The sequence below is a fragment of the Bos taurus genome, chromosome 3 (genome assembly GCF_002263795.3).
Source record: "Bos taurus isolate L1 Dominette 01449 registration number 42190680 breed Hereford chromosome 3, ARS-UCD2.0, whole genome shotgun sequence".
In the NCBI taxonomy this organism is placed as follows: domain Eukaryota; kingdom Metazoa; phylum Chordata; class Mammalia; order Artiodactyla; family Bovidae; genus Bos; species Bos taurus.
In genome coordinates, this window is record NC_037330.1 from 81,082,348 (window position 1) to 82,227,485 (window position 1,145,138).

A 1,145,138-nucleotide genomic window follows, 5' to 3' on the forward strand; every position below is an offset into this window, starting at 1 on the left:
AAAGGTTGTTGAGATGCTTGAAGAAGTGGTGGTTGCTGAGAGGTCAGGTGAATACGGCACGTGAGGCAAAACTTCATAGCCCAATTTGTTCAACTTTTGAAGTACTGGTTGTACACCGTCATCAGAAGAACTGGGCTCATTCTGTTGACCGATACTGGCTTGTAGGTATTGCAGTTTTCAGCGCACCTCATCTATTTGCTGAGCGTACTTCTCAGACGTAACATTTTCGCTGGGATTCAGAAAGCTGTAGTGGACCAGACTGGCAGCAGACCACCAAACAGTAAACATGACCTTTTCTTGGTGCAAGTTTGGCTTTGGGAAGTGCTTTGGAGCTTCTTCTCGGCCCAACCACTGAGCTGGTCATCCGCCAGTTATTGTATAAAAAAACACTTTCTGTCACTCGTCACAACCTGTGCAAGAAATTGCTCATTGTTTTTATGTAGAATAAGAGAGAGCAATGCTTCAAAATGATGAGTTTTTTTTATTTTCACTCAGCTCATGAGGCACCCACTTAATATAGATTTTTTACCTTTCCAATTTGCTTCAAATGCTGAATGACTGAAGAATGGTCATTCATTCTATGACCCCTTGTTCATTATTTGTGGGAATGTAAATTATTGTAATCACTATAGAAAATAGTATGAAGCTTCCTCAAAAAAATAAAAACAGATCTGCAATGCTATCCTTAGATATGTATTTTAGAATACTGAATATATTAATCCAAAATAGTAAACATGTATCCCAATGTTTATAGCATTATTTACAATAGTCAAGTTATGGAAGCTAAGGGTCCATCAAAAGACGAATGGTTAAAGAAAAAGTGGTGTATATATACAATGGAATACTACTCAGCCGTAAAAAAGAATTTGAAATTTTGCTATTTGTACCAACATGGATGCATCTGGAGGGTATTATGCTGAATAAAATAAATAAGACAGAGAAAGACAAATATTGTATGTTATCACTTATTTGTGAAATCTAAAAAATAAAGCAAACTGAATATAACAAAACAGAAGCAGGTTCACAAATATAGGGAACAATCAGTGGGGAGAGGGTGGGGGAGGGACAAGACAGAGGTATGCAATTAAGAGATACAAACTACTGTATATAAAATAAATAAGCTACAAGGATATATTGCATAGGAGACGAAACATAGCCAACATTTTATGATAACTTTAAATGGAGTATAATCTATAAAATTGTAAATCCCTATGTTGTATACCTGAAATTAATATAATATTGTAAATCAATTACACTTCAATAAACAATATATAGGCAGGAGGATACAAAAGTATCACGTGTTATTAGAAATTATGTCTTTTAAGGTAATGGTTATAATGAAGTTTACATTTTCTCATAAGAATAATGTTTTAATTGGGAGTTAAGTTTCAGATAAATCCATGAACAATATGTCAAGGAAGCAAGGAAAGAACTTGATAAATCTAAATTGATTCAAAAGCGTTTATTTGTATTACAAATGGATACATTTCCATTGATGGTATTTATTTTTCAATGGTTCTAATGTAGCAAACATTATTATTAGTTAAAAGTTGAACCTATATGTTTTTTAAAAGCAATATGAATTGGACATTTTTAGCTATTAGTTTGCTTGAAGTCTCTGAATTTTGAGGATATTCTAGTAGCTTTGAAAAGTTCACTCTTATTCAGAGGCTATTTCCTGAAAGATTAAGATAATGATTTCTTTTTATACGAATTTCTCTATATGAACTTGCCGATAGCAAGAGAGGATTTCAAAATAATTTTGCCAACGTTATGTCAACTTTCAATTTGAGATGATTGTTTATATTAAGAGGCTTTTCAATCTCTAAATATTTGAGAACTCCACTGTGGATTTTGCGGGATCCTAGTGCTCACAATTGCCCTCAGGCAGGCTCTATGGTTTATGTTTTCATTTGTTTTTCTTCCTAGGCCCACCAATGAATATAAAAGGCAAACATGAAGAATAAAATAAGGCATTAAAAGATAAGGTCAGGAGCTGGCGGAAGAGGTAAAGCATTGACTTGCATGGCCAGAATTCTGTCCTTTTTGGGTTACAGATGAGTGGTATGTGGGAGAGGCTGAGTTTCCCTCCAGCTGATGATGAGACTCTGGATATTTCACACGTCCTCCTCTAAGAAATTCTGTACTTTTCTGAACCAGTGCCAGGGGCTCTACTCAGAGCTCTTAAAAAGTAAAGAGTAGTACAGACACTAATGAAATAAAATACGAGAATCCATGATTGTCCTGTATTCCAAATTTTACTTCTTTAGAAGCTATATATCCAAGTGTTATTGGTTTCTAGGTAATATGATATACAGTGACTTTATTTTCTTTTTGCTGATTTACATTTTCTAGTTTTTCTATAATAAATATTTAAGACATTTATGGAAATAAAAAGTGGGGAGAAGAATGCTGAATATAAAAAGTGAAAATCATTTGCATGTTTTCCCCTCTTTTCTTGATCTTGTTTTCTTAACCTTGTTTTCATCTTTTTTATATCCTTGCCACCAGACAATCTATAAACCAACTAAACCACAAGTAAAGATTCCAGGCTTTGTGCTAATACTTGCTTGGCTATTTACAGCTCTGAAATGAATGTAAGAAATTCAGGTTATTTTTCTTCACCATAGCATTAGTTGTTCAGTTGTGTCTGACTCTGCAACCCCATGGACTGTAGCCTGCCAGGCTCCTCTGTCCATGAAATTCTTCAGGCAAGAATACGGGAGTGGGTTGCCATTTCCTTCTCCAGGGGATCTTCCCGACCCAGTAATCAAATCCCAGTCTCCTGAATTGCAGGCTGATGTTTTATCAACTGAGCTATGAGGGAAGCCATGTTCTTTCTCATACTGAAAAATAATAACCAGCTTAAATGGTTATTATTATTACTCCTCCTCGATCAAACAGGAGTTTATAAATAAGCTATTCCACTTGATGGTGTCACTAAAAGCTGTTATATGAAGATTCTGATGAAGATTCTATTATCAGGGAAAATGTTTAAGGTATCCATGTTTGATTTTTAAAAGCAGTATAAAAATTACATGGGCAATAAATTTACATTTAAAAGAAAAGCCACTAGAAAGAAATATACCAATGTGTAAATAATTTTTATTTTTACAGTGCTACATGTAAAAGCACTACAGAAAGGCCAATTAGTAGGGGGTCAACCAACATTAGTTAAATTTCAATTTGGAATTTTACTTTTAAGGACTCTCTCATACAGAGATAATCCACAGTAGGAGAGGGGCAATTTATATGAAATGTATTCAGCAGACTCCTAAATGAATAAGAAATTGGAAATGAGCTAAATATTGAAAACTAGGTATGTGGTAAATAAAACAAATTTGATTACAAATATGAACCAATCTCTGTGATTTCAGATTAAGGCTAATGATAATTTACAAGAGATAAAAATAAGAGTTTAGGTGCTTTCTTTATGCCCCTTGCAATCTGTGAAAGCATCTACATGTATATTAACAATTTTAAAGAGTATCATTGAAGGAACATTTGTTGAAGACGTTCTAATTAAAGTGTACCGAAAGATGAGTCTGTCTTGCCTGTTGAGCAGTTTGTAACTACTAGGTAAATAAGGATAGTCGAAAGAAATTAAAAGTTTGTTTTTACTCTTTAGTCTTGGTGAGATTTTCAGAGTTCCCAGAATTTCTTTGATCTTCACAAAATTCTGGAATAACCACTAAAACATTTTTTACTAGGCTTTAGTATCTTAAAAAATTCCATTATAAGGGGTTTAATTATGAGATTTGGTGCCATAGTGTTTCAGTTATTGGTTCTGGATGTGGCGGCATGTGGCAAAGACTTAGGTAATATTCTTCCTTAAAGGCATCGTACTTTAAATATGCTTATCCTTTAAATTTATAAAATAAGTTGTATATGGTGATTTCCATTTGAAAAATGGGCATTTCCTTGTCTTAAGAGCAAAATGGACTTAACATTTTTTGTTATGAACCAAAGAAATGTTATAAATTTTTGTAACTGATTTAAATATTATCTCAAATTGGAAATATTTTCCCACAAACATTTATATTAACTTGTCAGCATAAAACTTGCCATAATTCTTTTAAAAACCCAAACTTTAACATCTCTATTTTTTTCTGATCCTCAAGGAAATGTTTTTGTGTATTTTGTAATGTAATCAGTGAATGCATTTGATTTGTGTTGTTTCATCTATTTACTCTTATATCAAAACATATTACCAAATGTGAATATTTCTCATATTTTAAAAAATCAACATTTTTAGCCATCTAAAGTATTAATTCTTTCTGAGGACTAAATGAATTATACATTTAATTGAAAACTCACCTCTTACATTTCAAAAAAATGCAGAGAAGGCATTTATTCTGAGAAATGTTTTTATAGAAAAATCTACATAATCAGGAGCATGTTCTCTCTCCAGGCAATCTCCTACTAATCTTGCTGCTTCAACTGTAAGTCCAGTTGAAAAAGATTCACTAATCTTTTTCTGCAGCTCTGATCTCTTTTTAGAATTCTAATCATGGATTCCAAGCTGCCTTCTAGACTTGTCCACTGAGATGTCATGATATAAATTTATTTTCTTGATTAATAAATAGATTCTGTTAACAAATACCTTTTTGCTCTTCAACATTTGTATTTTATATGTAACGGAAAGGGATTCTTTATTACTTTCATAGCAATACATTGTCTTCCCTAGAGGGGAGAAAAGAAGTCTTTTGAAGAGAGATTCTTAGCAAAATGTGCCTGAAAGTAACAAGTGGAGAGGCAGTGGGATTATCAAGAGGGGTTTGTTGCCTGGTGGTTCCTCCCAGTGAAGAATGTCAAGATCAACATCTTTCAGTTCAGAGTTAAGAATATGGTTCTTGAGGTGGTGACAGAAGGTGGCAGAAAGTGCAATTTGAACTTGGCATTTGTAGGGAGAATAGAAGGATAGAATGCTGAAGTTGAAGCTCCAATACTTTGGCCACCTGATGCAAACAGCTGACTCATTGGAAAAGACACTGATGCTGGGAAAGATTGAAGGCAGAAGAAGACGGTGAGAGAGGATGAGACGGTTAGATGACATCACTGATTCAATGGACATGAATTTGGGCACACCATGGAGGTGGTGAGGGACAGGGAGGCCTGACGTGCTGCGGTCCATGGGATCGCAGAGAGTTAGACATGATTTGGTGACTGAACAACAACAACAGAAGGACAGAAAAGAATAAGGAAAAGGATTTCCAGATTTCCCCTTTTTCTTACCAAAAGTGATCAGTTTCTTGAGATGGCATAAAAGATCTACTTTTACAGTCTTCTAGGATAAATTGAGGACACAGAGATAATGTAACATGTCCACTTAGGTCACATAAACCCAGGTTTGAAACCTACCAATGACACTTGCTAGCTGTGAGATCACGGGCAAATCATTGTTTCTCACTGAGCTTGTTTCTTCATCTGTAAAAGCAGGATCAAGTGAAATAATTCTCTGAGGCACAAACCTCAGGGCCTGACACACATTAGATTTTCAATTAAAAAAAAAAACAAAACTCTTCTCTATTGTCTTCTTCTAGAAAACTAAGCAGCTCCAGAGGAAAATTCCTATTGATATTGACAGTTGGCAGAAAAATTGTCAAAGGAAGTACTAGGACAATAATAAGAGAGCAACCAGTCTAGGTAACTGCCGAGAACAAAGCACATGAAGGATGTCCCACTGTGACAAATATGCCCTGAGAGATCACCTGTCATGTTTGACAATTTGGAGAGAAGAAGACTTAGTTCTGTCAGAGAATTTAGGGAAAATTAAGAGAAACTGGGTGCTGTTATTAAGAGACTCTTTAAGGCCTAAGTAGGTCTGAATAATAAAAACACTGAGTCATCATTTAACCACAAGTAGTGATATAACTATTTTAAAAGATGAAAGAAAAGGAAATGTGTCTTTTGTGGAGGTGAGAGATCTGAGGGTCTTCCACAGTAGGAAGTTGGTAGGTAATATTTAAAATGAAAAAAAGATTAAGAAATAGGACTTAGCATGTAATTAAGAAATGTGGAGGCAAACACTGGAAGAAATGGCTAAAATAGTTGGAAATGGTTGCTTCTGGGGAGGGGAAATTAGAGATGAAGTGGCAGGACAGGTAAGTCTTAATAATAAATGTAATGTCACTTGACTTGTTGAGCTATGTATTTGAATTACTTCAATTACAAAAGAAAAGAAAGAAAGAAAGAAAGAGAGAAATGTGTGTGCCTGCACTCTCTTCCCTCATGGATGATATGGTGTATATATATATATATATATACACTTATATATATGCAATTTTTATGTACTATATATATATATATACACACACACACACACACATGCATGTGTGCTGTTGCTTCAGTCGTGTCTGACTCTTTGTGACACCATGGACTGTGACCTGCCAGGCTCCTCTGTTTATGGGATTCTCCAGGCAAGAATACTGGAGTGGGTTTCCATGCCCTCCTCCAAGGTATCTTCCCAACTCAGGGACTGAACCCAAGTCTCCTGTGTCTTCTGCATTGTAGAGGGATTCTTTACTGCTGAGCCCATATATATATGGGCTTCCCTGGTGGCTCTGATGGTAAAGAATCTGCCTGCAATGTAGGAGACCCAGGTTCAACCCCCTGGGTCAGGAAAGATCCCCTGGAAAAGGGAATAGCTACCCACTCTAGTATTCTTAAGACAGAGGAACCTGGAGGGCTACAGTCCACGGGGTCGCAAAAAGATGCACACGACTGAGTAGCTAACACTCACTCAGTGCTTACATACAGTATATAGTATGTATATACTTTTAAAAATCCTTCATGGTCCCACCATGAGGGACAAAGTTACAAGTTCTTGAAAAATGGAAGTTCAGAAAGAAAGGGAGTAAATCGTAGGAAGAATTTAAATGAGTTACCAGAAATTAGATTGAAAGTTTTAGTTTGCTTTGATTACTAGAAGTCCAATCTGAGTTGCAGGGTGTTCTCACTCATGGTACAATTTTAAAGTGAACCCAGAAGAATTATGAAAGGAAATTGGTTTAGAATGCTGGAGCTGCAGCTACTAAGTTAGTTTTCACTGGGATCACCTCTCTTTCTTTTAAATGTACTTCCTATGGTGTTGGAGGACTTTCCAGCTTTTCCTTCTAATGCACCAGTTCCTTTGAACTCAGGTACTAGGATTTCCAAATATACATATCTCACTCAAAACCGGATACAGTATTTGGCACATGGATTGTAGTAAGAGAACATTCAGGAAAAGTAGTAGTGCACTGCTTCCTTATAAAAGTTTCCAAAATCTGTTTATAAATTCTTTGTAAAATATATATTTTTAATCTCATAATAGCATTTTCATATTACTTATGTTATTTCACCTTTTTTTCTCAAGTCTCTCTTTTCACATGTTGAGGTTTGCATTTGTTCCTTACATATTATTTGCTATGTCAGATAGTTATTTGTAACACTTTTATGTAATCTCTTTAAAAATTATTCTTTTGCTCATTCCACAAATACTGGTTGATGATCTATGTTGTGCTTGGTCCTGTACCAGAGCCTGATAACAGTGAAAAAAATACAAGATAGGCTCCAGCCATCTAAGAAAAGAGAGACTATTGTTTAAAAAGTCATACAAGTAATGTACAACTATGACTTGTGCTTAGAGAGTTTCAAGTGAGAATTGAAGGGAGTTCCTCTTGTATGTCCCAGGTTTGGGATTCTAGATCTACTATTTCTAGCTTAGAAAATTAAATTTTCAAAAAGCGTGTACACAGACTGGCTTTTAAAAATAAAGGCATAGCAGTGTTCTAGGAGGTCACAGATACTGGTATCCACATAGTTTTTAAAAATCTTTTCTATATTAATTCTTCTATTTATAGCCACTCAGTATGTAAAATGCAGCTGCCTGTGTATTCCTCCTAGTTGTAAATGACACAACAAAGTCTTAGCTTAATTAAAAGACTATAAAGAGAGGGAAAATCCCAGCTCCTTTCCCTTTTCTTCTGCTATCAATAGGATTAGGATATTTCTCCATCCAACTTTGCTTTCAGATGCCTATCACAGACATTCTCAGAACCACTAGTTAATGAGAGGTATTACCAAGTCAGGGGGAGGGAGAAAAAGGCTTATTTTCCAATTATGAATGTACTGATTCATTAACACTGACTTGAGCATTCATTTTAGATTGAGGTTGTCATGGACTTGCAATTTAACAATAGTGGAATGTGGATCTCTGTCATCTTTCATCAATCTTACATGAGATGCCATTTAAGAAACAGAGTAAAGGGGGTTGAAAAGGAGTAAAATGTTCCTTGCCAAAGTCAAAATTATATAAACTTGCTGAAGAACCCTAAGTTGTTTTACTCATCTTTGGCCAATCTCAAAATGTATGACAATAATGGCTTATTATACAGACTTTAAAGTAGACACTAAGAAATCCAAAATAGAAACATCATTACTCATCCAAAACCTACTTGAAGTCCATGGAAAAGTTAATGGTAATGTTAGAAAAAACATTAAGTACAAGAGGTTAAATATTTACTCATTTATTTTTTAATATTTATGAATGTACCAATATTTCTACAAGATACACCTTCTTAGAGATGCAGCACCAACCAAAAGTATAATCAATTTTAATAGAAAGCATCATATTACTTTAACTAATAGTATTGTTCAAGTCACCATCTCAAACTACTTTTCTTAACCTAAATGTGCTGTGGTTTTAGGATAATATTTTATACCTTTATTTGTCACATGAGCTGGAAGTAAGAACTCTGAGAGAAATACCAACAACCCCAGATATGCAGATGATGCCACTTTAATGGCAGAAAGAGAAGATGATTTAAAGAGCCTCTTGATGAAGATGAAAGAGGAGACTGAAAAAGCTGGCTTAAAACTCAACACTCAAAAAATATAGATCATGGCATCTAGTCCTGGTGGGGAAAATGTGGAAACAGTGTCAGATTTCATTTTCTTGGGCTCCAAAATCACTGTGGACAGTGACGGCAGCCACAAAATTAAGACTCTTGCTCTTTGGAAGAATAGCTATGACAAACCTAGACAGGGTATTAAAAAGTAGAGACATCACTTTGCCAACAAAGGTCCATCTAATCAAAGCTATGGTTTTTCCAGTGGGTCATGTATGGATGTGAGAATTGGCTTATAAAGAAAACTGAGCTCCAAAGAACTGATGCTTTTGAACAGTGGTGTTGGATAGGCTCTTGGACTTCAAGGAGATCAAACCAGTCATTCCTAAAGAAAACAAACCATGAATATTCATTGGAAGCACTGGAGCTGAAGCTGAACTTCCAATACTTTGACCACCTGATGCGAAGAGCTGACTCATTGGAAAAGACCCTAATGCTGGGAAAGATTGAAGGCAAGAGGAGAATGGGGTGACAGAAGATGAGATGGTTGGATGGCATCACTGACTCAATGGACATGAGTTTGAGCAAACTCTGGGATATGGTAATGGACAGGGAAGCCTGGCATGCTGTAGTTCATGGGGTCGCAAAGAGTCAAACATGATGAAGTGACTGAACAACAAAATTTGTCACATATCAGTGGCTCAGATAACACTTTCAAAATTTTTGTCCATATCCAGGCAATGGTTTCACTTTAATTTCTTCATATTTTTGTTTAAATTGATGAATTTTAACTTAGCCTATCCTGAGTGATGAAGTACATAATTTCATATTAGTAATTGTGTCAGTCAGTTCATTTCAGTCGCTCAGTTGTGTCCAACTCTTTGCGACCCCATGAACTGCAGCACACCAGGCCTCCCTGTCCATCACCAACTCCCGGAGTTCACACAAACTCATGTGCATTGAGTCGGTGATGCCATCCAGCCATCTCATCCTCTGTCGTCCCCTTCTCCTCCTGCCCCCCAATCCCTCCCAGCATCAGGGTCTTTTCCAATGAGTCAACTCTTCGCATGAGGTGGCCAAAGTATTGGAGTTTCAGCCTCAGCATCAGACCTTCCAATGAACACCCAGGACTGGTCTCCTTTAGGATGGACTGGTTGGACCTCCTTGTAGTCCAAGGGACTCTCAAGAGTCTTCTTTAACACCACAGTTCAAAAGCATCAATTGTTCAGCGCTCAGCTTTCTTCACAGTCTAACTCTCACATCCATACATGACCACTGGAAAAACCATAGCCTTGACTAGATGGACCTTTGTTGGCAAAGTAATGTCTCTGCTTCTGAATATGCTATCTAGGTTGGTCATAACTTTCCTTCCAAGGAGTAAGCGTCTTTTAATTTCATGGCTGCAATCACCATCTACAGTGATTTTGGAGCCCCCCAAAATAAAGTCTGACACTGTTTCTACTGTTTCCCCAACTATTTCCCATGAAGTGATGGGACCAGATGCCATGATCTTAGTTTTCTGAATGTTGAGATTTAAGCCAACTTTATCACTCTCCTCTTCTACTTTCATCAAGAGGCTTTTTAGTTCCTCTTCACTTTCTGCCATAAGGGTGGTGAACAGTATGAAAAGGCAAAATTATAGGATACTGAAAGAGGAACTCCCCAGGTTGGTAGGTGCCCAATATGCTACAGGAGATCAGTGGAGAAATAACTCCGGAAAGAATGAAGGGATGCAGCCAAAGCAAAAACAATACCCAGTTGTGGATGTGATTGGTGATAGAAGCAAGGTCTGATGCTGTAAAGAGCAATACTGCATAGGAACCTGGAATGTTAGGTCCATGAATCAAGGCAAATTGGAAGTGGTCAAACAGGAGATGGCAAGAGTGAACATTGACATTCTAGGAATCAGAGAACTAAAATGGACTGGAATGGATGAATTTAACTCAGATGACCATTATACCTACTACTGTGGGCAGGAATTCCTTAGAAGAAATGGAGTAGCCATCATGGTCAACAAAAGTCTCTGAAATGCAGTACTTGGATGCAATCTCAAAAATGACAGAATGATCTCTGTTCGTTTCCAAGGCAAACCATTCAATATCATGGTGATCCAAACCTATGCCCCAACCAGTAACACTAAAGAAGCTGAAGTCGAACTGTACTATGAAGACCTTTTAGAACTAACACCCAAAAAAGATGTCCTTTTCATTATAGGGGACTGGAATGCAAAAGTAGGAAGTCAAGAAACACCTGGAGTAACAGATAAATTTGGCCTTGGAATATGGAATGAAGCAGGGCAAAGGATAATAGAGTTTTGCCAAGAGAACACACTGGTCATAGCAAACACCCTCTTCCAAAAACACAAGAGAAGACTCACACATGGACATCACCAGATGGTCAACACCGAAATCAGATTGATTATATCCTTTGCAGTCAAAGATGGAGAAGCTCTATACAGTCAACAAAAACAAGACCGGGAGCTACTGTGGCTCAGATCATGAACTTCTTATTGCCAAATTCAGACTTAAATTGAAGAAAGTAGGGAAAACCACTAGACCATTCAGGTATGACCTAAATCAAATCCCTTATGATTATACAGTGGAAGTGAGAAATAGATTTAAGGGACTAGATCTGATAGACAGGGTGCCTGATGAACTATGGATGGAGGTTTGTGACATTCCTGTACAGGAGACAGGGATCAAGACCATCCCCATGGAAAAGAAATGCAAAAAAGCAAAATGGCTGTCTGGGGAGGCCTTACAAATAGCTGTGAAAAGAAGAGAGATGAAAGGCAAAAGAGAAAAGGAAAGCTATACCTATTTGAATTCAGAGTTCTGAAGAATAGCAAGGAGATATAAGAAAGCCTTCCTCAGTGATCAATGCAAAGAAATAGAGGAAAAGAACAGAATGGGAAAGACCAGAGATCTCTTCAAGAAAATTAGAGATACCAAGGGGACATTTCATGCAAAGATGGGCTCAATAAAGGACAGAAATGGTATGGACCTAACAGAAACAGAAGATTAAGAAGAGGTGGCAAGAATACACAGAGGAACTGTACAAAGAAGATCTTCATGACCCAGATAATCACGATGGTGTGATCACTGACCTAGAGCCAGACATCCTGGAATGTGAAGTCAAGTGGGCCTTAGAAATCATCACTATGAACAAAGCTAGTGGAGGTGATGGAATTCCAGTTGAGCTATTTCAAATCCTGGAAGATGATGCTGTGAAAGTGCTGCACTCAATATGCCAGCAAATTTGGAAAACTCAGCAGTGGCCACAGGACTGGAAAAGGTCAGTTTTCATTCCAATCCCAAAGAAAGGCAATGCTAAAGAATGTTCAAACTACTGCACAATTGCACTCATCTCACACGCTAGTAAAGTAATGCTCAAAATTCTTCAAGCCAGGCTTCAACAATACGTGAACCATGAACTTTCAGATGTTTAAGCTAGATTTAGAAAGGGCAGAGGAACCAGAGATCAAATTGCCAACATCTGCTGGATCATGGAAAAAAGCAAGAGAGTTCCAGAAAAACATCTATTTCTGCTTTATTGACTATGCCAAAGCCTTTGACCGTGTGGATCACAGTAAACTGTGGAAAATTCTGAAAGAGATGGGAATACCAGACCACCTGACCTGCCTCTTGAGAAACCTATACGCAGGTCAGGAAGCAACAGTTAGAACTGGACATGGAACAACAGACTGGTTCCAAATAGGAAAAGGAGTACATCAAGGCTGTATATTGTCATCCTGCTTATTTAACTTATATGCAGAGTATATCATGAGAAATGCTGGGCTGGAAGAAGCACAAGCTGGAATCAAGATTGCTGGGAGAATATCAATAACCTGAGTAATTGTATACCAGCCCTCAAATTTTGCATTTGAATTTCCCCAAATCCTTTAGTGATTGCAAAAGTACAAATACACAAAGTGAGAACCCCCAAAAAATGGCTAGGAGGAAGAGATTTTAGTAGCTGCATGGAGCTGGGGAGAAAGAGTTTAAAGTTCAAATTCTGCCAAGTTAGAAAGATTTATTAAACATCTTAGACTTTTCACGAATACCTCAGAAAAGCCATGTCTTATAAGTAAGCCCAGGACTAAGGACTCTACCTAGAACTGAATTCAAAATGAAAATAAATCCACTGTAACAAAACTTGAAACAAGTTTTCACTTATGATTAATACATTTCATGTGCGTGGTTACCAGAGGCAGAGTGGAGGGAGGAGGTATTGGAGCAAGGTGGTCAAAAGGTACAAATTTCTGGTAATAAGATAGACAAGTACAAGAGGTGTAATGTAGAACCAGATGATTATATTTAATACTGCTGTATGATATACAAGAAAGTTGTTAAGAGAGTAAATCATAAGAGTTCTCTTTCAAGAATAATTTTCCCCCCTTTCTTTATATTATATCTATATGAGATGATATTAACCTATTGTATTAATCATTTCACAATACATGTAAAGCAAACTATCATGATGTATGCCAACTTATCCAGTGATGTATGCCAATTTTTTCTCAATAAAACTGAAAAAAAAAAAGGTTAATGTGATGTACCAATAACTTAACTGTATGTTAGTACAAATTCAGCTGTCTTTCAAAAATACAGTATCTCTGTAATGTATCACCCACACTGTCCAGGATAAAATAAATTATTAGACACTTGAAGAAACAGGAACATATAAACAATCAATCAAAGAGAAAATGTACTCAAGACTTTTTCATTAGCATTGAGACTGGGATTTTAAAACAACTTTTATAAATATATTAATGGATAAAAAAGAAAAGATGAGAAAAACTGGTGAACAGACAGGGAATCCCCAAAAAGAAATGGAAACTATAAAATGACAAACTTGAAATTCTACAGCTGAAAATACAATATCAGAGAAGAAAAAATCACTGGATAGTATTTAAAAGATCAGATAATGCAGAAAAAGAACAAGCCAATTTAAAGACAAGTGAACAGGAATTTTCAAACTGAAAAAGAGAGGAAAAAAATAATTGAAAAAATTAGCCAAACTGCAGTGACTTGTGGGACAACAAGCTGACTGGATAATTGGAGTATCAGAAAAAAGGAGACAGTGTGGGGTAGAATTTTTTTCTTAAGCAGTGTGTTAAACATTTCCTTAACTTAGTGGAAATATTTCAATCCACAATTCCAAGTAGCTCAGAGAACTCTTAAAAGGAAAAATATGAAGAACACCACATCTATGCAAATGATAGTCCAATTGCTAAGACCAAAAGATAAAAAGAAAAATTTTTAAACAGAGAAAATATATAAGAATGATATTTTTATCAGAAAATAATGGAACTAAAATAAAACAGAATAACATCATTAAAGTGTTGAAATGAAAAGCTATCAACTTAGCATTCTATATCCAGTAAAAATATCCTTCAACAATGAAGAATAATAGAGATTTTTCAGATAAAAGAATGGTGAAAGGATTTATTTTATGCAGAAATTCTTGAAAAAACATATTAAAAGAAATTCTTGAGTCTGAAAGGAAATCGTGCCAGCTGGAAATATGAATCTATAGGAAGGACTTTGGAATAAATGGTAAATTTGTAGATACATATAGTTTACTATTTTTCTTCTCTTAGTTTCTCTAAGGATGATTTAACTTTTAAAGCAAAGATAATAATGGTGTATTATGAAAGTTTATAATATATAAAAGCAAAATATATAACAAAAAGTACACAAGCAATAATTGCACAGGAGGGGAAGTGAATGAGTTCATACTGTTGTAAGGTACATTATACAGGAAAAAATTTTATATGAATAGTTATAGTTAAAAAACTAACAAAGTAAAATAAAGATATTCAACCCAAAAAAAGATGGAAAGGAGGAATAATTGAAACAGAAAGAATGAATAAAAAACAAATAGCAAGACTGAAGTCCAACAATATCATTAATTTCATTAAATGCAAATAGATTAACATTTGAGTTATAGAGATTGTCAGTTCAGATAAAAACTCAAAACTCAGTAATGTTTATAAGAGATGAAGTTTAAACATAAAGACATGGATAATCTGAAAGTAAAATGATGAAAAAAGATATATCATGAAAAGGTTAAGCCCAAGAAAGCTAGTGTGGCTATGTTAATAACTGACAAAGCAGACTTCTAACTAAAAACTACTGGCAGAGATAAATAGAAATATTTTGTAATAATATAAAGGTAAATTCAGTTCTAAATATGTATATACTTTGTAATGGAGAGGGAAGCTATACACAGCAAAATATGTCAGAATATAAGGAAACTAGATAAAAAGTCATAATCATAGCTGAAGCTGTTAATACCCTCACCCCTCTCAGTTCAGTTTAGTTCAGTTCAGTCACTCTGTCGTGTCTGACTCTTTGCGACCCCATGAATTGCAGTACGCCAGGCCTCCCTGTTCATCACCAACTCCCGGAGTTCACCCAAACTCATGTCCATTGAGTTGGTGATGCTATCCAGCCATCTCATCCTCTGTCGTCCCCTTCTCCTCCTGCCCCCAATCCCTCCCAGCATCAGGGTCTTTTCCAATGAGTCAACTCTTCGCATGAGGTGGCCGAAGTACTGGAGTTTCAGCTTCAGCATCATTCCTTCCAAAGAACACCCAGGGCTGATCTCCTTAGGATGGACTGGTTGGACCTCCTTGCAGTCCAAGGGACTCTCAAGAGTTTTCTTCAACACCATAGTTCATCCCTCTCAATAACTGATAAAACAGGTAGTAGGAAAAAAATCAATAAGGGCTATGGTTAGACAACTAACATGACTTAACTGACTACTATAAATAAATAAATACTATAAATACTACTGCTATAAATTTGCAGTGTACACATTTTTTTCAAGTACACATGAAACATTTATCAAGACAGACCATATTTTCACCTATTTTTTAAAAACTCAGTAGATTTCAAGAATTAGATATCCTACAGAGTATATAGTTTAACCACAATAGAATTAAATTAGAAATTAATAATGAAAAATATTTAGAACATTCTATATATTTAGAAATTGTGTAAAACATTTCTAAATAAATCATGGGTCAAGAAAAACTCACAAAGAAAACAGAAAATCTTTGTAACTAAATGATAATCAAAACACAAGTTAAAAATTTTGTGGGATATAGCTAAAGATGTGATTAGAGGAAATTTTATAGCTCTACATGAATATCTTGAAAAAGAAGATAGATTTAAAAGCCATCATCTAAGATTTTCACATAAATGTTAGAAAAAGCCCAGCAGAATAAACACAAAGTACATAGAATAAGGAAATAGAAATGAGTGGAAATAAATGAGACAAGCAATAAAAAAGTAAAAAAATTAATAGAGTCAGTAGTTGATATTTTGAAGGATTAACAAAACGAATAAATCCTACTACCAATACTGGTGTATTAATATCTAGAGTGAAAAAGAATTCATAGCTTTAAAAATGAGGTGTCAGGCCCAAGGTGATGATAACAGGAAGACTGGAGCAGAAAGGTTGTCCCCTCCCAACTGCACAGTGACAGGTCTGAAGGTCAGTGGCGGTGGATGAGAGCTTTGCCCTGGTTCATATAGTTCTCCACTATGCCTTGCAACCCTGCTCGACCCACACCTGCAAAGGCAGTTGCCACGTTGAGGGAACCAGCTCAGAACATCTGCTTCCCTTCTTGTCTTCCACAAAGAAATTTTGCATCAGCTCATGGCCAACTGCTATAACAGAGTATGCATCATACTGAAATGGAGCAGGACCCTAAGGTCCTTGCCTCCACCTCCACCCCCCATATCCTCAGTCTGCCTTCTGTCTGTGGAAAAAATTTAGCCCAAGAATAAGTTTAACCAGAGAAATGAGAAAATGCAGAAAAAAAGGAAAACAGTCTCAAAGGAGGCCAAATAATAATAATGTACTCATTAAGCATAGTCAAGGACCTTTAGTTTTCTCTCAAGGGCTATAGATACTATCCTGAGCTATATCTTGTAATATATCTCATAGATACTGAAACCCCTACGAGGAGGAAGAAGTACATGATGACCAGATGGCCCATGATGACCATACCCATGATATAAGCTGCCACAATTCCAAGAACTGGCTTCAAAGAAATGGAAACAAATTGACTCTGGAAATGAACATTAACTGTACCTAAAACAACCAAGGTAACACTGGGCAGATCACTGATGACACATTTGAAGATGACTGTCAAGAGTTGACTATGCTGTTTCTGCATGTAGCCCTCTCCCTCTGTCTAGAAAGGCTCTTACTGATTGTCAGTGAGGAGGCAGGAAATCAGCCTCTGGACAAACATTGACCTTTTCCTGCCCCTGCCGCCCCCTCCGTTGTTGGCATCTGAAATAACGCAAACTTCCCTTTCTACCAAAAAAAGAATGAAAAAGAAGGAATAATTTCAGATCTTAAAAACATTAAAAGGAAATAATAAGAGAATACTGCAGCCATGAAATTAAAAGATGCCTGCTCCTTGGAAGAAAATCTATGACAAACCTAGACAGTGAATTAAAAAGTGAAGACATTGCTTTGCCAGCTAAAGTCTATACAGTCTAATCTATGGTTTTTCCAGTAGTCGTGTATGGATGTGAGTGTTGGAATAAAGGAAGCTGAGCACCAAAGAATTGATGCTTTTGAAGTGAGCTGGAGAAGACTCTTGAGAGTCCCTTGGACAGAAAGGTATCAAACCAATCAATCCTAAAGGAAATCAACCCTGAATATTCATTGGAAGGACTGCTGCTTAAGTTGAAACTCCAATACTATGGCCACCCGATGTGAATAACTAACTCACTGGGAAAAATCCCTGATGCTGGGAAAACTTGAGGGCGGGAGGAGAAAGGAGCAATAGAAGGTGAGATGGTGGGAAGGCATCACCAACTCAGTGGACATGAGTTTGAGCAAGCTCTGGGATATGGTGATGGACAGGAAGGCCTGGTGTGCTGCAGTCCATGGGGTCACAAAGAGTTGGACATGACTTAGCAACTGAACAACAACAACAACAACGTGGTAAATAATTAAAGCAATATGATATTGATGCAATGATAGATAACTGACCAGTAGAACAGAAGAGTCCATCAGCAGAGCCACAGTATGTGGTACCTACTTTATATAACAAATGAAATGCTACAGTGGAAAGGCATTTTTCTGCATAAACCAGCATTGAGTGAATTGGAGATGTATGTGGAAAAATTTTTACCTGGAAATGTGCCCAACACTACATTGGGCTATGTTAAAATTAACAGCATCTGTTCATCAAAATATCTTGAGTGAAAAAATAACCCAGATTAAGAGCAGATATTCGCAATACATGTATTTGACAAAGGACTCCTATCAAACCTACGTAATAAACTCCTACAAAGTAATAAGGAGAAATAATTCATTTAGGAAAAAAAAAAGGCAAAAACTTGAACAGTCACCTCATAAAGGAATGTAGAAAACTGGTCAATAAACATGAAAAAGTTCTCAACTTCATTAGTCTTTAGGAAAAAGCAAATTAAAACCACCATGAGATACCACTGCTCCCGTCTGAATGGCTAAAATTAAAAGGTTAGGAGAATTCCAAGTGTTGATGTGATTGTGGAATAACAGAACTCATATACTTACGTGAGTGAAAATGGATACAACTGTTTTTGCAATATCTCACCAAGCTGAATGCATGTATAGTCTATGGACCAGCAATTCTACTTCTGGGTATGTAACCAAAAATAAAGACATACTAGAACACATATAACATGTGTGCTTAGTCATGTCCTACTTTGTGACCCCATGGACTGTAGCCCACCAAGCTCCTCTGTCCATGGAACTTTTGAGGTGAGAACACTGGAGGGGACTGCCATTTTCTACTCTAAGGGCTCTTCCTGACCCAGGGAATGTACCTGCGTCTTTTGCATCTCCTGCATTTACACTGAATTCTTTACTACTGTGCTACATGGGAAGCCAAGAACATTTATAACAACACTATTTAAATGCCTATCTACAGAAGTATGGATAAATAAAGTGTGGTATAGCCACACAAAAGGATGCCACACATAGCAAAGAGAATAAAAACTCTGTGACAATACAGAACAGTACGGAGGAATCCCACAAACAGAATGTTGGCCAAAAGAAGTCACAAAAGGGCACACATTGTCTTTACAATGCTTGATTTTATTTACCTGAAGTACAAAAAGACCAAAAGTCATCTAGGCTGTTAGAAATCAGGACAGTGGTTACCCTGGGGGAGGAGTAGTGATTGAAAGGAAGCCCAAAGGGGTTTTCTGGCATGTTAGAGATTGATGTGTCCTGGGTACATGAATACGCTCAACTTGTGAAGGTGTGTCAAGCTACACACTTATGAGAGATACACTTTCCGTAAGTATATTATATTTTAATAACAAGTTTAAAAATAATCTTTTTCTTCTCTTCTCTTATATCCTCAACTGGAAGAACTATAAACTGCTTTTATTGAATGAACTGTCACTGGATAGATGCAAACAGACAGCAGCATTTTTCTCTCTCTCCTGTTGCTTGGTTTACACCCTCCCTGGATGACATAAATATTGGGCAGTTCCCATGGCTTTTCCAGTCATGCTTAGATAATGAATAAATAGTCCCTTTGTTTTGGCATTAAAAAAGTCCACTCTTGCCTCATAATCCCATAAGACTTCAGCCTGGTCCAGGATAACCATCGAAACTTCAAACTTTTATCCAATATAAAGTTTCTCCCTTCCTGCAGCAGAGTCCTGACCGGGGCCTGGAAGCCCACAGAGGAGGCAGAACATTCCTGTTTGGCTTCTTCGTGGGTTCCCAGCCCCTCCTTCAGCTCACTCACTACCGGCTTGCCTAAACCCTTAGAGTTGGGCCAAGGCAGAGGGGATTAGAGGAAATGGCACTGGTCTGTGGGGCCAGAGCAGCTGTGGTGACCTATCCTGGATGCTGGCTCTCATGAAGTGCTTTTGTGGGTTCTCCAGAGAGTGTCCCAGTGAGACCTCAGATGGCAGTCTCGCCAGCATACACAATGCTTGTCCCCTGGAAGCTGCTGATGAGCTGATTCCTGTGATCAGCCCTGTGATTTCAAACACCCTACACAGACCCTCTCTGTTGGGACCCTTTCCCCAACTGGGGAATCTTCTTGAGTATGTCCTGTTTTGAGAAGACTCCGTATCAGTTCCTTCTCATAGAACCTACATCTTTCCTTCCAGGAAAACATGAACCTCCGTCCTGCTGTTTGCGGAACTGCAGCTTGCTCCCAACACATTCTCCTCTCTTCTGTCTGCTGATGGCAGTTGTTCACCATTAAATGACCAGAGTAGGTTAAGGCACACGTCCTCACATTCACCAAACTGCTCATTTATTTTATTTTTTGGTTGAAATGGGTCTTCATTCCGGTGTGTGGGCTTTCTCTAGTTGCAGCCCAAGGGGCTACTCTAGTTGTGGTGCGTAGGCTTCTTATTGTGGTGGCTTCTCTTGTTGCGGAGCTCGGGCTCTAGGGTGCAGGCTTCAGTATTTGTGGAGCACAGGCTTAGCTGCTCCTCAGCTTGTGGAATCCTCCTGGACCAGGGATTGAACTCATGTTCCTTGCATTGGCAGGCAGATTCCCAACCACTGGATCACCAGGCAAGGTCCCCCCACAAACTTCTGATGTGCTCTTAGAACCCCTCCACTTGGCTTGAGGTGAAGGACAGCAACTCCTTTGTTCCCCAACACCTTTTTTTTCTACCTGGAGGACCAGTGAGAGGGTAATACATAGGACACTGATCATTCTCTCCAAAGAAATCTCCCAGTCTGCTCCTAGGCACATCATCCCTTCTATACCTTGACATGGGTCTCCTCCCAGCATGCCCTGTGTAAGTGGTCCTGCATCTTGCTCTAGGGCAGTGGCGTCACAGTGAGGAATTTGGCACCTATTGGGCTCTCAAAGTGAGACAGCAAAGTCTCATGTAACATCGTCTTGCATAATTAATCTCCTTCCTCTTCTCATCTATCATAGTTCTTCCTCTGTTGGCTTTTGTCAGTTTCAACCTTGTATTCCAGTTATTGATGTGCATATCAAATTCCCCCTTCCTGACTATAGGTTTTTGGAGAATAGGGGTCAAGTCTGACTTGACTTTGTATCTCCCACAAAACCTTGTGCAGTGTTGGTACACAGATGGGGCTTAATACAAATCCAGGGAATGAATGGTAAATAATTAGAGCTGCCCTCTACAGGACTGGTCACTCAGGGCAGGCATCAACCTGACCTTTTGTTAAATATCCTGGTATTTCCTGATTCTGCGCTGTGTGTTCAGTCGTGTTTGACTCTTTGTTAGCCCATGGACCATAGCCCACCAGGCTCATCTGTCCATGGAGCTCTCCAGGCAAGAATACTGCAGTGGGTTGCCATTTCCTTCTCTAATTTCCTTCTTCTGATTCTGTAGCCAATGTTTAAAACTCAATCATTTGCTATTTACTCAAAAAATATTTTTTGAGAATTCATTATATGCCAGACACTGGGTAAATGATTAGAAAGAAAACAGACATAGCCTCTACCCTTTTGGAGTTTAGAATTGAACTGGTGTGAGTTTGACATTGAGAGATGAGTAATCTTTGGCTAAGTGGATAAGAAGAAGAAGAGCCAATCCCTGCAGGGAAATGACTGCCAAGTACTCTTGACTCAGAAGTGAGAATGTGTGGATGTATCCAGAGAGAGGGGGTAGATGTGCCAAGTTGTAACAGAGCAGCCTGCAGCAAGCACATGGTCCAGGCTAAAAGATCAGTGTTCGTGTGAAGGGTAAAGTGATTCTGAGGAACAGACAGGCTTGAGTGGACAAGAACAAGTGTCCTTGAGGGTGGCTCTGGAATCTGGTTTACTCTGGAAGTCATATTCCTTAAAAATATGATTTACAACCTCCTGTAAATCTTTTGTAAACATACTCATTCCAATGAGTATGAAAATGCAAATAAGCACCGTGGTATCTTTCTGAAGTTTGTGATGGTATCTGTCTCTCAATTGATAAAGAGCCTTGCCAATTTTCTAAGATATTTAGATGTTTTTGCTTCACAATGTCACTGAAAGAGGGGCTTGTAATCTCCTCTCAACTCCCCACCCCTCTCCACTCATGTACATGTTCATATATACTTCCTCCAAGAAACTGACACTATTTGGCTACTCTGAAGTCAGGTGCTTATTTATCTTTCATTAAACTGATTGACAAGGAATTTGAAAAGTGACCTTGGGGAAAGAATATGGGTTGTCCCAACTGAAACTTTAGCAAAACCATGCCAAGTTTGCCTGAGGGAACAAAAGAGTTCTGCAAAACAAGCTGAGTTGGGCACATTTTCTCACCATGAGAATATCATGCACAGTCATCTCAGCAGCAAAACTCAAAGCCACATGAACCAAGTGTGTGGTCGGGAATATTAACAATGCATTTTAATTTGAAGGCACTTCTGCCTGTAGGGCTTTGGGCACTTAAACAGAAAAAATAACTAAAAACAAAAGAAAATCAAGTAAAATGACAGGGCAATGATAATCTCTGGTCTATAAGCAGAGAACTGCCATGACTCCTAATAACATGTGAATTAGCAAGGTTTATGAAGTGTAACAGATAAAAGATATGAAGAATATAGAAGGAAAAAGTATGTATAATGCCATTGTTTATTGGTATAAAATGACTCTAAGATACCCACAGACTGAACCTATATAACTTGCAAACCACAGGGAACTCAAACCTGCCCAAACACTAACACTGAATCTTAGCTCTCAAGGTGTACTCCATCTGTGGCTTGATTGATCTTTTATGTGGCAGGAGAAAGCCTTCCAATATTTTATGATCCTGGCAAGCATCGGTAGTCAGGGTTACTATAGCTGAGGATCAAGGACAAGGGCTAGAATAAACTTCTACAGGGAAGCTGGAAAGGATGCATAGGGAAATAGAAGCAAGAGGCCACTAGTAGCTCCCTGTAAGTGGCTAGGAATGGGGGCATATTATTAGGACAAGAAGTGGAGTTATCCCAAAATACAGTGCAGGATCTAAGTCCAACAGCCAGAAAGAGAATGGATTTTTGGAATTAACAGCAATCACCAGAGGCCAAGGCACAGAGTCCAGTGGAGATATCAAGTCATAAAGGTTGAAAGCCAAAGGAGGCAAGTGAGCACATGAGGGGTAGAGGCCAGGAACAAGGTTGGGTTGCAGTTGTCTTGGGAGACCAAGTGGGGAAGCCAGCAGGGAGGTCTGTGATTGCTCAGAGTGGTCAGATAAAAAAACTCTGTGGCAAGGAACATCTCTTTCAGAGGACTGTGACAGAGCTCTTCCAGCTGACTGATGAAAAATCAACACCAGATGGCTCAAAAAGAGAGGCTTCTCTTGGATTTGCTGTTTTTTCCTACCTTAGGAGGAAGAAAGTTGAGCGATAAAGCAATGTTTCCTCTTTAACAAGGTTTCAAGTCTATTTCATGGAACACATCTGGTAAGATGCTCAGCAACAAAGTACTCCATGGTCACATACATTTGGAAAAATGCCAGATATTATCTTATTTATGTTTTACAAGGTACATTAATATATTAAAGGTTCTGAAAAGTCCTGTAGTAAAGAGACTTGTTTAACTTCTGTTATCCTTGTTTAATGCAGTATTTCTCAAAATTGCTTGATTATGGAACCCTTTTCTTACATAACACATCTTAATTTCCCAAGGTACCCTTATTATGAGCAGTGTGCTTTGAGAAATACTTTTCTAGAACTTTGTTACATTTGTCCTGTGGACTCAATTATAATGACAAAATCCACCTTGATTCAATGCCAAGGAGATCATAGAAAACACTCGCCTTCATAGTACAAATGAATTAACGCCAGGTGTGGACACAATGCTTTCCAGAGAAGGTCTTTTTATTTATTTAAGTATCTATTTCCAAAAAGGACTTGAAATGGTGTGTGTGTTGTGTATTGTCCTCTGAGCCTGGAGAGAGATGGCCAGGATAATTATTCAGTCACACTGACTTCTATTTCTGAAGTGTGAATGACATGAACAGTCATGATAAACCAGGCAACAGGTACGGAGTACTCTAAAGGTAACTATGTCATTCTTCAAGTCTGGCCATTAGGGGTTAGGGTAATGAGGCAACATAATGGTGACTCATATACAAGTAGATAGAATTTCTGCCGGCAAATCCATCAGATTCAGCATCTGAGACAGGAAATCATACTTGTGGTGTTATTGAAAACAACTGGTGAAGAGCTTGGTTGTTGTGATGGGGCTAGGTATGAAACAGTCCTTAAAGCCTTTTGCAGATGGAACTGACCTCAACACACAATGTTTAAGTCAATCAAAGGGGTCAGCATGGGATCTTGGCTAGGCTTTGGGTAGGTTGGCATGTATTACATTCTTCCACAACTTTTCAATAATAGCATTTTCTGCTCAAAGCAGATAACTTACACTGATACAGAGGGCCACAGGCCCCTTCCTTCTCCTGCTTCTGCAGAGAGAAGATCTACTTGGTGAACAAAGACCAGAAGCAATATGATATTTTTCCTGACCTACCTCTTCCTCAAGATCAAGGTCATAGCCTTAGTGTGCATGCTAAGTATCTTCAGTCATGTCTGACTCCTTGTGACCCCGTGGACTGTAGCCTGCCAGGCTTCTTGGTCCATGAGATTTCCCAGGGAAGAATACCGGAATGGGTTGCCATTTCCTCCTCCAGGAGATCTTCCCAACCCAGGGATGGAACCCGCATCTCTCGTGTCTCTTGCACCGGCAGGCGGGTTCTTTACCACTAGCACCACCTGGGAAACCCAACTTAGCATGAGTGTGCCTTTTCCAGTGAGGTTCCAGGGTGGGCCTGAGAGCAAGATAGCTAATGACCTTGCTCAAGTCTGACTGAAGATCGAGCTTTCGCATTGTGATAGAACAAGATTTGGTTACTTCCAATTCCCTTTCTGGAGCTTTATAATTCCAATTATATTTAACCAGAAGTGGATTTTTTTGTAACGCTACTGCAGGTTGTAAAGGATTTACTCTTTAGTATAGAAGTAAAGGTAGAAAGGGATTAAGAGACGTGGAGGAGAGAGAAGTTCTAACTTCTCTAACTGGAGTTTCAGGAGGATAGAATAAAGAGAATGTGGAAGAAGCAATCGTTTAGGAGATAATGGTTAAAAGTTTCCAGAACTTAAAATTAAAAAAAAACACAACTGATTTTCAGATTTGGAAATCCAAAAAGATCCTGCTGCTGCTGCTGCTGCTAAGTCGCTTCAGTCGTGTCTGACTCTGTGCGACCCCAGAGACGGCAGCCCACCAGGCTCCTCCATCTCTTGGATTCTCCAGGCAAGAACACTGGAGTGGGTTGCCATTTCCTTCTCCAATGCATGAAAGTGAAAAGTGAAAGTGAAGTCACTCAGTCGTGTCCTACCCTTAGCAACCCCATGGACTGCAGCCTACCAGGTTCCTCCGTCCATGGGATTTTCTAGGCAAAAGTACTGGAGTGGGGTGCCATTGCCTTCTCCGCCAAAAAGATCCTAGGCAAAAATTAAAAGAAATTCTCTTATAGATGTAAATCTTAGTGAAACTACAAAGCATCAAAGGCAAGGGAAAGACTTGCAAACAAGTAGAGAGTCAAGACTTTCTACAAGACATCTCAAATAAACTAATGGAGTAATTTTTGTACAACAATGAAAACTAGAAGACAATGAACGGTATCTTTAAAGTGCTGAGTGAAAATAATTGTCAACCAACAATGAAATACATGGTGAAATGATCTTTCAAGGGAAGAGGGAAAGAATAACAAATGCATGCTACAAAAAACCAAGATAACAGAATTTACCACCAATAGATTCAGGTAAAAGTAATCCAAAGTGGAAAGTCTCACATGCAGAAAGGAATTACCCAGAAAGATTTCCATTAAAATGTAGGTAAATCTAAACAAATATCGACTGTATAAAACAATAGCATTTATTTTGTCAAGTTAAAAAATACAAGCCAAATACTGGACAATAATAACATATAATTCGAGAAGTTTGATTAGATCTGAAGCACTAGAGTCTTTGTTTTGGGGAACAAATAGAAAGATACTGATCAACATTTAATTTTTTAAAGGATGCATGTTAAAATACCTGGGGTAACTACTAAAAAAATGGACATGGAAAATATAACTTTAAAACTAATAGAAGACAAAAGAAAAAACGGTGGTGGGGATAAGCTAGCAAGAGGTTAATCACAGTATAAGAGGCATTTACATTTTTTAAAAAGATATTTCAAATAAAATCCAGATCACTATGAGGAATTCTCTGCCGTCATTTCTTCCAGATTTCCTCTGGTTCCTACTTTCGTCATCCTGCATTCATCAGCAGCATCCCAAAGAGAAGATGACTCAGAGGCAGGACATTAAAAGGACCATGGAACTATGGAAGGTCTAAGGATGGGAGGGTGAGGGAAGGGATGCAAGGAGAAAGTCTATTCTGATGGAAGGGTTGGTCACATGCTATGATCTAAGAAAACACCAGTGTAATCACAGGTTCAAAGACATGGGACAGAGATTTCCTAAGACTGAAATGGCCTGAGAAAGTGTTTCAGTGAAACTGGGATCTGTAGTGGTGAGAAAAATCAAGTTAATGCTGAAAATAGCTACCTGACCCATTGAACAAAATAAACTCTAGCACCAGCACTGCAGGGAGGTGGCATGGATTAAGTAGATTTCCCCTTTATGTTTCCATTTAACTTTTCATTTTTTGCCAAGAAAGAGCCTATTCTATGTATAAAACCTCACTAGGCAAAACATCGGAAAAGGCAATGGCACCCTACTCCAGTACTCTTGCCTGGAAAGTCCCATGGACGGAGGAGCCTGGTAGGTTGCAGTCCATGGGGTCACTAAGAGTCAGATACGACTGAGCGACTTCACTTTCACTTTTCACTTTCATGCATTGGAGAAGAAAATGGCTACCCACTCCAGTATTCTTGCCTGGAGAATCCCAGGACGGGGGAGCCTCGTGGGCTGCCATCTATGGGGTCGCACGGGGTCGGACACGACTGAAGCGACTAAGCAGCAGCAGCAGCAGGCACAACATTCCCATGATCATTTGACATAGCCTCTGCTCTTTTGAGGTGAGAAGATTCACATACATAGAGGAAGATAAGAGAGTGAAGGAAAGGTATTAATAGAAAAGAAACGAGGTAGTTGGGATGGGCACAAATATTGAGTACAAGTTGCAGGTGGAACTGATCAGCTGCAAGTGTGCAAAACTGACCACTGATGTTGACATTTTTAAAAACTGTGGTCTAGCAAATTTAGAGTCAAAGATTGTAAAGATGCATCAATTACGCGCGCACACACACACACACACGCATTACAGAGATCTCTGTAGGGTAACAGAACTTCTAGCTTCTGCGATAACCATGCAGCGGACATTTGTCATTCTTTTTGGCCTCCTATTGTCTGAACCTCCTTCCTATGTTTGCGAATTTCTCACACTATAAGGCATAGCCCATATGCTCCAAATCACTGTTTGAACCTGTGATTACACCTATGTGTTCTTAGATCATAGCATGTGACCAATCCTTCAGTCAGAAGAGACTTTCTCCCTGGATCCCTTCCCTCAGGCTCCCTCCCTTAGACCTTCCTTAGTTCCTTGGTCATTTTAATGCCTGCTCCTTTGCACCAGAATCCTGCCTCCTCCGATGTCCTGCCTCTGAGTCATCTTCTCTTTGGGATACTGCTGATGAATACAGGAAGATGATGAAACCCCATATGCGATACACATTAGGATCGCAAACATTTTTCCCCAGCCTCCATTGTAGTTAGAGCCTTGGTCACTAACTGGGCTCTGCCAAACAGATTATTGAGTTGAAGGCCGGCGATGTGAAGATGTGGTGTCTGTCCAGAATCCATTCAGACAGCAGCAGTGGCCACGGGGCAGTGGGCATGGCCAAGGCAGTGAGAATGGGGTCCAGGGTGGTAACTGAGCAGTGGAGGCTCTGCAGGGAGCAGCGATGACGTGGCGGAGGCTGTCATGCAGTAGGTGCAGCTTTCCAGAGGCAGTGGGAGCAGTGGTTCTGGTGGTCCTAGTGTTGAGTGTCTAGTGATGCTGGCAGCGCCAGCTGTGGCATTGAGTGCCCAGAGGTAGCGGCAGTTTTGCATTGTGATTTGGGCATTATAACCTCCAAACTGGGTTCTCTAACTTTCTGGAAGACACTGCAAGCTATTCAATATCCTTTTCTGCTTAAATTAGCTTAGGTATGTTTCTGTTATTTAATGATCCTGCTTGATGCATAAAGCAAGGTCTGTGTCTTTAAAAAAAGGTGAGTAAAAAAAATAAAAAAGGTGAGTATAATTCCATAAGATACCACTCCTGTGCACCAAGCCAGTAAAACCTCGAAGTTAATTTTTTACTTATTCAGTAAATATTAATCGGTCTCTACTTTGTGCCAGACATTGTGGTAGACACTCTGGATACAGCAGGGACCAACACAGACATTGTCCTTGTCACTGTGGAACTTCAGCTTAGCGGAAAATACAGATATCACATAAATGATGAAACAGGGAGTGACAGAGTTCTATAAAATTGTAACTCACAGTTATGTGCTATGGGAAGCCTGACAGATCGGGAAGCTTAACCTAGTTTCAGGCCCCAGAAAGAGCAGACAGTGAGACATGAATGATTCGTAGGAGTTAGCAAGGTAAAGGAAAGTAGAATGAGAGAAGGCATTTCAGATCTGGGAACAACGTGTTTCAAGACCCAGAGGTGAGGGACACAGTGGGAATTCGGAGAATCCAAAAGAACTCTTATATAAGTAGAGGAGAGAAAGTGAAGAGGAGGAAAACTGAAAGAAGATGTCGAAGAAATTAGTGAAAGTTTATGAAGGGCTTTGTAAACCATGAGAATTAGATTTCTGAGACCCTCCATTCACTGCATAACTGCCATAATTTGTATTCAGAGGAGTCCAAAGAAAATTTAGAAGACAACTAAGTTTCTAAATATGGGCTCCCCAGGTGGCTCAGTGGTAAAGAATCCTCCTGATAATGCAAGAAGCACAAGAGATGTGGGTTTGATCCCTGGATTGAAAGATCTCCTGGAGAAAGTAATGGCAATCTACTCCAGTAGTCTTGCCTGGGAAATCCCATGGACAGAAGAGACTGGTGGGCTACAGTCCATGGGGTCCCAAAGAGTCAGACACAACTGAACACACACATATGTTTCTAAATAGATTATTTTGTTTTGTGGGTTGAACTGTGTTCCCCTTCTGCACCATCCTCCCTGACACCTGCCAGATTCTTATATTAACATCCTAACCTCCAGTACATCAGAATGTGACTGTATTTGGAGACAGCACCTTTAAAAAGAATTAGGGTAAAATGAGATCATTTGGGCGGGCCCTAATCCAATGTGACTGGAATATTTATTTATAAGGAGAGGGAATTGAAACACAGATAACACACAGACAAGAGAAGGCCACGTGAGGACACAGCAAGAGGGTGGCCATCTGCCAACAAAGGAGAGAGGCCTCAGTAGGAGCCAACCCTGGTGACACCTTGATCTTAGACTTCTAGCATCCAGAACTGTCAGAAAATAAACTTTTGTTGTCTAGTTCACCCAGTCTGTGGTATTTTCTTAGAGTAGTCCTAACTAAAATTAACACATTTTGCAACCCTAATGGAGGTACTAGTTTTGAAAATCAGAGGTTTTGAATTGTAAGATCTGGGATTTTTGAAAGAGAAAAGATGTCCACATGCTCCGAGCCTGGTTTTAAAAATCCAGAGAAAAATTGTATAAGAATTAGAACATAAATTTAATACCATAAAGGAAGATGCTAGATTTTTAAAGATAATAACTATATCCCTGAGACAAAACAAATGTGTAGGAGGCAGCATTACAAGCCAGAATCAAGATTACTGGGAGGAAAACAACAACCTCAGATAATGCAGATGATGATATTCTAGTGGCAGAAAGCAAAAAGGAGCTAAAGAGCCTCTCGATGAAGGTGAAAGAGGAGAGTGAAAAAGTTGGCTTAACATGTAGAACTCAACATTCAAAAAACTAAGATTGTGACATCTGGTCCTATCACTTCATGGCAAATAGAAGGCGGAAAGGTGGAAGCAGTAATCGATTTTCTCTTTGGGGGCTCCAAAATCACTGCGGATGGTGACTGCCGCCATGAAATTACAAATGCTTGCTTCTTGGAAGGAAAGTTATGACAAGCCCAGACAGCAAATGAAAAAGCAAAGACAACTTTGCCAACAAAAGTCTGCATAGTCAAAGCTATTGTTTTTCCAGTAGTCATGTACGGATGTGAAAGTTGGACCATAAAGAAGCTGAACACCGAAGAACTGATGCTTTTGAATTGTGGTGCTGGAGAAGACTCTTGAGAGTCTGTTGGATAGCAAGGTGATCAAATCAGTCAATCCTAAGGGAAATCAACCTGATTACACATTGGAAGGACTGATGCTGAAGCTGAAGCTTCAATACTTTGGCCACCTGATGCAAAGAACTGACTCATTGGAAAAGACGTCGATGCTGGGAAAGGTTGAAGGCAGAAGGAAAAGAAGGTGGCAGAGGATGAGATGGTTGGATGGCATCACCAATTCAATGGACATGAACTTGGGAGAAGTCTGGGACATGGTAAGGGACAGGGCAGCTGGTGTGCTGCAGTCCTTGGGGTTGCAAAGAGTCAGACATGACTTGGCAACTGAACAACGATGACAACAGGAGGCAGTATAGATTAAACAGGAGACAGATGTCACAAACTGTCTTAGAGAACAGTTCTTGTGCTCCTATTCTGCTCTGGGCCACTGGAAACCCCAGAGATATTTGAGAGTAGTTCAGTAAACAGGGAAACTAATCTTCACCTCCTAGCATGTTTGAAAAAGTCAGCTAAGCACTAGAGCAGCAGGGGCTGAGTGAAGCAGCTCTGCAGATGGGTCTAAGGGCAGTTTCATAAGCACACAATGTGAAATGTGGATCAGCTCTGTGCTGATGGAAGGGGTGTGGATCTTTCTAAAAGGGGCCAATAGACTCAAAGGACCCTTGGGAGTGGGATAAAGAGTACAAGGACCTGCCAGTTGGAGGCCATGGTAACACAAAGATAATCTTATCAGATGCAGGTGGAAATAAGGACCAAAAAATGCTAGGGAAGAGATGCACCTTACCAGATACCAGCAGAGGACAAAGGGTGCCTATGGACTAGCTACCTCCCCATATTAGGGCAACCAGACAAATGTAAGGCCTTCCAAACAGGGAGGAAAAAGGGATAAAACAGAAAAGCAACACTGAAGGAAGAAATGGTTTGATTCAAAGTCAAAATTACACATTGAAATATATAAAATAAAGGAGATTTGCACAGATTGCAGAAGACTACAATCACTTATTTTAAGGATGTGACTTAATGGGAATGACTTCAACCCCATTTAGTTCTTTCACAGAGCCAATTAAATGATCAGCAATAGCTCTTTTCCATGCAGGAAGAACATGATATATATTGAGTAGCCATAGAAAGTTTTGAGAAACTGATTTGGTTGGATTAAACTATTACTTGTTACAAATACCTTGTATTTAGAAAGACAAATGTAAAAAATATTGATGCAATAGCCTTGAAAGTTCTCAGTAGCCCTGAATTTATATTTCAAGTTTTTTCGACATGGATGTCTCTTTAAAAAGTATGATTTATGTTCATCTTAAAAAAAAAAAATATATATATATATATGTGTATGTATGGTTGTGCTGGGTCTTCATTGCTGTACGCATGCTTTCTCTACTTGTGGACAGTGGGGGCTGCTTTCTAGTTACAGTGCGTGGGCTTCTCATTGTGGAGGCTTCTCTTGTCGTGGAGCACAGGCTGTAGGGTGCATGGGCTTCAGTAGTTTCTCAGTAGTTGCCGCTGACTGGCTCCAGAGCACAGGCTCAGTAGTTGTGGTGCATGGGCCTAGGTTGCCCTGTCACATGTGGGATCTTCCCAGACCAAGGACTGAATCAGTATCCCTTGCACCTCAAGGTGGATTCTCAACCACTAGAATACCAGGGGAGTCCCGACATGGATATATGACTGCAAAACAATGTAGGAAGTTTTTCTGTGAGTTTATCTATTATTGATTCCTAGAACACAATATCCTAGAAACACAGAACTACACTGGGGAGTCTGGAAACAAAAATCTCCTCAATGCATTGTAAAAGTCCAGTATGATAACAGCTAAGAACTAAAAGGTAAAGAAGTTGAAACTCCCTTGGCACTTCAGTGGTTAAGATTCCACTACAGGAATGGGTGGGTTCCATGCCTGGCAGGGGAACTGATACCCTCCCTGCATGCTGCACTGCATGGCCAAAAAGTAGGAAAATAAAAAAGAGGCGAGGTGGTAATTTAAACATTGTGATGAATTGGTAAGTTTGGACTTGGTCAAATTTTACAAAGCAATTTCAGTTAAGTTGCTGACTTGTAGCAAATACTGGAAGTGAGTTTCTTACTAATAGTTCTTCAGTGATTGCTCAAAAGTCTCTTCTCATTTCAGGATTACAGAATTGGCATGATTTTGTTTAAAATATTATGAACACTTAGGCTCTCCTTTGGAGAAGGCAATGGCAACCCACTCCAGTACTCTTGCCTGGAAAAATCCCAAGGACAAAGGAGCCTGGTAGGCTGCTGTCCATGGGGTCACTAAGAGTTGGACACGACTGAGCGACTTCACTTTCACTTTTCCCTTTCATGCATTGGAGAAGGAAATGGCAACCCACTCCAGTGTTCTTGCCTGGAGAATCCCAGGGACGGGAAGCCTGGTGGGCTGCCGTCTATGGGGTCGCACAGAGTCGGACACGACTGAAGCAACTTAGCAGCAGCAGCAGCAGGCTCTGTTTTCTTTGGCCACAAAGGCATATCTCAGTCTTTCAAGTGTATTTGTGTCCAGAAAAGGACACTTGTTTCTTGGGAGGGACACAGACCACTATCAGGGTTTTGGGCTCAGATCTCTCTACTGGGTTTACTGGTATAGTCAACACCCTGTACAGCTTTCCACGGTGACTCTGTTTTGGGGGAATTTTGTTGATACTTTGAGTGATTTGGCAAACTAAGGAGACAAAGACCTCACAGATTCCTAATGGTGTGGATCACTTTCATCCCAGAGGCTTGTGATGGACAGTCCCCAATAATCCCCAATTCTTGATATTCATAAATTTATGTAGACTCTCCTTGCACTGAATAGGGCTGACTTTGTAACTAAGAAACTATTACAGGAATAACAGACTTCTAAGCCTAGGCCATAAAAGACATTGTAACTTCTTTCTTGCTCTCCTGGACCACACTCTCACACTGGGGGAAGTAACTTGTCATGTCTTGGGGCCTCTTATAAAGCTCTGAAAAGGACTCCTACCAACAGTCCTGTGAGTGAGTCATCTGACAGAAGAACTTTTAGCCCCAGTCAAGCCTTCAGATGATTTCAGCTGTGACCTACATTTTGATTCACCCTCAGGAGATTTCTGAAGCCAGAAATACCGTTAAGCCACTTACCAAAGGCCTGACCCACAGAAACTATATAACTGATAAATGCTTATTGTAAGCTGCTAAGTTTTGGGGTATTGCACAGTAATAGATAAATAATACAGTGCTTTTAGTATCTTATCTTTTACCTTTAGTAAAAGTCTGAGACCTACACGAGCTTGTGTTTGTGGTACTTTGGGGCAACTGAGGAATTACAATCATTTACAGTGTGGGTTTAAGTGGGCTTATGAGAGAAGGACAAAAGCAGTAATGGAGAATGTCAGAAGTAGTCAACAGTGGAAAGAGGGCCGTAGAGCACATTGGCAGGGAGACATGAACACCTTCGAAAAATTCAGGTTCAGGAGAACTTCCCCTATTATATAGAATGGAGACTTTCACATCTTATTTGGATTTTTAAGAGTATTGAAATTATTCTTTTCATAAAAGAGAGCAGTTATCTTTGGTATATAAGATTAACTCCAAAACTTAGTAGCTTAAAGCAAAAACAATTTATTGTGCCTCAAAAGTCTGTGATTGACTAGAATCTTCTACTGTTTTTGCCTGGGCTCACTCATGCAACTGTGGTCATCTGACAATTCAGCTGGGGTGAATTGGTCTAACATGGCCTCATGCACATGCCTAGGGCCTCATCTAGGATGGTTGGAATAACTAGGATTTCTGGGACTGTATCTTCATATGTTTTTACATCTTGGATTTCTTTTTTAAAAAAAAGTAATTTATTTTTATTCAAAGGATAATTGCTTTACAATATTGTGTTGGCTTCTGCCATACATCAACATGACTCAGCCATAGAAACCTTCCTCCCACTTCACATCACAGCATGCCTGTCTAGGGTTCCAAGAGAATAAGCCTGGAAATCTCAATATATGGCTTCTGTTGCATCCCATTGGTCAATGCCAGCCAGAAGTCAGGCTCAAATAGCAAGGATGGGAGACAGACTCCATTTCCTGATGAGAAGATTGGCAAAGAATTTGTGGTTCAATTTAAACCCACTCCAGTGATGATGATCACTTCTTAAAAATTCAAGCACAACAGAGGAGTAAAAGAAAGCCTGAAAAATTTCACCATCCATAAATAAATAATGTTAACATTTGATGAACACCATTAGGAGTGTGTCTATATGTAAGATAATGAACAGATGGAATGATGGACAGATGAACAGTGGATAGCCAGAAAGTAATAACCCCTAAGAGGTGAGAATCACTTATTTTTATACCTACACATTAACTTTAAACAAGATAGATTCACTACTTGTTAAGAAAGATGAGGAAATAAGCTTTCTTATAATTCTTCCCATCTCTCTTTCTTCACTTATAGAGTTATTCTGATTTGGTCAGTCTATATATTTACTCGAGAGTCCCTTGGACTGCAAGGAGATCCAACCAGTCTATTCTAAAGGAAATCAGTCCTGGGTGTTCATTAGAAGGACTGATGCTGAAGCTGAAACTCCAATACTTTGGCCACCTCATGCGAAGAGTTGACTCATTGGAAAAGACTCTGATGCTGGGAGGGATTGGGGGCAGGAGAAGAAGGGGATGACAGAGGATGAGATGGCTGGATGGCATCACCGACTCGATGGACATGAGTTTGGGTAAACTCTGGGAGTTGGTGATAGACAGGGAGGCCTGGTGTGCTGTGATTCATGGGGTCGCAAAGAGTCGGACACGACTGAGCGACTGAACTGAACTGACTGATCATTATGATCCCAATTATTCTTATGTTGGATCTTCTTTATCTTTCACATCTATCATCTTGTTACCTTAATCTCTTTGCCTTTTTCTTCTGCATTTATGTTAACTGAAGCTTTTTACTATTACATTGATTTTCTTTTTACTGTTTCTATTTAGAGTCTGAAATGGTTACTTTGGTTTCCTAATCTTGTTCACATAGGTTTGCATCTCATTTATTTTTCCTTATTTGTGTGTTATGTTGCCAATGAGCTCTTCCTTTATTGAATTGAGAACTTTATTTAATACTTTTCTGGCATAAAGCACTCATAAGACATATTCTTATGTTGTTTATATTATTTTTTAATGAATGCTACATTATTTTTTCTTTTTCTTGATATATCTTTTTCTTCTTAATTTAATCTTTTTTTTTTTTGGTAACATTACATGTTTACATATTTACCACACCCTTCCTTTCTATTTGTTCTGTGTCACCTTTTCCGTCTTCTCTGATGTCCCTTTGCTTTCATTTCTCTGAGCCGTAGTTTAAGGACGAGGTGTTGCTCTCTATCCTGTTTGCTAGGGCCAAAGGACTGAGGAGAACAGGAGTACTAGATTTTAGTGAAGACTAAAGCCTCTCTGTGGTATCTCAGCATTCCTTTTCTTCGGGAATGCCATTAATTATCCTGTAGTAGGGCCCCTCTTTTCTCTGCCAGAGATGCATCTATTTTTGGTGCCCTTTGGCTCAATTCCTCAAAGTTAGCATCGTCTCTGAAAGATAAAATCCTGATGGACTTGCCCAACCTATTAAGGACCCAATGTAATATTAAGATAGCGAAAGGAGAATAATATAAACCTCTATTTTGGAAGGATAATATGAAATAAAAAATAAAATGTCCCTCTTCAAGAATAAAATGTCTTAACTAAAGGAAAGCTCTGTAGCAAATCACATGAAAAATATTTGTAAAGGCACTATAATAAAATACCTTTGCTGCACTGATAAGAAAGCTCAAGAATATAGACTATTTAATATCCAAGTTGCTAAACAACTCAAATGCTGACTAGTCAGATCAAGGTAAAACTCTAAAGTAAGATTAAAATTGACTGTGCTTTTACTTTCATCACAAGTAAAAAAGACTCTCCATTGATTTTCTTGATATTCAATAAAAAGTGATAAGGGCTTTTGTTGACAAGTTATTTTTCCATTGATCTTCTCATTACTCAAATGACATGTAATCCTTTAGTCTCAATGTTTGAGTAGACTTCAATATTTTGAAATGTTTTAATAATTGTATGAAATCATAAAATATGGCTGGTGAAAAGGTAATGATGGTTCACAATATATATACATAATTACTAATTTCAGACATAAATAAACTTGTAATGAATTCACCATACTTTGCTCTGCTTACTCTTTTTTCTGTAGTTCTCTGAGTCTTTTTGTTTTCAAACTCTATAATAATCATAGAGCATCTCCTTGTGTTGAGACATAATTCTCTGTTATAATTCTCACCTCAGCTGATTTTCTTGGATAGTGGTTTACAACAAGTTTGTGAAAAGTGTTTTGACAATTTCTTAACCTAACCCCAAAGTTAAGCCTAGATGGATCAAAATAGATGTAATGTTTGAAGAGAGAGAGAATGTCACATAAAAGATAACTTTGATTCTTCTACAATTAACTGATGCTGTGTGTTGTGTTAAATACACACTATCCTACCACAGGTTAAACTCTAGGCTGAAACTAAACTGATCTCTTTTGCTGCAAAATGAGTCAGAATCTATTATTTGAGAAAAAAAGAAATACATAGCTGATATCCGTCATGGAATAATTTTGTGTCAACAAATAAACTCACCTGTACGTGAGATAATTGAGTCATGTGAAATTTGTTCTCTCATAAAATATATGCGTATTCTCATAGAAATGGATTTTTAATCAAATTAAATTGTGTCTGAATAAGTACAGTCGGTGTGTGAATTCCCCACCTCATCCTTTTTCTGTGAAGTGAAGACAGTGACGGCTTGGTGTCAGTTACCCGGGGTTTGTGTTCCTGCTAGGAAGTTATGAGTAGTATTATATCTTGGACAAACTACTAACCTCTTTTAAGTGTTAGTGTTCTCTATTTTAAGATGGGATGTAGTGTGAAATAAAAAGGGAATATGTATAATTAAAATGCCTGAAACAATTTGTAATGGTGATTACTAATATACTAAGTGTTTTTAATTTCTAACACATTTTGAAGATCCAGGTAATGATTAGAATTTGACTAGACTCGGAGGGCTTCCCTGGGGGTTCAGTTGGTAAAGACTCTGCCTGCAATGCAGGAGACCCAGGTTTAACCCCTGAGTCAGGAAGATCTCCTGGAGGAGGAAATAGCAACCCACTCCAATATTCTTGCCTGGAGAACTCCATGGATAGAGGAGCCTGGGGGGGTGCAGTACATGGGGTCACAAAGACTCAGAAATGACTAACACTTTCACTTTCATCCTAATGGATGTGGGGTGTATCTCTATCTCATTATAGACTACACATATAAAAATATAAGTATATACACACACACATATATAAATATATACACATATAAATAGTCTACACATACAAATAAGTCACGGACTCTGCCTCAGTGAGTATACTATCTGAGAGGTAAGGAAAGGAATCCCCTGGAGGTCCAGTGGTTAGGACTCTACACTTCCACTGCAGGTGGTCAGATTTGATCCCTGGTTGGGGAACTAAGATCTTGCAAGGCACATGGTGCAGCCAAAACAAAACAAAAAAGTGAAAAAAAAAAAAAAAAAAGAAAAGGCAAGGGAACAGTGATGACTAACAGGCAAGAGAGCATGTGACTCTCAATTAAAAATATATCAAACTTGTCTACCTGAATCAGCGGCCTCTACCTTTGACTAAAAATTCTGCCTAAAGTAATAAGGATTCTCTTTTCTATGAATGATTCACATAATGATAAAAGATTGCTAGAGATGACAGAATAGTAATACAGAAAGGTGAGCACAAAGAACAAATATGGATGGCCTTGTGTGTGGTAGAAAATGCCTAAGTTTTGACATCAACTGAATGAATCTCGACTTCACTCTTTACAGAATACATTTGTGAGAGTCGGGGCAAATGGAATTCTCTTTAGAATGCAGCTTTCTAAAATAAAAACCACTCAAGTTTTATTAATGCTTATTATGTGCCAAGAACAGTGATGAGAATTTTCCATACATTAAAAAAAAAAAAAGAACAGCTGCTCTATTTGGAAAGTACTATGATTTTCTTTATAACTGAGAAAACTGAGGTGCAGGAAGGTTAAGTAACTTGCCTAAGATCACACAGCCAGTAAATACTTTCACTGTTATTTTCATGGAAACGGCATGACTCTGGAATCTGTGCTCCTAATCCAAATAATAAAAACTTAAACATTTCTTTCCCTCTAAATTTCTTTTTTCTAAATAAAGTTAAAATGCAATTGACTCAAGGATTTTAATAGCAAAACTATTTGGAGAATTTTATTGACTAAATTTGGGTCAACAACCATTCGGTCTAAACAGTAGAATATTCAAATAGAGCTCCTTCTCCAGACTTTTGTCCTCTTTAAACTTGAAACCACATTGTCAGGTTGGGATCTCAGCATAGGAAACTTTGCCCTCAGGTACTTTAAACAATGATATGTTGTAGTTATGCTCATCTGTATTCTCCTAGGCACTAAATTAGTCCCATAGGAAAAACTTACTTTCTTTTTAAGGTTATTGAATTACTCACTAGCTCCATGGCACAAAAAAGGCCTGATACCCAGGTGACTTTCCAGTCATTTATTATTATTTTGCTCACCATTAATAAAATGTTTCCTCATAGACAGTATTTCAATAATCTTCAGAAAAGTCTCATTGATGTGGTAATGTTAACATTGTCCTTATTTTCAAATGAGGAAACTGAGGACCATGGGAGGTGTGTTACAGAGATGATTAGAAACAGTCCCTCCCCAAGGAAATTTACATTTCATGAAAATATCTGTGTTATCACTAGACTTTGAGTCAAGCTCTCTGCTTGCTCCTGCCATGACCCCTCACCAGTGATGGTCGTATTCAGTGATAATGGAAGTACAGTTACATCTGTGACACCTTATTTGATAGCTTTTCCTTAAATGGGCAGGGAGTGTGTGCTGGTGGTATTTAGTCACTAAGTCGTGTCTGACTCTCTGTGACGACTCTCTGTGACCCCATGGACTGGGTACCCTGCCAGGCTCCTCTCTCTGTCCATGGATTTTCCAGGCAAAAATACTGGAGTGGGTTGCCATTTCCTTCTCCAGGGGATCTTCCTGACCCAGGGATTGAATCTGAAGGGAATGGGTTAAGTGATGCAGACTCCCACATGTGTCTACAACCAAAACAACAACAAAAAGGACATTTAGATGAGAAAGTAGGGAAAGTGAGTTAAGAAATTAATGAGGAAAAATAATTCAAACTATTCAACTCCCTGTAGGCCAAGTAGAAAAGGCAGTGGGTCAAACTATTTTCATCTTCAATTGGTTGTTCAGGACTTTTTATAGACAGCTAAAGTCTCATGAAAACATAAAATGAGTTTATTACACTTTTTTCAGTCTATCAGACTTCCTTCAGGCTCTAGGCACATGCTAATGATTGGGGTAAAACCGAGTTTGAATGGAGTTCCTGCTAAACAAATGAATGGTGGAGACTGGAAAGTTACATGAAAGACAGCCAACTCTTCTGCAAAACCACACCACAATACACAAAGCCACAATGGTAACAATTGCATGCATCTGGGAAGAAGGTATAAACTAGCATGTTATGAGGAAATCAAGGGGGCTGGAGAAAGGGAGGAGGGTCACAGATGAAAAGAACTCAAAGGATGGAAGCAGAACCCTAAAAGAAACCAAAGAAAAAATAAAAGCAAATTCTAAACAGCTCCCCTTACAAATGACTTTCATATGCATGGTAAGACGTGAACTGAAAGAAAACAAATACCAAGAGATATAATAGACACATTATGTAACAAGGATTACTAAGGAGAGGCTAAAACCAGAAACAGATTTGGAATAATTTGGAGATGGAAAGTTTATATAAGAGAGAGACACAACAGGCTAGGGGGAATTATGCCAACATGGGTCAAGGAGGATATTGTGTCTGAAGGGAGAAAGAATGTCACATAATAAATAAGTTGGCAGTGGGACAAAATATATTTGGATGGAAATAAAAGATAAAAGGAATATAGAACTAATCATAGGAAATTACGATAGACCATCTGGGTCAGATAAAAAAAGGCAGCTCAGAATGTTTATGCAGATAAGGATGCCCAAGAAAAACAGGGTATGGTCTGGGATGGCTGATCTGGGATTGTAATACGACAGAGCGATGTGCTGGTTACATTCCTGAAGAAGACCATGGATTTGATTACAGCCCAGTTTTTGCATATTATTTGGAAGCCAAAAACCTATAAAACAGTGAATAGACAAGGATCCAGAATGATTTGGGACAGCCTATCACTCAACAGTTATCTATCCCTTCATTTGTAATGTTTTGTAGTGTCCGTGAAGACTTGATGACCTTACCTTTCTTGTCACCCCACCACTCTGGAGATCTACTATAATGTGACACTGTCTTTATGAACACCTTTCTTTGGGAAAGCATCCTTTGCTTTGGGAAAGCAATGCCAAAGACTGCTCAAACTACCACACAATTGCACTCATCTCACATGCTAATAAAGGAATGCTCAAAATTCTCCAAGTTAGGCTTCAGCAATACGTGAACCATGAACTTCCAGATGTTCAAGCTGGTTTTAGAAAAGGCAGAGGAACCAGAGATCAAATTGTCAACATCCGCTGGATCATGGAAAAAGCAAGAGAGTTCCAGAAAAACATCTATTTCTGCTTTATTGACTACGCCAAAGCCTTTGACTGTGTGGATCACAATAAACTGTGGAAAATCCTGAAAGAGATGGGAATACCAGACCACCTGACCTGCCTCTTAAGAAACCTGTATGCATGTCAGGAAGCAACAGTTAGAACGGGACATGGAACAACAGACTGGTTCCAAATAGGAAAAGGAGTACATCAAGGCTGTATATTGTCACCCTGTTTATTTAACTTGTATGCAGAGTACATCATGAGAAACACTGGGCTGGAAGAAGCACAAGCTGGAATCCAGATTGCTGGGAGAAATATCAATAACCTCAGATATGCAGATGATACCACCCTTATGGGAGAAAGTGAAGAGGAACTAAAAAGCCTCTTGATGAAAGTGAAAGAGGAGAGTGAAAAAGTTGGTTTAAAGCTCAACGTTCAGAAAATGAAGATCATGGCATTTGGTCCCATCACTTCATGGGAAATAGATAGGGAAACAGTGGAAACAGTGTCAGACTTTATTTTGGGGGGCTCCAAAATCACTGTAGATGGTGATTGCAGCCATGAAATTAAAAGACGCTTACTCCTTGGAAGGAAAGTTATGACCAACCTAGATAGCATATTCAAAAGCAGAGACATTACTTTGCCAACAAAGGTCCGTCTAGTCAAGGCTATGGTTTTTCCTGTGGTCATGTATGGATGTGAGAGTTGGACTGTGAAGAAGGCTGAGCGCTGAAGAATTGATGCTTTTGAACTGTGGTGTTGGAGAGGACTCTTGAGAGTCCCTTGGACTGCAAGGAGATCCAACCAGTCCATTCTACAGGAGATAAGTCCTGGGTATTCTTTGGAAGGACTGATGCTGAGGCTGAAACTCCAATACCTTGGCCACCTCATGGGAAGAGCTGACTCATTGGAAAAGACCCTGATGTTGGGAGAGATTGGGGGGCAGGAGGAGAGGGGACGACAGAGGATGAGATGGCTGGATGGCATCACCGACTCGATGCACATTCAGTTCAGTTCAGTCGCTCAGTCGTGTCTGACTCTTTGTGACCCCATGAATCGCAGCATGCCAGGCCTCCCTGTCCATCAACAACTCCCGGAGTTCACTCAGACTCACGTCCATCGAGTCAGTGATGTCATCCAGCCATCTCATCCTCTGTTGTCCCCTTCTCGTCCTGCCCCCAATCCCTCCCAGCATCACAGTCTTTTCCAATGAGTCAACTCTTCACATGAGGTGGCCAAAGTACTGGAGTTTCAGCTTCAGCATCATTCCCTCCAAAGAAATCCCAGGGCTGATCTCCTTCAGAATGGACTGGTTGGATCTTCTTGCAGTCCAAGGGACTCTCAAGAGTCTTCTCCAACACCACACTTCAAAAGCATCAATTCTTCAGCGCTCAGCCTTCTTCACAATCCAACTCTCACATCCATACATGACTACAGGAAAAACCATAGCCTTCACTAGACGGACCTTTGTTGGCAAAGTAATGTCTCTGCTTTTCAATATGCTATCTAGGTTGGACATAACTTTCCTTCCAAGGAGTAAGCGTCTTTTAATTTCATGGTTGCAGTCACCATCTGCAGTAATTTTGGAGCCCAAAAAAGTAAAGTCTGACATTGTTTCCACTGTTTCCCCATCTATTTCCCATGAAGTGATGGGACCAGATGCCATGATCTTTGTTTTCTGAATACTGAGCTTTAAGCCAACTTTTTCACTCTCCACTTTCACTTTCATCAAGAGGCTTTTTATAAAAGTTCACATAAATTTGGGTAAACTCCAGGAGTTGGTGATGGACAGGGAGGCCTGGAAAGCTGCAATTCATGGGGTCCCAAAGAGTCAGACAGGGCTGAGCGACTGAACTGAACTGAACTTATGAATACCCTGCCCAGATCAGTCTCCTCTCAAACTTCCTGCTGTGGCTACACTTGTCCCAAGCTATTCAGGTCCAGTTCCTAAATTCATGCAGCTGAGTACCCTCATAAAAACGTAACTAGCCTATCCAAGTAGACTCTGACCATTTGTTCAGTCAGAGGGCTTTGGCCTGGGCATTGTAACCAGGCATCCCTGGAGAATAGAAACACAAAAAAGAGCCAACAGCTGGAATTCCAGCCCACTCACCCTCGAACCCTCTAACTGAAGTAACAACAGCATCCAGGAAATTGCGTTGCTTTGTGTGCTGTGATGATCCTGTTGACTTCCTGATGATATGGCCAAAATTTTAAGGACTCTAACAGCAAGGTTGAGAGATATATTTCACTTCATTCTGGGCTCCAAAGCCTATTCTCTGACAGCACATATTATGCTGTGTTATAGGTGAATATGGCTGCTTCCCACAATGTACTTGAAATTCCTGAGGTCAGAGACTGAATCTCTCATGTTCCACTTGCAGAAATTAGCATTCTGTCTAGTAATTCTGAGTGCTCACTTATCATGTAAAATGAATGAAATGATAAGGAGTGACTCAAAGGAATTAATCTGTAAGTAAAAGGTTTTAGGCAGTTGTACTGGCCTATGGAGGTAATTTGCCAAAGCACTGGCTGGGTAGATAAGGATAAGAAAGGATGGTACCTACCTGGTGTCTTTAAGTTTGTTCCTCAATCTGGAATTCTCTGCTCACATGAAGACCAGCCTTGGAAATACCTTTCTGATCTAAGAATTAAAAGTTCAGTTTATAAAGACTGGAAAGCTCAGTGATCCCAACATAGATGCTTCTTATGTATTTTTCTCATCACTTACATACAAATGTCAACTTACTTATAAATCTACTCCTTTGGGTCCCTAGCAATACCTAATCATCTTGCCTAGAACTCTATAGAAAATTTACATCTTGTAGAAAGTTAGTGTATATTTACAATATCTCAGCTTTGTTAACAACATGTTGTAGCCTAGTAGCTCCCAAAAGTTTCATCAGGAGCACCAGAGGAATGTAAAAAATAGAAAAGGGACTTCCCTGATGGTCCAGTGGCTAAGACTCCTCTCTCCCACTGCAGGGGGTCTGGGTTCGATCCCTGGTAATGGCAGTAGATCCCACATGCTGCCAACCTTAGAGTCTACATGCTGCAACTAATACCTGGCACAGTCAAATCAATCAATCAATATTTTTTTAAAAAAGGAAAAAAAACAAAAACAAAAACAAAATCCCCAGATTCCTGGTTCCAGGCCTGGCCTCAAACTCCCTATATGAGGTTATAAAAGAATCTGCATTTTCAATCCCCAAATGTTTATAAAACATAACTTGATTTGGGAATTACATCTTTGACCAAATGCATTTATTAAACAAATAAAAAGTCAATTAGTTGGTTTAAAAATATCCCTGGTTATTAATAACTTCTATACCATTTTTAGAGACACCAAAAAAAATCACTGATGATAGGTAGAGTTTTAGTTTAGAGCAAGATACAATAACCTCTGTTCACTGAAACCTTCACCCTTGAAGGAGTAGTGAGACTAATTAGTAGCTATAGTTCTTTTAAATGATAATTTTGTCTCTTATGTGGGCAATTACCGAATGAAATTCATTAATATTTAGCTATATCTTCATTCATCCTGAATAATGATAATGACCTATTAGCTCATTTTTCAGTAGCGCCTATGGGTAGGGAGGATGTGCATAGGACAGTACATGGAACAAATTACACTCAATAGTAACTGTCAATTTTTTATGCTGTCTGCTTACAGGATCTCTGAATGTGACTAGGCTGTGAATGAGCCAAGAGAGAAATGGAGGAAACAGAGGCACTGCATCAAGTTTCAGGGATGTTCAGAAAGGAGAAGATTATGGCCAACTTTGGAGTAGTTCTGCCTGAGACCAATTGCCCGCCACTGAGAAACCTTCACTGTATTTTATGAGTAAATAGCTGTGGTACAGAAAGGGAGGGGGCATTAAAAAAAAGGATTTAAAAATCTACAACTTTAAGGAGCTTTCTGTTTCTTCAGAAGGATAGTTATTAGCCATAATTTAAGGTAAAATGCAGTTGCTGGTATAGTAGAGGTTGGGACTGACATATACACACTTCATACTATGTATAACACATAACTAATGAGAACCTACTGTAGTACAGGGAACTCCACTTTGGTGGAGTGGTGAACTAGGCGAGAAGGAAATACAAAAAAGAGGGGATATATGTATACACATAGCTGATTCACTTTGTTGTACAGTAGAGATTAACACAACATTTTAAAGTAACTATACTTCAACTAAATTTTAAAAATCCAACCAACCAACCAAAAAAAGACAAAACAGCAGCAACAACAAAAAGCAAAAGTATCCCCAAAAGATGAAATTAGCTTAAAACCATAAAAAAATAATAATGACATAGACTTGATCCAGCAGATATTAAAACATATTATGAAATTATAGCAATTCACTATGTGTGATGCAGGTGCAAAAGTCAGACAGATAGAACAGAAAGAGAAAGCCCAGAAAAAGACTCTATCTGATATAATCATTTAACAGTGAAGGAGAGAAAGTAAATCAGTGGTGAAGGGACAGTGTACTCAACAAATAGTTCATAAAACATTACAAAGAAAATTTGGATCAAAAGAAATTAGATCCTTCTCTCATATCACCACTAAAATAAAGTTATTACAAATGTTATAAGACTATGGTGAGATGGATATGGTTTTATACAGCTCTTAGGGCAATAAACTAGACCAATGTTTTGAAATTTTGAAAAAAGTTATTAAATGTCTAAATTCTGAATCAGTATCTAAAGTTAAGTATATGGATAGAAAGCTGTTGTACTATACACATGAGTATACTCAGCCTTTGAATACATTTGATCAGTTCTAATGAGTGGTGAACTGAACTATTTACTGATAAAGAGAAATAATGTAAGCATGTATATGGATTGAAAAGAGGTAGATAACGGTATGAACAGCAAAGAATATGTAAAAAAAAAAAAAAAAGTATGAATGTTCGTCAATCATGCTCTTTGAACCCATGGACTGTAGCCTGCCAGGTTCCTCTGTCCATGGGATTCTCCAGGCAAGAATACTGGAGTGAGTTGCCATTTCCTCTCAAAGAGATCTTCCAAACCAATGGATTGAACCTAAGTCTCCTGCATTTCAGGCAGATTCTTTACTATTTGAGCTACAAGGGATAATGACACATTTACTTTTAGATACACATAGACACATACACATAGATATATATACACACACACACATGTTTTTTCTCTATACACTCATGTTTAAGAATACAATTTTTTGTAAAATGTTTATTACAGCTTTATTTTTTAAAATAATGGAACTGGAAAAATAGTAGTTAATTGGAAGATTATTAAGTAAATTATATCACAAATTATGTTACTTTTTTTTAACTTGACCTAATCGACATTTTTTGATAGAGCACTTTACCAAAGAACATCAGAGTAAACATTTTCAAACATGCCACATCCATCAAAATAAATCATACATTGAGCTGTGAAATGAGTCAATAAATTTTAAAAGATTCAAATATGTAGTATATTCTCTGACAACAGTAGAACTAACATAGAAATTAACAAGAGAGAGCTATCTGGGAAATCCCCAAATATTTGCACATTAAACAATGCACTTCTACTAAATAAGTATGTTGAAGAACGAATCACCAAAGAACTTCAATTGAATGAAAATGAGACCATCAAAAATATCAAGATTTGTAAGATTTAGCCCAAACTGAACCTAGATAACAAATTATGTCACTTTAATGTAATGGAATAGAATGCATTTGTTAAAAATATATTTGTTGGAAGTTTTTATTTTTATTTTTTGGTAGTTTCTTCATCTTTCATATGTTAGAGCAAAAAGTAGGGAGCTATTCATTTCAACTATGTTAATACACAGAAAAAGGATTGGAAATGTATATTTCCAAAATATATATTCCAAAGTGTTACTTTTGTTATTTTAGGATAATCATAGTATGGATAGGTTCCTCCCTTTTAGTGTATTTCCTTTCCGAGTTTTCCACAATTGGTGCATTTTAGAGTAGATTCTTGACATGCACAGAAGACATATCCTAAAACAATAGCTAGCCTTTAAAATGCAAAGAACTTCTCTTTCTTAGACTTCTTTAGTTTCTCTTTATTGCTATCATTAGCACTATCAGTTAGCTTTCTTCTCTCAAAGAATGTTTCTGTTGTGTCCCCAGAGTTACTATATACTTGATAATGAGAAGAGAACACAAAAGCTGCATTGAGCTCTGGATTATGGGTGGTCTGCTAGCAGTAATAGCAGTAAGAAGTAAACTCTCCTCTATGTTTTCTAAAAATCCCATTCTAAGACACCCAATTAATAAAAGTAATAAAAATAATAGTGTTCTTTGATATGGACAACTGATATTCTCTGATTCTCATAAAAAGAGTGAATAAATGCATCTTTAGAAAGAGTCGCTATTTTTCTTGATCAAAGTTAAGGTCATGTTGGCCAAGCAAGCCCTCCAAATAAATTGCAGACCCTAAGCACCTCTGAGAGTAAAATTTGGGATTTTGCTAGGCTTACTCACTAAGCCATTTTGGTCTCACACCATCTTCAAATCACTCATGCTTAAAATTCACATCAGAGCAAAATGACCAACTACCAGGTCACAGAACCTGGGTATTTTTCTTAAATGAACAAACTCAAGAACAATGAAGTATCAAATGCCAAGACTATGTTAAAAATGGAGAGTGAGGGCAAGCTGTAGAAACAAAGAAAGAGATTGATTTGATGTGGAATGGAGGAAGTGTGATTTTCAATAAGTATTCACAGGTGCCAAAGGCCATTGTCTTTATTTCTCTATGAAAGTAACTATATCCTCAGTCTCCCTCACCTTGTGCTCTACAGATTCCTTCATCTGATGATAAAACTTTCAATATTATCAACTCAAGGTGTATATTTTCTATTGTTATGTTAAAAATCACCACGAAGTTAGCAGCTTAAATCACCACACCTTTATTATCTCACAGTGTATGTGGGTCAGAAGTCTGGACATGGCTTAGCTGAGTCCTTAGCAGGCTATAGTCCAGGTTAGCCACAGCTTGGTTCTCATCTGGAGACTCAATTGGTGATGCATCTCCTTAGGTTGGTGGCAGAATTAATTTTCTTGCAGTTGTAAGGCTGAGAATTTAAGTTGTAAATCATGACTTTAACTCTTTGTTCTTATTCAGACAATAAATTTAGTCTAGAGCTTTAATAATGGAAGTTCTGGAGGATAAAGAATTACTAAGAGGACAAAAACATGAGTCAATATATAAACATATCATCTCAATTTATAGTGGTTGACAATGACTTACTGAAGTTACTAATTCTGTAGGTGTTAAAGAGATGGGTATGATTTCAATACCTTATTTTCTCTGCTTACTTTAACTTATTTTTCTTCATAGGACTTATTACTGCTTGATAAACTTGTATTATTTCTTTATTGTTTCTCTCTCCTAGTAAGGTGTAATATATTATAGGCTCCATCCTCCAGTGTCTATAATAATGCCTGCTGTGTAAGTTCTCAATAAATGGATATTTAATAAATGAATAGATGTGCAATGAAAGATAAAATATATTCAAAGGGCAAAAAATATTATAAATAAAGACAGATAAAACCACAGGAAGACTGTTTTACTAAGAACTGAAATCAGTGTAATTTCTCTCTGTGTTAAACAAAGCGTGAACCATGTATACTTCCTAGCTCCTATGTTAGACAGTACTAGGATCAAGAGAATAACTTGGCTACCTGTTCTGGAAAGTACTTGCTTCTGCAGTATAAAACTGTGAACTAACTAACGTTATTACTTTAAGGCCCTCCTCTCATTGTGGATTGGAATTTAAAGCTTTTATATTAAAAAGCCTGCCCAATCCCAACTAGCTTCCTATCTTAAAAGACTTTTTAAAATCACCTCATCCAGCTCTGAAAGCTTATAATGCTCTTCTATAACTTCCCCTCTGACATGTTACCAGGACTCTAGCAAGTGTTCACTCTTCGCAGAGTAAGTCTAATAAACTTAGTTTTGCTTCATCAAAGTTGTCCACTGATGGTCTTTTTCAAGAGGTAGCATGTGACTCTTGAATTAGTAACTTTCGAGAGGTAGCAACTGAGGGGGAAGCAGAATGTAACTGGAGCACACCTCAGGGTGGGAGGTAGTGTCTGGTTCTAGTGGTAAGAAGCAGATAACTGGAAAAAATTTGTTGGGGTCTGTATTAATAAAAGTCAAGAAAACAGAAACCTCTGTAGCTATTTCAAATAGAAGAAATTTAACATGGGGAATTGGTTACATGGGTAATGGATTGGTAGAGGAAGACAGAGAAAATGCAAAGGGAATGGCTAGTAATGTACAGTTTAAGTAAATACATGAAGCAACTATGATCACTATGGCTCGTGACAAAAAGATGAAGATGATGTCACCAGAACCCAGATGTGTAGAGTAGTAGGGCTCTGTGGCTATGCTGGAACCACAGAGAAGAGGCTTCCTGGCCGATGTTGCTACTATGGAGAATGGAGGATTGCCTGAGGGATACAGCCACTTCCAGAGAAGGTTTTAGAAGCAGAGCAGGAGGGAAAATAACTTTTCCATTTTCTTGCTTTCTATATCCGGCCAGTGACGCCTACTAGAAGAAAAATAACAAGAAGCCAGCTGTCAAAGAATCCTGGGAAAAGTAGTATGCAGACCCTCAGGTTCAGAATTACAGAGCTGAATAGAGAAAAACAGATGTGGGCTGAAAGATGACAGGTGAACTAGGCACAGGACCAAACAGAAATGTAGATAAGGAACGTGGATTTTTAGAGAGGTTATAAGGATCTGTAATAAGTGTAATTATATGAACAAAGTATTGGGAAATAAGTAGGCTAGCTTTCTTAGTCCTACATGAAACTACTCCACCCCATTCCACTCAACCCACCAAGCTGTGAGCTTTCCTCTTTCTCTACACACCTGTATTGGAGAGAAGGTAGCTTTCTCCTCGGAGAAGGCAATGGCACCCCACTCCAGTACTCTTGCCTGGAAAATCCCATGGATGGAGGAGCCTGGTAGGCTGCAGTCCATGGGGTCACTGAGGGTCACACTCGACTGAGTGACTTCACTTTCACTTTTCACTTTCATGCATTGGAGAAGGAAATGGCAACCCACTCCAGTGTTCTTGCCTGGAGAATCCCAGGGACAGGGGAGCCTGGTGGCTGCCATCTATGGGGTCGCACAGAGTCGGACACGACTGAAGTGACTTAGTAGTAGTAGCTTTCTCCTTCCTACCCCTATAACTCTCTCTGTGGTTAGAGGAGAAACCACAGGACTAGGAATAAGAAATTTTATGACACCACTACTCATTGTCAGTGAATGTTAGAGAGATTTGTTAGAAAGATTTGTAACGGAATTTAGGACAGGGGTGGTGGGGGGGGAAATACATCATTTTTAGCATACTAATGGCCAGAATTATTCTTTCACAAGATGTAAGATCAGATATAAGATATAATATTGGGATGCACCTCTTAATTCTGCCTTGAGTGTTATTACCAAAATTCTGGGATTAAGTGACTCTCTTTCCCTTTGTTCCTGGAAGGGCAGGAAGTTATTATAATGAATCACCTTGTTGACTTTTCTGGTCTCCACCTGTGGTTTTTTTTTTTTTTTCAGAGAAATTATTTACTGTTTTTTAAAATATGTATATACATTCCAGGAGGATAGCATTATAACTTGACATCTATATACACTATATGGCAATCATCACCACTAGTCTTGTTACCACCCATTACCATACAGTTGAGCCCTTTCATCCATTTAGCTTACCTTTTGTTAGATATATGATTTACAAATACCTTCTCCTACTCAGTAGGCTGCCTTTTATTCTGATAATGGTTTCCTCCACTGTGAAAAAGCATTTTGGTTTGATGTTGTTCCATTTATTTTTGGTTTCATTTCCCTGTGTTTTGATTCAAATCCAAAAAATATTACTAAGACTGATGCAAATGAGAATACTGCCTAGGTTTTCTTTTAGGAATTCAGTGGTTTCAGGTCTTACATTCAACTCTAATCCATTTTGAGTTACTTTTTTGTATGGTATAAGATAGTAGTCTAGTTTCATTCTTTTGTATGAGGCTGTCCAGTTTTCCCAACACTGTCTATTGAAGACACTATCCTTTCTCATAAACAAGATTGCCAAACCTCTGTCCAGGCTCACCAATAAGAAAAGAGAAAACTCAAATAAATAAATAAGAAATGAAAGTGGAGACATACCAACTGATACTGCAAAAATACAAAAAAGCGTAAAGAAATACTATGATCCATTATATGCCAGCAAATTCAACAACCTAGAAGAAATGGACAAGTTTCTAGAAACATACAGCCCACCAAGACTGAATCAAGAAGAAATAGATAATTTGAATAGACCAATTACTAGAAGTGAAATAGAAAGTATAATTTAGAAATTCTCTATTAACAAAAGTTCAGGACCAGATGGCTTCAAAGGTGAAGTCTACCAAACATACAAAGAAGAACTTCTACCAATTCTCCTCAAACTCTTCCAAAAATTTGAAGAGGAGGGAATACTCCCCAAAACATTCTATGAAGCCACCATCACCCTAATACAAAACCAAAGAGACCACCCAAAAAACATTATAGGCCAATGTCATTGATGAATATAGATGTAAAAATTCTCAACAAAATATTAACAAACTGAATCCAACAACACATAATAAAGATTATACACCATGACTATATGGGATTCATCCCAAGTTCACAAGGATAGTGGATCTAAAATACGAACCTATCTACGAAACAGCATCATGAACATAGAGAACAAACTGGTGGTTGCCAAGGGGGAAGGCCTTAGGGGAGCGATGTAGTGGGATGTTAGGTTTAGCAGATGTAAGCTTTCATATATAGAATGAATAAACAATAAAATCTTACTGTATAACCCAGAGAACTATATTCCATATCCTATGATAAACAATAATGGAAAAGAATGTATTAAAAAAGAATGTACATATATACAGAGTCTTAACTACTCAGTTTAGTTCAGTTCAGTTGCTCAGTCTCATAACCTATTTTGCAGCTCTACTCAGTTTGGTATAGATTCTGAACTTTCTTGGTGCTCTTAAATTCCCCAGTACACTGATGAAATGAGTTCTCAGAATGAAAACAACTAGAATGTGGATAAAATGTGACTGATCTTCTATTTGGGCTCACTGAACATTGTTGTTGCTGTTGTTTAGTTGGCTCAGTTGTGTCTGACACTTTATGACCACATGGACTGTATAGCCCACCAGGTTCCTCTGTCAATGGGATTTCCCAGGCAAGAATCCTGGAGTAGCTTATAATTTTTCTCTCCAGCAGATCTTCCAGGCCCAGGATCAAACCTGCGTCTCCTGTATCAGCAGGCAGATTCTTTACCAATGAGCCACCTGGGAAGCCCTCCTTGAACATTAAGGTATAGTGATCAGAGCCAACCCTTGAGACAAAACACAATATATGGCAGCATTGTGGGTGGAAGCCCAGCTCTGCACTGACTAGTTGTGTGTTCTCAGGCAAGTCAGGATCAATTCTCTCCTCTGCAAAACACACCTAATAATATTTGTCTCCAGAGGTCATTTTGAGGAATAAATGAGTCAACATGGGCAATGGACAGTCCAAAAATACTAACCCCTTGCATTGTCCTGACCAATTAAATATTGTAATTGTTACTAAAAAATGTATTTGGTGGTTTACGTGTATTTTTCTCTTGGACAAAGTGCCTGATGGGTTCCGAAAGCAGCTGTCATCAAGTCTCAACCTGTTTGACATGAATGTTTAAAGATGCCTTATTTGGCTCCTGCTAACCTCCTCCAGTACATTTCCAGTGGGTGGCAAAGATGGCAAATAATACACTTTAATCCCTCTTATTTGAGGGGCAACGCCTTGTCATGGCACATTGGACTTGACATGTGGGTACACGGAAGGAGATTAGGGTGACTTGAACTCTCTCTAAAACTGTAACATCACTTAACTCTCTAAGGAACAGAATCTTGTTTGAATGGTGTTGAGTTCTGTTTTGTTCACCTGCACTGGGAGAACAGAATGATACACATTCCTCAGTTTTCTCAGACTCAGGCTGCCTAAAGATGAAACATGGGACTTTTCTCAATGATATCTACTTGCCTGCAATTTTTAAAAAAACTTTTCTACAGGCCCAGATCTGCAATTTCTTACTTTTTTTTTTCCTTCTCGCAAGGAATGATCAAGCTTAAAATGAACAGTAACTGAACTGTTCATTTGTCCTAAATCTACCTTCCTCTGATAGTCTCATTAAATTGTAATTTTAGACTCGGAGAGGACTCAGCCTGAGACCCAGAGGTTAACTGCTTTTGCCTCTTATCTTTCCACTACCCTGGTCTCCCCACTTCTGTCTAGTGCTCTTTGCACTTCACCCACTACAAACAGAAAGTATTTAGAGGAAGCTCTACTGATGAAGACCCACTCCAGTGTTCTTCCCTGGAGAATCCCAGGGGCAGGGGAGCCTGGTGGGCTGCCGTCTATGGGGTCGCAGAGAGTCAGACACGACTGAAGCGATTTAGCAGCAGCAGCTACTGATGAAGAGACTGATGCACCAGAGTTCTCCTTCTGAAAATCAAAGCAAGAGGTGACTTCTCATTACCACCATTGACAACCACACCACCCTCAACCCCATCATTTCTCTCTTTTTCTTTAATGGAAAGTTTAAAAAAATTTTCTTTTTGGCTGTGCCATGTGGCATGTGACTGCAGCCATTAAATGAAAAGATGCTTGCTCCTTGGAGGAAAAACTATGACAAACCTAGACAGTGTATTAAAAAAGCAAAGACTCCACTTTTCTGACAAAGGCCTGTATAGTCAAAGCTATGCTTTCTCTAGTACGAATGTGAAAATTGGACCATAAAGAATGTTGAACACCAAAGAACTGATGCTTTCAAATTTTCATACAGAAGCCAGAGGAACATTAAAATGTCAGTTAAATCATGGCACTGTTGAGTTTAAAACCCTGTAATGACTCTCTATTTCATTCAGAGTAAAAGCCCAAATTTCTGCAGTGACCAACGGACCCTACATATTCTCCTCGCCTTCCTTAACATACATTTTGTTCCAGATATGATGGTGTCTTTGCTGTTCCTTGAACAGTATGCTCCCAGTGCACTGAAACTCTTTCCTGTATTTGTTGGTTCATTCCTGTTGCTCCTATAAGCTTTACACAGCTATTACCTCCCTGAGACCTGCACTGACCACCAGTTTTAAAAGTTGCAAACGTATCCCCAGCACTGCCCCACTTTCTTTCTCTCCATGGCACTTGTCGCCACTGTTTCTGTTTCTAGTGAATTCTCTCTTCCTAGATGTAGATAGCTGCCTCTCCCTCTGTCCTCCCATGGGCTTTCCTGGGAGTTTGGACATGGCGTGGGTGGGAGGACAGAGCATGTAAGATGACTAATCCTATTGGATCAGGTCCTACCCTTTTAACTTTTTTACTTCTTAGAGGGCCCATCTCCAAATTCAGCCACACTGGTAGTTGGGGATTCAATATATGAATTTGGAGGGGGCGGGGGGCAGTACACCAGAATCAGGGCATGGATTTTTGTCTGTTCTGTTCACTGGCTACAAAAGTTCTTGTTACATAGTAGGTACTCAAAAATAATTGTCCAGTGAAGGAATAAAATACCTAGCCCATAGGTGGTAGACAGCCTCTAAAATGGTTCCTGGTATCCACACCCTGGTGTAATCCCCTCTCCTTAGGTTATACCTAGCAACTCCCTTCTCGGAGAAGGCAATGGCACCCCACTCCAGTACTCTTGCCTGGAAAATCCCATGGACGGAGGAGCCTGGAAGGCTGCAGTCCATGGGGTCGCTAGGAGTCAGACACGACTGAGCGACTTCACTTTCACTTTTCACTTTCATGCACTGGAGAAGGAAATGGCAACCCACTCCAGTGTTCTTGCCTGGAGAATCCCAGGGACGGGGGAGCCTGGTGAGCTGCCGTCTGTGGGGTCACACAGAGTCAGACAGGACTGAAGCGACTTAGCAGCAGCAGCAGCAACTCCCTTCTAGTGCATAAAAAAGTTACAGAATGTCACTTCCTAGATTATGAAAGGACTCTGGCTTCTAGCTCTGTCCTCTCTTTCTCTCTCATTTGCTGATTCTGATAGAAACTAGTTGCCATGTGTGTGCCATGGAGAGGCCCACATGTCAAGGAACTGAGGGAAGCCTGCAAAAAACTTAATCTTGCTGACAACCACAAAATTGGAAGAGCATGGAAGATCTTCCCTCAGTCAAATTGATTCAAACCCATAGAAACTATGAAATAATGTTTGCTATTTTAAGCTATAAGTTATGGGGTAAATTTTTTATGCAGCAAAGCCTAACTTATGTACCTAATAATACAGGAATGATGACCATGTCTAAAGAAACCTGAACACTTTATCTGGGAATGATCATTTGAAAGTCGAGCTGTCCTTATAGTTTGGTACCATTCAATTGCTACAGGCCTGTTGTTCAGTCGCCAAGCCATGTTTGACTCTTTATGACCCCTTGGACTGCAGCACACCAGGCTTCCCTATCCCTCACTATCTCCCAGAGTTTACCCAAATTCATGTCCACTGAATCATTGATGCCATCCAACCATCTCATCCTCTGCCACCCTCTTCTCCTCCTGCCCTCAATCTTTCCCAGCATCAGGGTCTTTGCCAATGAGTTGGCTGTTTGTATCAGGTGGCCAAAGAATTGGAGCTTCAACTTCAGCACCAGTCCTTCTAATGAGTATTCAGGGTTGATTTCCTTTAAGATTGACTAGTTTGATGCTCTTGCTGTTCAAGGGACTCTCAAGAATCTTCTCCAAGCACCACAATTCGAAAGCATCAATTCTTTGGCACACTGCTTTCTTTATTGTCCAGCTCTCACATCCGTACATGACTAACGGAAAGACCATAGCCTTAACTATACAGACCTAGTCAGCAAAGTGATGTCTTTGCTTTTTAACATACCGTCTAGGTTTGTCATAGCGTTCCTGCTGAGAAGCAATCGTCTTCCCATTTCATGGCTGCAGTCACTATCCACAGTGATTTTAGAGCCCAAGAATAGAAAATCTGTCACTGCTTATACCTTTCCCCCTTCTATTTGTCATGAAGTGATGGGACTGAATGTCATGATCTTAGTTTTTTTAATATTGAATTTTAAGCTGGCTTTTTCACTCTCCTCCTTCACCCTCATCAAAAGGCTGTTTAGTTCCTCTGTGCTTTCTGCCATTAGAGTAGTATCATCTCCATATCTGAGGTTGTTCATATTTCTCCCAGCAATCTTGATTCCAGCTTATAACTCATCCAGCCAGGCACTTTTCATGACAAGCTCTGTATTTAAGTTAAATAAACAGAGTGACAATAAACAGCCTTGTCATACTCCTTTCTCAATCCCGAACCAGTCTGTTGTTCCATACAAGGTTATAACTGTCGCTTTTTAACCCATATACAGATTTCTCAGGACACAGGTAAGATGGTCTGCTATTCCCATCTCTTTAAGTGTTTTGCACAGTTTGTTATGGTCCACACAGTCAAAGGCTTTAGCGTAGTCAATAAAACAGAGAGAGATGTTCTTCTGGAATTCCCTTGCTTTCTCTATGGTCCAGCGAATGTTGGTAATTTGATCTCTGGTTCCTCTGCCTTTTCTAAACCCACCTTGAACATTTGGAAATTCTTGGTTCATGTATTGCTGAAGCCTGGCTTGGAGGATTTTGAGCATAACCTTATTAGCATGGGAGATGAGTGCAATTGTCCAGTAATTTGAAAATTCCTGAGTACTGGTCTTCTTCAGAATTAGGATGAAGATTGACCTTTTCCAGTCTTGTGACCACTGCTGGATTTTCCAAATTTGTTGGCATATTGAGTGCAGCACATAAATAGCATCATCTTTTAGGATTTTGAATAGCCCTGGCAATACAGGTGCTTTTTTCTTCCCATAGCACCCAGCTTGTAGGATCTCAGGTCCCCCACCAGGGACTGAATCTGGGGCCCTGCAGTGAAAGCACTGAGTCCTAACCACTGGACCACTGGGGAATTCTCTTCAGGAACTTCCTGTCTATATTCAAGGCTCTAAAGTAGGAGTTAGCAAACTGTGGCCCACAGGCCAGCTGTCTGCTTTTGTAAATAAAATTTTATGGATCACAGACATACTTATTTACTTCATAGATTGTCTACTCCTACATTTGTAGAATTGAGTAGTGGTGATAGGGATCATCTGGCCAGCAAGCCTCAAATTTTTACTATCTAGCCCTTTAAGAAAAAGTTTGTGTACTCAGAGACAAAGACTAATAAAGAGATCTTGATATCTCTGTCTGTAATGCTTTCTAAGAAGTATACCTTTTGCTCTCTTTTCCCCAATCTTTAAAAGCCCAGTAAGAGGGTCAAATACCTCCCACCTATACATGGAGGCAGGACTACTGAGTGGTTTAGAGCAGCAATCTTTACATTTTTTGGTGATAATCCACAGTAAGAAGTCAATTTTATATCACGACCAAGGATACCAGGTACATATACATGTGTGTGTATATATACACACACACAAACATATACATATAATTTTTAAAATGTATCATAAACCAATACTTATCCTTCATATAAGATATCTTCTGCTATTTTCTATTTTATTTCATGTTACTGCAAGGTGCTGGATTCTCCCACTAAATTGATCTTCCTAATGGGACTGCTGAATGGATGGGACTTCCTGGATGACCATCCTTGGTCAGGGTTTGGTGTGATGTCAGGACAACCTGCCTTCTCATCTCAGCTCTGACTCTCACCAGCTGTGGAATCTTGGAGGCAGAGGCCCTGATGCTCTGAGCCTCACTCTTCTCACTGGCAAATGGGAGAGTTACCTATCTTGGGGATCGCTGTGAGGGTGAACATGAGAAAGTCCATGTAAAGTGCTATGCCCTTGGCACATGGTAATACTTTCATAAAAATAACAACAAATCAACAAATGCCCTTGTCCCAGTTGCGTATTACATTACTTTCGTGTCCTTCCAACTTTGTTGAGCAATAGAGTAAACCTCCAAAGGGACTCCTAACAGAGGACTGACAAAGTCTATGGAATCATTGTTCCTTTTCTGAGACTCAGAAATGAGTTATGTTGGCAAACCAAAAGATTCTGTACCAACTGACGTGAAATGCCTGCAGCCCTATAAACAGTGATCCTTTGCCAACTGGATTTAAGGAAACTCCCTTTTATTCAATCCCACAGCCATTATATTTGCTAAGCATTGAATTCCGCAGTAAGGTAAGTGTGCAACTCAAAAAGCAAACCACATGTAGATTATCCCAGGTAGAAAAAAAACAGTATTTCTCCTTACCCATCCTCTTTTAGGAAGGAAGATCTGGTCTTACTGTTCAAAGTCTTTCACATCTTTTTCCCAAGTTGCTTCTTATTCTCTCTCAGTGCCTCAGACCGCTGCTTTGTTTACATCTTAAAGGCTACTTCTCTCAAGAGAAGATTATAGGCACATTTTAGGAGGCAGGTGAGCCTGAATAAGAGCTTCCGTGCTAGATAAGTGGTAAAGAACCTGCCTGCCAATTCAGGAGACATGAGTTTGATTCCCAGGTCAGGAAGATCCCCTGGAGAAGGAAATGGCAACCAACTCCAGTATCCTTGTCTGGGAAATCCCATGGATAGAGGAGCCTGGCAGGCTACAGTCCACGGGGTCACGAAAGAGTCGGACATGACTTGGCAACTAAACAACAGCAACAAGCCTGAATAAAACAGAATTACGTTCAGAGTCTACTTTGCCCTGTTGTAGTCTCTCCCCCCATGACCTTCAACCCCAGTCCTTTAAATGAAGCTATGATCTTGGTTTCAAATCCCCAAGGGTACCCTGAGAAAGCTTTATTAGGTTAGGGTTAAGCCTAATGTTAATTGTTGCACTAATTTTCATTCTGAATTACAGGGATCATAAACCCCAAATGGAGTTCAAAAGGAAAGGCTGGAGAAACAATCAGCTAAAGCTCATTTGCTGCCAAACTGACTTTACTCCCTTACTTCACCATCAGTCCTCCCACTTTAGACTCTCTGGAGCTGGTGCAACAACAGCCTGGCACCTCTGCTTTCTCAGGAGCAACCTCACAGCCAGCCAGACCCCTCTCCTTCGTGACGTCTTATCCAATTCCCCGAGTCGATCCAAGTCCCATCCCAACAAATCATTTCGTTACCACACCCTCTAGCCTAGAGAGGGAGAAGGTTTTTGAGAAAGTGAATTGTTTCTGAAGAACTTTCTAGCTGTGAAAATTCCTAGCTGTGGACTAGAATGTGTAGGGAGGGAGATGGGTGCCCCTCTAGGGACTGCTGCTCTTATTGTGAAACCCTCATTCTTTCCTCACCACCTAGTGGGACAGTTTCAAGAATCCCACAGTTTGAAGGTTTGTGGAAGGATCTTTGTTTTCCTCTTCTTTATCCCCTGTCCTCTTCCTGGAATAGGAGGAGGAACAGTAATATTCTGCTGTCTGTCCCTAGCTGTTCCCTTGTGAGTCTGTTTTCCCAGGCATAAGTGATCCACTCCAGAGATTCTTCTGTGTCCTTGCTGGGTTCCAGGACATTGTTAAATCATGCAAAGCTTACATGATACAGAAGAAGACTTATCTGTCAGCCACTGAGTGACCTTGGGCTGGTCACCTTACCTTCATGGGCCTCATAATGTAAGATGACAGATTAATTAGCTTAGGTAGGGAATCACTAGCAACTCCAGTTACTTGGTAGTGGCTGCTGGGAGACTTGTGTAGAAAACATCGGTGGGGCCACATTTAGGCTTGATAATTGATTAGTGATATCTGCCACAGATGGGAGGTGAGGGAGAGTTGCCTCTCCAATCATAGCAGCCATCTTTAAACTAAATGCTCTACTAATTATTCTCCATTTTTGATTCCTTTGATTCTAGATTCTGTTACTGAGATCTATCTCAGTTTAAGCTACATGTTTTAAGTGTTTGCCTCTGTGCCAATGAAATGAGGAGAAGGTACAGAAAAAATTTATCTTCTCACCCTTTAAGTAATAAAGACCCAGAAATCTGATCTGCTTCTCTTTGAACCACAACTCTTTAATTAGCTGCAGAAACTGGAGAAGATGGATTCTTTTGTTAGACACAGCCATTGTTTTCCTTGTCCTAAAATGGAGAAAACAACACTTAGATCCTTTTCATGCACCAGGCCATTATGGACAAAATTCTGACTTAATTAGTGAACTTTGAATATTAATTTAGTAAGACTGAAATTAGAGAACAATTTAAAGATTCTCATTTTGAACTGAGTACAAAGGAAAAATTAAAATTAAAGTAATATATTTCTGTAGCTTTTTGAAATCATGAAAAATAATAGTAAGACAGACCATGGAAACTTTTCAGCTTCAATGACATGTGTGCCTGAGAAGAGTAGTTGAGAGGGCTGAACACCTAAATAGAAATAAAATAAACACCCACCTACAGAAAGCAGTAGAAAAAAGGGTAAACATCTATTTGATAGTTAACATACATGTTATTCATGAATGACTAATGTTCAAAAATGTGGAATACGAGAGCATAATTGCCATAAAACTATTCAGAACAAGAGTTAATCTTGAGTTAATTTTGGTCTGGTGGTTTGAAGACACTCCAAAATTTTACAGTGCTGTGGATCCATCAAGTCAAACACCAGTGATCCCTACCCTGTAACAGAGGTCTTGGTGTTTGCCCTGAATCTTCCCTGACTTCGTATCTTGATGTACTTTGGAGAAATAAGGGGCATTTTGCTTGTCATTTTTCAAAAAAGTATCATGCAGAAAGAGGAAAAATTTTTACTGATTTGAAGTTATGTAGAAACAAACTGTGGAAAATTCTTAAAGAGATGGGAATACCAGACCACCTGACCTGCCTCCTGAGAAATCTGTATGCAGGTCAAGAAGCAAAAGTTGCAACTGGACATGGAACAACAGACTGGTTCCAAATCGGGAAAGGAATACATCAAGGCTGTATATTGTCACCCTGCTTATTCAACTTATATGCAGAGTACATCATGAGAAATGTTGGACTGAATGAAGTGCAAGCTGGAATTAAGATTTCTGGGAGAAATATCAATAACCTCAGATATGCAGATGACACCACACTTATGGCAGAAAGTGAAGAACTAAAAAGCCTCTTGATGAAAGTGAAAGAGGAGAGTGAAAAAGTTGGTTTAAAACTCAACATTCAGAAAACTAAGGTCATGGCATCTCCCATCACTTCATGGGAAATAGATGGGGAAACAGTGGAAACAGTGAGAGACTTTATATTTTTGGGCTCCAAAATCACTAGAGATGGTGACTGCAGCCATGAAATTAAAAGATGCTTGCTCCTTGGAAGAAAAGTTATGACCGACCTAGACAGCATATTAAAAAACAGAGACATTACTTTGCCAACAAAGGTCCATCTAGTCAAAGCTATTGTTTTTCCCGTAGTCATGTATGGATGTGAGAGTTGGACTGTAAAGAAAGCTGAGTGCTGAAGAATTGATGCTTTTGAACTGTGGTGTTGGAGAAGACTCTTGAGAGTCCTTTGGACAGCAAGGAGAGCCAACCAGTCCATCTTAAGGAAAATCAGATCTGAATATTCATTGGAAGGACAGATGCTGAAGCTGAAACTCCGATGCTTTGGCCAACTTATGCGAGGAACTGACTCATTGGAAAAGACCCTGATGCTGGGAAAGATTGAAGGCAGGAGGAGAAAGGGACGACAGAGGATGAGATGGTTGGATGACATCATTAACCCAATGGACATGAGTTTGAGTAAGCTCCTGTAGTTGGGGATGGACATGGAAGGCTGGTGTGCTGCAGCCAATGGGGTTGCGAAGAGTCAGACACGACTAAACAACTGAACTGAACTGATTCCTTATAACAGGTTTACTGTAACTTTTATTAATAGAATATCCACATTTTCAATTTAATTTTTTCAGGGAGTGTCCTTTATAAAAATCTATCATTGTGATGTAGAGGTGCATCACATCCAAACAATAAATGCATATTACATTGCCATGATGTGAACAAGATGTTTGTCCCATATCCCCTCACTAAAAAATGACCCACAAAGACATGAATGTTCTCTAGGTGTGTACTGTAGGTTCAGAGAATGGAGCAGAATTAGCTTTACAGGGCCTGGAAGATGGGATCTTTCCCTGATGGGCTCTTTGTCACATAATTCATGGTCTACTTGCATTGACATCTTTAGCCTGAACCATTCTCTGAGTTCTAGAACTTCTTATCTACTCCATGATGATTTAACATAATTTTATATTATTGGTATTATTTGGGCCAGAAAGTTTGTTTGGGTTTTTCCATAAGCTGTTATAGAAAAACCCAAACTTTCTAGCCAACCCAATATTGTGGAGCCTAGTACATGTCATCCCAGGGACAGGGGAGCCTGGGGAGTCGTCTATGGGGTCGCACAGAGTCGGACACGACTAAAGTGACTTAGCAGCAGCAGCAGCACATGTCAAGAATTAGGGGTGCCAAAATAAATAAGATAATGGATGAGATGGACATATAATTAGACAAGCAAACAAGCTGGTAAGAGGGAGGTAAACATACAGTATGGTAGGCAGCACAGAGGAGGGGTGGCCAATCTGTGTAGACTCCGCGTAATGTAACTATGTCTCAACTTGAATTCATTAATTCTGTCCCTATGGGGTCGCTAAGAGAGCGACTTCACTTTCACTTTTCACTGTCATGCTTTGGAGAAGGAAATGGCAACCCATTCCAGTGTTCTTGCCTGGAGAATCCCAGGGGCGTGGGAGTCTGGTGGGCTGATGTCTATAGAGTCGCACAGAGTTGGACATGACTCAAGTGACTTAGCAGCAGCAGCAGCAGCCAGTCATACTTTAAGAAACTAAAAGCCATTGACATGCAAACTATGGAGACCTGATAAGATCTGTGAGAACCCAAGTTCCTTCAAAGCAACCCATTATTATAAAGTCCCTGCAGGTGCCTCAGAAGGCCAGATGAAGAGGGAAAACTATGGAATAAGTTCAGAAAAACTGTAACTTTAGTTCTGACTCTGCCTGTAATCGTATAACCTAAGGCAAGTTACTTCACCTGTTTTTCTGTAAAATTACAACTTGGAAGGGAAAAAACGGGGCTTGGTCACCTAGGAAATAAAAGTATCTGAGGCAGACATTGGCAGTACTCAACCACTGTTTAGGAGAGGACCTTCACCAAAGGGCATCTGGGAGATAGTCTCTAGACTTGTGATACATCAGCTTCCACTATCTCGGTGGTTCACAGCCTTGGCTGTACTTTAAAATCGCCCAGACAGTTTTTGAAGCTATACCTATGTTCAGGGTGAAACCAGAACAGTTAAACTCTCCAGGGCTTACAGCAGTGAGCACTGAATACTTGACTTGTGACATCATGTTCACCAAGCAATCTTTTCTGATTAATATTTGGCTACCTACAAATATTTAACAGGGAGGAAAATGTGCTGGTCAAAATGGCTTTGGATATTTTTGGCCGTGTGGCATTTATAAATCTCACTGTGTATAAATCTCATGAACTGGCCTTTTTTTTTTTTCCTCTGTATCCATCCTGTGAATGGAGTTAATGTCAACTTCTGAGAACAGGCCTGCTGTCATTGTGGGAACACTTCACATGTCTAAGCTGGCAAATCTGTGGCCAGAGGCTGGCTCTTCCTGGAGATCACAGGAAGCTGATGAATGCCAAACAGGCCCCTCGGGAGGTGGGGGCTGCTACCTGTTCCCACGAGAAAAGCGTGTGTGTCCGTGAATTGCTTCATGTGTGGGCAAAGCTAGTGAATGTGTGCTGCCCTTCCCATACCTTCGGGCACCGTTTCCCTTTTTATTCTTCTTTCTTATATAAATAACTAATCTTTTCTTTTAAAAAGAGAAGACCTGGACTATTTAATCTGTAAGATTGCCCTCCAGCAATCATCATCTATGATTGGCTTTAGTATTTCTAAAGAGTATTCTCAACCACTCCTCTAAAGAATCTGATTTTCTGCAGAAGTTCCTAGTCATTTTATGATCCTCTTTGTAAATATTATATTTTTTAAAAAGGGCTTCCCTGGTAGCTCAGCGGGCAAAGCATCTGCCTGCAATGCAGGAGACCCTGCTTTGATTCCTGGGTTGGGAAGATCTGCTGGAGAAGGGATAGGCTACCCACTCCAGTATTCTTGGGCTTCCCTGGTGGCTCAGCTGATAAAGAATCCACCTGCAATGAGGGAGACCTGAGTTAGACCCCTGGGTTGGGAAGATCCCATGGAGAAGGGAAAGGTTACCCACTCCAGTATTCTTGCCTGGAGAATTCCATGGACTGAACAGTCCATGGCTTTACAAAGAGTCGAACATGACTGAGTGACTTTCACTTTTCATCTTTTTAAAAAGGAATACACTACCTTGTTCTCAACCTGGGCACTCAGCATCCCGCCTGGTCACAACAGAACTCATTAAATGCAGTTAAATTAATTTTGCAAAGGCATAATTCACATAATTGCCAAGGATAGATATATATGTGGAAATTGTTTCTCAAGATAAAATTCAAACATCTCAGTATTATCAGAATTTGTCCTTGTCCTAGAGGGACAATAGCCTGAGCAGGTTTTCCCTTCTAGATGATAAAGCTATCTTTTTAGGAAAAAACTATGGTAAAATAGACACACCACACCTTTTAAGTCATTTTCAAGGATTCTGTTCAATGGCATTAAGCACATTCACACTGTTTTGCAGTCATCACCACCAAAGCTCTTCACATTTTTCACCTTCCTGAACAGAAACTTTACACCCAATAACTTCCCTTTCCCGTGTTTCCACAGCCCCTGGCAATCGTCATTCTACTTTCTGTCTTTATGAATTTCACTAATTTAGGTCCTCATATAAGAGGAATCATACACTATTTGCCCTTTTGTGACTGGCTTATTTCACTTCACATAATGTCCTTAAGTTTCATCCATGTTGCAGCATTTGTCAGAATTCCCTTCCTGTTTAGAGCCAAGTAATAAATATTCTTGTGTGTGTGTGTGTACATATCACATACTGTTTATTCATTCACCCATCAAAGGACATCTCAGTTGTTCCTACCCAATTTGGTCACTGTGAATAACGCTATATGAACATGGGTGTAAAAATTGTTTGCCTTCGTTCCTTTTGGATGCAGACTCAGAAGTAGAATTGCTGATCGTATGGTAATTATATATTTAATTTTTTCAGAAACTACTGTATGGTTTTCCACAGTGGCTGCATCATTTTACATCCCCACCAGCAAAGCACAGGGTTCCAATCTCTCCACTTGCTTGCCAACAATTGTTATTTCCTGTTTTCTGGTCATAGCCATTTAAATAGGTGTGAAGCACTACCTTCTATTGGTTTGATTTGTGTTTTCCCTCCTGGTTAATAATGTAGAGCATCTTTTCATATGCTTGTTGGCCATCTGGATATCTTCTTTGGAGAAATGTCTATTCAAGTCCTTTGCCCATTTTTAAATCAAGCTATTTCATTTTTTGCTATTAAGTTGTAGAAGTTCTTTGTATAGTCTAGATATCAATCCCTTATCAGATATATGATTTGTAAATGTGTTTTCCCATTCTTGTGAGCAAGTTTTTCACTCTGTTGATAGTGTTCTTTGAGGCACAGTTTTTAATTTTGATGAAATACAATTTATCTATTTTTTTCTTGTTGTTACCTGTGCTTGGTGTCATATTTAAGTAATTATTGCCAAATCCAAGATTATGAAGATTTTTCCTTACATTTTCTTCTTAAAAGATAGATAATTGATCTTGGCCAGGTTTCTAGATAGTTCTTTAAGCGCAAGCTTTTATTTGATATTTATAACAATTGGTATCCATGACTGTTAGGTGGGGCTCATCCTGGACTCCAGACTTTACTCCTACCAGATACAAGATTACACAAGTTTTTCATGTCTGGATACCTTAGTGGTGTTGGTTCTCAGTTTTGGATGTTTTTGCTGTTAAAATGGCAAGGCTTTCAAAGATCCCTGATTAGTTTTGCAGAGGGAAGTATGCACTATTACTACCTTTTCATGTCCTGTATTTCACACACTCCCTTTAGCACAAGCTTTGCCTGCCACACATCACAGAACATAATGTGAGTTACGAGTCCCCAGCTGAAAACTGGAGTGTGTAACTGCATCACGGTCCATTTCCAACCTGTAGATCCAATCTCCAAAGAGGCAACTGAAAAATGTCCCTATGGATTTCAATATAATATAGTGTTGATATTTTTTCCTCTTAGAGCTTACAGCAACTAAAGATTACATTGAAACTTTAAAGGAAGAGAGCAGTAAGAAATGGGCAGACAGTTCCCCAACAGGTTTCTGACAGGACTTGGACTTAATTATTTCACAGTGACAGTAATGTAACCGAAGGAGGGGAGAGGGAAATCATTAAGTACAGATTTGAAGACCTTGGGGATGATACTACATGTAGGTAGTTTTAAAACTGACTTATGCCTATCACTCCGTTCCTTGGCAACATTGTTACCTAGATTATAAGTAATACCAATGAAATGTTAATAAATACTGGAGTGCCAGCTCATCTGGCAAAAAGGTGTCAGTTTAGTTGGGGCTTATCTGCATAACAAAAACTGCAAAATGATTAACTCATATGACATCTTTTCTGTTCCTTCTGATTAAAAAAATTGTTTTATTATAGCACTAACTATATTTTAAGGAGTAAAAAATGATGGTTGGATTGATTAATTCTGAATACTGGATTTGTGACATAGCATATAGTGTTACAAAATGACAGCTACTTGTGTATGTATCTGTGTGAGTTTCTTGAGTTGTGAACCCTTTTTTTCATTCATCTTTATACGGCAGGACCTGGCATACAGTAAACACAAAATCAACTTACTTATTCAACAGGCTTTTTTTTTTTTTTTTTTTTGAGGCCCACTATATACCAGATGCTAATACGGAGATATTTATCCTGGAGAAGCTATAGTTAGTAAGAGTGACAAGCATCTATTATCGATCAACAATAAAAATACAGTTGCAGTCATAAATGTTAAAATAATGAGCTGGTGTTGATGAATATAAGCATTAGAATGTGCAGTGGCTAGTGCAGATTAGTTTACAATTCTTTGTGTTTGGAGATACAAGTGCCAGGTAGAAGTCAGATCTGTGTCTTCCCACTGGCAAACCAAGTTAGAAAGCTCACTGTGTCCTCTCCCTGAAAGAATTCCAGGAGGAAAGGCCCATGAACAGTTGGGCTTTGCAGTTTATGTGAAAGCCTTGCAGGCTGTGGGAAACGCTCAGGGAAGTCTCATCCTGACCTCTCAGATCTCCCCACAGTGGCTGAGGGATTGTGATGAGGTCTCCAGCTCCAGGAGTTTGCTTTGAAAAGTTTTGCTCTCTGCTCTCCTGCCAGCTTGCAAGCTGGAGATGTCTCCTGCTGAAAATAGAAGCAGGATAAAGAGATGGGAAAGCAGAAGGTAGAAAGGGGCTGAAGGGGAGTTACTCCTAAGGGACCCAAGATAGAAAGAGAGGGAGGAACTGAGAGCAGGAAGGAGGCACTCCCTTTGATTTGCGGTGTCCTTTCTCTGCTAGGAATTCCCATGCGCTGCTACTGATATCTCCTTTAATCATCCCCACGACATTGTGAAGGTATCCACTATTATTTCCAATTTCACACAGACAATCATTCATTCATTAAATATTCATCCTCCTCTCTGTGAGATAGTGAAGGACAGGAGAGACTGGTCTGCCGCAGTCCATGGAGTTGCAAACGACTCAGTGATCGAGCAACAACAATTTCTCTGTGAGGCCCTGTGGGCGGGAGGCCAGGAGACACTGTGTAGGTTCTATTAGGGGAAACCGAGGCCCGGGGAGGCAGGTATGGAGCTCAGGGCTGCTGCTTCGTAGCGAGTTTTTCACATCGGGCCAGGTTGGCACTGGAGTAGTCCACTGGTGTGATTGGACAGCCTCCTCAACCGGTTCAGGCTAGGGGGTCACCAGGATGGCGGAAGTGGCAGGGTACTGACTTCACTCCCATCTACCAGGCTGTGCTGCTGGCTAGGGGCAGGCCCAGGCGCCATGCAGGGAAGAATTTCTCTCCTACTTGTGAAATTACTCTGATTGAAGCCAGGGAGATTTACAACCTACTGAGATCTGGAGCTTGAATATCCAAGGAGGGGCATATGAATAAGAACGGAAGTCCAACAGATTCTGTGAAATTTTATGATTTCATTTTCATTTCAAAGCTTTGAGAAGGGTTGGGTGGAGGAGAGGGCAGCAGTCCTCGGGAAGGCCCCTCCCCCGCTATCCAGCCGCAGGAAGTGAGCCCCGGGGGGGGGGGGGGGGGGGCTGGACCCAGAGAGAGGGGTGGGAGAGGTGTGACCCCCCGGGTTTTCTTTTGGAATCTGAATTGAAAAGACAAAACAAAATTGAACCCAACAGTTCTCGCCACTGTTGTTCCTAGAGTATTTGGCCATTGCTCTCCAGTTGGGATCAAAATACTGTACTTTTGAGTATTATACACTTAAGCTTTTTTTTTTTTTTTTAATAGTCGCTAAATCCTGTCTGACTCTTTGCAACCCCGTGAACTACAGCACGCGAGGCTTCCCTGTCCTTCACTCCCTTCTGGAGTTTGCTCAAACTTCTGTCCATTGAGTCAGTGATGCCATTCAACCATCTCATCCTCTATCGTCCCTCCTCCTCTTGCCCTCAATCTTTCCCAGCATCAGGGTCTTTACAGTGAGTTGGCACTGTACTTGTATTAAAAATGAGTAGGCAGAGGCATAGGTAGAGAGGGTGGTAAAAAGGAATTAATAAAGAGCTGTGGGTGAATATGATAGGGGTTGAGAATGGGCTCCAAGATGAGATAGATCCAATTCTGATACTTCTATAAAAGTTAGAACCTGTTTCCCATCGTAATGGGAATAATAATTCCCACCACAGAGGGTGTTTCATATATTTAAATGTCTCTCTTTTGCTTGCCATTCTCTAAAACAAATTAGACCATGCCACTCATGCTTAAAGCTCTCAAACATTCCCTCATTATACTTGGGATTAAAAAAAAATGTTAAAAAGCTTAACAAGCCCTGACACCAATACAAATCACATGGATTCTCAGCAGTCTACCCATCACATGCTGCTTTTCTTTTCATAAAATTATCATTACTTGTGGATTATACAGGTGTTCTCTTAGTTATTGTTTGCCTCTCCTATGGAAGTACAGTCTCTCAGAGAACAGGGATTGCTGCTAATTTTGTTCTTTAATCCACCATATAATCACATGATACCTGGAACTTAAGTTCAAGAAATATGTTTTGAACAACTTAATGAATGGATGAATGAAATGTGTCTGATACACAGTAAGCTGTCAATAAATGGCAGCATTTTCTATCCCTATTGTTAGTGGTAATGAGAAGTGGGGAAGGTGGACCTCCTATACATGAAACAGCTGGAGTGTTAAGCAGCTTTACTGTTCAAAAGTGCTTTTGCAAGCAGTGTCTCATCGTCATCCTCACACCAATCTTAACAGGGAGGCAGGCCAGGTGTCCTAATCCACATTTACCAACAAGGAAACTGAACTATAGAAAAAAATGTTCAGCTTCCAAGTCCCATAGCCAGCTAAGCAAGATCAAAGTGCTGATGCTCAAATGTTCCTGTTTATGTGGCCAGAAGGAACCCCAGAGCCACCTTCAGCACAATGCCAGGCAGAGCAATCACCCATCTCTGGGCCTTCCTTCTGATCTGGGGGAGAAGAGAGGTGTGGCCTTCAAGGTGACAGGGGATATTTAAGACTTAAGGAACTATCCTTCTAGCCACCTTCTCTGTAAAAATGTTTAAAAAAAAAAAAAACCCAAACACAGTAAAGCAGAAATGCCAAATGCTGCCTGACAGTGTTCAAACTCCAGAGCCTCTGCCTAGAGACAGCTCAGAAGGACACACAGACACTTACATTGTCAACAGAGGCAGCAGGTGAGCAGAGGTGGATGAAGACTTCCTGAAGTGGGATTGGAGTTGTGAAGCAAAGCCCTCTGCCCTGAGCCCCCAGATCCTCCCAGTCCATCGTCTGGGACCCTTTACAGTCCCCCTCCTCTTGAAGGCACCATCATTCGGTGGTTGTGTTACTGTTCTATGGCTGCTATAGCAAATCACCACAAACCTGGAGGCCTAAAATAACACATTTGTTCCTGCTCGGTTCTGGAGGGAAGAGGTCCATAATCTGTTGAGATCAAAGTGTTGGCAGGGCTGTGCTCCCTCTTGGAGGCTTTAAGAGAAAAATCTCTTCCTTGCCTCTTCTAGGTTCCAAGGGCTACATTCCTTGGGCTGTAGCCACATCACCCCAGTTTCTGCCTCTGTGATCATAGTAACTTCTTTTCTGCAGTCAAATCTCCCTCTGACTCTCTCTTATAAAGACACTTGACTCTGTTTAGAACCCACCTAGATAATCCAGTGTAGTCTTCTCCTCTCAAGATCCTTAACTTAATCACAGCTACAAAGTTCCTTTTTCCATATAAGGTCATATTCACAGGTTCTAGAAGTTAGGATTTTTTGATCTTTGGGGAGAATTTTAGGTTAAAACAATACATTGGAAATCACTTTCTTAGCTAGGTTCCTCATTTGACAAGTGAAAAAACTGATGCCCAGAGAGGAGAAAGTCCAAAGTCACAGGACAGGTCCAGAAAATGCTGTATTTAAGAAGTTGGGCCTTGGTATCTATCTATCTAATGGAATATTACTCAGCCATAAAAAAGAATAAAATACTGCCATTTGCAGCAACATGGATGGAACTAGGTAAGATCACACTAAATGAAGTTAGTCAGAGAAAGACAAATTTTCTATGATATTACTTATATGTGGAATCTAAAAAAACAATACAATGAATCTCTACAGAAAACAAACTCACAGACATAGAAAGCAAACTTATGGTTACCAAAGGGGAAAGAGGGTAGGGGAAGGCTGAATTAGAAGTACGGGATTAACAGATACAAACTACTGTACATAAAATAAATACTCAATAAGGATTTTCTGTATAACACAGAAAACAACATTCAATATTTTATAATAACATAATGTAAAATATTGGAAAATAATATATATATACACATACATAACTGAATCATTTTGGTGTACACCTGAAACTAAGTATTATAAATCAGCTATACTTTAACTTTTTAATTAAATAAAAAGAAGGTGGGCTTTTCTCTATACCATACAATTGTGATTCTAGAAAAGCCATTTTAAAAGGAGGATTGGGAATAGCCTGATGTATACATCATATTATCCATTCATTTTGAAATTCTGTTTTATTTTTGAAGAGAGGTTGGACATTCCACTACTTACCCAGCATGCTCTCTGAAAATTTCCAAAGACAGGAAGATGTGTTAACCTATTTTTTCCCTGTGGTGGGTAATTAGTCTGGGCTCTTGAAATCCTATACAATGGCCTACTTTGGAGAAGCAGCTAAAAGCAGCTCTACCTCAAACCTATTCCCTGATTTTCACAGTGTGAGTACATGTGTGTGGGCACCCACACAAATATGGAGGAAATGACGAGTCACATAGAAAGTCACTGCTGTGTGTGCAGACAGAGCCCACCAGCTGGGAGGCAGCCAAGACGGAGGAAACGCAGAGCACCTGCAAGGCACCCCTCCCAGTGTAATCACAGCTACATGTATATGCACAGCTCACAGGCCACACCAGAAACCCACTCCCTACACGCAGGCTTGGCAGGAATTCCCAGTTCTGTGGAAGAAAAGGCCCTGAAATGTCTGTCCTGTCTTTATCATCGTCCATGTCACCACAGCCGTCCCTGTCCTAGATCTCACCCCCAGCTGCACCCTCCCCATAAGAGCCGTAAAACCAACCAGACAGGAAGCCCTGCCTCTCCTCTTTCCTCAGGCATTTTGCCCAAGACCTCCTCCTCCTCTTTTATTTACCAGCCTGTCATCCTCATTTTTCTTGATTTTATATCCAGCCTCTTGATACCTGATTTTCGTCCTTTCTTGGCTTATGTCTTAGTTTGAGTTTTTCCAGAAGGAGAGTTAAGCCTGTAGTTTAGGTGAGAGATGCAGGTGTCTTTGGTAGGAAGGGAAGACAGACAGCAAAGTGTGCCTGCTGAAGTTACACAATAAGGTAACTGGATCATTGTCCTGCAGGGTTGCTCTGGGAAACAGTGCAAACCACATACCTCCCCAAGGAGAGAGGGAGCTGCAGTATTTATACACCAGTTCCAGATAGTCTTAGGTGAGGGCTATTTCTGGGGGCTGAGAATTTCCCAGAGCTCTTGTCTGCCTTTCACAGGCACATTGCAGCTTTACATGATGCTGGGAAACGAAGCCCTCAGGCACAGGGATGCAGATGCTGGCAGTTGGAAGGTGCAGGGTTTGGGAGATCTGGATGGGCACTGATAGTGTCTGCCACAGGTTGCCAGGTTTGGCTCCTTCCTCAGCTTTCTATTCCAGACTCAAGACAGTCCCATCACACAGCTTCTTTGATATTTTAGAACTTGGAAATGAAGAGGCAGAGTGAGTGTTAGTTCTCTGCTTCTGAGGAGCACTATCTCCTAATGTTTGAATAAACCCAGGCTGCTATGGGAAAAAGGAGGCCAGCACACTAAGAGAAATAAACCCGAGCGGAGGAGAGTCTTCTGTTGGGTTCTAACCCACGATTCCAGTTGCCTTGAGATCCAGCTAAGTCCCCCTCTCTGAGCCTTTCAGGAATTCGCCTCTTCTGCTTAAGCTATTAGAGTTGGGTTTTTTCCAAACTCAGATAAATTCTGACTAATGTACTCCTGAATGGTTGTGAATTGCTCTCCCCTGCCACTATCCACAAATAATAACAAAATGGTGATAATAATAAATATTGTACTGCTACTATGTGTCAGATATTTTCTAGACACTTGGGTATAAAGGGGGAAGTGATTATTTTTTTCTTATGAACAGAATTTGCCTGCCCATGACCCTAGATTATCTTTCTTGGTTTTCTTTATCTTCTCTAATAGCCCTTCTTTGAGCACCCATACTCGCTGGACTATGTGTTCCGTATGCCCCGTTCCTACCCAGCCCTTGATGGGGGCTCTGTCTTTAAGATATATTTCTTTTCTCAGCCAGTGTGAAATAACTGGTGCCCTCCCACTACATTTCTCTATTAAAAAAATAATTTCCATGGTACTTCTGAAATTTAATTTCTTTTAGCAAAGAGAATAGACATCCATTTTAAAAAAAAGTTGAAAAAATGTCATGTGTGGTAGTCAGGAGCCTTTCAGTTTCAAAAGGAGGATTTATTGACTCCTATAGGAAAATTATTAAGAGTAGTCAGCCTCAGGTATAGCTAGATCTAGGATTTTAAGCAATGCCATTAATACTTAGTGCTGGCATGTCTCTCTGTTTTCCTTGGTGCTAGCCTCATTCTTCAAGTGAGCATTAGCCAGAGGATAACCTCTTTCTTCATGCCCGGCAGTTTTAGGATGACATCCTATAGGCAAAATCCTAATGCTAATGCTTATTAGCTTTCATTGGCCAGGTCTTGTACCAGCTCCTTGACTTATCACTGTGGCCAAAAGCATGTGGTCCTCTTATTGATCATGCCTGGGTAATGTGACCATATTTGAATTCACAGGGAAGAGTTAGTTTTCCATGACCCACGTAGCCTGGCTTTGAGAAGTGAGTCTCTAATGGAAAACAGGAAAACTCTTTCCAGAGAAGTGGAATGGATGCAGGGCCCACAGAAATATTATACTGTGCAAATACCTAGCTGAGAGAACACTTTCGTACATGTGATTTTCAGGCACATTTTCTGCCAGTCAATAACGAACTGTAACGTTTAACCACAAATCCATAAGTTCTCCGTTTTTCTGGAGAAAAAGTATAAAGAGAGCAAAAAGATAGAAGGACCTGAAGTATGGTGAGAGTTTCCTGGTGTTAAGGAGAAAGAAGCATTTATAAAAGGGTGGCAAGGATGCTCAGATGTAATTCAAAGACAGAAGGATTATGTCTTAGCTGGTTCTATTTTCCTTCAACTTGGTAGGTGATATGAGTGGTACTCAAAATATCTTGCATGTGTATGTGTATCTGCTGGCTTTGTATAAAGGAGCTTTTCCTCTTGGCCCTTTTAATTGGAAGACTGCTCTCAAACACATTTGGCAAGATTCCATGGGATGAACAAGTTAAGTCAGGGAGAGAGGGGGAACTTGGAGAGGCACTCTGCTCTTAGCATCAGGAGACCTGAGTAGCTTTGGATAGCCATTATCATTCTGCATTTTCCAGAGTTTGAAATTTTCATTATAGATTCTTGCTACTTGCCCAGAAGCACTATTGTATTAACTTTCTGTTTAATAATTCAGTTTGATCAAAGTATGGATTGTTTGTGGGAGGGAGACTAGCTGAGACTTCAAGCAACTCAAGATTCATTAAATCCTGGAGCAGGTCACTATGCAGATGTCAGGAGAAATTGTCTGCCTGAGATCAGAAGACTTACCGTCCACAAAATAATGGCTAGCATTTACTGAGGCCTTACTAAGAGCTTACTAAATGAATATTAACTCATGTAATCCTCATGACAATTCTGCATGCTGGATTCTATTAGCACCACTATTTTACAAATAACAAAACTAAGAATCCACAAATAAACAACTTTCCTAGGCTTGCGGAATGAGTAAAGTGGCAGAGTCGGGATTAGAACTCAACCTGTCTGCCTCCAAAGTCCACAATTCTGTCCTCCAGAATCAGCCTTGGCAGACTTTACCTTTGGAAGGCATATGCAGCATATCTAGTTCTACCTCTCATGAGCACAGGTACTTCTGATGGAGAAACCGCCATCCAACCTTACTACTTGAATCCCTCCAGTGATGGGGTACTCATTACTTGTCAAGGGTGCCATTTAGATTGTTGATTAGCTATAATGATTTTTTTAAATTTATTTTTAATTGAAGGATAATTACTTTATAACATTGTGTTGGCTTCTGCCATGCATCAACATGAATCAGCTTTAGAGATGCATATGTCCCCTCTGTCTTGAACCTCCTTCCCACCTCCCACCCCATCCCACCCCTCTTGGTTGTCACAGAGCACTGAGTTTGGGTTCTCTGCATCATACAGCAAATTCCCACTGGCTATCTATTTTACACATGGTAATTATATATTTCAATGCTGCTCTCTCAATTCGTCGCACCATCTCCTTTCTCTACTGTGTCCACAAGTCTGTTCTGTCTGTGTTTCCTATGCTGTGCTATAACGATTAAGTTGCTTTTTCTTTCCCCTAAACTAAACTCCAACTACCCTCACTGTAGCTCTCATTCTTGATATGAGTGAGGATTGCCCTGTACCAAACAAGTATTATGGGCCTGGTTCTGAGCTAAGCATTCTCTTAAGCATACTCTCAACTACAAGTACAGGAGGAGACTCAGAGAAACTTGCCCAGCATCACGCAGATTAGAATCCTAGTCTGACTCCAAAATTATCCCCAAGGAAACAAATGTCTGCCAGGAGCAGAATCTTTGCCTTTGAAGTATTTTATTTGGTTACAATTCAGCTTTACTTACTGAGCCATAGTCTTGGTTTGGGGGCTTGGGGTGGGGGATACCAGGCTTTGAGGACTCACGCACAGATGTATGTGAGACAGAATGAGTACTTCCCAGGAATTCCCCATCTAAAAAATCACATAGATGAATATGTCTGTGGTCTGAGGCCCAGCTAGGATCTAACTTCACAGAGAGGATGCCTTCAGCTGGGGTCAGATGGAGCAGCTGAGAGAACCCTGTCTACTGACCGTCTCCTCTATGGATATACCATGGGCTGACCACAGGTATCTCCAAAGTGTTTTCTTCTGTTTCCTCCAAAGCCTTTTTTATCAGAATGCTTGTGCTCTGGGAGGAGGAGCTCTCCATGAAGATCTGCTTCTGGCCTCAGTGCTGAAGGGTGGGAAAAGACCTGAATGGACAAGCTGAAGCAAGCACTGGGAGGGGCCAGTGCTGACTGCCTGGGGCATGGCAGAAAGCTGCCAGCAGCTAACATTTGAAGATAGTTATCGCTACTTTTCTATAATCCAGTACTGTGTTCTCCAAACCAAAAGCCACTGCAAGCTTCCTGATGCCCTTAAGCAGGGTTAGTCACTTAGCATTCTGTACACACCCTGCTCTCTGGCTCACTTCAGCACATTGTATTATAATTGTGCTTACATTCCGTTCTCCTTCTCTAGAATGCCAGCTCCCAAGACTAGTCCTACCTAAAAATCTCTGCCCCACGTTGGAACATCACCCGAAAAGTGCTTGGCCAGGTACTTATCACACCACACATTTCACTTATTTTTTTATCCATTGTCTTTCTCTCCTCCAATTGAAATACAAGATCTTTGAGTACAGGCACTTTATCTGTTTCACACAGAAATGTGTCCTCAGCACCTAGGACAGTACCCAGTAAAGTGTCGATTCTTGGTATTTGATAGGTGAATGACCTTCCCTGACTGAGAGTGGAGGGGAACAGGGTGGGGGTGGGGCAAGAATCAGAAAAGGGCTTGGTTCACCCAGGTACCAGATGCTGGTTAGGTTCTGCTGCTGCTACTGCTGCTAAGTCGCTTCAGTCGTGTCCGACTCTGTGCGACCCCAGAGACGGCAGCCCACCAGGCTCCGCCGTCCCTGGGATTCTCCAGGCAAGAACACTGGAGTGGGTTGCCATTTCCTTCTCTAGTGTATGAAAGTGAAAAGTGAAAGTGAAGTCGCTCAGTCGTGTCCGACTCTTCGCACCCCATGGACTGCAGCCTACCAGGCTCCTCCGTCCATGGGATTCTTCAGGCAAGAGTACTGGAGTGGGTTGCCATTGCCTTCTCCAGGTTAGGTTCTAGTATCCTTTATTACTAGTAACCTTTATTGGGTTAGAATGTGAGTCATCTTCCTTCTTATTGTCATTTTAAAGGTATCTGTTTAACAGTGTTTGAAACAATAACCTACTAGTTTGATGAAACAATGAATTAGAAAATAGACCATAAGTACAATGCTGAACGGAGAAGGCAATGGCACCCCACTCCAGTACTCTTGCCTGGAAAATCCCACGGACGGAGGAGCCTGGTAGGCTGCAGTCCATGGGATCGCTAAGAGTCAGACACGACTGAACGATTTCACTTTCACTTTTCACTTTCATGCACTAGAGAAGGAAATGGCAACCCACTCCAGTGTTCTTGCCTGGAGAATCCCAGGGACAGTGGAGCCTGAGGGGCTGCCGTCTATGGGGTCACACAGAGTCGGACACGACTGAAGCGACTTAGCAGCAGCAGCAGCACAATGCTGAAAAATTTTAAATACTGCCCATTAAGAAAACCCACATCACTGTATATGTTAACAGGACGTTAAATGAGACTGCTTCTGTTTTCTTGAGAGTTGGAAAACCAGAAGGCAAAGAACACCTATATATCCTAAAGAAGCGCTAGAAAGTTGTGCCTGACATGCTAAAGAGGTTTCTCCTAGAACTAGTTTATACCCCAGGCTGTAGGAAGGGTGATTTTGGAGAAAATTGTGGACATGCTAATTTTCTTCTTTCCCTTTACTTTGTGCCATGTGAAGAGAGGTTTGTGAGAATCATTCGGACAGGTTGACATATGTTCCCTGGAATTTTGAGGACCCAGTGACTCTCAAGGGAGAAATCTAAATGCTATTGCATGTGATTGAGTAAAATGCAGAAAGGGCTGTCCTTATTGCCTATGGCCAGTCAAGTGGACCAGATAAAGGCCTCATGGAAGGCCAGCTGGGGATCATCTTAAATTGGACCTTTCCCAAAGAAACTACCTGAAGTGATGACATGACTGGCACAGGGAGGTGGACTACCCTATGACCAGCTGGAAGAGGCGATGCCTGTCCCAGGAGAAATTTAGGAAGGAGGTCCACTTGCAATCCCACTCCTGGGCATATATCTGGAGAAAAACATGATCTGAAAGGATACATGCACCCCAATGTTCATTGAGCACTGTTTACAACAGCCAAGATGTGGAAGCAACCTAAATGTCCATTGACAGAGGAATGGATAAAGAATGTGTGCATATATACAGTGGAATATTATTTAGGCATTAAAAAGAATGAAATAATGCCATTGGCAGCAAGATGACTGGAACTAGAGAGTGTCATACTGAGTGAAATAAGTCAGACAGAGAAGGGGAAATATTGTATGGCATCCCTTATATGTGGAATCTAAACAGAAATAATATAAATGAACTTACTTGCAAAACAGAAATAGACTCACAGTCTTAGAAAATGAACTTTTGGTTGCTGGGGGAGGCATAGTTAGGGACTTTGGGAAGGTCATGTACTATTGCTATACGTAAAATGGATAACCAACAAGGACCTATTGTATGGCATATGGAACTCTGTTCAATGTTATGTGCCAGCCAGGATGAGAGCAGGGTTTAGGGGAGAATTGGATACATGTGTATGGCTGATTCCCTTCACTCTCCACCTGAAACTACCACAACATTGTTAATTGGTTGTATCCCAAGACAAAACAAAAAGTTTAAAGTTTTGAAATAGAAAAGAAAGAAAAGGAGGTTTAGCAAGGAATCTCCAAGGGACCTGTTAAAGTGCCCACAGGAGAAGAAGCCAGCAATTGTGCCTCTGGTGGATAAAGAGAGTCCAAAGCTAGGGCACAACTGTATTAGTAAAGTAAGACTCTTCTTATCCTTAACTTCTTTCTTCCTTCTTTCTGAGCCTTGGGGAGCCCGAAGCAGCCACCAAGTGGAGGGGGAGGAAGTAGAGTGAGGGGAGAAGGAAGCAGCAGCTTTGCCCCCATCTCCTGAGCCAATACTTTAAAGTTCTGTGCCAATCATTCTGCTGTGACTTCCCTTAGTGGCCAGAATTCGGAGCCGGAAGGGGCCTTCCACTTATGTGAATGCTTGTTAAGCACTACTCAACCTAGGAGGTCTTCAGTTGCAAGCAAGATGAAATCTAACTCAAGCCAATTTAACATTACATGGTACTTACAGGCCCACACAATTGAAAAACTTATATGGAGGACCACTCAGTGGTAAAAAAACCCACCTGCCATTGTAGGAGACATAAGAACCATGGGTTCCATCGCTGGGTCAGGAAGATTCCCTGGAGAAGAAAATGGCAACCCACTCCAGTATTCTTGCCTGGAGAATCCCCATAGACAGAGGAAGCTAGAGGGCTATGGTCTATAGGGTCGCAAAGAGTAGGACATGACTGAAGTGACTTAGCACACGAAGGCTACTAGGTATGGTTTGTTCAGAGCTTTGGTTTCAGTTCACTGTATCTTCCTCAGCTCTGGACTGGTCTTCATCCTCAAGCTTCCCTCATGGTATGAAGATGGCTGCAGGCATCTCCTGGAGCAATGTGTCTCCTTATCCACGGCCTGGGGAGAGATATACTTTTACGAATAATCAAAGACAAACCCAAGCTTCTCTCTGTTTGGAACAAGTTAGGCCCCATGTCTATTCCTGAACAAGAGTAGCTCCAAGGACCATGAGATGACTCTGGTGGCTTGGACCACTGGAGCTGGATGGGGTTAAATCCTTCCAAATAGCATGGCTGCAACACCTTGGGGGTATGTGTGGAATGGATGCTGTGGAGGCAAACACCTGTTCAGTATAGTAGGGTATTGAACTCAATCCTTCCTAGTGGCAGGTCCCTTCTGATCTAGCAGTAACAAGGGAAAATCCTCAGGGTCAAGTTGTGAAATCCCTTGTCAAGCTGGAGGTACCTGTTGAGAAAGACCAAGTGTACTTCCCAATGGTTTGCTCTTAAGAACATACAAACCTCATGAATTCATAAGAAAAGACTACCTCCTCCCAGACTATGCAAGGAGTCAGGCAGTTTTTCCCCTAAAGCTTGCAGGGTTACACAAGAGGAGGCTCACTGAAGTCTAAAGGGTCTCATACAGTTACCACATCATCTAAAGGGTTTCTTATGGCTAATGCTAGCCTGGAACTGCTGACCACAGGGCATGTATCCTTGGGTCCTGGGACTCGGTCACCCCAATGCTAAGGTGGCAGCAGGGAAAATTCCAGCTTGAACTCATTTCCTGAAATTTCCTTTGGCACACAATAGAGAAAAAGAGAGTCATCTTTTCAACTTGGGGCAATAATCCATCTCATATAATTACATTAAGATGGCTTCTCAAACGCTCTGTTCCCACCATCTCTTTGAAATGCATTACAGATATGAGACTAGAAGAAAGCTGAGTGCTGTCTGCAAAGAGCTTGTAAAAAGTTTCCGTTGTTATAAATGCAGAAAGGAAATATGCTAGACATTAGCTTTATGTCACAGTCCAGCTCTTCTAAGAATGGTCTCCTTATAAAGAACTCTCACTCATCACAGACCACACTTTTATACTCTTCCCTTCTCTGAGAAATTTCTGCTGAAGTCAATAATCGTATCTTAGGTTGATGACTTTCCCTGGAAAACTTTCCTGCTCAGGATTCATTCTTGATGTTACTAAAGTGGCCATGCATCTAAGTTTCTCTAGGACAGGTTATCCACGTTCTAGTTTAGCATTTATCTCAGACAAAAACATCCTGATTTTGACAACAAATTTTGTGGTCATTCTAGTGGTTATCCACTTGGTTTATGCTGCAAAGCATACTGGGAGATGGAGAAAAAGATGGAAACAGATGGGGCCAACCATAATATATCACTGCAATTTCTAGTATTTACTATGTGTCAGGTCCTGTATTAAGTGCTTCATGAGTTTATATCCCATTTAATCCTCATAACGACCCTTCAAAGGCAGCAGTACTACTATGCTTATATGAAAAAACAGAAGTAAAATTAAACAAATGGCTCCAGCAACTTGGCCTGGTTATTAAATGGAAGCAATGGAATTCAAACTCAGACTCCAGAACTAGAGATTTTAATTACTATATAACATTGATGCTGAGGTTAACAACCAGAAAGCATAGCAGTCCTTCTGCTAGACACAGTCTAGGGTCCAAATGACGGTGCACACCAATGCTGGGATCAGTTATCTGTATCACTGAAGACGCTTTTATCTTTGGGCAGCAGAAAAATCCAACTCAAAATGGTTTAAGCTGTATTAGCTCACAAAGGAGAAGCCCTGAGGCAGGGAGGCTTCAAGCTGGGTGGGTGAGAGTTTCGGTGGCCTTGGTGAGGACCCAGTGGACTCTTATGTCCACAGCATTTGGCTTCACCACAGGCTGGGGTCCCTCTTCGTTGTACGGTTGCTGCACTAGCAGTCAAGGGTACACGCTTCCTTGTTTTCACCCAGTAGGAAAGAGAGGGTGGCTTCCTGTGATGTTTAAGATGGAAAAAATATTTTTCCCAAAACACCCAGTTAGTATCTCATTGCTCAAAATGGCTTAGACCTGCACCTCCTTAGACCAGTCACTGGCAAGGAGGTTACTCTTACACGTTTAGAATGGAGTGGAATGGCCTTAGGGGCCTCAATTGCAGTGTCTACTAACACAACCAAGGCAGAACTGGGAACCCAGAGGCGGGAAATTCTGGGCAGTATTAACCTTTGGAGCCCTGGTTCTGGAGTTAATGATATGGGCTTAACACCCCATTTTTTCACTTTCCAGCAAAAACTTGAGCAATTTTCTTCACCTGTCTAAACTTCGATTTTCTCCACTGTAAAAAGAGGATCAATAATAGTATCTGCTACATTGGATTGCTCTGAGGATTACATTAAACTATTTAAAATAGGTAAGAGCAGGGAGCTCAATGCTTGATCCATAGTAGGCTTTTATGAAACATAAATTCCATCCCCCTTTATGGTAGACTAGTATAAAAGACCATCTCAACCCCTACCACACCCCAGACTCTATAGGGTATATGTATATAGTACAATTTTTATATAACACTGATATTTCTGCCTTTTATTTAGATCTGTTTTTTCTGTTGAGAATCTTGGTAACCCCACTTCCTGTGGATATATGAGGAGACATATTGTATATTAGTCTTAAGAGCTGGTTTAAGACTAAATATTAAAAAAAAACGAAGATCATGGCATCCAGCCCCATTACTGCATGGCAAATAGAAGGGGAAAAGATGGAAGTAGTGACAGATTTCCTCTTCTTGGGCTCCAAAGTCACTGCAGACAGTGACTGCAGTCATGAAATCAGATGATTGCTTCTTGGCAAGAAAACAATGACAAACTAGACAGGGTGTTGAAAAGCAGAGACATTACTCTGCCAACAAAGATCCATATATTCAAGCCTATGGCCTTCCCAGTGGTCACGTATGGTTGTAAGAGCTGAACCATAAAGAAGACAGAATGTCAAAGAATTGATGCCTTTGAACTATGGTGCTGGAGAAGACTCCTGAAAGTCCCTTGGACAGCAAGGAGATCAAGCCAGTCAATCTTAAAGGAGATCAACCTTGAATATTCACTGGAAGAACTGATGCTAAGCTGAAGCTCCAGTAATTTGGTCATTTGACGTGAACAGATGACTCATTGGAAAAGTCCCTGATACTGGGAAAGATTGAGGGCAGAAAGAGAAGAGAGGATCAGAGGATGAGCTGGCTGGATGGCATCACTGACGCAATGAGTATGAACCTGGGCAGACTCTGGGAGATGGTGAGGGACAGGGAGGCCTGACATGCTACAGTCCATGGGGTCACAAAGAGTTGGACACTACTGAGTGATTGAAAAACAATAACATCAATATCCTATATAATCTTAGGGTACAGACAGAGTGTGTCCAAGTCTTTGCCACCCAATGGACTGTAGCCTGCTAGGCTTCTCTGTCCATGGAATTTTCCAGGCAAGAATCCTGGAGTGAGGATCCAGGATCCTCCAGGGCATTTTCTGCATCTAGGGCTCAAACTTGCATCTCTTGCATTTCCTGCATTGGCAGGCAGATTCTTTACCACTAGCGCCACCTGGAAAGTCCCAAGAGACAAAACATGGCACAAGAAATCAGAACAAAGAAGCCAGGGCTTAAAGCAATTAGGAAGATAAGAAATGAGAGTAGTTGATTCTCTTTGGTTCTTATTCTCCAGGATCTGGATGTCAAAGAGTTTAGAAGTGGTGAGGGAGACAGGTGGTTTCTGCTCCAAGGAGCATTCTGAGAGCTGAGCAGCTGTGTTGTAGGGGACCTTAAGTATGATGAATAGACCATGTGTTTTAAGCCAGGCTATAAGGCTGGCTATATGCCAGTCTCTGTTTTGATTTCTCTTTTATTCTTACCAATCACAAGGAAAAGTGGGCTTGAATGTGCCAGTCTTTGCTAGTGAGACTTATGGGACAACTCCTACCTGGGCCCACATTTGAGCTGCAGTATCAAAGGAGCAACAGTACCCAATGTAGTCAATGTGGTGATGGCAGTGGTATTTAATAGAAAAATCTCAGAAGGAAAGAAGATTTTCCAACAGTGGGTAGTCTCCTCTACCTTTATGGAGAGTCTTCTTACATCACCAATCTTGGAGACACCAAGATATTAATAAGGAATCAGAAGTGAAGTGAAAGTCACTCAGTTGTGTCCAACTCCTTGCAACCCCATGGACTATACAGTTCATGGAACTCTGTAGACCAGAATACTGAAGTGGGTATTTTTCCCTTCTCCAGGGGATCTTCCCAACCCAGGGATTGAACACCCAGGTGTCCCACATTGCAGGCAGATTCTTTACCAGCTGAGCCACAAGGGAAGCCCAAGAACACTGGAGTGGGTTACCTAATCCCTTCTCCAGCAGATCTTCCTGACCCAGGGATAAAATTGGAGTCTCCTGCACTACAGGCAGATTCTTTACCAACTGAGCTATCAGAGAAGCCCAGTGAAAGTTGCTCAATTATGTCTGACTCTTTGTGACGCCATGGACTGTATAGTCCATGGAATTCTCCAGGCCAGAACTAGAGTGGGTAGCCTTTCCCTTCTCCAGGGGATCTTCCCAACCCAGGGATCGAACCCAGGTCTCCCACATTGCAGGCAGATTCTTTACCAGCTGAGCCACAAGGGAAGAATATAAGAATCAGAGGGGTCTCTTATTTGTGATTAACAGTCTCTTTGTTAGAGCAGGCCCATGGCTGGAGAGTTCAGTATCCAGCAGGACATGAGCCAGAGAGCAGAGCTTGAGAAAATGGGCTAACGGTCAGTTTAGGACTCTAGTTCTAGGGGGCAGATGGTACACAAGCCACAAACCAGAGGGGAGAGGCACAGATCATTGGAAGTGGCAGATAGGATGAGGGGAAGGCTTCAACGCAACAGCTTCATTCAGAACATTCTAGAAAACCATTTGCCAATTCCAGACTCTACCTTCTAGTGAGAACAGGCTGATGGCTCCCCTCCACAGTCAGTGAAAGCTACATGAGTTTCCTCCCTCCAACTCCTCCTTCTTAGTGTACTGAGAAGCTACATTTCAAAGGTGATATGGGGCATTAGTTTTCTGAGACATGGAGCCTCTGAGAACTATGAAGATATCTCTGGGATTGAGAATAGAGGGGGATAAAGTTGGGAAGACAAACAAATAGGCAGATTTCAGGGATTCATCACCTTGACCCCAGGAAGTTCCACTTTCCGCTGTTTTGATGAGTGCCTTGAAGAGATTCTGGCACAAAATAGGTACTCAGTAAATCAGTGAATTCATGTTTCAGATATTGCAGCTCTCTGTAGATTTTCATTTGATGAAAGGATTCCACCAACAAAACTGTAAGCATGAAAGTTACTGCTTTAGAATATTTTTAGAAGATGCCTGTCCCATATAAGAAGGAATAAAGACTTGTTTGCAGGGATGGCTCTCCACTTAGGCTCAAAAGCCAACTTGGTTTTGAGTTTTAAAAGAAGTCATCAGATATACAGATGGTCAATAGGCACATGAAAAGATGCTCAACATCACTAATTATTAGAGAAATGTAAATCAGAGCTACAGTGAGGTACCACCTCACATCAGTCAGATGGCTATCATCTACAAATAACAAATGTCTGAGAGGGTGTGGAGAAAGGGAACCTTCCTATACTGTTGGTGGGAATGTAAATTGATGCAATCACTATGGAAAACAGTATGGTGTTTCCACAAGAAACTGAAAATAGAGTTGCCATATGATTCAGCAATCCTACTCCTGGGCATATTTACAGAGAAATCTCTAATATGAAAAGATACATGCATCCCAATATTCATAGCTTTACTAGTTACAATAGGCAAGACATGGAAGCAACCTAAATGTCCATCAACAGATGAATGGATAAAGAAGATGTGGTATATATATACAAGGGAATACTACTGAACCATCCAAAGAACTAAATAATGCCGTCTGCAACAATGTGAATGGATATAAAGCTTATAATACTAAGTGAAGCAAGTTAGAGAAAGACAAATACTATTAATATGAAAAAAATTAAAAAGTGAAAATGTTAGTTGCTCAGTCATGTCCAACTGTTTGCAACCCCATGGACTAGCCTACCAGGCTCCTCTGTCCATGGAATTCTCCAGGCAAGAATACTAGCGTGAGGAGCCATTCCCTTCTCCAGGGGATCTTCCTGACCCAGGTCTCCTGCATTACAGACAGACTCGTTCCCATCTGAGTCACCAGGGAAGCCCTACTATTAATTTATGATATCACATATGTGGAGTCTAACACATGACGCAAATGAACTTATCTATGAAACAGAGACAGATGCACAGGCCCAGAAAACACATTTGTGCTTGCCAAAGGGGAAGTAGGGTGGAGGAGGGATGGATTGAGTATTTGGGATTACCAGATGCAAGCTATTACATATAGAATGGATAAACAACACGGTCCTACTGTATAGCACAGGGAATTATATTTGATATCCTATAATAATCCATAATGGAAAAGAATTGCCCTTTCTAGACTGTGATGACAGCTGGATAAGAGCATGTTACCAGAGGGAGTGATTGGCATTCTTGGTATATTTTTTTATTTTTTGGAGAAACACAAGCTCTCTGATTGTTCCATAACAGTGTTCTTTATTTCCACAAAGGACACGAATAAAAATACATTTGAAGTGGCTGCTGTGAGCAAGGTACCTTCACACCTTATATGCCATGTGATCACACTAGAACCTTCAGAGGTGGCTATTATTATTCTCCTCATTTTTAAAATGAGGCACAGGAAGATAAAGTACCTTACCAGTGATCACACCAGGAGGCAAACACAGGACTGCACTCACATTTGCCTGACTCTAGTAGGCATACTCTTTTATATTGGTTTTCATGGTAGGAAGAGTGATTTTCAATATCTATGAGAGTAAATCATTTTTGAAGGGCTGCAGAGAACTGAGATCCATTAATAAAGCAGGTTACATATTCCTCTCCTCTAATAATATTTCATTAAATAAATTGGATACTTAACTGCTTATAGTGCTTAACGGTGAAGCCGGCCTGGAGGTACAGGGGAAATTGCTCATCTTTGTCCCCACTTATTCATTGGTAATTTTGTGGCAACATACCTGGGTCCAAACCCATGAGAAGATGTCAGGAGTGGGAGACAGGCAAGATTCCAGTGGCAGTAGAAGTTAAAAAAACACTTCTAAAATTTATATGGAACCACGAATGACCCTGAATAGATGAAGAAATCCTGAGAAAGGGGAACAAGGCAGGAGGCATCACACTTCCTAATTTCAAACTATACTATAAAGCTGTAGCCATCAACACAGTATGGTACTGATATAAAAGCAAATACACCAGTGGAACAGAATCAAGAGCCCAGAAATAAATTCAAGCACAGAGAGTCAATTAATATTTGATAGAGGAGTCAAGAATACTCACTGAAGAAATAGCAGTCTCTTCAATAAATTGTGCTGGGATGATTGGGGATATTCATTTTAAATAATGAAATTAAACCTCTATCTCAAGGTTTACAAAAATTGAAGTTGATGAAAATTTAAATGTAAGATCTAAAACCATGTAACTCCTAGAAAATAGCATAGGAATAAAGTTATTTGATGTGGGTCTTTGTAATGAATTTTTTGAAAATCTCACCTAAATCTCAAGCAACAGAAAATAAACATGTGGAACATCAAACTTAACAGCTTTTATACAGCAAAAGAAACCATTAACCAAGTGAAGATATTTGCAAGCCATAAAACTGATAAAGAAGTAAGTATTTGTTGCTCAGTTGTGTCTGACTCTTTGTGACCCCCATGGATTATAACCCACCAGGCTCCTCTATCCATGGGATTTTCCAGACAAGAATACTGGAGTGGGTTTCCATTTCCTTTTCCAGGGGATCTTCCCAACCCAGGGATCGAACCTGGGTCTCCCAAGTTGCAGGCAGATTCTTAACTGTCTGAGCCACCAGGGAAGCCCTAACTCTTTGATAAAGGGTTAATATCCAAAATGTATAAAGAATTCATACAACTCAGTAGCAAAAGGCCAAATTACCCAATTAAAAATGGCATGGAACAGAACAGACATTTTTCCAAAAAAAGATATTCAAAAGTTTAACAGGTATATGAAAAGATTCTCAACATCACTAATCATTAGGAAAACACAGATTAAATCCATAATAAGATACCATTTCATGTCTATCAGGATGGCCATCATCAAAAAGACAAGAGATAATAAATGCTAGCCTAGATGTAGAGAAAAAAGAAACTTGTGCACTGTTGGTGAGATTCTAAGTTGGTATGCTGCTGCTGCTGCTGCGTCGTTTCAGTCGTGTCCGACTCTGTGCGACCCCATAGACGGCGGCCCACCAGGCTCCCCCGTCCCTGGGATTCTCCAGGCAAGAACACCGGAGTGGGATGCCATTTCCTTCTCCAAGTTGGTATAGCCACTATGAAAAACAGTACAGAGATTTCTCAGAAAATTAAAAAAGAACTATCATATGATCCAATATATGAAGGAAATGAAAACACTGTGTTGAAATGATAGTGAACCCTCATGTTCATAGCAGCATTATTAACAATAGCCAATACATGGAACCAACTGAAGTGTCCATCAACGGAAGAATGGATAAATACTATATAATACAGACACACTGGAATATTATTCAGGCCTAAAAAGGTGAGGAAATCCTACCATTTTCACCAACATGGCTACACCTTGAAGACATTATGCTAAGTAAAATAAATTAGACAGAGAAAGACAAATATTGTATGAGTTCATGTATATGTAGAAACTGAAAAAAAAAAAAAATACCCCAAACTCATAAAGAGATCAGATACGTGGTCATCAGAGGTGGAGGGTAGGGGAGAAGTAATTGGAGAAAGCTGGTCAAAAGGTATAAATTTCTGGTTATAGGATAAACGAGTACTAGGAATGTAATGTGCACTGAGCTGACTATAACACTGCTATATCGTACAGTATAGGAAAGTTAAGAGAGTAAATTCTAAGAGTTCTCATCACAAGGAGAAATTTTTCTTTTCTTTTTATTTTATCTACATAAGATGATGGGTGTTAGCTGAACCTATCTTGATAATCATTTCACAATATATGTAAATCAAACCACTATGCTGTATACCTTTAACTTATACAGTAATGTTTGCCAACTATTTCTCAATAAAACCGGAATAAAAAATTACCCAGTTAGAGGAAACAGGATATTCTTGGATACTCTGTTAAAAACAGTTTTCAATGAGAATTCCAGAGCAGCCATAATGTTAAACAGATGTATAATTGTCCAGACTTAATGTAAGAAGGAACAGTCATTGTATATAATACAGAATACTTTGTCTTTATATTATTTTCCCCAGCAACATGGATGAACCTAGAGATTGTCATACTGAGTAAAGTCAGTCAGTCAGAGAAAGACAAATGTCATATAATATCACTTACCTGTGAAATCTAAAAAGAATGCTACAAATGAACTTATATATAAAACAGCAAGAGAGTCACAGATGTATAAAACAAACTAATGGTTACTGGCGAGAAGGAGGAGAGGGATAAATTGGGAGGTTGATATTAACATATACACACTACTATATATAAAATAGATAACTAGTAAGGATCTATTGGGAGAAGGCAATGGCAACCCACTCCAGTACTCTTGCCTGGAAAATCCCATGGATGGAGCAGCCTGGTGGGCTGCAGTCCATGGGGTTGCTAGGAGTAGGACACGACTGAGTGACTTCACTTTATTTTTTCACTTTCATGCATTGGAGAAGGAAATGGCAACCCACTCCACTGTTCTTGCCTGGAGAATCCCAGGGACGGGGGAGCCTGGTGGGCTGCCGTCTATGGGGTCGCACAGAGTCGGACACGACTGAAGCGACTTAGCAGCAGCAGCAGCAGCAAGGATCTATTGTATAGTACAAGGAAATCTATTCAATACTCTGTAATGACCTATCTGGGAAAAGAATCTAAAAAAGAATAAATATATGTATGTGTATATCTGATTCACTTTGCTACACACCTGAAACTAACACAATATTGTAAATCAATCATACTGAAATAAAAAATCTTAATAAAAGAATGTATCACAAAATATTTGTTCATTCTTTGTCAGTAATTGACATTTGGGTTAGTTCAAGTGTGGGGTATTCTGAACAAAAACTTTTGAATATTAAAAAATATTGCTTTCCCAATAAAAATATAGAGATTTAAAAAAACGAGTAGGGAGATAGGGAAACACATGGAACAGAAGAGCAAAAGCCAAGAAAATGGGCCACTGCCTCTGTTCCTTTGTCAAACATGAATGGCTGGCTCAGGAAATGCTGGATTTGAGGGCAGAGAGAGGGTTTTCTGCCTTCCGAGACTCTTGGTTTCCCACTGTTGAGTCAAATCCAGGGTGGACAGAGGAGATGACAGAGTTGAAATCCTAGCTCCCTTCAACCACGGATGTCCTTACACAAATTACTTAATTTGTCCAAACATCAGTTTTATCTTCTATAAAATAGGAACAATTCCTCTTACAGTTATTATTATATTATAGTTATTATGATGACTGCGAAGCTTACAGAATATAATAAATTAACATAAGGGCATAAAATAAGTATTCTGCGAGTAGTTTTCTTTCTCTTTCCTTCCTTACTTTGTCCCTCTGAGTACCCCTCCCTACCACAATACCCACTTGAAATTCTGATTATAAGGCTGCATCTAGCTCTATAATTTCAAGGTTTTAATTTCTAGAAAGCTGTCTGCAAGGGACCTTTCTGCTTGCCCTCAGGAATGTTCCACTCTATACACAGGAAGCAGTGATCAAAATTTGAGTCAGTGCAAACCCAGGAAATGTGGCAGAGAATCAAACCTAGAACTCCTTTAGATCAAAAAAAGGCATTGTGAAAGGGCCCGGGGGAGGGCTTTCATAAATGACTGGTGGAAGAACTGATCAAATGATAATAAGAACAGAGATTTATCTGGATCTCAATCAAATGCTGTCAGGACTCTTGCCTTCCATATTTCATTTCTGTTTTTTGGAATACTGAATTACCTTCCCCTACACATGGGTTTCCTTTGCTTGGTGGAAATCCTGGCTATAGTTTCCAAATTTCATAACTTGTGGCTTCTTCTTACCGTGTGGGAAAGACTGGTTCACTCTCTCTCATTCATGTCAACAATAAAAATAGGGACTTCCCTGGTGGTCCCGTAGCTAAGACTCTATGTTCCCAATACAGGGGGCCTGAGTTCGATCCCTGGTCAGGGAACTAGATCCCACCTGCCACAGCTAATAATTCATGTCCTGCAACTAACCCCACATTCCAGCAACTAAAACTCAGCACAGCCAAACAAATAAATAAATATTAAAAAAAAACATGGGGCTCAGGATGAATGATTTGCTTACCCTTGGTCTATTCAATTGTGACTTGAAATGGCATTTCCAAGAATGTGGTGACACTCACTCAAGATAAATGGATGGAATTCAGATAAGAGGATTTCCTGGGAAAAAGGGAATTTTGTTTCTAGACTAAAACAGAAGGGTGTCAGATAGATAAAGCAATAGATGTCTTCTATAGGAAGTATAAATTCCACCAACAGTGTGCTTGACTGATTACAGTCAAGCTAGAATATCTCAAACCAGGAAATGACTACACTCTACAGGTGAGATGTCCTACCATAATATTCCTGGGCTATCCCATGAATATAAGTTATCCCATGCATGATAAGTTACTTCAGCCGTGTCTGACTCTTTGTGACCCCACAGACTGTACCACGCCAGGCTCCTCTGTCCATGGGATTCTTTAGACTAGACAAGAATACTGGAGTGGATTGCCATACCCTCCTCCAGGGGATCTTCCTGATCCAGAGATCGAACTCATGTCTCCTGTGGCTCCTGCATTGGCAGGTGGATTCTTTACCACTAGCACCACCTTGGGCTATCCTATAGGTAAATCTAAATTCCTGGGGTGCAATGTTCTAGGAATGTGTGTTATTTCCATGGAGAGTGTTAGTCTAATTGAAGCGATGACTAAACTAGGCATCACTGAGACCTCCTACCCTGTGAAACACATGGTTTTCCCTCACCAAAGTTGAGGACCAAGGATGGTGAGCTGACCTGGGGCAGGGGAACTTGTTAGCTCATCAGTGGTCTGTAAATTCATTCATTCATCTATCCATCAGTTCAGCTCCCAGGAGGCCCTGTGGATGTCCACCAGGATCGGCACTGGCTGGCGCCGGCTCATGAGAGCTCCCAGGTGCGTCTCTTCCCAACTCCACGATCAGGGACATGACGCTGTAGCTTGGAATTTGCCACAGTGGGAGTGTTGACAACATGGAAATTGGCAAACTCTACACAAGTTACCTTCATTGCTGCACTCGCATTACCCAACAGAGTCTGGCACATAACAGCCTTGGCAAGTATTCGTACTTAGAATGTTTATATTTAATTATTGAATGATTTAACTGTTATCTGTAGATTACTCAGAGCTAACACCACAGGCTGTATGCTTATGTTCCAGGTATTATGTGAGGTACAATGGATACTCATCTTCTCATTTAATTCTCTAACAACCCTGTGAGGTACAACTACTATCCTCATTATACAGATAAGGATGCAGAGGCATAGAGAGGGCAAAGAAGATTTTGAAGGCCATGAGCAGGGATGAATGAGTACAGTGAACCATATCTTGTAGGCAACCAACAACCCAGACCAGTGGTGAATGATGAAGAAGCGGGTCACAGGACAGTGTGTGGCTCTGGTTCTGTGTGTGTGTGTGAATCTAGCTGGTCTGAGATTTCTTAAATTGGCAGCTCCAGGTAAGCCTGTCTGCCAGCACCTTGGGCAGGACCTTGGGCTGCCAGTTTTCTGAAGGGTCCAGATCCTCCCACCCTGGGGCTCTGTTACATTAGGATGCTGCTCATCAAAGAGTTGTTTTATTTTGGATACAGCTGCAAAGGCATTTGCCAGGGCTGGCCTGAGGCCTGGCAAGGGATTGTAAGTGGCCAGACTTGAAAGCTGAGAAAACCTCAAAAACCCAGTGGTTGGTAACCTCCTGAAACTGGCAGCTGCCAAGGACTTGGCAGCCAGGAAACCATCAGGTTGGGTCTGATGTGGGGCCCTAGCCCAGCAGAAGTCAGGAAAGGAGGCTTTCACCTCCGTTTCAGTAAATTCTCTCCCAGCAACCTGAGGCACTGCGGTCCTGACAATGCCCACATACCTGCCTTGTTTCCCTAGCCCAGCAAGAAGGCAGCTGAGCCTGACAAGATGGGCAGTGTCCTCACGGGCGCAGACGGCTATGTGTAGACCCAGACCACACAGGGCAATATGGGGGTGGGGTGCAGACAGGATGGCATTGTTCTGAGCCAGGGCAAGGGCGATGGCATCTGTCAGTGTGCTGTGCTGTGCTTAGTTGCTCTGCTGTGTCTGACTCTTTGTGACCCCATGGACTGTAGCCTGCCAGGCTCCTCTGTCCATGGGGATTCTCCAGGCAAGAATACTGGAGTGGGTTGCCATGCCCTCTTCCAGGGGATCTTTCCAACCCAGGTATCGAACCCAGGTCTCCTGCATTGCAGGCAAATTCTTTACCAGTTGAGTTAACAGGGAAGCCCGGCACAGGTTAAGCCTGAGTACAGATCTTACTAGCTGTGGGGTGACAGGCCCAGAACATAAGTCTCCAAGTCTCAGTCCCCCTTCCCCATGCCCCCACACTTATCTCCCAGTGTGACTGTGAAGGTACATGAAATAATACATCAGAACCACACAAGCTTTATTATTGTAAGAGATCAGTTTCCATCACAGATTAAGGTGTGGACTCTAATTTAGGAGGTCACAGACTCCTAGAGAGTAAGCATATGGTGGTGTCTTGAAAGTGGTTCATTCCAGCTTTCATATCTTACAGGAAAGGAAATTGAGGCCCAGAAAGGTTACACAACTTGTTAGATCAGCACTGCAGCTGGAATCTGGCAACCTGGGTTTTCTCACTGATCCGGGCATCATTCTCAATTGGTGATAAGGCCTTAGCCGGGTCTGAGCATTTGTAGGCTGTGTAGAGGGTGCTGGTTTTTTATTGGGGTCGGGTAGGGAGTCTAGCGACCATCACCAAGATGCAGCTCCCCATCCATCCACATTCCTGGTGACAGAAGGGGCTCAGTATACAGTATACTGGTTTAATTGAATCAATAACTGTACATGCCCCTCAGAGGATGCACAGGTTTCGGCACGAAACACAGCAATGCTTCCAACCCAAAGTTCCTGTTTTCTTTTACTTGGGCATGCCCCACAACTGAAGAAGGCAGCATGGAGAAATAGAAATGACACTAAGCTGGGCCCAGATGATCCAGGTTCAAACACTGGCTCTGTTACTGTCTAGCTGGTTGAAATTAACTAAGTCATTGACTTCCTCTGAGCATCAATCTGCAAAGTGAACAATAATCCCTGCCTTGCCTACTCTATAGGGAAGATTCCATGAGATTCCCTTATTCATAACCAGCACGATTGGCAACTAGTTTGTAGTGGGGACAAGCCTGGACTAGGGCCAGACTCCCTGGCTTCAAATCTAGTCAAATGCTTACCGACTAGCTGTGAGACCTTGGGCATTACTTGGTCTCTCTTGCCTCATTTTCCTCATCTGTAAAATGGGAATATTATTATCCCGTAAGATGATGACTGAAGACTACAAGAATTCATGTGATATGTTTAGAAAAGTACTCAAGAGTAAGTTTTCCATCAAATGCCAGCATTTTATGATTAGCTTAGAGGGTAAGTTTTTTCCAAACTAAATTCTCATGTGCCCTTATTTGCAGGAGTCTGTTGTTTCCCTCATGGGTCCTTCCTAACTTATACTCTCCCACTGATTCTCAGTCCATTGCCCAGTGAGTTCAGAATGTCCCCAGACCAACTGCTTCCAAATGCCCAGCAGAGACAAGAAACAAGAGAATCCCGTCAGGCCTCAGTGGCTCGTGCTTCTCACCCTCACCTTGCTGCCTGGTAGTACACTATCACTCAGATGCTCACTCGCCCTGGTGACATCTTTGCCACTGGGACCCTTGACAAATACCAGCAGCACCCCTTCTTTTGGCTCTCTCTCTATACTCTCTGATATCATACTTGCAACACTTCTCAAATCAGTACCTCTTGCTGGGAGGCTGGGTCCAAAGTTCTCCAACCTCAAGTCCACCTGGTGCCAGCTTGAGCTTTCCTGGTGAGAACACTCACTGCACCCTCCTACTGTGCTAACCTCCATCAGGCTCTCACTTCCATCCTCCACACTCTGTGATACTCAGGGATATAGGTTTGGGTTCATAGCAGCTTCCTTCCCCTCAACCCAGGAGCCAAAATCAGGCAGGGAGGGATGGCCTTGCTGTGTACTTCCCTGTGGCAATAAGTGCCTTCTCCCCTTACTTCTGCTAGGCCAAGAAGCTCCAGTGTCTCCTGTCAGAGCAAAGGTGACCTGCCCTGAGGTCATGCCTGGCGTGGTGGGTGAAATGGTAACCCATCCAACAAATACGCCCACCCAACATATATGTCTACCTGGGACCTGTGAATACGTCCTTATTTGGAAAGGGATCCTTATAACCATAATTAAGACTTATTTTGAAAAGACATCGCCCTATGTAGAGAAAAGGGAACCCTCTTACACTGTTGGTGGGAATGCAAACTAGTACAGCTACTATGGAGAACAGTGTGGAGATTCCTTAAAAAACTGGAACTAGAACTGCCTTATGATCCAGCAATCCCACTGCTGGGCATACACACTGAGGAAACCAGAAGGGAAAGAGACACGTGTACCCCAATGTTCATCGCACCACTGTTTATAATAGCCAGGACATGGAAGCAACCTAGATGTCCATCAGCAGATGAATGGATAAGAAAGCTATAGTGCATATACACAATGGAGTATTACTCAGCCATTAAAAAGAATTCATTTGAATCAGTTCTAATGAGATGGATGAAACTGGAGCCTATTATACAGAGTGAAGTAAGCCAGAAAGAAAAACACCAATATAGAATACTAACGCATATATATGGAATTTAGAAAGATGGTAACAATAACCCTGTATACGAGACAGCAAAAGAGACACTGATGTATAGAACAGTCTTATGGACTCTGTGGGAGAGGGAGAGGGTGGGAAGACTTGGGAGAATGGCATTGAAACATGTATAGTATCATGTATGAAACGAGTCGCCAGTCCAGGTTCGATGCACGATACTGGATGCTTGGGGCTGGTGCACTGGGACGACCCAGAGGGAAGGTAGGGGAGGGAGGAGGGAGGAGGGTTCAGGATGGGGAACACATGTATACCTGTGGCAGATTCATTTCGATATTTGGCAAAACCAATACAATATTGTAAAGTTTAAAAATAAAATAAAATTAAAATAAAATAAAATGGCTTTAAAAAATAAATAAAAAGCAGAAAAAAAAAAAAGAAAAGACATCAGCCTAGATTACCCGAGTGGACCCTAAATCCAATGACAAGTGTTTTATAGAAGACAGACCAGAGGAATATGCAGACACTTGGAGGTGGTGGTCATGTGAAGATGGAGGCAGAGACCGGAGCATTGCTGCTGCAAGCCGAGAAACACCTGGAACCCCTAGACGGTGGAAGAGGTGAGGATGATTTTCCTCTAGAGCCTCTGGAGAAATGGTGGTCATGTGGGCACCTTGATTTCAGATTTCCAGCCTCCAGAACTGTGAGAGAATAATTTCTGTTGCTTTAAGCCACCTAGTTTGCAATAATTTATTGCACTCACCCTAGGACACTAATACCTGGGGTCCACTCATGCTGAGAAAAGGCCACACCTTCCTACATCCTGTTCTGAGGACATTTATTAAAAGTCTGCTCCTCATGTGCTGGGGCTGGGCTGGGGACACTGGGAAAGGACAAAGCATGCCTTGTGAAGCACAGGGTGCCCTACACACAAATGTACAGCATTAGCTGCTCTGATGATTGATTTTATCGGATCTGACTCTTAAAGTTGGGTTGGGATTTTAAAAGTTGTCAGAGCTTAACCTTGAACTTCCCAAGTTCAGACAGTGATAATACCCAGCTTTAAATTAAGCCTTTTGTGCCAGGCACTGGTCTCTTTGGTTTACATATGTTATTTCACGTAACTCTCATAACAATCAGAGGTGCCTACCACTAAGATCCCTATGTAGAGATGAGAAATTCAAGTGCTGGGAAATCAGATATCTTGATGCAGATTCCACAGTAAGTAAGTGCAGGAACCAGGCATCAAAGCTGGGCCCGCTTCTCTAACCTTTGGCCCTCTGATCACGATGCCTCACCAGTCACTTAGCAAGAGCTTAGATATCAATATAGGAGCTAGGTGCTGGGGCCACAAAGATGAGTATAATGTATAGAATATAGTAGGAGAGATTAAAATGTTAACAAAGTATAGTAATAGGATTGTCCAAGTTCTGCTTGGAATAAAATTAAGAGATGAGTCTAGAAATTGGGAGAGACTGATGTGGGCAAGCATTAAGGAGTTTATTCTGTAGGTAGGGCTGGGCTACAGAAGGCTTTAGGCAGGGCTCTATAGGGTGCCCGGGGAAGGGGCCTTCAAGGAGAGGTGGGAGGAGAAAGCACAGAGAGAGACTTTTTGGACTTCACCTGATTTGGTTCATCAAGATGGTCAGGGGTTAATCGCTCTTCTCTTCCTCCCTGACCTGTTTGCTCATACTCCTTCACTCTGAGCCTACAGAACACATTGGACTTTCTAGGGTCCTTCTGGTCTCCTAGCAAGTCCGTAACTGATCAGCTTTACTTTGAGCCAGCTCCTGAATTCGAGTCTTTTCTAACTGACCTGGTCTCTCAAATAACATTCTCTTTTATGACTCCCTTTACAATTTCTTCAACCTGGACCAAATTAGCATTCTTTCCAGTCTCCCATTTCCTATTCTCTTCTAATTCCTTGTAACCGATTCTCAGCTGCTCTGCAGCTGCACATAAGAAGTCATGAAATAGTTCATTGATTTTTATTGCCCACCATTGATGTGCAGGGCTCTGAGCTACACACCACAGAGGATAAACAGATGTGGCTGTCTCCACCTGACTAGGACCTTATCTTCTTCTTGTGTTAGCGCAGCACCTGACTTTTGGAAGATGCTCCATATTTGTCAAATGAATGAAGAAATAGTTTCTGCCTTTTATAAGCTTGTAGTGTAGTTAGGCAGAGAGGTATAGTGATATCTTTCTCAGCTGACATCACTGGGGAATGAAAAACTCAAGATAAATGAATTTTCCAGGCAAATGAAGCATATTCCTTTGAATACCAAATTGTATTTATCTTAAACATTTTCGATGAGAAAATTTAACTTCCTTTCTTTTCTTCTTGTAGCATGTAGGATTCTTTATGTTGCCAGGATTATAATTAAAATTGGCTTCAACAACAAAGAAAGTGTTTTCTTATCTGAAAACCAGGGGTTACACTTTTAGGTGTGGCTTGATTCAGGGTGCAGACAACGTGATCAGTGTGCAGTTTTATTTTGTTTTTTTCCCTATCTCCATTTCTGGCCTCTGTCTCCTAAATGTTTGTTTCACTCTCAGATAGATTTTCTCTTTGAAGTACATGTGGGTGCCAGCAGCGCCCAGGGCTCCACACTTCCTTATTCATTCATTCCTTGTTCTTTATTCATATCAATCAGGAAGAGAAAAGCACCTCTTATAGAAGGAAGTTCGTCTCTCTCTAAAGACTCAGAAAATGTCTGTAACTCAGCTATATACTCATCTCTGAACCCATTTGTAGCCAGGAAATTGGAATATTGTGATTTCTTTGGGTCAATCAGGCCTACTCTTTGGGGTGGGATCAATCACATCCTGACACTGGGGTTGAGCAAGGGGAAGGCAATTCCCTCAAAGGACATCAGAGAAGTGGGAAATGGATGCTCAGAAGCAACCAGTCAATGTCTGCTATCTCCTACCCTTCTTTTCCTTCTCTTTCTTTCTCACCTTCTTTCCTTTTCTCTCCTACAGCAAATTTTGTGTCAAAGGCTACAAACATGAGAACATATTCCCTGTCCTTGAGGCCTTCAGGGCAGGGAATGACAAATGAGATCAATAATTATAGCAACAGATAAACATTAATAAGAGAGAGATGGGCACAGAGAGGAAGAAAGTGGGCAGTGTGGTTGGCCTGGGAAGGGCACAGCAGGGTCTCCAGACCAGTTGCAATTTGAGCTGATTTCATAGAGGTCACCAAAGAGTCAAGAAGAGACAGGGCATTCCTATCAGAGGAAACAGGAAATGCTAATGCAAACAGATGAAGGACTGAGGTGAACACAAAGTGGATCTGTGTGGCTTGAAGAGAAAAGAGGGAACTAAGATAGCCTGGGTGGTCTTTTGTCATTGTCATCCATTGAACTGGGCTTTATTTTTTTGGGCACCAAAATCACTGCAGATGGTGATTGCAGCCATGAAATTAAAAGATGCTTACTCCTTGGAAGGAAAGTTATGACCAACCTAGACAGCATATTAAAAAGCAGAGACATTACTTTGTCAGCAAAGGTCCATCTAGTCAAGGCTATGGTTTTTCCAGTGGTCATGTATGGATGAGAGAGTTGGACTATAAAGAAAGCTGAGCATCGAAGAATTGATGCTTTTGAACTGTGGTGTTGGAGAAGACTCTTGAGAGTCCCTTGGACTGCAAGGAGATCCAACCAGTCCATCCTAAAGGAGATCAGTCCTGGGTGTTCATTGGAAGGAGTGATGTTGAAGCTGAAACTCTAATACTTTGGCCACCTGATGAGAAGAGCTGACTCATCTGAGAAGACCCTGATGCTGGGAAAGATTGAGGGCAGGAGGAGAAGGGGATGACAGAGGATGAGATGGTTGGATGGCATCACCAACACAATAGACATGGGTTTGGGTGGACTCTGGCAGTTGGTGATGGACAGAGAGGCCTGGTGTGCTGCAGTTCATGGGGTCACAAAGAGTTGGACACAACTGAGCGACTGAACTGAACTGAACTGGGCATTGTCACATGTCACCTTATTTAATTCATAGCCCAATGCATTATGTGATGGGATAAACTTATTGACAGCCATCCCTTCTCTTCTGCCTGCTCACCATCCTTCTCCATTCCCTCTTCTCCTCATCTCAGGATAGAAAAGATAAACATGGCAGAGACAGATTTTTTTTAGGATAAAAGCAATGAGAATAGGAGGAAGATTACTCCTGAGGGACTGTTCTCTGTAGGAGACAGGACATGTCTGGACCATGTTATATGGGGGTGGCTGTGATGAGGAGAAATGGGATGTAGGTATAACTTGATTGAACAGAGAAAGACAGTGAGAAGTTTCTGTTAAAGTAGAGGGTAAGAGACCCCCAGGAGTCTGGACCTCTAGAGGAGAGGAGAAGGAAAGGGGTTTAACGCATTTTGTGGGTGAATTTCTGGGCCCTGTATTAGTTATTGACTACTGTGTACCTTAACAAATAACCTCAAAACTTAGTGCTTAGGGACTTCCTGGTGGCCCAGTGGTTACAAATCCACCTTCCAATGCAGGCGACACGAGTTCAATCCCTGGTTGGGGAACTAAGATCGCATATGCTGTGTGGCAACTAAGACCACACTCTGCAGATACTGAGCCTGCATGCTCTGGGGCCTTGAGCACCGCAGCTAGAGAGAAGCCCCCACTTGGCAACAAAAAGATCGCAGGAGTTACAACTGAGCCCTGAGGCAGCAAATACATAAGTATTTAAAAAAAGAATATCCTTTTTATATGCTGAAGCTGCAACTCCAATACTTTGGCCACCTGACGTGAAGAACTGACCCATTTGAAAAGACCCTGATGCTGGGAAAGATTGAAGGCAGGAGGAGAAGGGGACCACAGAGGATGAGATGGTTGGATGGCATCACTGACTCAATGGACATGGGTTTGGGTGGACTCTGGGAATTGGTGATGGACAAGGAGGCCTGGTGTGCTGCGGTTCACAGGGTCGCAAAGAGTCAGACAAGACTGAACGATTAAACTGAACTGATTGATGAACTTGTAGGTTGTTTCTGAACCTTGGCTATTGTAAACAGCACTACAATGAATATTGGGATTCTTGTGTCCCTTTGAACCATATTTTCTCCAAATATATGCCCAGGAGTGCATGATTATATGGTAGCTCTATTTTTAGTTTTTTAAGGAAACTCCATACTGTTCTCCCTTACTGGCTGCACGAATTTATGTTCCCACCAATAGTTTAAGAGAGTTCCCAAGAGCAACCAATTCTTGATGGCTACTGAACTAGGGTAATATTTTCCATTGGAAGGACTGATGCTCAAACTGAAGCTCCAATACTTTGGTCACCTGATGCAAACAGCGGACTCATTGGAAACGACCCTGATGCTGGGAAAAACTGAAGGCAGAGGAGAAGAGGGCAACAGAGGATGAGATAGTTAGGCATCATCGATTCAATGGACGTGAACTTGGGCAAACTCCAGGAGAGAGTGAGCGACAGGGAGGCCTGGAGTGCTGCAGTCCGTGGGGTTGTGAAGAGTCAGACATGACTGGGTGACTGAGCACCAACAAAACAGAAACAGACTCAGAAACTTAAGAGAATGAACTTACGGTTACCAGCAGGAAAGAGTGGGCAGGAAGGGAGAGATTTGGAGTTTGGGATTGACATGTTCACACTGCTATATTTAAAATAGATAACCAATAAAGGCTTACTGTATAGTACAGGGGACACAGCTCAATGTTCTATAATAACCTAAATGGGAAAATGATTTGAAAAAAATAGATACATTCATAAGTAATATTGAATCACTTTGCTGTATGCTGAAACTAACAACATTGTTAATCGACAATACTCCAATATAAAATGAAAATTATCTAAATTAAAAAAAAAAGGGTTGGCTGCTCTATCCCAAACCCATATTGCTTCTATGGGGTGAAACTAAAATGAGGAAAATGTCCTAAGAGGCTCTGCACTGACAGTTAACAGTTAAATAGTAAGTGGACTACAGACCTAAGTGTACCTTACCCTCTAGTTCAAACCCATCCTATTCTATCTATACTATTGTTTGTGTTTATTTTTCTTATTGTTTGTATTCATTTATTCAATGAATATTTACAAATATAAGAGCATAATAGTTACTTCATAATAGTTACTTCAAGGGAAGTAACTATTTCTTATTAATGCTGTCCCAACATCAAAAAACAATGATGAACATAGTAGGTAATCAATATGTATTTATCATTGCTTTATTAGTAACATTTCATTACCTATTAATGGTTATGAACAGGTAGGCAATGGCTGGTGGGAAGTATATTCTCAGGGTCTGTCAGGTAAACAAACTACTCTAGGTATTTCAGGTTGGAAAAGAATTTAATCTAGGGAGATAGAGGCCTACACAGCTATTGGAAGGGCTGGGGCAAGGATAGGGAAGGCTAGCGCTCACTGTCAAGGAATCTCTAAGTAAGTGTAGGAATTTGCACTTTCATGATCATGGCTGATCTTCAGGGGAACTTGCATTTGCTTACTATCATGCAATATTCTTTGAAGGGCTAAAAACTCAAGTGATGAGATAGCTAAAGTTTGAAAAAGAATTACTAGTCTTACCTTCAATAACATTAACTATTAGCAGTCATTGTTATCCATAGGGCTTCCCTGGTGGCTCAGAGGTTAAAGCGTCTGCCTGGAATGCAGGAGACCTGGGTTCAATCCCTGGGTTGGGAAGATGGCAGAGTCATTCTGATTATAGGTTTCAGAATTCTAAAAACCTAGGTGTGAGAAGGAAATGGCAACCCACTCCAGTGTTCTTGCCTGGAGAATCCCAGGGACGGGGGAGCCTGGTGGGCTGCCATCTCTGGGGTCACACAGAGTCGGACACGACTGAAGCGACTTAGCAGCAGCAGCAGGTGTGACTATCTGGTCTGTGACCTTGAGGAAGCTATTTAACTTTTCTACTTCTTAATTTCTCATCTGTAGGATGGGAATCATAGATTCTCTCTCATAGGCTGCTTGTGAAGATTAAATGAAGCTAAACATATAAAATACTCAGCAAAAGGCTGGGAATACTTAAGAAGTGGAAACTATTTGTATTCAATATTGTGTGTGTGTGTGTGTGAAGTTGCATATTTATCACCTGGGCAATTTAAAATTGCCATTTCCCTAACTACCCCTATTGTTTATTTCAGAGTGACATAAAAACTGGTGATCTCTTAACGACCACATTATAGACCACAGTTACCAAATAGAAAACACCAAGCCGTCTGTTGAGGAAAATGGAGGTCGCCCGATCTGAAGCCTTTTGGATCACTTCTTCCCCAGGTAGTTGGTTCATCTCTGTCATCATGGCAGGGGAGCCATACAGCAGGTGATTAAGTCATCCCATTTTAGACTCTTTTCTCAGGAATGCTCTCGGTCGGTACAGTCTGCATTTTGATTGGCACTTCTTCAGGTCGGACACGACTGAAGCGACTTAGCAGCAGAATGTCCTCACACCATTACCAGTTGTCAGATACTTTGAATATCAACCTCTAATTTCTACAAGCCCTGGCAGCACCAACCCAGCGCTCATAACAATACAGTCCCCTCTGGTTATGGTTCATGGTATCACTTCTTTAAAAATTGTTCTTCTAGAGATAGTTACTTTCAACAATGGGGTTCCAAATGTACAGCACTTTTGCACAGCAAGGCCGTAATCAATGTCCTTCCCATCCTTATAGATGATGGTCAACTATCCTCAACCAGCCTCACTTGCCCCATGGTTCACCCCAGGAATTCCAGACAGTCCAGTTCTCAATCTTATTGCTGAACCCCACCCAGCCATGAAAATAATGTGGTTTACGTAGGCCTTGTCATAATATTGCCATTTACCAAACAACTCAGGACACTGACTTCACAGGACACACCTGGTTACAAAGAGACATGGGATAAAGAAGAGAAGAGAGAAGAGTGGGAGATGTGAATTTGACATAGGGTCCAGAAGGCAATAGGGATGCCCCAGAGGCAGGAACTAGAATCAAAGACCAGAGCGGGAGGGGGCTGGCTGGCTCCAGGGGGAACACCCGACTGGAGCTGGCACACCCAGCATCTTGTCAATGGTCTCCCTTCGGTGGTGGTTAAACCAGAGGAAAGGAAATATAAGCAAGCACTAAGCATCTATAAAGGCTCTGAATGCTGACATCTGAATGACGACTATGGATTTAAATACTTTTTGTGCCAAATATTAGAAAGAGAAAATGTAAACAGTAAAACTTTTCTTCTGCTCCAGTTCCAGCCACAGAGGGTTCTATGGCTCCACTTATAACTAATAGATGAAGGGCAGAGACTGCGGGCTTTTTGGGGCCCTTTAAGTTACTCTAATTATTTGGGGAATTTAAAAAAATATTCTCAGCTATTAATCACAGATTAACTATTTCAACTGATTTTATGATGTTTCCCTTTGCTTATTCCACAGGAAACAGGCTCAGCCATTTGCTGTTCCTGCCTTTTCCTTTGGAGACAGGAGATGCATCTGGCACTTGTCAGGTGGGCTTGGAACATTGTGCTGCTCCAAGGAGAGCAGGGCTTCCCAGGTGGTGCTAGTGGTAAAGAATCTGCCTGCCAATGTAGAAGAGGCAGGTTCGAGGATCCCTCAGTCGGAAGATCCCCTGGAGGAGGGCATGGCAACCAACTTCAGTATTCTTGCCTGGGGAATCCCATGGACAGAGGAGCCTGGCAGGCTACAGTCCATGGAGTCGCAAAGAGTTGGACACAACTGAAGAGACAGCACACACCCAAGGAGAGCAGGGATTTCTGGCCATGCTTCTGATAGAGCTATATCTGGGTCATCAGCACCCCAAAGCCACCACTTTGTGTGTCCTTAGTTTTTGATATGGGTATTTTATCTTTTCTCAGTCTTCTGTAAAAAATGACTCAGCATTTGTAGATTTTCTGTTTCCTATTTCTATTAACAGATAAAACATCTATTTTAAAGAAATGTGTTTGGTATGTAAACTTACATTTAAATCAAGTTCACAAACTCTCTTTCATAGTCAGGCTACAACTCCTGACCCCAAATGAAAGTTGCAGAGCTTGGTGCTGTTAATCACAGCTCTGCCGCTTGTTAACTGTGTACTTCAGTTCTCTTGATTACTTCTGTCAAGCTCAGTTTCTTCTTCTGTCAGCATAGAATGTGCTTGTGATATGCCATGCTTAGTTGCTCAATCATGTCTAACTCTTTGCAACCCCATGGACTGTAGCCCGCCAGGCTCCTTTGTCCATGGGGATTCTCCAGGCAAGAATACTGGTATGGGCTGCCTTGCCTTCCTCCAGGGGATCTTCCCAACCCACGGATTGAACCCAGGTCTCCCACATTGCAGGTGGATTCTTTACTGACTGAGCCACCAGGGAAACCCAAGAATATTGGAGTGGGTAGCCTATCCCTTCTCCAGAGTATCTTCCTGACACAGGGATTGAACAGGGGTCTCCTGAATTGCAGACGGATTCTTTACAAGCATAGAATAACCACCCTTATTTCCTGGAGCTATTGTGAATATTGAATAGATCACATATAATGCACACAACATGGTATTGGGTACATTATGAATGCTCAGTACATAATTTTTGTCATCATTAATGAGTATCAGTCCCAAGGGCATATTGTCAGTGAAAGGCAGAGTCAAGATTTGACCCAGAATAAGGTTAAAAAGTCCTCTGCCCTTTCCACTCTAGAACTCTGCCTCTCAGCTGAATACGAGTCAATACGTGGTTATTCCATGACAGGACAAATAGGGAGATAGATAAACCATCAAAGAGAAAGGAGAAAAAAGTATGTGCTAAGTGGCCAAATAAGAACAGAATATACCCTGGTGGTCCAGTGGCTAAGACTCCATATTTCCAATGAAGGGGCCCCAGGTTTGATCCCTAGTTGGGGAGTTAGATCCCACATGCTGCAATCTGAGTTCTTATGCTGCAATCTGAGTTCTTATGCTGCAACAAAAAGATCCCACATGCTGCAACAAAGATTGAAGATCCTGCATGCCACAACTAAGACCCAGAACAGCCAAATAAATAAATATTAAAAAAAAAAAAAAGAGTAGAAGGAAGGAAGTACTGGAGGTGCAGAGATGAGGGAAGGCATCGGCTGAGTTTAAATTGAGATTTGACAAGCAGAGGAGGTTCATGAGGTCGCAAAGAGTCGGACAGGACTGAGCAACTGAACTGAACTGAAGCAGAGGAGGGAGAAGGGACTCTTGATTACATTTATTCTCTTGGTTGAATAACAGCCTGGAGTCAGATCTTCCTCTCAAACGACAAGTTCAGATTAATTTGAAATCCTGGCTTTATACCCATCAGCTGTGTGAACTTGGGGACACCACCATGATCTTGGTCTTGGTCTCCCACTGTGTGAATTAAAGGCCTTAGACTGTAAAGCTCCTCTCAGTGCCACTCAGTCCTGGGAGAATGCTCTGTTCTCAGGCGCCCAGGGCATTATGCGTAAGGACCTTGTTTTATTTGGGCTTGTTGATTTTAAGTAAGGGAAACTCATTCAAAATCAATTTAGAGGGAAGATGGGAAGGTGGTGGTGGGTGTAATACAAGAACATTGTATTTTGCCCAAGAGGACTTCAGTTTTACCCCAGAGGAGGAATGCATTCAGGCTTCATATCTGGAGATACCCAAAAGTAATTATCTCAGTCTCTCTTTCACCTTCTTTTTCGTCTCTTTTTCTTGTGACACATCTGCTCCTGTCTCTTCTCTTTGCAGACAAATTCTCTGCTTGCTCTTCAGCATATAAAGCCCTCCAATATGCAGCCCCCATCAAAATGTAAACCTTGGTTCCCCAGATTAGAGATTACATAGGTGCAGCTCCTACAGCCCAGTAACTCAGTTTGTGCCCAATTCCAAAATTTTGGGGCAGAAATCTGATTGGCTCAGCTATGGTCACATATCCTCCTTGGTCTTACCAGCTGCAAGTAATGATCCTACAATGAAGGACAGTCCCTTTCCTAGGCAGGGACATGGTAAGGGCAGGATGGGAAAGCCATTCTGGTACTCATCCTTTCTCATTGTAGTTTTTCCCACATGTGATCTCATTCAACCCTCTGGACAATTCTGAGCAATAAGTATTACTGTTATGCCCATTTTATGGCTGAGGAAAATGAGGCTAGCCCAAGGTCACATTGCTATTATGTGGTGGAATCAGGATTCAGATTTAAATAATCTGGCTTGAAATTTCAGCATCTAACTAAAGATTGCCAAGGATCCTTCTGGTCCTAATATTAACCAATCCAAAGAGATTAATATATCTATGTTTTCAAACACTCTGCTTCTTGGTAATTATTTCCATCTCCTTCCTAGTTTTTGTTTTGTATCATGATATGGCAAATAAGATGCTGCACTTTCAAAAACCCACAACACGTAAGGTCTCATTCTATTCAGGGAAAATATATTTCAAGTGAAAGCAGGAAGAGTAGAGAGAAACTGGGAATTTCACAATAAAAAGGGGAAGGCTATAAAATGCTGTCTGGCTGTGTTTTTAATGAGAAGCACTGGACCTTACTCTTTAGGCCATTTGAGAATCTAGCTGAGGTTTCCAGCATAATTTTAGTCACAGGTTGCTGCGGGCACCTGCATGAGTGGTCTTCTGTTGTTGAAATGTCAGGAATGCCTTTTATTTCTTTTACTGGCATAGGACATGCTTTTGGTGGACTTGCAAGTATTTGTGTACATCCTGACCTAAGCATTTAGCTTTCATCCCTGTGGAGCCATCCCCTAGGGAACTGATATCTTTCAGGAGGCCTTCTTGGAAGAATAGTAATAAACACACTATCACTTACTGATTACCATACAGTGCAATAGGTAGGTAGTAAACAATTTACATAATAAGATCCATTTAATTCTCTCAGCCGTTGTATGAAATAGGTAATAGATCTTCATTTTATAGACAGGGCCACTGAGGCTCAGAAAAATAAAGCAAGATCCCACAGTGGAATTGGCATTGACCCCAGAGCTGGGGTGGGGGCTGCAAAGTGCCTGCTCTTAACCATTGGATTCAGGGTCTCCTAAGCTTGGGTTACTCCTTGGAAGAAAAGTTACGACCAACCTAGATAACATATTGAAAAGCAGAGACATTAATTTGCCAACAAAGGTCCGTCTAGTCAAGGCTATGGTTTTTCCTGTGATCATGTATGGATGTGAGAGTTGGACTGTGAAGAAAGCTGAGCGCCAAAGAATTTATGCTTTTGAACTGTGGTGTCGGAGAAGACTCTTGAGAGTCCCTTGGACTGCAAGGAGATCCAACCAGTCCATCCTAAAGGAGATCAGTGCTGGGATTTCTTTGGAAGGAATGATGCTAAAGCTGAAACTCCAGTACTTTGGCCACCTCATGTGAAGGGTTGACTCATTGGAAAACTCTGATGCTGCGAGGGGTTGAGGGCAGGATGAGAAGGGGACGACAGAGGACAAGAAGGCTGGATGGCATCACTCACTCGATGGACGTGAGTCTGAGTGAACTCCAGGAGTTGGTGATGGACAGGGAGGCCTGGTGTGCTGTGATTCATGGAGTCGCAAAGAGTCGGACACAACTGAGTGACTGAACTGAACTGAATTGAACTGAAGCTTGGGTTGGATGCTGAGTGGCAGATGCTGTATATGAATCCAATTTTGCCTTATTTCAAAGCCTGTGCTTCAAAGAGAATGCTCTGCTTCTATATATTCGGGCTCTAAGTAATACATTAATTTTTAAATCTCCAATACCAAAAATATAATAATAATCATGATAACTCTGATACTCTGTCACCTCCATTGTCATTCAGTGTGTGTGTGTGTGTGTGTGTGTGTGTGTGTGTGTGTGTGTGTGTGTGAGTCGCTCAGCCATGTCTGACTCTTTGTGACCCCATAGCCTGTAGGTCACCAGGCTTCTCTGTCCATGAGATTCTCCAGGCAAGAATACTGGAGTGGGTTGCCATTCCCTTTTCTGGAGGATCTTGCCAACCCAGGGATCAAACCCAGGTCTCCTGCATTGCAGGCAGATTCCTTACCCTTTGAGCTGCCAGGGAAGCCCTCTGTTGTTTAAAACTTCTTTCAGTTGCCTCTCACCCCCACACTCACCATTTCCCTGCCTCCTGGGCATCCAGGTAATCTACCTTCCCATACCATGTTTGTGTGGCCACGCCACTGAATTCTGGCCAACATACATATTTTCTATTATTTCACACTTAGACTCACCTTAAATTAAGTGTTTTGGAAGTCTTAAGAAAGACTCTTACAGCCATATTCTCAATTTGTTCTTTGCTTTGAGCCATTTCTTACTTTGAAATTCTTTAGCTCTCTAGAGAGACTAAAAACGTGAAACTTTTATTTTCTCATCCAGCAAGTCCTAGTTTCTCTAAATTTCTTTCAAATTCTTTCTTGGAGAATTCCATGGACAGAAGAGCCTGGTGGGCTAGTCTGTGGGGTCACAAAGAGTTGGACACAACTAGTGACTAATATTTGTTGCAGCTGAGAGCACCCAACTTACACTTTCAATATCTATGTGGAGATCTCTTTAGTCAGATCTACTGATTAGTAATTTTCTATCTTTCAGGTAACTATAGGCAACACTTTGTCAATGGTTTTGCTGTGATGTAACGTGGGTTCATCCTTTTTCCAGCCTGCTATGCTCGTTCTTTCAATGGTTTTTCAGTCTCCACTAATGACGGGCTCATCATTTCCCCAGTTTTTCCTAACAGCCTCCTCCCCACATTTCCAGCTTCTCACTAGTCAGTTCCCCTACCTACGCCTGACCTTGTTTTAAGTTTTTGTTACAGCTACATCCCTCCTCCACTACCTATTAGCATCAGTTATCTTTCATAGTGTAACAAACCCAGAAAACATACTGGCTTTAAAAAAATAATGCTTTAAAAAAGTTCTTAAGATTCTGTTGCTGGGCAGAGTGATTTTTCTGACCTGGGCTGAAACTGGACTGGGGCTGGAGAATCAGAAGCCCAATCACAAATTTGATGATGAGCTGGAACAACGGGGCATGAGCATCATCCAGCATGCCAGCCCAGGCTTCTCCACATGGAGGCTGGGTTCCAAAAGCAGCAGCATCATACTAATTATCAGAGACATGCAAATCAAGCTACAATAAGGTATCACCTCACACCAGTCAGATGGCAATCATCAAAAAGTCTATAAAGAATAAATGCTAGAGAGGATGTAGAGAAAAGGGAACCCTCCTACACTGTTGGTGGGAATGTAAATTGGTACAACCACTATGGAGAACAGTATGGAGGTTCCTTAAAAAACTAAAAATAGAACCACCACATGGTCTAGCAATCCCACTCTTGGACATATATACAGAGAAAACCATAATTAGAAAACGTACATGCACCCTAGTGTTATTGAAGCACTATTTACAATAGCCAAGACATAGAAGCAACCTAAATGTCCATCAACAGAGGAATGGATAAAGAAGATACGATATATATACATATACAGACTGGAATATTACTTGGCCATAAAAAAGAACAAAACAATGCCGTTTACAGCAACATGGATGAACCTGGAGATTATCATACTAAGTGAAGTAAGACAGAGAAAGACAAATTTCATTATGATATCACTCATATGCGGAATCAATTTTTTAAAAGTGATACAAATGAACTTATTTACAAAGTAGAAACAGACTTACAGATGTTGAAAACATCTGTAGCATAGTTACCAAAGAGGAAATGTGGTGGGGAGGGATAAATCAGGATTTTGGGATTAACATATATACACAGGACTATCTATAAGATAGATAACCAAGAAGGACCTACTGTATGGCAGAGGGAACTATAGTCAATATTCTGTGATAACCTTTATGAGAAAAGAATTGAGAAAAGTGCCCTAGTTCAGCTCCATCAGCCAGGGATTCAACCTGAAGGGGTGAGTGGTGTTGGTGAGAAACTGAAGCAGCCTCTCATTTTTCTTGGACTGCCTGTTTATTTCAGGCTTATGATTCTCTTTTATACTTTTACAAAAGCATTAGGTCAGAGGTTTGATATTTTTAGTTCCCACAGACCCAGATTTATTTTTCTCCAAAAATCATTACTGCTACTGCTAAGTTGCTTCAGTCGTGTCCAACTCTGTGCGACCCTATAGACGGAAGCCCACCAGGCTCCCCCGTCCCTGGGATTCTCCAGGCAAGAACACTGGAGTGGGTTGCCATTTCCTTCTCCAATGCATAAAAGTGAAAAGTGAAAGTGAAGTCGCTCAGTCGTGTCCAACCCTCAGCGACCCCATGGACTGCAGGCTTCCAGGCTCCTCCATCCATGGGATTTTCCAGGCAAGAGTACTGGAGTGGGGTGTCATTGCCTTCTCCAAAAATCATTGTTGCCCCTCAAAAGGAGTTCCTTCCTCAGGAATTCTCTTATGTACTTTTTCTCATGTGTCCTTGTGTATACACTGTAACTCATACTAATGTCTGGGCTCCATACCGCATTCCTCAGTTTATTTCTTATCTTTCTAAGTCCTGTTTGCCCCTAGTATTCTAAGATCACTATTTCTTAGAAAGGGCTTCTAGCTAATAATATCTCTAAAGTCCCTAATTTCTATAAGCTATAGTAGAATATGCTAACATTACAGCAATCCTTAAATCTTTAGCTTCTAACTATTTAAATTATTCCTAAGCCCTAAATTCAGCAAACTCCTTTGCCATAAACAGTTTTCTCACAAATAGGCTTCAGATAGCAATCCCTCCCATGGCCTCAAGCCGTGGCCTGTGTGCTCATCCTGGAACACTTTTTTGTAAAAGTCCTTGAATAAATGTCAGTGATTAACTTTATGAATTAGTCTTTGAGCACAGCTGCAGAAGGCTTTCGGAGAAGGCAATGGCATACCACTCCAGTACTCTTGCCTAGAAAATCCCATGGATGGAGGAGCCTGGTAGGCTGCAGTCCATGGGGTCGCTACAAGTCGGACGTGACTGAGTGACTTCACTTTCACTTTTCACTTTCACACAATGGAGAAGGCAATGGCAACCCACTCCAGTGTTCTTGCCTGGAGAATCCCAGGGACGGCAGAGCCTGGTGGGCTGCCGTCTATGGGGTCTCACAGAGTCGGACACAACTGAAGCGACTTAGCAGCAGCAGCAGCAGCAGAAGGCTTTATGCCTTCTCATGCTCCTCTCAAAAACAATAAGCACCTTAATATTCTCTTCAGTCAACTCAGCCGAGGAAAGGAAAAAACAAGTCAGAATCACAAAGCCTAACTCCTTCATCCCGGGTCCATGCCTACGGAACAAAGGGAGGGGGTTTAGGGCCATGCTTCCATTTTGTCAGTAATGCCTAACGTGGCTCCCGACAAGAAAGAATCTGAAAAAGAATGAATATGTGTATGTGTATAACTGAATCACTTTTCTGCACACCCAAAACTAACACAACATTGTAAATCAACTACACTCAAAAAAAAAAAAAAAAAAAAAGCAGCAGAGAGCAAGCACTTTCCATTATCTGCAGTTTGTTTGTTAATTCCCAAATGGCCAAAACAAGTCATATAGCCAAACCCAGATTCAAGAAGTTCAGAAATGAAATTGATGGTAAGGTCTGCAAAATATGTGGCCATTCTAAAAGTGTATAATATAAGCATTGTTTTGTGGAACTTTTATTTCTTCCATGTTTGAGGGGATGCTGGTTGGCTAGTATGACAGATAATTTTATGTGTCAGCTTTACTGGGCCACAGAGTGGCCAGATATTTTGTTGAACAGTATTCTGGGTATGTCTGTGAGGCTGTGTCTGGATGAGATTAACATTTGAATGGCAAACTGAGTAAAGCAGATTGCCTTTCCCATCGTGGGTGGGTCTCATCCAATCAGTTGAAGATTTGAATAGAAAAAGAGGCTACAAGGCCACCTGCCCAATTGCCTTCATTATGGAACTTACATCATTGACTCTCCTGGGTCTCAGGCCTTCAGATTCAGACAGGAATTGCACTACCAGCTCTCAAGTACAGCCTCTGCAGATTTCCCCAAATCAGTCTTCATAAATGCATGAACCAATTTTTAATAATTAATAAATATCCTTATAAATATGAATGTATCCCATTGGTTCTGTTTCTCTGGAGGACATAGACTAATGCATCTAGTATTCCTGGAGTAGTGGCCTGGGTATAGGGAATCATTGCAACACCGATCAAGTGACTGTTATGCCCTAGTTACTATTCTAAGTGCTTCACTTCTATTAACTCATTTAATTATCAACCCTATAAAGTAGGCATTTTTAATTTATCCATTTATGTAAAAAATGAACTGGAGATACAGATAAGGTAAGTAATTTATCCAAGGACACACAGCCACCAGCTTGTGTTTACCTACTAGATGCTGGTAGCATCCCCCTCAGTTGTGACAACCAAAAACTCTTCCAGATATTACCAGATAATTCTGGAGGCAAAATTGTCCCAAACTGAGAACCAGCAGTGCAGAGGTTAAAAGGGTGAACACTGCAGCCTGACGAACCTGGATTCAAGTACGGACATTGACCCTCACTTAATTAGGTAGCCACATGAAAGTTGTTTTTAACATATTTGGTGCTCAGTATTCTCATTTTTAGAATGCAGGAGGCTTTAATATTCTTTTAGTGGGAGAGCCTCTGTGAGGAGACAGCTGGCTTCCTAGACTGAGGCAGGAGCCAGGCCTTTCTTGTCTCAATAAACAACATTTCTTCCCCCCCACCCCTGACTGGCCGGCCTGTTCCTTAAGCATGTTAGTGAGCTTGTCTTCAGGCCTGACCCCTCAAAGGCAACTAAGACTCTGAAAATTTGGTGACTGGCTTTTGCTGCTCCACATGCCTTTGTTTGCATCTTATTCCTCTCCCTGCTTCCCCTCCAGGAACTGGTGTTTGAGGTTCTGAAAATAGTAATTACTTATTAGTAAAGAAATCCAGAAAGCCTGAAGAACATAGAAATTCTTCACAATCCTAACACTCAGAAATAACCCCCACTCACTTTTTGGGTGAAAGTCTCTGAAGCCTCTTTCTCTCTGTCTCTCACACACACATGCTATAACTTAATGATCTCACCCTTGGAGCTGTTCTGTAAGCTGCTTTTTCATTTAATCACCTCTCCTGGACATGTTTTCACGTTGATCAACATGGACAGACCTGACTAGGCCCCCTCTTCTCCCTTCCTGATGGTTTTCCTGCTTCACCTGGATCATGTCTGCCATCCTAGCCCAGCCAGCCCACGGGCTTCCTTCCCCAGACATCAATAATTGAACAGAAGCCTCTGCAGAGTTGGGGCTGGGTACCATGGTGGCTGCCCATGGCCCAGAGCCTCTCTGCCCTCCTCAGCCACAGTCTTCCTGCTGAGGCTTTGGAAGGAGCAGCTGCTGGAGAAACCACACTGAAGGAAAGTGACAACAAATTTCTTTTGTTTCCTGGCTGGACTGATTGTCTCTTTCTTTCTTTACAGGATTCTTGGTTTTGTCTCTAATTATCTAGCACCTACAGCTTCAGAGCAAGGATGCAGCTGAGAGGAGGCTAAGCTTCACACAATTTGTCAAGGGAGTTTAGGATCTTTGGCACCAAAGACACTATACAAAAAGGAATTAATTCAGCTTTGAACATGTAGACTTTTGCAAAATGAGAGTTATGGCTTCTCAGGCAACAGAAATAGTGCCTATAGGTGGGCCTGCCATCAGCGTGCCCACAGGCATGTTTGTCCTGATGCATCCCTGACCCCCTCCTCAGTGAAAGTGAAAGTTGCTTAGTCATGTCTGACTCTTTGCGAACCCATGGACTATACAGTCCATGGAATTCTCCAGGGCAGAAGACTGGAGTAGGTAGACTTTCCTTTCTCCAGGGAATCTTGCCAACCCAGGGATCGAACCCATATCTCCCACATTGCATGAAGATTTGTTACCAGCTGCGCCAAAAGGGAAGCCCAAGAATATTGGAGTGGGTAGCCTCTCTGTTTTCCTGACCCAGGAATCAAACTGGGGTCTCTTGCTTTGCAGGCAGATTCTTTACCAAGTGGTCTATTAGGGAAAAAACAACAATCAAACCTTCTAAACATTTGCCTCATTTGGGAAGCATTGTCTTTCCTCTCAATTGGTCAATAGTGTGTATGCTTAGTTGCGTTTGACTCCTTGCGACCCCAGGGACTGTAGCTCACCAGACTCCTCTGTCCATGGGATTTTCCAGGCAAGAATACTGGAGTGGGTTGCCATTTCCTACTCCATGAGATCTTCCCAACCCAGGGACTGAACCCAGTTCTCCTGCTTCTCCTGCACTGGCAGGCAGATTCTTCACCCCTGGGCCACCTGGGAGGCCCGTCTTCTCTCAAGTTGGAGACAACAAATATGAAACATGGTTTCTCAACCTCTGCACCGTAGACATTTGGGCTGGATAATGCTTTGTTAGGAGGGACAGTTGCGTGCAGGGTAGGACACTTAGACGCAACCCAGGTGTCTACCCACTAGATGCTGGCAGCATCCCCTTCAGTTGTGACAACGAAAAACATTTCCTGATACTACCAGGTGTTCCTGGAGGCAAAATTGCCCCAGATTGAGAATCACTGGTGCAGAGGTGAAAGGGTGAGTATTGTAGCCTGGCCAACCTGGCTTCAAATCCTGGCATTGACCCTCACTTAACTAGATGCTATGCTATGCTATGCTACGTCACTTCAGTCATGTCCGACTCTGTGTGACCCCATAGACGGCAGCCCACCAGGCTCCCCTGTCCCTGGGATTCTCCAGGCAAGAACACTGGAGTGGGTTGCCATTTCCTTCTCCAATGCATGAAAATGAAAAGTCAAAGTGAAGTCGCTCAGTCGTGTCCGACTCTTCACGACCCCATGGACTGCAGCCTACCAGGCTCCTCCATCCACGGGATTTTCCAGGCAAGAGTACTGGAGTGGGGTGCCATTGCCTTCTCCACATTTAACTAGATAACCTCATGAAAATCATTTTTAGCATATTTGGTGCTTGGTCTTATCCTTAGGGTGTGAAAAACAACAGTACCTCCACTAGGAGTTAGTGAGATGGTCACATAATATGAAGGAAATACACTGGTTAATGAAGGGCTCGGTGAATTGTTTCTTCACAGTTATTCTTTAAGGTAGTTAATAGCAACAAACCCATTCTTCAGAAAAAAATGGAGACTAAGAGACATTGGGAAACTTCCTTGATTAATAAGTGACCTAGGCTATTAATTCCTAGAGCAAAAGGACATCTCAGGCATGCCTGGAATAGGCTACTAATACGCTGAGATTCCAGTTCCCTTAAACCAGGGGCAGCAAGCAGTCCGGGCAGCCCAAACTCATGAACTAGTTGACTTTGTTTACCCCGATGTGCTTCACAGATGCCATCATTTTCTCTGTGTGCCAAGCTTTACATGAAAGCACTTTTGTAATTTCAAGCCGTTATACAAATGAAAGCTGTTATTATACAGAATGTATCCCTGAGAGGATATAAAGGCCTAAGGGAGAAGGTTATGTACTCTGTAGGAGCTGGACATTATTGACCTTTAAAATGTCTTTCACCTCTAAGATTTTATGGAGCACATACCTTATGAATGAAGATGCTGAGAACCAGTGTTAATGGTGAGAAAAATAGGAAAGAATGTCTGAGCTAGTGCTGAGGAGCTAGGGAGGGGATAAGACCCTAGGGGGAAAAAAAAATGAAAGTGTTAGTCACTCAGTCATGTCCAACTCTTTGGGACCCCATGGACTATAGCCAGCCAGGCTCCACTGTCCATGGAATTCTCCACGCAAGAATACTGGAGTGAGTAGCCATTCCCTTCTCCAGGGAATCTTCCTGACCCCTGGGATTGAACCTGGGTCTTCTGCATTGCAGGCAGATTCTTTACTGTCTGAGCCACCAGGGAAGACCCTAGACATACAAGTAATCCAGGCAGATTGCATTGCATGGTTGAACTAGAAATTGCTTCCTCTCTGAGGGTAGCCTTCTCCTCTGCTCCATCCTGAACTTTCAGAATCAAGACTTAATGATGAGTGAATAGAAGGGTAAATAGATAACTGATAAGCAAGTAGAGGGCTTCCCAGGTGGCACGAGTGATAAAGAATCTGCCTGCCAATGCAGGAGACACAAGAGATGTGGGTTTGATCCTGGGTTGGGAAGATACCCTGGAGAAGGGCATGGCAACCCATTCCAGTATTCTTTCCTGGAGAATTCCATGGACAGAGGAGCCTGGCAGGCTAGCATCCATAGGGTCATAAAGAGTCAGACACAGCTGAAACAACTTATTACAGCACAGCACAAACAAGTAGAGCAAAATGTTAATGGTAGAATCTAGGTGGTGGGTGTTTGGGTGTTCACTGTAAAATTACTTCACTTTGCAGCATGTTTCAAATTTTTCATGCACTTGCTGTGCATGTGTGTATTCAGTCAGTTCGGTTGTGTCTGACTCTTTGTGACTCTATGGACTGTAGCCCACCAGGCCCCTCTGTCCAAGGATTTTCCAGGCAAGAATACTGGAGTAGGTTGCCATACCCTCACCCAAGGGATATTCCTGACTCAGGGATCAAATCTCCATCTCCTGAGCTGCAGGTGGGTTCTTTACCACTGTGCCACCTGGGAAGTAGTATTTATTCTCTGAAAGAATAAATGGAGTAAACAAGAGACACATCCGAAGGTCAGAGTTGCTGGCTGCAGATACAGCTGGGTTCAAGGCTTCCTCTTCTCATTCTGACCCATTGGAAGTCTCAGTAGAGAAAATGATACTGGTTGTGGCCACCCCCATTTCAGCACAGTGTCTGCGGTCCTGTGGCTTGGGGATGTCTAGGTAGGGATATGGGAAGGTGTAGACAGTGGCAAGACTCTCTGCGTCCACTCCCAAGGCTGCAGTTTGATTTCTGTGTCCTCTCATTTCTTCTTCCCCTGTCTGTCTCATACATGCAGAAGACCCTGGAAGAAGCAGCTGCCCTTGCCATGGTCCCCAGCTCTGGGGATCCTTCTTCACCTTTATCTGGGCTCTTCTTCACCTCTCACTTTATCTGTGGGCTCAAGACCCTCAGAGGCCCCACAGTGGCTTCTGACACTGCCAGTGAGAACAGTGAGATCTATTAGTAGTCCCCAGTTCCTGCTGGGGCTACCTATTACTCACTTCCCAAATATATTTACAGTTTACCATGAACCTAGCAGAGCAGATTTCTTTCCTTTGAACTTTAAACATTAAAATATCTTAAAAAGTTTTTTACTTTTTTAAAAAAATGTTTTTAAAGCAAAACATTACCTGTAACTCCTTCCTCTGTCCCCTTATTTTCCCATCAGACATAGTTATTGATTGGGGTCAGAGCCTTAGAATAGGTACAGGATTAGATTCTAGCTCTGCCAGCTACATGACCATGGCCAATCTGAGAGCCTCCACAAGCCTTATTTACCTCGCCTAACAGGTAACAATTCTGCTTAATGTTGTTGTGAAAATGAGAATATGATATGTGTAAAGGTTTCTTTGTGTGATGCCTGACACATGGTATGTTCTCAATTAATGGTAGCTATAAAATCCTGAAAGATGATGCTGTGAAAGTGCTGCACTCAATATGCCAGCAAATTTGGAAAACTCAGCAGTGGCCACAGGACTGGAAAAGGTCAGTTTTCATTCCAATCCCAAAGAAAGGCAATGCCAAAGAATGCTCAAACTACCGCACAATTGCATTCATCTCACATGCTAGTAAAGTAATGCTCAAAATTCTCCAAGCCAGGCTTTAGCAATATGTGAACCGTGAACTTCCAGATGTTCAAGCTGGTTTTAGAAAAGGCAGAGGAACCAGAGACCAAATTGCCAACATCGCTGGATCATTGAAAAAGCAAGAGAATTCCAGAAAAACATCTATTTCTGCTTTATTGACTATGCCAAAGCCTTTGACTGTGTGGATCACAATAAACTGTGGACAATTCTGAGAGATGGGAATACCAGACCACCTGACCTGCCTCTTGAGAAACCTGTATGCAGGTCAGGAAGGAACAGTTAGAACTGGACATGGAACAACAGACTGGTTCCAAATAGGAAAAGGAGTATGTCAAGGCTGTATATTGTCACCCTGCTTATTTAACTTATATGCAGAGTACATCATGAGAAATTCTGGGCTGGAAGAAGTACAAGCTGGAATCAAGATTGCTGGGAGAAATATCAATAACCTCAGATGTGCAGATGACACCACCCTTATGGCAGAAAATGAAAAGGAACTAAAAAGCCTCTTGATGAAAGTGAAAGTGGAGAGTGAAAAAGTTGGCTTAAAGCTCAACATTCAGAAAACGAAGATCATGGTATCGGGTCCCATCACTTCATGGGAAATAGATGGGGAAACAGTGGAAACAGTGTCAGACTTTATTTTTGGGGGGCTCTAAAATCACTGCAGATAGTGATTGCAACCATGAAATTAAAAGATGCTTACTCCTTGGAAGGAAAGTTATGACCAACCTAGATGGCATATTAAAAGCAGAGACATTACTTTGCCAACAAAGGTCCGTCTAGTCAAGGCTATGGTTTTTCCAGTGGTCCTGTATGGATGTGAGAGTTGGACGGTGAAGAAGGCTGAGCACCTAAGAACTGATGCTTTTGAACTGTGGTGTTGGAGAAGACTCTTGAGAGTCCCTTGGACTACAAGGAGATCCAACCAGTCCATCCTAAAGGAGATCAGTCCTGGGTGTTCATTGGAAGGACTGATGCTGAAACTGAAACTCCAATACTTTGGCCACCTCATGCGAAGAGTTGACTCATTGGAAAAGACCCTGATGCTGGGAGGGATTGGGGGCAGGAGGAGAAGGGGATGACAGAGGATGAGATGGCTGGATGGCATCACTGACTCGATGGACATGAGTTTGAGTGAAGTTGGTGATAGACAGGGAGTTGGTGATAGACAGGGAGGTCTGGCATGCTGCAATTCATGGGGTTGCAAAGAGTCAGACATGACTGTGCGACTGAACTGAATTGATTAATACTCTTGTCATTATTATATTTCCCTGTTACCTTTTAGCTCTTGTTTGTGTGCCAAGTCACTTCAGTTGTGTTTGACTCTTTGAGAATCTATGGATTGTAGCCTGCCAGGCTCCTCTGTCCATGGGATTCTCCAGGCAAGAATACTGGAGTGGGTTGCCATGCCCTCCTCCGGGGAATCTTCCTGACCCAGAAATCAAAACGGTGTCTCCTATGTCTTCTTTATTAGCCGGCAGATTCTTTACCACTAGTGCTCCCTGGGAAGTGTTAGCTCTTATTTAAGTGAGTAAGTAAGTGTTAGTTGCTCAGTCATGCTTGACTCTTTGCAACCTCATGGACTGCAGCCCACCAGGAGCCTGGTCCATGAGATTTTCCAGGGAAGGATACTGGAGTGGGTTGCCATTTCCTTCTCCCGGGGATCTTCCCGACCCAGGGATTAAACCTGGGTCTTCTGCACTGCAGGCAGATTCTTTACTGACTGAGCTACAAGGGAAGCCCATATTTACAGACATCCAAATGTTTATATTGTTGAAAAAATAGTTTACTTACTTATAGAATTTCTGACCAAATTTTTGACACCAAGAGGCACTGGTTACCTGGCTGCCAAGTACAAGGTTGGCATTATCAGTCTCTCAGGAGCTGATTTATAGTAATCAAATTCGTAGACAGCTGAAATAATCCAAGTGTCAATGTCTTAATTGAGAGAAATGTAACTGCCTTAATTTTTTTAAAGGAGAAATGAAGGGTTTAAGGTCTTTGCTAATAAATAATATAAGAGCTTACTTGATTTACATAGTGATGGGTTGGTTTAGGGGCTTCCCAGGTACCGCTAGTGGTAAAGAACCTGCCTGCCAATGCAGCAGGCATAAGAGATGTGCGTTTGATCCCTGGGTCAGGAACATCCCCTGGAGGAGGTCATGGCAACCCACTCCAGTATTCTTGCCTGGAGAATCTTATTTTGCCCACCAGGGCAGAGGAGCCTGGTAGGCTACAGTTGATAGCAGAGTTGGACACGACTAAAGCGGCTTAGCACGCATGCATACATAGGCTGATTTAACACGAAGTTGGATGGTAGATTTGCAGTTTAAGAAAACAAATTCTCTTTTCTATACCAAACATACTGGGGGTTAAATGAACAATAAGATATTTATAAGCTTTTGAGGTCAATCCATGTTTTACTGTTGGAGGTTACATTTCTGTGAGATTAAATAGAAACTCTGAATTGAATAGTCCCAGAAGAATTTCTAAAAATCTTAAATATCACAAGAAGCTTCTTGCTACTTCTCAATAACATAATAAAACTTAAAAAAATCTGTATCTAAATGTATTATTTTTATCTATTATTTATTATGTAGATAGCAGAGGCATATGATTAAAAACTCAAAAAGCATAACGGTGTAATAGTGAAGAGCTTCCCCACCCACATCCCACAGTCTCCTACTTCCCCTCCATAGGGAAAAGCACTATTGTTAGTTTCTTATCCTGTTCTTTAGAGGTATTTTATGCGTATGTGAGCAAATAGGATATGTTACAGTTAAATTGCCCTTTTCCCCACCTGTCTACACTCTTTGGTCCTTGTGCTTCTGAGGGCACAGAAATGTAAATGTTTTCATCCTTTCCTTATCTCATGAGGAAGGTAATGACTAGTCCAGTGCTTTGAAATGTCAAAGTCCTTATCAACAAGATTATTTCCTCTCAAAGACTTCTGATTAAATACCATTGTGCTTTATGGTTTACATTTTAATTTAATTCTAATGAAGGCTGAAACAAAGATTTTTAAGTTTATAATTTCTGTTTCCATACACTGAACAGTAACAACGAAAGCATAACAGTATTGTGCTAACTATCAGGAATAAAACACCGGAGAGTATGGATCAGAATGCTTCCAATGGGCATGATGAGGCAATTTTTCTCTGTAGATAGACCACTTAGGAACACAGACATATTCTAAAGTTTCGCAGTAAGAAAGCACAAGGAAATAATAAATAACTATGACTAGAGAAAAAGAAAAATTTCCCTGTAAAAAACAAAAACACAAAACAAAAAATGAGTAAGATCGATAGGGAAAAGACAAACATAGGAAGGAACTCCTTGGTGGTCCAGTGGCTAAGACTATGCACTCCCAATGCAGGGTCTCCAGTTCAATCACTGGCCAGGGAATTAGGTCCCATATGCCACCACTAAAGAAAGCCCACGTGCCACAGCTGAAAGATTCTGTGTGCCGCAATGAAGATTGAAGGTCCCACAAGCCACAGATAAGACCCAGCACAGCCAAATAAACAAACAAACAAATACATATGTATATATAATTTTAAAGGAAAACACAGGAAAAGTTTTTGAAAAATAAATGGTAGAAAAATGATTAAGATTCTAACACTACACAATGAACATTTGCATTCACACTCATGATTGCCCAACATATTATTGTGAATAACTTTTTTACAGTTGGGAAATTCCTAAGTTACGAGTCTAGCCCCCACAGTGTTGAAGTCAAAGCTCAAATTCCCAGGTTTCCTTGTAGCTAGATGTCAGATAGAGCAACATGACACTCTGATCTTGAAGAGAGCAAAGAAAAAAATCTTTCACAGAGCTTTCATTTTACTGATGCTAGGTCAAATTCCTAATAGAGAAGGAACAGTGATTGAGGATGTGCTGTCCTTAGAATCTAATTATTAGAGGGTATAATTCTTTTTTAAAAAACAGTATGGCTTACTTAATTCCAAATACTTCCTATATTATTTTTTTTATTATTAACACACACTATAAATATTTTACTTAAATACAGTTTTAATGATGGAATGTCATAAACTCTGGTGGATTGTTGGGGAAACCACATCTTGAGACAAGATGGAAGTAGCAGATTTCTGAAGATGGCCACAATATCTCCCATCCTTCATGCTATTGTACAAAGTGACCTTGCCATTGAGAGATTTCTCACTTTGAATCAGAGCTGGCCTTATGAGGCACTGACAGCCCATAGAATGCAGCAGACATAATTCTATATAATTTCTGAGGCTAAGTCAGAAAATGTTCCACACCTTCTACCTGATTTTCTTAGATCTCTCCTTCAAAGGGAAGCCAGCCACCTTGAAAAGAGCCAGACTACTGTATGATTTCTGTGCTGGAGAGATAACATGTAAACACACAATTAATAGACTCAGACAAGCCTACTCCTCCAGCTCTCCCAACTAAGACCCAGACATGTTAATGAAACAGTCTCAGACTCTCCAGTCTAGCCCATGTGCCAGCTGAGTACCACAGTCAAAGAACAGAAGAGTCATCTGACCAAGTTCAACTGAAATTCTTTGCCCACAGAATCCATATATACATATATAAAATCGTTAGTGTTTTAATCCTCTGAGTTTTGAAATAACTTATTCCACAGCAGTAGTAACTTGGACAAAGAGTTTTGGGGAACATTACAATTTAACAAAATAGTTAACTTGTGTCTTCCATGGGGAGGCACTGTATAAAGTTCTGGGGATTATAGCAAACAAGATTCCTATTTCAAGAAGCTTATAAATCACTTAGTGGAAGTCAACTTGCAAATAAATATAAACACAATCAAGTGCTTTAGGTGCTATGATAGCACTAGGTGTGGAATAATATTGGGGCCATAACATAGGAATGGAAAATGGTTATGTCACTCATGATTCTAGAGGTGTTGCTATCTGCTCTCTCTTCTGAGCCTTTGCTTTTGACCTGATATTGTTGACTAGAAATAGGAATAGCAGACATCCACGATTCATTCTTAATCTCAGAGTAAAAACCTTAAATATTATAGAGGGTAGTTTTTGCTGTATTTTGCAAATACTATATCAGATTAAGCCGAGACATCACTCTGCTGACAGAGGGCCATATAGTCAAGACTATGGTCTTCCTAGTGGTCATGCATGGTTGCGAGAGTTGGACTGTAAAGTAGGCGGAGTGCCAAAGAATTGACGCCTTCAAACTGTGGAGCTAGAGAAGACTTGTGAGACTCCCTTTGTCAGCAAGGAGATCAAACCAGTTAATCTTAAAGAAAATCAACCCTGAATACTCATTGGAAGGACTGATACTGAAGCTGAAGCTCCAGTATTTTGGTCACCTGATGCAAACAGTCAATTTATTGAAAAAGTCCCTGATGCTGGGAAAGATTGAGGGCAGAAGGATAAGAGGGAGTTAGAGGATGAGATGGCTAGATGGCATCACTGATGTAATGGACATGAATTTGGGCAAACTCTGGCAGATAGTGAGGGGCAGGGAAGCCTGGTGTGCTGCAATCCATGGGGTCACAAAAAGTTGGACACCACTGGGCAGGTGAACAACAACAACATATCAGATTAAGGCAATTCCCTTCTATTCTCCTATATATATACATACTTAATCTTTAATGGATATGAAATTTTATCGCATGCTTTTTAAAATTTATGGATACAATAGATTTCTTTCTTTACTCTGTTAATATAGTGAATTACATTGAATGATTCTCCATATTAAACTACCTTTGCAATCCTGGAATAAATAAAATTTGGTAATGATATATAAATTTTTAAATACATTGCTAGATTTGATTTGTTAATACTTAATATTTTTTTTTTTGTATTTATGTTCATGGAAGAGATTAGCCTGAATTTTCATCTTATAGTGTAATATTCTTGTCAGTCTGTCTCAAGGCTATGCTAGCATTAAAGATATCTATCTGTCTATGAGGGCTTGTGCAAGATTGATCTATTTCTTCTGAAATGATGAGAGAATTTACCAATGAAATCATGTAAGCCTGGAGATTTCCTTGTGGGAAAGTTCCTAATTACAAAATTAATTTCATTTTAAGGAAAAAGACTATTTGGGTTTTTTATTTGCTCTTCCATCAGTGTGCTAAGTTGTATGTTCAAACTTTTGTTCACTTTATTTATTTAAAAAATTATTTGAAATCTATAGATGGCTTATTTTATTTTGCTTTTTGGCCACACTATGCAGCATGTGTGATCTTAGTTCCCTAGCCAGGGATCACACCCATGCCACCTGCATTGTGAGTGCAGAGTCCCAACCCTTGGTTCACCAGGGAAGTCTCAGGTCACTTTATTTAAAATTTCAAATTTATTGGCCTCACATTACTTATAAAATTCTATTAGCTTTTTAAAGTCTGTTCCTCAAGTCCTTGTGTCTGAGTAGGGCCTGTCTTTCTTTTTGGTAAAGCTTTTACCACGTGCCATATGTCTTCTAAGATCTTTTCTACATTTCCCACATCTTTTGCTATCTATGCTTCAGTCTGAATATTTTCTGTCGACCTATATATTCCAAGTCACTTGACTTTCTTTAACTCTGTCTCATCTGCTCTTAAACCCATCCATTCCCAACCCAGGGCTTGAACCCAGGTCTCCTGAATTGTAGGCAGGATTCTGTACATCTGAGCCACCGGGGAAGTCCCACTGAGTTTTTAAATTTCACTTAATATATTTATCTGAACTAGAAAAGCCCTTTTATTTTTAAGATGGAACATATTTTGAAAATGAAAATTCATATCTTGTCATCAATTTCTCAGATCAAAATAATTAGCAATTTAAAAGTTTGTGCCTGTGAATAAATTATGGTTGAAAACTTCCCAAATGTAAATAAGGAAACAGATATTCAAGGAACAGGAAGCATAGAGGGTTCCAAACAAGATGAACTCAAACAGACCTACACCATGATATATTTTAATTAAAATGGCAAATTTAAAGATAAAGAGAGGATTCTAATGCAGCAAGAGAAAAGCAAAGAGTTAATTGCAAGGGAATCCTCATAAGGCTAACAGCTGATTTCTCTACAGAAATATTGCAGGCCAGAAGTGAAGACAAGATATATTCGAAGTCCTGAAAGGGAAAAGCCTGCAATCTAGGATACTCTACCCAGCAAGATCATTATTTAGAATAGAAGACAAGAAAAAGAATTTCCCAGACAAGGAAAAACTAAAAGAATACAGCAATATTAAGCATATTCTAAAGGAAATATATGAAAGGTCTTCTCTAAAAGGAGCAAGAATCTATAGGAAAGAGAAAATCACAGTTGAAAAGTAAATCACTTAAATAAGTCTCTGCAGGTAGAAAAAAATTAAAAAGAAATTTTTGTGATAGTGATAACTACAATGAATAGCAAAAGGATAAGCATGAAGCTATAAAAGAAGACATGAAAATCATTAAATGTTGGGGAGGAGAGTAAGAAAATACAAGAGTTTTTTCATAATGTGTTTAAGCCTATATGACTACCAGGCTAAAGTAAATAGATACATTAATGGGTTAACATACTTGAAAAACAGTTCAGTTCAGTTCAGTCGCTCAGTCGTGTCTGACTCTTTGCGACCCCATGAATTGCAGCACGCCAGGCCTCCCTGTCCATCACTAACTCCCAGAGTTCACCCAGACTCACGTCCATCAAGTCAGTGATGCCATCCAGCCATCTCATCCTCTGTCGTCCCCTTCTCCTCCTGCCCCCAATCCCTCCCAACATCATGGTCTTTTCCAATGAGTCAACTCTTCGCATGAGGTGGCCAAAGTACTGGAGTTTCAGTTTCAGCATCATTCCTTCCAAAGAAATCCCAGGGCTGATCTCCTTCCGAATGGACTGGTTGGATCTCTTTGCAGTCCAAGGGACTCTCAAGAGTCTTCTCCAACACCACAGTTCAAAAGCATCAATTCTTCGGTGCTCAGCCTTCTTCGCAGTCCAACTCTCACATCCATACATGACCACAGGAAAAACCATAGCCTTGACTAGACGAACCTTTGTTGGCAAAGTAATATCTCTGCTTTTGAATATGCTATCTAGTTTGGTCATAACTTTCCTTCCAAGGAGTAAGCGTCTTTTAATTTCATGGCTGCAATCACCATCTGCAGTGATTTTGGAGCCCAGAAAAATAAAGTCTGACACTGTTTCCACTGTTTCCCCATCTATTTTCCATGAAGTGGTGGGACCAGATGCCATGATCTTCGTTTTCTGAATGTTGAGCTTTAAGCCAAGTTTTTCACTCTCCACTTTCATCAAGAGGCTTTGTAGTTCCTCTTCACTTTCTGCCATAAGGGTGGTGTCATCTGCATATCTGAGGTTATTGATATTTCTCCCGGCAATCTTGATTCCAGCTTGTGCTTCTTCCAGCCCAGCATTTCTCATGATGTACTCTGCATAGAAGTTAAATAAGTAAGGTGACAATATACAGCCTTGACGTACTCATTTTCCTATTTGGAACCAGTCTGTTGTTCCACGTCCGGTTCTAACTGTTGCTTCTTGACCTGCATACAAATTTCAAGAGGCAGATCAGGTGATCTGATATTCCTATCCCTTTCAGAATTTTCCACAGTTTATTGGGATCCACACAGTCAAAGGCTATAGCATAGTCAATAAAGCAGAAATAGATGTTTTTCTGGAACTCTCTTGCTTTTTCCATGATCCAGAGGATATTGGCAATTTGATCTCTGGTTCCTCTGCCTTTTCTAAAACCAGCTTGAACATCTGGAAGTTCACGGTTCACATATTGCTGAAGCCTGGCTTGGAGAATTTTGAGCATTACTTTACTAGCGTGTGAGATGAGTACAATTGTGCGGTAGTTTGAGCATTCTTTGGCATTGCCTTTCTTTGGGATTGGAATGAAAACTGACCTTTTCCAGTCCTGTGGCCACTGCTGAGTTTTCCAAATTTGCTGGCATATTGAGTGCAGCACTTTCACAGCATCATCTTCCAGGATTTGAAATAGGTCAATTGGAATTCCATCACCTCCACTAGCTTTGTTCGTAGTGATGATTTCTAAGGCCCACTTGACTTCACATTCCAGGATGTCTGGCTCTAGGTGAGTGATCACACCATCGTGATTATCTGGGTTGTGAAGATCTTTTTGGTACAGTTCTTCTGTGTATTCTTGCCACCTCTTCTTAATGTCTTCTGCTTCTGTTAGGTCCATACCTTTTCTGTCCTTTATCGAGCCCATCTTTGCATGAAATGTTCCCTTGGTATTTCTCATTTTCTTGAAGAGATCTCTAGTCTTTCCCATTCTGTTGTTTTCCTCTATTTCTTTGCATTGATCACTGAAGAAGGCTTTCTTATCTCTTCTTGCTATTCTTTGGAACACTGCATTCAGATGCTTCTATCTTTCCGTTTCTCCTTTGCTTTTCGCGTCTCTGCTTTTCACAGCTATTTGTAAGGCCTCGCCAGACAGCCATTTTGCTTTTTTGCATTTCTTTTCCATGGGGATGGTCTTGATCCCTGTTTCCTGTACAATGTCATGAACCTCACTCCATAGTTCATCAGGCACCCTGTCTATCAGATCTAGGCCCTTAAATCTATTTCTCACTTCCACTGTCTAATCATAAGGGATTTGATTTAGGTCATACCTGAATGGTCTAGTGGTTTTCCCTACTTTCTTCAATTTAAGTCTGAATTTGGCAATAAGGAGTTCATGATCTGAGCCACAATCAGCTCCTGGTCTTGTTTTTGTTGACTGTATAGAGCTTCTCCATCTTTGGCTGCAAAGAATATAATCAGTTTGATTTTGGTGTTGACCATCTGGTGATGTCCATGTATAGAGTCTTCTTTTGTGTTGTTGGAAGAGGGTGTTTGTTATGACCAGTGCATTTTCTTGGCAAAACTCTATTAGTCTTTGCCCTGCTTCATTCCATATTCCAAGGCCAAATTTGCCTGTTACTCCAGGTGTTTCTTGACTTCCTATTTTTGCATTCCAGTCACCTATAATAAAAAGGACATCTTTTTTGGGTGTTAGTTCTAAAAGGTCTTGTAGGTCTTCATAGAACCGTTCAACTTCAGCTTCTTCAGCATTACTGGTTGGGGCATAGACTTGGATTGCTGTGATATTGAATGGTTTGCCTTGGAAACGAACAGAGATCATTCTGTCATTTTTGAGATTGCATCCAAGTACTGCATTTCAGACTCTTGTTGACCATGATGGCTACTCCATTTCTTCTGAGGGATTCCTGCCCGCAGTAGTAGATACAATGGTCATCTGAGTTAAATTCATCCATTCCAGTCCATTTTAGTTTGCTGATTCCTAGAAAGTCGACATTCACTCTTGCCATCTCTTGTTTGACCACTTCCAATTTGCCTTGACTCATGGACCTGACATTCCAGGTTCCTATGCAATATTGCTTTTTACAGCATCAGATCTTGCTTCTATCACCAGTCACATCCAGAGCTGGGTATTGTTTTTGCTTTGGCTCCATCCCTTCATTCTTTCTGGAGTTATTTCTCCACTGATCTCCAGTAGCATATTGGACACCAACTGATCTGGGGAGTTCCTCTTTCAGTATCCTATCATTTTGCCTTTTCATACTGTTCATGGGTTTCTCAAGGCAAGAATACTGAAGTGGTTTGCCATTCCCTTCTCCAGTGGACCACATCATACAATAGATTCACAAAAACCAAAAAGTATGCATAAAGCATAATATGAAAGAAAATCATCAAACCACAAAAGGAAAAACAGAAAGAAATAAAAAAAGAAGAAATACAAAATCAGTTGGGAAACAGGTTTAAAATGGCAATAAAAACACATGTCAATAATTTTGTTAAATGTCAATGGGATAAAAGCCCCAATAAAAAGACATAGAGTGGCAGATTGAACAACAACAAAAAAAGCCTACTGTATGCTGTCTAAAAGAGACTCATTTTAGGGTGAAGGACACTCACAGATTGGAAGTAGGGGATGAAAAGGGGTATTTCATGTAAAAGGAAATGACAAGAAAGTGGGGATTACAATACTCATATCAGACAAAATAGACTTTAAAACAAAGGCCACAAAGAAAGATAAAAACGGAAAATGAATAATGATAAAAATGAGCAATGCAAGAAGATATTATACTCTTTAACATGTATGTACCCAATATAGGAGCACCTAAATATATAAAACAAATACTAAGAGACATAAAGGAAGAAACTCATGAGAATAAAACAACAGTAGAAGAATTTAACACCTCACTCACATCAATGAACAGATCTTCCAGATGGAAAATCAATAAAGCAACAGAGATCTTAAATGATACAAGAGAACAATTAGAACCAATCGATTTTTTTTCAGGGCACTACATCCAAAAAGCCTAGAATACACTTTCTTTTCAAGCACACAGAACATTTTCTAGGATTGACCACATACCAGAACACAAAATAAAGCCTCAACAAATTCAAGAGGATAGATAGAAATCATTTTAAGCATCTTTTCTGATCACAATGGCTTGAAATTATAAGTCAACCAAAGGAAGAGAAATGAGAAAAGATAATGACGTAGAGGTTAAGCAACAGGCTATTAAAAAAAAAACAAAACAATGGGCCAACAGTGAAATCAAAGAGGAAATTTAAAAATTTCTTGAGAAAAATGACAACGAAAATACAACGACACAAAATCTATGAAATATAGCAAAAGCAGTTCTTAGAGGGAAGTTCTTAGTGATATAAGCCTTCCTTAAAAACTAAGAAATGTCTCAAATAAACAACCTAACCCACCACCTAAAAGAATTAGAGAAAGAAGAATGAACAAAGCCTAAAGTGAGAAGGAGGAAGAAAATAATAAAGTTCAGAGAGGAAATAAACAAAATTGACATTAATAAGCAATAGGGGAGAGAAATCAATAAAACAAGAGCTGGCTCTTTGAAAGGATAAACAAAATCAACAAATCTTTAGCCAGGTTCATCAAGAAGAAAAGAGAGAGGACCCAAATACAATAAAAATGAAAGAGGAGAAATCATAGCCAATAGAGTAGAAATACAAAAAGCCATTAGAGAACATTATGAACAATTATGTGCCCCAAAATTGGACAATGGCCATCCAAAAGGAATGGCCAAGTGTCTACAAAAATTGGTTGCTTTTCTTTACACTAACAATAAAATGGGGCTTCCCTGGTGACTCAGATGGTAAAGAATATGCCTGCAATGCAGGAGACCTGGGTTTGACCCCTGGGTTGGGAAGATCCCCCGGAGGAGGGAATGGCTATGCACTCCAGTATTATTAAGTAAAAAAAAAAAAAAAAATCCCTTTTGAAATCACATACAAAAAATACTTAGGAATAAACTTGAGCAAGGAGGTGAAAGACCTATATGTTGAGAACTATAAAACATTGATAAAGGAAACTGAAGATGATTCAAAGCAATGGAAAGACCCACATGCTCTTAAATTAGAAGAGTTAATATTATTAAATGGCCATACTAGCCAAAGCAATCTATAGATTTAATATGACCACTATCAAATTACCCATGACATTTTTTCACAGAACTGGAACAAGTAACTCCAAAATTTATATGGAACCATTAAAGACCCAGAATTTCCAAAGCAATCTTGAACAAGAACAAAGTTGGACGCATAAGCTTCTCAGACATCAGGCAATACTACAAAGCTACAGTAATCAAAACAGTGAGGTACTGGCAAATAAATAGACATCTGGATGAACAGAATTGAACAGAGAGCCCCAAAATAAATCTATACACCTAGTCAATTATTCTTTAACAATGGAGGCAAGAATATAAAGTGGAGAAAAGACAATCTCTTCAGCAAGTGGTGGTGGGAAAGCTTATAACTGCATGTAAATCAATGAGGTTATAATACACTCTCATGCCATACACAAAATTAAACTCAAAATGGCTTAGAACTTATAAATAAGATGTAACACCATAAAACTCCTACAAGAGCATAGTCAAAATATTCTCTGACATAAATCATACCAATGTTTTCTAGGGTCAGTCTCCTAAGGCAATAGATACAAAAGCAAAAAATTAAAAATGGGACCTAATTAAGCATAAACTTTTACACAGCAAAGGGAATCATAAACAAAAATGAAAAGACAAATTCCAGACCGGGAGAAAATATTTGCAAAGCAATATGATTGACAAGTGATTAATTTCCAAAACATACAAACAGCTCATACAACTCAATAATAAAAAGCCAAACAACCCAACCAAAAAATGGGCAGAAGACCTAAATAGGCATTTCTCCAAAGAAGACATACAGATGGTCAATAGGACATGAGAAGATGCTCAACATCACTAATTACTAGATAAATCAAATCAAAATACAAGGTACCACTTCATACTGGTCAGAATGGTCATCATTAAAAAGTCTGTAACAAATACTAGAGAAGGTGTGGAAAGAAGGGAATCCTCCTACACTGCTGGTGGTTATATACATTGCTATAGCCATTACAGAAAATAATAAGGAGGTTCCTTAAAAAACTTAAAATAGAGTTGCCATATGATCCAGTTATCCCATTCCTGGGCAAATATTCAGAGAAATCTCTCATTTGAAAAGAGTTCAATGTTCATACATGTGTGCTTAGTCACTCAGTTGTGTCCAGACTCTTTGTGACTCCATTAACTGTAGCCGGTCAGGCTCCTCTGTCCATGGGATTATCAGGCAAGAATACTGGAGTGGGCTGCCATTTCCTTCTTGATCAATGTTCATGGAAGCACTATTTATAACAACAAAGACATGGAAGCAACCTAAATGTCCATTGACAGATGAATGGATAAAGATATATGTGATATATATATATACACACACATATATATTTCTCAAAGTCAAATACATATATCAGTTCAGTTCAGTCAATCAGTTGTGTCTGACTCTGTGACACCATGAACTGCAGCACACCAGGCCTCCCTGTCCATCACCAACTCCCGGAGTTCACTAACCCATGTCCATTGAGTCAGTGATGCCATCCAACCATCTCATCCTCTGTTGTCCCCTTCTCCTCCTGCCCTCAATCTTTCCCAGCATCAGAGTCTTTTCAAATGAGTAAGCTCTTCTCATCAGGTGGCCAAAGTGTTGGCGTTTCAGCTTCAAAATCACTCCTTCCAATGAACACCCAGGACTGATATCCCTTAGGATGGACTGGTTGGATCTCCTGGCAGTCCAGAGGGCTCTCAAGAGTCTTCTCCAACATCACAGTTCAAAAGCATCAATTCTTCAGTGTGCAGCTTTCTTTATAGTCCAACTCTCACATGCATACATGACCACTGGAAAAACCATAGCCTTGACTAGACAGACCTTTGTTGGCAAAGTAATGTCTCTGCTTTTTAATATGCTGTCTAGGTTGGTCAAAACTTTCCTTCCAAGGAGCAAGCATCTTTTAATTTCATTGCTGCAATCACCATTTGTAATGATTTTGGAGCCCCCCAAAATAAAGTCAGCTACTGTTTCCCCATCTATTTGCCATGAAGTGATGGCGGTGGATGCCATGTTCTTAGTTTTCTGAATGTTGAGCTTTAAGCCAACTTTTTCACTCTGCTCTTTCACTTTCATCAAGAGGCTCTTTAGTTCTTCTTCACTTTCTGCCATAAGGGTGGTGTCATCTGCATATCTGAGGTTATTGATATTTTCCCTGGCAATCTTGATTCCAGCTTGTGCTTCTTCCAGCCCAGTGTTTCTCATGATGTACTCTGCATAGAAGTTAAATAAGCAGAGTGACAATATACAGCCTTGACATACTCCTTTTCCTATTTGGAACCAGTCTGTTGTTCCATGTCCAGTTCTAACTGTTCCTTCCTAACCTGCATGTAAGTTTCTCAATAGGCAGGTCAGGTGGTCTGGTATTCCCATCTCTTTCAGAATTTTCCACAGTTTATTGGGATCCACACAGTCAAAGGCTTTGGCATAGTCAATAAAGCAGAAATAGATGTTTTTCTGGAACTCTCTTGCTTTTTCCATGATCCAGATGTTAGCAATTTGATCTCTGGTTCCTCTGCCTTTTCTAAAACCAGCTTGAACATCTGGAAGTTCACGGTTCATATATTGCTGAAGCCTGGCTTGGAGAATTTTGAGCATTACTTTACTAGCATGTGAGATGAGTGCAATTGTGTGGTAGTTTGAGCCTTCTTTGGCATTGCCTTTCTTTGGGATTGGAATGAAAACTGACCATTTCCAGTCCTGTGGCCACTGCTGAGTTTTCCAAATTAGCTGGCATATTGAGTGCAGCACTTTCACAGCATCGTTTTTCAGGATTTGAAATAGCTCAACTGGAATTCCATCACCTCCACTAGCTTTGTTCATAGTGATGATTTCTAAGGCCCACTTGACTTCACATTCCAGGATGTCTGGCTCTAGGTGAGTGATCACACCACCGTGATTATCTGGGTCATGAAGATCTTTTTTGTACAGTTCTTCTGTGTATTCTTGCCACCTCTTCTTAATATCTTCTGCTTCTGTTAGGTCCATACCATTTCTGTCCTTTATCGAGCTCATCTTTGCATGAAATGCTCCCTTGGTATCTCTCATTTTCTTGAAGAGATCCCTAGTCTTTCCCATTCTATTGTTTTCCTCTATTTCTTTGCATTGATGGCCAAGGAAGGCTTTCTTATCTCTCCTTGCCATTCTTTGGAACTCTGCATTCAGATGTTTATATCTTTCCTTTTCTCCTTTGCTTTTCACTTCTCTTTTCACAGCTATTTGTAAGGCCTCCTCAGACAGCCATTTTGCCTTTTTGCATTACTTTTTCTTGGGGATGGTTTTGATCACTGCCTCCTGTACAATGTCATGAACCACCATCCATAGTTCATCAGGCACTCTGTCTATCAGATTTAGTTCCTTAAATCTATTTCTCACTTTCACTGTATAGGGGATTTGATTTAGGTCATACCTGAATGGTCTAGTGGTTTTCCCTACTTTCTTCAATTTAAATCTGAATTTGGCAATAAGGAGTTCATGATCTGAGCCACAGTCAGCTCCCAGTCTTGTCTTTGCTGACTGTATAGAGCTTCTACATCTTTGGCTGCAAAGAGTATAACCTGATTTCTCCGTCTTTGGCTGCAAGGAATATAATCTGATTTTGGTGTTGACCATCTGGTGATGTCCATGTGTAGAGTCTTCTCTTGTGTTGTTGGAAGAGGGTGTTTGCTATGACCAGTGCATTCTCTTGGCAAAACTCTATTAGCCTTTGCCCTGCTTCATTTTGTACTCCAAGGCCAAATTTGCCTGTTACTCCCAGTCTTTCTTCCTACTTTTGCACTCTAGTCCCCTATAATGAAAAGGAGATCTTTTTGGGGTGTTAATTCTAGAAGGTCTTGTAGGTCTTCATAGAACCATTCAATTTCATATATATACATATATACATATATATATATAATGGAATATTACTCTGACATAAGAACTGATGAATTAATGTCATTTGCACAACTTGGATAGACATAGAGATTATCATACTAAATGAAGTCAGAAAGAGAAAGACAAATGATATATGATATCACGTATTTGGAATCTAAAGTATGACACAAATGAACTCATTTAGAAATAGTAACATTTCCTTCTCTCTAGTATCTTGATCCCTCACATTCTAGCTGTCTCTCAATGGCTTCCTGCAGATATATATATATATTTTTTTTTTCCTTATTTTTGTTTTTCTTTTTTTAATCTAGATTTGTTACTTATCTGGTTGCTCTTCTGCTTTTTAATCTAAATTTTCTGCTTGTTTGTTTGTTCTGATATTACTTTCTCCATCACAGCCACAGGTAAGTTAATTTTAAATGTAGAAATACCCCAAATATAGGTATCATACATTTTCTCATGGAGTCATGTATTAGTTGTTTTATAATAAACCCTCAGTTATACACATAAAAACTGTACATTCTCAGGTTACTATAATAAACTTGGACATAACTACAGAGGCTCAGGAAACTAAGCCCCATAAATGGAAACTAAGATGGGAAGTCTATTGATGCTATAGCTTCAGAAATGACTGTTTTAATATGTGTCTTTTAAAAATTCACAAGGAAGAAATTTTTGAAAGAAAGAAAGTGTTAGTCACCCAGTCATGTCTGATTCTTTGTGACCCCATGGAACCTGCCAGGCTCCTCTGTCCATGGAATTCGCCAGGCAAAAATACTGGAGTGGGTTGCCATTTCTTTCTAGGGGATCTTCTTGACCCAGGGATTGAACTTGCGTCTCCTGCATTGCAGGCAGATTCTTTACCATCTGAGCCACCAGGGAAGCCCACCTAAATTAAATTTCTCACTTTGCAGAGCAATAAGTGATAGAAAGAAAATTAACTCACTGCCTGACATGTGTGACTGATAATGTTTATAAAATAAAGGAAATATGGAATTTAGAGAGATGGTAACAATAACCCAGTGTACGAGACAGCAAAAGAGACACTGATGTATAGAACAGTCTTATGGACTCTGTGGGACAGGGAGAGGGTGGGAAGATTTGGGAGAATGACATTGAAACACATAAAAGATCATGTAAGAAACGAGATGCCAGTCCAGGTTCGATGCACGATACTGGATGCTTGGGGCTAGTGCACTGGGACGACCCAGAGGGATGGTATGGGGAGGGAGGAGGGAGGAGGGTCCAGGATGGGGAACACATGTATACCTGTGGCGGATTCATTTTGATATTTGGCAAAACTAATACAATTATATAAAGTTTAAAAATAAAATTAAATTAAAAAAAATAAAATAAAGGAAAATGGGTTGAAACTGACAAGGTTGTAATGGGGATTCTGATACTAAAAAGTATCATGCTTGAGTTCTGCCAAAATACAAAATGATAAATTGATGAAAACTATGAAGATGTGGATTCTTTTGACTGAAGGGAGAAGCTACTTTGATCTTTCATGCAATGAAAAATTGTATAGAAAGATGATCATATTACTTTATGTAGGAGGTCATGCAACTGAAACTATTTCTCTCCACATCCATGAGGAAAAAGAAAAATGTCTAGATAGCAACCAGATGGTAAGGAAAATAGATTTAACAAGTTTCAGGTTTGCACTTAACTTAGAATATAGGTTCATTTGTTCTGACAGACCTAAAAGAGTATGCTTTAAATTATATAAATCAAGAGTCAGAAAACCACGGCCTTGGGGCCAAATCTGGCCCATTACCTGTCTTTATAAATAAAGTTTTATTAGAACATACCCACACTCATTTACTTATGAATCATCTAGGGCTGCTTTTGTGCTATGACAGCAGCATTTGTAGTCATGACACCAATCATGTGGCTTGCAAAGCCAAAATATTTACTGCATGATCCTTTACAAAAAAAAAACTTTACCAACACTGGGTACAGTCTTTTTTTTTTTTTTGGTATGTAAGCATATAAACAGTTTGTTGGCTCTTCTCTGTGAAGTTTTCTGGGCCTCGGAATCTTTCTACCTTGTCACTTGAGCTTCACTAAGTTGTTGATCCTGCCCAGAACAGTACAAAATGACCGACCGTAGGGTCTATCTCACAGCCATGGGGAGGCAGTCATGTGAGTTCTCGTCAACCTATATCTACGCATAAGTGAACTAGTCCTTCATTTACACAATAATCTTTTATTTTTTTAAAAAAGTTAATCTCCCTTCAGCATGTCCTGATTTTTAAAGTAGAAAAGCAATGTATTCTAGAATTATTTCCATTTAAGATTTTCTGTGCCTAAAGGGAAAACTTCAGTTATCTTGATACCTCTTTTCCCAAGCATGAGGGATAAATGAGCTATTTCAGTGTAGAAGCTGTATGGTGAAGTGGATGTTCTTTGAAGTCAGATAGATCAGACAGACTCTGTCCCTAACTAACTTGGGTAAGTTCTCTATCCCTCAGAGTCTCAGTTTCTTCACTGCAAAAATAGTTTGCTGAGCAAGTAGTTGTGAAGAGTAAATAGATATATATATATACTATGCTGACAACTAGTAGGTGCTCTATAGCTGTTGGCTTGTTCTTCTTTCTGCGGATTTTCCAGCTGTGTCAATAAAAGCTTGATTTTTAGAAGTGTTAAGGAGACTAAAAGCTCATCAGTTCTCTTCCATAGATATGTACCAGGCCCTACACATATTATTTATCTCTTATAACAACTTTGTGAAGTTAAGTCCCATTTATGTTGAAATAATTTGTGAAGAGCCTAGTAGGAACCACATATTCTTTCTCCAGATACTGATATTCAAGAGTCCTATGACCATTCTTGGGTAGTGGGGCATTTGAAGAACATCCTTTATATATTCTGCTTCTGAAGCCTACAGTTGAAGCCTTAAACTACAGTTCATAATTTAGCGTGACAGAATTCTTTTGTGTTAATAAGTTACTCAATAATTTATTTCCTAGTTTTCTCACTGTAAATCATGATAAACTATTGCAGTTTTAATGAGGTGGTAATATGTTTTCCCAAGAGAATCCTGCAGTGTTTTAACCATGTACCAAGCTTTTAAGGCACCATTGTCTCAAGAGTGAGTGCAGCTCAACAACAAAAAAATGCCACTTTCAAGGTCCAGTGACAGGAAGTTCACCAAAACACTTTCTATACAGTTGCGGTAGAATCTGGAGATTAAATTGATCAAAACTTGGAACAAAACAAATCTGAGGTTCTGGCATGAGATGAAATAATAGACTGTTTCCCTTCCCTGAAAACTACTGTCCACTATGGAAAAATTAAACAAATAAAAAAGAATCACTGATGCTTTCAGCACTAATGGTCTTAAATGCAGAAACTAACCCATTCAAGGTGCTTGATAATATTCATCTACTTTTTGAATTCCTTTGTTCATTTTAATGGGATTGATTTTGTTTTGATGTTCATGGTCCTTTAACATTTTGTTTAATCATGCAAGATGCTTCATACATTTTTAGAAGGAGGGAGAGCATTAATTCTAAACAGAAAGCCAAATAAACAAATGCATAAGACTTGTTTTCTCTAGAAACATCTGAGAACTGTTGTATATACTACTTAGACTTACCTTCCGATGCTCTAGGTGTTACATTATAAAATTTAGCAACAAGGAAAATAAGTGACCACCACACTGATTCAATTAAATAATCATTATTTATGCATTTACATAGTCAATATAAAACAAGATGCAACACATTATAAGGGCATAAAGATGGATAAATGCTTCTAGGATCTCACAGTAAAGACAAATGTATACACAAATAACATTGATATATAGAATTTCTTGAAAAGTGTTATTAGGACTCCCGGAGTTGGTGATGGACAGGGAGGCCTGGCGTGCTGCAGTTCACAGGGTCGCAAAGAGTCGGACATGACTGAATGATTGAAATGAACTGATAAACTTTAATTTGAATTATAATATTACCTCTTATAAAAGGCCTTTATGAATATTTTGTTCATTTGGATCTCACAAAAATTCCATGAAGTACATGAAGATTACTATCCCAGTTTTACAGATGAGGAAACTTGTGGTTCAGAGTTGTTAACTAGCACAAGTTCATATGGAAAATAGATAAGGAATGAGGCTTCAAGTCCTTCACTTGATTTACAGTATTATTCTACTTTTCTTATATAATACGAAAGGGCAGGACATCTTTAAATAATGTTAAGTCCAATAATATGTCAATTTGTCCTGTAGGTGAAGGCTGACCTGCCCACATCACAGGTAAATCCTTCCCTGGAATCCTAAGCCCTGGATGAAGTCCAAGCTCTTGGATCTAGTACAGGAGACCTCCATCACTGGTGGTTCTTGCTGGAGTCAGCCCATGGCTTGCCATTTTTGGCCTCGAACTCCAGGAACATCATTGCATGTATAGTTCTGCATGTCCTCTCTGTCGTTTCTTACCTCTACCCAAATTGTCTCCTCTACCAGCAATGGACTTTCTTCCCATTTACTCAGACAATCCCCTCTCATCTTTATGACTTGGCTACTTCACTTCCATTGGAAGCGTTCCAAACTCCATCAGAATCGATTAGGTTTTCATTCTCTGTGTTTCTATAATATTTTAAATTACATTTTCCTCATTTTATTATATTATGTTTATAAGCTTGTCTCCTTTATCGAACTAGGACAGGGAACTAGGTCTTATTTTCCTCTGGTTCCTGACACATAAGAATGTGCTTAATAAAGGAGGGATGTGTGAAGATGGATTCATCTAAAATGTAACTGTCCCTGACATAAGGTTCAGACAATATATGGCACGACTAGAAGCACCTTCTCTTATAGTTTTTACAGGATGAAATTGGTTGATGAGTGGAGAAGCCAGTCCCTGGTCAGCATCAGCCTATCCCCTGTGCTTTTCAGCCTAGATTAGAGGCTGTATTAAAAGCAGAGTATAGTAAATTTTTCCTAGTAAAGAGGAGAAAATAAGTATAGACAATCCCCAAATAGTCACATTATAAAAAGTTTAATTCAAAGATGTCTAATTCTCATATACACAATACTATGTATAAAAGAGATAATTAATGAAAACCTACTGAAGAGCACAGGAAACTCTACTCAGTTCTCTGTGGTGACTGAAACAGGAAGGAAATCCAAAAATGAGGGGATGCTTGTACATATATAGCTGATTCACTTTGCTGTACAGCAGAAACTAACACAACACTGTAAAGCAACTATACTCCAATAAAAATTAGAAAACAAACAAAAAAGATGTCTTATTCCTAGACGCAGAGGTACATGGAGCCCAAGAATATCTAGGCCAGTCCTAATGTGTGATGGACACATACACACACGCAGCTGAACTTGGCTACTAAACAAACAATGCATGTGACCAAGAGCATTCCTACTACTACATCTCTCTTCTCCTGTTGCTCTTCCACTCTCCCAGATGGCAGTCGTACTGACAGTATCTGGAGCCCTGAGCTTCTTCAAGCGGCACTGGGAACCAGCCATCCCAGCTAGCTCATCACTAGGCAACTCAGAGGGAACTCCTGGGGGTCATCTGCATGGCCGGCTTGTTAGTCTCTTCATAGACTTACCATGACCAAAACTAAACTCTCGATTTCCCACCAACCCCAAACCTGTTCCTCTGGCAATTGCCCCTATCTTAGGAAATGGCAATGATGTTCTGTTGTTCAGCCCCCTAATCCTGGGGGCATTCTTGATATACCTGGTTTTCTCATATCCTATATTCAAAGCATCAGCAAATCCTGTAAGCTCAACATTCAAAATTATCTGATCCTTCTGCTTGCCTCCCCTGTTACCACCCTGGGCTAAACTACCACCTCACTTCCCTTAGATTTTTGCATTGTCTCCTCACTCATCTCTTAGCTACCGCCCACCTTTGCCCCACCTTGCCTGGACGGTCTATTCACCACCCAGGAGCAAGGGCAATCCTTTAAAATATGCCTTGCCTTGGCTTGAAACACTCCAAAGATTTTCTTTTCATTTGGAGTTAAAACCAAAGGCTTTTACATGACACCTCTCCACCCGTCCCCCACATGCTCACTTGAGTCCAGCCATAGCTCCTTTTCACTGCTCTCAAAGAGACCAGGTGGGCTCCTGTCCTGGGGCTTTTGGTAGCACTTTCTGTGCTCTGAACCAGGAAGATTCTTCCCTTAGCAAAGGCTTGACTCAGTCCCTTATTTCATTCAGATGTCTGCTCAAGTATGAACAGGGCTTCTCTGTGCATGCTGTACTAAATTCTAACCCTCCTTCCCTCACTCCTTATTACCATTATACAGTTATTTTTCTCCACAACACTTATTGCCACCTGACCCATCATATATCCAGTATATATTTGTTATTACATATATTACCCTTTCTATCTCTAAAACAGTTAATCTTTGTATGGACAGAGACTTTGTGTTTTACACTCAAGTATCTCCAGGAGCTAAAATTGTTTCTGTCACATGGTAGGCATTTGTGTTGATTGAATGAATGAAGAGTCAATGAATGAACACCTCGCTTATCACACTAAAAAATTTAAAAGATTAGTAATACTTAGTGATGGTGAGATTATGGGATAATCACATTGTATTCTGTTGATGTAATAATAAATTGAGACAAACACTTTGGAGAGCTATTCAGCACTTGGAAATATCCATAAAAATAAAAGACAAATCTTCCTTTTGATCCAGCAATGCAATTTCTAGGAATCTCCCCCATAATAGTACTAGTTCAAAAAGATACATGGCCAACAATAGTTAAACAAATACTTTTTCACAGAATAAAATAAATCACAACGCACAGTATTAACTACAAATCTAAAAAGAAAAGATACAAATGAACTTATTTACAAAAGAGAAACAGACTCACAGACATAGCAAACAAACAGTTATTCAAGGGCTGCTGCTAAGTCATGTCAGTCGTGTCCGACTCTGTGCAACCCCATACGAGGCAGCCCACCAGGCTCTCCCGTCCCTGGGATTCTCCAGGCAAGAACACTGGAGTGGGTTGCCATTTCCTTCTCCGATGCATGAAAGTGAAAAGGGAAAGTGAAGTTGCTGAGTCTTGTCCGACTCTTAGCGACCCCATGAACTGCGGCCCACCAGGCTCCTCCGTCCATGGGATTTTCCAGGCAAGAGTGCTGGAGTGGGGTGCCATTGCAAGGGGGGATAAATCAGGAGTTTGGGATTAATATATACACTACTATTTATAAAATATATAATCAACAAGGATCTACTATATGGCTCAGAGGACTAAATATTTTATAATAGCCTATAAGGGAAAAGAATTTTAAAAAAGAGTATATATCCATGTGTGTTTGCATAACTGAATCACCGTGCTACACATGAAACTAATATGATGTTGTAAATCAACTATACTTTAATAAAAAAAGAATAAGATAAATCAAAGCAACTTAAATGCTCATTAATAAGGAATTGGTTGAATACATTTCTGTGCCTTGGAAAATAAATTTGAAGGTCAGCAGGCTGATCTATATGTTAAAACTCCCTGGGATGCATTGTTTAGGGGAAATACAGTAGGTTACAGAATTGTATGACTAGAAGGAGACTTCTTACTTTTTCAAAAGACATGATGCAGATTTACATGTGCACATGCTTACCGGCACCAGGCAGTGCCTAACAGGATGTCATCAAACTGGAGCAGTGATTTTCTCTGAGAGGAAGTGGGGAGGTAACTTTGCTCCCTGATTCAAGCACTTCTGTGCTATTTGAGTGTTTCCATCAATACCTACTTTATTTAAAAATTACTTTCAAATGCCATATTTCCCAGAAAGCTTAAAAGGGCAATGTAGATAGATATGAAGACTGGTTTGAATACTGACTCTGCAACTTACTAGCTTTGTGACTTTCAGCCACCAATGTGACCTCTCCAGAAATCAAACCTATTTTTTGACAAGGAAGCAGGGATCATATGACTCCCACCTGGTTGTGGGATGGGGGACCTTCTTGGACACTGAACCACAGTAAGAAGCAGTAGATAATGCAGTAGACAGGATTCAGGGAGAGGGTTAGCATAATGCTGCCGCATGTCATTGAAGGCTCCATAAAGCTCTTCCCCTTTTACCCAGAAGTCTTTAAGTTTGCAGCAGTTATTTTATCCATCCGGGCTTCCAATCAATGCTTTTACTTGGAAGATATTTATGTTTAGGATGCTGAAAAGCTTCCCTGACCCTCAGCAGATCCCCAAGGCATTCTAATACCACTTTCTCAAGTTAAGTGCTGAGACCTTGGACCCTTGATGTGAGAAACAATAAATAATAAGGACTGCAGCACTTGGCAAATATAAAGCTTTGTGCAAAGTTTTAGAAAGAACACTCAAGCACTCAGAATAAACACAAGAAACAGAATGTAATGCCCCTAGCGCTCTGTAAGCAGTAAACATTGTAAAATATAATGACATTTATGGAGTACTTATATGAAATACTAGGTAGCATGCTGCTGCTCCCTATAGTTGCATGCTATATACCTATGCTATAGTTGCTCAGTCATGTCTGATGTTTTGTGACCCCCATGGACTATAGCCCACCAAGCTCTTCTGTCCTTGAGATTTCCCAGACAAGAATACTGGAGTGGGTTGACTTTTCCTCCTCCAGGGGACCTTCCTGACTCAGGGACTGAATCTGCATATCCTGCATTGGCAGGCAGATTCTTTACCGCTGAGCTGGTAGGTAGCATGCTGCTGCTGCTGCTAAGTCGCTTCAGTCGTGTCCGACTCTGTGCGACCCCACAGACGGCAGCCCACCAGGCTCCCCCATCCCTTGAGATTCTCCAGGCAAGAATACTGGAGTGGGTTGCCATTTCCTTCTCCAATGCGTGAAAGTGAAAAGTGAAAGTGAAGTTGCTCAGTTGTGTCCGACTCTTCGCAACCCCATGGACTGCAGCTTACGAGGCTCCTCCGTCCATGGGATTCTCCAGGCAAGAGTACTGGAGTGGGGTGCCTGTGCCTTTGCCTTCTCTGGGTAGGTAGCATACTTGCTCACTAAATGTCACTAATAGGTTGCCTATTGCTATTTCCATTTTACAGTAAGATAACCCAGTATGTGTGGGTTCTAGCATCTTAGGGACAGAGCGGACAGTCCAACACAGGCTCTAATCCTCGAGCCCATACTTTGACCATCCTGCGGTTCTCCTATTAAATATGACTGCCCGTTCCTCACAAAGAGGCAGCCATGCCAGTGCTCACTTCTCCAAGTTTCAGAACAAGCCACACTCACCTGACCTTTGTCCATCTGACATCTTCCTTCTTTTCTGTAGAACCAAATGCTTCACAGTCCAGTTCAACTCTCATCCTTTTCAACAAATCTCCTTTGACCATAGTCCTTATAAGACCTCTGTTCACTCCTCACCCAGCCCTTCATTGCACCTCCCTTTGCCTTCTGTGGGCTTCGGCAGGCTGGAAGGATAGAATTCCTCTGTTTTCCTGGCATTCAGCACAATAGAAGGTGCTCAATGAGTAGTTCTTGAAGAAGGAAGTATTAGCTAACTTGGTATTCTTCAAATTTACCTGTTTATATAAATTACTTGGAGTAGTTGTTAGAAACACGTATTTCTGTGCCCTGCGCCAGGGCTTCTGAATTAGCAGCTCCGGGAGGTGGGTGGAACCAGGGAATCTAAACTCAAGAAGCAATTCAGGTGATTCTCATGATCAGGTATAGAAAGGCCTGGTCTAATTCAGCGGCTCATAACCAGGGTACACACCTGAACGTCCTTGGGAAGGTTTTCACCCCAGGGAAGCCCATTTTCATCTCAGCTCATCTCAGAGATTCTGAGTCATGAGGTCTAGAATATGTTTTTTAAAAGTTTCTCACCTGATTCCTATGTTTTCGTTTCCAACTCGTGCCTCAGTTAACAATCCATTTCTCATTGGGTTATGCGCTGGATTGTGCAACCTTCACCCTCCCACCCCAAAAGAGACTAAAATATTGATGGTAAGTTTCAAGACCTATACTTTTGAATCTAATACAATGCCAAGGACATAATGGTGTTCAATAGGAAATTGATTAGTAGAATTAAAATTTCTATTCCATTTCCTTACCCCTACTCCACTTCCCACCTAACTAGCTTTTGACCCTACCATGTATCCAAACCTATTCCTGGTTTAATTTACTTGTGTTTTTTCACTTGCCTGCATAGCTATCTCTCGACACTGGAATCCATAATAAGTAAGTGACTTAAAAATCTACCCTCATTAGGATTCTACATCCTTTCAGTGAGTACATTCTGATTTTTTCAGACCGTTGTCATGAACCCTGCATCACATTCAAAGCATGCCCTGGCTGCCAGTAAGCCTCTGCCTTGCCCTTAGTAATGACACATACACAACAAGATCGATTCTACTGTAAATGAACCCTAGGTCTCCCTGTGATAGGCCTGATTGGACACAGCGGAACTGCTCACAGCTAACTTCTCCCCAGCAGAACTGCGTGGGTGCCTAGAATTCTGATAGAACAACTATACACTTTCTTCTCTTCAGAACAATGCAAACACAACCTGGGGCATATTAACATCTATAAACACTCCCTAGTTTCTCTGGTTATTTCGGATGCAGGCTTTGAGCACAGAGCATGGAGCTAGTGAGCGTGAGAAATGGGAGAAGAGGAGGGTTAGTCTGTCTAGCACTTGAGGGCAGGGACTAGAACAGGATGCCCTGAAACGCTTGTCTTTGCGACCACCCGCGACAGGTCTAGAAAAGCGTAGAGATGTTTGATAAAACTGGGAAAGGGAAGCCGAAAACATAGATCACAGGTAGCACTTTTTCTGAGCACATAGGAATGAAGTAGGACACTTTCTAACCATTCAATTCACATCATGTCTAATTTCATGTTCTCCCTCAACCCAATAATTTTAATGTGCTGATACTTGTTACTCATTTGGTTTTTTTCGTCCTCTCCTTGGCCCTCTCAGACCCACTCTCATTTCTCTTCCTTGTCTCTAATATGCTTTAAACATGCTATTTTCCTTCGGGATTTGATTTATGACTCTTTCAGAAGATTCTTAAGAGTTCCTTGGACAACAAGGAGATCAAACCAGTAGGATATCAACCCTGAATATTCATTGGCAGGACTGGTGCTGAAGCTGAAGCTTCAATACTTTGGTCACTTGAGACAAAGGGTCGACTCATTGGAAAAGACCCTGATGCTGGGAAAGATTGAAGTCAAGGGGGAGAGGGGGATGACAAAGGATGAGATGGTTGGATGGCATCACTGACTCAATAGACAAGAGTTTGAACAAACTCCGGGAGATGGTAAAGGACAGGGAAGACTGACTTCCTGCAGACTAAAGTGCTGCAGTCCATGGGGTCACAAAGAGTCGGACATGAGTTAGTGACAGAACAACAAGTCTCCTTGGATATGAAATGTGTTGCAAAGAAGAAGAAGAAAAGGGAAAAGGCATCAACTTAGAATTCATCATTTGTCCCTTTCATAGTTGATATGTGTGTGAGAGACTAATTGATTCTATATTTTCCTTAAAGAGAATTGTGACTTCACTGTATTATGTAATTATATATGAGATTTGGACTTTTTTTTTTCTTTTACTTTCTTTGCTTTCCTTCCCTCCCTTTGCCTTCAGTTGCTCTGGATCATAATAAATGCTAAACAATCTGCCATTGTATACAATTTGCACACAAGCTGCCAAGCTGACTGCCAGTTTTAAGTCCTGATATGATCAAGAATGGTTGAGTTAAAAAGGCACTGAAAAACCGGTTTGCTACAAGAAACAGGAATTTATTAAAATCAGGCCTCCTCAAATGCTCTGGCTGTTAGGCTGGCGGCCTTCCAGATCAGCCCAGCTGGGAGAGGAGGAAGAGGCTGGCGGATTCGATCCCCCTGCCAGGCTGGGGGCACTGCAGGGGCAAGAGAGACAGCTGTCATTGTACAGATGAGAGAATCTCCCTGCAGCTTCTCCCAGGACAGCAGAACGATGGTTTCCTACTCTCTTTAATTCCCAGGTTTACTAGGGAGTGCTGTTTGTGGATTCTAGCTATCTGTGGGCTCCCAACTGATATTTTAACTTATCTCTGATCTACCAATATTTTTTCCCTAATAGACTAAAAATGTTACTAAGAACCTCATGAAGTCTTGGGTTCTAATCCCAACAGGGTTCTTTAACTTCAAATACCCGCCCCATGAATTGTGAGCTGAAATGAAATAACACCCAGAAACTGACAAGTATTGCTGTGTCTATCATCCCAGCAGGGGGCACCCAGGACCACTGTCCTCTCTTATTACCCATTGGTTTGGACACCACTTCTGTTCAGGTGGCTCAGATGGTAAAGCATCTGCCTGCAATGAGGGAGACCCGGATTTGATCCATGAGTCAGGAAGATCCCCTGGAGAAGGAAATGGCAACCCACTCCAGTACTCTTGCCTGGAAAATTCCATGGACAGAGGAGCCTGGTGAGCTACAGTCCATGGGGTCACAAAGAGTTGGACACAACTGAGCAACTTCACTTCACTTTCCGTTCAGGACCTAACGGCTTGAGAAGGCACCATCGTGGCTCACTAGTCTTTCTGCTGATGCTGTAATAGTGGCTAACATTTTCTAAAGGTGTACTTGGACCAGCAATTGTTCTACCAGTTTTAAAAATATTGACTCGTTGAATTCTCACTGACTCCCTCTGAAATTGAGGTCACAACAGATTAAGTCACTTGACTTAACCAGTGGTCAGATGGGAATCTGGGAGGTTTGGTTTCAGAGCAGGCACCCAAGGGCAGTGCCATAGGACCTGCGCTCTTTCTTGTTGAAGGAAGGAAGTTGTTAATGTATATATTTTCAGAAAGCAGTGCTGGGAGTTTGAGAAACAGATGAAAAGACAAATACTGAGGAACAATTAGGGGCAGAGGGAAGCAGGTCAGAATGTGTTTCTGGGGCAGGGAGCAAATGCATCTCTGGTCAGCCTCTCACTGGGAAGAAGCGTCTCAGGAGAGATGGGACAATGGTCTAGGGGCCCTAGTCTACTACATTTCCTCAGACCCTGTGTCTTCTCTTCCTCCCTAAGCTCCTGTTTAGTTTTAACTCCTGAATTTTCTGAACGGCATCTGGGTCTAATGTTCTTCCTTTCTCTTTCCACCACTTTCAACGCAGTAATTGTAGTTAGCATTTACTGAATGCAGCACTGTGAGAAGCACTTTATATATAGTTTAGTATTTGACTCCAACAGCAACTCTGTGAAATATGATGAGGGAGACGAAGCTCAAAGAGGTTAAGTGATTTTCCCAAGGTCATATCTCATAGCCCGTAGGTGGTGGAGCAGTTTTGAGTCAAGTCTGTCTACCTCCAGAACCCAGATTAATTCATTTGCAATCAGGTTAAAATGGATATGAAGTCTGCCACTAAAAAGTGAGACAAACTGTGGGGATTAGTAGCAACATCCCATCCCAAATTTCTTACCCCTCACCTCAGTAAATGCCCCCGTATCCCTCAGGCCATCCAGACCCCTGACCCCTCTCTCCTACAGTGTAATTCATCATCTACTCGCATCAATTCAGCCTCCTATGTAACCCTTGAATCCATCCAGTTTTGTCTTCTCTGCTTTCGTCTGGTCGCTATCACTTCTCACCTAGCCTGCAATTGTGCGCATGGTCCAACCCCTGTCTCTTTCTCTTGCCTCACTTTTGTTGCCTCTTGCCCATCTACTCTAAGAAACAGTTATAATTAAGTACTTTGAGGTCTTCTCAGGTGTTGTGTGCTGTTGCCTGTCTCATGCAGGTTACTAGAGAAACTGTTCTGTCTGCCCATGCCATTTCCTACAATTCTCCTCATTGCCTGGCTAACTTCACTAATTTTTCAGGGCTCAGCTTAGATGTTACTGCCTCTGAGAAGTTTAGCTTAGTTCCTCAAGTCTCAGTTTAGGGTCCTTGTAACACCAACCCAGCTTGAACTTCACTCATCAAACCATGTCCATTTATTCATACTCTCAATTATAAGCTCAGTGAGGGCAGGATTCATCACTAGCCCCAGCACTTAACTCAATATATATATGTTGAATGAATGAATATGCACATGAGTTTGAATATTTACATGTATTAGGGTTCTCTAGAGAAATAACCAATAGGATATACATAGGGAGAAATGCATTTATTATTTGAGCAATTGATTCATGTGATTATGGAGGCTGTCATGTCCCAAGATCTACAGGGTGAGTGAGCAAGCAGAAAATCCAAGAGAGCTGATGGTTTTGTTCCAGTTGAAGGCCAACAGGCTCAAGACCCAGGAAGAGCTGATATCTCAATTCAAGTCCATGTGTGTGGGAGAGCTCAGTTGCTTCAGTTGTGTCCAACTCTTTGCAGCCCCATGGACTATAGCCTGCCAGGGTCCTCTGTCCATGGAATTTTCCAGGCAAGAGTACTGGAGTGGGTTGCCATTTCCTTCTCCAGGAGATCTTCCCAACGCAGGGATCAAACCTGAGTCTGTTGCATCTCCTGCATTGGCGAGTGGATTCTTTACCATTAGCAACCCCTGGGAAGTCCTATAAGATAGGAATAATTCTCTTACTCATGGAGTGGTCAGCCTTTTTGAGCTATTCAGGTCTTCAACCGATTGGATAAGGCCCACCACACTGGGGCCCAAATGAATAATCAGACAGACCTCAACTAAGCTGGATGCTGTTGCAGGTACACATGACTGAGCCCCAAAGCTACCAGAAGAAATGAAAAGCTAAGTTCAACCCAAACTGCTAAAAACAAAAAATTGTGAAATAAAAAAAATGGCTGCTGGTTTGAACCACAGAGTTTTAAGGTAGTTTCTTATATAGTAAGCTAACTAATACACTATTTGATTCCTTCCTTTTGTAAGCAACAAATCAACAATCACACCCTTGCAGATGTCAGGATAGAAATAACGGGGATACCATCTGTATGCAAAAGTAGATAACTCTGGTCCATAGAAAGATTGTACTGATGACTCAATTTTAGGACAAATGGAATTAATTTTGGCAAAATTATAAGCTGTGAGCTGCTGTTTTAAACTGCAGAAATTCTTATTTTTCTTTAAATTCACTTCTCTATTTTTAAATTGGAATTGGGAGACAAACTGAATTTGGAAGACTGTATCTATTTTGATCTAAATTTCCTAAGCTTTTGGATGAAATTCAGACTTTTTTCCCATTCTCAAATCCTTTATTTTAAAAGTTGTTATGTTTATTTACTTATTTATTTTTGCCAGTGATAGGATATCTTTTAGATGCTCTGATCAAAACAAGACAGTACATCCCGAGTTTACTTCTGTGTAAGTAAAAGTTCACATCCATTTAGCTGTCTTGAGAATCTGAATATTCTTTAGATTTTCTATGATAAGATTCTCTTTTAATTTTAGGCCAAATTATATTCAATTCCAAATTAAAGATAAAGAAGAATTCCTGAGCTCTTCTGGTTCTCCCTTGTACAAATCAGATTTTTAAAAAATACACAACAATTTCTCAGGACTTACTTGATCACTGAAGGAATCAACTGAAGGCCTAAAGGCTGGAGAGCTTGGATACCTAAGTCTCAGAATGCTTTTATTTATAGAATGAAATCAGTTCTGCATGTCAAAGTCTTAAATGCTGAATCCTACCCTCCCCTACACCTCCATCAATTCCCCATCTCCAGGACACTGTAGTTTATACTGTTATTAGACAATTATCTAAGTTTTGTTTGATCTCGAGTACATTGTTCTTCCTGGGGGCATCAGAGTCTCTTCGAGTCTAGACTGCAGTTTATACTGGATGCTGACATGAAGCCATCTCTGTCTGGGGCCACCCTGGGTCTGACCATCCCTGACCGCTGCTGTGTGTGTTGCAGTGAGCCAAGTTCTAAGCATACCCTAGTTTATGAGACTTTGGTGGACTGTCGACATCACTGAAGCCTACAAATTCTGAAATACAGAATGGGCCTAATCATCCTATGATCCCTTCTTTCCAAGCTATTTTATGACTGAGAAGAAATTACTTCAAGGAAGATCTGATATTAGGACTCTTTATATCCTTGCTTTTATATGAAATGTTAAAAGTCTTTGTCCTAGGCCACGCAGGATATTTGGTTACCTAACCAAGATATAAATGCCTAGAATTTCTGCAGTCTCAATTGCCTGTCTCTTATTTGCTTCAAAGGGAGTCAATGTTTTTGTAAGAACAAAAGTATAAAAATAAAAAATACAACTTGAAATACAGAACCAACCATTTCCTTCCTTATCAATTCAAGCACTTTAAAATGTGGCAAAGGGTATTATAAACCAAGAACTGAATCAACCATAAATGAAAAAGTGAAGGTATAGATAAATTGTATTACTAACAGAACTGATGTTAAATTTGCCAGCAGTTTTATTTTCTAGCATTGAAGACACTAAGTCATCTTGAGGTAGCCCTTTGCTCTGGAACAGAAGTAGCAGCCAGCATCACTTCTCATTCTTTTCTGCCTCCCTTCTTTCTCTGTTAAAGACAGAGGAGAAGTCTGAGCTGCAGCAGCCATCTTGTAATCATGAAACTGAAAGTATGAAGACAAATGCCAAAACTGTAAAAATAGCACTGTGGAAATGTAGAAAAAGCTGGGTCTTAGATGGTATCATTGCACAACAAGCTGGACCACTGGCTTCAACTTTGAACCTTAGAATTCCTTGTTCTGTGAGAAAAGTGAACTCTATTTCTTTAATCCTCTGTTAGGTTTTCTGTTATTTGCATCTGAACAAAGGGAAACTTACTTCTGGTGGTAAAACAGTGTGAGAAATCAGTTATAATTTGAACATTTTTGGACATTAGAGTGGTACTGTCTTATTAATACCACTCGAGGGGCTTCCCTGGCAACTGAGACAGTAAAGCATCTACCTGTAATGCAGGAGACTTGGTTTCAATCCCTGGGATGGGTAGATCCCCTGGAGAAGGAAATGGCAACCCACTCTAGTATTCTGTCCTGGAGAATTCCAGGGACAGAGGAGCCTGGCAGGCCACAGTCTATGGGGTTGGCAAAAGAGTCGGACATGACTAAGTGACTAACACACACACACACACATCTATTAATAGCTCTCAATGATGACATAGACTAAGGTTTTAGACATTAATTATTATACATACACTTAAGCAGAACAATACCTTAATTATGTAGTTTGACCTCAACATGTATAACAACTTGTGAACACATCTATTATATATGATTTTCTTCGCTACAGGAAACATTTTTCTCTATCAATAATGCATTGTTACTGAAGTGACTTAGCACCGCAGTGCATTGTTAACATGAGCTAGTTGCTGAGACATGCAAAAAAGTCTCAGGAGATCAGATTGGATGTTGTCATTATATTTGCTGAAACAGAATTCAACTCATAAATATAATTATCCTTGGTCATTAGAGCGAACACTTTTCATTTGAATTCTGGTCTGCTCTCTAGAACTTAAGAGGGAAATGAAGGGTCTGAGGCAGGATTTGGACATTCAAGTCATGACAAAAAACAAAAGGGGCTGGAGTTGGTTAGTACAGATAGTAGATGACTATGGAGTATGGAACACTTAAAATTAGCCTTCACATCTATTAAGAGATATTGTTCAGAAAATGAGAGCCAGCTGTTCTCCAATTTTATGATGAAAACCCACTATGGAGTGGGCTTATATTTTTGCATCTGGAATTCAGAGAAGCCAAAAAGAACTCCCTCCTGAAAGGTAAATATTGATTATTCCTCCTGGAACTGAATATTTAGGTAAGATTTAGATCTTATTCTCTGGACATAGTGGGTTAAATTTAATTGAGTCTCAAACAAACAAACAAACAAACTCCTTATCGTATTTGTTAAGAAACAAAAAACGGATATGCATAAGATAGGGTCTCCCATGACACCTCCACAGGCAAAGCTGCTGAGCATTTATTCTTTGGGGACACCCAGGGTCTACAAGTAAGAAACAAGGAGGCAGAGGCCATCTAGGTGGGAGATAGGCCCTGAAGCCTTGTGGCTCTCTGCCAGCTGTTAGAGAACTCTTCCTTCCCTCAGGTAGGAAGTAAAGCAGCTCTCAGTGAATGCACTGGTGTCTGGAAGTCATTACACAAAACCCTGAGCTTTTCTAGTTCTCTTTGTACTCATTCTCATCTGTGTGGTACTGCCTGGAGGCATTGGTCAGAACTGATGATTTCTCCAGGATGGTTCTATGATTTTATCAGTGTACATGATTTGTAAGCTCTGGATTTCTTTCTTCTTAGTAAACCTTTCCTAGTACTGAGTAAACATCTTTCTAGGGAAGAAAAGCAAAATATTCTCACTCTTAAATTATGTTTGCCTGCTTTGCATACCTTTGAAGTGGAAGAAGATTGTATACCTGGCTTCCGGGAAAAAGGTCAGTGCACCTTGACTCCAGTACATAAACTAGCAGCTAACTGGCGCCATCTGGAGGGCAAGAGGAGTCTGAACACTAAAGTAAATTTCAAAAATTTAATATGACATATAGGCATATTTCAGAGATATGGCAGGTTCCAGATCACCACTATAAAGCAAATAATGCAATGCAGTGAGTCATATGAATTTTTTGGTTTCTCAGTGCATATAAAAGTTATGTTTATACTGTCGTCTCTTAAGTGTGCAATGTTTTAAAACATTATTATGTTTAAAAAATCATTATACATAACTTATTTTGAAATATATTATCATGGTAACTGAACTTATGATAATTACTTTGAAATGTATAGAAATACTGAATCACTATATTGGGTACCAGGAACTAATATAGCGGTATAAATCAGTTATACTAAACAAACACTCGCAGAAGAGACCAGATTTGTGGCCACCAGAGAAAGGGTGTGAGGGGAGGAGGAACTGGATGAAGATAGCCAAAAGGTACAAATTTCCAGTTATAAATAAGTACTGAGGATGAAATGTACAACATGATAAAGATAACACTGTATGATACGTATGAAAGTTGTTAAGAGAGTAAATCCTAAGAGTTCTCATCACAGGGAAAAGTTTTTACCTATTTCTTTAATTTTGTATCTGTATGATATGGTGGATGTTTATTAAACTTATTATGTTAATCATTTCATTACCTATGTAAGTCAAGTCACTATGCTATACACCTTAAACAGTATGACAATTATAATAAAACTAGAAGAAGCAAAATCTTTTTAAAAGAAAAAGCACCCAGAGATTAAAAAAAAAAAATTGGTTCTAAAATATACTAACCATCATCTGACAAAGCAGGGTTGCCAAAACCCATCAATTTGGTAAAAAAAATTGCAAAGTGTAATACAGCAAAGTACAATAAAATGAAGCATGCTTATGGATCGAAAAATTATAGAATTAATAGAATTTCCTGCTCCTTTTCTCCTCCCTTTCCTGAATGTGCCTGGGCCATTCACAAGGGAGGCTGGGGGAATCCATTCAGTTCAGTTCAGTCACTCAGTCGTGTCCGACTCTGTGACCCCATGGACTGCAGCACACCAGGCCTCCCTGCCCATCACCAACTCCCAGTTTACTCAGAGTCATGTCCTTTGAGTTGGTGATGCCATCCAACCATCTCATCCTCTGTCTTCCCCTTCTCTTCCTGCCTTCAATCTTTCTCAGCATCAGGGTCTTTTCAAATGAGTCAGCTCTTCGCATCAGGTGGCCAAAGTATTGGAGTTTCAGCATCAAAATCAGTCCTTCCAATGAACACCCAGGACTGATCTCCTTTAGGATGGACTGGTTGGATTTCCTTGTAGTCCAAGGGACTCTCAAGAGTCTTCTCCAACACCACAGTTCAAAACCAACAATTCTTCGGCTCTCAGCTTTCTTTATAGTCCAACTCTCACATTCACACATGACTACTGGAAAAACCATAGCCTTGACTAGATGGACCTTTGTTGGAAAAGTAATGTCTCTGCTTTTCAATATGCTATCTAGGTTGGTCATAACTTTCCTTCCAAGGAGTAAGCGTCTTTTAATTTCACGGCTGCAATCACCATCTGCAGTGATTCTGGAGCCCCTAAAATAAAGTCTGACACTGTTTCCACTGTTTCCCCATCTATTTCCCATGAAGTGATGGGACTGGATGCCATGATCTTAGGTTTCTGAATGTTGAGCTTTAAACCAACTTTTTCACTCTCCTCAAGAGGACACCAGATTTCTCTCTCCAAATCAGGTTCTACACTCAGTCGTGGGGCTTTATCACATACTGTGACACTCCCATTACCAGCTGATACCACTTGTCATGCCCTGTACTCATGTTTGAAATGAATCGTGGATTTGAAATGAATCGTGGAATTATATGGTCTCAAAGTGTCATCCTGTGATCACTTCCATCAGAATCACCTGGAGTATTTAATATAACTATAGATTTATGGGCTTCAGTTTAGGCTTTATGGATTTGATTTCTTTCATACCTTATTAGAACAATCAGTGGAAGCAAGTAAAGTTTATGTTTTCTTATTTATATGGTAGTTTAGTCACTAAGTTGTGTTCAACTCTTTGTAACCCCAGCTACAGCCCACCAGGCTCCTCTGTGGGAGGAGATTTCCCAGGCAAGAATACTGCAGTGGTTGCCAGAGCACTTATTATAGGTTGGCACTGTTCTGAGCACTTTAGAAATAATGTATCAATGCATGAGGACTTCTCAATAACCGTAGGAACCTAGATGCCATTATTATCCATCCCTAACTGATGAGAAAACCAAGATACTTGCCCAAGGTCCCATGGCTAGCAAGCACAGGATGATCCACCAAGGCATTCTGGCTCCAGAATCTGAGCTCCTGACTACTATCTCATGCTGCACTGCTTAGGTTAAATAATAGAAAATATTCTCCTTCGGATTTTTTTTTAAGCATTTCTACTTTGGCCTTGATATATTTTTAGTGTATTTTTCTATTTGTATCTAAAAGTAGAAAATATAAATAGAATTGTAGCCAAGTAATGAAAACATTCTGATATGTTAAGGAATGTTCTCACTGCCTTGAATATAGTGATAAGAAAGGCAGGGATCTGGGGGAGGGTGGGGTTGGGATAATCTGGGCAATTGGGATCGACATTTACACTATAGATACTATGTATAAAATAGGTAACTAATGAGAACGTACTGTATAGCACAGGGAACTCTATTCAGTGCTCTGTGGTGACCTAAAGTGAAAGTGAAAGTGAAGTCGCTCAGTCCTGTCCTTGACTCTTTGCAACCCCATGGACTGTAGCCTACCAGGCTTCTCCATCCATTGGATTTTCCAGGCAAGAATGCTGGAGTGGGGTGCCATTTCCTTAAGGGAAGGAAATTCAAAAACGATGGGACAGGTGTAAACATGTAACTGATTCACTCTGCTGAACAGCAGAAACTAACACAACATTGTAGAGAAACTACACTCCAATAAAAATAAATTTTTAAAAAGAATTACCTTATGAGCCAAAAAAAGTTAGAAAATAGTATGTACCATAATACCCTCTTACTAGAACTGCTGTAAAATAAACAGTTATTTATTATTGTGGATTATTATGAGATAATACATATAGCAAACTACTTAGCACAGTTAAAAAAGAGAGAAGATAGATATAAGGCACACAACCACAGAATTTACAGATATTAAAAGGACAATAAGGAAATATTATTAATTACTTCATACTAAAAAATTAGACCCCTTTGATGGAACGGATAAGCTACATGAAAGATGCAAACAAAAGTCACTCAAAAGGAAATGGATAAATAGCCATAAAGCTATTTTTAAAAAATTAATTCTAATTTAACGACATCCCAGAAAGAAAACTCCAAGCCAAAATGGCTACACTGGTGAATTATACAAAACATAAAGAAGAAATAACATGAATTCTGCAAAAACTCTTCCAGAAAATTAAAAAGAAGGGAATTCTTCCCAATTCACTCTATGAGACTAGCACTACTCTGATACCAAACCTAGACAAAGACATTTGAGGAAAACAATCGTTGATTTTCCTCATGAACATAGATATAAAAATTCTAAACAATACAATAGCAAATCAAATTAACAACATATAAAAGGATAACATACCATGATCAAGTGAAGTTCACCCTGGGAATGCAAAGTTGGTTTAATATTTTAAACAATAAATCAATGTAATTTACCATGTTAATAATCTAAAAAAATCATATTTTTATCTCAGTGCTAATGCTAAGTCACTCTTTGGCATGCTACAGACTATAGCCTGCCATGCTCCTCTGTCCATGGTATTCTCCAGGCTGGAATACTGGAGTGGGTTGCCATGCTCTCCTCCAGGGGATCTTCCCAACCCAGGGATCGAGCCCACATCTCTTTACATCTCCTACATTGGCAAATGGGTTCTTTACCACTAGTGCCACCTGGGAAGCCCAATAGACATAAGAATATCATCAGACAAAATTTAACTTCCATATTCTACACATGAACAATTGAAAATTAGAAAGAGTTTTAAGAGATATTACAGAAGATCCAAATAAAGGAGAATTCATAAGTGAGATGACTCAGTATAGTTAATGTCAATTCTTTCCAAATTGACCCATATATTCACTGCAATCCCAATAGAAATCTTCACGACTTTTTTTTTGTTGTTGTTGTAGAAATTGATAGGCTTCTCCTAAGATAATATAGAAATTATTTCTATATTTCTCATAGAGATATAAAGAATCTAGAATAGCCAAAACAATTTTGAAATAAACTAACAAAACTAGAGGGCTAATATTAACTTATTTTAAAACAAGAAATTAAAACAATAGTATAATCAAGGCAATATGGTATTGATGTAAAGATACACAGGTCAGTGGATCACAGAATCTAGAAATAGACCCATACATATATGGATAACTGCTTCTGACAAAGATCTACAATAATTCAGCCGAGAAAGGATAGTGTTTTGAACAAATGGAGAAAGAAAGAAAGGGAGGAATGAAGGAAGGAAGGAAAGGAGGTAGGGAGGGAAAAGAAGGAACACACACATAATTTTGATCCATTCCTTGTACCATATACAACTCAAAATGCCTCATAGAACCTAAATGTAAAACCTAAAGCTGTAAAATTTCTACAGAAAAATAATAAGAGAAAATCTTGTTACCTTGGTTTAGGCAAGAGTTTTTCAGACACAATACACAATCTATAAAAGAAACAAAACATATGTAGGACTTTATCAGAATTAAAAACTTCTGCTCTTTGAAGATTCTGTTAAGATAATGAAAAATCAAGTGGCAGACTAGTTACTTGTTGTAAATTATAAATCTGTAAGTCATTTATCTGATAAAGGACTTGTATCCAGAAAAAATAAAGAACCCTCAAAACTTAATAACAGGGAAAAAACAATGAAAAATGGATAAAAGATTTAAACAGATGCTTCATCAGAGAAGATAAAAGGATGGCAAATAAGCACATAATGCTGATCATCACAGTCTTCAGGGAAACGTAAATATAAACAATGATAAACCAATACACACCTTTTGGAATGGCTGACATTTGAAAGACTGAACATACCAAGTGTTGGACAGGAAGTAGAGGAACTAGAACTCTCATGCACTGCTGGTGGGAAACTGAAATAGCAAAATCCTTTTGAAAAATAGTTGGCCATTTCTTAAAAATGTAAATACCATATGATCTAGGCATTTCAATTCTAGGTATTTACCCAAGAGAAAATAAAGCATGTGTCCATTCAAGAATGTTTACATAAGTGTTTCTATCAGCTGTTTCAATCTTCTATTTCTGCTTGACAAATTTCCCCAAATTTTAGCAGCTGAAAAAACACATACACTCATTATCTCACAGTTTCCATGGGTCAGGAGTTCAGTCATGGCTTAGTAGGATGCTTAGGATCTCTAAACTGCATCCAAGGTATTGGCCACACTACACTCATTTCTGGAATTCAGGTTTTTTCCAGCTCACATGGTGACAGATTCAATTCCTTGTGGTTGTAGGGCCAAGGTCACGATTTTATTGCTGGATGTCACCCAGGGGCTATTCTTAACTCCTAGAAGCCATGAGCAGTTTCTGGCCATGTGAGCTTCTTGTACCATGACAGCTTACTTCCTGAAAGCCAGCAGGACAATCTCTCTCCAATCTCTCTCCAATCTGCTAAGATGGAGTCTTATATAACAAAACATAATTGGCAGAAGTGAGTATCCAATCACCTTTGTCATATTCTATTGGCTAGAAAAAGTCACAGGTTCTGTTTATGCTCAAGGAGAAGGGATTCTACAAGAGCATGACGCACTGTGTCATCTTAGGGTGAATCTACCACAGCAACTTTTATATTTGTAACAGTTTCCAGATTAAAACAACTCAAATACCCATCAACAGGTGAATGGATAAACAAGCCACAGTATTTCTATAGAGTGGAATACTACTTAGCACTAAAGATGAATGATAATATACAAAACATGACTCAATCTCAAAAACAATTGTGCTGAGTGAAAGAAGCTAGACAAAACAAGTACTTACAGTATGATTCCATTACATAAAACTCTGGAAAATTCATAATAATCTATAAGGACAGAAAGAAGATCAGGGATGGTCTGGGAATGAGAGTGAAGGGCAGGAAGTGTTGAGGCAGGAGAGAGACATTACAAAGAGGCAGGAGTTAAGTTTTGGGAATGACAGATATGTTTACAATCTTAATGGTAGCGATGATTACATGGCTGTATCATAAACAAAACGTTTCAAGCTGCATACGTTAAATAGTTCAATTAATTGTGTGTCAATCATACCTCACTGAAGCTGTTTTTGTTTTTTTAAACATAACATCTATTTTCAGAATCAACTTTGTTTGTATATTCCTGCTTGTTGAGGTCCTTTAATGGACTGGAACTTGGTGGTCCCAAGTCGACGATAAGAAAATAAAGGAGAGAAAGAGGCTGATATTCCTTGGTTTACACAGAAAGCCAATAAAGCCCCTGCACGGGGCTTGCCCTGTTCACGAAGGCCTCAGGCACCCTCTCAATGGGGTGAATGCGCAGAGCACCTTCTAGAGAGGGTCTTAGAAGCCTGAGCAGGAAAGTGAACTCAGAGAGCCTCTGCGCTCCAGGGGATCAAGCCTGAAAAAGAGAGAGAGAGAGAGAGAGACAGACAGACACGGGGACCAGAGCTCTGATGGAGCAAAGGTGTTTTAATCAACATGGTGTGCGCATATATACTGTCTTACAAAGTAGTTAGTCTCAGCAAAGATAAAGATTAAAATTCCAGACTTACAAAACATAGGCAATCCATATTAAAGACAGAGATTTGTAAACAATCACTTTTACCGTATGCTTCACAAGAAGGAAGAGGGTACTTATCACCATATAGAAACGCTAATGAAGGAAATGCCTGGATTCCTCAGTCCTGGGAGAGGCTTCACTCTCCCCTTAATTCCTGAATATTCAGGAATTAATAAGGAGCAGAGAATTCCTGACAGATCCAAAACAGCACACAGGAAGCCTCCTGTTAAATGCTTCCTGACACTGCTTGTTAACGAAAGCTTCCCTTTTCATCACTTGAGTTTTCCAAATTTACTTTTTAGCAGATTCTAAGACAATGCATTGCAGGTAGATTCTTTACCACCTGAGCTATCAGGGAAGCCCCCAGTGAAATAGTAGTCTTTTTTTTTTTTTTTTTTAAAGCCCGATTTACATATTTAGCTATTTGTTTTATATCCACTTTTTAGGAGTCTGTTCCAGTATAGGTCATTACAGAGTACTGAGTAGAGTTCTCTGTGCTAAACAGTAGGCCCTATCAGTTATCTTTTTTATGTGTGTATATGTCAGTCCCAATCTCCCAAATTCTCTCCTCGCTTTCCCCCTTTGGTAACCTTGTTTTCTATGCCTGTGACTCTATTTCTGTTTTGTAAATAGGTTAATTTGTACCTTATTTTTGTTTAAGATTTCACCTATAAGTGCTATCATATGATATTTTTCTTTCTCTGAAACAGCAGCTTTTGTTTGAGGTGGAAAGAATTGTGGCAGCTGTTGGACTGTGGGTCCTACATGATGAGATCTCCTAAAGTGGATTTCTGTCTGGTTAGCTTATACTTTGAAGATTTAGTGGGAGAGTCAGATGGGCAAACATACAACAATATAACTGCACACACCTACACACACTCTATGGAGAGTCTGGGCTGGGTATGCGGTGTGCAGAGAAGATTTTGTGGAGATGATTCCTGAATGAGTTTCAGGGGATAAAGAGGAGCTGATCAAGTGAGGACGGGAAAAGGCATTATGGGAAGAGAAAATAGCATAAGTAGAGGCAGGGAAACAGGAAAGAGCATGTTACACGTGGGAAAACAGGAGTTCAGGCACAAGGTGGGGAATTGCAGTGGATGAGGATGAAGAGGGTGGGTGAGGGCTGACGTGATGCACATGGTGATATGGACCTTATCTTTCAGGCAGAGATTCTCTGAAGAATTTTAGGTAGGTGAATGATGTTATCAAAAAAAACTATAATCTCATCTATGGATGAAAAGGCATTCAAAATATACAGTGACGGTGAGGAGAGGAATGAGTAGATGGATTTAAGACATTGAATGGACAATATGCTAAATATTGGGGATCAACAAGCCATAAATGAAAGAGTGAAGTCCATAGTAATCCCCAAGTTTTTATCTTGTGGTTATTCCTTAACTGAAAAAAGAAACATAAGAGGCAGGAGGTAGTCTGCTGGGGGTGAGATGAAGAGGAGGAAATGAGTTTAAGTTGGGCTTGTTGAGTTGAGTTTCAGGTACACTGGAAAGTTAAAGCAAAGGTCTTTTAAGGCACATATAAAAAAGTCAGAGAATAAGAATATACATGGGTGGTGCAACTCTCATAGTGGCAAGATGTTCAAGAAAAATGTGTAGAGAGCAGCACTGGGCTACAGCCCAAAAGAACCTTCCACCAAGAGCTAGGAGTAGAAGGAAAATGCATATTGAAGACCCAGAATGAATGGTCAGTGAAGGTAACTAAATTAACTATCCTGTTCTACTAACTAAAGTATCTATTACAAAAACTTGTTCTCTCCTCACTTCCCCCCACCACCCATTTTCACCCCCAGGTCTTCTGGTTGCAAGAAAGGAAAGTAACAAATGCAACTACTTTGCCCTAAAGAAAAGATTAGAAATAGACAGGATAAAATACTTATGAGACTGCTGATATCACAGAAACATTTTTGATTGACTGCCTTGTCCAGGACTTCTTGGTGACTGCTGTTTATCTGTTGACAATTCACATGTTTGTCCTCCTAGAGAACTACCAGAGAAGAGTCAGAGGCCCAGCCTCTGTTGTGACCATCAGCAAAATGCACCTTTGAGCTACATTCTGTAGTTTCACTGAGGTATGGGGTAGGCCATGCAATATGGCTCTTTTACTAGATGTAGAAAGAACTGTAATTGCTATGGAGCTGGATGGGGTTGTGAATTTGGCTCTGACTGTACTTTAGCACTGATAAAATGAGGAGAGATCTGAGACAGCTGCTGGAATTGTTTGGTTCTGGTTGGGGAGGATAACAAGATCCAGCACTACAATGTCGAGAACTTATTTTATAAACTACCACAGGTAGACTTGGAAATATCTACTAGCCAGGGAAGTGCCCAGACATCAAAGTACGTAGACAGAGCTTTTGTCTGTTTTCATAGCAACTAAAATCAGTTTCTCTAGAAATAAGGGAGAGACCTATTTAATACCTAGACCCAAGGTAGGATAGATGGATGGATAGACAGACAGATAGGTGGGCAGATAGGAAGACACACAATTTGTGGTGTTTGGGGGAGAACTGTGTTGTGTAGGTAGGTAACCTACAAACTAAGTCTCTTTTTAAAGCAAGGCTGAAACAAGGGTTTCACAGGTGGTGCTAGTGGTAAAGAACCTGCTTCCTAATGCAGGAGACATAAGAAACATGGTCAGGAAGATCCCCTGGAGGAGGAAATGGCAACCTACTCCAGTATTTTTGCCTGGAAAATCCCATGGACAGAGGAGCCTGGTGGGCTACAGTCCACAGGGTTGCAAAGAGTTGGACATGACTAAAGTGACTTAGCACTTAGCACATAAACATTAAAAAACACACAGAGAGAAAGGTGATCAATAATATCCAATATAGCCTAGAGGCCAGGTAAGATAAGGCATCTGTTGAATTTGGGAAATATGGAAGTTTTTGGTGATCGTAGTGAATTTTAACCTAGCATAAGACAGATTTTATTGTGCACTGCATGTAAACATGAACTAAAGAAATACAGAGAGTCTGTGACAGATTACTATCAGTAAGTCTGAGAAAATATGAATGACATAGTATTGAGGGAAGTGAAAATGCAGGGTCAGAGGTGGAGATGTAGTTTAGGAGAGATTTCAGTGTATTTTCAGGTTGGGGTAACAGCAAAAATAAAAAAAAAGAAGGGAAAGAATAAAGATGAGAATATAAGGGGATGGTTAGTTAAGGTCAAAGAGAAAAGACAGCATGTCCTTTAGGAGAAAACAGAACAGGAACACTGGTGAACTGGACAGATGACATCCTTTCCCTTGAATATGGAGGAAATAAGATGCTAAACCAGGCAGAAGGAGATAAATGTATAGATCCTGTGTGTGTGTGTTAGTCACTCAGTCATGTCAGGCTCCTTGCAACCCCATGGACTCCTCTGTAGCTCACCAGGCTTCTCTGTCCATGGAATTCCCCAGGCAAGAATACTGAAGTGGGTAGCCATTCCCTTCTCCAGGGGATCTTCCCAACCCAGGGATTGGACCTAGGTCTCCAACACTGCAGGCAAATTCTTTACCATCTGAGCCCATGGATCCTCTACTTGGGTTAATGTCCAGCCTCTGAAGCTCCTGAGTGCTCCTCTCCAATACTAGCCTCTTCCCTGATCCAAGTCCTGCCAGCAAAAATGTGTGTCTCTGGTCGTCTAACAACTCTGGATAAAATACCACTAATTGGAAAACCATAATGAATACTGCTGCTTGGCTAACCTGGGGTCAAACAATGAAAGAGAGCTCAAAAAAATCCAAAACAACATATTCACTGATTCACACTTAAATTTCTAATTTGTTCTTGCAGTGAGAGGATGAGACAAATTTGGAAAAAAAAAAAAAAAGGAAGCCAAGCTGTAAGAGTCTTCCAGAGTTGCTCCATGAAGCTGAGCTGTGGTTGAGGCTGTTCATTTTTTAAATCCTGGAGCTTAATCTTCCAAGGCATCTGTATCAAGGGAGTTGGTCCAGGCAACCAGATCATCCACTTCGTTTTCCCATGGCTCATTTATGCTAACTTCAACCGGCTTTCTCTTCCACCACTCCTTTTCTTTGTCCTTCTTTGTGACAGTATCTGTTTTAGTTTGTGAATCAGGAGAAGTTTGAACTAGAATGAGAAACACAAGAAACAGAAATTTAATAGACATGGCAGGAAAAACAGTAAGAGAAAGTGTCCCTGCATTTGTACCATAATGCCTAAGATCATCTAAGTGAATGCAAGTAACCTTTTTAAAGTTTCTAAATTTTACAATTGCAATGAACTTATTTTTCATAAATCATTCTTTTCATTTTGGTCGATCTTCTTATGCTCATATATTTACTGAGCCCTGCTAAGTGCCAGTAGGTGTAACAAGGGAAAGGTGTCCGTAGATGTGTGCACACGGATGGAATCACAGGCTCTAAGGGAAAACAGATGTGGGCTCTGAAAGACAAGAAGTTTGCTGAAGAGAGGGGGCAAAGGAGGGAGACGGGACTGCTTTAGATGGAGGACACAGCACAGACCACAGCACATAGGTATGAGAGAGAGAACTTGACGGGTTTTGAGGTAATCAGAGTTGATGCTTCGGTATTTACGCTCTGCCAGGTGCTATGCTAAGCATGTGCTACATGCAAAATATAATTTAACTTATACACAATGCTTATGATGGACAGGTATTATTATTTTTTTTTAATTTTATTTTATTTAACTTTAAGATGGACAGGTATTATTATCTTTACTTTAAGGATGAGACAATAGAAACTAAGTACCCTGCAGTAACCTGTCCAAGGACATTCAGCTTATAATAGTTAATCATTGGTCCACTGGATCCCAAATCACGGTGTTACAGTGTGTGGACAATTGAGTGGGGTTGGCTAGTTAGGCTGAGGCCAGGTTAGGAACACCTCATATATCACGCAAAGAAGTCTCATCTTTCTTGTATCCATCTCATAAACAGGGAAACAAATTGGTTACATTTTAAAAGAATATAGATACAGTATCTTTATTTCTCAATATTTCTACTCAGTGAGGGGAACTTGCTTTCCAGGGATGAACCCAAGTTGGTGCTATTTATGTCCCGCTACCCCTACAATCCCACTGTGTTCTCCTCTCTCTGTGTAACTGTTGCCACCTAATTCATTGCCCAGCACGTGGACCCCGACAAATTCTGTCTCATAATACTTCTGTGTTTATTTCCCCAGTAACAAATCGAATGAACCTTGTCATATTCATTGTCTTCTAGTTGTGCTGTAGGCAAGGATTATGAATGAATTGTTCTCTTGATTTCTTTGGTTATTGCAAAGATTTGCAGAGGATCTGAGTTTAGACAGCTACCTTTATTCTATAAGAAGCCTGATGTCACCAATGATTGAGTTTTTATTTTTATATTTTAACATTAATCTCTAGATTTCATTAATTTAGAACTAAATTCTCTTTTCCTTGAGAAAATCTTCTTTAGGAACATATCATTGATGGATTAACTATACTTTCTAGCCATGTTTGAGCTGTTCTGAGTTCATATGCTTTTGGTCACAAGAAATACTGTTCAAACCACTTTAAACAATAGAGAAGTGTCTCATCTCATAGAAGAGGAAGATCAGAGGAAGGGCAGGACTGAATGATACAGTGGCTCAACGATGTCATTTAGGACATTCTTTCCACAGCTTTGCTCTACCATCTCTGGCGTTGTCTTCATCTTCAGAGTCACAGTGAAGAGAGGTGTGGTCACTCTAGTACTCATATCAGACACAGCGATATCCAGAGGAAAAATGGAGGCTTTTCTCCAGGGTCTCGTTTTTAAAAGTAGGAAAACTACCCTTGCAAGCTCCTAGTTTATTTCCTCTCAGGCTGGTTTGTGAACCTTGCTCCTAAGCTAGTCACTGGCAAGGAAAATGAGATTACTATGATTGGCCAACAACAGTTGTTAAAGTGGAATGAATATTGGGAGTCAATGACCTTGATTATTTGCCCTCTTAGTTCCTACTCTGTTTTTTTTTTGTTTTTAAAAAAAAAAAAAAAAAAACCACACTCCCAGGAAGCATAAAAAGAAATTCTGGCTAGATTAGCAGAGCCTAATGCAAAACAAACATAAAAATGTTTCCTCGTGACACAGAAAAAGTAAATATTATTTTGAACTTTTTTCCTCCAGAAAATCTTAAGCATTATAAACCCCTCTGAGAAACCTTGGATTTACTGGTTGGAATGAACCAATAACTTTTGTTACTACATTAAAATAAGTTACAGAAGCACAAATTCTCATTACCTTATGGTTTGTATGCCTTTCTTGGGATGGATCTTGAAAACTCTGCTTCTTAAAATTTTTTCTAGTCTTAAAATAATTTTGTCCATGAAGAGACTAAATTTTGTTCTGGTTGGTGGGCTCTGGTTTATTGCCAGATGGTTCATTTCCATTCACTTCTGTATCAGCCTCAGTTTAATTAGAAAAGCAGAGCACTTATAATACAAGAATGAAAGGTTTAAGACATGAAACAGGGATTACACATGTGTGGAAAGACCTGGAACAGTGAAGTCTGGAAGGCCATAGCTGGAAGAACATCACTGCTTTAGGTCAGTCTGATGCATGGATATGAGTGGAAACACCAGGAGTGCAAGGGGAGCACAAGATGCTGCACACAGCTGACCACTCTACACGGGATAGACATTGTGGGCTCATGGAGGTTTCTATGAAGCCCTCACATCTGTAAAAGTGAGAGTGTGTGAAGAGTTGCATGAAACTGCTGTCTGAGAAAACTGCCATGTATGATACACACAGCTCCTCAAGAATTATGGCCTCCTCTTTATTCCCACCTCCAAAATTTGAGATAAATTTTTTTCACATTAGCAAATCATGATATGCTAACCCTTCTCTGCAAAAGGGAAGCACAGAGTTCATTTCTTTTCTAGCTGAGTCATATTTCCCTTTGGTATTCTGGATAAGCTCACTCTTGCTATATTATAAACAATCACAAGATCCCAGTGGCATATGACAGCAAGCATTTGTTTAGGTTACACATCTACAGGTCAGCTGAGTGTTGGCCTCTCTGAGTTGGGAATGGTTGGGAAGCTTGATTGGGAAGCTTGGTGACCAGAGGGCTAGTCCAGGCATGCTCTTGGGATGATGGAAGAGGTGAAAAAGAGCAAACCAAATTGCACAAATCCTTCCCAAACTCTGAGAACACCAGTTCAGTTGCTCAGTCGTGTCCGACTCTTTGCGACCCCATGAATCGCAGCACGCCAGGCCTCCCTGTCCATCATTAATTCCCAGAGTTTACCCACACTCATGTCCATCAAGTCGGTGATGCCATCTAGCCATCTCATCCTCTGTCGTCCCCTTCTCCTCCTGCCCTCAATCCCTCCCAGCATCAGAGTCTTTTCCAATGAGTCAACTCTTCGCGTGAGGTGGCCAAAGTACTGGAGTTTCAGCTTCAGCATCAGTCCTTCCAATGAACACCCAGGACTGATCTCCTTTAGGATGGACTGGTTGGATCTCCTAGCAGTCCAAGGGACTCTCAAGAGTTTTCTCCAACACCACAGTTCAAAAGCGTCAATTCTTCAGCGCTCAGCTTTCTTCACAGTCAAACTCTCAAATCCATACATGATCACTGGAAAAACCATAGCCCTGACTAGACAGACCTTTGTTGGCAAAGTAACATCTCTGCTTTTGAATATGCTATCTAGGTTGGTCATAACTTTTCTTCCAAGGAGTAAGCGTCTTTTAATTTCATGGCTGCAATCACCATCTGCAGTGATTCTGGAGCCCAGAAAAATAAAGTCTGACACTGTTTCCACTGTTTCCCCATCAATTTCCCATGAAGTGATGGGACCAGATGCCATGATCTTAGTTTTCTGAATGTTGCGCTTTAAGCCAACTTTTTCACTCTCCTCTTTCACTTTCATCAGGAGGCTTTTTAGTTCCTCTTCACTTTCTGCCATAAGGGTGGTGTCATCTGCATATCTGAGGTTGATATTTCTCCCAGCAATCTTGATTCCAGCTTGTGCTTCTTCCAGCCCAGTGTTTTTCTGAGCACATCACACCCCAGTAAAATGCCATTGGTTAAAGCAAGTAGTATGGCAAAGCTCAAAGTCAAGGGTCAAGGGAGTATATTTGGCCTGTGGTGGTAGAACAAGATAGGGAGTGAAAATTTCTGAACAATAATCTAATTGGTCACAACTTCTTAGGTTTAGTATCTTAGCAATAAGATTAGACACAAAAGAGAGTCTACCTCAATGTCAAAGTGGACATGGTTCAGCACTAAATTAAATGAAATTAAGTGAGTTTCTGGACATTCTTTAAAACATTCTCTCTCCCAGCTCACATTTCTTACTTTTTCTCATTCACCATGAGTTTATCCCCCCTTTCTCCAAAATCACAGGGCTGCTGAAACCATGACAACTCTACCCTATTCGATCATTCATTTGCTCATTTGTTTATGAGCTCTGAATGACTACTCCATGCCTCTCACTGTGCAGAGAGGTCAGCAGCCCCTTCCCTCAAGGAAGTCACCTTCTATTGAATGAGACTGGCCATAAAGAGACCATTATAACATGGCATGTGTGGTGGGCAGACTCTAAAGTGACTTGTTATGATCTCCACATTCAGGTGTTAACACCTTTGTGTAATCCCCTCCCTTTTGAGTGTGGGTAGGATTTGCTACTTGCTTCTAATCAATGAAATATGCCAAAGGTAATGGAATCTCATCTCCATGATCATGTCACATTACATAAGATTCTACCTTGCTATGGGACTTGTTCTAGAGACTCTCCTTGTTGGGTGGATGAAGCAGGAGGCTGTGTTAGGAAAGCCCACATGGCAATGAACTGCAGGCAGCCTTAAAAACATAGGAAAGCCTCCAGCATACAGCCAGCAAGAAAATCTTCAGTAGTAAAGACAAAAGGGAGTGAATTCTGTCAACAGTTCTGTGTATTCACCTCAGTGAGCTTACAACAAGCAGATTCCCCACTCGAGCCTCCAGATGAGAATGCAGCCCAGCTGATACCTGGATCACAGTCTAATGAGATCCCAACCAGAGGGTCCTGCTACACTGTGCCTTGTCTTTGAGCACACAGAAATTGAAATAAAAATATGTGTTGTTTTAAGCCAGTAAGTGTGGTAATTTGTTACATAGCAATAGAAAACTAACAGAGCATGATAAGGCACGATAGAAATGCTATGAGAGCCCACAGGGAAAGTTTCTTAGAGAAACCTGAGTTGAATCTCAAAGGATTAGGTACTAGAAAGGAAGGAAAAGGAAGCAATGGTCTTTGGGGGGTGGTATAAGAAAACGGTGCACCTCTCAAATTTTTTTGAAATGAAGACAGGAATAAATAACCATGACCTATTAAGTCAGTGTGGTGTTTATGGTATTAGTAAAACATCAATAAATGATATCGCTGGAAAGGCAGACAAATATTAGAGTATTAAGGACTTTGCCTTATCAAAGGGTAGACATTTTCTCCTGAAGGAAATGATAAACAAGAGGTTTTAGATATGCTAAAAACATAAGCAGATTTGAGCTGTAGAAAGCAGTTTGACAAAGCATGAACAGAAATTATTGTAATCATCAACTTAACCAGATAGATATGGAGCCTGGGAACAGAAAGTTAGAGACAGGGGAGTAGGACCTTGAAGAATCACTGATTGAAGGTTACTGCCTGTGCCTGGGAATTAGATGTGGTTGTGTTTCAAGGACAGGCAACAGCAAAAGCAGTAACTAATAGTTCATAAGACTTCCCAGTTCACAAAGAATTTTTACCTATGTGGAGTCATTTACTCACAAGAATCCTGTGAGGTAGGGAAGGATTTTGGAAACAAATACATATTGGACATTTTCCATGTACCCAGCACTAGCTGAGGATGAAGAAACTGAAGCTCAGAGGTTAAGAGGCTGTCCTAAATTACACAGACCTGCTGGCTCCACCCAAATTCTCTGACCCCAAACATTTTGCTTTTCCTTCTACAGTAGCTGATTTCCATGATAAATTACGAGCTCTCTCCTCTTGCTTAAGACCTGCCCCCAATCTGCTCCAAATGTTTCTTTGAAAAAACTTTAATTCTTAAAAAAAAAAAAAAATACCCAAAACATTTCAACTAACTTATTCCTTTCTTTTTAGCCATATTGCAGTTATCTCTAAATCTAAAATGAGCTCTAGGAGTCAGTTTAGTGTTTTACTTATTTTTGCTACTTTTATACATTTTGAAATTTAGCCTTGGATTTTCAAATTGTGTATTCACCTATTAAAGGCTACAAAAGCTTGAGAGTAAAACTAATCCATTTTTTTTTTTCAAAGTTCCAATTCTTATGTAAGTAGTTTACTGAATTTATTGTGTTAGTCAGAAAGAGTGAATAAAGCAACTTCAAAAGGAGAACAAAAGATTAGACCTCACATATTTCAACTTATTTGAATTAAACAAAAATTTAAATGCATTAATACGACTAGTATCTTAGTCCTAAAAACAAAGTAAAACAAATAGATCGAACTCAGTTTACTTGGAGGTATGCAGACATAACTTCTTCCAGTTTGATAATTGGCTTTCTGAGGCTTTATATTTTCTCTAGCAACCCGAGATATGGCAGCAATATACCTAGAATAACAAAAAGAAGAAGCTGTCACTTATGAATATAAATGGAAAGGCCAAACACAATTTCTAGAAAAATAACATTTAAAAAATAACTGTTAACTTTTGATGTCAATGTGTTGAATAAGTTGGTGAGTTTTTTTCCCCACTCTGTTTTCTGGAAGACTATGTATAAGGTTTGAGTGACCTATTCTTGAAACTTAGGTTAAAAAAGCCTATGAAAAACATCTGTACTTAGTTAAAAGAAGAAGAAAAAAATTGTCTAATTTCTATGAAGTTTGGGAGGTGTACATTACTTTTGAAAAAAATAAGGCCAACAAATCCGATGAACCCAAGGAGCAGAGCAATGAGTTTTGACTATGGTGCCATTCTGAGTATTGACTAATGCAGTGGTAAACTGAAATTACTCTGTATGTGTTATGCCGTGGAAAAGTATCTAGAAAAGTAAACAAATATGGTGTTAGAGTAATATTTTAAGAATAATAAAGACATCATTTGGTATAACAAAGGTATGTTAATTTCTTAGAGCAGCCATAATAAACTAGTACAAACATGGTGACCTAAAATAACAGACATTTAATTTCTCTTGGTTTTGGAGACTAAAGTCTACAAACAAGGTGTTGGCAGGACCAGGCTTCCCCCAAAGGCTTCAGGGAAGAATCCTTCTTTGCCTCTTCCTAGCTTCCGCTGGTTCCCAGCAATCCTTGAAAGAGCTGACTCATTTGAAAAGACCCGATGCTGGGAAAGATTGAAGGCGGGAGGACAAGGGGACGACAGAGGATGAGATAGTGGGATGGCATCACCGACTCAATGGACATAAGTTTGAGTAAACTCTGGGAGCTGGTGATGGACAGGGAGGCCTGGTGTGCTGCAGTCCATGGGGTCGGAAAGAGTCAGACATGGAAACTGAACTGAATTGAGCAACTGAACTGAGCTGATGAAACTCTAGGTTAATGGACAGTGATGGAGCTGGTGATGGACAGGGAGGCCTGGCGTGCTACAGTCCATGGAATCGGAAAGAGTCAGACATGACTTGAGCAACTGAACTGAACTGATGAAACTCTAGGTTAACAATTTCTTTTTAACACTTTAAAACTGGCATTCATTATCTTTTGGCTTGCAAGTTTTCTAAGAAGTTGTTATTGGTTGTTTTTATCTTTGTTCCTCTATATGCAGTGTGTATGTGTGTTTAACCTTCATTGCTTTTAAGATTTTCCTCTATCACATATAAAAATCTTATTTTTATATGTCTTGGAATGGTTTCTTTATTCTTCTGCTTCTTGGGATTTGTTGAGCTTCTTCGTCTCTGAGTTTGTATCTTTCATCAAATTTGGAAAATTTTCTGCCATAATTATTTCTTTGCATATTTTTTCTGTCAGTTTTTTTGGGATACACCAATTACATGTATCTTACACCACTTAATAATATCCCACAGAGCATTGGGACTTCAAATCTTTTTTTCTCATTATGCTTATGTTCAAGAGTGTTTATTGCTACATTTTCAAGTTCATTAGTCATTTTTTCTTCAGTATCTAATTTGCTTCTTTCCATATAGTTTGTATTTAAAGTATTTTATATTTGTTTTATCTCTGGATGTTCCCTTAGTCTTTTGTATATCTTCCATTACTTTTCCTTATATTCATGATTTTCTTCAGATCCTTGAGTATATTTCATAAGATGTATAAAAGCTGCATTAAGGTTCACACTTACTAATTCTATTATCTTTATCAGTTATGGATCTATTTATACTGATAGATTTCCTTTTGGCTATGAATTATATTTTCTTGCTTTTTTGTACAACTGATCATTTTTGATGGGATGATGGACAATGTAAATTTTATGTTGCCGCGTGCTGAATTTTGTTATTTTCCTTTATATATAGTTGTCCATTGCTGCGGCCTGAAGCTCAGTATCTTACAAATCAGTTTAGTACTTCAAGGTTTGTGTTTAGGCGTCCACAGGGGTGCAGAATAGCCTTTACTTAGAGACAAGCTCAGTCGGTAAAGCATCTGCCTGCTATGTGGGAGACCTGGGTTCAATTTCTGGATCAGGAAGTTCCCCTAGAGAAGGAAATGGCAACCCACTCCAGTATTCTTGCCTGGAGAATCCCATGGACAGAGGAGCCTGGCAGGCTACAGTGCATGGGATCGCAAGAGTCGGACATGACTTAGCCCTATCTTTTTTAATCTTTATAGCCCCATTCCTAATGTATGACCTTTCTGAAGCTTCCATCCAATGTCCTTTGAATTAAGAGTTCTAGCCACTCTAACTAGTAGGAATGCACACCATTTCTAGCTCTGTAAGTCTTGTATGAATTCCAAAACAAACAAAATCATTATAATCTTATTTTCCTCAAAGCAAACATGACTTCAGTTAGAGAACAGTATAACTTGATTTATACCTTTTCTCCCCCAGTGGTAAATCTTTGTCCTCAAAAATTATATAATATTAATATTTCCTCTTTCATTTAAACATTTGCCTTTATCTAACTGAAAATATAAATTATAAAAAAAATCTTGTCACAATTTTAAAATTAAAAATGCAATTAAAATGACTATAAGGGAAGGTGCAATAATTTATTAAGTTAAAAATAACCAAAAAAATCTAATGCTTGTTCTTATTAAATTCTTGTATCATTTTGGTGGCTCTGTAAACTGTTACACATTCTTGAGAAGTTGCTCTATGTACAAACAAGTGTCATAAAACTTATTACATCCTTCCATCTAGTAACCTGACTTTCAGTAACAAGCTCTAAGAAACTTCTTGGCCTCCTTTTTATCCTTCCCATCAGGTAAAATATACACTAATAAGCCTTTAGGGAACCACAGCTGTCTTCAGTCTTACCTTGCTCAGACCAAGGCATAAGCAAATTCATGCAACACATTTCTATGGCCTTGGGGAGTGGGGTAGGTTGTTGTAGGGGTAGGCAATGGCGACAGGGAAAGAGAGAAAAAGAAAAAGAGAGATCACTCTCTCAGAAGTGTTATATGTGGGAGCAGAACCAAAGAAATGATTCCCTTTTTGGCAGGAGGTGGGAGGTAGCCTAGGATGTTTCTGAATTGAAAGCCCTCTTTCTGAAGAAAGATGGAAGAGGAAGCAGCCTTAAGCCCTGACGCTGTCTATAATACAGGAAGATCCATCAGATTCTGTGCTGCAGCCAAAGATCCACAGTAAAATCTGGGGGCAACCTTTTGAGAGAAAAACTAATGAATCATATCCATAAGAGAGAAACAATAAAGAGTAAAAAAATTCATTAAAAAAAAAACAGCTGAGAGAACTGGGTGTGTTTATTGTGAAAAAGAGAAAACTTAAGAGGAGGAAAGAGAAAGACATTATGACTATTTCTGAGACTTAAAGGGCAAGTCCACAAAACAGAGGAGCCTTACCTGTGTTGCTTCGAAGGACAGTAGCAGTACTTTCTCATCTGCCACAACGTGCGTGCCTGCTAAATCTCTTCAGTCATGTCTGACTCTTTGCGATCCCATGGACTGTAGCCTGCCAGGCTCCTCTGTCCATGGGATTCTCCAGGCAAGAATACTGGAGTGGGTTGCCATGCCCTCCTCCAGGGCATCTTTCTGACCCAGGGATCGAACGTCTCTTTGGCACTCAGCCTTCTTTATGGTCCAGCTCTCATATCCATATACAACTATTGGAAAAACCATAGGTTTGACTATATGGACCTATGTTGGCAAAATGATGTCTCTGCTTTTTAATATGCTCTCTAGGTTTGCCATAGCTTTCCTTCCAAGGAGGAAGCATATTTTAAAATGGATTGTCATGTGTTATATCAAAATACCAATATAAAACTTCCTTATATTTGTAAAATATACTCTTAGTTGTACTGTATTTTAAATAAAGGAGTTAATATTCATTGTTTAATGAACAGTAAACATATCAAACATCTCTTACGTTTCCTTACTTGGCAGGCAGGTTCTTTACCACTAGGGCCACCTGGAAGCCCCTTCTGCCACAGCAGTCTCCCCTGAATCACGCTTTCTACCCACATCAAAAGCCAAGGTGCTTAGTGTCTGAGCTGATGCTCAATCTCATCAAATAAGGCATGCCTTGTAGCATCTGGTAGGTAGGCCTGGATTTGAATTTCGGCTCTGTCGTTCACTGAGTGTGTAACCTTAGCGAATTCGTTTTTTTCTTTTTTTCTGTTAAAATCCTCTTTATAATATGGAGGCAATTTCTCATTTTCTGTATGGCTTTGCAGACATATGTAAAAGTGCATAATAGGTGTTCAAGAAAAGTCTGTTAAATGAATGAAAGAAATTTGGAATAGCTGAATATCACAAGATGTTAGATTTAAGCTTGAAATAAGGAAGGTTAGAGCTACTTGAATGTTCCTGAAGTACTGAGCTTCCAGTCTCTAAAAATATCTAAGTAGACACTAAGTAAAATTATTTTTTAAAAGAATTTTTCTCCTCTAATTTTTTCCATGTCTTTATTTTAACAAGGACATTTGAAATACTCATTCTAATGCCATTTCTCTCTTAACCACAAGATGGCACTCAAGGTTTAATCTTTGGGGAATAAAAAAGTAATTCCTGCTTAAAAATGCCTTAAATATGTAATTATGTAAACCTACAAAAACAATGTTTAACTTCAATAATCCTGAAAGGATAACACAAGCATACATTAAGTTAACATATCCAGAATAGATACTTTCTATATAACTGGAGAAACTGGAATCAAACAGTTACATTAAAGGATGATCACATATTTTTGTGAGTTAAAACACACAGTCAAAAAACCAGACACTAAAGGAACTTAGAAACAATGAACATTAACCCCTTTATTTAAAATACAGTACAACTAAGAGTATATTTTACAAATATAAGAAAGTTTTATATTGGTATTTTGATATAACACATGACAATCCATTTTAAAATATGCTTCCTCCTTGGAAGGAAAGCTATGGCAAACCTAGAGAGCATATTAAAAAGCAGAGACATTATTTTGCCAACATAGGTCCGTATAGTCAAACCTATGTTTTTTCCAATAGTCGTATATGCACGTGAGAGCTGGACCATAAAGAAGGTTGAGTGTCAAAGAATTGATGTCTGAATTGTGGTGCAGGACAAAACTCTTGAGAGTCTCTTGGACTGCAAGGAGATCAAACTAATCAATTCTAAAGGAAATCAACTCTGAATATTCATTGGAAGGATTGATGCTGAAGCTGAAACTCCAGTACTTTGGCCATGTGATGCAAAGAGCTGACTCATTGGAAAAGACCCTGATGCTGGGAAATACTGAAGCAGGATGAGAAGGAAGTGACAGAGGATGAGATGGCCGGATGGCATCACTGACAATGGACATGAGTTTGAGCAAACTCCAGGGGATGGTGAACAGCCAGGAAGCCTGGTGTGCTGCAGTCCACCAGGTTGCAAGGAGTTGGACATGACTCAGCAACTGAACAACAGAAACAACAATCCATTTTTATTAAAGGGCTCCCCTGGTGGCTCAGAGGTAAGGAATCCTCCTGCAATGCAGGGGATGCAGGTTCGATCCCTAGGTTGGAAAGATCACCTGGAGTAGGAAATGGCAACCCACTCCAGTATTCTTGCTTGTAAAACTTCATGGATAGAGGAGCCTGATGGACTACAGTCCAGGGGGTCACAAAGAGTCGGACATGACTGAGTACGCATGCACAACCCGTTTTATACAGAAGAAAAAAGGAACTAACACTGTTTAATAATAGAATTAAAATCGATCCAAAACCACAAAACTTTTCCACAATAGCAGACTTGACTTATGTTAGTAATTGGGTAGGTAGTATTTTTACATGTACCTGAAAATTTTAAGCTTTTAATAAGCACATCTTTATAGGCAGATGGGAAATAAAGTTTCAGTTTTCAAAAACAGTATGTGTTTATCAATAACTTTGGGCAAGTTGGTTAATCTCTTTGTGCCTCATTTTTTCATTCAGTTCAGTTGAGTTCAGTTCAGTTGCTCAGTCGTGTCCGACTCTTTGCGACCCCATGAATCGCAGCACGCCGGGCCTCCCTGTCCATCACCAACTCCGGGAGTTCACCCAAACTCATGTCCATCAAGTCAGTGATGCCATCCAGCCATCTCATCCTCTGTTGTCCCCTTCTCCTCCTGCCCCCAATCCCTCCCAGCATCAGAGTCTTTTCCTGAGGTGGCCAAAGTATTGGAGTTTCAGCTTTAGCATCAGTCCTTCCAATGAACACCCAGGACTGATCTCCTTCAGGATGGACTGGTTGGATCTCCTTGAAGTCCAAGGGACTCTCAAGAGTCTTCTCAACACCACAGTTTAAAAGCATCAATTCTTCGGCTCTCTGCTTTCTTCACAGTCCAACTCTCACATCCATACATGATCACTGGAAAAACCACAGCCTTGACTGGACGGACCTTTGTTGGCAAAGTAATGTCTCTGCTTTTGAATATGCTATCTAGGTTGGCCATAACTTTCCTTCCAAGGGGTAAGCGTCTTTTAATTTCACAGCTACCTCTACATTTCCTCCACAATCCTGTCTAGAAACCCAGGAGTGACAATCCAGTTGAAGAGGGAAGCTAGGAACCTTGTCATGAGGCTGTGTCTGTATGACAAGGGAAGTGGTCTGACTTGGAGTGTAGGTTGATTTGCTGTGGCTTTGAAGGTGGCTGATGGATATTCTTGTGGGTTACACTTACAGGCGTGTGCTTATGCTTGGAGGTGTAACTGTCCGCCCCACAGTGTGGCCAGTGCTACATCAGGAAATGCAGAGAGAATGCATGGCATACAGTAGGTGTATCATGTTAGTTTCGGTTTCCTTTGTACTTCAGGTATGGACAAGGGCAATATTCTTTCCCGAAGTCACACCGAATGTAAAACTTCTCCAGAATTGCTAACTTTTATTAGATAACTTGCTGGCTGACAAAGCTTAGATGACTGCCATAGTTCCTTCCATGACCAGATAAGCAATCACTAGGTATAGAGTATGATGTAAAAGTCATGTTACATGTGCTTAAGTAAGGATAGTCAAAAGAAAAGCTTGCACTGCTTTCCTAGTTTGTAGCTTTCCTTTTCTCTGGAGAAAATAAATATGAACTACTGATTAGATTCTAGGTTCATATTCTCTCCCATGTCTTGGTAGATATAAAGCCTTTTCATGAATAGCCAAAAGTCCGGCAAGAAAGAAAAAAGACCTTAGAAATGAACACCAAACCAAATGATTGGTTCATGAATATTTATGAGCTGTTTATAATGACAGTGAGTTCCTATTAATACTAACTAAAAACATGTGTAAAACTTAAGAATTTGCATAAAATATTCATGACAGTCATTTATATTTCCAGTTTTCAATCACTGCTCTATGACTATACCCTTAAAATACCCCAAATATAACCATAATCAGTACATTAGAATGGGCCCCAACATTTTACTTGTCCTAAAATTAACTGCCTTCACATTTAATCCTTTTATTAAGTGGGAAAACAGGGTACGTATGTATCATTCAACTTACACGAATCAAGTGCCTACTAGTTGCCAGGTACCAGCCTAAGTGCAGAGAATACAAAGCTACAAAAGCAGTCCTGCCCCTATCATTCTGCATGAACAGATGAATTTCCCTACCACAGGCACCGAAAGAGACAGGGACAGAGCACTGCAGAAGGACAGGATGGGGGGACATGGGAGCCTGAAGCAGGGACTGTTCCACAAAACACACTTGAGTTGGATCTTCATGCCATCCTTGTGGGGCACTTTGCCAGCTGAAGAGATAACAGGACAGAGAAGGGAAAAGAACCATGGGTAGAGTGGGATTGAAATACATGTGGCCTTGACAGGTGTTGATTTTTGGTTTCTAGACTAAGAAAATTTCAACAATTTTACATGTTTCTATTTTTATTCTCTAAAAAGTTGGGGAACATGGGCTTTTGTCAGCCCCTCTCCTTGGGAACTAATATTTACTGAAGGTCCATATGCTAACACTATGTGGTTTTTATATATACGATCTCATTCAAGAGATCAAATGCAAAACCACTTTGCAAAGTAGGTAATATCTCATATAACAGATAAGGAGATAAGCTCAGAGAGGGTAAGAATTTGCCCAAGATCTGTCTGACACTATAGCCCACCCCCTTACCCCATGCTGCCCAGAAAGGAAGAGTTTGCATGTGACAGTTGATCTAGGGCCACAGCCAGGAAAAGATGAATAACAGTGAACCGCAAGTGGGGCGTACTTTACATGTACCAGATACTGTCTGAAGCGTTTACATGCACGTATCAGTATATTTAATCCTCACAATCTCCTTGGGAGGTGGGTAGAGTTATTACTGCCATTTAATAGATAAGGAAACTGAGGGACAAAGCAGTCAGATAACATGCCCGAGGTCACAGAATTGGTAACTGGCAGAGCCAGGATTCAGATGCAAAAAGTCTGGCTCCCATGTCCCTGCATTTAAGTGCCTCACGTCCCACCTTTTAACTCAAACCAAATCCTAACTTGAGACCCTGCTGGGAAAGATATCCCAGGCAGAAAGCACAAAGTGGTGAAAAGATCCTATGTTCCCAAACAATAGGGAAGAAAAAAAAAAAAATTTAGGGTAGCTTATGAATCAGTCTTGATTGATGGGGGGATGGGAAGACAGTAGGGAGAGGGCCACGAGGCAGAAGGGATAAGTCTTTTTCCTGAACTTTGCAGATGAAAGACTCTCAATTTGCATTTTCTGGGTTTTTTCAAAGGGGAAATTTCCTTGTGAGGAAAGCATTTTCAAATATTAAAACCATAGAGATGCATAAAGTATTATATTCCATGTACACATAGACCAACTACTCACTTGCATAAATTCCCAAAAATTTTACTTGAATTTCGTGAATTGACTACTTTATTATACCTTATATATTTTGATAAACAAGATTTTTATTAATTATTTTAAAAAACGGATTCTACCATACTTTATATTTTTGCATGCAATAAAATTATGTAGATAAATATATCTTTTAAACACTTTAAATATTGTTTAAATCAATGTTTTGTTATCATCTGATCTAAATATATTCTCATCAACCACCAGATGGCATAAGGTGTGAGAGTTTTATTCTGACAGGGTTACCATGCACATGATAATCTGACCTATAACTTCAAAATAATGTATTTTGGAAAATGTTCTAGCACTCCAACAGCTCACAATTATTTCAGCCATATGGGAGAAGTGGGTGGATAAGGTGAAAATGACATTGTCCTACTCCTTCTACATTTTGAGTTCTCTGGGACTGGCCTTACATAATGAATCAATAATCAAACAAATAAAACAAGGTAATTCTGTCAGAGGAAATTGAGAAGGAAGTCATGTCAAAGCAAAATTAACCTTATATTCTACGTAGGTTTCTTTAAGCGAAACTTGAAACATGCCTTCCAGAAAAAAACACAAAAACCATGCTCATACTTCTTCAACTTCTGCTCTGTAAAAACTTTTCTAATGCTTGCAATTTACTCTGAAAGCGGAAAAGTATCCATCTAATGCAAAAGCTTTTCTCCATTTTGGCTCGAAGGAAGGCTGATGCAGAAATTATCTGAAAAAAAGTCTCCAACTGAAAAACTCGATCTGAACTATGATATTAAAGGACAGGAAAGTCTATTTTAAGAGCCTTGGTTTCTACACAAATTAATAATAAGCACACTATTTTTATTAATCCTGTATTTTCACCTAGTAAAGAGGTCACAGTGCTAACAAGGAGCTAAAAAATGAAATAAATACAAAAAATAGGAACTGTAATTCCCCTAGCTTTGTGGTAGCACATTCACCGCATGCTTTGAAATAAACACATCAGAATAAATGATCACTGCAACACAGCCAGTACCACAGAATGGAGATGGAATCTGTGCTCTAACATGATGAAGCAAAAAACCTGCCTTTGGAAGTCACAAGACCAAAGCTGAGATTAAGGTCCCTTCCTTAATGTGGTCTAAAAGTAATTCCAAAAGATACTGTCACAATTTAACATTGTATTTAATTACATACTTCCTCATTAATTTAATATACTTGGTTCCTGAGTGAATAATCCTTCTGTGAAAGAAGAAAAGGTATTTGAAGCTATGAGAAAGATGAAATGCTAACTGGTGATCTATACAGATGAGAGAGTTGGACCATAAAGAAGGCTGAGCACTAAAGAATTAATGTTTTTGAATTGTGATGTTGGAGAAGTCTTCAGAGTCCCTTGGACTGCAAGGAGACCAAACCAATCAATTCTAAAGGAAATCAACCCTGAATATTCATTGGAAGGACTGATGCTGAAGCTGAAACTTCAATACTTTGGCCGCTTGATGAGAAGAACTGACTCACTGGAAAAGATCCTGATGCTGGGAAAGACTGAAGGCAAAAGGAGAAGCAGGTGGCAGAGGATGAGATGGTTAGATGGCATCACTGATTCAGTGGACATGAATTTGTGTAAACTCTGGGAGACAGTGGCGGACAGAGGAGCATGGTGTGCCGCAGTCCATGGAGTCACAAAGAGCTGGACATGACTTGGTGACTGAACAACAACGAGGATGGAAACAAGAAAATTAACAGGAAAAGTATTGTGAGATCCCTTCACGGTGGCTCAGGTCCTGTCTCTATCTTTGGAAGCCAGTAGATAGCAAAGATATTTCCCATCTGGGTTCATATGAAAGGATAAAATGATACTTAGTTTTGTTCAGGTTTTAAAGAAATTCAATGGGCTTCTTCTAATAGTTTAGTTAGTAGAAAGTGAATAATAGATATTTCAGGTGCACAGTAAAATATTCTAGACACTTAAAATTACTTACCTTAAACTCCATTCTTTAGTATGTCTTAGATCATCTTTCCTCCAATTATAATACTGTTTAATGAAATTCGGATCTTTAAGAACTGAAATTGGAACAATATAAAAAGGAGCTATGTATACATTCTTTAACAACTGTTCAAAGTTTAAAATAATTCATATCTTAAGTTGGTATATGGCAATAACACATACTATCATAGTTCAAGTCACATTACAATCCTCAGACACTTTCCAAATTCTTTTTACTTAAATTTCATGATATTGGATGTTGTTTGAATAATCAGATTGTAACTTTGTAACTTATACAAGCTCTTATACAAAGACCATGTAGATCACAACAAAATGTGGAAAATTCTTAAAGAGATGGGAATACCAGATCACTTTACCTGCTTCCTGCAAAACCTGTAAGCAGGTCAAGAAGCAACAGTTAGAACTGGACATAGAACAGCAGACTGGTTCCAAATTGGGAAAGGAGTACGTCAAAGCTGTATATTGTCATTCTGCTTATTTAACTTATATGCAGAGTACATCATGCGAACTGCCAGGCTGGATGAAGCACAAGCTGGAGTCAAGATTACCAGAAGAAATATCAATAACCTCAGATATGCAGATGACACCACCCTTATGGCAGAAAGTGAAGAGGAACTAAAGAACCTCTTGATGAAAGTGAAAGAGGAGAGTGAAAACTCCATATTCAAAAACTAAGATCATGGCATCCAGTCCCATCACTTCATGGCAAAAAGATGGGGAAACAATGGAAACAGTGACAGAATTTATTTTCTTGAGCTCCAAAATCACTGGAGATGGTGACTGCAGCCATGAAATTAAAAGACGCTTGCTCCTTGGAAAGAAAGCTATGACCAACCTAGACAGCATATTAAAAAGCAGACATTACTTTGCCAACAAAGGTCCATCTAGTCAAGGCTATGGTTTTCCCAGTAGTCATGTATGGATGTGAGAGCTGGACCATAAAGAAAGCTGAGCACCAAAGAATTGATGCTTTTGAATTGTGGTGTTGGAGAAGAAGTGTTGAGAGTGTTGGTGTTGAGAGTCCTTTGGATTGCAAGGAGATCAAACCAGTCCATCCTAAGGGAAATCAGTCCTGAATATTCATTGGAAGGACTAAAGCTAAAGCTGAAGCTCCAATACTTTGGCTACCTGATGCTAAGAACTGACTTACTGGAAAAGACCCTGATGCTGGGAAAGATTGAAGACAGAAGAAGAGGAGGAAGACAGAGGATGAGATGGTTGGATGGCATCACCCACTCGATGGACATAGTTTGAGCAACCTCTGGGAGCTGGTGATGGACAAGGAAGCCTGGCATGCTGTAGTCCATGGGGTCGCAAAGAACTGGACACGACTGAGCGACTGAACTGAACTGACTGAACTTATCATTATACTGACAATTGTTTATATATCACTTACAGAAATGAAGACAGTGTTAAAATAGCTTATAGAAACTGACATCATTGTTTAATAAAATTCTAATTCAGCACTTCAAGTGAAAAAAATAAAACCTTGGGAGTCTGATGTGACATTACAGATCATGATTTTCGATGAAGCAAAAATCTACAACAAATGATCATCCAGCCTCTAAATCCCTTGCCAATGACAGAAAATTCTCCTCTGTATTTTGAGACTGCCCATTCCACTGACAGTTATTTAGGTCACACGGTCCTTCCTTAATCTGAGGGCTTAATCTGAGTTTCCTCTGTTCATCCTTCTGACCCCCTCAGCAATACTGAGTAAATTTATCCCTCTCCCGTGGGCAGGATCCCTCCAATATTTGAAGATAGCTCTCAGGGCAGTCTTAGTTCCTTCAACTTTTTCTTAAATCATGATTTTCTAGAGACCTAACCATTCTCAGCCCAGCGGTGAACTTTGTTGATATTCCTATTAGAATTTTTATCCAGAACTGGCTCAGAATCTTGACTTCATACCAATAGCAAGATGCAGGTGGGATTGCTGTCTCCCTCAAAACAGACAGATCAATTTAGTTCAGATCTGCCTCGGCATTCTGGAAATCACATTACACCGTTGGCTCATATGTCTGTGGTTAATTATAAGCCTTATGCCTTCAATCAGTTTCACATAAAGTTATTGAAAACCTACTAAGCTTAAGCACTGGTAGTTTTTACATGAAATACTATTAAGCCAGATCATTCACACACACACATATATATCCTTCCTTATCTCCCTTGTCCTCCCCCTGGCTTTCTGCCTCTTCCTCCTCTCCTCCCCTTCCCTTCTCCCGTATCCCCCATCTCTTTTTCTCTCTCTTTCTTCTAATTGTCCTGGGTTTACAGCCCTGAACTATTTAACCAACCTGATGCTCCCTACCAGTCTTCTCCTTATCTGGAGCTTCCTTCTTAACAGTGATTAATTAATGCCTTCCAGTTTGATGAAATTTGTCATTGACACAAAAAACATTTAAACTTAGTCATTCTCCTTTTTTTCTATTAATGTTACATGATTTTCACCAGCAATGTTCCTATCTATACTTTAATGTATTTAATTCAAACACACATACATACATATTCTTATAGACTTTGTTGATATTCTTTTTCTTGTTATTTGGAATATATTCCTTCCTTCCTTCAAGTAAGCAAACCTGCACTCCCCAGAGTCCTTAGCAGGATTCATTATTACTTTTAGATGATTATAATAATTAACATTAATAGAATTCTTACTATGTATGGGGGTACTTGTAGATATGCAGTCTTACCATTATAATACCCACTTCACAGACAGACACGGAAAAGTTGAGAAATGTCTTCTCAAATGTACTGTTCATTACTCATTCATTACTATTTGAATGATGTACTCAGCATATAGGTTAAATAAACAGGGTGACCATATACAGCCTTGACGTACTCCTTTCCCAATTTGGAACCAGTCTATTGTTCCATGTCTGGCTCTAACTGTTGCTTCTTGACCTGCATACAGGTTTCGCAGGAGGCAGGTAAGGTGACCTGGTATTCCCATCTCTTTAAGAAATTTTCACAGTTTGTTGTGATCCACACAGTCAAAGACTTGAAACACACAAAAATTTTTTTTTGCCACACTAGCAGCTTATGGCATCTCAGTTCCCTGACCAGGGATTGAACCTGGACCTTAGCAGTGAAGCAGTAGATATTAAGAGAACAGAAGCAGAAGATATTAAGAAGAGTTAACAAGAATAAAAGAAGAACTACACAAAAAGGATCTTCATGACGTGGATAACCATGATGGTGTGATTACTCACCTAGAGCCAGACATCCTGAATTATGAAGTCAAATGGGCATTAAGAAGCATCACTATGAACAAAGCTAGTAGAGGTGATGGAATTCTAGTTGAGCTAATTCAAATCTTAAAAGATGATGCTATTAAAGTGCTGCATTCATTATCCCAGCATATTTGAAAAACTCAGCAATGGCCACAGGACTGGAAAAGATTAATTTTCATTCCAATCCCAAAGAAAGGCAATGCCAAAAAATGTTCAAATTACTGCACAATTGCACTCATTTCACATGCTAGCAAGATCATGCTCAAAATCCTCCAAGCTAGGCTTCAACGGTACATGAACGGTGAACTTCCAGATGTACAAGCTGGATTTAGAAAAGGCAGAGGGACCAGAGCTCAAATTGCCAACATCCACTAGGTTATAGAAAAACAAGAGAATTCCAGAAAAAACATCTACTGCTGCTTCATTGACTACTCCAAAGCCTTTGACTGTGTGTATCACAACAAACTGTGGAAAATTGTTAGAGATGGGAATACCAGATCACCTTATCTGTTTCCTGTGAAACTTGTATGCAGGTCAAGAACTGGACATGGAAGATCATGTGAAATGCCAGGCTGGATGAAGCACAAGTTGGAATCAAGATCACTGGGGGAGATATCAATAACCTCAGATATGCAGATGACACCACCCTATGGCAGAAAGCGAAGAGGAACTAAAGAGCCTCTTGATGAAAGTGAAAAAACTGGCTTAAAATTCAACATTCAAAAAAATAAGATCATGGCATCTGGTCCCATCACTTCATAGCAAATAGATGGGGAAACAATGGAAACAGTGACAGACTATTTTCTTGGGCTCCAAAATCACTGGAGATGGTGACTGCAGCCATGAAATTAAAAGACACTTGCTCATTGGAAGGAAAGCTATGACCAACCTAGACAGCATATTAAAAAGTACAGATATTACTTTGCTGACAAGAGTCTGTCTAGTCAAGGCTATGATTTTTCCAGTAGTCATGTGTGGATGTGAGAGTTGGACTATAAAGAAAGCTAAATGCTGGTGCACTGGGATGACCAAGAGGGAGGGTATGGGGAGGGAGGAGGGAGGAGGGTTCAGGATGGGGAACACAGGTATACCTGTGGCGGATTCATTTCGATATTTGGCAAAACTAATACAATATTGTAAAGTTTAAAAAAAAAAGAAATATTGGTAATATAGAAAAAAAAAAAAGCTAAATGCCAAACAATTGATGCTTTTGAACTGTGGTGTTGGAGAGGACGCTTGAGAGTCCCTTGGACTGCAAGGACATCAAACCAGTCCTGAATATTCTTTGGAAGGACTAAAGCTGAAGCTCCAATATTTTGGCTATCTGATGTGAAGAGCTGACTCACTGGAAAAGACCCTGATGCTGGGAAAGATTGAAGGCAGGAGAAGGGGACAACAGAAGATGAGATGGTTGAATGGCATCTCCCATTTGAAGGAAACGAGTTTGAGCAATCTCAGGGAGTCGGTGATGGACAGGGAATCCTGGTGTGCTGCAGTCCACGAGGTTGCAAAGTATTGCACACGAATGAGCAACTGAACTGAACTGAACCACTAGGCAACCAGGGAATTCACAAAATTTGATGTTTCCATTGAAGGATAATTCATGTCTTTCCTTAATTCTTTGGAATTGCCTTTCCTATGTTTTCTACTTGAGTACGTATGGCACTCTCTTCCTTATATATTATGAAATCCCAAATGGCATGGTCACCTTTTCTGAATATTCCCATTATTCTTATATTACAGACTCATTTTCTCCATTGCTTTGTCTACTATCTGAGAGAGGACAGAGGCCACCATATTTGTACAAACTTTTAACACAACATTGAAAAAACCAAGACCATGATATCAGTCCCATCAATTCATGGCAATAAATGGGGAAAAAATGGAAACAGTGACAGATTTTATTTTCTTGGGACATGGAATGTCAGGTCCATGAATCAAGGCAAAATGGAAGTGGTCAAACAGGAGATGGCAAGAGTGAATGTCAACATTCTAGGAATCAGCGAACTGAAATGGACTGGAATGGGTGAATTTAACTCAGATGACCATTGTATCTACTACTGCGGGCAGGAATCCCTTAGAAGAAATGGAGTAGCCATCATGGTCAACAAAAGAGTCCGAAATGCAGTACTTGGATGCAATCTCAAAAATGACAGAATGATCTCTGTTCGTTTCCAAGGCAAACCATTCAATATCACAGTAATCCAAGTCTATGCCCCAACCAGTAACGCTGAAGAAACCGAAGTTGAATGGTTCTATGAAGACCTACAAGACCTTTTAGAACTAACACCCAAAAAAGATGTCCTTTTCATTATAGTGGACTGGAGTGCAAAAGTAGGAAGTCAAGAAACACCTGGAGTAACAGGCAAATTTGGCTTTGGAACACGGAATGAAGCAGGATAAAGACTAATAGAGTTTTGCCAAGAAAATGCACTGGTCATAGCAAACACCCTCTTCCAACAACACAAGAGAAGACTATACGTGGACAGCACCAGATGGTCAACACCGAAATCAGACTGATTATATTCTTTGCAACCAAAGATGGAGAAGCTCTATACAGTCAGCAAAAACAAGACCAGGAGCTGACTGTGGCTCAGACCATGAACTCCTTATAGCCAAACTCAGACTTAAATTGAAGAAAGTAGGGAAAACCACTAGACCATTCAGGTATGACCTAAATCAAATCCCTTATGATTAGACAGTGGAAGTGAGAAATAGATTTAAGGGCCTAGATCTGATAGATAGAGTGCCTGATGAACTATGGAATGAGGTTCGTGACATTGTACAGGAGACAGGGATCAAGACCATCCCCATGGAAAAGAAATGCAAAAAAGCAAAATGGCTGTCTGGGGAGGCCTTACAAATAGCTATGAAAAGAAGAGAAGCAAAAGGCAGAGAAGAAAAGGAAAGATATGAGCATCTGAATGCAGAGTACCAAAGAATAGCAAGAAGAGATAAGAAAGCCTTCTTCAGTGATCAATGCAAAGAAATAGAGGAAAACAACAGAATGGGAAAGACTAGAGATCTCTTCAAGAAAATCAGAGATACTAAAGGAAACATTTCATGCAAAGATGGGCTCGATAAAGGACAGAAATGGTACGGACCTAACAGAAGCAGAAGATATTAAGAAGAGGTGGCAAGAATACACAGAAGAACTGTACAAAAAAGATCTTCACGACCCAGATAATCATGATGGTGTGATCACTGACCTAGAGCCAGACATCCTGGAATGTGAAGTCAAGTGGGCCTTAGAAAGCATCACTATGAACAAAGCTAGTGGAGGTGATAGAATTCCAGTTGAGCTATTCCAAATCCTGAAAGATGATGCTGTGAAAGTGCTGCACTCAATATGCCAGCAAATTTGGAAAACTCAGCAGTGGCCACAGGACTGGAAAAGGTCAGTTTTCATTCCAATCCCAAAGAAAGGCAATGCCAAAGAATGCTCAAACTACTGCACAATTGCACTCATCTCACACGCTAGTAAAGTAATGCTCAAAATTCTCCAAGCCAGGCTTCAGCAATATGTGAACTGTGACCTTCCTGATGTTCAAGCTGGTTTTAGAAAAGGCAGAGGAACCAGAGATCAAATTGCCAGCATCCACTGGATCATGGAAAAAGCAAGAGAGTTCCAGAAAAAGATTTATTTCTGCTTTATTGACTATGTCAAAGCCTTTGACTGTGTGGATCACAATAAACTGTGGAAAATTCTGAAAGAGATGGGAATACCAGACCACCTGATTTGCCTCTTGAAAAATTTGTATGCAAGTCAGGAAGCAACAGTTAGAACTGGACATGGAACAACAGACTGGTTCCAAATAGGAAAAGGAGTTCGTCAAGGCTGCATATTGTCACCCTGTTTATTTAACTTCTATGCAGAGTACATCATGAGAAACGCTGGACTGGAAGAAACACAAGCTGGGATAAAGATTGCTGGGAGAAATATCAATAACCTCAGATATTCAGATGATACCACCCTTATGGCAGAAAGTGAAGAGGAACTAAAAAGCCTCTTGATGAAGGTGAAAGTGAAAAAGTTGGCTTAAAGCTCAACATTCAGAAAATAAAGATCATGGCATTGGGTCCCATCACTTCATGGGAAATAGATGGGGAAACAGTGTCAGACTTTATTTTTCTGGGCTCCAAAATCACTGCAGATGGTGATGGCAGCCATGAAATTAAAAGATGCTTACTCCTTGGAAGGAAAGTTATGACCAACCTAGATAGCATATTCAAAAGCAGAGACATTACTTTGCCAACAAAGGCTTGTCTAGTCAAGGCTATGGTTTTTCCTGTAGTCATGTATGGATGTGAGAGTTGGACTGTGAAGAAGGCTGAGCGCCGAAGAATTGATGCTTTTGAACTGTGGTGTTGGAGAAGACTCTTGAAAGTCCCTTGGACTGCTAGGAGATCCAACGAGTCCATTCTGAAAGAGATCAGCCCTGGGATTTCTTTGGAAGGAATGATGCTAAAGCTGAAACTCCAGTTTTGGCCACCTCATGTGAAGAGTTGACTCACTGGAAAAGACTCTGATGCTGGGAGGGATTGGGGGCAAGAGGAGAAGGGGAAAACAGAGGATGAGATAGCTGGATGGCATCACTGACTCAATGGACATGAGTTTCAGTGAACTCTGGGAGTTGGTGATGGAAAGGGAGGCCTGGCGTGCTGCGATTCATGAGGTCGCAAAGAGCTGGACATGCCTGAGCGACTGATCTGATCTGTGGTGCTAAAGAAGACTCTTGAGAGTCTCTTGGACAGCAAGGAGATCAACCCAGTCAATCCTAAAGGAAATCCACCCTGAACATTCATTGGAAGAACTGTTGCTAAAGCTGAAGCTCCAATACTTTGGCTACCTGATATGAAGAGCTGACTCATTGGGAAAGACCCTGATGCTGGGTAAGATTGAAGTTAGGGGGAGAAGGGGGTGACAGAGGATGAGATGGTTGAATGGAATCACCGACTTGATAACATGAGTTTGAGCAAACTCCAGGAGATAGTGAAGGACAGGGAAGCCTGGCATGCTTGCAGTCCATGGGGTTGCAAAGAGTCACACATGACTGAGTGACTTAAAAAATTTTATTCTCATAGTTTTTTCACTCATTTGTCTCCTACCATCTAATGTTGCTGCTGCTGCTGCTAAGTCACTTCAGTCGTGTCTGACTCTGTGCGACCCCATAGACGGCAGCCCACCAGGCTCCCCCGTCCCTGGGACTCTCCAGGCAAGAATACTGGAGTGGGTGGCCATTTCCTTCTCCAATGCGTGAAAGTGAAAAGTGAAAGTGAAGTCACTCAGTCGAGTCTGACTCTGTGCGACCCCATGGACTGCAGCCCACCAGGATCCCCCGTCCATGGGATTCTCCAGGCAAGAGTGCTGGAGTGGGGTGCCATTGCCATCTAATGTTAAATGCCTCAAAAAGCTTATCATAATGCTTATCTTTTTGTCTTCAATACAACCTGCCGTCTAGACAGAGAATATGGTCAGTGGATGATGTTCAGAGGGGAATAATGAAGAAATGAGAACTGGTGAGATTTTGTCAGAAATTCTTCATTAAAATCTCCCATTGCTACCGGAACTTGACACTGTGGCAATTTTGTAATCTTTGGTAGAAAGCATCCTCTATTGCCTCCATAGTATAGTTCTTCCTGCCTTTACTTCTGAGGATTACAGGACATCACTTCTACTGTTTTCTTCCACGATACACCTATTGTCCAATATCTGTATAGGCTGATCTGAAAAATTTTTTTGCACTCTGGGACTGTCATGTCCAAAGAAATATATAAGCACTAACTTACCTTAGTAAGTTCTATTTTCACACGTACTACCTTATGCTAACCATAGAGGAACAACTTAGGATAGTATATTTTTGTCAATGAATAGAAATGAAAAATGAGATACAAAGAGTTAAATGATTAACCTAAATTCACTTAACTAGGAGTCTCTAATTTCTGACATCAGGCTTTTCCCATAAGGGCCTTTCCATTGCTTGAATATTGTAACCACCTGGGGAGCTGTAGAAACTACTCTCCCCGGGTCCTGCTCCCAAGACCCTACTATAATTGGTCTGGGGGTGCACCTTTAACACAGGAATTTTCACAAACTCCTCTGGGGATTCTAATGAGTGGTCAAGACTGAGACCACTGCACTGGAATTTGATGATACTGCCTCTTGCATCTAAATGTATTTTTGGAGATACCTGCCCTCATCGCTACTTCAAAGGCTCGAGGAATTAAAGTATCCCAAGGTGAAAGCAAGCATTCCCATGATGCTTCAGGCTGTTTGGTCTGTCTTGTTGACAGCAAACAAATGCCAGGAAGCCTCCGCTCACTATCGCAGGGTACACTGGTCTGAAGGAATTCTTTTCCTGTAACATAAACATTTCCTTATGGGGATCGGATTTTGTCATTAAGGTGATGTTGCCCACAACCAGATGTATTGGTTTGTTCTCTGCCAAACTTTTTATTTGCCATTTTATAGTGATGGACAGAGAACAGTGGATCATCAGTACATTTTCCCATGATTGTCTATGATTATGAATAAATAATTGTAATTATTGAAAATGTACCACACATACTTCAGGGTTTGAATTTAAATCTCAAGTTATAGAGAAAGAACAATTTTATATCATATTATGGAGGCAATGTAATATAAACAAAGAACAATGAATGTGGAATCAGAGGATTCGGTTCAGGTCTTTGGGCCCCAGCCTAACTGTACTATAAACAGTAGCCACACTTACTGAGCACTCACTGCACACTAGGCACTGTTAGGGAGTCTCAGTGTTATGAGGCATGTTCTGTGATTATTCTCATCTTACAGACGAGAGAACAGGGACACAGAGAGGTTAAGAAACTTACCCAAGGTCACACTACTAGTAAATTGCAGGGTCTTGGCAATATACATCCAGAATTTACACTGTTACCAATATCTCACATTCCATGTGTGATTTTAGGTAAATTACTTAGCTTCCCTTGGTCTTGGTTTTCTCATGTGTAAAACAGAGTAATAACAACGCCCAGCTCATTGGGTTCATATACAACTATGGATGACAGAAATTTGGTGTTCAGTAAATATTGGTTGATAAGTGAAAAAAGAACAATAATATTGAAATGATTAAAAAATACAGATTAAGAGATACAAACAACTAGGCACAAAATAAGCAAACTACAGAAATATACAACACAGGGAATTTAGCCAATAATTTATAATAACTATAAATGGAATATAACCTTTAAAAATTGTGACTATCATTGTATGCTTGAAACTTACATAATATTGTACATCAACTATATCTCAATTAAAAATGAACAAAAAAACACCAATAGGGCATATACTTTGTAAACTATATTATACAGTTACTCTGTATCACACAAGAATAAACTTACTATTTGTGGCACAAAGATATGCAATAGAGTTAAAACTTAAAATCATAATATAACCACTCATCACTACTCATAAAATAAAAAGCTCTTTAAAATATGCACAAGAGTTTAATAATCCTCCCAGTGATAAAAATATAACTGTAGAAATGAAGTTAATAGAAGTTTCTCTTTTATTCCTGAGTGGTTGAAGGAGCATTCTATAATCTGAAAGCTTCATCTTTATTATTGCCAGGAAATTAAGCCATTAAAAAGATAGTATTGGATCTTAGCCAGCTGAACTATGCAAAGACAAAATGGCCAGCAGAACATGTAAGGTTTACATTTAATTTTTTTTAATTAAGTGCTCGTTATTATTGAAGGAAAGCTTTTGAAACATTCTTATACAAATCTCTGTAGGAAAAAGAGACAGAGTGATTGTGAAATCTTGCACCAAGGGCTAGAATCAGTCTCAGAAATTCTTCTGGGCTAGAGGTAACCATTACCAGCTATTGCCTTCACAAAAAGGAATGAATTACATACTAGCTTAGTGACAGATGTAGAAACAGAACCAAATTAAATATTTTGGTGTCAAACTCTTTTGAAGAAGAAATTTCAGCCAGTGACACTGCATTATTTCTTCCATTTTAAAATTACTCTTTATTCTAAGAAATCATTTCCAATTTTCTTTAATTGGGCATGTGCTTCCATTATTTCCTTAGCAGCTTGGAGTTTTCTAGAGCCTCTATATATTTGTACGTTATTCCATAAAGCACCATCCTATAACAATCTGTTTGTTTTCTGGTTGAAGGAATTGGACACTGAATTGTTCCCTGAAGCATGGCAACTGCCTCTCGACATGTCTGTTAAGGGTTATCACCTCCTGGAACCCATCTGAGCTCCTCAGGGCCTCTTACATAACAAATACTCAAGATGCATTTGCTGAATTAACTAAGAAGCAGTCAATCAAAATCTTAGAAATGAAGTCAATGCTCATGTATTTTGGTACCAAAATCAATAAAACTCTTTTATGCTGATAGTGTTGCTAAAGACTATTTCTTAAAGTACCTTAAACAAATTATTTTTCTTAACCACTAATCCACGAATCAGTGAGGAAGATAATGTGTAATTACAAAATAAACTAATAACCAACATCCTGAAAGAGCAAGTAATTTCTTAGAAATAATTTGATCTCACATTTTTATATTTATTACGTTTAGTACTTCTTTTTGCTCTTGTGTGCTAAGTTGCTTCAGTCATGTCCAATTCTTTGTGACCCCATGGACTGTAGCCTGCCAGGCTCCTCTGTCCATAGGATTCTCCAGGCAAGAATACTGGAGTGGGTTACCATTTTCTCCTCCAGGGGATTTTCCCAACCCAGGGATCGAACCCACACCTCTTATGTCTCCTGCATTGGCAGGCGGGTTCTTTACCACTAGTGCCACCTGGGAAGTTCTTTTTGCTCTTATTTGTGCCTTGAAACTAGATATGATTTTTTGAGAGGTGATATTTTGTTCTCTTAAAACCAGACTATCACAAGGATGAGATGAAACATGATGAGATCACAAATTAAGGCAGTGGTCATAGAGGTGGAGTAGAGGGAAAACATTTGTAATGCTGCAGGAGATAAAATCACTAAGGCTTAATGAGGGAAATAAAGTGGACTAGGAAATGTACATGATTCTGGCTTGGCAAGTAAATGCAAGAATGGTGATCTACTACTGATCAAGAGAAATAATAAGGGATGGAGAAGTGGTTTGGGGGCAACATAATGAATTCATTTTGGGACATCTTAGATATGAAGTACCTTAGTGTCAGACTTTATTTTTTTGGGCTCCAAAATCACTGCAGATGGTGACTGCAGCCATGAAGTTAAAAGATGCTTACTCCTTGGAAAGAAAGTTATGACCAACCTAGATAGCATATTCAAAAGCAGAGACATTACTTTGTCAACAAAGGTCCGTCTAGTCAAGGCTATGGTTTTTCCAGTGGTCATGTATGGATGTGAGAGTTGGACTAAAGAAAGCTGAGCACTGAAGAATTGACGCTTTTGAACTGCGGTACTGGAGAAGACTCTTGAGAGTCCCTTGGACTGCAAGGAGATCCAACCAGTCCATTCTAAAGGAGATCAGTCCTGGGATTTCTTTGGAAGGACTGATGCTAAAGCTGAAACTCCAGTACTTTGGCCACCTCATGCGAAGAGTTGACTCATTGGAAAAGACTCTGGTGCTGGGAGGGATTGGGGGCAGGAGGAAAAGGGGACGACAGAGGATGAGATGGCTGGATGGCATCACCGACTCGATGGACATGAGTTTGGGTGAACTCCAGGAGTTGGTGATGGACAGGGAGGCCTGGCATGCTGCGATTCATGGGGTTGCAAAGAGTCGGACACAACTGAGCAACTGAACTGAACTGAACCTTATTACATAGCTGGAAATGTGCATTCGGAATTCAGAAGACAGTCTGGTTAGAGATGAGGCTTTAGGAATTATTGGCATGTGGGCTAATGAAAACCATAGTAATGGATGATGTCTCCCAGAGAGAGCTGGGCAGCAAATACTGAATGAAGAAGTTATTCCTAAGGAAAGAGGCAGAGGAGCACTTGGAAAGGTAAGAGGAAAACCATGGAGTCATAAGGAGAGCATAGCCAATATGAGTTCAAGTAAGATAAGGACTGAAAAAAGTAATCACTGAATCTGAGAATTCGGAAGTCATTGATAACTTTAGAATGTACCATTTCAGTTGGATAGCTTGAAAGTCACATGTGCAGACTGGATAACCTACTTTGATACAAATCAGAACATAGCACTCTAAAGATTAGGTTAAAAGGAACCAGAAAGTTGTCCAGCTCTCACATTGCATCTTTTCAGCTCTTACTATATGATGGTAACAGATGATCTTTCACTACACTGATATAATTGAGCAGCCCCAGGTTTTCTTGCTGTTCCTCTACTTAATAATATCTCTGGCTTTGGGGATAATTGTGTTTAGAATTAAAAAGTTTCCTCCTGCTCTGAAGGCTTCCTTCTGGGGTGAGGAAGTAAAGTAAATCTCAAAAAACTGAGAACTTTATCTTTTATTATTCCAACTGTCTATCCTTCCTTCTGGCTTTTGATCAGATTTTAGTCCAGGACTCTATACAAAAGAGGGACTAAATGAACAGTTATTGAATGATTAGTACACAGAACCAACAAAGAAGCTTATCACCCTCAAATTCCAAATATGTGTCAATTAGTCTTTGAAGGCAAGATAAGCTAAGAATGTTCAGAGATTAATATACCATCCCACTCCCCACAAAATAAGACACGGCTAGATCACCTTACATGGAGTTCTGTAATATTCTGTGGCTTTTGATGTGGCTATTCCAGACCATGTCTTGTAGTAATCACTAAATGAGACTGGTTTAATTGTTCTGAAAATACAAAATAAAATCGGGCAGTGAGTAGCATGCAAACTTGCTTTTCAAAATTATTTTATTAGATTGGACTCTTTCAGATATTTTGTTATAAGCCATTAGCGTGTGTGTGTGTGCGCTAAGTCACTTCAATTGTGTCTGGCTCTTCGCAACTCTATGGACTGTAACCTGCCAGGCTTCTCTGTCCGTGGGATTCTCCAGGCAAGAATATTGGAGTGGGCTGTCACACCCTCCTCCGTGGAACCTTCCGTACCCAGGAACTGAACCCACGCCTCTTTATGGGCACCACATGCCTGCACTGGCAGGTGGGCTCTTCACCACTAGTGCCACCTGGGGAGCCCCCACAAACCACTAGGCTGATCTGCAAATTCTAGCATGGTTATTTCTAACAAATTAATCTCACATAATTTTCCACTAGTACATGCAAATCACAAAAAAGATCTGGCCAAACCAGTTTTTAAGAATAAGTATAAACGTGCATCCGTGTGTATACTATAAAAAGAAAAAAATGTAGGTTTAAGATGACTGCCTTTCGTGACTAACAGTAAAAAGAACTTTAAATAAAGCATCACAGCTGTATATTTTATCTTTCTACAATAAACATCTTTCTTACATTTCTATGCCGAATTTTAGTAAAATCGCCTTTATTTCTTTTTTCTTATGAGGAGAAAAGAAACACCAGAATTGAGGTTAGTTTAATTTTTATACAGAAATCTGATTACTTCCAAAGAGGGAAAATAAACAACTCTTTTCTAATATTACTGCCAGCACATTTCCTTCCTCTGTGCTAATGTTACCAAATCCTAATGGAAGAGCAAAGACTGCTACAAAGTATTAAACAGGAATTATGAAACAGTGTCTTACTCTTAGACAACTGCATTTCCGATTTTTTTCCTACAAACATTTTGAATGCAGGGATTCTCAATACTCTATAAACAAAACACTACTTTCAGGTAATTTTTAGATGTGTGAAATCATCAATTAACTGGCTTAAATGGATGCTTAAACATCAAATGTAAAAGACCTTATGTCTGTTTTAAATTCCCAGCTCTGGAGGAAGAAGCAAATTTTCAGTTACAATAGGTTATTAACATTAATTTTTATAGGTAAATCATAGGTGCTTAAGTATTCGACTCAATTTTGAAAGTAATAGGGCAATACCTGAATGTACTAATTCATTCATTTATTTAAATAATAATTATGGACATCTAAAATTTAAGGCTAACATTTTTCAAGTGTGCTATTGCATCTGTAATCACACTTAAGTAGAAACCTGAAACTTGGTGAAGATAAATTAATCACTACTATTATTGCTTCCAGAGCTACACTTAGTGCTTTATACTACTAAATGATATACTAAACTAACATTAATTTGCCAACAAAATGTTTCAGCATTTGGCAACGGAGGTAACAAAATGAAAGACTGCATTATATCTCCTGCATGAGAAAGCTTGTGATCAATCTGCTGTCACAGATCATTTAGCAGACAACAATGACCCAAGAGGAAGGAAACTGTCAACATACTGTCTAGTGAAAAAAAATACACCATCTTCAGGCACAATCGTCTCCATTGTTTTCTGTCTGTTTGACGACGACCCATGACCCTCTCCCTTCCCAATGGTGTCCTGTTCAATTTCAAGCTCTTAGCCTTCAGGGGCTTTCTCTTCTTCCCCTAGAATAATTAAAAATATTACCCTAAAAGGTATAACTTTAGTATAGTGTGAATATACAAAACAGAATGCCTTGAACACTTGGGAATATCTGCACCTTCAACTCTATAAAGGAAATAACCCCTTAAAATAAGAGAACAATAATTATTTACTATTATTATTCAGATAAACTACTAATGGATAGATACAGCATAAAAATACCTGTGTTTATAGTTTCAACCAGTAATAGGAATTTATTGAGTATTATTTTTGGCACTAAGAATATGAAAAAGTAGAAGACATTATTTTAAACTGAACACCAGGGTTTATTATCCTGTTGGGAAAATAAGATATATACCTGAACTATTAAGTAGAATAGCTTTATAGATTAACATAATAAATGTCACATCATTTAACAGACATTTGGAGACTATAGTGAAAAACGTGTCTTTGGCAGTGGCAATAAGGAAGAAAGTTGGAGGAGGGAGCTGTGACTATTTTGGAGCCACTTGGGAAAGAGTCACTTGGATATAGACCTAGGACAAAGGAAGGAGGCATTTTGGGCCAGGGAAACAGTATTAACAATAGCTTAGATGGCAAGGAGTGTGGTGTGTTCATGCCTACATAGAGAGGATGCCAGGGGAAGAGGTGATAGTAACAAGATAACTGACCAGAGGGAAAAGTTCCAATTTCAGAAGAATTGGCATTTAATTAAGATAGGTGAAATGAGGCAATGATAGGTCTTCAAATTTAGGCAGAGAATGGATTAGAGTTGATTCAGTGATCTTGATTTATTAGGTGATAGAGAGTAATCAGAAGTTCTCAAATAAGGCAAGTAAACTAAGAAATCAATGTTTGAGCAAGAGTTTTCTCTAGCACTAGCATGCAGAGTAGATTATATGAGAGATTAAATGCAAGGGGACCAGTTAGGAAATGAATTCAGTAACTTAGGCAAGAGATCTTGAGAGCCAATACTAGGGTGGGAGCAAAGATTATGAAGGGGAGGAGATGAATTTATGAGAATGCTAAAGAACTGACTGAATCAGCTGCCTGATAGAGTGTGAAAAGTAAAGGAATTTGAGGGTCACATATTCTCCTAAAACCCAGAAGGCCAGTTATTTTTGCTATTAATAGAAAGTGTCTAGAGAAACTGAAGTAAAATATGAGTTTAATTTTAAACATGGGTTGTAGGTGATGACCTCTAGGAGTGTGATTGAGAAATTGGGACTGGAAATAAGAGATTTAGGTCAAATCAACATAAAAGTTGATAGATGACACCATTAGGGAAAACAAACTCCAAAAGAATAAGTGTTTAGAAAAGAAAGGGCAGAAACCAATTCACAGTTAAGGGCCGGGGGGCGGGGAGTGAAGGAAACCAAAAGGATCATTAAAGGAAGAGAATCATGGTAGCCCTATTTCATGCAAGCAACACCCCAGCCATTGCCAAAGCCTAATGACTAAATCCTTAAATATCTCTGGATAAGGAATGGAAAATGGTACAGCTTCTTTGTAAGATAGCATGGTAGTTTCTTACAAAACTAAACATACTCTTACCACACAATGCAGCAATAACACGCCTTGGTATTTACCCAAAGGAGCTGAAAACTTAGGTGCACACAGAATCTTATACACAGATGTTTAGAGCAGCTTTATTCATAATTGCTAAAATGTAGAAGCAACCAAGATGCCATCAATGGGTGAATGGATAAGTTAAGTGGTGTATATTCAGACAATGGAATATTATTCAGCACTAAAAAGAAATTAGCTAATAAGCCATGAGGACTTCTCTGATGGCTCACTGATAAAGAATCTGCTTGCCAGTGTAAAAGATACTGGTTTGATCCCTGGGTCAGAAAGATCTCCTGGAGAAGGAAGTGGCAATCCACTCCAGTATTCCTGTCTGGGAAATCCCATGGACAGAGGAGCCTGGCAGGCTACAGTCCTTGGGGTCGAAAAAGAGTCAGACACAACTAGCAACTACAACAACAACAACAACAACAAATAAACCATGAAGAGTCACGTAGTATCATGACTAAGAGCACAGGCTCTGGAATTAGCTGGCTTGGGTTAAAACACGGTAGCACCATTATTGATTAGCTGTGTGACTCTGAACAAGTTACCTAACCTCTTCACGTCTTCAGAGACAGAATTTTCTCCAGTGGTGGTTGTGAGCATTCAACGCAAGCACGCACGAAAAGAGTCAAGGAGGGGTTTAGCACCCCCAGCGCTCAGTGTCAGCTGGGCTCCTCATTGCCTTGGATAAGTGCCTCATCATTTTTCTCCTGCAAACTCCAGATAGCCTCCTAACTGTCGTTCTGCCTTGTGCTCCAGTCATATCTGATTGCTCTACCTTGGTCTCTCCCTATTCCAGGGTATTATGTCTCTGCTTGAAAGCCACAGTAGGTTATCTACTTCCATAGGATGACATCTAAAGACTTTTACATAGAATTCGAGGTGGTTCATCATCTGGCCATTTCCAATCTTTTCTCCCATCATTCATCCTCACATGCAGAGGCTCCATCACATAGAACTGTATCCTGACAATCCTAAGTGTACCACAATCTTACACATCCATGTCTGTACAAGCAGTTCTATTAGAGACTCTTTTGCCCCCTGTGCAAAGTCATACTCATTAAGATTCAGGTCCAGTTAAAAATAATATATACATGAAGGTTGTCACACTGGATACTGTGGTTGTCTCTTCAATAGCTGTTCCATTCTTCTCCCATTCCATACATGCCATGTGGTCTGCTGTGGGGACTGGATCTTACTCCAGCTCTAAATCAGGACTTCAATGATAACTGGTATAGGGACAGGAATCTGACCTAAATAGCTCCAATAATAGTACAATTTATTCTAGCTTACTAGTACGTCCTCGTCTCTGAGACTGTTGATACTCTTTGTTCTTCTTCAAGACTGCCTTGTTATTTTAAACCTTTTGCATTTCTAGATCCATTTTAGACCACCTTATCAATTGCCAGAAAAAAAAATAAGGCTGCTGAGATTTTGACTGAGAATGAACTGAATCTACAATTTGGGAAGATTTGATACTGTAATAATATTGAGTCTTTCCTAAGTGGTAAACATTGTATATCTCCATTTCTTTAGGTCTTGAAAAAAATCCTCCCATATATATTTTGTGATTTTCAGCATAAATGTCTTACTCATCTTTTGTTACATTTTGATGCTGTTGTAATGGTATTTTTAAAGTTTCATTTTTATGTTGATTGCTTATATATAAAAATAGTTAATTTGTGAATATTCATCTTCGAGCTAAGATCCTTGCTAGATTTACTTACTAATTTTCAAACTTTCAAATTTGTATATTCTTTTGGATTTCAGTATATATATAATTGTGTTATCTGTGAATACCAATGGTTTACTGTCTTCTTTCCAAATTTTATAACTTTTTTCTTCCCTCATTGCACTGGCTAGGACTCCAATACAATGTCAGATAGAAACGGTGATAATGTGGATACTTGCCTTGCTCCTAAACTCGGGAGAAAAGGATTAAACATTTCACATTTAAGTGTGAGGTTAGCTGTTAGATTTCTGTTCAATTCAGTTCAGTCACTCAGTCACGTCCGACACTTTGTGACACCAGGCTCCCCTGTCCATCACCAACTCATGGAGCTTACTCAGACTCATGTCCATCGAGTTGGTGATGCCATCCAACCACCTCACCCTCTGTCATCCCCTTCTCCTCCTGCCTTCAACCTTCAAAGTATCAGGGTGTTTTCCAATCAGTCAGTTCTTCGCATCAGGTGGCCAAAGTATTGAAGCTTCAGCTTCGGCATCAGTCCTTCCAATGAATATTCAGGACTGATTTCCTTTAAGATTAGCTGGTTTGATTTCTGTAGATTCCCTTTATTGAAATAAGGAAATTCTCTTCTATTCCTCAGTTTGGTGAAAATTTTTATCATGAACGAGTATTAATGATTTCTTCTAGATTAACAGATATAAGTCTATGTTTTTATTTTTCCTTTATTTGGTTAACTGAGTTACATGCATTGATTTTCAAATTTTAAACCAATGTGGCTTTCCTGAAACAAAACTCACTTAGTCATCATGTACTATCCCTTCTTTATATATCAGTGGGTTTAATTTGCTAATATTTTGGTTAGGACTTATACATTTCAGGTTTATGAGAATACTGACGTATAATTTTCCTTTCTTGTAATGAATTCTGATTTTAGAATCAGAGTTTGGAAGTTTGGTGACATATTCACTGTCTCTATTTACTGGAAGAGTTTGAATGCCTTTTTAAAAAAGATTTTATTTGAAGTAACTTTAGATTTAGAAGAGTTGTAAAGTTAGTTGAATACCTTTAAAATTAGCTTTGTTAAAGTATAATTTACATTCAATAAAATGTACAAGTGTTCAGAGCACAGATTGATAAGTTTTGATAAAAGCATGCCCCTGCAAAACCATAAGCCCAAACAAGTTACAGAATGTTTTCACTAGTCCTGAAAGTTCCCTACAGCTCCTTCCCAGTTAAGCTCCCTTGACACTTTGAGTTATCACTGATCCAGTTCTCTATCACCATAGATGAGTTTTGCCTGTCATAGACTTCATACAAATTGAACTCTACAGCATGTACTCTTTCATTACTGAGTTTTTTTTTCCCCCTCAACATAATGCCTGTATTATTCCATGTCATTGCATGTATCAACAATTTTATTGCTGAGAGTATTCAGCTTATAAATACAACACAATTTATTTATATATTCAACTGCTGAATATATAATATTGACTGTTGATGGAAATTTTAGTTGTTTTCAGTTTGGGATATTACAAATAATCTGCTATCAACATTTGTGTACAAGTCTTTTGTGAATATATACTTTTATTTCTTTTAGGTAAATACTTAGGAGTGGGTTAGAGGGCAGGTGAACCTTTGACATGACAAGAAACTGCCACACTGTGCTCTGAACTGGCTGTGGGCAGTCAACAGGCACAGAGACAGAGGAGCACTACAGTACAATCACGTCCTCATCAATAACTGGGATTGTTAGTTTAAGCCAGTCGTGTGATCTTCCAATCTCCCCCATCTTAGTATGTCACTGTGGTACCCATCCAGTTCAAACCACAATCTATTACTAATCCTTGATTCCACTTTCTCTCTTGCCCCAATAAGTCAAGCTAAAGCCTTGAATCCAACCATTTCATCCACTTATCTCCCACTCCACATTTATGCCCTTAGCCCTAGCCCAAACCACGCATCTTTCCCCTGGTCTACTAAAATAACCAAATAATTCTTTTTGTTTCCCCCTTAGATCCTTCACAGTTGATCCCCAGAAGGCAGTTAAAGTGGTCCTTTTAAAATGTAAATCTGATTACATCTTTCTCTTCTTAAAAGCTGTCCAGTTGTGTCCCAATTCCCACTGCAAGATTAATAAAATGCCAATTCCTTACCTAGTTTATAAAGCCCTATCTATATCTCTTACTCCACCCCTACCCATCCCTTCTTCCCCCTTGCTGTGTTCCAGCTGCAGTGGCCTTCTTTCTGATCCTCTAACACATTTGTGTGCATGCTCAGTCCCGACCAACTCTTGGCAACCCCATGGACTGTAGCCCACCAGGCTCCTCTGTCCACAGGATTCTTTAGGCAAGAATACTCAAATGGGTTGCCATTTCCTCCTCAGGGTATCTTCCTGACCCAGAGATTGAACTGGTGTCTGCACCTCCTGCATTGTCAGTGGATCCTTTACCACTTGAGACACCTAAGAAGCCCTCCAGCACACCTTGCTCACATCCAATACTCAATTAGTCAATACTCTAGGTATCCCCTCTGCCTAGAATCTCACTGTACTATAAGACATTATTCTCTCCCAACTTTTCACTTCTTTTTTTCCCTTTCAATGTCATAAATCTTGATTTTCCAAGAAAATACCAACTACAAGTTGATCTCACCATGGTTCTTGAGTCATTTCTGAATACAGTTCTAGTGAATTCTTTCTTCCAGGCTCCAGATTTTATAGTCCTGTGATCAGTGCTGGATCCTCATGGTGCTGTCTGGTTACCCTGCTGCCTGTCTGATGAGGGACTCAGCGCCCCAAAGAACCAAAGGGCCAAAGTTTCCTCCCTGTAACAGGGTCTCCCCTTCTTCCTGCTCCTGCCTGAGACAAATGCCACCATTGCTACTGGCTGGGCTTCATCTCAGTGCTGGGGGACAGACAAGGTCAATGCTCTTGCTGTCATGTTCCAATTAACCATTTCATCAGTTGTTCTGGGTCTTCTCATTCTGATCTTCTAACACTTCCAGGCACAGAGCCCCTTGGTATAACACTGTCTCACATTCTGGGGGAGAAGGCAATAGCAACCACTCCAGTACTCTTGCCTGGAAAATCCCACGGATGGAGGAGCCTGGTAGGCTGCGGTCCATGGGGTCGCTATGAGTCGGGCACGACTGAGCGATTTCACTTTCACTTTTCACTTTCATGCATTGGAGAAGGAAATGGCAACCCACTCCAGTGTTCTTGCCTGGAGAATCCCAGGGACGGGGGAGCCTGGTGGGCTGCCGTCTATGGGGTCGCACAGAGTTGGACATGACTGAAGCGAGTTAGCAGCAGCAGCAGCACATTCTGGGACAAAGTCCGGATCTGAGTGCTCCTTTTGATTTCAGTCTTTTGGGAACATTTTACTATTATTAATCCACTAAGAGGATCCTTGTTTTGGAGCATGTACAGTATAAAACCAAGATAGAATAAGTATTATTTCAGCACTAGTAAGTTGGCTATTTTCTACATCCGATTGACTATTAAAATTAGGCTGGGCAAGGGCCGTCATTCCGTGTCCGGGCTGGCGGCCGAGCCCGAGTGTCCGCGCTCAGGGCTGCTGGCCGCTAGCACCGCGCCCTCGCGGGCTGCGTGTCGCTGCTGCCCAGACGCTTTTTAAAAAAAATAAATAAATAAATAAAATTAGGCTGATGCAAATGTTAGAGAACCTAAAAGCTGCAGAACCTACACCTGTCCAAGTGTTCAAGGTCACACTGTCAGGTGGGCGGTCTCCCAAGTGTACAATGGCTTCAACCCTAACTCTCACCATTTCACTCCAAGACTTATTCTTTTCCTAAACTGCTTGGAGATTTGTGATCTATAATGGTCAGGCTATAATGTAGACAATGGTCTTTTTTTTCCTTTTCAGAAATAAAAAATAAAAGACTAGGCAATTAATATAGTTACATTCAATTTTAATTAAATAGTCTAGAAAGAACTCAAGATTTTCACATTCTTCCTGAAAAAGAATCATTTTTAAAAGGTATTGGAAGGGAAGATATATTTAAATGAAATAATTTTTCTAAGTCAAAAGATGAAAATACAATTATGATAGAAAATACAGTTTAAGCCAATAGTTCTTTTAGTGTATAAATTTGCATAGAACTGTATAAAGGAAAACTTACCTGTTAAGTTTATGTGGCTCTTTTGGTGACTCAGAACCATCATCTTTTGCTATAAAGAAAAATATGAAAAGATTCTGGTTTACTTAAGGGAGACTGAATGTATGTCCCTATGTGCATTCTTTCCAAGGCCCCAATAAGATGGTAAGAAAGGAATAAAAATACGGTGTATGGAGAAGGAAATGGCAACCCACTCCAGTATTCTTGCCTGGAGTATACCCATGGACAGAGGAGCCTGGCAGGCTAAAGTTCATGGGGTCGGGGAAAAAAAAAAAAAGGTGTAAAACCTCAAGAGCCAAAGAAAGATGGCAAGAAAAATGTTCAAGATAGAAATCAGATGTCAAGTGGTAACCATCTTAACAGGTCACAGAAATTTGAAACCTAATGACATGATGAGAGAAGGCCAATAAAAAGCAAGCAGATTTACACTTCAGAACTTGAGAAACAACTTAGGAATTGGAGGTACCAGATACCCCTGAAAGGTGAAATGTATACTGTGGATACCAAAGACATAGCCTTCATCCTGTGCAACCAGATGACCACCGCTGCCTAGGCAGGAGGGAAGATACCTTATTCTGGAGAGGCTGAGCCAGAGAGATTCAGGGGACAGCAGAACAAGAGTATGGTAAGGGACTGATGACAGAGAATAAATCAAATAGATCATATTGAATAAGCAATATTCCTTACTCTCTCTCCTTGTCCAGCTCCTAGAGTGCAAGTATAGTTAACCTTTCTCTCTTCAGGCATATGACTGGAGGATTCATCTCAGAATAAACAGTTAAGCCTAATTAATGGTAAGGTCAGATCCTCAATGACTAATCGATAATGAAACAAAACCATCAGCAAGTCTAGCCTGTATCCAAAATTTCCAGTCTTTTCAATGAATGATTGTCATTCATTATTTTCATTCATCATTCCATGAATGATTTTCACACAGTTAAAGATGCACAGTTAAAGATGGGTAGATAATTGAGTAAAGTCCTTATTATGAATGATAACAATGATAACAAATAAACAGGAAGAAAATAGAAACAAGAAACATACTTTTCTGGACGTTTTCCAGAATATAGAACAAAAAAAACAGAGAGAAGGATAATTGGAGAAAATAGATTTTTTAAAAAGTTTACATAACAGATCAGTAGATCCGACATCCAAATCTTTGGAGATTTAGAAGAGAGAACAGGGAAACTGGAGGGGAAGGGAATTATAAAAGAAATCAAATGAGAAAAATGTCCAAAACTAAAGAATTAGAGTTCGAGATTCAAACAGCCTATGAAATGCTCTACATGATGAATGAGGAGGTTAAAAAATGAAATTATATCAAGAAATATTATCAAGAAATTTCAGACCACTGGGAATAAAGAGAAGATTTTAAAAGCTTCCACTAAAAATAAATCACATGTGGAGAAGCAGACATCTGAATGAAAGCAGACTTCTTGAGGGTAATACTGGAAACTAGTCTTTACAATTCTGAAAGAAAACTATTTTCAAACTAAAGTGTAACCAAATTATGAACATATGAGAGTGGAGTGAATACATTTTTAGGCATGTAAAGTAAGGAAAGGTTTAGCGCCCCTGTCCTAGGAAGCTCCTGGCAGAAGTGTTTCAACAAAATGAAGGAGCAAACCAACCAGGAGGAAAAGGAGAGATCACGCAAGAGCTCCCATTCAGTAGGTGGGCAGAAAGGTCTTCCCAGGATTCCTGTGAGAGAACTGCCAGTTCAGAACTGGAAGAGGAGGATGAATGAGTGTCTAGCAAAGGTGTTTCCCAGGGGAAAAACCAAACTGAATACCAAAACAGTTTTGTCAGAAAGTTTGGGGGAAGAATAAATGGTAGATATTCTTCCAAAACACAAACCAAAATAAATCCAAAAAACAAAACCAAGGGAATAAAAATACAGGCCATTTGCCCAAGAAAAGAAAAGTCAGTCAGAGCTCATTTGTGAAAAATATTCACTAAGTCATATTAATGTAAATGAATGATACTAGGAGAACGGGGGAGAGAAAATGTGAGTGGAGATGGCACCATAAAATTTCAATCTTTATCTTTCAGAAGAAGCCCATGAGTCATATCTAAACTAAAAATCCTAGAATTTTAGTATTGAATACACTTAGAAATACAATGGTAATTCCAAAAGAAACAGCTAAATGTGTTGAAAGAGGTTGGTACCTTGTGGGAGGTGGGAGCACCTTTTAGTTATGGATGGTGGGGCTTATAAATCTGCTGTATTTCCTTAAAAACTGATTTGGATTATTTGTCCTTTAAAGCTATGAATAAATACTTCTTTGATAGAAAATAAATACTTAAGATTTTTAGTAAAACTGCTTTAAGACTTAGCTTAAAAGCTATTAGACTATCTGGTGCAATGAAGTACAAACAGGAAAAACGAGATTTGTAACCCCAGCAAACAGATCCACATACACTAACCCTGTTAAAGTCACAATTTTTACATTGCCTGACACCTGTAGATATCAGATCTATCTGTGATAATACTGTAATCATCAACAACAAAATTATGGTTGAATGATGGTGCTAAAGCTCATGTTCCTTAATTAGTAAGTTATACTACTGGACTAAATTCCTTTCTGCTGATATTCAGAAAGAATATTTTTCCAGAGGAAACGGAATTCTTATAGGAATACTCAACAACCAATACTCCCTTTGAAGAAAAAAAACACCTGAAATTCTGAGACATCATCTGCTTCAGCTATAGAAACAAGTTTCTTTAAAACTTGTTCTATTGTAATGAGGACTTTAAAAAGAACAGTGAACAAATTGAGAACTTAAACTGAAGAATCAAATGCTTATCACATCTTCCTCACTGTAAGCAGAATGGGATGTATTTGCACAATCATTTTTTTTAAAGTACTACATAATGTGAATTAGTAGTATAATCTCCCTAATATTGCTATAATTCTTCTCTATTCTTGTATTTTGACTGTCAGTAATTAAATTATAGTTTATTTAGATAAGAATCTGAAACTTAGTAGAATGACTCTCCTCTAACAAAAGCTAAAGGAATATGCCTAGCTAAGAGAAAAATTATTACCTTAGGTTTGGCTACTATTATTTATTTTTATATTCTTATACATTTTGTTTGAACCAAAGATTTTTTTTTAATTATATGAACTCTATGCTTTGAATAGGGCTTCCCAGTTGGCTCAGTGGTAAAGAATCCACCTGCCAATGCAGGAGACACAGGAGATGCCAGTTTGATCCCTGGGTTGGGAAGATCCCCTCCCCTGGAGGAGCAAATAGCTACCCACTTCAGTATTCTTGCCTGGGAATTCCCATGAACAGAGAAGTCTGGTGGGTTGTAGTCCACGGGGTTGTAAAGAATGGGGCACAACTGAGTGACTGAGTATGCACACATGCATCCTTTAAATGTCAAAATAAACATGATAACAAAAAACAATTTGACCATATTACCACACAGAAGTAAAAATTCACTGGGACAAACTGAAAAAAAAAGATGTATGAGCTTACAGTAGTTCCTCATTATTGGCAGGAGATACCCTCCAAGCCCCCCAGTGGTGCTTAAAAACATGGACAGTAGAATCCTTGCATCCCTGGGATAAAGCCCACTTGGTCATGGTGTATGATCTTCAATATCTGCAAATCAATCAATGTAATACACCACATTAACAAATTGAAAAATAAAAACCATATGATTATCTCAATAGATGCAGAGAAAGCCTGTGACAGAATTCAACATCCATTTATGATAAAAACTCTCCAGAAAGCAGGAATAGAAGGAACATACCTCAACATAATAAAAGCTATATATGGCAAACCCACAGTAAACATTATCCTCAATGGTGAAAAATTGAAAGCATTTCCTCTAAAGTCAGGAACAAGACAAGGGTGCCCACTTTCACCATTACTATTCAACATAGTTTTGGAAGTTTTGGCCACAGCAATCAGAGCAGAAAAAGAAATAAAAGGAATCCAAATTGGAAAAGAAGAAGTAAAACTCTCACTGTTTGCAGATGACATGATCCTCTACATAGAAAACCCTAAAGACTCCACCAGAAAATTACTAGAACTAATCAATGATTATAGTAAAGTTGCAGGATATAAAATCAACACACAGAAATATTCCTATACACTAATAATGAGAAAACAGAAAGAGAAATTAAGGAAACAATTCCATTCACCATTGCAATGAAAAGAATAAAATACTTAGGAATATATCTACCTAAAGAAACTAAAGACCTATATATAGAAAACTATAAAACACTGGTGAAAGAAATCAAAGAGGACACTAATAGATGGAGAAATATACCATGTTCATGGATTGGAAGAATCAATATAGTGAAAATGAGTATACTACTCAAAGCAATTTATAGATTCAATGCAACCCCTATCAAGCTACCAACGGTATTCTTCATAGAGCTAGAACAAATAATTTCACAATTGGTATGGAAATACAAAAAACCTCGAATAGCCAAAGCTATCTTGAGAAAGAAGAATGGAACTGGAGGAATCAACCTGCCTGACTTCAGACTCTACTACAAAGCCACAGTCATCAAGACAGTGATGGCACTGGCACAAAGACAGAAATATTGATCAATGGAACAAAATAGAAAGCCCAGAGATAAATCCACGCACATATGGACACCTTATCTTTCACAAAGGAGGCGAGAATATACAATGGATTAAAGACAATCTCTTTAACAAGTGGTGCTGGGAAAACTGGTCAACCACTTGTAAAAGAATGAAACTAGACCACTTTCTAATACCATACACAAAAATAAACTCAAAATGGATTAAAGATCTAAACGTAAGACCAGAAACTATAAAACTCCTAGAGGAGAACATAGGCAAAACACCCTCTGACATACATCACAGCAGGATCCTCTATGACCCACCTCCCAGAATACTGGAAATAAAAGCAAAAATAAACAAATGAGACCTAATTAAACTTAAAAGCTTCTGCACAACAAAGGAAACTATAAGCAAGGTGAAAAGACAGCCTTCAGAATGGGAGAAAATAATAGCAAATGAAGCAACAAACAACTAATCTCAAAAATAAATAAGCAACTCCTACAGCTCAATTCCAGAAAAATAAATGACCCAATCAAAAAATGGGCCAAAGAACTAAATAGACATTTCTCCAAAGAAGACATACAGATGGCTAACAAACACATGAAAAGATGCTCAGCATCACTCATTATCAGAGAAATGCAAATCAAAACCACTATGAGGTACCATTTCATGCCAGTCAGAATGGCTGCGATCCAAAAGTCTACAAGTAATAAATGCTGGAGAGGATGTGGAGAAAAGGGAACCCTCTTACACTGCTGGTGGGAAAGCAAACTAGTATAGCCACTATGGAGAACAGTGTGGAGATTCCTTAAAAAACTGGAAATAGAACTGCCTTATGATCCAGCAATCCCACTGCTGGGCATACACACTGAGAAAACCAGAATTGAAAGAGACACGTGTACCCCAATGTTCATCGCAGCACTGTTTATAATAGCCAGGACATGGAAGCAACCTAGATGTCCATCAGCAGATGAATGGATAAGAAAGCAGTGGTACATATACACAATGGAGTATTACTCAGCCATTAAAAAGAATACATTTGAATCAGTTCTAATGAGGTGGATGAAACTGGAGCCTATTATACAGAGTGAAGTAAGCCAGAAAGGAAAAACACCAATACAGTATACTAATGCATATATATGGAATTTAGAAAGATGGTAACAATAACCCTGTATACGAGACAGCAAAAGAGACACTGATGTATAGAACAGCCTTTTGGACTCTGTGGGAGAGGGAGAGGGTGAGATGATTTGGGAGAATGGCATTGAAATATGTATAATATCATATATGAAACGAGTCGCCAGTCCAGGTTCGATGCACAATACTGGATGCTTGGGGCTGGTGCCCTGGGACGACCTAGAGGGATGGTATGGGGAGGGAGGAGGGAGGAGGGTTCAGGATGGAGAACGCGTGAATGCCTGTGGCGGATTCATTTTGATATATGGCAGAACCAATACAATATTGTAAAGTTTAAGAAAAAAAAAACATGGACAGTATGAAACCCTATATACATTATGGTTTTTTCCCTATACATACATACATACTTATGATGAAGTTTAATTTGTAACTTAGGCACAGTAAGAGGCTAACAAGAATAGCTAATAATAAGACAGAACAATTGTAACAACATACTGCAAGAAAAGTTATGTGAATGTGGTCTCTTTCTCTCTCAAAATATCTCGGACAAGTTTAATATCGTGTTTCCATCTTAACTAAGCACTTATGCTTTCATATCTTTTGCAGTTTGAGGTATGACAGCAAAATTAGCATGGATTTCTTTCTCCTTCACAATTTCATGGGTAGAAGATTTGTTCTTACTGTAAATCTTAGCAACCTCAGATATGAGATTTTTTCTTACAAGTCAAGAACTTTCACTTAAAGGAACACTTTATGGCTTCTCTTGACATGTGTGAATGGCCAGCAGCACTACTCTTGTCCTTTGGGGTCATGATTAAGTAAGGGTCACTTGATCAGAAGCACTAAGATACCTCAGATATCAGACAGTTCATTTGATAACACAGATGGCTACTAAATGACTAATGGGTGAGAGATGCTGAACAAAGAGATGATTCACATGCTGGGCAGGATGAAGCTGGATGGCAAGAGACTTCATCACGCTACTCAGAATGATGCACAATTGAAAACTCATGAATCATTTATTTCTGGAATTTTCCATTTAATACTTTTAGATTGCAATTGACTACAGATGGCTAAAAATGGAAAGTGAAATGGTAGATAAGGGGGGACCACTATATATGAAATCCCTTTGTAACAGAAAGTCTCTAACTTACTCAGAATCTAGGAGGCAACACAGTTATTTTATACATTGTCTTCTTCCAGACCTCCAAGTTTTCATAAACAAATTGAAATATGACTTGGGAGGCACTTGAAAAATCCCCTTGTCCAACTCCTGACACTGGGCAAAATATTCTTTGACAACATCCCTGAAAATCAAGTCATTAAGCTCTGCCAAATGAACGAAAGCTATGAAAGCATACCTTTGGTGATGGGGAGATTACCACCTGTCAACACTGTCTTGCCCGTTCGTAAGTGACTTGAATGGTTAGAAAATCTTTCCTTGTGTTTGGTCGGCTGGGACCTGCTGGATGGACTTTCCCCTGAGGCATGCCGCAAATGCAACATCTAGGAAGATCAGCTAACCCAACTGACTGTAACTGACTGCCCAAACTGGAATGAAGGGAGTGAAGGGGGAATGAAGGGAGAACGGGACATGATTACCCCAGGACTGCTCCAGGCAGTTTGGTAAGTGTGAGCACACAAACTATAAGTAAGGGGGTCAGAGTCCAGGCCACAAGGAGAAGAGGCTGCCAAGACATGGGAAGGTCATTGGGATCTCCAAAAGTTGGGTTTGAGCTCACAGTTTGTGCATTCTTGTCAATCCACCAAGGCAAAGACCTAGCTCTTCAGGCACACATTAGATGGTAGGCAAACTTGGGGGGATGAGAGGCACTGGCATGTCTACATACCAAATGGGAGTCTTAGGCTTAGGATAACAAAATTAATTCCAGACCACTGATTATGAGAGGAAAAAAAAAAGTCCCTGGTGTATTCAAGGTATGTTCTGACACAAAATAGGGCAAAGCCTGTATATCATGGACATCAGTGGCTACAACCTACCAGTTCTAGGGAAGATATGACTGACTTGTAGCTTCAATGTTAGTCTGATATTAGTATACTGGAATAATGGAGAAGAATTTTCCCTTTTCTATAGGAAATCCCTTCAAATATTTGAAAGCGGATTTTACAACTGCCTTTTAGCTTTCCTTCCATTAGCTAAGTGTACAGTTTCTTCAGCACAGGAAATGTGAGGCTCCAAGTTAAGCATGCTTGGATGAGGGCACAACAAACCAGAGTCAGGAAAGCTATCATCTAACACATGCTTGGTAAATAATTATTATTAATAATTAATTATTATTCACATTAGGCTTCTGTTCAAAGAGTTTTCTGATAGTTTTTCATAGACTAACGTTCTGCCATGAAGTCAGGTCTCTTCTCTTCTGTACTTGGAAATTTAATTCTTTGATTCCAAATGGATGACTTTATGTTCATTGCATTAAATTGGAGGTTTTAATTGCATTACCCCATTGGAGGGGCAATGGGAATATCCAGGTTGGCTCTCTGGCCTTGTACCTTAGCTCTGTGTGGCCTTGGGCTAATCCTTTCATCTTGATCCTCAGCTTCCTCACTGAGGAAGAGGCTGAGGATCAGGCGGATAAATGCATGTGAAAGCACTTTGTAAATTATGAAGTAAAACCAGGATCCAAGTTTATGTGTTTTTTATTCATTCAATCTACAAATGTTTACTCAATACCTATAGCCAGACACTGCTACTGGGCATTGACAACATTGTTGTAGCCTAAAATTAATGCCTACAGAGATGATACAGTTAGCTGCCTCTTGAGTTTCTCATGTATGTAATTAATTATCTACTCCAGTTCTGTGTTATTTGAGAATGGGATGATAATTTCTTCTATGTACTTTCTGCTGCTGCTACTGCTACTTCTAACTCGCTTCAGTTGTGTCCAACTCTGTGCGACCCCATAGACGGCAGCCCACCAGGCTCCCCCGTCCCTGGGATTCTCCAGGCAAGAACACTGGAGTGGGTTGCCATTTCCTTCTCCAATGCATGAAAGTGAAAAGTGAAAGTGAAGTCGCTCAGTCCTGTCCAACTCTTAGTGACCCCATGGACTGCAGCCCACCACACTCCTCTGTCCATGGGATTTTCCAGGCAAGAGTACTGGAGTGGGGTGCCATCGCCTTCTCCAATGTACTTTCTAGACCTCTTTATTAGTATATTAAATGAATATGAGATCTGATTCTTGCAGTAAAGTAGTAGAGACCTTTTTTTCAAGTCATTAAAGTGAAAGTGGCTCAGTCGTGTCTGAATCTTTGCGACCCCATGGTCTATACAGTCCATTGAATTCTCCAGGCCAGAACACTGAAGTGAGTAGCTGTTCCCTCCTCCAGGGGATCTTCCCAACTCAGGGATCAAACCCAGGTCTCCTGCACTGCAGGCAGATTCTTTACCAGTTGAGCCATCAGGCAAGTCCAAGAATGCTAGAGTGGGGTAGACTATCCCTTCTCCAGTGGATCTTCCTGACCCAGGAACTGAACCAGGGTCTTCTGCATTGCAGGCAGATTTTTACCAGCTGAGCTACCAGGGAAGCCCAAGTCATTATAGGTAATTAATTCTCACTGGATGTTGTTTTTCTCAGAAATCCACATCGTACTATACAACCATCTAGTTTAGAGTGAACATGGTTTTTTGCACTTTATTTTCCACCATAACAGCTGCTTCTGCTTCATTACAGCAGTCTTTCCCTACGAAGCTGCAGAAAATCATTTTCTTCCTGGCACTAAAGGTACTCCTCCAGTCCTGCCGTGAGGGCAGGCAAGCTGAAAACTGTTCACTGTCTTGGATTTCCACATATTTCACCAACACACATAAAGCGAACAGTGAAAACCTGCCAAAGCACTATTTGCTTTGTCGCTCATTTGTTCAGTGATTTGGCAACCTGGACAGCTTTCCTGTCTGGGCTGATGGCAAAGCTGGAGGACTAAAAGGAATGAAGGGTGACACTGGCCTGAGAGAAAAGAAGAAAAGAAAAGGCCACCTTGTCTTCCAGTTTCTTCTCATCCTTCTCTTTCAGGCTAAAACCAAAATCTAATGCACAGAATCATTTATCATGAAAATTCTTTACAACCGGTTCTTAAATTACCATTCACCAGAATATGGATATAGCTTTGTATAGAATATTCTTGTGCAAGGGTAGTACTATGGGGCTTGATGAAAGATTAAGGGATACGTATCATTCATTTGCTCATTCCACAAACATTTCCTGAGTGGAGAGGATACAGCAAGGGAATGCTACAGATTCTGGTTGGTCAGAAATATGATCATCTTGAAGAAGTACCATTCCTCTGTGGACACACCAGCCTTAAAATTGTCAAGAGAATTCTGAAGAACTCCGTGACAATCATGACATATTTGAAGATACTGAAAAAGATGCCTGATCAATACTACATCAGATTCAGATGCTCTGTGGAAGAGCACTTGAACTTCATCACAAATTGTATGCATTTAATGGCAGGTCCCAGAAAGGGAAAGAAGAGGAGACCATAGACATCTAGTGAAGAGAAAAAGCACAAGAGAGATCCTTTTGGAAGAGTGAGCCTGAGCAGCAAGTCCTGCTGATAGGGGAGGTAACAATGCCAGTTACTGTGTGATGCTGTTGGGTACCGCTGAAAGGAAGGGCAGATTGTAAAGGAAAACGCTATGTCACCAGGAAACCCAACCCTTACCTGTGGCTAACCCCTCCGGGCAAGAGGAGCCAATAGCTTTGCTCTTCTCATTGTAGAGAAAGCAAAGGAGCAATGGAGGTGATGGAGTTAAGAGTTACGAAAGGGTTGTGGGTAAGAAGAGAGTGAAATGACCACGGGTATCAGAAAAGCATTGGTCAACAGAACAGAAAGACTGCAAAGCCTCAGTCATTTCCACATAGATTCTTTGAAGGAAAACCTAGAAGGGGACCTCTCTAGAAAAAAAAAATGCTGATGGTTTTCCTAACCAAGGGGAGAGGAGTCTCAGATTAGTAAGCTCTGGTGGTTACTGAGGGTAAAGTCTGAGAAATAGCTACTATAGATCAGAGAGTTAAAAACTGATGTCATATCTTTATGACACGGACACCATTTGTCCACATGACCATGACATTTAAAGATACTAAGCTTACAATTTTTGATAATTAAAAAAAAAAAAGGATCACACTAAACCAAATGGAAAAAGACAAATATGATACTGCTTATAATGTGGACTTTAAAAAAATGACAGAAATGAACCTATATACAATATAGCAATAGACCTACAGACATAGAAAACAAACTTGTGGTTACCAAAGGGGAAAGCAGGGGTAAATTAGGAGTTTGGGATTAACATATATACTCTACTATACATAAAATATATAATCAATAAGGACCTACTGTACAGCACAGGGAATTAAACTCAATATTTTATAATAACCTATAAGAGAAAAGAATCTGAAAAAACACATATATAAAATGATAAATATGTATGTATAACTGAATCATTTTGCTGTATACCTGAAACCAACACAACGTTGTAAGTCAACTATACTTCAATTAGAAAAAGAAAGGATTACACAGATGGATTTGACACAGGTACAACAGGAGAGCTCTTAGTATGATTTCATTACTGAAAATGGATACAGAAAATATTGTTGTATGCAAGTTACTTGCTAGATTATTTACTTGCTATGAATAATTAATAACTGGCAAATAACAATAAGTAGTCACTTCTTACATGGTAACGGCCGGTGGAAAAGTCGTAGAATTATTAGTCTGTACAGAGTTTCATCTTTCATCAGTATATGGGCTGCTTCCAAATTCACTGGATTTTCTAGCACTGGATTAGAAAGCATAACCTATAGGAAAACATAAAACACAGAATTTTTAAAGTGGCTTTTTCTTAGGGCAAAAAGACAAACCAGGACATACAAAATTCAAGAAGCATTTATAAATGCCTACAATGTGTCCACCTGGAGACAAAGACAAATGAGACATGGTCCTTGCTATCAAGACACTCATGATCTATCTTGGTTTTATACTGTACATTCATGAGCCAAACATTAGGATCAAAGCAAGTTACAAGTTCCTCCCTGTAAATTATTCCTTCCTATCACATAACTTTAAATTGATTTATGTGTAAAGGGAACTAAACATTAGGAAACACTGAAACATTTCATTAAAAAATAATTACATTTTAACATGAGATATTTAGATCATGAATAAACAAACACATGTATTAAAAGCTTGCATGCAATTCAATATCCCCACAGATTACTGAATGCTTAATTTGATATCACTAGTAGTTTTCTCTGCTGGGAAACATTGAAGGGAGAAAGAGAAGAGGGTGACAGAAGATGAGATGTTTGGATGGCATCACCGACTCAATGGACATGAATTTAGGCAAACTCCAGGAGATAGTGAGAGACAGGGAGGCCTGGTGTGCTATAGTCCATTGGGTTGGAAAGTGTCGGACATGACTTAGAGGTTGAACAACAAAAACAAGTAGTTTATTCAACATCCAAAAAATTAAGATCATGGCATGTACAGAGTTTCATCTTTCATCAGTATATGGGCTGCTTTCAAATTCACTGGATTTTCTAGCACTGGATTAGAAAGCATAACTATAGGAAAACATATAGAACATAGAATTTTTAAAGCAGCTTTTTTCTTAGGGCAAAAAGACAAACCAGTACATACAACATTCAAGAAGCATTTATTAAATGCCTACAATGTGTCCACCTGGAGACAAAGACAAATGAGACATTGTCCTTTCTCTCAAGACACTCATGGTCCCATCCTTCATGGTAAATAAAAGGGGAAAAAGTAGAAGCAGTAACGGATTTTATTTTCCTGGACTCCAAAATTACTGCAGTGACTGCAGCCATGGAATTAAAAGATGCTTGCTCCTTGGAAGAAAAGCTGTAACAAACCTAGGGAGCATATTAAAAAGCAAAGACATCACTTTGCCAACTAAGGTCCACATAGTCAAAGCTACGGTTTTTTCAGTAGTCATGTACAGATATGAAAGTTGGACCATAAAAAAGGCTGAGCACTGAAGAATTGATGTTTTTGAATTGTGGTGCTAGAGAAGACTCTTGAGAGTCCTTTGGGCTGCAAGGAGATCAAACCAGTCAATCCTAAAGGAAATCAACCCTAAATATTCATTAGAAGGACTGATGCTGAAACTGAAGCTCTAATACTTTGGCCACCTGATATGAAGAGCCGACCCATTGGAAAAGACCCTGATGCTGAGAAAGACTGAAGGCAAAAGGAGAAGAGGGTGGCAGAGGATGAGATGGTTGGATGACATCACTGACTCAATAGACATGAGTTTGAGCAAACTCTTGGAAGTAGTGAAGGTCATGCAAGTATGAATGCTGCAGTCCATGGGGTCACAAAAGGACATGACTTAGCAACTGAACAACCATAGTTTTCTACCACTGCTATAACAAATTACCACAAAATTAGCATCTAAATCAACACAAATTTATTCTCTCATATTTCTACAGGTAGGAAGCTGGGGTTGGTTGTACTGGCTTCTCTTCTCAAGACTGCACAAGCCTGAAATTAAGGTATCTGCTGGCTGGGCTCTTATTAGAGGTTCTGGGAAGAATGTGTCTCACAGTTCATTCAGGTTTTTGTTCCTGAATGCAAAACTCCTTCTGCAAAATTTAGTTCAGTTACTCGGTTGTATCCAACTCTTTGTGACCCCATGGACTGCAGCACGCCAAGCTTCCCTGTCCATCACCAACTCCCAGAGCTTGCTCAAACTCATATCCATTGAGTCAGTGATGCCATCCAACCATCTCATCCTCTGTCGTCCCTTTCTCCTCCTGCCTTCAATCTTTTCCAGCATCAGGGTCTTTTCAAATAAGTCAGTTCTTCACATCACGTGGCCAAAGTATTGGAGATTCAGCTTCAGCATGTCTTTCCAGTGAATATTCAGGACAGATTTCCTTTAGGGTGGACTGGTTGGATCTCTTTGCAGTCCAAGGGACTCTCAAGAGTCTTCTCCAATACCATAGTTTAAAAACATCAATTCTTCAGCACTCAGCTTTCTTTATAGTCCAACTCTCACATACATACATGGCTACTGGAAAAACCATAGATTTGACTACTTTGTTGGCAAAGTAATGTCTCTGCTTTTCAATATGCTATCTAGGTTGGTCATAGCTTTTCTTCCAAGGAGCAAGCATCTTTTAATTGCATGGTTGCAGTCACCATCTTCAGTGATTTTGGAGTCCCCCAAAATAAAGTCTGTCACTGTTTCCATTGTTTCCCCATCTGTTTGCCATGAAATGATGGGACTGGATGCCATAATCTTAGCTTTCTGAATGTTGAGTTTTAAACCAGCTTTTTCATTCTCCCCTTTCACTTTCATCAAGAGGCTCTTTAGTTTCTCTTTGTTTTCTGCCATAAGGGTGGTGTCATCTGTGTGTATGAGCTTATTGATCTTTCTCCCTGCAATCTTGATTACAGCTTGTGCTTCATCCATCCATTCATTCATTCATTTGCTTCATTCATTCAGCATTTCACACGATATACTCTATATATTTAAATAAGCAGGGTGACAATATACAACCTTGTCATACTCCTTTCCCTATTTCCCAGTCTGCTGTTCCATGTCCGGTTCTAACTGTTGCTTCCTGACCTGAATACAGATTTCTCAGGAAGCAAGTAAGGTGGTCTGGTATTCCCATCTCTTTCAGAATTTTCCACAGTTTGTTGTAATCCACACAAAGGCTTTGGCGTAGTCAATAAAGCAAAAGTAAAGGTTTTTCTGGAACTCTCTTGCTTTTTCGATAATCCAATGGATGTTGGCAATTTGATCTTTGGTTCCTCTGCCTTTTCTAATTCCAGCTTGAACATCTGGTAGTTCTCGGTTCATGCACTGCTGAAGCCTGGCTTGGAGAATCTGGAGCATTACTTTGCTAGCGTTTGAGATGAGTGCAATTGTGCGATAGTTTGAGCATTCTTTGGCATTGCCTTTCTTTGGGATTGGAATGAAAACTGACCTTTTCCACTCCTATGGTTGTCTGTTAGATAAATTCAGTTCCTGAATTCACTGTTTGTAGAACTGTTTCCTGTTTCTTTGCTGATGGTTAACTGGGGGCTGCCCTCAACCCTGAGACATCTCTTGCTGGTACTTACACTTGGACCTCTATGTCTCAGAGGCAAAAGTGTGAAAAAAAAAAAACCTTCTTTTGCTTGGACCTCTCCTACAATTTCCTTTCCTCCGACTTTACTCCATTTCTCTGAGAGACTCTTGTCTTCCTCTTCTATTGGTGAGGGCTCATGTGATTATTTTGGTCATTACCCTGCATAATTCAGGAAATCTTTCTATTTAAGGTGATCTGATTAGTAATGGTAATTCCTTCTGCAAAATTCCTTCACACCTAGATTAGAGTTTGACTGAGTAACCAGACAGTGGGAGTCTTGGGGACATCTTCAAAATTCTGCCTATAATACTATCTGCTCATCTGGATAACATAGGTGACCAGGAGGAACCAAAACATAGTAGTTCTGTTAGGTTATGATCCTATTTATCTGGAATCTCAAAATTAACACAAATTTGAAATATTTATTCAATAATTCAGTATGCTGAATGTTAGATTACAACAAACAAACTAGGTAATAAAATACAGCCAAAATAATTCCAACCAGAATCTAGATAATAAAACATAGCCAAAATAATTACAACCAGAATGTCTAAGTGTAGATACAGCTCAGAGTAGATTATTGTGGCTTAAGAGTCATGGAAATGATAGCAATCTTTCACTAATAAGACCAATAATCTGACAGCTGATATTTCAAAAGCAACAAGAATTTTCTTTTTTTTTCATATTTGGAAAACACACTGGGCTATATTTTCAAGAATACTGCAACTGCTTAAATGAGGATTTGATGTGGATTGCACTAGATCTTTCAAAGTGGGTGGGAAGCAGATGAAACTTTTCTTCAAGAGTAAGCTTTGCTCTTTGGTTGGAGAGAGAGGCTTACTCAGAGAGACACATTTGGTAGAGTTTATTCAATGGTCTTTGCATTCAGCACTATGCTTAAGAACTTGCATATAATATACACACAAGCTACATTAAATGATTTTTTTAAAGAATTGGAATGAAAGGAATAATTAACATATACAAATCAGATACCCTGCAGAAATAGTAAAAGTCCAGCTTCTAAAGTAGCCTTATGAAATAAGATAAAAAGCTATCCAGAGGATAAATAAATTTGAAGCATCAATAAACAACTATACCAGTTCAGTTCAGTCGCTTGGTGGCGTCAAACTCTTTGCAACCCCATGAACTGCAGCACGCCAGGCCTCCCTATCCATCATCAACTCCCGGAGTCCACCTAAACCCATGTCCATTGTGTTGGTTATGCCATCAAACCATCTCATCCTCTGTCATCCCCTTCTCCTCCTGCCCTCAATCTTTCCCAGCATCAGGGTCTTTTCCAATGAGTCAGCTCTCCGCAACAGGTGGCCAAAGTATTGGAGTGTCAGATTCAACATTAGTCCCTCCAGTGAACACCCAGGACCGATCTCCTTTAGGTTGGATCTCCTTGCAGTCCAAGGGATTCTCAAGAGTCTTCTCCAACACCACAGTTCAAAAGCATCAATTCTTCAGCGCTCAGCTTTCTTTATAGTCCAACTCTCACATCCATACATGAACATTGGAAAAACCGTAGCTTTGACTAGACGGACCTTTGTTGGCAAAGTAATATCTCTGCTTTTGAATATGCTGTCTAGGTTGGTCATAACTTTCCTTCCAAGGAGCAAGCGTCTTTTAATTTCATGGCTGCAGTCACCATCTGCAGTGATTTTGGAGCTCAGAAAAATAAAGTCAGCCACTGTTTCCCCATCTATTTGCCATGATGGGACCAGATGTCATGATCTTCATTTTCTGAATGTTGAGCTTTAAGCCAACTTTTTCACTCTCCTCTTTCACTTTCATCAAGAGGCTCTTTAATTCCTCTTCACTTTCTGCCATAAGGGTGGTGTCATCTGCATATCTGAGGTTATTGGTATTTCTCCCAGCAATCTTGATTCCAGCTTGTGCTTCTTCCAGCCCAGCATTTCTCACAATGTACTCTGCATGTAAGTTAAATAAGCAGGGACAAATACATCCTTGACAGACTCCTTTTCCTATTTGGAACCAGTCTGTTGTTCCATGTCCAGTTCTAACTATTGCTTCCTGACCTGCATACAGGTTTCTCAAGAGGCAGGTCAGGTGGTCTGGTATTCCCATCTCTTTCAGAATTTTCCCCACTTTATTGTGATCCACACAGTCAAAGGCTTTGACATAGTCAATAAAACAGAAATAGATGTTGTTTTGGAACTCTCTTGCTTTTCTGATGATCCAACAGATGTTGGCAATTTGATCTCTGGTTCCTCTGTCTTTTCTAAAACCAGCTTGAACATCTGGAAGTTCATGGTTCACGTATTGCTGAAGCCTGGCTTGGAGAATTTTGAGCATTACTTTACTAGTGTGTGAGATAAGTGCAATTATGTGGTAGTTTGAGCATTCTTTGGCATTGTCTTTCTTTGGGATTGGAATGAAAACTGACCTTTTCCAGTCCTGTGGCCACTGCTGAGTTTTCCACATTTGCTGGCATATTAAGTGCAACACTTTCAGAGCATTATCTTTTAGGATTTGAAATATCTCAACTGGAATTCCATCACCTCCACTAGCTTTGTTTGTAGTGACACTTCCTAAAGTCCACCTGACTTCACATTCCAGGATGTCCAGCTCTAGGTGAATGATCACACCTTCGTGATTATCTTGGTCATGAAGATCTTTTTTGTACAGTTCTTCTGTGTATTCTTGCTACCTCTTAATATCTTCTGCTTCTGTTAGGTCCATACCATTTCTGTCCTTTATTGAGCCCATCTTTGCATGAAATGTTCCCTTGGTATCTCTCATTTTCTTGAAGAGATCTCTAGTCTTTCCCATTCTATTGTTTTCCTCTATTTCTTTGCGCTGATCGCTGAGGAAGGCTTTCTTATCTCTCCTTGCTATTCTTCAGAACTCTGAATTCAAATGGGTATAGCTTTCCTTTTCTCCTTTGCCTTTCACCTCTTTTCTTTTCACAGCAATTTGTAAGGCCTCCTCAAGGAGGAGGCCTTTTTGCCTTTTTCCTTTTTTGCCATTTTGCCTTTTTCCATTTCTTTTTCTTGGGATGGTCTTGCTCCCTGTCTCCTGTACAATGTCATGAACCTCCGTCCATAGTTCTTCAGGCACTGTATCATATCTAGTCCCTTAAATCTAGTTCTCACTTCCACTGCATAAGGGATTTGATTTAGGTCATACCTGAATGGTCTAGTGGTTTTCCCTACTTTCTTCAATTTAAGTCTGAATTTGGCAATAAGGAGTTCACGATCTGAGCCACAATCAGCTCCTAGTATTGTTTTTGCTGACTGTATAGAGCTTCTCCATCTTTGGCTGCAAAGGATATTATCAATCTGATTTCGGTGTTGACCATCTGGTGATATCCAAGTGTAGAGTGTTCTCTTGTGTTGTTGGACGAGGGTGTTTGCTATGACCAGTGCGTTCTCTTGGCTGCTGCTGCTAAGTCGCTTCAGTCGTGTCCAACTCTGCATGACCCCATAGACAGCAGCCCACCAGGCTCCCCCATCCCTGGGATTCTCCAGGCAAGAACACTGGAGTGGGTTGCCATTTCCTTCTCCAATGCAGGAAAGTGAAAATGAAAGTGAAGTTCTCTTGGCAGAACTCTGTTAATCTTTGCCCTGTTCCATTCTGTACTCCAAGGTCAAACTTGCCTGTTACTCCAGGTGTCTCTCGACTTCCTACTTTTGCATTCCAGTCCCCTATCATGATACAGACATCTTTTTTGGGTGTTAGTTCTAGAAGATCTTGTAGGTCTTAATAGGACCATTCAACTTCAGCTTCTTCAGCATTACTGGTCGGGGCATAGATTTGGATTACTGTGATACTGAATGGTTTGCCTTGGAAACGAACAGAGATCATTCTGTCATTTTTGAGATTATATCCTAGTACTGCATTTCAGACTCTTTTATTGACTGTGATGGCTACTCCATTTCTTCTAAGGGACTCCTGCCCACAGTAGTAGATATAATTAATGGCCATCTGAGTTAAATTCACCCATTCCAGTCCATTTTAGTTTGCTGGTTCCTAGAACGTCAATGTTCAGTCTTGCATCTCCTGGTGACCACTTCCAATTTGCCTTGATTCATGGACCTAACATTCTAGGTTCCTATGCAATATTACTCTTTACAGCATTGAATCTTGCTTCTATCACCAGTCCCATCCACAACTGGGTACTGTTTTTGCTTTGGCTCCATCCCTTCATTCTTTCTGGAGTTATTTCTCCACTGATCTCCAGTAGCATATTGGGCACCTACTGACCTGGGGAGTTTATCTTTCAATGTCCTATCTTTTTTGCCTTGTCATACTGTTCACTGTACCAGTAAGTATATTTTATACTATCCAATTAGTTAAAGCCCATGAATTTGGAATTCCTTCTGTGGATGAGTGTTGATATTTACTTTTGCTTATATATGAAAGGACAAATTTTCAAAGAAATCAAGATCATAGAAATTTAGGAGCATATCATTAGCATATTTAGACTTGAAAATATTTTAAAAACCAGTTCAAGTACCAACCCCATGGAAAACAGTGTGATAATTATAATTGTGTATCACCTGTTATTCAAAAGGTTGTAATCAGAAAGTAATCTCAATTTAAATTATTAGTACTTAAATAAAATGAAAAACTCAGTCCCTCAGTTATAGGAGCCATATTCCAAGTGCTCAGTAGAACTAGAGACTAGGGGTTATATATTGAACAGCACAGATATTGAAAATTTCCATAAGTGCTTAAAGTTCTAGTGGGCAGCACTGAACTCCAAAGAGCTATTAAATAAGCCATTAAAATATTAATTGTAGCAACCTGGAAATTACTTGAGTGAAATGTTAAGTGATAAAGTAATAAGCTGTATAATTTGAACACATATACTATCATTGCAACTATGTAAAAACAGATTTGTTGCTTCAGTCATATTACTTAGTATCTACCACAGGAATTAGACTTGTTTCCTGACCTTCAGGGGCTTATAGTCTAATAGGGGAAGGCAGATAAGGAAACAGTATTTGCTTTATAGCATTATAGTTCTCTCACACACATTTACATAGGCAACACTTCACAAAGAAAGCCCCCCTCCGCATACCAAAGCCATTAATTTCACCTAGGAAAGGAAATCAGGAAAGGCATTTCAGAGGAGGCATCTTTTGACCTCTTAAAATGTGAGCAGCTGCTTGCCAAAAGGACGGAGAAAGAGGGAATAAAACGGGATGCTAGTCAGATGCAGAACTGGACTGAGCACTTCTTAAGGTCCAAGATTGATTTGGTTTGTAACTTTAGAGTTTAGAACTCTATAAATGCTTTTTAGCCTGAATTGAACCAAGCACTGTGAGTAAAAAAATAAATAAATAATAAAGATATAAATAAGAGCGGATGCCACGGTGTGTTTCGGAGGGTTAAGGCCAAGGTGTGAGAAGTAGATCATTTGTCAGGCAACAGAATTTGGCCTTGACCTTGTAGGGAATGTGGAACTGAAGATTTAAAACCAAAACACAAGAGAAAAGATCAGAAGAAAATGTTAATAACAACAGGGAAGGAATTTCTTTATGATTACCAGTGATTTTCTTTTCCTTTCTACTATCTTAAAAATGTTTTCTAATGTGGGCATATCTGTTTTATAAAACTATTTGAAAAATAAAAGCAACTGTGTAATCTACTGGCTTTTCACGATATATTAGGGAACACTTTGTTGTCACTTTTTATTACTGGTTAAAATTGAGAACAATAAAATATTAACCAGATTTTATTGAATTCTTTTCTTATACCACTCATGGTTCTAAGTACTTTACATGTATTTAGTCCATACATTTAGTCCTCACAAGCTCTATGAGTTAGCTACTAACAGCCCCACTTTACTGATGAAGAAATGGAGGGAATGATAAGTGGAGAAACCTGTTCCAAAAGTGCAAAGGTATTAAGTGGCAGAACCAAGAAGTGAAGCCAAGCCATCTAAACTCACAGTCCCCAATTTACCTTGATTAAATTATTCTGCAACTCAAGATGTTCACCATTTCATTCTGGTTTGCCCTCATGAGAACATTCACTTTTACTGTTTTTAAGGCTGTTTCTACTTAGGTGGAAGAGATAGGATGACTCAGTTTGAAAGAATCTGAAAGATCAACCACAAATCTCTGCACATCACGCTCACTTACTTCCTCAAAGTTTTTGCTCCAATCTCTCTTCCAGAGCATGGCCTGGCACCAGGTGTACATACGCTCAACACACAGTTGTAGAATGAATGAATGATTAAATTCAACACTGAATTTTTAAAAATATTAAATTTTACTCAGCATACTAAGATGACTAGAAAGCTAATGATAGTTTTATTTTTGAAAACAAGACATAAGAGAGATGGAATTTTTATTATAATTCTATGTTACTGAGAAAATTCAATTAAGCCAGAACACTTTATTCTCCAGGTATTTTAGATAATCAAAATTTAATACTTTATCTCCAAATATTATTAATGATGAGTAGATAGAATTTTACCATGGATAAAATCTGGTGGATAGAATCTCACTGGGCCAGATGTAAGTGGTCAAAGCAAGTGACGCTCAAATCATTCAACATCTCAGGATGAGAAAGGAGGCTCTTTGAGGGTCAGGAATAACATAAAACACACAACAGAGAAGCATGCTTCTAAATACCATAGATTTTGGATGCAAAGGATACATTCTATAAACAGGGTTCTACTGAGCAGAGGAGGAAATTCCTGGTTTAATTGTTCACTGGGTTTGATATGAAAACTTATCAAAGCAGGTCTCTAGTGCTGTCATAAAGGGTAAAGCTGACTATTTTACACTATAGTCACTTGTTCACCTCTCTGAGGAAGGCAAGGTTCATGAATGAAGAAAGATCTAAACGGCCTGTTCAACACTACAAAGTGACGTTAGGAGCCAAAAGCAAGCCTAAGAGTATATTTCCAGAATTGAAACCATCCAAACAATTCTTTTCTTCTTTTATAAAATACATATTGTTTGGTTGGAAAGGGCATAAGCTATCAATTTCACTTTAAAAATAATAGTTTTTATAGTTCAAGTTCCATTTTACAATTCTGATGTAGAAATATTGAGTCATATAAGCTTACTCAAATCCTTTAAATATTTAAATATACATTGTATATTTTCTTCCTTATACTTTGAATAATTGGGTAATTAAATGTATTAAAGACATCATTGGGCTTTCCTGGTGGCTCAGCAGTAAAGAATCCACCTGCCAACGTAGGAGACACAGGTTTGATCCCTGGGTCGGGAATATCCCCTGGAGAAGGAAATGGCAACCCACTCCAGTATTCTTGCCTGGGATATCTCATGGACAGAGGAGCCTGGCGGGCAACAGTCCATGGGTCCATGGGGGCTCTTTGGGGGGCGCCAAAAGAGTCTGATACAGCTGGGCAACTAAACAAAAACAACAAAGACAGCATTTTATTATTAATCTGTTCTTACCTGGAGGGTAAGTAAGATGCTGCTCAATGTATAGCTTCTATTCCATTTATGAGGGCTGTCCAAAAAATCTATACAGGGCTTGCCAGAATGTGGGTCTACTGTATTAAAATAACATATTAATATTTATACATAAAATTATCATTTAAAACTTATGAAGATCAACATATCATAGGCTAAGTTAGAAAACAAGTGACAAACTTTGCAATTAATGTGACAGTTGGTATAGACCAGGTGTTAGAGCATGGACTTCGGTGTCAGATACACATACATTTGACGGTTGACTCCTCCACTTATGAGCAACGGACACTGAGCAATGAACTACCTCTCCAGGTCTCATTTGCCTAGTATGTGAAATGGGAATATGATTGAAGTACCTACTTTCACTGAAAAGAGTCTAAAAAACAAAGTCCTTAATAAAGTACCTGGCATAGAGTAGATCCTCAAAAAATGATAGTTATCATTATTAAAAATACTTTTGTTAATGTACAAACAATTTTTATAAAAAAATAACAAAAATATTTATATCCAATGGAAAGATCTTGCAATCTTTAGGAAAGATCAGGGAAGAAAATGTTGAAAAGGTGAAAAGAGGGGTCTTTGGTTTGGGACATTGTATTTTTTTTTTTTCCAATGTATCCTTTATTCCATGACCAACCACTGTGTTGCATCCAGGCAACACCACACAAATAGGCAGTCAACCGCAACCCAGCTGTACAACAATCGGAGGCTTACAGTACATTTAAGGCTTTTAAATTTGGAAAAAGAAAAAAAAGGTTTTTAAATAAAACCAAAGAACTCTCAAACCCAAATCCCCAACCAACAGAAGTAGTGTAATAATTTTAAGCATCTTACATTTCTGTTGGTGCAACCCCAGTGTCAAAACCCAAATAACTCCTAAATTAAAAAGATTAGTTTTGTGAAATTTTAATTACATAAATTTTTCAAAGCATAAACTTGTCATTTTTTTGTCTTGGAAATGTTATAAAAAATTTAATAGCGAAACATAGGAATAAAAACATATTAACAAAATGTATTCAATCACTTACATTACAAACAAGGAACCTGCAGTCATTGCTGTGGCCTGATAGAAGAAAATTACTCAATAGGAATCTACGCACAAAGTGATTGCAAATATGTACAGTACTTTAAAAAAGCCTACAAAGAGGAAAGTTGGCTAGGTTCTTTGTTAGACCAACCAGACAATCCAAATATTAAAACTCTGTGGACTAGTGTAATAAATTTACACTTTAAAAAAGTTTCATTTTGTTTAAGAATATTCCAGTTATATTTATATGGTTCCAGTTGATGAAGCCAATCACCATAGTTCCAGTAAATTACCCTTTAATTGATTTGTTTGGGGGAAAAGATTGGCATGTCAATAAAAACGAAGGACTTTTCATCACAATGGTTTCCAGTTAAACTAATCACAGCTTCACAAATAGACTGAACCCATGAATCCAGTGGCTGAAAGAGAGCTGCAGGTCAAATACTGAGAACATGGGAGGAGAGAGGTTGAAAGTGAAAAAGTGAAGTCGCTCAGTCATGTCCGACTCTTCGCGACCCCGTGGACTGTAGCCCGCCAGGCTCCTCTGTCCATGGGATTCTCCAGGCAAGAATACTGGAGTGGGTTGCCATTTCCTTCTCCAGGGACATTGTATTTTGAAACTACAATAATAGGTTAACAGTGCAATGGACAAAAGATGTGAGTGAACAACGTGATAAAAGTATTTAGAAAAAAATTCTAGTTGGTATTAAAACTGTGGTAAGTGAAAACTGAAATTATGACTCAATAGTACAAAAGATGATCAAGAAACGATATGAAAAGTTTCAAGATCATTACTCATGGTCCTCCAGGGTTTGTTCTTCCTTTCTTCCATTTCTTCTCTCAAGCCTGATGCCTGCCTCCCCCCCACCCGTCGTGTGGTTTTAGATGCATACATAGTCGCCCACATTTTCCCAGCCTTTCCTCTAACAAGATGCGGCCATGTGACCAGTGTGACCAAGTCTTAACGGTGGGACATCAGCAGAAGTAAAGTGTGCACCTTTTGGATCCTATTTTCTTAAGGAAGCTGTTCTGCCCTCTTCTCTTTTTCTCTCCCCTTCCCACTGGCTGGAAATAGTGACAGAATAAATGTCTTAGGTCCAGAAATGGCACCCACAAGTTGAGGATGGTAAAACCTTTCTGCCAGCTTTGTTCTGTTATATGTACATTGGAAAGTCATTTGAAAAGGTTAGCCTATGTCCTAATACAGTCAATTAACTAAATTATTAATAGTATTTGGGAAAAAATGCACACACACACTTTTGTGTATGTAGTTATTGTGTTTTTAAAATTAATTACATTTTATTCTTCAAAGTATTTTTCATTTAATAAATTGTCAACACATTTTTCGACAAGTTTTTTCAAAAAATATTTGAACACCAACTCTATGCCAGGGAGTGAAGATTCTAGGGACATAACAATGACCAACGAGTAAAGTCTTCATATATCTTTCTTGTTATGTTTAAAAGCAATGTATATAGCTATAATACATTTTACTTAAAAATTCCTATATTTATGTACATTGTAGCTATTTATGGACATTTCCCTTTTCTGTATATCCAATACTGTTACTGGAAACAAATCTTTATTAATTATATATGAATAAGAATATTAAACATATTCTTTATATAGAACCTTAAAGTTTCCATCCCAAAGCTATTAGAATAAATGAATTCAGCAAAGCTGAAGGAAAAAAAATTAATATACAAAAATCTATTGTATTTCTATACACTAATGATGAAACAGTCCATCCTAAATAGTCAATGGAAGGACTAATGCTGAAGCTGAAGCTCCAACACTTTGGTAACCTGATACAAAGAGCCAACTCACTGAAAAAGATCTTGATGCTGGGAAAGACTGAGGGCAGGAGAAGTGGGTGGCAGAGTTTGAGATGGTTGGATGGCATCATCAACTCAGTGAATATGAGTTTGAGCAAACTCCAGGAGATAGTGAAAAACAGGGAAGCCTGGTGTGCTGAAGTCCAAGGGGTTGCAAAGAGTCAGACACAACTTAGCGATTGAACAACAATGATGAAATATCATAAAAAGAAAGTAAAAAAAAAAAAATTCCCATTTAAAATAGCATAAAAAACCCTAGAAGTAAATTTAGCCAAGGAGGTGAAAGACCAATGCCCTGAAAACTATAAAACACTGATGAAGGAAACTGAAGATGATTCAAAGAAATGGAACAATATCCCATATTCTTGGATTGGAAGAATTAATATTGTTAAAATGGCCATACTATTCAAAGCAATCAACAGATTTGATGCAACCCCTATCAAAATATCCTGAATATTTTTCACAGAACTAGAACAAATAATCCTTAAATTCATATGGAGCCACAGAGAAATCTTGAGAAAAAAGAATGAAGCTAGAGGTATAACCCTCTGAGAGTTTAGACTATGCTACAAAACTGCAGTTATCAAAACAACATGGTATTGCCATAAAAACAGACACATATATCAATGGAACAGAACAGAGAGCCCAGAAATAAGTCCATGCGCTTGTGGTCCATTCAACTATAACAAAGGTGGCAAGAATATACCATGGAGAAAAGACAGTTTCTTCAACAAGTGGTGATGGGAAAACTGGATAGCTGTATCAATAAGCCAAAACAATGAGATTAGAGCATTCCCTCAACCATATACAAATTAAATTCAAAACAGTTTAGAGACCTAAATGTAAGACCAGAAACCATAAAATTCCTAGAAGAAAACATACATGGAATACTCTTTGACATAAAATATAGCAATATTTTCTTGGCTCAAGTCTCCCAAGGCAAGCAAAAATAAACAAATGGGACCCAATTAAACTTAAAAGCTTTGCATAGCAAAGCAATTTCATTGACAAAATGAAAAGACAACCTATAGAATTGGAGAAAATATTTGCAAATGATGTTACCGACAAGGGGTTAATATCTAAAATATACAGTTTACACAATTAATATTAAACCCCCAAATCAACCAAAAGTGGGCAGAATACCTGAAAAGACATCTTTCCAAAGAAGACATACAAATATCATTCATGTTCAAAATTATATTTTGAAGAATGTTTAACACTGCAGGAATAAATGTATTATGTCATTTTAAATAAAAATATATGCATCTTTGTGTAATAACTCAACTATGGAGATAAAATACATACATGGAAGAAAGGAAATAAACCTCATTAAATGTTGAGAATAGTATCTGAGTTAGGATTCAGATGATAATTTTTTTCCTGCTTTTTAATATTTTCCCCAGTAAGTATGCTTACTTTATAATGTTAAAAATAAACATTATTGAACACTAATGAAGAATAACATTAATATGGACAGAATTTATGATAATAATTTATTTGTTCCTTACCATTTGGATGAAAAGGAATTGTTCTGAATTTCACAACTGGAGGGACAAAATTATACTCTGCTGTAAAATTTATTCTCAGTTGGAAGACTGCTCCTGTGATACAGAAATAAAAATTTTTACTAAAGTGTCACAGATTAACTGTAACCTAATATTGATGTTTATGCCTACAGTTTATCTTCCCCAATGTCCCTAGAGTTTTACTATAATAAGTAAATTGGATTAGAGGATGCCCAGACACCTCTAGATGGTATAATAGACTCCTCACAATCTAACCCAGTGTTTTCAGCCACATTCTCACCAACCCTTTTCATCCACTAACTCTGTCCTTCTAATACCAGCCTATTCACTGGGTTTCTCATATTTACTCTCTGCTCCAGAATCCTCTCTCTTCAGGTCTCGCTAAGCTGTTTAGTCTACCTGCCCTTCCTTCTGATTCTAAACCTGGTGAATCCTCAGACATTCTTCAGGACCCAACTCAAGTGTCACTTCCTTGGGAAGCTGTTCCTGACTCTCCAAGGTAAAATTAACTAATCACTGCCTCCTCAGTATTCCATTCAAAATTCATAACAGGACATGTTTTTATTTTATTGTAATTATCCACTTACATGCTTTTCTCCCCTATCTCACTAAGCAAATGTATCTTGTTAATCTGCAACTCTAAGAGGGCATGGTCATTAAAGTTTATGGTTGCCTAGTCTTCTTGAGAACTTGACTTATGGACATCTGTGGGAAAATCATAGAGGGGAAAAAAAAAAGAGACATAATTGTGGGATTTTTCTGTCAGTAAGCATTTTGTTAGTTATTCTCTGAATTCATGGAAGACTATTAGATGATATTCTCAGTTGATATGTTTTCCTATGTCTGCTTCGTAAAAACATGATAACATTAAGACTGGGCATAAAGAAAAATTCAAACCTGAAATTTCCATCCATGTTGACAAATGGCAAAAAATTAAGCCATACCATGAAAAAATTAACATGTGAAAACTTAAGGGATTCTAGAAAATTTGTACAGTGCAACCTTAAAGAAATTAGGCTAATAATATAAAGGCTTTAAAAAAAAATAAATTGGTTTTCAAAGCACAAACCATGCCAAATTGTATTCTGTAGACCTTCAATGTCAACATCCCATTGCATCATATCTTCACTTATAGGAAAGGCAGTAATACCCTAAACATCAAGAAAAATTAAAGCAGAAAAAAAGATTAAATATTTATTGCAGCTTGGGAAATCAGATATTAGGTTACAATGAATTCCAAAAGCTCTAAATTTTTCTTTTATTGATAAAAATTTTTGATTTGAGAAGGTGTTATATATTGTCTTATTACACAGAAGTTAAGGTAGATTCCAGAAAATACATGCAATAGTAAATTTTAAATAAATCATTAGTATGAAAATCACAAATGGGATGGGAAGGTCAAGAATGGAATATGTGACTTATGTAATTCTATAGGCAATTTAAGATTCAAATTCAAAAAGAAAGGAATAGTTGGAAAGCATGTATTTCTTCATAGCTTTAAAAAAAAACCCTACAGATGCTATATTAGGCATGAAGTAAGAAATTTTCATTAAGAAAAACTCAACTCTAAAATTATGCTCAAAAAAAAATAAAATAAAATAAAATTATGCCCATATATAAAAATAAAATTTTCCTACACTTGAGGCATTATTCCAATGGAGGAACAAGAATGCATTACTGTGCAAAACAATGAAGACCCAGCATAAACCAAAAATAATAAAATTTAAAAAATAAAATTATAAGGGAAAGACATTTAGGTGTTATATGTCACAGCAATTGGCAAAAAGTGCACTAGACAGGAAGAAACAGAACTCAAGACTTAAGAGCAAGAGATTTTGGAGTCAAAAAACCCTGTGATGGAATCTCGAGCTCAAATATTTACTGAAAGCTTTCTGAGGCTTAGGTTTCTGGTAGGTTAAAACAAAACACTACCTACTTATTTTACAATATTGTATTGGTAATTGAGGGGCTTCCCAGGTGGTACAGAGGTAAAGAATCCACCTGCCAGTGCAAGAGACCTCAGGTTACATCCCTGGGTGGGAAAGACCCCCTGGTGAAGGAAATGGCAACCCACTCCAGTATTCTTGCCTGGAAAAATCTCATGGACAGAGAAGCCCGGTGGGCTGCAGTGCATGGGGTTGCAAAGAGTCCGACACAACTTAGCCACTGAACATGCATGCACAATTGATAATTAGTGAATGCAACCCTGCACCTACTAGTTATTTTCTACCTGATAGACTGTTACATTCAGGGATTAAAGTCCATAAATACTCAGCATAGTGTGCTCAATACTATTAACTATTATTATGAAATACTAATAGTTATTATGAAACAGATTATTATACTGAAATAGTTTCATTAAACAAGTCTGTAGTGCAAATTAGATTTAACTAAATTATGCCCTGTGGAATAAACACAGATTAAACTGCTTTTAAAAACTCGTACCCCAAAAAACACACCCTTCATGTCTCCAATACTCACCTCATAATTGTTGTTCTTCAACTCTTGGAATTCTCTTTTTAGCAAGATGTAAGCTCTGCTGTACATGATAAGGCAAAAAAGCCTCTGATCCTGTCCCCTCACTACTAGGGTTCCCTCTGAGGCAAGTGTCTGAGGTTATGGGTCACTCTCCTATACCTAGTTAACTTGGTATAAATACTTGCTTTCTCGAGCTTCAGAATGCTGTATACTCCCAAGAGATGTGGACCTATGTTGGGCACGTAGCAGCGACTTTCTTTTCTCCTTTGACTCTTCTAAAGGAGGACTTCAGAAGGAAGACTTGAGCGCTTTCTCTACTGCGGTGTGTCCTTGCGGGGCCAGCCCACAGCCCAGCCTGAAGGTAAACGTGGATGAAACCCTGAGACTACTCGTGCTGCTTGTGCATGAAGTGGGCGTAAGAGGCGTTAAGTTTAGGGTGTGCTTAACCAGTCACCGTCTCCGCTTCACAGGTGTAACTGTGTGCGGGTTGGGCAAGAAGATGCAAATCGGTTGCCAAGCAACAAGACTAAACGGAACTGTAGAGGAGGTGGGCACTTGGCCGCTCCTCATCCAATCAGCGATGTGGGGTGGCCTCTGGAAACCTCCACAGCCAATCATCCAAAAGGTTCAGTTTGAAAGGCCAATGAGAAGCGTTGTTAAGGCCTCCTTGCCCACTCTATCTCCGCGCCCGGTGCGACTGCTACGTCCGTCCATTTTGTTGGCGTAGGGGGAAAAGTCAGAGGGTCTAGGGTTTAAGTCTAAGTCAGAGAGGACTTCACTAGAAGTCCTCAGAAATCATCTTTTCTTTTTCTTTGAATATGAGAAACTATCAGGTAATATATGACCGACAGTACTGGTCTGCGGTTGTTTATAATAACTTATATGGCACTTCTCTTGTGGCTCAGCTGGTAAAGAATCCGCCTGCAATTAGGAAGACCTGGGTTAGATCCTTGGGTTGGGAAGATACCCTGGAGAAGGGAGAGAGTACCTACTCCAGTATTGTGGCCTGGAGAATTCAATGGACTGTATAGTCCATGGGGTCACAAAGAGTTGGACAGGACTCTGCGACTTTCACTTTCATATGGCACTTCAGCGGTCATGATATGTTCACGTACATTATTATATCATCGAATCCTTCAGTTACTCTGGAAGAATGCTCTGCAACAGGACATTGCATCTCGTCAAAAATTCTCATGTCTTGCTGACTTTTGCCACTTTCTGTTCGTTCTATCTAGATATTTACCACGTTCATTTCATCCTTCTACCCCTCCATTTTTCCTTCACTCATCATTCAGATTTACCTTTGCCTACGAGTCCTTATGAAATCACCCAAGATTAGGCTCCTTTCTTGTGATCCTAGAGGACCATATATTTACCTCCTTGTTAGCGTTTATTGGGCTTCCTCGGTGGCTCAACGGTTAAAAAAGAAAAATCCATTTGCAATGCAGGGGCCGCAGGAGACATGGGTTTGATCATTGTGTTGGGAAGATCCCCTGGAGGAGGGCACGGAAATCCACTGGAGTATTCTTGCCTGGAAAATCCCATGGACAGAGGAGCCTGGCGGGCTACAGTCCATAGGGTCACAGAGTAGGACAAGACTGAAGAGACTTTAGCAGGCAGGCATAGCATTTATCAGGCTGTATCACAATTACCCATTGCTTTCTTCAGCCAACTGTGAGCCTCTTAAAGGTGCTAATTTGCCCATGTCAACTACAGAAGCTGGCATCTTTTCTCAGAGTACTTTTTCTTACTGTTTACTAATTTTGTGGAAAACAGGACATCAGTTTAATTAGTTCATTCATTTCACAGATATTCATTTTGCACTTCTCATGTGCTGTACAATTCAGATGAAGTGACTACCTTTTTGGCTCCAGTATTCAATAAATATACAAAACAAAAACAAGTGTACAGAGCAAAAATCATAATTTCAGATCACACATACTATAGACAATAAAACAGTAATGTAATAAAAAGTAGCTAAGGGTTAGAAATGGTCAGGGAAGTCCTCTGTCAGGAGTGGGCAGTGAGGTGATACATGATAGTTTGGACGAGAAGGAGCCAGTTATTTGAAATGTTGAGGGCAAAGAGTTCCAGGAAGAGGAAAAGACAATAGTTCTCAGTCAGGAAAAAGCTTGGCTTCAAATGGGAACTGGCAGGGCCTGAGAGAATATGATGGAGATGTGATTAGGTTGGAGCTCTACGTGTAGGGAAGTTTGGGTTTTATTTGAATAGAAGTGGGAATCATTGGGAGAAGGAAATGGCAACCCAGTCCAGTGTTCTTGCCTGGAGAATCCCAGGGACGGGGGAGCCTCGTGGGCTGCTGTCTATGGGGTCGCACAGAGTCGGACACGACTGAAGTGGCTTAGCGGTAGCAGCAGCAGGGCATCATTGAATGGCTTTAGGGATGAGAGTGTTATTCTCTACATTTACAAAATTACTCCAACTTCTTTGTGGAGAATGGATTGTAGGGGAGACCACTTAGCAGACTCCCATGATCATTTTCATGTCCAGGTAGGGTAGTTGAGAAATTTCCAACAATATCTTCACTTTACTAACATTTGATACAATAGAATGATTTGATTTTGTTTTATAAAACTGAATATTAAGGAATTTTTCTTATGAAAACATCAACTAGGACCTGAGATTGAATTTTGGTGGGACTCTCCTTCAAAGCCTGACAGATTTTTCCCTTGCATTTATGGAACACTGGCAACATATGGTGGGAGCAAATAAAGAGCTGCTTCCATGAGAAAGGAGTGGGAACCAATTAGGGAATTTTAACCAGGTTTCTTTGATGATACTATGGTCTTTCATTCTGCTTTAACAGGAGAAATCTGTGATAGTAAATGCAGACTCTCTGTATAAAATTTTGTTCTAGGAGAAATTCAGTTCAGTTCAGTGGCTCAGTCCTGTCTGTCTCTTTGCAGCCCCATGTACTACAGCACACCAGGCCTCCCTGTCCATCACCAACTCCTGGAGTTTACTCAGACTCACGTCCATTGAGTAAGTGATGCCGTCCAACCATCTCATCCTCTATCGTCCCCTTCTCCTCTCACCTTCAATCTTTGCAAGCATCAGGGTCTTTTCAAATAAGTCAGTTCTTCGTATCCAGTGGCCAAAATATTGGAGTTTCAGCTTCAGCATCAGTCCTTCCAATGAATATTCAGGACTGATCTCCGTTAGGATGGACTGGTTGGATCTCCTTGCAGTCCAAGGGACTCTCAAGAGTCTTCTTCAACACCACAGTTCAAAAGCATCAATTCTTCAGCTCTCAGCTTTCTTTACAGTCCAACTCTCACATCCATCAGTTCAGTTCAGTTCAGTCGCTCAGTTGTGTCCGACTGTTGCGAGCCCATGAATCGCAGCACGCCAGGCCTCCCTGTCCATCACCAACTCCCAGAGTTCACCCGAACTCATGTGCGTCGAGTTGGATCACATCCATACATGACTACTAAAAAACATAGCTTTGACTAGATGAACCTTTGTTGGCAAAGTAACGTCTCTGCTTTTTAATATGCTGTCTAGGTTGGCCATACTTTTCTTCCAAAGAGCAAACGTCCTTTAATTTCATGGGTGCAGTCACCATCTGCAGTGATTTTGGAGCCCAAAAAAATAAACTCTGTCACTGTTTCCCCATCTATTTGCCATGAAGTGATGGGACCAGATGCCACGATCTTAGTTTTCTGAATGTTGAGTTTTAAGCCAACTTTTTCACTCTTCTCTTTCACTTTCATCAAGAGGCTCTTTAGTTCTTCACTTTCTGCCATAAGGGTGGTGTCATCTGCACATCTGAGGTTATTGATATTTCTCCCTGCAATCTTGATTCCAGCTTGTGTTTCATCCAGTCCAGCATTTCTCATGATGTACTCTGCATATAAGTTAAATAACCATGGTGGCAATACACAACCTTGTGGTACTCCTTTCCCTATTTGGAACCAGACTTTTGTTCTGTGTCTAATTCTAACTGCTGCTTCTTGATCTGCATACAGATTTCTCAGGAGGCAAGTTAGGTAGGTGGTCTGGTATTCTCATCTCTTGAAGAATTTTTCATTTTGTTGTAATCCACACAGTCAAAGGCTTTGGTGTAGTCAACAAAGCAGAAATAGATGTTTTTCTGGAACTCTCTTGCTTTTTCAATGATCAGTGATTGAACATCTGGATTGAATATCCAGATTCAATATTCAACATCCAGCTTGAACATCTGGAAGTTCATGGTTCACGAACTGTTGAAGCCTGGCTTGGAGAATTTTGAGAATTACTTTGCTAGCGTGTGAGATGGGTGCAATTGTGCAGTAGCTTGAGCATTCTTTGGCATTGCTTTTCTTTGGGATTGGAATGAAAACTGACGTTTTCCAGTCCTGTGGCCACTAGTGAGTTTTCCAAATTAGCTGGCATACTCAGTGCAGCACTTTCACAGCATCATCTTTCAAGATTTGAAATAGCTCAACTGGAATTCCATCACCTCCACTAGTTTTGTTCAAAGTGATGCTTCATAAGACCCACTTGACTTCTCATTCCAAGATGTCTGGCTCTAGGTGAGTGATCACACCATCATGATTATTTGGTTCATGAAGATACTTTTTGTATAGTTCTTCTGTGTATTCTTGCTACCTCTTCTTAATATCTTCTGCTTCTGTTAGGTCCATACCATTTCTGTCCTTTATTGTGCCCATCTTTGCATGAAATGTTCCCTTGGTATCTCTAATTTTCTTGAAGTGATCTCTAGTCTTTCCCATTCTATTGTTTTCCTCTGTTTCTTTGCACTGATCACTGAGGAAGGCTTTCTTATCTCTCCTTGCTATTTTTTGGAACTCTGCACTCAAATGGGTATATCTTTCCTTTTCTCCTTTGCCTTTCACTTCTCGTCTTTTCATAGCTATTTATAAGGCATCCTCAGACAACCATTTTTCCTTTTTGCATTTCTTTTTCTTGGGGATGGTCTTGATCACTGCCTCCTGTACAATGTCATGAAACTCTGCCCATAGTTCTTCAGGCACTCTGTCTATCAGATCTAATCCCTTGAATCTATTTCTCACTTCCACTGTAGAATCATAAGGGATTTGATTTAGGTCATACATGAATGGTATAATGGTTTTCCCTACTTTATTCGATTTAAGTCTGAATTTGGCAATAAGGAGTTCATGATCTGAACCCTGTCACCTCCTGGTCTTATTTTTGCTGACTGTATAGAGCTTATCCATCTTTGGCTGCAAAGAATGTAGTCAATCTGATTTCAGTATTGACCATCTGGTGATGTCCATGTGTAGAGTCTTCTCTGGTGTTGTTGAAAGAGGGTAATTGCTATGACCAGTGCATTCTCTTAGCAAAACTCTATTAGCTTTTGCCCTGCTTCATTCTGTACCCCAAGGCTAAATTTGCCTGTTACTCCAGGTATTTCTTGACTTTCTACTTTGCATTCCAGTCCCCTGTCGTGAAAAGGACAACTATTTTGGGTGTTATTTCTAGAATGTAGGTCTTCATAGCACTGTTCAATTTAAGCTTCTTCAGGGTTACTGGTCGGGGCATAGACTTGGATTACTGCGATATTGAATGGTTTGCCTTGGAAACCAACAGAGATCATTGTCGTTTTTGAGATTGCATCCAAGTACTGCATTTCAGACTCTTGCTGACTATGATGGCTACTCCATTTCTTCTAAGGGATTCTTGCTCACAGTAGTAGATATAATGATCCTCTGAGTTAAATTCACCCATTCCAGTCTATTTTAGTTCGCTGATTCCTAAAATGTTGATGTTCACTCTTACCATCTCCTGTTTGACCACTTCCAATCTGCCTTGATTCATGGACCTAACATTCTAGGTTCCTATGCAATATTGCTCTTTACAACATTGGACTTTACTTCTGTCACCAGTCACATCCACAACTGGGTGTTGTTTTTGCTTTGGCTGTGTCTCTTCATTCTTTCTGGAGTGATTTCTCCACTGATATTCAGTAGCATATTAGGCACCTACTGACCTGGGGAGTTCATCTTTCAGTGTCCTATCTTTTCACCTTTTCATACTGTTCATGAAAGTTCTCAAGGCAAGAATACTGAAGTGGTTTGCCATTCCCTTCCCCAGTGGACAATATTTTGCCCACTAGGAGAAATTATGATAAAGTAGAAGATAAAATTAAAGCATTCTCTGTTTTGAATTTTTAGAAATTGAAATTTATATGGTACTTTAGTCTTGTGAGAATCAAATTTAGTGTATTCTCATGTGCTAAGTTGCTTCAGTTGTGTCACTCTTTGAGACCCTATGGACTGAAGCCTTCCAGACTCCTCTGTCCATGGGGATTCTCCAGGCAAGAATACTGGAGTGAGTTGCATGCCTTCCTCCATGGGATCTTACGAACCAGTGATCAAACCCAAATCTCCTGCATTGCAGAATGACTCTTTACCATTGAACCTCCAGGAAGCCCCCATATATTCTCACACCTCAAATCTATTGCTAACCTTACCCTCTCCTTGGGACATGAGACTAGTGCCCCCAGCTGCCTAGTTCTCACCAAGCTGTCCCAAAGACATTTCAAACTCAAAATGTCCAAAAATAAATTTGTTACCTTCCATTCTCTCAACCAGCCTTCTGTTCCATTTGTTTTACCCAGTTTCCCTAGCTGGAAACTTGAAGTTTGCTCTGACCCCACTTCCTCTTCATGACTCTAATTCAATCACATACTAAAACCAGCTGCTTTTCTAGCTTCTCAGACATATCACCAGTTCCTGAGTTCACAGCCTTGCCATCGGTTGCCAAAGCACAGAACGTCTTTATACTGCATTCTTTGTCTCCAGACCTGCCTTTTATAAAACTTAACAGTAATTTAAGCTAACATGTCATTATGTAATTCTTTGCTTAAAATACTTCAAGGACTCCCCTTCATCACTCTAGCTTATTCTGCCTCCATCTACAGAGTTTTTATGTAGATCAACTTCTTGGGGTGTGGGTAGGGTGGCTGAAATTGTGGACAATGTGTCTGTATATCTATGTGTATAAATCTGTGCATATAGACTTTTGTTAGAACAGGGACAATGAATTCATTAATTTAATAATAGCCTCCTGTGATGTAAAAAGCATAAGAAACCATACACTATAGTACAAAGAATTGAAAAGAGAAATGTTGCACTGCATTTCTTATGGTAGGCAGAATTGTAAGATAACCACCATATCTCCACCCCCTGCATAATCCTCAGGACTGTGAATATGATGCGTTTTTCTTCTGCGATTAAGTTGACTTTTGAGGCATAGTTGACTTTAAGAAAGGCAGATTATCCTCGGAGAGCCTGACCTAATTTGGTGAACCTTCAAATGGGACTGGGCTCTTCCCAAAGTCATTGAAAGCCTGAGAGGGACTCCATATGAGAGAGATCCTCAGCTGACTCTTTTGAAAATGGAAGGTGCCATATGGCCAGAAATGTGGGCAGCTTCTAGGACCTGAGAGTGGCTGCTGCCTGACAGCTAGTAAGAGAATCAGGGCCTCAGTCCTACAACCATAAGCAACTCAATTGTGGGAAAAACACACAAGCTTGGAAGAGGACCTGAACTTCAAATCAGAACACAATCAATACTCATTAGACCCTGAGCAGACAATTTAGTCATGCTGTACCCAGATTTGACCAAAAGGGCTATGGGCTAATAAATGAGGATTGTTTTAAGATATTGAGTCTGTGGGCTTCCCAGGAGGCACTAGTGGTAAAGAACTCGCCTGCCAGTGCATGAGATGCATAAGACATGGATTTAATCGCTGGGTCAAGAAGATCCTCTGGAATTGGAAAAGGCAATCCACTCAAGTATTCTTGCCTGGAAAATTCCATGGACAGAAGAGCCTGGCAGGCTACAGTCCATGGGGCTGCAAAGAGTTGGACACGACTGAGCAACTGAACATACATTAAGTCTGTAGTCTTTGTTTTGGAGCAACAGCTAACTTATACAGCTTATTACCCAACATGCATCGCTATTGACCAAAATGAGTTATATGGCAAAAGATCAGTCACTTATTGAACTAAGTTTATCTGATTTAGTGGAAAAAAACCAACTGATAGACATTAACATATGGCTTTAGACAATGTTAGGGGATAACATGGGTATGGCACCCTGAAAAATGAAGTGAACCATGCCTCATGCACAAGTTTTCATAATCCTAGGTGAGCAAGGCAACTGAGAGTCTATTTTATTAAACATTTGCAGAGTTAGAGGCCATCTCCAGCTTTAACAACGAAGAATTCCCTCCCTCCCTTTTAAAAAACAATTCTTTCCCTAAGGAGTGGAACAGATGTTTTCATTTTACTTAAACTAAAAGACTGTTTTCCTCATCCACCAGGAATATGTACCAGTACAAAGTGTTAACCTCATTTGGATTTGAACCCCCATCCTCAAGAGCAAAAGAAGGCTGAGGATCGCCAAATGTCAGCTCAGCTGTGAGAAGTGTTTTAAATCATATTTTGACGTACGTTACGCTGTTAACTAGAAAATGAAGTGCAGCACACATGCTTCTAGTAACTCTGGTTTCAAATCATATGATCCCTTCTTTGTCTTGAAGACCTTTTGATGTGCGTTCCCAATATTGAGTTTCTCTGCTTTTAATAATCTTATATTCCTTCCTCAATATAAATGTCATGAAAAATACTGAATGCTAATCTTCAAAGATCAAACAGGAAGAAAGAGGTAGGCAGCATAGCTCAGTGACTTGAATTCCTGAAATTTCTCATTTAAACATTTTTATTTTAGCTTATAAAAGCCTAGGCTCAAAGAAATGCTTGGTTTTCCTTTGTAAAGTTGAAGTTGCAGGCACTCCCAAATTTCAGAATTCTGTTAACTGTAAAATAATTAGGTCTCTCCTTGTCAAGGACCTGAGATGCAGGGATCTATTGGATCCCCTAACAGAAGGGGACTCAGAATCAATATATGCTGACCCTTATGTCATCTTCTTTGCTTTGGCCTGGGTGACTGAAAGTCCAGCTTTGCCTGGGTCTGGGGGAATTCCTGGGGAAAAGGACTTTCAAAGAGCTAAAACTGTCATAATCACTGGTAAGCTGGCACCATTGGTCATCCTAGCTTGGGCATCAAGAACTTTTGCAGGGTGGGAGTTGTATGGAAAGAAAGTGAAGTCACTGAGTCGTCTCTGACTCTTTGCAACCCCATGGGCTGGGGCCTATCAGGCTCCTCCATCCATGGGATTTTCCAGGCAAGAATACTGGAATGCATTGCCATTTCTTTCTCCAAGGGATCTTCCCGACCCAGGAATTGAACCTGGGTCTCCCGCATTGCAGGCAGACGCTTTACCGTCTGAGCCACCAGGGGAGTTGTATACACTGCTCTTTTTTGGAGGTTGGTGTTTAAAGGTTGGCTCAGTTTGTTTTTCATGCAGGCTGGTGCCCAAACCTTGTAATCAAAGTTCTGAAACATTGTAACCGACCACGACCTTAAAGAGCCTTTCCTGGACAGGCCTCCCTCCATATCCTCTGTTTTGGTGGTAGTTTAGTCACTAAGTCGTGTCTGACTCTTTGTGAACCCATGGACTGTAGCCTGCCAACCTCCTCTGTCCATGGGATTCTCCAGGCAAGAATACTGGAGTAGGTTGCCATTTCCTTCTCCAATATCCTCTGTTTTAGCTCCTCTCAGAAGTACCTAGATGATAGTATTTGATGCAAATTTCCTGAGTTGTTTTGCAGATGTGAACACCCCACCCCCACCCCAAAGGAGAAACTACTTGATGCCTATAAGCTCATAGCCCCAGGCCTCCTGGAGCCTAAAGACTGATAAAGTTAACCCCCATGACCCCACCCTGTTGCCTCACCATCAGCCAATCAGAGAACTGTGCACACACTGATCACTATCCTGCGACCCCTCACCCCCAACCTGCCCTTTAAAAATGCTTTGCTGAAACCCTTTGGGGAGCTTGAGGCTTCTCAGGGCATGAGCCGGTTCCTCTCTTTTCATGACCTTACAATAAACCTTTCTCTGCTCCAAACACCGATGTTCCAGTTTGTTTGGTCTCTTTGTGTGTAGTCGGATGCAGGAACTTGCATTAACAGCATAATCCCCAGAATCACATCAGGAGAGGATTTTAGGGTTGCCTATGATGGGGCATCCCTGGTGGTTTACCAGTGAAGAATCTGCCTGCCAGTGCAGGAGACACAGGAGATGCCGGTTTGATCCCTGGGTTTGGAAGATCCTCTGGGGAAGGAAATGGCAACCCATTCCAGTCTTCTTGCCTGGGAAATCCCATGGACAGAGGAGCCTGGTGTGTACAATCCATGGGGTTGCAAAAAGCCAGACACAACTTAGCGACTAAACAACAACGATGATGATGAAGGAATGCAGTGTCTGCCTGGGTTCTTTACTTGTACTGAAGTGTTTTAAGAAAATTATGTCTCCTTTGTTCCCAACATGGGAACACCAGTCACTGAGAGATAATGCAGTTTATAATATCTAAGTATGACTATGACTATTATGTGTGAGTGTGTGTGTGTGTGTGTGTGTGTGTGTGTAAGGGGAGGGTACTGGTTAAAGGATATAATTATTCTAGGTTTCTGTCACATATATATCTACAAAGAGGGATGAAGCATTTCATATACCTTCCCATAGTCTCTCAGTTGCCCCCAGGGGAGTTCCAGAATTTCAACATGGAAGGACCTTTGAGGTGGCAGTCGGCTTGGAGGGGGTGAAAGGGGTGACATATGGTTTAGGGATGGCTTAGGGATGTGTCCTGAAGCTGTTTTTACTTAGTGTGTGTTTATTAGGGGTGGTTTGAAGGGAGATGATGAAACTTATTGACAGGTTAAACCTACCCCCACTTCACTGGCACAGAACAGAGTGTTCTACATTATGGCATATGCATGAATAATTAAGTAGGATATTTGTGCTCTAAATATTTTGCCACATTAGAAAATAATGTATTCCTTTATGAAAATTGTTTAACACACATTGAATAGTGACAGCAACGTTGTCACTTTCTGAGCACCTCCTATGTGCCAGATACTTCTCATGTATGTGTATATGTTCTCATTAAATGCTTATATCAACTCAAAGACAGATATTAGAGAAAAAATATAAAATCGTATGCCGTGTGTGCTTAGCCGCTCAGTTGTGTCCGACCCCTTGTGATCCTGTGGACTATAGCCTGCCAGGTTCCTCTGTCCATGGGGATTCTCCAGGCAAAAATACTGGATTGGGTTGCCATGCCCACCTCCAGCGGATTTTTCCAAACCAGGGATCAAACCCAGGTCTCCCACAGCTGATTCTTTACCCTCAGAGCCACCAGGGAAGCCCAAGAATACTGGAGTGCGTAGCCTATCCCTTCTCCAGAGGATCTTCCCGACCCAGGAATCAAACCAGGGTCTGCTGCATTGCAGACGGATTCTTTACCATCTGAGACACCAGGGAAGCCATAGACTATGTTTTTGAGAACTCTTGTGTCAGGCGCTCTTCTCTGCAACTCATGTTCCTCACCTTCAATTCTGTGAAGTGGATACTTTCTCGGGTGAAGAAACAGCAGTTCAGTAACTTGTGTAAAGTCATATGATTACCAAAGAGTGAAGGGGAGGTTTAAGCCCAGGCAGTCTGACATCAGGACCTTTAATCTTAACCTCTATGCTACAGTTACACCATTTTGTGGATAAGGAAGTAGAGAGTGCCTTACTTATTCAAGGTCTTTCGGCTCATACGTGGGAGAAGTTGAGATGTACATGTGCCTGTTCTCTTCTCTTCATCCAGGGTCCATGAAGCGGGGGTGGGTGGACATACAGGGTTGGATTCTATGTCTGAGGAATGAATTTATAGATTGTAAGGTCACTTTTATGGCACATTCAGGGGTGGTCTTGAGAATTTAGGATTTTTAGAATCTCCCCAGACAATTGTCATAATGACAGGGTTTGGCAGCTATTACTCTATTGTGCAGCTGGGTAATGTTTCATTCCTGGTGCTATCTTTGGCTGATGAGTAGGTTATTTAGGGCAGTATGTCAAACCTAAGGCTAACTCTGAGCTCAGCTGGGAAGAGCACCAATTAGTGATTAGCTGCAAACACAGGAGACTAGTGCCCTGGGTTTGCTAAACGGACTGTGTGCCCTCAGGGCTTCCACGGGCTGGGCTGGTACTGGTGTTCCTAACTAGGATTTGCCCCCTTCCCTGGAAGAAGATCCTCCATCCCTGCCGCTGACTGTGATGCTGTGGCTAGTTGCGACTCTCAGTAGGTCAGGATTCATCATCCATGTCCTCTGATCAGGTTTGGGCTCAGAGTTGGTGTTGACCAAGAGGATGTGAGATGGGCACATAATATACAGCATGTCTGAGCACAAGTTTTCTGAATGTGTTTCAGTTCTGCCCCTTGCTCTTTTCCCTGTGCCATGACCACAGCACACAGTACACTGTTCTAATCCTACATCACAGGACACAGCCTAAATCTACATCATACACCACAGGACACAACCTTTACAGTACACTGTTCTAAATCTACATCACAGGACACAGACTCAATCTTAACCATTTGGCTGCCACAGCCAACAACGTGTGCCCTAGGACTGGGAAACTGCTCCGCTTTTCCATAAACAAGGCTGCATTCGACACTGGTGTCAACCAGGGCCATTACTCTGTACATTAGCCAGTGATCAGTGAACTGCTTCCCAGTTCTACATGGGACCTCCAGTCTCTGCTTGGGCTCTTTGGGCAGGCACCTTGGCCTGAGCTCTATTCAAAGCTAGAAAAGGGCATCTGAAGGAACATCTTTGGGTGCCATAAAATCGAACTGAACTGCCCGTATCTCTTGCTGTGGACACTTCTCTCACTTGATTAACCGCTGCTCCGGTCTCAATTGCCTCCATAGCTCTAGGAGCAGAGCATTGGGCTATTTATCAATTTTATTTCTGGCAATTCCTGCTGCCAGAAAATTGGGCCACATTTGCATTCATGCCATCCGGACAGGGTCTTTCCCAGCTTGGCCTCCCTTCAGGGTCTTCATGCTCCTAACACCTTTGGCCTGCCACTGCCCCTCTATTTCTCCCAAGCTAGCCACCATTGAGGTTATAGATGGGGTGCCCCAATCGGGTGCAAGAGTAGCAGTCAAGGATCCAGAAGTGGTGGATGAGGCATTGTTCAAAATGGCGTCTTTCATGCCACCAGTAAAATGCTTGTCATCTGGGTCTCGGATATTTGGGTTAAACATTGATTGTTTCACACCCAGTTCTCTCACAACTTGGGTCAACTCGGCATAGGTATACCATTTACTCACAGCATCTGGGAGCTCTCCCACGTTCACCCAAAGGGTGCGGATGGCGGCATTAATCCATTCCATCCAGGTGTGTGTTTGGTTAAGGACCCCCTGAATGAGTTGCCTAGTGTTCTGCAACCTTTGTCTTAACGAGGGGTGAGGGGTTAAAGATGCCAACCATGCTATGTTGTCCTTGAACAAATGATACCCTCCACCCCTGTGTCCCAGAGTCTCAAAAGCCATGCTGCCAAGGGTTCCCCTTGCTTTTGCTAAAATTGCTTACCCAACTCGACCAACTCCGCCTGAGTATACAGTTGATATGTCATGAGCTTAGTCACTTTGGGGGCCCCTTGAGGATGTCCCCCGGGGCCATGGACTGCTCATGTTCCACTTTCTGCTCTACAGTGGGCCTGCTAACAAGCGAGGACCCATGGTCTCATGATGTTCATTGTCACTGACCCTCATTACCTCATAGTTCCAGGCGCTGGGTTCCTCAAGGCCAGGCATCTCTTGCTTCAGCGTGTGCAGACGCTGCTCTAGCTCTTCCTTTGTCTCTGAAACTCGTGCACTTGTGCAGCATGATGGAGAGCACGATCCATATTGGCCTTCAAGGTAATCAAAGAAACCCACCCCACAGTGCCGGCAGCAGTACACGCCGCTTTGTTTGGCAAACGGGAACTCAGCCCCTGGAATGCCTCTTTAATCCTATCTGGTGACCCATCCACCACCTCCCAGTCTTCCACTGGCACCCATGCCCGGACGACCGTGGCCACCAGCTAACACGTGCTGTGTGGTGGCCCACTGGCCTCCTTCTTCCATTGAAGCCTCAGGCTCCCCTACCTGCTGGGTATCCTGCCGACGACACCAATTGTCTCGCTTCTCACACTGGCTTGCTGAACCCAGGGTGGGCAAGGCGTGAATGGGGAAGCTGGGAGAAAACTCCAGGAGCCCTCAGAACACCAGATATATTTATTGTCTAATGGCGGTGGAGCGGCAAAAGGGGTTTCTCAGGTGGGGCTTATGTTCAGTTTACAGAACAAAAGAGGCTCATGGCCAAGCGGGTACATCACGACACGCATGCACAGTGCTGTGTCATCTCAGCTGTTACATAAGGATATATTTGCAAAACGTGGGGTGAGAGAGCCTGCCCAGCGCCACCCTGGCTACTTTGCTCTTTCCCTACAGGGAGTTTCAGTTTCAGCTCCTTTCAAGTGATTTTAAGGGACAGTGACCCAAAAGAAACCTTTCAGGTAATTGTATTAGAATAGACCCCAGTGATAACTGGAGTTATCATCCTAATACTCAAGGACTACAGTGGCTTAGGAGGACTTGTCACCGAATGGAGCCTGATCTCCACTTATTTCTGATACAAGGGTCTCTAGGGCCAGGAAGAGCTTGAGCACTAATCTATGGCTTTGTGCTGTCAGTTCTGGTGTTTCACGTGTGTATTTGAATTTACATTTAATAACACAGGTCCATGAAGATTGTTTAGAACCACTTTGCTTCAAATTTAATATCCCCTCAATTATCTTTATTTCAGCATGTTGACCTCTTAAAATATTGACCTTCTAAAAAGTATAAGTACATAATATGCATGCATACTAAGTCACTTCAGTCTTGTCAACTCTTTGTGACCCCATGGACTGTAGTCTACCAGGCTCCTCTGTCCATGGGATTCTCCAGGCATGAATACTGGAGTGGGTTGCCATTTCCTCCTCCAGGGGATCTTCCTGAGCCTGGGATCGAACCCACAGCTCTTATGTCTCCTGCATTGGCGGGTGGATTCTTTACCACTACCACCTGGGAAGGCCTGTAAGTACACAATGCCCTATCCATTCTTAATGAGGGGCCTTTCTCCTAATTGAACCATTCTTGGATAAGAATAGCAAATAACCTGGTCACTTGGGTAAGGATCAGCATGATGTCAGGCCTGGTTAGTGAATGTCATAGTCCTTGTGTGAATAAGCAATTCATGGTGCCTAAGATTCAACTAGTCATAAATGTGTCAAATGACCTTCTTGTATGTCTCTGTGTTTTTAAGCCTTCCCAGTCTAATTTCCCAGAGGATTACATTGATGTTGGGTGCTTTGATGGTTTGTAAGGCTTTTCTTCCTCTGCATTAACAGGGTCCTAATACTCGACATTTATGGTAACAAATTTTGGGTGCAGTCATCTTTTGACTGCAAAATTTTCCTCTTATCTGTGTGCTCCTTTGCTCCTTCTGCTCCTCTTATATAGCATTTCTGCTTTGGTGTTTGAACTATTGGTTGAAAAAGATGCTGTATAAATTAAGAAGAGTCTGAAAGTCACCTCTTGCACCTCCCTTAGCTCTTCTTTTCGGTCCTCGCCCAGAGTTCTTGGGCTCTAAAGGCAGTGGGGAGCATAGTGGCACAGAAAAGTCCACAGGCCAGCCAGTGGGGACTGATAGATTGTAGATGGCAAAGGAACACAGCATAACCAGGCTCAGATGACTGCATCCAGCCAACTGGGTCAGGTTGTCATAGGAAGCTCAGGGGTGGCGGGGAGCCTCTGTAGTTGCTTCTGCTTGATGCTTACTTGGAGCTGGGCCTTCCATCCTTGCAAGAAAGACCAGCCTAACCTTGACCTCAAGTTGCAAAACAGAGGACAGTTACTTTAGTTGTGTTAATCATCAGTACAAGGAGCCAAAAAAAGGTACATTAAGAAACCAGCTCTTTTGAGCCTGTTCATATGAAAGAAAAAGATTTCAGTCACCATCCAACATTGTGGGCTTGAGTGAACTAGACAAGGAGTATATTTTTGGAAAAATCTAGGTACTGTTACTTCTCCATTCCAAGTGAACAACTACAGAAAAATATAATCAATTGTCAAATGCTTAATCCAAACATTTTTAGCTTTGAATTTTATGTTGATGCCTTTTATTATTTTTTAAAATTAGAGTATAGTTGCTTTACAATGTGTTAGTTTCTGCTGTATATCAAAGTGAATCTGTTACATGTATACATATATCTGTTCTTTTTGGGATTTCCTTCCCATTTAGGTCAGCACAGAACATTGAGTAGAGTTCCCTGTGCTATACAGTAGGTTCTCATTAGTTATCTATTTTATACATAGTGTATATATATCAATCCCAATCTCCCATTTTTTCCCATCCCTCTTTTCCCCCTTTGCTTTGCAAATAATAAGTTCATCTATACGATTTTTCTAGATTCCCACATGTAGGCATTAATATACAACATTTGGTTTTCTCTTTTGAATTTTTGCTGAAGCAAAACTTGACTACCTTTAAGGGGACTAAAGCATTTGAAATGCTATTAAATGTTTATATGCACATTACTGAGGATGTAATGAGCATCCTCCCACCTTCCACCCCTAGACTTCTAGGCTGGTTCTCTAATCCTCAATCTTTAGACAATAGAAGGGCTTGTTAAAGCACAATTTTGGGAACATGCCCCAGAATTTCTGATTCATTACTTTGAACTGGGGCCTGTCAATGTGCATTTCTAACAAGTTCCAAATCTGCTGGTCTGAGGACACTTTGAGAACCTTTGTGTTCGGTAACCATCTTTGAAGGTGTGTAGATAACAGAGCTCATCTTTAATTAGTACTGAGAGGTTTGTAGGAGGCATTATCTGAGGTAGTGCTGTGAGCCTGCAGATGTTGATAATTAGGGATTTAAGGGTAAGTCCCCCCATCCCAGAGTTGAAGGAATTGGGAATGGTGGGAGGGGAAGAGCCTGGAGACATAAGAAGGAAATGGGAGTGAAGGGCAGACTGAGGAATTCAACTGAGAGGGAAAAACCCAACCTGACACAGATCTCACTGACATGTGAAGTGATTGCTTTATTGAGTTTGATCGCTGAGGTGGTGACAAGAGCTATACCTAAAACATATGGATAAGGCCCTGAAGGTTTTATTGTATCCCCTTCTGTATTAAATAGCAGAAATGGACAAGTTCTTTGAACTTTCATAATGATACTCATTTTCTTTGACAGTGTGTATTAATCGCCAGATGGGGAGTTCTTTCTTTTGGGCAAATAAGGTCATAAAGATAAGCTGTGACAATGAAATGGCCACATTTCTTTTATTTTATCAATATGGTTGGAATCTAAGTTGAACACGATAAGATGTACTCAGCTTTTTCAGAGTTCTAAGATGAGTTTTGATGTCTCAGTTCATACGGAAACATCAAGGCAGAAAAAGATTCAACTTTAAAACCCAATTTTGACAATCCATTCAATTGTCAAGTAATTACTCAATATATTATTTTGATTTTAAAAATTTAAATCTTGCCATCTATAGGTGGGTGATATATGGTCATAAAAATCACTGGAATTCTTCCTTCCACTTGTGGTCACTAGCAAAAGAATGTTCAAGTCTATTATAACAGCTTACTTGAAAAAAAAAGCATTTCAATGAAATAGCAGTAAATAGAAATTATGATTCCTCTTTCTATGAAATGTCAAACATTAGGAGAAATAATATTAAAATTGCCAAATACCTCCATGATAGCAATATTCAGGAAATAGTTTATGGTAAACATTTTTAATAAACAGCAGCATAAAATAATCAGTGTTTAATATCTCTGGTGTGTGAAATACAAATGCATATATCCTCAATATAAAATAGGCTTCTTGTCATTACAATTTCATGCTTGTCTATTTGAAATGCCCATAATAACAAATCAAACATTAAGTAATACAGTGATTAAATGCATGCAGTGAAAATAAGGAAAGATAGGGCAAGATATCTGAGTAGTGCCATTATATATTCGAAAAAAAAATCTATGTCGAGTTAGAAACAAAGGAAACAAGGAAACAGACCAGATATAAAAATGCAGAGATATATTTCATTTCTGTGATACAAACCATAAACATAGTTTTGTGCAAAAAAGGGAAAAGATCTGAAAATAAAGTCATCTTACAAAATGTTGTCCACAAAGCGAAAGATATTTTTCAGTCTGTGAAAAAATACTATTTTAATACAAAAGGGACTGTGTTATGCAGTATCACAGTGCTTTATAAAATACATTATTACAAGTGGTTTTGAAATTTAGTTTGTTCACCTTAATGACTTCAGTAATTATAAAATGTTTAAAATAAATGTTATAGTTCTTTATAAAAAACTAACTTGAATTTATTTTTTACCCATAGTAATGTTTTTCCAGAGTAGATATTTTACTGGCTCATGGAATGCTAATTTCCCTTTAAGGGACTCCTAGAAAAACTCAGATTCACTGAAATTGTGTTTCCTTAAAATAATAAATATTCTTGGAAAACAATTGATTGTCATATGATATACAAAATTGTGGTTGAATCTTCATCATTAAACAGTTGCATAGCAACAAAAGGATACAAATATTCGCCTTTACCTAAAGTTAAAAAAATGTAACTGCTGAATCAGCTTATTTATGCCGTAAAATTGTATTATTTCCAAATAAATCTGAATATAGCCAATTTTTTATGTTCACAATACCTATAGGTCCATATTTGTTGTCTGAAGATTCATTGTTTGGGAAAATTGCCACACATTTTTGTAAACATATTTCTTTGAATTTGTTGTTTTACAAAATTGAAATGTCAATGTGCTTCTAATTATCCTACATTCTCTTTATCAAATATTATTGCCAGGAATTATTTTATATCCTGTAAGTCTCTTTGTAAGTCTCTTCAGCTGTAAAATTTAAAAAAAAATGAGACTTTGAGACGTTGTTCTTAGAATAAAGGAGTTTTTTTTTTTGTTTTTGTTTAACAAGAGAAACATCAATCATAGTATTCCTTTTTATACAGAACTTGAAACCCATAAGAACTCTAAGTTTGGCAAAAGATGTCTAGCAGGTCAGGCATGAGATGCACATTTGATACCTTCTTCTAACTAAGGCAAAAATGATCATTTTGCTTCTATTTACCAGCTTAAAAAATTCAGTTCATGGTAAATGTTTGCTGAGAACTCAGTACTTGGTTTTCAAAGATATGTAATATTTTGCAAATAGAATTTATAGTCTTTGGATTCCAACTAACTCTATGGATAAATTGTCATATAACTGTTGGTGTTGGAATAAAATCTGTGAACATTTCCAGATAAGAAAATAAAGTGTGAGAAACTTTAAATTAACTAGATATTGATAACAAAGAGTTCCTCCTGCCCCAGAGTCCACTGATGGTGTGCACTCCCATATCTTGGACAACTCATATGCAGGAGGAGGCAAGCACAGATGATCTGGTCTGTAGCCACACCTCTATTCTTCAATGTTATTGGTCCAGGGAAGCTTCTGTGAGGCTGTCCCCATGGGAACCCTGTTCCCTTCCCACGGATGCTGATCTAGGCCAAGAGGCCACTTTTCTGACTATGCTGCCTTTGGTGCCTCATTTCTAATGCAACACAGAGAACTATCAACCCACAATCAACTTCAGCATCCACATGTAGCCTTCTTATGATCTGATGCCCTAGTTATTTCAAGGGCTTGTGTAAACACACTGTGGAAAGGCCTTCATGATCAACAGAGGAGATTCACAGAGAAGCGTACTCTGCACCCTCCAAGAAGCCCCACTGTATAGAAGGCTTCAGAAACTTAACACTTGTCTTAGAAACTTACACTTGTCTTAGAAACTTATACTTGTTTTATGGCTCATTTCCATTTGGGATTTTAAATTTGGCCTAAAGTTTCCTCATTGATTCTGAACATCACTTCCACACAAACATGCACAGAATCTAAATTGAATCAATGTAATTCCTGAACATCTGTCCTGAAGAAAAGACAGCAGGTAGACAAATTCTACGGTATATACATTTTGGAGAGAGAACAGTCATGGTGACCAAAGGTGAATACATAAAGCACCATTTGACTTTCCTTTTTGGTTTGATACTTAATCATAAGGTCCTTTTCCTCTTCACTGGTTTACAGTGTTCAGTACTTGAAACCAGATGTCCCAATCCCAATGCCAGGGCATACACCCTGATGGAGTGTTGATCCCACAAAGTTTCTTTTCTGGCTGGTGTCTGCCCTGGTTGGTAAGACACAGTTAAACTTCACAGAAGATACTTGTTGCAGTGTCTGCTAAATGAGAACCTTACTTTAATAAAAATATTTGAATAGAAATATTTTCTACGACTTTCTAGTTTCTCCTGTATACCACATTTACAAAAGTCGTGCATTTTACAGTTCTGCAGAAATCATAGATTCGGTGTGTCCATGAATGTTGGGGTCTCCTAGCAAAGACGGTTGCTTTGAGTCTATTTTGTAGGGTTTTTGAGATTTGTTGCCAAAAACGGTGATACCCATCCCACTGGGATGATTTGGAATCGACATGTGTGGTAGTAAGGGAATATTTGCTTCCTGATTGGATCCTGATGAAGGCAAGCTGGTCACGTGACCAGTACTGGTTGACCCACTGGCACTGCTGGGGGACCGACTCTTGGGAGGTGGGCAGTGCTGAATCACTCTGGGAGGGCCTGCTGGCTGATAGTGGGCAGCTGGAAACGCAGCATATCCAGGAGGTATTGGGTATCCATTGATGGGGATGAATCGCTGGTTCTGAGGTATTGGTGGGCTGATGAAACCAGCAATCTGGCCCTGTGGTGTAATACCCTGGCTCGGGAACATATAATTGGGATATCTGGGATTACTGAGATTACTCACTGGGCTGGCACTAAGGGAGGTTGTCTGAGTGGTGGCATTTCCGCCGGAAGGAGTGGTAGAGCTGGTATGACTTGAGAGTCCCTCCCAGGACCGAAGTCGGACATGAATATCTTTAAATCTTGGTCTCCTGGAAGGAATCTCATTCCAACACTCTGTCATGAGGCTGTACATCCTGGGTGGGCAGTCTTCAGAGCATGGCAACAGCTGTCGTTTTCTCACCATTTCGATCACTTCCTGATTACTAAATCCATAATATGGCTGGAGTCCAAAACTGAAAATCTCCCATAAGACAACTCCAAAAGACCAGATATCTGAATCAGAAGAGAATTTGCCATACATGATGGCTTCAGGGGGCATCCAGCGAATGGGCAGCAAAGACTTACTCTGCACCCTGTAGTAATCAGCAGAATATATTTCTCTGGAAAGCCCAAGGTCTGAAATCTTCACGTGAAGTTGCTCTCCAATTAAAATATTGCGAGCTGCAAGATCCTTATGAACAAAGAAGTGACTAGACAGGTATTCCATGCCAGCTGCAATCTGAATTGCAATGTGTAGAAAATCTCCGTGATCCAGGCTGGATTTTACAGTCCCATCTTCATCACTACTGCAGCCAACATCCGAATGTGGGGACCGCATGATGAGGAACTCATGGAGATCTCCCTGATTCATGTACTCAAAAAGCATACACACAGGTTGTTCCTGAGTGACAGCCCCTAGAAGGCATACAATATTGGGATGGTGTAGTTCAGCCATCAGGGAGGCTTCCTGTTGAAATTCTGTCCATTGCTGGGGGTTGTTATAGTCTTTCAAGGTCTTTATAGCAACTAACTGAGCATGGTCCATGCCTGGGAGATAGAGATGGCCCTTATAGATCTTTCCAAAAGCACATTCACCCAATTCTTCCATAAAACGTACAGCGGAAAGAGGCAGCTCTTTAGCCTTGCTCTGTATGGAAAAGAAAAGAAAAAAATGTTGTTTAAAGCATTTCCTAAGGCAAGATATGCTGGCATCTGAAAGGAGGGATGGGTTATATCGAGAAAGGTTCTATATATCAAATTAAATACAACGTTGTACATCTAGAAGTCTTTAAAATTGTTGGCTGCAACTTAGCCATAGGCAAATTTCTGTCCATCATTCACCTATCCCTCCATCCACACCCCCTGCTCCTACAGTGCTTTATTGCTATTGCCTAGAATCTTCCTACTCAAAGGGTGGTTTTGGGAAAAACAATATCAGCACCACTTGAAGCTCATGATAAATGCAGATTCTTGGGCCCACCTTAGACCTACAGAATCAGGGTGTGCATTTAATAAGACCCCAGGTGATTTTGGTGAACACTGGAGTGTGAGAAGAAGTGCTGCAGAGGATACAGCCTTCATGCTTAGCCTGGCAGTTCAGAGTATCTGTGATTTGCTCTTACCCTTGCTACCCCTCTACATGATGGCATCATTTAGCTGAATAGGTTTCCTTATCATCCACATGCAAACACCATGCATGTTCTTGCCTTACACCGTTGTTCTTCCAATGCTGTCCTATTTTTAAGGTGTATATTGAGCTAAAAGCCAGAGAAACCAAAATAAAAGACTGTTCTGAGGTGCCCATAGTAGAGATGGGGAGGTTTGGAAGGGGCTCCTCTCTACTTTTCGAATCCTTGCTCTGAAACTCCCCCAACCACTCTGGTCTTTGCCTCTTCTACAATCCCTCTAGCTTTATAGTCCGAATGTCGCTACGTGCAGGACACAGTGAGGTAACTGGTTACTTGCATGATCTCTGCAGACTGATAGTTCAAGTTGAAATTCTGCCCTCTCTACTCACCAGCTGTGTGACCCTGGGTACAATATTGAACCACTCTGTGCTTCAATTCTCTCATCTATAAAATGGGATGATAATCATTGTACTTATCTTGTAGGGTTTTTGCAAATTTGCATGATGTCTGGAACATGACAAGGGCTGTTTAACTTTTAAATTATTATCTCGCTGTTGCTATTCTTTTAATGAAAGAAAAACAACATTTGTCCATTTTATATTTTGTCCTTTCAATCAGATTTCAATGTTTTGAAGGGAGCCATTGCCTTCAAACCGACTGATTATCTCTACAGCTTTGCAAGTGAATTATTTACTGATTGACCTTAAAACAGGAGAAAGCAACTAACACACAATGAAAATAAGTATTAAGTTGTGACATTTAATATTGAAAGTAAATGTCTATTATGTTATGTGTTTTTACTATTTTTGAAACTCACCTCCAATCTATCCTGAAGTTTAACCTAATTTGTTATGGAAAAAGTTTAAAAGCAATGTGTTTGTACATAAACTGGTTTTTTAAAATAATCCCTTTAAATGGACTTTAATCCTTATTTTTTAGAAAAATACTGCTGAGAGTATCCCAATTGAAGTTTACAATTCTGCAAATACATATGGAATTCAGAGCTCTGTGCACAGTTTAACAGTTTGGAAAATTAAGTATAAAATTTCTCCAATTCAAACTCTGCTAATCTAGAATTCATGATGATTAGCTCCGTTCTAGGCTGATATTTTCCAGGGCAAAATGCCCATTAACCTAATGATAAGTGTAAATAAACTTGCAGCAAGATACCCACTTAATTGAACACAACAGAACTGAGGGTTTCCCTCAGAAGTTTTCTTAATGATTTAAATGAATCCAATTTATGGGAAAGTCCCTTGAATGGCACGGAAGGTATTACTTTTGATCTAAACAGGATCCCCATGCTTTTGGTATTAGAGAAAGGTAACGGTGGGGTAATAAAGTACTTCTGAGGGAAACTGGGATGAGGAACTAAACTCAAGGAATATAAACTGATTAAGCTTCCCAGGTGGTGCTAGTAGTAAAAACCTGCCTGCCAGTGCAGGAGACACAGATGCAGGTTCAATCCTTGGGTTGGGAAGATCCCCTGAAGGAGGGCAGAGCAACCCACTCCAGTATTCTTGACTGGAGAACCCCACGGACAGAGGAGCCTGATGATCACAAAGAGTCAGACATGACTGAAACGACCTAGAATGCACATGCTCAATGAGGATTTAGGACTCCCCCACTGAAGCAAACCCATAGGCAGTGTGGGATAATTCAAACCATGTGACCTTTGGACTCATATCAACACAAATCTGAATTTGCACTTTGGATCTGCTGCTTTTCATTAATAATAGTTAATATTTATATAGCATTTACTATGCGCCAGACACTGTTCTAAGCACTTGACAAATATCCTGGTGGCTCAGATGGAAAAGAATCCATCTGTCATGCAGGAGATGTGCAGGGTTCCATCCCTGGGTTGGGAAGATCCCCTGGAGAAGGGAATGGCTACCCACTCCAATATTCTTGCCTGGAGTATCCCATGGACAGAGGAGCCTGGTGGTCTATGGTCCATGGAGTTGCAAAGAGTTGGACACAACTGAGCAACTAACATTACTACAACAATCCTGTGGGATAAGTCCTGTATTATAGGTGACTGAACTTGGGTGACTTAACTTCTCTAAAACTCTATTTCCACATCTATAAGATAATATAATATCTAGCCTCCATAATTACAGTAGGGATTAAATCCAACGATGTATGAAAGTAATTTCCACCTAATAAGTGGTCTTTAAATCAATTTTATTATCCATATTAGGGAAGTAATCCAAAAAGTTGAGTCAATGCAAATGATTTAGATCCATTTACAGCCTTAAATAGGGCTTCCCTGGTAGCTCAGTTGGTAAAGAATCTGCCGGCATGCAGGAGACCCTGGTTCAATTCCTGGGTTGGGAAGATCCCCTGGAGAAGGGATAGGCTATCCACTCTATTATTGTTGGGCTTTCCTGGTGGCTCAGATGGTAAAGAATCCACCTGCAATGTGGAAGACATGGGTTCAGTCCCTGGTTTGGGAAGATCCCCTGGAGGAGGGCATGGCAAGCCACTCCAGTATTCTTGCCTGGAGAAACTCCATGGATAGAGGAGCCTGGTGGGCCACAGTCCATTAGGTTGCAAAGAGTCGGACATGACTGAGCAACTAAGCACAGCACAGCCCAGCCTCAAATAGCTCTAGATAGCCATATATGTTTAAAAAAAAAAAAAAAAGGAATGTTTAAGTTTCTTGTTAATCTTTCTTTGTACTCCTGTAGTTTTTTTTTTTTTTTTTAATTCTTTAAAAATGACAGAGAGTCTGTCTTGGAACCTGCGGGTGGGTAAGAATTTGAGTGTCCTGTAGCTTTTTCCTCTGAGGATTCTGGAAGATGCAGATGGAGGCAGAGGGAGCAAAAAAACCCATGGGGAAGAGTAGATGGTGGCAGATGGGAAAGGAAGCAAGCAGGCCAAACTTATGTGGATGGGAAGAGAAGAGGAGGTGGACAGGACTTTGGCGCTGGCCTGACACATGGCCCCTGGGGCTTCATGGCTAAGAAGGCCGGCTGCATTCCCCTACACTGAGGTAAGCAAATTAGTTCTCTGGTATTCATCTATGGAAGAAGAACTTTTACTCTTGCCATTTTATAGACAGAGAAAGAGGCTTAGAAAATTATCAAGAATTTTTAAGAGAGCCAAAACTGCTGTCCTTGCGTGTATAAGGCCTTCTGTTGAAACCAGAGAAGCCCGCTGGCCAACAATCCCAGTTGGACACAGCATGCCTCTGTCAGCTCAGCCTGGGGCCTGACACCTTGTAGGGCTGTGAGGTCAGCTTTCGGTGTGTGGCCACTCTGTGGAATGATAATTGTTCTTTCTCCCTGTTCAGACGCATGAAAAAAGTTCGTTTTGACTCCAAGTGTGCCTTGTCATAATACCCAGTGGGCCAGAAGGCATATAGTCCATACCCTTCTCCAGCCGATAGAAGGAAGGAATAGTTCACAAGAGATAGTCATAACCAAATTTGGGGATTTGCTTTGGAAAGAAGCATGGAAAGTAAAACGACCAATTTCACAAAACCTTTTCTTGGAACACCTGTGCAGCAGCCGGTATAGAAATACCCAGGAAAAAAAAGAAAAAACAAAACCAAAAAGCTGCTCAGAGCTTGGTTTCAGGGGAACAATTTACACAGTGATTTGCATTTTTTAAATGCTCAAGTTATTTGGTACAAATGAGTTTTAACTATAGACTCATTTTCAAATTTTACATAAATCCTGAACTAGTTAAAAAATCATAAAAATCCTTAAAGAAGCAGTCAGTAGACTGTATGGTGACGGCAGGAAATTAGCTGTATTGTTGAGGAACAGATGGTTTACATTATACAAACCCTTTAGGCTAAACTTGTTTAGGTCTGGCATATTGTAAATTATATTTTAGTAATGAAAGTGAAATGACCTCTGCTTGACCTCAAGTGGGGTTTGTCTGTTTGAACCAATGTAGTGGAAAACTATGAAAGAAAATGAAGTCATAAAGTTTTGGCAGTTCAATTTTGGCTCATTTCAAGTTAAAGGGTTATAAATCTGTTTAGTTTTTGTTTGACAAGTATTTGTCATACAGGGATGTACAAAATGTAAAGAAGTGTAAAATACACATGAGGCACGATGCCAAAGTAAACCAAGTACAAAGGAAAGCTGGAATGAATAGGGTCCTGGGCTCCTATCTCTTTATCACTCCCTCCATTAGTTGAATGACAAGATGGGCTCCGTTTATTATATGCTGTAAGGCAATTAAGTACCTTAAAAGTGAAACAGGCTTTCAGTTTAAATGTTAACATTTTTACTTCTCAAAGTAAACACACATCTGCCTCAGTGTGGTTTAAAAAATTATATAATTTTGGCGGGGGAGAAAAATCAGAGTTGATGTAGAAGTTGATACATTATTGTAAAATCTGATTGTATTTCTTCCCCTTGAAATTTCTGAAGAGCAACTGTATTCAGGCTTCAATGAGCTCTGACCAGAAAGAAAATGAAGAGAGAACATTTTTTAGATGGTGAGTTGTTAGGTGTGAGTCCATATGAGTATTGTCCTGTCTAAACAGCTGCTACAGAGGCCAGGCTTCTCTCACCTGAGTGATGCATACTAAGTGAGGACATGTGCCCCTTTTACATCCATTAACTTGAAGTATGAAAGCAATGAACCATGGGTAGAGTTTTTTAAAAAACTGCAATTATGTAGATAGAAGATGGATAAGAGCGACAGACTCAGCAACTTTCTCTCTCTCCACCTTTGGGAAGTTACACCTTAGGTGATAATACACCTCTGGGTGACACAGCTTGCGACTAACCTGCTATTTCCTGCTCACTTTTCCTAAATGATTACCACAGGAAATGAGGTGAGGATTGTGTGATGGCCATCAACGTTGGCATGCAGCACTGATTCCGCTCTGTGACCTTTCACCTCTAACCTGAATGGGGCATGATTGATGGCTTTACTTTGAGTCCAGAGTGACGCAGACACAGAGATAGAAAGCAGAGCCCCAGGACGGTGGTGTGAACCAGAAGCCAGGGTGGTGCTCCGGGACAGGAAGGTAGCTTCAGCAGCAGGTGCTGGGAGAGGACTGACGTCCACGTTCTTGCAATGGACAAACCTCCTCCCACAGTCCTTGAGTCCCTTACACTGGTTCCTTTCCCATGCCTCATGCCCTACCACTGCTGCCCTTTCACAAATATCTTTCACTACACACACATGCCGATTCTAGCTGGATCAAGTATCTGCAGGAGAGGGAGGTCCCACAAGCGGCATTTGTCCTCAGCTCTCTTAGAGGAATAATGAAGCAGATCGTGGCCCTATTGGAATTGCAGGGGGAAGGGGGTGGTATTTGGGATAATAGGAGGATACGACCAGGTTTGCTTCTCTTTGGAGGCTTCTCTGAGAACTATATTCCTTGCAGACTTACTCTCTGAATCTCAAGTACTGACCAGCAGAGTCTACACCAGAGCAGGCACTGGAATCCCCCAGAGGGCTTGTTATAACACAGATTGCTAGGCCTCACTCCTAGAGTTTCTAATTCCGTAAGTCAGATTCTGCACTTCTGACAGGTTCCCAGGTGATGAGGATGCTCTGGGACTGGAATAAATGAGAGAACCACTGGAATAAATGGAATATGACTTTCAAAAAGAAAGGAAAGAAAAGAATATGCCTTCCTGGATCAGACAGTTCATGAGTGTCTGGTTCCTGCTCCTGGCATGATGAATGACTACAATCTCTCTGCAGAACCAATTTGAGCAATTTTGACTAATAGAGACAGAGACTGTAACACTCTGCTTTAGGAAGATGCTTTGGAAATGCCAGCAGAGAAAAATGTAAGAGCCATCAACTAGTGTTTTACTGGGTTATATTCTGCATGGCTCCTGTCTTAAGAGATTCAGGTTTTGAAATAGACATCACTTTATAGCTTGGGCCATGTCATCAGTTTATTCTATTTTCATGTGCAACCAATTGTATAGGATGTATTTTCATAGCTGGTTACCTCAGTCAACTGATACTATATATACTATATACCAAAGAGTATACACAGGGAATAGCATATGAGAAACCATTTAAGAATCACGAGGAGAGGGGACACAGTTCCTATTCTAGATGTTTGTAATCTGAGCTACCATGTACTGAATACTTGCCATGTGCCAGATGCTGAGATCATAATAATGGCTGCAAGTTGGGGCTGCGGGTGGAGTGTTTATGTGTCAGGCTATAAGTACTTTATACATATGAATTCCTTTCATATCACAATAACCCTATGAAATTGGTCACTATGACTATTATCCCCGTTTCACAGATGCAGAACCTGAAGAACGGCAGTTAAGTGACCACACAACTAGTATTTAGGTTGTAAGTTCAGACTCCAGGGTCTGTCTTCCTCATGACTACACTATACTCCCTCATGGGCTCTCTCACTGTTTAATGCATCAACTCATTTAACCCTCATCACAAACCCATGAGATACATACTATGATTTCTCCACTTTATGGATCAAGAAATTAAGGCCTTCGAAGTTAGGTAGCTTGCCTGTGGAAGCACAACTATTAAGTAGTAATGCCAAGATTCAGCTCCACCTATGTCTGGCTTCAAAGATGGAGCACTTTTCTGGGAAAAAGAGGGTAGTTTTCATTTGGAGCCTCAGAGGGCTCCACAATTTTAGAAGCATGAGTCCCACTGGTGTAAAAGTGGAATGTCAAGGTGTAATTAATTACTCTCTGGTTTCTGATGACCTAGACTTGGGCTGATCCTTTGTTGCTCACACTAGTTGACTGGGATAAGTGAATAAAACCATTCAACAGCAGCCTTTACCTGAGTTGGGCATAAGAGCCCTGGATAGCATACAAGATTGAGAGTTTTTAGTATCTGAGAGGAATTCATTTGACTCTAAAGCTGGTTTTCCTTTCCTGTGCATTTTACTGGTTCTTAGGTAAACAGTGGTAGAATTGTGAAACAACTGACCCCACTCATAAATGGAAATGATTACATTCTAAAGCTTAAAGGCCACAACCATTTGATTTGGAGAGGTTATGGACATTTTCAAAGACTACAGCCAAACTAAGTGCCTTCCGGCTTAAGCAATCAAATCCTGGAGGACATTCCAACCAATAGCTGGCCACATTTGCTCAGAGTTCAGCTACGCTTCTCTGGAAGTGATTTAACCTCAGAAACAGTTCTTTTCTCTATAATGTAACTTTCTGATAGTTTGAATGTTTGGTAGTGACCAGGGTTGATTCTGTGGTGGGGTTACTTTATAGTGTCAGTGGGAGAGGGTCAATTCTGCCTGTAAAGAGGTAGAACAGACGTCAGTAATTTGTATGTCTGCATGAGCCACGGTGGGCTTGTAACTTGGGCATGTGTATTTCAGCAGCCAGAAAATTAAGGAACACTGGGCTCCAGACCTGCTCACACCTGGGTTCGAGTTTTGGCTCTGCCACTCACCAGCTGAGTGACTTTGGGTAAAATCTTAATCTCAAGCCTCAGTTTTCTCACCTCCCAAAATCAGGCTCAAAAGGAAAGATATAAACATCTGAATGCAGAGTTCCAAAGAATAGCAAGAAGAGATAAGAAAGCCTTCTTCAGGGATCAATGCAAAGAAATAGAGGAAAACAACAGAATGGGAAAGACTAGGGATCTCTTAAAGAAAATCAGAGATACCAAAGGAATAGCATATGAGAAATAGCATATTTCATGCAAAGATGAGCTCGATAAAGGACAGAAATGGTATGGACCTAACAGAAGCAGAAGATATTAAGAAGAGATGGCAAGAATACACAGAAGAACTGTACAAAAAAGATCTTCACAACCCAGATAATCACGATGGTGTGATCACTGACCTAGAGCCAGACATCCTGGAATGTGAAGTCAAGTGGGCCTTAGAAAGCATCACTACGAACAGAGCTAGTGGAGGTGATGGAATTCCAGTTGAGCTATTCCAAATCCTGAAAGATGATGCTGTGAAAGTGCTGCAGTCAATATGCCAGCTAATTTGGAAAACTCAGCAGTGGCCACAGGACTGGAAAAGGTCAGTTTTCATTCCAATCCCAAAGAAAGGCAATGCCAAAGAATGCTCAAACTACCTCACAATTGCACTCATCTCACACCCTAGTAAAGTAATGCTCAAAATTCTCCAAGCCAGGCTTCAGCAATATGTGAACCGTGAACTTCCTGATGTTCAAGCTGGTTTTAGAAGAGGCAGAGGAATCAGAGATCAAATTGCCAACATCCGCTGGATCATGGAAAAAGCAAGAGAGTTCCAGAAAAACATCTATTTCTGCTTTATTGACTATGCCAAAGCCTTTGACTGTGTGGATCACAATAAACTGTGGAAAATTCTGAAAGAGATGGGAATACCAGACCACCTGATCTGCTTCTTGAGAAATTTGTATGCAGGTCAGCAAGCAACAGTTAGAACTGGACATGGAATAACAGACTGGTTCCAAATAGGAAAAGGAGTATGTCAAGGCTGTATACTGTCACCCTGTTTATTTAACTTCTATGCAGAGTACATCATGAGAAACGCTGGACTGGAAGAAACACAAACTGGAATCAAGGTTGCCGGGAGAAATATCAATAACCTCAAATATGCAGATGACACCACCCTTATGGCAGAAAGTGAAGAGGAACTAAAAAGCCTCTTGATGAAGGTGAAAGTCGAGAGTGAAAAAGTTGGCTTAAAGCTCAACATTCAGAAAACGAAGATCATGGCATCCGGTCCCATCACTTCATGGGAAACAGACGGGGAAACAGTGGAAACAGTGTCAGACTTTATTTTTCTGGGCTCCAAAATCACTGCAGATGGTGACTGCAGCCATGAAATTAAAAGACGCTTACTCCTTGGAAGGAAAGTTATGACCAACCTAGATAGCATGTTAAAAAGCAGAGACATTACTTTGCTAACAAAGGTTTGTCTAGTCAAGGCTATGGTTTTTCCTGTGGTCATGTATGGATGTGAGAGCTGGACTGTGAAGAAGGCTGAGCGCCGAAGAATTGATGCTTTTGAAGTGTGGTGTTGGAGAAGACTCTTGAGAGTCCCCTTGGACTGCAAGGAGATCCAACCAGTCCATTCGGAAGGAGATCAGCCCTGGGATTTCTTTGGAAGGAATGATGCTAAAGCTGAAACTCCAGGACTTTGGCCACCTCATGCGAAGAGTTGACTCATTGGAAAAGACTCATGCTGGGAGGGATTGGGGGCAGGAGGAGAAGGGGATGACAGAGCATGAGATGGCTGGATGGCATCACTGACTCGATGGACGTGAGTCTCAGTGAACTCTGGGAGTTGGTGATGGACAGGGAGGCCTGGCGTGCTGCGATTCATGGGGTCGCAAAGAGTTGGACACGACTGAGCGACTGATCTAATCTGATCAGAAGATTATTGTAAAGATTATATTGAGATAATGCAAATAAAGTACTTTAGCTTTTTCATAATATCCATTTATAATACTCATTCTTCCTAGAAGTAAAGCTTCTTCAGACATAGTTTAAAGCTGAGCTCTGAACTGGATGGCCCCCAGTCCTCATACCACCACAGGGTAGAGACTGTCCTGTCCATCCTGAGGGGTTTTATCCAGGGTGTGAACAGGATGTGGGGCAGAGGATTTATGCTCACTGGATGGGCCCAGGAATACCAGAGCTACCTAAAGAGTTATCACTATAATCTTTGCTCTGATCCCCTTGTCCCCAGTTAATGCTGTGGGCTGCTGAATCCTATATCTTCCTCCCCAGCCCGCAGAATCCTATACACAACATTTGGTAGTTGACTAAAAGGTTTGTGACTGTTCATATTCTCGCTGTAGCAAACAATAATAGTAAATTCTAGCTGTCGAGTACCTGTGAGGTGCCAGACACACTTATCTTGAAGTGTCAGAAACATCTCTTTTAGAGAAGATTGGTGGCTACTAGTGGTGGGGGGTGGGTGCAGGGAGGGGAGCTTTTTGGGTGGGAGGGACAAAACAGGTAAAGAGAGTCAAAGGGTACAAACTTCCAGTTATAAAATGTCATAGGGATGTAGAGCATGGTGAATATACTTCATAATACTGTACTGCACATTTGAAAGTTGCTAAGAGAGTAAATTTTAGAAGTTCTCATCATAAGAAAAAAGCTGTTGTAACTATGACAGATGTTAGCTAGGCCTGTTGTGGTGATCATTTTGCACTACTTAAAAATATCAAATCATTATGTTATATACCTGAAACTAATATCATGTGTGCCAATTATACCTCAATAAAAATAAATCTTAAAATCTCTTCTGAGCACTATTTGTATCCTTGTTTTATAAATGAGAAAACAGTGATCTCATGGCCAGTAAATAATGAAGCCGAGATTTATAATCATATCTCTTTGTCTCTAAATCCTTGATCTTTGAAGCATATCATACTACTTCCCAGAAATAAACCAAGAACAAATGTGGCTGGAAAGGTAAGTTTGGCCCAGAGAGTAAGGTAATTTAGGCCCAGAGAGACTCCTGGGTGCTGGGAGAAAGAACTTGATAACTTGAGATTAGGTCCTTCCAGATTGCTGAATCATGATGTCAACTGGGAGCTAAAGCAATGCCAGAGGATGAAATTAGCATGAGAGAAAGAAAGAGGAAAGAGAACTGACAAACGTCAGAGGAGGTGTTCCTTTAGGGAGTCAAAAGAACTGGTGAAGGAAACAGGAGGAGATAGGAGGAGAGCCAAGAGAAAAAGTATTTCAAGATGGTGGCTAAGAAGAATGCTCCAGAGAAATTAAGGAGGAAGAAGACTTAGGAAAGGTCATTGGATTAAATTACATCACTAGTGATTCCCCAGAGGCCATGTGAATAGCATGATGAGCTCAGAAGCCTTGGAGACAATGGCTTTAAAGAATGAGTGGAAAAGTTATTGAGGATGTTTTAGCAATAAGTGTAGTGACATTGGATAAGGACAGGGGTTCCCAAGGGTTCCCCCAACCACAACAGGGCTTTTTAGATGAAAGTATGTTGCTAGCAAAAGGGACTGGTCCAGGGAATATAATCAAGTGTCAGTCCATTCAGTAAAGCCTGAATACTTTGGCTGGAAAAGAAAAGGAGAGAGGAATAGTCTGGAAGTGAAGAAACAGAAATGAGGGTTAGGTGAGAAATAAAATACATGCACTGCAATGTTCACTGCAGCACTGTTTACAATAGCCAAGATACAGAAACAACAGAAATGTCCACTGACAGAGGGATGCAGAAAGAGGATCCTTTGTGTATACACACACACACATACACACACACACACACACACACACACACACACACACACAATGGAATACTACTCAGCCATTAAAAAGAATGAAACAATGCCACTTGCATCAACATCGATGGACCTAGAGATTGTCATCTAAATGAAGTAAGTCAGATAGAGAAGAAATATTGTATGACATCCCTTCTGTGTGGAATCTACAAGGAAATGATGCAAATGAATTTATAAAACAGAAAGAGACTCACAGAGAATGAATTGTGGTTGCTAGTGGGTGGGTGAGGGGAGAGGGGTAGTTAGGGAGTTTGGGATGTGTACACTGCTATATTTAAAATGGATAACCAACAAGGACCTACTGCACAGCACAGGGAACTCTGCTCAATGTTATGTGGCAGCGCAGATGAGAGAGGAGTTTGAGGAGAATGGATACATGTATATGCATGGCTGAGTCCCTTTGCTGTTCACCTGAAACTGTCCCAATATTATTAATTGGCTATATCCCAATATAAAATAAAAGTTTAAAAACTAAATAAAATAAAATACAGCCACCAGTTTTAGAAAGCTATAGGCAAACTTTGCTTTCCCCCAAATCTTCCTTATAATCAGCCAAGAGCTGCAGGAGTTTGACCCTGTAGCCCTCCCCCTAGTCTTCCTGGCTCCTCATTTTCAAACTCCTCCACCCCTTAACCTTTCTGTGGATCTAAATCCCACATAAATGGGTCACATAGGGAAAGACAGAACTGGGTTAACCCTGAGCTTGAGGGGGAGGCTCTCCCCTTCCTAACTCCCCAGGAGGTGAACTCCACAGCGTTCCTCCCCTAGGACACTACTCTGTGTTTCAGACATGACAGTTGGGGCAGGGTGGCAGGAGCTGGGGGGAGGCAAAGGGAAAGAAGCAGAGAGACGGGAAGTTAGGGTTTCCAGAATTCTTGGAGAAGTTTCATTTTCTGTAGCACTTAAAAAAAAAAAAATCCTGCTCAGATTGTAAAATGTGTAACGCAAGATAGAATAACCCTCCTTAGTTTCTGCATCACCAGAGTACTGTCAGAGGATTTTAAAGATGGAAAAGATAGGAGATGAACTTATCCAACAGAAAGGATTGAAATCTTTAGCCCAACAAAATAAAAGGAAAATAAACAAACGGTCCTTTGCATGAACACAGTTGACCTCTTTCTCTGAACAGCTGAGAAAATTGAGACACAGACAGGCAAACTGGCTTCTCAGGGTCACAGGGCAGTTAGTGATGGGGCCGGGGGAGCACCTCTATTTCCTGACTGTTCAAGGCTCAGAGTTAAGATGCCTCTCTGGTCCACTGGCTTCCTTTCCCCACATATCTGAAGGAGACTCATGCCTCATCAAATTTTTAACTTCCAACTTTCCCGGCCACCTCTCTGGGGACTCAAGCCAGGTCCCATCGCCAGTCTGTCTGGGCTGCCTATTGTCTCCTCTGTGGGTATGGATTTCTAATCTCCCAGAGAAGCCTCTTCTTAATACAAACACTCAGTGTGGGGGAGTGGGGGCAGGGGTGGGTAAAATCAGCTCAGCAAGTGGAGAGAGTGGAAAGAGATAGTTTAAAACCTGAAGGGCACATTCATGTGGATAAATAAGTATAAGGCCAGGGCCGACCAGCTTCCATCCTTCATTCTTTTCTCGTCCCGAGCCTTCAAATCTCCTTTTGATTTTATTCTGGTAGGGTGTTTGTTTTCAGGACTCTTTTCCCCTCTCTTTCTTATGCATGTCCCTTCTTTTTAGATTTTATAGGTACATGTAATATTTATGTGTCGGTGACCTTTCAAACCAGTTTTAGAGATCAACTGTTTACATTTAGGAATTTTCTTTAAGGTCGACAAAGTCCTTTGTGCTTTTTCCAGGAAAGGCACTCAGTAAGAACCAAAACAAACAGCTGAATAAGTCAAATTTGATTGGAGCCAAATCTCTTAGGAGAGAAAGAAAGAAAAAAAACCTTAGCATTTGTTTTTGTTGTTCCCTCTCCCTCCTCAACCCAGTCACATATGCTCGAGACATTCCTTCTTGCAGTCTGATTCAGAATTGCTGGTGAGGTGTTTAAGGCGAAACTCTACGCCTTGTGTTGGAAAAATCTTGACACTGGGAGATTTTGCAAGGCATGCTGAGGAAATGGTCCAGAAATGATGAAAACAATATTTTGCTTTACCAAGTCTCAGGAAAAAATGTATCCCAGCGTATGTTACATTTGTCTCCATGACCATGGAGGATGGAGGACTGTTATTTCTTTGGCCAAATTTCACATGTCCCTGGCAGGACTGGGGCTGTATAACTCAGGCTTACAACTGTTACCCAGGCCTCTCGGGAGGTCATTCACAAGCCAGGTGATCCCTGTGGTTAGCGTTCAGCGCAAACTGACAAATGGAGTTGCATTTAGTTGTTTGTCTGGCCGCCTACTCCCCCTTCACAGCATGATTTCTTCAGTTAAAAAGAAGAAATCATAGTGTCAGGCAAATTCAAGGGCTTTACCTAGAGCTGAAAAATCCTCTGCTGCTGCTGCTGCTGCTAAGTTGCATCAGTCGTGTCCGACTCTGTGTGACCCCATAGACTGCAGCCCACCAGGCTCCGCCGTCCCTGGGATTCTCCAGGCAAGAACACTGGAGTGGGTTGCCATTTCCTTCTCCAATGCGAAAAATACTCTAGTCATATTTTATCTCTTCCAGTTACTAGCTCTTTGACCTTCTGTAAGTTACTTAACTCATCTGCAGTCTCAGTTACCCTGGTTGTACAATAGTGATTATAATACCCCCCTTATGTGATGGGTGTGAGGATTAAAATGAGATAATGAATGTAAAAGTTCCTAGAATAATTTCTGAAAATTTGTATCGCTGAATGTATATTTGCTTTCTCTGTGACACCACAAGCTTTCTGAGATCTTTGTCTGAAAGATGATATAAATCCCAAACATCATGCATGTTGGACATGTTGCGCTGCAAAAGAAACCTCCGATAACAATGGAATTAAGCTGCAGACTGAGGCTGACCTACAAAACTGATGATTTCTCCAAATGGAAATGACTCTTTCTATGACTTCTGCAACAAGGAGCCCACCTCCCCAGGATGGTGGCTGCTGCTCAGTGACTACTGGAACCAAACTGATCTGGGCCTCACTTTCACCCAGAGTTCTGGTGTTTGTAAGGATTCTCAGCATTTCATAACAGAAATGACAGGGAAAGATTCTTATAGAACAAAGACTGTTGCATTACAAGTTTGAAGTCATGGGATATGTAAAAGGTCAACTAGGTATGCCTACATGAATGTGCACTAATATTAACCCTTCTATTTTCTTCTATTAATTGTAAGGATTAAGGGTGCTATGATGTAACACATTACAATATATGTAAATTGGCCAAAAGCAGCTAGGATATCAAGAGTTAAACCTCCGCCCACCCCCGACCCATTCCCCAGCCCACTGAGTGAACTCTGTGGTCTCCAGGGTCTGTGGGTTTTTTTCTGGTAAAAATTCACACTTAAGAGAACAGTGGTTTTGTTTGGGACAGAATGCTTAATGATGAATTTTTTAGCATTTAAGAAACCCCATAACCCTACCAACAAGTATGACTCTGCAATAGAAAAATATTTTAAGTCTTTTAAAATTAAAAACAAATATCCAACAGCAAAGCAAAGTAAGATCAAATGAGAGCTATGTGTCAGGCCCAATTATGCTACTTATTGGGTGAAAGGATTGATTTGAGTGTGAAGGCATTTTTTTTTCTCTAAAACTGTATAAAAAAATGATGCATCTTCTCTTTATGAGAGTCAAAAGAATAATATAGTCTCTAACCCACAGAGAAGATAAATATTTGCTGAATGAATGTTCCTATGGAGTGGGAACATGAAGAAAAAGCAGGCTTCTGTGGATGCAAGAATCCTAAATTATTTAAATGAAATCTCTTTCCCGAGAGGCCTGAGATTGAGGTGCTAGTTTTCCGGAGAGAAAGCCTCTGTTGTATTTCAGCCCCAAGATGTGATGTGTGTTCCATTTAAGGGAAGGGCCAGTGACCCTGGTTTCCTTGCCAGGACCTTGAGCAACCCAAATGTTGAAAGATGTGGAGGAAAAACTAAAAGGAAGTGGATTGATTTAGCATGAGAGAGGAGAGAGCTAAGGGCTATCATAAAACAGCATTCAAAGACTGTAAGAAGGACAAAACTTCTCTTAAAATATATGGAAACCAAAGAGAAGGGGATTTAGGTTAGGCACGAAATAGATTTTTAAACTGTGGTAAAAAACGTGTAACACAACTGACCATTTGAGTGTGCAGTACAGTAGTGTTAACACATGCACATTGTTGTGCAAATAAAAGGGTTTTTTGACAATAAAGTTAGTAAACAGTGTTCGATTTCTCTGTCTGTTCAGCTCTTTTCAGTTTAATTGGAAGAATATGGGATTTCCTTTTTGAAAATTTAGAAAAATAGCTCACACTCTGAGTCCTGCAGGGCTGGTAGAGATGATCTCATAAGTGTTCCTTCCATTGCAAACTCTATGCAAGGCAGGGAGGTGATCATCCAGCCCCAAAGTGGTCACACTGATGAAAGTATGCTCGAGCTGCCTGGGACAGTTAGAGATGCATGCTTATGCTGACAATGCACGCTAGTACTAATACAACTTCTGATTCTATATCATTTGATTTCTAAGCTCGGGAGGGTGGTAAGTTTTGCTTTAACTTGAAGTCTATAGAATAAGTGCAGCTCAGGACTGCTAGTTTTACCTTGGGTTTATACGCGTTCAACATTGACATCTCTACATTTTGACCTCTGACGTGTTTTGGTTGCCTCTGAACAGGTGGTGACGACGACTTCTGGTTATTGCGACAGACACAAATGAAGAAGAAGAGCAAAGCAATGGCCAGGGGGATGGCAACACTAGGCACCAGTATGTACAGGATTTCCATTTTATTCTTCTCCTTGGAATCCTTTGAATCTGGGTGTAGAAATGGAAAAGAGCAAAAGTTACAGTAGTTCAAATAACATAGATAATATTACATAGCAGAGCTTTAAAATGATCTCCTATTCTTCAATACACACAAACCTTCCGTGAGACAAAAGAACCCTTGCTTATTACAATTTGTTTCTATCAAACCTTCAATGTAATTTATTAAAGTTGAAAAGTTTAGAGTTCAAATGTTTAAAAATTGCAGAAGGACATTACGAAGACTTCGCATGTGTGTGGGTCACCTCTGTTTAGCAGCAGACCTGCATTTCTCCAACACCTTAAAAGTTAAACGCCACGTGGGTGGACTGTATACATCCAGGAGTGTTAATGTGGACTGCAGAGGTCTTCTTCCATTGGCCGCTAGCCCACAGCAACCACATGTAGCATTCCAGGAATCGTGCCCTTGTCTTGGCTGGCGTGGACACACAGGGCCAGTCCTGTATCTTCCAGAATCAACATCACCAAAGAATACTGGCCCCAGGGACCACAAAGCCCCTGGCCGGAGACTCTGAGGACCAGAAGTCAGGGCTAGCTCCATCTCTGCTGAGCTGTGTGACCCCGCACAAATCATTCACCTCTCTGGGTCTCGCTTTTTCTCAGCCACAGAAGTGAAGTATCTGTCTGTTTTGGATGGTGTCTACAATTCCCTCTCGCACAGCATCACTGTATAACTTGACACTGTTTTGAAAGCCAAGAATTCTTCTTAAAGAGTTTCATATGAACTCAATAATTATGAGTGGTAACCCTTTGAAGTATATTTTTGAAATCTGATACATCCACTGTTAGCATTGCTTGGAAAATAATGTAATATAAAAGAATATATATAAAATCATATGTACAGAAGGACACAAGGACACATATTTTTCTTTTTTTGGTTTGAGTCTGGCCGTTAAACTCAATGCCCTGAGTTTATGCTAAAATTAATGAATGACCTGACTGGTAGGACAAATGCAAGCATTATGAGACAGTAATTAGAGGGGCTGCATAATGATGCACCCTGATCACCAACACGTCATCAGCTGTATAGCTTTAAGAAAATCCAAAGTGTGAAAAGTCAGACTGACATAAAATTGAGAGTTGATTATTTACTTAAAAGAATCAACCATGCATCCATTCCCTCATCCTCCCATTTGCTCAGTTAGTCAATAAACAAAAGTTACTACTGGCAAGCACTCCACTAGGTACTGGGAAAATAAAATGAAATACAACATGTGCTTTGCTCTTAAGGAGTTCATGATCTGGTAAGGAAAACAGAGACAAGATAATTACAATATGCTATTGGAAATGCTACAAGGGAAATATGGATAGAGGGGTGGAGAGACCATAAAATCCCTTTAAATAGTAAGCTTCCTCAATACATGTAAGTGAGAATATACTATACATAGCTTTTACTTGCACACTTTATTTGGGAACCTGCAGTTCAGTGAGATATGGCAGTAATTAGTCACACTTTCCATAGAAACAGATTCAACATGAGAAGTTAGAAAGGGGCCCTAAAGCCTGTCATCTGTGTGTTAACCCTCAGGGGAGCTGGCAGAAGGGTGAAATCTGCTTACTGAATATAATAAAAGTTATAGTTTTAATATTTATTGAGTGTTTTCTATCAGCAGAAAATCATGTTAGCTGTTATTATTAATATGGGCCAAGTATTGTTCCAAGCACTTTTCATAACTCATTCATTTTATCCTCACCACCAACCCCATGGGATAGGCACCATCCTCATCCTTGCTTTTACAGATGAGGAAGCTGAGGGGCAGGGTGGTTAATTTACTTGCCCAAGGACATGTAGCCAGTAGTTCAACAGCTCGGATTCCTCTCCAGTTGGTCTTGCTTCACACCTCCTGCTCCAGTACTACACTAGATTGCCAGTCATTTGAGAGTGGCTGTTGTTTTGCACCTATTTTCCTGGGGTAGGTTTTCTCTTGTTTCATGGAAGTAGGAAGGAAGGAGGCCTGAAAGGTGGGGAATAACACTGAAGCTTTGCCAGGTATGATGCTTTTGAACTCTCCACTTGTACACTGTGGCAAGTGAGCATAAACCCAGGCATCTCTGAAGGTTGTTCTAATCATACTAGTCGTTGGGAACTGGGTTTTGGACGTTGTAGTGACGCCTATGTCTGCATGTCTGCGGGTGGGTGGACAGACTGAGGGAAAGGGATGGCTATATCTCTTTATCTATCTATCCATCCACTTTACACAACAAAGGAGATTATGTTTTAGAGTGAGAAATCTCTGAAGATGGACTTTTGCATTATCTGTGTAACCTTGAGTAGGCACGTGGCTTCTCTGAGCAAATTCATCTGCAAAATAGGTATATTTCAGAAAACTGTTATAAACCACAAGTGAAGAAACATGGAAAGTATCTATTCTAGTACCTGTTACAGCTCAATCACACAATGTTTACCCTCCACCTTTAGAGTAGGAAGATTCAGGGAATAAAAGCTTTGGGCTGGAAATTCTAAATAACAGTAAGCCAGAAACCTCTCTCTAACCTCAATTATTCAAGGGGGATAATAAAACCTGCTCTGCCAACCTTGTTTAGTTCATATGAGAGAGGATAGTCAGCAAAGAGTCTGGGAAAACTGAAAACTGCTGAGTAGTTATTCAATGCTGTTATTATTATTATTTGGAAAAGGAAATGGCAACCCACTCCTGTATTCTTGCCTGGAAAATCCCATGGACAGAGGAGCCTGGTGAGCTACAGTCCATGGAGTCGCAAGGAGTTGGACATGACTTGAGTGACTAACACTTTTATTATTATTGCTAATTTTTTTGGAGTATAATTTGCCTTATAATTTTTTGTTAATTTCTGCTGTAAAGCAATGGAACAGGATAGAAAGTCCAGAGATAAACCATTGCATCTATGATTGTTATTAACATTATAAAACACTTTCAAGTTTCTCAGGCCCCTAGGGGGGGAAGTGCCTCTTGTTATTCTTGGATTTTCAGTGAAATCATTTTGAGGGTAAGATTACAAAAGGAATGAGGTTAATTTAGCACGAATGTAAAGCTAGTCATTTTTCTGGCCACATTTTTAGCAACAAGAGAAACTAGAGCCCTCACCTGTCTGGCAAACAAAGGAATCTATTCTGTACTCACTCCGTATCAGATTATTCATGGAACGCCTTTGACTGTAAACGGGAGGTCTGGGACAAATCCCCGTGTAGGTCTGCTAGAGAACAAACTTCAAGAAGCTAAATCCTTTAAAAATTGTCAAACTTGGCTCCCTCTGATTACACTGGAGGATATGCAAACGAGGACAGTGTCTTCTTGCCAAGTGAAATAATCAAGCAGAACACTACGCGGTCATGTTGGAAGTGACAGAAAACAAATTCAGGCTCATTGTAAGTCTTACTGACTACACGCTTCCTTTCCCACACGGCTCTCTGCACTTGGCCAGAAGGGGAGTCACCGTCTGGCTCAAAAAACTTCATATAAAAACATTCCACAGAACAACTAACCTTACTCATGGAAAATTAGAAAACTAACATTTGCCCAACTTCTTTCTAATGTCCTAGCATTTTTATTCCTCATTTTAACCCCACACTTTGGATTATCTTGTTTTCTATTTTTTAAGTCTTTCTTGAACTTGTTACACTATTGCTTCTGTTTAATGTTTTGGCTTCTTGGCAGAGAGGCATGTGGGATCTTAGCTCCCCAACCAGGGGTTGAACCTGAATCCCTCACGTTGGAAGGCAAAGTCCTAACCACTGGACCAACAGGGAAGTCCAGGTTATCTTGATTTCACATACAGGGAAACTGAGGCTGAGAAAGGATAAATTTGCCAAAGCTTGAACTGTGGTGTTGGAGAAGACTCTTGAGAGTCCCTTGGACTGCAAGATTAAACCAGTCAATCCTAAAGGAAATCAACCCTGAATATTCATTGGAAGGACTGATGCTGTAGCTGAAGCTCCAATACTTTGGCCACCTGATGCAAAGAGCTGACTCATTAAAAAAGACCCTGATACTGGAAAAGATTGAAGGCAGGAAGAGAAGGGGTCGACAGAGGACAAGATGGTTGGACGGCATCACCAACTCAATGGACATGAGTTTGAACAAGCTCTGGGAGATGATGAAGAACAGGGAGGCCTGGCGTGCTACAGTCCATGGGGTCGCAAAGAGCTGGACACCACTGAGCGACTGAACAACAACACAGGAAGTGGTGGAGTCAGGGTTGGAATGTAAGTCTGTCTGTCTTCCATGCCTCTGTGCTTTTTAAATTATATGACTAATAAAAATTAAAACACTATATGGAATTGTTTTTCATCATTCTTGTTAAGATTCCAAGATTCCTTCTAAGTAAGGACTAATATCTAGTGGGAGTTATACTATTAAAAAGAATCACATAAGAACAATGGACATTATTCTTACTATTCATTTTAAAGGGTAATAGACACCTCAGAGGCACTGCAAAGAAAATTGGCTGAAAATTAGAATGGGGAAGATTTTTTAAAACTTTGGAATAACTGTTTAAAAGTTAAATGCACATATTAGTTACATCAAGTTAAATACTTGGGATTTTTGAAACCAACCATTTAGCCTGGACCACATGATTAATTTTCTTTTAAAAATCAACAATTTGGTATCACAGTTCACATCTGACATTCCTATTTTATTTTTACAATGATATTCAATACTTTGATTAGTAATTAAATATAATGGAGAAAATGCTTCTTTCTTCTCTTGGGGCTTACAGCAAGGCAAACACGATTTCTCATTCAAGAGGTACTTTTATGAAGTGAAACATCATCTGGGATATTACTTTGAGTTAAAAAAAGAAAGTACTCAGATCTTAAATCTGGCAAAGGTGGGAAGAAGTCTTACAGAACCTTAGAATTCAAAGGAAATTAAACAAGTTGAATTATGATCTTTTCTGAAAAAATTTAAAAAACCATAGAAAACAAACAGAGGTGCCACCATTTATTATTTGAAAACTACAAAATAAGTGGGCCTGTGGCAGATGGGGGCCTGCACTGGTAATATTTAAGGCATGTACCTGGAAATTGAAGCAGGAAAGGTGGCAAATAGGCCTTCAGTTGGCACACTGGGCCCAGCCACTCGCTCTCTTGACTTAATGATAGAAATACTAAGGAGATGATCTATTGCCTTATGTATTCTCAAATGAATTCTTTAAAAGACTCTGAATAGCCCATATACAGTGATTAACATTTTTCTCCTTGGAAAATGTTTTAACCACATTAAGTTAGGGGCAGTAACTCATTTGTGAGTACTTGAGAAAAACCTTAGTAACTGGAATCCACACAAGTTCACTAAAAGTTTCTTGAAATCTTGGGGCCTACATTTTCTACAAAAGGAAAGAGTTGGGCTAATCTTTTAAATTAAAAAATTTTTCTTAAAAATCATGGTAATAAAAAACATGTAAGAAAATTTACCATCCTAACCATTTGGAAGTGTACATTTCGATAGTGTAAAGTATATTCATACTATTGTACAGATCTCCAGATTTTTCCATTTTGCAAAACTGAAACTCTGTACTCATTGAACAATTCTCCATTTCCCCGTCCCCCCAGACCTTGGCAACCATTATTCTACCTTTTGTTTCTAGGAACTAGACTACTTTAGATATCTCATGTAAGTGGACTCATATGGTATTTGTCTTTCGGTTGGCTTGTTTCACTCGGAATAATGTCCTCAAGGTTTATCCATGTTGTTGCATGTGACAAGACTTTCTTCTTTCTCAAGGCTGAACCATGCTCCATTGTATGTAAGTACCACATTAAAATATTTTTTTTTTACCCATTCATCTACTGGTTGGCATTGACTTGCTTTCTGCTTTTGATGTATTGTGAATAGTGCTGCAATGAACATGGGTGTGTAAATATCTTTTTGAGATCTTGCTTTCAGTTCTTTTGGATATATACTCGATATACACTCAAAGTAGGATTGCTGGATCATACGGTTATTCTATTTTTAACTTTTTGAGGAATATCCATATGCTTTCTATAGTCGCTACTACAATATTTTGCCTTTCTACCTACAGTGTAAAATGGTCCTAATTTCTCCACATCTTTGCTAATATTTGCTATATTCTATTTTCTGATAGTGGCCATCTTAATGGATATGAGGCAAAATATCATTGTAGTTTTGATTTGCATTTCTTTAATTATTTTAATTATTAAGTAGAATAGGAAAGACTGGAGATCTCTTCAAGAAAATTGGAGATACCAAGGGAACATTTCATGCAAAGATGGGCTCGATAAAGGACAGCAATGGTATGGACCTAACAGAAGCAGAAGATATTAAGAAGAGCTGGCAAGAATACACAGAAGAACTGTACAAAAAAGATCTTCACGACCCAGATAATCATGATGGTGTGATCAATGACCTAGAGCCAGACATCCTGGAATGTGAAGTCAAGTGGGCCTTAGAAAGCATCACTACGAACAAAGCTAGTGGAAGTGATGGAATTCCAGTTGAGCTATTTCAAATCCTGAAAGATGATGCTATGAAAGTGCTGCACTCAATATGCCAGCAAATGTGGAAAACTCAGCAGTGGCCACAGGACTGGAAAAGGTCAGTTTTCATTCCAATCCCAAAGAAAGGCAATGCCAAAGAATGCTTAAACTACTGCACAATTGCACTCATCTCACACGCTAATAAAGTAATGCTCAAAATTCTCCAAGCCAGGCTTCAGCAATACATGAACCATGAACTTCCTGATGTTCAAGCTGGTTTTAGAAAAGTCAGAGTAACCAGAGATCAAATTGCCAACATCTGTTGGATCATCAGAAAAGCAAGAGAGTTCCAAAACAACATCTGTTTCTGCTTTATTGACTATGCCAAAGCTTTTGACTGTGTGGATCATAATAAACTGGAAAATTCTGAAAGAGATGGGAATACCAAACCACCTGACCCTCCTCTTGAGAAACCTATATGCAGGTCAGGAAGCAACAGTTAGAACTGGACATGGAACAACAGACTGGTTCCAAATAGGAAAAAGAGTACGTCAAGGCTGTATATTGTCACCCTGTTTATTTAACTTATATGCAGAGTACATCATGAGAAACGCTGGACTGGAAGAAGCACAAGTTGGAATCAAGATTGCCGGGAGAAATATCAATAACCTCGGATATGCAGATGACACACCACCCTTATGGCAGAAAGTGAAAAGGAACTAAAAAGCCTCTTGATAAAAGTGAAAGAGGAGAGTGAAAAAGTTGGCTTAAAGCTCAACATTCAGAAAATGAAGATCATGGCATCTGGTCCCATCACTTCATGGCAAACAGATGGGGAAACAGTGGAAACAGTGGCTGTCTTTAATTTTTGGGGCTCCAAAATCACTGCAGATGGTGATTGCAGCCATGAAATTAAAAGATGCTTACTCCTTGGAAGGAAAGTTATGACCAACCTAGATAGCATATTCAAAAGCAGAGACATTACTTTGCCAACAGAGGTCCATCTAATCAAGGCTATGGGTTTTCCTGTGGTCACGTATGGATGTGAGAGTTGGACTGTGAAGAAAGCTGAGTGCCGAAGAATTGATGCTTTTGGACTGTGGTGTTGGAGAAGACCCTTGAGAGTCCCTTGGACTGCAAGGAGATCCAACCAGTCCATTCTGAAGGAGATCAGGCCTGGGTGTTCATTGGAAGGACTGATGCTGAAGCTGAAACTCCAATACTTTGGGCACCTCATGCAAAGAGTTGACTCATTGGAAAAGACTCTGAAGCTGGGAGGGATTGTGGGCAGGAGGAGGGGACGACAGAGAATGAGATAGCTGGATGGCATCACTGACTCAATGGACATGAGTTTGAGTAAACTCTGGGAGTTGGTGATGGACAGGGAGGCCTGGCGTGCTGGGATTCATGGGGTCGCAAATAGTCGGACACGACTGAGCGACTGATCTGATCTGATCTGATCTGATGCTCTTTGGATCAAAGGGGGAAAACACCAAATGAAGGATGCAATAAAAGTCTTAAAATTTCAATAAGAGATGACACCAGATGTTCAAAACTAGTTCTGGTATACATACTTGTTCCTTACTAGCTTTTTATTTTCCCCCAATTTAAAGTAGTGGCTCACATTTAAGAAAAAAATGATTAAGAAAAAAAGATTCCAAAATTCAATAGGTTCTATAACATTAAATGTCTTTAATCTTTGATAGGATTATTTTGGAGTGATAGGACAAACATGTCTAAACTTTAGCAGAACATTTGATCAAGTGATTCATGATATCCTTATGGACAAAAGATGGAGGACTAGACAATAATATCAATAGACGGATTTGTTCTTCATCCATGGCTATACTCTAATAGTGTTAATCAGCAAACAACATCAAATTATAGAAGGCTATCCTTGAGAGGACCTGCCTGTTCAATACTGTCATCAACTACTTGATGATGACATGTTTATCAAACTTGAAATGGCCTGAATCTAAGAAAGATAATTAGTTGACTACAGAAATAAAATTTTAAAGGATGATACACAACAGGTTAGAATAATGACCCTCAAACCCACAGTGGAAATTTTATAATATGATAACTTGGAGTTAGGTTAAAGCCCTGCTTAGAGAAGTCCATGATTCAACAGATCTACTAAATAATTTTTGATATAACCAAACTAAAAACAAACAAACAAAAGAAGATTCATAAATTTTAGTGAAGACTTGAAGACTCAGTTGGATCCAGCAACAGCATGATGAAATTTCTGAAAAAAATTTTCAGAGCTGGCACATATAGCAATGAGACAGCCTTCATTGGCAGTACTGAGTCATCAAGAATCATGGTCCTCTTCTGGTCTGTTCTGGTTTAAAGATGTCAAAAATTGTTTCAACTCTAAGAGTCATGTTTTTTAAGAAGGATTCTGGAGGAGCAAGAACACTCAGAGAGGAGGATCGGTAAGGAAAGGTGGGAGGAGCTATATGCTCTTTGGATCAAAGGAGAAAAAAAACTGAATGAAGGATGCAATAAAAGTCTCAAAATTCAATAAAAGATGACACCAGATGTTAAAAACCAGTTATAGTATACACACTTGTTCCTTACTAGCTTTTTATTTCCCCCCAATTTAAAGTAGTGGCTCACATTTAAGGAAAAAAAAAAAAAATCAGGAGATTTCACATACAAGTTTTAGCTTCTGGCATACAAAGGCAGATTTGAACAGGGGGAGCCAGCACATAACTTTGGTTAAAGAGATAACCTTGTCTCTGCAGGTCTCTGGCATGTTCAAGCAGAGGTTGTTTGATTTCTATCTTCCTTTAAGATGCTCTGATTTTATAAACGGAGTTGATGTACCTTACTTAGACTCCCACTGAACTTTGGACTCTATTACGAAGCAACTGATTTAAAGCCAGTGATGAATACTTCCCCTAAGTGTCCCCAGCTCACCAGATCTAGTCTTGGTCATTTTCTATGCAGCTCTATGCTGAGGCTGATCTCTATGCCCAGGATTAATGGGACTCTGGCTTCCAGTTGGGTCCAGCTCTTGGGAGGCACTAGCATGATAAAAAGAACCCCAGGGCAAGAAGAGAGAGTACGGTTGGTGTGTTTATTCCTCTGGCTTCCTTCCTGCTGGGTTGCAGAGGCTTGCCTGCCTGCCTCTACCAAAGGCCACAGCACACGCTGGACAGCCCTCTCTTCCACCTCGGCTGTACTCTATGGGGAGGGGTAATCGACTCTCCAGGCCTAGAATGGTATTGCTTCACTCCTGTTAGCCCCAGGTCCTGCACCTTATTGGTTTACCCTAATCCTGCCAACACCTTTAAAAACCATATCTTTATAAAATTCTCCTTAGTCTATTTGCTTGTGCTTTTTATTTCCTGCCAGAATCTTGACTGATGCAAAGCCAGTAACAACAATTGCCATGGTGTTACAGCAGAGTTCTGTCACTCAAAGTTCAAAATGACAAGGAGCACTTCCTATCGGCATGGGGGTGGGCCCAAAGAGTTAAAGGCCTCCAAAGCTTATTGCTAGAGTAGCTGACACACTAGGTAAGTGACTCAATATATACTGGAGACAATAAAATAAAAAAAAAAAAATCCTTTTAGAGAAAATTATTTTATGTTGACACATGTTTGTGAAACATGACTCAGTTATAAGTTTTTGGTAACGATTGTTCTTTACTTTGCTGAAAATAGACAAAGACTGGAGACCAAAGTACATCTTGAAAATCTCTGGAGCACAAAAATAACTCTTCCGGAAAACTTCAAACTATACAAAGCAGTGCTCTATTCCTTCCTCTGCTCCCCCTCCCCAACATCCAATCCACAGTAATGTTCAATTTTGGTTTGAAGAAATGGCTGAAAGACAAATTGCCTTACAACAGGTCTTCTATGAAATATGGGAGAAGGCTGCTGACAGAGTGAGTTAAAAACTGCAGTGTTCGCAATCTGGAAAACATCTGCCTTGCCCCAAACTGTAAACCACCACGTTGGAGAAAATGGTTTGTGACAAAGCAGAACCCAGGGTGGGTGTTTGTAAGGTGATGGGACAAGTCAGGGCTATTCAGGCACAGAATTGGGCAACGTGCCCTTTGGCAAACCGGTGCAAGCCAAGGACTTAAAAGGAAATACAAAAGCAACAGGCCAGGTATGAAAACTCCATATGGAGCCAAATGGCTTACTACTTTTCTTATCAATGGGTACTCTTTGGTGAAGCTGGTTTAAGAGTAAAAACAATACCACTGTTTGGAAGCTCTGGTTCTTTGGTGGATGAAGAAACCTTTATTTACCAGTGATGCAAACACACTGGCCTGGATAGTAGAAGAATCAAGACTCATCAAGGTGGAAATAAAGGGCTGTTGCTGTTACTGTTGTTAAGTTGCTTCAGTCGTGTCCAACTCCGTGTGACCCCATAGACGGCTGCCCACCAGGCTTCCCCGTCCCTGAGATTCTCCAGGCAAGAATACTGGAGTGGGTTGCCATTTCCTTCTCCAAATAAAGGGCTATGGTTTGAACATGAAAACGTGAGTGTAATCAAGGTTCTGCCTCCTCACTACAATTCAAAAAAAGAAACAAATAGGAGATCTTAATTAGTTGAGAAGACAGAAAATATGGACCAAGGGAAATGGTCAGATCAATGCAAAAGGAGCTCCCAGAGAAATAGACATTTTTCACAATTTCCCTCTCAGAGCTGCACAAAACAGCAATGATAAGGGCTACAGTGAAACTGTGAGTTGGGAGGTGTGCCTAGGTGCCAGTTGGAAAGAACATAGGCAAATGTTTCTTTTTCGACTTCGTTTCCACCCAGTCCACAGTATTTGGCTTGGAAGGTGGCCACAGGGACTAGAGGTGAAAACGTAGCAAATGAAGGTTTGCAGGCAGGATCTCAGGGAAGATGGCCAACTCTGAGGACTGGGAACCCAGGGCTGCCAGGAAGGGAGGAGACTTAGGACTTAACGGGAAAAGGGCAAATGATGTGAGGCCTGGGTGGAGCTGCCAGGGGAACTAGTCCCTATCAGGCTGAGGCTAAGAACACCCTGAACACCCTGGTCTCAGAGTAGATGTCTTATGGCTGGGGGCTCCATTCCTGCATCTGCGCAGCTTCAAGTAAGAAAATCAAAGACATAGAGAGGGACTTCCCTGGTAACTTGGTGGATAAGAATCCACCTGCCAATGCAGGGGCTATGGGTTAGATCCCTAGTCCAGGAAGATTTCACATGCCATAGAGCAACTAAGTCCGTGTGCCACAACTACGGAAGCCCGTATATCTAGAGCCTGTGCTCAGCAACAAGAGAAGCCAGTGCAATGAGAAGCCCGTGTCCCACGATTAGAGAGTAGTCCCCAGCTCACCACAATTAGAGAAAAGCCCACACATTAACAAAGATCCAGCATGGACAAAAATAAATAAACAAACAAACAAAGATTAAGAAAAAAGATGACCTAGAGAGCTCATAAGGATCAAAGGGGAAAGGAAAACGATAAAGGAATGTTTATTCTTCTGAATAAGATAGAATTTGTTCTTTAAGTATCTGTAGTGTGGTGGACACAGGCTGGACCTTGAATCCTGCGGACCCAATCTTATCTTTAGTAAAAACAACATTGTCTCAGCTTTTCCATCAGTAAAATGGAGGTGATACCTTTAGCCTGTGGTTATTATGAGGGTTAACTCCACACATTTTATTAAGCATCAGCTAAGTCATAGGCCAGATGCTATTGTAAAGAACTTCACACAGTGTTCAACCAATAGCAAGTATTAGCACACACAGAAAAGCACATTACAGCACACAGGAACACGGGGAACTATAGTGTTTAAAGTGATTTGTATTTTCCCCCTCTGATTCTTCTACTAGATTGTAAGCTACAGGAGGGCACAGCTTGTTCATAAAATCTAAAGCATAGTAGAAGTTCAACATATATACATTGGTTTCAGTAAGTGAATGAATAAATAATAACTGTTCTAATTGCTGGATATCTGGGATAGGAAAGAAAAGACAGGGAAGATAAGAGCTCAAGTCTGGCGCAAACTTCTTTTGTTCTTTCCTCTTCTCCAGGCGCTGCCTGGGCTCATGCACACAGCCCTAGCTAAGCCAATTCCCAGAATTCACAACAGACATATTTGGTTGTGTTTAATTTTATGTTCTGTCTTAGAGTAAAAGTTCACAGATAAAACGATCTGGGGCACACTGTTCTCAAATGCCTTTATTCTAGAAACTATAACAAATGCTCACATTCTGCATTTAATTAGGTCTATACTTCTTTCAGCCTTACTTAGTTGAAATGAAAACAAAAGATATCAGTAGGAAAATGAGAAACCCCATGGAGATTTTGCAACCTCTTTAACTTTGACTTAACTAAAGAATGCAGGAACATTCCCATGAGATTCCATCCCCTTGGAGAGGAAGGAGGAAAAGGACTCATTGCAAATATGCCCCACAAGCTTACACCTCATTATAAGATACAAAGTTATTCTCCATATCTCTATCACCAATCTATCAATCCATCTATCTATCCATCCATCTACCCACCTACCTATTTATATACACAGACACACACATACATAAATCATAGAATTTACAAGACAGGCTATAGCTTTGAATCCTGGGTCCACTTCTTCTTAATCGTGTGGCCTTGGACAAGTCATCTAACTTCTCTAAGTCTCATTTTTCTCTTCCTGGGTAAAATAAAATGCAACTCATACAGTTATAGAGCTACTATACATGAGATAATGCTTTAAAAAGAAAAACTCTTCACATAGTGGTTCTTTGTAAGCAATCAATACATGGTAACTGCTGTTTAATATTGTTATTCTATAGTTTAAATTATATAATTTATACAGCATATACAATATACTATATTCTAGAGTCTAAATTGTGTAATTCTAATTCAGTCTCAGAGTTTCCCAAACCTGGCACTACTGGCGTTTTGGGCTGGATAATTCTTTGTGTGAGCTGTTCTGTGCATTCTGGGGTGTTCAGCAGCATCCCTGGCCTCTGCACGAGAGAAGCTAGTAGCATTCCCCCAGGCTTCCCTAGTGACTCAATGTCAAAGAAAGAATCTGCCTGCCAAAGCAGGAGGCACAGGTTCAATCCCTGGGTCAGGAAGATCCCCTGGAGAAGGAAAGGGCAACCCACTCCAGTATTCTCGCCTGGGAAATCCCATGGACGGAGGAGCCTGTTGGTGACATACAGTCCGTGGGGTCACAAAGAGTCAGACACAATTTAGTGACTGAACAGCAACAATAAAGCTTTCCCCAACCCCACTCAGTTGTGATGACCAAAATATCTCCAGATATTGCTAAATGTTCTCTGGAGGGCAAAACTTCCCCTGTTGGAGAACCACTGGTATGGAACAAAGAGTGAGTGGCCCCAGAGACAGGAGACCTGGTTTCTATTAACTCATTTATGTTCTTGGGTAAGTCCTACCACTTCCCTAGACCTTGGCTGTCTCATATGTTAAAATAGGGCAGGAAATTCCTACTTTATCTTTCATGATTTTTCTAAGGATGAAATGAGAAAAAAAGCAAATGCTCTAAAGAAATGTTATAAAAGTAGGATTCTGTATGATTACTTTGTTAGAGGTGGGCTATTGAGGGGCAATTACAAGAAGACTCATCTTAGAACAACAGCTGATGCCGACCTACTCTCTTCTGTAATTCATACCCTAGGGAGCCGCTAGCCTCTCAGCAGCTGTTTATTGATCACATGTCAAGGATTCCCTGTTCCTTTAATGGATGTATTTGTGGCTTGGCCTGAAGAATCCAAAAGGAACTGTTTTCTTTCAAAATGAAGTGAAAATGTTCTTTTAAAAAAATTATTATTATAAGTGGTGAAAACTGGCTTGTCATCTGTAGATTTACCTTTCATCCAAATTTCTCTCTCACGTGACTGGAATTAACCAGTCCTCAGAATTCTGCAGATTGATATTCAGAAAGCAATATCTTAGGGTTTCCTGAGATCATCACTGAACTGATTAATACTATAATAATATACTGAGAAGCACTGTGATGGATTTCTTCATTAGCAAGGGAACGTGTTTTGATGCCATATCATGTTATGGGAATCAGTGTACTGAAATCCAGAGAGCCTACTGTCATCCTTTTATTTATTTCTGAAAGATCTTTCAGTGGGAGATAGCAAAGTGTCTGGGAAAAGAACACGAACTTCGAGTTTGGTCGGAGCTATATGCAAGTAGACAAGGGTTCAAGGTCCAGTGCTATGAGTTATCTCATTTAGACATATACCTTGGTAGGATATGTTAATAACATCTGTCCCACAGTGTGGTGATGAATTTTAGATGGAGATGAAGACGGAAAGCACGAAGCACCATGCAGGCACATGGTAGAGAATATAGGTGGTCTTTCTCTCTCTGTCTAAGGTCTGAAAGACTGCTCAAGGCTTTCTTTCATGCCTCAGAGAGTGTTTTTGGTCTGATTCCCTAAAGAATGATGCTGAAATGAAAATCAATACTTTCTAGGTATCAGGTCTTGACTTAAACTAATTGTAATAAAGCTTGAACCCAATTATCAACAAACCTTCCAGCTCATGAGTAAATTATCTCCCTACTTCTTTTTTTATTTTTAAAAATTGTATTCCAGTATACTTGGTTTATAGTGTTGTGTTAATTTCTGCTGAGAGAAAGGGACTCAGTTAATACATGTGTCTCTTCTTTTCATTGGATACTGAACATAGTAACCTGTGCTATACAGTAGGACTTTGCTGTTTATCCAGCCAATATATACTAGTTTGTGTCCACTAATCCCAAACTCCCAATCCTTACCTCCTATCTCCCTGTCCCCCTTGGCTACCACATATCTGTTCCCTATGTCTGTGTATTTCCCTACTTCAGATGAGGATTGCAGTTGGAAATTCTGGGCCAAAAGTCACCCACAGGACAATGGTGTTCACCTGGAGTCAAGTAACAATGCATTTTTTTCCCTTAAAATAATTCATTTGGTTTCCTTAAGGACACAGATCAGTCTCCTAAGACAGCACAATGGAGTAGCAGGAAGATGAGTCAGACAGACTAGTGGAGTAACTCTGTTGTTGTCTGAGCCTCAGTTTCATCATGAGCAGTATGTGCTGTGCTCAGTCACTCAGTCGTGTCTGACTCTTTGCGACCCTATGGACCACAGACCGCCAGGCTGCTTTGTCCATGGGGATTCTCCAGGCAAGAATACAGGAGTGGGTCGCCATGCCCTCCTCCAGGGGATCTTCCCAACCCAGGGATCGAACCCAGGTTTCCCCCATTGCAGGCGGATTCTTTACCATCTGAGCCACCAGGGAAGGGTTAATAATACCATTCTCTGTCTCAGGGAGAGGGTGAGTATAAATAAAGCCTTGGAAACCCCAAGAATGATGCCTAGCACATGGGACGTGCTCAGTAATTGTTGCAATTATCCCTGGCTCTCTGGCAGATTTTCACACCTACCTGATGTAGGAGAAGGGATGGGGCAATTAAGTAAGTGATTATAACTCTCCTTTTCATGTTGAATATAGCATGTGGGAAAACCATAAATTTTAAGTGCTCATCATTTAAAAAATACAGAATAATTTTCTTTGAAGTTTCCAATGGTGGCTCTGGAAGAGTTAATGTCATAATTTGTTCTTTATGCTGCATATGAAGGCATTTTAAAGCCTAGTGGCTGGTCACCTCTTTTTCAAACTGAGCATATTGAACCATCCCTAAAACCATTTTGCAAGGGAAGACGATATGGCATAACAGATAACATGTAAGAAGGAAACTGTAGTATAATGGTTTCCCCAATTTTCATAACTGAGAATTCTTTCAATATTTTTGCTACTTTTCCCTAATGATTGCTGTAGTATATTTCAGCTTCCTATTCTTTGTTTCACAGCATTTGTGCTAACTTCTACTGTATCACACACACTGCATTGCGATTGTAATATGAATCACATTTTTTCCTTTTTCAGCCTCCCTACTCCACAACAGGCTCAAACAATATTTGCTGAAAACAAGCATTTCTCTATATGTGTAGTGAGTACATGGGTGCTCAGTCTCTTCAGTCGTGTCTGACTCTTTGAGACCCCATGGACTGTAGCCCACCAGGCTCCTCTGTCCATGGGACTCTCCAGGCAACCATACTGGAGTGGGTTGCCATGCCCTCCTCCAGGGGATCTTCTCTACTCAGGGGTCAAACCCAGGTCTCCTGCATTGCAGGCAGATTCATTACTGCTGAGCTACTGGGGAAGCCCTCGATATGTGTATATTACATACATACTAATTACAGTTAGTTCCTCTTTATATATATACTGACTACATAAAAATTACACAAGAAAATATTTATTAAACATTTACTATCTTCCAGATATCATAGAGTTTTTCAGTTAACAACTTACGTATTCTCTTAAGAAACCCTGAATGTAAATCGTTATTATTTCCATTTTACTGGAGTGGCTTTCCTATGACATCCTGATGCTCCCCCTAGGCCTGGGAAACTCAAGTGATGTTATTTATGAGAACTATAATCAGGAAGACAAATCATTAAAAAATCATCTGAAACTCCCAGTATCACCAACATTTTCATTCTCTCTCTTACCCTCCAAACATTTTCTAGAAAAAGGTACAAACTGATTCAGAAGTTTCATTTTCTTCCTATATTTCTGCAGTATAAAAGGATGAGGCAAAGGACACAGTTTATCCGCAGGTTGCCCTGGATCCCTGAGTACTGGCTATAGATTCATTCTCTCTTGTGGGTTTTCTCAAGGACACAGAAAAAACAGTTCTCTTTCTGCTTCCAATACACCTGTTGTGCTAAAAAAGGTACACTTGGACATGGACCATCGTGCATAACATTTCACTTCACGAATGACTGTGATAAGCTGCTTCTCCTGTACTTCCAGAGAGATGGTGCCTGTTATACCCACTAATACAACGGCAGCAGGAATAAAAGCAGTTTCTTCCTTGAGAGTGTGCTACTGCTAAGTCACTTCAGTTGTGTCCAACTCTGTGAGACCCCATAGATGGCAGCCCACCAGGCTCCCCTATCCCTGGGATTCTCCAGGCAAGAACACTGGAGTGGGTTGCCATTTCCTTCTCCAATGCATGAAAGTGAAAAGTGAAAGTGAAGTCGCTCAGTCGTGTCTGACTCTTAGCGACCCCATGGACTGCAGCCCACCAGGCTCCTCTGTCCATGGGATTTTCCAGGCAAGAGTACTGGAGTGGTAAATCTTTCACCTTTTACTAAAGATTTCTGTGGAGAGGAACAATTCTGAGTTTTTACTCAATTTTTTGAGGCCTTGCTTTTGCAAGGCTAAAAGAAAAAAAAAAAAAAAAGAGTACTGGAGTGGGATGCCATTGCCTTCTCCATGAGAGTGTGCTTTGGTATCCAAAAAGGTATTTTCTGCTCAGACAACAAAATTTATCCTAGAAACAGAGTTAGAGATCAAACAAACATTATCAACCTCCTTTGCCCCCTTATATGATTCTCCTAAGGGAAGGGGCATAGAGCTGGGATCTTTTAAAGCAGGGGTCCCCAATCTCTGGGATCTAATGCCTGATGCTCTGAGGAGAAGCTGATGTAATAAGAATTGAAATAAAGTGCACAATAAATGCAATGCCCTTGAATCATCCCCAAACCATCCCCTCATCACCTGGACTGTGGAAGAACTGTCTTCCACATAACTGGTCCCTGGTGCCAAAAAGGTTGAGGACCACTGTTTCAAAGTGACTGAAGCCATGGAAGACAGTGAGAGTATTTACCACATGCTGGGATGTCACACAGGTCAAACTTATAGTTTTCATCCAAGGTGAAGCACCAGGGCGCTTCCTTCTGATTCCCCGGGTTGCGGCAGTAGGAGTGTCCTCCATTCAGCTCTGGGAAGCGGAGGGCGGTGAAGGTGTGTGTGTGGGGATACTGGGAATTCCAGGGCTGGCACTGGCGCCCTGATTTGGTCACACTGACGGTGCCCCGGTAGTCCACGCCTGTGCTATTATAGCACTTGTGATCTGAAATACATGAAAGAAGAGCCCAAAGTGTGAGAAACAGAGACAGTGCCGGAGCTCCTGGCCAGCAGTTTCTGGAGGGAAGACGTGCAGTTACCCTCACGGCCGAGGCTTCCCTGCCGGTCGGGGCCACGTGGCAGTCTCCCGCATGCTGGGCTGGGACACAGAGCAGACCTTGCAGTGACACTGCTGGGAGGATTTAGAGAGTATGCTTGAGGAAGGAAACCAGTCTCCACAATTATTTTTATATGGAACACAGAAAAAAATCAGAACTGGGGCAGGATCCAGGGGCACAGGAGCAATCGCCTAGTGAATGGTGCAGGGACTGTTCTTTCCATTTCTGCTTGGTGACCTTAGACATGAGATAGATGGATAGGTCATGGGATAAAGAATGTAGCCCTCAGAAGATGTTCCTTAGCAGCAGTGCACTAGGGGTTTCCGACAGGAGTTTGGCCATTGCCGTGCTGATACACTGGACATCTTCAAGAAGCAGGTCCTACTAAATCTTCCTTCTGGGAGATGATGCTTGAAACCATGGCAAAAATGGATTAAGCTGAAATAAACTGAAATCTGGAGGGGTAATGATAAGATGAGAGTAATAATAGTAATAAAGATGGTATTGCTATTATATGTTAAGCATAGTTCTAAGCATTTTAGGTGCACTAACTTATTTAACTAATAAAAGAGTTAACTGCCAAAAGGAAATGAAAACATTACCAGTAAAGAATAATATAGATGGAGCGGAAATGCACAGAAAACAGTCTTTTGTTTGTTGGCAGTGAGAGGATGGAGGCAAACTCCCATATATAGATAGATAGATAGATAGTGGTATAATACAATATAATGCAATTTACCATTAATGTATTTAGAACATTCAAAATATTGTGCAACCTTAACTACTATCTCATCCTAGAACACATACATCATCCCCAAAGGAAACCCTATTTCATTAAGCAGTCATTCCACACTCTCCCCTAGTCCCTACACCTGGCAATCTGCTTTCTATCTCCATGGAATTGTCCACTCTGGATATTGTATATAAATGAACTCATACAATGGTGTCTGACTTCTTTCTATAACAGTCTTTTTAAGGTTCAGCCATATTATAGGATGTAACAGGATTTTACTTTTTTTTTTTTGGATAAATAATATCTCATTGCGGAAGATCCCTTGGAGGAGGGCCTGGCAAACTACTCCAGTATTCTTGCCTGGAGAATCCCACGGACAGAGGAGCCTGGCAGTCTACAGTCCACGGGGTCCCACAGAGTCAGACACGACTGAAATGACTTAGCATACAGCATGCAATATTTCGTTATGTGGATATGCCACAATATATTCATCTACTTACCCACTGATGGACATTTGGGTTGTTTACAACTTTTAGCTATGGTGAACAGAGCTATTATGAACCTTTCTGCACAAGTTTTTTTTTGAACACCCGTTTTTAATTCTTTTGGGCATATATCCAGGAGTGGCATTATTGGGACATACAGTAATTCTATTTTTAAGTCATTAAGGAACCAGAAGCCATATTTTAAAATTATCTTCCTCATGTAACTTTTTGAAGAATGGCACTGCATCTTACCCACTGGAAGCTCAGCCCCCACATGATATCTGGACCACTGGGAAGTAATCTGACTACCAACACAAAATTAATACTGAGGATCAAGGTCCAGTTTTCCTGGGGCTGCTGGCCCCTGAGGCAGCACAGAAGGTCAGGGGCTACCACCTACTTTTATTGATGGGATCCGCCATGGGAATTCCAATCCGGATACAGTTTGCAGCTTCGGGACTCTCGGGCTGAGGGAGATCTTCACAGTTTGGCAGTTTCAGCCTCATCAATATCATGGGATTTGATCTCGCAAAAATGTACTCTGTTTGACACAGGACATTTTCCAGGATTTCGCATTCATCGCGACACAAGTCCCGGGGCTTTGGGACCGACGAGGTTTCATCACAGTATGGGAAGGCGTAGTGGCACAGGGAAGGAATGGCGAACTGAGAACACTTATCAGATAAGTGACTGGAGGTGCCGATCATGGTGAAGGCAGCTGGAAAACAAACACAATTATTAACTCCCAGAGGCAGGGTTTATCTCCCCTGGTTATCCAGTCAACAGATATCAGATGTAAACACACATTGGAAGGAATCTGCTGTACTCAAACAGACAAGGCCAAGGGAAGGAGATTCATTTCAGATGTCTAAGCAGCTTACTTTCACTGGCTTGAAAAAAATAATTTTGACTACAAAGTTTAAAAAAACAGGATTAAGTTACATATGTACTGTTTCCTAATAAAAAGAATTAATTAGGTTAAAGTACAATATATTTTTCATTTTTACTACAAAGCAACAGAACTTTGTGTTTCTTCCGGTACTTTTTATTAGTTTTGTGAGGCTTCTAAAACTTTTGACAGCTGCAGGGCAGAACTTGCTTTATACAGTGGCTGAGCCCAATCACAGGATTTATTTAGTTCTGAGTCTTGCCTCTCAGTTCTTGGATGACCTTGGGTAACTGGTTTAATTTCCTTATAATTTGAAGACTTTTGATCCCATCTTCTGAACATGAGGCAACTCATTTGGAAGTTCTCAAAGAGCACAACTCAGTTGTCCAAGGTATATTGTAGAATATTAGTGGTTGCTCTGCCTAATCTCTTATCCCCATACCAGCCTTTGCACATGTCTACTGACAAGGAGCTTAGAATCACAAGGCAGCCTGTGAAGTTGTTGGTATACAGTTTCCCAAAGCATGTTCCTCAGAACATTAATTATGTAGAATGTTAAAAGTGTCTGAGAAACTGGGGTTCCATAGCTAAACAAGTTTGGAAAAGTGCTGGGTTAATCAAAGTTAAATGGATTTTTTTTAAAAAAGAAAAAACTGTAACACTTTCCAGTAAGCTGATATCCATTGAAAATGTCCAAGAGAAGATTACTATAAATGGGTGACCAAATATTTATATACTTATATCAGAATTTCCATTTATTTTTGTAAATACTTAGTAAAAAGTATGTTCAAGTGATTTTTTTATTAAGTTGAAAGGTATCTTTTATAGCTTCTCCCTACCAGTCTTGCTTCTCTGGAATTTTACGGACTTTCCTCTTGAAAGCCTGAGAGATTTGGCACCTGGCAAATACGTCTTCCTATAGTTGCCTCTTCAGGTTAAATAATTCCCCTGGCCGCCTCTTGGTTCCCTCAAATTCCTCTTGTGACATAGTTTCTGGGCCTTTGGCTATGTGTCTTGGGTCTGTTCTTGCCTCTCTTAAATCATAGGGTTGCCAGCTAAACTACAGGGCATCTGAATTCCAGGTCAACATTTGGGACATATACTGAAATATATCAGATGCAATGGGGTGTCTTATATTTTCAGTGCTAATGTTGGAAACCTTATTAGAATTTCAGAACAGCCACTTTAATGTATTTAATGCACAGGGCACCGAGGCATAATAACCACACTAATGGGGGAGACACAGGCCGCTGTGACCATCCGACAAGGTACACAGAATCGTGCGTAGCGGCCGACACTACCTACCTCGTATGTGCCAGGTCGTGCTTCAGCATTAGATTTCCATTAAAAAGATCCTTTCAATTCAGAAAAGTGGAGGGTAAATAGAGAAAGCTAGAGCAGGAATAGACCCATGGTCGTCTCGCCTCCTCACTCACTTCCCAGATGAAGAAAGAGATTTCCACGGAGAGAAAGATTTTCTCCAAAGTCACACTAATGGCAAATTGGGATTAATATCCAGAATTCTAACTCTAAATTCATCCGCTTTTAGTCAACACAATGTTATTTCCAAACAGTAAGCTCTGTGAGGGCAGAGACATACCTGGCTTATTCCCCACACCATCACATCGTCCATGCCCAGCCCAGGTCCTGGTATGCCAAAAGCACTCAATAATATTTATTGAGTGTTTGAATAAAAGTGAGACTTCTCAAAGCCTCCTTTTCCTCTAAGGGCAACCTTTAATAAATTATTCTAATGTAAATTTCAGAGCAGAGATTATATCTCTGGCTTCTTATGGCCCCGTTCCTAACCCCTATGCCTTGACTAATCCTTTGTCAAGAGAAGGGCTCAATAAAACTTCTGGGGAGAAAAACTGTTGTGCAAAGTATAAATGTAATTTCATTGCTACCAACCTGTGATCTGATTTTCTATTTCCCCCTGCATGTGCAAAGACTCCATGTAGACAGTGCGGTTGCCAATAAATCTTGCACAGGCAATCCCTCTGTACGGCTGACAGAATCCATCTTCTTCATACTCATCTCTGAAAACAGAGCACATACATAAGCTCGTGCAGGACACACACGCAGTTGGCGCTCACTGCGCGATGCCCCAGACAGTCACTAGGGGGCGTAGTCGGGCACAGTATCCTAAAGACTGGGTTAAAGAATCTGGCTTCCTCCTCAGTTTCATCCATCGCTTAAAACATCTGTTGGTCACGTTGGTCAAGTTTCCTTCACCTCTAGAAATATCATCCTGAAGCACAAAATCATCCTTAAATGTGGGAGAAAACACTTTTATTTTCGCAGCTGGTGGTGGGCTGGAGGATGATGTAGTTGTAAGAGTAAAGAGGAAATGAGTTGGAAATCTGGGCACATGTTCTACAGTTTTTTGTTTTTTAAACACAGATTATTTCTGTTTCATTTGCTACAAAGGGGTGGGTGCATCACCCCAAGACCTACTCGGACTGATATGTCAATTAGGAAGCTCCAAGTGGTGAGAAGCTGGGTGCTGCGGGAAGGAAAGCAGAGGGCAGTCCAGTTACATGGCTCCTGCTTGAGACCCATCACCCCCACACTGCAGAGAGTGTCCATGGCAAACCGCAGACTGGGCAATCTCAGATCAGTCACTTAGTCCCAGAAAATCCAGAGAAAATATCAATTGTTCTTGCTTTCATAAGTTGCTAAAACAAAACAAAATCTTAAAAAAAAAAAAATTGTTGCCTCAAGTTATAATAATAAAAGGGAGGGCACAGATTTTATTCTGAAGATAAAGTGAAAGTCGCTCAGTTGTGTCCGACTATTTTCGACCCCATGGACTTAGTCCATGGAATTCTCCAGGCCAGAATACTGGAGTGGGTAGCCTTTCCCTTCTCCAGGGGGTCTTCCCAACCCAGGGATCAAACCCAGGTCTCCCGCATTGCAGGCAGGTTCTTTACCAGTTCAGCCACAAGGGAAGCCTAAGAATACTGGAGTAGGTAGCCTATCCCTTCTCCAGCAGATCTTTCTGACCCAGGAATTGAACCAGGGTCTCCTGCATCACAGGCGGATTCTTTACCAACTGAGCTATGAGGGAAGCCCCATTCTGAAGAAGGGGATTCCAGAAAGTGGTGTGATTAGTGACTGTGGAGCAAATGGCTGGAGAGCCAAGGCTGGAGATTAGGACCCAAGATGGCAGGCTCAGCTTGAAAGGACAGAGGCCAAAATCTCCCACTCGGGCCTATGATAAGCCTAAGACACCAGAGTACAAGATATCAGTATGATTCTGAAAGGCAAACTACAGCCAAGCAGAAGGCTACCTGCCAGGCTTGTGGTCTGACTTCTGCCCTAGATGCTCCTCCTCTGTTAACCTGGCTGGAAGCAACATCTTGCCTGAAAGAAGTATCATTTTTTTTCTTCTTTGGTTTGTTCTAAGTTAAAATACTTTAGAGCAAAAGTCAGGAGAACAAATTCTCCTGCTGGATTTAACATTTGCTTATCCTTAGGTGTGATTCCCTGGTGGCTATGACAGTAGAGAATCTGCTTGCAGTACAGGAGACCTGGGTTCTATCCCTGAGTCGGGAAGATCCCCTGGAGGAGGAAATGGCAACCCACTCAGTATTCTTGCCTGGGAAATACCATGCACAGAGGAGCCTGGTGAGCTACAGTCTATGGGGTCACAAAGAGTGGGAGATCATTGAGCGACTAACACTTTCACTTTCTTATCCTTAGGCAACCTCTCAAATCCTCTGAGCTATGGTTTTCTTCTCTAAAAGATGAAGATAATAATTGACCTCCCAACCCTATAGGTCAAAGTCATGTTGCTGTTTGTTGTTTAGTTGCTAAGCCATGTCCCTTTGCATCCCCGTAGACTAGCCTGCCAGACTCCTTTGTGCATGGTATTTCCTAGGCAAAAATACTGGAGTGGTTTGCCATTTCCTTCCTCAGGGGATCTTTCTGACCCAGAGATAGAACCTGTGTCTCCTGCATTGGATTCTTTACTGCTGAACCAAAGTCATGAGGATCCTATCAAACTGTGTAAAAGCTTTAAAAAAGTGCTACACAGAGGTAACATATAATTATTATTAAAGTCCTTACAGTTACCGAGAGGGCTTCCCTAGTGACTTAGAATCTGCCAATCTAGTGACTTAGAATGCAGGAGACCCAGGTTTGATCCTAGGTTGGGAAGATCCCTTGGAGAAGGGAATGGCTACCCACTCCAGTATTCTTGCCTGGAGAATTCCATGGACAGAGGACAACAGCTACAGTTGTCCATGGAGTTGCAAAGAGTCAGACATGACTGAACGACTAACACTAGCAGGTACCGAAGAAGATATTTAAAAGATAGTTATTTGTTAAGCTTCTGCTTTGTAAACTCAACTGTGTTCATAGCTCTGGCCCTAGACACCCACACCTGAGGGTTCAGGGAGGGAGTCTAGAAAGCCTGGTAGAATAGGAAACCATGTGAAAAAAATCTGATCGAGCTGATCCTTAAAAGACACTCGTTTTCAGCTGCTTTGTACTCCCTACTCACTAAAACAGTCAAGTTAAAGGTGGAGATGGGAGCAGTATCTCTAGTACAGTCTCCCAAATAGTTTGTAGTTCAAAGCTCTTAGAAACGTAACCTTTAAGTACACATACAAATGAATATATCATACACCTGACATAAAGACATTGAAATTTTAACGTTGCAAAATCCTGCAAGCACTCCACATGTTTACTTTCATAAATCCTAGAGTAATGTTGAAGCCTTTTTGGCTTAAATTTTACTTGGGTTGTAAAATTAACCCCACTTTTATTGGGTAACTAATACCATAAACCTATGGGGAGAAAGAAGTTTCTTGATGACCCAGCCTTGGATCTTGAAAACTGGAGTCCTGAGGCCAGAAAGTACCCCACACCATCACCCCCCTGCTATTATAGATGATGCTATTCTATCCCTAGGCATTAGCAGAGTCCTGGATTTTTAAGGTGTCATTATGAGAACACTTCTTCCTCCCCCACATTAAACTCTCAAGGCCTCAATTTATATCTCTTGGGAGGACAAAACCCTGGAATTACCCCCAGATATAAATCCCTGACCTACTGGGAGTTCCCATATTTTATGTATGAGGCTTAGGCTAAACTTCTTACCACCTTTCCAATTCGAGATTCTGAAAAGACCCTTTGAATACTGTTTTTCAGAATAAAATGGAATGCAATTCTTTGGCTGCCTATTTCTTATCGAGGGCTTTAGATCTGCAGATGTATTACATTTTTTATTGTGCCCAGAATTCCTGATACTCTGACCAGTCCAGTCTCTTGGGGACAGATATAAAAAACCAAGCAAGCAAACAAACAAAAAGAGTATGCGATGTCACCTGCTCAGGAGTAGCTCTCAGTCCTGGCTGTGTATCCATCTCCTTAAGAAGCTTTCGCAAATTCCAATGTCCAAACCCCACCTTGGACCTATTAAATCACAGTCTCTGGGGATGCAGCTTAGGTATTCAAGCATTTTAAAAAGCTTTCAGGTGATTTGACTGTGGTCGAGAACCACAGCACTAGAAAAACAAACATGTATTAAGTGTCTGCCACTCTCTGTGCTGAGTACTACGATAAGTGCTTTCTTCAAAGTAGCCCCTTGTGGCGTTATTATCCTTATTTATCTGAGTGAGAGACTCAAGTTCAGAGAAGTTAAGTAACTGGCTCAGACTCACAAGGCCAGCATGTGGAGGAGCTAGGATTTAATCACAAAATTCAAGCTCAAGCTTGACTACCAGGCTATAATGTTCTGCTTTTCAATCCTACTTTAAAGTAAATCAGCCTAATAATAAATAAGAGGATTTATAATGAGCCTTTACTCTGTTTTAGGCATTGTTAAATTTCATTTACATACAAAGTCAATATTAAGTCATTTAATGCTGACAACAGTCTTATACAGAAGGTGAAGATGTAAGTGTTCCCATTTTACAGATGAGAAAGCTGTAGAGTCAGAAAGAACAAAAGAACTTGTCCACTGTGGCACAGTAAGCAGAAGAATTAGATTTGCCCCCAAACCTGTGCTTGTAACCTCGGTATGCAACTTCCCTCCGAATAGCTGCGTATGGGAGTTTTTCCACTGCTTACAGGGGCTCTCTACTGTGAAGATGTGTTCGTGTCTGCTGGACAGAGGAGCCTAGCGGGCTACAGTCCAAAGGGTCACAAAGAGTCAGACACAACTCAGTGACTGCACACACACACATGCACAGGTGGCGAAAAGGTTCTCTTTTAAAAGTCAAGTCACAATCTCCTTTCATCCTTCCCATTTTTCCTGCCAGCCGTGGCTGGAGGGGAACAAACACTCCTCCAACATTAATCAGCTTTATGCCTTTCTCCAGCTCACACTTCTTTCATCGCTGATGTCTTCCATGGTTAGCAAATTAAAAACATGAAGAAGCAAGGCCGTGAGAGTGCAAGGGCGCTTGCAGTGAGCATGCCTGAGGCTGCGTTCTAGGGAGAAGAGACACTAGGAGAAGGCAGATGGAATTCTGGCCATCCATCACAGTACCTGGCATCAACATGCGCCAGCCACCTCGCCGTGATGTCAAGAGGCTGGAATGCTTTGTGATGGGCACACATGATTCTCCTAAAGGTAATTTAGTTACTGGGTTGCCAGCCTCTACAACCTTCCAAATTCGCTGCCAGGTGATAGGGAAAAGCAAATACAGTTTGCCCGCCACCTCCAGGGTCTCCCCCTTTCCCAGAGCAAGGAGCTGATGAGGGGTGGTCACACAGGATTGAGAGTGATGGCAACCAATGTGGCAGCAGTAGGAGTATCCACCCAAGAAGCACCACAGACAAAGAATGGGAAACATGCTGCCCAAGGGAGTTTGACAGTGACTGTGGGAGTCAATGGTTACACACTGCTGGGTGAACTTCTTGGGTCTGGAATAAGGCTCTCAAGCGTTCTCCAAAAAAGAGGACAGTGCAGTGTATAATATGGGGCCAGGGAAGCCCAAGATGTAGTTTTTTGAGAAAGGGGAGCAGGAAAGGAAAAGAAAGGATGGGTGGGTGGGTGGGTGAGGTACGGGGACTGAAAGGATGCAGAACACCCCAAGTGGATGCCAAAATGGAGTTGTGCCGAGTCTGGACCATGAGACTCCCGCTGTGTGCTTAGTCCCTCAGTCGTGTCCAACTCTTTGCGACCCCACGGACTGCAGCCCACCAGGCTCCTCTGTCCACCGGGATTCTCCAGGCAAGAATATTGGAGTGGGTTGCCATACCCTCCTCCAGGGGATCTTCCCAATTCAGGGATTGAACTCAGGTCTCCCACCACTGCACATGGCAGGCAGATTCTTTACCCACTAAGCCACCAGAGAAGCCAGCTAGTGCTCTCTTTAGTGCTTCCAGTGGGGGACGGGGTTTCTGAAGGGTGCCTCAGTTTAAGGGAGAAAAGAGAGCAAACGCAACTGTTGTCTTATATGATTTCAAAAGAAACCCTTAATATGCATAGAGAAACTGTGGAAATCTGAAGGAAGTCTATACATTACTTAGTAGTGAGCATGCCTGTGCATGCTCAGTTATGTCTGACTCTTTTGAGACCCCCTGGGCTGTAGCCTTGGAGAAGGCAGTGGCACCCCACTCCAGTACTCTTGCCTGGAAAATCCCACGGACTGAGGAGCCTAGTAGGCTGCAGTCCATGGAGTCGCTAAAGAGTGAGCGACTTCACTTTCACTTTTCATTTTCATGCATTGGAGAAGGAAATGGCAACCCACTCCAGTGTTCTTGCCTGGAGAATCCCAGGGACGGGGGAGCCTGGTGGGCTGCCATCTATGGGGTTGCACAGAGTCGGACTGAAGCGACTTAGCAGCAGCAGCAGCAGCAGGGCTGTAGCCTGCCAGGCTCCTCTGTCCATAGAATTTCCCCGGCAAGAATACTAGAGTGAGTTGCCATTTCCTTCTCCAGGGGATCTTCCCAACCCAGGGAAGGAGCCTGTAATTTTTGCATTTTCTGGATCAGCAGGCAGATTCTTTACCACTGTGCCTCCTGGGAAGGTAAGTAGTAGCACACCAATGGTCATTTCTTACTTCTGATAATAGTACTATGTTGATGCAAGACATTAACATTAGGGGATAAGGGAATATGGAAATTCTGCACTACTTTTACAACTTTTATTAAACATAAATATTTCAAAATAAAAAGTAAAAGAAAAAAGACAGACTTACATACATATCTCCTTCCTGTTGAGCCTCCCTCCCCCCGCAGAAGGAGGGGATATAGGTATAACTGTGACTGATTTGAGTTGTTTTACAGCGGGGATCAGCACAGTATTGTAAAGTAATTATCCTCCAATTAAAACAAAAAAAAAGAAAGAGTTTTACAAGAAGGTGAGGAGATGCGAACCTCATTGTGTATAAATGAACAGGAGATGCTATGGTGTGAGGGTATCAGGAAGGCCTTCAGATGACCTCAATTATTCCTTAAAACAACTTTATAAGAATCCCTCTGGACCTATCCCTGGGTGGCTGAATTCTCATCATGAACAGTTCACTTATTTGTGATTGGCCTACTTCTAAATTCAAGTACTTCCAGGAGAAATGACCTACTTAGGAAGGGCTCAGTATTGATTGATTTTTATTAGCTGCTATGAGCACTTTCCTCTCTGTAGAAGGTTGTATACAAGGAGGGCAGGGCAATTGATGAGAGGTCCCTGTGTGAAGAAGAAGGCAATCTTCCTGACCTTGCACTTCAGTCCAGGGCTGGCTGAGGGCCGGTGAGATGACAGAGAAGGCAGGCCGGGAGGGAGGCGGGGGGGGAGTCTGGTTCATCAGTTACTAGTTACAAAGGTATCTTTTCAAAACACAGACTTGGAGCAGGTCATTTCCTGCCTAAAATTCATCCCAGTTTCCAACTCACCACAGTTACTGGCTGCAGTACACAAAGCCCTTCCCTAGTTCCTGCCCATTTTTCCAGCCTCATTCCCAGACTGATGAGCCTGTGAACCTGATGATACCAGCCATGCTGCTGTTGACCTTGCTCGTCTCAAAGCAGGGAATGCTCTTTGCTGCCCCACTGGCTTGGTCTATTCTCTTCCTGAGGCCTGGAGTGCTGTCCATCTGCTTTCTCACCTTGTGATCGCCTTTATTATCAGGTGCTCCCAACCCCTCCTTCCTGGGAAAGTCAGTCACTGCCTACCCCACACTCCCGCCCACCCAGCACCTTTACCACACCACTCCCACAGACTTCTGAATTCATATTATGTTTGTCTCTAAGGCAGGGACCATGTCCGGCTTGGCTTCACAACTCCAGGGCCTGGGACAGTGTACAATATCCAACTCAGCCAACAAGTGCTGAATGAGGGAGAGGGTGCTGCTGAGCTGTCCTCCCTGCTACTCCACTGTGCACAGACTGACCAGCAGAACTGTAATAGACCTGATAGATGCAGAGATGACCTAGCCTAGCTCATAGATATGACCCTCTCCATACCAGAATGATGCTTCAGACTGGAAACCACTTTCTTCTGCACCAGATTTTACAGTGGGGCATGGCAGGCCTTAGTCAGTTGAACAGATTCCTACTGATGAGTGAGGCCCTAAAATGTTCCCCTATGAGGTACTAAGACCAGTTAAAATGCATGTCTCTCCTTAGGGGGAAGAGAATAGACTTAAAGGCACTTTGCTAACTATAAAATCTTACTCAAAAGAATTTCAAACAAATACTTGTACACAAATGTGCATAGCAGCACTATTCAAAATAGCCTCAAAGTAGAAACAACCTCCAATGCTCATCAATAGATGAATGGATGGACAAAAGTGGTAGATACATATGGTGGAAAATTATTCAGCCATGAAAAAGGCACAAAGTACCAAAATATGCTACACTGTGGAAGAATCTTCAAAACATTATGATAAATGAAATTAACCAGATGAGAAAGGCCACAGAGTACATGATTCCATTTATATGAAATTTCCAGAATAAGTAAATCCATAAAGATAAAAAGCAGATTGATGGTTATCAGGAACAGGAGGAACGGAGGAATAGGGAATAACTACTCACTGGATGTAGAGTTTTACTTTGTTGTGATAAAAATGTTCTGGAATGAGAGATGGTGGTATATATATTAGCTGCTGTGGAATTGCTCACTTTTAAATGGTTAATTTTATGTGAATTTTATCTCAATTTTTTAATTTAAAAAACCTTATTTATACCCACAGGACAAAGCAGAGGGAACAACAGTTGGAATTTTAAGCCTCAGAACTGGGGAGAGATTTTGGGGATTGTTTTTAAGCAAACTCACTGGCCAAAAGTGCTGGCAATTTACACAGTCCCAGCAGGTTTCTTTGTTCTGATTCTCTTGGTTCTTCAACTGGAATGCCAGAGACAGTGCTCTGCAAGCCCATAGCTTGGCAGGCTCAGAAGGGACTGACTGCCTTGAGTGAAATCATCCAACACTTCTGAATTTACCCCACTTGGCACCTCTTAGAAGTCCTGTTTTGAGCCATGGAGATGAAATCCCTTCAAGATGCCTGTCCCCAGAGCCCTGAATCTTGGTCTGAACGAAATCCATCACACAGTTCAAGGAGATGTAGTATTCCTAATTATGCTCATTTAGCAAAGCGTGGTTTATTTTCTCTCATGTGGGAAGTAATTTCACTTTACCAATGCAAATATAACTGGTAAGCTGTATTTGTTTTCCCAAAGACCATCATGCTTCCCTGGTGGCTCAGATGGTAAAGAATCCACCTGAAATGTGGGAGACCTGGGTTTGATTCTGGGGTTGGGAAGATCCCCTGGAAAAGGGAAAGGTTACCCACTCCAGTATTCTTGTCTGGACAATTCCATGGACAGAGGAGCCTGGAAGGCTACAGTCCATGGGGCTGCGTGGCTCAGATGTAAAGAATCTGCCTGCACTGTGGGAGATCTGGTTTTGACCCCTGGGTTGGGAAGATCCCCTGGAGGAGGGAATGGCAACCCACTCTGGTCTGGAGAATTCTTGTCTGGAGAATCCCCATGGACAGAGGAGCCTGGTGGGGTACAGTCCATAGGGTCGCAAAGTCGGACACAACTGAGTGACTAAGCATGGCACAGCGCAAAGAGCATTATGACCAAAAGTGGATGGGAGGTACCCCTTTTTAAATCTGTAAATCAGGCCACATCTTAGCTAATCTGGTTAGAGCATAGCCACGGCAGATCCACACCCATGCTGCTTCCCAGGAAAGGCACTAGTAAGCTTGGGGCTGAGTGCAAAGCCTCCCATTTCAGAGGCTGGGTTCTCTCTAGGGAGGCAAAGTTAGATCTCTTAAAGGGGAAAAATCAGGTCTATCTTTTCATTAAAAGGGGGGGATACAAGATAAAATTAAGAATCGATGTAAGGGATGCAGAATTCTCCAATATGGATAAAAGCTCAGAGACACAGAAACTTGAAGAATAGAATATAATCTGACATGGTCTAAAAAAGTTGGTGTCTCTCCAAAATCACCTCCTTCCTTTTCCTGAGACAACTTTAAGCCTTGAGGCATCCTTGGTTAACAGCCAACCAGGAGGAGAGAAAATAATTTAAGTCATATAAGCTTTAACTGCAAATACCTCGGAAGAGACGGCCCTTGGAGAAGAGGCATCAGAATAAATATAAGTGGAGACGTGGAAAGTGCTGGCTGGAGTGAAGGAGAGAAGGTGGTCTTGGAAGGAGAGCTACTGGGGCCACTGAAGGTATGCTTTGCCTCAGGCTGGCTGTGGTGGAGAGATTAGAGGTTAAATATGGGATCCCAATGTTATCTACCACACTCTGTTTTTAAAGATCCATCTGAAAGTGGGCATCAAAGAGGGTAACGTGTTAACATACTTGACCTTTAAGATCAGCTTTCAAAGTGAGCCAATCAAGGCACGTCAGCCCAGAGGGGTGATGACTCACAGAGAAGACTTCATCCTACAAGGCTGAGAGTTCAGCCCACCCTAATAGCCCTTCTCTTACTGGGAATTCCTTTGTGAGCACGAGCAATTTCGAGGTGTCTGTGTCAAGTAACATGTGCTGTTGCCCACACCTGGACACTGATCATTGGTAACATTTATTTCCTTAGCAAAAGAGTCCCTTGCTCTTTCTCACACCACTCTTTTGCTTTAAAAAATTAAATAAAAAATTTTAAGTTTTTTTCCCCCCTTGGCCATGAACCATTAAAACAAACAGATGAATAACGCTCTGTCATAGTTTCCAGAGCAGTGCATAATAGTTACTTGTATCCAACTTAGAAATGGGAAGGTATTGGCTTTGCTTCATAGAGATGTTTAGAAATACAAGGGTTGCATTTCACTTTGGAGAAGGAGCAGAACTACCCAGGTTTGTATCTCACGAGTGTAATTTAAGGGAAAATTACATGTGTAATAGATTTTATTCCTATTTAAACACACATTTGAAACGATAAGACTATACAAGTACAGTATTTTTAAGAATATGGAAGGTCACTACTCAGAAGAATGAGTGACTTCTGCCCCCTCCTGATTACTGAGGTTTTCGTGGTGGGGCAGCCTTTCACCTTCTAAGAAGCTCTAGGGTATTTGACTTTTCCTCTAATGTTGTTGTTTAGTCTCTAAGTTGTGTCTGACTCTTTTGTGACCCCATGGACTATAGACCGCCAGGCTCCTCTGTGCATGGCACTTCCCAGGCAAGAATACTGGAGTGGGCTGTCATTTTCTTCTCAAAGCGATCTTCCCCACCCAGGGATCGAACCCATATCTCTTGCATTGGCAGGTAGGTTCCTTACCACTGAGCCACATGCGAAGCCCAGCTTAGGCTGGTGCTGGGAGGGCACAGATGGATTTTGGAGCCCCCAAGTTCTCACTAGAAACCTTTTGGATGTTCTTTGGCAGTTCTCCAAATATTAGGTATTCAAACTACACTCTAAATTTGCCTGTTGAGAATAACGGAAGTTCAGAATAATATGACATGCACACATAGCAATCCAGTCAGGTTTTTAACCACAATGTTTCTAAGATTGCTTTGAAATTTTTTTCATTTTCCTTTTATGCCTAAGACCATGGATTGCAAAAAAAAGAGAAGGTTTGTGGAAAGAGCGGTAAAGGGAACTTAGGGATTTCTTAGGAGGGTTTTGATTTCGTCTTACTACTCAGAAGTTGGGTGAAACTCAATCCCCCATTTTTGCTTTTGTTTTGTCTCAGCTTTGTTTCCCATTCCTTCTGCTGATGGCAGTTAGGAAAGAATACTAGCTTCCATAAAAAGCCATGGTGACTATAATGCCTCCCCCAAAACAACACCAAATAATGCAGTATAGAGGTGCTCATGGTCAAACATAAAAAAAATGTACACATTAAAAAAATGTAAAGAGGCAGAAATTCACATGAACATAAAGCTTGACTGGTGATGCACTAAATGGGAACATGGTAACTGAACAAGTGGTATCTGTTGGACAAGGGGTCTCTGGGACAGAGCTGTGAAATCCAGTGGGTTCCCTAAGGAGAAATGAGGAAAGAGGGTGGATTTGTGGCAGTGCTTTAACTAGAACGTGAAAGCGGAGAGCAGAGCGGTCTTATATCCTTGGTGTTGAGATACCAACAATATCCCTGTTCACCAGGACTTTACAGTTTATGGGGGAGAAACATGAAGGTGATAAACATCACCTTCATTCCCCTCTACGTCCTTCTCTCTTTCTCTCTTTTCCACCAAGTTTGTTGAAGCCTTGTGCTGAAAATAAAAGAAAAGGTATCTAACTGAGGCTGGGAAGGCTTCTGGAGGAGGTGATAGCTTCAAAGAGGAATAATTCAACAGATCATGGATTAAATGGTATGCCACCAAGATAAGTGGAGTTGAAATCAGTGAGACTTCATGGGACTAATGGTGGGGGCAGGACAGGCCCAAGAGGAGGGTCCTCAGCCGCAGCGTCTGGAGGAGTGATAAGGTTCAACACACCATTCGCTACTCTGTGGGCTCAGTCCTGCTCTCATACTCTGTTAAAGTCCTTTTAACATTATCTTATTTCAGTCTGCTACTTCAAAATTCTAATAATAAGAAAAAATGGGGAGGGGATGGATTTTATAGTGAAGACAGGGGATGTCAGAAAGTGATGTGATTAGTGACAGGAGAGCAAGTGGTGGAGCTGGAGAGTTAAGGCTGGGGATCAGGGCCTAAGATGGAAGGTTCAACTTGTTCATAACCTGCCACAAGGGCCATAAACCCAAGACACAGACTAGAGAATCTCCAGCTGTTTCATGGAGAGAGCTGAAGCTATGTCAGAGTTGGCAAAAAATGGTAAGGGGTCTGCTGGCAGAGCTGGTATGTATAGAAGGGGCCGGTGAACTCGGGGCAGGTACCAAGCCTGTAGCTGTCCCTTGAGCCTGTTTGTTATCTAGGGGAGTCATTCAGTTGGAACGAGCCCTTTCCAGCTTCTAGTCCAACCCCATCTAAAGCAGAAGAGCTAACAGCTGTGTGACTTGAAGAAGTTCACCAAGTAGCTGGCTGGGCTGAGTGCAGTGCTGGGTTAAGACCTGGACTTTGGAGACCCACAGAACTGGGCGCAGTCCTGGCAGCTGCCTTCCAGCTGTGTGTGGCTTTGTGTTAAGTATGTCATCTCCTCATCTATAAAACTAGTATATTAAATCAGATCATGTATACAAACTATTCATTCATGAGAGTTGTTTATGAAGTATAAGTTCTCTTTTTGCTTTATTTATTCTAGAAATAGGTATACAGATTTACCTACTACTTGCCAGGTACTATTGTAGACACTGGAGAAAAGAAAGCAGACAAAAAATAACCACCCTGGTAGTACTGATCTTAGCTTAGATTTCTGGCTGGAAGCTCTTTCTTCCACTCCCTTTTTTATGCACCTTGCGGTTCCTTCTCATGAGACCAAAGATTACTCATACATAAAATTATGCCTGTGTGTGAACTCTGGACATGTTTGGGACAGAAGTAGGGTCTGGCTTATGAATCAGAAAGGACATGACAGGGGCTAGCCTTTAAGAAGAGAAGTTTGATTAAACTACCCCTCCTTGGTCTGCTCCATGGACCCTGCCTCCTTTCTCTTGCCGGGAGTGGACCCTCTGTGCTCCATTCTAAGGTCCAACGACCATCAACTCAAGCACACGAACCTCATCCCTCTCACCTATCCATGGGTATTGCTCTGGCAATTGTCTCTTTTCTCAGCTCTATTGCCATTTCCTCCTATCTCTATTGGATTATTCCCATCAATACCCCAATGTGCTACAATATCGCCCACCTTAAACTCTCTGTGGCTCTGTTCAGGTACCAGCACATTTTCGTGCTCCTTTCTATAGGACTGCTCCTCTCAAGGATGCCTGCACCTGCTTTCCCCAGTTCCTACATTGGCTCTTAGACCCACCCCAATCAGGCCTTTGCCTTGACATTCCACTAAAAGAGCTCTTGTCGAGGTCAGTGGTCTCCATGATTAAATCCGATAGGTCGTCTTTAATGTTACTGACCTAGCAGCAGCATCTGACACAACTCATCACTCCTTGAAATACTTTTCACTCAGCTTCTAGACACTGTTCTCTGTTGGTTTTCCTTCTCCTTCTCTAGCTGTGCTTTCTTAGTCTCCTTTGCTAGTTCAAGATTTTAGTCACTGACAACCCTAGAGTTCAGCACTCAGACCTCTTCCTCATATTCTCTCTCTCTGCCTACCTGATCTTCCATCGCCCAAGCTTGAAATGGCCATTTCTGTATTGAGTACTGCCACACTCATATCTCCAGCTGAAATAACTCTCTGAACTTCAGCCTCCCTATCTCCCCTTGAGTATCTAAAAGGAATTCAAACTCCACATGTCTAAAATTGCAACTTTTATTTCCCTCCAAGACCATTCTGGAACTCTTCCTCCACCCCAGGAAATAACAATTCTTTCCTCCAACTACCCACAACAAAAATTATGACATTCTCCTCGATTTTACATTCTCTTACAACCATCTCCAAACCATCAGCCCATGCTTCTACCTCCTCCTTCAAAACCTATCCCAAACCTGCCTTTACTGCTGCCCTCTGGTTCAGGCCACCATTATCTCTGCATGAATTTTTTTTCGAGAATACTCACAACTGGTCTTCCTACTCCCACTCTTAGCCACCCTCCCCAGCCTGTTCTGTCTCCCTCTCAGCAGCTGGAGGAATCCTTGTAGGACCTAAGTCAGTTTATGTCTCTCTCCTGCTCAAATTCCTCCAGAGACTTCCCTTCACATGCTAAGGACACACAGGAGTCCTTACAATGCCCTTACATAGATTTCTGCTGCCCCTACTACTTCTCTGACCTCATGCCCACCACTGTCCTCTCGCCCTCATCTGATTATTACCTATTACATTTAGTATCATCAGACATATTCTGTATTGATACATTTAATTGTGTATATAAACACTTCCTGGGAACAGCAACTGTGGTCTGGTCACTTGTGGTATGTCCCCATTGCCTAGAACAGCACTGAGTGGCAAGTTGTTGACAGTGTCAACACAATAGATACAGACAAGCTTAATGAGTGAATTAAATCTCTCCCACTTAAAAAAAATACTTTAACTTCTGTGTGGTGGCAACAGAGAGGAACCTGAGTTCATCTCACAACCTGAAATTTACAATTTCTCCACTTCCCCACCCCAGCCACTCAACCTCCCCATGCACTTAGTTCTGCTGAATGGAAGACACAAAGAATGGAAGGAAGGGGAAATGGGCATCCTTTAAGAGGAGCAACAGTTTGACTGGAAAACTAAATTGGCTTCCAAAGCACTTCTTAAATTTGTCCCCTCTCCTCCTTCCAGAGGGCTTCCCTGATAGCTCAGTTGGTAAAGAATCTGCCTGCAATGCAGGAAACCCTGGTTCAATTTCTGGGTTGGAAGGATCCACTGGAGAAGGGATAGGCTACCCACTCCAGTATTCTTGGACTTCCCTTGTGGCTCAGCTGGTAAAGAATCCACCTGCAATGCAGGAGACCTCGGTTTGATCCCCCCTCTAGGCTCAGGCACCCACCACCCTTCAGCTGATGACTCCCCTAACTGGGAGACCAGCCTCTAATCTTCTGCTCTTCCAAATCCACCCTCCATGAAGCTGCCAAAGAGCATCTAAAATGGAAATCTGTGTCCTCCCTTTGGCTGGCAATTTTCATCAAGCACACTGCCATCCTCAGGTATACAATACTGGCTACTTCAATGTTAATGAGATTAGACATCCACAAACTTCTTAGCTAATTTCGTTTTCAAGTTAAAATGGTTCCCTCTTCTTTTTCTTCTTTCTTCCATTTACCTTCACAAGTTCTCAAGATTGTACTCTTTCTTCAACAGTATTCTCATCATCGAAGTGAATTGAGAAAAGAAGCATGACCTTTGACTTAAAGCTATGAGTATCATTTGTAACCATATCTAGGTGTTTATGAAAATAGTATATTGCCCCAAACCAGAAACAGCCAGCAAAAAGGCAGGGAGGCAGGATGGATGGTTTCTGTACAGGAACCATGTGCCAGAAACTCTCAAGTTGGCAGTATTTTCTAGTTGAAGAAACCAAGGTTCAGAGATTAAGTAAGTTTCTTGCCCAAAGCCTTAGGCTTCACTCTAAATTTCCTGCTGTTTCCACTATAAGAAATACTACAAAGTTAATACAAATATATGAAAATATGTGCACACAAGGTTGAATGAAAAAGAAACACCAAGCAGTATTTGCACAGATATGCTGCTATGTAAGGTGGTTATATGTATACAGACAAGGAAGGAGCTCAGATGGAAACAGTCACTCTTGATTTTATTGAACCATGTGTCCTCCAAATTGTCCCAGTGCTTAGCAATGAGATAGCCATTAGTTGAGAAACGTATTGAGAAATGTATTGAGGAAACAAGCTCAGGAAAAGGTGCTCAGCGGTGTGTATGCTTCTTGGACTTAGCAAAAGGGAGAGAATTTTGTAAACAGCAGTTGGTTTTCTGGAGGAGGAGAAGAAAGTGGCAAAGTTGAGGGAGATATTAGAGAGGAGGAAGATGAACAGAAAAGATTCCTCCCAGACAGTCTGGCTTGACACAGGGTCTCTCTATCCAGCAAAGAGTATTCTCACTTCCTAGAAATTGACAGGAAAAGTGCTGGCCAAGTAAGTTTCAAGTTTCTTTAGGGTATTAGCTAACAAGCAGGATGCTGGGACTGATCTTGGCACAGATGAGTGGAAAAGTCACTGGGCTGGAAATCAGAAGACCAGGGTCCTTGGTCCTGATTTGGCTGCCAACAAGCTTTATTTCTATGTAACCTTGGAGAGGTCACTCACCCTCGTTTGTCCTAAGTTATTCTATTTGTATAATATAGAAGTTGAGCCATCTGATATGCTGTTTCCAATTCTAACCTTTTAAGGCTATTCTAGTCTAAGCTCTCATCATGTCCCATCAAGATGACTGCAGTAACCTCCTAATGTGTTTCTTGACCTCCATTCTTGACCCTGTAAATTGATCTTTCACACCACTGCAGAATGAGCTACCTGATAGCTAGATCAGATCATCTCTTTCTTACAACTACAGTCACTCTCCACTGCATAAAGTTCCCTGGTGACAGTCCATTAATGTGTTAATAGCATATTAATAGAGTTCATACGACCCCTGAATGTCCAACCCATCCACCTCTCTAGTCCATCTCTTGTCATTGCCCTCCTCAAACCCCAGGCCCTGGTAATAAAGAACAGCTTGTAATTTCTGAAGGGGCTTCCTAGGTGGCTTAGTGGTAAAGAATCTGCCTGCCAAGGTAGGAGATGCAAGAGACTCGGGTTTGATCCCTGGGTCAGGAAGATCCCCTGGAGGAGGAAATGGCAACCCACTGTAGTATTCTTGCTTGGAAAATCCCATGAACAGAGGAGCCTGATGGGCTACAGTTCATGGGATCTTAAAGAGTTGGACACAGCTTAGTGACTGAGCACAACAACAATAACATACTTTCTGAACACACCACACTATTAGTGACATTCGTACCTTGGCTGTTTCCTTCCAAGAAATGCGTGCTTACCTTTCTCCACCTGGCTCACTGTCCTTCATCCTTTCAGTTCTAGTTCAGGCTTAGCTCTTTTAAGATGCTTTCCTGAAACCCATTGATTAGTCCATGAGCAGATTTGCTCTCTCCCACCTCCTGCACTTAACATTACACTATGATTCTTTGTTTTGAGCTGTGTGTTCCTCTACCAGGCAGAATGCTCTTGAAGTGCAGTGGCTGTTCTTATTTTTCTTTATGGTCTTGGAGTGAGATCCCCAACCTCACTCCTAGCTGATCCCAGTCCATTTAACCTGGTTCGCAGTAGGCGCCCAATAAATGTTTACGGAATTGCATGCTATGCTTCCTAGCTGTGGCTACAAAGACTTCCTTCAGCCTGCAACACCAGCAGCCTTCAGCAAGCCCTCCTTGGAACACAAGCCCAAAGGTGGACCACGGCAGGTTTCATCCCTATTTCTTAAGTGCTCTTAGTCAACTCCCCCAGAGTCCCGCCACCCCAAATTTGTGAGCTTCAGAGTTGGCAGGTCAAAGGCAGCCTCAGCATTCCCCACTCCCTCCCACCTTGTTTTCTCTAAGCAGAAACAAAAAGCCGTCCAAGTGCCAGAGATCCAGGTTGCTGTTCCACAGGACTTGCAGGACAGCATTATATCTGACTCCATGAGGGTATTATTTTAAGCATTACTAAACACCCCTAACCTATCAACTCCTGGCTTTGTAGTCATTTCCAGTTGGAATGTCTTTAGGCTGAAAAAAGACAGGTTTGTGAGAAGACATAAACATCTTTGGTGAGAGGTGACATATGTTTTCTCCTAGTGAAAGCAAGCCACTCCCGTAGACTCTGCAGTTTTTTGGACACTGCATAAAATATGTCTCTTAGGCAATTAATTTCCTGGCAGGCTTTGAGTGAAGCAATTACTCCATGTTTTTCTTTGTCATTGTTCGAAAGTTTAACAGTGCATCTATCTCCTTTATTCATGTCTGGAAGGCCAAAGACTACCTTGAAACCTCTGCGGCAAATGTATGTAAAAACACTTAGTGTTCACACGTTTGATTTAAATATTGACAAATTTTTTCATTAGTACATTAAACCCTCAGCTTTATTCATCTTAAATGCTTTCCAGGAGAGTGACTCCCCCATTAGCACGACTCCTAGTAACTCAATACAAACTTTGTAAGCGGGCTAACCACGGAACCTGGTAGTCTATTGTGCTCCTATTCTGCGGTGAGGCAGCTGTAACTGGTTATGAACCAGTGCTGGAAATAGTGTTTGGAGCTTTCTTGGCAGATTTCTTACATCGTTATTCAATATGAACTGCAAATCATATGCTCGTAGTTATGAAAATGTCAGGAAACTCCTAGTGTTCATGCTTTGTTTGACAAAGCTATTTTCGAGTCCTTTTGGAAGGCAGGGGCATCGAGCATTTGGGATGGAGAGGGAACAAGCGGCCCTGCCCCCACCTTCCCAGCAGTATTTGAGAAGTTGGTAATTCAGTGCTAGATGACAAGAGCTCAACTCTGCACTGAGAGACGGCCGTTTCGCAGAGTCTCAATTAGTCCAGGATGTGTGTCAGGGCTACTAGAGGTCTGAAAGGAAATGCAAGAAACTTGTTCACTTCTTGCTCAGTTTGGATCAACTGAGGAGCTTCAGATCAGGGTCAGCAAGTGTTTGACTCTTACTCATAGAGGCAGTGGAGCAATGCCCAGGGGACAGGAAGAGGAACAGAGAGCCTAGAGAGAAGGGACAGAGTGAGAGGGAAGGAAAGTCAAGGGTTTGGCAGAGAGAGGGAGGGAGAGAAAAGGGCAGGGGAGAGGACAAAAAGGAAATGTGAAAGAAATGCAAAATAGGAGATTAATATCACATCTCACACAAGGAACTACATTCTTAAGACCTTTCAACACAGAGAATAACTTCAGAGTCTTACCACATTCTTGTAAGATATGTAAGGGTACTCTTGATTTGAAAAAGCAAAGATTGTTGTGGAAATTTTGAAAAATAGAAGCACAAAGAAGAAAACTTAAATCACCAGACATCCAGGACCCACAGAAAATCACTCTTAACAAATATCTTTTATGCATACATATAGACACAGAAATGAATTCTTTTTAAAATGTGGAATTACATGAGACATAATTTCTTCTTTTGAATGGAATATGTATTTTCCTCATCATTATTCTTCTAAAATTGGTTTGTAGTGGTTGCAGTGAAACATTTTGGTTGTATCCAACTATTTGTTATTTACAAAAATGTTGAGGTGAATATCCTTGTGTATGGATCTTTATACACATCTATGATTATTTCCTAGGCTAAAAACAATGAGTGGAATTATTTTCTAGGTCGAAGGTATGCAGATCTTTTAGCTTTTTTACGTATATTTCCAAATAGTCCTCTATCATCTTGAGGTCATTTGATTCCTTATTTAAAGATGAAGAAAGGAAGGAAGGGATAGTAAACGATGCAGGTAAGCTTGAATTCAAGTATCCTAGTCCCTGATATATGCTCTTGGACTCTATAGGCTCCAAGCTGCACTGTCTCTCAGCTATGATGATGGATAATCAGCAGTAGTTCTAACGATTATTTCTACCATCAGTGTAGGACAGGGTCTATTTCTCTGCACTCGCTGCTAACAAGTACCTGCTAAGGTACCTACTAGGTATTATCCCTTTTTAAGCTCATATCTCATTTTTTATCCATAGTGAAGTTAAACATCCTTTTCATGTGCTTGCATGTTTGTGAAACATTTGTATTAGTTATGTAAACAATTTGCACATTTTATGCATCCTCTCTGTCTATTCTACTGTTGGTATCATTATTCTTATTAGATGAGGAGACTGAGGTTTTGAGAGACTGAACTACTTGTTCAAGATCATATAGTTAAGTGGCAAATTTGTGTTTTTAAGTTGGTTTCATGTCATGCCAGGCACAGTGTTCTTTTATAAATTCCAAGGATAATAATGTCATAAATCCAACAGAGGAAAACCAAATCCTCTGAATACCGCAGTAAATAAAATCAAGAAAATCCACAATAGTACAGGGAGGTGTAGAGCCCCTCAAGAGAAGTAGTGAATGTCTCTCTGGGCTTTAATTATAGCCACTGAATTGTGTGCTTAGAATATCTGCAGAGACATAGCAACAGCCTAAGAACCATGTTTATAATGTGCTTTATTTGGGTGAGCTCTTCCTTCTAGATTGGCAGACTTAATAAACCTGTAGGGAGAAATGTGAGGAGAGATGCTGAGGAAGGTGGTGGTGAGAGAAGGTGGTTCATATGGTGTATATGGGGATGGTGTATTGGCTGATGGTCTATTTCACTGGTCAGAGAGGGAGGGAAGGTAGCTACCAAAAAAGCTGATTGATGGTAAGGGCACTTAGGATTAGGAGTGCGCTCTCTGAAATGAGGGAGGTGCCGTCTTGCTTTCCTCTCTACTGCTCTCAGTTCACTTGGAGTTATCAGGCCTTACTCTGAACACCAGAGTTCAAAAGGGCTCTACATTGGTGAACAGAACTAAAATCATGTCATAAGACCAGTGGCTTAAGGGGCTAGACAACAGGGAAGCCTGAGAGGAGAAGACTTGAGGGAACATGACAACATTCTTCAGGTTCATCAAACACACTCTGCATCCTTTCTTAGACACGTGTGTTCTTCATCTTCCCTCCTCATTGCCTCATCTCCACCATCCTGGCACATGGTGCTCAGTCAGAGAACGTGTTTATTGACAGCCTACCGGGCGCCAGGCACCGTTCCCACCCCTGGGGGTCCAGCAGTGGGCAGAGCCCAGACCTTAAAGGAGCATATCTCCTCAGGGTATCCAGTACAGGCCTGCTGAGGATGGGCAGACACATAGATGAATGAGTCAGAGATTGTACTCATCAGAATGGAGAGCAGAGGAGGAATATTTGCACTGAGATGGTAAACGAATGATGATCTCTGAAGTGGCTGAAGACAACCAGGAACTTCCAGCGCCCTCAGAACTGAAGTCAGCGGTCTGAGAAGTAAAGGCCAACTAGTTCCCTCTTCTCCCTTCTTCCTCACATCACTAAATCTCATCTCCAATTAAAGATCCACCCAGGTAAACCATGTTGATGGTCCCCTGCTGCTTTTAGGATAAAGTGCAGATTCCTCAACCAGGTGCATAAGTTGTCTCACACACGGGAGCCCGTCTCTCTTTCTAGGCTTATCTTCTGCCATTCTGACAGAAAGAAGAGAATCAGATAGAAAAGTCCTGCTCGAGAGCAGCTAAGTGCACGCTACGGGATGCCCAGGAAAGCAGCCTTCAGTGAACGTTATTCATCCAACCAGCATCAGCTCAGCACCTGGCCGGCCAGGGTGTGACAGCAGATGTAGGTTCTAGTGCTCAAGGAGCCCACAGTTTAAAGAGGAGCCAACTGTGGGCGATGTCATACGGACTACTACCTGGCAGGGAGAAAATGTCAGGTGAGGAGGCAGCAGTAGCTCTATTCATTCACTCCACAGATACCCAGTTGTCTGCTACGTGCCCACAACTATTCTAGGTATCAGGGCTCAGTGGTGAACCAAGCACAGGGCAGGGGAGCAGCCTGCTTGGTGCAGCCAATACGGGGTTAAGGGTCTGTGGAGAATTTTCAAACAATCATAAAACCAACTCTCAATTTACTCTGCTGTTATTGCACACTGTGCTTGTGATTCAAACAATGACATATAAAATATTTCTCTCCACTGGGGAGGTGCTCCCACTGTCCTGCCCGTCGTAGAGCACTGCTGCAGCTACAGCAGTAAACGAAACCTCCCCCACCCCCTGCCCTCACGAAGCTGGCACTCCACTGGGGGAGGGTGGTGGCTCGTCCCTCCTGCAGCAGTAGAGCTGCCACGCCAGCTGGCCACTGGCTCGCCGAGCAGGAGACCTCAGCTAGAGGTGGTGTGAGACTACGCTCTGGCCGAAGGGATGCGAGCAGAGGTGAAGTGTACTAGCTCTGCATCAGGCTCTGAAGGAAGAAAGAAGTGACATGGGGCAGGGGGTGAGGACAGAAGGAAAGAAGGAAGAAGGGAAGGAAGGGAGGGAGAGGGAGGAAGAGAGGCATGAAGAAGGGAGGAAGAGAGGGCTGAGTCTTTACAGAATAAAAGAAAAAATGTGCTCCTGACCAGCATGTGACTGTGAAGATGCTGAGGAAGCCATCTAGGACAAGATGGATGCCACAGCTTGGGGCAGGCAGAGGAGCAATATAGGGGCTCAGGGTGAGCGTGGGGAACAGAGCTCCCCTTTTAGCTCTGAGCAGCCACCTTGGGACTGAGGAGAAATCAATTTCTGTCTTGTTTAAGCCACTGTATCTTTATCCACCTTTCTTTCTTCCTTACTTCCTTTGTTTCTTCTCATTTATTACACCAACCTAGACTGTAGTGGCTCAGAGGTTAAAGCGTCTGCCTGCAATGCAGGAGACTTGGGTTCGATCCCTGGGTCGGGAAGATCCCTGGAGAAGGAAATGGCAACCCACTCCAGTATTCTTGCCTGGAGAATCCCATGGATGGAGGAGCCTGGAGGGCTACAGTCCACAGGGTTGCAAAGAGTCGGACACGACTGAGCAAATTCAACCATTCAGCCAGACTGTATACTAACTACCACTGAGAGATACTATCGACAAAGAAAGGAAATACAGTTTGTCCAGTGATAACTTGTATGCAGAAAAATAAATCAGGGGTAGGAGAAAGTAAGGGCTGGCAGGGGGGAGAGGCTGCAATGTCTGTGTTGGGGTTAGATGCGTCCCAAGTCCCATGATCCAATACAATTGTCACTAGCCACTGGCACTTGAGTATGGCCAGCTGAAACATGTAAAATACACTCTGGGTTTCAAAGACTTACTACAAAAAATACATGTAAAATAACTCATTAATATTTTCATATTAATTACATGTTGAATGATAATATTTTAGCTCTACTGGGCTAAATAAAGCATATTGCTAAAATAATATGTTAAAATGTAAACATTAAAATTCATTTCACTGTTCTTACTTTTTAAAATGCAGCTCCTAGAAAATTTAAAATTACACATGTGGTTGGTGTCTGTGGCTCACATGGTACTTCTGCCTAATGGTGCTGCTTTACTTTCCCACTAGGTACTTCTCATGATCCTCCCACCAGTTCTCCCCTAAGCCTTCTGACTCCACTCTGTCACTGCCTCCCAGCTTTCCAGGGTCCTGGTCACAGGGGAGAGTCCTGATCTTTCGGTATTAGGATTTATCAAGAATTAGATGATTATTCAGTTGACTCTTTTAAGACCCAGGAAAGAGGCCCCTACATGTATGCAGAATACATACCTGCCTCACTGGAGAGCAGCTGAGAAGGACCAAAGGCTTGTTGCCTCTCAAAAAACACATGTGTGCATGCTAAGTCACTTTAGTCGTGTCCCACATGTGCGACCCTATGGACTGCAGCCTGCCAGGCTCCTCTGTCCATAGATTCTTCAGGCAAAAATATAGGAGTGGGTTGCCATGTCCCCCTCCAGGGGATCTTCCCGACCCAGGGATCAAACCTGTCTCTTATGTCTACCTGCATTGGCAGGAGCGTTCTTTACCACTAGTGCCACCTGGGAAGCCCCTCAAAAAACACCCTTTTCCAACTGAACCACCACAATACACAAACTTCCCTCATGGAAGGTTTGCCTTTAAGTTCAAAGCGTTTGCTTCTAGAAGGCCCTTGCTAAAGAAAGCTGCATTCAAAAAACTTGAATGCCATCATATCCGAGGGCAAAGGCTTTGGAGTCAGATGAACTAGGTTCACAACCTAGTTCTTCCCTTCTGCAGCCGAGCAGCCTTTGAATAACTACTGAGCCGTTTCATGCATCCGCTTAATCTCCAGAGTCAGGATACCATTCCCCACACCTCACACCATGGTTTCGCCTCTAACACACGTGCCGTGGATTGAGGCCAACTCATGGACGATAGACCCCAGGCCTCCACCCATCCCTTTTAAGAAGCTGTTCAGAATTAGGAAGAAGGATTAAAAAAACCAAAAAGCATGACTACAGGGGTATGAATCACCTTTGCTTCACTGCCTCATGGAAAAGTTCTGCCAACAGGGAGAGGGCTGGGAAAGGCAGTAAAAGGAGAACCACTTTCTCATTGAATGCACACGATAAAAGTCAAAATTCCCTTCATACACGTACAGTGTTCTACCTGGAGCTAAGGGGTCAGGACTATGCATGAAAAAATTAATTGAAGCAGTTCTTCATGAAGGAAGAAAAACAAGGCATCTTGGTGCATCCTGGGTGAAATGTCCTTTTCACACTGGCCCTCGGGTTACCTCAGCCAGAGATGGCCTGTCAAGGTGATGCTGGCTGACGCACGATGAAGTGTTTCATTAACACTGTCAAGGCATCACAGCATTTACAGGTCCAAATGCTGCACCTTCATGTGTTGCTCACACATAAATCCAACCTTATTCACAGAGCGGGGAGCCATTGAAATACCAGCAGCTTTCTGCCCAGAGTCACATAGGGGAGGAAGTGTTTGATGCTCACTCTCCCTGCAAAGTGCTGGGAGCTGGGTATTGTTAGCCCAAATTCTCTGAGGTTTAAAGAGGCTTCTCAATGTTTCTCTGATCCAGCAAGTGTCAGATGAGAGCTAGAATCAGTTTCAACTAATTATTTTTTAAAATATTTATTTATTTGGCTACTCTGGGTCATAGTTGCAGCATGTGGTATGTAGTTCCCTGATACCAGGAATTGAACCTGGGCCCCCTGCATAGGGAACGAGGAGTCTTAGTCACCAGACCACCAGGGAAGTCTCAGCTCCAGCTAATTCTTAACCTAGTTGCCATGTTCTACCAAAACAGAAAGCACAGAAGCATGATGTTGACTCATTATGCAATATTAAATCAGACGGAATTTTACTTTGAATGTTTTAATCATTTTTATCAAGAAAAATGCTAGGAAACCAATCTCTCTGGCTAGGACACAGACCTAAATATGCTGATGATTGGAAAAGCCTTGCAAAGGATTTGTGCATAGCACAGCTTAGGTGATATTCTGCAAAGAGTATGGAGGATGGAGGAAGGCAAACCTTTGAGCCTCCTCTAGTGATGTGGGGGCATTTTGAAAGCCTCTTGGAGTCTCACTTTGCTTATTAATGAAATGGGAAGCCTTACCGAAACCGCCTTCCTCCCCACCACCCATGGTCTGGATCTCAGGATTTTTGTATGACAAGGCATGTGAAAATGCTTTTGTGAGCTACAAAACCCTTCCTGAATGTACCAAACTAATCAATGGGTGCAGGGGATGACTTGGTGTGAGAAAAGGGCAAAGATTAGGGAGACTTTCCTTTATTATTTTGGAAAATGTGATTTTTATCATTTCTTCCCTTCCTCATTGGTTTGAGGACAGAAAATTATCCATTTTTAAAATCCAAACCAAATTTTAAATTGAATTTAAATATAACATTGCAAAGTGGATCCTATTTCCAAAGCATTTTCCATTCATCCTCTCGTTTGATTCTGAAGGTCACTCTATGAGGTGGATATTTAAAGATGAGGCATATGAGATTGAAGAGATTGAGTAGCTTCTGTCTGACCCTTGGCTACTAATTGGAAAGATGGGGACTTGATACCAAGTCGGTTGATGCCAAATCTAATGTCCTTTCCTCTTCATTCAGTTTCCTCTGAGCCCAAATTCCATTCTACCATCTCCTTCTATTCTCTGCCAAATATGTTTAGCAGAATATAATTTAACATCACTGATGAATCACTCATCTTCTTAGTTAATCAGGTGTCAGGTGAGGAGAATATTTACTTTCCAGCACTGTCCTTTATCTCAGAGAGTTCAAAAGACATGGCCTCTACTCTCAGGGAGCATGTAATCTTTCTAAACAGATAAGATATCAAATGTTGAAACAACTAGAGAGACAAGTGTGTTAAATCATATAGTACAGAACCTCGGTGTAATAGATTTAGTGCAGGAAAATGCCACAGGAAGCTGGGTGGTCAGGGAAGGCTTCTTAGAGGTGGTGCAACTTGAGTTTCCTCTAAAAGTCATGGCAGAACAGAGACCAGAGGCCAGATCCTGAGTCGTGGCCAAGTATTCTTCTTACTATGGAGATTGGCATGAAAAGGAAGAGTAGATCGTACTTTTTCTTTATATCTTACATTTAAAAGATATCTTACATTTAAATACACTCATGTGTTACTCGGTTGGGGGACATACACATGGCAAGCAGATAGTTTATCTGTAAATGTTTGTCATGTAAGAGGTTGATTTATATGTTAGTCAAAATCACTGTCACAGTATCAGTAAAATCAATTGACAGCAGTGCTCAAAATGACATACTGCTTTTGTGAAAGAGCTATACTCTCCGAGGTAATACTCATAAAAGAAAAAAAAAGGCATTCTTTCATGTGGCTTTCTCAAAAACGCAGCCTGGCAATCTAAAAGCCCATGCTGTAAAGCTGCCCTCTTTGAAACCTCTTTTATATCTACCATGTGCAGATCCACCAGGCATAACATTTAAAAAATTGTGACACAAAACACAAAATGGCTGCACCATCCTTTCAAGTTTGATACAGCCAGTTAAATATTCAGCATCGCTGCTCATAGAAACACTTTTTGATCTGAGGAGATATGAAACCCAGCCATCCCGCAGCTGGAATGTGAAGATTCTGCAGAAGAGCGTGGATTAACTTGAAAGTACAGGGCAAATGGGATGGCCTCGTTTCCTTAGTGACCGAGAGTTCACAAGAAACTCCCTATTTGTTTCAACACATTGTAAATCTGTGTCCCCAATGCCAAACTGTGTCTGGCACAGAATAAGTATGTAAGAAATAAATGTTGAATGAATGAAGAGATGCTTTCTTTGATGATTTTGTACTTTATAGCGCCTTGAGAGTCCTTGTTATAAACATCGTAATGTCAACCACTTGTAGGCACATGGACGGTTCAGCACTTTAGAAAGACGATCTTATTCTCACCATATAACAATCAAAAGAGGCAGATATTACTTCTCTTATTTAATAGACAGGAAACTGAGGCTTAGAGAAATGAAGCAGTTTGGCCAAGCTCACAGCCAGGCCCACATGATACCTAAGTGCATGATGCCAACCTTTGTTTACAAAGCCACTTACCCTTGATGCGTGCATCAGGGTAGGAACAGAAAGAGAGCCAAAGCAGAAAACAAAAGCAATATTATTAAAATCAGCCAACATTTATTAATATCAAGTATATATACTTTGTAAGAGATCATGTTCTGTCTCTTCTAATTATCACTACAACCCTAAGAGGTCAGTTCTATTTATCCTACATATAGATGAGTAATCCCTGGGTTGTGAAGATGCCCTGGAAGAGGGCATGGCAACTCACTACAGTATTCTTGCCTGGAGAATCCCATGGACAGAGGAGCCTGGAGGGCTATGGTCCATGGGGTCACAGAGTCAGATGTGACTGAAGCAAATTAGCTTGCATGCATGCACAGATGAGTAAAACGAGACTATTCACCTAGTAAGTAATGGAGCAAAGTCCCAGATATGAAACCATATGGTACTTAAAATTACTTTTCTTAAAAAAAATTCCCAACCATCTTATTTTTGCCTAATTTACCCCTACTCAACGAAAGTTGGACCGTAACAAAATAAAAGGCAAACAATTCTTTCTAAAATTTCTTTTTGTTTTTTTGCTGAAATGTTCCTGTGAATGGGGAGTTTATCACCTATCCAATGATGTCTTACTTGTGAAGAGAGGAGATGGATCAAGATAAAGACGGTTCATGGTCCCTGCCAGGAATTCCCAGGGCTGACACTCTGATCCTCTCATCGTTCATCACTTCTCAGTGGGACTGAAAGGCAGTTGATGCCCATTTGAATCTTGTCAATCAGAAAAGGCAACATGCCAGTCTTGTTAATGCCACCTTAAACCACCTCTCAGTTGATCTGTCAGCACTGTTGATAGCCCCGGTCCCTGTTGTACAGCAGAAATGTCTACCTAAGTTTGTCTCTCTCACCTTTTCTTTAAAGGAGCTGCAAGGCCATGGGGCCAGGCTTCCTTTTGGTACTAACCTTCCAAGGAAGCCAGCTTTGTGTTCACACCTGCCGGGGGCACATTTGCTCTCAATGGCTAGGCCCCTCCCCTCTTCAGTCACCCCTCTGGAAACCACTCTCTCTCCTTTTGGTTCTCAGCATTTCACAGGGAATATCCAATAGGTGCACACTGACTAACAAGTGGCCTATTGAGGATCTCTGCTGGTCTGACTCAGCTCTGTGCTAGTCATTTGCAAGTTGAGGACGGCCTCAAGCTGCTAAAACATGGTGACAAATGAGCAAGAAGCAGCTGACATTTCCTAGCACCATCTTCTGTTTCAGTCCTTAGGTTAAGCTTTTCTTCTCTCTCCTTCCAGTAGGTGAGACTCATGTTGGGCCCAAGTTCACAAGTCAGGGTCTTACATGTAGAAAGAATTAAAGGCATGCATGCTAGTTGCTCAGTCATGTTCAACTCTGCGACCCCATGGACTGTAGCTGGCCAGGTTCCTAAAGGCACAGATATGCAATTTCAGGGGAAGAGGAAGAGGATGGATTGGGTTCCCCATGCCAAGAGCTATGCCAAGCACCTTGAAATTTCCCTCTTTGAATCTGCATGTGTTCCCATGAGTCGGAGTGTTACTATCTTCATTTTATAGATGAATGGAGGAGGGTAAGGATGAGGAGAAATTTGTTAAATGTTCAAGCTGGATCTCCAATCCAGATCTGTCTAATTTCAAAACAGAAATCCTTGGATAGTTTTAGCTTCATGCTTTTCTTATTAGAGACTAAATCCTGGAACTCCCCAGGATAACCTGTACTTGGGTCTCCTCTGAAGTATACTCTTAGGAGCTTTATAAATAGGGGTTCTTAAAAGACATATGGAACTTGGGTGTGACATCCCAGGTACCAAGCTGGACACATGTGTGATTGTCTCCAGTGAAAGTTTTCCCCTCAAACTTCTCTTTTCTTTGTCCCTCATTTTCCCTGATGACATGGAGGAGAAAGTCATGATGAGGGGTTGATGTGTCTTCCAATTTAAAATATTAAGACCAGCTTGGAGACTTCCAACATCTTCACCTAGGATCTAGGTAAGATCCCAGAGCAGTACACAGGCAGGTTCTTTACCACTAGCACCACCTGGGAAGCCCTAGCATCACCACACTGACCTTTAATTTCTTTATCTGTAAAACGGGGCTGGTGACTCAACCACCTACCTTTTTAGTATACTGTGGAATTTCAGAAAGGTATATGTGGAAGCCCTCTGTCAACTGCAAAGGGCTAGATCCACTTTTACTAACAGATTCATTCTTTCAGTAAATATTAAGTATTTCTTCGTGAAAAGCACATTATCAGGCTATTTGGTGGATACAAATGAATAAAATACGATTTCTGTCCTTAAAGTATGTACAGTGTTGAAAATAAAATATGTATATGTGAATAACTATAACACAATGTAGTATAAAAAATATTCACCAGAATAAAGAGAAACATAAGATGCTATAGCAGAGTAAGCAAGGGGGCTTTAGGGAAAGGGAAGAAGCCAGCATACTTAAGAGCAATCTGGGAGATAAAATCTATGAAACTTGACAACTGTCTTATTAAATTATGCATTCTTTCATCCACTAAACGTTTAGCAGAGGCTTATTATGTGCTGGTTACCATGTAAGTTATTAATACTAGGCCAGCAAGGGAATATTTCATGCAAAGATGGGCTCAATAAAGGACAGAAATGGTATGGACCTAACAGAAGCAGAGGATATTAAGAAGAGGTGGAAAGAATACACAGAAGAACTGTATAAAAAAGATATTTACAACCAAGATAATCATAATGGTGTGATCACTCACCTAGAGCCAGACATCCTGGAATGTGAAGGCAAGTGGGCCTTAGGAAGCATAACTACGAACAAAGCTAGTGGAGGTGATGGAATTCCAGTTGAGCTATTTCAAATCCTGAAAAATAATGCTGTGAAAGTGTTGCACTCAATATGCCAGCAAATGTGGAAAACTCAGCAGTGGCCACAGGACTGGAAAAGGTTGTTTTCACTCCAATCCCAAAGAAAGGCAATGCCAAAGAATGCTCAAACTGCCGCACGATTGCACTCATCTCACATGCTAGTAAAGGGATGCTCAAAATTCTCCAAGCCAGGCTTCAGCAATATGTGAACCGTGAACTTCCAGATGTTTAAGCTGGATTTAGAAAAGGCAGAGGAACCAGAGATCAAATTACCAACATCAGCTGGATCATCAAAAAAGCAAGAGAGTTCCAGAAAAACATCTATTTCTGCTTTATTGACTATGCCAAAGACTTTTTGTGAATCACAATAAACTGTGGAAAATTCTGAAAGTTATGGGAATACCAGACCACCTGACCTGCCTCTTGAGAAATCTGTATGCAGGTCAGGAAGCAACAGTTAGAACTGGACATGGAACAACAGACTGGTTCCAAATAGGAAAAGGAGTACGTCATGGCTGTATATTGTCACCCTGCTTATTTAACTTATATGCAGAGTACATCGTGAGAAACGCTGGGCTGGAGGAAGCACAAGCTGGAATCAAGATTGCCAGGAGAAATATCAATAACCTCAGATAAGCAGATGACACCACCCTTATGGCAGAAAGTGAAGAGGAATTAAAAAGCCTCTTGATGAAGAAAGAGGAGAGTGAAATTTTGGCTTAAAGCTCAACATTCAGAAAACTAAGATCATGGCATCCGGTCCCATCACTTCATGGCAAATAGATGGAGAAACAGTGGAAACAGTGACTTTATTTTTATTAAAAAAAAAAAATACGCAAAGGCTGACTTTATTTTTTTGGGCTCCAAAATCACTGCAGATGGTGATTGCAGCCATGAAATTAAAAGATGCTTACTCCTTGGAAGGAAAGTTATGACCAACCTAGGCAGCATATTAAAAAGCAGAGACATTACTTTGCCAACAAAGGTCCGTCTAGTCAAGGCTATGGTTTTTCCAGTAGTCATGTATGGATGTGAGAGTTGGACTGTGAAGAAAGCTGAGTGCCGAAGAATTGATGCTTTTGAACTGTGGTGTTGGAGAAGACTCTTGAGAGTCCCTTGGACTGCAAGGAGATCCAACCAGTCCATCCTCCAAGCAAATCAGTCCTGGGTGTTCATTGGAAGGAGTGATGTTGAAGCTGAAACTCCAATACTTTGGCCACCTGATGCGAAGAGCTGACTCATTTGAAAAGACCCTGATGCTGGGAAAGATTGAGGGCAGGAGGAGAAGGGGACAACAGAAGATGAGATGGTTGGATGGCATCACCAACTCAATGAACATGGATTTGGGTAGACTCTGGCAGTTGGTGATGGATGGGGAGGCCTGGCGTGCTGCGGTTCATGGGGTCACAAAGAGTTGGACACAACTGAGTGACTGAGCTGAACTGAATCTACCAAGAAAGACCCATTTCTCAAAAGTTCATGGCTTTGGGACTTCCCCAGCAGACCAGTAAAGACTTTGTGCTTTCACTGCAGGGGGGCACAGGTTCAATTCCTGGTCAGGAACTAAGATCCCACATCCCCTGAGGTGTGGCCAAAAAGGGGGGTGGGGTGGGGAAAGAAAGTTTAAAAAAAAAAAAAAGCTCATGGCCTCTGAATGGAGAAGTCACAGATCGGGCCTCCACCCCACTGCCAAGCTCCTATTCATGCAGGACATTCACTGCTTTGTGATGGAACCCAAGCATCTGGGGTAGAATTCTTGGGAAGGCACATCATGTAAACAACACCATTTTCTGGGACTGTTGTTGCCAAGTTGACCAGGGTTTGGAAACATAAGGACTTTCTATTGATGAGCTTTGGGTAAACCACTGTAAAAAAGGGTTAAAAACCATCACATTTGAGTGGCCTGTTCCTTGTGGAAAAGGAACCCAGATCTAACACATGGTAACAAGGAAACAAAAATAACACAGGAAGATTTTGTTACTTTTAATCATATGTTTTTAGTCCACAGATTTTCTGTTAGAGGGTTCAAAGGATTTGATCAGCTTTTTCCTTCTACGTGGCACCTCATTTGTCACCAGTGTTTTACAGATGGAGGCACAGAAATGTAAAATGACTAGCCCAAAGGTATCATCTCTTACCCACTCCCAGGTCCACCCTGCAATGTGTCACTGTAGGGCCACTGACATGTTGCCATGGCATTGAGAGCATCACCAGCTTACAGAACATCTTCCTAAGGCTTTGAGAGAGACCAGGAGACAGTGGCCAGCATGTTGGGGACCCATGTTCCTGTGTGTTCTTGAGACATGTGTAAAGACTACTAAATCACTTTGCAATCAGTTTAGATTGTGGAAATAGGAATCTGGGGAAGCCAAATTTATTTTCAAGTCAACTGGATTAACACTAAAGTAATTTTCTTCATGTAAACCCAAGTTTAGGGTAATGCATGGGCTAAGTTTGGAGCAGGGGGCCAAGACACAGATTTCCTGAGTTGTAGAGCTCTTGTAGATCTCAGCAGATAACAAAGCTATTGTCTATGCAGAAATGGAAGCATCTTCAAATCCTGTCAGATGGCAGCACTGACAAAAATCACTACCAAATGTATTTTTACACTGATTTGCTTTCTTGAGTCTGGCTCTTAAAAACAAAACATTCTCTTACAGGAATTTAGTAAAAACACAAGAATGCTGCTCTGAAGGAAATCTCTAGGGAATGCCAGGGACTAACAACAGAGGATTTCTGACAGAAGAAAGAGATGAGGATTTGGAACAAGTTTCTGAATGGCATCATTGTCCTTTCTTTTCTTTTTTACCGCTCCGAGTTTCTTAGCACGCATTTTGGAGAAAAGGATTTGGATCAGAAACTCAGAAATTACCTGGACTTACAAAAATATGGTGTGAAAGTATATATATATATATATATATATATATATATATATATATATATATATATAAATGGTTTCAAGTTAAAGGTCTTTATCCCACTTCTCCTAACATATTGTTATCTACTCTTGGCCCCCTCCAATGCTTTGTTGTATTCTGTTTCCAAGATATATAAGCCTTCTGAAGAGCTTGTGAGAGTGCTAAATTTATTTGCTTTCATTTGTCATCTGGTAAAATAAGGGAGCTTAACTCTCAAAAGGAGATGAAAGCATATGTAGCCAATGAGTATGTGATTTTTCATAAGATATCCTTGAACTGTTAATATATTAAGTACCAACTTAGAGATCAAATCAGTCAATCCTAAAGGAAAACAATCCTGAATATTCATTGGAGGGACTGATGCTGAGGCTGAAACTTCAATACTTTGGCCACATGATGCAAAGAGTCAACTCTTTGCATGGGAAAGATTGAGGGCAGGAAGAGAAGGGGATGACAGATGATGAGATGGTTGGACGGCATCACTGACTCAATGGACATGAGTTTGAGCAAGCTCTGGGATATGGTCAAGGGCAGGGAAGTCTGGCTTGCTGCAGTCCATGGGGTCTGCAGTCCGACAAAAGTTGGACACAACTGAACGAATGAACAACAACAACCAACTTAGAAATTAAAAACAAAAATAACCCTTATTAGCTATTCTGTTTTTCAGGCAGGAATCATATAGAATAAAGAGAACAGGAATCACAAGATCTGAGTTCTAATCCCAGCTGTGATACTAGCTGTCTGTCCTTGAGGTGATTTGAAGTTAGACAGATTTGGATTATATTCCTAGCTCTACACCTGACAGAGTGTGTGACCTGGGGGAAGTTACTTGCTGTCTCTGACCTTCACTTTCCTCAGTGTCTAATGGAGGGAGCAGTACTTGCCGCTAGTAGTGTCTCTTCCCAGATTACCATGTATTTACGTACACAAAAATCTGGTTAGAGTTCACAATATATACTGTGGTTGTCTTTTAGAATGGGCATAGGAGGAGAGTGAGCTGCCTTCATGATCTTGGACATTAGAATGATCTACCCACTGATTCTAGTTCTACTTGCTCATTCACTCATTCCACAAATATTTAACTGTTTGTGGATGTTGTCCAGATGGAGAATGGACAGACAGTCCCCGGTGGAGCAGACATGAGCTCCGACGGGAGCCTGGGGAGAACCGAGGGGGGCACATGACCTTGTACTGGGGGCCTCATCGTGGCTTCCCAGAGAAAGTGAGGTCTAAACAGGGCTGAAGGGGGAAAAGCAGGAGTGAGAATACTCCAGGGGTGAAGAACAGAACATGCAGACAGCATTGAGTAAGAAAGCACTAAGAGTCTCAGTTCAGGATTAGTGTAGAGAGAGATTGCTGCTGCTAAGTCACTTCAGTCGTGTCCAACTCTGCATGACCCCATAGACGGCAGCCCACAGGCTCCTCTGTCCCTGGGATTCTCCAGGCAAGAATACTGGAGTGGGTTGCCATTTCCTTCTTCAATGCATGCATCCCTGCTAAATCACTTCAGTTGTGTTTGACTCTGTGTAACCCCATGGGCAGCAGCCCACCAGGCTCCTCTGTCCACGGAATTCTCCAGGCAAGAGTACTGGAGTGGGTTGCTATTTCCTTCTCCACTAGAGAGATTAGGGAGGGGCATTAGGGCTAGAAGAGGCTAGAGTGACAGAGGACAGAGCAAATTAGGAATGGCTTTCTAATTCAAGGAAAGGAGTCTGTACTTTATCCTGAGGGCAAAAGAAAAACATATGAAGACTCTCTAAAAAAACTTTTTTGGCCAGGCTTCACAGCATGTGGGATCTTAGTTCCCCGGCCAGGTATCAAACCCGTGCTCCCTGCAGTGGAATGTGGAGTCTTAACCACTGTACTGCCAGAGCAGTCCCTGCACACACAGGAAGATTTTAAACATGATCATTTTGCAGCTGAGAGTCACTTTAAGCTCTATAGTTCATGGCAACTGGCTTGATCTCCCTTCTCAACCCAAGGGCAACCTATAGAATGCAGGTCTGTAATGATTATGATCCCATAACAGAAGGGAACTAGGTGTCTTGGTATAATATGTCTCAAACATACAAGTGATAAGTAAGTGCTTATAATAATTACTTTCTGTGCTTAAAATTTTACAAAGTCTTCTGAGTCTTTGGCCCTGCCCAGCTCAAAGGCACTAACAATTTGCTCATTGTTGCCCATGTTCTAAATGCCATTCAGAGATATTATTTAGCAGATGGAAACATGTTTCAAGTATGTCCATGTGAGAGATCTGTAGGGTTATCTCTGGTCTGAGTTATATCTGCTTGAAGGCCAGAGTAAGACCTTGGATGTCAAAAGCCCCCAAAGACAACATATTCCTTGCCCATCCCACCCCATCATAGAATGAATGAATGAATGGGAGGGAGGGAGGGAGGAAAGGAATGCCAGCAAGTTCCACAAAGCTCTATTTTCTCCCATGATGACCACTGGAGTATTTTTAAAATATCACATTTTTCCCAATGATTCTCTTTAATGTCCTTGTACTGCCAGTTCCCTAAGGAATTACTTTGTCTATTGGTAAATCTGGGACCAGTGGCAGAGATTCTGGGTGGTAAGAAGTCTCCGTCTTTAGAAATTACTTTCATTCAACACCACGCATCCCCAAAGTTTAAACAGTCTACTCTCCAGTATAGGGTCAGTCTTAGTGACCATTATATGCCTGGGCTCTACTACAGTGCTTAGCACACAGTGGGTGCTGCAAAATATTGATTGTCACCTGAATGGAATATTCTAGTTTATTATATTTCCTAGCAGGAACTGAAAGTTTTGTAGAACGCTTTAGGTTGAATTTTTTTTTCTAAAACGTTTAAGTCTACTTTCTACTTGACTGTCACCTCCTTGAGGACAGGAAATAATGTCTCTTCATCAGTGTTGGGGCCCTTCCTGAACCTCTTATTCCTGCTTTAGCACAATGCATGGCATAAAGGGAAGAATGAAATCTGTCACTCTATCAATAATAGATTTTTCTTCTTGCTTTGGTAACAGTGCCATTGAATGTAACAGAATCATCCTTTGCTAGCTGTGAATCCTATAGAACCTATGACTGTGTTTCTGCATTGGCAGTAAGAATCAGATGTCATGCCAATACCAAATTTATCAACGGTACAACCATAGAACCCTGAATAAAGAAGTTAATCTCTTAGTGACATCATCTTATTATTTTAAGTGGGGATAGTATCTGCTATGCCTGTAAGATATTTTCAATAGCTTGAAGGAAATCCTGTGTGTGAAAATGCAGTATAAGCACTGTGTACAAAGTCATTAACATAGGAAATGGAGCTTAGGACATGAGTCAAAAAGATGTGTAGAGTCCAAACTTGGCCACTGCTCAGAATGTGTGATAACCCTAGATAAGTCACTTATACTCTCTGAACCTCATTTTCTTCACACCTAATTCCAGGTACAGCAGCCTCTTAGGACTTTCAGGACCAAAAGAAATAGAAAGTGTGAAAATACTGTGTAGACTGTAATGTAAGCTGTTTTTGAATCAATATTGCTCCTTGGAGCTGATCTACAGAGAGTAGGAGTTTCGGCTGTCTCTGTCCTGATAAAACTCAGAACAATTCTTGGTGCGGTGTTATTCAGACTGGGTGTCCCTAAGATGTACCTAAGAGGGTAAACTAAAGATGCAGACAGCCAAGAATACCCCTAGAGGTCTGATTCAAAAGGGATCCAGAAATGTGCGTTCTTAACAAGCTACGTGTAGACTTCCCACTAGACATTGAGAGAGATTAGGCTAGGGCTAGAGGAATTCTGCCAAACAGAGTTAAGGAAGAGAGGGACCCTGAGGTTCCTCTAAAGCAGGAGTTAATATCAGAATTAACTGTGGAGCTTCATCCACATTCCTGTGTCTTGGCCTCAGCCTTGGAGAGTCTGATCAGTAGGTCTGGAGTGGGTCCCAGATACCTGAGGCCCTTAAAAAAAATTAATCTCCCCTAGTTCTTCTAGATTTGGATTAGTAGGACTTCTAAACCTGCCTCTTGAGAAATCTGTATGCAGGTCAGGAAGCAACAGTTAGAAGTGGACATGGAACAACAGACTGGTTCCAAATAGGAAAAGCAGTATGTCAAGGCTGTATATTATCACCCTACTTATTTAACTTATATGCAGAGTACATCATGAGAAATGCTGGGCTGGAGGAAGCACAAGCTGGAATCAAGATTGCTGAGAGAAATATCAATAACCTCAGATGTGCAGATGATACCACCCTTATGGCAGAAAGTGAAGAAGAACTAAAGAGCCTCTTGATGAAAGTGAAAGAGGAAAGTGACTTAAAGCTCAACATTCAGAAAACTAAGACCATGGCATCTGGTCCCATCATTTCATGGCAAATAGATGGGGAAACAGTGGAAACAGTGACTGGCTTTATTTTTTTGGGCTTCAAAATCACTGCAGATGGTGATTGCAGCCATGAAATTAAAAGACGCTTACTCCTTGGAAGGAAAGTTATGACCAACCTAGACAGCATATTAAAAAGCAGAGACATTACTTTGCCAACAAAGGTCTGTCTAGTCAAGGCTATGGTTTTTCCAGTGGTCATGTATGGATGTGAGAGTTGGACTGTGAAGAAAGGTGAGCACTGAAGAATTGATGCTTTTGAACTGTGGTGTTGGAGAAGACTCTTGAGAGTCCCTTGGACTGCCAGGAGATCCAACCAGTCCATCCTAAAGGAGATCAGATTGTTCATTGGAAAGACTGATGTTGAAGCTGAAACTCCAATACTTTGGCCACCACATGCAAAGAGCTTACTCACTGAAAAAGACCATGATGTTGGGAAAGATTGAGGGCAGGAGGACAAGGGGATGACAGAGGATGAGATAGTTGGATGGCATCACCGACTCAATGGACATGGGTTTGGGTGGACTCCATGAGTTGGTGATGGACAGGGAGGCCTGGCATGCTCTGGTTCATGGGGTCATAGAGAGTTGGACACGACTGAGCAACTGAACTGAACTGAAACATTATTTTTAACAATTCCCCCAAGGGATACTCAGGATCCTGTAACAGTGACCCATATAACAGAAGCTTGTTGACACTAGTTGCCAAACCACTTCCTCCCATCCTTCTCTGTGCATAAACCCTAGGACACAGGACATCTCTTGGGGACTTCTTCTCCCTGATTCTTGGCTTCAAAACTGTCATTAGTGATCAATGCCACTAATTTCACTAATATTCACTGTTTTGTTTTAAAATGTGTGTGTGTGTGTTTGTGTGTGTATGTGTGTGGTGGGTACAGTGGAGGCTCGTGAAACATAACTTGTCCAGGCTCAGGAGCCCCATAGAAATCCCATTGCTGGCTTCTGCCCACATCACTTGTCTCTTCATCTTAGAAGTGGAGAGCTGCAAATAGGGAGTTATTTGAAATTTTGCTAGTCTGCATTGACCTCATGTTTTGTGATTTAGTACTTACAGCTAAAAAGTGATTCTGTGTGTGTGTGTGTGTGTGTGTGTGTGTGTGCTTGCTCAGTCATGTCCAACTCCTTGCAACCCCATGGACTGCAGGCTGCCAGGCTCCTCTGTCCATGGAATTTTCCAGGCAAGAATACTGGAGAGGATTGACAGAGGATTTTCTGCACCAGGGCATCTTCCCGACACAGGGATCAAACCCGCGTCTCTTGTGTCTCCTGCGTTGGCAGGTGAATTCTTTACCACTGAGCCATGCAGGAAGTCCCCCAAAAGTGATTAAAAAAGAAAAACAGAAAAACAGACACAAAAATGTGACACTCAAGTCAACCCCTCTCCCAATTTATACAACTGTATAATACAATGAAACGTCATTTATTTGCCATTAAAATGATTATGATTTAGCACAACGCCAAATTTTGGCCACCGATGTTGAATATTTATGGCTGGCTCCCTCAGGAAATAGAAGGGGCTACAGAAATGTGCTCTTTCTCTACCCTACCTCCACTTGATGAATGATTATTTTACTTGGTAATATAGTGAGACCAAATTAGCAAATACCTCAGAGGTGAGGCTCAGTACAATTACATTTTTAAATAAGGGTTATTGTAATCAGCTCTAAGTGCAGGGCTTAAAATAGAAATCTAAAAAGCAAACTGATGAAAAAAAATGATACCACTCAAGAACAGTATTTAATTTGCTGGCATTTTGAAATGTGTTTTGAAAATTTATTCACAAAGCCAGATTTTTTTTTAAAGACCTCTTGTTTCCTTATTTAAACTTGGGAAAATACAAAAGTGAAATATAATAGGCACCTTACAAAGATCATCTCAGTGATAAAACTGGAAGAGGAATTGGTTATGATGGCTCCATTGAGACCTGCTGGCACACACAGTGGCTCTCTAATCAACTAAACTAGTTATCAGTGCCCATAACAACTCTCACATCTGTTTAAGCCCTTGACAGAGGGCTTTGTGGTTGAGAGAGCCTAAGCCTTACAACCAGACATCTCAAGTTCAAATGTTGGCTGTGCTGTCTACTCATGGTATGTGCACAAGCAAACTACACAACCTCTCTGTGCTTCAACTCGATTTGTAAAGGTTATTCTAAAAATTAAATGAGGTAATGCATGTAAAGCCCTTAATATAATACCTGGTACGTAACATGCATGTAATAAAGGACTCTTCTGATTATTATTATCATTCTCACACAATCATTTCAACAACCACGTGAGAAAAGTATTATTGTTCCTATTTCAGATGAGAAAACTGAAATTCATTAGATAGCATGATCTGTCAATTGCACGCTCCTTCTCCATGGCAGGAAGGGACTCTGGGAAGATGGACTGATGCAGGGCAAAGCCTTCCAAACTTTTGGCACATGCACAAAAGTGAGAAGCAGAAAAAAATGGCACATCTAGAAAACAATAGAAGACAAAGTGGAACAAAGGACCACAATTCTGCACCAAGAATAGATTATCTAGGAGGGAATAAGACATATGGAACTATGTTGCCTAGCACAGCACTGGGCACAAAAATCTGTGATTTTCTTTTCTGACATATCAGCATCCTCCTTGCAAAGTCCCACCACACATGGTTTTCAGTAGAAATCATAATCATAATAAATTAAAACCTACCTATAGGAAGGCAGCTGGCTAGAGCAGAGATGACTGACCAGAGGAGATGAAACCTGACTCCTGTATTAACTAGTTTTAGGCTCTTGAGCAAGTTGCATCATCCCTCTCAGCCTCAGGTTCTTCATCTACAATATGGAGTTAATAACTCAGAGGATGTTGTAAGGAATGGTAGAAGGATTATATGAGATAATATGGGTAACTAATCCAGGGTTTCTCAACGTCAGTGCTATTGATGCTATGGGCTGGATAATTCTTGCGGGGGGCTGTCCTTTACATTGTAAGAGCTGGCAGCATCCCTTGCCTCCACCCACTAGAGTCCTGCAGCACCCCTCCAGTTGTGATAACCAAAAATGTCTCTAGACATTACCAAATGTCCCCCAGAGGGCAAAATCACCCCTGGTTGAGAACCACCAGCCTAGTCCAGCATCTGGTATATAATAGGTGCTCAATAAATGTGAATTTTCCCCTCCTTTTAGATGAAACCTCATATTTTTTTGGTGAGGTGAGGCCCAACTACTTTGGAATCTGTGTTAATTTAAATAATGGCAGGACCGAAAGTCCATACTTACAGTGTCCATAACAATCCAGAGGACATTGGTTTCACTTGTGAAACCATACTATTTATAAACATTCATGGGAAAGTCATTTACATTCAATTTTTGTACTAAGTACAAACAATTTTAAACATTTACCAAAGCTCAAACCCACATTTACTATCAACTATTTTCAAGCAAATTTAAACTGCTAACTCTACTTCAAAGAACTGAAATGGCAATATTTTTAGAAACAGCTTATTTTCTGACTGTCCTCTAAGGCAGACTAATCTTTCCTTTTAATAAGCAGGTTAATAAGGTTTTGTTTCATGCACATACCCAAAGTGGAAGATATTTTATAATTATCACATTGAGGTTTTCCAAGTTCTTACTGACTTTGAAAGCAAGGAATTCTTTTGCATAGCTAACCTAACATCTTCCTGCCGCCTTTTCAGCCTGTTTTCCATTGTTTAAGCTTCAGCGGAACATGAGACCAGCTGTTTGCGAGAAGAGCTTCATTCTTTTATACCTGGAGATTCTGTCATATCAGGCCTGGGCTAGGACTTCCATAGCTGTCAGTGGTTCTTAACACGGGCCAAGTTTGCACGGCAGGGGACAGACGGCAGTGACTGGAGATATTTTTGAGTTTTATTGCAACTGGGGGCCAAGGGCCTACTGGCATCTAGTGGATAGAGGCCAAAGATACTGATAAACAACCTATAATGCCCAACGTAGCACCCTGGAACAAAGAATTATCCAGCCCCGATGTCAGTAATGTCAAGGTTGAGAAATCCCATTCTTGACCATATCTCTTAGATGATTTTAGCAGATCAAAGTGAAAGTGAAGTTGCTCAGTCATGTCCAACTCTTTGCAACCCCATGAACTATAGCCAACCAGGCTCCTCCATCCATGGGATTTTCCAGGCAAGAATACTGGAGTGGGTTGCCATTTCCTTCTCCAGGGGATCTTCCCGACCCAGGGATCGAACCTGGGTCTCTCACATTGTAGGCAGACGCTTTACTGTCTGAGCCACCAGGGAAGTCCTTTTAGCAGATGAGCAATGAATAAACTGTTAGAAACAAAGTCAATCAAATCCTGCTTGTCTGGCTTTGAGATACATGTTGCCCTCTTCAGGACGCCTTTTCTAGTCTGATATCTGAAGCCCTTCTCTGGACAACCATGGCCTATGTAAGTCCCCCATCAGAGCACTGAGCACAATGCAGGCTGATGGTGGACATGTAATAAACGACAGCTGTGTAAATGCACAGCTATGGGATCCAACAATGGGTCCTTGAGTTCTTGGGGCTCTCGGAGTTCCCCAGACATCCCCTCTGGACACATCTAATGTAAGCTCCGAGGGCCTCGGGGGGCTGCTCCTGGAAGCACGAAGCGGGAGAGGGTGTGAAGGAGCTGGGTGTGCTCATGTCATTCTTCCTTGTCTACACCAGGAGCTGGAGTTTATTTTCCTTCTCCTCCTCACACTGACAGGAATATAGATTTGGTTTCATTTAGCATTTCACTTAATCGTCTGAAATGTAAAAACTGAACAAACAGATCTGATTCCACACTTTCCACGCTCCTTCTTGTGGTGCTGCTAAAGTAGAGCTGTTAAAACAAACAGGAGGAATGTGGGGGTCAGGGTTCTGCTACTTGAAGCCTAGTAGCCATTTATGCCTCAGTCTCATATTTTCCCCCAACCTTGCCCCAGGCCCATGCAGATTCTCAAGGGCAGTGTCTTCTCCTCCTCATTGCCTGGATTTTGGAGGTGCTGCAGTTATTAATGGGCTCCAGTTCTTTTTGTCTAATAACTATACAGCATACAGAAGTTTCCAACGGGCTGATAAAAAGATGACAGCTGTATTCAATCAACTTTAAGATTCTTTGCTACTTTTTGATTAGGCCAAGCATGCTTCTATCAAGAAGCCTTTACACTGGGTGTCTGCTTTGTCTGGAATACACTGCTTGCAAACAGACTAGCAGCTCACTCCTTCATTCATGCATTTGCCCAAAGGTCACCTTATCAGAAAGGCTTTTCCTAGCCAACGTAAATCAGGTAGCCACTCTCGACCACATCACTTATTTCCTCTACTTTCTATTTCTTCTTAAACAGCCATCCCTCCCTGGCCTCATTGGCTTCACCCTCAAGAATGTAAGCTCCATCTAACAATCAGTATAGCATTTTGACACAGAAGGTCCCTGTCCAGTGATGGAATGAAAAGATGAATGGATAAATGGACTCTCATTACATACCATGTTCACTGTTGTACAAACAAGAATACTAAAGATGATTAAAATGAAAGAAAAAAAAAGAACGTAAGCTCCATAAGAGACAGAGCAGAATCCCTGCCTATTTCTTTCACTGTTTTATCCTTAGTTCCTAGAACAGTCACTGGCTCATAGCAGGTGCTCAACAAATATCTGTGGATTATGAGAAAATCTCAGCCAGTTTTGGTCAGGAACTTGTACCAAGACCTCTTCTACCTCCTCCTCCCTTAACTCCACCAGCACATGAAGGGTTACTAAGTGCATTAGTTAAACCCTCTCAATCAGTTCCACACATTCCATCTGGTTATTACTTAATGTTGATCAAATCAGCCTAAGAGCTCCTGAAGACTCCTTGGGAAGCAGGCAGATTCATGGTGAAGAGACTCCCTATTCCCTGCACCCACCCCCACCCCCCAAGGCACCGACACACTCTCCAATTCCTCAGGCACAGAGTCCCTTGAAGTTCTGGTTTTCAGGTCTTTGTCATACTCTGGGCATAACTTAGAACTCTTTCCCATTTTTTGTACTCAGAGCAGCTGAACTGTTTTTCTCAGAATCATCATAGAATGTAAAAATAAAGGAGGATTTCTACCCATAAAACCGTAAAACACTCTCATGGTTTCATCTGTGACCCTGAACCTTTCTTTTTTTCCAACCCTCTTTTATTTTTGTAAAAGAATGCACTATGTGCAGGCATCTGGCTTGTAAAAATAAATACAGTGACTGGTTTTCCCAAATAACTTGGCCTAATCACCGAGTGCCCCTGAAAAGACTTGTCTCCTGAGATGTGGCAATCTTATGAAGCCATCTATTTCACGGTGCAGGCACAGAGAGGGCACCTACCTAGGTTGAATTACAGGCCCCAGGGTGTCTGGATTTTGACTCTGGACTAACTCTGGACTCCATAGAATTAGATGTTTTCTTGCGGAGGGTGGACCACTAGCTTCACGATACCCTTCCAACAGATTTGTTTTGAATTAGATATGTGTAGTCTTGATCACTTGAGGGCATGCACCAGCAGGGATTTTGATATGAGTCCAGCTTTATTTTACAACTGGACTTAAAAATAGAATGGATGTTTTTAGAGTATTTATTTATTAAAATTAAGTGAGGCTGATAAGAAATCATTGGTGAGCAACAACCTCTAAACCAACGTATCAGTATTTGGAGATATTATTGATAGACATTTTAAAAAATCACTTTTAATCATTTTCAAAAACCAAAAGAGTCTATTGAATTCAATTTAGTTCAAGATATGATTATTAAGTATCTATTGTGGTAACATTTAAAAAAGTTTTTCAGAAATCTTTTTCCAATTTTTAAAATATTCAGTTCACTAAATACCTAATTTATTTGCCACAATAAACCCATAAACTTCTTTTAGCAAAAATGAGCATGTGCTGCTTGAAATTTTTATCTTCATTACTTAATTCAGGGGAAAAACTATTAACCAATGTGTAAACTCTAAAACACTGGGCCAGCCAATTCATTTGTTTTTATCATTATTTCTCGATTTACGATCCACTAGAAAATACAAAGGGTTTCCCCGATGGCTCAGTGCTAAAAGAATCTGCCTGCAATTCAGCAGACACAGGAGACTTGGGTTTGATCCCTGGGTTGGGAAGATCCCCTGGAGGAGGAAATGACAACCTATTCCAGTATTCTTGGCCTGAAAAATCCCATGGACAGAGAAGTCTGGCAGGCTACAATCCAAAGAGTTGCACAGAGTCAGACATGACTGAGTGACTGAGCACACACACAGAGAAAATATAAACATTTTATTTCTGCTTTTATAGCTTTCAGCTAGAATGCAAACACTCTGGAGCAGAATGTACCTTCAGTGGCCTCTGATGAGTTCAGATGCTCAAATGAATTTCCCCACCCTTCTCATGCTACACTAACAATTATAACTATAATAGCCACAGACATCGACTGAGCACTTAGTAGCCATTAATGCCTACAGCGCTTGGACCATTGGCTTCCTAAGGGCCTAGCACTATGTGTTCCAACAAGCCAATGCACCAGAAGGACCACTGGGATTTAAGGCAGATCCCAGCACACAAGTGTGTGGGGCTTTGGCAAGGCACATAACCTCTCTGAGCTTTAGTTTCTTCATCCTTGGGAAGAGGGTAAAAGACCCCGCCTGCCTTATGGAGTTATCTGCAGTTATATACACTGTGAATGAAACATAGCTTAGTGCTGGAGGTGTGCTCTGATATTCAAGATCACAAGTTCATTCCTCAGCAAACTCACTGTATAATTCCAGAAGTGTATAAACCTCCTGTGAGCACAAGCTATGCCTCACTTCCTGATGTAGCCACAGCACTGGGGCCCCGCCTATAAACATTTCTTGATTAAGTGGATAATATATGTGAAAGTGCTTTAGGAACAGCAAAAAATCCTACAAGATTCCATTATTATTATTTATAACATTAATTCTCTTCCGTAACTTACTTCACCCAGAGCCCTAATGTTTATTTCTCATGGTTCTTGAGGAAATGATTTATTTATGACTAAAAGAAAATTATTCCAGGCTGATGAAGTCCTGAAGTCAAACAGGGTCTGCTTTAGCTCTGTAACAACCTTACAAAACTTGTGCTGCCCCATATACAGCTGGGATAAAAGAATCTCTGTGAACAGAGATCCCCTCTGGCTGGACTTGGCAGGATGGGAGCTGAAGAATCACGGAACCTGAGATGACATCCTCATGCACATGGAGGGGTGATCGCTGGGAAGAAACCTGAACAAGTTACCCAGAGAGTGATGACAAAGTCAGGCCTGCACCCAGCAAAGAGTTTTCACCTCTGGCTGGGCTGTTTTTGTTTTTGTTGAGTCCCAGTTTGTGGCACACAGCTCTCAGAGAATGCTGTCCTCTGGAGGAATGGGAGAAGTAAGACAGCATCATCTCTGTAAGAGAACTTGGGCTGAGAGACGGGTCAGAAACACTCCTTTTCTGTTTATCCCTGAGAGAGTGAAGACCTTGAGTTGCTTGACCTGTATAAACTGACCCATTCTTATACCATTTCAGAGGGAGTTTGTGAGGGTGCCATGACTGAGGGGTGTGAGCTGGCAGGGGGGCTGCCTCTGGACAGAGGTACAGCCCATTTAAAAACCCAAATGCTTGTGCTAATGGTCTTTCTCCCAGACCACGCCGCATGGACTTCACACGCACTATGCATACCTCTGGGTCCAGTTAATTGGCAGTTTTCAATTAATTTCAGCACTTCCTTGGGGCCTCCCCAAATTACCTGGAACAAATTTATAAGAGCTGAAGTTCTTCTAGAGCCAGTGAAATGTTGCTTTTTCGGCGCCCCCCCCACCAATTTTTTTTGGTGGGGGGAGATATGGAACATTTTTTAAAGTCTTTATTGAATTTGTTACAATATTGCTTCTGTTGTTTGTGTTCCGGTTTTTTGGCCATGAAGCATGTGGGATCTTAGCTTCTCAACCCGAGATTGAATCCACACTGGAAGGTCGCAACCACTGGACTGCCTGGGAAGTCCTGAGAAATGTGGCTTTGTGATAAGCACGTGACTGGGGCTGAGGGTTAAATATAAAAGACAGTGAGGTAGATGTTAAGCCTCGTAGATGAGTAGCAATTGTGTAAAGATTGAATGAGAATGTCAGTTCTTTCTGAAGATTTGTCCATCAATAGCAATTAGTAGTTAAGCTAAGATCATGGCATCTGGTCCCATCATTTCATGGCAAATAGATGGTTTAACAGTGGAAACAGTGTCAGACTTATTTTTTGGGGCTCCAAAATCACTGCAGATGGTGACTGCAGCCATGAAATTAAAAGACGCTTACTCCTTGGAAGGAAAGTTATGACCAACCTAGATAGCATATTCAAAAGCAGAGACATTACTTTGTCAACAAAGGTCTGTCTAGTCAAGGCTATGGATTTTCCAGTGGTCATGTATGGATGTGAGAGTTGGACTGTGAAGAAAGGTGAGCACCGAAGAATTGATGCTTTTGAACTGTGGTGTTGGAGAAGACTCTTGAGAGTCCCTTGGACTGCAAGGAGATCCAACCAGTCCATTCTAAAGGAGATCAGTCCTGGATGTTCACTGGAAGGACTGATATTGAAGCTGAAACTCCAATACTTTGGCCACCTCATGTGAAGAGTGGACTCATTGGAAAAGACTCTGATGCTGGGAGGGATTGGGGGCAGGAGAAGAAAGGGACGACAGAGGATGAGATGGCTGGATGGCATCACTGACGCGATGGACATGAGTTTGGGTGAACTCCGGGAGTTGGTGATGGACAGGGAGGCCTGGCTTGCTGCAATTCATGGGGTCTCAAAGAGTCGGACACAACTGAGTGACTGAACTGAACTGAAGTAGTCTTTACATCTTAAATGCTTCAAACTGTCCACCATGACTTAAGAGGTTTTAGAGCTTAAAGTTGCCAAGAGCTGGCTGTTGACAAGGACCATTTATCACTGAATAAGGACAGTTTGGAAATCTGGCTGATTCTGGCTTAACCAGATGCAGAAATGTATGCAATTCACTTCACTTCTCTATTTTTCTTGATAAAATGAGAATAATTGTACCCAGAGTAGAATAACTTTGTTGTAGTCAAGACATTGTTTTGAGGCTTAAAAAAGAAAAAGAAAAAGAAAACATGTGTTTGGAAAATACACAAATACAATTCTACCTGGACTTCCCTAGTGGCTCGGATGGTAAAGCGTCTACCTGCAATGCAGGAGACCCAGGTTCAATCCCTGGGTTGGGAAGATCCTCTGGAGAAGGAAATGGCAACCCACTCCAGTACTCTTGCCTGGAAAACCCCATGGACAGAGGAGTGTGGTAGGCTACAGTCCATGGGCTCACAAAGAGTCGGACACGACTGAGTGACTTCATTTTGTGGTAGACAGAATAACAGCTCCCAAAGATATTCATGTTCTAATCCCCAGGACCTTTGAATACATTAGGTTACAGGGCAAGGGAGAATTAAGGTTGCAGATGGAATTAAGATCAGTGCTCAGCTGACTTTAGAAGAAAGAAACTATCCTGGATTATCTGGGTGGGTCCAATGTAGTCATAAGCATCCTTTAAATGTATAAGAAGGAGGCAGAGAAGTCAGTGTTAGGGTAATAAAATGTAAGAAAGATTCTACTGCCTATTCCAGGGTTTGGCGATGCATGGGACCAGAAGCCAAGGAGGGCAGACAGCCTCTGAAAGCTGGAAAGGCAAAGAAATAGATTCTCCTTTACAGCCTCTAGAAGAAACCTTGATTTTCAGCCCAGTGAGACTTCAGACTTCTGACCTCCAGAACTGCAAGGCTGTTTAAGTCATCAATTTTGTGGACATTTGTTGTAGCAACAAGTAGGAAAATAAGTGAGCACATTAGGAAATGAATACACCACCCAAGTGTAAGACAATATTCTTGTCATTACTGTTGACATTGTCATCATCCTTGACATCATCAAGAATTTAGTTCAAATATGAGCCCGGGGATGAGGTTTCGAGTCAGATGTAAATTTGCCAAAATTCTCAGAAACTAAACCTGATGGCTATGTCATGAGGGAGTTGCAGAGGGAATGAATCTTTAAGAATGCTATCACATTGTTTCCATGCAAACACTGATAGCATTGTTCACACTATTTACTTATCTTACAAATCCTTTCTTGAGAATAAAGTACACTTCAGAGTGAATTGATTTTTAGCATATTATTCTTTAAGAGGTTTATTTGGAATATCTTTGCTAACATAGCTAAAGGATGTAAGCCTTAAATTTGGCTCTGCCAATTATAAGCTGTAAAATTTATGGCATATCACTTCACTTCTTTGGCCCTAGTCCCTCTTTTTGTAAAATATTCATGATTGAACTAAGATACTCTTTCTTAGATCTCTTCCAGGTTTAAGAATGTTGAGTCTAATTTCTATTTTATATAATGTGAGACCAAGACCTAACAGAGTAAGTTTTGTGCTTAATTTCCAGTAATTTAGACTTTTGTGGGATAAGCATTTAAAGCTGAAGTATAATATATATACAGAAAACCTGAACAAATCATAAATATAGAGCTTAGTGAATTTTTACAAAGCAAACACACCCACATAACTACCATCTAAATATAGATATAGAACATTGTATGCTTAGTTGCTCAGTTGCACCCAACTCTTTGTGACCCCATAGGCTTTTCCGTCCATGGGATTTTCCAGGCAGAATTCTGGAGTGCGTTTCCATTTCTTCCTCCAAGATATAGAACATTACAGAACCCAGAAACTTCCTGTATAGCTCTCTTAGTCATTCCCCACAGAAGTAGCCATTGTTCTGACTTCTATCACCTTATGTTAGTTTTTTATCTTTTTGAACTTCAGAGCAACTTAATTAAATAATTTATATTTCATTTTACTTGACTTTCTTGAAACCTATCTGTGGAAATCACCCGTGTTGATGCCCATAGCTGTAACTTGTTGCTTTTTGCTGCTAAAGCAGTATTTTTCTTTTTGTTGCTATCCAATATGCTATGACTGTATCATACCATAATTTATTTATTCTAATGTTCATGGAAAGTTAGGGTATTTTCATTTGAACACGATAATAACTTAGATTCTGCTTCTCAAATTAATCTGTTTATAAAATAGAAAGCAATTTACTCTACTTAATTTAGCTTTGTATTCCTGGCTTAATGATTTTGTACATACATATTTTACAAATTCTGGATAGGAGGGAGACCTCTCATCAAGTCAATAGGACCAGAGAAAGATCAACTTTCTCTGGATATTGTACCTTATCTGTGTGAAAAGGGGTTTTGCACACTGACATGTTTCTGTGTAGACAAAGAATGAAATAGCTGACTGTTGAAGCCTCTAATAATGTCAGCACAGGATGGCTTGTACGCACAATAAGCATGACTGCAATTGGAAGGTAGTCTGACCCACCTGAAGAATCTTCAGAACCCTGAATTTGATGATACAGGAGTGTTCTGTTTTGTGTAATAGCAACCACAGCTTAAAAAAGAAAAGACAGACTGTACTACATGGTGAAAAGGGTATCTCACTGAACTGAAGGACAGGAATAAAACCTAGGAGCAAGCCATCACAGGATGTCTCTCCATGTCTATCTCTGGTTCTCTTTTCAATGTTCAATATATTTGGGGAGTAAGCCTCTTGATCTTCTGTGCTGACTCTCTCCTGATCCTCATTCCTAGTTCGGTCCATTTAAGACCTGACTTGAATCAAACATGAAAATGATGGCTTCTGGAAGTCCCAATTTCTGGATGGTGTGAGGAGCAGGAGCAACAGGCAAAGTTCCTAGAGGAGAGGTGTAGTTGGCTAAGGTTTGGGAAAATAGTCTCCAAGTGCTTACAAAAGATATACAAACTTTGGAGAGGGACAGCTGGACAGTAGTTATTTAAGAAGAGCTACAAAGTATCTCATGAAATCAGAGTCCAGCTTTATTACCTAAAGTTGCCACTTTAAGAAAGGGCTTTATCCCCCACCAAGCCCTAGTCTGTATTCTTTATCCTGTGGTGTAGGAGAAAGAGCAGCTTTTGAAATTGGATGGGACTAGTTTTCCATCTAAGATCACCACTTCTGACTGAGTTTCATTGGACAAATGACTTAACCTCTTTCGGTCCATGTCCCGTATGTGTAAAATGTGAATAATAATAATGCCCAGCACATAAATTTGCTCTGAGAATTAAAGACAGATGTATAAATATCAAGCACACTGCGTGGTCCACAACTCTTTTTCCCTACTTTTTTCCAATGTTAAAAGTGAGGTGGCATAAGTTGAGGCAGTGGTAGGAACTGAGACGGGGAGGCTGAACGAGAATCAGAAGCTTTGCAATCTGACCCTGCATCTACAGCTGCGGGGTCTTCGACCAGCCATTAAAACTCACTGTGTCTCATTTTCTTGACAAACAAAAAAGGGGTTCAGGACAAGACTGTGTCAGTGAGGTTATAACTGTTTCTGGAAGTCAGAGGTTTCTCCGTAAGTAGGTGTTGCTGAGTGTCGGGGAGGGCAAATAGCAAGGGAAGTGAAGTTTGGTAGAATTCCCCTACTTCCATCCCTTTCTATTATCTGTTTTATAAATTGAAGTTTTGCATCAGCCTTGTTTGGGGGTGGGGAAAGTATGCTGCTTAAAAAATTTAAAAGCATCTTGAAAAACACCAGATGACATGCCCTCTGGAGTCTTTCCTGTTCTAAAACATGAGGCTCTGCTAAATGCCTTCCATTGTTGGAGCCCGGCTACCTCCATAGCCAGAAACAGCCTGGACATTTTCAGCAACCCATTAAGGTGTCTGTCCCGGGACAGTAGGAAAAACAAACCCTAAAAAGGGCCGTGGCTGAAACAGAGAGACTCATCCAACTTGTCCAGAAAACAAACCAAACGCACCCTCTCCAAATGCATTATTAATATAGTAGAGGACATGTCAGCAGGACCATAAAGATGTCTCTTTCAAAGTGGATCAGCAACCTGGGCTCTGCTTTGATGATGGCTTGTGATTTCCTGGTGAACAGAGGACAGCTCAAGAGCACAAAGCTGTCCTACGTGGTCATTCTTACCAAAACAGTTGGCCCCGGGTGGCAACTGTGAAAACATACATGTCTTTCATAGCTCCACCACTCACAGATGTGTCTACACAGAAGATATTCACAGGGGATAACAGGTCTGGCTTGTGTATTTTGTACTGTATTGAGCCAGGTAGAAAGTGGATGAAAAGGAGATTATTTTCATGATAAGAAATTCATTCTTAGAGCAACAGCCACACAAGGAAAAGAAAGCCTCCATTCTTTCTATGAATGAAGATCACAAGCAGATAATTTATATATTGAAATCAGATATGCCAAAAGGCACTTTAAAGATAATCTACTCCAGTAGTTTTCAAACTCTTTTGGAATAGATTACCAAGCAGAAGCTCAAAAATGTGATAGAGTTTAAAAAACAGTTTAACAAGAACATTTATTCTTTTTGGGGGGCCACATTGAGTGGTATGCAGAACTTCCCCAACCAGGGATTGAACCCATGTCCCCTGCATTGGCAGGTGGATTCTTAACCACTGGACCACCAAGGAAGTCCAAGAACATTTATTCTGATTGAAGTAGAGATGGGGGAGGAATAAGTCAGCCTATTCTTAGAACCATTTCCATCTCCCAGCATCCCTCTTGGGGCAGATCCTAAGGCAGCACCATGAATACTTGAGTGCTCCCAGGAACAGACTGAAAATCACTCACTAGTCCCACCTTACCCATTTACTGATGACAAAACCAGGCACAGAGAGGCCAAGTGACTTGCCCAGAATTCAGGGCATAATGAAAGCGAAGACCAGGGTTAAAGCCAGGCCTCCTGATGTCCAGCCCAAAGTTCTTGCCATTATAAAACATGGAGTCATTCTAACAGTTCACTTCTTAGAAGTCACATGATCAGATACCATTGGTTTATAAAGTCTCAATGAAGTTTTTTTTTTTTTTCCTTTGCTTGTCTAAAGGATATTTGGAAGGAAAGAAGGGAGAGAGCAGAGGAGGGAGGGAAGGGAGAATTAAATTTCAACATTAAAAGCATGCACAACTCCCCACCCTTTCTAGAGTCATACTCAAAACTGTGGATAAGTAATTTGAAAGGGGGGGGAATATGATATCAAAATGATTACAGGCTTACTAAATTCAATGACTTCAATGAGTCTTGAAGGAACTAAATGATCCAAGACCCCATTCCTCCATTGACTCATTCATCCAACTCATTAGACTCTTTAAGGAGATATTATTTGCTGCTGAGATATGGGAGTGAATGACGTCAGACCTCAAGAAACTAAGTTTTGAGGAGAAAAGGCATGGCTTGGTGCTACATCTTATGATGGGAATAGGTTGAGCAAAAGAAAGAGATGCAGAGGAAGGGAGAGAAGGACAGGGGACTGGAGAAGAGGAGAGGGGAGAATATTACAGTGGTCAGTGGTTGAGATGAAAAGGAAGAATACCAGGTAGGTAGGTAGGTGTGGGAGGACAGAACCTGAAAGAGTTTTTCCAGGGCACCCCCAGCCCAGAATGGGACATGTGCCCTGGATGATCAAAGACTGGAGACCAGCAGGCTGAGAGGATGCTCTTTGAGATCCTAGGACACAAAGGGATAAATCTGTGATGTTCTTTTCTTCCCCAGCAGCAACCTCATCTATAAAACGTGCTTAAAATATGCTGAATTTTAATACATTAAAAGGAGTTTACTTATCTTCTCACAGTCTATAAGGCTAGTATTTTGGTCTGTGTTCAGCTATCTAGGGGTGCTGATGCAAAGTGTGAAATAGCACAGCTCTAGTTTTGTTTGGTTGGCTGGACCCAATCTGTATTTTGAACTTTAGTGAGACCTTTTACAAACTTGTTTAGTGGCTAAGTCGTGTCTGACTCTTTAGTGATCCCATGAACTGGAGCCCACCAGGATCCTCTGTCCATGGGATTTCCCAGGCGAGAATACTGGAGTGGGTTGTCATTTCCTTCTCTAAGGGGATTGAACCTGGGTCTCCCGCATTGGCAGACAGGTTCTTTACTACTGAGCTACCTCGGAAGCTCCCACAAACTTATATCACTGTGCTAAAGTGCACCTGTCTGGAGTGTGGAGGAAGCACCCACAGTTCATTAATTTTTTAAGCATTTTTGGGTCAGAAGTGGCAACACCACATGTTTTGGGAGTGAACTGCATATTGCAATGGGTTTAGTGGTAAGACATGGGCTTCAGTGATCAATGTCCTCAGTGATCAATGCAAAGAAATAGAGGAAAACAATAGAATGGGAAAGATCAGAGATGTCTTCAAGAAAATTAGAGATACCAAGGGAACATTTCATGCAAAGATGGGCTCGATAAAGGACAGAAATGGTAGAGACCTAACAGAAGCAGAGGATATTAAGAAGAGGTGGAAAGAATATACAGAAGAACTATACAAAAAAGATCTTCACAACCCAGATAATCACAATGGTATGATCACTCACCTAGAGCCAGAAATCCTGGAATGTGAAGTCAAGTGGGTCTTAGGAAGCATCACTTTGAACAAAGCTAGTGGAGGTGATGGAATTCTAGTTGAGCTATTTCAAATCCTGAAAGATGATGCTATGAAAGTGCTGCACTCAATATGCCAGCAAATGTGGAAAACTCAGCAGTGGCCACAGGACTGGAAAAGGTAAATTTTCATTTCAATCCAAAAGAAAGGCAATGCCCCAAATGTTGAAACTACTGCACAATTGCACTCATCTCATATGCTAGCAAAGTAATGTTCAAAATTCTCCAAGCCAGGCTTCAACAGTTTGTGAACCGTGAACTTCCAGATGTTTAAGCTGGATTTAGAAAAGGCAGAGGAACCAGAGATCAAATTGCCAACATCCACTGGATCATCAAAAAAGCAAGAAAGTTCCAGAGAAACATCTATTTCTGCTTTGTTGACTATGCCAGAGCCTTTGACTGTGTGGATCACAATAAACTGTGGAAAATTCTGAAAGAGATGGGAATACCAGACCACCTGACCTGCCTCCCGATAAACCTGTATGCAGGTCAAGAAGCAACAGTTAGAAGTGGACATGGACAACAGACTGGTTCCAAATAGGAAAAGGAGTATGTCAAGGCTGTATATTGTCACCCTGCTTATTTAACTTATATGCAGAGTACATCATGAGAAACGCTGGACTAGATGAAGCACAAACTGGAATCAAGATTGCCAGGAGAAATATTAATAACCTCAGATATGCAGATGACACCACCCTTATGGCAGAAAGTGAAGAAGAACTAAAGAGCCTCTTGATGAAAGTGAAAGAGGAGAGTGAAAAAGTTGGCTTAAAGCTCAACATTCAGAAAACGAAGATCATGGCATCTGGTCCCATTACTTCACGGAAAATAGATGGGAAACAATGGAAACAGTGACTGACTTTATTTTTCTGGGCTCCAAAATCACTGCAGATGGTGACTGCACCCATGAAATTAAAGGATGCTTGCTCCTTGGAAGAAAAGGTATTACCAACCTAGATAGCATATTCAAAAGCAGAGACATTACTTTGCCAATAAAGGTCCATCTAGTCAAAGCTATGGTTTTTCCGGTAGTCATGTATGAATGTGAAAGTTGGACTGTAAAGAAAGCTGAATGCCAAAGAATTGATGCTTTTGAACTGTGGTGTTGGAGAAGACTCTTGAGAGTCCCTTGGACTGCAAGGAGATCCAACCAGTCCATCCTAAAGGAAATCAGACCTGAATATTCATTGGCAAGACTGATGCTGAAGCTGAGACTCCAATACTTTGGCCACCTGATATGAATAACTGATTCATTGGAAAAGACCCTGATGCTAGGAAAGATTGAAGGCAGGAGGAGAAGGGGATGAGAGAGAATGAGATGGTTGGATGGCATCATCGACTCGATGAACATGAGTCTGAGTAAAGTCTGGGAGCTGGTGACAGACAGGGAGGCCTGGTGTGCTGCAGTCCATGGGGTCGCAAAGAGTTGGACATGACTGAGTGACTGAAATGAACTAAATTGATGGGCTTCAGACTCAGACAGATTGCTATTCAAGTCCTAGCTGTCTCTAACCACCTACAGGATCTTTGAACAAGCATTTAATTTTACTGAGTCTCCGATTGGGGATGAGAAGAAATGTATAAGACTAACAGGGTTGCTTTGAAGATTGCTTGAATTAATACATAAAATGGCCATTATTATAATAGGCCCATATCAGTGTGAGAAGTTGAGATTAGAGTCCGTGCATAGAATTAAGCCACGCAGTCAGAAAAAAAAGATGCTCACCAGGGGAAATAGGGAAATGTTAACGATATTTGTGAGCTAGAGTATCCCTTCTACCACTCCCTCACCATTTTCTTGGCCTCGGAGTAAAACTTCACATTGATTTTCACTGAGGAAAACCACCCTAGCCATTTGCTTCACACCATAAAAACATATTTTTTCTTTCTTACTCTGTGTAGTCAAGTGCAAACAGAATCCAGATTTTAGTCTGTAACAATGGTCATATGGAGGAGGAACTGATTTCCTCTTAGAAAACACTTAATTCTAGAACACCGAGCTCTTGGGTCATTTCCTTGCACTCTGATGATATCATATCCCAACTTGCTTATTTGCTCATCTTTATTTGTTGCTCTATGTACATTTAACAGTTGGAAGTACTTATGTATTGACTAAACAGAGTATCAGAGAGTTTTTATACTATGGCAGCTTAGGGTTCTTGAAATATTTGACATAATTAACATTTCAATGAATCAGCTAAAGTTCACCCAAATGTGACTCCTGAGATCCTTTGCTCTTTTGAATAGATATTTATGAACATGGTTCTGTTTCTCTCCAAAGGCCTGTCATGTGACCCTCTCGGTATTCTTTGAATGACCCATGAGACATACCTAAATGTGGGATAAATGCAATTGATCTGGACATGGAGAACTCAATAGGCACTTCCTTTTCAATGTGCAAGAGAGTTGTTACATTTCCCTTGTTCCACTGTGAATATCAAATATTTTCTTCCCTCCAAAAACTGTAAGTTGTGGCCAGGTTTTCACATATTTTTTCCTCATTTATGAAAAGTCTAGATATAGACACAGAAATGTACCCTACTTATTGTTAACATTTTCAAAAAAGAAAAAAAAGTGAGCTTGATGTGTACATTCCAGTCTGTTTATTCTCTGGTTAATATCCCTCAACAGAGCCTGTCCATACTCACACTTTTTAACCAACTGGTTTGATTATTTAGCTATTATCAAGCCAGCTAAAATGGTAAGCACTCACTTGGGAAATAAAACAGTATAGCAAAGATGAAATGTATCAGAATTTTCAATATAATAATTTATGTTCATTTTCAGAGTAATCCTCCTGAAAAAGGCCAACAGTTGTATTTAGTCACCATGGAAATATATTTTAAAACATAGTTTAAAAATGTTCTTAAAAACCTGTATCCAGAACAAACTAGATATGTCATTTTTAAGCTCTGCTCTCAGTTCTACAGAAAACATTGTAGATTGGTTCTCTGACAAAATTTATATTCTGCAGCCTGTATTTCACCTCAAAGATTTCAAACTAGCCCTTAATGTCCTGAAGTGTACTGTCTTTTGCATTTGCATCCTCCTTATTTCATTTAAAGTAAGGCTTGCCTAAATGCTTTTCCCAACTACCAAGTTATAAGGATCACATTTCTCTGGGGCTGATCTTTCTAATCAGACCTGTATCACTCAGGTCTCTTGGTTGCAAATGACAGAATCATGACTTGAAAAAAAAGAAAAGTAGTTTAAAGTAGTTTAAGCACTAAAAGAATATTTACTGGCTCACTAGCCAATGTCTGGGAAAAGTGGGGGTGGAGTGGTTCAGGCAAGACTGGATCCAGGGAATCAGGTACTCCTATCAGTCTCTCATCTCAGCTTCCTGGTTTTATAGCCACAGCAAATCCCGATTTATACAGCAATAACATATCTAGAAACACAAGAGAGCTTTATTGTTAGGTCCATACTAGAAAAATTTTGTGGAAGGATGGAGATTTGTCTGACTTATATCATCTGCTCATCCTTGGACAAGTCTCTGTGCTCTGAGAGTTTAGCATTCTGGTGGCTATGCCCATAAGACTCATACAGTTGGGTGGAAGGGACCTATCTCCTCCAAAGTTAGAAGAGCTATTCATATTTGGGACACACAGAATAATACTAGATCATTCCCTTCTGAATCATTCCTTATAGTGTCTCACACCCAGTAATATTGAGAAGCAATAATTACAGTCATGTTCTTTTAAGGAGACTGAATTGAACTGTGTCTATATGAAAAGACCACGGGTTTTAAGCTGGGTGCACAAATTTTAATTTGTTATCTTAAAACCACAACTGGCAAAAATGCAGCTTGGCAAGGTCTCACTCTTCCAGCAAGGCCCAGTGAAAGCAGTAGCCTTTCATTAAATAAACACAAGCATTCACAGGAGACCCAGGGTCCTAGTTGCTGCTCTCTGACCATCCTCACCAATGGAGTCATTACCCACATGCAGGAACCAAACAAAACCCAGCTACACTTGTAACTCATTTGTTATCCAAATCTTCACATCCAGAAGTTATCAGTTACTTGTTGACAGACTGATTGATAAAAAGTTCCAAAAGGACTAGCATTCTTTTCTTTCAGGTTTTTTTGGTTTTGTTTTTATTTTAATAAATTCTGTCATGCAGCAGGTCTCTCCTCACTACATTTTTGTGCCTTTATGTCCAGACCCTGGAAACTGCAAGCAGTTTCAGGGAGCCCTGCTTTACATCATTACCGCTTATCACGAGACAATAATAAATACATTTCTGTGTAGATCGGAGAATGTAAATGAAGATTAAGCCCACATTACTTAAGGTGGAAACTATGCCATCAACTCTGAAAAGAAAGGGTCAGCCTCCACCTCGTGTCCGGGACCCCTGGTGGCTCCAGCTGGGTTCTGTCTCACAGCAGTTGGCTCATGCTTTGGCTTTGTCCCACCATCTTTTCTCCGAATGGATGCCAACTGCTAATGTACCATGGTGGTTCAGACCCCAATCCATCATGCTAATATTAATCTTTTTATTGAGTCAGTTATCACAAGCAGGTATGAACCTACCATTTCCTTCCTGACTTTGGCCAGTCTCTGATTTGTCACTTCTCTAAGAACACAGAGATTTCTTCATAAATTACTCTATTGAAAAAGGGTGCTGTTATGGGCTGCATGTTTGTGTCTACCCAAGATTCATATGTTGAAACTCTAACCTCTAGTGGGAGGTGCTGCTTTTGGGAGAGGATTAAAGTTAGATTAGATCATGAAGCTGTGACCCTCAGATGGGATTAGTGCCCTCTTTTTATAACCAGAAGAGGAGACTAGGGATATTCCTAGTTATGTGCACTCAATAAAAAGGTCACATAAAGACATAACCCTGGAGGAGGACGTGGCAACCCACTCCAGTCCATGGGGAATGCCATAGACAGAGGCGCCCTGGGGGCTACAGTCCATAGGATCACAGAGTCAGACACCACTGAAGCGACTCAGGCACACGGCATAAAGACATAGCCAGGAGGACAGACCTTACCAAGAACCCGATCGTGCTAGCACCCTGATCTTGGACTTCCAAACTTTACACCGTGAGATATAAGTTCCTGTTGCTTCAGTCACCCACTCCATTGCCTTCCATTAGAGCACCTGAACGTAGATGACATTTTAAGAGGATCACAAAATAGACAGTAGGGAAGGGAGCCAAGATACAAAATGATTTTTGTATCTGGATGAATGAATGTCTGGTAGCCTTAAAGTGACCCAAGTTTTAAATTCATCCTATTTTAAATTCTGCATATCATACAAAAGAGTGTTTTGACGTTTTCTCTGTTTCAGGTGGGCAAAGATTCTCTCATGGCTCAGGCAGGCCCTAGTACATGGTGGAAAGAAATTGGACTTCTGAGTCAGAGCAATACCAGCATCCCAGCTCTGCTTCTTACTGACAATGAAAACTTGAGCAACTTTCTTAGTCTCCATAAGCCACAATTTCCTCAGTTGAAAATGGTACATATAGCTGTTACAGCATTAATGAGACGGTGTAGGTATAATATTTAGCAAAGTTCAGTCATCGAAGTGGCAATAGTTAAGCCTGAAACAAACCTTAAATATTAACATGAGAACAACGAGGCTTTTCTGCAGCAGAGAACCAGCCAGATGCCCTTTATCTAGAGGGTTGTGCAGGATGGAGTGTGAAAAGGAGAAGCATTAGATAATAGTGCTGCCCTCAGGGGACTTATTGTCTAGCTGGAGGGAGCCAAAGGGAACACAAACACACACACACACACACACACACACACACAAACAAAATAGCAACAAAACAATACTCAAGAGCAAAATAAAGTATCAGATTACAGAGGATGACTGTGTATGTGAAAGTAGTTTAGAACAGAGGGTGGGTCTTGAAAGCTGGGATAATGGTTTCTAAAATATAGATCTGCAACGGCACAGATGCTGTCAGCTTTATCCATTTTCCTATCCACAGAATGTAGACCAGCTTCTGGCTCTCAATGGGTGGTCAATAAATGTCTACTGGAGTGAATAGACCAATGAATTGTTTGCATAATTAGTGGAAAAGCTCTGGTCTTGGAATACAAAGACTTGGTTGGGACCTGCTCAAAAACTCTGTACCACTAGAGAACTTTCTTAGCCTCTCTGAACCTCAGTTGCCTCATCTGTAAAATGGCTATCTAATCCCTGTCCACTGCATGGATTTGTTACACAGATAAATACACATTTTCTGTGAAAGGCACTGATCCACAGCAGGCACCTCAAAATTGGCCATAAAAATGTAATTGTAAGGAGGAATAGGGGAACTTCCTAGGTGGCTCAGTGGTAAAAAAAATCTGCCTGTCAATACAGGAGATGCAGATTCTATCCCTGGGTTGGGATGGTGCCCTGGAGAAGAATTAGCAATCCACTCCAGTATTCTTGTCTGGGAAATCCCATGGAGAGAGGAGCCTGGTGGGCTACACTCCATGGGGCATCAAAGAAAGAGTCGGATACGACTTAGCGACTGAGCACACGTGCAAGGAGGAACTGGAACCATAAGGATGGGGCACAAATTCAGGTAAGTGCAAAATAAGCAATTTTAATGCTGCATTTACCATGACGTCCTTTAACTTGGGCTCCAAGATCAGGAAGGGTGTCCATGGAATAACAGGATGGAAGGCTGTTTTTCTTTCCCTCCATGGTAACCAATGGCACATGCTTCGTTGCTGTTAACAAGATCAATAAACTTGCCACATTCAGAAATCGACAATTAACCCCTTTTACAACACTTAAAGTCATAGGCCTCTCTATTTTATATAGCCAAGCAGGCTGCTGAGCACATGGTTTTTATTATTGCCCTCCCCCTCTAAAAAGAGAAAAAAAAAATCTACTACTAATAATTTAACACCTTATAGAGCCTGTCCTTCTCTTAATGATTTTGCAGGGGAGTCCTGTGCATTGCAGCTGTCTTTGCAAGGGCCACCTCCAGGTCCATACTGCTTGGGGGAACTATATTATCTTTGGTCCGGCTTACCTTTCTAAATGTTTTATGGTTTACAGCTGTGGTGAAAAGCATTTTGGGGTCGGCAGAGATTTATTCCCCTTTTTAATGTTTTTACTAGGCTGAATAAACACATTCTCGAGGAATGAAACCTCTGGCCATGTTGGGAATATGGAAACCTGGGCTCCACTCCGTAATGGCAGCTCTTTCGTGATGGACGCTTGCTTATAACAATGGGTGCCATTGTCAGCTTTGAATAGGACAGCAGTCAGGAGCCCTAAGTGGGTTCCAGAGCACCCAGCCCATGAGCCCCCATGTTACAACACTACCTGAAGTTGCCTTCCTTGCTGCAGCGTCCCATTAACACCTGGACGAAAATGCTGTGTTTTAAGGGCTCTGGAGAGTCAGAGAAGTTGGGAATGCATAATCGATACTATTTCTTTGGCGCTTTAACATCCACCATGTGCTCATTTAAATACTTTTGGCAAAGGAGCCTAGATAAAGCAAGTCTTTTTTCCCAGATTCAAATGAACCCTTAATTTTTATGAGGTTTGTAAAACTTCAGCAAAACAATTTCTTTAAAAGGGAAAAGAAAGTATTTCCTTAAGCTTGCTCATTCCGTTGATTTTGGCTGAGACAGCTCACAGACTGACTTGTATACTATAAGAAATATTATTCATATAGTGATTTGGAGTTGGGTGGAATCAGAAAGTACTATAAATCTCTTCACATGACATTCCTGCAAACTCCGCCAGGCTGAGACTGAAACAGGCTTGGAAGCCAAGAGGCAGCACCTGCACAGCCCACTACGTGGCAAAAGCTGGCCCATCACTGGACCTTCTTAAGGTGTCTCCAAGCGCAGCTTCAGAGTCAGGCGAATAAAGAGCTTTGTCGTGTTGCAGGGCTTTGGGGGGTAATTAGCAAGCGTAAGTCATCCTTGCAGACACACCAGTTGGCAGCTTTTGAGAAACTGACATGCCTGGCTCATTTCTTTGTACTGCAGTTAGTACTTTTCATAAGAACAGTGTAAAGGCTTCTCCATGGACTGGCTCTTAGAGCCCATCTGGCTCATCATTCTAACAAGAGTTGCTACAGATGCTGATATTCAGATGATTTCAGGCTACTGTTCTGGGATCTGCTCTAAATGTACAGTCATGTTCTAAGATATTACAAGTTTGCAGATGTTAGATGATTGAAACAATTATTTCAATAGGAAAATTATTTTTGGGCTTCTCAGGTGGCTCAATGGTAAAGAATCCGCCTGCCAACGCAGGAGATTTATGTTCTATCCCTGGTCCAGGAAGATCCCCTGGAGAAGGAAATGGCAACCCACTTTAGTATTCTTGCCTGGGAAATCCATGGACAGAGGAGCCTGGTGGGCTACATACAGTCCATGGGGTCGCAGAGTCGGACACAACTGAGTGACTGAGCACGCATGCAGGTACTTTCATACTTAATAATAGTGACTTTTCCCCCTGCTTGCTCCTTGGAAGGAAATCTATGACAAACCTTGACAGCATATTAGAAAGCAAAGACATCAGTTTACCAACAAAGGTCAGTATAGTCAAAGCTGTGACAGAGGATGAGATGGCTGGATGGCATCACCGACTCGACGGACATGGGTTTGGGTGAACTCCAGGAGTTGGTGATGGACAGGGAGGCCTGGCATGCTGCAATTCATGGGTTGCAAAGAGTCAGACACGACTGAGCAACTGAACTGAACTGATAGTCCAGTAGTCATGCATAGATGTAAGAGTTAGACCATAATGAAGGCTAAGTGCTAAAGAATGAATGCTTTCAAACTGGAGAAGGCTCTTGAGAGTCCCTTGGACTGCAAGGAGATCAAACCAGTCAATCCTAAAGGAAATCAACCATGAATATTCATTGGAAACACTGATGCTGAAGCTCCAATACTTTGGCCACCTGATGTGAAGAGAAAAAGACCTTATGGTGGGGATGACTGAAGGCAACAGAAGAAGAGGGTGGCAGGGGATGAGATGGTTAGATAGCATCACCGACTCAATGGACCAGAGCAAACTCCGGGAGATAGTGAAGGACAGGGAAGCCTGGTGTGCTGCAGTCCATGGGGTTGCAAGGAGTAGGACACGACTAGGCGACTGGACAACAACAACAGGAATGTCAATAATAAAGGTTTCCTTTATAGCCAAAAGAGTTCAGGGACCAGGATAAAGCTATAAAGCTTAAATACTATGTATATCCAGACTGATGATATACAGCTTTTGCTCAGGAGACCAACACTTCTTGTTTGATCTTATCAGGTCTCACATAGAACATGGTGATTCTCTGTTATTCTCATCATCTTTATCATCCATTGTAATGATGAATAAATACAATACCATCCAAACACAGCAAATGTATCCCTACACACTAGCTCCTTTTCCTAAGCATGTTGATAATTACAGTAGTAGATCTCACAGTTTAAGATCCTTTCCCTGAACACTCAGGTTACCTCTTAGCTGGGAACACTCAAACTCTAAGAGAAATGTCAGTATTTATTTGTCCTTTCTTGCTAATTAGAGTCACAGTCCTTTGGTTCAGTATTTTTACAGACACCCAACTTCATGTATTTAAGGCACAAATTTCCTCTGGGAATTCCCTGGCGCTCCGGTGGTTAGGATCTCTAGTTGGGGAACTAAGATCCCACAGACAGTGTGGCACAGCCAGAAAGAAACAAAACAAAACAAAACAATTTCCTTCACCCTATCACATTTCTTAAGGGATAAATTATTGAGTTTGCACATTAGCTATTCCTGACCTTCCCCTCATCATTAAATAGTTTCTCAACCCATCCTCTTAATTTCAAAGGCTTTCCTGGTCATTTTAGTTACTGGAAAATATGAGTAAGAAGTTCCTCTTTCTCACCCATTATTCTCATCCTTCTCTGTGTCATTCCAACCATGTTCTTGTTCTTCCCTCCAAGTTCCAGGGAAGAGGTTTCTCTCTCCCTGTTGACATCTAACCACCTGGCCTGAGTAGCTTTTCTCTTCCCACTACCTCTAGGATTTTAACCCCACAATGGTTGTTTTTTCTCCTTAGCATCTTCAAAGATCTCTTCCAGAAATGGTCATCTTATTTCTCTCTTAGCCCAATTTCTCTCCTTTCATTCACAAACATTGTAAATCATTACCTCCAGCAGCTTTTCTTTCTCTTTCTTCCTTCCTTCTTTCCATCTTCCTTTTTTTCTTTCCTTCCTTCCTTTTGTCTTTCTTTTTATTTTGAGCACAACACAAAGCTTGGGGGATCCCAGTTCCTCCACCAGGGATTGAACCGAGGCCATGGCAGTGAAAGCCCAGAATCCTAACCACTAGACCATCAGGCATTCCCGGTGTTTATTGTTGATTACCGTACATAAGGCACCATTCTTTCCCTGAAGCAATCTCTCAATGTCAACCATAATTTCAGTCTCTAAATGTAAGATCTTAGACCCCATTCAGATTTTCCTTTGAAAAATTTGAACTGTTTATCGCCTACTCCCCAAAAGCTCTCTCTGTCCTCCATGGTTTCTACAATCTTGTGCTTACCTGGTTTCCCTTCTAAATCGCCAGTAACTTTCCTCCTCCCATAATGAATTTCCTTTCTCCTCTACCCCCTTCCAATGATGAGCGTCACTTAGGGCTCAAACCTTGGTCCTCCACTCCTCCCTCTGATTGTGATGTTGGGAAGGCCCTTGGAATTCAGTTCTCTCTCAATCCTGGTTGTCTTTAAGGCTCGTCCTGTTTTCCCTTCAACATATTTGCATGTGGATATACAACCACCACCTGAGTCAGTTCCAGTCTTCGGGAAGCAAATGCTAAGATGGAGTTAAAAGAACAAGAGATTTATTAGGGGCTGATGTTTGTGGATGAAAAGTGGGGAAAGAGTAAAATATAGTCCTAGAATCTGAGAAACGAGAAGGGGAAGGAAGGAGGACTGGGAAGGAAGAGAACCAGATGGAGGTGCAGCGGAGCCTGGGCCAGCCCAGTGGAGCGCCCCAGGGCACTGACTACCCATCAGAGGGGCCAATGTGGGACAGAAAGGCTCAGCTCTTTTATCCCTTTGGAGATTAGTCACTGGTTGATTCTGAGCTGCCTGGGGAGAGTGTGACCTGCTTGCCTGCTATGGCTGATCCCCAAGGTGCTGCAGCTGGAGGCTATCAGCTAAGTGCCTTTCTTACAGCAGGCTCTCTCTCAAAAGGAAATCTCAGACATAATCCATGCAAAACTAAGCTTTTCCTTCCTTATCTCCCACAATATATGCTTCCGTTTTAAAGGATCTCATCTCTGCTTTGGTATCAGCCTTCTTTCATCTTCCAAACTAGATAATGTCAAGTGATCTTTGGCTTTTCCAATACCCTTATCACTTATATGCAATTTGGAATATACTTCTTTTAAAATAGTTCTCAGCTCTATCATTCCATCTTTCTTTTCAATGCCACTATTTTAATCCATAAAAATTATTATTGTATACTGATTAAAGTTGCTTATTTTTTTCCCTGGCTTATCTTTCTCACTCACTCCTTAAACGTTGTGATTTCCCAGGATTCAGTCTTTAACTTTTGTCTCCTCTCACACAACAGGCTCATCCTAGATGATTTTATCCATTGATCAATCTCTACTGAAATGCCCATGACTCCAAAATTTTTATCTCCAGCCCCAGTTTTGTCCAGAACTAAATCAATGTTTCTCATACTCAAGTGTTATATACTCTGCTTTCAAAAGGAAAGAAAAAAAAAATGCATACCCTAGCATTATTCTATTAAATGTTATATATGTACTAACAAAAAACTAAGTATAAACTTTTGGTACTAGCTTGGTTTCCTTTCAGACTTTTTTCTTTACTTATTTTATATAGTTGAGATCTATGTGTGTTTATGTGAATGCTGTATCTTGTTTCTGCTTCTTGACATTAGAGCACAAGCATTTTCTTAGTCAATAAAACTCCTCACACATATTATTTTTTTCATTGGCACGTTTCATTCTGTAGATGTGTTGCAATGAATCTATCATGATGATGTCTAATGTTAAACAAAAAAGCAATAAATCACTCTGTATGTAAAGTCTCATCCAAATTAAAGAGTATTTTCTCAGAATGGAGTTCCAGAAATGGGAAGGTAGATATCTTCATTTCAGTGATAAGAAAATGTAGCTTCTAGGAATCTGAATGATTTCCCCAAGGCCATCCAGCCTGTAAAAGGTAAGGGGTGAAAACCAAAATATCAGCCCTGATTTGTTTCTGTTGGGCTCAGGCTACTCCTGTAGGGTCATGAAAGGATGCTGTCCTAGGATTCTTCAGTGGGTAGAAGGCCTGGAATCTACAAAGGGATAACTTATCATCTAATACCCTGAAAACTGTGGTGTGATTTGGGATTCAGATGTGTAGGTATAGGTAGCATGAGTTGTATGGGGCCTATCTGATAATTAGAAGATTAGGAGTGACCTAGTCAAGTATTATATTCTTAGTGTGTACTTGTGCTGAAGTCACATTTGCATCAGTATTAATGTCCTGGTCTTGTCTGGGCTTAGAAAATCGGCAGGGGTGCTTCATGGCTAAGCTCTAATACCCAGTCTTTTAAAAAGGATATGAGCCCTTAGTTAAAGTTAAGTGGTGCCATGCAGCTGTATCTGTAGCTTTTCCTCCATCCATACCCTTGGCACAGAGCTGTTGCCGTGAGGAGACATCCAATTCTGGTACCCGAAAGTTATGGCATCACTGCCTTTATTCAGGGAGAGATCTGTTTATTGTTTGGAGCCCCATCAAAAATGACTTTTCTAGCCAAAGAGAGCTAAAAATGTCCCTCTTATGGCTACAACATGAAGAAAGGAATGGGTGGAGTGTGCAGTTCACAGAGACAGAGCATTCAGCCATGCAACAATTCTTATATTAGAAAATAAAAGCAGGCATCTAGGGTTTTTACAGAATGTGATGAAAGCAAGTGATTTAGAAGATTTAAAAATAGACCAGGTTTTCTCAGCCTCAGCACTACTGACATTTTGAGCTGGGTAATTCTTTATTGTGGGGGCTGTTCCGTGCATTGTGGTGGTTTAGCAGCATTCCTGCACTCTACCCACGAGATGCCACGGGCACCCCTCTCCAGGCACGACAATCAAAACTGCCTCCGGACAATGTCCATGTCTTCTGAAGGTCAAGATCAGCCCTATTAAGAATCACGGAGATAGACTAATGGTTTCCAAAAAAGAAAGCAGCTGATCCTGATGGGGGCGGGGGGCGGCGGGAAGTGCAAATGAAAAGAAAGTTCTTTGACATGGAAGATGTACAAAGCATCTTTTGAGAATAGGACTTCAAACCAGATAAAAACAGGTCCTCCTTTAGTCACGCCAGGTAAGGGTCTTCTCTAGAGCGTGGTTTCTGCTAGTCTTGACAAAAATCCTACCGAAGTTAACAAAAATTCCAAGATTGTTTCTACAATGACTGAACTCCGTAAACCCTATTGAACATCACAATCAAAGTTTTCATGCTCAAAAAGCAGGACAACCTGCAAGAATGTTGAAACTGGCTACCCTCTATTTTAATATTTTACTTGTTACAGAACCATAAAATCTTAGTATTGAAAGGATTTAAGAGGCTGTTTAATTAAGCTTACCATATTTCCTGTGTAAGATCCTTGACAGATGATTAGAACCTTTCACAAGGTAGATTATTCCGTCATTGGAGAACACTGCCTACTTATCAGTTTTTATGTTGGAGCTACAATCTGCCTCTGAGTAATGACCATTTCTTGGCATAAATCCACTCCCTCATTTAGATGTCTGAAAGTAGATGCTGAAGTCACCTATGAAGTCTTTTCTACAGCATCTCTTCTCCACTCCACTCAACCATCCCAATACATTCAAGAGTTTTTCACATGCTATCAGCCATCTCCCCACCAGTCACTCTCTTCTTCCTCCTTTGAACACTGATTGCTTCTTCAAGATCCAGAGGGCTCTCATTAGCATCTTGTAATTGCATGTAACAATGACGCTGAACCCTCACTCCTGTCATCAAGGCCCTAACATACTCCTTTACTCCTCATCCCCCTCAGAAGACTTCTCTCTAACCTCACAGACAGAGCAGGCAGCAGACACATACAACTCTCAAGATCATGTCTTTTCCTCCTGCCTCCTCCTGTCTGTGTCCTCCCTCCCAGATTTATTCTCACAAACTTAGCTATGTCTTGAGGTCTCTTCTTATCTTTCCTCTAATCTGAGGAGGATGAAGACCTGTTTCCATTCATCATTCTTCCTATTCTGTTTTTCAGTTTTTCCCTCTCATTCTCCCCTTCTCACAGCCTACCTATAGGAGTAGACTCTCCATCTCAATCCAACCAACAAAGGCAGCCATTCCTCCCTGACTAGAGCACCACAGTACTGAGTCTCCTTCCTCCACATCTTAGTTCTGCTAAGAGCCATCCATATCTGAAGCCTTATCTCATTTACTTCTTACTTCACTACAATCAACACCCTTACATCTGAATACTCCCCGTATACTCTCTGTGCTCCACACATACCGGGGATCTAAAGGTCTCCAGACGGACCAATTTGTTTTCTGTGCCTGGAACAATCTCTCCCCTTGTCCAGTCAGCAATTTTTTAAGACCCTCAGAGGTCATCTGCTTTGCATGACCTTCCCTAAAGAGGTAGAAAGATCATCAGACCACCAGATAATCAGTTTTATAGGTGCGTTTAAAGAATTAAATAAAATAATATACACCAAGTGTTGGTGTAGTGATGGACACAGGACAAATGCTTGATAAATTGCAGTTATTATTATTCTTAGCCTCTTAGGCAGACTCCATTTCCTTTTCTCAGGGGGTCCCTTACCATCTCTAGAACATTACCTCGTGTTTGTCTAAGCAGGTGACAATTTCTCCACTAGTTCACAAATATAAGGGCAGGGACACAATTTTTTCACCTCTATGTCCCAAACACTGAGCATAATGCCTAGTACTTAGTAGGAATTCAATTAATATTTGATGAATGAGTGAATGACAATTCACCTGCATGAGTACAAGGAAATTATTATGTTTTACAATTAACAAGGGTATACCCGTTCTGTGCTGATGGTTCTGGCCTTTTCAACAGTGATATTACATTTCAAACCTCCAGTTTACATCCATGAAATCTGGAATGGGTTTGAATGCCAAAAACAGAGTCAGCATTCCCTGAGACTGGTTCCTCAGTAGGGAGAACCACCATGCCGGATCCTGGAGGCGGAATGAACTTTTGGTCCTGGCCGCTGCCGTCTGTCCTTGGTGGATCAGGTTAGCCGTAACAGCCAGCCTCTCTAGGTTCAACTGTGAGCCAGCCGCTGAAGGTGGAACAAAAGCAGTATTGATGCCACCCCTCAGAGCAGGCCCCTGGGCGAGGATCAGAGGACTTGCCTGTCAGCTTCTCTCTTCCCAGACACAGCATTCAGCTCCACCTCTGCCTTCAGGAACTGGGGTAATGTCAGCCACCAACACACAGGGAGAGAGGTATGTTATGCCAGGTGTGAAAGCGCTCAAAGGAATGCTGCCTGGTAGCTACCAAGTGGAGATGAATTTTAGTGGACATTTCATTCTCATCATGGTGTTGCTAATTGTTTTATTTAAGTAGCCAACGCCAGTCAGAGCGAAAAGGCTGTTTGCTAACTTTTTCACCACTGTAAGAATCCTTAAATTTTACATCCACCTTCCCCCTAAGACCTAAACTTTACATATTGTTGTCAAATATACATATTTACAGTTTTTACAGGAAAATACTTACATATTGAACCCTTACAGTGTGCCAGGTACTTTGTTGCTGTACTACTCTTTGCGTATTGTCTTTTATTCCTTATAGCAACCCTATGCGGAGAGTCTATTACTTTTTTTTATAAAGGAGAAAAATGAGGCTCAGATAGTTTAAGTAACTTGTTCAGGACCACATACCTTATAAAAGATCTTATTCGTAGTCAATCAATTTGTCCAAAGTCACACAGCTTTTTAAATAATCTCAATTAACTAACAGCTAATTCAGTTCAGTTCAGGTCAGTCGCTCAGTTGTGTCCGACTATTTGCGACCCCATGAATCACAGCACGCCAGGCCTCCCTGTCCATCACCATCTCCCGCAGTTCACTCAAACTCACGTCCATCAAGTGGGTGATGCCATCCGGCCATCTCATCCTCTATCGTCCCCTTCTCCTCTTGCCCCCAATCCCTCCCGGCATCAGGGTCTTTTCCAATGAGGCAACTCTTTGCATGAGGTGGCCAAAGTATTGGAGCTAATTAGGTAAAAGTAATTGTTCCCCTTATTTTTACTAAAATAAGCATCTTTGTAAACTTAAAAAATAATTAACCAAACTTATTAAAATATAACATATTCAGTAAATATATTAAAACACCACTGTCAATTAAATCCTCTAATTAGCATAATAAGAATGCAAATATTTTTTCATTTAGTTGATACAATTTGAAACAAATTTCTGGTATTAGTGATCCTGTACTGTTGAAAAATAAAATGATAATAATAATAATATGCAGTTATCAATGGGAGTTTTGAAATTTCACAAATAGTTCTTAGACTTTTACTATTTATCCCAAGTGTCTGTGGGGTCTGAGACTTCCAGGATGCTGTCACTACTCTAGAGAATTGTTCTCTCTTGCTTATCCTTTGAAAACTGTTTCTCAATGTACTGCATACATGCTGAATGCCATTTTTCTTCTTGGTGGACTTTTCTAAACTCAGGCAAAATTCTGTCCATTGTGAAGGCACGCAAAGGTCTTTCCTTTGACCTAAATGCTTATCTGGAGAAAACACAATTTTAGGATTTCCTCAAGCTATTTGCATGATCCCTGAAGGTACAGATCATAAAGATTTCAAAGGAATTTTAGGGCTTGGGGAAGAAATGCAAAGCTCACCTTTGCCCTTAGTTTTGTGTGTCCATCAGCCCAGGGATCTGTGGGCAGGGCTGACTGGTGACTCCAGGTGTAAGTAGAAGGGTCTGATTTCAAAGTACTTTAGGAAATTCTTACTGGGACCCAAATAAGGGGTTAAGGCTTTGATTTGCAACAGACAGACAGACTCAAATTGTTCTGCCACAGAGTCCATCTGCCTCCAAGAAACAAGACTCAGAGAGACCAGGGTAACAACTCCCAGCTAAAAGATGCCAGTATTCCTCTTGCTCTGTCAGCAAGAAGGACAGAGAAACTGAGCTGACACTCAGACCCAAAATAAAATCTGCTTAAAGATGAGGCATGGAATATCACACCACAGGGAATTCACTGATGGAAAAATAATGACAATCATAGCTTCTGGTGGCAGCCCATCAAGCCAGCATAATCCACAATTTATAAAAGGTCTTTGCTAACTTGGGTGTGACTTAACACTTTCTGAAAAGGTGTAGACAGAATCATAGTCTGAGCTTAAAGAAACAGTGAATCAGTAGATTGAGACCTAAACCTTTACAAAGAGCCACATGTGTTAAGGATGTGAAGTGCAACATTATTTAGAAATGACTGATTTTAGTCAGGAGAACATATACATTAGTGATGAGAGATAGGGAGATCAAGTCACTGTTCGGAAAATATTTAAGGTACAATGTTAAGTGTTTAAAAAATGAAAGCAATTGTACATACATGTCTATTGCAATCACATGCCATTGCATGGCTATTGCAATTGTGAAAGATAAATGGGGAAAATGATTCAAAGGTATTAATATCATTTACTGTGTATTATGTGCCAGGTGTGCAATAAAGCATCAATAATCTCATTTCATCCTTACCAAAAATTTCTATGAGGAAGCTTCTATCAACATACATTTTGATAGGATGAGAAAACAGGCTGAGAGAAGTTAAAGTAACTTGCCTAAGATTGCACTGTGGTTAACTGTCAGAAGCAGATACTTTTAACCCCTATTAGGAAGTTATGACTTTATTGCAGGAATGCATATATTGCTTATATGATACTATATACCTGCCTAAACTGGAAGCCCAAACAATGGCACCCCACTCCAGTATTTTGCCTAGAAAATCCCATGGATGGAGGAGCCTGGTGGGCTGCAGTCCATGGGTCGCTAGAGTAGGACGCGACTGAGCGATTTCACTTTCACTTTCCACTTTCATGCATTGGAGAAGGAAATGGCAACCCACTCCAGTGTTCTTGCCTGGAGAACCCCAGGGACGGGAAGCCTGGTGGGCTGCCGTTTATGGGGTCGCAGAGAGTCAGACACAACTAAAGTGATGCAGCAGCAGCAGCATCAAACAAGTGTGGATCTTCCCTACAACAGAACTATCTGGGTAAGTTCAGACTTTCCATCCTGCGATTCCAAGTCCTCTGGTATCTGCCCTCACTACATGTTAGAATCCACTTTTCTTTTCTTGCCCGCAAAGGATCTTGCTTCTGAGTTCTCCCAGGGCCTGCTGCAGGGCACCACATTTTCTGGGTCTCAACTAATCCTCTCTATCCTTTAGGACCTAGCTCAAGTTCAACCTCTGCCAGGAAGCCCACATACCCACACCAATTTCTGCCTCTCGACTTCCCACAGAACATATTTTCTGTAATTTAATTATGCTGCATAGTGTTCAATCCTTTAGTTGATATACCTAAGACTTGACTCTTTGAAGTTGGTGGTTCCTAAGAGTAAGATAACTTTATATATGCTTCTTTGCTATCCTTTCAGAATGCCTAGTATAGTACAAGCTCCTTTAATATTTGTATTACTCAGAATTCTTAGCTGCAAATAACAGAAAACTCCACCTGGAGAAGCTGAAAGCAAAAAAAAGTTAGGGTAGAGGGAAGAGGTGTTTATGGGCTCATGTAACTGACAAGTCCTGTGGCTTGGTGCATGGTTGAATTCTCCAAAACACCAACTTAGCTGGCTTGGGCATGTGGTCATTCTAGCTTGGGAATTGGACCAGCTCCATCCAGACTGAGAGTGGACATTAAACAGTATTCCCCAAAGGAATAGCAAGCTGCTCTTGTCAGAAAGGATGAATGGATACTGGGCAAGCAAGAACAACAAATGTCCCTTACCTTATTGTATCAAATTCCTGAGTCCTTTAATACCAATAATAATAACGGTTCTTCTCTGGTCAGGCACCAGACTGTAACCCCATTAGGAACTGCCAGGCAGCCACAGAGCTCTTATTAACCTGATCTCAACTGAAGTGAGCCAGGCCGAGGGGCAGAGCTACAAAGGAGAGCTTACAAATCTCTGACACAGCATTTTAATACCACAGGGGATTTTTTTCCTTTCCCACAAATTGTGTTAACCCTTCGGGAACAGGGGGGAAACCCCGTGTAGAGCTCATTAGTGGCTTTCCTTTAGAGCTCTTCAAAGAGGCCCTGTCATTTGCCAACGTGATTTTTCTTAATATTGTGCAGACGGCAGGCTAATCCATCTTCAAATGATCTAATTGACTCTAACTTTCTCTTAAGAAAGGCTGTGTGGAGTTGCAAAGTCTTAATTGTGGGGTGTATGCTGAATGTCTCCAAGATTACAGAGCCAAGCGCTCAAACCAAAGCTGGGGAATTTCCAGTGGAAACTTTCAGGGGAAGAAAATGAAAGGTGCAGCGTGGCAAACTGGGGAGCTTCATCACGTCCACTTCTGGGGCCTGAGTGTTCTTAAAACTGAAGAGATTCTCAACTTACTGCCTAAGAATTTCCACTCACGGAGGTTCCCCTCATGACATCAAAACCTCCTGCCTTCATTTATGATGGAGGAAATGGGGAAAATAAAGGGGCAGGCAGAGGAGTAGCTGGCATATTCTGGTTGGCTGCACAAGTATAAGGACCCCAAGTGGCCAATATTTCCTTAGAGGTTGCCCTGGCCTTCCGCTTTCTTAGCCCAGCAACCTTTACACATTTTGCAGTGGGCTTAATGAAATAAAACAGATTTACAGAGAGGAGGTGAACTAAACAGAGTGGGGGAAGGGAGGGAGGAGGAGGCTGGAGCTGGAGCCAGGAATTGCACGCTTCCTGTGGTGGAGGGAGGTGGACACACAGAGCAGGTGAGTTTGGTGCAGAGGCTCTTTTTAATTGAGTGCTCCTTTTAAATTCTGTGGACCTTACTCATCCGCAAATGAATAAGTAGTTGTTTATTCATCACAACTACTCTGTGGGGGTTCATTTGTTTTCTGAATTTAATCAGAGAGAACTGTGGCTCCCAGTTGAGTTCTTGGCTGCAGCTGGGGCCTGGCAGAGCTGGGACCCAGACTTCTGACTCCAAGGTGGACACCATTTGCTGAGCACCCTCCCACAAACATGCCAGGAGGGTTACTGCAGGGGGATGGATCAGAGTCACGTGCAGGTTGCCCCTCCTATCCCTTAAGGTTCCTGGCATGTGTAGGTATAGATATTCTAGCCCTCCCATTCTCTGGCAGGCCTGGGGGAACTATCATTTTTATTAGGATGAAGTAATATATTAACAGTAAAATGGTTTCTGTCAACATCAGGCCCTCAGGCCTTTGTTCTGCCCTCCCCCCAAAATATATTTATATTGGCCCCAGCGTGCAATATCCCACTTTCCATTTGCATTTGCAATCCCTTCTGTCTCATCTGGTAGACAATCTGCAGGAAATCAGGCGGTAAACCTAAGGCACTTTATTAATTCCACTTTCATGTCCCCTGGGATGCTGAAAATAGGGGCACAGTCAGGCTCCTGAACTGGAGCCCCTCTTCTCTAGAGATGTATCCATATTCCCCCACTTAATCCAGGGCCCCAAAAGGAGTCTCCCTGGGCCATCTATCTTTAACGACCCTAAAGAAGAAGCCACAGAAAGCAGACCCCTATTAACTGGAATAATAGCAAACTTCCATTGAGGGCTTATTACATGCCAGGCGCTGTGCAAAATGAGTCACACACATTATCACACTTAATCCGCACAATCCTTTGAGTAGATGCTGTTATGATCACCATTTTTACAGAAGAGAAAACCTCACAGGTTATTCTGCAGCCCCAGAAGTTTTATACTCTGAGCCAGGCTGCATTGGAGTGTCCATGACTCATTCATTTACTGTTCAGATATTAATCAAGTGCCAAGGGTAGAGAACACAAAGATGATTTTCCCACGAAAATCAGAGACATATCCATGTCCCTCTCCCAGTAGTCCCCACTCATCCCTGATGATGGAAAAATCTGGGTGAGGATGAGACTAATAATATGCTTTATCAAAGCCCAAGGTTTATGAGTACGTGCACAGGGGCTGTGAAGGTGGGATGGAAGAGGGGGCATGAGTTAAATACCAGCTCTGTCCTTAGGCAATTTTTGGTATTTTACATGTATTTTCTCATTTGATTTCATATGTTCTGTTTACTTCTATTTATTGAACATAAGCTATTATACTTGCCTCCTCTCCAGGCCATCTCAGATCTTAATTCTTTGCAACTTACCTACTCCCATCTTAGACTAAGTCACCAAACCACCTATTTTTTCCCCACTGGGACTAATACAACAGCCTCCTTCCTAGCCTTCTGGCTTCTGTTCATGCAGCCTCCACACAGCTGCCAGGGTTCTTGTCTATACATTAGAAAAGGACATTCCTTCAGCTAAAGCCTCCCCACGGCTTCCACCACTCTTGGCTTTAGATGCCCACATCACACCTGCTTATCTTTCCAACCTCATGCCACTCCTTCCAGCCCTGCTCACCCAGTTTCAGCCACCTTGGCCTACTTTCCATTCTGTGATTGTGCCAAACCCCCTCCCACTTCAGGAACTTTGCTTGAGTTGTTCTTTTGCTTAGAACAGTCTCTCTTCTCCCAGCTCTTCAAAAGGCTGGCTCATTTCCTTCTTCACATGTCAGTTCAAATGTCAACTCCTTGGGGAAAAACTTTTGCTCACCAAGCTATGAAAGCAGCCCCTTTCCTACCCCTACCCCCAAATTACACATTACCCAATATTCTTCCTATTTGTACCTGTATTTGTTGTCTGTGTTTGTTCTTTAGTGTCTTGATTCCCACTAGAATCAAGGTCCATAAGGGCAAAGAATTTGCCTGGTGCTGTCTGTCAATGCATTCCCAAAGCCTTGGCCTGGCACGCAGTGGTTGCCCCATTAATATTTGCTAAATTAGCAATATTAGCAAGGGAACCTTCCCAAAGACTCTGAGGTGGACACCTCCAACATTTTAATTTTGTAGTTTAAGAAACCAGCCTGGGATCCAAACCCAGGTCTGTACAGTTCCTATGCCAGGCCTCTTGTTTTATGCCAGGTATTCACCTAAGGCCATCAAAATACAAGGAAGATGCAGGCTACAGCATGGAGGAACCTTGAAAACATGCTTCAGTGAAAGAAGCCAGACACAAAAGACTATATCCTGCATGATTCCATTTATATAAAATGTCCAGAAGAGGCAAACTCAGGGAGACAGAAAGCAGATTAGCGGTTGTCAGAGGCTGAGGGCGGGGCTTGGGGGATGGGGAGTGACTGCTTAATGGGTACAGAGTTTCCCTTTGGGGTGATGAAAATGTTTTGCAATTATGTAGAAGTGATGACTGTACAACAATTGTAGCAGGGACTATACTAAGTGCCACCGAACTGTCCACCTAAAAATAGTTAGAGTGGTAAATTTTATGTTACATATATTTTGCCATCATTATCATTGTCATTGTTGTCATCATCATAAAAGCAAGGAAGATTCCCCAGAAGAGCCAGGTACCCATAGCCATTTGGAAGCTGAGCCAGGGACCCACTCACAGCCATGGTCCCCTCGCCCCTTGCTGGCTGCAGATGTGGGAGCTGCCTCCTCCCATTGTCCTGACCCTCTGCAGGATCCGCCTGCCAGCCTCGTGGACTGTTTCACAATTAACCCTAATCTAAAAGAATAACATTTTACTTTGCAACTTCACAGTGTTTCTCTATGTAATTTTCCCTCTCTCTTTAATCAGGATGATCACCCAAACAGTCATTTACGTATATAATTTTTTTTTTTTAACTCCAGGAGGAAACATAGCCTGTTGAATGTGGCTTTGAAATCCTGTCCAACTACCGCTCCGTTTTTGAATTTCTATTTTTAGCCCAACACAGAAAACCGATTCAAACAAATACTATTCTGCAGAAGGAGTGAGTTCTGTAGTATTTTTTACCAAGGAAAGTCTCTCTCAAACAAAATGGAGAGGGGATGTACTGAGGACTGGGGTGGAGCACTGTGCTGGAAGATGCCTCACATACCTGCCCAACACCAAAGCTAGAACATCGTCCAGTCTCCAAGTTTAACAGAATGCTTCTCATTTTGTCCCCAAGTATCAAATCTCCCTGTGCTCTAATCATTAGAGTGCTTTATCAGGGTTACAAATCTTGACTTAATTTATTTTTCCTGAATTCAATGAAATAGGCTGGACAACACTAGTGAGATGGTGCTTTCAGGAGTGTTTGGCATGAGGCCATGATGTGATTGTTCATTGTCCTTCTGGGTCAGAGTGGACTCCCTGAGGGGCCGTGGCTGCCTGGGTTCAGGTCACTGGCAAATGAATGAGCAGGTGGCACATCATCCAATTAGCACTTCAATAAAGGCCTACTAAGTGCCAGATACTGTGCTAAATGCATTATTTCATTTTAATGGAACAATTACTCAGCCCCTACTGTGCACTGGGAATAAAGCGTGAACAGGTGAGCAAGATTGCTGCCGCCACTGAGTTGATGATCTAATAGATTCTAGAGCTGTGCTGTCGAATATGGTGGCCACAAAACACATATGTCCACTGAACATTTATTTGGTAGCTAATTCATTGAGAAAATGATTTTTTTTTCAATTTTAGTTAATTTAAATTAAAAACTGAAGTAGTATAAAATACTTTTCTGCTAAAATCAACTTTATTGTTCTGGTAGGACTACATTTTACTTTAATTGCTGTATCACCTAAGATTTTACTATACTTCACATACCAAGCAAGCACATTGCTTCCAACTTTACATGTTAACACATCACCAATCTATAAGGTATAAATAGACTGATTTATATCACTGATTATAAATCACTGATTATATAATCACTGATTAAATTCAGTGATTCTTTTCTGTACACCAGGTAACATTGTTTTGTGCTTATTTGAGTATTTTATACATACAGCATGAATTATGGTGAAACCTATGTAAATCATATTTGGTAATTAAATTGAAATACTATTATTTTCATTATTACAGAGTCAGTTAACTTTTCTAGCTAAAAATAACTATGGATGAACTTTGAAATTTAAAATGATGGCACACTCAGTTCAGTTCAGTTGCTCAGTCATGTCTGACTTTGCGGTCTCATGGACTGCAGCCTGCCAGGCCTCCTTGTCCATCACCATATCCCGGAGCTTGCTCAAACTCATGTCCATAGAGTCTGTGATGCCATCCAACCATCTCATCCTCCATCATCCCCTTTTCCTCCTGCCTTCAAACTTTCCCACCATCAGGGCCTTTTCAAATGAGTCAGTTCTTCATATCATGTGGCCAAAGTTTTGGAGCTTCAGCTTCAGCATCAGTCCTTCCAATGAATATTCAGGACTGATTTCCTTTAGGATTGACTGGTTTGATCTACTTGCAGTCCAAGGGACTCTCAAGAATCTTCTCCAACACCACAGTTTAAAAGCATCAATTCTTTGGTGCTCAGCTTTCTTTATGGTCCAACTCACATCCATACATGACTACTAGAAAACCATAGCTCTGACTAGATGGACCAAAGGGCACACTGCTGCTGCTGCTGCTAAGTGGCTTCAGTCGTGTCCGACTCTGTACAACCCCACAGACGGCAGCCCACCAGGCTCCTCTGTCCCTGGGATTCACAGGCAAGAATACTAGAGTGGGTTGCCATTTCCTTTTCCAAAATGGCATACTACAGATGGAGAAATTAGAAGCAGTTTAGAAGAGAGTACTAAGATCAGAACAGTGATAGGAAAATGAGACTAGAATAAACTATGCTGCAAATTTCATGATGAATGTCAGTTGGGCAGAGTCAAACAAAAAGTTGTTTGTTTATTGTGCTGAGTTAAAGATTATAAAGTAGACAATATTGATGATGCATTTTCAGCAAATACACAGTGATTTTGATTTAAAAATTTGTCCCTATCAACAGTCAATGAAATGGGTCATCTGAAATCAGAGTTAAATGCTGTACAAATAAAGGTTTTGTTTTTTTTTTAAACACTTTAACCAAATCTGAATGTGTTACTTAGACCTAGTGTAAAACTGCTTTGAGATGGAAAGATGGTAATAGAAATTATTGTTTTAGTTATAGATAGACTGTAGAATGTAAAACTTCTTTAACAAAGTCAAAGACCAACTGATTCATAAGTTGAAAAATTGTACGAACTTATATTTTGTTTTAGATGAGATGAAAGTTACACAAGAAATTGGCCAATTAATACTTTGGGTGTATTTTACTTTAAATGACTTCCAAATTCACAAAGAAAATGTCAATTCATAGCGCATAAAATGGAACTCCTGGAGTAGATTTTAATCTTTTACATTCGTCAAATAATTTCACCTAGGTATGAAAAAATTAGTTTCTATCACAATGAATGGTATTCCAACTGTTAGGTCAAAAATCTAGACAGTGGAATCTTAAAACAAGACTGATAGTTTCTTTATTGCTTAGTTCTGTATAATACATATTGAAAATATTTGTGTTCAGTTTTATTAAGCAGACACTATGAAAGCGCCATGCATACAGTTATTAAAATTGTTTCATATATACATGCAAATGGAATCATTGCCAGTTTACAGAAATGGTGAAAGAAATCAAAGGTAATCAATGTCATGATCTTGTGTTCATTGCCAGTGCTTGTTGACAGAATTATGGAAGAGTTTAACAAAGATATACTTTGCTGTTGACTCTGACTACACATTTCCTTGAAATAGAATGAATGCTTGCCAAATACTCAATAATGAAAAACAAAAAGGAAAAATGGCAGAATGATTTATATTTTTCATTGATGTTGCAATGGATGTGAACATGTTAAACTTGCAGCTCCAAGGAAAGGAAAAGCGTACCGTAACCTAACTAGTCCAAGAGATGCAGATTCGATCCCTGGTTGGGGAAGATCCCCTGGGGTAGGAAATGGCAACCCACTCCTGTATTCTTGCTTAGAAAATACCACAACAGAGAAGCCTGGCAGGCTAGAGTCCATGGGGTTGCAAAGAGCTGGACATGACCGAATGACCATGTACACACGCAACCTAACTGGTCAGGTATGAGAATGCATGTTGTGAATGAGACTTCACAAAACAAATCAACAATCATGATTTTTATATATTTAACATGAATTGATATGCAGAAGATTTTAATTATAATTGACAGAGTTTTATAAATTTACTGTAAAAACTAGAAGAAAAATTAGAAGAATGCTTTGTTTGGTATTTATAAATTTCAGTTCAGTTCAGTTCAGTCGCTCAGTCGTGTCTGACTCTTTGTGACTCCATGAATTGCAGCATGCCAGGCCTCCCTGTCCATCACCAACTCCCGGAGTTCACTCAAACTCATGTCCATCGAGTCAGTGATGCCATCCAGCCATTGCATCCTCTGTTGTCCCCTTCTCCTCCTGCCCTCAATCCCTCCCAGCATCAGAGTCTTTTCCAATGAGTCAACTCTTCACATGAGGTGGCCAAAGTACTGGAGTTTCAGCTTTAGCATCAGTACTTCCAATGAACACCCAGGACTGATCTCCTTTAGAATGGACTGGTTGGATCTCCTTGCAGTCCAAGGGACTCTCAAGAGTCTTCTCCAACACCACACTTCAAAAGCATCCATTCTTTGGTGGTCAGCTTTCTTCACAGTCCAACTCTCACATCCATACATGACTACTGGAAAAACCATAGCCTTGACTAGATGGATCTTTGTTGGCAAAGTAACGTCTCTGCTTTTGAATATGCTATTTAGGTTGGTCATAACTTTCCTTCCAAGGAGTAAGCGTCTTTTAATTTCATGGCTGCAGTCACCATCTGCAGTGAATTTGGAGCCCAGAAAAATAAAGTCAGCCACTGCGTCCACTGTTTCCCCATCTATTTGCCATCAAGTGATGGGACCAGATGCCATGATCTTCGTTTTCTGAATGTTGAGCTTTAAGCCAACTTTTTCACTCTCCTCTTTCACTTTCATCAAGAGGCTCTTTAGTTCCTCTTCACTTTCTGCCATAAGGGTGGTGTCATCTGCATATCTGAGGTTATTGATATTTCTCTCAGCAATCTTGATTCCAGCTTGTGCTTCACCCAGTCCAGCGTTTCTCATGATGTACTCTGCATAGAAGTTAAATAAGCAGGGTGACAATATACAGCCTTGATGGACTCCTTTTCCTATTTGGAACCAGTCTGTTGTTCCATGTCCAATTGCTTCCTGACCTGCATACAGGTTTCTCAAGAGGCAGGTCAGGTGGTCTGGTATTCCCATCTCTTTCAGAATTTTCCATAGTTTATTGTGATCCACACAGTCAAAGGCTTTGGCATAGTCCGTAAAGCAGAAATAGGTGTTTTTCTGGAACTCTCTTGCTTTTTCGATGATCCAGTAGATGTTGGCAATTTGATCTCTGGTTCCTCTGCCTTTTCTAAAACTAGCTTCAATATCTAGAAGTTCACGGTTCACGTATTGCTGAAGCCTGGCTTGGAGAATTTTAAGCATTGCTTTACTAGCATGTGAGATGAGTGCAATTGTGCAATAGTTTGAGCATCCTTTGGCATTGCCCTTCTTTGGGATTGGAATGAAAACTGACCTTTTCCAGTCCTGTGGCCATTGCTAAGTTTTCCAAATTTGCTGGCATATTGCGTGCAGCACTTTCACAGCATTATCTTTCAGGATTTGAAATAGCTCAACTGGAATTCCATCACCCCCACTAGCTTTGTTTGTAGGGACACTTCCTATGGCCCATTTGACTTCACATTCCATGATGTCTGGCTCTAGGTGAGTTATCATACCATAGTGATTATCTGGGTCGTGAAGATCTTTTTTATACAGTTCTTCTGTGTATTCTTGCCACCTCTTCTTAATATCTTCTGCTTCTGTTAGGGTTAGGGTACTATTAAGTTCAAAATTGCGTATGTAACTTTCATTAAGTTTCTAGTGGGCAACATTGTTCCAGAGACATGGGTAAATATCACAGCACTCATCATATTATATTCTAAGGGCCTTGAGAAAAAGTGTGTTTTATGTGAGCATACAGAATGGTTACCCAGTACAATCTTAGAATACCTAGTAGAGTGTAGGGACATTAGAAATTGGTGGTGGTTCAGTGGGTAAAGAACCTGCCTGTAATGTAGGAGACACAGGAGAGGCAGGTTTGATCCCTGGGTCAGGAATATCCCCTGGAGGAAGAAATGGCAACCCACTCTGGTATTCTTGCCTGGAGAATCCCATGGACAGAGAAGCCTGCTGGGTTACAGTCCATGGCGTCACAAAGAGTCAGACATGACTGAGGTGACCGAGCATGCATGCATGCAAGGAAATACTAGACCATCTGTTGAAGTAACATATGTTGTGATAACTGAAATGATAGTTTTTCCATTATCTATAGAATATTTCCCATCCCAATGGCAAGCATTTGCATTTAGGTTACTTGACCATTGTCCAAGTTCTAGGAGGAGGTTCCTGACTTACACACTAAGCAAAATCAAGAGCATGGCCTGAATTGACCCCAGACTAATCTTCTAATGTTACCAATTGCTGGCAGTGACTATGGAATGCATTTACTAAAGATAAATATTTTGTAACCATGAGTTCAACTTGGTTAGGGCAGGATATATTGGCCTGTCAGCATCATTTAGTAATAATAATTGGATTTATGATTTGCACCTGGTTTCAGTGGAGTCTTGGGGTTTCATCAGTTGAGATGTGTCCTGTGGCTGGAATGTGTCTATGTGATCAGTTCACTAACAAATGGCCTCCAAGATGAGCTGACTTTGGACTTCTTGGTACCCAGATGTTTCACATGCAGGCCAGTGGAGGTTTGAGACCTGCTGACAAAGGGTATTCTCTGCAATCAGCTGTAAGACAAAGTTTGCACCTGAGATCTCTGGACCCCTTGCATTGATATCCATGTCTTACTGTTGCTGTACTGTATCCCTTGCCTGTAATAAAACTGTTCCATGAGGATAAACTAAGTATTGTGAGTCCCTTCAGCAGTTGAACACATTAGGTAACTAATGTAAGAGTTCAACAATGGATCTTCTCCCCCCAGAGGAGGCAAGTAGCTGACTAGCTAAAGCCTGAGCCCTGGAGTCTGTGTGTCTTGGATCAGGTCAAGGCTTCACCCTTTGCTAATAGAGTCTCTCTCTCTCTCTCTCTTTTTTAAAAAAAAATTATTTTAGTTGGTGGCTAATTACTTTACAATATTGTGGTGGTTTTTTCCATACATTGAAATGAATCAGCCATGGGTATACATGTGTCCCCCTGTCCTGAACCCCCTTTCCATCCCTCTGGGTTGTCCCAGTGCACTGGCTTTGAGTGCCCTGCTTTATGCATCAAACTTGGATTGGTCATCTATTTCACATATGGTAATACACGTGTTTCAATGCTATTCTCTCAAATCATCCCACCCTCACGTTTTCCAGAGTCCAAAAGTCTGTGTCTCTTTTGCTGTCTCGCATATAGGGTCATGGTTACCATCTCCCTAAATTCCATATATATGCATTAATATACTGTGTTTGTGTTTTTCTTTCTGATTTACTTCACTCTGTATAATAGGCTCCAGTTTCATCCACCTCATTAGAATTGACTCAAATGTGTTCTTTTCTACAGCTGAGTAATATTCCATTGTGTATATGTACCACAGCTTTCTTATCCATTCGTCTGCTGATGGAGATCTAGTGTGCTTTCATGTCCTAAGCTTTTGCAAACAGTGCTGCGATGAACATTGGGGTACACGTATCTCTTTCAATTCTGGTTTCCTCGGTGTGTATGCCCAGCAGTGGGATGGCTGGGTCGTATGGCAGTTCTATTTCCAATTTTTTAGAGAATCTCCATACTTTCCCCATAGTGGCTGTACTAGTTTGCACTCCCACCAACAGTGTAAGAGGGTTCCCTTTCCTCCACACCCTCTCCAGCATTTATTGTTTGTAGACTTTTTGATGGCAGCCATTCTGACTGACATGAGATGGTACCTCATTGTGGTTTTGATAATGAGTGATGTTGAGCATCTTTTCATATGTTTGTTAGCCATCTATATGTTTTCTTTGGAGAAATGTCTGTTTAGTTCTTTGCCCATTTTTTGATCAGGTTGTTTATTTTTCTGGTATTGAGCTGCATGAGCTGCTTGTATATTTTGGAGATTAATTCTTTGTCAGTTCATGTTTTGAAACCTAGTATGATGGTATAAGAAGGTGAGAGGTAATTAAGTCATAAGGGTGAAGCCCTCATAAATAGGTTTAGCGCCTTTATAAAAGGGACCCCAGAGAGCTCTCTTTCCCTCTTCCCACCATATGAAGATACAATGAGAAAACAGAAGTCTAAAATCTGGAAGAGAGTTCTTACAGGAACCCAACCATGATCTTGGACTTCCAGCCTCCAGAATTGTAAGAAACCAATTTCTGTTGTTCATAAAGCACTCAGTCTATAGTTTTTTGCTATAGCAGCCTGGACTGACTAAGACACGTCACTTAATCTGCCTGAGGAGTTAATGCTGCCTACCCTGAAGGATTCATGAGCCCGTCCTCATCGTGCAGGGCCCATGCCTGGCACAGAAGAGCACATAGTTCCTGTTCACCACGTTTAGCAAATTCTGTCTATAGAATCCCAAGAAGCAAATTTCTAGCAGCTTTCTGTCCTTGTTTTAGCCTCCAAGAGTTAATAAATATTGAGATCTAGACTGAGCACCTCTGAGCACTCTCTACACAGTTTGAAAGAACTAATTATGATAAGAAAGAACACAGACATGATCATCAATGTTTCTATTTTTCTAGTTAGGAAGGTAAAGTGCCAGGCTATGCTGTGAAAGCTACTGGATAGTTGTAAGATCAAAAGACATAAGAAAAATGTTCTGAAGATTACAGTCATACAGACATAAGAGGTCTTCTTATTCTTGTTCCTTTCTACAATCTCTCTTGGGAATTTTACCCCCTGTGAAACTCTGTCCATTGACTTAGATAAAATGACTATTGTGACTACCACTACAGTCCTGATCTCCGTCTCAGGTCCCAGTTCTACAATCTAAACTGTCTGCTGATGGTTTCACCTGAAGACCTGGCAGGAATAGCAGCTTTGAATGTGCTCTCTGTGACTCATAATTTCCTCCTACCTTGCCTCTACCCCAGCTTTCTAGTGGCATGGAAATCAATCTGGGGTATTAATTCAGGTGCTGTGTGGCCATGAATTCACTCCTCACCCTTCCCCTGCTTAGCTCAGCATCCACAAGGAGGCGGCCCCTGCAGGCTGTTAGTCACAGGCTTCCTGTGCCAGCTGACTTCTTGTAGAGTTCCCCTGATGGGAGGCGCTGGCTGGTGTTTAAAAGTAGGGAGGAGGGCAGAAGCCAAATTATTTCGCCCCTTCTTTCTGCCCTGGGTAATCAATGGGAGAACCTTCTCATGGCCTCAGTGCCCACAGGACAGGCTTGTCACCATCTCAGCCTCCACAGATGACCCTACACTTGGGTTCTGGTAAAACCACATCTTCTTTTTGCCCTGCCAGTCTAGGCATGGCTGTGGCTTCTACTTGTCACTGCACTTTGAGTAGCATCTCCCATGTTCTAGCATAGTCAAGATTATTCATAACATTTCATTTTTTGTGTTTGTTGTAAGATTCGGTTGTTTCTCTTGTAAAGCTGTGGGTGGTGGTGGTTTAGTCACTAAGTTGTGTCTGACTCTTGTGACCTCATGGACTGTAGCCCACCAGACTCCTCCGTCCATGGAATTTCCCAGGCAAGAATACTGAGTGAGTTGCCATGTCCTTCTCCTGGGGATATTACCAATCCAGGGATCGAACCGGGTCTCCCGCATCTCCAGGGTCTCTCTTTACCGACTGAGACACCAGGGAAGACTCTTATAAAACTGTATGAGTGCACAAATCAGTAATGAACCTCTATTCACAAGTCACACATGCAAAGTAGTGTCCTTATTTTCCTATAAGCCTTCAGGGCCTGCCAGTCAGACAACAAAACAAATTATTTTTAAATTTTTGTTTTGTTTTGGTCACATGGCCAGAATTAGTTCTCCAACCAGGAATGGAACCCATGTCCCCTGCAGTGGAATCACAGAGTCCCAATCACTGGACTGCCAGGGGATGGTTCTTTAAAAACATCTACATAAAGAGGGCTGTCTTCAATACCACCTCCTGCTGTGATCCCTTTGCTTAATTTCAAACAGAGGTACTCTACACTCAGGAGCCCCATAAAGAAATATGGAAGGAAAATGTTGCTCTATTTAACATGAGGTGAGCAGAACCTGCTACTGACCAGCAGAATGAATGGTTATTTCCTCTTCATCCAGAAGGGCACAAAACCACATAACTGCAGAACCTGGCAGTGGTGATGGGGAGGGTTGCTATGTGGTAGTTCTCTGCAAAATCACTCTCACTGATTGATCTAACTACATACCACCATGCTTGGAATGGGCAGGAGGGATGCACAGGACAGATAAAAGAGAACAACTAACCTCAAAGAAGAGAAAGGGAACCCAAGAGTAAATTACATGAAATTCAGAACTTGAAAAGATCTTAAAGGAAATAACAAATTGAGTCATAAACGTATGATATAGAAGAACTCTTAGATCACACTGAACTCAAGTTCTTCAGTTTGAAAATAAAGAAACTGAGGCCCAAAGAAGGTAAGCATCCTGTGTAGGGTCACTGGCTAGTGAATGGCACAGAAAGGACTAGAATCCTGACAAGTGCCTTTTCTCTAGACCCTTGCTTCTCAAAGTATGTGGACGAGCATCACCAGAGCCTGTACCTGCTGGGAGCCTGTTAGAAATGCAGAGCCTCAGGCTCCACCCCAGACCTACACCTTTGAATCTGCATTTTAGCAACAGCTCGGCTGACTTCTATGCAATTACAATTGAGAAGCAGTGCTCAAAATCACACTCTCATATCTCTGGGCTTTCTGTTCACTCAAAGCCAGAATTGGAGTAGAAATGTTCTCCATTTCTTGAAAAGTACTTGCTCTGAAACTTACAGTGAAAGCTTATATTAGGGCTCATAAATACTGGAAAGAAAAGTTTAAATGATGTTGAATGAGGGTTTTTGGATTGGCTTTGCCGTCTGGCACTCACTGTATGACTTAAAAACAGTTTCTAAGAACCAGAAGCCTGGAACACAGAAGGAACTTGATAAAAATGTGTTAAGCAAATAATAAAATTTTGTTATATGTGGAGAAAAGATTTCAGGACAGACGTTCAATTTAACACACATTCGATGAGCACCAACTTATGTGCTAGGTGCTGTGTTAGGTGTGGCGATATTTTATGACTAACACACAGACTGAGAACCTCATAGCACAACACGTGCTCCTCGAAAACAAGGACTTATCTTCCTTCTTCTCCTTTTAAATGTGCTCTGCACACACGACACACTTTGCCAATATTCACAAGTATAGTTCTAATTGGAAGCTTTCCACACCCTATTCATACAGTGGGAATTGCTGAGTGATGGAGGTGGATTGGGATGTAAGAGCTTGGCTTCTCAACCTTCTATACTTTTGGAACCATCTCCCAGTGGGGTTGGTAAATCCTTCTTATCTAATCTCTCCACATTCCCTCCCTCTGCCCCTTCTCTGCAGAGAACTGAGTCTCAAGGGGTTTGAAGAAGAGATGGAGGTCAGCTACTTCACTGGAGCTGTGGCCCCCTGTGTTCTGGGCCAGCTGCTGAGTGACTTACCCGTCTCCTCTCTACAGGGCACCTCCACCCCTGAACTGCCTGAGTAGCTGTGTTGAAAGTTATCCTTGAGTTTATCTTGAATTGAAAATTACATTATCACTTCCTGGGTTGGGCTAACGCCCAGCTACACTTCTTCACTGTGGCTGAGACTTGGAAGCAGATAAGAAAAGGAAAGAATTCATCAAAAGCTGGTCACTTTATCTTTCTGCAGAAAAGGGACTAAAGCCAAAGGCCAATGAGAGGAAAGGAAATAGAGACTTCAAGGTCTCTGGTTGGGGTTCACATCTAGATGTGTTGTCCAGAAGGACTCTAGCCGGAAAGAAGGCATAGCCTTTTTGCTAAAACAGCGATGATTATGATGGTAACATCAGTCAACATTATGAAGCTCCTGATGTGCGCCAGGCACAGTGCTACCCACATTATAGGCATCACCTTATATTTTACCTTTACAACAAGCCTATGAGATACTTTTTCTTAACCATGGTCTTTCTCAGACTGATTCTTCAGGAGACCTCATAAGATGAAAGAAAAGAAATATGACTTAAAATCACTGAACTTTAATTATCTACCAGGCCCCACGCCAGGACTTTTCATGTATCATAAGACAGTGGAATAGTTCAGTCAGTCAGTCAACAAATACTGTTTCATTCATTGGAGGCATACTTACTGAATTCTATGAGGTATTAAGTACTCCATATTCATAGTCTCATCACTGCCAATGAAAATTCTATAAGATAGGTACTATTATCGCCATCTCAAGTGAAAGTCACTCAGTGGTGTCCAATTCTTTGTGACCCCATGGACTATACAGTCCATGGAATTCTCCAGGCCAGAATACTGGAGTGGGTAGCCGTTCCCTCCTCCAGGGCATCTTCCCAACCCAGGCATTGAACCTAGGTCTCCCACATTGCAGACAGATTCTTTTCCAGCTGAGCCACAAGGGAAGTTAGATGTTGTCTTTCTCCCTCCCTTCCTCCCATCCCCCTATTCTCCTTTTTTTAAATGAATATTTACTGAATGTTGGCTATGTTCTAGGACTGGGATAGAATGATATATGAAGCAGATAATGCTCTGACCTCATGAAACTTATTTTGCAGACAAATAAAGGCATAAAAAATAAAATGTTAGGTGGTGACCATACTCTGATATCAACGAAGCATGTTATAGGATAGAAAGTGCCTGGGGCTACTTTAGATTCAGGGATTATTTCTGAGGAGGTGACATTTTAGGTGGGCACTAAATGACAAGAAAAGAGTAACTCATGCTAAGATCTCAGAACAAAGCCTTTCAAGCAGAGAGAACGGCTAGCTCAGGAATCCTATGGCCTGCAAAACAAGCCTGGAGAGTCCAAGGAACAGAACCTCTACCAGCGTGGCTGGAGTTGAATGATGGTGGTGGGAGGCCAGAGGGAGGCAGGGAGTCTTACACATCAGGGCAAAGAGTCAGAAATCTATTCCAAATGGGAAGTCCAGGGGAGTGAGGGGCCTAAGAGGGCAGAAAATATTTTTAAAAGCTCACTCTGGTTTCTGCAATGAGAAATTGCTTATAGGAGACAAGGGTGGAAGAAGGTAAAGCAGTGCTAAGGCGGTTACAGAATTTCAAATAGGAGAGTGGTAGAGAGGAGGGTCACAGGGGAGATGAAAAAGAGGAGGTGGAGGGTCAGAAGCACTTGCTGATGAAGTGAAAGGCCTGTTCTTTCAGGCCCCAGCACACTGGGTCAGCAGTTGGAGGGCAAAGATTAGTCTCTGTAGTTTCCACAGAGTTTGGCCAAAAGCTTGGCATTTCGTAGGTGATTGATAAGTATTTGTTGGACTGAACTGAGGCTTAGTATTTGCTGTACTGGATCTGTTTGCCTGTTAGAAATATACCAGGAGGTGTATTTCTCAAGAGATATACCAGGAGGCCTAGGCAAACGTGAGTGATGTAGTATTGGGACTCCCCAGTTCTCACAGGGTCCAATCCATCAATTTAATAATCCCTAAAGATTAAAACTGAAGAAGTTGAATATGAACTAGGTCCAGTTAAAGCCATTTAGCTTTTGTGAGCCTGTTAACTAATACAGGGATCAAAACATCTTCCCCGGAGAGCTGTTTTGGAACAGAGAGGTGATATATGTGAGAAGTCCCAACCATTGCCTTATTTGGGGGAAGAAATTCAACAAAGGGAAGCTGTCATCATATGGAACAATACTCTGGGGCCTCAGAGGCCTCCTAAGATAGTACCAAACCTGCAGTGTCTGTAGACATCAACAACATGCCCTGGTGGAGGTGGGGAATATGGAATGACAGACAAAGGACCTCTAAAAATCTGTACATCCATAAAAGCAGCAATACTGGGGAAAAAATGTGAAAATCATCCTTTTCAGAATTCTGGAAATTGGCCAAAGTCTTGCAACACTCTGAGAATTTATTCAAGAAAAGATCAGAGTCCTATGGAATTTCAACTTGCCCTATTCTCATCTGCCCCTCCTGAGTTTGGCAGTAACCTTGAAAACTGGCAGCTATGAAAGCCAGCAGCAGAGCGCTCACTGGAGGAGGCAAAGAGGGTTGCAGGGCCTCAAAATCCTGTCTGCAGAGAACTGGCATGATTTCACCTGTTGAGCAGGACTCTGGAAAAGCCCCATTCACAGGGCTTGATTTTTTTTTTTAATTGGACTTGGAGCTTCTGGGTGGGAAAAGCCTTAGCCCCAGGACATTTGTTTAAAAAAAAAAAAACAACAACCTCATAGTTGCCTGGGCTAACAGTATCAGCTGGGGAAAAACGGAGCCTGGCCAAAAAAAAGCTCAAAAGCTCTCAAAGGGAGGATCTAAGGAATGAGACAGTCATAGGCGACTTTGAAAACCTCTGACATACTTCTGAGGATGTGGAAGGATGCACTCACATGAGGTCATGTGAGGGGCTGTGTGCATACGTAGGAAAGATCCGAGAAAGCCTTAATCTCTCACTTCTGGCTAACTTTGAGGTCATGCTCAAGCAGGAAATGAAAGCAAAGATAGAATTATAAACTGGAGTGCTAAGGGGATTCCTCCAAAACATACATGGAACCCTTCAGCAAAGGGTGGGAGACTTACTGGTTTAAAGTAATTTCTGTCCAATTGTTAGCTGATCTCTGAGCTGAGCATAGACTCCAGTAGCATATATGATAGGGAATATAGACTATTTAGAATTATTCCAGAAAAGTCACTAAATAAACAGGAACAACAAAACACAGCAACATCAGAAAGGAAGTGATCTGATTTCTAGAATTACCACAATACATTAATTAAACTCTCAGTTTTCAAAAAATGGTAAGTTCTTTGAAAAGACTGACAAAATTGACAAATCTTTAGTTAGACTAGCTAGTTTTACCAAGAAAAAAAAAATACAAGTTACTAAAATCAGATATGAAAGAAGAAACATCACAACTGATATTATAGACATTTAAAAAATCATAAGGTAAACTCTTAACAACTATACATCAGCAACTTAGATAATCTAGACGAAATGGACAAATTCCTAAAAAGACACAAAACTTGACTCATAAACAGAAAGCCTGAAGAGATCTATAACAAGTGAAGAAGTTGGAATCACTAATTTTGAAACTTCCCACAAAGAACAGTTCAGGCCCAAATAGCTTTACTGGTGAATTTTAAACATTTTGAAACATTCAAAGAAGAATTTTCACAAACCCTTCCTCAAAAATAGAAAAGACTACTTCCCAAATCATTTTAAGAGGTCAGTATTATCCTGACATCAGAATTAAACAAAGACATTACACACAAAGAAAACTACAGAGCAATACCTTTTATAAACACAGATGCAAAACTCCCCCTCAAAAACACACACTAGTGAACTAAATTCAGCAACATATGTAAATCATCTGCCTGCAATGCAGGAGACCCGGGTTCAATTCCTGGGTCAGGAAGATCCCCTGGAGAAGGAAATGGCAACTTACTCCAGTATTCTTGCCTGGAGAATCCCATGGACAGAGGAGCCTGGTGGGCTACAGTCCATGGGGTCGCAAGAGCTGGACACAACTTGGCAACTAAACCACCACCACCAAAAAGGCATTATACATCATGACCAAGTGGAAATTATTTCAGGAATATAGTGAAAGCCTCTCAGTCATGTCCGACTCTGCGACTCCATCGACTATACAGTCCATGGAATTCTCCAGGCTAGAATACTAGAGTAGGTAGCCATTCTCTTCTCCAGGGGATCTTCCCAACCCAGGATCCAACCCAGGTATCCAACCCAGGTCTCTCACATTGCAGGTGGATTATTTACCAGCTGAGCCACAAGGGAAGCCCAAGAACAGTGAGGCGGATAGCCTATTGCTTCTCCAGCAGATCTTCCCGACCCAGGAATCGAACCCAGGTCTTCTGCATTGAAGGCAGATTCTTTATCAGCTCAGCTATCAGGTGAGCCCAGGAATTTTAAGCTTGGTTTAATATTAAAAATTAATCAACATAGTATACCACACTAACATATAATAAAGGACCAAAAAATCATGATCATCTCAATAGACACAGAAAAACATTTGACAAAATAAAATCCCATGGACAGAGGAGCCTAGAGGCTGCAGTCCATGGGGTCGCTAAGAGTCGGACACGACTGAGCGACTTCATTTTCACTTTTCACTTTCACGCATTGGAGAAGGAAATGGCAACCCACTCCAGTGTTCTTGCCTGGAGAATCCCAGGGACGGGGGAGCCTGGTGGGCTGCTGTCTATGGGGTCACACAGAGTCGGACACAACTGAAGTGACTTAGCAGCAGCAGAAGTAACACCCTTTTATAGTAAAAAATATTCAACAAAGTAGGAATAGGACAGAACTAAAGGGTATCTGCAAAAAAACAACTGCTAGCATCATAAAGTTTTTCCCTTAAGATCAGGGAAAAGACAATGTCTGTTCTCACTACTTCTATTTAACACTGTACAGAAGGCTCTAGACCAGAAATAAAAAGCACATATATTGAAAAGAAAGAAGTAAAGTGGTTTCTATTTGTAGATAACATGATCATATGATAGAAAATACTAAGGAATAGGAATGGGCAACCCATTCCATTATGCTTGCTTGGGAAATCCCATGGACAGAGGAGTCTGGCAGGCTACAGTCTATGGGGTCACAGGAGTCAAACATGACTTAACAACTAAACTACCAGCTACATATATACACACACATACATACATGCATATATTGAGCTTCCCTGGTGGCTCAGATGGTAAAGAATCCACCTGCAATGCAGCAGACCTGGGTTGGATCCCTGGAGAAGGGAACAGCTACCCACTGCAGTATTCTGGCCTGGAAAATTCCATGCACAGAGGAGCCTGGCAGGCCACAGTCCATGAGGTCACAGAGTTGGACACAACTGAGCGAATTTCATTCACACACATACATGCAGAGCTAATAAATGAGTTTAGCAAGGGTATAAAATTAAATTGGAGAAGGAAACAGCAAACTCACTCCAATATTCTTGCCTGGGAAATCACGTGGACTGAGAAGCCTGATAGGCTACTAGAGTCCTTGGGGTCGCAAAGAATTGGACATGACTTAGCAAAGACATAAAACTGACATACAAAAATCAGTTGTGTCTCTATAGAGTAGCAGTGAATAATCTGAAAATTAAGAAAACAACTTCATATACAATAGCAAGAAAAATAATAAAATATTTAGGAATAAATTTAACATAAAGGAGTAAAATTATACACTGAAACCTATGAAACATAATTGAAAGAAATTAAATAGAAAGACATCTCATATTCATGCACTGGAAGATTTAATGTTTGGATGGCAACACTCTCCAAGTTCATCGATAGAGCCAATGCGATTCATATAAAAAACCTGGCTGGCCTCTTGGCACAGATTAACAAGCTGCCCCTAAAATTCATATGGAAATAAAAGGAAACTCAGAATAGGTGAAAAAAAGTCTTTAAAAAGAAGAATAATTTTGGAGGATGGAATGATCAGCTTTATGCGTCAACTTGGCAAGGTATAGTTCCCAGTTTTTCAAACACTTGTCCAGTTGCAGCTGTGAAAATACTTTTTAGATGTGATTAACATCTGTAGTCAGCTAACTGTAGGAAATCATCCTCAATAAATGAGTGAGTTTGAGTCAATCAGTTGAAAGGCTTTTAGTGCAGAAGTAAGGTTTTCTTGATGAAGATGAAATTCTACCTGTGGACAGCAGCATGAGTACCTGGTGAGGAGTGCCCCTCCTGACACTCTATCCTGTGGATTTCAGACTTGGCTAGCTAGCCCACACAATCATGTAAGCCAATTCTTCAAAATAAATCTCTTCACTTATACATACTTATAATATTTTACTGGCTCTGTTTTTTTCAGTAGAACACTGACTGAAAGTGAAGACTCACATTTCCTGATTTCAAAACTTACTACAAACTACAGCAATCAAGACTGTGTGGGGACCCGGCCCGAGGAAACTCACATAGATGGGTGGAGCAGAATTGAGAGTCCAGAAACAAACACATACATTTATAGTTAATTGGTTCTTCACAGAGTGCCAAGACAATAGGTAAAGAATAGTCTTTTCCATACACTGTGTTGGGAAGACTGGATTTCCATGTGCGAAAGAATGAATCTGGATTTCCTACCTCACATCACAGGCAAAATTTAACTCAACATGGACCAAAAGCCTAAACAAAAGAACTAAAATTATAAAAGTAAGAAGGAAAGATAGGAGTAAACCTTTGTGACCTTGTTTCAGGCAATGGTTTCTCAAAGGCACAAATAGCCAACCAAAAAATAACAATAAATTGCACTTCATCAAAATGAAAAACCTTTTTGTTTCAAAGAACATTATTAAGAAAATGAATATTTTTCTCCCACAGAGTGGGAGAAAACACTTGCAAGTCATATATCTGATAAGAGTACAGTATCCAAAATATGTGAATAACTCTTAAAACTAAAGAATAAAAAGACACATACACACAAAACCAATTTAAAAATAGGCAAAGGATTCAAACAGACATTTCTCCAAAGAAGATGTACAAGTACCTAATGACCATATGAAAAGATGTTCAACATCATTAGGCATTAGGAAAATGCAAATTAAAATTACAATTGAACAAAATCACAACTTCACATCCACTAGGATGGTCATAATAATTAAAAATAAATGAAAGGAAAATAGGAGAAGTTGTAACCCTCATACATTCCTTACAGGAGTGTAAAATGGCACAGCCCCTTTGGGAAACAATTTTGTAGTTCCTCAAAAAGTTAAATACAGAATAACCATATATCCATGGAATTTCATTCCTAGGTAGACATTCAAGAAAACAGAAAACACACACCCCACAAAAACTTGTACATCAACAGTGCAGCATTATTCAGAATAAGTGAAGATGGCAGTAATACAAAAGTCCACCAATAAACGAATGGATAAAGAAAATGCGGAATACAATGGAATACTATTCAGCCATAAAAAGGATGAAGTCGCCACACATGCTATAATGTGGACAAAGCTTGAAACCATTATACTAAGTGAAAGAAGCCAGACACAAAAGGACAAATACCGTATGATTCTATTTACATGATATACCCAAAACAGGTAAATCCAAAGAGACAGAAAGTAGAGGAGAGGTTATCAGAGGAGAAGATTCTTTATGAAGTGATGAAAATGTTTTAAAATAAGGTAATAGTGAAAGTTATACAACACTGAATATACTAGAAACACTTTACAAAGGTGAATTTTATGGTATATGAAGTATATCTCAGTAAAACTGTTATTAAAAAAAGTAAAAAAAGAAGGCCCCTGTCCTTGGCCCACGTACCAAAAATACACAGAAAATAAAGTGAATGAGAGTAGAGTACACAGGGGATTCTCTGCTTCTACGGTTGTGCCACTGAGTGCTGGCTCAGTGACCCAAACCTTAAACATCCATGTCCATGATTTAACACTGCTCCGGTCCCAGGGATCGCTTCTCTGCATCTCTCATCCTTTATCTTTGAAACAGAAGACAACTGTGATTCTATCCTGTGAAGGTTTGTGTCATTGCCAGGGGGAGTGATGGACATGGCTTGGAGCATAGGAAAGCTTGCAGTGGCAAAAGCACTGCAGTAAGAGACAAATCAATCAACTTGTCAACTTCTTTTCAGTTTGAATACAATAGACTCTCATACAATAAACTATCATTCCAAATATAACCAAGCATTCATTTTCATGTATTTCAATTATTGCTTCTGAAAAGTTCTCACAAATAAGGGTAATATTTGCAAGAGTTTCACATGGTTGAGACAAATTTTTTAATATTAAGCATTATAAGTTGAATCATTTCTGCCCCCACGAAATTAACATGTTGAAGTCCTAATGTCCAGTAGCTCAGAACGTGGTCATATTTGGAAATAGGGTAACTCGATTACAGAGGTCAGTTGTTACCCTGTACCCGAGTTAAAACAGGGTCACTGGGATGGGCCCAAATACAATATGACCGGTATCTTTATGAAAGAGGAAATTTAGTGACGCACACAAAGGGAGAATGCTGTGAGAATATCAAAGCGGAAAATGGGGTGATGCATCTACAAGCCAAAGAATGTCAAAAGAATACACACTATTTGAAAATCCCATGGAAAACAACATAGGTATTCATTTTGCTGAAATGAAGGCAATAAAAGAAGTTTTAATGGAACTAATACATAACAATCTATGAATTACTTATAATATCTCTGGCTCATGAACAGAACATGTAGACATGAAGAAGAATCATTAAAGTGGTTAGTTTTGACAGTTCCTGGCTTCTAGTCATACAAATTTTGCATGTATTTTTAAATTTGGTCATTATGAAAGTATATTTGTCAACGTGGGAGGACAGAACAGATTTCACTGAACAGTTTGCTAGCTTGATTTACAACATTTAAATATGTAGACATGTGGTATGTGGGCCTCCACTTGCATTTACGCCCCAGGCTCCGATAATTGTTAGAGGCGGGCCAGGACCCAGCAATGACAGAAGAAAGCTAGCCCGCAGCTATGAACAGAAGCCAAACCAACGTTTCAAACTTGCTCTTACTACAACCTAAAATGCTATCCTGGAAGCTTCATGTGAAGACCTGATGCAGTCCCTAGGGGGAGTGGCAAGTGCCTCACATGCTTTGTCTTTCTGAGCCATAATCCCAAGGGCCCTACAAGCCTGTCCCCGTCTAGGGATGTGCTGTGGCCTCAACTGGTGCCCAGCCCTCGCCAGGTTACATACATCTAATACATCTCACTGCTCCAAACATCAGGGTGTGTCATGCACTTGCATTTGATTTCCTTGCAGTAACTCTTATGGTGCCACCTTCAAGCGACAAGAACACTCTTATAACCACACTTCACTCCTGCCTTGGGAAAAGACTGTGCGGTCTGACAAAAGGCTTTCAGAGCGCTCCTGTGTGGTGATATCCCCCATGGCTATTATTTTGTTGCATTCTGCCTGTCCCCTTGTAGGGAGGTTTGGCATCTTGTTGAGGATAGGGAAGGGGACTAGCATTCCATTTGGGAGTTAGTCTTATGAAGAGAGGAACTCTTGGAGATAGGGTAAGTGGTGGCAACTGAGAAAGGAGAAAAAAGCAGGCTCTACTGCCAGTTTCTACGGGAATGAAAGAAAAGGGTACCAAAATGCCAACCAGCAATGCCAAAATGGGGATGAAAACTGAGCTGCAGAAGGCCCTGTGGGATTTCCAACTTTGATTGTATTTTATTGTAGCTCCCTTCAAGCAAACATGGCAACTGTACAGTTCATGTTACCGCAGACTAACATGATAGATAAATGAACAGCTCACATAAAACAGAGTGCCTGACATCAAAGGATACTTTGAGCTATCACTGAGAATCTTTAAGGAACTTCAATAACCTTTCCATAGATATCAGCTCACAAAAGTGGTGTCCTATCTTTGTAAGAAGTTAAAAATCATGAGAAAATAGACTGGGTTCATCAGAAAGGCAGTAGCAAAGAAAGAATGAAAACTTCAAGAAGCAAAGACATAAAAAGGTTTAAAAATACTTTTGATACTAAAAAAAGGAACTCTGATACAAATACAACAGGTAGAAAATCAACAGCCCAGTGTTTAAAAACAAAGGCAGATTAGTGAACCACATTAATCAACCTAGGACAGAGATTATCAGCTGCATTTGAAACTCAGATTAACAGGAACAAACAAGGTACCAGAGTGGGAACCATTTTTACAGCCGGTAACAAAAGTTTTCATCTTTGTTTAAATAAGACTTCAAAAGGATTCCATGTATCAACAAATAAGCGAGTTCATTTAAAAAAAAGATTAACTTCAAGAAATGCAAGGCAGAGTGACCACACTTCTGACCTGCTTTAAGATCAATCAACATTTTCTACCTGGGTAAGTAGAATGCAATTAGCACATGAGTAATTTTAAAGACTTTTTAACAGTCCCCTTTAACTGGCTGATGAAATAGCAGAACAATGTGGCTGAAAGCCAGTGTTTATTTTTACCCATTACCTGTTTTATTAATGGGATTGTGGGCCATTGGACCTCCAGGCACACACAAATATATTAAAATATCCCACACTGTAATTAAGAGGCACAGAGGGGATTAGAGCAAATTAAGCGGTTGTTGTATTTGCCATTGGTTTAGTCTAGGTCAGGCATTTGGATGCTCTCATGGCAGAGCCCAGTGAGTTTTACTTAAGAAATCCACAGAATATGAAATACATTTTCTTGCAGAGCAAGGATTTTAATAAGCAGGTCATCCCCCACCCCTGCCCAAATAAAAATATACATAAAGAAAAATGACCCAAGTGAATGCTCCTAGAATGAAAGAAGAGATTCCCTCAAACAGAAAAGGAAAACTGTATTAACAATAGGGTCAGTGAAAGAAACTGGATTTTGAGACTCAAAATGAAACAAACATAACTCTCATCCAGACAGAGGGCTTTCTTTTCCTCGGCAAGTCAAAACTTCTGCCTCTGAGTTCTTTAAAGGGAGTAAGAATAAAGTGATCACCTAGCAGATGACCTGCTCAATAAGTAAAGCATCAGGAATGAAGTACAGACCCTTTGAGGCAAAGGCTACAGTATAGGTTCCTAAGCCAGCACTGTTTCACTTTTTGGTTTGATTTTACCAAATCCATTGTAACTAAATGTTAGTTTAATTTGAAAATAATACATGTAAGTAGATTCTTTGCTTTGATTGTTCAGAATCAACATTACCACAATTGAGATTACTGCCAGTGCTGCTCTCCTGTGAATCTTCATATCAAAGAAAAAGCAAAACGGAATGAGGGCAGGGCAAAATGGAATGAAATCTGGGAACACAGTGTTTTGACCCAAGCAGAGGACAAAACGGCCTTTGGCCTAGCAACCTCGGCAGAAACCCTTGAAAATGACACGAAAGAAGATGCAAGTACTTACGAAGATCCTGGACTTGCGGTGGGAGGGGGGCCTGAAGAAATGAAAGAAAAACAAAGAAAACAGTCAGCCTGGGTTATTGGAAGGTAAGCTTCAGTACAGTCAAACCATTACAATGTAAGGTTCTCAACCACCCCAAGGTGATATTTATTTTTCTGGAATTTATTATTTTGCTCCAGCTCCCCCAACCACCTCTGGAAAAAACATACGAATGAGATTATCCCACGGTTTAGAGCCTGAAAAATGCTAAGACCAGGGTTGAAAAATGAGTCAACAGAGTAGGCATTATTATGAGATGCAGGGAGTTTCAGTGGGAGGCTGAATGAGCACAAGGACATTGATGCAACCACAGGCAGGGGTCTTTGATACCAGCTGGATCAAAAAGGGGCACATGTGCTGGAAATCTTCCTAACTTCTCTGGACAAGAAACATCCTTGTTGAGAAGAATTCACTGGTGTGGTGATTTAGAATTGCAGCGGAGGTTAGACCGATTTGGACCCTGCTCTTGCTCTGCTGTTTACTGGCTAGGTGACCTTGAACGTGGTACTTAACTGCTGGTTTATTTATTTCTAAAATGGGTACAAGTGTTCCAGCTTCTGTGTTGCTGGACACACCCAGTACATGCTCATTTTTCCATCCCTCCTCACCCCTATGGAGGCTGAGAGTTAAAGGTCATCCCTGATAGGAAGCTGCTTACCGAACTTGACAAACAAGACTCCGGTGGTAGAAACCACCTTCTTGCCATTTGTCGCCACACACTGGAAGTAGCCTGTGTCTGTGGTGTCAAGGTTTCTAATCCGCAGTCGAGAGCCATAGTTGGTTGCCCGAAAGGAGATCCTCCGGGGCTCCTGGACCACAGGGGCATCATTTTTGAACCAGCGGATGGTGGGAGGCGGATTCCCCGAGACTTTGCAGTGCAGTTCAGCTGTCTGCCCCAGGGACGTGGTGATGTTATTCATCGGCTCATCGAGGGTCAGGTAAGAATCTGCGTACAGGGAGAAGCAGGCAGATGAGAGGGGCAGACCACCTCCAACAGACCCCAGTCACTTTGTGTGTCCCAGACCACAGAGAGACTTAACAGGAGCAGCATGGTGGAGACAGACGAGGCATAAAATTAGCCATTTATCGGGACCCACGACTACTAAAGAACCACCCACCGATCCTGCTGCTTGGAAGGAAATGTGTTACTAACTGTGGAATAAAACCCGGTTTTCAAATGATTGTGTAGTACCCATGGATAAATGGACTTTCCAGGCCAAGACAAAATGAACTTTTGTGTTTCAGAGTAATAAAAAAAACTACATGCTCTTTGTTATAAATGCAAATGATATAGTGAAGAAGAAAAAGAAGCAAAATTCACCTCAAATCTCCTCACCCCAAAATATATCCTTCGTAACATTCTGGCAAAGATCCTACCAGCTTGTCCACTTTTGATAAAAGAGAAAGCATGAAACGCTGGAAAAGTAGGAGCAATATAATGTCTACATGGCCCAAGATCAAGAAGGATGCTGAAGATCTTCCTGCCAGTGATGATATAACAAGGGTTATGAAGGCCAGGTTGCTAGCAGACAAAATGATGAAGGAATGAAACTATTTCCATAACGTTACCCATGTCAACTGCAACACATTATAAAAAATTATTTCATGCATTCAATTTTTAATTGAGATATAATTTACATTCTATGAAATGTATCAGTCTTAATTACACAGCTCCTCTAGTATCAACAAATGCATGTGCCTGTGTAACCAATGTCCCTATCAAGGTATAGAACAACAGAACATTATCAATATCCCAGAAAGTACCCCCAAGATCCTTAATAGTCAATCACTCCTCCTACTTACAACCCCTCCCCAATGCCAGGCAACTATAGCTCTGATTTCTACCATCAGAGATTAATTTGCCTGTTCTAGAATTCACATAAATGGAATCATACTGTTTTGCATTTGGCTTATTCTGAGATTTATTACATTAAACATTTTAATATTGAATAAATTTTAAGGTTATTCTTCAATAATATTTTAAATATAGTTATGGAATCCAGTTGCAGAGTAAATAATTGATTTAATTTTAAAAAACTAAGTACAACAAAGTTTAAAAATTGGTCAATTACTCAATACCATATATGGAGTTTCCTTTGACTTCATTTTTCTTGACCATTCATCCTTGGGTAGATCCCCTGCCTCAATACCTCCCATTGCCCTCTGTCCTTCCCTCACTAAAACCTGGGATGGCTTGCTAAGCAGCTGTCTTCACTGCTAGACAGTAAGCCCTTAGGAGCAGGCAGAATGTTTTGGTCATCACTGCATCCTCAGAGTATCCTACCATCTGGCAGCGTTATCCAGCAGCACTTTCTGCTATAATGGACATGTTCGGTAATCTGCATTGTCTAACTGGTAGCTAGTAGTCACAAGTCGACCTATTTAGCAGATGAAATATGACTATAGTGACTAAAGAACTGAGGTCTTTTTTTTTTTTTTAATGTGGACCATTTTTAAAGTCTTCATTGAATTTGTAACAAAATTGTTTCTGCTTTTTGCATTTTGGTTTTTTGACCATGAGGCAGGTGGGATCTTAGCTCCCTGACCAGGGATCGAACCTGAACGCCCTGCATGGAAGGCAAAGTCTTAACCACTTGAATGCAACAGAAGTACCAGGAACTGAATTTTAAAATATAAATTAAACAGCCACAAGTGCCTAACTGTATGGCAGCACAGGCAGAACACAGTAAATTTGTTGAATTTAATAGAATTTTATTGACAACTTGTTTTTGAGATATCTAACTGGCTAATTTATGCTAAAGCCTTTGACTGTGTGGATCACAATGAACTGTGGAATATTCTTAATGAGATGGGAATACCAGACCACATTACCTGCCTCCTGAGAGACCTGTACGCAGGACAAGAAGCAATAGTTACAACTCGACATGGAACAATGCACTGGTTCACAACTGGGAAAGAAGTACGTCAAGGCTGCATATTGTCACCCTGCTTATATAACATATATATAGAGTACAGCCTGCGAAATGCCCAGCTGGATGAAACACAAGCTGGAATCAAGACTGTCTGGGAGAAATATCAACAACCTCAGATATGCAGATAATAACACTTTAACGGCAGAAAGTGAAGAGGATCTAAAGAGTCTCTTCTTGAAGGTGAAAGAGGAGAGTGAAAAAGCTGGCTTAGAATTCAACATTCAAAAACCGAAGATCATGGCATCTGGTCCTATCTCTTCATGGCAAATAGATGGGGAAAATGTGGAAACAGTGTCAGATTTTGTTTTCTTGGGCTCCAAAATCACTGCAGATGGTGACTACAATCATGAAATTAAAAAATTATGACAAAACTAGACAGTGTATTAATAAAAAGCAGAGATATCACTTTGTTGACAAAGGTCCGTATAGTCAAAGCTATTGTTTTTCCAGTAGTCATGTATGGATATGAGAGTTGAACCATAAAGAAGGCTGAGCATTGAAGAACTGAAGCTTTCAAACTGTGGTGCTGGAGAAGACTCTTGAGAGTCCCATGGACTGCAAGGAGATCAAATCAGCCAATCCTAAAGGAAATCAACCCCGAATATTCATTGGAAGGACTGATGTTAAAGCTGAAGCTCTAACTCTTTGGCCACTTGATGTGAAGAGCTGACTCATTAGAAAAGACCCTGATGCTGGGAATGATTGAGAGCAAGAGGAGAAGAGGGCGACAGAGGGTGAGATGGTTGGATGGCATCATTGACTCAATAGGCATGACTTTGAGCAAGCTCTGGGATATGGTGATGGACAGGGAGGCCTGGCATGCTGCAGTTCATGGCATTGCAAAGAGTTGGACAAGAATTAGTGACTGAACAACAACAACTGGCTAATTTAACCACTCAGATGACTGTAAATGCTTTCATAAAGGCCAACAATAAATCATTCACTATTTGCTTTAATTTTCCACAAACAATTGGGTAGAGAGGTTATCAAAGTCTGGGCAGCTCCACAGGAATGAGTCATGCATGTGAATGGCATTTATCATGTGTTCCTAATGTGTGAGGTGTGGTCAGAGAGTAGAAACTAGTTTACAGGTGGTTTTCTGGAGCTACTGGAATGGCTTTGCAGTTCTATTGGGAACCTAAAGAGTGGATAACTATGCACTCTCTGTAGAAAAGAAACCCAGAAGTAGCCGTCACACAACAATGCCAATATAAGCATAGCTATTAATACTTCATTGGGCAGATTCTGGAATTTAATTGTGTTGGAATCCAGTGTCTGTCCCCTGGGTGACTTTGGGCAAGTTACTTAACTTTTTCTATACCTCAGTTTAACCAACTAAAAAACAGAAATAATAAAGAAGACTCTACCTGACAAAACTGTGAGAGGATTAAAATTAAATCGGGAGAGACTTGGAAGATATTTAAACTAGCTATGGCAAAGACGAAAGTGAAAGTGTTAGTCACTCAGTCACGTCCGACTCATCATGGACTGTAGCCTGCCAGGCTCCTCTGTCCATGAACTTCTTGAGGCAAGAATACTGGAGCAGGTTGCCATTCCCTTCTCCAGGGGATCTTTCTGACCCAGGGACTGAACCCCAGTCTCCCACATTTCAGGCAGATTCTTTACCATCTGAGCCACCAGGGAAGCCCCATGGCAAAAGGTAAGCACTCAAAAATGTTAACCAATGGTCTATTATTTTTATTTTTCTTAAATTACTTTTAAGATTTTTTTTAATGTGGACCACTTTTACAGTCTTTATTGAATTTGTTACAGTATTGCTTCTCTTTTGTTTTGTTTTTTTGGCCACAAGGCGTGTGAGAATGCAGCTCCACAAGCAGGGATGGAACCTGCACCCCCTGCAGTGGAAGACAAAGATTTAGCCACTGTACTGCCAGGGAAGTCCCTCTGCTATTTTTATAATAACTTCTGTATAATGCTTTTACCTTGTCTCCTGTTAGTCTCTAACAATCCCGCAAAGTAGGAAATGCACAGAAATCACAATGCCTGGCTGCAGATAAGGAGATGTCTCGGAGATTAGCTGGTTGGCCCTGTGGTCACACAGTAAGTTGTACATTATACCCCAAGCTTCCAACACTAACAGCTTTGGGTCCTCAGGCTCAGCCAAGCAGCTAGACAAAGTCCAACTGTGCCAGCTGGTTAGTTCAGTAGTAAGAACAAACACACTCTAAGTCCTGCCATATGCCAGGGGCTTTACCTTAATATTTACCTGTCCAATAACCCTGGAAATGAGGAGCTGTTATAGCCGCTCGACAATGAGGAGACACAGGACCACAGAGGCTAAGTGACTTGTCAAGGTCTGGTTCAGCTTTCCCTGGTTCCAAAACCTAGCACTTTCCACTCCATCAGATGGCTTTGGTAGCTTGAGCTCCACTGAGGAGTGGGGGTAGAATTCAAATTTCTTCCTTAAAGAAGAGCTAGCGTTTACACATTTCCATATACAGCCAGGGTTGTGATTTTCCCCTACCTCCAGCCAGGATTATCCGGTGAATGGGTCTAAGATTTTGGCACGTGTTCTGACTGGTGTTATGGTTTCCCTCCCAAAGCCAAGTACCTCACTTGACCTGATATGCCCTGCAGGCCCTTCTCTTTGAAGCTACATCCTGTTTCCTGTCTTTTCAGGAGCAAGCCTCCAGCTTTGAGTTGGAGGGGTGTCTTCAGTGGCAAGAGGTGTACCAGCTCCCAAGTACTCCCACAGCTTGGCTCTCCCTACCAGATTTCTACCTACTTTAAATATCAAAGCCAGCCAATATCAACCTCACTCCCCAGAGGCCAGAACAACAATTTTTGGGTGCCAAGCATCTCAGTGGTGAGACATCATCACTGAGGCATTTCATGACTGCTGAGTTTTAGTCAAGAAAAAAAAGCCATTTCTACTTTATTTCTTTGCCCCCGCCTCCCCCTCTCCCCGCCCCCCACCCACCCAGAGGCAGTTGCCTAAACTCCCAGCAAGCTTCTTGGCCCCCATAGCATAAAATGTAAAAGGGTGAACAGGAACTTAACAACTTCTTTTGCTCCCAAAGCCCAGTTACTTCGCATGATACAGTCACAGACACACAGTTCTTCAATTTTTTTCTTCTAGGAACGCAGATCAGCCCAGAGACAGAGAGTACTGTCGCTGGGTAGAGTATTTCAACCATTCTCTGAAAAGTGAAAGTGCTGATCACTCAGTCGTGTCCGACTCTTTGTGCCCATTAAGCTCCTCTGTCCATGGGATTCTCCAAGCAAACCCATCCTGACCCAGGAATCAAACGGGTCTCCTATATTATAATCAGCCTGAGCCATCAGGGAAGCCAGTATCCTCTGAAGCTGTACTCAAATTTATTGAAAACAATTTAGTATGGGCTGATCCAACTTCCAGATGTTCAAGCTGGTTTTAGAAAAGGCAGAGGAACCTGAGATCAAATTGCCAACATCCGCTGGATCATTGAAAAAGCTAGACAGTTCCAGAAAAATATCTATTTCTGCTTTATTGACTATGCCAAAGCCTTTGACTGTGTGGATCACAATAAACTGTGGAAAATTCTGAAAGAGATGGGAATACCAGACCACCTGACCTGCCTCTTGAGAAACCTGTTTGCAGGTCAGGAAGCAACAGTTAGAACTGGACATGGAACAACAGACTGGTTCCAAATAGGAAAAGGAGTACGTCAAGGCTGTATATTGTCACCCTGCTTATTTAACTTATATGCAGAGTACATCAAGAGAAATGCTGGACTGGAAGAAGCACAAGCTGGAATCAAGATTGCAGGGGGAAATATCAATAACCTCAGATGACACCACCCTTATGGCAGAAAGTGAAGAGGAACTAAAAAGCCTCTTGATGAAAGTGAAAGAGGAGAGTGAAAAAGTTGACTTAAAGCTCAACATTCAGAAAACGAAGATCATGGCATCTGGTCCCATCACTTCATGGGAAATAGATGGGGAAACAGTGGAAACAGTGTCAGACTTTATTTTCTGGGCTCCAAAATCACTACAGATGGTGACTGCAGCCATGAAATTAAAAGACGCTTACTCCTTGGAAGCAAAGTTATGACCAACCTAGATAGCATATTCAAAAGCAGAGACATTACTTTGCCAACAAAGGTCTGTCTAGTCAAGGCTATGGTTTTTCCAGTGGTCATGTATGGATGTGAGAGTTGGACTGTGAAGAAAGCTGAGCATCGAAGAAATGATGCTTTTGAACTGTGGTGTTGGAGAAGACTCTTGAGAGTCCCTTGGACTGCAAGGAGATCCAACCAGTCCATTCTGAAGGAGATCAGCCCTGGGATTTCTTTGGAAAGAATGATGCTAAAGCTGAAACTCCAATACTTTGGCCACCTCATGCGAAGAGTTAACTCATTGGAAAAGACTCTGATGCTGGGAGGGATTGGGGACAGGAGGAGAAGGGGTCGACAGAGGATGAGATGGCTGGATGGCATCACTGACTCGATGGACGTGAGTCTGAGTGAACTCTGGGAGTTGGTGATGGACAGGAAGGCCTGGCGTGCTGCAGTCATGGGGTCACAAAGAGTCAGACATGACTGAGCAACTGAACTGAACTGATCCACCAGATAAATCAACCCTCACAGGCTCTGAAACTGGAATGCCTACATTTACATCCTGGTTCTGATGCTTATCAGCTGTGTGACTTTGGGCAAGTTATTTAACCTCTCTGTGCTTCAAGTTTTGTTATCTGTGAAATTAGGACAATACTTTTATCATCCTCATAGGGTTATTGTGAGGATTAAATTAATTATACACAGTGTTTTGAACAGGGTCTGGCACACAGCAAGCAGCATATGAACGTTTCTGTTATTGTCAGGTTTTTTTTTTTTTCATTTTCTCACGAATAACTTGTACTTAAAAATGAGGGATGATTATCCATCAAACTGATTAGTTTCCTGGCTGAGTTCAGTCCTGAATTTACAGAACAGGAGATCTGAGAGGTAAGGCCACCTGCCTGAAGTCACATAACTAGCACATTGCTGGCAAGAATAGTTAATTTGTCTGTGCAGCTCTAAATCATATTTACCTAAAAACAAAAACAAGGGTTATAAGACATCTTGAAATCAGTGTAGTAGCTGGTTCAAGCAGCATGTTTCCAGGAAGAACAAAGGAAATGTAAACAAATCTTTGTGTTCACTTGACAAAGGAGCCTTGTCATAAACACAGGGAATTTCGTTTTAACTTTTTACTAATAAAGAATAATGTTCGGTTTATTTGCCATCTGTAGCTGCTCACTTAGTAAGTAAAACAAGCAAATGGTCTGGTCCTCAGTTTGGCAAAGACTGGAAGCATCAGAGCAACATTTGGCTGAAACAACACAAAAGCATTTTGTGACCGGAATAAAATAAAGTAAAAACCCATGTCTAAATCATTACTATCACCCGTGTTGTTAACAAGCCCCTGGCTGTAATCCATTATCTTCCCAGAACTAGCTGGATCCTCCTGGAGCAAGCTCATGGGCCACGCAAAGGGACCCAACTCTCTGGTCTACACTCAGCACTTGTGGCTACTGCAGGTTTTAGACTAGTCATTTCTTTCAGAGAACACTTGAGCCTCCCAGTGAAAGCAGCTCAGGGCAGAGGAAATCTGTAAATTGGGCCTGGTATCACTTCTGCTGCTAGCTAGCTGTCAGGCAGTCCCTCACCTCCCTGGCTTTGATGTCATGATCTACCACATGGGCTTGCAAGGTCTCTACCTCCTAGAATAGTGTCTGCTTCCATAAGGGCAGCTACAGAAGCATTCGATGGCAGTGTGGACTAAGAATGTCACCGGCCATAACAGTAAACAAAAGATGTGTGGCCATCAAGCCAACAGCCACTGCAGCCACCAACAGCACACTCTAAGGAGATTCAGGATGGAGATAAAAACAAAATACTGGCCCTAATAGTTAAGGCGCGTACCAAAGGAATACCTTCATTAAGCCCAGACTCTTACACCTTCTCATATACAGAAAAGCACTAAGTTCATTAACTTTATATATCTAATCTTTCTTTAATTAGCAGTAATCTTTTGATGTTCTCTTACTACCTGGTCTTTTTTGTTCATTTGGTTTTGGGGGACTTTTTAAAAATAAGTAATTGGATTTTATTTATTGTTTTGTTGTGCCATGTGGCATGTGGGACCTTAGTTCATCAACAGGGGATTAAACTTGCATCCTGTTTTGGAAGCACACGGTCTTAATCACTGGACCACCAGGGTAGTCCCATGGGCTTTTTTTGGTAAAGCTCCTATATATCCTGGCCCCTCCCATATCTCTTCAGAACTGTCCCCAGAGCTATCTAAGAGGCTGTATCCCAGGCTTAAGTCCTCAGTAAGTCAACCAAATAAAATATAATTCTCAATTTTTAGGGTGTTCATTTTTTTCAGTTGACAGCAGACAGCTGATACTGACTGAATTTGAATGCCAGACAAAGAAATTTGGCTTCTACATTTAAACCTGGCTATTAATACTGTTAAAAAAGAGAAAATAGGTCCAAAATGGAGTCACTTGAAGTGAGTCCATGTCACCAAACCGAGACTTAACACCTAACTTAATTACAGTTTTAACCTTTTCCAGGAGTAGACTTTTTTTATTTTTAAAAATTTTATTGGAGTAGGGTTGATTTAAAATGTGTTAGTTCCAGCTGTACAGCAAAGTGAATCAGCTATACATATATGTATCCACTCTTTTTTAGATTCCTTTCTCATATAGGCCATTACAGAGTATTGAGTAGAGTTCCTGATGCTATACAGTAGATCTTAATTAGTTATCTATTTTATTTATAGTATGTGTATATGTCAATCCCAATCTCCCAGTTTATCCGTTCCTCTTACCTGCTCTGGTAATCATGTTTGCTTTCTACATCTGTGACTCTTTCTCTTTTGTATAAGTTCATTTGCACCATTCTTTTTTAGATTCCATGTATAAGCAATATCATATGACATTTATCTTTCTCTGTCTGACTTGCTTCAGTCTCTAGGTCTCTAGGTCCATCCATGTTGCTGAAAAATGGCATTATTTTGTTATTTTTATGGCTGAGAATATTCCATTGTATATATGTACCACATCTTCTTGGTATCAGAATGGCCATCACCAAAAAAAATCTAGAAACAATAAGTATTGGAGACGGTATGGAGAAAAGGGAAGCTCCCCGTACACTGTGGGTGAGAATATAAATTGGAGTAGTCACTATGGAAAACAATATGGAGATTTCTTTAAAAAAATGAAAATAGAACTTTTAGGTTGTACATTTTTTTTAGTCTTTCATTCTTGGGCATATATCTGAGGAAAATCTTAATGCAAAAAGATACATACACCCCAGTGTTCAATGAAGCACTATTTAAATTGCCAAGACATGGAAGCAATCTAGAGCAACCATCAACAGGAGTGGATTCTTAAACCAGTCAGTCTGGAATTAGCTGGTCAGCACTAGTGAGGTAATGTGCCTGATAGACCTTTGCTGTCCCCTAAAGGAAAGCAACCTAGATAGCATATTGAAAAGCAGAGACATTACTTTGCCAACAAAGGTCTGTCTAGTCAAGACTATGGTTTTTCCAGTGGTCATATATGGATGTGAGAGTTGGACTGTGAAGAAAGCTGACCGCCAAAGAATTGATGCTTTTGACCTGTGGTGTTGGAGAAGACTCTTGAGAGTCCCTTGGACTGCAAGGAGATCCAACCAGTCCATTCTGAAGGAGATCAACTCTGGGATTTCTTTGGAAGGAATGATGCCGAAGCTGAAACTCCAGTACTTTGGCCACCTCATGCAAAGAGTTGACTCATTGAAAAAGACTCTGATGCTGGGAGGGATTGGGGGCAGGAGGAGAAGGGGACAACAGAGGATGGGATGGCTGGATGGCATCACTGACTCGATGGACGTGAGTCTGAGTGAACTCCGGGAGTTGGTGATGGACAGGGAGGCCTGGCGTGCTGCAATTCATGGGGTCGCAAAGAGTCAGACACAACTGAGTGACTGAACTGAACTGAAAGGAAAGTGACTTTGCAATAAACAATCTACTCTGCTAGGAACAACCTTGTCCTGCCCCTACCTGTAAAAGTCTTGCATTTTGCACAGTTCTTCAAAACTCCTTTCTGTCTGCTAGATGGGATGCTGCCAATTTATGAACTGTTGAATAAAGCCAATAAGATTTTAAAAATGTGTCCATTTCAATTTTGTTTTCTAACAAATATTTTTTTTAGTGGCTTGATTCAATATCTGTGACGGTATGTGTTTGAACTATAGAAGCTTTCTCATCCTTCTTTCCCTTCTTTTGTAGATGACAAAGGCTGAAACGGCAGAGTGGTGAGTGGGAGATAGGGCATAATCTGGTTTGAGAGAGAAAAAATTCCAATTCTGCTGACTCCACCTCTAGCTCTGTGCCTCTGAATGAACTATGTCTCCCAATGTGGTACTAGTAATAATGACCATGGTGACACTGATACAATAATAATGATGATAATAGCTAACATCTGAAGGGTACTTATTACCATGGCAGGCATTGTTACAAATCATTGTTATTGTTCTCATCTTACACATAAGATATCTAAGGCATGGGGATGGTAAAAAAAAAAAAAAAAAAAAGCCATCCACAGTGACAAAGCAAGAAGTAAGATTTAAAATAAATATCGATTCAGTGCAATCCCAACCTAAATCTTGGCAAGTTATTTTGTGGATATTGACATACTGATTCTAAAGTTTATATTAGAAGCAAAAGACCCAGAATAGCCAACATACTACTGTAGGAGAAGAACAAAGTTGGGGGACTGACATTACCCAACTTCAAGACTTGCTGTAAGGCTACAGTAATCAAGTCACTGTAGTATCAGTGAAAGAATAGACATTATACACCCATGAAAGAAAATAGAGACCAGAAATAGAGCCCAGTTGACTCCTATGTGTAGTTAACTGATCTTTGACAAAGAAGCAAAGTCACTACAAAGGAGCAAGGATAGTTTTTTCAACAAATAGTGCTGAAACAACTGGACATTCACAAGCAAAAAATGAATCTAGACACAGATCTTACACCATTCACAAAAATTAACTCAAAATGGATCATGGATCCAAACATAAAAAGCAAAATTACAACATTCCTGGAAGATAACATACAAGAAAACCCAGATGATCTGATCTTGAGTATGGAAATGACTTTTTAGATATGACAAAAAGGACATGATTTGTGAAATAAATAATTTATACATGAGACTTTATTAAAATTAAAAATGTCTGTTCTGCAAAAGACAATATCAACAGAATGAGAAGACAAGCCACAGATGAAGAAAACATTTGCAAAAGGCACATCTGATAAAATACTATTATCCAAAATATACAAAGAACTCTTAAAATGAGTGGTAAGAAAGCAACCCCAATAAAACATGGACCAAGATTTTTAAGGGGCGTCTCTGGTGGTTCAATCGGTTAAAGAATCCACCTGCAATGCACAAGACCCAGGTTCAATCTCTAGATTGGGAACATATCCTGGAGAATGAAATGGCAACCCACTCCAGTGTTCTTGCCTGGAAAATCCCATGGACAGAGGACATAGTAGCCTGGAGGGCTATTGTCCATGGGGTTGTAAGAGTTGGACATGACTTAGCAGCTCAACTACAACCACCACCAAGACTTTAAAAGACACCTCACCAAAGAAGAAAAAATGCAAAAAAGCATATGAAAAAATGTTCCACATAATATATCTTCAGGGAAATGGAAATTAAAACAAGAAGATATCACTGTACACCCTTTGTATGTCTGTCTGACTCTTTGTGACCCCACCGACTGTAGCCCGCCAAGTAGCTCCTCTGTCTATGAGATTTTCCCAGCAAGAACACTGGAATGGGTTGCCATTTCTTTCTCCAGGGGACCTTCCCAGCCCAGGGATCAAACTCAAGTTTCTTGCATCTCCTGCATTGGCAGGCAGATTCTTTATCAATGAGCCACCTGAGTTTGTCGCTAATTCTATTGTTGTTGATCTACTATGTGGCTTAAGAGCAGACAGCTGGATTCTCCCCTTGCTGCATTCAATCTGTTGTAATATATTGTTCTGGTTGAAATATATGAGGAAAAGCTGGCTTCATACAGTTGGAGAAGGGAGGTACTTTTACAACTTCTCAAATAATTTCAGTTCACTTCAGTTCAGTCGCTCAGTCATGTCTGACTCTTTGTGACCCCATGAATTGCAACATGCCAGGCCTCCCTGTCCATCACCAACTCCCAGAGTCCACCCAAACCCATGTCCATTGAGTCGGTGATGCCATCCAGCCATCTCATCCTCTGTCGTCCCCTTCCCTCCTGCCCTCAATCTTTCCTAGATCAGGGTCTTTTCAAATGAGTCAGCTCTTCGCATCAGGTGGCCAAAGTATAGGAGTTTCAGCTTCAGCATAAGTCCTTCCAATGAACACTCAGGACTGATCTCCTTTAGGATGGACTGGTTGGATCTTCTTGCAGTCCAAGGGACTCTCAAGAGTTCTCTCCAACACCACAGTTCAAAAGCATCAATTCTTTGGTGCTCAGCTTTCTTTATAGTCCAACTCTCACATCCATACATGATTACTGGAAAAACCATAACCTTGACTAGATGGACCTTTGTTGGCAAAGTAATGTCTCTGTTTTTTAATATGCTGTATAGGTTGGTCATAACTTTCCTTCCAGGGAGTAAGCGTCTTTTAATTTCATGGCTGCAATCACCATCTGCAGTGATTTTGGAGCCCCCCAAAATAAAGTCAGCCACTATTTCCACTGTTTCCCCATCTATTTCCCATGAAGTGATGGGACCACATGCCATGATCTTCCTTTTCTGAATGTTGAGCTTTAAGCCAACTTTTTCACTCTCCTCTTTCACTTTCATCAAGAGGCTCTTTAGTTCGTCTTCACTTTCTATCATAAGCGTGGTGTCATCTGCACATTCGAGGTTATTGATATTTCCCCCTGCAATCTTGATTCCAGCTTGTGCTTCTTCCAGCCCAGCATTTCTCATTATGTACTCTGCATATAAGTTAAATAAGGAGGGTGACAATATACAGCCTTGATGGACTCCTTTTCCTATTTGGAACCAGTCTGTTGTTCCATGTCCAGTTCTAACTGTTGCTTCTTGACCTGCATACAGGTTTCTAAAGAGGCAGGTCAGGTGGTCTGGTATTCCCATCTCTTTCAGAATTTTTCACAGTTTATTGTGATCCACACAGTCAAAGGCTTTGGCATAGTCAGTAAAGCAGAAATAGATGTTTTTCTGGAATTCTCTTGCTTTTTAGATGATCCAGCAGATGCTGGTAATTTGATCTCTGGTTCCTCTGCCTTTTCTAAATCCAGCTTGAACATCAGGAATTTCACAGTTCAGGTATTGCTGAAGCCTGGCTTGGAGAATTTTAAGCATCACGTTACTAATGTGTGAGATGAGTGCAATCATGTGGTAGTTTGAGCATTCGCATTGCCTTTCTTTGGGATTGGAATGGAAACTGACCTTTTCCAGTCCTGTGGCCACTGCTGAGTTTTCCAAATGTGCTGGCATATTGAGTGCAGCACTTTCACAGCATCATCTTTTAGGATTTGAAATAGCTCAGCTGGAATCTTATCCCCTCCACTAGCTTTGTTCGTAGTGATGCTTTCTAAGGCCCACTTGACTTCACATTCCAGGATGTCTGGCTCTAGGTGAGTGATCACACCATCGTGATTATCTGGATCATGAAGATCTTTTTTGTACAGTTCTTCTGTGTATTCTTGCCACCTCTTCTTAATATCTTCTGCTTCTGTTAGGTCCATCCCATTTCTGTCCTTTATTGAGCCCATCTTTGCATGAAATGTTCCCTGCTGCTGCTGCTGCTAAGTCGCTTCAGTCGTGTCCAACTCTGTGCGACCCCATAGACGGCAGCCCACCAGGTTCCCCCGTCCCTGGGATTCTCCAGGCAAGAATACTGGAGTGGGTTTCCATTTCCTTCTCCAATGCATGAAAGTGAAAAGTGAAAGTGAAGTCACTCAGTCGTGTCCGACTCTTCATGACCCCATGGACTGCAGCCCACCAGGCTCTTCTGTCCATGGGATTTTCCAAGCAAGAGTACTGGAGTGGGGTGCCATTGCCTTCTCCGAAATGTTCCCTAGGTATCTCTAATTTTCTTGAAGACATCTCTAGTCTTTCCCATTCTATTGTTTTCCTCTATTTCTTTACATTGATCACCGAGGAAGGTTTTCTTATCTCTCTTTGCTTTTCTTTGGAACTCTGCATTCAAATGGGTATAGCTTTCCTTTTCTCCTTTGCTTTTCACTTCCCTTCTTTTCACAGCTATTTGTAAGGCCTCCTCAGACAGCCATTTTGCTTTTTTTGCATTTCTTTTTCTTGGGGATGGCCTTGATTCCTGTCTCCTGTACAATGTCATGAACCTCTGTCTATAGTTCATCAGGCACTCTGTCTATCAGATCTAGTCCCTTAAATCTATTTCTCACTTCCACTGTAAAGTCATAGGGGGTTTGATTTATTATTTAGTATTGTACCAAAATTTGACACATGGTAGCTTTTTTTTTTTGACATGTTTTTAATTGAAGTATAGTTGAGTTACAATGGTTCAGGTATATAGCAAAGAGATTCAGTTATATATATTCGTTTTCAGTTTTTTCCATTTAGGTTATTACAAAATATTGAATATAGTGTGTTGTGCTTGTAGTAAGTCTGTGTTGTTTATCTATTTTATGTATAGTAATGTGTATATGTTAATACTAAACTTCTAATTTATCCCTCCTTCTTTTTGGTAACTATTAGTTTGTTTTCAGGGAGAAGGCAATGGCACCCCACTCCAGTACTCTGGCCTGGAAAATCCCATGGACGGAGGAGCCTGGTAGGCTGCAGTCCATGGGGTCATGAAGAGTGGGACACGACTGAGCGACTTCACTTTCACTTTTCACTTTCATGCATTGGAGAAGGAAATGGTAACCCACTCCAGTGTTCTTGCCTGGAGAATCCCAGGGACGGGGGAACCTGGTGGGCTGCCGTCTATGGGGTCGCACAGATTCAGACACGACTGAAGTGACTTAGCAGCAGCAGCAGTTTGTTTTCTATGTCTGTGAGTCTATTTGTTTCATAAATAAGTTCTTTTTTATTTTAGGTTCCACATACAAGTGATATCATATGATATTTGTCTTTCTTTCTTTGTCTTACTTCAGTATGATAATCTCTAGATTCATCCATGTTGCTGCAAATGGCATTGTTTCTTTCCTTTTTATGGATAAGTAATATTCCATTGTATGTATATACTACATCTTTATCCATTCACCTGTCAGTGGACATCTAAGTAGTTTCCATGTCTTGGCTACTGTAAATAGCACTGCTATGAATATTGAGGTACATGTGTCTTTCTGAATTAGAGTGTTCATTTTGTTTGAATATAGGCCCAGGAGTGGAACTGCTGGATTACATGGTAACTCTAGTTTATTAAGGAACCTTCATACTGTTTTCCATAGTGGCTGCACTATGGCATACTTTCCCGCCAACAGTGTAGAAGGGTTCCCTTTTCTCTACATCCTCTCCAGCAGACAAATTGGAGTTTCTTAAAGATTAGTTGTAATGTGAAATCTAAAACCATACCAATGAACTTTTCATAATCTGTTATATTAGAGTGGATTGATTTATCTTGCAAATTTAATAGATATTTTATTCACTTATGATTTTGCAACACCATGCATTGTTCATTTAGAAAACATTGGTCCTCTGAGTTATATAGATCTTCCAGATATGAACACATTTATCAAGTAATATAGAAACATCACATCTATTAATATCACCATCTATCTCATTAGTAAAAATTGCCAAGCTCAATGTAGTGGCTAAAATTTTTCCTAATTTTAAATTTTTGCTGGAAAGCTCAAATTTTATTATTGGCAACCAATACTATCTTCCAGTAGTCATGTATGGATGTGAGAGTTGGACCAGAAAGAAAGCTGAGCATTGAAGAATTGTTATTTTTGAAATGTGGTGTTGGAGAAGACTCTTGAGAGTTTCTTGGACTGTATGGAGATCAAGTCAGTCCATCCTAAAGGAAAACAGTCCTGACTATTCATTGGAAGGACTGATGCTGAAGCTGAAGCTCCAGTACTTTGGCCACCTGATGTGAAGAACTGACTCATTAGAAAAGACCCTGATGCTGGGAAAGACTGAAGGCAGGAGGAAAAAGGGATGACAGAGGATGAGATAGTTGGATAGCATCATCAATTCGATGGACATGAGTTTGAGCAAGCTCTGGGAGTTGATGATGGACAGGGAAGCCTGGCGTGCTGCAGTCCATGGGGTCACAAAGAGTCAAACACGACTGAGTGGCTGAACTGAACTGAATACTATCTTATGTTTCCTTCAAGTGTTAGACTTGTTTTGTTTATTGTCAAGAATAACTAATAGTTATTAGTTTCATTATCAATCATTCTTTCAAGTAATAAAATGCTTTTCTCTATGACAACCACAGTACTTCACCAGTCAGCACGAGTGCTAATGATTACTTCCCCTTTCACCATACAGAATATTAAAAAAGATATATACTTCATGGGTCAAGAATTAATAACTTTTGCTGTTTCATCAAAGATATTCTTAAGTATGATTGGCTTTCTTTTTTTAAATTGAAGTACAGATGATGTACAATATTATGTAAGTTGCAGGTATACAATACAGTGATTCACAATTTTGGCTTTTCTTTAAAAAAAAAAAAAAAACTACACATGTACGGTGGGAGAGAATACAGTACCTTCTAGTACAATTTGGTACAGTGTATTACCACTGTTTCAATTCATGCTAAGCCCCCAGAAATTTTACCTACTGTGATTTTTACACAATCAGGATGGGTAAGCTGCAGTTCAGTAAACTTGAAGACATATCCTAGACCTATCCCAGGTAATAAAAGGTAAAGCCAGAGTTTAGACTCTAAGCTTGGTGTTCTTTCCAGTCCACTTCACAGCTACCCTCTGCCGCTTTTCTGGGTCTTGAACCAGTGTGAGGCTCTCAGAATAAAATAGTTTAGTTTAGTTCCCTAATGCTATAAGCTAGGCTTGTATGGTCTGCTTTCTATTTCTGAATAAGCAGCTTGGGATTTGGGGGCAACCCTAAGTGATTTTGGGCTTCCCTGGTGGCTCAGAAGGTAAAGAATCCACCTTCAATACAGAAGACCTGGGTTTGATCCCTGGGTCGGGAAGATCCCCTGGAGAAGGGAATGACTACCCACTCTAGTATTCTTGCCTGGAGAATTCCATAGACAGAGGAACCTGGAGGGCTGCAGTCCATAGGGTCGCAAAGAGTTGGACACAACTGATTGACTAACACACAGGCACACACACTAAGTGATTTTGGTAGATCTGGGCAAAAGTTGGGGAATCTGAATTTAAAAAGGATATTTATATTTTTATAATATAAGCAAAGAAAATGACAGTATTCTTTCAGTGCCATCATTTCCTCCATTACCCACAGAAGGTGATGATCACAGCTAACATTTTTCTGAGCATTTACAAGGTGCCAGGTACCATTCTCAGCACCTTGTACATATTAACTTACTTAATCTTGAAAACAGTCCTGAGGTAGACCCTATTCTTACTTTTTTTTTTTTTTCTTCAGCGATAAGGAAACAAGATACAGAAAGGCTCAGTAATTACCAAGAGTCTTGCAGCTAGAAAGTGGCAGAGCCAGGACCCAAACCCAGACCTTTGGACACAAGAGACCATACTATTAGCCAATGTACCACTTCCCAATAATGCCAGACTATAGTCTTTCATTGTCTCGTATCACCCCTGATCAGGACTGTGGAAAATTGTTGCCCTTTTTATGAGTCCATCCAGAACGAGAAAATATCCACTAGTACTGAGAACAACTAATCACTACTAGTTACTTATGACGTAACTAGAAGTTATCATGGAGAAGGAGCTTTTTAAATAAACCACAGGCACCGTTCATCTTGATGCTTAATCAACTTAAAAAGCGAACTATGAGAAAAAAGAAGTTAGTTTATGAGCTCTCTGGGAACTGAGACTCTTATTTCCTCCTTTTTGTATTCCCCCCAGCACTCCATGTGTTATATGGTGAACTTCGTAGGCATTTAATAAATGCTGGTTGATTAAGTAAATGGAAAGCTCAAGTGTATTCCAGGCAAATGAGCTTTGGAGACACCCCATTTATTACTTACCCGCTTGACAATACGTCACATCCACAAATCCCTCCCAACATTTATTACTTAATTTTCAAAGTGCCCTCCCATTCTCCCTAGGGAGGGAGGCAGGGCCAAGAGTTATATTGCCATTTTGACAGGTGAGAGAAACCCAGATACAGAAAGTTTAACAGCCCTTTGCCATGGCAACCCAGTCAGCCAGCCAGGGAGCCAGTGACAATTAGGCTTAGGGCCTGGGTCTCAGTACCAAAGAGGCACATGCCAAATCCTAGCTCCCTACAGGACCGATACTTTTCAGAAGAGGAAGGAGGTTCCCAACATGAAATAAAATGCTTAGCTAAACATAAAGGAAGGCTGCCAAACACAGTTAGGTCATCACATTCGACTTTGAGAGAACATTCTGTTCATGCTATCAACCTGCACTCACTTTCAGCACACTTCACCATAAATATTTCTGACTCACTATCTCAGGAAATATTTTTTATCTTAATAAACTCAATGCAAAACATAATCTAAATCGGCTTGCACATTCTTGAGTCGGAGCCACAAGCTGCATTTAATAAAAATCAGTGGAAATAGCAAGGGACTTCTGAATAACCACAGTTCGTTATCTGACGAGGGGCTGCTGGGAAGTTCCCCACACAAGGGAAGCAGGAGGTCGGTAAGCTGAAGCTATGGAGAGAGCCCGAGACCACTGGATGACCCCACTTGCTGGATCTTAGTTTCCACTGAAGAGCCTCTTTGGAGGTGCTATTCATGATAATGAACTGCGGCATGGTAATAAAGAACGTGACTCTGAAGGTGGACTGCACGTCCCCGTGTCTGAGTACTTCCTCTCACCTGCTGTTGTTTAACCTCTCTGAGTCTCAGTTTCCCCAACTGTAAAATGGGGCTAATAACTTTTGTTACCCTAAAGTGTTGTGGGATTTAAATGAGATCATCCTTCTTTGGAACATGAAAAGCTTTCATTATAGGGGGCTAAAGCCAAAGATTCTCAACCCTCCGGAACATCACTATCGCCTGAGGAATAATAATAAAAGAAATTCCATGGCACCTGGGTCTCAGCCCTAGCAATTCACATTTAGTTGATCCTGGGTGGAGTCCACATTTATGCATTTTTTATATGCTACTCAAATGATTCTCCTCAGCAGTGAACGTAGAACACTTGGCTAGAGTAGTTACAGCTATCTGACTACTGATCCTTGCTGGGCTCCCTGCTAAGCCCTGTTTTTACGGATCAAAAGATCTCCAGAAAGATTCTCTACTATCGATACATCCCTCATTGTTCCAAAGAAAGCAGCCCTGAGCCACTAAACATGCTGCCTAAGGTCATGTTATTGATCAAGAGTGAAACCACAGCTCCAAACAAGACATCTGTCTTGAACTGGCCAGTCTTCAAACCTGTCTCCAGTCAAGTACAGAGATGACTCAATGAAGATAAACATTTTCTGGCTGAACCAGGCTGCTGAAGACCATGGGACATGATGGCTAAACAAAAACAAAAACAAAAAAAGTCCCCACAAACCCAACACTCTGGCCTAACACTCACTTTTTCTTAAAAGTTAAAGTACTAATGCTTCAGGCTGAGCTCAGGCTTGTGACCTCTGAGGGGGTTTAAAGAGTGTCTGTAGCTACAGTTAACCAGGTACCTTTAAAAAGCAAAAGCAGTAGGTGGGGGCATTATCTCAGAATAAAAAAGAGGAGTCTAAGTGAAATAAGTTAAACTTATAATAAACAAAAGGAGTATCCATAGCACCAAAGATAACAAGCAGTCAATGAAGGGGGAGGAAACTCACAGACATCAGAAATGGTTCTGCAAATGTGCACTTAGAGCAAACCTCCTATAAATCTGGACTAGGGAAAAGATGCCGTCTTTATAAGTCCTTCCTTAGGAAGCACAGAAAGAGCACCTAGCAATTCAAGAAAGTTTAAAAAAACTTTGCCACCACCAAGAGGTTTGTTTTAAAGAATAGGTCTTTTTTTTTACAAGTAGGCCAATTGTATGTAAATGGACTCTTAAAAACTCAGGAAAACTACTTTTTCCTCTGAAGTAGTTAAGATCTACAGAGAATGAATGGCTGGCCTCCAGCCTTGAGATGACTGTGTTCCGGCTATAATTAAAAAAGGTAGGAGGAGAGGGGAATAAACATATGTTGAACACTGATTCTATCAGGCCTTTACATACATTACTGTATTTTATCCTTTCCAGACCCCTGTCATTTCTACAGGTTTTTCTAGCCTCATCCTAAGGAAGACACCCACGGCTTACAGAGGTTTTAGCATAACTAGGTCAAGGCTGTCTGTGACTGGACTCTGTTGTATCCTGACTTCCTTCTGCCCCTACTCCCAACCTGCCCCATCTCAACTTACTGTTTTATACCCTAGTGTCACTGGGCTTCCCTGGTGGCTAATACGGTAAAGAATCTGCCTGCAATGCAGGAAATCCAGGTTCGATCCCTGGGTAGGGAAGATCCCCTGGAGAAGGAAATGGCTACCTGCTCCAGTAATCTTGCCTGGAGAATTTCATAGACAGAGGAGACTGACAAGCTACAGTCCACGGGGTCACAAAGAGCAACACACACACACATACACCCTAGTGTCACCAAGAACTTCTTCCATTAACACCTCACTTGAATCCATCTGGATGGTACCCCCTTGTCTGGCAAAGATGCTGTGGTCTTCACCTGCCCTTACTGTTACTCCTGGAGCAGGTTATCTGCTGAGATCACTGGCCACTGCTAACAGGGTTACTCTAGTGACTTTTTTCCTAGTTGTAGACTTCTGTGGATTTCGGTGATTTATTGGACCACCCGTTCTATTTTACCACAATGTCTGTCATTTTATCACTTGAGGGTATCGTTTTTACTTCACATTGATCCTGTGTGCATATTTTGTTCACATTTAGAAATAATAAGAACACTTTGAAATGATGAACAGAAACACACTTAACCATCAGGACAATGACTTGATTTTTGACATGACCAATCTCTTTGAACTGAAATTCACCAGGACACAAGGTTTCTGGCTTGGGGAATGGTCTCTGCTTCTTAGAGAAATATTCCTAATCTTGTTCCTGACTCCCTAGGTCTCTATCCATCCCAACTTTGAAATGGTCCAAAAAAATTTAACTACTCTGCTCCCACCCCAACCCCACCCCTGTTTTCAGCTGAATGCTAGGATGATAAATAAATTCATGGGCCAAAGAATTCTTCAGGTATAGGGTAGATCTACATTCAAAGACATTACTAGCAGCTTTTCCCCAATCCTACAAAATCAAACCAAGTAATACCAGCAAAACCATGAGCTGTATCTTGTTTCATTATAACATTGCTCTTATTGTTTAGTTGCTCAGTTGTGTCCGACTCTTTGTGACCCCATGGATGATACACCAGGCCCCTTTGTCCAAGGGATTTCCCAGGCAAGAATATTGGAGTGGGTTGCCATTTCCTCCTCCGGGGGATCTTCTCGACCCAGGGATCAAACCCATGTCCCTTGCATTGGCAGGCAGATTCTTTACTGCTGAGGGAAGCCCAAGGCTCTAACTTAGAAACAACAAAAAGCAAAGCTTTTGACTCCTGGACTCGGGCCCTGCATGCCACACTGAAACCTGAAAACTGCCTTATCTCCCTTTATGGTTGAACTATGAACCTTTGTAAAATGCTGACGGACCTTTGCTAGAGCAGCACAGGATGAGAGGGTCCACATAATGAACTTTAAAATGACTGGAGATAGTATCTAGAAGGCCAGGCCCGAGATACGTTTCTGGTTTGGACTGTGGCCAACACAAACAGAACACATCATAAGTCATCTCTGCGATTTCAATACCGTGGCTAAGAGACGCCTCAGCATCAGCAGGATGTGTGATGCTTGCTATGGAAGCCTGTAGATGCTTCTACATCAGGCACAAGCAACGGCTGTGCATTCAGCCCTGCTAGGGAGCTCTGTGTGAGGAAGAACCAAGCCATGTTAAGCACCTTCTGAGATCAAGTCCTTGTGTATGTTCACTGCACAGGCCTAATTCTGTAACAAGCAGTTTGGCCAGTCAAGAGAAATTCTCAAGCATTCAATGGTTCTAAGTGGAGCCTGAGTGGTTTTCCAAATAAAAGTTTGCCGTTCTGGCCAAGGAATTTCTCTTCCTATAGGGACCACACAGCTATACCTTCTCAGTCTCCTAAAGCCACATCTTGACTGAGCAGGACTCGAATCCCTTTCTGTGTCAATCCCAGTCTTCTAGCTCCACTCCATGAAGTCCAAAACCCCCATCTCAAGCTATCTCAGAAAATAAACTTCAGGGAACATGAAAGGGCACACAAAACATTCTTCTCCCATCTCTATTCACTGTCCAGGATTTGCACTTCAAATTTTGAAGGCATCTTTTGACCTGACCACATCTCAGGTCTCCTGTTAGCAGGGCAATGCATAAGGGAAGTTCTTGTCACCCAAATATTCTCTGTCCTGAATGGGATGGTTTTGCCCTTAAAGTTGGAACCAAATTCCTCAACAATTAGAGATTATTGGCTTCACTGCTTTTTCAAGAAACCAGAAAAGTACTAAGCCATCCAGAATGAAAACTGCAGTGGGTAATATTTTCTTAATATTAACTGCAAGCAGCAACAATCAAACACACAAGATTGAACATTGGGGGTTGAACCAGGCTCTTTTCAGTGTTACAAGCAACTTAAATCTAGCACAGGTTTGCTCTAAATAGATGCAGAAAATGCTTGATGACTAAATGAACCAAAGGACTTAGGTACCTGTGTTCCAAGATCTCTCCTGCTGGCTATAGAATCAAATAGAAAGAAACAATCGTGATCTGAGTATGTTCATGGTGACAGAGGGCCCCAGAAGGGGGGAACTTAACCTGCTTTCTGGGCCAGAGGAGTCACAGAAGGGCTTCCTAAGGAGATGACATTGAGTAGCAGGTAAGATTTTTTTAGAAAGGAAGAGATATGTCTTCTGTCCTTCTGGAGCCTCTTAAGATCCTGAAGGAAAGAAAAGGGATCTCACTTGAAAGTACAAGTCAGAGTGAGCATAAAAGTTAAGCATGTGGTCAAGAGAGTGAGTGTTGAAGGCATCAGGAGAGAGGGGAGGTGAGATTAATATGGGCTGGCTGGGGGGCTGTGTGGCAATGGCAGAGGGGTCCCACAGCCCCCTGCCTTTTGTCAGGCAGAATGTACAAGAGCCAGAGCAGAGTGGATGGGAGAGAAACCCCAGATTTCCTGTCCTCTTGCTGGGAATGTGCAGGCATTTAGAGGAGGGAAGGAGTCCAGAGAAGGAGAAAACAGAAGAAAAATAAGCAAACACTTATTAAACATCTGTGTAGGCACTGGGGCGGTACTTGTCCCATCTTTTCTGGACTTCACAGAGTACTGATGGAAAAGAAACTGATAAAAATAATCAAAAGGGGAAGATGCAAGAAAAAAATGTTTCTGCTTTGGAAGGGGTGAGCACATCTAGCCATATAAGTCAGGGAAGGCTTGAGAGAGGAGGGAGTCACACTCGAGCTGGGCCTTGATGGAGAGCAGAGGCTGGAAGCCAGAGAAAGCAAGGCTGCGGAGAGAGGGAGGGAGCGAGGGCACTGGGCAGGAGCCATACAGCTGTTGGGGACACGCAAGACATCAGCATTGATGCCCCCCCCCAACCCCAGCATGTCCCACACTCATCTGCTGCTACAGTGTAGTTCCTTCTGCTTCCTCACTTCCTGTGTTCCTTAGTGGGGTCATCACGGAGGCAGGAAGTTCCTCCTTCTGCAGGATTGCCCTGCACGTGACATGGTGTTTACCAACATAGGCCCTTGCCCAGTAAATGTCAGCTGCATCCCCGAATCATCAGGACAATGAAAAACAGCACCCACATATCCAACCACACTGAGAGTGCTTGAAACATCTTTACATCATGAACTTCATAACTATCATGTTAACAGATACCTCTCCAAGTCCCTCCTCCCCTGATACTCCTACAGCTCAGCTTAAGGGGAAAATCTGTGTTCAGAGCTGGGCTTCCTGAAGTATGAGCTGACCCAGCAGGGCAGGGAACATAAGTCAGTGAGGAGCTGGGATGGGGAGGGGGTGGTTTCCTGGGGTTCCAATTTTGTATCCCTATTTCTTCCTCCATAAATAGACACCACTCCAGTGTTCTTGCCTGGAGAGTCCCAGGGACAGGGAAGCCTGGTGGGCTGCTGTCTATGGGGTCACACAGAGTTGGACATGGCTGAAGTGACTTAGCAGCAGTAGCAGTAGCAGTAGCAGTGAGTGACTGTGACTAGGAGTGGCAAAGCAAATGGAAAGGATGTAACTGTCAGGGGGGCAGAAGCCAGAGGTTGCCAGGCAACCATGGCTCCCAACTCAAACGCAAGCTCCTTGAGGCCAGGGATAAATGCTGATTTCCTTTCACCTCTCCTATATGTGAAGAAGTAGAAGGCAGAGATACAGAAATGTCTGCAAATCCACTGACACTCTTCTCATTATACAGAGTGAAGTAAGCCAGAAAGAAAAACACCAATACAGTATACTAACGCATATATATGGAATTTAGAAAGATGGTAACAATGACCCTGTGTACGAGACAGCAAAAGAGACACTGATGTATAGATCAGTCTTCTGGACTCTGTGGGAGAGGGAGAGGGTGGGGAGATTTGGGAGAATGGCATTGAAACATGTATAATATCATGTATGAAAAGAGTCGCCAGTCCAGGTTCAATGCACGATACTGGATGCTTGGGGCTGGTGCACTGAGATGACCCAGAGGGAGGGTATGGGGAGGGAGGAGGGAGGAGGGTTTAGGATGGGGAGCACGGGTATACCTGTGGTGGATTCATTTCGATGTTTGGCAAAACTAATACAATATTGTAAAGTTTAAAAATAAAATAAAAAAAAAAAAAGGCAGTGTCTGTGTCTCCATTCCTTGTTCCTAGGGGGGCCTCTGTGATTGTTCTGATGAACACGATGTTGCAGAAGTGTCACATGTGAGCAACTTCTGAGGCTAGATTAGAAAAGGCTACATAGCCTCTGCTAGTCTCTTTTGGCACAGTTCCTCTTCGAGCTTTCAAGCACCATGTAAGAAGTCCAGTTTCTCTGAGGCCATCATGTGGAGAGTCCATGGAGAGAGAGAAAGAGTCGCTTTTAGAGCCCCAGCTGTTTCAACCATAAGCTGTCTGAATCCTCTCACACCAGACACTAGATATGTGAATGACAAAGCCTTCAAGATAACCCCAACCCCAGCTACATGTGACTTCAACCACATGAGACCCTGAGCAAGAACCAGAGATAGAGTCCAGTTGACTTACAGAATCATTATTAATAAGTGATGATTATTTGAAGCCATTAAGTTTGGATTGGTTTGTTACCCAGCAATAGATGACTGATAAATAGTCTCACTTGAAATTCTAAGGAGTGAAATAAATTCTCCAGAATAGCAGATATTGATGGAAGACATGCCTTGCGATAGAGTCTGGGTTAGGAAGAACAGGTAATGATTCATCCACAGCTCCTGCTTTCAAGGGGCTTCCAAGGGAGATAAGAGATGGACATAGATGATTAGCGATATTTAAGAAGAGAGCAACAAGAGAGGCACAGAGAACAGTATACTCTGAGAGAATTCTGGATGAATTTGCTCGATGATGGACTAGCAAAGGTAGCCAGGTGTCCTTCAGATGGGAAACCCCATGGAATGAAGTGAAAATAAGCATAAGAATTTTAATTCTACCACACAGTTAAGTTATTGAACATAGAAAGAATGACTCCGTGACTTGCCATAGAACAGGAGCTTTTGAAATATGTATTTGTTGGCTGGATATATATGGACAGTACTAGGGGGCCAGCTAGAATGGATGTAAGGCATTAGGGAGCCAGCCTAGAAAGAGTACTGTCTGGTTTAAGAACTAGAGGTCCAGGGATCAAGTACTGGCTGTGTGACCTTGGGCAAATCACTTCACATCTATAGTTTTCAGTTTCCCCATCTGTCTAATGAGAGGATAAGACTAAGAGATCTCTGAGGTTTGTTCCCAATTCAAAACTTCCAGCAGGCACAAAAGAGGAAGTACAAACATTTACCTATTTTTTCACTATGTCATCTCTGTAATCAAACACACACACATGCTTGAGAGAATCAACCTATGTCTGTTAAGACTCTGCATGTAGTAAGCTAGCTCAAGCTAATCTAAGAGGGTGAGGAGGGACTGATGATGTGGATGGGGAATTTAACATAGGCTGCAAGGGTTTTCATGGCATTATGGCAAAGCATCCAGAGGAACAGGAACCAGGACTGGAAAGCTGCTGGGAATCAGGTCAAGACTCTCCCTCCCACCCCCGATCTCTGATTTTCTCTATGAGTCTACTACTTAAATCTCTCTTTTGCAAACCAGCTTTCTTGGCTTTTCAACACACAACACAGATCCATTGCATGGCCCCCACATTCATCTCAGGGCACTAACAGCAACTCAAAAACACTGACTGTTTGTCTCTGAATTCCAATTCCAAATTCTCAGGAAAGAGACTCTGGCTGGCTCAGTGTGGTTAGGGCATCTCCTTCCTAATCCAATCAACTCTCCCCAGAGAGGTAGGGTTATATAACATAAGCATGACTGTTGAAGACCCATCTCAGTGGGTCCAGGGAGCAGTTAACAGATAATGGGGCAGTTACTGTAAAGTAGGCAGGCTCCTTCAGAGCTGTCTATTACAAAATTCAAGAAAATGAAAGGACTATTGTGTAGATTATCAATAAGGATGAAAATTCTCTAACTTAAGCTCCTTCTTCATGTGAACTGAAATTCTTTCCAAAACCACTTCAGAAACTGACCCATTTCATGGAAAAACAGTTACTTTCCACTCTCACCCAGACCCTGTATAATTATCATTGTTTTCTAGCACATTTAGGATGAACCCTGTGAACATTAAAGCAATGCCAGCTCACAAGGAGACCTTCAAACTCAGGGTTGCCAGGGCCTCCTTTCTTGCCACTTTATCAAATGAAGTGACTTGAAAAACATAAACAAATGCCTCCTCTGAACTCCGCACCAATTACTACAAGCTATTGAGGGGTTTGGGTGTCACTTTAGAAGCCACTCTGTTTGTGGACAGTCCAGCAAGAGAATTAAGTCAAACCATTAGGGAGATTCTACAGAAAGGTAGCTGCCTCAAGATTAATGCTTTTGAAAAAAGGAAAAGCAGTTATTTTTTGACATTTTGACAATCACTTTCAGATCTGGTTCTTATTTGTCCCATTTTTGCCTTTAAAAGGTTTTCTTTTTTTTCCTTCCTTACTGAAAATATCAGGAAATTTAGAACAGAAACTTACAATAAAACATGTCCCCTGACCCTCTGATCTATCAATCTTTTATATAAACAAAAATACTTAGAGAAGCCTGGAAGAAGGCATTTCTTGGGAGTTACCTGATGTTAGTTGCTGTATTGATCATTACCTTGCAATTGCTTTGGGGGAAATGTAGAACAGAGAGAACAGGAGAAGGCAGAGAATGAGTGTGCAAGAGTATATGTCCATGTGTACGTGGCTGTGTGCAAAAGAGAGAAAAAGAGAACTCAATAACTCACTTTAGCTATAAATGCTTTAAAATCTTACAGATGCCAACAGGACACCCTCTTGCATAGTTTTTCTCCAATCCTTCCATTTTTGTAAGCTATGCTATTCACAAATGAGATATTCAAGAAACACCAGTTCTGAAATAAAAACGTGCATACCACCAGTGGAAAAGCAAACAAAAGCAGCTAATGTACTGTAGCTAAAAAAATTTTCAAACAAAGTGGCAGTAATTTACTGCCCTTGCTCTTAGCTGGACCCCATGAACATAATCAGAACCTCCAGGACTGATGGGAAAGTATGATTTACAGTAAGTCTCAAGATAATAAAAGAAAATGAAAAAGCAAATTGTGCATGAACATGAAAGCTGTATTTCTTCTACTTTCAGCAACTGAATCAAATTTCCAGCCAGAATTTCAGACTGAAATTTAGAAGTCCCTCAAGAAGCAAACTATAAGCCAAGCAGCACCCACACTTGGACACTGCCCCAGCATGCCTGAATGATCTAATTAATATGTGGAGATGACAGTGATTGGGAAGATGCACACCACACCATGGGCCTGAGTAGCTGTAAAGAGATAGGCAGCCCTGGGTTTCAGTTCTGATTGTGTCACTTGCTGTCAAATGTCCCTGGGCAAATGTACCTCCCAGCTCTATTAATACCTGCTGCCTCACTTTGTTATGTGGATTAAATGATATAAAGTATATAAAGCTCTTGGGAGAGTGTTCAGCACATGTTAGTTTCAATAAATTCTGTTATAAATTATAACTACTACCCTTTGTTAAATGAGTTAGTATAGTGAAAGAGCTTAGAATAGTACCTGATACATAATAAAGTATTTATATAGGTAAGTGCCAATATTTATTACTATACAATAAAACCTCAGTGAATCAGCATGTTTAGATAATGGGGTGACAAAGTTAATCTATTTTCATCTTAAAAACCTCCTCTTCAGTGTTCCAAGTTGTTGAAAATCCTTTTGAAATATATTAGTCTACTTTCCAGGGTTAGTAAATATAATAGGTTAAGTATCCATTTAAAACTTTTTACACTGGATCTTGCATGACTCCAGGAACATACATCAGAAACTCTGGATTCCAGTACCAACTCTTACGTCTGTCAGCTGTGTAAGTTTAGGCCTCGGTTCATTCATCTGTACGTGAGGATGAGGATATCTGTCATGCTTTCCCTTGATAGTTTTGATGACTACAAAATCTGTTATTACTGCTCTTTAGGACAGCCTGTTTAGGACATCTAGGGATGCATACACATAAGGGTGTAAAGATTCTAGATTGGACCAAGGATGTTGTTGTTTAACTGTGGTAAAATATATGTAACATAAAATTTACCATTTTAACCATTTTTAAGTGTATAATTCTGGAGAAGGAAATGGCAACCCACTCCAGTGTTCTTACCTGGAGAATCCCAGGGACGGGGGAGCCTGGTGGGCTGCCGTCTATGGGGTCCCACAGAGTTGGACACGACTGAAGCAATTTATCAGTAGCAGCAGCAAGTGTACAATTCAGTGGCATTAAGTACATTAATATTAGTGCAACCATCATCACCATCCACCCAAAGAACGTTTTTCATATTCCCCAACTAAGACTTAGTTCCCATTAAACAATGATTCCCATTCTTCCTGCTTCCCCACCCCTGGAAACCATCATTCTACTTTCTCTATCAATTTGACTACTCTAGGTTTCTCATATGAGGGCTTCCCTGGTAGCTCAGCTGGTAAAGAATATACCTGCAATGCAGGTATCTCATATAAGTGGAAAAATACAAGATATTGCTTTTTCAATAAATCCCGTATTTATTTTCTTACTTTTCCCATCTTTGTCTTTAAAGGTTGAGTGCAGAATACAATGTCAGTTAATTGCAGATTTCATTTTGTGGGTTCAAATTCTTGAGATTTTCAACCAAACTGTGATTTAGGAGTAAAGACACACTGCCCTGATAGCATGATGTGGCCAATGACTCAGTCTGGTCTCAAACACAAGTTTGGAAGACTTCTCAGAGGCTATGCAATGAGGGCAAGGGAATGCATCTGGTCCCACCTCCACCACACAAGTACTGTTTGATTAAATCTTTCTCCTCTCTGAGTCATGTCTGTTAAACTTGAGGCTGACTAGGTTAAATGATCCCAAAGTAGTGTCAACTTCATAGTCAAATGTTTTGATGACATTCTTCCCTTCAGTTCAGTTCAGTTTAGTTGCTTAGTCATGTCCGACTCTTTGCAACCCCATAGACTGCAGCACGCTAGGCTTCCCTGTCCATCACCAACTCCCAGAGCTTGCTCAAACTCATATCCATTGAGTCAGTGATGCCATCCAACCATCGTATCCTCTGTCATCCCCTTCTCTTCCTGCTTTCAATCTTTCTCAGCATCAGGGTTTTTTCCAATGAGTCAGTTCTTTGCATCAGGTGGCCAAAGTGTTGGAGTTTCAGCTTCAGCATCAGTCCTTCCAGTGAATATTCAGGGCTGATTTCCTTTAGGATTGACTGGTTTGATCTCCTTGCAGTCAGATTGACTGGTGTGATTCTTGCCTTGGAATTTACTAAAAAATATCATTCTCTCTCTCCACCTCCATCAAGGAACTCGTGTTTTGTATAAAACAAATGGAACAAGAGGAGGATTTCTGTGATATTTTCCCTGGGAAAATAAATCAGAAGCAAAGAAAAAAAAAAAAAAAAAACAAAAACAGCAACAATAAAAAATTGAACTTCTTTTAGATGTTCCTGGCACTTTCATTCAATGTTGTCATCTCTCCCCTGACCAGGGTGAAGTGGGGGTGTGGTGGGGCAAAAGACAGAATAGACAGGATTCTTCCTAGCACATGCCAAAATGTTAAAAAAAAAAAAACCATGCATATACATATACATACACCCCCACACAAGTGAAGGCCTTGCTCAAATTCAAGACTATGACTTCATACAGGAAAGAGAACATTGAGTTAAACTATCTGAATTGAGAAGATAGAGATATACAATCATTTAAAAATTATTTCTAAACTTAGACTAACAGGATTCTAAGGTCTAATATTGTTGAATACAGAAAGCAGGGTAGCCAAATATAAGATATCACAGACCAAAACAGCTGCATATTTGGAGTGAACAACTATCCTTATCATTCATAAACTTCCCAAACTTGGATGCATTTGTATGAGGAGACATTTCTGGTCTGATAAGAGCCTGACTCTAGAAGAACAAGACCCAAATTCTTATGGAGGAGACATGTTCACACATGAATCACCCTGAAAAATGGTGGCTGCTTCAGAATACTGGCTGTGTGCAGCAGAAGCTGGCAGTGAAGGGGCTCAGTGTATGGGCCCCCACTTTCAGCATGGAATGTAATCAGGATAGCAAAACTAAGTACCTTATCCATCTGACTTCTTATATATTTTGTCCTTTTTTTTCCCCAGATGAAATAGCCCTTGTTTTAAAACTGTTGCCATTATCTAGGCCAGGCTAGAAAACTGTTGCCACCATCTAGCCTCAGTTCAGTTCAGTTGTTCAGTCGTGTCCAACTCTTTGTGACCCCATGGAATGCAGCATGCCAGGCTTCCCTGTCCATCACCAACTCCCGGAGCTTGCTCAAACTCATGTCCATTGAGTTGGTGATGCCGTCTAACCGTCTCATCCTCTGTTGTTCCCTTCTCCTCCTGCCTTCAATCTTTCCCAGCATCAGAGTCTTTTCCAATGACTCAGTTCGTCGCATCAGGTGGCCAAAATATTGGAGTTTCAGCTTCAGCATCAGTCCTTCCAATGATTATTCAGGACTGATTTCCTTTAGGATTGACTAGTTGATCTCCTTGCAGTCCAAGGGACTCTCAAGAGTCTTCTCCAACACCACAGTTTAAAAGCATCAATTCTTCAGCGCTCAGCTTTAAGGTCCAACTCACACCCATACATGACTACTGGAAAAACTATAGCTTTGATTGACAGACCTTTGTTGGCAAAGTAATGTCTCTGCTTTTTAATATGCTGTCTAGGTCGGTCATAGCTTTTCTTCCAAGGAACAAGCATCTTTTATTTCATGACTGCAGTCACCATCTGCAGTGATTTTGGAGCCCAAGAAATTTTGTTAGCATGGGTATTTCCAAAGCTGTTTCCACCAGACAGCTTCATAAATATGAACCAATGGAACCACTAACACATGAAATACTTTAATGATAATTTGCAATAATTTTAATAACAGTTTTATAATGTATCTTTTCTGAAAAAGAATGACAGAAGATAGGTTTTATAGGTCTATTCCCATTAAATCAATGTCAGGGATTGAGAATCCCTGAGTTATAGCATTTTAGAAATAGAAAAGACTTAATTATATCAATTTCCCCAAAGCATTCCTTCATGACTCCCTCCCCGGGATGGGTCTCTGTCCCTAACTCTTTTGTCTCTTTTTACCTCTTTTATATTTTGTCCTACTTCCTTTCGAAGAGAATGGGCTGCCTTTCTGGGTGCCTGGTGTCCTCTGCCAGTGTTCAGAAGTTGTTTTGTGGAAGTTGCTCAGCATTCAAATGACCTTTTGATGAATTTGTGGGGGAGAAAGTGGTCTCCCTGTCCTATTCCTCCACCATCTTAGGGCTGCCCCCTCCCCCAAAGCATTCCTGATATAGCATTTCTAAAAAATGTTCACATAGTCTGCTTAAATACATTTAGGGGGAGGGAAATCAATTCTTCATGAAGGAATGAGTGAAGGAGACTAACTCATGAGATTATACTAGGTCTTTAGACTTTTGGAACTTTAGTTTTATCATCTATAAAAGAAGAGAACTATTTTATAAGGCTATGTGAGAGGAGAAATAATGTGTGAAGACCAACTCTTAAGCTCTTGGTTATCAATGAACATCAATTTTCTTCCCTTTTCCATTTTTTTTAAAAATTAAAAAGGTCTTTCATATACTGCACTGAAATTTACTTCTTTGTAACTTTAATCTGGTAGTCTCAATTCAAAACTGTCAGGGAACACAGAACCATTTTCTCTCTCCCCTCTGTAAGGCACCACTTCCAACATTTGAAGAGTCATGAGGCTTCCTGTAGTCTTCTCTTCTTCAGCCTAAACCTACCTAATTCCTTAGAACTAATGAATAACTCAAGTCACATCCTTAGGGAGTACCAATAGAATTAGGGGTAGGTCAGTTGAGAGAATATTAAGGCAGAGTCTCTGCTTTCAAGAGGCCTGAATATATAATGTAGTCCGGGTAAAAGAGGGACTAAATCAAAGTGTTATTATTGTATAAGAAAAGGAACAACTAAATTTCATGAGAAAATCAAAGAAGCCTTCATGGGAAGTGACACTTGAGTTGGATACTCAAGAACTGAAAGGATTTGGGAAGGCAGAAAGCTTATGCTGGGGGAATAACATAAGCAAAAGCATGGAGAAGTGAAAATGTAAGAGATGTTTAAAGAAGGCTGCTATGGACTGAATTGTATCCTCCTAAAATTCATATGTTGAAGCCTTTACTTCCAATGAGACTGTATTTGGTGATAGGGCTTTCAGGATATAAGCAAGGTTAAATGAGGTCTTGAGTGAGGACCTCATCAGATAGGACTGGTGGCCTTATACGGAGCAGAATCTCTGTCTCCCTCCTCCTTTTCCTCTCTCTCTCTGCTATTTCTTGGCACAGTGAAAAGGCAACCTTTGCAAATTAGGAAGAACATCATCACCAGAAACAGATCCCTCATGGACCTCAGTTTCAGGCTTTCCAGTCTCTAGAACTGTGAGAGGATAAATTTCCGCTGTTCAAGCCACACAGTCCATGATATTTATTACAGCAGCCCCCACAGACTAATACAAAGGGCAACTACTGAGGTGAATCAACGAGTAAAGACCTAAGAGAAGAGTGGATGGGTATACTGACCAACTGGCAAGAGGAACTATAAATGGCCAGGCTTCAGAGACAGAAAGCCTAATGCTCAAATCTTGGTTTTGCTGCTTTATTAATTGACCTTATGCTAGTTTCTCAACCTCTTTGAACTTATGCCTCTTCTTTGTTAATGGTAGAAAGATAATATATAATATACGTAAGCACTACTTATGATATATATTATTCTTGGTAATATATGTAAGTACTACTACCTGGCACATGGAAGGTACTTTATAAATGCTAAAAATTATTATAGTATTGTAATTACTGTTACCATAAAACTGGCACTGAGGTAAGACATTAGAGAGATAGGAGATGTTCAGTGATCTAAATACACCTTAAAAGTATCTACTAGCTAAAAGACGATGCATATTCTCTATTCTTAATGATCCTGAATGGGGGTCACATCTCCTAGAATGCCAGTAATAGAATCTAGTTCTGAACAAGGAATTGTTGTTTGAAGAACAGTAGGAACTATGGGAGAAAATGAACATGCAATTTTGGCATTCATGTGGTTTAAGGAAATAAATCTGGGGCATGGCAGGATGTGTCCTTGATATGCTTTCTGCTATGCAAACTTCCATGCATTCTGTAACACCCAGTTCAAATGCCACGACCTCCATAAAGCCTTATCCACAACTCACTCATATTTTCTATCTTTACCCTTTCCTTTTAGTCTGTTTCTCCCATGAGACTGTGAGCCTCTTGAAGACAGGCACATATTATCACAGTTTCTGGTACATAAAGTTCAGCAAACACTTTTCAAATGCATTAATGGGACAAATAGGAATGCTGAGTTTAAAAAGTTCAGAGAAACAGAAAGAAGCTCAAAAACATGATCCTCAATTATATACAAGTGTAAGAGAGATAGCTCTCCATACTTGCAATAAGAAAAGATATAATCAGGTTGGGGGTTCTGTCTAAATCCTTTCCCAGCCAACAGTCATATCAATGTCTTAGACAAGGACCAAATGAATAAGATACAAAGTTGGAAGGTTTTAAGTATGCTAAATGATAACATCAAATGACATGATAAATGAAGTATATTGAAATAAAATATGAATACTGGGTCAGTCAGTTCAATCAATAATAAGATGATGCTACCCAAAGGCTTAGAATTTTGGCTGAAAGAATAAAAATGCAAAAGGAGGAGATGGTGCTGCTGCATCTTATGTGGTCCAGGTCTACCAGGAATACTGTGTGCTCACTCCAGGAGGCTACCTCTTTTGGGGGAAGGATCTAGAAAACAAGTTAGGAGGAAAAATAATGAAAAGAACAGTAACTGTTTAGCCTGAGAAAGAGAAGATTCTGTGGGCAATAACGTGATAACGATAATGCACTACCACAGTCATGTATGTTCTCCCCTAATCCTTAAGGTCATCTCAAGACGTCTACGTGTCCATATGCCAGATCCTCTACCTAAGAGCAGAAAAGACCCCCAGAGTCTATCTGTCATTTTATTCCAAAGTTCAAAGCAATACTGAAACTAATGAAGACATCTATGTAACAATAAGTTTCATAACAGATTACTGAAATTATTATTTAATGGCATTGATTTTGACCCTTGCTTCTCTTCAGTATACTTACAAACTTATCAGGAGATGTACTATGCCTTTCTTTATTAATCATAGGTTATAAAACACTGTTTCAAACAGTACACACGCATCTTAGAACCTTAGAACTAAAGAAATCTTGAGACATAATTAGGTCATAAATGACAACCCACAACTGCTCAGCATGTTAAGTGCTCACAGTTAGAATGTATAATAATAGGAATTTTTAAATTCTTGTTTTATAGATGATAAAAAATTAGACTCCAAGAGGTTAAGTAATTTACTGAAGACCATACAGCTATTGAGCACCCGAGTGGAAACAAGGCCAATATGACTATGAAGAGCAGTTTTCATACACTTTCTGACAAGGTGTAGACATGGTAGGAAGTATGAAAATGAAGGCCAGTTGGTTCAGCATAAGAAAGACCATCCTAACCTTAGAACTTCTCAAAAGGAAGAGTAGACTAGGCTTCTATAATGTCACTAAAGAAAGTGTTCATGTAAAAGCTTTCTAATCAGAAAGTGTTCATATAGAAGGTCAGTGTGGAATCATGTATGAGGCTTTTAGAAGAGAGTTAGGAATCAACTAGAAGATCGGATTATATGACTTGTTGTTCAGTCACTAAGTCCTGTCTGACACTTTGCAACCCGATGAACAGCAGAGCACCAGGCTCCTCTGTCCTACACTGTGTCCTGGAGTTTGCTCAAACTCATGTCCATTGAGTCTGTGATCCTATCTAACCACCTCATCTTCTGCTGCCCACTTCTCCTTTTGCTTTCAATCTTTCCCAGCATCAGGGTCTTTTCCAATGAGTCAGTTCTTCACATCAGGTTGCCAAAGTATTAGAACTTCAGCTTCAGCATCAGTCCTTCCAATGAATATTCAGGGTTGATTTCCTTTAAGAGTGACAGTTTTAATCTCCTTGCAGTCCAAAGGACTCACAAGAGTCTTCTCTAGCACAATTCAAAAGCATTAGTTCTTTGGCGCTCAGCCTTCTTTATAGTTCAACTCTCACACCCATACAGGACTACTAGAAACATTCTGTAGCTTTGCCTATATGGACCTTGCTCAGCAAGGTGTTGTCTCTGTTTTTTAATGTGCTGGATAGGCTTGTCACTGTTTTCCTTCAAGGAGGAAGAGTCTTTTAATTTCATGGTTGCAGTCACTGTCTACAGTGATTTTGGAACTCAAGAAAATAAAAATTTGTCACTGCTTCCACTTTTCCCCTTCTATTTGCCATGAAGTAATGGGACCAGATGCAATGATGTTAGTTTTTTTAATGTTGAGTTTTAAGCCAGCTTTTTCACTCTCCTCTTTCACCCTCATCAAGAGGCTCTTTAGTACCTCTTTGCTTTTTGCCATTAAAGTGGTATCATCTGCATATCTGAGGCTGTTGATATTTCTCTGGCAATCTTGATTCCAGCCTGTGATTCATCCAGCCCAGTATTTTGCATGATGTACACTGCATATAAATTAAGTAAGCAGGGTAACAGCCTTGACGTACTCCTTTCCCAATTTTGAACCAGTCAATTTTTCCATGTCTGGTTCTTTTTTTTTTTTTTAAACTTTACAATATTGTATTAGTTTTGCCAAATATCGAAATGAATCCGCCACAGGTATACCTGTGTTCCCCATCCTGAACCCTCCTCCCTCCTCCCTTCCCATACCTTCCCTCTGAGTCGTCCCAGTGCACCAGCCCCAAGCATCCAGTATCGTGCATTGAACCTGGACTGGCGACTCGTTTCATACATGAAATTATACATGTTTCAATCCCATTCTCCCAAATCTCCCCACCCCTCTCCCTCTCCCACAGAGTCCAAAAGACTGATCTATACATCAATGTCTCTTTTGCTGTCTCGTACACAGGGTTATTGTTACCAACTTTCTAAATTCCATATATATGCGTTAGTATACTGTATTGGTGTTTTTCTTTCTGGCTTACTTCACTCTGTATAATAGGTTCCAGTTTCATCCACCTCATTAGAACTGATTCAAATGAATTCTTTTTAATGGCTGAGTAATACTCCATTGTGTATATGTACCACAGCTTTCTTACCCATTCATCTGCTGATGGACATCTAGGTTGCTTCCATGTCCTGGCTATTATAAACAGTGCTGCGATGAACATTGGGGTACATGTGTCTCTTTCCCTTCTGGTTTCCTCAGTGTGTATGCCCAGCAGTGGGATTGCTGGATCATAAGGCAGTTCTATTTCCAGTTTTTTAAGGAATCTCCACACTGTTCTCCATAGTGGCTGTACTAGTTTGCATTCCCACCAACAGTGTAAGAGGGTTCCCTTTTCTCCACACCCTCTCCAGCATTTATTGCTTGTAGACTTTTGGATCACAGCCATTCTGACTGGCGTGAAATGGTACCTCATAGTGGTTTTGATTTGCATTTCTCTGATAATGAGTGATGTTGAGCATCTTTTCATGTGTTTGTTAGCCATCTGTATGTCTTCTTTGGAGAAATGTCTATTTAGTTCTTTGGCCCATTTTTTGATTGGGTCATTTATTTTTCTGGAGTTGAGCTGTAGGAGTTGCTTGTATATTTTTGAGATTAGTTGTTTGTCAGTTGCTTCATTTGCTATTATTTTCTCCCATTCTGAAGGCTGCCTTTTCACCTTGATAATAGTTTCCTTTGTTGTGCAGAAGCTTTTAAGTTTAATTAGGTCCCATTTGTTTATTTTTGCTTTTATTTCTGATATTCTGGGAGGTGGGTCATAGAGGATCCTGCTGTAATGTATGTCAGAGAGTGTTTTGCCTATGTTCTCCTCTAGGAGTTTTATAGTTTCTGGTCTTACGTTTAGATCTTTAATCCATTTTGAGTTTATTTTTGTGTATGGTGTTAGAAAGTGCTCTAGTTTCATTCTTTTACAAGTGGTTAACCAGTTTTCCCAGCACCACTTGTTAAAGAGATTGTCTTTAATCCATTGTATATTCTTGCCTCCTTTGTCAAAGATAAGGTGTCCATATGTGCGTGGATTTATCTCTGGGCTTTCTATTTTGTTCCATTGATCAATATTTCTGTCTTTGTGCCAGTACCATACTGTCTTGATGACTGTGGCTTTGTAGTAGAGCCTGAAGTCAGGTAGGTTGATTCCTCCAGTTCGATTCTTCTTTCTCAAGATAGCTTTGGCTATTCGAGGTTTTTTGTATTTCCATACAAATTGTGAAATTATTTGTTCTAGCTCTGTGAAGAACATCATTGGTAGCTTGATAGGGATTGCATTGAATCTATAAATTGCTTTGGGTAGTATACTCATTTTCACTATATTGATTCTTCCAATTCATCAACATGGTATATTTCTACATCTATTGGTGTCCTCTTTGATTTCTTTCACCAGTGTTTTATAGTTTTCTATATATAGGTCTTTAGTTTCTTTAGGTAGATATATTCCTAAGTATTTTATTCTTTTCGTTGCAATGGTGAATGGAATTGTTTCCTTAATTTCTCTTTCTGTTTTCTCATTATTAGTGTATAGGAATGCAAGGGCTTTCTGTGTGTTGATTTTACATCCTGCAACTTTACTATAATCATTGATTAGTTCTAGTAATTTTCTGGTGGAGTCTTCAGGGTTTTCTATGTAGAGGATCATGTCATCTGCAAATAGTGAGAGTTTTACTTCTTCTTTTCCAATTTGGATTCCTTTTATTTCTTTTTCTGCTCTGATTGCTGTGGCCAAAACTTCCAAAACTATGTTGAATAGTAATGGTGAAAGTGGGCACCCTTGTCTTGTTCCTGACTTTAGAGGAAATGCTTTCAATTTTTCACCATTGAGGATAATGTTTGCTGTGGGTTTGTCATATATAGCTTTTATTATGTTGAGGTATGTTCCTTCTATTCCTGCTTTCTGGAGAGTTTTTATCATAAATGGATGTTGAATTCTGTCACAGGCTTTCTCTGCATCTATTGAGATAATCATATGGTTTTTTTATTTTTCAATTTGTTAATGTGGTGTATTACATTGATTGACTTGCAGATACTGAAGAATCCTTGCATCCTTGGGATAAAGTCCACTTGGTCATGGTGTATGATCTTTTTAATGTGTTGTTGGATTCTGATTGCTAGAATTTTGTTAAGGATTTTTGCATCTATGTTCATCAGTGATATTGGCCTGTAGTTTTCTTTTTTTGTGGGATCTTTGTCAGGTTTTGGTATTAGGGTGATGGTGGCCTCATAGAATGAGTTTGGAAGTTTACCTTCCTCTGCAATTTTCTGGAAGAGTTTGAGCAGGATAGGTGTTAGCTCTTCTCTAAGTTTTTGGTAGAATTCAGCTGTGAAGCAGTCTGGACCTGGGCTTTTGTTTGCTGGAAGATTTTTGATTACAGTTTCCATTTCCGTGCTTGTGATGGGTCTGTTAAGATTTTCTATTTCTTCCTGGTCCAGTTTTGGAAAGTTGTACTTTTCTAAGAATTTGTCCATTTCTTCCACGTTGACCATTTTATTGGCATATAATTGTTGATAGTAGTCTCTTATGATCCTTTGTATTTCTGTGTTGTCTGTTGTGATCTCTCCATTTTCATTTCTAATTTTATTGATTTGATTTTTCTCCCTTTGTTTCTTGATGAGTCTGGCTAATGGTTTGTCAATTTTATTTATCCTTTCAAAGAACCAGCTTTTGGCTTTGTTGATTTTTGTTATGGTCTCTTTTGTTTCTTTTGCATTTATTTCTGCCCTAATTTTTAAGATTTCTTTCCTTCTACTAACCCTGGGGTTCTTCATTTCTTCCTTTTCTAGTTGCTTTAGGTATAGAGTTAGGTTATTTATTTGTCTTTTTTCTTGTTTCTTGAGGTATGCCTGTATTGCTATGAACTTTCCCCTTAGGACTGCTTTTACAGTGTCCCATAGGTTTTGGATTGTTGTGTTTTCATTTTCATTAGTTTCTATGCAAATTTTGATTTCTTTTTTGATTTCTTCTGTGATTTGTTGGTTATTCAGCAGCGTGTTGTTCAGCCTCCATATGTTGGAATTTTTAATAGTTTTTCTCCTGTAATTGAGATCTAATCTTACTGCATTGTGGTCAGAAAAGATGCTTGGAATGATTTCTATTTTTTTGAATTTACCAAGGCTAGATTTATGGCCCAGAATGTGATCTGTCATGGAGAAGGTTCCATGTGTGCTTGAGAAAAAGGTGAAATTCATTGTTTTGGGATGAAATGTCCTATAGATATCAATTAGGTCTAACTGGTCTATTGTATCATTTAAAGTTTGTGTTTCCTTGTTAATTTTCTGTTTAGTTGATCTATCCATAGGTATGAGTGGGGTATTAAAGTCTCCCACTATTATTGTGTTATTGTTAATTTCTCCTTTCATACTTGTTAGCATTTGTCTTACATATTGCGGCGCTCCCATGTTGGGTGCATATATATTTATAATTGTTATATCTTCTTCTTGGATTGATCCTTTGATCATTATGTAGTGACCATCTTTGTCTCTTTTCACAGCCTTTGTTTTAAAGTCTATTTTATCTGATATAAGTATTGCTACTCCTGCTTTCTTTTGGTCCCTATATGCATGGAAAATCTTTTTCCAGCCCTTCACTTTCAGTCTGTATGTGTCCCCTGTCTTGAGGTGGGTCTCCTGTAGACAACATATGTAGGGGTCTTGTTTTTGTATCCATTTAGCCAGTCTTTGTCTTTTGGTTGGGGCATTCAACCTATTTACGTTTAAGGTAATTACTGATACGTATGATCCCGTTGCCATTTACTTTATTGTTTTGGGTTCGAATTTATACACCCTTTTTGTGTTTCCTGTCTAGAGAATATCCTTTAGTATTTGTTGGAGAGCTGGTTTGGTGGTGCTGAATTCTCTCAGCTTTTGCTTGTCTGAAAAGCTTTTGATTTCTCCTTCATATTTGAATGAGATCCTTGCTGGGTACAATAATCTGGGCTGTAGGTTATTTTCTTTCATCATTTTAAGTATGTCTTGCCATTCCCTCCTGGCTTGAAGAGTTTCTATTGAAAGATCAGCTGTTATCCTTATGGGAATTCCCTTGTGTGTTATTTGTTGTTTTTCCCTTGCTGCTTTTAATATTTGTTCTTTGTGTTTGATCTTTGTTAATTTGATTAATATGTGTCTTGGGGTGTTTCGCCTTGGGTTTATCCTGTTTGGGACTCTCTGGGTTTCTTGGACTTGGGTGATTATTTCCTTCCCCATTTTAGGGAAGTTTTCAACTATTATCTCTTCAAGTATTTTCTCATGGTCTTTCTTTTTGTCTTCTTCTTCTGAGACCCCTATGATTCGAATGTTGCAGCATTTAATATTGTCCTGGAGGTCTCTGAGATTGTCCTCATTTCTTTTAATTCGTTTTTCTTTTATCCTCTCTGATTCATTTATTTCTACCATTCTATCTTCTAATTCACTAATCCTATCTTCTGCCTCTGTTATTCTACTATTTGTTGCCTCCAGAGTGTTTTTAATTTCATTTATTGCATTTTTTTATTATATATTGACTCTCTCTTATTTCTTCTAGGTCCTTGTTAAACCTTTCTTGCATCTTCTCAATCCTTGTCTCCAGGCTATTTATCTGTGATTCCATTTTGATTTCAAGATTTTGGATCAATTTCACTATCATTATTCGGAATTCTTTATCAGGTAGATTCCCTATCTTTTCCTCTTTTGTTTGGTTTGGTGGGCATTTATCCTGTTCCTTTATCTGCTGGGTATTCCTCTGTCTCTTCATCTTGTTTAAATTGCTGAGTTTGGGGTGTCCTTTCTGTATTCTGGCAGTTTGTGGAGTTCTCTTTATTGTGGCATTTCCTCACTCTGTGTGGGTTTGTACAGGTGGCTTGTCAAGGTTTCTTGGTTAGGGAAGCTTGTGTCAGTGTTCTGGTGGGTGGAGCTGTATTTCTTCTCTCTGGAGTGCAATGAAGTGTCCAGTAATGAGTTATGAGATGTCTGTGGTTTTGGGGTGACTTTAGGCTGCCTGTATCTTGGAGCTCAGGGCTGTGTTCCTTTGTTGCTGGAGAATTTGCTTGGTATGTCTTGCCCTGGAACTTGTTGGTCCTTGTGTGGTGCTTGGTTTCAGTGTAGGTATGGAGGCATTTGATGAGCTCCTGTCAATTAATGTTCCTTGGAGTCAGGAGTTTGGACTTAAGCCTCCTGCTTCCAGTTATTGGTCTTACTTTTACAGTAGTTTCAAAGCTTCTCCTTCTATACAGCACCATTAATAAAACATCTACATTAAAGATGAAAAGTTTCTCTACCATGAGGGTCACCCAGAGAGGTTCACAGCGTTACATGGAGAAGAGAAGAGGGAGGAGGGAGTTAGAGGTGACCCGAATGAGATGAGGTGGAATCAATAGAGGAGAGAGTGGGCTAGCCAGTAATCTCTTCCTTATGTGCACTCCACAACTGGACCGCTCAGAGTTGTTCACAGAGTTATACAGAGAAGAGAAGAAGGAGGAAGGTGACAGAGGTGGCCAGGAGGATAAAAGTGGGGAATGAAAAAGAGGGAGACAGATCCAGCCAGTAATCAGTTCCCTAAGTGTTCTCCACTGTCTGGAACACACAGAAATTCACAGGGTTGGGTAGAGTAGAGAGGGGTTAGGGAGGAGACACAGGCGACCTGGTGGAGAAAGGGGAGAGTCCAAAGGGAGAGAGAGCAGTCAAGCCAGTAATTTCGCTCCCTAGTGAAAAATGGGTACTGAAGATTGGGTTCTTAAGGTACAAAATTGGTAACAAATACATAAAAGCAAAAATTAAAAATCTAGAGTAGAGTTTGGAATTTCTTAAATACGATGTTAAAGAAAAGAAGAAGGAAAAGAAAGAGAGAAAAAACGAACAAACAAAAACAAACAAGGTCACGAAAATTATAAAGAAAATATAGGTACAAAATTGATAACTAATACCAAAAAGCAAAAGTTTAAAGTCTAGAGTAGAGTTTGGAATTTCAAAAATACAATGTTAAAAAAAGAAGAAGAAAAAGAAAGAGAGAGAAAAAACAAACAAACAAAAACAAAGTTACATGAATTATAAAGAAACTACAGGCACAAAATTGATTACAAATACCAAAAAGCATAAATTAAAAATCTAGAGTTTGAAATTTCAGATATGTAATGTTATTTAAAAGAAGAAGAGAAAGAAACAGAGAAAAAGAAAAAAAAAATAGGGTCACAGAAATTATAAAAAAAAAAAAAAAACTATAGGTACAAAATTGATAACAAATACCAAAAAGCTAAAATTAAAAATCTATAGTAGAGTTTGGAATTTCAAAAATACAATGTTAAAGAAAAGAAGGGGAAAAAAAAGGTAAAAAAAAATTATAAAAATATATATATATATGAAGTTTGCTTTAAAAAAATAGGGTCTTTTTTTTTGGAAAGTAATCAGTTATAAAAGTGAAAATTAAAGGAATAATAGAGGACTTAAAATTTTTTTTTTTAATTAAAAAAAAGAAAGAAAGAAAGAAAGAATGATCGTAAAAATAGTAAAAATATATCTAGGACTTTCTCTGGTTTTGTTGTAAGTATTGTGGGTTCAGTTCATTTTTGGCTAATTCCTTGGTCCGACTTATATTTCTCAAGATCTATAGGCCCCTTCCTATGTAGTTGGTACTAACCTCAGGGTTTTAATCTATTGCCTGTAGCTTCCAAGGCGGTTCCCTCTGTTATAGCTTCTTCTGTTTGCTGGTCTCTTCAGTGTCTGGTTTCTGCCCTGACACAAAGGGGACGGTGGAGGACACTTTTTTTTTTTTTTAGGCTCACTTGTTCAGTCACGCTGTGGGGAGGTAGGGAGGGATGCTGCAAACAAATAACACTGGCGTGTGCTCTCAGTGCCTCAGCCACACTGGGTCTGCCCCCGGCTCACGGCACGTGTAGCCTCCCTGCCTACACTGCTCAGGCTCTAGATTGCTCCGCCAGGAACCATCCGTGGCTGGCCCTGGGCTGCCTGCACCTCCCAGGTCCAAGCCGCTCAGGTTCAGGCACTCAGGTAGTCCTCAGAGGCGCAGACTCGGTTGGGCCTGCGTTTCATGCCCTTCCCAGATCCGAGCAGCTCAGGTGATGAGGTGTTTGGCGCCACGATTGCTGTGACTTATCGCCTCTCTGCCACTCGGTTATCTAGGTGTGCAACCGGCACACCTTCTCAGGCAGATGTTGACCGTCCAGACCCCCAAGAAGTTTTAGTTAGCAAAGAAGCCTGCTTACAGTTTTATAGATAATGTCTCTCTGGGGCTGCGATTGTCCCCTTCCGTCTCTGGCTGCCTGTCACTGGAGGGGGATGGTCTGCCGCCCGCTATCTCTGTTCAGTCCTTTGTTCAGTGCGCGGGCCTGGCGGTATCTTAGGTTAGGGCTGGCTTTTTGCGTGGTAGATATCCCACAGTCTGGTTTGCTAGCCCAAATTATTTTGCTCAGATAGTGCTCAGGGTATTCAGGCCAGATCTTTACTCTAAGTGTTGCAGCCCGCACCGCGCCTCCCTGCCCAGCCCCGGCTTGCTAGTGGCGTGTGCAGGCATCTGTGCTGCTTCTCCGCTGGGGGAGTTACTGTAGGGCTCACAGTGTGCAGGTTTTAACTGTTTATTTATTTTTCCTCCCTGTTATGTTGCCCTCTGTGCTTCCAAGGCTCCGCACAGATTCGGCAATGAGAAGGTTTCCTGGTGTTTGGAAACTTCTCTCTTTTTAAGACTCCCTTCCAGGGAAGGAACTCCGTCCCTCCCTCTTTTGTCTCTTTTTTTTGTCTTTTATATTTTTTCCTACCTCCTTTCAAAGACTTGGGTTGCTTTTCTGGGTGCCTGATGTCGTCTGCCAGCATTCAGAAGTTGTTTTATGGAATTTACTCGGCGTTTAAATGTTCTTTTGATGAATTTGTGGGGGAGAAAGTGTTCTCCCCATCCTACTCCTCCGCCATCTTAGCTCCTCCTCCCATGTCCGGTTCTAACTGTTGCTTCTTGACCCATATTCAGGTTTCTCAGGAGACAGGTAAGCTGGTCTGATACTCCCATCTTTTTAAGAATTTCCCACAGCTTGTTGTGCATCTATGGGGCAGTTTATCTGGGAGATACTGTGTGACCAAGCTGTGGAGATACAGTTGACTCTGGCACTAGATTAATTTGTTGCTCTTTCTAGGGCTGGGAATATTATTCAACTTGATCCAGATTTTGAAAAGGAAGTGTTTACTTATATCTTCAAGAAAATATAAATCCTTCTATAACCCTGGGGAAGGAAAGGCCTTCCTAACCATGACATCAAAGTAAAAAATCATGAAGGAAAGGATTGCTAGATTTGCTTTTGTAAAGTTAAAAGTTATCTGTATGAAAAAGGAACACATAACATAGCAAAATTAAAAGCTAGTTTTAAAGATGCAGATTTCAAAGCAGTAAAAAAGATAAATACATTAATAAAGTGAGAAAAAGGAATGGATATTCATTGAGGAAAAAATGCCACTGAATGGAGAAAAAAATTCAACCTTAGTTATCAAAGAAATGAAAGTTAAAATAACAATGACATTCCATTTTTGCTTTTAAAATTGATAGTGACTAAAAAAATGACAATACTTAGCTCAAGTGAAAATAAGTAGAATGGTGCATTCTCCTACACTGTTGCTGCTGCTAAGTTGCTTCAGTCGTGTCCGACTTTGTGCGACCTCATAGACAGAAGCCCACCAGGCTCCCCTGTCCCTGGGATTCTCCAGGCAAGAACACTGGAGTGGGTTGCCATTTCCTTCTCCAATGCATGAAAGTGAAAAGTGAAAGTGAAGTCGTGAGTCTTGTCTGACTCTTAACGACCCCATGGACTGCAGCCCACCAGGCTCCTCCGTCCATGGGATTTTCCAGGCAAGAGTACTGGAGTGGGGTGCCATTGCCTTCTCCGACACTGTTGCTAGGGACTGTAAATATGCAGATAGATTTTAAAAAGTTAAAATATAGTTGATTTACAATGTTGTGTTAGTTTCAGGTATATAGCAAAGTGATTCAGCTACACACACACAAATATACACACATCTATATATAAATTCTTTTTCAGATTCTTTTTCCTTATGTGTGTCTGCTGCTCAGTTGCTCAGTCCTGTCCGATTCTGCAGCCTGTCCATGGGATTTTTCCAGGCAAGAACACTGGAGTGGGTTGCCATTTCCTCTAGGGGAATTTCCTAACCCAGTGATCAAACTCACGTCTCCTGTGTCTCCTGCATTGGCAGGCAGATTCTTTACCACTGAGCCACCTGGGATGCATACAAAATACTGAGAATAGTTTCCTATGCTATACAGTAGGTCATTGGTTATTTTATATATAGTAGTTTGCATATGTTAATCCCAAATTCCTAATTTATCTCTCTCCTTCCCCTTTCTTCTTTGGTAACCATAATTTTTTTTTTTAATGTTTGTGACTTTGTTTCTATTTTGTATATAATTTCATCTGTATCATTGTTTTTTCTTTTTTTTAGATTCCACATATAAACAATATCATATGATATTTGTCTTTGACTTACTTCACTTAGTATGATAATTTCTAGGTTCATCTATGTTGCTACAAATGGCATTATTTCATCCTTTTTTATAGCTGAGTAACATTACAGTTTGTTATGTATACACACACACACATATATACTGGATATACATACATATATACACATATATCCATATGTATGTGTGTGTATATATACACACACACACACCATATCTTTATTCATTCATCTGTAATGGACATTTAGATTGCTTTCATGTCTTGGCTATTGCAAATAATGTTGCAATGAACATTGGGGTACATGTATCCTGTTCTCTAAACCTCGCCTTCTCCCCATCCCCAGCCAAAATATTTGTCTTTACCTGAATAGACTTTATCACAAAGGCAAGAACAAAACACCCACAAATAAAAAACAACATTGTCAATAACAACAAAAAGCATTAGAATCTGCCTGTGATGCAGGAGACCCAGGTTCAATCCCTGGGTTGGGAAGATCCCCTGGAAAAGGAGATGGAAACCCACTCCAGTATTCTTGCCTGGGAAATTCCATGGACAGAGGAGCCTGGTGCACTACAGTCCATGGGGTCACAAAGAGTCAGATGTAACTGAAGTGACTAACACACACACTTCAATATACACACGTTACCAAGATTTCACCACTTACTTTTGTTTTCATGATTCTTTTAACACACATACTTGATAAGCAGTTGGAGATGATTTCTAATAACTTAGTCATTCTTTTTTTTTTTTTTTTTGGCCACACCACATGGCATGTGGGATCTTAATCCCCTAAACAGGGATCAAACCCATGCCCCTACAATGAAAATATGGAATCTTAACCACAGGACTGCCAGGGAAGTCCCTACTTAGTGGTTCTTGATGTAAAAACAAAGCCTGGGGGAATTAATGTAAGTCACTTTACAGTTTGCAGAGCACAACATTATCTTATTAGGATCTGATAATGATCCCAGTGGACATTATTCTGTGTGACCGCTGAGAGCACTAAAGTTCCAAGAGGTTAAGTGACTGGCCCAAGTTACTTTAGTTAGTGGGCAGGCCAAGACTCTTACTTGGATTAGGGGCTGCAACTCTAAATAAAAACAGCCCTGGCATGGAGATTTCAAATTCATTTTTATAGCACACAGTACCAGCAGTAAAGAATAGTAGGATAAAAGCGTATCAATGTCTCTTTTACTTATTTTGAATTTTCTTATTTTTATTTAGGCAAAATTCAAATAATGTGAAAGGAACCATTTTAAAGTGAATTACAAAATTCAGTGTCATTTAGTATATTTGTAGTGTTACACTACCACCACTTCTATCTATTTCCAAAATATGCCCCTCATCTGAAAAAGAAACCCCAGACTTGTTAAGCAGTTCTTATTCTCCCTCATCCCAGCCCCTGGCAACAACCTAATCGTTTTCAATCTCTAGGCATTGCAGTATTCTGGATATTTTTTTTACATGAATGGAACATGGAACTTTTTGCATCTGACTTCTTTCACTTAGTGTAACATTTTTGAGGTCCATCCACTCTGAATCTGTATCAGTATTCCACTCATTTTTATGGCTGAATAATATTCTGTTGTGTGCATACCACAACTTGTCAGTGTAGTCACCCACTAATAGACATCAACTGAGCGACTGAACTGAACTGAATGGACATCAAGACTGTTTCTATCTTCTGGCTATCATTAACAGTGTTACTATGAACGTGCAAGTCCATGTATTTGAGTACTTGTTTTTTATTTTCTTATGTATTGTACTTATATTTTATCTGACTACAAGAGTACAGGATATTTATTGAAGAAAATGCAGAAATTAGAGCAAAAACACATATTAGAAAAATCACCTAAGGGTAATTAAGAATACCCTCTTCCAGAAAGGATTTTCATAAGCTTATAATGCCATTATTTTTTACCTTCCAATGAACATGGATTATTACTTTAGAACTAGGTAGTCATGGAGAGTATGGACTTTGAGGTCAGAAAAATCTGGATTTGACTCTTGGCTCTGCCATTTATGAGCTGAGTCACTCTACTTCTCTAAGCTTATTTTCCTGCCTAGAAAAGTGGACATAATACTACCTACCTCACAGGGTTTTGATAGCACATTAAATGGGATGGTATTGTGAGTAAAATGTCTAATACAGTGCCGGGGACAGAGAGGGAACTCAAGAAGGATTAGCTGGAACAGAACTTTCCACACAGGAGTTTGCTGATACCACCAGGAAGTGAAGCTCATGTGAGAAATTTTGTGTTTTCACTACTCTGTTTTACTACAATGCCTGGCACACAGCTAGCACTTTATAAAAACCTGCTGAAGGAATAAGGGAATATAAGAGTTGGGGGAAAGGACTGAAATGAGAGACCTGCGAAGGATCTCCAGGAAAACACAGCTTTCTGATTTCAGAGGATAAGTAAAGGCCATGGATAAAGAATTCTCGCAAATCAACTGGTATTCTACACAACTGTACTGCAAAGCCTGGAGTGGATCAGGGTTGATGTAGGGCCCCCAAAATGAAATCATTTGCAGAAAATGGTCAGAAAATAAGTTAGTCTTAGTTGCAGCAATCAGGGTCAGAGCTAGGAGCCCTCTGAGGCACGCGGCGAGTTGAACTTCCTAAGCTGCTGGGCCAGCTGAGGCTCGGGGCATTTTTTCAAAGCAAATGAAGCATTTGATGGAATAAACCCAAGCAAAGAGATATTAAAGCATGGGGCCTTGACAGGAACTGCCCTGAAGTAATATCACTTGGAACTAAAGAGATGATTAGTGAGCTTCTCAGGGCTCTACAGGAAATCTTGCCTGGCACAGGAATGCAAAAATTTCCAACCTTGTCTAAAAACAGTTCCCCACACTCCACTGCCTCAGAATGATGTCTGTAATGGGTTGCAGAGCTCACTGCCTGCTGAAGGCCTTACTGCCTTCCTCCTATTGTGTGCCTTATCCCAAGCAAAAGACTTGCCTTGTATCTGGACTGGCTTCTCCTGAAGTGCAGGAGGACTAAAATGAAGTTGTAGACGTGTTACCTCTCAGGAAACAGGCCAGAAGAGCTGCAGAGCAACCCTGACCTCAGGTGGCTATTAGCTGGGCCTAGCCAAGGAGGATGTACCCTTTGTTCCAGGGTTACAGTCTGTTTTTATACAACTATGCTTTCATAATTCTCCTTTAAATCATCTATCATGGCTTCAATTAAATTATTTTTAGTATAGCACATGTGTAAATTAATTATTAAAATGTCTCTTGAATTTAGTGTATGTGTGCTTAGTCCCTCAGTCCTGTCCAACTCTTTGCAACCTCATGGACTGTAGCTCGCCAGGCTCCTCTGATCATGGAATTCTCTAGGCAAGAATACTGGAGTGGGTTGACATTTCCTTCTCCAGGGGATCTTCCTGACCCAGGGATCGAACCACGTCTCCTGCATCTCCTGAATGCAGGCGGATTCTTTACCATTGAGCCACCTGGGAAGCCCTTTAAGAGTTTCTGAAGGCAAGACCATTTCTGTTTTGTTCATTATTGCATCTTTAGACCCTAGAAAAGGCTTTGTCCATGGTAGGCATGCAATATACATTTGTCGAGCAAATGAATCTAAGATATTCTAGTACAAATTCCAATTCAGTTTGGAGGCATTAGACTATATTGGGGTAAGGACACGGGTTTGAATTCTAGTTTCACAGCTTGTGATATTAGGCAAATTGTTGAAATTGCTTTTATTAGTTTCCTGATTTTGCTGTAACAAATTACTACAAACTTGGTGGCTTAAAACAGCAGAAATTTATTCTGTCACAATTCTGGAGGCTGCAAGTCCAAAATCAGGCAGAACCCTGCTCCCTTTGGGGACCATATTCATTCTTGCCTCTTTTCATTTTCTGGGGCATTGCTGGGTTGTGGCTCTACCACTCCAATCTCTGCAGCCTCCCCTGTGGGTCTGTAGGAAATCTCCCTCTGCCACTAGCTTATATAATGACACCAGTAGACAGTTAGGGCCCATCTTGACATGCAGGATGATCTCCTCTCAAGGTCCTTTCCTTAATTTAATTACATTACCAACACTGTTTTTATAAATAATAAAAATTTAATAGGATCTGGGGATTAGGATGTGGACATATGTTTTGGGGGGGGGCACTATTCAGTGAATTTGGAGAAGGCAGTGGCACCCCACTCCAGTACTCTTGCCTGGAAAATCCCATGGATGGAGGGACCTGGTAGGCTGCAGTCCATGGGGTCGCTAGGAGTCGGATACGACTGAACGACTTCACTTTCACTTTTCACTTTCATGCACTGGAGAAGGAAATGGCAACCCACTCCAGTCTTCTTGCCTGGAGAATCCCAGGGACAGGGAGCCTGGTGGGCTACCGTCTATGGGGTCGCACAGAGTCGGATATGACTGAAGCGACTTAGCAGCAGCAGCAGCAGCATTCAGTGAATTACATTTGTCCATGGCTCAGTTTGTTTATCCATAAAATGGACATAATATCTCTTAGAATTATCATGAGGATTAGATGCAATAATACATGTAAATCACTTTATGTGTTTACAGTACATAAAAAACTCTCAGTATATGGTAACTGTGGTGTTACTTTATAAGGCAGGAAAATATTATTCCCTATGGCCACATTAAATAAGTGATGGAGTTATGCCAACTTATTCAGACATCTTCAAAAGTATGTTAAGTCAATATCAGTGTCAATCTATCTCTATATTTATTTATTAATAGTCAGGTCTGGGACCTAGCTCAGCCCTCTTACCTCTGTCATCACATTTGTGCTCAAGACAACCCTGGCAGTCTGGTGTTCTCTCCCATTTTACAGATAAAAAGGGCAAAAAAACCAAACAAACAAAAAAAAACCCTCAAAAGTAAAGCACAATTTTCAAGAAATTGAGTTAGCCACAGAGCTCAAATATAAACCAAGGACTTCTCACTCCAAGCCCAGTTCTTCTCTGTATTACCTCAGAAAATTAAGCACAGAAATGGAGAAAGTTCCAAGCATCTGTACCTGACTAAATCACTTGTTAGAACACTATGGTAAGATCTGTAGGTTAGCCTAGAACTCTATACCAGTGGTTCTCCAGCTTCGCTGCACATTAGAATCACCCAGAGAGCTTTTAAACCACTCAAGTCAGACTGTGTATGAGAAAAGTGAAATGAGAATGAGGGTGGGGAACAGACCTAGGCATTGAATGTTAGTCACTCGGTCTTTGAGACCCCATGGACTGTAGCCCACCAGGCTCCTCTGTTCATGGAATTCTCCAGACAAGGATACTGGAATGGGTAGCCATTCCCTCTCCAGGAGACCTTCCTGACCCAGGAATCGAACATGGGTCTCCTGCATTACAGGCAGATTCTTTACCATCTAAGCCACCATGGAAGCCCAGACCTAGGTATTAACAACTTTTTAAATCATCCCAGTCACAGCAGGGGTTAAGACCTACAGCTCTATCAGTGGACCTCAAACTTTGAAGAGAATCAGAATCACCTGGGAAGCTGATTTAATTATAGAGACTTAGGGTCTAGTCTGCTTCAGTGAGCCTGGGTCTCTCCAGGTGATTCTGAGACTAGCAGTGTTAGAGGACAATGAGTCTAAAGTACCTTTCAATTCTGATGTTCTGATTTTCACCACTCATTTATTTATCTATTCAAATATCTGTACCAATTCGATGGATGAGTTTCGGCAAGCTCCGGGAGTTGGTGATGAACACAGAAGCCTGGTGTGCTGCAGTCCACGGGGTCGCAGAGTTGGACACGACTGAGCGCCTGAACTGAACTGACTAGAGTTAGAGCTACAGGGACGCAGAAATAACACCTAACTTCTGATGTCAAGGGGTTCACAGCCTGGCAAGCTACTCTTGTGGCTCTGAAAGCACTTTCCATAGTGCCCTTCCTGACTGACCCTCCTATTAGAATGGCTGGGCCATGAGGGCTTTCTTTGACATGGAAAAGATGCTTAATGCATATTCCTTGCACGAGAGAGGAAGGAGAAAGAAAATGAAAATATATACGTGGAATCAGCATTCCCCAGCAGTGCAATGGGGCATGACCACTTCCCCTACAGAGTAAGACGTGATTTTCTGTGGGGGATGGTGGGGTCAGGAAAGATTTATTCCAAGTGATGAATTTGTACAGGGTATTTAAGGGTGGCAAGTGGGTGGGAGGGTACTCTTACCATAGCGAATAGCAGAATTTTCACAGTGGCTTTAAATAGGATGGGGAACCATGAGTGACTGGTTCCAGAACACAGCAAGAAGGAGTGGAGGGGGTGGAGAGATGGATGTTGGGGCAGGAGCCTCATGGCATTTTGTAGAGTCTCTTCTCCCTCCCTTGTCAAGCAAGAGGCCTCTAAGTCCAAATGTCCTTTCGAGTCCTCAAACAAAGGTTGACCAGTCCTGTAGGCCCAGGACTACAACTGCTACTGCTACTAAGTCACTTCAGTCATGTCCGACTCTGTGCGACCCCATAGACGGCAGCCCACCAGGCTCCCCTGTCCCTGGGATTCTCCAGGCAAGAACACTGGAGTGGGTTGCCATTTCCTTCTCCAATGCATGAAAGTGAAAGGTGAAAGTGAAGTCGCTCAGTTGTGTCTGACTCTTCGCAACCCCATGGACTTCAGCCTACCAAGCTCCTCCATCCATGGGATTTTCCAGGCAAGAGTACTGGAGTGGGGTGCCACTACAAAGGCCTCCTATAATCCCTGTGAGTAGGACTCTAGTCCACAAGTTTCTAGAAGCAGCTTGAGGCCAAATTCCAAAGCCATTTCTGAAGTGGGTGCTCAGGAAGGTCTCTACGTAGGCAGGTTTAAATCTAGTCGAAGACATCAGCAAGACAAAGCTTGCCTGGAAGTATCAAGAAACGTTCTCTCTGCTGCTTCCTGATTGTTTATCAATGCAAGACTGTGATTTGTCTTTGTGAGGAATGGGCTTCCCAGATGGCACTAGTGGTAAAGAACCCGCCTGCCAATACAGGAGATGTAAGAGATGCAGGTTCAACCCCTGGGTTGGGAAGATCCCCTGGAGGAGGGCATGGCAACCACTGCAGTATTCTTGCCTGGAGAATCCCATAGACAGAGGAGCCTCATGGGCTGCAGTCCATAGGGTCACAAGAATCAGACATGACTGAAACGACTGAGCATACACACACGTACACACTGAAAATAGTACCAAGTGAGTAAGGAATCTGAGACCCATGGTAGGAGGTAGATTAATCTCTATCCTGATTCTAAATGGTAAGCACAGGAGCATAAACATCTCCAGGCTTGTTCAATTGCCACTCTGTCTCAACTGGGCTGTAGTTGCTGGGGGAGCTCTGTGCCCCTCACACAGCCATGCTGGCCATTTGCAGAACACCCGAGGGCCCCAGGCCTCTCAGCTGAAAGCCCCACTGACAGCAGCACACCGGGGAAGGGAGAGAAGTCTGATGGAAGGAGTGGTGCTGAGAGCTGGTGCTAGAGCTGGAATGACAGCTGGACAGAGTACTGAATGGGAGGCTGACTCCTTCTGCCCCAGGGGTGGTGTTCAGTGGCCAACTTCTCTCCTTGGAGCAGGCTTTGAAGGATCAAGATTATCCATAAAGGGTCCTTTCTATTCTATTTTATGACAAAATCCCACAGTTCTCATCTTGGAGGTTCCCTTCCCTAAAGTGAAAGGACCTGTCAAGTAAAGAGGATTAACAAGAGTCCTGGAGAGAGGAGCTTGGTTGAAAAGGAAATGATTCCCATGTCACATGCTTCCATGCTGGGTTCCAGGCAAAGGGACTGAAAGCTTGTATTGAGTCAATGAGGGGTAAACCAGACGCAGTAGAGTTAGCAAGAAGCTCCCTTGCTTCCTTATCAAGAAGGGGTTCGTCTCACTGCTTCCAAACCTAGACCAGATTTTCCCCTACTTTTTAAAATCATTATAAAGGAAAAGGAAACTATGGATGACCAGGAAAAGCTTATCTGAGGAGATGACAATTAGTTCAAGACACAAAGGAGGGAGAAAGCAAGAGAAAGGGGATTCTGGACAGTGCCGTTGGTGAGGAAAGCACTTTGTTAGAGGCAACTAAAGGAAGCCAGTGGAGCAGAGACAGCAAGACAGAACAGAGCAGAGTGAAGTCTGAGAGTCAGAGGCAATGCTGGATCATCAGAGCACTGTTCGAATATACCCAACATCTGCCTGACCTGGGGTTTCCTCACTTGTTCTGGGGTCCCATTGCTATCCTTCATGTAACCATTACACTTTGGACTTCTAACCTATAAAGTTTTTCTCCACAGGAGGGAGATTATTTAAAATATAGCCTTTCTTGAGCGTTAATGATGAGATTATAATCAATAATGCTTATCCATTACACATAAAGTACTTGACATATTTTTAAGCATTATACACACACAAAATTGGGGCTTCCCAGGTGGCACTGGAGAAGGCAATGGCACCCCACTACGGTACTCTTGCCTGGCAAGTCCCTGGACGGAGGAGCCTGGTAGGCTGCAGTCCATGGGGTCGCGAAGAGTCGGACACGACTGAGCGACTTCACTTTCACTTTTCACTTTCATGCATTGGAGAAGGAAATGGCAACCCACTCCAGTGTTCTTGCCTAGAATCCCAGGGATGGGGGAGCCTGGTGGGCTGCCGTCTATGGGGTCAAACAGAGTTGGACACGACTGAAGTGACTTAGCAGCAGCAGCAGCAAGTGGCACTAATAGTAAAGAACACATCTGCCAAACAGGAGATGTAGGAGATGCAGATTCAATCCCTAGGTCTGGAAGAGGAAATGGCAACCCATTCCAGTATTCTTGGAGAAATCCATGGACAGAGGAGCCTGGCAGGCTACAGTCCATGGGGTCGCAAGGAGTCAGACATGACTGAAGCAACTGAAGCACACACACATACACACACAAACACACAAAATCAGTTTTCAAAAAATTTCTTTTAATAAAAACCAGTTCCTAGAACATTAAATCTTGTATAGATATAAAAACATTTCCTCATGTTGCAAGGAGAAAACATAGGTTAGGAGATTCATCTGAGGTTCTAGCTGTTGGTTCATTAGAACAGCAGCTTTGAACAGAATTATAATGCAAGTGATATGTGTAATTTTTAATTGTTTAGTAGCCACATTAAAAAAGATCAGGTGAAATTAATTTTAATAATATATATATACATATATAGTTGCTGCTTCTTCTTTTTTAAATTTATTTTTATTTGGAGAATAATTGCTTTATAATGTGCTGTTTTCTGCCATACAACAATGTGAATCAGTCATAAGCATACATATATCCCCTCCCTCTTGAACCTCCCTTCCACCCCACTATCCCACATCGCTAGGTCATCACAGAGCACCAGGCTGAGTTTCCCTGAGTATTTCACTAAATTTGATATATGGGAAATGATAGTTTTAATGATTGGATTTCTATAACTGTTTAAGTGATTGATTTATATAGTCAATTAAAAAGTTATTAATAAGGTATTTTAAGTCTTTTTCCAATGAGATAAGCCATTGAAATCTGGTTTAGGTTTTATAGTCACACTGATCTCATTCTGGACTGGCCATATTTTAAGTACTCAACAGCTACAGGTGGCTAGTGGCTATCATACTGGACCCTATAGCATTGAAGCCTTAGAGAAGAAGGATTGATAACTCTCTTTTTATAGGTGTGAACATTGACGCCTAAAGCTTAATTTACAAGTCACTGAACTGGTTGTGGATTTGAGCTGTGAGTAGATTCTAAGTTTTTTGTCAAGTGTTCATTCAATGGATCATACTACCCTCCCCTTGGGAATAAGAAGGGGTGGGGGCAATAGCATTACCTGCAATGAGTAGCTATTTGTTCTAGAGACTACGGTGGGACTGTGCGTGTGTGCATGCTTAGTTGCTCAGGCCTGTCCAACTCTTCGTGATCCCATGGACTGTAGCCTGCCAGGCTCCCCTGTCCATGGGATTCTCCAGGCAATAATACTGGAGTGGGTGCATGCGTGCATGCTCAGTCACTTCAGTCATGTCTGACGCTGTGTGACCCCATGGACCACAGCCTGCTAGGCTCCTCTGTCCATGGAGTTCTCCAGGCAAGAATACTGGAGTGGGTTGCCATCCCCTTTTCCAGGGATTGAACCCGAGTCTCCTGCATTGCAAGCAGATTCTTTACCATTTGAGCCACCTGGGTGGGGCTTTAGACTCTATGTAACCCTTTGGAGTGAGACTACTTCTCCCATTTTCTATATAAGGGTTATATAGCCTCCAAGTGCTTTTGTAGTGGCAGGATGATATCAGTCTTTCAAAGCAAACAGTGCTATCAATATTTAGAAGACAATGCATAAGATTAAAGCCTGTTGAACTTGGGTGGTTTAGAATACCACACGGATATCCCCAGAAATTCCTTTGACAAGCTACTAGTCCTAGGAAGACTATACTTTAGCTTGCCAAGTACCAAGACTCCTGATCCAGTTCATTCATCTCTGGCCCCTTCACCCACTGCCCCTGCTCCAGAAACATATAATTAGAAGACAAAGAAAGGACTCAATTGCCCCAGGAGGTCTAGCTGTGAACCAAACTCCAATGTCATTTAAATAGACTCTTTATGTACCAAGGACAAATCTAGTAACAGAGAGCGGGGACCAGAGGAAGCAACCATTCCCTGAGTCAAGGCCACAGCCCTTGACAGTGAGCTAAGGGGCTGAGGCCAGCATGTATCTGTCTACTGCAACCACGCAAGCAGGTATCCTAGGGCACAACCCAAGAGTGACCCACAGATGTGTTAGCTGGCCAGGAAAACAATCTCAGCTGATAAAGACCAAGGCCTCTGCTCCACAGGTGAGCAAAAGGAAGCTCAGAGTCATAGTAACTCCAGAGTTCATGCTCATAAGAACTTTGCTGTATGCCTCCCTGCTATGTGTAAAGCTCCGAGCTGGTAGAGAAAGCCAGCTCTTAAAAAAGCAAAGCAGGACAAAATACCCCCAAATCTAGTCTGTCAGCACAGAGAACTATTCGCAGTTGGAATCAGGCCTCAGTATTTTTTTTTTAAGCTGAGGCTCCCTCCCTTTCTGCTACCTACGGGTGCAATTTCCAGTGCTTTCTCCAAAAGAAACATTTGGCTTTCTATAGAGAACCTCTGAGACCTCATGTGACTGAAAATGGAAGAGGGGGAAAGAGGCCCTCCTCACGCCCCACCCCAAAACCCCCATGGGGAAGCTGAGGTTAGGCCCCTGTAGATCGATTTATTTTAGGAGGCACTTGGTTCTGAAGCATTTGTTTCAGAAATTACCCCTGTGCCCCATCAATAGTAGCTTTCAACGGCTCTTCCCGGGTGGCCTTGTCTCTTTTAAATTTCATTTCCTGTTGGAAAGGATAAACAGGTAACTGTTTAATGCCACTGACTGGACTCATTTAACAGAAAACCAGGATCAGCATGAAGCTGGGGAACCAGAGTGGGACTGATGGGTGAAACAGAGCTGAGAAGCCAATCTGGGATTACAAGTGGAATAGAGCAGGTCGATGAACAGAAAGGCATTAGAGAATACCAAGTGACAGACTTTTATTTTACTTCTTCTCCATGTAAGGGCAATTGTCCCACTGGAGGAGGGAATATGAATGCAAGGGAGATAGCGTAATCAGCTGCCATGTTGGGCATGGCTCCCTGGACTTAGCCTGGAGGCCTTGGTGGGAATCCTGGCACTACCACTCATCAGCTTTGCCCTTCAGCCAAGTTCTTTAACCCCCTGAGCCTCAGATGCCTGCCTGTTCTACTGCACAGGATGCTGTGAATTCAAATGATGCCTTCACATGCTTGGCAAGTGCCCCACCCCTAGTAGGAATTCACACATAATAACTATAAGTTGGCACAGATGGTGTTGGAACCCATACAATTTAACACATGTTTTCCACTACACACCAGGCACTGTGTTGGGCAATAAGAGCTGCCAAAGGATAAGAGAGCCCTGACTTTAAAAGAGATGGGCCCAGAATTGATGTCAATACAGCCTGGTAAGGATTTGCAGCAAAACATATATGGGGCGATATGGCACACCCACATTAAATGTTTTGAGGTATTATTGATAGCATGGTCAATGGGGTCAATGAAAGGACTCATAATTGTCTATTTCTCCCTCTAGAAGGCAAAGTCCACCAAGGCTGGAATGTTGTCTTAGTGTCTGTCTAAGCACTGTGGGGAAAAGCGGGTGAGGGAATGGCTAAGGTGATGTTCTAATCTCTGAACTACCGTATTATCTTGAATCTATCTTTCAGTTCACCACTTCTCTCTACAGCTGAGTACATCTACTGTTTAACGCATTTGATGAATTTTTAATTTCTATAACTCTATTTTTAAATTACAGAATTTCTATTTAGTTCATGTAAAATGTCTACTTTTCGGTCATCTTATCCTGTACTTGCCCTATGGTTTCTATTTCCTCTTTTACCAGAAAACATGTTAAACATACTTACTCTCTCAAATTGATCTATTGCTTGTAGTTTCTAAGATAGGAACTTCTCCATGTCTTTTGTCTGACTCTCACTAATGGTGGCTTTTTCCCTCTCTTCTACACACTAAAATATTTAAAAGTACACTTAACATCAGGAGTTTTGTTGTTTTGTGGTTTTGAGTTTTTAAATTTTGTTTTTTGTGGTAAACCCATGCAACATAAAAATGTTGAGACATTTTTATGACTTGGCTTTAGGCTGCCCCTCTCAGGATCTCATAGTTTAATCAATTCCAGACACAGTTTTTACATTATCTTCTTGGTTTGTGGCTTGTGCACTATAAGAGAAGTACCCCAACCCCATACCCATGTAGAGCATAGGCTGGGGTTTTAATTTTTTTGAGGGTGATCCCAGTGGCCCAGCATAGTTGACAGACTTCCCTATTCAATCTTCGGCAGAAATTCCCTTATTTCATGCTAAGGCCCTTCATTCTTCATTGACAGCCTTGGTAAGGAGTTTGTTTCCTATTGCCTCAGCTCTCATCCCCATAGGATTCTGAAACTCTAGCCCCCTAAGAATCATACATATTTCCCATGTTTTCACAGGACCTTTTGTTTCATTCCTTCCCACTGATCACTGCTTGCTCTTCATTTCAGGCACCTGGGGATTTCTCCTTTCTGCACACCAGCCTGGTGATGGATTTTTTCCCCCTTGTATATTTACACTAACATCTCTCTGTGATCGGAAGGAATGTCCCTTGACAACTCTATCCGACTAGAAAGATTTCATTATGCCTTTAGATACTAGTCTTTCTCTCTCAGCTCTGAGTTCATGATGGACAGAAACCTTGGTCTGATTCATCTTTTGATCCTGATTCTTCAGACTATGCCCAGATCAGAGTAGGAAGCAATAAAGATTTCACCATTCAATGAACAAACGAATCAATCGTCTTTCACTTACACTCTCAATGGGAAGTAGAGATCATACACTAAATATCTTCTAGAGAAAGAAGACATCAAGAAGCCCTGGAAAGCCATTCATGCTCTCTGGGAGGCCATGCTAACCGATCAAAGGAGTTTGGCCACTGCCTTAGTTTCACCCTTTGATCAGTAGGTTCTCTACTCTTGATAGTACTTCTTTCTTGAAGGGCTGCTGCTGCTGCTGCTGCTGCTGCTGCTAAGTCGCTTCAGTCATGTCTGACTCTGTGTGACCCCATAGACGGCAGCCCACTAGGCTCCCCCATCCCTGGGATTCTCCAGGCAAGAACACTGGAGTGGGTTGCCATTTCTTCTCCAATGCATGAAAGTGAAAAATGAAAGTGAAGTTGCTCAGTCGTGTCTGACTCTTAGTGTCCTCATGGACTGCAGCCTACCAGGCTCCTCCATCCATGGGATTTTCCAGGCCAGAGTACTGGAGTGGGGTGCCATTGCCTTCTCCGAATTATAGTGCTAGTCTGCTAGAAATTCATAGTCTGGCAGGCTAGGTTCTTACTGGTAGCTTTGTTGCCTTTTTAGCACATACTGATTTCCTTCGGGGCTTCCCAGGTGGCTCAGTGGTAAAGAATCCACCTGCCAATGCAGAAGATGCAAGAGACGTGGGTTCGATTCCTGGGTCAGGAAGATCCTCCGGAGCAGGAAATGGCAACCCACTCCAATATTCTTGCCTGGAAATTTTCATGGACAAGGAGCCTGGAAGGCTACTGTCCATGGGGTTGCAAAGAGTCAGACACGACTGAGCACACACACATTATGTCCTTCTAGAGCCATAACTGGAACTTGATCAGCAACATGTAATGTGTAAAGATATATACTTCTTTCTGTTGGTTCCATAAAGAGCTTGCCAAGTAAATTCACATACTCGAAAGCCCCTGGCACAGTGCTTAGCACGGAGTAGGCACATTTAGTGCACTTATTTCTTCTTTTCCATTAAAAATATCCACAAATATTTGTTGAAAATCTATTGCCTCCTAAGCACTATGCTTGGTGCTGAAGATGGAGAGGCGTAACATATTTTACGTCTCTGTTTTAATTCTTACTTAGAAAAAGAATGTCCAGGGACTTCCTTGGTGATCCTATGGTTAAGAATCTGCCTTGCAATGCAGGGGATGTAGGTTTGATTCCTGGTCAGGGAACTAAAATCCCACATGCCATGAAGCAACTAAGCCTGTTCATCACAACTAAGGAGCCAGTGTGTCATAACTAAGACCTGACACAGCCAAATAAATAAATATTGTTTTAAAAGAAAAAGAATGTCCACATCAAATTTGACAATAAAAATTACTGCAAATGTCCTCTGATCTAAGGTGAAAAGACATCTCACCTCATCCTGCCACTCTAAAATGCCTAAAAAGTATAACCAGCAAACTAAATTTGCCTATTATTGTTTTATAAAGTAACAGTCTCTTTCCTTAGGGAGCAAATCCAACTCCCATTGAATACATGAGCAGACAAAGGAGAACTGATCATACAAGGCAATTTTTGACAGTGACTTTTGAGCTCCTTTCATCACTATAATTCCAGAACCTAGAATCACACCTGAATTAAATTAGAAACTTGATAAGACTGTTGAATGTGAGTATTCTTACACATATATATGGATATAGCCCATCCATATATATGACTCTAGATACAGTAAGACTCACTCATCATTCCACACATATTTATTGAGAATTTCTTATGAATGAGAGTATGTACTAGATTTTTTGATAGAGACAGGAGAAAGAAAAAAAAGAACAAAATAGATATCCTACCTACAAGGAATTTCCAGGTGTAAGGGCAAGATAGACAATTATGTAAATCACCATGATATAACACAGAAAATGCTAAGAGATGAACATAAGAAAAGACTGTGGGGTTCCAGTACTCTTCCCTGGAAAATCCCATGGATGGAGGAGCCTGGAAGGCTGCAGTCCATGGGGTTGCTGAGGGTCGGACACGACTAAGTGACTTCACTTTCACGCATTGGAGAAAGAAATGGCAACCCACTCCAGTGTTCTTGACTGGAGAATCCCAGGGACGGGCGAACCTGGTGGGCTGCTGTCTATGGGATCGCACAGAGTTGGACACAACTGACATGACTTAGCAGCAGCAGCAGCAGCATGGGGTTCCAAATACAGAAAGGCTACTTCCTGCTGAGGGATTAGATAAGACTGTGGCTAACATAGACTATATGCTCAAACTTAAGTAATGTGTTACCTGGTGGCTCAGACGGTAAAGAATCTGTCTGCAATGTGGGAGACCTGGGTTCGATCCCCGGGTTGGGAAGATCCCTGGAGGAGGGCATGGTGACCCTATCCAGTATTCTTGCCTGGAGAATCCCTAAGGACAGAGGAGCCTGGTGGGCTACAGTCTATGGGATCACAAAGAGTTGGACATGACTGAGCGACTAAGCCCAGTAGAGGGAGAGAGTGGGGACTGGCAAGGAAGGAAGGGCAACTCAGATGGAAAGAACAGCTTAGACAAAAGGCAGAAGCAGAAAAGCACAGGATATAGACAATGAAACAGAAAGTTGGCTGGAGACACGTAAAAGAGCAGTCTAAAGAGAAATAAGCTGGAAAGGTAGGATGAGCCAATTGCAGGGGGTTTGAACATGGCCTGATTTATCTTCCAGGACATAGGATCTCTATAGAGTAGCCAGTGCTTAGCATATGGTGGGTCTTAATTAATGCTACAACAGCCGCATAGCAGGAGCCTGTTCTCCAGCTGCACACAGGAAGTGGCCATCTGTACACGCAGGCAATTACAAACCTTCCAGATACTCTGCCCTGAACCCTGCAAGCACATCAAATACTCACCGTAAAAGGTCACCCAACAAACATCTCTGATCAATCCTGGCTCAGGCAGAATCAAATCCTCTAAATAAGATCCACTGGATGCAGTGTCAGGAAGGTCAGAAACTACCCTTTTTCACATCTTGAAGCATTTTTACCATGTGGAACTCTTTAGAAGAAGAAGGGAAAGGAAAGAGAGAGGCAAAAAAAAAAAAAAAAAAAACCCTCTCCAGAAATAATAGAATTCCAAGTAATTAAATGTTAACTGATCACAAAGTTAACAGGGGATTTATTTTGGCCCCTGCCTCCTTCTGGTGATCTAAAAAGCAGTTGATTTCAAGGACAGCCATGCCAGGAGTAAACCTGGCGTTTCACGCCTCCCCTCCTCCACTTCCGCCCTGCGTGTCCCCACTGTGTACCTTTGTCGAGCTCACTTGAAATGTTCCATGATGAGGTAGGCACTAACTCAGCAGTGACTGACAACTCTGTTTCTGAAAATAAAGAGAAGGGAGGGGAGAAAGACAAGGGCAATATTAAATATAGTAACTTATGGACTGTTAGAAGCATTACAGGAGATTTCCAAAGGCCCTGCCTTCCGAGAGAGACCACGCAGTCCCATAGCTTATTAAACTTAAATGTCTGCTCAGCCTGCCAGGCAGAGGCGCCTGTATTATAGAGGCTATCCAGACAAACATACTGGAGGCCAGATTTGAGGATTTTTTCCTTTAAAACACAGGCTTGAAAATTAAATACAAATATTTCATTGACAAAAAACCAAACCTGCAGAAATGACCAAACATGATCAAATACAAACTCTTCCTTTTCTTGTTGAAAGACCAGTCTTACGTTAATAAAGTCAATAGTCTTTCCATGAAACATGAGATCAACATTGCTCCTGATGCTGGTTTCATTTGTGTTTGTGAATTCATAGCATTTCTCTTAATAGACAAATTGGTTTCTTTATATTGAAACCTTCAGTCAAGACAAATGGAAGCTAAGGATTTTAATATGGAGAGTAATTTGTGGAAACCAAAATTCAAAGATAACTTTAAAAACCACCATAAATTAAAGCAAACATGCAAATCCAAAATATTAAGGACATGATACACTATGAAAATTTTCAAACTCTTTATGATATACTGTAGTATACAAACAATGCTTTTATTAAAACCCATGACACATCCTACTAGCACATTTTAATAGGATTGCATTAATCTCCCCTTAGGCCATGTACACACACACACACACACACACATCTATTACAGAGCTTTTGTGCTAGGTAGGATCTCAGAGAGCCCAGAGACTGGGTCATTAGATCTATGGCACCCATGCTATCACATCCGCTTTCTTCAGATATCATTGATCAATTATGGATCCTTTTGCCTATAAACCCGGGATCTGCCTTACAGCCTTTCAACACGGTTCTTTTAGGTAGCCACTGAAAACGGATCTGTGTTAGAATGCAAGGCAGAGGAAGAACTAGTATTTAAACCTAGGTCTGTCTGACTCTACCACCCACACACCTCCTGCCAGCCCATGCTGCCCAGTTGTTAAGCCTGAAACCTGACTTGTTTTTCACCTTACTTCTCTCTGGCTTTACCCTTTCACCAAGATAAGCACACTCTTCTACATTTCCTTATTTACTGATGGAGGCCATCTGCCACATGGCCATAGAAGCCGCATGCCGTCATCAGTGAGCTTTGCCAAGGACAGGATGTTTACCCACGGAGACCTTGCAGAGGCCACTTCTAGCTTGTCTACTGAGTCTCTAATCAACCTGCCATGCACAGCAGAGACAAAGGGGTTGTTTGGTTTGTGCAGACCTTCTTGGCTTTCTTCTTCCCCTGTCCAGGTGGGAAAGAAAACAGGTGGGAAAGAAAGTAGACAAGCCACACAAAACCTACCCACCCCAAAAGGCCCCGGTCACCTCCCACATCCTGAGCCAACAACAGCATGCATTCTTTTCAGGGGAACCGAAGTCAGATGGGCAGTAAGGCTGGGATCTTACAGCAAACAGAATTCCAAAATATGAAGCCAAAAAGGAAAATTTGCCCAAGTAAGAAAACTGCTTAATAGAAAACCACTGGAGAAGGCAGTGCTCCTGTTATCAACCACTTGTCCTAGAAATGGGTGTTTCATGAAGGTGATTTTACCAGGAAGTGCTAATTGTCTACATTCTAGAGGCCTCCACGTGTGACTCCAACCACAACTCCACTCTGAGCCCCCTGCTGCTGCCACCCACTTTGGCTCTTTGAATAAAGGCCCCTTGTTTGCAGTATTTTGGACCATTGTGGTTCCTCTTATAAAAAGGCTCATCAAGCACTCCAGTACCCAGACTTCAGGGAGCTTGGGAATAGAAGCATGGCAGCCACAGCGGCCACTCAGGCAAAGAAGCAAAGGGTGGGGAAGTGGTGGGATTAAGACAGATCTTGACAGCATTTACATTCAATATTTTCATAGCTTCATCTTACTGCTGCTCACAGCTAAATTGCCAGAAACATAGGTTTCATTTTACAGTATTAATTTTATAGAAAGTAAGCTATATGTCATTTGGTTTTTCTAGCCTGAATTTGAATTGCTGATTGAATATAATTTGAGACTGATGACAAATGAATAGATTCTTGGCACTGCTAACAGTAAAACTGTTCCCCCACGTGTCCCTGGACACTAATTACCACTCAGTTCTTGCGCTACAGAAAAGATAATTTCAATTCATAACCTCATTAATTGATTGTGATGATTCTGAGGAATTTTGTTCTCAGCTTCAAGATCTATTCCTTGAGATAACCACATGTTCAGCTCTTCAGATAAAATGATAATAAAAACAGATAAAATAGTTTTAAATATGAATATTCTCCCTGACAAATATTATCTTCTTAGGCTACTTTTTTTTTTTTTAAGTAAGGCTGGATTATTTAATGTGAAAAGTTTAATGTTAGTAATTGTCCCTCACAACAATGATGTGTAATAAGCTTCCCCCTCACCTCCTGAAAAGAAGACTGAATCTTAAGTGAGAAAAATTGAGCACATCTTGATTTAAGCAGCCTTGATTCCAAGGTCAGCAGCAGCCTTAGAGAGATGTGACCACCAGTCTTGACCCTACGGGACTTCCAGTGATGGATTCAGTTCCTCTCTTACTCTCTTTACTGTGGCAAAAGGATGAGATATTTAATACCAGACTAGCAGCCTCTCTTTGCGTAACATCACCGTGATAATAGTAAATTCGTACATGCCAACTAGGAGACAGTAGAATTTTTAATGAAAATACACACCTACATTAAAATACTAATTTCTGCCACTATTAGTAATGTTGTGATCAGGACCAAGTTACTTAACATCTTTTGACCACTATTTTCTCATCTGAAAAATGGGGACAATACAAGCCATCTCATAGGAAATGTGGTAAGGACTAGAGCAGATTATCAACCAAAGGGGTCCTGCACCCAGGAGGGTGCCCAGCATAGAGTGGATATTTAAGATCTTTCATGCCTTTCCCTCTGTCTAGAAAGGCGGATGAACATACTCTGCATGGATATACTCCAGTTTAGTGGCTGTGTCACTGTCTCAGTTTGAAATAACACATTTGCTGTACTTTAAGAAAGACTCTATTTTGCATGCCTTACTAATCCAAGATGATCTTTTCATTTTGTGAGGTTTTCCTGAATCAGTCACCAGTTCTTTTAGAACATCAGTGTTTTTATGCGGTTTTATCCAATTTAGGCAAATCCAGCATGTTTGAGAAAACTCCATCCCTTATCTTTCCTGACCTCTGCAGGAGGGCAAGCCATTCTTCTCCGGAGTTGATCAATAGGAGCTATTATCTTTGCAGTTTCACTGATGAGTGACTTTTTGGCACCGATTCTGCAAACCATAAGGTTTTGGTATTTAAGCCTGAACAGTGGGAGTGTTATTTGGAGCAAAGGAAAAAAAATAATAAGCCTTGAATCCTTCTCATTGATAAAAGCCTGTGCTCTCCACAAGGATTACTGGTTCATCTCAGCAGTTGGCAGGGAGCGACCCCATGTTCACAGGATGCACAAGCTCTTCCAAGAAGCCCCCAGCCACGCCACATCCTGTATCCTGATCCAGTGACAAGTTGAGGTTACACAGGCACGAACCAGCATTCTCACGAGACTGGTGGCCAGCCCAGTGTCACAAAGGCCAAGTGTGAGGGAACAAGTGGCTATCCGAGGGCCTTTTCTGGCCAGTGACACTGAGTTTACAGTGTGATAGCTGGGTGGCCTTAGAGGCCAAAGACTTATTTAGCAAGCTATGTGTTTTGTTTTTTGCAGGTTTTTTTGCTGCTTGTGTGTCACAGTTTAATAACCAACCACTCTGGGGCTTCCCCCTGCCCAGAGTTCACAAATTTATAACTTTTTGAAAGGGGTACACATTTTAATGTGACAATCCATATGTGGGTCCTTCTCTCCTTAGATATAAAACTGAAGTGTCATGTAGTGTTATTTTCAGTATTCTCATTTCTTACAAGTTCAACTAGGTCATGACTCAAGCCTAAGGATTTCTGGAAGTATCCTTACAGGGAACCTTGGAGGATTTGCAGTTACAAAGACAGGAGACCCAAGCAATAGCTCCATCTTCAACAGGAACAATTCCACATTTCTCTGCATTACATACTCAGGTGAATGGAAAAGGCACCAATGATTTAAACAAAAGATTTTTTAATCCTCTTATCTGATACAACTTCCTCATCTGACAGATGAAGCAAATTAGGCCCATAGCAGTCTAGAGACTTGGCCAAAATCACAGTTCAAGATAGATACAGCCTTAGAAATGGCTTGGGAATAAATGCATGCTTCAATAAAATACATTTTAAAAACAGAAATAAATGCATACTGCCTTCTCATTGCTCTGCATCTTCCCTTGACTGTGCCCGTAAGAATGATACGTCTCCTTAGAAACTGAGTTGAGAGAGATGCACAAGGAATTTCCAAACAGCCAGTGTCGGTCACACAAAAGGGGCACACTGTCTTCTGTGGGAAAAGAAGGCTTCTGTCTGTGATCATTTGGGGGAAGAAGGTGGGAAGGAGACTTCAAAATCTCCGGTATGAAGTGTCAGTTTACACACAACATTCTTGGCCTTGATTCCTTCCTCCCACCAGCACCTCAGTGGAGAAGCCCACAGCCAGGTGTGTCAGCTCCACCAAAGCAAAGTCACACTCTGCTCTCCTTAGATGGGCAGGCAGGCCACATCTCCCAACAGCTCCGGGGTTAGTCAGCCTGAGCATTACTCCAGCCCTCAGTTCACAATCATCCCACATCTAGGGTCCTGCACGAGGAGCCCCTCCACTCTGGGAGAGGAAAGTCAGAGTCTCCCTCACCCAGTGTGAGATACACAGGGGTGGAGAGTTACTATGCTCAGTGTCTACAATGACCTAATCCTCAGTGACCTTAAATTTGGATGTCTAATGCAATCTTCAAAACAATTTACCAGTACAGTCACAAAGAAAGAAGGCACAATCCTGCAGCCTTAAACTGTTTCAATACCCATCGATACCATCTACACATTTTTAATAAAATCTATAAAGACCTCGTAAATGGCACAATTATGGCTCATGTGGCAGTCATTAATCTGTTGAAGAGAAATTTAAAATATACCAAATTCTGTAGTATTATTCATATTCTTATACATAGAGAATTTCAAAAACAAAAAAAAGTTGTCCAGGACAGTTGTCCACTGTCCTCTCAGTGTCTGAGAAGCTGACATTCAAGAGATCTTCTCAACAATTCCATAAGGTAGGTACCGTTATTAACTTCATTCCAAGATTGGAAAGCCTGAGGTAGAAAATCAGGGCACCTGTCTACTCAGGGTGCTGGGGAGGGGTGGGAATTGTGGTCAAACCCAGGCAGTCTGACAGCAGAGTTAGCGTCTCCAATTATGCCAAAACAGGGGGCGGGTAATGCCAAAAGACATAACCGCTTGCTCTCTAGCTTAAGCCCTCTTCTGCTCCAGAGGACCCCTGTGAACTCCAAGTTCATCAGAACTTAGTTTGACAAGCAGTACCAGAGGCCACACTCCTCCCCATCAATGCTTGGCTGCCTAATTCTAAAACCCCCCAACGTGGTGAGAGACACAGAGGGAAGAGAGAAGATACTTTCTGAATCACACTTAAATGCCTTTTTTCCTTTGGAAATATTATTTCCTTCTTTAAATCTGTTGAATTAATACTATGGATCATATGTAGTTCTTGTATTTAAAGGAATTATGTTACACAAAGCACCATAATGACACACATCTTCTTCAAAATGAATACACATATTTTTGAAAATTACCTTACTTAAAAACTACCATAGTTGGGGGCTCTTCCATGGGACTTTAGAGATTCTCTCACTCATTCATCCATTCATTCAATACAAGTAACACTTTCTAGGCGTAAGAACCGGGATAAAAGCTTGACCTGGTCCATAACATTTTTCAAAAACTTCCAGTCTCTTGGGAGGGGAGGGCAGTGTGCTAAGTCATTTCAGTCATGTCCGTCTCTTCACAACCACATGGACTGTAGCCCACCAGGCTCATCTGTCTATGGGATTCTCCAGGCAAGAATACGGGAGTGGGTGGCCATTTCCTTCTCTGGGCATCCTCCCAACCCAGGGATCGAACCTGCACCTGTTACATCTCCTGAACTGGCAGGCATGTTCTTTACCACAGAAATGGACAGATAGGGACTCCTCTTCCCACAAGTCATTACCCACACCCCCACCACAACTAGGCAAAAAACATCAAGAGTACTGAGTAAAAATCCACAAGAAAAAATATAATGTATAGCTGATAACTGAAAGGAAAGGACATTCTCAGGTGTCAAAAAAGAAGAAAACAGTTCAGTAGAAGCTGATGGAGAAGATACCTATAAACACAGGTCCCTCAGGCTAGGGGTTGCATTAGCAATACTCATTGGCCAACCTGTGGCCAGAGGGAGATCTGCGTTCTTGCCTAAAGCCTTTATGAGAGCCTGGGAGATCTCCCCACTCTGAGGGAGGGGCTTGAAATACTTCCACCAATAGCCAGAGAAGTTGCTAGGGTGCTTGAGTCCACCTAGGACTTGGCTAGGATAGGGGAAAATGTCCCCACAAGAAATCAAAAGGGTGTGTAAAGACCAAAGAGGTCACATGTACTTTTCACCCAGTTTTGCTCCAATTAAACGTATGTATTCTGTTCAGTTCAGTTTTTGTTTAGTTGCTCAGTCATGTCTAACTCTGTGACCCCATGGATGCAGCATGCCAGGCTTCCCTGTCCATCACCAACTCCCGGAGCTTACTCAAACACATGTCCATTGAGTCAGTGATACCATCCAATCATCTCATCCTCTGTCGTAACCCTCTCCTCCTGCCTTCAATCTTTCCCAGCATCAGGGTCTTTTCCGGTGAGCCAGATCTTCACATCAGGTGGCCAGAGGATTGGAGTTTCAGTTTCAGCATCAGTCCTTCCAGTGAATATTAAGAACTGATTTCCTTTAGGATGGACTGGTTGGATCTCCTTGCAGTCTAAGGGACTCTCAAGAGTCTTCTCCAACAGCACAATTCAACAGCATAAATTCTTTGGTGCTCAGCTTTCTTGATAGTCCAACTCTCACATCCATATATGACTACTGGGGAAACCAAAGCCTTGACTAGATGGACCTTTGTTGGCAAAGTAATATCTATGCTTTTTAATATGCTGTCTAGGTTGGTCATAACTTTTCTTCCAAGGAGTAAGCGTCTTTTAATTTCATGGCTGCACTCACCATCCTCAGTGATTTTGGAGCCCAAAAGATAAAGTCTGTCACTGTTTCCATTGTTTCCCCATCCATTTACCATGAAGTGATGGGACTGGAGGCCATGATCTTAGTTTTCTGAATGTTGAGTTTTAAGCCAACTTTTTCATTCTCCCCTTTCAATTTCATAAAGAGGCTCTTTAGTTCTTCTTCACTTTCTGCCATAAGGGTGATGTTATCTGCATATCTGAGGTTATTGATATTTCTCCTGGCAATCTTACTTCCAGCTTGGGCTTCATCCAGTCTAGCATTTCTCATGATGTACTCTGCATATAAGTTAAATAATCAGGGTGACAATATACAGCCTTGACGTACTGCTTTCCCTATTTGGAACCAGTCTGTTGTTCCATGTCCAGTTCTAATTGTTGCTTCTTGACCTGAATACAGATTTCTCAGGAAGCAGGTAAAGTGGTCTGGTATTCCCATCTCTTGAAGAGTTTTCCACAGTTTGTTGTGATCCACACAGTCAAAGGCTTTGGCATAGTCAATAAAGCAGAAGTAGGTGTTTCTCTGGAACTCTCTTCTTTTTTGATGATTCAATGGATGTTGGCAATTTGATCTCTGGTTCCTCTGCCTTTTCTAAATCCAGTTTGAACATCTGGAAGTTCATGGTTCACATACTGTTGAAGCCTGGCTTGGAGAATTTTGAGCATTACTTTACTAGCGTGTGAGATGAGTGCAATTGTGTGGTAGTTAGAACATTCTTTGGCATTGCCTTTCTTTGGGATTGGAATGAAAACTGACCTTTTGCAGTCTTGTGGCCACTGCTGAGTTTTCCACATTTGCTGGCATACTGAGTGTAGCACTTTCACAGCATCATCTTTTAGGATTTGAAATAGCTCAACTGGAATTCCATCACCTCCACAAGCTTTGACTGCAGTGATGCTTCCTAAGGCCCACTTGACTTTGCACTCCTGAATATCTGGCTCTAGGTGAGTGATCACACCATCATGGTTATATGGGTCATGAAGCTCTTTTTTGTATAGTTCTTCTGTGTATTCTTGCCACCTCTTCTTAATATCTTCTGCTTTTGTTTGGTCCATACCATTTCTGCCCTTTATTGTGCACATCTTTGGATGAAATGTTCCCTTGGTATCTCTAATTTTCTTGAAGAGATTGCTAGTCTTTTCCATTCTATTGTTTTCCTCCATTTCTTTGCATTGATCACTGAGGAAGGCTTTCTTATCTCTCCTTGCTATTCTGTGGAACTCTGCATTCAGATGCTTATATCTTTCCTTTTCTCCTTTGCCTTTCACATCTTTTCTCTTCTCAGCTATTTGTAAGGCCTCCTCGGACAACCATTTTGTCTCTCTTCATTTCTTTTTCTTGGGGATGGTCTTGATTGCTGCCTCCTGTACAATGTCACAAACCTCTGTTCATAGTTCTTCAGGCACTCTATCAGATGTAATCCCTTGAATATATTTGTCATTCCTACTGTATAATCGTAAGGGATTTGATTTAGGTTGTACCTGAATGGTCTAGTGGTTTTCCCTATTTTCTTCAATTTCAGTCTGAATTTGGCAATAAGGAGTTCATGATATGAGCCACAGTCAGCTCCTGGTCTTGTTTTTGCTGACTGTATAGAGCTTTTCCATCTTTGGCTGCAAAGAATATAATCAATCTGATTTCTGTATTGACCATCTGCTGATGTCCATGTGTAGAGTCTTCTCTTGTGTTGTTGGAAGAGGTGTTTGCCATGACCAATGTGTTCTCTTGGCAAAACTCTGTTAGCCTTTGCCCTGCTTCATTTTGTACTCCAAGGCCAAATTTGCCTGTTACTCCATGTATCTCGACTTCCTACTTTTGCATTCCAGTCCCCTATAATGAAAAGGACATCTCTTTTGGGTGTTAGTTCTAGAAGGTCCTGTAGGTCTTCTTAGAACCATTCAACTTCAGCTTCTTCAGCATTACTGGGTAGCGTCATAAACTTGGATTACTGTGATATGAATGGTTTGCCTTCGAAACGAACAGAGATCATTCTCATTTTTGAGATTGCATCCAAGTACTGCATTTCAGACTCTTTGGTTGACTATGATGGCTACTCCATTTCTCTTAAGGGATTCCTGCCCACAGTAGTAGATATAATGGTCCTGTGAGTTAAATTCACCCATTCCAGTCCATTTTAGTTTGCTGATTCCTAAAATGTTGACATTCACTCTTGCCATCTCCTGTTTGACCACTTCCAATTTGCCTTGATTCATGGATCTAACATTCCAGGTTCCTATGCAATATTGCTCTCTACAGCATTGGACTTTGCTTCCATCACCAGTTACATTCACAATTGCGTGTTGTTTTTGCTTTGGCTTCTTCTCTTCATTCTTTCTGGTGTTATTTCTCCATTGATCTCCCATAGCATATTGGGCACCTACCAATCTGGGGAGTTCATCTTTCAGTGTCCTATCTTTTCGCCTTTTCATACTGTTCACGGGTTCTGAAGGCAAGAATACTGAAGTGGTTTGCCTTTCCCTTCTCCAGTGGACCATGTTTTATGTATTCACATTTTCAAAACTTAGAATTTGGAACTTCCCTGGTGATCCAGTGGTTAAGACTCTTCACAGGGCCTGGGTTCAATCCGTAGTAAGCGAACTAGATCACAGATGATGCAACTGGAAAAAAAAGACTCTACATGCATAACTCAAAATGTCATGCATGCTGCAAGGAAGATCAAAGATCCTGTGTGACACAACTAAGACCCAGCATGGCCAAATAAGAAAAATAATTAAACATTTAAAAAATAAATTTAAAAAACCTGGAATTTCACATTGTTACAATGTATGTGTACAGTACTCTGTAATTTCATTACAACTATAGATTTGTATAACTATCACTGCAATCAAGATGCAGAGCTATGTCGTTACTGCAAAGATCTCCCTCGTGCTACCCCTTTAAGAGCCACCCTCATCCCTCACTCCTAACCATTTCTAATCCCTGGCAACCACTAATCTGGTCCTCATCTCTATAAATCCTTTATTTCAAGAATGTGATATAAACAGACTCACACAAGGCCTTGAGAGCCACCCAATTTCTTGTGTGTATCAATGGAATATTCTTTTTATACTGCTGAGTAGTATTCCACTGCTCAGATATACTCCCACACTGTAACCATTCACCTTGGACATTTAGTTGCTGCCATTTTCTTCCTGTTAAAAATAAAAATGTTTCAAACACACTTGTAGCCTTTTGTGCTGATTTTTTTGTATTTTAGTAAGAGCCAGGAGAAATATCAATAACCTCAGATATGCAGATAACACCACCCTTATGGCAGAAAGTGAAGAGGAACTAAAAAGCCTCTTGATGAAAGTGAAAGTGGAGAGTGAAAAAGTTGGCTTAAAGCTCAACATTCAGAAAATGAAGATCATGGCATCTGGTCCCATCACTTCATGGGAAATAGATGGGGAAACAATGTCAGACTTTATTTTGGGGGGCTCCAAAATCACTGCAGATGGTGACTGCAGCCATGAAATTAAAAGACGCTTGCTCCTTGGAAGGAAAGTTATGACCAACCTAAATAGCATATTCAAAAGCAGAGACATTACTTTGCCAACAAAGGTCCATCTAGTCAAAGCTATGGTTTTTCCAGTAGTCATGTATGGATATGAGAGTTGGACTGTGAAGTAAGCTGAGCACCAAAGAATTGATGCTTTTGAACTATGGTGTTGGAGAAGACTCTTGAGAGTGCCTTGGACTGCAAGGAGATCCAACCAGTCCATTCTAAAGGAGATTGGTCTTGGGTGTTCTTTGGAAGGAATGATGCTAAAGCTGAAACTCCAGTACTTTGGCCACCTCATGTGAAGAGTTGACTCATTGGAAAAGACTCTGATGCTGGGAGGGATTGGGGGCAGGAGGAGAAGGGGATGACAGAGGATGAGATGGCTGGATGGCATCACCAACTGGATGGATGTGAGTTTGAGTGAACTCTGGGAGTTGGTGATGGACAGCGAGGCCTGGCATGCTGCAGTTCATGGGGTCACAAAGCATCGGACATGACTGAACTGAACTGAACTGAAGAGGAAAATTGGATCTAGAACAAAGGGGTTGCATGCAAGAGGCAATAATAAGCAAACACGTTAGAAAATGTGTTAAATAAGTTTGACTTAGCTCTAAACATAAATCTGTGATGAGAGGTACAATAGAGGTCATCAGAGGGTTCCAAGGCAGCAGTGAGGAATAGTACAACCTCCAGGTTGGGGACAGAAACCTGAAAAGGTCAGAATTAGTGAAAGACTGTTACAGTCTGAGAGGAGGCCTGCGTATTAGAAATATTACAGTACACTAAGGGACCTGCACATAAATCAACAATGTTCGCTCTCAGTTGTAAAGAAGCAGCTTTCTTCAAGAAGGAAACAAATAGTGATGTCAAAATCCAAGGGCTTCTAGGTTTGTTTGTTTGGTTTTTTTCTGTAAAGAAAAAGGGAAACATCTCAACTAATCACTAGGAAGGCAGGTTCTTCCTGGGGCTAGTACAAAGTTATAAGAGAAACTTCCAGATGGCTCAAACCTTAATCTTCCCCAATGAGGAGTTCAAATGTACAGACCCAAAGTTAGCACTCCCTCATCCACCCATGGTGCCACTAGACTTCATGGATGCTTAGTGCAACAAAAGAGCTACTTTATTTCTGGCTTCAGAACAAGCTGGCAAAGACAGTTAAAAAAAAGAAGGAAGCATGTTGAAAAATGTTTAGCTTAGAAATTGGTCTTATCTTCCTAGAGAGGTTTTATTTCATTTCCTTTCGTGTGCTGCAAACACCTCAGATTTCGAATGACATCAACAAACCTCACTCTTTTCTTCTTGTTTCTACTTGACTGCTCTTCCTTATAGGCTTTTTCCCTCAAAAGCACCTCCTGGCAGTTTTTCCTTATCATCCTGCTGTGTCATCTGTCTTTGTCTTTTGGGGTTTGCCATTTATTTTCCCCCTTTGTATGGCCCACACACACTTTCATTTCATATTCTATCATCCTTTCTGTAATAGAAGTCTATTACTCTATAATTGTCCCTGTTCAATTCAGTCACCCACATCTCAAAAGAAACAAGGGATCCAAGGAAGATGCTTTCCTAGCTGCTATTCCATGACAGCCTGAGAGTTTCATTTTTTTTTTTTGCAAAACAAAGGAAGTCTTGGTTAAGTCCCATGCGCAATGGGAAGAAAATTAAGTTGCGCCGGGTGTTCCCTAAAGCCATAGTGTCAGTCAGTTCAGTCGCTCAGTCGTGTCCGACTCTTTGTGACCCCATGAATCGCAGCATGCCAGGCCTCCCTGTCCATCACCAACTCCCGGAGTTCACTCAGATTCACGTCCATCGAGTCAGTGATGCCATCCACCCATCTCATCCTCTGTCGTCCCCTTCTCCTCCTGCCCCCAATCCCTCCCAGCATCAGAGTCTTTTCCAATGAGTCAACTCTTCACATGAGGTGGTCAAAGTACTGGAGTTTCAGCTTTAGCGTCATTCCTTCCAAAGAAATCCCAGGGCTGATCTCCTTCAGAATGGACTGGTTGGATCTCCTTGCAGTCCAAGGGACTCTCAAGAGTCTTCTCCAACACCACACTTCAAAAGCATCAATTCTTCGGCGCTCAGCCTTCTTCACAGTCCAACTCTCACATCCATACATGACCACAGGAAAAACCATAGCCTTGACTAGACAGACCTTTGCTGGCAAAGTAATGTCTCTGCTTTTGAATATGCTATCTAGGTTGGTCATAACTTTCCTTCCAAGGAGTAAGTGTCTTTTAATTTCATGGCTGCAGTCACCATCTGCAGTGATTTTGGAGCCCCCCAAAATAAAGTCTGACATTGTTTCCCCATCTATTTCCCATGAAGTGATGGGACCAGATGCCATGATCTTCGTTTTCTGAATGTTGAGCTTTAAGCCAACTTTTTCACTCTCCACTTTCACTTTCATCAAGAGGCTTTTTAGTTCCTCTTCACTTTCTGCCATAAGGGTGGTGTTATCTGCATATCTGAGGTTATTAATATTTCTCCTGGCAATCTTGATTCCAGCTTGTGTTTCTTCCAGTCCAGCATTTCTCATAATGTACTCTGCATAGAAGTTAAATAAGCACAGTGACAATATACAGCCTTAACATACTCCTTTTCCTATTTGGAACCAGTCTGTTGTTCCATGTCCAGTTCTAACTGTTGTTTCCTGACCTGCATACAAATTTCTCAAGAGGCAGATCAGGTGGTCTGGTATTCCCATCTCTTTCAGAGTTTTCCACAGTTTATTGTGATCCACACAGTCAAAGGCTTTGGCATAGTCAATAAAGCAGAAATAGATGTTTTTCTGGAACTCTCTTGCTTTTTCCATGATCCAGCAGATGTTGGCAATTTGATCTCTGGTTCCTCTGCCTTTTCTAAAACCAGCTTGAGCATCAGCATATGAACATTAGCATACAATTTAGACAACTAGATGGCTGCAAAGGATTTCTTTAAAAACTCCTTACTTTCACCTTGAGTTTAATGTGATCATATTCACTTGTTCATTAATTCATCCATCCATTCTTTCACTTGACAAATATTTATGGAGTACCTACTCTGTACCTGACCAGTCAAGTCCTATCTAGGTGCTGGAACATACTAGTGAACAAAATCGACTTGTTTTCTTCATGGAAATCACTGTGTGGTAGGGACACAAAGAAGTAAATAAAGAATTAAAACACCATATGATAAACACTGTGTATGGGATGGAGATTGGCAGTGGGGAAGGGGGTTAATGAGGGTAGGGGAGGTAAAGGGGCTTAGCACAGTCTCAGAAGACCCTGTCCTGACCAAAGATTTTGGTGATGCAATTTATGGATGTGGTTCATGGAGAGCCAGATGCTTAATGGACATAAGGAGCCTGAATAATCTAATTTCCTCCTTTTAATCGAACAGGATTGACTTCTGCAAAAAGTGAACAAAGATTGAGACCTCTGCATGTCTTCACTTGCCATAGTCACGTAACTGCCCTTGCCTGCAGAACTTGGCTACTAACACGAGTCTCCTATTAGAAACAGGGAATGTCTCTTCCAGCTTTAGTGATTTAGCTCCAGCCCTGTGTACTTCCTAAATCGATTTTTCAACCAGGAGTGGGTCTTTTGTGTCTTTATCTCCTTAGCAACATAAGTATCTGCTAGCAATGGAGGGCTAGTGTAACCTAAGAGTTTCCAAATTTCTAGTTCCTTTTACCTTTCTGATTTATACTTGGCTCTAGAAAGAGAGAAAATAATTGTCCATTCAACATAATACTACACACAAGCTAAATAACTTCTGCTTTAGCCAGACCAATAAAAAATGAAATATATAAAACAGAATACTTGGTGCACAAATTTCATCTCCTTGAAATAGTGTAGTGCTGACATCAATAAAATCTTTCTCGTGTTTGAAGTTCAAATAAGATACCTCTGTTTCCTACCTTAAGCTATGTTTAAATCACAGCAAAACAACATGCAGTTTAATAGGAAAATATAATAAATCTGCTAACTCAGTGATATTCAGCTTTCTATTGAAGACAAAGACTGCAGTTTTCTTCTAATTTTCTACTTTGCAGCTTGCCCTCAATTCTACGATCCATGTGTCCTTCAGTCATCAGTAAGTGTTCTTCCTTTCACTCTGATTACCTGGTAAACATCTTGGGGGCAAAGATCATGTCTCATGCTTCCTTTGTGTCCTACCTGGTTCTGACATGATCAAGTAATGTGCTAGATGAGAAGCACCATGGCAGAGGAACGAATGAAAGGGTTACATTGACTTCAGAATCAGACATGTTCAAATACTGAGTCTGTCACACACTAACTTATGACCTCAGGCAAATTACTTCATACTTCTAAACCTCAGTCCCTCATACATAAAATAGGCATACTAGTAGTGAACTTGCAGGACTGCGATGAGGATTAACTAGGAAAATATTCGAAGATGAGTTCAGTGCCCAGCAGAGTAGCAGCTATCACTGATTGGTAAAGACTATTTTATTTACCATAGATACAACTTGAGGGGTATTTAATGCAGCAATTCCCAAACCCAGGTGGGGAGCACATTAGACAAACATAGATTCTTGGACCTCCTATCCCTAAACTATTAAATCTCCCAAAGTGGGTCTTATATAACCAGTCTAGCATCAGTTCTCTACAGCCCACCAGTGTGGGGAAACTCATATAATGATATGCCTGCCAAAAAATCCAAACAACACAAAAAAGTTTAACTAAACTGAGAAGTTTAATGTAATTTAAGAATCTAAGGTAAAGGGAGTTGGCTGATTTAAACTTCTTTTTTTTGTCATAAAAATCTCAAAGTAGTCAGAAATCTCATCAATACTGAGAGAGCCCAGTGAATATTAACCAAGGACAAAATTGGTACCACTTGAAAGTCTTTCAAAGCAAAATATTTATGTTTAACTAGAAGGTCCTCTTAATTGGTTGACCAACAATTTGGCCAACTGGACTCTCGGGAGGAAAATTATCATCCTGTGAAGAGCAGGGCAGTTTTATCTCCACCAGTATCTCCATTACATGGATCTCAATGGCTGGGATTTTTATGTTTGTGAAGCTCTTCACCAAATAGGAAACTGGACACACTCTAAAAATGAGCAGTCCTCTGACTCTAGGCATACAACGTGGGAGGAACAAAACCCTTTTCAGCTTTGATTCTCATCCACTTAAAGCATTTACAAAGAGAAGGCCACTTTGGACACAGTTGAAAAAGCTATTAAGATTTCAAGGACCTCACAGTAATACAAGTACCTTGTATTTAGGTAGCACTTTTCCTTTCAAGAAAGCCTGTACACAGAACAGACATTAGCTCATGACTCCACATGTGAAGGATCAAGGCCCGAGATAATCATACCCTGGTTGGAGCTGAAGAAACCCAGACTCGGCCAGAGAACTTGCCTAACGTCCCCTGGTGTGTCATCAAGCGCCAAGAGAATGTAAGCACCATCTTCCTCACCCAAACCTGGCTCCACACAAGTGGTTACCCTGCTGCTGAAATCTCATCTCCAGTATTAAGGTTTGGGTTTTCTCTAATCCCCTCTAGCACACTGTTAATTCAGTCATTTCAAAGTTCCAAAGAGTGGGGAATAAACATTTTTTTAAAAATATTTTCAGAAAAAATCTACTGAACGTATAATTTGTATTTTCTGCCTGTCCCTGGAAACCAACTGTTTAAGTTAATGGGATTGAGGGGTGCCTGGATTAGTGGAAATTATTTTAATCAGAGGTAAATTTAGGAGGATTACTATTATCCTACAAGATAGTAAGATGCTTTTGCTCCAGCCACATTAGCCTGGGTGTGTTGGATCTAAATGGCTGGCAATTTTCAAATACTTAATTTGTCTCAAATTGCTCCAGTTTAAAATGCTTTGCCCGTCTGCACTGGGTTTCCTGCACCATGTCATTATTGATAGCCTGGGGAGATCAATAATTAAAATTAAATAGAGGGAAACATTAAGCAGAGCATAAATTGGGGCCAGAATCTCTTCCCAGTGCCTCTTAATCTCTCCCTCTTCTTAGATAACATATTGTTTTATCAATTCCTCTCTTAAGACACTTTACACTTTGTAAGGTGACCTACAATTGCTTCAGTGTTCTTTACTAAGATTGAAGGCTTATAGAGGCTGGAGACGAGGTCTGACTTAACTCTACATCATGCACAGCAGGAGCTGTTGACTTGTACACAATAGCAGGCACTCAACAAATGTCTTCTGAATGTGTAAGTGATATAATAGCTGCACTCCCCATATGTTATCACATTTATATGTATGAAGTAGTGCGTAGATGGAAATGGCCACAATTCATTCCTCCCTGTACCTACACCTTTTTGCAGTTTTTCCCAAGAAGAGATGCAGCCTACTTCCCCCGCTTGAATCTGAGCTGAACTTGGTGACTTGCTTTGGCTTACAAGAAGGTGTTGAGACCAGCCTTGCCCAGTTCAGACCAGAAAACCATCCAGCCAACACACTGACTCATGAGATAAATAAATGCTTGTTGCTTCTGGTCACTAAATTGTGGGATGGTTTGACTTCCCTGGTGGCTCAGATGGTAAAAGCATCTGCCTACAATGCGGGAGACCTGGGTTTGGTCCCTGGGTTGGGAACATCCCCTGGAGAAGGAAATGGCAGCCCACTCCAGTATTGTTGCCTGGAAAATCCCATGGATAGAGGAGCCTGGCAGGCTGCAGTCTATGGGGTCGCAAAGAGTCGGACACGACTGAGGGACTTCACTTTCACTTTCACTTTGTCATGTGCATTACTTGTGGGTTAGTTATAGATACCCATTTACAGATGAGAACACTAAGGCCCAATGAGGTTAAGAACTAGACTAAAGTCATAGAGTGAAAAAGTCAGGATTTGGATCCAGTCTTTCTGATTCCAAAGCCCACAGTCTTTCCACTAAATAAACTGACCAAATTTGAAATATTCTCGTGCATCAGAAACCAGTTTGAGAAACTAAAGGCAAGAGACAAATGGGGCAGGAGCCTCCTTTCCTTGCTGTGAAGCAGGATGGAGCGCCACCCACCAGGGTAAACCTCCCTCGTCAGATAGGGTTGTGTGTGGACAGCTCATTTGATTAGACTAAAGAGATGCAAAAGTACAGGATCCTTTTACACAACGATCTACAAGGAATGATATTCACCCATTTGTAAACACAGACTCAGAGCAATTGCGATTCAAAGAACACTGACTTGGTCACTTGGTCATTCCCCTGGTGCAATATTCTTTCCTTCATTCTTTTATTAGAAAGAAAAGTAACTTTGCATGTAGTTAATTTTGTGACTCTTCTCTTCCACCATCAATCTGCCATGTCTGTTTCGGTTTTCAAACCTGATGGAAATAGTTGGAATTGGTTCCGAGGTGTTGATATCTGTATCTGAAATGTAGTTCTACCTGCAGCCTTTAAGCAGCTGGGTATTTGTGGCTGCAGGCATGGGAACTTTCCACAACAGTGCAAGAGCATGCTTTGGATTTGCCAAAGAGCCCCTCTTATATGAAAAGGGAGGGCTCTCCCTCCTCCCAGAGCTGTCAAACAGCAGCATTTCAGGAGGCCTTCCTGGTCACTGGCAGTGACCAGGAACGACCAGAGCTACTGTGGATGTGATGGATGGGCTGGCCTGTTCGCTCATGTGTGTCACCTACCATGATGGGCTACTTGATTGCCTGCTGATAAGACAATGTTCTCAATACCTGCTTTGCTCAGGCAAGGTGTATACCTTCCCCATGGAATGGAATGTGGGCATACATTTTCAGTCAGGGAAGTCCAAGGTATTTGGGGGGATTTGTTGCAGCTGGTGGAACTGCATGGGAGAAGGAAGTGAGCTGATGGGTCCTGTTACACTGCCTCCCCCCGAGGTCACGGTGGAGGTCCCATAGCTGTCATCAGCCCCAGAGTCCTCCCTCTTCTCAGGCCTCCCCTACAAGCCTTCTCTGCTGCCCTCATTTTTCCTGACCTGCTGCCTCAAGGTCCCCATCAAGCAAGCGTATCCTTAGCACACAGGATTATTTTACTTAGCAAACTTGGAGTGAAAAGGGCTTTTCAAAGTTTGACACAAATCTAAAAGCTATAAAAAGAAAGATGATACATCGGATTGCATTTAAAATATTCAATAAGGAAAAAAGAAGAAACTAGGAAGAAAAAATTATTACAACTCAAAAGGCAAAGGCCAGCAGTCATAATAGTAAACAAAACCTCTTACAGATAAGCAAGGGTAAAAAAACCAAGAATGAAATAGATAAGAGGCCAAATGGAATGAATAGACAACTTACAAATAAGAAAACATGTGGTTTTCACACACATGAAACCATACTAAGATCACTTGATAATGTAAGAAATGTAAATTAAAATGTCAACGTGATGTGATTTTCCCCCAATCAGATTAGGAATTTAAGAAATGCTTGATATTTCTCTGTACTGGGAGGGATATAAGGAAATAGGGACCCTTATATTGATAGGTAGGAGCATAAATTGGTACAACTTGGCAACATCTATGAAAATTTTAAATGCAAATACCTTGTCAATAGCAATTCTACTTTTAGGAATTTATCTTACAGATGCTCTGAAATATGTATGAAATTATATTTATACAATATTCTCAAAGTAGTATTGTTTATAACAGAAAAAGATTAGAAACAACCTACTCATCCAGCTACATGGTTACTGGTTAAATAAATTATGGCCTATCCAATATTTGCAGTGGAACACAATGTACCTGTTAAAAAGAATAAAGAAGCTCTGTATGTATTCATTAGGAAAAAATCACCAAAATATATCCTTAAGTTACATTTTCTAAAAAGAGCAAAGTGCTGATCATGTATATAGAAAAATATCATTTGTATAAAAAGGAATAAAATGCCTGTACTTTTATATTTGTGGCTATATATATATAATTTTAGCAATATATATAATGTTTGTGCATATATATACTGTATATTCTTTTATATATATATAGTAGCTATAAAATGGATACACAAAAATTGAGAAATGTCTACATCTGAGAAGGGGACCTGAGGTGCTACAAGTCAGGGGTAAGAAGAACTCACTCTTACCATATATCCTTCTGTACTTAAAGTTTTTTATACCATGTGCAAAATGGGGGAGTTTTTTAAAACACACACTCAAAATGATTCCTCCTTCAGATAAGTGTTTCCCTTGGGGTATGCCAGCATGTTATGGGACCCCAGAGGAGGAGCACCTGATCAGAGCCAGTGGGCAAGGAATAGAAATGACCACCACAAGTTGCCAAGGGACACTGACTCTGAAACCTTCAAGGACAAGTAGACATTAGCTGGGCAAACCAAAGGCTCTTCTGTCCCTGGGAGATGAGTAAATTCGGGGAACTACACATAATTCATTTTATATTGCTGCATGTTCTTTTTGTTTTGTTTTGAGCACTCATCTTCACATCCTCTGGTGCCAGGCACTTACTAAGGACCTAATATTTGCTGAATCTCACTGACTGGCAGGTAAAGAGGACATGGGTCAATAGAGGCAGGACCTTCCCCAGTGTCTCTCACACTGGTAAGGGGTAGCTGTCACAGCAATGAGCAGGAGAGGAAGAGTGGAGTGGGGCGAGGACTACAGCACACGCAACACTAACCAGCAGAACCACCCGACCAGAACAATCCACGCATCAACAGCAGTTTGAAAAGAACATGCATACATGCTTTCATAAACATTTACTGAAGTGTTACCATCCCCTTCTGTGGGGTAGTGTTGCTATCCCACAAAAACCAAGGATGAGAGGGTGAAGTGCCAAAAGTCACTGCTGAAAAGGGGCCAGTTAAGACCTGAACCCTTGGTTCTGTCTCCTACTTTACAGTGGCCTCTGTTTACACCACCACTAATTAATTCTTTTTACTAGAATGTATGAAATAGTCCATCTCTTTAAACACAAATATCCTGAGCTGAAGTCTATATGACATAATTAGCCTATTATATATATTAACCTATTGTCCATTCTCTGGCATTTAATGCACCATTTACTACTTCCAGGGCTTCCCTGGTGGCTCAGACGGTAAAGCGTCTGCCTGCAATGCAGGAGACCCGGGTTCGATTCCTGGGTCGGGAAGATCCCCTGGAGAAGGAAATGGCAATCCACTCCAGCACTCTTGCCTGGAAAATTCCATGGACTGAGGAGCCTGATAGGCTACAGTCCATGGGGTCGCAAAGAGTCTGACACGACTGAGCGACTTCACTTTGTATCTACTACTTACATTATAAATTCTGTTTGAAATTTACAAGGGTTGTGGGGTTTTTTTTAAGTTCACAAAATAAAACAATATGACAAAGGAAATTCTGCCCCAAAGTTATAATGTTAAAATAAAACGTCAGGGAATTTGGGTCACACTGGGAGACCCAATCTTTTACATCATCTTTTACATTTTCCTCTCCTATTGCCATGTCATGTGCTCCACACCGAAATGGGAACCGAGAGAGGCAGTCAGTCAAGCAAGAAAGGTGATCCAGAGGAGAGAAGGGTCATCACATTCCATGGCAACCATGTTGGTGATGGTAGACTGGCTTCTCTAATATGCTTAGAGGTTAACAGCTACCAATTGGGTATCCCTTCTTTGCACAGATATTTCTAAGTCTTCAATTCTTTACCTTAAATAAACTCAAAAGCACTAACTGCCAATGTCTGCAAACTTCAAGGTAGCAGATTTTAATGGATATACCAACTAAATCACAAAGTAACCAAAGTGACACTGTGCTGCACTGGATATACCAACTTGTCGTGCTCAGTCCTGTCCGACTCTTTGCAACCCCATGGACTATAGCCCGTCAGGCTTCTCTGTCCGTGGGGTTCCCCAGGCAAGAATACTGGAGTGGGTTGCCATTTCCTTAGCCAAGGGATCTTCCCAATCCAGGGATCGAACCCACATCTCTTATATAGCCTGCATTGGCAGGTGGATTCTTTACCACTGTGCAGTGGGGGACAAGAGTGATCAAAATGATGAAGAAGAGCTGACGCTCCCTACTCTTCACTGGTGGCTGGCTGGTTTGCTACACTGCCAGGTGTGGAATGCCTCTGCTGGGATGCTCATCACCAGGCATGGATGACATCACCCCAAAGGCATTTATGGCAAACAGGCTAATTAAGAAGTGACCACATGGATTTGATTTTGCAAAATAAGGCCTTATTTAGCTGGATGTCAGCAATCTGGCAGCTGTAAATATTTGAAAAATGGCTACAACTTTGGATATTTTTTTTAATGTTCCAAGTGGCTAAAGAAGTTATAAAACCCATGCCATAAAGCTCATGTACATCAATTGTAAGTGAAACTGCTAGTCCTTCCCTAAAGCCAGGGTTTGAGTTTACACATAGTTTTAACATACCTTTCAACTAGAATAGTGCCTTATGTTGGGAGTACTCTGAATACTCTATTAAAATGCCAAGAAAGTGAGTTGTTATCCCTTCCCCTTCACCACTTTTGTTTTTATAGAAAGGAAAAAACTCTGGCTTTTACCTTTTTAAAAATATAAGCATATGACATGTGATTTGGAGGATGATACCTGAGGAACTAGGTTTTCAAACACACAGCTGAGTTGCCAAGAGAGAATACCATTCAATTATTTTCTCCTACATAAAAATACAACTTCCCCTCTCTTGAAAAGAGATTTAAGATTTTTGTCCTTAAGAGTAAAAAGTTCATAATAAAACTGAAAAGTCTTCTTGCATGTCAGAGCTTATAATGAAAAAATATTTAGATAAATCAGGCGTATAAATCAGAAAAATGCAGGATACATTCAACTACTCAGGAACTTTCAGAAACAGCACTGGTATTTTTCAGAGAAAAAAACCAAATGGAGAATATGTGAAATGATGCAAGACTGATCCTAAACTGAATAAAAGCAAGTGCTACAGTCCTCGGGCATTCTGAGCAATGAAAAAGAAATGTTGGGAAGGAATGAAGGGAAGCTTAGTCTATTGAACTGATTCATCAACATCCACAGATCCATTCTTCCTTATGGACATCACTGTTAGGGAATAAACTCAAAAGAATGTTGAGGGGGTGGGGTGTGAAATTTCCAGTCACTTTATTCTTTTATTCTACCAGACAAACTATGGTACAGAACTGGTTGAGGCACATGATGAGAGATCTAGAAACCACATTACTTAAGAAACAGTAGAAGAAACCCAGAATGCTTGGCCAAAGCAGAAGACCAGTGAATGACTGACGGCTGTTTTCAAATATCAGACAAATGATACACAGAAGGAAGATATGGTTTATTCTGTGAGGCTGTAAAGAGCAGAAATAGGACTGATGGATTGAAGGTAACCATTACACAAGTTACAGAAGTTACACCAAAGCAGATTTTAATTGAAAATAAAGAAGATAATTTAACAATAAGATTCCTTCCCCCACCCCCGCAAATAGAATGATCTAATCAATTGCCACCAAAAACCCAGAAGCCAATATCCACTGATAGCCTATAATTTTTAGATATCAAAATGTGTTTTAAATGAATTGTCTCATTCCTCCTCATAATTTAATAAGGTTATTATTATCAACATCTCCTCTACTAATCATATTTTACAAAAAATACAAACTGAATAAAAAAAAATGAGAGTGATTAAATAGTCTACACTCGCACAGCAAATATGTGATTGAGCCAAGTTTCAAAGCCAGAGCACAAGATATTACAATTATATTACATTGTTTTAAAAGGAGTTTAAACAACAGAAAATAACAAGTATTGGTGAGAATGTAGAGAAATTGGAACTCTTGTGCATTGTTAGTGGGAATGTAAAATGGTCCAATTGTTGTGGAAAATGGTGTAGTATTTCCTAAAAAAATTAAACATAGAATCACCATATGATTCAGCAATTCTATTTCTGGGTATATACCCAAAATAACTGAAAACAGGAACTTAACCATATATTTGTTCACACACGATCAAAGCAGCATTATTCATAATAGTCAAAAGTGGATGCAAGCCAAGTGCCCATGTTCAGATGAATGGATAAATAAAATGTGGTATATATGTACAATGGAAGGAAATTCTGACACATGGCTAAACTCTGAAGACATTATGCCAAGTAAAATGAGCCAGTCACAAAAGGACAAATACTATGGTTCCAATCATGTGAAGTATCTAGAGTCATCAAATTCATGGACATAGAAAGTAGAGTGGTGGTTGCCAGAGGTTGAGGAGGAAGAAGGAATGGAGCATTCTCATCTAATGGGTACAGAGTTTCAATTTGGAAAAATCAAAGAAGCTCTGCAGATGGAGAGTGATGACAGTCACCAAACAACTGAACTGAAAGCCACTGAAATGTACACATAAGGATGGTTAAAATGGCTAATTTTATGTTATGTATATCTAACCACGATATTTTTTAAAAGGAGTGAGATGGAAATGTTCAAGTGGAGACAAGATGTCCATATGTCAGGGATGCTGGGGAAGGGATTACTATTCCAGGAAGGGACTGGGTTAAGTGAACTCTGAGATTCCTTACAACTCTAAAATTCTCTGACAAGATAAGCACTTCATCCATTACAGAAGTAATAAATTGTTTTAGTTTTCCCCCCAAATACAGACTACCTTTTATCCTGGAGCTTCCCAGCCTGAACTCTGGGACAGCTGGGCCCTGGAATTGATTTACAATGAGATTCTCTCATTTTTGTAAAGCATGTTACCAGCAAACCATTTCCAGCTCCATTTTAATGAGGACCAATTTGTGATTTTTTTGAAAACCCCCGACTCCCATTGTTATAGAAAAGATACAAGAAAAGAAAGTCTAGGTCTTGCAGTTCAAGAATTAATGAAGGCCCTGAAACAATTACGCCTTAAATATACAGAGGTCTCCTTAATGTAAATAGACTGTATTTCACAGCAAATCTTCTTAGAACAAGGGATTCATTTCAGCATGACAGAGTGTGCGATGTAGCAGGGCTATAGTCTGTACTCAATTTTCGATTTTACTTCCGTTGACGTTGACTAATGTACAAATAGCCTGGCTTAAAGGATCTGGGAAACACTAGGTCACAGTGTGAAATATATGCTAATATAGCACAATTTATATAAAAATAGAGGAATGTAAATAGCTAACTGAAGCCAGAGGTAGTGGCTCCAGCCAAGTGGAGACTGAGGAACATTGATAATGCAAAGAGAATGTTGTTCTCATTAAAACCTCCAGGAACACTACCCTGAGGTTTTCTTCCAGTTTACATGCCATGATAAATTAAAACTGAATATCCACTGCTCTCTGAAAGTAGGCGTGTGTCTCTGCGTGACTGAATGAGGGTATGACATGTTAAACAACCTAAATTAAAAGTCAGTATGATACAAAGATTAACACCCTCAGCCCCCATGGCTGAAGAACTGACAGAATAGTGGGGAAAAGCTCAAAGTGTGTAACATTGCCAGATGCATGACAAAGTAGAACAAGCTCAGTTGAAAACAACTGTTGTTTATTTAGTGTTTATGGGTCAGGCATGAGAATTTCACACTCATTATCTCATTTAGTCCTCATGATGTAGATTAAAAACCAGTATAATATTTATTTATATAATACATTTTCTGCTGAAATCATTCCACAGCAAAACCAAGGGTGACTCATCTATGAGCCATTCCCAGAGTCAGGCAGGCTCTCAGACCTCCTACAGCTTCTGACTGCTTGGGTCCGTGCAAAAGCATCAAGGGGTAAAAACAGTACAGGCAGGAACAACAGAAAAGCCATTCACGGATTTTAGGGAACTGAGGAAGAAAACCCAGAATTTAAGGTGAAGTTCAAAATTATACATGATTCATTAGATGGTATGGGTTTGGTTCTCTTCTGCTACTGTCTGTCTTCCATGCCATAATCCACACACCATATGGTTACACTTTTCTCAGAATCCCTTGGTTAGAACCTTCACTGGGCATCGACTGTGCATGAGATAAAGTTTAAAGCCCTCAGCAGAGTATGCAAAGTCCTCTATAATCTAGTTTCCCATTATTCCAGCTATGTTAAATTACAGCTCACCATTCCAAAGACACTTCACCTTTCATGCCTTGGTTATCTCTGCTGGGATGTCATTTCTATCCCTCTGCCCTCCCTCAATTCTTTCTCCAATATTCACATTAGAACAGGAATCATCATTTACTACTGTAATTTCAGTGCAAGGAATAGAGTTGGTGCTAAGTGAATGTTTATTGAATGTAAGAATGAGGGAGTTAAAGAAAGACATAAATGAAATGAAGGAGGGAGGTACAGAGGAGCAAATTTTCTCTTATCTTTCAGTCTTCCAAGCAGACATCATGCCCTCCTCTGAGCTGTACAAGAACCTAGTCAGACACCCCTTTATACTGTTCTCCAATTTCCTCTATTGCTGTGTTTCTTCCCCATCTATACTCTTAGCTATACTATCTTAAAGGCAAGGACTGTGTTTTTCTAGATAGCCAATGCTTAGTTGAGTGCCTAGCAGTAAACAAGAAATGATTGAATGAATCCTTTTGAAGTTCTTATAAATCCCACTTAAAGGAACTCCTTCAGCTAGTAGTAACTTGGAGGTCTCAGTTAACATTTGGATTGGGTCCTGGGATTCAAGTTGGGCAGATCGGGTAAATAAACATCTGACAAAATATGGTCCAAGTAAGGGCTCTTTCTGTTTTTGTGAGCCAACCTAGATTTAAGCACTGAAGCTCATCCTCCTTAGAAAATTCTAAATGTCTTCACTCAGAAGCTGTTTATACACACTTTTCATAAACTTAGTTATCAGATTTCTCAGCCTAGAGTTGACTAGACACAACAAATGGAGAGCAGGAAAGGAGATGGAGGCAGATAAACTAGAAAGTACTCTGAGGAGAAAGAAAGGGGACCCAAGGACTCAAAAAGCCTAACAATTTGGGGCAATGAGTCTAGAGTTCAACAGACAGTGGGTCTGCATGCTGTGGCAGCACTGTGCAATAACTCACAATGATGACTACGCATTATTGTGAAAAGGTAGCCCTCTTTACAACGACAGAGGTGTGTGGGCAATCCCTTAAGGAAGATTTCCATCAAACAGCAAACCATTTGGCATTCAACAGGGAATGCTTTTATCAGTTGGAAAATTCACTTAGGCAGAACAGCTAATGAGCTGACAATGCCAGATATGAAATGTGCTACTATAGAAACCCAAGAGGCTTCATGTTGTGCATCTGTCCATTTCCAGCTACCCAACACACACAAAAAAAGGACCAAGAGAAACATCAGCATGAAAATACCACATTGAGTCAAGATCCTAAATGCAATTCCAGGAGAGGCTATATTCCCAGTCAATCCCAAACCAACTACACAGCCTTAAATGGCCCTCTGCACAGAAACTCTTTTAGGAGCTTATGTTTGATACAAAGAAAGTCAACATGAAGTCAACAGCTAGCTGCAACACACAAATGACATTTACAGGATTAGCATCCAGTGCAGAACGAGCCAGGGATAATTCTCTGAGCCACAAAGCAATCACTATGCACTGATTTTAACCCTATGCCATGAACCACCCTTTCAAAGCTGAACAAATAGCAAACTTTAAATGTAACAGGCTGTGGTCTGGCTTCAGGGAGAGAGAGGGGCAAATACTTTGGTGGGTGAGGGAGGTGGCAGCAGTATACAGGTTCCATAACTCTGTTCTTTCATTGACCATTCCCCTCTTTCCATTTCCCTCTCCCCTCTAGAGGCTTCCCTGAGTCTGAGGTTCAATCTGGGACCCCTTGAAAGGAAATATTCTCAATATCCCTGTCTCCTCCTATTCAGCCACCCTCATTCACTCCACGTTAATTAGACCATTCTTGCCCAGGCAATTAAGCAAGGCAGTTTCACATAAATGACCTCATTTCTGTAACAAATTTGAAAATGACATGTTTCAACTTGGTCTTTATGAACTATAGGGCACATAGTAAGAATACATTAATACATAGACTGAGGTCTGTTTAGAAAAGCTTACATGTGCTTTGCTAAAAGAAAGAACAGGAACTACTATTCAGTAATCAACTACTGTGAGCCACATGGAGTGGGGTACTTTGCCTCCCATTGTTTCTTGTTTAATCTTTACAATAACTTGGCAAGGAAGTATTATATAGTAAATGAGGAAACTGGCTCTGAGAAATTATTCTCAGCTCAAAATCCTGCAGCTAGTTGATGATTCTAGCTAGAGCCAGAATTCAGACTTGGGTCTGTTGGATCTTGAAGGTATAACATACTTCACTCTACCATGCTTATTAAAGAATCAAAACATTTTCCCATTGGACAGTTCAGTTGCTCAGCCATGTCCAACTCTTTGTGACCCCATGTACTGCAGCATGCTAGACTTCCTTGTATATCACCAACTCCCAGAGTTTGCTCAAACTCATGTCAATGGGGTCGGTGATGCCATCCAACCATCACACGCTCTGCGTCCCCTCCTCCTCCTGCCTTCCATCTTTCCCAGCATCAGGGTCTTTTCCAATAGGTCAGATCTTTGCATCAGGTGGCCAAAGTACTGGAGTTTCAGCTTCAGCATCAGTCCTACCAATGAATATTGGTATTCAGGACTACCAATATTCAGGTACTGATTTCCTTTAGGATGGACTGATTGGATCTCCTTGCAGTTTAAGGGACTCTCAAGAGTCTTCTCTAATACCACTGTTCAAAAGCATCAATTCTTCAGTGCTCAGCTTTCTTTTTAGTCCAATTCTCACATCCATACATGACTACTGGAAAAACCATAGCCTTGACTAGACAGACCTTTGTTGGCAAAGTAACGTCTCTGCTTTTTAACATATTGTTAAGGTTTGTCATAGTTCTTCTTCCAAGGAACAAGCATCTTTTAATTACAGGGCTTCAGTCATCATCTGCAGTGATTTTGGAGCCCAAGAAAATAGTCTGTCACTGTTTCCATTGTTTCCCCATCTATTTGCCATGAAGTGATGGGACCAGATGTCATGATCTTAGATTTCTGAATGTTGAGTTTTAAGCCAGCTTTTTCACTCTCCTCTTTCACTTTCATCAAGAGGCTCTCCAGTTCCCCTTCACTTTCTGCCATAAGGATGTTGTCATCTGCATATCTGAGATTATTGATATTTCTCCTGGCAATCTTGATTCCAGCTTGTGCTTCATCCAGTTCAGCGTTTCTCATAATGTACTCTGCAGAGAAGTTAAATAAGCAGGGAGACAATATACAGCCTTGACGTACTCCTTCCCCAGATTGGTAAGGTGGTCTGGTATTCCCATCTCTTTAAGAATTTTCTACAGTTTGTTGTGATCCACACAGTCAAAGGCTTTGGCATAGTCAATAAAGCAGAAGTAGCTGTATTTTTGGAACTCTCTTGTTTTTTCTATGATCTGATGGATGTTGGCAGTTTGATCTCTGGTTCCTCTGCCTTTCCTAAATCCAGCTTGAACTTCTGGAAGTTCTTGATTCGCGTACTGTTCAAGCCTCACTTGGAGAATTTTGAGCATTACTTTGTTAGCATGTGAGAAGAGTGCAATTGTGCAGTAGTTTGAACATTCTATGACATTCCCTTTCTTTGGGATTGGAATGAAAACTGACCTTTTCCAGTCCTGTGGCCACTGCTGAGTTTTCCAAACTTGTTGGCATATTAAATTTGCCCATTGCAGCCCATTTAGTTCACTGATTCCTAAAATGTCGATGTTCACTCTTGCCATCTCCTGTTTGACCACTTCCAATTTACCTTGATTCATGGACCTAACATATCAGGTTCCTATGCAATATTGTTCTTTACAGCATCAGATTTTACTTCCATCACCAGCCACATCCACAACAGGGCGCTGTTTTCACTTTGGCTCCATCTCTTTATCCTTTCTGGAGTTATTTTTCCACTCTTCCCCAGTAGCACAGTGGGCACTACCGACCCGGAAAGTTCATCTTTCATTGTCATATCTTTTTGCCTTTTCATCCTGTTCATGGTGTGCTCAAGGACTTGTCTAACTTGAAGAAACTATGAGCCATGTCGTGTAGGGCCACCTAAGATGAATGGGCCATGGTGGAGAGTTCTGACAAAACATGGTCCACTGGAGAAGGGAATGGCAAACCACTTCAGTATTCTTGCCTTGTGAATCCCTTTGGACAATGGGGAGCTAAAGGAATTTTAATGCTGTGGTCTGGTGTGAAAGGGGCTTCCGGGGTAGCTCAGTGGTAAAGAATCCGCCTGCTAATGCAGGACACGCAGGTTCACCCCCTGGGTCGGGAAGATCCCCTGGAAATGGCAACCCACTCCACTATTCTTGCCTGGAAAATTCCATGGATAGAGGGCCCTGATGACCCTGTGACCATAGGGTCACAGAAGAGTCAGACATGACTTAGCGACTAAGCAACAACTGATGTGATAATACTCTAAATCAACCCAGTTGGAAATCCTGAGGGACTACAAGGTACCAGCCCCATACACCTGTCTTACTGAGTATTTCTAAAGCCTTAAAATCAGGTTCAAAGCAGCTTCAAGGATAGTTCTATTTGGGGAATGTAATCAGAACTGCAAAACCCTGAAAAGGTATGGAAAGGCCACTTTAACTTTCTTAGCCATTGCTTCCAGAAGGGTCTTCCTTCTTGTTGCCCATTTCTCAGCAGTGTGAGAAGAGAGGTTAGGACACTGCACAATCTTTTTCTCCAATCTCAGTATCAACCAATATCATCAATACCAAGCAGAGGACTTGCTACCAGCTGCCAGGTGTTGATAGTCTGGGGAAGTGGTAAAGAATAAAGAAATTTAAGAGAGCAATTCAGACTATCACACAGTATTCTCTGGGCCTTAGTTTCCAAATCTGCAAAATGTAAGAAGGTGATAAAATTTCTTTCTGATGTTGTCATAATAATCAAAGAGATGATACATATAAAGTATGCTGCTGCTGCTGCTGCTAAGTCGTTTCAGTCATGTCCGACTCTGTGCGACCCCATAGACGGCAGCCCACTAGGCTCCCCCATCCCTGGGATTCTCCAGGCAAGAGTACTAGAGTGGGTTGCCATTTCCTTCTCCAGTGCATTAAAGTGAAAAGTGAAAGGGAAGTCGCTCAGTCATGTCTGACTCTTAGCGACCCCATGGACTGCAGCCTACCAGGCTCCTCCATCCATGGGATTTTCCAGGCAAGAGTACTGGAGTGGGGTGCCATTGCCTTCTCTGCATATAAAGTATAGGTAGATCATAATACCTGGCACATTATAAGCTCTTAATCATTACAGCTGAATATATAATAGTGCCTTTAACATTCTCTTCTTGTGTTGTTCATAAATATTTTGTGAGCTTAGTAAGTCACAATAACAGCTCAAGGTAATATTTACTGAGTGCTTAGTATGTGCCAGGCACTGTTTCAATTTTTTATTTAATCATTACAATACCATTAAAAGGTAGGCACTACTATTATTCCCATTTTACCAGTAAGAACACCAAGGCACCCATAGAGATCCTCCTCCAATGCAGGAGACACAAGTGATACAGGTTCAATCCCTGGGTCAGGAAGATTCCCTGGAGAAAGAAATGGCAACCCACTCCAGTACTCTTGCCTGGGAAATCCCATGGGCAGCAGAGCTTGGCAGGCTACAGTCCATTGGGTCACAAAGAGTGGGACACAACTGAGCACGCACACACACACACACACACACACACGTACGCATTATCAAGTTAACCGGACACACACACACACACGTACACACACACGTACACACACACACACACACACGTACACATTATCAAGTTAACCAGGGAGTCTGATTGGATGTCCCACTGCTCCACTTGTTGTAATTACTTTTACTATTATCTTGTATAATTATCATAGCTCCCACTGGTCCCAAGGGAATTCTCATTTAACTCCTTGAAAGCAGTTCCTAGGAATACTCTAATTCATCAAAATCGTATATTTTAAACTCCCAGAGTTTGAAAGGACATTTAATTCTCTGATACTTAATGCAGTCTCTTCAGTTTAACTTCCTGGCTATTTAAAGATGTCTTGAGCTTGCTCCAAGTTTACTGAGTCTCCCCAGAAAACAAGATCTTCTTAATGGCTTTGGTTTCGTGGACTTCGTAAACATTCTGAGAATGATAAAAGGATCACATGTGGTGTTATCTTATTGAATAATGGTCTGGTGTGTCTTCTCCTAAATGAAATGTTGGAGTAATGTTTTTGTACGCCAGTGATACATTAGAATAATACCATATATTTATACAGTGCTTTGCAATTTTCAAAGTGCTTTCCCAATTACTGTCTCATTTGATCCTCACCGCAGGCTTGCAAAGCAAGCAGGGCCACTGTTATTACCAGCCTCATTTTATAGGCAGTGTGGTCAAGCAGAGAGTACCCCAGGTTTTGAAGGAAAACAGAATAGGGTTGTGTTCCCTGCTCCTCAATATTCTAGCTGTGTGATCTTGAACTAGTTTCCCAAACTCTCCAAGCTTTAGTCTCTTCATCTGCCAATTGGGCAGAATAATTTACAAGGTCATACAGAGGATCAAATGAAGTCATCAATGTAAAGCAATTAGAACAGTTGTCGTTCAGTTGCTCAGTCGTGTCTGACTCTTTATGACCCCCATGGACTGCACCATGCCAGGCCTCCCTGTCCTTCACCATCTCCCGGGGCTTGCACAAACTTATGTCCATTAAGTCAGTGATGCCATCCAATCATCTCATCCTCTGCTGTCCCCTTCTCCTTCTGCCTTCAATCTTTCTTAGCATGAACAGTGCCTATCACTAATTATTTTACTATCATTATTATTAATTATTTTTAGTATTATTTGTTACTGGACAAATCATCATTAACAAGAGAAAACCAAAAAGGAGGCAGTGAGAGCAAAGTCCTAAAAATGAATTGGGCAAAGTGGGCTTTTATACCCTTTCAGGCCATTGGTTGCCAAGGAAGGGAGGGTGTGACTCCATGTGGGTAAGCCATGAAGAGATCCAGAGGAAGGGAAATGAATGGACTGCACCCACTTCTGGGCAAGGCACCTTCGCTTTCTCAGAGCAAACCTGAAACCCTGGGCCATGCCCACCCTCCCCTGCCTTCCATCCATCTTCCCAGTGGCCAGGACCAGGTGGAGACTCCCAGCCAGAGAAATCCAGGACCCCAGACTCTCAAGACACCATGAAGGAGTCATGCATCAGCCCAGTCTACATCAGGATCTGCATCCTGATTGAGTCATTGGATGAACTCCCTTCTTATCAGAGTTGCCTTTCAGAAGATAACAAAGGAACTCTCTCTAGGTGCGGAGAGGAAACGAAAGCATAGTGTCAGCCAGCAAACTCTGCCTTGAAGACAACATCAATCCTAGCTTCTGGGAGGTCTCACTTAGCCCCACTTGGGATGCTTCTAACTTCTCTGGGCTTCCAGCCCCACCCCACCCTATCCTGTCCCAGGACAGACTAGACTCCTAAGGTTGGGGCCAAATGTCTATGAGGCAGGAGCAGAGACAGGGGAGCTTGTGCGACCTGATTCCTCTTCTGGCTCCATTCTGGGCTCAGCAGGCTGTGTAGTATGTTGGACCTCAGAGTCTCCATAAGTAAAAAAAAAAAAAAAAAATCACGAGAATGAAATGAGACCATAGATGTCAGCCCTAAGCACCATGCCCCCTATTGTTCAATAATTAAGTCATGTCCAACCCTTTGCAATCCCATGAACTACTGCACACCAGGCTTCCTATGCCTCCTATGAAGTGAAGTGAAGTCGTTCAGTCGAGTCTGACTCTTTGCGATCCCGTGGACTGTAGCCTACCAGGATCCTCCGTCTATGGGATTTTCCAGGCAAGAGTACTGGAGTGGGATGCCATTTCCTTCTCCAGGGGATCTTCCTGACCCAAGGATCGAATCCAGGTCTCCCGCATTGTAGGCAGACACTTTACCGTCTGAGCCACCAGGGAAGTCCTACAGAGTAGATGCCTCCTATAGACTAGATGAAAAAATAAATGATGGTGGCCAATTTTATATTTATTGTCACTGCTATTATTGTTATTAATTATACCAAAGTGATTCAGATTTATCTGATCTGGCAACATGAGTGATCCAGACAAGCGTGTATTTTTTCTTCTACTAAACCCCAAAATCAAAAGCCTCATCTATCCTCCTTTCACAATCTGCTAATGTGATCACGACAGCTTCCTGGGCCCGTTTCTGTAATTGACCTCTCCTGATAACCCACCCTGGCAAGCTATTCAGTGGAGAGGATTTTGTTTGTGGGCAGACAGCACTCTGGCCCCTGAGACAAGCGTCCTTTGGAGGGGCAAGTGTTCCTTGGCCCCCTTACACAGAGCCCCAGAGTAGCTAAGGCCATTCCCACTTCCCTCCCTCCCAGAGCCAGGCAGCTGAAGCCAACCATGCCTTCCGCCTAAACCCAAACCCCATTTTCTAAGCTTAACATAAACCAAGTGAGACGTCTGTTGACAGATGGTAAAGGGCAAGAGATTGAAAGTGACCTTGTAGATAACAGCTGAGGTCTGTGTCTGCCCAGGCCCAACCTGACAATTACCTTGCCCCCAAAATGATACCGTTTATAGAAGCTTTGGCTAATCATAGGTGTAAGGCCAATGGTGGTACTTTTCTAAAGTAAATTCTCAAACAAAAGTGGGACCTTAGTATTTGGAGAAATTCCTCACGGGTCAGCAGGAAGGAGCACAAAAAAGGAACAGCAGTGATATGAGGTCACACCGGTGCTGACTCATTGTATTATGTGGATTGACTGTCCCAGGGAGGTAGGGCCATGGCAGTGTGACTTAAGAGAACAGTCTGCATCAAGGATTCTCCTGGCCTCTCATTTCTGGGAGGGATCTCCCACCACCTTCACAACCTTGGGCTGTTTCTTCACATTCCTCAGGTCCTAGCTGCTTCATTCTTATATCATTCTTATATCTTATATCATTCTTATATCAGAGAAATTAATACCAAATCTATTTTTTCTTTTAGTAAAAATGTTGGACCCTTGATGCAAAGGGTTGAGTTAATCCCTTTCCTTAATCCTTGTTCATTATCAACACTGGTCCAGGAAAAACCCCTCTCTTATTTATTTTTCTGTTGATTCCCTTTAACCCATAGTCTCCTCCCCTAGCCCACGCAGCCACCCCAGTGTTTGACATGTAATCTACCAGTTCCCAAACATTCTTGCAAATGAGCATTGTCATTCTGTGTGTATGTAGTTTTAATTTTTGTACCTGGAGTTGAGTTTTAGATCTCTTTCTGTTACTTATCATTTTTACCCAGCATTGTACTTTCAAATTCATCTATGTCATCATCAGCATATCTATATCATTACTTCTAACAGCTGCATCCTATTTAAGCTGGTCGTTTGTCCTTGGCTCTTTCTGGGCCATTCGATCATTCTTTCTGTAGCTCTAGACCCCCGAGGCTGACCTCTTCTACCTTGAACTGCATAGTTCTAGCCTTCTGGCTCACTCTGCAGACCTGAGACTGCTCAGCTTCCAGGAGTCTGTGAGTCAATTTCTTTTTTTTTCTTTTCTTTTATTTTATTTTTAAACTTTACATAATTGTATTAGTTTTGCCAAATATCAAAATGAATCCATCACAGGTATACATGTGCTCCCCATCCTGAACCCTCCTCCCTCCTCCCTGCCCATACCATCCTTCTGGGTGGTCCCAGTGCACTAGCCCCAAGCATCCAGTATCGTGCATTGAACCTGGACTGGCATCTCGTTTCATACATGATATTTTACATGTTTCAATCCCATTCTCCCAAATCTTCCCACCCTCTCCCTCTCCCACAGAGTCCATAAGACTATTCCATACATCAGTGTCTCTTTTGCTGTCTCGTACACAGGGTTATTGTTATCATCTTTCTAAATTCCATATATATGCGTTAGTATACTGTATTGGTGTTTTTCCTTCTGGCTTACTTCACTCTGTATAATAGGCTCCAGTTTCATCCACCTCATTAGAACTGATTCAAATGAATTCTTTTTAATGGCTGAGTAATACTCCACTGTGTATATGTACCACAGCTTTCTTATCCATTCATCTGCTGATGGACATCTAGGTTGCTTCCATGTCCTGGCTATTATAAACAGTGCTGCGATGAACATTGGGGTACATGTGCCTCTTTCTCTTCTGGTTTCCTCAGTGTGTATGCCCAGCAGTGGGATTGCTGGATCATAAGGCAGTTCTATTTCCAGTTTTTTAAGGAATCTCCACACTGTTCTCCATAGTGGCTGTACTAGTTTGCATTCCCACCAACAGTGTAAGAGGGTTCCCTTTTCTCCACACCCTCTCCAACATTTATTATTTGTAGACTTTTGAATCGCAGCCATTCTGACTGGTGTGAAATGGTACCTCATAGTGGTCTTGATTTGCATTTCTCTGATAATGAGTGATGTTGAGCATCTTTTCATGTGTTTGTTAGCCCTCTGTATGTCTTCTTTGGAGAAATGTCTATTTAGTTCTTTGGCCCATTTTTTGATTGGGTCATTTATTTTTCTGGAGTTGAGCTGTAGGAGTTGCTTGTATACTTTTGAGATTAGTTGTTTGTCAGTTGCTTCATTTGCTATTATTTTCTCCCATTCTGAAGGCTGCCTTTTCACCTTGCTGATAGTTTCCTTTGATGTGCAGAAGCTTTTAAGGTTAATTAGGTCCCATTTGTTTATTTTTGCTTTTATTTCTGATATTCTGGGAGGTGGGTCATAGAGGATCCTGCTGTAATGTATGTCAGAGAGTGTTTTGCCTATGTTCTCCTCTAGGAGTTTTATAGTTTCTGGTCTTATGTTTAGATCTTTAATCCATTTTGAGTTTATTTTTGTGTATGGTGTTAGAAAGTGTTCTAGTTTCATTCTTTTACAAGTGGTTGACCAGTTTTCCCAGCACCACTTGTTAAAGAGATTGTCTTTAATCCATTGTATATTCTTGCCTCCTTTGTCAAAGATAAGGTGTCCATATGTGCGTGGATTTATCTCTGGGCTTTCTATTTTGTTCCATTGATCTATATTTCTGTCTTTGTGCCAGTACCATACTATCTTGATGACTGTGGCTTTGTAGTAGAGCCTGAAGTCAGGTAGGTTGATTCCTCCAGTTCCATTCTTCTTTCTCAAGATCACTTTGGCTATTTGAGGTTTTTTGTATTTCCATACAGATTGTGAAATTATTTGTTCTAGCTCTGTGAAGAATACTGTTGGTAGCTTGATAGGGATTGCATTGAATCTATAAATTGCTTTGGGTAGTATACTCATTTTCACTATATTGATTCTTCCAATCCATGAACATGGTATATTTCTCCATCTATTAGTGTCCTCTTTGATTTCTTTCACCAGTGTTTTATAGTTTTCTATATATAGGTCTTTAGTTTCTTTAGGTAGATATATTCCTAAGTATTTTATTCTTTCCATTACAATGGTGAATGGAATTGTTTCCTTAATTTCTCTTTCTGTTTTCTCATTATTAGTGTATAGGAATGCAAGGGATTTCTGTGTGTTGATTTTACATCCTGCAACTTTACTATAATCATTGATTAGTTCTAGTAATTTTCTGGTGGAGTCTTTAGGGTTTTCTATGTAGAGGATCATGTCATCTGCAAATAGTGAGAGTTTTACTTCTTCTTTTCCAATTTGGATTCCTTTTATTTCTTTTTCTGCTCTGATTGCTGTGGCCAAAACTTCCAAAACTATGTTGAATAGTAATGGTGAAAGTGGGCACTGTTGTCTTGTTCCTGACTTTAGAGGAAATGCTTTCAATTTTTCACCATTGAGGATAATGTTTGCTGTGGGTTTGTCATATATAGCTTTTATTATGTTGAGGTATGTTCCTTCTATTGCTGCTTTCTGGAGAGTTCTTATCATAAATGGATGTTGAATTTTGTCAAAGGCTTTCTCTGCATCTATTGAGATAATCATATGGTTTTTATTTTTCAATTTGTTAATGTGGTGTATTACATTGATTGATTTGCGGATATTGAAGAATCCTTGCATCCCTGGGATAAAGCCCACTTGGTCATGGTGTATGATCTTTTTAATGTGTTGTTGGATTCTGATTGCTAGAATTTTGTTAAGGATTTTTGCATCTATGTTCCTCAGTGATATTGGCCTGTAGTTTTCTTTTTTTGTGGGATCTTTTTCAGGTTTTGGTATTAGGGTGATGGTGGCCTCATAGAATGAGTTTGGAAGTTTACCTTCCTCTGCAATTTTCTGGAAGAGTTTGAGCTTGTTCCCTTAGAGGAGTGTATGAGAATTTCTTTGGTTTGTATACCCAGAGGTAAAATTTCTGGGTCATGGAATGTATCAACTGTGTAAGGTTTTGAAGTATAATACTATAACAAAACTAAAACATTTTACAATTATTTACAGAGTGTTTACCATGCGCCAGACACTATGTGTGTGAACTAGAGACAGAATAATCTGCAAAATAATCCTTGTCCCTACTGAACTTTCAACAAAAAAGTATATAAGTGATCTGGCACACTGTTTTTGCCTAAGAAGTGTGTAATTATCATTGAGACCAAAATTATCTATATCGCACAGTTTATTGTCCACATTAACATGACTTTACTGTTCCATTAATCTTCATCAGCTTGATTTTACTATTCCAGGAAATTCTTGGCCAGGAAGATAAGGGTTGCAAATAACTTCCTGAAAACTCCATTTAATAAACATCAAACTGATCAACTTTTCCATAGACAGCATGAAATGACTGTTTATCATTCTCACTGAGAGTGGTGTTCACTAATTCTAAACTATTACATCTTGATCCTTACACAATTCAATCAAGTCTCTGCATTCAAAGAACCGTCTTAACTCAAATCCCCAAACATCATAAATATCACAGCTTTTCCTTTTCTTCTCTTTCAAGGTAGTGTACTCCCTTATCACAATAATAAATGCAGCTTCGGCCTTTCAACAGGTCATTAGGGTGGTTCTTTCAGGAAGCCAACATCAACTACCACTATAAAGCATGTCTTGTACTTCCTCTTTCCCTCCCTGAATGCAAAAATAAAAGAGGTGGTTTGGGATTAAAGTCAAGATCCTCCAATTATAATCTTAGCTGGACTGATCATAACCCCCAGTGTACACCCACCGCAGATGGACAAAAAAACTTCTGCAACATCAATAAAAAGGGAGGGCAATGGTTGATGATCTCTACGGCACTCCCAACACAAACTGGTATGAAAATCTATTCAGGGAAATCATCAGCAAGAAAAATGTCAGTTTCTTAGGAGATTGAACTTAAGCACACTTGCTGGGAAATGGCAACCCACTCCAGTGTTCTTGCCTGGAAAACCCTATGGACAGAGGGGCCTGGTAGGCTACAGTCCATGGGGTCACAAAGAGTCAGACACAACTGAGTGACTGAGCACTCCTTGAGGGCAAAACCTCTACCATATATTTTGCTGTTGAAACCATATAAAATACACGTTTCTTTTTTTTCAAATTCCACAGCACTATTAGCCCAGTGGATGATCAAAAATAATTTCCAAGTGGAGAAATGTCATTTCCAAGCCATGATTTATGTTCAGCCAATTAAATACTATCCAGTTTAGCAACTGTCAGCATAAATTTTGGAAGATGGCAAGACACTGCATGTGGGCTGAAATAATGGTGGCCTCTTCTCTGATTCCATTCACAGGTCCCTAATACAGATAAGATATCACCACCAAGGAAATGTCTGGTGGAATACTGTCTCAGCAAATTACACAGCATCAACTTTGTGTGATCTCAAAGCCAGAGAGAAATTATATAATGCCCAGAAATGTGCTTTGGCACAGGGTGGGGGCACTGTGGCACCACTTCGTGTGTGTTCAGCAGTTTCAGCATCCCATGATTTTTCTATTTCACACTTCCAGGCACAGAATTCTGCATAACTGCTTAACTGGTAGATTTGTTGTTGTTGTTTTAGCGGCTAAGTTGTGTCTGACTCTTTGCAACCCCATGGACTGTAGCCCACCAGACCCCTCTGTCCATGGGATTTCCCAGGAGATAGCTGAGCCCAAAATAGTTGGTTTCAGAGAAATCACTCCGGCAGCTAATTATGCTATCTTAGTTATTAACTCACTTTTTAAAAAACTGATCTTCCACTTTAAAAATCCAGATTATTGCTATTTCTAAGGCAGGAAGACACAGAGAGGCACAGCTGAATGATGGGATACTCTCAAGTCTAATGCTAGCATGATTCATTGACAAGCTACAGTATTGTCAAACTACACTATAAACATATAATCAACTTTTATTCATTTGGAAGATATTTCTAGCTTGTGAAGAATCTAGAGTCTTTGCTCCAGCATCATCTTTTTTCCTCTTCCTTCTGCCAGCTATTTGGTTTTAATGTTCACTAGCACCCCCAAAGGAATGTGAAAAACAAAAAACTAGGAAATCAGGCTTCTGGAGAGCAGTTTTAGCAAATCACCTACTGGGCTAAAATGATATTTGATCTGTGCTCTGACTGTTCTCCATTTGTTCCAGATAATAAAGAAGTAGCTTTGATGCAAATAGAATGCCGGGATTGGGAGAAACCTTGGAAGCCATCGCAAATCCATTTTGTAGATTATAAGACTGAGGTTCAATGGGGCAAAATGCTTTGCTGGAGGTCACGTAAGTAGCCAGAGGCAGGGCTAAGATGAGAACTCAAATCTTAAAACTCAATTCAGTGCTTTCCCTTTAAATGTTTTAGTAAGTGTGGTAAAGACATAGGCTGGGAAAAAAGACACGAAAAAATAAAAGTTTATACATCTAACACATTCTCAGGAAGATTCAAGTAACGTCCACATGGAAGACATATTCAATTAACGCTTTACGAAAATTCAAGTAATATTGATGACGTTTGACAATATTTCTTCACCATCTATTATGTACTCTTTTATTTATGTTTTCTCATTTACTCTTCAGCACAGCCTAGTAAAGTTGGTTTCCATTTTGCTGAAAATGAAACTAAGGCTCAGAGAGGCATAAAGACTTGCTCAAGGGCACACAGATAGTAAGGATTTAATTCTAGATTTTAAATCCAAGTTCTCTGGCTCAGTACAGAGCTTTCTTACATATTTCAGTGCTTCACAAACTTCAAGTTGTAACATTCTACTTCCCCAGTATTTTGTTACCAGAGCTACTTGTTGCTGTTTAGTTGCCAAGTCATGTTTAACTCTTTAGCAACCCTGTCGACTGTACCTCACCAGGCTCCTCTGTCCATGGGATTTTCAAGGCGAAATACTGGAGTGGGTGGTCACTTCCTTCTCCAGGGGATCTTCCTGACCCAGGGATCAAACCCATGTCTCCCTCACTGAAAGGCAGATTTATCACTGAGCCATCAGGGAAGACCAACCAGAGCTATTACTGATATACTATTTCCTTAGTTGATACACTGTTTTTACTCAAATAAATTTAGCCTTCATTTAAGATACAATCGGAGAAGGCAATGGCAACGGACTCCAGTACTCTTGCCTGGAAAATCCCATGGACAGAGGAGCCTGGTAGGCTGAAGTCCATGGGGTCGTGAAGAGTCAGACAGGACTGAGCAACTTCACTTTCACTTTTCACTTTCATGCATTGGAGAAGGAAATGGCAACCCACTCCAGTGTTCTTGCCTGGAGAATCCCAGGGATGGTGGAGCCTGATGGGCTGCCGTCTATGGGGTTGCACAGAGTCAGACATGACTGAAGTGACTTAGCAGCGGCAGCAAGATACAATACATATGAAATTATGAGTTTAGTTGGTTAAATACATGAGTTATATAAGTTAAGCATAAAACTTAAATTTTTTGAAAAAGTTTATCTATATGTCATCTGAAATTTCAACTGCAAACTACTCCACACTTTGAGAAACAGGTACCTCATAGGCAAGTTATAAGGAATAGACATACAGCACTTAGAACACTTAGGGCTCTGTGGTCATTGTTTCATTTTCACCATTAGTCAAAGCTTCTTAATCTTTGCAACCACAAGACCCTCCTGAGATATATATATATTTTTTAATGCATATTCCCAGACCCTGTTCCTGGATCTGGGATGAAGGCCAGGGACTGACATTTTAAACAAACATCCGGAATGTCTGTTGCCGACGCTTAAGTCATATGTTGGAAAATCTTGTGCCATGATAGTGGAGACTATATGATTTACCAAACCAGGAGTCCCTTAGCATAACTTCCTTCATCAACACTTTAAACAAACACTGATGTTACTTCGGAGTCATCAGATCAGAAACCTGAAGTATCTCCATAGGTCTCTTAATGTAGACCCTATTTCTATAAAGTGCTCCAGCCGTAGAAAATCTCCAACAGGTTGTTATCAACTTTGTTTCCAGAGGTCCTCCTTTGGCAGCCTCTGTGCAAATCTCTCTTTTCCCACTGGGACAGAGGAGCGGTATCTGGAGGGTAGAAGTTCACTCTCTGTAGGCCTTGCGTTTTCATGGGTGGAACTTTCCAAAGAGCAAAGTCATAAATATGCTCTCAGCAGCCCAGGGGGAGCGTTTGATCTTCTGCCCAGTGATCTCTGCTTGTCATCTGCTCAGCCTCATTCATCACACTAAAGACAAGGAGCTAAATGGGAGAGCAAGATCCAGTGTCAGGGATCTCTGCAGAGATGACAGGACAGCCGTCACCCTGGAAGAGGCCAAGGGAGCAGAGGGCACAAAGGTGGAGTGATTGTGGCAAAGCCAGGTGGACCAGCAGGTGAGTGAGACCAAGAGAAGAGGGACCCAGCTCATCCTCAGCACTGACTCCCTGCCTCTGAATGCCGGCACTGTGGACTGCATAGTCAATTCAATACTCAGCATTTTGAGGCAGAAAGTGGTAACCACCAGCCATGTATTGTTTAGATCTTCAGTCTTTGGTAAAAAATTAAATTAACTGCCAACACTGAATAAAAAGGAAATTGTACAAGCCTGGATTTCCAGTTTTTCTGAACAAATGGAAAATCTCATAACACTAGGCCTATAATCCAAAGTGTCAACAGTTTGATAGAGTTCTACAGTGACCATTTCCATTAGATAGAATATTGATATCCAGTTGTGATGTCCACATCACTCTTCAAAATATTACATCCAGTCTGCTTCACCCAGTCACCTACCTGCCCTGTTGGCAGTGAAGTTGGGAAACCATATGAAACCCACTTTACTAAGTGAAATACAAATGCGCCTATCACATCATCTTCTTTCCTTCCCTGAACCTCTGTAGTTATGAAATGCCAGGGCCCAAGGCCTCACTAATACTTCATAGGTTCAGTAAGCATCAGTTGAATGAATAAAGAAATTTATTGAGCCTAAAGCTATGCTAGGCATCTCAGGGGGTGATATAAAAGTAAGCAAGCCTTGCATAGGATATCAAAGACAGAGTCTGGGGCAGAAAAAAGAGCGTCAGAGTTGGTCTGACTTTGCTTTGTGTCTTTGGGCAAATCACTTAACCTTTCTGATCTTTGGGTTTCTCAACAAAAAAGTAAACATGATTAGGCCTCAGAAGTTTGTTTTAATGGTTAAACAAAAGAATGTATTAATATTTGAGAGCCAGGGCTAGAGGGAAATTTCCTATAAGTACACAGAAGTTAGGAATTGAAATATACATCAGAGAAACGGGTGTAGGGCAAAGAAGAAAAAGTATACGTTAGGTTGAGGACCTCAGAAAATGCTCCAAGAAGAAAATGGGTTTTAATCAGGACCTTGAGACACACAGAGGATCAGGTCTTATTGAGAGATGAGTGAGAAAATTCTAGGCAGGAGAAAGATTAAGAGCAGAAGAATATAGAGTAGACGGTAGGTTTGATCAGGACGTCAAGGATGGCCATGAATGCCGTGTTAAGCACTACGAACTTGGCGTCACACAGTCTGCGTGTGTGCCTGCTAAGTCGCTTCAATCATGTCCGACTCTTCGCAACCCTATGGACTGTAGCCCTTCTGTCCATGGGATTCTCCAGGCAAGAATACTGGAGTGGGTTGCCATGCCCTCCTCCAGGGGATCTTCCAGACCCAGGGATCGAACTCACATTTCTTAAGTCTCTTGAATTGGCAGGCAGATTCTTTACCACTAGCACCACCTGGGGACCCCATCACACAGTCTACTACCTACCATCATGGGTGTGACATGACTGAAGACAAAGTTTTCTCATCTGCAGGCTCTCCTTGAGCCTGAGCTAACTCTTCTTACTCACACCCACTCACACCAATCAGGTATATAAAAGGCCCTGATTCCAGTGACCACACACATACACACACCCTGCTAGCCAGACTCACACCCATCAAGTAGATAAAAGGCCATGATTCCAGTGACCACACACACACACACACACACACACACACACTGCTAGCCAGACTGCTCCAGATCCTCCCTTTATAAGCACCACTATTAGAATGCTCACAATGAAGGGCTTTAAATCAAGCTAAGCAGCGAACTTTAAACTTGGCCCAACTTTTACAAGATTTATGAAAACCTTTCATGTGAGGTTTTGCACATGATTTATTTTTATCTTCCTGGGTAATATATATTTTTAAAGCCCATAATGAGATGAAAGAAACTGGTAGATTTCTACATCACGAACAGTAGTAGAGCTACCCTGGTATTTAACAATCAAAGCATCCTAATACCAGTTGGAGTAAATATTAATGAGATTATTTAAATTATGAAAGTGCTAATGCAGACTTATTGCTTATTATGTGCCAAGCCCTGTTTTAAGTGCATTACATATATTAACTCCCTTAATCTTCACAACAGCCTATGGGTTATACAAGATCAGAATTATCTTCATTTTATTGACGAGGAAAGCAAGGCATAGAAAGGTTAAATAATTTGTCCAAGGTCATATACCTAATAGATGACAGAACTGAGGTTTGAGCCCAGAGTCCACTCTTGAACCAAAATGCCACTCTCTGTTTTGAAGAATATGAGCATCTATGCAGGAGGTAAGGAAAGGGCCACAGAGGGCTTTAAGAGGACTGACTCCATCTGGGTTGTCTGGGTTCAAGAGCAACCTCGGACAGTGTTTGAGGAAGAAGAAGACCCTAAACAGAGAATGTCTCATTGCTGACAGACACCAGAGAAACATAGAAAATCAGAGCTAAAGCCCTTTACACCTCAGCTAGGAAAGCGGTAAGTGTAGTGGCTAAGAGCGAGGGCCCTGGAATCAGACAGCCTGAGCTGATTCCATGCCTCTGCTTTGTGTCCTTAGGCAGGCTACTTAATTTCTCTGGACCTCAATTTTATCATCTGTTCAATGGGAATAATCAATCCTACTTACCTCATGGAATTGTTGAGAAGATCAAAATTATTCATACAAGCAATTAGAATGATGACTGGCATATGAGAAGCTCTCAATCAATGTTAGCTATTATTCTAATGTTGGCATTCCCCTCTTTCTGATCAGAATCTAACAAAGCAGCTCCATGTATAGTTAGGTTTATTTCATTTTTAAGCGTGCTGACCTTAGGATTTAGTCACATCCATGTAGGGCCTATGAGCTCATGAAGTGGACCATCTAGGGTCAGTTTTCCAGACAGACTGGAGCACCTCCTAATGGAAGAAAGATTTACCAGCCAGGGTTTGAATCAAGGAAGAACCAAGAGAACAAAAATATTGTTCTATTATTATTATTTTGATCTTCTCTTTATGCCCAGATTAATGTGACCTGAAGAAATAAAAATTACTTATTTTTAATCAATTGATTAAGTATCTACCATTACCTATTATTGCACTAGGTTCTAGAAACCCAAAAGGTAATGGCCCCTCCCCTCACAGAGCCCATGATCTGGTGAGAGAGGAACCAGGCAATGTCTTAACAGTGATGAAAGTGGGGTGGATGGGGTGCTATGGGAACAGGAAGCAGCAGTGTCCAACCTACACTTAGGAATTTGGGGAAGATTTTCTGAAGGTAGTAATACCTGATTCAAGATCTAAGAAATAAAATGGAGTGGTCCAGATAAGAGAGGGAAGGGGTAGCTGACGCTTTAAGATTTAAGGAAAAGCGGGATAGGCAATGAGACTGGAGAAGTCAGGATGACCATAGCAAGCAGACTAGATTTTATTCTTTATTCTAAGGGCAGGGGAAGACATAGAGATGGTGCCATGCGGAGGAATGATGTAATCAGAGTTACACTAAGAAAGACTAGTTATCTGGAATGTCACATTCCTCAAGGAATGATTGGGAATTCCCTGGCAGTCCAGTGGTTGGGACTCTGCACTTTCACTGCAAAGGGCCCAGGTTTGATCCCTTGTTAGGGAACTAGGATTCCACATGCCACACGATGTGGCCAAATAAATAGTTCTTTTATTTAAAAAGAAATGACTGGCAGCTAGAAAACCTGAGGAAAAGAAGCAGGGATTAGAGTAAAGAGGGGACCAAAATAAACAATAGTTCCGTAAGAATGGGAATCAACAGAACTTGATGGGTCATTAGATGCAGACTGGAGAGCAGGAAAGGAAATGGAAGAGGAGAAATTTCTGGCTTGGGCGCTGGATGGACAGAGGAGTGTGGAGAGATAAAACACAGGAGAAAAACTGGTTTGGGTGGGGATGGGAGGAGAAGATGACACCAAACTCAGTCTTGGTTAAGCTGAGCTTTAGATGGTTCTTAGACACCCAATGGGAGCTAACAATTGGCTCTGAGTCTGAGGTCAGAAGAGCAACCCAGAATGGACAAACGGATGGGAAGCCATCACTCAGCAGGTACTGGTTGGGATGATGGGAGAGAAGGAAACTTTCAAGTGAGAGCCTGGAATACGAGAGAAGTATAAAGGTGGTACCAAACCACAAACAGCAGCAGAACTTGAGGGAAAGGGAAAGAAAGCAGGAGTGCCCAAAGTGAAATAGCTTGCCCATATCCCCTCCACCCCTGAGGGCATTAAACTTCATGGGGGCAGGTTTTCCATCTCGTTCCATATTTTTGTTCCCAGCACCTGGCACAGAGCCTGGCAGAAAGCAGCAACTCAGTAAATATTTCTTGCATGAAGTAAACTGTCTAGGTCCACACAATCAGAAAGCGGCACAGCCACAGTAGTTGGGATGACCCCAAACAGGATTTCACTCTCTGTGGGCTGAAAGAATCCAGGATAAAGTGATAAGGAAGGTTCCCCAGTAGCTCTATAACTCTAGGATTCCAAGGATGGTCTTGCTTAGTACACCTCATCATTAAGAACACTTAATAAAAACTTATTCTTTCATTTTGTTATTTCCTGGGTCTGTACCACCTTCTGCACCACCTTGTGCTGAGTGAACTCCTGCAGACTTGATGGTTGTGCTGTTGTGGTCACGGGCAGAAGGGTCTACATGGGACCTTCTTTTTCTGCCAGTGCAGTGGACACGGATCTCAGCCAGGCAGTTCACTGGATGCCACTCTCAGAACCTTTTAGAAAAGGGCCTGCTGCCAAGCATGAACCTAGTGGGTGTGTACAATCAACTTCAGAGTAGCATAGCTTGATTCATCTCACTCTTTTCTGGTATGGTATTTCCCATGCATCCAAGAAATTGGCACTGATATTCTTAGTGTTCTTTAATATCTATTTTAGGTAAGGTTCTATATTTAGATAAAGCTTATCTAAATATATAAATAAGTTCCAAATATCTAAATTTAAATACCGCAATAAATTTAGATATTTGCATAGGTTTCTATATTTTATATTTCTCTTAAGAAAATATTAGTCATTGCTATAAAAAACAGAGAGAAATGTCAACAGGAGAATAAAAATATTTCATAATCTTTTTATCCAGAAATAATCGTTATTATCATTTGGGGTTATTCCCACTCCATTTCTACACGCTATTTTTAAATAGTTGAGATTGAATAAAATATGAGTATATTTCTTAATATTCTATTCTATTTTATGTATATACTAAATTTATAAAATCATTCTCCTCTTGCTGAGCATTTTTCTATTTTTTTAATACTGAAAAATTGCTATTAATAACTTTGTCCATAAGTTATCTATGAGTGTGTGTTAGTTGCTCAGTCATGTCCGACTCTTTGCAACCCCATTGGACTGTAGCCTGCCAGGTTCCTCTGTCCATGGAATTCTCCAGGCAAGAATACTGGAATGGGTTGCCATTTCCTTCTCCAAAATTATCTATATTCTATACCATTTCTCTAGAACAGATTCCTAAAAGTGAAGTACTAGGTAATTAATAATGTAATTATTATTTAACTTTCTTGATCTGGCAGAAAAACTTCTTACCATTTACCTGTAAATTATTAACAGATGCACAAGTATATTATACTTAGAGATACACTCATGCAGTCATACACACATATACTGCTGCTGCTGCTGCTGCTGCTAAGTCGCTTCAGTCATGTCCGACTCTGTGCGACCCTATAGACAGCAGCCCATCAGGCTCCACCATCCCTGGGATTCTCCAGGCAAGAACACTGGAGTGGGTTGCCATTTCCTTCTCCACATATACCGCTACCAATCTCTAAAGGCCTAAAGAGTACAAAATATCATGAGGAATTATGTATCAGTTGTAAGAGGAGCTTCTTAAATAGATCTTGACCTAATTCATTGTCCAAGATTTAAAAAAAAAAAACGCTTGTGCAAAACGACCTCACCTTCACATGAATAGTCACTCATAACATGTCCTAGCACACCACTGGCCACAGGAACCCAAATGCCACAGAGGACCGTGAGGTGTCAGGGCCAGAGGGAACTAAAATATCCTCTAGTCCAGACTCCCTCTTCCACTGTATGAATGAGGAAGCTAAACCCCAGAGAGAAAGGCTGATTTCATCATCCACTTTCATGACAAAGTCACACAAATAAAATAGCAAATGAAAGAATGAGCATGAGAGCAGGTGGCTTTAGGTCACTTCAATGCTTATGAACTTCTTGCCCATGCCAGGCATGTATTAAGTGTGGAAATACAGACATGACTACAGCAGGGTCAGTGATGGTGGTAGACGATAGAAAGAGAAGAGAGGAGTTATCACAGGGAACAGTGTTTATTTTCCCCTGCAGGACCGTATCTTTACCGTTTCACCTTCCATTTTATGCAGGAATTGTTTTTCCTCAAGTTACTCAGTAACCTAATGATGTTATTTCTTAAGAAGGAATAGAAACTTCTTATACTCATTTCAAGAATTGGATACAGGACATAAATAATTATGTGTACCAGGGTTTATAAAATATTAGACTAATAACAATCACCTCTAAAACTGCTATGATTTATTGAGTAGTTACTATGTGCCAAACTCTGTTCTAAGCCCTTCAATTACAATACAGTTGACCCTTGATCTACATGGCGAGTAGGGGCACTGACCTTCCAAGCATTTGAAAATACATTTATAATTTATAGTCAGCCCTCTATATTCATGGCTCCTCAGTATCTGAGGTTCTGTATCCTCAGATTAAGCAACCATGGATCCTGTAGTTCTGTGGTATTTATTACTGATGAAGATCAACATCAAAGTGGACCTACATGGCCCAAATCTATATTGTTCAAGGGTCATCTGTAATTCATTTAGGCTGAGCCTCTACTAAACCATAGCAAGTCCCCTTAGGAACTCATCTAAGAAAATCCCAAACCTGAAGAGGCCAAATAAATTAAATTCCATAGAACTTAGAGAATTCCATCTGATAACACAGCACAGAATCAAAGTGGAATGTAAGTGGGGAAAATACGGGTCACTGAAAAACAGGATGTCATGGCCACGTGCAAAGGTGGTATTGACTGGCCCAGGAATTGATCTGAAGTAAGAATCTTTTAGACCAACTGGTTCAATGTGTGTTCAGGTTCCAGTTAAGGAGATTAGCCTCACAATAGGTAATGCCAGTTCCCTCAGTCGAAGTGGAAACTAAAATTTGACTAACCTGAAACAATACTATTTCAGTTTTTAATTATATGGAAGTGTTTGCATAGGTGTGTGCTCAGTCTCTCAGTTGTGTCTGACTCTTTGTGACTCCATGTACTGCAGCCCACCAGGAATTTTGTCTATGGAATTTTCCTGGCAAGAATACTGGAGTGGGTTGCCATTTCCTCCTCCAGGGGATCTTCCCAACCCAGGGATCAAATCTGTATCTTTTGAGTCTCCTGCATCAGCATGCAGATTCTTTACCACTGTGTCAGCTGGGAAGCTGGGAGGTTTTAAGAGGCAGTCAAATAATTAGAAAGCAAAACTAATTACAAAAAAGAGAAAAAGAGGCTCTCAATAAGGACTGCTGGGTTGAGATGGGCAGGAAGTGTCATTCAGATGGAGGAGTGTGAGGTATGGGGTTTGGGCAGGACACCCACAGAGACTCATTCAGACTCTCCTTGCTGCTGCTGCTGCAAAGTCGCTTCAGTCGTGTCCAACTCTGTGCGACCCCAGAGACGGCAGCCCATCAGGCTCCCCCATCCCCGGGATTCTCCAGGCAAGAACACTGGAGTGGGTTGCCATTTCCTTTTCCGAGGCGTGAAAGTGAAGTCGCTCAGTCATGTCTGACTCTTAGTGACCCCATGGACTGCAGCCTACCAGGCTCCTCCATCCATGGGATTTTCCAGGCAAGAGTACTGGAGTGGGGTGCCATTGCCTTCTCCGCAGACTCTCCTTAGCTTCTTCCCATCTAAAAACTCACCTCAGACTAGGTAAATTTTTGAAGCCCTCAGATAGATCATACCTACCAGGTTACCTAGCAGGAAATTTTACAAACCTAGGCATCTGTTTGTCCCTGTGCAAATCTCAAAGACTTCAGGCTAGAACAGACTGTTCTCATGAAAAGCCAAGGTAGTGACTCTGTCAACATGCTGAGCTCGGGTGTGTCCCACCATCCATGGGGAGCTACACGCATGAGACCCAGGGGGCGTATCTTGACATGCACAGCTGACATTCAATGAAGGGGATTCCAGCTGTCACTTTGACAGTTCTGGGTAACTGAACCAACAGAGAAGCGACTCCAACGTGCTTTATGACTATCTTCTTGTTTGGCAACGTTCAAAGAAGCTAACTGGTTTTTATCACATCTGAGACGTTACATGATAGAGCATGCAGATCAGAACGATAACTGATTGTGGGTGACAGATATTCAGTGTTTGTCCTGTGTCAGGCACTGGACCCACACACTGCTTCCAACATAGAATTCTGTCAGTAATAGTCCTGTGCCCACTTTAAAGAGGAATAAACTAAGGCTGTGAGGTTTAGTGACTTGCCCAAGATCACGGTTCATTTCACTTAGTCATGCCAACTCTTTGCAGCTCTGTGGACTGCAGCATGCCAGGTTTCCCTGTCACAGAGTTGGATAATAATGAAGATGGAATTAGAATCCAGATCTGTCTGTGGTATGCATTTCTAAAATCACCGCTTCCCATACCTAGTTTAGGAGCACTGAAAGCTTAATCTATCATTTTGTCAACTAATCTGAAACCCAAGTCTCCAAAAAGGAACTATCCTCTTCATATGCAAATGATATAATAAAAACTTAGGGCTTCCCAGGTGGCACAGTGGTAAAGAATCCACCTGCCAATGCAGGAGACTCAAAAGAGGCCGGTTTACTCACTGGGTCAGGAAGATTCCATGGAGAAGGAAATGGCAACCTGATCCAGTATTCTTGCCTGGAAAATTCCATGGACAGAGGAGCCTGGTGGGCTACAGTCCATGGGATCGCAGAGTCAGACACAGCCAGGCAACGTGCACACACATGCACATAAGAAAAACTTAATCCCCAGACATAGGAAGCAGAACTCTACATGCCACACACTATTTGTGTCCTCCTAAAATTCATATGTTAAAAGCTAATGCCTGATAAGATGGTATTAAGGGGCAGGATCTTTGGAATGATTAAGTCATGAAGGTCTTTATGATTGGAATTAGTGTCCTTTTAAGGGGGACCCCAGAGAGCTAGCTAGCCCCTTTTCACAACGGGAAGTTACAGAGAAAAGACAGCCATCTGTGAACCAGGAAGGAAGTCCTCCCCATCCAGTGAAACTGTTAGTGCCTTGGCCTTGGACTTTCAGTCTCCAGAACTGTGATGAATAAAATTTGGTTGTTTATAAGCCCCCAGTCTATGGTATCTTGTTATAGCCACGGAAAAAACTAAGACCTTGGATTATATTGAATGAGGCAACAACAGCACAACAGTACAAAATAATCTCTCTAAGCACCTTATGACTCTCATTGGCAATGACTTTCAACTGTGCAAGTCCTGGGGAAGGAGTCCTCACATTGCCCTAATGGCCTTTTGGAAACTCAGGGTTCAGTTTTTCTTCTTTTAAAGAAAATGTTACAAGTTGTGGTCAGTTTGCTCCGATACATTTAACAAGCTGGGTGTTAAAAAATGTAATTCTGGGAAAATATGAAGTATAGAAACACTGTTATTGGTTGCCAATGACAACACTATTTATGATAATAAGCAGCCAGTAATAGCCACGCTTTTCATAACTGACTGCTGACAAACCAGGTGGTCTAACCTTTCCTGTCCAGCCTCACCAGGAAAAGAGTGTAAGTGTAGCATCTAAAGTCACTGAGGAAGGACAGAGAGTTCACTGGGGAGCTTTGGAATCATATAGACCTGAAATTTCTTTTTTCTAATTGGAATATAGTTGCTTTACAATGCTGTGTTAGTTTCTGCTATACAGCAAAGTGAATCAGCCACACATACACGCATGTATGTGTGCTCAATCACTTCAGTCATGTCTGACTCTTTCCAACCCCATTAACCATAGCCTGCCAGGCTCCTTTGTCCAAGGGATTCTCCTGGCAAGAATACTGGAGTGGGTTGCCATGCCTTCCTCCAGGGGATCTTCCCAACCCAGGGATGAAACCAGGCTGTCCTGCATTGCAGGCAGATTCTTTACTGCTGAGCCACCAGGGAAGCCCACATATGTACATCGGTCCCCTTAGATATGGGATTTCTTAATGTCTCCAAACCTCAGTTTCTTTATCTGTAAAATTCAAATAATGATTCTTCTTCAAGCAGTTGTTAGAATGCAATAATTGATGATACCTACAGTGCACATTAAAAAAATGTTCAATAAACAGTAGCAACTAATACTAGATTATTTTCTATTTCCTGTTATCTGTTAGGACATAAAGACTATGGGGAAATTTAAATACAAAGTTAACACCTAAGAGTACATTTAATGAACCTGTTCCTTTGGTTTTCAACTGTGAGCCTCTTCATGCCTAGCTAAGAAACTCATCCTCAGTTTTATTTATTTTTTATTAACTTTTTATTATATTTTGTGGTATAACCAATTGACAATATTGTGATAGTTTCAAGAGAATAGCAAAGGGACTCAGCCGTACATATACATGTATCCCTTCTCCCCCTCAAATTCCCCTCCCATCCAGGCTGCCACATAAATTTGAGCAGAGTTCCATGTGTTATACAGTAGATCCTTGTTGGTTATGCATTTTAAATATAGCAGTGTGTACATGTTCCTCCCAAACTCCCTATAATCCTCAGTTTTAAAAAGAGCTTCAGGTCATGCCTCTAGCCCACCATCCAGATGCTCAGACACAGAAGATTGGAGTACATGAGCACACATTCAGAAATCAGGAGTCACCGCTGATTTCAGACTACCACGTGTTACTAACACTGCTTGGGTGAACAGTCAAAAGTACCCCCACTGCTGAGGGTGCAAGCTTCCTGTGAATTAGCACAACTAATTGCACACACACTGATGAAATCCACAAGTTGGTTTGTATCACCTCAAAAATTAGGAAGGGAATGTTTCCTTCAGAACCTTTGAAGATCAACTATAAGTCCCTTATGGGACAAGAAATGTGATTTTTAAAAAATGTCCCTGTTCCTGGCACAGCACTAGACATCCAATAAGACTCATAAATATTTGATCAAGAATTGGCTCAAGGAAAAATTGAATCAGACTGTAATGTCAGTTTTTATAGAAGGGACCCAGATTCCATCTATTTTACTGCTCTACCATCCTTAGAAAGATGGATACTGGTACTCCAGGCACTGAATCTGCATTCTAGATAACTGAAAGGAAAAAGCAGATAGTAGAAAGGAAGGAGTCAAGGGTGCTTCCTCCTCTTAGAAGTCATCCTTGAAGTTCCAAGTGGCAGTTATCTTTGGGTCTCATTGGCTAGGAATTAGTCACATGACCACACCTAGCTGTAAAGGCAACTGGGAAATGCAGACTTTTAGCTGGGAGGCAATGTATGAAGCCAAAAGGCAGAGTTCTTTTTCTAAAAAAGAAACAGATCCTGGGAGGCAACTAGCACTTTTTGACATATATGGTAGGTAGGTTACTATAATTAGATAATTAATTAATTAAATCATTCATTAAACAAACATTATTGAAATTTAAGCTTTCCTAGATACCAAATACCAGATACTTTTCCTAGATACCAGATACTGATCTAGGTATTAAGTGTATAAAGATAACACATGGCATCTATTATTGAGAAACTCACTGTCAAGTACATAAGGCACTATTATTAAGTTGATTAGGCAGCAAGTTCTAGTATTTCTCAAATCCATGCCCTCCCTTCATCCTGTACCATATCCAAGTTTCAGCCTTCATCTGGTTCTACTGAGCCATCTTATTCTGGTCCAGTAAATAACTTCTGAATTTTCTTTTTCTCCTTAAAGGCATCCTTAAAGTTTCCTGCTTTAAATTCATCATGTGGCCCATCACATCTAGATAGAATCCTTTCTAGTGAAAGAATTCTTTCACTTGCCACATATTGTGTGGCTCACTGACCTCTGCAAGCACCATGACCCACCACCCCTGCCCTGAACTTGCCCACAGATAACACAGAGATAGTTTGGGAGCACAGCCAGTGTCAAGATGCTCTCACCTCCACATCTTTCATCCTTCTTGGTTCCACCTAATGCACTCTCTCCATGCACCTATCAGATTATCACCTGATCATTATTCAAGACACAGCTAAGTGATCATCAACTCTAGGAGGCCTTGCTGCCCCCATCTCCTTCCTCCATCCATAGCTAGGCCCTAGCTTTCTGCTTCCTTAGCAGCCCCCGTGTATATAACTCCATATACTTATATCTCCATATTGCACCGATCTGTGTTACTTTTCCATTCTCAGTTCTGTCTTTTTAGTATTTCCAGTGCTTGCACATTTTGGCATCCATTCCTTCCTTCCTTCATTCAAGAGGACCTCTATTAACAAGTCAGACCGATCTCCTACTCTCTGCTGTTCAGTCGCCAAACCATGTGGACTCTTTGCTAACCCATGGACTGTAGCCCACCAGGCTCCTCTGTCCATGAGATTTCCCAGGCAAGAATACCAGAGTGGGTTGCCATTTACTTCACCAGGGGATCTTCCCAAACCAGTGATTGAACCTGCATCTCCTGCTTGACAGGTGGATTCTTTACCACTGAGCCACCTGGGAAGCCCATTTTAGCATCCATTCCTTCCTTCCTTAAGAAGACCCCTATTGACAAGTTAGATCAATCTCCTACTCTCATGGACCTTATAATTTTAAAGGCACTTAATAGGAGTTACAAGAAAAGAAGGAATGAAGAAAGGGAAGGATTGAGGGAAGAAAGGAGGGAGGGAGGCAGAAAAGAAGAAAGGAAAAGGAGAGAGGAAGAAAGATGAAAAGGAAGAAAGAAAAGAGGGAGGTATTTAAATGTTAAGTCAGCCCTCTAGTGCACCAAATTGCTTTTGCCTCCAGACAGTGCCTAAAAAATTTGAATGCCGTTGTCAACTTCACCTTAATTCTTCTCTTTCCCTAACTTCAAAAAATACTTTTGGACTTAGTCCCCCAACACTTTCTCTAATACCACTTTCACGTTTAGCTCTTCATTTTGAAATTGCCCCACTTTCCAAGCTTGACTCTCCTAATAATAAACATGTTTCCTAGAAGATCTAATCCTTCTTGCATTTTTAGAAAAATGAAACTTAAGCATATCAGTAACTGGCAATAAATGGAAAGACTGAAGTTCAAAGGTTTAAATCAGTCTTTTGAGGGGCTCTCTAACACAAGCCCCTTCTAAGGAACCTAGACAGGAATGTTAATTACTTAAGCAAAGTCATGCATGACACACACTTACACCAAGTGTCTGGTCAAACTTTAACAACAAATGTAACTTGAGGTCTCCGGCTCATCTTTCTGCTAAACAGGGTTCCAGGATTCAAACAGGATTAGTGCCACAGACCTGTTCCTGCTCAAAAATAAACCATTATAGAAAGCCCACTATTTTATTCAAGTGGCCGATGGAGTTTCATGAATCCCTTCAGCTGCACAAACTATGACCTTCTCCCTTGATGCTCTTGACCATAGGGCCACCACTAAGAAGTTTAATAGAGCAGCCATTCTAGGCACACCTTTTGCTTTGATGAAACAGGAAGATACCTTCATCATGATGTGGCTGTGTGAAGATCTCCCATCAACAAAAGATCTCTCCATGAAGGAAATTCACACTTTCTCTCTGAATCAAAGTGCTGAATGTTGCTATTTATTCATTCAACAAACAGCAACAAAGATCCTCCTTGACATAAGACGGAGGTGGTAAAATCCCTGCCCTGCTGTCAAGGAGCTCAGCATCTGGTGGGGGAAGGCAGTCAGCATTAGCACTGATGACTCGGTCTGATAAACTGACAGCAAGGCACTTGAGGGACTGTGAGCTTAGATGGGAGACACTAAAGGCAAAGAACTAGAACAGGCTTCTTGCAGGAGTAATGCTTGAACTGGGTCATTTAAAATGGGCACTGTATGCTAGAGATGGGGCTAGAGAAGACATATGCAGATGGGGAGGACACTTCAGGCAGAAGGGGCTGCCGGTGCAAGTGTCTGGACTCATTAAGGGATACAATGAATCCAAAGAAGGGGACTCAGTGCTGTTGGAAGGTAAGCAGTGGGGAACATAAGGAAGGCATTGGCAACTGGCACTGGAGTGGTAAACCACTGATTCCGAGTCCCATTGCTTCAATTAGTAAACACACTGCCTAGCTGTGCCCAGCAAAGAGAAGACAGAACATGTAAGCTCTGACGGGGAGTGTGGGGAAAAGGAACTCGGAATGTGTGATATGCTTCTACATTATGACCAAGAACTACACCAAGAGTTCTCTGATCATTCAGGAAGGAACAGTTTGTGATGAGATCCTCAGGAGGAAGGAGGCAGAAACCCAGATGATGGGAGAGAGCAAAGAAATAAATTTAAGCTACTTCACATCTCTGCTCTGAGCAGCAACTACTATTCCATATGTGTCAGCATTTGGTGAAATGAGAAATCCAAGCCATGGATCAAACCACATGAGACAGAGAGAGTGGGCTGCCTATCTGGAATCAACTCTTCCCTTATTCCTTACTAACAGAACTCCAGTGCAGCTAGATACAGCCATATGACAATTTCCGGCCAATAAGATATAAATGCAAGTGTTACGTGGGAGGTAGTGAAACTCCTATGAAAGGAGACAACTGACATGTGCCTCATTTGTCCTTTTCCTTCTACTTTTCCCTGCCTGGAACATGATGTAATGAAGGAAACTCCAGCAGCCACCTTGTGAACCTGAGGATGGAAACCACGTGTTGTGGATACAGCAGATACAGATGGAGCAGAAAGTCCTGAAAATGTCATGGAGCCTCCATATGAACCACAGATCGCCACCTACTTTCAGACTTCTCTTAGGTAAGAGAACACAACTTCAGATCGTAAAAGTTACTATACTCAGGTTTATCCTAACTGATCAGCTATGTAATTCTACTCTCTTTTCTTTTCTCTGGGCAAAGAAGAAATGCTGATCCTTTCTGAAAATGTACTTCTCTTACTTGGGACTAGGAATATGCACTTACTGAAAAAGTGTGCACCTGGGGATTGGAATACTCATTTGCCATTGCTGCTGCTCCTCCCCTGAAACCACAGTCACATGCTTCTGTTGTCGAAAGTGTCAAGCAAAGGCTAAAAAGTATAAAGGAAGAATGGGCAGCACTTCGCAGCAGAGGGCCTCACAAGGAAAGAGAAGCTCTTGCAGGGTGTACTGTTGCTTGTGTACTAGGTGACAAGTAAAGGAATTTGCAAAGGAAGGGGAAAAAAATCAGAGCAGAGAGCATAAAATGTCTTTCAGATGTAGTTGCATAATCATAAACAATTCTATGCCAATCAACAAGAAAAGGAGTAAATAAACCTTGATGGAGCAATATGACAGAATTCTGAACAGCTGTTAGAGGGATGAGGTCGGTTCTCTTTTAAGTGCTGCATGGGAAAGATCATCAAGGGATATTGATCAGTGAAAAATCAAGTTCAAAACAATCCTAGAGAAAAGTGAAATGAATGAATGAGTGGTTAGAATGACTGACAGATAAACTGACTCATGCAGCAGATACAGTGTTTTGAAAATATGCTCTTTATTTCCTTCTCAGCAGCTGTCTCATGACTATGACCGCAGGAGACAGGGGGAGTAGGGTAGAAGAGGATGTAAGGGAAGCCCCCACACTGCTGCCTTGGGGAAGTATGGGGAGAAAAAAGAGGCTTGTTGGCATCATGGACCTTCACCCCCAGCAATGGGGCTGGAATTCCACAAAGGTGAAGGAGGACAGAGTTAGGCACTTTAGGGAAAAGTAAAAGCCGCTCAGAGAAGGTATTACACTTCTCGCCAGGAACTCTTGGAAGGCAGGGGGACATCCACACCCAGAGGCCCTGTCATGACATGAAATTGCAACAGCCCAGTAACACTGGCACCTCTAAGCTGCAGAAGGGCGTTCCAAGCTGTCAGTGACTCTCAGGAAGATGTTGCAGGAGGCAGCAATAGGCAGTAGACAGGTGATAGTATGTGTGTTATGATTTTTAAACTAAGTAACATTTCCACCAAGAGAACTGCTTACAAGTTCACCAATCACAGACTTCTTCAATAAACAGCAGCCCACGACTGGACCAGCCAAACCCAAAGCAGAGGATGTGGAGAAGCCAGGGCTTGAATCCAAGTCTATTTCCCCCTCCAGGAAAGAGGCAAGGCTGAGCAAGACGAGCTAATTAATAAAAAAAAAAGAGATTACACTTTCTTAGCACACCAGAGTGCAGTGTTTTCAACTCCATTACATTTGCATATGCATTCTTGAAAGTTCTGGAAGGATGGCCAAGAAAATGGTACCCATGTGACCTGTAAGAAATGGGACTGGGGAATCAGGGGCTGAGTGGGAGGAGCCTTCTTTCTTAGATTTATATGTTTCAGAGATTTGAATTCTTTTACCACTGCCTTCTATTAATTTTTAAATGTTTGAAAATGAGTTTTAAAACTGTATTTCTCTGTGGAGTTGGTTCCACAAGCTTTTTCCACAAAGTACCAAAATGTTGACAAGCAATTCATAAAGTAAATACAGGACAGTGATACAGGACCCCTCAGATACACTGAATTAGTGGGAGTTAAGAGAATTGGGGTGGAATTCTTCGGGCCACTGCCTTGAGCCTGTCTGATAATAAACAACAGTCAATGTTACTGAATCCTTACTAATGTCCTAGGTGCCACATTAAACATTTCACCTATATTAATTTGTCTACTTTCTCAACTACCTAACAAATTAGATTCAGGGACTCTGGGTACAGATCTGGGAGTATTTGTTCTTGGGTCCCTTTCAGCTTCCTGAGGGTCATGGTCTGTTGATCAGTGATACTCTTCCTTCCTTAGGAATAAATTTTGCCTTTCTGATGTTGGCAGTGATCAGGTTGATGAGGACCAGGTCTCCCACTAGAATGATGCAGAAAGAACTTATCTAGAGATGAATTCATGCTGGGCCTGGGTTTAGATGCCCTCTTCATGCCTTCAGAATATTGGTGAAAGTTCCTTTTCCTTCAGTAATCATCTCATCCAAGCTCCAGACTGAACATGCCCTAGGATGGCTGGCATCACCAGTATTAAAACCACCGTCAGGAGCCAGGGTGCCCACAGAGCCAGGACAGCAGAGCATGTCACAGGGATGCAAAGACAGCTGGACCTGCCCTTCTGCCTTCTCTCACGATACAAGTACTCAATGACCAAAGTATACCATCCTAGGACTCAGTTCGGTTCAGTTCAGTAGCTCAGTCATGTCGGACTCTTTGCAACCCCATGAATCATAGCATGCCAGGCCTCCCTGTCCATCATCAACTCCCAGAGTCTACCCAAATTCATGTCCATTGAGTCGGTGATGCCATCCAACCATCTCATCCTCTGTTGTCCCCTTCTCCTCCTGCCCTCAATCTTTCCCAGCATTAGGGTTTTTTCAAATGAGTCAGCTCTTATCATGAGGTGGCCAAAGTACTGGAGTTTCAGTTTCAACATCAGTGCTTCCAATGAACACCCAGGACTGATCTCCTTTAGGATGGACTAGTTGGATCTCCTTGCAGTCCAAGGGACTCTCAAGAGTCTTCGCCAACGCCACCGTTCAAAAGCATCAATTCTTCAGCGCTCAGCTTTCTTTATGGTCCAACTCTCACAGCCATACATGACTACTGATGTCCTTCAAAACCAGGCTTGGCTGCTTTTCTAGCTGAGAGGTCCCTAAGTCACAGTTCCTTTATCACTGAACTTGGGACAACAGCAGGAAGTGAGGCTGTCATGAGAAAGTGTTGATATGTAAGCCTGTAATGCACACAGTGATACATACTGTAGCGTATATAGGAGCGTGCAGGCAGAAGGAAGTACAATTACTATAGCTGTTATAAGTATGTATGACCCGCTTGTCTCAGAGCCACGAATGCTAAGCTGCTCCTCTAGATCAGATCCAGCAGAGGGGAGGGACGGAGAGGGTGGAGGAAAGAGCATGAGAAGACCACACCATTCCCCACTTTATTCCAGGTCTGTTAAGGATGTAACATACACGAAGCTTTCTTCCGGTCCTGAGGGAAAGATGGAATTTTGGCATTTTTCGTTTCCCTCCAAAAAAAGAAAAAGAAACAGAAAAACAGGAAGCCAGCTGAATCTATTCCTCCTCCTTTGATTTACACCCCCCCTTTTTAGCTCACAATCATTGTTTTTCAATTAATAATTTAACTGTCTCTCTTGAGAAAAAGGAGGGATAACTTATCTATTTTTAAAAAGAAAATAAGTCCAAAGGGTAAAGAATCTGCCCTCATTGAAATAATTCTCTTTAGAAAAGCTATAAATAAGATTTCTGATTCAAAATTGAGATAAGATTATCTGAGGGAGATGGGAGGGGAAAAAAAGCTGCCAAAGAAAAAAATTTATGCCTACATTAGCAAACTCCCTAAAAGGATTAGTTCTTTTCAGTTAAGAGGATTTTTTCCTTTCTTTAAAAGGCCTCTTCTTAATTTAAAAAAAAAAAAAAAAGGTAAAATTAATATCTGTAAATGCTTTCAGACATGTGAACTTCATTTCACTTAACCTGACTGGCCCCTGAGGTTCCAATCTCTTCCGAGGTCCTTCTAACTGCCTGCCAAACCTCTCCAGGGTGACCCACACTCACTGTCCTCGCTTGTCCCAGCCTCACCCTCTGCAGACCAGCTTCTGCTCACTCCCATCCCTCACCACTGAGAGCCTTCGCCATGATAATGAATCACCAATCCATTCCCCTTGGACCGTCAGGACCTGACACAGCTGTCTACTGTCCCATCCCTCAACCTATATCAGCCCCGTTTGCCTGTTGGTCTATGTGTGTGTTCAGTCGCTAAGTCATGTCCAGCTCTTTTCGGCCCCATGGACTGCAGCATACCAGGCTTTCCTGTCCTTCACCATCCCCCAGAGTTTGCTCAGATTCATGTCCATTGAAGCAGTGATGTCATCTAACCACCTCAGGCTCTGCTGTCCCCTCCTCCTCCTGCCCTCAATCTTTCCCAGCATTGCAGTCTTTTCCAATGAGTCAGCTCTTCGTATCAAGTATCAGAGTTTCAGCTCCAGCATCAGTCCTTCCAGGGAATATTCAGGGTTGATTTCCTTTAGGGCTGACTGATGATCTTAGATCTGCTGGTCTAACTTCCATGTTTTTTCCTTGACTTCTTAAATCCTCCCGTTGCCATAACAGAGAGGCTTACTAAAGTATGAAAGTCCAACTCCGAAGTCCCGTCTTAAACTTCTCCATGATCTCACCCATCCTCAGGACTTTATTTAATACTACCTCGGCAGAGACTGATAGCTGGCCTGAACACTTCATCCAAAATAATAGAACTGTACCTAGGAATCTGGCTTCTCAGAAGAAAGCTACATTTCCCAGTCTCCCTTGTAACTTATCTGTGACTCTATGACCAAGTTTGGCCAACAGAATGTAAGAAGTGGGTATGCCCACTTTTATCCCCATCTCCCCTTCCCTCTGAATGGGATGCAAGCATGCAGATAAACCATCCTGGACCACGAGAATGAAGACTACAAATTAGTAAAGGTGGAGAAACAACATAAGAGACTGGAAAGCCCCAAATGGCTTCTGCTCTGACTTCTCTTACATAAGCCACTATTACTTGGGGTCTTTGCTATAGCAACCCCATCGTGACTAGTACTCTGTCACAATGATAGTTATACTAAACTCAAGTGTTTAGTTCAGTCTCACTCCTGGGATCCACTGTATCTTCCCCAGTTTAGAGACTCTCTCTACTCGACTATTACCACAGATTCAATGAAGTCACTTCTTATCTATGATTTCTTATCCAGTCCACTTTCTTCCCAGTTCTTTTTTTGAGGGAGGGAGGGGCAGAATATTTCCCTATTTTCTGTTCTGAAAACCTTCAGGTTATCTTTGAATGCACTCTCTCCTTCTGGTCCCTATTTCTATTTAAGGTGGTCTTCAAAGCTACCCTCTGCTCTACAAAACCCCACCCTCACCCTAAGGAAGGCCCTTGAGGCAAATCTCTGCTGCCACAGTAACCACTCCCTGCCTCCAGTGTCTCCCATCTACTGCAACTCAGCACCGAGTTATCATTTATTGAGCACCTAATACTAGGTGCCAAGCACTGGGTTGGGCAGTGTGTACCTGTTATCTCTAATTACAGCAACTGCTAAGGTACATATTGTTATTGATATTTTATAGATCAGGAAACTGAGGTTCTAAGACATTAAATAAAACCTGTCCAAGGTCACACAGCTAGTAAGTGGTATGATAGGATCTGAACTCAGGGATATCCAAGTTTCATTTTGCCGCTTGGCACATTGGAGCATTCAAAAATTAATCACTGAATAGATGGATGAATGAATGCCTCCTCAGACTCACTCTTGTCAAACTTCCTAAGTCACAGATTTCATCATTTAATTTTCATTCTCCCAATACAGAGCTAAGGATTTGTTGTTTTGGTGTTCAGTTGCCCAGTCGTGTCTGACTCTTTGCGACCCCATAGATTGCAGCACGCCAGGCTTCCCTGTCCCTCACCATCTCCCGGAGTTTGCCCAAGTGCATGCCATCCAACCATCTCATCCTCTGATGCCCTTTTCTCCTCTGACCTTGATCTTTCCCAGCATCAGGGACTTTTTCAATGAGTTGTCTGTGCACACCAGATGACCAAAATACTGGAGCTTCAGCTTCAGCATCAGTCCTTCCAGTGAAGATTCAGGGTTGAATACCCATAATTTTCGTTGCTCCCACCCCTTAATAACTCTAAACACCATGCAAGAAAGAACAGGGTGGTTGCTATGCATTGTAGCTTTAGCGCAAGATTTCAAAGCTTGACCACCACCCTCCCCAAAGCCACCCTCAAGTCAATGCACAATCTAAGTACAAACTCTTACTTGCCAGTGCTAAGACACATCTTCTGTCCCCTCCATCATTCCTATCTCCAACCAGGGAGCCATCCCCAGAACATTCCTGGACAGAAACTTTGGAGTCATCACTGTTCTATTTGTGGCATCCTGGAATTTACATACTGAATATTAAATTCACTGGCCTGGTTGCAAAGCACTCCCATGATTCAGGCAAATCAGCCCCAGCACTCTCCCAGAGTAGAACTCTAACTCATGTCAGTGCTCACCTGTCACCTGGCCCTCAAAAGAGTCTGCTTTCAAGCTCCTCACCTGGGCTTCTGCTGGGGCTCCTTCTAGGTCTTCTCTTAATGCTAAGCTCCGCCTAACCTACTGGATCCCTACAGACCCAATCCGAAGTCAGTGTGAGCCTCTCATACCCAATATTCTCTCCTTCCCTAGACTCCTGAAGCACTGTCCATCCAAAGACTACCCACTGCTCTTAGAATGAAATGCAGATTCCTTACCAAGGGCCTCCATTACCTAGTCCTGCTCTCCTCCATCTCTAGCACCTCTCTCAGAAAGACCAGGCATGTTCCTGCTTTGGGGTCTTCGTATTTGCTGTTTCACTACCTGGAATATTCCTCTCCTATATGGCCCACTCTCTTACCTCCTCTACATGTCAATTCAAATGGAAAATGTGAGAGAGGCCTTCCTTCCTCACCCCTGATAAAACAGCAAATGCTCCCACCTCCTGCCACCCCCACCCTACACACATACACTCTGTGTCCCCCTTGGCTGATTACTTTTCACCACCTGACACATTATATATATATTTCTTCATTTTCTGTTCTTTTCCACTGGAATGGAAGCTGTACTGGGACAGGGACTCAATTTCTTTTTTGGTTGTTAGTGCACGTTACTCAATGAATTAATATTGAATGAATGAACCAATGCATGAATGAATGAATCTAGCACCACACTCCCCCTTGAGCCTAGGTTTTCATACCAATTTTCATTTTTCCTTTAGGTTCTTCTGAGTTCCTCTGTACTACACCACATTTGTACTCTATGTTGCCAGGAACAGATCTAGGCTTCATGGAGCCTGAAGCTTATATAAACAGGGGTGGGTAGGTATGTGGTATGTGTCTTAAAAAGAAAAACAGGCAGAAATATCATCAAATCTGTGAACTTAGTTAGAGGAGATCACCACTCATCATGGAAAAGGATGATAAAAATATAGTAAAGAGCCTTCAAACAAACAATGAACATCGTTAAATATACTGGAAAGTCCTAGCATCTCTAAAGACAGTCTGTGGAATAAAGCCCTAGGACAGAGCCAAGAGCATCATCTGCATCACTTCCAGAGATCCTTCTCCACACAGTCACTTAACCTGCATCACTCTCTCCAATCTTCAGATGGCACTGGCCTGGATACTCCCTTTAGGGAAGTGTTCTCTTCAGTCCCCACCATCACCTGCTACGTCTTCCTCATGTTCCTCCTCATTCACTGATGTGATCTTTATTTTCACATGATCTTTATTAATATTTCTTCTATTCATTTCTTGCCTGTCTTTCCCACAAGAATGTCAGCACATTAGAGACTCTGTCTAGCTCAACAGTGCGTGGGGCCTGGAACAAGGTTTGCCACACAGGCACGCTCTAAAAAGATTTCCTGCACAATAAAATGGACCCAAAAGCCAACTACATTCTTTAAACACCCAAATGATAAATAGGATCAGGGCAAGGAAACCAGGTGGTTAACTGTCCCCTTTTCCATGGCTTCTTGTGACCTCTCAGAAAATGGGTCATGACCATTCTACGGCTAATGACAAAGACAACAAATCACTTAGTGCCTCTCACTGCTGCTGCTGCTGCTGCTGCTAAGTCGCTTCAGTCATGTCCAACTCTGTGTGACCCCATAGACGTCAGCCCACCAGGCTCTCCTGCCCCTGGGATTCTCCAGGCAAGAACACTGGAGTGGGTTGCCATTTCCTTCTCCAATGCATGAAAGTGAAAAGTGAAAGTGAAGTCGCTCAGTTGTGTCCGACTCTTAGCAACCCCATGGACTGCAGCCTACCAGGCCCCTCCGTCCATGGGATTTTCCAGGCAAGAGTACTGGAGTGGGGTGCCATTGCCTTCTCCGGTGCCTCTCACTAGGTCCCTGCTATTTCTAACCTTTAAAAGTTCAGCAGAATACTCAAAGAGAACTTCTTGCTTAGAAAGGATGCAAAGTTTGGGACTTTATTTCATATACTATCTTTTAAATGACATTTACTGTTTGCTTGATGAAGGCTTTTGGCCGAATTTTCCTCATCCATGATGAACAGTGATTCCCCACAACTAAGTGTAAGGCTTTGATGAAATCTCAGTGCCATTTTCTGCTTCCTTCAGTCTGACTTAGGAATAGTTTAACCCCTATAGGGCATCCCTCATTAATTCCTTGGAAAGTGTAGGGGATAGCTCACTAATTTCAGTCTATCCTCAAGTTCACTTCTGATGCTTGCAATTACATTTGAGAGGCTTGGCTTAGACTTATTTAACCAGAATCTCCAGAGGCTGGCAAAGCATTCTGTGTGTTTAACAAGTAGGCCAGATGAATCTGATGGATAGCCAAGTTTGGAAACCGCCATGCACATATTAAGAGATTAAGCTAGATGAAGGCATCTTCAAGATAGTCACAGGACAAAGGTCAAAACAACTGGATCAACTCAGGAAAAATGAATGTTTTTGTGAAAAATGAATTTCATAAGTGTGACAACACTTATGAATGTTGTCTAATGAAAATCAAAAATGTCCATCACCACTGCCCATACACACACACACACACACACACACACAATTTCCCTTGGTCTATACAAGTTCGGCACTGGTTGGACTGGGGTACTGAAGGAGGAGAATATTGCTAGGGTCCTCAAATTCCCAGGTTATCCCCTTTAAGAAACTTAAGCACTTCTAGAAATGATATGAAGTCTTTCCATTTTTAAGAGAATGGAACAGACCACTGAAGGAGTGAACCACTAAGCCCTTAACCCCTAGCAGTAGCAAAGATTCCAGACAGGTCCTGGGAAGGCTGTCTAGGCCATGGTCGAGTGCAACAAAAGAGAAGAGCACTGCAGTCAGAATTCCTGCTGTGTTAATGTGGGCAAGCCGTTTCACCATTCCAAGCTTCATTTTTTCTTCCTGTATAAAATGGGCGTAAAACCAGGCTATCTCACAGAATAAAATAAGTTCAGGTTTGTACACTAGACACTATTCAAATGTATCTGTTTCTTCTCCTCACCAATCCAAAGCCAGGCTCAAATTTTACCTCCTTGCTGGAACCTCCCCCATTTACCTCAGCTCACACAAAAAAACTTCTTTTCTCTGTGGGGACATTGTGGGCACAAGGAAAGCAATTCCTCAGGGGGCAGGTAAAGAGCAATTGTTGATCAGTGAAAGTCACTGCATGAAACTGAATCTGGATTTGATTTTACTTATTTTGGCTTTCCCCTCCTTCATGCTCTTGACTCATCATAAGCCCTTTCTCTACTAAATTCCCCACTCCTGCCTTCGTCATGTGGAAAGGTTCATATCTGTGCAAGGGTTGATGGAATCATATTTCCCTGCAATTCTGCATCAAACACTGAGTTCTGCATTTAGTGAAGGATAATTCATTCACACACCATGTGATGTCACAGAACATGTCATGTGTTACAGTGCAACAGTAATAATTTCTTCATCGTATGTTTTCATCTGTATTCCCAGACTTCATGGGCACCTTTTACCTTGAATGTCTACCAAGCATTAGGTCTAGTACTGACCGTATGGCAGTGAACAAATCAGACAAAAATGTCTACCTTTAAGGAGCTTACGTCCTCTGAAAGTATCAGTTTTCCCATGATGTTATCACTATCAGTTACTTATCAGGAAAATAAATCTTCCTCTCAGCTGGACTCGGAGGTTAGTCCTCTGTGCGTGCTATCTGTGCTCAGATAATCTGTGCGTGCTCAGTTGCTCAGTCACATCCAACTCTTTACGACCCTATGGACTATAGCCCACCAGACTTCTCTGTTCATGGGATTTCCCAGGGAAAGATACAGGAGTGGGTTGCTATTTCCTACTTTAAGAAATCTTTCTAACCCAATGCAAAAGGCATGGGTTCGATCCCTGGGTCAGGAAGATCCCCTGGGGAAGGAAATGGCAACCCTCTCCAGTATTCTTGCTTGAGAAATGCAATGGACAGAGGAGTCTGGTGGTCTACTGTCCATGGGGTCGCAAAAGAGCCAGACATGACTTAGCGACTGAAACAGAAACAACAAATAAAACATATACAAAAAACAGAAAAGAGTAAAGGATGAGCTGAGCTAAAATGTAAGTATAAATATAAATTTTAATACTTCTTTTTTATGGTTTGTTTTTTCCTTTTGTTATCCCAGTCAACCATCTTGCACAAGTCTAGGAAATGATTTTCAAATTCCAGGTCAGTCACTGACTACCTGTGTGAACTTGGACAATTTCTGTGCTTCAGTTTTCCCTGAAAATTGAAAAGTAAAATTTGGAGTGAGAGCAATATCTATCTTGTCATGCTACTGAAAGGGTTAAAATGAGATTATTTAGTTAAGAGACTTATTCCTGGCATATTATAAACACTCATAATAATAGCAAGTGTTATCAGTACATTATTATTATTTCTAAGTGGTCTCTGTTCATAAGCACAATTTTGCAAGACAGTGTGTCTCCTAACACAAGACTGTAAAGGGTGAAGGACACGCTTCTCAGCCATTGTATCAAGTGTCAGAAGGGCCAAGGGTTCAAGACCCAACTGGGATCAGATTCTTCATTGTAACAGATGCAGGCAGATCATTATGGTACACAGTATTTATTCTCACTGTAAATCTTCTTGGTTTGACCCCCAGGAAGGATTTCTGGCTGATGCCAGTTCACACAGGTCTCACCTGTCACCTTCAGCCCACTACCGCATCTCCTCCACAGGCTGCCTCAGTCCGTGGGGAGCCTGCACTGGAGCTGGCTGGTACAAACATTACAGCTTATTAAAGGACATGGAAAAGTGCTCAGGCCCCATTGCAGATCCAAGAGTCATTTTCAAATATCCCTGTATGGATGGGAATGCTTTAAAACTGAAATATGTTTTCCTTGGCAGAAGTACCCCCCATTAGATGCAATTTCTTCCTGACATTTCACAAATTGTTTTATGTCTGTGTTCTCTATAAGGACTGTCCATGGAGGTCAGAACGGAAATTACATTTCTAAGAACGCTCACATTAGCACACAGGGTAACGTTCAAGGCCCAAGCTAAATATCTCCATCCTGGCCAGCCTGCCAGTGCAATGATTAACAGGTCGGGCTGCCACACAGGGGACTGGACTGGGAGTGCTCCCGGGATGGCTGCTCCTCGGGCCAACGCAGGCAATGTGTGTTTAGTCTATCAGAGTATTTACTCAGGACGCCTATCACCGTGGAACCGAGACAGCCGTCTGAGAGAAGGCTGCCTGCATCCCCTGCAGGGCAAGGGTGGGGCGAGATGGATCTATTTTTTCACTGGATTTCATTCCCAGCCTAACTCGGCGTCCATTGCCAGGAAAGATTTGGTACACTGGTCAATCGTGGTAGCCTCAGGCAAGCCTGATCCCCAAAAGTAAATCTTCTTGCTCAGTCATGTCTGACTCTTTGTGATCCCATGGACGATAGCCTGCCAGGCTCCTCTGTCCATGGAATTCTCTAGGCAAGAATACTGGAGTAGGTTGCCCTTCTCTTCTCCAGGGGGTCTTTCTGACCCAGAGATCAAACCTGGGTCTCCTGCATTACAGGCAGATTCTTTACTGTCCAAGCCAACAGGGAAGCTCCAGAAGGGTGACAGGTCTGTTGAAGGCCAACTACCAACTCTGGGAACCAGGCATATAGTGGGACTTATCACCTCAACTCATGCCAAGATCATGCCTGGCATCAGGGCACCCCTTCTACCAGTCTTTCTGTTTTGGGTCACACATGTCTTGAGGGAGCAAGGACTGCCTGTGATAGATACACAGAACCCTCATGTGGAAGACAGGGGTCATGACTTAGGCTCTAGACCTGGGCTCGAATCCCACCTCTTGACACTTAATAGCCATATAAGTCACTGCAATGCTCTGAGCCTGAGCCTGTTAGCCCCTTGGCGTGCTTAGTTGCTCAGTCATGTCTAACTCTTTGCGACACCATGGACCATAGCTCACCAAGTGCCTCTGTTCAGGGGATTTCCCAGGGAAGATTACTGGCATGGGCTACCATTTCCTTCTCCAGTTAGCCCCTATACACAGTGGAAACTATAACATCTTTTGTCAACGACTGCTTTAGACATTAAGTGAGAATAACACACGTTAATATGCTCGATTATATGTTGAAAAGTTTGAATGCATTTGATTTTGTGATATTGTCAAACAAAGTCTGAGGCAATATAACACAAATTAAGCAGAGCACCCCCAGCCACTCCCCAAAAAGGTAAACAGACACTGGGAAAAAGAACTGGGAGAAAATTTTAGAAATAGTTATACCTGGAAGAGGTCTCTTCCTGCCCAAATCTCCCTTCCAGACCCCATGGTGATAAAGCAGAGAGAACGAATCAGTAGGCAACTGATTGCTATTGTTGTTTAGTTGCTAAGTCATGTCCAACTCTGAGACCCCATGGACTGCAGGCATGCCAGGCTCCCCTGTCCTCAACTATCTCCTGGAGTTTGCTCCAATTCATTAGCTAGTATGTTCTGGGAGAGAACCTGAACTTCAAGTGCCTGCCCACACTGCACACCGGTAGAAATGCCATCAGAAGCCTGAGCTAATGACAGGTGATAGAGGCTGACTCCACACTGTGACAGACACACTGCTAAAGAGCACAGAGGAAGAAGCTGAGAATTTTCTGTAGCTGAAGCAAATCTACTTAGAACAGCAGGATACACAGAGGAGGAGAAGGAAGCCTGAGGAAAACAGGGTCTGGGCAGAACAAGAGGGAGATAGTTTTGTTCACTCCAGGTGACCTAGGGTGCTTCCCAGTTCCCTAGAGAAACTGGAATTATCATCAGCACCACATTGTAGCTAGAGCTACCTATTAACTGTAACTTCTTGTATTTATGCTAAGGAAGCTCTTTATCAAACTACATAAAAAATTCAATTGACAATGTGGGTTGGATTTGTTTCTCAAATTTTAGGTGAAGTACAAAGTAATTTTTAATGCAGAAGGTCTACCATTTCAGGGATTAGAATGTGGAAAGAGAAAGCAAAGCTCCAAGTCACACAATTCAGGGCTAAATATGTTTAGAACTGGGACAGTCCTAGCGGGTATGCTTGAAGTAACAAGTAAAGACGGAGATGGGAGGGAGAGCAGGGAAGTGGATCTGAGCACCAGTGTCAGCCTGGAACTAGAGGGACTAAGCATCAAAGAGCAGATGAGCCTGCTTACCAGAAACACTCCCTCTCTTTATTGCTGCTTGTCAAACTACAAGTCCGCACTCATGAGCAGATCATTAAATCAATTCTGTGGCTTTCCACCAGCATAAAAAGAAAAAAATAAAACAGTAGTGTACACTTCAATGGAACAGAAAAGAAGAAAAACAAATATTAGATTGAATCACACATAGGAAAGGAAAGCACTGTCCCCTGAAAATTGTGTTTATATGCAACTGAGTATATTTATGTATTAGTTTGCTATTTTTACTGGGGCTTGATTTTTTTAAGGTTATGGTTCAAAAAGTTTGAAATTCACTGATTTACAAGCCCTTAAGTGGTCTCCAGGTGACACCACTTGAACACTGCCCCAGTTTAGTCACTCAATCCTGTCCAACTCTTTGCAACACCATGGACTGCAGAACACCAGGCTTCCCTGTCCATCGCCAACTCCTGGAGCTTGCTCAAACTCATGTCCATCAAGTTAGTGATGCCATCCAACCATCTCATCCTCTGTCATCCCCTTCTCTTCCTGCCTTCAATCTTTCCCAGCATCAGGGTCTTTTCCAAGAAGTCAGTTCTTTGCATCAGGTGTTCAAAGTATTGGAGTTTCCACTTCAGCATCAGTCTTTCCAATGAATATTCAGGATTGATTTCCTTTAGGATGCACTGGTTGGATCTCCTTGCAGTCCAAGGGACTCTTAAGAGTCTTCTCCAATACCACAGCTCAAAAGCATCAATTCTTCAGCTCTCAACTTCCTTTATAGTCCAACTCTCACAACCATACATGACTACTGGAAAAACCATAGCTCTGACTAGACGCACCTTTGTTGGCAAAGTACTACCTGTGCTTTTTAATATGGTGTCTAGGTTTGTCATAGCTTTTCTTCCAAGGAGCAAGCGGCTTTTCATTTCATGGATGCAGTCACCACCTGCAGAGATTTTGGAGTCCAAATATAAAGTCTCTGTTTCCATTGTTTCCCCATCTACTTGCCATGAAGTGATGGGACTGGATGCCATGATCTTAGTTTTCTCAATGTTGAGTTTTAGGCCAACTTTTCACTCTCCTCTTTCACTTTCATTGAGAGGCTTTTTAGTTCCTCTTCACTTTCTGCCATAAGGGTGGTGTCATCTGCATATCTGCAGTTATTGATATTTCTCCTGGCAAACTTGATTCCAGCTTGTGCTTCATCCAGCCCAGCATTTCTCATGATGTACTCTGCATAGAAGTTAAATAAGCAGGGTGACAATATACAGCCTTGACGTACTCCTTTCCCAATTTGGAACCAGTCTGTTGTTCCATGTCCAGTTCTAACTGTTGCTCTTGACCTGCATACAGGTTTCTCAAGAGGCAGGTAAGGTGGTCTGGTATTCCCATCTCTAAGAATTTTCCACAGTTTGTTGTGATCTACACAATCAAAGGCTTTGGCATAGTCAATAAAGCGGAAGTAGATGTTTTAAAATTAGTAGATGAAGTTTAAAAGACGCTTGCTCCTTGGAAGAAAAGCTATGACAAACCTAGACAGCATATTAAAAAGCAGAGACATTACTTTGCCAACAAAGGTCCATCTAGTCAAAGCTTTGGTTTTTCCAGTAGTCATGTATGGATATGAGAGTTGGACTATAAAGAAAGCTGAGCACCTAACAATTGATGCTTTTGAACTGTGGTGTTGGAGAAGACTCTTGAGAGTCCCTTGGACTACAAAGAGATCAAACCAATCAATCCTAAAGGAACACTGCCTAGCACCACACTAAAGTGGATGGTTTTAATATTTTCTTTTGCCTTATAGTCTCAGGCCTTCCAATGTTTTCTCCTTGATTTCAATGGTTTTCAACCCTGATTCCACAGTAGAATCTCTTGGGATATAAAAAATTAACAATGCCCAGGATCTACACCCAGCACTGTCTGATCTAATCAGTTGGGTGGGACTAGCAAAGTATATTTGTCACAACCTCCCCAGGTCATTCTGACGTGCAACTGAGGTTGCGAGCCACTGGATTAGGTCATTTCACCCTTACAACATCCCTGAGAAAAAAGCAGAGAAGAGTCAATTATCCCTACTTGAAGGATGATGAAATTAAAATTCAAGGCCATTAGGTGATTTAGCCAAGACTGTATACATATGTCAGTGTCAGAGCTGAGAAGCCAAGTCTCCTGACCGAGGGTCCAGAATGCCTTCTTCCCTGTGTCCCACACTCACCGCTTAACCCAACATCTTCTTAGTCTACCAATGAGAGGACAAGCAAAAGCAATTCAAATCTCAGAATTTCTTTGCACAATCTTTCTCGGAAATGCATCAACAAATACAAGTCCCTCCTTACTGGAATAACGAAATAGACCACTTAAGTAAATCAAGCCATTTGACAGAGGCCAAGAGAGCTATTGATACTAGTTTGCCTGTCTCCAAGGAACAAAACACTGAAAGGCAAGGGCTTAGAAATGAATGAAAATGTATCCAATGTACAATCAAATGAAAATGTTATGGGCCCGTGGCCAGGGATTATCTGCCAATTGGATCTCTTTCAGCGCCCTAAATTTAACCAGCTGGGATTCTTTTTTTTTTTTTTTTTGCCCTCTTTTTTTGTAAGTCTCATCTTTTTCAACCTTCTGAAAGGAAGAGATTTCCTTTTAATGGGAAATCTGTATTTCATCATAAAGATGGAACACAACATGCTTGGTTTAGCCAGTCTCCTGGGAAGTAGGTTCTTTGGTTAGCATACGCTTGGCATAAAAGAAAGACTTACATTCCAGCAAGTTTATTTCAGGCATGATGGACTAGAAACTTATATCTGTGGAACTTAAGGTATAATCTCACCTCCATTCCTAACGTATTAATAATACTTTATGTTTGTAGATCACTCGATCGCTTTTACAAATCAGTATAATCTCCAAATTTCCAACCTGTTCCAAAATACAATGTAGGTGAGGCTATGCTGTTTGTGTGTGTGTGTGTGTGTGTGTGTGTGTGTGTGTGTGTGTGTGTTGCAGGGAAAGAAAAAGAAAGGGGGGAATTGGAAGAGTAAACCTGGGTATTTATGGTGGTTATGGCTGAGTGGGGTTATGAGTTTTGTTTTTTTTTTTTTCTTTTTGTTTGTATTATCATGTGTGTGTTAGTCGCTCAGTCGTGTCTGACTCTTTGTGACCCCATGGACTGCAGCCCACCAGGCTCCACTGTCCATGGAGCTGGTCAGTAATAAAATGCTTTTTTTTTGTTGTTTAGTCGCTAAGTCATGTCTGATTCTTTTGCGTCCCAAAAGACTGCAGCCCGCCAGGCTCCTCTGTCCATGACATTTCCCAGGCAAGAATACTGGAGTGGATTGCCATTTCCTTCTCCGGGGGAATCTTCCTGATCCAGGGATCAATCCACCAGCATTGCTAGGTGGATTCTTCACCACTGAGTTACCAGGAAATCCCACGGACAGAGGAGCCTGGTGGGCTACAGTCCATGGGGTTGCAAAAGAGTCAGACATGACATAGGGACTAAACAACAACAAATAAATACTTTAGCACTTTGCTATCTTAAAACAAAACTATTTAACTGAGAAAGAATAACCATAAATCACATGTAAAAAGGAGAAATGACCCTACCTGTAATCAAATGACATGGTCAAGGGTCTCACTGCAAATGTGACCCACCAGCTCAGGTCAATTAACCACAGGGCTCCAGCCTGTTGAGTAGAGCTCTTACCTGGCATTCGCAGTGCCAATGCTTGCAATTAGCCAAATGAAGTTCTTTCCCATCCTGCACTTAGGGACCACACTGGGGAGTGGCAGGGGAAACCTGTTCCTCTGTACACATGTTAAAGCCTGTGAAGGCCAGGGGTCCAGCCCTGAGCTACATCCATGCAGAGACCATCTCTTGTGACCTGGGAGGGGCAATTTGGGATTGGATACTAGTACCTCAACCTGGATTTGGGCCTCCATTGGGCTTCTTCTGCTCAAAAGCTGTGACAGAGGAGCAACCATCTTCACAGTTAGACTCCAAAGAATGTAAGGAAGGGCAAAATCCTTTGGCAGCATCATTTCATGTGACAAGTCTAACTAGGAAGATAATGGTTGGGCTCTGGGGTTGGTATAAAGCAGCCATGGAATCACTTCTCTGGTTGAGTCACGGCTGAGAGGGGAAAGGATTCCAGGAGGGGATGCGTCACCTGTTTGCCTATTCATTCACTTTATTCAACAAGCATTTCTGGGTAGCCCTCAGGAATGGCTGTTGTAGACAGTCACTATTTTGTGGACCACACAAAGGCCCCAGGAGCAGGGACAGTGGAAAGTGAAATACAGCTCCACTCACCAGGCTGTGCTCCCAGCAGGGGACTGTGGTCTTCCAAGGAAAGGTGGTCTTTTCTTCATATGAAAGCTGCCCAAGTCTCATGCTTGCAGACCTGCACCTGGCCAGAGGGAGGGCCTTTTCTAAATTTCACAAATGTGTGACAGGAGCTGGCAATGGCTCTGCTCTCAGGGCCATGCACGGGGCTGGACAATGACGGTACAAAAATGAAAACAGCATGACTGTTTGCCCTTAGAAAATCAATCTAATTGGAGACAGAAAGTGAATAGCACAATGAGGCTCACAATTAATATAAAAACGGTATGCAAAAATCATAATAGAAGCAAGAGAGAAAGAATGCCTATTTAAAAGCAATGTTGATGCTGTTCATAGTGAAAGGTTCAGAAAGAAGGAGGCGAAACAGGGGGAGGAGGAAGAAGGAGGAAAGAGAGAAAAAGGAGAAGAAGGAAGAGGAGAATCGTGACCATTTAGTGCATCATCCCCTATGTGAACACTGTTCTTACCAAACACAGGACCTGAGGCTCAGAGAAGCTGAGTGTAGCTCGTAAAAGGAGAGTGAAGATTCTAAGATTCTGAGTCAGGTCCTTCCATTTCCAAATCCTTGTACTTTCCAAATCATTCTGCTCCCCACTCTTTATTCCATAGACACATATGGGTCTGTGCCACGCTGAGTCAGGACGGATGCTAGGCACAGGAGATACAGATTTCAGAAGCAGTGGAGAGGAACTAAAAAGCCTCCTGATGAAAGTGAAAGAGGAGAGTGAAACAGTTGGCTTAAAGCTCAACATTCAGAAAACTAAGATCATGGCATCTGGTCCCATCACTTCATGGCAAATAGATGGGGAAACAGTGGAAACAGTGTCAGACTTTATTTTTGAAGGCTCCAAAATTACTGCAGATAGTGATTGCAGCCATGAAATTAAAGGACACTTACTCCTTGGAAGGAAAGTTATGACCAACCTAGACAGCATATTCAAAAGCAGAGATATTACTTTGCCAACAAAGGTCTGTCTAGTCAAGGCTATGGTTTTTCCAGTAGTCATGTGTGGATGTGAGAGTTGGACTGTGAAGAAGGCTGAGCACTGAAGAATTGATGCTTTTGAACTGTGGTGTTAGAGAAGATTCTTGAGAGTCCCTTGGACTGCAAGGAGATCCAATCAGTCCATTCTGAAGGAGATCTGAACTGAACTGAACTGAGAGGGTCCTAGCTGAGAGCAGAAACTGAGGATAGACTGCCTGGGTTTGAATCCCAAGCCATTTCCAGTCCCTATCACACTTTCAGGAAATTATAGGAAAAAACACTCTCTTTGGTCAGGTGCAGCTCTGGGTTCAAATCCTAGCTTTGCTCCTCATCTTGCCTCAGTTTCCTCCTCTGTAAAATGGAGATAACATTCCCTACCTACCAGGGTATTGGTGAAGATTACATGAGATAATACAGGCAAAGTAATTGGAAGAGTGCCAGGCACACAGAAAGCACTAGACAAGCTGTAGAGAACTGCGCAAGCATTAGATATAAGCAGTATTATTAGTGGTCGCCGTACCATTATCTCATATGTTAAGGAGGGAGGGGGTATGTTTTAAACACAAGCAGCTGGTATATGGGACTTCCCAGGTGGCACTAGTGGTAAAGAATCTGCCTGCCATGTAGGAGACATAAGAGGGTGGGGTTTGATCTCTGGGTTGGGAATATCCCCTGGGGAGGGAGCAAGGCAACCGACTCCAGTATTCTTTCCTGGAGAATCCCATGGACAGAGGAGCCTGGTGGGCTACAGTCCATAGAGTCGCACAGAGCCGGGCACGACTGAAGCGACTTAGGCATGCATGCAGCATACAGCAGAAGGAGCCAAAGACTTGAGATCAATCCAGAGCCCTGGAAGTGAGGAAGTATGTAGATTAAAATATCCCCAAATTTGTCTACAGCTCTTTGCAATTAGAAGGCCTTTCACACACACAACACAAAAAGCACTGTGACTATGTTATCTCCATTTGAAAGGCAAGGAGACTGAGGCTCAGAGATGACAAATGACTTGCCTGGACTAAGACACGTCAGCGGAGGCAGATGGCTGGGCTCCACTTGTTGACTTTACTGCAATTACTTTACCTAGAGGACTCCCTCACGCCCTTTTATAACCCAATGGGTCAATTTTCAGCATCTCACCACAGCTGCTCTATCGTGTGTGTACTTATTTGTTTCTGAACTACTGAAGAGTATTTGCATACATCATGCCCATTCACCCCTTCATACTTGAGGATGTATTTTTTAATAATAAGAATACTCCTGAAATTAAAAGGTGGCTAAGTTCTGAAGCTCTAATGCACAGCATGTGATGACAGTCAACAATACTGTATTATATACTTCGAAGGTGCTAAGAGACAAGATTTTAAATGTTCTACCACAAAGAAATAATAACATGTGACATCCTTCGATGATTCTTGCCTAAACAATTCTGGGGTTGCAAAATAGTGACTTTCCCAATTCTACTACTTCCCCTACCTTTATCAGTAGGCATTACACTATAAGGAAGAGCCCTTTCTTTTTCTGCTGATATCTATTTATGTCCTTATCCTCCATCTTCCTATCACAGAACTGAGTCATTGATTTTATTCAATGGTTTACAATCTGTTACTGTCCTTATTTATTTTATCACTCAAATTGTTCCAGATTGGACCAGCTAAATCCCCTTCAAACTGGTTCTTGTATCTTCTTGACATCACCGATTAGTTGGCTTACTTACTGGCACAAAACAGAATGTTCCAGGCTTAATGTGTACCTTCCTAGCTCCAGCAAATGGAATCAGCCTTTTTCTTTTTTTTTTTCTCAAGAATCCCTGGTTCTTTATGCGGTGGCGGGGTTGGGGGGGCGGGGCGGGGGCGGACAGTATAAGCTGCCACTTCTAATTTTAGTCTGGTATGTAGTCATTGAAAATCTGCCTTCCCTGCAGGACTCATGAATCACTCCAGAGCCAGAAAATCATCATCAGACTCTTCCTGAAAAATGGATCTATCAAAACAGAGCCTCTAATCCATTTCTTTCTGCAGGACACACAAGTCTAGCTCCGAAGAGCTTCCCTTCTCACTCATGCTTTCACCCTTCACAATAAGATGGGTGTAGAAACCCACAGAATGGTCCTTGGTAATTGAGAAAGCACTTAGGTACGTGAATCTTTCTAAATCTCAGGGATTCTTGGAGATGTGTTACAAGTGAAAGGTTTAGGAAAGAGAGCTGAGTCCACTGACTCAAAACATACAGGAAAGGGAAAGAAAAATGGAGTCAATGTTTGGCACCAGATCCTCTAAGGACACTTAGTGTATTTGTAATTTCCCCCCATGCTAGGTATTTTCATCTCTGTTTTTGTATATGCAGCTCAGAGCAGTGTAATGTTGCCTCTTCAAGATCCCAAAGCTAGTGAGTTGTAAAATCAGAACTCAAATCCAGGAGCACCCGATGCCAGAGGATATGTTTTGAAATGCAACACAAAAGCCCATTTGATAGACATTCCTTTCATTTGTATCTTTACTTTTAACCTACATTGTTTTTGGGGGGGAAATAATAATTTCTGATTTCTGACAAATAACTTTATATCTGGATGTTTTCTCTCTCATGAAAATAAAATGCAGAATGTATTCCCCCAAATTGTTTATTTGATGTTTGTTTCTCTGGATTTCAGGTAAAAAAAAAGGACTTTTCCCTCTTTAGACCACCTTTATAAAAATAACAACAAAAACCCCCTATACACTGGGATATCCTAACTCTGAGACACATTGGGATCTCCTAGGATCTTTAAAAATGTTGACATTCATGTCCCCAGGTGTCTGCTTTAATTGGTCTGAAGCTGAGCTGGGTATCAGGAATTTTAAAAGATCCCCAGATGATTCTAATATGCTGCAAAGTTAGAGAACCATTGGCAGACACAAGGAAAATAAAGAAAGGTAATCACTTCTCCAAGGCATTCTGGAAATCAACTCCTTTCCCTTCAGGCTATGATGATCCAAGATATTTTAGGAAATGAAATTAAGGCCAAAACTTATTTCTTCATAGAATTATAAACTTTAAAAATAAGATGAAAATTAACAATGTACAAAACCTTAAAGCCTAGCTTAGTGAAAGAAGTGATTAAAATTATGGGCAAAATTGATTCATGGAACAAGTCATTTTTATGGAGCAGGTCAGAGCAGGGCACTGGGAATACAGTGGAGAGCAGGTGGACACACTCAGCATAAATGGAGTCTCTGGAGAAAATCACCAAGAGGAGTGCTGGGGGGCCCGAGGAGTATGAAGTCAGGTATATGCCCCGTGGGACACCATGGAAGGCTTCTTTGAGGAGGTAAAAATCCCAGTTTAGCCTGGGAAGAGAAGGAGTTAAGCCTGGGAGGAGAGAGGAATAGAAGCTGGTGGTAGTATCTGAGCACAAGAGTACTGTGTGTGTATGTGTGTGCCCACTCACTTCAGTCATGTCGGAGTCTTTGTGACCCCCTGGGCTGTAGTCTGCCAGGCTCCTCTATCCATGGATTCTCCAGGTAAGTACACTGGAGTGGGTTGTCATGCCCCGCTCCAGGGGATCTTCCTGGCCCAGGGATCAAACCCACTTCTCCTGCACTGCAGGCGGATTTTTTACTGCTGAGCGACTGGGGAAGCCCCAGAAGAGCATTGTAGGAAACCAGTTATGACCCTTTTGGATGTCTGAGCCACACTCTACCTGTCTAAATGAATCTAAAGTAAGAGAAATGACTTAATCACTGGAAGAAGAAACCAGTCAAAATAAACAGCCCAAACAGGTTCTTTTGTAATCTGTGTCATATGAACATTAAAAACAGGCCAAAAGAATACTAGCTGCCTCCTCTGTCATAGTTCTCTCCTCTAAGATCAGGTATCCCTCACTTTCCAAGGGCACCACAGGACCATGACTTAACAACTGTATTTCCAATGGGGCCTCTCCCCCTCCCCAGTCAGGAGTAGGATTACTCGCTTCTCTCAGTAAGATGCCTAAGATGTCCATCTGAGGTAGCCTGAGTTAGAGGGTGAGAAGTGTCACTGCACGTGCATAGGTGAATTTAAAAAAAAAAAACTTTGATAACATCTGAAGTTAGAAAGTGTCTGGGCTCTTGAATGAGCAATTAGTGATTATGTAACACAAGCATATTAAAAAAGAGAGACATTACTTTGCCAACAAAGGTCTGTCTAGTCAAAGCTATGGTTTTTCCAGTAGTCATGTACTGATGTGAGAGTTGGACTATAAAGAAAGTTGAGCGCCGAAGAATTGATGCTTTTGAACTGTGGTGTTGGAGAAGACTCTTGAGAGTCCCTTGGACTGTAAGGAGATCCAACCAGTCCATCCTAAAAGAAATCAGTCCTGAATATTCATTGGAAGGATTGATGCTGAAGCTGAAACTCCAACTTTGACCACCTGATGCAAAGAACTGATTCTTTGGAAAAGACCCTGATACTGGGAAAGATTGAAGGCGGGAGGAGAAGGGGATGACAGAGGATGAAATGGTTGGATGGCATCACTGACTCAATGGACAAAAGTTTGAGCAGGCTCTGGGAGTTGGTGATGGACAGGGAAACCTGGCGTGCTGCAGTCCATGGGATTGCAAAGAGTTAGACACAACTGAGCAACTGAACTGAACAACCAGGGTGCAGAATGTGGAAGGTCTATCTAGAACAGTGTTGACACATGATAAGGATATTCCTGGACTGGGAGAAGCTGAAACCCACAAGCCTGCCAAGGTTCTGTACTAGCTTCAAATCTCAATCCAGAGCAGGTAGTGGGAACAAGGCTGAGACGGCAACAATGGATGGCCCAGAGCCAACAGAAATTCCATCCAGTAAACATTTCTTGCTCACTGACAAATGCAAAACATTGTGTTAGGGCTCACTGGCTGAGAGCTAGAAAGACAAATGACACCTGTCCCTCACTCTCCAGAAGCCCATAGTCAAGTGAAGGGAGCTGAAAATTAATAACATCCTCACCCATTTCCTTGGCCAATTCTGAGGCATCTCCTAATTTAGAGACTACATCCTTTGCTCCTAGCTAAAAGTGCCAACTGAAGGTTCAGACATGAAACACACTGGGCATGTAATAAAAACCGGGCCACTGATGAGATAACCCAGTGACTGATTGCCTCGTTTATTCATCAAAGGGCCCTGCGCTTGGTAAAGGGGATATAAAGGGGCCTAAATTAGAAACAATCCCTGCCCTCAGAGAGTTTACTTTCATCACAGTACGTCTGTTTGGTACATTACAAGTAGGCAGAGAACACGTAATGAGAATTACATTGATCCTGATAAGAACATTAGTGAGGACTTAGAGTAGGTGCTTATCAGTCTCTGGGGCTCAGAAGGGCTATAGCACTTTCCCCAGATATCTAGCTGGAAGTGACATTGGCAGGATGTGCTATTCCAAGGCCAGTTCTCAGGTCATTATCTCCCCTTCTGTGTGGCTTGCATATACACCAGCAGACACGAAAGGAAAGAAGAAGTATTTTGTACTGAATAGAGCTAGGTATATTTTTTCTTTGTAATTAATTTCTGTTTTTCCAGCACTCCTACATGTGTAGAAAAACAATTCTTGACTTAGTCATGTAACCTCCAAAAAGCTAAAATTGCAGCATTTGAGGCAAGGGTATTTAAAATACAGAATCATTATTCCCCCCAAAGCATGTACTCTATTGCTAAATACAACAATGAACACTCTGTAGGAAAAAAAAGAAAGACTTCAGAAAGCAGCTGAATCTGAGGTGTCTGCTTTTTTTTTTTTTAACTTTAGAGCACCCTCTTTCTTTTCAGCTTTGATAAGTCAAAGCAGGAACCTAATAGATTATAAATGCTTTGTGATGATGTCCTTGGAACCAATTGATTTTTCTCACTTATTTCTAGACAATACTAGATCAGCTGGAAAACACCAATAGAGTTTTCCATAGTAACTCATGACACAAAAGACATCCAATTGGAAGGCTCAAGGCATTAATCCTTTCTCCATGATGGTCACTTACATTTCTTTGGACTGTCACTTTCAATCAGCAGGTAATGCCAACGGAATTCCACTGAGAACTTAAATGGACTTTCCCATTTTACTCCTGGCTAATCTCCCTTTCACCCTCTCAGAAATCTCAGCAAGATTCAACTGGGGTTTGTTACCAAAGTCTTCATAATTTACAGGACTTTTTTTTTTTTTCCTCTTACATTTGAAACCTTAGCTACCTCATAAATAATTCCTTTTATCACAAGTGTAGATGTTCCTGTAATGCTCCCTGCAACTTGTCAAATGTTTCAAAAGTTATCTCATGTGCTAGACAGAAACTGCTTCTGACCTCTGGGTTAACCACAGTTAACCAACAAATCTGACTGCTTTCAAGGCTGCCTCCTGCTCCACTTGCTGATTCAGGCTGTAAATTACTGCCACTCAGGGCAGTGACAAGACAGGGTACCAGGACCTTTACTGACACTGTACAGTTTGTGATTAAATATGGTCTTGGCTTCCTTTCTCAGGAATCAAGTGTGTGGACATTATATAATATATAATCCTGAGAAGAAGCCTTCTCAATAACCAAATCATAGAATGGAAAAAAAAAAAACCCACATGGTAAATGATTAGGTTTTTAACCACTTTGGTAGTTTTAGTTGGAGAAACTTAATTTTTCTCTAGTCCAATATACCTAGGCCTGATTGTGCCTTCCTCTACAATAGTGGCTCAGTGGTAAAGACTTTGCTTGCTGATGCAGGAGATTTGGTTTGATCCATGGGTCAGGAAGATCCCCTAGAGGAGGAAATGGCAACCCACTCTAGTGTTGCTGCCTGGAGAATCCCATGGAAAGAGGAGCCTGGCAGACTACAGTCCATGGGGGTCACAGAGAGTCATGACTTAGTGACTAAACAATAACGACAATGAATCTGCTTCCCTGTGTCCCCCACCCCACCCTAGTGTGCCACAAGTTTCCCTTAACTATGACAACTTACCATTAGCTGTGTCTTCTACTGGCAAAGCCTTCACTGCCCTTCCTCAGCAGTGGGAACTTCTATTTACCCACCCCCAGTCTCAGCTCCCGGTGAAGGCAATGGCACCCCACTCCAGTACTCTTGCCTGGAAAATCCCATGGATGGAGGAGCCTGGAAGGCTGCAGTCCATGGGGTCGCGAGGGTCGGAGACGACTGAGCGACTTCACTTTCACTTTTCACTTTCATGCATTGGAGAAGGAAATGGCAACCCACTCCAGTGTTCTTGCCTGAAGAATCCCAGGGACAGGGGAGCCTGGTGGGCTGCTGTCTCTGGGGTTGCACAGAGTCGGACACGACTGAAGTGACTTAGCAGCAGCAGCAGACTTAGCTCCAGCAGAACTTCCTCTAAGAGACCACGCCCAGCATTCTAGGCAAACCAGAGTCTCTCTCATCCATGTTCCCAAAGCACCTGGGACACTGCTGCTTCAACACACACACTACAGCATACTCTAGTGATCTTCATACACATCTGCTTTAATCCCTGCAGAGTGCAGTATCCTGGTTTCAAGCATAGTCTTTGAGAAGGCAGATGCAGGGCTGAATGCAAGCTGATCTACTTGTTCTCTTTGGAGACTTGATCAAGTTGCTTAATATCAGGGAACTTTCCTTACTGTATTTGTTAAATGAGGTTTAAAATAGCCTCCTTCAAGCAGGCATTTGCTGTTCTGAGATGATTAAACGAGAAGAGATGCAGAAAGTGACGGGCACAGATGTTGTGTGAATGGCAGCTGCTGCTACTGCAACTTCTCCTCTTCCTCTATAATCATCATCAATATTATTAAGTTCTAAGACCCCAACAAGAACTATGTCACCTATTCACCATTCTACTTTTATCCCCTAGAACTGTGAGAATATAGATACTCAACTATCTGTGCTGAGCTTTGAAGACAAAGATCATTTTACCAGTAGACAACAGAGCCTGGACTTCAGAAGTGGCAGAATCTTAGTCCACCTGATGCCAGCAAATGATCTCCTGGACTGGTAAAGCTAAGTTATAAGCATGAAGCTTCCCTCCATTCTGTTTCCCTAACCAATGGCTGAAAATTAACTTCTGCTGTCAAGAAACATGTATGACTGGACTCAGTTGGTCCACTGCTTGAGGTGCATGGCCAGTGAACACACCAAAGTTCTTTCAATCGAAGCAGAAGCATTTATTACCTATGACAAATAAGGAGACAGGGAACATTTATTACTCATGACAAGTAAGGAGACAAAGAGATAGTTCTCCAAGCCCTGTCTTCTCAAACTGCTGGACCAAGAAAGTTCACGCCTAGGAGACATGCATATTCATGAGAGGGTAGGCATGATTATTATAATGAGGTGACACTTACTCTGGGTAGCCAAAAACCTGCAAGCCACTGGGTACTTGGTTGGTTGTTTGCACTGGGGTAGCTTGTTGAGTGGAATGCACTGTAACATTTTCAAAACATCCCAGGTTTGGAACTTTCTGCCATTCAATGGTTAGTTTCTTTCAAAGAACACATTGGTATAACCAGATCTCTTCCCTCCTGCAGTCTAGCTAACACATGGACAATAGTTTTTGTAGTGGGAGGGTGCGGGAAGTCGGGTGGATTACTGAAATTTTTATTTTACGTTTCAGTGAAAAAAACAAACAAGTTACTCTTAACCATTTGGTTTACAGAAATTCTCCCCAAATCACACAGAGCTGGAGAAGGATGGCAGATTGCTAAATTCTGACCCAGTTAAAATGTAAAAGGATCATGACAAATTGCTTCTTGGCTCCCTTGTTTTTCCTTTGAAAAAATAATTTACAATGTGGGATGGGTTAACTCCCCTTTACATCATCTAAACCCTCAGAAAATCTATGACAGGCTCTGTCTGAAAGGCCAGTTTGACCCCACGGGCCTGAGTCCTACTACATTTTCTCAGCCCCAGACATTAGACACAGGCTGTCTATCATTCAAGACCCTGACGTCGCAAAAATAAAAATTTTTAAATAAACTTTTTAGAAAAGGAAACCCTGCCAAGGTCGACTCACATGTTTTCTTTCTGTGAAATTTAAATATCTGTTAAATTGGATTCTGCCCAGCAGTTCTAAATTTAGGTCAGAGGCTAAGAATTCAGTAAACAGCTTTATTCTTCAAAATCACCCCACGAGTTCTAACCAGGAAATAAGTAAAGTTCAGGGTAGAATGTGGCCTTTCAACAATGATCACACTTAACATTTCTTTATATGCTTACTAGAGCCAGATACTGTGCTGAAAATTGTCAACGCTATATGACAAGGCAATGAGGTTTGTATAATCAGCATCATGCCCATTATACAGATGAGCAGACTGGGCTTTGATTAAGGTCAAACAGTGAGCATTAGGGTTAGATTCAGATCAGGAGGGTGGAGCTCAGAGTTAGGATCTTCAGTGCAAAGTCCCAGGGCCCCCTGCTCCATGGCAGCCACCTGGTCCATATCACTGTAAGTCACCCATGGGCTCTTAAATTTGTCCTTATCATTGAATCCCTTATACTGGCCATCACTGCCTCATTGTCTCTGTGACATTCAGTTCAGTTCAGTCAGTCATGCTTGACTCTTTGCAACCCCATGAACCACAGCACACCAGGCCTCCCTGTCCATCACCAACTCCCGGAGTTCACTCAAACTCATGTCCATTGAGTCGGTGATGCCATCCAGCCATCTCATCCTCTGTTGTCCCCTTCTCCTCCTACCCTCAATCTTTCCCAGGATCAGGGTCTTTTCAAATGAGTCAGCTCTTCACATCAAGTGGCCAAAGTGTCGGAGTTTCAGCTTCAACATCAGTCCCTCCAATGAACATCCAGGGCTGATCTCCTTTAGGATGGACTGGTTGGATCTCCTTGCAGTTCAAGGGACTCTCAAGAGTCTTCTTTAACACCACAATTCAAAAGCATCAATTCTTCGGTGCTCAGCTTTCTTTATAGTCCAACTCTCACACCCATTGGTGACTACTGGAAAAACCATAGCCTTGAGTAGACAGACCTTTGTTGACAAAGTAATGTCTCTGCTTTTTAATATGCTGTCTAGGTTGCTCATAACTTTTCTTCCAAGGAGTAAGTGTCTTTTAATTTCATGGCTGCAATCACCATCTGCAGTGATTTTGGAGCCCAAAAAATTAAAGTCAGTCACTATTTCCCCATCTATTTGCCATGAAGTGATGGGACAAGATGCCATGATTTTAGTTTTCTGAATATTGAGCTTTAAGCCAACTTTTTCATTCTCCTCTTTCACTTTCATCAAGAGGCTCTTTAGTTCTTCTTTGCTTTCTGCCATAAGGGTGGTGTCAGCTGCATATCTGAGGTTATTGATATTTCTCCCAGCAATCTTGATTCCAGCTTGTGCTTCTTCCAGCCCAGCGTTTCTCATGATGTACTCTGCATATAAGTTAAATAAGCAGGGTAACAATATACAGCCTTGACGTACTCCTTTTCCTATTTGGAACCAGTCTGTTGTTCCAAGTCCAGTTCTAACTATTGCTTCCTGACCTGCAAACAGGTTTCTCAAGAGGCCGGTCAGGTGGTCTGATATTCCCATCTCTTTCAGAATTTTCCACAGTTTATTGTGATCCCCACAGTCAAAGGCTTTGGCATAGTCCATAAAGCAGAAATAGATGTTTTTCTGGAACTCTCTTGCTTTTTCAATGATCCAGCGGATGTTAGCAATTTGATCTCTGGTTTCTCTGCCTTTTCTAAAACATAGGAACCAGAGATCAAATTGCCAACATATTACTCCTCACTAACAGTCTGAGCCCACACTGAATCCTGTGTTTCCCAAGCCAGAGACAGAACAGAGGATGGAGCTGAGATAAGGCCCGGCTCCCGAGCACTTTGGGCACCAATCAGTCCTCATCCTGCTTCTCTCTACTTCTTCATTCATAGCAGCTCATTGTACAGAAGCCATAACTATCCCATGCCCAGATGTTAAGATCTGGAACTTGTTCTGCATCTTGTGTGTTCAGTTCAAGCAGATGGCATGTCTCACATGAGATATGTAGGCTCAACACGCTCATGAGCTTGGTGGGTGGGTGATCTGTGGCCAGCTATGGATACGATTCCAGCCCCTCCATGGAGGTCCGTGATTTTGGCTTTCTCACTGAACTTCTCAGAGTCCTAATTTCTTCACATAAAAATATGCATAATAAAGCTTTTCAAGACTGTTGTAATTAAATAACACTGAAAGCACTTGGTTGTAGCTGGTGTTCAATAAATGTTACTATCTTTGCCCTTAAAAGGTAACATCTTTTAATGACTTCCTAACCCTTCTGTTATCTAGCTAAAAGCCTGGAAAGAGAGCAAAGCAACCATATTCATCATTCAACCAATATTTACTGAGCACCTATGATGTGCCAGATACGTGAATGAGGATTTAAAACCACACTAGGCTATCAAGGCTCATTTCTGGGCATGTTAAGGAATATCAATTAAGTTCCTGCCTAGAAGTAGGCACTTAAACGGAGAATTTCACTGACCCTCACAACCATTTGAGGTCAATGTTATTAGCTCTGTTTTACACATTAAAAAAATGAGGTTCACTCTGAAAGGCCCAGAAGCTTGACCATGTCCCACAGCTATAAGAGGCAGCAAAAGTCATCACTACAGTGAACCCTTTCTCAGGACTGTTGGTTGTTTCCTGTCATCTTGTCCTTCCACAGTGCTTAATTTAGAGAAAATTAAAGGGAAGAGAAGTTCTTGTAACTTTCAACACAAAATCAATTAAGTCTGGCATGATCCCTGGTCTTGCTACTAGGCAGGCAAAGGGCATCTTTGAGAACTCCTGGTGATTACTGTAGAGATGCAGAGATAAAGGGTTTCAGGACAGGTAGGCACAGAAGACTCAGAACTGCTGCCCACTCCACCAGTTCTTTCTGGTCCCACAACCTATTCCTCCAACCCTCAGGTCCAATCTTCAAGCTTCAGGGAAAAATTGGTGGAATAAATACCCAGCAGATGACCAGATTTCCCTGAGGCAGCTGGGAAACACCCACTTACAGCAGCCCTTCCACATCAAGACCCATAGCGTCAGCTGGACACAGGTTCAAATCCTGTCTGACTTCTAAGCCCACCTCTTCCCACTATTCGAAACAACTTCTGTATGAGGCTGTCACCTTATCAGTGACTTACTTGAAAGCCCTGCAATACTGATGATGAGATGGACAAATTTGCTTCTAAGTTAACTTTTGTCTTCCTCTGAGGGATGAAGGGTTAACATTTATATCACTTAAACAAAGGCCTTTATTCTAGGGGGAGCTTTTATTAACATTTCAAGTGCCCTAACTAGGAATTCACACTGAGATGTAATTAGTTAGAATGTAAAGGATGCAACTGTAATCACTTCAAATATTGTCTAAGTCCGCTTAGTGTTATAGGTTAATCAGGGCTTCCCTGATGGCTCAGTGGGTAAAGAATCCGCCTGCAATGCAGGAGACACAGGAGATGCAGGTTTGATCCCTGGATTGGGAAGATCACTTGGAGAAGGAAATGGCAACCCACTCCAGTATTCTTGCCTAGAAAATCCCACGGACAGAGGAGCCTGGCTGGGTACAGTCCAAAGGGTCACAAAGAGTTAGACACAACTAACCGCGCAGGTACAGCATAGTATTAATCACTTAGTTGTGTCTGACTCTTTGCAACGCCGTGGACTAGTCGTAGCCCACCAGACTCCTCTGTCCATAAAATTCTCCAGGCAAGAATACTGGAGTGGATAGCCCTTCCTTTCTCCAGGGGATCTTACCGACTCAGGGATTGAACCTAGGTCTTCTGCACTGCAGGCAGATTCTTTACCATCTGAGCCATCAGTCATCGATGAACATTAATTACTAAGGGGTACTAGAAAAAATTTACATTGGTAAAGTGAGCAACACTCAAGAAATGTAATTCGCTTACAACATAGTAAGGTTATCTCTATTCCAGCAAAAAGACTTAGGAGTAACTCATGGATTAAGAATTCTATAAGCTCTGTGTGCTCAACACAGGGAGTCTACCTCCCGACTCGGCTAGAAGACTAGCCAACTCTGATATTAGAATATTATAGCGCTGGTCTCAGCCTGAACTTTTTATGCAAGAATGGTTGGTGGACCTCCAGGGCAGAGAGAAGGGACTTCATGGAGCCTTAAAGGAAAGAGATTTATGAGGATTTTTATGCTGACTGGCTAAAAAATGCTAATACGTGTGGAAGATTTAGTCTATGACTTGCTTTCATTGTAGCATAGGTTACTGGGGAGGAGATACAGTTCCCAAACTAACCAAAAAGAACCTGACCTCTGTTGAATGGATAAGTTGAACTGGTTCAGTTGGCAACAGAATCCAATAAGCCAGAATCCCTGCCTTTAGAGTGAGAGAGAGGAAGACCCATAAAAACTTCTAAAACTCTCTCTGAAGTCTTTCAAGGCAGTCTAGTGTAGCTGTTAAGAGGCCAGGTTCTGGGTCAGACTGTTGGGTATGAATTCCAGCATGAGTTTCCAAACAGCTATGTGCCTCTGTCTCTTCACCTATAAAATGGCAATGCTAATTATACTTCCTCTTAAGGCAGGCAGGATGATCAAATAAGTTTCTGTAGGAAAAGTACAAAAAACTAAAGGAAGTCCTCAGTAAATGTAAGCTACCATTACAGTGGAGGGGAACTAAGAATTGCTTTTCAAAACACAAGCAGTAAGTGTTGGCTTTTATTTTCTTATTTACCATTTACATTTGTTTACCATCTCATGCAACAAACATACTGCATGCTTCTCTGATGGCTCAGATGGTAAAGAATCTGCCTGTGGTATGGTAGACCTGGGTTCGATTCCTGAGTTGGGAAGATCCTCTGGAGAAGGAACTGGCACCCCACTCCAGGATTCTTGCCTGAAGAATCTTTCATGGACAGAGCAGCCTGGCAGACCATGGGATCACAAAGAGTCGGACATGACTGAGTGACAAGATGACCATCTCATTCAGCAAACATATGCTGCATGCCTAAGTACTAGAGGATACAGAGATAGATAAGGATTACACAACATCCCTCTGGATGGCTTCTAGTCTAATACCCAAGTCAAACAAGCAGACACAATCTTAATAAGATTAAAGTCAAAGTTTTGTGAAAAGTGAAAGTGAAATCGCTCAGTTGTGTCCGACTCTTTGCGACCCCGTGGACTGTAGCCCACCAGGCTCCTCTGTCCATGAGATTTTCCAGGGAAGAGTACTGCAGTGGGTTGCCATTTCCTTCTCCAGGGGATCTTCCCAACCCAGGGATAGAACCCAGGTCTCTGGCACTGCAGGCAGACGCTTTAACCTCTGTTATGGAGGCCAACAAAAAAGAGAAGAAGAAAGAAAATAGCTAACAGTACAAGGAGAATTCTGGGAAGGCTTCCTAGCAGAAGTGATATTTAAGACAGGCTTTAAGGAACGAACGGAATCTGGTCAGGATAAATGTGCTCACATGTAAAACCATATGTTTTGACATTTCAAAGCTTCCCCAGGTTAGGAACCGTGACTTTCTTATTACAGCAATTTACATGATAGATGCCCAATATTCAGTCCTTACTGACAGATGTAGGAAGTAAAAATTATATTAAATAAGAAAGAGGAAGAGAGAGAAAACATAGGAGGGGTTCGAAGACTGGAAAGGGTCAGGTCACAACCCTGCATCCTTGAGGCAGGAAGTGTCAACTGGCCTATTTGTGTGTTTGCCTGCATAAATAGTAATGGGTCTTTAAAAACGTATCCTTTTCATCTGGGATGCCCAGCTGTGTTAAATTTCCAAACCCTTCCCTCTGATTTTTATGAGCTTTGGTCTTTCATCAGGACTGATCTGGGGGTACACAGGGTCCTTTCATTGTTCAGTTCAGTTGAGTTCAGTCGCTCAGTCATGTCTGACTCTTTGCGACCCCATGAATCACAGCACGCCAGGCCTCCCTGTCCATTGCCAACTCCCGGAGTTCACTCAGACTCACGTCCATCGAGTCGGTGATGCCATCCAGCCATCTCATCCTCTGTAGTCCCCTTCTCCTCCTGCCCCCAATCCCTCCTAGCATCAGGGTCTTTTCCAGTGAGTCAACTCTTCGCATGAGGTGGCCAAAGTATTTGAGTTTCAGCTTCAGCATCAGTCCTTCCAATGAACACCCAGGACTGATCTCCTTTAGGATGGACTGGTTGGATCTCCTTGCAGTCCAAGGGACTCCCAAGAGTCTTCTCCAATACCACAGGTTACAGAGCGGTAAAGAGTAGAGGGCCACACAGCTCAGATTCCCAAGGAGTCCCAAGGAATCTATCTCTTAAAGGCCTCTGAGAAGCTGAGAGTGCAATATTGAGGTTTAACTTCAGCTTAATAACAATGAGAGCCAATCATCGCTGAGCACTCACCAAGTGCCAGATACTGTTCTAAGTGCTTTACCTGTATTAACTTGCTTATTCCATAGAACAGCTAGATAGATGTCATTAGCATCCCAATTTTACAGATAAGAACAGAGAGGTTAGTCTTGTAATCACAAAGTCACAGAGCTATTAATAGTGAAAGGTAGAAATGGGATGCAAATACCACATCATGTGATCTAGGAGAGACTGACAGCAAGTATTTCTAGAAGCAAGCCTCTACAATATTCCCAACCTTTTTGGCACCAGGGACTGGTTTTATGGAAGACAATTTTTCCACGGACCAGAGTCAGAGGGGATGGTTTCAGAATGATTCAAGCACATTAACTGTGCACTTTATTTCTATTATTATTCCACCAGGTAATCAGGTGTTATATCCCAGAGGTTGGGGACCCCTGCTCTACACCAAGTCTTCCCACCACAAGAGTGAAAGGCATATTCTGTCCATACTTTGGGAGTTCTGTGGGATGCCAGCCATATCTGTTCCTCTTACCCGCAGAGCCACATTTGCATCTTGAGTCTGCATATGAGGCACTTCTGCCTCGCTTGCTATAAAATGACTAAGTTGCTAATAAAAGCAATGCTCTCACTGTGACTGGTGCCAACCCCAGTCTCTGTGTGCCAATGGCCTGTTGGCTTTTCCCACCAACTTTTCTGGATGTCTCTATGCAGACAAACCACCCAGACTGCAGCAAATGTTACTAGGAGAAGAGCACGTGCCAGGAGCAACAGGAAAGAGGGGCCCACCCTCATTGCAGATGGAGCTTTCCTAAGTAAATTCATCCTCCAAAATAAGTTAATTATTATTACCAAGAATTCTTATGAAGCTCGCCATTGCCAAGTACTTCAAGATCAATTTCATGAGCATTTCCCTGACCAGCTCTATAAGATTGTATTGGCCACTTTACAGAAAGTATCAGTGACTTGCATGGGGGTGGGGATGCAGGTACTCAGAGGCAGCCTGAAGGTTCAAAACCATTCAGTCTCAGTGTGCCAAATTATTAGGATGGCTGGCAAAAAAAAAAAAAAAAAAAAAGTTGGGGGGGCCTACTTGCATTTTGGTATCTCACTTGTCAAGATATCTCAAAGGGCTGTGAATATTGAGACATTTTGTTAGTATTGAAACAGACATCAGCCAATTTTTTAACTCTTAAAAATCCAGAATAGGCCAAGTGGTTGGGGCAACAAAACCAACAAGATCTTAAACTGCTCATGATCACAAAGGGGCAGATAAACCTAAAATTGTCTAAAGGAGTGTAGGGCTTGGAATACATGCAACTGTGTGCTTAATCCACTATTTACCAGGGACATGGACTGGACAAATTCCCCTATCCACTGAGACTCAGCTTCCTCATCAATAATGAAGATACCAACATCCCTATAAGGCTGCTACTAATATTTACACACAGGTTAATTTATAAAGAGATAAAGAGGTGTCCTTTATCTCTTTGGGATAAAAGGATTCCAAAAGAAGCATCCCCTTTGCTGGCCTGACCTACACAACTGGGTGCCTTCCTCAAGGGCTAATGATAAGACGTTCAAGAGAAAACATGGACAAAGTAAAGCATCCATCCTATTTGGTTTAAACATCACTCCCTTAGGGAGGCCTTCCTAGTTCTCTAGGACAGGCTCTCCTACAAAATGCTCCCAGGCTCCCTGCTCTCTTCTCCTTGTTAAATGTCTGTTTAATCTGAAAATGCCTGTGCTCAATGCCAGTCTCCTCTGCAAACTCTAATCTCAGTGAAGGTGGAGACTAGGTCTCTCGTGGTTAGTTGCTTGAAGCCCAGAGTTCAGCACAGAGTCCAGAAGGCAGCAGGTTCTTGCTAAATAACTGAATATACAAACAAAAGTGTTTGGAAGCAATGGGCTGAAGGAGGTGGCCTCTTATCAAGCAATGCTTTGAGGATGCTGATCTGTCTGCTGCTGCTGCTGCTAAGTTGCTTCAGTCGTGTTCAACTCTGTGCAACCCCATAGACAGCCTCCCACCAGGCTCCTCTGTCCCTGGGATTCTCCAGGCAAGAACACTGGAGTGGGTTGCCATTTCCTTGTCCAATGCATGAAAGTGAAAAGTGAAAAGTGAAAGTAAAGTCACTCAGTCGTGTCCAACTCTTAGTGACCCCATGGACTATAGGCTACCAGGCTCCTCCATCCATGGGATTCTCCAGGCAAGAGTACTGGAGTGGGGTGCCATTGCCTTCCCTATTGATCTGTCTACTCACTACTATTTCACATTAGGTCTATCCATGATCACTGGATCCTAAGCTTCAGGTTGAAGACAAATATTGAATGCCTTCCTCTTATTTTTCTTATATTTATTTGTAATTTACAATAAAGATCACACTTATTCATTCAACCAATAAATGTTTGCTGAGTGCCTCACATATGCCAACCCTTTCTAGGAACTAGACATGTGATTATGAGTAAAGTGAGGGAACTGACCTTCCAGTGAAAGGACATAAACTGCAAATTATTAAACAAATGAGCAAGAAAATTTCAGGCTATGATGAGTACATGAAGAAAACTAAAACAGAGTAACATGTTAGAGAAATTGGAGGAGTGGACCTGGTGATTTTCTACTGAGAAATTGGGAGATGTTTCTAAATCACATTTCCAGTCATGCAAAGATCTTGAGGAACAGCATGCAGGCAGAGGAACAAAGAGCAAGCCCAAAGGTCCACAGGCCACCAGGCTTGGCACATCCATGGAACAGAAAGGAGGTCACCATGACTGAAGCACACAGTAAGCCTGGGGATGAGGGCCATGAGGTAAAGGTAAGGCAGTGGGCAGAGACCAGATCAGGTAACAACTTGTAGGCCAAAGGGTATAGATTGTTCCAGCATGCAATGGGAAACCACCAGAGGGCTTTAAGGAAAGCAATGAATGATCCTATTTATACTTTAATAAAATCACTCTGGATGCTCTGCACAGTAGGAGTATAAGCAGGGGACCAGGTAGGTGGTAGGTGGCTATTATAGTACTATATTATAGTATGAATAGTATAGTATTATAGTAATCTACACCAGAGCTGAGGCTAGTCTGGACTAAGGTGGTTCAGTTCAGTTGCTCAGTCATGTCTGACTCTTTGCGACCCCATGAATCGCAGCACGCCAGGCCTCCCTGTCCATCACCAACTCGTGGAGTTCACTCAAACTCATGTCCATCGAGTTGGTGATGCCATCCAGACATCTCATCCTCTATCATCCCCTTCTCCTCCTGCCCCCAATCCCTCCCAGCATCAGAGTCTTTTCCAATGAGTCAACTCTTCGCATGAGGTGGCCAAAGTATTGGAGTTTCAGCTTTAGCATCATTCCTTCCAAAGAACACCCAGGACTGATCTCCTTTAGGATGGACTGGTTGGATCTCCTTGCAGTCCAAGAGACTCTCAAGAGTCTTCTCCAACACCACAGTTCAAAAGCATCAATTCTTTGGCACTCAGCTTTCTTCACAGTCCAACTCTCACATCCATACATGACTACTGGAAAAACCACAGCCTGACTAGACAGACCTTTGTTGGCAAAGTAATGTCTAAGGTGAGTAAGGACTAAGGTGGTAGCTAGGCACAAAAAACAGATTCAAGACAGTGTGCTGATGGATTATAGATGAGAAGACAGGGAAAGAGAAAAATCTAAGATGATGCGATCCAGAAGTCAAGCTACAGTGATCCTCTCTGACTGTGTACCTATCAACAATCTGGCCACACTGGCTCAATCAGCTCTCATACCTTTGAGGGAAGAGCTATCATTATTCCCATTTACCAGATGAGAAAACCGGGCTTTGCAGAGATTAAATGACTACTTCAAATGGACAGGACTTTGTGCATCCAATAATTTGTGCCTTTCAAAATTCCTCAGTGTCTAGAATCTTGTCCCAGTAGAAGATACACCATCTGTAGGAAGCCCTTTCAGGGATCCAAGCACTCCACTGGTATGCTAAGTACTCCGAGAGCACTAAGCAGGGCTGAAGCACCATGCTGGGAAATCCAAGGGCAGGTGTCACATGCCATCTGCTGTACATCAGTCACTCAGGGTTATTTCAGCTCTGTGATCTCATATGCCCTGTGACGAGATGTATTATGGCCATGAGAGGATACCCCACAGAAGCATAGCAAGGTGGCAGTTGGCATTATTCTTGGCATTATTATTATTAGTTTCAAGAAGCTTTTTTCCACTGACAGCCACTCCCCATTTCTAAACCTGGATGGCCAACAAGAGAAGTTAATCCATTCAATATGGCGGTATGAGCGTTAGAGTCCAAAAAACCAGGACTTAAGTCCAGGCTGACCTGCCTTGAGAGGCACAAGGCCTTGCAAAAGTTTCTTAATTTTCTAAGTCTCCAGTTTCTTCTTCTCTAAAACATGGATAACAAAACAGCCAGCTTCATAGGGCTGCTGGGTGTTTAACACAAAATTCTTGGCTTCACCCTAAACTCATGATATCGACCCTTGGAATAACATGCCCAAGGTGAACTGTTAACCAGATCCCAGAGCTTGAGAACTTTTATAGTCTTGCAAAAGTGATGTAATCACATCTTGAGGGCTACAAAGTTGAAAAGGCTTCTCTTTTAATATGAAGAACAAAATGAAACCCCAAGCAAATGAGCCCGCCTGAGCTTTAGGTGTCTCATCTGTGAATCTGCAATAAGACCCTCCTCCGAGAAACATTGTGAGGATTAAATAAAATAACTCACATCAATTGCTCAACAAATATTACCTTCCATCCACTGCTCAGGGTAGGAAAGGACAAGCAGTGATAGTCTGGAGGTTTCTATCCATCAAGCAGAGGCTGAGATGCCTGTTCTCAAACCAAAGGTAACCTCCCAGAAGGCCTACATGTCTAGTGAATACAGAATAATCTGAGAGTCGTTTAAAAACAAACAAACAAAGAAAACAGAGAGATATAAACCAGAGTAGGAGCCCATGATACAGCCCCTCTTTCCCACCTACTGCTGAGGACTCTGTAATTTTTAGTTGTGAAAATGCATACTTGGAATACTCCTTTGGTTTTTCCACGAGCTTTTTCATATCCTATGTCATCTACTAATGTCCACCCTGGGGTTCAAGTCCACCCTGGGGTTCAAATCCATCCTGGAGTTCACAGGGTAGATGCCATTAGTCTGTTTTACAGATGAGGAAACCAAGTCACAGAAAGGCCTGGTGACTCAACTAGGGCCATACTGCAAGTGTGTAAATGAGCTCTCAAGAGAACATAGGTCTCCTGGCTTCCAGTCCACCATGTTCTCTATCACAACTTACAAATTGGGTCCCTAAGAAGAAGAGCTCACGTTGCTCCTTTAACTTCAATGTGAGTTAGGAGTTATAAACTGAGATACTGGGCCTTGAGGATCCAATTTCCTAGATTTCTGCAGGTGCATAAGAATCTAATGATAATAACAATGAAAATCAAGGTAAGGCCTCTGCTAGGATATGTGGGCCCAACCCAGACTTGCTGCCCCTTCTGGTGTGAAAGTGACATGTTCTTGCCTTTACTTTTCTTGTATTCCCTCTTCCATTTACTCGAGTCTCAAAAATCTTGCTACTTAAAGAGCAAGCAAGACAGGCAGCATTACTATCTCCCAGGAGCTTGCTGGAAATACAGACTCTCAGGTTTCATCATGAAGCTTTCAAATCAGAATCTGCATTTTAACAGGACTCCCAGGTGATTTGTATGCACATGAAGGCATAAATAAGTACTGCTCTCAAAAACTCAAAATACGTTCAATAAACAGTCAATGCAGAATGCAGGTTGCTAATAAAATACCATACTAGCAGTTAGGATGTAATTACTAACTTACTTCAACCTTAAATTGTTTATTCATTCATTTCACCAGCACTGAATCACAGTGCCTGGCACATAACAGACCCTATATTAATATCTATAGAACTAACTGAAGATTATTTAATCAGTCCATGTACAACTTCTGCCCTTCTTCCTTTTCTCCTACTGCTCTCCATTCTGGAGAATTAAATGAATGAGTACATGTGAAGGACTTAGAACAGTGCTTGGCACATAGTAAAATGCTCAACAAGTACCAGACATTATTATTAACAGGACTTGGAGGTAACTGCTTTCATAACTCATCCACTGGGGCTCTGAGAAGAAACGCATGACACGGGCCACCTCAGAACATTAGGGGAATATCACTTGAAGGAATACAAATTTATCTTAAAAAGCAGACACTCAGAAACATGCGTGGTAATGCATAGAAGAATTATTTCAGTAGACTCCAGGGAAATGATTAAGTGTCCAGGAGAGGTGGGCTGACGGATTATCAGTGTTGGTATGTAAACTATGTTGGCACAGGAGTGAAAAGCAAAGTACTTCCTCATATCTGTATCTGCCTTCCGCCTTTTGATATGAAAATAAGATACCCTGAGGTAGTGAACCCTGGTAGTAGAGAATGGCTGGATGGACAGGTCTACTCAATCCAGTCAGTCAGACAGACAGACACTTCAGGTTCAAAGGTAGCCTTAAATGTTAATGAGTTTTCACTTTTTAACCACATCCCGTCCCTCATGCCCTGCTCTTTCCCACTTTACTGACTTTTCTCTTGCCATGAACCCATAATGAACCCATACCTCTAAGAGGCCTTCCCTCTTCTCTCTCTGTCCCATCCTGTAAAAATCAGCTGAAATCCATTCCTCATTCCATTACCAATCCTTCAGCCTGGGGGGTCTTTCCTTCCTCAATTACTTAGGAGCTAGGGATTTTTTATTTATTTTTTAACTTCCTGAGTTACACTAAATATTCCACCAAGGCAGGAAAGGCACCTTACATTTCTCTGTACTATCTTATATGCCTAACACTGTCCCTTGCACTCAACAGGTACCCTGTTTCTGGATCACCCCAGCTGTTTTTACAGATATAAAAAGGACAGGAGGTTTTGGATGGACTTCCTATCACTTTTAATAAGGTACTGCAATTCTATAACATTCAAGAAACAACATCAGCTTTCAGTATTTTAAGCTACATGGATTTTGCCTGTGCTAAATTTACACTCGGTAGTTTTTCTATATAGTCGAAACATCATATTTTCTGCTCGGTCCTATTGTCAAATCATAAGAAGGCCTTCTCTGAGGCAATGTTTTAAGTTATATATAGCTGTGCATCAGTAATATCTTGTGATTATCACTAAGTGTCAAGGCTATGCCAAATGCTTTAGGTGCATTAATCATCACAACGATGTTTTGATGTTGGCACTGTTATGATCCCCAAATGAAAGTAGAAACAGGCTCTAGAAGGGTAATTCACTCAAGGTCACAGAATTAGGAACTTATGAGGTCAGTGGAACCTGTATTTTGTCTCCCATAGGAACCCATAATGGTTACTCATAATGCTCTGCTATCTCTGCTTAAGTTTCCTTTTATCTTCAGAAACATTGAAAGGGTTATCTAATAAGTTGATACTGGCTTGTTATCTAATGCAAAAAAAAAGTCATTTAAGTGAAGGCTGCTCACAGGAAAACTCTACCTGTAGGGCAATTCAGCTCAGGCTATAAAACATACTTTCTGGGCTGATTTTTGGCATAAAATGTCAAGGACAAAATAAATTTTTTTGCTGATTAAAAGAAAAAACTCTCTGTGGCAGCTATTAAATTTTGTAGCTGAAGAAAGGGGGCATTCATCAGAGTTGGCTCTTTTTTGGTCTTTAATCATAATGCCTAGGCTCTTATTAGTTTTAGAAAAACAAAAAGTAACTTTTTTTCTCAATGTGTCAATAGAATGTAGTCCTTCCCCAAAACAATGTTAAATAAAAATGAGGCATTTTAAAAATTGCTTGACGAGAACCAGTTCTATCTTTTGACCCTGTGCATTGAACCATCATTTCAAAGATATTTCAAAGCATTTTTGTACAGTTATTTACTCTCTAGCTATTCTGTCTTTTGTAGGAAGTGTCAGGTTTGTTTTTTTTTTTTAAATCAACATATGCACTGGCATTAGTTAATATTGATCTTTTGAGACTAACTGGTTTTATTTCCTTGGCAGCTTTATCTGTTTTAACATCAATGGTGAAAGATATTTGCTCACACTGGTCTTGGTCTCCTGGCTGGCTGGAGTTGAGGCACCCATTGAACAATGCCCACAGGGCTCCTGATGACACTATGTGTCCACAGATCTGCAGGCCAGGATGAAGCCTCAGATACTCCACGGAGTCCTGGGCTAACTGTGAAACTGTTCTGCACATGCAGCCTCGAGCCTCACTACTTGTGTGGGCAGCATTTGGCCCGCTCTCTATTTACACAAACTCCCTAACGGTCTCTGGCACCACTGACGTCTCAGAGGGAGGCACAGAACATAGAGTGTTTCACATGAAAATCTTTAAACAAAAGGAATTAAAGAAAATCCCTGTTTAATAGTAAGTTTTTACCAAGCTCCTAAATTCTCGAGAGCATGTGAAATATTAACTTTCCCCAAATGGGAGCACAGAGCTTGCCTTGTTTCAATTCATACAGTTGGGTTACAAATGCTCTAGAGAGTAATGGGCCTCATGCTTAAGAACCTACTGAGATTCTTCAAAAATAGGGATTGGAAAAGCACAGGGTCTGGAGTCAAACACACCTATGTTCAATTTCTGGTTCTGACACTCTCCAAGTCGCAGGTACTTAGTCTACAAACGGGGGGTAACAGTGTTAACTACCTCATGAGATTGTGGTGAGATTTATGTAGTATAATATGTCTACTCATGATAAGCATTCCAAGGGTGGTGGTTGAAATATAGTCAGCTTTCTACTATCCTGACTCTCAGAGGGACTCTTCCACAGAAAGTGCAAAATGGTGAATCTTGCATATAAATTCCTGAAACCTCTTCCTGCTCACAGTCACTCAAAACCAGCCTGAGTCTGGCTTGGCTTACCAGAGGCACCAAGGCACCCGAGTCAGGGTTAACAACAAGGGCGGCCACTAGAGGCGCTAGACAAGAGTCAGAGAGATGAACGGTGGTGCTGAGTCCTGGCTTTGAAACAACAGCCCCCTCCCCAGGCCCAGGTATCTCATCCTTTTCTTACCTAGCATTGGGCTAGGAAAGCACCACTAAGGGATTCTCTCCTTACCCCCAGTCACCAACCCATCAGCGCTAGAAGCCCCCAGATAAGCTCAAAGCATCCATTTTGCTTGCCCACATCACTAAGCCAGCAAAGATCCTGCCATAACACAGGATCTTTCCCACAACAACGTGCCTTCCACCAGGAGCAGGTGGTTACTCCTAACAGCCCCACCACTTTCCTCTCCACCAACCACAGCCATTTCCTGTGGCCAGGGCTCTCCCCATGTGTCTAGAGTTCCATCTGCCACATGCCTCCATCTTCCCAGACAGTCAGTCCTAATTTCATATTATATACTCCTTTTGGATAAAGTAAAATGTTGATTAGATGAGTAAACATGATACAATTTTTACATTATTTTTGATCAGTTTCCAAGAAGCACAGATCATATCATCAATTTGGGTCTAACAATAAGAGATGAATTAAATAAAATGATGGTAAACTAATTAAATTTCATAGACATTTCATCCTGTTTACAGTATTACTAAGTGAAAACTCAATATATTATTTTAAAAATGAGAAATCAGAAAAGGTGTATGGCCAAAATTTGAAAGTGTTTTTTCTTTGATTACAGGAGTATCACTGCTTTTTATAGTCTTTCTTCTATTCTGCATTTTTGCATTTTCCAATTTATTTGTAACACTGTCAAAGATTCCTTCATCAAACAAATACTGATTGAGTACCTTCCACATGTCTGGTGCTGGGTGCCAGAATTATTATGGAGAACAAAGCAGATTTACCCTCACGGAACTCACAGTCCAGTGCAAGAGGGCACTATTAATCAAGTAATCATACAAACATATAATTATAAATTGGTACAAGAGTCATTAAGGTAAAGTATAGGGCACCATGACCAAATGTAAGAGGGGACCCGATCTCTTCTGGTGTGTGTGCGTTTGGGGCAGGGAGGTGGGCTCAGGGAAAGTGCCCTAAAGAAGAGCTATCTAATGCTGACTTGTGAAAACAAGACTTAAACGGGAAAAAAGAAGAGGAGGGAGAGCACTGCAGAGGGAGAGCCAGCAAAGGCCCTGAGGCTGGATGCTGCACAGAAAACGGTTCAAGGACTAAAAGCAGGTCTGATTGCTGGAGTCAAAAGACTGAGGAGAATACGGTGAGACTGGAGGAAAGAAGCAGGCAGGGTCTTTGTAGGAGAGATTGACAATTTTAGTCTTTATCCTTAACACAGTGGGAGACTTTGGAGGGTAAAATGATCTGCTCTGGCATTGAGCACAGATGACTCCTGGCCGCCTGTCTCCTTGTCTCTCTGCTCTATCAGCAGCGCAGTAGTCTAAGATGAAGGCCCAGGCAGAAGCAGAGGTGACTGAGGGAAATAGCAGGAGGTGAGACCTTCGAGCTGGCCAGAGCAATATTTTGTCTCTAGAGACTGTTTGGGAACAAAGTGTACAGCCAGTGCAGGGGCAAAATCAAGTTACACTGGCACAGTGTTCAAAACTCTATTTTATCTTAAAACCTGTAACCAGCGCTTCAGAGACCAAAGGGCAGGTGTATTTACATTAAACATGAAACTCATTCAATCCTGTGTTTGTGAGGCACTGGGCTCCTTTATTCCTGGCTTCACTGGGGTTTTGTAGTCTGTTGTCTCTTATTACCATGTTATTGGGGTTTTCCTCAATCCCTACCACTCCCCCAGCCCTACTCCTTTCATACTTTCTCCACAAGTATGTGCCACTTGGGTTTCTACTTTGATGAGCCCTTGCTGAGAAGTGCCTGGCGCAATGAATGCTCTTTTCATCCTCTTCCCCGCCACAATGGTAGCCAGATCAGATGGATCATTTTGCAGTTATTGTTCATGCTAAGAGGGAGGCTATGAAAACCTACCACGGCAGCCTTTTCCTTAGTCTCAGCTGCAAGAGGATATGGCAGGAGGAGAAAAACAGGGCAAGAAACTGTATTTTCAGTTATAAGCTGTGGAAGCAGTATAAATAGCAGGTCCTGGAGGTTAGGTATGGAATGGGGATAAAACCAGAGCATGCTAGTGTATGTGAAAGGGGAGGGATGCCAGGAACAGAATCAGGCTTCCCAGAGGGACACTGCAGTGGCTGGGGCGGGGGGAGGGGGGGGTGGGCAGTCTACACATGTGCACTTCGAGAGAGATCCCCTCATTCTGTGGGAGATACTGGCGGCCTTAGGGGTGGGAGAATTCTTCCTTGGGCAGGACTGATCCATCTGTTGCAAGATATTTAGCATATGTGGTTCAGGGGGCACCAAGTGCCAATAGAAGCACATTGCTTCACATGCAACCAGCATATCCCACCCCCTGCCAATCATTGTGACAATCAAAAGTGTTTCCAAGCCCAGGGCAGCAGTACCACCTCACAAGAGGACTACTGGAAGAGCAGCTATTCCTACATACCAACCATCTTCTGTCTTGACAAAGGGAGCTGAGGAGGGATGGAAATGTTATGAGCCCGGAGTCCTCAACAAGTGATAAAGAGAGCCTCATTCTTAGGCTCCCCATCACACACACACACACACACACACACTCCTCCCAAGCCTTTATTCATGCAATTTCCTCCATTCTCTATTCTCGAACTCTGCTGTAAAAACCCTACCCATCGGTCAAGGTGCAGGGCAAATGAGCAGTCTCCACAAAGCCTCTTTTTTTCCCCCTGAAAACCAACTCAAATCTCCAAACACTTCACATTCACCTTCCTAGAACTCTTATCCCATCCAACACTGTACCCCAGCTGGCAGGGACTGGCTTACTTCTCCACCTGGACTTGGAAGCTTTGACAGCAAACACATGTCTCCCTCCTATCTGAGTTCCCCACAGGCCCAGCACACAGTGTCGTGGGTCAAGACTATGGAGTCAGAACTGGATTTAAATTCCAACTTAGACACTTTCATTTATGGGGCCTCAGGCAGGCCACTTAACCTCTCTGAGACTCAGTTTCTTCATCTCTAAAAGGAAGGTGATGCTAATACCTACTTTCCAGTAAGTATTTGTGAGGATTTAATGAGAAAACACCAAGCATGATCTACTCATTAAAGGGCAGTGATGACCACCCTGGCACATTAGTGCTTTACAACTAACAAATAATGTTTGCACATATCATCTCATGAGAGCCTGTTCCTGGAGAAGCTCTCCCAGACCCCATCTGCTCCCCCATGCTGTGACTGTCAGTTCTCACAGTGTTCATGAGCCAGGCCACGTGGAAGCAACACAGAAGAGCAATTGATTCTGCCCTGAAGAAGGATGGAGCAGTGATGAAGAGAAATAAGGGAGCAGATGCAAATCAAATTTTAAAAATGGCTCAATGATCACCCGAACTCATCCTTGAAGGAGGATTTGGAGTTTGCCAGGCAGACAAGAGGAGTCTGAGGGTCAAGTTATACACATAACATTTGCTACTAGGACAGGTTAATAGAACAATCTGGGAAGGATCAGACTATTAAAAGCTTTGTGCATGCTCAGTCATGTCTGACTCTTTTGCAAACCCCATGGACTAGCCTGCCAGGCTCCTCTGTCTGTGGGATTTGCTAGGCAAGAATACTGGAATGGGTTGCCATTTCTGTCTTTAGGGGATCCTCCCAGCCCAGGGATCAAACCTGTATCTCCTGAATTGCAGGCAGATTCTTTACTACTAAGCCACCTGGGAAGCTCATTAAAAGTCCCTTAAGAGTCATCAATGGAGAAGGCAATGGCACCCCACTCCAGGACTCTTGCCTGAAAAATCCCATGAATGGAGGAGCCTGGTAGGCTGCAGTCCATGGGGCTGCTAAGAGTCGGACACGACTGAGCGACTTCACTTTCACTTTTTCACTTTCATGCATTGGAGAAGGAAATGGCAACCCACTCCAGTGTTCTTGCCTGGAGAATCCCAGGGGCAGGAGAGCCTGGTGGGCTGACGTCTATGGGGTCACACAGAGTCGGACACGACTGAAGTGACTTAGCAGTAGCAGTAGCAAGAGTCATCAAAGGGATCTGGACTGTCTTCTACCTCAACTAAAAGATTCTCAGCTTTGCCTAACAGACCTCTCTTTCAATCTCTCTCACTCTCCCTTCTCCTGAAAAGTCTTCTGACCCTGGCAGGAACTCGGACACCAGGGATGGTCACAGCCTGAATGCTGTATGCCTCTTTCTCTCTCCTCCTGCCTACCTCTCCTGCAGGAAGCAAAACCACACAACAGACCGAGCAGGGCAGGCTTCCCCTTCTGACCACACTTGAACATGCTTGAAGCCATCACAACCTTGTGGGTCTCTACCTGAAATTTCACATACAATTTGTCACAACCAAAAAGCCTGTTTCTAATAAAACATTTCCCTCTGTGCTTGACCTTCCTGAATACTCTGGTTCATTTCAGGGCTCTGGTTATTCAGCTGCTGCTGGAAAAGAAAAAGTGGGAACTAGCAATGTGTACTCATTTTTTTTTTTAATCTTAAAGCTTTGTTTCAATATACAATTTTAAAAACACCCAGCACAACTTCTAAAACTTAGCCATCGCTTCTGCACACCTAATCTACAGTTCCAGACACAGGCAAGGAGATCCCTGGTATTGATGCTTGCTCTCAGAAGAAAGAACTAGACCCTTGCCTTGAACTTGAGGCTGCTGGGTTCCAGAAGGCTCCCCAGGGGAAGCTGGCATTTACAGGGGGGGGTGGTCATTTGACAACAGTGTTGTGAAGTGCAGACAAGAAAGTGCTCAGGACTTCCCTGGTGGTTCAGTGGTTAAGGATCCACCTGCCAATGCAGAGGACACAGGTTCGATCCCTGGTCAGGGAACTAAGATCCCACATACCCTGGAGCAACTAAGCCCACTCACTGCAGCTACTGAACTGGCACTCATCACCATGTGCCACAACAAAAGATTACACATGACACAACAAAGATCCTGCATGCCACAGCTAAGACCTGATGCAGCCAAATAAATACAAATAAATTTTTTAAAATGCCAGGTTCTTATTATGTTTGGCAGAAACCAACACAACACTGTAAGGCAATTATCCTTCAATTAAAAATAGTTCAGTTAAATAGTTAAATAAATTTATATTTATTTATATATTAAATATATATATATATTTAACAGTTCAGTTAAACAGTTAAAAAAAATTTAGTTTTTTAAGAAATGCCAACACAATACTGTAAAGCAATTATCCTTCAATCAAAAATAGTTCAGTTCAGTTAAATAGTTAAGTAAATTTATATTTATTTATATATTATATATATATATTTAACAGTTCAGTTAAATAGTTAAAAAATTTTAATTAAAAAAAAAATGCCAGGTTCTTACACTGGTAGTCTAATCACTAAAAAGAAATAATAATAAGCATAAAAAAGAAACAAAGAAAGAAACTGCTCATCGTATGAGAAAAAACATTAAAATCTGTCCGTATGAATCACCTTGGCCGTGCCATTCTCCTGACTTTATTATTGTCTTTGTTCTTCTCAAAACAAGCTGGACAATCTGTTCATGAAGGGCTCTGGAGCAGCCCCTCACAGCGTGAGAGGATGACAGAATCACAGGGCATGGTGGCCACCTGGAGCCCAGCTAAGAAAATCTCAAGGAAAGGCAGGGAGATAGGCCAGGGACTGGCCTTTGGTCTAAAATAAGTCTGCCCAGTAAGGTGAGTTGGTGGCTGAGTGGCTGTTAAACACACACTGACTGAATAATGAAAGAACCTTCGAAATCTTCACCAACAGCCCAGTAAAAGGTATCAACGGGACAGAAACCAAACTCTTTCCAAAACACACAGCTTCCCCCTAATTCTATCCTTCCTCCTCCCAAGAAATTTGTTTTTGTTTCTGAGGCTGAGTACAGGGATTACACTGAGAACTTTTGTTAAAAATATTTAAGATTTATTTGCTCTCCAAAAAAAAAAAAAAAAGTGGAAAATATAGAAGAAAATTATGTAACCCAAAGGGCAATTTATATTATATATGCATATATAGTTTCCTTTATAAATCTGAGATCAAGTTGGAGATAGTCTTATGACCTACATTTACACACTATGCCCTTTATCAAGCATAGAAAAATCCAGAAGCTAAATTTCCCTCACTTCTTACCAGAAGTAAAACCACACTGCATTCCTGAAGATGGAGCTTTTTTTTTTTTTTTTTAAACTAGAAATACAACAGTTTTTAAAGAGAGGGAGAAAAATAAAAGTACATGGCCCAGCCAAGTGAAAATAAGGAAGATTTGGTGTCACTATCAGTGTCACCAACAGAGTTTGTCCATTTCTTATTTGAAGGGCTTCTCCTCACACCAATGATAATTTGTTTTGTTAATATCAACCAAGATAGAGAATATCTGTGTCTTCCCAGGACTGCCAGAAGATTCCTCCTCCTCTGCCCTTAGTGGCAGCATTCCAACTCAGAAGATAGGGAGAAGTAAAAGCATCAGATGAGAAATGCCCACATCATTTCCTTCCTTAAAAAGGTCCCTGGCCTCCCCCAAACTAAAAAGAGAAGCAATTCATCTCCTTAGACAGCAACGTCCAGGATACATCTCCAGCCTCAAAACCCACTAAACCCTCTCTCCCATCTCTAACATGGGATAAACCAGCACAACCATGCCCTAGGTCTTTTGTGTCTCTCTGCCTTTGTACATGTGACCTGTCCTTTCTAGAATATTCTCCTCTTCTGGTGAACTCTTATTCATCCTTCAAGACACAACCTAAATGGGAAGAGGTCTGGCTTTCTCCAGATCCCTCAGACAGACCCTTGTGCTCCCTCAGTACTTTGTGAATACTGTATTTAAACAGTCTTCTTGCATTATAAAAATCTTTATCTTTCCCACTAGATGAGATCAAGATCATGTCTTAATTTACCTCTGAATACCCTCATGATGATGCTAAGTTGCTTCAGTCGTGTCTGACTCTTTGTGACCCCATGGACTGTAGCCCACCAGGCTCCTCTGCCCATTGAATTTTCCAGGCAAAAACAGTGGAGTGGGTTGTCATTTCCTTCTCCAGGGAAATCTGCCCAACCCAGGGATTGAACCCACATCTCTTATATCTTCCGCATTGCCAGGTGGGTTCTTTACCATTAGCACCACCTGGGAAGCCCACCCAAATAACCCCATGAAACCCCCACACACATAGTATATGGTAGGAGTTCAAGAAATGTTGCCTGAATGAATTTAAATATCCAATCTCATCCCCTTGGCCAATACCCAGCATTGACAGCTTAAGCTGGAATTCCTTACCCAGTTTCCTCAGCATCTCTCTTGGATGGGTCAAAATGCTACTTTTACTATGTTGAGGTACCTTCCCTCTATACCCAGTTTGTTGAGAGTTTTTCTCTTAAATGAATGTTAAATCTTGTCAAGTGCTTTTTCAGCATCTATTGAGATGATTATGAATTTTGTTAATATGATGTTTCATGTTGATTCAGTTGCAGATGTCAAACCATCTCTGCATCCCTAGAATAAATTCCACTTGATCAAGGTGTATGACTCTGTTCATGTATTGTTGAATTCAGTTTGCTAATGTTTTGTTGAAGATGTTTGCATCTGAGTTCATCAGGGATATTGGAATTTTCTTTTCTTGCAGTATCTGCCTGATTTTGGTATCAGAATAACGCCGCCACTGCTGCTGCTAAGTCGCTTCAGTTGTGTCCAACTCTGTGCAATCCCATAGACGGCAGCCCACCAGGCTCCCTTGTCCCTGGGATTCTCCAGGCAAGAACACTGGAGTGGGTTGCCATTTCCCTCTCCAATGCATGAAAGTGAAAAGTGAAAGTAAAGTCGCTCAGTCGTATCCAACTCTTAGAGACCCCATGGACAGCAGCCTACCAGGCTCCTCCACCCATGGGATTCTCCAGACAAGAGTACTGGAGTGAGGTGCCATCGCCTTCTCCGTTCCTCTTTCATTACTGATTTTATTTGTGCCCTCTCTCTTTTTTTTTCCCTTAGTGAGTCTAGCTAAAGGTTTGTCAATTCTGTTTATCATTTCAAAGAGCCAGCTTTTAGTTTCACTGATCTTTTTTATTGTCTTTTCATCTCTATTTCATTCATTTCCACTCCATTCTTTATTTCCTTTCTTCTACTAACTTTGGGCTTCATTTATTCTTTTTCTAGTCCCTTGATGTGAAATGTTAGGTTGTCTGTATGAAATTTTCTTGTTTCAAAGTGTTCCTTTCAATGCTTTATGGCTTCAACTTTTACTCATGCAGTTTGTTTCCTCCTTTCCCTAACCTTAATGATTTCACTAGTTCAAACAAGATAAAGATACAACACTACAACTAACAGTATCTACTAATAGACACGATGTCATTCTAATAAATAGAACAATGACTCTAAGAGGGCATTGTTCTCCATTGTACAGATGAGAAAACTGAGGTTAGGTCATTCCACAGTAATGTGCAAGCAAGTCAAGGTTTGAACCCAAGTCTGTTTAGCTCTAGAAGCTAGACCATGTGCTTCCTCAGTTAAAAAATTGAGGCCACAGGTGTTTGAAACATCACAGTGAGGAAGGGACTTGAAGAATCTATTGCTTGTTTGATTTCTGAAGGTAATAATCCATGTAATGAGTAAGTAATCCCCTTGGAGTCCCAAGTTGCAGGTGCTGACAAATTTCACACACACGCACACACACAAACACATGCACACACACACACACACACACACACAAAATAACAATGGCTTACACAAGAGCTTTATTTCCCTCTGACACAAAAATCCAGAAGCTTGCAGCCCAGGGCTAGTACACCAGCTCTGCTCCACACAGGGATGCTGGCCCTGTCAACTCACCATTCTCCATCCTTTGGTAGGACTCCTGCTTTCATGGTCCAAAATGGTAGCACCTCATTCCAGGCAGACAGAGGAAGAAAAATGAAGAAGAAGGGGCAAAGGGCACCTACCAGCTGTCTTATTAGGAAAGTTCCCAGAAGCTACTTCATAACATTTCCACTTACAGCTTGCCAGAACATGAATGCATAGCCATATCCAGCTGCAAAGGAAGGCCAGCCAAAGAAAAGGAGAACAAATGTTGGGAAATGACTGACAACCTCTGTCACAAATAGGACGGTGAGGAAGAGTGGAAGTATGTTCTAGAACTACCTCTGCTCTTAGTGGCAGAGGTAACTTTGGACAACGGGAGAAGAAGGAAGGAAAAGGGAATGAACACTGAATGGAAGACTACAATGTGTCTGTTGTGCCGCTGGGCACTGGGGGTCTCACTGGGAACAAGACAGACATAGTCTCTACCCTTGAGGAATTTACAGTTAGCTAGGAGTAGAACTGAAATTCCAGACTAATCCAATAGAGGAGACCTGGGTTCAATCCCTGGGTCAGGAAGATCCCCTAAGGAAGTGAAAGGCTACCCACTCCAGTACTCTTGCCTGGAGAATCCCATGGACAGAACAGCCTGGATGTCTAGAGTCCATGGGGTCTCAAAGAGTCGGACATGACTGAGCGACTAATACTTTCAGGAGTAGAATCGAAATTCCAGGCCAGTCCACATAATATTAGTTTCCTAGGGCTTCCATGACAGATAATCATAAACTTGGTGGCTTAAAACAACAAAAGTTTATTCTGTCTCACTTCGGGATGCCAGAAGTCTGAAAGCAAGGTGTCACCTGGGTCACATTTCCTCCCAAGTTTCCAGAGGAGACTCCTTCCCCGCCTCTCCCAGCATTGGGTGGCTCCAGTCACTCCTCAGCCCATGGCTGCAACATTCCAATCTCTGTCTTTCCATGGCCTTCTTTCTGTCTTTTCCTTTTCTGTCTCTTGTAAAGACAGAGCATTGGTTTTATGGCTACTGAGGTAATTCAGGATAATCTATCTTGTCTTGAGATCCTTAATTATACCTGCAAAGGCCCTTTTTCTAAATGAGATCACAATCATTTAGAGAAAGATTGTGAAATTATTGTCCTAACACCTGGAATTAGGGGTTAGGACATGGGATCCACCGTTTAACTCACTATAACTAGTAAACTAATAGACCAAAATCACCATCCATTGTGGTATCAAGGTATCATTCAGCATCGTCACTCATCAGTTCCACTGATACTAAGTGCAATTAATTATTTCATTGGAAACCATTCAAAATAAGCATCACTAAGGTTAACTGCCAAAGAGAAAAGGTCCAGAGGCACAAACTCTCAACTCGTGTTTCTAAGATCCTTTTTCTAAATAAAGTCATATTCACAGATTCCAGGATGTGGACACATCTTTTTATGATCCATTATTCAACTCACTACACAACTAAAGGCCTGCATGGGATGCATATCCTTAGCATTCTGAAACCTGGGATTGGTAAGCCTGCTTTATACAAGCATTTGTGCAGTGGCCTGAGTGGTAAGCACTATGCTAGACACTCTGAGGGTCAAATGGATGAGTCAGAAAGAATCCAAACCTTCTTTAACAACCTAGTGGAAGGTACCACACAAGACCACATATGGCCATCCAGAAGCAGAGCTAAGAGAAAGGTGGTCCCAACATGGCACTCTGAGGTCACAGGAGGTTAGGTATCTGATTCAAGGATCAGGAAAAGCTTCATGGAGGAAGATTCAGATTTCAAGAGGCAAGACTGGATCTCAGAATTCTGACTCCGTAAGTCCACTGCTTCCCCCTTGAGGCCCCTGAGACCTTGGCACACAAACCTCACCATTCCTGACTTCACATACCTCTCTCTACATTTCTGCCTGAACCAGACAAATGAGCCCTTTCTGTGAATACAGCCAAAGAGCTGTCTGAAAACAGTACATTGTGCAAACAAATTCACTGTCTTGTTCACTAATTGTTCACATTAAATTATGTTTCTAACATTTGCTCTTTGAAACACGGGCATATTGTGCAAATCACCATTATTTACTCATCCGAGGGGAAAATTCACTGTCCACCTTATGATTCAAGGAGTTTAAGCAGTGCCTGTTAGGTGTCAGCATCGTGGAGGTACATGAAAACATGTAAGACAGAATCCCTGCCTTCGAGAAACAAAGGGGAGCCCAGTGAAGACTGCTTAATAGATTAAACACACTGAATCAGGTACCAGAGTAAAGAAGTATCTTATTAAGAGAGCTTGAATCAGCACACAAGAGGCTCTTTCCCTGGAGACTAGCTCCCCCTTACTCGTCAGCACACTTCCAGACCAGGAAGCACAGTACAAGAGTTCTTTCTTATTAGAGAATAGACCATATTTTTTTTTTTTTTTTGCAGCATGCCAAACACTCTTCAGGATTGCTGAAACTCTTTGAATACGCTTAAAAATAAGCCCAGGAAGTAAAACTGAGGAGAATAAACAACTGCAGATCATTTTCTAGCATTTCCAACATATTTATTCCATTTTCTTCATGGTTTCATGTAGCAGTTACTCACACTGATTGACTTTTAAAAAAAGAGAGGAAAGAAAACTGGAATAAAGTTGACCCAGATGTGTACAGCGCCTCGCTCTGGGAAAATGCATGCAGGCCGAGAGACTTCACACACTTGAAAGGCATCTGCGGTGGAGGCTGCATGGGCTGAGGTTTATGGCTCAGAGTCTTCCACTGCAGCAAGAAGGTCAAGTGAAGGGTAAAATGGCTGTGATGACCTAGTCTCACTTAAAAATCCCGCCATGGCTTTCGGACCTTCTTGGGAACAATGGGGCAGGGAGAGGCATGCAGAGGTCCTTTAATCCACCCATCACCAAACAGTACCTGAAGACAATTTCACCATACTACTTTTCTTCAAATACATACAGATTCTGTTGTCATTAATAAAAATGGTATCTACTAAAAGTGCCTGAATTGAGGGTATTTTTTTCCTATGCACTTACTGAACAGAGAGATACTATAAATGTAACGACCATCATCTCAGTTCAGTGTTCCAGGTAAAAGAAAAAAAAAAGGACCTGGACGTCCCTAGTGGTCCAGTGGCTAAGACTTTGCACTCCCAATGCAGCAGGCCTAGGTTTGACTCCTGGTCAGAGAAGTAGATCCCACGTGCTGCAACTAAGAGTGTGCATACCACAACTAAAAGATCCCACAAGCCGCCAACTAAGACCTGGTGTAGCCAAAGACATTAATCAATCAATAAAAAAATTTTTAAAGGAATCTGAGGAAAAGTATCCATGCTAAAGCTTTATGGAGGGAGGACAGTGTAATCCCAGGGTGGAAGGCAAGAGGGAATAAGGGAAGTGAGGTACAAAAGGAGATAAAGCAGATTCAAAGTGACACATTCACTAGCTACCAAGGTGTCAGAAACACGGGAAGCCCAGGTGGCTCAGTGGTAAAGAATTTGTCTGCCAAGGCAGGAGATGCAGGTTTGATCCCTGGGTTGGGAAGGTCTCATAGAGGAGGAAATGGCAACCCACTTCGGTATTCTTGCCTGGGAAATCCCATGGAGAGGGAAGCATGGTGGGCTAGAGTCCATGGGGTCACAGAGTGAGACATGACTAAGCATGCGTACACTCAAGCATTACTGGAGTATGAATGCTTTTTATTATCCTTTCACTCATCTGTATTTTACTTATCTAATTAAATAATAATTAAATAATAAACTTCCTTTTACAATAGGAAAATGAGTCCTCCTGTAAAAAGATGCTGGGAGCCAAAGGCCTAAACTTGTGAGTCATGAAGAAGGAATCAGCATTTCTGTGTAGGATTTCCAGTTGTGACCTCATTCATTTCTTTGCCTCTCTCCTTCATGTCAACAAAAGGCTTCAGCACCTTATAAGGGAGCCCAATTGAGTGGCAGAAACATGCTTCTGCAGTAAAAAGACTGGAGTAAGTACTACATATCTGCCAATTCTTGGCTATGTGATCTCGGCAAGTACAGACCTCAGTTTCCTCATCTGTAAACTGGAGGTAATAATAAGTCTGTCCCATGGAATTGTTCTGAGGAGCCAGTGTCATAACATAAATCAAAATAGTGTAGAAGAAGCAATGCACTACTTGTGCATTAGATGTTATCTTAAAGTACTAAGGAAGATCAGGAGAGTCTGAGATGCAGGAGAACGCAGATTTTGAATATGGGAGGATTTTTAAATTCATAGTAAGATTAAGGAGCAGTAAGAATATATTTCTTACTCTTGCTCTTGAAATATATTTCTTTTTCTTTGCCTTGCTACCAGGATAAAGAGAACTGCCTGACACTTAAGTTCTAGTTACCGGCAAGAACATAACCTGAACTTTGGCAACTCTGCCTATAGCTAAACACAGAAAATACTGTTAGAATTTACCAAGGTTCAGGAGGGAATTCAAAGATTCACAAAATTTTAGAACCAGAGGCATTATAGCTTAAAATTTCATATTTTATAGATTTATAGATAAGAAAAGCAAAGTTCAGGCATCTGCACAGCAACTTACCCAGGGTCACATATCTGTGGCAGAACTGCCTTTTGTAATCATAAAACAATGACAATCACGAGTGTTTTTAACACTGGCTGTGAGTATCCTAGCTCATTCCTAAGGGTGACTTAGATTGCTGTTTGCTCATAAATACCTACCTTTATATAGTTAGAATGTAGGCACTAAATCCTTGACATAGTTGGTTTCATCTCATTATTAAAAGAAGTCTATGAGGGAAGCATCAATGCCCCATTTTCAGAGAGAGAAACTGAGATTTAAAAAGCTTAAGTAACTTGACTGAGGTTGTACAACAGACCCAACAGAAGGCCACCAAAATCTAAGTTCTTCACCCATGAGACTCCACATCCAGGGGTTTCCTTATGTCCCTGTCCAACATGCTTCTACTGTGTCATGGTCCTGGGTGAGGCCATAGCCACCCTCTACCTAGAATATCCCACACCTAACACATGACCTTGTTTCCAGCATATATGAGACTCAAGGCATCTGGAGAGAGCTGCTCATAACCTGATCAATTTAACATGTTTTCTTTTTTTTTTTTTTTTTAATAGCTCTTATTTTCTCTTTCCCCAAAATCCAGGCAAGGAAAAGCAGCTACATAACCATTTCTGGGAAGTCATTTTGGTTTACTCCTGGCTCCCCCAAATTCAATTTTCACACCTTTTCTCTTCTGCTTTTGGCTCTGAATAAAGTAATATTACAGTATTCACTTTAGTTTTAATGTGGGAAAATGTATGGTTTTTCTTTTGACAAAACAATTTTAAAAATAAAATTTTATATGTAACCAAAATAGGATTTTCTTTTCTGTGCACATGCCTCAGTGGTGAGCAAAATGGAGAATGTTATTTCAGAACCTTAAAATCAAACTAAAGCACATATGTTCTGTAAAAAAGCACTGTTTGACAAGATCAAGTTACCTCCAGAGAGGGAAGCGATTTCACTAACCATGCATCTCCTGAACATCTGAATCTCCCATGTGACTCTGGCAGGAGGGTGGGGGTACAAGGGGTTAAACCCCACCCAGGTGCATCTGGGTAATTATGCTCCGGACACTCACTAAAGAGCTGCCTGCAACGCTTAACCCTAAGCAGGTACAGGACAGGTTAAGGGAACTGACACAGCTGGATTTGCATTTAAGAGAAATCCGTGGAACAGGCCTGAATATTCACAGTCTGTGTGCAATTCTTGGAAAGGTCACTCAAAGCATACATAAAATGTCTTTTACCAACACATACACAGAGATCTTGATAGCACATGTGCTCCTGAGGGGAAACCATATGTTTCCAAAATGATCCTGGCTTTCTACAAAAGAAGACACTGAAAGAGTGGTCATCCCTGTAATCAATGTCAAAGAAGAGGTCTCAGGTTGTCAGAATCTGTATATATGAGGACAGGTGCATGCTCCAACTGAAATGTACACAGAGATGGATGAATCTCTATTACCATTTTGTTTTGCTTAGGGACTTAGGAAAAGGCCTCAAAGCAAAACCATTTGCTGAGATCTGTTCTTCCACGTACTGTAAGGGTATTATATTTTACCCAAGTTTGGCAAAGGTATAGGAAATGACAAGAATCTAGATTATCAAAGGGCAATTTAAATGGAGGGTCGCAGAGTCAGACACTACTTGATGACTAAGTCTAGCCTAGTTTAAGTGAAAGTCATTCAGTCGTGTTCTACTCTTACTGACCCCATGGACTATACAACCATGGAATTCCCCAGGCCAGAATACTGCAGTGGGTAGCCTTTCCCTTCTCTAGGGGATCTTCCCAACCCAGGGATCGAACCCAGGTCTCCCACATTGCAGGTGGTTTCTTTACCAGCTGAGCCACCAGGGAAGCCCAAGAATACTAGAGTGGTTAGCCTATCCCTTCTCCAGTGGATCTTCCTGATCCAGGAGTCAAACCAGGGTCTCCTGCATTGCAGACAGATTCTTTACCAACTGAACTACCAAGGAAGCCCCCGTCTAAGTTAAAACTATACAGTCCATGGAATTCTCCAGGCCAGAACACTGGAGTGGGTAACCATTCTCTTCTCCAGGGGATCTTCCCAACCCAGGGATCACACCCAGGTCTCCCACATTGCAGGCGGATTCTTTACCAGCTGAGCCACCACGGAAGCCCAACAGTACTGGAGTAGGTAGCCTATACCTTCTCCAGGGGATCTTCCCAATCCAGGAATCAAACCAGGGTCTCCTGCACTGCAGACAGATCCTTTACCAGCTGGGCTACCAGGGAAGCCCTGAGTCAGTAATTGTTATAATACTCTCCTATCTGCATAGACCCAGTATTTCAAGTGAATTATTTCATTTTGATCATTAGTAACTTAAATAACAGCAGCTTAATTACTTGGGGGATTAGGCTATAAATTACAGTGAAATTTTCTCATTTTTCTTGTGAGACTAGTTGGCTATGTCTACATTAATAGTTTCTGAATCCATTTTCTAACTTTAAATTACACTCTCATCTTCACCTTCTTCTCCCCAAGTACAATTGAGGCCAAGTCAGAATGTCAACAGAATGAGTTTTTCCATGATAGTGGGAGTCCATTATCACATATGCTTTGCTGTGCTGTGCCGTGCCGTGCCAAGTCACTTCAGTCGTGTCCAACTCTTTTTGACCCTATGGACTGTAGCCCACCAGGATTCTCTGTCCATGATCTAATGAACAAATCATGAATAGACATCTCGTGACAGCTTTTTCCATCTTCATCTTGACTAATATGCCCATATTTTATTGTTTTTAGATCTATATTGCCTTCTATACTCTAGATGTCAATAAATGTAAGATTGTAAACACTTTCTTGCTTTACCATTTGTGTTAGAAAGAGTAATTTATAAAATATGAAACATTCATGACATCAAGAGCTTTATACTTCCCAACCCTACAACTATTCTCATTACCCATTCATTTAGAAATACGTTGTCTTCTTTTGGAGCTCCTTGAAATCAAGAAATATTTTTTAATTCACCTATCATTTACTGTTGTTTGGCTCTAATACAGTATTAGAATTTTTTCACCTTTAAGATCCATACTTCCCCATAAAGTCACATACATCTATTAAGAAAACTGAAAATATAGAAAGGCCTGAAGAAGAATATTAAAACAACTCATAATTCTACCATCTCATTTTAAAATCTTAGTATCCTTGTGCATTAAAGTCTGTAGTGAGGTGGGGCATTTGGGGGGATAAAAGGTTTTTAATGAAAAACATATAATTTAGAAAATACCTTTAAATCCCTAAGTATGCATTTAAAACCAACAAATAGTTTTTTCCCATATTACTTAGAGAATCTAGCAGCTAGAAATGGCCAGACTTCCGCACCCTTGGGGCCCAGAAGGTTAAGGCTTTGCTGGCCATGAATAGCTCTGGGAGGCTCCTGACCTGCACTCTGCTCTTCTCTGCACTACAGTGAACTCCCCTCCATTATTCCCTTGCCTTTGAAGAAGGTGACTGAGTGGGTGATGTAAGACAGAGCCCAGTGAGCACTCAGCAATAGGAAAGCTTAGGAGCTACAACCACCAGGAGCTAAGACACCATAGACTGGCATGAGACCCCACCAGCTGCCCCAAAGAGTAGGTTAAGGCTGTATCTTAGTTTACTCAGGCTGCCCAAACAAAGTACCTTAGACTGGGGAGCATCAAAACATCAAAAACATATTTTCTCACACTACTGGAAGCTTAAAAGGCCCAGATCAGGGTGTCATTAGGGTTGATTTCTTCAAGGTCTGTCTCCTTAGCTGGCAGACAGCCATCTTTTCCCTCTATCTTCACTTGGTCCTTTCTCTGTGCAGATCTGTCTCAGTCTCCTCTCCTTACAAGGACACCAGTAATACTGGAATGGGACTCTCTCGAGCGACCTCGTTTTAATTTCTTCTTTAAAAGCCCTATTCCCAAATACAGCCATATTCTGAGGCAGAGGGGGTTAGGACTTCAATATATGAATTTTGAAAGGGGACACAATTAAGCCCATAACAGGTTGGTTTAACTTTGTTATTATTCTGGTTGAATTTTGAGATTTGGGATTAAATGAACTGAAAGGTGCAAACCAAGCTGGCAAAGGAAAAATTACCCAGCCCTGAGAGGAACAGGGCTGCCTTGTGTTCATTTTGAAATCTTAGATACCGAGGAAGAGATTATGGGACTGTGAGTCAAGATCCTGGCTATTTCCAATACTGCCACTATCCGGCTGTGAGACTAGGTTGCTGCTGCTGCTGCTACGTCGCTTCAGTCGTGTCCGACTCTCTGCAACCCCAGAGACGGCAGCCCACCAGGCTCCCCCGTCCCTGGGATTCTCCAGGCAAGAACATTGGGGTGGATTGCCATTTCCTTCTCCAATGCATGAAAGTGAAAAGTGAAAGTGAAGGCATTCAGTCGTGTCCAACTCTGTGCGACCCCATAGTCAGCAGCCCACCAGGCTCCCCCATCCATGGGATTTTCCAGGCAAGAGTACTGGAGTGGGATGCCATTGCCTTCTCCGGTGAATCTAGGTTAAGTCCCCTTATTTCTTAAGGCCTCAGTTTCTTCCTCTACAACAGGTGGCCACAGTGTGAGTTTAAACTGAATTGACAGATGATCTCTAAATTCTCTATGAAGATCATAAATGAAGAAAAACACACAGCACTCTTCCTGGCTACATCAACCATTCTTAAGACCCTGCTTGAATGCAGCTTCCTTCATAAACCTTTCCTAAGAAGATTAGGTCTCTCCCTCTATGGTTTGGTTTCACCTCTCTTACTGAACATTTGTCATTCTCCCTGGCCTCACCAGTATTTCATTTCTTACAACTATCTATACAAAATAGTTGTATAGACTCTCAAGTACAAAAGACAATTACAGTATCTTGCTTCTTATAATACAGGAAATGGGAAAACACATATGTGCCTGCACACTGGTGCAAAAATTCAGGGAGGTTAAACCAGAAACTAATGACATTGATGCCTAGGGGAGATGGTGAGTAGATATAAAGTGGACATGATGGGAAGGTGGGAGTGGAGTATAAGCGGGGTTAGGAGGGACTTGTTTTCAATTTTCCTGTATAATTCTGACTCTTAAAACCATATTCATGGTTCACATATAAACAAACACATAAGTAAATAAAATCAATAAGGATGGATAAATATAAACCCGAAGCAGAATGCAAACTAACCAATGAAACCACTTCAAATTCAAATAAATGACTTCACCAAGAGGGAGATAAGAAAGTTGGCATCCCAACTCCAATTTCAACCAAAGAAAATACACTTTTACCTGGATCTGAACTGGACCTATGAAGATTTAAAGATGAAAAGGGGAGGACGGTGCATTTAAAAAAAAAAAATGTTAGCAACCACTGATTGAGTTCATTTACTTTATAGTTGATATGACAGAAATTTTTAGATTTCTACTCACTATCCAGTTACCCTTTTCCCCTTTTATAACAGAACCTTGATTTCATTGGAAGCAGCATTGGGATCATCTGAGGATGTCTTGCTAGCCTCCATTGCAGCTAGCTGGGAGTAGTCACATGATATGGGTTTGGCCAATGAGTTGAACTTGGACATAACTGGGGTGGGGGCAGCAGAGGTTCTGAGCAAGTTTCAAAGGAGGCTGCCTCAGTTGGTGCCTGTCCCCTTCTTGCCATCAAGAACATGAACATGAGGCAGAGGGTAGATCTGCTACCATATGACCACAAAATGATGAGCAGATGCTAAGGATAACTGAGGGAAAGAGAAAACGTATCTGGGCCCCAGAAGACACTGTGGGATGGAAATGTCAGTTCTCTACTGCCCAGCTCATCTTTTCATGACATGAGAAAATTAAGCAAGGTATTTCTCCATAACATTTTAAGCCAGTATTTTTCAGGTCTCTGTCACACAGCTGAATGAAGACTCTGACCTGGCTGATAGTAGTGACAAAGCCAGATTTAGACTCCACACCTCTTAACTCCCAGCTCAGGGTATTTTCAACCACATGTGCCACTTACAAGTAATCCCTAAGCTCCTGTTACATCTCCAGCACTGCACAGATTCAGCCCTCCTATTTATCCAAAAAAACAAAAGTCTCTATTATTGCATGCTCAAGTCCGATTAAGCTGGGGTTGGAAAGTTTCCCTGGTTGCTATTGATTCCATTAATTCACGTGAAACTCTCCGAATTACTTTTAAAACTGTGCACATAACAACTCCTCTTTCTTTTCCTTTTAACTAGGTAATAGACAAAGGATTTTTTTAAGCTAAGGATAAGCTCTTTTCTTATACTTACAGACTCAGACTGACTAAATTTAGGAAACTCTTGAAATCTAAACCTTGAAAGTATCACTTGAATATACCATGGTTGGATGTTTTGGTAGTATCACACTATAAACAAGTCTTTTCTTCTCCCAATTTCACACTCACCTTGCCCCTCTGTACTTTCCTCAGTGTTTAGAATACCACGTTGCTATTCTTCCTTATGTATCTGCCTTCCTCATTAGATTGTTAGCTTTTTCCACTGTCCAGCACAACCTACACCTCATGAGAGCTGCTTTCATAAATAAATGGATGGAAAGAAGAATGAATTTTCTGGACCTCAGAAAAGCAAAATAACTAATTTTATTGCGTTTTGCTTTACTGCACTTTATAGATGTTGCATTTTTTTCACATTGAATGGTCTTCAACAACCCAGTGTCAAGCAAGTCTATTGTAATCCTTTTTCCAATAGTATTTTATTACTTCATGTCTCTGTGTAACATTTTGGTAATTCTAAGCATATTTCAAATTTTTCATTATTATTATATTCATTATGGTGATCTGTGATCAGTGACTACTACAACTCACTGAAACTCAGAGGATAGCATTTTTTAGATATAAAATATTTAATTAGGTATATAATAGTAAGTGCACAATTAATAAAGTATATAATTAGTATATACACTTTTTTTATAATAATGCTATTGCACACTAAATAGACTATAGTATAATGTAAACATAACTTTCATATGCACTGGGAAACCAAAAAAATTCACTCATTTCATTGCAATGTTTGCTTTATTGTGGTGGTCTGAAACCAAACCAACAATATCTTTAAGGTTATGCTTGTAACTGCTGCTGCTGCTAAGTCGCTTCAGTCGTGTCCGACTCTGTGCGACGCCATAGATGGCAGCCCACCAGGCTCCTCCATCCATAGGATTTTCCAAGCAAGAGTACTGGAGTGGGATGCCATTGCCTTCTCCGATGCTTGTAACTAGTAAGCTTAATTGTGTGCCTTTCAGAAATAAAAAAAAAATTGATAAATTTTATTCAAAAATCAAGAGAGTGTATTTGGAAGCGTTTTTGGAATTAGGAAATTCATTTGGAATCAGATTCTGTTTACTACTTAAGATAAAATTTTCTCACTGAAATATTAAAAGAGATTATTTCAGTATCTGAAAAGTGGGATTCATTTTTGCTGAGTCCATTTGCCTAGCTAGAAACCCCCAAATATGTCAAGAAGTGCCACAGGCCCTTAAGCATACAGGCATTATATTCCTTTATCACAGCTACTGACTTAGTAAAGAAGTAAACTAGGAATCAAGAAGAGCCAACCAACACCCAAGGCCAAAGGTAGAGATGCAGTGTCACAGTTCTGTAAACCTGTAGGTGATCAGCTGTTGGTTCAGAATCCTTGTTGACTGTCATAGAACCATGGGTAAGTAATTCACACATCAGCTATGAATCAAGACCACTCCCCAAATTCTCATTCACCAAATCAGTCTTCTAATCACCAACACTCATTCAACACTCAAGGTTACTAGCTTACTGCAGGCCAAGAGCTGTGCTGGGTCCCAGGAGACAGAGAAGTCATAATCCATGGGGTGCCTGTTCTGGCTCTGTCCCTTCCTATCTATATGATCCTGCATGCTGTGTAACCCCACTGTACCTCAGCATTCTCATCTGTAAAATGGGGGTAATAATACTAATACTATCTCAGACAGTTGCTGTAAGGATGAAATGAGTTCCTGTTTGCAATGTGTATTGGCACACAGAGAGACAGTTTGAAATGTTAGTTATTATGAATAGTGAATAAATGCCTCTTGAGAAATTTGTATGCAGGTCAGGAAGCAACAGTTAGAACTGGACATGGAACAACAGACTGGTTCCAAATAGGAAAAGGAGTCCGTCAAGGCTGTATATTGTCACCCTGTTTATTTAACTTCTATGCAGAGTACATCATGAGAAATGCTGGGCTGGAAGAAACACAAGCTGGAATCAAGATTGCCGGGAGAAATATCAATAACCTCAGATATGCAGATGACACCACCCTTATGGCAGAAAGTGAAGAGGAACTAAAAAGCCTCTTGATGAAAGTGAAAGTGGAGAGTGAAAAAGTTGGCTTAAAGCTCAACATTCAGAAAACGAAGATCATGGCATCCGGTCCCATCACTTCATGGGAAATAGATGGGGAAACAGTGGAAACAGTGTCAGACTTTATTTTTCTGGGCTCCAAAATCACTACAGATGGTGACTGCAGCCATGAAATTAAAAGACGCTTACTCCTTGGAAGGAAAGTTATGACCACCCTAGATAGCATATTCAAAAGCAGAGACATTACTTTGCCAACAAAGGTTCGTCTAGTCAAGGCTATGGTTTTTCCTGTGGTCATGTATGGATGTGAGAGTTGGACTGTGAAGAAGGCTGAGCGCCGAAGAATTGATGCTTTTGAACTGTGGTGTTGGAGAAGACTCTTGAGAGTCTCTTGGACTGCAAGGAGATCCAACCAGTCCATTCTGAAGGAGATTAGCCCTGGGATTTCTTTGGAAGGAATGATGCTAAAGCTGAAACTCCAGTACTTTGGCCACCTCATGCGAAGAGTTGACTCATTGGAAAAGACTCTGATGGTGGGAGGGATTGGGGGCAGGAGAAGGGGACGACAGAGGATGAGATGGCTGGATGGCATCACTGACTCGATGGACGTGAGTCTGAGTGAACTCCGGGAGTTGGTGATGGACAGGGAGGCCTGGCGTGCTGCAATTCATGGGGTCGCAAAGAGTCGGACACGACTGAGCGACTGATCTGATCTGATCTGAATAAATGAAGAAATGATAACGTGAATAAATATTTATAATATATTTAAATTTTAAAATGACATTTCAAAACAGATATATACAGTAAGATGTCAAGTTAATATATAATGTGTATGATGATAAAACACTGCTGGAAGATAAAAATATTAATAGTGGTTTCCTCTTACATGTGGAATTACAGGTTGCTTTGTTTTGTATCTTTTTCCTTTATAGTTTTATATATAACTTTTACCATAAGAGAAGCAATGGTTTCATTCATTTTATTATTTTTTAATATAAAACAATGCTTTTTAAAAAAAATTTTTGGCCACACCCTACATCATGTGGGACCTTAGTTCCCCAATCAGGGATTGAACCCATGTTCTCTGAACTGGAAGGGGGTGGTTCTTAACCACTAGACTGCCAGGGAAGTCCATTTCATTCACTTTAATAACACAGGCCTCAGTTTCCTGATCCCTGGGATGGAGGCAGCTCAGCTCTCACCGTCCACTGCTTCACACTCTGATACATGGTTATCAGATGCTCAGCCAAAGAAAATGATATCACTCGTGGTTACTTTTCCTTTCCATAATGGTAAGAATGGCTTCCTGGAATATCTCTCTTCAAACCAAATCAGAGTCAGCGGTAAGCATGGAAATTAGTATAAAGAGTAAACAACCTTGTCTTTCAAAGTTAATTTCAGCACCACCAGTCTCACTAAATCCTAAATCCCTCGATACTTCTCCTAGCCTGGATTATGTGGTGACAGACGGACACTGTCTTTAAAGAAAAAAAGAAAAAACTACCATATGGTGTCCATTCTGCTATTTAAATGATTTTCCCTCCTCTAACATTGAGAAGTCTCTCCATCCCTTCATCTGGTTTGATATTTAAAACCAAGAGTGACCATTTACGGTTTTAGCAATTTTACAGCAGTACCAAGTATTCTGTAAAGTCATACATGGAAATTAGAAGAATTTTCTAAAACCCAAGTCAGCAGAAGGTATCTATTCAGAGAACAAAGATCATTGCTTTTCCAACTCTCAAAGTTAAATTCACTCTTAGACTCTGGTCATCCAAACACATTTCCATGAATGCCCTTCAGAGCTGAGGACTACATCTGTGACAGCAAGCCCATGCATCGTTCGTTGTTGTAAAGAGGCTTGGGTGAAGGCTCTGAACAAGGTGGAGTGATGTCAGGCACCATGGATAAGATGCTGAACCCTTCTGGGTCTCAGTTTCCTCATCTATAGACAAGTATATGAACATCACCTTGGAAGAACACTGCAAAAGCGCATGTGATAGCACCTTGTAAAATGTATCATACTCCATGAATGTGCAAATTCAGGAGGCAAAAAGAGGCGAAATGTTAAAGGCACAAAAGAAACAAAGGCAAACACTTCCAGTGCCTGCATGTACCTGGTAAGGCTGCAGTAACAGCCCTGGGTTTGTGGTCCAGGACTCTGCTAGGCATCTGAGCACCATACACCCGCGCCTGTGTGTGCAGCTGCCATCAATCACATCCCAAAAAACTTCTCAATGTGGATCTTGTGGGGAAACTCAATGAGCCAGAAGCAAGAGAGACTGATTAGAGAGGCAAAATAAACACAGTATTCTCGGGCCCTTGGAGGCCAGTGGCTCCACGCCCCAGATCTGTACCCTCCAACCTGCAGGCGGGAAGTGTGCCTGGGCGGGGGAGCTGGTCGCCTGTGACTGAGCGCTCTGCCTCTCCTGGTGCTTCTCCGTGGGTGGCGGGGGTACTTTATGTACCGTCTCCATAGAGAAGCACAAACTTGCCAGGAGATTTATGAACTTCATTTCCCCATCACAGGGCAGGGAGATATTTCTGTCCTGTGTTAGGGTGGGCAGATCATAAAGTCACAGAAGTTAAGCAGGGAGACCAGGATGGGCTGAAGCCAAGGAGCAAGACTGCTCTGGGCAGCCTTCCTTGACCTCCCAGCTGGGGAAATCCTTCTCTTTATTGAGGATCAGGCCTCAGAGCTCACCTCTCAGGAACCTGCTGTGTTCTCTTTCTTTCCTCCTCCCTCCTCCTCCCCCCACCTTCCTCTCCTTCTCTTTTTCCCCTCTTGCACTTTTTCTATCTCTCTCCTTCTCCCATTCATGCCAGGCCCCTTCTTCTCTCCTTCCCTCCTCTCTCACCCCTTCTGTCTTATCTCTCCTTCCTACTCTCTCCTTCCTTCTATTCTCTTTTTCTCTATTCCCCTCCTTTTTCTAATAATTCTTTATTAAATACTTAACCATATTAGCACCAGGTAACAGACTTGGCACACTTTTATTGTAGCAAATAGCTTCTTATTCCTTTATTCTTTCCTTTTTAAAATTCTTTCAACAAAAATTGACTGCAGATGGTGACTGCAGCCATGCATTCAAAAGATGCTTGCTCCTTGAAAGAAAAGTTATGACCAACCTAGACAGCATATTAAAAAGCAGAGACATGACTTTGCCAACAAAGGTCCATCTAGTCAAAGCTATGGTTTTTCCAGTAGTCATGCATGGATGTGAGAGTTGGAGTATAAAGAAAGCTGAGTGCTGAAGAATTGATGCTTTTGAACTGTGGTGTTGGAGAACACTCTTGAGAGTCCCTTGAACTGCAAGGAGATCCAACCAGCTCATCCTAAAGGAAATCAGTCCTGAGTATGCATTGGAAGGACTAATGCTGAAGCTGAAACTCCAATCTTTTGGCCATCTGATGCAAAGGACTGACTCATTTGAAAAGATCCTGATGCTGGGAAACATTGAAGGCAGGAAGAGAAGGGGATGAAGAGGATAAGATGGTTGGGTGGCATCACCAACGCAATGGACATGAGTTTGAGTAAACTCCAGGAGTCAGTGATGGACAGGGAGGCCTGATGTGCTGCAGTCTGTGGGGTTGCAAAGGGTTGGACATGACTGAGCAACTGAACTGAACTGATTATGGTGCCAGGTACCCAACAGAAAAACTACTGATTTCAATTCAGAAAATATTTTTGAACTATCACAGTGTGCTGAGAACTAAGGACAGAGTGGATAAGATGGATCCTTCGCCCCAAAGGAGCTCCCAGGTTATGGGAGACCCACATGTCAACGGGAGACAAATGGTGTCTTATTTATAAGGCAGAGATGGCCAGGTGTCCAAGAATTGTGAGTCCCTTTCACGATGCAGTTATTGACAGGAAGTGGCCAAGAAAGAGCTACACGTTTTGTCCCCCAGCCCCACACCAGTCGTCTAAATGCACTAAGGTAATGAACTGAGCTCTGGCCCAAAACACCCTCCTTGTAACCCTTCACATTCTCCCTCTCCTGTCTGCTGGCTGGAGATTGGTGATGTGTTAATATAATTGTAGAAGCCACAAGTTGAGGATGGCAGAACCTCCATCAACTTGGTCCTTGAATAACTGTATGGAGCAGTCTCCCAATCCACTACAAATATTCATATTTTGGTTATATGAAGCCATTGAATTTTTAAGGATTCAGTTATGACAGCTAGTACTAGCTGAACTAATGCAATGTGACAGTTTATTTAACAAATATTTATTAATATTACATTAACACATTAATATATATCATTTTATATATTACATTCCTGAGATTATTCTAGGGATATATCAGTGAACAAGAGAAATAAAGACCTGTGCCCTCCTGGATCTGACATTATATTGGTAATGGTAAGTGCTCAAAAAAACGTTTAATGAAGGTATAGCTCCAAGACTCACTGAGTTCATATATTAGAAAAGAATGGGAGAACTGAGAAACAAGAAAACAAACCTCCAAAATAATTTAAAATAGCAAATGACTTAACAGCCTAGGGGGCGTCCCAGCTGGCGCCAGCAGTAAAGAATCCGCCTCCCAATGCAGGAAATGTAAGAGACATGGGTTTGATCCCTAGGCAAGGAAGATCCCCTGTAGGAGGGCATGGCAACCCATTCCAGTGTTCTTGCCTGGAGAATCCCTGGATATAGAAGTCTGGTGCGCTACAGTCCCTAGGGTCGCAAAGAGTTAGACACCACTGAAACAACTCAGCACTAACAATCTAGAATAAGAACACTTCCCGAATATAGCTGAATCTCACCAGGTAGAAAAGCCTCTCTCCCTCTTTGTCTGTGCATTCAATACAAACCCTGCCCTCTGCCCCGCAACCCCAGGTAGGGAGTTATTTTCTGACAGGGACTGGCTTATTTGTCTGGATATTTCCAAGACAGGGCACAATGTCAAGCATTTCATAAGCAGTCAATAAATGTTGACTAATACATGTTTGTTTGTTTGTTTTTTAATTTAGCTGGGAACTCAGCTAAACAATCCATCTGCCCATGCAGGAGATGCAGGTTAGATCCCTGGGTTGGGAAGATCCCCTGGAGAAGGAAATGGCAACTCACTCCACTCTTCTTGCCTGGAAAATTCCATGGACAGAGGAGCTTGGCGAGCTACAGTTCATGGGGTCGCAGAGTCAGACAGGACTTAGCGGCTAAACAACAAAACATTGTTTTATTCTTCAAAATGTATATATGCTAGGCATATGGTTTATTCTTTTATTTTATCAAAGGATATTTTATATTCTAAAAATAGCACAAAATTAACTTTAAAATATTAGAACTACAGACTGGCCAGACAGACTAGCTCTATCCTGGGGATGGGTTAACTAGCATCATAGATGGGTAGATAAAAGGGTCAAAGGGCAGTAGCAACAGCAAGTGCAGACAAAGGCAAAAGCCTGAGAGGTGAAGTGGTCAGGAAAATTCTACTGAAAATACTGTTAATAATAACAGCATGCTTTTTTTTATGACCTTGTAGAACTCACAAAGCATTTCCACACCTATGACTTCATTTGACACATAGCTACCTCTCTGGGGTAGCTATTATTAACCTTCAAGAGATTAAGGAATTTACCCAAGCTCAACAGCTAGTAATTAATAGAAAGTCAGAATTCGAACTCCGGTCCTTTTATTTGGCATCTTGGAATAAGGCTCCAAGGTGAAGTGGGAATGTGGAAGGCATATTTAAGAGGCTTTACAGACAGCAGCTTCCATGGAGCAGAAGGTTAAATGTGGTCACATACCACTCAACATTTCCTGTGACTGGCTCACCCCTGCTTGTAAGAAGTTTCAAGTTGTCTCATAAAAGAATCAGGGACTAGTCAGTTTCCACCCAGTATTCTGCCAGTGAGTTCCAGTGCTTTGCCAACATCACCATCTTACCCTGATTTCATTACTAGGAAACAGAAACCAGTTCCTTGATTAGATGAGGAAGGATCATGCCAGTGATTTTTTAGTCAACTTAAAATGAAGAGGAAGAAAGAAGAAGCATTCTCAAGTGTTGAGGAAGTCATTCAGAGTAAAAGAGGAACCAGTATATATTGGAGCAGGTTTCAGATAGCATAGCATTGAAGTTATTGAACATAAACCAATGTTGGAGGGCTCCTGCTCACAGTCCCAGAAATGCCACCACAATTCAAGCAAAGCTCAGGTGATTCAGGTGCTAAAGAAGTTTTAAAATTCTACCTGCTATCAAAACAACTTTAGAAAGTGCACGTGTTATTTACTTGTATGTTTCTTTGATAATATGGTAGAATTATTCAATGAAAAGGACATAATATGAAACTTGTTTAATAATGGGCTTGGCTGTTTTGGTTAAAGAGGAAGCATACTGTGAATGAAGGATCAAGGAATTAACCAATTTGGAACACTGTGGATGGAAGAATGCATCATGCCCGAGGTTGGATGTCATGACCCCTAAGTCCCTCTAGAGACCCTGTGATCAGCTGTGCTGAACAGAGGCCATCTTGGACCCAGTCATAGCTCTAATTTCATAGAAGCCATCTCCATGACATCCATGGGTGTCATTTTCTGAGCAGAAACCACACCCAGTCTCAAAGAAAATAAGAGAAGATAAAATAGAAGGAAAATCATAGTGAATCTAGACTCAAGATGAAAAGAAAAAAATTCTAAAAATTCCCAACTATGTTCGAAAGAAAAAGTCAATTTAATAGCTAAGTCTTCAGGGCCAGTGATTCCTTCTTTCTGAGCCTCGATCCCTTATGGTAAAACGAGAGGGGGAAGAGACGGACAAAGTACCTTGCAATTTTCTATCAGCTGAGTCTGTGATTCAGTGACTTCAGAAAGAAACTAACAGCACATTGAGATGAGTGGTTTTCAATTCTTGGTTGTTACATTTTCTGTAGGGGAACCACAGAATCTTAGTTTGACTCCATCTGTCCCAACTCTAAACTCCAACTTGGTAAATATGGACGGTCCTCTTTCTAAGGTCTAATCATCTTTTTAATGAGACCAAGATACAGGGCTTATTTGTGTGTGGTAGATGTTAGCCTTTACTCACAGTGTCAAGTCCAAAAATGTAGCCAACTTAAAGACAAAATTATACCCACCACCTAACCAGAGACAATGAAGAAGAATGTGGAGAACTATTATGCACATTTCTAAATCTGAGTAATAAGACCTATGTTCAAAGAACACAAACCTATGACAAGAATGCAACACTCTGCTCATTCTGTCCAAGGACTTCCATCAGCCATCTACCATGCTATTGGTTGGTTGCCATCTCTACCTTGAGGGATTATAAGGTTTTTTCTAAAATGTGCTATAATTTTTCCCAAACTCTCATCAAATCACATGCTTATATAAAAAATACTGTAAGAGTTTTTTAATGCTGTAAGAGTTTATTAATGTTATATGTCCTTCAAATACTTATTTTTTAAAGGTAGTCAAAGCTGGCTTAAATAACATGACCTAAAAATCTCATATAATTCACGTCCAAGAGTCTTCTGGACCAAGGAAAAACAAGTACTGTAGGATTTCCCACACTCCCGTCAAGGATTTCAAGGACCTTAGTCTATTTGACAAAATAAAGAAAATATGTTTAAGATGTAATGCGCTTGCCAGAGAAAGGGTTTTGACCTTCTGGCCAAACAGATTCCAACCTAATGGCCAACTCAAATGAAAACCAGCTTTTATTCTACAATTTGCACAATATTTGTAACTACCATTTCCGTCTTCCCCACTTTGCCAACTCACTAATCCGTTGCCCTGAAGGAGGGATTATGCATAGGGCAGTGGCAGTGGTTTCTGTGTGTAAACAATGAAGAATCAGATCCTCTTTGCTCCTCCTGCCTTTTTTTTTTTTTTAAACCCAGCTAGCCCAGAAATCTCCCCTGTGCTAAAGAATCCCAAGAATAAGCACAATAGGAATAAACACCACACATTTAATTGTACAAATGTAAGATGTGTGTGATGTGTGCAGGGGGTGAGAGGTTATATGTAAATGAATGAACGAATGAATGAGAATGGTTACTGCAGAGAGCAACATACTGGCCATTTACCAACACCATCAAAGTGTTTTCTCTTATAAACTTTTAGAACACGAATGTCGACCCACTTGCATAGCACTACCAGAGATTACTAATACTTTGGATTTTATTAATTGAAAGAAAAGATTGTTATTTCTCTTATTTCCTAGAAACACTAAAGCCTATAAATCTAAAGAAGAAGGGGAGTCCCTACCTAGTCAGTAAACAAAACAAAGACACATACACACAAAACCCAAAACTCTTTTATGTAGACGTCATAGAGATATATTTGAAATAAAAAAGCCAAAAATCAGCTTCCTTTCACCTGACATATAAGCTGTCAGAAACGAGTAATTATCTTCAAGGCCAAATTTAACACATCCTTTTTTCCCTCTCTCAGCCCCACCTTTATGTGTACCCTCCTAGAAATTAGATTTTCCTGTGCCTCCTCCTCCTCTTGCCACACCGTGGAAGCAGAACTTGAGAAATCGGGACCAGATCTGGGAACAGCATGCCTCTGACATCACTTTGGTAGCAGGAAGTACCGCAGAAGTCTGAGGTTTCACGCCTCACTGCCCTCTCAATACAAAATCCTCCCAGCGACACTGTGCCCAGATGTTTACTGCCTTAACACACAGTCGACCGCCCCTTAAAGAAACGCCCCTCCCACTGTACACCGTGTCCACCACTGTTAAGCCAGGGAAACCGTACCCTCTGTGGCTGACGCCATTAAAATGAATCCATTCTGAAATATGCCATCCTGCTTTTTGCTTTCTTCTGCCATTTGGTCCTTGGCAAAGGCAAGTGATGAGCCCAAACACAGTGGTTTCATAGCACCTGGGCAGGAGGGAGGGCCTGTGCCTTTGGGCAACCAAGCTTGCCACAAAGCTAGTCTTTGTGACAGCAGCTGATAATCTCTCCTGTCACCCCCCACCCTCACCCCCCAGCTGTCTTCCTGGTTCTGTTTCTAGGAATCTCAGCTGGGGGTGGGGGCAGGGGTTCTCAAATCCTACTCTCTCCATCCTACAGATGAGACACCAAAAGTTTAGAGAACTCTGGCAACTTTTCCAAGTTCATGGGGCTCATTAGTGGTGGCAGAGCTGGGCCAAACCCAGGACTGCTGGTTCGAGTCCAATAGAGACTTGCACAAGCGTGGGTTTTACAGTAAGAAAAAGAATGTGGGGTTTCAGGCTTAGAGTCACTGCTTGGTGACCTTGGGGAAATAACATTTCTTCAACCATGCCTTCTCAGGCTTTCTCATCTGTGAAATAGACAATAAACATAGCTATAGCTCACAAGGTAGATGGTCATCTCTGATATACTTAAAGGTGCTCATAGGAATATAAACTGTTATGGCTCTTGACAAACCATTCTTCATAAACCACAGTAGGTTTATTTCTTGTGTTTAAAGACGCTTAGGCCTCTGGGTCAGACGGATTTTTCCTCATCTTTTCAGACTCAACTTGCTGTCATCTTCTCCAGAGCCTCCTCTGTCCTCCCAGTGAGGGATGAAGCTCTCCCCTGCACACATTCATCTTTGCCCTGAATCCTCATGATTCTTTGTACTTCTTCACCCCTTAGGCTCTGAGAGTCTCAAGAAAATGGACCATGTCTTAATCATCTTTGCATCTTTAGCACCTAGCACAATTCTCGGCCCATTAAAAAGTAAAAACATTTATTATTTTTAAAATAATAAAAAGAAAAAAAAATCACTAATGGCAAAGTGGCTTAAACAAACTAAAGGTGACAGTATCTTTTTTCTTTGACTTGCAAATTCTGAAATGAAAGTCCTAGGCAACCTGCAAGTCTTCCTGTGAGGTGTTTTTCAGGTAAACCACATCCATGAGCTCAGTGCCACCACCACCCTCCACTCACTTCACTTGTAATAATTTTTTGAAAGTATCTTTATATGTATCACTCTTTGACAGTCTCTGGGGGATTTCTAACTCACCACACACAAAAAAGCTTTTTATGTTGCTATTTTTAACAGGGCCCTCATGATGCAGAGATGGAAATGTTTATGTTATAAATCAAACACAGAACTTTTCCCCAAACTGGACCCTGTGACTGCTGCAAATCTGCAGAACATTGAGAGAATGAGCATTTGGTGGGGCTGATTACCAGGAAGCAGTGGGCTACAAGATACTCATGGTGAACCCATAATGTGTCCTAGATGTCTGTTCCCAAGGGCCATGATGAATACCAAGCAGAAAATGCAGTTTTAAAATATTATCAGTCATGGTGTTAAAAATAATAATATTAATATAAGCTATCATCATTTCTGAGCTCTTTACTATATATTGTATCTCTTGGGGGTAAATGCATGCTTGTATTTGGAACAGTTCTAGAGAAATATAATATTCTGCTATCTCTGTGGAAGACAGAGTCGTCAGCTAAGGTCCAGACAACTTGTTATTCCCAAGTAGGCCATTCTGCCTCTCACTTTTGGGTCTTTATGAATGATTCCCTCTGCCTGGAATTCCTCCATCACTATCCTCATCTTCTATTTTCTTGCCATTGCTTCTTCTTTTAGCTAACTCTTCCTCATTACCTCTGGGAAACCTTCCAGCATCTCCTATCCAGAATAAAGAAGCTTCCCCTGTGATTTATAATAAATGAAAAATCACCTTGGGTTGATTGCCTCTTCATGAGAATCTCCCTTTGGACTATGAGCACCCTGAAGGCAGGAAATTTACCTTTTTCATCTTAATTCCCATCTATTATGGAATTTTATACCCATTACTTCTAGCACAGAGTAAGTATAAAATAAATGTTAAATGAATGAGTAGACTGAATAAAGAATTCCCTTGAAGTAGTAGGACAATTTGGCAAATTAATAATAAGATGAAGGAATTGGTGAACAAGACAAGACAGGTGATATCTTCCTATTTCTGTAAGATACTCTGAGCTCTCCAAAGCAAAGGAGCTTGAGAAGTATGCATAACTTTTATTATTTGCTTGGTACATACATTAAATAGTGCCTAAATATTTACAGTTTAATGGGCCAGCTAGAGACCATATAATCTCCCTGAATTCTTTCCCTAAAATGAAATTTCCTTAAGTAGGTCATGACAGGGAAATTTATCCCAGTGGTCAGGTCCTGTTGCAGAGGAGGCAACTATAAAAATGTCCTTTTCTGGATGTGGTAAGCCAGGGTGGCTTGGGATGGTCTGCAAAAACATCATCTACACACCAATCCTCTAGAATCTCAAACATGACTAGACTTTCACGTGGTTTATTAGTGTCCTCCACAGATCTCAAAATATTTTAAAATGGTACTACACTTACCCTAGAAGAGAAAAGCAAAAATCTTCCCTTGCTGGTAGCTTCATTCATACGCAAGCAGAACACTACTGATGTACTCCTATATCAGAACATTTACTTTAACACCAAAACAGATTAAAGACTTAAACATAAGACTTGAAATCATAAAACATTTAGAAGAAAACATAGGTAGTATGCTCTTTAACATCAGTCTTAGCAATATTTTTTCGGATATGTGTTTGCAGGCAAGGAAAACAAAAATAAACAGATGGAACTATATCAAACAAGAAAATTCTTGCCCAGAAAAGGAAATTATAAACAAAATGAAAAAGTCATCTACTGAATGGGAGAAGATTTGCAAATGGTATATCCAACAAAAGGTTAATATCCAAAATAAACAAAGAACTTATAACAAGTCAACATCCAAAAAAGGAAACCTAATTGAAAAATAGGCAGACGACCTGAAGAGACATTTTTCCAAAAAGACATACAGACAGCCAACAGGCACATGAAAGATGTTTGACATCACTAGTTACCATGGAAATGCAAACCAAAACCACAGTGGGATATCACCTCACACTTGTCAGAATGGCTATTATCAAAAAGACAACAAATAATAAGTGTTGGCAAAATGTGGGGAAAAGGTACCCTCATGCACTGTTGACAGGAATGTAAACTGGTGTAGTCACTATGGAAAATAGTATAGAGATTCCTCAAAAAATTAAAAATAAAACTACCATATGATCCAGCAATTCCATTCCTGGGTATTTACTCAAAAATAATAAAAACACTACTTTGAAAAGATATAGGCACCCCTATGTTCACTGCAATATTATTTTCAATAGCTAAGATATGGAAGCAAAGTGCCTAAGTGTGTGTGTGTGTGTGTGTGTGTGTGTGTGTGTGTGTGCGCGCAGTGGAATATTACTTGGCCATAAAAAAGAATGAAATTCTGTCATTTGTAATAACATGGATGAACCTAGAGGGCATTATGGTAAAATGAAATAAATCAGACAGAGAAAGACAAATACCATATGATTTCACTTATATGTGGAATCTAAAAAGCAAAACAAATGAAGAAACATAACTAAACAGAAACAGAGTCTAGATACACAGAACAGGTGGTGACCAGATGGGAAGTGGGTGAGGGAAGGAGAGAAATAGGTGAGGGAGATGAAGATGTATAAACCTCCAGTTATAAAATAAATGACTCATGGGAATGAAATGTACTATGAGGAAGATAGTCAAAAATTATGTGATATTTCATATCATGACAGATGAAAACTATGCTTATCATGGTCATCATTTCAAAATGTATAGAAATATAGAATCACTGTGTTGTGTACAAGGAAATAACATAGCTTGTAGGTCAATTACACTTCAAAAACAAACTCATAGAAAAAGAGATCAAATTTGTTCTACCAGAGGCAAGAGATGAAGGGATGAGAAATTAGGTAAAGGTGGTCAATATGTACAAACATCTAGTTTGAAGATAAATAAGTAACAGGGAAATAATGTACAGCCCAAGTACAATTAACACTACTGGATTTTATATATGAAAGCTATTAGAAGAGTAATTCCTAAGAGTTTCAGTTTAGTTCAGTTCAGTTGCTCAGACGCGTCCAACTCTGCGACCCCATGAATTGCAGCACGCCAGGCCTCCCTGTCCATCACCAACTCCCAGAGTTCACTCAAACTCATGTTTATAGAGTCGGTGATGTCATCCAGCCATCTCATCCTCTGTCGTCCCCTTCTCTTCCTGCCCCCAATCCCTCCCAGCATCAGGGTCTTTTCCAATGAGTCAGCTCTTCGCATGAGGTGGCCAAAGGATTGGAGTTTCAGCTTTAGTATCAGTCCTTCCAATGAACACCCAGGACTGATCTCCTTTAGAATGGACTAGTTGGACCTCCTTGCAGTCCAAGGGACTCTCAAGAGTCTTCTCCAACACCACAGTTCAAAAGCATCAATTCTTCTGCGCTCAGCTTTCTTTATAGTCCAACTCTCACATCTATACATGACCACTGGAAAAACCATAACCTTGACTAGACAGACCTTTGTTGGCAAAGTAATCTCTCTGCTTTTGAATACGCTATCTAGGTTGGTCATAACTTTCCTTCCAAGGAGTAAGTGTCTTTTAATTTCATGGCTGCAGTCACCATCTGCAGTGATTTTGGAGCCCCAAAAATAAAGTCTGACACTGCTTCCACTGTTTCTCCATCTATTTCCCATGAAGTGATGGGATCGTGGCTTCCATCTTGGGCATTCTTTCTCACTCACTATGGGGGGAACCATGTTGTGAGCAGCCCTGTACAGATGACCACATGTCACTGAGTGAGCCCGGAAGCAGAACTCCCAGCCCTAGTCAAGCCTTCAGGGGCTGCAGACCCAGCCAACAGCTTGACAGCAATCTTATGGATCACTAAGCTAAGTCTCACACAGATTCCTGATTTCAGAAACTGTGTGAGATAATAAACATTTGCTGTTTTAAACTGCTTAATTTGGGGGTTGTTTGTTATACAGCAATATATAACTAATACAATGCCTGTTGTGCAAAGTTATAGTGAGGATCAGAAATAATATATATCAATGCTGAGCATTTACTTGATACATGTTAGGGACTCGAATGGTAGTTATACAATTTTAAATTACATTAATAATAACTATTATTAATCATATCAATCATAAATATAATTATAAAATACATTGCATGCAAAAATGGGCTCAATAAAGGACAGAAGTGGTATGGGCCTAACAGAAACAGAAGATATTAAGAAGAGGTAGCAAGAATACACAGAAGAACTGTACAAAAAAGATCTTCATGACCCAGATAATCACAAAGGTGTGATCAGTCATACCAACCTAGAGCCGGATACCCTGGAATGTGAAGTCAGGTGGGCCTTAGAAAGCATCACTACGGACAAAGCTAGTGGAGGGGATGGAATTCCAGTTGTGCTATTTCACATCCTGAAAAATGATGCTGTGAAAGTGCTGCACTCAATATGGCGGCAAATTTGGAAAACTCAGCAGTGGCCACAGGACTGGAAAAGGTCAGTTTTCATTCCAATCCCAAAGAAAGGCAATGCCAAAGAATGCTCAAACTACTGCACAATTGCACTCATCTCACACGCTAGTAAAGGAATGCTCAAAATTCTCCAAGCCAGGCTTCAGCAATACATGAACCGTGAACTTCCAGATGTTCAAGCTGGTTTTAGAAAAGGCAGCCACTGTTTCCCCATCTATTTGCCATGAAGTCATGGGACTGGATGCTGTGATCTTAGTTTTCTGAATGTTGAGCTTTAAGCCAACTTTTTCACTCTCCTCTTTCACTTTCATCAAGAGGCTCTTTAGTTCTTCTTCACTTTCTGCCATAAAGGTGGTGTCATCTGCATATCTGAGGTTACTGATATTTCTCCCAGCAATCTTGATTCCAGCTTGTGTTTCTTCTCTCCCAGCGTTTCTCATGATGTACTTTGCATATAAGTTAAATAAGCAGGGTGACAATATACAGCCTGGACGGACTCCTTTTCCTATTTGGAACCAGTCTGTTGTTCCATGTCCAGTTCTAACGGTTGCTTCCTGACCTGCATACAGGTTTCTCAAGAGGCCGGTCAGGTGGTCTGGTATTCCCATCTCTTTCAGAATTGTCCACAGTTTATTGTGATCCACACAGTCAAAGGCTTTGGCATAGTCCATAAAGCAGAAATAGATGTGTTTCTGGAACTCTCTTGCTTTTTCAGTGATCCAGTGGATGATTGGGAATTTGATCTCTTGTTCCTCTGCCTTTTCTGTTGTTAACACAAGGTTTAATTTAGCAGCTATGGTTCTAAATTACAAATAACCACTGATGTAGCTTGAAGAGCTACAGAATTTTTTAATGCAAATATTTAAATGAAAAAGAAAATAGGAAGACTGTACTATCTGACCAATAGATACTTCCTTTAAACTAACAGTATCTTCTGCTTGGCTGTTACATTAGTTAAGAAGAGTCCTTTATTCATAGATCTGCTGTGGGTTAAAGCCCTGGACACACAGGCTTCTGACTTCAAACCATCACTAAGGAAGTTACTTCACCTCTTTGAGCTTCAGTTTTGTCACGTGTAAAATAGGGAAATTAGTACTTATCTCAGGGTGTTGCCATGATGATTAAATAAGATAATGAATTGCAGTGTTTATAAGAGTGCCTGGCACATAGTCAGTGGTTGATAAATGTGTGCTATTACTCTTTCCACTTTCTGCTGTGTGGTAGGAATTATTATGATCATACTCATTTTAGAGATGAGGTCATCAAGGCCCAGCATATCAAAGGATTTGCACACAGGAAGAGGAAAGCTGCTCCTAACTCCACCTTGTGATTTTTGAAGGCGAAGTGTTGAATAAAATGTAACCTTTCCTGTATTTATACAGGTTGCAGTGAGTACATGTGTTTTTAAAAATGGCTCTCTCTTTGGTGACCTAAATGGGAAGGAAATCCAAAAAAAAGAGGGGTTACATGTATACATATGAATGAGTCATTTTGCTGCGCAGCAGAAATGGACACAGTAGTGTAAAGCAAGTATATTCCAATTAAAAGAAAAACGGCCCTGAGAGTAATCTTTGATGGCAGAAGTCAGAAAGTGATTGCCTCTAGGTGGGAGGATGGGAATAGAGACAGGGGACAGGACTGACAAGAAAGGGATCTAGGGAACTTTCTGGAATGATGAAATGTTCTATCACTTCGTTAAAACAAATGGAACTGAACACATGAAATTCATCTATGTTAATTATACTTCAATAGGAATGATAAAAGTAAACAATAAAAACTCTACCTTATGTATACAAAGCTTTGGTTCCCTGTCATGGCCTCCAGCCTACTCTCCTCTTCCTCCTTTTGCGTATTAGTTACAGAAGAAAGGAAAGCACCTCAGAGTGGACAGGTATGGCCTGCCACCTTCTCCACTCTCACACCACTGAGGGCCCTCAGACAACCCCCTCTCTCAGAGACATGCCCCGAGCCACCCACCTGAGCCACTGCTCAACCTACCCAGGTGGACACAGAAGCCCTCCGTCTCCCTCGCTGTCAGTCTACCCCCTTGAGTAAACAAGAAATTCATTTGGGAGAAGAAGGGAGTGTAGAAGGTCAGGATCCTTCCATCCTTCTTTATACAGCGTAGAAAAACATCATATATCAAGGTAGCTACAATAATTCAAAGTTGCCCAAACTTCAACTCTGGCTCCATCCCACCTGCCTGGTGGTGATACAGCAGGGCTTGGGTAGCCCAGCACTCCACATTTCAGCAGGATCTGTGCTAGGGTGGAGGTAAGTGGTTGAGTATGTGAAGCTTTTCTCTAAGATTTAAAATAAAAGTCTCTTTTGGAGAAGAAAGAAACATGAGCCCTAGGAGGAATCATTTTCCTTCTCTAAATCCAAGGAGAAATGGTACTACAGCTGGACTTCAACATTGTGCAGGAGAAGACCAGAGCCCTCTTCACCCCCCAGTTTAGGAATGCCAGGAATGGACGAGTGGAGACTAGGTGGTCAGCAAAGCAACGTTTACTTTGCTTTGACCCATTCTCATCACACCCTTGCCCCAGCAAAACTGCAATGACCACGTGTCATAGACCTTCCCAGATTCCTGGCAAGTTGTGAAAACAATGTGGGTAAAATTAACAATGCTCAAGGATGAGACTGTTAGAGCCAGAAGGAACTTTAGAAACTGTCTAGCCTGACCACTTCGCTTTCCAAAAGAGAAAGTAGCCCATAAAGAGACGTTCTTTCTAACACACAGGAGGGTTCACATCCAGAAGAATCAAGTCTGCTCTGCTGCATTGAATCTGTATCCATGAGCATCTCTGTGTAGCTGTCTTTGGGAGGGAAATACTTTAAGGCAACAAACAAATAGTTTAGGCAAGGACTAGGAACTGGGGCCAGATGACAACATTCTAAGCTTCTGCTTTCTTCCTTCTTTCCCCCACTGCCCTATGCAGTGTCTCTCCAGGGCACAGAATCTATGGGCACGTTCGTTTCCACCTCTGGAAGGAAGCTCCTTCAAATCAAGGGCCATGCCCAGAACCATTGCTGGCCCCTCCAAGCCTCAGACACTGCCAATAGCCCTGCTTGTTCAACTGAATGATGCTCACCCCTCTGTGGCCTCAACGTCAACAAAACCATACAGATGGGGAATTACAGCCTTCAGAATCCCTTGTTCCCCAAATCTCTTTTTGTTTACTTCCTCCACGTGGCACCTAGCACTTCCAACCCACAAGCCTGGTTCCCCTCTGAACAGCCCCAGTGGAAACCACCAGTTCTCTGTGGCACTTACATTAACATTTCTGGGTCTTTGGTCACCAATGAAATGCGCAGTCTGTCCCATTTCTCAGCATACTACCACTTGAATACAGCTTTTGTCAACAATAATAGCTAACATATGGGATTTACTCTATTCTAATAAACTTTTAAAGCGCTTTGCAAGTATTAATGCAGTAATAATCCTGCGATAACCCTAAGAGACAAGTACTCCCATTTTCCAGAGTGGAAAACTGAGGCATACAGAAATGAGGCAACTTAGCCAAGGTTACTCAGTGAGTAAGTGGCAGTCTGGATTCCAGTGCAGGTAGTCTGGATCTAGAGTCAGCCTCTTAGTCACTACTGTACTACATTATCTCTCTAGATTATCTTAGTGCTTTTTCCTTCCCTCCCTGACCCCCAAATTCAGTGAGGCATTTCCACCTCTATGTTCTCACAGCAATTTGCCAGCACTTTCTACACTGAGTCAAAACTGTCTGTGTTTAAGTGCTTGTCTTCTCCCTTACACTACAAGTAGCTTGTGGAGACAGGCTTTATTCATCTCTGTCACACTTCAATAAATATTTGCTGAATCTCTGAATAAATAAATGAATAAATATGTCCATTTTGAAAGAGGCAATGCTTTATTCTGAGAGAGGATAAAGATCTCTGGATCCGAAATAAACCCAGGCATTTATGGTCAACTAATATTTGACAGAGGAGCCAAGAATATTCAATGGAGAATAGACAGTCTCTTTAAAAAGTCGTGCTGGGAAAACTGGATATTAACACATAAAAGAAAAAAACAGGATCCCTATCTTACATCACTTACAAAAATTAACTGGAAACCATGACACCCTCAGAAGAAAACATAGAGGAAAAGCCCCTTGACATGGCACTTGGCAATGATGTTTTGAATAAAACACCTAAAGCGCAAGCAACAAAATGAAAAACAAACAAGTGGGACTCCATCAAACTAAAAACCTTCTGCACAGCAAAAGAAACCGTCAATAAAGTGAAAAGACAACCTATGGAATTAGGAAAAATATTTGCAAACCATATATCTGATAAGAGGTTAAAATCAAAAAACTAAAAAGAACTCATACAACTCAATAGTAAAAAAAAAAAAAAAAAATCCAAATAATCCAATTTTAAAATGAGCAAAGGTCCTGAAGAGACATTTTTCCAAAGAAGTTATACAAATGGTCACGTGGAAAAAACTGCTCAACGTCATTAGTTATTAGGGAAAAGTGAATTAAAACCACAATTAGATATTGCCCCATGCCTCTTAGAATCAGATCAGATCAGTCGCTCAGTCATGTCCAACTCTTTGTGACCCCATGAATCGCAGCACGCCAGGCCTCCCTGTCCATCACCAGCTCCCGGAGTTCACTCAGACTCACGTCCATCGAGTCAGTGATGCCATCCAGCCATCTCATCCTCTGTCGTCCCCTTCTCCTCCTGCCCCCAATCCCTCCCAGCATCAGAGTCTTTTCCAATGAGTCAACTCTTCGCATGAGGTGGCCAAAATACTGGAGTATCAGCTTTAGCATCATTCCTTCCAAAGAAATCCCAGGGCTGATCTCCTTCAGAATGGACTGGTTGGATCTCCTTGCAGTCCAAGGGACTCTCAAGAGTCTTCTCCAACACCACAGTTCAAAAGCATCAATTCTTCAGCACTCAGCCTTCACAGTCCAACTCTCACATCCATACATGACCACAGGAAAAACCATAGCCTTGACTAGACGGACATTTGTTGGCAAAGTAATGTCTCTGCTTTTGAATATGCTATCTAGGTTGGTCATAACTTTCTTTCCAAGGAGTAAGCGTATTTTGGTTATTATCAAAAGAAAAAAAAGATGCCAATGCTGGCATGGAGAAAAGGGAACCCTTGTGTGCTACTGATGAGATTGTAAACTGGTGCAACCACTATGGAAAACAGGAGGGAGGATCCTCAAAACATTAAAAATAGAAATACCATATGATCCAGCTTTGGGGAGTACACCTAAAGGTAACAAAAACACTAATTCAAAGACATAATCTTTACTCCCATGTTCATAGCAGTATTACTTACAATAGCCAAGACACGGAAACAGTCTAAGTGTCCATTGATGGGTGAATGGATAAAGAAAATGTGATTACATCTATGTCTGAATATTATTTTAAAAAGAAGGAAATCTTGTCATTTGTGGTAACATGGATGAACTTCTGTGAGGGCATTGGTGCTTTGGTGGTTTAGTTGCTCACTTGTGTCTAACTCTTTGCAATCCCATGAACTGTAGCCCACCAGGCTCCTTTGTCCATGGGATTTCCTAGGCAGGAATCCTGGAGAAGCTTGCCATTTCCTTCTCCAGGGGATCTTCCTGATCCAGGGATCGAAGCCGGGTCTCCTGCATTGCAGGCAGATTCTTTACCAACTGAGTCACAGGGAAGCCCCGTGAGAGCATTATGCTCAGTGAAATAAGTCAAACAGAGAGAGACACTATGATCTCACTTATACATGGAATCTAAAAACAAACCAAATTCACAGAAAAAGAGATCACACATGTGATTGCCAGAAGAGGAGGTTAGGGGAGAGGGGAATCAGAGGAAGGGACATACTTCCAGTTACAAGATAAATGAGTACTAGGTGTTAAAGAATCAGCCTGCCAATGCAGGGGATGCAGGTGATGTGGGTTCAGGCTCTGAGTCAGGAAGATCCCCTGGAGAAGGAAATGGCAACCTACTCCAGTATACTTGCCTTGGATATCCCATGGACAGAAAATTCTGGTGGTCGCAAAAGAGTTGGACACAACTCAGCAACTAAACAACAGCAAAGTACTAGAATGTAATGTACAACCTGACAACTATAGTTAACCTTGCTGTATGGTATACAGGAAAACTGCTGGGAGATTAAAAACCTAGGAGTTCTTGTCACAAGGAGAAAAATTGTTTTTCTTGTATTATCACTTTTTTTATTGCATCAATATGAGATATTGAGTGTGAACTAAACCTACCGTGGTTATTATTTCACAGTTTATATAAAGCGAACCATTATATTGTAACACCTTAAACTTATCTACTTGCTTTTGCTGTGTTGGTCAGTTGCTAAGTCACGTCTGACTCTTTGTGACTTCATAGACTGCAGCACTGTCTATGTCCTTCCTTTTATGTCTATGTCCCTATCCTTCATTATCTCCCAGAGTTTACTCAAATTCATATTCAGTGAGTCAGCAATGCTGTCTGATCATCTCTTCCTCTGCCACTCTCTTCTCCTTTTGCCTTCAATCTTTCCCAGCATCAGGGTCTTTTCCAATGGGTTAGCTCTCCATATCAGGTGACCAAAGGATTGAAGCTTCAGCTTCAGCATCCATCTTTCCAAGGAATATTCAGGGTTGATTTCCTTTAGGATTGACTGGTTTGATCTGCTTACTGTCCAAGGGACTCTCAAGAGCCTTCTCTAGCACCACAATTCAAAAGCAATTCTTTGGAGCTCAACCTTCTTTATTGTCCAACTCTCACATCTGTATGGAAAAATCATAGCTTTAACTATAGGGACATTTGTTGGTAAAGTGATGTCTCTGCTTTTTAACACACTAGGTTTGTCATAGCTTTCCTTACAAGGAGTAAGTGTCTTTTAATTTCAAGGCTGCAGTCACCATCCACAGTGATATTGGAGCCCAAGAAAATAAAATCCACTTTTTCCCCTGCTTCCATTTTTTCCCCTTCTACTTACCATGAAGTAATGGGACCAGATGCCATGATCTTAGTTTTTTTGAATGCTGAGTTTTAAACCAGCTTTTTCACTTTCCTCGTTCACCCGCATCAGGAGGCTCTTTAGTTCCTCTTCACTTTCTGCCATTAGAGTGGTGTCATCTGCATATCTGAGGTTATTGATATTTCTCCTAGCAATCTTGATTCCAGCTTGTGCTTCATCCAGCCTGGCATTTCACATGATGTATTCTACATAGAAGTTAAATAAGCAGGGGGATAATATACAGCCTTGTTGTTCTCCTTTCCCAATTTTGAACCAGTCAGTTGTTCTGTGTCTGGTTCTAACTGTTGTTACTTGACCTGCATACAGATTTCTCAGGAGTCAGGTAAGGTGGTCTGGTATTCCCATCTCTTTAAGAATTTTCTACAGTTTGTTGTGATCCACACAGTCAAAGGCTTTAGTGTGGTCAGTGAAGCAGAAGTAGACTTTTCCTGGAATTTCCTTGCTTTCTCTATGATTCAACAAATGTTGACAATGTGATCTCTGGTTCCTCTGCCACATCTGGAAGTTCTCACTTCATGTACTGTTGAAGTCTAGCTTGATATGTGTCAATTATAACTTAATAAAACTGGAAAAAATATATGTTGTTTTCTTTACTATTTCAATTCATATATACACATAGTATATATAATATATATAATTCAATTATATATATATGCATAAAATGGAAACTTTTTAAAGTTAAAAAAAAAATCCCTGGATTGTGAGTCAAGAGATCAAAGTTTCAGGTCCCATTACCAACTAGCTGTGTGACCTTGAGCAACTTCCTTTACCTGTCTGGTTCTCAGTTTCTTCATTGCCAAAAATGGGTTAGGCTTAGGGACCTCTGAATTCCCTTTCAGCTGAAGCATCCCAGGACTGTGGCATCAGGGCAGGCCATGGAGAGAAGAGACTAGAGGCAAGTTAGTCTTTGTGAGTCCCTCACATTATATACAGAAGTGCAACTCCACCAGTCTGACTTTACAGACAGTCACCAGGACAGCAGGCAGGAATGCTAACGGAGAAGGGATGAGGCAAAAGACGGCACCAAGCCCAGTGGCACCGCTCCCCATGTGGGAACCACTACATGGGGATAGTCAAGGGGTCAAAGAGTCCGGCTGCCTTCTGGGAGCCATTAGTGCAGAAAGAATGAGAGAAGCCACTCAGTCTGCATTAAAGTCACCAAAATGCCTGGAACTCAGGAAGGGATTACTCCACTTGAGCACAACTTGTGATGTTCCTTTCACTGCTTTTCCCCCTGTTATCATTACCCAGTCAAGCATTCTTGGCAGTGTAAACAGGTGATTAACAGGCAGAGTTTGGAAGAAACTGGGAGCAGAAGCTGGATGGGTGCACAGCATATATATTCTTTGCTTCCCCCTACCTCACCTGCACTTCCCCTCATCCATAATGGCTACAGATCCCATGGATGAAGACTTCTCCTAGAGGAGGGGGAAAGAGTATCTTGATAGTGGGAAGCTCATTTATTCAGCAGCAAGATGAACCTGGCATGAGAAATCAGACTCAGAACTGAAGCTGGCAAAACTTCTAACAGGGTGTTGGCCAGCAGAGACAACATGAGTTTTGTGGAGCTGCAAACAGCAGGAATGTCTGCCAGTCATCAAAAGGACTCCCCCGTGTTGTCTGGCCTTCTCTCTGGGGCCAGCTCATTTCACCCCGTCATAACACTGGTTTTAACAAAAGCTCAGAGCTAGTTAATGGGGCATTTTGTGTCTTGTCCTCCAAGTTATAGGTATGTATTTTTATAGAATAGTGCCTCTTTTTTCTGGGGATATATTTTATGGAGTGTCATGAGTGTCCCCAAAAGCAAGAAAAAGAGAAGGGTTTTTTTGTGTGTTTTTTTTTAAGAGGTTGGAGAATCTAAGACTGGAACAGAGAAGGACTGGATGAGGAGCAGAAAAGCTTTGCTGTGTTCATAGTTGATCAAGAAACCTTCCCCAACAAGAAGTCAATTCCACCAAGACAGTCTACTCAAAGGTTGAACTCAGATTTATGGATGTTCATTTTCTGGCTTCAGTAAAGACAGTACCATGTTGGGATCTTTTTTCCCTCTAGAGTAAAAAAAATCTCAGAGTTGAAAGCATCTACGGGTCCAGACCCCTACCTAACATAGAAATCGCTTTGATAATATCTCCAGCAAGTGCTAATACATACTCTGAATCATCACTTCTGGGACAGGAAACTATTTGTCCTTCCTACTTCAGAGATCTTGTCATTGGACGCTTCATCCAGAAACTGAACTGAAATTTGCCTTTCATTAATGCCTACCCCCTTTTTTTAATCATCCCACGTAACATAAACCCAATTCTTATGCCTTCAATACATTCAAAAAATTTGAGGACAGTTCCCGTGCTTTCTTTTTCCAGGTTTAGCAACCTCTAAATCATCAGCCAAAATACCTGTCTCCAGCCTTGTTGCTTTCCTCTGAACATGGGCCAGCTGACTTTTATCTTTATATTCTTTACAAAAATGAACATTCCTTCTATGATTTGAACATAATAGAAGAGGACAGGGCTGTTATTCCTCTTTGAACACTCCTTGCCCATGTGTGGCCATATCACACTGTGAACTAGTAATGTTTGCAACCCAAATTTGACCCTTTTCCTGTATATTACCTCCAGGTCAAGCATTCCTCCATCCTGTTCTTGTACAGTTGGCTGTTTGAACCAAAGTACAGATTTTTTTTTCCCTATTAAGTATTCTCTGGTTAGAGTCATTCAAGCTGTTTGAGACATATAGCATCACATTAAGTCATACGGATTCACAGACCTTCCAAATATTGGGTTTTCTACTAATATGACCAGCGTGTACGTCATCTTTGTCTAATCAACTCACTGATAGAAAAGTTGAACAGAAAAGGACAGAGGCCAGAGCTCGAACAGATGCCACTAGAGCCTTCATTCCAGATTAATATTTATCAAGGGCTCAGCATTCCTTGGTGCTGTCTCACTGTTCTCCTGGCCTGGGACATCTAAACTACTCCGTGTGACCTGGCCTTTGCAAAGCTCTTCATTCTCCCTGTTGCACAGAATAATTTGCCTTTCCCCAAACACATCTTCTATCCCTTTACCTCCTTTGCCTAGGGTACCTAGTCTCTGCTTGTTCACCTGGTCAACTATTAATTTTTCAAGTCTCAGCTCCAAGTGTCACCCACCTATGAAGTCATTCTTTGCTTCACAGGCAGAGTTAGGTGTTCCCAGAACATCCCATACAGTCCTCAACTAAAGTACCCAACATACCAACTTACATTTGCCTGTGTCTCCCAGAAGACCAGGGATAGCAAATGGGTGGCACGTGGGTCATGGTCCCTCTCCTACCTTCATGGAAGATGGTGTTAATTAATCACCGAGTCCAGAGGAAGCCTCAAAATTCTTTCCAACACAACCCTCCAGGCTGTCACTACTAACTGATTGGATCTGAAACTCAAGTTGAAACCCTATACTATTTTCTAATTTCCTTGAGGGCAGAAATCTTGCCTCATTCACCTCTGTATTGCTAGACCTAGGGCAAAGTAACTGGCTTAAATTAATTCAATAAATGCCTGCTGTATAATGACTTTGTTTACCAGTGAGTTAGAACTTAAAAAATAAATTTTCTTATGTTCATATAAGAGCCTTATAAACAATATAATTCTGGTAGTAGCAAGAGCTGATCATTTGCGTCAACTGTAATTAACATTACAGAATAATAATTGGTCACTACTTAAGAACTTTTTCCACCTGATTCTGCACAGAGCTCCCCGAGAAGGCAGACCTGATTGGTCTTGGCATTCACAGACCCCATCTGATATACATATATGTATGGCCTTCAAGGCCTGGAACCAATTTGACTGCCTTCCCAGCTTTCTATCTTCTAAATACCCATGAGCTGATAGTAATTTTAGGAGGTCTAAATGCCAGGGTTGAAAACAGGTCTGCCAAAGTTTTATCTACAAGAAATCTGTATTATGAAGATTGCTTCCCCATGGAACACTCTTTAGAGACAGCCACTCGAACCAAAAAGAAAAAATTCCTAAAGAGACTTATTATCACACCAGGTTTCTTAAAGATAGTCCCTGGGACAAGTCCAGGGGGAGCTGCACTTACGTAAACGTCAAATTAGGGCCAGCATCATCACTTAATTATTTATTAATTAGCTTTTCTTTGTGTATCTCTATCAAATGGATATTTCAGATCTTAAACTTCATTTAATATTACTCTTGCAAAGTCATAATATGCACAGAACAGAACCTGTAGAAGGTAAGAAAGTTAAGATAGATCAATGTCTCCTTTGTTTCCATAGGTAATGTTCAGTGACCTCTTTGGAATTCCTAGCATTAAATTAGAACCACATTCTGGGGCTTTGTGAAATGAAAGTGGCCAGTAGTACTTGGCTGGTGGTAGGTGATCAATAAAATGTTTATTAGATGGATGGATGTTCGGATGGTTGAATAGTTGGATGGATGAATGGTTGGATACTTGGATGAATGGATGGATGGATGGATGGATGGATGGATGGCATTCAGTTTTATCTATCGAGTACCTAGAAAATAAGACATCCTATCTCTTGATTCAATTTCCTAGAAACCAGAAAGAATCTGGCATAATCAACAAGAGAGCCAACATGTCAAAGAAAGCTCCGGTTATGTAACAAGTAAACTTACTAGGCTCAAAGTCTTTTCCAGGGAAAGTATCTTTTAAAGATACAATTCAAAAGACTATCACGGAAGACTTGATAGTCACCAGGGCCAATTATGATTACAGATTTGGATGAACTTGCAGATAGCATGACATCCACAGCAGTACTGTAGGACCAAATAGTGCAGTCCTCTCTGCTTATCATGGAACCCAGGGTTTTCCCAGCTGGGAAACCAGTATCCCCATCAGCTTCTAAAAATACTGTCACTCAGTCAAGCTAGAAAAGGCCCAGTGACAACAATACATTTGGCTATTAGAAGTTTCTACATTTCATACCAAGTAAAGGGCTTGCTAATTCCTTGGCATCATTTAACCAACAAGACTCATAACAATGGCCAATATTTATGAAGTCATCACTTTGAGCCAGGTACTGCTCTCAGTGTTACACAAGCTTCATTACTTTTAACTCATAGAAGAACAGATAAGAAGTACGGATCCAGATGTTAGGTTATTTCCTGTTTTACCCACCTAAGACGTGGTAGAGTCTGAATTCACACCAGCAACCTGTCTAGGGCCTTCTGTGAAATAAGTGTGCTCCTCATCACCTTCATAAAGGGAAGACCCTCAATCCCTAGTCCTTATGAGCTAGGCATTCCCACCACACTCACCACTGCAATTTTTAAAATCCTTTTCAACTTCCTTCTCAACAAAGTAGAAAATTTACCTCATCTAACATGCTGGTTCTTCTTTCTCCCCTCAATTCCTAAACTAACATCTCCCCAGGTCTACTCTGAGGTAATTTCCATACTAATGTTTTCTGTGGTCAAGTAAGTTTGAAAATGCTGGATTAAGCAGCTAAACAAAACTTCCCTGATGTAAGACATCTCAAGGTCTTTATTTGTTGAAAGTTAAAATGAAAGTCGCTCAGTCGTGTCTGACTCTTTGCAACCCCCTGGACTATACAGTCCATGGAATTCTGCAGGAATACTGGAGTGGGTAGCCTTTCCCTTCTCCAGGGGATCTTCTCAACCCAGGTCTCCCACACTGCAGGTGGATTCTTCACCAGCTGAGGCACAAGGGAAGCCCAAGAATACTGGAATAGTTAGCCTATCCCTTTTCCAGCTGCTCTTCCTGACCCAGGCATTGAACCAGGATCTCCGGCACTGCAGGCAGATTCTTAACCAACTTTATTTGCTGGTGTATAGCAAACAGCTTCAAAAGAAGGCCAGGATATCGTGTGTAGCATTTTGTAAATGTACCTGACTAAAGGACACTGTTTGTCCCCACAGAACCCCTTAAGGTCCCACAGAATACACACAAGAAATGGTACCAAAAAGGGTGATGCCCCCCCACCATCGCACCACAGACTGTCTCTCTAGCAGTATAAAGTTCTCTCTGAATTATACACAGGCTTAAATGTCTACCTCATCTTGCCTCACTCCCTCTCACAAAACCTGTCCCTTTGGCAAAACCACAAGAGAAGACATCATCCATGATAGGAACAATAATGGGTTTTTTCTTTTTTCTCCTTTACAGATTCAAACTCATCTTATAGTCTTCAGGTCAAATTTAATGCCAGGAAACCATTATCACCAGATAAGCCTCTTTTCACCAGATAATAAGAAGGAAGTAATCTGTTTGGGTTTCCTTTTTTGCATTCCTTCTTAACTAAAGATAATTAACTACTTAATTAAGAAAATAAAAGATAAATAAATAACATTCTGCTCAAAGCTATGTTCCTGCTCAACTGTAAGCCCTGACTTATTTCAAATTCCTATGGCTTCTATTTCTCCCTCACCTGATGGTTTATTTCCTTCTAAATTAAATTATCCTTTCAGTATAAGTTTTAATATTTTAGGTTATCAGCCTCTTTAGAGAAGGAAGGAGGGAAGGAAGGAGAGAATTTATTCAACAAATGAATGGTGAGCACCTGATATGTGCCAGGTTTCCTATACAATAGGAACTAAACACAATATGTTCTCCACCCTCATGGAGTTTACAGCCTTTTTTATTTTCCTATTTTTTAATTGAAATATAGTTGATGTACAATATTATGATAGTTTCAAGTGTGCTACATAGTGATTTGACACTTGCATACATTATGAAATGATCACAATAAGTCTAGTAACCATGTCTCCAAGCAAAGTTATTAAAATATTATTAACAATGTTCCTTATGCTGTAGGTTACATCCCTGTGGCTTATTTATTGATATTTTCTAACTGAAGGCTTTTATCTCTTAATCCCCTTCACCTATTTGCTTTCACATTATCCTCCCCTCTAGCAACCACCCATTTGTTCTCTGTATCTGAGTCTGTTTTCATTTTGGCTTGTTTATTTACTTGTTTTGTTTTCTAGATTCCACATGTAAGTGAGATCATATGGTATTGGCCTTTCTCTGACTTATTTCACTAAGCATAATACTCTCTAGAACCATTCATATTGTCCCAATGTCAAGATTTCAATTTTTAATGATGAGTAATATTACATTCAATCTATGGCTGATACACACACACACACACACATACATATAAGACATATACACACCTCTTCTTTACCCATTCATCTATCAATGGACACTTGGATTGTTTCCATATCTTGGCTACTGTAAAATAGCTGCAATAACTTTGGGGTACATATATATTTTTGAAATAGTGTTCTTGTTGTCTTCAGGTAAGTACCCAGAAGTGAAATTGCTGGATCATATGGCAGTTCTATACCTAGGTTTTTTAGGACCCTCCATACTATTGTTCTATTGTAGCTGCATCAATTTACAATCCCACCAACAGTATACAAGCTTTCTCTTTTCTTCACATCCTCATCAACTCTTGCTATGTGCTTTCTTCTTTAGGTTACAGTCTTATAGGAGAGAGTAATAAGAAATAAAGACACAACTACACAATGATAACAAAGCTTAATAGTGCTTACAAAAAGAATGCTAGGTGTGAGAAGAACCAGGGTGAGGACTGGGGGAGGTGCTCCACCTTTAAATGAAGTGTTCTGGAAGAAGAAAGAACAAAGGATGAAAAAAGGCTGATGCTAACAAGCAACGTAGACAGAGGCCAGACCCACAGAGTACCGTAAGCCAAGCCACAGTAAGGATTTCAGCCCTTAGCCAATAAAGAAATGGTAGCCATTAAAGAGTTTTAAACAAGGGAGGCTCATGATCAGATTTCTGTTTTTGAAAAAAAAAAATCATTCCAGCTACCATGTGGAGAATAGATTAGAAGGGCACATAGAAATGTGCAGAGACAGCCGGGAGGCTGCTACAAGCTGCATGGCTTGAAACTCTTAAGTAAATAACAATTAGGTTTATTTCCAATTGTTCCTCATTGCCAAGGAATGGAAATGGTGTTGTGAAAGCAAAAGGGAAATGCAAGAACCTAATGCTTGAGAATGCTGAGGTGTGTTTGGAAATCAAGCCTTTGCAGGCATTCCACACTGAGTCCTATAAAAGTACTAAAAAGAGCCCCCCTTCCTCTCCCTAGTTCCCTGCAGGTGAACCCTCCTTGGTGGCAGAGAAGGGTAGTAAGGGTGTTCCAGTGTCCCAGGGGCTGTCACACCATCTGCCCACCCTCTCTCTGGCTGTGTGCCAAAGCAAAGCAAGAAGGCAGATGCAAAGGGAAAAAGGATGGCATGAAACTCAGCGAGATACTGAAGAGTCCTTGGAGGTAAGCACTTGGAAAGCATTCTGCTTTCCATCTTGGGAGGGGACTTTCCAAGGTGAGAATCCAGGCTCCAGGGTGAAAAAGGCTTTCCGCTCACCCCAAAGCAGGCTGGAGAGCTGGACCTGCACACAGCCTCCAGCATCTCCACAAGGAGTCTGTTTTATGTGACATGCTCATACCAAATTCACCAGATAGTTTATCAACTTTGACAGCATGTATCAGAGGGCCCCCATCTCATTCGTTTAATGCTTCCCTGCTGAGGCCACAAAAAAATTAGAACAAATTGTTTCTTTAAGAGATAATCTTCCTCTTCAAATTGGAAGTATAAATCTTCCCTAAAAATCAATATCCCCTAAATACTCTCTAGAAATTGCAGAGAAAAATACTGAAGTCTCCCCTGGCCTGCAGTAAGAGGAAAGGCTACGTATAGAGGCTCTAGACAAGGAATACTAGGAATTTCTCCTCTCTTCCTCACATTCCCACTCCATGTTTCCAAAAACATGTTTCCTCACCCTACTCACTCCAAAATCAGTCTTCTCAGCGTAACTTCACAAATGAAGGAAGAATAAAAATTACATGTTATAATGTCCTTTCCTCTTTCCATGTGCCACACTCTACACTCCTGACTCACATATTGGTACACTGTCACTAAATTTTCTTACAAATAGCTGAGAAAAGAAGTGAAAGGCAAAGGAGAAAAGGAAAGCTATACCCATCTGAATGCAGAGTTCCAAAGAATAGCAAGGAGAGATAAGAAAGCCTTCCTCAGTGAACAGTACAAAGAAAAAGAGGAAAACAACAGAATGGGTAAGAATAGAGATCTCTTTAAGAAAATTAGAGATACCAAGGGAACATTTCATTCAAAGATGGGCACAATAAAGGACAGAAACAGTATGGACCTAACAGAAGCAGAAGATATTAAGAAGAGGTGGCAAGAAAACACGGAAGAACTATGACCCAGATAACCACAATGGTGTGATCACTCACCTAGAGCCAGACATCCTGGAATACAAAGTCAAGTGGGCCTTAGGAAGCATCACTACAAACAAAGCTAGTGGAGGTGATGGAATTCCAGTTGAGCCATTTCAAATCCTAAAAATAATGCTGTGAAAGTGCTATACTAGATATGCCAGCAAATTTGGAAAACTCAGCAGTGGCCACAGGACTGGAAAAAGTCAGTTTTCACTCCAATCCCAAAGAAAAGCAATGCCAAAGAATGTTCACACTACCACACAATTACATTTATTTCACATGCTAACAAAGTAATGCTCAAAATTCTCCAACCTAGGCTTCAACAGTACGTAAACCGAGAATTTCAAGATTTTCAAGCTAGATTTAGAAAAGGCAGAGGAACCAGAGATCAAATGGCCAACATCTGTTGGATCATAGAAAAAGCAAGTGAATTCCAGAGATACATCTACTTCTGCTTTATTGACTACACCAAAGCCCTTGACTGTGTGGATCACAACAAACTGGAAAATTCTTAAAGAGATGGGAATACCAGACCACCTGACCTGGCTCCTGAGAAATCCGTATGCAGATCAAGAAGCATTCGTTAGAACCAGACATGGAACAACAGACTGGTTCCAAATTGGGAAAGGAGTATGTCAGGGCTGTATATTGTCACCCTGCTTATTTAACTTATATGCAGGGTACATCATGCAAAATGCTGGGCTGGAAGAAGCACAAGCTGGAGTCAATATTGCTGGGAGAAATATCAATAACCTCAGATATGCAGATGACACCACCCTTATGGCAGAAAGTGAAGAAGAACAAAGAGCCTCTTGATGAAAGTGAAAGAGGAGACTGAAAAAGCTGGCTTAAAACTTAACATTCAAAAAACTAAGATCATGGCATCTGGTCCCATTACTTCATGGCAAATAGATGGGGAAAGGACGGAAACAGTGACAGACTTTATTTTCTTGGGCTCCAAAATCACTGCAGATGGTGACTGCAGCCATGAAATTAAAAGTCGCTTGGTCCTTGGAAGAAAAGTTATGACAAATATAGACAGCATATTAAAAAGCAGAAACATTACTTTGCCTGCAAAAGCTCATATAGTCAAAGCTATGGTTTTTCCAGAAGTCATGCATGGATGTGAGAGTTGGAGCATAAAGAAAGCTGAGTGCCCAAGAATTGGTGCTTTTGAAATGTGGTATTGGAGAAGAGTCTTGAGAGTGCCTTGGACTGCAAGGAGATCCAATCAGTCTATTCTAAAGGAAACCAGTCCTGAATATTCATTGGAAGGACTGATGCTAAAGCTGAAACTCCAATCCTTTGGCCACCTGATGCGAAGAACCGACTCTTTGGAAAAGACCCTGATGCTGGGAAAGATTGAAGGCAGGAGGACAAGGGGATGACAGAGGATGAGATGGTTGGGTGGCATCTCTGACTCAATGGACAGGAGTTTGAGCAAGCTCTGGGAGTCAGTGATGGACGAGGAAGCCTGGCATACTGCAGTCCATGGGGTCACAAGGAGTCTGTCGTGACTGAGTGACTGAACTGTCACTAAATTAGGGATATACCATCCGGTGGTGTGCACTATTATACCCATCCTACAGATGAGAAAATTGAGACTTAGGTTAAGCAATGTGCCCTACTTGCACACCGAGTGGCAGAGCAAGAATCAAAACCCATGTCACTCTAGCTCCAAAGGTCAGATTTGTAACCATTCTGGATTTCCAGCCAGAAGAATTTAACTCCCCTCCCAGAGGAATTTTCCTTTCAACTTTGGGCAGACCTATTAGCTCTTTAGATCTTGATGGCTGAATAGGAACAGAACTGGACACCACTGCTCTTTCCACTACATCAAGCATCCAAAGGGAAATGACCCAGCTTCACCAGAAAATCAAAAAGCTGGACATCCAAATGAGACCAGTCAGCACTAATCCTTGCATACTCTCATTTTCTAAGAAAACTTCAGAAGGAAAAAAAAAATGCTATTTTCATTGCAGAAAAAAAAAGCCGTTGCTTTCTTAGCCAAAGCTAGCTATTTTCTTTTTTTCTGGGAATCTCATGGACAAGTAAGAGGGCAATACATGAGATTCTCATTGGTTGAGCTATGCAGAGACTTCCATTGGTGTATTTTGGGTTAGCGGGTGAGTCGGCACAGTACAACGTCATTTCTGTATAGCCAACCTAAAATATAGCCTTGAGACTGCAAAAAGAGGAGGAGAGAGAGAAAAAAAAATCAGCAGTTTCTTTCATTCTCTCTCTCTTTCATGGAAACTGTTGCATAACTGCATTGAGTCATCTAGGCTAACAATCAGACCATTTCTCAAATCCACCTTACATACAGAATGATGAGGTATTTAAGGAAATGTTCCTCCTCCCCATATAATCTACTTCTCTTTGAGTTAGTTGGATGGAGGTGGCTTGAGAGAGGTGGAGGCAGAAATTTGGGAAACCATAGCTGATGAATTGCAAACATGTACAAGTGATGCACAGGGAGGGAGGAAGTTAAAAGTGAAATTCCTGTGAAAATAATGCACATGTCCTAGGGAAACGAGCCACACATTTTTTATGAATCAAGAGACCAGAGCTTTCTTTATATGTGCGCCAAACAGCATTCCTGGGTAACGGTTCCATATCTCACGAGGTGTAAGCCACTTCACTCCATCTTATTAGAAACATTCAAAACAAGGCAAGTATTTTGAAACCCATAAAATTTATGGAATTCTAAGCACACCAAAGACAGAATGGACGAGGGACTCCTCTGTTTAACTGGTTTTAATTTATATTCACTTTAGCAGTTTAACCCACCTTTAAAATCCAACCAAGATTTGAAAACATTAATAACTATAAACCATTTTTTCTAAAACCGTCTCCCACTTTCTCAGCAACCATAGCAGTCACTTGCTTAAAGCTTCAAAGACTCAAGAAAAATGGATCCCAGAGTCCCTAGAAAATTGGTTATAACCTTTGTCACTCACCTGATTACTTACCCACCTCACAGGCCATTTGAAAAGCAAGAAAGGCTACCAGCTGGTGAGCAATGCAGCTACCAGCCTAAGTATTCCCTAGAAATTCTAGATGGCAATTAAAGAGGAGAGAAGTGATCAAGCAAGTCTATTTATACTGAAGCCCAAGTAAATGAGACAGTGCAAGGTGGCAAAGAGAATACATTCTTCAGAACAACCAAACAGCACCATAAACTGAGCATACAGTTTTAAGTAGCTTAGAAGAATTTCACTGCTTCTGCTTATGCAAGGTAAGACCCAAAGGGAACATTCAATTTAAATATTTACTCTTTTAATTCAGTGGAGCTTATATACAAGGTATATCAGGTAGAGTTTCAAAAAAGAAAAGCAAAGTGTAAACCAGGCCCATTGTGCTCAATAACCTTAATTACGGCTTAAAAGCTCAAGTGACAATATTAGCAAATCTTTCCAGGGCACTTACAATGCGTCAAGTACTACGTGTTGGATTTCATTTACTCTTCCTAATGATCTTACATGGAAGACACTATTTTAATCTTTGTATACTCAGTTTGCAGATGAGGAAACAGAAGCTTAGGAAGTGAAGTAACTTACCCAAGGACACAGAGTAACAGAGCTAGGAATTAAACAAAGCCTGTCTAATTCTAAAGCCTCATTGAGGAAAGTTAATTGCACTTCGGATAGTAAGACCTGGAGGCTTTCCATTGTTCAATAAAAACCAAATAGCTTATCTTGTTCCAGGAACTACCGTAAGCACTTGGCATAAATTAATTCATTTGCTCTTTATAATAACCCTATGAAGTAAGTACTAAGATCATCCCCAATTTTATAGATGAGGAAACTGAGGCACAGAGAGGCTGAGCAACTTGTCCAGGGTCACACCTTTCATAAGCAGCAAAGTCTGAATTCAAACCTGGCTGCTGGCTCCAGGCTGTTGCCTTTGACACTCTACTATCCATCTGTCTAAGCATGGTGACCCCAAGAAGTCCAAGAGATTCTGGCTCCTTTAATAATAATAACAGAGTCCAGAACTAAAAGAGAAATGTTTCATTATTCCCTATGTTCATCTGACTTTATGTGGGACATTTCATTCAAGTGTTTTCACAACACTTTAAGAAACACATTGACAGATTGGAATTGTCCAGCAGAGAGCAAGAAGGGAAGAAAATAGTATAAAATGTAGGCTTAAAACTATGGAGTAATTGGGGCTGTTTGGCCTAGAAAGGAAATTTCAAAAGTATCCATATGTACCATTTTCACAAATTGTCAAGAGGGCCCTAACTACCCTAAGAAGATGTGGGAAGTAGCTCTAGGACATAACTGAATCATCATTCATTTGTTTACCAATTTTTACTGAGTAGCCAACAGGTGTCAAATAGAGGAAATGCTCCCTAGCTTAATATATTACTCTTGCATTTCAGAAGTGGAAGATCTGTTCACTCATTAGTGAAAGTCAGCAGAGATGACTCAGAGAGCAGAGATGGTCCCTGTACCACATGGAACACTGGACATGTGACCTCTAATCCATTTATCCTGTCTTGCACTACCATTATCAAAAACTGCCATAAAAGTCCTTACAAATGACAACCTTTAATCATCTTTAAGAGGCCCAAAGAAGCACTCCCCCGCCCCTGAAAAAAAAGGAAGACAAAATGTTTCCAGTGGGCTTTACATTGAAAATCTGACAAGTTTGAACAAAGGTAAAACATACCACTCTTAGAAAATAAGCCAAAAACACTATTGCATTCTAAAGCAAGAGAGTAATTATTTTTTTTAATGTAATTTCTCTTCTCCACTTCCTTCTTCCCCAATTCCTCTTTGGTTAATGAGTGGATTAGCATATCTCATTAATAGTTATCTTTTCCTAGGGTGTGTCTGGTCTGTTTTTCATGTTTCTACACTGAGTAGGAAACCATGGCCTCAGCCTTCTGGGTCTCCCTGGACCACAGAACCATCTCCTAACACGTCAGCCTGAGACCTAGGTATAGCAGCAGTGGGCACTCATTGTTCGTCCCTCCAGCAAAACGTCTTCCAGTTTCTGACTCAGGAGAAGCATCGAGGTCAAGATCTATAAACACACTCCAGAATATGAGCACTTCCCAGCAAAAAAGCCAATCAGAACCATGGCAATGGTTTTAAATGTAAGTCAGATGAGAGTTTCCATGAATGACTGCATTCTTTGTTAAAATGAAGATGTGTACGTATTTTCACTACTACTATTAGTATGATTTTTTAAAGCTTTTTTTTTCTATTGAACAATGTATTATTTGATAAAAGACATAAAAGGCCTAAAAATTTTATGTTGCTTCAAGAGAAGATGGTGAATTTTCCATAGAAAAAGAATACTTTTCCCAAACCAATTCTGAGAGTTTTTAATGATATTAAATACTTTTTTTCTTTTTCATCTCCATCAGTGTGAGTCTAAATTGTTTTCAGTCTAAAACACTGAAATAAGCCAATCACAAGGTGGGCAACAGAATTCTACCATTTATCAGGAAAATATTTTGACCTAGGCTGCTCACTCCTTCAAGACGTTTTCTTAGTATAGGGTCTTGTTTGCTTTGTTTTGTTTTTTAAAGAATAGTTTGGAGGGGTGAAAGCAGAGAATAGACTAAGAAGAGAAACAAGATCTCCCAACAAAAAAATATCTTACTCTATATTTTGCGATACAATTTGAAACAGAAACACCATTCAGCAGGAGCTACAATCACTCAAACAAGCATCCAAAGTCCACCTTGAAAGTAGGAGCAAAGGTATCAGTGGAGGGCAAGTCTCCACAGAGCACCAATGACCTCAGAACTAAGTGCAAAGAGAAATTGTAGCAGGATTTGATGAAAGCAGTTCAGAGTGCATATCTCCCATCACTTACCATCTTCTCTGATTCCAACTGAGAGAGAGAGAGAAAAGTTCTCTATAGGAACAATGTCTCCATGAAGAACAAAAATCATAAATATACCCTCATTACCTTCAGGAATGGAAACTTCTCAGGTCATCTTCTACCCTCTCGTTGGCTTTCTCTGGGTTTGGGAAGCCAAAAGAGATCATAAAAACACAACATATTTTCAATATTTGGGATGTGAAGAGGCCAAAAGATTATGACTAACAAAGTAAAAAGGTAATTATGTTTCCATTAGCACCACTAATGAAGAGAAGAAGTGAAAGAAAATAAGGGCAGTCTAAAAACCATTTACATTTGACCTTGCAGAAAGATAGGTGGATTCTCTCGCAATAGACTTGCCTTAATTATTTTCCTCCCTCCAAACCAATGATGAAATCACTTTGCCTCCAAGAACATACACTAACTGATAATGGGAGAGAAGACCAAGAAAGTCTGGGTGGCCTTGGACAAACCTGGGAAGAACTCAATAGGATAACGTGTGTGTGTTTCTATCTACCCTTAAGTGAGCACAAGCTGTATGTGAGGTGCTACGTTGTCTACCTGAACCACCTTTACTAAACCTTTCAACAGCAATGCCCTATAAATGTTACCACCCCATGCTGCGTGTGAGAAAACTCAAGACAAAAGGAGGTTAAGACATTTATGTAGCCACACAACTGGAAAAAAAGGGACCTGGGCCTATGTGTATTTGAGTCTAACACCTATGTTCATTCTATTCTGCCTTGCTGCTTCCCTTTTTTAAGAGACACTTCTCATAGTGGATGATCCACAGACAAGATCATCAAAAGCTGATGGGAACAGCATTTCACACCAGATGCGTCAGTATGCAAATTGAGGGAAGGGTGATATTTAGTTGTTTACTGACGAGACCTACTGTAGACCACCCTGTTATAATATAAAACATATTTACCATGAGTTTCTTCCCAGATGTGTATGCTGACAGTTTCTGTTGAAACCAGGCAGTTTGTTTGTTTCTATTTCTCCACAAGTTTAATACAAAGGATTTTGCAAAGCCACATCTCAGGTTTAGATCTTACACTTTGGCAAACACAGTATAAGACTGGTGTTTAATCTTGACAGCATCTCATTAGTGTAAATTAGTGACTCAGTATTAAAACTAGAAAACAAGTGGTTAAGAGACCCCAGCTAAGACAAGTTTCATTAAAACAATAATGACTAAATCACACTGTGCCCAGTTTCAAAAAGCTTCAAGCTCCCTAATCATTTTCTGGATGGTTTCCATTCCAGCCAGTTTCCATGTTGGTGTAAATCCATCAATCTCCAGTAAGGATGTGCATGGGAAAATGAACATAATGTTAAGTCTACAGAGACCTTATTGCAATGTCAAAATCAAGTGATGTCAGTTTAAATTACAGCTTTTAAAAAAAGGCACTGTAGAGACAACTGTCTCCTGGAGCCTGTCTGGTTGCCTAGAGCAAATGCTCTACCCAGTTGGGTAGAGAAACCGGTTTCCATTTGCCTAGCAGTTTTCTCAGTGCTTCCAGTTTCCAAGAAGACACTTGGCAGAGAGAGCATGTTCAACAAGCCAGTTAACACGACTGAGCAATGGGGACTCTGTTGACTTCTGATACTCCACAGAGATGATCCTTCGTACCAATCAATCAAGGCCTTGGACATATTATCCCCTATTTACTCCCAGGAGTGCTGGAAAACCACAAGCTTCCATTAAAGAACTTGCTAACATTCTGAGTCAGAAGCCCCAGCTTTTTCAACACCACAGATCTCTTTGGTATTCTTCCCCCAAGGGTGCCATGTTTCAAAAAACTCTCCCATGTCCTTTTTACAATGAGCAAAACTGTCTACTTCCCTCAGACTTTGAAATACCAAAAATGACTTACAAACCTCATTGCTACCTTAGTCGAGAGATACCAGTTTGGAAAGCAATAAGATGAAACAGGAAATAACAATAGTAATAATGCTTTCCATTCACTGATTGCTTACTATTTATACCAGGCATTGTACATTATTTACATCATCCAATTTAATCTCCATCACAACTTTAGTTGTGATGCTCAGTAATTATCTTCTTCATAGAAGGATTTAGAAACATTAAGAAATTTGTCCAAGGCCACCAAACTAGCGCCAGAGCAAAGATCTGAACCTCTGCTGTCTGACTTCAAAGCCACTGCTCTTCTCTGCTCCACTGGTTCCACTCTCTCTCACCCTCAACTTCATTTCTAACCCCTAGCACTCCCTTTGGAAAACATCATATGCACTGTGCCCACTTTTAGAACTTTTGGAAAGTTTCTAGCTATCTTACTCCCCTGAAATCCCTACCATCTGTCTCCAAAGTGATGCTGCATATTCTTAGAGGATAGAGAGAAAGAGAGGCAGAGAGACAGGACACCTACAGCATCATAGGGATTGAAACCCAAGTGCAAAAGCACTTCCAAGTAAGCCAAGGTACTGGTTCTTTTAGTCACCATTTACCTGCACCTAACTTCTCCACTCAAAGTGATATGTAGGAACCTATCTCCAGAATGTCCCAGAGTCCCTCAAATATTTCCTTCTAAAGTCTCCTCTTTGCTTTTTTAACTTTTTCTTCTGTCCTGGGGTATAGTAGATTAAAAATGTTGTGATAGTTTCAGGTGAACAGCGAAGGAACCCAGTCATACAAATACGTATATCCATTCTCCCCAAACTCCCCTCCCACCCAAGCTGCCATATAACACTGAGCAGAGTTCCCTGAACTACACAGTAGGTCCTGGTTGGTTACCCATCTTAGATACAGCATTGTGTACACATCCCAAACTCCCTAACTATCCCTTCCCCTTCCTCTTTCTCCCTGGCAACCATAAGTTCATTCTCTAAGTCTGTGAGTCTCTTTCTGTTTTGTACATAAGTACATTTGTATCATTTCTCTTTAGATTCCATAAGGGATGCCATACAATATTTCTCCTTCTCTGTCTGTAAAGTCTATTCTTTACAGGTTTAACTCTGACAGATGATGCCTCTAGGTTTCTGATGAAAGCACCAAAGACAGCCTTGGACAATGAACTTTGGGCAGTACCCTCCTGCCACCACACCTAACTCCCCCTCTCACTGCAAAAAGAAAACAAAGTGCCTGGGTGAGGTGGGAGTGGGAGCTTCCTTTAGTTGCCCAGAGCTTAAAACACAGGTTCTATAAGAAAAACGAAACGTCTACATGGAGATATATTGATACTTATTTTTGAAAGCATATGTGAATAACATAATGATGTGTGTGGAGGAGGGGAGCTGGAAACAGCAGAACACTCCCGGATAGGATATCTACCATATGGTTGCAACCATACTGTTAATGGATACATAGACAGGGACTAGTAAGGAACCCAAAAATATATTAAAAGTTTGATTTCTACAAGTGATGCAACCACACACACTTCTCCTTGGGTTTTGAGTTCAGTTTCTGTTATAATACTTATGTGCAATAAATAATCATTCAATTACATATTATATACAGAGTATATAATTATGTGATACATAAATAAACTAATTTGCTTTATAACATATTAGCCAAGCATCAACCATTTAGAAAATTCTGAGTTAGGAGGCCTATCTGGGGTTACTTACTTACCTCTCTCACTTCACAGAGAACTATGTCCAGCTGCAAGCTTCCTTTTGATCATACCCTATGCCTCTAGGCCCAAATCTTATGGACAGTATATTACCTCTTTGGGGAGTCTAACAAGCATTCTAGAATAATAGAATGAGGTATTCCACAAGTACCGCTTTCCTACTCTGAGACGAAAAACAGAAAAATTACAACTACAGTGAACAAACACTGGATTCCTAACAACCCAACACCACAGAGCTAAGCTGTGTACCAGAATAATAATAACAGTCATTAATACTATTATTCTAAAAAATATGTGGGGAAGAGCAAGATGAAGCTCACCGCATACAAAAAGAAGAGAGCACTGTGAATCAGATACTTTTCCTGTAGGACACAAGCCCCTTTCTTAGCAGGCCTAACAAGAGGTAGTACAGCATACTTTATCTCAAGGACGTGGCAGGCTGGCACAGAGGCCAGGAACATAGACACACAGACTGGGCAGAAAGGCCAAAGCTGGCCCAGCCAAAGTGAGCTGCAGACCAGCATGGAAGAACACTGGGATAAGGGCAGCATATTCAGATTCACCAAGGAGTGATGTGTCCTTCACAAATTAAAATTCTGGATTGTTAGAAGTTCCAAATAATTAGTAATAACCACAATCATCATTATCATGGTCAAGGTTTTGCCATGCATGAGCCCACAGGTTATGATCCTGCTCTAATATCTCTAGGTTTTCACTGTTCTAAGAAACAACTAGAACTTAGGAGCTGAGCATCTTTTCTAAAACACCTGTGATGGTACAGTGGCTTCAGAGGGACATTCCTACTAATGCAGACATTTCAACACAGCCAGGACATGAGCCTCTGCAATCATTCAATAGACACTGTTTATAGAGGGTGCTGGGGGACAACAAAAGAAAACAGAAGAAACACATGATTCTTGGCACTGGGATTCACGTTAAGGTTTCAGTAACATGATGATTTGATTCACATACTGCAAATAAAAATGATGGAAAGTGAGTGCTTATTTGCTGAAAACAAACAAAAAAGTGTAAAAATACATAACAAGTCTTGAACACTGTTTCTTCTCTGTTCCTCTCACCACATGTCCAAATCCTACTCATCTTCCCAAGCTCAGCTCAGATGTCTGTCCCCCATGAAACTCCAGGTCCCTTCTCTGACACTCTCACTCCTCTCCCCACCATCCAATGGGTGACAATCACCTCCTCCAAGCTCACATATCTGTACCTGGTCTATTATAATTAGGTAATAAGAGCTGCCATTCATCAAGTGTCTAATTTACACCAAGCCCCCTTTGTAGCTTTTATTTTTTCCTTCAAGTCCTAAAGCAATCCTCCCAGGAATGGAACGTATTATTCACAATTTAAAGGCTGAGAAACCAAACTTGAACCAGGCTGAGTGTCAAAAGAGCTAAACAGTGGTAGATCTTGAACCTGAAATCAAGACTATCGAATTCCAAAGCCTGTTGTTCTGCATCTTGCCATATCTTATGACCTGATTACTCTCTGTCTCATATTTATCTCCCTTCCTAGGTGACAAGAATCTTGAGGAACAGACCCATGTTTGAGTCATCACGCACTCATTCATGAGCCATTTAAGTAATCCCTTAAATAGACAGCAAACAGAATAAAGAGTAGACATCTAACAAATACTTGTTGAATGAGTGATGAAAAGACAAAAATCGCATGGGAATAGGTAGAAAGGGCAATTGTCATGGTGTCGGCAACAAAATGAAAGTGATAGTCGCTCAGTCATGTCCCATGGACTATACAGTCCATGGAATTCTCCAGGTCAGAATACTGGAGTGGGTAGCTTTTCCCTTCTCCAGGGGATTTTCCCAACCCAGGGACTGAACCCAGGTCTCTCACATAGCAGGCAGATTCTTTACAAACTGAGCTACAAGGGAAGCCAAAAAAAAAGAAAGTGATGGTCCCTCAGTCGAAAAAGTTGACTTAAAACTCAACATTTAGAAAACTAAGATCATGGCATCCAGTCCCATCACTTCATGGCAAATAGATGGGGAAACAATGGAAACAGTGACAGACTATTTTTCTGGGCTCCAAAATCACTGCAGATGGTGACTGCAGCCATGAAATTAAAAGATGCTTGCTCCTTGGAAGAAAAGCATAGGCAGCATATTAAAGAAAAACCTAGGCAGCATATTAAAAAGCAGAGACATTACATTGCCAACAAAGGTCCGTCTAGTCAAAGCTATGGCTTTTCCAGTAGTCATGCATGGATGTGAGAGTTGGACTCTAAAGAAAGCTGAGCGCCAAAGAACTGATGCTTTTGAACTGTGGTGTTGAAGACTCTTGAGAGTCTCCTGGACTGCAAGGAGATCCAACCAGTCTGTCCTAAAGGAAATCAGTCCTGAATATTCACTGGAAAGACTGATTCTAACACTCAAGCTCCAATACTTTGGCCACCTGATGTGAAGAACTGACTCATTGGAAAAGACCCTGATGCTGGGAAAGATTGAAGGTGGGAAGAGAAGGGGAAGACAGAGGACGAGATGGTTGGATGGCATCACCGACTCGATGGACATGAGTTTAAGTAAGCTCCAGGAGCTGGTGATGGACAGGGAAGCCTGGCATGCTACAGCCCATGGGGTCGCAAAGAGTCAGACATGACTGAGCGACTGAACTGAACTGAACTGGCAACAAAAGATACCACTAACAGACATTCTGGACCGTTAGTTACAGAATGTCTTCCTTCTCATTTGTCCTGACAGGCCTCAGCTACTCTTCCATCAGCCTCAACTCAGCCCAACCTGTGTGGTGCTGGAGAATGAGAGCAGCAGCTAATGTTTGTACAGAGAACTAATTACATTACCATTCTCTGCAGCAGCCTTCACCTCATAAGCTTCGATATCCCTCCCAAACAGCCATAATCAGGAAAATATGGGAAAACCAAGAAAAGTAGACTATTGGGCCCCTGACCACCATTTACACGGTCCAACAGTAACCTATGAATCTTAATCTAGATTTATTTTTTTCTATGAAAGCATAAAGGACAAGTGGTCAAGAGCAGGTCCATAAATTTGCTTTGACTTTTATTAGATGGGGAATATTTTCATCTGAGAGGTCAGCATAACTTGGAGGAAAAGACAAAAAGCTCTCTGAAAGTGAATCACCATGTTACCCCTGACATAACACAGGACCACTGTCTACCGACAAGGGAGCTGCTTGCTAGTTAGAACTCCTTAAAAGTCATCAGAATAGGTTAATCTTTCCCATTTGACGTTATCATTTCATGTATTTCACGTCTCATTCAGATTCTTTGGGGAAAGGAACACGACTGGGACTATTAAGTAATGTAGCTGAATTCCTTAATGAGGAAAGAAAACCAGATTCACTACGTAAACCACCCCTAGAAAAAGCATAGACAGAAGGTGAAAATGAGGTTGAATATATAAGAGGAAGCCTCATAAACTCACTCTACGGCTTTATTTTGTCCAACCACCTGGTCTAACATTCAAGTTTTATAAAAACATCTTACTTATTCATTCATTGTTAAAAAGCATTAATTATGTGTCTAATGAGATGCTGGGAACTAGGAATACAATGATGAATAAGGGTTTGTCCAGTTTCTCCAGAAGTTTCCAGTCTAGCAGGAGTGAGAGTATCTAAGAAAAGAGCTCCCATCAGTCTGATAAGTGCAGGAGTGGAAAAGTTGCCTAACTTTAATGTCACACCATTCAAAACCAGCTGTCCCACAAAATGCATTAAACTAATGGCTTTCTCTATGCATACCCGGTGATTTCACCTATGCTATCTGATTTCATCCTCAGTTAATCCATCACAAGAAAATATTCTTCTTAGGGAAAACCCTGAACTGACTAACAACTCTTTTCCTTTCAAGTCTATGCAAAAGAACACCTGGAATTTCACAGAAAATAAATTTTGGTACAGAAAGGAAACGGTTTATGACACATTCAGATATTTCATGAGATAAACCATAACTTCCCCATAAAGGCTTCTTAATAAAATCGTTTCCAGCCACTGAACAGGCCAAGTCTAAAAGAGCAGACTCTGTGGCTAATGATATTCTCTGATTTTGGAAGGAAACTTGAAAGGAAAGAATTAGAAAACAAAACACTAAACTGAAAACAAAAACGAAGGCCTCTAGAACTCAAGGGAAGGAGAAAGTTCCCCTGTCTGAAATTTGACTGACAAGAGGAAATGCAACCAGTTCTCATCCATACTTGATGTAGGAAACATGGCGCTCTGATTTTCAAAAGAAACCACTGATTCGAGATGATCAAGTGGAAGTAACGTTCTCAGTCACTGGGGGAGCTGTCTCAGACACCTCGGTGGATTCTGCACAGAGCCACCACATTCTCCGTGCCCAGATTTGTTCGTGTTTGATACTTGGATTACCCCAGCAGGAAACGAGCAGTCTTTGAATGGAGGGTTTTGTTCAGGATTCTAATAGCTTCCAGCATTTGCCCCAGACCACAAGGAGTACACCAAATTCACTTAGACATCCAGGCCAGAGTGAAGCATTTCTCTGTCAGATCTAGTCAGCTCCACCAATTTAACATTTTGGCTTCTCTTGGGCAAAGAGAAGTCTGCCAAACAGCATTGGTGGCTGGGGGCAATCTGGTGACACATGGCAGTTCTGGAAAGAAAATTAATGAACACAACCAGCAACCTTTCTGCCCCACTCCACTCTCCTCATTCAAGGGAGAGAAGCAAAGTGTCAGCCTCTGGGGTGATAAACAACTGCTGCTCCTAGAAACAGCCTCGAAGGTGGCTGTATCTTTTCCCCACCCATTTTGCCACATTTCATTGTTTGCTTTCAAGATCACCTCACTATGAAGTTTGTGGATGTTAAAGGTAGAGACATGATTTGTTTCCTTCAACATTTCATCCTAGCTAATCTAGTAAATAAAGTGAGACACTAGCCACCTCTGACTCAGTCACCAAAGCTAACTATGTCCAATCAAAGTCAATAAAATATTTGTCTGGTGCCTACTATGTGCCAGGCAATATACCAGGCATATATATATATATATATGTGTGTGTGTGTGTATATGATAACAATGAATAATGATAATATATTATAATATATTATTATAATGACAACAACAACAATAATAATAATCAACCAATCAACAAGAGTCATCTAGCAAGTGCTTACTGTGTGAAAAGTTATGATAAATGTATAGGGTTACATCACTCCTCACAAACCTTTGAGCAACATGCAATTATTACTTTCACCTTTGCTGCTGCTGCTCCCCTTTTACAGGTGCAGAAAATAGGGTTCCAAGAGATAAAATAAACTTGTTCAAAGTAGCACAGCTTGTAAATGACAGAGCTGGGATCTGAATGCAAAGCCTGTCTGTAAAGGCAATGCCTTTAAAGTCATTAAAGGAAGTCCCACTGAAACAACATTAAAATTTTGTTGTAATGCAAAAGAATGATATAGATGGTAAAGTTTGTCAGATTACAGCAAAATAGATAGACTAGTTTTATTACTCATCTGAACCAAAACAAAACTACTTTGTAGTAGAATGTTGTCAGCTCTCTAATATCTAGACCAGCATAATATGTGTGGCCCATTTTCATCCCAAAAAAGAACTACATAACCAGCCATAATCAGAGATTAGGACAGAATAAGGACTACAAAATAACACAACAATAAAATGATAACATCTTTCCATTTTTTCCATAAGAGATACACTTAATTTCTGTAAACTGAAGCTAAACTGCCTATGGGAATACATTTGTGTATGTGTGTGTTTCCTGTCAGATTTTCTAGTTTTACCACTCCACTCTTACATTAGTATACGGTAAAACATTCTTTACAAGGTTTTGAAAGGACTCATCTTAACAAAGAAAACATTCATAAAAGTTAAATGGGAAACTGAACTCATGGATTGATAAGTAATAAAAAGCTTATAAACATCTGATTTCCGCACAAAGCCAGTAAGGAAGAAGTAAAATAATATAAAACAAAAAAAAATCTCAAAACCTTCTGAGAAGGTTCCACACTTCTGAGAAGAAAGGAAAAAAAAATGAAAATTTTGGAGGACTTCAAGGACAGAAAAGGGCACTGTCTGACTGCATCCTGGCAACACAGCTCTGAGGAACAGGGGGAATTTTGGAAAGTCTTGTTCTCCTAGGTTCCCACAGTCACTCAAATTGTTCAGTGGATAGTTATGCCCAAGTTTTTAGCCCTAGAATATTCATTCAGATTTAGGGCTGCTGAGGACCTGTCAGCTAGAACTCTGCCAGTGACAGAGTAGGAGTAATGTACAGGAAATCACCAAGCAGTCTACCCCAACTGACACCAAAACAGCATACATGGACTCATAAATACAATTTGTACATAATTCCCAAAGGTTCATGAGTCACATGAGACAAAGAATACAGACTGGGAACCCTGGAACAAAGTAAGAGCCCTTACGCTTGAGGATCTGGCCAAGTTTAGAGCCACAGATAAGATGCTTCATGTGCCTTCTCATTTTGTGGCTTTGTAACAGATGAATTTCTCCAGTTTCTCTGACATGAATTGAGGGCAAGCGGCTTTCATCAGACAATGGTCCAGTCATGAAAACAGTGACGGCTAGAGACCAATTGCCCAAGTTTCAATCCTGCCTCTGTCTCTTCACAGCAGTGTAATCTTGAACTTATTCCTTAATAAAAGTTACTTAAAAATAAGTAACTTTTACTTATTCCTCTGTACCTCTGTTCCCTTATCTCTAAGACAGGGATTGATAATAACACCAGCTTCAAATGTGGTAAAGATTAAATGAGTCTTCATAAAGAAAGCACTTAGGACATCTACCTAGCACATAGACAAACACAAAATAAATGTTAGCTATTATTATTCTATGGTCCTTTCTAGGAAAAATAGGGAGATGACCTAATACAATAAAGGTTCCTATCATAAAAGCACTAAAGGACTGCAGAGAATAGTAGAGAATGCATTAATTAATTCATGAATGTCCTTTATTAAATCCTCATTGGATGTTCATGTCTGCTATTTTGCAAAGTTGACATTTGGTTAACCAAACAAGTATCACCATCTATGTCTCAATACAAAGGCGTTAGGTGTTAGAAAATGTAGATAGCCTGTGAACTCTATCATAAATAATGATTTAAAAAATATGCCATCAGGTTAATAGCTTTCCTTTATTTCAGTTTGTGAAGATTCAGCCAGAGTATAGTTTTGCAGTCCCAGAGACTGATAGGTGGTGACAAATTAGAAGAGGCCTCAATGAGCATGACAGTCTTGTACATATAGTCCAATACTCTCACTGGGCAGGTGGAAAACCTGAACCCAGAGACATTCATGACTTGCCCAGGTAGACCTTGCAAGTAAGAAGCAGGGCCAAGAACTAAGATTCTTGGATGTTTATTTGTTCACCTGCCTCCTTCCACTAGACCGTCAATCCCTGGAGGCCAGAGCCTAGTCAAACATGTCTTCCTATCTTCATGACAGCCCAGGACATGTAGACAAAGAAGGTAACAATAAATAAGGGTTAAAAAGGACCACCGTGATGCGGTATTCTTTGCTACTTCTAAGGTACTATTTTAACCCTGCAAAAGAGATAGTTATCTCACTCACTGAAAAGATGACACAGATGATAAGGCAAAGCAGAAATCAAATCTAAGCATTCTGCTGGTCTGTGAGTCAGGAGACCTGAGCTTTTGTCTTATTCTACCATAACTTGCTTTGTGACATTCAATGAACATTTAACTTTTCTGAAAAGAAGACAACAATACAGCCTTGATAGAGCTGAAGGGAGTCCAATTGTATGAGATCACAAAATAGAATGAGATAATAAAGGCCATAATTAATTGTATGTCATAAAGGCTATAATTAATCGCATGTCACTTTCCCTGGTGGCTGAGATGATAAAGAATCTGCCTGCAATGCAGGAGATCCAGGTTTGATCTCTTGGTCAGAAAGATCCCCTGAAGAAGGAAATGGCAACCCACTCTGGTATTTCTACCTAGAGAATTTCATGAACACAGGAGCCTAGTGGGTTGTAACCCACTAGGTTACAACCATGGAGTCGCAAAGAGTCAGATATGACAGAGCGATTAACACTTTATGTTTATATTACACTTAATAATTCTCAAAAGGCTTCTTTGTATATTACCACTTAAGCTTCATGATAACCATGGAGAAGGTCAAGAAATATGTTCTAGCCCCATTTTACAGATAATGACACTAAGGTACAGAGGGACCACATGTTTATATCAGGAAGGATGACATGTTTATATTAGATTAAATGAGAAATATCATCTCTGCCAAAGGACAGAATCCACAGTAAGAAAGAAAAACATACACTTAGATCAAGGACCTAAAAAGAGACAGCATATAGCTTCCAGCTGGAATTAACAATGAGCCAAAGAGCCTTGTCATCAATCCCTAACTGCTAGCTTTCTTCACTCAAAATTCTACTTTCAAAGATATGTCTCTCCTGCAGTCACAGAAAGATCACATGGGTTATGGAGATATAAAGTCAAGACATTTGGCATATGGATCAGACACAGAGCAGAAGAAAGCCTCTTAAAATATATCATGTCTACAATAAAGCAAAATATATTTCTAAGCATTTTATTGAAACTTCACAGGAAGAAAAACCCTAAAATGGGAAAAATGATAGCAAAGAGAAATTATAGGATACTCTATGTTTTACTTCATCTGAAATAAAAGGTCATTGACATTCACTTTCTTTACAGGATGTGTCATTTAGAATTTTTATTTTAACAAACTTTAGCAAATACAAGAAATCAGTCCTACACTTGTCAGAAAGGGCCGCTCCACCCCCAAGCCCCATGTTACCACGGAAAGCCCAGGACTGACTTTCTGGCCGACTGGAGTGAACATCAGTCTTTTGAAATTGCCTCAAGTCATTTGAACACTTTCTCAGCATTCTGATAGTTTCCCACTTTATTGATGAAGGCCATTATTTCAATGCAGAATCCAAGAAAATTGTATTTCCAGGTGTCACACAGCAAAGCAATCATAAGTGCTTCTGCAAAACACAGATGCTGAAAAAGAAGTCAAGGGAAGCAGAAACTACTTCCTGGGAAATAATCTTCCAGCAAGCCTGCTGGTGCGGTGGGGGCTGTGGTGGAGCTTCTGGTATCTTCCTGAGCATGTCAGCCCAATGTGCTGGACAGCGGGCAGACATATTTTCTCTAGAGCTATGCATGTGTGCGAAGTCGCTTCAGTCACATCTGACTCTCTGCAACCCTGCGGACTGTAGCCCGTGGATGAGCTCCTCAGCCCATGGGATTCTCCAAGAATACTTGAGTGGATTGCATACCTTTTTCCAGGGGTGCTTCCCAACCCAGGGAAGAAACCCGTGTCTCATGTCTCCAGAACTGGGAGGCGGGTTCTTTACCACTAGTGCCACCTGGGAAGCCCCATTTAGAGTTGTCTTGGAGTGTAAATGGGCATCACCGCAGCTGGCTATCCGGCCCTGAAGATTCAATACTCATGCAGGCTGCAACAGAGCAATAACAACAGGAGAGAGAAAGGGCTGAAATCCAAAAGAAAACCAAACGACAGACTATTACCAAAGTGGGAAATGCTGCTCTCAATTTGCATACACAGCAGCACTCATTTCTCTCTAACACAAGAGGACCATAAAAAACGTTTTGGCAGCCACGTCTCAGTTTGCGGCTTTGTCTCCTCACAAAGCTTTAAAAATGTCCTCGTTCTGCCTGTGAAGCACTGGGAGGAGGTACGGGAAGAAGGGAGTTCCTGGTCTCTATCAGATTCCTCCTGGATAGCTATGCTTCTCCCCAGAATAAAGCTCCCCTCCAAAAACAGAAAATCTTTAATTTTCTGGTCCAGTCATCTTTAAGAAAATCTAACCTAACTCCCTCATCAGACAAAATAAAATCTTTTGGTCATGACAAGCTTTGTGTCAAGGTAAGGGAAGAGATTGCAGGACAAATTGTCTTTTAAACCTTAAAGACTGTGCCCCACCTCCTCTCTGTTATTATGGTAAGGAAGAACCATGTAACTGACTCATCTCTATTTCTTTCGCTCAGAACACTATCTGCTGGCCAGAATATTTTCAAATGTTGTCAACCACCAGATTGTACCCTTCATTCTTTTTAGCTTCTTTCCAACTTTCCAATACAGAATCTCATTAACTGGTTTGCCTTTCTGGCTGCTGTACTTCGTTGTTAACTTTTCCCATTTTATGATATTTTCCTATGAAGATTTCTCTTTAGAGACGGCAGTTAGCCATCTCCCCACACACAAAATGCAGAACCAATTAAACTCAATAAAGTTTTATTGAATAGCTATGATGTATAGCTGTGAAAAAAAGAGAAACGAAAAGCAAAGGAGAAAAAGAAAGATATAAGCATCTGAATGCAGAGTTCCAAAGAATAGCAAAGAGAGATAAGAAAGCCTTCCTCAGCGATCGATGCAAAGAAATAGAGGAAAGCAACAGAATGAGAAAGACTAGGGATCTCTTCAAGGAAATTAGAGATACCAAGGGAACATTTCATGCAAAGATGGGCTCGATAGAGGACAGAAATGGTATGGACCTAACAGAAGCAGAAGATATTAAGAAGAAGTGGCAAGAATACACAGAAGAACTGTAAAAAAAGAGCTTCACAACCAAGATAATCACGATGGTGTGATCACTCACCTAGAGCCAGACATCCTGGAATGTGAAGTCAAGTGGGCCTTAGAAAGCATCACTACGAACAAAGCTAGTGGAGGTGATGGAATTCCAGTTGAGCTATCTCAAATCCTAAAAGATGATGCTGTGAAAGTGCTGCACTCAACATGCCAGCAAATTTGGAAAACTCAGCAGTGGCCACAGGACTGGAAAAGGTCAGTTTTCATTCCAATCCCAAAGAAAGGCAATGCCAAAGAATGCTCAAACTACCACACAATTGCACTCATCTCACACGCTAGTAAAGTAATGCTCAAAATTCTCCAAGCCAGGCTTCAGCAATACGTGAACCGCAAACTTCCAGATGTTCAATCTGGTTTTGGAAAAGGCAGAGGAACCAGAGATCAAATTGCCAACATCCGCTGGATCATCAAAAAAGCAAGAGAGTTCCAGAAAAACATCAATTTCTGCTTTATTGACTATGCCAAAGCCTTTGACTGTGTGGATCACAATAAACTGTGGAAAATTCTGAAAGAGATAGGAATATCAGACCACCTGACCTACCTCTTGAGAAACCTATATGCAGGTCAGGAAGCAACAGTTAGAACTGGACATGGAATAACAGACTGGTTCCAAATAGGAAAAGGAGTACGTCAAGGCTGTATATTGTCACCCTGCTTATTTAACTTATATGCAGAGTACATTATGAGAATTGCTGGGCTGGAAGAAGCACAAACTGGAATCAAGTTTGCTGGGAGAAATATCAATAACCTCAGATACACAGATGACACCACCCTTATGGCAGAAAGTGAAGAGGAACTCAAAAGCCTCTAGATGAAAGTGAAAGAGGAGAGTGAAAAAGTTACCTTAAAGCTCAACATTCAGAAAACTAAGATCATGGCATCTGGCCCCATCACTTCATGGGAAATTAATGGGGGAACAGTGGAAACAGTGTCAGACTTTATTTTGGGGGCTCCAAAATTACTGCACATGGTGATTACAGCCATGAAATTAAAAGACACTCCCTGGAAGGAAAGTTATGACCAACCTAGATAGCATATTGAAAAGCAGAGATATTACTTTGCCAACAAAGGTCCATCTAGTCAAGACTATGGTTTTTCCAGTGGTCACATATGGATGTGAGAGTTGGACTGTGAAGAAAGCTGAGCACCAAAGAATTGATGCTTTTGAACTGTGGTGTTGGAGAAGACTCTTGAGAGTCCCTTGGTCTGCAAGGAGATCCAACAACTCCATCCTAAAGGAGATCAGTCCTGGGTGTTCATTGGAAGGACTGATGCTGAAGCTGAAACTCCAATACTTTGGCCACCTCATGCGAAGAGTTGACTCATTGGAAAAGACCCTGATGCTTGGAGGGATTGGGGGCAGGAGGAGAAGGGGACAACAGAGGATGAGATGGCTGGATGGCATCACCAACTCGATGGACATGAGTTTGAGTGAACTCCAGGAGTTGGTGATGGACAGGGAGGCCTGGCGTGCTGTGATTCATGGGGTCGCAAAGAGTCGGACACGACTGAGCGACTGAACTGAACTGAATACTACTTGGTGGCAGTGTAGGAAAGAAAGGCCGAAATTTATGAACAGTAATAGTGGCAATAATAATAGCTAGTTACTCTGACCTTGTGTACAGGGGATCTTAACACATGACGTAGTATGATGCTACATGATGATGAGAATGTGGTTTCTGCTCTCTGACACACCTGGGTTCAACTCATAGCTCCTCCATGCATGCCATTTTCTTAACCCTTATGTGTCCCAGATTCCTCATCTGTAAAATAAAGTTACTAACAAGATATATCTCATAGGGATATTTGGAAGATTCCATCCAATCACAAGGGTAAAGCACTTAGCCCAGAATCTAGCTCATAATGACATGTAGCACGTATCCTGTTCTCCCCATTTTAAGAGGTAGAAACAATGTCAGAAGTAATATATCTACCCAGTGTGAAGGCTTTATTTCTACTGCCTTGTGTGACCAGAACATTGGAGGAAGTCGTGTTAGAAGCCTAGAGTATGACGATTGGGAGAGACTCGAAGAGACCATCCCAGCTCCTACGATGGTGTCTCTCCCCAAAAACTGCAGACCATCACCCCTGCTTTAGGACCCTAATCTGTAAATCTCACCCATTTCTGAATCCCGAGACCTGGAGTAGCACCTGCAGAGAGGACATCTGTTTTTTGAATGATTGAATGAATGAATGGCTGAAAGTGATTCAAATAGAGTAAAAACCATAGTTACATATTGAGCATAAACTGTGTGTAAGGTCTTGATCTAAGGAGTTAATCTGAACTAACATTGATTATATATTTAGCATTTAATATTTAATTTAAACAGTCAAATAGGCTTTGAAAAATGACCCAAGAGGTCAGGAAGAGGGAATGATATATCCTCATGGAAGAACAGCTACCCAAAGTGGGCTTTTTATTGTTGTTGTTCAGTGCCTAAGTTGTGTCCAACTTTTTGTGACCCTCCATGGGATGCAGCACACCAGGCTTCCCTGTCCTTCACCATCTCCTGGATGTTCAAACTCATGTCCATTGAGTTGGTGATGCTAAAAAGAACAGAAAGGATTCTACAGAATGTGTAGGGGCAGTGGAGGGCATCCAGGCAAAGGGAGCCACATGGGCTATGATCACGAGGTGTGAGCCTGTTGGCATCAATGGCCTGAGAAGAAGTGTCTATAGAGGAACAGAAAAAAAGCAATTCAATGGCTAGAGTAAGCCCAGTACAGCAGAAACTAACATAATATTATAAATCAATTATATTCTAATAAAAAATAAAAATAAAATAGAGTAAGGCCAGGACAAGCAGGACCTCAAACACCAGCATGGGTGTTTGGCCTTGATTCCACCAAAATGGGAGAAACTAATGAAGCCGCTAGTGGTCATAAGTCACATTGACAACAGCATTTGGTACCAAGCCTTCAATAGAACAAAAGCTGCAGAGAAATAGATTTTAAAGTTGGGGAGGGAGAGAAGCAGCACAAAAAGTCCCAAAGACAGAACAGAGTGGAGTGGGGGAATCTTCATCTCCCTGGCGCCTGCTCTTCAAGGGGACATTGCCTAGGATAACAGTAACTGCCCTCATGAAGACCACTCAACACCAACACTCCCTAGCCAAACAAAACAGAAGGTCGTCATCCAGCAGTGCAGATGGCCACCCAACCCAGGGAGCAGGTGGGGACAGAAGTCCATCCAGGACTCCTCCAGCCACACGGAGCATCATGACATGGGACGACAGACAAACACTGAAATGGGCACATTTTCTAATCTGTACATAGGCACTCAAAGGCCCATGGCCATCCTAACACAGTCTAATTTCTTATTCAATCATCCCACCTCCCATCTAAGACTGTATATATTTAAACCAGTAAGCTGGGAGCTTTTAAACCAGTAACAATATAAACATACATATTTATTCACTCACACAGCCACATTCAAACTTTCCTTTGTGTATAGAGGACCACGCTCATTGTAGTGAGAGATAACACAGTTTACCATCTAACCAACCTAATTACAAGTATCATAAACATAGACAAAAGAAAATAAGTATCTTAATTAGCATTCTTGACAGCATCAAGAAACATGCCTCGGTCACCGTCAGGGCAGATGTACCAGCCCAGCAGAGAAAAGAATCCAAAGCCCTCATCTAAACAAGACAAAAGGAAAAACAAGTCTATCATCAGATTTAAATACAAAGTACACTTGAAAGCTAAACTCAACTCATCGTTTTGGAGGCAACATAGTTTACCCGTTAAAGCAAAAAGTCAGATTTTTAGAACTAGCAAGGTCTAATCTTGGCTTAGCCACAGAATCACTATGCCATTCTAGGAAAATATGCAAAATACACCCAGTCTTCATTTGTGCTTCACGGAGAGATTTAATCAATAACTGAGAGGTAGAATGAGAAATTGCTTAGCTAATGCAGAATGTTCCTGTTAATTAAAGCCACCCCCTGCCTTGGCCATGGATTAGGAGGAGGAAGGACAAAGATGGCTTTAAATAATTCGATCACCAGGCGACAGCAGTGAAAACAAAGAAAAGCATAAGACTGTTTTAAGTCAAGAAAACACCATTTTAGGAAAATAAGTATTTGGCCTAAAAGCAAAGGAACACACATAAAACCTCCTTAAAGGAAAAGCTGGTAAGTGAGAGATGCAGACAGAATAACTTCATGTGTCTGTTGGTAACCAGTCAGTATAGTTCAATTTCAGGGGCAGGTAGCCACTTTTAAATTAGGTTGGGAGGAGTGGGAGGGGGTTCCTGTGTGCCTGGAAGTATGATAGACAACTTGCATTTATTACTTCATTTAATCCTCACTGCAGTCTGCCAAATCAGATCTCATCATCTCTAATGCACAGAAAAAAAAAGAAAAACACTAAGTCTAGAAACACAAGTCTGAAGCCACTTCCATCATGTCAACTGTGGAATGGGGATAACAGAATAGGAAGACTCCAAAGGCACCTTTGCTAACCAAGAGGTGCTGAGGAAACAGAACAAGATAGTCTTAAGAGGCTTACCAAATATAGTTCCCTCTAGGGACTCTAAAAGACCCAAATATAGTATGGACTTGCACTTGACCATGGCCCCCGTGGCACATATCCACTGTCAATTGTCTCCAGTTGATAAGAAGGTACAGACTCACAGCTATTTGCAGACCAGCTGCACTCTACTTAGATAACAGATATCCAAGTACATCGAACATGGAAAAGCCACTTGAGATAAGAACACCACCCCAGTAAATAAATCACAGACTTGGGATGCACCACAACCATAGAGTGGGTTACTGAAAAGTTAATATTCATTGTCTTTGTCTATAAAATATAGTTAATCTATTCTTAGGTCCTTTACTTTCATATTTTACTTCAAGCATTAATTAGGTGGCTTTTATTAATCACCTCTTAATGAGAGGCAACAGAAAATAAACAGATTAAAAGCTAGGTTTAAGCCATCATAAACAACTGATTATCTGGAAATTTTAAAGTCTTAAACTACATATATAAAACACAGTTAATCTCATTCCTATTTTTTTTTAACTTTAAACTTTTTATTTTGTATTGGGTATAGCTGATAGTTTCAGGTGAACTGTGAAGAGACTCCGCCATACATTACATGTATCCATTCCCGTTTTGTTTTGTTTTAAAAAAAAAGCTCCTGAAAGTTATTCAGAAATCGATATTTTGTAAACTGAATCTTATTTGCTCATTTATTCATTCCACAAAGGCTTATGAGTAACTGTTAAATGCCTGGGACTACCTTAAGTGTTGAAAATCCAGACGTAAAAGATATTTCCTGCCCTTAAGAAAAAGAAGAGACACGTGTACCCCAATGTTCATCGCAGCACTGTTTATAATAGCCAGGACATGGAAGCAACCTAGATGCCCATCAGCAGATGAATGGATAAGAAAGCTGTGGTACATATACACAATGGAGTATTACTCAGCAATTAAAAAGAATACATTTGAATCAGTTCTAATGAGGTGGATGAAACTGGAGCCTATTATACAGAGTGAAGTAAGCCAGAAGGAAAAACACCAATACGGTATACTAATGCATATATATGGAATTTAGAAAGATGGTAACAATAACCCTGTGAACGAGACAGCAAAAGAGACAGTGATGTATAGAACAGTCTTATGGACTCTGTAGGAGAGGGAGAGGGTGGGAAGATTTGGGAGAATGGCATTGAAACATGTAAAATATCATGTATGAAACGAGATGCCAGTCCAGGTTCGATGCACGATACTGGACGCTTGGGGCTAGTGCACTGGGACGACCCAGAGGGATGGTATGGGGAGAGAGGAGGGAGGAAGGTTCAGGATGGGGAACACATGTATACATGTGGTGCATTCATTTTGATATTTGGCAAAACTAATACAATTATGTAAAGTTTAAAAATTAATAAAATTAAAAAAAAAAAAAAGAATCAACAAAAAAAGAAAAGAAGATCTAATAAAGAAAGAGCAAAAACGGCGATAACAATGCAGGGAGATGAGTGCTTGCTAAGCCACTATAGACACGGGGATGATGGGGACACAGTGGGAAGGCTCCTTACCCAGTCTCATGAGCTCAGGGATGGCGCACTTTGGAAGTTGGGAATGAAAGATCATTCTAGACAGGAAGAATAAAAGGATCGCTTCCACTCCCGGCCCAGATGGAGAAAGAGGGACAGCTGTCAAGACCTGGATACCAGTCCACCGAGGGCAATGATCTCTGGGAGAAGGGAAACAAAACAAGTGCACCCTGCAGATCCCCCAGTTTACTACCTGAGAGAGAGTCCAGGCCAAGGTGTGTGGGAGCAGGGGAAACTCAAGTGGACTTCCTGAGGGGAGTAAATGGAGTTAACAGTCCAGGGAGCCCAAGGCAACTAGAATCTGTAAGAAAAAGTACCTCAGCCAAATATTTGGAGAGACTGCATTGATTTAAGAGACAGATTTTTATATCCTACCAAAAAATAAAAGCGTTAATTGTTCAAAAAAAAAAAAAAAAACAGAGACAGAATACCAGGAGACAGCTTCCCAGAGAGTGAATTTCGAGAAGAATATCGATCAGTGCATGTGTGTGAGGCAGTTACCCAAGGAATTGGGGGTAGGGGGATTCCAAAAGGATGTTTCCAATTGGAACCATGAAAAAACTTCATGATTCCTAGGCATTGGGAGAGCACATAGAAAGGGTCTCGCCTCTGTCTTGGGGAATAATTGGCCCTAGATCAAGTACTATTCCAGTCCTAATAATCCTAGTAGCAAGACTCAAAAGAATCAAACTACTTCTAAACAACTTAACTACATTCCAGAACAAAGAATATTTTTAGGAATACAAAAACATTCAGCATTCAATAAGGAAAAATTCACAGTGTCTGGCATGCAATCAAAAATTACCCAGCATGCAAAAAGCATGAAAATATGACCTCTGATGAGGAGAAAAATCAATCAAAGATGACCCAGAACTGACACAGGAAGTTAGAATTAGCAGACAAGAATATTAAAACTATTCTTATAACTATATTCCATATGTTCAAAAATTGAGTGGAGACATTGAAGACATTAAAAAAAGACCCAAATCAAACTTCTAGAGTTGAAATCTACAATGTTTGAAATGAAAACTATACTGGATCAGATTAACATCAGATTAGATATATCAGATTAGATATTATAGAAGATAAAGATTAGTGAACTTGACAACACAAATATCAGGACTATTCAAATGAAACACAGAGAAAACATAATTTTTAAAATTAACAGATAAATATTATAATTGTATTAAATATAATTATTGTATTATATTGTTAATACCTTTTTATACTAATAAATATTAATATTTGGTATCTATCCCTACCTTCAAATAACTTATAACCTTTATATAGAGACAGATTGTGATTAAAAAAAGAACATACAATCATAAAATATTTGAAAACAACAAATATTATGAGAACAGAAAAAATGTCCTGAGACACTACATAGTTACTTACCAAACAAATGGCACTCAAAACTGTTTTGAGGAGAGAAGCAAATTATTTTATGCTCAGGAGATCAGGTTAAGAATGGTCGAAGAGGAAACATTCGAATTGTCTGTTTCATAAATGGATATTTTCATGTAACTTAAAGCATTGCTCATTAGTATATATTTAGAAATGCAACTCTTCTTCTACCTTATTCACTCATTCGCCTTTTACTGAGCAGCATCTTTTCACTCATTCACCTTTTACTGAGCAGCATCTTTGTGTCAGATACCATCTAAGCACAGACATGTTCTGTCTCTATTTCTGATGGATTTATAATGCACAGCAGGCAAAAAAGAGAAAAAGACTATTGACCATCCTGCAAGATATGCTCTATAAAAAGTGTGTTCAAGTATTTTGTGAAGGAGGAAGTTAACTTAGCAAGGGGAAAAGAAACAAGCGGAGAAGAAATTCACGAGACAGACGACTGTGACCTACGGCTAATATCTCCATTCCATCCTGCTTTCAGATTTGGCTTTCAAAAACTGCTGCTGGAAAATAAGTGGCAAAGTCCTCAAAGGAAAGGAGAAGGAAGCCAAACAGATTTTCACTGTACTAATCCATGTGAGAAAGAAGTCAGGAAACTTCTCCTTCCAGGCAATCAACCACACCTAAATGGTGCTAAGATTTAGATAAGCCCTGACAAGTTAGTTGGAGAATGACTTAAATAGATGGGCAGCAGGATAGTAATATGTCATATATTTTCAGAATAAAGCCTCAGTGAGTAAAAAATTCAAAGCAAGAGTTTGGCTTGAGGTTGGTTATTTTCGTTAAAGAACAAAGGCATTTTATTTTTTCTGAAGTTAGCAGGCATTTCACACTAGGCATGGCTGTTTGGCTGTTGTTTAAGGCATGTCCAACTCTTTTGTGACCCCATGGACTGTTGCCCACCTGTCTCCTCTGTCCATGTGATTTTCCAGATAGGAATACTGGAGTAAGTTGCCATTTCCTTCTCTAAGGGATCTTCCCAAGACAGGGATCGAACCCATGTCTCCTGTACTGCATTCGGATTCTTTACCTCTGAGCCACCAGAGAAACACACACTATGCATGGTTGTGTTGTTCAGTCACTAAGCCGTGTGCAAACCTTTGTGACCCCATGGACTACAGCACGCCAGGCTCCCTGTCCTTCATTATCTCCTGGAGTTTGCTCAAACTCATCCCCATTGTGCCGATGATGCCATCCAACCATCTCATCCTCTGTCACCCCCTTCTCCTTCTGCCCTCAATCCTTACCAGCAACAGGGTCTTTTCCAATGAGTCGGTTCTTCACATCAGGTGGCCAGAGTATTAGAGCTTCAGCATCAGTCCTTGCAATGAATATTTATGGCTGATTTCCTTTAGGATTGACTGGTTTGATCTCCTTGCTGCCCAAGGGACTCTCAAGAGTCTTCTCCAGCACCACAACTTGACAGCATCGATTCTTCAGTGCTCAGCCTTCTTTGTAGTCCAATTCTCACATCCACACGTGACTACTGGAAAAAACAATAGCTTTGACGACATGAATCTTTGTTGGCAAAGTGATATCTCTGCTTTTTAATACACTAAGTCTGTCAAGTCTGTCAACACTGCTTCCAGGGAGCAGTCTTAGTCGCCCTGCTGCTGCTAAGTCGCTTCAGTCGTGTCCAACTCTGTGCGACCCCATAGACGGCAGCCCACCAGGCTCCCCCGTCCCTGGGATTCTCCAGGCAGGAACACTGGAGTGGGTTGCCATTTCCTTCTCCAATGCATGAAAGTGAAAAGTGAAAGGGAAGTCGCTCAGTCGTGTCCGACTCTTAGCGACCCCGTGGACTGCAGCCCACCAGGCTCCTCCATCCACGGGATTTTCCAGGCAAGAGTACTGGAGTGGGGTGCCATCGCCTTCTCCGGTTAGTCGCCCAGTTGTGTCCAACTCTTTGTGAGTTCATGGCCTGCAGCCTGCCAGGCTCCTCAGTGCCTGGAATTCTCCAGGCAAGAATATTGGAGTGAGTTGCCATTTCCTTCTCCAGGGCATCTTCCCTACCCAGGAATCGAGATTGGGTCTCCTGCATTGTAGGCAGAGTCTTTACTGTCTAAGTGACCGGGGAGCAAGCATCTTTTAATTTTACGACTGCAATCACCATCTGCAGTGATTTTGGATCCCAAGAAAATAAAGTGTGTCACTGTTTCCATTGTTCCCCATCTATTTGCCATGAAGTGATGAGACAGGATGCCGTGATGTTAGATTTTTGAATGCTGAGTGTTAAGCCAGCTTTTTCACTTTCCTCTTTCACCCTCATCAATAGGCTTTTTAGTTCCTCTTTGCTTTCTGCCATTAGAGTGGTATCATCTGCATACCTGAGGTTGTTGATATTTCTCCCAGCAATCTTGATTCCAGCTTGTGATTCATCCACCCTGGCATTTTGCATGATGTGTTCTGCATATAAGTGAAATAAGCAGGGTGATAATACACACCCTTGACAAACTCCTTTCTCAATTTTGAGCCAGTCCATTGTTCTATATTAGGTTCTCAATGTTTCTTCCTGACATGCATACAGGTTTCTCAGGAGACAGGTAAGGTATTTCCATCTCTAAGAATTTTCCACATTATGCATCATGTGAAGCTAAAAGGAAGTTTCACAATCAGAGTGCAACACTCCCATTTTGCAGATGGGAACATTGAGAACTCAAGACTGAATATGAGACTGGACCAAGGCCCCAGAGACGGTTACAGGCAGCACTAGTTAAAATTTAAGTCATTTCACCTCTCTGAGAAGTTGGTGATCTTTACATCAAATCATGTTGCCTTTATGCATCGTTTAGAGTGATCTAATCTGTGCTGTGGTTTTAATGGAGAATTATACTAATATACAAAAGGTATATTTGGATGTGGAATTGGAAGGTTTATAATGTCTTGGTTTAATTTTAGTTTTACCAAGAATGAGTGTGTCACTATGAAAACCTCATACTGGGAAAATTTTCCTTCATGTTTCATTTATAATGAAAGATTTTTTTAATGTGTCCCCAGTGCATTGTTTAATGCTCAACTTATAGTCTATTTTGCTAAGAAAAGAAACACGGTATAAGAGTCAAGTATCAGCTAGGACTCTCAATCTGCTCCACAGAAGATATGTGAACTTGGCCAAGATACTTAACCTCTCTGTTTTCTCATCTGCAAAATGAGAGTAACAATAGTATTGACCTCCAAGTTTTGAGAATTCAGTGAGATATCTAATACAAACCACACTGCCAGGCACGTCACTAGAAGCAGCTGTTGCTGTAGATGGTGAGGGTAGGGGTAAAGGGTTCATGATTATTATTTAGATCTTGAGGCTCATTCATTCTAGACACCTTTTTTCATTCTGGCGCATGAAGAGAGCTCAGTTGCATATATAACAATGTTACAACATTCTCTCCTTAAAAGTTTGTGCTTTTCATTTAAACTTTACTCAATAGTGTTACAATTATCTTGTAATAATATTAATAATAGTTACTCTGCTAAATCTGAGAGGCACTAATTTCTTTGCCACCAGGCTACAAACACTGGGCTATAGATCTTGATAATAAAACATGAGACTATCACACTTTCTCCGTCTCTGCAATGTCTTCACATAAAAGCTGGGCTCTAGTACAAGTGTCAGCCTGAGTTTCCCATGGCTAAACTCTGTAGTAATACTGAATCGTCACCCTACAGATTTGTCCTAAAAGTAGGGTGCGAATTCAATGACACTCTCCAAGTGAAAGCGATCTGGTTCATTTTTAAAAATTTTTTCCTTTCCATCTACACCCAAAGGCACTGGTTTGCATTAGTGAGTAAGTGCCTACAAAGGTTTCTTCCTCTTCTGGACAATTAATTTATATAGTATAAGACAAATATTGGCACATCTGGACAAACTCAGCATGAGTCTAAAAACCATGAAATTTCCGAAGGCATCTGTGAATAAAAACACCTCTCCAAGCTTCTCAGAAATGACAGACTGAGGTAGGGGGTGGGGGGACAGCAGGGGTGAGAGCAAAATGGACATGATAACCCTTGTCAATGATCTAAAGGGCTGTCATGTGAAAGAGGGAGCAGATTTTTGAGGCTGAGAGCTCGGGAAGAGAGAATGAAGCAACGTGTGGAAAAGCTGCAGGGAGCAGCTTTCGGTTCTAAACAAGGAAGGAGAAGCTCCCAGGGCAAGAGCGTATGCACACATGCAGGCCTCCTCAGGGTGAAACACTGGGGCAAATCCAGGCTGCACCACTGATTAGCTCCTCACATGGGGCAAGTTTCTTAAGCTATCTGAACCCTCAACTATCAATCAGAACAGCTATTCCTACATTCCAGGGTCTTCCCAGAATTGAAAGATCACATGCATATTTGACACTCCATATGTAGTTGGCATTATGTTTTCACTCTTATGTTTACCTCTGATGGACAGTATGGATTTGCCAGACATCTTTGGAACAGGATAATCTACATGACCCAATGGTTAAAATTCTCTAGTTTGGCTTTTCACTTTCTCTTTTGATCTTAACCTATTCAGGGAAGCTCAAATGGTTCTACGCTCAGCTTTGCCATGGCTTTTATGTTAAGACACCAATCTAGTGGCCTTCTATCTTCGCTGGATCCTTCCAGCAGCAGTACATAAAGAAAGACACTTATCATCCACCAACTTTAACCTGGGGAAGGATTACAGGAATTACCTAAGAAATTATTACAAATCATTTTTCATATACAGGTGTTCCCCCTTTGCCCAACACATGTTTTGTGTAAATCACATTTTTTTTCCTACCAAATGAGCTTATAATTGTTTGCATATGTTTATTATTTTATTCCAAGAATATTACTCTATGACCATTAAAGAAAATCTGGAAAACAGGAAAATGGGGCAATGAGGGGAATAATCACTCACAGTCTATACATTATTATTTCTTCTTTATCGCCTTTTGCATGGGTCTTTTTCTACACAATTTTAATTTAGGTTGCAATTTCAAAGGGGACTTTTTAGCAATTTTAACTGTTCTTCCCTGAGTCATGGCTCCTGCATTAAGTTCCTCTCATCTCAAGAAAAATTGAGTAGCAATGATTCAAAACCATCTTAAAGTACCAAGGGACATTACTATTGAGAAATATGGAATTCTGGAACCAAAAAGAATCATCACTTGAAGAAAGAATGAGTAATCCAACTTCTTGTTTTATGGATGAGGACGCATAAGCCAGAGACAAGCTGGAAGCAGCCTCTGCTAGAGCATGGACCAGGGTGCTTTACCTCAAATCCATTGTAAGTCAGGCCATAGTGACTACTGCTTCCCACCCAAACACAACTTCTATCACTTTGGATTGTAGATCTTTCACTTTCCTTAGAAAGATCCATAAGAATATGTTCTGTGTATAATGGGTACATGTGTTCCGTCGTGTCCAACTCTTTGTGACCCTATGGGCTGTATCTCACCATGTTCCTCTGTCTATGGGATTTCCCAGCCAAGGATACTGGAGTGGGTTGCTATTTCCTCCTCCAGGGGATCTTCTGAACCCAGGGATCGTACTTGTATCTCCTGCATCTCCTCACGTTGGCAGGCAAGTTCTTTAACCACTGAGCCACCTGGGACAACTGGATAGCAACATGTAAAAGAATAGTTGGGGACTTGCCTGACGGTCCAGTGGTTAAAACTGTGTTTCTACTGCAGTACAGCACCCTGATTAAGGGCCACACCGGCTTTGATGAGGATGCCCCTCCCCAACCACAAACTCAAATCTGCCCTACAATAGAATTCAAACAGGAAGGAAAGGAAAGCCTTCAGTCTTTGCTGGATGTATTTATTCTACTTTTGGCGTATCTGTACACATCCAAATTCTGATAGTTTATTTTATACCCATCAAATAAGAGACAACTAAAAATACTTCCAATGCCAAGAGTTGGAAAAGGTGAGAAGTAATAGGAACTCGTATGCTGTAGGTGAGAATTCACACTGGAACAAAGTACTTGGGGTGGAATTCAGCAATTAGGTATGCTGAAGACATGTATACTCTTATCGTGTGCCTAGGTATAGAGCCTAAAGAAATTTTCTCACATGTTCACAGAAATAATGGTCAAAATTTTTCACAGCAGTATTGCTTATAATACTGAAAAAAAGGAAAACAGAAGAATGAGTACTTGATAATCGTGAAAACGTCATAGAATAGTTACTGCACATCACCTAAAATAACTTCCTAGCTTAATCTGCCTTCCTAAATTAACAAGATTAAATTTTTTAAAAGTATAATATTGAACAAAAAGAGGCGGCTATGGAGAGTCAGGTACAGTAAGTTATTATTTATATAAGGTTTAAAATTGGGCAAAGCAATACCATGCATTATTACTGGATTTATACATCCATAACAAAGCATAGAAACATGCATGAAAATTAAAAAAAAAAAACATTATATTTAGTTGAGAGATTATCTCTGAAAAAGAAAAGAAAGAGGATTTAGGAAGGAGTATTCTGCTATTTTATTTCTTTAAAAAATCTGAAGGAAGTATGGTAAGGTGAAAAGGAATTTGTCTTTTTTTTAATGTATACTTAAGATATTTCAAAATTTAAAAAAGAAGACAAACAAAGCATGATGGATTGGCCATGTAGTGATATTTGTGTATCCTGGAGTCCAAAGGTAGAAAAAACAATGGTCCAGCCATGATCTGGGCATTTTAACAAGTCTAATGGCCATCACAACCTCCTTTGTTTCCCCTTGCCCAAGCACAGTGCTTAGTCAAAAATAAATGTAGATAAAATGTTAATGAATGAATAAGCCAACAGACTGACAAATAAATGACCAAATGAACTAAATGGGTTCTTATACATGCCTTTGATTAATAAAAATTGGAAAATATTATTGTTAATAATTTGAAATTCAAACTATTTCTACATATGGGTCCATGGTAAATTCTTAAAGGTATCATTAGTGGAAAAAAAATGAAAACCAGTGGACAAAGTAACCTTTGAAGATATTTCAATCCCTAGAATTCAGTACTTTTCTGTATCTCAGAGTCAACCACTACATCCTCATCACATTCTATTCATTAAATGGAACAGAAATTCATTGTCAAAACAGATCCCAGGATATGACCAACAGTCTGAAAGATATGTAAGTCATAGGGTAAATAAATTGATGAAAGCACTCTTTGGAGCTTTAGGAAAGAACTCCCTGATTTCTTGGCCCTGCTACCCAGGTGCATTAGGGCTCTAAATCATGCCATCTTCATGATTGGAAGTAGTTCCCAAACTGTCCTCACAATGCTAGAACGTAACAAAAAAATTGCCAGTATAATCACCGTGATTTCAAATTCCTGACCATTATATTTCCCTATAATGGTCAGGAATTTGAAAGCATGGGCTTCCCTAGTGGTTCAGATGGTGAAGAATCCACCTGCAATGCGGGACACCTGGGTTCGATTCCTGGGTTGGGAAGATCCCCTGGAGGATGGCATGGCAACCCACTCCAGTATTCTTGCCTGGAGAATCCTCATGGACAGAGGAGCCTGGTGGGCTACAGTCCATGGGGTCGCAAAGAGTCAGACAGGACTGAGTGACTAAGTACAGTACATAAGGAAATATACAGACTCAGTGATACCAAACAGAAATTTGCTACCATAAATTTTCACCATTGTTTTCATAAAAATTCAGTTGACTTTAAAAAAACCAAAATATGATACTTGATATATTCATCCAAATCTAGTAATTAGATCCAAAAAAGCAGTTTAAAATAATGTAAGCAAAGAGAATAATTTTAGAAAATACCACAGACCTCCAGTCTCTGAAATGAGATGGATGTTTTCTACTTTCTTCTTTATGTTATTAAAACATTAATTTACTTTTAAATATAATCCTGGAGCTTCCTTCAAAATACCTTTTCCACGAAGCAGGGGCATGTATTTATAGTGTCCCTTTAAAGTTTAACAAAGGAAGGATTCAAATGGAGTTACCTCCACTCTGCAAACGTCTTTTTTCAAATGTGTAACAGGATCTTACTGCAGTCTCTAGGTCTGCTCTCCACACAAAGAAAGGCTGGAAAACATTTGTGTTATGCTTCTGTAGTTAAAAATGAAGAAGCCTTTTCCTTTCCATCAGTTCTTTTTTATTAATAAGGTGGCCACACTAAGCCAGAAATTATAACCATCTGCTTTAGCCATTAAATGCAGATTCAAAGACCTAATGATAAAGTGACCTCTTTATTAATAGCAGAAAGCGACAACTGGCCATTTTCTCCGAGTATGCAAGGGAAGAAATCAATCCGTTTAGTTCAGGTTGATGGTCCACTTCAGCAGTATTGCCTCATTCTTATTTCTCTTCTTTTTGGCCTTCATACTTGTAATTGTCAGGAAAACAAAACAGGAGCTCCGAAAGCACCTTGCTGTGGGCTTTGTTTACCTCTGCTCTTGATGAGATACCATGTACCACCTCACCTAATTTGAAGACTATCTTTTATTTCTCCCCATCACAAAAGCCTCATCACGATTATGGCCGAACCAATGAACAGACACATGGGACTTATTTCCTGTGGTGATTAAGCCTGAATCAAGGCTTGAAACAAAGAAGGTGTGTGAGAAAGCCACAGATTTTCATGAGGAACAATAGCAGAGTCACTGCAGCTGGATTTCAGTGATTCAGTAACGGAGCCCCATGTTTTCTTTAATTCTTATACTAGAATTTTAATTATCAAGTTGCAAAATGATGGTGGCTTTCCACTGAAGTGGCTTTTACCGACCTAACCTTGCAGGGCAGACAGAAGTTCTTTGTTGCACTGCCAGAGGTGTGGAGACGTTGGCATGGCAGCCTCCGCGCCCTCTGCCTCAGATCCTTCTGGCAGGAATCCTCCACCACCATCTAGACGCTGGGGGATGAATCTCCCTGGCTCTTATCCAAAGGGCTTTAGTACTGGAAGGACCAGAAAGACCTCTTTACAAACCTCATCTTTCTCCTAACTCAAGCCATAGGCTTGAACCCTAAAAAGCAGCAAAAGAATGAACCAGTATAACTAAGCTAGGTAATGAAGGGAGAGTAGGAGGTCTTGGGTCTGGACACTTTGTACAGGATGTGGAAGATACACCTCACCCACCATGGAGGGGATTCTGCAAGTACTATCTTCACTGCAAAGCTGGAATTCTCTAAAAACCCATAACCCCACTGCAAGCAGCCAGCACCTCTGAGCCACCAGCAACCCCTGCCCCACTCCCTGGCTTCTTCTCTCCTGGGTTTCCCCTCACTGGTTCCCTTGCTCCTGACACACTGGAGAAGGCAGTCCCATCTGTGTAGGTAGAAAAAGACCTCCATGGGACAGAGGGACAGAGGCAAGAACACAGGACTGAGAGTCCAGCCAGACACCCTTGGGAGTCAACTTGAAGGGGACATCAAGGAACTCCATCTGTTTATGTGCGTTCATGCTAAGTTGCTTCAGTGTTGTCCTACTCTTTGTGACCCTTTGAACTATAGCCCACCAGGCTCCTCGGTCCATGGGATTCTCGAGCGGGTTTCCATGGCCTCTTCCAGGGGATCTTCCTGACCCAGGGATAGAACCTGCATCTCTTACCTCTCCTGCATCAGCAGGTAGGTTCTCCACCACGAGTGCCACCTGGGAAGCCCCCACCTGTCTATACCCTCACTGCAGAAGGAACTCCTGTCTCTCCAACCAGAACTCAACATGCACAAGAAACGCGAGAGAGGGAACACTCTTGCACCAGCCAAATGCCACAGATCCACCCAGGTAAATGATGGACACAGGTTTGGCTCCAGGTCACCCCTCCTGGGCCTGAAGTCAGGAACACAGGAGAGTCCTTGCTCTGTTGCAACAAGTTGTGTGACCTGAGAAGTGTGACTAAATTTCTCACTGCTGCTGCTGCTGCTGCTAAGTCGCTTTAGTCGTGTCCGACTCTGTGCAACCCCATAGATGGAAGCCCACCAGGCTCCCCCGTCACTGGGATTCTCCAGGCAAAAACACTGGAGTGGGTTGCCATTTCCTCCTCCAATTCATAAAAATGAAAAGTGAAAGGGAAGTCGCTCAGTCATGTCCGACTCTTCGCGACCCCATGGACTGCAGCCCACCAGGCTCCTCCATCCATGGGATTTTCCAGGCAAAAGTGCTGGAATAGGGTGCCATCGCCTTCTCCTAAATTTCTCACTAGCCTTCCCCAGAGGAAAAGAGAGCAAGGCTCAATCATGTCATAAGTCCCTGGCAGCCTGAGCCATTCATAATCTTCAATCGCTTCCTTTAGCTGTTGCCTCAGTTTCCTCAAGTATAAAATCACACCGTTGGAGTAGATAGTTTCAAGGTCCTCTCCAATACTGAGGCTCTATGATTCAGCTGATGAATCTGGATCACAAGCAAGGATTACTCTATTAATCTCAGTGGCCTTTCTTCTGCCAAATAACGACAGGAATGTGCTTCAGCTCAAAGCCCCCACCTCAGCTACCAGTCCATCTGGTTGGGAAACATACAGCTACTTCTATCTGCCTGCTTGCCAACACAGAAATCTTCAAACAGGGAAGGGATGATTAATAGCATCTTTAATGGGGACCCCACCTTGACATTAAATCTCGAGCTGAGGTTATCAAAAACAGCAAATACACAAAGAACTTACTCACAGCCTGGAGAGCAAGGCAGAGAGAAAGCAGGAGATTGTGCAGGTGGCTGGGAGGAAAACTGACATGAATTACAAAGAAAAGGTGCCTTGAGTTAATAGAATATAACTCTGGTACTGGGGCTAAGGGCTGAAAACAGATGTGGGGGCAGTCTGTCTCAGAACTATGAGGAATAAAAGCAAGAGCCACAACATTTCTCAGACACACACACACACACACACACACACACACACACATTCTTTCCAGTAAAGCTTATGATATCCACTATGTTGGTCCAGGGATGTGGGTTGTAGTACCCTTGGAGGGAAATTTAAAGCCAAAATCTGATTGGACACAGCTCCTAAAATCCAGTTTTCCAACTAAGGAAAGTTCAAGTTTAAAGCTAAGTAAGTAGCGTGAAGGAGGGTGGCAATTAGATTAAGTTGTACCTTGGTGATCCTTAATAGTTATTAAATCCCTAAACCAAATGCCTCATCTATAAAATGAAACATTACTAATATTCAGTCTATCAGAAAACAGATTTTTTTAAAGTGTGTACAACACATGTAGTATTTGGGACACAGCAGAGATTTCAAAAAATGGGAACTCATCACTAAGACGCATGCAGGTATCAAACAGCAGAACACAACAGCTTGTCAATCCAGAGAGACAAAAAGAAGTCAGACAAGGACAGTCAGTGACAAGGCAACGTGGTGGGCCAAGGGCCGAAACAGCAGCTACGAGAACGTCTTCAGCACCATCACTTCTATAAATATCTACTGAACTTAGGAGGAAGTAAGCAGACTGCCCAATGAATGGTAAAATAAGACCCCTTGTATGCTGAGAGAGAGAGAGAGAGAAATAATAATGCAAAGCAAAGGAAGAGAGCATATCATAAATACTAAAAGTCGTTATCAGGAGGTTTGGGTATTGGCTGTTTCAGGGGGGTTTGTTTGTTTATCACTATTTTCCAAATAGTTTTCTATAAATATCAGTTTTCCTTATTTCAAAATTAATAAAAATTATAAATTAGACATTTATAACGTTCATTGAGAAGCTGCTATCATGAGGAACTGGAGACTCTAGAGGAGACAGTTGACATTCTGAGATTAAGGCTGTGTTCTAACTATTCAAGAGTGGTTATCACATATGGAGAATTCCAGCTCAATAAATGTATGTGGAGAGCCTTCTCAATTCAAAGGCATGCCGTTAACTATTTCAGGGAAAATTAATAAATTCTCAGTCTCATTAGGGAATTGGACATGCCCACATAAAATGATAACTCAAAATGCAGAGTGCACCAGTGGGACAGCAAATTCAAGGAGGGTGATTGGAGCCAGGCCTTGAAGATCTGGGGGACTTCAGAAGGAGGGATAAGGTCACACACTTTCTGTGGCAGACACAATTTAATTAAAAAGAAGTTCCATTCTACCCGCTCCGCCAGGTAACAGAGAATTCATTGTATTCTGAGGAACTGAAAATCTTACGAGAAGGCAGATTGCATGACCTTCCATTTGCAATAGCTTCTTTCAGGAAATGGAATAATTAGAATCAAACAGAAGGGGCCGCTTTCATTCAATAGATAACTTTAAACAGGCTTCCAAGCCCCATGAACAAGCAAACTTCCCGCACTAGACTCCTACAGGGCTTAATTCTCACCTCAGCCCAACACTTCCTCAGATCCCCTTCACTGCTATCAGGCTGCTTAACTGCCTTCCAGCCCTCCTCCCCAGCCTCCAATCACCCCAGTAGAACATGAATTGCTTTTACTCCTTCATTTATCCATTCAACAATTTTCCAACACATGCTCTATGCCAGCAAGACAAAGGTAAATAAGACAGCCCCATCCTCTCCAAGGCCATAGTCCAGTGGCAATAACTGACTCATTAAAGGATACCTCCAGCTCAACAGCTGAGACTTGCTCAGTCCCAGAGCAAGTCTCAGAGGAAGACTCAGAGCAAGTCTCAGAGGAAGGAGAAAGGATGTGTCTCACCAGCCTGAACCCAGGCACTAAGGATTAGGGGGAGAGGGCAGCAGAGGCCCTCCCTGTGGCGAAAAGCAAGACAGAAAAGCATGTGGTCAGATCTTATAACATGAGGCAGAGTGGAAAACCCAATCAAGAGGCGACATGGATGGAGGCTGCATGTGAGGCTGACATAATCCTCACAATAACCCCATAAGGGAGGTCCCATCACCCTAATGTTACAGATGAAGAAATTGAGGCCACACAGGTAAAGTAACTTGAGCAGAAAAAGAGGTAACCCCTCTGATACGCTGCCCTTCCCTGAGGCTGCACTGACCGGCAGGGGCTGCTTGGAGAACTCCATAGTGTCACACGAAGGAGCTTGGGTTTTCACCACAGACAGTGAGCAGGCAGTGAATAGGTTTAAGCAGGAGGTGACCCAGTCAGATCTGGTGCACAGGGCTAGTCCAGCAAGGTGTGGGAGACTGACTTGAAGGACTGGGAAGACCAGATAAGAAGCTGTTGCAATATAGCCTGTGAGCGATGGGGTGGCCTGATCTAACAGTGTAAGGAAAGAGAAGAGGGAACAGATGCGAAACATACTTGTAGGGAGACAATTCTCTGTGGGTTTCTAGAATTTCTATACAAATCATGAGCAAAGCACTGGCTGCCTTTGGCCCCAGATTATCCTTTCAAAGATGTTTATATGGACAACAGCCTTGGAAGACATCGTCTTCCTCTAGAGCAAAGGAAAAACATGTCTACTATCCAATATAAAAGGTTTAGGTTTCCTAAATGCAGGGTTCCTGCATATATAGGTGTCATCTGGCCCTCTTCATGACACCCCATTGGAATTGTTGCCCCAAAATGCTGACACTCTGGCTACCGCTATAGTTAAAAACAATAAATTCCTTTGTCTCTAACCCAGAAGTCTCCGGTCTTCTGCCAGTGTCCAAGAAACCGGCTAACTCATTCATTTGCAAATAGGGTAAAATCTAAAATCCCTCACAGCTGAGGATTTATTTTGGAGGGAAAATCAGGAAAATTGGTAACTAGCTAAATGCAAAAGGTGAGAGAGAAAAATGAATCAAAGATTACTGAGTGTTTTAGTTTGGATGAAGGGGAGGACAGTGATACCACCAATTAAGATAAAATATATAACAAGTACAAGGTTGGGGCACAGGGAGCCTAGAGATTCAAGGATAAATTCAGTTTGGAGGCCTCTGAGACCTCTTTGTGGACATAGCAAGCAAACAGCTGATTGAGTCAAAAAAGGAGGGGCTCTGTTAAAGATATAGGTATACAGGCCATTCGCCAAAACCATGGGAGTGCATAATGTCCTCTATCCAACATATAAAAAGACTGCTGGATTCTCCAGGAGCTTAGGCAGAGCATTCAAAGGAACCATCATATTTATCCTTAAACTCCTAGTGCCCAGCAGAGGGCTTGACCCAGTGTATTTGTTAAATAAATGTCTGTTAACCAAATGGCCAAACTAGACCTAGAATTAGCTAGAGCCTTTGTGTAAATTGGGTTTCCCTTGTGGCTCAGCTGCTAAAGAATCTACCTGCGATGTGGGAGACCTGGGTTCGATCCCTGGGTTAGGAAGATCCTCTGGAGATGGGAAAGGCTACCCACTCCAGTATTATGGCCTGAAGAATTCCCTGGACTGTATAGTCCATGGGGTCGCAAAGAGCAACTTTCACTTCACTTTGTTTAAATTAAAGTTGCTGCAACAATTATCTATGTAATGCTAGATTTTCTCAAATCAGGATCTCACATACAGTGTCTAAATTTGTTTCACATGAAATACAACCAGTGTCATATGCAAATAATTACAAATCTATCATTCTCTCATGGGCAATGTTCTGTTCAGAAGCAGAACATAATTCTAAGACTAATAATTTCACGGCTGTTAAAAAGCAGTACGATTGGTTTTCTTACTAGATAAGAGTTCCAAGTTCTCTTATCTGCGATTTCACTTTTTCATTCATTCATTTTTAAAAAAATACTGACTGAGGATCTACCATGTTTGTTCAAAGAACTGCACTGGAAACTGTAAGCAGGGACTTCCCTGGTGGTCCAGTGGTTAAGACGCCACACTACAATGCAGTGGGTACAGGTTCAATCCCTGGTCAGGGAACTAAGATCTCACAATGCCTCACAGCCAAAAAACAAACAAACAAACAAAAAACCAGAAGCAATATCATAACAAATTCAATAAAGACCTTAAATGGTCCATATCAAAAAATCTTTAAAAAAAAAAAAAAAAAGCGGTAACAGATTTTAAAAGTTCCCTCCTTAGAGGAATTTACAAAAGCCTTGTGGTGGCAAATAAGCCAGACCAGAATTTAGTTTCTAGACCTACATGCAGCAATTTTATGACCTTGAGCAAGTTACTTACCCTTTACAACCTTTCGTCTCCTCACCTGTGAAAACGGAATAATACACTTCATAATACATATAATACAGAGCACCTGGCACGTAGTACTCCCTCTAAGTGGTAGCTGAAATTATTATGATTATCATAAGCCAGTTGGGGAAGAAGTGCTCAGAGAAAAGCCCCTCACTGAGGGATGCTGAAGAACATTACACATGCACAGAAGTGATCTAAAGCACTAGAAATGCACAACTTTAGGAGCCTGGGGAAAACATAATAGTTAACCCTACTGAGTGCCTACTGTGTTTAACTTATTTAAACCATTCCAACACACCTATGAATGAGTAGTATTACCCCCATTTTCCAGATGAGAAAACTGGAAGCTTGCTCACCTACACAAGTTCAGATAACTCGTCTAAGGTCACCCAGCAGACGGTGGTGGAACAGGAAGTCAGTGCAGGCTGTCTGGCTCCAGAGTCCAAAGCCAAATTGCCTCCTCAGGGAGAAAAGGAATGCACTTTTTACAACTTATATTTTTAAAGAAAAGCACAGGGATCTTTGGGAGCATTTACCTTCCATCTACAACTACAAATAGTCTTCTACCCAGTATTGAAAGATCATTCATAAATACCTAAACAGACAAGTAGACTTTTCCAGGCTGGCTGGAGTCCTATTTCACAGATTCTGAAAATTCAGTAAGGAGAATTTGATGTCTCACACTGAACTCCGTGTAAGGCAAGATCACGGTGCATCATGTACTGACCCCTGAAATCTAAACTGACTGAAAATCGAGGGGAGTGGGGCTTAAAGCTCTGAGGTACCTTTATGAAATAAAATGACTCCATTTACCAGTCCTCATTTCTTACTGATTTGTTGGCTGTTCATAAACACTTCCTTGGTTAGTTTCATGTACACTTCTCACGGATGAAGAGGGGTTTCCCCTCACTTCCATGTGAATAACACAGCAGGCAGATAGGATGTACAGCTACAGTGTTGGATCATCATGGAATTCAAGTTTGATGTTGTTTTGTTGTTACTGGTGTTTCATTTCCACAGACAGTGGAGGTGAGAGACATTCCTGGCAGTCAGTGGTTAAACCTCCATGCTTCTACTGCAGGGGGCATGGGTTTGATCCCTGGTCGGGGAACTAAGATCCCACATGCCATGCAGCAGGGCCAAAAAAAGATAGTGTAGGTGAAATACCCAATATTCAACCATCAAGTGATGGCTCAATAAACTATGTAGACTGTACCCACTGTGGGTAACAGACATGAAAGAAAATATTTATAAAGATTTGGAAAAATATTTTCACGTTAAGTGAAAAAAGCTTGATACAGAATAGTGTATGATCACAAGAGGATCACACATGGAACTTTTAAACATGGATGCATAGGGCAAAAGAGGCTAGAAGGAAATATACCAAAATGTTAAAAGTGATTATGTTTGAGCCTAAGGGAGACTGAACAGTTTTTCACTTTCTCAATATTCTATTTCTTTAATGGACATAAGTTATTTGTAAAATTCTAATTGCAGTAAATCAAACTGAAGGAGGAGGAGAATGGAGAGATGGAAGAGACCAGACAGTTAGTACTCTGTCACTGCTTGATCTCTTTGCTGAAAGTATTAATCTCTTTCAAGATTTATACTACTCCTTATATTTGTTAAGTGAGTGGGATGTTTGCTTTACAGAGAGATTAATGGGTAGATAGAAATATAGGTAAATAGATAGAGAAATGATTTAGAGACAAACATTATTTTACCAAAATCATTCTAGAATGGCTCCTCTTAGAAAGACAAGACCTGACTTCCCTGTCCACCTAGACTCTCTCTTCTCTATAAACTAATCAACTGACTTTTTAAGGCAAGGGAAACTTACAAACATTCTAGATGTGTAGATTCATTCTTTGAAATTCTGAATAGATGTTACAGGTAACCGATTAATGTATGAACTAGTCACCATATAAACACGACAAAAAGAGTAACTTGGTCCACGCACAATTAGATACACCCTTTCTTTTGGCAGTCACAAACAATTAATTATCAACATAAACATGAATATGACAAAACTAATGCTTTTCAGAAAAGCTTATGCAAACAACTTTTTTGAAGGAAAAAACCTACTCTGCTAGCCGGAAATGACTAAATTGAGCCTGGTGAAATGAGTAGAACAGTTATACAAACTAGATAATGAATTTAGCGGCTGTTTACATCTGGGAATGTGTATCACATACACACTACCCAATATGCAACCGTCGCGTGATCCTCTAACCACTTTCCAAACACCAGTCATAACACAACCCAAAAAAGAATAATAGAATGTACGTTTTTAAAAGAATACAATTATTTAAAGAGCTTTGGGAAATTAACATAGCCCTACTTTGAAGGTGAAATTCACATGTAGTTTAAAAGGAAAACAAATCTGACATACTGAACATTTGTCATATGGCTCTCACTGACAGAGCAAGCAGAATTTCAAAGCAGAATGGAAATTGGAGTTCAGTGGGGAGTACAGATGCTTGACTACCTTTTTTAAGGGGAGCAGAAACATTCCATTAGAACCCCGCTGCTTTGGCCAAGTGAAGTCTGGTCTCTCCTGCCACTCACCCAGGACAGAGCCCCGGTGTCTTTGATGCTGGGTAACAGAAAATTCAAACACGCTCACACACTTCATCACTGTAAGACGTACCTCTATGTGGTTGTCAGCCTTTAGCATTATCAACTCAACAGGCCCATGAGCTTTATATAAAATAAACGTGAGTTAATTGGAAGACAAGGAGGAGGGGGTGGGGACATTCTTAAAAGGTGGAAAGTCAATTGCATTAGTGGTCACAAAGGAGCCAGGGGGTGTTTTTGTTTGGCTGTGGAACAGTCATCTTCAGAATTTTAAGCTCTTTAAATAAGGCATCAGTGATTTTAAGAATTTAGGTTTGATCTGTGCCAAGTACAGAAATTCTGCAGAGGTCTTTTTATACTCATTTGCTCACAATTACCCCTCTGATTATGAAATCTTAAGAAACCGGATGTAAGAGAACTTTTTAAGTATTTATTTTTGGCTGCATCGGGACCTTCCTTGTGATGCACGGGCTTCTCTCTAGTTGTGGCACACAGGCTCCAGAGCTCATAACTCTGTAGCTGTGGCAAGCGGGCTTAGTTGCCCCCATAGGATGTGGAATTTTAGTTCCCCCATTAGGGTGTCAAACCAGTGTCCCCTGCATTGGAAGGCAGATTCTTAACCACTGGACCACTAGGAAAGTCCCAGGGGAACTTTTTTGATGATAACTTTTTTCCTGTTTATTTTTGGCCACACTTAGCATACAGACACCTATAGGGTCTTTTTATTGTTCATAAATTTAGCTTTCCCAGTGGTTTAAATAAGCAAGTCCTAAGAAACAATTCATAGCATTGTCTTTTTTTTCACACACAGTCCCCAAAGCTTACAACAGCCTACAGATACTTCAGTGAAGATCAATCATCGATAATTATGGGATAGAGGCTAAGGGCTGGGACCCTGGAATCAGATAGACCTAAGTTCAAATCCTGACTCTTTCAAGTTGTGCAACCTTGAGCAAGTTCCCTTAATTCATAATGGTCCTAATCCCAGCAGAGCTGTTGGGAAATTGGAACGGGATAGTTTACAAAAGGTGAAGAGCACATCTGCTACTGATAACAATAGGATCAAAAAAAGGAGTGGGTTCAACCACAGATAAAAGCTGCTGGAGGCCGGACTCAGCTTAACTTTTCCTTGAAATGTGTGATATATGAACCAATCCTGGGCTGTTTCCTCAGCTGCAAAATGAGAACATATTGCCTCAGTGAAGCCCTAAGTTTCCAGATCTAAATATTTGGGAAAATGCAACTTATTTTGCTGTGTGCAGTCAGCGTTACTCAGCAAAGCAAGTGCCTTTTATCAACCAGATCACGTTAATTTTCATCTGTTTTTCCCACCATTAGGTGTTTTTTACTGCATTGTGAGCTTTTCCAAGGAAGGAGCTAACCCACACGCTTTTTCTACCCCTAGTGTTTGTAACACTATCTGGCACAAAACAGACAACCTATAAACGTGGACTAAATTAGTAATGGAATCATCTTAGTATCTTCCTCAATAGGGTTTTGCACACAGTAGGTGTCAAAATACATTTGTTAAATGAATGGATCTAAGTAAAGCTGGGAGTACCTTCCTAGACACTCTCCTTTCTTTCTCCTCTGTGAAGACCCTGGACCTAGGACTGAGCCTGGCACAAAGAAGAAAGTAAGATCAACTAATTCTGTCGCTCTGCAGGCATGTCAACTGGGATTAAAGTAATTGGCCTACTCATAAAAAAGTAAGTGGTAAAGTTTGAGTGGATTCCAGTTCCGGAAAGCCTTCTGTGTGCCTGGCACTGTGTTGGACACTACATATTATCTCAATAGCTCTGCTAGGGAGAGATGATTGATACTATTCTTAAAATGAATAAGCAAAGGCTTAGAAGAGATTAAGTCACTTGCCTAAAATTGCAAAGTCAAAAAATAACAGAACTTGGATTTAAACCCAAGCTTCTGGAGCCCATGCTCTTTCTATTATGCAAGACTAAGGAAGGCAGAAATCCACCAAAATAGACAGGACCAAGGTATTTAAAGTTGTATGGTTTTATGGAAGGAAGGAGGTGAAAACAACTGGTAAATCAGGCTTCAGGAAGGAGGTTGACCAGATGGGGCCACCTGCCCCAGCCAATGATTGACCTATGTGCTTGCCACGGCATCCATGTTCAGCAGAGCTAGAAATGTTGATTAGAGTCATTTGCCAAGTAGGATCATTTATCTAGGTTTGTGGCTGGGGAAAACAGCAGTGCTAGCCAGCTCCTTCTGGACATTATCTACAAGTCCAGACCAGCCCATCAGATTGCCTCACACAGATTGATCTCAACACAGCAGTCCATTTCCCATGTGTTCTTACAGCCAATACACAGAGCTCAGAAACTCCCATGTGCAAAGACCATCCACATTTTCAGAGAGCTAGAAAGGGAGGAGAACAGATCTCAGAGGAAGAAATGTAATAATTCTTGGCTTTAGGAAAATCAACTTAACAGCAAGCCTAAACCCCACGTACTCTTCATAGAAAAAAACTAAAAAAGACGACATCATTTTCAAAGCACTGGAGTAAGAGTGTTGCCATAAAAGAATACTGCACTCTAAGTTTCTTTATAGTTTTGTTAAGATTTGGCATGTTAATAACGGTACCCCTTCTATGATTAAAGGGAAAACTAATTTAACAAAATTGAATATATTTGAAACACCTTCTACCTAGAATCTTATATATAAGTATATAGACAGACTGCTCAAAATTTAGTTTTTAATTTATCTGGAGGTCCTAAAATAATTCTCCTAGTGATATTATACTAAGGCCTCTGGTTTGCAGGCTCCAAGTATCCCATTTTAAATACTTGATGCAGACTCTGCTAACTCTCAACTCAAATGCCCTGGCACTTCTCCCCCTTTGCTTGACTCAGAACATCCAAGATGAAGGTGACATCTTACTATCCCAAGAGTCTTACTATTCCAAGAGTTTAACAGCCTGGCCAGAGTGGAAAGGATGAAACCAAACAGAATGTTAGAGAGAAATTAAATCCAGATCAGCAACAAATTGCACTTTCTCCTTAAGTTGAAAAAAAAATCAACAAAAACAAACAAACAAAACCCCCCAAATAAAATAAAAAAGAAGAAGAAAAAAAGAGCTCTGGATGGAAAAGGTACCAATGTGATTTCACTTTTCCAAAGCATGCCAGGAGCCATAAATAAAGCGGGGTCTTTATATTTCCAGTCCAAGGGCATGACTAAAGAAATCATGTATAAATATGTCCATGTGCAAGCTATTCTTTTAGACCACTAAAAAAAGGTAAGCAGAAGTTTTGCTGGAAAACTCTGGCTTGTTTTTGTGTAAAATTGACCCTGGTATGCCTTGTAGTTATCTGTTTTTACACATTATTATTAGTTTTTTTTTTTTTTTTTTTTAGTTTTTTAAAAAGGAACTTCAAAGGTAGAATCTCCAAGCCCTTGCCTCACTTCTCTTGACTCCTCACCTGTCCCACAGCAGCCACTGCCCGCTGTGCAGAGCAGAGCCCTGAGCTTTATAAGTGACAAGTTGCTCACAAGCCCTGGAATCTTACAATACAAAGCAACCCTTCTTCCCCAGGGCAGTGCTCTACATTGTTTAATGACCATTTTTTTAATGACCATGTCTTCACTCTTCCCAGCTTGCTCTTTTCTTGACATACTTGGTTTGTCACCAACAACACCCCAATAGTGGTCCGTCTACCACTACACACTCGGAAAAACACAAAGGCAACAAAACCCTTCCAACCCAGCTGTTCCATTTCACTCACAATCAAGCAATTAAATACTCCAACTATTAATACTTATCCTTGCCACAATCCAACATCATATTTAAGGAGATCAATATTGATAGTAGTAAAAGTGCTATCTTTTCCTAAGTGTCCACAGTCTGCCAGGAGTTGCATTAGATGATGTAGATAGAGACAGGTCTGCTATAACAGCAAATACAAATTCCAAAAAATCACTACACTGTAATAAAAACCACACAGCTTAGGAGAAAATAGGATTGGGGCACACCATCCAAAAACTGTATTAGTGACACAGAATAAAAGATAGGGATCCAATAAACACCGTAGCATAGTATTGCATGTTAAATGGTTTAGATGTACATTAATAATGAACATTATAGTTTATCTTGGAAAAGACCTGAAGTTTGCTTGTAGAAGTGGGTGCTGGAAGGGTTGCAGCTTGCGGATTATTGAGAAGTGGTGGGCAGAGGATTACTAGGAATCAGAAATTTGTAACACCAGGTGTGGATGGGTGTGGCTCATAACACACATGAACTGCAGGAGCCCGTAAATATCTGAGATGCATGTTCTGCAGCTCACTTCTGCTGGGTACAGTTTTCTGAGTTCACCTAGCATTTCTCACAGATAAAGTCCATCATAAACAAACATGAAATCCGTATTACCCTCAAATAGTTCTCTATTCTATCAATCAGATTGAAACAAATTTGTGTTTTTAAAATAAATGCTATAGCAGAGCTGACTGTACTTTATCTTACTGAATCCTAACAAATTTGAAAGACAGATAGCCTTAACTCCATTTTCAGGAAAAAGAAACTGAGGCTCAAAGAGGTTATGTGGTTCCTAAAGCCACATCATGATATATAAGTTGCAAGGACAGGACCAAAATCTGCCTGCTATCTCCTCCACCACCTTATGCCCTAAAGGTGCAACCTTGTTTTTTGCATTGGCAATTGGTGCTGAGTAGGAGGAACACTCACACCTTATGGGTCTAAATGCTAAGATTAGAAACTTCTCTGTTTCCTCATTCTTGCTATATTTGTCTGCCCCACTGTGATGTGAAGTTCAATGGGAGTTTCTATGTCTGTAGCAATACCATGTCCCCTAACTTAAGCTGTGAGCTATGCACCCAAAGATAATTAAGCTTCTTAAGCATTTGTATGTGTGTTTGGGAGGGGTGGGCGGAATCCTTAAATTTATTGCTGTGAAACTCACCAGTCAGATTCAATAGAATTTCAGCAGATTTCACGGAGTCTAAAGATTCACTTTCTGGCTTTTTTGTTTTCATAATCTTCCTTTTTGGAGAAGGAAATGGCAACCCACTCCAGTATTCTTACCTGGAAAACCCCATGGATGGAGAAGCCTGGTGGGCTACAGTCCATGGAATCGCAGAGTCAGACACGACTGAGCGACTTAACTTTCAATCTTCCTTTTAGAGAATTTATATTCAAGTTTCTCATCAAGGGAGAAAAAACTGTCTTACTCCATAAAATGACTGTTGTGTCTGACAAGACAGTCCTGTCCTTGAAACCATTCCATGGATCCACAATACCCTTAGATCCACAAACCCAAGCTCCCTGTATGGCCTGCTAGGCTCTCCCTAATCTGTCCCCAGACTACATCTCAAGCCACACCTCTGTCTAACTTGCCACCTGCACATGTGTGCTCCAGATAGACTGGATGACTTTCAGTCTTCCCCATACTTCATGGTCCCTCACTTCCAGACTCTACACATTATCCTTCCTGCCTGGAATACTTTTCACTCCACCTAGAGCATCACCCTGACTCTGCCTGCTCAACGCCAATTCCATCGCTAGATCTCAGTTTCAATGTCCCTTCCTCGTGGAAGCCTTCCCTGGTTTTATCTGGGTTAGGAGTCCCTCAGAGGTGCTCCCACAGCTCATCACACCTTCCCTATCAGGGCTGCTAGCCCAGTTTACTAGGATCATTCACGCATTTGTCCAATTCCCCCATAAGACTAAGCTCTATGAAGGCGGGATTGGGGTCTGGCTTGTTAAAGGAAAGACACAAATGAAGGCATTTGCATGACAGAGCATGAATGTGCTTTTATATGACCTATACATGCCATTTTATGGAACAATGGAGAATCAGACAAAGGAATCAAACAAATCAAAATTTGTTTGTTCCAAGAGAACAAACAAATCCACCACTACTACGTAACCAGCAAGTAGTGGAACATTCACTCATTCAAGTTGTAGCAACTCTTATGTTTCCAGCACTGGGTGCACAGCAATGGCCAAATCAGACAGAAACCCTTGCCCAGGAGCTCACATTCTAGTGGTGGCAGGACAAACAATAAACCAAATAAATAGACAGGATATACAGTCTATCAGCAAATCAGATTATCCGATGGTGGTGATACCAAAATCACTGCAGATGGTGACTGCAGCCATGAAATTAAAAGACACTTGCTCCTTAGAAGAAAAGCTATGACCAACCTAGACAGCATATTAAAAAGCAGAGACACTACTTTATCGACAAAGGTCCATCTAGTCAAAACTATGGTTTATCCAGTAGTCATGTATGGATGAGAGAGCTGGACCATAAAGAAAGCTGAGCACTGAAGAACTGATGCTTTTGAACTGTGGCATTGGAGAAGACTCTTGAGAGTCCCTTGGACTGCAAGGAAATCAAACCAGTTAATCCTAAAGGACATCAGTCCTGAATATTCACTGGAAGGACTGATGCTAAAGCTGAAGCTCCAATACTTTGGCCACCTGATGCAAAGAACTAACTCACTGGAAAACACCCTGATGCTGGGAAAGATTGAAGGTAGGAGGAGAAGGGGACAAAAGAGGGTGAGATGGTTGGATGGCATCACCAACTCGATGGACATGAATTTGAACAAGCTCCAGGAGTTGGTGATGGACAGGGAAGCCTAGCGTGCTGCAGTTATTGGGGTTGCAAAGAGTTGGACACAACTGAATAACTGAACTGAACTGGTGATATTATGAAAAAAAAAAAAACAAAGAAAGAAAGAAAATAGGTAGAGTGTCCCTGAGATGGTGTCTTTTCAACAAAGACCTGGAAAAGGTGAGGGAGTGATTCAGGTTGGTATCTGGCCTTCAGGCACAGGGAACTGAAAATGGCAAGATACTAAAGCAGGAGTTTGCTGGCAAGTTCAAGGAGAAGCATGAGGACAATGGTGCAGCTGGGAGGAGTAAAATTGCATCTTAAATCTGGAGGGTAAGAATACAAAGAGATATTATTTCCTGAGCACCACCAGGATAACATAACCCCTGTCCTTGAAGAATTTACAGTCTGATCACATAGGTTTGAATGTTAGAATCAAATCACATCCTCTGAAATAGGGCAACACCAATACACATGCTAGCAAGGAAATGCTCAAAATCCTTCAAGGGAGGCTTCAACAGCACGTGAACCAAAAAATTCCATGTGTACAAACTGGATTTAAAAAAGGCAGAGGAACCAGAGATCAAATTGCCAACATCAGATGGATCATAGAAAAAGCAAGGGAATTCCAGAAAAACATCTACTTCTGCTTCATTGACTATGCTAAAGCCTTTGACTGTGGGTCACAAAAAATTGTGGAAAATTCTTAGAGATGGGAATATCAGAACTCCTTACCTGTCTCTTGAGAAACCTGTATGCAGATCAAGAAGCAATAGGTTAGAACCGGACAAGAACAATGAACTGGTTCAAAATTGAAAAAGGAGTATGTCAAGGCTGTATATTGTCACCCTGCTTATTTAACTTATATGCAGAGTTCAGTTCAGTTCAGTTGCTCAGTTGTGTCCAACTCTTTGCCATCCCATGGACTGCAGCACACTAGGCCTCCCTGTCCATCACCAACTCCCAGAGCTTGCTCAAATTCATGTCCATCGTGTTGGTGATGCCATCTAACCACCTCATGCTCTGTTGTCCCCTTCTTCCACCTTCAATCTTTCCCAGCATCAGGGTCTTTTCCAATGAGTCAGTTCTTCACATCAGGTGGCCAAAGTGTTGAAGCTTCAGCTTCAGCATCAGTTCTTCCAATGAATATTCAGAACTGATTTTCTGGTTTGATCTCCTTGCAGTCCGTGGGACTCTCAGGAGTCTTCTCCAACACCACATGATGTATATGCAGAGTATATCATGTAAAATGTAAAATGTAAAAAATCACAAGCTAGAATCAAGATTGCCAGGAAAAATATCAATAACCTCAGATATGCAGATGATACCACTAATGGCAGAAAGCAAAGAGGAAACTAAAGAGCCTCTTGATGAAGGTGAAAGAGAGAGTGAAAAGGCTGGCTTAAAAATCAGCTTCACAAAACTAAGATCATGGCATCCAGTCCTATCACCTCATGGTAGATAGATGGGGGAAAAGTGGAAACAATGGAAGATTTGATTTTCTTGGGCTCCAAAATCACTGCAGACAGAGACTGAAGCCATGAAATTAAAAGACACTTGCTTCTTGGAAGAAAAACTATGACAAACCTAGACAGCATTTTGAAAAGCAGAGACATCACTTTGCTGACAAAGATGCATATAGTCCAAGCTATGGTTTTTCCAGTAGTCATGTACAGATGTGAGAGTTGGAACATAAAGAAGACTGAGCACAGAAGAACTGATGCTTTCAAACTGTGGTGCTGGAGAAGTCTCCTGAGAGTCCCTTGGATAGAAAGGAGATCAAACCAGTCAATCCTAAAGGAAATCAATCGTGAATATTCATTGGAAAGACAGATGCTGAAGCTAAAGCACCAGTACTTTGGTCACCTGATATGAAGAGCCAATTCATTGGAAAAGACTCAGATGCTTGGCAAGATTGAGGGCAGGAGAAAAGACTGAAGGGAGAAGAAGAAGGGGGCGACAGAGGATGAGATGGTTGGATGGCATCACCAATTCAATGGACATGAGTTTGAGCAAACTCCGGGAGATGGTGAAGGACAGAGAAGCCTGGCATGCTGCAGTCCATGGGGTTACAAAGAGATGGACACAACTTGGTGACTGAACAATACACAGGTCAATTTACTCCCTTGCCTAGCAGAAGGATCCTTTGAAAACTGCTTTGTCAGACCTTCTACTGAAAGAAGAAACAGGTGATGAATGTTGCCCCCATCCGTGATTTTAGTGTTGGCTGCCTAGGGATGAACAAGAAATCTTCTGTACATAAACAGTGCCAGCAGCCACATCCCAGGGTTATGAACTGTGGCTTTCTGATCAAACATATGAAATTAACTCAAAAAATGTTTTAAAATGTATTATTGCTAAGGAAATTATGTAATAAAGACAAAAGCTTCCCTATTACTTAAAGTAATGAAAACAAAAATAAGGATTTATAAGCTTCCCAGCTCTGACCTAAATTTGCTGTGCATTATTTTTCTACATCTCTTTCTACTTTAGAAAAACCACTACTAATTGCATTCACATTACACAGTATCAACCAAACCTGGATTTGGGTTTCTTCCAAGACCACCAACAGGCTCAAGTTACAGCAAGTTTATTAAATGTTTTTTTCCTCCTCTCTCTTTTAAGCAAAAACTTAGAATGTTGTTACCTTTTGGAAGGACTAAATAGATAAATGCTTGATAACATTTTAAGAAGATCCCAAGTACATGAATAAAGGGAAAAAAGTTTTTTTTAAAAATTCACAAAATAATAAAGGATTTTTAAAAGCAGAGAGTTTATTGGTGGCTGGGAGCCTGGATCTAATGAAAAAAACATTTACAAGTTAGGTTTCCACCACTTTTCCTTTGTGTTCTCTGGTTCAGATGCTGCTCGCCGTGCTCTAGGAAAACCTGGAATTCGGCTAGAGATGAGAAACACAAGGAATCAGTGACCAGTTCAATCTCAACCAGTTTCAGCTGTCCCTTGGAAAGCAAACATGGTAAGCTATTATTTCACAGCTATGTTTCTAAACTCTTGACTGTAAAAGTATTTCTAACCTCGGTATTCCTATGATGAGCTCTATGGTTCCCTTTGGGAACACAAAACCTAGGTATTAACAGTTCCCGGTGACTGAATCGCTCCAATGGTGCTCCAACCCGTGGCAGAGGCTGAGGCCAAGTAGAACCCTCCAGTTTCTACAGCAGATGCCACCCCAACTCCTGGTCCAATTCCTTATTCTCCTCAGTAGAGATCACCTGCCTCGGGACCCTGTGGTTCCCAATGACCTCCTCCCAGCAGGAGAAGAGCAAATGTGGAGACAGAGGGTCAGTAATAGTTTCTGGCTTCAAACTTCTCAGGAAATCAGTCTTGCATATTACCATCACTCCTATGTTTTCTGTTTCCTTTCTCCACCCTCTTAGGCCCAGTTATTTCCTGGTGCCCACTTTTCTTATCGATTTTACAGACAAGAGGACTCAGGTCCACTCTGCTGGAGGGGGAACTGAGACCATACTAAGTTCCTTGCCCACTGAATTAGGAGTCATTCCACTCAATCAGTCTTGTTTACGTTCAGTGGCTCCAATCTAACCTACTGATTATGGATTTTAGCTAAAGAGAAAATAAACTCTGAACATTTCTTCCAAGTTACACAGAATAAAGAAACTGAATACTCACACAATGGAATATGATGCCATTAAAAATTGAGTTTTCAGGACTTCTCTGGCAGTCCAGTGGTTAAGACTCTGTGCTCCCAATGCAGTGGGTGCTAGCTTGTTCCCTGGCAGGGGAACTAAGAACCTACATGCTGTGTAGCGTGGCCAAAAAATAAATAAAATTTTAATTAAAAAATTTTTTTTCAATTGTTTTCAAAGAATATTTTTAACAGTTTTATTGAGGTATAATTTACATGTCACACAGTCCACCCACTGAAAGCGTGTCGTCCAATGGTTTTTAGTAAATGCTCCTAGCTGAGCAATCCTCACCACATTCAACTTTTAGAACACATGCATCACCCCAAGAGTTTTGCTGTTCCTGTGAGCTTCCGCTCCAACTCCAGCCTCAGGCAAAAATTACCCTGCTTTCTGTCTAGATTTTTGCCTTTTTTGGAAATATCACATAAATATAATCATATAATAAAAGTTCTTTTGTGTCTGGCTTCTTTCACTTAGCACAATGTGTCTGAAGTTTATCCGCGCTGTGTAATCTGTATCACTATTTTGCTCCTTTTTACTGTTAAACAGTATTCTATGGACATACCGTATTTTGTTTATCCATTCATTAGTTGATGAACATTTGGGTTGTTTCCACTTTTTGGCCATTATAAATAATGCTTCATTGACCATCTGCATACATGTTTTCCTATAGACATATGGCTTCATTTCTCTTGGATAAGTTACTGTGGGTGGTTTTTTGGTTTTTTTTTTTTTTACTATTATTATAGCCATTCTGTGTGTAGTGGTATCTTACTGTGGATTTAGTTTACACTAAAATATTTAACAGCACTGAAAAATATTCCCATATAATATGATTGGAAACAAAGCAGGATATAAGAGTTTATAGAGAATGACATCACACATATGTGAGTGTATACATTTATGAAGACTAAAAAGAAATACACCAAAATATGTCTTATATCCTTGAGAAAGGATATGGGAGACTTTTATTCTATCATACTTAACTGTGGACTTTTTGTATGAGTAAATATATAATTAAAATACATTTCGATAATTTAAATATTGCTAAAACACTAAAAGCTACACAATGCTCCTCACTAAGAGTCAGGATATTCCCCAGCCCCAGCTAAACTCAACTTGATTATCCTTCATGAATTGTGGGAGTTGTTCATAGCAAATTTGCAACACCAGAATGGCTCCTCTCTGCCTTACAGTATGCTACTCCAGGGGTTAGGAAACTACAAACCCAGGCCAAATCCAGCTCACTTACTGTTTTCACAGGACGTATAGGCTAAGAAAAGTTTTTATATTCTTACATAATTGAAAAAAATTAAAGAAAAAGAATATTTTGTGACATGTGAAAGTTATATGAAATTCAAATTTCAGTGGCTATAAATAAACTTTTATTGGAACATAGCGAGGCTCATTTGTCTATGGTTCCTTTTTTTTTAACTCTCAGAGCAGAGCTGAGTAGCTTTCAGAGAGACTACACGACCAAAAATATTTACTATCTGGCCCTTTACAGAAAAACTTTCTTGATCTCTGTCTACCTACCCTTGATGGGTGCTTAGAAAAACAAGCTGGCTCAGTTTTATTATCTTAAAGAAAATTCATTAGGGAAAAAACTTTTCGAGTAGCCACTCATTGTATCGATTTATATGAAGGTCTTTCCTAAAAATATAAGCTTTGTTTTTTAGAGCAACAATATCAGAAACATTCAAAGCACTGTTTTAAATTATAACCCTCTATTTCTCTGCCTGGTACCTAGCAGGTCTTCAGTACTTGTTGAATAAATCAACAAATAAAGAGATGGGTAGATGGGTGGGTGAAATCAATGGCTCTTGAGGTATAACTGTGAGATAAATGCCACAGCAAGTCCCACTATGGGTCGTGAGGATCCAAGAAAAGATCTGTCCTCATGAATATCTAAGATGATGGTAACTCACAAAAGAATAAACACAAATGACCAAAAACATATAAGGAAGATTTTTAACATCATTAGCAAATCAAAAGTATGTGAACATCAATGACAATATTCACTTTTTTAACCTAGGAGACAGTCAAGTATTTTAACATGACAATGCACGATGTTGGTTTAGGTAAAGGAAAAAGCACTTTCTTTCAGTAGAGAGGGTTATGCATTTTCCCAATCTTCATGGTGAGCAACATGATTATATTCAATATGTATCAAAAGCCTCTGACCTTTGATCCAGTAATTCCACTTCTAAGAATTATTGCCAAGAAAATAATCATGGATATGTGGAAAAGTTGACAGACAAGCAGAGCATTGTTCAAACTAGAAAGAGAGAAGAGAGAGAAAGGGGAGTGGAAAACCTACTGTCCAACAATAGAACTTCATAAAATTGTGATACAATCACATATATACTAAATATTGCAATGATTAAAAGTTGATTATTTGAGTGCTATGTTTTGATATAGAAAGTTGCTCACAGTAACACTGATAAGTAGGGGGAAAAGCAAGTCATAAAATCAACTTAAAAATGTTTACATAGAAAAAGCTTTCAATATTTCAAAAGTTTACATAGAAAAAGCTTTCATATTTCTTAAATGAAAATAACTATTATCTCCTCGTTATTTTTCTTTTTACTTATCTGCTCTTTTCTCATTTTCTGTAATAAACACACCACTGTTTTAATAAACATTAATTATTATGATGCAAACAAACTAGGGTGTAAGCTCTTACAGGCAGAGACCTATACTCACTCATTCAACAAATGTCGTATTAGCATCCACTATATGCCAGACACTTCCAAATATTAAGACTTCATGAATAAACAAAATAGATCCCTGCTTTCATGGGGCTTCCATTCTAGTGTTTTACATGTCTCATCTCTGTATTTACCATATCAGCAAGCACAGTTCTAGACATGTGCAAAAGCCCTTATTTAGAAATCAGTGTTGGTTAATTCTTTTTTTTTCAGTATAAACATTCAAGTTACTGCTAAAAAGTTGCATCGAATATTTTTCATGTATCTATAGTTATATTATCTCTTGAATTCCTAACATTATTTTTGTCTCCTCTTTTTTTTAATTTAAATTTATTTATTTTTAATTGGAGGATAACTGCTTTACAATATCGTATTGGTTTCTGTCCTAATCAACATGAATCAGCCGTCAGTATTTGTATGCCCCCTCCCTCTTGAACTTCCCTCCCACCTCCCACCCCATCTCACCCCTCTAGGTTGTCACAGAGCACAGGATTTGAGCTCCCTGCACCATACTGCAAACTTCCACTGGCTATCTAATTTTACATATGGTAATGTACATGTTTCAATGCTACTCTCTCAATTCGCCCCAGCTTCTCCTTCCTGTCCTGTGTCCACAAGTCTGTTTGCTATATCTGAGTCTCCACTGCTGCCCTGCAGACAGTTCATCAGTACCATCTTTCTAGATTCCATACATGTGTTAATATGATATTTCTGTCTCTTTCTGACTTACTTCACTCTGTATAATAGGCTCTAGGTTCCCACAGAAAGCCTGCCAGTACATTTATTAAAAGCTTTTATGTTCACACACACACACAAAGGTTTGATCTAAATATTACAGCTTTTCTTGAAACTGCCTAGCCTATAATGCCAAAATGAGAACACAGGTTCCTGGAGCAATTCTGCTTCAGTCCCCAGCCACTTGGGGAGGGGGAGGCTGTCAGATAATATTTCATGAATAGCGGGGCTTAAGTTACTTGGACCAGCTGGGGCTTTTCTTAAGCTACATTTTCCTCTGGCCAGAATATTCTCATGGCTGAAGCAGCCTGTTCAGTATCACTCCACAGAGAAATGGGTCTTTCTGTTTTCCTCATAACTGCAGATGCTGCTTCTTTTTCAGGCTAGGGAAACCCATGGACCTGGTATTCAGCTTATGTAATAACTGGCTCCCTGCTGGGGTAAGCCACTAAGAGACCTGCACTCAATTTCAGGAGACAGATATTTCTCCTTTTGGGCCAGAGCCGTTAGTAACGTATTGACTCAAAATAAGTACACACGGGTGTTTTCAGTTTCCCAGAAGTCTTGAATCACGAACACGTCAACTCACTGTTATTTTCTTCCAAATCTAGCAGTGAAAAGTTTCGGCAGTTTCCAATGGTTACCAAATATATCAACCATGCAACAATTTTAAAAGGTCTTCAAAATTAAAGCCATAAGCACCATCATGTGATTGTCAGGCAAAAGTCATTAAAAACTGCATAGGGAGGCAAGATGGTATTCCCAAAACCTGTGTTCAAATCTTAACACCAGCACGTTCTCCTGGGTGAATTTGGGGACAAGGTACTTGTTTTTTTGAAGCTCATCAATATAATAAGGATAATGATAACCTGGTTCAAGGTGAGAATTATGCAAAGCACCTTGCTTAGTGCTTTGATTCAGGCACAAAAAGAATATTTAACACATGGTAGCTCTGGTACTTCTTTTCTCATTATAACCTTGAGCATAAAAAGGCTTAGTTGCAATGAACACACTATAAAGCAATTTTCCTCCATGTATCAACCTAGAGGGGTGGGATGGGGAGGGAGATGGGAGGGAGTTCCAAAAGGGAGGGGATATATGTATACCTATGGCCGACTCATGTTGAGGTTTGACAGAAAACAGCAAAATCCTGTAAAGCAATTATCCTTCAATAAAAAATAAATACATATTTAAAAATACTGAAAAAAATATAAACAAAAAACAAACGGGCTTAGTTGGATGAAAAGTGAATACAAAGAATTCCTCTTTTCCCTTCCTCTGCTCCCAGGGGTTCCTCACAAAGCAGAAACAAGAATTACTTGCTATAGGAGAGAAGCCTGTAGCGGAGTGTATTCCACCCAGACTCAAAGGAAGGGCTTGGAGTCAGAGAACTAGGTTCAAATCCCAGGTCATTCCTAGCTGTATCACCTCACATAAGTTATTCTCTCATCTGTGTCCCTGTGTCTCCAGCTGTATAATAGCAATAAAAACAATACCTGTCAAGAAATTAACAAATGACTTAATAACACTGAAAAATAATACCTATCTTACAACAAAGGGTTGTTAGAAAGATTATATGAGAAAATGCTTATAAAGTCCTAATACTACCACTACAGAACCACTCCAAGAAAGTGACACATTTAGAACTTTCATTTGACTTTTTAACTTTACTGTCAACTCCTGATATGTTTTAAGTTCTTTATCCACACATTCCTCAAGGCCATAAAAGAACTAATCTCAGCGAAACTCAAAATTCACATCAAACCTTAATCTGCACACAGAGGAAATGACCGCAAGGTAGGATAGAAAAAAGGGAAGAAAAAATTCACTCAGAGTGCTAGACCAGGATTTCAGTTCTTCTGCGGCAATTTTCCCTCCTCCTGGCCTCCTAACTAAAAACAAAACAAAATACCGAAAAGAAAAAAAATGCAATAGTGCAATTATAGCCTCCATTGCCAACGTGATTCTTACTGAACACTGGTTCTTTGTGCTTGTTGCAGTATGGAAAGATAGATTTCATTAAATAATCAAACAGGTGTGTAGAAAATTACAACAGATTTCAGGGGCTATGATGAGGGTGGGAGGGGAAGAACCCCCAATTGCCTGACATGTTGACATCTTACCAATGACATTTTACCAAGCAAGCAAACAAATTTAAATAAAACAAACATGCCTTATTAAGAGAAGGAAGAGTTTGGAATTTCAAATATGCTTCTTGATGATATGGTGATTTCTAAAATACTTTCAGGACTGGGTCATTTCATACACCCAAATCCTGTTCTGGTATCAAGACCTGCCTCAGGTCCCCCATTTCCTACTCATAAGAGATATCTTTTAATTGCCAACTACTATGAGATGGTTGGCTTTCCTAGTGGCTCAGTGCTAAAGAATCTCCTGCAATGCAGGAGACACGGGTTCAATCCCTGGGTTGGGAAGGTCCTCTGGAGAAAGAAATGGCAACCCACTTTAGTATTCCTGCCTGGGAAATCCCATGGACACAAGAGCCTGGCGGGCTACAGTTCATGGGGCTGCAAAAGAGTTGGACACGACTTTGTGGCTGAACAACAATAGCAACAAGAACTATTGTGTTAGGAGCTCTTCATATGTTATGTAAGCTTAATCCTAGCAATGATACCGTGATACAGGTGTTATTAACTGCATTTTATGATGAAAACTTGAAGACCAATGAGTCTAAAATTACACACCTATTGAGTGACAGCACTGAGATTTGAACCCAAGTTTAAGCCCCAGGTACTTTCTCTTCCTCCCCTCAACTATGCCAGCCAAATTACTTCTCTCTTCACTGCCTTTCTAGAGCAATTCCTGTCTGTTGCTATGCCCTCCCTCTTCAGTGGTATCTTTTTCATGAATATATGTCTTGCCTCCTTAAGATTAAATTTCCTGATGGAAGGAACTCTACCTATACCTTTTCTCTATCCTCCTGACAATGATTACTGTTCCAGGGAGGCCCAGAATTTAAGAAGCTGTGTGACTTGCTACAGCCCCATGGACTGTAGTCTGCCAGCCTGCTCTGTCCATGGAATTCTCCAGGCAAGAATACTAGAGTGGGTAGCCATTCCCTTCTCCAGGGGGATCTTCCCAACCCAGGGATTGAACCTGGGTCTCCTGCATTGCAGGCAAATTCTTTACAATGTGGGCTACCACGGAAGTCCTGACTTGCTCAAGGTCATATCCAATCAGTAATGAAGCAGGTTCAAACATGTAGATGCTGAAAAGCACCAATTATCATTCATGCCTAGTCCCCTACAAAAATCACATACACTCTGATACCTGCTCTCATGAGCCAGTGCCTACAAATACCACCTTCTGTCCCAGGAAAGGAAGATGTCCTATCAATAGGTCCGAAGAAGCCACAGATGATCCCACTATCAAAAAAAAATTAACACTCTGATGACCCAAGGTAGAGTTTGGATTTTTTTAACATGTGAAAGGAAGATGTGAGTCAATCGTTTAAAAAAAAAAAAGCTCCAAGGCTACTCTGGGGAGAGCAGAACTACTGCCCCTTCCCTGGAGAAAGTCCGACAAAGGTGCTCAAGGAAATTACATCTTGCCCCAGAGATTCTTTAGAAGCTTCTGGGAGCCTTCAATTTCTGGGGCTTTAGCAATTTTGCCTTATTAGTAACCTTCGAAGACCTTCCATCTAGACCCTGCTTTTCTAAATAATATGATATTGAAAAAGAACAGAAACACCAAGAAGAATTCATTGAAATGCAGAGAAATGCCGCAGCACGGTCTCCACGCACCAGGTTCAAATCTCAGCTGTGCAATTTACTAATTAGAGAAACAAGAAGTTCACCTCTCTGTGGAAGAGTCTGCTCATCTATAAATTGGGAATACTGAAAGAATAAACGAGATAAGGTGAATAAAGCAGTTAGCATGGTGTCTGGTACAGAGAAAAGAGGAAGAATTGGCAGAACTTAAGAATTTACCATCATCAACTTCCATGTTTGACATTTTTCATGATACAGCATTTGGAGGGGGGAAAATACATCTCTGTGCTGATTCTACTAAGGAGCCAACACTGAAGGATCCTTTAGTTAAAGACAAGGCTAACATGGTAAGAAGCATCTAGAAATAATCCTCCAAGCTCCAAATTTTCAAGCTTCTCACCCTTCCCTCCAAAATCTCAAGCCCTTTCTTTCTTCAGAACCCTGCTAGGGTCCAGATATAACACATGGAAAGAGGAAGAACCTTTCAGAGAAATCACACTGGGTTCAAACCCCAACTCAGATACTCACTGGCTGCAGATGACTTAATCTCGTTGCACAGTCTCAGCAATAATAATTCATATCTCAAAGTGCCTCACTCATTTCAGAGCCTCAGTAAGTAAATACCGGCTCTACCGCATGGCAGTTACTACAGTGGGTTCTGTGGAGACACTCTATGTTTCTTCCCCAGGGCACTCTGGAGATGGGTGGCTCCCGGGAGCAATACATCCAGAGAAGAAGAGGGAGTTGAGAAGTCTTAATGAGGGTATGGCACAGACCTGGCCAGTCTCAGCCTCCCAAACTCTCCCAGGGTCTAGAGCAAAATAACCCAAACAAATGAAATCAAGACAAGGAAACAGAGCTCTGCCCTTCTTCTAACCCTTTTCATGAGTGAATCCCAGTCACTGCACTTTGGTTTTGATTAGAAAGCTCGGTTATGCTCCCCCATGCCCTTGCAGTCCCCCAAGCCCCATCCTAAACAGGGATGGCCTCTTATTAAAGACAATCGTGCTTTAATCTATACACCAGAGCAGACTAATGATACTGTACTGGCTTTTGGTCCTTTGCCAAAGAGTGAACAGTGCCAACATTTGTAGACTTCCAACAGGAAATTAAATAACTGCCCTGCTGGAAATATGAACCAATTTACGGTGGTCAAACCTGAATCTTCCAAGACATGGGCATAGTTTATGTGTATCAAGCACCAGGAATGTTTGAGGAAGGAGATGGGGAGAAATTCAAGATAAAGCTCAACAAAGTTCTTCAAAGGGGACTTTGAAAATGGTCCTTTCCCCCCACTCTGCCCTGGGTATATCCTTCTAGTAAGTACAGACCACGGGGCATTTATATCATGCTGCCCTGGGAAATATTAACTGCCGAAACCTCAGGCAGGGCAGCATTATAGCCACACACTGAAAAGCACAAGCAAGCAGGAAATGCAAAACTCCAGTTTCCTCCCAATAGACACGTTCCACACTCTACCTGCTATGTTATGAAATACACATTTAGAAGCCACCCTACTACATCTGAGTTTCCCTGGTGGCTCAGATGGTAAAGTGTCTGCCCGCAATGCGGGAGACCCGGGTTTGATCCCTGGGTTGAGAAGATCTCCTGGAGAAGGAAATGGCAACCCACTCCAGTACTCTTGCCTGGAGAATCCCACGGATGGAGGAGCCTGGTAGGCTACAGTCCATGGGGTCGTAAAGAGTCGAACACGACTGAGCGACTTCACTTTCACTTTCACTACTACATTAAAGCTTTCCTCTTATACACATAGAGAAGAGTAATGCTTTGAAAACTTTCTCTTTAGAGTCTTCTCATTGTTACACTCAATGAGGTCAGGAACCATATCCATCTTTTTCTCCCCATGTATGTCCAATGCCCAGTACAATGGCTAGAACTCAATAAAAGGGAACTCTTTCTACCATTACTATAACTATCATTACAGGAATGCAGGACATTAGGTAGACCCTCTCAGGATGATAGCTGTCCAAAACAGATCCCTGCCATCCTCAGAGTCACGTAATACAAAGTAGCAAGGAAGATACCTACCATGGATTAAATATCTGCCATGTACCAAGCAGAAAGTAAGGTGTTTTTCTTACTGTACTGCATATAGTCCTCACAACAAGCCCAGGAGCTGCACATTCTTATCCTCGTCTTGAAAATGAAGACAAGGCTACTCAGGGAGGCTAAGGAAGGTTTCATGGAACAGGCAGCACCCGAGCCCATGTCACTCTTATTTCTTCCCGAGTCCATAGCATTATGGACTCTCTACTTCTTTCCCAGTCCTATAAGGTGCATAGCATTAGCTCCATACTATGGACCAAGAAACCGAGGTTCAAGAAACCCTTACTGGTGAAAATCCATCAAAGCACTCTCCTCAGATCCTATCTCTTGAATCCAGCTGAAGGCTCGTTTTCTTTCAAGGGGCTGCTAACACATTTCTCTGGTGATAGAACTGGTTTAAACGGTTACATGAGACAGGACCCTCTATGAACAGTCACTGGGCACAAGGCAAATATTCAATTCTTAAAAGAATTAATAGAGTTTGCCTGTGACCAGGTTCCAAGAGTGGTTGCTGTTGTGGGTTCTACATAATCTCCAGATGAGTAGTTGCTCTTCTTAGCTTCCAGTCACAGATGGGCATGGTGTCCCCACTCTCCCCACACCATGACAGATGATCACAATCCCTGGAGGGGTCCAGCAGAGGGAGTGGGCTGATGCAGTGCCTCTTAATCACCCAGGAAGCTTTTTCCAAATAAGCAGGTCTCTCCTACCTCTGTATTGCCCATGTCTGTAGGTCCTGGGCAAGAGCTATGTGTGGATGATGTATAGCGGGCCCCCGGGTGATTCTATACTTTCCTCCAATTAAGAACCTCTGGGATGGAATCTCTCAAACTCACCTGAACAGTCAGATAAGCTCTCACAAATCCATCATCACTGTAGAGAAAGTAGCTGAAATCACTGTTTTGACTGAGAAAAATACGTTTATATAAGGAATTATGCTTTGAAAGTTAAAAGTCTCTCACCTTTAATGATGCTATCGTTATTATTATTGTTATTAGTTTCATCTTCATACACAAAGTAGTATATTATTAGACCCACACATTCTAGCTTCCTTTCATGAACACTCCAAAAAAAAATCATGCATGCATACACACAAAAGAAAACAAGAAATAAGTCAGTCCTATTTCCACAGCAAGTCAGCAGAGAAGGATTAGGTATTTTTCCTTTAATACAAAATTACAGGCCACCACCCAAGAAACAAAAAGACAACCACACTTCAAAAACAACAGAATTGCTTATCCAAAAATGCATAATATTTGAAGATTTAATGCTCTCAGATTAGCATAATTACTGGTATTCCCTTGGCTCTGCTTTTTTCCACATCCAAAAAGTCATCATCACTTCGAGACTCTCACCAACATCAACGAAAATAAAAATGGGTAAAGCTAATTTTTCTCCCATAGAGTAACCTGTAAGAATGAGGGCTGCTGAGGGTCAGGTGATATCAGGCTGGCCAAAAGACCAACCACTAATTATACTGTATTTGCAAAAATAAACAAACAGAGGCCAGTAATAATACTCCAGTGCCCTGGTGCTTTTTCTCCAAAGAGATCAAAGCTGTAGACAGAAACAAATTAAGTGAGAGGAAAAAGGCTGGTGGAGAGGGGAATGGGGCAAAGTAGATCCAAACTCCTAGCTGAGGGAAATAGAGACATTTCAATAAAATACAGAAGTAGTAAGAGGCTGCAAAAAGTCACTGCCCTGATCCTTAAAGCAACCTGAAGAGCTGCATTTGTCTTTTAAAGGAATTGTCTAAAATCATAGGCAACTACAAGCAAGAAAACAAGTATGTCAGAAAGCTGGGGAACCTGTTTCTAAGGGGTCATACCAGGCTAAGGTTGTGATGCATGATTCTGCCTGCTTGTTGAAGGGCACAGAAGATACCTGTGTCTGCCCAGAGCTCCAGGACAGCTTCTTCCATGGAAACAAAAGCAGATGAGCATTTCTGACCCTGAGCTGACTGAAACAGGTCTCAGGGCAGCTGCCTGATTCCCCAAAGCTAAAAGGGTCACAGGAACTGTTCCAGGTGTTGCCATTTCAGCAATCCAAAACAGTATGCAAAATGACTGGTTGTATTGGAGAAGGCGATGGCACCCCACTCCAGTACTCTTGCCTGGAAAATCCCATGGACGGAGGGGCCTAGTGGGCTGCAGTCCATGGAGTTGCTAGGAGTCGGACACGACTGAGCGACTTCACTTTATTTTTTCACTTTCCTGCATTGGAGAAGGAAATGGCAACCCACTCCAGTGTTCTTGCCTGGAGAATCCCAGGGATGAGGGAGCCTGGTGGGCTGCCGTCTATGGGGTCGCACAGAGTCGGACACAACTGAAGCGACTTAGCATCAGCAGCAGCATGTAGAGCACAAAAGAGATAAACTATTCAGCAACAGAAGGGACAGATAGGGAAAAAATCCTGATTAAGGGTCACATATACTATAAAAGCTTCATTTAAAAGTTAAATATAGTGTTTTCCTTGGTGGCTCAGTGGTAAAGAATCTGCCTGCCAATGCAGAAGACATGGGTTCAATCCCTAGTCCAGGAAAATCCAACATGCCTCAAGGCAATTAAGCCCACGCACCACAACTAGTGAGCCTGTGTGCCACAACTACTGAAGCTCAAAAGCTCTGGAGTCTGGGCTCTGCAACAAGAGAAGCCGCTGCAATGAGAAGCCTGTGCATCGCAATTAGAGAGTAGCTCCTGCTCCCTGCAACTAGACAAAATCTCGCACAGCAATGAAAACCAGGCATAGCCAAATAAATAAATAAAATTATAAAAAATAAAATAAATAAAAGTCAAGTATCTGTGTTAAACAAACCCACAAACTGGCAACTAAGTAAAGGGGGGAGTGGAAATAGCAAGCTCAATGACCTTTCCTGAATATATTTTCCAGAATAAAAGAAACAAATATGCTTTCTATCTAAAGCAACAAATACTCTTCTGTCTTTGTTTACTGGACTTCTCACCCTCAATGTAATTGTGGGTTTAAATCATTCCTCTGCTACAGAGAGAAATCCATCTCATCTTCACATTAGTTTCTGACATGTCATTCCCTCAGTCCACAAAGCTTTGGCACATAGACTGCCCATCAATTTAATGCCAGAAATGTTTATTAAGCATCTATTTAGTGTCGGGCCCTGTGGTAGGTAGGTTCTGCAGTGGTAAAAGCATGTGGCAAGGGCACTGGTATTTACTCTGTAATAAGTAAGGGCATACTCACACACACATTCAATTATACTGGAAGGCTGTGTGTATGAAGTGCTGGAAGGCATTCATTCATTCAATCAGTCAGTGTTTATTGATTGTCTGCTATATGCTGGGCTCATGGTTCTAAGAGAGGCCCTTTCAAATGGGGCAAAAGGTTTCTAGAACAAGGCAGCATTTAAACGCATCTTACCACTACATACAACATTGCTAAACAAATGAAAAGTTTCCAAATCCCTAAAACTTAACCAAGATTCATCTTTCCAAGGGAAAAACATGATTTTTACTTAGCTTTCTCTATATAACATAACTGAGCAGAATTTTTAGGAGGAGTGTTTTCGAGAGTGTGCTTTTGATGATGAGTAACCTCATTGTTGTCTACATTATTTAAAAGGTTAAAAATTTTAAAACCAATTTTTGAGAAACCACCATACTGTTTTCCACAGTGACTGCATCAATTTACATCCCACCAACAGTGTACAAGGGTTCCCTTTTCTCCACACCTTCACCAACATTTATTATATGTGCTCTTTTTAATGACAGCCATTCTGACAGGTGACTGTGGTTTTGATTTGCATTTTCCTGATGACTAATGGTATTGAGCATCTTTTCATGTGCCTTTTGACCATCAGCATGTCTTCTTTGGAAAAATATCTATTTAGGTCTTCTATAAATTTTTAAATCAGGCTGTTTTGTTTTGTTTTTTGATGTTGAATTGCGTGAGCTATTTATATATGTTGAATATTAACCACTTATTGGTCATATCATTTGCAAATATTTTCTTCCATTCAGTAGGTTGTCTACTCATTCTGCCAATGGTTTCCTTTGCTGTGCAAAAGCTTTTATGTTTAATTAGGTCTCATTTGTTTATTTTTATTTTCTCTGCGTTAGGAGACAGATCCAAAAAAATATTGCTATGATTTACGTCAAAGAGTGTTCTGTGTTTTCTACTAGGAGCTTTACAGTTTTTGATTTTACATTTAAGTCTCGAATCCATTTTGAGTTTATTTTTGTATATGGTATTAGAGAATGTTCTAATTTCATTTTTTTAGATCTAGCTACCCAGTTTTTCCAGCACCTCTTACTGAAGAGACTGTTTTTTTTCCCCTTGTATATTCTTGCCTATCTTGTCACAGACTGACCATGAGTGTGTGGGTTTATGTCTGGGCTCTATTCTGTCGCATTGATCTATGTGTCTGGGTTTGTGCCAGTACCATACTGTTTTGATGACTGTAGCTTTGTAGTGTAATCTGAAGTCAGGTAGCATGTGGTATACATAAACACACACACACACACACACACACACACACAATGAAATACTACTCACCCATAGAAAATAATGAAACATGGAACATTGCCACTTGTAACCTTGTGACAACATGGACAGACTTAGAGTGTATTATGCTAAGTGAAATAAGTCAGACAGAGACAAACAAATAGCATATGATATCACTTACATATGGAATCTAAAAATTACAACAAACTAGAGAATATAATTAAAAAAGAAACAGACTTGCATATATAGAGAGCAAATTAATGGTCATCAGTGAGGAGAGGGAAGGAGGTAGAGGCAACACAGAGGAAAGGAATTAAGCAGTACAAACTATTATGTAGAAAATAAACCACAAGGATATATTTGTACAACACAAGGAATATAACCAAGATTTTATAATAACTATAAATGAAGTATAACCTCTAAAATTTGTGAATCACTATATGGTACACCTATAACATATACAATAAATTGTACATTAACTAAACTTCAATTTTTTAAAAAAAGGAAAAAATAAAAAACCAATCTTTTTCTTTTTCTTTTTACTATTCCATGTCTTGAGACCCCCAAGACCAATATCTGCTTCTCTTATTTCAAAAAGGAGAAGGAGCACTTAACAACATTCAGAGGCAGTGGGACTTGGTGGAAATGCTTCAGAACAAGTCACGCTGGAGTTAGACACAGCTCAATCCCTTCCCAGCTGTGTGACCTTGGCAGATGACTTTGCCTCTCTGGGCTGAATTCCTCCATTTATAAATTGGGGTCAATAATTCCTCCCTCATAGTAAGTGGTATGAGAATTAAATGAGGCAATAAAAATAAAGCCCTTAATAGAGCGCTCAACACATATAAAGCTTAATAGATGGTAGTTATATTTTTAATGGCATTTAAACACTCAAAGTTGTATTATAGGAAATAATCCTCCTAAGTTCTGCCTATTTCATAAGTATTCCTGTTCTTATTTTATTTAAAGGGAAACTGGGACCTGAAGTGTCACAAAAAGTTCACTGTCAAGTTATGTACTTAATAAATTCAGAATTTCTCTCCATTTATCCATTCATTTATTCATTTAACCGAAACATAGTGAGTCTATGCTATGTTTCCAGCCCTCCTGGACCTTATAATCTAAAATAGGAATTAGCAAAATGTTTCTATAAAGAGCCACATAGTAAGTATTTGAGCCACTTGCAGACCATACAGGACTCATGCTGAAGCTGAGACTCCAATACTTTGACCACCTGATACGAAGAACTGATTCATTGGAAAAGACCCTGATGCTGGGAAAGATTGAAGGTGGGAGGAGAAGGGGATGACAGAGAATGAGATGGTTCAATGGCATCACCAACTCGATGGACATGAGTTTGAGTAAGCTCCAGGAGCTAGTGATAGACAGGGAAGCCTGGCATGCTGCAGTCCATGGGGTCTCAAAGAGTTGGACACTACTGAGTGACTGAACTGAACTGACTGAGGCCATACAGTCCCTGTTACAACTATTCAACTCCCACATTGTTACACAGAAACCCCCATAGACGATGTATAAATGAATGTGTGTGGGTATGTTCCAATAAAACTTTATTTACAAAAATAAGCCACAGGCCACATTTGATCTGGAGGCTTTAGGTTACCAACTCTAACCTAAAAGAGGGCTTCCCAGGTGATTCAGTGGTAAAGAATCCATCTGCCAATGCAGGAGATGCAAGAGATCCCTGGGTCGGGAAATTTCATCCCCTAGAGTAGGAAATGGCAATCCACTCCAGTATTCTTGCCTGGAAAATTCCATGGACAGAGGAGCCTTGCAGGCTAGAGTCCACGGGGTCACAAACAGTCAGGCATGACTGAGCATACACACAATCTGAAAGAGTCTTGTTTTACTTCCTGAAAGCTTTTACCTATTGGAATTAATTGCAACTTGGACCTGAGGCTCCCTGTTGGCCTAGTGGCTAGGATTTGGTGCTTTCACCACCACGGCCCAGGTTTGATTCCTGGTCAGGGAAAACTTTCTTTCTTCCAGTGTCTGCACTCACAGGTATCTTCCTCTTCCTTCTCAGATCAGACTTGTATTGGGCTTCCCTGGTGGCTCAGATGGTAAAGAATCTGCCTTTATGGCAGGAGATCTATCCCTGAGTCAGGAAGACACCCTGGAGAGGGAGGGAATGACCACCCACTCCAGTATTCTTGCCTAGAGAATTCCATGGACAGAGGAGTCTGGCAGGCTACAGTCCATGGGGTCACAAAGAGTCACTCATGACTGAGCGACTAACACTACTAGTACTGGACCTGAGGAGGCAGAGCCAAAGATAAGGCAATTCTTCCTCCCAGGCCAACTACCTGAGCCATCCAGACTTCTGGATGGCTTTGCCCCTCAATGAGTACAGGGAACTCATTTAGTTTAGATTTAAACTCAAGTTTAGATTTCCCAGGCTAGGATATTGTGAGTGTTAAGTTGCTTCAGTCATGTCCGACTCTGTGACCCTATGGACGATAGTCCACCAGGCTCCTCGGTCCATGGAATTCTCCAGGCATGAATACTGGAGTGGGTTGCCATGCCCTCTTCCAGGGGATCTTCCCAATCCAGGGATCGAACCCACATCTCTTGCATCTCCTATGTTGGCAGGCAGGTTTTTTACCACTAGACCACCTTGGTAGCCCTGTAGTCCAGCATCACTTCCCAAAACACCCTCCACAGGCTTCCCCAAACCCTTCCTCCAGCTAAATGAACCACCAGCCATTCCCCCAAGGGTGCCATTTATTTTACACCTCTATGCCTTTGCACAGGCTGATTCCTCCACCCAGTTGTCCTTTCCTATCTCTTTTTCCTGAAAATCACCTTCAAGACCCTTTAACATCCAGCTTAAATTCCATCTTCTCTATGACATCCTCAAGACAACTAGTCCTCCAAAATCACAACACTAATACCATCTATTGCTATATTACATTATTTACACTATATGTGTGTGTGCCCACCCTACTTTAAAGACTGGAACTGTGCCTTTTCATCTCCAGAACTCAGCACTGGTTCTGGACATAGCTAAGTAAAGAAATGAAGCATATCTTATATTTCTGTGTGATTTCCTAATACACAGGAGAGGTTCAGGACCAGACTACTAGGATATGCTCAGCTCCTCAGTCACATCCAGCTCTTTGCAACCCCATGGACTATATCCCACCAGGCTCCTCTGTCCATGGGGTTTCCCAGGCAAGAATACTGGAGTGGGTTGGCATTTCCCACTCCAAGACAACTAGGAAGCCATCAACAAAAAGGAGAATAGAAAATGTTCCCAAAACATCTCTCGACTCCTCTGGCCACTTCCCAAGAAGCAACATTCTTCCTCCAAATCAACCCAAAGGCTTTGTGACCAAATCCATTCACGTGCTAATAATTTTCCCAGCACACCTATAAAATGAACATATGTACTAAATTCTCAAAATGGGCTTCTCTTGTCTTAATTGAATACATTTTTCCTGAATAAATTTTGGATGTTTTTCCTCCCCCTACACAAACACCTGGTTTTAAGCTCCACGGAACCTGGGCAAGTTGCCTGCATCCAGTCTGTTTGCGACATTGGAATCCAAGAGTTGGTGAATTAAACTGCCGATGAGTTTTCTTCATTTTCTGAAATTGCCCCTGCTAAGATGAGCTAACCAGCATTGAGCTCTCTATACCTTCTTTGTCAGCATATCAGAGGACCTTCTTTGATCTTCTTGTGTGCCTTGCTTTAAGAAAATCTTTTAAGTGTAAATCGCCAAATGTCTAACATATTCTTGCCTATGGAAAGGTATAAGGAGACAGTTTTAGTTTATCAAGATTTTCTTACACAGATACTTTCCGGATTCCATAGCCACCACCTAAAGTGAAGGATACTCAGGAGCAACTTTCCCTCTTTAGTTAAAAGAAGAAAAACTCATTTGATTAAACTTGGCCTTCCAGGATCCCACTGCCTAAGAGTCAGACTGGAAGTGGTCTCAGGTTTTCTGAAGTGCCTAATTTAGCCACAAAGAGGGGCAGTGCCTCAATTCAAGACTTTGAAACATTCCCCACAGAGTAACAAGTACAATGCACATGTGACCCACAAGATGCTAATTCAAACACAATTTGGAAGCAGACCAGGTATCTGAGGTCCACTGTTTTTGAGTCTCTTTTGCACTGAAATAGAGATATTTCAGCTCCAGGTACCTCTTGCTGCTCTTTCTGGAAGACTCTCTGCCTTCCTTTGCTCCCAGTATGTAGACATCCCGTACACAGCCTTCGTTACACTGTGGTCATCGGTTTGTCTTTCCGTCTCCCTCTTGATGGCAGAGAGCATGTTTCTGGGTCCCTATCACCCAGTTAGGCTGGTAAGTGGAAGTGCTTAGTAAGTATCTGCTGAATAATTTTGATGGCCCTGACACTAGCTTTTCCAGATAGCCTACAGACTCTGCAGTGTCAGATCCAGGACTGGCTATGGCTCCAAAGAAAGCATTTAAGACACTGAATACAACAGGTGGCCTTGGCATCAATATCCCTTTGTAGTCAGTTCCAGGTGGCCATGGATCAAGTTGTATGACAGGATGACCACATCTAGCCCCAGGGTCCCTACTGATAATTACCTGTGTTCTTTTGAAGACATCTTATCTTTCTAGAATCCGGTTCATCTGGGATAAGAACTATATCTCTTCCTGGCAATACTCAAATTATGTGGCTTATATACTTCTTTAAAAAAAAAAAAATTAAGTCCTGTACTTATAAACAATATAAGTCAAAGCTATGTGACTGAGAGGCACTATAGATTGGTTTACTGATTCCTCCCCTCTCTTACACCCTTTTTAGCCTCTTTATCTATAGACTAGAAAATGAAACTCAAATTTACAGCCTCCTCTGCATCTGACACAGTTCTGGCCAGTGAAATGTAGGAGAAAGTCACATGAGAGACTTTCCCAACATAAACGTGTGCACTGGACTGCTACTAAAACTATATGGTAATAAAGGTAAGGCAAGTATTCATTCATTCATTCATTGATGCAACAGCCATTTACTAAACACCAAATTACTGAATTAATTAGAATACAATTACTGAATTAATTAGAATACAACTATTAATTACTGAATTAACTAGAATTCAAAATAGACTGCTGTACCAAGAAACCCAAAGTTACAAAAACTTAAACAAGGAAGAAGTTTCTTTCTCATATACACATTCTTTTTGAAATAAAAAGTCCAGTTATTCAGTCCAGGGGGCTTCTTAGGTAGCTCAGTGGTAAAGAATCCACTTGCAACGCAGGAGAAGCGGGTTCAACCTCTGAGCTGGGAAGATGCCCTGGAACAGGAATCTGCAACTCACTCCAGTATTCTTGCGTGGGAAATCTCGTGGACAGAGGAGCCTGGAGGGCTACAGTCCATGAGGTCACAGAGAGTCAGACACGACTGAGCGACTAAACAACAGCATTCAGTCCTGGATGGTTAGACTTTCACCTTCCTCAGGGTTATTTCTTAAGGTTGGATGTTCTCAAAAGTTCCTCCTAATTGTAAGATTCTGAGAATCTAAACTGGACTCCTGAGATCTGAAACTTCTTAGGATAAAACTAAGGAACACCTCAAACAAATAAGGAAGTTGTTTATGCAAAGGTCCCAGTACAGTGTCTGACAAATAACTGTGTTTATTTTAACACTTTTTTTTTTAAACAGTGTTTACTCTTCAGACAACTCAGGGGTGACGAGGACCCAGGATCCTTCCATCTCATTGCTCTGCCATTCTGAAAGTGTCACCTTTACTCATACAATTGAAAATTGTTCACACACATTCCAGCCCAAGAAGTAAAAACAGTAAGAGATGGCTCACTTGTCTGCTTCTAAGAGCACAACTCGGAAGTTAAGACATATTACATCTGTTCACATTCACATTCCTTTGGCCAAAACCTGGTCACAGGACCATATTCAGCTGCAAGGAGAGCTGGCAAATGTGTCCAGAGAAAGCTCCTATTATATAGATGGAGGAGGAGAGGAAAGAGAAGGGAGGGAGGAGGGAAAAGAGAACAGCAACCACAGCAACAGCCACAAACATTGGGAGGAACAAGTAGCAGCCTCTGCACACGTCTGTACACCAGGCACTGTGCTGGGTACCGGAGGCAGAGATGAATGAATCCTAGTCCTTCCCCTCAAAGAGCTCAGAGTTATTACTATAACCTGAAAAGTGTCCCTGCGCCTTTCTGTTACCAGAGACCAGCAAAGAGCCCTGCATTCTGCTCATGTTTAGACACTATGGACTGACCTCAATCAGCAGGAGCAGCAAATACCCCCACCCAGGATCAATATGTACTGGACTTGAGAAACAACCGTGGCTATGGCATCATCCCTGCCCTCAGGAGGGTCCAGGCTAGTCCAGGAGACGAGGACACAAACGCATCAAAAGGTGAGGCAGTTAGGAACTGCAAAGCCCAGTGCCAAATGTGGAAAAGCTCTCTGAAGCCTAAGACAGCCAGAAATGGCTCTGGAGGAGGAAGAAGAACATCAGTTGCCTCCTGCCCACTGGACAGATTTTGAATGAGATGTTGGGCTGTGAAGGCAAGAGAACTAAAAGACAGATATTGGCACCAGCTCAGTACATGGGAGAGCCCTGCAAAGCCCAGCTGGGTGGAGAAGACCCTACCCTCTTCTTTCAGCAAGCAGAAATCGTCCTAGATAATCCGAGCATGCAACAGCGGCTCCCCCAGAGAGAAAGCCATTGAATCTCCATATTCCAAATACAAGCCACCCAAACCCCACCTTTCCTATCATTAATGATTTCATGGTCCCAGTTAAAACTGCATTTCCCTAAAGCAACTTTCTCAGAAGTGGCAGAAGGGCAGAGATTAGCCGCAGGTTGCCATGGAGAGCCTCAGAAGACCATCTGCCCTGGATGGTTAGACTTTCACCTCCCTCAGGGTTATTTCTTAAGGTTGGATGCTCTCAAAAGTCCCTCATAATTGTAAGATTCTGAGAATCTAAATTGGACTCCTGAGATCTGAAACTTCCTAGGATAAAAGTAAGGAACATTTCGATCAAATAAAGAAGTTGTTTATGCAAAGGACCCAGTACAGTGCCTTACAAATAACTGTGTTTGTTTTTAACACAATTTTTTTTAAGTGTTTACTATTCAGTAAAGACTAATTAGTGTCATTTTTAGATTATTTATATTATTAGTAGTAGTTTGTTGTTTCTTTATATTCATAGCCCATCTCACCCAGAAAAAAATTTAAAGTTGCTTACAATATAACATAAGATAATAACCAGCATTTTAAGTCAGAGCTCATAAATATATCAATAAGACAAGGAAATAAACCAGGAAAATATAGTATAAAAATAAGAAGGTCACAATATTCTAAAATGGAAGTTATGGATTTTCTCTGAGTTTCCTTGAAACCAAAGTAGAGAAAGAAAAACTAAATTATTTATAAAATGTATAACATATGAAAGGCACAAACAAGCTAACACCCCAAGAACTCATTTCAAAGTATTGCTGAGCTGAATGCTAGTCCAGGGTACTTAATCCAGGAACATAAAATCTTAAAAGAAAGTCAGGGGGCAGGAAGGGGATCCGATGGTAATACACTAAGGAATTACTGGACTAAACAAAGTCAAACAGGTTTTTCTGATGCAGGGCCTCAGAACCTTTACTATGTTCTAAGTCTCCAAAGAGCAGCACAGTGTGCCTTACTTATAAGCCAAGGACACAAGCATTTTATACGAGGAAAAATGCCCATATAGATGGATGGACAACCACTACTATAATTTTATTATGATCATTAAAAGACAAGACAGGTTACTAATCGTTACCAAGAAATCATCTTTTTTGCTTTGTTTTTTCTTTAAAAAACAAAAACAAGTATTCTCTCATCTTTCCTCTCTTAAACTATCTTGGCAGTTTCATTCTAGGTAGTGCATTATCTGCATAAAAGATTACACTGTAGGGCATCTTCAACTTGGCAGTGGACTTCCCCTTTCCTCTTTTTGTTATCTACACGTTTCTGGAGGTTTTGTTATTGTTCAGTCCCTAAGTCCTATCCAATTCTTTGCGATCCCATGGACTGCAGCACCCCAGGATTCCCTTCCTTCAATATCACTTGGAGTTCACTCAAATTCATGTTCATTGAACTGGTGATGCTTTCTAACCCCTTCTCCTCCATGCTCTGCAGCCCCTTCTCCTTTTGCCTTCAGTTCTTCGCAGCATCAGGATCTGGAGGTAGAAAGGATCTATATTCTCATTCCCATTTTAAAAGGAAGGAAAAAAGAATCCCACAGAAACTGAGCTTCAAGGTCACACATAGTCAGTGACCGGAGCTGGTCCTAGAGCACAGGCCTCCCAACTCTGTGCCGCAATCCTCTCCCTCTGGGGGTCCTTCCCCTCCCTGATCAGGTGCTCTTTTATCTTATTGTGTGTCTGCAGGTGGGTGGCAATGCTGCCGACTTCTTTCTGGCTCCATTTGGGCCCTTTTCTTTCATCCTTTAATTAAATCATGCACTTTCCTTATGGGGGAACAGAATCTTCAAAAGAGGAACAAGAACCCTCTCTTTTGGAGCATTCAGGGATTAAAGTTCATCTGGCTATGGAATGTTCCCCAGGGACTAACCGCATTACTGAGAGGAAACTGCTCAAAGCCGGTGACACATTAAAGACACATTAATATGAAAACGTGAAGAGAGAGCTGAGCCACAAGGACAAGGTCTCAGGCTGCCTAGACTGTGTCTCCAGCATTCCCAAGGAGGGGCCACCTCAGGGGACATTCAGGTCCAGGGGACTACTTAGGATGCCTTCAGATGAGCACTCATTTGTAGCACTGCCCACTGTAGTGACCTCAAGAGATAGCCTTGGGGAGTGATAGATAATAGTGGCACCTCCTTACAAGAGGAGAAAGTGTGGCTGGGCCATGACCACTCCCCTCTCAGAGGAGAGTCCTGCCCCAGGGGCATGGAAAAGACAGTCCTGAACAAAGGTCTGTGTACTTCATTTACTTAGCTTCACCAGGCTTCTTCACTAGTCCTGGGCAGGATGCTTTCCAAACCCAGGCATACCTCGGGGATACAGCAGGTTGGGTCCAGATTCCACAATAAAGGGAATATCGCAATAAAGCGAGTCACATGGATTTTTCATTTTCCCAATGTCTAGAGTACTGTACCTAAAAAACCAATGTGCATACTTTAATTGAAAAATACTTTATGGCTAAAAAACTGCTTATCATCATCTGAGCCTTCAGCAAGTTGTAGTTTCTGCAATAGTAACATCAAAGATCCCTGATCATAGATCACCATAACAAATAATAAAGAAAAGGCCTGAAATATTACAAGAATTACCAAAAATGAGACACCGATAGGAAGTAAACACATGCTGTTGGAAAGCTGATATTGACAGACTTGCTCAGCACAGGGTTGCCACAAACCTTCAATTTGTTAAAAAAAAAAAAAAAAAAAACCTACCTGCAAAATATAATAAAGCACAATATGCCTGTAAACATCCATTCAAGCACCATACTTTTTTATTTAAAATAATCATAGATTTAGAGGAAGCTGCAAAAATAGAACACAGAAAGAGAACTCATGTTCTCCACCCCATCCCCAGTTTCCACGGTGGTGACATCCTACATAACTATAACATAAAAGTCAGGAAATTGACTTCAGGATATCCCTAGGCTTTACTCAGATTTTTCCAGTTTTATGTGTGCCCGGTTGTGACTGTGTATTATAGTCTATGCAGTTTCTTCATGTGTAAATTCATATACCCACATCGCAATCAAGATGCAGAGTAAGGTCCTCATGCTACCATATTATACTCCCATTCATCCCCTCTCAGTATCCCCCAACCCAGTCCCCAGTGCCAGGTAACCATTAACCTGTTCTCCATCTCTAAAATGTTGTTATTTTGAGAATGTTATATGCACACATTTTTTAAGATTCGTTTTTGTTCATTCAGAACAACTCCCATGAAACCTCTCCTAGTTGCTGCACATGACACTGTTCACATCTTTTTACCACTGAGTTGGGTTTCATGATATGGAGGTACCACACTTTACCCATTCACCCATTAAAGGACATCTGAATTGTTTCCAAATGTTGACTATTACAAATAATGTTATTAGAGAAAACCATGCACAGGCTTTCATAGGGATGCAAGTTTTCATACATCTGGGACAAAGGTTTATCAGTACAACTGCTGGGTTGTAGGTCAAAGCTTTTTTTCAAAAAAGTTTTGATGGCGTTTTCTGGAAGTGTATACTTCACATAGTACTCTGAGGTTCAGAAGCTATGGATTCTTTAAGGCCATTCATTCATTCATGCAAACGGCAAAATTAGTGCAAAATTACATTTCAGTAATGATAGCACAGCAATTATCCATTTATAACAAATGGTTGAATGGTTTGCACTGTTGCTGCTGCTGCTAAGTCACTTCAGTTGTGTCCGACTCTGTGCAACCCCATAGATGGCAGCCCACCAGGCTCCCCCATCCCTGGGATTCTCTAGGCAAGAATACTGGAGTGGGTTGCCATTTTCTTCTCCAATGCATGAAAGTGAAAAGTGAAAGTGAAGTCGCTCAGTCGTGTCCGACTCTTAGCAACCCCACGGACTGCAGCCCACCAGGCTCCTCCGTCCATGGGATTTTCCAGGCAAGAGTACTGGAGTGGGGTGCCATTGCCTTCTCTGGTTTGCACTAGGGTTCATATAAAATAACCTGATAAAATATATAAAAAATAAAGTCAGATAAAAAATTGTATCAGCAAGTAATATTTATTAAGATCCTGCTATAAGCTAAGAGCATTACATTATTTCACTTAACTTACACAAAGGGGGCTTCCCTGGTGGTCTAGTGGTTAAGAATCTGCCTACCAATGCAGGGGATACAGGTTTGATCCCTGGTCTGGGAAGATCCCAAGTGCCGCAGCACAACTAAGGCCCTGCATCACAGCTACCAAGCCTGTGCACCGCAACTCCTGAAGCCCAGGTTCCTAGAGCCTGCAACAATAGAAGCGACCTCAACGAGAAGCCTGCGCATGGCAACAAGACACAACTAGAGAAAGCCTGTGCGCAGCAACGAAGACCCAGTGCAGCCAGAAATAAAATAAATCAATCTTCAAAAATACATTAAAAATTAACAACACATATCATTGATGAAAAAAATTAAGATTAAGAAGGGTCACGTAATACCTCCGTGGTGGCAGTTCTGGTATTTAAGGCAGTTCTGGGATCAGGGATTATGCTACATTCTAGAATTCCCAAAAGCCAATCAAACTTCAAGGACGAGAAAGACTTTCTCAGCAGAGCAGTGCTTCTAAAATGTTAATGTGCATACGGATCATCTGGGAATCTTGGTAAAATGCAGTCTGATTTAATAAGAGAAGATGGGGGTGAATGCGGGAGGGGTGGTGGGAGGAGTAGCATTTGAGACTCTGCCTTTCCTAACAAGCAATGCTGATGTTGCTGGTCCTCAAACCACACCGAGCAGCAGTGTCCTGTCCTTGAGCACACCCACTCACTCACTGTCCTTCTCAGAGGGCCCGAATTTCTCCAGGTTGCAGAGATCATTTAGAACATCATTGTCCTCCTTGCCTCCCTAAATCCAGGTCCTCATCAGCTTCTTACACCCAGGTCAGGACCCACCCTGCAGATGATATGTGGGAAAGAGCTCCAGGCATCCCATTTATTAAGGGCCCAACCCAGGAGCACCAAGAAAAACAAGAAAAAAGACCCACACCTCTTGGGATTTTCAACATCAAATTCAGAACATACTCCTGCAAAACCTGCCATTTTAAGTTCACAAACAAATGGTAATCTTATAGGTAACAGTGCAAACATCTTAAGCAGTTGGCAATGTCTTTGGAGTATCTTAAAGGAAATAATGCCTCTCAAATTTTCAACATCCCTGAGGAGAAACACAAGCAAAGATGGACCTAGGGTAACCCCAGGACCCAGTCCTCCTAATGTCAAACCTTCTTATCTGTCTGCATAGCATCCCTGTCTCTGGGCCTGGCTGCCTGCCCATCTGGGCTAAGGAAAGGAAAATACTCGCGATCCTGCCTTCATTACAAGGGGAAATGTTAGCCTCTGCTTTTAATTAAGCATTTTATACTGATTTTCTTCTTTGACCAAAAAAGCCAACTGCATATTTTCTAAATGATCCATTCAGATCTAATAAACAATGTTTTTTCTAGTAAAAAAGAAGGCTCCCACTATCTCCCTTGTCTGATGTAAAAATTTGAGCTTTCCAATATTCATTGATCTGACAAATATTTAATGAATGTCTCTTTCATTTGTGCCAGACCCCACATGCTGGGCATTGAAGATATAAAAGTGAATTAAACACCATTCCTCCCTACTCAGAGCTCACAGCTCAGAAGGGGAGTCAAACATGTAAACAAACAATCCCAGTAGAGATTGACAGTGGCTGTTTAAAAAAAAAAAAAAAAACAGGAGATGAAGGATGGATGTTTTTTCCTGCTCCTGATTCAAATGCAAAATCATAATCCATTTCCAATTTGAAGGAGCTAAGAGGTATAAACAGATGGAAAACAAGCAGAGTCACAGTACATTCCTGAAATACATTGCAGTCAGCAGTCAACAACCACACAGACACTATATGCCCAGCACTCTCCTTGGCGCTGGAGAAATGACACAGAATTCCAGACCAAGGAGTTCTCATATTCTAGAAGTTCTTCAAATACTAACGGGGAAAGTTAGGCATTGCAGACTGCAGCTAAATTATGCGCTGCCTTGCCCCTCCATGGCCATGGAAAGAGGGCCACTGAAGATTCTTTTGAGGAGAGCAAGTACATGATGAAAACTGTTTGTATATCATTCATACATTATATATAAATATATATAAGAAGAAGAAAAACTACTCTTAACTGACCACATATTATGTGCCAGTCATATTATTCCTAGGGCTTTACACTAATCTCCAGACTTCCTAAAAGCCTTAACAGCAGACATGATCATGTTTTTTCATAGAGATGAGGGAATTGAGACTTAGAAACCTTTAATAAATGTGTCTAAGGTCATGTGTCTACTGGTGCTGGATCTGGGAAAGGTCATCTAGCTAGTTGGATTCATATAAGAAAGAGATCACCAGCAGGGAAATTAATGTAAGGCCCCCGGATCATCCAAACATGAGGTATGGTGATAACACTGAAAATAGAAAAGCTTACAATGCAATTCACACAAAGCGCTTCAATCTATTTTTTCAAAGTTTATCTACCAAAATGGTACACTACAGGGCAGCAGTAACCAGCCACAAAGTATTAGTACCTCCTATGGGCCAAGTACTATGTGTGACTGGGACACAAAGGAGACTTGCAGAGAGGCTAGTGACTTATCTATCACCACAAGGCAAAGTGACCGGACAGTGAGAGATCCACCCTGCCCTCCTTCCCGACCTCAGGCTGTCTGTCAAGCACACAAACCTCTATACCACCACAAGAGGTCAGGCCTCCTCCTCACCCTCTAGCTCTTCCCAAAAGGCTGCAGTCTCGACTGACTTGCTCCTCAGGGGCTCTTGGTCCTGATTCTGAATTATTCGAACCAAGACCAGTTACATAATTTGTAAGGCTCAGTGCAAAATGAAAAAGGCAAGTCCCCTTACTCAAAATAATATGAAGAATTTCAGGACTGCAACAGCAGAGCATTAAACCCACTGTGCAGGCAGAGGGCAGGGGCCCGGTTCAGGTGCACAGGTTACATGCCCACAAAGCTGATTCTGATTCTAACCTAGTTTCTACTTTGCTAGATCAGTAAAAATTGTACCACTTGACACCTTCCTGGACAATGATTCTTCTATTCTTATTTTCTGAGGATCAGGAGACCTACTGCTTAGCAGACAGCTTCTCTGTTCAATGAGTCTTAGTTGTGGGTATAAGATGGATGAAGTTGCCCCAATGGCCAGCACTGACTTTGTCCCTTTATGCTATATGTTTTCCAATGATCACGTGGTACTATTTTCAGTGAGTAAGAATTTGGTAGTCTGCCCTCCCAAAGGTCATCATTTAGATAGAGAACATGATGGGAAAATTCAAGGCTGTATTCAGTTTCCAGTTTAAAAAAAAAAAAAAAAAACTGCTACTAAATTTCACATATAGGGCTTGATTAAAAAATAATAATAAACTAAAAATTACTGTTATTACAATAATTTGAGCGCTTATAATTACCAGTGACTACTTTAAATCCCTTTAAAAGATACATAATCTTCACAAGATACAATATCAGAAAACATATTCACCTGGTTTCACTTACCCAATGCTCTTGTGAAAAAGTTTATCTGTAAAGAGCTAACTTGCAGATAGAGGGAGAACTAAACCCAACTACTCGTGTGACCTTGGACAAGTACCTTTCCCTCGCTGGGCCAGGTGCGCTCACCTGTAAATACAGTGAGGATCCCAGATGCCATGAGGCCCTCCAGACTCTGCCAGCCTTTGACCACCACAGCAGGAACACAGGAAAATTTCCAGCTCTCTACTCAACAGTCTGCACATTCTACCGCTAGACCAACAGGCCACAAAGTCTAGCACAGCAGATATAAACCTGGCCGATGGCCAGGACACCTGAATTCTGGTCCTATATCTATTCATCACTACCTCAAGGTAGGAATGAATCAATCACCATACCACTCTGAGCCTCAGTTTCCTTATCCGTAAATTTATTAGCAGATACCTAAGCTCCTTTCTTATGTAAGGCACAATGCCTGGTATCGAGAAAGTTCTCAGTGTTAGTTATTTTCATCATCTTGTTATCAACTATTATTCCCTATTCCAGTAGTTCCCACTGGTTTCAAGCAAGAAGACTCCTTTTAATGCAAAAAATCATGGAGACTCCCTCTCCCATCTAGTAGATCAATTAATTGGGCTTCCCTGGTGGCACAGACAGTAAAGAATCTGCCTGCAATGCGGGAGACCCAGGTTCAATCCCTGGGTCAGGAAGATTCCCTGGAGAAGGGAATGGCTACCCACTCCAGTATTCTTGCTTGGAGAATTCCACGGACAGAGGAGCCTAGCTGGCTACAATCCATGGGGTCACAAGAGTTGGACATGACCGAGAGGACACGACTGAGAGACTGACTGATCAATTAATTAGGAAAACATAGAATATCAGAAAGTCACTGATATTCATCAGAATATGAATTTATTTTCAGTTCATCAAAGCAACATACATATATATTTGAAAATATGAAATATTATTTTGCAATCATTGATGGTGCTTGATCCTCAGAACCTTCTGATGATTCTGAGGACCTGAGCTGAGTACTGTGCCACCTGCCAGCTCAGAAGGCCCAGGCCATTGCCAACCCCACCTTCAATCACCTTGGCTTCCCAGCTCCTCTTCCCCTCTCTCACTGCTCTTACCATACTGCCAACATCTAAAACACAAGACAAAAGAGAAACATGTATATATAGCTTTGGTAGCTGAATACATAGCTATTTGTCCATGTTTCTGCCTTTAAATCTTTTTAATAAAGTACACTTTTGCAGGGCAAAAGTGCCTGGCTCAGTCCTGAATAAATTCTTCATAAGTGCGTTTTACTACATATTAGGAAAAAACACAAAATACTAGAATATTAGAGTATGGATCATTCTTTAAAGCAATGCTTTAAACTTTAATTTTCATACAGATCACCTGAAGGTCTTATTAAAATGCAGATTCTGATGAAACAGATTTGGTGAGGAGCCTTAGGCTCTCCATTCCTACCGAACCAGCTCCAAGGTGATGGAGATGCTGCTGGTCTACAGTCCCATTGCTCTGCAGAAAAGAGCTTGAGAATCAGAAAAGGCAAAGGTCTTATCTGCTGTCACACAGCTTGTTAAAGGCAGGGTTAGGAGATGAGTGAAAGGTTGTTGACTTTTAGGCCAGAGTTCTTTGGCTATGCCTTAATATCATCCTTTCTCTCTCCTCAAAACAAAGTTTCTGAAAAAAAAAAAAAACAACTCATCTTCTTTTCCCATGAAACACAACACACACACATATATAAATAAATACACACACACACACACACACACACACACACACACACCCCTAGAGGACAGAAGCTAAATTGTAGTCTCTCCCTCAGTTTCTAGCACAAGGTTTTACAAAGATACTCAAAATCATGTGTCAGTGGATTAATCTCAGGGGAGGTGTGGGGGGAGGGCATATTCTAATTAGAGTAATGTCTTTACCTTTTTTCCCCACTTTTTGATTTCTATAAGCAGACACATCTCCAAAATTGTCTGTACCTATATGGTAAGTTTTCCCTAGAGGTACTTTTCTAAATTAAAAATTAATTTGCTGGGACAAAGTTCAAAACAAGCTATTATTCTAAATCAATATTTAGGGAGGAAAAAGGGGTTTTTACCCCATTACCAGCAGGGATTTATGTTCCTGAATATCCTTTACACTGGACCATTGAAGACACGTGAAGTGTTTTAAGAGTTGCACTTAGCAGCCTAAGTGTTCAAATAGGATGGCTTCAAAGCCTCCCTCGCCCTCCCACCATTCAGAAATCACTCCCAAGTCTTCTGGGGTTTTCAACTGTATTTTAACAATCTTAAGAGCTCAAGGAAGCTCGCTCCATGAAATTAGTTAGCAGAGGCCCAAGTACATAGTAGGTCCACGGAAGTGTCATGTCCCCCACCTAGAGTCACACGTTCGCCAGGTTTTCAACAGAACTTTGTCTAAAAGGACAGAAAACAACCTCAAAGGAAGAAAAATTGGCAGCATTTCAGCTGTCTCACATTTTGATTATATTCTACCACTTGGTTAAAATTAACAACTTTAGTGCAAATACTTTGGGTTTGGGTCTTGCCACACTTCGGAAACCAAGAGAACAGAAAGGTACCACTGAAAGATATAACTCACGTTCCCCTTTGCAAAAGGAGACATCAGCAAGTTCTAGAGCTGAGAGAGCCCCTCTCAGTGGAGTTTCTGATGGTTTCTAACTAGAGGAATGTAATCCATCAGCCCCCTGGGGCTCTGGCCTGGCTGCCGCCCCTCCCACTCAACCTTCCTGAACCTGCCCTTTCAACCACAAGCTCCCCTTCTCCACATGCAGGGCTCTGGCTCCCCTTCACTGTACCACATCCAGTCATTCCCTGTGTGCTGATGGTTCTGCACGCAAACATGATCTTTGTTTCCTGAATGTTGAGTTTTAAGCCAGCTTTTTCACTCTCCTCTTTCACTTATATCAAGAGGCTCTTTAGTTCTTCTTCTCTTTCTGCCATAAGGGTGGTATCATCTGCACATCTGAGGTTATTGCTATTTCACCCGGCAGTCTTGATTCCAGCTTATGCTTATCCAGCATGGCATTTCACATGATGTACTCTGCATTTAAGTTAAATAAGCATGGTGACAATATGCAGCCTTGACATACTCCTTTCCCGATTTGGAACCAGTCTGTTGTTCCATGTCCAGCTCTAGCTGTTGCTTCTTGTCCTGCATACAGATTCCTCAAGAGGCAGGTCAGGTGGTCTGGTATTCCCATCTCTTGAAGAATTTTCCACAGTTTGTTGTGATCCACACAGTCAAGGGCTTTGATGTAGTCAATAAAGCAGAAGTAGATGTTTTTTTGGAACTCTCGTGCCTTTTCAAAGTTCCAACGGATGTTGGCAATTTGATCTCTGGTTCCTCTGCCTTTCCTAAAACCAGATTGAACATCTGGAAGTTAATGGTTCGTGAACTGTTGAAGCCAAGCTTGGAGAATTTTGAGCTTTACTTTGCTAATGTGTGAGATGAGTGCAATTGTGTGGTAGTCTGAACATTCGTTGGCATTGCCTTTCTTTGGAACTGGAATGAAAACTGACCTTTTCTGGTCCTGTGGCCACTGCTGAGTTTCCCACATTTGCTGGCATATTAAGTGGCGCACTTTCACAGCATCATCTTTTAGGATTTGAAATAGCTCAACTGGAATTCTATCACCTCGACTAGCTTTGTTCGTAGTGATGCTTCCTAAGACCCACTTGACTTCGCATTCCAGGATGTCTGGGCTGTAGGTGAGTGTTCACACCATCGTGGTTATCTGGGTCATGAAGATCTTTTTTGTATAGTTCTTCTGTGTTTTCTCGCCACCTCTTCTTAATATCTTCTGCTTCTGTTAGGTCCATAACATTTCTGTCCTTTATTGTGCCCATATTTGCATGAAATGTTCCCTTGGTATCTCTAATTTTCTTGAAGAGATCTCTAGTCTTTCCCATTCTATTTTTTTCATCTATTTCCTAGCACTGATCACTGAGGAAGGCTTTCTTATCTCTCCTTGCTACTCTTTGGAATTCTGCATTCAGATGGGTATATCTTTCCTTTTCTCCTTTGCCTTTCACTTCTCTCCTTTTCTCAGCTATTTGTGAAGCCTCCTCAGACAACCATTTTGCCTTTTTGCACTTCTTTTTCTTGGGGATGATCTTGGTCACTGCCTCCTGTACAATGTCATGAACCTCTGTCCATAGTTCTTCAGTCACTCTATCAGATCTAATCCCTTGAATCTGTTTGTCATTTCCACTTTTAGGTCATACCTAAATGGTCTAGTAGTTTTCCCTACTTTCTTCAATTTCAGTCTGAATTTAGCAATAAGGAGTTCATGATCTGAGCCACAGTCAGCTCCCAGTCTTGTTTTTGCTGACTGTATAGAGCTTCTCCGTCTTTGGCTGCAAAGAATATAATCAATCTGATTTCGGTATTGACCATCTGGTGATGTCCACGTGTAGAGTCTTCTCTTGTGTTGTTGGAAGAGGATGTTTGCTATGACCAGTGCATTCTCTTGGCAAAACTCTGTTAGCCTTTGCCCTGCTTTGTTTTATACTCCAATGCCAAATTTGCCTGTTACTCCAGGTATCTCTTGACTTCCTACTTTTGCATTCCAGTCCCCTATAATGAAAAGGACATCTTTTTGGGTGTTAGTTCTAAAAGGTCTTGTAGGTCTTCACAGAACCATTTAACTTCAGCTTCTTCAGCATTACTGGTTGGGGCATAGACTTGGATTACTGTGATATTGAATGGTTTGTCTTGGAAACGAACAGAGATCATTCTGTCGTTTTGAGATTGCATCCAAGTACTGCATTTCAGCGGAGAAGGCAATGGCACCCCACTCCAGTACTCTTGCCTGGGAAATCCCATGGATGGAGGAGCCTGGTAGGCTGCAGTCCAGGGGGTCACTAAGAGTAGGACACGACTGAGCGACTTCACTTTCACTTTTCACTTTCATGCGTTGGAGAAGGAAATGGCAACCCACTCCAGTATTCTTGCCTGCAGAATCCCAGGGATGGGGGAGCCTGGTGGGCTGCCGTCTATAGGGTCGCACAGAGACGGACACGACTGAAGCGACTTAGCAGCAGCAGCAGCAGCACTGCATTTCAGACTCTTTTGTTGACCATTATGGCTACTCCATTTCTTCTAAGGGATGCTTGCCCACAGTAGTGGATATAATGGTCATCTGAGTTAAATTCAACCATTCCAGTCCATTTTAGTTTTCTGATTACTAAAATGTCAATGTTCACTCTTGCCATCTCCTGTTTGACTACTTCTAATTTGCCTTGATTCATGGACCTGACATCCCAGGTTCCTATGCAATATTGCTCTTTACAGCATCGGACTTTACTTCCATCACCAGTCACATCGACAACTGGTATGTAGTAAGGATTTAGAAAATGCTAGTCTTTTATCAGATAATATTGGTATGTTTCCTCCACTTCTTCCTTCTGGTTCTCTGCTTCCTCCACCAGTTTTCTTAAAAAAAAATTAGAGCTGGAAGGGCCAGTCAAGTGTTAGTCACTCAGCTGTGGCCAACTCTGAGACCACATGGACTATAGCCTGCCAGGTTCCTCTGTCCATGGAATTCTCCAGGCAAGAACACTGGAGTGGGTTGCCATTATCTTCTCCAGGGGATCTTCCCAACCCAGGGGTCAAACCCCAGGCTCCCCCATTGCAGGCAGATTCTTTACTGTCTGAGCCACCAGGGAAGCCCAGCCACCTTATTTTATAGATAAGGAAATTCAGTTTGACCTTCAAGTGATGTGGTGCCCAGTTAGTGGTCCAGATGGACAAAGCACCTCTAGACTCTGACATCTGTTGCAGACCTACCCCAGTTGCTCCTCATTCTCTGCCTCCAATCCAGGCCAAACAGGACTTGAAGGCCACCACCCCCATCCAGCAGAGAAGGAGACTGATTCATTCGTGGCCTGGTGCTAGAGGCAGGGAAAGCCAAGTTCCACTCCAGACTCCTGCACTGAGTAATATAAGGAGTCCATTCTGACCAAGTCAGTGGGGGGCCTCAGGCTCCTCACCTGTAACATGGCAACCTGGCCTCAGTTATTGTGTGTTCAGTATCTTTGAGGGGTCTGGGAGCTTTATCCTAGTTCATCTTCACCAAACGTAATGAGGTAGATAACATTACCACCCCAAGTTTACAGATGGGGAAACTGGGGCTTTGAGTTTTGTCCAAGGTCCGTCAGCTAAGCTGGTTTACTGGACTTCTAGGTCAGTATTTTGACTCTGTCTTATTTCACTTTCTCAGGGGCCCCTTCAACTGTAAGAAGCTGTGACAGGGAGCAAGGCCTTCTTGGGGGCACACAGGAAGCTCACCCCCATGAATCCTGTCCCAGCGATCAGCCTTCGCCCTCACCTAATTGTGTTAGCAGCAGGCAGCTCCGCCTAATCCTAGATGCACACAGAGAGAGACAGCATTCTTTCCCTGGGGGCTCCGCCTCTCCTAAGATTAAACACCATCCCCAGGAGGCTGTTATCCCAACCGCAGGGAAGGACACATCCCAGCCAAGATGGAGCTTATCGCAGGAAGCCACCGCCACGCTGGGGAAACAAAACGCAGACCCAATGGCTTGGGTCTGATCACAGGCACTGGATGTTGTGCCAGATAGATGGGCACATGCCTGCCAGTTGTCAGCAGGTGACGATGAAGCAGCCACAACCTTGGCATTTTCTGGAGGTGCCAGGTGGTGAAGCAGCCAGCACTCAGATTAGAGATCACGTCCTGAGCATGTCCTAAGAGCATTCCCAAGAACAAACACTACTGTTTCCCCACAGTCCTGCACTGTGCCCAGAGCAGCATAGGTATTCCATCGGTTGACAGACAAATGAACTTACTGTCCCACCACCACCAGAGTGGAAGAAAAGCAGTCCTCTCCAGAAATAAAACTGAGCTCACCGGCAATTATTCGATAAGTCCCTTTACCTCAGTTATCCATTCTACTGTTGTTGTTCAGTCACTCAGTCATGTCCAACTCTTCTGCGACCCCATGGACCTTAGGCTGCCAGGTTCCTCTGTTCTTGGGATTTCCCAGGCAAAAATACCAGAGTGGGTTGCCATTTCCTTCTCCAGGGGTCTTCCAGATGCAGGTATCACACCCTAGTGTGACAGGGTGTGTCTATCCTGCGTCTCCTAAATTAGAGGTAGATTCTTTACTGCTGAGCCACTGGGGAAGCCCTGTTCTATAGCCCCAAATAATAATACTCATTTCTCCAAATCCACTGGGGCTTACTCATTCATCTCACAGGACTCTCTAACAAAGGCACAGAGTAATTTTTAAAGGTACAGTTATTTCAGTTCAGTTCAGTTGTGTCCAGCTCTTTGTGATCCCATGGACTGCAGCCTAACAGACCTCCCTGTCCATCACCAACTCCCGGAGTTGACACAAACTCATGTCCATTGAGTTGGTGATGCCATCCAACCACCTCACCCACTGTCATCCCCTTCTCCTCCTGCCTTCAATCTTTCCTAGGATCAGGGTCTTTTCCAATGAATCAGCTCTTCCATCAGGTGGCCACAGAGTATTAGAGTTTTAGCCTAAGCATCAGTCCTTCCAATGAATATTCAGGACTGATTTCCTTTAGGATGGACTGGTTTGATCTCCTTGCAGTCCAAGAGACTCTCCAGAGTCTTCTCCAACACCATAGTTCAAAAGCATCAATTCTTTGGTGTTCAGCTTTCTTTATAGTCCAACTCTCACATCCATAGATAATTACAGAAAATCCATAGCTTTGATTAGATGGACCTTAGTCAGCAAAGTAATGTCTCTGCTTTTTAATATGATATCTATGTTGGTCATAGCTTTTCTTCCAAGGAGCAAATGTCTTTTAATTTCATGGCTGCAGTCACCAACTGCAGTGATTTTGGAGCCCAAGAAAATAAAGCTTGTCACTGTTTCCATTGTTTCACTATTTGCCATGAAGTGATGGGACCAGATACAATGATCTTCATTTTCTGAATGTTGAGTTTTAAGCCAGCTTTTCACTCTCCCCTTTCACTTTCATCAAGAGGCTCTTTAGTTCCTCTTCACTTTCTGCCATAAGGGTGGTATCATCTGCATATCTGAGGTTATTGCTGTTTCACCCAGCAATCTTGATTCCAGCTTGTGCTTCATCCAGCGTGGCATTTCACATGATGTTCTCTACATATAAGTTATATAAGTGGGGTGACAACATACAGCCTTGACGGACTCCTTTTCCTCTTTGGAACCAGTCTGTTGTTCCATGTCCAGTTCTAACTATTGCTTCTTGACCTGAATACAGATTTCTCAGGAGGCAGGTGAGGTGGTCTGGTATTCCCATTCCCTTAAGAATTTTCCAGAGTTTCCTGTGATCTACACAGTCAAAGGCTTTGGTGTAATCAATAAAGCAGAAGTAGATGTTTTCCTGGAGCTCTCTTGCTTTTTCTATGATCCAACAGATATTGGCAATTTGATCTCTGGTTCCTCTGCCTTTTCTAAACCCAGCTTGAACATCTGGAAGTTCATGGTTCATGTACTGTTGAAGCCAAGCTTGGAGAATTTTGAGCATTACTTTGCTAATGTGTAAGATGAATGCAATTGTGCGGTAGTTTGAACATTCTTTGGCATTGCCTTTCTTTGGGATTGGAATGAAAACTGACCTTCTCCAGTCCTGTGGCCATGGCTGAGTTTTCCAAATTTGCTAGCATATGGAATGCAGCACTTTAAAAGCATCATCTTTAGGATTTGAAATAGCATAACTAGAATTCCATCACTTCCACTAGCTTTGTTCTTAGTGATCCTACCTAAGGCCCATGTAGTGGTACTTCCTAAGGCCCACAGTTATTTAAGGTGACTTATTTAAAACTTCGGAGAAGGCAATGGCACCCCACTCCAGTACTCTTGCCTGGAAAATTCCATGGGCAGAGGAGCCTGGTAGGCTGCAGTCCATGGGGTCGCTAAGAGTCGGACACGACTGAGCGACTTCACTTTCACTTTTCAGTTTCATGCATTGGAGAAGGAAATGGCAAACCACTCCAGTGTTCTTGCCTGGAGAATCCCAGGGACGGGGGAGCCTGGTGGGCTGCCGTCTATGGGGTCGCACAGAGTCGGACACGACTGAAGTGACTTAGCAGCAGCAGCAGCAGCATTTAAAACTTATTGAGCACCTACTATCTACACAATGCAAAATTAGAGAAAACTTCCAGAAAATTCTAGGCTTGGGGATGACACAGAGCCTAGGATTATGGAAGAGAGTGGATTGGGAGTTCTAAGACCTCAGACAATTTCTTTAGAACAAAGGTGAGAAGCCTCACCACCAACTTCACTACATACATCCTTAATCTTTCAGAAAAAAGTGAAAGTCTCTCAGTCCCGTCCAACTCTTCGTAACCCCATGTACTATACATTTCATGGGATTCTCCGGGCCAGAATACTGAAGTAGGTAGCTGTTCCCTTCTCCAGGGGATGTTCCTAACCCAGGGATCAAACTCAGGTCTCCCACATTGCAGGTGGATTCCTTACCAGCTGAGCTACCAGGGTGTTCATTGGAAGGACTGATGTTGAAGCTGAAACTCCAATACTTTGGCCACCTGATGCGAAGAGCTGACTCATTTGAAAAGACCTTGATGCTGGGAAAGATTGAGGGAAGGAGGAGAAGGGGACGACAGAGGATGAGATGGTTGGATGGCATCACTGACTCAATGGATATGGGTTTGGGGGAACTCCGGGAGTTGGTGATGGACAGGGAGGCCTGGCATGCTGCGGTTCATGGGGTCACAAAGAGTCAGACATGACTGAGCAACTGAAGTGAACTGAAATAAACCAGGGAATCCCTAATCTTTCAGAAAAATGCCTGTGAATTTTACTGGGTACTGTAATTGATTCACCATCAAAGACATCGGCAGAAAATATTTCGGGAAAAGAACAGGGGAAATTATGTAACTTGCAAACTTCCATTTCTCTCTCATTCACTCTCTTTTCAAGAGACAAGGAAGGAGAATTGGTGTTCTAATAATAATAATAATAATAATAAAGGAACATTTTCATGATGCTTTGCAATTCACAACGTCCTTTCACCTGGATTTCTCAATATAACAGTCCTCTGGGATTTTATCAGCCCATCATACAGATCAGGAAATTGAGGCCCAGAGAGGTTAGGGAACTTGCCCAAGATTGCACAGCAGATGAGTGGCACAGCAGATGAGTGGCAGGCCAGGCTCAAATCCAGACTTTTTCTCTCCACACCATGTAATCTTCCCTCTGTGCAGGGCTGTTTCATACACTCTCATATAAAAGAGAGCTATTTCTTCTACCCCAGTTATCTGAATGCTTGACTTGTAAATGATGCTTTAGTTTTCTCATCTATGTAATGGGAATAACAATAGGGCATTCCTAATGCGGTCCTTGTGAGGATTAAGTGATACTTGACTATTGCCTAGCACACAAATGTTACTAGTAGTAATACATGCAGTTGCTGTTAGATTGTAAATTGAAAGCATATTTCCATTTCAAGGCTTTTATACTCTCCTTTATACTTGGTCCCCTCCTGGAGGACATCCCCTCCCCCACATACAGAGCCACAGTGCTCAGTCCTTCACCTCCTGCAGGACTCTGCCCAAGAGACACTTTATCACAGAGCCCTCCCTACCACCCTATACAACAGAGCGCACTCCACCCCATCGTTCTCTGCACCACAAGTTCTTTTACTCTAATTCATTTTTCTGATACTCTCATCCATTTCTTTATTTTCAGAACTCCTCCCTGAGTAGGGTCTTTGTTTTACTCTCTGCTTTACCTCTGGCATCTAAAACAATGTGAGTCACATAAATATCTGTTGTGTGAATAAAGGAAGCCTGCTGGATCCATTGCCAAGAAACAGAGATCAACTCTTGCTTGCTATCTGACTCTTCAATCTCAGATAAGACTGTAAAGTTTACAAAATATTTTTACATCCTTCATCTCCTTTAATCTTCCATAATCTTCAGGGAAGGAGTTATAATCCCCACTGCAGAGATGAAGAAACTGAGACCCCAGATCTCAGAGCAGAGCAACCCCCTGGAGAGGCAGAGTCCTGAACTGGCTCCGGAACCCTATCGCCACCAGGCACTAAGATGTCGGGGGTCACAGCCTCCCTCTGAGTTGTTTTGGCCCTGATAGAGCAGCTGAGGTTCTCAGGGAAGCGCTGGCTTAGAGAGAGGGGGGGGCCTCAGAAATGGTCTTTATCCCTTAGTCAAGCACCAGATATCACGGAAGGTAGATTTTTGTGAACACATTTGTCAAAATAAACCCACCCATTATTATCAATAGTATAAAAAATGTCTTATGGTTATTGTTTTAAGGCCTCCCGGGCACACGTTTTCCAGGGGATCACCCCCCACCGAGACATCTTTCCTGATTCTCTAACAATCCAACCCGGTGCTTTGCTTCACTGCTCTGTCCTCCACACTTGCAGGACTTGTGCCTGGACCTCACTGCACAGCATCACCTTGCTCGTGCTTCCGCAAGGTCAGCTCCGCGCAAGTGCCTTTCAAGGGCCTGGGGACCACCTACCCCCTAGAGTGCCACCGAAAGAGCAAGACAAAAAACAGCCCCTCTTCTTCACCACTGCCTCAAGCCCTAAGAACTCAACTAAATTTGTGAAGCTCTCTGTTTTCTCTCCTGCTCCTAGCCTGAAGCACATGGTCGTAGGGATTTTTAAAAAAGGTGCTGTGGGAAAATGCAAAGACACACGGGCCTTTCTGGCCGTATTTGCATACAAATTGCTTGTGAGTTCAAAATTCAGAGAATTTTTTCTCCCTCTGCTTGCTAAGAGGGAACAAGAGCTCCCTGGAGATATTTCCCTAGGAATGAGAACTTCCAAATTTCCTGAAGAAAGAAAGGGGAGAGTAGAAGGACAAGAAAAGGGACTAGGGTGGAAGAAGGATGCTCAGAATCACTGGTGGCCCTCCCGGCCCTGACCTGCCTCGGGCCTCAGGCATGGTGCCCTCTCCCCTGCGGCAGGGCACCAGTATTTCCACATCTTCTCTCAAACAGAATAGACAGGAAAGAAGAGAAAGAGGAGGACCTGAAGGGAGATTTTAATTTGCTGCCAATTAAGGGCAGAGTGACCCTAATTTATAGCAGCAGAACTCAGAGTTATCACAGATTTTCCATCTTGGGAAAACAGCTCCGCTCTCAGCTGCTCCCTGCTCCCCTGCAAATAGAGCCCACAGCACGTTTAATTGAGTCCAGATTGGCTTTTTACGGGGGTGAGATTCCTCTTTTGGAAAAGATAGCCTTGAGATTTTCAGTTGTTCAAAGATGCGTTTTCAAATTTTCAGAGAGTAACAGCAAAGCCAACTGGAATGATCCCAGTCTCTAGGAAGGAAGGACAAAGCTGAGTAAAAGTAAGGAGAGTTGTTCAGTTGGCTACCAGGCATTGTGCTGCCTGTGATCCAAACTCAAGCCTTATTCTAAGGTGCATTCAACCCAGTGAAATAGGAGATGCCACAAAATAATAATTGCACAAATGTATGTGTGTGCATGCTAAGTCGCTTCAGTTGTGTCCAACTTTGTGCGACCCTATGGACTGCAACCTGCCAGGCTCCTCTGTCCCTGGGACTCTCCAGGCCAGAATACTGAAGTGGGTTGTCATGCCCTCCTCCAGGGGATCTCCCCCACCCAGGGATCAAACCCGTGTCTCTTACATCTAACCTGCACTGGCAGGCGAGTCCTTTACTACTAGCACCACCTGGGAAGTCTGCACAAATAAATATTTAATTACAAACCATAATCGCGAGTATTTTTAAATACAGGGTGCTATGAAAGAGAGTAGGTGGGAACCCAACCTAGTCTGGCCAGTCAGGGAAGTGACATTTAAGTCAAACCAAAGGACTGGGAGCCGATAGGCTGGGGAAGGATGTCCCCATGGGAGGAAACAGCCATGGAAACGTCACTGTGTACAAAGGTGAGACCTGAGATGGCGCAGCACCCAGACTGGGAAGGCCTGCCTGAAAGTCCCATCAGAGCCTCCCTGATCACAGTTTTGGTGATGCCTCCACTCTTCCCCTTCCCCACTTCATTGCTTTAGATCAGTCTTTAGGTCTTACTTTCCTATTGTGCCAAGAACTCTGAATTTCCTTCTGAATACCATGTGTCTCTTCCTCTGGCCCCCTTTGCCATGGACACACTTTCACTTTGACCTTGTGCATTTTCAGAAATGCTCAGAGGTTATCAGTATGCCGTGGGTGGTGCCCAACCCCAGCAGAGGAAAGTGTGTGGGGACCGCTGGCTTGGACCACTCAAGACACAGCATACTGGAGAAAAACAAATTAATATCGGCTCTCCATCTCAGATGCCACCTCCTTTAGAAACCTCTGCCAATAATTCCAAACAATTCATACCTCTCTCCTCCTTGATCTACAAACCTTACATGTGCATGTTCCTCAAGGCACTTAATTACATTGAATTTTGCATTCATGCAACACATATTTGGTGATTTTCTATCAAGAATATGCTCAACTAGTTGGTTGTTAACTAAGACTGACTCCTTGATCACAGAGAAGTAGGTAGAATGGAAAGCGGCTCTTGTTATATGACAATGGAGAAGTTCTTTAACATCTCTGAGACTCAGTTTTCTCTTGGGAATAAAAAGACTGACCTCCTTTTATGAATATACATGTATGGAAAACACTATCAGAAGCTATCTCTGAGAAATAGGAGTATGGGGAATTTTGTCTTCACATTGCATTTCTGATTTTGTTTTTAGTGGACATAATTTCTCATGAGGAAAAAAGCATTCAAACCACTTTTCTTTTAGGTTAAGAAAACAATACCACTTCATTTTGTTGTGAGAATTAGTGAGGTATGATATGTGCATGGTTAGGACACATTAACCTCCCTCAGAGCAGTGTCTATGGGCTATGAACAGAAACTGGGGAGAGATGGAGGAAAGACTGGATCCTTGCCACACCTCTCAGTAGTACCTACTCCAGAGATCAAAGTCATTCTCTCCTACACACCAGCTTCTTTCTAGAGCAGAGACATGGCCAAGGGCATCTCTCAGCTTCCCTGCCCTAAAGTGGCTGCCCCTATATCCCAGAATGGCCTATAATTAGCCCATCATAGTGAGACTGGGGGCAGGGTTATGACTGGCAGTCTCCCCATAACAAGGCTGGACAGTGGACAAAGTTTCTTTTCCCAGTAGATAAAGGGGGCAGAAGGAGGAAGCTTAATTCAGGGCAACACTTTTGTAAAGACAAAACAATAGGATTCCATTACAAAATACAAAATGCCTTGCCAGCTGTGTCACCCCATAGTAGATGCTCAATAAATGACGGTGACTATAATTATACCATTAACATGGAGGCTTGGGCTAAATGGAAATAAATGAGTATGACTTAGGAGACCTGTGTGGAAACGCTGGCTGAATGTGAGAGCACCCGGGAAAGACAGACAGAAAAGTGAATTCCTGAATGTGGGAGCACTGGGGGTTGAAGAACAAGATTTCACGGCGGGGTGGGGGAGGGGGAGAGATGGAGAAAGGGAAGAACTTGAGCCGGATGCGGGGAGGGGTAGTGTTAACTACACAGATTCTAGAGGCTGCATGACAGAGAAACCACTCTACACAAAGATCAGGACAGTGAGGTTTGATTCAATGAGTTAGTCTCAAACCATGTGGGGATATCAATCTTGCCTAACAAAAACAGTAAACTTCCTACTGAAGAGGATCCTGTCATATATTTCTCCTGTATCCGCTTTAGTTGCTAAACAAATATTTATCCAAATGGAATTGCCTGTGACTTCCTGGGAGTTTATACAGGACGTGTCACTTGGCGGGTAAGGAGCTGTGGCTCCCAGGTCCCTTCTGTCCTTCTCTCCTCCACATCAACACTTAGCAGACAGACCACTGGCCTGTTGATTTGATCCTGTGAGTCTGGGGGAATCTACTTTCACTAACATCCCAGACTGGTTAAGAAACTTTCTAAACTTGAGTCCTGAGGCTGAGAGCTGGGAGGGTTATTGATAAAACATTTTGACCATTTCATCCCTATACGTATATATGTGTGTGTATACACACACACACATATATAGTTTTAATCCCAACACAAAGATGAAATCTGACAAGTACTCCTTAAAGAAAAAATCAAGTTGCAGCCAGTGTAAGGGAGCAATGCCTTACTTTCATCTTGGGAAGGGAAACCAAGCAGTGTTGGAAGTGCTGGATTCTCTCCACCCCTTGACTGACTACTTGCAGGGCAGTCGGATATGGTGCCTTGCTGCCAGCTGGGGAGAACAAACTGGGCGCGCTCAGCTCAACTCAGCTCCTCCCTTGCTCAGAAGCGGGAAGAGATGCTGTTTATCAGTGGCCCTTGGGAAGCCCCCATTGCAGGTTCTGGCACTCTGAAGACTATCTGGCCACAGACAAAGCACTCCATTCCTTGGCTCAGGGACACCGGATGTGAGTGCGCAGAGCATGCTGTGAGCAGCGTAGAGAAAGAGAGGGTAACTCACCGGTAGATTGAGAACATCATCAAAAATTGTTGCTGTTTATTGTCAGTCAGCCTACTGCTAATCTCAAACAGGCAATATTTAGCGACTAAAAGTTCCTATATAACACCCAGCAATTCTCTGAAGGGAGGCGATAAAGAGCCACCATGGAACTAAGCACCACTTTCTTAAGGCACAGGTCTCAGAGGAGTCCGTATGAGACGAGCTAACTTCCATCACACTGAACATTAAGGTGGAAAAAGAAAAACAACCAATCCTCTGCAGGGAGTATGAAAATTCTGTACAAACTATGACTACATTGGTGTGAAATTCAAGAGGTGAGGATATAATAATCTCTCTTGTGGAGAAAAAGTAAAATGGTTGTCTTGATGGATGCCTAATCCCATCAGGAAATGATGTCAGTTTCCCTGGAAGAACAGATAGGAGCCTTTCCAGGAACTTTAGGATTTCAGGCAACAGGATCTGTTCTTACCTTAGGATGTTCAACCTTCACAAGGCTTAAGAAAGTCCCTGTCCTTGAGAAATATTAATATAGCTATAACCTAAAAGTTCTAGGTGCTAGGAAGGTCTGCCCCAGAGATGGTTATATTATAAAAGAAAGGTTCTGACGTTTAGAAATTTTGCTCTATCACATCCTGGGGAAATCTCAAAGGAGGCAGTGCACTCTCATTCTCTCCATTTAATTCATGGGAGTAACTACAAACACACACTAAACACCACCCAGGCACTGCACATGCACTTCCGGTGGTCCTCCCCACCCTTTGCAGGTGGGCACCCTTATGCTTCCCATATTATAGGTGAGCAAGTTGAGTCTCGGGGAGGTCAAGTCATTTGCTGACCTGGCAGAAAAGGGTTGAGCCTAGTTCCACAAGACCTTCTGATGCCAAATCCCTTCTGTTACTGGCTCCACTACACACGGCAATCGCCAACCACTTAGGAAACTCCTTCTTTTTAAGTAACTTCTCTCAGTCTATTTGCAAGTGAACTTTCTTAAATTACAGGGATCTTAGCTCAAGGCTCCACCTACAAATGACTCACAATTGTTTCCAAAATGAATAGCTGATTTTCGGAGAATCAGGCAAATTCATTTACTGATGAAACTGCAGTAACAATAGACCAACATCAGTCTCATAGGGTCACAAATTCCAATCTCTTAATTTTTGGTCACACCATGCAGCTCTCTAGTTCCCCCACCAGGGATCAAACTCCAGCCCTTGGTAGTAAAAGCTCAGAATCCTAACCACTAGGACTGCCAAGAAATTCCCCCAGTTACTAAGGGCATAAACCACTAAAAGCCCAAAGTTAAAAAGCCTGGGTTTCAGACAGGCTCCATCAGCTGTAGTGACCTCAGCGCCAACCTCATAGGCCTAATTTTAAAAGGGAGAGAGAAAGATAGAAAGCTAAAGAAAGAAATCTTGTTTTATTAGATTATTTGAAAATTTAATGGTAATATATAGGAAATAGTTTTGTAAGCTGCAAAGCCCTACACACATGGAAGATTCAATTATGATTATTTTGATGTAGCTATTTGGCTGGATCTTACAGAGAATCTGAATCATCAGAGTTTTTTTTTTTTAAATGAGGTGGAAAATGGCATAATGATCAAGTACCAAGCCCCAGACTCAGGATAACTATTTTCAAATCCTGGCTCTCCCACTTAACTTGCTATTTGATCTTGATCAAATTACTTACCTTCTCTGTACCTCAGTTTTCTCATCTGGAAAATGGAGCTGATAATTACTGCCTATCTCACAGAATTGCCCTGAAGACAATACAAGTTAAAATACTTAAAGAACTTAAAATAGCTCTTGGTACACAGGATGTTTGATGTGTATTACCCTACTAGTATGATGTTTATCACACAGACAAGGGGTAGACTAGGGTTTAAAAGACTTCATTACAATACAAAACTGCTGCAGCAGAGGCACTAAGATACAGGATACTTTTGACAAGCGACCCAGCAACGTACTGGATTTTTAACTCTCTGGGATGCCCTTTTATAGAGAAAAATAAGTCATCAGGCTCCCAGTAAAACCCTGCTTCTTCCTCCCTTCCCCTGCTGGCTTCCTACACAAACAAACATAAAGGCACCACTCAAAGCCATCTTTCCTCTTCCTTACTCTTCCATCCCTGAAGATCAGCTTCATCCCAGGGTGAAGGCCCAATTGAAGAAGGCTGGACAGCCTGGGCAAGTCCCTGGAGACCAGGGCAGCGGCAGAACGTCCAGCGTTTCTCCTCCACTCTCCATCTCAATCCTTCCATCCTTCCTGGCTCATATCACACCCCATTTCCTCCCAAAAGACTTCTCGGCACTCTGCATCTGTAATTGCCAATTCTGTATTTGCTGGCTGCATAATTATTACACAAGTGCCTATTTTATTGCTCCTAAAAGATAACCTCCCCAAGGGCTAGTCATAGTTCGTCTAGAATCCCCACAGTGCTGAGTATGGTGCTCCAGACAGACATCGTATGTATACCATAAATAATTGGGGAAGGGGTTGAATTCACTGGAAGGAGCCCAGACTCCCTGCTAAGGGGTCAGATGCAAACCAGGTCAGAGCCTTTACTCCTCTTCCCAAGCTCATGGGAGACGCTGCCATCAGATCACAGCATTCCCTCCCAGAGACCCTGGAAGAAACCACAACATCCTTTTCAACACTGCACCACAGGCCACCAATACAAATTGACTGGAAAGATTAACCCTTTTTGCCTTCTCTGCTTCCTAGGCATTTCCTTAACCGAGACAGCACTGGGACCTCACCACTATTACCATAACCACCATACTCTATTGTACAAAGCTATTGACCTGTCTGCCTCCAGTAGACCAGGCTTTCAAACTTTTAATCACGAGAGCTCAATAATAACCCAAATTAGCATGTACCAAACTGAAGCTAAAATTTCTCCAAACAATATTCATCTGATTAATGTAACGCACTCTGATATATCCCTATTATAGTCCTATCTAAAATACTGATTCAGACTCACAAATTTCATCTCATGGTGCACTACGGTTTACAACTCTATTCATATGATAGATACACTGTGCTTAGCCACTCAGTCGTGTCTGACTCTTTGTGAGCCTGTGGATTGTAGCCTGCCAGGATCCTCTGTTCACGGGGATTCTCCAGGCAGGAATACTGCAGTGGGTAGCTATTTCCTCCTCCAGGTGATCTTCTCAACCCAGGGATGGAACCCAGGTCTACCACATTGCAAGCAGATTCTTTACCATCTGAGCCACCAGGGGAGCCCGATATGATAGATACATATAAAATATTAGTTCTATAAATAATGTTCCTTAAGATAACACTGTGCTGTGCTGTGCTTAGTTGCTCAGTTGTGTCTGACTCTTAGTGACCCCATGGACTGTAGCCCGCCAGGTACTTCTGTCCATGGGGATTTTCCAGGAAAGAATTCTAGAGTGGGTTGCCATGCCCTCCTCCAGGGGATCTTGCCAGCCCAGGTATTGAACCCAGGTCTCCTGCATTGCCGGTGGATTCATTACCAGTTGAGCTACCAGGGAAGCACAACTGTAACTAATAATCCCTAACATCTTAGCCTTCATTCAACAGAAGTTCATTTCTTGCTCACCTAAACAGGTGCGGACTAATGGGTAGCTTGCACTGGGCAGTCATTAAGGGTGGATTCCAAGCCATTTGCATCTTGTGGTATCTTCAACATATGACTCCTGGAGTTCCCACGTTCAAGATCATAGCAATCCTGCCTGGGAAGCTTTTTGTGTGTCAGGTGTACAAGTGACACTCATTGCCTTCAATCTCTTTCCATTGGCTAATATTTAGTCACATGGCCTTACAATTGCAAGGGACCTGAGAAAGTAGTCTAGCCATGTGCCCGGGAAGAGATGAAACAGATCTGATGACTAGCTAGAAGTCTCTGCCAAAGACCTGCCGTCTGAAAAATTCTCCAAGGGAAGGACCTAGCCTTACTCCCATTTATATCTCTAGTGACTAGCAAAATATTTGGCTCAGAGTAAGTGCATAGAAAATGTATGGTCAGAGAATGAATGGAGAACACAGTAGGTCCTGGCCAGAGCTCCAGAACTGTTATGGTTCATGATTAGGCTTCACAATTCTCTCCAAACTCACACCTGTGCAAATCCTCTCCCCTGCCCAAAGCAGACTTGAATCTGAATATCTGGATTAAGGCAGGTGGGGAAGATACCAGAGAAACTGTCTTGGTGTTTTCCCATCTATTTGTGGGCTACACAGCGACTTACTCTTCCTACAACCACATGCCTGCTGAAAAGGAGCACAGCAGAACAACTATAAGCACACAGGCTTTTGAGGCAGATAAATCCTGACCAGGCCTGTCTCTGGTTACAGAACTGCAGCTGAGCATTCAGGATTCTGAGCACCGTCTATGAATTATCTCATTGCATCCTCACAATAAGCCCCTGAAGGACATGGGTTTCTCCCTCTGACCCTCCAGTTCCCTGAGTGAGAATTAACATCCTCTACCCCTATGTCCCCAGAGCACTTTTTCCACAATTCTTTCCTATAGTAAGTCCCTCACAACAAATGAGTTTCATTCTGAAAGCACATTCATAAGTCCAACTTGTTCCTAAATCCAATAAAGCTAGCCTAGGTACCCAACTAACACAATCGGCTGTAGAGTACTGTACTGTAACTGTCTTATAGTACTTTTCACACAAATAGCACATAAAAAACAAACACAAAAAATAAAACACTTATAATCTTGCAGGACAGTACCTTGAAAAAAACAGGAGTACAGTACAACAGCTGGCATATAGGGGCACATTCTTTGAAAGTTTGCAACTTGAAGGTTCATATGTAGGGGAGTTACTATAATGCATGAATGGGGGAGCTAGTTGACATGCGGAAGCCCGTATCTATTCATCCTGCCTCTCCAATTACACTTCAAGGATGGGTCAAAATACCTAGCATCAAATGCCAAACCCAACTTAAGAGTTGTGTGAGGCTAGCTAAGACACTTACCACAATATTTGAGCCTTGACTTCCTTATCTGAGAAATGGGATCAGAAGTCCAGCATCAAAGGGATGCTGGAACATATAAACCCAATACCAATAAAGAACTATGCCTAGCACATAGTAGGTTCTTTAAAAAGTAAGACTGTCCCTCCTCCTTCTCTCCTTGACAGCAAGGATAAAGTTTTATTCCTGAGCACTAACACTGTATTTTGCACATAATAAATATATAACAAATGTTAGTTGAAATGCACTGAATGACCAGCCCTTTACTGTTGAAAAATACAAATAAAACACACAAACCCGGTGTGAATCTTTAGAAATCCTTTTATCTCCCCTCCCCCCTCCCACACATTTCTTTACTCTTTTCTCTTTGGGAAACGTGAACTTCTTTTTCTTGTACTTAGAAATTTTAAATGGCTAACAGAGCACCTCAGGATTCTTTCCTCTGGCCATTATCCTTCTCTTTCAAGTTGTGCTCAGCAAGATTATTTGGATATTGGAGCTAAAAACGGTCAGATTACAAGTAGAGGGCCCTGAAATGTAACATTCCCCATTGCAGGATTCTGGAATTACACCAAGCACCAGGGAGGGCTTGCTCTTCCCCAAAGAGCTCACTGTTCTGAAAAAAGTCTTTGTTTTAAGGCTTTGCGAAGCTGCCCTGCGGCATCTCCTCCGGGATCCCCAGCACTAGTGGGGACTGCTCACATCTAGAGTATCTACATGCTCCCTGTAAAACTGAACATTCAAGAGTTCTACCATCTTGTAAAAACTGCTGCTGAGTCTTGGTTTATCTCACAGCATAATGATCATTGTTTTGGAACCACTTGTTCTGAGTTCTCCAGCAAGCCCCTGCTAATGATAACAGCTAACACAGGTTTACTAGGCTTTGTATCAATTATCTCCTTTAATGCTCACAAAAAGCCTACAAAGTGGATATTACTCTTATCCCCATTTTGCAGAGAAAGAAACCGAGACTTAGAAGGTCAAAGAACTTTGCCCAAGTTCACAGAGCCAGCAAGCAGCAAAGCCCCAATTCAAACCCTAGTCTCTCAGGTTCCAACCCCATTCCGTTCCTGCTACTCCATACCACCTCTTTAAATGGCTATAAAAGAAGGTCCTTTCTGTATAGAAATACTTGAAAAAATAAACAGTTTGGACTGGTTGATCTTTAGGTCCCTTCCCCCTCTTAAAAAAGAAATCTATGGTTCTATAGAAAGAAGGAAAAAAAAAAAGGAAATGTAAGGAGGCCAAACATTATGAGGCTTGGCTTATCAGTATTTAATAACAGCTTTTGGATCAAAACTCTACAGAACCTTATTTATGGTCAGACAGTTACTGTTAAGCAGAACCTTTTTATACAACCTTTTCATCTGAGGATATTGTAGCCTTCTACTGCCTTTCTATTAGTGAGAGATGGGGTGTGAAATTTGCTGGCCCTGCCAACATTATCCCATTAAATTATCTGCCCTCTTTCAACGTAATTCACTCAGGGGCACCAGTTTGAGCCTCAGGCCCTGTGGCTGTCCGTGCCTGGGCGTTCTGAGGGGGAGGTGTGAGGGAAAAGGCTCAGGTGGTAGCAGCACCCCATGACATAACATCAATCCACGTTTCACTGCTTTACCAAAATAAAGTGGATGCCACGATTATACCATTCCTAAACAAACTGAAAACCCCAACCAAGCTTACTGCAACAAAGAGAGAGCCTTTTTACTGCTGTTTATTTTTATTTTGTATTCGTTAGCTTTTTAGATATTCCTGGCATGCAAGTCAGGCTCCGTGTAACAAGCAGCTGCATTTAGTTAAGGATTTCGAAGAGTTCTCCCCCACCCCATTATCGTCCCCCCACCGCCCACTTAAACTCCAGAGAAATTTCTCAGACTCAAAGAAGGCTATTCCTTTCTCTTCGTCTGTCTACAGAACAGTCTCTCCCAACACACCTCGGGGATTAGGTAAGGCCAGGCTGAGGCTCTTGTGTCAAGAAAGAGACCTCGGAGACTTGAGTGTTTCCCAGCTGGGGCTGGATTTGCAAGGGTCTAATTCACATCGGGAACTTGGAGCAGGCAAGCCAGCTCTCCCACCAGAGAACATTCTAATAAATCACCCCTGTTCAGCCTACACCCCAAGTTGTACACCACGATGCAAATACAGGCACTTCATCAAAATATATCTCATCGCTGGTTGGAAGGAATTGCCAGACACACTCCTCAAACCGCATCCAAGTTGCAGTTCATTACAACGATATAATTCCTCTTGATCAGAGGTGCAGACCATCCGAGGCCCTTCCGGTCTATCTCTGAATTACAGCAGGTCTGGCTTGGGGAACTCCAGCACAGGAAGGAAAACTGAAATTGGCTGTCTCCAATCATTTCTTATGGGCTTCTCTGATGGCTCAGCGGATAAAGAATCTGCCCGCAATGCGGGAGACACAGGAGACATGGGTTTGATTCCTGGGTGAGGAAGATTTCCTGGAGGAACAAATGTCAACCCCCTCCAGTATTCTTGCCTGGAAAATACCACGGGCAGAGGAGCCTGGTGGGCTACAGCACATGGGGTTGTAAAGAGTCGGGCACAAGTACAATCATTTCTTATAACTCCTAGATACGGCTAAAAAAAATGTTCCTTTGCTACTCTCAGAATACCTTGGGGAATAGCCCCTTTGGCAACTACATAACATAAAAGGAGTGTAAATTTTAAGACTTAAAGCAGGAAAGACTGTCCAGGGCAGCAGTTAGATAACAGCATGAACTCTTACGGTCTGTAAGGCCAGCAAGGCCATTTCCTAGCCGTGTGACCTTAACAAAGCAATTTAACCTCTCTATGCCTAAATCAAAATGAGCTGATTACACCACCTTCCTCATGGGGCTGTTGTGAGGATTCAGTGAGTTAATACTTGCAAAGTGCTTAGAATGGTGACTGGCCTATTGTAAGGATTATGCAAGTGTTTGTTAAATAAATTGTATAAACAGAGGCATCTCGGAATGCTTGGGTTCAGGGAAATACATTCCTAGTTGAGGTCAAAGGATTTGGCACCATTCATCAGCTTCTCTCAGGCCCAATAACAGCCGGCCTGGTGGGAGAGAAAGCAGAAAGTGAGACAAGATAGAGGCCCCATGGATTGTGCAGATGTGGGCTAAGGCCCAGGAGCCCCGGCAATCCCTGGCAACCTACCCAGGAAGGCAACTCATTGCCCCAGGCATCAAACACTCCAAATCAACGCTCCTATCTTTGGGGGATTATAGTTTTCTTTAAAAGTCAGATTATAGCTAGAAACATACAACCATAAAAATTCACGTTAACTTTTGTGTATTATTTCTGGGGGTTTGCATAGCCTTAATTTCAAGGCTTAATTTTAGGTCTTAATTTTAAGACCCTCTAGTCTGGGTGCCCTTCTCCAGTACTTGCCATACATGGTTTCACTTAGATCTCATATACTCAGGTAGGGCTCAGAAAAACTGATCACCATACCCAGTAAGTATAAGAGAAAAGATTCAAACCCATTCTGGTTCTGTTAACTCCAACACCTGTGCTCATAACTATTAACTGTTAAGTTCTACCACACTCTCTTCACATTAGAAGACGAGAAAAGAGAAGGAAAAATCCTTGAAAATATACCATGTTGAGTTTTTACTAGGAAAAGCAAATTATACCACTTTAAAATTATACAACTTTATATATGCCCAAGGAGATTATTCTCCATTCAACAAAAATCTATGGCCCACCCTTACTATATATGTATATATGTCATTTATATAGATATACATATATGTATGTGTGTGTGTGTGTGTGTGTATATACACAGGTGGCTATTCCAGGTGGCTCAGTGGTAAAGAATCTGCCTGCCAATGCAGGAGACGCAGGAGACATGGGTTCAATCCCTGGGTCGGAAAGATGCCATGGAGAAGGGAATGGCTACCCACTCTAGTATTCACGCCTGGAAAAACCCCTGGACAGCGGAGCCTGGCAGGCTACAGTCCATGGGGTTGCAATGAGTTGGACATGACTGAGTGACTGAGCACACACATATATATACATATAGTCTACAAAGCCCTCCATTCTCCATAGGATGTTGGGTAAAATTTTCAGAAATATTTTAAATAGGGTATGTGGTCACCACCAAACCACAGCCAATTTGGACACTAATGGATGCAAGTGACACACCATTTAGAAACTTTCAAGTATAATTTGAGGCCTATGCTCGCCATGTAGGAGACAGAGAGGAAAATACAGACCAAAGTTTAGTCTGTAAAAGGACTCCTAACCAAATATCAGGAAGATAACCCCAGGTATCAGAATAGCAGTACAGCCATAAGGAAACTGAATCGATATTAGAAATTAAATATTCCCAACACACTGCCAGAGGCAGTGGGACCACACTGTTTATCAACTGGGCCTCAACGTGGCTCCCCAGGGAGATCTTCAGGTGTCTCCAATAATGATGGGGCTGAATAGCTTGGTCCCCGGTGTTTTCACTAGAAAGCTAACAGTCTTATTGCCCTCAAAAGACTCTGATTCTAGAAGCAGACAGAACAGGCACCTATTAAAACAGCTTTGGAAAGTTTACAAAATGACAGCAAACAGTAGCAGGCCACCACCCTCTGACTCCAAGCAGCCAAACCACAGAATCTATAAGACTCTGAGAGGCTAGAGTGGGTTCTAAATGCCCTGAACTCTGGGTACAATTATCAAGGCTTCAGTTTCTTAGAGAGTTTTAGCTCTGGATTGGTAAGAGGTCAATAGGGAGAAAACAATGAACAGACAGAAAAAAATAAATGTAAAGGTTTGCTACTTCTGGCTAACAAAAGAGAGAAGTGGTGGGAGAAATGCTGAGCATTTTTTAAAATAAATAAATGAAACATATCTCCCTTTAGGCTGATTTCCTGAGCCTCTGGCTGAGTTACCTTGAGAATCTTGGATCAGACAAGAATAAATCTGAGTTCCAGTAGATCTGTCCCCAGAGAAAAGATCAAGCATTCACAGAAATGGAAAGGGATTTATTAGACAATAAATAAGACAGTAATAACGGATTTTAGCTCATTATTGAAGAGTTCAGGATAGGCAATACTCTTTTTAAAAAAAAGATAAACTTTAATGGGAGAAAAAGAAACAATTTTAATTCATACAAATGGAGGTTCCACAGAAATGGGACCTAAGAAGTGGCCAAAGAAGTGGCAACTTTTATACTTTTTAAACAAACAATACATTTGTGAGAAATTTTAAGTTTTTTAAGCTTGTAGACAGTTAAGATAGAATTTGGGTGACTGCTTACAATTTTGTTACAATGATTACAGTGTCTACATTACAATTGTCTACAATGATTACAAAATGATTTTCTGGACATTTACTTAAAGGCAGATTAAGAAGGAAAGGTACACTGGACCCCCATGTCCTCTCCTTGGTTCTTCCCCTTCCCCATGATCTAAAAGCATCAATTGCCGAAAGGTTATACAGAAGGAAAGGAGTAGACAGAGGATATAACTGAAATTGTCAAGGCCCCAAACTAGAAGCCTTGCCTTCGCTAGAATCACCCTGGTTATCTCCACCTCAATTCGCCCTGCAACCTGACATCACGACTGTTTACAATGTTGTAGGCAGTATGGCCCATTTTTTACTTTTCACCCAGGTGTGTGGCATGGAACCAGATGTTTGGCATCAAGGAAGCAAGCATCCATGTGACCAAGCTGTTTACATTTCATTAGGATTTTTCATCAGGGAGGTGCACTCCCTGCTGATGTACATCTTAATTACAATTAGGAGCTGTATTTACCCCGGAGGAGTCTCCAGATTAGCACAACCACACTATAGGATCAGTTTCAGAATCATCCTCGGAAAATGTGGTTCCCACTTCCCCAAAGTCATCTCTAAGAAATAAAAATTCACACAAAACTTCCTTCCAGAGTGTGTTTTTCTACTACGAAAAAATATTAGCTAGATTTTAGTCCAAACTAATTCTGCAGTCATAGTCCATGTAGGGAACAGATCTCTTCCCCTCAACTGCTAAATAGCCCAGAGCCTTTTTTCTCCCTAAAAGCACAGCGTTAACTTAAAAATGAAAGATGCAAGATAAAAGAGCATAGGTTGGGGCTGGGAGGGAGGGAGGGAGGGAAGAATTCAGGGGCTCCAGTACTCCCTCAAGGGATGCATGTTAAAAGTGAGGCCCAAAACCCTGGAGACTTTAATCAACTTTCCCCCTCCAACCTCCAAAGAATGAATCGGTTGTCTCCACAGGCGCAGCCCGGCTCTTCCCTCTCATTGTGTACCGGCTCAGACTCAGCAAGGATCCCAGCTTCCCGCAGCGAACTAAGACGCCGGAGCTTTCGGTGAAGTCTTTCTCTAACTGTTGCGATTGTCTTTGGAGATTACCAAAATCAAGTATGCATTAGCTGGCTTTTCCCCTCTTGTTCGTAACACACACACACACACACACACACACACACACACACACGTGCACTTAGGAGCGGCAGGCCGCCTCTGACAGCACATTTTGCACAAAGTGGCGGCGCCGGCAGCGCACACGTTGTGGCCTCCATCGTGACCCTCCAGAAGCCCGGCGAGTCGGGCACCGTGGAGATGCGAGGCCGCCCGAGCCCCAGGAGGACAGCGCTTTTGTTTGGGTCGGCCTGCGGACGACACAGACTCTCTCAGGCATCCCTGAAAATACAAACTCCCTTCTGGACCACGCTCTCCAGGACCGCTGCGATTTGGGAGCAGGATGGACTTGAACAAAGTTGAAGCTCATTTAGGGGTCCAACGAGAGATGGGGAGACGAAAAGCATCCCATTGCCCCACGAACCCCAACCCCTCCACGCTTCCTGTCAGCGCTGACAACTGAGGCTGGGCGCCGGAAAAAAGTCCCGGGCGCACCCCCGGCCCGCATCGAGGTTCGCGGGTGAATCCTCGCCTGTCTCCCCGGCGCCTGAGGTCGCGCTGGAGAGTCACCCGACGGGACGCCGGCCGCCCCCCCCCCCCACCCGAGGCGCGCGCGGAGCTTTCCGTCTACCCAGTGCCGGACAAACCGGCTGGAGGTTGGGCGGGGCCGGACGGGCCCGCAAACTGGCCGATGCGCCTCTTACCTTGGGCCGTGGCCCCGCGCGCCGCCAGGAGCAGCGCGGCCAACAGCGCCAGGAGCGGCGGGCGCGCCCCGCGGCGGCGCGGCCGGTGCATTCCTCCTCTCGCGGCGGCGGCGGCGGCGGCTCCCAGGCCGCGCGCAGAACATCCACAGGTTCTGCCCGGAGTCCCAGCCACCTCGTCCCGGTCGCTCTCCCCGGAGGATGCCAGAGGCGTCTGCGAAGTTCTTTGTCCGTCTAACCTGCTCCTTCGCCTTCGCCCGGCCGCTCAGGACCCCGTAAGCGCGGTCCCTCCCCAGCCCTCTGGCTGCAGCCTCGCCGCGGCTGGACAGTCAGTTCAGTCGCGGGTTGTCGGGGTCGCCCTCGCGAAGGGCGAGTCTCGCCCGCGCGGACTCTGAGAACAGCGCGCCCTGCGCCCGGGGGCTGCCGTCCCGGGGCTCCTTCCGTGGCGGCCGCGGCGGCTCCTCCCGCTCTGCGCGCTGGCTCTCTTGCACTCAGCCTCCCTCAACTTGTCACTTTCCACCAACTCTCCAGCCCAGCGCCTGGGCCCCGACCAATGGCAGAGGCGGACCCAGGCCGGCGACCCAGCGCCCTCTGCTGCCGCCTTTCAACACCCGCACCCTGAGGACGTCCCGAGGTTGTTGTTCCCGCGCCTCCAGCAAGCTCACCTCCCCTCCCCCACGACACCTCAAACCTGCAGCCCGAATTGAGCAGCGGGGGGGACCTCGGGGCCACTTGACAAAGGGAAATCGAGGCTCAGGGAGGTTTATCTGGCTCGCAAACCTGTAGCTAAATGACTTAGTTAGGAGTCCCAGATAGTAGCGATCTCAGCTTTTCCTCTCTTAGCTGTGTAACCCTGGGTAATAGAACATTTAGTGATACCATGCAATTTCCCTTTTGAGTTTTTCTTTGACCCATAAAGTGATTTATGGTTTCTCATTTTTGTCTTCAATTTCTAGTTTCACTGCATTGAAATCAAAGTCATCGGTACCGTTTCCTTTTGGAGACTTATTAAAGATTTCTGTAGTCAGTTTCTGTCAGTGTCCCCTTGGTCTCTTCAAAGAAGGTGTTTTTCTGTCTTCAGAATTGGAGATAGGTGATGATCTCAGTTTGACCTGGTGTTTATTATGTTACTTAGGCCTTCTGTGGAGAAGGCAATGACACCCCACTCCAGTTCTCTTGCCTGGAAAATCCCATGGATGGAGGAGCCTGGTAGGCTGCAGTCCATGGGGTCGCTGAGGGTCAGACACGACTGAGCGACTTCACTTTCACTTTTCACTTTCATGCATTGGAGAAGGAAATGGCAACCCACTCCAGTATTCTTGCCTGGAGAATCCCAGGGACTGTGGAGCCTGGTGGGCTGCCGTCTATGGGGTCGCACAGAGTCAGATACGACTGAAGTGACTTAGCAGTAGCAGCAGGCCTTCTGTGCCTTGGCTTTTTTTTTTTTTTTTTAAGCTGCTTGGCCAAAGGGATCATTAAAGTCTCCTACTAACAGTATGTTTTTGTCCATTTCTCCTAATTAAACACTATGAATTTTGTGATGCATAAATGCTCATGACCTTGTGGAGAGGGCCTTTGATCATGTAGAGTGTTGAGCACCTGCTATGTTCCAGGCCCTGCTTTAGGCTATGAGTATGCAAGAGCAAAAAAGGGACACCTGCCAGTGTTGGCCTAGAGGAACACGGAGAAACCCACAGTATAAATAATCACGTACTGAATATGTCTTTGCCTTGTGCTTTGTGTGCATTTGTTCCTGCATCTTCCATTGGCACTTAACAGTCATCACAAGTTTTTATGTCTCTTTGCACTTTTACATAGATTATCATCATAATACAGTTTTAGAGATTGAAATGCAAAAAAAAAAAAAAAGAGTAAGTGACTTCTCCAGAGTCACACAGATAATGGATGGCCCTCAGTCTCTTGGGACTTCCCTGGTGGTCCAGTGGCTAAGATTCCACATTCCCAGTGCAGGGGGCCTGGGTTTGATCCTTGGTCAGAGAATTATTAATAGATCCCACAATCAACAATGAAGATCCTGCATGACATAAGGAACATCGAAGGTCCCATGTTACAACTAAGACTAGGTACAGCCAAATAAATAAGAGTATTAAAAAAAAAAAAAGACTCAGTCTCTTTACCATGATGGGCCTAAAAGCTCTTGGCCAGAGCCTGGCATATAATAAGCACTTGATGGTGGTCAGTAGGCATAATTGGTGCAGCATTAGCCTCTAAGAACCTAGATTTAGGATTTTATAATGAGCAGTCACCTCCTTGAAGGCAAGGACTTTGTAGCCCAAATTATGTCCCAGCAGATCTAGACTGTAGGCTTGAGGCCCTCTGCCTTCAGGCAGGTGAATGACTAACCCATGTGGGACAAACAGTCACTTATTCTTCTCAGGACTTCAGAGCAAGAGTGTCTCCAGCTGCCCTGGTAGCCTCCGCCCTTTCTATCACTCTGACCTGAGGTCAAGGAATGATGGACAGAGAGACCTCTTGGGTCAACCAGTTTATCACCCAGATAGGTCTGTCCCTAAGTTTCTCTGCCTGAGACCCATTCAACCCTATCTCAATTATCTCCTGTCACTTGCCTGAGGAACTTACTGCACAAGGTTCTCTTGTTAGAAAACTGTCTTTGATGGTTGGCCTCAATACACCATGGCCCAGAAATCAGAGGAATCTCAGGACACTGAGAATCCTGGCTTGCTATACAGTCTTCCATCGTCTACAGAACACACTCAGTTGTCAGACAAGGAGCCTTTCCTGTCCACACACCCTGCCCCCAAACCGCACCCATAACAGCTCAGCCCAGGTATCTCAGGTAACAGATGGCTGGCAGTGCTGAGTATACAGAACTTAATGGCACTTTTATCAGTACTTGAGCTTTTCAGGAACTTAATCACAGAATCATAGATGTGAGGAATGTGACAGCTGGAAAGGGCCCTGGAAATTATCCCTCTTAACATTTTATATAGGAGAAACCTGGGAGTCAGGAAGGTGAAACTCCCTTGCCCAAGGTCCCACAGCTGGCTGCAGCCCAAACTGGAACCTGCATCAAGCAGTCCAGAGTAAGCACTCCCTCAGTCATCCCAAATCCCTGGAAATTTAACTATAATATTTTGTTGTTGTTTAGTCGCTAAATTGTGTCTGGCTCTTTCATGAATCTCTCTCTGCAACAACTTTTCAAAATATGGCTCTTTTAGCCCACCAGGCACCTCTGTCCGTGGAATTTTCCAGGCAAGAGTACTAGAGTAAGTTGCCATTTCCTACTCCAGGGGATCTTCCAGGTCTGAATCCGGGTCTCCTGCATCTCCTGCTTTTTTAGGCAGACTGTTGACCACTGCGCCACCTAGGAAACCCCTGAGCTTACTTTCAGTTCAGTTCAGTCACTTAGTTGTGTTTGACTCTTTGCGACCCCATGAATCGCAGCACGCCAGGCCTCCCTGTCCATCACCAACTCCCAGAGTTCACCCAGACTCACGTCCATCGAGTCAGTGATGCCATCCAGCCATCTCATCCTCATTCGTCCCCTTCTCCTCCTGCCCCCAATCCCTCCCAGCATCAGAGTCTTTTCCAATGAGTCAACTCTTCGCATGAGGTGGCCAAAGTACTGGAGTTTCAGCTTTAGCATCAGTCCTTCCAAAGAAATCCCAGGGCTGATCTCCTTCAGAATGGACTGTGAGCTTACTTAGACCATCAAAATTCCTATGAGGTCAGTGTTATCTTTATTTTTCACAAAGAAACTAAAGTAAAGCAAGGTGAAGATATTTGCCCCAGAGTTGCTTAATTTCTTTCATTAGTTAAAAGAAAATACAAATATGTACTTCACAGAATGGGAAATTTCAGTTAAATAAAAAATGTGAAGTGTTTAGCACAGGGCTTGATACTGAGCATTTGCTTAACAAATGTTTTTTTTATCACTCTTAAAAAAAAAAAAAGTTGCCCAAAACCAAAAAAACAAGGCAAAAAGGTAGAACTCAAGCCTAAGTCAAATCTGTCTCTACATTATACCCAAGTAGTGGGATGTGTTAAAAAAGATACAAGCAATAGAAATGCTCATCTTGCAGACCTCCTATGGCCCTGCCCTCTCCCTTAACCACTCCAGTCATTGATGCAAATGGATCAGATAATCCAGGAGGAGCCACTGTCTTCAGAGTCATGGCTGCAGCTATGAGGTACCTGCTGAGGTGCTGCTGCTAGGGAGACCACCACCCACCATTACCTCTCCCAGGAGCACACTCATGGCTCTGTGTATTATTACTATGGACACTTGGAAGGCATAAGTGTGGTAAGTCACAGTGGGAAGGTGGAAAAGGTGCAGGATAGTGACAAACAATGGGGTCAAGTGCAAAGGAGAACACAGAAGAAACTACCTCATATTTTGGAAAGTTGTTGCGGAGAGAGATTCATATGGGACATTTGCTTGACTTACCAACAAATACAGCCATTAATTTTTTTATCTTGGAGAAACCAAGTAGAATGATGGTTACACGTGAGGACTCAGGAGCCAGATAACATGGATTCAAATCCTAGGTTTGTGCTAATAGCTGCAAGAGCTTGAATCTCTGTAATATTCACCATCTAACTTTGCTCTAAAGATTAAATTAGTTAACACTTGTAAAGGGTTTAGCCCAGTGCTTATCACACAGTAAGCAACCAATATTTATGAGATATTATAATTAGTGATTAAGAACAGAGGCCCTAGCACTAGACAAACCTGGCTAGATGAACTGAACAAATCATTTTACTTCTTTATTGTATAATATTCTCATCAGAAAAAATAGACATAATAATAGATCCAATCCTACAAAGTTATTTTAAATATAAAAGTATATATTACATACCTTGACTATAAAATCTCAACACAGTGCATAGCATGGTACCTATTCAATAAATTGCTTTTTTTTTTTCTCCAAACTTCTATATTATGTGGTGAGAGAAGGGCATAAATATGGTGATCACACAGGTTGGATTTCTAGCATAATCTTGATTTTGTATATTTTGTTCCAGTAGCTTCACAGGCCTGTTTGTATAGGGGTAAAAAACGGATAAAAAGACACATGTGCTCCTTGTTGCACCCCAATGTTATGTCTTCTCGTCCATGCTATACCTCTGAGATACTGTGTGTGTTTAACATCGCCTAATTGTAGTATCTCCATCAGTTCATTAACAAGAAATTCAAGAACAGTAAGGGATTGTAACTAGTACCAAGATGTTATACCCTATAAAACTTCTGAAAGAAAATATAGGAGAAAATCTTAGCAGTCTTGGGTTTGGTGAAGGTTTATTAAAGAAGACACAAAAGCCATGAACTGTAAAAGAAAATAATGATAAGTTATATTTCTTCAAAATTAAAAGCTTTTGCTTTCTGAAAGACATTGCTGTGAAAATAAAAAGGTAAACCATCATCTAGAATAAAATATTAGCAAAGCATATATCTGACTAGGGACTTGCATATGAGCGAATGAGTGAATGAAGTCGCTCAGTCGTGTCCGACTCTTTGCAGCCCCATTGACTGTAGCCTACCAGGATCCTCCGTCCATGGGATTTTCCAGGCAAGAGTACTGGAGTGGGTTGCCATTTCCTTCTCCAGGGGATCTTCCCAACCCAGGGATCGAACCCAGGTCTCCTGCATTGCAGGCAGATGCTTTACCCTCTAAGCCACTCTTGATGTGATGTGAAGTCACTCAGTCGTGTCTGACTGTTTGTGACCACATGAACTATAGCCTACCACGCTCCTCCGTCCATGGGATTTTCCAGGCAAGAGTACTGGAGTGGGTTCAACTCAGTAAATCTTTAATCCAATTTTCTGTTGATGAGTGGACCTGTGTTCCCTCCCTGCTATTTACCTGGGGCCAAACTACAGTGGAGGTAATGAAGATAACGGTGACCTCCTTCAAAAGGTCCCATGCATGCACTGCTACTCTCACTGCCCCCAACTCTCCAGCAGGCCACCACTGACCCACGCCTCTGCTGGAGACTCCTGGATACTCACAGACAAGTCTGGGTCAGTCTCTTGTGGGGTCACTGCTCCTTTCTTCTGGGTCCTGGTGCACAAGGTTCTGTTGTGCCCTCCAAGAGTCTATTTCCCACTCCTATGTAAGTTCTGGCAGCTGTATGGTGGGGTTAATGGCCACCTCCTCCAAGAGGACTTATTCCATACCCAAGTTGGCTGCACCCAGAGCCCCTGTCCCTTTGGCAGTCCACTGCTGACCCATACCTCGACAGGAGATGCTCAAACACAGTTCTGTCTCAGTCTTTGTGGGTCCCTGGGTCGTGGTGCACACAAGGTTTGTTTGAGCCCTCTGAGAGCTTCTGGCGGGAATGGGGTTTGATTCTAAACTCGAAATTCACCCCTCCTACCATCTTGCTGGGGTTTCTCCTTTTCCTTTGGACGTGGGGTATCTCCTCATAGCCTGCCCAGCGCTGCGCAGCCGCCTTGCACCGCTATGCTGACCTTATCTTCACAACCCAGATAATCATGATGGTGTGATCACTCACCTAGAGCCAGACATCCTGGAATGTGAAGTCAAGTGGGCCTTAGGAAGCATCACTACAAACAAAGCTAGTGGAGGTGATAGAATTCCAGTTGAGCTATTTCAAATCCTAAAAGATGATGCTGTGAAAGTGCTACACTCGATATGCCAACAAATGTGGAAAACTCAGCAGTGGCCACAGGACTGGAAAAGGTCAGTTTTCATTCCAATCCCAAAGAAAGGCAATGCCAGAGAATGTTCAAACTACCACACAATTGCACTCATCTCACACGCTAGTATAAAGTAATGCTCAAAATTCTCCAAGCCAGGCTTCAGCAATATGGGAACCGTGAACTTTTAGATGTTCAAGCTGGATTTAGAAAAGGCAGAGGAACAAGAGATCAAATTGCCAACATCTGCTCGATCATGGAAAAAGCAAGTGAGTTCCCGAAAAACATCTATTTCTGCTTTATTGACTATGCCTTTGACTGTGTGGATCACAATAAACTGGAAAATTCTAAAAAAGGTGGGAATACCAGACCACCTGATCTGCCTCTTGAGAAACCTGTATGCAGGTCAGGAAGCAACAGTTAGAACTGGACATGGAACAACAGACTGGTTCCAAATAGGAAAAGGAGTACATCAAGGCTGTATACTGTCACCCTGCTTATTTAACTTATATATAGAGTACACCACGAGAAATGCTGGGCTGGATTAAGCACAAGCTGGAGTCAAGATTGCTGGGAGAAATATCAATAACTTCAGATATGCAGATGACACCACCCTTATGGCAGAAAGTGAAGAAGAACTAAAGAGCTTCTTGATGAAAGTGAAAAAGGAGAATGAAAAATTTGGCTTAAAGCTCAACATTCAGAAAACGAAGATCATGGCATCCAGTCCCATCACTTCGTGGCAAGTAGATGCGGAAACAGTGGAAACAGTGACAGACTTTATTTGGGGGGGCTCCAAAATCACTGCAGATGGTGACTGCAGCCATGAACTTAAAAGATGCTTGCTCCTTGGAAGGAAAGTTATGACTAACCTAGGCAGTATATTAAAACACAGAGACATTACTTTGCCAACAAAGGCCCATCTAGTCAAAGCTATGGTTTTTCCAGTAGTCATGTATGGATGTGACAGTTGGACTATAAAGAAAGCTGAGTGCTGAAGAATTGATGCTTTTGAACTGTGGTGTTGGAGAAGACTCTCGAGAGTCCCTTGAACTGCAAGGAGATTCAACCAGTCCATCCTAAAGGAGATCAGTCCTGAGTGTTCATTGGAAGGACTAATGTTGAAGCTGAAACTCCAATACTTTGGCCACCTGATGCAAAGAGCTGACTCATTTGAAACGACCCTGATGCTGGGAAAGATTGAAGGCGGGAGGAAAAGGGGATGACAGAGGATGAGATAGTTGGATGGCATCACCGACTCAATGGACATAAGTTTGGATAAACTCCGGGAGTTGGTGATGGACAGAGAGGCCTGGCTTGCTGCAGTTCACGGGGTGGCAAGGAGTCAGACACGACTGAGAGACTGAACTGAACTGAACTTACAACTCAATGATGAGAAGAGAAACAACCTAATTCTAAAAATGGGCAAAATATATGAACAAAAACCACCAAAGAAGATATATAGATGACAAAGAAACATATGAAAAGATGTTCAGCATCATTACTAATCAAGGAAATTCAAAGCAAAACCATGTTGAAATAATACTACCTACCCACTAGAGTGGCTAAAGGTAAAAAGATGAACCATAATATCAAGTGCTGGCAAGGATGAGGTGCAATTAAAGTTTTCATATATTGTTGATGGGGATGTAAAATGGTACAATCACTTTGGAAAACAGTTTTCCAGTTAAGAGCTAATTTTAATCTACCACTTGATCCCACTGTTCCACTTCTAGGTATTTTTCCAAGACAAATGAAAACATTTGCCCAAAGACTCTCACACAAAACTTCAGAGTGGCTTTATTTTTTCATTGCCAATAATTGGAAACAACCCAAATGTCCATCAACAGGTGAAAGGATAGACTAGCTCTGGTGTCCAAACAATGAAATATTAATACTATTCATCAGTAAAAAGCAATAAATTATTAACACATAAAATAACATGGATGAATATAAAAATAATTATGCTGAGTGAAAGAAGCTAGATTTTTTAAAAATAATATATACAACATGATTCAATTTATATAAAACTCTAGAAAATGCAAACTAACCTGTGATGACAAAAAAACAAATCATTGTTTTCCTGGGTACAGAGAAATGGAAGGATGGATGACAAACAGGCATAAGGACACTTTGGGGAGTGATTGATATGTTTACTACCTTGATTGTGGTTATGGTTTTACAGTATATACGTATGTCAAAACTCACTGCAGCAGTCTGGATCCAATCAGGTGATAGAAACCACACCATAGACTAAGCAGAGGAAGTTTAATTCTAATTCTGCTGCTAAGTCACTTCAGTCGTGTCCGACTCTGTGTGACCCCATAGACGTCAGCCCACCAGGCTCTCCCGCCCCTGGGATTCTCCAGGCAAGAACACTGGAGTGGGTTGCCATTTCCTTCTCCAAATTCTATTTCTAAGATTTTTTAATTGTTAACTATGATAAAAGAGTAACCATAAGACTTAAGGAAACTATATACGTTATCCTGCTGCTGCGGCTAAGTCGCTAGGGCTGCTGAAACTCCAGTACTTCGGCCACCTGATGCGACGAGCTGACTCATTTGAAAAGACCCTGATGTTGGGAAAGATTGAAGGCAGGAGAAGAAGGGGACGACAGAGGATGAGATGGTTGGATGGCATCACCGACTCAATGGACATGAATCTGGGTGGACTCTGGGAGTTGGTGATAGACAGGGAAGCCTGGCGTGCTTACGTTCATGGGGTCACAAAGAGTCAGACACGACTGAGCGACTAAACTGAACTGAACTGAAGGAAAGTACTTGAAGGAAGATAAACTTAGAAGAGCTTCAGACCTCACTGAAGAAGGTATGGTTCAGCCCACCAGACAGCAGCAAAGGTATTGTATTGGCCAGACTAAAGCAAGCAATAGGGCCCCCCTTAAAAGCAACTAATGACATAAGCATGCAGTGGGAGTCTGGGTACAGGTGTGGACAAGAGGCTTTTAGAACATGTGGGCAGTGTGGGGTTTGCAGAGGGAGCTGCAGTGTTGTGTGTAGCCCTTTACACCTTGGAGCCACAGGTGGGATGTGGGGACTTACAGTAGGAACATCTTCTCGGTGTGTGACCACAGGTAACTGCATGCAAGCCACACTCTGGCTTTGGTTTCTATGTTGAGAAGGCTGTGAAAAAGATTATCACCAGGCCAAGGCTAGAGGTAGATCCTTGGCACCTCCACCTGAGTTGTCATACCCACCCCACCTGGCCCATGCTGGAAACTGCAAGAAGCCTCTTCCTCACTATACATGAAATAGATAAACAAGGATTTACTGTATAGCACATGAAACCATATTTAATATCTTGTAATAACCTGATATTGGAAATGGAAAAATTGATAATGATATTGATAATGGAAAAGAATCTGATGGAGTACACCTGAAGCTAACACTACATGGTAAATCAACTACAGCTTAATAAACTAAAATGTTTTAAATTGTATACTTTAAATATATTCAGTTTAAAGTACATATGTCAGTGATGCCTCAATAAACCTTCAAAGTAATATATGCTGACAGTACCATTTAGAGAAAGGTTTTAAACATAAGAGATAAAAATAAATAAGAAAAAAGTAACTTGGAAGAAATGGAATATGAAGAAGAAAATTCACACACACACATTCTGTTGTTCCACATTCAGGGAGATAAATGAAGAAGCTGCTTTTATGGAATAAGAACAGGATTCAGGGGATGAGAAGAGGGAGAAAGATGTGAGAACAACAATAGTCCTGGAAATTAAAAATAATTATTATGTCTGAAACAAAAATAAAAGGCTTGGACAAATGCTTTCAAAATTCTGAAGGTAAATTATTTTTTACTTAGAATTCTACACTCCACTAAACTATCATTTGGAGTGAGAGAAGAACATCTACTGACATGCAGATCCTCAAAAGCATTTTCCATATATATGCACTGTGTTAGTTTCCTATGGGCTCAGTAACAAATTACCATAAACTTCGTGGTTTAAAACAATATCAATTTATTATCTTAGTTTGGTAGACCAGAAATGCAAAGTCAGTTTTATTAGGCTAAAACCGAGGTGTCAACTGGACTGGCTCCTTCTGGAGGCTCTAGGAGAGAATATGGTTATCCCAGCTTTGAGAACTGTGCTCCTTGGGTCATGACAATCTTCTAAGCCAGCAGTGTAGCATCTTCAAATCACTCTCCACTTCATCTTTACATCTTCACTCTTATAAAGACCTTTGTGATTACATAGGATGCACTTGGATAACCCAGGATAATCTCCTCATCACAAAATCCTTAGTCACATCTGCAAAGTCTCTTTTGCTATGTAAAGAAGTGAATTTGCTATGTAAAGAACAGATTCTGGAGATTAGGACATGAGGATCTTTAGGAAGTCCTTAGTCTATCATATACACTGTCCAAGGATACTATCAGAGGATATATGGCAACTATTCAGAAAGTAAACAAACAAACAAACAAAAATGAATACTTAGAAACTAGGTAAAAGAGGAGAGGAATTTCCAGGATGATAAAGAATGTGTATTGCAGGAAGGAAACAGAATAGTTGATCAGGGAGAATTATCCAAGATTGGAACAGATCTGAAGACTTTAGGAGAAAAATTACCATCTGATAGCTTCTTAGATGAATTTAAGCCTAAGAGAAACTTTTGCTTTTTAGGAAAAGTTTTGGGAGAAGTTGGTGATAAGCATGTAGAAAACTAAACAAATATAAACAATGATTAACTCCATGGAGTACAAAAAAATGGTTGTACAAAAAAGGAAAAATAAATATAGTATGTTACATGGTTTAGCTGTAGCTAGAAATTACATAGAAACATCATACTGCAAACACTGAATCCAACCAAAATTACAATCAATATGAGAGAGTGGGAGAATGGGAAGTATACAGTGTTGTGTGCGGGGGTGGGTGATTGTGAAAGAGAGGTCATAATTCTTATGGAAAGTTGAATAGATAATGACTAAAAATAAGGTCCTATTGTATAGCACAGAGTTCTATATTCAATATCCTATGATAAACCATAATAGAAAAGAATATTTTTAAAAAGAATGTCTATATATATATATGTGTGTGTGTGTGTAACTTAATCACTTTGTTGTACAGCAGAAATTAACATGACAATGTAAATCAACTATACTTCAATTAAATAGAAAATAAATAGATCATGACTAAAACTAATCAGGATGTGGCTGTATGTTATTTATTTGAGATCACGAAGAGAAATATTGAAAGAAAGGATTAAAATAATTCTAAATCAAGGAGTAGGTGTGGGAAAGAGGGGCAGATGACAGGAGGACACCAGAATGACTGAGATGCTCAGTAGTGGCCCTCCTCTGTAGGCCAGAACAGATGTTAAGAGATGCTGTTAGAATATGGATTGTTGATAGTAATAAGGATGATAATATCCCAAAATAAAGGCCAGGTGGAAATGCTTAACCAAAGACACAACATGGACACAATTATTGTGATGAGTAGTGAGGTTGGAGGGGCAGTCAGGGAAGCCTGGCTCACAGAGTTACGGAGATGTTTAATAGAACACAGCATCCCAAGGAAGAAAATATGTGGGCAGGCAACAAGGGCATTGTTCAAACCATTCAGCCAAAATTAATCAAGGATGGATGATCAGTAGGTGGAAAGCAGTTTAAGAAAAAATCATGGTACTTTATCAGGTTTCAGGCCAGGACCAGTTTCTTGACCAGAACTCAGTTGGCTGAAGGAGAGGCATATCCTTAAGAAGAAGGTCCCTATCACAAATATATAAAAGAAAAAGCTCTTCCCCAAGTGGAGTGCAAGTGGTCCTGCTGCTTGGGCCCATGTGACCAGTGTTGTGCTTAGTTGCTCAGTCGTGTCCAACTCTTTGGGACCCCAGGGGTTGCAGCCCACCAGGCTCCTTTGTCCGGGGGGATTTTCCAGGCAAGAATACTAGAGTGGGTTGCCATGGCCTTCTCCAGGGGAGCTTCCCAACCCAGGGATTGAATCCAGATCTCCTACATTGCAGGCAGATTCTTTACCATCTGATCTATCAGAGAAGCCCAAGAATACTGGAGGGGGTAGCCTATCCCTTCTCCAGGGGAACTTCCTGACCCAGGGATTGAACCAGGGTCTCCTGTATTGCAGGTGGGTTCTTTGAGCTACCAGGGAAGCCAATCCTATATTATTAGAGGTATCTGTAATGGGAAAAATCATATGGAATTAACTGCAACCTTTAGTAGAAGAATCACAGGATAGACCTCTAGGGTTTTGTGTGGCCATGCCATGTATAATAAATTGTGACACCTTATTCAAAACACAGCATCCTTATGATAATCTCTAAGTCCATCCATGTTGCTGCAAATGATGTTATTTCATTCTTTTTTATATCCAAATAATATTCCATTGTATATAGGTACCACATCATCTTTAACCAACCCTCTGTTGATGGACATTTAGGTTGTTTCCATGTTTTTACTATTAGACTATCATACTAAGTAAAATAGAGACAGACAAATATCATATGATATCACTTATACGTGAAATGCTTTAAAATGATACAAATGAACTATTTACAGAGCAGAAAGAGACTCACAGATTTCAAAAACAAATTTATGGTCACCAAAGGAGAAAAGTGGGATGCAGGGATAAATTAGGAGTTTGAGATTAACATATACCCCCCACGACTACATTTAAAATTGATAACCAACAAGGACTTACTGTATAGTACAAGGAACTTTACTCCATATTCTGTAATAACATATAGGAAAAGAATCTGAAAAAATAGATATATGTGTATGTATAACTGAATCACTTTGCTGTATACCTGAAACTAATATAATATTATAAATCAACTATACTTCAATATAAAATAAAAATTAAACTAAAAAAATAGCATTCTTTCCCTGATAATCAGGGCCAGTTACTCCCACCAGGATGGTAACTCCTTTACTGACATACTGGCCCTTTGGCTGAGGAATCCACAATAACCAGACAGCAGCTTAAAATTTAATGGAACTCTTATTGTAAGATTTGTGGAAGAGTTCCTTCTGTGGAGACAAACTCCAGGGTTATGAGGAAGGGAAATGCAAATTTCATATTTGCTATATTCAAGAGATAAACACAGTTGACATATAAAAATATAGGCTGAAAGCAAAAACAAAAAAAGTACACCACACCAATAAGAAAATTAGGGTGGCTTTACTATTGTTTAACAAAACAGTCTTCAAAACAAAGAGTATTGTTAGAAACAAACAGGGATTTCAAATGCTAAGAATCGATAATACATAAAAATTCTAAATTTCATGTTTATGTGTATATGTCCCTAAATGTGTATGTTCCTATTAATGGAGCTTAAAAGTATATGTATGGGAAGCAAAAATTGATAAAGCCAAATATATAACAGAAAATGAACAATCATAATTGGAGACTTGAATACTTCTTAGTAATTACTAGTAAGGATATAAAAAACTTGAACATATTCTTTTCAAGCATTTACAAAACATTCATCAAGAAGGACTATGAAGCGAAGTGAAGTGAAGTCGCTCAGTCGTGTCCAACTCTTTGCGACACTATGGACTGTAACTCTCCTCTGTCCATGGGATTCTCCAGGCAAGAGTAGTGGAGTGGGTTGCCATTTCCTTCTCCAGGGGATCTTCTCAACCCAGGGATCAAACCCGGGTCTCCCGCATTCCAGGAAGACGCTTTAACCTCTGAGCCACCAGGGAAGTCCCAAGAAGGACTATATGCTAAGCGATATTGATCACTAAAAATAAGTAAAATTGATCAATAAAAATAAGAGGAAAGACCCCACAAATTACCAACATCAAGAATGAAAGAGAGAGAATTTCCTGGCAGTCCAGCAGTTAGGAGTCAGTACTCTAATTGCCAGGAACCTGGGTTTGATTCATTCCATCCACAGTAGAGGAATTAATATCCTACAAGCTGTGGCATGGCCAAAAAAAAAAAGACAAATGCAAACAAGATAGACAGTAAAGGGCTATTATGAACAACTTCATCAACATATTAAACAATGTAGATGCAATAGACAAATTCATTGAAAAACACAACTTACAACTGATAAAGGGCTTAAATAGCTGTGTAACTATGAAACAAAACTGAATTCTTAATTTAAAACCTCTCCACAAAGACACCCCCTAGTCTAGATGACTTTACAAGTGAATTCTATTAAACGCTTAAGGAAGAAATAACACCAGTATTACACAAACTCTTTTTAAAAATAGAGGAGAAGAAAATACTTCCTAAGTCATTTTTATAAGCTACCATGATCCTAACACCAAAACCTGATAAAGGATAGTTCAAGGAAAAGAAATATTCAAGCAATATCTCTCATGAACCATATATAAAACTATTTAACAAAATATTGGTAAAATAAGATAAAAAGGATAATATATTGTGACCAAGTTGTGGTATATCCCCAGTAATACAAGGTTGTTTTGACATTCTAAAACAATGTAATTCACAAATCTAATCAATACAATTATCAGGTTTGACGATAAAATCATCTAAATAGTTCAATAGTTTAAAAAAAAAAAGCCCTTGAAAAAAATCTGGCACCTATTTGTTATTAAAAAAAAAAATCTCATAAAACTAGATGTAAAAGAGAACCTTCTCAATCTGATGAAGTGAAGTGAAGTGAAAGTCACTCAGTCATGTCCAGCTCTTTATGACCCCCATGGACTGTAGCCTGCCAGGCTCCTCTGTCCATGGAATTTTCCAGGCCAGAATACTGGAGTGGGTTGCCCTTGCCTTCTCCAGGAGATCTTCCCAACCCAGGGATCAAACCCAGTCTCCCACATTGCAGGCAGATTCTTTACGGTCTGAGCCACCAGGGAAGTCCCCTCAATCTGATAAGAGGTATCTAAGGAAAACATTATGGCTAATGAAGAAATATTGGACATGTTCCCTTTAATGTGAGCGACAAGCCAAGGATGTGCACTCTCACCATTTCTATTTAATATCACATTAAAGTACTTGCCAATGACAAGATAAGAAAGGGAATAAAAGGTATTAATACTGGGGAAAAAGAAAATAAAACTGTCTTTATTTGGAGTTAACGTGATTTTGGACATAGAAACATAAAAGAGTTAGCAACTACAATTTAAAAATCCTACTAATAAATTGGATAAGTTAATTTAGAAAGTATACGTGATCATATAAAATGCCCATTGAATATCTATTATATTAGTAAGAAACAACTGGAAGTAAGATTTTAAGATGAATTCCATTGGTAAGAGCACCAAAATACATACCTATGAATAAATTTCATGAAGGAAATAAAGAGACTTCTATATTTAAAAACTGGCTTCCCAAGTGATTCAGTGGTAAAGAATCTATCTGCCAGGCAGGAGATGCAAGTTTGATCCCTAGGTTGGGAAGATCTCCTAAGAAGGAAATGGCAACCCATTCCAGTATTCTTGCCTGGAAAATCTCATGGACAGAGGAGCCTGGTGGGCTACAGTCCATGCGGTCACAAAGAATCAGACACAACTTAGCAACCAAACAGCAGCTGCAACACTAAAAAACTACAAAATATTATAGGGAGAAAATACAGAAAACCTAAATAGAGGGAGAGCTATATCATGCTCATGAACTGAAAAGCTCAGTAATATAAATATGTCATAAAGGCAGAAGAATATACCAATGAAGCAGAACAGAGAATCCAGTAATAGGTTCTCACAAATATTTAATAACAATTGATTTTTCTTTTCTTTTTACAAAGGCATCAACATAATTCAATTGAAAAAAGGAGTCTAAAACATGTGCTATACCAACTGGAGAAAAAGTGAACCTTGATCTGCACTTTATACCATAAAGAAAAAATAATTTGAATTGAATCAAGGCTTTCATGTAAATTAAAACTGTAAATCTCCTAGAATAAAATATACATGTATCTGTAAAAATAGGCTAGGCATAGATTTCTTAGGACATAGAAAGCAGTAATTGTGAAAGAAAACTGTTAAGTTAGAATTTAGCTAAATTCAAAGCATCTGCTCATGAAAAAACCACAATTAACTAAATGGTCAATAAAATGATTGAAAAAGTGATCAACATCATTATTTAACAGGAAAATGCAAATTAAAATCACAATAAGCTACCATTTCACATTCATGAGAATGGCAAAAATTAAAGAGACGAAGATACTCATTTTTCCTCATTTTTTATGTATTTATTTTTGAGAGAATGGAGAGCCACTGAGTTTCTCATCAATTCCTGGTGAGAGTGAAAAATGTTATAAGCACTGTAGCAAACTTTTAAAAGTATCTTGTAAAGATAAAAATACCCCTACCTAATGATCCAACAATTTCACTCTGAGATATTTACCCAAAAGGAAATAAAACTCTATGTACACAAGTTGTACAGCAATGCTCATTGCAGCTTTATTCATAAAAGCAAGACACTGGAAACAATCAAATGTCCACCAACATAAAAATAAATACATAAAAAATGAGGCATAGTTGTTCTATGGAATATGATCACTAATTCAAAGGAACAAACTACTGGTGGATATAATGACATGGACGGATCTCAAAAAATACTATGTTCAGAGAAAGAAAACAGGCACAAAAGAGTACTTACTATATGGTTCAATTTTTATGAATTTCAAGAACAGAGATGATTCAGCTATAGTGATATTAGTGGCTGACTCTAGAGGGGGAGCTTGCATTCCTCTCTCTCTCCCCCGCAGATAGACTGGAGAGGTACCAAAGGGAAATTCTGAGATTAGAATGCTGTATATCATAATTGGAATGGTAGTTATAGTTTTGAAAATTCATCAGATTGCACATATTAAGATATATGCACTTTATGGAATACACTTACCATATATAAACTATTTTAATATACAGCAGAAAGCAAATGAGGTCAGATGAGGGCATAGGCAAATGTTCAAAGCTGAGTCCAGTTACAGCTTTCAGACTTAACCTATGTTTAAAATTTCCCCAGATTGTCAAAGATAGTACAGTGATTCTTCCAGAATCTCCAAGTTGATTCCAGATCCATTGCAGAGTAATTCACTCTCTTAACCTACAGAAGCAGGCTCATATGCAATAATAAAAGGAAGATTTACAGAAGTCTTCAAAGTTTAAAGCTGCAAATGGTGGTAGAGGGCACCTAGCCACGGTGGTACTTCTGTGCACTCACAGTAGCAAGGCTGGGAATGCAAAGGTGTGAAGCCAGTGCAATGGGACCTCGGTAGACTGGATCATTTCAATCTAGTGGAGCACCATCCTTGGGAACGCAGGCCAGTATACCCAATTCTTCCCTTCTAAAAGAAACTGGAAATTCAAGTATCTTAAATAAAATCTTCCAACTTTGAAATGTTGGCAAATAATTTTCAAATTATATAAAATTAAGTACGTAGAAAGATCATGTAGAAGATATAGAAGAAAATCTTTGTGATCTTGGAGTAGGCAAGTATTTTAAAATTAGTGACCAAAAGCACAATCCATAAACATTACCGAGCAACTGAGCATGCAAGCCCGCATATACATATTAGAATGAAAACTTGAAAGACTGCTCATCTAAGTGTTGACAAGGGTGAGGAGAAACTGGAACTCTCATACACTGCTGGTAGGTGTGTCAAATGATACAACTTTACAAAGCAATTTGGAAATTTCTTAAAAATTTAACGTATACTACATAGGACCTGCCATATAACTCCTAGGCTTTTAACCCAGAAAAATGAAAGCATATGTTCATACAAATTATACCTGGTTGGACAGGGCAGGTATATTTGTAGTAGCCCCAATTTGGAACAGCCCAAATATCTATCAACAGCTGAATAATAAAACAAACCATGGTATTCCCATACAAAGGAAGGAAACAAAGACCCAAATGAATGAAAGAAGACAGACCCCCAAAACAGTATATTCTTTTTATATAAAATTCTAGGAAATACAAACAAGTGTGAAAGGAAGCAGGTCGTTTCAGGACAGGGAGTGGATAGATTAAACAAGGGAAATGAGGAAAGTTTTGGGGTGATGAATATGCTCATTATCTTGATTTTGTGACAGTTTTCATGGTTGTGTTCAAATGGCAAAATTTATCAAATCATATACTTTATAGGTGCTCTTTATTTTATGTCATTTGTATTACCTCAATAATAGGTTTTTTAAAAAACATAAAAAGTTATTTAGGCCCACCTGAAGATATCTCTCGGAGAAGGCAATGGCACCCCACTCCAGTACTCTTGCTTGGAAAAATCCCATGGATGGAGGAGCCTGGTAGGCTACAGTCCATGGAGTCGCTGAGGGTCAGACACGACTGAGCGACTTCACTTTCACTTTTCACTTTCATACATTGGAGAAGGAAATGGCAACCCACTCCAGTGTTCTTGCCTGGAGAATCCCAGGGACGGGGGACCCTGGTGGGCTGCCGTCTCTGGGGTCACACAGAGTCGGACACTACTGAAGAGACTTAGCAGAAGATATCTCTGGGCTAAATATAGCCCTTGAAATACACCTTCTAAGTGAATTTTCACCTCCTAAGTCTTACTTCCCCCACTTAAGAGTTAAGAAAATTGAGATCAAGAGATACAGTAACTTGCCCAGATAAGATTCTACTTGTAAACTCTGTGTCTAGGGTCTAGATAAGAAAACATCATAATAATGTTGTCGATTAAGATGATGATTTAAATGGATTATGGTTCCTTATCTATTTTAAGAATTGCTCTCTTCTTGGAAAGTAGAGTTTAATATGAGATTTGGTTTGAATCTCCACTCCATCACTAATTAGCTTCACGACCTTGAGCAGTTTCCTTAAAATTTGCAGAATTGCAGTTTCCTTACCTCTGCATTCATATTAAGTATATCTACCTCATAAGGCCTTCTTGAGAAATAAATAAAATAGGATATACTCAAGTAAATTTTCAATAAATATTAGCTGGGTGAATTTAACCTGTGAGTCAGATAAGTGTGTGTAATATGAATTGATACATTATAAAACTGAAGATGAGCAAAGCTAAGTGTTTGCCCTTGATCTTGCAGTTGGGAAAAATAGAGTTAGCTTACCCAGTCTTTCAATTCACAGTCCAGTGTTCTTTTGTAAAAAGGGACACCTCTGAAGTTACTGGAAAAACAGTTTCTAGATGGAGAACAGAGAAGTTCTACTCAAAGAGTCATTTAATTCAGAGATCTCAAAATGGTAGCCTGGTGGCCATATTTGGTCTTCTGAAATGTTTAGAGTCTAACTGTATTGTGTTTTAAGAAACTTAAGTCAACATTTAAAGTTTGAGAGATTTTTACCTAAAAAATCTGAATTTACTGCTTGGTTTGAAAAATGTTAGCAGATATGGCAACACTGAGCATTCATTGAGGGAGGGCAGTGGGAGCCTTCAGGTCTTCATGGTCTCCACCATCTCTCAGACCCTGACACCAGGCCTGCCTCATTTATTATAATATAAAGCTGGACCCATACATGTTTGTATGTACAACCCGTTTTCCACTATTCTACCTTAACTGGTTAACACAGTTAACTGCCATGTCCAGAGGGCCAATTGTGTTTATGATTTGTCATCTAGAAATGATGATGAGCTGTGTTGACATTCAGACAGTCATTCAACAGAACTGACTCCCTGGAGGCTGCATGTGTAAGCAGTTTTCACACACACACACACACACACACCAATTGAAGCAGAGATCTGGTAATCTTCCAGCATATTTGAGTAATGTAGATATTCAATCTGGACTTTTTTTGGACACCAAAGTGGATCGACTTTGAAGGTTCTGAATCTCAAATGATCCAACTTGATATCCTACCTTGGTCAGATGTGCCTGCAAGTGCCCTGTCTCCATAGACCTGGTCTCCAAGAGCCACAACTTTGAGCAATTTTATGGCCACATTAAGTTTCCCAAGGAAACCGATGGGTGTAAAAGCCAATGCTGCCCTGGATATAGAGACAGCTCCACATTAAACCTGAAATGAGCCCATGAAGTAAACACACAAAATATATTCAGAATAAAAAAGGTGAAAATCAACAGATAACACACAAAAAAATGTTATTTTTCTATGTAAAAACTCCAAAACTGCCTACAGTTGGTGAATAGAAATCACTTCTTGGCGCTGAGATAGTTCTTCACGGCACACAAATGTAAGTTAAAACGTATGCTTGAGACCTTGATGTACATCTGCTCTTGATCTTCTATCAGTACAAAATATTTTTCCTCTTTCAACCTAAACACTGAATCAGGAAGCCTGCAATAAACTAAATAGTACTAGTCCATCTAAAAACATTTTTGAAAACCAAAGTCTAGAAATAGATACATCTTCTCATTTGTCTTTCCTAATTACAAAATATCGACACAAAGAATACCTTGAAGTTTTCGGTATTCTGATCACAGGGCATGTCGCTGCTATGAAACACAGGTCACCGCGAGGATAATTGCCTTAGACAGTCAGATAGACCTCTGGAAGAGCCCCCCATGGGAGGAGAATCCACTGACCTTCTGCGTGTCCATGGTTTGTTTTGTTTTGCTATTTCAAACAGTGAAAACGTCGCTGGTCAATACTTTTGTGGTTTCATTCCCTAGAGAAAATACATGACTCACAACCCATTTTCTATGATTGTTTTTCAATAATAGAATTAAAGATCTATTGCCTGGTGTGATTTGTAAACACCATCAACCAAGAGAAGAGCACTCCAAAAACTAACAATCATTGTAAGGCAATATGTTAAATATTCTGAATAATAAACCGGGTGCCCCCGGACCCAAGACAGAAGTTGGTATCACAGCACAGAAACATTTCTGTTTTCTTGCCTTACTCAGAGAATACCCTTTTCTCCAGACTTCCTTATCTCTCTAATAAATGCCAGATTTTATTGACACATTTCATCTGCTTCTTGCCATAGACACCAAGAGCTCTGGAATGTGCCGTCTCTTTTTGGGCCCCATTATCTCCACACGTTTGCAGAGACAGCACCATTTTAATTCCCCCAGGCTCTTGACTTTGTTTTCAAACACAGTCCCATCACACACACGGGGCATCTGTTTTCCTCTCAGAAGAGAAGCATGCCTGATTACTTGCCTTTTCCCCTCAGAGAAATGTACTACACACAGATGACACAAATCTTTTGATCAGCAAGTTTCCAAAGAGATACAGATTTGTTCTTCACAATCAGCAAGGAAGCTGCACTCAATTTTTTTCCTTCACTACAGTTAAAAGAGAAATAAGGGGTGGGGGGATGTGACAGCCTATAAAACTATGACGGACAGGGCTGTCTTTAGGGAAAAGAGAAAAACATTTGCAAGGTCACCCCAGGAAGTTGCACAGAAATTGACCCCTAAAAGTTATGCACAAAATACCCCCATTTGAGCAGAGAGCACTTTGGGGTTTTCCTCTTGGATGCTAGGTCTTTTTTTTGTTTAATCTCACTGAACTCTGAGCTCTAGACTCATAATAATGTTAGGTGTGTATCATCACTACGGGGTTTTTCATCTCTGTGTAATTTTACAGACTAGCTCAGAGAATCCCTGGGCTAGAGGGAATAATTTGGATTCCTGTTTTACAGCTGAAGAAACTGAAGAAAAGAACCAAAGAGTTTCCCACTGAGACACAGAAAGAGCTTGTTTGAGGGGCTCAGTCTTCAAGGTTTCAGAGTTCAAACGCCTACTCAGAACACTACAACAGGGAAACAAGACAGCCTTCCAAATCTAGCATGAAATGCTGGATTTTGTTATTCTCTCTATATAGTGCACTAGAGTGTATTTGTGTGGGTGGGATGGCAGCAACAGAAAAAAAATGTGATCAAATGGCAGCTATATCCAATATAGTCTTATCCACAAAATTGGATATGACTTAAGAAATATAGTCATTCTTTCCTGCTACAAACATCAGTTAAACCCTTGATGCCAGATACATCTAAATCCTTCCATTTTATTGTGTGTTTGATAATAGCTTATCCTCACAATTTTAAAAAGAAATCATTGGGGTACAGTTGAACTACACACCAAAATTTCTCTTAGAAGATGTAACTTTTGGTATAGGAAGCAAAAGCATTTGGTTCACTAAAAAGAACAATGCCTCCTGTGCAAGTAAGTTTATAAAAATTTCTGGGTATATATGGAGACTTTATTTCATGTGCAGAAAAGTCCCCTCATGGTGATCCACAAATCCTGCTGGAGGCAGTGAGAGATGGGTAAAAAGCCAGTATAACCCGTTTCAAGTCTTGGTGAATAATAAAAATGCGTGTGCGCTAAGTCATTTCCATTGTATTCGACTCTTTGTGACCCTATGGACTGCAGCCCACCAGGTTCCTCTGTCCACGGGATTCTTTAGGCAAGAATATTGGAGTGGGTTGCCATTTCCTCTTCCAGGGGATCTTCCCGACCCAGGGATCAAACCTATGTCTCCTGCATTGGCACACAAATTCTTCACCACTAGAGCCACCAGGGAAACCCTAAGTCGTCTGTACCCAAAGTTCATTATTAAATCATACAGGTATTTTAAGAATCAGATGAGATGTGGGGGACTTCCCTGGTGGTCCAGTGGCTAAGATTCCATGATCCTAATACAGGGGACTCAGGTTCAATACCTGGTCAGGGAACTAGATCCCTCATGCCACAACTAAGAGTTCACATGCCACAACTAAAGATCTGCATGCCACAATGAAGACCTGGTTCAGTGAAATAAACAGAATGAGTTGTGAATGCTCTTTCAGAAGCAGGTAAAGGAGTCTGCACATTTAAGTGCTATGTATGCTTATGGATACGAATATAGATGGCACAAATATGTTTCATCTAATCCAACACTCTTATTTTACAACTGAGAATATGAGGAGTTACAGAGGGTTAGTGACTTGTCCAAGAGCGCAGAGCCAAGAGTCAAGATGAAAACTCAAGTCCTTGACACTTAGCCAAATGGAAGGTCTTACTTTAGGGTCCCCAAGAAGCAGGCTCTGGGACAAGGATTCTAGTGCAAGTGGTTTACTTGGGAAGTCATTCTAGGGACCACTGGCTCGGCAATGGTAAATGAGATAGGGACAGGAAGGAATCAGTCAAGCAGGTTTCGGTCACAGACAACTGGAGTGTCATCCTGCTGGGGGAACTCAGGGAATCAGCATAGATCTTGCAGCTATCTGAGAGATAAGAGGACTGGGGTTGTGTCCCATCAGTCACTGGGTGACAGCTGCAGGGGAGTGTCAGTTCCCCCCTCATTCCTAGCATGCGTCTGTGATTTGCATCATGGCGGCCCCCTAGTCTGATGTACCAGAGACTGGTACAATTCCCCCTACCACTATATTCCATTGCAATGTAAATCTACAAGGACAAGTTCTCTGTTGGTCTGTTTTGTTCATTGTTGAACCCCCAGTCTTAAATCAGTGATGACACACTATGGCTATTCATTAAACATTGATTGAATGATTGAAAAACATCCCTGACCACTGGCCTGTCTGCTGCTGCTGCTGCTGCTAAGTCACTTCAGTCGTGTCCGACTCTGTGCGACCCTAGAGACGGCAGCCCACCAGGCTCCCGTGTCCCTGGGATTCTCCAGGCAAGAACACTGGAGTGGGTTGCCATTTCCTTCTCCAATGCATGAAAGGGAAAAGTGAAAGTGAAGTCGCTCAGTCGTGTCTGACTCCTAGCGACCCCGAAGACTGCAGCCTACCAGGCTCCTCCGTCCATGGGATTTGCCAGGCAAGAGTACTGGAATGGGTTGCCATTGCCTTCTCCAATTGGCCCGTCTACTTCTCTTTAAATGCTCCTCCAGTGAGGAGGTTCTCTGGATGAGTTAAGGCAGGTGAGTCCTTTGTCAAGCCATCCTCTAATAGGAAGATCCCCCTAACATCAGCTTCCTATGTAACACTTCTCTGGGGATAAATCTAATTCCCTGTTCCACTCAAAAGTCCTCTATTTGCATAGTTGTGTCTGCCAGATTCTACAGCTGTCTCTTATGACAAAGTCTTTAAAACTTTCTTACAGTGAGAACGACATGGATTAGAAGGAACCTCTGCCACTTTCAAGAGGAGTGAGCATGGGCAAGATTCTTCTTCCAAGAAATATGACATTAATAAATCTACATTTCAAGGATGATGTGAAGTTTAACTGAAGCTATGTAGGTAAAGCCCTAGTGTCTGATTCCCTCTTCCCACAGCTCCACACCTGCCTCTGCAGCAGATAAGACTACCCTAAAGAAATCTCAATGCCGTCCATGTCTCCCAATCATCATTAGATGGCACATTCTCCAAAGAGAAGCAGAAGACAGGAAAGATGGAAACCCCTCTACCAATTTTAATACTTTTCAGCTGCTATTTTAAAACTCCTACATGAGGAAGGAAACAGAAGCTGTTAACCAACAAGATGGTTGAGGAGAATGTGCATTTGCCTTGTCCAAACTCTCTTCAATCTTTAATTCCACAAATACAGAAGTGGTAGTTTAGTGAATGGATGAAATTAGAGGAGAATCCTAAAATTCAAGCTTGAGGAAATATCAGAAAATCAGCCTGTGAAGGTAGCCAAAGTGCTAGACTGGAGGCTGAAGAGTTGTTTTCAACTCCTGACTCTGCCACAAATCAGCTGAAGGATCTGAGCCCTTTTTAACCTCTCTTGGATTCAGTTTTCTCATCTAATTTGGGCTAAAATATAACCCCTTAATAAATGAACTGTGGCAGTCCAGACAATGGAATATTATTCAGCACTGAAAAAGAGCTATCAAGCCGTGAATAAAACATGGAGGGAACTTAAACGCATAACTAAAGGGAAAGAAGCCAACCTGAAAAGGCTACATACTGTATTATCCCAACTATAGGATATTCTGGAAAAGGTGAAACTATGCAGAGAGTAAAAAGATCAGTAGCTGCAGGGTTGGGTGAGGGAGGGATAAATAGGCAGAACACAGAGGGGCTTTAGGGAAACGATTCTTTATGATGCTATAATGGTAGATATGGGTCATTATATACTGGTCAAAATCCTTAGAATATCTAACACCAAGAGTGAACTCTAATGTGAAAACAAAAACAAGCCCACTTCCTGTGTGTTAAATAATAACAGTACCCCGTGTCTTATCACTCAAGGTCCACGTGCAGGCTCTGCCATTACCTCCATTTTGCAAACGAGGGAACCGAGCAGCACTGTGACGTGGTCACCAAAGGTGGGATTTGAACCTGGATCTGCTGACCACAAGCTTGGGGTTCTGGCTCTGACCGCCCAGTGGGGGAGGAGGGATGAAGGCGATGTCTGGTAACTGGTGACCTGACGGTACCGAAGCACCCGCTCCTCCCAAAAGTTAAAAAAAAAAAAAAAAAGCTTGGGGTTCTTTGCTTTTCACCATATTGCCTAACTCCCAGACCTCAAATCCTCTAAAAATGTCTTAGAAGTGCATGCGTACCTATCTAGAGTCCAGAATACAGAGGAGCATCTCTGCAAAATCCTTGCATTTGTTTTGTGCTGTCTACAGTTTATGCAGTTTACAGTAAGGAAGCAAAATAGAATGGGCTTTCAAGTCATTTATTAGCTGCATAACCTCAAGTAAGTTCATTTCTCTGAGTCTCAGATTCCTCATTTAGAAAATGGAACTGATGACAGCATTTTCTCTCCAGGAACGTTGTAAGGACTGCGGAGGACAGTGCAAGTCATGCATTCAGCAATCGCTTGCCATAAAGAAGACTAAAGAAGGTTCTGTCACTCTTACATTGGGTACATAGCACAGGCAGTGAGAGGTACCACCACGTGGTGTTACAAGTGTGGCTTCAAATCCCAGCTCTGCCATATTCTAGCTGTTTATCCTGCGCAAGTTGCTTACCCTCTACCTGTGAAAGGGGGTGAGTGCAGTAGTACCTCCCTTGCATGACTTGTTGAGAAGCTGTTGCTGCTGCTGCTGCTGCTGCTGCTGCTGCTAAGTCACTTCAGTCGTGTCTGACTCTGTGCGACCCCAGAGACGGCAGCCCACCAGGCTCCCCCATCCCTGGGATTCTCCAGGTAAGAACACTGGAGTGGGTTGCCATTTCCTTCTCCAATGCATGAAAGTGAAAAGTGAAAGGGAAGTCGCTCAGTCGTGTCCAACTCTTAGAGACCCCATGGACTGCAGCCCACCAGGCTCCTCCATCCATGGGATTTTCCAGGCAAGAGTACTGGAGTGGGATGCCATTGCCTTCTCCACTTGTTGAGAAGACACTGAGCTAATTCACTGATGATACTTGGATCCACATGTAGCACATAGGAAGCCCTGGTCCATACTAACTATTGAGATCACATTCCGTCTCTTTCCTTCAGTAAATCTCAACTCCATGGTTGTAACCAATTACAAGAGCACTTTGAAATATATTCCTCTTTGTTTCAAACACACACCAAAGGAACCAGCTCTCAGGATGGTCCCCCCACTTCTGACTTGGGGTTGCATTCCATCTGCCCTGATGAGAGTGCTGAAATCCCCATCTGTATGAGGACTGCCAGCCCCTGGAGTCCTCTTTGGAGAAAACAGTCCACTAGCAAGGGCTCTGGAACAGGCAGCACAGGTTGGCAAAGCTAGCTGGAGCTGCCGATTCCCTTAGAATTGGAGATACAGTTTAGGGACCCCTGACCTCCCACATGGGAGTGGAGGAGGGTACACCCAGCTGACAGTAGAACCCTCTTCAAGGCTCCGTCAAGACAGCTGCTGGAGCAGCCTGTAAGGTACTGCAGAGAGGGACAATTCTGAGGCCCTGAAACTTGGGTTTATATTCTTCAGCTGAGCCCCCCACAGCTGGTCCCTTGGCTCCGTGTGCTCCCTGCTCTGAGTTCCCGCCTCGGGTGCATGTTTTCTGCTCTGCACATGCGCTCACTCAGTGCATCTGATAATGCTGGAAACTTCACTTCTTCAGCCGTTCAGACGCTGAACATACCTTACAACCATGTGTCTTTTCACTGTCAAAGAATGCAGGCCAGATGCTTAAAAGGAAGCCCCAGTCAACAATGCCAATTTTAAAAAAAGAAAAATTCTTACTGAGATAGGGGCTAAATTGAAGCATTCCTTCAGGTGCCCGCTGTGGTTATCAGCATGTGTGTTACATACTCACCTGGCACTCTGGTTGGCAGCGTCTAGAACTGGTGCCACACATCCCTAAAGTTACCAGGTGTTATGGAGAAGGAAACAGCAACCCACTCCAGTATTCTTGCCTGGGAAATCCCGTGGATAGAGGAGCCTACAATCCATGGGGTTGCAAGAGTCAGACACAACTTAGTGACTAAACCGCCACTACCAGCAGGGGTTAAGCAAAGCCATCTTCCTGAGACGTCTATTTGCTCTGATGAAAGCTAAAATTAAAACCTTACTTTTATATTAAGAATATAAGATCTGTTTAATATAAACAACATAATTAATCAGAATTCATAAGTTTGAGAGAATTGTTTTGGACCAAAAAACAGGACCTGGTAGTAATTTTGTTCATTCCTCTCTGCTGTAAAGGATGTTTCTCTGGGAAATTTTACCCGTGTCAGGCCTCAGTCGTGGTGTGAAATGCAAGAGAGAAGACAGCCTCAGACACAGAGGATGGAGCACCGCGTGTGCAGTCCTGAGACCAGTGTGCAGGCCAAGACACTGTCACCTCCTCACTGGGTGACCTCATGGTCAGACAGCGTTGTGAAACCTTGTCCCGTCTGCCTCCCAGGGCTGCTATGGCAATCCAATGAGACAATGCGTGTGAAAGAGACAGTGCGTGTGAAAGAGCTAAGTGTCCCACAAATGTAAGTTAGTATGATTCAGCCTTGTTGTTTTTGGAAAGCTTGTTTCATTTTATATATCACATGTATCCTCCACCCCACCGCCTTCCCCCACAGGCAGATGGGAAAACAGGAATCTCTGAGCTGACAGAAAGAAAGTCACCAGGCTTGCTCCTCTCTCCCAGTTTTGCGGCGAGGCCATGGGAGAAGCACGCTCCTATGCAAGGCTGGCAGCCTCGGGCTCGTCCCCCTGTTTGGAGGGGCAGGCAGACAGAGCGCGGCATTCACCGCTGTCTGAATTTCATTATGCGGGTCTCCAGACAAGCAGAGGGGAAAAGTGCAGAGGAGCGGGTCAGCGTCTGAAATGTGAGAGGGGCAGCAGTCTCTGAAGTGTATGGGAATGGGAGGAAACCTAATCCTGCTTCCGAGGGGAGAAGGAGCATTGCCTTGTGTGAGAATCACTGAAAGCGGTCAGCAGAGCTCGGGGCAGGGTGGGACTTGTCCACTGACCCACCTGCAGGAGGGCCCGGGCTCTGCTCTGTCCCACCTCAGAGTGAAGGTGCAGTGGTCACACTAGGCCATCTGTCTGGGCGTTCACAGCGACTAGAGACTGGACTCGGGTCCCGGGGAGTACACAGAAGTACTGGTTCCAGGGGAGAATTGTTGGGGGTGGAGCAGGCAGTATGAACCCAGGCTAGAGTTAGGAATTGGAGAGAATGGGGTTGGAAAATCAACCGAAGAGTCAAAACTACTGTTTACTGAGCATTTATACATTCCTAATATGTCGCTTGTTGTTGTTCGTGGTTCAGTCGCTCAGTCACGTTCGACTCTTTGCAACCCCATGGACTGCAGCACCCTAGGCTTCCCTGTCCTTCACTATCTCCCAGAGTTGCTCAAACTCATGTTACTCAATACTCACAATAACTCTATAGGTACATTTATTATTCCCATTTTTATGCACAAAGAAACTGAGGTTCAATGAGTTAAGGGACTTCACCAAGGGTGCATAGTCAGTTAATACCTAAGCCAGAGTTTGAATCCAGATTTGTGCAATTCCATGTTTCTTGATTCTGAACTCTGTTATACTTCTCTCTAAATGGGAAGTGGAGCCATTTCCAAGTGGGAAATTAAATGGAGATGATTAAAGTACAAGCTTGATGGAAACAAGGGAGCAAGGTCTAGATGTTTTATACGTTGGTGACCTGGTTTTCTAAGCTGGCAGAGCATGAATATATACATTTGTAATCTAAGAGTTGGTCACCTTTCCCAAGTACGTAATTCACGACCTGACTTCTTTTTTTCTATGGGCCTCTGTGAGGACGGGACTATAACCACTATTGGAAGCAAATGCCAAACAAGCCAGGAGGGACATAGGAAAGAGGGCGTGATGAAGGGGAACAGATGTCCTGTCACTGATGAGGTTTGCCCTTGGTGCTTTTATCAATTATCTGTTGCCATAACAACGCTGCATAACAAACAAGCCCAACATTAAGTGACTTAAAACCACAACTGGACTTCCCTGGTAGTCTAGTGGTTAAGATTCTGCACTTCCACTGAAGGAGGCATGGGTCCGATCCTTGGTCAGAGAAACTACGATCCCACCTGCTCATGAGGTATGGCCAACAAAAAGAAACCTAACAGCAAAAAAACCCAACAAACCCACAACCACTTATTACTTCTCATGCATTTAGGGACTGGCAAAGTAACTCTACTTATAAGGGAATGGACTCAGATGATGTCAGCTCAGCTTGCTCATGTGTCTTCCACAGGGTGGAAGATCTGATGAATTGGCTCTACCCCATACAGGATCTCATCACCCAGCAGGCTAGTTCGGGATCATTCTTGTGGTGAACAAGAGGAACAAGAGAGAGTAGACATGTGCAAGACCTCAGACATGCCATCTCTTCTGCCACATCCTACTGGTAAGACAGTCAAAAGGCAGACCCCAGATTCAAGGGTTGGGGAAACAGATTCCCTCTCCTGGTGGCTGACAGAGCCACACTGCAAAGTGTTTAGAGAAACTGCAGACACTTTTTGCAGTCAGTCCCCCACAGCATTCAACCCCACTCCCAAAAGCAGATGAAAGGCAGTAACATTTTCTAATATCCTGAATCACGCCCACTTCCTTGCCATTTCTCCACTAAATGCCATTTCTGTGCCCAAGCCTTCTGTGTCTTATTGACTGGGAAGATACAATGGCTCTAGAATTGAGTAGATAGAAGAATGCCTTCTTTTGGGGTGGGGAGGATACTAAAATTCAGACTGCTTGTCCACTGACTTCATCTCTATAACTTTTATAACTAAGAAGGCTGCATTAGAAAATAAACTTTCTCAGTGAGCCATCCCAACCTAGCCATACGTGTGGGAATGCCGTCAAATTCCAGGAAACAGATGTTCATTTAATAAGATGAATTTTTACTAGTGCTTCTACCACACTGCTAATCCTATGTTTGTGATCTGAATTTAAGACAATAAACTCCAGCAACTTATTTCCTACAATGTGGCTGAGATCATAGGTTCCCCAGAGGTACATGTTTGAAATCTTTACATATGAAAAAATTGGACTGAGAGTTGACATTTGCATGCCAAGAACTGGCTGTTACAATGTATTTGAAAGAGCAATGGGCTTGGAAGTAGAAGACTTGGCTGGTAATGGACTCAAAGGCGCATTGTGCTTAGGCACCTGCTCTGATGTGAGACTGCCTGGAACTGAATTCCAGCACCGTCATGTATGGAGCTTCCCTGGTGGTGTATATAATTTGTAACCTTAAACATACTACTTAAACTCTCAATATATCCATTTCCCTACCTATAGAATGGAGATAATACAAGTGCCAACATCACAAGGATGATATAATCAAATAAGACATTGAGAACAAGGAAATGAAATCACTATCTCGAAAAGCTATCCACCCCCCCACTTTTATAGCAGCGCTATTTACAACAGCCAAGACATGGAGACAACTTAAGGGTTCATCAACAAATGAATAGATAAAGAAGCTCTGGCATTTGTATACAGTGGAATATTATTCAGCCATAAAAAGAAGGAAATCCTGCCATTTGTGACAACAGAGATAGACCTTCAGATTGTTATGCTACATGAAATAAGTCACAGGATGACAAATACTGCATGATCTCACTTATATACGGAATCTTAAAAAAAAAGAACAACTCATAGATACAGAGAACAGACTGTTGGCTGCCAGAGGCAGGGGGCTGGGGGAGGGGAAATGAGTGAAGGTGGTCAAAAGGTATAAACTTCTAGTTCAGTTCAGTTCAGTCACTCAGTCATGTCTGACTCTTTGTGACCCCATGAACCGCAGCAAGCCAGGCCTCCCTGTCCGTCACCAACTCCTGGAGTTTACCCAAACTCATGTCCACTGAGTCGGTAATGCCACCCAACCATCTCATCCTCTGTCATCCCCTTCTCCTCCTGCCCTCAATCTTTCCCAGCATCAGGGTCTGTTCCAATGAGTCAGCTCTTCACATGAGGTGGCCAAAGTATTGGAGTTTCAGCTTCAATATCAGTCCTTCCAATGAACACCCAGGACTGATCTCCTTTGGAATGGACTGGTTGAACCTCCTTGCAGTCCAAAGGACTCTCAAGAGTCTTCTCCAACACCACAGTTCAAAAGCATCAATTCTTCTGCGCTCAACTTTCTTTATAGTCCAACTCTCACATCCATACATGACCACTGGAAAAACCATAGCCTTGACTAGACGGACCTTTGTTGGCAAAGTAATGTCTCTGCTTTTTAATATGCTGTCTAGGTTGGTCATAACTTTCCTTCCAAGGAGTAAGCATCTTTTAATTTCATGGCTGCAATCACCATCTGCAGTGATTTTGGAGCCCCAAAAAATAAAGTCTGCCACTGTTTCCACTGTTTCCCCATCTAGTTATAAGAGACCAATTTCTGGAGATGTAATGTACAGCACAATGACTATAGTTAACAATATTGTATATCTGAAAGTTGCTAAGAGAATAAATCTTAACAGTTCTCATCACGAGAAAAGCAACTTAAAACTATATACAGATATCAGATCATTATGCTTTATACCTTGGAGTAATATAATGTTATATGCCAATTATATGTCAATAAAACCGGAAAGGATAAAAAAGATATTGAGAACAATGCCTGCACTGAGTTCCCACCACCACTATGTTAGCTATCATTATTGACTCTGACCCTTGCTGCCTGAAGAACCATAACCTCTCTGGCCTGAATATCATCATCTTTAAAATGGGAGCAATATTTTCTGTCAAATCTACAGGACTTACCTTACTGGATCTTTCAACTTCAGACTTCAGATGGGCTTTCCTGAGAGCCCCTGGGAACCACGGCTTGTCTCAGGCTGATCCACAAAGACAGGGCATCGGTAAGAGTGAGAGAGGAATTTAGTCATTCTTCTACCAGTCTTATTTCCTCACCCATCTCACTAATTCAGTGCCAGCAGTACCCTTCCATGTTCATGCTGGGTGCTAACGCAGCTCATTTGCTTTGCTCCAGGGAAGCTGGTGGAAGTGCACAGAGGACTACCTCCTGCTCTATCAGGCACCACCTGGAAAGACAGAACATTTGCCCCGGTTGACCTCACTCTGCTCCTGAGCATGTAAGAAAAAGCCAAGTTGTACACAGCTGTTCTGTCCTTATTTCTCTGAACCTGGGCCTGGGGAGACTAAGAAACAACTTCTTCTCTTGTCTCAGGACAAGGCATGGGGGTGAGGCCCTCAAAATACAGCAATACATATTCTGGTTTGAGGACTGGGAATCAATAATGAGCCTAATTGCTCAAACTAGAAATTTTGATTCAGCTGTGACTCATCCCTTATAAGTCCCCTACCAAGTCCTGGCAACCCTAATTAATGGACATTACTCATAGCAGCACAGTCTCCCCCACTGCCACTGCTCTTTGCTTAGTTCTGGTCTCATCATGAGTCACTTGGAATACGGCAAATGTTCCCTCTCTCCTCCATCCTCTTCCTCAATGCCAGAGAAAGCTCGCTAATGACTTAGCCATTTTTCAAGGGTTCCCTGGCCCCTACAGGATAATCAAAACCTTGCACTTAAGACCGTTAAAACTTCAGCTATGGCTTTCTTCCAATCCCTGTGCCATGTCACTTTCCCGCACACAAGACTTGCAGCAACCAAAGTAACCCCTCCCCATGCTGCTAATACACCATGCCCTCTTCTGTGAAATATCTCTTCCTCCTCTCTTCTAACCAAGCTCAGCCTTTGAATAGCATCTTAAATGTCACCTTCTCCAGGAAGCTTCCCCAGCTCTCCCAAGGAGATTAGTTGTTGAAGTCCACAGCAGTTTGCACCTACTTCCAGCAGCACACTCACTACTTCACAGTGTAGTTGTGTGCCTATACAGGCAATCCAGATCTTAATCCCCTAGAGCTGGAAAAGTTCCATTAAATTCCAACGATTCTATGACCTGTGGAAGTCCAAAGCCTTTCATATGGCCTTTGTAATACCCAGGGGGTCTATATTTCCTTATCCCCCTCCTGCAACTCCTGCTTCTACCCCTGCTGCCTCTAGTCAGCGTAATGTTGACCCAGGCCTGACCAAACTCATCATATAGCCCTATACAGATCACGCTCTGCTCAAGGGCATCAAATAAGGGGACAGGGAGATCTGGAAACCCCGCCTGACCTGAAGGTGAGCCTGCTTACTTCAGCATCCACCTAGAAGAGGTTTGATTTACTAATTTGTGAAAATGTACAGCATGGACTACTGGTGGGCCTGGGCTTTTCCTAAATTTCTAAATCCCTCCTCATAACAAGGGTTTGTGATTCAGATGAGCACTTGAATTCGGGGTAGCGGAGGAGTGGGGGTAGGGGTGGATAGGGGAGGTCATGGCATTTCTATTCTTTTTTTTTAATTAATTTATTTAGTTTAATTGGAGGTTAATTACTTTACCACATTGTGATTTTTGCCATATATCGACATGAATCAACCGCGGTATACATGTGTCCCCTCATCCTGAACCTCCCTCCCCACCCCATCTCTCTGGGTTGTCCCAGGGCACCGGCTTTAAGTGCCCTGCTTCATGCATCAAACTTGCACTGGTCATCTATTTCACATATGGTAATGTACATGTTTCAATGCTATTCTCGCAAATCATCCCACCCTTGCCTTCTCCCACATAGTCCAAAAGTCTGTTCTTTATATCTGTATCTCTTTTGCTGTCTTGCATATAGGGTTGTTGTTACCATCTTTCTAAATCCCTTATATGTGTGTTAATATACTGTACTGATGTTTTTCTTTCTGACTTCACTCTGTATAATAGGCTCCAGTTTCATCCATCTCATTAGAACTGACTCAAGGCATTTCTATTCTTAAACTGTGGTTTAGTATCCTCTTTTTAACAGGGAAATTTTAGTGCCATTTCTTCTTACATAATCCCCAACCTCACATCAGCTCACAGAATTTCATCCCTCCATCTCCCTTCCTCCTCCTCCTGTTTCCTTTCTTCTTCTTCCTTCTCCAACTTCTTCTCCTCTCACTTTCCCTCGCCCTCCCTCCCTTCTCTCACTTTTCCATGAACAGTATGACCATTTTATTTGTTATTTTTCTGCCAACACACAAAGTTTCATCAATAATTTATTAAGACACTTTTGTAAACAAAGAATGTTCATTCCCTAAAAGAATGTCAACTGAGATCTACTGTTAAGATAATACACATGTCATCTTAACACATACATCTGTTTCCCTTCCCCCATTTGCCTATTGTTTTCTTAAGAGTTGAGGTTGTAGTTCCACGATGCCCATTATAGAAGCTATCCAGTCACTATTCAATAAAGGAAGAACTGAAATCACCTGGGACTGATCAAGACCAGGCTCAAGTTCTCACTCTGCCACTTATTAGCTGAGGACTTTAGACAATTAACCTCTTAGAGCCTCAGCTCCTTCATCTATAAAAAAGCATCAGGATTAGGGTGAGGTAAGTGAGGAATGTTTGCATGGCAAAGTTTGTACTCATGGAAAAGTTTAAGGATCCTGAGAGTGCCTCCTTAAATGTATACCCCGGGAAATGGACTTGCCTCACCCTAGTCCTGACCGAGATCTAGAAAATAGGAATCATAATGGTATCTATCACATGATAATAAAGATTGCAGTAGAGAGTATTTGAAATGAAGCATGCAATACTAAGCATGTCATCTAGCATATTTCTTAGTATTGGGTTGGCCAAAAAGTTTGTTCGAGTTTTTCCCTTAACACTGTATGGAAAAATCTGAATGAACTTTTTTGCCAATCCAATATTAGGAGGGGTTTTACCTTAACAAGTGTAGTCCTTATTATCATTTCAAGCTGTATTATATGAAATTGCCCAGAAGCATCATTGTTTAATAGACCTTATTCCAAAATTAATGTATAGAGTCATAATAATTGGAAAAGATCTTTAATAATTTTCCACTTTGTAAAAAAATGTTTTCGTGCATTTTCCTATGGATTGGAGTGTACAGAAACACATCTTCATGTCTCACCCCAAATCATCCTTAATGTAGAGTTGTCATGGGAGAGGCAGCTTCATTGTTCTATCTTGGAGTTTCTGCCCAGAGGAATTTAGGGTTAAGCTTCATATTTGAAACCACTGTGGATTTATATTCTTAGCTGCTTAACCCAGTGGCCTGTCTCTCCCAATTGGCACCAAAGATGATTCTCTTTATACCTCAGCTTCACTGCTCTGAAGGATGAACACCTGTCAACGTGGGTATTTCAACATTCCCAGGTTGGATGTCTGCCCCAGCTGCCCTTGGGCCACTGCCATGAGACTGCTCATTGCATGTCTCCGCTGGATTTCAAACATCTCAACCATTCGACTGACATGTTAGGTTCTTTTAAAGTTCTCTTTTTCTTCTGGACATTGAATTACTATTGACTTTGGAGAGCATTAGGTCAGGTATCATTTGTTACATATACCCACTGGGAAAAACATTATTTTGAAATATATTGAACACATCCATAAAATGATGACAAACTTTTGAAAATATAAATGTCTGAACTGAACTCAGTGACATCTTCGGAATGAAGTGGCCCAGTAACTCCCTCTGGGAAGAAACAAAAAGGCTGAGGCCCCCCTCCACTCGAGGCTTCCTGCGGTGCAAGTTTTGTGTTATGCAGCTCGTATTTGAAGTAAGACCATCCTCAAATACCCGTCAAACTGGGTGAAACTCCATCCAGCTGGCATCACAATGTGATGCCAAAGAAACAGACAGGAACTTAACCATGTGTACGGAGCTGATGGTGGTGATGGACATGTGAGAATGTCAGACTGGCTTAGACATACTGAGTAGCAGCAGACAGTGCCTGGTGCAGAGCAAGGCTTCCATAAATGCTATTATCTGTTAAGTGAAAGACGGAGAACAAAAACGTACACACCCCATCATTATATCTATGAGAAACAAATGAAGAAACATGCTAGAGAGGACATGAGAGTGTCAATAATAGCTGTATTTGAACAGCTAGGAATTTTTACCCTTTCTTCTTTTCAATATTTTCTTATTTTTCTTTAATGAACGTGCATTGTTTATCATGGAAATAACATAGAGTGTCATTAAGTTTTGAAACATATTTTTGGGAAGCTCTATTTTGTCTCCTCTCAGCCTTTACAAATCAAATACTTTCCAGACCTCTGAAATGTTCTGAAAGGACGTGAGAAAGACTTTATGGGAACTGACAGGGAGTTCGTCCTTGGCAAGGAGGCTAATCGTTCTTTTTCTTTTTTCTCTTTCTCTTTCCTTTTTCCTTCTAAGTAGAGCTGATCAATGATTTGCAGCTGCAAGAGCTGCCACATTTGTTTCTTTAATGATTTTTTTCTGCAAATTCCCTATCGCCAACACTGCCTGGGCAAATTAAAAATATATAAACATTTAGAAGTCTGTTGTAACTTTTTAAGCAAAACAGTGAATTTTTCCCAAAACCAACTAGACTGTGTAGGTCAACTTATCTTTTTAGTTCCTTTTTTGATACCAGTAGATTTAGTAGCCAGAAAACTGCAGTAGTCTCTTTGCAGAATCCAAGCAACATAAAGGCATTGACCTCAGTTAAACTCCTGACCAGCCCAGCTAGTGAATAAAGTAAACAAAAATCCCACAACTAAAGCTTGATTTTATGCCCCAGCTGTGGGACAGGATGTGGATATTTTAAAACAAACAAACCAACAACAAAATGCAACCACTGTCACTAACTCCCAAGCATCAGGGTGTGGCCCCCATCACCCAAGGCAGCACAAGTCCTTCCCAAAGAGCTCTTGCAATTAATCTTTGATGAAGCATGACTCAGAGCTCCTGGACTGTTAAAGCCGAACCCGAGTTCACCTCACTTTAAAGTTCTGATTCGGGTGTTCTATGTGGAGGGACTCAGCATAGGTTGCTGCAGCAGCTGACAGTGCTAAGTGCATTCGGTGCTGTCCTAATTCTTTGCAGAGAAAGAAAAAAGGAAGAGAGTTAAAATAATTGAGCACTCCTCACTGGTCAGGCCCTCTAACCTACTTTATTTCATCTGCATAACAAAGCTACGAGAGGAAGATTATTGTACCCATTTTACAGATGGGAAAACTGAGGCCCAAAGAAGCAAAGTGACTTGAGAAGCATCATCCAGTAAGATAAGGGCAGATCCAGGAATAAAACACAGATCCCTGTGGCAATTGCCCAACAAGGATGGAATGGGAATTCCCTGATGCAGAGAATGCATTCTAGGAATCTCCCTAGATGAGGAATTTTCAGACCTATTCCTTAGTCAAAAGTTCAAGTACTTCATCCTGGCCCTGTGACTAAGAGGGTTTCTGAGTAGTTTAAGGAAAAGTGATAGAGTTCTTTTTTAAATGCCACTTTGCTCATGCTGTGCCTGTGTCAGCCAGAGCAATCGTGTCTCCTTAGTGACCAGGCCTTAGGAAAGGGAGAGGACAATCCCATCTGGTCTCTGAATCCTGTCACCCGATAGCACAGGAACCAGGCTCTTCTGGTCTAATCCTAAAACAGCCACAGCTCCCTCGGCAGGCTTTATTTTAGCCCACAGGGCTGTGGATTAGAAGATAATGAGGAAATATTTCAGAACCAGCTCCTCATAAAAGAACAGGGAGAGGCCTAGGAGAGGATTTCCCCAAATCTAGCCTGTCCCTAGTTGGACAATAGTCGATCTATGTCCTGTGGACTGAGCCAGTTCACAGTAAAAGGACGGTTTACTGAAAATTTTATCTAGTTCTAACCCCATGCTAAAATCAGGAGAAAATGCTTTTTGAAAAAATATATACCTTGAGTTGTGGTTTTGTTTTTTTCACAGTAGAATTTAAGGCACGCAAATCATTTGTCTACTCTAAAGCACTGTGTCTTTTTTTTTAGCTGCACTAGGTCTTCACTGTTTCGCAAGGACTTTCTCTAGCTGCAGTGTGCGGGCTTCTCATGGCAATGGCTTCTCTTATCATGGAGCACAGGCTCTAGGGCACTTGGGCTTCAGTAGTTGTGGCACATGGGCTAAGCTGCCCTGTGGCGTGTGGGATCTTAGTTCCCCCACCAGGGATCGAACCCATGTCCCCTGCATTGCAAGGCAGATTCTTAACCACTGGGTCACCAGGGAAGTCCCAATTCTCATGTCTTAATCAACAACTACAAAATCTTGCTTCTGCAACACTGGCAGGATTTTAGACTAGGCAATAATTAACTGGAGGAGAAGGGGATTGGTTTGCATTCCTCTGCAGTAAGGAGAGATTTAGCACTTTATGAGGAGAAAGAGCTCACAAAGACAAAGAGTTGAGGTGAAATCGGTGTAGAAATGCATCTCTCCTCAGCAGGCCTTGGTTCCCACAACTGAACTGTTAATCATCTACAGACAGGCTTCTGCTTCATATGAAAATGACCCCCTCAGTTTTGCTCTGGTTTCCTCTTGGTCATAATTAACTGCTATTATAATATTCTCATTAAGTTTAGTTCAGTTCAGTTCATTTCAATTGCTCAGTCGTGTCCGACTCTTTGCGACCCCATGAATTGCAGCACGCCAGGCCTCCCTGCCCATCACCAATTCCCAGAGTTCACTTAAACTCATGTCCATCAAGTCGGTGATGCCATCCAGCCGTCTAATCCTCTGTTGTCCCCTTCTCCTCCTGCCCCTAATCCCTCCCAGCATCAGGGTCTTTTCCAGTGAGTCAACTCTTAGCATGAGGTGGCCAAAGTGTTGGAGTTTCAGCTTCAGCATCAGTCCTTCCAATGAACACCCAGGACACAAAACTCTAGCTGCTGCTGCTGCTAAGTCACTTCAGTCGTGTCGGACTCTGTGCAACCCCATAGACGGCAGCCCACCAGGCTCCCCCGTCCCTGGGATTCTCCAGGCAAGAACACTGGAGTGGGTTGCCATTTCCTTCTCCAATGCATGAAAGTGAAAACTGTAAGTGAAATCGCTTAGTCGTGTCCGACTCTTCGCGACCCCATGGACTGCAGCCTACCAGGCTCCCCCATCCATGGGATTTTCCAGGCAAGAGTAAATTCTAGAGGACACAGCAAATATAAAAATCACCACTAATCCTATCACCAACCAGTAACAGTTTCAAGGATTCTTTTCCTCTTGTAAGCCGTTTTCTCTCTGTATGAGCCTTATTCAGCCATCAACAAATATTTATCGAGCAACTACTTCTAGGTGTCGAACGCTCTCTTCTTTTCCATTGTCGTTGTCATCCAGGCAAACACAATCCTTTGCCTTGTTTCCACTGAATAATACCAGCAGCTTGTATCTCTAGCATCAGAAAAGAAAAATGCAACAAAAACTCCTCAAAGTTCAGCTCTCTCTTTGAAGCCTGAGGTGATGTCCTGGGAGGGTCTCGGGATAGCCTCGATGTGGGAAGCAACTCGGGGTCCAAAGTCTGGTCGTTTCTCACTCATTTGTGCCCAGGGGAAGGGGCTGCCTTAGCTGCCCTGAGAGCACTGGTGATCACTTATCTCTAGGCAGGCCCATCAGGCCCCATCACACGTGGGAAGGAAGAGACCTTCCATTCCACACCTCCTGCACCTTCTCATCTCTACTGACCAGAGGCTTGGGTGACCTGAAGGCCTTGGATGCTTTGTCCTGAGGAAAGAGCACAAAACTGCTAGACAGTCTGCTCTGCCCCTCAGGCCCCCAGAAGAAAAAAGATGGCATCCCCCAGTTGGTCACTCTTGCCCGCTGTGATGGTCAGCCTGGAACTTCACTCCCTCCAAGCCCCCTGTGCCTCCTGTACTGGAATGTAAGTACAGAAGCCACCAAACTTCTTGGGATCCAATGAGCAGTGTGTCTCCTCCATCTGCCCAGCACTCTCCTGACCCTCCCTTCCCTTCTCCCTCCCCTTCCCTTCTCCCTTTCTCCCCTTCCCTCCCCTCCCCTCCCATCCTCTCCCCCACTTCAGGGCCCTGAGCTGCTCTCCTCACTATTCATCAGCTTCTTCACCCAAACCACACAAGTGGACTTGAGCCGATAGAAAATGAGGTGGCATTGGGTCTAGCTGACTTCTGAGAGGCCTCCTCATTATACAGAATATGAAGGTCCCTAAGGAAATGGGGTGTTCACCTCCTTCCCATTTGTTACTCACCACAGCTCCCATCATCATCCTTGTTCTCGGAGCAAAAGCAGCATACGTGCAGACTAAAAAACAAAATAGTAACAATAACAGCAGTCAAAATTTCCTGATGATGACAATGAGCCAGATCCTTTATGCTGTGCTAGGTCCTGTATGAGGATCATCTCATTTAATCCTTGGAACAAGTTACTTATTATCCCCATTTTATATATGAGGAAAAGTAGGCTCAGAGAGGTTATGTGACTTACCCAAGGTCACACAGCTATTAGGTGGCAGAGGGAGGATTTGGACCAGAGCAGCGTTCCTAATCAGTCTTCCCCGGTGACTCAGCAGTTAAGAATCTGCCTGCAATGCAGGAGCCACAGGAGACACGGGTTCAATCCCTGGGTCAGGAACAACCCCTGGAGGAGGGCATGGCAACCCACTCCAGTATTCTTACCTGGAGAATCCCCATGGACAGAGGAGCCTTGAGGGCTACAGTCCATAAGATCATAAAAAGTTGGACACGACTGAAGCAACTTGGCATGCATGCACACAGAGTTCCTAATCACCATCCCAAACTACCTCCCATGCCATTTATTCATACCTACTGTGTGCCAGGGGCCTCCCAGGTAGCTCAGTGGTAAAGAATCTGCCTGCCAATGCAGGAGACACAGGTTCGACCCCTGGATTCGGAAGATCCCCTGGAGGAGGAAGTGGCAACCCACTCCAGTATTCTTGCCTGGAGAATCCCACGGACGGAGGAGCCTGGTGGGCTACAGTCCATAGGATTGCAGACGCGGACACGACTGAGCACACAGCACACATCACAACTTCACTGTAAAGGTTTAGCAAGTTGGGCACATGGTGTGTTAGAAGAAAATTTAGCAATATTTCATCCAATGCCCCTCATTTACAAGGCAGACGTGATATGATGGTCTTGCTGCCTGCCAACTTGCTACTTAAAGCACTTTGAGTCATCTTGACCATTCATAAAACGAGGACAATAATATATGTGTTCAATTACCTGAACAACATGCTTCCCAATACTCCTCCCTTCTTTCCCTTCCTAATTTCCACAGAACAACAACAAAAAAGCCATTTTATCTATAGAGGTACTCTTTATGCAAATCTAAGGGATATTTGCATTATAAGTAAGTGTAAAATTTCACAAATTTGGACATAGTGGGAACATTTTGAACTGTGGGTGGTAGAAATGGAAAAAATGTTTTTCATTCACATCTGATCCTACATATGAATCAGTTTGGCACGAGAAGTAGCTCTAAATATAGCACAAAGAAGAGGATATCAAGCCTGGCATCAACACACCTGCCTTTGAGATTGAGCTTTGTCAACTCCTGGCTCTTTGATGCTGGGCAATTCTGAGCCTCAGTTTTCCTATCTGTAAAATGGGGAGAAGTAACACCAAACTTCTAGATCTGTTGGGAAGATAAATAAAATAAAGGACAGGAAAGCAATTTGAAATCCCTGGATATCCACAGAGACATGAGATGTTATTGTGGATTGTAATAATTAAAATTGGAATTGTTGCTGTTAACAGAAAGATTAACAGTGCCTTCAGTTTGTGTTTATTTTCTGGTGAAAAGCACTTCCTAGAATGACATCCAGCTTTGGTCTGTGGTCGTAGAGTTTACTAGTAAATATTTGTGCACGGGTGGCAAGTGATGTCCCCAGATGTGTCTAAGCCAACAGTAATACCACACGACCATCATTCCAGACTTGTCCCTTCTCTCTGAAACACTTTGTCCTGTTTGCAGAACATGCCCGCACTCAGCACATTTGAAGAATGGCAAGGAAGCTAGTGGCTGCAGCAGAGTGTGCAGGGACAAAAGTGGTGAGCAACGGTCTCAGAGAAGCAGTGAGAGACAGGACCTGGGAGGTCGTTGAGAGGGGGAAACCCTGGAAAGCTGTGGGCAGAGAAGGGTGTGATCTAACTCAGGTTCTAAATGGATCATTTGGGGCCAGGGAGGCCAGTAAGGAAACTTTAACTCTGATGAGGAGCCTGGTGGCTTGGACCAGGGAGTTAGTGTTAGATCTGGTGAGTGTTGACTGGCTGCTAGACATAAGAAAGGACATGTAGGAGAGTGTGATGTCCAGGAGGATCCAAGATTTGGGCTTGAGCACCTGGAAAGAAGATAGTACAGCAGATATTGGGGAGACCAGGAGTTCTGCTGTAAGAAATACTATTTATTTAGTTATTGGCTGCTCTGGGTCTTCATTTCTACACACAGACTTTCTCTAGTTGCTGTGAGCGAGGGCTCTCTCTAGTTGCAGGGCAAAGGCTTCTCATTGCGGTGGCTTCTGTTGCAGAGCACAGGGTCTAGGGCGTGCAGGCTTCAGTAATTGTGGTACATGGGCTTAGTTTCCCTGAAGCATTTGGAATCTTCCGAGACCAGGAATCGAACCCATGTCCCCGGCATTGGCAAGTGGATTCTTAATCACTGGGCCACCAAGGAACTCCAAGAAATATTTTAATCAATTACAAATGGGAATTTTATTAAGTCATTTGTCTATATGTGAGCTTTTGAAAAGGCATACATATCTATAACACATATTGTACTTTTCAAAGCAATTTCTTGTCCTTCATCTCATTTGATCCCTAAAGTAGTCTTGTGAGGTTACTGCTATTTTCCCCACTGAGTCAGTTAGGATTTGAGCAGAGAAGTGAAATCACTCTGGTTTGGTATAGAATAAGGGGTTTATCATAGAAATTAGAACTTCTACAATGGGTAAGCTTCTGGAGAAAAGTCTGTGTCAAATGTCGTGCCTACAGCTGAAACCAGAAGTCGGGAAGGAAAGCTGAACAGGATGCCATGGAAAGTAAGGACACACTGGAATCTGAATGGAAAACAGGGACTCTTGAACATGAACCAGAGCCTGTGTCCGTCTCCTACCACCTTCAACCTTAATGACACTTCACCACAGTGAAGGAGAAGCTGTGCCCTTCATGTACAACTGCACACACTCTGGCCCAAGACTTGAAAAGGCTGCAGGACGATGTAATAGGAGCTGAAGGAGCTGTGGGTCCAGGTGCTGCTGCTGCTGCTGCTGCTAAGTCGCTTCAGTCATGTCCCACTCTGTGCGACCCCATAGACGGTCTGCAACAATTCGTGTGTGTGTGCACGTGTGCGCACATGAGCACATGCTGTCACAGTGCCTGCTACACTAAAATGGTTCCCACTTCACTGCCGCCTTCCAAAATAGCACAGATTTCTCTTGTAGCCAATTTGAAATGGGATCCATACAGGGAAGGAAATTCTGGGGAAAATAATTTCAACTTAGTTGACATGGTATAAAACCACCACACCCACCTTACAGATGAAGAAAATTAAGACCCAGAGAAATGAACTGACTTGCCCAAAGCCTTGCAGAACTTTTGTAGCAGAGGTTTTATCTGAAGCCAGCTTTGCGGACCCTCAGCCCATGGGCTCTAGTTCACATTTTGGAACTTGCTGCATGCTAGACACTGAAGCATGGCACCCACCCAGTGCTCATCCCCACTCTAGAGAGGAGGCATTATTATCCCCAGTTCCTAGATGAACACACCAAGGCTCAAGTTGGTGAAGTCAATGACCAGCGTAACATAACCCTGGAAAGGGAAAGCTGAGATTCAGACGCAAGTTAGTCAGACCTTAAGCTCCACGTTCTCAGCCTCCTAGCGTGTGGTCTTTTCCCCCACTAGCCCCATGTCCCACCCTGTTTCCCAGGGTGAAGTGTCAGAAGATGGCTCACACAAAGAGAGGTCCTGGCACCCTGCTTTCTCCTCTGTGGTGATGTCCTGAGGCCAGTTCCCTCCCACCCCAGGGACAGTGTAAACACACGGTGGGAAATGCCTTGGTTAGTACAACTAGGAGTTGCACTGAAGGATACACATATTCCAAGCCCAACGGGGCAAAAGCACCAGAGTGCAGGCTTGGATGGGGAGGAAGTCCACCTTCCCTCAGCCACAGGAACCAGAAGCATAAAATTCCAGCAAGTATCTCCTGGATACTGAGAAACTTCCTATGATTCCATAGATCTGGGTGAAGACAGGGGAAGGTCTATTGCTTTAGAAATGAAATCTAAGATTTATGGCCTTAAAATTATCAAAGAACTTGACATTCAGTTATTTCTCTTGATAATAGAAATAATAATAGTAATATAATAGCTATTATTATGTATTACAGTTAACTGCTTATTTTTGTGCCAGGCACTCTTCTAAGCATTTTATATCAATTAACGCAGTTAATCCTCACAATAGCATATAGGGTAGGAAGTACTATTGTCCCCATTATATAGATTGGGAAACTGAGGCATGGAAAAGTTATAACTTGTCAAGGAACCAGGATGTCTGCCACCAGAGCCTAATCATTCAACATTTATACTAAATTGCCTCTCAACAAACCTGCGAGTGACCAAGACAGGAAAGGAGGGTGGCGGGATATAGTTTCATTTTGCACATGAGGAAACTGAGGCTTGGAGGGTTGAATGAGGTGCCTAAAACCTCCCAGACAAACCCAAATTTGAAGCCAGAGCTGTTGAGCTGCAAAGCTCATGCTCTTTCCACTCAGACACTCAGTCCTATTCAATTAGTGGCACATTCAGGATTTGAAACCAAGTCTTTCAATGTCTAACTCAAACCCAGCACCAGTTGCTTACAATTTGCTAGAAAGACTTACTGCTTTGAATACTCAAGTGTGCAATTTGGCTTCCAAAGTCAGTCTAGAGGCCAAAAGCCATCTACTTGGTGAACAGAAGGGTCCTCTCACATTTTCAGTCAGGAAAGGGCCAATATTGACTTTCCCACCTTGGAAATGTTGCCTTGCACCTTGGAAACAGAAGAACAAAAATAATCTGAGTTTTAAGGGTTGGGAGACCCCAGCCCGAGCCTATGGCCATAACTGTGATGTATGAAGTTATGATTATAACTTCAATGTTCAGTCCCTTGGAGGCATAATAGCATAATCATTCCCCATAATTCGACAAAATTCACTTACCGAGCACAGGCTTACTAGGCATCCCCTTCATATACACGCTAAGGAGTGGATGTACATAAGGGAGCTCACACATGGTCTCTGCCTTCAGTGACTTTATTGAGTCACTGAGCAAACTCCAATTCCCTTCCCATCCCCTCACACCACATACCTAAATAACATTAAGAAACATGACCACAGGAACCAGTGGAAGCTAGTAGAAAAACGGCTGATAAAAAATTCTTTCACCATTCACTCTATTAATAGGTAAATATGCATTGAGTTTCTCCCTATTTGTCAGGTCCTGTGCGAGGCACTTTGAATGTGAATGGTAGGTACTAGTATCTTTATTTTACAGATAAAGGGAAACACATGGAAGAAAGATGATTTGCTCAAGATCAGCCTGTGAGATAGTGTTCATAATTCTAGAACCCAGATCATCTGAATCCGGTTCACCGTTCTTTTAATCTCGTCACCCTATAAAGGGAGTTACGCGATCCTGGAGTAAAACACAGGAACAAAGTAAGCCAAGAAACAGGAGTGAGATGGGCAAATCAGTGGGAAGGTCATTACAGATTTTTTTACCTATTCATGGAAAGCAGAAATGGCTAAGGCAGCTAGTTGTCCAGAAAGCATGGTGTATGCACTCCACCGTGGAGCCACACTGCTGGAAGTGACTGCCAAGCCAAGCCCCGCTTCACCCTTGTATCTCGACATGACTGTGGGACTTGTTCTCACTGATGGGAGGAGAACAGAAGTCCTCTATGTCACCTTGAGTCAGTGTATTTAAGAAGCGGTTGTTTCTTCTCTATTCCTACTCCTCCCATCCTCTGGTAGAAAGCAGAGGGTCCCATCACAGGCCCTCCCAGACCTCCCTGCTGGGAGAAGAGCAGCTTGCTAAAAAGAAGCTCACATTTGGGCTGAGAGTGAGCAAGAAATGATTTTCTGTTCTACTGGTCCAACATACTTGGGGGTTTACTTGTTACATCTAGCATTACCCTAACTAAATATGGCAGCTGAGTGCTAGGGTTTGAGCTGTTGTAGAAGATAATTTACTCTACATCTCATGCAGGCAATAAATCAATAAGGTATATATAGTTTAGCCAGCCTTTCTGAGGACAAGAATGGCCTTTGGCCAGAGGAGCAACTGTCATTGGACTGAGTTCCTCAGGGCTGAGGCTCGTCTCGCTGCTCTCTCCTTCCCGAGTCTAGCACAGCTCCTGGCTCACAGGACACGTTCAGTGTTCGCACTACAAATAGATCACCTCTCAGGTCCTCATGATCAGAACAGAGTGAACAGTCACGAAACTGAAACTTGAAGGCAAATATCTTGAAACCCTAAAAAAAAGAGCATTTCTAAAATGTCTAGAAAAGAATCTGATTGAAGCTTTGAGCCTCTCTCAGCCAGACAAACACCACAGCAGATGCAATAAGGAAATATTTTGGACTTGAACAACATTACACATATACCAACACTGAAGAAGAAATATCTCAGTAAAAAACCCTTGTGAAGAAACTTGCCCCACCCCCCACCTCGGTTACCCCAGGGAAGGTTTCTTAAGTCATAAACTGAAATGTTCCCATCCTTCTCCTAATGCATACCCATCTTTATATTCCCAGAGGATTTTCCTGCTTAGGAAGTTTTATGGGGAGAGCCTTGAAATACCCTAGGGGAGAGTTTATGGTAAATGTTTTAACAGGCTACAGTAGCCATAATATGATACTGATGTAGAAGGAAACCCAGATAGTAGCTGTGATGTCAGGAAATGCAATTTTCTATTTTATCTGGGGAAAAGGTTTTCCCTGAATTCCAGAACCTATAGTAATCTGGCCTCGTAGATGGTCGATTTGAAACCTCAACACAAAAGGATCTTTTCCTACTCATTAGGGAAGGAGCAGGCAACCACTTGGAGAAGGCCATGGCACCCCAATCCAGTACTCTTGCCTGGAAAATCCCATGGATGGAGGAGCCTGGTGGTCTGCAGTCCATGAGGTCGCTAAGAGTTGGACATGACTGAGCAACTTCACTTTCACTTTTCACTTTCATGCATTGGAGAAGGAAATGACAACCCACTCCAGTGTTCTTGCCTGGAGAATCCCAGAGATGGGGGAGCCTGGTGGGCTGCCGTCTATGGGCTTGCACAGAGTCGGACAGGACTGGAGCGACTTAGCAGCAGCAGGCAGCCACTGCATCTGGGACCACTCAGCAACTGGACTAGCTCCCTTTAACCAAGTTGCAGCAGAATTCACATTCGTTAGCTAAGAAAAAAATGTATTTATTTGAAGGTCCACAGGCTGATGAACACTAAGGATAAAAGCCTGTATTAGATGACAAGTGCTCTGCAGCTATTACTCCTTTACCACAGGTACTAACTTCATGACAACTTCAAAAAGCAGGCATCATTACTACCACCTTACAAACTTACTGACTGGGGCATGCCAGCAAGCCAGGAAATGGCAAGGTCTGGCTCCAAGTCCAAGTCTAGATGATACCAAAACACTGTATGCTACAGACGCCCCTTGGGTTAGACCCCTCCTGACTCCAGATCCATTGTGCTTCCCAACACATCACTGCTGTCTAGAGGAAAGGGAGAGATATCCTTACCTTAAATTCCTCACAGTGCCTCTACATTGAGATTTTGCTTTGCTGAAGAGAAAAGGCCAGAATACCTAAAACTTAAATGGTCAGGAGATACCACAAGTTCAGGATCTCTTAGGAAGCCTCCTGGCCCCTCGCTTTGGTGCCTAATTAATTCAGCTGCCAACACCACTGAAGGCAATAGCGTAGATTTCTCCTCTCTTGCCTCAGTTCTTATGAGCTCAGTCCTAACTGTTGTTCTGTAACTTTTTTTTATGATGAGGTGTCTGAAATAGAACACTCTCAGCAGTTTAGAGCCCAAAACTGATTTTAATACATTATAGTACCCCTGGGGGTTGAAACCCCATGGAAGCAGGTCAAATACAGGTACTGAGCTTTGCTGTGGAATTCAGCTAGCTGAACTGGACACATAAAGCTGCCTCTGCATTCCAACCTGTTGTACCTCTAAGCCCAGCTAGTCGATTTCCCCAAGCTCCAGGGCTGAGGAGTGTCAAGCCTATTCTGGCCAGAAACCAAGAACAGTCTCTTGAGTTCAGCCCAAATTGTTCTCTCCAGAACCCCCTGACATGCCTGTGTCAGCTGCCTCCTTTCCTATGCTTTCCCTGAATTCCCTTCTCTCCAGGCCAGACATGCTTGCTCTTCACCCAAACCCTCCTCAAGAGGTTTTTCTTCTTTTTCCATCTTTGTTCTGTAGTATAATTCTTTTTAAAGTTTTCACATCCCTTGGGCATTTAAAACTGCCTATTCATCACAAAAGGCTTCCCTGATGGCTCAGTGGTAAAGAATCCGCCTGCAGTGCAAGATTCAGAACTTGGGTTGGGAAGATCCCCTGGAGGAGGAAATGGCAACCCACTCCAGTATTCTTGCCTGGAGAATCCCATGGACAGAGGAGCCTGATGGGCTACAGTCCATGGGGTCACAAGAGTTGGACATGCCTGAGAGACTGAGCAGGCATGCACGCATTCATCACAAAAGTATGAGATGCATCATCCAGAATCCTATTGCTTTTTCCCATCCCTAGTTTATCTCCAGACACAATAGCTAAAGAGTTTATATAATCATATCACAGATGCATTTTTGGCAGTTATTATATTCCTTTATGACTGGGGATAACAAATGGGTCTCCTTTCTTGCCCTGAATCTGGTCAATCTGCCCAGAGTACAAGCTTGAGAAGCTCCTAGGCTCAGCAGGTAAGTGTGCTGGGAGCAATTAGTGATTTTGGCTCAAGTTGGGAGGACAGCGTGGGAGCACATAGACATGTCTGCTTTACTGTATTGTTAACGCTTGTGGTAGACTGTCTGAAAATAGGGCCTCCACCAATTCCTTCCAGCCCTGGACAGGAAGTAGGTCAAGTTTGTTTCCCCTCCTCTTGGATCTGGGCTGGCTTTTTGATCAGTTTTGATTAACAGAATGCAGTGGAAAAGACACTGTGACTTTCAGCCCCTAAGAGGCCTTGCAGCCTCTGTTCACCCTCTTGGGATCCAGCCGCCATGTAAAGAAGTTCAGATGAAAGATCCCACAGAGAGAGAGAAAGAGGAAGGGAGGCCCAGTCAGCCACAGATGTTTCAGTCCCTCAGTAAGGCACAAGACATGAAAATGAAGCCACCCTGGACATCAGCCCATGCCAAGGCTCCCAGCTGAATGCATCCACACGAGTGACCTGGTCAGGACCACATGTGCCAGAAAAACTGTCCTATAGAGTTCAGCCAATGCACAGAATCATGAAAAAGAATGAAATATTGCGGTTTAAGCCACAGTTTGGGGGCATTTTGTTACACAGCAGAAATAATGCATACAACGCTTTCATCTTAATAGCTGATTTTCCTAATTCCCACTTTAGACCATCAAGTCCCCTCTCGCATAACATTTTTCTTGACCTTTCTCTATGCAAATGGAAACTGCAGTTCTCAATTTTGTGTCTCCTCTGACGCCCTACTTCTTTTTTAAAAATTATTTGTGTATTTTATTTTTGGCTATACCAGGTCTTCATTCGGAGAAGGCGATGGCACCCTACTCCAGTACTCTTGCCTGGAAAATCCCATGGACGGAGGAGCCTGGTGGGCTGCAGTCCATGGGGTCGCTAAGAGTCGGACATGACTGAGAGACTTCACTTTCACTTTTCACTTTCGTGCATTGGAGAAGGAAATGACAACCCACTCCAGTGTTCTTGCCTGGAGAATCCCAGGGATGGGGGAGCCTGGTGGGCTGCCGTCTATGGGGTCACACAGAGTCGGACACGACTAAAGTAACTTAGCAGCAGCAGCAGTGGGTCTTCATTGCTATGTGTAGGCTTTCTCTAGTTGCAGTGAGTTGGAGCTATGCTCTAGTTGTAGTACTCAGGCTTCTCATTGTGGTTGCTTCTCTTTTTGTGGATCAGGGGCTCTAGAAATGAGGGTTCAGTATTTGTAGCACTCAGGGTTAGTTGCCCTGTGGAATGAGGAATCTTCCTGGACCAGGGATCGAACCTGTGTCCCTGAATTGGCAGGCAGATTTTTAACCACTGGGCCATCAGGGAAGCCCCCACCTTACTTCTCATTGTATTTGTTTGCAAATCCATCTGCCCTACTGGACTGGACTGCTGGAGGCCACTGTCTGGGTTTCATTCATATTTAAATCACCAGCTCTTTAAGAAAGGGCCTGGCATGGTGAGGAGAGCTCAATAAATGTTTGCTAAATGAATGAACTAGATGAAGGAACTGACCATGGCCCTGAATCTTACTTCTGCCCATAATACTGCCTCCCCTCCCTCCATGTACTGGTTTGTCCCCCTCACTTCACCAAATCTCTTATCAACAAAAACTTCCTCTAACACTGCATCCCAAACAGCAACTTCCTCCATCTCTCTATAGCCTTTTATTCTTTTTTACTTTCTTTTATAGCATATATAACCCTCTGAGAGTTTATATGCCTATTTGGATGTCTCTCTCTATTAGAACGTAAGCTCGTAATGTCGGAGACTTTGTCTTACTCACTGCTATGCTCCAGTTCATAGAAAAATGCTTAACATCTAGGAGGTGCTTAATTAGTAATTGTTGAATGAATAAATAAATGACTGGATGAATCAAAACAAGAACATAAATTATGGTAGTTTTCTCACTTTTAATTCAGGCTGCCCTACATTTTAGCTTGGTGGGTATGATTAGTGGGCTTTCCTGGTGGCTCAGTGGTAAAGAATCCTCCTGCCAGTGCAGGAGATGCAGGAGACACAGGATAGATCCTTGGGTCAGGACTATCCCCTGGGGAAAGAAATGGCAATCTACTCCAGTATTCTTGCCTGGAAAATCCCATGGACAGAGGAGCCTGGCAGGCTGTAGTCCAAAGGATCGCAAAGAGTTGGACATGACTTAGCTAAACAACAACAAATCAAGGTACGATTAGTACACACCAGTATCCAGGTCTCCCCCTTCCTGGGCACACAGAAAACCACTCATCCTAACAAGTGTGTGGTTAGGTAGGTGTGGCTGCAGGAGTAGATCTGGCCCCTTGGCTCTGAGGGGATGTAGCACTTGCATAACTGGGCCGAGACACAGCCGAGAAAGTGTGTGGAGTGTGTGCTGTCCACGAGCGCCTGCCCTTCCCCAGCTGAGATGATGGAGACTCCAAATCACAGGAGTCTGGGCTTGCTGAGCTGCTGTATGCAGAGCAGCTGTTCTGGAGAGCTGCCCAGAACTACAGGGAACTTTGCATGAGTCAGAAATTAACTTGTGTTAAGTTACTGAGATTTTAAAGTAGGCTGTTACTGCAACACAGGCTAGCCCATCCTGGTCCCCCGAAAGACTACTTGGTTCAAAATCCTTAACATCTGAGAAATAGATGAGACAAATGTATGGGAAAGAAGGAAAGAAGGAAATGTTTCCATCATGCAAATGCTTATCTACAGTAAGAGTTACAAAAGGTTCCACCATGAGCCAAGCTTGGTGTCAGGTCCTGAGCTGGGCTGTGAGGGAACTGGGATGAATCTGAATCAGTCCCTCTCCACACAGAGCTCACAGACCAGTGAGAGAGACAGGCATGTTCTCAAAATATAGTGGGATGCTGCAAGATTATAGTTCTATTATGTGCAAGGTGTTCAGAGCACACTCAGAGTGGTATGCTTCATCTTACCAGTTCTTATGTTGGCGTGCTGCGATACACGGGGTCGCAAAGAGTCGGACACGACTGAGCGACTGATCTGATCTGATGTTAAGGTCCCTCCTGGCTCAGCCAAACAGGGGCCACTTCTAGAACACACACAGGAGCCAGACCAGCTCAGACTGTCTCTGGCAGTTAAAGAGGGCAAACAAGGCGAGGGGCACAGTTTCCCGTTCTTCCTGTGGTGCCTGCTCTTGGCTTCTGTAGGTGGGCTCCTCCTTCCTGGTGTGGAAGACCTCCCCTGGCTCTGCAGGTCCTCCTCTGGGCCTGGCCTCTAAAATCTGAGCCCTAAGTATTGTACTAGACAGGATTCTTCAGAGAAAGAGAAATAGATATGTTTTCTTTATTAATTATAAGGGCTTGGTTTACACAGTGATGGTGGCTGAGAAATTCCAAGATTGTCAATCAAGAGGTTGGAGATGAAGGATTGCCCATGATGTGGTCCTAGTCCACGTCCAAAGGCCTGAGAATCAGGAGAGACAACGGAGCAAATTCCAGTCCGAAAGCCTGCAAACTGAAGACCCAAGAAGAGAGATATTCCAGTTTGAGCCTAAAGAAAGGAAAAGACTGATTTCCCAGTTCAAGCCAATAAAACAACAGTAGTCCCCTCTTACTCAGCCTTTTTGTTCTATATAGATTGTTATTTGATTGGATGAGGCCACCCACATCAGGGAAGGCATCTGCTTTGCACAGATTACTGGTTCAAATGTTAGTCCTCATCCAGAAACAGCCTCACAGATACATCTAGAACAACATCTGACCAAATGTCTGGGCACCCTGTGGCCCAGTCAACTTGACACATAACATGAACCATCACACATGGTAACACTTGTCCTGCCCGATTTCCTATTGATTCACAGCCAGTTCAGCTTTGGAAGCAAGAAGGGCAGGAAGGGAATCCAACAGACAAAAGCATATTGATGATGGACATATTTCTCATTCATTAAATGGCTACTGCTAGCCAGACATTCTCTCTAGAGCCAGAACTCTGCAACGTGGGAGAATCAGCCCCATCTACAGATAAGGAATCTCAAGATGAGAGAGATGAAATTCCCTGAAAGGAAGTCACTATATCTGCGGGTGGCTCTCAGAGGGGTCTGTACAGCACAGCCTCCCCTTCTAATTCCTTCCCTGTAACCCAAGCTCCTGACTTTTGTACCTGAGCTATTCTTCCTGCTCCTGGGCCTTCCAGCTATTGTTTCTTTCCTATGTTTTTGTCATAGCCAAGAAAAATAAAAAAGTCCCAACTGCCTGTCACTTAATAAAAATATTAATTTTTAAAACTATTTATTTTTGGCTGCACTGGGTCTTTGTTGCTGCTGGCAGGCTTTCTCCAGTTGCAGTGAGCAGGGCTGCTCTTCATTGCTGTGAGCAGACTTCTCATTGTAGTGGCTTTTGTTTTTGTGGAGCACAGACTTCAGGTGCGTGGGTTTCAGTAGTTGTGGCGCACAGGCTTAGTTGTTCCTTAGCAAGTGGGATATTCCTGGACCAGGGAATCAAACCCATGTCTCCCACATTGGCAGGTGGATTCTTAACCACTGGACCACCAGGAAAGTCCTCAAAATATTACTTTTAACTCAAAGGATATGGTCATGACACCAGGCAAGAAGCAGGGCAGGAAATCAGTTCATTGTAAGGCTCTTACAATCCCATTTCCCTTATCTTTTCCTACCACCTCATCTTGCTACAAAAGGCAACCCACTCCAGTATTCTTGCCTGGGAAATCCCATGGACAGAGGAGCCTGGGGCTACAGTCCACAGGGTCACAAAGAGTCAGACACGACTTAGCGACTTAACGACAGTAACAATATCTTGCTACTTCTGCAAAGTCATTAAAGAACTTACCTCTGGCTCTGAAGAGTACCGAAAAAAGACAATTCAGAAGCTGGTCTGATGGCAAGGTGTCCTGTGGGTCTATTGCCCTTGAGCTTGGAGACATCTACCATTTCTCTGCCTGGGTTGGCTTTAAGGTTTCTTTAGGTCAAGGAGGCTGCTACTTCAAAATGGTCCCTTGCCCTTTATTCATAGGTCAGCTCATGCATGTGATCCAACTGCTTCTCCAATCAGGAGCATTTAAGCAGGAGGTGGTGAAGTCAGTCAGCTGGACTGTAGGTGCCGAGTCTCAGGAAGAGTCCAAAGGACTGCTGTTGTTGCAGCTCTTGCTGACAGGTGCCCTAGTGGAGAACAAGGAGTAAAACCAAAAACATCAGCCAATGTCTTAGCTTGTTCGGGTGGCTGCAGTAAATACCATAGACTGGGTGGCTTATCATCATCCATCCGTCATGTGTTCAGTCATGTCCATTTCTCTGTGACCCCATGGACTGTAGCCCACCAGGTTCCTCTGTTCATGGTATTTTCTAGGCAAGAATACCAGGAGTGACTTGCCATTTCCTCCTCCAGGAGATCTTCCCAATCCAGGGATTGAACCTTATGGAAACAGAATTCTGTTTCTCAGAGTTCTAGAGGATGGAATGTCCAAGCTCATGGTGCTGGCATATTCGGTGTCTGGTGAGAGCCCATTTCTTGGTTCCTAGATGGCCATCTTCTCACTAAGTCTTCATATGGTTGAAGGAAAGGAAAGAGTTCGGTGAAGTCTCTTTATTAAGGGCACTAATCCCATTCAAGATTGCCGGGAGAAATATCAATAACCTCAGATATGCAGATGACACCACCCTTATGGCAGAAAGTGAAGAGAATCTAAAAAGCCTCTCGATGAAAGTGAAAGTGGAGAGTGAAAAAGTTGGCTTAAAGCTCAACATTCAGAAAACAAAGATCATGGCATCTGGTCCCATCACTTCATGGAAAATAGATGGGGAAACAGTGGAAACAGTGTCAGACTTTATTTTTCTGGGCTCCAAAATCATGCAGATGGTGACTGCAGCCATGAAATTAAAAGACAGTTACTCCTTGGAAGGAAAGTTATGACCAACCTAGATAGCATATTCAAAAGCAGAGACATTGCTTTGCCAACAAAGGTTCGTTTGGTCAAGGCTATGGTTTTTCCTGTGGTCATGTATGGATGTGAGAGTTGGACTGTGAAGAAGGCTGAGTGCTGAAGAATTGATGCTTCTGAACTATGGTGTTGGAGAAGACTCTTGAGAGTCCCTTGGACTGCAAGGAGATCCAACCAGTCCATTCTGAAGGAGATCAGCCCTGGGATTTCTTTGGAGGGAATGATGCTGAAGCTGAAACTCCAGTACTTTGGCCACCTCATGCGAAAAGTTGACTCATTGGAAAAGACTCTGATGCTGGGAGGGATTGGGGGCAAGAGGAGAAGGGGACGACAGAGGATGAGATAGCTGGATGGCATCACTGACTCGATGGACGTGAGTCTGGGTGAACTCTGGGAGTTGGTGATGGACAGGGAGGCCTGGCGTGCTGCGATTCATGGGGTCGCAAAGAGTCGGACACGACTGAGCGACTGAACTGAACTGAATCCCATTCAGGAGAGCTCTGCCCTCATGACCTAACTACTTCCCAAAGGCCCCACCTCCAAATACTATCATATTGGGGATTAGGTTTCAACACCTGAATTTGGAGGGGACAGTAATACTTAATCTATAGCTATGGCATCCCACTCCAGTACTCTTGCCTGGAAAATTTCATGGATGGAGGAGCCTGGTGGGCTGCCATCTTTGGGGTTGCACAGAGTCGGACACGACTGAAGCGACTTAGCAGCAGTAGCAGCAGCTACCAAAAAACAGAAAACCTTTAAGAAACAAAGTATCTCTAATCCTTATCTTTTGCTGAGATATCTTTAGGCCCAAGAACTAGGATATTTCCTTGGTTACAAAATTCAGCTTTATTAAAGAGCAAGATAAACAAGCAGGTCTAAGAATTTCTAAGGACAAACCAAAACGGTGTGTGCATGTGTTTACACGTGTGTAAAATAGATCTTACAATTATAGCTGGGTCAAGACTTGAACCAAAATTATCCTTACTCCAAAATTCACACAAATACCAAGATATGCTTTATTTTATACAATGTCACCTGTTCGTGTTTAAAATAAGAGGATGCTTATTCCTCCCACATGAGATACAAGCTCCTGGGGTTTCACAGGAACCTTTTGAAGACCGTGCTTTCACCAGTGATTTTTACTCGTCTTTTTTGGCTCCAAACAAACTGAAAATAAATATTCATGCTTCCACCGGGAGCAGTAGCTCACTACGGTATAGGGTTTCAATGCAGGGTCAGAGCCAGAGACAAGAGGGCATGTGTGGGCTGGGCAAGCCCTCAGATGATATAGATACTTCATGGGGAGATAACCAGTGTGGGCTTCTATACTACAGGGATCCTAATAGGGGGTGCCTAGTCAAGCTATGTTCAGGCTAGTCTTCCTGGGACAGATCTCATTTTAGTCCTTTTATTTCTAACTTAAATTTAAACAATTTTTCATTAATAGGACAATTAAAAATAAACTCTAATCTCCTTGGATCACTCTATGTTTCCTTTACATAGTTGCCAGAAAATTAGACACAGCTGGGAGCTGCCTTCTCAGGAGGATATGGACTTGAACTAGAGAGACCCAGTCTCCAATTCTAGTTCTTCTCCAGGAAGGAAGGGCACTAAACCCCTTGATTCCGTTTCACCCACCCCTTGAGCCTCAGTTTCCTTGTCCTCAGAACCAGATGATCCTATCTCACTTCAAGATTTAGAAGGTCTTGCATGCAACAGATAATATTTTCCAGTCTGCTGCCTGTCACTGAATATTAAGTTTACAAGTTCATTTCTAAGAATTGGCTTAGTGTGTATATTTGTCATTGAAACAGCTATAGAGTATCTATTGTGATAATGTGTTACAATTTGCTCTGTCATTTCCCCAGTGGTGGTAATATGAATTGTCTCCAGTCTTCTTTTCTTATGGGCTTCCCTGGTGGCTCAGATAGTAAAGAATCTGCTTGCAATACAGGAGACCTGGGTTCGATTCCTGGGCTGAGAAGATTCCCTGGAGAAGGAACTAGCAATCCACTCCAGTATTCTTGCCTGGAGAATCCCCATGGATAGAGGATCCTGGCGGGCTACAGTCCATGGGGTCACAAAGAGTTGGACATGACTGAGCAGTTTATGAATTGGACTGATTCTTTTCTTATGAATTGGACTGCTTTGAACATCTTTACACAGATGACTTTTTCCTCTGCTGAAGTTATTTCCTTGTAGTAAATTCCCAGAGGTAGAATTACTGGATTGAAGAGTAGAATCTGCTTTGTAGCCCTTGATATTTATTGCCAGATGGATTCTCATTGTCTAAGAAAGCTTTCAGCTGGGAGAGCCCAGCATGTGCGGTAGATACTATGGGTGGTTTCTGTCTGCCTCTGCTACTCCTGTCAAAAGCCCTACTTAGAGAAGCCATTCTCAGACTCTCATCCTGAAACTGGTACAAACTGGTAGAAAACAAGGACTAAACTGAGAAGGAAGATAAAGACCTGAAATGTGTAGGGATGCAGGGCTGGGAAATTGAAGGATGATAAAGCTCTCTGCATTTAAGGATTAGGATCTGACTTGGCTAGGCACTGTGGTCTAGAGAGAAAGGATGCTGGAAGAAAACTCTTGAAGTAAGTTAATATTTGTTGTACATTTATGAGCCCTTCCCCAACATGTGCCAACATTTATGTGGTATCTGAACCTGCCCACCTATTCATTTTGTAATGTAAGAAAGGCAAGGGGGTCAAAGTCTGGTCCTGCCCATCAGGGACTTCTCCCAGCTAAGACACTAGAAGAAAGAACCTGCTTAAGAATCTGGGAAAGCCAAATGAGGGTAGAGCCTCAAACCAGAGGCAAACAACATACTGAGGCACAGAAGAAGGAATCAAGAACTTCCCTGAGATAAGCAAATGAAACGGTCCAGAGCAAGAGTAATGGGAGTGCACGTGGAGTGAAGGAGAACTCTGGGCAGGGAGGAAGGGTAATATGAACCAGGACAATTTCCTAAAAGTTTTTTGAACTGTGTTGTTCAAATCTTAAATATCTTTGCCAATGTTGTTTTCTGCTTCATCTATCAATAACCAAGAACACTGTATTAAAATAGTGAAGAATTTGTGAATAACTCTTTATAGATCTAAATATGTATATGTATATAATGTACAGTTTTGAAGCTATGCTATTGCATACATACATGCTCGGTTGCTCCATCATGTCTGACTCTTTGTAGCCCTCCAGGCTCCTCCTCTGTCCAAGGAATTTTCCAAGCAAGAATACTAAAGTGGGTTGCTTTTTCCTTCTCCAGAGGATCTTCCCAACCTAGTGAATATGTTTTCTACGGTGACCTTCCTGATAAGCTGAACCTCTCAGCATTGTGCTGTGATTCTCCTTATCTTTCTTAAAGCTTTTTTCCTTTACAGCTGCTTTTTTTGGTTAACATTTTCCTCCGTATTTTTCCTAGCCTTCAACTTTAAATTTTTCTGTATTCATATATTATATTTGAAATTATGTAAGTTCCTTTTTATATAGGCTGAGTCTTTGTGTTTTAACAGGAGAGTTTAATCCACTTACATATATTGTGATCACTGATTGAATTATTTCCACCCTCTTATATCTGTCTTTTCTATTCTTTCTGTCTTTACTGTTTTATACCCACTCATTATATTCTTTGGACTGACTGCATTCTTCCTCTTCTTCATCCTACTTTTCCCTGTACTTGATTGGAAATTAAATGCTCCAAGTCTATACTTTTCAACAAAGTACAAACAGTATCTTTATTTTTTTCTCAGAAAATACCACAACCTTAGAATGCCTTAAATCTGATCATTTACAACACACTATTTTTTTCCATGTTTAAGTTCTTGGCTTTTTGCCCCAGAGACTAGATATTATCATTATTTCAGTTTTCTCAGTTTTATCTACAAATTTACCAAAATCTCCACTAATCATATATCCTTGCACATTTCGGCCATTTTTCTCAATAAGTATCTGCTGTTAGTAAACTTTCTCAGTTTTAGTTTTTCTGAAAATTTCTGTATTTTACTCTTATTCTTGATTGATAACTTTCCTGAGTATGGAATTATGGGTCATTTTATTTTAGCACATTGAAGATATCAATTCACCATTTCTGGCTTCCATATTTTCTCTAGAGAAATGCAAATCAGAACTACACTGAGGTACTCTCAGTCAGAATGGTTATCATTTAAAAGTCTACAAATGACAAATGCTGGAGAGGGGATGGAGAAAAGAGAGCCCTCCTACACCACTGGTGAGAATGTAAGTTGGTGCAGCCACTGTGGAAAACAGTATGGAGGTTCCTCAAGAAATTGAAAATAGAGTTGCCATGTGACCCTGCAATCCCACTCCTGGGTATATATCCAGAGAGGACTATAATTTGAAAAGATGCATGCACCCCTGTGTTCACTGCAAAACTATTTACAACAACCAAAGCAACCTAAATGTCCATTGACAGATGAATGGATAAAGAAGGTATAGTACAGATATACAATGAAATAATTCTGTCATAAAAAGAGTGAAATAATGCCATTTGCAGCAACATGGGGGGACTTAGTGATGATCATACCAAGTGAAGTAAGTCAGAAAGATAAACAGCGTATGATATAACTCATGTGGAATCTAAAAAATGACACAAATGAGCCTATCTAGAAAACAGAAACAAGCTCGCAGACGTAGAGAACAGACCTGTGGTTGTCAAGGGGGAGGGGTTCAGGGAGGGATGGACTGGGAGCTTGAGATTCGCAGATGCAAACTACTGTACAGAGAATGAATAAACAACAAAGTCCTACTGCATAGCACAGGGAACTATATTCAATATCCTGTGATAAACCATCATGGAAAAGAATATAAAAAAGAATGTGTACTTAATACTCTGCAAAGGCATATATCGGAAAAGAATCTTAAAAACTTTTGGTATATATAAAATTGATTCACTTTGCTGTACACCTGAAACTAGCATACCATTGTAAATCAACTATACTTCAACAAATTAAAATAAAAAGAAAGAAAAGTAATTTACATGTACGAAAAGCTGAATCACTTCACTGTATAGCAGAAATTAAACAACATTGCTAGGCAACTATGCTGTCATTGCCGTTTAGTCACTAAGTCATGTCTGACTCTTTGAGACCCCATGGATTATAGCCCTCGGGGCTCCTCTGCCCATGGGATTTCCCAAGCAAGAATACTTGAGTGGGTTGCCATTTCCTTCTCCAAGGGATCTTCCTGACTTGGGGATTGAACCCATGTCTCCTGCTTGGCAGGCAGATTCTTTATGAATGAGCCATCTGGGAAGCCCCGCAAATCAAACCTACTTCAATTTTTAAAAAAAGAAGAGACACCAGAGTGCTTGTCCTTTCTCTGCGTCATGTAAAGACATAGTCAGAAGGTGGCTGTCCACAAGCCATGGACAGAGCTCTCACCAGAACTCAACCATGTTGGCACCCTGAGCTTAGACTCCCCGACTCCAGAACTGAGAAAAAATGTTCTGCTGTTTAAGTCACCCAGTCTGTGTTATTTTGTTATGGTAGCCTGAGGAGATGCCATATAAAAAAATGAGATAATACAGTAAAATATATGTACATTTTTCTCTAGAGAAGTCAGTCATCAGACACATTGCTGATCTTTTGAGAGAACTCTTATCTTTCTTTCTGACTTTTCTTCTCTTTCTTCCTACCTCCAAATATCTTTTTTTTTTAATCTAATTTTCTGGAGTTTACTGTTATTTGTGTGTGTGTGTGTGTGTGTGTGTGTGGATCTGTTGTTCTTTTGGGTCAGAGAATTGGTTTTTGTTATCTGCCTTATTCTCTGGAAAACAGACTCTGAGTAAAAAATTAGCATTCACAAAGAATTTTGGAGATGGCTTCCAGGATCAAGGTCTGTGAAATAAAGGAGTAGGGTTGGAACAGGATGAAGCTGGGTGGTCATGCAGTCACAAAAATAGCACCATCAGCCCATCCTTTGGGGAAATCTGGCACTTGGATGGTCCCAACTTGGGGCAATGTGGCTGAGCCTTTATAATTCACAGCAATGACTCATTGGACTGATGCCACCCTCAAGACAGGTGTGTGACGCTGGGCAAGGTGACCCTCTTCAGCTGTGCCCCCTGTCCATTGACAACACTCTTAGTAGCTGGTCCTGATGGAGGTAGGGAAGAGAATTGGGCAGGTATACCGGAGCATTCACTACAGTCCACCCTCATGATATTCAGATCTATTTGTTGGTATGTGTCCTGGAAGGAGATCTTTCAGGACTCCAGTGGACTCTTCTGAAAAAACTTAAAATTAAGGTTAATGGTATGAACTACTGCACTGACCACCACAGGACAGAATAGATACTCATCATCTTTGTCCTCTACTATCCTGACCCCTCATCCTCAACGAGTGCCTCTGAAGGTTTAGATAACTTACCTGGAGAGGTGAGCCAGGCTCTCATTTCTGAAGTCACCCTGGCCTTCTCAGGCAATAACTATTGCACTTAATCTATTTACCATCAAAATTAGGTAAACAAGTATCAAGAAACACTCAAATGAATCTCTTGGGTACCAAACATAGTCTTCCTTGCCCCCACCGTGTACCAGCAGCTCTACCTCTTCCTGACTGTTGTTCAGTTCAGTCAGTTCAGCCACTCAGTCATGTCCGACTCTTTGTGACCCCATGAACCGCAGCACGTCAGGCCTCCCTGTCCATCACCAACTCCCGGAGTCCACCCAAACCCATGTCCATCGAATCAGTGATGCCATCCAACCATCTCATCCCCTGTCATCCCCTTCTCCTCCTGCCCCCAATCCTTCCCAGCATCAGGATCTTTTCCAGTGAGTCAGCTGTTCGCATCAGGTGGCCAAAGTATTGGAGTTTCAGCCTCATCATCAGTCCTTCCAATGAACACCCAGGACTGATCTCCTTTAGGATGTACTGGTTGGATTTCCTTGCAGTCCAAGGGACTCTCAAGAGTCTTCTCCAACACCATAGTTCAAAAGCATCAATTCTTTGGTGCTCAGCGTTCTTTATAGTCCAACTCTCACATCCATATATGACCACTGGAAAAACCACAGCCTTGACTAGACGGACCTTTGTTGGCAAAGTAATGTCTCTGCTTTTGAATATGTTGTCTAGGTTGGTCATAACTTTCCTTCCAAGGAATAAGCATCTTTTAATTTCATGGCTGCAGTCACCATCTGCAGTGATTTTGGAGCCCAGAAAAATAAAATCAGCCACTGTTTACACTGTTTCCGCATCTATCTGCCATGAAGTGATGGGACCAGATGCTATTATCTTAGTTTTCTGAATGTTGAGCTTTAAGCCAACTTTTTCACTCTCCTCTTTCACTTTCATCAAGAGGCTCTTTAGTTCTTCTCTTTCTGCCATAAGGGTGGTGTCATTTGCATATCTGAGGTTATTGATATTTCGAGAGAGCAAGAGGTAGCTGAAAAAAAAATTCATGGAATTCTTTCTGGAAGCACTTCCTTTTCTGTAAGTAAACTTACAGAGAGCCCAGAGTCATGGGATGAAGCACAAATTCCCCACGTGGATAACTAGGAATGATGGCAAGGAAGCTACTCCTATAGTAACTCTGTGGTTTCCAGATCCATGTATTCAATCTACTAGGAATACAGCTTTCTATAGATCAGGCTCGCTTTTCTTCCTTGAGGATCATTATGACAGTGGCAACTACCCTGATTCTGGCAGTCAATGCTGAAATCTCACCTCTATTTGGGGGATCATGTCATCTCTGTTGTTATCAGGAGCCCAATTCTCCTATCATGAGCTCTGGTCTACAGGGAACAGCCATCACTGAGCTTCTCGATGATGCTGATCTTCCTCTGGTCAGTGTGTTCTTTATTGCTTTGGCAAGTAAGGTGTCTTCTGGGCCCACCTGTGCAATAGATCCTTTTGGTAGATTTCCAGCCTTATATAGTTAATCCATTCTAATCTGCACAGCTCTCTGAGCCATTTTGTCGCTGCTTCCAACATCTTCCACAGAAACTATGGTATTTCAGCTTCATTAACTGTGGATTATAAGCATCTCCAAACATTTAAGAGTCATTCTGAAAGTGTGTTCAGCACTGTCTCCCAGGATCCTAGTCAGGGAGAGAACTGCCATATGTTTAAACTTTTCCTTATCCAGTTTTATGGTCTTGGTATGTGTTGGTTCTGTCCTGCAGCTCCTCTGGGTTACAGTCCTCTTTTCCTTTACTAAGCCTAGCGCTTCCCTAGCTGGAATATGTTATCATGAATCCTATTTTTTTCTAGTGACCAAAGGGAGGCAGATAGGTGTTTATGTGTTAGCTTGTGAGGCAAAGGCTCTGCATTGTCTTCAAGAGAAGGGGAGGCTCTAGCCTTTAGCGGGGAGTGGTAGGCTATTGCTGGAGACTTAGAAGATTCCAAGCAATCTAGAGACATAAGATATTCAAATTACATAAAGCCATACATCCTCCTGCCACATCTCAGGGTCCTATTCCTTTTCAATTAGGGGTCCACATTGGTGGAGTAACCCTGCCTGAGTTTAGAACCCTACTCTTATGATGAAATCCTGGGTCAGCTCAGATCTCTCTGTTCTAGACTCCAGGAGATGGGGAGTCTCCACATATGCTGCTGAATATTTACCCTCACTATCTCATTATCTGTCTCCAAAATATCAATTGCTCCCTGCCACACTCATCCAATTCCATTCTCCTTGTAGCATATTACCTCTGTTTTACCCAAACACCTAACTCACCGCTGTATGGAAATACCCTTGCATACCTTCCCAGTTCACCACAGGGAAAATTTTAGCCATTTCCCTGCCACCTTGTGCCTGGAATCATCTTCCACGACCAGTGATAACATTCTCACTGCCAGCAACAAGTGCAAAAGTTTTATATTAACATCTTCATCCTTAGACACTTCAGGAACCAACTACTGCAGGTCAGATTTCCTGGGAATTGGATCCTGGGATGGACATTTACATATGGCAAACTCTGGGGAGAATAGTCTCAGAATAAACACCTTGAAGGACATGAAGGGACAGTTTGAACAGAAGGAGAAGGTAGCGCATGGAAGCCCTCACAGCAGTTCTCAGCTAATCCAAGGTGGACTGCTGCAACTTGGACAGAATTGAAGAATAATCCTGAATCTAGGTGAGGAGGCTGACTTGATTCCTATGCATTCACCCCTCACTGGAGGCTGACCGCCCTCAGGAGGGTGGGTGGGGGGTGACCTTGGATGAGAGCAATTGTTCACAAAAGTTCCAAGTCAAGGAGAAGGACAGAAATGAAGCCACTGCTTGAAGACATGATATGGTCAAGGAAAGAGTTCCTTAAATGAAAAAAGATGTTAGCACTCTTGCTGCTGCTAAGTCGCTTCAGTCATGTCCAACTCTGTGCGACCCCATAGACGGTAGCCACCAGGCTTCCCCGTCCCTGGGATTCTCCAGGCAAGAACACTGGAGTGGGCTGCCATTTCCTTCTCCAATGCATGAAAGTGAAAAGTGAAAGTGAAGTCGCTCAGTCGTGTCCGACTCTTAGCGACCCCATGGACTGCAGCCTACCAGGCTCCTCCGTCCATGGGATTTCCCAGGCAATAGTACTGGAGGGGAGTGCCATTGCCTTCTCCAGTTAGCACTCTTAGGCTAAAAGAAAGGAACTATAGGAAAGGGAATTTTTCTGCCATCGGGGGGAGGTCTGTGACCTGGTGGTGGGTGGGATGCAGGGAAGATTATAAAGGAGAGGAGAAGGAAGTCTCCTCCCTTTACTGAGAACTGAAGAAACTGTGAAAGAAGCCGCCCTGAAAGCTATGGACCATTTGGGAAAATAGTTCCACGTACGAGGGCAGATGTGTGTGTTTAAAAGCTACTCATTAAACAATCGTGAGAATGGAGAGGTATGCCTGAAACTCACACAGATGGGGAGAGCTTGAAGGGAACCAGACCTGGAAGAGAATCTGGGCTTGGAGAAAAATTTCAATTAAAAAAATCTGTTGACCTTATTGAATCAGTATTTCCCAAATTTATATGACCATGAAAGTTTCTGATGTGTCTCAGAACACTCCTCAAAACACAGCTAGGAAATGCTGAACCAAGTAATAACTGGAAGATTTTAATCAGTCTTCTAATGGCCGATTCATCATCAGGGAATGAATGAGAGAAATTTCATTCCAAGAGAAATGGAATCAAACTGAAGAATGGTTGAACTTTCTTATTCAATAATATTTCTATTTGGAAAACATTTACAGAGCATCTACTGTCCAGTGGGCTTCCCTGGTAGCTCAGAAGGTAAAGAATCTGCCTACAATGCAGGAGACCCCTGAGTCAGGAAGATCCCCTGGGAATGGCTACCCACTGCAGTATTCTTGCCTGGAGAATCTTATGGACAGGGGAGCCTGGCAGGCTACAGTCCATGGGGTCACAAAGAGTTGGACACGACTGAGTGCACACTCCACACAAACATTGGCCACTAGATGCTGTTCTGGGCCCTAAGGACACAGAGATGACCAAGGTGAAGCCCCAGCTCTCAAGGAGCTGGCAGCCTGTGAGGGGACTCAGGTCTTAAATAGATGTTATACTGAGTATATGTCCCTTGTCGGGGGAGACCCTTGGTGATCAGCCAGGAGACTGTGCTTGTCCAGACAGGGCCTAGACACCTTTTCTTCATGAGAATGGCCATGAAGGAAGAGGAAGATGGGAGTTGGGCCTGGGTGAGGAGACTTGAGGAGGGACCAAGAAGGGAAAGGGAAGGCCAGGATTTGGGGTAAGGACCTACCTGGTCTGCCTCTGCCATTATCTGGTCATGTAATCTTCGGCCTGCCCCATCTTTGACTATCCTGGAGCTTCTGTCTCATTTGCAAAGTAGGGATAGTAATAACCCACATCTCACCGGGTCTCCGCAACAATCAAATAGGAAAAAAGGGATGTGAAAAAATTACGTAAACCGTAAGGCACTCCACAAAGAGGGATCTTATGACTTACTTATTCCTTCACAAAGTGCATTTCAAAGAAAGCTAAACAAACTCCCCCAAACTTTCCACTCTCAGGGCTATTTTTATTTTGTGATTTTCCAAGCCTCAAAATGAAATTGAAAAAAAAAAAAAAAAACCTTCAGCGGCTGCTTTTTATATGGTAGTTTATAAGAGTCAGGATGAAATAGAAATCATGATAGCACAAGGCCCCAAGTTTACATTCTCAGAGGGAGGCCATGGGCTGGGAGCACCGAGGACTTTCGGGAGGGCAGTTGAAATCACCAACGCCAGCCTGGCTCTAACTAGCCTGTGTAGTTTTAAGTGGTCTAATCAGCCCTGCTTTTCACAAACACAAATAAATAAAAATTGACATTACATCGGGCAACAGTATGGCATGCCCTGTGCAATGAGAACCAGCTGAGTTTATGCTCCCCATGGTTTACGGAGAAGGCGGCCGTGCACCGTGTTCTGGGGACAGATGGCTATGTGGCTTCTTAACACACATGTTCCAGGACAGCAGTTCCCAGCCCCTTGGGGGGATGCAGACTTCTTTCAGATGGTTCTAGAGATTCATGTTACAGCAGCCATGTCAATAGACTGGCAAAATACTGGCTCCCACATATACGTAGGCAGAATTTTCAAGTGTGCCTGCATTTACAGAGGCTTTGTTCTTAGGTATTTTCTCAATTAACAGATACTAAAAGCATAACAACTGTGCCATGAGGGTGAAGCCTTTCATGTTAACAAAGGGTCCTCTTTCTCAAAAGGGTTGGATCCCATTGTTCTAATGTGACAGAAGCCCCAGAATTCATTAAAATCCAATTGCAGAATGCTGTGGTGCCTGGAGAAAAGGAACCACAGGGGTCTGAGAAAAGACAAGGAACCAACGCTCTTTCTAGGAACTCCAAAGCCTGGACCTGCTCTTAGAGGCAACAGATTCTTACATGCTGCGATTCCTCTTACCCAGTGTCTGGTCCTCCAGCCTCGCCTGCCTCTGGAGGGGGCTCCTCACTGCAGTGGAAGTGAGCTTTCCAAAATGGAAATCTCAACTTGATGCTCCCCAACGCCAGGAACCTGCCACTGCCCTGGGCACAAAATCCAAACTCTTTCTGGAGGCTAGTGAAACTTGAGGCAAGATCCACCCTCTTTCCTCTCAGACCGCATCTCCTGCCCCTCCCCTCACTCAACATTCCAGCCCCTGGGCTTCCTGCCTTATTTAAAAAACAACCCCACAGGGCCATCCCTAGCAGTCTGGTGGTTAAGATTCTTCCCTGCTACCGAAGGGGGCGTGGGTTCAATCCCTGGTCCAGGAACCAAGATCCTGCATGCCATATAGTGTGGCCAAAAAATAAAAATAAAAACAACCCCACCATCACAGCCACACACACACTCCACTCCCACCCTTGCCTCTGTATTTACATACATTTACACCCTCAGACACTTCCTCCCTCCTTACCTCTGCCTAAATAACTTCTTAGGCATCATTTACTTTGGGAAGGTTTGCTAGAATTCCCCCCTAGAGACAGGTCTGAGTTAGTTAGCCCTACTATGGATACAGCTTCTGTAGTGTGTCCTGGGAACATGCAATGTGCCTGGTTTGTTAGTCGTCACTCCATCACCAGACCTGAAGCTTCATGAGCTTGGTGCCCTAGCATGTCCTGGTTGCAGAAGGTCAATAAATAGGCTCTGAAAGAATGTGTGCAGATGTGCAATGAACGTCTTTCCCCTTGTGGGATTGGAGAGTAATGTTTCTGACAGAGGACTCATGCAGCCCCAGCCCCTTCACCCTGTATAGTCAACTACTAATTCCCCAAGCCAGACGGGCCCGGGCACAGGTACTAGCTCTCGTTCAAGAGCAGAGCAAAATCCCACAGAAGGTTCTGGTGTTGGCTACAAACTGTTGGGAAGACAGATGCTTGTATTGTTGCAGGAAGGGGGACCCCTTCCAGGGCCCGAAACTGGGCTCTTGTCTAACACTCGGAAATGAATTGTCTGAGGAGACACATGTGCTGACAAAGCAAGAGCTTTTATTGGGAAAGGGCACCTGGGTGGAGAGCAGAAGGGTAAGGGAACCCAGGAGAACAGCTCTGTCACATGGCTTGCAGTCTCGGGTTTTATGGTGATGGGATTGGTTTCTGGGTTGTCTTTAGCCAATCATTCTGACTCAGAGTCCTTCCTGGTGGTGCACACCTTGTTCAGCCAAGATGGACACCAGAGAGAAGGATTCTGGGAGGTGGTTGGACAGGTGGTGTCTCCTTTTGACCTTTCCCGAACTCTTCTGGTTGGTGGCTTATTAGTTCCGTTCCTTACCAGGACCTCCTGTCATAAAACAACTCATGCAAATGGTTACTATGGTGCCTGGCCAGGGTGGGCGGTTTCAATCAGCGTGCTTCCCCTAACAGTATCAGGGAAAAAATGAAGAAAACAATTGATTCCGTGGAAAAAACATAAGACAGAGACAGCTAAAGTACACAGAGCCCTCTCTCTCTTTCCCTCCCACCTTCCCTCCCTCTCTGTCATCCCAGTATTTTGCTGATCAGAAAACTATTGGTATTTTCTCTTGAAGTTATAGGATCCTGTTAAGGGCAAAGGGTCCAGAGAGGGTAATATGTGGCCTAGATTCACCGACCAAGAGAGGGGCAGAGCTCAAAGGAGAATCCAGGTGTCCCAATACCAAGTTGCCTCCCCTTTTCAGAACACCGTGATGCTTAGGCCTGTGTGCACACTTCTCGGGAGAAATTATGCCAAATCCCAGAAGTAGCTAGCATATGTGCCCTTCGGCCAGAGACTGCCTCAGTAAATACATATTGCTTCTTGGCTTGCAAAGCAAATATTTACTCAAACCCACATAGCATGGCACATAAGTTCCTGACAGCCCTGGGCAGTTTCTATCTCACTTATCACTTATTTTTAATTTGTTTTTTAGTGTGTATATTTTCTGCATTAGACCTGGAATAAACAGAGTTCAGAGTAGAGGATTGTGAACTAAAAATTGATTTTATTAAAAAACCCTAGTCTCTGCCTGACACCCCTAGATTCCAATTTTTGACAAGTCCATGAGAGCAAAAATCAGTCAAGCTTAAATGGAGTCACTGCTCCATTCAAAGGTAGTCTTTAAGACAAGGCATAATGTCCTCCTTTAGTAAATGGGCGTTAATGAGACACATGTGGTTCTCAGCCAGTGCCTCAGATCAAGCCTTGGAATACCTGGATTCTGGTCCTGACCTTGCCTCCAACTAGCTGGTGATCTTAAGCAAGTCACTTAACATCTCTGAACTTCAGTTTGCTCTTCTGCATAATGTGACTAATGATATCGTTCTACATATTCACTATATTGACAACAGACCAACTGAAGATCAAGTCCAATACCTCTCCACCAAGTAAAGACCTACTAGGAGCCTGGCTGTCCTAGGAATTGAGAAGACAGCAGTAAACAAAGTGAAAACCTGTCTTTGTGGAGCTTGCATTCCAGTGGGGAGCAGACAGATGATAAATAAAGCATAACAGGTCTGACGCTAAGTTCTAAGGGGAAAAAAGTTGTCATGATAAGGAAAGGATGACAGAGGTTCATTTCAGTTCAGTCACTCAGTTGTGTCCAACTCTTTGCGACCCCACAGACTGCAGCATGCCAGGATTCCCTGTCCTTCACCATCTCCTGGATCTTGCTCAAACTCATGTCCTGAAGTCGGTGATGCCATCCAACCATCTCATCCTCTGTTGATGACAGAGGTGGGTTGCCTTTTTCTAAAGGGTAGTCATTAAGAGGCTCTCTGATGAGTCCTGGAGGAGGTGAAGAAGAAGGATCGCAGGCAGGAAGAAGGGTGGGAACAAGGCTCCAGGTGGGAAAGCTTGGAGTAGGAGTTCAAGTAAGATGAGCAGGGTGGCTGAAGCAGAGTGAGAGAGAGACAGGAGACAAGGTCAAGGAGGAAGGATAGGGTTCCCCAAATTTAGTGTGTGTAAGCATTCCCAGAGGTGCCAGGAAAAGTGATCCAGAGATGTTCCTGTGCAATAAACACTAGCTTAGAGTCATGCATGTGTGAAGGGTTCTCTAGACCATAATAAACAACATTGCAACCTCATTCAAGAACACAGAATACCCTCTGGTTGTCCATGAACATGTTCCCCTTTAAACCAGCTCAACTTATGCAAATTACATGGTATCAATGTGCCTGACTTTCAACCCTCCTTGAGGTCAAGCCACTGTGTTTTAGATGATTTCACTGCAAGTCTGGACATTGGTGTGGACATTGATAGATGTAGACATGAGGGACTGGGCAGCCCAACCACTGCGGCCTGTATTTATGAGGCTGACTGTGGTTTGTTATGTGAAGCCTGGAAGAGGTTCTCAACCTTGAGCCTTTGCCTGCTAGACTCTTGCCTACTATTTTCCAAGAAACAGAGAAATATAAGTGTGTTGGGTCTGGATCTTGATCGCAGCCTGGGAACAGTTGGAACCACCAGGCTGGAGGTCGGCTGGAGCCATCTGCAGGCCCATGTGGGCCAGGGACAGGGTGGGCACTGTAGGAAGGATGCAATGAGGTGGTCCAGGGCTGCCCTGTGGCTTAAGCCTAGCCCAGAGTAAGGCCTGAAGAGAAGGGAGGGGACATTATTAAGCACCCCGTGTTTTCTAGGCAGGGGGTTCGGCTCTTTTCATGCACAATAACATGAAATCCTTGCTAACCTGCAGAATAGAATTACTTTCTATAGAAGAGGAAACTGAGGTCCAGAGAAGCTGAATAAACTGCCCAAGGCCACACAGCTATGAAGAGGTAATTGGGAGCATTAGAATTCACTGATCCAAAGACCGGCCTCTTTGCATGACACCACGCCACAGTTGTTTTGAAATGAGTTACATTATCATGAGCAGCTCAGTACAGTCCTGTTGAGGTGCGTGGTTGAGATAAGTCACCCTCCCTGCCATCTCAGTAGTCTGAAGAGATGGCCAGATTCTCTAGACACTGGGGTTCCAGTGGAAGGGAACAGTCCATGTTCCCTAAGGGCTCCACTGATGTGATGCCCATCTCCTCACCATCAGGGCCCTCATGCTTGTGGTCCCCTCAGCTTAGGCAGGGCCTCTGACACTGGGTACCCTATCCCCCTTTGCATGACCCGGCACTCAGCTACACAGACCCACCTTTGCGGCCCTGGGCCAGGCTGCCCAAGTCAGAGATGTCAGCGCTGATCTACGTGCACCCCTAGGTCTGAAACACTGACTTGTTTTATAACTGTCTGCCTCTGCTTCCTTCTTCCTTCTTGGGCTCGTTGGCACTCACTCTCATTCGCGGGCACCCTTGTTCGTGAAATGTCATCTGCAAATATGGGAATCTCTGCACCAGGCCCACATTGTTGATATCTCTGGAGTTGTTTATAAAAATATCCCTGGCATTCCCTACTTGACGCGGTTCCACGTCATGCTCCACTTGCAGGCAAGCTTTACCAGCCCGATAAGGAGTACTTCATTTGTCCTTTAGGGAAGCTATGACTCACATCGCTGGCTTTCCTTCTCTTTCTAGAGCTTGTGTTATCCATAAAAAGGGCCATTATAAAGGCCATGGGGAAGACTAATCCCAGTCCTGGGTTTTAAACATTTCCTCTAGGATGCAGTTGAATCAGTGATAACTTGTGACCAATAAGTTTGAAAAGGAACTATTTAGCTTAACCAGAGGATGGTTATCTCAGCAATTTGTCTATTCATCTTGGGACTGGCTGGTTCAGGTAGGATCTGGCTAGAAATATCATGGGCTGGGTTGGAAATTGTGGCTCAGGGGTTGTTTTAATATATTTTTCTGACTGATTAGCTCAAATTGTTATAGCACTAGGCTTTAGAAAAAAGACCTTGATCTTTATCTCCCTGAAAGCAAGTCAGCATCACTCTGCCAAGTTCACCTAATATCAAGTAACTGACGTACAGGTACAGAAAGTATGAGGGATCCCTGAAACACAGCAGCGTCACAGGACCAAGCCCAACCTTTCACTCAGATCTAGGACACCAGGTCTCTGCCCATATAGAAAAGTCATGACGAGCAAATGAGGTAATGTTCATTTATTCAGCCATGCTCACTGAGACCCACTCTGGTCTGGCACTGCCAGGCACTGGGCATGCAGGCAGGACAGGATGGTACACGTGCTTTGATGGTATTTCCCAGCCTCCCTTGCAGGTAGGAGTAGGTTTGGCCAGTGGAACACACACTTCCAGGAGTGGCCTCTGAAGTCTCCTGCACAAACCTCCACAATCTTTCTCTTTTCCTGTGTTTGCCAGCTGAGCAGAAGTTCCAGGAAAAGACTCTGAGATCCTAGAGGAGCCATAAAACGTACAGAGGCCGAGTCCCTGATCGCTGCACACTTTGAACCCCATGCTCACTGGACTTGATGGAAAGAGAAATCCGCTTTCGTTGTGTGAAGCCACTAAAACTCAGGGCTCGTTTGTTGTAGCACATAACCTATCCTGACTACTGCACAGCCCTTCACCTTTCCCTCATTGTACATTTGGCAGGACTTGCCTCTTTCTGTTCCAAGAAAGACAAACCATCCAAAGAGTCCTCCAACTTCCTTCTGCTACACCCCTCAATTGCCTATGAGTCTTCACCCTTTCTTTTCCCATCCCGCCACCCCCCACAGCGAATCCCTCCACTAGGTGCTTTATCCTGACCCCTGTTTTATACCTGTGTTCTGTCGACTGTCCTCTGCCTAAAAAAATACATTCAACTCTCCTCTTTCCTTAAATGAAAAAAAAAAAAAAACCCATCTAGAAGTTGGATATTTAAAGCAAGTCTTCCTCCTGGTCATCCTAGGCATCTGGAGAGATTGACAGATTTTCCAAACAGATTTAGGGTGCAGGTGTGGCAGAGGGTCCATACACATTCCCTGAGAGCTCCACTGATCTGGTCCTTTGAAGAGGATGCCTACGTCCTGAAATAAAGTCCAAGAAAGAGAGCTCTTTATCCATCCTACATCCCCCTAGAGCAACCAACATATTTGTCTCTGACCCTTCACCACTTAATTTCTGACGAATAAGCCAGAGTTGCTATTTCTACTTATCACTCATTGATTTCTTAACCCACAGAAACCTAGTTTTCTCTCCCACTGCTAGTCTGATACCTTTCATTCAAAGACCAGGGATGACCTCTAACTGTCAAATCCAGGGGATTTTTCTCAGCCTCTTCCAGCTTAGTTTCTCAGAAGTGCTTGACATTCATCCAGTTTCTCCTCTAACTCACTCTGTTAATGTTTGCAGCTCTCCACTCTCCTGGTTCCTTCTAAATGGAGGAAGGCCCCCATGTTCTGCTCTTTGCCAACTCTTTTTTCTCAAAATTCTCTTTTATTTGACAAATAAAGCTACTCCTACTTAATAATAACAATAACATATACCGAATACAAGTGTGAGACAAATGCCAAGGCCATTACATGTGTTATCCCACCTCACCCAAACAAAAGCCCTCTAAGGCTGGTAGTGTTATAGCCCCATTCTACAGATGAGAAAGTCAAGGCAAAAAGCAGAGGTAAGGAACTTATGCCAGGCCACAGCCAGCAAGGGGTAGAGTCAGACAAGGCCAGTGCTTGCCTGAAGGATGTCTTTTGTTTACATTTAGAAAAGTCAGACACATGACCATTCCAGAGTGCTTGGCTTGGCAAGTGGAGGTTGCAGCTGGCCCCTCTTCACCCCTAGGCAACCTCCTCATGCAGAACACAGAGTGCAGGAGTTTGCAGGCACTCAGGGAGCCAGAATTCAAACCCTGGCCTCTCTGACTCCAGAGTCGTTATGCCCTTCACCTCCCAGGGCAGTGTGAGGATTAAAACTAAACAGAGCACATATTGGATATAAAGCTCTTGGCTCAGCGTTCAGCATGTAAGAAATATATGATATAGTTACTATTATTGTCTTTATTATGCATATCACCACTCTCATCCACTTTCAACGTTTCAACAAGTGAATTCATCAAACATTTAATCACCTCTCATGTGCCAAGCGGTAGGCTAGATATTGAGGTTACAGAGATGAAGAAAACACTGTTCCTAAAGTTAAAAGTCTACCAGGAGAGAAAGCTACAAAAACAAGGAACTAACTTAAAAGGTGACAAGCTCAGTAACAGAGCTGGTGTAAAGCACTGTGTGAGCACAGAAGGAAGAGCAATATGCCAGCATAGGGCGGGGATGGGAACCAAGATAAGTCTGGGGGCAGCTTCGGAGAGGAAGGGACATTTCAGAGCATCTGGACCATGAGGATGGATAACCCAGACAGAGAAACGGGGTGAACAGAAACATGCAGGTGGGCAAGAACATGGTGTGCATGGCCCGCAGTTTGCAATTGGCAATGAGAAGTCACCGAAAGCAGAAGGGCTGTGTCTGGTCAGATCTTGGTTTTAGAAAGAAAGCCCTGACATCTTAAAGTGTTTTGCATGTAGTAGGGGCTCAGCAAACATCTGATGGACAAAGAGTTGAACAGAGGAATGAAAGGATGAATGAAGAACTTGAAGCATTTTTCCTGGGTCAGCATTGAGACATCACAAGTGAATGTCAAAGTCCTCCAGGGCTGTGTAAACAGTATGTTTATGATTATGTATCTATTAGAATCCACTGTGGGACAAAGTTTGACTTAGAGAACGTTAGCACTGGAAGAATCCATGATGAGGAATCATTCCTGTTCAAGTCAACCAGCCCAAAAGCTGAGGCCTTGAGAGGGAAGTTGCTTTTGGAAAGGCTTGTCTCAGGGCCCAGCCACAGTTTTGGCCACTGCAGTGTGGCTCTCCTTGAGTCTAGCAGCCTAAGTTTCTGATTTGATCAGGTGCTCTATTCGGGAGCTCTATGGGGAAACAGTGGAAACAGTGTCAGACTTTATTTTTGGGGGCTCCAAAATCACTGCAGATGGTGACTGCAGCCATGAAATTAAAAGACACTTACTCCTTGGAAGGAAAGTTATGACCAACCTAGATAGCATATTCAAAAGCAGAGACATTACTTTGCCAACAAAGGTCTGTCTAGTCAAGGCTGTGGTTTTTCCAGTGCTCATGTATAGATGTGAGAGTTGGACTGTGAAGAAAGCTGAGTGCCAAAGAATTGATGCTTTTGAACTGTGGTGTTGGAGAAGACTCTTGAGAGTCCCTTGGACTGCAAGGAGATCCAACCAGTCCATTCTGAAGGAGATCAGCCCTGGGATTTCTTTGGAGGGAATGATGCTAAAGCTGAAACTCCAGTACTTTGATCACCTCATGAGAAGAGTTGACTCATTGGAAAAGACTCTGATGCTGGGAGGGGTTGGGGGCAGGAGGAGAAGGGGACGACAGAGGATGAGATGGCTGGATGGCATCACTGACTTGATGGGCGTGAGTCTCAGTGAACTCTGGGAATTGGTGATGGACAGGGAGGCCTGCAGTACTGCGATTCATGGGGTCGCAAAGAGTCGGACATGACTGAGCGACTGAACTAAATTGAACCTTCTACTGAGTACATCCTTCACATTCCCACATCCATGCTTTGCTTGTGTGTCAGTACCCCTGCCTAAATGTCCCATCCTGTATCCTTTCCAAAGAGCATCCATTCTTCAAGACTCTTTTCCTCCAGGAATCCTCCCCTGACTATCCTGGCATGAAGTGATCTTTCCTAACACCTATAGTGGTTCTCGAATACTTCTCTGTGCTGAGAATTGTGCTGGGCAATTTATATCCTTTGTTACACTTAATCCTTACAACAACCCTATGAAATTATGGGTCATTGTTATCACCCATTTTCAGAAAAGGAAGCTGTGAAGTGAGTGAAGTCTCTCAGTTGTGTCCAGCTCTTTGTGACCCCATGGACTATAGCCTGCCTGGCTCCTCAATCCATGGGATTTTCCAGGCAAGAGTATTGGAGCGGGTTGCTGTTTTCTTCCCCAGGGGATCTTCCTGACCCACGGATCAAACCTGGGTCTCTCGCACTGCAGGCAGACTCTTTACAGTCTGAGCCACCAGAGAAGTCAAAGGAAGCTGAGGTACCATCAATATACTAAAAGCCAACAATATACCAGACAGTCAACGAAATACTTTTCATGGATTACCTAGATTATCCACAAACAACTCCATAAGTGGCACTGTTACTATAATCTCCACTTGACTGATGAGAAAACAGGCTCAGAGAGCTGAACTTGTCCAAGTTCCCACAGAGTTGAGGGGCTGGTTCTAGAATCAAACCCAGCATTCTGTCCCTGGAGCCCCACTGGCTTCCCAGTGACGTGAGGACTTGCCCAGGCTCATCCCAGCCCAGGAAGAGCCAGGTGCCAGCTGACAGGAGGCCCACACTCCGTCCCCTGTGCTGGACAGTCCTCTGTCACCCCAATTGTCCAATCAAATCACCCATTTGGCCCTTTCCATTGTTATTAAATGGCACATTTGTTCCCATGTTTTACGTATCTAACCGAATTACAAGTGCCCTCTGCACAGAGAACATGTGTTTGTGACCTCCATATCCCTCAGGACCCCAACAAAGTGCCACCAGCTCATGTGTGTTTATGATCAATTAGTAAAACAACTCAATGATGAAAGTCATTGATGGATGGAAGTCATCTTGCATTTTCTCAAAGACAGAGAGGTTTGTGAAAGCCAGTAGCCCAAATTTATTACAGAAGTAGCAGCTGCAGATTCCATTTACCTTCCAAACCTTGTAAAGTAGATCTCAGAAAAAAATGTTAATCTCATTATCATGTGCTCAATTAAAAAGATATTGAAATTTATATTTCTCTTGAAGGTGCGTGGCCTTCTTTGAATTCCATTCTTCTAGGGAGAACCACCAAGTAGCTGCCCTGTAAATACTTCTGATCAACTGGGCCATAAGGATACACTATGTCTTAACACTGAGGAATACTCTTGTTAGGTTTTTTGGTCCCCTAGACTCTTGCAATTGTAACTTAAATAACCTAAAGCCCATTGATTTTATACTGGACCTGATTTCTTTATGTGAATTTCCTCCCTTGCTAACCTAAGGACCTACTCCCTGAGAATAGACTGCAAAGTTTTGAAACAGCTTTCTACACACACACACACACACACACACACTTGCTGTGCTGTGCTCAGTTGCTCAGGCATGTCCGACTCAGTGCGACCCCATGGACTGCAGCCCTCCAGGCTCCTCTGTCCATGGGGATTTTCCAGGCAAGAATACTGGAGTGGGTTGCCCTGCCCTCCTCCAGGGGATCTTCCCAACAGAGGGATTGAACCCAGGTCTGCCCCATTGCAGGCCGATTCTTTACCAGTTGTTACCAGGGAACATATATATATATATACATACATACATACATATACATATATATATACATACATACATATACATATATATCAACTCCCACACTTTATATACCCACATTCTGTATAAAGAGGTTAGATGTATTCTATAGATTTCCTCCCCCAAGGTCCAACTTTAATCCACTGTGTTGTCGCCCCCTACTGGTAAAAAATAGAAGATGATTTACTCTGTTCAGTTAGGGCTGAAAGCTTCCTGCCTTGAGAACATCCACAGGCCTTTGCAGCTAAGAATATTTTGTTTTCAATTATGAATCTGCCAGCCAGAAGTAGACATGTTACACTCATCTAAATAAAAGTGAAAAGTGAAGTCGCTCAGTCGTGTCCGACTCTTTTCGACCCCATGGACTGTAGCCTACCAGGCTCCTCCATCCATGGGATTCTCCAGGCAAGAGTACTGGAGTGGGTTGCCATTTCCTTCTCCAGGAGATCTTCCTAACCCAGGGATCAAACCCGGGTCTTCCGCATTGCAGGCAGATGCTTTACCATCTGAGCCACCAGGGAAGACTCATCTAAATAAAAAGCATTCCCCAATTCTCAGAACCCTCCAGGTCTGATTGTACAATTAACAATGACTTTCATTCTTTTCAAACACATATCTACAAACTCATTCTCTCAGGGCTGCTCCTGAGAATTCTGTTTTGTTCATCTTTTCCCCTCTATACTTAGCACAGGTCTTGAGACATAGTAAGTACTCAATAAAATTTCATTAAAAAACATGTATGGGGGTTTCCCTGATGTTCCAGTGGTTGGGAATCTGCCTGCCAATGCAGGGGACATGTGTTCAATCCCTGGTTCTGGAAGATCCCACATGCCAGGTAGCAACAAAGCCTGCAAGCAGCAGCTACTGAAGCTTGTGCACCCAGAGCCCATGCTCCCCAACAAGAAAAGCCACTGCAATGACAAGCCTGCGCACCACAACTAAAGAGTAGTCCCTGCGCTCCATACTACAGGAAGTCCAAGCACAGCAATGAAGACTCAGTGCTTCATGAATAAATGAATATGTATGCACAACATTGGAAGCCTGAGAGGATGGGAGAGGGGGAGGGGGGAAGGAACAAGGAAAGACATTTTCTACAAGCCCCTCAGCTCATGGCAAACTACAGAGAGTCACACTGCGTTCACAGAATCATTTAATTAACAAGGACTTCAGAACTTTCACCATCAGATTCTAAAATCAGGATAAAAACTTTTTCTTTTCTCCCTTTCTCCTGTAGCCCAGCAGACAAAAGCCTGGTGTTGTTTAAACTGTGGTCATTAGACTCTCAGACTGACAGGCTGTACTTTTCACTTTTTTCCTTGAGGTTCTCAGTAATTACAGGGCAGCTGAGGTATTTTCCCTTTTCTGGAAGGGAGGTGAAAGAGACTAGCCTGCACAGCTGTGGTGAACATCTGCAGGTTGGGCCATCGGTATCAATCCCACTTTCTATTAGGAAATGCCTCCCGGGGCAGCCTGGGAGGGGCGGGGCCTTGCCTCCTGATCTCCTGGCAGCTATGGTCACGGCATAGAAGCCCAGATCAGACAGTTGAACACCCGTGTCCTGGGCTTGGACTCCTGAAGGGATGGTGGAAAACGGAAGGTCATTAAAATTTGTTTATTGTAGTAATTGTGGTGGTGGGCAGAAGGGCATCTATGCCTAGGGTTGCTGTGTCTGCACCAGGAAGCCTGTCTCAGCCACAGTTCTCTCTAGGAAATAGGCTGACTTCCTGGCCCTCTGGAGCCATCCCTGTTCTAGCCTGTTCGAAGTATGGTCCTCCAGACTTTCTGAAGCTCCTATGAGCCCACACAGTCTTCCAATCAACTCTTGTTTTGACTCAGTGAAACCAGAGTCAGTTTCTGTTCTGCTATTTGCATCTGAAAAAAATGTAACTAGTACAATAGGAATCAAAGTTAAAAGAGAAGCAGAAACTGAAAGAGAAAAAGGAAGGAAGGAAAGAAAGGAGGAAAAGAGGGAGAGAAGGAAGGAAGGAAGAAGGAGAGTCCTCTGCAGCTTGGAAAATGGGTGTCTAGCGCCTGCTCAATGCATAATAGGCACTCAGTGAACATTCAAGGAAAGTCCATTTATAAACATCAATATCGTTTAAGATGTTTGTTAAGTAGTCTCCTTACCTGATCCTCATCTCAGCTCTAGGGGTCCTCTAGGGATCAGGCAAGTCTGATTTTTCATCTGTGTTGAAAAAGCAGAGACATTACTCTGCCAACAAATGTCCAAGTCAAGGCTATGGTATTCCCAGTGGTCACATACGGTTGTGAGAACTGGACCATAAAGAAGGCAGAACACCAAAGAATTGATGCCTTTGAACTATGGTGCTGGAGAAAACTCCTGAGAGTCCCTTGGACAGCAAGGAGATCAAACCCGTCAATTTTAAGGGAAATCAACCCTGAATACTGGTTGGAAGGACAGATTCTGAACTTGAAACTCCAGTATTTTGATCATCTGATGCGAACAGCTGACTCATTGAAAAAGTCCCTGATGCTGGGAAAGATTGAGGGCAGAAGAAGAAGAGGGCATCAGAGAATGAGATGGCTGGATGGCATCACCAATAACAGGAATTTGGGCAAACTTAGGGAGATGGTGAGGGACAGAGAGGCCTGGCGTGCTGCAATCCATGGAGTCCCAAGAGTTGGACACGAATGGGCTACTGAACAAGAATAACAATACCCATGTATAGAAGCATATCAGAGAAGGCAATGGCACCCCACTCCAGTACTCTTGCCTGGAAAATCCCATGGATGGAGGAGCCTGGTAGGCTGCAGTCCATGGGGTCACGAAGAGTCGGACACGACTGAGCGACTTCACTTTCACTTTTCACTTTCATGCATTGGAGAAGGAAATGGCAACCCACTCCAGTGTTCTTGCCTGGAGAATCCCAGGGACGGGGGAGCCTGGTGGGCTGCCGTCTACGGGATCGCACAGAGTTGGACACGACTGAAGCGACTTAGCAGCAGCATAGAAGCATATGAAATTGTCAATATTTAACCATTTTGACCTACAGAAATGGGTTCCAAAGGGTTCAGTGGAATACTTAGGATTAAATAAAGTTATTCACAGAGATTGCTTTCCACAATGCCTTGTACAAGGTAAGATCAGTAAATCTGTCCCCAACTTAAGTTCTAACAGCAGAATTTTTTCAAATTTCACACACTCAGGACATTGGAAGTAAACTTCAACAATTCTTGGAAAGAAAGCAGAGAGTTAATGAATTAACAGACATAGGAAGAATGCAAGTGATTATTTCAATTAGCATTATTTCTCAAGCAACTGCTCTGGGCCAGTCACTCTGTGAGCTACTGGGGATCCAGAGAAGAGCTGGACAGACAGGGGCCTGGGACAGAAACATCAGCCATATATTCAGCACAGTTTCCGGCAAACATGGCAAAAAGTCACTTACCTGTGTTCTCTCATTTTATTCTCATAGAACCACAAGGTGGGGATTAGCTCTGTATGTAAATGAATGAACTAGGCTGAGAGTCTAGCAAATGTCCAAAATTAACAGCTGCTGCTGCTGCTAAGTCACTTCAGTCGTGCCCAACTCTGTGCAACCCCATAGACGGCAGCCCACCAGGCTCCCCTATCCCTGGGATTTTCCAGGCAAGAACACTGGAGTGGGTTGCCATTTCCTTCTCCAATGCATGAAAGTGAAAAGTGAAAGTGAAGTGGCTCAGTAAGTATCCGACTCTTCGTGACCCCATGGACTGCAGCCTACCAGGCTCCTCCGTCCATGGGATTTTCCAGACAAGAGTACTGGAGTGGGGTGCCATTGCCTTCTCTGAAACCAACAGCTAACAGGTGATAAAACTAGATTTAGAACCCAGATAAGCTAACCAGCACGCTCAATGGTCACAATACGTCGGTGTGGTGGACTAGACCCTTTCCTCGGGGCCACCCAAGCTTTGAGGCTTCCATCCCAACTGCCTTGCTTCTCTTGGCCCCACCCCCACTGTATCTCTTTCATCATCCAATTCTGATTTTATAAAACATTGCCTCCCACATCAAGCAATTTGGTTCCTAAGTTAGAGACCACTTCTAGTTCTGGGTCTAGGATACAACACAACATCGGTCTGGCAGCATTTCCTGGAGACCTGTGGGAAGCACCTTGGCCCTAGGAATCCTTTGCTCCTCCTGCTTGAGCTGTTTTAGAATTTTCAAGTCCTCTCTTCATCTCCACCACGGTGGAGGACCAAGTCCTCCAATCAAAGTCTTCCTATAGTTGTACCAAATGCCTGAGGTGTGGAGAAGTTACCACACCTGGGTGCCCTGCCACTGCCTGCTACACTTGCGGGTTGCCTCTTCAGCCTTTGCTGTGGCCTTTCTCAAATGGGTGCAGCTGTGGATTCATTAATTTAGTGGGAGAATACTGAGTGTCAGCTATGGCCAGGCACTGCCTGAGGTCTGGCAACATCTCAGGGCAGCGGTTCCCAACCTTTGTGGCACCATGGACCAGTCTTGTGGAAGGCAATTTTTCTATGGACTGGGGGTGGAGGGTTGGTTTCAGGATGATTCAAGAACATTACTCTTATTGTGAACTTTATTTCTGACCTAACGCCGCCACTAATCTGACAGGAGGTACCGGTCAGCAGCCCAGAGGTTGGGAACCCCTGCCTTAGGGTGACAGATGCTGCGTTTGCCCACCTATATCCCCTCAGGCCTTCCCATCTCAGAGTGAGCAGCCCCACAGACACTCAACATTTGCATCTTTTTGCCTTAGGGTTTTTTCTTTGTTCGTTTGCTTTTTAGGAGGAAAACTGCTCTGCATGTTACAAGGCAGGACAGACAAGCCGTAGAATCCACCCTTCAACAGGCCAGCACTCTATTGGTGAATTGTGACAGTTGGTGTATAAATACTCCAGTTCCCCGGGCCGCTGGGACAGGAACCCAAAGGCAGGTATTCTATACTGACTCCCAGAGTCCCCAGTCAGGTCAGGCTTTAGTTTTCCACAATGGTAAGGTGATTGAAAACACATTCCCCCTTCATTTTCTTTCCTTCCCTATCTCACTCCCCCCAACTCAACCCCACCCCTAAATAAACTGTCTACACTTTCCTGGTCTTGGAGTCGGCCTCTGAGGAAACCCCAGTCAGGGCCAGGTATACACAAAACACATCCCTCCCTCCGGGACACATTCAGGCAGCAGTCACTTGCTGCACCTTCAAATCTCTCTTCTCTGATTATTTATTCAGCAGTTATTAAGTGAAGCTTGCGACTTCCTATGGATACATGTTATGAATAAATACTAATTTCCTACAAAAAAACACTATTTACAGATACAACTTAATTGCTAGTTCTTGTCGACTGGCTGAAGCAGAATCAACCTTGAGGAAAACTTGGACAAAAATTCCCACCTTTCAGAATTCTGGTTCTGTCTCCAGTTTTCTTTGCTGACTTCCCAAAGTAGACTTCTTAAGGAGCCACTTTAGAGGATTTTTAAATTCAGATGATAAAATGAGTCATACACTCCCAGTAAAGAGCACGAACCACGCATTCATTCTATGGTTTTTAGAACTTCATCAGAGTGTGACCAACTGTGAGTTTCACAAAAATTCCAGAGATTGGCTGGGGCTAACAGAGAGTACTTTTCATTCCCAGTGATAGAAGCCATCTCCTTCCGGGAGAGCAGGGGCTTCCCTGGTGGCTCAGACAGTAAAAAATCTGCCTGCAATGCAAGAGACCCAGGTTTGATCCCTGGGTCAGGAAGATCCTCTAGGGAAGGAATCCATTGGACAGAGGAGCCTGGTGGGCTACAGTCCAAAAGAGTTGGACACAACTGAGTGACTAACATGTTTGCTTTTCACTTTCAGGGGTAGCAAGACCAATTTATTTATTTAAAATTAATTTTGATTGGAGTATAGTTGCTTTACAATGTTATGTTAATTTCTACTGTACAGCAAAATGAATCAGCCATACACATACATTTATACCCTCCCTTTTGGACTTTCTTCCCATTCAGGTCACCGTAGCGCATTAAGTAGAATTATTTGTGCTCTACAGTTTGTACTTATTATCTATTTTATGTTATCAATAGGGTATATGTGTCAGGACCAGTTTATATTTTGCCAAATTAGTCCAGTCACATCTTGGAACTCTGTGTAGATAAGCACCCTGGCTGGCCACAGTCTGGCCTGCCCTTTCATTCACCTCCATCCACCCCCACTGTCTGTACTGTCTTCCCCTTGGCACCCTTGTGCTGTGCTGTGCTTAGTCGCTCAGTCGTGTCTAACTCTTTGAGACCCCTTTGGCGCCCTTATCTCTCAGCATTAAGAGCCCATTTGGCAAAAGTTTGGTGGCTCCAGGGCCAGAAGATAAGACGAGCCCTATTTCATGTTACTGAGTCTTAGGACACGGCTTCTGCAGCTGCCTTCCTCTCCACCCTGTCCATACTCCTTCCACACCCTGGGTGGGAGCAGTCTGGAAGTCACAGTAAGGGAGAGAAGCCCAGGATGTGAACAGTCTTGCTGGGGCTACAGTGCAAGTAGGCTCATGGGAGCCCTGGCCTGCAGCAGGCTCTTGAGGACTTCCTGAGTGTTCCTGATTGACAACTGAGAGAAGTGGGTGAAACATTAACTCAGTTTGACCTGACAGTTTTTATGGAGCATCTACTATGCCCCTAGCACCATATGAAACCACATGCAGGGGAAGGATGCTGAAGATATCCAAGATGTGGTCTAAGTGCTGGAGGAAATTTATAGGTGTCTTACCAAGGAAATGATTCAAATGCATTAAATAACTAATTTAAAACTAATTAAATTAATTATAATTTAATTAATTATACTCAATGAAGGCCTGAATCTGATGGCTGTAGTACAATCCATTGGTCCAATTTTTGGAGTGGGAGGGGCAACGTGGCTATGAGAAGAAAAAACATATTCAGTTCAGTTCAGTTCAGTTCAGTCACTCAGTCGTGTCCGACTCTTTGCGAACCCATGAATCGCAGCACTCCAGGCCTCCCTGTCCATCACCAACTCCCAGAATTCACTCAGACTCATATCCATTGAGTCAGTGATGCCATCCACCCATCTCATCTTCTATCGTCCCCTTCTCCTCCTGCCCCCAATCCCTCTCAGCATCAGAGTCTTTTCCAATGAGTCAACTCTTCACATGAGGTGGCCAAAGTACTGGAGTTTCAGCTTTAACATCATTCCTTCCAAAGAAATCCCAGGGCTGATCTCCTTCAGAATGGACTGGTTGGATCTCCTTGCAGACCAAGGGACTCTCAAGAGTCTTCTCCCACACCACAATTCAAAAGCATCAATTCTTTGGTGCTCAGCCTAATTGACAGTTCAACTCTCACATCCATACATGACCACAGGAAAAACCATAGCCTTGACTAGACGGACCTTTACTGGCAAAGTAACATCTCTGCTTTTGAATTTGACATCTAGGTTGGTCATAACTTTCCTTCCAAGGAGTAAGTGTCTTTTAATTTCATGGCTGCAGTCACCATCTGCAGTGATTTTGGAGCCCCAAAAAATAAAGTCTGACACTGTTTCCACTGTTTCCCCATCTATTTCCCATGAACTGATGGGACCGGATGCCATGATCTTCATTTTCTGAATGTTGAGCTTTAAGCCAACTTTTCACTCTCCTCTTTCACTTTCATCAAGAGGCTTTTTAGTTCCTCTTCACTTTCTGCCATAAGGGTGGTGTCATCTGCATATCTGAGGTTATTGATATTTCTCCTGGCAATCTTGATTCCAGCTTGTGTTTCTTCCAGCCCAGTGTTTCTCATGATGTACTCTGCATATAAGTTAAATAAGCAGGGTGACAACAGCCTTGACGTACGTACTCCTTTTCCTATTTGGAACCAGTCTGTTGTTCCATGTCCAGTTCTTTTTTTTTTTTAATTTTAATTTTATTTTTAAACTTTACAATATTGTATTAGTTTTGCCAAGCATCGAAATGAATCTGCCACAGGTATACCCGTGCTCCCCATCCTGAACCCTCCTCCCTCCTCCCTCCCTGGACTGGTGACTTGTTTCATACATGATATTATACATGTTTCAATGCCATTCTCCCAAATCTCCCCACCCTCTCCCTCTCCCACAGAGTCCAGAAGACTGATCTATACATCAGTGTCTCTATTTCTGTCTCGTACACAGGGTTATTGTTACCATCTTTCTAAATTCCATATATATGCATTAGTATACTGTATTGGTATTTTTCTTTCTGGCTTACTTCACTCTGTATAATAGGTTCCAGTTTCATCCACCTCATTAGAACTGATTCAAATGTATTCTTTTTAATGGCTGAGTAATACTCCATTGTGTATATGTACCACTGCTTTCTTATCCATTCATCTGCTGATGGGCATCTAGGTTGCTTCCATGTCCTGGCTATTATAAACAGTGCTGCGATGAACATTGGGGTACATGTGTCTTTTTCCCTTCTGGTTTCCTCAGTGTGTATGCCCAACAGTGGGATTGCTGGATCATAAGGCAGTTCTATTTCCAGTTTTTTAAGGAATCTCCACACTGTTCTCCATAGTGGCTGTACTAGTTTGCATTCCCACCAACAGTGTAAAAGGGTTCCCTTTTCTCCACACCCTCTCCAGCATTTATTGCTTGTAGACTTTTGGATCGCAGCCATTCTGACTGGTGTGAAATGGTACCTCATAGTGGTTTTGATTTGCATTTCTCTGATAATGAGTGATCTGGAGCATCTTTTCATGTGTTTGTTAGCCATCTGTATGTCTTCTTTGGAGAAATGTCTATTTAGTTCTTTGGCCCATTTTTTGATTGGGTCATTTATTTTTCTGGAGTTGAGCTGTAGGAGTTGCTTGTATATTTTTGAGATTAGTTGTTTGTCAGTTGCTTCATTTGCTATTATTTTCTCCCATTCTGAAGGCTGCCTTTTCACCTTGCTAATAGTTTCCTTTGTTGTGCAGAAGCTTTTAAGTTTAATTAGGTCCCATTTGTTTATTTTTGCTTTTATTTCCAATATTCTGGGAGGTAGGTCATAGAGGATCCTGCTGTGATGTATGTCGGAGAGTGTTTTGCCTATGTTCTCCTCTAGGAGTTTTATAGTTTCTGGTCTTACGTTGAGATCTTTAATCCATTTTGAGTTTATTTTTGTGTATGGTGTTAGAAAGTGTTCTAGTTTCATTCTTTTACAAGTGGTTGACCAGTTTTCCCAGCACCACTTGTTAAAGAGATTGTCTTGAGAGGCGGAGCCATGGTGGACCCATTTAGGGAGCGCACCGCCCGGCTGCTGATGGACTACCTGGAGTTCTGCGCCCGGGAGCCCGGCACTCCAGCTCCTGCGCCGTCCACACCTGAGGCTGCCGTGCTGCGCCACGTGGCCGCACGTATCCAGGAAGCAAATCGAAATGAAAAAAAAAAATAAATAAATAAAGAGATTGTCTTTAATCCATTGTATATTCTTGCCTCCTTTGTCAAAGATAAGGTGTCCATATGTGCGTGGATTTATCTCTGGGCTTTCTATTTTGTTCCATTGATCAATATTTCTGTCTTTGTGCCAGTACCATACTGTCTTGATAACTGTGGCTTTGTAATAGAGCCTGAAGTCAGGTAGGTTGATTCCTCCAGTTCCATTCTTCTTTCTCAAGATCGCTTTGGCTATTCGAGGTTTTTTGTATTTCCATACAAATTGTGAAATTATTTGTTCTAGCTCTGTGAAGAATACCATTGGTAGCTTGATGGGGATTGCATTGAATCTATAAATTGCTTTGGGTAGTATACTCATTTTCACTATATTGATTCTTCCAATCCATCAACATGGTATATTTCTCCATCTATTAGTGTCCTCTTTGATTTCTTTCACCAGTGTTTTATAGTTTTCTATATATAGGTCTTTAGTTTCTTTAGGTAGATATATTCCTAAGTATTTTATTCTTTCCATTGCAATGGTGAATGGAATTGTTTCCTTAATTTGTCTTTCTGTTTTCTCATTATTAGTGTATAGGAATGCAAGGGATTTCTGTGTGTTGATTTTACATCCTGCAACTTTACTATAATCATTGATTAGTTCTAGTAATTTTCTGGTGGAGTCTTTAGGGTTTTCTATGTAGAGGATCATGTCATCTGCAAATAGTGAGAGTTTTACTTCTTCTTTTCCAATTTGGATTCCTTTTATTTCTTTTTCTGCTCTGATTGCTGTGGCCAAAACCTCCAAAACTATGTTGAATAGTAATGGTGAAAGTGGGCACCGTTGTCTTGTTCCTGACTTTAGAGGAAATGCTTTCAATTTTTCACCATTGAGGATAATGTTTGCTGTGGGTTTGTCATATATAGCTTTTATTATGTTGAGGTATGTTCCTTCTATTCCTGCTTTCTGGAGAGTTTTTATCATAAATGGATGTTGAATTTTGTCAAAGGCTTTCTCTGCATCTATTGAGATAATCATATGGTTTTTATTTTTCAATTTGTTAATGTGGTGTATTACATTGATTGATTTGCGGATATTGAAGAATCCTTGCATCCCTGGGATAAAGCCCACTTGGTCATGGTGTATGATCTTTTTAATGTGTTGTTGGATTCTGATTGCTAGAATTTTGTTAAGGATTTTTGCATCTATGTTCATCAGTGATATTGGCCTGTAGTTTTCCTTTTTTGTGGGATCTTTGTCAGGTTTTGGTATTAGGGTGATGGTGGCCTCATAGAATGAGTTTGGAAGTTTACCTTCCTCTGCAATTTTCTGGAAGAGTTTGAGCAGGATAGGTGTTAGCTCTTCTCTAAGTTTTTGGTAGAATTCAGCTGTGAAGCCGTCTGGACCTGGGCTTTTGTTTGCTGGAAGATTTTTGATTACAGTTTCCATTTCCGTGCTTGTGATGGGTCTGTTAAGATTTTCTATTTCTTCCTGGTCGAGTTTTGGAAAGTTGTACTTTTCTAAGAATTTGTCCATTTCTTCCATGTTGTCCATTTTATTGGCATATAATTGTTGATAGTAGTCTCTTATGATCCTTTGTATTTCTGTGTTGTCTGTTGTGATCTCTCCATGTTCATTTCTAATTTTATTGATTTGATTTTTCTCCCTTTGTTTCTTGATGAGTCTGGCTAATGGTTTGTCAATTTTATTTATCCTTTCAAAGAACCAGCTTTTGGCTTTGTTGATTTTTGCTATGGTCTCTTTTGTTTCTTTTGCATTTATTTCTGCCCTAATTTTTAAGATTTCTTTCCTTCTACTAACCCTGGGGTTCTTCATTTCTTCCTTTTCTAGTTGCTTTAGGTGTAGGGTTAGGTTATTTATTTGACTTTTTTCTTGTTTCTTGAGGTATGCCTGTATTGCTATGAACTTTCCCCTTAGGACTGCTTTTACCGTGTCCCACAGGTTTTGGGTTGTTGTGTTTTCATTTTCATTAGTTTCTATGCAAATTTTGATTTCTTTTTTGATTTCTTCTGTGATTTGTTGGTTATTCAGCAGCGTGTTGTTCAGCCTCCATATGTTGGAATTTTTAATAGTTTTTCTCCTGTAATTGAGATCTAATCTTACTGCATTGTGGTCAGAAAAGATGTTTGGAATGATTTCTATTTTTTTCAATTTACCAAGGCTAGCTTTATGGCCCAGGATGTGATCTATCCTGGAGAAGGTTCCATGTGCGCTTGAGAAAAAGGTGAAATTCATTGTTTTGGGATGAAATGTCCTATAGATATCAATTAGGTCTAACTGGTCTATTGTATCGTTTTAAGTTTGTGTTTCCTTGTTAATTTTCTGTTTAGTTGATCTATCCATAGGTGTGAGTGGGGTATTAAAGTCTCCCACTATTACTGTGTTATTGTTAATTTCTCCTTTCATACTTGTTAGCATTTGTCTTACATATTGCGGGGCTCCCGTGTTGGGTGCATATATATTTATAATTGTTATATCTTCTTCTTGGATTGATCCTTTGATCATTATGTAGTGACCTTCTTTGTCTCTTTTCACAGCCTTTGTTTTAAAGTCTATTTTATCTGATATAAGTATTGCCACTCCTGCTTTCTTTTGGTCCCTATTTGCATGGAAAATCTTTTTCCAGCCCTTCACTTTCAGTCTGTATGTGTCCCCTGTTTTGAGGTGGGTCTCTTGTAGACAGCATATGTAGGGGTCTTGTTTTTGTATCCATTCAGCCAGTCTTTGTCTTTTGGTTGGGGCATTCAACCCATTTATGTTTAAGGTAATTACTGATACGTATGATCCCGTTGCCATTTACTTTATTGTTTTGGGTTCGATTTTATACACTGTTTTTGTGTTTCCTGTCTAGAGAATATCCTTTAGTATTTGTTGGAGAGCTGGTTTGATGGTGCTGAATTCTCTCAGCTTTTGCTTGTCTGAAAAGCTTTTGATTTCTCCTTCATATTTGAATGAGATCCTTGCTGGGTACAATAATCTGGGCTGTAGGTTATTTTCTTTCATCACTTTAAGTATGTCTTGCCATTCCCTCCTGACTTGAAGTGTTTCTATTGAAAGATCAGCTGTTATCCTTACGGGAATTCCCTTGTGTGTTATTTGTTGTTTTTCCCTTGCTGCTTTTAATATTTGTTCTTTGTGTTTGATCTTTGTTAATTTGATTAATATGTGTCTTGGGGTGTTTCGCCTTGGGTTTATCCTGTTTGGGACTCTCTGGGTTTCTTGGACTTGGGTGATTATTTCCTTCCCCATTTTAGGGATGTTTTCAACTATTATCTCTTCAAGTATTTTCTCATGGTCTTTCTTTTTGTCTTCTTCTTCTGAGACCCCTATGATTCGAATGTTGTAGCGTTTAATATTGTCCTGGAGGTCTCTGAGATTGTCCTCATTTCTTTTAATTCGTTTTTCTTTTATCCTCTCTGATTCATTTATTTCTACCATTCTATCTTCTAATTCACTAATCCTATCTTCTGCCTCTGTTATTCTACTATTTGTTGCCTCCAGAGTGTTTTTAATTTCATTTATTGCATTTTTCATTATATATTGACTCTGTTTTATTTCTTCTAAGTCCTTGTTAAACCTTTCTTGAATCTTCTCAATCCTTGTCTCCAGGCTATTTATCTGTGATTCCATTTTGATTTCAAGATTTTGGATCAATTTCACTATCATTATTCGGAATTCTTTATCAGGTAGATTCCCTATCTCTTCCTCTTTTGTTTGGTTTGGTGGGCATTTATCCTGTTCCTTTATCTGCTGGGTATTCCTCTGTATCTTCATCTTGTTTAAATTGCTGAGTTTGGGGTGTCCTTTCTGTATTCTGGCAGTTTGTGGAGTTCTCTTTATTGTGGCATTTCCTCACTCTGTGTGGGTTTGTACAGGTGGCTTGTCAAGGTTTCTTGGTTAGGGAAGCTTGTGTCGGTGTTCTGGTGGGTGGAGCTTTATTTCTTCTCTCTGGAGTGCACTGAAATGTCCAGTAATGAGTTATGGGATGTCTGTGGTTTTGGGGTGACTTTGAGCTGCCTGTATCTTGAAGCTCAGGGCTGTGTTCCTTGTTGTTGGAGAATTTGCTTGGTATGTCTTGCCCTGAAAGTTGTTGGCCCTTGTGTGGTGCTTGGTTTCAGTGTAGGTATGGAGGCATTTGATGAGCTCCTGTCAATTAATGTTCCTTGGAGTCAGGAGCTCCCTGGAGTCAGGGTTTGGACTTAAGCCTCCTGCTTCCAGTTATCGGTCTTATTTTTACAGTAGTTTCAGAGCTTCTCCTTCTACACAGCACCATTAATAAAACATCTACGTTAAAGATGAAAAGTTTCTCTACCGTGAGAGTCACCCAGAGAGTTTCAGTGTTATATGGAGAAGAGAAGAGGGAGGAGGGAGTTAGAGGTGACCCGAATGAGATGAGGCGGAATCAATAGAGGAGAGAGTGGGCTATCCAGTAATCTCCTCCTATGTGCACTCCATAACTGGACCGCTCAGAGTTGTTCACAGAGTTATACAGAGAAGAGAAGAAGGAGGAAGGTGACAGAGGTGGCCAGGAGGATAAAAGGGGGGAATGAAAAGGAGAGAGACAGATCTAGCCAGTAATCAGTTCCCTAAGTGTTCTCCACTGTCTGGAACACACAGAAATTCACAGAGTTGGGTAGAGTAGAGAGGGGTTAGGGAGGAGACACAGGCGACCTGGTGGAGAAAGGGGAGAGTCCAAAGGGAGAGAGAACAGTTAAGCCAGTAATCTCGCTCTCTCGTGAAAAATGGGGCCTGAAGATTGGGTTCTTAAAGGTACAAAATTGGTAACAAATACATAAAAGGAAAAATTAAAAATCTAGAGTAGAGTTTGGAATTTCAAAGATACAATGTTAAAAAAAGAAGAAGAAAAAGAGAGAGAGAGAGAAAAAAAAAAAACAAGAACAAACAAAGTCGCATAAATTATAAAGAAAATACAGGTACAAAATTGATAACAAACACCAAAAAGCATAAATTAAAAATCTAGAGTAGAGTTTGGAATTTCAGATATACAAGGTTATTTAAAAGAAGAAGAGAAAGAAACAGAGAAAAAGAAAAAGAAAAAATAAAAAAGGGTCACAGAAATTATATTAAAAAAAAAACTATAGGTACAAAATTGATAACAAATACCAAAAAGCTAAAATTAAAAATCTAGAGTAGAGTTTGGAATTTCAAAAATACAATGTTAAATAAAAGAAGGAAAAAAAAAACAAGGTCAAAAAAATTATAAAAAATATATATATGAAGTTTGCTTTTTAAAAAATGGGGTCTTCTTTTTTTTTTTTTTTGCAAAGTAATCGGTTATAAAAGTGAAAATTAAAGGAATAATAAAGGACTTAAAAATTTTTTTTAAATAAAAATAGAAAGAAAGAATGATCGTAAAAATAGTAAAAATATATCTAGGACTTTCTCCAGTTTTGTTGTGCGTATTGAGGGTTCAGTTCATTTTTGGCTAGTTCCTTGGTCCGACTTATATTTCTCAAGATCTATAGGCCCCTTCCTATGTAGTTGGTACTAACCTCAGGGTTTTAATCTATCGCCTGTAGCTTCCAAGGCGGTTCCCTCTGTTATAGCTTCTTCTGTTTGCTGGTCTCTTCAGTGTCTGGTTTCCGCCTTGACACAAAGGGGATGGTGGAGGACACTGTTTTTTTTTTTAGGCTCACTTGTTCAGTCATGCTGAGGGGAGGTAGGGAGGGATGCTGCAAACAAATAACACTGGCGTGTGCTCACACTACCTCAGCCACACTGGGTCTGCCCCCCGTTCATGGCGCGTGTAGCCTCCCTGCCCACGCTGCTCAGGCTCTAGGTTGCTCCGCTGGGAACCATCTGTGGCCGGCCCTGGGCTGCCTGCACTTCCCAGGTCCAAGCCGCTCAGGTTCAGGCACTTGGGTAGTCCTCAGAGGCGCAGACTCTCGGTTGGACCTGCGTTTTGTGCCTTTCCCAGATCCCCAGATCCGAGCAGCTCAGGTGATGAGGTGTTTGGCGTGCGCGATTGCTGCGACTTATCGCCTCCCCGCCGCTCGGTTATCTAGGTGTGCACCGGCGCACCTTCTCAGGCAGATGTTGACCGTCCAGACCCCCAAGAAGTTATAGTTAGCAAAGAAGCCTGCTTACAGTTTTGTAGATAATGTCTCTCTGGGGCTGCGATTGTCCCCTTCCGGCTCTGGCTGCCTATCACCGGAGGGGGATGGTCTGCTGCCGGCTATCTCTGTTCAGTCCTTTGTTCCATGCGTGGGCCGGGCGGTGTCTTAGGTTAGGGCTGGCTTTTCGCATGGTAGATATCCCACAGTCTGGTTTGCTAGCCCAAATTATTTCGCTCAGATAGCGCTTGGGGTATTCAGGCTAGATCCTTGCGATGCAGCCCGCACCACGCCTCCCTGCCCAGCCCCCACTTGCTAATGGCGGATGCAGGCATCTGCGCTGCTTCTCCACTGGGGGAGTTACCGTAGGGCTCGCAATGTGTGGGTTTTAATTGTTTATTTATTTTTCCTCCCTGTTATATTGCCCTCTGTGCTTCCAAGGCTCAGCACAGATTCGGCAATGAGAAGGTTTCCTGGTGCTTGGAAACTTCTCTCTTTTTAAGACTCCCTTCCCGGGACAGAACTCCGTCCCTCCCTCTTTTGTCTCTTTTTTTGTCTTTTATATTTTTTCATACCTCCTTTTGAAGACTTGGGTTGCTTTTCTGGGTGCCTGATGTCCTCTGCCGGCATTCAGAAGTTGTTTTGTGGAATTTACTCGGTGTTTAAATGTTCTTTTGATGAATTTGTGGGGGAGAAAGTGTTCTCCCCGTCCTACTCCTCTGCCATCTTAGCTCCTCCCTCCCATGTCCAGTTCTAACTGTTTCTTCCTGACCTGCATACAGGTTTCTCAAGAGGCAGGTCAGGTGGTCTGGTATTCCCATCTCTTTCAGAATTTCCCACAGTTTATTGTGATCCACACAGTCAAAGGCTTTGGCATAGTCAATAAAGCAAAAATAGATGTTTTTCGGGAACTCTTGTTTTTTCCATGATCCAGCGGATGTTGGAAATTTGATCTCTGGTTCCTCTGCCTTTTCTAAAACCAGCTTGAACATCTGGAAGTTCATGGTTCACGTATTGCTGAACCCTGGCTTGGAGAATTTTGAGCATTACTTTACTAGCATGTGAGATGAGTGCAATTGTGTGGTAGTTTGAGCATTCTTTGGCATTGCCTTTCTTTGGGATTGGAATGAAAACTGACCTTTTCCAGTCCTGTGGCCACTGCTGAGTTTTCCAAATTTGCTGGCATATTGAGTGCGGCACTTTCACAGCATCATCTTTTAGGATTTGAAAGAGCTCAACTGGAATTCCATCACCTCCACTAGCTTTGTTCATAGTGATGCTTTCTAAGGCCCACTTGACTTCACATTCCAGGATGTCTGGCTCTAGATGAGTGATCACACCATTGTGATTATCTGGGTCGTGAAGATTTTTTTGTACAGTTCTTCTGTGTATTCTTGCCACCTCTTCTTAATATCTTCTGATTCTGTTAGGTCCATACCATTTCTGTCCTTTATTGAGCCCATCTTTGCATGAAATGTTCCCTTGGTATCTCTCATTTTCTTGAAGAGATCTCTAGTCTTTCCCATTCTGTTGTTTTCCTCTATTTCTTTGCTCTGATAGCTGAGGAAGGCTTTCTTATCTCTTCTTGCTATTCTTTGGAACTCTGCGTTCAGATGCTTATATCTTTCCTTTTCTCCTTTGCTTTTCGCTTCTCTTCTTTTCACAGCTATTTGTATGGCCTCCCCAAACAGCCATTTTGCTTTTTTGCATTTCTTTTCCATGGGGATGGTCTTGATCCCTGTCTCCTGTACAATGTCACGAACCTCAGTCCATAGTTCATCAGGCACTCTGTTTATCAGATCTAGGCCCTTAAATCTATTTCTCACTTCCACTGTATAATCATAAGGGATTTGATTTAGGTCATACCTGAATGATCTAGTAGTTTTTCCTACTTCAATTTAAGTCTGAATTTGGTAATAAGGAGTTCATGATCTGAGCCACAGTCAGCTCCTGGTCTTGTTTTTGTTGACTGTATAGAGCTTCTCCATCTTTGGCTGCAAAGAACCATAATCAATCTGCTTTCGGTGTTGACGATCTGGTGATGTCCATGTGTAGAGTCTTCTCTTGTGTTGTTGGAAGAGGGTGTTTGCTATGACCAATACTATATAATTTACATTCAGTTTCTCAGTTAATCATCCAACAAACTTATGAGGTAGATATTATCATTATTACTATTCTTATTATCATTATTTCCATTTCACAAACAAGAAAGGCAGAGGCTCAAAAAGAACAATTTGGTTCCATAGCTATGGCAGGGGCAGAGCTGGGATTTCAGTCCATGTCTGTCAAATTCTAGGTCTTGTGTTCTTTGATATTAGATGCAATTGAAAGTTAGACTGAGTTTATGTGGATGAGTGTAGTGAGTGCAGCCTTTAAGGGAAATGAAGGATTTGAATTGGTTATGAGAGCTGGGCTGCATTTGGATGGGCTGAGAGGAAGAGGGAAGTCACTTTGAGCATGGGAAACGACATGGAGGTGATGTGTCAGGGGGTGTTCAGCATCTAGAATAGAGTCTGCTATGTGGAAAGCTGTAGGTTGAATGGATAGATAGATGGGTAGATGGATGGATGGATGGATGGAGGGGTACGTAGATGAGTAAGTGGGTAGGTGGATGAGTGGATGAACAGGTGGGTCATAAGGTGGGTGGTTAAAGGAAGGGAAGCATGGAAAGATGAGCTAATGGGCAGGTGAAGGAATGGATGGATGGATGACATTACATATAAGACATGATAGTCCCTTATAAAACATAAATACAGAGATAGGAATGATTTTTAATATGCATACGAAGATTTTAATTTGAAAACCAATGTTGTCTCTCAAATGGGTCAGCTCAGAGAGTCTGTAAACATATTACCAGGAGGGTTTCATGTGTCTTAAGAATTAAGAGTTAAGATCAAAGGTAGTTAAGGTAGATAAGATCAAAGACCTTAATTGCAATTTGTATTTCACTATTTCCTAGTTGTGTGACTTTGGTAGTTTCTTAACTTCTCTGGGCCTTGGTTTCTTCATCTGTATAATAAGAATAAATACCTTATATCATTCTTCAAAAGGATAAATGAACCAGTCCATGTAAAGCTCTTAACATCGTGCCTGGCATTCAATAAAAGGTAAGGAATCTTTGAAAATAAGTAAACACGATGGGGCTGATTAACCTGGGGCTTTTTGGTGTGGCCAGGAGCCTACCTAACAAGCAAGACCTATTATTTATCAAAATCATTTTCAGGGAGACCGAAGTAGTCTAAATTGATGCATGCTAATTAAAACTTCTAAACAAACATATGACAGTCCAGAGACCAGAATTTGGAACCACCAAGCTTCTCAAATTTGAAAGATAGTTTAACAGAGCAGGGACTTCAAAACCAGAGACTTCAGAGATAGAGTCACTTTGAAATCTGAACACAGCTGTTGTTTACTTAATGAAAAATCAGAGGATTGGGAATGGGAAAGAATCTATCCACAAGGTCCCTGTAGGCTGCAGTCATTGCAACCAGAGTTGACCGCAGTGTGGGGGCACAAGTGGATTTACTCAGAGCACAGGATGTGGACAGTGGCTGAGCCCCGCAGACACCCCTGCAGTCTCCACTGGTGTGAGATCAGAACAGGGGCTCCCACAACGTCAATGACCCACAGTGCTGGGAGGGCTGCTGCCCTGGTTTCCCATTTCCTACTGGAAGACCGGAGTCTCAGGGGAGAGCAATCCTTGTGCTGGGGGAGGTACAATGTGGCCAACGTGTCCTCGCTTCTCTTACCTTCTCATGCCCTCTGTCTTGGTCTCTGGGGTGCAGGTGGGTGCTTAAACCTCACCCTCGTGTTCTAGGATGTCCTGCTCTTGAATAGATGTAACTTATTCCTTGCAGGGGAGAAGGCAATGGCACCCCACTCCAGTACCCTTGCCTGGAAAATCCCATGGACGGAGGAGCCTGGGGGGCTGCAGTCCATGGGGTCGCGAAGAGTCGGACACAACTGAGTGACTTCACTTTCAGTTTTCACTTTCATGCATTGGAGAAGGAAATGGCAACCCACTCCAGTGTTCTTGCCTGGAGAATCCCAGGGACAGTGGAGCCTGGTGGGCTGCCATCTATGTGGTCGCAGAGTCGGACACGACTGAAGTGACTTAGTAGCTTAGCAGCATTCCTGGGCGGGGGGCGGGTGGGAAGCTAGGTCAGGATCAACCTGTGTCTGCTTCCTGGCGACGTCACCCTTCCCTCCATGCCTTTCTTCTCCCCTAGCCCCAGGCCTCCTTCACTGAACTGTAATTGTCCTTCTTTCTCCCTCCCCAAACTGAGCTTCCTCAAAGATGGAGACCACGTCCTTCCTTGCTCACCACTACATCCTCGATTGGCATGTACATATTTGATGACCTAAGAGGAAGGAAAGGAGGAAAGAAGGAGGGGAAAAAAGTCAGTTGATTTCTCAGTGACCTTTAAGAAAGGATTATTTAGAAAAACAGGGATCAGCTGGTGTTCAGCGGTCTGAGTGCATTCCACATATCCCAAATACAGCAAGGAGCACATCACAGCCACTCAATAATTGCTAATAATAATAACTGTAATATAATAATAGTAATAAAATAATAATAACTGTGATAATAATAATTACCTCACCCTGCCAGTTAAGATCATTAGAATGCCTAGGTCTCCATGTAAGACCAAGACTTAAGATTTCCCAAAAAGATGGTTTTGGAATCAGCTATGGTGATACTTCTTTCGGAAGCACCTCTGCATCAGCCTGTGGGGAGAGGAGTAATGGAAGATGTTGCAGCTGGGTCCCACAGAGGGTCTGGAGCCAAATCCACAGACACACATCCTCAAGCTTCCTAACAAGAGTGGCCTGACCTCAGTGTCAGGAGCTGGGATCTCTGGAACCACGGGGGTCAGAAAGACAGGAAGAAGAACAAGTGACAGGGGGTGGGTCTCTATGAGGCAGGAGAGGAAGCCTGAATGGACTTCCTCCAGCAGGATCTGTAAGGGCTTCTGACAATACCCCTAGCTGTGCCCAAAGCCTGCAAAGGTCAGAGTGAAAGTCAGGCAATGCTGGGGTGATGATGGCCACTCTGACTGGTGGGAGGTGATAGCTCAGTGTAGTTTTGATTTGCATTGCTCTAAGAATTAGTGATGTTGAGCATCTTTTCATGTGTTTTTTGGCCATCTGTATGCCTTCTTTCTAGGTATGCCTTGAGAAACTAACTGGGCCAAATAATTTGGGGAAACAAGTGAGCAAAACAAAGTTCTTCAAGGTTTCTTACTTTCAGGACTTCTTGCCTGCTCACATGCCTTGTGACTCTAGGAGAGACTGATATAAGTAGTGGTTCCCAAATTTATTTAGTCACAGGATCTGTGTTCCCATATATGTCAAAGACTAGGATTCCATAATGCATACCTCAGGAAATGCTTCTTTGGGAAACCAGTTGTCATATCTTACTTTCAGCCCAAGACTCCAGGAAGAGTTTTTTAATTTATTTTTAATTGGAGGGTAATTGCTTTACAATGTTGTGTTGGATTCTGCCATACAACAACGTGCATCAGCCATGAGTATACATACACCCCCTCCCTCTTGAAACTTCCTCACTGACTCGATGGACGTGAGTCTGAGTGAACTCTGGGAGTTGGTGATGGACAGGGAGGCCTGGCGTGCTGCGATTCATGGGGTCGCAAAGAGTCGGACACGACTGAGCGACTGATCTGATCTGATGCCCCACCCAGCCCTCTCGGTCATCATAGAGTCCTGGGCTGAGCGTCCTGTGCTATACAGCAACTTCCCACTAGCTATCTGTTTTACATATGGTAATGCCTATATTCCAATGCTACTCTCTCAGTTTGTCCCACCCTCTCTTTCCCCCCTGGGTCCACAAGTCCTTTCTCTGTGTCTTCATCTCAGGCCTGTCCTGCAAATAGCTTCAACAGTACCATTTTTTCTAGAGTTTTTAACAATGGAAACAGGCAGGAAACTATGTTCTTGGCTTCAGAGCTAAGCTCTCCCTTCAGACAAAGACTTACACAAGAGAGATTAGCAGCTCTTAAGACTAAAGAGTGTGTAAAGTGTAGTGGTTGGACTAACACAACCCTACGTTTGAGTCCTTGCTCCACAGTTCCTAACTAAGACTTTAAGTCTGTCATCCTCTCTGAACCTTGGTTTCCTAATCTATAAAATGGGGATACTAATCTATTCCTATTTTATCGGGTTATGGTGAGAAATAAATGAGTGGAATGCACGTAGAGGATGCGGTATGTTGCCTACTACATAGTTAAATGCTCAATAGATGCTTTTATTATTACAATGATACAAAAATGTCACAACATTTCATATGCGCCCCATTTTTTACTCCAGTTTTTTATTTTAAGAGAGAGGAAAAGGAGACAGGGAGAGAGAGAGGGAAAGTGCAAACATTCTGACTTGGAAGGGAACTTATGCTTTGAAGCTGACAAGTATAATTTGTCTTGAGACTGCCAAGCTCTTGGGTTGAGCCTTCATATTAGAAAAAAGAAAAAAGAGACAAGTGAGATTAATCTGGGGCCTTCATTACTTACTCCATCTGGCCTGGCTTGGCACAGCCCCTTCCCTCTACAAACCGATTACTCCTTCAAAAGCCTCAGCAAAGTGGCCTCTAATGGGTTCTGACATGGCAGGAATGGCGCTCGCACAGCATGGAGATAAGGGCCCCAGCATCAGGGCCAAAACACTTCCAGCGCTATGGCCCAGATGCTCCACCACAAAAGAAACAAATGAACTGAAAGGGAGCCAAGGCCTGTGGGCCAGGGTGGATCTCAGGATTCCCAGGAGCACCTGGTTTCCTACGGCAGCGAGCAGCAGAAGCAAGGCTCACCTGGATAGGACCAGTGATATGGATTATCTGACGGGGGCATGTTCCAGTGTCCAGGGGTACTTACTAATCTGACTTTACTGTCACATTGGGGATAGGTAGGTGCTTGGGGGGAAGTCAAGAAGCTTGGTGTTTTTAGACATTTGCCAGTAAAAACCTGCTGAGGAGGCCTTCTGGCCTTTTTTTCCGGCGCACATGGCCACCCCATGGTGATGCGACTGGGAGGCAGAGGAGGAGAAAGAAGAGGAACCACTGACCACTGACTATGCTCCAGGCAGTCCCCACACTGCTGGCTCCATCACCCGCACAAGCCTGAGAAGGAGATATTACTACTGTCTCCTTGAGAGAAGGTGATGTGTGTGTCCTGAGTCACCCAATAAGTGAACAGAGGATTGTCCACCTGTGGGTCCATGTTGGTAGCTGTGTTATTTTACTCCTTCAGTAGCAGCCTCTGGAATTGAGAGAAATTAGGAGAAGGCAATGGAGCCCCACTCCAGTACTCTTGCCTGGAAAATCCCATGGACGGAGGAGCCTGGTGGGCTGCAGTCCATGGGGTCGCTAAGAGTTGGACATGACTGAGTGACTTCACTTTCAGTTTTCACTTTCATGCATTGGAGAAGGAAATGGCAACCCACTCCAGTGTTCTTGCCTGGAGAATCCCAGGGACTGGGGAGCCTGGTGGGCTGCCGTCTCTGGGGTCACAGAGTCTGGCACGACTGAAGTGACTTCGCAGTAGCAGCAGAAGGGAGAATCTTCCACAGCCTCAAGAGGTACCGACTCTGTGACCTGAGATTGTGGAACATAAAGGCAGCCTTAGAGCCACTCTGAAAAAGATGGATTCTTGAACAGAGGACACAAACCAGATTAGTGGATCCATCAGGGATTGTTTATCTTGAATCAGGAGACTGCCAGTTACTGAAACAAAGGCTCTGCTTCTGAGTTGCTTTCAAAGGCTCAGGAACTTTGGCTTCTGGGGCAGAAGGTGTCAAGGCCAAGCTTGGTGGCTCCCAGGGCCTCAGAGAAGTGAGTTTGGGAGGCTTGGTGAGTCAGAGACTGTACAATACTGCCATCTCCTGGGAGTCCATCTGGTCTGGCCAGGCAGAAATCCAGCTCAGAATACCTGACTAAATTATACATTAGTTTCTCTGCTTCCCCAGGGAGACTTCTGTGGTCACATTACAAATCTGGACTGCCAATGTTTATTTATTAGTTCATAAAGCCCACAGAGATGGAAAGTATGGGCTTCCAAGTCAAAAGCTGGCCCATTTGTTTCATTTTTAAAAAATTCAACAAATCTTTGAGTGAGTGAAAGTTGCTCAGTCTTGTCTGACTCTCTGTGACCCCATGGAATTCTCCAGGCCAGAATACTGGAGTGAGTAGCCATTCCCTTCTCCAGGGAATCTTCCCAACCCAGGGATCGAACCCAGGTCTCCCACATTGCAGGTGGATTCTTTACCAGCTGAGCCACCAGAGAAGCCAAACAAATATTTAGCATCCTTAATTTGTGCCAAGCATTGTGGTTGGCCCTGAATACGTAATCAGTGTATCAAGGCAAATGGTCCCGAACTTCACGAATTTTATAGTTTAGTGGAGAGGCTGAGCTATAAACAAGGAATTGTCCTATTGTAAGTGAGGAATTTATACATTATAACTGTGATGAGTGTTTAGAAGGAAAAGCACAGGATGCTGTAGGAGTATACAGTGTAGAAGGGGAGAGGAGGACTCTGGCCTGGTCAATTAGTCAGGAAAGCCTTGCCTAAGGATATAATCTATATGCAGACACCTGAAGGATCTGTAGGAATTAGCCAGCAAAGTGATTTGGGAGAACATGTGTGAAGGCCCTGACACAGGAAGAAGCCTGGTACATTTGAAGAACTAGAAGCTCTGTACTGATGGAGAGAGAGAGAGAGAGAGAAAGAGAAAGAAAGTGGTGTGAAGTGAGATTGCAGACAGAAATAGGCAACAACCAAATCACACAGGGCCCTAGAATGTCATGAGAAGGATTTGGCTTTATATTGGCCAAATCTCTTTTTGTTACATATGACAAAGACTTAATGCAAATTAGTTTAAGCTGAAAAGGCAACTTTTTGGTTCATATATTTGGGAAGTCTGGCATTAAAACTTCAGGTATGGCTGGATCCAGGAATTCAAATAGTATTATCAAGACTTTCTTTTCAATGAGTTCATTGTCTTTGCTTGTTTCTGCATTTCTTGCTAGTTGGCCTAATTTTCTCCTGCAGTGACATATTCTGTCAATCTGGTAGGAAAATAGTAACTGATATTCACCATACCTACCTATATCTTTATAACTTACAATCCAAAAGGAAGAGAAAGTTATCCCTCCATCTCCATTTTGAAAAGAAAAATCAGGGAAAGACAGTTGGCTCAGCTTTGGTCACACGCCAGACCACTGGATCCATTAGACCTATCACTTTGTCCACTGGGAGGCAGGGCAATGATTAGCCTAACCTGGGTCACATTTCTACCACTGTAGCTAGAATAAGGGTGGAGGGTGAAGAAAGGAGATAGGGAGGCATCATGACTGATAGCCTTGGAGCTATATGGAATATGGGAGGAGACTCCCCCAAGAAAATGGTACTGCTTATAGAAGAAAAGTGGGGGAAATGTGGGATATATAAAAACATTGACAAAATACCATCATAATTAACAAAAAGCTGTAAGAAACCACTGATAGGCTGTGTGCAAGTGAAAAACAAGATAAGATTTATTTCTTAAAAGACCACACTGGCTATTATAAGACTGAAATGGAAATAAAGGGGTAGAGGCAGAAAGGACTTCAGATTCTAGGCAAACTAAAACTTTGCCTACAACATAGAAATTATCTAGAAATGCTCAATAAACCATAGCAAAGATCCTTTTATTTATTTATTTTTTAAATATGTATTTTCTTTTTATTTATTTATTTGTCTGAGCTAGGTCTTAGTTTCAATGGAAACTCATTAGATGTGGGATCTAGTTCCCTGGGCAGGGATCAAACCCAGGGCCCCTGCATTGGGAGCACAGAGTCTTAGCCACTGGACCACCAGGGAAGCCCCACAAAGATCCTTTCAAACGCAGAGTAGAACTTGTGAGAAAGTATGAGAAAATCTTTAGGAGTCAAAGACAAGGAGGAAATTGAAGAATGGAGCATTGAGTAGATGAAGCTACTTTCCCTTGGAAGTTCTTCCAGTCTTAGGTAACCAAGAAACTTACATTTTAACAGCCCTAAAAGAAGAGAGAGTCTTAGGTCTAAATGAGATGGGCTTAGAACTGAGAACTTTCCTACCCCTGCCCACACCCCACATAAAGTTGGGAATCTCAGTAAATCGTGAAATTATCGACTGGGGGAAAAAATGTACCCATCATCAAGGAGAGATAATAAGAAAGCATTTGTGTCTTGATTTGCCTCTAGCTAGAAAAAAAGCCATCACCTTCAAGAGTATATAGATACGAGTCTTCTCATGGGTTTGGGGTTGAAGTTCATTCTGTGTGCATGGTCCTGAAATCTTCAACTTTAAAGCAATTCCAAACAACTCAAACCTTGGGGAGTACCTGAAGAAAACGAACACACACTTTTCTAGAGATCCTTAATCTAGGATGCACTTAGAGAAAATTTCTGCCGAGTATGTGTTTGTTCACAGTCCCTTGCTGAGGTTTTCAGCCATCTTTTTCCCTGTGATGACCACATGGACCTTTAGCTGACCGGTGGCCACCAGGGCATTCCTGATCCCTTCCTGACCCCTTCCCCATCTGCTCTGGCCTTCCTAACTTCTGTCCTCATGATTCCTCTTCCTACCTATTGCTGAACCGAACCCACCATAGCCTTGATATTTGCATCATTTCTCAGACTTGGAACTCCAGTCTCCTTCTCAACCTAGCTTGGGGTTTCCTGTAGTTATGCTGCCCCCCAGAGACAATTTTTCTCCATCTTTTAGGCCCAGCCTGGCTTTGAGAGCCTATGTTCTGGCATGACCCCACATCCACTATGCCTTCTCAGTTTGCCCTGACCCTGCATTCCTGGACCAGGACAGAGGGAACAGGAGAAAAGGAGATGAGAACCAGGACAGGCTCTGGGTTGGTCTTCATCCCAGTCTGTGACATCTCATGGGGAGGTGATGTGGCCTGTGGAGCCTGGGTACCTCCTAACACAGAGCACCTGTGCCCTCTTGCTGACCAGGCCCGAGTCAGAGAGTAGGTGTGGGAGGCTCTCATGACTCCACCCCAAATTGAGAAGTGCATGAGAGGGCTCCAGAAACCTGAATTCCTTCCCACACCATGGCCCGGGGCAGTGAGGCTGGCAACGAATGGTAGCGCTGAGTTCTTAGAGTGTTTGTTACCCGGTCATGTCGACTCTTTGCAACCCACCAGGCTCCTCTGTCCATGGACTTCTCCAGGCAAGAATACTGGAGTGGGTAGCCATTCCCTTCATCAGGGGATTTTCCTGACCCAGGGATCGAACCTGGGTCTCCTGCATTACAGGCAAATTCTTTACTGTCTGAGCCACCAGGAAGTCCTTCAAATAAATATCTGACTTAGAGAAACAGGTCCAACACAGCATCTCTGTGAAGGAAATAAAACCACTAGCAGTCCAGGAACACTAAGGGAGTGAGCAGGCAAATTTGCCCTTTGCTACATACCCATCCGCTGTCCTAAGAGACAAAGGCAGGACCTTGACAGCCCTGACAGACCAGGAGAATAACCACAGCCATGGCATGCTTCCGAGCCAGACACTCAAGGTGTCACGGAGGGAGACAGTGGGCCCCGTGAGCTCACATATGGAGATGTGTTTTGCTAACAGCTCTGGGTGGAAGCTGATTCTGGCCCTGGGCTGTGTGCCGTGTGCAGGCACCCTGGACCCACCATTCCCACAGCTGTCGATGCACATATACCTTCCCCTAGTGCCCGTCATGGGGAATTGTCATTGTTGGTTTAATGACTTTGTTCTTGACCAGCACGTGATCTCTAGTATAGAGCGGTGGCCGGCACATAGCATAGGCTCAATATAGCTATTAAATGCATTACATCTGTGTGTGCTAAGTTGCTTCAGTTGTGTTTGACTCTTTGCAATCCCATGGACTGTAGCCGGCCAGGCTCTTCTGTCCCTGGAATTCTCCAGGCAAGAATACTGGAGTGGGTAGCCATTCCCTTCATCAGGGGATTTTCCTGACCCAGGGATCGAACCTGGGTCTCCTGCATTACAGGCAGATTCTTTACTGTCTGACCCACCAGGGAAGCCCTACAAAAGCTAGAGCTAATAATGAATGCTCACCTTTAGGATTCTGATAAGGATTCAATGATATGGCATATATAAAGTGGTTAAATGGTATCTGGTACTGAAAAGGTGGTCAAAATATATAAGTAGTAGCGACTTACACAATTTGGGGAAATAATCTGATTGCTGTATGTCATGTTTACTGCAAATCTACCTATTTGACAATACTGTTGTGGAGTCAGATTCAGAAGACTCCTACAGGTGAGGCCTCAAAGTGCCAGATGGAAAAAAAAGTGGCAGATGGAAAAAGCCAAAGTGTAGAAAATAGCTGGGACCATGATCTTAAATTAGTGAAATCAAACTTTAATTCACTACTGAGTTTAAAAAACATCAGCACAATTATTTTACTAATATGTTTTGCAGTCATGATTTTGGAGTAGTCTCATTCAGCAGTAACTACTAATTTTCTCCATATTGGGCGTCAATTGACAGATTGACTGGTCTATATTCAAAAAGGCTTTCATACCCACACATGTTAGTTAAACATTTGTATATTTCTCAGAAGTAGCGAATAAGTTTTCAGTGACATTCTCACTACCACTGATACATATTTCTTGTCCAGTGCATTGTACTGAGGTGTCTGGGGCCCTGTCTGGACTTAGTAGAAATAGTACTGCAGTTGATTAGATGTACAATGTGTCCGCCATGGGCCTGGGAACATGAAACAATAGCACATGTCTATACTTGGAAAATTGACAAATGGATGCTCTCAGCAAAAATAATTTCAAGATTAAATTCATTCTCCTGCCCATCTGACTCAGAATGGTATTTTTAGTGGGGGAAAATACTAATCCAAGCATTGTGACAGACTGTGTTTTCCAGAAGATAGCTATAGAGCTTCCAGCCACATGCAATATGACCTTGCCCCTCCTCCAAGAAGAGGTAGGTGTGATGCCCCATCCCTAGAATCTGGGCTGGCCTGAGTGAGTGGGTCATCACCAATTGGATGTAGCAGAAGTGATGCTGCCTGACTCCTGAAGCTGGGTACGAAAGGAGACCCAGCTTCTGCCCAGCTCTCGTGACACATCTGCTCTCGAGCAGCATCCTCTGGAAGCCAGCACCAGATTGCGAGGAAAGCAAGCTATACAGAGATGGTGTGTAGGCCAAGCTGCCGACATTCCCAGCTGAACCCAGCCTTCAAGTGTGAGAGGCTCTGGATGATTCCTGCCCCTAGCCCATGAGTCATTCCTAGCTGCTCCAGCCTTCCCGGGTGAGGGCTCAGACTCGGTGGAGCAGAGATAAACTATCTCCTCTGTACCCTGTCTGCTTTCCTGACCCCCAGAATCTGTGAGCCTTGTTGTTGTTCCATCACTAAGTCATGTGCAACTCTTTGTGACGCTATGAACTGTAGTACACCAGGCTCCCCTGTTCTTCACTATCTCCCAGTGTTTGCTCAAATTCATGTCCATTGAGTCAGTGATGCTATCTGATCATCTCATCCTCTGTGGCCCCTTCTCCTTTTGCCTTCAATCTTTCCCAGCATGGGGGTCTTTTCCAATGAGTTGGCTCTTTGTATCAGGTGGCCAAAGTATTGCAGCTTCAGCTTCAGCAACAGTTCTTTCAATGAATATTCAGGGTCACTTTCCTTTCAGATTGACTGGTTTGATCTCCTTGCTGTCCCTGCCAGTTTAACAGCACTAGCTTTGGGGCTTTGTTACACAGCAGTGGTAAACCAAAGAGAGCATCCCAGACACCAAGGGTGGGTGGAGATGGTGCACCAGCTTTCTCCTTCATTGTGATTGTGAGACTCTGCACAGGGCACGAGAACTCTCAAAGTTTCCATTTCTTTATCTGGAATAATAATAGCTCTCTATTAAAGTACAGAAATGAAGTCAGAAACCAGTGGAGACCGAGCTTTTATGAGAGTGTTTATGAAACAATGCTGCCATGAAAAGCAAATGATTGGTACTCTTGACTAGCCCTTCTGTCAACTGGAGAGTGGCACTCTGAATCATGAAAGACATGCTTTGGGAAAAATAGTTATTATCCTTCACCCACAAATCCAACTTAATGTATTTAGGTACAGTTTTCACATTTGGTAAAAACAGAGCCAAAGCCCTCAAAACTTCCCACAGGACCAACAGACAGACATGAGACATACTCTTGCTGGCAGTAACCTCCCTTCTTTTGGATAATGACATGTCAAGTTTGTGGGACTGCTTCTTGCTTCTCATAATAGAAATGGAGGAGAGTCACTCAGTCTCCCAGAAGTACACGCTGTGTGCCCGCCAGCGTGAGGCCCAGGGCCAGCCGCGTGCCTGTTCCCATCATGGCTTCCCTTCTAAGAACTTGCTGGGAGGTTGGGGGAGTTTGGTCTTGCGCCTGCCTTTGTCGAGTCTACTCCTTAAAGAAAAATGACTCCTTTCTATTTTCAGGCTACATTGGTATTAATAGAACCCTCCTTCAGTTACACCTGCAATTAACTTTTTTAAAGAAAATTTATTTGGCTACGCCAGGTCTTTGCTGCTGCAGGTGGAATCTAGCTCCCTGATCAGGGACTGAATCCAGGTCCCTGAATCAGGAGCACGGCGTCTTATAAGTCCCCATAACTAACTTTTGTAGCAATGGAGATAAAATACTTTTAACACGTAAATCTGTGTGTGTGATGTCACTTCGGTCATGTCTGACTCTTTGTGAACCCGTGACTGTAGCCTGCCAGGCTCCTCTGTCCTTTGGATTTTCCAGGCAGGAATACTGGAGTGAGTTGCTGGAGTGAGTTGCTATTTCCTCCTCCAAAACATGTAAATCTAGTTTTATTCAAAGTGACCATGATATATTTCCCATCCCCTACCAGGGTCCACGTTGACCCTCTGTCCTGAGTACTTCTCACCTGCAGCCTCTAAAGCTTTATGAGTTCTTGGTGAGCCAGTCACTAACTGTCAAAGTTGGTCAACTCACCAACTTTGTAGCCCGCCGGGCTCCTCTGTCCATGGGATCCTCCAGACAAGAAAACTGTTGTGGGTAGCCATTCCCATCTCCAGTGGATCTTCCCGACCCAGGGATCGAACCTGGGTCTCCCACATTGCAGGCAGATTCTCTATCATTTGGGCCGAACACTGGTGAAAAAGGCAGTCCCTGCCTTCCGGGGTTTCCAGGACAGTAGGAGAAATGGAAGGTATACAGGCCGTTAGCATAGGGTATGATAAGTGCCATGAAGAGGGCGCTGCCGCAGGAACACTAGAAAAAGCTCCCAAGCCCAGGAAAAACTTCTTGAAGAAGATGGTATTTAAATCGAAGCCTGAGGAAGGAGTAGTAGGTGGGGAATATGGGGGAGAGGAGGGTGGCGGAGGAAGATAATGCAGGCAAAAAAGAGCAGGTCTGAAGGCCTGGAGGCAAGACAGCACAGCATTTCCAGAGAACAGCAGGTGGTTTCATTCCTGAAGCATCCAACATCAGAAAGAAGTCAAATGAAGGGTGGGGGGTCGGGGGGTAAGTGGCAGGCAGGTTTGCATAATCTTGTAGGCCACTCAAATGCACTGGGACTTCAGCATTTGAAAAACATTTAATGGTGATGAAAATGCTGGATGAGAAGGGACAAGATGAAGGCAAGAGGCCATGAGGGGTCCTCTGTTGTAACCCAGGTAGGATACAATGATTCTGTGCATGATAGCTGCTGTCTCTTATATCCATCTCCTCTTGCTGCGGGTTCAGAACAGACAAACATGAGGGGTATATCTCTCATACATTATGTTTTCTGGAAGATTCTTACACAGTAGGTCAATTTCTGTCTGATAAGTCAACAGGAAATGCAGCAGAAGCAGCATGGATGAACTCTGGGGCCGAGGAGGCAGAGGGACCCAGGCCCCAGAGCTGGCCTCGCTGGCACTGCTGGGAACTCGGTCTTTGCTGTCATTCTCCAGGAGGCAGGGCCCACCCCCTGAAAGCCTGGCCATTTCCTGGGCCTGAGGAACATCTCTGAACAGGAATCTGCTTTTCTGAGATGAGAGCTAAATGTCAAGAGGGAGGGGAAAAGTGAAATTTCAGAGTTGGGTCCCAGACAGTTCAAACCCAGTTTTCTCACTGCAATCCTCACCATGCCCCAAAGAAAACAGGGCTGACTCACAGACCGCATCGGTCCTGGGGGCGGGGAAGCTTGGCTGTGCGCTGCTGGCCAGTCTCTCAGGGCTCCGTCTCTTGGCACTCCTGGGGGCACATGTGTGGGGGTGTCTCTCTGGAAGCCACAGAGGGAGGAAGGGCAGCCCATATCCCTGCCCACTCCCACTGCCTCGTGGCCCCGGCCACCTTCCTCTTTCCCCCTTGAGCCATCAGCTCCCAAAGCTGCAGCCAAGTGGATTAGGGAAAGCAGCTAAATTATGATCAAGGATGAGGAAGAAGTTCTTGAAACTGTTCCAGGGGCCACAGGCCTGAACTGTCTGCAGCTGATTCAACAGATGGGGAGGCAAAAAAGGCTCATGGAAAGCGAGCAAGACTCGGGGTCAATATCCCACTTCTGCCACATGGTATCTGAAAACCTGGGGCAGATTGCTTAAGCTTCCGTTGAGCTACAGTTGTCTCAGCTCTAAAGGGGGCACGAGCATGTCTCACTTGGAGGGTTACTAGAAAGCATCTAGCCCAGTGTCTAGGCACTTGGAAACTTTGGTTCTAACAGCCTGTGTTGCCTACACAATCCCTAAGGCACTTATCCTACACAGCCTTCTCTCTGTGTGGGACTTCATTCCCCCAGCCTGTCTCCAAGGCAGCTGGAGGGCAGTAACTATGTGTCACACATCCTTTCCTTCCCAAGGCATCTCACACTCAATGGGGCAGTGTGTGTTTCCTGGCTGACTGATACACTCAGGTTTCAAGATCGGGGGGCGGGGGTGGGTGTGGGGGTGCTAGGCAACAACGCCAAAACTAACAGTCTCTGGCACCCAAGGCACACAGCGAAACCTTTTAATAAGTAAAACATGGGGGCATTTGCATGCTTTTCTTCCACCTGTTAGAAGTAGTTCAGAAGTAGCCAGTCAGTACCAGAGGCTTCCCTGCCTGGGACCATGCCATGCTTCTCCAGTGGTGTGAGCTTGGACAACAGCTGAACCTCACCTGTAAAGTGGGAAAATTTAAAGTACTTACATCGTAGGGTTATTGGCAGCACTTACAGAGTATATGGAAAGCACTGAGTACAGTGCCTGGAGTAGGATTAATTGATGTTCAATAATTACTCCTCTCCATCTCATCATTATCAAAGCTCAGTTCTGTTTGCTGAGCTGGACACCCTTGTTAAATGGTAACACTGGAAATCTTACCCCAGGTAAAGGCCCTGCTGCCTGGGATGGGAATTCCACCCTGGGTGGGGCAGGGGTGCAGAGCCGGGCTGCCTCTCTTGCTCTCTGTACAGCAAGGTGGCTTTGCGAGAAGTGTCTTCCAGACCACAAAATGCATTTCAAATGTTTCGATTATAGTTTATGTTTTCCCTATACTTTAAAGTCTAGAAAGAATAGTGTAGGCACAATCCTAGTTCCCACTTGTTGGACAACCTACTGTGAATGAGACACCCTGCCCCAGCTTTTCACAGATCCACTGTTTATGCTCTCAGTGGCCTGCAAAGTTAGAACTAGGTTTCAAGCCCATTTTAAAGGTAAGGAGAATGATACTCAAAGGTCATTCAAGGTTTCAAGTGAGATTCAAACTCAGGTCTGTTGGCTCCCGAAACTATGCTTTTAACTACTAAGTTGCACTCAGGGGCTGAATGTAAATGTTCTAAGAGGAATAAGATGCCAATGAGCTCAAGATTTCCAGCCAAATGCTGGTAATCCTGCTCTGAGATTCCGAGAGTTCTGCCTGTCCCCTCAACAGGCAGCATGGCATCTCTGCACCCAGGGCACGAGGCAGTCTTTGCTATTTAAGATCTCCTGAACACTCTCTTCCTTCCCCTTGTTCCAAGTTAACCATGTTGAGCTTAATTTATCCACCACGGAAGGAGTCAGGGTTTGGTTGACCCTGCTAAGATTTGAAATTACAGTTCTTGAGTCTAATTTTAAACCTAGCGCAGAGAACATTTTTTCCCTAGCTAGGACATCCAAACAAAATACAATACCACCCTCCCCCTCTTAAAAAAAAAAAAAAAAAAAAATCTGGTTTCTTTCTGAAATCAAAAGAGCATTTTGTAAGAAAAAAGACACACCAAGACATGGTACCTTATTTTGCTTTAATATCCCAAAATACTTGTGTGAATGGGACTATGCTGCAAAATGAGAGAAATCTGTAGACAAGTACGTCTCACTCTGAAGAAAGAGCTGATTGGAGAGAAGGCACCAGAAACTGCGTTTTCCTAGATGACATGTAAACATTAAATGAGGGAAAGGCTCACCAAGGAGAAAGGAATTCTCACTGTCATATCATGGGGCAGATCCTAAGGATGGACATTGGCCTCATAAACTGATGCTCAACCTCCATCTTCCAGTGTAGTGTAAACAGGATCCGGTGCTAAGGAGACAAACACCCACACAGCAGCAGCGCACAAGGGCACGAAAAGGAACCGACAGCAGCATAAGCGCCTGGGTTCTTTCCTTTCTCTTCCCCACATGGCTCCTGCAGGCATATCAATTGGCAGAGCCTTGGAATAGTACCATTTGTCAACAACTGGTTAGTGGAAAAACCAAATCCTAAAAAGCCTGGGTGAATACGCTTTGTTTCTGTCTGTGCTCTTCAATCAGATGACTCAGAGGGCCTGGGGTGGAGGGACGTACCACATCTGGCCTGTCTTCTTAGGTGATGACAGTGGGTGCCGTGCGTCCCGTCTTTTCCTGGAGCTGGGACACCTTCAGGGCAATGGAAATAAGGGGGGCCAACATGACCTGAGGGAGACACAAAGAGAACAATCTTTGCTACCACTTTCTCTAGAGACAGATCCAGAGCTCCAGCCCTGACTTGGCCTCTGAGCTCCAAACCCTCATCTGTGTACTCTGATATCCCCAAGGCTCCTCAAACTCTCTAAGTCTAAAAACAAAGACATGGTTCTTTCCCCACAAAAGAAACCTAGTTCCAGCATTCCCTGTTTCAACAATGTGACACCACAGTCTATCGTATTTAGCAAATAAACTTTTAAGAGTTGATCTTGACACCTCTTTCTCTCATATTCCCATTGTTGAACCCCCAGCATCCTAAGTGACCAACCTTCTAGGTCACCCAGTTCTCCCAATCCCAGTGCCAGAGCTCTCGCTAAACCAAGCCCTCCCTTTTACCTGGAACAACTGTGCTTCCACATCAGCTTCTGCATCCTCCAATTTGTTTCCCACACTCTGCCCAAAAATATCGTTCCAAAACACAACAACATCACCACCCCCACCTACTTCTCACTTGAAAAAAAAAAGTGAAAGTTAGTCGCTCGGTCATGTCCGACTCTTTGCGACCCTGAGGACTGTAGCCCGCCAGGCTTCTCTGTCCCCAGAATTCTCCAGGCAAGAGTACTGGAGTGGGTTGCCATTTTCTTCTCCAACTTCTCACTTAAGTTAAAAAAAAAAAAGAATTCTGCTGTTGCTTAGATAAATAAATATTTTAATATGAAAAAAGAAAACTATGTATCTAGTTGAACTGCTCATTTTATAGATGAGGAAACTGATACCCAAAGAAGTGAAGTGAGTTGACCTGGTGATTCAAGGGCAAAGCCAAGAGTAGTTCATGTTCTATTGCCCACTGTTGCTTTCCCTCACCTAAATCTCCACCAACTCATTACACCTAGAAGAAAGCTGGAGAACCACTGCACAGGTTCACATACCACTTGCCACTCCCCTGGAGGCTCCAACAGCCCCAGTGAAGTGCTGAGGCTGAGTGCCAGCAGCTCCAGAGCAGGAGAAGGCAAGTTCCCACCTGGAAAGAAGGTGCCCCTGGGCATGTGGGCACCCTACATCCTTCAATGCCCTCCCATCTCCTAAGGACTACAGTTCAGATGAAACATCTTTCATTCATTCTTTGTACCTGCCATGTGTCAGGTATTAAGACAGAGAAGCACAACTTCCTTTCTTGCTCTTGCTCTATTATTCTGTGGGTCTACAAGGTAGATACCATTGTTTTTGATTTTAGTTTTAGGGATGTCTCAACACCACAGGGATGTGGCAATAACCGAAACTGGTGCCCGGCCACTGGAAAATCCGAGAAAGTGAAGGATCCTTCCATTTCTCTCTTTTTGTAGTAAAAACAACTGTAAGAGCCACTTTTTCTCAAAAGCTAATCCCATATGTCAGCCACAATATTCTGAACTTTGCATTCATTATCTCCTTAAATTCCTATAACATTGAGGTAAGTTGCATTCTGCCATTTTACAGACAAAGAAACCAAAGCTCAGAACATTAAAAAGACTTACCCAAGGACACACAGGTATTAACTGGCAGGAACTGAATTTAAAACAAGATCTAATTCCAAAATGGATGCTCAAAAGCACTATGCCAGGGGTTTTCAAATGAATTTCACAGGATTCTAATCAGGTGTTAGAAGGAAAAAGCTTTGTGGGAAAACAGGCATGGTGAACACTATTTAAACAGGCATCTGTACTGCAAGTCCACTCAGAGCTTTAAGGCACAGTGTGTGTTGTGAGCTGCCAAGGGGCTAACCCACCTCTATACTTCCTAAACTGGTTTTGGCTCTGGAACTCTGGTTGGGGAGCAGTTCCTAAGACAAGGAACAAGGATGATGACTGTCCTCCAAGTCATTATCCCTGGCTCCCAGTCCCTCCTCACTCTGACATACTCCTGGAGACACTCTGGGTGGGGCTGGGAACCCAAAACACAAGTTGCAAGTCCACTCTCCCATAAAGACCTTTCTTTCTGGGTCATGAAACAGTCTTTCCCTTGCTAACCCCTACTCTAGCTTTCCCTACCCACTACCCCAGCCCTCCCTACCCTGTACCCTGGACCAAATCTGGAATCAGTGTGTGTTCTTCCAGGGGAGGTGACGAGACCTAGCAAAGTGGCAAATAATCACCAACAGATCAGAGCACCAGACTGGGGCTGATTGAAAGTTTAGTTCTCTTGAATCTGCCACTTACCAGGCATGTGAACCTTTTAACTACTGCTTAACCTTTCTGAGCCTCTGTTGCCTTATCTGTAGTAGGGATATTAATAGATAAGAATAAGAGATTTGAGAATGAAATGAGTGTACCAATTTGGATAATGTTTTCAAACAGAGCTTGACAAATATAAAATGCTCAGATAATTGATAGCTATTTTTGTTTTCTGAAGGAGACATGAAGGAAAGAGAGCCCCCCCGTTGGATCATTTGAGAGATGAGCTGTGAGGATGCAGGTGAAATGGAACCACTATCCCTCCTCCAACAGAAAGAACCAGCCAGGGCTCAGGGCTCGGGCATTACCTGGGGGTCCTGGTAGATCTTGGCAAGATCCTTCTCATAGCTGTCGATGTACAGTCGGATGGTGGCGCCCGCGCTCCCAGTGCCGCTCAGTCGAAAGATGATGCGAGAACCATCTGCAAAAAGGAGCCGCAAGCCCTGGGAAAGATAACAGCGTTAGAAGGGAGAGTGAAGGCTGGAAAATTTTGAGGGGCCCATTTGGAGATCTAGCTTCATCCATACTTGATCAATCATAGGATCTTGAGAAACAGCCTCAGTTGAGCCCCATGGGCCTGCCTTTGGTCAGCCTGTCACTGCATCCAGCCAATGGGGGCTGGCTTATGGAGGAGAAGCACCTCCAGGATCAGGTGGGAGACCGGATCCTGGGGAGGCTGGCGGACACAACATTGGCCTTCTCATCCCACTTCCCTGTGATCTTTGGGCTAGCCATTCCAGTTTGAAGCTTAATAAATAAGTAAATAAATAAGCTGTGGTAGATGGAGAGGGTGGGACGAATTGAAAGAGTAGCATGGAAACATATACATTACCATATGTAAAATTAGATAGCCAGTGGGAATTTGTTGTATGATTTAGGGAGCTCAAACCTGGTGCTCTGTGACAAACTAAAGGGGTGGGATGGAGTGGGAGATGAGAGGGAGGTTTAAGAGGGAGTGGACATGTGTATACCTATGGATGATTCATGTTAATGTATGGCAGAAACCAACACAACATTGTAAAGCAATTATCTTCCAACTGAAAAATAAATAAATTTATAAAAAGAAAGAAGAAAACAAACAAGCTGCTAGATACAGAGAGTCAATGTCCAGATCAGGAGGGAAACATGATCAGAATGGGCTGAAACCAGAGCAGATGAAATTTCAAGTGGACCAGAGGATGGGCTCTTTGCAAAATCCTCATAGACAGCTTCAAAAAGAGGTCAGGGAGCCAGGTGCCCCAAATAGTTGAGGCCAGCTATTCCAACCTATTGAGCAGGATCCAGTGGTCAGTCTCCACCAACACCTGGTGATTCAAAGCAGGGTCCACGTGGGTGCAATGCCAAGCCCAGTCTCTCTCTCCCCAGCCCTCTCTCTTCCCTCTCTGGCCGCATGTCTTGTCCTCAATAATCTTGATTCAGGGGAAAAAGGATGGGGACTCTTGAGGTAAGAAGGCTGGGTGAGACAGTTACTTGAAGACCCTTCAGTCTTGCTAAGTATGTCAGTTCTTCCACAGAAAGAAGTTTGTATGAAGCTGATGATCAACCAAAAGGAAAGATACTACCTCTCATCTACTATTTGTCACCCAATCCCATCCAGTGTTTCATCGTGCCACTCAGCAGTGGAGACGTCAGGTGAAAACCCCAGAGGACCTTCCCAGTTAGTCAATGTGGGAAGGACACAGTTAATATCCATTTACCATTTCTTGCTTTGTAGGCATATACCAGAGTTGGTCTCCTTCCCCACAGCCTCAACCTGAAGCTTCTACGTTCTTTCCACTTGATTGTAGATGCTGTATCTACTTCAGATTTTCCCTCCTCCCTGGTTTTTCTGCTTATAGATCGTGGAGCTGCTGACTTCCTTAGAGCGCAGAGAGCAGGGACTGTGCCCACGCCAATGGCCCTCCCACGCACACCTCACTCCTGGCAGACGTGGGATGCAGTGCAGAGTTGGGGGTTACTTCTCCTAAAGGTCTGTTCTCTCTTGGAAGGCTTCACCACAAAAACTTCTGCTCTGCTCTGCCGTGCCCTGGGCTCCACCCTCCCCTTTCCTACACCCCCACCCCAGGCCTCTCTTTTTCTAATTAGCTCAGACATCATTTACAATCACCCAGACTGGACCCAAAGTTCTCCCAGATGGTGAAAAGGCATAAGGAAAAAGAACCACGGGGCCAACATGTTGAGAAAGGGATACTCCAGGCACCAAGGGTCACTGTGGCCAGGCTCCATTCACCCATCCACTACCTGCTCTCCAAAGAGAGACTTCAAATAAACCCTGCAGCCCAACTCCTTCAAAGCGTGCTGGATGCCTTGAGAAGGACCAGGCCAAAAATCTGGATCAGAAAAAAAAGCTAATTGGAAAGCTATAGCAGAGTCTTATCTCCCTCTTAATCATCTCTGTTTCTATCTTTAAAAAAAAATTTTTTTTTAATGTGGACCATTTTTAAAGTCTTTATTGAATTTGTTACAATATTGTTCCTGTTTTATGTTTTTTGGCCACGAGGCATGTGGGATCTTATTGAATGCGCATCCCTTGCATTGGAAGGTGAAGTCTTAACCACTGGACCACCAGGGAAGTCCCTCTGTTTCTAAATTCTGAGTCCATTCTGTGACAATAGCAACAGAACCAAAGAGAGAGGAGCCTGGGCCCGGGTGTTTGTGAGAAGCCTGGAGAAAAGCTGACAAGGCCGCACCCTGGGTGCCCAGCACCCAGTGAGGGAAGCCCTAACAACTCTGTCTCCATCCAGATATTTTCGGGGTCTCCACTGTGATGTACACTGCTATGTTAGGGTCAGCTTCAAGTCATGTGCTACAGGTGATAACAGTGAACGTTTCTAAGTTCACAAATGGCTTGTCTGTTTTTTTCTTCTTTTTTAGAAATTAGAATAGATCACAGAAATATCTATAAAGAGATCACTCTCATGCCATGCTGGCATTCTGCTACAGTCTCTTGAGAGAGAGGGAGGAGGTTGAGATCGAAGGCAGCAGCTCTGCATCTTTTTAAGATTCTAGGGCTCTTTTCTGTGCTCACATTCGACAGGACCTCTTACATAGAATTCTGGAGAATGTAAAAGTCCTTCTGGAGTCTAGAGTAAGCATCCTAGAATGAGGGCATAGGGGTGAGCGTAGAATTAGGGCAGAAACCATTTTACCTACAAGTACCTGTGCAAATCATCTGTGACTCAGCAGAAAGTCACTTGAGAAAACAGGGCAGCAAAAGACAAATGACCAAGAAAACTTTCTTTTTTCTCTTGAGATTTCAGAGACCAAGCTCCAAGGACTCTCTCCCATGTACACATACATCTGTTCCTACCTGATTTCTTGAAATGCTTCCATCCACCGGATCGCTATACTCAAAGTTATCAATTTTTTCCACGGTGTAAACTTTGTCACCCACTGGAAACTGTTTCCCCACGAAGGAGCGATCAGAAATCAGGGCCTCCAACTCCTTCATCATTTTGTTTGCGCCCTCGGCTTCCACCTCCTCATAATCATACCTGGGGGAAATCACAAAGTTGAGGCTGACTTCAAATCACACCAACGGATATCAGCACTTTTTGCATCATTTGTTTGGCCCTCCCCCCAAACATCTAACTTCAGAAGAAGCTGGCAAAAATATGAGCGTATCATTCTCTGGGGATGGAGCAGGCCAGGGATGAAAGGAAGCGTTTGGAAGTTTTCAGGAAAGGGTTAGGGGCTTCTGAATGAGCAGAAAACTCCCATTTGGGCTTTTCTACAGAATAAAGCTCTTAGCAGCTTCAAAGGCTTTTGAGAGATGCAATCTAACATTTAATCACCACCTCCGGAGGCCGAGGCCGTAGAAACAAAAGCAGAGTTATCTCTAAAGAAGGCTGCATGAAGGCACACGTGACTCAGGCACTGCTCTTCCAAACAGCTGGAGCTTCTTTGGGATCCATGCTGGAAGGCTCCCAGTCTGGGACCTGACTGAGGCTGCTGAGATGTTGGCTAAAGAGAGTTCCAGTCTCCACAGGAGCTTCCACGAGTAAGGCCAAGTTTTCACTGACCAAATGAAGGAGCCAAGCCCTAACTCATTCCTTTTTTAAACCCTAACTCTTTACACCTGGAACGCCTCCCTCCTCTCAGTGAGAGTGGATTCTGATCCACAGTGTTCACCCTGACACAGCAGCCTGATGTGGATGCAAACGGGCCAAGAGAAAAATCCAAGCATATTACAAATGAAATGCTGTGACCGTGATTTTTCCTCCAAGAATTGTTCTTGACTTCTTTCTTGTGAGGTTAAAGATTCTTACAGGTGTCTTTCCTTGTCCTGGTGGCGCACACCCTCTTGAGAGAGTTATTTTTTAGAGGCTCAAGATAGCACAGTCTATATTTATTTGCAATAGAGAAACAAATATATATGTGCAAGATGACACCTCTGAGACATGAGAAATACCAGAGAATTAAGGCCAACTATTCTGGCTCCAGGATTCCATGAATCAAGGACAGCAGTCCCCTTAATCCTGAAGTCAGCTCTTTCCCCCAGTTAAAATGATAAACAGCACAAAATTACAACCAGGTGTTTGTGCTTTACATCTGTGACCTTTGGGTGTTTGAGGGAAATGTTCTATAAATCCTAGGCACAGAGGGGTATTATAATGGAAAGAATCTGGGCTCTGGAATCAGACAGAAGGAGCTATGAATTCAGCCTTTATTGGTTACTAACTGTCCAACTATGGGCAAGTTGCCTCATTTCTCAGAATCTCAGTTGCCTAATCGATAACTGTTTTGCAGCTGATGTGAAACAAGGCATGCAAAGAACACTTTTGTTAAATGAATGGAGGGTAGAATGGAATCTTAACTAACCAGAGATTCAGGTTCTAAGGACTTTGTAATACTTGGTTAGCAGTTATTTAAGATTACTAAAAATATGTTGATAGTTTTTAGATGGAGGCTTCTAACTGATTCAAGAGTGACCCTCTCTTTGAACAAACTGTTCTAATCTTAGTCCATTCTATCTACTGTTCACTTGTTAACTCATTTATCTATTCAAAGCATATTTATACAATGTGGCTATGAATTAGGTGTTTGGTGATACCATGGAGCACAAAAACAGACATGATCCTGCCTTCGTGATCCTCTGGGCTCTAGAGAGTTCATGACTGCTATTCTGAATTACCAGATTTTTCTGGTTCTTAGAAAGTAGAGATTCTTGCTGTATTTGCCAGGGCTACTGTGTGGCAGATATTACTTATACCTTCCACCAAAGAATAACCTGAGGGAGGAAGATGGCAACGAATTTGTCCAAAGTTGAAAAAAGTTTTCTGATTAAGGAGACCAAGTTGCTTAAGGGTGAATTCTTTCTCGACTATCCAAAGATCATGGACCATTGAATCTGTGATATAGTTTTTAAATTCTCTGGTCTCAACTCACCTATTTTTATAGAGATGGGAACTGAAGTTCAGAGAAATTATATCTTTACATTTATTATAGATAAGTAATTTATCTAATATCCTTGCTCTCATTTTTCTTTTCCATAATTAGAATAGTGAGATCCAGGGGAAAAAATCTGTTATTTTTACACTTACTAGGGGAAAGGCAAATTGAAATTAGTGAAAAGCACACTGGAAAAAATGTTAATGCATCTTAAAAATAGAAATATGTATAGTACAGAAGACTTACTAACTATTCAAGTATTTTGTCCATTGAGAAGCCCCAGTGCCGGGCGGAAAGTAGGTACACAGTCAGTATTTATTGAATCAATGAAAGAGGCATTGACAACTACACAGCCTTTGGGGACCTATTTTAATGAGTCAGAAAAGTTGATTTACTAAGCATAATTGTTTCCATAATTTCAGAAAAAGTTTCCATATTCTCAGTGTCTCAGAGTTTATAAAACACTTTCAGACTCATATTTCATTTAATCCATTCAATAGCTAGACTGCTATTTCCATTTCTACGAATGAGAAAACTGAGTACAGAAAGAGGTTAAATGACTTCCCAATCTACTAGGGGGCAGAAATAAAATTCTAATCCATTTTTCTGAATCCAAATCCAATGCTATTATCATGCCCATCTGATACGTACATTTAAAAGGCTGACAAAACATTCATTCTTTTGAATAAGTTAACTAAAATTTTTAAGCCTTGTTCTTTATAGCTAACATAAAAGTTGACTTCATCTCAACCCCAACTGAATTGTTTTAAAAATCCCCAATAGATTTAAAGATCCCCAATAGATAGAAGTGAATGAACTGAGGTTTTATTAACACTTAAGACAGGAAAGAATTTGTACACGTGAGACTTCTCTCTGCTCACTTCCCCGCACCACCTCTGTTCCTGGCCAGGCTGTGGCTTACCTGGTGAAGAAATTCCGCCCATACTTTTGCCAGTGATCTTTAAGAATGTCCTCCACACTCTGTTTGCGGGTGGCTAGGATGGAGAGCCAAGCGAGGACAGCCCAGAGACCATCTTTCTCACGGATGTGGTCAGAACCTGGTGGGGGACAGTAAGCAGCTGTGAGAAGTGTGACTTCTCTAAAATACTTGAGAATAAACTCAATGGTAAACATGATCCAACCAAAAGTCATAAAATTTTACTGAGAAACCTGAATACACAGAAGGAACCACTTATTGAATAAAGCCACAAACTACTGAAAAAAAGTTCATGCTTTCCTAAGTAATTTAGAAGTTTAAGGCAAATGCCAATAAAAATGTCAGTGGAATAACTTGGTAGAATGTGATATATCAATTATGAAGTATGAATTCGAGGGGGAAAAAACAAAAGAACATGACCATTGTGAATTTTTAATAATTAAAATAATTAATTATTGTTCATGCAACAAAAGAGAGTACCCGGAAAGAGACCAAACACATATAAGACCTGAATAAATGATAAAGGTGTCACTTCAATGCTGTAAGAAAGAATGGATTACTTTTTAAGTAGTTTTTGTATAACTAGTTAAACAGTTGGGAAAAAATCAGTTTTTTCCCTATAAAATACCATGCCAAAAAGAATTCCAGATGAGTTATACATTAAACACCATGCCAAAAAGAATTCCAGATGAATTATACATTCAAATATAAAAACTGAAAACCTTTAAATACTAGGATATATACATATATCCTATACACACACACATATACAACTGTTTTTAATCTTAGAGATGGCAAACACATATAAATTCAAAATTCATAAAGGAAAAAGTCTCTCTAGTTGTCTACTTAAAAATTAGCATTTCTATCAGCAAAACTACTATGGATAAAATTAAAAGGCCATTGACCAACTAAAAAAAAAATTTAAACATTTGCAAATAAAGTAGATGTTTAAAACAATATAGAAAAAGCTCTTATATATTAAGGAAAAAGCAAAGCCTCAACAGAAATATAGGCCACAAGAATATAAATAGGCAATTCATCAAAAAAATGAATACAGGTACCTGATTAATACAATATTTATATATATATATAATAATATAATATTATTTTTAAGAAGACAAATTTAAGTTAAAGCCACGATAAGAAACTGCTACTTGTTTGACAAATGGCCACAGATTTAAAAATGAGAACACCTAATATTAGGGAAGGTATAAGGAAAATGGGATTCCAACATGCTGTTTCCAAGAGGGTTACAGTCCTTCTAGAGAGCAATTTGGCAAAAAATATGAAAGCCTTAAAAATTGACCTGCTTGTGGATCCAGGAACTCCAGTTCTAGGACATCTTTCTTTAACCAAAAAGGATTTAGTTAAACAAACCATGGCACATCTGTCTCTTGCTGAGGTCCTTGCTAAAATCTTGACTGAAAATAACAAAATAGCACATTTGGATGTACTTTATATGCACGGAGGGGTCTTGCCAGGTGGCACAGTGGTAAAGAATCCGCCTGCCAATGCAGGAAGAACAAGAGACATGGGTTCAATTCCTGGGTCAAGAAGATCCCCTGGAGGAGGAAATGGCAACCTGCTCCAGTATTCTTGACTGGTGAATCCTATGGACAAAGGAGCCTGGTGGGCTACAGCCATGGGGTCGTAAGAGTCTGACATGACTGAGCAACTGAGCACATACACACACACATACACACTTATGCATGGAACCCTTTTCCAAGAACCTGATCTGGAACAGAACTCTCATTTTTTGCCTTTAACATCCTTATTCTAAAAATAAAAAAAGCAAATGATATTGAGCTCCACTTTCTGATTTCTGAATAGGATTCAATACAATCCCTCTAATAATGTTTTGCATATGATCATGCCTTGAATTCTTCATGTGCCTCTCTGTCCTTCTTGACTTCTCACTGGGTCTTATTTTCCTTAGAATTATGAGAGTAGCACAATGATGGCAATGAGGCATGAAGCAAGTTTGTTTCCTTCCTCTCTTCATTCTTTTAGACCCAGCTCAAATATCTTCTCCAATCTAGCTCCCAGCTTCCCTAGGCGGTTATGACCTACTTGCTACCCACTCCAGTACTCTTGCCTGGAAAATCCCATGGACGGAGGAGCCTGGTAGGCTGCAGTCCATGGGGTCGAGAAGAGCGAGTCAGACATGACTGAGCGACTTCACTTTCACTTTTCACTTTCATGCATTGGAGAAGGAAATGGCAATCCACTCCAGTGTTCTTGCCTGGAGAATCCCAGGGATGGGGGAGCCTGGTGGGCTGCCCTCTATGGGGTTGCACAGGGTCAGACACGACTGAGGTGATTTAGCAGCAGCAGCAGCAGCTCTTCTTATATAACAAGATTGCTTAAACCTGTGGTGCAGCACCATGCTTGCTCCTTAAGCCTCAGTAATTCATTTATGAGCATTTCACACCTCAACCATGTATTTCTCGGAGGCATCTCTTATTTACCCTTACATGGAATATATTAAATAACAGATTGTGAAGGAGCACATGAATTAATTAATCAATTAATTAATCTACTGCAACATCTTCTCTCTTTTTTGGTTCATAAAAATACACAATTTTTTCCTCCCCAAAAGAGTCTTTCTAAGACACCACTTTTAGAGACAGTGGTTCTCAAAACCTGTATGCTGGCAAAACTACAGATATTAAGTAATACTTTTAGCACATTAAACAAGAAAGTTACAAATGTTTACCTAATTTTATTAGCTATGGACTTTTATTTGCCTTTACTGCTCTTTCAAGCAACAGAGAGTTGGCTCTCTGGCTTCTACAGCTTTTGCAGATGATGATATGCTTTGGCAACAGTTTACCCTCAGCAGTAAGATCCTGGCAGCTACTTCTGTATATGAGATTCATGACAGAAGTGTATAGCTTGGAATTATTTGTCTGTGAGCCCCTAAGTTTGTTTTTCTTTATTCTGTCCTTCCTTCCTTTTTGTTTTCTTTTTCTATTTTGGGGGGAGGGGGAGACTCGCTGAAAGCATAGTGGGCAGTATTCCTTTGTGCTTTTCCTGTTCTAAGAATTAGCTTTTTGTGTAGACATGAAAATAAAATCTAAAAATCTTACCCAACTTTAACCAAGTTACTCGGAGATAACTAAATCACACACCTAATGTTTTTAAACAAAATATCTGCCTTGTATAACATAAATAAATATTATCTTCCATTTACACAATCTCCAGTCTCTTTTGAAAATTCTCATTAATCTCACTAATCACCTTGGATATATAAAAATGCTGGGTACCTCTGACTAATACTTAAGAAGTCTGGGTAAATTTCATTTTCTTTAGAGTTCTAATGAATGATGACAGTTACTAGTGAAAAAAAGGCAATGGTGTGTAGATGTGTTTCTCAAGCTACTATTGTTTTTGCAGGTGTGGCAGTTTTGGGTCAGTGAAAAATGCTTTATATTTAAGAATCAGAAAACCTGAATCTGAAACTTACTTATAAGCTGCTTGAATTTGGACAAATCACGTAACTTTTCTGAGCCTCATTTCTGAGCCTCATACAGTTCCTTCAACTGTAAAATGGGAGTAATGCCACCTTTCTCACACAATTTTAAGACTCTTCTGTGAGAGAGGATGAAAATCTTTTATAAACTGTTAAGTACCATGCAAAGCAGGCAAATTCTTTACTGTCTGCGCCACCAGGGAAGCCCGAGTACCATATAACAGTTGAAACCAATATAAGGTACCATTATGAATAAGGGAAAAATAAACTTTTAGGGAAAATTAATACTCTCTACTATCTCATTAAGCTTTCAAAAATAATGTCCCTTAACTATACATACTGGGGAAGAAAAGGAATATAACCTAATATGCTCTTTTTTTCTGTGCAATGGGATTACAGTGTTTTTCTCTTCTTCCCCAATTTTCCTATTATATGAATTACTGGTATCATTTTTTAATTTAAAAAAAGAAGACGCCAAGCCCACTTAAGTATAAGGAAGGGGAGACACTATCAGCAAGCACCGCTAGTCCTAACTGCAAGCTTTGCTTCAGGTCTCTTCAAACTTGGTCCAGTTCAGGGACCAGCTAAGCCCGTGGGGATTCTGCCCTTTCAGCATCTTCAAACACCTGTCACTCGACTTTGGCCTAATCAGCACCTTGTGATATGTATAAACTCTGCTCAGTCAGAGCACACTCTGGGTCCTAGCCAAGAAAAATGTCAACCTTTGCTGAGGGAGCCAAGCGCCAACAGTTCAGGGCTTAGGTTTCATTTACCGATACGAACACCTCAGGAGAGCCCAGGCTCCTGCTGTTGCCAGGCCACGGTCTGTGGATCAGCCATGACAGCTGAAAAAGAGCTCCACAGAGTTCTCTGGAAACCTGAGCATCTGCCTGTCTCTTTCTCTGACCATCTCTATTTCTCCTTCCATCTCCTAAACATGCTGTTTTCTCTGCCTGGAAATTTCTGCCCCACATATAACTATTAGCCTGGCTAACATCTGTAACTACTTTCGACTTCCGTCTTATCCAGGGTGCCTTCCTTGTTATCCTCCGTGTTTACCTCTGTTCTATCGCACCCTGTCTGTTCTTACCCCACCCTACACTATGAGTTGTACCCGGTTCATGCTTGGTGTGCAGTCAGCTCTCAGGAAGGGTTTGCCCAAAGAACAACCAGACCCCAGCTGACTGACCGGTGCTCCAGCAGACCTGCTCTGTTCTCTTTGGCTTCTACTGCACAGATGACTTCCCTCTGAAAGGGCAGGAAAGCGCCTCAGAAAACCTTTTCCACACTACTCCCGCCTTCAAGGGGAAGCTCCCCCTTGGCAACCCTCAAACTTTCCATTTAGCTATTTATCCTGCACTGCCTCATCACTGCCCCTAGAATTTCTGTTTCCTTTGGAGGAAATTGGTAAGTACTTGACAGGCAGAAAATGTGTCTTAACCCAAACTCCATTTTACACTCAACAAGTATGAGTCAGTGTCTACCATGTTCTAAGGATATGAGAAAACACTGAGATGAGTGAGACACGTTCCTTGCCCTCACAGATGAGCAAGATGGAGAGCTAGACATGCAGGTAACAGTTTAACAGAGTTAGTTATAATTAGGGTATCAGCCCAGTGCGGTTGGGAATAGTCTGTCTAGGAAATTCCCAGAGACAGGATGTTCTAACCTTCCTGTGGGGAGATTTACCTACAGGAAAATGTACTCGAAGGTATGTAAATTAGAACAGGCAGAGAACTAGATAGAAAAACCTAATCCCCTCACCACAAAACCAGGTTAGGTGCCCTGAGTATACAGTCCCTGGCACATTCTGTACTTCAGATTCTATTGCTTTGCACCTTGAGATAACCTGGCCAGGGTCTGACTTCCTTCCTCAAATGTGGCATCCGTGGAGCCCTCCACAGGGAAGCTGTGCTTACCACTGTGTTCCCAGAACCTAATTCAGTATCTGGGACAGAGCCAAAGCTCAACAAACATTTGAGGAATGAGCTGATGAAGTATAAATATGAAGAGTTTTTCATAAGAAATTAAAATTAAAGGAAATTTGCAAAGCATGAATGCTGTACTTCTTTAAGAGACCACTCCCATATAATATATATCATCTCTAGAACATTTTCAAGATGAGATGGGAGAAAAATATTGCTAACCTCTAGACTGGGCCAGATCAGAATTTACTGGCCTATTTCCATATGATACCAAGTTACTCCTCAACCTGGTTTCCTATCCCTCTATTCCATGCCCTCTCCCTCCTTTTCCCAAGGAAGAATTTCAAAAGCAGTGACATTCTAGTTTATTCAGTGACTTCACGTTTCTTCCCGTTTTCCCAAGAATTCAAGATTTCCCTCTACCATTGTGTATAAACATGTGCATCATCACCCACAATTCAGGAGGAAAATAACTGTACCATGAGGTCAACCAAAAATAGGAAGTTCACCCTGTCCCGTTCTGGTACCATAACAAAAACACCTTCATCCCTGGCATTTGTGACACTGATGAGTGTCATAGCCTTGGTGGCCACACTAATCACGTGAGACAGTCGCTGTTTCTCCACCATGAACAGACTACCATGTACTTGGTAAGAGTAATCTTACAGCTTGTGCATTTAAATGCTAGTGATTTATTTTATTTGATGAGCCAGTTCTTGTGAAGTCTGACTCTTTTGCACCTCTTTGCAAGTAAATTTCTCCTTTTCTTTTATAAAAGGTCATCTTGTCTTGCAAAGACCGTGGGTCCTCAGCTCTGTACTATGGAGTAGAGTGGTGCTGAGTCCCAGCAAGAGTCCCAGATTCTGCCAGAGGTGAGTGTCTAAGCAGAAGAGCACCAACTAGACACTCATGACTCCATCAAAACACAGGAAACTACACTGCATAATGTTTAAAGTCCTTTCCTTTCCTACACCAGGGCTCTGGTTTGTGTGAATGGGGGGTGCCAAGTGAATAGTGTGTTCTCTCATTCATTCAACAAGTGTTTGCTGAACACCTATTATATTCTGGGATTTATACCAGGCTCTGAGGATATGGTGGAGAACAAGACAAATATGACTCCTGTCCTCATGGAGCTTACAGTATAGTGGAACCAACAGACATTAATTGAATAATTGTAAATACTTGTAAAATTACAGCTGTACTATGTTCAAGGAAGGAGAGGTGTGTGGTGCTGTGAGATCTAATAATAAGGGGATTTGACCCACTCTGGAAAGTTAGGGAGGCTTTCCTGAGAAATTACCTCTACTCTAACTTAGAAAAACACATAAATAAATGACCTGGCACTCAATTAAGCTATAGAATTCACATACTTCAAAGCTTGTAGGATCACTAATGTCCATCCTGAGACACTCTGTAAAGGAACTGTTGGAAACATTTGCCAACAAGGGACATAGCAGGTGGAATCTAACTCCTCTCTAAACAAGTAGATCAGAAGTTCAGTTAAGTAAGTTCAGCTGCGCTCACTCAGCAGTGGTGATCCATGGCTATGAGCCTGGCTTTGTAAATGTTTTTCTCATAAATATTATGGAACAATTGTCTTTTTTTCAAAGAGAGAGAGAACAAGTTTGTGGATTTTTCTCAGGATGAATCCTTTCTTTTGATATAAAAGATATCAAAGGGAAGATAAAACCATGGTTGGCACTTAGTATTTGATGATGGGTTAATAAATAAATAAATAAGAACAAGCCTTAACAAGGAATAATTTAAAGTCTAATGCCTGGGTTCAAAGAAATCAGTTCCACAAATGTAATCTGGGGACTCTTCTTTGCAAATGCTACTGAGTAGAAACTTAAAGGGGTATAATTATCTACAACATTAAATGAGCTAAACAGTGTTATGAAATGTCCAAAAAGCTAACATAAATGAAAGTCATATCAAGAAATGTACAGGGTCCAGTTCTCTAGAAATAGTCATCCATCTACTCTCTACTTGTCAAGTCAGCCCTGGAGGATTTGGGCTCAGTTCTAGACATGATCTTCTATGAGGGGCACTGGTGAATGGGGAAACATTCAGAAACCAGTGGTAGGTATATCAACAATATGAAGTGAGGGATGACTGGAGGACTAGGCATGGGTGGTCGGGAAAAGAGAGGACCTGAGAACTGCCCTCCGGTATCTGAAGGCCTGTCACGCGAGGCAGGAGCAGCCTGTGCACCCTGTCTTCAATCCTGTTCCCAGCCAGGCAACACCTAGATGGTGACTTGGCCCTAGGACTCTGATTCGCCTTGCCCAATGCTATCCACATGGGTCTGAGGGGCAATGTGTTACTAAACATACCACAAAAAAGAGATATTGCAGTTAACAATGTTTACATAAAACCGTGCAAACTGGATTCCTTATGGCAGAATGTTTTGGAATCTTCAAATGATAATATCATCATGAATGTCCAAGACAGAGAGGTGTATTCCAAGTTTTCTGATCTTCATGGAACTAGTATCTTTCCACACATCCAAACACACAGGAAGACCTTGTTCTAGACTTTTCTCTTTTCATTAGGCTCAGCACTGGAATAGGTACATGGAGTCAGGAAACCAAAGGTTTAGACACGGTACCTGCCTTCAGTGACAGCTTCACCCATAGGGAAGAATGACTGATCCCAACCTGCACTGGATAACACTGAGGGGATTTCACAGGCAGAGACCACCTCACAGGTCCAGTGGGTAGTCATCTGGCATCCCGTGGAGTAATACGGCACCATCCATATTTTATGAGGTAGGACAGAACTAAGCAGTAGCCTTGATATCTCTGACCAAAGACCTAGACCTTGGGAAATCATGTAGCCTTTTTTGTAGACATTGTTCAACCTCCAAACTCATTCTTGCTGCTGCTGCTAAGTCACTTCAGTCGTGTCTGACTCTGTGGGACCCCATAGACGGCAGCCCACTAGGCTCCTCTGTCCCTGGGATTCTCCAGACAAGAACACTGGAGTGGGTTGCCATTTCCTTCTCTAATGCATGAAAGTGAAAAGTGAAAGTGAAGTCGCTCAGCCGTGTCCGACTCTCAGCGACCCCATGGACTGCAGCCTACCAGGTTCCTCCATCCATGGGATTTTTCAGGCAAGAGTACTGGAGTGGGGTGCCATTGCCTTCTCCGAAACTTATTCTTAATACCCTCCAATTCCATAAGCCAATTCATTACCAAGAAGTAACATCACTTCCTCAAGGGTATTAAATCACTTAGAATTTTGTCACTGGGCATCTCAAATTTATTAGTTCATTCTGCCCACCCCTTTTATACAGTTCATGAGGTTCTCATGGCAAGTATACTGGGGTGGTTTGCCATTTCCTCCTCCAGCAGATGCTGAAGAGATCAAGAAGAGATGGAAAGAATACCTGGAAGAACTGTATAAAAAAGATTTTAATGAACCAGATTACTAAGATGGTGTGGTTAGTCACCCAGAGCCAGACATTCTGAAGTGTGAAGTCAAGTGGGCCTTAAGAAGCACTACTGTTAATAAAGCTAGTGGATGTGATGAAATTCCAACAGAACTATTCAAATCCCTAAAAGAGGATGCCATAAAGATTTTGCATTCATTATGTCAGCAAATCAGGAAGATCCAGCAGAGGCCACAGGACTGAAAAAGGTCAATTCTCATCCCAGTTCCCAAGAAAGGTAGTACCAAAGAGTGTGCTAACCATTGAACAATTGCACTCATCTCCCATGCTAGTAAGGTCATGCTTAAAATCTTGCATGCTAGGCTTCAGCATTATGTGAACCAAGAACTTCCAGATGTACAAGCTGGGTTTAGAAAAGAAAGAGGAACTAGAGATCAAATTGCTAACATTTGAGGGATTATATAGAAAAAGCAAGGGAATTTCAGAAAAACATCTATCTCTGTTTCACTGACTACAATAAAGCTTTTGACTCTGTAGATCATGACAGACTGTGGAAAGCTCTTTTAGAGATGATAATATCAGACCATCTTACCTGTCTCCTGAGAAACCTGTATGTGGGTCAAGAAGCAACAGTTAGAACCCTGTACGGAACAACTGATTGGTTCAAGATTGAGAAAGGAGTACGACAGGGCTGTCTGCTGTCACCTGTTTGTTTAACCTATACACTGAGCACATCATAAGAAATGCCAGGCAGGATGAGTTCCAGGCTGGAATCAAGATAGGTGGGAGAAACATCAACAACCTCAGATATGCGGATGATACCACTCTAAAGGCAGACAGCTAAGAGGAAACTAAACAGCCTCTTGATGAGGGTGAAGGAGAAGAGTCAAAGAGCCAGCTTAAGACTAAATATTAAAAAATCTACAGCCGTGGCATCCAGGCCCATTACTGCATGGCAAATAGAAGGGGCAAAGGTGGAAGTAGTGACAGATTTCCTCTTCTTGGGCTCCAAAATCACTGCTGACAGTGACTGCAACCATGAAATCAGAAGCTGTTTGTTTCTTGGCAGGAAAGCGATGACAAACCTAGACAGTGTGTTGAAAAGCAGAGACATTACTCTGCCAGCAAATGTCTGTTTAGTCAAGGCTATGGTCTTCCCAGTACTCATGTATGGTTGTGAGAGCTGAATAAGGCAGAATGCCAAAGAATTGATGCCTTTGAACTAAGGTGCTGGAGAAGACTCCTGAAAGTCCTTGGGACAGCAAGGAGATCAAACCAGTCAATCTTAAGGGAGATCAACACTGAATATTCACTGGAAGGACTGATGCTGAAGCTGAAGCTCTAGTATTTTGGTCATCTGATGCAAACAGACAACTCATTGAAAAAGTCCCTGATGTTGGGAAAGATCAAGGGCAGAAGGAGAAGAGGGTGTCAGAGAATGAGATGGCTGGATGGTATCACCAATGCAATGAACATGAACTTGGGCAAACTCTGGGAGATGGTGAGGGACAGGGAAGCCTAGCATCCTGCAGTCCATGGGGTCACAAAGAGTCGGACACGACCGGGTGACTGAACAACAACAACATCTACCCCATCCTAGGATTTATAGGAAAAGAAATCAGCCTTTTATTCTGTTTAACCAGCATGAATTGCAACTCAATGGCAAGGCTGATAGATTTTGAATTTTTCTTTGACAAAGGGTGGAAGAAGAGTACTGAGGATCAAGAAGATTGGTTCTTTTACTTCAAAATATTGGGTAGAGGCAATAGGAGGAGAGGAAATATGGCCACTGAAGTACTTTGCAACCTGGCTGCTGGAGACCACCCTGGGGAAAGGGCCACAAGCCTGAATGAATGTTTAGAAAAGAGAGAGACTGATGTAGGATGGGGTCATTGGGAAGGTCATGGAAGTGGGACTTCAAGTCCGTACTGGAAAGGCATAGAAAAGGAGGGAAAGCATGTGTTGTATGGCAGAAACCAATACAACATTGAAAGCAATTACCCTTTAATTAAAAATAAATTAAACTTTTAAAAACTTACAAAGAAGAAGGGAGAACATGGAAAGTGGGGTCTAAGGATCGTGGGACATCCCCTAAGCATACCATGTTCTTCTCTTTCATTGCACCACAATTCACATATAGAGCTTCATGGCCAATTTCTTGATTACCTAGCAACTCAGTTCCACCCTAATGGTCTCCCTCCACATAACCTTAATAAATTACAACCTGTTGCTACAGAAAACATATGCCTATTAAAGAAGAAGATTTAACACTGTGGTGAAAACGTCTCTTAAATAAAAACGAAAAACTGACTCACTCCACCATATTTCTTCCTAGAAATAAAAACATTTATAAAGGTTTCCTTGACCACTAAGGGGAGAAAAATGTGTTTATCATTCTGTTTAATCCCCACAGACTCAATGGCCACGCTGCCCAAACTTCCTGCCTTGGTAGATGTGATCCTCCGAAAGTAAAATTAACCTTCCCCGGTGGAACGTGCTCGCTGCTTTTTCAAATGTGTACACTCCATCAGGGTTGTTATAAATAAGCTGTATCTTGATTTAGGACATATCAGCTACCGTTGCTATTTCAGTGCTGCTTTAGCAGTCTAAGCTTTCACTGCAAGTAGCATTTACAGGGAAAAAAACAGCTCAAGGCTGCATACTTACCAGTCCCGAAGCTCTCCTCCCCACAAAGGGACAGTTTGCTTGCATCCATCAGATTCCCAAAAAACTTCCAGCCAGTTGGGGTCTCATACAAAGCGATCTTTGTAGCATTAGCCACCCTTCAAAGGCATGAAATCAAAGTTACATCACAGCAGGACTGCTAGGGTAGCCATGTGAGGGATGGAAAATAGCAACCGTTATTGTAATCAAGGGTTCCCACTTAGCATTGCTCAGAGGTACACATAATTCTAAGATTGGTGGAAAATCGTATGAAAAAACTCATGCACAATGGGCTATTATATGTGGAGTCAGAGGAGGGGGAGCAGAGTACGAAGAAAGAATTAATTCAGGTCACTGAATTTAATATTTTAGAAGAAGTAACAGTGGCAAAATGGACAAAACTGTTTGGGGGGCTATTTAAACCCATGTGTTTTGGATACAGACAGCATTTATAACCATTCCATAATGAACAAAACAATGATGTTTCGATGCACCTATAATTATAGAGCCAGAAGATATTGGGTCTGGAAGGTCAGTATTTCACAGAGAAAGAAACAGGACCCAGAATGTTACGTGACTCAGTCCAAGGTCACACAGCCAGGATGACCACTGCCTGCGATCTGGTCAGTGCTCCTTTCATTCCCTGGAAGGCCCCGCGAGGACAGGGCCCGGGGGCTCCTGTCAGCTCTAGCTGCATCCACACCAATCCGTGGTCCCCTGTCCCCTGCAACACATCTTTTACTTCTCCCTATATTATCCTTACTCTATCTGAAACTTTTGAGGGACTCTTTTTTTAGATTCCTTTCCCTTTGAACAGGAAGAGTTACCTACATTTCATTCACCTTTTTAGTGAGATTTGCTTCCCAAAATGCTTATCACTAGCAAAACAATATCATATTTCAATTCTAATATTTGAGGAAAATTAAATTATGATTTTTAAAACTGTGAAAATAAAATAAAGTTTCTTTCTGGGTAATGAAGTATTTTCCATTGTGATTCTATATGTGGATTATCACATATAATCCACATAAATTGGAATTAGACTATTTTTGGATTACACAGAAGCTATTTCAGGACCTGATCAGTCTAATGGACAATAGTGTGGCCACAAACCAGCTCACAGCTTTGGAGGGAGGATGTGGAGGCAGAAGGACCAGGGTCTAATTCTAGCTCTGATGTAGCTGTGGAGTCCTGGGAACGGCTGCTAACTACTCTTCTGGCTGACAGATGAATGGATAAAGAAGATGTGGTACAAATACCATATAAATGGAATATTGCTGCTGCTAAGTCGCTTCAGTCGTGTCCGACTCTGTGCGACCCCATAGACGGCAGCCCACCAGGCTCCCCTGTCCCTGGGATTCTCCAGGCAGGAACACTGGAGTGAGTTGCCATTTCCTTCTCCAATGCATGAAAGTGAAAAGTGAAAGTGAAGTCGCTCAGTCATGTCCGACTCTTAGCGACCCCATGGACTGCAGACCACCAGGCTCCTCCATACATGAGATTTTCCAGGCAAGATTACTGGAGTGGGGTGCCATTGCCTTCTCCGAAATGGAATATTACTCAGCCATAAAAAAGAACAAAATAATGCCATTTGCAGTAATATGGATGGACCTAGAGATAGCCATACTGAGCAAAGTAAGTCAGCCAGAGAAATACAAATATCATATGATATCACTTACATGTGGAATCGTAAAAAAAAAAATGGTACAAATGAACTTATTTACAAAATAGAAATAGAGTCACAGATGGGAAAACAAACTTATGGTTACCAAGGGGGAAAAGAGTTGGGGAGGGATAAATTGGGAGATTGGAACTGACATATACACACTGCTGCTGCTGCTAAGTCACTTCAGTCGTGTCCGACTCTGTGCGACCCCATAGACAGCCCACCAGGCTCCATCCCTGGGATTCTCTAGGCAAGAACACTGGAGTGGGTTGCCATTTCCTTCTCCAATGCATGAAAGTGAAAAGTGAAAGTGAAGTCGCTCAGCCGTGTCCGACTCTTAGCGACCCCATGGACTTCAGCCCACCAGGCTCCTCTGTCCAAGGGATTTTCCAGGCAAGAGTACTGGAGTGGGGTGCCATTGCCTTCTCCGATATAGATACTACTATATATAAAATAGATAACTCATAAGGACTTACTGTATAGTACAGAGAATTCTCCTCAATACTCTGTGATGACCTTTATGGGAAAAGAATCTAAAAAAGACTGGCTATATCTAATTATAGCTGATTCACTTTGCTGTAAAGCAGAAACTAACACAATAATGTAAATCAACTATACTCCAAAACGAGTAAAAAAATAAAATAAGGACTGCTATGAGGATCAATTGAGACAGTGGATGTAAAAAAAAAAGTGTCAACTACAAATTACTATATGATATTAGTCATTACTTTCTTAGCTGAAGTGAAGTCAGCACTAGTTCTATAACACACACACACACACACACACACACACACACACACACACACCAGAAAACTACTGCACTGCACATCCCAGTGTTTGGGAGCAAAGGTTCTGGGTTCAAATCCTGCTCTATCATTTACTAGCTGGGTCACCTTGGGCAAATTATTTAACTTCTTTTTCCTTTTGTTTTCCCATCTGTAAAGAGGAGTTAAATACAGTATTTACTTCATGGAGCCAATCTGAGAATTAAATGACTTAAAATATATGCTTAGTGTCTAGCATAAGGTAATGTTTAGTGAGCAATAGTTATGATTATAAGAACCAAGTACATACATTCTTCTTCCTCCCTAGCCTCAGCCTTTCATTCATTCACTTGTTCTTCACCCATTCATCCAGGAACTATTTATTGGACACCTAACATGATGTTATGACCAACCTAGATAGCATATTCAAAAGCAGAGACATTACTTTGCCAAAAAAGGTTCGTCTAGCCAAGGCTATGGTTTTTCCTGTGGTCATGTATGGATGTGAGAGTCGGACTGTGAAGAAGGCTGAGCACTGAAGAATTGATGCTTTTGAACTGTGGTGTTGGAGAAGACTCTTGAGAGTCCCTTGGACTGCAAGGAGATCCAACCAGTCCATTCTGAAGGAGATCAGCCCTGGGATTTCTTTGGAAGGAATGATGCTAAAGCTGAAACTCCAGTACTTTGGCCACCTCATGTGAAGAGTTGACTCATTGGAAAAGACTCTGATGCTAGGAGGGATTAGGGGCAAGAGGAGAAGGGGACGACAGAGGATGAGATGGCTGGATGGCATCACTGACTCGATGGACGTGAGTCTGAGTGAACTCCGGGAGTTGGTGATGGACAGGGAGGACTGGCATGCTGCGATTCATGGGGTCACAAAGAGTCGGACACGACTGAGCGACTGATCTGATCTGAACATGATGTAGTCAACATCTCTGCTTTGTGCTCATTTATGACTTCCATTTTTCAGATGTTTTAAATGTGATCTCATAAGCTAACCTAAAGCCTTTTCAAATGAGATGATATACAATAAATAAACAAGCAAGTCAAAGATACCAACTGTTTACTGTCACTGGGTTCCTTGTTTCTCCAAAACTGAATGTATTTTTTAAACTATTTTAGCTTTATGTTTATTCAGATTTTGAATAAATGAACATTTATTATGCTTGTGTGTATGGGCATCTGATGGGGGCTGGATGGGGAATATTTTTTTAAAAGTTCTGTTGAAATACTGATCTTACATCAGTCTTTCATCCCTACTCTGTGCACACTGCCCAGAGAAAGTGAGTCTCTAGAATGATGTCTTGACTACAGCAGAAGTGCCATCCATTCATTTATTCATTAACATTCAATCATTCATTTTTTAAAATGAGGCGTGTGTGTGTGTGTGTGTGTGTGTGTGTGTGTACCAGGCACGCCGTGATCAGTCAGAGTTTAGCACAGTGACAAGGACGTTCTTTTCTCTGTATTAGTTTCGAGTTCAACAGGGCAGATAGTCAAGTAAACAGAGTATCAGCACACAGCGTGAGAAGAGCCAGGATGGGAGAGACGCAGAGTGCTAAAGCAGCACAGTGGGGCACATCCAATCCAGAAAAAAGGACACCATTCCTTCATAAAGAAAACCCTTAGATAACACACTATGTATGCATCAGATGTCTGAACTGAAAGGGGAGGAAGGGTGCTCCTGGCGCTATGAGGGCCTGCTTGGGAAGCAAGGGAGTGGAGAGACCTACCGGTCCAGGGCACCACTGGTGGGCATGCTGCGTGCGAAGCCACGGACCCCAGTTTGCTGGAAGTATGGAATGCTGAAGATGTTGGCAGCAATGACAGCCACAGAGTCTGAAGGGTTCACGAAGAACCCGTGCTTGCCCAGAATCATGTTCCGATCCTTTGGGAGAAGGGGGATTCAAAGAGAGATCTTTTAATCAAAGTGCTGAAGAAACCAAACGATCTTACATGGAGGTTTTGTAAAATTTAAAGCTGATACATTTATTCATACTGGGTTCTAGACACTGGACTTTATTCCTAATTGATCTGTACAGTACCGCTGGGCCAATGGCACCTCCGTGCCGAAGAGCTAAAACTGTTTTGAGTTAAAGCGCAAACTCCTTCCAGGCTGAATTCTCTGTTCTCCCTCCAGAGGCCAGCTGAATGTAACCTCCCTGACCTTCTCCAAACTCTGGAACCAAACACCTCTCTTCTCTCCCAGAAGAGAGCAGAGATCACAGTGAGAGGAAATGTGGGCTCTTTAAAGCTTGCTAGGCTTCCCTGATGGCTCAGACGGTAAAGCATCTGCCTACAATGCAGGAGACCCGGGTTCGATCCCTGGGTCAGGAAGATCCTCTGGAGAAGGAAATGGCACCCCACTCCAGTAGTCTTGCCTGGAAAATCCCATGGACGGAGGAGCCTGGTAGGCTACAGTTCGTGGGGTTGCAATGAGTCGGACACGACTGAGCGACTTCACTTTCACTTTCAGGTCTACCAGGCATTCTCCAAGGAAAAAGCAGATTTCCTCAAGGAAAGGCTCCTAAATCTTGGCACCTCCATTTGGTGCAGGACCCAACAAAATATGGTGTCACCTCACTGTTCTCCTGGTGCCTGATACACAGGAAGTACTCAAGTAACTGAGAGTAAAGAGGAAACCCAGGATGCACTGCAACAGAAAGACACACTGAAAATAAAGTCTGCTTGTTCATTTGTTTAGTGACTGAGTCGTGTCTGACTCTTTTGAGACACCATGGACTGTAGCCCACCAGGCTCCTCTGTCCGTGGGATTTTCCAGGCAAGAATACTGGAGTGGGTTGCCATTCCCTTCTCCAGGGAATCTTCCCTACTCAGGGATCGAACCTGCATCTCCTACACTGGCAGGTGGATTCTTTACCAACTGAGCCACCAGGTAATGTCCCAACCTATGCTATTTCCCAAATATTAATATTCCCCAAATATTAATATTGGAAAACCTATTTTATAGGAAACAATGAATTCCAGCTGATGTTAAAGAACAATAGCAACCACCAAAATATATTTTTAAGCAAGTAAATATGTGTAGTGTTTACTATCTATATGTGTAGTGTTTACTATCTCTAAGAAACTGTCCCTCCTTGTCTGTTACATATTCACCAGTGCAAATAAAAGAGCATGTTTATTTCAAATATTAACTGTAGCTAAAGAATAAACTGTTAATTCTCTCATTATAGTTTCATCTTTCAGCTAATGTGAATGAATAGATGGGTATATCATATGGCCAAAACCCTTTCCAGAGATTGAAGAAGGATCCAGCTGCTGGCTAAGAGCAAAAATCTACCTAAGGATGGAGATCGAGAACCCAGTCAGCTCATGGAGCATCAGTCATGACATGATAACCAAGCCCTAATCACCCTGCCCTCCTCAGCAAACACTAGACACATGGTTCCACTTCAAGTCATCCTGTCAAGAGGGTCTTCTAATAATTGAGCCCTGACTCCAGGTGCAGTGACGGAGCTTGACTGCACTCCAGGCTGCAGGGCCTGCTTTTCCCCCATTTAGCACATTAGGCCTGGCCTGCATCAGAGTTCACTTAAATGCATTTTTACCCACCCCATCTCCATCAAAGGCAGCCCCAAAATCATGCTCTCCTGTCTTCATAGTCTCCACCAGGTCAGCTGCGTAGGTGAGGTTGGGGTCAGGGTGGTGGCCTCCAAAGTCCTCCAGGGGAACACAGTTCACTGCCGAGTTCGCGGGGGCGCCGAGTTCTTCACAGAGGATTTTTTTCACATATGGTCCCACGACTATGCAGAGCATGAAATGAAGAACCAGAAATGAAACTGATTACAGAAGGTGAGGACTGGGGACTAGGTAGAGGCAATCTAGGGAAAATGGCACAAACCGCAGAGAGTCTGGAGTAGAAAGTTCTACAAGTAGGAATAATGAGGGATTAGGAAAGAGTGGGAGAAGGGGAGGAAGCGAAGCTTTATGAAGATCCTGCTACACAGGTGCTTCTTAAACATTTCCTCAGTCCTTCAAAAAGGCCCATGAGGTGCTACAACTTAGCGCTTTAAGAACCTGGACTCTGGAATCAGAGTATCTGGGTTCAGATCTCAGCTGTCAATTATTGGCTCTACCATTTTGGGGAAAGTTATTTAAGCTATTTAATATCTCTGCTGTGCTTCCATCTATGCCAACTGCAAAATGAGAATAATAATAGTAAAGCTACCTTTACAGGGTAGATGTGAGAATTAAATGAGTTAATAGAGATGAGGCACCAAGAACAAGCAACAGCCCATATTTTATAAAGGCTTGTGTATTATGATTACCACCTCCAATTTATGATAAGAAAACTGAGGTTCTGAGAGGAAGCTATTTGCCCAAACTTACACAGATAGTAGGAGTGAGAGCTAGGATTCAGAGTCCTAATCTTTCTCCTCTATCAAGCTATCCAACAAGCTGATTAAAAGAATACAGACAAAAACACAGTAACAACACACAACAGGGCAAACCCGTCACATACTTCACAGTGACACTTAGTGCTACGATCATCTCTAAATGCTTTCAACCAAGGAAGGTTCCAATATATGCGGCAGAGGTCAGGACAATATAGAATACGTGTCTCCCACTGGGGGCATGCTAAGGAGGCTACTGACACACCCCAGAATGAGGACAAGGCAGCCAGAGCCATGAGGGGCATAGAAACTGAGACTCTTGAGGAACAACTGAAAGCCTTGCAGAAAGACGTCAGCTTGGAGACCAGCTTCTCCTAGGAAATACACCATCACAAGCCCCGTACTCGAGCCAACCAAGGCTTTTGCTCATTCCCCTAATGTGACATCTCCTTTTCATCTTTTATGCATTGGCTGCAGCCACTGCCTCAGCTGGGCATAACCATCACTGGAGTTTCCACCACCTTACATCTTTCTTTCATAAAAGCTTGAGTTGGTTGCCACTTCTTCCAAGAAACCTGTCTTGATACCTTCAGTCAAACTGCGCCTTCCTCCACACCCCAAGGAGAATACTTGAAATTTTATCTAACCCTCATTTTGTTGGCCTGGCAGTGGTTGGTTTCTTAGCCACTTCATCTCCCCAAGCATCACAAGCTCTTTGAAGGAAGTGTCTGCTGCTTCTGCTGCTGCTAAGTCGCTTCAGTTGTGTCTGACTCTGTGCGACCCCATAGACGGAAGCCCACCAGGCTCCCCGGTCCCTGGGATTCTCCAGGAAAGAACACTGGAGTAGGTTGCCATTTCCTTCTCCAATGCATGAAAGTGAAAAGTGAAAGTGAAGGTGCTCAGTCGTGTCCAACTCTTAGCGACCCCATAGACGGCAGTCCACCGGGCTCCTCTGTCCATGGGATTTTCCAGGCAAGAGTACTGGAGTGGGGTGCCATTGTCTACAGAATCCCTGACTACACCCACACCCCCAAGCATACATGTAGTAGCTACTCAATGCATGGCTGCTGAATGTTCTGAAAAGTCAGAATTGCCTTTGTCTGAATAACGGAGGCCCATTCTGTGAGATTCCAGAGGCAAGTTAGGACCCAAGGAAGCAGTTCCAGAGATAGACCATCTCAGGCCACCAGGAGAAGTTTTCTAACAGATTTTGCAGTGTAACAGAAGGACCTGGACAGGATCATAGGAATGGTTCAAGCACAGGCAGAAAGTCTTCCCCAACTAGGCAGGCAGATGGATTCCAGCACCAGGGAAAATCGTTGCCACTCAAAGATTCTAAAATTCTAGGGACATCCCTGGTGGTCCAGTGGTTAAGAACTCACCTTCCAATGCAGGGGACGTGGGTTTGGTCCCTGGTCGAGGAACCAGGATCCCACATGTGGCGGGGCAACTATGCCCACGTGCCATAACTACTGAGCCTGCACACCTCAACTAGAGAGCCTCCCACCACGACTAGAGAGAAACCTGCGTGCCACAAGGAACGCCCCGATGTGCTGCAAGTAAGACCTGATGCAGCCAACAATAAGAAACAAATAAATATATTTTTAAGAAAAAGATCCTAAACTTCCAAATTATTACAAAACAAATAGACAAGCCAAGGGCTCAGGAGTTCCCATATTCCTACATCAAGAGAACCTCATGGCTCTGATTCGGTGACGGCTGCCACCTCTACTGATCTGGCCACAAAACCCACAGAGGAAGAAGAGGGAGAGACATACATCCTGTTGCTCCTGACTTGAACCCTCGGCGTGCTCTGGTCAGCTTCTAAGAAAAGGCGCGTGTGGGAACAGGAAACTGGGGTGTGGGGCTCAGGAGCACATTTATCAGATCTAGCAAACCATGGCTCCCCCTGGGAATAGATGGGGGTGTTCAGGAAGAATCCAAGGCATCTTCTGAGGGGGAGGGAGAGTCCACAAAAATAGCTGCATGTTACTCAAAACCTGCTGCTTAATGTGGAAACACTGACCGTCACACTACCTTACCATGAGGAATTTTTGCTGCCTACAGTTAGATTTTATCTGTGAATATCACTCTGAAATGATTGGAAAGTAATGGTGTAAACGCTGCCAGAGACAGCCTTAAGAAAAGGCTTGTTAAGGCATCATGATACACAAAGTTGAGAGCTGCTTCATAGCTTTGAGAGAAAAGAAGAGAAAGGGCTCCATACCTCCATGCATGGCGTCTATACGGATATTTAGTCGGTTTGGACCAGAAAGCAGTTCTTTCAGCGCGTTAAAATCAAAGATGTTTCTCAGCATTGTAGCATAAGCTTCCACCGAATCCACAATTTCCACTGTGAGAACAAGCAACATTAAAAGATGGAGGAACTAAACACTTTTTGAAATATCCTCTGAAATGATTATATGGCTGTAAACATGCAATTGCTACCTTAAAAGGACATTTATGGAGCAGCTCCAATGTGCCAGGGCTGTTACATGATCTCTTATTCAAAACTAACACAAATTTCCTGAGCAGTAAATGTTATCAGTTCTATTTTATAGACGAGCAAGTTCAACTTCTGAAAGATTAAGTAACTTGCCCACACAGCTGGGATGTGGCACACTGAGGAATTTTGACAGAGGTTTGTCTGATGGTAAACTGCTCTACTACCATGTTGATTCATCTCCAGGAAGTATATTTTAGTGTCAAAAAATAACAGAAAAGGTAACACCTACTTTACTTTTTCCAGGCCCATTGCCATTAAGACTTAATGGTAAAAAGCAGAGAAAAAATTTTTTTAATGAATCACTTTTTACATGCACTGCTAAAGGAATAAAACAAACATAAGGACTAAGTCTTGTTGAATTTTCAGGGGTCTGAACATTTTCAAAACATGAAATGTTTAAGAAATTCTCTACTGGTATTTTCTAAACCCTAATAATGTCTTCAAGATATACCAAAGCACCCCTTCCTCTTCCTTGGGATGCAATTGTCTGTCCTTCTGGGTAGGTTCAAACACAAAATGCATCCCACAAACTTGCAGTCCAGATGAAAGAATACACGTGAGAGCAAAGTCGAAACACAAGTCACGCTGCTAACCATCTCATCCTCGTTGTATTAATATGAATAACTTTGCAAACATGTATTTCATCCATTATCATCATACATTATCATTCAACAATAAAATGTTTACCACAGCTGCTATACAGTGAGTTTAAATTTAGCCCCCAAAATGGTCTAAGTTGATTTTACTGAAAATGAAGTCAAGGGCCAGGCTTTGGAATCTCTCACACCTGTATTTGAACCCTAGTTTGCCACTCACTGGCTATGTGCATTCACACCTGCATTTGAACCCTGGTTTACCACTCACTGGCTATGTGCATTCACACCTGCATTTGAACCCTGGTTTACCACTCACCGACGATGTGCATTCACACCTGCATTTGAACCCTGGTTTACCACTCACCAACGATGTGACCCTGAGTCTGTTCCTTAAGTTCTCTCTGCCTTTGTTTCCTCATCTGGAAAAAGGGAATAGTAACAGTGCTGCCCTCACAGGGCTAATGTAAGAATCCAATGAGATAATGCATCTGAAGAGCCTGGCACATAATAAAAGCTCAATAAAAGACAGCTATGAACATGATGTCACAGGTCTTCTCGTCAAGGCTGTATGTTTCATAGGTATGAAAACTGAAGCTGAGAGATTTAGAATTGACTCACCCAAGGTCCCTCAGCTCATCCCCAGCAGAGCCCAGACAGCCCAGGTCTCTAGACCCCCAGACCCAATTCCAGACCTGCTAATTTATGCATGCAATGCTTGGTGACCACAATCTTTCCAGAGATAAAGACCCACTTTATTAAAACCTTGAAAGGCAAATCCTTCAAGTTGGAGCTAGAAGTGAAAGTGAAGGTGCAAGAGAGGAGGAGAGTGAACATGCCTGTGAAGGGTTTGAACTTGTTTTCCAGGTCAAACTGCTGCTTTCCCAGAACCCCAAGGTCTACATGCAGGTCAGGGCAAATTGCATATTCTTCGATGGTCTTGCTGATTTGGAAAATTTTATCAGTTATTGCTTCCGGGGCAGGACCTGGAAACCGAACAGCAAAGAGTAGGTCATTTTGTATAGCTGACATGGAAATACAAAGAACACAAAGCTCATCAACTAATTCCTCTTCACTAGTGCATCTGCCATGCCATCATGCAAGCAGCAAAGTATCAGAATTTTCTAAAAGAAAATATGTTAATGATCATTCATGCAGAGCATCTCATATTCAGGTATGGCAAAATGAGAAGCATCTCATTTTCACCAAAAGGAAACAAAAAGCTCTCTTGCTAAGGATGAGAACCAGAATCCTGACCTTCCAAGGCCTAGGTTATGGGTTTGCCCTAAGGAACATAACATTGGCTGTACTTAAAATGACAGCAAACTCACCTCCATTGGAAATATTGAACTTGATTCCAAAATCTCCATTGGGTCCTCCTGGGTTGTGGCTGGCTGTCAGAATGATCCCACCGATGGCTTTGATCTTTCTAATGATGCATGATACAGCAGGCGTGGAGAGGATTCCATTCTGTCCAATAACCAAGCGACCAATCTAGAAGAAAGCCAGAATACACACTTTAACATCAATAAATCCAGAGCCACCACACAGTGACGCCAGAACAGCTAGATGGACAAAGAAATATTCTACTGGACCCAAAATGATGCCCTTTAATGAACGTCTAACAGCTTGGGTTATTAGTATTATTATATTGAAGTATTTTATAGTTGCTGTTGAGTAATACTATTACTGAAATAGAATCAGCATTGCTGAACAAAAGCCATTTCTTCAGATAGTTTTGGGGGACTTTATAGTGTATGATCTGGGAGTGCTATAAGGCTGTGGCAAGAAAAGAAAACAGGGCCTTTCCAGATTGGGTTCATAATTTGGATACCTTATAAATCTGTGGGAAAACCCACATTTTTATCCACTTCAATCATACTTTCAATCCAAATTGGAAAAGAGACTATAAATTTGACTAGTTAAAGGAATTCTAACCCAAAGAGGAGGCTTTTGTAAACTAAAATATCTAAAAAAGTAAAAGGGGCAAACTTTGTATGAAGAAATATTATAAAATGTATCTCACAAATTTATTGCCATTCAAGCTTGGATTTTTCTTTAATTGGAGTATAACTGCTTCCCAATGCTGTGTTAGTTTCTGCTGTACAATGAAGTGAATCAGCTCTATGCATACATATACCCCCTCTCTCTTGGAGCTCCCCTCACCATCCCACCCCTCTAGGTCATCGCAGGGCACTGAGCTGAGCTCCCTGAGCAGCTTCCCACTAGCTATTTCACACATACATGTCACACCTAACACACTGGGTTCCTCAAAGCAGAACACACCTATCCACACTAGGGTGTACCTGGGCTTCCTCCTGGGCCTGAGGCAGGGAATGCTGGGAGTGTTACTGGGTAAACCAGCCAGGACCACCTACATGAAGGAGCTACAGGCTGGTTCTTAACTCACCTGCCCATATCTTTCACAGACGGTATCTATAAGCACAGCTCCTTACTGAAATGATTGTAATTTATATCTGTTTCAACATGTTGCAAGTCGGAAAAGAAGGGAATTCCGTCAGTGCCTCTGACTAGAAATGTGATTGCTTCATGAAAAGATTTTAAAAAGGAGGAGTTTGTGCCCTTATTCCACCCTCCCCTCTGAAGACACAGGGACATATTTAAGTTTTCCAGTTGCTATTTCTTCTTGCCCCACCCAAGATAAATGCAGTTGAAGAAATGACTTGATGGTGGAAGATGCATTTCTAATACTGAACATGCCAATAAGATACCTGGATTCCCGGGGGAGGTTTTTCTGGGATTGTTAGCTTTGCCACTTTCCTGTAGGTCACTAACAGCTTGACTGGCTTATAATTAAACCTCTCCATTATCAACCACCTCCCAGGAAGCAGCCGCTTCATTCCAGGCCCCTTTTGGCTCTTGGATGTCTATCCCTGAACAATTTCTGTTATTCTAATATATTTCTTATGTCCTGCCTCCCTCAGGAAGTGGCAACTCCCTGACTCAATACAGTGGAAATGGTAACATCTCACGCTTCCGGCAGTTTCTGGGTGCTGTTCTGATGAAAACTGCTCTGTGGTTGAGCGGTTCCATAATTTTGATGAGAGGAGCTTAGAGATGGCAATTTAAGCAGCCACAGTGACTGGTGGAGTAATATGAAAACTGTGTTTGTGCATCAAGCACACTGACTTCTACTTCGATCCTGTATGTGCTTAACATAGAAGGGGAAGCTGATAAATGAATATTAAGCCACGCCACACAGGTCACCCCATAATTCTACCATTCCTTATGGTGAAATCTGCACTCAGTAATGGTCCAAGACTGAGAGGTTTATACCAGGAAGTAACAGTAAGAAAATCAGGAGAAGCAAGGGAAGCCCCCGGTAGGTTCTTTCTCTTGAGCCCAAGAATAGGAATAGCTGACCTTCCCGAGCAGACTCTTTCCCATGAATCTTGCTCAAGAATATTCGTCTTCAACTTGGTATTTGGGAGACATTACTCTATTGTCCTCCTCCCCTTAAGGATGTCTGGAGCACTGCTAAGCTCCCGACTCAATCTCCCCTGCCTCTCTCCCACCTGCACCTCCTTTGCTCTATCTCACTGAATCTATCTGACCTACCAGGCGCACCTAGTTCAGCTTTCTAGACCATAGTTCTGTGTTCCTTCCCTGTTCAAAAACCTTCCCTATACCATATGATCCAGAAGGTGCACGTCTAGGTATAGACACAAAAAGAAAGCAATGACTCAAACAGGTATTTGCACACCCATGTTCACAGCAGCATTATTCACAATAACCAGAAGTGGAAACAACCCAAACGTCCATTGAAAGATGAATGGATAAACAAAATGTGGTATATACATACAATGGAATATTACTTGGCCTTTAAAAGGAAGGAAATTCTGATACATGTTACAACATGGGTGAACCTCGAGAACATTACACTAAGTAAAATAAGCCAGACAGAAAAGGACAAGTATTGGATGGTTCCATTTATATGAAGGACACAGAAGAGGCAAATTCATAGAAAGAAGAACCAAAGTTGGCAGGGGATGGGGGAAAGAAGAGAATGGAAACCAACTGTTTAGTGGGTACAGAGTTTTAGATGAGATGATGAGAAGGTTCTGGAAACAGTGGTGATGGTTGCAGAACATTATGAATGTAATGAATACCACTGAACTGCATACTTAAAAATGGTTAAAACAGCAAATTTTGTGTTAGATATACTTTACAACGAGGTTCCCAGGTGACTCAGTGGTAAAGAATCGGCTTGCAATGCAAGAGACCCAGATTCAATCCCTCGGTAGGGAAGATCCCCTGGAGGAGGAACTGGCAACCTCCTCCAGTATGCTTGCCTGGGAAATCCCATGGCCAGAGGAGCTGGGCAGGCTACAGTCTATGGGGTCACAAAGAGTTGGATATGACTGAGTGACTAACACACAAATGCACTTTAACACAAAAAAGGGGGGAAAAAAAAAAAAAAAACCTTCCCTGGGTCCCAAATGTCTACCAACTTAGAGACACCCCCTCAGCCCTCAGCCCTGCACCGAGAGTCCTTCACCAAAAAGCGTTTCCTGCCCTTACTCCTGCCCACCGCTCCCTTCTGTGTAACTCAAGTCCTGCTGCTAAACCGGATACCTCCTTCTCCCTCAACATTTTATAGTTAACCACGACAGGGAGCAAACATTAAAATATTCCTTTCAATTGAAACTAGGGCTTGGTGTTTGCTTATGTTTCCCCAAAACACAAAACAAACAAACAAAAGGTTCCATTTTCTTTGCTCTGCCAGTCATATATACAGGTTCTATTCTCATTTCTAAAATTATCTCAAGGATAAATCTCTGGGGACTGAATAAGACACCAGTACCATAAATGAGACCCTACCAATGTTTTATTTTGTACATTAAAATCACCTGTAACTGCAGACAGCTCTGTGCAAATAAAAGGAAAGGCAAAGTGTATTCTACTATCCATAAACGTACCAGATAAAAGCGTACTAAAGGGAAGAAATGAAATTATTTCCATGTAGCTCACCAGGCTGAAAAGCTCTCTTAGAATTGGCTCATGGGTATAGTGGGTATTGACAAAACTGAGGAAAGAACCCTGACTTCTATTAATACCAAAATCTGTGGCAATAAATTATCTTTCCTTTAGATTACCTCCCTAAATTCTGCCCACAATCAAAGGGATGTTAAAATAGAACTTCGGGTATGTTAGAAAAAGAAATCAAACTAAATAGGATTTGATAGGTTTCATCAGATGAAAGTGCTTTATCGGTCCACTAAGCGTTTTACGTAATTCAGCTGCGTAGCACAAGTGCTTCAAATGCAACACTATTTTTAATAAGGAATGTCCTTGAAAAGACTTGAAAATATTGCTTGGGCTGCCACAGCTCTAACAAATAGGCAGTTACCATATTTAGTCAATTATTAGCACTTAAATGCATTATTTAGCAAACCTTCAGATCGTAAATCTGAGAAAGTCTGCAGGGTCTGCCTGAATTACACATTCCTACCACCCCTTCCACATCCTTCTGCTTTGCACAAAAATGAAATGAAGCCAAATATATCACAGCAAAGGGGACAGTGTACCAGATTCACTCAACAATCTAGATATATGCAGAGAAATAATGTTTCATTCGTTCTCTCCCAAAAGATTAAAAGCATCTTAATACCATTGCCTTTGCAGCTCTCCTCAAAGATGAAATTTACAGCATGTCACACTTTATCTTAAAAATGTGTATGCATCATAATTTTATGTTTGAGTGCTTTATCAGCAAATTTTATATGAGAAGCATTCAGATTCTGAAACTGGTACAAAGGGAATCTCACATTAACAACAATAGGATGTACAAACTCTTCTAAATAGAATTTGGTAACTAACATATGCTTTTTTTTTTTTTAATTTGACTTTTGCAATCACACTTGCTTAGTGTATTGTTAAAATACACTGAAAATAAATGCTTAATGCACTTGGTTATAATGCTAAATTTTATGTTCTCAGAATCACTTCCAGAAAGGAAATAAAACAAAGTTTTAAAATTTATAAGTACTGAAGGACTATGTGCTCCAAATTATTGCTAAGTGTAATCCAAAACACTAAAAATGTAGTTTTGGTCCCACGGAGGAATTTTCAGAGTAAAAACAGCAATGTTCTGATGCCTGCCTTCTTGTAAATCAGTGAGACTGTGCAAATTGTTAGATTATCAATATCAATGCTTCCTGGTGCAAGATTCCTTCCGATTTGGTTAATTCAGCCAACACAGTTTTTCACAATGCAGAGCTTTAGCAGAGCCTCCTTATATTATAGGCTCACAGAAGTTATTATCTCTACCCTGCTGCACAAATTCACCACACACAGGACTTCTTTGTATCCAAGGTCATTATAAGTGGGTTCCCCTCTAACAGGTCCTCTTGGAAGGCTCACACCTAACATTTTCCAGTTCTCTCCCAGCATTTCTGCACGACTACCAGGATCCACAAATAACAGCGTGCCCTGGCTTTTGTTTTCCTGTTTGACAAGTGACTGAACTTCAACAAGGAAGCCATTGAAAGAAAACAAAATCTCCCTCTCTCCGTGGCTCCTAAGAGCCTCCTACGCAGGACAGAGTGCCCCTCAAAACTGGTTAGAATGTAGATAAGACAGCTTAAGGCTGGGGTGAGCTTTAAATGTCTAAAAGCAACAGGTACATTTTCAAGCAACAGGCACAGAGCATAAGAAACTGAGTTTACATCCCCAAATCCCAATGCGACAAGTGTAATTTCAGGGGTAATATCACAATATACAATCTCTGAAGTCACAATCAAACTTAATCGGATATTAGTAGCATTGAGGTGTATACAACATACAAATCTTTGTACTTGGGTATATTTTTGCAGAATTAAGAGGTTATATGGAAAGCGAGAAACATAGCAATACTTATCATATACCAACCCCATTGGCAGCTGCCATCTGCACTATTGTCTCTATTGCCGATTTATTAAAATACCGCCCATCTCCACCAACCACCAGTGAGGCTCCCTGGCGGTCTTTTAGGTCTATGGAAAAGAATATACTCTGGATGAAATTCTCCAGATAGCATGGTTTTTCCTCGAAATAGTAGGTTTTCTTCCGTAATCCACTAGTTCCTGGTTTCTGGTCATAGTAGGGAGCTGTAGTAAAAGTCAACAGAGGGAGAGGACCTTCTTCCATTTTTCTGTATTTCCCAGAAATCCATTCATCAAAATCACTCATCTTTCATTTCCACCACTTGGCTCAGCGAGGGTGTCCAGAAAGCAGTCAAGGGTCCCCAAAATAGTCTGTCCAACCTGAAGCTGCTACAGTGTCACCCGAGTAACTAAAAGAGATCTTGCCTGGATGATCCCTCTCAATGAAGAAGCGGGGTTAATTCCTGTTGTCGTCGCCCCATGTGAAAAAGTGAATGACCAAACACCCACCCACACCCACACTCAAAGCAGATCTTCAGTGTTGTTTTGATGAGGACATTCTGCCCACAACCTCGCCAAATACCCTTCAATTATTTTTGCCTCATTCCCCTGTTAGGGTGGAGATAGGTCCAGAGGGTGCTGCGTGCAGCAGACTTCAGTTACAAACACCAGGTGGCTTCCAGACTCCCCTCCCAGAGCCAGGCAAAGGCGGAGCAAGTGCAGTCCTGAGGAGCAGGTTCGTGAACAAGACGCCCTGGTGTGGCTCCCGCTGCCACTGACACCCTTAAACCAGAGCCTCGCTGGCAGTCATCTCTGATAAGGCCATCTGCAGCTAAAGTTGTTTCATGCCATCTCGCAAATTAAAGGTCAGTCTTAAAATGGAAATGACGGATCTCAGTTACCTCTGGTTTCCTTTCATCACCATCATTTTGATACTCAAATATCTGATACTCAAGTGATTTTTTTTTTACTTCCCACATACAATCCCAGTTAGAAGGGAGAAAAGGCATCAAACAGAACAGATTTATTCACTGGCCACCGAAGATTTAACTAAATAGTATTCAATTCGAGAAGAATAGAGACTCACAGACATGCCCTGAATGATCAACAACTGGTCATTTCTGTGAATTTATAGAAAAGTAGGGATGAACAGGGCTTCCCTGGTGGCTCACATGGTAAGGAATCCGCCTGCAATGTGGGAGACCTGGGTTCGATCCCTGGGTTGCGGAGATCCCCTGGAGGAGGGCACGGCAACCCACTCCAGTATTCTTGCCTGGAGAATCCCATGGACAGAGGAGCCTAGCAGGCCATGGGGTCACAAAGAGTTGGACAGGACTGAGCAAGTGAACAACACATTGTCAAGGTTTTGGTGAACCTGTTAAGGAGACTTGGAAAGTAAATCGAGACTAGTTATGCCACATGTCTGGGGAGTTTGATGTGCGCATAAAAGTCAGGTTTTCAAGGGAAAAGTAGTAATCCCTCAAAAAACAAAAATCTGGGTATTTTCCTACTAACTTGTCCAGCCAGGTCCAAAAGCAGACAGGCCCTGGGAGCAGCAGACAGCCTTCTGTGAGGCAAGAATGTCTCTTTGTTCCAGGTGCTGTTCACACAGGACCAAGAACTAATAGGCCATGAGCAGAAAGCACCCCACTACCAAGGGAGCCTGGTCTCCTTCATATGGCAAATGGAGCTGGCCCATCTGCAAGCAGGACCTCAAGACATAACATTAACACAATTCACAAGACACATCTATTAAGCTGAAAACCAGTCAGTCAAAAGACAATTATATTCCATAGCTTATTTTTGCCCCTTTATTGCATTTTTAAAATTAAAACTCTTGTGAAGTAAGCTTGCTTTAGTAGCCTACACACTCAGTGTTTTTCAACTTACTACAAATGCACTTTGTAAATTCACATTTTTTCAGTTTGGTGGCCAGTTTTCTCTTGTTTTTGATAGGTTCACAAATTACACCAGTATATATGTCTTGACATATTTAATAATAGAGCCATATTTCTGAAATAACAACTCAACAGTTTTTTCGTTGAGAATAACAGAGCAATCAACCAAGTAATTGGTAGTTTCCTTAACGAGGTCTTGAAACCCCAGCGAAGATTCAGGAACACTTGGTTGTAAGGGGCTCCAACATCCCCACTAAAGCTTCTCTGCTCACACATTCCAGCATGTTCTCTGCTGGTGGGTGACCACTTTCTCTAAAAGCTCTTTCTGAATCCAGAGCTAGGGAGAGTACTGTTCTCTTAGGGGCTTTTCCCATACATTTACTTATTTTATTTACAGTTTATGGTCAGTGCAAATAAATTCCATAAAACGAGAAATCATAAAGACTCAAGGCACAATTATGAAAATTCAAAATAGATGTTCAACACACATACCAAAAAAACCCCACAAGCATCAAAGTGAGTTTATTTGTAGCATAAGATCTGACAGGTGTTATTTCAAAGCATGGCAATGCTTGTTTTGTTTTTTTGAAGACAGTGACCAATCAGATACTAGAACACCTCAGCTTATCGGTGTGTTTTTGTACCAACCAAAATTTGTTTCTAAAAATATTGCTTCACATCGAAACAGATGTAAAAGCTGTACTTCTCCAGAAATAAGCCTATTCTTAGGCCTTTTGCAGGTTTATCACCACCTAAAAACTGACTGATACAGAAAGTATTCCAGATGTAACTCCTCTGACTCTAAAATAGTTTAAAAGAATCACTGCAAACTTCATAATGCTGCTGCTCTTCCAGCCCTATCTCTCCAAACAGCTGATATGCCACTTCAGGGTTCATTATTTGATGGTCTCTCACTTTGAAGCCTTTTAAATATTCCTCTCCAGCAGAGCATCTTCATATTTAAAACATTATTTAACACTAATGGAAATAGACCATAGCGTTTGAGCATTGAGAAGTCCTACGTATGAAACCTGGGGAATCGAGTCACTAGGTGAACCCAGACCCCCTCTAGGATGGAATGTCCTTATGGACACATACACTTTTCTTTACTTCACTGCATGTGAGCCAGCTTCACAGTGAGGCATGGACTGGAAAGACTCTCATCTCTCATGGCTCCTGCACGTGCCAATGAATACCCAGCAATTCAAGTGCACATCAAGCCTAAGGCTCCAAAGGAGAGAGTTTGGTACCTCAAAGCAAAGAGCAATGTTTTACCAACTACATGTGCTGGCATGGTGTTTGTCAGCATGCAAAACTAAACCAAAAAGATATAATACTTGCCCTAAAAAAGCTATTCTAAAAATGGGCCTGAGTCATAATTTTATGGACACTATAGAACTCAACCCCATATAAAAATATTACCAGAAGCAGCAATGTTAGATGGACTGTGAAGTGTGGTAAAAAAGGAGAAGCATTAAAAACATTAAGCTTCTGAAGACGCTCAGACTAAGTGGGACAGCTATTAAGAAACTCATTTGTTTGAGCTCTCCAGCAAAGGTTGAACTTCATCTTCAGAAACGTTACTGTCGAGCATAGCGAACCCAATTTGGCCTAATGAATTCGCCTGCCTCGCCAGTACTCCTTCACAATGACACAAATTACATTTAAACCATATGGGGGATTTAAGGATTATTCCCTTCAGACAAGAAACTTTCATATTGGTCTTGGGTCCAATCAATTTCACAATGGCAGAGTTATGAACCCCTTCGCTCCCAGCCTCGCAAAGACTCCAGTTTCCACTCTGATCAGCAGTGATGCCTTCCTAGTAGAAGACAGCAGAAACAGAAGACTTGCCAATACTTTATTCATTCTATCTTTCTTTTTTTCCACCGACAAATGTTTACTGGATCGCTAACTGCCATGTCCCAGGGCTCATGGGAGAGTGGGACCCAAGGCCTGAAACGATTCACCTCTTCACATCAAGAATTATTCTTTAGTAAATGCCACAGGAATGGGCACATTATTTAGAACTGGTAACCTGTCTTTCAGCAGAAGCACTAGAAAGTAAGCTACTAACCCGGTTGAAAGCAGCAGGGATCATCAGACCCCCGCCCCCAGGCCAAAACCCTATGCTTGTGATGCTGCAGGTGCCTGCCCGAGTGTTGGGGTCAATTATCCTCCAATTAAAGAAATACATATTGGTTTCGAAAATGTATGAGAGGTACAATCTTGAGCAATTCTCTTAACTGACCCAAGTCTGTAAGCTAGGGATCACAATGAAGGTTGTTCTGAGCACTGAATTGGACAACCTGTACGAAAACACTTATGATCTGTGATTCCAGTGACAGGAATCACCAGCTGGGAAAAGTCACTCATTTCTCCAACCAACAGTAAGTAAGCTTGCACTGAATGCCTGCCACAGAGGAGACACGGCAGGATAATGCAAAGACCACAGGTTCAGGAGCCAGACACAACCAGGGCTCAAATCTTGGACTCTAAACAGACTTGTGGACACAGTAGGGGAGGGAGAGGGCAGCACTGAAACACATACATTACCATATGTAAAACAGCCATCCAGTGGGAATTTGCTGCCTGACACAAGGAGCTCAAACCCAGTGCTCTGTGACAATCTAGAGGGGTGGGATGGACTGGGAGGTTGGAGGGAGGTTTAAGAGGGAGGGGACATACGTATACCTATGGCTGGTTCATGTTGATGTGGAGCAGAAATCAACACAACATTGTAAAGCAATTATCCTTCATTAAAAAAAATATATATATATATTGGTTTCTAAAATACATGAGAGGTACAATCTTGAGCAATTCACTTAACTGACCTGAATCTGTAAGCTAGGGATCACAATGAAGGTTGTTCTCAGTACTGAATCGGGCAACATGTATGAAAACACTTATGACCTGTGTCTGGCATCCAGTAGATTATCAGTAAATGTTAGCCCCTTCTTCCATCCTCAATGCCCTGAGGATGAAAATAGGATGATGATAACCTGCCTCACAACGACTGTCTATGTCCCAGAGGTGCCTGGATGGGACTGTGGCTCTCAAGAGGCTGCAGTGATGGGGTGAGGCTGGAGAAGTAGCTAAGACAAGGTTACACAGTCTCATGAACCACAGTGAGGTTTATTTTGTAGGCACCGGAAGCTATGGATATTTTTAAGCAGAAGGAATACAAACTGCTTTTTTTTTTCAAAGTTGACTGGCTGCCAGTAGTGTATCAAATAGCTTGGAGAAGGAGAGACTGGAAAAAGATTAACCAAGGCTTGCAAAAAGGATTCCCCCTGCAGCTGAGGTGGATCTGAGGATCCTGGTCTCTGTGACCCCATCCAGAGCTGCTCCTCTTGCATAAGACTTCTTTAACTCTGAGTCCTTGGCCAGTTTGGGCTCTGTAGGTTACTCTCCTCCAACATGAAGACACTACCCAATCAACCTCTTTTTCCTCTGACCCCTTCTGCTCACTCTCTTCTCTAAGAACTGTCCCTGACCCCACCCCACAACGGTGGACTCCTAGGGCCATGTTTCTACTGTGGGACTCAGGCCATGATCATCAAGGGCAGACAACTGACCAAAGCTGGATCACTCATATTTTCTCCTCTAGGAATATAGAATTAGGACTCAAAAGTGTACCAGTCAGATTTAGTTAGTCTTTGAACTGGGAAGACAGATAAACTCAGAAGCTGTGGGGCAGGGACCTCATGTCATGAGAATATCTATAGAACTGTAACCGGCAGACACGAGAATACATGGGAACATGAGAGAGCTATTATGCAGATCCGTCTCTGGATCACTCGGGCACATCTAAGAGCTGGGGATCTGATACACAGAATTGGAAAAGAATTCAGAGTAGTTTCAGGCAGAATATCAGTTAGATGGATCTTCTCAAGAGAGTAAGGACTGCAGACTCATGAGACATGAGAACTGGGGAAAGGTCTGTGAACACAAGCCACTTGAGACCCCGCTGTTGGCATGAGTTCTGGACTGGGCCGGTTCCACTGTTGGATTTCCAGTCAATGTCACCCTCAATTCCAGTGGAAGTGTGTGTTAGTCACTCAGTCGTGTCTGACTGTTTGCGACCCCATGGACTATATCCCGCCAGGCTCCTCTGTCCTTCAGGCAATAATACTAGAGTGAGTAGCCATTTCCTTCTCCAAGGGATCTTCCTGACCCAGGGATCGAACCCAGGTCTTTTGCATGGCAGGCAGATTCTTTACCATCTGAACCACCAGGGAAGGCCAATTGCTTGGAATAAGAGAATGGTTTTTGAATTGGGCACTTTTTAACTTAAAAAGATTTAGAATTAAGTATTGATGTGAAGCAAACTCATAGTAGAAAGATAATCAAATAAACCAAACATAGTACTACTGTTTTGTAATAAGTCTTGGAGAAAATCTATATTTTAAGTACGTTAAGAGAAACTGGGATATTAGTTTACCTAACAGGTCAGCCCTGTGATACCAATTTACAATGTATAGTTGAGTAACTTATTTTGGCTTAGGATTTTAAGATAATTTTATAAAAGTTATAAACATTACTGGAAGAGTCAAGGAAACTTTGAATATACCATATTTTTATATTTAAAACATCAGATGCAGACAGCTAACTGCAGTGTTTCAAGGAATGGACTTTAGGGCTAGATTGATGGAGCTGGAACCCAGTTCTGCCAGTTACTGGCTGTGTGACCTCAGACAGGTTACTTAACCTCTTTGGGCTTCCACTGCCCCCATCTGAAAAACTGAGGAGAAAAACAGTACCCTCCCCCCCCCGCATGTTGTCACAGTCACCATTGAATGAAGTAATATACAGAAAATTCTAAAACCAGTGCTGGTGTAGGGCACCCTGCACAGGTATCTGCTATTATCATTATTAGATTACATGAGAACAATGGGAATATTTCCACACTTTTGCTTGTTAGACAAAGGCTTCAAAAAGTAAACAAAAATATTTGATTTCTAAACTTGTAATATTCATAGGAGTTTGAGTAAATAAATTTATAACTAAGATCTCATCCACACACATACAGACACAGATGCTCACAAATCCCAACTTACACTGATGATTGAGTCAGCAGAGAGAGAGGAAAATGAAGCAAACTGCTAAGATAAACAGGAGAGTCCAAGGCTAACTGCCCGGGCTCCTCCTGCTTCAGATTCTTTTAAGGCGCATGTGCCCACCCTGCCCCTGGCTTTCAGGAGACCCTCTGGCCTTAAGATACAGTCCTCTTAGAGGCTCCCTCTAGCAGACTGGGTTTCTATTACTTGCCACACCTATAGCTCCTCACTGTGTTGAATGGGGCTCTGCAAAGCATGGCTCTACTCGCCAGGTATGAGGCAGGCTCCACCTGCTGTCCCATCCTGCAAGAAGCGGGGGAAAAAAGACTGCCTTCACAGTCTGAGATTCTCAGCCAATCACAAGGAGCTCTTAAGCAAAGTACTTAACCTGTCAGTGCCCACTTTTTCTCATCTTTGAAGTGGGGATTGAACATCACACCTCCTTAGACTTAACTGTGGTGATCATTTGACAACACTGCAATATTGAATCATTAGATTGTACACCTGAAACTAATACAATGTTATATGTCACTTACTCCTCAGTTATTCTTTAAAAATGCATCTTTTAAAGAGAGTTTTAAAAAAGCAAAGAAATAGTACCTACTGCACAGGTGTGTTGTATAAAGATACGATCAATTAACAAATGAAAAAAGCTTAGCACTGGCTGGTTCTAGTGCCCTGTGAACCCTACATTAGAGTTAGCTTTTATGACTGCCTTCAGTCAATTTGAAAATATACAGCTGCATTTAATACCTATCTATGAGTATATCTGTTTTAATAGAGTTAGGAAATGTCTTTTAAAGAAAAGGAGAAACTACATTAAGCTCTACAGGTACAATGCCAGAAGAATTATGAGGACCAGATGGTTTGCTTAGAGCTGTACAGAATCTCAGGTTCAGAAAATACTCCTGGGCTTCCTTGGTGGCTCAGTGGTAAAGAATCTGCCTGCCAAAGTGAGAGACATGAGTTTGATCCTTGATCCGGGAAGATCCCACATGCCTGGGAACAACTAAGCCCGTGCACCACAACTATTGAGGCTGTGCTCTAGAGCCTGAGAGCCGCAACTACTGAAGCCCGAGTGTACTAAAGCCCGGGCTCCAGAACAAGAGAAGCCCCCACAATGAGAAGCCCGCACTGCAACTAGAGGGAAGCCCCTTGCTTGCCGTAACTAGAGAAAAGCCCACGTGCACTAACAAAGATCTAGTGCAGCCAAAAATAAACAAAATTATCTTTTAAAAACCACCCTCCTGAAGCACATTTTGATGTTAAAAACAAACAGAACTGCTGCCTAGAAGTGTGAACATCCTTTAGCATCCGTCAGTCTGCTGTCCCTCTGCTGACCCACCCGTGTCCAATGGTTACTATGTAAACTGACTTTCTCCAGTGATATCGTCAGGCACTGTGGACCACCAGAAGATGACAGATTCAAGTTGTTGAACTTCTGGTCTAAACGGAGAGATAAATAGGTTAACAAGTCATTTCAAAAAGAAGTAAACTCTGAGAGCTTGTAAGTGTGCTCTGAGTGCTCAGAGGAAAGAGAAAATTTTTAGAAGGTGTTTTCCACTCCACAAGTGCCATTCTTAATTTGCGTGGTTAAACCTAAAAACAATCTCCCCACCATGAAGATGCTCAAGTTTTAGGAATTAACTTTCATACAAAAAGTACACGTCAAGAGGACTCCTGTCTAATAAGAAATCACCAATATTTAATCATTCTGACCTAAAAAAAAAAAACCATGTATATAGTTCATATAAAATTTTCACATGTATTTTTATCTTATTTCCTTTTGGAGCATCCTCAATTTTTTTTTTTTCATTTAAATTCCTGAAGAATATTCACTTGGAGCTAATAGAATATTTTCCCATGTTCTGTCTAATTACCAGGAATTATGTATCAAAATCCTTTGGTAAAAAGTGTGTGTTAGTCGCTCAGTCGTGTCCCAACTCTTTGTGACCCCATGGACTGTAGCCCACCAGATTTCTCTGTCCATGGAATTTTCCAGGCAAGAATACTGGAGTGGATTGCCATTCCCTTCTCCAAAGGAACTTCCCAACCCAGGGATCAAACTCTGGTCTCCTGAATCGCAGGCAGATTCTTTACCGTTTGAGCTAATATCGCCTTGTCTAGGTGACCACGGTATGGCACCCAGCACTCTTAGACACACTCCCGCAGCCTGCTTCCTCATGGGCAGTCCTGGTATGACCTAGGAATGTGTTTACACGGCTCTGAAAGTGCAGGGAGATACAGTGCCCTCACTCTGCAAGTTAGGTCATCTGGGCACACCTGGAGGTCTCACGTCTTAGAAGCTATACAGTTCCTGATAGATACAGGCCTGAAAACACACTCTCTGTTGATGCCTATGCTTCCTTGAAAGAACATAGCTTTCCCAGCATTCTGTGTGCTAAGAGTCACACACTGCTTGAAAACGCTTGCTTGGAAGTCATTTTTCAGTAGCAATTTCATCTGACGGTGTGACCGTAGGGAAGGCCCCCAATCTCACAGGGAAAGGCAAACCAACATCCAAACGTCTCTTCCATCACATTTTCTCTGTAGTGGAGATCCAGAGAGCCTAGGTCTGTCTGGAAAATTCTTGGATACTGCGGGGACACACCCTGAGTGTGAACCTGGACACCAGACCTTGGTGGCAAAATTCGCACTTTATTCTCAGTTGGCCCTACAAAGGTGTGGCCCAACAACTGCTTGAAAATTCAGCCAATTGCTGTTTTCTTACTGTGACAACAATAGCTTTGGTCCACCCATTGGGATTTCTGAACCAAGCCGGCGGCTCACAACTCCTAGCCAGTGGAATGTCACCTCGACTAGGTAACCACAGTACGGCACTCACCACTCTTAGTAAAAAGAGGGCTAGCTAAAGAATGGCTTTATTTTCAAATCATTTATGGTTGTATGTTTCCCTCTTGTGGTAGAAAATGGAAACACAAGCAACTCTCCTGTATCCCTTGGAGTTTTGTGGTAGTCAGTGATTGACCCTCTATCAAATAGTAAAAATGTGGTGGATTTATTGAGTTTTAAGAAGAACAGAGGAACAGTGATGTTATGTTTTCTATCTCATTACTAAGCATGTTTCCAATTACATGGCTTAGCCAAACTAGGATGTGCAGCTGTAAAGAAACGGAAAGAAAGGAAGGACATCTTTTTCTATGGGATCTTTTTGAGCCGAAATGTCTGTAAAATGGGGATAGAAAAATTTCCTTTAAAGGTTCTGACATCAATGAAGAAAGGCATGTAAAGTCCTTATCACCATGCCTGGCTATAGACTAGCCATTCAGTAACTGTTACACAAACAACAAAAACAGAGATATTGGCAAAGACTTATTCCATCTTTCTAACACATGCCTTGATCTCTAGAGCAGAAGGCCCAGGCAGGAGTGGATCAATGCTATGGGTCAGTCAAAGTAGACACCTACAATAGGGAAGGAAAAGGTAAAGGAAGGGGTCAGACAGTCTTGGGTCTGAATCCTGCCTTTGCCAGCTTCTGGCTGTGTATGGCCTTTCTGGTTTCAGTTTTCTTATTTGTAAAACAGGGACAATGACACTGCTTTAAAGGCTGTGTCCAGTAGGAGATCATTGCAATAGGTCTTGATGTGCTGGGCAGTATCCCAAGAGCTTTACAAGCATTAACTCAATCTTCACAACAACCCTACAAGATCAATACCATTATTCTCAGCCCCTACCTTAGGATACAGAGGTTATGTCATCCGCCCAAGGTCAGGTAGCTGGGAAAGTGTGGAGACAGGTTTTGAACACAGGCAATCTGGCCCCAAAGCCTACACTCCTACTATAACAGGCGGCAATGTGAATGGCAAGTACTCAACAAGAAACAGCTTTTAAAACAGCGATCTAAAGAAATGTGATCATTTTTTCTACTCTACATCATTTATGGGAATTCCTGGGATGAACAGCAGCTCAAGTGAGCAGAGGTAGGACTCTCACTGGGCCTTAAGATTTAAGTGAGAACAAGGCTTCAGGAAAATCAAATGTTATACCACAACACAAAAGATTTGGGAATAGAGTTCTAGATAACTCTATTAAAATGAATTTCCTTGAAGAATTCAGCACAGTGAAATCTGGGTTTGAATCCCTACTCCTGATAATTTGTAGTATCTTAGTGATCTTGAACAAATCAGTGATCCTCTATTTCTTCATCTGTGAAACAGAGATCTAAATACCAACTTCTTAAGAGTTGATAAGATTAAAGAAGATCATATAAAGGGCTTATCATAGGACTACATGCAGGTTCTCATGCAAGTAACATGCAAATAACAACCCTGTGATACAGATATCTTCATCATCCCCATTTTACAGATGAGGAATCTGAGGCTTAGAGAATAAACGATATGCTCAGAGTCTCACAACTAATATATTGGAAGGCAGGCTTTCGTGCCAGTTTTAATGCCAAAGCTCATGAATAGGCTGTATGGCTCCTCTGGATAATCAAGTACATCTTAACTTGGAGAAAATTAAGAGGAAATAGATTCCAGGTGACTCTCAAATCGATATTGTCCAAGTGGAAAGTATGAGTTTTGGTGCCTGTACAACCCACCGCACTTGGACTTGTCAGCCTCCAGAACTGTGAGAGAGTAAGTTTCTGTTGTTCTAAGCCACTCACTTTATGGTGCTGTGTGTTACAGCAGCCCCAGGAAACTAATACAATAAATGGTTAAAAAGAGAGAGAGAAAAAAAGCCCAACTCCAGTGACAGCTGATTCCTTCGCAGCTGGATGGCTGGTGTGAGAGAGAGACCCTTAGGTGGACCCCCCACACACACACCTCTTTCCTTTGCCCCAGAGTATTGGTTCTTATCACTAAATAACATGGTGCATATACAAACAAGCGTCCTTCCTTGCTCAGTGACGAGGAGAAAGACAGAACTTGTTCCTATGTAACCTCAGTGCCTGGAATGAAGCATGGTGGATAGTTAACAAATGTCTGAGTGGATAAGTCGTCAGTAGTGAGAGGTAAAGGACCTCAGTGAATAGGGTCCCTGATGAACAAAGATGAGTTTTCCAGGCAGTAGCCAAGTAAGCAGTCCTCACGCTGAGACCAACTTCAACTGTAAAATTCTTCCCACCATCATAGAGGACTTTCCAAAGTACAACAGAGAACCTCTGCCTGAGACCTGACATTTGGGGTAGTTTCTATAGCACACAGACTTGTGCAGTAACAAAAAGGAACAGAATTAGAAGTAGCAATAGTGAAGGAGGTAGAGCTGGTTAGTCTGCGTGGTTAAGGCGAAAAGCTTGTGCTGCTTCCTAGAGAAGCACTGGGTAACTGCCGGTAGAGACAGGTTTTCAAGGTGCTCATTCCAGAAGGTGAACTTCAGTGTGGGGTAGAAAAGTGATGAGAAAAAGTTACAGTGACAGATACTAAAGTAACAAGACAAAAAAAAGATCACAGACGACCCCAGCCCCTTCGCTGAGATCTAGGGGAAACAGTACAGCTGCGCTGTACCTCTCTCCCATCATAATCAACAAAAGAGTTCAAAATGCAGTACTTGGATGCAACCTCAAAAACGATACAATGACCTCTGTCCATTTCCAAGGCAAACCATTCAATATCACAGTAATCCAAGTCCATGCCCTGACCAGTAATGCTGAAGAAATTGAAGTTGAACAGTTCTATTAAGACCTACAAGATCTTCTAGAACTAACATCCAAAAAAGAAATCCTCTTCATTATAAAGGACTGAAATGCAAAAGTAGGAAGTCAAGAGCTACCTGGAGTAACAGGCAAACTTGACCTTGGAGTATAGAACGAAGCAGGTCAAAGGCTAACAACTTTTGCCAATAGAATGCACTGGTTATAGCAAACACCCTCTTCCAACAACACAAGAGAAGACTCTATACATGGACATCACCACATGGTCAATACCAAAATCAGATTGATTATATTTTTTGCAGCCAAAGATGGAGAAGCTCTACACAGTAAGCAAAAACAAGACTGGGAGCCAACTGTGGCTCAGATCATGAACTCATTACTGCCAAATTCAGACTTAAATTGAAGAAAGTAGGGAAAACCACAAGACCATTTAGGTATGACATAAATTTAATCCCTTACAATTATACAGTGGAAGTGACAAATAGATTCAAGGGATTAGATCTGATAGGGTGCCTGAAGAACTATGGACGGAGGTTCGTGACATTGTACAGAAGGAAGTGATCAAGATCATCCCCAAGAAAAAGAAATTCAAAAAGGCAAAATGGTTGTCTAACGAGGCCTTACAAATAGCTGAGAAAAGAAGACATGCTAAAGGCAAAGGAGAAAAGGAAAGCTATACCCATTTGAATGCAGAGTTACAAAGAATAGCAAGGAGAGATAAGAAAGCCTTCCTCAGTGATCAGTGCAAAGAAATAGAGGAAAACAATAGAATGGGAAAGACTAGAGATCTCTTCCAGAAAATCAGAGATACCAAAGGAACATTTCATGCAAAGATGGGCTCAATAAAGAACAGAAATGGTATGGACCTAACAGAAGCAGAAGATATTAAGAAGAGGTGGCAAGAATATACAGAAGAACTATACAAAAAAGATCTTCGTGACCCAGATAACCACGATGATGTGATCACTCACCTAGAGCCAGACATCTTGGAATGCGAAGTCAAGTGGGCCTTAGGAAGCCTCACTATGAACAAAGCTAGCGGAGGTGATGGAATTCCAGTTGAGCTATTTCAAATCCTAAAAGATGATGCTGTGAAAGTGCTAGACTCAATATGCCAACAAATGTGGAAAACTCAGCAGTGGCCATAGGACTGGTAAAGATCAGTTTTCATTCCAATCCCAAAGAAAGGCAATGCCAAAAAATGCTCAAACTACCGCACAATTGCACTCATCTCACATGCTAGTGAAGTAATGCTCAAAATTCTCCAACCCAGGGCTTCAGGAGTACATGAACCGTGAATATCCAGACGTTCAAGCTGGATTTAGAAAAGGCAGAGGAACTAGAGATCAAATTGTCAACATCTGCTGGATCACTGAAAAGCAAGAGAGTTCCAAAAAAACATCTACTTCTGCTTTATTGACTATGCCAAAGCCTTTGACTGTGTGGATCACAACAAACTGGAAAATTCTTCAAGAGATGGAAATACCAGACCACCTGACCTGCCTCCTGAGAAATCTGTATGCAGGTCAAGAAGCAACAGTTAGAACAGGACATGGAACAACAGACTGGCTCCAAATTGGGAAAGGAGTACGTCAAGGCTGTATATTGTCACCCTGCTTATTTAATGTATATGCAGAGTACATTATGAGAAACACTGGGCTGGAGGAAGCACAAGCTGGAATCAAGATTGCCAGGAGAAATATCAATAACCTCAGATATGCAGATGACACCACCCTTATGGCAGAAAGCGAAGAAAAATTAAAGAGCCTCTTGATGAAAGTGAAAGAGGAGAGTGAAAAAAAGTTGGCTTAAAACTCAATATTCAGAAAACAAAGATCATGGCATCTGGTCCCATCACTTCGTGGCAAATGGATGGGAAAACAATGAAAACAGTGAGAGACTTTTATTTGGGTGGGGGGGGGGGGCTCCAAAATCACTGCAGATGGTGACTGCAGCCAAGAAATTAAAAGACGCTTGCTCCTTGGAAGAAAAGCTATGACTAACCTAGACAACATATTAAAAAGCAGAGACATTACTTTGCCAACAAAGGTCCATCTAGTCAAAGCTATGGTTTTTCCAGTAGTCGTGTATGGATTTGAGAGTTGGACTATAAAGAAAACTGAGTGCAGAAGAATTGATGCTTTTGAACTGTGGTATTGGAGAAGACTCTTGAGAGTCCCTTGGACTGCAAGGAGATCCAACCAGTCAATCCTAAAGGAAATCAGTTCTGAATATTCATTGGAAAGACTGATGCTGAAGCTGAAACTCCAATACTTTGACCACCTGATGCAAAGAAACGACTCATTGGAAAAGATCCTGATGCTGGGAAACACTGAAGGCAGGAGGAGAAGGGGACGATAGAGGATGAGATGGTTAGATAGCATCATCGATGTGATGGATATGAGTTTGAGTAGGCTCTGGGAGTTTGTGTTGGACAGGGAAGCCTGGCATGCTGCAGTCCATGGGGTCACAAAGAGTCGGACACAACTTAGTGACCAAACTGAGGAGAAACAGTACAGCTGCAGTGTATGTCTCTTTCTCTCTCTCTTTGTTAAATAAACGTGTGATCTAGCTTAGTGAAATGTGCGTCATTCATTCTACAATATGGATTCAGATCAACCAACCCAAGTTTTAAAACTTGCCCTGATGAAAACATCAGGTCATATACAGATGGTTACATGCCATATAATCTGCTGGTTAAAGCCAGACAGGCTTAGCAAACTGATAGAGCCTTCATGTGTTACTGGACAAATACTCTAGCCCCCTTATAAATAGCTTTCTACATTTGTTGACTTATGTCTCTAAGATTCTTGATTCCCACTGGGATCATAAGATAATTCTCAGACTGTTTCAGGCTGGCCTGTGTATAACAGAAAGCCTTGACGTTAAGGACCTATGTGGTGATAACTCATCTCAGGTTGCCCTGCCATTCTTCTCCCTCTCTGCTATGGAGTTCTATTTAATGTTGAAGCCTGTGGGCTTGCTTTCTGCAATGGCCTCCTTGTTTTGCCACTGCCTCTACGTGGAATGTCTCCACTTTTTCCAGGCTTCCTTTTCATCATTCTTCAGGACTTGGCTCAGACACATCTCCCCTGGAAGCTTCTGACTGCCTCTCCAATGCCCCTCTCCCTGGACTCCCAGTGACAATCTACGGAGGCACTGCCACGCTGTCTTGCGATGCCCACTGTATGACAAGCTCCACAGGGAGCTGGAGACCACTTATACATTTGTGTGCCCCAAATGCACAGTCCAGTACTGAGCAACAAGAAAATGCTCTGCACATATTGGCACGTAAAATCACCCCTCAAATGTTGTTCAGGAGAAGTTGCTGGAGCAAGCAGACCCAACCAACTTATACTAGAACCACTCCTAAAACCCTAATGAGTAGACCTGGTGTGCAAATACCAAACACTGTGATTAGTACTGAGCCATTTGGGGACAATTTTGCTGATTTGGGGGCTTGGTGCTGTATTCTTTTGAGATAACTTATGATCAGGCTGATCATATATTTCAGAAACCTGAAATTATGTCGAGCAGGTCCCCCACCCTACCCCAGGACCTGTGCATGAAACACTCTCTCTGTAAGAAAGACATTTCTGTTCTGAAATTTATAGGCTAATAGGTGTGGAGCATCTTGATAGGTTACTGGCCAACTGGAAGAAAAGAGAAACTGAGAAGGTGGGAGCTGCCTGGGGGACTATAAGCAAAGTAAAGTTGAAAGTGTCTGTATTTCTCATCAAAATCCCTACTACCCAGGGTAGCAACCTGCTCATCATGACTATATGTGAAGCGCTGTGCAAGGTAACTTCCTACACATTACCTTCTTATTTTCTAAAGACATATTATTTTAATTTTACTAATGAGTAAAGAAAAAAAAAGAGTTCAGACAGTTTGCTCAAGATTAAACAGGTAATAAACAGCATATCTAGGAATCAAACTCATATCTGTCTGACATCAAAAGTTACACTGAAAAAAAAAAGTTATACTGAAACAAAATTCTAATGTAAAAGGGGTAATATGGATATACCAGTAAGATCCTCGGAGAGGGCAGTGGCAGCCCACTCCAGTGCTCTTGCCTGGAGAACCCCATGGATGGAGGAGCCTGGTAGGCTGCAGTCCATGGGGTTGCTAAGAGTCGGACACGACTGAGCGACTTCACTTTCACTTTTCACTTTCATGCATTGGAGAAGGAAATGGCAACCCACTCCAGTGTTCTTGCCTGGAGAATCCCAGGGACGGGGGAGCCTGGTGGGCTGCCGTCTATGGGGTCACACAGAGTCAGACACAACTGACGTGACTTAGCAGTAGCAGCATTAAGATCCTCAAAATGGCATGACATATTTATTTACTTTTTGGTTATTCTTTAGCACATCTGAGTTTTGGACTTTGAAAGATGATAGATAAAATTGGATGTTGAGATTTGTTTTGGCAGGAAGCTTAAGCCAAAAGTCACCATGATTGAGCTCCCTGAGTCAGACAGGCTGAAAGGTGGGATAGGGAGGAAGATGGGAGGAAGGTTTGGGAGGGAGGGGACATGGGTGTACCTATGGCTGATTCCTGTTGATGTATGACAGAAAACCACAAAATTCTGTAAAGCAATTATCCTTCAATTTAAAAAATATATATATATATTTTAAAAGGGTTTAAAAAAAGTCACCTTGGTGTGACTCTCCTAAAGCAACAGTGAAACTCTCATTTGAGTTGCACTTTCAGTTCAGTTCAGTTCAGTCGCTCAGTCGTGTCTGACTCTTTGCGACCCCATGAATCGCAGCACGCCAGGCCTCCCTGTCCATCACCAACTCCTGGAGTTCACTAAGACTCATGTCCACTGAGTCAGTGATGCCATCCAGCCATCTCATCCTCTGTCGTCCCCTTCTCCTCCTGCCCCCAATCCCTCCCAGCATCAGTCTTTTCCAATGAGTCAACTCTTCGCATGAGGTGGCCAAAGTATTGGAGTTTCAGCTTTAGCATCAGTCCTTCCAATGAACACCCAGGACTGATCTCCTTTAGAATGGACTGGTTGGACCTCCTTGCAGTCCAAGGGATTCTCAAGAGTCTTCTCCAACACCACAGTTCAAAAGCATCAATTCTTCAGCACTCAGCTTTCTTCATAGTCCAACTCTCACATCCATACATGACCACTGGAAAAACCATAGCCTTGACTAAATGGACCTTTGTTGGCAAAGTAATGTCTCTGCTTTTGAATATGCTATCTAGGTTGGTCATAACTTTCCTTCCAAGGAGTCTTTTAATTTCATGGCTGCAATCACCATCTGCAGTGATATTGGAGCCCCCCAAAAATAAAGTCTGACACTGTTTTCACTGTTTCCCCATCTATTTCCTGTGAAGTGATGCACTTTACAGTTCCCCAAAATTTGGTATGCTCATTATTTTAACTAATTATCATAAAACTCCCCAACAGAGCAGATACTAGAATTGATTCCATTTTACAAGTGCAAAAACTGAGCTTTAGTTAAGCAGAATACATGATGAAAAATATGAAAGTGTTAATCATTCAGTCGTGTCCAACTCTTTGCAATCCCATGGACTGCTAGCCTCCTCTGTCCATGGAATTCTCCAGGCAGGAATACTGGAGTGAGTAGTGATTCTCTTCTCCAGGGGATCCTCCGACCCAGGGATCAAAACCCTGTCTCCTGCACTGCAGGCATATTCTTTACCATCTGAGCCACCAGGGAAGCCCAGAATACATGATATTGTACAATAAATTGTGCAACTGAGATCTGAATCAAAATCTTCCATTCCAACCCATCACTGTGAACTAAAGTTATTTGGTAAGGAGCCACCAAATGGCCTGTCTTCCATTTGACATTGTCAGGAGTCTACAGAAGCACTGTGGATAACGGAGCTCTGGAATCTTCTTGTCTGGAATCTTGTCGGTCATTACTATTAGCATACTTTAAATAGGACAGCATTGGTATTAGGTATCAGGTATATACATTTTAAACCAGTGATTGTACCCTGCCTCCATCCTCACTTTACTTTCAGCTAAGTTCTCCCTGATTCCTCTTTATCATCTGTACTTGCTCAGAAATTACCTTGCCTGGGAAGAGAAGACATCCTCGGTCTTCCCTTCCCCTTCGAGGTGGGGTTGAGTGGCTCTGTGTTCCTTTGATTCCCTGAACTTCTCCCTTGGAGATTCAGTGAGAGTGTAACCCTGCCAACACCTTGATTTCAGACTCGTGGTCTCCAGAACGTGAGAAAATACATTTCTGTAGTTTCAAGCCACCCAGTTTGGAGTCATCTGTCACAGCAGCAACAGGAAGCTAATATACTAGTATTCGGACCCTATTTTTATAACTGCTTATAAATTCTCCTCTACTGGCATGAATCCTGAGAACAAAGACTTTGTCTTATTCATTTTTGTACCTACAACCATCTCACACTGCCTGGCACATAAAGAGTGCTCCGCAATGCTTACTGAATGAGAAAATCCCTGTGGTCTAGGAGGTTCACAGCAATGCCAGCATACATCTCTTGCAGCTTCTGGTCTACAGCATGACATTGGCATGGGTCAGCTAACCATCCCTCAGATCCATCCTGAGATACCCATCTTCCAGTACCCACTGCTAGCTCACGGCTCCAATGAGGTGAAGGCCTCAGATCAATGGGCTTGTGACTGACACAGCAACTGTGAACCTCTGCCTCACAGATCAAATTCAAGGGATAATGTATGGACAGAGATGGAATGGGAGGTGCTGGCAGGCGCAGAAGACCATCCCCTCTGCCCTCCCCTGGCTTCAGAGCTTGGAATAACCATAAACATTATTAGAATCATTAGAATCTTTTGTTTGCTGCTGCTGCTAAGTCACTTCAGTCGTGTCCAACTCTGTGCGACCCCGGAGACAGCAGCCCACCAGGCTGCCCCGTCCCTGGGATTCTCCAGGCAAGAACACTGGAGTGGGTTGCCATTTCCTTCTCCAATGCACGAAAGTGAAAAGTGAAAGTGAAGTCCTAAATGCTTATGTCAGGCACTATGATAAATACCCCCCCAATTTTACTTCATCTCCTTATATGGATTTTTTTTCCCTTTCTATGTGTCTTTTTTATTTTATTTTATTTTATTTTTAAACTTTACATAATTGTATTAGTTTTGCCAAATATCAAAATGAATCCATCACAGGTATACATGTGCTCCCCATCCTGAACCCTCCTCCCTCCTCCCTCCCCATACCATCCCTCTGGGTCGTCCCAGTGCACTAGCCCCAAGCATCCAGTATCGTGCATTGAACCTGGACTGGCAAAGGCAGGCATCATTTACTCTCGTCATTACTTACAGGGTGACTGGCTATGCTGAACTGTGTGATGAGAGTATTTCTCATGGATTTGACCTCAGAGGGCTTGGCATCAACAGCATGGCCCAACACAGAGAGGCAGCTGGCTTCTGTGACAGGAGCCAACCTTATTCCTGATTCCCTCTGAGCTTTCTACATTTATTTCCCTTTTGCTTCATTTTTAAGTGGATTTCATTTTGCTCCACAAAATGTATTTTCCAAAGTCCTCATGGGAGCAGTGTAACATAATAGTTTTATTACTAAAGCAAAAGGTCCTTCCCCATCTCCACCCACTTACGGCATCCCAGCTCCATTTTCTGGCCTCCTTGCAATCCTGGGATGATCTCTCGGAGCTGAGGTGGGTATAGGCTAAACATCTAGGTTTTTGTTTCTTGTGGCTTTGAGCTGATAGGATTCCTTTCCAGGCTCAGGGTCATTTTGTCTACTTGGGTTTTCACAAACCTTCCTACTGTGCACAATTTCTAAATGCACTGAAACATATTGAGATGTTTATCGGGATGGAAGAGAACTGAATTCCCAGGCCTCTGCGGTAAACTGTAGAAGGTAAGCAGCATGCCAGAATCTCCCTCATCATGACCTGTCTTCTAAATTCTTCTCTTCAATGTGCTTGAACAGTACAAAATGTAACTCATTTTCAACAGTTACGTGAGAGCATTTTCATCGGAATTAATATTTTCTCCTTCAAGACAAGCACCCTGAGAAGCAGCACATGTATTCAATGTTGACACTGCACTAACATTTCTGGAGCTCTTTTTCAGCAACTGTCTTTACAGTCTGTGGTACTTTTCTTTGAAAGTCTTCAGTCATGACAAATTTCATCCTCTGAGAATAGACGTGAACTTTGGAAAGAGATGAAAATTGGTTGGAGCCACGTCTAATGAATAAAGTGGGTGATCAAATCTTGTTATATCGTTTTAGGTGAAAAATGAGGCATGACTATAAAATAATGTGACTGGTTTCCCTCGGTGACCCATAAACCGACTGGCTGAAAAATAACTCCCATAGAGGAGTTTCAAAATGCTTTCAGCACTAGACGCATCACTGGAATAAGTGTACGGTTCCCAGAGTGGTGATTTGGCAGGGAACAATACTAATTTGGATATATAAGTTCAAATATATCTGTAAAAAAAAAAAAAGAAATCTGACTGCTTACACTTGGAAATGAAGAAGCTGTTCTCCTGGAGAAACTTCTTTTTTTTTGACAGCCTGGTTGGCTTTGGACAAAGAGTCTACTGAGAAAAGTAGGCTCATCTCCTGCAGAAAGCCTTCATTGAACACACTATCTCCTCCCACACTCACTCCCACCCCAAGCTGGGGCAGGCGTCCCTGCCCGGTATCCACAGTGATCTCTTCAAGTATTAGCTCTTATAAAATGTAATGGTGATTGTCTGTTTTTGTGTCAGTCTCCTTCCTGCAACTGGAGGCCCCCTGAGAATGAGGACCTTTGTGTATCAATAACGCTCAGACAGTGTGCACAGAAGCACAGGACACTAACTCCTATTCTTGATGTGGACCCTTTGCCTTTGTTTCTCGCATTCCTAGGGCTTTACCTGCCAAATGTGTGGCAACCAAAACTGAATATTCAGTCTGTGTAAAATCCACCTATACAAATTTATAGAGGACTCAGGTACAGTACAGGCTTCCCTGGTGGCACAGTAGTAAAGAATCCACCTCCCAACGCAGTAGACGGAAGAGGTACAGGTTCAATCCCTGGGTTGGGAACCTATTCCAGAATTCTTGCCTGGGAAACCCCAGGGACAGAGGAGCCTGGTGGGCTATGGTCCACAGGATTGCAGAGTCCAACATGACTGAGTGACCGAGCACACATCCAGAACAAGGTACAGGAGTGGTTGCGTACAATGAAGGGGTAGGGGAGCAGGAGGGATTGATTGCTAATGCACAGGGCTTCTATTAAGGTGATGGAAATATGTTAAAATTAGATTGTGGTGATGGCTGCACAATGCTATAAATGTACTAAAAAAAACACTGAGTCATATACTTTAAATGGATAAATTGTGTGGTGTGTGAATTATATCTCAATAAAGCTGTTTTATTTAAAAAGTCCTCCATAATGATTGTGGCTAGGTTCCTTTCTAGGCCTGTAGTTGGAATAAGTGATAGTCAAGGTCTTTTCAAATAATCTAGTTATCAATATAAAATTAAGTTTCTGTGTTCTCTCTGTAACTCTATCACTTGAAAATGACTGAGTGGTTTTCACTAAATTTGGAAAGCATGTTTAGGATAATGAGGGCTGTGGGGTGTTCCGTGATATCAATTCTCCCTTTCATTTAGACTGACACTCCAGTATTTAGCCTAACACATAGCACTCAGCATAGCATTGGTATAGGCATACGTCAGAGAGAGTGCAGGTTCAGTTCCAAACCACTGCAAAAAAGTGAGTACTGCAGTAAAGCAAGTCACATAAATTTTTTGGTTTCTCAGTGTATAAAAATGATGTTTATATTATTCCGTGGTCTATTCAGTGTTCATTAGCATTATGTCTAAAAAAACGTATATACTTTAATTTCAAAGTGCTTTATTGGTTAAAAAAATGCTAATCATCATCTGAGCCTTCAGCAAGTTATCATCTTTTTGCAAAGTAACTTCAAAAATCATTGATCATGTAACAAATACAATAATGATTAAAAAAATTCTGAAATATTGTAAGAATTACCAAAATTTGATACAGAGACATGAAATGAGCAAATGTTATAGGAAAAAGTCATCACAGGATTGCCACAAATCTTCAATTTGCAAAAAATTTAGTATCTGAGAAGCACAATAAAGCAAAGTGCAACAGAATGAGGTATGCCTGTATTTCCCAGCATCCCTTGCAGCTAGAGGAGGCCTTGGCCTAAGTTTCAGCCAATGGAACAAGAATGAAATTGATTACATGCAGTATCTGAGAAAGGTGTGCCTTCCTTCCCTTTTCTCCCCTTCCTGTTAGTTAAAATGACCATAGGGTGGTGGGCAACCATGTTGGACCATGCAGATAAGGGCAACTCACTAGGGGAGGCCGATCAACAAGAGAGAAGAAAGATGCACCTTCTGACACAATGGGGCCACCATACCAGCCCGGACTCCCCACACCCAGTCTGTTACAAAGGGTTCTATTACTACAAACTTTTATTTTATTTAAGTAACTTATTTTAGAACTCTACTATAGCAGCCAAAACCTACGTTTTAACTAACATAAAATTTGGTGTTCTGTACCAAAACAGAATCTAAATATGCAGCATTAGCATAATTTTTATGGCCATGGCAAAAGTTTTACCACTGCTATCTTGGAAGACAGACCATGGGCCAACCAAAGGTGTAGCTCTAGGCAGATGGTTAGGAGAGTTCAGAAGAGGAATGTTTGTTGGCTGCTTCTTGCCACAATACAGAGAGAAGCTCAGACAAAAACTAGCCAGTCTGCAAGCAGAAATGGAGATTATGATTCTGCCAAGGGAAGTTTTCTTTGGCTGTGGCTTGTACACCATGTTGCCCAAGCCTAGTGATTTGTGCACTGCAGAGCTGAGATGAAGACTATTTGTATACCCAAGCTAAAACAGCTATCCATGAAACAGGAGATGAAGCAGAAAAGGCTGTGGCCTCAAGTCTTTCCTAGGATTCTCTGCCAGACGGTGGGAGCTAGCCTACCAGCAGATAACCCATTAAGGACATTGACTTCTTATCCAACTAGCTTTTCCTGTCTTAAAGTGACCATCAGTGATGGAGAAATCAGGGGAGGGACAAAGCATAGAGGCCAAAAGAGAAAAGCTAACATTTTCGGCTTCAAAATTCTATCTAGATGAGCACTTTCACTGTGGTTATCAGTGTTGGGAAAACAAATGACTTTTCAAAAAGATAACTGGGGCTTTAAAACAATGGGGAAGCAATATTATAATTTTGTGATAATGTCTGTTTAGGTGTGGTGCTGAGTCAATTTTCCCTGGTTTCCAGAAACCCTCTCCCAGGGAGGGGATTTATGACAGTTGAGAAGACTCTGCTTTTATGCAGACAAAGGAGTTCAGAAAAATGTCTATTTGCAAATGCCTTCAGTTCAAAATAGCTTTTATGCCACAGTGACATATTTTGGACCCCTTCAGACTTTAGAAGAGCTTTTAGAAGAATGATCTGAGTGGGCTACACCTCTAAGAAAGTTAAGCAGGTAAGTTTCAATGGTCTATTCATTCTCCCTTAAATTTCCCTGAACCTGATGCAGACATACCTAGTCATTCTGTGGCCTTTGGAGCTGTGCTCAAAGTTGGAAATCACCTTTTAAAAATGGCTACTGAGTGTGCCAAGTAATGGAGGGCTTATTTTTATTTTTAGTTGGGAGAACTTTGAGAAGACTTTTCTTACCTGGTGTCCTCAAAGGGAATAGACCACTGAAGTCTAACCCTAGGGGCTTGTTTGGAAAGGGTGGAAAGGGGGTGCCTTTGCCTTGGGGATTTGTTGGTTTTATAACTTCAACTGTTGGAAATCCCCCTTCCCAGTGCTTCTCCCAATCACCACTCACATGAATCCCTGAGACACAAGGTAGAAAAGGTGAAAGAAGCCCTGAGTAAACACAGTGAGGACTGCCAATCAAATCCGGCCAATGAAGATTTAGCCATGAGTCTGAAACACTTTGAACATTATGTTTTCATATTGGGAACAATTTCTTTCTTCTTTTCTCTTTATGACTGACCCAAAGTGTTTCTGAAAAGAAGAAATGCAATAGGTAGGTGGTGGTACAGAAAGATTTGGTTGACTTGGCCAACCTGTTAGAAATGGTAGAGTTGGAACCTGGTCTCTGGTCTTCTGATATTTCATCCAGTTGATCTTTTCCATAAATAAATATATCGCAAAGCAAGTAGTTTCACGGATGGTTATAATATCCTGGTTAAAAGTTTGGGAAAACTGGATTGGGCAATGTTAAGTAGAATTTTCAGAGCTTTTAAAACACAAATGAGTCGTGTGAGTTTGCAAGAAGACCTGAGAAGAATTTTGGGAAATACTAATTTCCACCACCCCAGGGCTGATAGACTTATCCATACGTTACAAGAATTTCCCTAGAATTAAATTTGGCTTTTTCCAAACTTAGATAATCTGAGAAAATGGCATGCAGGGAAGATGAGATCCATTTTTCCTATAGATTCTACTACACACCTTATTTTGGTAACTGATACATAAATTTGTTTTTGCCTGATGTTGAGTGTGATTGATTCTACCCATGAAGTACTCCCAGGTATGATTTGCAGGTAAGGATTTTAACTCTGAATAAATATTAGTCTCTTATTCTGAACTCTAATATGCCTACAAACATCTGAGTTGCTAAAAAGTAAGTTGAAATAGTCACTACATTGTGTGAGTCCAAGGGGCTTAATCAGCATGGTAAGGAGACATTTAGGGGTCAAACCAACCAGTGTGAGGATCACAAACACTGGTGAGGAGCTCAAGATGAACTTGTGGTTAATCTGAAGGGTCTCCTGGGATAAAGCAGAAACCAAGACAAGCCCCGTCTTCATCTCTTGGGGCTTACAGTCAAAAAGGTTTGTGTTGGAAGCCAAGTGGGTTACAGATGAATAAATCAACAACCGCTATAAGACGCAGTCAGTGCTATTATAGGGGTGGGCAAAACAGGCTATGAGAGCAGAAAAGAGGTGCACCTGATTCAGGGATTAGGAGCAGGGAAGTGTCAACTAAACCCAGATCTAAGGTTGAAGAGGAGAGAAGGATGTTCCAGGCGGAACCAGACGTGAGAGAGTAAAGTGTGTTGAGGACGTAGGTTGGAGACAACCCCATCCTCCGACTCTGTTGTTTCACACTCTACAGGAAACAAACACACTAAAACACACCTCATGTTTTATACTTTACAAGATACTTCTGCATGTATTGCTTTATTTTTTCACTGCAGCAAACTTTTCAGATGTCCCTGGCCCATGCCACACAGTCAGGAAAAGAGACAAGGAACTGTCCCCTCTGTTCCTGGGATGCAAGAGATATTATAGTAGGAAACACGGATACTCCAGAACTGTCTTCCAAATGCTAGATTCCCACTGGGAATGGTTGAGGACACTGTCTATCTGGCTGAAGTTTTAGGCAGGAAATGAGCATTTGGAAGGCACCCCAAATTCTCTCTTTTCTCGCTTGAGCTAAACTGCTGTCACTTGTACCCTATTGGGATCTAAGAAGGCATCCCTCTAGTTTGGTTGGGGTCATTAAGTGTAGAGGAAGGTAGGAGACAAAACTGAGACCTACGGCAGGGGCGGGGTGGGTGGGTGGAGGTTAATATCTGCACCAGGTTGGGTATGATTAACTCAATGTCCCCATATTAGCAGAACATTCATCACAGGAAGTCCTGCCCTCAAACTCATCTTGAGGTTTCCCTACAGGTGTCATTCAGTTTCCAGGTGAGAGAGGGCTACCAGGTACTTTAAATATGTTGCTTCATTTAATCGTCACAAGAGCCTCTCTGGAAATGTATTGTCATTTCCAGTTTTCACAAACAAGGAGGGGCAAAGGATCAGAAACTGAATAATTTGCCCAAGGGAACTGTCCCAACTCCTATGGTATTTATTCTGCCTAGAATTGCTCCCCTGACAAATGCACCTTAGAAACTTCAACTCATCCTTTAAGCCTCAAATCTACTACCACGCCTCTGTGAAGACTTTCTCACTGTACCTTCCACTCTCAAGTACAGCCTGCCATGCTCTTGCGCCTTCAGTACCTGGCACATAACTCCCTCACAACACCAAACACACTGTGGTGGTGGTTTAGTCTCTCGGTTGTGTCCAATTCCTATGACCCCATGGACTGTAGCCCGCCAGGCTGCTCTGTCCATGGGATTTCCCAGGCAAGAATACTGGAGTGGGGTTCCCACGTCCTTCTCCAGGGGATCTTCCCAACTCAGGGATCAAACCCTGGACTCCTGCATTGCCAGCAGATTCTTTACCTCTGAGCCACCAGGGAAGCCTAGTTTGTCTGCTTATTCCTGTCCACTTCCACTTCTAGACTATTTCCTGAGGTCAGGAATATATATATCCCAAGTACTTACAGCACAAGTACTGATAAGAGAAGTAAGCACATAATAGATGTTTAATGATAATAAATGTATTGACAATAAACTATGGCTTTAAGTTAAATGCTGGAATATACTTATTTTCCATACACTTCATAATTCATAATTTCGAATCTAGTTCAAAATCTCACGTTAGTGGACCTGCCCGTTCTTAGTCGGTTAACGTTCCTTGGCTTGAGGGAGGAACCAAGGTGTTGCGTTAACTTCCTGGCCTGCCACGACTGCTTACATATGAGCGAGCTTGAGTAGGTAGGTTCTGTTCTAAGGAAAATTCAGCTCCAGCAACCTCGGTGGAACAGATCCAGAAGCAACACCGGGCAAAGACTAGCCTTTTCAAAAGCCTGAGCCCCAGCAACCAGGCGGCGCTAGGGCAGAGGGCAGAAGCTCTGTCCCAGAAAACTAGGGGATGGGGAACGAGCCCTGGAGCGCCGTACCACCAGAGGGGAGGGTGCCCAAAGCCTGGGGCTCGCAGCCAGCGGGCAGCGCCAGTCCCAGACGGGAATAGCAGGCAACCCAGCGGGATGCAAGGAGGGTTCTGAGCAAGGCGGCGGCCTCTAACCTTTCAGGGTTAAGGTGACTGCGCTCGGCTCGGTAACTGTATCTTCACAGGCAAAAAAGGTTAATGTAAATGTCAGAGGCCCGGACGACAGCAGGGGTAGGGGAAGAGCGGAGAGGAGGAAAGAGAAGGGTGGGGCAGGAGGCAGAGGGCCGGGCCTCCCAAGGTCAAGCCCTGCCCCCAGCCTCGCGCCTCCCCGCCCAGCCAGGGCGGGGTAGGGGTGGGCGAGGGATGGGAGGAGCGGTCAGAAGAGCAGTTCTGCTGCTCCCCTTGGCCACTCTCCCGCCCGGGGCGACCCACGCCCGGCCGCAGGCTAGGAAGAGAGAGCGCCGAGGAGCTGGGGGTGGAGACTCGGCGGCCGCGCGCGCGGAAGTGGCCCCGTGGGAGCGCGCGCGGCAGGAGGCGGACGGGCAACTGGGGCGACCGAGGAGCGGGCACGTCCCTTACCCCGTTGGCGGCGGCGATGCGGACGATGAGCTGGATGGCCTCCTTCATGTAGAACCTGCCGTCCCCGCCCACCACCAGGGTGGCCTCCTGCCGCTGCGCCGGCTCCACGGTGGAGATGATACTCTGGATGAAATTCTCGGCATAGTTGGAGCTGCTCTGAAACACCTTCACCCGCTTCCGCAGCCCGCTCGTGCCCGGCTTCTGGTCTTGGTACGCCTTGGTCTTAACGGTCACGATCTTCACCATGGTGGCGACTTGCTTCCTGGGGCCCAGCGGACTCTGCCAAGCGAGGGGCGGCCGGAGCTGTGGCTGCAGCTGCTCTGGGATGAGGGCGCGGACGGGGTCGGGGCCACGCCGGTTGTGCTCGTCCCTCCTCCTTAAAGGGACAGGGGACGGGCCCTCCGCTGCCAGCCCACCTCCTTGCAGGTCCTAGAGGGAGGGGAATGGGGAGCGCCCACCCCCAGCCTCCTGTGAGATGGGTGGAGCCTCTCTGATTTACCCTCTCTTGTCGACCAATCCACAGTAAAATAAAATCCACAACTCCTCCCCTAAGTGGAAGAGCAGAGGTTGGGTAGGGACTGGGTCACGGGGCAAGGACTTAAGGCAAAGTGGGAAAAATACAGAGCAGGGACAGGCGGACTAAGACATGGGAAGGTTCCTCTTAGGATTTTTCCACTTTTTGATGGTGTGAAAGCAATAAGTAGAATACTTATTGCTTCTAATCAGATCAGATCAGATCAGATCAGATATGCCGTACCTCTAATTTTGATCTTTTACCGGGCCAGCAATATGCAGTAGGTACTCTCTGTGCTCTGGTGATGTTGAGCTGTGTGAATCCAGCTGAGCGAACCCAGCTCCAGCTCCCAGTCAGCCACCTGATCAAGAGAGTGAACAAGCAATACACGTAGAACCCTTCTGTACCCATACAACCATTCTGTTTTTCACTTTCAGTACAGTATTAAATAACATGAGACATTCATGTAATGAACAGGCTTTCTGTTAGACGAATTTGTCCACCTTCAGGCTAAAGTATTTTGAGCACGTTTAAGATAAGCTAGGCTAAGCTACCGTGTTTGATGGATTAGGTGTACTAAATGCATTTCCCCCTCATGATCATATTTTCAGCTTCCAGTGGGTTTATCAGGAGGTAGCCCCATTGTGAGTGGAGGAAGCTCTCTACAACATTTCCTGTGGTTAAGCTGGAGTTTCATGCATAAATAACTTTCTGGAAGCACATTCTGAGCAAGGGAAGTGCCAGCCTTCACTAGATTTTGATTTTTTAATCTTTCTATTCTCTCTCTAAACATTAAGGTATTTGTAATATCCCCCTTGCCAATGCAGGAGACGCAGGAGAGGAGGGTTTGATCCCTAGGTGGGGAAGATTCTCTGGAGGAGAAAATTGCAACCTGCTCCAGTATTCTTGCCTGGAGAATCCCATGGACAGAGGAACCTGGCGGGCTACAGTCCATGAGGTCACAAAGAGTCAGGCGTGACTAAGTGACTGAACACCCCCGCATGTTAGAAAAAGGAAGCAACTCCAAAGGTCTAATTTGACCTACTGCTTTCCACCTGTTTACTGATGGGCCACACACTACTTCCTCTGGTTAGGGTGGCTACAATAATAGGTAATATTTATCGAATATAATGTTTCTAAAGTAGAGGTTTTATTATTTTCACAATTTTATACTCACAAAGCTGAGATTTAAAAAGTAAAATGACTAGTCAAGACCACAGAGATAAGTACATGCAGGAGGCCAACACAGGTGGGTGTGGCTCCCAAACCAGAGCTCTTACAGTGATTTGCCTGCATGTCACCAGGGAGAACTAGGAAATGTACAAGAAGGCTTGAGAAATGTATGTACAAACACATACATTATTACCACCAAAATGCATCAGTTATTCACATAGTAGAAAATTGGTGAAGAGATCAAGAACTGAGGTGGCCATAAAGGGTTGGAGGATACAGAGTCAGTAAAAATCTTGATTGTTAAGTAGGAATCATCAGTCTTTCTTTTAGGCTCAGCATCTCCCTTGATTTAGTGAGAGTGACTGTCTCCTCTGCTTGAGAAATGTGTCATTTACAAGATGTGTTAACTGGGGAAAGCTCAATATCTGTGGGCATCTGCTTCTTTACTATAAAATAGAGACAAACCCTATCTTAGAATTTCTACAAGAATTAATGGGGTTTTGTATGTCAGTAGTTCTCAATCATGGATACACAGTAGACTCACCTAAGACACTTTAGAAACTACCCATGTTCTGGTCCAAATCATAATTGGACCAGATTCAGTCATAATCAACTGGTGTAAGTAAATCAGGTGGCCTGGTGCCTGAAACACAGAGACCCAAACATAGAGGTCAAAAAATATTAACTTGCTTTCCACAATTCCAAAACCAAAGCTTATTGTTAACCTGTGAAATTGATTATACTCATGGCCATTTAATGGTTAATTGGTATAGCTTGATCCAGGAGGGAGGCTGAATGATGCAAATAGTTGCTGACTCTCAGCAATCAAGTGTTCATATACAGGTTGATATAGGTGTCATGTGGATATAGATATGGGTTTTAATGCAGCCACTACAGATAAATTTCAGAGGTAAATAACATGTGAAAACTAAATTCTGGACAACTGATATTGATTTCTAATATTTACACAGAAGTTCACAAAGTTTACAGAGTTGTTGTTCAGTAGCTAAATCATGTCCGACTCTCTGCAACCCCGTAACTGCAGCACACCAGGCTTCCTTGCCCTTCACAGTCTCCTGGAGTTTGCTCACACTCATGTCCATTGAGTTGGTGATGTCATCCAACCATCTCATCCTCCGTCTCCCCCTTATCCTCTTCCTCAACCTTTTCTAGTATTAGGGTGTTTTTCAGTGAGCTGGCTTTTCACATCAGGTGGCCAGAATATTGGAGCTTCAACTTCAGCATCAGTACATCATTCAGTGTAGTATCATCTTGTGAATTAAGTAGTATAATCAACCCCATTTTATAGGCTAGTGCATTGAGAATAGAATGGTTGGCTGTAATCAAGTTTACTTGATTCCACAAAATGAAATATAACATAGAATCACTGAGTCTTAGAAATACCTACCTCTCAGAGTTGTATGGATTAACTGACATACTGAATATAGAGCTGTTTGCACAGTACTAATACCTGCTCAATAAGTGGTCACTCATTATAAAACAGTGAACTCAACTTCACATCACATGCTCTTTCTCTATTCTTCCCTATCTTTGGAACTAGGATGGGAATTTTCATTTACAAGGAATTGTCCCATATTTCTCTCACCTCACAAGATGTAATAATTTAATAATTGGCTTTAGCTACATAACAAATCACTCTTGAATGTAGATGGTCACCATTTATTATTATTATTGCCTGTGGTTTTATGAGTTAACTGGCTGGTTCTGCTGACCTGGGCAAGACTCTGCTGTCCCTGACTGTGCTCCTGTGGCACAGTCTCCAATCTCTGTGCCTCCTGGTAACCTCACCTTGATGTAATCCCCTTATGTTACTTTTCTTACTGTGTAACACATCACCACAGAGGCAGTGACTTAAAACAATGCCCACTTATTATCACAGTTCTACAGGTCACATGTCTGGGTGGGTTTTGCTGGACTGAATGTTCACAGGCCGTATAAAACAAGGCTGAAATCAGGATATTGGTGAGGCTGGGCTCTTTTCTGGAGCTTCTGGGAAGAATCTGCTTCCAAGTTCATTCATGTTGTTGGCAGGATCCATTTTCTTGCAGTTATAACTCAGAGGTCCTTGTTTCTTTGCTGGCTATGAGCCAGGCTCCTCTCTCTATTCCTAGAGGCTGCCTACAGTGAGTGAGTCCTCATGACTGCATTCTCTGCCTCCTCCTTCCACCAAAAGCTAGAGAAAATGCCTGCTTTGTAAAGGGCTTGTATAATTAGATCAGATATACCTGGATAATCTCCCTTTTGCCATGTAACAACAATCGTGGAAATTATATCCCATCATATTCACATGTTCTGCACTCAGAAATTGACCTACAGAGATTTCCAAGTTGTAGTATTGACAAAAGCAGCGGAATGATTCTCATTCCCTCCTGGGTGACAACTGAAGAAGGAAAGGAAGCCACTGGACCTGATCTGCCCATACAAATAGAAATGAGAATTCTCGGCAGTGTGGACCAGAGGCCAAGAGTTAGACAGGATGATCATGTGCCTCCAGAGACACTGGGTATCAGACGCCAGGTACTCTTCTTCCCCTATGTTTGGCACCATATAAGCTAACTGTACCTAGTGACAGTCCAAAATAGATTATCTCAGGCAAATGAAATAGAAATCAAGATGAATTCTAGAAAAAAATATTATTTCCTGAACACCTAAATTTGGACTGAGATTTGTGTCTGCTCAAAGAAATCTGATACATATACACAATGGAATATCACTCAGCCAGTAAAAGGCATGAAATAGTGCCATTTGCAGAGATATGGATGGGCCTAGAGATTGTCATACAGAGTGAAGTAAGAAAGAGAAAAGCAAATATCACATAATATTGCTTATGTGTGGAATCTAGAAAAATGATACAGATGAACTTTTTTGCTTGCAAATCAGAAATAGAGTCACAGATGTACAGAACAAACATAATTACCAAGTGGGAGAGGGGGGGTGGGATGAGTTGAGAGATTGGGATTGACATATATGCACTATTATGTATGAAATAGATAGCTAATGAGAACCTACTGTATGGGATAGGGAACTCTATTCAATGTTCTATGGTTACCTAAATGGGAAGGAAATCTAAAAAAGAGTGGATATATGTTCCCTCATAGCTCAGTTGGTAAAGAATTCGCCTGCAATGCAGGAGAGCCTGTTCAATTCCTGGGGTGGAAGATCCCCTGGAGAAGGAAATGACAACCCACCCCAGTATTCTTGCCTGGAGAATCCCATGGACAGAGGAGCCTGGCAGGCTACAGTCCATGGGGTCGCAAGAGTCGGACATGACTTAGTGACTAAAGAGAGAAAGATAATTGATTTACTCTGCTGTACAGCAGAAACTAACACAACATTGTAAAGCAACTATACTCCAATAAAAATTAATTAGAAAATAAACTGATTAAATAAACTACAATTTATCCATTAAAAATTGTATATATAATATTATCCTACTTGAGCTATTTAATTTCTTTCTTTTAGAAACACATGCAAAGGACTAGAAGAAAATAGATCAACATATATAACAATAATTACTTCTGAGTTGTGGGATAGAATAATTCTTCTATTTTCCTCTGTGCTTTATCTGGATCTTCCATGCTTTGTATACAGAACTTATATTGTTTCTATAGTAATAAAAATACATTTTTTCTTTTTATTACCTCTTTTAAGTGGTAATTCTCATGTTATTTCATTAATAAGTTATCCTTTAGATGGCATCCATTCATTGATTCACTCACTCCACAGATGTATTTTTGAACTGGTACTAAGCACCAGCTCTCTAAGAGGTGTTAAGCATTGCAATTACTAAAACCTGTGCACCCTAGAGCCTGTGCTTTGCAACAAGAAGCCATCACAATGAGAAGCTCGCACAAGTAGCTGCTGCTCATCACAACTACAGAAAGCCCCCACACAGCACAAAAGACCCAGTGCAACCAAAAATAAATAAATAAATCTTGGAAAAAAAAAAAAAAGGTGAACAAGTCAGAATAGTCCCTGGTCCCAGAGAGCTTGCAATATGTTAGAGGAGACAAATACTAAATAACAAATCAGAATTAGGATAAATGCTACAAATACCTAGAGGTGATTTAAAATGTAAACGGGAGGATCTATCATTGGAGGGAGTCAGGGAAAGTATCCTGGAGAAGGTGATGTATAAGCTGAGGACTGGAAGGATGAGCAGTAGTTGGTCAGGTGAAAAAGGAGGAAAGAACATTTCATTCCATGAGAGGGAATGTTAAGGGGGCAGGTTTGAAGTAAGAAGGAAATTCTGTCATCAGAGATTTAAACTGTAACTGTGTTTACACAGTAAGTGTGTAAAGTGCAATCAGTGTAACTGTTCACACACTGTAAGTGTGTAAAGTGCAATCAGTGTAACTGTAACATAGAAACTGAGGGACAGAGGGCCTGATCATGTCTGGCCTTCTAGATGGTGTCAAACATTGGAATCTTTATCATAATAGCAACAAGCAATCAAAAGTTTTTTTTTTTAATTGGAGGGTAATTGCTTTACAATGTTATGTTGGTTTCTGCCATATAACAATGTGAATCAGCCACAAGTATACAAATATCCCCTCCCTTAATATACATAATATAAAAATCATTACTTTAACCATTTTTAAGCACATTCAGTAGCACTGAGTACTTTAATTGCACAACCATTACCACTATCTCCAGAACCTTTTCATCATCCCAAACTGAAACATTGTACCCATTAAATAATATCTCATTCCTCCCTCTCAACCCTTGGGAACCATCATTCTACTTTGTCTCTATGAATTTGGTTATTCCATTCTCATATAAGGGGGATCATACCATACTTCTTTTGTGTCTGGCTTATTTGACATAGCAAAATGCCTTCAAGTGTCATCCCTGTTGTAGCATGTCAAGAGTGTTTTAGGCAGAGAAATACTATGATCATAATAGCATTTTTAAGAGATCCCTCTGTCTGTTGTGTGGATGAGTAAAAGAATGTGGATGAAGTGAAACCAGATTGGCAAGTTGAAAACCGTAGTGGGTGGATTATACTAGATGGAAGTCAATGGAGATGTATAGGAGTGAATAGACTCAAGAGATTTTCAGAAAGTAGAGTCAACAGAACTTCCTAATAAACTATATGAATAGGGTATACACCTAGCGAAAAGGAGTAGTGTCTCCTGGCAATCTGGGACTGGAACCACTATAAAAAATGTGGGGTTGGAGGGTAGTATGGCATAGTCATGAATTCTGTTTTAGATATGCAGGGTCTGAGGTGCCTGTCATGCCTCCAAGAGGAGTAATAGAGTAAGGTTTTAGACATAGAGGTCTAGAGTTTAGAAATGAGACCTGGTCAAGGGATATGAATTTATATCCCATTAGCATATAGATAACATTTGAAAACATGAGATGAATGAGGTCACCTAGGGAGAGAATATGGGGCGGCGGGGCGGGGGGGGGAGAGTCCAACAGCAAGCTCTGAGATACTCCAACACTTAAAGGCCAAGAACTGCAGTGTGAAAAAGTCTTTTCTTAACTTTGAAAGAGAACTTTAGGAACATCAATCCAGCAGGAAGATTCAGACGTGTTTCTTCTGTATGCCATCCATACACCTGAATTCAGACCTATTAGGTTAATTCAAAGGCAAGGAAGGTTTACTCCTTTTTAAAAAAATATAATTTTATTTATTTTTGGCTGTGTTGAGTGCTTCAGTAGTTGCAGCACATGGGCTCAATAGTTGAGGCTCCCAGGCTCTGGAGCACAGGCTCAGTCGTTGTTGTGCACGGGCTTAGTTGCTCCGCAGCAACTAAGATCAGGGATCAAACCCATGTCTCCTGCACTGGCAGGTGGATTCTTTACCAATGAGCCACCAGGGAAGCCTGAAGATTTGCTTCTTAAGTTATTAACATGCCATTTAGAAACCTTCCTAAACCAAATTATCTTGAATTTTGTTAGGTTTGATCTAGGTCAAGGAACAAGCAGTTGGCGATTCTGTGAAAGAGTTGAATGATTTCTCTGTTTACATATACATGTGCATATAAATAGGTTGGTTAAATTGTTGCTAAATAAGTGTACAATACTTGGTCAAATTCCATTTCCAAATACAGTGTTCATTAAGGCAGCTTTACCTTCACCTTTCACAAATCATCGTTTGCATTCCAACTATAATGATTTAAAGAAATATGTTTGCTATAGGATAGCAATCTTTGATGACTTCAACAAATTGCAAATAGTATGCATATGGAATTTATAATGAAAAAGACATGTATAGAATTTATAGTGGAAACACTGGGTAGTGAAGTGGGTGATTAGTGGCACTAGCCATTTAAAATGTATATGACTTATACATAAACTGATTATCAAAATAAAAAATACTGAAAAGTAATCCATTAACAACACATAGACAAGGCCTTGGAGAAGGCAATGGCACCCCACTCCAGTACTCTTGCCTGGAAAATCCCATGGATGGAGGAGCCTGGTAGGCTGCAGGCCATGGGGTCGCTAAGAGTCGGACACAACTGAGCGACTTCACTTTGACTTTTCACTTTCATGCATTGGAGAAGGAAATGGAAACCCACTCCAGTGTTCTTGCCTGGAGAATCCCAGGGATAGGGGAGCCTGGTGGGCTGCCGTCTATGGGGTCGCACAGAGTCGGACACGACTGAAGCGACTTAGCAGCAGCAGCAGCAGACAAGGCCTTAGAAACTAGCACCTATATGGCATACAATAAAAAATATGTATCATACTGTTGTTTAAAAACAAAACACAACCCTTTGTGTACACTCAACTTCCTATCTGGTGGTGTCAAGTAATGGTGTAACACTATGTATTGAGGAATATTGGGCTGGTCTCCAGTTTAGGCCTAGAATGGTGACTCAAATCTCTCTCCTACCTAAGAGTTCTTCCTGGCCTGTAAAGCAGTCCCTCAACGATGACAAATCTGATGAAATAGGTACGTTGTAGATAATCTTCTACAAGAATTTTCAATTATTTGTAGCTGTCAGGTAACTATTAACAATTGATGATTCCACATCCCCAAGCAAATTAATACTGAATAACACAGCAAATATCATGTTTGTTCTTTTGTTAAACCTAAATCATAGATTCTTTATGGCCGTAGAATTAGTTCATTATGTTAAATTTTGATCTATTTATAATTTGCTAAAATAACTTGTTTCTACATGTGTCAGTAATAGAAAACCATTTAAAATTTACTCTATTTACACCTGTAAATTATTTAAGTGCTTAAAATTTATTTGAATAAAAGTTAAAGTCATCTGTAGTCAATGATTCTGAAATTGTTTTTGTTGTTGTTTACTCACTATATCATGTTTGACTCCCTTGCGACCCATAGACTGTAGCCCGCCAGGCTCCTCTGTCAGTGGGATTTCCCAGGCATGAATACTAGATTCAGTTGCTATTTCCAGGGCATCTTCCCAACCCAGGGATCAAACCCGCATCTCCTGCATTTCAGGTGGATTCTTTACCTCTGAGCCGCCAGGGAAGCCTAGGCAACAGCTTAGTGACACCAAATGCATGATCCATTAAAGGAAAAATGGATTAATTGAACTTCGTCAAACACTTGCTCTCCATATGACACAATTTGAATGAAAAGGCAAACTATGGACTAGGAGAAAATATTTGCAAATCACATATCTAACAAAAACTGTATCCAGAATTTATAACGGATCTCCAAAACTCAATGGTAAGAAAACAACTCAATTTAAAATAGGTAAAGACTTAGGAGATACTCATTAGAGAGGATTTACACAGATAGTAAAGAAGCATATGAAAAGTTGTTCAATATCATTGGCCATTAGGGAAATGCAAATTTAAACTACTGTGAAATAACACCACACATCTATTAGAATGACTGGTATAAAAAATACTGACAAACTAAGTGGTAATGAGGTTGCAGAACAACTGGAACTCTCATACAGACCTGGTAGAAATGCAAACTAGTAGAGCCAATCTGGAAAACACTTTGCCAGTTTCTTTAAAAAGTCAAACATACACTTAAACATATGATAAAGTAATCTAACCTCCAGGTATTTACCCTAGAGAAATGAAAACTTAATTCACGGAAGAACCTATACCTGAATGTTTACAGCAGCTCTGTTAATATTGCCGAAAACTGGAAATAACCTAGCAGATGAATGAGGAAACTATGGTACGCTTTTATGATGAAAAACTACTCACCAATAAAAGGAACAAACTACTGATACACCAACTTGGATAATTCTCAAAAGCATTATGCTGAATGAAAAAAATTCAGTCTCAGAAGGTTACCTAATACACGATCCCATATGACAGTCTCAAAAAGAGAAAACCATAGTGATGGAAAACAATCAGTGATTGCCAGGAACTGGGAGAAAAGAGCTGGGAGGAAAGGAGGATGTGACAATAAGGGATAGTACAAGGGAGTTTTTGGTGCTGAAACTACCCTGTATCCTGACTGTGGTGGTGGTTAAATGAAGCTATACATGTGCTAAATTAATAGACATGTATAACCTCACTCTTCCCCCAACAAAAGGTCAAATTTATTGTACAATAATTACTTTAATACAGAATTAAAACTTTATAGAAAAAAGTATGTGTTAAAATAGAAGTGTAAGAAGTATAATACTTTCTTCTTGATTGAGGAAAGATTTTAAGGGCTTCATGAAGAATGAAACATTTTTAAAAATGTATGTTAAAGGCCCAGTGGGTAATATTTGTTCACAATCTATCTTCTCTGATAGACTATCTAATGAGAGCAGGAACAAAGTCTAGCTTGTTCACTTCTGTATATGTAGTAAATAAAGCAATGCTCTATACATATTAGGCAATCAATAACTATATGACTATGGACTTACTGCCTATGATATTACTAGCAGAGATACAATACAGGAAATTCTAGGAAAAGTGAAAAGCATGAGAAAATGCCTGAAATTTCCTTCACCCTCCTCCCCCCACCCCCAACTTCTGAATCCCTCTTATCCTTTCAAGGTCGAAGTTCATTTCCCTAAATCTTCCAGCCACACTAATCTTTCTAACTTGTCCAAACTGTTTCTACGAAACATAATCTCATTTTAGTACAGCACTTCACAATAAAGTCTATGACTCATTTCCTTTAATAGTTATGAAAAGGTGCCTTTTCCCATTATTTAATTTTAAAAATATTATATTGCATGACTGAAAACAAATCAAAGCACTACTTGGCTTCAAACCACACTTCTTTCATTCCTTCAAGCCTCCAAGAGAATCTTATTGTCCTTCTCCCCTCAGATTGAGCATGTCTTCCCTTCCCTCTTCTGTTCCCATACCCTACCTCATCACTCAGTTCAGTCGCTCAGTTGTGTCCGACTCTTTGCGACCCCATGAATCACAGCACGCCAGGACTCCCTGTCCATCACCAACTCCCAGAGTTCACTCAGACTCACATCCATCGAGTCAGTGATGCCATCCAGCCATCTCATCCTCTGACATCCCCTTCTCCTCCTGCCCCCAATCCCTCCCAGCATCAAAGTCTTTTCCAATGAGTCAACTCTCCGCATGAGGTGGCCAAAGTACTGGAGTTTCAGCTTTAGCATCATTCCTTCCAAAGAAATCCCAGGGCTGATCTCCTTTAGAATGGACTGGTTGGATCTCCTTGCAGTCCAAGGGACTCTCAAGAGTCTTCTCCAACACCACAGTTCAAAAGCATCAATTCTTTGGCGCTCAGCCTTCTTCACAGTCCTTCTCCACAGTGACCTCATCACTAGTTTATGCTTAATGATCAGTGTATACTAATTTAAGATTTAATATTACTCTTAATAAGATAACATGCAATTCATTTCCTCAGCTCTTTCTTCTCCTGAAGACAGATATCATGTCTACTACTTCTGTATTGTAAATAATACGTGTGCTAGATACTTGCTAATTGTATTAATGAGTCCTTGTATACCGGTCACCAGTCTACTTGACTTCCAAAACTGTTACTGCTTTGCTAGGAAGAAAACAATTCTTTTTAAGAAGCTAAATCCAAACAATTTTTGCAACAGATGTTTATAAAAGACACAGAGATATGTACTTTTTAGTAATGCTGCATATTTATATCTGTAATTACCAAAAAGGTTACAATGCTGGTATTCTGTAACTGGCACTATTGTATTTCTATTGTATGCTGACACTAACCTCATACAGATAATTGAAATTAAGCTGGCCTTGAATTTAAGTTAAATTGTAAAATAAAGAATAAAGTTAAGAATATGTATAAAATATTGAATGTTTACCAATTGTTTCTAAAAGAAAATTTAAAATACTATTTTTAAATTTTGGGGAATGTAACCATACTTCTAACCAATTTATAATATGTTGGTCTTCTTTTTAACATCTATGTATACCTTTAGAAATGTATTATGTAATTTTTTTTCTCTCCATTTGTGAATCACACATTTTGGGACCACACGCTGCATACCAGTGTTCTAATCCATTCAAGTGAAATACTAATTTCATTATGTCTGGGGTGACTGTATAATTTGTTGTTCAAACTGGGTAACTTTGAACGATGAAAAGGAGGATATCAATAACTGTTATAATTATTCCTGCTGGGTGGTATAAACTAGGACTGTGGTAGGCGCAGTGGGAGGTAGGGTCATCTGAGTCATTTCACTCCCATCTGTAACCTCAATGCCTTCCATCCCCAATGAATAGAACTAAATTTTTAACTTGCCATCCAGGAACTTCGTATCAACCCTTTGTGTTTCTCTGATGGGTGTACTCACCGATCTCCTCACATCCTTTACTTAAACTTTTCTACCCTTGCACCTTTGCTTACATTATTCCCTCTCCTTAAACGTTGGAATGCAAGGAGATCCAACCAGTCCATTCTAAAGGAGATCAGCCCTGGGATTTCTTTGGAAGGAATGATGCTAAAGCTGAAACTCCAGTACTTTGGCTACCTCATGCGAAGAGTTGATTCATTGGAAAAGACCCTGATGCTGGGAGGGATTGGGGGCAGGAGGAAAAGGGGACGACAGAGGATGAGATGGCTGGATGGCATCACTGACTCAATGGACCTGAGTCTGAGTGAACTCCGGGAGTTGGTGATGGACAGGGAGGCCTGGCGTGCTGCGATTCATGGGGTCACAAAGAGTCGGACACGACTGAGCGACTGATCTGATCTGATACCATTTCACCAATCTAGTCCCTGTACAAATTTTAAAGTAGAATTTCTCTCTCCTATTTCCTGTAAAACTCCCCTACTTTAGTCTACTGGGATTACTTTCTCTTCTCTCTGAACTCCTAAGCACAGATTGATCACTTGACTTACACTTGTAAGCTTGCGTTGATAACATTTTAATTATCTGGTAACTCTCAGATGGATTTCAGATTCCCCAAAGACACCTTTCCTATCTTAAACTCCCTTTTGGTACTTCATTCTTTCTCTTACTCTTATTATCTAGATAAGAAACTCTGGAGGTGATGTCAAAGTGAAGGAAGGGATTCTAGAGGCCAAAGATTACAAGAAGTAATCTCCACTGAGGTGGGTCCTGGTACATGGGTGGACCTGAGGTGACTGGAGAGATAGACAATGTGGCAAACTGCATGGCTGCACCAATAGTTATTAAAAAGGGAGTTTGGGTGAACTGTCATATAAAAGTGGGTCATGCAGAAGAGAGTAAGTAGGCTGGGAACAAATCACGGGAAAATTTGGGAGGAACGTGGCTGTAGAATTCTAAATATTGTTTAGTCCTGGATATTTGCTATTTAAAATGTTCCACAGTCCAGAAGTACTTGTATCACCGAGAGCTTACTAGAAACACATATTCACAGGCTTTGTTCCACATCCGAGTCAGAATCTTTGTATTAATGAGATCACTACCCAATTCCTTTGGGACACACTGGCTTAGGAAATCTGTTTGTCTTTGATGTAGATTTTATGGTTAAGTTGGGTCCTGGCACAGGGGTGGATCTCCCTGAGTTGACTGTTCAAGGATGATCCTCCAGATATCCAGTAATAAGGGTGGGTTTGTTAAATGCTGAAATCATTTTAATTCCCCATTGGTTCCTGAGTACTTCAAATGATGGTGTAGGTCTTGTACAGGCTTTTACAAAGGTGGGGAGGGAGGAGATTTGAGCTCTATGTGTGTTAGAATGATATTTTTCAGATAATAAACTGTGACTTAATATGAGTTAGGTGGAGAAAAATGGAAATAATCTAATTATGGATGAACCAGAGTTTACAAGTGTGTTCACGTCATTAGGATCTGTAAGATTTTGACCTCAAGTATATTCTTACTAGTTTTAAGTGCTTCAGGACAGGAAAACAGTTGGCCATCCAGTTTTACTAAACACTTCCTTATGTACAAATATAAGATGCACTACTTGAAGGAGCTAGAATGGCACTGTGGGAAGAATTTAGGATTCTCTATATAAACTCTCAAAGATGAAGGGCTTGGCCTGTATCAAAAATTAAATAAATTTTTGTTGAGAGTACTTCTCATACTTTCTTTGTAAGCTTTTGTAAGCTTTGTAAGCTTTCTTTGTGTATAAATAGAGAATGTATTTAATCAGAGTTGGAGCTACATATAGCCACTTACCCACTTTTTTCCCTTTGTAGAATAGAAAACTTTGCTATCCAAATCTTTAAGTAAATTTGGTTATGTTTTTCTTGTTGCTTTCATTATTAAATTAGAAATGACACTTAACTAGTTAAAATTTACTTAACAAGAAAAAAAAATGAAGTCACAGGTTGAAAAAGACTAATGATGAATTTCTGATAAAACATTAGTTGTATTGAACTATAGGAAAAAAGCAACATATAGAACATAACAAAATTCAGTGTATGGTGTTAAACACATTGTTTTCACTACAGATATAACAAACGCAGAAACATGGAAACCTTTCAACATTATTAATTTTACTCTTAAATCTGTTCCCTCCCATGAGTTGATCTAACTAGTCTTCAGCAGACTTTCTTTTTTCCAGTGATCCCTATACAATTTGTCATAAGATTTTTTTAATGAAAAAAAAGAGTAACTTTTTTTAAAGTACAAATCAACAGGGTCAAATATCACAAATATATGCAGCTTGTGAATTATTCATAAGAATTGAGAATGTCTATTCTTCTTCTTCTTCCTTAGATAACAATTAACCATAGTTAATATGTATACACTTCAATTAAAACCCTTTACCCTTTAGATTTTCAGCAACCATTCCTAGTTCCTGGCCCCTAAATTGTGTCTCTGCATGAATTTCATCTACCTTCCCTAAATCAATTCCATTATTTGCCTCTTTTTTATTCAAATCCTTATTTAGTTCTTATTTTTTCCAGAAAGTAAACTAGCCTGAGTAGCAAAAATAAGCTTTATAATCCCATGTAAAGCTAGCAGGGCTATCTCTTTATGTCTTTATACTGTAACTTCATGAAGAAGTGAAAGAGCTGAAGATTTAGTATCCAGTTTACAAACCAGAAATAATCTTTTATCCGTTCCCTAAAAAGAATGGGTGTATATATATATATATATATATGATACAATTGATTTCCCCAAAGCCATCTTAGAAGTCATAAAGGATTTAACCCATTGCTGAGAAATACCAGTCAGCTTCTGTCTCTGTATCTCTCTCTCTCTCTGGCATATGTGTATACTAATGAATAAGGAAATAATATGCTCACCCTCTGGTGGTCAAAACCAGAAATACATTCCCACTTTCCTGGATTATATCCAAAATATGATCAGTGTGGTGGATTAAGTTTCTGCTTCATATTTAACCTACACCAAAAATAGATCTTAAAAAAGGTCACTGGCTTAAAAAAATAGGTCACTACAAATGTAATGGAAAAATCAATAAATTATTAAATATAGTAATTTAAGAATTACTTATGGCAGCATTTGATATTTAACACTTATTTGGTTATAAAATATTGGAACTGTAGAATTTTGGAGCAGGAAGGAATTACAGTGAGTTAAGAGAGGATGTGGAATTTGGGAGAAGGTACAGAAGTATGGTTGGAAAGAAGCTTGAAAAGGAATGGTCAGAGGTTGGAAGAAAATCTGGAAAGCATGGTGTCAGAGAGATCAACAATGTCTTAACACTGGAAAGAAGACTTAAAAATATCCACTGGATTTAATAAGGAAGTTACTGATGTCCTTGGTGGAACAATCACTAGTAGAATTAACTGGAAAGAATGGGAGTCAAGAAAGTGAATATAGACAATTCTTTCAAGTCATTTCCGTGTGAAGGGGAGGACAGAACAATGATAGAGATAGATGGGGAATGAGAGCTTTCTTAAAGATGAAAAGTCAAGAACATGTATAAATAATAATGGGAAAGAAAGCCAATTTTGAGGAAGTGTTTACTGTAGATAAAATTCATCATGGAGACCTTTAATGTAGATACTATGGAGATAGCCAGGGATGGGACTGAGAGCAAAGGAGAGACTTGGGGAACTTAGATGGTCTTTTTTGTAAGTTGAATCCTTGTGATTTTAAAATTAAACAACATGCAAAGTTACCTCTAAAAATAATAGTCAATGTGTACAGAACTACCCTCAAAAAAGGAAGCACCTTTAAAGAAAACATTTTTACATGTTAATCAACAATATTTTGGTTGAATAAAGAATCACTATCAACCTGTGAGTCTGGTATTTCAGGACTTGAATTAAACTTTTCTGGATATTTTAGTACCACAGTACTCAAGTAATCCTTTAAAAAAATCATTTATTTCCAAAAATGGAAAAGTTACATTCATTAACTAGCTGATACCCTTGGATTTTCATTCACTTGGAAGAAAGATTAACTTGAAACAAAAAACCTTTCAACTGAATAACTGAAGATGGAACCATGATAGCTGGATTTTTTTCCCCCTCTAATAAGAGTGAAAGGCTTGGTATGTCTAAGTGGTAACAGTGGTGGAAGATAATGTTTAAGTGCTCACTATTCTTTCCTGGGCCTCCATCTTCCAATGTTACCTATCATCCTGTTATAAAAAGTCTTTTTAAAACTGGGAGTAAAGATAGCAACTTTATCACATACTTTCGGTAGCACAGCCAATTTATTTCCTGCAACTCAATACTTTGTGAAACAGAATATAGGGCCACATTTATTTGACTTATAAGGCATTTGGCAATTAATAAAATGTTTTTTGAATTGTATTCCTTATTTTTTTGGCCATGCCCTGTGGCCTGCAGGATCTTAGTTCCTCCAACAAGGGATTGAACACATGCTCCTTGCAGGGGAAGCATGGAGTCTTAAACCCTAGCCTGCCAGGGAAGTCCTGCATTACTTTTTAAGATATCACTCGAAGAACTCAAACTGCTAGGTAATGACAACCCATTTTACAGACATCCAATGAAGGGCCAAAAATCCAAGTGACATTTAAACTACGTGCTAGCATGTGCTGGGTAAAAATAATACACTGGTATTCATATTTCAAAAGTTGACATTTACTAGCCAAGTATTCTGTTACTGATATGGCTACACAGTTTTTAATTGCTTAATATAGTTTTTCATGCACTATACTACTTCATTAAACGCTCTTCAGATTTAATGCCTATTATTTCAAAATAATTTCATTAAAAATAATTACAAGTAAATCCATTAAAAAATTTACCAACAGAACAAAATATTCCCACTGTTGTGATTAGATTTTGACTTCTTTAATACCAAAGGAATTTCTTCAAATTTTGCTTTAATTATATTTTCATTGGAAAACTACAGTATATAATGGCTATTTCTGCATTCACATTTTTTCCTTTTAGTGATTTTTAGTGTGGTCACAAGTTTGACAGCCACAATACACTGATAACATAGCTGAATACAATATTTGAAATAAGTAAGTTACAAAAGTGTGGCAAGTTTTAAAATGTCAGCTCTGAGTGATGGTGCATTTCTCATGTATTTGCATCTGTACCCCAATCAAAACTCAGTGTGTTTATCCTCACTGAGTGAAGATGTATGCCTCACCTAGGTCAGGGTAGGAGCTACTGTGCCTTTCTGCAGACCCGGATTTTCGAGAGCAAGGGTTGAACTCAGGCATTCCATGCAACATGTTGGCAACACAGGGTTTTGCTTTGGTTCGGGTAAAAATGCAATTACTGACAATCACTTATGTGAGCCACCTTATCTCCCAGGGCGTGGGCTAGCACAAGGGCTATTTTAATATCCCTGCATGACATCAGTAGGCAGTTCCTGTACACGTTTCCTTGGACAGGGGGTTGTGGGGTGCCTAGAAATGATGTGCAGTCTTTCAACACACTGTCAGGGTCAGAGATGGAACCAAGATGAAACTCATGGTAAATTTTTTCATCAAAGGTATTAACAGTCCAAGCAACAACCTGCATGCCTTTAAGTTGACCACTTCTTCAAGTAGTCTGGGGATACAAAATTCTTTTGCAGGAGGAAACCTGAAATTCCACACAGATACCGTAAAGGTATTACATTTGCTTTAGGCAAATGAAATGTCCATTACCACAAACATGCATTGTGTCCACAGAGTATCACAGTCCAATCTGCATGTCTAAGGTTCCAAGGTTTGTAAATTAATGGCCATTACTACACTATGATCTGTTTGTTTCATCTTACAGATAACTTCTGGCAAGAAAAAGCAAATGATACTATTATTGTTAGTTGAAGAAATTCCATACACATTTTCTTTAGTACATCAGTAGCAGTATTTGCATGGCTTTTGACATCAAGAAAGACTGTGAGATTATGGCTCAGGCACTCTGCCCCAGCTTTCCTGAGGGTAGAGGTCTTCTCATTAGGGAAATTATTTCTGGATCTGTAATCTCCTGCAGGGTTACACTTTCTAATTTGTTCAAAGGTCAAATTACATTGACCAGTCCCATCAGTCCTATCTGCTTGTGCTCTTGTACATTAAGCCAGTGATCTCATTAGAAGTAAACATAACATCCAACTGTTCTCAGACTCACTGGGACTGCCGCAACCAACAGCAGAAACTTGGTCCTGGGGCTTTAGCACTGGCAGAGCCCTGTGGGAGGGCACATGCTCAAGGCTGTGAAGAGGTGCAGCAGGAGCTAGAGGCTGCTGGTGAAGAAGCAAGTGGTGAAGGGGCTGCGGGTCACCAGCCAATCAGAGGCAGCAGGAAGGAAAGGGGGCCCTGGAGCTCCCCTGGTCCTCTCACAGTCACATGCCTCTAACTATACGGTGAGGATGGGAGTCCTGGATCCACTGTGCTCCTTGGACAGGCCGGAGTACAGGGATAAAGCACAAGGCACTGGCTACAACTGGGGCATTTATATTCTATTTCAGGATTTTTTTTGATGAATACATCAAGAATGTATAGGATTTTATAGAATTCATTGAGTGTTACTTTTTAAAAGCTTACCTGTAATTTAATTTCAAATTATTAGTCACAAATGAAATATGCCAAGTATCCCATTACATTAATAAGAAGGCCACACATTAAAAATTATTTCTATTTTAATAATACAGTATATAATAAGGACATGAAATCCAAATGCATACAAATTAAATAGATTATTATGTACATCAGTTAAATTGATTACCTGTAGTGATCAACAAATAACAAACCAAACTTGAAATAATTCTTCTTAGTTTGACAGTCTCAAGCACAGTAATTTCTTAAAAATAGTGTTTAAGATATAAGGGAATACACACAATAATATATCCATTCTTGTCGTTCATTCAGAGGCATTACATGTTGACAGACCTGCACATAAAAACAGAAAGCCTTGACTTTCCTTTTACATACTATAATTTTGGGCTAATTTTTCAATAGGACATTTCTAGAACCTATATAAAAAATATCTCTGTGCAGATAAAATTCTTTAATATTTGTACTTAGCAAGGACCTGCAATCTACAATCTGATTTCCAACAGACTAATCCAGCCTAATTGTACTGTAATACAGTAGCTGATGGTTGGTATTTGTGAAGGTGGGTAAAGAGGGATGGCAGAAAGGGAAGTAAGTATTATTTCCTCTCTAAGCCTAGAGCATTTTTAAAAATCCTCACTGGAATAACAGCAAAAATAAATTCTCTTTATCCTGTTCTAGAATGTTTTAGGATTTCATAGACAGTACAGAGAGGAAAAGGGTAAGAACAGAAAGCTTCTTCCTTTTCCTCTTCACTAGACAGCGTTCTTGCCTGGAGAATCCCAGGGACGGGGGAGCCTGCTGGGCTGCCGTCTCTGGGGTCGCACAGAGTCGGACACGACTGAAGCGACTTAACAGCAGCAGCGGCAGCAGCAGCAGACTAGTTTCAGGGTTTACTGATCTCTCCCTGCCTTTGAACTCCTTGCTAAATCAGACGCCTAGAGTTCTGCTAACACAGAACTTCAGCTACTCAGCTCCTGACTTAGTTGGCTATCTAACACTCAGAGGCATTTTCTCTTTTAGGTTACCTTAGAAAATCAATAATGGAGACAAAAATATTCTGAATTATCAAAAGTCCAATTACTATTAATATTACTTTGTAGTTCTATATAATATTCAATACTGTTTTTCACATGTATCACTTTATCTTTACATTAACTTTGTGAAGTACCTAAAACTGGTGATATCACATTAATTTTACACTTATAGAGACTGCAGCAGAGAGGTTAAATGAATGCCCCATAATCACTGAACCAAATAGTGAGAACTGGATTAGAACCAGTTTCCTACCTTCTTGTACAGGATGGTACTAATACAAATATAACACAATTTTCTACTTTACTTCATACCTACAAATTTATTCATAGCATTAACTGCAATTTTTTCAAACTGATAAAACAAAAGCCTTTAATTAAAAGCAAAGCATTACCATTGTAGAGTTTGGTGCCACTTCTACTGCAAATATGCCGAGGCCTCTGTTGTTTACACAGTTTTCACTCAGCTCATTGTTGACGTGAATAATCACTTTATCGTCTGACTATAAAAAAAGATGTCATAAGTTGCTAGTCCTTTCTTTACTGAATATATACAAACAAAGTGATCATTACAAAACACTTTGCAAGTCTTGGGATAAGAGATTTTCACAGGGTTCTATAGAAACATAGAAACAAGACAGAATATCATGGAAGAAGTTATATTTGAGATGACAGACCATTGATAATAGACAGCCTCTAGGTTGGAGAGAAAACAGAATGAAGCTGATAAATGAGAGAAATGTACAAATTAAAGTAGTACCCTGTTAAAGAACCTGCAGTCACTCCCTGATGACTACACAGGGGCAATGCAAGATTATAGACTACTTAGATTCATCTCTCAGCTCTTCTATTACTTAGCTGTGTGACCTTTTGCAAGTTATTTAACATCCCTGTGCTTCAGTTTCCTTGTGTATAAAATGTGGATAGTACTTACCTCACTGGGTTGTGAGAAGCAAATGCGTTAAAGTGCTTGGCACATGTTAAGCTCTAAAATGTTATTACCTCATTTTGGTGGAAAAATTTAATTTTCCTTGAGGAAAAAGAAGGAGATGGAGGGTTGAGAACTGAAGGTAACAGAAGTGCAGAGGAACTGAGGTAAGGTAGTGGCTCTCTTCCACCCTTTTAATCCTAATAAAACAGAGAGGGCATGTGCGCACGCGCGCACACACACACACACACACACACACACACACACACACATATCCACATAATCAAAAACAAACAAAAAACACAGAGGGCAGAAACAGAAACATGCAGGATCTTAGGAATCGCTTTCCAAAGTGTTATGATCCATTTGAAGATAGCAATCTACTGGATGGGAATCTATCTTATTTCCTCAAGTCTAGACTCCTCTATCTTGTTTTTAATATAACATACATAATCTGGATCCATTCAGCCTGTATTATTTACCTTTCAAATGCTTCTCCAAATAAAGCTCTCTGCTTCTGCAAAGGAGATATTCCCATTCTTTCATTTATAGTTCACATTAAGGCTTACTCATATTTCTCCTTCAGAGAAGGCAATGGCACCCCACTCCAGTATTCTTGCCTGGAGGCTCTTGCCTGGAGAATCCCAGGGACAGAGGAGCCTGGTGGGTTGCAGTCCACGGGGGTCACTAAGAGTCGGGCACGACTGAGTGACTTCACTTTCACTTTTCACTTTCATGCACTGGAGAAGGAAATGGCAACCCACTCCAGTGTTCTTGCCTGGAGAATCCCAGAGACGGGGGAGCCTGGTGGGCTGCCATCTGTGGTCACACAGAGTCGGACACGACTGGAGCGACTTAGCCGCAGCAGCAGCATATTTCTCCTTACACTGTTTCCTCTGCTTCTAAGGGCCGGCCCTCTGCCTATCTAAATCCTAGTTACCCTTCAAATCCTATACCACATGCTCAAATTACACATCACAATTCCGTTCCTCCCTAATCACAAATCCTTCCCCAACTTCTACAGTCCCAACTAACATCAACTACAAGAGATACAGTTACAGTATAATTCCTATTGCACATACAAACTACTATATAACTATTCTTTGATCTCTTTTGAGAGTATTAATTTTGCCTTTACAAATAGCCCCTAAACTCCTTGAAAGCAGTCTCATGGTACACGTTCTAGTGGCCTGTCTTATGACTAGGAGAGTTAGTTACATAATATATACTCACAATACTCGGCCAAATTTTAAGCACTTAAAGAAATTTATGACAGGCATAAAAATAATGTAAATCTCATCCAGGAACAAAGACAAATAAACCAACAGTTCTAAAAGCCTAGCTGTCTTGAGTAAGATTTATGAAAATATATAGTTTTTAGAAAACTAGGTGTCTCTGACTTAAAGAATTTATGTGAGCATCCTCTTGACATGCAATATCAATAGTATTCATAGCACAGAAGATGGACAAAGCTAGAAATAACTGGCTTGATAAAAACAGATCCTAGACAGTAGAATATGTTTAATTAGATAACATGATGATAATCTGTAGGATTTTTGATACTGCAAAGTCTGGGTTAAAAAGCTGGGCTAATAAAAAGGAATGCATTTGAGTCAGTTCTAGGAAGGTGGTGAACCTAGAACCTCTTATACAGAGTGAAGTTAGAAAAAGAAAAACAAGTGTCGTATATTAGCGCATATATATGGACTCTAGGAAAATGGTACTGATGAACCTAGTAGAGAGAGGACTTGTGGACACAGCGGGAGAAGGTGAGGGTGGGGCGAACTGAGAAGGTAGCACTGACATATACACACTATCATGTGTAAAATACTTAGTGAGAACTTGCTACAAGGCACAGGGAGCCCAGCCTAGCACTCTGTGATGACCCAGAGGAGTCAGATGGGGGAGGGGAGGGAGGCTCAGGAGGGAAGGGGGATATATATATATATATATGTGTGTGTGTGTGTGTGTGTGTGTATATATGTATAATTATGACTGATTTGCTTTGTTGTATGGCAGAAACCAACATAACATTGTAAAGCAATTTTCCACCAATTAAAAAATAAAAGAAAAAAAAGTTGGGCTAAATTCTTTACTTTGTTTACATTTCTTTAAAACATGATGTGTGCTGTTTAAAATAGCTATGTATGTGTGAAGACATTTAGTAACAAACCAAATACTTTGCACCCAGATTATGCTCTATCTTCACAGATCTCCAAATATTTAATTTTCATATTTTAAGAGAAAACTATCTCAAAAAGAAACACAAAAATGAGCATATCAGAAATAAATATACTTTAAAAATATATAAAAATTATCATGCCCAGTTTGAGTTAGAAACCTGATTAGAAAAAGAAACTGATTATTATAGATATTATTAATGTAATGGGGTTATTTAATTGCTATGTAAGGATAGGGTAAGAAAGAAGATGGAATGTATTAACCGTTGCAGTTATGAGAACCACCTCATAACTGATACCTTGTTTTCAATAACTGCTGTTATCCAGGTGTCACGCTTGTAAGTATATATAATTATATTTTCATAGCCATCCATCACTTTGGCATTGCCTTTGTTAAGAACAGATTTACAAATGGCCTTCTCAAGTTGTCCACTGCATGCCTCCATATGGACAGCTTTAATTCTTGGCTTGCATTTGTCTGCATAGATATCAATGACAAATGGGCATGCCTGAAATGAAAAAAAGCACACTCTGTTTTAGTCTTTTGACATAATTTAAATTATTTATTATTAGTATGTTTATCTTATGATTTGGACTTCCCTGGTGGCTCAGATGGTAAAAATCTGCCTGCGGTGCGGGAGACTGGGGTTCGATCTCTGGGTCAGGAAGATCCCTTGGAGAAGAGAATGGCAACCCACTCCAGTATTTCTGCCTGGAGAATTCCATGGACAGAGGAGTCTGGTGGGATACAGTTCATGAAGTCACAAAGAGTCAGATATGACTGAGTGACTAACACAAACAACAAAATCATACGATTTAAGAAGACACTATACTTTCTAGCTTATTCCTCTGATACACATTTAAGAATTAATTAAGTTTAAGTACAATGAGTTGAGTAATAAAAAAGCACAAAATCATGGTTTTTTGGTTGCATATTAACTGATAATGTCCATAGAAAAGGAAAAAAACCTCTTTTACCCAGACCCCTCAATTTGCTCTAAAGCTAACTCATGTCATGTTAGTTACTTAATTTCCTTTCTTAACTTTAAGGTTACAGAAAGAATTCATCTGTAACCTTAAAGAAATTATGGTTATAATTGAAACAGTAGGTGAATATAGAACACCAGAAATAGCAAAATGTAGAAAAATTCTCACAGTTTAAAGTTAGTGTAAAAGTAACTATGAAAATCTAAGATCTAAAGAGATTTTCTGCATTTAGAAATAGATTTTTCTAATTTCTACTCTTTAGTTTTTACCATAGCCTACAAGATGTGCACAAGGTAACCTCTGACTCTCTATACAGCCCAATCTCCTGCTTTAATGTGCTCTAGTTACTCTGATCTTTCAGACCCTAGAAAAAATAAAACACTTTCCAGTGTTGGATTTCATAGGTAGTGTTCTCTCAGCTTGGAAGAGTCACATCTTTTCAGTGTGTACCTCATCCTCCTCCTTCAAGATTAAGCTTACGTGTCACTTCTGCAGAGAGAGCTGCTCTGGTCCCCCAGTCTCCTTCACTACCCGACTCTTCTCTATTTTGACCACTGGTTTGTTTCCTTCAAAACACTTTTAAATGATTTTTATTAGTTCTGCATTTAATTAGCCATCCTTCTTCATGGAATATCTAAGAGGGTAGAATCTTTGACTTATTCATAACTGTAACCTAAGTGCCTCTTTATTGTAAGCTTACTGTATATAGGCATTACAATGTAATTTTTGAGGAAATGAATGAATTCATACACATTGATGATCAACTTTTTATTTGGGGGACAAAAGATAAAAGTCTGAAGTTAGTAGAACAATATAGATTTTTATCTTTTAAACAAGTTTTAAAATAGTTATTGACTCCAACCTTTGGCAAGAATAAAGTTACCTTTTATAAAAGATGGCAGACTAAAAAAATCTTGGACTAGAAGATCTGAGTTTGTAACTGAGTTTTGCCATTTACTAGCTACATAATCTAGGGAAGTCACTTAACTTCTTTGAGGCTTGATTTCTTCACAGAGAAAGTGGGGATAAACATTGTATTTTCTGCCAAGAGTTGCTGGAGATATCTGATAGGTAATATGTATCAAAAAGGGAAAAAGAGAAAGCTAAGTTGCTTCCGTCGTTTCCAACTCTTTGCAACCCTATGGACTGTAGCCCAACAGGCTTCTCAGTCCATGGGATTCTCCAGGCAGGAATATTGGAGTAGGTTGCCATTTCCTCCTCCAGGGGTCTCCTCGACCCAGGAATTGAACCTGTGTCTCCTGCATTTCAGGCAGATTCTTTACTGCTAAGCTACTTGGGAAGCTCAATATGTATCAAAATATTTCACAATATAGAATTCTAAAAAAATTATAATGACTGTTGTTGGTTTAAAAAGCTGGCTTAAAACTCAACATTCAAAAACCTAAGATCACGGCATCTGGTCTCATGACTTCATGGCAAATAGATGGGGAAATAATGGATACAGTGAGAGACTATTTTTTGGGCTCCAAAATCACTGCAGCCATGAAATTAAAAGACACTTGCTCCTTGGAAGAAAAGCTATGACCAACCTAGACAACATATTAAAAAGCAGAGACATTACTTTGCCAACAAAGGTCCATCTAGTCAAAGCTGTGGTTTTTTCTAGTAGTCATGTATAGATGTGAGAGCTGGACCATAAAGAAAGCTGAGGGCCAAAGAATTGATACTTTTGAACTGTGGTGTTGGATAAGACTCTTAAGAGTCCCTTGGACTGCAAGGAGATTCAACCAGTCGATCCTAAAGGAAAGTCCTGAATATTTATTGGAAGGACTGATGCTGAAGCTGAAACTCCAATACTTTGGCTACCTGATGCGAAGAGCTGACTCATTTGAAGGGACCCTGATGCTGGGAAAGACTGAAGGCAGGAGAAGAAGAGGATGACAGAGAATGAGATGGTTGGATGGCATCACCGATTCGATGGACATGAGTCTGAGCAAGCTCCGGGAGTTGGTGATGGACAGGGAAGCCCGGCGTGCTGCAGCCCATGGGGTCGCGGAGAGTTGGACACGACTGAGTGACTGAACTGATTGATGACTGTTGCATTTTAAAGTACTGAATTTTCAATACTGAATAGATTCTGGCATTATTTTAACCATTTTCCAAGTCTTAGTTATCTGTTTTACTTGATCAAACAGTATCAATATTAAGTTTACCTGTTACTGAACATAAACATCTTAAAAGGTCTTTGTTAAAGACGCATTCCCTGAAATTTTTAAATAAAATCTTATCTACATAAAAAAGGTGCCCTTTGTATCCTTTTTTTTTTCTCCTGTTCATGGGTTTAACCTTCTATTTACTCATTTTTTTTTTACCATATTAAGTTAAATAGGAAGCATACAACAAGGAAGAAAACTATTCATTATGAATTGTTAATTGTAAAAATATTAACAATATATAAAAAGGAAGATCAGGAAGATAGGAATAAGAAAACCTAGATTAGGACATGCTACTTAAGTTTTGCACAAAATGTGGCTCTTAGCTACATGTTAGCAAAGATAAAAGTGACACAGAAAATATTACACAGCTCTCAAAATCTAAAGAAAATGAAGTAAAATTTTCCCAGTTCTGAATTCTAAAAAGATTTTATTCATGAAATTCTTTTTTTAAAAAAGAAGCAAAAAAAGGGAAAACAAAAAACAAAAAAACAGACATATATTTGTTCATCAACATTCAATAAAAAAGCAAATTATTGTTATGGTGATATAAAAGCAATGTACTTGCAGGGGGAACAATAAAGAAGTTGTGCTGTTCACATGGAATTCTGCTCAGTGTTATGTGGCAGCCTGGATGGGAGGGGAGTTTGGAGGAGAACAGATACATATATGTGTGTGGCTGAGTCCCTTTGCTGTCCACCTGAAACCATCACAACATTGTTCATCAGCTCTACGTCAATACAAAATAAAAAGTTGGAAAAAAACAACAAAAAAGAAGTTATACTGCACTTTGAAAGAGGTTCTGCCTTTATCAATTGATAGAGGGAATGGATAATCTATAATTTTAAAACTAAATTAGGGGATTTAATTAAAAAAATAAGGTAGGAAAAGGTGACACAAACTGAGAGTGAGTTGCTTCAGTCATGTCTGACTCTTTGCGACCCTATGTATGGATTGTTGCCCGCCAGGCTCTTCTGTCCACAGGATTCTCCAAGCAAGAATACTGGAGTGGGTTGTCATGCCCTCCTCCAGGGGAATGTGCCCGACTCAGGGATCGAACCTGTGTCTCCTGCTGCTTCTGCTTTGCAGGCAGATTCTTTACTACTGAGTCACCAGAGAAGCTGGTATAGTAACCTAAAGAATGCTTAACATAAAATAAATTTTGGTTTACTAAAATGATTCAATTAATGAGATTTAACAAACAATCCTAAGCTGTTTCCTAAATCCTAACTTATAACTGATACTTTGGTTAGTCTTTGTGACATAATACCTACTAATTTAATAGGTGGGGTCAAAATGTAGCTCATCTAGAGATTAGATTACTTACATAATATATAATTCAGGAAACTGCCAAAGAAATAGCTATGGTTCCAGAAACCTTATGGGCAAAATCCTCTACAGACATATTCAAACCAATTAGAACACAGCTCATAAGATTATAAATGGATTCTTCCTAGATTATCATAAAGCTTTCTTTTTTTGTTTTTACAAATATGAAAATGTTAGGTCATGCTCTAGGTATATTAACTCAATAACATAGCACATATCAAAGAATCAATGCCCATCAAAGGCAATACCTTAATTGAATAGCCTCATTGTCTCAGAGTACTTCCAGATATCAGTCAAAACTAAATTAGTCAAAATACCTTTAGGTTTTGTATTAATCCTTTAAATAAAATGTTACATGTGTATATCCCCATCATTAATGGAAACATTCAACATTTTTATACCAATTAATTAATTATGAATTATCAGTCTCACTGAATTACCATTTGCTGGTATAATATTTTCAATGCAACAACTCTATAACCCTTATTGAATAAGGAGAATTTCCTCATTATGATTCTATAAATCAGGAAGTATCCATACTCAGAACAAAATTTTTGGACACTTCAATACCAAATCCTGACATAGTATTGTTTGTTGATGGGGTTATATTAAAAAATAAAAAGGATAATATAGGCTTGACATACAATAAGTAGCCTAGTTTCCTTGTAAAAATCTACTTCCTTACAATGAAATAGTTTAGCTCAAATGATTAAATTATGGCTCTCTCTAAGGCATATCAAATTACTAGGAGAGTAAAATATATATAAAATAACATCTAGTATGCTCTTAGACTAACTGACCCGTCTTAGGACTGCTTTTGTTGCATCCTATAGATTTTGCTGCATTCTATAAAGAAAGCTAAGCACTGAAGAATTGATGTTTTTGAATTGTGGTATTGGAGAACACTCTTGAGAGTCCCTTGGACTGCAAGGAGATCAAACCAGTCCATCCTAAAGGAAATCAGTCCTGAGTATTCATTGGAAGGATTCATGTTGAAGCTGAAACTCAATAATTCTTTGGCCACCTGATGCAAAGAACTGACTCATTTGAAGGGACCTTGATGCTGGGAAAGACTGAAGGCAGGAGAAGGGGACGGCAGAGGATGAGATGGTTGGATGGCATCACCAACTCAATGGACATGAGTTTGAGCAAGCTCTGGGAGTTGGTGATGGACAGGGAAGCCTGATGTGCTGCAGTCCATGAGGTCACAAAGTGGGACATGACTGAGCGACTGAACTGAACAGAGTTTGTGTGGCTGTCATTTGTCTCAAGGTACTTTTAAAATTTCCTCTTTGATTTCATTATTGACCCACTTTGTAGTGTGTTGTTTAATCTCCATGTAATCATTTTTTCTCATTTCTCTTTCTGTGGTTGACTTCCAGTTTCATGGTATTGTGGGTCAGAATAGATGCTTGAAATAATTTCTGTCCTCTTAAATTTGTGAGGCTTGTTTTGTATCCCTGCATGTGGTCGAGCCTAAAGAATATTCAATGTGCATTTGAAAAGAATGTGCTTTTTTTTTTTTTTTTATGCAAGGTCATGAAAATAGCAATTAAGTCTAACTGATCTTTTATGTCATTTAGGATCTCTGTTGTCTTACTGAAGTTCTGTCTGGAATATCTGTCCATTGATGTCAGTGGGGTGTTAAAGTCTCCTACAATTATTGTATTCTCAATTCTCCCTTTATATGTCAATATATTTTTTTTTAATGCATTTAGGTGCTTCTATATTGGGTGCACATATGTTAATGGGTGTTATGTTCTCTTCTTGTATTGATCCTTTTATCATTATATAGTGTCCTTTATCTTTTTTATGGCCTTTAAAATCTATTTTGTCTGATATCAGTACTGCCACCTACCCCTGATTTCTTGTCATTTCCATTTGCATGAAATATCTTTTTCCATCCTCTCACTTTTGATCTGTGTGTGTCCTTCACCCTTAGTGGGTTTCTTGCAGGCAGCATATTGTAGGCTCTTGTTTTATTATCCAACTGCCACTCTATGTCTTTTGATTGGAGCATTCAGTCCACTGACATTTAAGTTATTGATAAATATGTATTTATTTTCATTTAACTCTTGTTTTTTCCAATTGACTTTGCATTTCTTCTTTGTTCTTCTTTTTATTTTTGTTTTTCCTTTTGTGGTTTTATGGTTTTCTTCTGCATTATGCTTGAGCTTTCTTGGTTTTGTTTTCTGTGAATCTACTGAATGCTTTTGATTTGTGGTTACCTTATTTTTCAAGTATGTTAACCTCTTACTATATCTGGGAGTCATATAGGCTCAAACACACTCTAAAAAATGTATATTTTCTTACTCCCTTCCCCCACATTTTATTTTGATGTCCTTTTTTACATCTTCACATTTACCTTTTTGCTGTTTATTGTGGTTATCATCACTTTCACAAATTTTTTTTTATATACACTGCCTTATTTGTGATTTTTCTCTTTTCTGTAGATTCTTATTTCTTTTCTATTTATAGAATAACTTTCAGTATTTCTTTTAGTATAGGTTTAGTATTGCTGCTGCTGCTACTGCTAAGTTGCTTCAGTCGTGTCCAACTCTGTTCAACCCCAGAGATGGCAGCCCACCAGGCTCCCCCATCCCTGGGATTCTCCAGGCAAGAACACTGGAGTGGGTTGCCATTTCCTTCTCCAATTCGTGAAAGTGAAAAGTGAAAGTGAAGTTGCTCAGTCATGTCTGACTCGTAACGACCCCATGAACTGCAGCCTACCAGGCTCCTCTGTCCATGGGATTCTGCAGGCAAGAACACTGGAGTGGGGTGCCATTGCCTTCTCCAATGCGTGAAAGTGAAAAGTGAAAGGGAAGTTGCTCAGTCGTGTCCGACTCTTAGCAACCCCATGGACTGCAACCTACCAGGCTCCTCTGTACATGGGATTTTCCAGGTAAGAGTACTGGAGTGGGTTGCCATTAAATACTCAAAAGAATTTAGTATTCTTTTAGCTTTTGCTTACTGAAAAATTTATTTCCCCTTTCTATTCTAAATAATACTCTTGCTGGGTAGATTATCCTAGATGCCAGTTTTTCCCTTTCAGGACTTGCTACTCTCTTCTGGCCTGCAATGCTTCTGTAGAACCTCATCTATGGAATGTTGCCTACAACCTCATCTCAGCCTGGGAATCAGGCAGTCAACCTGGATGTTGCTCAGGCACCGTGTTCATGGAGCCACCAGTGCAGGACCCTTGTGCAGTTTCACTGAAGCCAGGCACTGGGACCCACCATAGTCACAAAGTTGTGCTCTGTGTGCACAACTATATGTGTGCACAAGGGAATCAGGGCAGACCCCAGTGCTATGTCTACATGTGTACACCCACAAAACCTGCAGCTGCTAACTCCAGACCTGCCCCAGATGTGGAAGCACCAGTAAATCCATGCAGATATTCCACAGACACTGAGATTATAAAGTCCTGGCAACATACATCCATCAAAGTTGCAAAGCCGCAGGACAAGGCTGATTCCAGCCCAGCTTCTGAAATCAAGCAGTCCTGGGGATCAGCTCAGATTTCAGCTCTGCCTCTACATGTGGGCAACTGCAGCGCTTACATGCTCCAAGAGCTTGTGGAGGCAGAGCTGCACCCACTGTGAGGTCACTGGAGAATAAGGCTGCAAGGATAGGGCCCCTGCCCCTCCCTTTGCTTGCATAACAACAGAACTTCTATAGTGGACTCGGGCTTTGTTCTGTGCACACTCCCAGTCGCAGCCTGGACCACACTCTAGCACCTTCAAGCTGTTTCCATGTAGTCAACTTTAGTCCTATATCCAGGGCTGTCTGCTGAAGTCTGAGTTTCACCACCGAGCCACTGTGCACACCAGCAGATGCGACCCTCAGGCTGGGGTATGCAGTGAGGTTGCCAGGACCATTAATGCTGGTCTCAATCTGTTCTGCCTGCTCCAAGCCAGCTGCTGACTCTCCGCTGAGCCTCTGAATCTCCCCTTCTGCCCAGCTGATCTCCCAGTTGGTGAAGGGGGTTCCCAGGGTGAGGGAATCTTTTCTCTTTCACAGATCTCTCCCAGGGGTACAGCTCTGTCCCATTCTGATTCCTTTTTTTTCACCCTACCCGTACATGGTGATCTTTCTTGTAGTTTTGGTTGTATATGAAGTTTGCTAGTGTCCAGCAGGTAATCTGTGAGAATTACTCCACATGTAGATGTATTTTTGATACATTTGTGGGAAGAGGTGAACTCCAAGTCCTTTTATTCTGCCACCTTGATCTCTGGCCCCAGAACTTGTTTCAAATATGTTCAACTGATCTGCAACAACTCACCTCAATAAACATACTTCTGTAAGTCAGCTAGGGTTGGCTTTTCACTTTTGAAAGTCAAGCAGTCACAGACAGACTCAAAGTAAATAAATATATCACTGAGTATATCAATCAACCAACAGTCTCATCTGAATAACCATGCTTCCCCAATGCCCTTTATAAATAAGATGAACATTCTGCTTTGTGCCTGACCAGCATAGCTCTCCCTTGCAGTAAGCAATCAATTCAGTTTTGTCTTTTTATTTCAGCTATTGAGTGGTGGTCTCATTATCCTTTGACATTTTCACTGTATATATATATGTATATATATATATATATATATATATATATACATATATATAAATTTTTTACTTTTGGAACTTCAAACAATGGAACTTATTACCTATTAAATACATTTTAAAAATTTAAATAAAAGATCTTTATCTCAGAAATCCTTCTTGTGATTTCAAAAGTCAATGATATCAGCAAACGCTATTATCTGCTCTTAACTTAAATCTTACTGTAACTTAATCTTAAATGCTATATCTTCTCTTAACTTAAAATGTCACAATCGTCTCTTAACTAACTCCTCTGTTAAATGGAAGCATGTGTAGCAGACACAATATTATTCACAGATTAGGTGCTGATTTTCACCATGCTTAAAGATGTAAGATTCACTAAATGTTAAAGTAGAATGTAAAAAGTTACTGTAACTATTCACCTCTTATTAATAAAAATGGCAAAAAAATATAGAGAACTTCGCAGAAAACAAATTTTTGAGGAATTTTAAATGATGTCAAAACTAGGAACTAAACCAAAGTCTCAGTACACCCCAAACTTAAAATTTGTTTCTGGTAGTGTTACCCTCCTAGGTTGATGTATTTATAGAAAGGACAGATACCATTTTTAAATTATAAACAAATGTACTGTTATCTAATTTGTGTGGCCTAAAACTCTTAAATCCTTTATTTTAAACTTTATTAAAGGACACAAAAATATAAAATTTAAGAAATAGGCCTAATTTTTATTATTCCTCTGGTTTATGCAAGTCTTATTCAACTTTTATACCTTACATGTTAATAAATAATAATAATCATAGCTAATACATACATAGTGCTTTATAAGAGCCAAGCACTGTTTCAAGTGTTTTACAAATATTAACCCAAGGAGTACCCGTGTGAAAAGATCAGAATTCCAGTTCTCATACAGACATATTCTCCTTATTTTAGGAGGGCTTTTATTCTATTAGGACAAAGAGTCTCTGAAGTCTCGGAACGGAAGCAACTGTTGAAATTTTAGCAACTCAAACAGCCATCACCAATTAAGAAATGTAACTTTTCATATTACCAATCTTTTTCCTGCATATCATAGGCTCAAACTACTTTTGTTCCTGAATTATTAAGATGTTGTGAGCAATTAAATTTCATATAAGAGCTTGCATAAACTAGCAGAAACATACTGTTGCACCCAGGATTCATTTGTATATTGAAGTTCATGGATTTGAGAGCCCAATTCAAAAGTCCTGTGTCAAGAAAATGTTTGTGGGGGAAAATATTATGTACATTACACCCACAGCAAACTTTAAGACTGCTTTACCTCCGTCAGTTCCAGAGCTTTATTGTAGCCCATTGAGTGCAGAGTTACCCAGAGATCACGAGGATCTCCTTCTCGGTCGTTGGCTTCCATCAGATTCAGATCCATAAAGCCCTGTCTTGTTAGTTCATTTTTCTTGGTATCAAAATTCTCTGTCAAAACAACCAAAAGTTTCTTCCTTACATATTTTAAGTTCATACATTTACTAAAATGGCTATATTATTATTCATAAATGTTTACTTTGAAGGAGGCCTTAAGAATCTGTGAGCACTATCAAAGTGAAATAAGAATGGCTCAAGGACTTTCCTGGTGGTCCAGCGGTTAACAATCCCCTGCCAATGCAGAGGACACAGGCTCGATCTCTGGTCTGGGAAGATTCCATATGCTGTAGGGCGACTAAGTCTGTGTGACACAACTACTGAGCCTGTGCCCTAGAGCACGCACGCCACAACTTCTGAGCCCACCTGCTGCAACTAGAGACAGACCCCATTCACGGGGACTAGAGAAAGCCTGCGCGCAGCAACGAAGACCCAGCACAGCCAAAAATAAATTAATTAATAAATAAACAAAGACCATGTTTAAAAAAAAAAGAGTGGTTCGAAACATGTTTGAGAGATACTGTTCTAATTTCCCACAACTCAGCATAAGCACTATCACAGATTTAGTTTTTCAACAAGAGCTAAAGTCATAAATAGTACAAATATATTTCAAAATTAGAGGAAGTCTTAATTTTTCTGGGTAAATTCCAAGCTGCCTGCTTATCAGAGTATATACTAACATGTATTTTAATATTAGGGTATATACTGGTGAAGCCAGTACTGTATTTCAAAAATTAAAATACTTACTTGCCACTTAAATGCAAATGAATTTGATGTAATATCCCCCAAACTACTGGTATTTCAAAAGGGAAAAGTGAATGGTGCCAGATTCAAGGAGACTATTATATGCTTAACTGCTTTAATTTTAATAGAATTGTCCCCTGGTCCTTAAAAACTGTTAGATAATAGGGAATACTTTGAGTCCATGAATGTCCCACACAAATCTAAGTATGCCCATTTTAACACTGTTTATAAGCAAAAATTCATGTAGAAATATCTATATATAACTCTTGAATGTGACTATGAAATAGATAAAAAATAGCTACTCATTTTGGATTATGTTCTGTTAACTGCCCTACAACAAAGAAAGATTTTATTTTCCAACTCCCATCTATAATATGCCCAAGGAAAATGGGTACTCTTATTTGAGACATCTCTTTAATACACGTTACTGTGAGAAAAGAGGCAGAGACATAGCTGTTTAAAACTGGTTGACTGATTAATAGTTTAAAATGCTTAGAGTTTGGAAAGTGATTCATAACTTTTGTAAAGACAAAAAAGGAAATGTAGATTAAATTAGATCATAGAGAGATACAGTAACAACTAAAATGGAAGCTGGAGCTACTAAGTAGAGGAGCAAGATGAAAACATTAATATTTGATATATAATACAAAGAAATAATTACTTTTAAGAATAATGTATATAGATATAATGCTATAGAGACTATCAATAACTAATCTACTTTTAAAACTTAAAATTATCAATTCTCCATTAATCTTTTAAAGTTTGTTAATACCCAACTTCAAGACTTCCTTTAAAGCTACAGTAATCAGGAGAAGTGTGGTATTAGTGAAAGATGAGACAAATGGTTCAGTGGAATAGAACAGAGAACTCAGAAATACCCACACAAATATGACAAAGAGAAAGAGAATCAAAATATTATATCAATAAAGTTACAAGATGATTGCATCTTCCTAAAACTAATACTCTATTATGTGTTATCAATCTTGTTAATCAAAGTTTAAAATTGTAAATCAATATGTATTTCTTGTTATTGATTACACTACATAAAACTTCAGTTAAAAACAGTTAGTCAGCTATACCCTAATACAAAATAAAAAGTTAATAAAAGATTAAAAAAAAACTTTATATTAATAATACTTCTACTTTACTTGCTCTTTTGAAAAATAGATTGATCAGATTCCTCCCTAGCTCACTGACTGCCAAGACCATTTCAAGAACCAGAGGATTAGGACACATTACTACTCCAGTGACAGCAACATGTGAGTTAATCTCTCTCTTGACTACATTCCAACCTTCTCAGACTTCTTGCTCTATGATTTACAGTTGGCTATGGTTTTCCGGCGTTCTCCTTTGACCTTTTAGTCCTTAGATGTAGCCAGTCTTTTTTAGATTCTTTTCCCATAAAGGTCATCACAGAGTATTGAGAATTCTCTGTATTATAGAGTAGGTTCTTATGAGTTACCTATTTTATATATATAGTAGTGTGTATATGTTGGAGAAGGCAATGGCATCCCACTCTAGTACTCTTGCCTGGAAAATCCCATGGATGGAGGAGTCTGGTGGGCTGCAGTCCACGGGGTCACTAAGAGTCGGACACGACTGAGTGACTTCACTTTCACTTTCACTAAATACACAAGCTCTATCCTCTTTTCAGTCTTCTCCCAAGTAACAACTGACTTCACCTCACTCTCATTTTTCTTTGCCCATGTTAGTATTTTTGGCTTCTCCAATGGGACCCCACTCCCATGGATGGAGGAGCCCGGTAGGCTGCAATCCATGGGGTTGCTGAGAGTGGGACACGACTGAGCGACTTCACTTTCCCTTTTCACTTTCATGCATTGGAGAAGGAAATGGAAACCCACTCCATAATGTTCTTGCCTGGAGAATCCCAGGGATGGGGGAGCCTGGTGGGCTGCCGTCTATGGGGTCACACAGAGTTGGACACGACTGACGTGACTTATCAGCAGCATACATCCATGGGTGGCCTTTCTTAATTCAACTCAAATACAAAAAACAAAACAATTCTTAACATACATAAACAACTTCCTGGAAACCTCTTAATATGGAAAATCCCATGGACGGAGGAGTCTCGTAGGCTACAGTCCATGAGGTCTCGAAGACTCGGACACGACTGAGCGACTCACTTTCACTTTTCACTTTCATACATTGGAGAAGGAAATGGCAACTGACTCTAGTGTTCTTGCCTGGAGAATCCCAGGGATGGGGGAGCCTGGTGGGCTGCCGTCTATGGGGTCACACAGAGTCGGACACGACTGAAGTGACTTAGCAAGCAGCAGCAGCAGCAGTCTGTTAGCTCTTTGCTGCCCTCTCCTGGGCACAGTTTGGGTCTCTTCACTACTTCAGTCTTCACTATCAGAGCTAAGACAAAGTTTTTATATTCTAAGCTCCAAAGAACGCAGTAATTATGAGTAAGTAATTTACATTTTCTTTTAACTTGAGTACTATACCAACTACCAATTTAAGAAAAATAAATGTTTAATTTGTTATGATCTACAAACAATGCTACTATTTTTAAACTGTCCTAACTGCTATAACGGAGAAGGCAATGGCACCCCACTCCACTACTCTTGCCTGGAAAATCCCAGCGGAGCCATGGACAGCGGAGCCTGTTAGGCTGCAGTCCATGGGGTCGCTAAGAGTCGGACACGACTGAGCAACTTCCCTTTCACTTTTCACTTTCACGCAGTGGAGAAGGAAATGGCAACCCACTCCAGTGTTCTTGCCTGGAGAATCCCAGGGATGGGGGAGCCTGGTGGGCTGCCGTCTATGGGGTCACACAGAGTCGGACACAACTGACGCGACTTAGCAGCAGCAACTGCTATAATATTCAATGGAGAAATTTGATATTTCACTTCTTAAGGATGAAAGGGTATATATACGAATATAACACACCCATTAAGAAAAAATGCTTACCTCTGCAGACAGCCCAAGCATCTTCATCACACTTCTCACCGCTTGTTCTCAATTCAAAAAAATTATATTCTTCAAGACTAAGAAGACCATTTCCATCTAAATCAATTACTTCAAATATATCTGATAAAGTTGACCTAAATTAAAAAAAAATAGCAAATTATTTGTCTCTAAGGCAACTAGACTGAAGAAGGTTTCGATGAGGATAACTTTCAAAAGGAAGTTATATCAAGGCATTAAACAATATTTGTGATGAATTCATCTATGAAACAGAAACAGACTCAGACACGGAGAATAAACTTGCGGCTGCCAAAGGGGAGGGAGAGCTGGGGGGAGCTGGACTGGGAGTTTGGAATTGATAAACAACAAGGTCCTATTGTATAGCACAGGGAACTATACTCAATATCTTGTAATAAACCATACTGGAAAAGAATAAAATAAAAACAGTATTTGTGAATGACAGAGTTAATGTATCCAAATATACATTCTACTCTGTCTAGCATTACATGACATAATCAAGCTTCTAAAGCAACCGCAGTATCTTAACATGTAGCAGGAACTCAAACAGAAGTTCCCCTTTTCTTTTTACCTGTCTCCATCTTTCTTCCTCTCTACTGGTAGCCAGATCTTACTTACATATTTAGAATATGGGAGAACTACCCTATTTGGATTTCATATTAGACAGTTATCTCAGACAATAGTACAATTAGCAGGACCTATTTCTAGTGGAGGAGAAATCAGTAAATTTGTAACTAAAGTTGACTTGCCAACTATACGGAATCCAGAAATAAATGGCAATCCCATTCAAAACCTTATGAATAGAAGGTCACAGTCAGATGCCTAGTGGATGAGTTGAGCTACTGATTAGAAACTGGGGCTGGGGTTTGCAGCTAGCCAAAGGAAAGGATGGAAGGCAGGCTACTGATCCACATCCAGTCTAGTGTTATACCTCGGACTTTAATAAACAAAACTTACCTAAATTCCTTTGTAAGAAATAATTCCCCTGTTTCATCTCTGTATACAAGTTGGGCTTCTTCTGTTACTGGTTTTACTTCTTTTCTTAGCCTGCAGCCAGTTGTGGAAGGAACTAACCAGTAAATTCCAGGTCCTAGTTCACCAGTCCACCCAAACGTCTTTTCTCAAAAGAATTTTTAAAACAAACAAACGCCATGAGTCTTAATGACTTTTAATCATTCTTATGAAAGAGAAGCATTAGAAACAGTTTTTTTTTTTAACTAATATTCACCAATTCTATTATGGTTCTATCATTGTTTTACAGGCTTCAAACTCTTTTTGTTAATGCTAAATCCAGTAATATTAGATGCAGTTCTTTATATATTTATAAAATAACTAAAATTCTAATAGGTTAGAAGTTATACAACTTCTAAATCTTCCCAATATTCTTCAAACATGCCAGTGATGCACTTAAGGGGAATAGTTTTAATTTTTTTGGCTGTTTTTAAAATGGGATGTTGGATAATCTTGCTACCCATACTCTTTCATACTGAATGATTATAGCATGAAAGATTAATGTGTATTTGGAAAAGATCTGCTATATTTTATGCAAATTTCTGGTATATTTTATGTAAAGTTACATAGTTCATATAAAATGAATGAATATTAATTTAATATACTCACTTGAAGGTAGTGGACTTTATGAAACAAAGCAAATTGTGATTCTATAAAATTTTCTAGAATTTATTTTTAACATTTAACAGCATTAAGGGAATTCACTAAGTCCTAACTAAAGTTTCTAAAATATAATACTATGTACTTTATCCATTAGTATTAATAACTAGTTACGAAATATTTGTTATATTGAAAATGGTCTTAAAATACTATTTTGAGTTTTGACTGTGTGCAAATATTTCAACAGGAAACAAAGAGAAAAAACTTTAAGTAATTTTTCTGGGTTATAGTTGCCTAATATGATTCATATTCCATTCAATATCACAATAATCCAACTCTGTGCTCCGACCAGTAATACTGAAGAAGCTGAACAGTTCTATGAAGACCTACAAGACCTTCTAGAACTAAAACCCAAAAAAGATATCCTTTTCATTACAGGGGACTGGAATACAAAAGTAGGAACTCAAGAGATACCTGGAGTAATAGGCAAATTTTGCCTTGAGGTACAAAATGAAGCAGGTCAAAGGCCAACAGAGTTTTCCCTAGAGAATGCACTGGTCATAGCAAACACCTTCTTCCAACAATACAAGAGAAGACTCTAAACATGGACATCACCACATGGTCAATACCAAAATCAGATTGATTATATTCTTTGCAGCCAAAGATGGAGAAGCTCTACACAGTCAGCAAAAACAAGATTGGGAGCTGACTGTAGCTCAGATCATGAACTCCTTATTGCCAAATTCAGACTGAAATTGAAGAAAGTAGGGAAAACCACTAGACCATTTAGGTATGACTGAAATCAAATCCCTTACGATTATAGAATGGAAGTGACAAACAGATTCAAGGGATTAGATCTGACAGAGAGTACCTGAAGAACTATGGACAGAGGTTCATGACATTGTACAGGAGGCAGTGATCAAGATCATCCCCAAGAAAAAGAAATCCAAAAAGGTAAAATGATTGTCTGATGAGGCCTTACAAATAGCTAAGAAAAGAAGAGAAGCTGAAGGCAAAGAAGAAAAGGAAAGATATACCCATTTGAAAGCAGAGTTCCAAAGAATAACAAGGAGATAAGAAAGCCTTCCTCACTGCTCAATGCAAATACAGGAAAACAATAGAACGGGAAAGACTAAAGATCTCTTCAAGAAAATTAGAGATACCAAGGGAACATTTGGTGTTGGAGAAGACTCTTGAGAGTCCCTTGGACAGCAAGAAGATGCAACCAGACCATCCTAAAGGAAATCATCGAATATTCAGGAAGTCCTGAATATTCATCGGAAGGACTGATGCCAAAGCTGAAACTCCAATCACTTTGGCCATCTGATGCAAAGAACTGACTCATTTGAAAAGACCCTGATGCTGGGAAAGACTGAAGGCAGGAGGAGAAGAGGACGACAGAGAATGAGATGGTTGGATGGCATCATCAACTCAATGGATATGAGTCCGAGTAAACTCCGGGAGTTGGTGATGGACAGCGAGGCCTGGTGCGCTGCAGTCCATGGGGTTGCAAAGAGTTGGACATGACTGAGCACGACTGAGTGACTGAACTGAACTGAACTGAAGGGAACATTTCATGCAAAGATGGGCACAATTAAGGACAGAAATGGTATGGACTGAACAGAAGCAGAAGATACTAAGAAGATGTGGCAAGGATATACAGAAGATCTATACAAAAAAGATCTTCATGACCCAGATAATCACGATGCTGTGATCACTCACCTAGAGCCAGACATCCTGGAATGCGAAGTCAAGTGGGCCTTAGGAAGCATCACTACGAACAAAGCTAGTCGAGGTGATGGAATTCCAGTTGAGATACTTCAAATCCTAAAAGATGATGCTGTAAAAGTGTTGCACTCAATATGCCAGCAAATGTGGAAAACTCAGCAGTGGCCAGAGGACTGGAAAGGGTCAGTTTTCCTTCCAATCCCAAAGAAAGGCAATGTCAGAGAATGTTCAAACTACTACTCAATTGCACTCATCTCACACGCTAGCAAAATAATGCTCAAAATTCTCCAACAGTACATGAACTGTGAACTTCCAGATGTTCAAGCTGGATTTAGAAAAGGCAGAGGAACTAGAGATCAAATTGCCAACATCTGTTGGATCACTGAAAAAGTAAGAGAGTTCCAAAAAAGCATCTACTTCTGCTTTACTGACTACACCAAAGCCTTTGACTGTGTGGATCACAAAAAACTGTGGAAAATTCTTTAAGAGATAGGAATACCAGACCATCTGATCTACCTCCTGAGAAATCTGTACGCAGGTCAAAAAGCAACAGTTAGAACTGACATGGAACAACAGACCGGTTCCAAATCGGGAAAGGAGTAAGTCAAGGCTGTATATTGTCACCCTGTTTATTTAACTTATATGCAGAGTACATTATTTGAAATGCCAGGCTGGATAAAGCACAAGCTGGAATCAAGACTGCCAGGAAAAATAGCAATAACCTCAGATATGCAGATGACACCACCCTTATGGCAGAAAGTGAAGAAGAACTAAAGAGCCTCCTGATGAAAGTGAAAGAGAAGAGTGAAAAAGTTGCCTTGAAACTCAACATTCAGAAAACTTAAGGTCATGGTATCCGGTCCCATCACTTCATGGCAAATAGATGGGGAAATAATGGAAATAGTGAGAGACTTTATTTGGGAGGGCTCCAAAATCACCGCAGATGATAACTGCAGTCATGAAATTAAGATGCTTGCTCCTTGGAAGAAAAGCTATGACCAACTAGACAGCATACTAAAAAGCAGAGACATTACTTTGTCAACAAAAGTCCGTCTAGTCAAAGCTATGGTTTTTTTCAGTAGTCATGTGTGGATGTGAGAGTTGGACTAAAAAGAAAGCTAAGTGCCGAAGAATAGATGCTTTTGACTGCAAGGAGATCAAACCAGTCAATCCTGAAGGAAATCAGTCCCGAATATTTATTGGAAGGACTGACGCTATAGCTGAAGCTCCAACACTTTGGCCACCTGATGTGAAGAACTAACTTTTGGAAAAGACCCTGATGCTGGGAATGATTGAAGGTGGGAGGAGAAGGGGACAACAGAGGATGAGATGGTTGGATGGCATCACCAACTCAATGGACATGAGTTTGAGCAAGCTCCAGGAGTTGGTGATGGACTGAGAAGCCTGGCGTGCTACAGTCCATAGGGTGGCAAAGAGTTGGACACGACTGAGTGACTGAACTGAACTGAATATGATTCAAATATAAATATATGATTTGTAATTCAGATTTTATTGACAGAAAATAAAAGTTTAATACAGTTTAAAAGAATTCACTATTTGTATGAATTAGCCATATTTGTAAAAATCCAATGTGAACAAAAACACTGGAATTTTACTATTATTTATGTAATATGTACTCTAAAACAAGATGGTAGAATCCCAGATAAACCTACCTTATACAAATTCTTTTCCATCATAGGATATTTATAATTAGTGCCAAGACATTTGTATAGGAAAACATTTTATTTTCCTGTTGTATTAAAGAAAACAAAATGACATCCCTACGTACCTTCTACGGAGAAGGCAATGGCACCCCACTCCAGCATTCTTGCCTGGAAAATCCCATGGACGGAGGAGCCTGGTGGGCTGCCGTCTATGGGGTCGCGCAGAGTCAGACACGACTGAAGCGACTTAGCAGCATGTACCTTCTAGGTGCTTTCTGGAGCCCAATGGCTTCCTATAAAACCTAGGAGTTGTCTCTGTCAAATATATTAAACCTAAGAACTGAAGCATTTTCTAGTTGTGTATAAAGTAAAAGTGAGTCACTCAGTTGTGTCTGACTCTTTGCGACCCCATGGACAATACAGTCCATGGAATTCTTCAGGCCAGAATACTGGAGTGGGTAGCCAGGGGATCTTCCCAACACAGGGATGAACCCAGATCTCCCGCATTGCAGGCGGATTCTTTACTAGCTGAGCCACAGAGGAAGCCCATATCTAAGCAAATAGGTATTTCTGCTTCAGCACAGAATTTATTGTTGTTTAGTGGCTAAGTCATGTCCAACTCTTTTGTGACCCCATGGAGTGTAGCCTACCAGACTCCTCTGTTCATGGGATTTTCCAGGCAAGAATACTGTAGTGGCTTGCCATTTCCTTTTCCAGAGGATCTTTCTGATCCAGGGATCAAATCTATGTCTCCTGCACTGCAAGCAGATTCTTTACCACTAAGCCACTTTGGAAACCCTCAAATGCAAAACAAAGTTGCTCATTCAAATTCTCAATTCAGCCCTATTTCTGCTCTCACAAGTCAGAGGAATGATAATCATACTAAAGTGACCATGTCCTATGTTGGATTATAAGAAGCAACCCAATATAAGTGAGGGCTATTTTGAAAATTAAACATTGACCAAACTCATCTTTTGGAAATCATAATCTTTTAGATTGGCCAGATATAAACTGATATCCATGTGTGAAAAACAATTCTTGCTGTTTCCTAACATACGTTCTCTGATGAACCTCCTTGTCTCCACGTATAAACTTGAATTGCCATAGTTGGCAAATGCAAAGTCTTTCATGGGCACAAAACTCTTCTTAAAGAAAATAACTGTGAAACTAAAAGTAAAAATCCTTTGTAAATATGACATATTACAGATAAACAGAGGAGTAAACAGTAAAGAGGTAAATAGAAACTCATTCAAATTTTACTACAGGCTTGCTATGTACTAAGATTTTTATATATGCAATATCACAAGAAAGTAATTTTAGACAAAACAAAGTAGGAAAGCCATTGTTTTAGACAATGTTTTTTATCTTGAACTTAACTATGTAGTCAGTTTTGAAGAAGAGTTTAGTCAAAACATTAACTTTTGTCATTTTATTTGTTTCTTGACTATAACTATTCTTGTCTGTTAGGAAGCCGACAATAAAGACTTTTATATAACATTCCATCAGGGAAATGTTTGTCTGTCGCTGGGCCTATATAAAGATTAAATATGATATTGCAGTAAGCTCTTGAATAGTATTATTCATGCTACTGTGTAGCAGATGTATTTTGTATTCCTCATAAAATAAATAGCCACATTTATGTATCTGCCTCACATATTTGGCCTCTGAGTAAATATATAATTAGAAAAGATCAGAACAACCCCATGGGCAACATACAAAATCATTTGAAAGCATTTCTTCAGATCAATCTATTTTTAGACCCTCTAATATGAGGAAAGCCTGAGGATATGAAGTTTTTCTTTTTTGCAGTAGTACTAAAAGTAAGACAAACATCTAGAGGAACTTTTTCAAAGTTGAACTGCTTGAATTAAGGGGAAAAAATTCCCTGGCAACAATCATTTTTATTGAGTATAAGAAAAAAAATGTTCACATGTGGGGGGGGCATCAGGGTATCAGAAAAGACGAAAGTGAATTATAATGTCGCACACAACATATAAGTTATAAAGTCAAGGCTGCCAATAAATCCTCAATTTTTAAATCTCAGCAAATTAAAATCCTTCACAATTAATAAAAACATATGAATAATGATAAGAATTGTATTTACCTTAATTGAAAGAGAAGAAAAAAAGGTTAAAGATATATAGAAAAACTATTATTTTCCCCAAACTTGAGATCATATTATACTTTTAACTATACATTAGAAAATAAACATGTATACTTCTCTATTTCGTAGTTCGGTAAAATACAGAAGTTGTAGATTTGCTTGACTTTCATTTTCCTTAAGAATATATAAGGCAGTATCAACTGACAACCAAGGGGATGGTTTTCCTATAAACAAAAAACCCCAAACATCTTAAAATAAGCAATCACTACTTAGATCTTTCCTATTTTAAAAAGAAGTTAATGGTTTCTTTCCCCTTTGAATTATTTTTTTTAATTCACATCCATTTTCATATGTAAACATCAAAAGACATTTTCAATAAGACATATAACTATACAAAGTGATCTTGTTAGAAACATTCTGCATATATACACCTCTAAAAATCATAAATTTTAAAAACTCATTAGAGAGCTAAGGTTGCAACGCAACCAAGTAGACTGAAATCCAAGGAAAAACAACCCTTTCGAGAAGGGACAAGATACAAGTACTGGCTCACTTGTAAAGGAGCAAAGGAGGAAAAGATGTTAGACATCATTCATATCCCCTGATAGACTTTTCCTAGGAACATTAGACCCATATATCCAACTGCCTATTTGACATTTCTACTTGGATTTCTATGCCTAAAACTATCCAAACACCTGAAGAAAAAACTGTCCATCTATAGTCTTCTCTATCTCAGGTAAGAGACAGAGAAGAGTATCTCAAACCAGTTGCTCAACCCCCCAAATCCTGGAATCATCTTTAACTTCTTCCATCCCTCCTATGTCATAAACAAGCTTCAGGAAATGCTATGGTTTGACCTTCAAGACACATCCAGAATCTTCTACTTCTTATCTCCTTTGCACCTCCGTTCAAAGCAAAAGCATTCTTTGCTTTCTCCTGAGTACCCTTCAATCTGTTTTCAATATACAACCTGACTGCTCTTGCTAAAATGTCAGAAAATGTTCCATCTCTACTCAAAATCCTCTAATAGAGTTGAAAGTTGGAAGAAAGCTGCTCCCATCCTAACAATAGGAAAAAAATGCACAAACTACAAAATCATAGCATTTCTTAAACCCATAAGATATGAGGTCACAGGATTACCATGAAGTCTGAAATCCAAGGAAAGACAGACCCTTCTAAGGAGGGATGAGATGCAAGCATGGCTGATCTGTGGGGGCACAGAGGAAAACAAGATGTCAGGCATGGAAGTGGAAGAGAGAGCGCAGAAGAAACAAAGATTCAACATTTTCTAAAAACAATAACCAACATAAATCCAAGAAACTCAGGGCTTTCTAATAGGATAAATACCAAAAAATAAACACAAACAAACAACAACTTAAAAAATAAACTTCTCCAAAATTCAAAAACAGCATCAACAAGAGAAACAAAAAACATCAAGACACATATTCAAACTATTGAAAATCAAAGATGAAGAGAAAATCTTGATGGCAGCCTCCTAAGGGTTTTTCATTTCTATTTCTTTCAGAGTAAAAGTCCAAGTTATGGACTTTTACAACATTATGGCAAAAAACAAAACTCTACCTGGTTTTGTCCTTGTTTCTCCTTTGTCTTCATCTCTTACCATTCTCTCCTTCCCTACTTCATTACAGCCACTCTAGCCACCTTGTTCTAACACCAGGCGCACTCTACACCTCAGAGCCTCTGAACAGAGGATTCCCTCTACCTGCCCCTTGCTCTTCATCCATCCCTTCCGCCACCCCTACATCCACTAAACTTGCTCCCTTGCTTCCTGTGGAAGACAGCAAAAAATGGCTGCTCCTGTCTGCATTCACAGCCCTTTGCAATGTGATTTTGCAGCTCTTTCATCAAGAGATCAAATCTATTTCTCCACCTTATAAATCTGTACTTGCCTTGTGATTTGCTGTGAACAACAGAGAGTAACAGAAGTAATGTGCCGGTTCTGATCCCAGGCCTATGCTGCTTCTGCTTTCTCTCTCAGATTCCTGTTATACCATAAGAACAAGTCCAGGCTACCTTACTAGGGGATTAGAGACTACACAAGGCAAAACCAAGTTGTCTCAGCTGAGGCCCACACAAAGAAAAGAGCCCAATCAAGACCAATTAAAGCCAGCCACCAGCTATCCTGCAGCTGATCACAGCGGTATGGGTGAGCTCCACAGAAAAAAGCCAAGCTCAGTTCAGACCAAAAAACTGTTCAATAGACCTGCTCATGAGCAAACAAATGTTTAATTATTTTAAGCCACTGAGTTTTGGGGGTAGTTTATTACATAGCTGCTGCTAAGTCGCTTTCAGTCATGTCCGACTCGGTGAGACCCCATAGACGGCAGCCCACCAGGCTCCCCCGTCCCTGGGATTTTCCAGGCAAGAACGCTGGAGTGGGTTGCCATTTCCTTCTCCAGAGCATGAAAGTGAAAAGTGAAAGTGAAGTCACTCAGTCGTGTCCAACTCTTTGCGACCCCATGGACTGTAGCCTACCAGGCCCCTCTGTCCATGGGATTTCCCAGGCAAGAGTACTGGAGTGGGGTGCCATTGCCTTCTCCGACTGTAGACGCTAGGAAATCATTAATTTTTATCTATCATTGGTGTACAGAAAAGTATTACCATTACCATACAAAAATTATTAAATAAGGACTAAGTCATATGACATAGGACTTTGAAGGTATTCAAAAATACTTGCAGCTCTTATTTGTCCCAAATTATGCTCCTACTGAAGTTCTCTCATGTGTATTCACTTAAAGAATTGATAAATGGAAAAAGCTAAGGATTAATTAGTGGATAAAAAGTTAATTCTATGTCAAGAGGAAACCAGGTAACATTTTGTTCTTTGAATAATATGACAACACAGTCAACGTCTAAATTACTTTTTTTCTTCAAATATATAACCACGTCTCTTACTTTGCATAATGTGACAACATAGTGTATAAACAACTTTCTTTAAATGTACGTAACCATGTTTCTTAGGCAAATCCATTTTCTTCACTAACTAGAACCATCAAATACTTACATAAGTATTTTTAAAGCTGGCATAAAGTGATGTATTTTTTAAATATAGAAAATTTAAACTTGCCTTCAGCTTGACTCAGGCTTAATGGCTTAATTGTTATATAAACCAGGGATCTCTGAGCTATTTGCATCTTGTATTGATGACTAATGATTTCACCATCTTCTTCTAAGAAAAAGCAACCTTTTGATTGTACACATTGCCACTCCTGGAATAAAGGAAAAATTTTTTTCAAAGAATATTCATTACAAGTTTCCAGCATGAAGAGCAATGAAGAAAAACCTAGGGAAGATATAAAAAGAAATGTCAACTAGAGCCAATGCCATCCAGGAATTTGTGACATCTTTAAGAGGCAGTATTTAAATAACAAAAAATTAGGAAAAGATATAATAGGAGAAATATGAAAAATACAGTTCATGAGAGTTGGAGAAATACTGAAACAAAGTAATAAATAAACATGCTGCTGCAATAATCAGGGTGAGGTTAGTGCTTAGAGCATATTAAGAATGGAGAACTAAGGATTGTTAAAACTGATATGTTGAGAGAAAAAGCAGTAGGATTTTATATTTAAAAGACAAAGTATGTGACAACCAAAATACTTGTTTCAAGTCTAGGTAACTAAAACACTAAACTCACTTCACAGCTATAGCAAAATGCTGATAAATACTAGTTTTGAGAAAGACCTCTCTAAATTAGCTCTAGAGGGATGGGATGCTTGGGAGGTGGGAGGGAGATTCAAGAGGGAGGGGCTGTATGTACACCTATGGTTGACTCATGCTGATGTATGGCAGAAACCAACACAATATTGCAAAAATTATCCTCCAACTAAAAAACTAAATAAAATTAAAAAAAAAGAAAATATATTTAGGGTAGTAAATTCAAAGTTTTTATAACACAGTGAAGTTCAAAGCGGGCTTCAGTCAAAAGTACAACTATTAATGATGAGTAAGAGTATGTATAGACTTTCAACTAACCTCCTTGTATTTACATTTACCCAACTGGAATGATAAAGGATATTAATTTAGAATTACAGAATATTAAAGGTAGAAATCTAAAAAGCAACTCAGTACAGACTTCTCTTTTAATGTCTGAAAAATAAAGTGATATGCTTAATTTAGAATTACAGAATATTAAAGGTAGAAATCTAAAAAGCAACTCAGTACAGACTTCTCTTTTAATGTCTGAAAAATAAAGTGATATGCTTAATTCACAATTCTCATTGATTGTAAACCTATATCTGAATTTAGGTGGCCTTGCTTTCTCTCCGAACTATCAGCTATATTCAAAATTCTTTTTTCCTGCACTTAATATCTGCCATGATTTTTAATCTAATATTTAATATTTTAATGATTTAAAACCTCATATTTATGAAATTATTAAGTATGATAATGCATTATTCAGAATTATACATATATTGATGTATAAATATAATTATTTGTTTTTTTTACTAAAAAAACAGATTTTAGTAGCTAAAAAATTTTTAATTGTGTTCAAATTATGGGTATAGCTGCCTCTTGCTACTGCTGCTACTGCTAAGTCGCGTCAGTCATGTCCAACTCTGTGCGACCCCATAGATGGCAGTCTACCAGGCTCCGCCGTCCCTGGGATTCTCTAGGCAAGAACACTGGAGTGGGTTGCCATTTCCTTCTCCAATGCATGAAAGTGAAAAGGGAAAGTGAAGTCGCTCAGTCATGTTCGACTCTTTGCGACCCCATGGACTGCAGCCTACCAGGCTCCTCCTTCCATGGGATTTTCCAGGCAAGAGTACTAGAGTGGGTTACCATGGCCTTCTCTGATAGCTGCCTCCTACCCCTAGGTTAAAAAAATGTTTAAATGAAACTAAAAAGCAATGCACCTTGCCTGGTACACTGGTCCCATCATTTCATGGCAAATAGATGGGGAAACAATGGAAACAGTGACAGACTATTTTCTTGGACTCCAAAATCACTGAGGACAGTGACTACAGCCATGATATTAAAAGATGCTTACTCCTTGGAACAAAAGGTATGACAAACCTATACAGCGTGTTAAAAAGCAGAGACATTACTTTGCTGACAAAGCTCTGTATAGCCAGAGCTATGGTTTTTCCAGTAGCCATGTACGGATGTGAGAGTTGGGCCATAAAGAAGGCTGAGTGCGAAGAATTGATACTTTCATTCAAAGTGTCATGCTAGAGAAGTCCCTAGGACAGCAAGGAGATCAAACCAGCAAATCCTAAAGGATATCAACCCTGAAAATTTATTGGAAGGACTGATGCCGAATCTGAAGCTCCAATACTGTGGCCACCCGATACAAAGAGGCAACTCACTGGAAAAGACCCTGATGCTGGGAAAGATTGAGGGCAGAAAAAGGGGATGACAGAGGACAAGTTGGCTGGATGACAGGATGTGGCATTTGGGAAACTCAAAGACGAAGAATTTCTCCACGTGCTTATGATATTTCTGGCTGACAGGACATGTTTTTATAAAATTTGGCTGGGGAATGAGTTAAAATTTTTATTAGAAGTCTTTCCAAAATTCTAATTTTAGAAAAGCTATAAGTAGAAGAGTATTTATAAGTTTCTTTGAAAGACATCAAATATAATACACGGTTAAGAAGGCTAGAAAATGTTAAGACAATAGCTATTATAAAATAGAAGAAAGCCAAATGCCATACTATATAAATCAACCAAACTTCAATATGATAATCATATTCTTTTGAATAGTAAATAACACCATTAGGAGAATTTGTATCTCTCTTGTTTCAAAGGAAGAATTCAAATTCTTTAAATCTATCAGAGTTATTAAACACGCAATGCTTATTCAACCCCAAATTTCCTTTAAAACAAATAGACTTTCAATCACACAAAGCTTTTTCTCTAGGACCTATACTAAAATGTTATAAATTAAAAGGAAAAAAGTACTGACAAAATATCTGGCTCTTTCAAATAAATTAATTTGAAAGGATTATAGATTAAGTTGACAGTTTGAGTGTTATGAGAAAAATGAAAGAAGGTTCAGTTTAAAAAATAAAATCTTAGCATGCTAGAGTAAGAAATTCCATGTATAATTTTTGACAATATAAAGCAGAAATAAAACAGTAGCTTGTAATTCTTACACAGGGCATAAGGTGGTGCTATATTCTACCAATTCAAGTAAATTCATATAAAAGGAAAAAATTCATTTGTCATATACAAATATTATTCCATTCACAATGTACAAGGAAATGCTTAAAAGCATAAATTAAAAATAGTAAAGTTGAAAATTCTAGCTATCAAAAACTTAAATTTATCAGTAAAATTATATTTTTCCTGGAACACTAGAGAATTTAATTTGTTTTGACATATAATTCTGCATTATTAAAGGTTTAGGTGAGGCAGAATTTAAGTAGTCGGTCTGCCATGTCTGCGTGCACACTAAGTCGCTTTAGTCATGTCCGATTTTTTGCAACCCCATGGACTTTAGCCTGCCATGCTCCTCTGTCCATGGATTTTCCAGGCAAGAACACTGGAGTGGGTTGCCAAGCTCTCCTCCAGGGGATCTTCCTGATCAGGCATCAAACCCACATCTCTTATGTCTCCTGCATTGGCAGGCAGGTTCCTTACTACTAGCGCCCCCTGGGAAGCCCTTCATCTGCTATGGACTTGGTCAAAAGAGGAACTTGTATGTCATCATCACCATCATCAACATCACTGTTGTTTCTTATAAAGATTACCTTCTATTACATTATTAGAAGGCTATTTGCTGTCTGTTAAGAAAAGTAAGTAAACAGACTGCTGTTGAACTTTTTTTGTTAATAAAGAATCATAAACTGTACATACTTAAAAACAAGAGGTTAAATAGATGATTTATAAGGGAAAAAATTGATATGGATTGCCAACCTAATCAACAAGTTGAATTGATCAACATTTTGAAAATGTGAGACTTTTATAAGAAAATTATTATCTGGAGCTTTCATAAAAATTAAGTTAGACAACCATTTCAAGAATAAAATGTTTATATTTTTCTTGTTTTACATATATAGACATATATAACTTACATGTTATACATAAATATATGTAAAATGAGCTTTCCTGGTGGCTCAGATGGTAAAGAATCTGCCTGTAGTGTAGGAGACCTGGGTTTGACCCCTGGGTTGGGAAGATGCCCTGGAGAAGGGCATGGCAACCCACTCCAGTAGTCTTGCCTGGAGGATCTCATGGACAGAGAAGCCTGGTGGACTACAGTCCATGGGGTCGCAAAGAGTCAGACATAACTTAGCGACCAAGCACATGGAACATATATGTAAAATAGATGTAGGCATTTCTAACTAGGGGTCTGGATATAATACTGAATCTCTGGAATTTATAATTCATGACTTTCTCTAATTTTAGCCATGACTGTCAACTGAAGCTATTCTCTTTAAGAAAAATTTCTGACATTCCCTGTACATGATAAAATCTAAAGTAAATATTTAGATAGAATTGAGGGCTGAGAAAAGAACAGTGATACAGTACCTATGTATAGCATACAGAAAGTAATACATGTATAGTTCCTGTAAAGGTTATATTTTCCTCCTCCTTGAAGGGTATAATTCAAGTCTTTTATCATTTGTGTGGATTTATGGTTTACAATCTGGCTTTATGCGTACCCCATTACAATAATTTTCTAATTTCTGAAAAGACCCTTCTTATCTGTCCTAATTCCATACTTCTCCACTACACATAAAATTGAGGTACTAAACTTGTTTAAAATAGATTTAAAGTCCTTGAAGAAAATTTAATAATTCTCTTAGTAATTTTTTTCTACCAATCTCAATTAAAACAAATTATACAATAACTATATTCCTAACCAAGTACTTTTTAGAGTTGTTGTGAAACTTAAGAAACATATAAAATTTAAGAAAAATTTAAAAGTAACCTCAAAGTAAAATGCAAACAAAGAACTAAATTTTGCTGAATAACAAAAGGATCACAGATTTTTTAAAAAATCATTTCTGCTCATGTAAGAAGTATTAGAGAATACAAAACAGTAGGCAATATCAAGATCAGGAAAAGGACAAGAAAATGTCAGGTAAGAAATATGAAAGCTATGAAGTATTTCCAAAAGACATTAGATTTTATATGAAAGTCACAGAATTCACAAGTTGACAGTATGCCTTCTTCATTCAATCATTAAATTCTCCTACTACCTCTCACCTAATTCCTAATACCTAAATACCTTTCCTTGTTGTTGATGTAATTAGATGCAAAGATTTAGTCTTCTGTTACACAATTACTATGGCCTACAGATTAATTTTGGCCTTGTCTATTATAGGAGTCCCCAGCCCCCAGGCTGCACAGCAAGAGGTGAGTAGCAGGAGAGGGAGCAAAGTTTCATCTGTATTTACAGTGCTTCCCATCGCCTGCATTCCTGCCTGAGCTCTGCCTCCTGTCAGATCAGCAGCAGCACGAGATTCTCATAGGAGAGCAAATCCTAACCCAAAGGTCAAGGTGGAATATCCTGAGATAGCCAAAGAATAGAAATAAAGTGCACAATAAATGTAATGCACTTGAATCATCCCCAAACCATTCCCCACCTGGCCTGGTCCATGGAAAAACTGTTTTCCACGAAATGGGTCCCTGATGCCAAAAAGGTTGGGGACCCCCGGACTATTAGATCTGTCCCTTCCTTACTATGTTCAGGTACTACTCTTGGCCTAGCTGTCCTCTATCACCCTCTCAATAGTCTCCTTAATTTGAAGTCTCCATACATAATACAATAGTAGAATAACTTTTCTTAAATTATCTTTCATCATGTCATTCCCATATTAAGACCTGCAGTAATTTCTTTGTTCCATAATAATACTGGGCTTCCCTGATAGCTCAGTTGGTAAAGAATCCACCTGCAATGCAGGAGACCCCTGTTCGATTCCTGGGTTAGGAAGATCCACTGGGGAAGGGATAGGCTACCCACTCCAGTATTTTTGGGCTCAGCTGGTAATGAATCCATCTGTAATGTTATTCCAGTATTCTGGCCTCGAGAATTCCATGGACCGTATAGTCCATGGGGTTGCAAACAGTTGGACGCGACTGAGCAACTTCACTTTGGACTGCCCTGGTGGCTCAGACCGTAAAGCATCTGCTTGCAATGCGGGAGACCTGGGTTTGATCCCTGGATCGGGAAGATCCCCTGGAGAAGGCAATGGCAACCCACTCCAGTACTCTTGCCTGGAAAATCTCATGGATGGAGGAGCTTGATAAGCTACAGTCCATGGGGTTGCAAAGAGCTGGACATGACTGAGCGACTTCACTTTCTTATAATAATATTAACGACAATATTATTTATTAAAGTAAAACTATTAATATATCCTTGGCACTGTGATAAATGGTTTATATATGTTAGGTGTTTAAATCTTTAAAAAACACACTAAATTTAACAACTTCCAATTTATAGATAAGGAAACTAAAATTCAGAAGGGCTGCTGACCACCTTATCAAAGGTCACACAGTTATTAAGTGACAAAGCTAAAATTTAAACACAGGTCTGTCCATTCTAAGGTTTTAACCAGCACCTTAGGACAATGCTTGGCACAAAATAGTCATTCAATAAATATTTGTTGTCGTGGGAATTCCCTAGCAGTCCAGTGGTTAAGACTCCATGTTTTCACAGCTGAGGACTTGGGTTCAATTCCTGATCAGGGAACTAAGATCTCACAAGCTGTGTGGCAAGGCATAAATAAATATTTGTTGAATAAATGAATTAATAAATGAAATATTATGCTATACTAACTTGGTATATTATTAATAATGAGACAGAAATCTTCATTTTTTTATTCAGTGCCCACTACACTAAAAATAGTTTGCACTGTTACCTTTTTAACGAATATTTGTTGAGCAGAACTAAATTAAAGGAATGGTATTGGTATAGGCCCAATAAATAACAGCATGAAGCACAGAAATAGTTGGCCTTAATATAACCCACATTAATATTTAAATGCTTTACCCTCAGAGCCACATGGATAGAATAAATTTTTATTTATACTGGCTAAAATTATATTTATGTATATAATTAAACCAGGTAAACAACAGATATTTAACTAAGTTGATTTCATTAGCATTTAATTCAGTTGCAAAATACAGAAAGTTTCCATTGGTGGAAAATAATATTGTTGGAACACTAAATATTGTGTGTGAACATGTTGGACATGCACACCAAATTGCTTAGGGTGTACAGATTCCTAAACAGTCTGAACAAAATTCCTTTGAGATAATGTTTTAAAATTTTAATATAGAACAAATGTCACTGTCTAGCAATTTAAAGATATAAGGGACTTCAGAGTTCAATAACAAATACAGAGTTGTTATTTGAAACAAAAATGTAGCTCTTGAGAACAATCAGTTCAGTTTTCTAACAGCAGTTATAGTATGTGGTCATAACCATTTTCCCCCCTTTTACAGAGGTCCCTAGATACACATTTTTAATGTATCCTAGCAGTTTCCAGTTAACGTTTTATATTTCTGTAGCTATTATTTTCTGTTGAAAGAAAACTAGTAAAGGTTGAGTCTAGAAAGGGAAAACAAAGGAAGAAGATCAATATTAACACTCTACAAATATTGACTTAGTAAAGTGACTTTGCTGTCTTTCTCTCAAAGGAACTTGATATTGAATGAATGATTTATTTATAAGAAGCACCTATTAAAAGTATTTGTTAAAACCAAAAAACTGCTTGGCAAAGTACACGCATAATCTCCTCATCAAGTTCAAAAATTGAAGAATCATTATTTTTAAACTGCAGTCCTTTTAATATTCCTATTCATCATTTAACTTATTAGGACTGGCTTATAGGTAGAAATGCTGCGATCCCCAAAAATCCTCAAAGAATTACTTCATAAACTTTACCTATTCTCTGTAAACATTAAATAGTCATTAATAAATTTAATGTCAAATTTGTTTTCAGAAAAAGTTGTATCCATTCATTTAAAATACTATACCTTTATTGAGTGTGGCTCAATTAACTTTGAGTTTTGATTGCTATCAGCACCCATGGTAACTGTGAAAGAAACAGATGTTTTGAACTGTCTAGCTGTTGCCAGTGAAGAATTCCTGGTGTCACCTGTAAGAAGTAATAGTTATTTAGTCTTACATTATGAAAAGCTGTGGATAAGAAGTCTGTTTCTAAACACAGTGTAGTATGAAAGGACTATATATTAATTTCATTCTCTTTGTTCTTCCTACTGAAATAAACTCAAAAGATTTTATATTTATAAGGCTTTAATGGCTCTTTATGATTTTAATTTATGATCTACTAATAAGATTTATTTAATTTAGAATTTATGACCTACTAATAAGATTCTTTATTTAAATATGTCATCTTTTGGCCTGAAATTTTAGTTTTAATAAAACATAATGAGCATAGCCAAGTTCCATAATAAAATTTTACTTTACTAGATTTTTATAGTTAAGTGAGTCCAGAAACAGTAGCTATCAAAAGTTGGGTTTTCATTTATCACTGATAAGCTAAGACAGAAGGAAAAATTAAGGACTACAATCCTTAATTCTTAACAGAAAAGTAAATACCTTTATTTGAGAATGATTCCTGATCAGCTTTTCTTATGATTCTAGGTGATGCTTTTGCTACTGGTGATGGGGCCCTTTCAGGGGACCCTTCCACGTGGCTTCCAAACTGCTGACGCCTCAGTTTACTGTCAACCTCCAATTTTTCTAGAGTCGTTTTGAGACACTGTTCATTGGTTGCCATATATAATTTACAAAACTACAGGAAACAAAAAAGTATTCCAGTGGATAAAACATTCAATCATACATTTGGGAGGAGAAAATGTACATTAGTAGGCAAGAATGATAGATGGAATATATTTCCTATTGAACTAGGTTACTCATTTTATTTTCTTGAATCAGACTGACCACCCTCAAGTGCCCTAGTGAAATGCAGCCATAATTCAATGAGGAGGCCATACCCTGAATGAAAATAAAATGTTACACAAAGAGAGGTGATTTATTATTTTTTTTACAAGACATGTGTAGACTTGTATTTGTTCTAAATAATTTTTATGATTCTTCCACTCTCAAAAAGGCATATTTCAGAGAAGACAGTGTGTGTTCGTGTGTGTATGCACATGCATGTATTTTAAGTTGATAATATTATTTTTAATGTAGTCATCAGATTACAATTGGACTGGAGAGACTAAATTTCAAGTAAAATTAGTACATATATATATCATTGTCAATATTTAAATGATATGCCTCTTTAAAAATACCTCTTCTATCCAGTAGGCAAATTTACATCAGAATGAGCTTATGTACCTTGATATAGTCAAATTTGCCATCTGCATTTACATCAGCCAAATTTATTATGGCATTTACTTCTTCTCGAGTCATCTTTTCACCTTTCTGGAAGAAAAAAGTATTTAAAGCAACATAACGATTACTTTGTCATGTATGGGGAGAATGGAAATTTTAATCTTTTCTGTAGGTAAGTTTGAATATATGTTACACTAAAAATCTCAGAATGAGTATAATGTCAAGCAAGAATGAACCTGTTACATAAAATAAAATTTCACAATTTTATAAAGTGTATAAAAACTGAATTTCAGTTTACTAAATTTCAAATATATATATCATAGATTCAAGAATAACTACTATTAAATTTAGAGTAAGAATACTCTCTCATGCTGTACCAAGAAACAGAATGGTTTCTGAATCTCATTTATACTTTAGTTCTCTTTTACTTTTCACATATGAACTTATCACTGATTTACAAATTGTTCTGGCAGGAAAGAATTGCAAAGGAGCACAACATAGGCTCAATTTTATACTCTCTTTTTTTCAAAAAGCATACTTCATACAGAAGGATCCTTAAGTACTTTACAAACAATATATAAGTGATTCATTTCACCTGCCAGTGAAACAGTTCTTTCTTATGTGGACTTTGGTAGCCAAAGCTAGATTCCAAGTTGTTTTGCAAAATAGGCATATTATAAAACTGTTTGACAGATCTTACCTTTGTTAGAAGCTTATAAAGATCAGTGTGTAAAATAGAGCCATTATCATTTACATCTAATTGCTTAAATGATTTTAGCAATTCTGCTTTTGAGGTTGGTTTTTCCTTTCTTAAAATTATACAAAAATCATCAAAATTCAGTTTGGCAGTTTGAGAAGTCCAATACTTATTAATGGTCTTTTGGGATGGATTTCTTCCTGCGTGCTGAAGAGCTGCCCAATAAAACAAGTATTATTTGTTACAGTAACATCTGGAATTAGTATTTTAAGTGTATTTTTTCTTTAAATCATTATACACTATAATGTTATATAAAAGTACACACATATCAATATATTAACTTTGGTGTTGATAGTCTAGTGAAATCAATACATGCCTTTCAAATATGAAAATATACATATATGTTATTATACCAGCTACAAATTCTCAATGTATTAATGCCAGAATTAAATAGGTTCTTCCCATTCTGACATTATTCCCAACTTACATAGTTTAATTAATTGATAATATCTGATTTACCGCATAAGAATGCCTGGAGGAAAAAAACAGATTAAAAACAATCATTCACTTAATTGTTTTGAGGACATAAGAATAAAGAAAATGAATAATTTATTATTTTTCTGGTTCAACAAATATCTTAATTATGAGGAAATCATTAGTTTGAGAATATTACTGTCAATGTCATGATGTCTAAAATGTTCATCATTGTTGTTTGGTCACTAAGTCTCATCCAACTCTTCGCGATGCTATGGACAGCAGCACACCAGGCCTCCCTGTCCTTCACTATCTCCTGGAGCTTGCCCAAGTTTATGTCCATTGAACTGGTGATGCTATCCAAAAATCTCATCTTCTGTCACTCTCTTCTCTTTTTGCCTTCAATCTTTCCCAGCATAAGGGTCTCTTCCAATGAGTCAGCTCTTTGCATCAGGTGGCCAAACTATTGGAGCTTCAGCTTCAGCATCAGTCCTTCCAATGCATATTCACGGTTGATTTCCTTTAGGATTGACTGGTTTGATCTCCTTGCTGTCCAAGGGACTCTCAAGAGTCTTCTCCAGCACCACAGTTCAAATCAAAGTATCAATTCTTAAGCACTCAGCTTTCTTTAAGGTCCAACTCTCACATCTGTACATGACTAGTGGAAAGACTACAGCTTTGACTATGTGGACATTTGTCGGCAAAGTGATGTCTTTGCTTTTTAATATGCTATCTAGGTTTGCCATAGCTTTCCTTTCAAGAAGCAAGTGTCTTCTAATTTCATGGCTGTAGTCACCATCCACAGTTATTTTGGAGCCCAAGAAGAGGAAAATCTTTCACTTTTTCCCCTTCTACTCATTATGAAATGATGGAACCAGATGTCATGATCTTTGTTTTTTGAATGTTGAGTTTTAAGCCAGCTTTTTCACTCTCCTCTTTCACCCTCATCAAGAGGCTCTTTAGTTCCTCTTTACTTTCTGCCATTATGGTGGTATCATCTGCATATTTGAGGTTATTGATATTTCTCCTGGCAATCTTGATTCCAGTTTGAACTTCCTCTAGCCTGGCAATTCACATGATGTATTCTGCATAAAAGTTAAACAAGAGAATGACAATATACAGCCTTGTACTTCTTTCTGAATTTTAAACCAGTCAGTTATTCCATGTAAGGTTCTAACTGTTGTTTCTTGACTTGCATACAGATTTTTCAGGAGGCAGGTAAGGTGGTCTGGTATTACCATCTCTTTTAAGAATTTTCCAAAATTTGTTGTGATCCACACAAAGGTTTTCGTGTAGTCAAAGAAACAACAGTAGGTGTTTTTCTGGAATTCCCTTGCTTTCTCTATAATCCAACAGATGTTGGCAATTTGATCTCTGGTTCCTCTGCCTTTTCTAAACCTAGCCTGTACATCTTGAAGTTTTCAATTCAAGTACTGCTGAAGTAGCTTGAAGGATTTTGAAAATAACCTTACCAGCATGGGAAGTGAATGCGATTGTTTGATAGTCTGAACATTCTTTAGCACTGCCCTTCTTTGGAACTGGGATGAAAACTGACCTTTTCCAGTCTTCTGGCCACTGCTGAGTTTTCCAAATTTGCTGACATATTGAGTGTGGCACTTTCAACAGCATCATCTTTAAGGATTTGAAACAGGTCAGCTGGAATTCCATCAACTCTACTAGCTTTGTTGGTAGTAATCTTCCTAAGGCACACTTAAGACTCCAGGATGTCTGGCTCTAGGTGAGTGACCAAACCATCATGCTTGTGGTGTGTCATTAAGACCTTTTTTGTACAGTTCTGTGTATTCTTGCCACCTCTTCTTAATCTGTTCTGCCTCTATTAGGTCCTTTACGTTTCTGTCCTTTATCATGCCCCTCCTTGCACGAAATGTTCCTTTGAGATTTCCAATTTTCTTGAAGAGATGACTAGTTTTTCCTGTTCTATTATTTTCCTCTATTTCTTTGCACTGTTCATTTAAGAAGCCCTTCTTCTCTCTCCTTGCTATTCTCTGGAATTCTGCATTCAGTTGGGTATACCCTCCCCTTTCTCCTTTGCGTATCACTTCTCTTCTTTTCCCAGCCATTTCTTCAGTTTGCCTTCTTACATTTCTTTGGGATGGTTTTGGTCACTGTCTCCTGTACAATGTTACAAACCTCCGTCCACAGTTCTTTAAGCACTCTGTCTACCAGGTCTAACCCCTTGAATCTATTCACCACCTCTACTGTATATCATAAGCGATTTGATTTAGGTCATACCTGAAGGACCCAGTGGTTTTCCTCACTGTCTTTAGTTTAAGCCTGAATTTTGCTATAAGGAGCTGATGATTTGAGACACAGTCAGCTCCAGGTCTTGTTTTTGCTAACTGTATAGTTTCCCGTCTTTGGCTGCAAACAATGTAACCAATCTGATTTTGGTATTGACCATTTGGTGATGTCCACGCAGGTCAGGAAGCAACAGTTAGAACTGGACATGGAACAACAGACTGGTTGCAAATAGGAAAAGGAGTAAGTCAAGGCTGTATATTATCACCCTGCTTATTTAACTTATATGCAGAGTACATCGTGAGAAACGCTGGCCTGGAAGAAGCACAAGCTGGAATCAAGATTGCCAGGAGAAATATCAATAACCTCTGATATGCAGATGACACCACCCTTGTGGCAGAAAGTGAAGAGGAACTAAAAAGCCTCTTGATGAAAGTGGAAGAGGAGAGTGAAAAAGCTGGCTTAAAGCTCAACATTCAGAAAACGAAGATCATGGCATCTGGTCCCATCACTTCATGGGAAATAGACGGGGAAACAGTGGAAACATTGTCAGACTTCATTTTTTTGGGCTCCAAAATCACTACAGATGGTGACTGCAGCCATGAAATTAAAAGACGCTTACTCCTTGGAAGGAAAGTTATGACCAACCTAGATAGCATATTCAAAAGCAGAGACATTACTTTGCCAACAAAGGTTCATCTAGTCAAGGCTATGGTTTTTCCTGTGGTCATGTATGGATGTGAGAGTTGGACTGTGAAGAAAGCTGAGTGCCGAAGAATTGATGCTTTTGAACTGTGGTGTTGGAGAAGACTCTTGAGAGTCCCTTGGACTGCAAGGAGATCCAACCAGTCCATTTTGAAGGAGATCTGCCCTGGGATTTCTTTGGAAGGAATGATGCTAAAGCTGAAACTCCAGTACTTTGGCCACCTCATGCGAAGAGTTGACTCATTGGAAAAGACTCTGATGCTGGGAGGGATTGGGGGCAGGAGGAAAAGGGGACGGCAGAGGATGAGATGGCTGGATGGCATCACTGACTCGATGGACGTGAGTTTGAGTGAACTCCGGGAGATGGTGATGGACAGGGAGGCCTGATGTGCTACAATTCATGGGGTGGCAAAGAGTCGGACACTACTGAGCGACTGAACTGAACTGATGTGTAGAGTTGTCTCTTGTGTTGTTGGAAAAGGGTGTTTTTTCTGTCCAGCTCTGTGAAAATGGATGCATAACTCTTTCCCACAAGTGGCAGCTCCAATGCTTATTGCTATCTTCAATAATAAAATGCTTTTTAAATGTACTAGGTTGTTTAAAAGAACAACTTTCTCAGAATAAAATTATGCCAAAATATGTAGTAGTTATACATTTCCATATCTAAGAAACAGGTAAAATTTAGTAAATACTAATGTAACTTTAGTCTTTAGTTTTAGAATTGGAGCTCACTGTTAAGTCCCATAACAATGAAAAGGAGAAGGGAGTGACAGAGGATGACGGTTGGATAGCATCACCAACTCAATGGATATGAATGTGAGCAAACTCCAGGAGACAGCAGAGGACAGAGGAGCCTGGCATGCTGCAGTCCACAAGGTCCCCAAGAGTTGTACACAACTTAGCTACTGAACAACAACAATGACAACAAACAGTGAAAAAACTGTGTAACTGTAGATGGTTAAAGGTTTACACCAAAATACTGACCTTTTGCCAGGGTTTATTTTAAGCTTTGACATGAGTTTATAATACCTATATTACTGGTAAGTTGGGGGGACAAAAAGAAACTTTGGGGAAAGAAAAAGAAACTGCTTTATCCTATTTTGAAATGGAATGTCAAAACACATGGTATGTACATAAAAGATGGATGGATACCAATGAAAAGCACAATAGTTAAGAAAGAGACATCACTGGTTCACAAAACCAGTTTGTTAAAATCTAGATTATCTGAAAGCTTTCATTGCAATTTTACAAAGAATATTCTACAATAAAACCAAAAGCTGAAAAGGTAAGCATTGCATTATTATCCTCCCAGACAGTTCTGTAAGACTGATAGCACCTGAGTAATACATACTCATTGATTTATTAATACAAACTAAATGCCACAGTAGCAGAAGGCATGTTAAACCTTTAAACTTAGTAAATTCATGATCTCAACCAACTTTCAAAAGCACAGACAAAACTCAAATTAAAATAAAATATAAATTGCAATGATTTGAAATTTTATATTTCCTCAAATAGAAATCTTATTGCATACAAATCTAAGACCTTATTGCAAAAATATGTCAGATTTTTATTTCAGGAAAGTGCTTCTGAAGTTGATACAATAACTCAGTTTCTCTACTCCTAAAGTTATTTGCCTTGATGGAACTGACATGAATATAATATTATCTGGTATTTCTGTTTACCACCCTCTCAAGAATAAAGACCACCAAGTCATTTGACACACCTAGTAAGGACCAAATTCACTGGTTTGTGGGATATCTGCAACCAGAAGAGTTTAAAATATAATGGAAAACTCAACCTTACAAAATCATGGGATGCATAAAAAGCAGTTATCAGATAAAACTAAAAGCTGGTTCTTTGAGAAGATAAACAAAATTGACAAACCTTTAGCCAGACTTATCAAGAAAAAAAGAGAGAAGAATCCAATCAACAGAATTAGAAATGAAAAAGGAGAGGTTACAACAGACAATGCAGAAGTACAAAGGATTAAAAGAGACTATTATGAACAACTCTATGGCAATAAAATGGATAACCTGGAAGAAATGGACAGATTCTTAGAAAAGTTTAATCTTCCAAGACTGAACCAGGAAGAAACAGAAATTATGAACAACCCAAATACAAGCACTGAAATGGAAGCTGTGATAAAAAATCTCCCAAAAAATAAAAGCCCAGGACCAGGTGGCTTCACAGGAGAATTCTATCAAACATTTAGAGAACAGCTAATGCCTATCCTTCTAAAACTCTTTCAAAAAATTGCAGAGGAAGGAACACTTTCAAACTCATTCTACGAGGCCACCTTCACCCTGATACCAAAACCAGACAAAGACAACACACAAAAAGAAAACTACATGCCAATATCACTGACGAACATAGATGCAAAAATCCTCAACAAAATTTTAGCAAACAGAATTCAGCAACACATCAAAAAGCTCATACACCATGTGTTTAGTTTAGTTCAGTCGCTCAGTCATGTCTGACTCTTTGCGACCCCATGAATCGCAGCACGCCAGGCCTCCCTGTCCATCACCAGCTCCCAGAGTTCACTCAGACTCACGTCCATCGAGTCAGTGATGCCATCCAGCCATCTCATCCTCTGTTGTCCCCTTCTCCTCCTGCCCTCAATCCCTTCCAGCATCAGAGTCTTTTCCAATGAGTCAACTCTTTACATGAGGTGGCCAAAGTACTGGAGTTTCAGCTTTAGCATCATTCCTTCCAAAGAAATCCCAGGGCAGATCTCCTTCAGAATGGACTGGTTGGATCTCCTTGCAGTCCAAGGGACTCTCAAGAGTCTTCTCCAACACCACAGGTCAAAAGCATCAATTCTTCGGCGCTCAGCTTTCTTCACAGTCCAACTCTCACATCCATACATGACTACTGGAAAAACCATAGCCTTGACTAGACGGACCTTTGTTGGTAAAGTAATGTCTCTGCTTTCAATATCAAGTTGGGTTTATTCCAGGGATGCAAGGATTCTTCAATATACACAAATCAATCAATGTGATACACCATATTAACAAATTGAAAGATAGAAAACATATGATAATCTCAATAGATGCAAAAAGCCTTTGACAAAATTCAGCACCCATTTATGATTAAAATTCTTCAAAAAAATGGGCATAGAAGGAACCTACCTCAACACAGTAAAGGCCATATATGATAAGCTACAGCAAACATTTTTTTCTATGGTGTAAAACTGAAAGCATTCCCCCTAAGATCAGAAACAAGACAAGGTGTCCACTTTCACCACTATTATTCAACTTAGTTCTGGAAGTCCTAGCTACCGCAATCAGAGAAGAAAAAGAAATAAAAGGAATCCAGATCGGAAAAGAAGTAGTAAAGCTCTCACTGTTTGCAGATGACATGATACTGTACATAGAAAACCCTAAAGATAGTATCAGAAAATTACTAGAGCTAATCAGTGAATTTAGCAAAGTTGCAAGATACAAAATCAATTCACATATATCACTTGCATTTCTATATACTAACAATGAAAAATCAGAAAGAGAAATAAGGACTCAATCCCATCCACCATTGCAACGAAAAGAATAAAATATCTAGGAATAAACTTACCTAAGGAGACAACAGAACTGTACACAGAAAATTATAAGACACTAATGAAAGAAAACAAAGACGATATAAACAGATGTAGGGATAGTCCATGTTTCTGGGTAGGAAGAATCAATACTGTGAAAATGACTTTACTACCAAATGCAATCTACAGATTCAGTGTGATCCCTATCAAATTACCAATGGCATTTTTCACAGAACTAGAACAAAAAATTTCACAATTCATATGGAAACAAAAAAGACCCCGAATAGCCAAAGCAGTCTTGAGAAAAAAGAATGGAGCTGGAGGAATCAATCTTCCTGACTTCAGATTACACTACAAAGCTACAGTCATCAAGACAGTATGGTACTTGCAGAAAAGCAGAAATATAGACCAAGGGAACAAGATAGAAAGCCCAGAAATAAACCCATGCACCTATGGGTATCTTATTTTTGACAAAGGAGGCAAGAATATACAATGGGGCAAAGGCAGCCTCTTCAATATATAGTGCTGGGAAAACTGGACAGCTACATGTAAAAGAATGAAATTAGAACATTTCCTAACACCATACACAAAGATAAACTCAAGTGGATTAAGGACCTAAATGTAAGACAAGACACTATAAAACTCTTAGAGGAAAACATAGGCAGAACACTCGATGACATAAATCAAAGCAAGATCCTCTATGACACACCTTCTGGAGTAACAGAAATAAAAGCAAAAGTAAACAAGTGGGACCTGATTAAACTTAAAAGCTTTTGCACAGCAAAGGAAACTATAAGCAAGGTGAAAAGACAACCCTCAGAATGGGAGAAAATAATTGCAAATGAAACAACTGACAAAGGATTAATTTCCAAAATATACAAATAGCTCATACAACTTAACACCAGAAAAACAAACAACCTAATCAAAAAGTGGGAAAAAGACCTAAACAGACATTTTTCCAAAGACGACATAGAGATGGCTAACAAACGCATGAAAAGATGCTCAACATCTCCCATTATTAGAGAAATGCAAATCAAAACTACAATGAGGTATCACCTCACACCAGTCAGAATGGCCCCCATCAAAAAGTTGACAAACAGTAAATGCTGGGGAGGGTGTGGAGAAAAGACCTGTTGCACTGTTGGTGGGAATGTAAATTGATACAGCCACTATGGAAGATGGTATGGAGATTCCTTAAAAACCTAGGAATAAAACCACCATATCACCCAGCAATCCCACTCCTAGGCATATACCCTGAGGAAACCAATATTGAAAAAGACACATGTATCCCATTGTTCACTGCAGCACTATTTACAATAGGTAGAACATGGAAGCAACCTAGATGTCCATCGAAAGACGAATGGATAAAGAAATTGTGGTACATATACACAACGGAGTATTACTCAGTCGTAAAAAGGAACACATCTGAGTCGGTTCTAATGAGATGGACAAACCTAGAACCTATTATACAGAGTGAAGTAAGTCAGAAAGAAAGATAAATATTGTATTCTAATGCATATATACGGAATCTAGAAAAATGGTACTGAAGAATTTATTTACAGGGCAGCAATGACTTTTCACTTTCATGCATTGGAGAAGGAAATGGCAACCCACTCCGGTGTTCTTGCCTGGAGAATCCCAGGGATGGTGGAGCCTGGTGGGCTGCCGTCTATGGGGTCGCACAGAGCTGGACACGACTGAAGTGACTTAGCAGCAGCAGCAGCAGCAATGAAGAAACAGACATAGAGAATAGACTTATGGACATGGGGAGAGGGGAGGAGAGGGTGAGATGTATGCAGAGAGTAACATGGAAACTTATATTACCATATGTAAAATAGATAGCCAATGGGAATTTGCTGTATGGCATAGGAAACTCAAACAGGGGCTCTGTATCAACCTAGAGGGGTGGGATGGGGAGGGAGATGGGAGGGAGGTTCAAAAGGGAGGGGATATATATATATATATATATATACTTATGGCTGATTCATGTTGAGGTTTGACAGAAAACAACAAAATTCTGTAAAGCAATTACCCTTCAATTAAAAAATCAATAAATTTAAAAAAACAGTTATTAGAGGGAAATTCATATGAAGGAAGCAATATGACCTTCCTCACAAAACAAGAATCTCAAATAAATAACCTAGCCTACCACTTAAAAGAATTAGAAAAAGAAAAACAAACAATACCTGAAGTCAGCAAAAAGAAGAAAGTAATAGACATCAGAAAGGAAATAAAATAGAGATTTTAAAAAAATAGAAAAAGTAAAAGAAAACAAAACAAAACAAAATCTGGTTCTTTGAATGGATAAACAAGATTGACAAACCTCTGGCCACGCTTACCAAGAAGAAGAGAGAACACTAATAAATAAAATAAGAAATTAAAAAAAAGAGACATAACTGATAACTCACCATAAGGGAATAATCATATGAAAACAAATTTGACAACCAAAAAGATATGGACAAGTTTCTTGTCCTAGAAACCTGTATATTTACTGGAAACAAACAGCCACCAAAATTGAACCACAAGGAAATAGATTTTTTAAAAAAGAAGAAATATATAATTTGAACAATTTGAAAAGATGGATCACTAGAATTGAAATAGATTTTGTAATTTAAAGGGGGCTATCCTTGTGGCTCAGCTGGTACAGAATCTGCCTGCAATGTGGGAGACCTGGGTTCAATCCCTGGGTTGGAAAGATCCCCTGGAGAAGGAAAAGGCTACCCACTCCAGTATTCTGGCCTGGAGAATTCCATGGACTGTATAATCTGTGTGGTCGCAAACAGTCAGACAGGACTGACCAACTTTCACTTTCACTTTGTAATTTAAAAAGTCCCCACAAACAAAAGTCTATAGGACCAGATGGCTTTACAGGTGAATTCTACCAAACACACAAAAAAGAACTTATACTGACCCTTCTCAAACTCTTCGAAAAAGTTAAAGAGGAGGAACACTCCCAAGGACATTTGATGAAGCCACCATCACTCTGCTACCAAAACCAGACAAAGACACCATCAAAAAAGAAAACTAGGCCAATATCTCTGATGAGTACAGATTCAAAAATTCTCAACAGAATGTTAGTACACCAAATCCAACAACATATAAGAAAGATCATACACCATGACCTACTGGGATTCATTCCAAGTTCACAAGGATGGTTCAACACATGCAAATCAGTCAATTTTGTTTCTGATACATCATATAAACAAAAGTCAAAAACCACAAGATCATCTCAGTAGATGCAGAAAAAGCATTTGAAAAAATTCAACATTCATTCATGATAAAAACTCTTACCAAAGTGGGTATAGAGGGGACATATCCCAAAATAGTACATGCTATTTATGACAAACCCACAGTTCATATAACACTCAATGGTGAAAAGTTGAAAGCCTTTCTGCTAAAATCTGGAACACGACAAGGATGTCCACTCTCACCATTTCTCTTCAACATAGTATGTGAAGTCCTAGCCAGAGCAATCAAACAAGAAAAAGAAACAAAAGGTAGCCAATTTGTAAGAGAAGAGGTAAAATTGTCATTACATGCCAATGATATGATACTATATACAGACAATCCTAAAGACACCATACAAAAACTACAAGAACTGATAAATGAATTCAGCCAGGTAGCAGGATACAAGATTAACATACAGAAATTGGTTGCTTTCTGTACATCAATGATGAAGTATCAGAAAGGGAATGAAAAAAACAATACCTTTTAAAATCACAACCCCCAAAATAAAATACTTAGGAATAAACCTCACCAAGGAAGTGAAAAACATGTATGCTAAAAACTATAAAACATTAATAAAGGAAACTGAAGATGATTTAAAGAAATGGAAAGATATCCCATGCTCTTAGACTGTAAGAATACTGTTAAAAGAGCCATACTACCCAAAGCAATCTACAGATTCAATGCAATCCCTATCAAATTACTCATGACAGTTTTCACAGAATTAGAACTAATAATCCTAAAATTCATATGGAACCATAAAAGACCCAGAATTGCCAAAGCAATCCTGAAGAAAAAGAACAAAGCAGGAAGCACAACCATCCCAGAGTTGAGAAAATACTACAGAATTATAGTAGTCGAAACAATGTGGTATTGGTACGAATACAGACTATGGGCCAATGGAACCGAACAGACAACCCAGAAGCAAACCCACACACCTACTGTCAGTGAACCTTCAATAAAGGAAGTAAGACTATACAGTGTAAAAAAGACAGTCTCTTCAGCAAGTGGTTTTGAGAAAACTGGATAGCTGCATGTAAATCAATGAAGTTAGAACATATCCTCACATTATACCCAAAACTAAACTCAAAATGGCTTAAGGACTCAAACATAAGACATGACTCTCCTACAAGAGAACATAGACAAAACATTCTCTGACATAAATCATACCAATGTTTTCTTAGGTCAGTCTCCCAAGGCAATAGAAATAAAAACAAAAATAAACAAATGGGACTTAAAGTTACAATCTTTTGCACAGCAAACGAAACCACAAACAAAATGAAAAAATAACTAACACAATGGGAGAAAGTATTTGCAAACAACATGACAGATTAGGGCTTAATTTCCAAATTAAACAAATAGCTCATAGAACTCAACAACAACAAAAAACAAACAACCCAATTGAAAAATGGGCAGAAGATCTAAAGAGACATTTCTCCAAAGAAGACATACAGATGGCCAATAGGCACAAGAAAAGATCCTCAACATTGCCAAGTATGAGTGATCTGCAAATCAAAACTACAATGAAGTACCACCTCATACTGGTCAGAATGGCCATCATTAGAAAATTTACAAACAACAAATGCTGAGATGGTGTGGAGAATAAGGAACCTTCCTACACTGTTGGTGGGAATGTAACATTGGTACAGCCACCATGGAAAACAGTTAGGAGGTTCCTCAGAAAATTAAAACAGAATAACCATACGACTCAGCAAGCCCACTTCTGGGCGTATAGCCAGACAAAATTATTATTCAAAATGATGCATGCATCCCTATGTTTACAACACCACTATTCACAATAGTGAAGATACAGAAACCACCTAAATGTCCATCGACATATGAATGGATAAAAAAGACGTGATACATAAATACAATGGAATACTACTCAGCCATAAAAAAGAACAAAATAATGCCATTCGCAGCAACATCAATGCAATTAGAGATTATCATACTAAGAGAAGTCAGAAAAATAAAGGCAAATACCATATAATATCACTTATATGTAGAATCTAAAATACAGTTGAACCTATCTATAAAACAGAAACAGAATCACAGACATAGAGAATAGACTGGCGGTTGCCAAGGTGAAGAAGGGTGGGAGGGGTTGGATTTGGAGTCTGAGACTAGTAAATGCAAACTGGTATATATACAATGATAAACAACAAAGTCCTACTGTATAGCATAGGGAACTAAATTCAGTATCCTGTTATAAATCATAATGGAAAAGAATATGAAAAAAGAATGTATAGATAGATAGATATAGATATGCTAATGCTAAGTCACTTCAGTCATGTCCAACTCTGTGTGACCCCATAGAACTGGCAGCCCACCAGGCTCCCCTGTCCCTGGGATTATCCTGGCAAGAACACTGGAGTGGGTTGCCATTTCCTTCTCCAATGCATGAAAGTGAAAAGTGAAAGTGAAGTAGCTCAGTCATGTCCAACCCTCAATGACCCCGGGGACTGCAGCCTTCCAGGCTCCTCTGCCCATGGGATTTTCTAGGCAAGAGTACTGGAGTAGGGTGCCATTGCCTTCTTAGAGATACAGATATAGATATCTGTATAATTGAGTCATTTTGTTGTACAGCAGTAATTAACATTGTAATTCAACCATACTTCAATTAAAAAATTAACAAATATAATGAAAACAGAAGACCAACTCTCTGAAACCCTCATCCCTAAAAAACAGAACCTCAAATTCTTTTCTTTAAAAATTTTACTTATTTTTTAATACTGCCCTTTTACAATCATTCAATACACACCCACGTGGATATATGTGTACATATATATAAATACATACATATCCTTTACATTTTCTCCAGTGTAGGTCAAATTTAGACTAATGATTCAGTTGTCAAAAGCATTGTAATCTATTATCATAAATCTTAAAATACCAATATAAGAATTTAAAAGAACATTTTAAAGCAAATAATTGGTGTAAGCTTTAAAAAAAAAAAGAAAACTAAGATTATGGCATACAGTCCCATCACTTCATGGCAAATAGATGGGGAAACAATGGAAACAGTGACAGACTTTATTTTTTGGGCTCCAAAATTACTGCAAATGGTGACTGCAGCCAAGAAATTAAAAGATGGTTGCTCCTTGGAAAAAAAGCTTTGACAAACCTAGACAGCATATTAAAAAGCAGAGACGTTACTTTGTTAACAAAGTTCTGTCTAGTCAAAGCTACGGTTTTTCCAGCAGTCGTGTATGGATGTGAGAGTTGGACTATAAAGAAAGCTGAGTGCCAAAGAGCTGATGCTTTTGAACTGTGGTGTTGGAGAAGACTCTTGAGAGTCCATTGGACTGCAAGAAGATCATACCAGTCAATCCTAAAGGAAATCAGTCCTGAATATTCATTGGAAGGACTGATGTTGAGGCTGAAATCCAATACTTTGGCCACCTGATGCAAAGAACTGACTCACTGGAAAAGACAGGGAATGAGATGGTTGGATGACATCACTGACTTGATGGAGATGAGTTTGAGGAAGCTCCGGGAGTTGGTGATGGACAGGGAAGCCTGGCGTGCTGCAGTCCATGGGGTTGCAAAGAGTTGGACATGACTGAGCGACTGAACTGAGCTGAACTGAATCCATACAAACATTGAAAGTTTTATTTTGAAGCTCCTGGATTATGTGAGGGCTTCCCTGGTAGCTCAGATGGTAAAGCGTCTGCCTGCAATGCAGGAGACCCGGGTTTGATCCCTGGGTCAGGAAGATCCCCTGGAAAAGGAAATGGCAACCCACTCCAGTATTTTTGCTGGGAAAATTACATGGACGGAGGAGCTTGGTAGGCTACATCTAACCATCAAACCTCGATTATGTAGCTATATAAAATGACATAATATGGGCTTCCTTGGTGGCTCAGTGGTAAAGAATTTGCCTGCCAATACAGGAGACATGGGTTCAATTCCTGGTCCAGGAAGATCCCATATGCTACATTGCAACTAAACCCATGTGCCACAACTATTGAGCCTGTGCTCCAGAGCCCAGGAACCACAATCACTGAAGTCCTGCACCCTATAGCCCACGCTCTGCAGCAAGAGAAGCCACTGCAGCGAGAAGCCCATGCACTCCAACTAGAGAGTATCTCCGTCTCATCACTAGAGAAAGCCCGTGCAGAGCAAGGAAGACCCAGTGCAGCCAAAAATAAATAAATACATACAATTAGAATGGCACAATAGCATAATGTACTTCTACCGCTCAAGCTTAACTAAGTAACTGGAATGATTCAACAATGTAATTTTAATTGGAGTCTTTCTGATTTGTTAACTTTCAGCAAATAAGGAAAACTACTTAGTCAAAAAAATTACCTAAGTAAAGTTGATCTTTAGAAATAATGTTATCTAAACTGCTTTTGAAAACAGTTAAGTAGGCAGCTCTACAATTCATATAAAATATCTCTTCTTCAGTTAGCAGAAATTTCTTTGATCGAGGACTCTCTGAATGCGTTGGTTTCTGACCCGAGAAAGCTGCATCACTTCCTGGACTGATGGCCATTCTATTAGAAAATAATTTAAAATTTTGTTTTAGTCACTGTTAGTCCTAAAATGAAAACGTCACTTTGGCTTTCAAATGGTGGTGGTGGGTGGGGGAGGAGAATAAAGACATGAAGGTTTTTATATGTGGAAAAATGATGTACATTATAATACGCATATGGTTATATTATCATATGTTAAACTAGAATAAGTTTTTGGCAGTTGATTTCTAAATATATTACATATACATATATATACACACAATATATACATGAGAACCCAAAGAACAAAGCTAAAACAAAGATGTAACATAAATACAAAAGAAGACTCATAGGGCAAAGGAAAAGCACGCATTTATTCTCTCAAAATTAGAGGACAGTCAGTTGAGACTCATCCTAGGATTGTCATGAGGATTAATTAAACTAACACATTTGAAGCATACAGAGCAGTGCCAGGTACATAATAAATGCTAAATAAACTATAGAGTGAAACTCCAGCATAATGATAATTTGAATATAATGTGATTGGCAGCTGGCATTCATCTCCATAGCAGCATCAACCACATCATTTCACTAACATCTCAATACTGCAGCCCCACATTTAAAATGACTGAATTCTTAAAATCCCATGTATAGCATTATCCTGCGGTTTTACTGTATTCTATTACCACCAATAATAATGTTAACAATAATTTCGGGGTTTATACAGCACCTCTGCTCATAAGAGTTTAAAGAACTGTCATACATCTTGATACATACCTACTACAGTGGTCAGGTACTTTCTGAACCTTTTACAGATACGAAAATTGAGAGACAGAGATCTCACCCAGCTAAGAGTAAGCAGCAAAAGCATGTAAATTTCGGTAACAGTTTCTTCTTTTTTAATGTTATAAAAGGTTTCTTGTACAACAGTTACTATAAGGCACTATAGTGGTGCCTTATAGTAACTGTGCTGGTGGTCTAACAGCTTCCAACATTATTTTACCCAGCTTTGACTTCTAAAAATACATTTCAACCTAATAAATTGAATATTTCTAGTTCAACAATAAGACGACACAGGTAGGGTCCCCTTCAGGACTCATTGGATTCTTACTCAGGAGGCCTAAATTACTAACACCTTCTTGAATTATATAGGTCTTTTACACTTGGGAAAGAAAGATAATAATCGCTTATCATGGATGAAGTACCCTATTTATAATACACAGACCGCTTGCCTGACACTTTCATCTTATACCAGATTTAGAAGGACCCCACAGGGATGTGGTGTCACAGTCTGGTTACTGCAAATTGGTATAACTATAATTAAGCATCACAGTTTTTAAACACATATGCGTGCACGCGTATCTTCACAAATGTGAAAGAAATCTGTTTCAATAAGGAAAGGAGAATGAACGTTCATTTTGAAGCCAGAAACTTAGAAATTTAAGGTTTTGTGTGTGTGTGTTTCAGACTGTCCTCAACTGTTCTTTCCAAATAAACTGACGCCCTCAAATGGAAATCCCACAGCAAAAATGTTCCAGAATTCTTCACCCCCCGCCCCCCCGCTCTGTAATATGAGATTAAACTGAAGCATAATTAAATATATAATTCAGCTCCTCAGGCTTGGAAACCTCCTGCATTTAAAACTCCAGCCTGAGACCAAGACAGGGGCCTAGAGAGTACATTGCAGCAAATGCTCCATAAATAACCAGCCACACAATAGCAAGAAAAATAAACTGTTAACAAGCGCCTAAGGCTTCTAGAGGGCCAAGTGAAAACAGAGAGTCATCTAGTCACCGTCCCTACACTGTAAAATACGTTCAGGGCTGATCTCGGGCAACATCTCTCTATTTTTTGTATTACTCTGGGAATAAAATCGCATTTATATGTACATTTTAAGTACAGACATGGAGCAAGGCTACGTATGACAAAGTAATAAAAGATGCGGGTGAAGAAAAGGAAGCCGAACAGTGAGGGACGGAGCGGGCAAAGAGAGAGACAGCGAGTTGCTTGCTACCTAACTGCAGGTCACAAACGGGGGAGCGTAGTCAATTCTCCTGAAAGCCTCCGCAATCCTCTCACTGCAGCAGTACAGTCCTCGGCCTTCTTTTAATTACCATGGAAACTGCACCTCTCCGCCACCGGAAACAAGATGCGGAGCACCTCCCTAAATGGTCCGGCTAGAAATCTGCGGATACTTATTCCAGAGTGAACAGAGATGGCTCTGTCTCTGTTTTTTCAGGGGGCCTTCTTGTCAGAATCCTGAGAGAGGGCCCTGCGTTGCCCTGGCAGGGGCTGAGTGCTGTCTATGTGTTGACTCTCCTCCCCTCTTACTGGCGTACACTGGGATCCCTTGTCGCTGGCGGAATGTTTCCGGCGGTCTTCTTTGAGTGTGGCACAGCGTCGAGTGACTGTTGGCCCGCGTTTTTCAGGCTTCAGTGTTTCTCTTAGAAGGTTCTCTGTTTACGGAAGGAGTTACTTAGGGATTTTCATCTGGCGACGGAGGTGCATTCTTAAAAGTCGAAATGCCGTAAGTATCTCTTCCTTCGGGTGTTGCTGTGTTTGGGTACCTCTGTGAGCAAGACGAGTAGATATTTTGTGGCCCAGTAACCTTTTCCGTTGTCCTTTTCAGAGAGTAAATTTGTCTGTTTCTCCGACTGTTCCTGGTGCTTGGTACCCCAACCCAACTCTGCTTCTCTTCCTTCCAGTTTTATTTATCTAGTAGTATTTCTTCACTTTAATTCTGATTCTCCAAGGCTTTTGACAGATTTTATAGGCTATGGGCTATATTTAGTGATGTATTGCTTGAAATGATTTCAAATATGTTTAACATACCGAGAATAGGACCAGAGTACATTGCAAAACGCCGTATAATTTGATAAAGCCCCTTAATTTCTAGATTAGTGTGGTTAAGTTCCTATAAACTTGTAGCAGAGCCCACGAACCGGGTCCCAAGAGAACTAAATTTCATCTTTCAAAAGAGGACGCGTAGCCAGTTCTGAAAAGAGCTGACCAACGATGAGTGAATCACTTAACTTCAGGCTTTAGTTTTCTTGCTTATCATTGCCCTGTAGACTTTTGTTGTTGTTGTTCAAAGCTCAGTAAAGAACGTTTTCTTTGGGGTATGAGTGGAGATAATATATCAGTTGAGTTCAGTCCAGTTGCTCAGTCGTGTCCGACTCTTTGCGACCCCATGGAGTGCAGCAGGCCAGGCTTACCTGTCCATCACCAATTCCCGGAGTTTACCCACACTCATGTTCATTCAGTCGGTGATGCCATTCAACCATCTCATCCTCTGTCGTCCGCTTCTCCTCCCGCCTTCAATCTTTCCCAGCATCAGGGTCTCTTCAGATGAGTCAGTTCTTCCTATCAGGTGGCCAAAGTATTGGAGTTTCAGCCTCAACATCACTCCTTCCAATAAACATTCAGGACTGATCTCCTTAAGGATGGACTGGTTGGATCTCCTTGCAGTCCAAGGGACTCTCAAGAGTCTTCTCCAACACCACAGTTCAAAAGCATCAGTTCTTCCACGCTCAGCTTTCTTTATAGTCCAACTCTCACATCCATACATGACTACTGGAAAAACCATAGCTTTGACTGGATGGACCTTTGTTAGCAAAGTAATGTCTCTGCTTTTTATATGCTGTCTAGGTTGGTCATAACTTTTCTTCCAAGGAGTAAGTGTCTTTTAATGTCTTGGCTGCAGTCACCATCTGCAGTGATTTTGGAGCCCAAAAAATAAAGTCTGACACTGTTTCTGCTGTTTCCCCATCTATTTGCCATAAAGTGATGCCATGATCTTAAGTTTTCTGAATGTTGAGCTTTAAGCCAACTCTTTCATTCTCCTCTTTCACTTTCATCAAGAGGCTCTTTAGTTCTTCACTTTCTGCCATAAGGGTGATGTCATCTGCGTATCTGAGGTTATTGATATTTCTCCCGGCAATCTTGATTCCAGCTTGTGCTTCTTCCAGCCTAGCATTTCTCATGATGTACTCTGCATATAAGTTAAATAAGCAGGGTGACAATATACAGCCTTGACGTACTCCTTCCCTGATTTGGAACCAGTCTGTTGTTCCATGTCCAGTTCTAACTTGCGTCCTGTCTTGCATACAGATTTCTCAAGAGGCAGGTCAGGTGGTCTGGTATTCCCATCTCTTAAAGAATTTTCCCACAGTTTATTGTGATCCACACAGTCAAAGGCTTTGGCATAGTCAATAAAGCAGAAATAAATGTTTTTCTGGAACTCTCTTGCCTTTTCAATAATCCAGCAGTTGTTGGCAATTTGATCTCTGGTTCCTCTGCCTTTTCTAAAACCGGCTTGAACGTCTGGAAGTTCACAGTTCATGTATTATTGAAGCCTGGTTTGGGGAATTTTGAGCATTACTTTACTAGCATGTGAGATGAGTGCAATTGTGCAGTCGTTTGAACATTCTTTGGGATTGGAATGAAAACTGACCTTTTCCAGTCCTGTGGCCACTGCTGAGTTTTCCAAATTTGCTGGCATATTGAGTGCAGCACTTTCACAGCATCATCTTTCAGGATTTGAAATAGCTCAACTGGAATTCCATCACCTCCACTAGCTTTGTTCGTAGCAATGCTTCCTCAGGCCCACTTGACTTCACATTCCAGGATGTCTGGCTCTAGGTGAGTGATCACACCATCCTGATCATCTGGATTATGAAGATCTTTTCTGTACATTTCTTCTCTGTATTCTTGCCACCTGTTCTTAATATCTTCTGCTTCTGTTTGGTCCATACCATTTCTGTCCTTTATTGTGCCCCTCTTTGCATAAGATGTTCCCTTGGTATCTCTAATTTTCCTGAAGCGATCTCTAGTCTTTCCCATTCTGTTGTTTTCCTCTATTTCTTTGAGGAGTGCTTTCTTATCTCTCCTTGCTATTCTTTGGAACTCTGCATTCAAATGGGTATAGCTTTCCTTTTCTCCTTTGTTTTCACTTCTCTTCTTTTCACAGCTTTTTGTAAGGCCTCCTCAGAGAGCCATTTTGCTTTTTTGCATTTCCTTTTCTCGGGGATGGTCTTGATTGCTGTCTCCTGTACAATGTCACAAACCTCCGTCCATAGTTCTTCAGGCACTATGTCCATCAGATCTAGTCCCTTAAATCTATTTCCCACTTTCACTGTATAATGGTAAGGGGTTTGATTTAGGTCATACATGAATGGTCTAGTGATTTTCCCTGCTTTCTTCAATTTCAGTCTGAATTTGGTAATAAGGAGTTCATGATCTGAGCCACAGTCAGCTCCTGGTCTTGTTTTTGCTGACTGTATAGAGCTTCTCCATCTTTGGTTGCAAAGAATATGATCAGTCTGATTTTGGTATTGACCATCTGGTGATGTCCATGTGTAGAGTCTTCTCTTGTGTTGTTGGAAGAGGGTGTTTTCTATGATCAGTGCGGAGATAATATGTAATATATGAAGTTCTCTGGCTGCCTCTTGTCCCCATGCTGATTTAGGTACCCTCCTCCTGTGCACTTCTAGAGTAACTTTTCTCCATTATTTTCAGTTCAGTTCAGTCTCACAGTCATGTCCAACTCTTGGCAACCCAATGGACTATAGCACGCCAGGCTTCCCTGTCCATCACCAACTCCCAGAGCTTGCTCGGATTCATGTCCTTCGAGTTGGTGATGCCATCCAACCATCTCATCCTCTGTCCTCCTCTTCTCCTGTCTTCAGTCTTTCCCAGCATCAGGGTCTTTTCCACTGAGCCTGTTCTTCAAGTCAGGTGGCCAAAGACTTGGAGCTTCAGCTTCAGCATCAGTCCTTCCAATCAATATTCAGGACTGATTTCCTTTAGGATGGACTGGTTTGATCTGGCAGTCCAAGGGACTCTCAAGAGTCTTCTCCAACACCAGAGTTCAAAAGCATCAGCTCTTCGGCACTCAGCTTTCTTTATAGTCCAACTCTCACATCCGTATATGACTACTGGAAAAAGCATAGTTTTGACTAGATGGACCTTTGAAGGTAAAGAAGTGTCTCTGCTTTTTAATATGCTCTCTAGGTTTGTCAGGGCTTCCCTCATAGCTCAGTTGGTGAAGAATCCGTCTGGGATGCAGAAAACCCCTTTTCAATTCCTGGGTCGGGAAGATCTGCTGGAGAAGCGATAAGCCTCTCACTCTAGTATTCTTGGGCTTCCCTGGTGGCTCAGCTGGTAAAGATCCACCTGCAATGCCCAAGACCTGGGTTCGATCCCTGGGTTGGGAAGATCCCCTGTTAAAGGGAAAGGCTACCTGCTTCAGTATTCTGGCCTGGAGAATGCCATGGACTGTGCAATCCATGGAGTCACAAAAAGGCGGACACGACTGAGCAACTTTCACTTCGCTTCACTTCCCTTCACGTTTGTCATAGCTTTTCTTCCAAGGAGCAAGCATCTTTTAACATCATGTCTGTAGTCACCATCTGCAGTGATTTTGGAGCCCAAGAAAATACAATCTGTCACTGTCCATTGTTTCCCCATGTATTTGCCAAATGCAGAGTAACACAAGGTGGAAGGAGGAACATCTGAAGGAAATAGAATTGATGTGAAAGTGGGAAGATTTACAGAAATAATAACCTACATTTATTGAATATGTAATTATGATTTGGATACTGTAATTAACTGTTTACCTACATTTTTTGATTGAATCCTAAAAAGGACCTTGGGAGGTAGATGCTGCTGTTATCTCTACTTTCTAGATAAGAGAGCTTAGCACCTAATACAGAGAAGGCAATGGCACCCCACTCCAGTACTTTTGCCTGGAAAATCCCACTGACAGAGGAGCCTGGTAGGCTGCAGTCCATGGGGTCACTAAGAGTCAGACACGACTGAGCGATTTCACTTTCAGTTTTCACTTTCATGCACTGGAGAAGGAAATGGCAACCCACTCCAGTGTTCTTGCCTGGAGAATCCCAGGGATGGCAGAGCCTGCTGGGCTGCCGTCTATGGGGTTGCACAGAGTCAGACACAACTGAAATGACTTAGCAGCAGCAGCACCTAATAAGGTATCCTACACACAGGTACCAATAAATATGTTTCACTTATACCTTTAGAAGTTATGGATTATTAAAGAGGTTTTCCTTTCCCCAGAATGAAGAAAAAAGACTTGCCTTTGTACTCTTGCACTAGAAAAAGAACCCAGTTAGCACTTATACAAAACTATGAGGATAACGTTGCAAATTCCCTGTCAAATAGGAAATCAGTGGAATGTGGTTTGTGTTTGCATAATAAGTAGTGATACTTCCTGAGGTATGCTTGTGTTCTGCTGTAGATAGTAGGGAACCCCTAAAAACTTTTAAATGTGGACCTTTTGGACACCTGTTTTCTTAACATATTAACTGGTACATGTTATCTTAGGAGAGTCTGCAGTAATTATATTCTGACAATAAATACATGACCTTAAAGTTGTATAGCAGCTTTATATGTATATATATAAAGTTGATATATAGCAACTTCACTGAGTTAATTTTGGCAAAGTGATTCAAGATGAAATTAATGGTTATGTAATGCAAAAGTACTTCGGTAGAGGATCTCCATAATTGTTAGGAAACTTTTAGTTTTCAACGTGGTTAAACTGCAGGGTCACAAATAATGGTGCAAAAAGTTATCTTGATAAGTTATATGTGAAAGTGATATGGCTTTTAAGTGATGTTGAGATGATAACTTTTTGATATGAACTTGGCATTTTTGGCATGGGATTGTGTGACCTATCTCCTCTCTAATTTATTTTATCATTGACATGGAAAAAGTATAACAAGTAATTTTGGAATATGCATGGCCTAAATTAATGTAAAGGAAGTATAACAGTAATGTCCCATAACAATAGAGTGGATGGGTGAATCTTAAAAACATACCGGATGAAAGAGCCAATTTGTAGAAAATTACATATAGCATATTACCTTTATAAAGCATGAAAGTGAAAGTCGCTTAGTTGTGTCCAACTCTTTGTGACCCCATGGACTATACAGTCCATGGAATTCTCCAGGCCAGAATACTAGAAGTGACCAGAATACTGTCGATTCTCCAGGGAGTCTTCCCAACCCAGGGATCGAACCCAGGTGTTGGGCTTTGCAGGTGGATTCTTTACCAGCTGAGCCACAAAGGAAGCCCTTATAAAGCTTAAGAACAAGCAAAAAACTATAGTTGAGGATTCTGTATGTTTATAATAAGTTTATTTATGGAAGAAAAACAGAGGAATGATAAATACAAAATTTAGTTTAATGATAGCCTTTCTGGGGAAAGCAGACGGATTAGAGACAGCACATATAGGTGTACCCATCCATATTGGTAATGGTCTAGTTCTTAAGTTGTGTGGTGAGTTTATGGGTGTTTATTTTCACATTATGCTTCATAAACTAATCATTCTATATGTATTCTTTAGTGTCAAATACTACTCAAAATGTTTTTTAAAGATTTAGAAATTATCTTGAATTATAGTCTCAATAACTATAGTTTTCTCCGCCTTCTCTTTGGTCATATAAAGCAGATGCTATCTTGGAGTTGGGAAAACAAATGCATTGGATAAATGCTGTTCCTGATTCCATTAGGCTAATCATCATCCCTTTCAACTTTGCTTCTCTCCTGTGTACATTATAAAATTAGTGTCATCATTATTTCTCCATCTAGGTTGCAACCTTAAATTTTTTTAATTTTTGGATTTGAAGACTTTGAAGTAAGACAAACCAGGGTTTGAATCTTGGTTCTGCTACTTTACCAACTGTGACACTTACGTTGTTACTCATTGATCTCATGGATTAGTATAGTTATTCAATAAATAGTAATTGAATGATTAAGTTGCTGCTTTAAAGAGATTTCATCTTTTGTAGCCAAATTTCAAACCATGTTTATATTTGCATAATCAGTTCAGTTGCTCAGTCGTGTCCGACTTTTTGCAACCCCATGAACCACAGTACACCAGGCCTCCCTGTCCATCACCAACTCCTGGAATCCACCCAAACCCATGCCCATTGTGTCAGTGATACCATCCAACCGTCTCACCCTCTGTCGTCCCCTTTTCCTCCTGCCCTCAATCTTTCCCAGCATCAGCGTCTTGTCAAATGAGTCACCTCTCCACACCAGGTGGCCGAAGTATTGGGGTTTCAGCTTCAACATCAGTCCCTCCAATGAACACCCAGGACTGATCTCCTTTAGGATGGACTGGTTGGATCTCCTTGCAGTCCAAGGGACTCTCAAGAGTCTTCTCCAACACCACAGTTCAAAAGCATCAATTCTTCAGCGCTCAGATTTCTTTATAGTTCAACTCTCACATCCATACATGACTACTGGAAAAACCATAGCCTTGACTAGATGGACCTTTGTTGGCAATGTAATGTCTCTGCTTTTTTATATGCTGTCTAGGTTGCTCATAATTATCCTTTCAAGGAGCAAGCGTCTTTTAATTTCATGACTGCAGTCACCATCCACAGTGATTTTGGAGCCCAGAAAAATAAAGTCTGACACTGCTTCCACTGTTTCCCCATCTATTTGCCATGAAGTGATGGGACCGGATGCCATGATCTTAGTTTTCTGAATTTAAGCCAACTTTTTCACTCTTCTCTTTCCTCAAGAGGCTCTTTAGTTCTTCTTCACTTTCTGCCATAAGAGTGGTGTCATCTGCATCTCTGAGGTTATTGATATTTCTCCCGGCAATCTTGATTCCAGCTTGTGCTTCCCCCATCCCAGCATTTCTCTTGATGTACTCTGCATATAAGTTAAATAAGCAGGGTGATAATATACAGCCTTGACGTACTCCTTTTCCTATTTGGAACCAGTCTGTTGTTCCATGTCCAGTTCTGACTGTTGCTTCCTGACCTGCATATAGGTTTCTCAAGAGGCAGATCAGGTGGTCTGATATTCCCATCTCTTTCAGAATTTTCCATAATTTGCATAATACTAAAAGTCAGATTATTATTTGCATAATACTAAAAGTCATTTCATCTTTGGGACAGATGAAAATGGGAAATATTTCCTTCTGTCCCAAAGGAAAGATCTTTGGAGTACACATTAGATACGTTAAGATTGAAAGAGCAATGGCCCCTGAGTGGCTCACAAACAGTCTGGCAGTCAGAAGCACTTTACAAGGAGAGGCACACTCTGATAATGAACATGCCCAGGGGCCTTCCTTGGACTTGAGGCATCCAATTCTAATTTCCCCTCACAGGAGAACTGGAGAAGGAGACAGCAACCTACTCCAGTATTCTTTCCTGGAGAATTTCATTGACAAAGGACCGTGGCGGGCTACAGTCCATGGGATCACAAAGAGTCAGACATGACTGAGTGACTAACACTTACACTTTAAAGTCAAACATAGTTTTGTAATAGCTCTTCCTATAAATAATCAAATCTCCTTTTAAGTGCTTCCCCTGCCCCATTATATCTTTTCCTTTTTAAAGATTCCTAGTATTACTTGCTTAGTTTTTCTAATTACTGTGGATTATTATACTAATTCAGAGAAGGCAATGGCACCCCACTCCAGTACTCTTGCCTGGAAAAGCCCATGGACGGCGGAGCCTGGTAGGCTGCAGTCCATAGGGTCGCTAAGAGTCGGACACGACTGAGTGACTTCACTTTCACTTTTCACTTTCATGCATTGGAGAAGGAAATGGCAACCCACTCCAGTTTTCTTGCCTGGAGAATCCCAGGGACGGAGGAGCCTGGTGGGCTGCCGTCTGTGGGGTCGCACAGAGTCGGACACGACTGAAGCAACTTAGCAGCAGCAGCAGCAGCGTTATACTAATTCAGACAAGGACATTCCATCTGTTTCTGTGAGTTAATTTTATTCTGTTCCAAGCTGTCGACTGAGTTAAGGTTATAGTTGGAATACTTTTAGTATTGGAGGAAACTATGTTAAACAGTATTTCTGTGGGGTCCATTCTGATGACATATCATGAAAATCGGTGAGTTTCTCTGAGAGAACATTAAAATATGCTTTATATTCCTTGATAAAGGAGATTGATTCCAGGAAGCCCCACATGTACCCACATCTGTGTATGCTCAAGTCCCTTATATAAAATGGCTTAGTAAAATGGAAATGGTTGGCCCTGTGTATCCAAGGGTTTTCTGTCCACAGATTCAACCAACCATGGGTGAAAATCTTGACCACAGATGTGAAACCCATTAATATGGAGGGTACACTGTATATTTATTGAAAAAAATCTGTATAAGTAGACTAGTACAGTTCAAACCCATGTTATTCAAGGGTCAACTGTATATATTTTTTGCTTATAACTTCTTGAATAGACGCAAGTGTTTAAAGCAAGAATAATAATACTTATTGTGAGTTTTATAACGTTTGTATGTTTAACAGTATAACACAAAGGACAGAGTGAGTGGACAGTAACACTGTAAGAGTCTTACATTTTTGTAAAGTTGTATTAACTCTAAATGAACTGTGATGTGTTAAAAAGGTATGTTATAGTTCCCAAAGTAACTAATAAAAATTACAAAGAAAGATAATACATAACCAAAAAGTAAAAAAAACAGTAGAAGAATTGAAGTGGTATATTAAAAATATCTAATCAAAAGAAGGCAGCAAAGGAAGATCAGAGGGAAAAAAACAAGAGACAGAAAACAGGTAGCAAAATGTAGACCCAACTGTAAGATAATTCCATTAAATCTAAGTGCAGTAAAGACACCAATGAAAAGATTGAGAATATCGACTAGATTTAAAGCTATATATATATATCCCAACTCATTTAATCCTAGTAACACAGATACCACCCCCATCAGAAACCAAAGTACAAAAAAAGAATTGTAAGAAAATTGCTGGCTGATGTATTCTTTTTCATGAATGTAGAATCAACTCAAAATTTAAGACTTGAAGGTAATACCTAGGATCATAAAACTCTTGAAGAAAACATAGGCCATAAACTCCATAACATTGGTCTTGGCAATGATCTTTTGGATCTGACACTGCAAGCAAAGGCATTAACAGAAAAATAAGTGGGACAACATCAAAATAAAAAGTTTCTGCACAGAAAAATCTTCTTCATCAACAAAATGAAAAGGCAATTTGCAGAATGGGAGAAAGTATTTGCATATTATGTATCTGATAAGGGATTAAAATCCAAAATATACAAAGAACTCCTACAACTCAATAGCAAAAAAAGAAAATGAAAACCAATCAGTTCCAGAGAGGTCGTTTTTTAAAGGCCTGCTCCCACCAGCCCAGCCCAGACCAAGCCGACGTTGAGGGCCGCTCCTCAGCGGAAGGGCCGATGCAGGCCGCGCCCTGGAAAAAAAAAAAAAAAAGAAAACCAATCAGATTAAAAAATGGGCAGAGGATCTGAGGAAACATTTTTTCTGGAGAAGACATACAGATGGCCAGCAGGTACATGAAAAGGTGTTCAGCATCACTAATTAAAATGGAAAGCAAAACCACAATAAGATATCACCTCACACCTAATAGAATGGCTCTTATCAGAAAGATAAGAGATAACAGGTGCTGGTGAGAATGTGGAGAAAGGGGATCCTGGGCACTCCTAGTGGGAATCTAAATTGGTGCAGCCACTATGGAAAGCAATAAGGAGTTTCCTCAAAATATAGAACTCCTATGTGATCCAGCAACTCCATTTCTGAGTGTTTTTCTGAAGGAAATCAAAACACTAACCCAGAAAGATACATGTACATGTTCATTACAGCATTATTTACAATAGCCAAGTATCCACCAGTGGTTGAATGGATAAAGAAAATCTGGTGTGTGTATATATGTGTGAGTATTATATGAGTGTGTGTATATATATATATATTATTCAACCATAACGAAAAAGAAAATCCTGCCACTTGCAATATGGATGGCATCTTGAGGCCTTATGCTAGACAAAATATCAAAAAGAAAGGTTAATACCATATAATCTCAGTTATATTCAGAATCTTTAAAAAGAACAAACTCAGGGAAAAAGAGGTAAGACTTGTGTTTACTAGAGATGGGGGATAGGGAGGGAAGAATTGAAGGAAGGTGGTCAAAAGGTACAGACTTCTAGTTATGAAATACATTAAGTACTGGGAAGGTAATGTACAGTGTGGTTACTATAGTTAATAATACTATATTGTATGTTTGAAAGTTACTAAGAGAGTAGTCAAGTGGGCCTTAGAAAGCGAAGTCGATTGGGCCTTAGGAAACATCACTACAAACAAAGCTAGTGGAGATAATGGAGTTTCAGTTGAGCTGTTTCAAATCCTAAAAGATGATGCTGTTAAAGTGTTCCACTCAATATGCCAGCAAGTTTGGAAAACTCAGCAGTGGTCACAGGACTGGAAAAGATCAGTTTTCATTCCAATCCCAAAGAAAGTCAATATCAAAGAAAGTTCCAACTACCACACAGTTGCAGTTATCTCACATGCTAGCAAAGTAACACTCCAAATTCTCCAATCCAGGCTTCAACAGTATGTGAACTGAGAACTTCTAGATGTTCAAGCTGAATTTAGAAAAGGCAGAGGAGCCAAAGATAAAATTGCTAGCATCCACTGGATCATCAAAAAAGCAGGAGAGTTCCAGAAAAACATCTGCTTTATTGACTATGCCAAAGCCTTTGACTGTGTGGATCACAGCAGACTGTGGGAAATTCTTCAAGAGATGGGAATACCAGACCACCTTAACTGCCTCCTGAGAAATCTGTATGCAGGTCAAGAAGCAACAGTTAGAAACAGATGTGGAACAACAGACTGGTTCCAAATTGGGAAAGGAGGATGTCAAGGCTGCATATTGTCACCCTGCTTATTTAACTTAAATGCAGAGTACATCATGCAAAATGCCAGGCTGAATGAAGCACAAACTGGAATCAAGATTGCTGGGGGAAATATCAATAACCTCAGATATGCAGATGACACCATCCTTACGGTAGAAAGTGAAGAACTAAAGAGCCTCTTGATGAAAGTGAAAAAGGAGAGTGAAAAAGTTGGCTTAAAGCTCAACATTCAGAAAACAAAGATCATGGCATCCAGTCCCATCACTTCATGGCAAATAGATGGGGAAATAGTGGAAACAGTGACAGACTTTATTTTTTGGGCTCCAAAATCACTGCTAATGGTGACTGCAGCCAAGACATTAAAAGACACTTACTCCTTGGAAGAAAAGTTATGACCAACCTAGACAGCATATAAAAAGCAGAGACATTACTTTGCCAACAAAGGTTCATCTAGTCAAGGCTATGGTTTTTCCTGTGGTCATGTATGGATGTGAGAGTTGGACTGTGAAGAAGGCTGAGTGCCGAAGAATTGATGCTTTTGAACTGTGGTGTTGGAGAAGACTCTTGAGAGTCCCTTGGACTGCAAGGAAATCCAACCAGTCCATTCTGAAGATCAGCCCTGGGATTTCTTTGGAAGGAATGATGCTAAAGCTGAAACTCTAGTACTTTGTCCACCTCATGTGAAGAGTTGACTTACTGGAAAGGACTCTGATGCTGGGAGGGATTGGGGGCAGGAGGAGAAGGGGATGACAGAGGATGAGATGCCTGGATGGCATCCCTGACTCAATGGACATGAGTCTGGGTGAACTCCGGGAGTTGGTGATGGACAGGGAGGCGTGGCGTGCTGTGATTCATGGGGTTGCAAAAAGTCGGACATGACTGAGCGACTGAACTGAACTGATACAGGGTCTCTAACATTTTCAGTAGATCATAAAAAAAAAAAAAAATTGTATTGTATATGTATATATTCGTGTTTGTTTATATAGAGAATGGTAAAGCAACTGGGACAAAATGTAATAAGTATTAAAGTCTGGGTCAAGGATAACAAAAACTTATTCCTAATTTTTTTTTTTTTTTGAGTGCTTAGGTCTATAGCATTAGATTATATGGACTTGATTGGATTAGATGATTCCCTTCTTTCTAGTCTGCCTGCAATGCGGGAGACCCAAGTTCAGTCCCTGGGTTGGAAAGATCCCCTGGAGAAGGAAATGGCAGCCCACTCCAATATTCTGCCTGGAAAATCCCATGGACGGAGAAGCCTGGCAGGCTACAGTCCACTGGGTCACAGAGTCAGACATGACTAACAACTTCCACTTTCATAGTTGTTTTACAATACTATGTTGGTTCCTGTTGTACATACAACAAAGTAAATCAGCTCTGTGTATACATATTCGAATCCCTCTTGGGCCTCCCACCCACCCCCAGTCCGTCCTACCCACTTGGCATTATAGTAGAGCATCAAGCTGAGCTCCGTGTGCTGTACTGCAGGTTTCTGGTACAGATAACTTAGAATATTTTTAACTTTAAAATATATAAAAATTAAATTACCCCTCAAACTACTCATCAAATTGTTTTTTAACTTGCTCTGTAACAAGAGAAGCCACTGCAATGAGAAGCCCTCTTGCCACAACTAGAGAAAGTCCGTGAGCATCAATGGAGACCCAGTGTAGCCATAAACAAATAAATAGAAATAAACATTTAAAAATGCTAATGGATGGGTTAAACAGTAAATTAGACGCAATTAAAGAAAGAATTGTAAACTAGAAGATTGACCTGAAGAAACTGTGCAAAAAGTAGCATAGAGATTAATGATAAGAAATAGATGTTTAGACATATTAAAAATGGAATAGAAAATCTAAGATTTCTTCTAGAGGGATTCGCAGAAAGGTAGAATCAAGGAGAACCAGTATTTGGAGAGATTATGGCTTAGATTTTTCCAGAACTGATAAGATACAAATCCACATAAAGAGACTGCTTTAGATACAAACCGACATGGTTGTGTGCTTAGTCGCTCAGTCATACATGACTCTTTTTGACCCTTTGCACTATAGCCCTCCAGGCTCCTCTGTCCATGCAATTTTTCAGGAAAGAATACTGGAGCAGGTTGCCATTTTTCTTCTCCAGGAGATTTTCCCAACGCAAGGATCAAACTCGTGTCTCCTGTGTCTCCTCATTGCGGGCAGATTCTTTACCCTGTGAGCTATTCGGGGAAGCCCAGTTCTCTATCAGTCTTTTGATAGAGAAACTTTTGACACCATAAACATGTTGCCCAATAACTGGTCATGGTTTGGGCCAGTTTTATCATTAAGAATAGCAAGATTAATCATTAGTTACTTTCACGTGGTAACCATATTTCTGTGTGCATTGGAGTGATAGTCCCACTTACCCATACTGTGATAGTGAATTATTATATGACCTCTGTGAATGTTGAACACAAAAGAGCATAAACTTGAGTGAAAGGGAGAATGCAAAAGAGATGGGAGATTCTTATTCCTTCTTTGCTTATTCCCATATGTAGAATGAAAAACATCATTTTAGATTTCTTAATTTATATCTTTAAGAGTCACATGGGATGTGAATTTGGCCATTGCCTTTAGTCAAAGGATTTCTAAGGGTCTCATAAGCATATTGCATAATCTTCTAAACACTCTTCATGTAGTTGTAGCTGGCAGTAATATCTCCATTATAGAGAGGAGTAAATGGAAGCACGGTATACCAAATGATATTTTTATATCCATCAGAAATGTCTTACTGGTTTACAGGCCAGTATTACTATCAACTTTATGAAGCTTAGTGAGATTATGTGATTTGCCCAACCTTAGAGAAAGAATTTGGCATAACATCAAGGCTCCCTGAGTCTTATCTGCCTTACTAATTTTATCTCCTCCCCACACATACACACACTTAGCCTCAGTTCTGCTACTCAAGTCATATTTAATCCAATGTTTTAAAAGTCCTGTAAGGGATGATGGATAACTGTTAGTCACAATTGTGGTTACTTATGAGGGAAAAAAAAGGCTGAACAGGATGGGACAAAAGAAAGGTTTGGCAGGAGGTGGGGGTAGATGAAACACATCTCCCATCCAAGTTCTAACCAGCTCGGACCCTGATTAGCTTCTGAGGTCAGATGAGATTGGGTGCATTCAGGGTGGTATGGCCATAGACAGATGGCAAACTTCTATTTGTTCAGTGATGGTTACAAGTGTGGTTGCCTTATAATAATCCATTAAGCAATATATTTGTTTAATGTTAAAAAAGAGAAAGTCCTGTAAGGGAACCTTAACTCATGTAGCTTCATGAGTCTTTGAAGTATCATTCCTGGTTCTTAATTAAAAATCAAATGATAGTTTATTTTTTTCTAGAACAACTTTTTAAAAAAATATTGTAACTGCTATTAGTAATGTTGTATACTAAAACTCATGCATTTGTTCTGTTCTGATGAATTGTTATTCATTTGCCAAGTCATGTCTGATTCTTTGTGCCCTCATGGACTGTAGCCTACCAGGCTCCTCTGTTCATGAGATTTTCCAGGCAAGAATACTGGGGTGAATTACTATTTCCTTCTCCACGGGCTCTTCCTGAATCAGTGATCCAATCCGTGTCTCCTGCATTGGAAGGCAGATTCTTTACTACTGAACTAGCAGAGAAGCCCTCTGATGAGTTAGAGAATCCTAGTCAGGATATTACCATGTGGTAAGCTAAATAAAATAGTGGAAGATGGTCTTAAAGAGTAATATGGCTAATTCTATACAGTTACTCTCTGCCTGTTGATATAAAACCATATTCTTTATCTTTCTTAAATCCTCACCAGCAGTAGTGCTGGTAGCAAACAGAATTTTGATCCCAGTGAATCTAAACCTAGTACACCTAAAGCTGGACTTACATTCAAATTGTGGGCATAGGTGTAGATATGGGTTAAGGTGGAAATGAAGAAAACCTGTAGAATTTAAAGTTACCCATAAGAGGGGTGTAATTAGGAAATAATAGGTGGGATGTAATTAGTATATAGTGAGGCTTCCCTGGAGACTCAGTGGTAAAGAATCTGCCTGCCAATGCAGGAGACACATATTCAGTCCCTGAGTTGAGACTATACTTGAGAAGGAGATGTCAACCCACTCCAGTATCCTTGCCTGGGAAGTACTATGGACAGATGGGCCTGGGAGGCTGCAGTTCATGTGCTCACAAAAGAGTCAGACATGACTTAGTTAAAGTGTAGTTCTGTGGCATTTAAGTATAGGTAACCCTTGAGTTATTTGGGGATTAAGGACACCAGTTACAGTTCACTTATAGCTTTACAATCAGCATTGCGTATCCCTTGTTCCACATCCACGGATTCAACCAGCTATGGTTTGTGTAGTACTACAGTACGTATTTGTTGGAAAAATAAAGCTCAAGTATAGGTGGATCCTCGCAGTTCAAACTCATGTTGTTCAAGGATCAACTGTACATTCACATAGTTGTATAACTGTCACCATCATTCATTTCCAAAACTTTTTTTTATCTTGCAGAACTGAGATTTTCTGTCTGTTGAACAGTAACTCCCTATTCACCTCTCCTCCCAGCCCCTGGTGACTACCTTTCTATTTTCTATCTTTATGAATTGACTACTTTAAGCACCTCACTTGAATGGAATTATATAGTATTTGTCCCTTTTTGATTGGCTTTTTCACTAGCATAATGTCTTCAAGGTTCATCCGTGTTGTAGCATGTGGAATTTCTTTCCCTTTAAGGCTGAATAATATTCCCTTGTGTGTGGTGTGTGTGTGATTGTGTGTATTCACACACAGATATATATATATATGCCAAATTTGTTTTACATATTCCTCTGTCCACAGACACTTGCACTGCTTTCAGCTTTTGGCTGTTGTCAGTGATGCTGTTATGAACATGAATGTACAGATGTGTCCCTGCTTTTAGTTCTTTAGGGTATATGTTCAGAATTGGGATTGCTGGATTATATGTTAATTCTATGTTTAATTTTTTGAGGAACTGCCAAACTATTTCTATAGCAGCTGTACCATTTTACAGTCCTATCAGCATAAGAGTTCCAGTTCTGCATCCTGGCAAACCCCTGTTTTCTAGGGGTTTTTGGGGGGTGGGGTGGGATTGATAGTAGTCATCCTAATGACTTGTGCTGTTATCTTGTGGTTCTGATTTGCATTTCCCTAATATTATTGATGTTGAGCATCATTTCTTGTGTTTTCCACCCACTTGTATATCTTTTTCAGAGAAATGTCTATTTGAGTTCTTTGCCTGTTTTGACATGCCCCTTTTTTAAAACCAGTGAAAGTCTCTCTGTCATGTCTGACTCTTTGCGACTATACAGTCCGTGGAATTCTCTAGGCCAGAATACTGGAGTGGGTAGCCTTTCCCTTCTCCAGGGGATCTTCCCAACCCAGGAATCAAACTGGGGTCTCCTGCGTTGCAGGCAGATTCTTTACCAACTGAGCTATCAGGGAAGCCCTGATAAAACCAGGTTCAATTCCTAGATTGGAAAGATATGCTGAAGAAGGGATAGGCTACCCACTCCAGTATTCTTTGGCTTCCCTTGTGGCTCAGCTGGTGAAGAATCTGCCTACAATGTGGGAGACCTGGGTTCAATCCCTGGATTGGGAAGATCCCCTGGAGAAGGGAAAGGCTATCCACTCCAGTGTTGTGGCCTGGAGAATTCTGTGGCCCGTATAGTCCGTGGGGTCACAAAGAGTCGGACACGACTGAGTGACTTAAATTTTTTTAAAACCAAGGTAGTAACCACAAGAGATACTTATTTATTACTTTATAGAACTACCAGAGATAGATCACTTTTAATTGCTAATTAATACTGGTAGCAGATGAATAAATACTTTCGGAAAATATTTGTATATATAAACATGTAATCAAGTTTTGCCTATCCTTTGTGCATTTCATCCATCTCTTTCTGTTTCTGTTAACACAGTCCTAATCCATTTAACATCATCTCATGTTTGTGCTACTGTTGGTTGTTTTTTCAAAAAGGTAAAAGCATTTAGTGGGTGCTTAATTTGATAATTTATATCTTGACACTGGGCCCAGTTCTAACAGAATGGTAAAAATAGATGTTCATAAATTCCTCTAGTAGTTTGCTCTTCTTTACCTCTTCTTTAGCACCTCCCCCTCAATTCAACAAGGATTTATTGGGATGTGAAATCTGAGTTTCCCTGAGATTGTGTGATAGTGGATAAATCACACCAAGTCTTCCCTATTGGATGAACCAAATAATCTCTTAGGTCCCTCCTAGTCTTGTCTGGTAAATGTCTTTATGATTTTTGTAAATATTACCAGCTTTTGGTCATTAGATGCCTGAATTATCTGAAAACCACATTACCCACAATAAACCATGTTTTTAGATTTTCACTGAAGAGAGGGGAAGATAACAGTCTAACTCAAATTACTTTCTTATTTACTATCATATATCTCCTTGGGCTTCTTCTTAGATCAATGTCAGACCTAACTAGAAACCTTTTAAATACAAGCATTTAGTTTTCTAAGAATTAGCCATCACTCATAAAGCAATATAGTATTTTGAGCAGTTAATGTCAGGGTGGGGTTTGTTTACTTCTGAAAAGTCGTATTGCATCTTAACAGCATGTAAAAACAAAGGCTAAAACTGTACTGTGTACTTTTAGTTTTTGATTTCTACTTTTGAAGTTTTATGGGCTTCCCTTGTGGCTCAGCTGGTAAAGAATCTGCCTGCAATGCCAGGGACCTGGGTTTGATCCCTGGGTTGGGAAGATCCCCTAGAAAAGGGAAAGGCTACCCACTCCAGTATTCTGGCCTGGAGAATTCCACAGACTGTGTAGTCCATGGGATCGCAAAGAGTTGGACACAACTGAGCAACTTTCATTTTCACTTTCACTTTGAAGTTTTATAAATACAAAAACGTCTCACACATCTGAATAGGGTAATATATATTCCGAAACTAAATATGTGTACTTTTTTGAATTAAATGCCATTTTTATTTGTTCATACCTCTGTTCACTTGCTTTATTGAGAATTCACATTAAATTGATTTCAAGTGGACTTCTAAAAGATATGAGTAATTCTTCAAACCAATTTAGTTAATCTTAAGAAATAATGTTATATGTTAGGCTAATGTAAATATAATAGCAAAATTAAATGAACTATTCTAGATAAACTTTTGTATTTAACATTTATTGCTGAATAATTTTTATAAATTGTCTATTTCTTCTATTTTTGCTCCTGTCACTTGTTCGAAATTCAGTAGTCAGTTATTTATGAATAGTCATTTTTTAGGATCTATGATTTTTTTTGTTTTCTGTAATATAAGCTATAATAAATTTTTTTCTTTATGCTCAAATTCTCTAATATTTTAAGTAACTTAATTACTTTTTCTCAGAGATTAGGAAGATACTTTTAATGCTGCGTTTGTCACTGGGAAAACTAGTTTTAATTTATATTGACCTTTTTCTCCTTTGAGCATTTAGTCTGCTTTCAATAAAATGTTGATGACTGCTCTTTAGAAGACAGCTGTACGAAATAAAGTATTATAAATATTCAGCTTTCCTTTCTAAGCTTTGTCACCAACAGCTGGGCATCCAGTTTAGCAGAACAGATTTTGCACAGAGAGAGCCTGGCATGTTCCTGAATCAGTATAGTGAAGGAGACAAAAAAGTAGTTTCTTATGGATTGGGGACTTATAAAGACATAGAGCATCTGTTCCTCAGTTTAGTCATAGTCTGGTTGCACTGAATCATGTTTAAAGCTAGAATAATGTGTAAAACTTTTTCACCTTGCTCATACCTTTATTTTAATATCTAGTGTATTATTTTTGCAAATAAAATGCTTTCAACATCTCCATTGAAGGTATGTAAATGATTTTGCTCTTATCTATAATTTTTCGTTAGTGATATTTTAAAACACACAAAGATACTAATTTTTTACTAAGATTATTTTATTATATAACTTTAAAGTTTGAATTGTATGATAGTGCATATATATACAACTCATATATGAAAATCCATTTAAATATTTAATTATGATTTCATCTTGATATATGCTATTAAACAGTTTCCTCATTGTGAAAATTGCTTTCTTCATAGGTATTCTACTTTAGTTGGTGAAAGTAACTTAAAATGGAATCTTTGTGTATACAGATTACTCTTAAATACTTGGCTATTTGAAGCATATTAAATCTAAGATCTTTAAATATTTTGTTTGCAGTGTTAAAAGATCACTGAAATTGGATGGTATGTTAAAAGCAGATGTAAGTATTTACTTGTGAATTTGTAGTTGCATGATAACATAATAAGATTGTATTTTTATTTTTTTAACAGCTAATTTTCTCTTATACTAAATGTAAGAAGTATCAGAAACTCCTGTGACATAATTGTTATTGGCACACCATTTTCTACATATAAAGTTTGTAATATATGGAAATTCCTTGCAGGCTTGATATTTTTATTTAAGCGACAAATTATTTAGAAGCCTTAATGAAGTAATTTAGTAGAAAAAAATGCTTTGCAACTTAAATGCAGATAAAAATGGAACAGTGACAGTGCTTTAATCTACATTCTGTAATCTGCTAAATTGAAATAAAACATTAACAACATTTTTATATCAAAAAGGTACCTACCCCCTCACCTCACTGACATGATTAAACATAAAATACTAGCACTGTAATAACTTTCACCATGGTTATCACAATAAGAATAAAATTGTACTGTTGCTGTTACATTTTATAAATCTTGTCGTAGCACATTCCCAATACCAGCATATCATGACATATGCTAGTTTAGTATCTGTTTATTATCTTTTCATACCAACAGTAGATCTAGATACAAACACTAATACTAGCATACTTATGGCCTTAGTAATTTTAAATGCAAATAAATTGGTGAGAAAGTAAATTAAAATAAATAGCTAGTCAATAAATGGGCTCCTATATGAGATCCCATATGAGAATGCCATTTCAACAAATGGGTTTTGTATGGAATTTCTCTTCAGAAGACTGGTATTCAACAATTTACCATTTTTAAAACTTCCTAGATGCTTTTCTAAAAAATTTAAACAAAGGTGGCAAAATACTGCATTGCCACTAAAAAAATCATTAGCGGTGTAATTAGCAATTTAAAACACCATTATCCAACTTGTTCGGTACAGAATGCAGCTGTGACTGTAATTTTGCATCTGTTTCTTTGGTCAGAATGGTGTTTTGGTAGATGAGTAGTCCAGCTTGAAATGAAATACAGTTCTTCTCTGCCCCAAGACTGTTCTTTGGGAGGTGGTAACACCATTTGAATGAAAGAGAATGGCCATTTAGGAATTCATCCTTTTCATAAAGTACAGTTGTCATGGATAGCTTTCTATCTAATTTCTTTCCAGATTAGGATGTATCAAGGTAGCCAGTGAAACAGTGAATATCCTGTATTAGAAAAATACATTGTTATGTTTGGCCCAGTTCTGTACCTTTAAACCAGTTGACAGTACCACATGGCCACCGACTGCTAAATGCAGATTCCTTAAATCCTAGCCAGGGCCTTCAACATTTCTATTTTCTAACCTATTTCTAATATTTATTATTATTTCTGATATTTTCAGCTTTTGTACTTTTGCCTCATCATTTATTTGCAGCTCTGTCTTAGATCTCACAACTTTTGCTCTGGCGCTACATCTAGGCTTCTCTCCTTAGCTATATTTATGCATCTGTCTACTCCAGTAATTAGCCCTGAAGCAGCCTGGTTCCCAAGAATCTACCTATATGCCAGTGGTTCCACTGAGGCTGCCTTAGCCCATGCAAAGGAAAATCAGACATTTAAAACATCACCTATAAGTCGTCTACTACTACTACCACGACGTCGCTTCAGTCATGTCCGACTCCATGCAACCCCATAGATGGCAGCCTGCCAGGCTCCCCCGTCCCTGGGATTCTTCAGGCAAGAACACTGGAGTGGGTTGCCATTTCCTTCTCCAATGAATGAAGGTGAAAAGTGAAAGGGAAGTCGCTCAGTCATGCCTGACTCTTAGCAACCCCATGGACTGCAGCCCACCAGGCTCCTCCATCCATGGGATTTTCCAGGCAAGAGTACTGGAGTGGGGTGCCATTGCCTTCTCTGACCTATAAGCACCTAATTGCTTTGAAGCTCCAGAGGAACTTGTAGTAACTTTGTGCTCATTTTGCCTTACCAGCATGATGCTGAAAGAAGACAACTGTGGTATTGAAGGAAAGGAGATGGCTCTTAAATCCTAGTTGGTTGAAGTGTAGTCTGTTCATCTTAAACATCTAGTGTTTGCTCTCCCAGAGATGTTTGGAACTAGCAAATCCCAGTGTTCCCAATGTGGCTATGGACCTTCATGAAGATAATGCTCCATGATGTTAGGGCAAGTCTGCAAAAGTAATTTTCCTTATGATTCCCCTAATAGGAGAAATTGAGGTATGGCTCATCCCCTGTGATCCTCCATTTCATATATAGTGTGTATACTATAAGTACCACTATTTGCTAGTCCTCCCAAATTGTCGAGGGTAGTGAGGAGTGATAAAGATTTTGATTTCTCAACACCTACAGTATTGGGGTTGCTCAAGTTATTACCCTTCAAACACTGTTTTTAGATGAATTTTCAAAGACAAAGTTGAATTATTTATTACAAGTAATTTGAAAATTATTCATTACAAATAACGACCAGTGGCAGTTCAGATGAATTTGTAGGGACAGCTGTAACCTGCTCATATACCTAGCCAGCTTGACCTAATCTCTTTCAGGCTACCTCAGAGAAGGAACTGGAGAACAGATGCTGCAGATGGGAAGGGAAGGAGCATACTTCCTACCAGATCAGATCAGATCAGTCGCTCAGTCGTGTCCGACTGTTTGCGACCCCATGAATCGCAGCACGCCAGGCCTCCCTGTCCATCACCAACTCCCAGAGTTCACCCAGACTCACGTCCATCCAGTCAGTGATGCCATCCAGCCATCTCATCCTCTGCCGTCCCTTTCTCCTCCTGCCCCCAATCCCTCCCAGCATCAGAGTCTTTTCCAATGAGTCAACTCTTCGCGTGAGGTGGCCAAAGTACTGGAGTTTCAGCTTTAACATCATTCCTTCCAAAGAAATCCCAGGGCTGATCTCCTGCAGAACAGACTGGTTGGATCTCCTTGCAGTCCAAGGGACTCTCAAGAGTCTTCTCCAACACCACAGTTCAAAAACATCAATTCTTTGGCGCTCAGCCTTCTTCACAGTCCAGCTCTCACATCTATACATGACCACAGGAAAAACCATAGCCTTGACTAGACGAACCTTTGTTGGCAAAGTAATGTCTCTGCTTTTGAATATGCTATCTAGGTTGGTCATAACTTCCCTTCCAAGGAGTAAGTGTCTTTTAATTTCATGGCTGCAGGCACCATCTGTAGTGATTTTGGAACCCAGAAAAATAAAGTCTGACACTGTTTCCACTGTTTCCCCATCTATTTCCCATGAAGTGATGGGACCAGATGCCATGATCTTCGTTTTCTGAATGTTGAGCTTTAAGCCAACTTTTTCCCTCTCCACTTTCACTTTCATCAAGAGGCTTTTGAGTTCCTCTTCACTTTCTGCCATAAGGGTGGTGTCATCTGCATATCTGAGGTTATTGATATTTCTCCCGGCAAAGGCCAACTTAATAGGCATTCTGCCAGAGGAATGGCAGTGCAAATTTAGGGGAAGTTTGCTGATTGGGACATGCATACCCAGTCGAAATTACTGCATTACCATTAGTAGGATACTCCTAAGTCTGATTATTCCCATTATCTCATCTCTCTGAGACAAAACTTTTCCTGACTCCTGAAATTAGAAAGAACATTGGATTTCAGGGCTTTAGAAAATATGACAGCTCACATTCTGTAGGCTCACTTATTGGTCTGGCTCATGTCTGCTCCTTTCTCCTCTCCTTCCCTCCTCTTCCCCTGCTTTTTTCCTTACCTTTTTATTACGTAAATTTTTGAACATACACTAAAGTAGAGACAATAATACAATGAAGTACCATGTAACCATCACCCATCTTCCAAAAGTATTAACATTTTGCTATTTTTGCTTCAACTATCTCTGTATATGTATGCATATATTTACATATGTGTGTATGTATCTGTATATTTTTCCCTGGAATTTTACAAATCTCACACATGTTATTTCATTAGAATATTCTTCAGTATGAATTTTTAACAGATAATGACTTCTTTCATAACTATAGTGCCACTATCATAACTTATAAAATAAGAAGTAACTCCTTAATAATATCTTTTACCCAGTCCATATTCACATTTCTATGGTTGTTTTAAAATGTCCTTTTTTATTAAAATCAGGATCCAAACAAGATTTCCACATTGTAATGGTTTTTATGTATCATAAGTCTTTTTTTTGCACCAAGTCTTTTAAAATCTTTTAAAATCTCACTTTTTTTTTTTTAATCTCACTCTTTTTCTTATAATTTATCTTTTGGAAAAAAACTGAAATATTTTTTCCATAAGTGTATTTCACATTCTAGAGTTTATTGTTTTCTTGTATTCTTTAGAAAAGTGATTTCTCTATTCACATTTCTCTATTTCACAATTCACATTTCTTCACATTTCATATAAAATGTCATTAAAGCTAGAGGCTTGATTAGATTCTGGTTCATATTTTTGCTAAGAATGCCTCATAGGTAGTCTTTGTATTTCCTGTTGCATCACTTCCACAAGTACAAAGTGGTCTTGGTTTCAAGTGTTGCCAGCCTGATTCACCCATAGTAAAATTCTCAATCTTCTAATGTTTTTTTTAATTCATTAATGATTATTTTATAGTTCCTTATTTCACTACAGTTACCAAATACTGATCCCTTTTTTGCCTTTTGATTTTGGAGAATTTTGATTATAGAGAATGAGCTGCCTACTGTACAGCTTCAGTAAGTATCAACACAAGGCTAATATTGTTTCATATATGCTCCCATGCATACTTCAGTATCCCCTGTACTAGATTATTTGAAGCAAATCTCAAACATCATCCATATCATCCATAAATACTCCAGTAATTATTTTTAAAAGATAGACTTTAAAAAAGGTATAATAGTATTATACCCCACTTCCACCTCTGCTATGATCTCTGCAAAAAAAATCTCTCTGAAAATTAACATTAATTCCTTAAGTGGACATCTTTGCTCACATTCTCCCAATTATCTCATATACCTTTTGACAGTTCAATTCTTTTAAATTTTAGCATTTTTTATTCACATATAATGTAAAATTCATAATTTAAAAGTATACACCAGTGATTTATTATGTACTCATTACATTGTGCAGTCATCATCACTATCTGATTTCAGAACATTTCCACCACCCCAAAAACAAATCCATACCTATTAGCAGTTAGTTTCAATTCCCTCCTCCTCTCATTCCCTGGCAACTACTAATTTATTTGCTGTTTCTGTGGATTTGCCTATTCTGGCCATATTATATAAATGGAATCATACAATATGTGGCCTTTGGTGACTGACTTCTTTCATTTAGCATAACATTTTCAAGTTTTATCCAAGGTTTATCACATGAACAGTACTTCATTCCTTTTTATGGCTCAATCTTATTCTTTTGTATGGGTATATCACCTTTTGTTTTTCTGTTCCTCAGCTGAAGAATGGGCTTGCATTCTTCAGTGCTGCTAGTGGTGAAGAAACCCCCTGCCAATGCAGGAGACACAGGTTCTATCTCTGGGTTGGGAAGATCCCCTGGAGGAAAGCATGGCAACCCACTTCAGTATTCCTGCCTGGAGAATCTCAGACAGAGGAGCCTGGCAGGCTTTGGTCTATAGGGTTGCGAAGAGTCAGACATGACTGAAGCGACGTAGCACACACATACAGCTGAAGGACCTTTGAGTTGTTTCCACTTCATTACTATTACAAATACTGTATATAACATTCTTGTACAGCATTTTGTATGAATGTGTTTTCAGTTTTCTTATATACCTGGGGTGGAATTGTTGAGTCATATGGTGATTCTAACTTTTTACAAAATTGCTAAAGTCTTTTCTACAGCATTTTACATCCCCACTAACAGTATGTAAGGGTTCCAGTTTATCCACATCCTCCTCAACATTTCTTATTATCTGATTTTTTGATTCTAGCCATCCTACTGGGTGTGAAGTCATATCCTGTTGTGGTTTTCATTTGCATTTCCCTGGTAATATTGAACATCTTTTCCTGTGCTAATTGGCCATCTGTATATTTTCTTTGGTGAAATATCTTCAAATCTTTGCCCATTTTTTAATTGGGTTGTCTTTTTACTGTTGAGTTGTAAGAATTCTTTATATATTCTCAACACTGTTACCTTATCAGATATATGATTTGCACGTACTTTCATCAGTTCTGTGGATTGTCTTTCTTGATAGACTCCTTTGATACACAAAAGTTTAAAATTTTGATGAAGTCCAACTTATTTTTTTCTTTGATGGCTTGTGCAACCTATAGTAATGCCAACTTCCACTATATTTCTTTCTAGGAGTTTTATAGTGTTTAGCACATATGTTAAAAATCTAATAGATAATAGAGTTCATTTTTGACATGGTGTGATATTAGGGGCATGTAGTTCATTTGTCCTAGCAATGTTTGTTAAAAAGCTATTACTTCCCCCATTAAATGGCCTTAGAACTCTTATTGAAGATTAGTTGACTATAAATATATTGTTGGGGGCCGGTGTGAGGTACTCCGCCCGTGGCAAAGGTCATGAGGAAGGAGGCTCGACATAAGCAAAGGCAGGATCGAGCCTCAGGAGTACCCCTGGAAATCCTCGAGCATCTACCCCCATAACCAGAGCCTGCCTACTTTGCTACTTTGTGCTCTCACCTACACCTCTGACTTTACGGGGGGCTGTCCCCCACCACCTCTTTTGGAGAAGGAGTTAACTTAGAGCTCATGTTAATAATAATTCCTGGGCGTGATAGGAGTGTTTCAACCTACAAACTCCTCAAACTCTACAAACCTACAAACTGCCTGACAGGCTTGTCCGGCCACATGTGATTGCTCACAGCCTCCCAACCATGAGAGGCACGAGATGCTTTAAACCTTCTAAAAACAGGTTCCTTAGAAAAGTTAGAAAACTATTAGTATAAGTATAATGGGCTGATTAGAAATTGTATTGGTGAAGGGTTTTTCATTTGTTGAGCCAATGTTTGTTGCTAAGTCTCCACATCCCCTGCCCTTACACACATTAATGAATATATAGAAGAAATAAGTATTAACCTTTGATATTAATCACATTAGACCTTAGGCTAAGTAAATTCTTTCCTTAACTAAAACCCACTACACCCTCACCCTATAGGAATGTAACTTTATTTGGGTGGCGTCTGTTTTAAGAATAATCACCCCTGGAGAAATAAGTGTCCTTGTTGACTGACTGCTGTCACAAGGAGAGGGTCATAAATTGTCAGCAGGTCCCCTGGCCAGAAGATGATGTAACACCCCTAAGACCTCTGTATACATTTGTATGAAGCACCTGACTTTGATAAAAGTCAGGACTGCTGACCCCACGTGACTTTTGCATAACATCTCAGTGTATAAAAGTAGACCATGGAAAATAAAGAATTGGGATCAGTTTCTCAAAATACTGGTCTCCCCATGTCGCGCTCTCTCTTACACTCTGGCTGAGTCTCCATCTGGAGCGCGGAACCTGCCACGCTTACTAATTTTGCCTGGGCTTCTAAGATCCGACCGGGGAGGCCTCAGTATCTCGTCTCCTTCGGGAGAACAGAAGGATGCCTGCGGCCTACGTAAGTGGTGCAAGCTTCTTGTCTTAAAGTTTTATTAGTCTCCCGCGTAAACCAAGCTACTCAGCCTCTTTTCTCCACTGAATCTTCCTACTGAGCTATCCTCATTCTATTACTCTTTACATCTTTAATTAATATCTAATTGAAGCTACTGTATCCTGATCCTCGCCGACGCCGTCCACGCTTCAAATTCCCTGGATCAACCGGGGCTGGACCCCGGCAATATATGAATTTATTTCTGGACTCTCAAGTCTATTCCATTTGTCTACACATCTGACCTTATGCCACCACCATGCTGTGTTTCAAAATAAAAAGTTTTTTAATTACTATAAATTTGAAATTAAGAAATATGAGTCTTCCAACTTTGTTCTCTCTGTTGCAGAGATTGGGCTATAGTTTTCTTTTAAGGTATTCATCTGGTTTTGCTATCAGAGTAATGCTGGTCTCATAGAATGAGTTAGTAAGTGTTCCCTGCTTTTTTATAGAATTTGAGAAGAATTGATGTCACTTCTTTAAATGCTGGTAGAATTCACCAGTGAAGCTCTCTGGCGTTACAGTTTTCTTTTTCACAAGTGTTCTGAATTAATCTAATCTGTTTTCTTGCTTTTAATGTGTTCCAGTTTTCCATTTCTCCATGATTCAGTCCTGGTGGGCTGTGTATTTTGGGGAATTTGTCCACTTCATCTAGATTAGCTAATCTGTTGGCATACAATTGTTCATAGTATCCCCTTATAATCCCTTTTATTTCTCCAAGGTTGGTTGTAATATCTTCCCCCTCATTCCTGATTTATTAATTTGAATCTTATTTCTTTCTTGGTCAGTCTAGATAAAGGTTTGTTGGGTTGTTTTTTTTTTTTTCCCCAAAGAACCAACTTTTGAATTCATTGATCTTCTCTTTTTTCTTATTTTCCATTTCATTTGCTTTCTCCTTAATATTTTTTTTCTTCTAGTGTCTTTGGGTTTAGTCTATTCCTTTTCTAATTTCTTAAGTTGAAAGCTTAGGTTATTGATTTGAGAGCTTTCTTCTTTTTTTAATGTAAGTGTTTAAATTTTTCTCTGAGTACTACTTCCATCCTATAAGTTTTTATATATGTTATGATTCATTTTCATTCTCTTCAATATGTTTTCTAATTTCCATTTTGATTGGTTGTCTAGGAGTATGTTATTTAATTTCTATAAATTTATTTTCCAAATGTCTTTATGTTTTTAATTTGTAATTTTAAATTCTGTTGTGATTAGAAACTATTCTTTATATGATTCTAATTTTTTTCACATTTACTGAGTGGTTGTTTTTTTTTTTTTTTTTTGCTGCTTAACATATCTTCTGTCCTGGCTAATATTACGTGTGCACTTGAGAAGAATGTGTATTCTGCTATTGTTGGATGGAGGGCTCGATAGATATGTGTTAGGTCTAACTGGTATATAGTATTGTTCAAGTCTTCTGTTTCCTTGCTGATTTTTTTGTCTAGTTGGTCTATCTATTATTGAAAATGGGGCATTGAAGTTTCCTCTATTATTTTTCTTTTTCTTCCTTCAGTTCTGTCAGTTTTTGCTCCTTGTATTTTGGGGCTCTCTTGTTAGATGTGTGTGTGTTTATAAATTTTTTATCCTCTTTTCTTTCAGTATCAGTACGTCTTTATTCATTGAGTTTTCTTGGCGAGAAGAGGAAAGGGAAAAAGGATCAGCATATAGCAGAAACATAATAGTAAACCTATTGCAGAAAGGAAAGAAAGTATCTAGTACAACCAAGAACACACACTGCTGATAGAGTCACCAAAGGTCAAGGGAGCTCAGTTTTCTCTAGTTCAGGAATGAGAAGAAGGAATCAGGGAAAGAACAGAGGATCAGGCTATCCTTCCTTCCCTATAAATTCAAGAACTGGCACAAAGCTTTACTGTCTAGTAGTAAAACATGGTGGAGAAGGCAATGGCACCCCACTCCAGTACTCTTGCCTGGAAAATCCCATGGATGGAGGAGCCTGGTAGGCTGTAGTCCATAGGGTCACACAGAGTCCGACACGACTGAGGTGACTTAGCAGCAGCAGCAGCAGTAAAACATGGAGTTGTTAATTTGTCCATCTCTTATTAAACATAAATTTCAACTTAAGTTTTTTGTATCTGCATAAAGGCTCCTGAGTGACTTAAATATACATTCATCTTCCTCTCTTGGTTTCCCACCCCTTCTTTCTACATGAAAGCCTCCCATTTCTCCTCTCTTAATAGGAAATTAAGTAGATTTGGTTCATTCATATGCCAATGTAAGTTTTGGCATGAATCATATCAAGGAGTAGTCTTGACTCACAAGGTTTGGCACAAGGAATGACATTCCTAACGTCTTCAGGTTATTTTACACAAATCATTCAAAAGTTATGGAGACACTCAAGAATCACATGAATATGTCTATGTAAGGTAGGAGTCAAGCTTTTAGGAAAAATCTGGTTTAAAACAGGAAATAGGGAAAGGAGAAAAAAAGGATGACCCAAGGCTTTCACTTTTTTCCTCTTCGTTGTTTTTGTTTAGTTGCTAAGTCATGTCTTACTCTTTGTGACCCCTTGGACTATAGCCTGCCGGACTCCTCTGACCATGAAATTTCCCAGGGAAAAATACTGGAGTGAGTTGCCATTTCCTTCTCCATTTCTTCAACTTAGTGAGATATAATTGATCAAAATGTAAGATATTTGAAGTGTACAATGTGGTGATTTGATTTATAGATTGTGAACATGTATATTCATTGTGTGTACGTATATGTGTGTGTGTCTTTTTTATACACACACACACACATTGTGAAAGGATTGTTCCCATCAATTAATCCATCTATAACTTCAACTTTTTCTTTTTCTTTTTTGGTAAGAACATTTAAATTCTACCCTTCTAGCAGATTTCAGTTACTATATAATAGTGTTATTAGTTATAGTCCCCATGCTGTCCATTAGATCCTCAGACCTTATTTATCTTACAATGGAAGTTTGTACCCTCTGTTCCTCCATCTCCCAGTGACTAAAAACCACTTTCCTACTGTCTGTTTCTGTGAATTAGACCTTTTTATTTTCTTTTTTTAATTTTATTTTATTTTTAAACTTTACAATATTGTATTAGTTTTGCCAAATATCGAAATGAATCCGCCACAGGTATACCTGTGTTCCCCACCCTGAACCCTCCTCCCTCCTCCCTCCCCATACCCTCCCTCTGGGTCGTCCCAGTGCACCAGCCCCAAGCATCCAGTATCGTGCATCAAACCTGGACTGGCAACTCGTTTCTTACATGATATTTTACATGTTTCAATGCCATTCTCCCAAATCTCCCCACCCTCTCCCTTTCCCACAGAGTCCAGAAGATTGATCTATACATCAGTGTCTCTTTTGCTGTCTCGTACACTGGGTTATTGTTACCATCTTTCTAAATTCCATATATATGTGTTAGTATACTGTATTGGTGTTTTTCTTTCTGGCTTACTTCACTCTGTATAATAGGTTCCAGTTTCATCCATCTCATTAGAACTGATTCAAATGTATTCTTTTTAATGGCTGAGTAATACTCCATTGTGTATATGTACCACAGCTTTCTTATCCATTCATCTGCTGATGGGCATCTAGGTTGCTTCCATGTCCTGGCTATTATAAACAGTGCTGCGATGAACATTGGGGTATACGTGTCTCTTTCCCTTCTGGTTTCCTCAGTGTGTATGCCCAGCAGTGGGATTGCTGGATCATAAGGCAGTTCTATTTCCAGTTTTTTAAGGAATCTCCACACTGTTCTCCATAGTGGCTGTACTAGTTTGCATTCCCACCAACAGTGTAAGAGAGTTCCCTTTTCTCCACACCCTCTCCAGCATTTATTGCTTGTAGACTTTTGGATCGCAGCCATTCTGACTGGTGTGAAATGGTACCTCATAGTGGTTTTGATTTGCATTTCTCTGATAATGAATGATGTTGAGCATCTTTTTGTGTGTTTGTTAGCCATCTGTATGTCTTCTTTGGAGAAATGTCTATTTAGTTCTTTGGCCCATTTTTTGATTGGGTCATTTATTTTTCTGGAGTTGAGCTGTAGGAGTTGCTTGTATACTTTTGAGATTAGTTGTTTGTCAGTTGCTTCATTTGCTATTATTTTCTCCCATTCTGAAGGCTGCCTTTTCACCTTGCTAATAGTTTCCTTTGTTGTGCAGAAGCTTTTAAGTTTAATTAGGTCCCATTTGTTTATTTTTGCTTTTATTTCCAATATTCTGGGAGGTGGGTCATAGAGGATCCTGCTGTGATGTATGTCAGAGAGTGTTTTGCCTATGTTCTCCTCTAGGAGTTTTATAGTTTCTGGTCTTACGTTGAGATCTTTAATCCATTTTGAGTTTATTTTTGTGTATGGTGTTAGAAAGTGTTCTAGTTTCATTCTTTTACAAGTGGTTGACCAGTTTTCCCAGCACCACTTGTTAAAGAGATTGTCTTTAATCCATTGTATATTCTTGCCTCCTTTGTCAAAGATAAGGTGTCCATATGTGCGTGGATTTATCTCTGGGCTTTCTATTTTGTTCCATTGATCAATATTTCTGTCTTTGTGCCAGTATCATACTGTCTTGATAACTGTGGCTTTGTAATAGAGCCTGAAGTCAGGTAGGTTGATTCCTCCAGTTCCATTCTTCTTTCTCAAGATCGCTTTGGCTATTCGAGGTTTTTTGTATTTCCATACAAATTGTGAAATTATTTGTTCTAGCTCTGTGAAGAATACCATTGGTAGCTTGATAGGGATTGCATTGAATCTATAAATTGCTTTGGGTAGTATACTCATTTTCACTATATTGATTCTTCCAATCCATCAACATGGTATATTTCTCCATCTATTAGTGTCCTCTTTGATTTCTTTCACCAGTGTTTTATAGTTTTCTATATATAGGTCTTTAGTTTCTTTAGGTAGATATATTCCTAAGTATTTTATTCTTTCCATTGCAATGGTGAATGGAATTGTTTCCTTAATTTGTCTTTCTGTTTTCTCATTATTAGTGTATAGGAATGCAAGGGATTTCTGTGTGTTGATTTTATATCCTGCAACTTTACTATAATCATTGATTAGTTCTAGTAATTTTCTGGTGGAGTCTTTAGGGTTTTCTATGTAGAGGATCATGTCATCTGCAAATAGTGAGAGTTTTACTTCTTCTTTTCCAATTTGGATTCCTTTTATTTCTTTTTCTGCTCTGATTGCTGTGGCCAAAACTTCCAAAACTATGTTGGATAGTAATGGTGAAAGTGGGCACCCTTGTCTTGTTCCTGACTTTAGAGGAAATGCTTTCAATTTTTCACCATTGAGGATAATGTTTGCTGTGGGTTTGTCATATATAGCTTTTATTATGTTGAGGTATGTTCCTTCTATTCCTGCTTTCTGGAGAGTTTTTATCATAAATGGATGTTGAATTTTGTCAAAGGCTTTCTCTGCATCTATTGAGATAATCATATGGTTTTTATTTTTCAATTTGTTAATGTGGTGTATTACATTGATTGATTTGCGGATATTGAAGAATCCTTGCATCCCTGGGATAAAGCCCACTTGGTCATGGTGTATGATCTTTTTAATGTGTTGTTGGATTCTGATTGCTAGAATTTTGTTAAGGATTTTTGCATCTATGTTCATCAGTGATATTGGCCTGTAGTTTTCTTTTTTTGTGGGATCTTTGTCAGGTTTTGGTATTAGGGTGATGGTGGCCTCATAGAATGAGTTTGGAAGTTTACTTTCCTCTGCAATTTTCTGGAAGAGTTTGAGCAGGATAGGTGTTAGCTCTTCTCTAAGTTTTTGATAGAATTCAGCTGTGAAGCCATCTGGACCTGGGCTTTTGTTTGCTGGAAGATTTTTGATTACAGTTTCCATTTCCGTGCTTGTGATGGGTCTGTTAAGATTTTCTATTTCTTCCTGGTCGAGTTTTGGAAAGTTGTACTTTTCTAAGAATTTGTCCATTTCTTCCACGTTGTCCATTTTATTGGCATATAATTGTTGATAGTAGTCTCTTATGATCCTTTGTATTTCTGTGTTGTCTGTTGTGATCTCTCCATGTTCATTTCTAATTTTATTGATTTGATTTTTCTCCCTTTGTTTCTTGATGAGTCTGGCTAATGGTTTGTCAATTTTATTTATCCTTTCAAAGAACCAGCTTTTGGCTTTGTTGATTTTTGCTATGGTCTCTTTTGTTTCTTTTGCATTTATTTCTGCCCTAATTTTTAAGATTTCTTTCCTTCTACTAACCCTGGGGTTCTTCATTTCTTCCTTTTCTAGTTGCTTTAGGTGTAGGGTTAGGTTATTTATTTGACTTTTTTCTTGTTTCTTGAGGTATGCCTGTATTGCTATGAACTTTCCCCTTAGGACTGCTTTTAAAGTGTCCCACAGGTTTTGGGTTGTTGTGTTTTCATTTTCATTAGTTTCTATGCAAATTTTGATTTCTTTTTTGATTTCTTCTGTGATTTGTTGGCTATTCAGCAGCATGTTGTTCAGCCTCCATATGTTGGAATTTTTAATAGTTTTTCTCCTGTAATTGAGATCTAATCTTACTGCATTGTGGTCAGAAAAGATGCTTGGAATGATTTCTATTTTTTTGAATTTACTAAGGCTAGATTTATGGCCCAGGATGTGATCTATCCTGGAGAAGGTTCCATGTGCACTTGAAAAAAGGTGAAATTCATTGTTTTGGGATGAAATGTCCTATAGTGCCGGTGCCAGCCGGCAAAGTCGATCAGGTCCCGAGAACGTGCACGGCGGGGCTAAGAAAGAAACTAAAGCAAGAGACTACAACAAAGACGGGGTCGAGAGGTTCAGACACGTCTCCACGAAGGGACGCAGTCTGACACCAACTTTATTCAGTATCTCATATTTATACAGAGGAGTGTGAGAAAGACAAGACAGTTGACTTTTTTTCTTGGTTGTCCTATACATCTTACAAACAGTCACAAGAAATCTTGAGAGCATGGGACTGGCTCCCTGTTATTATTTCTTCACCAGATAACATTTCTCTGTGCGTTGTAAGTTTGCACAGACTCCAGGTGTCTGCAGTAAATAAGCGCCTAATTTCTGGGGTGGCGGGACAGAGAGCTATGTTTGCAAGCAAACCCTCAAGGACTGAGGCAGCTCCCAGAGCTGTGTCCTTCAAGCAAAGGACCCCGTTCTCACGGGCAGCTCCCCGCACTATAGATATCAATTAGGTCTAACTGGTCTATTGTATCGTTTAACGTTTGTGTTTCCTTGTTAATTTTCTGTTTAGTTGATCTATCCATAGGTGTGAGTGGGGTATTAAAGTCTCCCACTATTATTGTGTTATTGTTAATTTCTCCTTTCATACTTGTTAGCATTTGTCTTACATATTGCGGCGCTCCCGTATTGGGTGCATATATATTTATAATTGTTATATCTTCTTCTTGGATTAATCCTTTGATCATTATGTAGTGACCATCTTTGTCTCTTTTCACAGCCTTTGTTTTAAAGTCTATTTTATCTGATATAAGTATTGCCACTCCTGCTTTCTTTTGGTCCCTATTTGCATGGAAAATCTTTTTCCAGCCTTTCACTTTCAGTCTGTATGTGTCCCCTGTTTTGAGGTGGGTCTCTTGTAGACAACATATGTAGGGGTCTTGCTTTTGTATCCATTCAGCCAGTCTTTGTCTTTTGGTTGGGGCATTCAACCCATTTACGTTTAAGGTAATTACTGATAAGTATGATCCCATTGCCATATACTTTATTGTTTTGGGTTTGAGTTTATACACCGTTTTTGTGTTTCCTGTCTAGAGAATATCCTTTAGTATTTGTTGGAGAGCTGGTTTGGTGGTGCTGAATTCTCTCAGCTTTTGCTTGTCTGAGAAGCTTTTGATTTCTCCTTCATATTTGAATGAGATCCTTGCTGGGTACAATAATCTGGGCTGTAGGTTATTTTCTTTCATCACTTTAAGTATGTCTTGCCATTCCCTCCTGGCTTGAAGAGTTTCTATTGAAAGATCAGCTGTTATCCTTATGGGAATTCCCTTGTGTGTTATTTGTTGTTTTTCCCTTGCTGCTTTTAATATTTGTTCTTTGTGTTTGATCTTTGTTAATTTGATTAATATGTGTCTTGGGGTGTTTCGCCTTGGGTTTATCCTGTTTGGGACTCTCTGGGTTTCTTGGACTTGGGTGATTATTTCCTTCCCCATTTTAGGGAAGTTTTCAACTATTATCTCTTCAAGTATTTTCTCATGGTCTTTCTTTTTGTCTTCTTCTTCTGGGACCCCTATGATTCGAATGTTGTAGCGTTTAATATTGTCCTGGAGGTCTCTGAGATTGTCCTCATTTCTTTTAATTCGTTTTTCTTTTATCCTCTCTGATTCATTTATTTCTACCATTCTATCTTATAATTCACTAATCCTATCTTCTGCCTCTGTTATTCTACTATTTGTTGCCTCCAGAGTGTTTTTAATTTCATTTATTGCATTATTCATTATATATTGACTCTCTTTTATTTCTTCTAGGTCCTTGTTAAACCTTTCTTGCATCTTCTCAATCCTTGTCTCCAGGCTATTTATCTGTGATTCCATTTTGATTTCAAGATTTTGGATCAATTTCACTATCATTCGGAATTCTTTATCAGGTAGATTCCCTATCTCTTCCTCTTTCGTTTGGTTTGGTGGGCATTTATCCTGTTCCTTTATCTGCTGGGTATTCCTCTGTCTCTTCATCTTGTTTAAATTGCTGAGTTTGGGGTGTCCTTTCTGTATTCTGGCAGTTTGTGGAGTTCTCTTTATTGTGGCATTTCCTCACTGTGTGTGGGTTTGTACAGGTGGCTTGTCAAGGTTTCTTGGTTAGGGAAGCTTGTGTTGGTGTTTTGGTGGGTGGAGCTGTATTTCTTCTCTCTCCTTTCAAAGACTTGGGTTGCTTTTCTGGGTGCCTTATGTCCTCAGCCGGCATTCAGAAGTTGTTTTGTGGAATTTACTCGGCGTTTAAATGTTCTTTTGATGAATTTGTGGGGGAGAAAGTGTTCTCCCCGTCCTACTCCTCTGCCATCTTAGCTCCTCCTCCCCTTTTTATTTTCTTCACATGTAAGTGAGACTGTGAAGTGGTTTGTCTTTCTCTCGTTGCATTTCACTTAGCATAACGTTCTCCAGGTTCATTCATGTTGTCACTAATATCAGAATTTCCCATTTTAAGAAGAGCAGCCTTAAGATGATGTTTCAGATCCCTTTGGCTGCTGAACAATCCTCTGAAAGATACTTCATTTTTTTTTTTTTGATACAAAAGAAATTTGTATACAATTAAAACCCAAAAGCACATTTGGAACGATCAATACATTACATTTACATAGTCTGAGTCACATAACAGTCACCAAATCATTAGCTGTCAAGCTTTACAAATCTCAGACAGATATTTAAATGGAAAATTAGCAAATGAAAAAATATTCAGTGTTATTCATCATTGAAAATACAAATTAAAACCACAAAGTGATAACCATTCCCACTCACTAGAATAGCTAAGTTCAGTTCAGTCACTCAGTTGTGCGTGACTCTTTGTGACGCCATGGACAGGAGCACGCCAGGCTTCCCTGTCCATCACCAACTCCCAGAGCTTGCTCACACTCATGTCCATTGAGTTGGTGATGCTATCCAACTATCTCATCCTCTGTCATCCCCTTCTCCTCCTCCCTTCAATCTTTCACAACATCAGGGTCTTTTCAGATGAGTCACTTCTTCGCATCAGGTGGCCAAAGTATTGGAGTTTCGGCTTCAGCATCAGTTCTTCCAATGAATATTCAGGACTGATTTCCTTTAGGATTGACTGATTTGATCTCCTTGCAGTCCAAGAGACTGTTAAGAGTTTTCTCCAACACCACATTGCAAAAGCATCAATTGTTTGGTGCTCAGCTTTCTATATGGTCCAACTCTCACATCCATACATGGAGAAACCAATGGCTTTGTCTAGACGGAACTTTGTTGGCAAAGTAATGGCTCTGCTTTCTAATATGCTGTTTAGGTTGTCATAGCTTTTCTTCCAAGAAGCAAATGTCTTTTAATTTCATGGCTGCAGTCACCATCTGCAGTGATTTTGGAGCCCAAGAAAATAAAATCTCTCACTCTTTCCATTGTTTCCCCATCTATTTGTCATGAAGTGATGAGACCAGATGCCATGAACTTAGTTTTTTGAATGTTGAGTTTTAAGCCAGCTTTTGGAGTGTCAGACCACTTCAGTATTTTTGCCATGAGAACCTCATGAACAGTATGAAAAGAATAGCTAGATAGCAATATCAAAACAGAATGACTTTAAAAACCAACACAGCAACACCTAAAACAATCTAAAGGTTGGTGAGGATGTGCAGGATTTAGAGCTCTCATTTATTGATAGCAATTTAAAATGATATAAACACTGTGGGAAAGGAGTACATCGAGGCTGTATATTGTCACCCTGCTTATTTAACTTATATGCAGAGCACATCTTGCAAAATGCAGGGCTGGATGAAGCACAAGCTGGAATCAAGATTGCCAGGAGAAATATCAATAACCTCAGATATGCAGATGACTCCACCCTTATGGCAGAAAGCAAAGAGGAACTAAAGAGTTTCTTGATGAAAGAGGAGAGTGAAAAAGCTGGCTTAAAATTCAACATTCAGAAAACTAAGATCATGGCATCTGGTCCAATTACTTCATGGCAAATAGATGGGGAAGCAATGGAAACAGTGAAAGACTTTATTTTCTTGGGCTCCAAAATCACTGCAGTTGGTGACTACAGCCATGAAATTAAAAGACACTTGCTCCTTGGAAGAAAAGCCATGACAAACCTAGACAGCATATTAGAAAGCAGAGCCATTACTTTGCTAACAAAGGTCCGTCTAGTCAAAGCTGTGGTTTTTCCAGTAGTCGTATATGTGAGAGTTGGACTATAAAGAAAGCTGAACACCAAAGTATTGATGCTTTTGAACTGTGATGTTGTGAGAAGACTCTTGAGAGTCCCTTGGACTTCAAGGCGATCCAACCAGTCCATCCTAAAGGAGATCAGTCCTGAATATTCATTGGAAGGACTGATGCTAAAGCTGCAACTCCAATACTTTGGCCACCTGAAGCGAAGAACTGACTCATTTGAAAAGACCCTGATGCTGGGAAAGATTGAAAGTGGGAGAAGGGGATGACAGCGGATGAGATGGTTAGATGGCATCACCAACTAGATGGACATGAGTGTGAGCCAGTTCTGGGAGTTGTTGATGGACAGGGAAGCCTGGCGAGCTGCAGTCTACAGTATCACAAGGAGTCAGACACAATTGAGCGACTGAACTGAACTGAAACACTTTGGAGAACTATTGAGCCTTTATTTTATGTATACAAAATAAATCTACAGCCATCCTATAGCCTGGCAATTTTACTCCTGGACTTTCCAAGTAAATAAAATCATATAGCCACAAAAAGACATACAAGAATGTTCTTAGCATCTTAATTCATAATAGCCCCTAACTGAAAACAGTTGAGATTTAGAACTCTTTTAGGAACCTTAAGCCTAAATTGTGAAAAATCCCTGAGACAGCTGGTATTTTAAATTTTCTAATGTAATTCCATAAGTACTAGTGATGCATAGTGTCTTAGGTGCATCATTCCAATAACTGGTTTAGCCAGTATAAGGTTATAAAGAATTGTCTCTATTAGCTACCCTAGTTTTTCTTTTGCTTCTCGTTGTCCAGATACCTACAGTACCTGTATTTTAAACATTTCAGTGATAGCATAGGCTAATATTTCATAATAATAGTAGCAGACCCATTGTATACCATATTTCATCCTGAAAGAACCCTAAGTTGGTACTTTTTAGACTGTTTATAATAGGTAAAAATCAATAACTCTTTTTGGTAGAATATGCTTTAAACAAGGTGATGAAGCAGGCTACAATTTGTGAAAGAACTTGAGAAAGGATGTCACATATATTTGAAATTATGGAGTGAACATTCATTTCTTTTGTTCTGGGCAGAAAAATCAATGCTCAAATTTTAGTTTTGCTAATATACAAGGTTTGACCTCCTTACAAAAAGTACAGTAACATTTGGACTAAGTAGCCCACGTCCTTCGATGTTTGTGGTTTGGCAAAATGGAAATTCTTAAATGGATTCTAGGATCATCTTCAGAGTGTAAAAATTAGGTTAAACTTCGAGAGAAATAGAACTTAAAGAAGTATGATTCTGGAGTTCCCCTTGTGGCTCAGTGGTAAAGAATCCACTTGCCAGTGCAGGAGACACAGGCTTGACCCCCTGGTCTAGGAAGATCCCACATGCTGTGGAGCAAGTAAACCCGCGCACCACAACTGTTGAGCCTGTGCACTGGAGCCTGGGAACCACAACTACTGAAGCCTGTGTGCCTAGAGCTGGTGCTCCACAGCAAGAGAAGCCACTGCAATGAGAAGACCTCACTGCAGTGAAGAGTAGCCCCCACTTGCTACAACTAGAGGAAAGTCTACTCAGCAACAAAGACCCAGCACAGCCAATAAATAAAAATAAAGAAATAAAATTATAAAAAAGAAGTAAGATTATACATTTTTGTTTCTAAGTAGACAGATACATATAAATATGCAGAATATTTAGTGGGATAGTAGAGAAAGGTAGACTTTCTTTTTTCCAAGTATATTACCATTATATGGGCTTCCCAGATAGCGCTAGTGGTAAAGAACCTGCCTGCCAATGCAGGAAGTACAAAAGACTCGGGTTCAATCCCTGGGTTGGGAAGATCTGGATTAGGAAACAGCAACCTGCTCCAGTATTCTTGCCTGGAAAATTCCATGGGCAGAAGTCTGGCGGGCTACAGCCCAGGGAGCCACAAAGAGTTGGACGTGACTAAGCACACACACACGCGCACACACACACACATATTACAATTGTGGACAGACATTTTCCCTTGTAATCAACACATCACACACAAAAAAAACGCTAGCAAAGGAGAAGCCTTAGTATTTTTAAGGTGAGGGCAAAAATTTTATATATACACACGCATGTGCACGCACATGTACACACACGAAGACCTATTGTGCGAAAGCTAGAAAATTGTTTTCAAGGAGAAATATATGATCTACAGTTGCAATGCTTAGATATTTGGCAATTGGAAAAATAATTTTTGGTGAAAATAGGAAAACAGATTGACATCAATGTACATTAGCGTAGTGACTTTCATTTCTTGTACATACACTGTGAAATAGTTCTGGGCAATAAATTCTTAGAAAAGTGGGGTTGGATTGGACAAATGTCATAGTTTATGACTGAATACATATAAACAGGTGAAAACTCAAGGTAGAGGGGTAATAATAGCCACCTGATAAAGAGACTTAAAACCCTTTCACCTTACGAAAAAGATTGCTTTAGAGCTATAACTTGATATTATAGTTTGATTTTTTTAAAAAAGAAATTGGTTACATTTGTGGCTACTGTGGATACAGAAAATAAAGAATGGAATGCCTTTTGTTCCCCCAATACAAAGAAGTATCTATCATTTAAAATCTTAACTGTAAAAAAATAATTGATGCTATAGATTCTGGAACTAATACCAAAATTATTGGAAAAGGTAACATAGCTACTATTTCTGCCATGGTGTCTTAAAAATAAAGAATAGTTGACAGTAGAGAGTTATATAACTATTTCAAGTCAGCAACCAAGCTAAAGTGTAATTCTACAATGTTTGCAACATATCATGACCCTTCAGACATTTCCTTTATCCCCCAAATCCACCCTTTGCTGTCCATTTCATCTCTACATTTCAGGTTTTTCATACCTTTTGTTTTCACTCATCTAAGCCTCACGCTTCCTTCTCACAGGAATCCTGTGAGATTACTGCAGACTATTTTGATTTTCCCTCTTCAAATTTCTATAGCACACATACTACCTTTAGACCTGTTCTCTGCTGTTTATGAGGCCAGAGCAATTTGTTTCATTCCTGTATGTACATTAGTTAGCCAGATGCTGGGTGGTGGGTAAGTATTATAGAAAACAAGTTTAAAGGGAATTCAGAACAGGAAACAATTAATAGTGTGATGATGAGTATTTGGAGAAAGTGGATTATGAGTGAGGTCCCAAACAGTGAAAGATAAGCCGAGGCCCAAATGAAAAAGATGGCTTAAAACTCAACATTCACAAAACTAAGATCATGGCATCTGGTCCAATCACTTCATGGCAAATAGATGGGGAAACAATGGAAACAGTGAGAGACTTTATTTTGGGAGCTCCAAAATGACTGCAGATGATGACTGCAGCCATGAAATAAAAAGATGCTTGCTCCTTAGAAAGAAAGCCATGATCACCCTAGACAACATATTAAAAAGCAGAGACATTACTTTGCCAACAAAGATCCATCTGGTCAAAGCTAAGGTTTTTCCAGTAGTCCTGTATGGATTTGAGAGTTGGGACCATAAAGAACGCTGAGCGCCAAAGAATTGATGCTTTTGAACTGTGGTGTTGGAGAAGACTCTTGAGAGTCCCTTGGAGTGCAGGGAGATCCAACCAGTCCATCCTAATGGAAATCAGTCCTGAATGTTCATTGGAAGGACTGATGCTGAAGCTGAAACTCCAATACTTTGTCCACCTGACAAAGAACTGACTCTTTAGAAAAGACCCTGATTCTGGGAAAGATTGAAGGCAGGAGAAGGAGACGACACAGGATGAGTTGGTTGGATGGCATCACTAACTTGGACATGAGTTTGAGTAAGCTCCAGGAGTTAGTGATGGACAGGAAAGCCTGGCATGCTACAGTCCGTGGGCTTTTGAAGAGTTGGATACAACTGAGTGACTGAACTGAACTGAACTGAAATGTGAATAGCCTAAGTGACTGGGACTATAGGTGTCATTTAATAATGGATGAATGAACAAATGAATATATTTTGAGTGGAATCACATGGCTAAGTTTATTGGACTGTTCCTTTTGTTTTGTTTTTTTTTTTAATTTTATTTTATTTTTAAACTTTACATAATTGTATTAGTTTTGCCAAATATCAAAATTAATCCGCCACAGGTATACATGTGTTCCCCACCCTGAACCCTCCTCTCTCCTCCCTTCCCATACCATCCCTCTGGGTCATCCCAGTGCACTAGCCCCAAGCATCCAGTATCGTGCATCAAACCTGAACTGGCAACTCGTTTCTTACATGATATTTTACATGTTTCAATGCCATTCTCCCAAATCTTCCCACCCTCTCCCTCTCCCACAGAGTCCAGAAGACTGTTCTATACATCAGTGTCTCTTTTGCTGTCTCGTACACCGGGTTATTGTTACCATCTTTCTAAATTCCATATATATGCGTTAGTATACTGTATTGGTGTTTTTCTTTCTGGCTTACTTCACTCTGTATAATAGGTTCCAGTTTCATCCACCTCATTAGAACTGATTCAAATGTTTTCTTTTTAATGGCTGAGTAATACTCCATTGTGTATATGTACCATAGCTTTCTTATCCATTCATCTGCTGATGGACATCTAGGTTGCTTCCATGTCCTGGCTTGGACTGTTCCTTTTGAATCATCTGTTCATCATACATTTTTTAGTTCTAGACTACAAAGATGAAATAACAATTTATTTTCAGAAACGTAAATTTTAGTGGAGTATACAGAAATGTAAAGAATTATTAGAATTCACTAACTCCAGTAAGAGGTATACACGAGGTCTATGTAAACACCGAGCAGGAAGCTGTAGAGAGGATTTATTTAGAATAGGTAAAATTCTCAAAGGCCTTATATGCAATACTCAATTGCATTGAAATTGAAATACTGAACATTATTTTGGTCATCATTAGGACATGTGTCAGAGCAACTTTGTGAAGCTGTAGGACACCACTAACTCTTCCTAGGATTTCCCTGTGGGTCTTACTGAGAGAACTGCTGAGCATTTCTCTTGCCTAGCCCTGTAATTATCCTTCAAGTTCAGCTCAGTTCAGTCGCTCAGTTGTGTCCGACTCTTTGCAACGCCATGAACCACAGCACGCCAGGCCTCCTTGTCCGTCACCAACTCTGAGAGTCCACCCAACTCATGTCCATTGTGTCGGGGATGCCATCCAAGCATCTCATCCTCTGTCATCCCCTTCTCCTCCTGCCCTCAATCTTTCCGAGCATCGGGGTCTTGTCAAATGAGTCAGCTCTCCGCATTAGGTGGCCAAAGTATTGGAGTTTCACCTTCAACATCAGTCCCTCCAATGAACACTCAGGACTAATCTCCTTTAGGGTGGACTGGTTGGATCTCCTTGCAGTCCAAGGGACTCTGAAGAGTCTTCTCCAACACCACAGGTCAAAAGCATCAATTCTTCAGCGCTCAGCATTCTTCACAGTCCAACTCTCGCATGCATAAATGACCACTGGAGAAACCATAGCCTTGACTAGACAGACCTTTGTTGGCAAAGTAATGTCTCTGCTTTTGAATATGCTGTCTAGGTTGGTCGAAACTTTCCTTCCAAAGAGCAAGTGTCTTTTAATTTCATGGTTGCAATCACCATCTACAGTGATTTTGGAGCCCCCAAAAATAAAGTCTGACACTGTTTCCACTGTTTCCCCATCTATTTCCCATGAAGTGATGGGACCAGATGCCATGATCTTCGTTTTCTGAATGTTGAGCTTTAAGCCAACTTTTTCACTCTCCTCTTTCACTTTCATCAAGAGGCTCTTTTGTTCTTCTTCACTTTCTGCCATAAGGGTGGTGTCATCTGCATATCTGAGGTTATTGATACTTCTCCTGGCAATCTTGATTCCAGCTTGTGCTTCTTCCAGCCCAGTGTTCCTCATGATGTACTCTGCATATAAGTTAAATAAGCAGGGTGGCAATATACAGCCTTGACATACTCCTTTTCCTATATGGAACCAGTCTGTTGTTCCATGTCCAGTTCTAACTGTTGCTTCCTGACCTGTATACAGGTTTATCAAGAGGCAGGTCAGGTGGTCTGATATTCCCATCTCTTTCAGAATTTTCTACAGTTTATTGTGATCCACACAGTCAAAGGCTTTGGCATAGTCAATAAAGTAGAAATAGATGTTTTTCTGGAACTCTTCTGCTTTTTCAATGATCCAGCAGATGTTGGCTATTTGATATCTTGTTCCTCTGCCTTTTCTAAAACCACCTTGAACATCTGGAAGTTCATGGTTGATATATTGCTGAGGCCTGACTTGGAGAATTTTGAGCATTACTTTACTAGTGTGTGAGATAAGTGCAATTGTGCAGTAGTTTAAGCATTCTTTGGCATTACTTTTCTTTGGGATTGGAATGAAAACTGACCTTTTCCAGTCCTGTGGCTACTGCTAAGTTTTCCACATTTGCTGGCATATTGAGTGCAGCACTTTCACAGCATCATGTTTTAGAATTTGAAATAGCTCAACTGGAATTCCATCACCTCCACTAGCTTTGTTTGTAGTGATTCTTCCCATGGCACACCTGACTTCACATTCCAGGATGTCCTGCTCTAGGTGTGTGTGAGTAATGACACCTTTGTGATTATCTGGGTCATGAAGATCTTTTTTGTACAGTTCTTCTGTGTATTCTTGTCACCTCTTCTTCATATCTTCTGCTTCTGTTAGGTCCATACCATTTCTGTCCTTTATTTTGCCCATGTTTGCATGAAATGTTCCCTTGGTATCTCTAATTTTCTTGAAGAGGTCTCTAGTCTTTCCCATTCTATTGTTTTCCTCTATTTCTTTGCATTGATTGCTGAGGACAGATCTTTCTTATCTGTCCAAAAAAGGACAGCTTTTTTGGGTGTTAGTTCTAGCAGGTCTTGTAGGTCTTCATAGAACTGTTTAACTTCAGCTTCTTCAGCATTACTGGTCAGGGCATAGACTTGGATTACCGTGATATTGAATGGTTTGCCTTGGAAACAAACAAGAGATCATTCTGTTGTTAAGACTGCATCCAAGTACTGCATTTCGGACTCTTGTTGACTGTGATGGCTGCTCCATTTTTTCTAAAGGATTCCTGCCCACAGTAGTAGATATAATGGTCATCTGAGTTAAATTCACCCATTCCAGTCCTTCTTAGTTTGCTGGTTCCTAGAATGTCGATGTTCACTCTTGCCATCTGTTTGACCACTTCCAATTTGCCTTGACTCATGGACCTAGCATTCCAGGTTCCTATGCAATATTGCTCTTTACAGCATCGGACCTTGCTTCTATCACCAGTCCCATCCACAACTGGGTATTTTGCTTTCGCTCCATCCCTTCATTCTTTCTGGAGTTATTTCTCCACTGATCTCCAGTAGCATATTGGGCACCTACTGACCTGGAGAGTTCCTCTTTCAATGTCCTATCTTTTTGCCTTTTCATACTGTTCATGGGGTTCTCGAGGCACGAATACTGAAGTGGTTTGCCATTCCCTTCTCCAGTAGACCACATTCTGTCAGATCTGTCCACCATGACCCGCCTGTCTTGGGTGACCCCTTAGGGCATGGCTTAGTTTCATTGAGTTAGACAAGGCTGTGGTCCATGTGATCAGATTGGCTAGTTTTCTGTGATTGTGGTTTCAGTCTGTCTGCCCTCTGATGCCCTCTCTCAGCGCCTCCCGTCTTACTTGGCTTTTTCGTACCTTGGATATGGGGTATCTCTTCACGGCTGCTCCAGCAAAGCTCAGCTGCCGCTCCTTACCTTGGATGTGGGGTAACTCCTCTCGGCCGCTGCCCCTGACCTTGGACGTGGGGTAGCTCCTCTCAACCGCACTCGTGTGCCATCCCAGCCGCCATGCTTGTGCTGACAGCAAATGTCTGATGTAACTGGGAGAGTTGGTTGTCTCTACTTGCTTGGAAATACCATCTCAGAAGGTAGCAATCCTTCAGTGTTAAAACTTCATAAACATCAGATTGAGATACCCTAATTAGTATGGAGACCTGAAAAATGTGCATACCTTGAAATAACAGTGTTCACTTTGAAGATAGTGATGGTGTATATTTAAATCCAAAAAGAAAGAGCAAAGAAAAGAGTATTTGTTTGAATTTTGTAAGTTTTTCAAATGTATTTCCAAAGGTCTGTAACTAAACATAATATATTTGTCCCAAATTAATATTTATTTCTAGTCATTTGGTTCTCCTAAAATCACAAGGAAGAAAAGCGCTGCAGACTATTCTCCAACAACTGGAACCTGTCAGATGAGCCCAGTTGCTTCTCCCACAAGCTCAAAAGAACAAGAAAACAGAAATGGACCATCAAATGGTTAGTTGAACATTCTTTTCTGCTTATTGTGAGATTTTTTCTAGGTGTTGGTTAAATTGGAATTTTGATTTAATAATATGTGAATCCTGCAGCAGCTGATTTTTGTCTTTTTTAAAGAATTCAACATAGAAAAGACTAGAATATAGGTAATACTTTGGACATAAATGTAATCTCTAGGCAGTTACATTAAAATGCTGCTGCAGACTTTGTTACCTTACTTTCCCATCCATTAAATAGAAGTTATGGCGTGACTGCCTTCAGCCACTATCAATTATAGTAGTTTAGCCCCTTAACAAGTTAACAAGCTATCTATCATGTGCATAAATTAAAGGGCACATAATTCAGGTAATGCACTACATTTTAATACTTCTAAATGTTATTTTTATTCATGTTGTCCATTGAGTTTTATCCACATTTCCTGTGTCTTTATAGCTTGTTTTATTTATTGTATTTCATTCTCTTCTGTTACTATTTTAAGTGCACTTGCAAAAGGTTTGTATAATTACTGTTAGAGAATAATCTAATTTTAATATGAAATTCTTTATTTTAAATTATTGTTAGTTTAATTTTGACCACATATATTTCTTATCCTCTGGTAGTTTATTGCTAAAATATTCATTTAAAAGATGCAGGAATCTAGATTTCATAGGCTTAATTTTTAATATTGTAAAAAAGTCGTGAATCAGTGACCTGTCAAGTTTCTATAATATGAAATATTAAGTAGGCTTAAATTGAAAAGAATATATTTTAGATATACTGTGATTAGCCTGATTCATATTTATTGTAAAACATTTGAGTGCTAAGTATATACTGGAAGCTACAGAGAAACAAAGAATTCTCCTCATTTTACCTAATTTGTTGTAATGAAACCTATAATGAGATCTTAACTTTTGAATGACTTTAATCAGGTGCTTCTTAATCTTAAAGCTATCACTGTTAAGTTTGCTTTCACAAAAATACATGAAGATGTAGATGTCTTCTTCAAGCTCTATAGTTCTGGGTTGTTGTTTTTTCTTTAATTCACTTGATACACCTTTTGTTTAAAATGAAAAATTAGTGCCTTAGATATGGAACATCTCTATACTGAAATGTGAATAGATTTTAAGTGGATACGTACTTAATTTCCATATTGAAATTAAATATGGACTTAAGGGAACATTTCTTTTGCCCATAAAAAGATTGGTCACATGATCTCAGTTGACATTTAAGTGGATAATTATCACCGGTTATAGTACTTGGTAAGCTCTTTTTTGAAAAGTCATATAGCAGGAGTTCCTAGAGTGCTGGTAATATTCTGTTTCTATATGATGGCTATGCTGGTTCACCCTATAATTATTCATTAAACTGTACATATGTGTTTTATGTATTCTTTGATATATAGTTCTCACACAAGCCTCAAAATAGAATTCTGCCTAGGATCTTGTAGCAGATTATGTCATTTGTAATCATTATATTGATTTTCCTAATATGTCATCTTATTGTATTTTAAAAATAGAAAAGCTTGTCTTACAAGTTCTAAATGAAATTATAACTTCTGTTAACAGCGTTACTTTTTAAGTATTGTACAAAACACAAGGTACAATTTAAATAAGCACTTCTGCTTAAAGCACATTTTCAAAGACATTTTAGGTGCTCATCTGTCTCATTTATTCTCCTGCCCTTCCCATGTTTACAGTACTTCAGCCACCCTTATTTTCTGGCTATTTGTCAATCATGCTGAGCCTGTTGCCTCCACAAGAACTGCACTTGCACTTCTTTCAACCTGGAATATTCTTCCTCTAGGTATTTATATGTGCTTTCTATGTTCAGTGGAATTACATACTATGTGAACAGGTGGCAATATTAAATTTATTTACAATTATAAAAGGAAAAAAATCTAGATATAAGTCTTACCTCTACTTAAATTCTACATAGCCCTCAAATGGAGTGACTGCTTCCAGTTTATACAGTGAAGATATGCCTACACACACACTCTCCCTCTCTCTCATTTGTCATTGTGTATATTGATTACATTTATGTTTGGTTGTGTGTGTGTCATTATACTGCCCTGCCCCTTAGGAGGGGTCATCCCCGTCCCTGCTGCTGCTACTAAGTCGCTTCAGTCGTGTCCGACTCTGTGCGACCCCATAAACGGCAGCCCACCAGGCTCCCCCATCCCTGGGATTCTCCAGGCAAGAACATTGGAGTGGGTTGCCATTTCCTTCTCCAATGCACGAAAGTGAAAAGTGAAAGTGAAGTTCCTCAGTCATGTCCGACTCTTAGCAACCCCATGGACTGTAGCCTACCAGGCTCCTCCGGCCATGGAATTTTCTAGGCAAGAGTGCTAGAGTGGGCTGCCATTGCCTTCTCCTGTCCCCGTCCCTACCACTTGGCAAATTTTTCCAAAGTAGTATCCTTTTTAGAGGAGAGAAAAGATGGTAAAATTTTGTGTTCCTTTACTCCTAAGAATGCACTTGTTTTTTAATAGTTGGGGTGGAAGGATAAACACCAAATTTGACAGTCAAAGAGAGTACTTGTAAAATAGACAATAGATGTGTAGAAATCACCCCAGATTGTAGCAGTGTTAACAGCATAGACAGATAAACAGATGGAGTATATGATAAAGCAGTAAAGGAAAGTAATGGATAGAATAAACTCCAACATATGTCAAATAGGAGTTCCACAAGAAAGAAGAGAAAAAGGAGCAGAGGCAGTAGTCTAAGATATATGAACTATCAGGTTTTCGTAGTTGAGGAAAGATGGAAATTTCCAGATTAGAATAACATGCTTTGTCTGAGCAAGATGAATTAAACAAACTCACACCTAATCATATCATGATAAAACTGCAGAACATCAAAAACAAAGACAAAATTTTAGCGACAGGCCGACATTAGACTTCTCATCAGTATCTATAGTCTGTGGCAGGAAATGGAATAATACCAACTGAAAATCACATCTGAAGTTTTCATTCAGGAAGTAAGAATGAAGTAAAGGTATTTTCATTCAGTCTGAGAGAATTAACCATTCACAAATACTCCTTGAAAGATTATTAAAGAATATTCTTCTGTGAGTACATGCTCATAGTTCAGTTAGTTCAGTTCAGTTCAGTCGCTCAGTCGTGTCTGACTCTTTGCGACCCCATGAATCACAGCACGCCAGGCCTCCCTGTCCATCACCAACTCCCGGAGTTCACTCAGACTCACGTCCATCGAGTCAGTGATGCCATCCAGCCAACTCATCCTCTGTCGTCCCCTTCTCCTGCCCCCAATCCCTCCCAGCATCATAACTGAGCCTCAAATAAAGGAATGGAATGCAAAGAGCAGTGGTAAAATAATAAATTAACAAGCATGTTGGTAAATCTATAAACCTAGTTATAAAAATGTGATTACCAATTCTGCTGACTATAAAGCAAAAGAGGGGGTTAAAAACAAGTACTAATAGACCATAAGAGCTTGGAAGATATATGTGGAAGCAGGAAGGAATTACAAATTTAAGGTCCTTGTAATCTTCAGGGAGCAGATGGAATATCTGTCAGTTGAACTTTTAATTGTGTTTTTGTTTACTTGCCTTTAAAATGGGGAAAATAACATCTACCTCAGGATTGTTATAAGAATTAAAAGAATTAACATACAAAAAGTACTTAGAACAGTGACTGGCATATAGTAAGTGTTTAATACATATTTTCAGTTCAGTTCAGTCACTCAGTCGTGTCCAACTCTTTGTGACCCATGGATTGCAGCATGCCAGGCTTCCCTGTCCATCACCAACTCCCAGAGCTTACTCAAACTCATGTCCATTGAGTTGGTGATGCCATCCAACCATCTCATCCTCTCTCGTCCCCTTCTCCAACCCACTTGATTCTTTCCCAGCATCAGGGTCTTTTCCAGGGTTAGTTCTTTGCATCAGGTGGCCAAATATTGGAGTTTCAGCTTCACCATCAGTCCTTCCAATCAATATTCAGGACTGATCTCCTTTAGGATGGACTGATTGGACCTCATTTCAGTCCAAGGGACTCTCAAGAATCTTCACCACCACCACAGGTCAAAAGCATCAATTCTTTGGTGCTCAGCTTTCTTTATAGTACAACTCTCACATGCATACATGACCACTGGAAAAACCATAGCTTTGACTAGATGGACCTTTGTTGGCAAAGTAATGTCTCTGCTTTTTAACATGCTATCTAGGTTGATCATAGCTTTTCTTCCAAGGAGCAAGCATCTTTTAATTTCATGGCTACAGTCACCATCTACAGTGATTTTGGAGCCCCCCAAATAAAGTCTCTCACTGTTTCCATTGTTTCCCCATCTATTTGCCATGAAGTGATGGGTCCGGATGCCATGATCTTAGTTTTCTGAATGTTGAGTTTTAAGCCAACTTTTTCACTCCTCTTTGACTTTCATCAAGAGGCTCATTAGTTCCTCTTTGCTTTCTGCCATAAGGGTGGTATCATCTGCATTTCTGAGGTTATTGATATTTCTCCTGGCAATCTTGATTCCAGCTTGTGCTTTATCAAGCCTGGCATTTCACATGATGTACTCTGTATATAAGTTAAATAAATAGGGTGACCGTATACGGCCTTGACATGCTTCTCTCCTGATTTGGAACCAGTCCATTTTTCCATGTCTGGTTCTGACTGTTGCTTCTTGACCTGCATACAGCTTTCTCAGGAGGCAGGAAAGGTGGTCTGGTATTCCCATCTCCTGAAGAATTTTCCAGTTTATTGTGATCCACATAGTCAAAGGCTTTGGTGTAGTCAATAAAGCAGAAGTAGATGTTTTTCTGGAACTCTCTTGCTTTTTCAATGATCCAACAGATGTTGGCAATTTGATCTCTTGTTCCTCTGCCTTTTCTAAATCCATCTTGAACATCTGGAAGCTCTTGGTTCACATATTGTTGAAGTGTGGCTTGTAGAATTTTGAACATTACTTTGCTAGAGTGTAAGATGAGTGCAATTGTGCGGTAGTTTGAACATTCTTTGGCATTGCCTTTCTTTGGGATTGGAATGAAAACTGATCTTTTCCAGTCCTCTGGCCACTGCTGAGTTTTCCAAATTTGCTGGCATACTGAATGCAACACTTTTACAGCATCATCTTTTAGGATTTGAAATAGCTCAACTGGAATTCCATTACCTCCACTAGCTTTGTTAGTAATGATGCTTCCTAAGGCCCATTTGACTTCATATCCCAGGATGTCTGGATCCCAGTGAATGATCATGCCATCGTGATTATCTGGGTCATGAAGATCTTTTTCAAGATCTGTATCATGACTACACAGAAGAAGATAGTTCTTCTGTGTATTCTGTCCACCTCTTCTTAATATCTTCTGCTTCTGTTAGGTCCATACCATTTTCATTTTTTATTGCGCCCATGTTTGCATGAAATGTTCCCTTGGTATCTCTAATTTTCCTGAAGAGATCTGTAGTCTTTCCCATTCTTTTGTTTTCCTCTATTTCTTTGCACTGATCACTGAGGAAGGCTTTCTTATCTTTCCTTGCTATTCTTTGGAAATCAGCATTCAGTGGGTATATCTTTCCTTTTCTCCTTTGCCCTTAGCTTCTCTTCTTTTCTCAGCTATTTCTAAGGCCTTGTCAGACAACCATTTTGCCTTTTTACATTTCTTTTTCTTGGGGATGGTCTTAATCCCTGCCTCCTGTACAGTGTCACGAACCTCTGTCCATAATTCTTCAGGCACTTTGTCTATCATATCTAATCCCTTGAATCTGTTTATCACTTACACTATATAATCGTAAGGGATTTGATTTAGGTCATACCTGAATCGTCTAGTGGTTTTTCTTACTCTCTTCAATTTAAGTCTGAATTTTGCAATAAGGAAATACATATTTTAGCTATTTTTATGAATATTATTATCAAAGACATCATATGATTTATTATAAAGGGGTAGAACAGTAAATTCTAGCTTCTTAAAAAACTAAGAGTTGGTATAAGAATATTAATATTAATATAGACCAAAATAGTTATTATGACAAAAGGGCTTTATTGCAAATAATAGAACTTTTTTCCCGTAATGAAAGAATAAAAGATTCAGTACCAGGAAAGGAATCCTGAACCTATGTGCATGAAAAATAAAAACTCAAGCAAGATGTGACAAAATAGGACAGTATTATAAGGAGAAATTCACAAGTCCTTAATCATAGTAGGCTATTTTTTCAGAAACTGATAAAATAGATTTAAAAAGTTAGGAATGATGGAGATAGTTTATGTGTTTGTTTTTATTGTCATTCAAACCATACTTTTTCTTCCAGTTTTATTGAACTAATAATTGACATATTGTTTAAGCTGTTCAACATAATGATTTGACTTACATACATCATGAAATGATTATCACAGTAAGTTTAGTGAACATCCATCACCCATTTCACTTTCTGCTGTTGTTCTTTAGTCTCCCAGTTATGTCCTACTGTTTGCTACCCCATGGGCTGCAGCATGTAGGCTTCCCTGTGCTTCACCATCTCCCAGAGCTTACTCGTTTCACATAGATATAAATAAAAGGAAAAAATTTTTCCCTGTGATGGGAGCTGTTAGCTTTCTCTCTTAACAGCTTTCATATATAACATACCACAGTATTAATTATATTCATCATGTTGTATGTTACATACCTAGTACTTATTTGTCTTATGACTAAGGGTTGTACCTTTTGACTGCCTTCATCTCATTCCTCCTTCCCACTACTCTGTGCCTCTAGTAGTATTCCATAGTGGCTGCACTAATTTATATTCCCACTAGTAGTGCATAATGATTCTCTTTTCTCCATATCTTTGTCAACATTTGTTGATTCTTCTCTTTTTGATAATAGCCATTCTGACCACATATGAGGTTTGGTTTGTATTTCCCTGATTATTAGTCATTTGAGCATCTTTTCATATGCCTGCTGGCTATCTGTATATCTTCATTGGAAAAATGTCTGTTGAGACCCCCTGCCCATTTTATAATCAGGTTGTTTGGTTTTTTGATGTTAAATTGTTTACGTTCTTTGTATATTTGGGATATTAACTCCTTACTAGACATATCATTTTGAAATATCTTTTCCATTCAGTAGACAGTAGTTTCCTTTACTATGCAAAACTTTTTTAGTTTAATATGTTTCCATTTATTTATTTTTGCTTTTGTTTCCCTTGCCTGAGAAGATAATATCAAAAAAAAATATTACCAAGTCCGATGTCAAAGATCTTACTGCCTATGCTTTCTTCTAGAAGTTTTATGGTTTCAGGTCTTATATTGGAATCAGAGTATGAAACTCTAGTTTTGTTCTTTCTCAAGACTGTTTGGCTATTTGAGTATCTTTTTGTTATAAAGTATAAAATATTTAGAATTGAGTGATAATAAAAACATGTCAGCACTTAGAGGAAAAAATTTATACCTAAACATGGCATGATAATGAAAGCATTCATAGTGGGTTCACATTTATCAATGCATATATTTTAAAAAGATGACTGAAAACTAAAAAGCTGAACATTCAACTCAGAAAGATAGAAAAAGAACAATAGAACAAACCATAAAAAGTAGAAGAAAATAGGAAAAATATAAATAGAAAAATATTACATAGAAATTGTTCGATTAAAAGAATAATAGGATCTCATTCACCTCTTAGCCTACAGACTCCAACTTGATCTGCAATAACTCTTTTAGAAAAAAAATTTTAGTATGTGACATCTCAGACAAGTAATTTTAAACCTCTCTGGGTCAAAGTTTTCCTCAATTCTTAATTCCTGGTTTGGGACCAAAAGATCCCTGAGATGTGCCAAGTGTAAAGTATATTTATCAAGAAGCAGCATGATACTGGCCTAAACCTGCTTGAACTTTAAATTAATTTGTTAGTAAATAATCATAGCATCTTGGCTAATAGAATAATCTTTGTAGCTAAATGGCTGGATTTAGATCCTGACTGTACCACTTACTAGCATTGGAGCTTCAGATAAATTTTATGACCATTCTGTGCATTTGTTGTCTCATCTGCAAAATGGGAGTAAGAATGACTATCTCAGAGGTGTGCAAATTAACTAGTTAATATAATGTAACATTTAAAACAGTGCCTGGCCCTAAAGGCACTTCATCATCACCATTGTTGATTATACTTCTAAACATTATTATCATTATTATCTATTGAAAGATATCCTCATTAGTTCAAGAAAGGGCTTCTGGGAGCCTTACCAGAAAGTCCAAATACAATTTTTAAGGCAGTCCCGATTCAGTGATAATACATTTATCACCAGTGTTTTGTGAAACTACATTTAAAGGGAATCAAGTACACAATTATTGGAGAAGGAAATGGCAATCCACTCCAGTGTTCTTGCCTGGTGAATCCCAGGGACAGGGGAGCCTGGTGGGCTGCCGTCTGTGGGGTCGCACAGAGTTGGATACAACTGAAGCGACTTAGCAGCAGCAGCAGCAAGTACACAATTATTAATCATATATAGTGTAGCAAGGAAGAGTACGTAGAATCCACAGTACTTTAGTGTATGTTAATTGCTAATAACATGGAATGAAATAAGGAAAAGTGATTATTAAATAAGTGAAAAACTCTTGTTGTGATAGAGTCCACTCAGTACTCTTTGATAACTGATCCAAATGTTATTCTTTGAGACATTAAAATTCCTCCTATTTAACAATTGAAATGTCTATTGTTGAAAAGCATAAATCCTGGGTGCTTCTCTGATGGCTCAATGGTAAGTAATCTGCCTACCAATGCAGGATACCCGGGTTTAATCTCTGATCTGGGAAAATCTCACATGCCTCAGAACAACTAAACCTGCGCCACAACTTTTTTTTTTAATTTATTTATTAATTGAAAGATAATTGCTTTGCAGACTCTTATTGGTTTCTGCCAAACATCAACATGAAGCAGCCACAGATATATATATGTCCCTTTCCTCTTGAACCTCCCTCTCATCTCCTTCCCCATCCTACCCCTCTAAGTTGTTACAGAGCCCTGGCTTGAGTTCCCTGAGTCATAACAGCAAATTCCTATTGGCTATCTATTTTACGTATAGTACTGTAAGTTTCCATGTAACTGTCTCCATACATCCCATCCTCTCCACCCTCACCCCCGTCCCTTGTCCATAAGGCTGTTCTCTATGTCTGTGTTTCCACTGCTGCTCTGCAAATAATTTCATCAACTTTTGCACCTGTACTCTGGAGTTCAGGAACTGCAACTACTGAGCCCTCGACCCGTAACTACTGAAGCCTGTGTGCCCTAGAACCCGTGCTTCGCAGCAGGGGAAGCCACCACAATGAGAAGCACTCACGCAACTAGAGTAGCCCCAGTAACTGCAGCTAGAGAAAAGCCTGCACAGCAACAAAGACCCAGCACAGCCAAACATAAATAAATAAAATTATATATATATATATAAAAGAAAAACAAAACATAAGTCCTTCCATGAGAAGATTGAAATTAATGCTATTAGTTATGTTTTATAGTTCGTGATATCTGACTAATCCCCTTATAATATCTGAATATTTAGAAAGGCCTAAAACACCTGGTGAAAATTCAAATAAAGCAGTCTTTTGCTGTTTCTCACCTAGCACTACTGACTGCTTGTTCTAAAAATGTGAAAAATAATTAATTACAGGTTAAAAGAACAAAGTAATATGGTGGAACTTTATTGAATGGAAATAGCTTAATTCAAAATTCAGGAAGTTAGTATTAATCTTTAGGCAACGATTAATACTGTTTTATGAAATAAAAGTATATAATGTATTTTTCATTTGTGGTTTTTCTATTAAAAACACTTTTTTTGAGAGACAGATTTTAATGAACTTACTTCCCCAAAGTTCTCCAAAATCATAAGTAAAATATTGTTACTCTTTTCCCCATTCATCTTTTATTAAATAAACTCTTAACCATGTTGACTTATTCTATTTGGAATTTAAGGATACCAATAAATCAAATAATGAAAAGTTAATAACAAGAGGTAACTAGGACTTTAGCAAAATTTCTAGACGTGCAAGTTTTTCTGTTTTGGGCATCAAAGACTATTATGAGATAAAAATTTAGTTATGACTTATTTTTTTGAGAGAAGGCATAAGTTCCAAAGTAACAACGAGGGAAATTATTGTTAGTTTCTGAACCACCTCAGTCAATGAAATTGTAAATTTCCTCTAGAAATAGAAGCAAATGAGAGTAATGGAGTACAAATTAAATGAAGAAAAAAATGTCAACCAGCAATGGATAGTCTGTTCCAGACAATATATTTTTTAATGTGTTAATAAATCACACTTAAATTTTAAAGAAGTTGCCTTCATGTTATATGCGTATTTGATTTCATCTGGAAGTATTGGATCCTCCTGCAGTATTATCTAGAACTATGCCATCCAGTACATGTACATGTTGAACATGTGGAGTGGGACTGATCTGAATTGAAATGTGCTATAAGAATACACACCAGATATTAAAATCTTAGTTTGGAAAAAATAATATATATAATAATTTATGTAGATTGTGTGTTAATATAAGAATATTTGGGTATATTGGGTTAAATCAAATATTCAAATTTGACTTTTGCCTTTTATAAAAATTTTGTTAGTAGATTTTAAATTAATAAGTGACATTATATTTCTTTTGGAGAGTATGAGCTTGTTTTTCATGGTGCATTGTACCGATTTTTTAGAAAAGTAGTAACTGCCAGTTGTTGAGCAAATGGAGCTATATTAAAATGTGTAGTGAGAGAAGGTGCCAATGTTTGTATTATAAAAAATGAATTTTCTTCACTGATTTTCATTAGTAGTAATGAGTTTGGATTATTCATTCATTTGCTTCTTTATTCATTCAGTAAAAGGCCAGTATATGTAAAACACAGAATCTCTAACTATGCTAATGTGTCCTCAAGTATGAGGACTAAGTCAATATGCACTTTTAAATTGAAGTTTAAAAGTTGATTTACAATATTGTGATTTACAGCATAGTGATTCAGTATTTTTGCAGATTATATTCCATTGCAATTTATTAGAAAATAATAGGTATCATTCCCTGTGCTATACAGTGTATCTCACTGTCTTAGATGTAATTATCTGTGTCTATACATCCTAAACCACTAATTTGTCCCTCCCCTTTTCGCTTTCCCCTTTGGTAACCACAAGTTTGTTTTATCTGTGAGTCTGTTTCAGTTTTGTATATACATTCATTTATTATATTTTAAATTCCACTTATAAATGACACCATGCAGTATTTGAAATATCTTCAAAGGCACTAAAGGTATTTCCAAGAGTTTACTAAATCATTTAGCATTTAAGCAGTCAGGTACTTTTGTCCCTAAAATTATATTTGATTTACTGTGCTATCATGAGGAGCTCACTATTTTCTAGATATTAGTATCAACAATTCCTTGTTGTTAACTGTGAGACAAAAAAATAGGACTTAAATAATATAAACTGGAAACTTTAATAATTTTTATTAAAATATTTGATGAAAGCATCCTGTATAAAGTAAAGTTTATATTATTCAGTTGGGTTTATCTAGTTTTTCTTTTTAATATACCAAGCCCCAATAGAAATTTTATTCAAAAGATTGTTTCTTCTGTATAATATAATCCATGAATAAAAAATTAGAATGGAAAAAAAATAAAAATAAAAAATTAGAATGGGAAATAAAAAAGAAACAAAGTACCTATTGCAAAGTTCTTCACAATATTGCAAAAATTTTCCCATACCAAATTGCAGGATACTTTTTCATTAACTACTGTTCTTTCATTTGTCTACCCTTTTATTTTTTATTTAAAATTTGGTGATCTAAATTCTATTTAAAGTTTGACAATTTTGCTTTAACTTTATGTTCCTTTTATTGCACACATAGGAAAGAGGGAAAACTTGAATCACCTCAGTATAAACAAAAGAATGGAATCTACTATGCAAGACAATGAGTAAGTTTGTTTTTGCTGAAATAATATGCATGTGTCTTAAAAAGGTCATATTTGTTAAAGTGATGTTTTAAGATAAATCATTTCTTTTGAGAAATGAATGGTTTATAGAAATGTTTATAGTTTATAGAAATGAATAAAAAGTCTGTAGAACTATTTTTTCTTAAAGAAGTAACATACTTTATTTTTGATGTGTTTTAACAGTGTTCATATGATGGTGATATGCATGCATGCATGCATGCTAAGTCGCTTCAGTCATGTCCAACTCTGTGCGACTCTATGGACAGCAGCCCACCAGGCTTTTCTGTGCATAGGATTCTCTAGGCAAGAATACTAGAGTGGGTTGCCATTTCCGTCTCCAATGATGGTGATATATGATACCTTAATTTTAATAGCCATTTAGCCCAGTTCTCCCAGTCTATGCTTAAGAAACTAGCTTAGGGTAAAACTGAGGAAAACACCCTCTTTGGATGGAGAAGTAATATATTAATTTACAACATGAGACCATAAGACCCCAATGGATAGATGCCTCATTTTCCTCATCTTTACCCATCCATCACACTGTATGGCACAAAGAAGATACGGCTGGAAAAGTAATGGATGGATGGAGAAGTAATATTTTAGAACATAATGCCTAAAAAATAACTGGTTCAGGAGATAGGAACATAGTGAAGCCAGCAGAATGAGGAATCTAGAGGAACCTAGAAGGCTTATTGGCCATCAGTCAACAATTTTCATATTGGCCTGTCAATAGTGCCTTGAATGAAATCGTTTTGTGTAGAAAGCTACTGCCTGTGTATTCTGGAAAGAATATTTATATCTGTTCACTACGACTTGAAAAATTGAAATAAGCAGAACAGGGAGTTGAATTTTCATAGTAGTTCATGTGTTCAGCTCATTTACTTTTCCAGCTGTATCTTCTTTGTGCCATACAATGTGATAGATGGGTAAACATGAGGAAAATGAAGTATCTACCCACTGGGGGCTTATGGACTCATGTTGTAAATTGATATACCTTCCCTGACTTAGAAGTGGGTTATAGGTTATGGTTCAAAATCTTATTTATTTATTTAAATTGAAGTACAGTTGATTTACAGTCTTGTATTAGTTTCAGATATACAGCACAGTGATTTAGTTTTTTATATGTGTGTGTGTATTCTTTTCAGATTCTTTTCCATTATAGGTTGTTACAAGATATTGAATATAGTTCCCTATGGTATACAGTAGGTCCTTGTTGTTTATCTGTTTTATATATAGTAGTGTGTATCTGTTAATCCCAAACTGCTTATTTATCCCTGCCTTCCTCCCCCACTTTTCCCTTGATAACCATAAGTTTATTTTCTATGTGAATGTGTTTCTGTTTTGTAAATAAGTTCATGTCATTTTTTTTTAATTCCACATATAAGTGATATCATATGACATTTGTATTTCTCTGACTTGACTTCAGTTAGTATCTCTAGGTCCGTCCAATTTAAAGGGCATTATTTCATTCTTTTTATGGCTGACTGATACTCCATTGGGTTATACCACATGTTGTTTATCCATTCATCTGTCAGTGGACACTTAGATTGCTTCCATGTCTTGGCTATTGTAAATAATGCTGCTATGAACATTGGGGTGCATGCATCTTTTTGAAATAGAGTGCTTTCCAGATATATGCCCAGGAGTGGGATTGCTGAATGATACGGTAACTATTTTTAGTTTTTTAAGGTGCCTTCCTACTGTTTTCCATAGTGGCTACACCAGTTTACGTTCCCACCAACAGTGTAGGAGGTTTCCCTTTTCTCCACACCCTCTCCAGCATTTGTTATTTATAGACTTTTTGATGATGATCATTCTGAGCAATGTAAGGTGATATGCACTGTAGTTTTGATTTGCAATTCTCTAATTAGCAACGTTAAATGTCTTTTCACATGCCTGTTGGCCATCTGTATGTCTTCTTTGGAGAAATGTCTATGTAGGTCTTCTGCCCAGTTTTTGATTGAGTTGTTTGTTTTTTTGTTAGCGACTTGTATGAATTGTTTCTGTAATTTGGAAATTAAGCTCATTGGTTCCCTCATTTGCAAATGTTTTCTCCCAGTCTGTAGGTTGTCTTCTCATTTCATTTATGGTTTCCTTTCCAGTGGAAAAATGTATAATTTTAATTATAGCATATTTGTTTATTTTTGCTTTTATTTCCATTACTCTAGGAGACAGATCCAAAAAAAATATTGCTGTGATTTATGTCGAAGAGTGTTCTGCGTATGTTTTCCTCTAAGAATTTTATAGTATTGAGTCTTATATTTAGGCCTTTAATACATTTTATTTTTGTATATGGTGTTAGATAATGTTCTAGTTTCATTTTTTACATGTAGCTGTTCAATTTTCCCAGCACCACTCATTAAAGAGACTGTCTTTTCTCCATTGTATATTCTTGCCTTCTGTATTGTAGATTAATTGACCATAACTGCATGGGTTTAGTTCTTGGCTTCCTATCTTTTTCCATTGATCTATGTGTCTGTTTTTGTTCCAGTACTTGACTGTTTTGATGAGTGTAGCTTTGTAGTATAGTCAGAAGTCAGGGAGTCTAATTCCTCCAGCTCTGTTCTTTCTTAAAATTGCTTTGGCTATTCGGGTTTTTTGTGTTTCCATACAAATTTTTAAAATTATTTGTTATAGTTCTGGAAAAAATGCTATTGGTAATATGATACAGATTGCATTGAATCTGTAGATTGCCTTGGGTAAGTATAGTCATTTTGACAACATCAATTCTTCCAGCCCAGAAACATAGTATGTTATGTCTTTCTATCTGTTTATGTTGTCTTCAATTTCTTTGAATTCAGCATCTTATAATTTTTGAAGTAAATCCTTAGGTAGGTTTATTCCTAGGTATTTTATTCTTCTTCATATGATGGTAGATGGGATTATTTCTTTGATTTCTCTGTCTTTTGTTGTTAGTACATAGAAATGCAACTGATTTCTATATTTTAATTTTGTATCCTACAGCTTTACCAACTCCTTGATGAGCTCTAGTAGTTTTCTTGTGGTGTCTTTAGGATGTTTTGTATACAATATCATGTCATCTGCAAACATTGACAGTTTTATTTCTTCACTTCCAGTTTGGATTCCTTTTATTTCTTTTTCTTCTCCAATTGCTGTGACTAGAACTTCCAAAACTATGTTGAATAAAAGTGGCAAGGGTGTGTGGTTACTGATCTTAGAGGAAATGCTTTTAGCTTTTCACTATTGAGTATGATATTAGCTGTGGATTTGTCATATATAGTCTTTATTATGTTGAGATATGTTCCCCTGTGCCAACTGAGAGTTTTTGTCATAAATGGATGTTGAATTTCATCAAAACCTTTTTCTGCATCTATTGAAATAAATGAAATTTATTATTCAGTTTGTTAATGTGTGGTATATCACATTGATTTGCTGGTACTGAAAAATCTTTGCATCTCTGGGATAAATCCCATTTGATTATGAGGCATGACCCTTTTAATGTATTGTTGGATTCAGTTTGCTCGTATTTTGTTGAGGATTTTTTCACGTATGTTCAACAGTCGTATTGGCCTGTCATTTTCTTTTTGTGTGATATCTCTGTCTAGTTTTGGTATCAAGGTCTTGTTGGCTTCACAGAATGAGTTTGGGAGTGTTCCTTCCTCCGCAGGTTTTTTAGTTTCAGAAGAACAGGTTTTAAATGTTTGATAGAATTCACCTGTGAAACCATCTAGTCCTAGACTTTTGGTTTTGGGCAGTTTTTAAATTACTAATTCAATTTCTGTACTTATGATTGGTCTGTTCATATTTTCTATCTTTTTCTGGTTCAGTCTTGGGTCTGAATAATTTTTAAACCATTTGAATGAATCTTAGAATGCATTTTCCATACAAATTGTGTTGTAATTTGTGGTTAAGACCTCATTTCAGGCTACAAGTATATTTTTTTCATAATGTAGGTAATGTATAGTATTAATCAGTGGTAGTCTGGGTAAAAAAAAAAAAAAATATGGAGAATGCCACATAGAGTATAATAGGGACAAAAATAAGAGTTTATCAAAGAGGTCTCCTAGTTTGACATCTGTATATATCACCTGTACCCCTTTATCTTTTTATAGCTGCTTTCCCTAGTCATACTCCCCCCAGTCCAAATATTTTTATGTGCTCTATCCCACAAATAGTTTTGTTATAAATTACTACTCCTCCTTCCTTTAACCAAACTTCTAGCTTCCTTGGTGAAACAAATTTCAGCTAGATATTAAGATAAAAACATTATTTTTTAACTCACTTAATATATTTTAAAATAGACAATAGATGTACATAATAGAAACTCAAATTGTCCAAAAGGATATATAGAAATCAAGTGGCAAGCAATGATTTTTGAATCACGTATATTCTTAGATTTCCTTTATTATTTTATAAAACCATTCAAAAGACTTATATCTTTTAAATCTGACTTATATCTTTTAAATCTGAAATTAAACTATTTCATGCTTTTAGATAAGTTTTAAGTGATTATAACATTTTATGATTTGTTTTGGCAGTTGTATTAGATTACAGTTTTCCAGAGAAAGAGAAAGAATAGCAGATGTGCATACATATAGTAGTGTAATAATGAGAATGAAATATAGTGTGATATAATAATTATTGATTAATAATGAATTGTATATAATTACACATATAGATAGACTTACTGTGAAGAATTGACTCATGCAAATATGGAGGCTAAGTCCTACAATGTACCGTCAGCAAGCTGGAGACCCAGCAAAGCCAGTGGTGTAATTCCAGTCCAAGTCTAAAGGGCTAACCATCAGGAGATCCAGTGGTGTGAATCTCAGTTCAGGGGCACAAGAGCAATGTCCCAGCATGAGCAGACAGGCAGCAAACTCAACCTCCCATCCTCTACTTTTTCTTCTTTTCAGAGCCTCAGTGGATTGGATGATACCCATTCACATTTGGGAGGACAATTTACTGAGCCAGTAAACAAAGACACAGGAGCCTGGTGGGCTGCATTCCATGGGATCGCAAAGAGTTGGGCATGACTGAGCGACTAACAATTACTAAACTAAGACAGTTACATAGTAATGATTTTCTAACTCCATCATCCTATTAATTGGCCTTTTTTTAATTCATGAATTCTCTTTGTATATGAAATATGTATATTTCATTATATGCAATTTTATCACATCTACCACCACAGTCAAGGCCTTTTTTTAATTCATGAATTCTCTTTGTATAATGAAATACGTATATTTCATTATATGCAATTTTATCACATTTACCACCACAGTCAAGACATAGAATAGTCCTCTTTGCTATATAAAGTGTATTTTCAATCACTGGCTTATTCTCTTGTAGGCAAAAGAGTAACTTATTTCTATACTTATCCAAGTAAAGCCTTTTTAATAGTAATGTTATGCTAGAATCAGGTTCTGTTTTTTTTTGTTTTTTATCTATACAATTTAATTGTGACAATTAACCATATTTCAGAACTCTAATTTTCTCTTTACTGTATTTTAAGTATTTGATCATATGTAAGAATACTGACTTATGTATCACTTTCTGCTTAAATGAAGGTCTCTGGGTAACTTAGTAGAAAATATTTATTGAAAACATAGGAGGGTTCAGGATGGGGAACACATGTATACCTGTGGCGGATTCATTTTGATATTTGGCAAAACTAATACAATTATGTAAAGTTTAAAAATAAAATAAAATTAGAAAAAAAAAAACATAGGATGAAGGTATAATTATGCTTATATTCTGTAGGCAATCAAAGACTAAGAGGGAGACAAGTATTTACTTTTATTTTCAACTGTTTAAAATTCTGGACAGAAAAAAATGGAAACTTTCTTCCAAACATCAGTATTAAGATAAGCATGCTCACTTTCACCACTAGTATTCAATATTTTACTGGAAATTCTAGCCATAGCAATTAGATAAGAAAAAAGAGTAAAAGGCATCCAATTGAAAAAGAAGAAATAAAACCATCTCTTTTTGCAGATAACTTGATCTTCTTGATCCTACATAGAGAGACTCCTGAAGAATGCACAAGAAGCTGTTAGTACTAATAAACAAAGTCAGCAAAATTACAAGGTATAAGATCAGTACACAAAAATCCATTGTGTTTCTATACACCTGCAGTGAACAGTTTGAAAGAATTGAAGGAGGCAATTCTGTTTATAGTAGGATTTAGAAGAATAAATCCTTCCTGGTTTCCTTGATGGCTCAGAGGGTAAAGTGTGTGCCTGCAATACTGGAGACCTGGGTTCAATCCCTGGGTCAGGAAGATCCCCTGGAAAAGAAAATGGTAACCCACTCCAGTACTCTTGCCTGGAAAATCCCGTGGACGGAGAAGCCTGTTAGGCTACAGTCCATGGGGTCGCAAAGAGTTGGACATGACTGAGTGACTTCACTTCACTTCACTTAGAAGAATAAAATATCTAGGAATAAATTTAACCACAGAGGTGAAAGACTTTGTACACTGGAAATTGCAAAGTATTGCTGAGAGAAATTGAAGAAGACCTAAATAAATGGAAAAACAATCTGCTTTCATGGGCAGAAGATTTAATATTGTTAAGGTATCTGTACCTCTACCCAAAGTGATCTATACACTTAATGTAATGCCTATCAAAATTCCACACCGTGTAAAAAATTATTCAGGCATAAAAATGATTGAGGTTCTGATACATACTGTATAGCATGATGAACCTTGAAAACATGGTAAGTGAAATAAGCCAAATACAAAAGGACGAATGTTATACAATTTCAGTTATGTGCAATATCTAGAGTAGGCAACTTTAAAGAGAAAGTATATCAGAGATTACTAGAGGCTAAGGGCTATTGTTTAATGTTATGGAGTTTCTGTTTGTGGTAATGGTAGTGGTTTAGTTGCTAAGTCATGTCTGACTCTTGCAACCTCATGGACTATAGTCTGCCAGGCTCCTCTGTCCCTGGGATTCTCTAGTCAAGAATACTGGAGTGGGTTGCCATTTCCTTCTCCAGCAGATCTTCCTGACCCAGGAATCGAACCCAGGTCTCCTGCATTGCAGGCAGATTCTTTACCAACTGAGCTACAGGGGAAGCCTGAAATAGTTCATTGTATTTGTTTTAGTCTGTGGTAATAGAATGGTTTTGAAAATAGATAGTGTTGATGGTTGTAAAGCTTTGTGAATGTAATTAATACCACTGAAGTGTACACTTTAAAATGGTAAAATGACAACTTTTATATTTTATATGTATATATACATACACACGCACACACTACAATAAGAAAAAATTTTGAATTGAAAAACAACTACAGGGACAACATGACTATGCATTGTTTAACAAGATGGTAGCTCAGACCTTACAGTGAGCTCAGTCCTTACAAAAACATTAAAATCACAGCTCAGTTCAGTTCAGTTCAGTCGCTCAGTTGTGTCCAACTCTTTGCGACCCCATGAATCGCAGCACGCCAGGCCTCCCTGTCCATCACCAACTCCCGGAGTTCACTCAGACTCACGTCCATCAAGTCAGTGATGCCATCCAGCCATCTCATCCTCTGTCATCCCTTTCTCCTTCTGCCCCCAATCCCTCCCAGCATCAGAGTCTTTTCCAATGAGTCAACTCTTTGCATGAGGTGACCAAAGTACTTGAGTTTCAGCTTTAACATCATTCCTTCCAAAGAAATCCCAGGGCTGATCTCCTTCCGAATGGACTGGTTGGATCTCCTTGCAGTCCAAGGGACTCTCAAGAGTCTTCTCCAACACCACAGTTCAGAAGCATCAATTCTTCAGCACTCAGCCTTCTTCACAGTCCAACTCTCACATCCATACATGACCACAGGAAAAACCATAGCCTTGACTAGACGGACCTTTGTTGGCAAAGTAATGTCTCTGCTTTTCAATATGCTATCTAGGTTGGTCATAACCTTCCTTCCAAGGAGTAAGCATCTTTTAATTTCATGGCTGCAGTCAACATCTGCAGTGATTTTGGAGCCCCAAAAAATAAAGTCTGACACTGTTTCCACTGTTTCCCCATCTATTTCCCATGAAGTGATGGGACCGGATGCCATGATCTTCGTTTTCTGAATGTTGAGCTTTAAACCAACTTTTTCACTCTCCACTTTCACTTTCATCAAGAGGCTTTTTAGTTCCTCTTCACTTTCTGCCATAAGGGTGGTGTCATCTGCATCCTGCTGATAAAAAACAATGGAACCTACCAAAAAAGATACTCTGTAACCCAAGACAAAGAATAAGCCACAATGCAATGGTAGGAGGAACACAGTTGCAATAAGCTAGACAATCCACAAACTGGAAAATAATTCTATCACAGAAGTTTTCCCACAGAAGTGAAAGTCCTGGACCCCATATCAGGCTTCCCAGACTCGGGGGTCTGTTAACAGGACAAAGATCCCCCAGAGAATCTGGCTTTGAAGGCCAGTGGGTTTTGATTGAATTTCACAGGACTAGGGGAAACAGATTTTACTCCTATAGGGTGCACACAAAGTCTCGTGCACCAGCTCCTAGGGGAAAAGCTTAAGAGACTGGACCACACCTACCTGCTAGTATTGGAGGGTCTCTTGCCAAGGTGGGAGGCAGGTGTTGCTCACTATGGGGAAGAAGACACTGACAGTGGCAGTTCTGGCAAGTACTCATTAAGATGAGCTCTCCTGGAGGTCACCATTTTCTCCCCAAGACCTAGCCCCACCCAACAGCCTGTAAGCTCCAGTGCTGAGACACCTCAGGCTAAGCAATCAACAGGACAGGAATACAGCCCCACCCATCAGCAGACAGGCTGCTTAACATTTTCCTGAGCATGGCCCTGCCCACCAGGGGGCAGAACCAGCACCCACCAGTGGACAGGAACCAGTTCCTCCCACCAGAAAGCCTGTGTAAGTATCTTAGCCTCATCTACCCGATTTCAAATCATAAAAGCAAGAATGATTGCAGCCTGTGGAATATAAACTGCAATCACAGAAAGTTAGACAAAATGAGACGGGAAAGGAATGCATCCCAGATGAAGGAATAAGATAAAACCCCAGAAGAACAACTAAGTGAAGTGGAGATAGACAATCTAATGGAAAAAGAATTCAGAGTAATGACGTGAAAATGATCCAAGATCTTGGGGAAAAATGGGAGACATATGTTGAGAAGATACATGAAATGTTTAAAAAAGATCTAGAAGAACTAAAGAACAAACAGAAGAACAATGCAGTGACTGAAATGAAAGATAACATTACAAGGAATCAATAGCAGAGCAACTGAGGAAGAACAGATAATTGGCTTGGAAGACAGGATGGTGAAGATCACTCCCAGGAAACAAAAAAGAATGAAAAGAAATGAAGAACTTGAGAAAATATTTGAAGCAATAATAGCTAAAAACTTCCCTAGCAAGGAAAGGAATTAGTCGCCCAAGTCCAGGAAGTGCAGAGAGTCCTAGGCAGGATAAACCGAAGGAGAAACACATGAGACACCTAGATTTCAAACTAATGAAAATTAAATTAAAATTTTAAAAAATATTAAAAGCAACAAGGGAAAAGCAACAACAAAACATACAGGGGAACTCCCATAACATTATCAGCTGATTTCTCAGCAGAAACTCTGCCGCTCAGAAGGGAGAAGCATGATGTATTTAAAGTAATGAGAGGGAGAACTCTACAACCAAGAACACTCTACCCAGCAAGGCTGTCATACGGATCAACAGAAAAATCAAGAGCTTGATAGACAGGCAAAAAATATTAGAATTCAGTACCATCAGACCAGCTTTGCAACAAATACTAAAGGAACTTTTCCAAGCGGAAAAGGCCACTACTAGAAACAAGAAAATTACATATGGAAAAGCTCACCAATAAAGGCAAACATGCAGTAAAGGTAGGAAATCATCCACACACAAACATGATATGGAAACCAGCAGTTGTGAGAAAGGAGAGCTCTTTGAAATGAATTCAAATTTGAAATTAAAAGATCAGCAACTTGAAACAATCTTGTTTATATATAGACTGCTATATTAAAACCTCATGGTAACCACAAACTGAAAATCTACAGTAGATATACGCAAAGAAAGAAAAAGAAATCTAGACACAACACTAAAGTTCGTCATCAAGTCACAAGAGAAGAGAACAAAATAGGGAAGAAAAAAGGCTTACAAAAACAAATCTTAAACAATTTAAAAAACAGCAATACAACCATACATATTGATATTTATATCAATGGATTAAATGCTCCAACCAAAAGTCATAGACTCTCTGGAACGGATGCAAAAACGAGACCCATATATATGCTGTCTACAAGAGTCCCACTTTAGATCAGGGGACACATACAGACTGAAAGTGAGAAGATAAAGATATTCCATCTTTCTTGCAAATGGAAATGAAAAGAAAGCTAAAGTAGCAGTACTCATATCAGACAAAATAGACTGTAAAATAAAGACTGTTGCAAGAGACAGAGGTCCAACAGTCCAAGACAATCCCAGAAGATGTAACAATTGTAATTATATATGCACTCAACATAGGAGAACTCCAATATATAAGGCAAATACTAATAACATGAAAGGAGAAATCAGTAGTAACACAATAATAGGGGGGACTGTGACACCCCACTTAAACATCAGTGGACAGATCATCTTGATACAATCAACAAGGAAACACAGACCTTAAATGTTACTTTAGACCAGATCAGTTCAGTTCAGTTCAGTCGCTCAGACCAGATAGACTTAATTAAGTATTTATGGAGCATTCTATCCAAAACCAGCAGAATACACATTCTTCTCTAGTGCATATAGAACATTCTTAAGGATTGATTATATGCTGGCCACAAAGCAAGCCTTGGTAAATTTTAAAAAATTGAAAGCATAATCAAGCATCTTTTTCAACCTAAATGCTATGAGCTTAGGAGAAACTACAAGAAAAAAAACTTTAAAAAACCACTTTGAGGCTAAACAATATGCTACCAAGCAACCCCATGGATCACTGAGGAAATAAAAAAATACCTAGAGATAAATGATAATAAAAGCATGATGATCCAAAATCTATGGGAGGCAGCAAAAATGGCTTTAAGAGGGATGTTTATAGCAATAAAATCTTACCTCAGGAAACAAAATCACCTAATCTTACACCTAAAGCAACTAGAGAAAGAAGAACAAACAAAATCAAAAGTTAGTAGAAGGAAAGAGATCAGAAAGATGAGAGCAGAAATAGAGATGAAAACAATAGAAAAGACCAATGAACCTAAAAGCTGGTTTTCTTTGAAAAGATAAACAAAACTGATAAAACTTATCAGACTCATCAGAAAAAAATGAAAGAGGGCTAGAATCAATAAAATTAGAAATGAAAAATAAATTACAACAGACACAGAAATACAAAGGATCATAAGCGACTGCTACAAGCAACTATATGCTAATAAAATGGACAATTAGAAGAAATGGACAAGTTTTTAAAAATGTGTAGTCTCCTAAGACTAAACCAGGAAGAAATAGAAAATATGAACAGACCAAGCACAAGTACTGAAATTGAAACTGTGATTAAAAAGTTAAACAAGGAAAAGTCCAGGATCAGATGACATCACAGGTGAATTCTAGAAAACATTTACACAAGAGTTAACACCTGTCCTTCTGAAACTAGCCTCAAAAATTGTGGAGGAAAGAACACACCCAAACTCATTCGTGAGGCCACCATCACTCTGATACCAAAGCCAGACAAAGATACCACACACACAGAAAAGAAAATTAAGGCCAATATCACTGAAGAACACAGACACAAAAATGCTCAACAATACACTAGCAGTCTGAAACCAACAAAATATTATTAAAAGAATCATATGCCATAATCAAGTGAGATTTATCCCAGGGATGTAAGAATTTTCAGTATCTGCAAGTCAATCAGTGTGATGTACCACATTAACAAGTTAAAGAATAAAAAACATACAGTCCTCTCAATAGATACAAAAAAAGCTTTTGACAAAATTCAGTGTTCATTTATGACCAACTTAGCATATTAAAAAGCAGAGACATTACTTTGCCAACAAAGGTCCATCTAGTCAAAGCTATGGTTTTTCCAGTAGTCATGATGGATGTGAGAATTGGACTATAAAGAAAGCTGAGTGCTGAACAATTGATGTTTTTGAACTGTGGTGTTGGAGAAGACTCTTGAGAGTCCCTTGGACTGCAAGGAAATCCAACCAGTCCATTCTAAAGGAAATCAGTCCTGAATGTTCATTGGAAGGACTGATGCTGAAGCTGAAACTCCAATACTTTGGCTACTTGATCCAAAGAACGGACTTATTGGAAAAGACCCTGATGCTGGGAGGGATTGGGGGCAGGAGGAGAAGGGGACGACAGAGGATGAGATGGTTGGATGGCATACTGACTCAGTGGACATGAGTTTGAGTGAACTCAGGGAGTTGGTAATGGACAGGGAGGCATGGCATGCTGTGATTCATGGGTCGCAAAGAGTCGGACACGACTGAGCGACTGAACTGAACTGAACAGAGACAAAAGACCTGTACTCCAAAAGCTATAAGACACTGATGAAAGAAATCAAAGATGACACAAACAGATGGAAATATATACCATATTCTTGAATTGGAAGAATTGATATTGTCAAAATGACTATACCACCGAAGGCAACCAACAGATTCGGTGTGATTCCTATCAAATTACCAATGTATTTTTCACAACTAGAACAAAAAAGTCTTAAAGTTTGTGTGGAGACACAAAAGGTCCAGAATAACCAAAGCAATCTTGAGAAAGGGAGCCTGATTGATCCAGCTCCGTTTTTCTGACTTCAGACTATACTCAAAGCTTCAGTCATCAAAACAGTATGGTACTAAAACAAAAACAGAAATATACATCAATAGAACAGGATAGAAAGCCTAGAAATAAACCCTCACACCTAAGATCAATTAATCTACAACAAAGAAGACAAAACTATGTAATGGAAGACAGTCTCTTCAATAAATGGGGCTGTAAAGACTGTACAGCTGCATGTAAAAAGATGAAATTAGAACATTGTTTAACATCATAAAAATAAACTCAAAATGGATTAGAGACTTAAACGTAAAACTAGATACTATAAAACTCTTAGAGGAAAACATAGGCAGAACACTCTTTGACATAAATTGCAGCAGTATCTTTTTCAAGCTGTCTCCTAGAATAGTGAAAATAAAAACAAAATGAAACCTATTTAAAATTAAAAGCTTTTTCACAGCAAAGGGAATCATAAACAAAATGGATAGACCATCCAAAAAATGAGCAGATGACCTAAATAGACATTTCTCCAAAGAAGACATACAGACGACCCAGAGGCACATGAAGATACACTCAGCATCACTAATTATTAGAGAAATGGAAATCAAAACTACAATGTCACACCAGTCAGAATGTTCATTATCAAAAAAAATCTATACAATAGAAACAATAAATGCTGGAGAGGGTTGGAGAAAAGGGAGCCTCCTTCTTCACTGTTGGTGGGAATGTAGATTGGTACAGTCACTATAGAGAACAGTATGGAGGTTCCTTAAAAAACTAAAAGTAGAGCTACCGTGTGATCCATCAATCCCATTCCTGGGGATATATTCAGAGAAAAACATGGTTTGAAAGGATGCATGTACCCCAGTGTTCATTGCAGCACTGTTTATGATAGCCAGGACATGGAAGCAACCTAAATATCCATTGACAGATTAATGGATAAAGATGTGGTACATGTACACAATGGAATACTCCTCAGTCATTAAAAATGTTGAAATAATGCCACTTCCACCAATATGGATGGACATGGAGATTATCATACTAAGGGAAGTCAGAGAAAGACAAGTACGGTATTGTGTGGAAAGTAAAAAAAAAAAAAAATAACACAAATGAACTTATTTATAGAATAGAAACGGACTCACAGACTTAGAGAATGTAGTTATGGCTATCAGAGGGGAAATGTGGGAGGGAGGGAGGTATAGATTGACCTTTGAGAGTATATAGTGTTAGTAGAGTAGTAAGGGAGAAATCTGAATATTAGAATTTAATTTCAATATGGAGGAAGTGGAGATTGGCTTAAATCATTGTTTTGAGCAGTAGTTTGTGGTGGAGAGAATATTCTTTAAGTAAAAGGAGAGTTAAACAGAGGGAATAAAACAAATAGGTAGAAAGTCCAGGATTATACATTAGAAAGACATGTGTGTAGCAGAAGGTTAGGGGATTGGGAAAATTAGCTTTCTTTTTAAAAAAATTTTTCCAGCTTAATTGAAGTATAACTGAAAAATAAAATATGTATATTTAAAGTATATAATGTGATACGTATTCACTAAAATAATTATGACAGTTTGGTTAATTAACACATCTCACATTGTTACCTTTTTCTCTTTGTGAGAATGTTTAAGATGTACTCTCTTTATCAGTTTGAAGTATCACTTACTGTCTCCAGCACTCTTAGTCGCTCAGTTGTGTCCTACTACTTGTGACCCCATGGACTGTAGCCTGCTAGGCTCCTCTGTCCGTGGAATTCTCCAGGCAAGAATACTGGAGTGGGTTGCCATTTCCTTCTCTTAAGGGATCTTCTCAACCCAGGGGTCGAATCCAAGCCTCCTGCATTACAGGCAGATTCTTTACCATCTGAGCCACCAAAGTATACAATGTAGTATTTATAGCTACCATGCTATGCATGGAATAGCTACCATCAGATCAGATCAGATCAAATCAGTTGCTCAGTTGTGTCCGACTCTTTGCAACCCCATGAAGTGCAGCACGCCAGGCCTCCCTGTCCATCACCAACTCCCGGAGTTCACTCAGACTCATGTCCATTGAATCAGTGATGCCATCCAGCCATCTCATCTGTCGTCCCCTTCTCCTCTTTCCCCCAGTCCCTCCCAGCATCAGAGTCTTTTACAATGAGTCAACTCTTTGCATGAGGTGGCCAAAGTACTGGAGTTTCAGCTTTAGCATCATTCCTTCCAAAGAAATCCCAGGGCTGATCTCCTTCAAAATGGACTGGTTGGATCTCCTTGCAGTCCAAGGGGCTCTCAAGAGTCTTCTCCAACACCACAGTTCAAAAGCATCAAGTCTTCGGTGCTCAGCCTTCTTCACAGTCCAACTCTCACATCCATACATGACCACTGGAAAAACCATAGCCTTGACTAGACGGACCTTTGTTGGCAAAGTAATGTCTCTGCTTTTGAATCTGCTATCTAGGTTGGTCATAACTTTCCTTCCAAAGAGTAAGCATCTTTTAATTTCATGGCTGCAGTCACCGTCTGCAGTGATTTTGGAGCCCAGAAAAATAAAGTCTGACACTGTTTCCACTGTTTCCCCATCTATTTCCCATGAAGTGATGGGACCGGATGCCATGGTCTTCGTTTTCTGAATGTTGAGCTTTAAGCCAACTTTTTCACTCTCCTCTTTCACTTTCATCAAGAGGCTTTTTAGTTCCTCTTCACTTTCTGCCATAAGGGTGGTATCATCTGCATATCCATGCTATGCATGAAATCCCCAGAACTGATTCATCTTACATATGAAGGATTGTACCCTTTGACCAGCATCTCCCTGTTTCCCCCACCCAGCTTTCTCAGTGAGATAACAAACTAATGAACTTTGAAGTCTGTACAGGAGACAGGGATCAAGACGATCCCCATGGGAAAGAAATGCAAAAAAGCAAAATGGCTGTCTGAGGAGGCCTTACAAATAGCTGTGAAAAGAAGAGAAGCGAAAAGCAAAGGAGAAAAGGAAAGATAAAAGCATCTGAATGCAAAGTTTCAAAGAATAGCAAGGAGAGATAAGAAAGCCTCCTCAGCGATCAATGCAAAGAAATAAAGGAAAACAACAGAATGGGAAAGACTAAAGATCTCTTCAAGAAAATTAGAGATACCAAGGGAACATTTCATGCAAAGATGAGCTCTATAAAGGATAGAAATGGTATGAACCTAACAGAAGCAGAAGATATTAAGAAAAGGTGGCAAGAATACACAGAAGAACTGTACAAAAAAGATCTTCACGACCCAGATAATCACGATGGTGTGATCACTCACCTAGAGCCAGACATCCTGGAATGTGAAGTCAAGTGGGCCTTAGAAAGCATCACTAATAACAAAGCTAGTGAAGGTGATGGAATTCCAGTTGAGCTATTTCAAATCCTGAAACATGGTGCTGTGAAAGTGCTGCACTCAGTATGTCAGCAAATTTGGAAAACTCAGCAGGGGCCACAGGACTGGAAAAGATCCGTTTTCATTCCAATCCCAAAGAAAGGCAATGCTAAAGAATGCTCAAACTACCGCACAATTGCACTCATCTCACACGCTAGTAAAGTAATGCTCAAAATTCTCCAAGCCAGGCTTCAGCAATATGTGAACTAACTGGACATGGAACAACAGACTGGTTCCATATAGGAAAAGGAGTACATCAAGGCTGTATATTGTCACCCTGCTTATTTAACGTCTATGCAGAGTACATCATGAGAAACGCTGGGCTGGAAGAAGCACAAGCTGGAATCAAGATTGCTGGGAGAAAATCAATAACCTCAGATATGCAGATAATACCACCCTTATGGCAGAAAGTGAAGAGGAACTAAAAAGCCTTTTGTTGAAAGTGAAAGAGGAGAGTGAAAAAGTTGGCTTAAAGCTCAACATTCAGAAAACGAAGATCATGGCATCTGGTCCCATCACTTCATGGGAAATAGATGAGGAAACAGTGGAAACAGTGTCAGACTTTATTTTTGGGGTGCTCTAAAATCACTGCGGATGGTGACTGCAGCCATGAAATTAAAAGACGCTTACTCCTTGGAAGGAAAGTTATGACCAACCTAGATAGCATATTCAAAAGCAGAGACATTACTTTGCCAACAAAGGTCTGTCTAGTCAAGGCTATGGTTTCTCCAATAGTCATGTATGGATGTGAGAGTTGGACTGTGAAGAAAGCTGAGAGCCAAAGAATTGATGCTTTTGAACTGTGGTGTTGGAGAAGACTCTTGAGAGTCCCTTGGACTGCAAGGAGATGCAACCAGTCCATTCTAAAGGAGATCAGTCCTGGGTGTTCACTGGAAGGACTGATGCTGAAGCTGAAACTCCAATACTTTGGCCACCTCATGCGAAGAGTTGACTCATTGGAAAAGACCCTGATGCTGGGAGGGATTGGGGGCAGGAGGAGAAGGGGATGACAGAGGATGAGATGGCTGGATGGCATCACCAACTCAATGGACATGAGTTTGGGTAAACTCTGGGAGTTGGTGGACAGGGAGGCCTGGCGTGCTGCGATTCATGGGGTTGCAAAGAGTCGGACACAACTGAGTGACTGAACTGAACTGAAAAAGAACAATAAAATGAAAGATGAGCATATTTCACTTGGATCTAGGAATGAATGTTCACTGGATTAGGTCTTTTATATTTTATTCATTGTTCCATCAAATAATATCTACCATACTATAGACACCATGCTAGGTAACTTGGTTTATAACATAAACAAGGTAGACACTGTCCTTACCTTCATGGAACTTAAGATCTAATGAGGAAGAAAGGTGCCAAACAGTTCGAAGTTACAGAAAAGGGTAAATTAGTATCTTTACAGGGCATTATGGCTTTTAGAGGTTTCACATCTTATTCCACTGCATCCACATTGCCTGCACAGTCAGTATAGTAGGCACCATGGGTTGCATGCCAGGGAATCTTGAAGAAATTGATGACCTCCCTTCCATATTTGTGATGGCATAGCAGCAGCTGAGTTAATGCTTGCTAATCACCTGTATCATAAGTTTTCAGTTAGAGTCGCCAATTTAAGGATAACTTCTCCTTGTTCTTTTAGTTCTTCGCTCAGAATATATCTGAGGAGCTTTATGGAGAAAAGGAAAATAACGAAGTTAAACTTGAAGTTAAGAATGGAAAATAATTGAAAGTAGTCAAGATAGGGAAAAAAGCAGAATTGAAGCAGAATGATACTTTTAAAAGTTATGTATCACTTGCTTGAGACTGAAGAAATCACTATGGAAGAAATTTAAAGCATAATTAATGGATATGTCCCTCTATGTATTTTATATGAGCAAAGCCTCTAATTTCAGTTGTTCTTCAGAATAATAAGACTTTCTCTTTGGGGAAAATGAGAAAACTGAATTTTACAGTGAGACTTTTCTAGGCAAATTGGAAAATACATCAAAAACCCTGAATTTGGGGCATGTGGCTTTCTCAAGAGAAAAATGGATATTCATAGTGAACATACCATAAGAATCTGCTCTGAGGAAAGGCAGTCTGGCAAAAAATGTCAGAACTTGAACAGCTTTCTCTTCTGCCAGACCAACTGGATCATAGTTTCTTTTTAAAAACAGAGTACTAGACAATTTAAAAAACTAGTTAACAAAACTAGTTAAAAAAAAGATGTTGCTGAATTTTTACACTGCTGAAACAAAAAAATGATTCATTCAAGAAAGACCAAGATTTCATATTTCTCAAGTTGTACAACAGTGGAATTTGGGCATAATATAGGATTTTATCAAATTTTGTAAGGAGGTCATGAAACAGGCAGCAGCCACTGGATATCTGGATGCCGTACCCATCAACATCTGCATAGTTTGCAGTGGTCATTATAAGATGAAGGATTTGACCCAGTGTAGTCCAGCCAGAGGCAAATCTGTTTAAGAAAGGAATAGTGTTTTATAAAATATGATGGCACCCACTGATGATACTTTCACTTACCAACTTGAATAAAAGGGGCAACAATAACTTGGAAACTTTGTAGCAGAAATGTATTCTGTAGGCAGGTATAAAAGATTGTTGGTTTTCAGAAACAACTAAATTAGTTGAAGGCACATAGAGATAATATTAAAGCAAACAATAATGCTGTCTTAGGACAGCAAAGTATAGTTGAAACTATCCTTTGAAAATATAGAAAATGCTATCCCTGGCAATAAAAATTCAGCTTCCAGCACATGAGATTAAATATAAATATTGCCATTTTGTCTAGGATGAAGACAGTGGCAACCATTCTCCCAAAAGCTGCTCAGCAAGTTGTTTATCTCCAAAGAGTATGACGTCTTGTCTACCATCTTGTCAGAAGATGTAGAAATGGAGAACACTTCCTGAATTTCTCAAAATATAGCAGTTGGATGACAGTTTAAAAGCCATTCTATGAATTTGCTTACCATTGAGATGAGGAAAAGAATTTCACCTAGCGAGAAGTATAATGAGAAAGAGAGGAAAGGAAATTAAAAATGACAAGAGTGATGGAATGTCCACCACTCTAATCGGTCCTGCAGTGCAAGCAAGTTTAGGCATGTGAAGGATATCTTGATACTTGGGGAACTGATCCTCAGTCCAAAAACTCCGAGGCTGTTGAACAGGTTGGTTAGCTGCTGGATAACTGTCTTAGGAGAAAGATTTACTAATAGATTCATTGGGTACACTTACATACCACAGTTCTTGGGGGTGCCATTCACTTCTCGCTCTTTCTGAACAGAGCTTTTTGGAGTCATTCACAATGGCAACACTGCAGGATTTAGCCCTTCCCACACAACTGCCTGGGGGTAGACAGGGAACAGCATCAGTTCCTTAAAGAATGGTAAGACCATGTGAAGAGGCTCTGCCACTCTAATCCTCCCAGGAAAGGGATGCCAGCAAAAGAGCCCCTAGGACTCCTTCTCATAGCAAAGGAGCTTAATTGCCTCAGCTTTGTATTTCTGAGGTACTTAGTGGGCTTAGGAATAATGTAGGGGAAGCTGGAGGTTCCCAGCCTTGAGTGGGAGTCACTGAAGTCCTCCTGCTCCTTCAGGCTTTTGGAGCTTAATTGGAGGAGCCAGAATTCCTTTATGATAGTCTCTCTCATATGGAGGTAGTCTGTCTCATATGGAGGTAGTGTCTCTCATATGTAGGTGGTAGGTGGTCTGTCTCATATGGAGGTGGTCTGTCTCATATGGAGGTGGTCTGTCTCATATGGAGGCTCCAGTGGTAAGCAGCTGGGACCTCAGACAAACAGACAACTTCTAATTTAAAATGTGTAATAATGAAGGAAAATGTTAAGGAAAAAAATATCACTTGGGATTCCACTGTGTTCACATAATTTTTAGCTTTTGCATATCGCTTTCTTTCCATTCTTTGCTCACATACTTATATACATATTTTACTTAGTTGAAACATACTGTTCATATTCATTGTGTATGAACATTTAATGTCACGTTTGTCTTATTTTTATAGCACACACAAATGTTAATGGATAACACTGATGTGATTTTGAAAAGCATTTAAATAGAATTTCTAGTTTCTCTCATAAAATTGGTAGGACAGATTTGTGTTCTCTGAAACAGTAGTCACTAGCCAGCCACACATGGCTAATGAACTTTTATTTATTTTTGGCTAATGAACTTTTAAAATGTGACTATTCTGAAATGAGATATGCTATGAATATAAAGTGTACACTGAATTTTGAAAAAAAGTATAAAGTATCTCATGGATAATTTTTATATTGATTACATGTTGAAATGGTAATACTTTGCGGGGGGCGGAGCGCTGCGCCTCACGGGGCGGCGGGAAAGGGGTAGAGAGGACAGCTCTGAGGGACGGTGGCAGAACCTGCGGGCTAGTTGGGAAGCTCACCCTCTGGGAGGAAGGGAAGCGGAGACCTCCTCTGCCCAGGAGCGAGGAGACGCCTGGAGGCCGAGGGTTAGGCCGCCGCTACCTCCTCCAGCAGCGGTCACCGCAGAGATCACACAGCCGGCGGGCGCACCGGCCACCAACGGCGACCCTTCGCCCTTCGCGCAGGTGGCAGTGTAGAGGCCAAGACAGGAGCTTCCAGAAGTACTTTCAGAAAAATAACAGTGAACCTCAGTACGCAAACACAGGGATCTGAAAAATCACAGTTGAAGAGGGATTTATTTAGCCCCTGCCAATGAGATGTAAGACAAAGTCAGATGCTGTTCTTGAAGAGAATAATATCAAATTGGACATTTACCAGTAGAAAGCAAATTGGGACCTTTGACTTGAAAAGTGTAAATTAAAGACAGAAAGATTGTTTGCTGGAAGGATCCCATGGGTGTGGAGTGGCTTGACAAGAGCTCTCAGTTAGGAACACATAAATTTGCACTGTGTGGGACTCAGATTCATTATCTGACTCTGTAAACTGGGAAGTAACTAATCATTGCTCAGTTTGGCTAAGAAGAATGAGATCTAATCTTCTAAGAAAGGAAAGGAGCAAAGATGAGATTTTACACCTTTCTGGAATTATAGCATTCTCAATATAGAGACATCAGGTGCTTTAAAGATGTGCCCAGGAAGAGCACTGCTTTGAAAATACTGTATTTTATTTTTGAGGTATAACATGGGACTTCCCAGGTGGCATTAGTGGTAAAGAATCCACCTGCCAATGCAGGAGACATAAGGGTTGCGGGTTTGAACCCGGGGTCAGGAAGATTCCCTGGAGTAGGGAAGATTCCCTGGAATAGGGAAGATTCCCTGGAATAGGAAATGGCAGCCTACTCCAGTATTCTTGCCTGGAAGATTCTATGGGCAGAGGAGCCTGGCAGTCTACAGTCCGTGGGGCCCCAAAGAGTCACACAACTGACTGAGTACATACATAAAATAAAGTGTGTACAATGCATTAATCTGAAATGTATTGCTCTATGAACTTTGATATGTGTATATGCTCATGGGACTACCACCCAGGTCAAGAATACAACTTTTCTAGTACCCCAAAAGATTTCCTCCTCCTTCCCCTTCTGGTCAGTTTTTATCCTATTTCTAATCTGAAGATAACTACATTATGATTTTGTTTCCACACTGTAGTATTTTTTAAACTCCATCCATTCCTTTGTTGGTTGTTAAGCTCCATGTAAATAGAGTCATATAGAAGGGACTTGTGTGTGTGTGTCTTCTTTCACATAACATAATGTCTTTGTGGGGGCTTCCCCATTAGCTCAGTGGTAAAGAATCCGCCTGCAATGCAGGAGATTGGGGAGATGCAGATTTGACCCCTGGGTTGGGAAGATCCCCTGGAGGAGGGCATGGCAACCCACTCCAGTATTCTTTTCCTGGAGAATCCCATGGACAGAGGAGCCTGGCGGGCTACAGTCCAGAGGGTCGCAAAGAGTCGGACACGACTGAGCGACTAAGCACACACGCGCAATGTCTTTGTAATTTATCCGTGTTGCTGTGTTAGTAGTTCATTCTAATCGGTTGAGTAGTAATTTATGTTGTATGGATATACCACAATTTGTTATCCATTCTCCTCTTGGATCTTTGGATTGTTTCTACTGTGTGACCAATTTGAATAAAGCAGCTGTGAATATTCTGGAAAAAAAAAAAGAAATGGTAATACTTTGGATATATTGAGTTAAATAAAATATATTATTAAAATTAAAGTTCACCTAATTCTTTTTACTTTCAATGTGGCTATTCAAAAATTTTTAATTATATATATGGCTTGCATTATATTTCTGTTAAATTGCACTGGCATAGATTATCGTATACAAACTGTGAGATCTTAAAATACGAAAAGAAACTAAAGTTGCAGCCATAAGGAAATAGTTAAATCATCTTTGGTATATTTACTAGGTCCAATATTGTGCAGCTTTTAAAAGTATAGACACATGAATGTGGCCAAACATATCTTTCGTTGTCTTCAAATTTAAAAGAGTACCTTGGTGTATTTGTCATTGGAATATATTAAGCTAAAAAACTTATTTTTTAATTTAAAAAAAATTACTGGGTAACACTGATTCATAGACTTCAGTTCAGTTCAGTCGCTCAGTCGTGTTCGACTCTGCGACCCCATGAATTGCAGCACGCCAGGCCTCCCTGTCCATCACCAACTCCCGGAGTTCACTCAGACTCACGTCCATCGAGTCGGTAATGCCATCCAGCCATCTCATCCTCTGTCGTCCCCTTCTCCTCCTGCCCCCAATCCCTCCCAGCATCAGAGTCTTTTCCAATGAGTCCGTTCTTTGGATCAGGTGGCCCAAGTATTGGAGTTTCAGCTCTAGCATCATTCCTTCCAAAGAACACCCAGGACTGATCTCCTTCAGAATGGACTGGTTGGATCTCCTTGAAGTCCAAGGGACTCTCAAGAGTCTTCTCCAACACCACAGCTCAAAAGCATCAATTCTTTGGCTCTCAGCTTTCTTCACAGTCCAACTCTCACATCCATACATGACTACTGGAAAAACCATAGCCTTGACTAGACAGACCTTTGTTGGCAAAGTAATATCTCTGCTTTTGAATATGCTATCTAGGTTGGTCATAACTTTCCTTCCAAGGAGTAAGCATCTTTTAATTTCATGGCTGCAATCACCATCTGCAGTGATTTTGGAGCCCCCAAAAATAAAGTCTGACACTGTTTCCACTGTTTCCCCATCTATCTGCCATGAAGTGATGGGACCAGATGCCATGATCTTAGTTTTCTGAATGTTGAGCTTTAAGCCAACTTTTTCACTCTCCTCTTTCACTTTCAACAAGAGGCTTTTTAGTTCCTCTTCACTTTCTGCCTAGTAAATAAGATGATGGTGGTGTATTTGTTCTTTCAAAATTGTATGAAGGAGAAAGGACAAGCCAACTATATATCTCTTCTTTCCCATTGCTCAGTGGTGATGAGAAAGTGAAATGCCAAAGGATAGGATGGTTGGTAAAATATATTGTTTGTAAAGGAGTGAAAGCTGAAAGAGGAGCATTTACATCTTTTACCACTTTGAAAAATGCAAAGAAAATGATAAAAACTGAATATAAGATTCTTTTAAAAAGATTAAAGCTTTGAAAATGACTTGCCGTGTTCAACTGCTTGATCTTACTGAATATTTTTGTTTTTTTTTTCATTCACAGATTCATGGTGTTGCTATCTAAAGTTGAAAAATCATCAGAAGAATTCATGGAAATAATGCAAAATTTAAGTAGTATACAGGTTTGCTTTTTTTGGCATATAATTTTTCATAATTCTGTTACCCCATTAGAAAAAGCATAGGAGAATCCAATCCTGGAAAGAGTTTACAGAAGATATATTCATTTTACTTTTCATAAGAATTTCTTACATGAACATTAATTAACCATAATATTTTAGTAATACCTGACTTCACATTGAAAAGTAAATTTATCATTATGTTTTGTCTTTGTAGTTAATAGATTGGTTTTATTCAGATATTTTAAGGCTTTAGTTAACCTACCAGAAAAAGTTAAATTTCATTATCACAGAGTTTAAGTTTTTCAGAGAAAGGAAGCAGTGTACTGTATTTTCACTAGAGTTGTCAGTAGTATTATATTTATAGAGAACATAACTCATTTAAAATGCCTTTCTTTTAGGCTTTGAAGGGCAGTAAAGAGCTTGAAAATCTCATTGGTATCCCCCATGCATCATGTGTCTTTAAAAGAGAAATGCAGAAAACAAAAAAACTAAGTAAGAGAAATTTTTGAGTTTGTGGTTTTTTTTTTGTCCCCCCACCCCTAATTTATGAGTTTTTAATGAGTTTCTCTCTATTGCTTGTTTGTAAACTTAGAACAGGAAACCATATATCTTTTGCTAGGATGTGTTGTTTCAGAGATTCTTCCTGAATGTGAGGGAAAGAGTGTTCCTTGGTAACTCATATTAGGCTTAATTTATGTAGTTCTCATTCTTTACATAAGATATTAGGTATTGCATTTTGTACTTGATACTTATAAATATATGTATTTTTTTAAGTTGTTTCTTCCAAATTGAGAAATGATTAATATCCCATATTAATTTTTTTCCTTTAGTGACTAAGGTAATAAAGCAAAAACTATTTAAAAAGAAGAATTCAGGACTTCCCAACAAAGGTAAAGAATTCTGTCTTAGTTTATTGTATAAAGAGATCTTTTCATCTCATTTTACCATTTCAGCCAATTGTCATGAGCCCTGTTCTAGTGTATTCTTTTAAAAGACCACCAATCTCATTGGAAAAACATTATACTGCATTTAGCAGAAGACCATGTCCAGTAAGATCAATTTTCCTGATGACTGAACTTTTGAAATACAGTTTTTAGATTAAGTTATAGTTATTTCTTTTATTAAAAGTTCTTTTTGAAAATACAGACAGATGGGGCAATAATGCATATATGGCAGATTTTAATGGTGATATAGAAAGATACACAAAACATAAAAAGTTACTTTGTAGGCAGTGTTGTGAGATTTTTAATAACATTTGCTCTACTGTGAACTCATACCTCTGAGCATTTCACACTATGGGAAACTAAATTAGGAAACTAAGTTCCCATAACACATGCACATTCACACCTAAGTAAGCAAAATAATCACAGACTATAAAATACTAAAGCCACTAGACCAACTTGAGGGATCATTTTAATATTACTGACAGGAATGCCATTTGGCAATCTCTGCAAACGGAGGTAGGCCTTGAAGTGGGTAGCCATGTGTTAGTCTACCATTTTTGAGTACCAGTGACTTCCCTTTGTTGAGGACTAATAATTACTATGTTCTCAACACTAGGATCAGCAGATCTATACAACAACCCTGCAAGATAGCTGTTATTGTCATTATAGATAAGGAACAAAGACACAATAAAATGTTGAGTAGTTTGCCAGAAGACACTGCTGCCTATGTCAGAGCAGGGATTCCAACTGAAAACCAGTCTCATGTCAAAAAGTTTGGTCTTTGTATTTTTCTGTGTTGTGTCTTCCTAAAACAAATGAAAGCATCCAGCCATCCCAGCTCTCAGGTTCAAACATAAGACATAACTCAACCAATTTAGTCTGTGTTTAGGATCTTTAACAAAGTTAGCGATGAGTTTGTAGGAGGAAAAGCTGAGATTCCCTGCTGGTCAGTTCCAGAGGCCAACTGGGAAAACTCCTCCAAAACTCATGTGGGAAGATATCTGAGCAGGCTTCCTTGGCCCTTTGCTTGGACAGCTACCTCCCATTAGGATCCATAGAATTTAAGTACATACAAGCAGCTCTTCCCTAGAAAAGGATTGAGATCATTTCTCTCCAGTGCAGTGTATCTTGATTATAATGTGTAACTAGCTTTCAATGATTTTAATCTCTACTGACTTGACAAGTTATAGAGGATAAGAATATTTATTATTTCTCAACTAGAGAAAATCTTTCTTTTATTTATACAATAGCAATGATGTAATTTTTTTTAATCTATTAATTTCCTAGAGCTAATTAGAATTAGGCTTTACATTAGGCTTTTGCCAACAGTTTGGAAGAATGAGGAAGGGAAAATTATAGAACAAATAGATGAACTGTCACTGCTAATAGTTAATGGGAAAAAAATTCCCAAAAGTATTATTTCCTTCCGTAAACATGTATTAAGACATTAAAGTTATGTTCACGTGTTAAAACAGTCACCCCCTTTCAGTTATCCAATACGTAGGGATTCTTTGTATGTTTCTGCATGAATCAGCCTTAAATCTATTTTCTAGTATTTTAGGCATTAAAACTGACTTGCCCATTACCAGGTTTTCCCTGAGACCTGAGTGTTTCTTCATGCATAGAGGAGATTGTATCACTAAATCATGTTTTAAAGGTTCTGATAAGCATTGGTTATTTGTTGTGGTTTAAATATAAACTGAGCTAACCGAGCTAAGATACATTAAATATATAATATCTACATAATATAAACTATATGGTAATATATATTATATATATGAGAATATAGAAGTCATTTTCCATTTTGTTTCTTGGCAAGAGCTACATTGACTGTTTATACTTACTGAGGTATTCAAATCTTCATTAGTTTTTAATCTTATTTTTATATTAATATTGCCTGGAAAATAGATTGAAGCTTTTTTTTCTAATTTGAATTTGAGCTAAAATTCAAAAGCATTTTACAGAATGCTTTTCCCTATTTTTTCCTCCAGTTCCTAATGTATATATATATTTTTAATTTTGGTGGGGTTTTTTTTTTTTGGTTAAAGATGAGCACACTAACACATGCACATTATATGTAAATTTCTTTGCCAAGTTAACTTTCACCCCTTCTATTCATACATTCATTTTAACAGGACTTTGTTAGTTTTTTGACAGTCCAAACTAATATGCTTTACATATTCCTTATTTGGGGATCTAGCCATCAGCTTTTTACAGAAATTTCTACTTTACTTTTCTTTTACTATGCTGTTATCCAGAATTATTTAAATTTTAAAATGTTCTGAGAATCTCCATAACATTAGAAATTATATAGTTAGAAATGACATAATATAAAAATCAGCTAATATGTTTTTAATATGTTTTAGATTTGTTATATTAGGTAATTAGTGAAAATGAGAGTAAACACACTATTTATTTCACTATCAGAAGAATGTCCTTCAGATTTTTTTTCCTTCAGATTCTTGTCAAATTTTCCTAGAATAGTTAAAATAGACAATACCAGGAGAATTCCAGCATTTATTTTGTCATTCTGCCTTTGAATTAATCCTTTAGTTTTATTTTTTTCATTTTACTGCTAATTTGTTTAGCAGCAGTTGTAGTTTTTATTATAGTCAGAGAAGTATAATTGTAAAGATAAGACTCTAGTGTTTTAAATAGACATCTGAGACACATTCTAAGGCTTTGTATAACCTATTCCATGGAAATTTAAAACATCCATATTAACATTAAAAGTACAATGAGATTTTCATAATTTTCAGAACTGGACCTTGCAAATTAGGCAATGACTTGATAAAGCGTGTGAATAAAGAAGACCTCCTTTACAGAATACAGATTTCTTAAACAAAAGAAGGCTTCTTTCTTTTTTCAGTTACTTAGGAAGTAAGCTTGTCTTCACTTTCCTTAATAATATTGGCTTTATGACTGTTAGAAAAATAATGAAATGAAAGGTTTTCTTCTGTTATATTTGGATGTGAATTTTCAAAATTATTTTTAATTTGTTATGCTGAAGATTTAAAACATATGACCATTCATTGGGTTGATACAGAAGGACTGTCACATTATCATCACATGAGAAGGCATGAAATTTATTTACTTTACATAGTCAACCTCTGCATAAAACAACTTGATACAAATATTCCTGAGACAATAGGTGGCATTATGTGGTACTGAGTATTTTCATTTTTTCTGAAGATACTAGAAAATACCATCATTGTTTGTCCATGACTAGTACTTCCAGTAAACAAAATGTTTTTTAAAAGAATGTAAGCAAATTGTAGAGCGTTTGCCAAGATATGAAATCTAGACACTTAGCTTCAGTCCAAAACATATTTTATCTGTTTTGAGAATAATTGTGTAGGTTGAAATATGCATATTTTAAAAGAAATGTAACCATCTGAACTTTACATTGTTCAAAAAAGTTGATTGTTTCAGCTGTCTGTAATACTAAATATTTCAAAATTTCTAGCTCTGGCCTTAAAAAGAAAAAAATGCCAACTATAAATGTTCTGATTTTCTTTAACTAGATTACTGTCTTCTTGCATTGTAAAATTAATTTTGGTTATAGGATTTTTGAGGTTTTCAAATTCTTGGTCCAAAGGACAAATTTTAAACTCCTTCTGTCTTAAGACTATATAAATAGTTTGATATTGCCTTTTCATTCTAACCACCCACTGAAGTATTTTTTAACTTAAAAATATGTTGTTCTTTCCCCTACTCAGTCTTGAAAAAGTATTTGTCTTATCAGCTAAATACTTTTACTCCTAGAAAACTACTTCCCTTTTATTTTTTTCTGTTATAGCTTAACATGAAGCAGTATCTTTTTTCAGACAAATACTCCAGTATTAAAAACACAGGTTTGAAGTTTAGACATGTTTCAGAAGAAACAACAAAAATTCCACTATGCTTTTAACATTCTTAGTTTATTTAGAGCTAAAAAATAGAGATGTTAATTTTGGTAACACAAACACACATTAATGTACAACTGTAGTCCTCAGCTCTTTATACGAATTCAGTTGTCACTTATCCTGTATGTGGGTCATACCTTCTCCTCTTATTAATGTTAATGCTTGTGCTTTACACTGTTCATCACTGTTTGGGGCTATATTTCAACTGCTTACTTGAGATGTGTCTAGGATTTAAGGAAACACAAACTGGTTTATTACTTTTCAAAGCCTTTTAAATAATTTCTCCTATGATTTAATTTTTTTATACATTACTAAAAGTATGGTGCTTTTATCTTTTAAATAATCAGTTAAACTTTTTACACCATAGATTTTAACTCACTTAATAGCAATTATGTGTTTAAGAGGTGTAAATAACTTGCTATCAGACATTACAAATATCCAGGTGCTCTGTATGTGCTGATGACAACAAAATTGAAACGGAAGACTGTAATAATTCTGACTGGTTTTCTCTGCAGAAGATATTGATTATTTGTGTGTGGTGAGAGATTTGGAAAATTCAATTAAAGGAGTTGTGCAAAGGTTTCATAAATTTTCCTTCTACAGCGTGTACACAGACATTGTTGCGTATTAAATCAATGCAGCACTTCACAATATATTTTCTTTGAAACATAAAAATAAATAACATTTAAACAGTTCTGCTTACTACAGAAACAAATTTTATTTTCTGTGAAGCATTTAGTCATGTGCTATCACTGACTCATACACATTTGCCAGCTGTAACAAATTTTATAGACATTTTCTCCAGAGACATATCTCACATACTATGAATTTTTAAATGAGCAAATGGTGAAGAAGGGATGTCAGCAATATAAAAATTGATCAGTTAAAAGATAAAAGCATAAGTAAAGAGATTTGTATGGTAGTCTTAATAGGTTTTATTAAATAAAAATACTATAAAAAGACAGTAATGAACAGACTGAAGACTAACTGTTCTTGAGGTGGAGAAAAATTATTCTGGCACATTTAGTAGAAATTGGTTTTATGTCACCTGACAGATGAACATTTTTTTTTCCACTTTAACTCTTAGAGTAGTTAGAAAAGCTCCTTAAAGTGTTAGATAAATTCTCTAAGTGGTTTGTGTATTTTAAACACCTCTACATAATCATAAAGCAGATATTTATAGTGTTATATAATTAATTATATAGTTAAAAGCAGGACTTTGGCAATCAGTAAATAGTAGATGATTTTTTTCCTCTACCTCAGACTTCACATAGGAAGAAAGGAGTCTTCTTCCTTCACACTCTTTATACTATATGGTTTAGTCCTCTGAAATCTCTCCTTCAGGACTCCAGGCTTCTCTATGACCTCCCTTTCTACCTGGACTACAGTTTCTTCCTTCTCTGTCTAGCAAACTCCTGCTCATTCCTTAAGGTCAGCCTTCAACATCACATTCTTTGAAACTCTCCCCAGATAACCTAGGTAAAAAAGAAATTGCTTCATCTTCTAGGCTTCTACAGCACTTGTCTGAATGTTTATAAATGTACCATGCTGTAGTGTATTGTAATTGTCTGGTTACACAGCTCTCTCTGGACTTCTCTCCTTGGCAAACAGACAGTCTTATCTCTATACCGTAGTATTGAACCTGGATGGAAGCTCCACAATACATGTTCAGTGAATGAACAAAAATGAATGGCCACTCTAAGAATTTTTTTTAAGGAATTATCTAGATATTTTCAACTAGGTATAAATGGCTATTTCCTTACATACCTCATTCATTTAATATTTATTGCATGCCTACTAGGAGCCAGGCACTGTTCTAGCATTGTGGATACACTAATTAAGGAGACAGACATAGTCCTGCTCTCAGGATTATAGAATCTAGCATAAAAGATGAATAATTATAATAAAACATAACCACACATTATAATGAGTTTCTTGGTAGTTTTCATCCTAAATTCTTAAATGTGCATTCTGAAACAGAATCAGGCAAATCTGTAGGATGTTGAAACAAGAATTTATAGCCCCAAAGCTTTTATTTATAATGTAAAATAAAACTTTATGTTTAGGCTCTTTATTTTAATTTCATTTTGATTAAGCATTTATTCTGTATCATATACTATGACAACTTACTTTACACTGTTTTCTGGAAAAAAATATTCTTTCTTTCATATAGAATTATATGATTTTGACAGCTGTGAATTCCTTAAAACCATTTTAAACTTAGGTAGTTTCACCTTTATAATTAAGGTTACCCTTGTTATATTTCACTGTTTTTTCTTTCAGTTCAAAACATTTTAATTGTATTATCAAATTTGGTATTGTCTGTAAAGAAAATAGGAACATGAGCTTTGATGCATTAATTAAAATTATATTTAATCTATTCTTATAAATAATAGGAAGATAATCTGACAAGATCTATGAGTTAGAGGCCAATTGAAAGAGAACACTATTGAGCTTGCCAGGCTAGCTTTCAAAGAGGGCATATTTTTAGTATAAAGAAGGCCCTTAATTGAGTAAAAACAGCTAACTTAACAGTGACAGGTAGGTTATAGTTTCTGTAGGGCACATCAGACTGAACAAGATACAAACAAGTCAGTGGATTTGGAAATGTGCTGAATTGATTAAGTGAATAATTGCATATTAATTCATTAATTAGTGTGTTAATTAATTGCCCACTACACAGGAGTAATCAGTGAATGTCACGTTTCATAACTGGTCAAAGGTTTTAGATTCTATTACGTATACAATATATATACAAAGACACAATCATTCACTGTAAGGTTAAGTGTTTTATAAAATTTCTGACCCATATACTATGGGTTCTGACCCATAAACTATGGAAATCCATCACACTATTGGATGGTGATCATAAATACACAGTTCATACATAAATATTCACAGTTATACATTTGGCAGATGAATATACACATTTAATATAGGACAGTCTCATTAATAAATGATTTGGGGGAATCTTAAGAATACTAAGAATAGCTTTGTGTTCATGGATTCTAGTAAAGATCATCATATGTTAGGGGTGTTTTTCTGAGTCTTTTATTTGAGTAGTACTTTCAAAAGACTTGAAAGAATTAAGGTTAACCTACAGAGAAATAATGGTTGAATGTTTTTGACTACCTTGTAAACATTTCCCTGGATTTTTTTTGAATTCTTATTTATTTCTGCTGCACTGGGTCTTCATTTTTGCGTCCAGGCTTTCTCTACTTGCAGCGAGTGGGGCCTGCTCTCTAGTTGTGCTGTGTGGGCTTCCCACTGTGGTGGCTTCTCCTTTTGGAACACGGGCTCTAGGTACACAGGCTCAGTAGTTGTGATGCATGGGCTTAGTTGCCCCACAGCATGTGGGATCTTTTTGGACCAGGGAGTGAGCCCATGTCCCCTGCATCGGCTTGTGGATTCTTAACCATTGGCCCACCAGGAAAGTCCTCCCTAGGTTCTTTTGATATTGTTTTCTCTCACCTTGGACTCTTTCTTCATGACCTCATCCATTCCTTGACTTTTGTTCTCACCTTTGTGTATATGGTTTCCAAATCTATTTTTCACCTTCCTCCTGAGCTATAAACAATCTCAGCTGCTATACATTATTCCCCAAATATACTGACTTCACCCTCCCCCCTCCCATGTTGTCCCTCATTGTACATTTTTAGGGATTACATTCATCCAGTGATAGAGCTGAAAACTACAATTCTGTCTCTCTTTTTGTCCCCACATCCAAACTGATATCAAGTTGTATCACTTCCCAGAACATTACTTCTCCTTTCCATGTACACTGCACTGGTTTATTCCTTCATTAGCGCTCATCCAGATTACTTGCATCCTCATTGTAACCTGCCTCTGTGCTCTTTGTTCTTGTTTCCCTACAGCCTGTCCTGCTACTGAACGAATTATGATTTCAAAAGTATCACTCCACCATATATGTCGTAAAATCCAAATTTATACCATTGTTTAGAATTCTCCCTGATCTGACCACAACTTACCTTTCTAATTTGTGTGTCTCAGTTACTCCACATTATTTGCCATTCATTGCTGAAAACATTCCTTAGAACATCCCTTTCTCGTTTCCTTACTTTTGTTCTTGTCTCCTCCACTTGACATACCTTTTCCCCCCATCATCAAAATTTTACTAATCTTTCAGAACCTGCTTATGAGTTTCCTTACACTAGGCTTCCTTAGATCCTTCTCTTCCATGTTCTTCTTTTATGGATTTGTCACAGCTGCCCAACTGGTATAACTAAGAGAGGATATTAAACTTCCTGACCTTGTCCTATGCCCTAGAAACCTCTGATAATCGTGATACCCCTAACACCACTGTGTGACCAAATTCCCTGTCTACACATTAGCTTCTGCCCTATTACACTTCAGTAATTATTCATCCTGACCGATTTTGTTCAGTGAGCATAAGCACCCCATATTAATTCACTCTCAAAGCCTTTAAAAAGTGAAGCCTTTATAAAACAATGTTAGAATAAGGGAGACAGCAACCCATAGGCCATAGACAGTATGAAGACCAGCAAAGTGTTAGTTGCTCAGTCATGTCTGATTGTTTGCAACCCAATGAACTGTAGCCCTCCAGGCCCCTCTGTCCATGGTATTCTCTAGACAAGAATACTTGAGTGGGTAGCCATTCCCTTCTCCAGGGGATCTTCCTGATCTAGGGATCGAACCCAGTCTCCTGCATTTGCAGGCAGATTGTTTACCATCTGAGCCACCAGGGAAGCCTCCGAGAAAGCATGATTTTGGCTAATGTTAACTAGGAATACTACAGGGGATGCTGAGATAAATCTTCTAGAAACAATGTAAATCACTTGGTTAGCAAAAGTGTGAGGCTTAGTATAAACAAAGCCCTTTGCATACTGCCCATCTAGTATTCAAACTGAGGATGTAAGGTTTATATACATGAAATGATAATCAAATAAAGCAAGCAAGTGATAACAAGTTCAGACTCGTCTTTCCAGGATTCTGGCCTGTAGCAAGTATAAAAAAGGATTATGAATCCATTGAGGATCAAAGTATCAACTTGACTAGTGGAGGACTTAATAACCTCCAATATGGCAGGCCCTCTGGTAGAAGCTCGGAGTACTAATGTGGACTAAGGCAGAAGTGGAACCTTCTCTCTCCTATAGATGGAAGAAATGCTGCTGGATAAAAGTGCTCGGTCATGTCTGACTCTTTGTGACCCCATGGACTGTAGCCCACCAAGGTCCCTCTGTTCATGGGATTTTCCAGGCAAGAATACTGGAGTGGATTGCCATTTCCTTTTCCAGGGGATCTTCCAGACCCAAGGATCAAACCTGCTTCTCCTGCATTGCAGACAAATTCTTTACTGCTGAACCATCAGGGAAGCCCTCCCTCCCTTCCATATTGAATGCAAATCTTAAAATCTATGTGCTCTCCTGACCTGAGGAGAAAGCTGGATCTTTAAATAGATCCATGTCCATGTGCCTCTATAACTGCAGACATGCCTTATATGCTTGGTTGCAGAAAAGAATGAATGGGCTGCTCTCCTTACAACATGAAATTAAGAAGAGCAAAAGGCCACTGGACTTGAGAGTAGACCGTGAAAGGGAAACTAAATAGTGGGGCACAAGAGTGCTGTGTAAGAATACTGACTGAATATGACTTATAAAACGTGGTCTGCTATTCTGGACGTCAGTCAGTCAAATTTGTCACTTTTCCATGGGCTACTGGAAGCAGAAGAGTTGACAGAAGTTTCTTCCTCTTCAGACTGAGAAGTGTAAAAATTCTTCCCTACTCTAAGTAACAAATGAAGGGTAAGCAGTATGGAAATACACAAAATGGGCCACCTCAGGATGGAGTGATTAGGTCATTATTTAAGGGTTCATGATTTTAAAATCAGTTCTAGTTATTCCACTCTGCATAATCTCTAACAGAGGGCCCTCCAGGCCCTCGTAATGGAAGCTTTGTGTTTTAGTAGGAAGCTGGAATTTGAAAAATGGGTAATTTTGATGGGCTGTGTAAACATTCTAGGCAGAGAGAACACTGAACAGAAAAGGCAGAGAAGCAGAGCGACTGAACAGTAGATTCCAGACACATCATTGACGGTTATGATCACCAGGCTAATAAGTTCAGACTTTATTCTTTAGGCAGAAATGAACCCATGAAGATTATTAAAGAAGTAACAATCTAAAATATGTTTTAGAAAGAATAAAATATAATTGCTATGTGAAAGATGAATTCTGTCAAAATACTGCTCATGAACTGCATCACGGTATCTAAATTTCTTTCCATTTGTGTTCTGAGATCTTCATCTCTATAACAGTATGGCCGTGTAGAGATAACAGACATACTGCTGCTCCCTGCTTCTGTGCTATGATATGTATCACATTGATCAAAGTGTTGATTTTTGCTGGACCCTGAATTTGGCCTCAGAATCTTTCTCGACACAGCTGTCTTGGCAACCATGATCAACTGATGATGATTCTTTGCAGGGCCTGACATTGTAACAGAGAATGGGATTTGGATTAGATGTCCAGCACTAGTTCTACCACCTACGTAGCTGTGTGGCCTTAAACAAGGCACTCGGTTTCCCAAAACCTTAATTGTAAAATGGGACTGGTGATATTTACCTTGTGGATTACATACAAGAATTAGCTTGAGGAATTCCCTGGAAGTCCAGTGGTTAGGACTCAGTGCTTTCACTGCCAGGGCCTAGGTTCAGTCCCTTGTCAGGGAACTAAGATCCTGCAAGCCATGCAGTGTGGCCAAAAATTTAAAAATTAAATAAAATAATTAGCTTAATTACTACCTTTCCTATTCGCTGTTGTTAGTCACTAAGTTGTGTCTGACTTTTTTGCGACCCCATGGACTTTCCACCAGACTCCTCTGTCCATGGGATTTTCCAGACAAGAATATTGGAGTGGGTTGCTATTTCCTTCTCCAGATCTTCCCAGCGTAGGGGTTGAACCTGCAACTTCTACATTGCAGGTGGATTCTTTACTACTGAGCCACTGGGGTGGCCCACCTTTCCCATAGTAATTATTTAATAAATGGCAGTCTTCCTTTCTTCTAGAGTATTAGCTTTAGTTCTGGTAACTGTATCAAAAACCTATAATAATATTAGGGGAGCACTGGAATGCTTAAAATCTTCTGTAGGTATTCTGACCAGACTCAAATGAGTTGGCAAACTATCTTCTTGTAGGACAGGAAGAATATATGTGGACCATCATGCTGCCACTGCTGCTAAGTCACTTCAGTTGTGTCCGACTCTGTGCGACCCCATAAACGGAAGCCCACCAGGCTCCCCGTCCCTGGGATTCTCCAGGCAAGAACACTGGAGTGGGTTAGGGGCTCACCATATATGACTTATTCATAGCTGCCAGTATAAACAAGGAAGGGATATTTCAGGAAGTAAGGGGTCCACATGCCCTGTAGGGATACATGCCATCTGTTGCCATTGGGTGTTTTGTTCAAAGGCTTCATCTCACAAGGATCCTAAAACCAGACAGACAAGAACTTCTATCACCACTAGGAGTCCCCAGAGGGACATACCCTGAATAGGAATGCCAGTAAAGATGGTCTCTTTTTTGGGGGGGCAGCTGTTGGAGGAAACACCTGCTGAAAGGCCCTGAAGGCTTACAGACAAAGGCATGTAAGACTTGGTGTTTTCATTAGGTCATGTTGGAGTTCTAGAACTCTCTCAGAAGTATCTCAAATCCATCTTCATAAAATGAAGTGTGCCATGTCAGAGTAGTCATAGTGACAATTATTTGTGAAGGTGAATCTTGCTTTGAAGATTCAAAAATAAGCAAATAAGATATTACCAATACCTAACTAAATTAGGTACCAAATTACATAGTAAATGGGTGTTTAAGTCATTTCTCAAGTCATGTATGAGATGCATGTTAATTTGGAAACTAATTCTTGATGATTTAATAATCACCTTTTATATCCCACAGGCGTTTAGAAGAAACACACTCACTATGAACACCAACTTCTGTATCTGCCTGATCATATTTAAAGGAACAGAAGAAATGTTTGTAATTAATCTGTGCAGTGAATACCAGATCATAGCATAGGCAGGTGCGTGTCTAGATAAAATTTCTTGAAGCTAATTTAAACTTTCTACACACACCAGTAGATAATCTCAACATAAATAATACATTTCTTCTTGACCCTTTAAAGTAAGCCAACATATAGAAGATCCTGACTTCCATTATGTATCTGGTACACTTCTGTATACTTTTATCATCTGTGGATAGACTTATAGTTTGTATGAAAATGGCACCTTTGGTAGAGCTCTATATCTTAAAACTCAGATTAAACCCAATAGTGAGTGGAAGTAGGTCCTGATTTTCCAACTTAAAGCTCTAGATTTGTACTAATTAGATCCTTTTAAAAGCTTTTAAAATTGTAAGTTTACTTTAGCTTCTACTTCATAGATGTTTTTATTCTAGTTATGCCTATGCTTGTACAGAAAAAATATTTTCAAAGTTTTAAAATTCTTACATCTTTTATAAAATGCTGGAATGCATTTTTCAGTGCAGATATTTCAATGTGAGGTTGTTTTTAAACTGAATTACACAGAATCTCCTGAATATAAAGAAAAGACCTTATCTCATGGGACAACATGTGATTCCCTTCACATTTCGAAGCATCAAATTTTTAATTTTCTCCAGTGTTGTTTTATATTATCTATTTGTCCTGTCACAAAATAAAGGGGAAGAGTGAATCACAGTGTTATAACTTGATAGCACTTTTTTTTTTTTCCATACTTATGCACCTTTCTTTGACCATTTCCATAGGGGGAAAATGCTGTTCCTTTGGTATTCACCCTAAGCCTTGGCAAAATCTGTATATTACCATGTCATTTAATTCACTGTATCATGAAAATAAAAATACTATGTGAAAAATGTGAAACAAAATTTAACAAATTGAAGTTGAAACTAACTTTCCATTTAGAGAATTTCAGATTTGCCTCTTAAAATGAAAATGAATTATTTTTTAAAACTATTAATTGAAATAACTAAATAGTAACTCAATTTATAAAACTAATTGCCTTCACTAGTGATTTTATTGGGACAATCTAAATAAGGTTTTTAAGATAATCTGCTAAATATTAAGAATACTTTGTGATATAGTCCTTAAAATGAGAGTACCTTAAAATATACCAAAAAGGTTAATTTGTTTGTGTGTTCCAGCATTGAAAACTAACCTCAGAATGTAAAGCAAAACATATAAAGACACCTACATTAGTCAGGAAATGAAGGGTTAAGAAGTAAGATTGGTTTCATATGTAATTCAAGTTATGTAGCTATGTGCTTAATGCTATTAAATCAGTTACTGTATGTTTGACCTCTTGATATACCAAGCTTTTGCCTTTCAGAACAGCTGGGTCGGCTAAGAATCATTTCCCAGTTCTTTTCATTGTAGATCAGATGACTCTCGCTTTATCACCCTTGGAGGCCACATGAAGGACAAAGCAGAAAGATCCACACACAAAACTAATGTTTATATGGAGGCAGTGTGGGGGGAGGAAGGCAAAAGGCGGGGGATACACTTGGCCCTGATCTTCCAATGAACATAACAGAAGGACCAATTGAGACTTGAAACTGTTGTGTTACTCCAACCATTATTTAGTTACATCCTATCCATCTCTTACTCTCTTTGTATTGAACAGAGAGGCTCCTTTGGCTGCCTTGACTTTTGTAAATGTTTCACTCACTTAGTTGTGGTTTATCATTTGGACAGAATGCTACATTGGGGATTTTTCTCCCCTCCCTAAGGCTTCAAGGCAAAATGACTTCTGTTGCCTCATATTTGATACATGAACATACACTGTACTCTCTTCATTTTAAGAATCAAACCTAAGTTTATGGCAACAGAGAAAACTCCATTTTTCAGAAACAGCTTTTGCCTATAAAAGAACTTGAAAATAACTTTCCTAAGATCATTTTTTGACAGGGATATTAGTGAATAAAGGGAGGCATCTTTAATAATTTTTATATAAGTAAATGTCTTTATAAAAAAAATATCCCTATTGTTTTTTTGGTACTTAATTGCTCAAAGTGGACTCTTCTTAAATTGGTTTCTAATAGATATGAGATACTTAAAATTGCTACAAATCTCCAGTAAACCTACAGTGTAACTCCATATAACTAAATAGTCTAGAAATGTATTTTTATTTAGAATTTACCTGTAAGATACCTTGAATATAAGTGTATTCTATTTTACTGTTTATATATACTTTCATTTTCAAATAATATTTGTTTCAACTATTTAGAAGTTAGAACTTTCTCATCATTGAGTTAAATCAACATCCTGTATTAAATGCAAGTATTCTATTACAAAAAATAAGACTACACCAGCCAGCCAAGATGCTGACATTTGGGCATGGTGATTATATATGGTGACCATGGACAGCGATGTTCCTGCTGATTCGGCAGCGATTCAAGGCTGCTTTTTCTGTGCTGATCTACCCTTTGAGTCTTTATGCACATTTGCTTTGAGAAAGAAATACTTCTTGATTTTTTGCTTTGTCTAAACCTACTTCCTTTACCGGACTTAAAAACCTATACCTTGTTGCATCAGCTGTCCATGTCTAGAACCAAATTGTCTTATGTGTGTATATGTGTTTGACTTGCATTGTTTTAAAATATACCACTTAGTTAATATGCTTTAATGGCTATCTTACTAAAGAAATATATTCATTAAAAACATAAGTTGGTAGGGAAGTGATTATTTTTTATTAGAGACTAAAGAAAACGTATCTTTACATGAGAAACTATGTGGTTATAAATTATTTTTACCAATTGAATACTATAGTAAAGATGTGCTTTTTCTAATATAGAGTCATACAGTATTAATAGGACTAAGTTAATACGAAGTATGATATGGATCAATGCTTATGGCATTGGTAACCTTGAACCATGTCATAACAAAGAAGAACAGGATGAACCCCTCCCTGGATAAGGCCATTTAAACAGAATGAACCTGAAAGTTTAGAGCCAATGATCATGAAAGACTTCATTCAAACCACTTAAATTCAGGAAAATTCTTTGTTTAATGGCATTCAAATAAATCAGAGTTCTTAGAAATAAATAAAAACACAGTTTAGTCTTTCTGCCTTTCTAAAAAAATTCAAGTTTACACATGGTAATAAGGCGTGTTCAAGCTTTAAACAGTTTAAATTGCCTTCTCACAGTAATTTAAAAGATTATCACAAATTTAATCCCTGAGATATAATTTCTAAAACATTCTAAAATATAAGAAAAACTAAATCTGAATACCAAAATTAGTGATTTCCTTCAAAAATAAGGGACTAAATTCTCCGATTAAGCTCACTGTATCTGCAGATTTTTTTCAAGACAACAAATTATAGAGTACATTTCTTAAGTAAACACTGATTAAGGACACGTTTCTCTTATTTTCCCACGTGAATAACTGAACATAAAAAAACTATAATATGTCTTCGTCACTCAGTAGTTAGAAAATAAAAGCCTTCATTGCTTTGGTGCCATATAGATTTATTTTGGGTCGACAACAATAACTTTGCACCATTTCCTTTCCTATTTCCAGGATTCTCAAAATGCTTCTTTTATTCATACATAGCAGAAAGTCTACAAAGCCTTGCGGCACTGACATTTTCACATTTCTTTGGGGACACAGCTAGCTGATTTTCTTCTGGCTTCTTCCAGTTTTGGAATCCCACATGATTATAATAGTAAAGTATACCAAGAAGAATAGGAAATGTAAGCAGGATACAAAACACACCAATACAGCAAATAAGTCCGGTAGTTTCTGAGGAGGATCCAGTGTGACAGTCATCGTCGTCAGAAGGATCATAGTGATCACTGACATAAGAAACTATAAGAAGGGGGGAAAAAAGTGTTACTACACAGTATAAAAGGTAACAGTTGAATGTACTGGTAACACTGGTTTAGTAAATGAGCAGAACTGAAGGGGACAGCTGGGGGTTCAATCTCCTCTACTAATGGATCTCAACCTAGTTTGTATGTAAGAGTCATTTGGGGTTTAAAAAAAAAAATCTCAACTCTCAGACCACATCCCAGGCCAATTAAATCAGAATCTCTGGGGAAGGCTCTACAAGTGATCCCCATGTGTAGCCAAAGCCTGAGAACCCCTTTAGATTTCATGTCACCCAAGCACTAAAAAAAAAAGGTACCTGGAATAGATAATATTGCTAGTCAGGGTTAAATTCACGGTATGCTCCAAGGGTCTATGGGATATACAATTCTAAGTTAATCCAAGAATTCATCTATGAAGTTTTCCACAGCAAATGAAATATTACATTTCATATTCACTGAATACTTTCAATGAGCTAGTTCTATAGTAGAGCATCGTGGGACACATGAAAGAAAATGTCCTCTGGCCTCAAAGAGCTTCCAATTTAGGGGACTACATGAACTAGTTAAATAAAATCACAAAGTCACATCTTATTAAATGCCAAAATGAGTAGTAGACATAACTGCATTTATTGTAATTGTGCACCAGTTTCCTTGTTCAGACCATACCACAGAACTTTCTGCAGTGTTCTAAATGTGTACTCCCAAAAAGTAGCTGCTAACCGTATATGGCTACTGAGCATTTGAAACGTACCTGCTGTGAATGAGGAGCTGAATTTTTAATTTAACCACATGTGTCTAGTGTCTACTGTATTGAACAATATAGCTATAGACTGAGACAAGGACACAGAAGTTGCTTAAGTAAATGTAGAAAACAAGAAGTGAGAAACAGAAGTCAGTGACTTTCATGATGAAAGTGGGACATAATGGAACCCTGAAAGATTCTTTAATGGCTGGATTATGACAGAACTGATGGGACCTGAAAAAAACTGTAATGCAGTGATCATTCTAGACAGAAGCCCCAAAGACTAAAAGAGTAACCTATCACTTGCTGTGTCTACTCTCCCATTCATTAGTGAACCCACACCAATTAGGCTTTCACTCCATTCTCCAATGACACTGCCTTGGTAAAGATCTATAATGACCTCCACTAAACTAAACCCAGTAGTCAGTTCTTATTACCTTAATGGATCTCTCAGCAGCATTCAAAATAACACATAACTGGTATCTTGAAACCCTTCCTTCACTTGACTTCCATGACATCATTCTCTCCTGGTTTCCTCCCACATCACTAGTTAATCTTTCTCAGAACTTTGCTGGTTCCTTCTCAATCTATAATCACACCTTTGGTGAGCTCACTCATTCAGGGACATGACTTTAATTACTATCTATATACTGAAGACTCAAATTACTGTGTCCAACTTGGACCTCTCTTCCCCTAAACTCTAGGCTCATATATTCAAGTTTTCCTTAAAATCTCTACTTGGGTATCTAAGAAGTACCTAAAACTATACATAAACTATCCTCAGTAAGATTAACATTTGACTTCTCATTAGGAAATATGGAGGCCACAAGACAATGGGATGGATGATGTTCGGAGAGCAAAAATACCCTTCAAAAATGAAGGCGAAATAAACAAAGTCAATAGATTTGAAAATACTGACATAATACAAGGTCTGTTCTTCAAATACATTAGAATTGGAATAGAAAAATGGGAAGTAGTCAAGGAAATCCCCAAATATTTGTAAACTGAACAACAGATGCCTAAATAAATCATGAACCAAAGAAAAAAATTGATTACAAAAAATGGACTATATTTTTAACTAAATTAAAAAACATTTCAAAGTTTACGGAATATTGCTTTAAAATGGGGGTTTTATATGGGTTTGAATAACTATATAAAAATGGAAGAAGGGTCTCAAATCAACAACCTCTAACTTGAACTTTAAGAAACTAAAGAGCAAACCCAAACATGGAAAAGGGTATAATAAAATTAGAACCAAAATCAATGACATAGAAAACAAACAATAGATAAGATCAATAACCAAAAGTAGGCTGTGTAAAAATATTTATAAATGAAACCACCAAACATTAGCTAGACTGACCATGGGCAAAAGAGAAGGTACAAATTCCCCAAGTTGGGAATGAAAAAGTAATATCACTCCTTACCGTATATAAAAATAAAAAAGGATGGTATGGGAATATAATAAATAAATAAACAACCGTTTGCCAACAAATTAGATAACAGATGAAATGGACAAATTCTTAGACACACTACTGAAATTATGTCAAGAAATACAGAAAGTCTCAATAGACCTATTAACAAGAGATTGAATTAATCATATTTTTTAATTGAAGTATAGTTGATGTACAATATTATGTTAGTTTCAGGTGTACAGCAAAGTGATTCCGTTATATATATTTTTTCAGATTCTTTTCCATTATAGGTTATTAAAAGATACTGAAAGTTGTTCCCTGTGCTATACAGTGAAAAACCCTTGTTGCTTACCTATTTTATGTAGTTTGTTAATCCCATACTCCTATTTTATCCCTCCCTCCTGAATCAGTCATCTTTAAGATCCCATGAAGAAAAGATCCAAGAACGGATGGCTTCACTGGTGAATTAAACCCAATGTTTCTAGAAGAATTAATACCAGTCTTTCACAGCTCTTCCAGAAAGTAGAAAAAGAACCCTTCCTAACTCATTCCATGAGGCAACGTTAAGCTTGATTCCAAAATGATACAGATACCACAAAAAAGAAAACTACAGACCAATATCCCTTATGAATACAAAGTGCAAAAGTCTTCTACAAAATACTGACAAACCCAAGAAAGTGACATATAAGAGATTATAGACCATGATCAAGTAGAATTTATCCCAAGACTGCAAGGATAGTTCAGTATATAAAAATCAGTCAATGTAATATACCATATTGATAAAGGAGAAAAAAACACATGATAATATCATTAGACACAGGAAAAGCACTGGACAAAATCCAATACCTTTTAATGATTAAAAAAAAATTCAAACTAGGAATAGAAGAGAACTTTCTAACCAAATAAAGGCCATATATAAAAACCCCACAACTACCATCATAGTTAACGTTAAAGGACTGGATGACTTCCCCCTAAAATCTGGAAGAAAACAAGATGTCCACACTTGTCACATGTGTTCAGCAAACTGTACTGGAGCTGACCAGCCAGGTAATTAGGCAAGGAAAAGAAAGAAAAGGCATCTAGATTTAAAGAGAAGACATAAAACTATCATAATTTACAGATGACATGATCTTGTATATAGAAAATCATAAGGAATTCACTAAAAACTTAACACTAGTTCAATATTTTAAAAATCAGTTGTATTTTTATGCAGTACCAATGAACATTATGAAAACAAAATTAAGAAAACAATACCACTTACAAAAGCATCATAAAGAATAAAATACAAATGAATTTAACAACAAAAAAGTGCAAAACCTGCACACTGAAAACTTCAGGCACTATTGAAGGATGTTAAAGAATAAATAAACGGAAATACATCCTATGTTCACAGGTTTGGAAGACTAAATCGTGCTAAGATGGTAATGCTCCACAAATTTAAATACGCACTTAAAGCAATCCCTATAAAAATCTCAGCTGGGGTTTTAGAGAAATTAATGAGCTGATCCTAAAAAGAATACGGAAATACAACAGATTTAGACCAGCTAAAATGATCCTGAAAATGAACAAAATTGGAGGACTCACATTTTCAGTTTTGAAAACTAACTACAAAACCACAGTAATCAAAACAGTGTGGAAACAGCATAAAGATAATACAGATCAGTGAAACAGAATTGAGAGTCCAGAAATAAACCATTACGTTTAAGATCTGTTGATTTTCTACAAGGGTGCCAATACAATTAGTGCTGGAACAACTGAATAAAGTTGGACTTCAACCTCACACCATACACAAAAATTAATTCAAAATGAATCAATGTCCTAAAGATAACTAAAATTATAAAACACTTCAAGAAAACATCAATCTTCATGACCTTTGGTTATACACAGTTTCTGAAGTATGACATCAAAAGCACAAACAACAAAAGAAACTGCTATTAGGCTTAATAAAAATGAAAACTCTTATGCTACAAACAATACCATCAAGAAAGTCAAAAAGCAACCCACAGAATGGGAGAAAATATTTGCAATTTAGTAAGAGTCCTGCATTAAGAATGTATAGAGAACTCAAAAATACAGAAACAACCGAATTAAAACTGGGCAATGTATGGGAATTCCCTGGTGGAATTCCATGCTTTCACTGCCAACAGCCTGGGTTCAATCCCTTGTCAGGAAGCGAAGATCCCACAAGCCACTCAATGCAGCCAAAAAAAAAAGGGGGGGAAAGGATTTGAATAGGCATTTCTCCAAAGAAATTATTTTTTAAAATACTCAACATTATTAGTCACTAGGGAAATGGAAAAAGTACAATGAGATACCACTTCACATCCATTTGGTGTGGCTATAATAAAAGATAATAACCAGTGCTGTCAAGGATGTGGAGAAACTGGAACACTCATAAACTGCTGGTGGGAATGCAGAATCATGCAGCCCTCTGAAAGATAGCTGGGCAGTTTCTCAAAATGTTAACACAGAATTACCACTCCTAGGTATATACTTGAAGGAAATGGAAACACATGTGTACCAGTAAACTTAGACACAAATCTTCACAGCAGCATTATTCATAATAGCCAAAAAGTGGAAGCAACCTAATGAGCCTCTACTGAAGACTAGATAGATAAAATGTGGTATATCCATATAATGAAATTGGCAGTAAAAAGGAAGGAAGTATTGATACACGCTGCTGCTGCTGCTAAGTCGCTTCAGTTGTGTCCGACTCTGTGTGACCCCATAGACGGCTACAACACAGGTAAAAATCAAAAACACACTAAGTGAAAGAAACCAGTCACCGAAGACCACATTTTGTATGATTCCATGTTACAGAATGTATGTCCCCACAAAATTCATATGTTGAAGCCCTAAGCCCCAATGTGACTGCATTTGGAGATGAGCCGAAATTAAGATTAAATAAATCATATGGGTAGGGCCTTAACCTTATAGGCCTGATGGCATTATAAGAAGAGGAAAAGACACCAAAGAATTCTCTGTCTACACAGATACACACACCAAGAGGCCACATGCGGAGACAGCAAGGTTACCTACAAACCGGGAAAAGAGAAACCAAAAGAAACCAATGCTGATGTCACACTAATTTTGGCCTTCCAGCCTTGTGAAAAAATAAGTTTCTGTTGTTTAAGCTACCTTGTGTGGTGTTCTATTATAGGAGCCCTAAGGGACTAATACATTCCATTTATATGAAATGTCCAGATAGGCAAATCTATAGAGACTGAAAGTAGATCAGTGGATGTCCAAGGCTGGATCTGGGGTGAGGGTGGAATGGAGAATGACTGCTACAGGGCACAGGGTTTCTTTTTGGGGTGATGGAAAACTAAAATTAGGTAGTGTGAGGATTGTAAAACTCTGTGTGTACATATTTAAAACACAAGTTGCATGATTTAAGTGGGTAGATTTTATGAGTGAATTTATGGGAATTATATCTCAAAAATGCTAGGAAGAAAAACAACTTACCAAGTGTTGTATAATTCTGGGAAGAAATGTAAAACATGTAAAATATTTCCTAACAGAAGTGGAAAAACATTTCAGTTGCAATTCTTCTTCAGAAGTCTTTTCAAATATTGAAAAGGAAGTTGCACAAGCTATAAAAAATGCCATCACTGTCACAACTGAAGGCATTAGGAGTTCATCTTTTAATAGAAGAGGTAGCATACTATATAGGAAAAACAAAAGAGAATTGTCAATTCAAACCACAATCACTTTGTAAAAAAGTTTTAAATGAGTTTATAAGTACTATACTGAACATATTATATTGGAAATTGGTTTGACTCACCTAAATGTTGACACAAGTAAAAACCAAGTAGACATAAAAGGAATTTCGCTTAAAACTAAGCAGACTGGTCTAAAATAACAGAGAAAAATATTTTAGAGAATATAATTTCAATGCTTATATGTAAAAATGTGAACACATTTTATCTGATTTTTGACATAGCTAAAAAAACACAAAAATCACAAAACACAGCCAGCAAGGTCTCCATAGGGACTACTGATTTCATTTTTTAAAATAACTATCAATCCAAACTAAGTGAATCTAGACAGAGAGACGGTATCAGCTTGTCATAATAATTGGAAAACTGCTTCTTCCAGTATCATTAATGAAACTTTTTTTTCTCTGTCATACAAACAGTAGCTTAAAGAAAGGATAAACAACTGAACATTCAGAGAATCAAGCTTTTCCATATATTCCATCCAAGTTGGTAAATATGAATACCCTACTTGGTATGAAAGTTTTCAAACTTTTTTATGCTCTTCCGTGTGACCTAATACTCAGCTAAGTTAAAAGCTAAGACAGGATCATCATTGGCCACTGAATAGAGGCCAACAGAAGCAAAGAAAAATGATAAAGGGTTGATGATGGTAGAATAAAAGGAAAAAATGAGTAAGACAAGGCTACATGGAAAGAGAAACAGTATACGAAGAGGAAGATAACACCAACAGATGGACCAACTGGCTTTATTAAAGAGCTGATTAGGGTCACGGGTCCAACATCTGTGACCTCCTGAGCACCAATCACCCCCGGTCGTTATTACCTTCTGGATTCAACTGTGGCTGTGTTCATGAAGAAGGGGACTAGTCAGAAGACCTAAGTCCGAGCCTCATTCCTGACACTTACTTATGACCTTGAACAAATGATTAGTTTAACCTTTTTCTTATGTATATATGGAAATAATAACTTGGATTGCTGAGTAGTTGAACTCTTCCAAGTATTATCTAGTGTTTATTTTTCAGTAAAAAAAAAAATAACTTTACTAGTGATAGTAGTTGTTGAATTATATTTTGTTGTTGTTGTTATTTTTATTAGGGGTCTCCTCATTTTAAAAGATTTTTGTATTCTCATTTCTTAAAAAGGATGACTTCTCATGGCAACTAGCGTATGAGATGTGAAGCCTGGGATTATAACTGACTGAAAACTACTGCACTAAAAGAAAATACTACAGGACTTTGATTGCTTGATGCTTTTAAAATCAGTATGTATTTCTGTTAATTACAAGCATTTAGAAAATGACTCAATAAACATTATTTTCTCTTTCTGGGTCAGAATCCTTTGCTATTTAATCACTTGATATTCATTTATTGAAAATGTATTATGTAAAGTGTTAGTCACTCAGTCGTGTCTAACTCTTTGTGACCGCGTGGACTGTGGCCTGCCAGGCTCCTCTGTCCATGGAATTCTCCAAGCAAGAATACTGGAGTGGATAGTCATTCCCTTCTACAGGGGATTTTCCCAACCCAGGATTGAACCCAGGTCTCCTGCATTGCAGGCAGATTCTTAACCATCTAAGCCACGGAGAGAAGGGGACAACAGAGAATGAGACGGTTGGATGGCACAACCAAATCAATGGACATGAGTCTAAGCAAACTCCAGGAGATAGTGAAGGACAGGGAAGCCTGGCGTGCTGCAGTCCATGGAGTCACAAAGAGCTGGACACAACTTAGCAAATGAACAACAACGCTTATGTCAAAGTGTTGCTCTGAAAGGGATGCAGTGAGAAGACAGAACTCAGCGCTTAGCTTCAAGGCACTTAATATTTGTAACTAAGCAGCAAAATCCTCAACATTCTCAACCTCTTCTTTCACTACCTTGTTCAAAACAAATTCTGGTTCTCTCCCCCCGAGGAAGAAAATGCTGCCCCTCTGCCTTCTCAGTTGTGCCTGTTTTATTGTTCCTGTTTCCCCAACCTTCAAACAGTTTGGCCCAGAGGAGAGAAAGAACCTCCTTGATCTTCATCATGACTTCCATACCAGCTCTCCCTTCTCCCTGCCCTAACAAGCTCCAGCTTTGAATCTCTTGTCGTCAGGCTTTATTCCCTATTATTCCTCATCTTTGTTATCATCCACCAGCCTCAAGAATCACTTCCCTCATTACTCAATAATTTCAACTCTTTACACACTATCTACAAAAAAAATACATGATTTTCAAGTGTCCAGCAGTCATTTAATATTTCCCTAGTCTGTTCCTAGTCTGTGTCTCTTTAGAAAAATAGTTCACACTTTCTCCTCTCTCCTCATATTCCCAACATTTCCAACCTACTCTGACCTAATGACTTTGCCTTCCATTTCAATAAGAAATTTGAAGCAATGAAAAGAGAACTTTCACAGACATCACCATCACATTTGCTCTCTTCCTTAGCATCTTTACTGGTAACAGCATGCTCTTTTATTAAGATGAACCACGAATGCACCTGTCCATAGCCAATCCTTCCATTTACGCTCTAGATACCACTCCAGCTCCCTCTTTGAAGGACACTGCTCCTGCAACTCTTATCTCTCCTGTATCACTGCTGCTGCTGCTGCTACATCGCCTCAGTCATGTCTGACTCTGTGCGACCCCATAGAGGGCAGCCCACTAGGCTCCTCTGTCCCTGGGATTCTCCAGGCAAGAACACTGGAGTGGGTTGCCATTTCCTTCTCCAGTGCGTGAAAGTGAAAAGTCAAAGTGAAGTCGCTCAGTCGTGCCCGACTCTTTCCCTTTCTACTGACCATGTTCTGGCATTCTCTCTTCTATCTTAAATAACAAACCTCTTTGTCCCCAACTTCTCTGCCAGTTTTTGCAGAATTTCTTTGCTCCCCTTTTCAGCAAAACTCATTTAAAGAACTACCAACCTGTCCCACACCATATACAAAAATTAACTCAAAATGGATCAAATACCTAAATGTAATTCTTAGAAGAAATAGGATAAATATTACCTTGGATTTGGCAATGGTCTGTAAGATACATCATCAAAAGCAAACACAATGAAGGAAAAGATAAATTGGATCTCATCAGAATTAAAAATGTTCATGAAAGAACATTATCAAGAAGGGGAAAATTCAAAGAATGGAAAAAAGTATCTGCTTATCATATATGTGATAAAGGTTTAATATCCAGAATATACAGAGAACTTCCAAAACTCAACAAGAAAAAGATAAACAACCACTTTAAAGCTGGGCAAAGGATTTAAATAACAGGCATTCTCTGAAGAAGATATACATATTGCCTGACAAGGACATAAAAAAGATGCTCAACATCACTAGTCATTAAGAAATGCAAATCAGAAGCACAGTGATATACCATTCCATACCTACTAGGATGGCAAAAATAAAAACAGACAATAACAAATGCTGACAAGGTTGCAGAGAAATCAGAACCCTCATACATTACTGCTGCTGCTGCTGCTAAGTTGCTTCAGTCGTGTCTGACTCTGTGTGACCCCCATAGACAGCAGCCAACCAGGCTCCCCCGTCCTTGGGATTCTCAAGGCAAGAACAATGGAGTGGGTTGCCATTTCCTTCTCCAATGCATGAAAGTAAAAAGTGAAAGTGAAGTCGCTCAGTCATGTCTGACTTTTAGCGACCCCGTGGACTGCAGCCTACCAGGCTCCTCCGTCCATGGGATTTTCCAGGCAAGAATACTGGAGTGGGGTGCCATTGCCTTCTCCCATACATTACTGGTGTGATGTAAAATGGTATAACTTCTGTGGAAATTAATCTGGTGATTCCTCAGTAAGTTTACAGAATTGCTATGAGACCCAGAAATTCCACTCCTAGGTATAAACCCAAGAGAACTGAAAATACATGTGTATAAGCGGCACTATTCCCAATAGCCAAAAGGTGAAAACAACTCAAAATGTCCATCAACTGATGCACGGACAAACAAAATGTATATTCATCCATGCAGTATTATTCAGGCACAAAAATGGATGGAGGCCTAATACATGGTACAACAGGGATGAACTCTGAAAATACTATGCTAAGTGAAAGAGGTTGTCTGACAAAATGCCACGTATTTTATGACTGCATTTATATGAAATACCCAAAATAGGCAAATTCACAGAGAAAGCAGATCAGTGGTTACAAGCATTAAGGGAAGGGGAGAATGGGGAATGACTGCTTAATGTGTACAAGATTTCCTTTTTGGAGAGATGAAAATATTCTATGAGTAGACAGTGGTGATGGTTACACAACACTGTGAATGTACTAATGGTGTATTTTACCATATGTATGTAACTGTCCTGGTGGCTCAGAGGGTAAAGAATCTGCTTGCAATGCAGGAGACAGGGATTCAATCCCTGGGTCAGGAAGATCCCCTGGAGAAGGGAATGGCAACCCACTGCAGTATTCTTGCCTGGAGAATTCCATGGACAGAGGAGCCTGGTGGGCTATAATCCATGGGATCACAAAGAGTTGGGCATGACTGAGTGACTAACACTTTGACTTTCTTTTCACTTTCATATATCTTTAAAAAAAGATCTATACTTGTCTTCAATTCTTCTCTTCTTGTTATGTCTTAAACCCACTCTAATCAGGCTTTTCCCTGCATCACTCTATCAACACTAGCCGTTTCAAAGTCACCAGTGACTTCCACTTCAGTACAACAGTCTATTCCTAACCCTTGTTTTATTTGACCTATTCAAAGCATCTGATGCAACTGATCACCTCATTCTATTGTTCCCTGAATATATCAGGCATACTCCCATCTTAGGGCTTCGGCACTGGCTGTCTAGGATGTTACTCACCCAGATAACCATTGGGCTAACCCTCATCTCATCCAGTCCACTCAAATATCTCAACAAGGTCTACCTCAACATCCTCATAAAACTGCAACCTGCACTTGCTCCTTTACCCCACCTCCAATAACTCTCAACTTCTCTTAATCTCTTTTATGTATCCTTTATGGCCTTTATTACCTTCTAACACTTTAATTTCTTATTTTTATTTATTAGTGTCTGTCCTTGAGAATCAAACCTAAGAAAGTAGCAATTCTGTTATGTTTTGTTCACAGATATATCCCAAGTGCACAGAACGGTACCTGGTAAATAGTAGGACCTCAATAAATATTTATTGAATGAAATATTCATTTAATGATAGATTAGCTGGAACCAGATCGAGAAGAACTTTTAATGTTAACTTTAAAATATTTGATCAAAATTAAAGTCACTTACTGTTATAAATAATCGAAATACAGTTGTAGAGTCTGAACTCCCAGAAATTCAGGGACCACGAGCTAACCTCAATGGTCAGATTACAGGTCATCGATCAAAGACATTTCTACAGAGTAGAAATGCTGGGGGAAATTATACATGTTTGAAAGCAGCACCTCTCCATAATTTCATCCCCTGGCACTTGGGATTTGTGTAGGGTCAGCCGAGGCTTACACAACAGGGCTCAGATCTAACTCAAGTTTAGAATTTGTGGGGTGAAATTATTCTGCCCTCTCGGTCTACAATTGTACAAGACTATTTTGTTCAGAGGAAAGAGGCCTGCCCCATAGGCTGGCTTATTCTAAAGCTGTACACTTAGGTTTTAGTCCAAAGCACCACCTAATAAAAGCAATACTTCCTTCCACTAGTCATTGGTCATTTCATACATGTATCTTTCACAGGAACCTAGCAAACAGGGTGAGGTGGGACTGAGCTAGGACAGGATTCAAGTATTCCACGGTGTTCTGGGCATTATTTTAATAGTGGGATAATACACCCGCAACTGCCACCCAATTTCTATGAAATCCGAAAAAAAATTAATGCTCCTAGATTTACAGACTACCAGTAGAGTCTAAACAAAAGTCTTGACAGAAGAACTAGAAAGGAGGCAAAATACTAAAAAAAAACCCTGAAGAGCTTAACAGAGAGAACCAGGCTATTGAATAGTAACAGAAATGAATGAAATGAAAAAGGCAAAGAGGACAAACAGGCTTCAGCCAGAGTACAGCCATCTTTAGAAGACCATTTTTATTAGCAAGTTCAAAATGAAAAAACAGGAAGAAATACTAAGTATGTCAGAAATGATTCTATAAAATTTTACCAGTTTAAAGAAGTAAAATTGTAACAGGTCATCATTCTAAAAAAATGTGATTTTATGAAATAATTTTATGCAACTGTGTTACATTTGTATAGTTTTGATTTGCACTTAGACGATTATATGTAAGTATTAGATTCATGTATATATCATAATAATAAATAAAACACATACTTGAAACCGTTTTACTTACAGTGATACCAAAAGAATGGACTTTTCATGCACTTGGAAAGAAAATAAAAAGAATGATAGTGCACAGCTAACCTTTAAGGAAAAAGGACAGAAAATCAGATACAAAAACTTACAATAGCAATTTAGTATAAGTCAGATTAAAATCATTTCAAGTAACATTTTAGAGTTTAATATAGCTTCTAGCCACAAGGAAAATTATATACAATTGTAAGAGGCATAATATTTTATTCAAATTTAATTATCAAAATATTTTGAAAATTAACTATTGTAATACTTAACCATCTAAAACAAGTTCACTGAGTCTTAGTTATTAATAAACAAAACTACTAAATACTTCAGACACAATAATCATACCTTCATCCTCCCTTAGAATCTCTGACAATTTAAAAAGTATGAAGTCAAGAAGGTCAAAATTTGAAAGTGACAAAATAAATCTATTTGAGTGTTTTTAAAACAGGCACTTCAGTAAAATATATTCAATGTTTTATAAAGTAATCATTTGCTATCTGGGGTTTTAAATTAAAACTTAACTCTATCTTCAGGAGTTTATATTCTGCATATTAGACATCTCTCTATATACACCCAATCCAGTTGCTCAAGCAAAAAACCTGGCTCACTATCTTGTACATGCTTCACATCTAATCCATCAGCAAATTCTACCTACACCATCTCCTAATACAATATTCACCCCACTTCTTTCCATTCCACCCGGCTGATGGTGGCAGAGGTGGTCTTAGCCACCCCCATCTTCCTCCTGGACCACTACAATGACCTCCTAAGTGGTAATGCTCTCGTCCCCTATAATCCATTCTCCATTTAGCCACAATATCAGATCATGTAATTTCCCTGGTTAATATCTTCCAATAGCTTCCCATTACACTTAGAATTAAAATCTAAACTTCTACATAATCTGGGTCCTGCCTTCCTCTTCCAATCTATTTTTTAATGTCTCCCTCACTCATTTCACATCAGTTATTTCACACTTGTCCCTTTAACGTCTCGAACTTGCCTTAAGGGAAAAAAATTTACTTTTTATCAAGTCAGAGCCCAGATCGTCTTGTAGTTGGTTACTTCTGACCAGTCATTCAGTTCAAGGCTCAAATGTCACTTCCCTAGAGAAGCCTTTTATTCAACCTAAAGTAGTGCTACCCTAACCAAACCCCACCAGCCCTCTTTTCACATAAACCTACTTTCTTCATAGTCTTCATTATGCCCAGATATTTTCCTATTAACTGACTCATTTTATTTACTGTCCTTGTGCCAACTAGCATGAGTGTCCCCAGTTAAGAAAGCAGGGATAATCAGCTGTCACTCATTGGCATGCCAGCACCGAGGAGAGGACCTGGCATGCTACAGGGCACTTAAAAAATACGTCCTGAAAATAATAGGTAAAAATCACTTGGCCACTACAGATTTATTAGTATTCGTACTACCAATTACCTCAGTTATAGACCTATATTAAGAAATAATTCAATCTAGACTGAAAGGAAAACACTTTAAAATTATAATGGGAAATGTTTTTAAAGCTAGTCAGGAAGAATTTAAAACATCAACAAAAGTAACTCACTACATTTTTTTTATTTTTTAAACACAATGGTTGGTATTAAAACACAATAAACAAAATTAGAAAATTAAGAGAAAGAAAATGTTTTTTTTTCTGCTTTTAATCCTAAAAGTAATCATCTCTAATATTGCTACAGTTATCAACACTCTGAAATCTCATTTCAGCACCTTTGAAATATAGTTATTTAGCATGGAATAACAATTTTACATAAGCTTGCAAATATTTCAAGTTAGGCCTACTGAAGACATCAGAATATTACTAACCACATCCCTCCTATTCTAAACATCCAACAGAGTATTAACTATGGATGACTTACTGTGCTCAGAGTTCATTCACAGAAACAAACAACAGAAATCATCAATAAGAAGGTAATTAAAAAAAAAAAAAGGAACATGAAACTATGCTTTTTGCACTGTGGAACTGATAAGCACTTCTGAAATTCCTGACTGATATCTCTGCTCTGGCTTGCTTTTAGAATGCAATGTAAATAAGTGGCAGTCCCAGAATTGAAACCCTAATTTCTAAAATGTTGTCCCTTTAGAGAATCCCCTGGCAGTTCAGTGGCTAAGACTCCACACTTTCACAGCCAAGGGTACAGGTTTGCTGTCTGGTTGGGAAACTAAGATCCTGCAAACCACGTGGCATGGCCAAAAATAAGAAAAATAAAAAATAAAACGTTGTCCCTTTAGAAGTCCACTAGGACTATTTTCATAAACTAAATTTTCTTGATATTTTAAAAAGATAGTCTTTAAATGTCATTTTGTAGACCAAGGTACATGGAACCAATTTTAAACACCACAGAAATACAACCAGGAGGAATTTATAAACCCACTCAGAGAAACCCCAAATGTAGAATATATACCCAGTCTATGTTCCAACTGACACAAGTCATCTTCCTAAAAGGGTGATCTGTCCCCTTTCCTCCAAAATCTTTTTTGCTCCTCTTGCACACAAATCAAACCCCAAATTATTCAAGCCAATATACAAGGTCTTACACAATTTGATCCTTTCTGACTCTTCTCTCTCCCTATATACTCTCCTAACCTCGACACACACACACTCCTACATCAGTCACACAAATCTCACTGGCTAACAGTTGTTCCCGCATGATTCCTTATCCTTTCCCACATCTGTACCTTCAAGGTCTTCCTCCTGTCTTAACCACCTAGTCCAAATCTTGCTCAGTTGTCAAAATTTGGCTCCAATCCCGCTTGCTTTAAGAAACTGTCTAAAATCTGCCTTCAAAGTAATGTCTCCCTTTCCCACACTATCATAGCACTCATTGTACCTGACAGAACTTAATACCCCAGCTTTAAAGCATAACAATTTAAACATGTCCATCGCCATTGTTTTCTTCTTTGCATTCCCTTACTGACCAACACGAGGAAATTAAATTAAACTGAAAGATTCTGATTGCTCAGCCTACTCCAAAACAGCACCTAAGTGTGTCAAACGCTCAATAAATGTTTGCCAAATAAATGAATGTCTTATATCTCAATCCAATAAATCCTGTTCAAAGCAGGAATATAATTATTTATATTTTTAAAAACTCAATTGCAGCAAGAATTAAGTATCTAAACTAATGAGCAACTTACCAGAGTAAATCTGAATCCTTTAGGAGAGGGATGAAGTGTCAATTTTATACATGCAGGAAGCAGGCTCAAAAATGTAAAACAAAAGCTAAAAAAGTAACAAAAATCAAACATTTATTTTCTTTATAGAAGTATACAACTAAAGCAAAGAAACATTTTTTAAAATGTAAGGATCACATTACTTATCAACTTAAATTGATTTCTAAAGTTTTTTTATGTATTAAGTAATAAATTCAAGACCAAATAACATTTAAATAAAATCCAGACACTGAAAATGTACACGCTTTAATATATATGTGATTATATAATACAGAACAAAACACTGTAGAACTAAATATTGCTTATGTTATTTTAGTATTTAGTATCTATTCTGGGAAAGATACAAAGATAGACAGCTAAAAGTCAATCAGCAAACACTCAAAACAGATATCATGGACTCAGTGAACATGACTGAGCAAACTTCAGGAGAGTGAAGGACAAGGAAGCCTGGTGTGCTGCAGTCCATGGGATCACAGAGTCAGACACGACTTAGTGTCTGAACAACAACAAAACAAGAAAATAAAACCAGGTATAAAGAAACAATTCTGTATTTGTTACGCAAACATTCATAAAATTTACTCACAAGAGAACCTCATTAGCCCTCATTTCACAAAAGTCGATTATCTGATTTTCAACCCATGGTAAATCATAAAGAACAAGCTGGAAAGGGAGTGGGAAGGTGCCAGAGCTTCTCCTTGTGATGACTGATGGGCAAGGAGGAAAAAGAACTCAGCAATAAGCACAGTTGGAGCCACTTAGTACCAAGGCAAACAGCCTTTGAAAGCCCTGAAAACAATAGTCACAAGGCAAAATAACAGCTGACTTTCCCACTTGAGGGAGCTTTGTGGCTGGTCAGCTTTACTAGTCTGCCTCCTGTTAAGGTGGGCTACAAAGGATATTCTCCAAAAGAATGGAAGGAAAGAGGCAGGCAGCACACACACATACACACACACCTCCCAGTCATTCAAACACTAATGATGGTGCTGCAGGAAAGAGATCTGCAGATTAATTGAAGTCCCTTTTCAACTGATTTTAAGTTAATCAAAAGGGTGCTATCTTGGGCCTGAATCACTTGGAAGCCTTTAAAAGAAGGCTTAGCGGACTTCCCTGGTGATCCACTGGTTAAGAAACTGCCTGCCAACGCAGCAGGCGTGGGTTCAATCTCTGGTCCAAGAAGATTCCACAAGCCGCACAGCAACAAAGCCCTTGCGTCACAACTACTGAACCTGTGCTCTAGAGCCCATGTTCCGCGATAAGAGAAGCCACCTCAGTGAGAAGCCCATGGAAGCCCCACTCTTCACAACTAGAGAAAGCCCACAGGCAGTAACAAAGACCCGGCGCAGCCGAAAATAAGTAATAAATAAATTAAAACCTTCAATGCTTTATTAAAAAAATTATAAAGAGGGCTTAGGCCTTCCCTGAGCTCAGACTCCAAACAGCAGTCGGCGGGAGGGGGTGGGGGGTGAGGGGGCTGGGGGGGGCGGGGAAGGGGGAGGAGGAGGATTGGAGGGATTGGTACAGCTCTCCCTTCCCCAGAGACCCTCTCCTGAATGCCTGCCTTGCGGACTTCCAGTTTGCTCAGCCAGCTCCCACAACTGTATAAGCCAATTCCTCGTAATAAATTCACACACACACACACACACACGGACCTACTACTCATTTTACTTCTCACCCTGACTGATACACCACGGAAACTCGTGACTCTTCAAGGTCATGGTAAATCATGTTTAGTATACTCTGTTTAAGGAAGAGGGAAGTAGTAACAATAACTTTCACATAAAATGTTTCAAATAAAAGACTTCTGTTATACAGCAGCATAAGTTTACGTTATGTGGACTATTCACTAATGAAGTGGAGAAGGAAATGGCAACCCACTCCAGTATTCTTGCCTAGAGAATCCCAGGACAGAGGAGCCTGGTAGGCTGCTGTCCATGCGGTTGCACAGAGTCAGACGTGACTGAAGTGACTTAGGATGCATGCATGCATTGGAGAAGGAACTGGCAACCCAGTCCAGTATTGCCTGGAGAATCCCAGGGATGGAGGAGCTTGGTGGGCTGCCATCTATGGGGTCACACAGAGTTGGACACGACTGAAGCGACTTAGCAGCAGCACTAATGAAGAGTACCTTACTCCTATGATGCCAGATAAATGAGGTATTGCCATGACACTTTAAGAGTAGCTTATAAAACACTATATACAAACTTCATGTCTCTTACCTGATCATTATCTGGATGTGATGTGGCAAAATATCCCTGATCTTGAAAAAGACACTGAAGCTGCACCAAATATTGGCTACTTTATCCTTAAAAGAAATTTGTTAGTTTTACCTTCTAGTATGATTAAAAGAAATATTAAACTCCACAAAGTCCTAAATCTCTAAAGAGATAAACTTTTGGGTCATGGGAAATATTTGCTCACAATTTCATAATTAAGTTGATTAAACTCTCCAAAGAACACACACACACTCAAACAATGGGAACTTTCATTTTTCGCATGGGAGGTGATCTAAATCACTAGTCAATCATAATTTAGATGCTCCCAAAAAATACTTAATATTTTTCAAAGAGCAGCCCATTGTCCCTAAATACAGTTATTCATCTTTGGAAATGTATCTAAGAAATCTTTACTTTTTGTATTCTAATTGTATTCTGATTTGTAGAATACACGTTGTTTGACCCATTTACCACATGCCTACTAGCTACTAGCAATGGTAAGATAATGACTGCTAGCTACTAGCAATGGTAAGAGTCAACTGTTAATGAATCAACAAGTTTAAAGACATTAGCAGCTGTGCTAGAATCACTTTCAAAATCATACTTGTAACTACAGTTCTCTGATCATGAAACCCATCCTCTGCAGAGCTGCTTAACTCACAGCTATGTAGGCATAACATCAAGAAAGTAACTATCACTGACAACTGTACCATCCTACTTCCCTCTGCTGGGCCAGTGAAACTGCTCTTCAGATTTTGAGGGCAACAAGTGAATGAAGGTGACCAACACCACCATAAAAATGCATGACACTCGTTTTTATAATTACCATGGTAAACACCATTTCTGAAATAGAAGCAAAGGCAAATAACCAGGCAGCTTACATGGAGGATTAAACTTTTCTTTATATAAGTGTTAAGGTTAGAGGATATATAAAGAAGTTAGGAACACCATTCTGAGTTCAAACTACAGCTCTGCCATGCACTAGCTATATGAACCTCTGACCTCAGTTTTCTGATCTGTAAGAATGGGTATATATAACTATCTCACCACTATGGCAAAGAATCAAATAAAATTACATGTGAAGTGTCTGGTACCTAGTAAGTGGTGGTGATGGCAATAATGATTGTTTATGATTCTCAGTACGGTCACTATCATTATCCCAAGTGACATACAAGGCATACATTTCTGTTCCTTCACAACACCAAATTCTCTTAGTCTCTTTCTCTTCCATCCTCCCACAGACTGACTGAAAGATATTCTATAGAATTTTATATATTCAAAAATTAGAAAGATACATATGCTTGTCTAATTCTTTTTAAAAGAAATGTTTATTCAAAAGCAAATTATCTATAAATATGTTGTCTCTAACTTTATTAAAAGACCTTTTTGTTTCAGAAAAATGGTTTGTTTAATTTAATTACTGACTCTAAATCAAATTATCCATGCAATAAAAGTTTAACAACAGTGATTAAGCTAGCATTAAATGAAATGAATGATTCTCATTAAAAATTACTATGGATGAAGGTTATATATCTCATAAGGAATTATGAGATCTTTCTGAACCAAACATGATTATTAGTTTAATAAATAATTTCCTAGGACTAAAAAGAGAATATAACCCCCCCTCCCAAAAAAACCCCACAAAACTGTTAACTTTATAGCTGCAACTTTTCATGCTGTCTTTCATTATGGACTCTATTTCATTAGAAAAATGTATAACTGAATTATGGATCTCATGGAGGCATAAATACTACCTACTCATGTAATGTACTAGAACATGCCAGCTGAGCTAGAGGTTGTGCACAGATTAAACAAATGGCAAGGAATGACTGCAGGAAGAGAGCAGCTGAAGTCACTATTCCTTGTGAGTCTTCTACATGAAATCCCCAGAGGTCACAGAGAAAGGCCTGTAACAGAAGGGAGTGAGAGAAAAGTCCTTAAACATGCCTCAAATAACCCACGATCAACCGGAAAGAGTCTTCTTAGAACTTGCAAGGTTTGTTCCCTCTCTGTAAAGAACGGCAGCCAGCAGAGAATGAAGGAAGCCACGACAGTACAAGCCAGCTTAATTAACAACACCAACCTGGAACACAAACAGAGGGAAACAGTAAGATAAAGAGAGGTCAGTAATTCTGAGAAATCAGTCTGTGGCTCACTAACTATAATAAATGCAAATGTACAGTAATGATAAATCTATGCTACCAACACAGGTTTAAGATGAATGAGAGTCTACTTAAATCACGGTTAAGAAATTTACAACTATTAATATGTGCAATTCCTCAACAAAAAGACTATCACCATCCTTATTAACATTTAACTTAGATGCCACTCCTAGGCAGCCATGAAGAAAAATGTCAAATTGGGATGTCTTTCTAATAAGTATACAACATGCTCTAAAGGGATGAAATCCTACAGCAATGTTCTACCAAGCCAATCCACATTACCTCCAGTAAATATATGTATTTTAAAATATTTATTGGCCACAATGCATAGCAAGCGGGATCTTAGTTCCCCAACCAGGGATCAAACCTGCGAACTTCCCTTAGAGTGGAAGTGCAGAGTTTTAACCCCTGGACCACCGGGGAAGTCCCCATAAATATTCATTGATCAAAATATTTTTCTCATTAGGAAGATTTAAAATACAATAGTATAGAACATAACAATCTCTCTTTCCAATGGAAAGAGAGCCAACACAGCCACCAACACATTAATAAGAAATCACCAAGGGGCAAAGACCACCCTCCTCCAAGGTAAGTATGCCAAATAAATTAGCTGATGTTTTGAATTCTGCTATTTAAAAGCTACTCACCCCTTTCCTTTGAGGCCTTTTTTAAAACACTTGCCAAGTAAAAAACAAAAAAATGGCAAGGAGTGGTAAAGTTCCATCTGCTTATAGTTTATAGCTAAGCAAAATGCCAGGGACCCTAGCAGGTCCCAGTCATAAGATACTCCAAGAATACCCCACAAAGCAAAGCCGAGACTCACAGAATTATATATGTTCTCATGTCAAGGAAATTATCTCAATAAGTAAAAGAGATTTTGCATTTTAAAGAACATTTTACTTATGTGATTCTGTAATAATATGTATAATCAAAACAATTTCTAAATAAAAGCTGAAAGTATTGAATTGATAAGCAAATTTGAAATTATATATAGTGGTCTCAAATATATTAAATCTACTACTAAACAGAGCAACTGATTTGTTTAGGTTTAAAGAACTCTAAATAAGTAACACATAGCTTTGTTTCTGCTGGGTTATTTTACCATATTACTGTAACAACGTACCAAAATCAATGCTCCAAAAGTTAAAAATACACAAAAACACTGAACTTACTAATATCACTATCCTTCCTCTATAATATGCATCAATAATATGAATTAATACATGTGCTTGATTGGAAATTAACAACACTGCTATGTGAAAACAGTATCACAACTAGATTTTCATTTGAAAATGGGGAGCTGAGCACTCATGTTTACCTCCTCTCCTTCCTGAGACCCCCTTAAAATGGGGAATTTTTAAAAGTATACATCTACAGCCATAAGGCAATGGCACCCCACTCCAGTACTCTTGCCTGGAAAATCCCAAGGACAAAGGAGCCTGGTAGGCTGCAGTCCATGGGGTCGCTAAGAGTCAGACACGACTGAGCAACTTGACTTTCATTTTTCACTTTCATGCATTGGAGAAGGAAATGGCAACCCACTCCAGTGTTCTTGCTTGGAGAATCCCAGGGACGGGGGAGCCTGGTGGGCTGCCATCTATGGGGTCGCACAGAGTTGGACATGACTGAAGCGACTTGGCAGCAGTAGCAGCTACAGCCATAAAGAGAACAGGGGTCGGTTATAACAGATAAAGATTTCAACACATCTGTAGAAGACAGAAAGAGGACAGAGAAGTGGCAACCAATAAAATACACTAAAAGAAGCCACAGCTTAGTGAACACACAGAGGAAGCTCAGGCTAGCAAGGAGCCTATCCGCCCTGCACACCCTCAGAGAACTCTGGAAACAAGTAGGTTGGAGTACTTGAGGATGTTAAAAAGAAAACAAGGATTAACTGAAAATTCCAAATGGAGAAGGCACATCCCACCTCATGCCTCTGCAAAGATTATCTAGGAGCCAAAGCATTTACCGCTGGGCAACGAAAAGGAATATTTCTCTCCCCCAAAATGGAATAAACTATCCAAGCAACTAAGTTAACACTATCATGCAAATTCCTCCGCACTGTGACATTTAAGGATCCCAGAGTGCTGGCCAGAACCCTACCATGCACCCCACAGTGGACTAAAAGTATAGAGAGCTCACATGCAGCTTTCTCTTCTGCCTTATTCTTAGAATAAACACACCAGGATCAAATAGACATTTAAGGAACACCTATGACAGAAAAGGCCTTCCCTGGTAGCTCAGCTGGTAAAGAATCCACCTGCAATGCAGCAGACCCTGGGTTGGGAAGATCTGCTGGAGAAGGAATAGGCTACCCAGTCCAGTATTCTTGGGCTTCCCTGGTGGCTTAGCAGGTAAAGAATCCACCTGCAGTGCGGAAGACCTGGGTTCAATCCCTAGGTTGAGAAGATCCCCTGAAGAAGGGAACAGCTACCCACTCCAGTATTCTCACCTGGAGAATTCCATGAACTGTTTAGTCCATGGGGTTGCAAAGAGTCAGACACAACTGAGTGACTTGCACTACTACTATGAGAGAAAAAGGACCAAAGTGGAAAGGAGAAAAGACTGACCTAGGAGAATAGAAATAATTCACAGAACAGTGGGGTAAGAAAGTAAACTGAAATTTAAGATATGCTTAACAAATGAAATTTAATACAAGTGTTAGACATAAAGCAAGATAATCTTCAAAAATATAAAACAAAGACAGATGCTCAAGATGGAGATGAAAGATCTAATATCTGTCTAACAAGCTTCAGAAAAAAGGGAGAGAATTATAAAAAAATATTATTCATGAGAACTCCCAGAACTGAAGAACATGAGTCTTCAAAACGAATGATCCATAGTGTCCAAAACAACTGTCAAAAATGCCTCTGCCCAGACTAATATCAAATTTCAGAGCCCAAAAATTAAAAAACAGTAATAACAGAAGCAATAGCAACAATACAAATAATAACAGCAGTAAATACTTACATGATATTTAGCACCTCCCAAGTAGGGTTTTAAATGTTTAACAAATGTGAATTCATTTAATTCTCAAGAAGCTTAAAAAGTAGGGGTTTTATCATCTCCATTTTACAAATGATGAAAGTAAAGTAAACAGTATTTTAAAAAAATGTGTTCCTATAAAATGACATAATCCTAAAAGTTTTAAGAGTTTGATTCAAGTCACAGAGAAGACGCCACTACAAATTTACCAGAATGGTGAAAAGGAAAATAACTGACAATTGCTGAGGATAAGCACCTATACCATTGCTCACAGGAGTGTTACTTGGTAGATTACGCTTAAAAACCATATGAGAATACTTAAACATGTGCATACCCTATAATTCAGCAATTCCACTCATAAGAATTGTGAAATAAGAAATATATTTACATGTGTACAAAGAGATCCTTACAAGAAAGTTCAAAGCAGCATAGTTTCATCATAGCCAAAACCTGGAAACACTCCAAATGTCTATCAGAAATAAAATCACGTGTACTCACGCAGTGGAATCTTACAAAGCAGTGAGAAAGAGAAGAAACCACAACTACATAGACCTGCGCGGATAACTCTCACAAAGACGATGCTGCACCAAAAACACCTAAGGCAAAGGAACACCTCCTGTGCTGTCTCTCTCATGTTAAATTCAAAGAAGGGGGAGAAGCAGACTATAGTGTTCCAAAAGTCAGTATGTGGCTGTCTTTGAGAAAGGAGGAGGGAGCAGTGCCAGGGCCGTGCACAGGGTCATTTTGGATACTAGCAATGTTCTATTTCTTGACATGGGTAACAGCCGATTCATTTATGCTTTATGGATTTTTCTGAATGAGTGTTAACATTTCAAAATAAATATAGTTAAAAAAATCTTATAAACAACTTCATGTTTCCTTTCTTTATCTTGGTGTTCCTATTAGACTATATGAAAGCCATGATTCTACAAAGCAAAAAAAAAAAAAGAGCTCAATTAGGAAAGTGGACAGAATAAAAAACATGGTGGAAGCAACTACATATCTGAATATCTTTCACAAGTCTTTTGACATATATGTATTTTAATTTTATTACTAAAATAGACTAGAGACAAAAGGAAAAACGATTAATTAAGCAATCATGGTATGGATTTTTTTTCCTTTGGGACAGATGGAGACAACCAGCAATATTTAATGCATTAGAAGACAAACTGGAGAGCCATGTACAGATTTTATCAACTTTCCTCTACAATCTGTTTACTTGAGTGTTGCTTATTTTAGGTATCAAAAATTAAACACACCAAATCCACACAGATTTAATCATTAAATTTTAGTTTCCCGAAGCTTCCAGTTACCACTATTTGTTAGAAGAACATTTTGTTTTAAAACTCAAAAACTGGAAGTCTTTTTGTCAGTGTCAGATAACGTTTACAAAAGATAAAAGATGTTTTACCTTTTTAGTATTAGGAGAGCATCACTGTACTTGGCATTCTTTTTCTAACTTTCCAGAAGAGCTAATCGGTTACCAGTGTTCTATTCCCAAGCCAAATGGGTGTGAAAAAGCATTTCTACTTTTAATAAATCTGAACTTTACCCATCAAGTAAACACCTGGTGAAGAGATACTTTTATCATTTTTAAAAGGTTTATATAAGCAAGAACCCTAGTAAATAAGACATTGTAGATGACAACATTATACAAACGGAGCCTAGATTTCATGATGTGCATCTGACTTCATTTCTAAATCAGTAAAGGATACTGAAAATGTCCATAGTCGATAAGAATAAGGCCTGGGTATAGCAATATGCATAATGCAGTAGCAATCTGTAAAGAAAATTATTATGAAATAATAATCTGTTACTTGAATCAAACAAGGTAAATGCATAGTTTCATTTAACACAGTAGCAAATATTCCATTCTTACCTTCTATTTATCAAAATATTTCATTTTTATAAAACAACTCTTTAAATACTGAAGTTTTCATGGAGGTGACATAGCATACTCCAGTAAAAATGAAAAAAAAAAATCACTAAAAGGTATTTGTTAGAGAAAGCACTTTTAGATATACAAATCAGATAAATTAATCTAATAATTAATCTATATAAAATGACCAAAGAGAATATTCATTAACTGTGAATATGAGAATATATAGCAACTTTTCAAAATGCCTTTCAGTTGTCATTCTCCCAAGCCAACCCAACATTCAAATTTACCAGTTAAGCAATAAATTTAGAATTCTGTGTAACTCAGAAGTATATAACTTCTAAAATTCAATGCCTCTTATTACTACAGTTGGGCATTAAAATAATTACTCTAAGATAAGTTAATGTTTCTAAATGAAAATTAATTGACAGAAGATATACTGTTCCCTATTATCTATTCCCAAAAGCATAGCTTCCTTAAGCTCTACACTTAATAGCTAAGCTAATAAAACATTTCAGAGATGAAACGTCAAGTTATTTCAAAACCTACCTTTTTCTTAGTTGAGATTTCTTTTAAACAACAACAGTACAGAACCACTGCAGGTATGTATATCAACAAATCAGCAATTAACACTGAAAAAACAAACAAATGATTTTAAGCAAGAGTTCATCAAGATTTACTATAACCTATTAGTCACCTCCCTCCAACCTTGAGTGGGAATTCTATTAACACAAGGTTGCTACCCACTCTGGATGAGTCCTTTCCACATGGAGCCCTTTCCATTCCCTTCACCTGTGCCTAATTTCAACTGATATAGGACTAGAGAGTGTCTTAATTTCCTCTAATAAATTCACACATTAAGTTAATGTATCTAATTCTCTCTTTGCCCTGACCTGAATTTAAAAATTAAGAATACTCAAAGCAAGGGAAGTAAACTTTTATTTTCCCCTCAATATCTATATGCTCCAAATTTTCTGATGCAAACAATACCTCAAATGTGGAGATGCGTAGGAGAATCTTTTTAAATGTGAATATTTATAAAAATTCATAAAGTTTTGCTAATTAATGCATACAAAGACCTTGAGAGGCCAAGGTGAAGAAGAAACTGAAAAAAAGTGGGGAAAAAATAAAGCAATTCATAATTCTGAATGTTCAGTCCTTTCAGAACAAAGAAAAACTAATATATTAAGTTCTTCAACAATACAACATAGCTATCCAAAGAGCCTATTTTTCTCTTGTACCAGAAAACATATATTTAAGTTCAAGAATAAGGTAAACAATAGTAAACATTCAGTGTTAGATACATGCAATCTATTTTCATCCCCAGATTCTATATTTAAGATGACACTGAAAAGCTGGAACATCTTCAAAGGAGTACAACCAGAGGCCTCAAAACCATGATTACATTCAAGAAACTGGTCATCTAATAAGAGCTGAAGTATCTAAGAATGTTTAACCTGGAGAGGAGATAACTTCACATGTCTGTCAGGTGTTAGGTATAAAAAGGACCAGACTTGTTCTATGTGGCCCAAGGAAACAGAACTTCATATGACTTGTGAAAGTTCAATATAAGAAGGAAATTTCTAATAATTGGAGCTCTTTGAAAATAGAACAGACTATGTCTAAAAGTCGTGAGTTTCCTCCAGATACAGGTACTGGCTCAGAAGCTAAATATCATGAGGTGAGTATGCAGGTCAGATGGGATTAAAGCATTGGAGCGGGGGGTGGGGGGGGGGGTGGGGGGTGGGGGGTGGGGGTGGGGGGTGGGGGTGGGGGGGTGGGGGGGGGGTGGGGGGGTGGGGGGGTGGGGGTGGGGGGGTGGGGGGTGGGGGGGGTGGGGGGTGGGGGGGTGGGGGGGGGGGGTGGGGGGTGGGGTGGGGGTGGGGGGTGGGGGGGGGGGGTGGGGGGGGGGTGGGGGGGGGGTGGGGGTGGGGGTGGGGGTGGGGGGGTGGGGGTGGGGGGTGGGGGGTGGGGGGGTGGGGGGGTGGGGGGGTGGGGGGGTGGGGGGTGGGGGGTGGGGGGTGGGGGTGGGGTGGGGGGGTGGGGGGGAGGGCAATGCAGGTTCTCTCTTGGACCTGAGAGTCTATCATGGCGTGAATGGTAAAGAAAACAAATCTGACAAGACTTAGAGTAATTAAGGAAAAGACCCATAAAAGCCTAAGTCTTGTAAAGGTTTAAAAAAAAAGTAAGCTCATTACTTTCAACTCTTAGCATACAAAAAATGCTCAATAAACATTTGTTATAAAGATTAGTTCAGCAACACTACACAGCAACACAATGTATGATATACAACTGTTGTTGTTTAGTTGCAGTCATGTCCAACTCTTTTACAATCCCATGGACTGTAGCCCACCAGGCTCCTCTGTCCATGGGATTTCCCAGGCAAGAATACTGAAGTGGGTTGCCACTTCCTTCTCCAAGGGATCTTCCCAACCCAACGACTGAACCTGCATTTCCTGCATTGGCAGGTGGGCTGTTTACCACTGAGCCAGTGGGGAAGCCCATACAACTGTAATTTACTTTAAAAGTGAAAGGGATTTATCAAAGCAAAGGCCTAAACAACTAAAACTTTAATTCAGAGCTAACCAACTTCAGGTGAGCTAATAATATTGCCCTCACTCAGCTTAACAACAGTATTTTACCTCATTTGGGTGTCCATATTATTAAGTGAGATAATAACAAATGTAAAGCACCCAGAGTTATTCGTTTCTACTGTTGTGTGTCTTAGTTTACATACACATTTGCTCAAACAGTATACATATATATGCATATGTACAGTTACACAACTGTAAAAGTCAGTAAGGACAATAATAGAACCAGTTCAAAAAAATGTTTAATTCAATGTTACATTCAACATCTACTGCTCTTTTACCTGTTGCACGCATGAAGAGCTTATGTGCCTGACTCTCATATCCACGTGATGAATGGAGAGCAATCCAGTCTGGATTTATAAACTTTGCCCTGCAAATCAAAGCATATATACATGCACTTTATGCCCCATCACTTTTAGCAATAAGGACACCTGAGGACATATGAATCTATGTTGAGAAGTGGAGCAATAGAGTTAAGGCTTAACTCTTTGTATTTAACCATGTGAAACTGACTAAAGCTAAAAAACCGAGTCCACCTTGCTCATCTTCCAACAAACTCATGTAACATTTTAACTGAAAGCCCTACCTTCATGATACTTTCAGTGTGAAAACAATCTAATGTGTCACCTTTCGTTTACTAAACACGTACTTTGTAAACAGCAAGATACTAGGACTGAGGATCATAGCTTTATAATTTATCATCTTTTCAGTTATCATAATAGGCTGCAATAAATAGCTGTTAATCATAAATCACTGCATAAAACTGAACATAATTATTAAAGATACATTAAGTTTTCAATAGTATTACATTTTCCAGAACACTGAAAAGTACAACTAGTTACCATGAAGTTTGGAGACATATTTTTAGTCCAGGAAGCTAATTTTTTAAAAATATGAAACGGTAAAATAAATAAGTTCAGAAGATACTGTGAAGAAGTTCCTCAAATTTCTACTGACACACTGCAGGTCTGAAATGGAATACCACTACAGAGTAGAACTGGGTCTCTACTAAACAGAAGTGCCTTATCATCTATAAACCATTCCATGCCTGTAAAAGAAGGAATTCCAATCCGATCTTAAATCATAAGTGAAACACTACAGTACTTCTAGTTTCTAACTTGACTGGTTAATCACAATACCATTTAGACCTTTATTTTTCATTTACTTTGGGCCATTCCAGGAAAAAAGCTTTCCTATGCACAACTAATCATATTAGATATATTTCTCAGTAAACCATGCATAATTGGTAACATTTCTACTTCAAAACAAAGCTAGATTTTTTTGCATCTCTTTCTAGCATTTCCACCAAAAAGATTACACAAATATTAAAACTCTGATAGTTAACTTTCCTACAAACCAATTATAAAGGCATGGTGCTCTACAAACCATAATACAGTAATAGCTACAAATGATCTCTCCTCTAATCAACAAACTGTTCCTTACTGCATCTGCTAAGGGCATAAATATGTAGTTATGTTAAGGAAGAAAAACTTACACATATGCACATAAAAAACTATGATAAGCTGTAAGAGGTGGATAGTCCAATCCCCAATACTGTAAATTGTTATCACTGCTGTTAAAATACCTGGAAAAAAAAAGAAAGCACCACTCCATCAATCAATATTCAAGAAATAGACTTGTATTCAATATATCATGTCATTTAACTTGAAAAAACATATAAGGTAAAAAAAAATCATCTACATTTTTTCTTTTCCTCTTCTCTCAAAAACTGTTGTGAACTCACAATTAAAGTTGTTAATGAGTAGTGTGACTAAATTATTATCTAAACCGAAGTACTCTTAAGAGTGAAAGAGGAAGCTATTAATAATTAAGCCATAACAATAGAGGTAAACCAAGATTGTCACAGGCAAATTGGAACTTGTTGTCATTCTACTATTAGTAAACTTAAACAATGACTAATACTTATACAAAAGAAAATATGCAACGAAAAAGAGAATTTGCTTCTGACAGTCTAAAAATTACAGAAACAATGTGAAATCACAATTTTAAAAAGTAAAAAATGAATGTTAAAACCATGTAAAGATTTGGTTTGCAAAGAAAGAAATACTGCGTGAAACAGGTAGACTTATTAATATCACTTTGAACACAATTCAACCAACATTTAATGAGAGCCTATTACATGCAAAATTCTGTGAATTAAGGAAAAACACTATATGTAAAGTTCATAAATTAATAGTTGGTTAAACTATTTAAAATAACTGGTTAACCAATTAACCAGTTGGTTAGAAAGGGAAGAAACTATATATGAATACTGTGACTCAAGAAATGAAAATTTACATAGACTACATAGACTATAATAATTTACATAAGACTCCTTAATTATAATCTTTATAACTAGACAGCTTCTTCTATCCAAATAATTTTCTCAATCATTACAAGAATTTATAATAATGGACACCAAACTACATACAATATAAATAATCACTATCCCTAAGCCTGTTTCAGTCAGTTCAGTTGCTCAGTCGTGTCCAACTCTGCGACCCCATGGACTGCAGCACACCAGGCCTCCCTGTCCATTGACAATTCCCAGAGTTTACTCAAACTCATGTCCATTGAGTCAGTGATACCACCCAACCATCTCATCCTCTGTCATCCCCTTCTCCTCCCGCCCTCAATCTTTCCCAGCATCAGGGTCTTTTCCAATGAGTCAGTTCTTCGTATCAGGTGGCCAAAGTATTGGAGTTTCAGCCTCAACATCAGTCCTTCCAATGAATATTCAGGACTGATTTCCTTTAGGATGGACTGGTATGATCTCCTTGTAGTCCAAAGGACTCTCAAGAGTCTTCTCCAACACCACAGTTGGAAATCATCAATTCTTTGGCACTCAGCTTTCTATATAGTCCAACTCTCACATCCATACATGACTACTGGAAAAACCATAGCTTTCTAGCCAGACCTTTGTTGGCAAAGTAATGTCTCTGCTTTTGAATATGCTGTCTAGGTTGGTCATAACTGTTCTTTCAAAGAGCAAGCATCTTTTAATTTCATGGCTGCAGTCACCATCTGCAGTGATTTTGGAGCCCCAAAAATAAAGTCTGACACTGTTTCCACTGTTTCCCCATCTATTTCCCATGAAGTGACAGGACCGGATGCCATGATCTTAGTTTTCTGAATGTTGAATTTTAAGCCAACTTTTTCACTCTCCTCTTTCACTTTCATCAAGAGGCTTTTTAGTTTTTCTTCACTTCCTGCCATAAGGGTGGTGTCACCTGCATATCTGAAGTTATTGATATTCCTCCCAGCAATCTTGATTCCAGCTTGTGCTTCATCCAGCCCAGCATTTCTCATGATGTACTCTGCATATAAGTTAAATAAGCAGGGTGACAATATACAGCCTTGACATACTCCTTTCCCTATTTGGAACCAGTCTGTCATTCCATGTCCAGTCCTAACTGTTGCTTCCTGACCTGCATATAGATTTTTCAAGAGGCAGGTCAGGTGGTCTGGTATTCCCGTCTCTTGAAGAATTTTCCACAGTTTATTGTGGTCCACACAGTCAAAGACTTTGGCATAGTCAATAAAGCAGATGTTTTTCTGGAACTCTCTAGATTTTTCGATGATCCAACAGATGTTGGCAATTTGATCTCTGTAGGGCCACCCAAGACAGACGGGTCATGGTGGAGAGTTCTGATAAAACATGGTCCACTGGAGAAGGGAATGGTAAACCACTTAAGCAGTCTTGCCTTGAGAACCCCATGAACAGTATGAAAAAGCAAAAAAAAAAAAATCCTGTTTCAAATGGGTCACAATTTTTTGACATCACAACCCCTTACTCTGAGACTGAAAAAAAAAAGTTTTAAGTTGGCATTTCAGTTAAATAACCTACTACAGTTGACCCTGAACAACATGCAGATTAGGGGCACTGACTCTCCATGCAGTTGAAAATCCAAGTATAATTTACAGTCAGCCATCTCTCTCCGAGGTTCCTCTGGATCTAGGTTCCACAACCTCGGATTCAACCAACCATGGTTTCTGTAGTACAGTATTTACTATTGAAAGAAATCCAGGTATAAAGGGGACTGCACAGTTCAAACCCATGTTGTTCAAGGATCAACTGTATTCATCTTCAAAAGGTCTACTTTTCTTAGTGTCTGATACACAATATGTAGGTTTGTATGCAGGGAGTGAGGATTAATAAAATGATCAGGGCATGCTAGACAGCCATGGGCACAGTACAGCATGGTATCTTCTGGTGACAGTTATCTACCGCAGCAGCAACATCCATGTGAACAATCCTGGGTCCTGTATCTATCTGGCTGGAACTCAAAATCAAGATACAGTGAACCCAAGACTCCATATAAGTCAGAGTCCCTTTCAACAGCTTGAAACTGGGAAGCTGGGCCAGGCCAATAGTGGAAACCAGAGGACCCACTTCTCTAAATAGGGTTACCTGAACACAGGTACCAAACTGCGTTATTTCCAAATTCACGTAATGACAGGGCGCATTAGCACAAAGTTTTATTGTATTTACCCCAAAGAGTTGTTGAAGGAATGAATTAAACATGTAAAACTGTGAAGCAACTGCCTGACACAAAGTGAGTGTGCAACAGTAGTTCTAAGTGGTCATTAGCTACAAAACCACTGGGATGGATACAGTAGTGGCAAAGCATCAGATAATTCAAAAATCACATTTTGAACAATATAATTTGATTTGTTTTTCAGCTTCTTCTAAGGCAAAGGCTATTTTTCATTTACTTTAACACTGAGGTCCACTGGAGATAGCAAAGGAGGCATGGGTGGTATGCAAAGGTATACACTAACAGTAAAACCACCGGTTGGACTGGGAAGAAGGAATAATACAGCCAACGACTGTGCTACCTACTTTATGGAAATGCATAAGTAAGAAGAGAGAAATTTGTGGAAAAAGATAACTTAAAATTGTTTCAAGTAAAGCTTCAAAATCTACCCGTAGAAACAAAGCAAATAGTTAATTCTCCTGCTTTATATGTATCAGATCCACCTGAAAAGTTGGATAAATACCACTGGAATGGAATGTCCTTTCCCACTGAATTCCCATGTAATCTCAGTAGATGTTTTATCAGAAAAAAACTCTAGCTGCCACAGCAAACTACAAAATTACTCCAAATGTGTTATCATTAACTTCAAAATGTAATTTTTTCTAATATATTGTGGCTATTTTTGCTTTGTACAAAAATATATTCTATTTTAAAACAGTTCCAAACTTAAAGTTAAGTTTCAGGAACAGTTCAAAGAATGTCTATATATCAAATGTAAAAATTTAATAAAAAACACCTTAAGAAAAATTCAAAGAACAGAAAGAAGATATTTATTTTATACATATACACACACTAAAACAAATGATTAAACTGCAGAATACTATTATACACTGCCGAATACTACGGCAGACAAGACTTTAAAATCATCCCTGTGAACCCATCTCCTGGTATTCCTGCCACGTGTGTGTACATTAATTCCCTCCCCTTGAGTATGGACAAGACATGTGACTTGCTAGTAAACAACCAAGTACAAAAAAAGTGACAGGATGATCATTCTTATGCTTATGTTTTACATATATGGAAGATTCCATCTTGCTGGCTAAGCTACAGAGTACTCCCTTTCACTGACTTGGAAGAAGAAAACTGTCATGTTTCAGTAAGTGGGCATAGTGGAGAAGCCACATAGCAAGAAACTGCAGGGAGACTCTAGAAGATAAAGATAGATTCCAATAAGAAACCAAAGCCCTTAGTTTTATAGATGCAAGGAAATTAATTCTGCCAATAACTTGAGGCAACTTGGAAATGGTTCTTTCCCCAGCTGAGCCTCTGATAAGACTGCAGTCTCAGACAACAACTGGACTGCAGCCTCCGGAGACTCTGATCATAATACTGAAATAAGCTGTGCCCAGACTTCTATAATAAATGTGTGTTTTGGACTTCCCTGGAGGTACAGTGGTTAAGAATCCTCCTGCCAATGGAGGGGACACAGGTTCGATCCCTGGTCCAGGAAGATTCCACATGCTGTGGGGCAACTGAGCCTGTGAACCAGAACTACCGAAGCCTGTGCACCTGCAGCCCACGCTCCTCAACGAGAAGTCACTGCAGTGAGAAGGCAGCACCACGAGCAGAGAGCAGCTCCCACCTGCCACAACCAGAGAAAGCCCGGCACAGCAATGAGGAACACAGGGCAACCAAAAATGAAAAACAAGTGTGTGTTTAAGTAATCACCGTTTTTGTGGTCATTTGTTACACAGGAGAGAAAGTTAATGTAATTTTTTATCTTAAAATCACACAAATCATTACAAAAAAGATCAGCAATTCATCAGTAACATGGGGGAAATATATAAATATGCAAATTTGAGAAAAATATGATGATCAGTAAATACACCAAGGGCTTCACAGGTAACACCGTGGCAAAGAATCTGCCTGTCAATGCAGAGACACAAGAAACGTGGGTTTGATCCCTGGGTTGGGAAGATCCCCTGGAGCAGGAAATGGCAACCCACTACAGTATTCTTGCCTGGAAAATTCCACGGACAGAGGAGCCTGATAGGCTATATGGTCCATGGGGTCACAAAGAGTCGGACATGAAGGAAAATCAACATCACATGTACTCAAGGAAATGGAAATTTTAGAAGTCTGGTATTGTTATTATTAAATATTGGTAAGGATAAGAGATATTCTGGTATTGGTATCTATTATAACTGGCTACTTTAGAGATTCCACTTCTAGGAATCTACCTAGAAAAAAAATGTACACATGCATATAGGAGAAATGTACTTTAGTTAATCATTCCCCTACCAAAATATATTTAGGCTTCTCATAGTTATAACAATGCTGAAATAAACAGTGGTTCCCACAATTCCTCACTTATAAAACTGTGATCTTGTTTTAAAAAGCAACATACTCAGGGTAGGTGGACACTTCTCCTACCCCAGGTGATAAACCATGCCTGCACTAAGCCAGGCATTTCTATTAATGATTGCTTTAAGGGTGGAAAAGATTTTGCTCCATAACAAAAAGAGATGTAAAAAATAAGGTATTTTTATTATTCCTGCCTTGAATATGATTGTACAAAGTCACAGTGCTGGTAGCCTTGGCAGTCATCTGATCTTGAGGTAAAAAGCCTCAGGATGAAAAGCCAACATGCCAAGAAGAGAGGAAAGGAAGAAAATGGAAAAGCCTGAGTTCTTTAACTGCTATCATTGAGCCACTTTACCAGCCCTGCAAAGACCTACTTATGGAGATAATTATTTTATTGCTTTAACTACTATTAGGTTTTCTACTGCTGCTAAGTCACTTCAGTCGTGTCCGACTCTATGCAACCCCATAGATGGCCTCCAACCAGGCTCCCCCATCCCTGGGATTCTCCAGGCAAGAACACTGGAGTGGGTTGCCATTTCCTTCTCCAATGCATGAGAGTGAAAAGTGAAAGTGAAGTCGCTCAGTCATGTCTGACTCAGCGACCTCATGGACTGCAGCCCACCAGGCTCCTCCGTCCATGGGATTTTCCAGGCAAGAGTACTGGAGTGGGGTGCCATTGCCTTCTCCAAGGTTTTCTACTACTTAATGCCAAAAGTGCTTCTGACATCACACATTAAGGAATTGTCATTATAAAAATTATAAAAATTGTCATTTAAAGAAAAAAGTTGCTTGCATCTATCACTTTCAACTATGTATAATGAAATGGAATAAATCAGTTTTTAAATTTAGAATTATAAAGCTGACATTTTAAAACTTTACCTGATAGATTCTGATTTCATATTTCAGACAACTATATCACTTGAAAGTTTTGACTATAACTAACTTTCTAGATGAACACAGAAAGACTTCACACTTGGAAAACTGAAGTTAAAAAATAAGAAACCATTCTTCAGTCACATTACTAGGTAACAAAAATGGCAAACTAATCAAATTTGACAAAATTAGACAATTCAAAATATTAGAAATGTTATTGCCAACACAGATTTATATCCACTGTAGAAAATAGTGAACCTGTCAAAAGTATATATTTTCTGTTTTGTAAACTATGCCACTGAGATATATCTTTTTCAATGACAGTCATTATGAATGATATAACAATAAACTTCAAACTACGAAAAAAAAAGAAATCACACCATTTAAACATTAGAACTTGGTGCTTTCACTGCCATGGCCTCTGATTCAATCCCTGGTCAAGGAACTAAGATCGTACAAGCTGTGCAGTGAGGTCGAAAACAAGCAAAAAACAAATATGCACACATCTATTAAAAAAAACAAGAATATCAAATATTTAGCTGATCTCTATTATAAATACTCCAAATTTGGAGTAGGTAGAGCCAACCTGTTAATAGAGAGTTCAATGTGAAGTTCTTATATATAACTCTCTTTCATAAAGGAGTTAAATAAAAGCAGTGACCAAAGCAATCAAGAGAATGATAAAAACAGTTTGTACAACCAGGTTTAATCAAATAATCTACCAGGCACATAATAAGTAAAAAAAGAATACTATCATCAATTATCAGAACATGTTCAACAAAAATGGCAATGCACAGATTTTTTGAAGACATAACTACAGCTAACATTTACTGAGAGCTCATTACACTTCAGGCACTGGTGTAAGTGCTTTAAGTGAATCATTTTATTCAGTCTTCACAATAGCCCAGTGAAATATGTATTCTATTATTTCTATTCTGTGAGTGATAAAACTGTGGCAGAGACAGTTAAATAACTTGCCAAAGCTCACACTGCCAGTAAAGAATACAGGCTCCGTCTGAACACTAACACACACACATACACAGGCAGTCTGACTCAAACATCTACATTCTTCATCACTAAGCTACTGCTTCTTTACATCTCATACGTTCCTAACAGAGAAACTTGGAGGAACCGCCAAAAGAAATATTCTAAGCCCATAAACTTTCACAGTTTATATCCTGAGGAGCTTTCATGGCATACAGTGTCCTATCCTTAAAGTTCTAGTTTTGTATCATATTCCAGCTGGTAGTTGAGTATATGGTAACTTTCAGGAGGATAAAATTTCAAAATGAGCTGACAATATACAGGGTAACATATGTGACTTCAGTAAATAGGAAGAGGATGCTAAAGATGAAGAAACAGAGTATTTTCCTTTTAAGTAATTTCAAATAATCTACATTAACTGACTGATAATAAAATCAAGTTAAAATTATCCATACCATTGTTTGATGGGTAAATTAAAAGTAATCTCTTGCCAGTGTCTCTGAGCTTCATAATCACCAAACATAGGGGGCTTTCCAGCACCTAAAATAATAAGGAAAACAAAGCAAAATAAATTTATACTTCAATTATCATTGTCTTACGGCAATCACATTCAAGGAATGAGGAAGGGCAGACACTGAGGTTACAACTGGGATAATGTTAGGGGAGCGCATGAAGCTGAGTGGGAACCAATAGGTGTTCACTGCAGAGCACTCACCTTGTGAGCTCCACTGCCTTCCTTTGCCCTAATAAACAAAACAGAACTTCCTGTCCCACTGTCAGCTACATAAGCTTTTTAAATTAGCATTTTCTGTTTAAAAGAAAGCCAATTTGTGTTTATTTTCAACTCCCCTCCCCAGTATTTAGAGTATATAAGTACCTCCCTTAACACAATCAAAATAAATTTCCCAAAGTTGCTTGTAAATTGGAATTTTGTAACTCCAGTTCACTGAAAGACTCAGTATTTTTCTTAAATGGTAAAAAATTCTATAAAGCAAAGAATCTTTAAAAATATATATATATATATACTTTAGTATACTAGTGATTTTATTTCCTCATGAAAATTTTCTAAACTATAAAGATAGTATAGATGGAAGAAAAGGACACAGAAGTGACTTCAAAAGTCAGAGATGAGGTCTGAATTGTGGCCCTGCTAGCACACTGAGTGACACTGTGTCCCGGAGCAAATGACCTTAGCTCTCTAAGCCTCAGCACATTAAAAACAGAATCAATACTATCACACCTAAAGGACTGCTGGAATAAAGAAGATAATGAACATAAAATGCTCTGTGTAGTACCTGGTACACATAAACATTCAATAAATATTAACACTAATTAGGTTTCTTTTATTTTTATTTTTTTGGGCCATGCCGTGCAGCATGTGGGATCTCAGTTCTCTGACCAGGGATGGAACCCACACCCTATGGGCTAGAAGCACCCAGTCTTGACCACTAGACCACCAGGGAAATCCTTTACTTAGTTTTTAATTAACCAGTTGATAATACTAATCACAAGATATCCAAGTTTATTTTTACTTCATGAGAAACACTGTAAACTATACTGTCCAATAAGTATCATAAAACAATTGTAATAACATATGTCTGTAATTTACAAAGAGCTTTTATAAACTAACTATAATAACTTAAGGTCAAGTATAGAACCAAAAACCAAAGACATTGATTAGGTCAGGGTTTGATGTCAAATGAATTATATTAAAAACTGCCAGTTTATAGTTAACTTCTAAATTGCAAATAAGGGATAATAGATCTTTAATAACTATCAATAGACAGTGTCTACTACATGCCAAATACAACAATGAAATAGGGATTATTATCATCCCCAGTTCATAGCTGGCAAACTGGAAACAGGGTCACCGAGGTAATGAGTAGCACAGTCTGGTCTGGAACCCAGGCAGACCGGCTCCGTAATTCATGTTCCTAGCTCCTGTTGTGTATTGCCTCACAACTTGGTTAAGTTGTTGCCTCAACAACTAGGTTCTTAACCCTAAATCATTTTACATGACATAAAGGTAATTCCACTTAGTAAATAGTAAACAAACCACTCTTTAGCTAGCAGTTGATTACAAAATTTTATGAGAAAGCCCGAATAGGTACAGTACAGACACAGGTTTCTCAATCAGCAAGTAAAAAAACCACATGTAGTCATATATTCATTAATCCATTGGGAAGGTGTACCACACTGGTGAAGGACATATTATCACTTTTTACTCTAACCCAGATATTCTCTAGCTTTGAAACACAACATTAAGTAGATTTTTTGCATTTTAACAGCCATATTATACCACTATTCCTTAAATGCTAACATCTCCACCAAGGAGATACTCCCTATAATTATGGGGAAAGCAGATTAACATCTCCAAAGGGTATACACAGTGAGTGACTGCCACAAAGAACTGCCCACAGTAGAGACACATGGATACACACACAAAAACCTACCCCTGTCTCTCTCTCTTGGAAAGTACTATGTCTTGTTCATTTTTGCTTTCTCCGGATGTAAATGCACCTAGCAGATTCTCTGTGAATGATGATGTAGCAAGGATGTCAATATTATCAATATGATATAACAAGGATTTTAAGTTAAAAAAGATTTGAAATTTTGAGTCTCTGATTTTCCACTTACTAAATGTGCAACACTAAGCAGTTTGTGACAGACCAATTAATTACACCAAGGCTACTTTAGCACAATGCCCATACATTGGTTCCTGCCTCAAAACATCTTTAAGTTACTATCTGACATTTTGAAATTCCAAGCCTCCGTTCATGCTGCTTACTCTCTCTCCCTATTCATATAACTCTTGTTTCAACTCATATCCAACGTTTAAGAACCAGCTCAACTGCCAAATTCGCCACAAAACCTTCCCGTATAAATTAAAAGCACACTGATTATTAATTATTGACTTCTCAGAAGGGCAAACTATAGACATCGTACTTATGTAGATATATAATATGGTTAGATAGCATCACTGACTCAATAGACATGAATTAGAGCAAACTCCAGGAGAGAGTGAAGGACAGGGAAGCCTGGTGTGCTGCAGTCCATGGGGTCGCAGAGTTGGACATGACTTAGTGACTGAACAACAACAATATATTTTAAGCATTACTCATCAAACCTCTATATTATTGTTTTATTATTCAAACAAGTGGTGAAATACTTATTTTCCTTACATGAGGCCAGGGATTCTCAGTGTGATTACGGAAAAAGAATTATTAGCAACTTCAGTAGTGAAAACATTTCTAAGTACTTAAGAGCAAAATAAAGTGCCAAGAACTTTAGATGTAATTCATTTGATCCTCAACCTATGATTTTATCAGCATTTTACTGATGAAGAGACTAAAACTCTGAAATTTTAAAATAACTTGTGCACCGTCACACAGTCAGTAAGACACAGTAACATTCAAACTCACAGGTGTTTAATCTCAGTGCCTGAGTCCTTGTCAGAGCAGAAATGATTTGAATATATATAGAATCATGAGTTGAATAAGAAATAGAAGACAAGAGACATTACAAAAAATTAACACCAAAGGAAGTGTATCAATTGTTTAGTGAACTGAAAACCTGTTACCACAATATCTCAGAGCATTATCTCCTCCTTTTGTTTAACAAACAGCATATAAAAAAAGCAGAAATCAAAATAGGTAAGTAAAGCAGGTTTTTAAAAAGGAAAAAAATTGACTTCTCATGATACTTATGTTTTCAGTATCATATATTTGGTCACATGATTATACTATTTTCTAATAGCGACCTAAATGAGAATTTTAGTTCCAATGGACACAGAATGTGATTTTTCCAGAGTTCAAAGGAAACATATTGTGAGACATACAGTATATACTTTCAATTAAAACTTGCTCCATTAACTGAACAGAATGGGAAATTAACCTACAATTTTTTAAAAAAAGGAAAATAATTCCCCAATGAATTAACTGCATCCTTGCATGTGCATTTTATAGATGTACGTATGTACGCTGGTGGGTATGCTTCTCTTTTTAAGCATACAGCTACTGTCTATAGGAAGATAGGAATTGACTTTTATTGTTTGTTTTTCTTTGCTTTTTGGTCCACTGGGATAATAAAAGTCATAGAGAATCTTAAGTAATTTCCTATACCTGAAAAAATCCAACTATCTAGATTTTCTGAAATTGCTCTAGACTTGTGGTCAATGTGGAGGAATTTACTACAATTCTCTAACAAATAGAAGAATGGATAATGACTCTCTTTAGGGTTGAGAAACAAGTTTCTATCCAGAGTCTGACCTACTTCAATAAATTCAGCTGACACTGGCTATGAAATTAGTACTTAAGTTTTTAAAACTGCTAAAGTGCCCTTAAAGCAACCCAGAAGGACAACCCAACTGCACCTAAGGGAGCTTCACTTGGGAAGGGCAAAAAGGATTCCTTCTACTGTGATTAATTCTACAAATTCATTTACATGAAATTCAGAATTACATAAAGAAAACATATTAATGTACATTTACAAAGCTCCAATTTTGTCTCATTCTTAGGAAAATGAGCTTAAGCACCACTTAAATGTTCATTTTATTAATTGCTGAATTGTTCAGAATTATGTAGAATTTAAAAAACAAGTAGTTTCTTTGATAACAATATGTACTAATTGCCTTTACATTGAAATTTTAAACATGCTAAGAGAAGAGAATATGGCTAAAATTTTCCCTAATAATTCCCCTTTTATATGTTCCCAGTGAGTAAGAAGAAACATTACAAATAACAATGGGTAAGCGGAGAGAAAGTATACAGTATGTGCATCTCCAAAGAAGAAATAATGGCCAAATACTAAGCAAGCTCACCTGAGCTTCCCCGCTCCAGGGTTTCCTAATTACGATCTGAAGCAAAACGAAAGCAAACTAAAATAAGCACGTTAAAAACAAACTATAATCAAAAAAGTATTTCAATTATAGAGGGAAAAAAATCTCAACAGAATCACAGACGTTACACTCTTAAGTAATTCTCCCAATCTCCAATGATACAGAAGTTTGTCACATGCGAATATTGTTAACACTCTTTATGACAGAGTTGGGAACTCTGACAGAATAACCATTTTGGCATTTCTATTTTTCTCATCTGAAAAATGATTTAAAAAAAAAATGTAACAACCACCTACAAAAGATGCTACAAATATTTCCATTTACAGTAATAATACTCTTCTTACAGAGTAATCCAAAAGTACTTTTGTTGGCTTTCTTAGAAGACAGTTTAAGAGTAAGGTTTAACTTTTTTTGAAGTACAGTTGATTTACAATGTTGTGTAGTTTCAGGTGTACAACAAAGAGATTCAGCTATACATACATATATATCTACTTTTCCAGATTCTTTTTCCTTATAGATTATTCAAGATATTGAATATAGTTTCCTGTGCTATAAAGTATGGCCTTATTTATTATCTATTTTATACATCAGATCAGATCAGTCGCTTAGTCGTGTCCGACTCTTTGCGACCCCATGAATCGCAGCAGCCAGGCCTCGCTGTCCATCACCAACTCCCGGAGTTCACTCAGACTCATGTCCATTGAGTCAGTGATGCCATCCAGCCATCTCATCCTCTGTCGTCCCCTTCTCCTCTTGCCCCCAATCCCTCCCAGCATCAGGGTCTTTTCCAATAGTCAATTCTTCGCATGAGGTGGCCAAAGTACTGGAGTTTCAGCTTTAGCATCATTCCCTCCAAAGAAATCCCAGGGCTGATCTCCTTCAGAATGGACTGGTTGGATCTCCTTGCAGTCCAAAGGATTCTCAAGAGTCTTCTCCAACACCACAGTTCAAAAGCATCAATTCTTCCGCACTCAGCCTTCTTCACAGTCCAACTCTCACATCCATACATGACCACAGGAAAAACCATAGCCTTGACTAGACGAACCTTTGTTGGCAAAGTAATGTCTCTGCTTTTCAATATGCTATCTAGGTTGGTCATAACTTTCCTTCCAAGGAGTAAGTGTCTTTTAATTTCATGGCTGCAGTCACCATCTGTAGTGATTTTGGAGCCCAGAAAAATAAAGTCTGACACTGTTTCCACTGTTTCCCCATCTATTTCCCATGAAGTGATGGGACCGGATGCCATGATCTTCGTTTTCTGAATGTTGAGCTTTAAGCCAACTTTTTCACTCTCCACTTTCACTTTCATCAAGAGGCTTTTGAGTTCCTCTTCACTTTCTGTCATAAGGGTGGTGTCATCTGCATATATGAGGTTATTGATATTTCTCCCGGAAATCTTGATTCCAGCTTGGGTTTCTTCCAGTCCAGCGTTTCTCATGATGTACTCTGCATATAAGTTGAATAAACAGGGTGACAATACACAGCCTTGATGAACTCCTTTTCCTATTTGGAACCAGTCTGCTGTTCCATGTCCAATTCTAACTGTTGCTTCCTGACCTGCATACAAATTTCTCAAGAGGCAGATCAGGTGGTCTGGTATTCCCATCTCTTTCAGAATTTTCCACAGTTTATTGTGATCCACATAGTCAAAGGCTTTGGCATAGTAGTACATATATGTTATCCCCAACCTTCTGAGTATCCCTCCACCCTTTCCCCTTTGGTAACTGTAAATTTGTTTTCTGTGTCTGAGAGTCTGTGAGTTTTTAAATAAGTTCATTTTGATTCCACATATATATGATATCACATGATATGTCTTACGTATTTCCAAAGACAACTTTTAATTGGGTTTTTCCTTAGTCCTCCATAACCCATTCCAGCTACCAAGTAACTCCCTCCTTCCATTCACTAACAAAGCTCCTAAAAGTTGCTGTCTACTTATTAATTCCAGTCATTTGTGGTCTGATAATTAGGAGGCTCACAATGGCCTCCTAGTGATCCTCTATTTTAAATTTTCATTCTATTTGACATGTCTAAAATTTGACAGTTAGCTAGTCCTTATTTTTTAAAATTCCCTGATTTCCTGGCTTCCAGGATAGTAACTTCTCTAGGCTCTAATCCTACATCGTTTCTTCTCAGTCACCTTTAATCATTTCCCCTTCTCCATGGTTAAATCTGTTTTCTCAGTGGTTAAATCTGTTTTCCTCTTGCAATAACAGACACTCCCAACTCTGTGGCTTCAACCATCATCTGTATCGACCTTTTGTAAACATCAAAATAACCTGTGGGTCTTTCAAAAACACCAATGAAACTAATTTCCTGCAACATGGCAGAAACAGAAAGTCAGAAAAAATGCCTCCAGTATAGGAAAAGTACATATTTTTAAATTATTTATTTTATATGTTATACATATACAATTTTAATGTATGGCTGAATTAGCAGCAAAATAATAGAATTCTTTAGAGTCCAGAAACAAACAAACAACAAAAAAAAGGATAGACCCAGAAGAGTAAGCATTTGTCCTGAGGGTATCCAAACATCTTTAAGTGGCCACTACCCAAGGTACTGACCAGCTCAATGCCATGAGTAAGGAAGTAAAGCTTTGTACTTGAACAGACAGGAATTCAGTGTCAGAAAAACCTCTACTAGAATAAACCTTTGACGAGATGGTGAAGATAATATTTATCTCTAGGTTGGCTCTTAGTAGTACATGAAAAAAGAAGTCTCCCCAAAATTCCTAACCATATGCCGACACTCACCCTGTTTGGGACCTGAATTCATGTGAAGTATATGCCAAAGAAATCTTGAGATGAGAATCTGGTTTGACTTTTGCTAAAAGTGCCCAGGTACCTGGCAGGAAGCAACACAAACCCTCTGTGAAAAAATACACAGTAAACTCAGGCCTCAAAGAATTTCCACAAGATATAAGTACTAGGTAATATGAGCTCACAATTCAAAAAAATCACTAACCTCATGAAGAAACAAAGTACTATGAGCAAGAGTCATCAGAAACAAACTATGAAATCAGACGGCAGAAACTGGAATTTTCTGATAGGTAATATAAAATAAGCATGGTTAGTCTATTTAAAGACAAAACAGAACACACTGAGAGTATGCTGAGGAACAAGAGATGATCAGAAAGATCAAGAAGATACAAATAGGAAACAAGCAGAAGTTGTGGAAATTAAAAACATAATAGCTGAAATCTGAAAACTCAATAGACAAGTAAAAAAACAGATCAAACACAATTAGAAAAGTAAAAATTAGGAAGACAGATCTGATGATTATAAAGAAAGCAGTGTGAAGACACGGTAAGATGCTAAATAAAAGCAATTATAAAGTAGAGGAAAGAATGAAAAGACCCAACATATATCTAATAAGACTTTGCACAGGGAGATTAGAAATGAGAGAGAAGTATTTGAAGAGATAACAAAATTATTCTCTGCTATACCACCTACACTTGGCACAGAGTGAGTGACCAACACATATCTGTTGAATGATTAAAAGAACAAAGATATAACATATTTCTACCAGAGTTCTATAAGAAAGAAAAAGAATGAGAAGGGACAATGGCTGAGCATTTTCTCAAGAAACAGAAGGTACAACTCCCTAGAGAGAGAAATCAAAAATCCTAAGAGGATAAATTCTTTAATATTCACATGTAGATATACCACAGTGCAACTGCAGCAAGAAAGAAAAGACATACCATCTACTAAGGAAAGACAATTAAAGTGACAGCTGATGTCTGAACATCAGCAACAGAAACTAGAAAACAATGAAAGATTTTTGAAGTATTGATATTAAGAGAAAATAACTGTCAATACAGAATTCAATACCCATAAAAACTTCACAACAAAGAGGAAAATGTATTTTCAGTCAAAAATGGAGTTTGCCAACAACAGACTCTCAAAAAAACTCTTCTGAAGATGTACCTCAGGAAGAAAGAAAAGGATCTCAAAGAAAGATATACTATGTAAGACGGACAAACAAAGAAAATGAGGGTAAACCTAAGAAATATTGATTATATAAAGCAACAGTGACTAACACCTAAAATCATGAAAGAAATAAAATCTTGGGCAATAATACCATTTTAATTTGAGGCAGGAAGTAAATATTTGTAACTATAGTTAAAATGTTTCTAAGGCCCTAGCATTGTTCAAGACAGCATTATAGATTTTGTTAAGCTAATGAGTAAGTCCTGAAAGGACAAAATAAAGTATAGCCTCCAAGTCAGGAAGAGAGACAAAATGGAATTAGGGAAGGGAATTGGTTAGACAGATTTGAATCACAGGGATTCAGAGGTAGAGGGTAAAAGAATAGAAAAAGATATATCAAGCAAAAAATAAGCTAAAGAAAACTAGTAAAGCAATATTAATTTTAGAGAAAACAGACTTTAAGACAAAAGCATTACCGTAAATAAACAAGGACATGACAGTGATGTCATAAAATTCAACTCACAAGGAAAAAAATTCTAAATCACCTAATTATACTGATTCAAAATATTCAAAAGGAAATTGACAAAACTACAAAAAGAAACTGCTACTCTCTCAATAACTGGTAGATCAATTTGGCAAAAATCAGTAAGAATATAAAAAAAACTGCATCAGAACACTGAGTAAATGGGTATATGCAGATTATTGAACTGGAGAATATATACATATTAAGCACACAGAGCATTTAAAAAAATTGATCACATACTAGCCCAAGTTTCAACACATTTCAAAGAATTAGTCCCATACATAAAGACTCTCTTTCTGTTGTTATTTTCTACTATACAATTAAATTTAAAATATCAAAGAGATCATTGTTAAAGCCTAAATATTTAAAAATTTTTAAATATACTTTCAAATTATTCATGAGTCAAAGCAAAATCACAATAGAAAGTACAAAATATTACCTCTAGGGTGGTACTTGAAAGAAAATGTATAGCCTAAATGACTTAATTAGAAAGAAATGACTGAAACTTAATAAGCTAAAGCATGTGCTAAACAGCTAATGTAAGAATAAAGCCAAGCATACTACTGAGAGGATAAGAAAAGCTCAAATTAATTTTTTGAAAACACTAATAAAATCAATAAATGTCTAGTAAGGCTGATTTTTTAAAATGAATCAACATAAACCATATCTGAAATGAAAAAGGAACCATAACTAGTTATACAGGAAAGATATAAAAAGTAAGAAAACATAATAATTTATATCAATATATTTTATTTTTTATTTTAATTTTTATTGGAGAATAGTTGATTTACCGTGTTGTATTACTTTCTGTTGCATAGCAAAGTGAATAAGTTATACATATACATATATATATATCCACTTTTTTAGATTCTTTTTCCATATAGGTTATTACAGAGTATTGAATAGAGTCCCCTAAGCTATACAGTAGGTCCTCAATAGTTCTCTCTTTTATATATAGTAGAGTGTATATGTCAACCCCCGTCTCCCAATTTATCCCTCTCCGTCTAGTCAAGGCTATGGTTTTTCCAGTGGTCATGTATGGATGTGAGAGTTGGACCATAAAGAAAGTTGAACACAGAATTAATGCTTTTGAACTGTGGGGTTGGAGAAGACTCTTGAAAGTCCCTTGGACTGCAAGGAGATCCAACAGCCCATCCTAAAGGAGATCAGTCCTAGGTGTTCATTGGAGGGACTGTTGTTGAAGCTGAAACTCCAATACTTTGGCCACCTGATGCGAAGAGCTGACTCATTTGAAAAGACCTTGATGCTGGGAAAGACTGAGGGCAGGAGGAGAAGGGGACGACAGAGGATGAGATGGTTGGATGGTATCACCAACACAATGGACATGGGTTTGGGTGGACTCCGGGAATTGGTGATGGACAGGGAGGCCTGGTGTGCTGTGGTTCATGGGGTCGCAAAGAGTCGGACACAACTGAGCGACTGAACTGAACTGAACTGAACGACACATTTTGGGGCTTCCCTGATAGCTCAGTTGGTAAAGAATCCGCCTGCAATGCAGGAGACCCCAGTTTGATTCCTAGTTCGGGAAGATCCCCTAGGGAAGGAACAGGCTACCCACTCCAGTATTCCTGGGCTTCCCTTGTGGCTCAGCTGGTAAAGAATCACCTGCAATGCGTGAGACTGGGGTTCAATCCCTGGATTGGGAAGATCCCCTGGAAAAGGGAAAGTCTATCCACTCCAGTAGTCCATGGGGTCACAAAGAATCAGACACCACTGAGCGACTTTCACAACACATTTTAAAACTCAGTTGAAATGGGCAAATTCTTAGAAAAATATGAATTATAAAATAAATCAAAAAGAAACAGAAAGCCCAAATGTTCTATAACCATTAAGGAAGTTAAATCACTGAACATTTTCCCACAAAGAGAATTTTAGACCCAAAGAGTTTTTTTAGCAAGTTCTAGCCAAGCATTTAAACTACAGACAATTCCATGGGACTTCCCTGGTGTTTCCACAGGACTGTACTTCCACTGCAGTGGGGCACAGGTTCAATCCCTAGTCAGGAAACTAGAACCCTACAAGCCACATGGCACAGCCAAAAAAATAATAAATGAATCACAAACAATTTCAATTCTGAATACTATTCTCAATTGTAGGAAAAGAGGGTATGCGCCCTAATTCATTTTATGTGGCTAGCTGGCTAGCATATCCTTGATAAATTTGACAAAGGAATTTCAAAAAGTAAAACTGTAAGCCAATTTTATTTGTGAGCATGGATGATAAAATCATAAATAATTAATAAGCCAATCTGCAATATACTTTTTAAAAAAGGTACTATATCACAAATAGAGTTATGCCAGGAATGCAAGGTTGGTTCAATGCTAGAAAGAACAAATGATAAATTAAAAGCACCTGTTAAATTTAAGAACAAGATAAAGATGCCTGAATCATTACTTCAACACTGTAATAAACTACTAGAATTAAGAAGACAAGAAAAAAGAAAGAAAAAGGATAGGGAGTAAAAAAGAGGAAATAATACTCTAATTCACAGATCACTTTTTTTTAACACAGAAGTTTCAAAACATGGGCTTCCCTTGTGGCTCAGCTAGTAAAGAATCCACCTGCAATGTGGGAGTCCTGGGTTCGATCCCTGGGTTGGGATGATCCCCTGGAAAAGGGAAAGGCTACCCACTCCAATATTCTGGCCTGGAGAATTCCAGGGACTATATAGTCCATGGGGTCACAAAGAGTCAGACATGACTGAGCAACTTTCACTTCACTTTAAAACATACTTCAGATAAATTATCATTTTTGGAAGGTTGCCAAATATTAACAAATCAACCACATTTTCATTCCCCTGGAACAGACATTTAGATAAGCAATTTTTTAAAAGATACTATCTACAATGGGGAGGGAAAAAATATACAGGGTATCTAGCAATACACCTAAGAAAAGATAAGTAAAACTTTCATGTAGAAAACTATAAAATTTCGTTGAAAAACATTAAAGATTTAAATAAATGGAGAAACATACCATCTTAATGAATTAGAAGCCTTACTATGTTAATGATTGCCAATTCACCCAAATTAATCAATGGTATAGTATATAACTCCAATTAAAATCCAAACAGAGTTTTTCATAGGACTTTAACAATCTGATTTTTTAAAAAACATATACGAGGAATTCCCTGATGGTCCAGTGAGTAAAGACTTGGCACTTTCACTGCTGTGGCTCCGGTTCAATCCCTGGTATTGGGAACTAAGACCCCATAGAGCAGAGGCAAAGCACTGACTATGGAATAAAATATTTTTGAGTTACAGTTGTCATTTATCAGTTGTCTCATTTTCCATTTGTAAGTTAGAAATAATACCTATCTTCAGTGGTTGTGATATTAAGGAAAGTACTCAATGTCTAGCATTTGGTAAATACTTAGAAAATAGTAACTCTACCTCTATTATTATGATTGTCTCATTTGTCTCTTTACATCCAACTTTCTTCCTACAATCGTTTTTCATGATAATAATAAAATAGTAAAAAATAAGTTATTTTTCTACAACACAGCTAACTACATAGCCAAATCTCCAGCCATGCCTCCCTATCCTTTCTTTCCTTCTTTTTATGCTATCTAATACCAAATACTTTCTGTGAGTATGGATTCACTGTGTCTGCCCTCTGATGCCCTCTTGCAACACCTACCATCTTACTTGGGTTTCTCTTACCTTGGGTGTGGGGTATCTCTTCATGGCTGCTCCCAGCAAAGCGCAGCCGCTGCTCCTTACCTTGGAAGAGGGGTATCTCCTCACCGCCACCCTTCCTTACCACAGCCTTGTCTAACTCAATGAAAATAAGCCATGCCCGTGGGGCCACCCAAGACGGGCGGGTCATGGTGGAGAGATCTGACAGGATGTGGTCCACTGGAGAAGGGAATGGCAAACCACTTCAGTATTGCCTTGAGAATCCCATGAACAGTATGAAAAGGCAAAATGACAGGATACGGAAAGAGGAACTCCCCAGGTCAGTAGGGGCCCAATATGCTACTGGAGATCAGTGGAGAAATAATTCCAGAAAGAATGAAGGGATGGAGCCAAAGCAAAAAGAATACCCAGCTGTGGATGTGACTGGTGAAAGAAGCAAGGTCCGAAGCTGTAAAGAGCAATATTGCATAGGAACCTGGAATGTCAGGTCCATGAATCAAGGCAAAATCGAAGTGGTCAAACAAGAGATGGCAAGAGTGAATGTCGACATTCTAGGAATCAGCGAACTAAAATGGACTGGAATGGGTGAATTTAACTCAGATGACCATTATACCTACTACTGCGGGCAGGAAGCCCTCAGAAGAAATGGAGTAGCCATCATGGTCAACAAAAGAGTTTGAAATGCAGTACTTGGATGCAATCTCAAAAATGACAGAATGATCTCTGTTCGTTTCCAAGGCAAACCATTCAATATCACAGTAATCCAAGCCTATGCCCCAACCAGTAATGCTGAGGAAGCTGAAGTTGAACGGTTCTAGGAAGACCTACAAGACCTTTTAGAACTAACACCCAAAACAGATGTCCTTTTCATTATAGGGGACTGGAATGCAAAAGTAGAAGTCAAGAAACACCTGGAGTAACAGGCAAATTTGGCCTTGGAATACAGAATGAAGCAGGGCAAAGACTAATAGAGTTTTGCCAAGAGAATGCACTGGTCATAGCAAACACCCACTTCCAACAACACAAGAGAAGACTCTACACATGGACATCACCAGATGGTCAACACCGAAATCAGATTGATTATATTCTTTGCAGCCAAAGATGGAGAAGCTCTATACAGTCAACAAAAACAAGACCAGGAGCTGACTGCGGCTCAGATCATGAACTCCTTATTACCAAATTCAGACTTAAATTGGTGAAAGTAGGGAAAACCACTACACCATTCAAGTATGATCTTCATCAAATCCCTTATGATTATACAGTGGAAGTGAGAAATAGATTTAAGGGACTAAATCTGATAGATAGAGTGCCTGATGAACTATGAAATGAGGTTCGTGACACTGTACAGGAGACAGGGATCAAGACCATTCCCATGGAAAAGAAATGCAAAAAAGCAAAATGGCTGTCTAGGGAGGCCATACAAATAGCTGTGAAAAGAAGAGAAGCAAAAAGCAAAGGAGAAAAGGAAAGATATAAGCATCTGAATGCAGAGTTCCAAAGAATAGCAAGAAGAGATAAGAAAGCCTTCCTCAGTGATCAGTGCAAAGAAATAGAGGAAAACAACAGAATGGGAAAGACTAGAGATCTCTTCAAGAAAATTAGAGATACCAAGGGGACATTTCATCCAAAGATGGGCTTGATAAAGGACAGAAATGGTATGGACCTAACAGAAGCAGAAGATATTAAGAAGAGGTGGCAAGAATACACAGAAGAACTGTACAAAAAGATCTTCACGACCCAGATAATCACGACAGTGTGATCACTCACCTAGAACCAGATATCCTGGAATGTGAAGTCAAGTGGGCCTTAGAAAGCATCACTACGAACAAAGCTAGTGGAGGTAATGGAATTCCAGTTGAGCTATTTCAAATCCTGAAAGATGATGCTGTGAAAGTGGTGCACTCAATATGCCAGCAAATTTGGAAAACTCAGCAGTGGCCACAGGACTGGAAAAGGTCAGTTTTCATTCCAATCCCAAAGAAAGGCAATGCCAAAGAATGCTCAAACTACCGCACAATTGCACTCATCTCACATGCTAGTAAAGTAATGCTCAAAATTCTCCAAGCCAGGCTTCAGCAATACGTGAACCGTAAACTTCCTGATGTTCAAGCTGGTTTTAGAAAAGGCAGAGGAACCAGAGATCAAATTGCCAACATCCCATGGATCATGGAAAAGCAAGAGAGTTCCAGAAAAACATCTATTTCTGCTTTATTGACTACTGCAAAGCCTTTGACTGTGTGGGTCACAATAAACTGTGGAAAATTCTGAAAGAGATGGGAATACCAGACCACCTCACCTGCCTCTTAAAAAATCTGTATGCAGGTCAGGAAGCAACAGTTAGAACTGGACATGGAACAACAGACTGGTTCCAAATAGGAAAAGGAGTACGTCAAGGCTGTATATTATCACCCTGCTTATTTAACTTATATGCAGAGTACATCATGAGAAACGCTGGACTGGAAGAAACACAAGCTGGAATCAAGACTGCCGGGAGAAATATCAATAACCTCAGATATGCAGATGACACCACCCTTATGGCAGAAAGTGAAGAGGAACTCAAAAGCCTCTTGATGAAAGTGAAAGTGGAGAGTGAAAAAGTTGGCTTAAAGCTCAACATTCAGAAAACGAAGATCATGGCATCCGGTCCCATCACTTCATGGGAAATAGATGGGGAAACAGTGGAAACAGTGTCAGACTTTATTTTTCTGGGTTCCAAAATCACTGCAGATGGTGACTGCAGCCATGAAATTAAAAGACACTTACTCCTTGGAAGGAAAGTCATGACCAATCTAGATAGCACATTCAAGCAGAGACATTACTTTGCCAACAAAGGTTCGTCTAGTCAAGGCTATGGTTTTTCCTGTGGTCATGTATGGATGTGAGAGTTGGACTGTGAAGAAGGCTGAGTGCGGAAGAATTGATGCTTTTGAACTGTGGTGTTGGAGAAGACTCTTGAGAATCCCTTGGACTGCAAGGAGATCCAACCAGTCCATTCTGAAGGAGATCAGCCCTGGGATTTCTTTGGAGGGAATGATGCTGTAGCTGAAACTCCAGTACTTTGGCCACCTCATGCGAAGAGTTGACTCATTAGAAAAGACTCTGATGCTGGGAAGGACTGGGGGCAGGAGGAGAAGTGGACGACAGAGGATGAGATGGCTGGATGGCATCACTGACTCGATGGACATGAGTCTGAGTGAACTCTGGGAGTTGGTGATGGACAGGGAGGCCTGGCGTGCTGCGATTCATGGGGTCGCGAAGAGTCGGACACGACTGAGTGACTGAACTGAATACCAAATACTTACAACCATGGTCTCATGCCACGTACCGTATCTCTGCACATGTTCTACTGTCTAGAATACGTTCCCCATTTTATTTGCGTAGCAAATTCCAACTTATCTTTCAAACCTTGAATTCAAACACCATCCTGTGAAAAGTTTTCTGCAGTGCATCCTGATCATTTTCTATGTTAACATGGAAACTCACACTTCAACATTTAATTATCACATTGTATTGTGACTCAAAATTCTCCAAGCCAGGTTTCAACAATACGTGAACCATGAACTTCCTGATGTTCAAGCTGGTTTTAGAAAAGGCAGAGGAACCAGAGATCAAATTGCCAACATCCGCTGGATCATTGAAAAAGCAAGAGAATTCCAGAAAAACATCTACTTCTGTTTTATTGACTATGCCAAAGCCTTTGACTGTGTGGACCACAACAAACTGGAAAATTCTGAAAGAGATGGGAATACCAGACCACCTGATCTGCCTCTGTGTTCAGGTCAGGAAGCAACAGTTAGAACTGGATAGCGAACAACAGACTGGTTCCAAACAGGAAAAAGGGTCCGTCAAGGCTGTATATTGTCACCCTGCTTATTTAACTTATATGCAGAGTACATCATGAGAAACGCTGGGCTGGAGGAATCACAAGCTGGAATCAAGACTGCCGGGAGAAATATCAATAACCTCTGACATTCAGATGACACCACCCTTATGGCAGAAAGCAAAGAAGAACTAAAGAGCTTCTTGATGAAAGTAAAAGAGGAGAGTGAAAAAGTTGGCTTAAAGTTCAACATTCAGAAAACTAAGATCATGGCATCTGGTCCCATCACTTCATGGCAAATAGATGGGGAAACAGTGGAAACAGTGACAGACTTTATTTTGGGGGGCTCCAAAATCACTGCAGGTGGTAACTGCAGCCATGAAATTAAAAGATGCTTGCTCCTTGAAAGAACAGTTATGACCAACCTAGACAGCATATTCAAAAGCAGAGACATTACTTTGCCAACAAAGGTCTGGCTATTCAAGGCTATGTTTTTTTCAGTAGTCATGTATGGATGTGAGAGTTAGACTATAAAGAAAGCTGAGTGCCAAAGAATTGATGCTTTTGAACTGTGGTGTTGGAGAAGACTCTTGAGAGTCCCTTGAACTGCAAGGAGATCATACCAGTCCATCCTAAAGGAAATTAGTCCTGAATATTCATTGGAAGGATTGATGCTGAAGCTGAAACTCCAATACTTTGGCCACCTAATGCGAAGAACTGATTCATTTGAAAAGACCCTGATGCTGCAAAAGATTGAAGGCAGGAGGAGAAGGGGATGACAGAGGATGAGATGATGTGGATGGCATCACCTATTCGAAGGACGTGAGTTTGAGTAAACTCCGGGAGTTGGTGATGGACAGGGAGGCCTGGTGTGCTGCACTCCACTATGGGGTTGCAAAAAGTTGGACACAACTGAGCGACTGAACTGAAGTGATTGTGACTACTTATCTACTAAAATGGAGACCCCTTTAAGTATTAGATATTCACCTTAAATTTCTAGCCCTTAGCATAGTGCCTGGATAGGAGAAGTATTAAATAAATACTCACAAGGTTAAATTTAATCCCACCCCCAATCTCCAGGACCAGACTCCATTAATCCCACCCCCACTCCATTTTTCTCACATCATTCTCAATCTTATTCTCCACTGCTGTCTTCCTTTCACGGTAGTAATATGCCTTCTCTACCCTGGGCTTTCCAGGTGGCATTAGTGGTAAAGAACCTGCCTGCCAATGCAGGAGACGTAACAGACTCAGGTTTGATCCCTGGGTCAGGAGGATCCCCTGGAGGAGGACATGGCAACCTATTCCAGTATCTTTGTCTGGAGAATTCAATGGACAGAGGAGCCTGGCAGGCTACAGTCTATAGCATCGCAAAGAGTCAGACACAAGTGAAGGAACTTAGCATGCATATAAAAGCCTTCTCTACCCTAAACAATCAAAAAAGCCTTCTTTGATTCAGCTCCCTCTTTGAAATACTAGCTCATTTCTCTCTTCAACAGCTAAGAGATAACTGTTTCTCAATTTGTCTTCTTCCCAGTTAGAATACATCTTTCTTTTCTCATATTACAAAGCCTATGCTTCTATTTAGCTCTTATACAAATTCTATTTATTAGCCTTAGATGTTTAAGTGCCTTTTCTTGACTACACTAATAAAACCTGAAATTCTTCTCTGTCTCGGTCAGAAAACTATAAACTGTTACCAAAAACAAAAAACCTCAAAAAACAGACAAAAAAAAAAAAAACAGACAAAAAGAAAGATTCAAAAAAAATTCACCTATTAAATGAAAAATGTGTTACCTGAGTAAGAATTAAGAGAAACTGTCCACCGTACTGTTAGTCCTAGTAAGACTGCAGCTGTCATCAAGTACCATTTCTCCATATTTTTTCTTCGAATTCAGGAAGAGGAAAAAAATACAGGAATACTAATACAGGAATACTTTTAACATGCAGTCAATCACTTCTTTTCTTGATCAGAGAAATATTATCAATTATTTGGAATTAGGAGTTTGAGAGGATTTTAATTGATGCTTCGTTTCCAGTTAAACATTGATTTTTATCTCTAGGAAGAAGTAGCCTGCAGGGAAAACAAAAAAAGATACCAAGATTTAGCTGAGCATAGTGCCCAAACAACAAACATTAAACCAAAGAGAAAGACGGAGAAATGGGGGAAGGGGACAGTCAAAGAAAACAGATAATTTTAAGTTCCTTATTCCTAGTCCTCCAGTCAGGAAATGAACCTCAAAAGATTAGCTCTCCGGGACTTCCCTGGTTGTGGTCCAGTGGTTAAGAGTCCATGCTCTCAATGCAGGGAATTCGAGTTTGATCCCTGGTCCTTGGGGAACTAAGATTCCATTTGCCAATCAGTGAGGCCAAAAATAAAATAAAGGAAATTTAGAGAAACTAGGACTTGCTAGATTAGAAAATAAAACAGTTTCATACTCAAAAGATTAATCAATTAATTAATTCAGGCAATTCCCTCATGGTCTAGTGGTGAGGGCTCCATGCTTTCATTGCCAAGGGTACAGGTTCAATCCCTGGTCAGGAACTAAGAACCCACAAGCTATGCAGTGCTAAATTTTAGGGGGAAATTGGCACATTTAACCTATAGGTCAAAAAAGTATTTTTCTTACTTAAAAATAGCAAGGAACAACTCTAGAATTAATAAGTCTAGCATCTCAGTAAGTTAGAATGACTCGAAGCATTTAATAAGGCTATGTGAATGTATTATTCAAATTTTATTTATACAAATTCCCTTTTTCTTTCCTCCCTCTTACTGCATCCACCTTTGATCATTTCATTGATCACAAGATATTCTACAAGAGGCAAGGGAGGAGGAAAAATGAAAATAAATCAGTTTCTCACATTGATTCCAGGTTTGACACAGTTTATGGGCCATTATAAACTTTTCAAATCCTTTTTGTGTGTGTGTGTATGTGTAATAAAGTTTTATTAAAGTATAAAGGAGATAGAGAAAGCTTCTGACATAGGCATCAGAAGGGGGCAGAAAGAGTACCCTCAAATCCTTTTCTAATCCAACTCAAAAAGCCCCTTTTAACGTGTTGCACTATATATTCCAGAATTGCAACACAACACTCTATTTCCAGAGATATCAAGTTTAAAATTGATTTTACAAATGCTAGGTCCTGGATTTAAAAATCCATAACTTAACTGATATTCCATTGTCGAAATTTTAATCAGTAATACAACCAAGTTAAATGAATTATCCACAGTTCCGGATGATCATATTTAAATAACAAAAATAAGACAAAATCAATGACCCTTAATAATCATAATGAACTTTAAAAAAAAGAAAAACAATGCTTAACTAATAATACGCTGATCAAGTTTTTTGTTTGTTTGCTTTCTGGCCTCACCAAAGGGCTTGTGGGATCTCACTTCCCCAACCAGGGACTAAACCCAGGCAATGGCAATGAAAGCCGGAAATCCTAACCATTAGGCCACCAGGGACCTCCCTGATCAAGTTTATTAAGAACACAATGGCGGAACTGCTGACAGATGAAAGGATCATATCCAAAAGATTTAGACAACATCTATGATGGGCCAAATCTAACTCCAGAAATCATTGCAGGGATAATAAATTCAAAGTTCTGCACTTAAACGTCAAAAAAAAAAAACAAAAAACTGCTTGAGTAGTGAAAGGGAGGCAACAGATAACAGATCAGCTCTGGATGGACCCAGATGACCCTGATGACCAGTGTTAGATTAAATATTAGGAAAACTTTTCTAACACCTAGAGTTGTCCAAAAATTAAATGAGCTTCTTCTTAAGAAAGGAGTTACTCTTTCAAAGGCTCAAACAAGGACTTCCCTGGTGGTCCAGTGGCTAAAATTCTGCACTCCAGATGCAAGTGACCCAGGTTCGATCCCTAGTCAGGGAACTAGATCCCACATGTTGCTTCCTGATTTAAGTGGTTGTTAAAAGATGTGTTTACTTAATGATAAATCAGTTAGTTAAAATTTATGATTTGTGGACAGTATTTTCTTTTACATGTTATAATAAAAGTTACAAAGGAAATAACATTTATTTGTCAACTAGAATATAAGCTCCAAGCAAGCAGGGATCCTCCTATCTTAGCCGCTGCCCAGTTCCCTGCTCATAGAACAAGGCTGGTACAGAGCAGGTAACTCAAAAGTATCTGCTGAATGGAGATCTTCGGGTGAAGAAGGGAGGTACCTAATTGTACTGAGTCCTTTGTGGTTTAAAGATATTATCATATGAAATTCTTAACAGATCTGTTCTCCTAGAACAGTAAAAAGGGTTGTTTTTGTTTTCTGTTTTATTTTACTATTTTTCCTTTCTGTACAACAAAAAGTACAATAGCTTCCTAACCCATTCTCGCGGGCAGCAGAGAATTCTTCTGTCCCAGTTTACCCAGAGGGTGCGTCTCAGCAGAAAAAATGTCTGTCGTCCACGTCCCAGGGCCAAACTTGTTCCTTTCGGTGCGAAAAGGTCCCTCCCCCAGGTGAACAGCACAGCCAGGGAGTGTTGCTATCCCAGGAGAGGACATCTCGCCAAAGAGCCCCCTCTTGGTGTGTCTGCCCCTTTCTCCGGCGGGCCGGACCCTCAGGACCGCAGGAACAAGGGTGCCAAGCTTTCCAATCCAGGATACCCTCCATGATCACCGCATCCCCCACCCGGCCCCCAGTCGAGCCTGCGGGCGGGACTGAGGAGGCTTCGCTTCCCCAGAGCGGAGCGGAGCCGGGAGCCAGACAGCCAAGCCCCAGGCCCTCCCCCCTCCCTCCAAGCGCCCCAGAATTCCAGGGACCCGGCCTCTTACCCCACCGCTCTCCGAACGTAGGGATTCGCGCCGCAGCAGGTTTCAGGAAGGCGCCTGCGCGCTCGCCCCCGCGGCGAAGAGGCCTGCCGGCCTGCCTTCCGCGTCCGCGTACTCGCGCACCGTCCGCGTGCCCGGAGCGGGAGCGAGCCCGTCGAGCGTGTGGGGAGGGGCGGGGAAAAGGCGCGGAGTGGAGAAGGCGGGCTTCGGAGGCGAAGCACGAGCCGCTGGAATCCGAGAGGCCTGGTGTCTGGGTGAGGCTTGGGGCAGGTGGAAAGCCCCTTGCTCTTCTTTCCTGGGATCGTGGCCAAGGCCTGAGCGGCTGCTTAGTCCACGGATTCCTGTTAGGGGAGCGTCCTGGCGCGCTTCACACAGTGGACAACCCATGGCTAGTCCTCACCAACGAGCAGGAGATCTTCCTCTGGACCTATGCCCTTGAGGAGCCAGAAAGCCAATGGGCTTTACTTTCTTCAGGCTGCATGCCTGCAGAGAAGTAGGTATTAAGCTGGGAAGCCACTTCATGGAGGAAATAGTATTGAACTCCAGGCATCTTCAAGAAACTGTGGGGGATGCTAAAGAACAGCCTTGCCCTCCAGTAGGCATCACACCTTCCCCATCAAGCAGCTTGGACCGCATATTCCCAAACTTGCAAATAATAACCACATTCCCTTACTTTGGTCAGGGAAATGCCCTCATATCCCCCTTCTGAATCCTGCCATTCTGTAAAGCCAGTCCCGCTATAATCCCTGAAAGTAACCACACACCATGAACATGAAAATGTTAGTTGCTCAGTCGGGTCCGACTCTTTGCAACCCCATCAACTATAGCCTGCCAGCCTCCTCTATACATGGAATTCTCTAAACAAGAACACTGGAGTGGGTAGCCATTCCCTTCTTCAGGGGATCTTGTGGACCCAGAGCTTGAAGCTGGGTCTCTGCACTGCAGGCAGATTCTTTACAGTGTGAGCCACTAGGGAAGCCCAGTTTGGCTTTTTGTTCTTCAGTAACTAAGGTTAAGTCATATCCAACTCTTTGCGACTCCATGGACTGCAGCACGCCAGGCTTCCCTGTCCTTCACTATCTTCTGGAGTTTGCTCAAACTCATGTCCATTGAGTCAGTGATGCCATCCAACCATCCTGTTCTTTGTTGCCCCCTTCTCCTCCTGCCCTCAATCTTTCCCAGCATCAGGGTCTTTCCCAATGAGTCAGCTCTTTGCCAGGTGGCCAAAGTATTGGAGCTTCAGCTTTGGCTTTGGCTATGGCTTTATACTGGGGCCACTCACCAATGGAGGAGATGGAGGTTCAGTCCCTGGGTTGGGAAGATCCCCTGGAGAAGGAAATGGCAACCCACTCCAATATTCTTGCCTGGGAAAATCCTATGGACAGAGGAGCCTGGCGGTCTATAATCCATGGGACTGCAAATATTCAGACACAACAGCAACTAAGCAACAACAACATGGCTTTATAACAAAGTGGCTCTGAACAACTCTCTGGATCATGCTTTCTTCACCTGTGAAATGAGTGAGTGGGCTAGATAAACTTTCAGACCTAAAATTTTATCCTACTATATTTTAAAGACCGTCAGCCCTGGAAATATGAAAAAATATGGCCAAGTGTCTGCCTTCAAAAAATTTTCATTCTCATTGGAAAAGCATAAAAGGATAGAACAGATGCTAAACGTCAGATTACTAGTATATGCATTAAGTACTGTAGGAGTTCAGAGAAGAACATTCATGTAAACTAAAAATTATCAAGAAACACTTTCCCTAGAGAAGTCAGCTGAGCTTTGAAAGAAAGCCTGGGCCAGGAGAATGGGAGAAAGACTCTTGACAAAGGAATGGTTCAAGCCAAAATTGTGGCAGTTGGGACTTCCTTGTCAAGACTCTGCACTCCTAATGCAGGGGCCTAGGGTTTGATCACATATTGATATTTCAGAAATATCAATATATTGTAAAAGATATATCTTCAAATAATGACAATTGGTATCAGTCTCTTCTTTCTTCCTCCCAACCTGATAGCTTCTGATATAGTATTCAGAGCAAAGTTGGTGCTTAAAATGTTCATTGAATAAATTGTGGAAGGAACTTCAAAACCTCTAATTCACAGCTGAACTGCCCCACCAATGCATCTATATACCTACTCCTGCTCTTTCCCTCCACTAGGTACAAGTTGGTGATACAGTGCTGAGCATAACTGCCTTGCTCCACTAGGTACTGTCACTCTCTGAATGTCCAGTGTCTATACGTAACACTCAGTAAATGAGTTTGGGATGAGGTCATTAGGATTCACTGTCACTGGTATCTTTATAAGACGAGGAAATTTGGCAATGGACATGCCCACATGCAGAGGATAATGTGAAGACATGGAGAAGATAGAAGTGTACAAGCCAAGGAGAGAAGTCTTAAAAGACACCAACGCTGCTGACACCATGATCTCAGACTTCTAGCCTCCAGAGTATGAGAATACACATTTCTGTTGTTTAGGCCACCCAGACTGTGGTTTTCTCTATGACAGCCCTAACAAACTAGTACACACCTTATCATTGGTACTCTGAATACTCGGAGTAGGCCAATTCCCTCACACAAATCATACTTTTATAGTAATTTTCTAGTCCCTTCCCTAGATCACTTCCACCTATTAAGAAAACAGGCCCTTTTCTATATCAGGCCCAGGACTTTCCTCTTCTGTATCAGGCCCAGGACTTCCCTGATTCTAGGTGAAAATCATTCACCTGATCATAGCTGTTCAGGTGGCACTAGTGGTAAAGAACCCACCTGCAATGCAGGAGACACAGGAGATTTGGGTTCGATCCCTGGACAGGAAGATCCCCTGGAGGAGGGCACATCAACCCACTTCAGTATTCTTGCCTGGGGAATCCCATGAACAGAGGAACCTGGCAGCTGCAGTCCACGTGGTTGCAAAGAGTTGGACACGACTGAAGCAACTTAGCACTCACGCACGTTGTTGGAAATAGATTTTTTTTTCTATCTGTATATCTTCCTCAATTGACCCTTACGTGTCATTTCTATTCATCTGAAATCTCCAACATTCATCATACCTTTGTCTCCTCCAGGGATAAGTTCACCTAAGTAGCATAGAGTTAGAGTGAATCTCCAAATTTCCATCTAGCTATTGGCAAAATAGTCTCCTCCTTCATATGCTAAAAGTTGTTCATACCCAATTCACTTCATCATCACAATAACCCTGAAAGAATATTAGAAAGGTATTATTATCCCCTTTGGACACACAAGAAAACTTGACAGCAACATTTCACAAAGTATGTCATTCAGTGGGATAACTACTGTCCAAAAAAAAAAAAAATGTGAAAAAAGTATGAGAGAACTTCCCTAGGGGTTCAGTGGTTAAGCCTTCATCCTTCCACTGCAGGGGGCGTGGGTTCCATCCCTGGTCAGGAAACTAAGATCCCACATGCAGTGCAACATGCCCAAGAGGTAATAATAATAATTTTTAATAGCATGAGGATGATCTCTTGATACAGAGATAAGTTTGAAAACAATGGGTTACACAAATCTAAAAAGAATTCTTTACTTCAGGTTTTCTCAGAGGCTTTTGTGTGTTATTACATATCAATGTAAAGGAAATCAGTCCTGAATACTACTCATTGGAAGGACTGATGCTGAAGCTGAAGCTCCAATACTTTGGCCACCTGATATGAAGAATTGACTACATTGGAAAAGATCCTGATGCTGGGAAAGACTGAAGGCAGGAGGAGAAGGGGATGACAGAGGATGAGGCGGTTGGATGGCATCACCAACTCGATGGACATGAGTTCGAACAAGCTTTGGGAGTTGGTGATGGACCTGGAAGCCTGGCGTGCTACAGTCCATGGGGTCACAAAGAGTCGGATACGACTGAGCGACTGAACTGACTGATACATCAATGTTACTATACATCATGACCCTCCAAAAGAATATAGAATTTCAGCTTTGCTGGTGGTCCAGTGGTTGAGAATCTGCCTTGCAATGTAAGGGACACTGTTTCGGTCCCTGCTCCAGGAAGATACCACATGCCGCAGGGCAACTAAGCCCATGCACCACAACTACTGAGCCCTGGCTCTAGAGCCCCTGATCTGCAATAAGAGAATCCACTGCAATGAGAAGCCCTCACACAGCAATTAGAAAGTAGCCTCTGATTGCACAACTAGAGAAAGCCCAAGTGCAGCAACGAAGACCCAATGTAGCCAAAAATAAATAAATAAAAATTTTAAAAAAGTTATCACTAAACTTAAAAAAATATAGAGTTTTCAGACATTAACCATGAAATTCTATCCCCACACTCCATCCCAAATCTAACATTACATCCTACAGAGTGGTTCATGAATCACACTTGTTGGAAATTCTGGTTAGTGACTTTCGCCTAATTTCTCTAAGAAATACATGTCTTCCGGGTCCATCACCAACTCCCAGAGCTTGTTTGAACTCATGTCCATCAAGTTGGTGATGCCATCCAACCGTCTCATCCTCTGTCATCCCCTTCTCCTCCTGCCTTCAATACAAGAAATAGATGTCAGGACTATACAAACATGAATTTTAGTTACTTTCATTCATTTTCATGTCATTTTCATTTTTTGCACCCCTTAAAAAAAAGACAAAATATTGACATGATGATTGTCCTTAATATGACTATGAACTTTGAAAATTAAGTTAATTATAAAACAAAATTAAATGGGAAAAAATAAATCCCTTGAAACCAGAAATAGAATGAAACAAAAGAACTTAAATGGGTATCCAACTGGTGGCTCAACTACACAGAGAATAACTGTTCCAAATGACTTTTTTTTGGCCATGCCCCATGGCTTGCCAAATCTTAGTTACCTGACCACGGATTGAACCTGACGCCCAGCAGTGGAAGCTCTGAGTCCTAACCACTGGACCACCAGAGAATTCCCTCAAATCACTTTAAAACCCAATAATTTAATGATGTATCCCAAGTGCAATATGCCCTAAGAAAAAAAGATCTGTTAAAAAAAATATAAAATGATTGCTGTGTTGTTGGCATTAGGATTAGTATTATTATTTTAAAAAATGCATGTGTGCTAAGTCACTTCAGCTGTGTCAGACTATTTTTGACGCTAAGGACTGTAGCCTACCAGGCTCCTCTGTCCACAGGATTCTTCAGGCAGGAGTATTGGAGTGGACTGCCATGCCCTCCTCCAGGGGATCTTCTGGGCCCATGAATCGAAACTGGCATCTTCTATGTCTCCTGCATTGGCAGGCAGGTTTTTTTTTTTTTTTTTTTACCACTGCTGTATGTGTAAAGTGGGATAAAGAAAATAAAGATTTATGTGATACTCAGATTCTATCATCCCAGTATTTTGATACTAGGATTCTTGGTGTGGGGAAAAGGAGTAAAAGGCATAAGATAGAAATATCCATATGAATTTATGATTTATTTTACTTAATTATTGAAAGGAAAAATGGGAGGGAGAAAGAAGGGGAGGAAGGGAAAAAGTGAGTCAGGGAAACGGAGCAAGGAAATATTTCCTAGCTCTTAAGAAGGCAATGCCAAAGAATGCTCAAACTACTACACAATGGTACTCATTTCACATGCTAGTAAAGTAATGCTCAAAATTCTCCAAGCCAGGCTTCAGCAATACGTGAACCGTGAACTTCCAGATGTTGAAGCTGGTTTTAGAAAAGGCAGAAGAACCAGAGATCAAATTGCCAACATCTGCTGGATCATGGAAAAAGCAAGAGAGTTCCAGAAAAACATATTTCTGCTTTATTGACTATGCCAAAGCCTTTGACTGTGTGGATCACAATAAACTGTGGGAAATTCTGAAAGAGATGGGAATACCAGACCACCTGACCTGCCTCTTGAGAAACCTGTATGCAGGTCAGGAAGCAACAGTTAGAACTGGACATGGAACAACAGACTGGTTCCAAATAGGAAAAGGAGTACATCAAGGATGTCTATTGTCACCCTGCTTATTTAACTTCTATGCAGAGGACATCATGAGAAACACTGGGCTGGAAGAAGCACAAGCTGGAATCAAGATTGCCGGGAGAAATATCAATAACCTCAGATATGCAGATGACACCACCCTTATGGCAGAAAGTGAAGAGGAACTACAAAGCCTCTTGATGAAAGTGAAAGAGGAGAGTGAAAAAGTTGGCTTAAAGCTCAACATTCAGAAAACGAAGATCATGGCATCTGGTCCCATCACTTCATGGCAAATAGATGGGGAAACAGTGGAAACAGTGTCAGACTTTATTTTGGGGGGCTCCAAAATCACTGCAGATGGTGACTGCAGCCATGAAATTAAAAGACGCTTACTCCTTGGAAGGAAAGTTATGACCAACCTAGATAGCACATTTAAAAGCAGAGACATTACTTTGCCAACAAAGGTCCGTCTAGTCAAGGCTATGGTTTTTCCAGTGGTCATGTATGGATGTGAGAGTTGGACTGTGAAGAAAGCTGAGCACCAAAGAATGGATGCCTTTGAACTGAGTGTTGGAGAAGACTCTTGAGAGTCCCTTGGACTGCAAGGAGATCCAACCAGTCCATCCTAAAGGAGATCAGTCCTGGGTGTTCATTGGAAGGAATGATGCTGGGGCTGAAACTCCAATACTTTGGCCACCTCATGCGAAGAGTTGACTCATTGGAAAAGATTCTGATGCTGGGAGGGATTGAGGGCAGGAGGAGAAGGGGACGACAGAGGATGAGATGGCTGGATGGCATCACCGACTCGATGGACATGAGTTTGGGTAAACTCTGGGAGTTGGTGATGGACAGGGAGGCCTGGCATGCTGCGATTCATGGGGTCACAAAGAGTCAGACACAACTGAGCAACTGAACTGAACAAGCAACAAGATGGGTAGCTAATTTCAGGTTTGGAAAAGAAATATATAAATCTGGAACATTTTGTTCTACCAGATATCACAGAAACTATCAAACACTACTAGAGTCAATGTCAGAAGGACTCCAAAACCACCTTGAAGAGACTCCTATGGGCCACGGATGGGACACACGGAGCATTAGTAAGCATAATAACTACAAAGAATAGAAACATGTCAAACGTGAATTGTTTGTCTCATTGTCCTTGAACTTGTAAAGATACTTTAAAAAAAGAAAAGGTCACCAATGGAGGAAGCTAGCAAATCACTCATTATTTTGAAAACTGGTAAATAAAAAAAATTAAGTAGTTATTCTCCCTTTGTTATATAAATTATTCCAGTGAGAACCCAAGAGGGAAAGATTCTCTTTATAGAGTATTTAACTTACCTCTCTTCTTCTCCTTCCTCTCCTTTCCCTTCCCTCTCTCTCTTTACACACACCAAATAGCCTTACAGATGAAATGAACTGCTTTGGGAACTTCAGAAACTAGCCCCTTATGTGAATGGGACCAAAGTGGAATCACCCTAAATTGCATTATCTATTGTGAATTAGAATTATTTAAATTTCTTTATTGCTTAAATGAATCTAGTCAAGTTTATTTATAATTACTTATGGATATATTCATTTATTCAACAAATAGTTATTCAATAAATAACCTGCCCTTAAGGTATTTATGCTGCTGCTAAGTCGCTTCAGTCGTGTCTGACTCTGTGCGACCCCATAGACGGAAGCCCACCAGGCTCCCCCATCCCTGGGATTCTCCAGGCAAGAACACTGGAGTGGGTTGCCATTTCCTTCTCCAATGCATGAAAGTGAAAAGTGAAAGTCAAGTCGCTCAGTCGTGTGCGACTCTTCGCGACCCCATGGACTGCAGCCCACCAGGCTCCTCCATCCATGGGATTTTCCAGGCAAGAGTATTGGAGTGGGGTGCCATTGCCTTCTAGACCCATATTATATATAGCCCAGAAGAATATAAATCATTATTTTTACCCCCAATTTCAGATGCCACTTGGAATTATTCTCATATAAATACAGATTTTTCAACAGTATATATGTACATAATCACACATATAATGTCATCGATTTGGACCATAAAAGAAATAGTACATGTTCCTGCCACTTAGTTCAAATAGTGTTATTGTAACAGAGTCTAGGAACAATCCTAAGAACATCATTTTTATATCTTTATTTATATCCAGATATAAAAAAGACAGAAGGAATGTAAATATATAACAGTCCACAGATATAATTTGGTGTGGGAGTCTGAGCTTCATAAATGCAGAAGATTTTTTAAAATTCTGTTTTTAAAAGTTATTAAAATATAGGATGGTGCTTATATCATTACAGATATAAAGAGATCTTTAATGTGGCAATGTAATGTATTCATTGGTTCATGGACCCAAAACCTCCAAGGAGTGTCACAAATCTACATCTCTCTCAGCCCAGGACTTTGAATTTAAACTTAAATATGTGATATATGATATAACTTAGACCAATATATTTTGGAGAATTATAAACATCTATAGTTTCCAATAATGAGTAACACCATGGGTCAATGTTAAAGTAGATTTGTAAAGCCAATGGGATAACACAAATGCTACTTTATTACTTTATCGCCAGTGTCTTTCACAACTGAGTGGATTGTCACACTCTATTATGTGGTACACAGATCCATGGGCTAGAGCTATCATGGCACTTGTCTAAAACAGTCTTTGAAAATGAAAATTTGGGCTAAGTATAAAGGAGGCAACCTGCCAGTAAGAACTATTCAAACCAAAAAGTGTTCCCGAGGGAAATGATAAGAACTCCATTTTAAAATCATATAAATCAAGATGGCAGTAGGTTCTAACTTGTAAATTTTACAGTAAATACATCAAGATTTCAAGTCTGATTTTTAAGTAAATTTTTATTTATAGTAAAGAATGAAAGTCCCTACCAGAGAAAAAGGATAATTCAAAAAATAAAGCCTTTGCTTCCTACTTGGTTTTCTGCTTTTGCTCACCAATTCTTAAAAAAGATTGCCAAACTAAAAAAGAGTGCTGAGAAGAGGGGTGGGACACAAAATATGTAGGGTGTGATTTTTTATCACCATTTTGTTTTACAGTGGGTTTGGGGTTTGGTTTTAATGAGAAGGGAGATGGCAGATATTGTCAATAGTAGCACTCTGCCTCTAGGAACATGGATTTAAAAATCTAAATGAGATACCACATGTGCCCAGTAATAGTAGCTACCACATATCACCTGAATGATTCTCATAAAATGAAGGTAAGAACGTAGGTGCTTTGATGGTGTGAAAGAAAATAATCCTTCCTGGATATGCACTGAAGATAGGTTTGGAAAAAACTATAAAAATTTATTTTCTATAATTGATGGAGTTAGTTTTCTGGAATAAGAGCTGAACTGAACAGAACTAAACTATTATTGAATCCACAGTAGTTCATAACCTCTAGGTGCCCTTCCTCCTCCATGATTTCTTTCAGGATCTGGAGAAGAGGGCTAGCAAAAGGAAAACATCCTCTCCCTTCCACTGACACCTATATCTGCCACCCAAGAATATATGACAAGGAAAAATTAAAAACAAACAAACAAAAACAACGAACAAGTTTTTCCCCAAACTCTATCCAAAGCTATAGTGGAGTATCATTGTGTTCACTTTTCAAATACTGGAACTCCTGTTCTTTATAATAGTTCTTGGAAAGGAGTGGAACTATGGTATTACCCTGGGTACACACTTGAGCTGATTATGAGGGTGGGGCCAGAGAGTACTAAATCCTATTTAAATAAATGTGCGGGTCTGAAAAAGAAAAGTGTGAACGGTTATTCTTCAAAATAGACCCCAGTGAACTGCAATTACGATTTATCAGATAACCCTGCATTTACCTCTCCACAGAATTCTACAGAACATTTGTGGTTTAAAGGAAATGCACCACGGCTGGTATCTAGTTACATTAAGCCCCAATTTGACTACTTGGTTTGTTCTCTGCTGGAAGCTGTATACTTCTCTTCCCAAACGAATGTTCCCTAGAGGCATCAGAGAAGTGGCAAGTCTTTCTCTGGAGACTCCTTTTCTAGTTTTTGCCTCTTACTTTCTGTAAAACACTTAGTTCCTTTAAGCCATTTCACAGTGTGAGATTTAATTACATTCTGGGTTGCTTTTTTTCTGGTCCCTCCTTGGTGTTACTGATTTGATCAAATCCACCAAATAGACACTTTATTGAGTCTTAAAACCTAAGATACCCAGATCAAATTTTGGAAAAACTTGTGGTCTTAACAAAGTTCTCTACTTTCTCAGCACACTTATTTTACATTGAATTAATAAAGTTTTGGTAGTTGTTTCAATAGATTAAATGTCGCGCTTTCAATAGAAAGAGAAGGCTCTACCTAACTGACCTATTTTTCATCTGTGATTTAGAAAAAGGCGAGATTAGCATGGATATTGCATTTTCAAGGACCTCACCACTATTAAATAGACTGTTAAGTGCATTTTATGGCTGAAGAGTCTGTTCCCAGTTCAGTCTACAAGACGTGCTAAGTTCATCTCTACCTGCTACATTGAACATTCACTGACTAAAATACTTTCTGTGGATGTAATACCTATGCTCTGTATCTTTTAAGTACATAACTCTAAATATTTAAAGACTAGTAAAACGTAACTCAATAAAAGTCCCAAGAATATGTGTTGTCCCTCAAGAAAAATAGTGTTCTTATTTATCCAATGATATACATCCTGTGCTCCATTAGCAGCTGCATATCATAAGGTAACCAGATGTTGAGAAATAACACAGGCACTCATAAAATGAGATTCCAAGTCTTATTTAAACCAAAAAAGCAACAGTAACTGGTTAAAACTCCATCCTCACATCAACTCAACTTGTTCTCAGGGTTTCAGGGCTCTGAAAGGAGTAGTTTATAGGCTTCTAATGAACAGAAATATTTAACCATTCATTATTACTGCAACATGGGCCAACTTGAGCCAACTTGAGCATTTTTCTCTTGTCCTTTAAGGAAGTTCTGCCTGTCTGCTTACCTTTTCATTTAGGTGATCTTTGAACACAAAAGAAAATGCCAGTGAATGAACATGAGATAAATTTTAATATGAAAAGTAAAGATACTTACATAAATTAAGAAATTATCTCCCTATGTCTCCCTCTCTTTCATCAGAGTATATAAGCATTGTACTCTTGCCTGGAAAATCCCATGGGCAGAGGAGCCTGGTAGGCTGCAGTCCATGGGATCGCTAAGAGTCGGACACTACTGAGCGACTTCACTTTCACTTTTCACTTTCATGCATTGGAGAAGGAAATGGCAACCCACTCCAGTGTTCTTGCTTGAAGAATCCCAGGGACAGGGGAGCTTGGTGGGCTGCCATCTATGGGGTCGCACAGAGTCAGACACAACTGAAGCAACTTAACAGCAACAGCAGCAAACCCCCAAAGAAAGAAGTCTCTGTTAACGGAGAATTCTGTTCTAAAGGCTACTTACATGCTTTTGCTTCCTTGGCACACCAGAACTTTGTTTTAAATTGATCAGTAGTCTCCATCTAATCCAGATATCCATACATGATGGTAATTACAGGGATTCTTCCATTCAGAATTTTATGTACCCAAAAGATCCCATTTTAGGGAAAAAGTGACTATCTGTTTCAAGGGTTCCTAATACCGCAGACATGCATCTTTAGCATTTAAACGTTTTAAATTCCCCAACTTTAACTTTCTGTGAAGAAAATCTGTTAACCACTCTATATGTAGAAAAAATTTCTTCTGGTTCTTCTTCCTTTCTGCCACAAATGATTTAGCCTTTCCCACTCCGCCCAGCTGGAATGACTACAATTGTTCTTCTATATTCTTATTCCACTTTGCTAATATCTCCCTTACAGCATCTAATTCATTTCTCTTTGTGTTGTAGTTAGTTATATATATGTTTGCCTGCAAAAAGATGTTAAGCTTCTTAAGAGAGTAAATTCTATTATCAATTTTCAGCACAATATTTTGAATTGGTGGGTTCACAATAAACATTTGCTGAATTAATTAAAAAATTCATTAACCAACCAATTAATCAACAAGTTTACTTTAATCAAAAGATGAAGACCTATTAGTGAACTTCTAATTTCCCAGTGGGACCAACAAGAATAACTTGAATATACTTCACACTTGTTTTTAAAAATATCCCAAAATGGAAAAGAAAAATATCCCAAAACGAAAAATCATCTAGACCCATTTTATACAGCAATTGTAACCAAATTTTTTATGACTTGGTAAATGATTTATTCTACAGCTACACTAGACTATATTTCCTTAAAAAAAAGAATGAAGCACTGACAGTAGATAACCTGGATAATTCAAATTCCTTTTTTTTTTTTGTTTTAGACAATAGTCTTTATCTTTTACACAAAGCAGTACAAAATGGGGCAGTTCCCCAAAGAGTGACTTGGAGCTGGAAAATCCATTACTGTTAGTCGCTCAGTCATGTTCGACCCTTTGCAACCCCATGGACTATAGCCTGCCAGGCTCCTCTGTCCATGGGATTTCCCAGGCAAGAATACTGGAGTGAGTTGCCATTTCCTTCTCCATCAAATTCCCATTTTACTTTTCTCAGAATTGCTTGGATTCTTTTTCTAGTCTTTTCCTTTGCCTGCCTGAGCTATAACCTTTAAAGTTCTTAAGAGCAATAGGGCTATGTTGTCAGGTTCTCTAGATCAAAGATCATTAATAAGCTTCATTTGCAAAAGGAACTCCTATTGGGGAATTAAGAGAACAAGACTGGGAGGCAGAAGACCTGGTGCCTGATTCTGTTATTATGTCATCTTAATCCAAAACACTTTCCCTTTCTGACTTCCAGTTTCCTTATTTATGCAACCAGATGGTTTTTATACTAATCTCCAAATTTCCACCAAATTCTTAAAATCCTATGAATTCATTACAAATAGCATTGGTACTTATTTTTTTATTGAAGTATAGTTGATTTACAATATTGTGTTAGTTTCAGGTTTACAGCAGTGATTTGGTTACACAAATACACACACATACACACATATACACACACTTTTTTTTCAATTCTTTTCCATTATAGGTTATCACAAAATGTTGAATACAGTTCCCTGTGCTATACAGTGGATCCTTGTTGTTTATCTATTTCATATATGACACTGTGTATCTGTTAACCCTAGACTCCTAATTCATCCCTCCCTCCCCCACCTTCCCCTTGGTAACTCTGTGAGTCTCTGTTTTATAAATAAGTTCATTTCGACTATTTTTTAGACTCCACATATAAGTGATAGCATATGATACTTGTCTTTCTCCCTCTGAGTTACTTCACTTACTATGATAATTTCTAGGTCCATCCATATTGCTGCAAATGGTGTTACTTCCTTATTTTTATGGCTGAGTAACATTCCATGATGGACACTTACGATGCTTCCCTGTCTTGGCTATTGTAAGTGCTGCTATGAAACTTGGGGTGCATATATGCTTTTGAATTAGAGTTTTTTCCAAATATATGGTCAGAAGTAAGATTACTAGATCATATGGTAACTCTATTTTTAGGTTTTTAAGAAACGTCAATACAGTTTTCCATAATGGCTGCACCAATTTACATTTCCACCATCACTGTAGGAGGAGTCCCTTTCTCCACATCTTCTACAGTATTTATTATTTGTAGACTCTTTGATGGTGACCATTCTGAGTCGTATGAGTTGATACCTCATTGCAGTTTTTGATTTCCATTTCTCTAATGATTAGCAATGTTAAATATCTTTTCATGTGTCTATTGGCTGTCTGTCTTCTTTGGAAAAGAGTCTGTTTTTGTTTTTTTCTTTTTTTGGTCATACCATGCAGCTTCATTCATTCATTCATTTCAGATGCTCAGTCGTGTCCAACTCTTTGCGACCCCATGAACTGCAGCACGCCAGGCCTCCCTGTCCATCACCAACTCCCAGAGTTTACCCAAACTCATGTCCATCGAGTCGGTGATGCCATCCAGCCATCTCATCCTCTGTCGTCTCCTTCTCCTGCCCTCAAACCCTCCCAGCATCAGAATCTTTTCCAATGAGTCAACTCTTAGCATGAGGTGGCCAAAGTATTGGAGTTTCAGCCTCAGCATCATTCCTTCCAATGAACACCCAGGACTGATCTCCTTTAGGATGGACTGGTTGGATCTCCTTGCAGTCCAAGGGACTCTCAAGAGTCTTCTCCTACACTCAGTTCAAAAGCATCAATTCTTTGGTGCTCAGCTTTCTTCACAGTCCAACACTCACATCCATACATGACCACTGGAAAAACCATAGCCTTGACTAGACGGACCTTTGTTGGCAAAGTAATGTCTCTGCTTTTAAATGTGCTATCTAGGTTGGTCATAACTTTCCTTCCAAGGAGTAAGCGTCTTTTAATTTCATGGCTGCAGTCACCATCCGCAGTGATTTTGGAGCCCCCAAAAATAAAGTCTGACACTGTTTCCACTGTTTCCCCATCTATTTGCCATGAAGTGATGGGACCAGATGCCATGATCTTAGTTTTCTGAATGTTGAGCTTTAAGCCAACTTTTTCACTCTCCTCTTTCACTTTCATCAAGAGGCTTTTGAGTTCCTCTTCACTTTCTGCCATAAGGGCAGTGTCATCTGCATATCTGAGCTTATTGATATTTCTCCCAGCAATCTTGATTCCAGCTTGTGCTTCTTCCAGCCCAGCGTTTCTCATGATGTCCTCTGCGTAGAAGTTAAATAAGCAGGGTGACAATAGACATCCTTGATGTACTCCTTTTCCTATTTGGAACCAGTCTGTTGTTCCATGTCCAGTTCTAACTGTTGCTTCCTGACCTGCATATAGGTTTCTCAAGAGGCAGGTCAGGTGGTCTGGTATTCCCATCTCTTAAAGAATTTCCCCCAGTTTATTGTGATCCACACAGTCAAAGGCTTTGGCATAGTCAATAAAGCAGAAATAGATGTTTTTCTGGAACTCTCTTGCTTTTTCGATGATCCAGCGGATGTTGGCAATTTGATCTCTGGTTCTTCTGCCTTTTCTAAAACCAGCTTGAACATCTGGAGGTTCACAGTTCATGTATTGCTGAAGCCTGACTTGGAAAATTTTGAGCATTACTAGCATGTGAGATGAGTGCAACTGTGTAGTATTTGAGCATTCTTTGGCATTGCCTTGCAGGATCTTAATTCTCCCATCAGAGATCAAACCCAGGCCCCTAGCAGTGGAAGCACGGAGTCCTAACACTGAACCACCAGGGAATACTCCCATTTTTTGATTGGGAGTATTTTTTGATATTAAGGTTTTTTGATATGAAGTTACATAAGCTCTTTGTATATTTTGGAAATTAATCCCTTGTCAGTCACATCATTTGCAGTTATTTTCTCCCAATCTGTAGGTCATCTTTCATTTTGTTAATGGTTTCCTTTGCTGTACAAAACTTTGTATGTTTGATCAGGCCCCACTTGTTTAGATATGTATTTCTTTAACTAGTTTCTTATTGGAAAAAGTAATATGTGTATATAATAGATTAAAGTGAACGTTAAGTCGCTCAGTCGTGTCCAACTCTTTGCGACCCCATGGACACCAGGCTCCTCTGTCCATGGGATTTTCTAGGCCAGGGTACTGGAGTGGGTTGCCATTTCCTTCTACAGGGAGTCTTGATAGAGTAAAACTGGCCACAAATTCTTTGACATTCCTCCCTGTAAGAGATAGAGTCTATTTCCTCAGTCCTTGAATCTGGGCTGAGCCATGTAACTTTCTTTGACAGAAATATGGCAGAAATGTTGTGTGAGTTCCTCTGAGTCTAGGCCTCAAGAGGCCTTGAAACTTCAGCTCTTGTTCTCCTTGAACGCAGGCATCGTGTCAATAGGCTGAGGCTGACCTGCTGGAGACAGACGGCATATATGACAGCCAGCATCCATGGCCAGACACCTAAGTGAGTCCATGACAGATTGTCCAGCTCTTGTCCAGTCACCAGACAACTGCAGCCCATGACCAAGAGAAGACCAGGAGAACTATCCGGTGAGCCCAGCCCTAACTGCTGATCCTTACACTTGTAACCAAAGAAAATAGTTGGTTAGCCACTAAGTTTTGAGGTGATTTATTACATATACCAATAGATAACTGGTAAAAAAAAATTCAGAACAAGCAAAAGTATGTCTTTCTTCCTCCTAAACACGAGTCTCATCTGCAAAGACAACAGTCCCCACAATGGGAGTATATTCCACACACTGCTCTGAATCTTGCTTGATTCCTTTAATATAATATGGAATTTATATCAGCCATACATAAATGGCCTTGGAGCATTCCATTACATGGATAATATAGCATAATTTATTTAATCAGTCTCTATCAGATAGACTTTTAGGCTGTTCTACTTGTTATTTACAAACATTGATATAATAATCATCTTTGCACATAGATAGTTATACATGCATATATACCTATATATATATATGAAATAGGCATGGGAATTAAGGATGGTGCTCTCTCACTCAAATATGTGAAGTATCCACCCCAACAAACAAACTTCTATCCAACAGCTAGGACTAGTAAGGCTGTCTTATTGTCCAGTCAGTGCCAATGAGGGTGATCCCTACAAAATGCAATTTTGTATAGGCAGAATGGGGTAAGAAAACTTGGGTGAGTGTTTCTTCACCCTTACAACCTCATTTACTTCCAGAGACCTTATCTCCAACCACAGTCATTTGGAGGTTAGAATTTCAACACATGACTGTTGAATGGGACACAGTGTAGTCCATAGCATGGCCTCATTAAAAGCTAAGAAAAAAAAAGTGTCATCTCAGAAAATGTCTTCACCTGCTTTCCCAACTCTTAGTGAAGTCTTAATTATGAAAATAATTAGCTATAAATAAACTCTTAAGTTTTCTTTTAATAGGGCAAAATAACTTGCAAATCACCTAACAATCCTTGAGTGCCTACTGTGTGCCAGGCACTGTTATCAAGACTTTACATGTATTAACTAAATTCATCTTCACACCATCTTATTAGGTAGATACTATTTCAGTTCCCATTTTGCAGATCAAGAAATGGAACCTGACCAATATTACACAGCTGGTAAGGGGTAAGGCTAGGATTCAAATGCAGATAATCTGGCTCTGAGCCTGTGTTCTTAATTATAACTCCACATAGCTTATACTTATTATAGTCATTTCCAATTTATTTATGTTGTAAATAAACATGGTTATACAAAATAATTGGAAAGTAATATGTATGAATTATACTTGTATAGCTTATTCATGTACAGTGCTTAGAAATATCATTCTAAATTAAAAGGAAAAATAAAAGCAATAGAAAATTATAGCCAACTCAAGGAAGTAATGCACAAATAAAACATCTCTCCTAAAATTTTGGGGAGTTCCAGCTATCTACTTATGTCATATATAATGGGAACAATGAAATATTGCGAAGTCTTGCCTTTATTAGTAGAATACTAAATTAGAATCCTCAATATACCCTCAGTTCACTTCAGTTCAGTTCAGTCGCTCAGTCATGTCCGACTCTTTGTGACCCCATAAATCGCAGCACGCCAGGCCTCCCTGTCCATCACCAACTCCTGGCGTTCACTCAAACTCATGTCCATCAAGGCGGTGATGCCATACAGCCATCTCATCCTCTGTCATCCCCTTCTCCTCCTGCCCTCAATCCCTCCCACCATTAGGGTCTTTTCCAGTGAGTCAACTCTTCGCATGAAGTGGCCAAAGTATTGGAGTTTCAGCCTCAGCATCAGTCCTTCCAATGAACACGCAGGAATGATCTCCTTTAGGATGGACTGGTTGGATCTCCTTGCAGTCCAAGGGACTCTCAAGAGTCTTCCCCAACACCACAGTTCAAAAGCATCAATTCTTTGGCACTCAGCTTTCTTCACACCAACTCTCACATCCATACATGACCACTGGAAAAACCATAGCCTCGACTAGACGGACCTTTGTTGGCAAAGTAATGTCTCTGCTTTTCAATATGCTATCTAGGTTCCAAGGAGTACGCGTCTTTTAATTTCACAGCTGCAGTCACCATTTGCAGTGATTTTGGAGCCCAGACAAATAAAGTCTGACACTGTTTCCACTGTTTCCCCATCCATTTGCCATGAAGTGATGGGACCAGATGCCATGATCTTAGTTTTATGAACGTTGAGATTTGAGCCAGCTTTTTCACTCTCCTCTTTCACTTTCATCAAGAGGCTTTTGAGTTTCTCTTCACTTTCTGCCATAAGGGCAGTGTCATCTGCATATCTGAGGTTATTGATATTTCTCCCAGCAATCTTGATTCCAGCTTGTGTTTCTTCCAGCCCAGCGTTTCTCATGATGTACTCTGCATAGAAGTTAAATAAGCAGGGTGACAAAAGACAGCCTTGATGTACTCCTTTTCCTATTTGGAACCAGTCTGTTGTTCCACGTCCAGTTCTAACTGTTGCTTCCTGACCTGCATATAGGTTTCTCAAGAGGCAGGTCAGGTGGTCTGGTATTCCCATCTCTTAAAGAATTTCCCACAGTTTATTGTGATCCACACAGTCAAAGGCTTTGGCATAGTCAATAAAGCAGAAATAGATGTTTTTCTGGAACTCTTTTGCTTTTTTGATGATCCAGTGGATGTTGGCAATTTGATCTCTGGTTCCTCTGCCTTTTCTAAAACCAGCTTGAACATCTGGAAGTTCATGGTTCATGTACTGCTAAAGCCTGGCTTGGAGAATTTGGGGCATTACTTTACTAGCGTGTGAGATGAGTGCAATTGTGTGGTAGTTAGAGCATTCTTTGGCATTGCCTTTCTTTGGGATTGGAATGAAAACTGACCTTTTCCAGTCCTGTGGCCACTGCTGAGTTTTCCACATTTGCTGGCATATTGAGTGCAGCACTTTCACAGCATCATCTTCCAGGATTTGAAATAGCTCAACTGGAATTCCATCACCTCCACTAGCTTTGTTTGTAGTAATGCTTTCTAAGGCCCACTTGACTTCACTTTCCAGGATGTCTGGCTCTAGGTGAGTGATCACACCACTGTGATTGTCTGGGTCATGAAGATCTTTTTTGTATAGTTCTCCTGTGTATTCTTGCCACTTCTTCTTAATATCTTCTGCTTCTGTTAGGTCCATACCATTTCTGTCCTTTATCGAGCCCATCTTTGCATGAAATGTTCCCTTGGTATCTCTAATTTTCTTGAAGAGATCTCTAGTCTTTCCCATTCTGTTGTTTTCCTTTATTTCTTTGCATTGATCACTGAGGAAGGTTTTCTTATCTCTCCTTGCTATTCTTTGGAACTCTGCATTCAGATGCTTATATCTTTCCTTTTCTCCTTTGCCTCTCGCTTCTCTCCTTTTCACAGCTATTTGTAAGCCCTCCTCAGACAGTCATTTTGCTTTTTTGCATTTCTTTTCCATGGGGATGGTCTTGATCCTGTCTCCTGTACAGTGTCACAAACCTCCGTCCATAGTTCATCAGGCACTCTATCAGATTTAGTCCCTTAAATCTATTTCTCACTTCCACTGTATAATCATAAGGGATTTGATTTAGGTCATATC

The 1,145,138-nt window shown here is 40.7% G+C and overlaps 6 protein-coding genes, 3 long non-coding RNA genes, 2 other non-coding genes and 2 pseudogenes across 24 annotated transcripts; 6 read left to right on the forward strand and 7 right to left on the reverse strand.

The window, feature by feature from the left end:
- Positions 1-101,460: 101,460 nt before the first annotated feature.
- TRNAS-GGA (transfer RNA serine (anticodon GGA)) lies at positions 101,461-101,532 on the forward strand. Its single transcript has one exon. It is a non-coding gene; the product is annotated as a tRNA-Ser (tRNA).
- A 61,065-nt stretch (positions 101,533-162,597) lies between these two features.
- Positions 162,598-232,828, reverse strand: UBE2U (ubiquitin conjugating enzyme E2 U). 6 transcript variants are annotated; one of them, NM_001099193.1, is given in 10 exon segments: positions 162,602-162,934; positions 169,294-169,388; positions 180,140-180,221; positions 194,078-194,166; positions 203,221-203,269; positions 214,604-214,724; positions 225,437-225,534; positions 229,825-229,917; positions 230,912-230,993; positions 232,324-232,828. In NM_001099193.1, coding segments are annotated over 10 exon segments (951 nt in total). In that variant the 5' UTR covers positions 232,390-232,828; the 3' UTR covers positions 162,602-162,758.
- A 13-nt stretch (positions 232,829-232,841) lies between these two features.
- Positions 232,842-240,875, forward strand: LOC132344895 (uncharacterized). The gene is made up of 3 exons (XR_009493962.1): positions 232,842-233,153; positions 235,248-235,323; positions 240,635-240,875. It is a non-coding gene; the product is annotated as an uncharacterized lncRNA (long non-coding RNA).
- A 9,450-nt stretch (positions 240,876-250,325) lies between these two features.
- Positions 250,326-719,385, reverse strand: ROR1 (receptor tyrosine kinase like orphan receptor 1). Of its 2 annotated transcripts, XM_015465329.3 has the most exons (9): positions 718,881-719,385; positions 455,868-455,939; positions 392,554-392,841; positions 391,860-391,890; positions 293,151-293,278; positions 290,751-291,068; positions 288,775-289,020; positions 270,440-270,651; positions 250,326-254,082 (listed from the first exon to the last, which is right to left on the reverse strand). In XM_015465329.3, the coding sequence occupies exons 1-9, from the start codon at positions 718,969-718,971 to the stop codon at positions 252,655-252,657; spliced, it is 2,814 nt and encodes a 937-aa protein (XP_015320815.2). In that variant the 5' UTR covers positions 718,972-719,385; the 3' UTR covers positions 250,326-252,654. The 2 variants fall into 2 exon arrangements, with proteins under 2 accessions (XP_015320815.2, XP_024845889.1); XM_024990121.2 differs by lacking the exon at positions 288,775-289,020.
- On the forward strand, positions 288,192-288,327 carry LOC112446154 (uncharacterized; annotated as a pseudogene).
- LOC132344896 (uncharacterized) lies at positions 511,890-555,394 on the forward strand. The gene is made up of 4 exons (XR_009493963.1): positions 511,890-513,042; positions 539,547-539,686; positions 553,861-553,948; positions 555,021-555,394. It is a non-coding gene; the product is annotated as an uncharacterized lncRNA (long non-coding RNA).
- Positions 719,386-787,248: 67,863 nt separating the features above from the next.
- LOC132344897 (uncharacterized) lies at positions 787,249-790,437 on the reverse strand. The gene is made up of 2 exons (XR_009493964.1): positions 790,376-790,437; positions 787,249-789,125 (listed from the first exon to the last, which is right to left on the reverse strand). It is a non-coding gene; the product is annotated as an uncharacterized lncRNA (long non-coding RNA).
- A 39,709-nt stretch (positions 790,438-830,146) lies between these two features.
- PGM1 (phosphoglucomutase 1) lies at positions 830,147-895,859 on the reverse strand. Of its 2 annotated transcripts, none has more exons than XM_005204516.4 (11): positions 867,583-868,137; positions 862,023-862,185; positions 861,531-861,677; positions 859,820-859,945; positions 856,811-857,001; positions 854,968-855,122; positions 850,805-850,920; positions 839,329-839,464; positions 836,326-836,509; positions 833,324-833,458; positions 830,147-830,814 (listed from the first exon to the last, which is right to left on the reverse strand). In XM_005204516.4, exons 1-11 carry the CDS (start codon positions 867,880-867,882, stop codon positions 830,725-830,727), a joined length of 1,743 nt encoding a protein of 580 aa, XP_005204573.2. In that variant the 5' UTR covers positions 867,883-868,137; the 3' UTR covers positions 830,147-830,724.
- On the forward strand, positions 855,500-855,572 carry TRNAC-ACA (transfer RNA cysteine (anticodon ACA)). The gene has a single exon. It is a non-coding gene; the product is annotated as a tRNA-Cys (tRNA).
- Positions 895,860-911,786: 15,927 nt separating the features above from the next.
- Positions 911,787-914,544, reverse strand: LOC100138902 (glycerophosphodiester phosphodiesterase 1-like; annotated as a pseudogene).
- A 23-nt stretch (positions 914,545-914,567) lies between these two features.
- Positions 914,568-969,657, reverse strand: EFCAB7 (EF-hand calcium binding domain 7). 2 transcript variants are annotated; one of them, NM_001192050.1, is made up of 14 exons: positions 969,526-969,638; positions 967,366-967,553; positions 952,860-953,071; positions 952,163-952,249; positions 951,419-951,614; positions 950,833-950,954; positions 942,969-943,110; positions 939,995-940,104; positions 933,731-933,888; positions 932,759-932,892; positions 928,986-929,134; positions 918,941-919,150; positions 915,929-916,036; positions 914,568-914,835 (listed from the first exon to the last, which is right to left on the reverse strand). In NM_001192050.1, the coding sequence occupies exons 2-14, from the start codon at positions 967,550-967,552 to the stop codon at positions 914,761-914,763; spliced, it is 1,890 nt and encodes a 629-aa protein (NP_001178979.1). In that variant the 5' UTR covers position 967,553; positions 969,526-969,638; the 3' UTR covers positions 914,568-914,760. The 2 variants fall into 2 exon arrangements, with proteins under 2 accessions (NP_001178979.1, XP_005204564.1); XM_005204507.5 differs by lacking the exons at positions 939,995-940,104; positions 942,969-943,110 and having other exon boundaries at positions 969,526-969,657.
- A 239-nt stretch (positions 969,658-969,896) lies between these two features.
- ITGB3BP (integrin subunit beta 3 binding protein) lies at positions 969,897-1,075,561 on the forward strand. Of its 6 annotated transcripts, XR_009493813.1 has the most exons (10): positions 969,897-970,038; positions 989,384-989,426; positions 1,015,890-1,016,025; positions 1,027,810-1,027,876; positions 1,051,594-1,051,672; positions 1,052,068-1,052,161; positions 1,052,500-1,052,559; positions 1,063,690-1,063,812; positions 1,064,447-1,064,570; positions 1,075,370-1,075,561. XR_009493813.1 is itself a non-coding variant. In XM_005204521.5 (9 exons), the coding sequence occupies exons 1-8, from the start codon at positions 970,034-970,036 to the stop codon at positions 1,063,770-1,063,772; spliced, it is 567 nt and encodes a 188-aa protein (XP_005204578.1). In that variant the 5' UTR covers positions 969,897-970,033; the 3' UTR covers positions 1,063,773-1,063,812; positions 1,064,447-1,065,233. The 6 variants fall into 6 exon arrangements, 4 of the variants coding, with proteins under 4 accessions (XP_005204578.1, XP_005204579.1, NP_001421752.1 ...); NR_198863.1 differs by lacking the exon at positions 1,063,690-1,063,812 and having other exon boundaries at positions 1,075,370-1,075,550; XM_005204521.5 differs by lacking the exon at positions 1,075,370-1,075,561 and having other exon boundaries at positions 1,064,447-1,065,233.
- Positions 1,067,215-1,125,814, reverse strand: ALG6 (ALG6 alpha-1,3-glucosyltransferase). Its single transcript, NM_001075432.3, has 15 exons — positions 1,125,778-1,125,814; positions 1,122,777-1,123,053; positions 1,104,667-1,104,751; positions 1,097,008-1,097,097; positions 1,095,794-1,095,882; positions 1,093,471-1,093,553; positions 1,092,758-1,092,822; positions 1,088,705-1,088,890; positions 1,087,843-1,087,978; positions 1,085,899-1,085,984; positions 1,083,647-1,083,731; positions 1,080,489-1,080,559; positions 1,074,294-1,074,362; positions 1,073,975-1,074,173; positions 1,067,215-1,068,353 (listed from the first exon to the last, which is right to left on the reverse strand). Exons 2-15 carry the CDS (start codon positions 1,122,856-1,122,858, stop codon positions 1,068,156-1,068,158), a joined length of 1,524 nt encoding a protein of 507 aa, NP_001068900.2. The 5' UTR covers positions 1,122,859-1,123,053; positions 1,125,778-1,125,814; the 3' UTR covers positions 1,067,215-1,068,155.
- Positions 1,125,815-1,145,138: the final 19,324 nt, after the last annotated feature.

What these genes read in the sequence shown, in the direction of transcription:
- UBE2U (XM_059884920.1), bottom strand. Translation starts at nt 232,389, where the DNA reads ATGTACAGCAGAGCTTACATCTTGCTAAAAAGAGAATTCCAAGAGTTG. An exon ending in TTTCCACCGGCCGTTACCAT is followed by an intron (nt 180,222 to 214,603) that starts GTAAGAAGTGAC and finishes TTCCAATTTCAG; the next exon opens with TTCTTAAAGATCCGAATTTC. An exon ending in ACTAAAGAATGGAGTTTAAG is followed by an intron (nt 169,389 to 180,139) that starts GTAAGTAATTTT and finishes TTGTTATTCTAG; the next exon opens with GTATATTGCTGCCATATCTC.
- ROR1 (XM_015465329.3), bottom strand. Translation starts at nt 718,971, where the DNA reads ATGCACCGGCCGCGCCGCCGCGGGGCGCGCCCGCCGCTCCTGGCGCTG. An exon ending in AGTCTTGTTTGTCAAGTTCG is followed by an intron (nt 391,891 to 392,553) that starts GTAAGCAGCTTC and finishes TCATTTCTTCAG; the next exon opens with GCCCCCCTCCCACCGCAAGT. An exon ending in AATAGAAAATCAGATCACAG is followed by an intron (nt 291,069 to 293,150) that starts GTTGGTAGCAAT and finishes TTTGTTTTCCAG; the next exon opens with CTGCCTTCACCATGATCGGC.
- PGM1 (XM_005204516.4), bottom strand. Translation starts at nt 867,882, where the DNA reads ATGAGTGATTTTGATGAATGGATTTCTGGGAAATACAGAAAAATGGAA. An exon ending in CAAGTTCAAACCCTTCACAG is followed by an intron (nt 859,946 to 861,530) that starts GCATGTTCACTC and finishes TTGTTCTCACAG; the next exon opens with TGGAAATTGTGGATTCGGTG. An exon ending in GGGCGGAATTTCTTCACCAG is followed by an intron (nt 836,510 to 839,328) that starts GTAAGCCACAGC and finishes GATTTCCCCCAG; the next exon opens with GTATGATTATGAGGAGGTGG.
- EFCAB7 (NM_001192050.1), bottom strand. Translation starts at nt 967,552, where the DNA reads ATGGCCATCAGTCCAGGAAGTGATGCAGCTTTCTCGGGTCAGAAACCA. An exon ending in TAAAGATCAACTTTACTTAG is followed by an intron (nt 953,072 to 967,365) that starts GTAATTTTTTTG and finishes TTTATTGGGCAG; the next exon opens with CTCTTCAGCACGCAGGAAGA. An exon ending in TGGCACCAAACTCTACAATG is followed by an intron (nt 914,836 to 915,928) that starts GTAATGCTTTGC and finishes TTTTATGTGCAG; the next exon opens with GTCTGTCAACATGTAATGCC.
- ITGB3BP (XM_005204521.5), top strand. An exon ending in AAAATTTAAGTAGTATACAG is followed by an intron (nt 1,051,673 to 1,052,067) that starts GTTTGCTTTTTT and finishes CCTTTCTTTTAG; the next exon opens with GCTTTGAAGGGCAGTAAAGA. An exon ending in TTCAGGACTTCCCAACAAAG is followed by an intron (nt 1,052,560 to 1,063,689) that starts GTAAAGAATTCT and finishes ATCTTCTTGTAG; the next exon opens with GACAGGAAGAATATATGTGG.
- ALG6 (NM_001075432.3), bottom strand. Translation starts at nt 1,122,858, where the DNA reads ATGGAGAAATGGTACTTGATGACAGCTGCAGTCTTACTAGGACTAACA. An exon ending in TTGATCGTGGGTTATTTGAG is followed by an intron (nt 1,085,985 to 1,087,842) that starts GCATGTTTAAGG and finishes ATTTCTTTTAAG; the next exon opens with GATAAAGTAGCCAATATTTG. An exon ending in TTACTTGTGTCAACATTTAG is followed by an intron (nt 1,074,174 to 1,074,293) that starts GTGAGTCAAACC and finishes TTTCCTATATAG; the next exon opens with TATGCTACCTCTTCTATTAA.